The sequence below is a fragment of the Symphalangus syndactylus genome, chromosome 10 (genome assembly GCF_028878055.3).
Source record: "Symphalangus syndactylus isolate Jambi chromosome 10, NHGRI_mSymSyn1-v2.1_pri, whole genome shotgun sequence".
NCBI lineage: Eukaryota > Metazoa > Chordata > Mammalia > Primates > Hylobatidae > Symphalangus > Symphalangus syndactylus.
The window spans coordinates 48946930-50022314 of record NC_072432.2 but is presented as its reverse complement, the minus strand read 5'-3'; the positions used below and the strand labels follow the sequence as shown (position 1 = coordinate 50022314).

The window sequence follows — 1075385 nt, the reverse complement described above, 5'->3', positions numbered from 1 at the left end:
CCCTCAACTAGTCATTAGTCACTGGGGTTTCTCTTTGTCAATTACCTATCAAACCTTTAAAATCTTGCAATTTGATCTAATGGGAAACAAGTATGTTTCTGTTTATTGCCTATTTCTCTGCTGGTCAAGGTCTTTTTATTGTTTGTTACAAGTTTCTTGTATTGTTTAAATATTAATCCCTTATCAGTTTGGACCCTGTTAATATCTCTCATCCACCTGATAACTTGCCAATGTTTCCCTCATTTTTACATAGAAAAATTCAATGTTTTTGTCTCATTGTTTTGGGGGTCTTCAAGAGACCATGAGGTCACAAAATTTTTATTTATCAAATTTATGGTTTTACTTTTCACATTTAATGTTTTAAATTTGTATAAAACGTCTGTAGGTATTTTTGTCCACATAATGAGCCAGTTTTATCAACACTCTATTAAATAAGTCGTTTTACCTTAGTAGCTCATGATGTCAATATATTTCAGATTCATGCATATATGTACTGTTTTTGAACACTATCCCATTCTACTGATCTAGGATTGTTCCTGCACAATGACTTCTATGACTATATCTTTGTAGTACATCTTCAGATGTGGTGAGGTGATGCCTCTCTGGGTTTATTTTTTGTTTTGCAAAATCAGACTAAGCTATTTTTGTGAATCATTTTTTTCCATATAAATGTTAAAATAAGTTTGATGGGTTCCTGAGAGGAAAAAGAGGGAAAGTTTCATTGAAATTTAATTTGAATTGTGTTGAATATATTGGTTTGAGGAGAACTGACATCTTTACAATATCAGAAATATGATAATGTGCCCTTTATTCAGATATTCCGTCATGTCCTGTGTCTTAAAATTCCTTAAAGATCTTATGCATGAATGGTCTTATTGCTACTATATGACCATACTTAATATGAATGGTCTTATTGCTACTATAGCTTTACTGTTTTATGGTTTTATTGCTATGATGAACAGAATCTTCTCTTTCATTATCATTTCTAGTTACTTATTGCTATTATAAAGGAAATTAATTTACTAATTTTTAAATAAATTAATCTTACATACAGCACACTTGTTGAAGTTTTTTACTAGCTCTGATTCTGTGTTTCTTTAGGTTTTCTTTTCTTTCTCTTTCTTTTTTTGTAGAGACAGGGTCTCACTCTGTTGCCCAAGCTGGCGTGCAGTGGTGATCACAGCTCACTGCAGCCTCAAACTCCGGGCCTCAAGTGATCTTCCTGCCTCAGCATCACACAGTGCTGGATTAGCAGGCGTGAGCCACTGTGCCTGGCCTTCTTTAGGTTTCCTATGTAGAAGACCATCTCATCTGTAAATAAGGATAGTACCATGCTAGAGAGAGGCAGCCAAAGTAGACATGTTTATTTCTCGTCTTAATGAGAATGTGTTTTTGTTTGTGTTTCTCTGAAAGAAGAGATAAGACAAGCACTTTGGGTTCAAGTATTTGAGTTTATTTGGGAGGTGATATTCAAAAACTGGAGTAGGGAACAAAGTAACACAAAAAAGGAGGAAATGCCAGTACGCGGGTGTGTTGCCTAAGCAGCACAGCCTCAGCTCCTCCTCTGGGAACATGACAGAATGCCCCCCTGTCTGAAGAACTAAGTCTGGGGCATTTGCCCACTGGCCCCAATCCCTACTGGTTGAGGGGTGCTCCTGGGATGTTACCAGGCTACACTTGCACAGAAGGTGAGCTTCTTTCAGCTTTGGAGAAGGCCCAGGAGCAGAAAGTGAAGAGATGTGTGGTGCAGGGGTGGGATGCTAAGATCTGAGCTCACATGAACTGTCCACCAGAGCTGCAACTAAAATCAGATAGGAGACAGCAATGAAAGTGTCTACTTCAGTCCACCCCTTGCACCATTCAGATCCACTCATGCACACCCTGGACTTTTTAAGGGAGAGGCCAGCTGTAATCTCTAGGTAACACAATACAGGACTAGAACCACCTAGTCCCCATTGCTGCCGCTGGTCACACAGCTGTAGTAATAACTTCACCCTCTACTGTTCTTCCGGGAGCTCCCTCGCTCTTGGCTGGTACTTCAACTGTACTAAGCTGCTTGCCTGATGCGCTGATCCGAACCTTCAATCTTGAGGGCTCAGAGCCCTTGGTTACCTTGCCCTTACAGAGCCGTGGAGCATGGAAACACTGAGTTATCTCTGTGAAGTCTCTGCCCAATTATGTAGCAGTAACCCTAGCCTCTCAGGATGACAAACACATCTCCTTTCTCTGCCTGCTCTTCCACAGGTGTGGAAGTCCCAGAGACCACGTGGCAGGCAGTATCAGACTCAGCGGAACCCTCACTGTACTTCCAGGTTGGACACGTCCCCCAACTTTTTAAGTCCAGGGCATCTAAATGGGCAGAGTCGAAAGCTGCAGAAACAGGAGTGTAAATTCTAAAGAGGGGTTAATGGGAATGATATTGAGAGAAGCCAATATTGCTTGATTCATGGACCTGTGTATTCTAACTGTTGGAAGCAGGCAGGAACTACTCGTTTAATGCAGGGATCTGCAAACTTTACACACAGGACCGATAATAACTATTTTAGGCTTTGTAGGTCATAATGATCTTTGGTGCAACCACTTTGCCATCATAGGGCAAAAACAGCCAGAAACACTACAAAAGTGAATGAGTATGGCTGTGTTCCAATAAAGTTGCATTTTCAAAAGCAGACAGTGGGCTAGATTTGGCTGGCAAGCCAGTTTGTTGAACTCTGGCTCAATCCATACAACACATGCTGGAGGATGGTGCCCCAGTTTCCACTGAGGGCATCACCCATGAACTGCCACTAGCATGATGCTTACGACCAGTCATGTCCTGTGGAATGTAACAGTAATAGCTAAAAATGTATGGAGCAGGTCCTATGACCAGGTACTTCTAGGCACTTTACATGTAGCATCTTATGTAATTTCCATACCCCAATCGTGGTAGATACTATTAGAATCCCTATTTTATGGGTAAGAACATTATAGATCTGGCTGGGCGTGGTGGCTCATGCCTCTAATCCAAGCACTTTGGGAGGCCAAGGCAGGTGGATCACGAGGTCAGGCGATCAAGACCATCCTGGCTAACATGGTGAAACCCCATCTCTACTAAAAATACAAAAAAATTAGCTGGGCTTGGTGGCGGGCACCTTTAGTCCCAGCTACTTGGGAGGCTGAGGCAGGAGAATGGCGTGAACCCGGGAGGCGGAGCTTGCAGTGAGCCAAGATCACGCCACCGCACTCCAGCCTGGGTGACTGAGCAAGACTCCGTCTCAAAAAAATAAATAAAAATAAAAACAGAACATTATAGATTACCCTATGCTAGTCCATCAGGGTTACAGACCTGGTAAGTAAAGGATGACAAGAGGAGGAGAACTGGGGAATCTTGCCTCGGCTTGACTTAGGACTTTTCAACTTTGCAATGGTATGAAAGCCACACGCATTCAGTAGTACCATACTTTGTGAGTACCATACCACCATTCTCTTTTTCACATTCAGTATTCAATGAATTACAGAGATTAGCTGTAGAGACAAAAAGGCCCCATATTTGCCTCACAGCTCTTACAACTCCTTAGCTTCCACTGACACCCACTGCACCCATTCTGGCTTATGCATAGGGCATTTTCCAAAGTAACCCACCTCAGGATTGGTCAAGATGCCCCTGATAATACTGCAGTATTTTCCAAATCTTAGCAAGGAAATAATCTGTGTGACCTCTGGCCGGTTGCGGTCTCTGAAACACAAGTTTCCCCATTTGGAAAATGAAAAAGATGGAACAGCTTGAGGTTTTCCAAACAGCACACTGCCAAGCTTCTCATCATTGAGCTGATGCTTCAGACTTTGGTGCCTGACAAAAGGAGCCAAGTGAGAGCCCGCATCCTCACTTCGATCGAAGCAGCACCACTTCCAAGTGTCATTTAGCAGAAGCCCATACACAAATGGTCTCCGAATTGCGAGGGCTTGGCTTAGGGCTTTTTAACTTTTCAGTGGTACAAAAGCCACGCACATTCAGTAGAACTAGACTTTGAGTATCATACCAACATTGTTTTTCACTTTTAGTATTCAATAAATTACAGAGATATTCAACACTTTAATATAAAATCGGCTTTGTGTTAGGGGATTTTGAACTGCAGGGTATGTCAGTGTCCTGAGCGCATTCTTAGGTTAGGCTATCATATTCTGTAGGTTCGATGTATTAAGTGTATTTTTGACTTACAATATGGGTTTACTGGAAGGTTAATGCCATCGTAAGTCGAGGACCATCTGTACGCTGCTCTATGGGGCTCAGGGGTGGAAGGATGACTCTGCAGCTAAAAAATGATCTGAAGATCAGGTGATGTTAATGGGTTCACTTAGTTCTACTTGTGCTTCTGATATTTAGGTGGATGCAAAATACAATGCATGGCTTTGAATGCAACAGTTACCCAGTGATTCAATGAAGATCAAATTATCACAATGGAAGTTAGTGAGCCTTAACTTCTTATTGCAATCCTAAATAGGTGCTATATTTTCTAAAGAATTACCTAGAATTTCCAGCTTACATCTGACACAAGGGAGAAAAAAGGTAATACTTTCCTTCCTATTATAGGCATTCTAGATGACCACTGATTCTTATCAGGCAAGCTTTGGAAATTCCACCCTATGTAATCATAAAGAAATGTGCCAGCCTGGGCAACCAAGTGAGACCTTGTCTCTACAAAAAAATCAGCCAGGTGTGGTGGCATGCATCTATAGTCTCAGCTACTCGGGAGGCTGAGGTGGGAGGATCACTGGAGCCTGGGAGATCGAAGCTGTAGTGAGCTGTGATTGAGCCACTGCACTCTAGCCTAAAGAACAGAGTGAGACGCTGAAAAAAGAAAGAAGAAAGAAAGAAAGAAAAGAAAGAAAGAAAGAAAGAAAGAAAGAAAGAAAGAAAGAAGAAAGAAAGAAGAAAAGAAAGAAAGAAGAAAGAAAGAAGAAAAGAAAGAAAGAAAGAAAAGAAAGAAAGAAAGAAAGAAAGAAAGAAAGAAAGAAAGAAAGAAAAAGAAAGAAAAGAAAGAAAGAAAGAGAAAGAAAGAAAGAAAGAAAGAAGAAAGAAAGAGGGAGGGAAGGAAGGAAAGAAGGAAGGAAAGAAGGAAGGAAGGAAGGAAGGAAGGAAGGAAGGAAGGAAGGAAGGAAGGAAAGAAGGAAGGGAAAGAAAGAAATTTGAAGGTTTATAGTTTAGAAAATAAGAGTTACTTCGATTTAGAGTATCATTATGTTCATATGCTAAGTGGAGGGAAAAAAGTAGTCTACAAGTCAATATGCAAGTCAACCACTTATTTAAAGTATGTATACAAACAGGCTGCAAACCAGATGGTAGCTATGTCTGGTGGGGTTCAAGGCCGGGATCTTTAGTCCACAGAAGATAAACACAAGCCCGTGAGGGTGGGACACTGCTATCTCCTGCATTGTCTTGGTGAAGGTGAGCTGGAGCAACTATTCAGGTTAGCTTGACACACAAATCCCTATGGATGTAGTAGACATTGTTGCATTGGTCTTAAATCTCACTTCTGTGTTTACCAAGGAACCCTCTGATCTCAGTTTCACACGGGAGAGAATAATGTAACAAGATAATGTCCACATTAACACTTTACTATTTAAATAAGTGATTTGGTGCTCTGGGTTACAGATCCTTGGTGGGATCACTGGCGTGAATTCATTACTCAGAGAATAGCCACCCTTTTGGATGCACTAAAAAGAAAAATTCCAGGACGAGTGTGGTCTTAACACCTGTAATCCCAGCACTTTGGGAGGCTGAGGCGGGTGGATCACTTGAGGCCAGGAGTTTGAGACCAGCCTGGCCAACACGGTGTAACTTCGTCTTTACTAAAAATACAAAAATTAGCTAGGCGTGGTGGCGCACACCTGTAGTCCTGGCTACTCAGGAGGCTGAGGCAGGGGAATCACCTGAACCCAGGAGGCTGAGGTTGCGGTAAGCCAAGATCGCACCACTGCACTCCAGCCTGAGACAGAGTGAGACTCCGTCTCAAAAACAAACAATTCCTGAATATGAAAAAAAAAAAAAAAAAAAAAAAAAAAAAAAAGACAGGCTCTCCCATAAGCCCCGAGGCCAGAAGGTTCCATCTCAACTGATATCAGCCTCTCTTACCCTCTTACCACACTAACTTCCACCACACAGGACTGAGTGTACTCAGGACAACCTTGAAACTAATGCCAGATGCAGAAACCCACTTTTCACCTTTTGTCAAAGCGGGGCAGAGAGGTAGGGAAGAGAATGCAGTATCAGGAAGCACTGTGTTTGCTCTATTAAGAAGAAACAGGATTTCAATATAATATCTTGAAAATTAAAATTACAACAAATTTCTTAGAACTTCGGCTTATCAGCATATTAGCATATTAACACGGTCTCACATGAAGCAGGAACAACTGTCTACAGCAGGCTTCTCTGCAAACGATGGCCTCTGGGCCAGATCTGGTGTTCACTGGCTGTGATGTACAGCCCTCCAGCTAAGTAGAGTTTTTACATTGCTGAAAAATGGTTTTTAACTTTTTTTATGAAGTTGTTTTTTTAAAAGAGGCAAATAGCAAAAAAAAGACCCTGAGAGGGAAAGTATCAGGCCCTTCTCAGAAAGTTTTGTCAACCCCTGGTTTACAGGAATAATGAACTCCCCTCCGTCCTGCCTCCACCAACCCAAACAAAGTCTTAAAAAAAAAATACACAAGACCAACCAGAAGCACAGGTGGAAAGATGACTTTTTGAACAAAAGACCACCCTCCCCTCCTTGATCTTAGCAACTTTAGTCTGAATCTGCATGACAGAAGATTCAAATTTTTGTAATAAATCAAAATAAAGAAATTATAGGGTTGCACTGAGAAATTTAGTGGACATTGAAAAAGTCAAATTGGCTGGCTGCTCTTCTTGGAGGTACTTGAAAAAAAAAAACAATTTAATGTAAATATCCATGCATGCACAGAACTTTAAAGGTAGAAGAAACTCTCATTTTACAGATGCATAAAGGAATTTGGGGAATGTAAGGTTCTATGAAAACAAAGAACATGAAATGAAAAAAAAGTATTAAGAATTACTTAGTCCTTTTGATATCCACGTGAGGTAGGGAGAGCAATATTCCCAGCATAAGCAAAAAAATTATCAAACCAGAACACTAAAAATAATTAAAGAGATGGATATAATCATATAACTTTGAAAACACGTATTTCTTGATTGCATATTTGCTTTATTATATTGATAGACCTAGGAGATATATTTATTGAAACCTTATTTTTAAAATATCTTTCAGAATGCACCGTAAGTAACTTGTTTGGATTATATTTTTGTGCATGCACAAAAAAAGGGCTATAATATGAAGTATTTTTTTTTTACTATGAATACCAGACGAAAGTTTTTAAAATACTGTAATGACCTGCAGGTGTTGTCAAGCCAATGACCTTTTATAATCCTACTGCTACATCCAAAAGAAAAGTTCTTTAGACACAGTAGAGTGAGGTATCATAAAACACCATATATTGCCACTAAAGAATGCAAAGCAATATAGATAGTATACATTTATAGTATAAACAGTATAAAGAGCAACTTCTATTCACTTAACTGAGATTTCTTTTATGTTAAACCACATTAATTCGTCTCCATTATAGATTAGTTCTGACATCCAAGAAAATAAAATCAAAAGAATATATATATATCTATATAAAACATAAAATGAGCACATAAAATTTACCATCTTAACCATTTTAAAATTAAGGAACATTTTTTAAAGTGTGGTTTATTTTCTTATAAAGTAGAAATTTACTTAAGGATATAGATACCCATATATAAGATATAAATTATATATAGGATATAAAAATACAGAGAATATATATAATATATAGGGTATATATAATGTATATGGATATCTATATCCTTAAGTAAATTTCTACTTTATAAGAAAATAAACCATACTTTAAAAAAAGTTCCTGGCCGGGCGCGCTGGCTCACGCCTTAATCCCAGCACTTTGGGAGGCCGAAGCGGTTGCATCACGAGGTCAGGAGATGGAGACCATCCTGACTAACACAGTGAAACGCTGTCTCTACTAAAAATACAAAAAAAAAAAAAAAAAAAAGTAGCCGGGCGTGGTAGCAGGTGACTGTAGTCCCAGCTACTACAGGCTGAGGCAGGAGAATGGCGTGAACCCGGGAGGCGGAGCTTGCAGTGAGCCGAGATCGCGCCACTGCATTACAGCCTGGGTGACAAAGCGAGACTCTATCTCAAAAAAAAAAAAAAAAAAAAAAAAAAAATTTCCTTAATTTAAAAATGGTTAAGATGGTAAATTTTATGTTATCTGGTTCCTACCACAACAAAAGTATATAAAGGCAATTTTAATATAAAAAGAGAATACATAAAATAGGATATAATTAAATTTTCATTTATTTAAAAAGTTGTTAATAATTTTGGCTGTTTTGTTTCTTTTGAAATATATTTTGTGTAAAAAGTATAAATAGATATTTCTCTCTGTGTAATAAGCGAAGGGTATATATAGAGAACTGTAAGGCACAGGTATGTGAAAAGCAGGAATTATACCAAGAACAGGAAAAACTGATTAATCTTCATGATCACATAACCAAGAAAAAAGATAATGTGTTACAAGATGACACATTAATCAAATGTCATCCAAAAAGAAAAAAGTTCAAAGATAAAAATATAATGCCATGTTCCCAAATTGATGTTGTGACAGAATGTCAGGGCACCCAATGACAAACTAAATGAATTCCAAGATGACCAGTCTCAGGGCGTCTACACACCAGTGATGCCCCAGCTCAGTTAATTCCTGTAAGTGTTAAAAAGTATTTACTTTTAAAAAAGAGGGCTAGATGCAATGTGGTCTCCTGAATTGAATCCTAGAACAATGAAAGAATATTAGTGGAAAAGTGGTGAAATCTGAATATTGTGTCCAGTTTAATTAACAGTGATTGTACCAATGTTAACTTCTTAGCTTTGACAAATGCACCTTGCTATATAAAATGTTAACATTAAGGGAAGCTGAGCAGAGTCGACAGGAACTTTCCTCACTGTCTTTGCAACTTTTCTGTCAATCTAAAATTATTTCCAAATTACAAGTTTATTAAAAAGTGGGGAGATAATTAAGTATCAACCTATGCACACAGAAACACAACACTTGGGCCGGGCGCGGTGGCTCACGCTTGTAATCCCAGCACTTTGGGAGGCCGAGGCGGGCGGATCACGAGGTCAGGAAATCGAGACCACGGCGAAACCCCGTCTCTACTAAAAAATACAAAAAATTAGCCGGGCGTGGTGGCGGGCGCCTGTAGTCCCAGCTACTCGGAGAGGCTGAGGCAGGAGAATGGCGTGAACCCGGGAGGCAGAGCTTGCAGTGAGCCGAGATTGCGCCACTGAACTCCAGCCTGGGTGACAGAGCGAGACTCTGTCTCAAAAAAAAAAAAAAAAAGAAACACAACACTTGGCTGTAGCAATGATCTCATAACAGCGACAGAGGGGAATACATCAAGTGTCATTTCAAAAATAACCCAGGGGTAAGGAAGGAAGTAGTGACTGGGAGAGTGGCTGAGTGGGCTTTTGTGGGCTACAATCTTCTATTTCTTGACCTGCATTGGTGGTTGCACATGTGTGTTCATTTTAATTCACTGAACTATATTTTTTGGTACATTACCCTTCAACTAAAAAAAAAAAATTAAAACATTTCCCTATTACTGATGAAGGTTAGAATGAAGAAAACATATAGAAATAAGGTATATAAGTAGGAAAGAAAACCTACATAGGGACAGATGTAATAGTTATTAAATCCCAAGTAAAATTTTCAGAGCTTGGAAATTACCAAATCCAGGAGTGGTCAGATTCCTTTATGAAGGTAGAGCTGGAGATACTTAGGCCAGACTTTTGTATTTTAGCAAAGTTCCTCAGATGATTCTGACACACACCTGGATTATAAACCACTGAACTACCCCAAGAAGGTTACGTGACCTTCCAGAGCTAGAATGTTCCAGAAATGGTGCAAGAATTCTATTACTGGACTCCCGGCCCCCTACTCTACCTACAGTTCCAAACCCTCAGCCAAGATTCCTGAGATATTATACCACTAGAGAGAAATATCAGTAAGTTCTATTAATTTTAATGTGCTTATCAAAATGATTTTTTTCTATCACGGTGGCTTTTTTTACCCTATAAGACAGAATCTTTTTTCCAACATATTTTCAATTTTACATTTCCAGTATAGCATTAATACATTTGTCATTTATTAAATAATGACAAACCATAGCATCATAAAGTATTAAGACTGAAGGGCTACTAACCTACCTATTCATTTTAAAGATGAGGAAACAAATGCCAGAGACAGTAATAACTTGTCAGGAGTTTCCAGAATTCAATTCCCCTTTTTTAGATTAATAAGTTAGACCAGATTTCTTCCCCATGTTTACTGTCTGAGGAGATTAACTAATATTCGATACATGATATCTTGGGTTCTTTCATGTTTAATTCAGTTTGTTGTGATTTCTAAAAATGTATCTCTTTAAAACAATTGCTGTTGTGCAACAGTGTGATGGCAAGGGAACAGAAAACAACAAAAAAACTTGACTGAATACTTCAAACAAAGTGCTTCTTTTTTATGTGAGGATAAATCATACTGAATTAAGGGGAAATTTAAGAATATTTTTTAAGAAATAACAATTTCAGGTAGGCAATTGTGAGGAAAATAACAATCATACAAGCCAAGGCCACGTGATTCTTCCACAAGCCCCAGGGTGAGAGATCGATGCCCTGGTTTGCCAAATATTCTTCGCCAGTACATCTGAAATTCAACAGAAAGAGAATATAACTTCATTCCTAGCATCTGTCAAATGTTACTCAGTATATCCACTGTTCCTTAAAAGAGCCTAAAATTTAACCAAGCCTTTAATGATTACCCCTTCAGATGTCATAGCTAACAGTCATTGTGTGCTTACAGTTTTGCTAGACACTAACAAGCAACATGAACCTAACTTAGTTAATTCCTAAAACAATCCAATGTGATAGACATTGTACACACTTAAAAGATGAGGGGACTAAGGTTTAAGGAACTTGACCAGGTTTACAGTCATACTTGAATCACCGAGTTTTTAGCCTACTCAAATTTATTGGTTTCCAAATCTGTAATGCTGCTCTCTCCAAAGGGCAGAAATATTTATCAAGTAATAGTTCCCTTATCCCTGATAAAGAAAACATCTGCTTAAACAGATGACACCTGTGACCCTTACTAAGGTGATCAAAGCTCTTACAGTACTCTTTACCCTTACAAATAACCATAAAAAACAACACAGACTAAGAATTCCAAAACCAGGAAAAGAGGTGTGCATGGGTTTCCTGCCAAAGTCACGTTCTGTCAGCTCTTACACCAAGACTGTGATGAGCATCACAGATACTCAGGTACAAGACATTCCCAGCAGACTCAGCTATTAGGTTTAAGCCTTAAGTGGCAGCTAGAGTAGAGTAGGATGAACTCCTTGCCACAGGTTAGGAAATCATCTTATACTAAAAAGACCTTGGACAGCCACAGTTACTGCCTGATACCATTTTTGTGCAACTCTTGGGAATTCAGAAATTCGAAAAACATACATAGCCTCTCTTTTACTATAAGAATAGCTTCCTCCTGGCCGGGCACGGTGGCTCACGCCTGTAATCCCAGCACTTTGGGAGGCCGAGGCGGGTGGATCACGAGGTCAGGAGATCGAGACCATCCTGGCTAACACGGTGAAACCCCGTCTCTACTAAAACTACAAAAAATTAGCCGGGTGTGGTGGCGGGCACCTGTAATCCCAGCTACTCGGGAGGCTGAGGCAGGAGAATGGCGTGAACCCAGGAGGTGGAGCTTGCAGTGAGTGGACATCGTGCCACTGCACTCCAGCCTCAGTGACAGAGCGAGATTCCATTTCAAAAAAAAAGGAATATCTTCCTCCTTTGTCTTCTGAGGATGAAGCCTCATCTTCCGCTACCATGAAGCCCATGGTAGTTCCTCCTTATCTGGTCCCATTTTTCCCATCCACTTCCTCCTGACCACCCTGATCAAGCCAAAAGAGAGGGACAGAATAAAGAAAACCTCTCTGTATAGAGGATTTCCTGTGAATAATTCAAAAGAGTAATTCGTCCTGTTATTCAGAATTATTTATATTCTACCTGAACTTTCAGGAGATTGAGGATATCAACATACTCTTTTCTCTCATTAATTTATGTATCAAAATCAAACCATTAGCAATCATAGAAAAGGAACGTGTTACTAAATTCTTAAAACAATATTATCTAGTGTTATTAGAATCTGTTTTAACATTATGTGAAAACAGGTTTTTTTCTCAACTTACTCAAGTGTTTCTTGTTGTTTTAAAGGATAAATCGATTGATAGGGAGTATTCCAAGTTAATTTAAAAACAACAACACATGACTATGCGGCCTTTGATTTCTTGATGTCTTCCAAATGCATGAGGCAGTGGAAGTGCCAGGATCTTGGCAGGGAAACGTTCACATTCTTTGTGCTATTGCTGCCTATTTCATTCTTAACTACTGTCCATGGGTTTGGCTCAGAAGTATCCATGAGTTCATGGACCCATAGATTTCATATAATCCATACAGTTCAGGGACCATAAGCCCTTGATAAAACATCAAAGCATCTCACTTCAATCTCAAATGCTCTGAAAACCAAGAATTCAAACCCACAATCAAAATATCAAAAGGATCTTTTAAAAGGCCCAAAACAAACAATAAGAAACAAACACAAGAAACATGGCTGCACGTTAAAGACAACCTTTACTGCAGCAGAATACTGAGGGGTTGTGCCGCATGTTCACGTGCATTTGCGCACAACAACTCACTTTATGGATGAGAAAACGTATGCTCAGAAAAATTCAGTGCCCCTGGAAGGACTCAGATCTAAGCCCAGTGGCCTTTACACATCACACCATGGTAGTAACAAAACCCATTTTGACATTGAACACAAACTTACGTTGCATAGCTACAAGTATCGTTTACTGTTGCATTGAGTCCTGGGCAGAAGTTTTGTCCCAAAAATTCATTATGCTGCAAAGCCTATAACACAAGTGGGAGCAGGGCAAGGTAAACAGTTTTAAATTTCAAGAAGTTTCCAAAGAGTTATCACAATCATGCCCTCTGAGTTTAATCTTTATTGTTATTTCTAAAAACATATTCACAGTCTTTGTCTCACCAAACCAACTAATGTTATTTTCCCTGGCAATCAAGAAGCCTAGGGTTGGGATTTTGGCTTCCAATACAAAAGAAGGAAAGTATTTGGCCAAAGCAGGAGACCTCTGGCTGTATTACACCATAGCTCCTTCCTCCTTCTCTCCCCAATTTTGTAACCCCATAAACATTCTAATTAAAATGGTAGAGTGGTGCTCAATGAGTATTGTTAATTTACAGTGACAATCTTTTGTTCTTGTTTGTTTTCATTAGAACCAGTTGTAATTCTTGGAAGTTAGAAGCTCGGTTATACTATATTAAGACACAGATAGTTTACTTTGGAGTTAATGAGCTTGCAAAAGCCAATATGACTATGCTTATTATACAGTCTTTGTTCTTCTAATTTTCCTTTCATTATAAACATACGTATTCTAGTCTCCCAGCCTCTCATTTATTTCCTTATTGAACTGAAACGCAACAAGATGTTTTTCATCAATTAGCCAATCTTTCTCCTTTACTAGGAGGTATCTCCCCACTCTTCAACCCTTTAAAGGATGACTGAGGAAAATAGCAAATGACTCGCCAGCCTTGTGTTAACCAAGGCTAACAGGAAATTCTCATTCCTTGCTCCTAAAAGGGAGTTTCTGGATGGGAGACTTTCACAGCTCACGGTCAGGGAAATGAGATAAGGACACTTGATTTCCATTGTTCCTAGCTTGGGAATGCAGTCACAATGACAGACAAGGAAGACATACCGTAAATCCATATCGTGGAATGCTGAAGTACTGAAGCCATGAGAGCCAAGATGCAATGGTTGTGAGATTGACCAACAGGCCTGAAAAAATCTACAAAAAGCAAATACTAAGAGTCAGGCCTGCTTCAGTAATTTCATGCAGAATTCCAGAGAATACCCTCTTCAAGTCTCTACCACTTTGTAAGTATTTGTTTCAAAACCAACTCTTTCTTGAAGTTCTTTCCACTTACTCTAGACACTCACTAAACTCTTTTCCTCTGCATGTGCACATCTCTATATAGCTGAAGTAATTTATGGTTTTAAAGGAAGAACAAAATATCTAATACATATTAGATATTCCATTTAATTGGAAGATCCTCAACTGTCAAGACTATGTACTCAACTCTATTTGTAACTGCACACAAGGGAAGGTCAAGAAGCACTGACTATTTTAATGACACAACCACTACGTGTGCTCACCAATACACCTGGCATTGGAAGAACCTATACCAGATCAATCCTGAGCATCACACGCCCACTGCACCTCATATGATAAGATTTCTTATTTACAAAGGTTTGCAGTCTATATCCATATGACTTTAGCAAGGATATGGGGTTCTGAATGCAGGCTTAACATAACCCAAAGTCTAGAACTGACACAGAGTATAATGTGGTGAGAGGTACAGTATAAACAGGATCAGTGCTATCATTTAAAGCTGCCAAAAAGCAGTAGCGCAATGGAGATGCCAGGAAGACCTGCTTAAGATTGACAAGAGAACTAATTGCCACCACAAGCATACTGGTATATGCATAACAATGATGATGTTGCTGGTATGACAATACATATTCAGACTTGACCTGACCAAGTGCTTAGCATATAACACGGCATCTCTGAGTAAAATACAGTTTTAGGACTAGTTTTTAATGTTCTGTGTAGAAATCTTTAAATAATAATAAATCAAAACATTTGTATTTGCTGGATGACAGTATGGGAAATATAAACAAGCCTATCACTTCCTCATTAATGTTTGCATTGGTAGTTTTCAAATCCAGAAATGGAAGAATTAAACTATGGCGAGAGTTTGTGCTAATTATTTTTATTTAAAGACATCTACTCCTACTCTAGCAGACAGAATATGTTCCTGTCAAGTATGATGTTGAAGGGGGAAAAAATGTAACTGGTTTCGTTCACCTGTTGATTCCTCTATGTGCAAAATTTAAGGGCATGTAAGATTAGGATTAAGTAACCATTAAAAAAAAAGATAAGTAGAAACATATTGAATGTCAGGAACGAAACCCAGAAAGGTGGTACTTAGTAGTGTGTGAACTCTGCAATTTTCCAATATTTTTAAAACACTCTTTTTCAAAATACGAGAGGGAGCCAAAATAGACTACTAAACCATACTCTGTTCTGCTTCTTATGAGGCTTAACGTGTGTCTTGGAAAACAGTATTATAAATCCAACCAAACCATTTCTGCTGGTAGGTAAACAAGCTAGCAGTTCAATGCTGTATGTGGGAACTTTAAAACAGAAATTAAAAATGTAAAAAAAAAATAAGCTAGCAGTTCTTTAATGCCAGCATGAAAGTCGGGCAAATAATCTGTCATTCTCAAGAGAATCTGCTGATCAAATGTCTTCTGGTTTCTGAAATTCCAATTTATTAATGTGTCATAATATGTCACCAAGAAACGCCTTTTAAAAGCTCATTAGTAACAATATTAACTAAAATTATTGGAACTACATTAGAATAGTAGCAAAAAAGGTTGGATAAGGGCAAAGAGGAAAGTTAGTATATTATCTAACATAATCTATTTCAGTAGATGGCCTTAAGTAAAGCAGAGTCCCATTTACAGAATCCTTAAAACAGGTTTTACATGACAGGTGAATGTGCAGGAAGAAATGAAGGAAAAAACAATTCCTTATCAGAGGAAACACAGTTCAGACTCACCATCATAAACACAAAACAGATGGTCATGAGAAGTGTTGCTACAGAAACCACACTCTGACCTGCTGCTATGGCCAGTGCCATGGAACTGGCCGAATAAGCCACCATCATAAGGGTAAACATCATAAGGAAGAAGGCATCTGCCTTTGGCTTCAATCCTTAGTCAGAAAGAGAAGAAGTAGTTAACCCAACTGCCTAGGTCACCGTATGTTTTGGATTGTTTATTGCGCAAATTTAATACTAATATTTTGAGAAACTAATATTAGAATGAAAAAAAGTCATCCACTCTCCAACCACTCTGCGTCTCCAATGTTGTGTCTGTCCATGTAACTGCATAAAGTTCTCATATTTTATACCAACTTCATAAGCACTGGTCCTTATAACACTTATGTGCCATTATGTATAATTACGAACAATTTCTGAGTTCCTGAGATGCAGAGCTACAGGCAGTACAACTAGCCAAAATTCAACTGCCTCCTCTTTTCACAGGAAACTCATCAATAGCACATTCATTTGCCCATACATCCCCATATTACTCATTGTGTGCTGTAACTTTGTGAGGGAAGGGACTGGGACAATCGAGATGCCATGACCTCGAAGTGGTTGTAGTATCTGGGGGAGGGGGAGGGGGCCTCCATAACCCAACCCTCCCTAGACAGATCACCACATCACTCTGGATTGAAATGGGACTAAATTATGTTTCATAAACTGCTTTCTAAACTGTAGTGAGCTAATACTACAGGTAATATAATCTGAAGATTTGAAACAGCCACAAGAACAACAATCAGGAGTCTGGAGATCTAGATCCTAACCCTGATTGTTTAGGACACACCTACTATTTGTCAAATGGAAGGTTTAAGCTCAGTCAGTAGTTCTTATCTTGTAGTGTCAAAATAGATATTTCTGGGGGTTTTGTGTTTGTGCATGTGTGTATCAGTGAAATATATGGAAATCAGATGCAAGGAGCCTGGAGTGAAGCCTGAGCATAATGCACAAATGAGTCTCCACATCTACAAAACAAGTATTTTTTTTAATTAACAAGCCCCAAAAGTCACCGTCTTTCTCTCATTAAAGAAGTAGGGATGGGGAATATACATTAAATAAATACATATATATATATATATATATATTTAATCATTCTATGTATCTCTAAGAGATTAAATATATTTAATCATTCTATATATCTCTAAGTGTGTGTATGTGTGTGTGTATATATATAGAGGGAGAGAGAGAGCGATAGATAGATAGATAGATAGATAGATGATAGATAGATAGATAGATAGATGATGGATAGATAGATAGACAGACAGACAGATAGAAAACACAGATAGGCTATAAATATCCCAGCTTCTCCAGCATAGTCTCAAAGTTTTATAAATTCTTTCCATGTTTGTGTATAACACAAGCATCTCTCAGTAAAGTGTAGTTTTATAAGTGGTTTTAAAAGTTCAGGCTGGGCACATCTGCTCATTCCTATAATCCCAGCACTTTGGGAGGTTGAGGTAGGAGGACTACTTGAGGCCAGGAGTATAAGACCAGCCTGGGCAACACAGTGAGACCCAATCTTTACCAAAAACTCCATCTTTATGTGTGCCGGTAGTCCTAGCTACTCAGAGGCTGAGGTAGGAGGATCACTGGAGCCCGCGAGGTTGAGGCTGCAGTGAGATATGATCACCACTGCACTCCAGCCTGGGTGACAGAGCAAGACCCTGCCTCAAAAAAACAAAACAAAGCAAACAAACAAACAAGTTCAGTTGGGAAACAGTCTTGACAAAAATAGCTGACAGTGAACAACTATTTCAGATAGTGCAAAGTGGACAGGTGTTTCCTTATCTCATGGTTTGGTTTATAGTTTTGAGAACCAAAAATATGCTTGCAAAGTGCAACTGACTTCACCCACAGGCAAGACTGAAGACATGTCCTTTTTTGTTTTGTTACATACTTACCTAACATGAAGTACACTATACAGGTAAATATAATACTTGGTAACATCCTCATGGGTAATAAATCAGATAACAGTTTTCCAAGGAAATAAGATGACACTCTGTAGTATCCGCTGATGTATTCATGTCTATAGAACAAAAATACATATCATACATCCCAGATTAGTTTAAGAAGCCACAGGGCAGGCTAGACATGTCTGTTACAGACCTCTGCTGACAGCAGGGGTCGAACAAGCCAGCTTCCCACATCCTCAGGGCTAGACCCACTATGCATGCCCATGAATACCTTGGGTGCCAGACTCCCTGGGACAGCATCCCAGGAAGCTCTGTGCACAGCCCCTCTTCTCATGACACAGTTCCCTCCTATTGCTGCCCTTTCTAGCTCCTGAACTCTGTGTCCAGGGAAACAGATTCCACACATCCTCCCTCTCTTCAAAGAATGCTTCTTTTCCTTCTTTGACGCTGGCTTTCCTTGAAGAACAGCACTTCAGTAGCCGATTTTGACAGGAATAGAAGCTTTTCTTTTTCCCTATTTCTGATGAAGAAGGTGGCCTGTTATTCTCCAAGCCCCCCAGTGCAGCTTCAGGAGACTAAGCTCTTCTTACTTCTACTCTCAAGTTAAAAAAAGAAAAAGACTTCTTTCAATGATCATGTCTTCCAGCCATACATCCCTGTCAACTACCAAATTGTAACCTTTCCTCTTCCTGACATCTTTCTCCCACAATTCCAAACTCTTCCACTTCCTTCATTATTTCCCTTTCTAATAATTCCTATATGTGACATGTACATTTAGGCAAATGTGATCCATCCTTGAAAAATACCCAGCCTGGGAAACATAGTGAGACCTTCTCTCTACAAAAAATTTTTAAAAAGAAAAAAATAGCCAGGCGGCCCGGTGCAGTGGCTCACACCTGTAATCCCTGCGCTTTGGGAGGCCAAAGGGGGTGGATCACCTGAGGTCAGGAGTTTGAGACCAGCCTGGCCAACATGGCAAAACCCCGTCTCTACTAAAAATACCAAAAAAATTAGCTGGGTGTGGTGGCAGGCGCCTGTAATCCCAGCTACTTCGGAGGCTGAGGCAGGAGAATCCTTGAACCTGGGAGGTGGAGGTTGCAGTGAGCCAAGATCGCACCATTGCACTCTAGCCTGGGAGACACAGTGAGACTCTATCTCAAAAAAAAAAAAAAAAAAAAAAAATAGCTAGGTATGCCAGTTACTCAGGAGGCTGAGGGTGGGAGGACTGCGTAAGCCCCACAGGTCAGGGCAGCAATGAGCCATGATCATGTCTCTGGATTCCAGCCTGGGCGACAAAGCAAGACCTGTCTCAAAAAAAAAAAAAAAATGGAAAATACAAGAAATTAAACCAGGCTGCTCTTTAAGAATGCCTTCTGGCTCGTGCCACTTCCCTGGTCCACTGAGGGCTAAGCATGGTCACATTCTTTGTCAACTTAATCTCCCCACTTCCAAGTTGCTGCTTAATCTCTACCAAGCCCCTCAAACTTTTCTTGTGAAGGTCATCAGTATTTACTAAAAACAAAAGATACTTTTCAGTCCCTTTATTGCTTGCTCTCTCCAACATTTGGATTTTCTGACTGTACTCAAATCTAGAAAAACTCTTTTCTCTGGATATCAGGTCCCAAAGGCTCAGGATTTTCTTCCCTACCTCTGGCTGCTTTTTCTCAATGAATATTGGTAACCCCTATACGTATTTTCAAAACATCATGTTGTACATGATCAATATATACAATTTTTATTCATCAGTTTAAAAATAAATTTTAAAAAGTACTGGTAATCCTCAGGATCCCATCCTTGGCCCCAGCCCCAGATGTAATCAGTCTAACCAATAGCCCCTGCCGCTGGACAGCCCTGTTCCCAGAACAAAGACCTACTCACATGAAGAGCTTCTTCTCTACCACGAAGAGTTCCACGGCCGACACGCTGCTGAAACACTGGTTGGTCGTCAGGAAGAAGAGAACCCCGGCTCTGCCATGAAAAGGGGAACCAAATCACCGCAGTCAACTCAGCATTCTTAGATAGATTTTCTACCCACAAAACTCTTTCCACAAATGACAGTGTATAAAGTTAGGCAGGAAAAAAAGGGAAACTGTTCTGGTTGAAACAGGGAAGCATGAACCCCATCAAGCCTCTCCCCATCTCTTATGTCTCCACAGTGGTACCCCTGGGACTACATATTATAGCTCATTTTGAAATTCACAGTCTTGGATTGTTGTGGAATGAATAGCGTCTCCCCCCCACCAAAATTCATATGTTGAAGCCCCAACCCCCAATGTGATGGTATTTGAAGATGGGTCCTTTGGAAGGTAATTAGGTTCAGATGAGGTTACAGGATAGGGAGGTGGGGAGAGTGTAATGGGAAGAGTGTCCTAATAGGAAGAGACACCAGAGCTCTTGCTCTGCCACACAAGGAACAGCAAGGAGGCAAGTCGGCAAGCCAGGAAGAGGGCTCTTACCAGAACCCAGCAATGCTGGTATTCTGATCTCAGACTTTCAGACTAGAACTAAGAGAAAACGAATTTCTGTTGTTTAAGCCACTTGCTCTATGGTATTTTGGTATGGCAGCCAGGCCAATACATAATTTTAACTAACAAAAATGCCAAGTACCATTCCTAACGTACGAACAGAAAAGTGGTAAGCTTAAGTCTGCAAAGATTAAGAAATTCAATTAGCCACTTTGATTTTAAAGTTGAACAAAGAATGTAAGTCATGTGGAAGCAAAATGAAAGACAGTGAAGGGAACCTTCGATCAACCCCTTATTATATGCATAACCTACATGCACCACACCACCATCAGCAGGGCTGTGACATTATCCTTGACCACGCTAAGACAGCCAGCCCTCTATGAGGTTTCCAGAGTGCTCAGAGGAAACCAAGTAACACTTACTGACAAAGAAAAATCTAATTTGTGTATTGTAATGAAAAGGAACACTATTAGTGCTTGTTTCTCAGTGAAGTAACTGAGATTTAAAAAGGAAAATGTTGGCCGGGCGCAGTGGCTCATGCCTGTAATCTCGGCACTACGGGAGGCCGGGTCGGGAGGATCACGAGGTCAGGAGTTCAAGACCAGCCTAACCAACATGGTGAAACCCTGTCTCTACTAAAAATACAAAAATTAGCCGGGCGTGGTGGCGGGTGCCTGTAGTCCCAGCTACTCAGGAGGCTGAGGCAGGAGAATTGCTTGAACCTTGGACGTGGAGGTTGCAGTGAGCTGAGATCGCGCCACTGCACTCCAGCCTGGGCGACAGAGTGAGACACTGTCTCAAAAAAAAAAAAAAATTAAAAAATAAATAAATAAAAAGGAAAATGCTAAGTTAATCTACACTTTGATACAAATATGAATTTTATGAAAGCATGCCAACATTCCTGAAACACCATAACAAAACATAATTGACAGTAAGGGTGTGAGTTGAAACTGAAAAAGAGGTAAGTGACACATCATTTAAATGGCGTAAAAACAAGAGAATATTTTAAAAAATGCAAACCCAAGTGAACAACACAATTACATTAAAAGAAAAAAAAGAGTCCATAGATACCTAAAGAACAAAGATCTAAGGGAACAGGCTAGGGTCTTTTTTGTTTTATTTTATTTTTAGAGACAGAGTTGCCCTTGGTCACCCAGGCTAGAGTATAGTGGCATGATCATAAACTCACTGCAACTGAGTTGAACTCCTGGCCTCAAGCAATCCTCCCAGCTTGGCCTCCCAAAGTGCTGCAGTTACAAGTGTAAGCCACGGTGCCCAGCCAGAACAGTTTTAAAAGTATGTACATATAATTAAAATGAATGAAAAATAGCCAGGCCTGGTAGACATGCAGTTATCTCACTTTCTGTACACAAATAAACCTAATATCAAGTAAAAAGCTAATTTCAGAACATGGAACATAGCAAAGATTCAATTCAATTTGTTGTCTTAAATCTATCAGTACAGTAATGTTCATAATGACTCTGAAAAAGTAGATAATGGAAACGTTCCTTCCAAATACTAAGATGATTTATTTTAAACACAGCTTTTTCGTATTAAGGAAGTTAATTCATTCTAATTCTTTCAAGGTGGTAATCCACATCTGTTATATCTACTTATTGGTCTGAATATTTTTTTATTTTGATTTTTTAAATTATAAATTGGCATATTATGGTTGTATGTATTTGTGGGGTACCAAGTTATATGATTCATGAATCATAAGTGTGAAATAATTAAATCAAGCTAATTAACACATCCATCGCCTCAAACATTTATTTTCTGTGGTAAAAGAATCTTAAATTTTAGCAATTCTGAAATTTATGTTATTATTTACTGTGTTCACCACATTGTGCAACGTATCTCCAAAGAAAAATCCTCATTCCTCCTGTGTAACTGAGGTTTTCTACCCTTTGACCATCATCTCTCCATTCCCCACACCCCTCTAGCCTCTGGTAACCACCATTCTACTGTCTCTTTCAGTTCCATTGTTTCAGATTCCACATTAAGTGAGATTATGTGACATTTCAGTGCTTAGCTTTCTGCGTTTGGCTTATTTCACTTGGCATAATATTCTCCAATTCCATCCATGTTATTGCAAATGACAAAATTTCTTTTGTTTTTCCATTGTGTATATATACCACATTTTCTTTATCAAATCAGACTCTTAGGGTGATTCCGTATCTTGACTATTGTGAACAATGCTGCGATAAATATGAGGGTGCAGAAATTTCTTCAACAAACTGATTTCACATCTTTGGGGTAAATATCTAGAAGTGAGATGACTGGATCTGAATACTATTTTTAAAGTATACCTTTTCCCTTAATATACACTAATTTGTTTAGCTATCACCACAACTCTGTAAAGCAGTTATTCCAGAGGTAGCTATTAATTCAAAGATGCTTATACTCTACATATGATTAAAACCCAGTTTCTCAGTTAAACGGGTTAGAGAAAGAGCAGAGAGTGCTTTCCTCTCTCAGAGAATTCATCCCCAAAGAAGAGAACTAAACCACTGGCCTCGAGCAGTTTTAAATTATGAAGTACTAATATTCACCGCTGAACAAAACTTTGAGAACCTGTTTCCAGAGATGATGGTGAAACGTTTTTTCCTGATCAATAAATCACTAATCATCCCAGGAGGGATTAAATCATATACACAGGCCACTTTAACATAATCCAAATGCTTATTTAAAAAATGATAGTGGGGTCAATGGGAGGCAGTGGGAGGAAGAACATCAGGAAAAATAGCTAATGCATACTGGGCTTAACACCAAAGTGATGGATTGATAGGTGTAGCAAACCACCATGGCACACGTTTAACTATGTAGCAAACCTGCACATCCTGCACATGTACCCTAGAGCTTTGGGAAAAAAAAAAAAAAAGATAGCAAGCTTAAGTCAAAAGTGCAAATTATGAGCCCAGGAGTTCAAAGCTGCAGTGAGCTATGACTGCACCACTGCACACCAGCCTGGGCAATATTGTGAGATTCTGTTTCAAAAACAAACAAATTAAAACAAGATTAATGACCTATTTCTCCAGAAAACATCTGAAGAAACACCTAAAGTTCTTCTTTATTTCTCTGGATTTTTCTACCAAGAGCTTTAATGGCCAGATTTCTGGTCCTCTTCAAAGTTCCAGTTGAGGACCAGGTTACTCCATGTACTGCATGTCCTTTCCAAATGCTTCCTGCTGCACAATATAAAAGGCCCACAGCCTTTAGATCCTGTGATATATTCTGTTCTGGGTTAAGCAATGGCATCTACACGGCACACAAACCATCAATTACTAGCAAGTCTGGAAATAATCCAGATACCTCAGCCCTCAGGGAAAGTAAAAACATGAACAATGACATCACTCTGGTAAACTGCTGTGTGATAATACTCTCATTGTAGAGTAACACTATCTAATTCCATACACAAGAATTTATTTTACTTGAGTGAGGAATCAACTTTTATGCCTATTCTTTAAAAAATAATCAGCCTTTTCCAGACATCAAAATAGGCTGAACATAAGCGTCTTCAACTTTCCTCAATAGTAAACTGGGGATACTACCATCTACCCGCTCTAAATCACGGGGTGGTCACCTGAGACTATGGACAGCAAGCACCACGGAGCACAGTATCTGCCACAAGTGTTCTCCATACATGAAATAACCAGAACTCTGAGGGCTGTGAAATTCCTGAGTGCTTATGTTCAGAACACAATACAGTCGATAAAAAGTCCCCTCATAAAATGAGGTTTTTAAGGGCCCACTGTGACTGAAACTAGGTAAGGATCACAACACTAACAAAAGTGCTAACCATACAACAGGAAAAGCTGAGTCCCACCCCCATCACACCCCTAAGTCAAACATATATATTTAAAAAGTGACAGAAATTAGCTCACAGGCAACAGAAGAAGAAATGGATCAATTGGACTACATCAAAGTTAAAAATGTTTATGCATCAAAGGACACTATCAATACTGAAAAGACAACCCACAGAGTGGGGAAAAATATTTGCAAATCATGTATCTGATAAGGGATTAATATATCCTCAAAAATATAAAGCACTCCTACAACTCGACAACAAAAAAACAAACAATTCAATTTTAAAATGGGCAAAGGACTTAATAGACATTCTCCAAAGATCCATTGGATCTCTACTATTTAAAAGAGAGAAAAAGAAAAATGTTGGTAAAGATATGGAGAAACTGGAACCCTTGTGCACTGCTGGTAAGAATGTAAAATGGTGCGGCCACTGTGGAAGACGGTACAGTAGTTCCTCAAAAAAAATTAACGGAATTACCATATGACCCAGAAATTCTAATTCTGGGTATATAGCTGAAGAATTGAAAGCAGGAACTAAAATAGTTTTTTTTTGTTTGTTTGTTTTTTTAAGAGACAGGGTCAAACTCTGTCACCCAGGCTGGACTGCAGTATTGCAATCATAGCTCACTGCAAGCTAGAACTCCTGGGCTCAAGCAATCCTCCTACCTCAGCCTCCCAAGTAGCTGGGACTACAGACACATGCCAGCACATCTGGCTGAAAGAGATATTTGTACACCTAGGGAGCACTGTTTACAACAGCCAAAAGGTGAAAGCAACCCAAGTTTCCATCAACAGATGAATGGAAAAACAAAATGTGGTATGTACATACAATGGAATATTATTCAACCTTACAAAGGAAAGAAATCTGACACATGCTACATGAATAAGCCATAAAAACAACATGCTAAAGGAAATAAGTCAGTTACCAAAGAATATCTACTGTATGATTCCACTTATATGAGGGTCTTAGAGTAGTCAAGTTCGGAGACAGAAAGTAGAATGATTGCTGCCAGGAGTTAGGAGAGGCAGATACGAGATGAGAAGTTATTGCTTAATGGGTATAGATATTCCATTTGAGAAGATAAAAAGAATTCTAGAGTTGGATGGTGGTGACAGTTGCATAACAGTGTAAATGTACTTAATGCCACTCAACTGTACATTTAAAAATAATTGGGCCAGGTGGAGTGGCTCACGCCTGTAATCCTAGCACTTTGGGAGGCCAAGGTGGGTGGACCCACCTGAGGTCAGGAGTTCAAAGCCAGTCTGGCCAACAAGGTGCGACCCTGTCTCTACTAAAAATACAAAAATTAGCTGGGCGTGGTGGCGGATGCCTGTAGTCCCAGCTACTTGGGAGGCTGAGGCAGGAGAATTGCTTGAACCCGGGAGGCAGAGATTGCAGTGAGCTGAGATCGTGCCACTGCACTCCAGCCTGGGCAACAGAGCATGACTCTGTCTCAAAAATAAAATGACTCATCCTACCCTCAATAAAAGAATGACATTTACACTATACTTGTCTTAAATTCAAATTGTTAATGGATTTTCATAAGCTTGAAGAAAGTAACAGCATTTTCTTAAAATCAAGATCCAAATTTACTTACCTGTTCTGGATTCCAGTAGAATCATTTTTTAGCCCAAAGTAAATGGCACCTATAACCAGTCCCAGTATGACTGTGACAATGATCTTTTCAAAAAGAAAAATGCAAAAAAAAGGGAAAGAGTTTTAATTAGAGATAAAAACATACACACCATTTATTGGTATAATATATGGTTACATAATCAGATCTCTCCATTAAGATAAACAATGGCTTGGCCAATGTCCCTGGGAGAAAATAAAACAGCATACATTATTTAGACTGCTTCCTAAGTTAAAAATTAAGTTATCTGTGGTTTGGGGAGAGTGGTAGGACACAAAGCACACTACTGAAAAAGCTGGACTTCCTCCCATTGCACCACCCAGCAGTCAGTTCAGGGTCTGCTTCAGGTTACTGAGCTTGTGAATACCACACAGGGTAGCAGAGCAATGCAAGTATGTAGCAAAGCAAAGTCCAAGTGCCTAAGAGTTTTGACCCTGAACTGAACTCTCAACCTTTGTGCCAATGAACATGAGTCATTTTATATTTCAAGAGGTTAAAGTGAAAACAGGATATCTTTATTCTTAACATTAAAAATAAATAAAAATTTTAAAGCACACATTAAAAAAACTCTAACAATGGAATTTTGCACAGTGAGGAAATAGGGGTGAGATGGAGCCCACCTATCCACCCTCTAGGGAGTCCATGCCTGCACTGGAAAAGTGCATTGTCACTGTCACCAAAGTATTCAGCCAGCTTTCTCTGTGCACACTCTGCGTGCTTCCACTACCCATCTCCTGTCACTGCTTCCTCATCGCTTCAGCCAATGCGGCCTATAGCCAATGCTGCAGACCTAAGCTGCCAATTCTTTGCCGTTCTCACCTATCTTCACCACTCAATTGATTTCTATAGCTCCTACGGAGATTGGACAAACACCACTCTTGTTTCTAGGATAAAGAGTCTCTTAAGGACACTTCAATAAGCAAAGGGTTAAGGGTTATGTTATGATATAATTTAACTAAGAAAATCCTACTTATATTTACTCATGAGTTAAATATTAAAAAACAAGAAATGGGCTGGGCGTGGTGGCTCATGCCTGTAATCCCAGCAATTTGGGAGGCCGAGGGGGCAGATTGCCTGAACTCAGGAGTTTGAGACCAGCCTGGGCAACATGGTGAGACTCCGTCTCTACTAAAAAACACACACACAAAAAAATTAGCCAGGCATGGTGGTGTACGCCTGTAGTCCCAGCTACTCAGGAGGCTGAGGCACAAGAATCACTTGAACCCTAGAGGTGGAGGTTGCAGCAAGCCAAGATCGTACCACTGCATTCCAGCCTGGGCGACAGAACCATACTGTCTCAAAAAATAAATTGATAAATAAATAAGAATAAAAAATAAGAAATGGTAATCTAAAGAAGACAAAATATCCTACCATATCTTGGAATCACCAAAATTCAAAAAACAAAATCTCAATACTGCAACAGTCGAGTGGTATCAAGATTTAAAGTAACTGATCAAGGACACTTTTGGCATGAAGCAAACCAAAACAGTACCATGATCTGTGATAACTTGTTTGTGAAGAATCTAGTCTGGAAAGAACATTATTCCAATGTTTCTACTTATGAGTTGTCTTTTAAAATTCACTTAGAAATTTTGGGGGGAAATCCATTATGCTGGCATATTTTCATTACCCTCAGAATATAATTCAACAGACCAAGCTTCCAAAATAAATGCAGATGACTGCATCAACATGCATGCATGCTTGCACGTGCATACAAGAGTCTATGTTTTCATATAGTAAAACTTTTAAGAATATTCAATTCAGGATTTTCTTTTTTTTTTTTTTTTTGAGACGGAGTCTTGCACTGTTGCCCTGGCTGGAGTGCAATGGCGCGATCTCAGCTCACTGCAACCTCCAGCTCCCAGGTTCAAGCGACTCTCCTGCCTCAGCCTCCCAAGCAACTGGGATTACATGCGCCCACCACCAAGCCTGGCTAATTTTTTGTACTTTCAGTAGACACGGGGTTTCACTATGTTGGCCAGGCTGGCCTCGAACTCCTGACCTCGTGATCCACCCGCCTTGGCCTCCCAAAGCACTGGGATTACATGCATGAGCCACCATGCCCGGCCCAGACTGTTCAAACTAAACATTCCACATGCTTTGTCAAGTTTTCATTCAAACTTGTTATCTTATACTAACACTGAGTATTATGATTAAGATGTTTCCTAAAAGTTTCAAAGTTCTGAAAATGTTTTCAAAGTCAGCTTTCAAACATATTGACAAAATAATCAATCCCGTAACCTTGGCATGCTTGTATAAGGTGTGTCTGTGTTATTCTTTCTGGCATTAAAGAAAGGAAAACAAACAGGCAAACTAAACAATGCACGATGGAGTGCACAGACCCCATCTGCTTCCAAGGTGAGCTGTTCAGAAAACCCTTGGCACCTTAAATGAACATGCAATCTTCTCATACAGATAATCCATTCATTCTAAGATTTTCCAAATACAACTTTTGGAAGATGCATTATCAGAGGCCAAGTTTGAATCATGTAAAGAAATAACTAGTTCAAGCCAAAGTGCAGCTATAAAGCAACAGATACAAGATTTATCAGTAGAGAGTCACAAAACATTTTAACAACTCAATTTTCAAGAACTCAGAATTAAAACAACATACACAATCATAAACCCTGAACCAGGAATCATTAAGCTATAGCCCACAGGTCAAATAGGGCCAGCCACCTATCTTTATTCACCTATGAGCTAAGAATGGCTTTTTACTTTATTTTTTATTATTTTTTAGAGACAAAGTCTCACTTTGTCACTCAGGCTGGAGTGCAGTGGTGTAATCATAGCTCACTGCAGCCTCAAACTTCTGGTCTCAAGCAATCCTCCCACCTCAGCCTTTTGAGTAGCTAGGACTACCGACATGCACCACCACACTTAGCTCATTTTATTAATCATTGAATAAAAAGTCAAGAATAATAATATTTCTCATATTTTTTATATAAATATATATTTATATTTATATATATATAAAATTTATATAAAATTCAAATTTCAGTGCCCATGTATAATGTTTTATTGGAATAAAATGAAAGTTACCTTTTTTTTTTAAGATAGGGTCTTGGCCGGGCACGGTGGCTCACGTCTGTAATCCCAGCACTGTGGGGGGCTGAAGCGGGTGGACCCACCTGAGGTCAGGAGTTCAAAGCCAGTCTGGCCAACACAGTGCGACCCTGTCTCTACTAAAAATACAAAAATTAGCTGGGCATGGTGGGGGGTGCCTGTAGTCCCAGCTACTCAGGATGCTGAGGCAGGAGAATTGCTTGAACCCGGGAGGCGGAGGTTACAGTGAGCCGACACCGCACCACTGCACTCCAGCCTGGGCGACAGAGCATGACGCTGTCTCAAAAAAAAAAAAAAAAAAAAAAAAAAAAAGATAGAGTCTTGCTTTATTGCCCAAGCTGTTCTCACACTCTTGGCCTCAAGCATCCTTCTGCCTTGGTCTCCCAAAGTGCTGGGATTATAGGCATGAACCACTGCACCTAGCCGGCCTTTCATTTATTATTGGAATACTGCCATGTTCGTTTATTCATGTTATTAGCTTGGCTGCTTTCACACTAAAACAGCAGAGCTGACTACCTGAGACAAAGACCACTTGGTCTGCAAAGCCTAAAATATTTACTACCTGATCCTTTACAAGAAAAAAAAAAAATTGCCTACTCCTGCCCTAAGCTAATATTCCAGTTTTTCACAAATCTAAACAAAACTTGTCCTGCTAAGCAGATGCTCAGGGAGATGCAAGGTTCTATTCTTAATCTAAGAGACTGCCACTGCTCTGAACATGGCTGGAATTCCTTTTGTGAAAGTGAGTTCACGATGAGGCAGGGAAGCTAAACCTAGAGGCACTAGGCCAGGTGTTAGCATTGGAAGGAAGCCTAGTATCAAAACATGCAGAATCTCAGTGTGTGAAAAACAGCTGTATGTTCTAATTATGCCCTCTCCAGTATTACCACATAGGTGATTTGGACAAGACATTTATAAACCATTTTTTGAAGCAAGATAATTTAAGTTATTTTCCAAGTAAGAAAAATCTAATGCATACATCACACTAAAAGAGCAATTCATTACATCATTTCACTGTTGACAATAAGTAACCCAGGTTGATCCTACCAGACTGATTTCCAAATGACATCAAATCTATGCTCAAAGAATAAAATTTTACCCTTAATTGATGGTATACAAAAGTGCCAATGTTCTGACAGAAACACCAAATTATAAGTACCAAAAACATTTGGAGCCATTAGTATGGCTCAACTAGGGATACAAGCGCTTAGATATATTTATATATATACTTAATTAGCAGTATGGCTATACATACATATATGTGGCTATACATATATACATATATATACATAATTATCAGTATGGCTCAACTAGGAATACAAGCTCTTACATGTATTTTTATATATACTTAAGTATGGAAATTATCATGCACAAGTTTAAACGTCAGTAATATTTTACTAGAGCCAACAATGTGCCATCTTTTAGTACTCAACAGAAACTCAATATTGTTAATAAAAATAACAGCCCCAAAATAACCAGCTAAATTGACTTCTTTGAAGAATGGACCAATGAATTGGGAGTACTAATGTTTTGGGTGACAGAGGGGTTAAGAATAACAGAAAAGGCCAGGCATGGTGGCTCACACCTGTGATCCCAGCACTTTGGTAGGCCAAGGCAGGAGGATCGCTTAAGCCCAGGAGATCCAGACCAGGACAACATAGTGAGACCCTGTTTCTACAAAAAATTAAAAAATCAGCCGGGTGTTGTGGTGCACGCCTGTAGTCACAGCTACTTGGGAAGCTGAAGTGTGAGGATCGCTTGAGCCAAGAGTTTGGGGTTGCAGTGAGCTATGATTGCACCACTGCACTCCAGCATGAGTGACAGAGTGAGACCCAATCTCTAAAAAAAAAAATGTTTAAAGAAAAGAATAACAAAAACCATAAGGAGTAATAATCACCAACTATCACAGAGCCAACCAAGGAATAAAGAAACATTATCTCATTTTGATTAACAGAAAGTTAATCTAACAATGAATAGCCTTGTTCTGTGAACTCAAATTTGCTTACTACGTTTGTATCACCTGTAAACTGTCTAAAGAAGGTAAATGATAAGGAACAGCACTTTGCACACAGGCTCTTCCCTTGGAGTGGACAGCACATACTCCCTTCAGGTGTATTCAGTGACAGCAGGTGAGGGTTTCCCTGATCACCTGATTCCAACTGCAAATCAACCTTCTTCTCCCTACTTCTCTCTCTTCCTCCCCTTTCTCCACCTCTCCTCTGCTTAAACTTTCCCCATAGTTTCTTCTACCATCTAACATGTTATCTATTTAATTTCTTTATTATTTATCATACCTGTCTTCCTCAGAAAATTAGCTCCATGAGCAGAGTTTTATTTTTGCCCATTTTGTTCACTACTGAATTTACATCCCTAAAGCACAGCACAGGCCCTACAAGAACATGATGAATGAATCAGTGAACAAAAGTGAACAGCTACCAGAAAACTCCAAAATTGGCTGACATGTCTTTCACAATTTCCCAAAAAAAAAACATTTTTATACTCAGATTATTCATTACAGCTTGTCTAAATCAACAAAAATTCTGAGTTAGGTAGTCTAAGAAACCACTAAAAAAAAGAAGCTGGCAAGATGTGGTGGCTCACACCTGTAATCCTAGCACTTTGGGAGACTGAGACAGGAGAATCACTTGAACCCACGAGTTCAAGACCAGCCTGGGCAACACAGCGAAACCCCGTCTCTACACAAAACACAAAAATTAGCTGGACATGGTGGGACACGCCTGTAGTCTCAGCTATTCAAGAGGCTGAGGTGTGAGGATCACTTGAGCCCAGGGAGGTCAGGGCTGCAGTGAGCTGAGTCCATGCCACTACACTCTAGCCTGGGCAACAGAGTGAGACTGTCTCAAAAAAAGGGAAGCTTTCCAAAAGTAAAACTTAATTGTCCTTTATTTGTTCTGCTGACTGGTTCTATATCCCAGGTGGAGTGAAGATAACAAATAACTGGAAGGGTGGGTAGAAGATAAACATATCCTGAAGCAGGTGACAACAGAACCACATTGTTCCCATTTGAGTATTTCAAAAGAATCTGCTGGTTACCTGAGCTATAGAGGCCTGGGGATTACCCAGCAAGTTTTTGAATGAACGCTTGGAAACCCATCTGAGTTGATGACAGAAGGAGGTGGTGTAGCTGATCTCCTTGAAGACTGTGATCTTCTTCTTCTTCTCACTCCCGTAAAGTTGATGTAATTCAGCTTTTGTCTCTTTGTAGAAGGAGGAGTTGACGTAAATCTCCGCTAATTTTTCTATGAGTGGCTTATCCCGCTTGGAAGGCTCTATGATCTCCGTGGCTTTGCCATCAGTGGATAAAAAGGAAACATGAACAAGATAACAACAAATTTAGCCCATTTTTTCTGTGACCCCTTTCTTGGATGCTTCCCTAACACCTTCATTCTAAAGCTTTAGAAAGAAAAAATAGGCCAGGCACGGTGGCTCATGCCTGTAATCTCAGCACTTTGGGAGGCTGAGGCAGGTGGATTACGAGGTCAGGAGTTCGAGACCAGCCTGACCAACATGGTGAAACCCCGTCTCTCTAAAAATACAAAAAAAATTAGCCTGGCCTGGTGGTGCGCGCCTGTAATCCCAGCCACTCAGGAAACTGAGGCAAGAGAATCTCTTGAACCAGGGAGGTGGAGGTTGCAGTGAGCTGAGATCACACCACTGCACTCCAGCCTGTGCAAGAGAGCAAGACTCCATCTCAAAAAAGAAAAAATAGAAATAAAAAATTATTAGCTCTGTCATTAGAAAAGTATAACAGGCCAGGCACAGTGGCTCACTCCTGTAATCCCAGTATTTTGCAGGGCAGAGGCAGGAGGATCATGCGAGGCCAGGAATTCAAGACCAGCCTGAGCAATGAAACGAGACCCTGTCTCTATAAAAATAAATAAAGTAAGTAACAAATTAAAATATATATTTAAAAAGAGAAAAAGAAAAGTACAGAGAAATAGCCTGTTTATTGCCATAGTCTTATGAATACAGCAAACAAACTGACGTTTTCCTATTTGACCTTAATTCTTTTAAAATAGACTTCTTACCATATAGTTCTATTTCTTAATATAAAATTCTGGTCGTGGCCAGGGGCAGTGGCTCACACCTGTAATCCCAACACTTTGGGAGGCCAAGGTGGGAGGATCACTTGAGGTCAGCAGTTTGAAACCAGCCTGGCCAACATAGTGAAACTCCGTCTTTACTAAATATACAAAAATTAGCCGGGCGTGGTGGCACAGGCCTGTAATTCTAGTTGCTCAGGAAGCTGAGGCAGGAGAATGGCTTGAACCTGGGAGGCGGAGGGTTCAGTGAGCTGAGATAGTGCCATTGCACTCCAGCCTGGGTGACAAGAGCTAGATGGCGTCTCAAAAAAAAAAAAAAAAAAAAAAAAAAAAAAAAAAATCTGGTTGTTGCTTCCTACTATATGCAAATGCATACATTGCCAAGTTTCTTATTTTAAAAACACTATATAAACAGTGAGCATTTTTTACAATGTTAACTCCTCTTGGAACTGACACCATCATATAAATTCTCATTTATAAATTAAATCAAAAACACCAACAGCACTCACAGACAACAAAATATTTGTGTTGACTGGTATCAGAAGACTGCATTAACAGAAATTCACAAGGCCACATTTTAATTAGCCACCACATTGCTAAACTTCAGCCAATTCAATTAGGCAAAAATCTGGGACTGTAACAGATTCATATACCTTTAAAGTCTTCTTCTCTGTTTAATGCCACAGCAGTGGAATCTCCATTAATGATGTCCAAGAAGAAGTCTGCAGGGTTATTATAGGCCTCACAGTGATAACCTATGAAAGAAGGCAGCCCAAAAACACAAACTTGATGGTCTTGGAAAATAAACAGAACTCACTTTCAGAGGGTGAGGGAGGTGAGGCTAGAGAAGACAGAATCTAATGACTTCTCCTTAACTTTCTCTCTTCTTCCCACATATTTTTACCCTTGCTTTTTATATATTCAATCACACACTCTCTCTCTCTCTCTCTATATATATATATATATATTTTATATAATATATGGTCTCTCTATATATATTATATATATATAAATTTTTTTTTTTTTTGAGACAGGGTCTCTCTCTGTCACCCAGGCTGGAATGTGGTGGGGCAATTTGGTTCACTGAAACCTCTGCCTCCCTAGTTCAAGTGATTCTCCTGCCTCAGCCTCCCAAGTAGCTGGGATTAGAAGCATGCATGACCACATCCAGCTAATTTTTGCATTTTCAGTAGAGACACAGTTTTGCCATGTTGGCCAGGCTGGTCTCGAACTCCTGGCCTCAAGTGATCCACCCGCCTTGGCCTCCCAAAGTGCTGGCATTACAAGCATGAGCCACTGTGCCCAGCCTATCACACAATATTTCAGCAATTCTTTGTCTCTGGGCCAAAAGAAAAGAAAAGAAAAGACTCCAAGCCAACCTTGGATTTGCAGGGCATTTTGCATTAGTGCTTGGTCCTTACCTATCATAATTCATGAGATCTGAAATAGCTATCAGTACGCTCTGGTGCTTAATAGTACTTCCTCAAAAATCTAAATATAGACCCAAGAAAAAAATACCAAAAGCCCAGGTGTGTTCTGCTCTCTGAGTTCACCAACAGAATGCAAGAATGATAGAACCCACATTAGCAATGACTGCTTCCCACATACTAAATTCAGAGGTCCAGGGCTGGGTGCAGTGGCTCATATCTGTAATCCTAGCACTTCGGGAGGCCGAGACCAGCAAACTACTTGAGCCCAGGACTTCGAGACCAACCTAGCCAACATGGCAAAACCCCATCTCTACTAAAAACACAAAAATTAGCCAGGTGCATTGGCTTATCACTATAATCCCAGCTACTAAGGAGGCTGAGGCACAAGAATCGCTTGAACCTGGTAGGCGGAGGTTGCAGTGAGCTCTGAAAGCACCACTGCACTCCAGCCTGGGTGACAGAGTGAGACCCTGTCTCAAAGGTAAATTAATTAATTAATTAATTCAGAAATCCAAATCAACTGCTGTGCTGCTATAATTCCAAATGGAGAACAAATCCCCTGAGCAGTATTCTCGATAGAACATGGCCACCACAGCACACCTGAACCATTCAGCTTTGGATGATGAGATCGTCTGAACTCAGCGTGGCCTGAAGTCTGACTCTTAGTTCATCCCCTTTATTAAAACCTAATTAAGAAACATGGCCAATGAATATCTAAAATTATATTTAGGATCATAGGGAATCATTTATAATCATATCCAAATATCTCTAAAATGAGGCAGACTGCACAAGCCATTAAAAAAAAATCGCACGTTTCTATCTAAAATTTTAAAAATCACACATTTCAATTTGAAATAAAAAGAACCATGCTGTCCAAGATTGTTAGAAATTTTGGCCCATCTAAGTCAGGTTTAGGACTAACCACTCTATTGACCGATACCCACTCAAGGGCTAAAGCTGCAATCTACAGTTACCAGAAAATTAAGTAGTGTCTGCCGGGCGCAGTGGCTCACACCTGTAATCCCAACACTTTGGGAGGCCACGGCAGATGGCTTTAGCTCAGGAGTTTGAGACCATCCTGGGCAACATGGCAAGACCCCGACTCTACAAAAAATACAAAAATTAGCTAGCCATGGTGGCATGTGTCTATAGTCCCAGCTGCTTGGGTGAGGTGGGAGGATGGCTTGAGCCCAGGGGGTTGAGGCTGCAATGAGTCAAGATTGTGCCACTGCACTCCAGCCTGGGTGACAGAGTGAGATCCTATCTCAAAAGAAAAAAAAAAAAAAAACCTTAAATAAAATTCACTGGGTGCAGTGGCTCACACCTATAATCCCAGCACGTTGGGAGGCCAAGGCAGCAGATCACAAGGTCAAGAGATCAAGACCATCCTGGCTAACACGGTGAAACCCTGTCTCCACTAAAAAAAATACAAAAAAATTAGCCAGGGGTGGTGGTGGGCGCCTGCAGTCCCAGCTACTCAGGAGGCTGAGGCAGGAGAATGGCGTGAACCTGAGAGGTGGAGCTTGCAGTGAGCCAAGATCATGTCACTGCACTCCAGCCTGGGTGACAGAGCAAGATTCCATCTCAAAAATAAAAATAAAAACAAATAAAATTAAGTAGCATCTCCATGAGTGCTCATCAAGGCAGATCAACATCATGTGCAAGGGGAAAAAATTATAAGGCCTCATCTGTTATATGGTCAAGAAGATAATCATATTAGGCCTTTCCAAAAATGTTCAAGTGACAGAATAAATGGCTATAAGGCCAACATATTAATTACTGAGCTTTTAAGAAATGGTCACTATAACTAGGAAGCAGAATATAGGCCCAGTAGAAATACACACATGCATGCACATTCAAATAAGACAAGAAAGATACCTAAATAACAAGCTGGTGCTACAAAAATGAAGAAAAATACTAGCACCAAACGGTACAAACACATTTTGAAGTGATAGATTCTCATGGTATGTCTACCCAAAGACCAAACAGCACTCCTGCAGAACCACTTTCCTCTCCTTCAGGATTCTATTAATGAAGGGTTTTACAGCATAAAAAAGTCAACCATACCAGCTGATTCAAAGTATCCCAAGGCCTCCTGAGCAGGCCCATGGAACATAAGTCTTCCTGAGGCCAATAAGGTGAGGCTATCAAACAACTTGAAGATGGAATATCGAGGCTGATGAATGGAGAAGATGATTGTTCGTCCCTGCTTAGACATCCTAAGTTAAAAGTGAGACAATAATGAGTCATTAAATATCTAAAACTTGTATTTCTCGGTAAAATACTCTATTCTTGCCTTTAGATTGTTTGCTTCTAGTTCAACTTGACTTTGTCTTATTAACTTTTCATCTCATATTATTTAGCTATAGTTAGGAAACCTAAATTCTATGCTTTTATTAAAACAGAATAGGAATTTTCAGTGTGTTGTATTGACAATCTAGAATCAACTAGAATAGTTATTAAAAATGCAGATTCTAGGACAGTCTTCCCAGACATTGAATTAGAATCTCTGGGAGTAGGTCTAGGGAATCCATATTTTAAGAAGCAACCCAGGTAATCTGCAAGTATTTACAAGTTTGAGCACAAACTGTGGACTACATATTAAACCAATGGTCATATATCTCATTCTGACTTATCATTTAGGTCTTCTGGCTCTTTAGAAATTGGTTTTTACTCTTCTGCCCTAATAATGCAATTAACATAACTGAGTACTTACTGTGTCTTTGCTAAATACTTTAGAGATAACTTCATTTCAATTTTCACAATATTGTTATGAGGCAGTTCCAATATTATTATTATTACCCTCATTTTATAAATATGCTTTAAAGGATCAAGCAACTGGCCAACGGATCACAGTTAGTAAGAGGCAAGGCTGGGATTTAATCTCTGGTCTAAGTCCATGACCAAAATAGTGCTAAAGTACCTTTTCACAGGAGTTATGACTTACAGGTTGATAAGGTTTGGCTGTGTGCCCACCCCAATCTCACCTTCAATTGTAACAATCCCCACATATCAAGGGTGGGGCGAGGTGGAGATAATTGAATCACGGGGTCAGTTCCCCCATACTGTTCTCGTGGTACTGAAAAAGTCACACAAGATCTGATGCTTTTATAAATGGGAGTTCCCCTGTACAAGCTCTCTTGCCTGCTGCCATGTACAACATGCCTTTTCTTCTTCCTTGCCTTCCGTGAAAATTGTGAGATCTCCCCAGCCATGTGCAACTGTAAGTCCATGAAACTTCTTTCCTTATAAATTACCGAGTGTCAGGTATGTCTTTATTAGCAGTGTGAGAACAAACTAATACAATAAATTGGTACTGGTAGAGCAGGATGCTGCTGTAAGATACCCAAAAATCTGGAAGCCACTTTGGAACTGGGTAACAGGAAGAGGTTGGAACAGTTTGGAGGGCTAAGAAGACAGGAAGATGTGGGAAAGTCTGGAACCTCCTAGAGACTTCTTGAATGGATTTGTCCAAAATGCTGATAGTAATATGGACAATGAAGTCCAGGTTGAGGTGGTCTAAGATGGAGATGAGGAACTTGTTGGGAACTGGAATAAAAGTGACTCTTGCTATGTTTTAGCAAAGAGACTGGTGGCATTTTGCTCCTGCCCTAGAGATTTGTGGAACTATGAACTTGAGAGAGATGATTTAGAGCATCTGTTGGAAGAAATTTCTAAGAAACAAAGCATTCAAGAGGTGACTCAGGTGCTGTTAAAAGCATTCAGTTTTATTCATTCACAAAGATATGGTTTGAAATTGGAACTTATGTTTAAAAGGGAAACAGAGCATACAAGCTCAGAAAATTTGCAGGCTGATGATGTGATAAAAAAGAAAAACCCATTTTCTGAGGAGAAATTCAAGCCTGCTACAGAAATTTGCATAAGTAATAGGGAGCCAAATGTTAATCACCAAGACAATGGGGAAAATGTCTCCAGGGAATGTCAGAGGTCTTTACAGCAGCTCCTCCCATCACAGGCCCAGAGGCCTAGGAGGAAAAAATGGTTTCCCAGGCCAGGCCCAGAGCCTTGCTGCTTCGTGCAGTCTCGAGACTTGGTACCCTATGTTCCAGGCATGGTTAAATGGGACAAACAGAGAGTTCAGGCTGTTGTTTCACAGGATGCAAGCCCCAAGCCTTGGTGGCTTCCATGTGGTGTTAGGCCTGCCCTTCGCCTAGATTTCAGAGGATGTATGGAAATACATGGATGTCCAGGCAAAAGTCAACTTCAGAGGTGGAGCTCTCATGGAGAACCTCTGCTAGGGCAGTGCAAATGGGAAATATGGGGTGGGAGCCCCTACACAGGGCTCCCACTGGGGCACTGCTTAGTGGAGCAGTGAGAAGAGGGCCATCATCCTTAAGACCCCAGAATGGTAGATCCACCAACAGCTTGAACTGTGCATCTGGAAAAGCCACAGACACTCAATACCAGCCTGTGAAAGCAGCCACAAGAGGGGCTGTACCCTGCAAATCCACAAGGCCAAAGCCTCCCAAGGCCCTGGGAGCCCACCTCTTGCATCAGTTTGACTTGGACGTGAGATATGGAATCAAAGAAGATAATTTCAGAGCTTTAAGATTTGACTGTCCCTTTGGATTTCGGACTTGCGTGGGACCTGTAGCCCCTTCATTTTGGCCAATTTCTCCCATTTGGAACAGGTGTATTTACCCAATGCCTGTACTTCTATTGTATCTAGGAAGTTACTAACTTGCTTTTGATTTTACAGGCTCATAGGTGGATGGAACTTGCCCTGTCTCAGATGAGACTTTAGAATGTGAACTTTTGAGTTAATGATGAAATGAGTTAAGACTTTGGGAGACTGTTGGGAAGACATGATTGATTTTAAAATGTGAAGACATGAGATTTGGGAGGGAGGGGCCAAGGGCAGAATGATATGTGTCCCCACCCAAATCTCACCTTGAATTGTAATAATATTTGTAATAATTATAATAACAATACACAGGTAGAAGAAGGGCCAAAATCACTGTTCAAAACTGTTACTATTCAAAATATTTTATGTGAAGAGTCACTTCAATTTTAACATTTTCTAAGAACCTACTGTATGCTACCAGTGTATACAAAGACATTCTGCCTCAAAGAGGATCAGGCCAGTAGGTCAACAATTTCAGTACAATATGAAATAGAAGAAGCTAAGGATTCCTCATAAGCAAAATGGGAGACTCACAACCCAGTCTGAAGATGATATAAGTAGAGTAAAAAGGCCCAACAGGAGGAAGCTAAGAAGAAAAAGTACTGAAGGTGGAAGAATAAGATGAAAAAGGTGTGAAATAAAAAGGTTTACTTAGAAAACTACAAAATGTTCAGTGTTATAGAGCAGAGAGAGAGAGAAAAAACGTGTATGTGTGTGTCTGTTGGTATTGAATAAAGAAGCTAAAGAGACAGCAGCAAAACAGGCCCAACCCCCCTACACCCTCATCACAGCCATCCTTCCCTACATTCTTACCTGCTTTGTTTTTCTTGATAATGCTTTTCGTTTGTTAACTGACCTTCCCACCAACAGAAGAGGAAGAAATTATTTTGATCATTTCTGAACCCCCTGCCCCAAGAATATCTGGGACATAGTAGTGATAAGATATTTTTTTTTTTTTTTTTTTTTTTTTTTTTTTTTTGAGACGGAGTCTTGCTTTTTCACCCAGGCTGGAGTGCAGTGGCGCGATCTCGGCTCACTGCAAGCGCTGCCTCCCGGGTTCACGCCATTCTCCTGCCTCAGCCTCTCCGAGTAGCTGGGACTACAGGCGCCCGCCACCACGCCCGGCTAATTTTTTGTATTTTTAGTAGAGACGGGGTTTCACCGTGGTCTCGATCTCCTGACCTCGTGATCCGCCCGCCTCGGCCTCCCAAAGTGCTGGGATTACAAGCGTGAGCCACCGCGCCCGGCAAGATAAGATATTAACTAAAGAATAATGTTCCCATAGCATTTACCTTTTCAGGAGCAAAAGGACAGCATTTGCTGTGCTTGAGTCTAAGCCAGTTGTAGGCTCATCCAAGAACAAGATGGAAGGATCAGTGATAAGCTCCATTCCTATACTAGTCCTTTTTCTTTCTCCTCCAGACACACCACGGATAAACTGAGTTCCAACCTAAATCACAAATAATATAATTGTCAATGATAACAACCAGTCATTATCGTTTGGTGAGCTCCTAACATGTGCCAGTCCTGTAAGAGACACTTTATCTCATTAAGTTCATTTATTCTGAACAGCAAATAAGTGGATACCTGGTAGAAAAAGTAGGTATCTCTTTTATCAGATGAGTAAACTTAGGTTCAGGTCACAGCTGGTCAGTAACTAAGCCTGATACAAAGCACCTCCTTGGGTGAGGCTACGCCTCACCCAGGAAGCACGAGGGGTGGGGGAAGTCCCTCCCCTAGCCAAGGGAAGTCATGAGGGACTGTGCCACGAGGGATGGTGTATTCTAGCCCACATACTGCACTTTTCCTATGGTATTAACAACCCGCAAACCAGGAGATTCCCATGGGTGCCTACACCACCAGGGCCCTGGGTTTCAAGCGCAAAACTGGGTGGCCATTTGGGCAGACACCGAGATAGCTGCAGGAGTTTTTTCATACCCCAGTGGTGCCTGGAATGCCAGCAAGACAAAACTTTTCACCCCCCTGGAAAAGGGGCTGAAGCCAGGGAGCCAAGTGGTCTAGCCTAGCTCAGCAGATCCCAGCCCCACAGAGCCCAGCAAGCTAAGATCCACTGGCTTGAAATTCTTACTGCCAGCACAGCAATCTAAAGTCAACCTGGGAAGCTTGAGCTTGGTGGGGGGAGGGGAGTCCACCATTACTGAGGCTTGCGTAGGCCCTCACAGTGTAAACAAAGCCGCTGGGAAATTCAAACTGGGTGGAGCCGACCACAGCTTGGCAAAGCCACTGTAGCCAGACTGCCTCTCTAGATTCCTCCTCTCTATGCAGGGCATCTCTGAAAGAAAGGCAGCAGCCCCAGTCAGGGGTGTATAGATAAAACTCCCACCTCCCTGGGACAGAGCAGCTGAGGTAAGGGGAGGCTGTGGGCACACTTCAGCAGACTTTAATGTTCCTGCCTGCCAGCTCTGAAGAGAGCAGTGAATCTCCCAGCACAGCACTAGAGCTCTGCTAAGGGACGAATTGCCTCCTCAAGTGGGTCCTTGACCCCTGTGCCTCCTGATTGGGAGACACCTCCCAGCAGGGGTCGACAGACACTTCATACAGGAGAGTTCCAGCTGGCACCTGGTGGGTGCTCCTCTGGGAACAAAGCTTCCAGAGGAAAAAAATAGGCAGCAACCTTTGGGGTATCTTTGCTGTTCTACAGCCTCTGCTAGTGATACCCAGGCAAACAGGGTCTGGAGTGGACCTGCAGCAAACTCCAGCAGACCTGCAGCAGAGAGGCCTGACTGTTAAAAGGAAAACTAACAAACAGAAAGGAATAGCATCAACATCAACAAAAAGGACATCCACACCAAAACCCCATCCAAAGGTCACCAGCATCAAAGACCAAAGATAGATAAATCCATGAAGATGAGGAAAAACCTGTGCAAAAAGGCAGAATGCCTCTTCTCCTCCAAAGGATCACAACTCCTCACCAGCAAGGGAACAAAACTGGATGGAGAATGAGTTTGATGAATACACAGAAGTAGGCTTCAGAAGGTGGGTAATAACACACTCCTCTGACCTAAAGGTGCATATTCTAACCCAATGCAAGGAAGCTGAGAACACTGAAAAAAGGAGAGAGGAATTGCTAACTAGAAAAGCCAGTTTAGAGAAGAACATAAATGACCTGATGAAGCTGAAAAACACAGCACGAGAACTTTGTGAAGCAAACACAAGTATCAATAGCCGAATCAATCAAGCGGAAGAAAAGATATAAGAGACTGAAGATCAACTTAATGAAATAAAGCATGAAGACAAGATTAGAGAAAAAAGAATGAAAAGGAACAAACAAAGCCTCCAAGAAATATGGGACTATGTGAAAGGACAAAACATACGTTTTATTGGTGTACCTGAAAGTGACAGGGAGAATGGAACCAAGTTGGAAAACACTCTTCAGGATATTATCCAGAAGAACTTCCCCAACCTAGCAAGACGGCCAACATTCTAATTCAGGAAATACAGAGAACACCACAAAGATACTCCTCAAGAAGAGCAACCCCAAGACACATAATCATCAGATTCATGAAGGTTGAAATGAAGGAAAAAATGTTAAGGGCAGCCAGAGAGAAATGTTGTGTTACCAACAAAGGGAAGCCCATCAGACTAACAGCAGATCTCTCTGCAGAAACCTTATAAGTCAGAAGGGAGTGGGGACCAATATTCAAAATTCTTAAAGAAAAGAATTTTTCACCCAGAATTTCATATCCAGCCAAACTAAGCTTCATAAGTGAAGGAGAAATAAATTCCTTTACAGACAAGCAAGTGCTGAGGGATTCTGTCACCACTAGGCCTGCCTTTCAAGAGCTCCTCAAGGAAGCGCTAAATATAGGAAGGAAAAACTGGTACCAGTGACTGCAAAAACATACCAAATTGTAAAGACCATCAACACTATGAAGAAACTGCATCAATTAATGGGCAAAATAGCCAGCTAACATCATAATGACAGGATCAAATTCACACATAACAATATTAACCTGAAATGTAAACGGGCTAAATGCCCCAGTTAAAAGACACAGACTAGCAAATTGGATAAAGAGTCAAGACCCATCGGTGTACTGTATTCAGGAGACCCATCTCACATGAAAGATACACATAGGCTCAAAATAAAGAGATGGAGGAAGATCTACCAAGCAAATGGAAAGCAAAAAAAAGCAGGGGTTGCAATCCCAGTCTCTGATAAAACAGACTTTAAACCAACAAAGATCAAAAAAGACAAAGAAGAGCATTACATAATGGTAAAGAGATCAATGCAACAAGAAGAGCTAACTATCTAAAATCTAAATGCACCTAATACAGGAGCACACAGATTCATAAAGCAAGTCCTTAGAGACCTACAAGGAGACTTAAGACTCCCACACAATAACAGTGGGAAAATTTAACACCCCACTGTCAATATTAGACAGATCATTGAGATAGAAAATTAACAAGGATATTCGGGACTTGAACTCAGCTCTGGACCAAGTGAACCTAATAGACACCTACAGAACTCTCCACCCCAAAGCAATAGAATATACATTCTTCTCAGCACCACATAGCACTTATTCTAAAATTAATCACATAATTGGAAGTAAAACACTCCTCATCACATGCAGAAGAACGGAAATCATAACCAACAGTCTGTCAGACCACAGTGCAATCAAATTAGAACTCAGGATTAAGAAACTCACTCAAGGCCAGGCGCGGTGGCTCATGCCTGTAATCCCACCACTTCGGAAGGCTGAGGCGGGTGGATCTTAAAGTCAGGAGATCAAGACCATCCTGGCTAACACAGTGAAACCCTGTCTCTACTAAAAATACAAAAAATTAGCTGGGCATGGTGGCGTGCACCTGTAGTCCCAGCTACTCGGGAGACTGAGGCAGGAGAATGGCATGAACCTGGGAGGCTGAACTTGCAGTGAGCCAAGATCGTGCCACTGCATTCAAGCCTGGGCGACAGAGCGAGACTCTGTCTCAATTAAAAAACTCACTCAAAACTGAACAACTATGGCTGGGCGAGGTGGCTCATGCCTGTAATCCCAGCCCTTTGGGAGGCTGAGGCGGGTGGATCATGAGGTCAGGAGATCAAGACCATCCTGGCTAATGCAGTGAAATGCCATCTCTACTAAAAATACAAAAAATTAGCTGGGCGGAGTGGCGGGAGCCTGTAGTCCCAGCTACTCAGGAGGCTGAGGCAGGAGAATGGCATGAACCCAGGAAGCGGAGCTTGCAGTGAGCTGAGATTGCGCCACTGCACTCCATCCTGGGCAACAGAATGAGACTCTGTCTCAAAAAAAAAAAAAACTGTAGAACTACATGGAAACTGAACAACCTGCTCTTGAATGACTACAGGGTAAATAATGAAATGAAGGCAGAAATAAATAAATTCCTTGAAACTAATGAGAACAAAGACACAATGTACTAGAATCTCTGGGACATAACTAAAGTAATGTTTAGAGGGAAATTTATAGCACTAAATGCCCACAGGAGAAAGTGAGAAAGATGTAAAATCGACATCCTAACATCACAATTAAAAGAACTAGAGAAGCAATAGCAAACAAGTTCAAAAGCTAGCAGAAGACAAGAAATAACTAAGATCAGAGCAGAACTAAAGGAGATAGAGACAGGAAAAAACCCTTCAAACAAATCAATGAATCCAGGGCTGGTTTTTTGAAAAGTTTAACAGAATGCATAGCCCACAAGCTAGACTAATAAAGAGAGAAGAATCAAATAGACACAATAAATAATGATAAAGGGGATATAATCACTGATCCCACAGAAATACAAACTACCATCAGAGAATACTATAAACACTTCTATGCAAATAAACTAGAAAATCTAGAAGAAATGGATTTTCCTGGACACATACACCCTCCTAAGACTAATCCAGGAAGAAGTCAAATCACTGAGTAGACCAATAGCAAGTTCTGAAATTGAGGCAATAATTAATAGCCTACCAACAAAAAAGGTCCAGGACCAGACAGATTCACAGCCGAATTCTACCAGAGGTACAAAGAGGAGCTGGTACCATTCCTTCTGAAACTATTCCAAACAATAGAAAAAGAGGAACTTCTCCCTAACTCATTTTATGAGGCCAGCATCATTCTAATACCAAAACCTGGCAGAGACACAACAAAAAAAGAAAATTTCAGGCCAATATCCCTGATCAACATCAACATGAATATCCTCAATAAACTACTGGCAAACTGAATCCAGCAGCACATCAAAAACCTTATCCACCATGATCAAGTCAGCTTCATCCCTGGGATGCAAGACTGCTTCAACATATAGAAATCAATAAACGTAATCCATCACATAAATAGAATAAATGACGAAAACCACATGATTATCTCAATAGATGCAGTAAGGCCTTCGATAAAATTCAACACCCATTCATGCTAAAAACTCTCAATAAACTAGGTACTGATGGAATGTATCTCAAAATAATAACAGCTATTTATGACAAACCCACAGCCAATATCATACTGAATGGGCAAAAGCTGGAAGCATTCCCTTTGAAAACCGGCACAAGACAAGGACGCCCTCCCTCACCACTCCTATCCAACATAATATTGGAAGTTCTGGCCAGGGCAATCAGACAAGAGAAAGAAGTAAAGCGTATTCAAATAGGAAGAGAGGAAGTGAAATTGTCTCTGTTTGCGGATGACATGATTGTATATTTAGATAAGCCCCTTGTCTCAGCCCAAAATCTCCTTAAGCTGATAAGCAACTTCAGCAAAGTCTCAGGATACAAAATCAATGTGCAAAAATCACAAGCATTCCTATACACCAATAATAGACAAACACAGAGCCAAATCATGAACTTCCATTCACAATTGGTACAAAGAGAATAAAATACCTAGGAATACAACTTACAAAAGACGTGAAAAACCTCCTCAAGGAGAACTACAAACCACAAAGGAAATAAGAGAGGATACAAACAAATGGAAAAATATTTCATGCTCATGGATAGGAAGAATCAATATCATGAGAATGGCCATACTGCCCAAAGTAATATAGAGATTCAATGCTATCCCCATCAAGCTACCACTGACTTTCTTCACAGAATTAGAAAAAACTACTCTAAATTTCATATGGAACCAAAAAAAAAGCCTGTACAGCCAAGACAATCCTACACAAAAAGAACAAAGCTGGAGGCATCACGTGACCTGACTTTAAACTACACTACAAGGCTACAGTAGCCAAAATAGCATGGTACTGGTACCAAAACAGATATATAGACCAATCGAACAGAACAGAGGCCTCAGAAATAACTCCACACATCTACAACCATCTGATCTTTGACATACCTGACAAAAACAAGCAACGGGGAAAGGATTCCATATTTAATAAATGGTGCTGGGAAAACTGGCTAGCCATATGCAGAAAACTGAAACTGGACTCCTTCCTTACACCTCAACGGAAGATGGATTAAAGACTTAAAGGTAAGACCTAAAACTGTAAAAACCCCAGAAGAAAACCTAGGCAATACCCTTCAGGACATAGGCATGGGCAAAGACTTCATCACTAAAACACTGAAGGCAATTGCAACAAAAGCCAAAATTGACAAATGGGATCTAATTAAACTAAAGAGCTTCTGCACAGCAAAAAACAAACAAACAAACAAACAAACAAAAAACTATCTTCAGAGTGAACAGGCAACCTACAGAATGGGAGAAAATTTTTGCAATCTATCCATCTGACAAAGGGCTAATATCCAGAAACTACAAAGACCTTAAACAAATTTATGAGAAAAACACAACCCCATCAAAAATTGGGCAAAGGATATGAACAGACACTTCTCAAAAGAAGACATTTATGTAGCCAACAAACATATGAAAAAAACTTCATCATCACTGGTCATTAGAGAAATGCGAATCAAAACCACAATGAGATACCATCTCATGCCAGTTAGAATAGCGATCATTAAAAAGTCAGGAAACAACAGATGCTGGAGAGGATTTGGAGAAATAAGAATGCTTTTACACTGTTGATGGGAGTGTAAATTAGTTCAACCATTGTGTAAGACAGTGTGGTGATTCCTCAAGGATCTAGAACCAGAAATACCATTTGACCCAGCAATCCCATTACTGGGTATATACCCAAAGGATTATAAATCATTCTACTATAAAGACACATGCACACATGTATTTATTGCAGCACTATTCACAATAGCAAAGACTTGGAACCAATCCAAATGCCCACAATGGTAGACTGGATAAAGAAAATGTGGCATATATACACCACGGAATACTATGCAGCCATAAAAAAGAATGAGTTCATGTCCTTTGCAGGGACATGGATGAAGCTGGAAACCATCATTCTCAGCAAACTAACACAGGAACAGAAAACGAAACACTGCGTGTTCTCACTCATAAATGGGAGTTGAACAATGAGAACACATGGACACAAGGAGCAGAACATCACACACTGGGGCCTGTCAGGGTGTTGGGGGCTAGGGATGTGATAGCATTAGGAGAAATACCTAATGTAGATGATGGGTTGAAGGGTGCAGCCAACCACCAGAGCACATGTATACCTATGTAACAAACCTGCACGTTCTGCACACGTATCCTAGAACTTTAATGAAAGATAAAATTTTTTTAAAAAGCACCTGCTTTTAACAGTTTGTTCTTCACCAAGTCAAATATTCAGTTTGAAGTTCAGAATGCTAAAAGATAGGTGACACGGTGAAATCACAGTCTAAAAAGGGAGATAAAGTCAGGAGAAGAAAATGTGAATGCAACTATAATTATTAGCCTTCTAACACTCTCTCCCCTCCCAGCCTCCAGGTGGACTTACAGTAAAGCATGGGCTCCGCAGCTAGGAAAGTTCACTTTCTCTCATACGATATTAACACCTTTTCAATTACCACAAGGCTCCCCAAATTGATCCCATATATACCTGAGGTTAATAACTGGGAAATCTATGTAAATGATATTAATTGTCTCATTATTATATTAATTATACTATAACTATATAATTACTATAGTAATCAGACAATTCACTGTACATTTCTGTTATGTTTAAAATTTCACAAAAAGCAAAATATTTTAAATGTATTGCTTTAGTCATTTAGATAAATAAACTAGGAAGTCAATAGCTGTGCCTTCACAGTCTATTTTCCCTAGAAATCCTAACAAGCAACATAGGGCAATGGCTGCCTGAAGGTAAAGAACAGAGTGGAACAAACCACCTTACTGGAAAGATAAAATCAAACAGAACCAAAGCAAATAAAACCCAATCACTCATAAAGCGGAAATAAGTAGTTAATGGTGGCATCTCAGAGTTACTCTTCCAAACAAAATACAGTAAAACACCCTGAACAGAAAGGACTGTCAGAAAGCATAATATGAAGTATAGACCATTAGAACATCTCATTCTTCATTGCTTCTAAGTAAGGGATATCACAGGGGATTACACTATAGCCATTACAAGCAAAAAGCTCATTTTCACCCAAGGCTTCAAATATCTTCTCAGCAAATCTTCCATACCTATTAATCAATTGTAAAGTTCATTCATTCATGTCATTTTTTTCTTCACGATCCTCTCCAACCCACAGGAGGAGGAGTTACTTTGTCTCTCTTGCCCACAATTGTATCTCTAGAACCTAAAAGACAGCTTAGCATACAAAAGTCTGTAAACATTTGGCAGAAGAAAAAGAGGCAGAGAAGAAAGGAGGGAATGAGAGACAAAACTATCAAAGAAAGGCTATAAAAAAACCAGACACTACACAAATGAGAAATAAATCCTAATTTGACCAAATATAATTTTGGAAGCCAAATCATAGGAAACTGAAACATATAGAGCAGGGGTCCCCAACTCCTGGGGAACCAGGATGCACAGCAGGCAAGTGAGCAAAGCTTCATTGGTATTTACAGCCGCTCCCCAATGCTTGCATTACCACCTGAGCTCCACCTGTCAGGTCAGTGGCGGCATTAGATTCTCATAGGAGCATGAACCCTATTGTGAACTGCACATACAAGGGATCTAAATTATGTGTTCCTTATGAGAATCTAACGCCTGATGATGTGTCACTGTTTCCCATCACCCCCAAATGGGACCATCTAGTTGCAGGAAAACAAGCTTAGGGGTCCCACTGATTCTATATTATGATGAGTTGTATAATTATTTCATTATATATTACAATGAAATAATAATAGAAATAAAGTGTACAATAAATGTAATGCACTTGAATTATCCCAAAACCATCCCCCCTACCCTGGTCCATAGAAAAACTGTCTTCCACAAAACTGGTCCCTGGTGCCAAAAGTTGGGGACTGCTGATACAGAGCAAGAATCCTTGGACTCTCATCACTTATCAATCCCAGAAATATACCTCAATAGCAATGGAACAAAGTCCCTTGGAGGAAGAGTGACTAAAAGGAGGAAGAGAAAAAGAGGAAGAAGAAAAGTTAGTGCAGACACGGAATGAGACGTGACTTAAACCATGAGGTGGGGGAGAAGCATAAGCAAGGCCAGGTGATGAACACCTTCACATACAACACCACATTTCCTCACTTCAGGTGCAGAATTCAACCAATATGAAGATTTCTTTCCAGGTTAATTTCCACATTCATATTATGTAACAAGCCGCTTTTCTCATTGTTATGGAAAGCAACCATTTTTGACCATACACATTACAGGAAACTTCTGAATCAGAGTCATTTTATCCACACAGGGGAAGTCCTACTTATGCTGATCATGATGCTTTCAGTTTTTCCACATTACCTTGGAGTCTGCCACTTTATCCAGACCTAACTCTTGAATGACCCTGTTAATCCGTTCGTTTTTTTCATGATTCGTCATAGTTGTTGGAAGCCGAAGAGCTGCTGAGAACTGTAAGTTTTCTCTCACCGTCAGAGTGCCCATCACAACATCATCCTTAAGGCAAATAGCATTTTAATGAGACATAATGATAATGACTCTTTTCCAAGACCATGACTATTTAGTATACATAACATAATCCACAAAAATAACATAACTAAGGTAAAGTTCTAGCTAATGATGAACCTGCAGTTCTGCAAATGACAGTTAACTCCATAGATGTCTGCAAAGCCTGCTATAATCATTTTTCACCCCCTATCTGTACACCCAAAAAGAATGCAAGTAATTATGTTAACTACCAGCAGACATTTCCAAACTGCTTCATACAAGGATTTGCCAAAATATCTTTCTAAGCTAAGGAAAAAGAAAGGTGAAAGAAAGGCAGAAAACGATAACAGTGGTATCTTTTAGAAATGATACAAAAACTAGAATTGGTTATCACTGTCCTTACAAGGGTCATATTCCAGATTCTCCCTGCTTTTTCACATAAGCGTCTACGAGAAATTAAGAAAAGCTGCTGTAAAGAACGTCAGTTCTAGGACCATGTCACATAATCAATTGGAAGCACATTGAACTATCAGCCAAAGTGCTTACCCATATAGAAACAGAGGAAACAGAAAATGCAAACCCACTAATACTTACTTGTACCACGTAACCTGAATTACATTTGAAATTGGCAGGTCGCGGTGCTCCATTTATCAGAACATCTCCAGATAATCCACTTGGATCTTTCCTTGCAGCTAAGACATCTAATAACCTATAAGAGGACACATATGCTGTGGGTCTAATAACCTATAAGAGAATATATATGTTGTGGGTTTTTTTCCCTCCAACACACGCTATATATCTCATGGCTACTTTGAATCCAAATTCTGCTTTAGTTAGAAAATTAACTGGTCCAGAAATTCTGTGGTTTAACTAAAATTATGCTTTTAAAAATTCTCATATTTCTCTTTTCATTGTACATTAAAATAAAGCCCCAAGACATAAAGCAAGACATCATTGGCTGATCAAGTACAGATCTCCCAAATGGCCCTTCCAGCTGTCTGACCTTGGAGGTACTAACACAGGCAATGTGGTCTTTCATTTAAGACTCGTGCCTTTACTTACATCTTCTGCTCCCTTTCCCTACTTTTAATATTCTCCCATTCTTTTTCCTCCCTATTAGCTGATAACATGGTCAACAGCTACATGTCAATCACCTTATCAAGTCCTATTAGTAAAGCTAACCTAATAAGACTACCTGGTCTTTGGGAAAAAAACACACAACTACAGTTATCCACAGCACCTAGAACCGGACCTGACATGCACTGCAAATGCTCAGTAAATACCTGCTCACACACAAAAAAAGTGGATTTTAAAAGCACATTAAAAGTGCACAGAAAACGCTTACTTATACTCTCTTATACTCACGAAGATTTGCCTCCACCTGTGGGTCCCAGGATGGCGTTGAGACCAGGTTTCATGATCCCACTGTAAACACAAAAACAGACTGATTTACTATTCCATTTTAAGTCAGGTTCTATTAATTTAGGGTATGCACTGAATATACTCAATGAATGTTGATGAAATTACAAATAAAAAACAAGCACAAACCAACTCTTAAAGAAAACAAACAAACAAACAAAACAGGCCATGCATGGTGGCTCAGGCCTGTAATCCCAGCACTCTGGGAGACCAAAGCAGAAGGATTGCCTGAGGCCAGGCATTTGAGACCAGCCTGGGCAACATAGGGAGACACTTCCTCTACTTAAAGAAAAAAAAAAAAAGATTGTTGATTTGATGTGTAATATATAATGGATTTTAATCACTGGTCAAGTCCTACAAGAAAAATGGCATAGATTCCTCTAAATTCCTTTCATTTATTCTCTAACCCATTTATATTTTCTGGAAAATGACATTCAACATTTAACGTTCCTTGAAATAACTAACAGATTCTTGTGAAACATCTCTGTTACACTTACTGCTCTTAACACAGTGTGGAATGAAATACATGGCGTGTTCTGAGTACTGTTTGATGATTAGTACTGTATCTTCAAGTGGTCTCATTTGCTACCTAGTCAAATTCTACACAATTAATAAGTCGCTAATTTGTGGAATACCGGTAGAAGTATTCTCACTGCTAAAATCTAATCAGTCCAAGAAACATCTAAGTAGAAATCGAGGCTAGGATAAAGCACTTCAGGATAAAAAGAAAACATGACTGAAAGAAAAAAAAAGCCTTAATCCATTTAGAAAAGTAAAAGATATATCCTCAAGATATATCATTTTCTTTCTTGTTAAGAGTCAGATAAATACACTGGAAAATTCCAAGTTTAGAAGCAGAAGACATCACTTTGGTAGGGTCATCCTTTAAGAATATGAAGACGTGGTACATACATAAGCACGTTTCAAACAAAGTGGATGTCTGAGGATAGTGAATATTCAGATACAGAAGGAAGGTGGAAAAAATTATGGCAGTGTTGACTGTGCTGAGACCCAAGAAGACGGCAAATAGTTTGATTTTATCCTAAAGATAGCAAGTAGAATGATAAGTGAAGGAACTGGAGAAAGGAGAATTAGGCCGGGTGTGGTGGCTCATGCCTGTAATCCCAGCACTTTGGGAGGCCAAGGCGGGTGGATCACTTGAGGTCAGGAGTTCTAGACCAGCCTGGCCAACATGGCAAAACCCTGTCTCTACTAAAAATATGAAAATTAGCCAGGCACGGTGGCGGGTGCCTGTAATCCCGGTTACTCAGGAGGGTGAGGCAAGAGAATCACCTGAACCCAGGAGGTGGAGGTTGCAGTGAGCCAAGATTACGTCATTGTACTCCAGCCTGGGCAACAGAGCAAGACTCCATCTCAAAAAAAAAAAAAAAAAAAAAAAAGAAGAAGAAGAAGAAGAAAAAGAAAGCAGAATTCAGGGTGGGGCCTGGCTTGTTCTTTTCAAAACACAGGTGTCTATGCCCATTCTCTCCTTAGAATTGGTAAGTCAGTTACAATATATTCCACAGAGAAAGTAATATCTATTCCAAATGGAAGGTCAAAGGCAAAGACTATTTCATTCTCAAATAATGATTAGCACAGAGGCCAATCCTATGATCCTATACAATTATGGGTGATAAGCAACTGCACCACAGTGCTTAAACCCAAGACTCCCTGAGCATTTACTGCCTGTTGTACTTGAACTGTCACAATTGTACAATGGTTGGTGGGTACCAGGGTGAAATGTAGCTTTCTCTTTGCTCATTAACTGGGGTATCTCTCACTGAAACACTGCACAAAGACAGTGGGAGTTAGGTAAACCAGGAGCAAGATCTAACAGAAAAATCTCTTATTCTTTCAGTGGACTTTTCCCTCTAAATGTGTAAAACAACATACTAATGATTGGGCAAATTTTCAAGGTGCATTTATCTATAGCTCTTGATGCATCTTCTTTATAAACAGCTCCCTAATAACTGCCTTTAAAATCACCATAAGCTTGTTATTCACTAAGGCTCCACTGTCAGAAAAGCTTTCCAGGTTTCTAAAATACCTACCCAAATAAAGACCAAGCAATCTTGAATGATTAACCCAAACCTCAACATGAATGTTCTAAGACAAAGGGCTTGGCTTAACTACTTTGGGATGAAACCCTGGCATTACAGAAAACAACAACAATGTCCAGTCATAGATGCCAAGAGTTTCCATTTGGAGCAGTGGCTAATTCCAGCTCCATCCACTCAACACAATGATCAAGTATTTACTATGTACATACAAGATATTCTTCTAGGGCATGGGAGAGTTGAGAACAAAACAAACAAACAAACAAAAAACAAAGTCTGAGCCCTTGTGGAGTTTACATTCTAGTCCAGGGATCAGCAGTTTTCTTAGACAAAGCATTGTTGGAACAGGGCCGAGCTCATTCCCTTACGTATTACCTAGGGCTGCTTTCATGCTACACCACAGTTGAGTAGCTGCAACACAGACGCACGGCCCACAAAGCTGAAAATGTTTATTAATACTATCTGCCCTTTATGGAAAGAGCCTGCTGACCTCTGTTCTAGTCTATGGTCTACAACTTACTGGCCTGCCCACCCCACCCTCCACCCTTCTATCATCCCTGAAACTGCATTCCCCACCCTTATTTATTGCTGTACGGCATTTGCATGCAGGTCAGTGTCCCTCAATATAGAGTAAAAGTCTGTCAACAAGAACAGCATGCCACATTGCTACCACCTCTCACACCCTCCTGCCCATGACATACAGCACAGCTGTTGTAGACCACTGAACATGAACCTGGAACACAGGGAATAAAATTTACCCCAAAATTTCCTGTCACCTCTATTACGTTTTAGTGGATGATTAATCCCTTGGTCTTGTTTTGTTTATGGACAACAGAGGTCAATGTTCACCTCCCTCCCACCCTCCCATCCTTACACACACAAAATCTTCACTTTCTCAATCACCACGCCCGGGCCCTCCAATTTAGGGTTGGGGCTCCCATTGGGTCTTCTAATCAATCCTTTTATCAGAGTGGAAGTGTGCTCTGAATCCTCTACTAGGCTTTAAGGCTTCCCTGAACTGAGGACTTACCTGTGTCACTAGCATCTTGCACAACGTCCTGCAGTAGCAGGCATTCAACATTTGTTGAATAAATAAATTTCTGCATTTTTATAAATGGGATTACTTCTAAAAAGACAAAGAAAAATGTTTTCACCTTTTAAAAAAAGTTGAGAAGAGATAGCTGGAGGGTAGGGAGATTGTTTATATTATGGAATAGGAAAATCAGGAAGTAAATCCTTAACATACATCCTTAATGTACTTGCTGATTTTCTTATTCCTTAATATAAACAATCTCCCACCCTCTCTAGCCAATTAGAGCTAGATTTTTCACTTTTTGAAATTTTACAAACATGGAAATATAGACAGAATCTTGAGGGTTCAGATCAGAATTGGAGAAATTAATGAGAAGCCATAGGTTTTAATCCATATACAAAGACAGCTATAGAAAGATAAAGATGGAAACTCCCAGGGTGCTGCGGGAATGGTCACCACTGCTCCCCCAGCTCCTCTCCCGCCCGCTTTGGCCAGATCTGTATGCGCCTGCACATGGCAGGTAGTTTTTAAAAAGTTATGCATGTATGTGTATGCATATGTGTGTAGACATATACGCATACATATATTCTCTAGGTCTCACTCCACTGAGAAAGCCTAGAAACAATGACATCCCAATAGCAATGAGCATTTTAAACATCCAGATTTTGGTTTTGTAAATATCTCCTCCATAAAAATCAACAGCTAATTCTAGGTCTGAGGCAGGGTAAGTACACAGTGAGTCTGGAACCACTTGCTGTGCCAAGTAAATATTCAAAGAATGAGGCAAGGTGGGAGGAACACTTGAGCCCAGGAGCTTGAGATGTGCCTGGGAAACACAGTGAAACCCTATCTCTACAAAAAACTTAAAAGTTAGCTGGAAGTGGTGGCACGTGCCGGTGGTTCCAGCTACTCAGGAGGCTGAGGTGATAGGATCACTTGAGCCCAAGAGATTGAGGCTGCAGTGAGCTATGATCATGCCACTGCACTCCAGCCTGGGCAACAAAGTAAGTAAGACCTTGTCTCTAATAAAATTTGTTTAATTACAAAAAGAGGCTGGGTGCGGTGGCTCACACCTGTAATCCCTACGTTTTGGGAGGCCAAGGCGGGTGGATCACCTGAGGTCAGGAGTTTGAGACCAGCCTGGCCAATATGATGAAACCCTGTCTTTACTAAAATACAAAAAATTAGCTGGGCATGGTGGTGGGCACCTGTAATCCCAGCTACTTAGGGGGCTGAGGCAGGAGAATCACTTGAACCCGGGAGCCGGAATTTGCAGTGAGCCAAGATCATGCCACTGCACTCTAGCCTGGGCAACAAGAGCAAAACTCCATTTCGATCAAATAAAATAGAATAAAATAAAATAAAATAAGAATGAGGAGATATATCCAAAGAATGAGAGACGGAGAGAGGGAAGAACCCACCTTGAAAGATCTCCCACTGACCAAATCAGGAACAATAAGAGTATGAAGGTAAAACATAATAATGCACTAACTGAATAAAATACAAATCCCTGACTCTATACTGGTGATAGATGAAGGTTTTTCCTTTTAGTAAAACAAACTAAGAGATAATGAAAATAGAAAATCACTGTTTGGCAACTATGATAGCAGTGGCTGACTCAGGCAGGAGTCATCCAGTGGGGACTGAAGTTGGTAAAGTTTAATGTAGAATGGAGTTCTGGAATAATGTCAGCTTATCTCTCCTCATAACACTAATCAATTGCCAAGGGGAAAGGGTGACATTATAGCCAAGTTTGGCAGACATCAACATGACCAGGTGATCAATTTTAACATCACCAGGGGTGGGATGAGATAAGAAAATACCACGTTGAATGAGACTGAAGAGACAGGATATGGTGGCAGTCAAATATGTGAGGGGCATGGTTGACCCAAGGCTCTGAGGACCTACCACGACCTTCATTACAAGGCTACATTTCCCCTTGGCTGCTCCTGTACAATGTCTGAGTGGTTATATAGGAGAGGGTAGTTTTTTCAGGAACATACACAAAGGAGTTAAGGAGAAGGAAGCACCATGTGGACAGCCTGCACTCACACGGTTCAGAAAAAGCAGTAATGACCATGGGAACATGAAGAGACAAAGTGGTGTGAACAAATGCAGTGAAATGTTGGCTGAGAACCTGAATGAAAGGGGTTATGTTCCTGCAAGGTTTAAATTTAACATCAGGCCAAGGTGGGAGGATCACTTAAGCCCAGGAGTTCAAGACCAGCCTGGGCAATGTAGGAAGACCCCATCTCCACACACAAAAAATTTTTAATTAGCCAGGCATTGTGGCATCTAGGTACTCCAGAGGCTGAGGCGGGAGAATCACTTGAGCCCAGGAGTTTGAGCTTATAGTGAGCTATGATTGCAGCACCACACTCCAGCTTAGGTGACACAGCAAGACCCCATCTCTAAAAAGTAAATAAATAAATTTGAAATCATTTCAAAATAAGTTATTAATTAAAAATTTTCCAAGAGTATAATGAATTTCTCTTAAAATAACAGGACATCCACATATCTATGGGAATGAATTTTTTTTTCCATAAGATCTTCAGCGTTGGTGAGGGAAAGCTCAAATGCTGGGTATGGAGACAAACAAGCATAAGAGAAAGATTTGTCCTAAGTCTCAAGAATCACAACTTCTTAAATTCTCATGGTCAGACTATTTTATCTTCTTCCCCCTGCAGAGGAAATCAGGTTATAGTGACTTAGTTCTAGAGTGAAATTACAAAATGTCCAGAGGAAAAACAAAATCAAAATTCTCATCAGCTTTTTTGGAATGTAGATGACTATCCGAATGGTGATGCTGCTATCAAACACAAATCAAAAGTAAGATAAGTGACAGCAGCCCTTTCTCTACCCCCAGAAACTGTATTTAGAGTTAAAGCCAGCAGATAGGAGAAAGACTGGAAATACTACAGCCAAAAAAGGTATGGCCTTTCTCATGGATACTTAAACAGGAAATGCCAGCAGCAAAAACACCAACCCTTGATGACCTTTCCACTAAAATGTGAAAGAATTGCAAGATCTGACTGCATTTTTATGAGCCTAGTAAGGAACACAGTTCTATTCACGCAGTAAAGATGAACTCATCTATTGCTGAAATGCATGCCATTTGATCATAAAAAAAATGAGTGGCCAGGCACAGCGGCTCACACCCCAGTGCTTTGGGAGGCTGAGGTGGGTGGATCATGAGGTCAAGAGTTCAAGACCAGCCTGGCCAACATGGTGAAACCCCGTCTCAACTAAAAATACAAAAATTAGCCAGGCATGGTGGCACACACCTGTAATCCCAGCTACTCGGGAGGCTGAGGCAGAAGAATCACTTGAACTCCGGAGGTGGAGGTTGCAGTGAGCCGAGATTGTGCTGCTGCACTCCAGCCTGGGTGACAGAGCGAGACTCCGTCTCAAAAAAAAAAAAGTGTGAAGCCTTGAGCAGACGAGACTTCAAGTGCATCAAGTTACTAATCTACTAGCTTTAAAAGATAAGATAAGCAAAATAAATGTACCCTCACAAAGTATGCTTTTTTTTTTTTTCAAGACAGGCTCTCACTTTGCCACCCATTTGTACAGTGGGACAATCATCGCCCACTGCAGCCTTGATCTCCCAGATTCAAGCCATACTCCTGCCTCGGCCTCCCGAGTAGCTGGGATCACAGGCACACGCCACCACGCCCAGCTAATTTTTTGTATTTACATTAGGGACGGGGTTTCACTATGTTGGCCAGGATGTTCTCGATCTCTTGACTTCATGATCCGCCTGCCTTGGCCTCCCAAAGTGCTGGGATTACAGGCATGAGCCACCATACCCGGCCACAGGCTGTACATTTTTTTAAAAAGTCTGGCAGTTACTTTGAGAGTTAAACATATACCTAAAATGTGACCCAATTATTTCACTCCTAGTTTAGCTAAAACAAGTGAAAGCATGTGTCTGTATATCCGTGCAAAGACTTGTACAAAAATGTTCATAGCCAGTTTCTTGGAAATAGGCAAAACCTGTGAGGTTCACTGTAGGTAAATTAAAAAGCTGTCTTTTTACGAGTTCATGTACATACTTGATATTTGATAATATTTCTTTCTCAACTGGTTTTCGACAAGGTAGAAAGCCACTCTTCACTTTTACTCGATAGCAGATGTTATGAAAACTTAACACAGCTCCTTCAGTAAATGCCTTCAGGTCGTTGGAAGTTGTCGCGGGGAAGCCATTGGTGTTTCCTTGTGACATTGGGATAAAAACTTCGACATTACTGGAAGACATCTGGAGAGTTTTTATCTTTCTGTAGACAGAAAAGCAATAGTAAGTTGATGGTCCAGATAAATGAGATTGCAAACATTAGGTGACAATACATTTAAAACAAGTCCATTTTTAAATGCACGGCAATGAGTAGCTTCATTTCCAATGAACGGCCCATACCATTGTGATAAGAACATCCTAAAAACCTAAATGGGAAGACAGGCACAACTTGGAATGCATAAGCTCCAATTAGATGTCAAATACATCCCTAATAAGTAAATGGGTCCTAATAAGTAAATAGGAAGAGTATGAAAATTACAAAAAACTGACAAAGCAGGAAAAGGATGGATGAGGGTTAGACTTGTCTGGCTTGAAACCATATTATGATATAAGTCAAGTGCAGGGACAGACTACATGATCATCATCAGAATCTCTGTATTTTTTTTCAAGACCAGCCTGGCCAACGTGGTGAAACTCTGTCTCTAATAATAATACAAAAGTTAGCCAGGTGTGGTGGTGTGTGCCTGTAATCCCAGCTACTCGGGAGGCTGAGGCAGGAGAATGGCTTGAATCACGGAGGCAGAGGTTGCAGTGAGCAGAGATCATACCACTGTACTCCAGCCTGAGTGATACAGCGAGACTCCATCTCAAAACAAAGGGAAAAAAAAGAACCTCTATGTTTTTAATTGTGGAGTTTATAGCATCATTATTATCAAAAGGGGCTTAGCCAAGCAGTCAGGAACAGGAGACATTTCTCTGAATTTATAGCTCCAGACTTTATGTCGGAAGTTGTTATGCACCTTCAATCAGCAAAGAAGGTAAACTCCAAAACTGTTTGCAATTACATAATCATTTCCTTAATTAACAAGTATATTTAAATTCTAGGGAGATTTAAAGTTAGGTACGAAAATCATTAAGTAAATCAAACCAAAAGTTAAGCAAAAATTTAAAACAAAAAAGAATATTAAATGTATCAATAAAATGTGAAATATTTCATTAAACAAATTACAAAAGGCCTCAAAAAAGATTTATTCGAGTAAGACCTTAAGATGAGCTTAACAACTTGTGAAACAGGTTTGAAATGTTAACTTTAATAAATGTAGTTTTAATTTTTAAAAGTCAAAGTAATCCATGACGAACTTTCTCTCTGCCTATGACGGAGTTGCTGTTCCCAAACAAACAGTCCTCCTAAGCACAACAACAAAAGTAGACCAAAAAAAGTAAGAAGAAACTGTTGAAGAGTTCTGTCTGATAAAAGCAACCAAAGCGGCCCGGACATGAGGAACCAAAATCACGGAATGGAGGGACTGAAGCACTGAAACAAACTCTGCATTCTGTGTGCCCTTTCCTCTTGAGGTGGGTATTTGCACACAGAAATTGTACACACCTGGGGCACAGCTCAGACAAACCAAGCAGGAAGAAGCTGCTAGAAGAAATGAGTCGGCTTACTGAAGCCTCTACTATTTCTGAGCAGATATTTCAGCAGTCTGTCAGCACTAGGGAGACAAAATTTTGTTGGAGTTGAGTGCCTAACAGAGCCCTGGAAAGAGATCCCAAAAGCATTATGCTCTGGGAATCTGGACAAACCAAAAAACCAGCCTCTACTCAATCATGGCGATCTGCTCAGACTGCTAGAAGAAGGGTAATTCCACTCTCTAAGAAGATATCATCCAAATTTTCAATAAAAAATTGCCAGGCATCGGGAATCTCTCTGAATCTGCTGTGATTCTGAGGGCTGCCTGATTCACGAATCATAAGTTTAAAAACAATGAAAAATTTTTTAAAAATTGCCAGGCATGCCAAAAAACAGAACCTGATGTTCCAGCAATGAGAAAATGGAAACAGACCCACAAGTAATCTAGACTGGAGTTAACAGACATTGACATTAAAACAAAAGATTGATGTGTTTAAGAAAATTAAAAGACAGACACTCACCAAGGAACCAAGATATACAAAAACAAACGAAAATTAAGAATTCAATAGATGAGTTTAACAGCAGCTTTCCTAATTTAGACACAAATTAGGAAAGAGAATTTAGTGAACTGGAAGACTAGTATACAGAAAACATGCAGGATGAAAATTATGAATGATGAAAATTATTACCATGAAAGGGGGAAAAATCTCCTAATTAAAAAGAATGAGAACTACATAAAAGAGCATAACAAATATATGGGATAAGATGAAAAAGGTCTGTCATACGCATAATCGGAGACCTGAGAAAGGAGGGAAAATGCAGCAAAATGCGTACTTAGAATCAGTATTTGAAGAAATACTGGCCAGTATTTTCCAAAACTGACAAAGGTATCAAGCCACAGATTGAAGAAACTCTAGGAACACCAAAGAGGATGACTACAAAAAAAAAAAAAAAAAATCTAGGCATATCATAATAAAACCGCCAAAAATCAAAGTTATTTCCTAATAACTGTTTCTGTAATCCAGAAACATAATCATATTTACAAGTCTATTCATTTGGAGCCTGGAAAAGTAGGAACCATTTAAAGACTGACACCCAGCAAATTCAAGGTACATGGCTGGGTTTTAATCTGTGAACACAATGAATGGTAATAATTAGCCAAAATTCTGTTCTCTTGAAGCAGTGAAAGAGAAGGCACAAGTACAGTCAGTAGCCCTGTCCTTGAGTTCTGCATCTGAAGATCCAACCAATCGCAAATTGAAAACATTTAAAAATAGGCCAGGTGTGGTGGTTCACACCTGTGATCCCAGCACTTTGGGAGGTCAAGGCAGGCAGATCACTTGAACGCAGGAGTTTGAGACCAGCCTGCACAACATGGCGAAACCCCATCTCTATCAAAAATACACAAAAGTAGCCGGGTATGTGGTACACACCCATGGTTTCAGCTACTCGGGAAGCTGAGGCAGGAGGATCACTTGAGCCCAGGAGGAGGAGATTGCAGTGAGCCGAGATCGTGCCACTGCACTCCAGCCTGGGTGACAGAGTAACACCCCATTTCAAAAAAAATTAATATTTAAAAATAAATATAAATGGATGGCTGTGTGTGTACATAACATATATAGAATTTTTTTCATCATTATTTCCTATACAATACAGTATCACAACTATTACCATAACATTTACATTGTATTAGGTATTATAAGTAATCTAGAGATGCTTTAAAGTATATGGAACAATGCATGTACGTTATATGCAAATACTTTACCATTTTATATCAGGAACTTGAGCATATGTGGATTTGGGTGTCCGAGGGGAGTCTTGGAACCAATTCCCCAGGGATCTCTAGAGATAACTGTAATGTATGGACTTCACACCTTTACTTTAGAAAGGTTTTAAACCATCTCCCCACGTATTCAGAAACCAAAATACACCAATTCCAACACTAGCAATCACTTCTACTGCCATCCCCATTTGATGTTCATTCAGCCACTGAGGACATTTTCTAACCTTCTCTAAAGACTTCTTAAGAGTATCAAATAACTTATTGTTTGAATTTAAATAGCTCACTGACTCAAGATGGAAATTTTATAGACACTTTTGTGAGGTTTCCACAAATAAAAGGCAACAACTAGAGCTAAAGTACCCAAGAAAGAGTGATCACCCATGCGCATACAAGACAGAGGGTAACACTTATAAATACAACCACAATCTTAGAAGTGCGTGCAGAGAAAGAGTCTGCCTTTCTTGTGATAAGATTTTTTTTTTTTTTTTGAGACGGAGTCTCGCTCTGTCACCCCGGCTGGAGTGCAGTGGCGCGATCTCGGCTCACTGCAAGCTCCGCCTCCCAGGTTCACGCCATTCTCCTGCCTCAGCCTCTCCTAGTAGCTGGGACTACAGGCGCCTGCCACCGCGCCCGGCTAATTTTTTGTATTTTTAGTAGAGACGGGGTTTCACCGTGGTCTCGATCTCCTGACCTCGTGATCCACCCGCCTCGGCCTCCCAAAGTGCTGGGATTACAAGCGTGAGCCACCGCGCCCGGCCTTGTGATAGGATTAAATGTGTAATTCACATTACACAGAAGCTGTTTCATTCCTGGCTAGGATTCTAACAATCTTCCTCAGGGAGATACAGGGCCTTAGTCATTCATGAGTCACAAACCAAGTGATTAGACAGGTATAACCAAGGCACACCATCAAGCTGAAGCACGTTACATCAAAAAGAAAGGGAAAAAACCAAACTTTAATTCTAACACCAATATGAAGCAATACACTTACTCTAAGAAAAAAAAATACAGTAAGGATTAAATAAATAAAATACACCAACTCAGCACCAGACTCATTTCAAAGTGCCCAATCTCTAATGAATATAGTATTCTGGGTTTAGGGAACTCTCTAAAAGTAACAACTACCTTTAAGCAAACACCAGTCTTTCCCCATGGTCAGAAGCTTTCTGGATATGTTTGCTGGTCTCATTGGATTAGCATCATCTTTTTGTATCAAGGAAAATACCCATCACACAATGACAAGTCCCTACAACAAAAATCAACCTCCCACCTGTTGCTGTTTCCTTATTTGCAGAGTACCTGCTAATGCTAATCCGTTTTTTTTTTTTAATCTTTCTGTGTCCTAGACCCCCTGCAAAGCCTTAAGTAAAAGGAAGCCTCCAAATGGCTTTACCCCTTACCTGATCCCAGCCGACTCATGTTATTTGGCCTGATTATGTATCTTAGCCAACTCGAAAAGCCCTTTCAAACAAGACAGAAGGGATTTGCATATGGAGATTCTTTCCCCAGCTCTGCTGTCCCTTTCGTGCTGGTCTACCTATATCATTAATACCTCGCCTTTCTTGTTGCTTCCTAACTAGCAAGGCCACATTTTCACTTTTTTTTTTTTTTTTTTTTTGAGGTGGAGTTTCACTCTTGTTGCCCAGGCTGGAGTGCAATGGCATGATCTCAGCTCACTGCAACCTCCACCTCCCAGGTTCAAGTGATTCTCCTGCCTCAGTCTCCCTAGTAGCTGGGATTACAGGCAGATGCCACAACACCCAGCTAATTTTTGTATTTTTAGTAGAGACGGAATTTCACCATGGTGGTCAAGGCTGGTTTCAAACTCCTGACCTCAGGTGATCTGCCCGCCTCGGCCTCCCAAAGTGCTGGCATTACAGGTGTGAGCCACCATGCCCAGTACATTTTTACTTTTTTGAGAAGTTTAACCATTTGTCTTCAATATATGCTGGTACTCTATTATAAAAATGATAATCTGCATTACAGATACCATATTTCTCAATTTTTTTTACTCTTTTATCAAACTCTTAATTGTATAGACCACTCTTTACAATTGGAAAGCTCAAATTGCGCAACTCAAAAAGCATTTTCATACAACGAAAACTGAGAATAGGAAAAAAAAAAAGTACACAGGTAGAGCCTAAAGTCTTCAGCCTGCCACCTGCCCAGCTGGAACTACTGCATTTATTGGTAGAAGCCAAGATAGCCTCAAGTTGAGAATCCAGACTCTACTCTTCCTTTTTTTTTCCTAGGATGACACTAGTATATGGAGTTGCACTCTACCTCATAGCCATAGGGCGTGCTGCATAAGTTACATACCTCTTTAAACTGTTTACTGAGGTTAATCTCAAAAGATAACAATCCTGAGCAGTCAAATCACTGTCAGGCGATTGCTACAAACTTAGCAGTGGAAAGGAAAAGGAACACAAAATCTGAAGTTTAACTTACATAAATTGTCCCTTGTCTTTAAAAGGTATCATGGTATTTTATTGCCTTTAAAAGGTTGATCCATGGGCTTTCATGTTATACCCGATTTGACAGATTTGTCTTGAGAGGTCCAGTGTTGATTATATTCAGGCCCAAAGCGCACTTGCATGGTGGTTTCAGAGTTAAACTGGCTAGTTGCTCTAGGACCCCACATCACGGCAGCACAGTGATCTGGAGAACGTGGCCTGATTCCCGACAGACAGGAAGAGACCCCATCACAGAAAGGCTATATGGTCAGCGAGAAGCCACTGAGGCCTTTTAATCAGGAAAGACTCATGACACTAATGATGTTTATAAAGGAACACTCTGGGCCGGGCCAGGTGTAGTGGCTCTCGCCTGTAATCTCAGCACTTTGGATGGCTGAGGTGAGCAGATTATTTGAGGTCAGGAGCTCGAGACCACCCCGGCCAACATGGTGAGACCCCATCTCTACTAAAAATACAAAAATTAGCCAGGCGTGGTGGTGTGCGTTTGTGATCCCAGCTACTCGGGAGGCTGAGGCAGGAGAATCACTTGAGTTCAGGAGGCAGAGATTGCAGTGTGCCAAGATCACGCTGCTGCACTCCAGCCTGGGCAAGAGAGCAAGACCCTGTCTCAATAAATAAATAAATAAAGGAACACTCTGCTGTGTGGAGAACAACAGGAGGAGGGAGAGGCAAGTGTGGAAGCAAGGACTAGCGGGGAAGTAACTGCAAAAACCCAGGGGAGCCATGCTTGTGTAAGAGAGGCAATGACAGTGGGGACATCAAAGGTTAAGGCTTTGAGAGGGATGAACTTTTGTTAAATCAGAACCAACTAAGACTCATGGATGACAAACCTGCCCACCCTCCTTGGGTTTTCAGTTTGCAACAATGTATCACTGTTAGGTTTTCTTAAATGTTACTTTAGAGAAGAAAAAAATCCTTTTCCATCTCCCCTGTGGGTTCCCTAGCTGGGTTCCTAGAAATTAAACTGGCAATAGACAGGTTAATATGACAAAAAAAAAAAAGTTTCCTTACCTAAGTAAGTGTAGGAGTTTCATAAACAAATCAGACTCTAGGACAAATCCAGATGATTGAGGCTTTTTTTTTTTTTTTTTGAGACAGAGTCTCACTCTGTTGCCCAGGACATAGTGCAGTGGTGCGATCTTGGCTCACTGCAACCTCTGCCTCCCAGGTTCAAGCAATTCTCCTGCCTCAGCCTCCCGAGTAGCTGGGACTACAGGCGCCCACCACCACACTGGGCTAATTTTCGTATTTTTAGTAGAGACGGGGTTTCGCCATGTTGGCCAGGCTGGTCTTAAACTCCTGACCTGAGGTGATTCACCCACCTCGGCCTCCCGAAGTGCTGGGATTACAGGCGTGAGCCACCGCGCCCGGCGAATAAGACTTACATACAAATTTCACGCTAAAGAAAAAGGAGTTTAAGGCTTCTGGGGACGAGTCATGGCAAGGGAAGGGAAGAGATGGGGAGGAAAGGTATGGTAAATAAGGGCTATCTTGGTATGCAGCTAAGTCCCTCTCAGGTGAAAAGAGCTATCTTGGAGAGACACCTTTACAAATGGAAATTTTCTTTATAAATGTACATTTCTTTTATAATACAATAAATTTACACTTTTTTGGCAGTTAGGGTGAGGTAGAACTTTTCAAGGATCCGGTGGTTCTCAACGGCCTTTAGTTCAAAATAATCCAAATGTCAAGTACAGGAAAGAATTATTTCAAGCACAAAGAAGCAAAGATAAACCCTTGTACCTTTTGCATAATTTATTAACTGGAATAGATTTTACGAAGAGAACTTTAGCTAAAAATCCCAAAACCAGACAAGTTACCCAAAGACAGTTAAAAGAACATACTCATCTATGTAGCGAAATAGTGAGAAGACCCAGGGGTAAAGGTGAAAAGCCTACAGAGCCTGGTGATAGCTGGTTGTACAACACAGAATTTAAGTTCAGGCATATTTTGGGGTGGCATTTTCCAGTACCCTTCACTAGAGACCCACATTCACTTGAGCATCCAAGTGTGAGCTGTTTTCAGAGTGGCATCAATGGACATAAAATATCATATACAGTTTTAAAGTTTAATATCTTGGCGGCTGTAGTTTCAAAATCCATAAAGATCTTTCCCCTTGACCTCCCTGTCCCTTGATCTCTCCTTTGATGATCTTGACCTCCCTGCTACATCAGCCAGGCATTCTCCCACCTTGTCACTATGAATAAAGACACTCTCTCCTCACTCCCATCTTTTCAGCTTGCTCCCTCCAGTTATCAGAGGCTCTTGTTAACACAGACTCTCTGTTCCCATGAGATGCTTTTTAGACAATCAGTTAGATGGTCTAGAATTCACATGAGAGATCCTGCAGACACCACAGATGATGTTACGGTCCTCAGATGGACGGGATGAGGAAGAGAGTAACTGCTGAAAGGACCCAGAATATGCTACTGTGGCATAAAAATTTTGAGCTCAAGGCATTTGAACTCATGAAATCCCTTATCTGCCTAAAAGCAGAGTCTCCCAAAAGAATTCAAAAAGAACTTAACTGTCATAAATCCCCTTCCTGGGAACAACTAGGGAAAATGAACTCTTATCGCAGACATTGTCACAAAATTATCACATCTCCCATTTCCTCTCCAAAGGGCCCATGTATCTTTCCTAAAAGTAATTTGTTTCCCTATAAGTGCCCTTCTCTCCTATTTGTGATAGCATATAAATCCCGAATTCTAACAGCCTCTTTGAGTCACATTTTCTTTTGAACCTGTTGTCAGTTTAATTTACATGCCCCAGACACTAAACTTAAGAGGGTAGAGGAAAAGATTTTCTTCCCCTACACTGTAGACAAATAAGTTGTCTGAAACTTTGTTTAAAATAATAGAGATTAGGAAGCACCATTAAGAGATGTGTAATTTGACAAAGTTAAAAATTAGCAACTTCCTTCATTCCCACAAGTAACACAAGCCACTTACAGACAATAATCTGGTTCCTGGTATGTAAAAAATCTATAAATAGAGTCCAAAAAAGTGATTTTATTATGTATTGCAGTTCAACATAATTGGGTCAGACCATGAAAAGTATCTATGCTGCTTTCCACTTTCTTTAGCAACAGGCAAGAGAAATAAGGGAGAAATAAAGAGGTAACCACTAGATATATATAGTTACTACTCAGCACTTGAAATGTGGCTCACGTGACTGAGAAACTCCATTTTCCATGTTACTTAATTTCAATTCACTTAAATTTAAATACCAGTTGGGCTGGTGGCTACCATACTGGACAATGCAAATCTAGTGTTTATTCTTTTAAAATACATTTCTCGCCCTTGGGTTACTTTATAAATCAAGTTTATAACCCCCAAAAAGATACACATAGTTGCTGTATCTTCTATCAGACAAACTCATTCTGAGTTTCAAAATAGCATAAAACTCTGGTAGTACTATTATATTTCTTTCAAAAATAAGTGCTCTATACTTCAGGTTGAGAAAAACAAATCTATAAGATGAGCAAGTGTGGCAATACCTGAAAAGAAAATGCTTAATTTTTTAGAACTGTCTTCTAAACAGTTGCTAAACTGAACTCAACCCCTTTCCTCAAGCAAAACAAATGAAGAGAATCCCAAAGAATTAAAAAACTGATCTCTAAATAGAATTCACATTCATCAAAACAACATTTTTTCATCAAATATAACATTCCCATTCCTTAAGTAAGTTTCATAGTTTTACTCAGAATTTCAAAAACCAATGGGAGGTCAATGAACAGAAAAACTGGCCAGGCGCAGTGGCTTAGCCTGTAATCACCACATTTTGGGAGGTGCAATTAAATGTTACTCACTCCTGGGCTGAAGCGATCCAGGAGGTGGGCAGATCACTTGAGCCCAGGAGTTTGAGATCAGCCTGGGCAACATGGTGAAATCCTGTCATGTTGGAGCTGTTTTTTTACAAAAAAAATTAAAACTGTTTTTTTGTTTTGTTTTTGTTTTTTTTAAAATTGTATTATTATTATACTTTAAGTTTTAGGGTACATGTGCACAATGTGCAGGTTTGTTACATATGTATACATGTGCCATGTTGTTTTGCTGCACTCATTAACTCGTCATTTAGCATTAGGTATATCTCCTAATGCTATCCCTCCCCACTCCCCCAACCCCACAACAGTGTTTGTTTGTTTTTTGATGGAGTTTCACTCTTGTTGCCCAGGCTGGAGTGCAATGGCACGATCTTGGCTCACTGCAACCTCCACCTCCGGGGTTCAAGCAATTCTCCTGCCTCAGCCTCCCAAGTAGCTGGAATTACAGGCATGCACCACCACACCTGGCTCATTTTGTATTTTTAGTAAGATGGAGTTTCTCCATGTTGGCCAGGCTGGTCTTGAACTCCCAATCTCAGGTGATCCACCTGCCTCGGCCTCCCACAGTGCTGGGATTACAGGCGTGAGCCACCATGCTTGGCCAAAACCCGTTAATTTTTATAACAAATTTAGCCAGGCATGGTGGTCCACACCTGTGATCCCACCTATTGGGGAGGCTGAGGTGGGAGGATCCCTTGAGGGTCCATGAGATAGAGGCTGCAGTGAATTGTGATTGTGCCACTGGAATCCAGCCTAGGCAACAGAGTAACCCTGTCAAAAAGAAAGAAAAGCAAAGAAAAAGGAGAAGGAAGGAAGGAAGGAAGGAAGGAAGGAAGGAAGGAACAGGGGAAAGAAAGGAAGGAAAGAGGAAGAAAAAAAGAAAAAAGAAAGAAGGAAAGAAAGAAAGAGAGAGAGAGAGAAAGAGAGAAAAAGAAAGAAAGAAAGAAAGAAAGAAAGAAAGAAAGAAAGAAAGAAAAAAGAGAAGAGAGAAAAGGAAGGAAAGAAAGTAAAAAAGAAAACTAAAAGAATCCATTGAACCCTTCCAGGCACCCTCGCAGGCTTCCCTATAAAAGTTCCAAAGAGCCTGGCACTATTGTGCCTGAAATTCCAGCTGTGAGGCTGCGGGGGGATGATCTCTTGAGCACAGGAGATCAGCTTGGGCAACATGACAAGACCCTGTCTCAAAAAAAAGTCCCTAAACTCTCTAGCAATATATACCAGTATTTAGATAACAGCTTTAACAATTCAGCATTAAAACATTCTGCAAGCTTGGGTCACAGAGCATGAACTTTCTTCTTCTTCATGCTCTTTGCCCTTGTGTCTATCCTACACTAAGTACACAGAAAAATGATATTTATGAAAGTATTTCCTTTAGAATTCCTTGCAAATCTGCAGTTTCTAAAAGTCATATTTGGATTTGAAAATTGAATTTCTCTACAGAGGCTGGCTATCATAAAAGCAGGGACCTGATATCTACTATTTTAGTTTCCTGCAGAGTTCCTCAGATCCTGTTCTCAATTATTCCTATTAAGTGAAAGATTAAATCAATGTATCACACTCTGTTGCAAGGTAGCTTAATAAAGGTGTAAGCACTAGCAAGATGAAGTCACTAACCATGTTAAGGAGTAGATTTTGACAACTCTTCTACAGAAGTTAGATTCTGGTAAGACTACTGAACTGCCTATAAAATTTAGAGAGCAAAAACACACATACAGAATAGACTGAGCATGAAATTTGTGAAAGGTAAGGACAAATTCGAAGCAAACCTACCTAAGAACTCGATATGATTAACACAGCTGTAGTTCACAAAAACTACAATTATCCTGTTTCAATGCAGGACATACTTCCAGCCAGGAATGTCCTTCCCCACCTGAATTTCTACAACCTCACATTCCTTTGATAACTGAGAGATTAAGACAGTTCCATCCCTGAAGGAGCACAAGACCTGCGAGGTGGGAGGGTCTAGAAGCAATTTCCTAGAGAAGACAGACCAAGTACAGCTGAATCTTCAACAGCACAGGTTTGAACTACATGGTCCACTTATACGCAGATAGAAGAATGCCAAACCCATGTATACAGAGGGCTGACTGCCTATACACTGGTTCCACAGGGCTGCTTGTGGGACTTGAGTATGCAGGGATTTGGGTATATGCACCCAAAGGGACCACTGTATCCCAAGGGACCACTGTAGATGTGAAAAGAAGAAAGGAGAAGAGAAAAAGCTGTTCTAGTAAAGGAATGCAAAATCCTTCATCGAAAGAGATATGTTGGGACATGTATACCATTCATGAGGCTGGAATTTAGTTTTCAGAGGGGGGCAGTAATAAAATGAGGCTAAAAAGGTAAGCAAAGACCATCAAAAGGGTGCTGCACGTCTGATCAGGAGCTAAGACTTGACCCTGGAACTCTGGAGGGTCCCTGACTGCAAGGTCCCAGCTCCACCCTCCCCTCACTCCTATATATCCTGATCCTACAAGATTTTCATTAAAGCCAGCAAGGTATCTATAGGAAATTAATAACTTACAGAAATTAATACTTATTACCAAGGAAAAGCTGTTTTAGAAGGGATCCTATGCCAACTCTACTCACAGTTCTGCCTAATCTTTGTTTTTTTTAATCATGTTTATTGGAAACCCGTCAACATGAAAAAGTATTGTAAACAGAAAGTATTGTAAACAGTAAAATTCATCCTTTTTAAGAGCACAGTTTTCTGACATTGTAAAGTGTACACAGTCCTGTAACCACTACAATCAAGACAGATCATTCATGTTACCCCAAAGAAATCCCCTCTCCTTACCACAACCCCTGACAACCACTAATCAGTTTTCTGTCCCCTTAATTTTTCAGCTTAATCTAAATCCTCTCTTTGAATAGAAACAAATGAACATAAGACCCTACAAGGCTACTGTTTTTTCATTTACATTCCCACAAAAATCTGCAGGAATTCTGCTCGTCTGTACAAAAAATAAAATTGAAAAATTAGCCGTGTGTGGTGGCACATGCCTGCAGACCTAGCTACTTGTGAGGCTGAGGCAGGGGGATCCCTTGAGCCCAGGGAGTTCCAGGCTGCAGTGAGTCAAGATCAGGCCACTATACTCCAGTCTGGGTGACAGCAAGATCCTTTCTCTAAAATATAAAAATAAATAAATAAAAGAATTCTGTCCAAATTGGTTTTAATCTGTGATTAGAAAGCCAAAACTTCAGTCTAGAAAATCGTCAAATCATAAATCATAGACCAAGTGCAATTTACATGAGTGTTACATCCCAAATTTTCTTAATCTAATCTGTAATTTGGCCAGCAGTTTCCCAGAGGGAATGGAGACGTTCAAATCCTAAGGCTGCCCATAAAATACTATCCAATTCATCACAGAATGTGTGGGGTTTCAGCTCCTTCTCCCCTTAAACTTCCTAGCCACATAACCCTGGAGAAAGTGCTAAGCCTCTCCAAGCCTATTTCTCATCTATAAAATTAATTCTGGCCGGGCACGGTGGTTCATGCCTGTAATCCCAGAACTTTGGGAGGCCGAGGCAGGCGGATCACCTGAGGTCAGGAGTTCGAGACCAGCCTGACCAACTTGGAGAAACCCTGTCTCTACTAAAAATACAAAATTAGTTGGGCATGGTAGCCATGCCTGTAACCCCAGCCACTCGGGAGGCTGAGGCAGGAGAATTGCTTGAATTCTCCTGCAACCTGGGAGGCACAGGTTGCAGTGAGTCGAGATTGCACCATTGCACTCCATTCTGGGCAACAAGAGTGAAACTATGTCTCAAAAAATAATAATAATAATAATTCAATATTTACTAGACTTCTATTATCTGGCAGGCACTGGACTTACAGGAGTGAACAAAACAAAACAACAGATAAACATCCCTGCCCTCAGTGAGGTTACATATGAAAAATATCAGTCAACAGTGCTATGGAGAAAAAAAAATTAAAGCAAAAGAGGAAGGGTGGGCCAGAAATGGTTGCTCACGCCTATAATCCCAGCACTTTGGGAGGCCAAGGTGGGTGGATTGCTTGAGGCCCGGAATTTGGAGATCAGCCTGGACAATATGGTGAAACCCTATCTCTATTAAACATACAAAAATTATCCGGGTGTGGTGGCGCATACCTGTAATTCCTGCTACTTGGGAGACTGAGGCACAAGAATTGCTTGAACCTGGGAGGCAGAGATTGCAGTGAGCCAAGGTCACACCAATGCACTCCAACCTGGGCAACAGAGGTGGTCACGGAAGGCCTTTCCAGTGAGGCCCTCGAGCAGAGCTCTGAGGGTGGCCTTCTGGAGGAGCAGTATATGTCCAAGCGCTGGTCTAAGGAACAGCAAAGAGGCCAGTGAGGCTGAAGCAGAGTGAGGGAGGATAAGAGAGCAGGAACTCAGGTTGTATCTACCACTGACCACAGGAAGGACTTTGGCTTTGATCTGAATGACACTGGAAGGCACAGGAAAGTTCTGAGTGAAGAAATGATATCTATATTTAAAGCAGGGGTGTCCAATCTTTTGGCTTCCCTGGGCCACACTGGAAGAAGAATTGTCTTGGCCACATATAAAACACGCTAACACTAACAATAGCTGATGAGCTAAAAAAAAAAATCACATAATGTTTTAAGAAAGTTTACTAATTTGTGTTGGGCTGCATTCAAAGCCGTCCTGGGCCACACGCAGGTTGGACAAGCCTGGTTTAAAGGATCACTCTGACTTTGGTCATGGGTAGGGACAATGCAGGGAGACCACATAAGAGTCCACCGTAATAATATCGAGAGCCAAGATGAGGACACTGTCCTGCACCCTTCCCTCCATAGCCTATGAGAGCTCCCTGAAACCTATTTATCTGTGCATGTTCTGCAAAATCGCCTGCCCCAAACAATTCCATTTCCTGACCTCCTCTTACACTGCCCAAACTGGTAAAACAGGGCCAAAAATAAATGACAGTGGTTTAGCTTCAGGCCCACAGGAACTGAATAACTCATTTACATTTAAGACGGGACTGGCTGAGAAGCCCCTATGAATTTAAATAAAAGGAGTAGTGACTGGGGCTAGAAGACATAGGGAGGACAGTGGCAGAAGCTCTGGGAAAGTCATCACCCTTTCTCTTCTCCCTTTGCAAGGTTGACTCCACCCAACTGGCACTGTGGGAAGATTAGCAGCAGTGAGGTGGGTCATTAGAAAATTTTGGAATCCTAAGACCCCAGGGGGAAACAAAATCGAGTGTGAGTTAGATTTACCCAAAACCACACAGCACTGTGCCTACAACCCAGTCCTTATTCTCCGTGAGTCTAGTACATGTCAACTACATGAAGATCAATATCCTTGCTCCTTTCCAGTTTATAATTCAATCATCGGAATTGCAATAAAAATTATGAACAGAGGCCGGGTGCAGTGGCTCATGCCTGTAATTCCAGCACTTTGGGAGGCCGAGGCAGGTGGATCACGAGGTCAGGAGATCGAGACCATCCTGGCTAACACAGTGAAACCCCGTCTCTACTAAAAATACAAAAAAGTAGCCGGGCGTGGTGGTGGGCGCCTGTAGTCCCAGCTGCTGGGGAGGGTGAGGCAGGAGAATGGCGTGAACCCGGGAGGTGGAGCTTGCAGTGAGCCGAGATGGCGCCACTGCACTCCATCCTGGGCGACAGAGCGAGACTCCATCTCAAAAAAAAAAAAAAAAAAATTATTAATAGAAAATTAAATGTGAGCAGCAGCATTACTTCTCAAAATTCTGAGACCTACAGCAAAAAACATCATGATCCAGTATACAAAGATATAAAAGAAGGAGCGTGTAATGTGTGTGTACTCCAAAATCATAGAAGTGCTTATTAATTATTGCAAGGGATCCTCTCTCTAATCCACGGGTACAGTTACCATCTCAGACCAAATAATGTCTCATTATAAACACAGTATTTCTTCATTGCTAGTACGACTAACATAAATATGGGTCTCAAATCCTTTTCTCACTGTGAATTCAATCAACAGATACCAAAATTATAATATTAGGATGTAGTTTAAGCTACTCAGCTAATAAAATGATCCTGGTTTCTTACCAGAGCCTAAGAAATAGAAGCTCACATACGCATTATTTGTTTTGGAAGCACTGGCAGGGTTTCATCTGAGAAAAAAATGGGAGCTTTTAAAAATTCCTAAACACTACCAATTTTACTTCTTTCCCATAAGAGACTGAATCCAAGTTGGCAAATACAGTCAAGTCCTCCACAGTGTTTAAACTTTTAAGGCAATACGAATTTTCACTCGCGTCCATGTGAAGAGACCACCAAACAGACTTTGTGTGAGCAATAAAGCTTTTTAATCACCTGGGTGCAGGTGGGCTGAGTCCGAAAAGAAAGTCAGCAAAGGGAGATAGGGCTGGGGCCGTTTTATAAGATTTGGGTAGGTGAAGGAAAAAGGGGGGTTGTTCTCTGGCGGGCAGGGGTTGGGGGTTGCAAGGTGCTCAGTGGGGAAGCTTTTGAGCCAGAATGAGCCAGAAGAAGGAATTTCACAAGGTAATGTCATCAGTTAAGGCAGGAACAGGCCATTTTCACTTCTTTTGTGGTGGAATGTCATCAGTTAAGGCAGGAACTAGCCAGCTGGATGTATATGTGCAGGTCACAGGGGATATGATGGCTTAGCTTGGGCTCAGAGGCCTGACATTCCTGTCTTCTTATATTAATAAGGAAAATAAAACAAAATAGTGGTAAAGTGTTGGGGTGGTGAAAATTTTTGGGGGTGGTATGGAGAGATAATGGGCGATGTTTCTCAGGGCTGCTTCGAGCGGAATTAGGCGAGGCCTCGGAACCTAGAGTGGGAGAGATTAAGCTGAAGGAAGATTTTGTGGTAAGGGGTGACATCGTGGGGTTGTTAGAAGAAACAATTGTCGTATATAATTATTGGTGATGACCTGGATATGGTTTTGTATGAACTGAAAAACTAAACGGAGTAAGAGAAGGAGAAAAACAGATATTAAAGGACTAAGAATTGGAAGGACCCAGGACATCCAATTAGAGAGTGCCTAAGGAGGTTCAGCACAGCCCTGCCAGCAAAGATGATTTATTTACTTTAAGAGTTGAGAGTGGCGGTTTGGGGATAGCACCAGGAGATATCAGCTGTGGTGGCTTGGAGAAACAGTGTAAACTGGCAGTGTAAACAAGAGCAGGGCATTTATGAGTAGTTGGGAACGGTGAATAGGAGTATGACCAGACAGAAGATAGTACGGATGGCAAGTTTTGGGGGGTGCAGTCCAAGTTGGTCTGGTGCCTGGAATGAGACTGGGGTCTAATAAAAAGGAGCATCCATACAGGAGCTCAAATGGGCTGTACCCTATAGCATTCTGAGGACAGGCCCGAATTCTGAGAAGGGCAAGTGGTAAAAGTATTGTCCAGTCCTTTTTAAGTTGGTGGCTGAGCTTGGTGAGGTGTGTTTTCAAAAGACCATTAGTCTGTTCTACCTTTCCTGAAGGTTGAGGACAGTAAGGGGTATAAAGGTTTCACTGAATACCAAAAGCCTGAAAAACTGCTTGGGTGATTTGACTAATAAAGGCCGGTCCGCTATCAAACCGTATAGAGGTGGGAAGGCCAAACCGAGGAATTCTGTCTGACAGAAGGGAAGAAATGACCATGGTGGCCTTCTCAGACCCTATGGGAAAGGCCTCTATCTATCCAGTGAAAGTGTCTATCCAGACCAAGAGGTATTTTAGTTTCCTGACTCAGGGCATGTGAATAAAGTCAATTTGCCAGTCCTGGGGGGGGCAAAACCCCAAGCTTGATGTGTAGGGAAGGGAGGGGGCCTAAGAAATTCCTGAGGAGTAATAGAATAGCAGATGGAACACTGAGAAGTGATTACCTTGAGGACAGATTTCCACAATGGAAAGGAAATGAGAGGTTCTAAGAGGAAAGCTAGCAGCTTGTAACCTACATGGAAGAGGTTATGAAATGATGACAGAATAGAATGGGCCTGTGAGGCTGGAAGGAGATATTTTCCTTGATCTAAGAACCATTTGCCTTGTGTGGGAAGAGATTGATAGGTGGAAGTTTCAGTGGGGGAGTAGGTGGGAGTGACCAATGTGAAGGAGAAAAACTGACCATGAAGGACAGAAGTTGGAACGCTAGCTGCTTTTTTAGCTAACTTATCAGCATAAGCATTTTCCTGAGCGATGGGATATGATACCTTTTTGATGGCCCTTGCAGTGAATGACTCCAGCTTCCTTTGGAAGTAAAGCAGCTTTGAGAAGCGTTTTTATTAAAGAGGCATTAATGATAGAGGACCCTTGTGTAGTGAGGAAACTTCTTGCATGGTGGTGCAGGATATGGAACGCATATTTACAGTCAGTATAAATACTGACTTGTAGTCCCTTTGCAAGAGTGAGGGCTTGACTTAAGGCAATGAGTTTGACTTGCTGAGAGGTAGTGCAGCGGGGCAGAGCGGTAGCCTCAATGATAGATGTGGGAGATACTATAGCATAGCCTGCCTTTGCTGGTGAGTGGCAATTAGACCTGGTGGAACTACCATCAATAAACCAAGTGTGTTCAGGGTGAGGAACAGGAAAGAAGGAAACACGTGGAAATGGTGTGAATGCCCGTGGATCAGAGAGATACAGTCATGGGGGTCAGGTGTGGTATCAGGAATAATGTGGGAGGCCAGATGGAAGTCTGGGCCAGGAACAATGGTAACTGTGGGAGACTCAACAAAGAGAGAGTATAGCTGGAGGAGCCGGGGAGCAGAAAGTATATGCATCAGGTGTGAGGAAGAAAATAGATTTTGGAAGTTATGAGAGCTGTAGAGAGTGAGTTGAGCATAGTTTGTGATTTTGAGGGCCTCTAAAAGTATTAGGGTGGTGGCAGCTGCTGCACGGAGACATGATGGCTAGGCTAAAACAGTAAGGTCAAGTCGTTTGGACAAAAAGGCTACAGGACGTGATCCTGGTCCTTGTGTAAGAATTCTGACTGCACAGCCCTGCACTTCGGCTGTGTGTAATGAAAAGGGTTGGGATGAGTCAGGGAGAGCTAGGGTCGGGGGCAGTCTCTAAAGCTGTCTTCAAGGAATGGAAAGAGGAGTGGGGAAAGGATTTAGGATCTATGGAGTCAGCTAGGTTTCCTTTTGTGAGTTTATATAATGGCCTTGTTAGGATGGCGAAACCAGGTATCCAAAGTCGAAAGTATCCAACCATGCCTAGGAAGGAAAGGAGTTGTTGTTTCGTAGAAGGTGTTGGGGTTTGAGAGATCAGTCAGACACGATTGGCAGGGAGAGTACATGTGTTTTTATGAAGAATTATGCCAAGATAGGTAACAGATGAGGAAGAAATTTGGGTTTGACTGAAGTAATGGGGGCTGTCTGTGAAGCCTTGAGGCAGTACAGAGCCAGGATGAGCCAGGAGGAGGAATTTCACAAGGTAATGTCATCAGTTAAGGCAGGAACCGGCCATCTGGATGTGTAAGTGCAGGTCACAGGGTATATGATGGCTTAGCTTGGGCTCAGAGGCCTGACACCAATCTTTTCAGACTTAGCATTTGCTAAGTCACAAACTTTTTATTAAACATAAAAAGTTCAAAAGTAACTTTAGGCCAGGTGCCGTGGCTCACGCCTGTATTCCCAGCACTTGGGGAGGCCGAGGCGGGTGGATCACCCAAAGTCAGGAGTTCGAGACCAGCCTGGAACATGGCAAAACCCCGTCTCTACTAAAAACATTAAAAATTAGCTGGGCGTGGTGGCACATGCCTGTAATCCCTGCTACTCAGGAGGCTGAGGCAGGAGAATTGCTTGAACCCAGGAAGGGGAGGTTGCAGTCAGCCAAGATCCCACCACTGCACTCTGGCCTGGAGCAAGATTCCATCTCAAAAAAAAAAAAAAAGGTAACTCTAATAGAACATCCAGTGTCCAGATCTTAGCTTCTAATACCATTCTAAAGCAAAATAACCACAGTGCCTTGGAGAAATGGATCATTCCAAGGTTGGGACATGGAAAATACAAAATAAGCCTGAGCATTCTCTGATGCCAGAAATCAAGAAATGCATTAAAAAAGAAAAACAGTCTGGGCACGATGGCTCACACCTGTAATCCCAGCACTTTGGGAGGCTGAGGCGGGCAGATCACTTGAGGCCAGGAGTTTGAGACCAGCCTGGCCAACATGGAAAACCCTGTCTCTACTAAAAAATACAAAAAGTAGCCAAGTGTGGTGCTACATACCTGTAATCCCAGCTACTTGGTAGGCTGAAGCACAAGAATCGCTTGAGCCTGGGAGGCGGAGGGTGCAGTGAGCCGAGATCGTGCCACTGTACTCCAGCCTGGGCGACAAGACTCCGTCTCAAAAAAAAAAAAAAAGAAGGAAAAAGAAAAAGGAAGTGTATGTCAAAGTGGCACAGGTGCCAACCTGAAAAAGGTCCCAGTGGTGAAAGCCAAAACAATTTGAGCAGCAAATTAAATACTGATAATATTGGATTATAACCCATATAACAAAACAAATATCCATGAGCCCGTACTGATACAAATAACTGAATCAATGAACAGGAGAGAAGGGTCAACTCTTCCCTACAGAAGGGAATTTTAATTAAAAAATGTAGAAGGAAGAAAATGGGGGTTTGTTTAACCATTAGAAAAAAAAAACCCACTAAACATGTTCCACAAATGGATGCTTAAATTAATGAATACAAGTTTAAGGAGAAATGGTAGTCCAGGTTTCTCTCCCAAGATCTCAAATACAAAGGGAATCTGGCAAACAGATTAACATCATACGTAATAAGAAGTATCGGCTAGGGCACAGTGGCTCACGCCTGTAATCCCAGCACTTCGGGAGGCCAAGGCAGGAGGATCACTAGAGGTCAGGAGTTCGAGACCAGCCTGGCCAACATGAAACCTGTCTCTATGAAAAACACAAAAAATTAGCCGGGCGTGGTGGCAGGCACCTGTAATCCCAGCTACTCAGGAGGCTGAGGCAGGAGAATCGCTAGAACCTGGGAAGCAAAGGTTGCAGTGAGCTGAGATCGTGCCACTGCACTCCAGTCTGGGCAATAAAGCAAGACTCAGTCTCAAAAAAAAAAAAAAAAAGTATCGACATCATGTACCCAATATGACATGCTGAGATGGAAACTTTACTTCTGTGACATTTTTCCCCAAAATGTAGAACATTCATCTAATCATGACACTAAACATCAAGAAAACACAAATTGAGGGGCATTCTACAAATTAACTGACCAGGTCTTCTTCACTAGTGTCAAGGTCCATGAAAAAACAGTGAAAGGCTGAGGAACTGTCACAGATCAGAGAAAATTAAGGATATTTAGCAGTTAAATGCAAAGTGAGATCATCAATTGGATCCTGGGCAGAAAAAGGACAGTGGAAAGACAAGTGAAATCCAAATAAAGTCTGTAGTTTAGTTCATTGTATTATAGTAGCATGCCCATGTTATTAGTTTTGGCCCTTGTTATGCATGATATTATGGGAACTCTCTGTACTATTTTTTGCAAATTTTCAGTAACTCTCAAATTATTTCACAATTAAAAGTTATTATAAAATAATAAAATAACCAACATCTTTCAATGTTTATAATGGAAGGGTAATGTTAGACTTAACATGCCATCTTTGTCGTTGAAACCTTTCTCATCAAGATCTATACAATCCAGTCAAAGCTGTACTCTGAAAACACTGTTTTGTAAAGAATATCAATAAAAAACATCTCTTCCTTACTACTCTGGCATATTTATTTATGACTAGCTGAAATTCAAATGATAAGACAGCTGTAAGATCCTCCTAAGAATCAAGCTTTAGGGGATATCTCTAGCACTGAGAGGGGAGTAAGAGCACTCAACTATCCACAGAAAATTACAAAAGGGAGTTCAATAATTCTTTAGCAAACTATCCAAAGCTTTAAAGGGATTGACCAATAATTTGTCATTTACCTATTCCCAGAACATAAAGGGGATAGGTAAATGACAATATATTGGTCAACCCCTTCAAAATATTAACATCAACAAATGTTTCCTCCACCTATAGTAACTTCCGTGCTCAGTGGGTTTTTATCCTTCCAATATCAACTTTAATTTCATACATTTGGAGAAAGGCCAAGAGTTTTTACCAACCCACACTTAACACACTATGGGACCCGGAATCAGTTTGCACCAGAACATCATTTTCTGAACAACCACTTTGAACTGTCAGTTTTAAACTGCATACCCACTTTCAAATGAAACTGTGAGAGGCTAAAAAACTCAGTCATCTCGTTTCAACGGTTATCTATTTTCTAACAAATATATACACAACGCCCACCAAACTTTCCAGACGCACACTCAGCGAAACTGGCTTTTACCATTTACTCACTCAGCTTAATAGAGCTCGGTCTTAACCAAAGGCTCAGGATCTCAGGATGCGCGCGGTGGGAGGCAGAGCTTTAACAATTAATGATGTAAATGTTGGGATGAGTCACCCGGACCTTCCAAACAAACCCTAAAGCAGCAGTTTCCACTTAACAAGGCCACCATGCATGTGCACGGTGCGTTCCTAAATCCTCCCCAGCTCCTCCACAGGCTGCCTCCTTGCCGCGTCTCTCAATCTCAGTGGGAGTGGCGGGCACTGCCTCTTCCCTCCTGCGCGCCCGGAACCTTTTGTGTGGGCACAGCACGCAGCCCGCGTGCGGCACAACCCCTTCCCCGAACCACACCCGGCGCGTCCGAGCGCTCCCCTCGCGCTGCGGCTGGCGTGGGAGGGGCTGCTGCTCGAGGTCACGATGGGAACTGGCGGGTGGAGGCCTGGGGAGACCCGGACTTCCAGGGGACGAGCTCAGGCAGCGCTGACACGAACTTCCTAACCCGCGCCTCGGACTGTGGACGGCCAGAGCTGAACGTAGTGGCCCCTCCCCAGCGCCCCGGGTTTCCCGAGGTCGGGGTTCGCGGGCGGGGGTGAGGCGTGGCCCCGACTGCCGGGCCGCGATAAGTGCCCTGCGACCCGGCTGAAAGCGCACACGTGTCCCGCGGCGCTGAGCCGCCAGCAGGACTAGTACCACCGCCCTCCCTCGGGGCTAGGGTCACCCTGCCGTGACACGCAGGGACAAGCCAAACACTCCCGCCTCCGGGATCGAACGAAATGAACCGGTGTGATTAACTACGAGAATCACCAGGCGCTCATTGGGCTGATCAATACCTCCTCTGGCCTAGCTGGGTTTGGTCACCGCCACTGGCCGGAGCGCCGAAGCACCGCGGACGCTGATGTGCAGGTTGCTCAGTCACAAGCGCTGCTCGCCCCCAGAGCAAGTTAAATGGGTGGTTTCTGGTGAATGGCATTCTGAGAAAGTGGATGCTTGCGCCCCAGGGCCTAAAAAAATCAGGGACTGAATCTAACCCAAGGAGGGAAAGGGGAGAAACTTCCTGAATGAAAATATTACCATAGTTTAAATGTTATTCTTTACACTCCTGTGACTGACATACTTTTGTGCAATATTCTGATGGTGTGGAAAGGCTAGAAAGTGATTGCGCATGTTCAGGAAACGGGCCATCACGCTTTGTGAGTGTAGCCATCCCAACATCTACCTGGTGCGTCTACCCTGGGAAATTAGTACCTGCAGGCAGATATTTTCTGGTTTGCATTTACAAACAAAAATCATCATATTTAAGTTGTTTAAATCAAGACTAGGAATAACTATTAATGGTTCACCCAATGCAGGAAAGTTTTAGCTAGGAAGCCTAGATAAGAAAATTGACTATACGTAATTTTTTAAAAGAATTTTAAAAATACCATACCGCATGCTTTTTAAAAGAACTTTAAGGTATATATTCATGATGCGCCCAAACATTTGGGTAAAATTATTCTTTTGAATTAATTTCTGTCAGTTTCAAAACCCTTAAAGGCCCATATAGAAATACATATTAGTCATAGTTCATTTTAAGACAAAATTAAGGCCAGCACGGTGGCTCATGCCTGTAATCCCAGCACTTTGGGAGGCTGATGCAGGCGGATCACTTGAGGCCAGGAGTTCGAGACCAGCCTGGCCAACATGGTGAAACCCTGCCTCTACTAAAAATACAAAAGTTAGCTGGGTGTGGTGGCGAGGCTGTAATCCCAGCTACTCGCGAGGCTAAGGAACGAGAAGCGCTTGAACACAGGAGGCAGAGGTTGCAATGACCCGAGATCCCACCACTGCACTCCAGCCTGGGCCACAGAGTGAGACTCTGTCTCAAGAAAAAAAAAAAATTAAGATAAAGTTTTCAGACCTGGCCGTTAATGACTGTTTGCAAAAACTGAAAAATCTCCAAAAAATAAATTTTATTTTAATTTTCTTTTTAGCTCACCCAGATAAGTGAAAAGAATAAAATTTTATGATACCAGAAAAAATGAAAGCATTTCCAGCAAGATCTGAAGGCACTACAGGAGGAGACTGAACAAAAATGGAGAAAACACACATGAAACTGATATGAAGCACATTTTTAAAAATGGATACTTAGTTGAATATAGCATTCTGTAATTATGCAAAGTAAAAACAAATCAAAACTCTATACATAGAGGCCAGTCACAGTGGCTCACGCCTGTAATCCTAGCACTTTGGGAGGCCGAGGCGAGTGGATCACCTGATGTCAGGAGTTGGAGAGCAGCCTGGCCAACATGGTGAAACCCTTCTCTACTAAAAATACAAAAATTAGCCGGGCATGGTAGCTCATGCCTGTAATCCCAGCTACCCAGGAGGCTGAGGCAGGAGAATCGCTGGAGCCAGGGAGGCAGAGGCTGCAGTGAGCCAAGATCATGCCACTGCACTCTAGCCTGGGTGACGTGAGACTCCATCTCAAAAAAAAACCCTATACATAGAAAATTGCTGGTCAAGGAGTGACAGCTCACTCCTGTAATCCCAGCACTTTGGGAGGAGGCCAGAGGATTGCTTGAGCCCAGGAATTCGAGACAAGCCTAGGCAACACAGGGAGCCCCTGTCTCTGCAAACAATTTTTTAAAAATTAGCTGGATGTGATGGCACATGCCTGTGGACCTAGCTTTTTGGGGGGCTGAGGTGGAAGGATTGCTTGAGCCCAGGGGTTCAAGGCTGCAGTGAGCCACGATCAGAGTGAGACCCCACTCTAAAAAAAAAAAGAAAGAAAGAAAAATAGCAGGAAAGTGTTCATTTGTTCTGGGTAGTAACATGGAATGTCTTTTATCTTGTATTTTAGTGTAATTTTCTAAATTTTATGTAACAAATTTAGAAAATTATAAATTTTATAATGAAAAACAGATTTTGTTTAAAAGTAAAATAAACTGATAAAATATCCATATAAAGACACATGACAATACTTAGAGTCCTAACTTGAAATAGGACTATAACTAAAAAATTTTTCCGGGAGCGGGGAGGGACAGCATTAGGAGATATACCTAATGCTAAATGACGAGTTAATGGGTTCAGCAAACCAACATGGCACATGGATACATATGTAACAAACCTGCACATTGTGCACATGTACCCTAAAACCTAAAGTATAATAATAAAATAAAAAATTTAAAAAATAAAATAAAAAAGTAAATAAAAATAAAAAATTTTTCCTTAATTTTAGTCTAATTTTAAAAATATTTTAGATTGTGATGTTGCATATTTATAGGTTGGTTTATTTGCTAACTAAAGTTATATTGGGAGGCAGTGGTAAATTAAATAAAAATTCAAAATAAAGTTGTATTAGTTCCTAACCTCATCCTAATATTTTATCAAATTCTATTTGATAAGTTCAGATTAAAGCCAGCATTTTATTAATGTATTGCATTGTATAGAAATGAGTCATTTTAACTTGTAAGTTAGCATTGTTTTTGGAGCTAGCCATAGAATTTTAGAGAAAAAAGACCTTCCTCATTAGGTCAGATGTTAGATGACTTTCCTCATTTTACAGATAAGTCACCAGTGCAAAGGAGACTGACTTGCACAAGGTTAAAGGTTAAGTGACTCACAGCCTTCCAAGCCATTGCCCTCTGCCCTCCACCACAGGACCTTTCTTTCATTTTACCAGACAAGAGTCACTGCCCAGTATTTATAAAGCCCCATATTGAGACTCCTGCTGAATGCCTGTGCTCCAGTTGCAAAGAGCTGGTAAGGCCCCAGTATGCTACATTTCTTAGTGCTTACTCCAAAGGTGAACTCCAGAATTGTCAATTTTCCCTTGGCAAGGTCAGGTTTCAGACAGGATTCACCATGGGCCTGGGGACATTTGGGTTACATATATAACAGATGTATTCATCCCGAGTATATCTATTTTCATTACTGCTCCAAGTTAAGAAAATAACAGTGGAAGAGAGGCTATGTGCACAGTATTCCCCCACAGCCCAGCTCACAGCTATCAGGGCCTTTGACTAATTTGGCAAGAGAAAGTTCAGTCTATAATGGTGCAAACAGTTATTGTAAATAAAATAATGGAAACAGTTTAAAACTATTCCTAAAGATTTCAGTATAAAAGGAAGGTGAGAGAAAGGAATATAGCTAGAGGCTATCTTAGGGTTCAGACAAAATATTCATTTGGTTTGAATTAGACAGACTAAAACATGTGTGCATGCCAAGAGGACAAGCCATAAAGAAAGAAAGGGTTATTGGTAGTATCAGGTCCCTTAGGAAGCATAATGGAAATGGGATCCAGAGGAATTAGAATTAGAAAAGAAAAGGAAACTTAAGAATCCCTCACGATCTTCTTTTCCAAATTGGGCCAGGCAGAATGGCTCCTGCAAAGAAAAGTGGCGAGAAGAAGAGGGCTATTCTGCCATAAAAGAGGTAGTGACCCAAGAATAAGCCATTGGCATTCACAAGCGCATTCATAGAGTGGGCTTCAAGAAGCCTGCCCCTGGGGCACTCAGAGAGATCCGGAAATTTGCCGTGAAAGAGATGGGAACTCCAGATGCGTGTGTTAATACCAGGTTCAACAAAGCTGTCTGAGCCAAAGGAATAAGGAATGTTCCATATCGCATCTGTGTGCAGTTGTTCAGAAAATGTAATGAGGGTAAAGATTCACCAAACAAGCTCTATAATTTGGTACATACCTGGTTACCTATATACTTGTTACCATTTTCAAAAATCTACAGATAGTCTGTGTGGATGAGAACTAACCACTGAGCATCAAATACATCAAATAAGTTACAAAATTGCCTTTATATATATATATCTATTTAAAAAAAGGAAATTGATATGGTTTTGCTGTGTCCCTACCCAAATCTCATCTTTTTTTTTCTGAGACGGAGTCTTGCTCTGTCGCCCAGACTAGAGTGCAGTGGTGTGATCTCAGCTCACTGCAACCTCTGCCTTGCGGGTTCAAGTGATTCTACTGCCTCAGCCTCCTGAGTAGCTGGGATTACAAGCATGTGCCATCATGCCCGGTTAATTTTTGTATTTTTAGTAGAGACAGGGTTTTGCCATGTTGGCCAGGCTGGTCTCGAACTCTTGACCTCAGGTGATCCACCACCTCGGCCTCCCAAAGTACTAGGATTACAGGCATGAGCCACGGCTCCCAGCTCATCTTGAATTGTAGTTCCCATAATCCCCACGTGTTGCAGGAGGGACCTGGTGGGAGGTAATTGAATCACAGGGGTGATTACTCCTATGCTGCTGTTCTGATAGTGAGTTCTCACGAGCTCTGATGGTTTCATGAGGGGCTTTTCCCCTTTTGCTAGGCACTTCTCCTTCCTGCCACCATGTGAAGAAGGACGTGTTTGCTTCCCCCTCTGCCATGATTGTAAGTTTCCTGAGGCCTCCCTAGCCAGGCTGAACTGTGAGTCAATTAACCTCTTTCCTTTATAAATTACCCAGTCTCAGGTATGTCTTTATTAGCAGCGTGAGAACAGACTAATACAGAAACTTTTTAAAAAATTGTAACAAAAGGGAAGGAAGTTGGATGTATTCTCATGGAGGTAAGTGGATTTTTTGTTGTTGTTTTTTGTTTTTGAGACAGAGTCTCACTCTGTTGTCCAGGCTGGAGGGCAGTGGCACAATCTCAGCTCACCACAACCTCCACCTCCTGGGTTTAAGCAATTCTCCTGCCTCAGCCTCCCAAGTAGCTGGGATTACAGGCACGCACCACCATGCCTGGCTAACTTTTGTATTTTTAGTAGAGATGGGGTCTCACCATGTTGCCTCGGCTGGTCTCGAACTCCTGGCGTCAAAGAGATCTGCCTGCCTTGGACTCCCAAAGTGCTGGGATTACAGGTGTGAGCCACCACACCTGGCAGAGGTAAATGTTTTAATTAGAGGAAATTGAAATAAATATCTGGCCCATAACTATACTTCCTCTCTGAAGTTGATGGATGTGCTGAGGGTATGGGTGTGAATGGCTGATTCAGGATTTGAGAAAATGATGAATATTTGAATAGACTTCTATTAGTTTTCTATTGCTGCCATAACAAATAGCCACAAACTTAGTGGTTTAAGACAACACAAGTATATTACATTTCTATGGGTCAGAAGTCTAAAATGGGTCTAGTGGTCTAAAATCAAAATGTCAGCAGGTCTGTGCTCCTTTCTGGAACCTTTTCCATCTTGTAAAGGCTACCTGCATTCCTTGGCTCTTGGCCCCTTTCTCCATCTTCAAAGCCAGCAGCATAGCAGTTCTGTGACCCTGCTTCTGTCATCACATCTTTGATTTTCTTCTGCCTCCCTCTTCCACCTTTAAGGACCCTTGTTATTACAATAGGCCCACTGGGTAAGCCAGGATAATCTCCCTATTTTAAAGTTATTTGGGCCAGGTACATTCATTTGGGCAGGCTCACACCTATAATCCCAGCACTTTGGGAGGCCGAGGCGGGTGGATTACGAGGTCAGGAGTTCAAGACCAGCTTGGCCAACATAGTGAAACCCCATCTCTACTAAAAATACAAAAATTAAGCAGGCATGGTGGCATGCGCCTGTAGCCCCAGCTACTAGGGAGGCTGAGGCAGGAGAATTGCTTGAACCCGGAAGGCGGAGGTTGTGGTGAGCCAAGATTGTGCCACTGCACTCCAGCCTGGGCAACAGAGCTAGACTCCATCTCAAAAAAAAAAAAAAAAAAAAGAGAAAATCATTTGATTAACAATCTTCATTTCATCTGGTACCTTAATTCTCCTTTGCTAAAGTAACCTATCATTCACATTCTAGGGAATAAGACATGGACACCTTTGAGAGGCCATTTTTCTGCTCACCACAAGGCCCCAAGGAAATGGAAGAGGATGCTAATGGAGGGACCCACTGGCACCCACTGAGTTGGTATGAAGAGTATTTTAAACTGAAACATTTAAGACACAGCAGATACAGAAAGAAGCCTTTCTGGAGCTTCCCTTATTTGACTAAAGCCAGAGCTTTCAGAGAGTGAAGCTGCCATAAATTCCCTCTTGGGGAGCTTCACTGCCAATAAGGAGACTTCACTGCCAGGAAGAAAACTACACTGCCAGGAAGGAGACCACTTGCACCTGAATGACAAATTGCATAACCGAACATAATCACAAATTGTCGTACCATCATTTGTTTCCCTAAAAGCCCATTTGTCTTTCCATAAAAGTATATTTGCTTTCCCATAGATCACCTTCTCTCCTCCTCCCTTTTCCCATATTATTGGCGTATAAATTCTCATCCCTAACTGTACAGAGAGCCTCTTCACCTGAATAAGTGTAAATAAACCTTGTCTATTCTCCTGTTAATCCATCTATTGCCAATTAATTTACAGGCCCCCAAGCACTGGACCTAAGTTGGCAGAGGAAGTTTTTCCTCCCAACACTAATATGAGACATAGAGATCGCACAGCAACACCAAGGCCCCTACTACTTGGGATGGGACTCTAAAAACAGTGGTTCGAAAGCTGCAAATGGGCATGGCTTTCTTATTCACAAAGATGTGAAGGTAAAGGGTGAGATAAATTCTAGGGTACGGTTTTGTTGGGTGGGTAAGGCAATAGAAAGATGAAGCAAAGGAGTCATGTGAGTGAAGTGATTCATCATCATAGGAAAGCGAAGCCAGGAATAGGCAGAGAGAAAGACAGTACATGGAGGGGTCACATGGAGATGGCAAAAGTTGAAACAGGAGGATCAGGTCACTGAGTGGGATACTGGCATTTAATATTCACATTCCAGGTTTTGATAAGGTCCCACGGTTTGAACACGAGAGTGAGGTTATGGAAATGGAAGGGAACTGTATTTGTTTTCTATTGCTTGAGTAACAAATTACCATCAAGTTAATGTCTTAAAACAATACCCATTTATTATCTCCCAATTGTGGAGGTCAGAAGTCTAGGCTAGGTTAGGTTCTGTTCAGCGTATCAAAAGGACAAGTCAAAGTGTCAGCCAGCTGAACTCTTAGCTGGACATTCTTCTCTAAAGAACCAAGCAGAGTAAGGTTGTTGGCAGAATCCATTTGTTTTTGGTTCCAGGACTGAGTTTCCTGTGTCCTTGCTGAATGTCAACCAGGGGCACCCTCAGCTCCTCTTGGCTGCCTGCATTTCTTCCCATGTGGCCCCTCCACTTTCAAAACAGTTTGAGTCCCTCTCAAACTTTGAACCCAACTGTCCCTTCTGCCTTTTTTTTTTTTTTTTTTTTGAGGTGGAGTCTCGCTCTGTTGCCCAGGCTGGAGTGCAGCGGCACAATCTCGGCTCACTGCAACCTTCGCCTCCCAGGCTCAAGCAATTATCTTGCCTCAGCCTCCCAAGTAGCTGGGACTACAGGCATACGTCACCATATCCAGCTAATTTTTGTTATTTTTAGTAGAGACAGGGGTTTCACCATATTGGCCTGGCTGGTTTCGAAATCCTGACCTCAGGTGATCCACCCACCTTGGCCTCCCAAAAGTGCTGGGATTATAGGCGTGAGCCACCGCGCCCAGGCTCTTTCTGCGTTTTAAAGGGCTTATGTGATTAAATCAGGCCCACCTTTACAATCTTGGTATTTTAGACTCATCTGACTTAGGACTTTAGTTATAACTTCAAAATCCTTCAGATCAGTACCTAGATTAGTGTTTGATGAAATAACCAGGGAATGAACTGGAATTGTAGGGGTTAGGGGAGAGGGAGATCTTTAGAATTCTGCCTATCCTGGAGATAGAGTTGAGATCAGAGAGCACAGAAGCCAGAGTGATGGGATGATCATCAAAATAAACGCAGAAGTTACCAAGATAGCAATAATCTTGGAGAGATGAGAAATGTAAAAAAGCAGGTGTCAAAGTCTTTTAGACATGGCAAGTGAACAGAAGGTGGGTTTTACACAGAGAGAGACAGCATCAGGGAGGGGGCAGGGGATTGTGGGGGTAGTAAGAGCCCAGATGCTGGAGCCAGAACACCTTAGTTCATATAATTTGCTTTACACAGCAGACAAGAGACCAATTAAGAAGTAATTCATTTGGTTATAAAGTTTATTTAGGGCCAGGTGCAGTGGTTCACACCTATAATCCCAGCACTTTGGGAGGCTGAGGCGGGTGGATCACGAGGTCAGGAGATTGAGACCATCCTGGCCAACGTGGTGAAGCCCCATCTCTACTAAAAATACAAAAATTACCTGAGCGTGGTGGCATGCGCCTGTAGTCCCAGCTACTCGGGAGGCTGAGGCAGGACAATCGCTTGAACCCAGGAGGCAGAGGTTGCAGTGAGCTGGGATCTCGCCACTGCACTCCACCCTGGTGACAGAGCTAGGCTTCCTCTCAAAAAAAAAAAAAAGTTCATTTGGTTATAAAGTTTATTTGGTTATAAAGTTCACTTCTAAAAATTAGATTGCAGTGTAAAAAAAAACTACGTATTGATAATTAACCTGCAGAGTCAGATAGTACAGTAGAGTATAGAACATTTGTCTCTGCAGATTAAGCTAAAAGGTTAAATGTTAAGAATTCACCAAACTACATTTCAGTACCTATAAAAGTCTTTTGTTTAACTAAATTTTGTAGGGAAGTATAACATACATAAGTCTTTTGTTTAACTAAATTTTGTAGGGAAGTACAACATACCAAAAAAGTACAGGAAATCTAAGTGGACAGCTTGATATATATTTACGAAGTGAACACACCTGTATACCTGTCACTCAGATTTAAAAAAAAAAGTGTACTAGCAATGCCACAGAAGCCTCCCTCAAGCTCCATCCCTTCCAGAGGTAACATCTATTACCATTAAAGGTCATCCCTCCCAAAGGTCATCCCATCCGTTCTGACTTCTATCATTATATATTAGTTGTGTCTGTTTTTAAACTGTATATAAATGAAGTAGTTATCTTTTTTTTTTTTTTTTTTTTGGAGACAGGGTCTCACTCTGTCACACAGGCTAGAGTGCAGTGGCACAGTCTCAGGTTATAACTTCAAAATCCTTCAGATCACTACCTAGATTAGTGTTTGATGAAATAACCGGGGAATGAACTGGAATTGTAGGGGTTAGGGGAGAGGGAGATCTTTAGAATTCTGCCTATGCTGGAGATGGAGTTGAGATCAGAGAGCACAGAAGCTAGGGTGATTGGATGATCATCAAAATAAACACAGAAGTTATCAAGATAGCAATAATCATGCATGCAGCCATAGCCTCCTGGGTTCAAGCGATTCTCCTGCCTCAGCCTCCTGAGTAGCTGGGATTACAGGCGTGCACCACCATGCCTGGCTAATTTTTGTATTTTTAGTAGAGATGGGGTTTCACCATGCTGGCCAGGCTGGTCTGGAACTCCTCGTGATCCACCCGTCTCAGCCTCCCAAAGTGCTGGCATTACAGGCATGAGCCATCATGCCCAACCAAGCAAGTAGTTACCATTTTGAGACTGGCTTCTTTTGTTGAATATTATCTGCATGAAATTCATATATTTTGCAGGTCATAAAGGCTTATTCATTCTTATCTTTATGAGGATTCCACTGTATGAGTACAATGTAATTTATTTATCTACTCTTGATGGGCCTTTGGGTCCTTTCCAGTTTGGCAACACACCCTAAAGTGTTAGATTAGAAAAGAGTTCTAATGGTCAGTTAAACCCATCATCCACAAGTATGGCTAAATGGAGGCCCAAAATGTGAAACTATTTTCTCCCTTTGATTATGCTCCAAACGGCATAAACAAAACAGAAAAATAGCAAGAAGATCAATATTGTAGAAGAAAGTAAGTAAACGATGATTCCACTTCTCCCTCAAGCAGATGCCATCTAACCCCTCATTAAGCAATGTTTTTTTGAGGGCTCCCTTACATTAGGTCCCATGTTTGCCACTAAAGAAGAGAAACAAGACACAGGTCCAGGAACAGTGGCTCACGCCTGTATTCCCAGCACTTTGAGAGGCCGAGGTGGGTGGATCACCTGAGGTCAGGAGTTCGAGACCAGCCTGGCCAACATGGTGAAACCCCGTCTCTACTAAAAATACAAAACTTAGCCAGGCATGATGGCATGCGCCTGTAATCCCAGCTACTTGGGAGACTGAGGCAGGAGAATTGCTTGAACCCGGGAGGCAGAGGTTGCAGTGAGCCAAGATTGTGCCATTGCACTCCAGCCTGAGTAGCAGAGTGAGACGCCGTCTCAAAAAAAAAAAAAAACTGCATTTTTAAACTTTTTTCTTTCCTCCTTTTTCGCCAGTCTCAAGACACAGCTTTGAGACAAACCACAGATGTGTTTTCTGTTGTCTTGAAATATGCCTTTGAATGTGTTTTAACACTCTATTCCCTTCTCTTTCCCACCTTATGCTCTCATGCCTTATGCACATTTATTCACCTGGATGCTTGTTAACCTCACATCATACTCACTCATCTGGTCACACATTTCTTTAGAAGCTTCAGGGGCCTAATCCTGACACAAAAACAGGCACTTCTGGGATTCTCTTCCCAGCCAGAGATTACTTCTAGGCCAGAGTTCACTCCTAGCTAGATATTGACTGCAAGACTGACTGGGATTGATTTGTAACTTGCATGAGCCCACGAAGGTGCTGGCCCCTTCACCAGATGGAACAATAATTCAAGATAAGCTACTGGGGCAAGCCCACGCCACCTGGCACCTACTAGCCCCCTTGCCTCTCCGGCATTCAAAGCCCCACTTCTGAAACCCCTGCCCTCTCTCCAGAAATTGGAAAGTGGAAATTTTTGTAAAGTATTCTGACCACTTTCCTTCTTGCTGGCAATGGATAATAAAATTCACTCTTTATCATACCTCACTCTTGTTATTTTGTCTTCATTCCACAGGCAGCGAGCAACCAGCTCCTCTTTCAGTTATAAACGTAATGTTTTAGAAAGGTTAATCTTATCAACCTAAATGTCCATAATTAGCAGATGGGATAAAGAAAATGCACTGGTATACATGCATATACCATGAGGGTGTAAGACATGTACACCACGAAGTACTATGCAGCCATAAAAAAGAATGAGATCATGTCTCACAGGAACATGGATGGAGCGGGAGACCATTATCCTTAATAAACTAATGCAGGAACAGAAAACCAAATATCACAGGTTCTCACTTATAAATGGGAGCTAAAGGATGAGAACTCATGAACACAAAGACACTGGGGTCTACTTGAGGGCGGAGGTTGGGAGGAGGGAGAGATGCAGAAAAAATAACTTGGGTATTAGGCTTAATACCTGGTTGATGAAATAACCTGCACCACAAACCCTCATGACACGAGTTTACCTATACAACAAACCTTCACATATACCCCTGAACCTAAAGTAAAAGTTAAAAAAAAAAAGGTTATTCCGTTCATGTGTAGAACGGATAGGGGGATGTGGGAAGGCAGAGATCAGTCTGGAAATTAAAAAAAAATGATTGAACTAAAGAGATGAAAAACTGAGAAAAGAGGCATCAAAGAAACATTGTAAATGAAGAATTTACAGAAGCTGGTGACTGATAGAACATTGAAGGTGAAAGACAAAGAAGCTAGAGATGACTTCAAGGTCTGAAAATCTTGGGGTTTCACAAATGGAAATTACGAGGTATAGGAAAGCGTGTCTCACATCTCAGGATATTTCCATATATTGCCTAGTTCAGTGCCTTGAACACAAGGAATACTCAGTAAATATTTGTTGTCTGAATAATAAAAGTGAGCTTATCTTATGTAATTCAGTAACCTATCTACCCTCACCTGAATCTGCCTTGCTGTGAAAATGGAGAAGAGTTTCATGAAAGACTGACCTTTCATATGATCCATTTCTGACTACTATAAACATTTTATTGCCTATAGAGATAAGATTTTATTTATGGGAGCAATTAAATTAAAGCACAATCAGCATTAAATAAACTTATGATTCATTACACAGTGACTTGGAATTTTTTCACATCTGGTTGGCATACTTAATATATGATGTCAACATCTCTCCTAAAACTACATTTTAGTCTTCCCTCTGTCATCATAATATTAGACCAAGAAACATTATACTGTGTGTGACAAAGCCATCAGTCAATCTATTTTCTTTAATTCTTAATTTTAATTTTTGTGGGTACATAGTAGGTGCATATATTTATGTATACATGAGATGTTTTGATACAGGCATGCAATGTATAATAATCACATCAGGTAAAATGGGGTATTCATCTCCTCAAGATTTTGTCTTTTGTGTGACAAACAATCCAGTTATACTCATTTCATTATTATAAAATGTACAATTAAATTATTATTGGCTGGGTGCAGTGGCTCACGCCTGTAATCCCAGCACTTTGGGAGGCCGAGACTGGTGGATCACCTGAGGTCAGGAGTGCAAGACCAGCCTGGCCAACATGGTGAAACCCTGTCTCTGCTAAAAATACAAACAATTAGCCGGGCGTGGTGGCAGATGCCTGTAATCTCAGCTACTCAGGAAACTGAGGCATGAGAATTGCTTGAACCTGGGAAGGTGGAGGTTGTAGTGAACCAAGATGGTGCCACTGCACTCCAGCCTGGGGGATAGAGGGAGACTCTGTCTCCCAAAAAAAAAAATATTATTATTGACCGTAGTAACCCTATTGTGCTATCAAATACTAGATCTTATTCATTCTATTTTTTTGTACCCGTTAACCATCCCCATCTCCTTCTCACCCTCACCTTCCCAGTCTCTGATAACCATCCTCCTACTCCCTATCTCCATTTCAATTGTTTTGATTTTTAGATCCCACAAATGACTGAGAATATGCAATGTTTGCCTTTCTGTGCTTGGCTTATTTCACATGGCATCATGACTTCCAGTTCCATCTATGTTGTTGCGAATAACAGGATCTCATTCTTTTATATGGCTATATAGTACTCCATTATGTGTATGTACCACATTTTATTTATCCCTTCAATCTGTTGACAAACACTTAGGTTGCTTCCTAATTTTGGCTATTGTGAACAGTGCTGCAACAAAATGGGAGTGCAGATATCTGTTTGATATAATGATTTCCTTTCTTTGGGGTATACACTAAGCAGCGGGATTGCTGGATCATATGGTACCTCTATTTTTGGTTTGTTGAGGAGCCTCCAAAATGTTCTCCATAGTGATTGTACTAATTTACATCCTCACCAACAGTGTACAAAGGTTCACTTTTCGCCACATCCTTGCCAACATTTGTTATTATTTGTCTTTTGGATAAAAGCCATTTCAACTGAGGTGAGAGGATATCTCATTGTAGTTTTGATTTGCACTTCTCTCATAATCAGTAATGTTGAGCACCTCTTCATATGCCTGTTTGCCATTTGTGTGTTGTCTTTTGAGAAATGGCTCTTCAAATCTTTGGTCCATTTTAAAATCAGATCATCAGATTTTTTTTCCTATAGAGTTGTTTGAGCTCCGTATATACTCTGGATATTAATCCCTTGTTAGCTAGGTAGTTTGCAAATATTTTCTCCCTCTCTGTGGGTTGTCTCCTCACACTGTTGTTTTGTTTGCTGTGCAGAAGCTTTTTTACTTCATATGATCCCATTTGTCCATTTTTGCTTTGGTTGCCAGTGCTCATGGGGTATCACTCAGGAAATTTTTGCTGAGTCCAATCTCATAGAGAGTTTCCCCAGTGTTTTCTTAGAGTACTTTCATAGTTTGAGGTCTTAGATTTAACTCTTTAATCTGTTTTGATTTGAATTTTGTACATGGCAAGAGATAGGGATCTAGTTTCATTTTTCTGCATATGGATATCCAGTTTTCCTAGCGCCATTTGTTGAAGAGGTGGTCTTTTCCCCAGTGTATGTTCTTGGCACCTTTGTCAAAAGTGAGTTCACTGTAGGGGTGTGGATTTGCTTCTGGGTTCTCTATTCTGTTCCATTTGTCTATGTCTATTTTTATGCCAGTATAATTCTATTGGTTACTACCTCTCTGTGGTAAAATCAGAAGTCAGGTAATGTTATGTCCTCCAGTTTTGTTCTTTTTGCTGAGGACAGCTTTGGCTATTCTCGGTCTTTTGTGGTTCCATATAAATTTTAGGATTGTTTTTTCTATTCTAACGAAGAATGTCCTTGATATTTTGATAGAGATTGAATAGAATATGTAGATTATTTGGGGTACTATGAACACTTTAATAATATTGATTTTTCCAATCCATGAACATGAAATATCTTTCCATTTTTTGGTGTCCTCTTCAATTTCTTTCATCAGGGTTATATAGTTTTCATTGTAAAGATCTTTTACTTCTTTAATTCCTAGGTATTTAATTTATTTGTCACTACTGTAAGTGGGATTTCATTTTCAGATTGTTCACTGTTGGTACATAGAAGTACTACTGATTTTTGTATGTTGATTTTGTATCCTGCAACTTTATTGAATTTATCAGTTCTAATAATTATTTTGTGGAGTCCTTAGGTTTTTCCAAATATAAGATCATCACATCTGCAAACAAGGATAATTTGACTTCTTTCCAATTTGGATGACCTTTATTTCTTGTCTTGACTGATTGCTCTAGCTAGGCCTTCCAGTGCTATGTTGAATAACAGTGGTGAAAGTGGACATCTTTGTTGTGTTCCAGATCTTAGAGAAAAGGCTTTCCGTTTCTCCCCATTCAGTATGTTACTAGCTGCAGGTCTGTCATAAATGACTTTCATTATATTGAGGTATGTTCCTTCTATACCCAGTTTTCTAAAAAGGTTTTTGTCATGAAGGGATGTTGAAAGTGATCAAATGTTTTTCCAGCATCAATTGAAATAATCATATGGTTTTTGTCCTTCATTCTGTTAACATGATATATCACAATGATTGATTTGCATATGTTGAACCATCCTTGCATCCCTAGAATAAATTCCACTTGGTGATAATGAATGATCTTTTTTAATGTATTGTGAATTCAGCTTGCTAATATTTTGTTGAGGATTTTGCATCAATATTTATCAGAGATATTTCCCTGTAGTTTCATTTTTTTGATGTGTCTTTGATTTTGGTATCAGGGTAACACTGGCCTCACAGAATGAGTTTGGAAGTATTCCATATTTTTTGAAATAATTTGAGTAGGATTGGTATTAGTTCTTCTTTAAATGTTCCATAGAATTCAGCAATGAAGTCATCGGGTCTGGGCTTTTCTTTAGTGGAGTCTAGTGCACCCAGATACATAAAGCAAATATTATTAGAGCTAAAGAGCTAGGCCCCAGTACAATAATAGCTGGAGACTGCAATACCCCCAAGATCATTGGGTCTTGCTTTTTTTTGTTTTTTTTTTTTTGTTTTTTTGAGACAGAGTTTCACTCTTGTTGACCAGGCTGGAGTGCAATGGCATGATCTCAGCTCACTGCAACCTCCACCTCCCAGGTTCAAGCAATTCTCCTGCCTCAGCCTCCTGAGTAGCTAGGATTACAAGTGTGGCTAAGTTTTGTATTTTTAGTAGAGATGGGATTTCGTCATGTTGGCCAGGGTGGTCTCGAACTCTCGACCTCAGGTGATTCACCCACTTCGGCCTCCCAAAGTGCTGGGATTACAGGTGTCAGCCACCATGCCTGGCCAGGTTTGCTTTTTTTTTTTTTTTTTTTAAATCCATTCAGCCATTCTATGTTTTTGATTGGAGAATTCGGTCCATTTACATGCAATGTTATTATTGCTAAGTAAGGACTTAGTCCTGCCCTTTTATTTATTTTCTTTATTTTTTTTTTTTTTTTGTGGCCTTCTTTCTTTCCTTACTGCCTTCCTTCTAGCGAAGGTGATTTTCTCTGGTGATATGATTTAATTTGTTGCTTTATTTTTCTTGTATTTGTTGTATGTTTTAGGGTTTGGGGTTACTATGAGGCTTGCAAATACTATCTTATAACCCATTATTTTAAGCTGATAAGATTTTTAGATCCCACAAATGAGTGGGATATACCTTCCAGGTCACTAATTCTTTATACAGTTGTATTAACCTCCTGTTTAATCTTCTATCCATTTGAATTCTTAATGTCAATTGTCAGAGTTTTAATTTCTATTATTTTTATTTTTAATTTTAGAGATGGGGTCACTCTCTTGCCAGGCTGAAGTGCAGTGGCACAATTCACTGCTCACTGCAGCTTCAAACTCCTGGATTCAGGGAAGCCTCCTATCTCAGACTCCAGAGCAGCTGGGACTACAAGTGCGTGCCAACATGCCCTGCTAATTTTTTTTTTTTTACAACTTTTTTGGAGACAGGGTCTCACCACACATTGCCCAGGCTGTTCTCAGACTCCTGGCCTCAAGCCATCCTCCTGCCTCAGCCTCCAGAGCAGCTGGGACTATAGGCACACACCACCACACCTGGCTAGGGTTTTTATTTCTAAAAGTACTATTTTGTTCTTTTTCAAATTGGCTAATTATTTGATTGTCTCCTGTTCTTCCTCATGTTTTCAATGCCGTCTTCACATTTTAAAACATTTCAAGCAGAGTTACTTATTTTAATTCTGATAATTATAATATCCAAAGTCTTTGTGTTTCTGGTTCTGTTATCTGTGGCTTGCTTGATCTCTTTTGTTTTTATTATGAATTTTTTGTTGGCTGCTTCTCTGTAGGAATTCTTTGAGGATTGAGGAGGATACGCTTATCTGGGAAAGTTTGTGTTTGCTTTCGGACACCTGGGAATATTACCCATCCTGACAGCCTTTGAATTACAAACATGTGGGGCCCAGCATGATGGCACGTGCCTGTAATCCCAGCTACTCAGAAGGTTGAAGCAGGAGGATCACTTGAGGCCAAAGGAGTTCCAGGCCACAGTGTGCTATGATTGTGCCTGCAAGTAGATTCTGCACTCCAGCCTGGGCAACATGGCAAGACCCCATCTCTAAAATTAAATAAATAAGGCTGGGGGCAGTGGCTCACGCCTGTAATCCCAGCACTTGGGAGGCCAAGGCAGGTGGATCACCTGAGGTCAGGAGTTCGAGACCAGCCTGGCCAACATGGTGAAACTCCGTGTCTACTAAAAATACAAAAATTAGCTGGGCATGGTGGCAGGCACCTGTAATCCCAGCTACTCGGGAGGCTGAGACAGGAGAATCCTTGAACCTGGGAGACGGAGGTTGCAGTGAGCCAAGATCACACCACTGCACTCCAGCCTGGGCAACAAGAGCAAAGCTCCATCTCAAAAAAAAAAAAAAAAAAAATTGCTGGGCCTGGTGGCTCACACCTATAATCCCAGCACTTTGGGAGGTGGAGGCAGGTGGATCATCTGAGACCAGCCCGGCCAACCTGTTGAAACTCCATCTCTACTAAAAATACAAAAATGAACTAGGCACAGTGGCACCCGCCTGTAATCCCAGCTTACTCAGGAGGCTGAAGAAGGAGAATCCCTTGAACCAAGGAGGCAGAGGTTGCAGTGAGCCGAGTCATGCCACTGCACTCCAGCCTAGGAGACAGAGCAAGACTCTGTCTCAGGGGAAAAAAAAAAATTAATTAATTAATTTAATTAATAAGTAAAGTATAGACTTGTGGTTTTTCAATCATGCAAAGAATGTAGATTCAGATCCCAAACAACTTAAGATCTGGCCAGTGGCTACAAATTCTTACAGGAGGCTTTATTTCTTCTTTTTTTAAACTTCCATTCATAGCCCAGCCCAAGATGGAAATGTTTTCTCTATTTTGCAGGATGGGTTTTTTTTCTGGCTTGCCCATTCTGAGCTCCAGACAGTGTGCATGAAGATAAGCTTTCATTCTGTGTGGATTCAGGGCTTTGTCCCTTGTCTTCTCTGTGTAGTGAACTTTTTAGGTCATAAATAGCACTATGTAGGGCTCAAGGCACACAGGGACTTCGAAGGGTAGCTTAATTGCCTGGGCTCTGCTCTTGTTCCATTACTGATCTTCGCGGACTCATCTAAACATTGAAAAGCAGTTTTTAACACATGATCAAGTATTTTTCATTATTATGTAGGTCAAGTGGTTTCAGGATTTCTAACACTGCAATATTGCTAAAAATGGAGGTCATCATATTCACTTTTTCTTGTTATTATGGAAATTTTGAAACATTTCCAAAGTAGAAAGTATAGTATGACAAACCCCTATGTATCAATCATCAACTAGTGGCCAATCTTTGTTTCATTGATACCTGCCTTTTTTCCCTCTTTCCCACAGATTATTTTGAAACAAATTTCAGAAAGCAAACTACTACACAATTGATTTACTTAAGAAATGGGCCGGGCGCGGTGGCTCACGCTTGTAATCCCAGCACTTTGGGAGGCCGAGGCGGGCGGATCACGGGGTCAGGAGATGGAGACCACGGTGAAACCCCGTCTCTACTAAAAATACAAAAAATTAGCGGGGCGTGGTGGCGGGCGCCTGTAGTCCCAGCTACTCGGAGAGGCTGAGGGAGGAGAATGGCGTGAACCCGAGAGACGGAGCTTGCAGTGAGCCGAGATTGCGCCACTGCACTCCAGCCTGGGTGACAGAGCGAGACTCCATCTCAAAAAAAAAAAAAAAAAAAAAAAAAATGAATGGCCGGGGGCAGTGGTTCACGCCTGTAATCCCAGCACTTTGGGAGGCCGAGGTGGGCGGATCACGAGGTCAGGAGATACAGACCATTCTGGCTAACACGGTGAAACTCCGTCTCTACTAAAAATACAAAAAAAATTAGCTGGCATGGTTGCAGGTGCCTGTAGTCCCAGCTACTCGGGAGGCTGAGGAAGGAGAATGGTGTAAACCCGGGAGGCGGAGCTTGTAGTGAGCCGAGATTGCGCCACTGCACTCCAGCCTGGGCGACAGAGCGAGACTCCATCTCAAACAAACAAAAAAAGAAGAATATTACCCTTGTGGATATTTAATAATCAAACTCCCAAAGATAAAGGATCCTAAAAGCAGCAAGAGAAAGGAAATAAGTAACATATAATGGAGCTCTAATATTCCTGGCAGCAGACTTTTCAGTGGAAATCTACAGGCCAGGAGAGAGTGACATGACGTTTTACAGTACTAAAGGAAAAAAACTTGGATCCTAGGATGGTATGTCTGGAGAAAATACCCTTCAAACATGGAAAAATAAAGACTTCCCCAGATAAACAAAAGCTGAGGAATTTTATCAACACCAGGCCTATCCTACAAGAAAAGATAAAGGGAGTACTGCAATCTGAAAGAAAAAAAGGTTGGCCAGGTGCAGTGGCTCATGACTATAATCCCAGCACATGGGAGGCCAAGGTAGGAGAATTGTGTGGGCCCAGGAGTTCAAGACCAGCCTGGAAAATATGAGACCTTGCCTCTGCAAAAAAAATTTTAAAATTTTAAAATTTTTTTATGGAAATGGTGGTGTGCACCTGTAGTAGCAGACAGTTACTCAGGAGGCTGAGGTGGGGGGCTCACTTTAGCCCAGAAGGTATAGGTTGCAGTGAGCCGAGATCATGCCACTGCACCCTAACCGAGCTAACAGAGTGAGACCCTGTCTCAAAATAAAAAGTATAATAAATAAGGAAAAAAAGAAAAGAATGTTAATGAGCAATAAGGAATCACCTGAAGGTACAAAACTTACTAGTAGTAATAAGTACACAGAAAACCATAGAATATTATAACACCATAATTGCAAAGTGTAAACTACTCATATTTTGAGTAGAATGACTAAAAGATAAAACAATGAAAATAACTACAACAACTTTTCAAGACATAAAAAGTGCAATAAGATATAAATAGAAAAAAACAAAAGCTAAAAAGCGAGGGGATAAAGTTAAGTGTAGCATTTTTATTAGTTTTCTCTTTGCTTGTTAGTTTGTTTATGCAATCAGTGTTGTCATCAGTTTAAAAGAATGGGCTATAAGATATTATTTGAAGCTGGGCATGGTGACTCATGTATGTAATTCCAGCACTTTGGGAGGCTGAGGCAGAAGGATTGCTTGAGCCCAGGAGTTCAAGATCAGCCTAAGCAACAGAGGGAGACCCCATACCTACAAAAAATAAAAGAAATAACCTGGTGTGCTGGTGCACATCTGTGCTCCCAGCTAATCAGAAGGCTGAGGTAAGAGGTTGGGGTTGCAGGTAGCTGTGATTACACCACTGCACTACAGCCTGGGTGACAGAGTGAGACCCTGTGTCAAAACGTATATATTATTTGCAAGCCTCATAGTAACCGCAAATCAAAAAAGATACAACAGATATACAAAAACTAAAAAGAAATTAAAACATACTGCCAGAGAAAATCACTTTCACTAAAAGAAAGGAAGGAAGATAAGAAAAAAACAACAACCACCATAAAACAAATAACAAAATGGCAGGACTAAGTCCTTACTTATCAATAATAACATTGAATGTCAATGGACCAAATTCTCCAATAAAAAGATATAGAGTCGTCAAATGGATTAAAAAAACAATGTCAATGATCTGTTGACTGCAAGAAACACTTCACCTATAAAGACAAACATAAACTGAAAATAAAGAAATGGAAAAAGACACTCCATACCAATAGAAACCTAAAAAGAGAAGATATAGCTATATATATGTAAGACCAAAAATTCGAAAAGACCATTATATAATGATAAAGGGGTCAATTCAGCAAGAAGATATAACAATTGTAAACATGTATGTACCCAACACTGCAGCACCCAAATATATAAAACAGATATTATTAAAGCTAAAGAGAGAAATACACTCCAATATGATAATAGCTGGAGACTTCAACACCCCACTCTCAGCATTGGACAGATCTTCCAGACAGAAATCAACAAAGAAAAATTGAACTTAATCTGCACAATAAGCCAAATGAAACTAATAGATATTTACAGAACATTTATCCAACAGCTACAGAATACACATTCTTCTCCTCAGCCATGGATCTTTCTCAAGGATAAACCGTATGTTAGGCCACAAAGCAAGTCTTTAAAAATTCAAAAAAAAAATCACAATTACCTCAAGTATCTTCTCTGACCACAATGGAATAAAACTAGAAATCAAAAACAAGAGGAATTTTGGAAACTGTACAAATACATGGAAATTAAACAACATGCTCCTGAATGACTAGTGGGTCAATGAAGAAACTAATAAGAAAATTAAAAATTTTCTTGAAACAAATGATAATGGAAATACAGCATAGCAAAACCTATGGGATACAGCAAAAGGAGTACTAAGAGGGAAGTTTATATATGCACCTACACAAAAAGGTAGAAAAACAGCCAGGTGTGGTGGCTCACGCCTGTAATCCTAGCACTTTGGGAGGCCGAAGCAGGCAGATCATGAGGTCAGGAGATTGAGATCATCCTGGCTAACATAGTGAAACCCCGTCTCTACTAAAAATACAAAAAATTAGCTGGGCATGGCAGCGGGCACCTGTAGTCCCAGCTACTCAAGAGGCTGAGGTAGGAGAATCACTTGAACCCAGGAGGCGGAGGTTGCAGTGCTCCAAGATCGCACCACTGCACTCCAGCCTGGGCGACAGAGTGAGACTCCGTCTCAAAAAAAAAAAAAAAAAAAGGTAGAAAAACTTCAAATAAACACCAAACTACGCATCTTAAAGAACTAGGAGAGGAAGGGCAAACCAAACCCAAAACTGGTGGAAGAAAATAAATTATGAAGATCAGAGCGAAATAAATGAAACTGAAACAAAGAAAACAATAGACAAAATCAATGAAACTGAAAGTTGGTTTTTGAAAAGTTAAACAAAATTGACAAACTTTTAGCCAGACTAATGAAGAAAAAAAAAGAAACAAATAAATAAAATCAGAGATGAGAAAGGAGACACAACAACTGATACTGCAGAAATTCAAAAGATCGTTAGAGTCACTATAAGCAACCATATGAGAATAAATTGGAGAACCTAGAAGAAATAAATTCCTGGATACACACACCAACTAAGAATGAACCATAATGAAATCCAAAATGTGAACAGAATAATAACAAGTAACAAGACTGAAGCCACAATAAAAAGTCTCCTAGCAAAGAAAAGCTCAGAACCCAATGACTTCACTGCTGAATTCTAGCAAACATTTAAGGGAAAAATGCCAATTCTACCAAAACTATTCCAAAAAATAGAGGAAAGGGGAATAATTCCAAACTCCTCCTATGAGGCCAGTGTTACCTTGATGCCGAAACCAGACAAAGACACATCAAAAAAAAAAAAAAAAAAAAAAAAAAAACTACAAGCCAATATCCTTGATGAATATTGATGAAAAAATCCTTAACAAAATACTAGCAAATCAAATTCAACAATACACTGAAAACATCATTTATCATGACCAAATAGAGTTTATCCCAGTGATGCAAAGATGGTTCAACATATACAAATCCATCAATGTCATACATCAATATCAACAGAATGAAGGACAAAGACATGATTATTACAACTGATGCTGAAAAAGCATTTGCTAACATTCAACATCCCTTCATGATAAAAAAACCTCCAAAAAACTGGGTATAGAAAGAATATTCCTCAACATAATAAAAGCCATATACAACAGACCCACAGCTAGTATCATACTGAGTGGGGAGAAATTGGAAGCCTTTTCTGTAAGATCTAGAACAAAACAAGGATGCCCACTTTCACCACTGTTATTCAACATAGTACTGGAAGTCGTATTTAGAGCAATCAGATAAGAGAAAAAAATAAAAGGCATCCAAACTGAAAAGGAGGAAGTCAAATTATCTTTGTTGGCAGATGATATGATCTCACATTTGGAAAAACTAAAGACTCCAGCAAAAAACTATTAGAACTGACAAATTCAGTAAAGTTGCAGGATATAAAATCAACATACAAAAAATCAGTAGCATTTCTATATGTCAGTAGCAAACAATCTAAAAAATCAAGAAAGTAATCCCATTTACAATAGCAACAAATAAAATAAAACACCTAGGAATTAACTTAATCAAAGGAGTAAAATATCTTTACAATGAAAGTGATAAAATAGCAATGAAAGAAATTGAAGAGGACACCAAAAATGGAAAGATATTCCATGTTCATAGATTGGAAGAATCATTCTTGTTAAAATGTCACATTAGCCAAAGAAATCTACAGATTCAATGCAATCCCCATCAAAATACCAATGGCATTCATCATAAGAATAGAAAAACAAATTCTAAACTTTATATGGAACCTCAAAATACCTGCAATAGGCAAAGCCATCCTGAGCAAAAAGAATAAAACTAGAAAAAACACATTACCTGACATCAAATTATAGTACAAAGCTATAATAACCAAAATGGCAAGGTACTGACATAAAAACACATAGACCAATGGAACAGAATAGAGAAACCAGAAACAATTCCATACATCCACAGTGAATTCATTTTTGACAAAGGTCCCAAGAACATACACTGAGAAAAGAATATTTCTTCAATAAATGATGCTGGGAAAACTGGGTATCTATATTCAGAAGAATGAATCTAGACCCCTATCTCTTACCATATACAAATATCAAATCAAAATGGATTAAAAATTTAAATATAAGACCTCATGGATGGGAGAGGTGGCTCATGCCTGTAATCCCTACACTTTGGGAGGTCAAGGCGGGCGGATCACCTGAGGTCAGGAGTTTGATACCAGCCTGGCCAACATGATGAAGCCCTATCTCTGCTAAAAATACAAAACATTAGCTGGGTGTGGTTGTGGGCACCTGTAATCCCAGCTACTCGTGAGGCTGAGGGAGGAGAATTGCTTGAACTCAGGAGGCAGAGGTTGCAGTGAGCTGAGATGGTGCCACTGCACTCCAGCCTGGGCAACAAGAGTGAAACTCTGTCAAAACAGAACAAAACTCAAACTATGCATCTACTAATAGAACACATTGAGGAAGATCTCCAGGATATTGAACTGGACGACAGTTTTTTTTTGAGTAATACCCCATGAGCACAGGCAACTAAAGCAAAAATGGATAAATGGGATCACATCAAGTTAAAAACTTCTGCACAGCTAAGAAAATAATCAACAAAGTGAGGAGACAAACCACAGAACCATGTTAATGGGAGAAAATATTTGTAAACTACCCATCTGACAAGGGATTAATAACCAGAATGTATAAGGAACTGAAAAAAACTCTATAAAAAACTAATAATCCAATTTATGAATGGCCAAAATATCTGAACAGACATTTCTCAAAAGAAGACACACGAATGGCAAACAAGTAAATGAAAAGATACTCATTATCATTAATCAGAGAAATGCAAATCAAAACTATCATGAGATATCATCTCATCCCAGTTAAAACAGCCTTTATCCAAAAGACAGGTAATAACAAATGCTGTCAAGAATGTGGAGGGAGAAAAGGGAACCCTTGTGCACTGTTGGTGGGAATATATATTAGTCCGACCACTATGGAGAATAGTTTGGAGGTTTCTCAAAAAACTAAAAATAGAACTTACATATGATCCAGGAATCCCACTGCTTGGTATATACCCCCCAAAAAAGAAATAAGTATGACCCAGAGATATCTGCACTCCCATGTTTATATTACAGCACTATTCAGAATAACCAAGATTTAGAAACAGCCTAAGTGTCCATCAGCAGATGAATGGATAAAGAAAATGTGGTACTTACACACAACAGAATACTTTTCAGCCACAAAAAAGTTAGATCCTGGCATCTGCAACAATATAAATGGAATCGAAGGTCATTATGTCAAGTGAAATAAGCCAGGCACAGAAAGACAAACTTCCCATGTTCTCACTTGTTTGCATGAGCTAAAAAATCAAAACAAGTAAACTCATGGAGACAGAGTAGAATGGTGGTTAGGGGCCAGGCGCAGTGGCTTATGCCTGTAACCCCAACACTTTGGGAGGTTGATGTGGGAGAATCTCTTGAGTCTGTTTGAGACCAGCCTGGGCAACAAAGTGAGACCCCATCTCTATTACATTTTTTAAAATGGTGGTTATAAGCACTGTTGGTGGCTCATGCCTGTAATGCCAGCAATTTGGGAAGCTGAGGCAGGCAGATCACTTGAGGTCAGGAGTTTGAGACAAGCCTGGCTAACATGGTGAAATCCTGTCTCTACTAAAAATACAAAAATTTAGCCGGGCATGGTGGGGGGTGCCTGTAATCCCAGCTCCTCGGGATGCTGAGACAGGGAGAATTGCTTGAACCCAGGAGGCAGAGGTTGCAATGAACTGAGACTGCGCCACTGCACTCCAGCCTGGGAGACAGAGCGAGATTCTGTCTCAAAAAAATAAAAGGTGGTTACCAGAGACTGGGAAGGTAGTGTGGCAGGGGAGAAGTGGGGCTGGTTAATGGGTACAAAAATATAGTTAGATGGAATGAATAAGATCTAGTATTTGATAGCACAACTGGGTGATTATAGGCAACAGTAATTTATTGTACATTTTAAAATAACTAAAAAAATACAATTGGGTTGTCTGTGACACAAAGAAAGGATAAATGTTGACCAGGCACGGTGGCTCATGCCTGTAATCCCAGCACTTTGGGAGGCCGAGGTGGGCGGATCTCTTGAGGTCAGGAGTTCAAGACTAGCCTGGCCAACATGGTGAAACCCCATCTCTACTAAAAATACAAAAATTAGCCATGCGTGGTGGTGGGTGCCTCTAATCCCAGCTACTCAGGAGGCTGAGGCAGGAGAATGGCTTGAACCCAGGAGGCAGAGGTTGCGGTGAGCCAAGATCATGCCATTGCACTCCAGCCTGGGCAACAGAGCAAGACTCCCTCTCAAAAAATAAATAAATAAATAAAGGATAAATGCTTGAGGTGATGGATATCTCATTTATCCTGATGTGATTATTACATATTGTATGACTGTGTCAAAATATCTCATGTACCCCATAAATATACACACCTACAATGTACCCACAAACATTAAAAATTATATTAAAGGGATGAGCTAATTTAACAATTTGTACTAAGAAGAGTGAATAGAGAAGACACCCTACCAAATGGGGACAGTTTCTTACCAATCTCTGAAAATATGCTATTGACAACACACACAAATATCTTTTGTATCTTATAGTGGTTTCAACTACAGGCAGGATGTTTGGAAATGTCCAGTAGCATTTTTAGTCATCATAGTATCTGGGATTGCCATTGGCATGTGTGGTCATGGGTTGGGGAGGGAAAGCATCCTGTAGAATAAGCAACAGTGTCATAGCCTAAAAAGCATTGCTAAATCCAATGTCATAATGATTTTCTCTTATGTTTTCTTGTAAGAGTTTCATTAAGTTTAACTCTTAGATTTAGGTTTTTGATCATTTTTGCATATAGTACTATATAAGGTAAGGGTCCAACTTTATTCTGGCTATCCAGTTTTCCCAGCCTCATATGTTGAAACACCTATCCTTTCCCGACTGAATTAGTCTTGGCACCTTTGTTGAAAATCAATTGCCCACATATGCAAAGGTTTATTTCTGGTCTCTTTATTCTATTGTATTGGTCTAAACATCTGTCCTTATGCCCATACGACACTGTTTTAATTACAATTAACTTTGTTGTTTTTTTTTAATTTAATAGAGATGGGGTCTCACTATGTTGCCCAGACTGGTTACAAACTCCTGATCCTTCCACTTTGGCCTCCCAAAGTGCTGAGATTAGAAGCATGAGCCACCATACCCAGCCATAACTTCGTAATAAAATCAGGAAGTGTGAGACTTCCAACTTTGTTCTTCTTTTTCAAGATGATTTTGGCTATTCAGAGTCCCTTACAATTCATTTGAATTTTAGAATGGGTTTTTCTATTTCTACAAAAAATGGCCTTAGGAGCTAGATAGGATTGTGTTGAATCTGTAGACTGTATTGGGTAGTATTGTCATCCTAACAATTTTAGATCTTCCAGGCTGCGCAGTGGCTCATTCCTGTAATTCCAGCACTTTGGGAGGCCAAGGCAGGCAGATTACTTGAGCTCGGGAGTTCAAGACTGGCCTGGGCAACATGGCAAAACCAGTCTCTACAAAATATGCAAAAATTAGCTGGTCTTGGTGGTGCACGCCTGCAATCCCAGCTACTCAGGAGGCTGAGGTAGGAGAATCACCTGAACCTGGGAAGCAGAGGCTGCAACGAGCCAAGATTGTGCCACTGGACTCCAGCCTGGGTGACAGAAGCAAGACCCTGTCTAAACAACAACAACAAAAACACAATATTAGATCTTCCAGTTCATGAACACAGGATGTCTTCATATTCATTTACATTTTCTTCGATCTCTTTCTGCAATGTTTTGAAGTTTGCAGTATACAAATCTTGCGGCTCCTTGGTTAAATTTATTTATAAGTATTTTACTCTTTTTGATGACATTATGACTTGAGTTGTTCTCTTAGTTTCCTTTTTGGATTGATTATTCATTGCTAGAGTATAAAATGCAACCAGGCCAGGTGCAATGACTCATGCCCAGGCCAAGAAGGGAGGATCAGGAGCTTGAGACCAGTCTGGGCAATATAGTAACACACTGTCTCTACAAAAAATTTAAAAATGAGCTGGGCGTGGTGGCACATGCTTGTATTCCCAGCCACTCGGGAGGCTGAGGGAGGAGAATCACTTGAGCCAAGGAGTTCAAGGCTGCAGTGAGTTATGATCATGCCACTGTACTCTAGCCTGGGAAACAGAGTGAGACCCTGCATCTAAAAATATAAATAAATAAGAAATAAAATGCAACTGATTTTTCTGTGTTGATTTTGTATGCCTCTATTTTGCTGAATTTATTTAGTGGCTCTAATTTTCGTTTGTGGAATCTTTAAGGTTTTCAACATAGAAGATTACAACATCTGTGAACAGAGATAATTTTACTTTCTTCTTTCCAATTTAAATGCCTTTCTTTTTGTTGCCTAATTTCTCTGGCTACAATTGCTAATACCATGTTGAATGTGAGTGGCAAAATCAGGCACTTGTTAATAATCTTAAGCGAAAAACTTTCAGTTTGATGGTACCATTGACATGAAGTTAGCTGTGGGTTTTTCATATATGATCTTTATCATGCTGAAGACGTTTCCTTCTATTCCTATTTAGGGTTTTTATCATTAAAAAGAACAGTACGTTGTTAATGAATGAATGAATGAAGTTAGTTTAAAGGGGTATGAATGAATGAGGTTAGTTTAAAGGAATATACAGAAAGAAATGTACATGAGTCATAAATGCTAAGAAGGCATGGGGTGATTTGAGGTAAATATGAAAAGTCACCCCTTATATACTGAACACAATTCCTTTAACTGCAAGAGTTCTTGTTTGTTGGGTTTCTTTTTTCTTTTTAAAACAGTCTTTGAGGTAGATTTCTATTATTAAAGCCTGTTTTTATAGAGTTCAGGGTTCTTCCTTCCTTCTCTTTGATGCCTAATCTCCTTTATCGTCAGCCAGCAAATAAATCTCCAGTGCTATCAGGAAATACTGATTTTCTCACTTTACACCCCTGTCCTATCTGAATTCATCAGTCCCTAATCTCTGACCTCAAATCCAAGCCGTGGGCCTTCAGAAATGCTCTATAAAACCTGTTGTACAGGAATTGTAATTAAGTCATTCAACTATCAAGTCTATTTACAAAATTAGGAGGGCATCTGGTTAATTGCAAAGTCCCTTCCAATTCCACCAGTGCATGATTCCCTTGAAGATGAGTTACTCAGCTTGCTGAATTTAAAGGTTGCTGAAACACTTGCAGTAGATTTCAAACTGTGTTCTGATAAGCTGAGTTTACTAAGCAGAGGATTTAGGGACTCCAAGACTTTTGTGGAAATATCGTTTCTAAAATATATTTTAACCACTAAGAAAATGAAAAGCCAAGCCACAGACTGACAGAAAATATTTACAAATCAAATATCAGGTAACTTATATCCATAGTATAGACTTTTTTCCCACAAGTAAAAATATATACAACATGTATACATTTTTAGTTCCATCTGTAAACTAAATTTAAAATACAAATATTGCAAGTGCCCGTTTCTAAACGTTCAAGATAGAGGAAGAATTTTTATCCAGATTATATAAAGAACCATTACAACTCAATACCAAAACAAATAACTCAGTTTAAAAAAGGGCAAAAATTGGCTGGGCGTGGTGGCTCACACCTATAATCCCAGCACTTTGGGAGGCTGAGGCGGGCGAATCACTAGGTCAGGAGATTGAGACCATCCTGGCTAACACAGTGAAACCCCCTCTGTACTAAAAATACACACGCCAGGCATTGTGGAGGGTGCCTGTAGTCCCAGCTATTTGGGAGGCTGAGGCAGGAGAATGGTGTGAATCCAGGAGGCGGAGCTTGCAGTGCTCCAAGATCGTGCCAGTGCACTCCAGCCTGGGCGACAGAGTCAGACTCTGTCTCAAAAAAAAAAAAAAGGGCAAAAATTTACAAAGACATTTCACCTAAGATATATGAATGGCCAACAAGTACATGAAAAGATGCTTGGCATCATTAGCCATTAGGTAAATACAAATTCAAACCATAATGAGATACCACTTCATACCCATTAAAATAGCTATAAGCAAAAAGACCTACAATAACAGGTGTTGGCGAGATGATGTGGAGAAATTGGAATCCTCATACATTGCTGGTAGGAATCTAAAAATGATAAAATCACTTTGGAAAACTGTTTGGCAGTTTCTTTAAAAGCTAAACATATGTTTAACATATGAATCAGCAAATTCATTTCTCAGAATCTGTCCAAGAGAAATGACAACCTATGTTTACACAAAGGGCTGTAAGCAAATGTTTTACAGTAGCATTATCCATAGCAGCTAAAAACTGGAAACCTGAATATACCCATCAACTGATAAGTGAATAAACAAAATATGGTATACTTACATAATAAAAAATCGTTCAGCAATCAAAATTAATGAAGTACTAATTCATGCTACAAGATGGATAAACCTCAAAAACATGCTAAGTATAATAAAAGTACAAAGCAATTATAGGATTCCATTTAATGAAACATGCAGAAAGGCAAATCTTTATAGCTAGAAAGTTGTCTGGGGCTTTGGGAGGCCGAGGTAGGCAGATTACCTGAGCTCAGGCATTCGAGACCAGCCTGGGCAACATGGCAAAATCCCGTCTCTACTAAAAATACAAAAAAAAATTAGCTGGGCATGGTGGCACATGCCTGTAGTCCCAGCTACTCAGGAAGCCGAGGAGGCTGAGACATGAGAATCACTTGAACTCGGGAGGCGGAGGTTGCAGTGAGCCAAGATTGTGTCACTGCACTCCAGCCTGGGTGACAGAGCAAAACTCTGTCTCAAGAAAAAAAAAAGAAAGTTGTCTGGGGTTTGGATGGGAAAGAAAAATGACTACAAATGGGCCTGAGGAATCTTTTGGGGGTGATAGAAATGTCCTTAAATTGGATTGGTAATGACTATATTATTCTATATATTTATTTAAACTCACTGGATTGTATACTTATAAGAGGTGAAAATTTTGAGACCTAATTTCAATGAAGCTATTTTCCCTTCCCTTTCCCTTTCCCTTTCTTTTCCTTTTTCTGAGACGGAGTCTCGCTCCATCACCCAGGCCCAGGCTGGAGTGCAGTGGCGCAATCTCGGCTCACTACAAGCTCCGCCTTCCAGGTTCAAGTGATTCTCCTGCCTCAGCCTCCCGAGTAGCTGGGATTACAGGTGCCCACCACCATGCCCGGCTAATTTTTGTATTTTTAGAAGAGATGGGGTTTACCAGGTTGGCTAGCCTGGTCTCAAACTCCTGACCTCAGGTGATCCACCTGCCTCTGTCTCCCAATGTGCTGGGATTACAGGCGTGAGCCACTATGCCTGGCCTTTTTCTTTTTTTTAAACAGAGTCTTGCTCTGTTGCTCAGGTTGGAGTGCAGTGGTGCAATCTTGGCTCACTGCAACCTCTGCCTCCTGAGTTCAAGTGATTCTCCTGTCTCAGCCTCCCAAGTAGCTGGGATTACAAGCACCTGCCACCTTACCCAGCTAATTCTTTGTATTTCTAGTAGAGATGGGGTTTTGCCATGTTGGCCAGGCTGATCTCAAACTCCTGACCTCAGGTAATCCACCCGCCTCAGGCTCTCAAAGTGCTGGGATTACAGGCATGAGCCACCATGCCCAGCCAAAGCTATTTTTTTAAAAGCCAATAAGTGACAATGTGCCCTTTCAAAATATATTAAAAGTATATAATTATTTATTTAAAACATTTAAGAATTTGTATAAAAACATATTTACCATGCCTTCTCACATGCTATATATTGAAGTTTAACATATTGGGAACATATATGTTAACTTGTGCTATTTTTATTGGTATCTCAGAATAAATCTTCCCTTGCCATGCCTGTTTAATCAGAACTGTAAAATTATAAGATGAACAAAACAACACAACACAAAAACCTAAAATCATTTGTGACTGCTAGTCCATGAGTGAGATTTTTTCTCAATATTGTACAATCAAAACAAATACAGAAATAAATTTCACAGGCTTAGTACAGCTGAAATCGGTGAGCCTTTCTCACAAGGTTTTTGTGCTAAAAATACTGTTTTCACTGTATAATTTCCTGATAAGCAAATATTATAATTTTAGCACCTAAAGTACTTGTATCAATAAATATATTATTATTTTTATATATTATGGTTATGCAATTAATTTTTAAAAGGTTTCTGTTGCTAAAACAAAAAGTATCTGAATTATCCTGGATCATAGGCAATACAATGATATCAAGCTCAACAACATTTTTGCTAGTAGGCTGATTAGAAACAAATTTAGTTGAAAAGAATACCTTAATATGCTGTAAGGCTGCCATGAAGGTAAATGGGATTTTACTTCATATAGCAAAGGTTTGAATTTTTTATTTTATTTTATTTTATTTTGAGACAGAGTCTTGCTCTGTCGTCCAGGCTGGAGTGCCATGGCATGATCTTGGCTCACTGCAACCTCCGCTTCCTGGGTTCAAGTGATTCTCATGCCTCAGCCTCCCAAGTAGCTGGGACTACAGGCGTGTGCCACCACACCTGGCTAATTTTTGTATTTTTAATAGAGATGGGGTTTCACCATGTTGGCCAGACTGGCCTTGAACTCTTGACCTCACATGATCTGCCTGCCTCGGCCTCCCAACCTAATGGAATTACAGGCATAAGCCACCATGTCCGGCCAAAGGTTTGAATTTTTAAAAAACATTTTCAAGAAATCAGATGTTCCATTTCCTTTTTCACCTGACATTTCATAGAAACAGAGTGCTCTTTGCCTTTTCCTCTTTCCTGTTGGCTGGAATTCAAGCCCCAGGGACTGGAGTTCTGTAGCTACCCTGGACTGTGAAATGACTTTGAGAATGGAAGTCGCATATGGCAAAGCAACAAGACAGAAGGAGTGTGGTGCGGCCGGGCGCTGTGGCTCACGCCTGTAATCTCAGCACTTTGGGAGGCTGAGGCAGGCGGATCACGAGATCAGGAGATCGAGACCATCCTGGCTAACACAGTGAAACCCCATCTCTACTAAAAATACAAAAAATTAGCCGGGCATGGTGGTGGGCGCCTGTAGTCCCAGCTATTCGGGAGGCTGAGGCCGGAGAATGGCGTGAACCTGGTAGACGGAGCTTGCAGTGAGCTGAGATCTGGCCACTGCACTCCAGCCTGGGCAACAGAGGCAGACTCCGTTTCAAAAAAAAAGGAGTGTGGGTGCTTGAAACCATGAAATTGCTATACTGTCTTTGGAGTGACTGCTTCTATATTTCTTGAACATGAAATAAATAAATGTCTATTTTTTTTTCCACTGTCTTACAGCTAAACTTGATCCTGAGATAGGAGTTGTTCAGACAGAAAGAGCTGTAGGCACGAAGGCTGACATAGGAAAGCGCTTGGCATCTTGAAAAGATAGCAAGGTAAATGTAGCTGGAGTACCAGTAATGGGAGGGAAAATGGTAGGAGACAGGGCGAGAGTTAATGGGGAGTCTGATGGTGTAAAGCCTGGTGGCTCACTGGGACTTTGAGCTTTAATTTAGATGTGGGAAGCCATCAGAGAATTTTGAGAAGACAAATGACCCAACTGGTCTATGTTTTAAAGGAATCTCTTTGTGGAGAATAGACTCATGCCAATGCTTAGAAGTCATCATATGAGTAAAATGAGTATTTATTACAATATTCTCTATAATTCTTTTACACATTTAAAATATTCTACTGCCAGGCCTGGGGGCTCACACCTATAATCCCAGTGCCTTGGGAGGCTAAGGTGGGAGGATCACTTGAGGCCAGGAGTTCAAGGCTGCAGTGAGCTACGATGGCACCACTGCACTCCAGCCTGGGAAACAGAGTGAGACCCTGTCTCTAAAAATAAAAAATAAAATATTCCAGATTATAAAATTTCATGGAAAACTGATCACAGTCACATTTATTAACTGGCCAAAGCTAAAACTGTATCATTTATAACTAATTTTACTGTAACATATCAGAATAAAGAATGTGTTAACTTGGCCGGGCGCTGTGGCTCATGCTTGTAATCCCAGCACTTTGGGAGGCCGAGGCGGGTGGATCCCGAGGTCAGGAGATCGAGACCACGGTGAAACCCCATCTCTACTAAAAATACAAAAAATTAGCCAGGTGTGGTGGCGGGCGCCTGTAGTCCCAGCTACTCGGAGAGGCTGAGGCAGGAGAATGGCGTGAACCCGGGAAGCGGAGCTTGCAGTGAGCCGAGATTGCGCCACTGCACTCCAGCCTGGGCGACAGAGGGAGACTCCGTCTCAAAAAAAAAAAAAAAAAACGTGTTAACTTAGAAAGGTTTGTTCTGGGCTATCCAGAAAAGAGATAGGGTCCATATAATGTGTGGTTGGCTTGTTAGCAGCAGAACGTATCCTAGTCACGTGGCACCAAAATATGTTAGTAGCGGCCAATCCATACAGGTCTGCAGCAACCTCAGTTCTTGCCTCCTCAGAAGAAAGAATTCGACAGAGGAGCGTAAGGCAGAGTGAGACAGCAAGACAACTTTTAGAGCAGGAGTAAAAGTTTATCAAAAAGCTTTAGGGCAGTAATGAAAGGAAATAAAGCACACTTGGAAGAGGGTCAAGGGGACAACTTGAGAAATCCCATGCACAGTTTGACCTTTGACTTGTGGTTTTATACACTGGCATACTTCTGGGGTCTTATGTCCCTTCTCCCCTGATTCTTCCCTTGGGGTGGGCTGTCTGCATGCACAGTGGCCTGTCAGCACTTGGGTGGGGCCACATGCACAGTGTGTTCACTGAAGTTGTATGCATGCTCAACTGAGGTGTTTTTTCTCTTACTAGTCAAATGTTCTCAAGAGGCCAGATACCAGTTAAACTCTGGCATTTTGCCTCTTAGTGCACGTGTTTGATTGAGCCCATTCGCCCAGCTCCTGAGATCTTATCGGGAAGTTGCTGATCACTAGTTTCAGGTGTTTCTATCTATTGGGGGACTACCGTTCCCTGGCGCCAGCTGCAACCAATTACTATTTTGCAGAGCCAGTGTAACAACTGCCTGACCATCACCTGATGGTGGCCTGACATTCCTGGGTTGGGGGTCGGGGACTCTCCTGCCCCGCACATGTCTGACTAACTACTATAACAGACTAGAGAGCTCTGCATTGGAACTTGCCTCTGGGTTTTACTAACTTGGAGGGTGACTTTGACTAAATCAGTCATTTAACCTTCCTAATCTACCAAAATGTAGTCATCTTTACCTGCAAAGATTTTGTGAGGATTAAGTGCTTTGCATTGTTCATTGTTCCTAGCACAGAATAATCATCCCATAAGTGGTGTCCTAATTACTTTTAATCACAATTACCAGGATCTGAGAATACTTAACTACACTTTTAACACTGAATCAGGGCAATAAAAAATTTGCAGGCCTAAGAAGTTTTTCTGTTATGAGTGGAGACAGCTTCATATAAGGATTTTCCATTCTTCGATGCAAAAGCTCTCAAGTGCATCTCCTTTTTTTTTTTTAAATCTGATAAGTTTGCTTGTGGAAGAAACTTGAGTATCTCAGTCATAGGAATGCCCATAAGAAAACCAATTAATTACCATTCTGATTCATACTTCAATTTCTTCTGATTCATAAATTATTATGAAGCAGCAACTATGAACCTCACCAGCACTAGCATACCGAAAAGATCATTTCTGGGCCCACGTTTTACCTCCTGGAACTTTATGATGCTCTTACACTGAAGATTAAAAAAAAAAAAATCCCCTTTAGCATCGGACTGAACAGGGGAAATTTAACCATTTTTAAATACACCAGAACATTCTGTTCTTCTTAACAAGACCTGCCTTTAAGAGAAACTATCTTATCAGAGGCTAACCTATTGAGGTTTTATGGGCACTTAAATGACCTTGGTGAAGGGAAATACCCAATTCCAAACCCCTCCAGCCATCCTGTCCTATTTAAGGTGAAAGATTGGGGAGACTGAGAGGCACTGTGAAATTCACAGCCTAGGGGCACAGGCTTATTAAAAAAACCAAGACCTAATCATAGAACTGTAGAATATTACCGCCAACCCCACCACCCCACCACCCCACCACCCCACCTCACCACCACATCAGGAAAGGCCTACCTACTAGAGTTCTTTTTACCCAGTACATCATGTTTGGCTTTCAACAAAAAAAAATACAAGGCATACTAAAAGGCAAAAAATAGTTTGAACGGAGAAAGCATTAGAACCAGACACAGAAATTTTAGGAAGGGTAGAATTATCAGAGTGGGAATTAAAAACAACTATGATTAATATGATAAAAGCTCTAATGGGGGCAGGCATAGTTGCGCACACTTATAATCCCACCATATTGGGAGGGTGAGGTGGAAGGACTGCTTGAGTGCAGGAGTTCAAGACCAGCCTGGGCAACATGGCAAAACCCTGTCTCTACAAAAAATACATAAATTACCTGGGCATGGTGGCATAAACCTGTAGTGCTAGCTACTCAGGAGGCTGAGGTAGGAGGATCCCCTGAGCCTGGAGAAGTCCAGGCTGCAGTGAGCAGTGATCACGCAACTGCACTCTAGCCTGAGCAACAAAGTAAGACCCTGTCTCAAAATTAAATTAAATTAAAAACTAAAAAAAAATTTTAAATGAGCTGGGTGGGCTGGCATGTGGCTGTAGTCCTAGCTACTTGGGAGACTGAGGCAGGTGGATCAGTCGGGACCTGGGGTTTGAGGCTAGTGAGCTATAATTACATTACTGCACTCCAGCCTGGGTGATACAGTGAGACCCTGTCTCAAAAAATAAATAAGAGGCCAGGAGTTCAAGACCAGCCTGGCCGACGTGGTGAAACCATCTCTACTAAGAATACAAAAATTAGCCTGGCGTGGTGGCATATGCCTATAATCCCAGCTACTTGAGGCATGAGAATTGCTTGAACATGGGAGTCACAGGTTGCAGTGAGCCGAAATCACATCACTGCACTCCAGCCTGAGTGACAGAGCAAGACTGTCTCCAAAAAAAAAAATCATTTGTTTCCAGCTGGGCATGGTGGCTCATGCCTGTAAACCCAGCACTTTGGGAGGCCAAGGTGGGTGGATAACCTGAGGTTAGGAGTTCAAGACCAACCTGGCCAACATGGTGAAACCCCATCTCTACTAAAAATACAAAAAACTAGCTGGGCATGGTGGCGCATGCCTGTAACCCAGCTACTCGGGAGGCTGAGACAGGAGAATAGCTTGAACCCAGGAGGCAGAGGTTGCAGTGAGTTGAGATTGTGCCACTACACTTCAGCCTGGGTGACAGAGCAAGACTCCGTCTCCAAAAATAAAAATAAATAAGCTGCGCATGATGGCTCACACCTATAATCCCAGCACTTTGGGAGGCCCAGGCAGGAAAATCAGTTGAAGCTGGGAGTTCAAGACCACTCTGCAGAACATAGCGAGATCCAGTCACTACAGAAACTACAAAAAATACCCAGACACAGTGGTGCATGTCTGTAGTCCCAGGTGCTCAGAAAGCTGAGGCAGGAGGATCACTTGAGCCCAGGAGTTTGAGGCTGCAGTGAGCTATGATCATGTCACTGCATTCCAGCCTGGGTGACAAAGGAGACTATGCCTCTAAAAAAGAAAAATAAATAAATGAAAGCTCCAATGGATAAAGTAGATGGCATGTAATAAGACAGATGGAAATTCTGAGAAAGAGTCAAAAAAATGCTAGAGATTAAAAACACTATGAAGATTGCCATTCATGAGCTTACGAGTTGACTAAACACAGCTGAGGAAAGATACTCTGAGCTTGAGGATGTCCAGTAGAAACTGAAAAGCAAAGAGAAAAAGACCCAAAAAAGGGGGAGCAAAATATTCAAAAACTGCGAGACAATTACAAAAAATACAGAAAGAGAGAAAGGAGCAAAAACTATATATGTATATGTGTATATATGTGTGTGTGTAGATATATATATATTATATTTTTGAGACAGAATCTCGCTCTGTCGCCCAGGCTGGAGTGCAGTGGCACAATCTCAGCTCACTGCAAGCTCTGCCTCCTGGATTCAAGTGATTCTCCTACCTCAGCCACCCTAGTAGCTGGAATTACAGGCTCCTGCCACCACACCCAACTAATTTTTGCATTTTTAGTAAAGACGGGGTTTCACCGTGTTGGCCAGGCAGGTCTCAAACTCCCGACCTCAGGTGATCCACCCACCTCGGCCTCCCAAAGTGCTGGAATTACAGGCATGAGCCACTACGCCGGGCCAAAAACAATATTTGAAGCAATTATGAACTGACAGTTTCTCCCAAATTAATGTTAGATACCAAACTACAGATTCAGGAAACTCAAAGAATACCAGGAAGAATAAATTCTAAGTAAATTACACATAGGTATATCATGTTCAAACTACAGAATATCAAAGATAAAGAAAAAATCTTCCATGAAGTCAGAGGGGAAAAATATTCTTAACTATAGAGAAACAAAGATAAGAATTATATCTGACTTATTAGAAACCATGCAAGCAGGAAGAGAATGCTGTATATTTAACATGTTGGTAGAAAAATACCACCAACTTAGAATTCTGTATACTGTGAAATTTCCCTTCAGATTTAAAGAAGAAATAGACTTTCTCAGACAAATAAACATCAGAGGAATTTGTTGTCAGTACACCTGTCTTGCAGAAGTGTTTTTTAAAAGTTATTTTACTTTATTTAGGCCTGGCGCGGTGGCTTACGCCTGTGGTCCCAGCACTTTGGGAGGCTGAGGTGGGCGGATCATAAGGTCAGGAAATCGAGACTATCCTGGCTAACATGGTGAAACCCCATCTCTACTAAAAATACAAAAAAGATTAGCCGGGTGTGGTGGTGGGCGCCTGTGGTCCCAACTACTCCGGGGAGGCTGAGGCGGGAAAATGGCGTGAACCCAGGAGGCGGAGCTTGCAGTGAGCCGAGATGGCGCCACTGCACTCCAGCCTGGGCGACAGAGCGAGACTCTGTCTCAAAAAAAAAAAAAAAAGTTATTTCACTTTATTTTATTTTTTAAATAGAAGGCCCAGCATGGTGGCTCATGCCTGTAATCCCAGCAATTTGGGAGGCTGAAGTGCACGGATCACTTGAGCTCAGGAATTCAAAACCAGCCTGGACAACATGGCAAAACCCCATCTCTACTAAAAATACAAAAAATTAGCCAGGTGTGGTGACGCACACACTGGTAGTCCCAGCTACCTGGGGGACTGAGATGGGAGGATCACTTGAGCCTGGGAGGTCAAGTCTGCAGTGAGCCCTAATCATGCCTGTGCACTCCAGCCTGGGCAACAGACTGAGACCCTGTCTCAAAAAAAAAAAAAAAAAAAACACTGGAGATCACTATGTTGGCCAGCCTGGTTTGGAACTGCTGGCCTCAAGTGATCCTCCCACCTCAGCCTCCCAAAGTGCTGGGATTACAGGCATTGGCCACCATGTGTGGCCAAAAGATGTTCTTCAAAGAGAAGATTGATAAAGGTCAGAAAATCAATAAAGGTCAGAAAATGAAATCTACATAAAGAAAGGAGAACATTAGTGTGCAGTGGCGGGATCTCGGCTCACTGCAAGGTCCGCCTTCTGGGTTCATGCCATTCCTGTGCCTCAGCCTCCCAAGTAGCTGGGACTACAGGCACCTGTCACCACGCCCGGCTAATTTTTTGTGTTTTTAGTAGATGGGGTTTCACCATGTTAGCCAGGATGGTCTCAATCTCCTGACCTGGTGATCCACCCGCCTCAGCCTCCCAAACTGCTAGGATTACAGGTGTGAGCCACCGTGCCCAGCCTATTTTTCTTATTCTTAATTGATCTAACAGATAACTGGTTAAAATAATAATAGCAACAATATACTCAATTGTATATGTAGAAATTTTAAACTAAATAAAAATGAAAATTAACAAAATTTGCGGGATACAGCAATTGCAATAAAAGGGAAATTTATGTCATTGGAAACATATATTAGAAAAAAAAGACAAATCCAAAATCAATAATCTGTACTACCACCTTGGAAAACTAGAAATAGAAGAGCAAATTAAAGACAAATTAAGCAGAAGAAAAGAAATAATAAAAATCAGAAAAAAAATGAAACTGAAAATCAATAGAGAAAATTAACAAAAAAACAAAAGCCGGTTATTTGAAAAGATCAATAAAATTTATAAGTGTCCAGTTACACTAACTGCAAAAAAAAAAAAAAAAAGAGAGAACATAATTACTAATATCAGAAATAAAAAAGTAGACATTACCTGGTTGGCCCTGTCAGTAAAAGTTTTTTTAAAAAAAGAGTGGACATCACTTAAAGACCCCATAGACATTAAAAGGATAATAACAAAACTATTCTCACAAATTTGATAACCTAGATGAAATGGACCAATTCCTTGAAAGATGCAATCTGCCAAAATTCACACACACAAATTAGACAATCTGTAAAGACCCAGGATTATTTTAAAAATTGAATCAATAATTAATAAACTTCCAAAACAGAAAGTCCCTAGCCCCAGATAGATTCACTGGCAAATTATATCAAACATTGAAAGAAGCAGCTGTACAGTTCTTTATAATCTGTTTTAGGAGACAGAAATAGAGGGAATACTTCCTAACTCCCTAGCTACTCAAGGACCAGGGAGGACTATTGTGGGCTTCACCTGGAAGCTGGTTAGAAATGCAATATCTGGGCCGGGCACAGTGGCTCACGCTTGTAATCCCAGCACTCTGGGAGGCCGAGGCAGGCGGATCACGAGGTCAGGAGATCAAGACCATGGTGAAACCCCGTCTCTACTAAAAATACAAAAAATTAGCCGGGCGTGGTGGCGGGCGCCTGTAGTACCAGCTACTCGGAGAGGCTGAGGCAGGAGAATGGCATGAATCCGGGAGGCGGAGCTTGCAGTGAGCCGAGATTGCGCCACTGCACTCCAGCGTGGGTGACAGAGCGAGACTCCATCTCCAAAAAAAAAAAAAGAAATGCAATATCTGTGCTTGCTTTGAGAGCACATATACTAAAATTGGAACAATTCAGAGAAGATTAGCATGGCCCCCTACACAAAGATAATACACAAATTTGTGAAGTGTTCCATATTTAATAAAAACACATTTTTTAGAAATGCAGAATCTTGTGCCTCAGCATAGGCCTACACTCAAAACCTGCAAGTTCATCAAGATCCACAAGTCATTCATATGTACATTACGTGTTAAGAAGCACTGGTCCTCAACCTATCTGCATACTGGAGTCTCCCGGAAGAAATTCTGATTTAATTGGTATGAGTGTGGCAGGGCTTTGGGATTTTTAAAAGCTCCCCAGGCAATTTAAAATTCAGCAATATCTAAAGAGAGGTCTTAGAAGCCAAGATCACAGAATGAGTATCTGTGAAGTATCATTTTGCTTACCTCAAAGGGCCTTATCAATGACACTATTCCATGGGCTGCCATCCAACCTGCTACTAATGGATAAAGTCCCATAATGCCCCATGTCAACTTTCGGCCAAGAAATTTGAGAGTCTAGGAGTTATGTGATGACTCACATCTGTAATCCCATCACCTTGGGAGGTCAAGGCAGGGGGACTGCTTGAGGCCAGGAGCTCAAGACCAACCAGTGCAACATAGGAAGACCCCATCTCTACAATTATATATATATATATATATATATTTTAATTAGCTGGGCATGGTAGTGTTGTAGGACTTTCTCCTTAGGGTCCTTGTCACACAACCAGGAAAGATTAGGCTTGCAGACACTTTGAAGGGTGAGAAAAATGGAATTTATTGGGTGAAAAGGAGAAAGGGGAAACAGCGACTCTAAGCAAAGTGAGAGTTCTGCTAGCTGGTCTCTCACCTCACATATTGAATCACAGGTTACCACCCTGGAACAGGAGCGTCCAGGCTCCTCCCCACTGCAAAGGGCTCAAACTTCCCCTGGCTCCACCCCGTTCTCCCAGTGTATAGGCTGGTCAGAGGTTCTCCAGGGACCCCTTTATACTTGGCTCAGTAGTACACACCTGTAATCCTAGCTACTCAGGAGGCTAAAGCAGGAGGATCACTGGAACCCAGGAGTTGGAGGTTACAGTGAGCCTTGATCGCACCACTGCACTCCAGCCGGGTCAACAGGGACCTTGTCTCTAAAAATAGTAAATAAATCATAAAATAAATTTGAGAGATTATATTTTTAGAAATATTTGTTTCAATAGTTTAGTAGCACAGAACTTTCTGTACTTTACCTTTTCTCTTTCCCTTCCACCCAAATTCTTTACACAAACAGGGTAGGTTTCCATTTAAATAGATGTAAATTAATTAATTAAAAATGTTTTATTAGCCTGCTATTAAGCCACAAATTATACTTTAATTTAATGAAACTAGTGTTCAGCACAATGCCAGTGTAATGGGGTTCCAACTTAAAACCAATAAAACATTGAGGGTAATTCAAAACATTGCATTGCAAATTACTAAGAACTGGAGAGGTGAGAAGAGAGTGGGAGATGGAATTGAGGATGAGGCAAAAAGATGAAAGAACTGAGGGAAAGACTAGAGAAAGGAATACTCCCCTGTTCTTTTTGGTTTTGTAAACTGTTAATGACAAGTGGATTCTAGTAGCTGAATTCAATGATCCAGGGCCCCAGCAAACTGACAGTCATGGCTGGTTTCCATAGTTAACAACATGTAGAACTATTTCTTCAAAGAGGTTTAATTAGAATGTTCGAATATTGGAGCTCAAACATAACTTGAGAGTTTTACCTAAGAAACTTAAACTCAGGCCAGGCGCGGTGGCTCATGCCTGTAATCCCCACACTTTGGGTCACCTGAGGCCATGAGTTCGAGACTAGCCTGGCCAACATGGTGAAACCCTGTCTGTACTAAAAATACAAAAATTAGCCAGGCGTGGTGATGGGCGCCTATAATCCCAGCTACTTGGGAGGCTGAGGCAGGAGAATCGCTTGAACCCAGGAGGCAGAGGTTGCAGTGAGCTGAGATCATCCCATTGCACTCCAGCCTGGGTGACAAGAGCAAAACTCAGTTTCAAAAAAAAAAAAAAAAGAAACTTAAACTCATGTTTAAGACTTTCCTTAAACATGAGAAGGCAAAAGGGCAACTAAATTTTTCTGATATTATCGGAATAAAATTATTCCAGTGGCACAAGATTTTTTTTTTTTATAGATTACCCTGAAATACTTACTCTCTACTTTTGTACCAGAAAATCTTAAAGCCACAGCTGGACCAAAGGTATGCCAGCTCCAAACTTTAAAAGAAAAGGTAACTCTTTAAATAGAATTATTCCTTTTTAATCACTTTGCAAATTTTCTCTTTCCTCTTCTGTTTTCTCTAGTTTTCTTTTTTTTTTTTTTTTTGTAGGGAAGGGAAAATGGGGACGTATTAATCAATAGGCAAAAAGTTCAGTTAAGTAAGATGAATAAGCTCTGGAGATCTACTATAGTACATTGTACCTATAACCAACAATAATGTGTTGCATATTTCTTTTTTTTTTTTTTTTTTTTTTTAATTATACTTTAGGGTTTTAGGGTACATGTGCACAATGTGCAGGTTTGTTACATATGTATCCATGTGCCATGTTGATTTCCTGCACCCATTAACTCGTCATTTAGCATTAGGTGTATCTCCTAATGCTGTCCCTCCCCCCTCCCCCCACCCCACAACAGTCCCCGGAGCGTGATGTTCCCCTTCCTGTGTCCATGAGTTCTCATTGTTCAATTCCCACCTATGAGTGAGAACATGCGGTGTTTGGTTTTTTGTCCTTGCGAAAGTTTACTGAGAATGATGTTTTCCAGTTTCATCCATGTCCCTACAAAGGACACGAACTCATCATTTTTTATGGCTGCATAGTATTCCATGGTGTATATGTGCCACATTTTCTTAATCCAGTCTATCGTTGTTGGACATTTGGGTTGGTTCCAACTTTTTGCTATTGTGAATAGTGCCGCAATAAACATACGTGTGCATGTGTCTTTATAGCAGCATGATTTATAGTCCTTTGGGTATATACCCAGTAATGGGATGGCTGGGTCAAATGGTATTTCTAGTTCTAGATCCCTGAGGAATCACCACACTGACTTCCACAATGGTTGAACTAGTTTACAGTCCCACCAACAGTGTAAAAGTGTTCCTATTTCTCCACATCCTCTCCAGCACCTGTTGTTTCCTGATTTTTTAATGATGGCCATTCTAACTGGTGTGAGATGGTATCTCACTGTGATGATTTTGTTTGCTTCGCAAAGACCTAACACACCTCAGCTGTAAAGAATTCAAGCCGGCCGGGGTTGGTGGCTCATGCCTGTAATCCCAGCTCTTTGGGAAGCCAAGGCGGGCGGATCATGGGGTCAAGAGATCGAGAATATACCGGCCAACATGGTGAAACCCCGTCTCTACTAAAAATACAAAAAATTAGCCGGGCGTGGTGACAGGCGCCTGTAGTCCTAGCTACTCGGGAGGCTGAGACAGGAGAGTCGCTTGAACCTGGGAGGTGCAGGTTGCAGTGAGCCGAGATCATGCCACTGCACTCCAGCCTGGTGACAGAGCAAGACTCCATCTCAAATAAACAAACAAAAAGAAGAATTCAAGCCAGGCAGTTGTCTGCTGCAGAACATATAATATTGATGATATATGTTTAGGGTCCCATTTGGACATGGAGAATAACTTTGCTATAGACATTCAATATAACCAAGAGCATAGGCATAAAATACTCACTCACAGTTGCCAATAATTCCAAGTGTATGCACAAGTTTTGCACATCTTCAGTATATTTTAGATCCTAGATCAGTTAGCCTTACTTGGTAGTGCAAGAAAGCTTCATTTTATTTTATTTGTTCTTTTGCCTTAAAATAAAGGGGGATAGTTGACAGTGTTTTAAAGGAATAAGAAGACTGGTTGCTTTTGGCAGAGGGGAATTTGTCATTCTCTCCATCAGAGAAGGATTAATTGTATTGTTTTGGAGGCAGTGGGGATTAGGATGGGAATATTTGAATTTCATTATTAGAGTAGGTGGGTGCTGTATAAAAATATACTTGAAAGTAAAGTCCTATGCTTTCAAAAGATTTGCCATTTAAGTGCAAAATATGTTTGCAAATCCCACAAAACAGGAAGACCAGACTATCTTGAACAATGTTGCTCAGTGTCTTGAGAGTACTGCCAATTCTTATTCTTGGCTTTGTTTTCTGAAAGCTGCTTCCTCTTTGGCTAGGAGCTGTTCACCTTTTCCTGAAGCACGTCTACCAACAGGGGCACACTAGGAAATGTCTAATGAATTCCTGTAGTTTTATTTCCTTCAAATTCCACTGGCAGAGAACTTCACAGTGTGGTGAAATCACTAAAGATGTTAGTACTTGGGCTTTTCCCCACAAAATCATTGAAAAGTCTTCCAAACATACCAGCAGATTGCTCTTCCAAGTCTCAGGACAATCTTAATCTTAATCTTAAAATGCACAGCATTAAACCCCTAAGATATGTGTTCCAATTATGTTTTGAATTATGTTTTGAAAGTTGTTTTCTCTGAAAAAGTAGGGATCTAAACTTTTCTTTTCACACTACCTTTCTATATACACACAGACTCCAACTAACTTGGCATTAACAATAAAAACTATAATATAAATGACCCATAGATGTACACTTTATTCTGAAAACTTACCATTCTGTTCCACTTTCATAAAGTTACTCTCATCCTTTGCATGTGGTCGCCAGTCCCATCAGTTCTTCCTTTACAATGTTTGAGGAATCTGTCTCTCTCCATAACCTCTAACCTAACTTTATCTTAGCCCTTTATCATTTTATCTTTTATTTAGTTATTTTTTTTGAGACGGAGTCTCGCTCTGTCGCCCAGGCTGGAGTGCAGTGGTGCGATCTTGGCTCACTGCAACCTCTGCCTCCCGGGCTCAAGCAATTCTCCTGCGTCAGCCCCCAGAGTAGCTGGGACTACAGGTGCATGCCACCATGCCCGGCTAATTTTTGTATTTTTAGTAGAGATGAGGTTTCCCCATGTTGGCCAGGATGGTCTCGATCTCTTGACCTCATGATCCGCCTGCCTCGGCCTCCCAAAATGCTGGAATTACAGGCGTGAGCCACCACGCCCAGCCACCGTTTATCATTTTATATCTGGGCTGTCTTCCAAGCTAGTTTCTACCAACAATACTTCGTTCTCTAATCCAATCTAAACTGTCCTGTACCCTGTCTCCAGTATAATCTTTATTCTAGAACTATCAAACTCTTTCTTCATATTGTTGCCTGCTGAAAATCTGCTAGTTCTTCTCCCAGTTGAAAGAATCAAGTCCTGGTCAGGCACGGTGTCCTGTAATCCCAGCATTTTGGGAGGCCAAGGTAGGAGCTTTGCTTGAAGCCAGGAGTTCAACACCAGCCTGGGCAATACAGAAAGACTCTGTCTTAAAAAAATAAATGAATCAAGTCCAAACTCCTGACCCTTGGAAGCATGGCCACCACATCCTGATACTACACAGCCTTTTTCCACTCTTCTTCTTTTTTTTTTAAATTTTTTTGTAATTGTTTCATTGAAAAACATAAAATAAAAATGATAGTTGGATGCGAAGAAGTAGGTGGCAATGCCTTAACTGTATGCTTGTTGTCAGGTCCGAAGGCCTCTTCCATCCTTGTCAAGAGAAGTGTTAACCTTCTCTCCTTTCATACAACACTCCCCACTGTGGTGAGCAGCAGGACCTAGACCAAACCCCTGGTGTTTTGGTAACATTCTCACTTCTATTCATTTAGCAGCTTATCATTTAATGACTCTGTCCTATCTCCAAAACCATTTCATTTTAGAAATGTTTACATCTTATTCTCTCAACTATTATACATCATGATCTCTTTCATTCGTTGAACAAATATACACTGGATTTACTGAGTGCCAGGTACAATGGTACGTACAGGAGAAAGTCCTTGTTTTCTCATTAAACTGCAGTTCGCAAAGCAGTGTTTTGTTGTTGTTGTTTGAGATAGAGTCACACTCTGTCACCCAGGCTGGAGTGCAGTGGCATGATTCCAGCTCACTGCAACCTCTGCCTCCTGGGCTCAAGTGATTCTCCTGCCTCAGCCTCCCAAATAGCTGGAACTACAGGCATGCACCACTGTGTCCAGAATTGGTTCCCTCCAGTGGGTTCTTGGTCTCACTGACTTCAAGAATGAAGCTGCGGACCCTCACAGTGAGTGTTACAGTTCTTAAAGATGGTGTGCCCGGAGTTTGTTCCTTCCAATGTTCAGATGTGTCCAGAGTTTCTTCCTTCTGGTGGGTTCGTGGTCTCGCTTGGCTTCAGGAGTGAAGCCACGCAGAACTTTGCAGTGAGTTTTACAGCTCTTAAAGGTAGTGCGGATCCAAAGAGTGAGCAGCAGCAAGATTTATTGCGAAGAGCCAAAGAACAAAGATTCCACACTGTGTAAGGGGACCCCAACGGGTTGCCGCTGCTGGCTTAGGTGGCCAGCTTTAGTCCCTTATTTGGCCCCACCCACATCCTGCTGATTGGTCCATTTTACAGAGTGCTGATTGGTCCGTTTTTACAGAGTTCTGATTGGTGCATTTACAAACCTTTAGCTAGACACAGAGCGCTGATTGGTGCGTTTACAATCCTTTAGCTAACAGAAAAGTTCCCCAAGTCCCCACCCGACCCAGAAGCCCAGCCAGCTTCATCTCTCACCACCACAGCCCAGGTAATTTGTGTATTTTCAGTAGAGACGGGGTTTTGCCATGTTGGCCAGGCTGCTTTCCAACTCCTGACCTCAGGTGATCCACCCACCTCGGCCTCCCAAAGTGCTAGGATTACAAGCGTGAGCCACTGCGCCCAGTCTCAAAGCAGTGCATTTTTATGCATAACAAGTATTTACTGCTTTACTTGAGACCCCTGCCACACTCTTCATAATCCAATGGAGAAATCTCTAGAACATTAAAGAATATTAAAAAACTAGAAAGACGAGCTTTATCAACTTTTTCTGGGCTTTTAACACCACAGAGTTACCAGCTATTACATGAGTTCAATTGGACTTCCTACTTACTGAGTTTTTTTAATCACATTTTAACATTATCATCAGAGGCAGACTCTGTAAAGTGGTATAATATGGTTTCCTGTGACGTGGCATAAACAGGTCTACATCCTAGTCTCCTTCTTTTTAACTGAAATCTTAGTGATATGAAACTGTGGACAACTGGAAAAAAAGTCTTTCTGTTCGAGGACAAATCTGCTATTGGGTGATGAGATATATTAAATTTGAGCTTTTTTGATCTCCTCGAGGGATATTTTTCTTTTTCTTCTCTTGAGACAGAGTCTTGCTGTGTCACCCAGAGCTGGAGTGCAGTGGCATAATCTCAGCTCACTGCAGCCTCGAACTCCTGGGTTCAAGCAGTCCTCCTGCCTCAGCCTCCCTAGTAGGTGAGACTATAGGCATGCCCCAGTACACCTTGCTAATTTTTTATTTTTAGTAGAGATGAGGTCTCAGTATGTTATGCAGGCTAGTCTCGAACTCCTGAGCTCAAACAGTCCTCCCACCTGAGCCTCCCAAAGTGCTGGAATTACAGGCATAGCCACTGCACCCAACCTCATTTTGTTTTTTTCAATATCCCTGTCAGGGCACAATGAAGGATACTTTTGTTGGCTGAAAAGTCTATTCAAATGTTCATGTGAATTTTAGAAATCAATATTCGGTAACTAAAGTTGTAAATTGAAGACTCTACTTTTTCTTAGGGCTGTAAATTCAGTTTACAAATACTGTTGCTCTATCAGTAGGTATAGCAAATTTCAGTATTCACTTCTAAGGAATCTCTCAATAATGGTTTGGTCTAATTTATAATCTTAGTTCATTAAACATTTCCAAATACTTTAAACTGTACTTGGAAGTTTAAAACATCCAGTTCCTTAGAGTGTCATTGGGATTGCCATAGACCACCTCCGTGTTCAGAGATTCACTGAGACAATTTACATAATTCAGTATATAAAATCATTCTACTCATAGCTAAGATTGATTACTATTAAACAATGTTGCAAGGATACATAGCTGGATGATGAGGGAAAGCTATAGGGAGAGTCTGAAGAATCCATGGGCAAGCTTCCTCAAGCTCTCGCCTTCCCATGAAGGGTCACACAGAGCACACACTTCCCCCAGCAATGAAAATGCAACGTGTGTGCAATACTTTGGCCCAGGGAACTCTACTAGAGACTTAGGGCCCAAGGTTTTAAGGAGGGCTGGTCAGGTAGATACACTCTGAAACCAAAATTACGGAGTCTCAGAAGGAAAGAAAGCAAGTGTGTGACCCACCCTTATCAGTTAACTGATAACTGGGGACACTGTGAAGCAACTTCCAGATGCTCCCTAAGAATCAAGCTCAAAAATAGGCCTTTCTAAGGATAGCAGCCTCAAACAGATCTGCTCTGTTAACTTTTTTCTGCATACCAAGGTACTTCCATTTTTTACTTTAAAAAACGGAACTTTCCCAAGTGCTCAAGCAACCCAGACAAAGCAAATAAATTGAAACCATAAATATGGCCAACCTTACTTATTTCAAGTGTCCCACTATTTTCTCCAAACTTGTAGTATTGCATCTTTAAATCAAAAGCCTAAATTACTTATTTAATTATGACATTTGAAATTGGACTGACAAAATTGGTCTTAACCAATTAACCTGGGAGGCGGAGGTTACAGTGAGGCGAGATCACACCACTGCACTCCAGCCTGGGTGACACAGCGAGACTGTCTCAAAAAAACAAAACAAAACAGTTCATACCTTGGCCGGGTGCAGTGGTTTAAGCCTATAATCTCAGCACTTTGGGAGGCTGAGGCAGTCGGATCACTTGAGGTCAGTTCAGTACCAGCCTGGCCGACATGGGGAAACCCTGTCTTTACTAAAAATACAAAAATTATCCGAGTGTGGTGGCATGCACCTACAATTCTAGCTACTTGGGTGACTGAGGCACAAGAATCACTTGAACCTGGGAGGCAGAGGTTGCAGTGAGCAGAGATTGCACCACTGCGCTCCAGCCTGGCAACAGAGCGAGACTCCATCTCAAAAAAAAAAACCCCAAAAAACAAAAACACCAAAAAAAAAAAAAAACAACAAAATAAATAAAAACAAAATTCAGGCCTGGTGCAGTGACTCACGCATGTAATCCCAGCACTTTCAGAGGCTGAGGCAGGTGGATCACCTGAGGTCAGGAGTTTGAGACCAGCCTGGCCAACATGGTGAAATCCCGTCTCTACTAAAATACAAAAATTATCCGGGCATGGTGGTGAGCGCCTGTAATCCCAGCTACTCAGGAGGCAGAAGAATCACATGAACCTGGGAGCCGGAGGTTGTAGTGAGCTGATGTCATGCCACTGCACTCCAGCCTGGCTGGGTGAGAGCAAGACTCCGTCTCAAAAAAAACAAAAAACAAAACAAAAACAAAAAACAAAGTTCATACCTCTTTCTGTAAGTAAAAAATAAAAATTTTAAGTGAAAGAAATTTTTTTTTCAGTTTGATTAGCAGGGGTTGTGTTGGTGGTGGCGATGTTATATAAAATAATAAGTAATGATAAGTTTTAGATTCAAGCTACATGGTAGTAGCGATATACTGTGCTTTTCCTTTGCCAAAGATAACCTAAAGATAAAACTAATAAACAGAATCCTCTCTGCTATTCACCATTTTCCCCAGTTGTCAGTTATTTTTGACTGAATATGTTTTTTGCTTTTGTACCGTAGTGGTAGATCACTCTTTGAATGCATCTTAAAGATGCGTCTTATAAAACAAAACAAAACAAAACAAAACAAAACACCCTAAGCATCCTGTATAAGACTATTACCTTGTGGGTATTCCTACAGGTGTAGAATGCTAATGCACATATAAGTTGGTAATAAAGTATGTTTTGATTGAATTAGATATAATTCGGTTAAAGGTGTAAGTAATGTAAGTAATCCTACACACACACACACACAAACACACACGTATACATATATATGTTTAAGACAGTGCAGTGCCTCTCTATGTTGCCTAAGCTGGACTGGAACTCCTGAGCTCAAGCAACCTTCCTGCCTCAGCCTCCAGTGGCTGGGACTGCAGGCAGGCACCACTGTGCCTGGCTAGTAATGCAATATTTTTGTGTTCGTTGAAGGGGAGCAAAATAAATTGTAAAATCTATTTGTAGTTTATTTTGAAATGCTCTCCCCAGCAGGCTTACCTTCCCCTTATTTTCTTGAGGTGCTATTTACATTCATCCCATTCAGTGAGGATGAAGGATGTTGTTCTAAAGCAAAAAGAATGGTAGAAATAGCCCGATATGGTTAAAAGTGTGCTGGTAGCTATAAATACATACTTTTTCTTCTTTCTTTCTTTCTTTCTTTCTTTCTTTCTTTCTTTCTTTCTTTCTTTCTTCTTTCTTTCTTTCTTTTAGAGATGGGATCTTGCTCTGTTGCCCAGGCTGGAGTGTAGTGGTACAATCATAGCTCACTGCAGCCTCAAACTCCTAGGTTCAAGCAATTCTCCCACCTCAGCCCCTGAGTACCTGGGAATATAGGCACTTGCCACCATTAACTGGCTAATATTTTAGAGAGACACTTTCTTTGTTGCCCACACTGGTCTCAAACTCTTAGCTTCTTCCCAAAATGCTGGAATGACAGGCATAAGCCACCACACCTGACCCATACATAAATTTTTTTCAAGGAATAACAGAAGCCAGAGTTGATTTTATTTGCATTTGTTAAGAAGAGGTGCAGATGCCATGTTCTGCCCCTGTATTCCCAGCTACTCAGGAGAATGAGGTGAGAAGATTTCTCAGGGCCAGGAGCTCGAGGCTGCAGTGCCCTGTGACTGCACCAGAGATTGGCCACTGCACTCTAGCCTGGGCAACACAGAGAGACCTGGTCCCTAAAAAAAAAAAAAAAAAAAAAAAAATTGTAGAAGAAGAAGAAGAGAGAGTAGTTTGGCTAATTAAGGAGAGAATGTGCTAAACAGGGGACTTAACAAAAGCCATTTTCATTGTGTATTTTTTAAATTATTTTATTTTAGATCCGGGGTTGCATGTGCTTGTTTGTTACATGAGTAGATTACATACTGGTGGGGATTGAATTTCTAGTGTACCCAATGTCCAAATAGTGAACATCGTACCTGATAGGTAATTGTTCAACCTGCCCCCCACCCACTTTTGGAGACCCCAGTGTCTGTTATTTCCACCTTTATGACCGTCATCATGTTTTCGTTTTAATTTTCTTTTTGAGATGGAGTCTCCCTCTGTTGTCCAGGCTGGAGTGCAATGGCACAATCTCGGCTCACTGCAACCTCCGCCTCCTAGGTTCAAGCAATTCTTCTGCCTCAGACACCCGAGTAGCTGGGACTACAGGAGTACACCACCACGCCTGGGTAATTTTTTTGTATTTTAAGTAGAGACGGGGTTTCACCATGTTAGCCAGGATGGGCTCGATCTCCTGACCACGTGATCCGCCCGCCTTTGCCTCCTAAAGTGCTGGGATTACAGGCATAAACCACTGTTCCCGGCCGAAAACTCTTTACTTTCAAACGACCAAGATACTTTGGGGAATACAGCAATTCTCTTAACTTGAAGATACAGTCAAACTGGTACTGCACTAAAGAGGAAAATAGGATAAGCAATAAATATAACTAGAGATGTGGGCCAGAGGGGAAAGTCTTTCTCAATCCTCTCTTCCAGATAAAATCAAATGTGGCCATTTTTCTCTTAGCTAATTGCAAGTCAAAAGCATTTCAAGTGATTTATGGGAATTAGAGCTTTTGGTGCATAGCTAGTTCATTCTTAAATTGCCCATGCTTATATAGTGTAGGAGGAGGTGTGAGCCGATGTCCCAATTTACACATATCACCCCCAAATAATTATTAGTAGTGGCCTCTTCCTCTCTCAAAAGTATGATTGCCCTAGCTTTAGGTGAAAACCAAAAGTAATCATTTGCTGGACTCTGGCGCCCTCTTGGGATTAAAATTTCACATTCTGATATTGCTTATTCTGAGATGAGAAACTACCAAAAAATATGAACATCCCAAAGTGGATCATCTAATAACTTTCCCCAGAAGATCTCAGCTTTGAATTTCATGTCATTACACTTTAACACTGACTACCCTTGCATGGTTGCTGCCATCTTCAGATTTCAGAACCATCTCCCGCATGTATCAGTAATTGCAGCTCCTGGTACTGTCACTCTCTGTGACACTACTTCTGTCTTAATTCTTGGTGAATTCAGTATCTCCGAAAACGATCTCCCCAGCACTCTGGCCTCTGACTACCTTGAACTTCTCTCCTCCAGTGATCTTGTTCTCCACCCTGTGTTAGCTATGTACTTGCAGGTCATGCCGTAGAATTTGTAAGCATAGTCTATCTTTCCACCTAAACCCCTCTAGTAACCCAACTCCGGCAAACCTTTGACCTTGCTCCACCAGGGCCTACAATCCATTAATTACGCCAGTATTTCACTGTGCCTCACCCCTCACTGCTTTCTTTAGTCACCATACCTGCGGAAATTCCATGATCATTATAATTACATCCTTGCAAACGCCCTCAGCTCCTCTGCTCCCCTTTTGCTTTGTCACTCACTTGGTAAAACCACAAACCCTATAAATTCCTGTCTCCCCTGCTCTGTGCCTGTACCCCTGCAGCTGAACGTGGGTGGAGAAAAACACATAAGAATAATAAATTATTTGATTTTGTGTTTGAATTTTTAATTTTTTTGAGACAGGGTTTTGCCCTGTTACCGAGGCTGGAGAACGCAGTGGCGAGATCTTAGCCCACTTCAGCCTTTGAACTCTGGGGCCCAAATGATCTTCCCACCTCAGCCTCCTGAGTAGCTGGGACTACTGATGAATGCCACTGCACCCAGCTAATTTTTTAAAATTCTTTGTAGGGACAGGGTCTCACTGTATTGCCCAGGCTGGTCTCAAACTCCTGGGCTCAAGCAATCTTCCCGCTTTAGCCTTTCAAACTGTTGGGATTACTGGCCTGAGCCACCAAGACCTGTAATTATCTGATTTTAAATTCATGATCAAGAATCTCAATGCCAGGACCCTCAGTAATGCCTGACAACTCATACTGTACTTCCCTAGCCCATTCACTCTTCTGTTTCCCATTTCAACACCGAAACATTTTCATCTTTCCCCTCCCATAGTCATTCTCAGATGATAACCTTATGTCCTACTTGACTGAGAAAACTGAAGTAAGCAAAAGAGAACTTCAGATTCTGTTCACCGTATCTGCCCACCCACCTGCATCCTCTGCCTTCTCTCCTATTACCCTACCCTAGGGGAACTGTCCATGTTATTAAGGCCTAAGGCAATGTCTCTATTTTGCATGAAGTCTCATCCCCTTTTTCCTAGCTCAGTAACAGCACTTTTCCCCTTTCTCTTCTATATTGTTGCATATATATATATATATATATTCCTCTCCACTGATTTGTTTCCCCACAGTATAAACATGCTATATTTCTTTTTGTTTGTTTGTTATTGAGACAGAGTCTTGCTCTGTCGCCAGGCTGGAGTGCAGTGGTGCGATCTTGGCTCACTACAACCTCTGCCTACTGGGTTCAAGCGATTCCCCTGCCTCAGCCTCCTGAGTAGCCGGGACTATAGGCGCATGCCACCACGCCCGGCTAATTTTTTGTATTTTAGTAGAGACGGGGTTTCATCACATTGGCAAGGATGGTCTTGATCTTCTGACCTTGTGATCTGTGCCCACCTCAGCCTCCCAAAGTGCTGGGATTACAGCCATGAGCCACCACACCTGGCCTCCTTTTTTTTTTTTTCCTTTGAGACAGAGTCTCATTCTGTCACCTAGGTTAGAGTGCAGTGGTGCAATCATAGCTTACTGAAGCCTTGAACTCCTGGGCTCAAGTGGTCCTCCTACCTCAGCCTCCTAAGTAACTGGGACTACAGGCGCACACCACCATGCCTGGCTAATTTCTGTATTTTTTGTAGAGACGAGGTCTTGCTATGCTGCCCAGGCTGGTCTCAAACTCTTGGGCTCAAGCAGTCTACCCACCTCAGCTTCCCAAAGTGCTGGGATTACCACCACTGGCCCACTGTTATCTATTTCCCCCATCCTCAAAAATATTCCTCTTGATTCCACATCTTCTTCCAACTACTGCTCTATCATTTTGTTCTCTTTTACAACAAAACTCTTCAAAAGATACTCACTTCTCCAATCCCTCCCCCTTTCTCTCTCAAATCCACTCCAATCAGAACGATGAGACATATGACAAATTGTTTTAAGCCTTTCAGTTTTACAGTGGTTTGTTAGGTAGGGACAGATAACTGGAACAATGTGCCAGAGACAGCAGTACAGGTCTTCTCTAGGAGGAGAGAGATTCTATATACTAAGAGAGTTGGGCCAGGTGTGGTGGCTCATGCCTGTAATCCCAGCACTTTGGGAGGCTGAGGCAGGAGGATCACTTGAGCCCAGGAGTTCAAGACCAGCTTGGGCAACAAAGATCCCATCTCTACAAAAAAATGTTTTTTTGTAACGATTCTCCCATCTCAGCCTCCCAAGTAGCTGGGACCAGAGGTACATCCCGTCACACTCAAATCTGTTTTTGTTTGTTTGTTTGTTTTTGTAGAGATTAGGTCTTGCTATGTTGCCTAGGCTGGTCTCAACTCCTTGGGCTCAAGTGATTCTCCTGCCTTGGCCTCCCAAAGTGTTGGGATTACAGGCAAGAGCCACAATGTCTGGCCTACAAAAATTCAAAACATTATTAGCCATGCACGGTGGTGCACACCTGTAGTCCCAGCTATGTGGGAGGCTGAGGCAGAAGGATCACTTGAGCCCAGGACATTGAGGTTTCAGTGAGCCATAATTATGTCACTGCACTCCAGCCTGGGTGACAGAGTGAGATAGTCTTAAAAAAATTTTGGAAAAAAAAAAAAAGAGAGAGAGAGTTACATGACTTTGCCAGATATCAGAAGAGGACTGGGGAAGAGCTGAGAGTGTAAATTATAAGGTGTTAGACTAATGGGGATAAAGTATAATATTCAAGCCAAATTAATTGACCTGAGTGTACTCCCCCAGAATTTAGAATATAGTATGTTGGCTGAAGTACTGGGGATGGTCCTAACGGTCTGAAAAGGTTAACCAATGAAATCCTGGACTCAATGATAGTCTGGAGTTAATGAGGTTGAAATGCCAGAAATTCCCTAACATATTATAGACAAAGAGTTACAAAATTCAAGGAGATAGGACTCGGTCCATTATGTTGAATCTTCTCAGCCATTTACTAACTTGACTCTTCTGGGAAGGTTCAAAAAACTCTCCTTTCACTAAGACATGAGGAAATTCACTAATGAGTCAGGGACTAGCATCCTCAAGAAGCACTGTAGGTCAGAGGTATTGCCGGACGAGGCTGCTGTGAAAATGTGTGCTTTCATTTCAGTGGGAATAACGGGGTCCTGGCATGTCAAAGGCCAGGTAGTAGTAGCTTCACTGTTAGGGACAACATGGTGCAACTACCACAGTAAACTGCAGAGATGGAATAGTAATCAAACTGCTTTGATCTGCTGTGCCCCCTGGCAAGGGCTAATGGATGATGGGGTCCTGAAAAATCATTAATTCACTGCTTCCTAAGATGCTGCTTGACATCTAGGCAGAAAAAAATCTAGGTCCGTTAGGCAGAAACCTAACTCAAGTTGCCAAATTGTGCGTTGTACCTAATTCCCAGACCCATGTCAGTTCGGAGACTGAAAGCTCTTCCATCCACCGATGAATACCATGAATCTTCCTTCAAACCAGTATTTCTCTCAACCTTGGCCCCACTGACATTTTGGGCAGGGTATTTCTTTGTTATGGGGGCTAGCTTGCACATTATGGATCTGAAAATGATGCTGACACTGACAAGAAGGGGACGTCTACACTTAGGCGAGACTGTTAAACCCACTTAGGCGTGTCTGTTCAAGACTGTGCTGAAGGGAAATCCTCCCAGTGGACAGAACCTTGAGTGATATATCTGGCTATTTACTTTGTGGCTTAAGGCACAAAGATCTCTAATGACTTAGGAGCCGTGGCTACTGGATTGGCTGGCTGGTTGGAGACTTGAAAAAAACTAATTGAAAAATTGGTGATTAGATGGACTATGCATGGACCTTTTGGAATGGACACAGAGGGTGGGAATATTTTTGTGGCGCGTGTATATCCAGTAGATTGTATCACGATGGTGGAGGTTCTCAAAAATCAGATGATCAAGATGATCTATTTTGTGAATGTCAGTAAGCCTCTTTCTCCAGGTATCCCAGTGCTTGTTCAGTGGCTCCGTGTGCAAACTGTGCCAGCATGGAAGGAAGCTACGTGTGAGCTAATAACATGGTTTTCCCTCACCAAAGCTGCTCTGACTATACGTACTGCTGAATGTCCCGTTCATTGACCAACAGCCAAAGTCAATACTAAGCCGCTGATAAGGCACTATTGTCTGGGGTGACCAGGTGGCCACCTAATAGTAGCTGATTGTGTGAACACTTCCCAACATAAAAGGAACAGCCTTTTCTCTTCTCAGGAATAGCTACATATTCTGGATAAAATTTTGCACTGTGGCCAAGCACAGTGGTTCACGCCTGTAATTCCAGCACTTTGGGAGGCCAAGGAGGGCAGATCACCTGAGGTCAGGAGTTCAAGACCAGCCTGACCAACATGACGAAACCCCCCTCTCTACTAAAAATACAAAAATTAGCTGGGCATGGCAGTGGGCACCTGTAATCCCAGCTACTCGGGAGGCTGAGGCAGGAGAATCACTTGAACCCGGGAGGTGGAGGTTGCAGTGAGCCAAGATCATGCCACTGCACTCTAGCCTGGGTGACAGAACAAGACTCTGTCTCAAAAAAAAAAAAAAAAAAATTTTTTTTTTACATTTTATTCCCTGCCTGCAATGCTTCTACCAATACCACTATTATGAAGTTACAGAATGCCTTATCTGTTGCCTTAGTATTCCATATAATATCGTCTGTGATCATGGGCATATATTATGGTAAAAGTGGTCTCATAGTCTCAAAATTCAGTATATACCTAGATCTTACAGAGCAGCTGGCTTGATAGAACAGTGACTTGGCCTGCCTAAGGCTTAATTATAGTGTGAGTGGGGATACCCTGCAAGGTTGGGATGTTGTCCTACAGGAAGGGGAAGATACCTTAAACCAGCAGTCAATATTTGCACATAACAAGAATGCATGGAGGCCAGGCACGGTGGCTCATGTCTATAATATCAGTACTTTGTGAGGCTGAGGCGAGCGGATCACTTGAGGTCAGGTGTTCGAGACCAGCCTGGCCAACATGGTGAAACCCTGTCTCTACTAAAAATTACAAAAATTACCCAAGTGTGGTGGTGCATGCCTATAGTCCCAGCTACTCGGGAGGCTCAAGTGGGAGAATTGCTTGAACCCGGTAGGTGGAGGTTGCAGTGAGCCAAGATCATGCCACAGCACTCCAGCCTGGGCAACAGAGTGAGACCCTGCCTTAAAAAAAAAAAAGAATGCATGGATGCATAAGACTAAGCATGGTGGCTCCCGCCTGTAATCCCAGCACTCTGGGAAGCTGAAGCAGCGGGGTCTCTTGAAGCCAGGAGTTCAAGGCCACCCTGGGCAACATAGACCCAGACTCTAAAAATAAAATATTAGCAATGCACAGTAGCATGTTCCTGTAGTCCCAACTACTTAGGAGACTGAAGTGGAAGGATTGCTTGAGCCCAGGTGTTTGAGGCTGCAGTGAGGTATGATCACGCCACCGCACTCTAGACTGGCTGAAAGAGTAAGACTATGTTTCTAAAAATTTAAAAAAAAAAAAAAAAAGGAGCACATGAGTGTGAGAACCCCGGTAGAATGTTTCTGCTATCCTCACTGGTCTCCCAGGTGTTTCTCTAGCACTCTAGATGTGTTCCTGCCTCTGTTCCCTCTACCTGAAATACTTTCCTCCCAGATGGTCTCTTCGTTCCCTCTCAGTCTTTCTTCAAAGATTTGCTTAAATGTCAACCCCTTAACAAGGCCTACCCCAACCACTCTGTTTAAAATTGCAAAACCTTTCTTTGCCTTCCTGATTACTTCTTATTGTGCATCTGTCTGTAACCCTTCTCCCCGTCTAACATACATTATTTATTTGTTTATTGTTTATTATTTGTCCTCCTCCCTCTAGAAAGTGAGCTTCGTAACAGCAGGGATTTCTATTTCATTCACTGTTCTATCCCCAGTGACTAATGCAGTGCTGGAAACATAGTAGGAACTCAGTAAACATTTCTCTTGTTTTTTAATTAATTTTTTTATTTCCCTAAGATTTGGGGAACAGTGGTATTTGGTTACATGAGTAAGTTCTTTGGTGGTGATTTGTGAAGTTTTGGTGTACCCATCACCGGAGCAGTACACACTGAACCCAATTTGCAGTCTTTTATCCCTCACCCCCTTCCCACCCTTTCCCCCAAGTCCCCCAAGTCCACTGTCTTTCTTATGTCTTTGCATCCTGATAGCTTAGCCCCTACTTATGAGTGAGAACGTACGAACATACGATGTTTGGTTTTCCATTCCTGCGTTACTTAGAATAATAGTCTCTAATCCCAATAAACATTTCTTGATTGACTTGAATGACTATCATGAAAGTTCTCAGAGAAGAGTAGACAATATTTCTAGTCCATTATCTTTACCTATGTCATGGGTTGGTTGGTAAACTTTTTCTGTAAAAGGCCAGATAGTGAATATTTTAGGCTTGTGGGCCATGCAGTCTTTTTCCAATCACTCCACGTTGGCATTGTAGCACCAAAGCAGTCATTGACAGTAGGTAAATGAACAGGCGATACATAGAAAGCAAATAAGGGAATTGCTGAGGTCCTGGGAATTGGGAACCTGAGCAGGGAGTTGATGTGAAAAGTGCATGAAGGGAAATATTTTACACAGATGTGTTTGTACACTTTTCTTCATGCCTTCTCACTCCACTATCATGGTTAATACTGTTTTGAAGTTAAATGTTCAGTTTGATTTTTACTTTTAAGTATTGTACATTTAAAATTCCCACAGAGTACATTTACTAATACAACCTCCAGGTGGAGCCCTTTCTTTTTTCTCAGTACATTATTCTGCAAGTATTCACTGAATAGCTGCTATGTGACAAAAACGCAGTGTTAGGATACAGCTTTGAATCACGCGAAGATCTTATGCTCGAAAAGCTTATATTCTAATGGAGAAGACAGATGATAGCATGTATAAAAAAGGTAATTTCAGATAGTGATATGTTCTACGAGGAAATTACATAGAGCAATAAGAGAGGCTTCCCTGAGGACATGCTATTTAAGCAGAAAACTGAAGAATAAGTAGGAGGCAGACATGCAAATATCTGAGGGTAGAGTTGTTTTATTTTCTTCTACTGTGGTAAAATATTCATAATATAAAAATGTACCATTCAAATCTTTTTTTTTTTTTTTTTTTTTTTTCTGAGACCTAGTCTTGCTCTGTCACCCAGGCTGGAGGGCAATGGCGCGATCTCCGCTCACTGCAAGTTCCACCTCCCGGGTTCACACCATTCTCCTGTCTCAGCCTCCCCAGCAGCTGGGACTACAGGCGCCCGCCACCGTGCCTGGTTATTTTTTTGTATTTTTAGTACAGATGGGGTTTCACCGTGTTAGCCAGGATGGTCTCGATCTCCTGACCTCTTGATTCGCCTGCCTCGGCCTCCCAAAGTGCTGGGATTACAGGCTTGAGCCACCGCGCCTGGCCTTAGTGTATTAGTCCGTTCTCACACTGCTGATAAAGACATACCCAAGACTGGGTAATTTATCAAGAAAAAAAGGTTTAATGGACTCACAGTTCCACATGGCTAGGGAATCCACATGGCTAGGGAATCCACATGCCTTTCACAATGATGGTTGAGGGCAAAAGGCACATCTTACATGGTGACAGGGAAGAGAGAAAATGACAGCCAAGTGAAAGGGGTTTCCCCTTATAAAACCATCAGATCTCGTGAGACTTATTCACTACCAGGAGAACAGTATGGGGGAAACTGCCCCCATGATTCAATTATCTCCCACCGGGTCCCTCCCACAACACATGGGATTATGGGAGCTACAATTCAAGAAGAGATCTGAGTGGGGGCACAGCCAAACCATATCACTTAGTTTAAGTCTTATTATTTCTCTCTGGGACTATTGCAACAGTCTATTCAAACAGGTTTCTGCCTCCAGCCTCACCTTCTTCCTACCTGGCATCTGTGCTACAGCAAGAGACATTTCTAAAATGCAATTCTGATTGCACTTCCCAATCTGAAGCTGTGCTGATGGCTTTTCATCACTGTCAGAGTCAAGTCTAATCTGTCAGAATGATGTGGAAAGCCTTACATAACCGGGCTAGCTGACAGCCCAGGACAATTAGTCCCTCATATTCACACACATAAGATTAAACCTGGGGCAACACCTACAACCAAGAAGAACATTTGCTATTGGTGTGAATCTTGTCGTTGGTGTTTCTATTGTAAAGTATAATTATTGAGCACGACTTAGTGATAATCATAGCAAACTCACAGAGATACTTTGTGTCCTGCACTGCTAACTCATTTAATCCTCACAACTACCCTATGAGGTAGGTAGTATTATTATTCTCATTTTATAGATTAGGCAACTGAGGCATAAGAAGACTAACTTTCCCAGGATCTCATAGCTTGCACATGTGATAGCATTAATATTTAAACGCAGGAATTCTGACATGATAATCTATTATTAAGCACCCTAACATGTTCCTTTTAGCAGCAAATATACTAAAATTGGAATGATACAAAGTAGATTACCTTGGCCCCTGGACAAGGATGACACACAAATTCCTGAAGTATTTTATATTTAAAAAGAAAAGCCATGGCTCAAGCCTGTAATCCCAGCACTCTGGGAGACTGAGGTGGGAGAATCATTTGAGCCCAGGAGTTTGAGACCAGCTTGGGCAACGTACCAAGACCCAGACTCCACAAAAAATTTAAAAATTCGCTGTGCGTGGTGGCGCGTGCCTGTGGTCCCAGCTACTCGGGAGGTTAATATGGAAGCCTTGAGGTAGAGGCTGTAGTGAGCCTTGTCCATGCCACTGCACTCCAGCCTGGGTGACACAGCAATACCCTGTCTAAAAAAAATTTAAAAATAAAAATAAATATCACTCCTGTAATCCAAGCACTTTGGGAGGCTGAGGTGGGTGGATCACCTGAGGTCAGCAGTTCGAGACCAGCCTGGCCAACATGGTGAAACCCTGTCTCTACTAAAAATACAAAAATAAGCCAGGCCTCGTGGCAGGCACCTGTAATTCCAGCTACTCGGGAGGCTAAGGCAGGAGAATTGCTTGAACCCAGCAGATGGAAGCTGCAGTGAGCCGAGATCGCACCATTGTACTCCAGCTGGCCAACAAGGGCGAAACTCTTGTCTCAAAATAAATAAATAATATACATATACAAAAGTACACTAATCCCCCCTTACTAAACCATAAATGTATTCTTTTAAAATATTGACTGGGGCTGTGACTTTTGTTTGAAGGTGTGATCTCTGAGTGGTGGCACTAAAATCACCTGGGAGCTTATTAGAATGCCAGTTCAAATGCCTGGGGCCTGACCTAGGGAAGCAGAATCTCTGGAGTTGGAGCCCAGGGATTCGAGTTTCAGCAAGCTCCCCAGGTGACATCTAAGCCTGAGAAAGTTTGAGAAGCATTACTGTCAAACATTTTTTTCCTAGGGAGTAAAGACCTTAATGGAGACAAAGCTTAAGACAAACACATGAGTAATTTTGACCAAAACAAAGTAGAAATAGGATTATTTTTAATGCAAATATTGCAAATTATGACATAAAGGGTAACAAAGCCTTGTACAAACCAAGAGGTCATCAGAGGTCTTGAGAAGATGCCGAGGCCAGAAAAGCACAGGATGCACCTGAACTCGGAGCAAACCAGCGTTGGGTTTGAATCCCAGCACACCCACAGACCAGCTGTGTGCCTTTGGCAAATTGCTTCACTGGGACCTTCGTTTCTCCATTCAGAGGTTGAAATAACAATCTCCTTGACCCATATACTCCAGGAAGGTTGTGAAAAATCAAGGGGATAATGTATGGGACAGTGCTTTGTACAGTTGGATAATGTGGTAATCAGGTTTCATTTTCTGCTGTAACACTTCACAAAACAATATATGCACTTTCCCTTCTCCTGTTCAGGAAGCAGGTGGGATTATGAGTCTTGTAGTTCCCTAGGGGAACTCTATTTTCTACAGTATCAGCTGCAGGAGTAGACAGCTGGACTGAGGGATTACTCCAGGCTCGAGAGAGAGGGAAATGGCCTCATCCAAGAAAATGGGTCCAGAGAGTTGGCAGATGATGGTGGAAACCAGAACGTATGTCTCTAAAGTCATCTGCAGCCTTACAATCTACCCCCAAAAAGTCTAATTCAGACCTGGGATAGCTTAGGCTGATACTCAGCCCCACACATGCTTACTGCCTACCCGCCATCTGCTGTTGGGTGGGCTGATTACAACTATCTTGTATTCTGATCAGTCAGTGCTTATGCTACAAGGGTTACAGTTTTTCATAACCTCTGATTATAGACCATAATAGAAGGGAATGTTATTTGAAACTTAGTTCAAACAGAAGCGACTCCCATCTGTCTGGCAGTGGTTCTGAGAGGTGAAGCCAGCTGGACTTCCTGGGTCGAGTGGGGACTTGGAGAACTTTTCTGTCTAGCTAGAGGATTGTAAACGCACCAATCAGCACTCTGTGTCTAGCTAAAGGATTGTAAATGCACCAATCAGCACTCTGTAAAAACACACCAATCAGCACTCTGTGTCTAGCTAAAGGATTGTAAACGCACCAATCAGCGCTCTGTTCTAGCTAAAGGATTGTAAATGCACGAATCAGCACTCTGTAAAACTGCACCACTCAGCACTCTGTCTAGCTAAGGGATTGTAAACTCACCAATCAGCATTCTGTAAAAATGGACCAATCAGCACTCTGTAAAAGGGACCAATCAGCAGGACATGGGGGGGGGCCACATAAGAGAATAAAAGCTGGCCACTCGAGCCAGCAGTGGCAACGGCTTGGGTCCCCTTCCACACTGTGGAAGCTTTGTTCTTTTGCTCTTCATAATAAATCTTGCTGCTGCTCACTCTTTGGGTCTGCACTACCTTTATGAGCCATAACACTTGCTGCAAAGGTTCGCAGCTTCATTCTTGAAGTCAGCGGGACCAAGAACCCACCGGAAGGAGCCAACTCCGGACACAGTTCTATGGATTCATACCAGGCATCACCAGACCTGAATACTCCTCTGACTATCACTTGTATAGCCCTTCCTTGATTTATGACAAATGGCTTCGGCATCTTCACTAGAACAACAAAATTGGCTGGACATGGTGGCTCACACCTGTAATCCCAGCACTTTAGGAGGCCGAGATGGGAGGATTGCACGAGCCCAGGAATTCAAGACCAGCCTGGGCAACATAGTGAGGTCCCGTTTCTATAAAAAAATAGGACAACAAAATTTACAACTTACCTACTCTGTCTCCGTCACATTTTTCCAACTAAGAAAGATACAAGCTTCTACTCTAGGAGAACTCCCATGCATGTGTGGGAAAGATTCTATTTCCAGGCTAGGGTTTCTTTTATTCATTTTGTGAAGGTGTGTCTCCTGTCAACTCCTGGCCACCATTCTCCTTTTCTCCCCACTTTTTTCCCATTGCTTTTTTCTCCCCTCAACAATAGGTATATTTCCTCTCCATTCTCTTTTTTCCTATTGGCTTGTTTCTTTTGGGTTAAAGGCAACTTTCACATAACTGTAAATTGTTTAGGACAGGGAACATACTGAATTTAAAGAACACTACCAGGCCTGTTACAGGAGGATAAAAAATATTCTATTCTCTACGCAAACTGATTTTCAACAATGTAACAGATTCATATGCCTTATAATCTTCAATTCCAAATGATAGGAGAAAGAAATCAGCTATTTTTTCTATCATGCATTATTATTATTATTATTATTATTAGAGACAGAGTTTCGCTCTTGTCACCCAGGCTGGAGTACAATGGCACGGTCTTGGCTCACTGCAAATGCTGCCTCCTGGGTTCAAGTGATTCTCCTGCCTCAGCCTTCCAAGTAGCTGGGATTACAGGTCTGTGACACCACGCCCAGCTAATTGTTGTATTTTTAGTAGAGACAGGGTTTCACCATGTTAGCCAGGCTTGTCTCAAACTCCTGACCTGAGATGATCCACTCACCTCAGTCTCCCAAAATGCTGGGATTACAGGCATGATTACACCGCACCTGGACATGTATATATATATATATATATATATATATATATATATATATATATATTTTTTTTTTTTTTTTTGAGACGGAGTCTCGCACTGTTGCCGCACCCAGCCGTATTTTTAATTTAAGCTGAAATGTTCAAAGTGACCACCAGCCACACCAAATGAGGCATGATATAGGCAGTTAATACAAAAATTACAAAAGGATTTCTGACTCTGCTCCAAGTGGCCTATATAATCTAAGGAGAAGCCCAACATCCTCTCTCACTTAGGGGTAATCTGGCTTACCACACCTAGGATCTGCTTAACAGAAACCCCAAAGCACAGAGGTAGCCATCAAAGTAGGTACAACCAGGAAAGGGATGTTGTCTGATTGTCTTCTCAGGTGCTCAACATAAATCATGTGTTCAGCCAAATACCCTTATCCTGCCTACAATGCCCAACCCCTTCCAAAAATGCAAAAGACCGACAGAGTTTGAGCCCTTTTTACTCAAAGTGTGGTCCATAGAGGTCAGCTGAGATGTGCAGAATCAGAGGCCCACCCCAGGCCCCCTGAGTTCCACAGAGCCTGTGTTTCAGCAAGATCTTCAGGCAATACATATGCACGTTAATGTACGAGAAGTACCGATTTAAGTGACACATTTGTTAAAGCACATATCAAAAAAGAATCAAGATTTTCTATGAAGTATGAAGATTGGAAAAAACAAAAACAAACAACTCACCTCAATTTTGATGTGTGACGTTGGAAGCAAAGCAGCCCAAATCTCAGTGCAGAGACAGTGGTAATACAGAGAAGATTTCTACACTTGCGAGTTTTCCTAGAGAGACTTCAACCAGGACCCACGCCTACCAAACAGACGAGTATTAGTCCAGGAACTTTCCTTCCTGCCTGCTCTTGGGGCAGGAGAAAGAATGAGAGAGGAAACTTGGCAGCCCCCAAAGTAGATCCTGCAGCTACCAGGGAACATTGAGGCTTTCCGAGTAAAGTAGCCTCGAGGAAATGTCCCGAGTGAAATTAACAGCTCTATCTCCTTGGGTTCCTTTTTTCTCCACTACTAGCTGATTATGAACCTCATTTCTTTCTCGATCACTGGGATTCAAACAAAAGACCTAATGGTTCCAGTCAGCGTGGGATCCTCTTCTGGCATTCCTAGCAAGGGGCTAGAAGAAGGGGGAAAGTTACATGTCAGAGAGATATTTTTATATCTTTCTCTTTGTGCCGCGGAATTCTGATGACAGCATCTCCAACACAAACAGCAACTTTATTTTCGAAACGGAAGGATAAAAACCAATTCTAGCAAATGGCTTTGCTCTGTACGTAAACTTCCTGTGCTTTTTTAACCCTGATGTAACTGAGGGTCTCCTCTCACAGGCCCTGCCTTCTAGCACACACAGAAAAACAACCAAGCAGGACTATGACATAATTTGAAAAGGAAGCGAATTAAACCAAAACAGAGTTAGGTTTCAATGCAAAGGCCCACCAGAGATCTAAAGAGGATGGAGAAGCTGTATACTTGGAGCATGCTATACTTTTCATGTTATTCTTTCCTAAACCAAAAGTAAAATAGGAAGTCAAGACTGTGCTAAATAGGCATTTCTCTCTCTCTCTCTCTCTCTCTCTCTCTCTCTGTGTGTGTGTATTTTTTGTAAAGATGGGGTTTCACCATGTTTCCCAGGCTGGTATCTTTGTGTTTTTGATATGTTTTGACATGTTTTGGTATCAGTGTAATGCTGGCCTTGTAGAATGAGTTTGGAAATAATTCCTTTTCCTTTCCTTTTCAGAATAGTTTGAGTAGGATAGTATTCGTTTTTCTACCAAGTATCTGGTAGAATTTAGCAATATAGCCATTGAATCCCAGGGTTTTTCTTGGTGGGAGATTTTTCATTACAGCTTTAATTTCATTACTTGCTATTGGTCTGTTCAGGTTTTGGATTTCTTCACGGTTCATTCTTGGTAGGTTATATGTGTCTAGGAATTTTTTCGTTTCTTCTAGATTTTCCAATTTATTGGCATATAGCTGTTCATAGTAACCATTAATGATCCTTTGAATTTCTGCAGGATTGGCTGAAATGTCTCCATTTTCATCTCTGATTTTGTTTATTTGGGTCTTCTCTCTTTTTTTTTTTTTTCATTTATGTGGCTAAAGGATTGTCAATTTTGTTTATATTTTCAAAAAATTGGCTTTTTATTTTGATCTTTTGTATTGTTTTCTTTATTTCATTTATTTCTGCTCTGATCTTTATTATTTCTTTTCTTCTACTAATTTTGGGTTTGGTTTGTTCTTGCTTTTCTAATTCTTTAAGATGAATCCTTAGGTTGTTTATTTGAAGTTTTTCTTCTTTTTTGATGTAGGCACTTATTGCTGTAAACTTTCCTTTTAGTACTGCTTTAGCTATATCCCATAGGTTTTGGTATGTTGTGTTTCCATTATCATTTGTTTCAAGGAAGTTTTAAATTTTCTTTTAATTTCTTCATTGACTCAGGAGCATATTTTTAAATTTTCTTGTTTTCTGTATGGTTTCTAAAAATTCCTCTTGTTACTGATTTCTAGTTTTATTGTATTGTGGTCAGAGAAGATGGTCCATGTTATTTCATTTTTTTGAATGTTTTAAGACTTGTTTTGTGGCCTAACATAATCTATCCTTGAGAACGATCCATGTGTTGAGGAGAAGAATGTGCATTCTGCAGCCATTGGATGAAATGTTCTGTAAATATCTATTAGGTTCATTTGGTCTATAGTGGAGATTAAGTCTGATCTTTCTTTGTTGACTTTCTGTCTGGAATATCTGTTCAATGATGAAAGTGGGGGGTTGAAGTCTCCAGCTCTTACTGTATTGGATTCTATCTCTTTAGTTCTAATAATATTTGCTTTATATATCTGGGTGCTCTAATGTTGGTGCAGATATATTTCAATTGTTATATACTCTTGCTGAATTGACCCCTATATCATTATATAATGACTTCTTTGTCTCTTCTTAGAGTTTTTGTCTTGAAATCTATTTTGTCTACTCTTTTTTGGTTTCCATTGGCATGGAATATCTTTTTCCATCCCTTTCTTTTCATTCTATGTGTGTCTTTTTAAGTGAAGTGTGTTTCTTGTAAAGCAACAGATCATGAGATCTTGTGTTTTCATCCATTCTGCCACTCCATGTCTTTTTATTAGAGAGTTTAGTTCATGTATATTCAGTGTTATTATTGATGAGCAAGGACTAACTCCCACCATTTTGTCATTTGTTTTCTGGTTGCTTTTTCCTCCTTTCCTTCCTGCCTGTCTTCCTTTCAACCAAGATAATTTTCTCTGGTGATATGATTTAATTTGTTGCTTTTTATTTTTTATGTATCTGTTGTGTGTTTTTTGATTTGAGGTTACTGTGCAGCTTGCAAATACTATCTTATAACCCACGATTTTAAGTGGATAACAACACTGTTTGTTTAAACAAACAAGCAAAGAGAATAATAAAGACCAATAGTCTACTCCTTAATTTCATCTGCCAACTTTTAAACTTTTTGCTGTTTCTGTTTATATCTTATTGTACCGTCTATGTCATGAAAGCTTGTTGTAGTTATTTTTTTATTGGTTCATCTTTTTAGTATTTCTACTTAAGATTGGAGTAGTTAAGTCTACACTTAACAGTGTTACAATATTCTGTGTTTTTCTGTGGTGTTACTATAATATTACCAGTAAGTTTTGTACCTTCAGATGATTTCTTCTTGCTCATTACTGTTCTTTTCTTTCTGATTGAAGTACTCTCTTTAGCATTTCTTGTAGTACAGGTCTAATGTTAATGAAATCCCTCAGCTTTTGTTTGTCTGGAAAAGTATTTCTCTTTCATACTTGAAGGACATTTTTGCCAGATATACTATTCTAGGGTAAGAGTTTTTTACACAAGCACTTCAAATGTGTTATGCCACTCTCTCCTGGCCTGTACAGTTTCCACTGAAAAGTTTGCTGCCAGACTTATTGGCACTCCGTTGTATGATAATTGTTTCTTTTCTCTTGCTGCTTTTTGAGTCTTTCCTTCATTTTTGATCTTTGGGAGTTTGATTATTAAATGCCTTGAGATGTTCTTCTTTGGGTTAAATCTGATTGGTGTTATATAATCTTATATTTGGTTATCAATAACTTTCTGTGGGTTTTGGAAGTTCTGTGTTATTCCTTTGGATAAACTTTCTATCCCTATCTCTTTCTCTAGCTCCTTTTTAAGGCAAATAACTTAGATTTGTCCCTTTGAGGCTAATTTCTAGGTCTTCTAGGCATACTTTATATTTTTTTATTCTTTTGTCTCCTCTGACTGTATATTTTCAAGTAGCCTGTCTTCAAGCTCACTAATGCTTTCTTCTGTTTTCATTTATTCTGGTGGTGAAAGACTGATGCATTCTTCACCATGTCAATTCCATTTTTGAACTCCAAAATTTCTGCTAGATTCTTTTTAATTATTTCAATTTCTTTGTTAAACTTATCTGACAGAATTCTAAATTCCTTTTCTGTGTTATCTTGAATTTCTTTGCATTCCCCCAAACAGCTATTTTGAATTATCTGTCTGAAAGGTCATATATCTCTGCTTCTCCAGGATTGTTCCCTGTTCCCTTATTTAGTTCATTTGGTGAGGTCATGTTTCCCTGGAAGGTCTTGATGCTTGTGGATGTTCGTTGGCGTTTGGGCATTGAAGAGTCAGATATCTATGGTAGTCTCTGCACTCTTTCCAGGCATTTAAAAGGACTTGGGTGTTGAGATCTAGGACATATCTACATTAGGGGGCATCTCAAGCCCAGTAACACTATGGTTCTTCCAGACTCATAGAGGTACTGCCTTGATAATCTTGGATAATATTTGGAATAATTCTTTGGATTACCAGGCAGATTCTTGTTTCTTTCCTTACTTTCTTCCAAGCAAATGGAGTCTGTCTCTCTGTGATGAGCTGTCTGGAGCTGGGGGTGGGGTGACACAAGCACCCCTGTGGCCACCACCACTGGGACTATGTTGGGACAGACCTGAAGCTGGCACAGCACTGAGTCTCACCCAAGGCCAGCTGTAACTAGTACCTGGCTACTGCTTACGTTCACTCAAAGCCCTAGGGCTCTGCAATCAGCAGGTGGTAAAGCCAGCCATATTGGTGTCCTTCTCTTCAGGGCAGCAAGTTCCCCTAGACCCCATTCTTTTCCAGAGATGCCATCCATGAACCAGGGACTAGAGTCAAAAATCTTAGTAATCTACCTGGTGCTCTATTCTACCGCAGCTGAGCTAGCAAACAAATTATGTGACACAGTTATTTCTACTCTTTCCTCACCTTTCCACAGGCAGAGGAACCTCACCCATGGCCATCACCTCCACAGGCCCAAGGGGAGTGCTGCTGGGCTACCACTGAGGTTCACTAAGGCCCAAGGGCTCTTCAGTCAGCTTATGCTGAATGCTGCCAGGTCTGGGACTCACTCTTTGGGGAAATGGTCTACCTTCTGGCCCAGGGAAGGTCCAGAAATTCCATCCAAGAGCCAAGGCCTCTAATTAGGGGCCCCAAGAGCCCACTTGTTACTCTACCCCACTGTTGCTGAGCTGGTACCTAAGGTGCAAGATCAAGTCCTCTTTACTTTTCCCTCAGCTTTTTTCAAGCAAAAGGAGTCTCTCACCATAGCCACCATAGCTGGGACTGTGCTGGGTCACATCTAAAGCCAGCATATCTCTGAGTCTTACCCAACGCCATGGCAAGGTCTCTTTAATCAGCAGGTGATGATTCCTCCCAGGATAGGTCCTTCTTTTCAAGGCAGTGGATTCCCTTCTGGCCTAAGGTATGTCTAGAAATATTGTCTGGGAACTAGGGCCTGTAATGGGGGCCTAATGACCCTGACTAGTGCCCTATCCTACTGCGGCTGAGTTGGTATCCAAGTTGCAAGACAAATTCCTCTTTACTCTTTCCTCTCCTCTCCTCAAGCTCCTTTGCAGCTGAGGGCTGTGCTGCCTGGTGTTGTGGGAGGGGTAGTGCAAGCACTCCTGTAGTTGCCCTGGCTGGTGTCTCAGTAGGTCACATGTCCCTCATGTCCACTGGCTACACGCCCAGCTCAGCACTAAGATTTGTGTAGGAGTTGCAGTCCTTATTGCCTAAACTGCCTTTCAAGTTTATTTAGGGCCCCAGAGCATTTTAGGCCATAATGATGAGACTTGCTGGAACTCAAGTTCTGACTGTTGGGATGGGCCATTCCCCTCTGGCTAGGGCTAGTCTCAGTGCTCCCTCAATGGGCAGGCATCATGTGAGTTCAGCCCAGTTTTGCTTTCTGTTGTGACAGGGCAGCTTTGAGTTCAATGCATCTCACAATCACTGCACTGTCTCTCTCTCAAGTGCACAGATTCTCTCTCTGCACCTGCAGCCATTGCCAGAGGATAGGGGGTGGGGCGTCATCAGCAATTCAAGACTGTCTTTCTTACCCTCTTCAGTGCCTCTGTCACCAATATGAAGTAAAAACCAGGCACTGTGAGTGCTCACCTGATTTTTCATTCTTAGGAAGGTGCTTTATTTTATATTATTTCTTACATGACTGCCTTGCCTGAAGGAAGATGCTTTTTATGTGTAGTTATTAAATTTGGTGTTCCTCTCTGGGGACAATCAGTGGAGCCTTCTATTCACCCATATTGCTCTGCCCTCTCTCTCTGATTTTTTCTGTTTTTTAAAAAATGGGGTTTCACTCTGTTGCCCATGCTAAAGTGCTGTGGCATTATCACAGCTCGCTGCAGCCTCAACCTCCTGAGCTCAAGCACACCTCAGCCTCCCAAGTAGCAGGGACCACAGGCTTGCACCACCATGCCTGGCTAGTTTTTTAAATGTTTGACATTTTTTGTACAGATGGGGTCTCATGTTGGCCAGGCTGGTCCCAGACTCCTGGGCTCAAGCAATCTTTCCACCTCAGCTTCTCAAAGTGCTGACATTACAGGCATGAGCCACTGCACCTGGCCAGGGTTTTGTAAATATGAGGATCATTTTTTCATTTGGGAAGACTCCCTCCTTTCTCATGGTAGTATTTGCACTTTAAGTATCCCGGAAGAGAAAGTACAAAATGCCAATAACAACATAGATAATTCTTTAAAATAAATATATTTTAATCACACAACATAAACCTACATATATTTGAAATATGTGTGAGATTATTCTTTTTCCCCCCAGAAATGGGGTTTTGCTATGTTGCTCAGGCTGGTCTCAAACTCCTAGCCTCAAGCAATCCTCCCACCTCAGCTTCCCTAGTAGCTGGGATTACAGGCATGCCCCACTACATCTGGCAGATTATTCTTTATTCCAGGTAGAAACGAAGTTTAGAACAAACCTTGATATGAAATTTCTGCCATTTCTGTGGACATATCTAAACTTCTTTTATTATTTATTATTTATTTATTTATTTATTTATTTTTTGAGAGATAGTCTAGCTCTGTTGCCCAGGCTACAATGCGGTGGCATGATCTTGGCTCACTGCAACCTCCGCTTCCTGGGTTCAAGCGATTCTCCTGCCTTAGCCTCCAAAATAGCTGGGATTACAGACATGCACCAACACACCCAGCTAATTTTTATATTTTTAGTAGAGACGGGGTTTCACCACGTTGGCCAGGCTAGTCTCGAATTCCTGACCTCAGGTGATCCACCTGCCTTGGTCTCCCAAAGTGCTGGGATTACAGGCATGAGCCACTGCACCCGGCCTAATGATACACTTAAAAGAAGCTCTGATATAGCTATAGAGGTGGTAGGACTTTTATTCTAAGGTTTTTTCTAAACAAAATAAAGCTAACCTGCAAATACCGTTTTAAAGATAATTAACACATATTGAAAGTAAATAACTATGTTTCTAAGGATCAGCTAGACACTGTTCGGGAGAAAAAGGGGTGATTTCTGCCCTCCAGGGTTGGTGTCAAGGTTGAGTTGACAAGACTAACACACATGACCTGAAAAGTGTTGGCTGAATGCAATATTGGTTCAGGCTGTAGGTAATTGGAGAAGGGAGCACAGTGTGGGATGAGGCAAGTTGTGATATTAGATCTTCACTTTCTACTGATGTAGACTTCATGCCAACTTGGCCAGGATGACCAAGTGAACTCAGCAAAGCTGAGAGAAACTGGGCTCCAGCTGTCATGATTCCCATCTATGCCAGAATAATAAATGTTAGATAAGTACTTCGTTAAGAAGTAACCAAAGACTCTTTTTCCTTTGGGGCAAATCTAAATGATTGCAATTTAGAAAACACATACTTTTTTTTCTGACAGAAGATAACACTAGCTTTAATTTTCAAATTTCCTCCCATGTTTCATGTGAAGGAGTTAAGGTCATGCTGACCCAAAATATGCTGCTTTGGCATGTTCATTATTTTGAGCTGAAGGCACTTGAGAAAGAGCTGACGCAGGAAGGGCTCTCTGACCTCCCCTTTTCTACTTAAGAACAGGCCATAAAATTTCCCATGAGAAAGGTGCCCTCCTTATACCAGAAAGACAAGAAATCCTCATCACCAGAGACTGGGAATCAACATTGAAATGGATCCGTACAAATAAACTTAATAAATAATCCTTATATCCTACTAGTTTTACCCCCATTCATATATCTCCCAGTCATTTCCCCACAATTTATTACCTCCAGTCCAAACCCATTTATCTTGTTATTTCTTCATAAATGTATAATTTCTTTGTCAAAAATGTTTAAAAAGATTTCTGCTCTGGTGAATTCTTTAGAGCTTCATTTTCTTGTGAAAGCCCATGTACGTGTAAAAATTTAATAAAACTTGTCACTTTTCTCCTGTTTATCTGTCTTATGTCTGTTTAATTCTTAGTCCCATCCAGAGAACCCGAGAAGGTAGAGGATAATGTGTTCCCTCCCCAACAGATGTAACAGGTTACTTTATGTTATTAAATATACAATTAAAACCATTGTAATTCAATATAGAAAGGTAGAAAAGAAAGGAAAGAAGGAAAAACTAGAACGTAAATGCTTACCTGCAAGGGTACGAGTAAATAAAATGCAACGAATGCATACAATAGAATGTTATGCAACAGTTTGAGATAGAAATACATGTGCTATATTGACAAAGACCTCCAATACATATTAATTGAAAACAGCAAGCTGCTAGTTAACACAGGGCATATAAATTCATCGATATTAAAAGACACACACAGACAGACACACATACACACACCTCACAAAACAAAAGTATATATTTCTATATGTACCTAGTATTCATTTATTTACAAAATCACCTAGAAGAAACTCTTAAAGACATGCCCCCAAATGGCAACAATCTCTGGGAAGTATGGCATTGGGAGGCAGGATGCAAATATACATCTCTATTATTTAAAGACTTCCCATCCTTTGAGCTGGAGCTGCAAGGTAAAAATAATAACAAATAAATAACAAAAAAGATTTCCCAATAGATATTCACGTATTTCCCTGTTTTTCTTAGGGTCAAAATCAAAGAGGGCTGGGTACAGTGGCTCATGCCACTAATCCCAGCACTTTGGGAGGCCAAGGTGGGCAGATCACTTGAGCTCAGGAGTTCAAGACCAGCCTGGGCAACACCGATGGTGGCGGTGGCCTGCCTGGAGTAGCCGCTGTGAGGACACCAGCCGCAGTGAGGGAGGTACAGCCAGGGCTGCATGCACCACGGAACCGGCGGGGCCGGGAACAGGTGATCCCAGCAAGAGCCCCATGCCCTACCGAGTTGGTTGGGCGGGAGCCCATGCTCCCGGGTGCAGCTGCAGCCGCCCAGCCATGGCTCTGAACCCAGGCATGCCTGTACTCTAAGGGCCCTGGGAAGCCCTGCAGGCTCTCACTCCCTGTCCTCTTCCCGCTCTCAGCATCCGCCCCCATGGCAGAGCAAAGCTGCGGACGTATCCTGTTAACTGAACCCAGGTGCTGTTGTGACCCAGCCGGGTGTGCACAAACTTGGGGCAGCACTGACACACCACCCCCCTGCCACCGCCACCTCAGCCCCCTCCAGAAACTGCTTCTGAGGCTGAAACTTTGGGTGCCAACGAGTACGGGAGGGAGACCTGGGGGCCTGAGGGCGGCTTGGGGCCGGCCTGCGGAAGCCCCTTGCGCAGACAGCCTGGGTGCCATGGAAAGCATGTTGTTGGTGGTGGGAGATAGACAGGTTCCTCCGTGGGAAGGAGCGGGTCCCCTGAAGCCTGGGGAGCTGGGCTGCCAGTTCTGGACAAAGTCTCCCACCCACAGTGAGAACTTCCTTGATACCTTTTGGCAAATCAAGTGGTGCTTTTTCCAGGCATGCCCATGGACCAATCAGCACACACTTCCTCCATTCTGAGCACTTCCTCCATTCTGAGCCTATAAAATCCCTGGAGTCAGCCAGACTCAAGACACTCAGGACGACCTGCCTCTGAATAGGAGCTACCCACTTCTGGTCTCCTCTCTGCTGAGAGCTGTACTGCTGCTCAATAAAGCTCCTCTCCACTTTGCTCACCCTCCAGCTGTCTGCATAACTTCATTTTTCCTGGAAGCAGTACAAGAACCCAGGACCCGCTGAATAGCGGGAGCAAAAGGAGCTGTAACACTTTCCTAGCTGGCCCTCGAGCTGCGGCAGGAGCTAAAGGGGCTGTAACACTATAGCCCTTCTGCCCTCCATGGACACCAGGCAGCTGTCCCATGTGACAGGAAGCAGAGGAGGGGTGGGGCCAGCCCAGGAGCCCCGAGCTGAAGCAGGGCAGTGGGACTGAAAGAGCCGCAACACAAACGGGCTGAAACATGCTCCCCACCTTCCCCCCACACACACCCCACCCCCGTCACCCCACCTCACCGTACTGGGATGACGAGGAGAGAAGAGAGGGCTCTCCTTCTGGGAGCCCAGACCTCGGGGCTCCCTGAGTCAGAGTTCGACATGCTGTAATACTCTCTTTGGGATTCTGCGGTTCCTAGCATCTCTGAGCTTTTGGGCGCCACCTCTTCCCCTCGTCCAGACAACGGTGCCTGCAGTGGAAGCCCATTGCAATACATCCGGTCCAGCCACATCCCTGCACACAGCCAGTGCTTGTGTTGATGCCTGGAGCTTCCTGCCCTGGCACAGCAGCCAGCCTGCCTGGCTATGCACAGTGGCCAGACCCCACGCTCACTCGCTGACCCAACCCACACCCCTTGCCACTCCATGCCTGGCTCGCTCTTGGCATGCATGGGATCCAGGCTGGTAGCACCAGCCAAGATCAGCCTGCCAGGCCAAGTGGGCGAGCCCAGGGAGCACAAGCAAAACTCAAGCATAAGTGCCACCAGCCACAGAAGCTTCTGGCTGGTGAAGCCACACCCTAAGGATCCTGAGACAACATGGCAAAACCCAGTCTCTACCAAAAATACAAAAATTAGCCAGATGTCGCCTGTATTCCCAGCTACTCAGGAGGCTGAGGCAGGAGGATTGCTCGAGCCAGGAGTGGAGGCTGCAGTAAGCCATGTTCACACCACCATACTCAAGCCTGACAGACTGTTCTCAAAAAAAAAAAAACAAAAAAACAAAAAAAGAATCAAAGATCTTCACAATCTGTATTCCCTACCCCCTACTTCTCTGATCTCATTTTCCCTTTTACTGATTGATTTTATTTTCCCTTTTACCGATTCCCTACCCATACTTCTCTGATCTCATTTTTCTTTTTACTAATTGTAATCTCCTTGCTAAACCTCAAATATATAAGCATTGATGCACCTTAGGGCTTTTGAAAAGGCAGCTCCCTTTGCGAAGAATGCTCTGCCTCTGTTTACCTATATTGCTCATTAATTCACTTCCTTCAAGTTTTTCAAGTGGTAACTTCTCTGTGAGGCCTACCCTGACTTAATTATTATTCTCCCTACTAGCATTCCCGGTCTGCCTCATCTTATTCTTGTTTATAGCATTACTCACCTTCTAACATATTATATAATTTGTTACTTACTATGTTTGTTTTTCTCCTTTCACTAGAATGTAAGCTCTATGAGGGCATGGATTTTTACTTCTTTTGTTCATCAATGTATCCTTAGTTCTTAGAATTGTGCCCAGTATACCAGTCAGTGCTCGATAACATGTGCTAACTTACAAATCTTCACAAGAATATATTCATGTGTTTTGCATGTTTTTAAAAATCAAAGACTATGAATCAAATATAATCACCAAATATACAAACAAAAAGTTAGAATAAAATGTTTGAGGAGCTCCTGGGTTCTGTGGAACAAAATTCGAAGACCTCTGGCTTGAAGCAAAATCAGACAGAGCTCACATTGATTTAGGCACACCACTTGCAATGCAAACTATTTTACCCTGGAACATCTATTTTTTCAAAACACTGGGAATAAACCAACCATTCCTAGGAGTCTCTGTGAAATCCCCAGGGATTGCTTTTTGTTTTGTTTTTGTTTGAGACCGGGTCTTGCTCTGTTCACCAGGCTGTAGTGCAGTAGTGCAATCGTAGTTCACTGCAGCCTTGAACTCCTGAGCTCAAGCAATCCTTCCACCTCAGCCCCTTGGGTAGCTAGGACTATGGGCACATGTCACCATACCCAGCTAATTTTTTAAAAAACATTTGTAGAGATGGAGTTTCCCAGGTTGGTCTTGAACACCTGGCCTCAAGCAATCCTCCTGCATCAGCCTCCCAAAGCACTGGGATTACTGCTGTGAGCCACCACACCCAGCCTCTCATCTATTTCTCTCTCTTTCTCTCTTTTGTAGAGGCAGAGTCTCCCAGTGTTGATCAGGCTGGTCTCAAACTCCTGGGCTCAAGCGATCCTCCCACCTATCTCTTTATTTATTACCAAGATTCATAATTATTATTTACAAGCTCCTCAGCACTTGTAGTTTTGACTTCTTGTTTTGCCAATTATATTATAAATTTCTCAGAGTTACTGGCCAGATCTTATGCTTCTATAGTCCAATAATGTGATTCTGTTCACATAGTAATTATTTAATCAAGGCTTTGTAATCAGCATTGTAAACCAAGTGAGAATGTAAATGAGCCTATAAACATTACCCCAAATCACACAGAACTTTGAACTTTGAAATACTAAATCTGTTTCAATGATTTTTTTCTGAATTTTAAAAGCAAAGCACCAGAACACAACATTGGCAACTGACAAGTTTTCCTTGTTAACTCTTGAGATTTGTGTACTGAAAGGTGGTACAAACATCTAGGGAAGCTCAAATCAAAGCTAATATTTTTACTAGACAGACCAACCCCACCTGTTATTACCTGGCATATGTGTGTGGCTGTTCATAAATGTTTGGGGTCTGAGAATCTAGGTATAAGAAAGTTAATGATCGGTACCTAGAACAGCTTGACAGAGAATAAAGACTTCCAAGAGCACAGCGCTGCCTGGTTGGTTGGTTCGTTTTCAAAAGGCTGAAGATCTACACAACAAATACAGCAAACTTTATGTATTTACATAATGAAGCACTTGTATGTTTGTATATACCTTTTGTGGCAGAGGAGACCAAGGAAAATGGCATAAAGTAAGGAGAGGGTTTTTTGTTTGTTTGTTTTTTGAGACGGAGTCTTGCTCTGTCACCAGGCTGGAGTGCAGTGGCACGATCTTGGCTCACTGCAACCTCCGCCTCCTGGGTTCAGGCGATTCTCCTGCCTCAGCCTCCCGAGTAGCTGGGACTACAGGCACATGCCACCATACCCAGCTAATTTTTGTATTTTTAGTAAAGACGGAGTTTCAACATTTTGGCTGGGATGCTCTCGATCTCTTGACCTCGTGATCTGCCCGTCTGGGCCTCCCAAAGTGCTGGGATTATAGGCTTGAGCCACCGAGCCCAGCCCAGGGGAGATTTTTAAATAGTAAAAATTATGAACAATCATTGTGCCCCACTATTAGAGAATGTGACATAAACTGGCATACAATATCATAATCATAAATATTAACAAGGATTTGACACATAGCATACATATAAGGTTATCTTAGGTGAAGAAAATCAGAACTTAGGCCAGGCGCGGTGGCTCATGCCTGTAATCCCAGCACTTTGGGAGGCTGAGGCGGGCGGATCACAAGGTCAGGAGATCGAGATCATCATGGCTAACACGGTGAAACCCCGTCCCTACTAAAAATATAAAAAGTTACCCGGGCGTGGTGGCAGGCGCCTGTGGTCCCAGCTACTTGGGAGGCTGAGGCAGGAGAATGGCGTGAACCCGGGAGGCAGAGCTTGCAGTGAGCCGAGATCGCACCACTGCACTCCAGCCTGGGTGACAGAGCGAGACTCCATCTCAAAAAGAAAAAAAAGAAAACAAAGAAAATCATAACTTAATATGAACACATTCGCTGATTTTGAAATGTAAGAAAAAATATGCATGAACTGGCAGCTATCGGAAATTAACTTGAGAGAAAGAAAATAGGGTGCTTTTTTTTTTTTTTTTTTTTTTTGAGACGGAGTTTCACTCTTGTTGCCCAGGCTGGAGTGCAATGGCACAATCTCAGCTCACTGCAACCTCTGCCCCCCCGAGTTCAAGCGATTCTCCTGCCTCAGCCTCTGAAGTAGCTGGGATTACAGGCATGCACCACCACACTCTGCTAATTTTGTATTCTTAGTAGAGACAGGGTTTCTCCATGTTGGTCAGGCTGGTCTCAAACTCCTGACCTCAGGTGATCCGCCTGCCTCGGCCTCCCAAAGTGCTAAGATTACAGACATGTGCCACCGCGCCCAGCCAGGCTGCTTTTTTTTTTTAAGACAGGGTCTTACTGTGTTGCCCAGGTTGGCCTCCAACTCCTGGGCTCAAGGGATCCTCCTGCAAAAGCCTCTGAGTGGCTGGGACAGCAGGCACATGCCAGCATGCCTGGCTCAGAAATAGTGTTTTCTTTTGTTGTTTTTTTTGTTTTCAAGATAGTGTCTTACTCTGTGCCCCAGGCTGGAGTGCAGTGGCGTGATCTATGCTCACTGCAAACTCTGCCTCCTGGTTCAAGCGATTCTCCTGCCTCAGCCTCCTGAGTAGCTGAGTAGCTGAGCAAGCATGCACCACCATGCTCAGCTAATTTTTGTATCTTTAGTAGAGACGGGTTTCACAGTGTTGGCCAGGCTGGTCTCGAAATCCTGACCTCAAGTGATCGGCCTGCCTCGGCCTCCCAAAATGCTGGGATTACAGGTGTGAGCCACCTCACCTGGCCAGAAATACGGTTTTGATAGTTATTACTGTTTCTTCCTCTATCGGTTTAACTAAATTTCATCACTGTCAGTATTTTTTGAGTGAGAAAGAGGCAAAAGAATATTAGAAGAAATTCAATCAGTCAGGGAAAGAGATAGTTTAAAAAAGGAAAAGGGTAGAAAGATACTAAGAGGAAAAAAGCACATAAGAGAAGAGGGAAAAGCATAGAAATATTTGCTAAAAAAGCAAAACGTAGAGAGACAGGAACCAGTGGCAGAAAGAGGTATATGTTACTGTGTAGGTAGTATATTAACTCGAATGAATCACAAATGCCTCACAACAACGCTACATGGCATTATAATCATCCTCATTTTTAAATGACAAAACCAAGTGACAGCATGGATTAAATAACTTGCTCTGTTATTCTAGGGGAGAGTGGAGGGAGATGAGATTGAGGCAACATCACTCTTTGTTGTTGTTGTTGTTGTTATTGGGTTCTTAGAGACAGGGTCTTGCTTTGTTGCCCAGACTGGAATCAGTGGCTCCATCATAGCTCACTGCACCCTCAATCTAGTGGGCTCAAATGATCCTCCCATCTTGGCCTCCCAAAGCACTGGGATTACAGGTATAAGCCACCATGCCTGGCCTAATTTCATGCTCTAAAGCATTTTTTTCACCACCTCTTATGCAAACAAGTAAACATTCCAAAAGAAAGTTTCCATCATCCTTTCAAATAGTGACAACTGATTCAGCAATTTAACATAAATCTATTTGCCTTCGTTCTAATATACTTTAATTTTTAAAAAATTTTCATTTATTTGTTTATTTTTGAGACAGAGTCCTGCTGTGTCATTGCCCAGGCTGAAGTGCAGTGGCATAGTCTCAGCTCACAGCAACCTCCACTCTCAGATTCAAGTGATTCTTATGCCTCAGGCTCCCAAGTAGCTAAGATTATAGGCATGTGCCATCATGCCCAGCTAATTTTTTTTTTTTTTTTTTTTTGAGATGGAGTCTCGCTCTGTCACCCAGGCTGGAGTGTAGTGGAGCAATCTCGGCTCACTGCAACCTCTGCCTCCCAGGTTCAAGCAATTCTCCTGCCTCAGCCCCCCAAGTAGCTGGGACTACAGGTATGTGCCACCATGCCTGGCTAATTTTTGTATTTTTTCGTAGAGACGGGGTTTCACCATGTTAGCCAGGATTGTCTCAATCTCTTGGCCTCGTGATCCACCCACCTCAGCCTCCCAAAGTGCTGGGATTACAAGGCATGAGCCACCGCACTCAGCCTTGTATTTTTAGTAAAGACAGGGTTTCACTATGTTGGCCAAACTAGTCTCAAACTCCTGGCCTCAAATGATCCACCTGCCTCAGCCTCCCAGAGTGCTGGGATTATAGGCATGAGCCACCACACCTAGCCTAGACTTTAACTTTTAAGTAATTATTTTTCCCCAAGGAAATTCTAAAGGTTTTCATCTTTGGAAAAATGGCAGTGTGCTCTTTCACCTACACCAAGGAATATGGTAGAGCATATTCGTTCATTTCTTCATTCATAAATTGCGTGCCTATGTGCAGAACTGTGATCGGTACCGTGTGTATATGACAGAATAAAACACACCTGGACACCTGGCTCCCATTCTCCAAGAACTTACACAGTGAATTTTAGGGGATAATTTGGAAGATGTTCACTGATTTAGCATCTAATAAACTGTGTAATTTTGAAAACAAGGGGTTAGATTAGAAAACCCAACATTAATATTATCTGATTTTCAAAATGTAGATGTTGGGACAGGGATTCTCCCTAATGAGCTTGGGTTTAGGCTTTGGGTTAGACAGGCTGCTCACATTTCTTTGATCCTTAAGAGCAGGCATGGTCTCAGGGAAATATCACAGTGTGAAGATCTCCTTGGCAGGACCTAAGAAGACTCTTAGATTTGTATCTTCTTACGTTATCATCATTTCTTACTTCAAGCATCAATGTCATATTTTGTCAGCTGTGCTGCAAAATTTTCTAGAACTGATTGAACAAGAGCTTCAAACAATGCTAGGCCCACCTACTCCATTTTGTTCTAATTGGAGAAATCTGAGGACCTCATTCTTCTTAGTAACACAGTGATTTTCACTTTTTCCATGATTCATGTTTTTGGAAGGCTGCCTTGTCAAGTTTCAAAAAAGGCTCAGGAATTACATAACTCTTCTCTATTCTAAGTTTGTCATTCAGATCCATTGAATGCCCACTACGTGTCAGACCCTGTGGTAATTGTTAGGATTATATGGAAAGAAGACCCAGGCTGGGCACAGTGGATCACGCCTGTAATCCCAGCACTTTGGGAGGCTGAGGCAGGTGGATCACGAGGTCAGGAGTTTGAGACCAGCCTGGCTAACATGGTGAAGCCTCATCTCTACCAAAAATACAAAAATTAGCTGGGCGTGATGGTGTGCACCTGTAATCCCAGCTACTCGGGAGGCTAAGGCTGGAAAATTGTTTTAACCTGGGAGGCAGAGGTTGCAGTGAGCTGAGACTGGACCATTGCACTCCAGCTCTGGGTGACAGAGCAAGACTCCACCCCAGAAAAAAAAAAAAAAAAAAAAAAAAGAAAAGAAATAAGACCTAGTCCCTGCCCTTAAGGAATTCACAGTCTAAAGGGGAAGCAAGGGAAGGAAACAAAACGTCATAATGCAGGGTAGTGAGTGTTCGAATAGAAGTAAGCATTGGATGTAGGAATACACAAAAGGGGAACTTAGACTGGGAGTCTTAGAACAAACATCTTGGAGGAAATGACATCTGAATTTTGAAGTTTGCCAAGGAAAGAAGCAGGGAGATGAGTTAAAAGGAGAGAGAAAAAAGTGCACCGAATGGGATCAAGCTTAAGAAGTGTATTAGTCCATTCTCATGCTGTTGATAAAGACATACCTGAGGCCGGGCGCGGTGGATCACACCTGTAATCCCAGCACTTCGGGAGGCGGAGGTGGGTGGATCATGAGGTCAAGAGATCAAGACCATGCTGGCCAACATGGTGAAACCCTGTCTCTACTAAAAATGCAAAAATTAGCCAGGCGTGACCTGTGCCTGTAATCCCAGCTACTCAGGAGGCTGAGGCAGGAGAATTCGCTTGAGCCTGGGAGGCAGAGGTTGCAGTGAGCTGAGATCGCACCACTGCACTCCAGCCTGGCGACAGAACGAGACTCTGTCTCAAAAAAAAAAGACATACCTGAGACTGGGTAATTTATAAAGAAAAAGAGGTTGAATGAGCTCACCATTCCAAGTGGCTGAGGAGGCCTCACAATCATCGCAGAAGGCGAAAGCCATGTCTTTACATGGCGACAGGCAAGACAGAATGAGAGCCAAGAGAAAGGGGTTTCCCCTTATAAAGCTATCAGATCTCATGAGACTTATTCACTACATGAGAACAGTATGGGGGAAGCTGCCCCCATGATTCAATTATCTCCCAACGGGTCCCTCCCACAACACGTGGGAATTGTGGGAGCTACAATTCAAGATGAGATTTGGGTGGGAATACAGCCAAACCATATCAAGAAGGAAAGTTGTAAGTGAAAGAAATGACGCTGGAGCAGTGGCAGGGAATAGATTACGAAGAAAGGGTCTTTCATGCAATGCTAAAGAGCTTTAATTTTACCTAGAAGGTGCAATTGGAAGAATGTAAACATAAGCATGCTTTGATCAGTGTGTGAAGAACGGACAAAGGGTGGCCCCGAAGACAAGGGAAACCAGTTGGAAAACTCCCGTGTTGTAGTGAGGATGGAGCAGAGGAGACAAATTATAGACATGAAGGAGCAAAGGCTGGTTGCTGGGTTTTGCCTTGGGAGTCTGAGGGGGAGGCATTGCCATTAACCATGAGAGGCAAATTAGAAGGAATAGGCTTGGGTGGGAATTCCATTTTGGATATGTTGAGGTGTCTAGAGGCCCTCAATGGCCATTTTCAGTCCATATCTGGATATTTTACTTGGGAGCTTAGGAGAGAAATCTTGGCTGGGAGTAAAGTGGCAAGTCACCAGCATACAGGTGACAGGTGCGGTCATAACGCTGTATTGCCTTTCACAAGGACAGTGCACACCATGAGAAGATGCTTGATGGTAGACGATGAGAGGGCAGGGGACTGAGAAGCAACTGCTGGATATTTAGAAGGAAAACCAGAAAAGTAGTGATGGGAAAGTTAAGACTGCTTAATGAGAGGGCAGTGGCCAAGAGGGTTAAATGCTAAAGAGCTCATGTAAGTTAAAACTAGAAAGAACCACTGTATCTAGCCAATAAGAGGTCAGTGTGGACCTTTGAGACCAATGTTTCACTGATGTGGTGGAGTCAGAGGGCAGAATGCAGGGAATTGAGAAGTTAATGAGAAATGGGGAAGTGAAGCCATAAATGTGGTCAGAGAAGTCTAAAATCCAAGAGTTTGGTTAACTTTAGTCTTGGTCTTGTTTACTTTTACTGTGTTTTCTCCTTCTTGCCCTGACACATTTTCCACTTACTGTCTTCCTCCTGGTTTCCAGCAAACGGCTGCAGCATTCTCATGTTCCTTCTGGTATTTTTTCATTTACTTATTAATGTGTAAGTACTTATTAACCTTACCTGACTTTTGCAGTGGAAAATAACTGACTTTGGGATGAAATAGGGCTGGGTTTGAATCCCTTGCTAGAGTCCTCAGGGGCTGCTTTTTTTGTTATCTACAGGAGTTTTAATCTATACAGAAATCCTCTCAAACCAGCCAGGGGCCGGGAGCTGAGACTGCTGGGCCTGAGGCAGCTCTTTCCTCCACTTCTGTCTTTCTCTGGGAAATGTCTGCTCTCATCTCTGCTTTTCTCTGCACTTAACAGTGTGCACGTTTTCTAGAAACCACTAGGCCAGTTTGACATATCTGTCAATCCTACCTCCTTCCATTACACAGCTCAGGAGTCTGACCTTCTCTCAGCATGAATTTTTAAGAGAATATGGTTGTTGACTAGCCAAGGATTGACTTTAGGATCATGTAGTCCAAATAGCAAGAAGTGGCCAGGCGCAGTGGCTCATGTCTGTAATCCCAGCACTTTGGGAGGTGGAGGCCGGATGATAACTTGAGGTCAGGAGTTTGAGATCAGCCTGGCCAACATGGTGAAACCCCATTGCTACTAAAAATACAAAAATTAGCCAGGCGTGGTGGCACGCACCAGTAATCCCAGCTACTCGGGAGGCTGAGGCAGCAGAATCGCTTGAGCCTAGGAAGCGGAGGTTGCAGTGGGCCGAGATTGTGCCACTGCACTTTAGCCTGGGCAACAGAGCAAGACTCTGTCTCAAAAAAAAAAAAAAAAAAAAAAGTAGCAATCAGTGTCAGTTGGTACAAACAAGGCCACCAGACCGAACATTTAAGTAAGAGCTATGAGTAACGGGCAGTTCCCAGGAATGAAGGTTTGAACTGCATAGAAACTGGTGTGGGATTTTGGACAAATCCCTCGATCTTTTCAGTCTTAAACGCAGAGTGAAGTTAAAACTCAGTGGATGCAGGCCAGGGCACCGTAGCCCACACCTGTAATCCCAGCACTTTGGGAGACTCAGGCAGGGGGATCCCTTGAGGCCAGGCATTTGAGACCAGCCTGGACAACATAACAAGACCCCATCTCTACAAAAAAATTACACCTATAATATAGTTTTAGCTACTCAAGAGGCTGACGTGGGAAGATTCCTTGAGCCCAGGAGTTCAAGGCTGCAGTGAGCTGTGACAGCGCCACTGCGCTCCAGCCTGGGTGACAGAGCAAGACTGTATCTCTAAGAAAACAAAAAAATAAAAATTTTAGTGGATGCTGTGTTGTGCGAGAACTCTTTCTCTAAAAAAACAAACAAAAAAAAATTTTAGTGGATGCTGTGTTGTGCGAGAACTCTTTCTCTAGCTGCTAGGAGCACTGCCAGGGGACAGCTCTCATCTGTCATCCTCTCCAGGTATTTCCTGATGGCAGATGGCAGAAGACAGTCTCCTTGTTCAGTCATGTGCTCTTTCCAAGGACTGTCTGCATCCAATTAATGCTCAATGTTAGGGTAATAAAAATCTGTTCCCCAGACCCCTATCAAGTGGGCACAACTCTAAGGGACATTGCAATTCCAGAGCTCCCTTCAGAGGACAGTGGGCCTCCGTCATGATGTGACAGACCAAAGTCTCCCTCTGCCCCTTCCTGCTTCTGTCCTTTCCCTGTCATATGTGTTGTTTCCAAGAGCATTACCTAATAAACTTCCTGCACGCTAATCTCAGTCTGAGTCTGCTTCCTAGGGAACCCAATCTGTGACAATACCGTACCTCCAGCTTACAATATTTTGGGAAGAAATAAATGAAATAGAACAACTCCTGGGACAGCTTAATTGAAAGCTCTTTCTCTGAGCTCTTACCATGAAGTTTTCTGCTACTAAACTTTTTCTTTTTCTTTTTTGTTTTGAGAAAGAGTCTCACTCTGTTGGTGCGATCTTGGCTGACTGCAACCTCCACCGCCCAGGCTCAAGCGATTCTCGTGCCTCAGCCTGCAGAGTAGCTGGGACTACAGGCCTGCACTACCAAACCCGGCTAATTCTTTTATTTTTAGTAAAGATGGGGTTTCACCATGTTAGCCAGGCTGGTCTCGAACTCCTGGCCTCAAAACATCTGCCCCCCTCAGCCTCCCAAAGTGCTGGGATTACCGGAATGAGCCACGGCACCTGGCCTTCTACTACTACTTTTACTGACACCTTCTGTTCTCCTAGCCTCTGTGTATGTGTGTTGTAGAGCACTATTAGCTTCTTTACATTATGCTCCCTTCTTTTTTGTGTGCTCTGCAGTAACTTAAGATTTGCTCCCACGTAGTATTTTCCCTTTGGCTAGGGTCAACTTCATAAGTGTCAATCCTGTGTAGCTACGCAGGGCCCAGCACTTGGAAGGGTCCCACACTTGATTTAATGCTCTATTGTTGCGATCTTGAAATTCCTTTTCCCTTTTTTTGAGATGGAGTCTAAAGTCTTGCTCCCTGTTGCCCAGGCTGGAGTGCAGTGTCAAGATCACAGCTCACTGCAGCCTCAACCTTCTGAGTCCAGCAATCCTCCCATCTCAGCCTCCTTAATAGCTGAGACTACAGGCATGCAACACATCTGGCTAATTTTTCTATTTTTTATAGACACAGGATTTCACTACATTGTCCAGGCTGGTCTCAAACTCCTGGGCTCAAACAATCCACCCATCTTGGCCTGCCAAAGTACTGGGATTACAGGCATAAGCCACCACCCTGGGCCTTTTATTAAATTCTTAATAATTTTTTAATAATGGCTCTGCATTTTCATTTTGCACTAGGCTCCGCAAAAAAAAAAAAAAAAAAAAAAAAAAAAGCCATGTAACTAGTCTTGCTTTTGGCTCCCTGCCTCCTAAGATGTGAGCTAGATCTCCCGGTCCGGGCTAGAACCTACCCTTGGTGTGTTACCAAAGGCTCCGTGACTTCACTGGTTAGACCTCTGTTGCCTCCACATTCGCTTCACTTGTTCAGATACACACTGCTCTTTCTGGTATAACTCACTTTCCTCACTTTTACATCTCCTGACAAAATCTCTCTGGGAAGATAATCAACCACGATTGATGGGACCCAAGCCCTGCTACATCCACCCTGGTGTCTTTTACAGAAATGTACATAGGCCATAGGTTCTCAGTACTTACCACTGGTAGACTGACTTATTAGGCTTCCCTACATGGTCATTTCTAAATCCTGTACTGTTTAGTCATTCTATTCACTCCTTCATACTTGCTCCCCAGTTATATTCATTTGGCTTGTACATTTATGTGACATATTCTCAATCACCATCTCTAATGTTCATTCATCTATTAGGTTAGAGTTTCTGGACTATGTCTTTTTTTTTTTTTTTTTTTTTTGAGAGAGAGTCTCACTCTGTCACCCAGGCTGAAGTGCAATGGCATGATCTTGGCTCACTGCAACCTCTGCCTCCCAGGTTCAAGCGATTCTCAGGCCTCAGCCTCCCAAGTAATTGGGATAACAGGTGCGCGCCACCACACCTGGCTAATTTTTGTATTTTTAGTAGAGACAGGGTTTTGCCATGTTGGCCAGGCTGGTCTCAAACTCCTGGCCTCAAGTGATCCGCCCGCCTTGGCCTCCCAAAGTGCTGAGATTACAGGCATGAGCCACTGCACCCGGCCCATTAGCTCTTTTATATCACTCTTTTATGGCATTCACAGGATCACATACACAATGTTGCAGTCTGGATGCCAAAAAAACACAGTTGGATTTTTAACATTGTTTAATGCATGTACTTTATTAGAATAGTTTGAACACTGATATAATGTGATTTTATTCTGCTCACAGTTCCTCTAGTACACAGATTTAAAACAATGGTCAAAGCAGCAATTACATCAACTCACTGTAGGAGTCATTATGCACTCAGGTAGTACTTTGGTAAATTACAAAACAAATGTACACAAGGGCACTTCAGTAGAAATTAAATCAGTTTGGGGACACATCAGGCTGCTAAATTCTGTACTAGAATCCAACAGTAAATGAGTCATTCTCGGAAGTGGAAGAACTCCATGATTTCACAGCCTAGAACACTAAGTATGACCACCAATGCACCATTTCAACCATCTAACAACCAATGGGAGCGTCTATTGTTCTCATCCCAATACTAAAAGCAAAAGACAGGCCATCACAAGTTGGCGTGTTCACCTTGTGACGACATGACTTTATTTCTGCTTAAGTCATCTATATAAGCGAATCTAATAAATACAATAAAATGTAACCCAACAAAAATCTCATGTCACTCTTTACAGACATGAGTATATGAGAACCATGGAGGTGCTAAAGAAAAATAGAAGCATTTTCTTATTATCATACTACCATGAAATTAAATTTATGTCTGTTCTAAGGAAAGAAACTAAATGTCCTGTTTGATATTGATAAGTAGGCCTACTCATTCTCTACCAAAATCCTAAAAAAAAAATAAAATAAAATTTCACTTAAAAAATAATTTCCGGGCTGGGCACAGTGCTGTAATCCCAGCACTTTGGGAGGCCGAGGCAGATGGATCACGAGGGCAAGAGATCGAGACCATCCTGGCCAATATGGTGAAACCCCGTCTCTACTAAAAATACAAAATTAGCCGGGCGTGGTGGCACGCACCTGTAGTCCCAGCTACTCCGGAGGCTGAGGCAAGAGAATCGCTTAAACCCAGGAGGCAGAGGTTACAGTGAGCCGAGATCGTGCCACTGCACTCTAGCCTGGCAACAGAGTGAGACTCTGTCCCAAGAAAAAAAAAAAATTCCATCTTTTAGATTATGTGCTAATAATTCTCTTTTAAGTGTTGGAACAGGGGAAAGTTCACATTATAGAGTACAAAGGATCAAAATGGATCCCTCCAAAATGGACATCCCCCCAGAAAAATGCTTAAGACTTTGAAGCACTTAAGACATATAAAGATCTGGCCAGGTGAGATGGCTCATGCCTGTAATCCCAGCACTTTGGGAGGCCGAGGTGGGTGGATCACTTGAGGTCAGGAGTTCGAGACCAGCCTGGCCAATAGGGCGAAACTCCATCTCTACTAAAAATACAAAAAAATTAGCCAGGCACGGTGGCGGGCACCTGTAATCCCAGCTACTCGGGAGGCTGAGGCAGGAGAACGGCGTGAACCCAGGAGGTGGAGCTTGCAGTGAGCCGAGATTGTGCCACTGCACTCCAGCCTGGGTGACAGAGCAAGACTCCTTCTCAAAAAATAAAAAAATAAAAAATTAGCCAGGGGTGGTGGCATGCGCCTGTAGTCCCAGCTACTCAGGAGGCTGAGGCAGAAGAATCGTTTGAACCCGGGAGACAGAGGTTGCAGGGAGCCGAGACCGCACTACTGCACTTCAGCCTGGGTGACAGAGTGAGACTCCATCTCAAAAAAAAAAAAAAAAAGAAATACAAAATCTGTAACAAATGAACAGCTGATGGAGAACAGGACAGCATTTACTTCTGAATCTATAAGGTACTTAAGAACTTATACTTGTGGAAAATTACAATGACAATGAGTATTCCACCAAACAGATGGTGGCAAATAGTTAGGCAACACATATTAGAAAGGTGATTTCTATACTACACATAAATGAAAGACAAACCCAACCACAATTGATGTTTTACTACATTAATGTAATTTACACTATACCTATACCCACATGGCAAATTCAGTTATAACTGAAAAACTAGAGCAGTCCCTTTTTTTTACTATGATTTGCATATTTTCCAGTATCCTAATACATGTATACTTCTCTTTTATAGATTATGATAATCTACATTTAAAATTCCATTTTAATATTGTGGCATGAAAAATACAAACACCAGTACAGTATGTTTTATGCTTACTCAAAGTTAACTGGCTCAGAGTTTTAAAAGCTTTCCCGGACAAGTCTACCCTATATCCCCATCCTATAATTCCTCTTTGTCGAACCTGGCAATCTCAGTGAGCTATGATTGCACCACTGCACTTCAGCCTGGACAACAAAGTGAGACTCTGTAACTACAAAAAACAAAAACAGACAAACTTGGCTATCTACCTCAATCCATCAATCACCCTCACGCCTTTGAACTTGACAACATCACTCCTAATCTTAGTTTTTAAAGTAAAAGATAGGAATTAGTAATGTAAAGCATTCAAAACAAAAATGAAATCTGCATATTTGTTTATTTATTTATTTGAGATTGAGTTTTTGCTCTGCTGTCCAGGCTGGAGTGCAATGGCGTGATCTTGACTCACTGCAACCTCCGCCTCCTAGGTTCAAGCAATTCTCCTTCCTTGGCCTCCCCAGTAGCTGGGATTACAGGCGCCCACCACCACGCCTGGCTAATTTTTGCATTTTTTGATCGAGACGAGGTTTCACCATGTTGGCCAGGCTGGTCTCTAACTCTTGACCTCAGGTGATCCACCTGCCTTGGCCTCCCAAAGTGCTAGGATTACAGGCTTGAGCCACCGTGCCTGGCTTAAACCTGCATCTTTAGAATGTCATTTTTGTGCGTTAGTTTTCCTTTGCCTGTTGGTTTGGAAATTCTCCATGTTCCTAAAGGTAGCTTCCACATTTCTGTTCCAAGAACTGATCAGAAAAAACAAGATGGTTTCCTGCTTTAGTTGCCTCCCTTTGGTTCCTCACCTCTCAGACAACAAACAGAATGTTAATAGTCTTTCCTGTGATGTTTTTCCTTCTTTCACCTAACTTCCCTTGAAAAAAAAATCGAAATATTTATTTAGCACTTTTTTCAAAGGGCAATTCCTGATTAATATAGGCAGAAAAACTCAAGATTTATCTTCTTCCATTCCCAAAAACGTAAGAAGATGTGAATATTTATATTGGGCCCTCCTCTCCTCATACACTTTTACCTAGCACTTAAAGAAAAAAAAAGTCAACTCAAAAAACAGTTGAAGGTATATACTACATCAACTTTTTCTTTTGTTTCTGCCACAAAATTCCATGTCATTCTTACGATTCAGTATTTTTCTCACATCCTATTACTTTATATACAAATTGCCAAATAGCAGTTTTTAACCTATTTCCTCATCTGCTGATAACCACTGGTTCTCCACTATAAGGAAATTGCCCCTAGTTTGTCAAGGGTCCTTAAAAATAATATATCAATAATTTAAAACTGGTGAAAGAGCTATGCAAGATTGTTCCCTTTAATTTTGTATTACTCCAAAATATACATATGTACACATACTCACACATATAACAAATTTACATAGTTTGCAGAAATAAACTACAGAAATAATTCCAAACATACATTTAGAAATTCACATTTTAACAGCAAACTTACATGCACATAAAGAGAAGTATAGTTTTATACTTCCTAAGTTTCATAGCAAGCTGAAATGGAGAGTGTTTTAATGTTCATTTTAGATTGATTCTTTCTCCTAAGTCTTAGAAAATGAGCAAAAAGGAGACATAAAACTCAAGCTATGTCTATAGCAGTATCAGTCAATGTGGTATTATTTTTACTAACAAATTATTCAATTGCTTACTCTATACAAAAAGTGATATACACATACTATAATACTATATACAAAACACAAAATAGCGTTGGAGATAACAAATGAGAACTTCATAAAAATACTTGATTCCATCAGTATTTAACTTTTGACCAGAAGACTCAGCCTGTGCATTCTTTTCTGAGATTAAGGAATAGTCACATTTTTATAGCATTCTTAACTATAGAAAAATAGGAATGAATGGAGGGGAGGGCTGATGAGACAGTCGAAATACATATTTATAAATATGTATACAATTCAGTAATGTCATATCATCTGAATTAATTTCTTTTCTTTTTTTTTTTTTGAGATGGAGTTTCACTCTTGCCGCCCAAGCTGGAGTGCAATGGCATGATCTCAGCTCACTGCAACCCCCGTCTCCCGGGTTCAAGTGATTCCTCCTTCCTCAGCCTCCCTAGTAGCTGGGATTACAGGTGTCTGCCACCACACCCAGCTAATTTTTTTTTTGAGATTTTTACTAGAGATGGGGTTTCACCATGTTGGCCAGGCTGGTGTTGAATTCCTGACCTCAGGTGATCTACCCACCTTGGCCTCCCAAAGTGCTGAGATTACAGGCATGAGCCACTGTGCCTGGCCAAATTAATATCTTTTGCATGGTTACTTTCACCAGTAAGTGGTCCAGAATACAAAATATGGTAACAGAGAACTGTTTTCATACTTATTCCTTGGTACAGTTATTAAAAATAAAAACTTGCATTTTAGGATTAGGGAAGTCTGGAAAAAAAATTTTTTTAAACTTGGAGATCACATATTGAATAGCTGTCAAAATTCAAACTGACTAGTTTTGAAGAACTTCAAAAATGTGTTCAAATGAATAAAGAACAAAAATGACCAAAAGAAACCCATAGCTGCCTAAGAGTCTTAAAAATTATTAATGTGACACTCTCATCTCTCATCAAGTGTATCCAAACCACTTCTCATTTGCTCTTTCCATTTAAAGACTCACAGTAGCTTCACTACACATATATTTATACTGAACATGTACAGCTGAACATAAATATGATGAGCATTTATGAAAAAACTACTATCTAAGTGGTTTACACTGACTTGTGCACTGATCTAGTGAGTTAGGAGACCTTTTTGATCTTGTCAGTTTCTTGACATGCTCAGTGAAAAACTGGTGCACAGAAACTCTAAGTCCCAGCTGGTAATCAGGCCCATCGTCCACTGGAGGCAAAGCTTCTGCTGAATGAGAAGTTGATTTCAGAGTTCTTATATTTTCCCCAGGCACCAAAAGGCACTACTACTGCAGTACTGTTATCCTCAGTACCATACTGTATTGCCTGCAAGGTGTGGCAGGAAGAAAGAGAAAAACATTGGAAATCACAGTCTATACAAAGAGAAATCAGCCTTTCCTTCCCTTGGAAATACCCTTCCCCTAGAAAGCCAAACTGGCCTTATGTGCAGTTACTAACCTACTTATTTCACAATGGTTTGTGATTTTCACCCTGTATTAATGCCCACAAGGATTATTAAATTGCACATGGAATAACAGATGACCCAAAACAACCATATTAGCTATATTCTGCTGTAGCAATTTTGGCAACAGAAACACCAGTGGACTAAGGGGCATTGGTATGCAGCTCCTGAAAATGAAGATACATGTAAAGCATTTAGTGTAGGGAGTAACACACAGTGCAGACTTGATAATTGTTAGCTCTTAACAGGAATTCAATTCCCTTTAGGGAAATTCACCATAACAGAATAAAAACCTTGGAAATTGAAAGACAAAAAAACTATCCATAATCATAAGAGAAATACAAATGGCTAATAAGCCTATGCAAATAGCTAACTCCACCAACAAAGAAAAAAGATAAAAATTTCTACACTAAAATTTGATTTTTCCATCTGTCGAATTGGCAAAAAAAAAATATGGTAAGAATTTAGAGAAACAAACTGTAGAACACGCTAGTGTAAATTGGGATAGTATTTCTGGAGGATAATTTGGCAAACTTATTAAAAGCTCTAGAACATTGTGTATTCTTTCATCTAGAAATTTTATTTATTTATTGAGACAGGGTCTTGTTCTGTCACCCAGGCTGGAGTGCAGTGGCACGATATCGGCTCACTGCAGCCTCAACCTCCCAAACTCAGGTGATCTTCCCACCTTAGCCTTCTAAGTAGCTGACACCACAGGCAGTACCACCATGCCCAGCTAAGTAAAAAAAATATTTTTTTGTAGAGACTGGGTCTCGCCATGTTGCCCAAGCTGGTCTTGAATTCCCGGGCTCAGGCAATCTTCCCATCTCAGCCTCCCAAAGTGCTGGGATTACAGGTCTAAGCCACCATACCTGGCCTAAAAATTTTATTTCTAAGGGCTCAAGCAATCCTCCCACCTCATCCTCCCTCATAGCTGGGACTATACATGCATGCCACCACACCTGGATACTATTTCTAAGAATTAAACCTATTTCCTGACGGAAACAGATATGCACAAATAGACATCAGAATGTTTATTACAGTGCTTCCTCTGTAGTATGGAAAAAATAAACATAAATTTCTTGACCAGAGGAACTTTAAATGAATTATGTATAAGAATAAAATGGAACACTATGCATTCATTGCAAATTTCATTACCTTTGTGAATTAGAATGCAAATATCTGCAAGACAGGCAGTTGAAATTGGGAAAGAAGTGTTCATCCACGAAATTGGGCCTATTTCCTCACTTTCATGAACACCCTGTTTAGCACGGGTGAAGGCAGTAACCAAATGAATAATTCATATATTATAATCATGTTTGCCCATCTAAGCAAATAATACTTTTAAAGTAAGGTCTATTATCTTAATTTGGGAAATGCAAAAATAGCTGTTGAATTAAAACATGCCTCTAATATTTTAAATAATACAAAGCATAGTTTACGTTTTCTTTACTGGATATTACCCAGCTTTCTTTTAATTTTAGTTCTGACTGACACACAACCTCATCCCTGTGCCTTTTTGTATTTTGGTTTATCTTTTCCACACACCCATTCTGAATAACCAGAAGGTGACTGTGCTATATCCTCAAATTGGATATTTGCTTGGAGCACTCTAGTTTAATGGTGAAGTGGTTGGACTTGGGAACCTAGTTGTTTGGGTTTAAAGTCCAGTTCTGCAATTTAATAGTTTTATGACCTTCGGTGATTAACTCTGTAGCCTCTGTACCTGTTTTCCTCATCTGTGAAAAGTGACAATAATAGCTCCAACCTAATAGGGTTACTGTGATGATTACAATATATGTAATTGTACATACTGTACAATACATACAGTAATGAGTTAATACATATGAATATTGTCTGACACATAGCAAGTGATATATTAGTTTATTATTATTATAATTTACTATTGCCATTACTATCATTTCAAGGTATATACAAAGCCAAAGAATAAACAAAGCACATTTCCTTGGCATATTAAAATTTTAACTTGGGGAAATAATAAAAATTTTATAATTGGAAATATTATGGAATCAAGTGTAAAATTCACTGCAACACTCAAAAGCTAAAACACAATGCCTGGACTGTCCTTTCCTTCTCCTTGAGACTTTTCAGGCAGAAGCTCTGGGTCACCTGTTCAGTCACCGCATGGGCTGCTTTGTTGGGATCATGGCACTGATTGACAAAATCACAAATCTCTTGACTATTCACCATGAAGTTAATTCCATCTGTGGTGAGGACCAGGAAGCTGTCATCAGCATGATGTAACTGCAATCAGAACCAAATGCCTATGATTATAAGCTAGACTCTGCCTTAGCATAATCTTGCTAATTCAAAGGTTTTATCTGTTTTGCTAAGTGGTCATCTGTGTAACAGCTTGCGAGCTGATATGGTTTGGCTGTGTCCCCACCCAAATCTCATCTTGAATTATAGCTACCATAATTCCCATGTGTTGTGGGAGGGACCTGGTGGGAGGTAACCGAATCATGGTGGGTCTTTCCCATGCCGTTTTCATAATAGTGAAGAAGTCTCACAAGATCTGATGGTTTTATAAAGGGTAGTTCCCCCGCACATGCTCTCTTTGCCTGCCACCATGTAAGACATGACTTTGCTCCTCTTTCACCTTCCACCATGATTGTGTGGCCTCCCCAGCCATGTGGAACTGTGAGCCCATTAAACCTCTTTCTTTATAAATTACCCAGTCTCGAGTATATCTTTATTAGCAGTGTGAGAACAGACCAATACATAGGCAAACCATGAAAATGTAAAGCCTACATGTTGGGCAAAAGTAGTAACATTTAGAATTAACCAACAAGGATAAAGCTAATATTTAGTTAGTAAAATATAAATAGTAGTTAAAAGCAGAAAGTAAAGAGTAAAGAAGTTGCAATCCTCTGAAATCCCATCACCAGAGGTAATCACGCCTAATAATTTAGCAAACACCCTTCAAGATATCTTGATTTAATTCCATAATTTAACATCACAAAGGGAGAATCCAGATAGCCCAATGCTGAGAGGTAGCTCAGTGTAATGGTTATGAGTGCTGTCTCTAAGCCCAGGCTTCTAGGATTTGAATCCTGCCTCTATTATCTGGCTGGGTGAGCAGAGGTGCATTGACATCTGTATGCTTTAGATTTTCCTTGAAAAATGGAGATAGTAGTACTTATTTTGAACAGAGCCCAGCACATAGTACACTCTGCTAAGTATCTGTTAGATAAAATGAAATGGGGTATCTATAACATGAAGTGGGATATCTATAGACTTGAAACCCTTCATGCAATTAATTAACAAGTGTTTGCTGCCAGTTTTGGAAGCCTACACTATACTGTGCTAGGGACTATAGTGGCTCAGGAGTTTTAGAGAACTCTCAGCTCATGGACTGGGTGTGTGTTGGGGGGCAGTTCAGGACAATGAGGACACTGATTAGTACATGCAAAGGATGCCACAGAAGTAGAGGTAGGCGATTATGCTGGCTGATTGGGTGCAGGTGATGCTGGCTGATTGGGTGCAGGTGATGCTGATTGACTGGGTGCAGGTGATGCTGGCTGACTGGGTGCAGGTGATGCTGGCTGACTGGGTGCAGGTGATGCTGGCTGACTGGGTGCAGGTGATGCTGGCTAACTGGGTGCAGGTGATGCTGGCTGATTGGGTGCAGGTGATGCTGATTGACTGGGTGCAGGTGATGCTGGCTGACTGGGTGCAGGTAATGCTGGCTGACTAGGTGCAGGTGATGCTGGCTGACTGGGTGCAGGTGATGCTGGCTGACTGGGTGCAGGTGATGCTGGCTAACTGGGTGCAGGTGATGCTGGCTGATTGGGTGCAGGTGATGCTGATTGACTGGGTGCAGGTGATGCTGGCTGACTGGGTGCAGGTAATGCTGGCTGACTAGGTGCAGGTGATGCTGGCTGACTGGGTGCAGGTGATGCTGGCTGACTGGGTGCAGGTGATGCTGGCTGATTGGGTACAGGTGATGCTGACTGGGTGCAGGTGATGCTGGCTGACTGGGTGCAGATGATGCTGGCTGACTGGGTGCAGGTGATGCTGGCTGATTGGGTGCAGGTGATGCTGATTGACTGGGTGCAGGTGATGCTGGCTGACTGGGTGCAGGTAATGCTGGCTGACTGGGTGCAGGTGATGCTGGCTGACTGGGTGCAGGTGATGCTGGCTGACTGGGTGCAGGTGATGCTGGCTGACTGGGTGCAGGTGATGCTGGCTGATTGGGTACAGGTGATGCTGACTGGGTGCAGGTGATGCTGGCTGACTGGGTGCAGATGATGCTGGCTGACTGGGTGCAGGTGATGCTGGCTGACTGGGTGCAGGTGATGCTGGCTAACTGGGTGCAGGTGATGCTGGCTGATTGGGTGCAGGTGATGCTGATTGACTGGGTGCAGGTGATGCTGGCTGACTGGGTGCAGGTAATGCTGATTGACTGGGTGCAGGTGATGCTGGCTGACTGGGTGCAGGTGATGCTGGCTGACTGGGTGCAGGTGATGCTGGCTGACTGGGTGCAGGTGATGCTGGCTGACTGGGTGCAGGTGATGCTGGCTGACTGGGTGCAGGTGATGCTGGCTGACTGGGTGCAGGTGATGCTGGCTGATTGGGTGCAGGTGATGCTGACTGGGTGCAGGTGATGCTGGCTGACTGGGTGCAGGTGATGCTGGCATCTTATTTTACCTGAAAAGTTTTTTTATCCTTCCATAAATTACTCCCTTTTAAAAATCATTTTGGCCTCCAAGAAAGGTGCAGCAGAGACAATCCTACATTCACTCTCTGCAGGTTTATCAAGTGTTGGCAGGTCCTTTCTTACCTTAATCCTCTTAGTTTCAGGTTCTGCTATGACACCACTGGTCTTAAGGTCCAAATCTCCAATACTTCTTGTCATTGCAAGCCTGCCATTTACGTGAGGCTGCCCCAAACTATTCCAAGCTACAAAACCACCACATTTCTTGATCCTGTTAAAAGTTAAATGACAATGGTGTGACATGTAGAAAACCCTTTGGGAGGCCAAGGAGGGCAGATCACGAGGTCAGGAGATCGAGACCATCCTGGCTAACATGGTGAAACCCCATCTCTGCTAAAAAACAAAAAATTAGCCGAGTGTGTTGGCGGGCGCCTGTAGTCCCAGCTACTCGGGAGGCTGAGGCAGAAGAATGGCGTGAACCCGGGAGGTGGAGCTTGCAGTGAGCCAAGATTGCACCACTGCACTCCAGCCTGGGTGACAGAGTGAGACTCTGTCTCAAAAAAACAAAAAGAAAACCAAGTCACTGTTAAACTTAACCATGACATCAGTTTAAAAACTATTATGAACTAAAAACATCATCCACATAGAATGATATGATGGATCAGTGGTGGTAGTACCTTTCTTTTTCATCTTTTCTTTCTGGAGTATGGTCAGTGGTCAGCTTCATGGGTTTTCCTTTTCTACACAAAATAGCCCGGCTGTCCCCAACACTGGCTACAACCAGTTCAATACCATCTCGCAATAGGGCTACTGTTGCAGTAGTCCCAGAGGTCAGAAGAGTTGCTACAAGTATTATGAAAAAAAGAGTACAAGTTAGTGACAGTCAAATGATTGGATATGGAATTTTTATTACAAAATAAAACACAAGCATGATAAACTACTGCTGGAATATATCATTCTAATTTAACTAGAGCTAAGCAAATAAAATGCAAATGAACTATGCAAGTAACAGCATGCAGAGAAACAAGTATTTAATTCAGTAACAAGGCTCCATGCAAACGGAATGGTTGCTAATCTAATTTGGCAAACACTGCATCACTATCTACAAATGGCCTCTATTCATATCAGGTAGCGCTGACTTGAACTTGTAACAACACCTTCATGGATATCTGGTATCTGGACTGAAAGTATTAAAATTTAATTAGGTTGGCTATGATGGTGGGATGACTTAGGTCTACTTGAGCCCACAGAGGCAAGCTGATTTTTCTATAGTCTACGGATTTAGAAGGTTTTCTCTTCCATTTTTTACTCCTATCCTGTGAACATATTATCAGTTAGTAGGCTAAGTGACATATGCCAAGGGCATACCATTTGCATATTCTACCTCTGTATGCTTCTAAAACTGTTTCAATTTTATAAATGTTCATCAAAAAAATCCGAAAATGGTTACAGGCTCACATTCTTTTCTGTTTATCTTTGTCCTCCCTAGACGTGAAACAAAGTTACAACCATCATTATAGGGGCAGAGAATCTGGGGGAGGGGAGGTGGGGAATGAAGTTCATTCTAGCTTCTCATAAACTTGGTGTAGTTAACACTCCTAACTCCAGAAGGTTATAATACAAAGAGGTGGTCTCCAAACGCAGGGCAGTACTGCCAGCTGCAACTCCTGGGGTCCTGCTTGGGCCCAGAGCATTCCACGAATATGAATTTTCTCTAATAACAAATAAAATTCATTGTTACTGGGCTTGAGGTCACTGTTTCCTCCATCCAACTCAGACTGCATTTCCGCATCTTCCTTTGATTTCTTCTAACAGTGTCTGCCCTAAGTCCTTCACCACTTGTTAAAAATTGTTAATTTGCATTGAGCCTTGTCAAAAGGGAGAATATTGTGAAATTATGGGCTAAAAAATAAAACAAAGTGGAAGAAATTGGAAAAGATAACTTCTTTAAAGCAGGCATTGTCTTTAGTAACACTCTTAACTCTTTAAAACATTCCAAAGATGACTTTGATTTTAAAGGTAGATTTAGGAAAAACGAAGTGCTACTGATTTAACTGATTAAGACTCAATCTTTCTAAGTTTTTTTTTCCCCAAAAAGATAATTTTGAAAACTTCATCAGTAATGCATTGGAGGGAGATATATACATAAATAGATTTTTCCAATCAGTGTATTAAAATGCCTGCTTTAATCAGAAAAGTAAGATGGAAAAGCATGAATAAACTCTACTTAATCTTTTATAGTCATGCTGAACTTTCTTGAGAAATAACATTTATAGTTGCACTATCTTTCCATTTTTCTCTTGATTTTGGAACTGTCGTGCCAATGTAATATTTCTGCAATGCTGAAAGATATATTTGTCCACCATATAACACAAATGTTTTAGCATAAGTATCAGTGATATTTATATTACAAATGTTAACTCGTAACTTTAAATTACCCAAACAACTATAAAACAGTGGAATCTTTACAGTTTGACTAACTACGATATTTCAAACGATTTAAAGAGCCAGGTAAGGGAACACGGCATTTATTCAGATGCTACCTGTCCCAGGAATTTAATATTCCTTCCGTTTGTTTAAACCAGCTACAATAGTTTTCTTAAAAATGGTTTATTATTGGCCACAGTAAAAGAGTTAAAATTTCATAAGTAAAAGTTTAGTTATTTAGGCTTGTAATTCATGGCTCGGTCACCTAGGAATTTTAAGAGTTTGACTTTTTACCAACCCAACTTCACAGTTCCAAAATCCCAGGATTTATAGGAAAGGCTTCAAAACTAACTGTCAATTCTGATTTGCTAAGCATTTAAGAATGTAAATATTAAATCAGCATTCATTTTCATTTAACGTTTAACATGGAAGTAAAAATTCTCACTTTTTGCTCTAACAACAAAACTAGAAAACTAAGACATCTTTCAATAAGTTCTTAACACTCACTGGACAATTTCTACTGCAAGTCATCTCAACTAATGGGACAAAGAGATGTGGGAACCTTCCCGTAGTCCAGGCTAGGAACCGCTGGACTCCTTCACCTGGGACAAAATTAAGCAGATCTCTCTTTCCACTGAAGCCCAGCATATAGTGTCCACGGGCTCCAGGTCTAGAGCTGCTGACCAGGCACAGTTCTCTGCCACAAATAACACGCACAGAGGCAAATAGGAATTTCACCCAGGAATTGTGCTCAAACATTACAAACCTGCAACACAGGGGAGAGCAGAGAAAGAGCTGCAAAATAAGGGAAGGGTTTTTTATTTTGGTGAAAATTTAACTAGCAAATTATATAATATTCCAGGAGATGCCAAATCAATTATTCCAAAACTCAGTTTGTTCCAGTTGATGGTATTTTGTAGTTGAGTCTATTTTTTCATCACAGGGTAACACTTCTTTCTTAATTTTGTGGTTTCTAAGGTTGAAAAAACTATATAAAAAAGTATCTGTACCAAGACACATAAATGGTGACACAGACCTACATTTAACACACTCACAAAAACACTCACACATATACACATTCACTGAAATAGTTGGTCTTAAACACAGTAAATCACTACCTTTACTGAGTTAGAAAAAATGCACTGTAAATTTGTTTGGTAGCAATATCAGAATTGTCTCAATAATAGAAAGGTAAATCTACAGTTACAGCATGGAAGAATTTGTATCTGACAAGCAGGATGTAAACTACAGTATACCACCAAATTACTGGGACTTAAATATATATATCAAGAAGGAATCAAAGCACCCACTATACAAGATACATGGAGTAATGCATTTGTTAATGGTGCTTAATGCAGAGACTTAGTACCTAGAAGGCATTTTTGAGTAGAATGATTAATTTAAATCCATTGTTTAAAGGCTAGCGAGACTTATGTTTATAATTTTATATAATTCACAAAATGGGTATTTCTGCAGCTCTCTCTTTACCCCAGTGTTGCAGGTCGACACATCAAAAGAAAAATGATCAAGATTGTGAATGCCAACATAAAGAGCAAAAGCTATACTTTTCAAAGTATAATGACCCCTAGTAATTACTCAGTTGTGTAAATAATACTATGTATAAGCCAATACAGTTTCAATATTTATTAAAAATGGGTGTTCTAGACTCATGATTCATGAACACCAAAATCAAAGTAATGAGCTGAAGCAGTAGCAGCACAGTAAGAACATCTCATCAATGTTCTCCCTACTTTTTTTTCTTTTGGCTGTCCCGGCATAGGGGATTCAAAAATGCTGTGTTTACAGCCCTGGTTCTTTTGTAGTTTAATTCTTCCATAAAGAGATCACAGGATATGAAGAACATAAAAGTTTCTGGTGAGACTCATAATGCCATCAACGTCCCCCACTCTGAATGTCAGAGCAAGGCTTCTCTTTTTGTTCCATTTGTCCCTTTCAGAGCTTTGTTGCTTTCAAAGTTTAAGCAATCTGGAAACACTCTGAAGAGCTTATAGCAAATACAGAATTATAACCTAATTTTCTACCATCTAGTTTGTTCTAAGTGGCTATCTGTTTATAAACAACAGACTGGTGGGATATCATCTGGATTTACTGGCTGCTTTTATTAATTGTAAAAGTAGACATTACTGGTATAAATTGAATAAAAAAATTAAGAGATGGTGATGAAATTTGCTACTGATAACTAAGGACAGGTTGAAAATGCATTAACAAAAAAGCAATAAAAATAGCTGACAATTTCTTAAGGGCAAGGGAATCTTGTTCTTGCCATTTCTTGATAAGTGGCATTTTGATTTTATTCTTTTCAAAATATCCCCCGCTACAATAGTAAATTATTTTATTTTATTCTACTCAAACGATAACCTTTTATTATATTTTACAGATCAGTCATCCAGGACATGCTCCGTCTGTGGTTGGCATCGTCTCATTTTTGAAAGGACTGAATGCACATAAAAGTCTCTTGCCCACGCTGAACTCGCACATGCCTGGCAGAGAAGAGCTCTCACTAAGTGTAACTTGAATGTGACCTTGCCCGGGCAACAGCAGTGCCATTCAACAGTTAATATTTTAAATGTTAGTAAGATAATTTGAAGTTCTTTACATAGCTGTAACAGCTTTGGAACTGAAGTTGAGAGGAGATAAGACTGTTTTAACTGCACTTAAGAAAGTTAATATGGTATTGATACAGGAGCTAGAAATAAATTATTTAGGCAGATAGTGAGGGTAAAGGAGTCCTTGGCAAGGCTTCCCTTTCAACAAAAAGCAGCCTCCAAACCATTTCTTTTCTAACAAAGAGCAGCCTGAAAAATTGAGCTGCAAACATAAATAAGCAAGCTGGAAGCTTGCACAGGTGAATGCCAGCAGCTGTGCTAATAGAAAAGGACTACCTGGGCTGGGCATGACGGCTCATGCCTGTAATCCCAGCACTTGGGGAGGCCAAGGCAGATGGATCACCTGAGGTCAGGAGTTAGAGACCAGCCTGACCAACATGGCGAAACCCCATCTCTACTAAAAATACAAAAATTAGGCAGGCATGGTGGCAGGCGCCTGTAATCCCAGCTACTCGGGAGGCTGAGGCAGGGGAATCACTTGAATCTGGGAGGTGGAGGTTGCAGTGAGCTGAAATTGCGCCATTGCACTCTAGCCTGGGAGACTACAGTGAAACTCTGTCTCATAAAAAAAAAAGAAAAGAAAAGAAAAGAAAAGGGCTACATGGGGCAACTCTGTCTCAAAAAAAAAAAAAAAAAAGAAAAAGAAAAGAAAAGGGCTACCTGGGGCCAAGCATGTTCAATATGTTTCATCTTCCCTTTTCTTTGTCACCATGTGTAAAGAAATGGGCAACATGGTGCTGGCCAGGTAGAGAACCCATCTGCATAATAAAAGATTAGGGTGGGGGTGGCCAGATTATTGAATGCTCTGCAAATTGCACACCTAGGCCTAATCAGTTTTTCGTGTGCTATGCAAATGGCACATCTGGTCCAACCAATCTTTCGTGCCCTATGGAAATCAGACACTGCCTCCTCAAGCTCATCCATAAAGCCTCCTGCACTTCAGCATGGACTAGAAACCTGTTTGGGACCCCTCTTTTTGCAGGAGAGAGCTTTTCTCTTTCTTTCACCTATTAAGTCTCCACCCTTAACCTCACTCCTTGTGTGTCCTCGTCCTTGATTTCCTTGGCATGAGACAATGAAACTCGAGTATTACGCCAGACGAATGATGCTGCTTCAGTAGGACTGAGGGGCACGCCTCTCTTTTATACCTAAAATCTCACCATTAGTAATTCACTTCTATGGTTTAAGCCTTTTTCAGGTGTCTGCTAACTAAAATTCAAATCCATCCAGGAGAGACAGCTCATTAAAATGCATATATTTTATTAATAATTTGATTAAATCAGCTATATGATAATAAAAGAAAAAATTACAGTAACTTCAGTGAGAAAGAGTAGGCAGTGGAGATCTCAGTTCAATCCAAATAATTATTGAGTACCTGCCAGGTTCTATGCAGGGTGCTGCACATTGGAGATTCAAAAATGAATAAGCCACAGTCCTTCACCTCACAGGAAGGGTTCAAGAAGAGGGGAAAGGGGTTAATACTAAAAGAGAAAAGATGAAAGAAACTGGAGAGGGTAAACTGCACTTACTACAAAATTTTGTTTCACTGGCACTGGTCCTATCTATATACATAGGCCGAAAAGAATATTATCCACTCTTATAATACTGATACTGCTTCAGTTCTTGCTAAAAACTAAAGTTTTAAACTTAAATAATAACTTTGAAATGTAAAATGACATTTAAAAAAATCCACAAATTGAACAGTTACACAACATATGGCATTCTATCTTTAGTGGCTTTAATGTATTTGATAAAATAGGCCCTAAATATCAAAAGACAATTTTTGCCATCTTTGAAGCCTTTGGCAACTTATTAAGAATAAAATTTTTAAATGTTCTCAAAACACTAATTTTTTTTTTTTTTTTTTTTTTTGAGACGGAGTCTCGCTCTGTCGCCCAGGCTGGAGTGCAGTGGCGCAATCTCGGCTCACTGCAAGCTCCGCCTCCCGGGTTCACGGCATTCTCCTGCCTCAGCCTCTCCGAGTAGCTGGGACTACAGGCACCCGCCACCACGCCCGGCTAATTTTTTGTATTTTTAGTAGAGACGGGGTTTCACCGTGGTCTCGATCTCCTGACCTCGTGATCCGCCCGCCTTGGCCTCCCAAAGTGCTGGGATTACAAGCGTGAGCCACCGTGCCCGGCCTCAAAACACTAATTTTTAAAAAACACAGACCGATAAGAATATATACAAAATAAGAATTTAATAACAAATAGCAAATTTAATAACAAAATAAGATTTAATAACAATATTATAATAGACTTTTTCTTTTAGTACACACTAAGAGCATCATCTTGTTTTGCTCCATTATACTTTCAAACAAATTACCATTATATGAAAAATACATTTTAAAATATCTTAAGAATGTTCTGGGATCATTACCTCAAAGCATATGATAGAGGAATTAAATTAAATAATGCATTTTAATTTCTTTATTACAAATGAATTAATTTTATTAAGAATAAAAAATATGGAACACTTTATGTATTTGTGTGCCATCCTTGCACAAGGACCATGCTGATCTCTGTATCATTCCAATTTTAGTGTATGTGCTGCTGAAGTAAGCATATGAATTACATTTTTGTGACTAATTTCTTTATACAACTGTTTAATTGTTTTTGTGACAAAGGTATCTTTAGAAAGTTTCTTTTAAGATAGGCAAGTTAATTAAATTCTTTAAGTTCAAAATTCTGTTGAGTTATACTTTATTCAATAATAAAAGGAGGCTTGTCATATTTTACATCAAGTCAATCACCGCTTGGTTTAAGCACCTACATTGACTAGATACTTTTAAAAGAGGCTGATGGCATTGAGAAGGTCAATGTTTTTGGTTGGTGGTCACATGCCTGGGATAAATATGGACATTCTCATCCAAAAACCTTGCCCAGTAAGCTGCAGCTATTTACAGAACAGCTGGGGCACACGACCAGCACTACAGTCAACAAACATTGTGGTGTGAGACATAGCCAGACTCACAGCTAACTCAGTTATTATGAAATAAGAGCATACCAAAATTCAGGAAGTAATAAAAATAAAACCATAAGAAAACATTTGATTTCCTCTTTTCCTTCAGGTGTTTTAACTATTTGGAACAAGAGCTAAATCTTATGCATAAAGTTTACCTCTTTCAACTTCTGTCTTCTTAAAGGTAAGGGTCCAGTTGAAAGGAAAAAGAAAAATTCCAAAGGAATGAGAGAAAAGAAAATGGGCCTAAATAATCTACAAACTGGAAAACATATCCCTGAACAGAGTGGACTGTAATGCTTTCCTGATGAGTGGGATAGTAAGGTTCTCAAAAAAAGCTCAGGAAAAAATCTCAAGATGGTAAATAGAACCATCCCAGAGTTACCTTCTCCTCTCATCATGAGAGGATAGAGAGAATGCTGGTGGTCAGGAAAATCCCAGCCCTAACTCTGAACTGACCTTTACCACTCTAATCTTCAGTTCCCTCACTCTGAAATGCAAACAATCTCTATCCTTATGTATTCCAACTGAAGACTGTTCAACTGACATTTCTGTGGTGCATTTGATTTCTTTCTTTTTTTTAAGAAAAGGATGAACCAAATACAGATCAAGATTATTGCATGATTCATTTTCAGATCATTTACAAGGTTACATGCACACATTCATTTGGCTGGTACAGAAATTTTCAGGGTTAACTTTAACAGCAAAATATTTGGGACTAGCTAACTAGAAAACATTTGCTGAATTTTCCTGAAATGGTTTTGATAAATTTAGTCAAAACCAGAAACATTTCACTTTCAAAATTTAAGGACATACAGTACACAAAATTTTAAATTCAGCTAGCATGCCCTTATGCTGAAGATATCACTAGTTACCAGAGAAAAGCTGCAAGATTGAGCTTTTTAAGAAGTGACAGAAAAATATTTTCCTTCTAATTATACAAATTAGTGCATAATAACCATTGTCTTTTTCTATTTAGGACCTATTTGCAATTTTTTCTTGTTGGACAATGACTGTCCTCACTAGATGTGATTACCCTGTAGTGTATTTCAGCACTTGGTCACCAGATCCATCTAAAAAAAACCAAAAACCCAAAACAAAACTCATAGTATGGACATTTTGTCCATAAAATGAACAAACAGATTAAACATTTTTAAAATCTTTTAAAAACTAAAGTACAACATCAGAACTGTTCCGGGGCTTCTCTTTCTGAAAAATTCTCCAATATATTTCATTTAAAAGTGAGGAATTAACATTAATTTGAGTTCCCAACAGCATTTAATGTGATTCTTCATATAAACTCATTTCTATATAAATCCTTACAAACAATTGTCCATTAAAATCCCCTCCCCCAAAGGACTTAAGTTGTTTCCTTTTTACTCCTCCCCCACCCCATGTACTCCCTAGGACCCAAGGAATGTGATAGTTTTACATACCATCAGCAGACAGGCGAGCATGACTCGAAAAGGCTTTATCTATTTCTAGAAAAGCCAAGGTCAACAGAGTTTCCAAGTTCTTCTCCTTAGGAAGCAAATCCCTTTGTGGGGAGGAAAAAAAGAGCCTCAAACAATCATTTTACAGTAGGTTTTTCTCCTCACTGTTACTCTAGCTAGCAGTCATTCCATACAACAGGCCTCATGATTTTCCTGTCAAATGCTGAAGACTTACTGGCTAAGGAATACTTATTGAGAATCCACTAAGTATCAGGTACTGTGATAAGCTTTTAAGGGCACAACAATGAAAGTCCAAGTCCTTGTCCTTGAAGAATTGATCCTCACTACTACAACCCTGAGAGGTCAAGAGTTCCTTCCTATTGTGAGTTCTTTCATGGAATGAGGTATACACAGGAAGTCAAGAAATGATCACTGGGAAGTCAAAAATAGTCACATGGTCGTAACTCCATCACATGTTCTCCCTCTTTCGATTTTAGCAGTAATGTGATCGTCAAAAATGCATTAATAGTAGTTGAAGTAAATAAACTGAAGAGCTCCAAAACGCCTGCATTAGATGCATTTTTCCACACTAATGCCAATCATCCAAAGCTATTTTCAACAAGTCAAGTATTCAAAGTTATTCATACCACTTGAAAGAGTAATTACCATTTACTGAAGCACTTATCTGTCCTACACTGATGGGAGTAAATGCTTCTCATAGCTTATCTCATGTACATTATGCCACTTCACTTAAAATGATCACAAATTAAGTGCTATAGATTTTAGTTAATGCTTTCCCCAGGGGAGTTGTTAAAACATGCATTTCTGAAATTGTGATAACCATAAGTAATAAATGGCACACTTAAACTACTGCTCATTCATGAAGCATGCGACCACTCAAGTAACTATGTTTACCCTGGAAGCCTCAGCCAAAGGGTGAAAGTTTAAGTAGGAAGTATAGGGGGACTGCAAAGTCAGGAGTGAAAGTCATTGTACATACATAATACATTTCTCCATGTGGGTATGACAGAAATCAGCTGCTGCAGGTCCACCGTGTCCATCATACACTGCAAAGTACAGGACCTCATCTGTCAGCTGAGCGAAGTCAAACCGATCTTCATTCTCTTTCCGTTTGCCAATCTGTGAGGCGCACCCCACATTTTCCAAGCTGATTTTGGGAATTGGCTTGCCATACTTAATGCTGGGTGGCAGCAGAATTGGCTCATCGATGCGGTTATCCCAGATCCCAAAATTGTCCCAGGTAGCTGGACTCCCACTACCGTCTGGGTCAAACCGAGAACACCTAGGCTCTGAAGTGGAGCTGTGGCATGTGGGTGTAACCCGCCTGTCGTCCTGCAGCAGGCGGGAGCTTAGCAGCACTCTCCTTCTCACCTGGTTCCCACCACTTCTGACCAAAGTAATTAAGGCAGCTGTTGACATAACTCAGCTCCAAAGGACTCAGTGATGACGGAAAGGTCAATGGAACAATAATGGAATGTCTTCAAGAAAAATGATGCAAGTCACAGGGGACAGAGGGAGAGAGGGGTAGAGGAGGAGAGGGAGAGAGAGAGAGAGAGAGAGAGAGACCATCAGAAATTTTGAATATAACTGATATGTCATCAAATATTACCAAAAATGAAGCTCATAAAGGATTTGACAGAAAATACATATATTTATGTTATATATTGGGTAGGCATCCAATAGCCTACTTCTAAGAACAGTGGATCAAAAATGAATCGATTTTCCTACCACATTCACAGCATTTACATTCTATAAAAATTTGACGGTGTGCACATATACAGAACATGTATCTCTTAAACTTGAACCTGCAATCACTTGTTAAACTGCAGGTTCTGACCCAGTGGCTATGGGGTGGAGTCATTCTGCATTTCTAACCAACACCCTGGTGATACAGAAGCTGCTGGTCCCCAAGTTACACTTCTAGTAGCAAAAACACATAATACATGTATAAATAAATATACTTCCCTTCATTAACTCTATTACTTTCAAGAAAAGGTAGGGGTAAATATTAACAATAGCAACAAAGTCTGTTCAGGAAAAAATAACAGGCTAATAGAATACTTAAAATAGTTCTGTTTCCAAAGAATGGCCAAGTTTTAGCAAAAACATAATCTAGGATAAATCTAAGTTTTATTTTAACATTTCTCAACCTACTAAGCTTTACATACTATATTACTATGGTAAATATAAATTGGTGTGCAAACACCCCAGAGGCACAAAGATAAGCCAGTTTTGATGCTCCCCATCCTGGTAGACTCTCTCACTAGGAGGGTATGTGGGTATGATCTCAGGAACCTGGCAGCACTGCATTTGTGACAAGCAGCCCTGATTTCTGAACGAGTGATCTACGTATTTACATTCACAACTGCAGCTCTCCTTTCCCCAACCCTAGCAACCCAACAACACTTGAGACTACACTTATTTGAAACGATTACTTTACACCCCCATTTCTGGGCTCCACCCCGAAACTCAATCCTAAAGCCTCTCTTGGCATTACATGGTGTTACCAGGGGGAATTCCTACCCCACTGCAGGTAGAGCTGTTTCTGGGAATTTTCCATACAAATAAAAAATTTGTCTCCATAGGATTTTGTTCTATTACTTTATTCTTTTAAAATCAACTTGAAAAGATGGCAGAATACTAAGGTTTGATGATGTTGGTGGATGGTCTACAGATACTATATTATTCTCAATCGTATGTTTAAATTATTTCACAATAAAAAATGAACTTGAAAAGATGTATCTTTCCAAAAGGTATAAACATACACAAATGAAACCCAGCTTGAGTGCAGTTATGAGAAAATGCACTACAGATTTCAAACAATTACTTTCAGGAGAATTTTTGGGAATCAGTCTAGCTATGTATAGGGAAGGCCATTACTTCTTTCGGTGGGTAAAACAGGCAAAAGAAAGAACGAGGTTCCAAAGAACATCCCTAGATGTTTATTTGTTTTAATTTCTTGTAGAGATGGGTTCTCACTTTGTTGCCCAGTCTACTCTTGAACTCCTGGCTTCAAGTGATCTTCTCACCTCAGCCTCCCAAAGTATTGGAATTATAGGCATGTGCCACAGAGACTGGCCTCAATCTTTAGATATTTAAGCAATAAAAAAATATATGAGCTCTGCCGTCACAGAATTTAGAACAAAGATGGCCACCAAAACAAGTAATGTATCATCAAAGACTTAGGAAGTCATCCCTTCTTGGCCTTTTGGCCAAGATTCTGCATAGAAGGCTGAAATTCATTTCTTTGTAAGACAACATTGTTGGGGGGTTGGAGAGTGGCAGAGACACAGCATCTCTGGTTATCAAAGAGAAGTAACATGGCCAGACCTGGTGGCTCACACTTGTAATCCCAGCACTTTGAGAGGCCAAGGCAGGCAAATCACTTGAGGCCAAGAGTTGGAGACCAGTGGGCAACTTTGCAAAACCCCGTCTCCACTAAAAATACAAAAATTAGTCAGGCGTGGTTCCGCATGCCTGTAGTCCCAGCTACTCAGGGGGCTGAGGTGGGAGGAGTGCTTGATCCAAGGAGTTTGAGACTACGCTGGGCAACATGGTGAAACCCTGTATCTACAAAAAGTACAAAAATGAGGTGGACAGATTGCTTGAGCCTGGGAGGCAGAGGCTGCAGTGAGCCAAGATTACACCACTGCACTCCAGCCTGAGCAATGGAGCAAGACACTGTCTATTTAAAAAAAAAAAAGAGAGTGAGAGAGAGAAATAACACATTCCATTGCAAGAGATGTTTGTTCTTTTGCTTCTAATTGAGAGTTAGATTTTATTCAGCAACAATTATGGATTCAAGCCAGCAATGGTGTGTTAAAAAAAATTTTAAAAACCAATTATGTTAACTATAGGTGATGAATTCAGACTTCAAACTATAATACAATCTACCAGGTAATAGAAGTACTAATTATTTGGAGATAATTCCCAAAGCAGCTTTATATAATATAGAAAAAAAAGAACTTTAAAGAAATACATTTATTAGAAAATATTTATATTTGAAGAGTTAACTTGAGATTAGCAAAATACTACTCTTTTGGTTTCGGTCTGAAAGTATATATGCCATATTCAGCCTTGAGCTACTTTGCAGTCATACACCTACTTTAAACCAGAGTTCTGGAATTACAAATAAATAAATATTAAAGTTTTTCTGCAGCTCTTCTAGTATATTCTTGCCATTTTATCTCCTCTTTATCCTCCCCCCAATTTTTTTTTTTAAATAATAAAATAGAACTGCATTTTCACAGAGAACAAATATCCACTGGAAACATTTTTAAGAAATGAGATAAAATGCAAATTGAGCAGTTTCTATAAGGCTAAAAACCTGCGTATTTTAAAATCAATCATCAACCTGGCATCCTTCCTCGTGTATGGTTTCCATAATCATCTCAGAAAGCAGGCAGTCATAGGAAAACACCTACTTTAAGGCATATTATTGGCAGAGATGAAATGTGACCCAGATATATAGCTAGTTTATAAAAAACAAATATACAAAAAACCAGGTCGGCATCGCTTAGGTAAACAAGAGATGTTACGAAGTGGCTCCATGTCCTTTTCCATCTGCAATGTAATTAAATCATATCAATCCCCTCCATATTCCCTAAGAAACAATTCAAAAGCAGCTGGAGTTCCCAAAGTAAATAACAACTTTGAATTAAACCTGCACATTAAGAAAAGTTTCCTCCTCCAGAGCTCCACAATCGGGATCTGCCATCAGAGACCCCACAGCTCGCCGATGCCCATGGGAATGACTATGCTTTGACCAGCAAGGCAAGGGGAGTAGAACTTGTGATGTGAAAAACAAAAACCTTAAGGAAAAAAAAAAAGCAATCAGTGTTCTCTACAACAAAAAGAGTGGAGAACAAACTAGCAAACACCTAAGGATTGTCTTTTGTCAGTTCAGCAATTAAAAATTGGGATGAGGCCGGGCGCGGTGGCTCACGCTTGTAATCCCAGCACTTTGGGAGGCCGAGGCGGGCGGATCACGAGGTCAGGAGATCGAGACCACGGTGAAACCCCGTCTCTACTAAAAATACAAAAAATTAGCCGGGCGTCGTGGCGGGCGCCTGTAGTCCCAGCTACTCAGAGAGGCTGAGGCAGGAGAATGGCGTGAACCCAGGAGGCGGAGCTTGCAGTGAGCCAAGATCGCGCCACTGCACTCCAGCCTGGGCGACAGAGCGAGACTCCGTCTCAAAAAAAAAAAAAAAAAAAAAAAAAAATTGGGATGAGTTCATTATTCCGCAAACTAAGAGAGAGAAGGGATCTTTTTAAGTAAGCAGGGGAGATTTAGCTCAATCTTTTGATCGGAAAACATGGCCAGTTTATTTTTATAAACCATTTTAACATTATATTCAATCTTTGGAAGTCAAGTCATCCAAAAGGAAAGCACTGTCACTGGCAGGAAGGTGCACTGGATTTGAGTTAAACTGTTCTTGTACGTTAAAAGCAGGTCAAAAGGGCAGTTTAAGCACATGCCAAAATTATTCAGGAGTTCTAAAGTTCTGAAACCTGCTTAGATTTTATCCCTCTAGAAAAAATATTTTAAGAAAGCATTCCTATCTGCCCATTATGAAGTGGCATTTAGGTATCTACAACTTCCACAATGAGAACACAGCCCTTTTAAATATTCTTAAACCAAATATTTACCTATCGACCTTTTTAGAAAATCAATTAAGGCATCTCAGTAAGTTCAAATAGTATGGAAATTTCCAGAATGTATTTCAGCTAATTTGGACCCCAGTACCTTCTTTATCAATACCCTGCTAGGAGGAAGGGAAAGAAAATTTACTGCTTTACCTGAGGGGAAAAAAGAAAACAACAATAAAAACTCCAAAGGACTCCCCTTAGGTTTAATGTGAATATATCTATGTTCAGATGTGTGACTGGAGAAAAGTGTGAAATGTGAGCAGTGAAAAGTACTCAGTATTCTATTCCCATAGATATCTTTTAAGACGTTAGTAAATATGCACACAAGCCACAGACTATATCCTAAACCTGTAACTTTATAATGCCTTTAAGAACTTTCCTTCACAGTCTATTATGTCACCAGCCACTCTCCTCTCTTCTTTCCTCGTCTCTAAGGATTTCAGTCAAGGAAGTTGCCTGGGTGATCAGTAGTAATGACTAAGGTTGAAAGAAAAAATCATTAGCGAGAACTCACTACTCAAATATTGTAACTAAGGTATTTTATCAGACACACACACACGCACGTGATGCTCTTCTTCCTGCCATGGCTGCCTAACTAGAATACTACGAACCATAGCTGTTTTTTCTTTTTCTTTCTGAGACAGGGTCTTGCTCTGTCGCCCAGGCTGGAGTGCAGTGGTGCGATCTCGGCTCATTGCAGCCTTGACCACCCAGGCTCGAGAGATCCTTCCACCTCAGCCTCCCAGGTTGGGACCACAGGCACATGCCACCACGCCCGGGTAATTTTTGTATTTTTTGTAGAGCCGAGGTTTCGCTATGTTGCCCAGGCTGGTCTCGAACTCCTGGGCTCAAGCCCGCTTTGGCCTCCCAAAGTGCTGTGATCACAGGCGTGAGACATTGCTCCCGGTCTCATTGCTCTTTTTCATGGTCATGGTAATCTGTCACTTTAGTCGCTCATTCTGAAGCCGAAGGACAACCTCATTCCTCCGCCCTGACGGAAAGAACCGATGAGGCCTTGCTGCACTTTAACAGTGGGAGGCTCGGAAAAGCCCGTGGAGCTTTAGAGACTGCAAATTCCCTGGCTATTTCCACCTAGAGCCTCTTTGTCACATCCGATGAATTCTCTCATCTACAGAAAGCGGCTGCTGAAAAAGACATCACCGGCTACAAGGCCTTGAGTATTACAGCGCTCCCTGAGCAAACTAAAACCCAAGTCTTCGGATCAAAACCAGCCGGGGCTGTGCATCCTTCCCGATGCCGGACCTCCTGAAAATCTCACCTGGGTACAGCTCAGGATCCTGGGCTCGGCTCGCTGGCCCTGACAGGCGAGTGGCCAGGGTGACACACGGTGAGAAGAACACACGCCCGCCTGCCTGCGAAGCCTCGCAAATAGCTGGGCTCCCTGGGCACCTTCTGCCGCCAGGTCTCCGCCTCCCAACCTCCCTCTGGGCGTACCGAGCCCGTTGTCGCCACGTTTCCCTCGCCCGGGCGGCAATGCGGCACCCACCCCGCAGCATCCTCGCTTCCGGGGCCTCGGGCAAGGGTCTCCAGTCTCGGCCCACCCACCCTGCCCCCCTCGCGCCGCGCTGGCCCTCCAGCCTGAGACCACATTCAAGGCCGAGCGCAGTCTGGGCTAGAAACCCGCCGCTCGGGGCGCAGGCAGCCCAGCTGGGCCCCGCCCCACCCCGACGAGCTGCTCACGACCTCCGAAGGGAAGAAAGCGGCGCTCTAAGAACCCAGAGAGACCGCCGGCCAAGCGCCGACTCGGGGGGCTGGGGAACGGAAACCGACGTCTCCACTTCGCCCTCCCGGGAAACCCTTCTCCGCTTACTCTCCATTCCGCGACCGCCAATAAAGAACAGCATACATGGTTAGCAGAAATAAATGAATTGCACTCTCTAGGCTCTTACCTCTGGATGGCTACGTCCCTGAAAAATGTTTTAATTCGCTAATGGAGGGCGGGGGAGGAGCTTTCTTGGTCGGTAAATAAGAGTGCCTTCTCCGTTGTCTCGGATCTCCGAAGCAAGCAGTCAAAGCGGCCACTGCCTTGCCTGCTGGAAATTCTCGAAAATTTTTCTCCCGCAGTTGACCAGATGGAGAGGGAGAAGTCTGTTCCCGCTGACTGACAACAGATCCGGCCAGTCGGCGCTCGGCGAGACGGCTGGCCGGCCGCCCGGGCCCTCGATCGCAGCCAATCACAGATGCCGATGGGAACGAGCCTCCCCGCGGCTGCTGTTTGACTTCGCAGGCTTCCAGCTGCGCAGCAGAGCGACGTCACCCTGTGCCAGTGGTGGCTCGCGGCGGCGCCCCGCCCACCCGAGGTTAGCGCCCCAGCCAAAGAGGGGGCGCGCTTGCGCGGTGGGTGGGGCCGCGAGACTTGGTACCTCGCCAGCGGGCGGAGCGCGGAGGGGGTTTCGCTTCGGGCAAAGGGAGTGTGGTTGTGACCGCCAGGAAACCGAGAACGGAATGCCAATACTGCTTAGGCTTAGAATTTGAAAGGCATCTGATTTCACCGCCATGTCTTTGAAAAGCAGTGCACAGTGCAGTCTTCTTCGTGGCTGAACAGGTATCTTGTGATCTTTCGGGAATGTCTATTCATTCATTAAACAAGTATTTCTGTGTTTAATGAAGGACGTCTTGTATGCTAGACATTTGCTAGGCACTGGGGATACGCCCCTAACACAGCTAGACACGAGAGCTGCCCTCATAGAATTTTCAGTCTAACAAAGAAGAGGGAGAAAACCAACAAGTAAACAAGCACATAGAATAGTAACTAATCATGTCAAGGAAAGAAATAGACATGGTGTGGACACGGGGATAACTTCAGATACGGTTGTTATATGAGAACCTTATAAGATGGCATTTAAGCCGTCAGTCATTCAGCCATGGAACCAATAAAATGATGAAATGTTTTGGGCAGAGGGGACAACAGACAAAGGTCTCTCGGTGGGGCAGCCTGGCGTTTTGGAAGAAGAGAAAGAAAGCCAAAGTGTTTCCAGCATATTGAGGGAGGGAAAGAGCAGCATGATGTGAGGGAGATGAGGCAGACGGGGGCTTGGAGTTGGCATTACATTTTAAATTTAATGGGCTTCTATTGAGTCATTCGAAAAAAAGAAGTGAAAGGATCTGGGTTTAGACTTTACATCACTTTGGTTAGTGTGCAAAGAACAGTTAAAATAAGCTATTGGGAAACTGATTAGGAGATTATGACAGATGAACTTTAAGGTGGAAGATGACTTTGATTAAACTACGACAATATCACTGAAGGGAGAGAAAAGCAGAGAGATTAGAGATTTTAAAGATAAATAATTAACTTGATTTGGCATTTTACTTATTCTAGGCCAGGGACAACTGTTTTGAATCCAGTGCATTTAATAACCCGGTTAGAGAGTGACTCACATTGACGGCTCACGAATTATAGTAATAACCTTGAGTAATATTATGTTGAATTGACGTCTTTTCATAGACTTCCCGGATTTTTTTTCTTTTTTCTTTTTTTTTTTTTTTTTTTTTTGAGACAGGTTTTACTCCTGCCCCGGCTGGAGTGCAGTGGCGCTATCTCAGCTCACTGAAACCTCTGCTTCCCAGGCTCAAGTGATCCTCCCACTTCAGCCTCCAAAGTAGCTGGGACTACAGGCACGCTCAACCATACACAGCTAATGTTTGTATTTTTTGTAGAGATGGGGCTTCCCCATGTTGCCCAGGCTGGTCTTGAACTCCTGAACACAAGCAATCCACCCACCTCAGCCTCCCAAAGTGCTGGGATTACAGGCATGAGCCACTGTACCTGGCCTGGAATTTTAAAAAAATAATAATTTTATTGAAATATGTGTCTTAAAAAGTGCACATATCCTAAGTGTAGACAGCTCAATGAATTTTCACAGTCTGCAAACACCTTTGTATCCAGCACCCAGATCAAGGAACAAAACATTATTAATACCTGGGAACCCCATCAACCTGCCTTCCAGGCACTGCCTTCTTCCAAGGGGAGTTTCTATGCTGACTTTCAACAGCATAGGTAGTTTTGCCTATCTTTACACTTGTTATATATAAAGCCATAAAGTATGTGTTCTTTTGTTTTTGGCTACTTGGACTCAACATTACACTTGTGAGATTCTTCCATATTGTTGTATGCAGTTGTAGATCATTCATTTTGTTTTCCATTCTGTGGATATACTGCAATTTATGAATTCATTCTTCTGATGGACATTAGGGCAGTTTGCCATTTAGAGCCATTATAGATAGTGCTACTATGAGCATTCTAGTACATATCTCTTGGTGATGACCTTTTCATTTGATGGAGTATTTTGGTAGCTAAGTTACTATTAAGTTTTTAAAAATCTGCTCATCAATAATGTAGTATCATGTGTTGCAATATCTCAATCATTTGGATCAAAATTTGATGCAGATAATAAAGGACTTTGCTTTCACAAATGTGAAAAATTTTGGTAACAAGAAAGAAGAAAGATGTGGGAAATTTTAAGCTTGGAAGTGTAAAATATTTTGAATTGTCCTCGAGTTTTGACCTTTTTTATAACCACTTGCATGCCCAGCATCGGAGAACATCATGACTTTGCTAAATCCTTGTACCATAACTGACTGGAATCCACAGTCACATGATAAGCAAAGCCACTTAGGCTGTTCTGAAGAATATCTTTGATACTAAAACAGTCCTTGAAATTGCCTTTGAAAATCACACCATTTCACGCTACCACAGCTCATTAAAATTAAAGCCAGCAGTTTACTTCTTTTGAATTATATGCTTCTGGGTTTTGAATCTCTGAAGCATAGCTAAATACACTACAAAAAGAATTCATGGCCAGCACAGTGGCTCATGCTTGTAATCCCAGCACTTTGAGAGGCCAAGGCTGCTGATCACTTGAGCTGGGAGTTCGAGACTAGCCTGGGCAACATGTCAAAACCTTGGTCTCTACAAAGAAATACAAAAATGAGCCAGGCATGGTGGCACATACCTGTGATCCCAGCTACTCGGGAGGCTGAGGTGGGAGGATCACCTGAGCCCAGGAGGTCCAGGCTGCAGTGAACCATGATCTCACTACTGTACTCTAGCCTAGGTGACAGAGTGAGACCCTGTCTCAAAAAAAAAAAGGCTGGGCACAGTGGCTGACGCCTGTAATCCCAGCACTTTGGGAGGCCGAGGTGGGTGGATCACAAGGTTAGGCGATCAAGACCATCCTGGCTAACATGGTGAAACCCCGTCTCCACTAAAAACACAACAAATTAGCCAGGTAAGGTGGCAGGCACCTGTAGTCCCAGCTACTTGGGAGGCTGAGGCAGGAGAATGGCGTGAACCCGGAAGGCGGAGCTTGCAGTGAGCTGAGATCGCGCCACTGCACTCCAGCCTGGGTGACAGAGCAAACTCCATCTCAAAAAAAAAAAATAAAATGCACAATTATTTGTACACCAAACCCCCATGAAATGCAGTTTATCTGTATAAGAAACCTGTTCATGTACCCCAGAACCTAAAATAAAAGCTTTTAAAAATGTGAATAATGTGTAAAGGAAATCATTATTTGGACAGATCATTGCACAATATACAAAATAATCAAGGGGATACAGCACTCCATACATTCATTAAGTTGAGCTACTTCTTTATTCAGTTTATATTTTATTTTATTTACTTATTTTTTTTTAGAGACAGGGTCTTCCTGTGTTTCCCAAGCTGGATTGCAGAGACTATTCACAAATGTGATAATAGTGCACTATACCCTTGAACTCCTGGGCTCAAATGATTCTCCCGCCTCACTGGAGTAGCTAGGACTACAGGCATGCACCATTGTGCCCAGCTCAGTTTATATTTTAAAGAACTGGACCATCTGCTGAAAACCACTGGCTATCAGAAAATTATACCCAAAACAATTCATAGGGCTTTGGATGGGTGGGTGGTATGTATAATTGCAGAATTATTAATATTCACTAATGAATCATTTGTTGTTAAAATTAGATATGGACATTTTTGTATACTCAGAATCAGCAATTTTCTAGAAAAGTATCTGTATGCTACTTTTGGCCTCATGCCTAAAACATGGGCCTGGGATACTAGGATGTATTTTTTCCACAGTTCAGGCTGCTCTCTCCTGAATTGCTAGCCCAGATGTCCCTTCTCTGTGTTACCAGGATAATTGCCAAAACACTGACATAGAGAATTTTTAGGTCTGTTGCATTAGCTCATCCCTGTAATCCCACCATTTTTGGAGGCCAAGGCAGGAAGATAGCTTGAGGCCAGGAATTCGAGACCAGCCTGGGCAAGATAGTGAGACTCTTGTTCTACAAAAAAAAAAAGATTAGCCAGACATGGTGGTGTATGCCTGTAGTCCCAACTACTTGAGAGGCTGAGGTGGGAGGATTACTTGATCCCAGGAGTTTGGGGTTGCAGTGAGCTATGACCATGCCACTGCACTCCAGCCTGGGCAACAAAGCAAGACCTTGTCTCTTTTAAAAAAAAAAAAAAAGAGAGAGAGAGAGAATTTGAAATCTTGTCCTTGGATGCAATTAAACTTGCAGCAATGATTTTATTTTGAAATATGATTGCTGCTTCCCCTACCCTGTATAATTTACCTCTAAAAATTTGGAATAAATAAGCTTCAGGCCAGGCGCAGTGGCTCATGTCTGTAATCCCAGCACGCTGGGAGGCCGAGAAGGGTGGATCATTTGAGGTCAGGAGTTTGAGACCAGCCTGGCCAACATGGCAAAATGCCGTCTCTACTAAAAATACAAAAATTAGCTGGGTGTGGTGGTGTGCCCCTGTAATCCCAGCTACTCTGGAGGATGAGGCAGGAGAACCACTTGAAGCTGGGAGGCAGAGGTTGCAGCGAGCCAAGATTGTGCCACTGCGCTCCAGCCTGAGCAAAAGAGCAAGATTCTGTTACACACACACACACAAAAAAAGCTTTGACCAGTACCAATGCTACAGAGATTTGAAATGTCTTTCCATTTCCACCTCCGATTATTTGACTATTATTCATTCTGTTTGACCTTATTCAAGCCTTTAATTGCATGTTTCCCATCAGAGCTGTTGTGAGAACAATCGTATTTTGTAAATGTATTTTGTAAGAAAGGTTATACAAAATTGTGTTTTATTTAAAGCACAAATGCTCAAAATCAAGGAAGCGAAATATGATAGTCATTATTAACATTGTTTGCTAAATATTTACTGTTCTTCATCACCCAAGCCAGTAGTGCCAGGGGAAGGCAGGCACCTGTGACTTGTCCTGGTCAATGAATTGTGAGTGGAGGTGATTTGGTAATTTTTGAGCGTGAGCATTTCATGTCCCTGTGCAAGACCCTCCAAGGTTCACTCACCTCTGCCATTGCAACCAGCAATGTTCCAGAGAATGGCTGCTCCCTGAATGACTCCAAGGAAGAGAATTCCACTGCCAGCCTATGATAGCCATGGAACATGAGCAAGAAACAAACCTTTGATGTAGTTTGTTACTGGATCTTAACCTAACTTCATGTATCCTATCTCAACTGATACAAATATTAACCCTAACTTAAAATTAACTTAAAATTGTTTACTTGAATTGTTCTTGGGGTAATTTTAGCCTAAGGGAAATTTTCATACATTTATTAAATAAATATTCATGAAGATCATACTATCTATCAGAAACTGTTAGGCTGTGAATTCATGGCAATAAATGAACAATATAAACATGGTCTCTGCTTTCATGAAAATTGGAAGGAAAATTTGAAGGTAGGCAACTATGCATGATGAATGCTACAAGTGAAAAAGTATAGTGTTATTCAGTGTGGTTGAATATTATACAAAGCTACCAAGAAACAATGGAGAAAGAGAAAACAAGTTTCTAATTCAAGACGTATCTTGAAAACATAGAAAACATTCCTTATATTTGAATCTGAAGCCCTTCAGAGCTAACATTGCTTTTGACCCATGTGGGTCCTCAGGCAAATACCCAATTTCCTGTGCCTGTTTCATTATCTGTAAAATAGCACTAAATATAACCTGCCCTGGCTAACCTACATAATCACTGCCAGAAATCAATTAGGTAGAGAACATAAGTGTCCCATAAAAATAAGCAGTGTTATTATTCTTTGAAGCTTTTACAGTGCATTGAAGAAGCCTATAAATATGCAGTTTAAAAAATTGAGAACCCTATAAAGCAACATACAAACACATTTAAATTAATGTTGTATCCTTCTAGCTGTGGGGAACTGTGCATAATAACACAGTGAAAATTATACCTTGGATAATCTAAAAGTCAATGTTTATTGCCAAGTAATATCTGCCAATGCACTGCTATTAGGATATGGCTGAAACAGGCCAAAAATTCCCTTGTAATCCCTATAAAGAATATTCAATAAATATTTTTCTTGTCAGTGGAATGAAGTGAATGTATAAATAACTAGTTTTATCCAAGCCGAACAACACAATAATGCACGCAGTATTAAGAGAAACTGCCTTTGTCTTTGAAATCTGTAATGCTGGAAGTGTGTATGCTTATATCCTATTGGAAATGAAGTCCAGTTTTCTAAACTCATTGCTCTCTTCTGAGTCTCTTTTATATTAGAGTTTGGAATATCAAGGTAACATTGTAAGAGATGATGAAAAGCCTGTTTGTCACTGGTTGTCAAGCAACCAAATGCACGTACAAACACACTGCCTTATTTTGTACAGCGTGGGTGTAGGTGCTGAACTGCTTTTCTATTGGTCAGTTTCTCTTCCAATGGCAGAAAAGAAAGTATTATTTTTCCAGCTAATTGACATACTCTGGGAAAGGAACCAACTATGTTTCTTTCCCTAGCAGTGTTAGATACAGACCTTAAACCAGGGCCAGTTTTATAAGTTATTGTGGCTTTGGGCAATCTAGATTTTATATGCAAAAATACTCCAGAAAAAGTTTAAAAATTCAAATTTTGTGCTATGAGAAATGTGCAAGAGAGATCTGTTTTCTTGAATATACTTTAATATAAGGAAATAAGAATCCACAGTTGTTCTCCCACAGGGAAACCAGGAAAGACCTTACCCAGGTTGTAAATGACAGCAAAAATGATGTTCCCTAACCCTACCCTGTCTTCTCATAGACCATACGAAGTGATAGGAAGCTGGAATCTGGGAGGAAGGAGAATTACAGCAAAGGAAAAACAGGAAGGGGACCAAGAGAGGGACAGCAGGCTGCCCACATGAGGGACCTCTGTATGGCCTGAAATATGTTTCAATGTAAAGAGTAAGGGAAAAGATGCTCATTGCTCTTCCAGTAACAAACTGGATACCCCTGTATAATGCCAGGCTGTACTATTTTCTACCTGTTCTCTCTTTCCCTAGTTTCTCCCTCCTCCTAACGAATCCAACACCTTTTGATACTCTTTTCATCTTACGACATTATTTCACAAAGTTTCACTAGCTCCCCATTTCCAGTAGGGGAAAAAAAATTCCTAAACTTCTGAGGCTGGTATTCAAACTCTTTCATGGGCTGTTCCTGCCATGGAGCAGGTAGAATTCCTGCTTCTTTGGGTGACTTAAGTCTTTTTCTCTTAAAGACTTCAACTGATTGGTTGAGGGCTACCCCCATATGGTGGATAATCTTCCAGATGAGGTCTACTGATTTAAATATTAGTCCCATCTGAAAATACCTTCACAGCTAGACTGGCGTTGGACAAAGTATTAGAGAAACTTGGCCTAGCCAAATTGGCAAATAAAATTAACCATGACACTAACCCTTACAAATGCTTCCTCTGTCTAGGCACTGTTCTAAATGTTCTACATGTATCAACTCACTTAATCCTTACATTAGCGCTAAGGGAAGGGCCAGTGTTATTATTGTCATCCCCATTTTACAGATGAGGCACAGAGAGAGAGATTAAGTAACTTGCCTGAGGTCACACAGCTTGTAAATGATGGAGCTGGGATATGAATCCTTGCAATTTGGCTCCACAGTTTATATTCCTAACTACTGTGCTATTTACCTCTCAAAAATAGAAAATGAAAGCTGAACTGATTGATAGTTTATATATTCTTCCTGTAAACGTCTTTGCCCACCATTAACATCTATTCAATGTCAATTTTTACAGAAACCTTACATATATCCACACAGTAGCCCTTTGATGTAGATAGTACTATCCCAATGTTACAGATGAGGAAATTTTGAGGCACAAAGTTAATGACTTGCCTTAGGCCATACAGTGGAACAGCAGGGATTTTAACCTAGGCCCCTTAGTCTCCAAGGTATATTGTCTTACTACATTGCCTCTCTGTACATAGTTCATCAAGGTTACATTTTAAGGATGTTCTGGGCCAGGCATGGTGGCTCATGTCTGCAATCGAAGTGCTTTGGGAGGCAGCTGAGGCAGTAGGATCACTTGAGCCCAGAACTTAGAGTGTAGGGAGCTATGGTCGCACCACTGCACTCCAACCTGAGTGGCAGAGTGAGACCCGCATCTCTTAAAAAAACAAACAAAAAAAGATGTTCTGAATAATCTCTGTTTAAAAGACATTAATTACTTTAACAAAAGTTAGATTTCTGTTTTGATACATTCCACAAATGAAATACACTGTATATAAAGGATAAGTTTCTGGCCATTTCATGTACCAGGAAAGAATCAAGTAATGACATGTTATTCAATAAGACTAGAACTTATATTAAGATTTTCTTTATTAATGTATTTTCTTTTTTTTTCTTTTCTTTTCTTTTTTGAGACTGAGTCTCGCTCTGTTCCCCAGGCTGGAGTGCGGTGGCATGATCTTGGCTCACTGCAATCTCTGCCTCCCGGGTTCAAGCAATTCTCATGCCTCAGCCTCCCGAGTAGCTGGGATTACAAGCGTGCGCCACCATGCCTGGCTAATTTTTGTATTTTTAGTAGAGACAGGGTTTCACCATTTTGGACAGGCTGGTCTCAAATTCCTGACCTCAAGTAATCGGACTGCCTCAGCCTCCCCGTGCTGGGATTACAGGCATGAGCCACCATGCCTAGCCTATTTTCTAAAAGAAAGAGAATAAGGAAAGGTGAACTGTCTTAATAATTGACTTCAGTCATCATTTAGCAGCCACAGTGGGTCCTGTGCAATGTTATATATATAAACATATTTGCCATCTTAAAGGAATTTACAAATCTTAGTTGTACAGGTACTGAACATGAAAAATTATGAGATTTATATGAGAAAATTTGAAAATACAAAGCTGCTGAAAATAGGAATGGATAGATCAGAGCTGAAAGAGATCAATAGACATACTAGTGTAGTCATTATTGAGAAACTAACATAGTTGCTCCCAGGAGGTGAGATCCATTACATATTGTAGTATGGACAGCTAAATGTCTAATCTGATTTCCATTTTATGCTTCTTCCTTAGTAACAGAACCCTGATTCTTATGTAGGCACATTGCTGACCAGAATATAAGGTTGTTTTATAACCTTTCCTATAATTAGTCTGGCCGTACTGCTAACTTCAATGCTGATAAGATATAAGTAGATATATGTGAACTTCCAGAAAGCCACAACACAAGGATGCAGGCATACCTTTCTGTCACTGCTGTCCTGGAACTTGAGGATCATCTTGGATCATGAAGTGACATAGTCGAGATGGCAGAGCAGTGCCATCTTCCTTCCAGGGAGGAAGCTGGGTCTCTGGTGAACATGGGGAACCATAATAGCCCTGCACAGGGATGAAAATATGTGATACCTTTTCTCATTCATCATAAGATTTGTGGCTGACACTCCTATAACAAAAGACAAACAAGAGAAAGGTGCAAAAAATTTATCTAATCAAAGTTTTTTGTGACATGGAAGGCTTCAGAAATGAAAGCCAAAGACCCAAAGAAAACTGTTTATTTTTATGTTTAGGTTTGATGAAAAATGGACTGCCATGTAGAAATGTGATTGGACAAAAAGAGAATGATCTAATGGTGATAGATTGAGTAGGGAAACCCAGCAAGGCCTATTTGTTCAGATTCTTCTGGGTCTCTGCATGGCATTCCTTTCTCTTGGGTATAGGACAGCACCCTTCTGGAATGAGGGTTGTATGACCTGCTATCAGACAAGATAGGTCAGAGAATATTTTTATGGCCAGCTCCCACACAGAAAGGCAAGGGAAAGTTAGAATAGTGTTTCTACATTTTATGGCTGGCTTTGGAGGAGAGGGATTCTTAGAAAAAAAATTCTGGGCCAGGCGCCGTGGCTCACGCCTGTAATCCCAGCATTTTGGGAGGCCAAGGTGGGCAGATCACGAGGTCAGGAGATCAAGACCACCCTGGCTAACAGGGTGAAACCCCGTCTCTACTAAAAATACAAAAAATTAGCCAGGCATGATGGCAGGCGCCTGTAGTCCCAGCTACTAGGCAGGCTGAGGCAGAAGAATGGTGTGAACCTGGGAGGCGGAGATTGCGCCACTGCACTCGAGCCTGGGCGACAGAGAGAGACTCTGTCTCAAAAAAAAAAAAAAAAAGAAAAAAAGAAAAAAATTCTGATGGGGCTGATTTGGGTTTTATGCCCAATCTTTGAGCCATTTGAGGGTTAGCATTATAATTTGTCCAGTTGCAGGCCGGGTGTGGTGGCTCATGCTGATAATCCTAGCACTTGATGAGGCCAAGGTGGGAGAATCACTTGAGGTCAGGAGTTCGAGACCAACTTGGGCAACATAGTAAGACTCTGTCTTTACCAAAAAAAATCGAGGTGGCCACTACAAGTGGCACATACCTGTAGTCAGGGGTAAGGAGGGGACGTTGTTTGAGCCAGGAGTTCAAGGCTGCAGTAAGACATAATCATGACACTGTACTCCAGCCAGGGTGACAGAGCAAGACCTTGTCTCAGGAAAAAAGAAAAGAAAAAAGAGGATTTTTTTTTCATCCATTTAGCTTAAAACAACACCATTTATTATGTTCTTCTACAGCTGAGCTGGGGTTTAGCTGATCTGGGTTTAACTTAGCTGGGCAACTCTGCATCTCACTGCAGGGCTGCAGCTTGGCTGAATCAACTTTGCCCTCCATGTCTCATTCTTCTTGAACAAGTACGATACCCGAGGCCTGTTCTTGTGATGATGGCAGAACATAAGAGATTGAGAGGAAGCACTCAAGGGATTTTAACACCTAAACCTGGAACTGGGCACATTGTCATGATGTCTGCATGCCATTGGCCAAAAGGAGTCACATATCGTTATGGGATCTTTGGGGTGTCACTTTTTTCAGCAGAAACCTATCTGGCCAGTTGTGCCTTTGCCTGAGTTTGCTCAGGCCCGCTAGGTTCATTCCACTCACTTGGCCTGGTAGGCTGCTCTTGGCTCATGCTACTGGCCTGAATCCCATGCCTGCCAAGGGATACTGCATGGAGCGGTGAAGGGTGTGTGGGCAAGCATAGTGTCCGACCACTGCACAGTCAGACATGCCCCTGCTGCAGCGGGCAGGGGCAACACGGGTGCTGGCACCCTGCAAGGCTGTGGCTGGACCAGGTACACCACAAGCAGCTTCCACAGCTGGCACTAGGAACATGGTGGCACTCAGAAGCTTGAAGATGCCAGGAATTTCAGGGCCCTAAAGAGGGAATCACAGTCCTGGATCGGAGGGCTCCCAAGTTTGGGCTCCCCAAAGAGCTGCACCTCTTCTTTCCTTCTCTTTGCCCACAACATTGTGAGCAAGGGGCATGTCTCAGTCCTGTTTGCATTACAACTCTTAGCCTCATTTGATGGGTCCCAAGTTCTTGTCCTGCACTCAGGAAGAATGAGGTATGCAGACAAGTAGAGGGTGAGCAAGATGAAGAGGTGAGTGACAATAGCTCAGAGGAGACCGTGGAGTGGGTAGCTCCTCTCTGCAGCTAGTTGTCCTGATGTTTGTGTCCTGCTGCTGTTCATGGCACCCAGGCTGTAGGTGCCAAGGGGTGCATTCAGGCCATTGCCAACCTGCTTTCAGCATCCCCCCACTTCAGCTTCCCTCCTATGCTTGTCAGCACCCAAAATCTGGAGGGGGCCAAGGCAGCAGGGGGCTGGTGTGTCAACATTGCCCCAAGCGTGTGGACACCCAGCCTGGCTGTGAGAGCACTCGGGTTTGGCCCTGACTTTGTTCTGAGATCAGAGCAGGCACCAACAGCAGGGAGAAACCAGGCAGTGGGAGCAGGCATTTCCGAGCCTGTGAGGGCAAGGGTGGCCTTCCAGGACCCCCAAGAGTGCAGGGATGCCTGGGTCCACAGCCCGTTTGGGTGGCTGCAGCTGTACTGGGAGAGTGGGGCTCCTTCTTGCTCCTTGGAACAGGAGGCCTGGGTCTGCAGCCACGGTTGGAAAAGATGCAGCTGTGCCCAGGAGGGTGGGGCTCCTGCCTAGTTCCCAGGCCCCAAGAGCACAGGGATGCCTGGGTCCATAGCTGTGGCTTGGGTGGTGACAGTCGCACACAGGAAGCTCCTGCCCCAACTTGGAAGGATTGGGTCCCTCATTTGTCCTCAGCTCCCGCCAGCTTTATGGAGCATGCAGCCCCAGCTGTGCCTCCTTGCTGCAGCCACTGCTCCAGATGGCACACTGCTGCCATCAATATGTAGTAGATTCAACATGACTATAAATCAACTTCAGTTCCTCCCATCAAGAGGTAGAGTTTTCTCCCCCTGCATGTATTCCTTGCCCCTTGAATATGAGCTTGTGACTTGCTTTGACCAATAGAATGTAGCAGAAGTGAAATTTATGGCTTGTAAGCCATAGTCTAATAAGACCCTTGCAGTCCCATTCACACCCTCTTGGAATGCTACAGCCAAGACAGGAGGATTAGGAAGCCCAGCTCAGATTAACCTCTTTGTGGATGAAAGCCCACATGGAGAGAGGCCCAAGCATCCCAATTTCCTAGCTCAGCTCTCAGCTGACCCAATAGCTGGATGTAACTTCATGAGGGAACCCAGGTGAGAGCAGCAAAAGAACCCCTATCCAACCTGCAGAATTGTTGCATAGTTGTTTTAAGCCACTAAATTTGGGGATGGTTTGGGATGCAGCAATAGATAAAGAATACAATATGGCTAAGCCCAAAATCAAGAGGCAGGGAAGTATACTCTCCATATGACAAGTGTGTGGATGCATGGAGGGTGAAGGTTTGAGACCAACAATTCCATCCACTATCATGCATATCTGAATTTTAATTACTTTAATTCTAGATTGATCTTCAGTTGTTAGCAGCTCCTGACATATTAAATCTGTTTTCTAGCTCCCCAACCCATTCTATCTTTGTGATAGCTTATCTCCAGTTCTTTCCTTCTTCTGCTCACGTACTATTCCTCCATCAAGAGGTGAATTCTATTTCTGTACTCTTGAATCTGAGCTGACTGTGAATGCTCTGACAAATAAAATACAGTGAAGTAATCCCTAACCTTTTAGAGGACTAGCAACTTCCACTCCCTGCCTCTCGGAAGTCTGGCACCATGTAAGAAGAACAACTATCCTGACTACTCTGCTATGAGAAAGCAAGTTTTTGGTACCTTATTAAAGACAAATGATCGCTTATACATATGTGTGGAGTCCTCATTAGAGAAAAGGAGTTAGGTTGGTGGGACCGAGGGAAAGCAAAAAGAGAAAGCGGATAAGCTATAAGTCTGCCTTTCTTCATGGTCCAGGACACATAGCCCTTCTACACCAATAACTCACCATCATCCCGCACCCAGCTATCAGCAGACACCTTCAAGTTAGCTCACCGTAACCTTGGCATTATCAGTACTGCACAGAGCCCTCTTGAGCATACAGCATAAACACTGTCTATAAAATCTCCAGCAAGCCTTTGTTTCCTGACAGTCAGCTCTTCTTCTGCTGATTCTACCAGTTGCTCCCTGGCAACATATTTTTATACTTTCTCTAATAAATCTGCCTTTCTTTATCTACAACTGCCTTGGTAAATTATTTTACACACACACCACTGGTCCAGATAGACGTTGCTCACCCATGACATTGTGTTTAGTGAAGTTCTATTCTGCATTTTCATTTTTTTTAATGGTATATATTACATTTTGTTTATCTGTTCATCAGTTGATGGACATTTGGGTTGTTTCCACTTCTTAGCTATTATGAATAATGCTGCTATAAACATTCTTATATAGGTGTTGGCACAGACACACGATTTCGTGATTTTGGATATTTATCTACAAATGGAATTGCTAGGCCAGGTGGTAGCTACTACACATCTTTGCATCCCCTTTCCTAAAAGGATAAACTGGTTTTTTTTGTTTTTTTTTTTTTTTTTTTTTGTAGAAATGGAGTCTTGCCGTTTTGCCAAGGCTGGTCTTTAACGCCTGGGCTCAAGTGATCCTCTCACCTTGGCCTCCCAAAGTGCTGAAATTATAGGCATGAGCTACCACACTCGGCCAAGGATATAAAGAGAAAATGTTCGGTGTTAAGGCAAACAATGTTGTATATTTATTCCTGGCTCCTATTCTGACTTTGTCTTCTACTCTCCCCAGGGCGGTTCTGCTGTGAGTCCCTTTGCCTCTATAAGAGACAGCTACAGGCCAGGCACAGTGGCTCATGCCTGTAATCCCAGCACTTTGGGAGGCCGAGGCGGGCAGATCACGAGGTCAGGAGTTCAAGACCTGCCTGGCCAACGGTGAAACCCCGTCTCTACTAAAAATACAAAAGTTACCTGGGCATGGTGGCCTGCGCCTGTAATCCCAGCTACTTGGGAGGCTGAGGCAGGAGAATCGCTTGAACCAGGGAGTCAGGGGTTGTAGTGAGACGAGATCGCCCCACTGCACTCCAGCCTGGCGACAGTGCAAGACTCCGTCTCAAAAAAAAAAAAAAAGAGACAGCTACAGGGACCACTGTCTTGCTTCATTCAGATCTCTGGTCACTGATAATTGTATTAGAGGGATCTTCCCTGATCATTGCCTAAAACAGCTCCCCTTACCATCTATTCCCTTGCCAATCCCCATCTTCAGAGCACTTAGCCTCAGATATTTACTCATTTATGTATTTATTTATGTCTGCCTTTCCTCAGACTAGCGGGAGGGGTGGATCTTCATTTTATAAATTATTGCATCCATAGCACCTAGAGCAGAGCCCAAGTACTCAATATATATTGGTTAGATAAATTAGTGAGTGAGTGAATGAATGAATCAAGAATCTTTGGTTTCCTTGAGTCCTCTACTACATTGAGGACTGTCCAGTGGGAAATTATATCAAGCAAACACCATGCAAAGTTGGCCACTATCAGAAAATTCCAAGGGTCATTTGTGGGCCTAGCTGAGTCATGAAAGCAGAAAAGAAAATAGAATTTAAAATTAATCTCACTACTTCTGTTCTCACTTCATGGCATGGTTTCTGTTGCTTTCTTCTTTACCTACTTAGGGAAAAATTAGGCCTTTTATATCCTTCAATGTTTTCTGTTGTCTACATTAAACATTGTGTGGCAGAGAACAGTGGGGCAAGTAAGAAACCTCGGATCCACTGAAGCCTTAATTGTTGGTCTAAAAAGAGCTCACCTGACTTTATCTATGTGAGTGTTTTTAAAAATACATAAATTTTTTGAGACAGGGTCTCACTCTGGCTGGAGTGCAGCGGTGTGATCTCGGCTCACTGCGGCCTCAACCTCCCAAGGTCAAGTGATCCTCCCACCTTAGCTTCCCAAGTATCTGGGACCATGGGTGAGCACCACCATGCCTAGCAAAATTTCATATTTTATGGAGATGTGGTTCGCCATGTTGCCCAGGCTGGTCTCCTAGGCTCAAGCAATCCGCCTACCTGGACTTCCCAAAGTGCTGGGATTACAAGTGTGAGCTATGGCACCTGGCTTTTAAAAATTCTTAATCCCTGGAAGCACATGTCAACCTGGCTTTGCCCACCACGTTTTCTTTATCTTACCACAGGTCTCCTTGATATGTTCTTAAAGTCCTTCCTTTCATCTCTCTTTCTTTCTTTGTCATTTGCCCCCACTTTTCTCATCTTCTGCCCCTATTCCAATTCAAGGGTTGATTTAGACAGCCACAATACTAGCAGATGTCTATATTTCTGTGTTACTTTCAATTTTCTGCCATGTAGTTTTTTGTTTGTTCGTTTGTTTGTTTTTTGAGATGGAGTCTCACTCTTGTTGCCCAGGCTTGAGTGCAATGGCGCGATCTTGGCTCACTGCAACCTCTGCCTCCTGGGTTCAAGCGATTCTCCTGCCTCAGCCTCCCGAGTAGCTGGGGTTAGAGGCATGTGCCATCACGCCCGGCTACTTTTGTATTTTTAGTAGAGATGGAGTTTCACCATGTTGGTCAGGCTGGTCTTAAACTCCTGACCTCAAGAGATCCGCCCACCTCAGCCTCCCAAAGTGCTGGGATTACAGGCATGAGCCATCACGCCTGGCCCATACAGTTATTTCTTATCTTAGCTTAGTTATATTGAGCAAACGTTTGTGGACTAGGTGTTGTGCCGAGCATTTGCTAGGCCTTAGAGATACTGACATTTTAAAATAATTTCTACTTATAGTATTTTGCAATGTTAGCAGTCTCCACTTTACTCCTTTATGTTGTGATTGCAACCTTCTTGCAACTTCTCTATGGGCTTAAAATAGCTTGTACATAGGTAGTGTTCATTAGTGTGGGAAATTAGTTGAACTGAATTCACAACCAATCTAGAATCTGCTTTCAAAATTTCTTCCACTCCTTGTCAATCCAATCTACATCTACCCAGGAGTATCCTGTAAGTAGTGGTGGCAGGTTTTTTTGTGGTGGGCAGTCTATTTAAACCTACCACAAAATCCGAGGAAGCTGAGAAGTCAAAGAAAGAGGTGGACAAATCCAGTTTCTTAGAAGGAAGCATTTAATGGAGACTTATGAACAGAAGCCATGTCTATGTCACCAGAGGCAGTGAAAAAAGATGGCAGATCCCCACACTATTACCTCCCAGACCCAGGGTTTATATACCAGAGGTGAGGGGCATGCTGGCTTCAGAGGGAATAGGTAGGAATTTTCCCTGAGGGCAGGATTGATGGTAAGTACATGCTCTCACACAAGGGACAATAGATGAACTGGACATCTCAGAGGCATTCCCAGAACTGAGGTTAATCTGAAGTCAACATGGCGGATTACCATCCAAGATGGAGTTACTCTGACCTCCCGTCTAAGATGAAGTTGTTTTGGCCTTCACATACTGTTCCATTTTTTATATTGAAGCTAAGAGGCAATTAGCCCAAGAAAATATTTGTAAATCATATATCTGATAAGGGGCTTGTATTCAGAACATATAAAGAACTTTTGCAACTCAGTAATGAAAAGACAAATAGCTCAAAGAAAAAATGGCTGTACTGGTGGCTGTACTCTGTGGCTCACGCCTGTAATCCCAACACTTTGGGAGGCCAAGGCATCAAGATCACTTGAGCCCGGGAGTTCAAGACCAGCCTGGGCAACACAGTGAGACTCCCTATCCCCCGACCCCAATCTCTACCAGAAAAAAAAAAAAAAATAGCCGGGTATAGTGGCGCATGCCTGTTGTCCTAGCTACTTGGACGGCTTGAGCCTGGGAGGTTGAGGCTGCAGTGAGCTATGATAACGCCATTGCACTCCAGCCTGGGTGACAGTGAGACCCTGTTTCTAAAAAAAAATTTTTTTTTTTTTGAGATGGAGTCTTGCTCTGTCACCCAGACTGGAGTGCAGTGGCACCATCTCGGCTCACGGCAAGCTCCACCTCCCAGGTTCATGCCATTCTCCTGCCTCAGCCTCCTGAGTAGCTGGGACTACAGGCGCCCGCCACCATGCCTGGCTAATTTTTTTTGTATTTTTAGTAGAGACGGGGTTTCACCGTGTTAGCCAGGATGGTCTCGATCTCCTGACATCGTGATCCACCCACCTTGGCCTCCCAAAGTGCTGGGATTACAGGCGTGAGCCACTGCGCCCAGCCAAAAAAATTTTTTTAATGGGGAAGAACCTGAATAGATAGTTCTCCAAAGAATATATATAAATTGCCAATAACCTAACAAAAAGATGCAGCATCATTAGTCATTAGGGAAATGCAAATAAAAATTACAGTGAGACACCACTTCACACCTAAAAGGATGGCTGTAATTTTTTAAAATGGACATTAACAAATTGTAGTATAATACGAAATATTTTTGGTCTTTGTCTCCAGTTCCTGTCACAGAGTACCTAAAACCTTTGATATTTTTTATCTAGGGTGGAGCTCTGAGATAGCCTCAGGATGGGACTGGTCACTAGAAAGACCAAGTGATTAGAGGGTTGAAACTTTCAGCTCTACCCACCAAACTCTGGAAAAGGTGTTGGGGGATTTTATAGCCCATTGGTCAGAAGTGTAGGTGACAACCTACTTGGATTGGTGTCGGAAGTTGGGGGCAGTCTTGTGGGAAACAGCCTGTGGGATCTGATACTATCTAAAGTTAGATAGTGTCAGAATTGAATTGAATTGAATTCTCTAGTGGACACCCAGTTGGTGTCCACTAGAGAAGTTGGTGTGTCAGGAAATACCTTTACATATCTGGTCACAGAAGTATTCTACGTTGAGTGTGTGAGTAAAGAGAAAAAACTGTTTGCTTTTCCTCTTCACATGAGTGTAGGCAAGGATGTGGAGAAATTCTCATATACTGCTGGTGAGAATACAAAATGGTACAGCCACTGTGGAAAACAGTTTGGCAATATACAAAACATTAAACATAGAGTTACTATTTGACCCATCTGTTCCTAGGTATATACTCAAGAGAAATTAAAACAAATACACATCTCTGTAAAACCATGTACACTTGGCCCTCTACGTCCATGAAGTCCACATCCTTGCATTCAACCATGGATCAAAAATATTTAGGGGAAAAAGATAAAAAATAATCATATCCTGAAAGCTGATGGGGCATTAAAAAATGATACAATAAACAGTAATAAAAATTAAAAATAGAATATGCAAGTATTTACATAGCATTTACATTGTATGAGGTATTATAAGTAATCTAGAGATGATTTACAGTAGACCAAAGGATGTGTGTAGTTTATATGCAAATACTAAGGGACTTGAGTATCCTTGGATTTTAGTATCCGTGGTGGCCCTAGAACCAGTTCCCCACAGATACCAAGAGACAACTGGACGTGAATGCACATAGCAGATTATCCATAAAGCCAAAAAGTGCAAACAACCCAAATGTCTGTCAACCAATGAATGGATAAAGAAAATGTGATACAGTCATAGGATGGAACATTATTCAGCAATAAAAAGGAATAAAAGGCTGGGTGCAGTGGCTCACACCTGTAATCCCAGCACTTTGGGAGGCTGAGGCAGGCAGGTCACTTGAAGTCAGGAGTTCGAGACCAGCCTGGCCAACATGTGAAACCCTATCTCTACTAAAAATAGAAAAATTAGCTGGGTGTGGTGGCACATGCCTATTTATGAGGCTGAGGCAGGAGAATGGCTTGAACCCAGGAGGTGGAGGTTGCAGTGAGCCAAGATTGCAACATTGCACTCCAGCCTGGGTGACAGGGTGAAACTCCATCTCAACAAAAGAAAAAAAAAAAAAAAAAGAAATAAGGTACTGATGCATGCTATGACATGGAAGAACCTTGAAACATTATGCTAATTAAAAGAAACCGGTTTCAAAAGGCCACATGTTGTGCGCTTCCATTTATATGAAATGCTCAGAATAGGAAAATCTGTAGACACAGGAAGTAGATTCATGGTTGTCTAGGCTGAGGAGTCTGGGAGTTTGGGGAGAAATAGGGAGTAAATATTCATGGATACTGGATTTGGGGGGAGTGATGAAAATGTTCTAAAATTGATTGTGGTGACAGTTGCACAACCCTGTGAATATATTTTAAACTATTGAATTATCCACTTTAAATGAGTGAATTATATGGTAGATGAATTATACTTCATAAAAGCTATTAAAAAGTGAGATAGGAGGCTGAGCATCACTCCTATAATCATAGCACCTTGGGAGGCCAAAGCGAGAGGATCACTTGAGCCCAGGAGTTTGAGACCAGCCTGGACAACATAGTGAGACCTCGTCTGTATTAGTTCATTCTCACACTGCTATGAAGAAATACCCGAGACTGGGTAATTTGTAAAGGAAAGATGTTTAATTGACTCACAGTTTCCCATGGCTGGGGAGGCCTCAGGAAACTTACAATCATGGCAGAAGGCAAAGGAGAAGAAGGCACCTTCTTCACATGGCAGCAGGATGGAATGAGTGCAAGCAGGGGAAATTCCAGACACTTATAAAACCATCAGCTCTGATGAGACTCACTCACTGTCAGGAGAACAGCATGGGGGAAACCACTCCCATAATCTAATTATCTCCATACTTGGTCCTGCCCTTGACACATGGGGATTATGAGGATTACAATTCAAGATGAGATTTTTGGTGGGGATACCGCCAAACCATATCACTGTCTCTACAACAAGTTTTTTAAAAAATTAACCAGCTATGGTTGCACATGCCTATGGTCCCAGCTACTTTGGAGGTTGAGATAGGAGGATCACTTGATCATGACTGCACCACTGCACTCCAGCTTGGGTGACACAGAGAGACCCTCTCTCAAAAAAAAAGGGAAAAGAAAATATATATTCTATGATCCAACAATTCTGCTCCAGGTATATAGCCCAAAGAAATGTTCACACAGGGCTATATGGGAACATGTGCATAGATGCTTGCTGTATCACAGCTCTGTACAGCTCTGGGTGACAAAGAGCTGGAGGCTATCTATCTGGGTGCTCATCCTTGGGAGAATGGACAGGTAAAATGTGGTGGGTGTCTATATTGGAGTCTAATACCTCGGTGAGCAGCATTGGCTTAAATGTAGGCTAAGTGGCATAGATGAGTTTTAAATACATAAACATTGAGTGGAAAAATGTAAAACCCAGGAGGAGATATATAATACAATACCACTTCCTAAGTTAAAAATGCATGTAGGCTGAGCACGGTGGCTCATGCCTATAATTCCAGCACTTTGAGAGGCTGAGGTAGGAGGACTGCTTGAGCTCAGGAGTGCAAGACTAGTTTGGGCAAACAAAGTGAGACCCCATCTTTACAAAAAAAAATTTTTTTTTTTAACTTAGCCAAGTGCAGTGTACACGCCTGTGGTCCTAGCTAAATGGGAGGCTGAGGCAGGAGGATCGTGTCAGCCCAGTAGATCAAGACTGCAGTGAGCTGTGTTGCCATGTTCATACCACTGCACTCCATCCTGAGTAACAGAGTGAGACCCTGTCTCAAAAAAAAAAAAAAAGGAAAATGCATACATGTAAATCAATATATTTTGTAATAATACATTGAAATAAAAAGATAGCTCACTCAAATAGAAGTGGTAATTAGTCCTGTGCTTGGATCTCTTTTCCTATGCATCATAAAAGGTCAGAATATATGGAGCTAGAAAACATCAAAAAGCATCCGTCAGTAAGACTACAGGAGAGATCGGTGCCTTGGATAAGAGGGTGTATGACTTCACCTACAGTTACATAAGCCGAAACAATCGATAAGAATAGATGTTGCAAGATTTTGGCAACATTTTGAGATGGCCTAATGTTTCTTAACTCTTTCAAGGGTCAATAGTGAGGGTTTGTTTCTCCAAAACAACATTTGAACCTTGGTTTCCTGAAATTGAAAATGGTTGGTTTTGTGCTGATCTAAAGAGCTGAACCATTGACTCTACAATGGCCCTTGGTGTGCCCCTTCAGTTTTTCTAACAGCCCAGCTATATACCATAGGCTGGTTTCCTTAAAACAAATGTACCCTTTGTTCACTTCACAACTGCACTTTTTGCATCATTCTGCTCCTAGCATTTCTTCACAGACCTTCCTGCCTAATGTTAAAATGGACTAAGCCGGGTTCCACGGCAGATGGACTTGGTTTCATCTCTTGGTGTTGCCATTTATAGCTGAGCGTTGTCAACTTACATAATAAACGGAGAGAAGATCTCTAAAGGAAAATGATATTTATTCAGATACAGGGCATTGCAGTGGGAATATATGTGACATAGTAAACTAACATACATATTCAGGGAGGTAACGGAAAACAAAAGTTTTTTTTTGAAAAAAGACATCGTTGTTTTAAGATAATGATCTTTGGCTACCAGCATCAATAACAAAAGTGACTCCAGTCTGACATTGGTCAAGCAGTTGCTGGACAGATGTCCTCACAGAAGTATTTTTTTTTTGTAAGGTTGCAGTGGCCTTTGTGCAAGGTTGCAGTTTTTGCAGAGTCTTTTGTGATAGTTTTTGTTATCAAATATTTATGCGCAAGAACCCTGTCTTCATAGCCTTCTCCAGATCTGTTTGTCATGATTTTTGTTAGCGCCAATTACTCCATTTTGATTCTGACAACTTTCAGATTTCCCCTTTTTGATTAAGATCTTTCTCTGAAAACATCATTGATCAATCATCCTGTAGTTAGACGGTTTTTTTCTGTTATCCGCTCTGAGTATGTCCTTACCATACTAAGGATTTGATTGTTCCTCGGTGCCAGGATGGACCCATTCTGGTTTGGTGGTCTGATTCCACGTTGAAGAGAGTAAATGGCAGCTAGAGTCAGTGTCAAAACCCTTTAAGCCACATTTGAGCAATAAGGGAGGTTTAAAAGGAGTGGCTCTCAGGCTAAGTATACCTGGAGTCCATAATTAAGTTTTATTTTGTCTATTATAACTCAAAGTGCTAGGCTGGCATTATTCTGTTGGAAGTCATACTTCTTGCCAGGCGTGGGGCACAGTGACTCACGCCTATAATCCCAGCACTTTGAGAGGCCAAGGCAGGTGGATCACAAGGTCAGGAGATTGAGACCATCCTGGCGAACATGGTGAAACCCCATCTCTACTAAAATACAAAAAATTAGCCAGGCATGGTGGTGCACTCCTGTAGTCCCAGCTACTCGGGAGGCTGAGGCAGGGGAATCGCTTGAACCCAGGAGGCAGAGGTTGCAGTTAGCCAAGATCGTGCCACTGCACTCCAGCTGGCGACAGAGTGAGACTCTGTCTCAAAAAAAAAAAAAAAAGAAAAAGAAATCGTACTTCTGCAAAAGCTTAACAAGTAACAAATACAAAGTTTAAAAAGGGAACATATGAAGTAAAATTAATAGTAATATGACAATCCCAGTTTGCATAATGGTTTTGAGCCATAAACCTAGGCTTAAAGGCACCCAATTAAATAAATCAAATGACCATTATCCTGTCAAGTGAAAGCAAAAACAGCAAACTTGCACAAAGGCCAACTCAGGAGACTGAGGTGGGAGGATCTCTTGAGCCCAGGAGGCAGAGGGTGCAGTGAGCCCAAGATTGTGCCAGCCACTTCACTCCAGCCTGGACGAGACAGAGACACCCTCTCTCAAAATAAAGACATACATACATACATAAATACATAAACTTTAGAATTGTTATTCATAAAAATAGAAAAAACAATTCACTGTTTATGTATAGAAATGCTACTGATTTTTGTATGTTGGTTTTGTATCCTGCAACTTTACTGAATTTGCTGATCAATTCTAATAATTTTTTGGTGGAGTCTTTAGGTTTTTCTAAATATAAGAGCGTATGATCTGCAAACAAGTATAATTTGACTTCTTCCTTTCCAATTTGGATCTCCTTCATTTCTTTGCCTGGTCTAATTGCTCTAACTAGAACTTGCAGTATTATGTTGAATGACACTGGTGAAAGTGGGCATCTTTGTCATATTCCAGATTTTACAGGAAAGGCTTTCAGTGTTTCTCCATTCAGTATGATGCTAGCTAGCCATGAGTCTGTCATATATGGCTTTTATTGTGTTGAGGTATGTTCCCTCCATACCCAGTTTTTTGATGGTTTTTATCATGAAGAGATGCTGAATTTTTTTAAATTCTTTTTAAATATCAATTGAAATGATCATATCGTTTTTGTCCTTCATTCTCATTGTTGTTATTGTTGTTGTTGTTGTTTTGGGGACAGGGTCTCACTCTGTTGCCCAGGCTTAAGTGCAGTGGTGCGATCTTGGCTCATAGCAATCTCTGCCTCCTGGGCTGAAGCAATCCTCCCACCTCAGCCTCCTGAGTAGCTGAGACTACTGGCATGTGCCACCACACTTGGCTAATTTTTTAATTTTTTTGTAGAGACAAGATCTCCCTATATTTCCAAGGCTGGTCTCAAACTCAAAGAGATCCTCCTGCCTCAGCCTCCCCAAGGGTGTGCTTGGATTAGAGACATGAGCCACCACACCAGGCATTTTCCTTCATTCTCTTGATATGATGTATCACATTGATTGAGTAGCATATGTTGAACCATTCTTGCATCCCTGGGATAAATCCCACTTGGTCATGATGAATAACGTTTTTAATGTGTTGTTGAATTCGGTTTGCTATAATTGTATTTTGTTGAGGATTTTTGCACCTACATTCATCAGAGATATTAACCTGTTGTTTTCTTGATGTGTTTTTGTCTAGTTTTGGTATCAGGGTAATACCAACCTTGTAGAATAAATTTGGAAGTATTCCTTCCTCCTCTATTTTTTAGAATAGTTTGAGTAGGATTAGGTATTTGTTTTTTAAACATTTGGTAAAATTCAACAGTGAAGCCATTTGGTCCTGGGCTTTTCTTTGCTGTGGGGCTTTTCATTACAACTTAGATCTTATTACTTGTTATTTGCATGTTTGGGTTTTGGATTTCTTCACGGTTCACTCTTAGTAGGTTTTATGTGCCTAGGAATTTATCCATTTCTTTTGGGTTTTCCAATTTATTGGCATATAGTTACTCATACTAGCCTCCAGTGATCCTTTGAATTTCTGTGGTGTTGATTGTAATGTCCTCTTTTTCATCTCTGATTTTATTTATATGGGTTTTGTCTCTTCTTAGTGTAGCTAAATATTTGCAATTTTGTGTATCTTTTGAAAAAAAACCCAACATTTTGTTTCATTGATCTTTTCTATTGTTTTCTTGATTTCAATTGTATTTATTTCTGACCTAGTCTTTATTATTTCTTTTCTTCATTAGTCTGGCTAAAGGTTTGTCAATTTTGTTTATCTTTTCAAAAAAACAACTTTTTGTTTCATTGATTTTTTGTATATTGTTTTTCATTTCAAATTCATTGATTGCTGCTCTGGTCTTTATTATTGCTTTTCTTCTACTAAGTTTGATCCTGTCTCAAACTTAGTAGAAGAATATATACATATTTGAGACAGGATCTTCTTTTGTTGCCCAGGCTGGAGTTCAATGGGATGATCACAGCTCACTGCAGTCTCGACTTCTTGGGCTCAAGCGATCCTCCAATCTCAACCTCCTGAGTAGCTGGGACCACAGTCATGCACCACCACACTTGGCTAATTTGTTATTTCATTTGTTCCAATAAATTTTTAACTTTTTTTCCTTAGTTTCTTCATTGACCCACTGGTCATTCAGGAACACATTTTTAATTTCCAAGTATTTGTATAGTTTCTAAAATTCCTCTTGTGATTGATTTCTAGTTTTATTACACCGTGCTTAGAGAAAATACTTAATATAATTTCGATTTTTTTGAATTTTTAAAGACTGTTTTGTAGTCTAATATATGGCTTATCCTTGCAAATGATCCACATGCTGAGCAGAAGAATGTGTATTCTGCAGCCATTGGATGAAATGTTCTGTAAATATCTATTGGGCTCATTTGGTTTATAGTGCAGATTAAGTTCAACATTTCTCTGTTGATTTTGTCTGGAAGATCTGTCCAATGCTGAGAGGGGGATATTGAAGTCTCCAGCTATTATTGCACTGGGGTCAATCTCTCTCTTTAGCTTTAATAATATTTGCTTTCTATATCTTGGTGTGCCAGTGTTAGGTGCATATAAATTTACAGTTGTTACATCCTCTCACTGAAATGATCCCATTAGCATTATATAATGGTCTTCTTTGTCTCTTTTTATGATTTTTATGTTGAAACCTGGGTCCTGGGCTTTTCTTTACAGGGAGGCTTTTTACTATGGCTTTAATCTCATTACTTGTTATTGGTCTATTCAGGTTTTGGATTCCTTTACGGTTCAATCTTGGTAGGTTGTATATATCTAGGAATTTATCCATTTCTTCTAGATTTTCCAATTTATTGGTATATACTTGCTCAGGGTAGTCACTAATTATTCTTTGAATTTCTGTGATAGCAGTTGTAATATCTCCTTTGTCATCCCTGATTTTATTTATTTAGGGTTTCTCTTTTTTTTTTTCTTCATTAGTCTGGCTAAAAGTTTGTCAACTTGGTTTATCTTCTCAAAAAATCAACTTTTTGTTGCATTGATTTTTGTGTGTGTCTTCTTCATTTCAAATTCGTTGATCACTGCTCTGATCTTTATTATTACCTTTCTTTTACTAAGTTTGAGGTTGTTTTGCTCTTGCTTCTGTAGTTCTTTAAGATGTGTTGTTAGGTTATTTATTTGAAGTTTTTCTTCTTTTTTGATGTAGGCACTTATAACTACAAATTTCTCTTTTACTACTGCTTTTGCTGTATTCCATAGGTTTTGCTATGCTGTGTTTCCATTATCATTTGTTGTAAGAAATTTTTCAATTTTCTTCTTAATTTCTTCATTGATTCACTAGTCATCCAGGAACATATTGTTTAATTTCCATGCATCTGTATGATTTCCAAAATTCCTCTTGTTGTTGATTTCTAATTGTATTTCCTTGTGATCAGAGAAGATGCTTGATATTATTTCAGTTTTTGAGTGCTTTAAGACTTGTTTCGTGACCTAACACATGGTCTATCCTTGAGAATGATCAATGTGCTGAGGAAAAGAATGTATATTCTACAGACATTGGATGAAATGTTCTGTAACTATCTATTAGGTTCATTTGATCTACAGTGCAGGTTAAGTTCAATATTCCCTTATTGAGTTTCTGTGTGGGAGAGCTGTCCAATGCTGAAAGGGGAGTGTTGAAGACTCCAGATATTATTGTATTGAGGTCTATCTCTCTCTTTAGCTCCAATAATATTTGCTTTATATATCTGGGTGCTCTAGTGTTAGGTGCATATATATTTATAATCATTATATCTTGTTGCTGTATTGACCCCTTTATCATTATATAATGACATTCTTTGTCTCTTTTTAGAGTTTTTGTCTTGAAATCTATTTTGTCTGATATAAGTATAGCTACTTCTGCTCTTTTTGGTTTACATCGGCATGGATATCTTTTTTCATCTCTTTTTTAAGTCTATATGTATCTTTATAGGTGAAATATGTTTCTTGTAGGCAACAGATCATGGGGTCTTGTTTTTTCTTCCATTCAGCCACTCTTTGTCTTTTGATTGGAGAGTTTAATCAAACAGAAGGAGTCTTCCACTGTAGCCACCACAGCTGGGAATGGTGAGTTGTTATATTTGCTACAATCAATGAGTCTACACTGACACATCATTATCACCCAGAGTTCATAGTTTACATTGAGGTTCATTCTTGGTGTTGTATATTCAATGGGTTTTTATAAACATATACTTATTAAGGACTGCATAGTGCACCATGGTACTATTGTGTCTGGAATTGGTGGGTTCTTGGTCTCACTGACTTCAAGAATGAAGCCGCAGACCCTCACAGTGTAACTTTAAGAAAGTTACAGTTCTTAAAGGCAGCATGTCCAGAGTTTGTTCCTTCTGATGTTCGGATGTGTTCAGAGTTTCTTCCTTCTGGTGGTGGTCTCACTGGCTCAGGAGCGAAGCTGCAGACCTTCGCAGTGAGTGTTACAACTCTTAAGGCGGTGCTTCTGGACTTGTTCATTCCTCCCGGTGGGTTCGTGGTCTCGCCGGCTTCAGGAGTGAAGCTGCAGACCTTCGCAGTGAGTGTTACAGCTCGTAAAGGCAGTGTGGACCCAAAGAGTGAGCAGCAGCAAGATTTATTGCAAAGAGCAAAAGAACAAAGCTTCCACAGTGTGGAAGGGGACCCAAGCAGGTTGCCACTGCTGGCTCGGGCAGTCTGCTTTTATTCTCTTATCTGGCCCCACCCACATCCTGCTGATTGATCCATTTTACAGAGAGCTGATTGGTCTGTTTTACAGAGAGCTGATTGGTCCGTTTTGACAGGGTGCTGATTGGTGCATTTACAATCCCTGAGCTAGACACAAAAATTCTCCACGTCCCCACTAGATTAGCTAGATACAGAGTGTTGATTGGTGTATTTACAAACCCTGAGCTAGACACAGAGTGCTGATTGGTGCATTTACAAACCTTGAGCTAGATACAGAGTGCCAATTGGTGTATTTACAATCCCTTAGCTAAACATAAAGGTTCTCCAAGTCCCCACCAGAGTAACTAGTTACAGAGTGCCGATTGGTGCATTCACAAACCCTGAGCTAGACACAGAGGGCTGATTGGTGCATTTACAAACCTTGAGCTAGATACAGAGTGCTGATTGGTGTATTTACAATCCCTTAGCTAGACATAAAGGTTCTCCAAGTCCCCAGCAGAGTAACTAGATACAGAGTGCCGATTGGTGCATTCACAAACCCTGAGCTAGACACAGGGTGCTGATTGGTGTGTTTACAAACCTTGAGCTAGATACAGAGTGCTGATTGGTGTATTTACAATCCCTTAGCTAGACATAAAGATTCTCCAAGTCCCCACCAGACTCAGGAGCCCAGCTGGCTTCACCCAGTGGATCCCACACAGGGGCTGCAGGTGGAGCTGCCTTCCAGTCCCACACCGTGTGCCCGCACTCCTCAGCTCTTGGGTGGTCGATGGGACTGGGCACCCTAGAGCAGGCGGTGGTGCTCGTCGGGGAGGCTCTGGCTGTGCAGGAGCCCATGATGGGCCTGGGGGGAGGCTCAGGCATGGTGGGCTGCAGGTCCCGAGACCTGCCCCCCGGGGAGGCAGCTAAGGCCTGGCAAGAAGTTGAGCACAGCAGCTGCCAGCCCAGGTGCTAAGCCCCTCACTGCCCAGGGCCGGCGGGGCCAGCCAGCTGCTCCGAGTGCAGGGCCGCTGAGCCCATGCCCACCCAGAACTTGCGCTGGCCCACAAGCGCTGCACGCAGTCCCGGTTCCTGCCTGCGCCTCTCCCTCCACACCTCCCGGCAAGCTGAGGGAGCCGGCTCCGGCCTTGGCCAACCCAGAAAGGGGCTCCCACAGTGCAGTGGTGGGCTGAAGGGCTCCTCAAGCGTGGCCAGAGTGGACGCCAAGGCTGAGGAGGTGCCAAGAGTGAGCGAGGGCTGTGAGGGCTGCCAGCACGCTGTCACCTCTCACTATGGTCTCAATATCATTTGTCCCCACCAAAACTCATGTTGTAGACTGGTCTCCAATGTGGCAATGTTGGCAGGGCAGATGGTGTCTCTAAACGATTAGGTCATTAAGATGAATTAATGTCCTTCTCACAAGACAGGGTTAGTTCTCATGGGAATGGATTAGTTTCTGAGAGAGCCGGTTGTTATAAAGTGAGGGTGCCTTTGTAGCCATTGAAATACAAAAAATAAAATGAAGTTGCCTCTAGTTTTTTGCCCTTTCTCACACAAACCTGGTTCGCCTTCCATTTCTCCATGTTTTGACCAAGCATGAGGTCCTTGTTGGAAGCTGCTAGATGTTGCTGCCTAATCTTGAACTTCCCAGCTTGCAGAACCATGAGCTAAATGCATCTCTTTTCTTTATAAACTTCTCAGGCTCAGGGATTCTGTTATAGCAATACAAAATAGACTAATACACATGGTATGTATTTATCATGAGTACTTTATACTTTCATTCGACAATCCATCTTCAGACTTTTTCTATTATATACAATATAGATAATGCAATGTGTGTTAAAATTCTTGCTTTTTAAACTTATAAATCAATATGAAAATAAGATTGATGCATAGAACAATAGAAGAGAATGTGAATAAGTAATTGTAGAAGAAGAAATATAAATGGTCAATATAAAATTAGAAGTTGCTCAACCTCATTAACAATCAATGAAGTGAGAGTTGGAACAAGACATCATTTTTGAGAGCTATAGATTGATAGATATGAAAAAGATTGATAATATCAGGGATGGCACTGCTATAAACTAGGGCTGTAAGGGCAAATTGCTGTACCCTTTTAAGGGGACAGTAGCAATATGTAACAATCGTTAAAATGCACAGACCTTTTGCATCATGTTTAACTTTGTATACCTGCAGTAATAGCATTGTTATGTTAAATAGTTCTTACCTTTTAGAGATAGATATTGAAATACTATGAATGAAATTTTATAACTTGGATTGCTTCAACATAGGCTGGTGAGGGCTAGGTGCAGTGACTCACATCTGTAATCCCAGCACTTTGAGAGGCTGAGGCAGGCGGATCATTTGAAGTCAGGAGTTCAAGACCAGCCTGGCCCACATGGTAAAACCCTATCTCTACTAAAAACACAAAAATCAGCTGGGCTTGGTGGTGCACACCTGTAATCCCAGCTACTCAGGAGGCAGAGGCACAAGAATCACTGGAACCTGGGAGGCGGAGATTGCAATGAGCCGAGATCATGCCCCTGGCACTCCAGCTTGGACGACAGAGTGAGATTCTGTCTCAAAAAACAAAAAACGCTGGTGAGTAGGTGAGGGGAAAGTAGGTAAGAGTATAGATGAAAGAAGTGTGGCCACGAGTTCATGTTTGTTGCATCTGGGTGATGAGTACATTGGAATTAATATAATGTTCTCTTTACTTCTGTGTTTTAAAAAAACTTTTACAGAATAAAATGTTGACGAAGAAAAATAAAAACTTGCAATTAAATTTTAACACAGCATTTATTTTTGAGAAAATTTATCCTAAGGAGAGAATCAACTAAGTGGGCAAAGATATAGCTACAAAAAGATTCAACATAACTTTCTAATTAAAGCTTCAATCTGGGCATTGAGCTCTTTTTTATCTGAGCAAAGAACTAGTTTGACAAGATCCTGAACAGTCAACAAACTGGTGACTCTGGCTCAGGAGAAGACATGCATTTCATATTAAAGGTCAAACACCCACAGCCCAATCACTTTTTGGTAAGCAATATCTAGCAAATGACACCAATGTTAGCTCCCTAATAAGATGAATCTTAAGTGAACTCTAAAGAAATATACGGTGTTCAGAGTTACATAGAGTGAAATTATGAAACTACGTACAGCAGGTCCTTGAATAACATTGCTTTTTTCAATGTCATTGTGTTATGACATTGATAAGGAAAAAAAATCAATTCCCAGCTGGGGCCACTGTTTGTGTGGAGTTTACACACTCTCCCCATGTCTGTGTGGGTTTCCTCTGGCTACTCGGTTTCTTTCCACACCCCAAAGATGTACACATTAGGTGAGTGGATGTGTCTAAATGTCCTAATCTGAGTGTGGGTGTGTGTGTGAGTGTGCCCTGTGATGGAATGGTGTCCTGCCTGTCCAGCGTTGATTCCCACTTCTCACCCATTTATTTATTATTCACTCACTACATAGTTATTAAACATCTTTGATGTGCCAGGCATGTGGGGGTGGCTCTGGGCAAACAAAGAAATATGCTCAGTCCCTGTCATTGAGTGAGGCCCATAAACACATAATTCCAGCACAACCTGTTATGTGAAAAGACAAGGTATATATCAAGTGAAATGTAAACAAAGGAGGAAATGACTAACTTTGCCTGGGATTGCTGAGAAAGACTTTGTAGAAGAGAAGATTTTTTATCAGTGTTATGAAGGCTTAATAGCAACTGATTTGTTAAAGAATCATGAAAAGATCAACCCCAAGAAAGAAAAGGAAACATGGAAGGACCTGGACTGGAGTCACGCCAGTACAAGGAGGGTACTGGCAAAGATGAGTTAGGTGGGTGGGAAATAGCAGGACTTGAGGGTAAGACATTGAGTTGAAAACAAAATAATGGTTATTGATCAAACTCAGTGGGGCTTAGGCTGGAGAGTAATGCATATGGATCTGGTGCCATTTTGAAGGACGTTGTTGAAGGCAAGGGAAAGCGTCCCCTTTACCCCCTGAAGGTTTGCTGAAAAGATTTAACAAGAGGACGATTAATAGGAGAAAAGGCATACAAATTTATTTGATCATAGTTTTTCATGACGCAGGGGCCTTCAAAATGAAAGCTCTCACCTCGAGGTTACAGAAAGAATATGGATTCAAAGCACAGCCAAAAACAGGCTATGGTGGTAAACCAGGCTTTAGTGGCAAAGCAGGTTATGAGAGAGACAGAACAGGAGGCCTGCCTAGCAAAGTTGGCCGCCTTATATAGATGAAACCTCATGGGTAGCAGACAGAATAGATGACAAATTCTTCTTACCTTTGACAAATTTTCTCACCTATAAAGGTGTCAGACTCTTAATCTTTCCTAGACCTGACAAGGGAATCCTGGCTGCATGAATATAGATTCTCTACAGATGTAAATTTCCCCCAGGAAAGACAGCTTTGTAGGGCCAATTCTATTGGCTGGCCCTCTGGCAGTCATCTCAAAGTATATCAAAGAAATATATTTTGGGGTAAAATATCTTGATTTCCTTCCACATCAAGGATGAAAGTCGCTGAAGAAAGGAAAAAAATGTTGGTAGCTCTTGCAGTGATCTAAGCAAAAATTGAGGCACTAGAGAGGAGAGTCATTTAAGGGTATGAATCAACAGAGCTTGATTAAGTTTAGGGGGTAAAGGAGTGATTGGGTGACTGAGCAGATAATGGTAACAATCAAAATAGTATCTCAAATTTTACAAGATTCCTTTTGAGCTAGAGTTTGCTCAAAGTACATTCAAAGCAGCATCTGTTGAACTCTGACAGCCCAGAAAAACAATAGCTAACTCACGCATGGCTAAATAGTTCTTAGAATCATAGTGAGTCATTGTTTTGGTTATGTTAATGGATTAATTCAGTTAATCGTCACAAAAACCTCATAAAGTAGGCGGGACCATATTCTATTTTACAAATAAGGAGATCAGTTCAGGAAATTAGAACAGAGAGGCGAACTAACTTAACCAAGGTGATATAGCCACTAAGTGGTGGAGTCTGACTTCAAACACAGTCAGTTTTTATACTGCCTTGTTTGAAGCCTGAGGATAAAGATGGAGGTGGAGTGCTGTCCTGGGCGTGGGGCTGAGGGATGCAGCACTTTACGAGGGCAAACTTTCCTACAAATCACCTTTAAACATCTTTCTTCCTTCTCAAAGTTCACACTCACGCTGGCTGCCAAGTGCTCCCTGCTCCTCGGGGCTATTGCCGTGCTGTTCTTGAGAGCTTCCTCCTTCCACCTGACAGTTTCTGTTCCCCTTAGTTCTGAGAAATGTGGCCGTCCTGGCCTAGCACCCTCCTAGGAGAAGTGAAGTGCCCAGCAGATCTTTCTGTTTGTTTGTTTTTCTGGAGAAAACAAGCCCTGCTTTCAATTCAGGGAAAGGTGGAAGGAGAACAGAGGTCTGGGAATGTGAAGAAGTTAAGACAGTGGATTTGATTGGGCACTTGTTTTGTTCGTGGTGTCTCAGGGATATTCAACTGAAAAAGGAAACCACAGAGATAGGAAGCCAGAAGAGGTTTGAAATTCTTTTGAATTACTTACCAAATATTTGCTTTCAGACACTTTGCAGGAGTATTCAAACAGCATCTCCCTGTATGTTGGAAAGCAGCCCCTGTACACAGCTAAATATTTTTTCTAAATAATCTTGAAAAGGAAACTAAACCAATCATGCATCACTGACCAAGATTTTGTCTTTTTTTTTTGAGACGGAGTCTCGCTGTGTCACCCAGGCTGGAGTGCGGTGGCATGATTTCAGCTCACTGCAACCTCCGCCTCCCGGGTTCAGGCGATTCTCCTGCCTCAGCCTCCTGAGTAGCTGAGATTACAGGTGCGTGCCACCATGCCCGTCTAATTTTTGTATTTTTAGTAGAGATGGGGTTTTACCATGTTGGTCAGGCTGGTCTCGAACTCCTGACCTCGTGATCTGCCCGCCTCGGCTTCCCAAAGTACTGGGATTACAGGCGTGAGCCACTGCGCTTGGCCTGTCTTTTTTTTTTTTAAATAGGATCTGTTCTAAAAGTAATTTACGATTTGCATTCTGAAACTTGCCATCTAGTCAAGTTTAAAGACCCATGTAGGAACAAATATCATAAAAGTACAAAAAATTGATCATCATATGTATGTAAATGTTGTAATTTTTAAAAAGTCTTCATGATAATGAAAAGAATCCATGTTGACCATAGCAAACATAAAATACAGAATTTACAAAATTCCTCTTACTGTCACATATAAGCACCATTAACATTTTGGATGTATTCTCTTCCAGACTTCCTGCAATCTCTTTCTTTCTTTTTGATTACTGTGTTTCTTTATATTTTATTACTATGGTTGTTGCTAGTTTTCCATTTCAAACATAGCTATTTCCTCTACATAATGCATAACCCGCTATTTAAAAAAAAACAAACTTTGTTAAGAAATGTATAAAATTAACACATTCTCATCCAAAAAAGAGGTCTTGCAGTGAAAAAGCATATGGGGTCAAAATGATATGTTTCCCTGGTCCCATTCCCCAAGGTAGCCTCAAGCAACAGTTTGATGAAGTTCACAAGTTTTTCCAAAAGCAAAGCCATTCTTGAGGTAAATTTTTCCTCCTCATGTCTATAATCTACATTAATATAAACATATTTTCTCTAGTGTTGTGATCTAGTGTTTTTTTTCCTAACGGTGTTTCGGACAGCTTTTTCACATCGACCTAAAAGGAAGAGGCCTAAGCACCAAACATGATTTTAAAAGTTTACTTGAGCCAAAGTGGGACGAGCTGCCTGGAAGACTCAGACCCAGGTAGCCTTGGTTATGAGCACCATTTGGCCTGTATTATAAGCAGATTTTTTAAAGGCAAAAAAAGGAGAATAGGGATTACTAATACAAGGTTGTTTGTCAAGAATTCTTATTGGTTTATAGATATAACATTGATCAGTGATTGGCTATACATCGTTAAGCCATAGGGTGTGGATATAGTATCAGGTTAAGCATTATTAGGTTAAGTTATAGCTATTTGTGGCAATAGCAAGCAGTTTCAAGGGATGAATCCATAGCTCAAAGCCGGGAATAGGACATATAGCTGTCTCATTTTAATGTCTCTCTGGGCCTGATGATTTAAAAGACTCACACTCCTAAGATGAAAGTTATTTTCTCATTTATGTAATGTGTTAGTAATTATGTCTGGTGAAATGTTGCTAAAACACTGCAACGTGGTTGGCCTTGCTTTGAATGAGCTGGAAGAAGATTTTATATCAGTGTCATTGGAATGCACTGATTCCTTGAATAGTCAGAGACTAATTTTGGTCTAAATTATGTTCTTTCTTTACCTTTTTAAAAAATAAATAAACTTTTCATTTTGAAATTTTTTTTTTTTTTTTTTTTTTTTGGAGACAGAGTCTTGCTTTGACACCAGGCTAGAGTGCAGTGGCGTGATCTCAGCTCACTGCAACCTCCACTTCCCAGGTTCAAGCAATTCTCCTGCCTCAGCCTCCCAAGTAGCTGGGATTACAGGGGTGCACCACCATGCCCAGCTAATTTTTGTATTTTTAGTAGAGACGAGGTTTCACCATGTTGGCCAGGATGGTCTCAATCTCGACTTTGTGATCTGCCCGCCTCGGCCTCCCAAAGTGCCGGGATTACAGGCATGAGCCACTGCACTCAGCTGGAAATAATTTTTAAAAGTTGCAAAGATGGTACATAGAGTTCCTATATACACTTCACCCAGCTCCCTCTAATGTTAATCTCTTATGTCATCATGGTACATTTGTCAAAGCTAAGAAATTGACATTGGCACAATACAATTAACTGTAGACTTTATTTGGATTTCACCAGTTTTTCCACTAATATTCTTCTATTCCAGGATCCATTCAGGATACCTATTATTTTAGTTACTTTATCTTTTAAGTTACATTGTCTCATTGCTTCTCTATGAAGGATTGTGGGAAGGGGAAAGGGTTAGAGAGAGAATACATACTGATGCATTTGAGATTAAAGGAAATCAAAATACTTTATCCTAAAATATATATTTCCTGGACATAGTTCACGATGGCTATTTAGAAGGGCTGGATGGCTGGGTGTGGTGGCTCATGCTTACAACCCCAGCACTTTGGGAGGCCAAAGTGGGTGGATCGCTTGAGTCCAGGAGTTCGAGACCAGCCTGGGCAACATGGCAAAACCCTACAAAAAATAGAAAAATTAGCTGTGCATGGTGGCACTCGCCTGTAGTTCCAGGTACTCAAAGGGCTGAGGCAGGAGGATCACTTGAGCCTTGTGGGACTGTGTGTGTGGAAGCTGCAGTGAGCCAAGATTGGGCCACTGCACTCCAACCTGGGTGTCAAAGGAAGACCCTGTCTCAAAAATAAAATAAAATAGAAGGGCTGGAAATGGAAGAATAGCTGAAAAGCTGTCTTTTGTAGGAAGAAATTTGCATCTGCAGAGAAACAGCTGCACTGGTGCAGCCAAGCTTTCTCTAAAGCCATCTCACATCTGATCTAGGAAGGATTAACTGAGAGTCTGATATTTTAAAGGTCTGAAAGAAATGTTACCATCTATTTTCTCTGATGGCTACTATCTGTGAAGTTTCATCTAGAAGGCCACTTTTGCTAGCCACCCATAACCTGTCTTGCCACTGTGACCTGATTTAACTACCACCTTAACGTGCTTTTGGTCATGCCCTGAGCTCCCAGGCTTTGTGTAACTTCAAGATAGTATATAAGCTTCTGCATCCCCATTGGAGGGTTGGAGTAATCACTCTGATTTTTTTCCCCCATGCATGCCAATACATTTGTATATACCTTTTCTCTTACTAATCTTCCTTTTGTCAGTTGATTTTTCAGTGAAACTTCAGAGGGTAAAGGGGAACTTTTCCCTGGGTCCCTACAAGATCATGTTAGCAACATGAGGTTGCAATCTTTAGAGTCCTGGGATTCCTGCTAAATGTTATTTTACTTAGTCATCCTGCCTCCTTCAGGCAAAGGTATTTAAGGGGTGGCTATACCAAATGTTAGGCAGGCGGATCCTCTGAGGTCAGAAGTTTGAAACCAGCCTGGCCAACATGGTGAAACCCCGTCTCCACTGAAAGAATACAAAAATTAGCCAGGTGTGGTGGCACATGCCTGTAGTCCCAGCTACTTGGGAGGCTGAGGCAGGAGAATCACTTGAACCTGGGAGGCGGAGGTTGCAGTGAGCCGAGATCTCGCCACTGCACTCCAGCCTGGGTAACGAGAGTGAAACTCTGTCTCAAAAAAAAAAAAAAAGAAAAGAAAAGAAAGAAAAAAGAAAAGAAAAGAAAAAGAAATTCTCATGGCATGATTCGAGAGATGAGTGATGTCACACCTGAGAGCCAAATTGTAGACAACTGCTCCTTAAGAGTAAGGACTATCTCTTGCTTATCTTTGCATCTTCTGTAGCACCTAGTGTGTAGGACTCTATAAAATTGAGCCACCCAGATGACTGTATTCCAAAAACATGAATATGTTTTCTCTCAATCTCTGTGTATTGGATAACTGTTTTATTTGTTTGTTTCAGGCCCAGTGTTTATTCCTACTTCTACTAAAAGTACTTTATTTTTCTTATTTTCCTGGGGGTGCTATTCCCTCTCAGTATTCTACTATGTAGTTCAGATGGAGTTAAATCTACTCACTGGCTCCGTAAGTGAGAATGTTATCTAGGCCAGCCTTAGATGAGTAACAAATTCTCCTGGCCACAATAATTGGTTCAGAGGTGTTTCCACAAACCAAGCTGAGACAGAGTGGTCAATCCTGGCACTAGGATAAACTTCTGTTGGTAAGGTATGGTAGCACATGCCTGCAATCCCGGTGCTTTGGGAGGCTGAGGCAGGAGGGTTGCTTGAGGCCAGGAGTTCAAAAAACAGCCTGGACCACACAGCAAGACACCGTCTTTACACACACACACACACACACACACTCCTTCAGTTGGGCTTCCTACACTAGAATCATAAGCTTGAAGTCACCACGTAGCTGCTTGGGAATGGAACTGCCACAGAAGAAAGAGAGCCTAGGAATGGGTGAGGAAGACAATGTCTTGTTAACATCATTTGAGTGCCTGAATCAAACCTTTCCTGAAGTTCACTCCTTGAACTTTCAGGTATTGAGCCAATCAATTTTTTTCTAAATTTAAACTAATTTGAGTTGGCTTTCTCTCACTTACAACAGGAGTCCTGACATATATCTTTAATGTCACCCTCTACCACTTGATATTGTGAGTGAACAACTTTGAATCTTGGGCTTTCCCTAGCTCTCTATGCCCAATGCTAAATGTGATTTCACAATTATGGTTCAGGCCTGTTCAGACTTCTCTATGTCAGAGAGCTTGTGCATGGGTATGATTTAAATCTCTCTATGTCAGAATAGCCTTGTACAGTTCTGTGCATGAAATGTTTGCTCAGCTAGTCTAGATGAGGATATTCGAGATGTCATCCTTCCAAGGAGACTTCCCTGACTCCCACACTTTCATATATGTCAGATGAAAAGGATCTCTTGTAGTTTCCTATGCTTACCCTTATTCTAACTGTCTTTACTCTATATTATACAGTTGGCTCTTGAACAATATGGGTTTGAACTGCATGGGTCCAATTATACATGGATTTTCTTCTCCTTCTGCCACCCTAGAGACAACAAGACCAACTTCTCCTGTTTCTCTTCCTCCTTAGCCTACCCAGTGTGAAGATGTTGAGCATAAAGACTTTATGGTGATCCATTCCCAGTTAATGAATAGTAAATATATTTTTTCTTCCTTATGATTTTTGTAATAACATTTTGTTTTCTCTGGCTTATTTTATATTGTGAAAATATAGTATATAATACATATAATATAAAAAATTCATGTTAATTAACTTATGTTATCAATAAGGCTTCTAGTCAACAGTAGGGTATTAGTTAAGTTTTGGGTAAATAAAAGTTATATTCAGATTTTCGAGTGTGTGGGGTCAGCATCCCTAGCCCCCACATTATTCAGGGGTCAACTGTAATTGTTTCTTACCTGCTTTCCCAAGTGAAGCTCCTCTTGTCTTTTCCTAAAAATAATCTCTGACACCCAGCCTAGTGATTTACAGAATGGATACTTGCTATACAATTATCAAATAAATGAATGGATGAATAGTAAATGATAATAATAATTACATAAATTAGGGAAAACTCTTCTCTTTTTCCATACCTTCTCTGTAAAGGCTACAGAAAATCAGTAACTGCATTCAAGAATTCTACTCATTGATCTTTTTTCTTTTCTTCTTTTTCTCTTATCCCAAGCCCTAATCTTGCAAAATAATTAAACTGCAATGCAGTCTTCACATATCTACTCACTGATCTTGAAGTCTTATCTTGCATTCTGTGAGCCACACTTAGATATTGATAAACTAAAGTATTCAAAAGCTGGCAACCAGGTGTGAAGTGTTGAAAACATGATAAATGAAGAATAATAGAAGGAGCTAGAAAGTTGAACTTGGCAAAGGAAGATCGAGGGTAGAGAATACCATTGTTTTCAAAATTTGAAGTGGATAGGAACCAGGGCAAAAATCAAGCCAATTATTTCAGATTGGAGTTCTGTCAGTTGAGAACTCTTAACAGTTAAGATCATCAAAGGTAAAATGAGCCGCTGCAGAACTCCCTGAGCTTCCCACTCTCAGAGGTGCTCCCGGAGGGGTAGAACCCATAGACCATTTGATGGAAAATCTGTACAACAGATTTTTAGATGGTGAGACTCAGGAATTCAAATATCTGGCTCTTACAAAGATATTCTTCTACTTTAAGAACATTAGGCATTTAGGATCTTTTCAAGCACTGGAAGAATCATAGAATCTTTTAATTTTTTAAAAATTTATCTGAACCTCTGATCCTTGTTTAATGAGGCAGTTGGCAGATGAAGAGTTCCACCCTTGCTCCAGTGCTATGCTGATGAACAAGGCCACTGTGTAGCCAAAAGGTGTGGCTCTGCATTTGGTTAACAGGGCTCAGAAGTATGGGATTGCCCAACGTATGTCCTGCATTCTGCTTAAATCAGCCTTAGGGCTTTATCAGGGTAACCTTTCCTCAATTATGTATGTATGTTTGTGTGTGTATGCGAGTTTGTGTAATTTTTGCTTATTGTCCTTGGGTGGAAACAGATTAATTAATCATATAGGGCTTTAGATGAGAACCAAAGACTGTGTTTGGAAAAAAATGGTCTAAGGACTACCTGCATCAACGTTTCTTAGAAGCTTCTAATAATGCATATTCCTAGGTCTCACCCAGACTTACTAAATCAGATTCCCTGGGGGTTGGGCCCAGAAATCTACTCTTAACAAGAAACCCTGGTACTAATCATGAGCTTCAACATTGGAGGGTCCTAACCGTAGAAGGTAGTAGGATGGCAATGAGAGGAACTCCCCTCCCCTGAACACAAACATTATATTTTTGGGCAGAGCTGCAGAGTGTTCTCAGATGTAAAAAGGCAGACTGATCCATTAGGAATTGGTTCAGCTGAATTTTTTTTTTCACAGTGTTTTTTCTGGGGTCTCACTGTGTTAACAACAATCCACACAGAAGACTTCTGTGACCGAATGAGTGTGAGTTTTTTCCCACACACCAAGCAAGCAAGCAATTCTGCCAGGGACAGCGGCTGAGTGTCCTCCAATCCAATTCTGGACACTATCTACCTGAAGATGCCATCAGACCCCACAGGTTGAGGGCTCTGTCCCACAAGACCCCTCCCCCCATACACACACCGGTTGCAAGTTCAGGCCTCGGGAACTTCTGACCAACTGGCTTCCAGTTGCCATTCCCATGACCCCCTCTTTGGGGTCAATTAATTCGCCAGAGCTGCTCACAGAACTCCGAGAAACACGTTTCCCAGTTTATTATGAAGGATATAGATGAAGAGAAGAGCTGCATAGGGTAGAGGATGCAGAAGGGAGTGCAAAGCTTCCATGCCTTCTCTGAGAGCAACATCCTCCAGGAACCTCCACGTGTCCAGCTGTCTGGAAGCTCTCTGAATCCTGTGCTCTTGGGCCTTTGATGGAGATTTCATTAGATAGGCATGATTGACAACCATGTAGAAATGTGATTAGACAAAAAAAGTATAATCTAATACCAACAGACTGAACGGGGGAACCCAGCAAAGCCTGTCTGCTCACACTTCTCTTGGCCTCTCTGTGCAACATTCCTTCCTCCAGGGTAGGGCGCAGAGCCCCTTCTGAAATAAGTTATGACCTATAATCAGACAAGGTGGGTCAGAAAATTTCTTTATGGCCAGCTCCAAGACAAAAAAGGAGAAGATTCCTGCCTTGGAAAGAAAAACGAGCAGGTGAAAGGAGGGCAGGAAAATGTCAGACAGATTCTGTTTTCTGAGGCCTGATTCTGAGGTTTAAAGTGCCCCAACATTATAACAAGAGCCATAGGAGTTATAAGCCAGGAACCATGAACAAAAACCTATGTATGTGTGTGTGTGTGTGTGCATATATATATGTGTGTGTATGTGTGTGTGTGTGTGTGTGTGTTTTACTATGTATATACCCAGACAACCTTCATCCACATCAAGGTATGAAAAATTGTCAGTCCTCCATAAGGTACAACCTTTATTGCATTTAAAAATAATATATTTAGGCTGAGTGCAGTGGCTCATGCCTATAGTCCCAGCACTTTGGGAGGCCAAGGTGGGAAGATCACTTGAGCCCAGGAGTTCAAAAGCAGCCTGGGAAACATGGTGAGACTCCATCTGCACAAAAAAAAAAAAAAAAAAAAAAAACATTAGGCGAGCATGGTGGCATACGCCTGTGGTCCCAGCTACTTGGAAGGCTGAGGCAGGAGGATCAGTTGAGCCCAGGAGGTCAAGTCTACAGTAAGCCACTATAGAGTTCATGCCACTGCATGCTAGCCTGGGTGACAGAGCAAGACCCTATCTCAAAATAATAACAATAGGCCGGGCGCGGTGGCTCACGCTTATAATCCCAGCACTTTGGGAGGCCGAGGCGGGCGGATCACGAGGTCAGGAGATCGAGACTACAGTGAAACTCCGTCTCTACTAAAAATACAAAAAAATTAGCCGGGCGTGGTGGCGGGCGCCTGTAGTCCCAGCTACTCGGAGAGGCTGAGGCAGGAGAATGGTGTGAACCTGGGAGGTGGAGCTTGCAGTGAGCCAAGATCGCGCCACTGCACTCCAGCCTGGGCGACAGAGCGAGACTCCGTCTCAAAAAAAAAAAAAATAACAATAATAATAACAATAATGTATTTAGGCTAGGTTCAGTGGCTTATGCTTGTAATCCCAGCATTTTGGGAGGCCAAGGTGGGAGGATCTCTTGAATCCAGGAGTTCAAGACCAGCCTGGGTAACATACTGAGACCCTGTTTCTATATGTAAATAAATAAATAAATAAATAAATAAATAAATAAATAAATAAAATAAAAATAGTATATTTAAATAATGAAAATAAATAAAACATATTTAAGTATCTAACATATTAAAATATTTAAATAAAATGTGATCTTACATTATTAAAATTTGAAAAATTAAGAGAGGAAATAATCTTCTGTTGTTTCACCACCTTAATAAACTATTTTAATTTCTAATAACTTCATTCTTTTCTTCGTATTTTTTTAAGACTAGTCAAGTGGAGCAGTGGGAGTGAAGATGGAACAAAGAAATCCATAACTGGTTTTGATTAAGTAGTTGTAAACACCAACTGCACTCAGACCAACCCATATATATTTTTTTAATTGTAAGCATAGTATATATAAAACTTCAATTCCTGCTTTTTTTTGCCTAACATTATATCATATGCATTTTCCATACTGTTTCACAATTCCTTGTATTTGTAATTGTTTAATCTTGCAAAATAATGCTTTGAATGAACATATGATCATTTTCTTAAGTATTCCCCTACTATTAGAAATGAAGTTTCTTCCAGCATTTTTCTCTTTGCTGTGCTGAATATTTTTAGGTGTAGAGATTTTTCAGTTTGGTAATGAGTTTTTGAAAATCTGCTTTACCAAAAACCAAGAAAACCCATGTCTTCCTTTAGTACCTTTGCCAAGATATTACTTTTACTTGACGTTCAACAAGTATAGGATGAAAGTACACAAGTCTGCAAGGGACCTTGGAAGTAACTTGTTTCTGTCTAATTTCTATAAGATTTCCAGGAGATAGTCATACAGCTTTAATTTGATCACATCCACTAGTTTTAGCATTGGTATTGCCATATTGATTATGGAAACATTAAACTGTAACTCCTGGAGCCAGCTTCTCAGGCTTTCCTACATGAAACCAATGCCACCATCCCACCCGCACTCTAGCACCTTCTATCCACTGATTTTAGTCATTGACTTGCTCTCTTCCTCTTTCTGTTTGTCATCTTCCAGTTTGTCTCTTTCATTCCTCCCCTCCCTTCTCTATCCTGCTCTCTGACCCAAGAGGCTGACCTGTATGAACCACATTAGTGATTGGCTGGTGGGGCCTCCCAGCAAAGAGGATGGAGTGAAGTGAGGGTATTTACTTGTTTAATTGCCTCCAGGCTGGGTCACTCACAGCTGGCCATGTCCTTCCATCAAAGATCAGAGCTCTCCTCAAGGTAGCCCTCTCCACAAACTTTCTTGAGTTTCTCTTTGTGGGTTTTGTTAACCATTTTCTCAACTTGTCCCTTCATGCCTAGAGGTAATAGCAGGCGGGGAATGCTGTGCTATTCCATTTGGTTTTCCTGCACCCTTCCCATGTTTGTATATAGTCCCTTTCATCAAAGTATTGGGACTGTCCTAATTCAAATGTGCCATCTTTTTTCTGTTTCCTGCTAAGAACTGTTCAACTCACTCTGGATACACTCAATAAATATAACTCAGACTGTCACAATTTTGAAGTTGTCACTATGTGTTTTGTTGATATCACTGGTCCAGAAAATAATGACATGGCTCACTCTGCTCACCTCTTTAGTTTCCATTTCTGCATTGCTCACTCACTTCACAATTCCCCATCAGAATGGGAAAAAACTTCACTAATAAACTTAGAGATAGAGAGTAAGAGGTCGTCTTCAATGGCTTATGGACCAAAAGAGGTTTTTTGTGTGTTCGTTTTTGTTTTTCTTTTTTTCTTTAAAGTTCAGATTTTTCTTCATAAAAACTCTCGTGTTAGACAAGTGCCCATGCCAGAGCTATTTAAGTAATAGCATGAAAAGATGTTATGAAAACTAGATGTATATTTGTCCTTGGTAGTTGTCTTTCCTTGTTCAATGCCTAGCAGGCTATGATGAAATAACTTGGGTAATCATGACTTTAAAAACAATAAGGAGTCAATTTCTCTGAGTGCTCAAGTTATCCCATGTTATAAGACAACCTCCTTTAGAAATTGAAGTATTTCTTCCAAGCCTTTGGGAGCACTGCTGGCAGGTTATTTTCTGAGTGTGCTTAATCTAAATTGTGTCGATGAAAAGAGTCAAACTCTGTAAAATATTTGAAGCGATTAATTCTGAGCCAAATATGAGTGACCATGACCTGTGACACAGCGCTCAGGAGGTCCTGAGAACATGTGCCCAAGGTGTCAGGGTGCAGCTTGGTTTTATACATTTTAGGGAGACATGAGACTTCAAATACATTTAGGATATACATTGGTACAATCCAGAAAGGCAAGACAACTTGAAGGGGGGTGGAGGGCTTCCAGGTTATAGGTAGATTTAAAGTTTTTCTAATTGGCAATTGGGTGGAAGAGTTATCAATGGATAGAAATGTCTGCCTTGCGATAAGAAGTTATGAAGACCAAAGTTTTATCATGCAGATGAAGCTTCCAGGTAGAGAATAGTCAGTGTTTCTCTTCTTTTTTGTTCCCTTGATTCTATCCCCTCCCTCCAAATGTTTCTTTTCAGACTTAAGGTCTGTATTGATGTTAATACTGGAGAGGTGTAATGAGGCATGTCTGATCCCACTTTGCGTCATGGCCTGAACCAGTCTTTCAGGTTAAATTTTAAAGTGCCCTGGCTAAGGAGGAAGTCATACAGATGGTTGCAGGGGTTGGGGAGGGGGGGTGGCTCAGAATTTTATTTTTGGTTTACATTTGTCATTTTCTAGGAAGAATGTTTTTTGAGTAGAATTAAGAAGATGCTCACAAGATTAAGGCATAATAGAATTTCCCTCCTTCCTTCCCTCCTTCCCTCCCTCCCTCCTTTCTTTCTTTCTCTTCTTTCTTTCTTTCTTTTTCTTTCCTTCCTTCCTTCCTTTCTTCCTTCCTTCCCTCCCTCCCTCCTTCCTTTTCTTTCTTTCTTTTCTTTTTCTTCCTTTCTTTCTTTCTTTCTTTCTTTCTTTCCTTCCTTCCTTCCTTCCTTCCTTCCTTCTTTCTCTCTTTCTTTCTTTCTCTCTTCTTTCTCAAGACAGGAGTGTGCCCTGTTGCCAAGGCTGGCCCGTGCTCAAGTGATCCACCTGCCTTGGCCTCCCAAACTACTGGGATCACAGGTGTGAGCCACCATGCCCAGCCAGCATAATAGTACTTCGAAGATAATGATTTCCTTTTACAAGGAATGCTTCAAACTTGATGAAAAGAAAAAGATGGAGAGCTAAGTTATGAGGATGCAAAGGCATGAGAATAATACAATGACTTTGGGGACTCAGTGGGAAAGGGTGGGAGGCAGGTGAGGGATAAAAGACTACACACTGGGTACAGTGTACACTGCTCAGGTGATGGGTGCACCAAAATCTCAGAAACCACCACTGAAGAACTTATCCATGTAACCAAACACAACCTGTTCCCCAAAAACCTATAGAAAAAAAATTGTATACCATAAATATGTATAATTTTTGTCAATAAAAATTTTTTTAAAGTAAAAAAAAAGAAAGAAGTGAAGGTGTCCCAAGGGTTAACTCAATCCATTATATTATTTTTATATTTACTTATTTATTTATTGAGACAGAGTTTCACTCTTGTCACCCAGGCTGGAGTGCAATGGCACGATCTCAGCTCACTGCAACCCCACCTCCCAGGTTCAAGCCATTCTCCTGCCTCAGCCTCCCAAGTAGCTGGGACTACAGGTGTATGCCACTATGCCCAGGTAATTTTTGTATTTTTAGTAGAGATGGGGTTTCACCATGCTGACCAGGCTGGTCTCGAACTCCTGACCTCAACTGATCTGCCCGCCTAGGCCTCCCAAAGTGTTGGGATTACAGGTGTGAGCCACCATGTCCAGCCCAGGGCCAAGTCTCTATTCCTGCTTCTGTCAGCTCTTACCCAGACAACAGCAGTCACCTGCATCCACTCTTCCCAACCTTTCAACTAGTTCTCCATGCTACAGCTGGAGTGACCTTTTCGAAATGTAAATAGAGTAACTGTTTTGAAATAAAATGCACACTTCAGTGACTTCTTATTTCTTTTATCATAAAAATCCTTTAACCTGGTCTGTGAACCACTGCACGTTTTGGTCCTTTCCTACTTCTTCCAACTAATCCTAATTTCAGTTCTACCTCTTACTAACCGGATAACTTTGCCTAAGTTACTTAACTCCTCTATGCCTCAGTTTCTTCATTTGTAAAACAGGGGTAACAATAGTATTTCCCAATTAGAATTGTCATGAGGATCAACGTAAAGTGCTTAGAATTAACTTAGTAGGTACAATAAATATTAGCTCAATAAATGTTTGCTCAATAAATATTAGCACTTACTAGGACATCTTAGCTGTCTTCGGTCACTGTGACATTTTCTCTCAAAAGTGTTGTCTTACTCTGTTTACATTGCTATGAACAAATGCCTGGGACTGGGTAATTTACAAGGCAAAGACATTTATTTGGCTCACAGTTCTGCAGGCTGTGCAAGAAGCTTGGTGCCAGCATCTGCTTCTGGTGAGGGCCGCAGCCTCCTTCCACTCATGGTCAGAAGGGGAGCCAGTGTAGAGATCACATGGGGAGAGAGAGTAGGGGAGGTGCCTGGCTCTTTTTAACAACCGGCTCTCTCAGGAACTCATAGAGTAAGAACTCACTCATTGCTGTGAGGACAGCACTAAGCTATTCATGAAGGATCCGCCCCCATGACCCAAACACTTCTCACTCTGTCCACCTCCAACACTGGGGATCAAATTTCAGCATGAGATTCAGAGGGGTCAAACGTCCAAACTAGGCGAGACGCAGTGGCTCATGCCTGTAATCCCTGCACTTTGGGAGGCCGAGGTGGGCGGATCACTTGAGATCAGGAGTTCGAGACCAGCCTAGCCAGCATGGTGAAACCCCATCTCTACTAAAAATACAAAAATTAGCTGGGCATGGTGGCACACACCTGTAATCCCAGCTACTCAGGAGGCTGAGGCATGAGAATTGCTTGAACCCGGGAGGCGGAGATTGCAGTGAACTGAGATTGAGCCACTGCACTCCAGCCTGGGGAGACAGAGCGAGACTCCTTCTAAAAAATAAATAAATAAAAATAAAAATAAAAAATCCAAACTCTAGCAGGTGTCATAGTTCCTTCCACTGTACCTTTGCACATCATGCTGTTCACTCTGAGCACTGCTTCCTTTCATCATTTCCTAGCATTTCTTCCTCCAGGAAGTCTTCTATAATCTCTTTGACTAAAGTTTCTTTATTACACTGTTTCATAACATCACATACTTTTCCTTAATAGCACTTATCACAGTTATATTTTTACATTTATTTACGTGATCAGGCGATTGATATCTTTCTCCCCACTGGAACTGAAGTCCACGAGGGCAGGGCAGGAAGGGTAAAATAATTATTTCCCCTTTAATATCATATTCTCAGTTCATGGCATCTTGCCTGACACAGAGTAAAATAAGTACTCATTAAACATTAGTTGAATGAATGAAATTAGTCACATTGTACATCAGAAATGTACAATGGGGCTCTCTAGCACATGGTTTGCAGCTGCCTCTTCCCTCTGCCAGGCGGCAATACTTGTGTGACTAAGAAAGAAAGCATTATGCATGGTGGCTCATACCTGTAATCCCAGCACTTTGGGAGGCTGAGGTGGGAAAATCACTTGAGCCCAGGGGCTCAAGATCAACCTGGACAACATGGCAAGACCCTGTCTCTACAAAAAATAAAACAAACAAAAAAATTAGCCAGGTGTGGCAGTGCACATCTATGGTCCTAGATCTGTGGGAGGTTGAGATGGGAGGATTGTTTGAGCCTGGGAGGCAGAGGTTGCAGTGAGCTGTGATTGCACCACTGTACTCAAACCTGAGTGACAGAGTGAGAATGTGTCTCAAAAAAAAAAGGAAGAAAGAAAGAGAGAGAGAGAAAAGGAAGGAAGGAAGAAAGAAAGGAAGGAAGGAAGAAAGGAAGGAAGGAAGGAAGGAAGGTAGGAAGGAAGGAGTTTCTCAAAGAAGCTCTGCCTCACAATGACCCCGCTATTAAGTTCTCCAGGATGTTGATGGTTATCCCCTTTTCTAAGTGTGGGTTATCCCTAAGAAGACCACTTGCTAGTAGTCATGTGGTTCCAAAATCATGCCCCTTGATAAGGTCAAATCTATGCATACAAAACAGTAATACCCTCTTTGAAGAATCTTCTGTGAAAGTTTAGTCATTGAAGTTCTGTCTTGAGCAGGAGATGTCAACAAGCTGTAGTCTTGGTACTTTGATTTTCTTCTCAGGCCCAGTTCCAGTTTGCTCCTTTCTTTCTTTCTTTCTTCTTTTTTTTTGAGATGGGGTCTTGCTCTACCATCCAAGCTGGAGTGTGGTAGCACAATCATAGTTCATTGCAACCTTGAACTCCTGGGCTCAAAGGATCCTCCTGCCTCAGCCTCCCAAGTAGTTGGGACAGCTGTTCACCATCACATCTTAGTTTGCCCCATTTCAATTGTCTCCATCTTTATGGTGCTACACAAGGGTAAAATAATAACAATAGCTGACATTTATTAGTCATTGGTGCTTGCTATTGTTAGGCACCATGCAAGGCATTCTTTGTGTAATATTCTTACTTAGAAGAAAGAGTCCTCTTAAGTCAATGCTACTATTATCCCTGTTTTACAGTTCAAACATGGAAATTTAAAGAGATGAAGAAACCGCTTAATATTACATGGCCAGTGAGTGGTAGAAACAGATTTTGATACTCAGGTAGTCTGATGCCTCAGCTCACACTTGGGTATATACTACATCACACTGCCTAGGTACAGTTAGTGATATTTTACTGATCCTAACTCAACCTCTCATCCAGTGAGATAAGTTCCAAAGACCATTTAAATTGTCTTCTTAAACTGCTAACCACATAGTGAACACAAATATCATATAACTGGGATTAGAGGGCAAAGTTATCCAAATTAAAAACAAGACTTATCTTGATTTGTGATTGGGCATATCATGAGTGCTGGCACGATGTAGATGCTCAATAAAACTTATTTATTGAATGAATAAACGGATCACACCAGTCACATCCTTATAAACCCTTTAATCGGATTATGAATATTTTTCCATACAATTTCTCCACAATTCAGGTTCCTCTTCAAAAATAGAGAACAAGGAATTTTCTTCTTACTTCACATTCTATGGTCCAAACAATCAGATTATAAATGAACAATCTCGATATTCATTCATTCGTTCCATAACTATTTCTTGACCAAGCTACAATTGTCTTGCTTTTTCCCTACTAGAGAATAGAACTCATTTTTTTCTCTAGTGACTATTCCATCTGGCCTCTCTTCTCTTTTCTCATAGAGGAGGCCTGTCATAGGTAGGCCTGTCCGGTACTTCTCCCTGGGATGCTCCAGAGAGACATACGGACTTCACCTGTCATTGGTATCCACAGCAAGCCTTTCTCTCCCAAGCCTAACCTATATTGTACTGCTACAGGTACATTGTGTAGATGCCATAGTGACTGTAATTTTTAGAAATGATTTCTCTCTATAGAAGGAAATTCTTTCATTATAATAAAAGTCATTTTCTTTTATTATGAAAAAATACATATTCATTGCATAAAAAATTTTAAATCCCATATAATCCCCCCAAATAACAATCGCAATAGATAATATTAAAAGAGTCTTACTGTATGTTAAGCATGAAGATAACAAAGTTACATTACCATTTCAATTTTACACATGAGAAAAATCCAGGAATGTGAAGGGGGCTGCTTTAGATCCTCAGCTGGTAAATGGGAGTCTGAATGTATACTCAGATCCATCCACTTCAAAAACCAGCATTCTCTACCACTAACGACATCATCTTAAAGGCCAATTAGTATTCCGATGTACAGAGGCACTTAGTGCCTTCTCTGTTATTGGATACTTAGGTTGTTTTTAATTTTTTAATATTAGAATTAGCACTTCAAAGAACATTGAACATTTTCTTTGAAGGAAAAATAGTGTTATTGTTCCTTTCAGAATGCATAAATAATATATGCTTACTCTCTTAGTCCATTCAGGCGCTAAAACAAAATACCTTACACTGGGCAATTTACAAATGACAGAAATGTATTGCTCACAATTCTGAAGGCTGGGAAGTCCAAGATCAAGGCACCAGCAGATTTGGTGTCTGGTGAGGGCCCATTCTTCATAGATGGTGCCTTCTGTGTGTCCTCACATGGCAGGAGGGGCAAACGAACTCTCCTTGGTCTCTTTTATAAGGGCATTAATTCCCTTCATGAGGGTGAATGCCTCATGATTTAATCACTTCTCAAAGGCCCCACCTCTTAATATCATCACATTGGATATTAGGTTCTAATAACTGTAACCTCAAGTTTACAGTTTGCCAACCTAGGCCAAAGGTAGGGAAAGTATGGCCCATGAGCCAGATCAGGCCTGCTTTCCTCCCCTCTTATTTTTGTATAGCCTCTGAGCTAAGAACAGATTTTTATATTTTTCACTGATTATAAACAGTCAATGAAAAAAATACTTTGTAACACAGGAAAATTATATGAAATTCAAATTTGAAAGCACAAACTGTTTTTCACCATAGCACACTTCTGTGACCAGATGTGTAAAGGTTTTTCCCCACATACTAAGCAAATCTCCAGTGGATGCCAACTGAGTATCCTATAATTCAATTTTATTCTGATACTATCCACCTGAAGATAGCATCAGATCCTACAGGTTCAGGGCCCAGTCCCACAAGACTGCCTGCACTCCAGATGACAATTAAAAGCCCCAGGTTGTAGGGCCAGGTGTGGTGGCTCGCGCCTGTAATCCCAGCACTTTGGGAGGCCAAGGCAGGTGGATCACTTGATGTCAGGAGTTCGAGACCAGCCTGGCTAACATGGTGAAACCCCGTCTCTACTAAAAATACAAAAAATTAGCTGGGCATGGTGGCAAGCACCTGTCATCCCAGTTACTCAGGAGGCTGAGGCAGGAGAACTGCTTGAACCTGGGAGGCGGAGGTTGCAGTGAGCCAACATCACGCCATTGCACTCCAGCCTGGGGGACAAGAGTGAAACGCTGTCTCAAAACAAACAAACAAAACAAACAAAGCCCCAGGTTGTTATTTGTGCTTTCTGACTGGCTATAAATCAAGGTTCCCTCAACCACCTCTTCAGGTTTAATTTGCTAGTGGCTCGCAGAATTCGGGGAAACACTTTCGTTACATTTAATGGTTTATTATAAAGAATAGTACAGGCCAGGCATGGTGGCTCTTGCCTGTAATCCCAGCACTTTTGAGGTTTAGGTGGGCAGATCACTTGAGGTCAGGAGTTCAAGACCAGTCTGGACAACATAGTGAAACCTGTCTCTACGACAAATACAAAAACTAGCTGGGTGTGGTGGTGCGTGCCTGTAATCCCAGCTACTCTGGAGGCTGAGGCAGGAGAATCGCTTGAACCTGGGAGGCAGAGGTTGCAGTGAGCCGAGATTGCACCACTGCACTCCAGCCTGTGTGACAAAGTGAGAATCCATCTCAAAAATAAATAAATAAATAAATAGTATAAAGGATGCAGATGAATAGCCAGATGGAAATGATGAATAGGGCAAGGTATGTGAAAAAGGGCACAGAGCTTCTATGCCCTCTTCAGATATGCCACTCTCCAGGCACCTCCATGAGTTCAGCTATCTTGAAGCCCTTCCAACTCAGTCCTTTGGGTTTTTATGGAATAATTATGGTCATTTTGTAGACATGACTGATCATGGTTATAGTAATCGAAGAGGATTATTTCCAAGACTCCCACAGATACTGAAATCTAGTCCTACAGTTGACCATTGGTGATCAGCTCAACCTTCAGCTTGTCTCCCCTCCCTAGAGATTAAGAGATGTGGCTGACAGTTCCAACTCTCTAATCATGCCCTAGTTTTTCTGACCAATCCCCAGCCTGAAGCTATTTAGGGGCCACCAGTCATCTCATTAGTATACAAAAGATACTCTTACCACTCTAGAGATGCCTCATATTTTAGGAGCTGTATGCTGGGAACCAGGGCAGAAACTAAATATAGATTTTTTAAAATTATACCACAGTATAAATAGTTTTATTGGAACACAGCCATGCTCATTCATTTACATATTATGTGGATATTTTCATGCTACAACAGCAGAGCTGAATAATTGTATTGGAGAATGTGTGGCCCACAAAGCTTGACTATCTGGCCCTATACAGAAGAAGTTTGCTGATCTCTGACTTAGGTAACTGATGTACTTCTCTTATTGCTATTAAATGGGCAGGGTAAATATTAAAAATACATATATTTTAGGGTGGGAGAAAAAAATTAACAGCTAAGGAATTTGGGGGAGTATTTAAGGCCATATTGGAAAGGTACATGTATTAATTATTCCCTCCATACAAAAATGACTTTGATATTCAGATTTTAATAATTATCAGATAGTTATAATATGTGGAGTGATGGGAAGTAACATTTTGGACAGATTGCAGTTAGGAAACAGACCCTGGTCAGAAGGTCTTAGACAAAAATTTTAGCATCAAGCTCAGATTATTCCTTCCTGCTTCATTTGTGTTCTACTCACGATGCTTTCAGCTGCCTAGGAATAGCCAGGCAACCAGCTGCTACTTTGAGCACCCGGCTAAAATAAGCAGAGACAATTGGAAGGCTTGATGTGAAAAAGAGCTGTTAAAGTGTACACAAGCAAGCTGACTGCCTTATGACTAAAACTTGACAGAACCCAGCAAGAGGATATGAGATTGCAGATGGATGACCTCAATCCTGAACAGAAAGGCGTGCATGATAATGGAGAGAAAAAAGCCAATGGGAAAAAAGAACCCACCACTATTTTTTTTTAATAGCCTAACACACACAAAAAATAACTGGTTTTCCTTTTTCTGTAATGTGTCTGTAGAGCTGGCATTCTGATTAAAGTTGCCCTTGAAAAAGCAATCAACTTAGAGTTTTACTGGAAGTTAAAAATTCCAAGGGGCAGGAAAAATGAGTGTATGGGAAGCCCAGTCAACAGGTCAGAAGGTACAGCTGGGAGGTTTTAGCATTACATACCGTGTGTTTTTTGTTTAAGGGAGAAGCTTATTTGCTCACTGCTATAGTTTGGATGTTTGTCCCCTTCAAATCTCGTGATGAAATCTGATCCCCAGTGTTGGAAGTGGGGCCTAATGGGAGGTGTTTGGGTCGTGGGAGCAGATCCCTCATAAATAGATTAATGCGGTCTCTGGGAGGATGGGTGCAGGGTATGAGTTCTCACTTTATTAGTTCCTGTGAAAGCTGGTTGTTAAAAAGAACCTAGCATCTCCCCTCTCTCTTCAGTGGCAAAGTACACTCCAATACTTTCACCCTGATGAAGTCTTATTCTTTACTTTTATACTCACTCTTATTCTCGTTCCCGTTCTTATGCCACCCTCTACCTCTCCCCAGCTATCTCTACCACACTATCAATCTCACTCTGTCCTAGCCATTTCTTTTTTTTTTTTTTTTTGAGACGGAGTCTCGCTGTGTCGCCCAGGCTGGAGTGCAGTGGCGCAATCTCGGCTCACTGCAAGCTCCGCCTCCCGGGTTGACACCATTCTCCTGCCTCAGCCTCTCCGAGTAGCTGGGACTACAGGTGCCCGCCACCACGCCCGACTAATTTTTTGTATTTTTATTAGATACGGGGTTTCACTGTGGTCTCGATCTCCTGACCTCATGATCCGCCTGCCTCCGCCTCCCAAAGTGCTGGGATTACAAGCGTGAGCCACCGCGCCCGGCCTGTCCTAGCCATTTCTAATCCTTCTTTAACAAATAATTGCTGGCTTTGCATTTCTCTTTCCTCCAAAACTGCCAAGGCCTTGACTTACTCACTGCTGAAAAAGGAGGACTCCGTATATATTTAAATGAACAGTGTTATTTTTACCTAAATCAATCTGGCCTGGTGTATGACGACATAAAAAAACTCAAGGATAGAGCCCAAAAACTCGCCAACCAAGCAAGTAATTACTCTGAACCCCCTTGGGCCATCTCTAATTTGATGTCCTGAGTCCTCCCAATTCTTAGTCCTTTAATACCTATTTTTCTCCTTCTCTTATTCGGACCTTGTGTCTTCCGTTTAGTTTCTCAATTCACACAAAACCATATCCAGGCCATCACCAATCATTCTATATGACAAATACTCCTCCTAACAACCCCACAATATCACCCCTCACCACAAAATCTTCCTTCAGCTTAATCTCTCCCACTGTAGGTTCCCACACAGCCCCTAATCCCGCTCAAAGCAGCCCTGAGAGACATCACCCATATCTCTCCATACCACCCCCAAAAATTTTCGTTGCCCCAGCACTTCAGCACTATTTTATGTTATTTTTCTTATTAATATAAGAAGACAGGACTGTCAGGCCTCTGAACCCAAGCTAAGCCATCATATCCCCTGTGACCTGCACGTATACATCCAGATGGCCTGAAGCAAGTGAAGCATCACAAAAGGAGTGAAAATTGCTGGTTCCTGCCTTAACTGATGACATTCCACCATTGTGATTTGTTCCTGCCCCACCTTAACTGATCAATTAACTTTGTGAAATTCCTTCCCCTGGCTCAGAAGCTCCTCCCACTGAGCACCTTGTGACCCCTACCCCTGCCCGCAAGAGAACAACCCCCTTTGACTGCAATTTTCCACTACCCACCCAAATCCTATAAAACTGCCCCACCCCTATCTTACTTGCTGACTCTCTTTTTGGAGTCTGCCCGCCTGTACCCAGGTGATTAAAAAGCTTTATTGCTCAAACAAAGCCTGTTTGGTGGTCTCTTCACACAGATGTGCATGACACTATGGTTTTGCTTTCTGAGGTTTCAGTTACTTGCAGTTGACCATGTTCCAAAAAAAATTAAGTAAATTACCCAGAAAGAACAATTCATAAGTTTTAAATTGTACTCCATTCTGAGTAGCATGATGAAATCTTATGCTGTCTGGCTCTGTCCCATTGGGTACGTGAATGATTTCTTTGTCCCGTGTATCCACACTGTTTAAGGTGGTGGTACCTGCCTGTGAGTCACTTGGCAGCCCTCTTATTTAACAGTTGGACAGTCACAATATCTCAGTGTTTGTGTTAAGGGAACCCTTCTTTTACTTTAGAATGGCCCCAAAGTGCAAGAGTAGTGATGCTGGCAATTCAGAGATGCCAAAGAGCAGCTGGAAAGTGTTTCCTTTAAGTGAAAAAGTAAGTTTTTTACTTAATAAGAAAAAAAATTATGTGCTGATGTTACTGTGATCTATAGTAAAAATGAATCTTGGAGCTGTGAAATTGTGAAAAAGGAAGAAGAAATGTATGCCAGTTTTGCTGTCACACCTCATCCCGCAATGGGTGCAATGCATTATGGCTGCCACGTGTGATGTTACGAGATAAAAAATAGTTCATGAGTGTCAACTTTCCACCCTGCGCTCAGCTCTGCTAGGTATTCTAAGGATTTACAGAGGCTAAGAAATCTCATATAGAACATAATATGTACACATAGAAAGCACAGAGAAACAATGACACACTAGCATTGAGAACTCAGTGGAATGTTACTGACAAGTGCAGCAGGAGTTCAGCAAAGGAGAGGAGGCCACTATAGGCAGGTGGAGGCAGAAAAGGGGAATGACCTTGCGGGGTCACTGAAATTTGGATCTGTGAAGAGACGGGGAGGAGAGTTTCTAAAGAGAAGAGTGACAAGATCAGAAGCAGGTACCAAACCATGAACCTGGTTTGTTTAGAGGACAGTGAGGAGACCTTTCTGGTTGACTGTATAGAGGTGGGAAGGCCAACCCGAGGAATTCTGTCTGACAGAAGGGAAGAAATGACCATGGTGGCCTTCTCAGACTCTGTGGGAAAGGCCTCTATCTATCCAGTGCAAGTGTCTACCCAGACCAAGATGTATTTTAGTTTCCTGACTCGGGGCATGTGAGTAAAGTCAATTTGCCAGTCCTGAGTAAGGGCAAATTCTTGAGCTTGATGTGTAGGGAAGAGAGGGGGCCTGAGAAATTCCTGTGGAGTAGTAGAATAGTAGATGGAACATTGAGAAGTGATTTGTTGAGGATGGATTTTTACAATGGAAAGGAAATGAGAGGTTTTAAGAGGCAGGCTAGGGGCATGTAACTTACATGGAAGAGGTTATGAAATGATGACAGAATAGAACAGGCCTGTGAGGCTGGAAGGAGATATTTTCCTTGGTCCAAGAACCATTTGCCTTGTGTGGGAAAAGACTGATAGGTAGAAGTTTCAGTAGGAGAGTAGGTGGGAGTGACTGATGAGAAAGAGAAAAACTGGCCGTGAGGGACAGAAGTTGGGGCGCTAGCTGCTTCTTTAGCTACCTTATCAGCATAAGCATTGCCCCGAGCGATGGGATCTGACACTTTTGATGGCCCTTGCAGTGAATGACTCCAGCTTCTTTTGGAAGTAAAGCGGCCTTGAGAAGAGTTTTTATTAAAGAGTCATTAATGATGGAAGACCCTCACGTAGCGAGGAAACCTCTTGCAGCCTGTATAACAGCATGGTGGTGCAGGATATGGAACGCATATTTAGAGTCAGTATAAATATTGACATGTAGTCCCTTTGCAAGAGTGAGGGCCCAAGTTAAGGCAATGAGTTTGGCTTGCTGAGAGGTAGTGGAGAGGGGCAGAGAGGTAGCCTCAATGATAGATGTGGAAGATACTATAGCATAGCCTGCCTTTGCTGGTGAGCGGTGATTAGGCCTGGTGGAACTGCCATCGATAAACCAAGTGTGTTCAGGGTGAGGAACAGGAAAGAAAGAAATATGTGGAAATGGGGCGAATGTCAGGTGGATCAGAGAGATACAGTCATGAGGGTCGGGTGTGGTATCCAGAATAATGTGGGAGGCCAGATGGAAGTCTGGGCCAGGAACAATGGTAATTGTGGGAGACTCAACAAAGAGTGAGTATAGCCGAAGGAGCCAGGGGGCAGAAAGTATATGTGTCAGGTGTAAGGAAGAAAATAGGTTTTGGAAGTTATGAGAGCTGTAGAGAGTGAGTTGAGCATAGTTTGTGATTTTGAGGGCCTCTGAAAGTATTAAAGTAGCGGCAATTGCTGCACACAAACACAAGGGCTAGGCTAAAACAGTAAGGTTAAGTTGTTTGGACAGAAAGGCTACAGGGTGCAGTCCGGGCTCTTGTGTAAGAATTCTGACCGCACAGCCCTGTACTTCGGCTGTGTGTAATGAAAAAAGTTGGGATGTGTCAGGGACAGCTAGTGTGGGAGCAGATTTTAGGGCTGTTTTTAAGGAATGGAAAGAGGAGTGGGGAAAGGATTTAGGATCTATGGGGTCAGCTAGATTCCCTTTTGTGAGTTTATATAATGGTTTAGTCAGGATGTTAAAACTAGGTATCCAAAGGTGAAAGTATCTAACCATGCCCAAGAAGGAAAGGAGTCGTTGCTTTGTAGAAGGGGTTGGGGTTTGGGAGATTAGCCGGAGAAAATCAGCAGAGAGAGCATGTGTGTTTTTATGAAGAATTATGCCGAGATAGGTAACGGATGAGGAAGAAGTTTGGGCTTTGGAGGGGGATACGCGACATCCTTTTGAGAATAGACGTTGGAGGAGCAGGAGGGTGTTCTGTTGGGAAGATTTGTAGGAAGGGCTAGAAAGTAGAAGGTTGTCAAGATATTTAATAAGGTGAGAAGCAGGTGGATGGAAAGAAAGTAAATCATGAGGAAGGGCTTTACTGAAGTAATGGGGGCTGTCCATGAAGACTTGCGGCAGTACAACCCAGGTAAGTTGCTGAGACTGATGGGTGTCAGGGTCAGTCTAAGTGAAAATGAAGAGAGGCTGGGCTGAAGGTTGCAAAGGAGTAGTAAGGAAAGCATATTTGAGATCCAGAACAGAATAATGGGTTGTGGAGGGAGGTATTGAGGATAGGAGAGTATATGGGTTTGGCACCATGGGATGGATAGGCAAGACAATTTAGTTGGTAAGGTGCAGATCCTGAACTAACCTGTAAGACTTGTCTGGTTTTTGGACAGGCAAAATGGGGGAATTGTAAGGAGAGTTTATAGGTTTTAAAAGGCCATGCTGTAACAGGCAAGTGATAACAGGCTTTAATCCTTTTAAAGCATGATGTGGGATGGGGTATTCACATTGAGCTGCGTAAGGGTGATTGGGTTTTAATGAGATGGAAAGGGGTGCATGATTGGTCTCAAAGGAGGGAGTAGAGGTGTCCTATACTTGTGGATTAAGGTGGGGAGATCCAAGGCGAGGATGTGAAGGAGGCTTTGAACTGGGGAAAAGGGCAGCAATGAGGTGTGGCTGTAGCCTAGGAATAGTCATTGAAGCAGACAATTTAGTTAAAATGTCTAGACCTAATAAGGGAACTGGACAGGTGGGAATAACTAAAAAAGAGTGCATAAAAGAATGTTGTCTGAGTTGGCACCACACTTGGGGAGTTTCAAGAGGTTTAGAAGCCTGGCTGTCAATACTCACAACAGTTATGGAGGCAAGGGAAACAGGCCCTTGAAAAGAAGGTAATGCAGAGTGGGTAGCCTCCATATTGATTAAGAAGGGGACTTACCCTCCACTGTAAGAGTTACCCAAAGCATCTGTGATGGTCCGGGAGGTTTCCGAGGCAATCGGGCAGTGTCAGTCTTCAGCTGCTAAGCTGAGAAGATCTGGGAAGGAGTCACTCAGAGAGACTTGGGCCAGAGTTCCAGGGGGAGTGGCTGCTGGGCAAGTTGGACAGTCCGATTTCCAGTGGGGTCCCGCACAGATGGGACGTGGCTTAGCGGGAATCCCGGGCTGCAGGCATTCCTGGGCCCAGTGGCCAGATTTCCAGCACTTGAAGCAAGATCCTGGGGGAGGAGGTCCTGAAGGAATGCCTGGCCACTGTGGCTTAGGTGTTTTGAAGTTCTTGTGTGCTGGAGATGTAGCTGGGGTTTCTCTCACAGTGGAGGCAAGTAATTGCAACTCTTCTCTATTGTTGTACACCTTGAAGGCAAGGTTAATTAAGTCCTGTTGTGGGGTTTGAGGGCTGGAATCTAATTTTTGGAGCTTTATTTAATCTCATGAGCAGATTGGGTAATAAAATGCATATTGAGAATAAGACGGCCTTCTGGCCTTTCTGGGTCTAGGGCAGTAAAACATCTAAGGGTTGTTGCCAAACAAGCCATGGACTGGGCTGGGTTTTTATATTTGATGAAAAAGAGCCTAAAAGCTAACTGATTTGGGAAACGTCTGATAGAGAAAAAGGAGCATTAACCCTGACTATGCCTTTAGCTCCAGCCATCTCTTTAAGAGGAAATTGTTGGGCAGGTGGGGGAGGGCTAGTCGCAGAACAAAACTGTAAGCCAGACTGGGTGTGAGGAGGGGAGGTGATAGAAGTATTATAGGATGGGAGAGTGGAGGCTGAGGAAGAATTGAAACCTGGCTCAGCCTGGCAAGGAGCAGCCTGGGGAGGAGGGGAGAGGTCAGATGGGTCCGTAGAAAAGGAGGATCCAAAGGACTCAAAGCTTAGGGTGGAGACTGAAAGAACAGACTGGAGAGAAAGAAGAAAGATTTGGGATGAGTGGCATTGGGAGTAGAGATTAGGAAGGGACTGATGTGTAAAAGAATGCCTGGACGTCAGGCACCTCAGACCATTTGCCAATTTTATGACAAGAATTATCTAGATCTTGTAGGATGGAGAAATCAAAAGTGCTGTTTTCTGGCTATTTGGAAACACTGTCAAGTTTGTATTGGGGTCAAGAGGTATTGCAGAAGAAAATAAGGCATTTAGGTTTTAGGTCAGATGTGAGTTGAAGAGATTTTAAGTTCTTGAGAACACAGGCTAAGGGAGAAGAAGGAGGAATGGAGGGTGGAAGGTTGCCCATAGTGAAGGAGGCAAGCCCAGAGAAAAGAGAGGGTAGAGACATGGAGAGAAGGGGTGGGGGGAATACTTTCCCTCCCAGGGAGGTTGCCTGCCACAAAGGTGAAGGATCAAGGCAGGTGTCCCCATGGTGATCAGACACCTCTGAAACTTGTTTAAGGGTGAAACTTGATTAAGGGTGAATAATCAGGCAGGCATCCCCGCAGTGATTAAACACCAAAGGAAGACTGTCTTCCTGAGTCCATGACTGGTGCCAGAGTTTTGGGTTCACAGATAAAACATGTCTCTTCTGTCTCTACCAGAAAGGGAAAGGAACTGAAATTAAGAGAAGGGAGAGGTTGAAGGGTGGCACCAAAATTGAAAGGAGAAAGAAGTTGAGGGATAGCGAGAGAGGTTGGAGAAGAGAGTAAAAAGAGGCCACTTACCTAATTTAAAATTGGTGAGATGTTCCTTGGGCTGGTTGGTCTGAGGACCCAAGGTCATAAGTGGATCTTTCTCACTGAGCGAAGAGCAGGAGGACAGGGGATTGATCTCCCAAGGGAGGTCCCCAATCTGAGTCATGGCACCAAATGTCACACGCGTCCGTGTGAAGAGACCACCAAACAGGCTTTGTGTGAGCAGTAAAGCTTTTTAATCACCTGGATGCAGATGGGCTGAGTCTGAAAAGAGAGTCAGCAAGGAAGATAGGGGTAGGGCAGTTTTATAGGATTTGGGTAGGTAATGGAAAATTACAGTCAAAGGGGGTTGTTCTCTTGAGGGCAGGCCTGAGGGTCACAAGGTGCTCAGTGGGGGAGCTTCTGAGCCAGAAGAAGGAATTTCATAAGGTTAATTGATCAGTTAAGGTGGGGCAGGAACAAATCACAATGGTGGAATGTCATCAGTTAAGGCAGGAACCAGCCATTTTCACTTCTTTTGTGATGCTTCACTTGCTTCAGGCCATCTGGATGTATACATGGAGGTCACAGGGGATATGATGGCTTAACTTGGGCTCAGAGGCCTGACACATAGATAAGGGAGGACTACTGTAAAATACAGTTAAATATATAGAATGTCCTCATTATTTGTGTTAGTTATGGTCTATAAAGTTGTGAACCCCAAAAATTGGAGACAGGTATCAGTTAATTTAGAAAATTTATTTTGCCACGGTTGAGAATGCACACCCGTGACACAACCTCAGGAGGTCCTGACAACACGTGCCCAAAGTGGGGGCACAGCTTGGTTTTATATATTTTAGGAAGACATGAGACATCAATCAATATATGTAAGAAGTATATTGGTTCCATACTGAAAGGTAGGGACAACTCAAGGCAAACCCCCCCCACCGCCTTGCCCCCATCCCCACCCTGGGGGGCTTCCATGTCACAGATAGGTGAGAGATAAATGGTTGCATTTTTTGAGTTTCTGATAAGCCTTTCCAAAAAAGGCAATCAGAGCATGCATCTATCTCTGTGAACAGAGGGATGACTTTGAATAGAATGGGAGGTAGGTGCACCCTGAGCGTTTCCAGCTGGAATTTCCCTTTTAGCTTAGTGATTTTGGGGGCCCAAGATATTTTCCTTTCACAAAGTTGTTGTGAATACTGAATTAGTGAATGGTGAATCATTGCTCTTAAAGGAAATATAGGGCAAAGATCCTGTGAGATCTTTTTGTCAATTGATCAATTGTCACCTTTTTGTCAATTGATCAATATATAACCTGGTTTTATATGTGTTTCTGTTAAGATACCTTAATATATTTGTTAATTTATTTACATTCAACTCACAACCAACAGCACTGTAATTCATGCCTGAAGAAAGCTTATCAACAGCATGTATGCTCCACCTGTCCTGTGGAAACTGCCTTTCCAAAAATTATATCAGTGAGAAAATTATGGCAGTAAAAGAGATCTGATTGAACATCTTGCCTTTAGCTGCCATTGATTATTCCTGGGCTTGGACCAAGCTAACTCTGGGAGACATTTAGTTTATAGTTTAAATGATAATAGCCCTCTGGCCTGGCCACATGACCCTTGAGCAGTAAGGAATTATAGAAACTATGCCTACATTTTAGCAGAGTTCAGGCCCCTCCTATAATCCTATTCTTGCGGCCTTTCATTAGACTTACAAAGGTGATTTGAGTCCCTGTGAAAGGAGGGAATTAGTTTTAGGGAGGGACTTTAAAAAGTTGGCTCTGTGTCCCCACCCAAATCTCATGTCAAATTATAATTCCCAACATTGCAGGAAGGACGTGGTGGGAGGTGATTGGGTCATGGGGTCGAATTTCCCCTTTGCTTTTCTTGTGATAGTGAGTGAGTTCTCACAAGATCTGCTTGTTTAAAAGTGTGTGGCACTTCCCCCTTCACTCTCTCTTCTGTCGCCATGTGAAGATGTGCTTGCTTCTCCTTTGCCTTCTGCCATGATTGTAAGTTTCTTGAGGCCTCCTCAGCCATGCCTCCTGTACAATCTGTGAAATTGTGAGTCAATTAAAAACTATTTTCTTTATAAACTACACAGTCTCTGGTAGTTCTTTACAGCAATGTGAGAATGGACTAATACAGAGACTATTATCATCCTTGCTTTCAAGTTAATCTATAAACTAAGTTCCTCCCAATGTTAGCTTGGCTTATTCCAAGGAATGACAAGGTCAGCTTGGAGGTCAGCAGCAAGATGGAGTCAACTACATCAGATTTCTCTTACTGTCATAATTTTGTAAAGGCAATTTCAGTGGGATTTAGGAAAGCAGATAAAGTTTGTGCTGTTGTTTGTTTATACTGCTATGCATCGTGTTAGTCCTTTTCAGGGTCATAAAACTTCCCCACAACCCCAGAGAGGAATTATGGTAGGTACACTCTTGGTCTCTCTCCTGGGAGTAGAAGCTTCCCTCAAAAGAGAATTTATGGCAGTCGTCATGTCTCTGAAGTTTCTGCGATAGTCAGAAAAGGGAAGCTCCAAGAAGGCTTCTTTCTGCATCTGTTGTATATAAAAGTCTTCAGCTTAAGATAATTTTATACCAACCTGGTGACCCAGGAGGTCCTCACAAAGTCATTACAGCTAATAGTATTTGAAGGATTGATTTATTCCTGAGCCATAGGGATACATTTTCATTCTGACTCTAGGCTTATCTCATGGGTGGTGGTTCTTAGGGTTTTGTTTTGTTTTCTAAGAAAATTTCAAAAAAATGTAATTTTTATAAAACTAGAGGCACTAGGGTTTCTAGGCAGATCCAACATTAGTCCCTTATCATTTCAGCATTACTACAGCTCCTTACCACCCTTAGTCCCTTTCAGATTTTCCTGAAACTTAGAGCTCCCCAGATGTTTGATGATTTAAGTGTATCCTGAGGTTTGTCCTCTCATGGAAGTCCCCATAAACACAAATGGTGACACATTTATCCAAGTTTATGACTCTCTTCTGATGACACGATTTTACATCCATCGATGGCTCTGCAAGTCTGCCAAATATCACAAGGCAATTCACTAGTGAGAATAAATTCCATACATTTAATTCAATTATAAATAAGTTCCTGTGCTTTCTTGAGAAAATTAATACGTTTTATGTGTACCAAGAGTGAAGGCTCTGGAGTCAGACTGTCTGGTATCATATACCAGCTACAACACTTCTTGGGTGTGTGAGTTACTTTATTCCTTAATGCCTCAGTTCCATCTTATGTGAAATATGGATAATAACTGTACCTTCTTGATAGTGTTGCTGTGATGATTCAACAGAATAATTCCTGTGAACCTCCAAGGACAGGGCCTGCAACTTAGAAAGTATTTAATGAGTATTAACTAGGCGGAATTAGAAGCAATAATGGTTTGCAATTTTTAGAATTCAACAAGTCAAATCTCTACTGATATGAACAGGCTGTTTACTATAGTCCTTCAAAAGTTTTCTGTAACTCAACCATTTGAATCGCTACATTCTGATTCAAGTTTTCCTGGATATCACTGTAGGGGGCAAAGGGACAACTTCCCATTTGCTTTCTGAAGGTTTGATGAGAAATCAGCTCACAAAAGGCAGATTAATTGGAGAAAAAGCATACACATTTTATTAGCATACACATGGGGAACATTAGTGAGTGATTACCCAACCCCTGCAATGGAATGCAGAAGCTAAAATGCCATCTTGAGGTTACAAAAAGAATGAGGGCTTGGGCTGTGGCAAAACAGATTATGGAAGGGAGAAAAGAGGAGGCTTGGCTAGCAAAGGTGTTCTCATTATGTGGTTGAAACTTCACAGGTAGAAGTCCTGTTAGAGAATAGATGGCAAATGTTTCTTTCAGACCTTTAAAGGTGTTTCAGACTCTCAGTTAATCTTTCCCAGATCTAGACAAGGGAAGGCCTGGCTTCATCAATGCAGATTTTCTACAGATGCAAATTTCCCCCACAAGATACAACTTTGCAGGCCTACTTCTGTATGCTAGCTCTCTGACAGCCATCTCAAAATATGTCAAAGAAATATATTTTGGGGGATAAAATATTTTGATATCCTTTAGTCCCCACTTTGAAACTTTTAAAAGTTTCACATATTAAAAGCCAAGCTGATTGCTTTGGAGAGATTTTGGTTAGAGGTTGTTAGATATAGAAAAAAAGTGGAAAAAACAATTGGGATAAGCAGAAAAGAGCAAAGTTAAATATAGAATTCCATATCTTCTTTAATCTGGTTATGTCCAAGGATAAATTATCTTCCTTACCCAGAAGGTGTCCTTTGTCCATTTCCCATGAATGATCAGTCTTGTTGTAGGAATATGGTGTGATATAGAAATCAGAAGTATTCCAATCACACTGCATTTGCATGTGATGTTCGAGACTCATTAGCCAGGCTTCAAGCCAAATAACAGAGTGTCTTAAATAATTGATTTGATTAGCTAATTTCTGATCAATGCCTTGATGAGAATTCCACATTTGGGTTGAATTGCCTTGCCAATCATTAACAAAATGAGCCATTTGAATAGGTTGATGTAATGCCATTCTGGCGGTGGTGGCCAGTGCAGTGACTATAATTAGGCCCATGATCACAGCAATTAAAGTGAAAACAAATCTCTTAGATCTTTTGAGAATTCGTTGTAACATTCATTAATTAAATGTACTGAGTGGGAGGATTCCCAAGTTCTGAGCAGTTACTGGTATCCAGATTCCTTCTCGAGCTCGAACCAACATTACACTTTTCTTGGAGTCAAAACGGGAGTTAACACAAGTGTATAAATGACAATTAATGCATTGGACAGTTTGATTGTTCATCCAAATTTTGACATTTCCCACTAACAGCATGTAAGGAGGCTTAACACAACTCTGTATAGGGATAGTCAGGTTGGAGGCAAACAAAGCGGAATGTCTGAATCTATGTTGATACTGAGGGAGAGAAGCGGTGGTGGCCACGCCCAATGTTCTCCACCATAAAGAAGTAATCCGAGGTGCCTGGGGATGCCGAAGAGGCAGAGGGGCATACCTGGGTCGAGAAGAATTATCATAATGCCTATTGGAGTCTCATAAAGGAGGATTGGCATCAAAAAGAGGAAAAGGGATCAAAGGGGATTTATCATGGGGTTCAGAATTACGGACGTGAGGGGCGGAAGCGGGGACAACAGACAGAAAAGTTTCCCCTTCCCATACTCACAGTCCGGACACGGCAATAGCCAATTTCCAAAGTTCTGGGTGTTCTGGGCTCAGAATGGGGAATATCATACGAGGCCTCAGGGGGGTAATGCCTTTATCTTCCCATTTTAAGGGAAAGAATGAGCTGAACCTCCTATGCAAAGTAGGATGATAATCCTCATCCTCCCAGTAAGAAATAAAATGAGTAGTCTCTGCCAGAGAAGCAATTGTTTTTTTAAATAACCCTTTGGTGCCCAGTCTATTACTAAACCATATGAGTCATTTTTAAATACTACTGCATGTGAGTTAACACAATCTTCCCAAATTAAAGTTTTAGATGGGATCTCAAAAATTTTAGGACATGGTTTTCCTGCAGGCTTGTATTGAAAGTATGGGGTATCTCCTATTACTCCCCCTTTCATTTGTCTTAAAGGAGAAAGGGAGAGACCAGAGAGCAAATGTCCCAGTTTCTCTGTAGCTAATCTCTCTGGAAGATAAGCAGCCCAGACTTGAGTTTCTAGATGGATACAGCCAGGTGCATGTCCAATGCACAGAGGGGGTATTTATAACCTATAGTAACATTAAATGCAGTGCCTTCTTCTCTTGGTTGAGCAGGGCGACAGTCATCTGTAGCTCCAGGCATCCACACACTATGGTTAGTGTAGATTTCCGCAGGAGCATCCATTCAGGTGAGGGGTTGAATAAGTGGAGGAAAAGGCACATAAGCCCAATAAGAATAATTTTGTGTAGCAGGTAAATCAGTGTGAGGGGAAATTGGTGAGACAGAAAGTATAAGGAGGAGAATCATTAAATAAAACCTATTGTAAGTGAGATCCAGTGCTAAAGGAGGAAGAGAAGAACAGAGGGATGTTATTTTTAGGCTAATAGAAATGGTGAGATTTTTAGGTTTGTAAGGAGAAAAAGAAAGGTAATTAGGAGAAGTGGGATTAGTTAGATGGGACTCCGTTGCCATTAGGGAGGATTGAACCAGATCCATTTTGATTTGGTGTGCCAGTTTCTGAGGAGTCGGCACAGATCTCACTGGGTGTGAGGGCGGTCTCTGATGCAGACGTCTTTTCCCTGCGGTTTTCGTTGTCAGTATTCACACGAAGTTTAAGTCTCTAGTGGGCACCCAGACAGGGGATTGATGATCTCCTGGTGAAACACAAGCATACCCTCTACCCCAGGTTATAATTGTTCCAGGTTCTGAGGTAATGGTTTGGGAGTTTTTCCATAACAGTGGCTTGCCTTCGTTTAGGGAGAATTTTTTGCCTGTGTAATGGCATTCAGCTGCAGTCAGAGTATTGTCTTTAGGAACATTTAGAAAGTTTAAAGTAAACAATGCTAAATGTAATTGGGAGTGGGGAGTGGTCAAATTATGCTTTTGTTGTTCAGACTGTTTGGACAATTGAATTTTTAAGGTGCGATTGGCCCTTTCCACCACAGCCCGTCCTTGAGGATTGTAAGGGATTCTGGTAATATGGGAAATTTCCCACTGTTGCATAAATAAATCAAAAGCCTTACTAACATATCCAGGGCATTGTCTGTCTTTATTTGATATGGAAGCCCCATAACTGCAAGGCAAGAATACAGATGCTTTTTAACATGGGGTGTGCCTTCCCCTGTTTGGCAAGTAGCCCAGATAAAACCTGAGAAGCTATCTACAGAAACATGTATATATGAAAGTCTGCCAAAGGAGCTAACATGAGTCACATCCATTTGCCATAAATCATTAGGAGTTAGGCCTCTGGGATTAACACCAGCTTCCTGATTCGGAAGTACAAAAACTTGGCATTGAGGGCAGCAGTGGACAATAAGCTTAGTCTCCTTCCAGGTGGGAGCAAATTTATCTTTTAATCCAGCAGCATTGACATGAGTGAGATTATGGAACTCCTGAGCTTCCTGGGTTCCAAAAGAGACCAAACAGTCGACCTTATGGTTACCAGCAGACATGGGTCCTGGTAAAGTGGTATGAGATCTAATATGTGTAATATAGAAAGGGTGTCTACGTTGGTGAACCATCTGTTGTAACCTTGAAAATAAAGAAGCCAATTCAAAATTATCAATATGTTTGATACTAGTGGTTTCTATATTCTTAGTGGAATATACAACATAAGCAGAATCAGAGACCATATTTAAAGGTTTTGGGAAATGTAAGGCAGTAATTTCAGCAATTAACTCTGCCTTTTGAGCAGAGGTATAAGAGATAGAAATAAGCTTGTATGTAGGACCCACACAACCAGCATTTCCATTACTAGAGCCATCAGTGAACACTGTAATGGCCTCAGGAATGGGCTGATCTTTGGTCAGTCGAGGGACCACCCAAGAAGTCATTTTTATAAAATCAAATAATTTGTTTTTTGGATAATGATTGGCAATAACTCCAATAAAATCAGCCAAGTGAATTTGCCACAGTATGGAATGTTGAAAAACGGCTTGAATTTTGAGCCGATTTAAAGGAACCACAATTAAATTTGGATCAAATTCAGAAACTTTAAGTATTGTATACTGAGAGTGTCCAATTAGGGTAGCCATTTGGTCCAGACAAACAGACAAAGTTTTTGACACAGAATGAAGAAGAAAACACCACTCCACTAAATCATTATGTTGAACTATTAGCCCAGTAGGGGAGTGCAATGAAGCGAAAATCAGAAGCTGAAAAGGCTGAGATGGCTGTACTCTAGACAACTGGGCAGTTTGGATTCTTTCCTCTATGAATTCCAGTTCTAGTGAAGCCTCAGGGGTCAAAGTCCCGGGACTGCAGAGACTGGAATCTCCACACAGCATAGAAAACAAATTAGACAGCACATATGTTGGAATGCCTAAAGTAGGTCTTAAATAATTGATGTTACCCAAAAGTTTATGGTCCTGGGCTGTCCAAGTCAGGGCCGTGGGAGCTACAAGTTTCAGCTCTTCATGAAAAGAAGTAAGATCATCGGGGGTGACTTTAGCCAAAGTCACTGGAGTTAGATATTGAATCCTCAATATCGTCGGGTGCGGGAGGAGCAGGCAAAGGGAGAGGCTGAGCAGATAACGAAGGCCGAGCAGGAGAGGAAAGCTGAGGAAGAGGTAGAAGGTCACCAGATTCAGAAAATTGTGGTAACTGCAAGGGGTCATGGGATTGGTATGTCATTAGGATGGCATGTATCAAGGCCCAATCACCCCAAACAGTGACGGGAACATAATTTCCTGTCGAGACCAGTTCCCAGAATGTTGTACCAACACTATCCCATACTTCCACATCTAAGGTTCCTTTTTCAGGAAACCAAGGACAGTGTTCTTCCACTGCCCTGAATAGAGTGAACATATTTTCCATGGAAACTCGAACTCTCTCTTGTTTTAACAGGAGTTTAATATAGCAGAGATAAGCATAATATTTAGACTCTGTGTGACCCATAGTTATCCCAGACAATACATAGACAACTCACCAATCGTCAGGGAGCCGAACAAACGTTTCTGTGGACTGAACCAATGGACGTTTCTCTACACCTACCAAAGGGAATCGGGTTCCCACATACACTTAGGAAAAAGAAAAACCATGTTGGTGCACCCAGTACTGGGGGAACCCACCCCCAATATTTCAACATAGGTTCTTTCTATTTTCCCTAAGTGTCAGCGGATCTGAGAAATAAAGAGAAAGAGTACAAAGAGAGGAATTTTACAGCTGGGCCACCGGGGGTGACATCACATATCGGTAAGACTGTGATGCCCACCTGAGCCACAAAACCAGCAAGTTTTATTAAGGATTTCAAAAGCAGAGGGGGTGTATGAACAGGGAGTAGGTCACAAAGATTACATGCTTCAAAGGGCAAAAGGGAGAACAAAGATCACATGCTTCAGAGGCCAATAAAGATCACAAGGCAAAGGACAAAGCAAGATCACAAGGCAAAGGGCAAAGTCAAAAACTCCTGATAAGGGTCTGTGTTCAGCTGTGCATGTATTGTCTTGATAAACACCTTAAACAATAGAAAACAGGGTTCGAGAGCAGAGAACCGGTCTGACCTCAAATTTACCAGGGTGGGGTTTTTTCCCCACCCTAATAAGTACCCACCTTAATAAGCCTGAGGGTACTGCAGGAGACCAGGGTGTATTTCAGTCCTTATCTCAACTGCATAAGACAGACACTGCCAGAGCGGCCATTTATAGACCTCCCCCAGGAATGCAATTCTTTTCCTAGAGTCTTAATACTATATTCCTTACTAGGAAAAGAATGTAGCACCATCTCTCCTATTGGCATGTCCGTTTATAGGCTCTCTGCAAGAAGAAAAATATGGCTCTTTTTGCCCAACCCCACAGACAACCAGACCTTATGGTTGTCTTCCCTTGTTCCCAAAAATCACTGTTATTCTGTTCATTTTCAAGGTGCACTGATTTCATCTTGTTCAAACACACATGTTACAATCAATTTGTTCAGTTAACACAATCATCACAGGGTCCTGAGGTGATGTACATCCTCAGCTTACGAAGATAACAGGATTAAGAGACTAAAGTAAGACAGGCGTAAGAAATTATAAGAGTATTATTAGGGAAGTGATAAATGTCCATGAAATCTTCACAATTTATGTTTCCTCTGCCGCGGCTCCAGCGGGTCCCTCCGTTCGGGGTCCCTGACTTCCTGCAACATGCTTACCTCTGGACTTTTTCCTGTGAGAGAAATAAACTTATATTTGTTAAACCATTATTATTTACAGCTTTATTATGTGCAGATAAAATTAACCTAAACTTGCATGGAAGTCTCCACTAGTTCACCTAGGTTAAGAAATTAAGTTAAACTTTTTTTTTTTTGTGATGGAATTTTGGTCTTGTTGCCCAGGCTGGAGTGCAATGGTGCAATCTTGGCTCACTGCAACCTCCACCTCCCGGGTTCAATTGATTCTTCCGCCTCAGCCTCCCAAGTAGCTGGGATTACAGGCGCCCACCACCACGCCCAGCTAATTTTTATATTTTAGTAGAGACAGGGTTTCACCATGTTGGCCAGGCTGGTCTTGAACTCCTGACCTCAGGTGATCCACCCTTCTCGGCCTCCCAAAGCCCTGGGATTATAGGCATGAGCCACTGCACCCTGACAAGTTAAACAATTTTTTTTTTCGAGATGGAGTCTCATTCTGTCCCCCAGGCTGGAGTGCAGTGGCGTGATCTCGGCTTACTGAAAGCTCCACCTCCCAGTTCACACCATTCTCCTGCCTCAGCCTCCTAAGTAGCTGGGACTATAGGCACCCACCACCATGCCGGGCTAATTTTTTGTATTTTTAGTAGAGACGGGGTTTCACCATGTTAGCCAGGATGGTCTCGATCTCTTGACCTCATTTTATATTTTACCTCCCAAAGTGCTGGGATTACAGGTGTGAGCCACCACGCTCAGCCAACAATGTTTTAAACACATCTCAGGCAGTCTTCAGTTTGTTGTTGGGCAATGTGTCATGAAGCCGCTGGTATGAATGACAGTCATTTCTAGGATTCAGAGGACCTTTTCCTTTATCTTCCCAGGTCAGGACTATTTTCTGCATTTCTGAGATTGCTGATAAATGCAGTATTCTGATAATGACAATGTTGTAGGAGAAATAGTAATAGTAATAATAGAATTGTAACATTTCTTATTTTTTAAAGTAATTTAAATATTAAAATTATGCAAAAAGTTTGGGGTAGAGAGCCATAAAAATCCATGTGGATAATTATAAGACTACCACTGAAGAGAGACGTCAACCATTGACATATATCAACCGCGAAACAGGAGGCATGATAAAAGAGATTAAGTTGACTAATACTTCCATCTAGTGTTCAAATTGAAAACTACCATTTCTTGTCTATAAGGAGAATGTCGGGTTTTAGCAAATGTTTTCTTTCGCCCGACTGACTTATGCTGGGCCATCCTAATTGTCTTGTCCATTTGTGAAAACAACAACAACAACAACAACAACAAAAACACTAGATAATATTCCAGGGAGCTACCTGGAGGCGACTGAGATGACAGCTGGAGTATAGTAAAAAACTAAGCATATTAGGGAGTGTGTTCTATTTTTCATTTGTCCTAAGGGCTGAAAGCACGGAGTGTGGGCTTTGAACTCAGAACAATGGAGTCAAAGAGAAGACAGTCTAAGAAGAGAAGGACGAAAGAAAAATGGAGACTTGCAGCGCTCCTGCCTCCTCTTAGATGTTCTTCTACTTGCCTCTTGAGGATTTCCCCCAGACTGCTTTTTCTACTTCCTCAGTGGTCTATCTGTATCTCCTCAACCCCACTCACTCCATGATGACCTTTCATAAGCTCACCTTCTCTCATCCCTTTCTAATGTCCTCCTCATCTCACATTGAGTCAGCGCTGTTTAGTGGAAAGAGGGTTTGATTCTGGGATCCCCTACTTCCTTACTAGTTATCCTGAGCAAATCACTTGAGTTTTCTGAGGCTTAAGTTGTTCATATCTGTACCCGGGTAGATAATATATGGATAATATGTACCTTACAGGGAGGTTGCTCAAATTGGCCGATGTATTGTGAAAGAGACAGATATGGTAGGCAGTTGGGACATTTCATTTTATTTTCCTTTTCTCATTCTCTTGCCTTCCATAAATCACTGTTAGGGGAAAATTAGTAATAAAAGAAAAATAGGCTATTGGAATAAAATATTAAGTATAAATAATTTTCCAAGTTTGATTTTAGAGGTATGATCACAGTGAATTTCTATTGATTTTCTGTTTTTTCATGTGGGTATTCTTTGATAAAGGGACACTATTCTACTTACTCATCTGCAAGCTCAGGATAAATTACTCTCAGCTCTGTAAGCCCTCTCATGCCTACTACTCTGTGGTTATGAGGACACATGAGGGAAATACCTGGAAAGATTTTGTAAAGTCTAAAGTAAATGCTGATGAATAGTAATTATTATATTTTGTTTGCCCTTGTTATACCTATAGTAGGTATTCAGTAAAAATTTGTTATATTTTTTATTTTTTAAACTTTATTATTATTATTTGAGACAGAGTCTCACTCTGTCGCTCAGGCTGGAGTGCAGTGGCGCCGTCTTGGCTCAATGCAACCTCTGCCTCCTAGGTTCAAGCAATTCTCCTGCCTCAGCCTCCCTAGTAGCTGGGATTACAGGTGTGCACCATTATGCCCAGGTAATTTGTGTATTTTTAGTGGACACGGGGTTTCACCATATTGGTCAGGCTGGTCTTGATGTCCTGGCCCCAAGTGATCCACCTACTTCAGCCTCCTGAAGTGTTGGGATTACAGGCATGAGCCACTGCGCCTGGCCAAGATTTTTTTTTTTTTAACTATTGACCAAAGATAGAATAATATGGCAGTATAATATGAAACTAGTATTAAATTGGCAGGAGGATGTGCATTAATCTGTTCTCATGCTGCTAATAAAGACATACCCAAGACTGGGTAATTTATAAAGGAAAGGTTTAATGGACTCACAGTTCCACATGGCTGGGGAAGCCTCACAATCATGGTGGAAGGCAAAGGAGGAGCAAAGTCATGTCTTACATAAATGGCAGCAGGGAAGAGAGAGAGCATGTGCAGGGAAACTCCCCTTTATAAAACCATCAGATCTTGTGAGACTTATTCACTATCACGAGAACAACACAGGAAAGACTCGCTCCGATGATTCAATTACCTCCCACCAGGTCCCTTCCATAACACGTGGGAATTATGGGAGCTACAATTTGAGATTTGGGTGGCAACACAGCCAAACCATATCAGAATGTGTACAAAAGACATTTGTTATAGAGCCTAAAAAAAGGAGCAATTTATGTGGTGGAATCTAAGAAAGGCTCCCACAAGGGTGAGCGTGATGGCCCACACCTGTAATCCCAGCACTTTGGGAGGCTGAGGCTGGACAATTACTTGAGGCCAGGAGCTCTAGACCAGCCTGGGCAACATAGTGAGACCCTCTCTCTACAAAAGATTTAAAAATTGGTTGGGCGTGGTGACACGCACTGGTAGTCCCAGCTACTTGGGAGGCTTGGGATGGGAGGATCACCTGCACCCAGGAGATCGAGGCTGCAGTGAGCCGTGATTGCACCACTGCACTCCAGCCTGGGGAACACAGCGAGACCCTGTCTCAGAAAGAAAAAAAAAGAAAGAAAAAGGCTTCACAGAGATTAGACATTTAAGACATGTTTTTTCATAAAAAGAAATGAGGAAAAGGAAATTCCACAGAGAAACCACAGAATGAACAGAGGCATGGATTTAGGAAAAGGCAAGCATGAAAAGGCAAGTAGTTCATTGTGACAGTAGTCCCTGTGTATGTGTGGTGGGGTGTGGGGGGATATATACATATATATATAACTATAACTGTCAGTGAGATAAATATAAAAAGGTTGGTTACAACTGGATAATAGAAGGCCTTTAATTATATGCAAAGGATTTTGTTTTCTTTGTTTTTCTGTAGGCAAAAGGCCTACAACCATTAAGAAAAATAAGTGATGTGATCGGACCTGTGTTTTCCACAGGCAACACTCAGGAGAATAAAAAGGATCCATTTGTGATGCCAGTTGTTAGATATAGAGACATTTGAGATGTTGCCAAAGACCTGAACTCTGATAGAAGTGGTGGAGACAGAAAGAAGTGGATAGAAAATGGGATGTTGATGATATCAGCCAATCAGCAATTAATCCATTAGGGGAGGGTTTTCCTTTTTTGTTTTTTGAAACAGGGTCTTGCTCTGTCACCCAGGCTAGTGCAGTAGAATGAACACAGCTCACTGCAGCCTTGACTTCCTGGGGTCAAGTGATCCTCCTGCTTCAGCCTCCCGTGTAGCTGAGACCATAGGTGTGTGCCACCACGCCAGGCTAACTTTTTGATTTTTTTGTGTAGACAGGGTCTTGCCTCATTGCCCAAGCTGGTCTTGAACTCCTGGGCTCCAGCTATCCTCCCCTTTGACTTCCCAAATTTTGGGGATTACTGGCATGAGCCACCGCACCTGGCCTGAGAGTTTCGCAGTGGCAAGAAAATGTAAGATGAATTGGAGGTTTTTAGCTGGAATGGTTTAAGGAAGTGCCACTAGGGGGAATGACAGGAAAGATCAGGGAATAAAGAGTGTTCTATGACTCTTTTAGTAAAAATTAAACAGGCTTTCTAGTCCAATGGATCAGTGTTAAAATCCTACCATTTAGGCCAGTGCAGTGGCTCACACTTGTAATCCCAACACTTTGGGAGGCTGAGGCAGGTGGATCACTTGAGGTCAGGAGTTCAAGACCAGCCTGGCCAACATGGTGAAACCCTATCTCTACTAAAAATACAAAAATTAGCTGGGCGTCGTGGCATATGCCTGTAATTCCAGCTACTTGGGAGGCTGAGGCAGGAGAATCGCTTGAACCTGGAAGGCAGAAGTTGCAGTGAGCTGAGATCATGCCACTGCACACCAGCCTGGGTGAGTGATAGAGTGAGACTCTATCTAAAAAAAAAAACAAAACCCTGCCATTTATACACATCATGTAACTTCAAGCAAGTTACCCAAACTCTCTGAGCCTTAATTCCTTACCCACAAAAATGAGAATAATAATAATAATACTTATTTTGCATTATTGATATAGAAAGTCGTGTTGCTTAACTCCTTAGCATCTGTCTCTGCTTTCTTCCAGCAACATGCCTTTCATCTGGGATCTGCCTACTCCGCTCAGAAAGTGCATGGATGAGATTCCATCCTGATCCACAAGGTAGACTGACTACCCCATTGGCTTCCACAGTGATTGCCTCAGGGGTAGACATATGACCCAAATTGGGCGAAGACTTTTGTTTGGAGCAGATTTTTTCTGTACACAGGCTATGAAGCTGAGAGCTGGATATATATAAAGTTTAGAGCTGCTGTAACCCTCTTGGAATCTCAGAGGAGCTCCTGGAATGGCAAGACAGACTGCATGGAGCCTGAAGACGAAGCACTCATAGCAAGAGGCAGAGTGAAGAGACAGAGAAATGGAGTCATTAAGGACGTTGATTAAGTCCTTGTTTACAGCAGTGCCTGTAATCAGCCATTCTGGTGGATTTTTCAGTTACTTGACTTTAATAATAAACAGTTATGCTGTAATCATAAATACCTCCTAAATGCTCACGTGCTTACAACAACAAAAATTATCTCTTGCTGATGCTACATGGGCTACCTGCAGCTCTGCTTGATTGTTGTTTTTAAATCTGGGAGTCAGTAAAATAGAGCAATCTCTCCCTAGAAAATCACCTGTTGTTAACAGAGGGAAAGAAAAGTAGGAAAAGAAGTGCTCACTCTAAACTATCTGCCTGAAGTTGCTTCCCACTTGCATATAATTGGCCAGAACAAATCACATGCTCAAGACTGATGTCACAGGGTAGAGAGGGGCAGTAAAGTTTTTTGAAAAATAATAATGCAATTTACAAGTAAATTTCCCTTTTGCTTAAGTGAGCTTGGGCTATATTTTCTGTCACCTGCAACCAAAAGAATCTTTTTTTTTTTTTTTTTTTTTTGAGGCAGAGTCTCACTCTGTGACCCAGGTTGTAATGCAATGACATCATCTCAGCTGACTGCAACCTCCGCCTCCCAGGTTCAAGTGATTCTCATACCTCAGCCTCCCAAGTCGAGTAGCTGGGATTACAGGCGCCCTCCAACACACCTGGTTAATTTTTGTATTTTAGTAGAAATGGGGTTTTGCCATATTGACCAGGCTGGAGAATCTTAACTAAGAAAAGGTGATGAAAAAATTAGATATTTTATATCAAATAATCAACACATGGTAAGTACTCAAAATATCGGATCTTCTGTTTCGAAGTGCGTGAACACAAATTAAGTGAAAATTATCTTTCTTAAAAAAGAGGATGTGCTCAATCTCTTTAATATACATTTTATTCACTTATCTCACTAACATTTATTCAGTTTTTTTTAAACTTGGCAGACACTGTGCTAGGTACTGGGAATACAAAATGAGTACAATGCGCTTACATTTTAGTTATTTAGTAGATTTTCTTTTAAGAAATAACAATATGAGGTTTCAGTGTCTTATATTGATAATATCAAACTCTTACAGTCTGACCATATGGAACATTCTCCAAGGTCGACCATATCTTAGGCTACAAAACAAGACTCAACAAATTTTAAAAAGTAAAAATCATATCAAGTGTCTTTTCTGATCACAGTGGAATAAAACTAGAAATCAATAACAAGAAACTCAGAAACTGCACAAACACATGGAAACACAACATGCTCCTGTATGACCAATGGGTCAATGAAGAAATTAAGAAGGAAATTTAAAAATTTCTTAAAACAAATGAAAATGGAAATACAACATACCAAAATCTATGTGATATGGCAAAGGCAGTACTAAGAGAGAGGTTTATACCAAAAAACTAAAAAGACATCAAATAAACAAGCTAACAATGTACCCCAAGAGACCAGAAAAACAAGAACAAACCAAACCCAACACTAGTAGCAGAAATGAAAGAATAAATATCAGAGCAGAAATAAATGAAATTGAGACTAAAAAAATTACAGAAGATCAACAAAACAAAAAGTTTTCTTGAAAAGATAAAATTGACAAAACTTTAGCTAGACTAAGAAAAAAAGGGAGAGGACCCAAATAAATAAAATCAGAAATGAAAAAGGAAACACATTTCTAAGACCACAGAAATACAAAGAATCATCAGAGACTATTATGAACAACTGTATGCCAACAAATTGGAAAACCTAGAAAAAATGAGTAAGTTCCTGGACAAATGCAACCTACCAAGACTGAACTATGAAGAAGTAGAAAACTTCAACAAACCAGTAACAAGAAACAAGATCAAAGCCATAATAAAAAAAAATCTCCCATCAAACAGCCCAGGACCTGACGGCTTCACTACTAAATTCTACCAAACACTTAAAGAAGAACTAACACCAATCCTACTTAAACTCTGTTAAAAAAAAAAAAAAAAATGAAAAAGGAGAGAATACTTTCAAACTCATTTTACTAGGCCAGCATTACCCTGATACCAAAACCAGACAAGGACGCAACAACAAAAACTATAGGCCAATATCCCTGATAAACATAGATACAAAAATCCTCAACAAAATACAAGCAAACCAAATTCAACAACACATTAAAGAGATTATTCACAGTGATCGAGTAGGATTCATCCCAGGGAAGCAAAGATGGTTCAACATACAAAAATCAATAAATGTGATATATCACATTAACAGAAGCAAGAACAAAAACCATATGATCATTTCAATAGATGCTGAGAAAGCATTTGATAAAATTCAATATTCCTTTATGATAAAAAAAATCAAAAAACTGGGTATAGAAGGAACATATTTCAAAATAATAAAAGCCATATATGACAAACCCACAGCCAATATCATACTGAACTGAAAAAAACGGAAAACCTTTCCTCTAAGATCTGAAATAAGACAAGGATGCCCATTTTCACCTTTTTTGTTTTTTGTTTGTTTGTTTGTTTGTTTTTTTGAGACAGGGTCTCACTCAGGATGGAGTGGAGTGGCGTGATTTCAGCTCACGCTGAAAGCAGAGGTTGCAACCTCTGCTTCCCGGGTTCAAGGGATTCTCCTTCCTCAACCTCCTGAGTAGTTGAGAATACAGGCATGCGCCACCACACCAGGCTAATTTTTGTATTTTGAGTAGAGATGGGGTTTCACCATGTTGGCCAGGCTGGTCTCAAACTCCTGACCTCAGGTGATCCACCCACCTCAAGTTCCCAAATTGCTGAGATTACAGGTGTGAGCCACCGCGCCTGGCCCACTTTCACCATTTTTATTCAACATAATACTGAAAGTTCTGGCCAAAGCAATTAGGCAAAAGAAAGAAATAAAGAGCATCGAAATTGGAAAGAAAGAAGTTAAATTCGTCTTGTTCACAGATGACATGATATTATATTTAGGAAACCCAAATACTCCACCCAAAAAACTGTTAGAACTGATAAACAAATTTATTAAAGTGACATGATAAAAAATCAACATACAAAACCAGTAGCATTTATATAAACCAACAGCAAACAATATAAAAAAGAATTCAAGAAAGCAATTCCATTTGCAATAGCTACAAAGAATATAAAATACTTGAAAACAATTTAACCAAAATGTTCTATACAAAGAAAACCATAAAACACTGATTAAAGAAATTGAAGAGGGGGTGGGCATGGTGGTTCAAACCTATAATCCCAGCACTTTAGGAGGCTGAGGCAGGTGGATCACTTGAGGCTAGGAGTTTGAGACCAACCTAACCATCATGGTGAAACCCTGTCTGTAGTAAAAATACAAAAGTTAGCCAGGCGTGATGGCACACGCATGTAATCTCAGCTACTTGGGAGGCTGAGGCATGAGAATCTCTTGAAACCAGGAGGTGGAGGTTGCGGTAAGCCGAGATGGTGCCACTGCGCTCCAGCCTTGGTGACAGAGTGAGACTCTGTCAGAAAGAAGAAAGAAAGAAAGAGGGAAAGAAAGAGAGGAAGAGACAAAGAGAGAAAGGGAGAGAAAGAAAGAAAGAGAGGAAGGAAGGAAGGAAAGAAGGAAGGAAGGAAGGAAGGAAGGAAGGAAGGAAGGAAGGAAGGAAGGAAGGATAGACAAAAAGTAGAAAGATGTTTAATGCTCATGGATTTGAAGATTCAATATTGTTAAAATGTCTATATTATCCAAAGCAATCTATAGATTTAATGCAGTTCCCATCAAAATACCAATGACTTTTTTCAGGGAAATAAAAGTTTGTTTGCTTTTTTTTTTTTTTTTTTCCAAATAGAAGACCATTAATAGCCAAAGCAATAAGCATAAGAACAAAGCTGTAGGCATCACCCTACCTGTCTTCAAAATGTACTACAAAGCTAGTAACCAAATCAGCATATTAGTATAAAAACAGACACACAGATCAATGGAACAGAATACAGAATTCCGACATAAATCCACACACTTAGAGCCAACTCATTTTTGACAAATATGCCAAAAATATATAATGGAGAAAGGATAGTCTCTTCAATAAATGGTGCTGGGAAAACTTCTGCGTGCAGAAGAATGAAACTAGACCCCTGGCTGGGCGTGGTGGCTCACACCTGTAATCCCAGCACTTTGGGAGGCTGAGGCGAATGGATCACCTGAGATCAGGAGTTCAAGACCAGCCTAGCCAACATGGCAAAACCCTGTCTCTACTAAAAATATAAAAATTAGACGGGTATGATGGCAGAGGCCTGTAATCCCACAAGCATCTCACAGTTATCATTACCAATCTGTGCTCCAGACCCACACAGCTCTAAACCTGCACCTTCCTCAGGGTTTCCCAGTCCAGTAGAGTTTACCTTGGAGTAACCCCTAAAGCCAACCCTGGAGTAATCCCTAATCCCTTTTCTTCTTTCCCCCCAATTTCTAATCCATCATCAAATCTGTGGACTCTTACTTTCAAAACACGTCTTGAATCTAATAACTTCTCCTCTCTTCCCTTGTAGGATATCACCTGACCCGGACTCTGAAGTAGTCTCTGCTAACTGGCTTTCTGCTTCCATTTTTGTCCTATTATTTTTCACACAGCAGCCAGATGAATCTTTAAAAACTAAAGTCAGATCATGGCTCTTCTCTATTCAAAACCTTCCAACTGCTTCTTTTCATCCTCTGCCCTTAGGTGTGATCACGACTCATTCCCTCATTTCCCATGTCCCCTCAGCTCTCTGCACAAATATCGGTTCATCAGAGACAGCTTCCCTAATATCATCTCAAATACCAGTGCCTTCCGCCTCCTGTGCCTGTTGTATTTTTCGTTGCCCCTTGATATTACACTGTGTGTTTATCTGTTTATGTTCTCTTTCCCTCAGGAGAATGTAAACGCATCAAGAGGATCTTTTCTTTCACTAATTATATTTTCAGGCCGGGCGCGGAGGCTCACGCCTGTAATCCCTGCATTTTGGAAAGCTGAGGGGGGGGGGGGTGGGTGGATCACTTGAGGTCAGGAGTTCGAGACTAGCCTGGCCAACATGGTGAAACCCCGTCTTTACTAAAAATACAAAAATTAGCTGGTCATCGTGGCACACGCCTGTAATCCCACCTACTCGGGAGCCCGAGGCAAGAGAACCGCTTGAACCCGTGAGGCGGAGGTTGCAGTGAGCCGAGATGGTGCCACTGCACTTCAGCCTGGGCAACAGAGCAAGACTCTGTCTCAAACAAACAAACAAACAAAAAACAAACTTGTATTTTCAGTGCCAAAAAAGTCTGGAAGGAGGTGGGCACGCAGATGCTTTATTAACCACTCTAGGTATTATTCTAAAACTTTATGTATCTATTAAATTATCCCAGCATATTAGATTTGCTGAATTGCTGTCCATATTTCGTAGATACGATAGCTGAAGCACGGAATTATTAGATAACTTGCCCAAAGTGGCATTCATGACTCATAAATGGCTTAGGATATAAACCCAGGTTCATTCCCTGGGACGCCCTCTCTGCTCTTCAGCACTTGAAGTTCAGGCAGCGAGAGTTGACGTGGGGCCAGGGCTGCGCCCCTGGGGCGGGTTGAAGACAGGGTGAGCCTCTTGATATTCAGGAAATTATCGAGCGCCCAGTCACCAGCGTTTGGAAGCCTGTCGCAGCAGGACCGACGGAATCCGGAGCAGGCGACAGGGCGCAGAAGCGGGATGTACTTCTGTTGGGGCGCCGACTCCAGGGAGCTGCAGCGCCGGAGGACGGAGGGCAGCCCCGGGGCTGAGCTACTGCAGGCGGCCAGCGGGGAGCGCCACTCTCTGCTGCTGCTGACCAACCACAGGGTCCTCTCGTGCGGAGACAACAGCAAGGGTCAGCTGGGCCGCAGGGGCGCTCCGCGCGGGGAGCTGCCAGGTGATCGCGGGGCCCCAAGTGCGGGGTGTGGGGACCCCAGCGCATGGGCGCGGGGGCTTGGGTACCGGGCGCAGGGAACCGGGTGCGGAGCGCTGGGACTGGGTGAGGGGCGCGGGGGCCCAGGTGCAGGGAGCGGCTCAGATGCTGGGCGCCGCGGGCCAGGCAGGGAGGGGTGCTGGGAGCCTCGGATCCTTCGGGACCCGAAGAGCCATAGGGACCGGGAAAATGGTGCCCTGTGCTACCGAAGAGCAACTTCCTCAGTTTCGTTTTCCCGACACCCCTCGGATTTGTTTCGGTTTCCAATTCAAGTTCAAAGCGAAACTGAGAGCCGAAACTAACCTGGTCAGCGCTGCTCTGGGAAGAGATGTGGTCCCTCCTCCGGCTTGCCTTGCAGACAAATCCTTGCCTGCGCGGTTTTACCTGGAGAAGGCAGCCTGACCTTACAAACGTGGTTTGTGGGTCGGACACCTGTATCTCCCTTAGAAATACACTGGGGCATTAAAAAAAAAAAAATATATATATATATATATATACACGATAGGCTGGGCGCAGTGGCTCAGGCCTGTAATCCCAGCACTTTGGGAGGCCGAGGCGGGCGGATCACGAGGTCAGGAAATCGAGACCATCCTGGCCAATATGATGAAACCCCGTCTCTACTAAAATACAAAAAATTATCTGGGTATGGTGGCACGCGTCTGTAGTCCCAGCTACTTGGGAGGCTGAGGCTGGGGAATCGCTTGAACCCGGGAGGCGGAGGTTGTAGTGAGCCGAAATCGCCCTACGGCACTCCAGTCTGGCGACAGAGCAAGACTCCGTCTCAAAAAAGATAATAATAATAATAATAAATATATATATTATATATATGAGATAATACAATAATCGTTATGGATTATTGTAGAAATACGAGAAAGAAATCACCGTAGCTCCAACACCCAAAGATAACTCCTAACATTTTGATGCATTTTCTCCTTGTCCACTTTTTTCTATGTATATATTTAATCTTTATAAAAATCATGTCACTATAGATTTGTATATGCAATATTTATGCAACTCTACATTGTGTTTTCATCAAACATAATCTTATGAACATATTACCCTTTTATTTTGTATGCTTTGAAAATATATTTTAAATTGCTGCATAACATTCTAAACTCTGAGAGTACCATAATTATTCTCTTTTTGTGGAAATTAGATTGTTTCCCACTAGGGGCTTTTATAAATAATACTGATTGATATTCATGTAAGCAAATATTTGACCACATTTCTGATGACTTGCTGAGAATAGTTTCAAAAGGTGTGTGGAGGAGGAAAATTTTTCCTCTACCCTCTAAGGTTCAGCGCCTGGGTCCTGCAAACTTAACTGACAAAAGACAGATCGACAGGAGAAAAAGCATACAATTTTATTAATCTTTTACATATAGGGGAATTTACATGCGTGGGAATTTACAGAATAGAAGTGAAACTCAAGTGCTTCAATTTAGGAGCTTGTGTACCATGTTTAACAAAGAAAAGGGGGTTTGGACTTTAAAGGATGATGAACTCAGGGAAAGTGACTAGAAAATATATGGGAAAATCTAATGGAAGATAAGGGTTATTTCAATTAGACTTGTTTATGCAGGCTTACCTCAGTGCCAAGTCTTCATCTTAGGTGACCCTTCTTCATTTTTTTTTTTGAGATGGAGTTTCGCTCTGTCACCAGGCTGGAGTGCAACGGCACGATCTCGGCTCACTGCAACCTCCGCCTCCCGAGTTCAAATGGTTCTTTTGCCTCAGCCTCCCAAGTAGCTGGGCTTACAGGCGCCCACCACCACGCCCAGCTAATTTTTATATTTTTAGTAGAGACGGGGTTTCACCATATTGGCCAGGCTGGTCTCAAACTCCTGACCTCGTGATCTGCCCACCTCGGCCTCCCAAAGTGCTGGAATTACAGGCATGAGCCATCGTGCCTGGCCGACCCTTCTCTTCTTGGTGCAGGAGATGGGAGCTTCTCACAAAAGGATATTTATGACCTACTTTTAGGTAGATAAGAAGAGAGCAGAGAACTCTTCCTGCATCTGTTGATTCTCAATTGCCTTCAGCTCAAATTCTTATGGTAAAGTAGCATGTTTTCAGGTCTTATCACCTTCATTTGGAAATGAAGGGCAACATGATACTTAAAGCCAAATTGTTCTCCAGAATAATGGTGCCAATTTCTATCTTTGTGAGTGCATGAATCTTTGGGAAATTTTAGCCTTGCATAAATTGACAGTAAATAGTTGAAAAAGATAAGATGACAAAGATAAAAGGAAAAACAAAATCTTACATGTTACAAAAACTTTACTGGTATGATGTTCTCAACTCCAAACCTCTAATAATTCAGAGACAGACACCTTGGGAAAGCAGTTTAGATTGGCTTGTAGGGAAATATGATCCGGTTTTCATCTGTGGGCATATTTAGGGCCTCCATAGGGGCATATTTTTCACTTTTCATTGTAAGAGGATCCAGCACCTGCCTCTCACACTCATGAGGTAGACTCCCTTCCAGTTTCCTTCTGAGCAAGGGATTCACTGCTTTCAGTGTTTAGGGTGGGAAGACAGAATAGCAAAATGGAGGAGATCCCAACTTTTTTCTGGGTCCCTTTATTTTGCTAGGTTTTGCTAGAGAAACATTTGGTCATGTGTCATAGTCCCTAGAAGTTACCCCCTCCATGATGCCTACTCCTTTAAATAACAGCCATTAAAAGATAGACTTGGGTAATTAAATGTTTTTAAGAGTCAGTTTGAACATTTAGCAGTTCATGAATTGAGCAGCACCAGACCTCAAGCAGTTGGGCTCCACTAAGGGAAGTGCAAGGAGATGCCAGGGGGAACCTTTGATAATGTGTTCCAGGAAGCAAGGCAAAGAAAATATTTGATTGGTTAAAGTGGAAAGTCCCTTGTTTGAAGTAGTCAGCAGTTTCTGGTTGGTAAAGTCTCTAGTTAGATGTTAGTTGGTGGTTTCTGATTGGTTAACCTTAAGTTTCATTTTCCTAGGCTATGATCAATCACTCTGAGTTGGGTTTTGGTTTGCTTAGGTAGGAACCCAAGGTGCTGGGGCCATCTCAACCTAATAGTCTCCCAGTTGATTATTTTAACAGAGCTGTATCCTATAAAGACAGGGTAACACACATTGAATTTACTTCCTTCAGACATTTAGAATGGACTTAAGGTCTTGATTTAAAAGACCATTGGAGGAGACAAGAAATCTGGATGATACTTCTTTTTGAAGAAAAGTGCTGTCTTAAACTTGTGTTAAATTAATAATCTGTGGTGGTGGTTGGGGGGTGTTTTGTTTCCCAAAGAACCAATTCAGGCGTTGGAAACTCTAAATGTTGATCTTGTGAGCTGCGGGAAGGAGCACTCCCTGGCTGTGTGTCACAAAGGAAGGGTCTTCGCATGGGGAGCTGGTTCTGAAGGGCAGCTGGGGATTGGAGAACTCAAGGAAATAAGTTTCACACCTAAGTAAGTATTTCAATCCACTCCTTCATTTATTCAATATATTTAGTACCATGTGCCAGGCACTGTGCAAGATGCCAGGATACAAAGATGACTATGACAGGCCAGCTGCAGTGGTTCACGTCTGTAATCCCAACACTTTGAAAGGCTAAGGTGGGCAGATCACTTGAGGTCAGGAATTTGAGACCAGCCTGGTCAACATGGCAAAAGCCCCTCTCTACAAAAAATACAAGAAAATTAGCCGGGCGTGGTGGCAGTCACCTGCAATCCCAACTACTCAGGAGTCTGAAGTGGGAGAATCGCTTGAACCTGGGAGGCAGAGGTTGCAGTGGTGCTGAGACAGCGCCACTGCACTCCAGTCTGGGCAACAGAGGGAGACTCAGTCTCAAAAAAAAAAAAAAAAGACTATGACAAACACAGTTCCTAACCTGAAGGACTACAGTGTAGTGAGGGAAGAAGGCAGGAAAAAACCTACAACACCAATTATTATTTAATTAGAGCAGAGTGAAATGAGATGTGACCCTTTGATCTTAATCTTATCTCTTGGAATATAACTGTGGGGGCCCACTTAGACCTCCAGAGTGGGTATAAAGACTACCGTAAAGTAGAAACATTTGAGCTGCAAAAGATACGATATAAATCTTACCCGAACTTCCTTTATCACACTAAAACAGAGCCTCCTGAAAATGCAGTTCCCAGTAACTTCCTTGAGTGAGAGTTTCCTGGGAATTCATTTGTCATTAAGATAGACCACCCATTACCATTACCATCAAAAAGCCCAATAGAACCTTCTATACTTTCCCACTGAAGTCCCAAAACCCCGCCTTTTATTAAGTTGACATATATAAAACTTTACTTTGGGATATTCTGTAATAGCGAGCACACTTGTAAATAACCTTTGTCTTTTCTCTTGTTAATCTATTGTCAGTTAATTTGCAAGCTCCCAAATATTGGACCAAAGGTGGAAGAGGAGAAGTTTTTTTCTCAACATAACATTTTGGCTTGTCATAAACCACTGGGCCCTAACATTTTACTTAGTAAAGTGGAAGGAAATATCACATTTCCTCACAAACAGCTTCCCAGGACAGATATGACCAGTAGGTGGCTCTGGATTGTGTGTTTATGAATTACATACTTGGGGGTTTTCAAACGCATGCTTTTTAATATTAGGAAGTGACCTCTTGTTACCTCTTCTGGTCATTAAATTCTAGAAGAGATCAATGTGACTTGGGAGAATGAGCATTGAACTCGGAATGAAAAGACCAGAATTTGAGTCTGGTTCTACAACGTCATACCTATTTGACCTCTTTGAGTTCCATTAGATTCACCTTATGAAATTGCCGATAGTGGCCAGGCGCAGTGGCTCACGCCTGTAATCCCAGCACTTTGGCAGGCTGAGGCGGGCAGATCACCTGAAATCAGGATTTCGAGACCAGCCTGGCCAACATGGTGAAACCTCGTCTATACTAAAAATACAAAAAAAATAGCCAGACTTCGTGGTGCATGCCTGTAATCCCAGCCACTTGGGAGGCTGAGGCAGTAGAATTACTTGAACCTGGGAGGTGGAGGTTATAGTGAGCCAAGATCGCACCACTGCCCTCCAGCCTGGGTGACAGAGCAAGATTCCATCTGTGAAAAAAAAAAAGGAAATTGCTCATAGTTATCTGGTTTTGATCCACAAAAATGGTGGCAATTTTGTATGATTTAACCTAATGATTTATTAAATTAGGGCTTAAATTAGATGATGAAGATGTTGGTGTTCTATAAATTCTAAGGCCCTATACTATATATGTAGAAAAAATTTATTTTTCTTTTAGGCTAATAAGTGTAGAATAAAATTAGTATATTAGATACTGCATTAAAGTCCAATAACAATGGCTTTTGCATTATATACTGTTTTGGATTCTGTCCTATACCTTTGTACATGTTGATGTCATGTTAAAAACAGTCTGAGGGCTTTGGAATAAAGGTACTACAGAAATACAAGAAAATAAAATGGTTTTCCTGGACCAGATGCATTACTTTAAATATCTGTAGTCCACTGGACAACTCACTCTAAATAAGGATTAATCAATTTTGTATTATTTGTATTATAGGAAAATAACGACTCTGAATGGTATAAAAATAATACAAGTTTCCTGTGGACACTACCACTCCCTGGCATTATCAAAAGGTAAGAAACAGTTTTTGGATCTGAGTGTGAGTAGGAAGTAATTTTTTGAATAGGAATTATAGCTGTTGGTTTTGAATGCACTGGGGTTCATTTAGAAGTTTTTCATTCTCCAGGTTTCATAACATATATTGTTTTTATTTTTTTTCTCAAATTTCTTGGTCCTAATTATGCTCTAAACAGTGCCTAATTCATAGTGCCATAAGGGGCTGTCTCTGGTTATTTGACCTAACTGGCCAACTCTCTCAGAGCTTAGTAGTGGCTTTATTTCCAGCCCTTTGCTGTTTATGCTGAATGGCTCGTCCACACTGGCAGACTTATTTGTCTATTTCACTTAGATCAAAGAAAGAGAAGTCAAAGTGTCAAAATCATGACTCTATAGTTTTTCTTTTTTAAAGTTTTTACTTATTTATCTTTATTGACACAAAACAATTGTACATCTACACTTTTTCTACCAACCTCCACCCTCCTTTGTCCACCCTCAATCCAAATTTCTCAATGGAGAGTCTGAAGGAGGAAAAATTATTCCTCTACCCTCATGCATAGTCTTTGGGAACCTGCAAATTAAATTAACAGAAGACAGATTAAAAGAGAAAAGGCACCCAATTTTTCTTTTTTTCTTTTCTTTTCTTTTTTTTTTTTTTTCTTTTTTGAGATGGAGTCTTTCTCTGTCACCCAGGCTGGAGCTCAGTGGCACGATCTCAGCTCACTGCAACCTCCACCTCCTGGGTTCAAGCGATTCTCCTGCCTCAGCCTCCCAAGTAGCTGGGATCACAGGTGTGCGCCACCATGCCTGGCTAATTTTTGTATTTTTAGTATAGACAAGGTTTCACTATGTTGGCCAGGCTGGTCTCGAACTCCTGACCTCAAGTGATCCACCCGCCTTGGCCTTCTGAAGTGCTGGGATTACAGGCTTGAGCCACTGTGCCCAGTCCCCAATTTTTATTAATATTTTTGTGCACAAGAATTCACAGAAAATAAGTGAAACTAAAAGTAGTGGTTAGACTCAGGAACTTACTGTTTTAACAAAGAAAAGGGAGTTTGGGCTTCAAGGGATAATAAATTGTGGGAAAGTGACTAGGAAATATATAGGGAAACCAATGGAAGATACGGGATATTTTAGCAAGATTTGTTTATGCAGATTCATCTCAGTGCTGCTTCATCTTCTTCAGTGATAAAAGTTACTCTTCTCTCCCTGGTACGGTAGAGTGGAGATAACTCCACAAAGGGAAACTTAAGCCTTGCTTTTAGGCAGATAAGAGAAGGGCAGAAACCTCTTCCTGCATCTCTTAACTCTCAATTGCCTTCAACTCAAAACAATCCTTATGCCAAAGTAGCATATTTTGGTGTGGCATATCCTGACCCCCTTCAAAGGACTGTAACATTTGTATGTTCCTCAGGTGATGTCTTACGTGTCATTGCAACTGTGCCATGGTCTGTGGACAGCTAACATTTATTGGTCACCTTCTATGTGCCAGCTGCCATGTTAAATGCTTTATGTGTGTTTTTTCACATAATTACCTTACAAATACAGGAACTGGGCCAGGCATGGTGGCTCACACCTGTATTTCTAGCACTTAGGGAGGCTGAAGCAGGTGGATCACTTGAGGCCAGGAGTTTGAAACCAGCCCGGCCAACATAGTGAGATCCTGTCTCTACAAAAATTTGAAAAATTAGCTGGGCATGGTGGTATGCACCTGTAGTTCCAACTAATCAGGGGGCTGAAGCGGGAGGAGTGCTTGAGCTCAGGAGTTTGAAGCTGCAGTGAGCTATGACTGTGCCACTGCATTCCAGGCTGGGCGACAGAGCAAGACTGTTTCTAAAAACGAAAAACAAACAGAAACAGGAGCAGGGTATGATTTATATCCTCATTTCAGAAATGGAAAAAATTGACTTCAGAGACTTTAAATTATTTACCCAAAGTTACACACTAAGAAACAGAATAGTCAAGATTTGAACCTATAGTGTTTAGGTCTCAACCCTAAGTGCTTACTTACTGCACTGCACTGACTACAAGTCCAGGGCATATCCCATGGCCATTGTGTGATTCCTTCTACCTGTCATTTCTAGCTCTTTGATCGTGGGCAAGTTATTTAACTTGGCTGAGTCTCAATTTTCTCATTTGTAGGAATATTGATACCCAACTTGCAGGTTATTTAGAAGATTGAGTGAGAGAAGGTACCCTATATACCTTGTACAGTCCTTAGCATACAGCAGAGCCACCATAAATAGGAGCTTCTTTTCCTTCCTCACTGTCCTTCTTAATTATGGACATGGTGTGAATTCTTTCCTTGGGATACTGACTTGCCTTTGCATTGGTCTGAACTGTAAAGGCTGGGCAGAGCCCAGGCATTCAATGCATTTGCTGTGGTGAAAGGTGAGCTCTCATAGACTTTCGTGAGAGTTTGACGTTTTGCATTGTGCCCTCAAAATTATTTTTAGTGTTAGAAATTAACTTTAGAAGAGTTAAAAAATTAAAGATGTAATAACTTATTAAAAAATCTCTGAGATGTGTTAGCATTTTACTAGGTATATACTTAGGCATTAGATAAGCTTAGATTAGATTTTTTTTTTCTGGCTGGGTGCCGTGGCTCACGCCTGTAATCCCAGCACTCTGGAAGGGGATCACTTGAGGCCAGGAGTTCGAGACCAGCCTAGCCAACATGGTGAAACCCTGTCTCTACTAAAAATACAGTCTGGGCATGGTGGCTCATGCCTGTAATCCCAGGACTTTAGGAGGCTGAGGTGGGTGGATCACCGAGGTCAGGAGTTCAAGATCAGCCTGGCCAACATGACGAAACCCCGTCTCTACTAAAAATACAAAAATTAGCCGGGCATGGTGGCAGGTACCTGCAATCCCAGCTACTCAGGAGGCTGAGGCAGGAGAATCGCTTGATCCTGGAAGGCAGAGGTTGCAGTGAGCCGAGATTGTGCCATTGCACTCCAGCCTGGGTGACAGAGCGAGACTCGTCTAAAAAAAAAAAGGCAGATTAATAGGAGAAAAGGCATATTAATTTATTAATATGCATGGGAAGAACCATAGAGCAATTACCCCAATGCCCCAATGGGGTAGAGAGACTTATATATCATCTTGAGGCAGAGGTGGTCCTGTTGTGTAGATGAAGCCTTACAGGTAGCAGCCCTCAAACAGAACAGATGGTGAATGTTTCTTCCAGACCTTTAGAGGTGTGGGACTCTCAGTTAATCTTTCCTAGATCAGACACAGGAGGGCCTCAGAGAAAGCCTGCCTGTATCATTGCAGATTTTCTGTACAGGTGCAAATCTCCCACACAAAAGACAGCTTTTTAGCTATGCTTGTACTTCCAGCCCTACTGAATAGCCATCGTGAAACATGTTAAAGAAGTGGGATGAGATATATTGGTTTGGTACCCCTTCAAGAGTAAGGGGACAGAGAGTGAGTACCTGGGTGGAGGAAAGGAGTCTTTCTAGTTTATGAGGCGGTCAGGGAAGAGATCTCTTAAAAGGTGACGTATGAGGAGAAACCAAATGAAAAGGGAGGGAGAGATAGGATGCTAACCATGAAAGAATTACCCAGACACAAAGGCCATGGGGTTGGGGCATGCTCAGAAGTGTACTCCAGGAATAGCAAAGGGTCTTGAGAGGAGTGAACAGGGGAAGATGAAGTCTGGGAAGTGGGAGTGGGCCAGACTGGTGATGTGGGGTCTGTGATGGGAGTTGGTCCATCATTGAGCGAGATAGCAAGCTCCTGAAATATTCAATTGGACTTATATTTTTAAAAGGATCACTCGGGCTACTCTTTGGAGAACAAACTGATGGGGGCAAAGGTTGCCTCAGGGAGATCAGTGAGGTGCTATTGTCATTTTTCAGGAGAGAAATGTTAGTGACTTGGCTAAGGTGGTAGCAGTGGAGAGGTGAGAAATGGTGAGATTCTGGATAGATTTTGAAGGTAGAAGTTTCGAATTTGCTGGGTTGAAGGGTGTAAAAGAGAGGAGTTAAGGATGACTCTAAGATTTTTGGCCTGAGCAGCTGAAAGAACACAGTTGCCCTTAACTGGAGGGAGAAGGGTGGACATTGTTTGAAGGGACTTTTGAAGGTGACCTGGGCCGCCCTGCTTGCCTTTAGTTGGGATACTTTAATCTCATTTTTTTCTTTATCTCTGTTTTACTTTTTAAAGATTTGTAAAATTAAATAGAAGTAGAATAGAAATAGAAGGAAATCCTACCATTTGCAACTTGGAAGACATCATGCGAAGTGAAATAAGCCAGACAGAGAAAGACAAATACCTCATGGTCTCACTTAGATGTGGTATCTAAGACAGCCAAACTCAGCCAGGCACAGTGGCTTATGCCTGTAATCCCAGCACTTTGGAAGGCTGAGGCGGGTGGATCACCTGAGGTCAGGAGTTCGAGATCAACCTGGCCAACATGGTGAAACCCCATTTCTACTAAAAAAGCACAAAAATTAGCAGGGCGTGGTGGCACGCGTTTCTAATCCCAGCTACTCAGGAGCCTGAGGCAGGAGAATTGCTTGAAACCAGGAGGTGGAGTTTGCAGTGAGCCAAGATCGCACCACTGCACTCCAGTCTGGATGACAGAACGAAACTCTGTCTCAAAAAAAAAAAAAAAAGAAAGTCAAACTCAATAAAAACAGAGAGTAGAAAGGTAGTTGCCAGGGGCTGGGGGTTTGGGGGAAATCAGAAGATGTGGGTCAAAGGGTATAAACTTTCAGTTATAAGGTGAGTAAGTTTTTAATGTACAGCCATGTGACTATATAGTTAATAATAGTGCATTGTATACTTGAAGTTTGCTAAGAGGGTGGATCTTAAGTATTCTCACCACAACACACACGAAGGTAACTATGTGAGGTGATGGATATGTTAATTAGCTAATTGCGACAATCATTTAACAACGTATATGTATTTCAGCTCATCATATTGTATACCTTAAATATATGAAATTTTTATTGTCAATTATACCTCATTAAAGCCACAAAAAAGATTTGTAGAATTAGTAGTTTCTATTTGAATTTGGTATTCTAATATGTGTACAATTCTTAATTTCTCATCTTTGTTTTTGTAGATAGCCAAGTGTTTTCATGGGGAAAGAACAGCCATGGGCAGCTTGGCTTAGGGAAGGAGTTCCCCTCCCAAGCCAGCCCGCAGAGGGTGAGGTCCCTGGAGGGGATCCCACTGGCTCAGGTGGCTGCTGGAGGGGCTCACAGCTTTGCCCTGTCTCTCTGTGGGACTTCGTTTGGCTGGGGAAGTAACAGTGCAGGGCAGCTGGCCCTCAGTGGGCGTAATGTCCCAGGTAAGGAGATAGTCTTGTTTGTGCAGTAAATCATTCTTTCTTTCCAGGTGGAGGACCAACTTGGCAAAGGGCAGTCTTAACGCTTAAAATAGCGGTTCCCAAACTTGTGACACATTCGAATAGCCTAGGGAGCTATATTAGTTTCTTGTTGTAGCAGTAACAACTCACCTCAAACCTGGCAGCTTAAAACAACACAAATGTACCATCGTGTAGTTCTGGAGGTCAGAATTCTGACACGGGTCTCGCTGTGCTAAAGTCAAGGTGTTAGCAGGTTGCCTTCTTCTCTACAGGCTCTGAGGGAGAATCCATTTTCGTGCCTTCCCCAGCTTCTAAAGGCCACCTGCGTTAATTGACTCATAGACCTCTTTCTTCTTCAAAGCTAGCAGTAGCTGATAAGTCTTTCTCAAGTCACATTACTTTCACATAGACATTTCTGCCTCCCTCTTCCTCAGTTAAAAGACCCTTGATTACAGTGTGCTCACCTGGATAATCCAGGCGCCTCTCCCTTGTTTTAAGGTCAACTGATTAGCAACTTTAGTTCCATCGGTTTCTGTAACTTCACTTTGCCATGTAACTTAACATATTTACAGGCTCCAGGATTAGGAGGTGGGAGACCATTATTTTTTGGGAGGCCATTATTCTGCCTGCTGTAGGATCCTTTAAAAATCCCGATGTCCAGGTCAGACCCCATACCTATTAAATCAGAACGTCTGGGGGTGAAACCCAGAAGCATCTGTCGTCATTAGAGACCTCACAGGTGATTCCAATTTGCAGCAAAGTTTAGAAACTGCTAGACTGGGAGATTGCTAACATTAGGTCAAACAACCAGTTCCTCTAGACAAAAGAAAACTTATCTAAACAACCAGTTCCTCTGAACACAAAACTCATCAAGATGTACTCCCCACAAACTCCATCCTCCTCTATTTAATTCCTTACATTCAGCTAACATATAGTTAACACCTAACCTGTGCCAGTCCCATGCTGAGCACTTATACCTTGTTTCATTTCACCATTTCAGCATTAGCTAAGTTTTTCTTTCCTTTCCTTTCCTTTTCCTTTCCCTCCCCTCCGTCATCCTTTGCCCTCCCTTTCCCTTCCCTCCCCTCCCCTTCTCTCCCTCCCCCCTTCTCTCCCTCCCCTCCCCTCCTCCCCCTCCCCTCCTCCCCCTCCCCTCCCCTCCTCCCCTTCCCCTCCACTCCCCTTCTCCCCCTCCCCTCCCCTCCCCTCCCCTCCTACTTCCCCTCACACCTCCCCTCCCCATCCTCCTCCCCTCTCCTCCCCTATCCTCCTCCCCTCTCCTCCCCTACCCTCCCCCATCTCCTCTCCTTCGCCCCCTCTCCTTCCCTCCCCTACCTTCCCCTCCCCTCCCTTCTCCCCTTCCCCTCCCCTCCCTTCCCCCCTTCCCCCTCTCCCCCTCCCCTCCCTCCCCTGTCTTCCCTTGTCTCCTCTTCTTTCTTTTTTCCTTTCTTTATTCTTTTCTTTTCTTCAGACAGGGTCTCACTGTGTTGCCCAGGCTGGAGTGCAGTGGTGCAATCTCAGCTCACTGGAATCTCAGCTCCTGAGGAGCTGGGACCACAGGCATATACCACCACACCCAGCTAATTTTTGTATTTTTTGTAGTATCAGGCATGAGGGGCTTGAAGCTTAGCTTTCTAGGTCAATAGCCTCGGGGTTTCACTATGTTGCCCAGGCTGGTTTTGAACTCCTGCGCTCAAGTGATCCACCCGCCTCAACTTCCCAAAGAACTGGGATTACAGGTGTGAGACACCATGCCCGGACAGTTTTTCTTATCATCTCAATTTTTATAATACATTTGCAGAGCATCTATGGTGTGACAGAAATATGTGAAAATTGTCAGAATCAATATGGAGTCACTTATTTCAAACCCTAATAAAATGGAGTTGGGTGGCCTGGGGTCATGAAGGGAGGATCCTCACACAGATCCGCCTGATAATAACTATCCCAGAGGACTCTACCCAAACCACAACCTTGCAGTTAAGGCCACCTCTATGAGGACATCTTTCCAGTAACAGTGTTTCCTAACTGCAGCCTTGCAAGTAACCTTACTAAATGGCAACCTTGCAGTCAGGGTGGCTTCTATGAAGACCCTCTCCTAGCACTGGCCAGTACACATGTCACTGCCTGCAATAAGTCCTTGTAACCAATGAACTTCTGTTTCAAAATAACGTACATGTACTTCTCCTTTTTGCCTTTAGAAGTTCCCCCTTGCCTCAACCTCCCCAGATATGCCCATGGCCTGCTATGGCATGCATGTCCTGGATTGTAATCCCGTCATTCATTCCCAAATAAACTTGTTCTTTGAGAGCCTCTCTGTTGTTGTTTTAGGTTGACAAATGAATACAACAGATGGCAGTAGTATCAGGCATGAGGGTCTTGAAGCTTAGCTTTCTAGGTCAATAGCCTCGGGCATTCCAGAAGATTAGACAGCTTCCAGAAATAAATGTTAAAGGAGCACTTCTTTTTTTCTTTCCCAAGGTAGGGTTTTTCCTCTGTCTTATACTTCGGATTGTTTACTTTTAAAATTATGTTAATGAATTACAAAAATAATAAAAGATACCCCTTACATAAAAAATATAAAAAGATATTAAAAATATAAATACTCATGAAATCTGAAAACTATGTTAGTGAATTATAAGAATAATAAAATATATCTCTTACATAAAAAAAGAAATATAAAAAGATATTAAAATGTAAATAGTCATGAAATCTGAGTCTGTTTCTTACACTCTAGAGATTCTGCTTTCTTTCAACAGTGCAAAGCAACAAGCCTCTCTCAGTTGGTGCACTGAAGAATCTAGGTGTGGTTTATATCAGCTGTGGTGCTGAGCACACTGCGGTGCTTACCCAGGTAATCCAAAACATGTTGCTATTTTTTTGAGTTCCAGAGAAATGGTAACAAGATACATATGTACTAATTATTGTTGAAAGACAGAGACCTTAGCCCATTTGGGCCACTATAACAAAATACCATAAAAAGAGTGGCTTATGAACAACAGGTATCTATTTCCCATAGTTCTGGAGGCTGGGAAGTCCAAAATCAAGGTGCCAGCAGATTTGATGTCTGATGAGGGCCAAACTTCTCATTCATAGATACCATATTTTCACTGTGTCCTCACATAGTGAAGGGAGTGAGGGGTCCTTCCTGGGCCTCTTTTGTGAGGGCACTAATCCCATTGATGAGGGTTCTGCCTTCATGACCTAATCATCTATCAAAGGCCTCATCTCCTAATATCATGGCATTGAGGGTTAGGATTTCAACATATGAATTCTGGGGGGATGCAAACATTCAGACTGTAGCGTAAGATATATATACCAATATCTAGATAGAGCCATTCAGTGTACACATATCTAAAGAGGAGATGTGAACCAAATATAAATCATAAGGTTTTCAAGATATGTAACAAAAGCTGATTTCAGCTTTAGGAAGTATCTTTAGATACCTACTAAATTAGGTTAATAGCTGGGTGTGGTGGCTCATGCCTATAATCCCAGCACTTTGGGAGGCCGAGGTGGGCAGATCACGAGGTCAGGAGTTCAAGACCAACCTGGCCAACATAGTGAAATCCCGTCTCTACAAAAATACAAAAATTAGCCAGGCATGGTTATGGGCGCCTGTAGTCCCAGCTACTTGGGAGGCTGAGGCAGGAGAATCAATTGAACCCAGGAGTCAGAGGTTGCAGTGAGCCAAGATCATGCCACTGCACTCCAGCCTGGTTGACACAGCAAGACTCTCCTGTCCAAACAAACAAAAAAAAAATTAGGTTAATACAGGAACTAATCCCTTTTAGCAATTATTATCATTATTATTATTTTTTTTTTTTTGAGACAGAATCTTGCTCAGTCGCCCAGGCTGGAGTGCAGTGGTACAATCTCGGCTCACTGCAACCTCCACCTCCCAGGTTCAAGCAATTCTTCTGCCTCAGCCTCCGAAGTGGCTGGGATTACAGGCATGTGCCACCACGCCTGGCTAATTTTTGTATTTTTAGTAGAGACAGGGTTTCACCATGTTGGCCAGGCTGGTATCAAACTCCTAACCTCAAATGATCCACCCGCCTCAGCCTCCCAAAGTGTTGAGATTACAGGCATGAGCCACCGTGCCCGGCCCCTTTAGCAATTATTCATTGACAATGTGATTCTACAGATAAAAATTATGATAGAAGCAACAAAGTAATTTTTACAGTTTTCAATAATCCACTTTACAGCCTAGAACATTATTTCATTCCATTTCTTGCTTGGCATAGGTATGAACCAGCTTCCTGAATGTTTTCTTCTCATTCTTGTCCTCACCATACAGTATATTCCAAAGAGATGGATTCTTTCTGGAGCCATAAGGAATAGACTTGAAAACTACTTGTGTAGTTGAAATGTTTGTTTAAAAACTATATGCCCCCAATTATTTTTATTGTTTGTTTTAAATGCATATCTTAAATTAGAAAACCCTCAATTGTTTGGATTATATTATTCTTAATATAAAGAACAAATAGAAATAAGTAGAATAAATAGAAATAAAGAGAAAGCTACAATTGTTTGTAATCATAGAATGATTTGGAAAGACAGTATTTTTAGGAAAATGTTCAAATAAGTACAACGTCATACTTAAATGTTGGTTTTACTCTTAAACCATTTAATTTATCTATTCATTCAATAAAGACTTATTAAGTACCTAATTCTTTCTTTTTCCAGCTTTATTATGGTATAATTGACAAATAAAAATTGTGTATATTTAGGCTGTACAACATTATGTTTTAATACATGTGTACATTGTGAAATGATTACCACAATCAAGCTAGTTAACATATGCATCACCTCACATAAATATCTTTTTTTGTGATTAGAATCTTTAAGATCTACTCTCTCAGTAATTTTCATATATGAAACACATTATTAACTATAGTCACCGTGCTGTACAATACATCACCAAGGTGCCGAGTTTTTAAGGAAATGCTAATGATTTTTTTTAAAAAAATTGTGTAGAGATGGGGTCTTGCTATATTGGCCAGGCTAGTCTCAAACTCCTGGCCTCAAGCAATCCTCCTGCCATAGCCTCCCAAAGTGCTGGTATTACAGGTGTGAGCTACTGTGCCTGACCCCGGTGATTTTTCATGTTTAAAGTGTTAACTCGACATACACTATTAGAAAGAATAAAGGATCTCTCCTATTTATGTAGAGCCTGTGTTTCACAGAGTGCTCCCATACGGACTCTTGTATGACCATCAGTAAGCTTTTAGTTACCTTTTTAAACCTGCAATTAATTTGATTCTTCCTTTGCTAAGCAGGACGGAAAAGTGTTCACATTTGGAGACAATCGCTCTGGACAGCTGGGATACAGCCCCACTCCTGAGAAGAGAGGTCCACAACTTGTGGAAATAATTGATGGCCTAGTTTCGCAGATAGATTGTGGAAGGTAATAGGCTTCTTCTTCTTCTTTTTCTTAGCATGTGTAGAAAATGTTATATTTTATTACTTAGAAATGACTCATATGGAGTGTTATCAAACCTTAAAATTCCTGCCTGAAAATTTACTTATTTCAAATATAGTTTAATTTTTCAGTTTTTAATCTTTATTCTAGATATTTTATTTATTTAATAAGAAATAATTGGAAGTCTACTGTGTATAGAACACTGTACCAGGTGCTGGAGAATGGGAAGTAGATGATAAAAATAGCAGAGCTTTCCTACTTAAGTTAATAAGACAAAATTAAAGTAAATTAATCTCATGCATGCAGAAGATGACGTATATTTACATATATATATATATTTGGAGTTCTGCATAACCTAATTATGAGGACACTTTGAGTGTTTAAATATCTACCCAATGCATTTATAAAAAACAAAAAATAGAAATGCCTGCATTTAGAACACAAATGATTGCAACCATAGTAAAGACCCATCAATAACACTCTATTTTTAAGATTAGTAGTAAGTTAATATTGACTCACCGTCTGTTTAGCCACATCCTTTGATGCCCTCTAACACTGACATTGTGCTAAGGGAGCTGGGTACTTAGTAAAAGTAAACTGGGTTTTTTGTGTTTGTTATTTTGTGTTAAAGGACATCATCTTTCTCAAAAGCCGTGAGTGCCTTAGTCTTCATTACGGTGTGTTCTCTCTCCTGTAGTTATCATACCCTTGCGTATGTGCACACCACTGGTCAGGTGGTATCTTTTGGTCATGGACCAAGTGACACAGGCAAGCCAACTCATCCAGAGGCCCTGACAGAGAACTTTGACATTAGCTGCCTGATTTCTGCTGAAGGTATGAGTCCCACTAATTCATGATTTTGTGTTCATCAATGCCGCTGGAGGAGAACTAGTATTCAGCTTCCTTTCAAAGGATTCTACAGAACTGTAGTTCCCCTAGTACTTTTATTTTTATTTTTATTTATTTATTTTTTTTGAGATGGAGTTTTGCTCTTGTTGCCCAGGCTGGAGTGCAATGACGTGATCTCGGCTCACCACAACCTCCGCCTCCCGGGTTCAAGCGATTCTCCTGCCTCAGCCCCCTGAGTAGCTGGGATTACAGGCATGTGCCACCATGCCTGGCTAATTTTATATTTTTAGTAGAGATGGAGTTTCTCCATGTTGGTCAGACTGGTCTCAATCTCCTGACCTCAGGTGATCCACCCGCTTCAGCCTCCTAAAGTGCTGGGATTACAGGCATGAGCCACCGCGCCCAGCTGTACTTTTATTTTATATAGATGGATAGATAGATAGATAGATAGACAGATAGATAGATAGATAGATAGATAGATAGATAGATAGATAGATAGGGCATTGTTATCTTATGCAGTGAATCAGTGAATCTTAGGGTATTTGGTAATCGTGTCTAAAGATTAAGGTAAGTTCAAGACCAGCCTGGCTAACATGGTGAAATCCATCTCTACTAAAAATACAAAAATTAGCCAGGCGTGGTGGTGCAAGCCTGTAATCCCAGCTACTCGGGAGGCCGAGGCAGGAGAACTGCTTGAACCCAGGAGGTGGAGGTTGCAGTGAGCCGAGATCGTCCGGCTTGGGCAACAGGGCAAGACTCCATCTCAAAAAAATAAAATAAAATAATAAAATAAAAAAGATTAAGGTAATACAGAAGAGGATCCTAACTTGATTACTTAAACATCAGAACAACACACTTTTTTTTCCATAAAGTGAAAGCAAGTTTATTAAGAAAGTAAAGAAGCAACCAGAACAATACACTTTTATGTATTTAATCAAATCTCTTCTAAAGCATGGCCACCTGGCTGCATTATGCAAGTGCATGAAAAACTAAATTTTAGACTAAATAAATATATGACATGTAATCCGATCAAAACCGATCTTTTATTTCAATATGATGGGAGGGAAAAAAAGAAAAAAAATTAATCTTTTATGCATTTGTAGTCAAAATCTGTTTAGGAGAATATAAATTGCCAGTAAGTAAATAAATTTGGCTTGGTAATACATCAGATTTATTTTTACTTCTAAAAACTCTAAGCATGGATTTATGACTTTCTTTTAGACCTCGTGGGTGTTCAAGTCAAACACATTTTTGCTGGAACATATGCCAACTTTGTGACAACTCATCAGGTATCTATTATGCTTTCTGTTCCTCTTAAAAATTATTTTTTCTCAAGATTTCAGAGCGGTATTTGAAATACTGTATTATTCATATATATTCAGGTGTTTTACTAAAACAATAAGGTCCTATATTAGAATGCTTATGAAAAAAATTACATAATTCTCACTTCCTTGTCAACTTTCCTAACAGATTAGACCCCCCACCACCACCATTTCAGATTTATTTTTTCTTTATTGGTAAGTGTGTATGTTGAATTTGCATCATGTAAATGCACATACACATGTAACTTGTGTCAACAGCAGCTGTTTCCATCTTCAGGAGGGAACTGAATTTTCCCTGTCCAGAACTGTGAAGGAAGGGTTTCTGACGTGTCCTATAGGGAATTTCCCAGTGGCACCTCCTTCAGTGGGAGGATTGCCATGTGTGTCAGTGTGCAGTGGTGTGTGTGGCAGGGGTGGCGTGCAGCGTCTCAGCTGTCCTCTGTTGCAAGGGTCACATCATCGAGTCCCCAACTCAAGTTTATTGCTTAATAAAATTAATGATGATAGATAACAGTCATGACTAATTTTAACTGCAGTCACCAAGTGTCAGGCAGCAATTGAAGTTCTTCAAATGGATCAAGATGTTTAATGCTCATATCAACTCTTGTTGATTTTATTTTTCACATTTGACAGACGAGAAAACTGAGTCTCAGAGAGGTGAATTTATGCAAAGTTGCACTGTTAGTAAGTGGTAGAGCTGGATTCAAATCCAGGCAGTCTAACCCAATAGCTTACACCATTACCCACCATGCTATAGTGCCTTCCTAATTGTTAACAGGAGGAATTTTATTATTACATTTCTGGGTGAGTTCTGAAACATGTTTATGGAAACAAAAGCCTTCATAGTTATTTTTCTAATTTGTACTTTTTCCTGTTATCAGGAATGTTTTAAAATTGATGTTTAAACTTGACGTTTAAAACATTCCTGATGACGGGAAAAAGTACAAATTAGAAACATAATAGACTATTTCTGTAGTCCCTGGCACAGAAAGTGGTCAGAGGCAAAGGTTTCTGTGCTGTTGGGATAGTTAGGAGACTATACTTTGGTTGCTCTATCATAGCCATTCAATCAGCCACTCAACAAAAATTGAGACCCTTTTACATATCAGGCTCTGCTCTTGGTGCCTGGGACAAAAATGAATAATACAGACAAAGTTACCTTCATTCATAGCATTTGGACTCCACAGGCAGGGCCGGACCATAAATATGTAAATGCAAAATAAATAAGATTGTATTAGAGGCCCGGCATGGTGGCTCACGTCTGTAATCCCAGCACTTTGGGTGGCCGAGGCAGGCAGATCACTTGAGGTCAGGAGTTCGAGACCAGCCTGGCCAATGTGGTGAAACTCCATCTCTAGTAAAAACACAAAAACTAGCTGGGAGTGGTGGTACGAGCCTGTAATCCCAGCTACTTGGGAGGCTGAGGCAGGAGAATTGTTTGAACCCAGGAGTGGAGGTTGTAGTGGGCTGAGATTGTGCCACTGCACTCCAGCCTGGGGCACAGAGCGACACTCTGTCTCCAAAAAAAAAAAAATTGTCTTAGACAGTGACAAGTACTCTGAAGAAAACACATTGATTGTTTGAGATTGGTGAGGTGGCCTTCTTTAGAAATGTCTGTCAGAAAAGGCCTTGTAGAGGCTAAGACAGTTGAGCGGAGATTTTAGCCATGCTTAGGTCCAGAGAAAGAATGCTCAGAGCAGAGGGAACTGCACACAGAAAGCCGGTAAGGCAAGAATGAGTTTGGTGTGTGTGACAGAAGGCCAGTGAGGCAGAGCCATAGGAAGAAAGGACAAAGAGCTCTACAAGATGGAGCCAGTTCTGTAAGCTGGGGTCAGCTATGTGAGGGGGGACCCATCTGAAATGTGCTTGGAAAGGAGACCTAGAGACTGGCCAAACAAGCCAAGAGAAGAAAGCACCTGTATGGAGGTCCTCTCTTTTGTTTTTGTTTGTTTGTTTGCTTGTTGTTTTGTTGTTTTGAGACAGGGTCTCACTCTGTTACCCAGGCTGGATTCTTGGCTCACTGCAGCCTCAAATTCCTAGGCTTAAGCCATCCTCTCGCCTCAGCCTCCCGAGTAGCCAGAGCCAGGGCTACAGGCGCACACAACAATGCCCAGCTAATTTTTGTATTTTTTTTTTTTTTTTTTTGTAGAGACGGGGGTTTCGCCATGTTGCTCAGGCTGGTCTTGAACTCTTGAGCTCAAGTGATCTGCCCACCTTGGCCTGGCAAAGTGCTGGGATTACAGGTGTATACCACCGCGCCTGGCTCCCAGTAGTACCTCTTATCTACGGTTTTGCTTTTCACAGTTTCAGTTATCCACATTCAACTGTGGCCTAAAAATATTAAATGGGAAATTCAGAAATAAACAACTCATAAATTTTAAATCACATGTTCTGGGTGTCATGATGAAATCTCACACCATTCCACTTCATCCCTTCATCACAAGAAGTAGGGTGAATACAGTATAATAAGCTATTCTGAGAGAAAGACAGGGGCACCACATTTACATATGTTTTATTACAGTAAATTGTCATAATTGTTTCATTTTATTATTAGTTATTGGTATTAATCTCTTACTGTGCTTAATTTATACATTAAACTTGATCATACGTATGGATAATAGGAAAAAACACAGTCTATATGGGGTTTGATATTATTTATGGTTTCAGGCATCCACTGGGGGTCTTGGTGGAACACACCCTTCTTGGATAAGGGGAGACCACTATATTTCCAGAAGGAGAAAGTGGCTAATTCTGTCAAATACAGCTGAGTGGTCAAGTAAGAGGAGTGCATAGTTTATTTTTGCTTTGGTAAGATTGTGTTATTGCAGAGGAGAGAGAAGGAAACCTGACCCGAGTGGGCTGGACAGAGAATAGAAGGGGAACAAGTGCAAACAATGCCTGTGACAACTCTGAGAAATTTTGATGTGAAGGAGAGGAGAGAACTGTGAGAGGGTTTCTCATGCTGCATAAGAAAGAGTGAATAGGCTGGGCATGGTGGCTCACGCCTATAATCCCAGCACTTTGGGAGTCCGAGGTGGGTGGATCACAAGGTCAGGGTTCAAGACCAGCCTGGCCAATATGGTGAAACTCCATCTCTACTAAAAATACAAAAATTAGCCGGGCGTGGTGGTGGGCGCCTGTAATCCCAGCTACTTGGGAGGCTGACGCAGAGAATTGCTTGAACCTGGGAGGCGGAGGTTACAGTGAGCCGAGATGCACCACTGCACTCCAGCCTGGGCGACAGAACGAGACTCCATCTCAAAAAAAAAAAAAAGAAAAAGAAAAAGAAAGAGTGAATAATTGCAGAAGCAATGTCTGAGATTAGCAGAGAGGAAGCAGAATCTAAAGCATGATTGAGGGGTTTGAACAGATGTGTTTATTCTGCTGTAATAAGAAACGATACAGGTGAGGATAGGTTGATGGTGGGAAGGTGATTAGTTCTTGCTTAATTGCTTCAATTTTCAGTGATGCATGAGACAAGGTCCCCATCTGGGCATGAGTAAGCAGAAGAGTATGAAAGGTTTAGGAAGAAAAGGAAGGGTTGCGATAGTTGTCTTGGGGAAAAGCAGGTAGCCTTGGAATCCATTAGACAGTATCAGGTGCCCATTTGAAATCTGTGGTCATAGACTTAAAGTGAAATCAGTCTGCACAGTTGTGCAGCTTTCTCCGATGATGTTAGGCTGCTTCAGTTGGATTTTGGAGTAATTCAGAGTCAAGTTTAATTACAGATGGAATTTTGCTAGGTAAGTACAATAGGAAATGGACAAAAGAGTTATAGGTGTGATTATAGTGATGAACCATGGAATCTAAGCTGGGTAAGGAGGACGAAAGAGGGTGATGAATTGTGGACAAACAACAGGGCTAATGGATTGGAGATCCGGGTGGAAAAAAGAATCTTGGACTGCGGTTTTACTCTAAAGGAGGTGAATCTGTAAGATGGTGTATGATGGTCAGAGAAGAGAACATTTCCAGTAGAAATTTAGAAGATGGAACAATTGATAATTATAACATCCAGCTTCTCACCTATATCTAGGGCAGTGGTTTTCAACTAGGGGTGATTTCGTGCTCTGGGAAATATTTGGCAATGTCTGGGGACATTGTAGTTTGTCATAACTAGGGGAGAGCATGGTGTTGGGAGTGGCTGCTACTGGCATCTGGTAGACAGAGGCCAGTGATACCACTAAACATCCTATGATACACAGGACAGCTGCTCACAACAGTTATCGGACCCAAAATATCAATAGTGTCAGTTTCAAAACCCTGATCCAGGGCATGTGTGGCTGGGGTGGAGCAGAGGAAAATAGTGGAGATGATTAAGAATTGAGAGATGAAGGTGGGAGATAGATCAGGTTCATCAATTCTGAAGTAACCAAGAGTGAGGGCAGGAAGGGCGACCACGGGAATTGTGGTGTGAAGAAGACAGCAAGGTGCCGACGCTTTCGATGAATGAAGGGGAGTGACCAGGACAGTGGGAGAAGATTACAAAAGAAGAGGAGGCAGATGACATCGTCTCTTGCCGTGCATTTGGCAGGAGCTAGGGATTTTGAAGCAGAAAATAAAGAAATGGTACGTAACTGCCAAGAGGGAGCACTTCATTGTCCCAAGTTTCCCGGGATGTGGGGGGAAAAACTCTTCCTCTTGATCAAACTACAGGGAAAACCCAGGACTCAGATCAAGAAACTGAAGGGAACTTTAAGAGCCGTGGTTACCTGTCTTCTTCAAGAGGTCTTTTATTTCAGCATTAAACCAAAATGATGCAGGATTTCCTGGCTCATAACAAGTGCAGTGGAGGCATAGGTATAAGTTATAGCAGAGCGCTAATGCCTTTGGAAGACTGTATTGAAAATGGATTTTTCTTTCCAGACAGTGATTTTTGAAACCCTTGGTTGGGCTATTGGTCTCAAGTATTATATAGAGCGATGGTTCTCAAAGTGTGATCCCCAAACCAGCAGCATCAGCATCACTGGAGTATTTGTTAGATGCAAATTCTCGCACTCTATCCTGACCCACTGAATCAGAAACTATGGGGTGGAGCCCAGCAATCTACTTTAACAAGCCCACCAGAATCACCTACCAGGTGATTTGGATGCACGTTACAATTTGAGAGTTACTGACATAAAAGTAAACACTTGTGGGTGATTAAAGGGAAGAAGAAAACTAATTATTGAGTGCCCATTATAATCCCAAAGCTTTTTATACTTACTATAATTGAATCTTAAGAACCCAGATAGGCCGGGCGTGGTGGCTCAAGCCTGTAATCCCAGGACTTTGGGAGGCCGGGGCGGGTGGATCATGAGGTCAGGAGATCAAGACCATCCTGGCTAACACGGTGAAACCCCGTCACTACTAAAATACAAAAAATTAGCTGGGCATGGTGGCGGGTGCCTGTAGGCCCACCTACTCGGGAGGCTGAGGCAGGAGAATGGTGTGAACCTGGGAGGCAGAGCTTGCAGTGAGCTGAGATCATGCCACTGCACTCCATCCTGGGCGACAGAGTGAGACTCCATCTCAAAAATAATAATAATAAAATAAAAAATTTTAAAAAAATTTAAAAAAGAACCCAGAGAGGTAGGTATTATTATCTCTATTTATTGTGGAAAATATATATATAAATACAATTTGCCATTTTAATCATTTTAAGTATACAGTTTAGTGACAGTGACATTAATTACTTTCACAATATTGTACAACTGTCACTACTATCCATCTCCAAGGCTTTTTCATTACCCCAAACAGAAATTCTGTAACTACTAAATAATAACTCCCCATTCCCTCTCTCCGCCCCCAGCTTTAGGTAATGTTGAATCTACCTTCTGTCTCTATGAATTTGCCTGTTCTAGATACTTCATATAAGTGGAATCATACAATATTTGTCATTTTGCATCTGGCTAATTTCATTCGCTTGTCTTCAAAATTCATCCATGTTGTAGCATGTGTCAGAATTTCATTTCTTTTTTTTTTTTTTTTTTGAGACGGAGTTTCGCTCTTGTTGCCCAGGCTGGAGTGCAATGGTATGATCCTGTCTCACTGCAACCTCTACCTCCTAGGCTCAAGCCCTTGCCTCAGCCTCCCGAGTAGCTGGGATTATCCGTGACCACCACCATGCCCAGCTAATTTTTTGTATTTTTAGTAGAGACAAGGTTTCACCATGTTGACCAGGCTGGTTTCAAACTCCTGACCTCAGGTGATCCGCCCGCCTCAGCCTCCCAAAGTGCTGGGATTGCAGGCATGAGCCACTGTGCCAGCCAGAATTTCATTCCTTTAAGGCTCAATAATATTTCATTTTATGTATATTTAAAAAATCTATTCATCTGTTTATGGACATGGGTTATTTCCATCTGTTGGCTATTGTGAATAATGCTGCAGTGAATAACGATCTACAAGTATCTGTTTGAAGCCCTGCGTTCATTTTTTTTTTTTTTTTATGATGAAACTAAGGCTCAGACCAAGCAAAGTAGCCCAGGCTAGGAGGTGGAATGGCCCTACCAGTCTGACGCCAAAGGTCCTCCCACCAAATGCTACCACCCAACAGGGCAGGGCCTATTTACCACCCATGCCAGCTGATTTACTGTATAATTTACTGCTGAATATGTGTGTGTTCCTGATCATTCTTGTTTCTTCCTTCCCTGAAGGATACTAGTTCCACACGTGCTCCTGGGAAAACCCTGCCAGAAATAAGCCGAATTAGCCAGTCCATGGCAGAAAAATGGATAGCAGTGAAAAGAAGAAGCACTGAACATGAAGTGGCTAAAAGGTGGCTCTGTCTGATAAATCATAAGCCACTTTTATCTGGTTCTGAGGCTTTGGTCATTTTATCCTAAGATAGAGGTTTTGGTTTTGTTGTGAAGGTCTTTGCATTTTGACCATGATTCTCTTCTACAGCCTCTTAGTGTGACTAGGTCATCAGTGTACTCATTTACAGATATATGGAGGACATGTGATATCCCAGGTGCCTTACTAGGTGAGGGAGTTGCAGGAGTGAATCAAAAAAGCTCACAAAGCCTTCAGTAAGGTGGACTGTTTTCATATCTTCATAGTTTACCCCTTTGGAGTTTTATGAGTTTTGGTCTTCACAGGGATAGATTTTATTTAAACCTACATGACTTGAACAAATCCACTATAAAGGGTTTTGGTGAGATTTAGAAATAATATGAACAAAGTATACCCAGGATTTGGGAGACTCTTAAGAGAGTAGTTATTTTCATTAGTAATGATTCCACGTCATCATTTACTTATTCAGACATAATAAGATTTTTAAAAGGCATGCTTTATAGTATGTTGTGACTTACCCCTTGTTATTACTTTTACAGTGAAATTAGAATGATATTTTCATCTCCTGCTTGTCTGACAGCGAGTTTTTTTAAAAAAAGGTAATACTTACACAAGATTTACCTTCATTTAAAACACTGGAAAATATTTAAAATGAAATGTTTCAAGTAAGTTTAATTTGTGAATTTTGTTATTCTTGCCCACAAAGTCCAACACAGAGAACTCTGTAGGTTGTTATAGAATTCTTTCATTTTATAAAGTAATTTTCTATTAGACTACCGTAAGTTATAATTCCTAATTAATATTGTTTACTTCCTTCATATCACTTTACTCTGTTGTCTGATTAGAAGGAATGGTGTTTTTTCAGGATCTTTGTATATACAAGGGATCAGCTAAATCTCACATTGCTTTAGTACTTAGAAGCCAAGAGTACACTTTACAATTTTTACTGTGTATGATCAATTAAAAAATAAATCTTATTTATATTGTCTTTAACTCACTGCTACAGAAGAAAATCTGATTTTACTCCTATTTGGTTTAACATTTGGTCTGATCCAATAGTTGAAACAGTTCCTATAATGTTCGATATTTGGGTCTTCTATTTCTGCTCTTTCCTCCAAGCTCTCCAATATGGCACCTGTGTGTAAAAGGGAAGAGAAGGAGAAATAGCAGTGTAAAGGGTCTTAGGCTGCCCTCTGCCTCTTTGGAGGTTGATGCCTTGCTGATCTGTCTGCAGCTGGTGTAACTCATATGGGTTCTCCTTTGCCTGTCCCTCCCTTGTTAACTTGGCCTTAAGTTTGCTCACTGGTTCAAAATATGGTGATATACATCTTGTACCCACTCCTGGCCACTAGGCGGTACTCACTTAACCCTTGTTGCTATTACTTGCCCTTGTACAACCCTCTTGGCAGTCCCATTAGTTCTTAACCCAGCTGCATTCTCAGTCAGCTTGTGGGACTAGAGGAACTGTTGGATGCCAATAACTTCACCTCAGGCTAATTCTTACTGCATGTGGGAAAATCTTTTCTATGTGAAGATTGTTTTCTTCCTAACGTGAAAAAGTATCCATGCTCACTTCCCAGGAGTGAGGAACTCCTAAGATGTCAAAGGCTGCAAAAGAGAATATATTTTAAGGGGGAAATTTATAATACTTTGTTTTAGTACTTGCATAAATATTTTAGCCCTAATATTACTATAAATCAGTTAATCTAGCAAGGAGAAAATCTTTCTTTCTTTTTTATTATTTATTTATTTATTTAGAAATGAAGTCTTACTCTGTCACCCAGGCTGGAGTGTGGTGATGCAGCTCGGCTCACTGCAACCTCCACCTCCCAGGTTCAAGCTATGCTTCTGCCTCAGCCTCCTGAATAGCTGGGATTACAGGTGTGCACCACCACACCCAGCTAATTTTTAATATTTTTTGGTAGAGATGGGGTTTCACCATGTTGACCAGGCTGGTCTCAAACTCCTGACCTCAAGTGATCCACCCACCTTGGCCTCCCAAAGTGCTGGGATTACTGGCATGAGCCACCGCGCCTGGCCTCTTTTTTAAATTTTTATTATTTTTATTTATATTTTTGAGACAGGGTCTCACTCTGTCACCCAGGCTTGAGTGCAGTGGCATGATCTCTGCTCACTGCAGCCTCCGCCTCGCGGGTTCATCTGATTCTTCCACGCCAGCCTCCTGAGTAGCTGCGATTACAGGCATGCGCCACCATGCCCAGCTAATTTTTTTGTATTTTTAGTAGAGACAGGGTTTCACCACGTTGGGTCAGGCTGGTCTTGAGCTACTGACCTCAAGTGATCCACCCACCTCAGCCTCCCAAAGTGCTGGGATTACAGGCGTGAGCCACTATGCCTGGCATTTTGTTTGTCTGTTTTGTTTTGTTTAATATTTAGAGATGGGGTCTTGTGCTATTGCCCACGCTGTAATGCAGTAGTTTTATCATAGCTCACTGTAGCCTTGAACTCTTGGGCTTGAGCTATCCTTCCACCTCAGCCTCACAAGTAGCTGGGACTACAAAGTGTGCACCACCATGCCTGGCTAGTTTTTTTTTTTTTTTTAATTTTTTTGTAGGGACAAGGTCTCCTCTATGTTGCCCAGGCTAGTCTCTTGAACTCCTGGCTTCAAGCAATCCTCCCACTTTGGTCTCCCAAAGTGTTGGAATTACAGGCATGACCCACTGCAGCTGGCATACAGTATTTGATAATGCATTATTTAAAAATTGTTAGGCTTATTGAATGCTGGCCTCTCAAATATCACTAAAACAACTTGTTGATAAGACAGGCCAGAGAGAACAGCACACCTAGACAAAGCTTCGGTAGTGTTTATGAGAGGAAAGACCAGTTCGGAATTTATTTACAATTGGGAGTCTGGTTTAAGGAGCTCTTTCAATGTGAGAGGGAAGGCTGGAGGTTTGATTTGGACTGGGTAAATGTACAACAATCCAGGATGGGTGCAAACAACAAGGTAAGGATTTTGAGATAAGGGATTCAAAGAATCTATGGGCACAAACTGTTGATGCTCTCCATTGAAGAGTTAAATGGGTCTTTCAAGAAGTTCCCGTGATGAACAATTGCCATTTGCCTGGGCAAAAGTTTCCTGGAAAAGTAAAGTCATTCTAATAAAAACAGTGGAATTGCAAAGTTCTGTAAATATGAATGGTAAGGAGGATGGGGGGTAGGTAGTTCTAGTTCTTAGTGTGCAAACTGAGCATGGGGGCAGCGGGTTTCCATTGTCAGATTCAGCAAGTAAAATTTTGTTAATATGGCAGCCCAAACTTGATGTAGCCACTACAGAGATAATAAATTGTTATCTACTGTCTTTTAACAAGGAGAACATAAATTGTACATTTTTTTGAAAGGAGGCAAGCTTTAAGAAAAAGGTTTGTATCTTATATGTAATAAAACAACAAATGACATATGAACTTTAGAAATATCCCTTTCCTTATGTTTATATGGTTTCTTGCATTTCTTATATCCAAAGAGGAACTGGAGAAATGACTTCCGTTGATGTGGACTTAGAAATGGCAAGAGATACCTTCAAGAAGTTAACAAAAAAGGAATGGATTTCTTCCATGGTAATAGCCAATACTTACTAAAGATATAGAACAAATACGATTGCAGTTTATTTTTGTTGGAAGCTGGGTGAGATGGGACTATGATTGTAATTGCCTGATGGGTTCTTCCTGCCCACTGCAGAAACAAAAATCGACCCACTGAGACTATGACATTGTAGTAAAGAAAGAATTTAATTGACATGAGGCTAGCCATGCCATGTAGGAGATAGAATTATTACTCAAATCAGTCTCCTTGAAGGCTCAGGCTCATAGCTTAGGGGCTTTTCAAAGACAGTTTGGTGGGCAGGGGGCTAGGGTAGGGGGCATGCTGACTGGCTGAGAGATGAAATCATAGGGAATAGAAACTGTCCTCTTGTGCTGAGTCAGTTCCTGGGTGGGGGCCACAGGACTGGCTGATGGGTCCAGGTGGGACCATCCAGTTGTCAGAAATGCAAAAACCTGAAAAGACATCTCAAAAGGACAATCTTAAGTTCTAAAATAATGATGTTATTTGCAAGAGTAATTGGGGAAGTTGCAAATCTTATGACCTCCAGAATAATGGCTGATAATTATTTAGAATTCAATCCCGTCATCCTCCTAACTTGGTGGACTTTCTTTAGTTTTACAAGAACAACTCAGTTTTGGGGACAGAGTATTATCATTTAAACTATAAACTAAATTTCTCCCAAAGTTAGCTTGGCTCATGCCCAAGAATGAGAAAAGACAGCCAACCTGTGAGGCTGGAAGCAAGACAGAGTCAACCATGTCAGATTTCTCTTACTGTCGTACTGTTGCAAAGGTGGTTTTATGATTGGGGCTGGAAGAGGGGGCTAGTGTTCATTATGAAATTACTATATTCCAGGTACTTTATTAGGTGCTGACATTTATTTTCTTATTGAATCCTTAAATGTACAATAGATACAATATTTTTATTTTCAATATAATCAGAGCAATGCATGAGAGGTGGATAATCTCTAGCATGATATAGGAAAAGAGTATTGATTTGGGAAGCAGGATAACCTTATCCTGGACTGATCAACTGAAAAGCCACTTCTCTGTTCTGAGATGAAACTCACATCTATTTGAGATGAATCTCTGTTATTACTTCATCCTTTCTCTTTGAATCACATTTTCTTTACCTGTTGAATTCATCTTTAAAATCTATTCCAGTTTAATATTGTGTGATTCTGGGTTGTATTGGGAAGAAAACTTTCTTTTCCTCTACTGACTCAGGTTTGAGTTGGCAGAAGGGGTCACTGAAAATTAATAATTAACAGAATCTCTTAGTGCTCAGGATGCTGTAGACTGGGTAGCTTAAACAACAGACATTTATTTCTCACAGTTCTGGAGGCTGGGAAGTCTAAGATCAAGGCACCATCAGGTTTGGTGTCTGGTGAGGGCCCACTTCTTGGTTCCTAGATGACCATATTTTCAATGTCCTCACATGGCAGTGTGAACCCCGAATATCTAAGACAGGTCTCAGTTAATTTAGAAAGTGTATTTTGCCAAGGTTGAGGACGCACGCCTGTGACACAGCCTCAGGAGGTCCTGACGACATGTGCCCAAGGTGGTCGGAGCACAGTTTGGTTTTATACATTTTCGGGAGACAGGACACATTAATCCACATATATAAGATGAACATTGGTTTGGTCTGGAAAGGCGGGACAACTCAAAGCAGGGAGGGGCCTTCCAGGTCTTAGGTAGATGAGAGAAAAGTGGTTGCATGCTTTTGAGTTTCTGATTAGCCTCTCCAAAAGAGGCATCAGATATGCATCTATCTCAGTGAACAGAAAGGAGACTTTGAATAGAATGGGAGGCAGGTTTGCACTAGCAGTTCCCAGCTTGACTTTTCTCTTTAGCTTAGTGATTTTGAGGCCCCAAGATTTATTTTCCTTTCACAGCAAAAAGGGCAAGAAATCTCTCTGGGGTCTCTTTTGTAAGGGCACTAATCCCATTCATGAGAGCTCCAATCGTATGACCTAATTACCTACCAAAGGCCCCACCTCTTAATACTATCATATTGGGGGTTAGGATTTTAACATATGAATTTTGGGGAACACATTTAGCCTATAGCACAGGAGGAAAAAAACAAGTTTTGTACACTTGCATGTGGAGCATTCAGATGAAGAGGCTCCTGAACAGCTAAGGATAAGAATTTATAAACCAACTTAATGGAGGAAAGGGAGAAGGGAGAAAGGGCTCCTATGGGAAGAACAAATGGGATTTTATGGAGACAAATGGAAGGTATGACAGTTTGTGAGAATGTTGGTTTATGCATTTTCTCATCCACATGCAAGTGGTCTGAATGATTGGTCTCCTTTTTAGCAGTGTAGCTCCTCAATGGGGGATGTACAAGAGCTTCATACTAGAAGAGCTCTGCATTAGTTAGATAAAAGAAGCTCCAAAAAGGCATCTCAAATGTCTTCAGTTAGTAAAATAATCTTTATACCATTTTGATGGGTCTGAGTGGGTCCTTATACTTGGAAGGGAAAGGGGGAAAGTGTTCCTTAATGTGTAGTAGATACAATATTTTCATTTTCAAGATGAAGGATAATAGCAAATATTATGAAGTATATTTCTTAAATGAATTTAGGTGATATGGGAGATAATTTGGGGTGCTGTTCCCGATGTGAGTTCCAAGGGACATTAGTTTTATTAAAAAAAAAAACCCATAAAAAAGGGTTCTTAATGAAAAAGCTCTGGGAACACTCCCTACTATTATGGAGTCATGATATGCACATTAGGAAATCAAAGATTCTATGACATCATACACTAAAAGAAATCTCTTTTGACCCTATTTTTCTTGGAGTTATTTGACATTGTGATGCTATTTTCTAGCATAACACCTACTGGCATTCCACAGAAATCATATTCTGCTAGACATGTGAAAAAGCAAATTTTAAGAATTTTAATGTAATGAAAACAATATATAGTACATCACAGTTTATTGTGGCATATATCACTTATTTACCCTTATGACATGAGAGGCAAACACTGTAATTACAGAACATAGATCTATCAGGTAGAGTAAATACAGCTAGCTGCTATAACAAACAACTTTGAAATCTCAGTAGCTTAACACAATATTTTCCAACATCCTAGTCCAACGAAGGTTGGAGGTCAGAGGCACCTTTGCACACGTTCATTCAGGGCTGACTCAGGCTTCTTTCCAGCATCTCTAGGCCCTGGGGCTGTAAAATCCTCCACTCAATCTTTTGGGTTGGCTAGCAGATGAGGGAAGTGAGTATGGAAGTTGCCATGAGAGGCTTCAGTGGCCTGGGCTTTATGTGTCACACATCACTTTCTCCCACATTGGTGAGCTGGGACTCAGTCACATGGCCCTGCCTAACTGCAGAGGAGCCAGGGGCTGCCGTCTTCCTATAAACCCAGGAGGAAAAAAAAAATGACTGGCAAGGTAAACATATGGCATTTTCTCTGCCATGGTAGATTTTACTACTATGGTAGTGCCATGGTCACTTTCTAATTGAGTAACCTCTTTCCGCTAACTTCCTCTGAGTCTCTCCTTGCTCATCTGTAAAAACAAGGTAAAAAACAAATAAAGCAAAAATTACCTTACAGGATTATCAGTAAGATTAAATAAAATGATTTACATGAGATCACCTGACACATTGTAAGTACTCAATGAATGTTCAAATATAAAGAATACCATACAAGTTTATTCCCACTAATATATTTTTATATATGTCCTATTTTAAAAGTTTACTTCTGGGCCAGGTACATTGGCTCATGCCTGTAATCCTAGTACTTTGGGAGGCCGAGGTGGGAGAATCACCCGAGCCCAAGAGTTTGAGACTGGCCAGGGCAACATAGTGAGACTCCATCTCTACAAATAATTTTCTAAAATGGGCTGGCTGTGGCAGTGCACTCCACTCAGGAGTCTGAGGTGGGAGGATTGCCTGAACCCAGGAGCTTGAGGCTGCAGTGAGCTATGATTGAGCCACTGCACTCCAGCTATAATTGAGCCACTACACTCCGAGGTAAAACTTTACCTCTGGATGAAATAAATAATATAAAAATTTAGAGCTATTTTTCTCTGCAAATTTTTCTACTGATACATGAGAAAACAGAAAGAAAGAAATGGATATTGTGTGAAGGGGCGGGGACAGCTCTTCCTTCTAGAAGGAGGGATACTAGTGTGACCTGCATACAACATTGCTTTTGAAGGGCTTTGTATTCGTTTTGAATCCATGATTCACCCAGTATACCCATGCTCATGGGATTTCACTTTATTTTCTTCATGGAGCCTGATATAAAATGAGGAGGATAGCTCTCATGTACTATATCGGGGCATTTGGGATGGAAGGAGTGATGGAGTCTCATCAATAGGTTTCAGAATGGCTAAGTGATTATTCTAATTGGAACATGGTGGAGTGAAACCCTTAATTTCATAGCTTGCTTCTCACAATCCTCTGTATCTAATATATCCTGGGTCTATTCCCTGATCCTATTTTGACCACAGATAACTACGTGTCTCGAGGATGATCTGCTCAGAGCTCTTCCATGCCGTTCTCCACACCAAGAAGCCTTAGCAATTTTCCTCCTGCTCCCAGAATGTCCTGTGATGTGTGATTCTAAGAACTGGAAGAACCTGGTGGTTCCATTTGCAAAGGCTGTGTGTGAAATGAGTAAACAATCTTTGCAAGTCCTAAGTAAGTTTTATGTCACTTTATCTGTACTCAATATAGAGTCACTCTCTGAAGTAGACGTTGTAGCAAATTTTGAACAAAAGATTTCAAAATAGACAAGTATTTGAGAACATGGCGTGTGAATTATTGAAAAGATTAATAATCTAAAGCTATTATAATTATTAGTTTTATCATACAAAGCAGGTGTAGTTTTTAGACTTGGATGTGGCTTTGACATCAGAGTTTGGTAGCTATAAAGTATTCAATCAAGATAAATCCATACTTTAAAATTTTTTGCTCATTTTGAAACTTTTGACATTTTGACCAGATGATGAAAAACAAATGTTAAACTTTGTATTATTATTATTTACTTTATTCAGTACTGTATTATGTCCTTTTATAGCTTTTAGCATATATTGAAAGTTCAGCGATTACCCAATAACCCAATGGGGTACAGATGTTCATATACCCTTCTACATAGAGGAGAGGGGAGGTAGGGAATGTAGACAATTCTTTTAAGAAGTAGTAAATGACTATTAGGGAGCATGAGTGGACCCAGGAAACAGAAATTAACTTGTAAATGATTCTCCTTGGAATTGGAATGAGCCTGAGAGGCAGGCATTATCTTTTGAAAAAGTACATCTAGGTGTGGTTACATTCCTCAGTCGTCTTCTCTGTGACAGATAATGTAATTTCAGAGATGGCATGAAAGGCAGTTCTCTTCTCTGTAGTGGGTCCAGTCTTAAGGTAGATAAGGGAGTGTCAGAGAAAAGCCTTTTCCAGCATCTGCTGACTTTCAAGGGCCTTTAACTTAAAATAATCAGCATACCAGGGTGCCATATTTTGGGGCAAATTTCCCTGGGCTCCTTCACTTAAGAGGTACAGAGGGCCAGGCATTGTGGCTTACACCTTAATCCTAGCATTTTGGGAGGCCAAGGTGAGAGAATCTTTTGAGCCCAGGGGGTCGAGGGCAGCCTGGGCAACATAGTGAGACCCCGTCTCTACCAATTTTTTTTTTTTTTAATCAGCCATGCATGGTGGCACACACCTGTGGTCCCAGCTACTTGGAAGCTAAGGCAGGAGGATCACTTGAGCCCAGGAGTTTAAGGCTGTATTACTGGAAAGGGGTCCCAATCCAGACCCTAAACAAGGGTTCTTAGATCTCACACAAGAAATAATCCAGGGAGCGTCTATAAAGTGAAAGTAAGTTTATTAAGAAAGTAGAAGAATAAAAAATGGCTACCCCATAGGCAGAGCAGAGCAGCCCCTCGGGGCTGCTGGTTGCCCATTTTTATGGTTATTTCTTGATTATGTGCTGAGCAAGGGGTAGATTATTCATACCTCCCCTTTTTAGATCATATAGGGTAACTTCCTGGCATTGCCATGGCATTTGTAAACTGTCACGGTGCTGGTGAAAGTATAGCAGTGAGGACGACCAGAGGTCACTCTCATTGCCGTCTTGGTTTTGGTGGATTCTAGCCGGCTTCTTTACTGCAAGCTGTTTTATCATCAAGGTCTTTATGACCTGTATCTTGTGCTGACCTCCGATCTCATTCTATCATCTAGAATGCCTAACTGTCTGGGATTGTAGCCCAGTAGGTCTCAGCCTTATTTTACCCAGCTCCTATTCAAGATGGAGTTGCTCTGGTTCACATGCCTCTGACAGCTGCAGTAAGCTATCAGCATACCACTGCACTCCAGCCTGGGTGACAGAGCAAGACCCTATCTCAAAGAAAAGGTACAGAGGATATGTACAATGAAATGTAAGCCACCCAGTTCCCCTCCCAGAAGTGGCTACACGTTCTAGTTTCTCGTGTAACGTTTGAAAGATATTCTATATATAGAAACATACAAATGTATTATTTCTGTTTTTAATGGTAGCAAACTATTAAAGTTCCTCGTCCACAACTTGCTTTCTCCCACTAAACAGGATATCACGGAGATCATTCCAACAGAGAATCCATAGAACTGCCTCATTCTATTTAATGGCTGAAGAATGTTCTATTGTGAAGCATTTCATTGTACATATATAAATTCAGACATGCAGGAAACATTCCAGAAAGCAAAATCACTGAGTCAAATTGTATGTACATTTTTATTTTGAGATATTTTGCCAAATGACCCTCCACAGAGTCAGGGTCATCATGTCACCCAATTTGAAGTGGTTGTCATTCACACTGTAGTCTGTAAAAATTTCACCCCTAGAGTTGGGAAACCTGTCCGTACTGACAAAAGATGTATCAATTTACACTTCATCAATGAATATGAGAATATTGGTCTGCATACTTTCCAACCATGTTATCAAACTTTGATCTTTGCCATTCTGAGGAAAAAAACCTTTTAATTTTAAGTTGAATTTTTCTTATTAAGAGTGAGATTGTGCTGGTTTTTGTATATCACAGATCACTTTGTATATCATATTCTGTGAACTCTTATTATAGGACCACCAGGTCTGATTTCCTGTTGCACAGTAACAGACCAATACGCTGAAACAGTAGGAGTTGCAGCAGAGAAAGAGTTTAATAACTGTAGGGCAACCAAATGAGAAGATGAGAGGAAACCTCAAATACGCCTCTTCAAGAGGTTTGTGGATGGGATTTTTAAGGGGTCTGGACACAGGTGATGGCCTAAAGTGTGGTGATCACTGATTAGTTGACAAGTGAGGGGTGAAGTCAGGGATGGGGAGATGAAGAAACTGCATTCCTGTGCTGAGTTGGTTCCTTGGTGAGGGTCTTCAGACCAGTTGGTGTCAGCCATTCCGCTGGAATTCAGGATCTGAAAAATGCCTTAAATAATTATTGGGTACAAAGGTCCAGTGTCAGAGATTTTATCTGTAGGAACAATGGGAGAGCAGGTGCTCAGTGTGCCGTGTGACTCTGGGTTAGTTATCAGCTCAGGGAAGTGGGTTGAAGTGCACCAGCACACCCTAGTCAATTGACCTCGTCAATAACCATAATTCTGCATAAAGCCTAGCTTATAATTCCCATTAACCCTGTGAGAGCGGTTTTGCTATTGTTCTTCCTTCTTTGCTCTTTTCCCATTGGTTGTTAGTATTTTTCTGTTTTAGGAGCTTTTTAATTATGAAGGCAATTAATCCTTTATCAATAATATGAATTGCAAGTATTTAGGCTATTAAAAAAATTTTTTTACTTTGTGGTATTTTTGCTATGCAGAATTATTTTTAAAATTTTTTTTTTTTTTTTTTTTTTGAGACGGAGTCTCACTGTGTCGCCCAGGCTGGAGTGCAGTGGCACAATCTCGGCTCACTGCAAGCTCCGCCTCCTGGGTTCAAGCCATTCTCCTGCCTCAGCCTCTCTGAGTAGCTGGGACTACAGGCGCCTGCCACCACGCCCAGCTAATTTTTTGTATTTTTTAGTAGAGACGGGGTTTCACCATGTTAGCCAGGATGGTCTCGATCTCCTGACCTCGTGATCCACCCGCCTCGGCCTCCCAAAGTGCTGGGATTACAGGCTTGAGCCACCGCGCCCGGCCTAAAAAATTTTAATGTAGCCTACTATATTAATATTTTATTCTATGGTTTCTGGATTTGGGGTCATACTTCAAAAATAATTTATAACTAAAATAATTCCCATCCTCCTACTGTAATTTTTATTATTTTATTTTTATATTTAAATATTTGATCCATATGAAGTTTATCTTGATTAAACACTATTTTTTCTAGATCAGTTTCCAGTTTTCCCCACATATTTATTGATTCTTTTTCATTCCCACTAATATGCAATGCCGCATTTATTATGTATTAAGGTTTCGTGTGTATTTGAGTCTACTTATGGAATCTCTATGTGTTTGCTTTTCATATATCTGGGTAATACTGTTTTAATTACATTTGCTTGATAATGTATTTTAACATCAAATTGATTTGTTTTCTGAGAGTTGTTCTGAGAATTTAAAGGTTCCACATTCCAAATCCATGTTGCAATCCAATAATATTAAAATATAATTATTGGCTATTTTAAAAAGTACATGGCCATGTACCAGATGTTCATAAAATCCAAAAACATATATAATATGTTTTCATTTTTTACAGATTAAAAATGCCCTTGATGCCATTGTACATGTTTGTGTATTCACCTATGTGTGTTTTCAGACTTTACAGATACCCTATACAATTGTCAGTTTGAAAATCATGAAGTCAATCAATTAAGCATAAATGTGAGCCATTAACCAATTTCTTCAAATCCTGAATTTGAGCTTTTTAAAATTCTAATGATACTTAATAAGGGAAAAAAATTTCCACATCTGTGAGCAGTAACTGTTGTGCAGGATATACTTAAAAAAGATATTAATAAATTATGCCATCAGAAATGTAAAATATTATCTATTTCTTACTTAAATTAAAGAACCCACTAGAAACAGAGATTTGGGGGATGGTAGGAAAAACATATTTATCATGGCTAATTTTACACCCCCAGAGAAGTGCTGGGCATTTTTGCAAGAATCTTCTCTGAACCCGCTGATCCAGATGCTTAAAGCAGCCGTCATCTCTCAGCTGCTTCATTGGACTGAAATCGAACAGGATCACTGTAATGTTAAAGCTCTTTTAGGAATGATGAAAGAACTGCATAAGGTAAGGGTTATTCTAAAGGAATGTATGTACTATTTTATTTAATCAAAATCCCTTAAGTCTCAACCAATTGGACTTCTAAGAAGTCAAATAAAAATCATGAGGAGTCAAATTTTTTTAAAGGAATATAGAAAAGGGAAATGTTTGGCATAAAATAATTAGGGATTTAAAAGTTGAGAAACTTTAGGAGGACTTAAGATGTTTTGTAATGGACTTCTTTCATTAAGAAAAAGTACACTGTGCTTGTAATTCTAGCTACTCTGGAAGCTGAGGTGGGAGGATGGCTTGAGCCAGGAATTTGAGGCTGCAGTGAGCTATGATTGTGCCACTGTACCCCAGCCTGGGTGACAGAGCAAAACCACATTTCTTAAAAAAAAAAAAAAAAAGTACACCGAAGATACTGCTACATGTAACAACATACAACAACATGGATGAATCTCATCAACACAGTGATGAGCAAAAAACACACCAAAAATTACACTCCATGTCTTCTTTTATAAGAATTTTAAAAACAAGCAGAGCTAATCTATAATGACAGAAAGCAGAATGGTGTTACCTCTTGGGAAGGGCAATTGGCTTGGAAGGAGCACAGGGGAACATCCTGGGGCCTGCTAGAAATGTTCCATGTCTTCACCTGGACAGTACTTACCCAAGTGAGTATGTGTGTAAAAAGCTCACCAAGCTGCACATTTAAGACTTATGCACTTAGTCAATGTATGTTGTAAGAAAAAAAAACCAGAATCACATAGAAAAACCCTCCCTCAAACTAGGAGCAAGCAAAAAGACCAAAAAATGACTAGGACAAGCCCAGCTTGATGAGTAGATGTATCTATTAGGACTTACATACAGGGCACTCCTGGACTCCTGGACGGCAACAGGACAGCTCTAGCGATCTGTGCTGCCTCCCATCTCTAAACTGCTTTTAAGTGAATTTTCTGGCTCAAAGAGCTACAGTGTTTGAGCCATGAGAATGTTTTTCTTGGTAGGTTCTCAGATACTCTCCAGGATGTTTGGGTTCTCAGGGACACCTGTTCCTCAGCTGGGCACCGTGGCCTTGGCTCATTGCCTGGCCTTCAGGGTTAAGGCACTGGATAAAAACCCTTAAGTAACTTGGTGAGGGACCCATCACACTACACATGTATGATTTGTTTGTTTGTTTGTTTGAGACAGACTCTAGCTCTGTTGCCCAGGCTGGAGTGCAGTGGTATGATCTTGGCTCACTGCAACCTCTGCCTCCTGGGTTCAAGTGATTCACCTGCCTCAGCCTCCCGAATAGCTGGGATTACAGGCACCTGCCACCACACCTGGCTAATTTTTGTATGTTTAATAGAGATGGGGTTTCACCATGTTGGCCAGGCTGGTCTCGAACTCCTGACCTCAAGTGATCCGCCTGCCTCGCCTCCCAAAGCGCTGGGATTATAGGCATGAGCCACTGTGCCCAGCCCAGATATGTGATTATAAATGAAACATATATGTTTTATTTGTAACTTAGTAAAAATTAAATAGAAAGGAAGAAAAGTTCACCGAGGACTATGGCCAGAACAAAGAAAGGGCCCAACGGATACTGTTATATCAACTCAGTCTGTCTATATCAGAATATTTGCTAAATCCCACTGTAGAAGTATCAAATGAGGCCATTAGGAATTGGTGTGCACGTTCTCTATGGCTGTGTCAACATTAGGGTCACCAAGAATGCAAAGTCTGTTTTAGTAGAGTTACCTAGAGTCAGTGGTATCCAGAAGTCACTGGGCCTGGTTACATCATCCTCATTCTGCTTTGGGTGGTAGTCCCAATAAAGAGAAATCAGACTGGACTCTTGACTAGATCTAAAGATTGACACAACCTTGTTACAGATGAGTGTCTGAATTCACAGTGATCAGTGATTCACAGAAGAGCTCTTAAATTCCAGAGATGTAGACCAGAGTAATGAGCACTAATGTCTAAGGCACCTAGGGCAGCACTTCTCAAACTTTAATATGCATGCAAGTTACCTGAGATCTTGTTAAAAAATTCAGATTCTGATCCAGTAGGCCTGGGGTGGTGCCTAAGATTCTGAGAAACTCTTAAGTGATGTCATTGCTGATACTCGAAGGATTTATGATTTGATGTTCTTGTGCCTAGGAAGAGAAGCTATTTAATTAATAATGAATTAGTAATTAAGACCATTACACTGTAATTTACTGTCTTAAGCTGCAATTAATAAACATAATATTTGGTCTCGGTTCTGGAATGGTCTTTAGTATTGTGGACAATTGGAAGACCATATTTGTTTTACTAATGTTATGATGGAGAAAGCATAATATTAGGTCATGCTAACTTCAGACGTATATCCTAGGACCCAAACATTGTCATCAATCCTCTCCCTTCCCCTCTCCCTCTCCCTCTCCCTCAAACATTGTCATCAATCCTCTCTCTTCTCCTCTCCCTCTCCCTCTCCTCTCTCTCTCTCTCTCTCGGCTTTTTTCTTTTTGGGTTTCATTCTCTCTTTATATAGGGTGTCAGAGCAGGGCACTGTTTCTTACGCTAACTTTCGTTTTCTTTCTAGGTTAAATTTACTTCTTAATAAAATACATCTCTTTCCTTGGTGCTTTGTAGTACTCCTTGTGTTGAAAATCAAGTATTCATTTGGCTGTTAATCTATCCTTGTACCCGTACAACACCATACAAGTTACTGTATCTTTATAATAAATATTGATATGTGATAGAGTAAGTTTCAACTTTTATCTTCTCCTTCAGTATTATTGTTAAACTTAAATATTAACTTTAGAATTACCTTTTCGTTCCAATTCCACAAATTCCATTTGTCAGGCTTTTGATTGTGTCTTTGACCTGGTAGTGAAATGAATCTATAGAACAATTGGAGAGAGAATGACAACTTTACTGAGTCTTCTAAGTCTGATCATGACATAGCTCTCTGTTTAATTCTGCAGTTTCTTACAATAATATGTTATAGTGTTCTATGTAGAAGTCTTGCAGTCTTTCATTAGCTAAATCGTGAGTACTTGATATTTTATGTGGTTATGTATCTTTTTAAAACAGCTTTATTGAGATATAGTTCTCTCATTTAAAATATACAATGTCATGCCTGTAATCCCAGCACTTTGGGAAGCTGGGGTGGAAAGATTGCTTGAGCTCAGGAGTTCGAGACCAGCCTGGGCAACATAGTGAGACTTTGTCTCTATTTTTTTTTTAAATAAAAATAAATAAATAAAATGTGCAATGTAATACTTTTTAGTATATTCATGGAGTTGTATAAACTTTACCACAATCAACTTTACAATATTTTTATCACCCAAAAAGAAGCCCTATACCCATTGGCAGTCACTCCCCATTCCCCATTCCCCCTCAACTCCCATCCCCTTACTCTCACTCCAGCCCTAGGCAATCACTAATCTACTTTCTGTCTCTACAGATTTGCCTATTCTGGACATTTTATGTAAATGGAATCACACATTATGTAGTCTTTTGTAACTAGCTTTTTTCACTTAGCATAATGTTTTCAAGGTTCATCTATGTTGGAGTATGTATGAGTACTTCATTCTTTTTTATTGATGAATAATATAATGCGTTGTATGAAATACCACATTTTATATATCCCTTCCTCAATTGATGGATATTTGGTTATTTCCACTCTTTGGCTATTATGAATAATGCCGCTATTTAAATGTCTGTACAAATTTTTGTGTAGACGTTTTCATTTCCTGTATATACCCAAGAGTGGGATTGCTGGGTCATATGGCAACTCTAGTTGAATCTTGTGAGGAACCAGCAGACTATTTTCCAAAGCAGCTACACTATTTTGTATTACCACCAGCAATGTATGACAGTTCTAGTTTTTCTACATTCTTTTTTTTGTTTTGTTTTGTTTTTTGAGACGGATTCTTGCTCTGTTGCCCAGGCTGGAATGCAGTGGCACGATCTTGGCTCACTGCCACCTCCACCTCCCAGGTTCAAGCGATTCTCCTGCCTTAGCCTCCCAAGTAGCTGGCATTACAGGTGTACACCCCATGCCCGGCTAATTTTTGCATTTTTGTAGAGACCAGGTTTTACCATGTTGGCCAGACTGGTCCCGAACTCCTGACCTCAATTATTCCACCCACCTCAGTCTTTCAAAATGCTAGGATTACAGGCATAAGCCACCGCACCCGACCACTTTTCCACATTCTTGCCAACACTTGTTATTATCTGTCATTTGGATTACAGTCATCCTAGTGAGTGGGAAACGATATCTCCTTGTGATTTTGACTTGTATTTCCTTGATGGCTAATGATGTTGAGCTTTTCATATGCTTATTGCCCATTTCTGTATCTTATTCTGAGAAATGTTTATTTAGGTCTTTTGTCCATTTTTAAATTAGTTTATTAGTCTTTTTATTATTGAGTCATAAGAGTGCTTTACATACAGTTATAAGTCCCTTATCAGATATACGATTTGCTAATATTTTCCCATGTGTTGTTTTTTCACTTTCACCATGGTGTGTTTATGCACAAATGTTTTTTATTTTGATGATAAATTCATCTACTTTTTCCTCTTAAATTTTTAACTGTCATTGATGTATAGAAATGCAGTAATTTTTATACATTAAGCTTGTTTTTTAACAATCTTGTTAAATTTACCTACTAAAACTAATCTCTTGACTCCTTCGGATTTTCTCTGTATAGAATCATATAACTTGAAATAATAACAGTTTTGTTCCTATTTATTTTTCTTTACTTATTTCATTGGCTAGGACATCCAGTATAATGTTTTATAACCTTATTCTGATCTCAAAGGGAAAACCTTAACATCCAGTTTTATGTTTTGCTGTGGGATTTTTGTAGATACGTTTTTAAAAGGTTAAGGCAACTTCATTCTATTTCTAGTTTGCTGAGGGCTTTGTTTTTTTAGATCATGAATGGATGTTGAATTTTATTAAATGCTTTTTCTGCTTACAATGGCAAAATATACAGATGGGTTTTCAGCTGTTTTAACCTTATCTACTTGAAGTAACACAGCCTGTTCATAATGTGTTATAGATTTAAAAGATTCCATTTGCTGATATTTTGCTTATCATATTTGCATCTATATTCATGAGTGAGACTGGTTTGTTATTTTACTTTCTCATAATGCCCCTGTGAGGTTTCTGGACCAGGTAATGCTAATCTCATGAAATTATTTGGGGAATATTCTTTTTCTATTTTATGTAAAAGATTGTGTAATACTAGCATTTTCCTTAAATGATAGGTAGAACTAATCTATAAACCTTTTGGGTCTGGAAATTTCTTTGTCGAAAGTTTTTTAAATTATGGGTTTAATTTATTTAACAGCTGCAGGATTATTGAGATTTTCTATTTTTTTCTTGTATTGCTGGGTATTTCCCCAGGATTTGTCTCTTCATCTAAGTTTTCAAATGTCCTATTTTTATCTTTTTTTTGTTTGTTTGTTTATCATAATGAAAATTTTTTTTTATTATACTTTAGGTTTTAGGGTACATGTGCACAATGTGCAGGTTTGTTACATATGTATCCATGTGCCATGTTGTTTTGCTGCACCCATTAACTCGTCATTTAGCATTAGGTATATCTCCTAATGCTGTCCCTCCCCCTTCCCCCCACCCCACAACAGTCCCCAGAGTGTGATGTTCCCCTTCTTGTGTCCATGAGTTCTCATTGTTCAATTCCCACCTATGAGTGAGAACATGCGGTGTTTGGTTTTTTGTCCTTGCGATAGTTTACTGAGAATGATGTTTTCCAGTTTCATCCATGTCCGTACAAAGGACATGAACTCATCATTTTTTATGGCTGCATAGTATCCCATGGTGTATATGTGCCACATTTTCTTAATCCAGTCTATCGTTGTTGGACATTTGGGTTGGTTCCAAGTCTTTGCTATTGTGAATAGTGCCGCAATAAACATAAGTGTGTGTGTGTCTTTATAGCAGCATGATTTATAGTCCTTTGGGTATATACCCAGTAATGGGATGGCTGGGTCAAATGGTATTTCTAGTTCTAGATCCCTGAGGAATCGCCACACTGACTTCCACAATGGTTGAACTAGTTTACAGTCCCACCAACAGTGTAAAATTGTTCCTATTTCTCCACATCCTCTCCAGCACCTGTTGTTTCCTGACTTTTGAATGATGGCCATTCTAACTGGTATGAGATGGTATCTCACTGTGGTTTTGATTTGCATTTCTCTGATGGCCAGTGATGATGAGCATTTTTTCATATGTTTTTTGGCTGCATAAATGTCTTCTTTTGAGAAGTGTCTGTTCATGTCCTTTGCCCACTTTTTGATGGGGTTGTTTGTTTTTTCCTTGTACATTTGTTTGAGTTCATTGTAGATTCTGGATATTAGCCCTTTGTCAGATGAGTAGGTTGCAAAAATTTTCTCCCATTCTGTAGGTTGCCTGTTCACTCTAATGGTAGTTTCTTTTGCTGTGCAGAAGCTCTTTAGTTTAATTAGATCCCATTTGTCAATTTTGGCTTTTGTTGCCATTGCTTTTGGTGTTTTAGACATGAAGTCCTTGCCCACGCCTATGCCCTGAATGGTATTGCCTAGGTTTTCTTCTAGGGTTTTAATGGTTTTAGGTCTAACATTTAAGTCTTTAATCCATCTTGAATTAATTTTTGTATAAGGTGTAAGGAAGGGATCCAGTTTCAGCTTTCTACATATGGCTAGCCAGTTTTCCCAGCACCATCTATTTTTATCTTTTTAATCTCATCATAATCTGTAGTTTCGCCCCATTTTTCATTCTTGATACTGTTTTTTTTTTTTAAGTCTTACCAGGAAGTTGTTTTTTCTTTTTTAAAGAAGCAGTCTTTTCATTTGTTGATCTTGCTCCTGTATATTTGTTTTTTATTTCCTTAATTTATGTTCTTAAATTTCTTATTTCCCACCTTCTATCATTTGTATTAATTTTTGTGATGGAGGCATTTAGATCATTTAGATCATTGATGCTTCCTCTAGGAAGCCTTCTTGAACCTCTTAAGTCTTTCCCCAATCAGAAACTGTATCCTAAATGCCTGGTAACTTGTTGTTTTTACCTACTAGACCCCAGATTGTCAATCTACACCCAAGGGCAGTCTCCTGTTTTTGCAAATACAGTTTTATGGGAATAGATCCACATTCATTTGTGTAAGACAGGACATTTTAATCTAAAGATTTGTCACGTGCTTGACAAAAATAGTGTGTGCCAAGTTAGTATTTATTAATTAAGGAACAAAGTGCTGAATTTGTTAAAAGTACCTTGGATTTTTATGGTGCTTTTATTCTCAAAATCTAGAAACTATTTCCAGTAAATCTATGCCCTAAAAATTAGTTTACTAATCCACACTGTCAGCGTCTTATCTTTGACATTTCTTCATGAAAATTAAGGAAATTATAGCTCAGAAAATGGAAACTTTATAGAACTCTACTTCATCACTGACAAATGTTTTCAGTTTAGAGAGCTTTCTTATTATTATCTGTATAACAGCCATATATATATCTATATATCATAGATTAAATCACTTATTGATAGAAAATGAAATTCACAGGTCATATTCTCTTTAAGGTAAACAAAGCTAACTGTCGACTACCAGAAAATACTTTCAACATAAATGAACTCTCCGACTTATTAAACTTTTATACAGATAGAAAAAGACAGCTCTTTCGGGATAACCACCTGGTAAGAATAACATTTTTACTTCTGAAAATGTTCATATTTTAAAGGAGGACACATTACTGTAGTATCTGTAAAGGTACTCCTTTGATAAATCTGGATTTGAAATTTTTTTAATTGCAATGATAAATTTGCTAAATTTGATGATCATTGAAAACTTAAACATATTTTAATCATAAAACAAATGCAGTTTTTAAAATTTTGTTTCTAAGTAATTCGGATTCTTACAAACAGATTTCTGAGGCCAGGTGCAGTGGCTCACACCTGTAATCCCAGCACTTTGGGAGGCCAAGGTGAGCAGATTGCTTGAGCCCCGGAGTTTGAGACCAGCGTGGGCAACATGGTGAAACGCTGTCTCTATCAAAAAAATACAAATACGTGGTAGCACGTATCTGTACTCCCAGCTACTCAAGAGGCTGAGGTGGGAGGATCACTTGAGCCCAGAGAAGGAGGTTTTAGTGAGCCAAGTTTATGCCCCTGCACTCCAGCCTGGGCAACAGAGCAAGATTCTGCCTCAAAAAAAAACGAAGAACCACAAAAACCAGATTCTAAAAAGCGATAAGGTAAAGTAAGTAAGTTTTTTTTAATTGTTTTTAATTATCAAAACTATTATCTCTGTTTATTTTTTAGATACGTGCAGAAACCCCCAGTCCTGTTATTTTCAGTGATTTTCCATTTATCTTTAATTCGCTATCCAAAATTAAATTATTGCAAGCTGATTCATGTATAAAGATGCAGGTATGTATGTCCTATTTTTTAGTATGAAAAATTTCAAACATATATAAAATAGAGATAGTGGTATAATGAATCCCATCACCAAGATTCAGCAATTGTCAACATTTTGCCACACTTTTATCTATCACTTTTTTTCTTTTGTTGTTGTTACTGTTTTTGCTGAAGTATTTTACAGCAAATTTCAGTTCCAATGTCTTTTCACCTGCCTATACTTCAATGCATTATTTCTGATTGTCTTACTCGTGTTCACTGTGAGATTCATGAGTGGTTCAAGTGGCAACCACGTGATTCTTTCATTGTTTCTCATTAACCTTTTATTTAATAATTTCATCCATTATTTTCATTAAGGTTTGTGGTATGGCAATACTTCTAATCTTATTCCTTCCAAAGTTCCAATTTCCTGGAATTAGGTAAAAAAGAGCTTTTCCTTATCAGTCAGGGCACTTGGTTCCTCTAAAATGGTTAAAGACCATTCACATAGGAAGGTAGAATAATTAATTACTATCCGTTTAATTATCAAATGTTGCCAAATTACCCTCTATAGAGTTTGTAAATGCCTCTTCCACATGCTGTTCTCAGCAATGCAGAGTATTATCAAGTTTTGTGATCTTTTCCATTTTGATGAGTTAATCATGGTATTTGTTTGATTTTAATTTATATTTCTCATTGTTATTTAATGTTCTAGTCCTCACTTTCTTTATATAATATGTATCTATTGTTTTCCTGCCATGAACAACACTGACACTATCCAGTAAACTGTTCTTTCCTTCTCTCTTCCGTCTCCTCCTCTATCCAATTTTAATTGCTGTGTTCTTAAGTGCTAATCTTTGGATTAAAAATATCTCCTTAAGCTTGTTGGAGCTTGATTTATAAGCTCCAACTGATATTCTTTTATTCTTAAATAATGTCTATGAGTCAATCAATGAGTTTATTTTGTTTTCCACTTACTTTCACCCTTCTGCTTCTTTTCTGGTAGTTGTATTAGTCTTACATAAGATTTACATACTATTTTGTTTCTTTTATCACCATCAGCCTTAGTTCTCAGTTAAGTATGTATGTCATCCCCTTATTATGCTAAAACAAATTTTCCAAACTTTTTTTTTATGCTGAGGTTTGTTTTCTAGGTCATTCCTCATGAAAAGTTTGTATCCATTTATCTATGATATTTATATTTTAAAGACTCATAGGAATCAGAACTTATACCCATTATTGACTTTTATTGCTAATTCAAAGAATGCATCTGGGTGAAACATAAGAAGTCTGAGATAGAACATGCACAAGAGAAGCCATTTCAGTTATTCATTCCCTTTATTCCCGCTAATTACATGGCTTACATGACATTTTCCAATGTGCCATGCCCCATAAATCCATAAATTCCAGGTTTATTTATAATAAGCAACCTAGACAGACAAGGTATATCCTGCTAGTAGCATTCCACAGGTAAGGGCTGTCCCTCTAGTTACTATCATTATTATTATTACTTTGAGACAGAGTTTCGCTCTTGTTGCCCAGGCTGGAGTACAGTGGTGCAATCTCGGCTCACCACAACCTCTGCCTCCCGGATTCAAGCGATTCTCCTGCCTCAGCCTCCCAAGTAGGTGGGATTACAGGCATGCGCCACCACGCCTGGCTAATTTTGTATTTTTAGTAGAGACAGGGTTTCTCCATGTTGGTCAGGCTGATCTCGAACTCCCAACCTCAAGTGATCTGCCTGCCTCGGCCTCCCAAAGTGCTGGGATTACAGGCGTGAGCCACCGCACCCAGCTTATTATTATTATTATATTATTATTATTATTATTATTATTATTATTATCATCATCATCTTGAGATGGAGTCTAGCTCTGTTGCCCAGGCTGGAGTGCAATGGTGTGATCTCTGCTCACTGTAACCTTCACCTCCCAGGTTCAACTGATTCTCCTGCCTCAGTCTCCCAAGTAGCTGGGATTACAGGCACCCACCACACCCAGCTAAATTTTTGTATTTTTAGTAGAGACAGGGTTTCACCATGTTGGTCAGGCTGGTCTCGAACTCCTGACCTCAGGTGATCTGCCCGCCTCAGCCTCCCAAAGTGCTGGGATTACAGGCGTGAGCCACCATGCCTGGCCTAGTTACTATTATCAGTGCCTATTACCAGAATGTTTGCAAATATATTTGACCAGATCATCTCTTATTTTATTTCTGAGCCATCTGTTTTTATTTTCCTAACATCCCCGGTAAAGAGAGAAAATAGACTGTCTTTCCTTTCAAAACCTAACTTTCCCATCAGTTTCCCTTAAACAAGACCTTCCCTCCATGGTATTTTCTCCTATAGCCATGTTTCTCTCTGGGTCATTTGTCTATTCTGCTAGTGAGTAGTCGAGGGTTGAGTGGACAATGGACTCGAGCAGACTGCACATTATGAAAGACTAGGAAAAGTCTGAGGACAAGAAAACTCTTAGTTGTTACGAATGAAGCTGGAAAGCTGAGTTTACAATCCTGCTCTCCAAAGGAGAGATAATGGATATAGTTAAAACTGCAAGCTCCAAACTGGATCACCAATTCAAATGTGTAAATGTGAAAAGGTAAAACCAATATATAGAGAACCGGAGTAGAGAAGCCGGAAATTAAGCTAAGAGGCAGGTTTCCCATCCAGCTCTTGGTTATGTAAAGGAAGGTACAGACACCTCTTCCTGCTGTAGTCAGTGGAGGACATTGCTGGCCACAGACCTATGGAACTCAGACCCATGGAACATGTTGCTCAGTAGTCAGTATTGCTGGATGTCCCAGACCTGCAGACTTCTGCAGGGCCACAGGAGGTGATGACCCACGACCAGAAAGGAACAGAGATGGAACTTGTTTCTTTTCCCTACAAATCTGGTGCTTAAAAAAAAAAATCTTAAAGAAAAAGCGAAGAATCTAGTAATAACAGACAAATTTCTTAGTATATAATGGTGGCAGATACCCAGGGCAGGGATTTCCTAACCCCAGGGCCATATGCACACTTATCTGAAGTGCTTGTAGAGAGTGAATGTGGGCAAACACACCCAGCCTAGGAACCTGGGGTAGGATAGCTATTATCCACTGGTCTTGCTGTCACGATTTCAGGACAGGCCCTATGAGGGCTACATTGGTTTGAGTTCTAAATCCTCGTTTATTGTCCTTGTGATGTAACCGAAGCCCTTGAGGAGTGTTGAAGGTCAAAGCAAGGATAGCAAGTCCAACACTAGATTTCTAATCTAAAGAAGTTCAACAGAAACAAGATTGGAGATTAGTGAGACAATGTTGAGAATTCAGAAAAGCTAAAGAGAAGTGCTTAGGGTGATCAGAAAAGCTAAAAAGAAGTACTATTTAGGGTGACCAGGAGTAATGTTAGATATAAAATGAGGCCACCTGTGGCATATTCTTAGTGAGTTCCCATGGATGGATCATAGTTACTGGAAAGAGAAGAGTGGATCTTCTCTGAGGAAGTCTGTCTTCTGTCTTTTTCCTACAGCTCACATTATCCCTGAGCTCTTATACTGTCTTTATATTCTTGAGGATTACAGTGCTAATGCTCTGTGTCTTAAGACTGATGGTGGATGAATGTCTCAGCATGTTGAATACCGGTATGGCCTTTAAGGATGATGTTTACTATAATAAATAATCTGAGATAGCTTTTAATAACTTAGCTGTTCATCCATGCTGACTAATCTCCTGTACACAATTCCTAGGTAACCATAGTTTCTTCGGTCCTACAATCACTTTACCTTCCATAAGGCAGATATGTTGTCTGTTTTCTTAAATAATTACAATGTGAGGGTTTATAGCAATGGCAGGATTAAGTATATACTACACAACATGTTTATTGGAAGTATTGAACAATCCCTGGGATTCCTATGAGGTCAAAAGGAGAAGCCAACTAAAAAATTTATTTTTCCAGATGTCAGAAGAGAAAGCATACATGCTTATGCATGAAACAATTCTGCAAAAAAAGGATGAATTTCCTCCATCACCCAGATTTGTACTTAGAGTCAAACGAAGTCACCTGGTTAAAGATGCTCTGCGTCAATTAAGTCAAGCTGAAGCCACTGACTTCTGCAAAGTATTAGTGGTATGGTAAAAAGTCTCATTGAACATTTTTACTTCTGTGGGAGGGATGCATTCATATGATGTAATAAATGCTCTCTTTAAAAAGCCTGCATTTGCAGCTATGGTTATCAATCTTTTGGTTTCCAGAATTCCCCTCTTAACCTTCAGAGAATAGCAATGGGATGCTTAATTGCACACTGGGCTATGAGTTAACTATTAGTTACTGATAACTACAAAAATGCTGCATAATGAAACATCCCAAAACTTAAAGGCTCAAAATGACAATAATTTATTTTACAGATCTGCAGTTCAGTGGAAGACCTGCTGATCTAGGCTGAACTCATCTGGGTGGCTTTGCAAATTTTATCTGAGTTTGTGTACATGTCTGGGAGTTGGCTAGGGACTGGCTGACCGAGGCCTGGCTGGAGCAATTTAGCTCTGCTTCCTATGTCTTTCATTCTCCTCCTGGGGCGAGCAAGCATGTTCTTCCCACAGTAGTGCCAGAGGTGCAAGATAGCAAGACCAAACATTACTTTAGTCAAAGCAGTCATAAAGCTGAACCTAAGTCAAAGGCTAGGGAAATATACACAGCCTCTTCAGTGGGAGGAACTGTAAAGTCATATGCAAAAGACATGGATCACAGAGGGGTGAAGAATTGGGGCTATAATGCAATCAAACTGCTAGAGGAAGGGATACTTTTCCTACATGTTGGCTCTAGTTTCATCACTTAAGACCTTCCACTATATGAGTTTCAATTCTAGCCATCCTTCCTTTTATCCTTTGTGGGTGCTTATAGGGTTTTTATTGTGTGGTACCTCAGGTTATTTGCCCTCTTGAGGCTACAGAATAATGACTAACTCTGTAGGTAAGAGCTGGAGTCTGTCCAGAAGGGAGTGGATTTTCTTGATGTCAGCCATGAGAGGAAGAGTTGGGCTGTTAGAGAAGAAATCAGAACCTGGGAAGTGGGATTCAGATAAAAAAGGGATGTTCCCAGCATGTGACTCCAGTGGAAAACAAAAACTACTTTATAAACCAGGCTTTCTAGTTGTATGTCTCCCTTCATACCTATTTTTCTTTAAATCTTAACTGTAAAGAAATCAGTAGAAAAATATTCCCCTTATGGGAGATGACCAAGGGGTAAAAAAAAAGCAAACTTCAAGCCAGATCAAAAAAAAATACAGACTCTGAACAAGGGCAAGGTTGTCAGGGCCGATCATGAGTGAGTCTTGACTGTGGCATGGACAGACTTGCTGGTATAAATGAGCAGAAATAGGAAAATCAGAAGTAGGCTTAATTTGTTATTGAGATATTCAGAAGGGAAAGTGGGGCAGGCCCTTAAACATGATGGTCTATTGATCAAAGCAGCAGTAGATAAGATTTCCCAGGCAAAGAAAGTAGAGAGAGAACAAAAATCTAAGAAACAAAAATTAGTGGTGCTTATCATTAAAAGATAAAAGTAAATTACCCAAAAAAGGATATAGAAAAGAAGTAGTTAGAGACCTGGGGGAAAACCAAGATAGTACATAGCCATAAAGTCCAAAGGTAGAGAAAGCTTTTAAAAAGAGGGACTGGGGCCAGGTGCGGTGGCTCACGCCTGTAATCCCAGCACTTTGTGGGGGCCGAGGTGGGCGGATTACCACCTGAGGTCAGGAGTTCGAAACCAGACTTCCCAACATGGCAAAACCCCGTCTCTACTAAAAATACAAAAACTAGCTGGGTGCGGTGGTGGGTGCCTGTAATCTCAGCTACTCGGGAGGCTGAGGCAGGAGAATGGCTTGAACCCAGGAGGTGGAGGTTGCAGTAAGCTGAGATCATGCCATTGGACTCCAGCCTGGGCAGCAGAGTGAGACTCCATCTCAAATAAATAAATAAATAAATAAATAAATAAATAAATAAATAAAGGGACTGGTTAATGCCGATTTCTCATTTAAGAGCTATGGGCAATCTGTTCTGCTGGCTCCTGCAAAGGTCTCATGCCCAGGCAGACTGGGAGGGCTGTTTTGCAGAAGCCCAAATAAGAATAGAGACAGGAGAAACCAAATACTTGTTGACTGGAGCCTGCCAAGTTTGTGAAGTCTGAATGATGAGATGGACAAGAAGATAGAATAATCAGGGAATTTAGGGGCCCACGGGTTTGAAGAACATCAAAATTTGGTTTGAGATACTGGTCAATGTAACTGGTAAATGCTAAGTCTTGCCAGAGTCCCCCTTCACTTGGTCCATGTGGCAGTGTAAAGGATGCACACAACAATCCTAGAATAAATAGATTGATGGCCTCCACTGCTCAGCAGCAAACTGAGGGAAGACAGATTACAAGGAGGTAAGCGCTATGTGATTCTAGAGACTGCAGGAATGGTCGTTAGAGATTTAAAACTTCCATAAAGTTCAAAACATTGTATTTTAAGTCAGGATCTGGGACTATGTTCTCTTTCCTTAGGTTGAATTTATTAATGAAATTTGTCCTGAGTCTGGAGGGGTTAGTTCAGAGTTCTTCCACTGTATGTTTGAAGAGATGACCAAGCCAGAATATGGAATGTTCATGTATCCTGAAATGGGTTCCTGCATGTGGTTTCCTGCCAAGGTAAGTCTTTGATTTCTTATGGTTTTTTTTTTCCCCAGAACAGAAAAGGCACCCCATATATTGCAACATTAACACCATAGATAGTGGCGTAAAATTAGGTCATATAGAGCTTTGCTACTCATATTTTGAGTAGTACTCGTATGTTCACAGAGCAGCAGCTATGGCATTACTTGGGGAGCTGTTAGAAAAGCAGAATCTGAGGCCCTACTCTACACCTACTGAATCAGAGCATGTATTTTATAAGATCCTTAGGTGATTCACTTGCACGTTACATTTTTAATGGTTTTAACAAATTATACTTGAGATATAATAAACTGCATATATTTAAGGTGTCCAGCTTGGCTCAGCCTGGTGGTTCACACCTGTAATTCCAGGATTTTGAGACGCTGAGGTGGGAGGATTGCTTGAGTAGCTGAGACTACAGGCGTATGTCACACCAGGCTAATTTTTGTATTTTTAGTAGAGACAGCATTTTGCCATGTTGGCCAGGCTGGTCTCAAACTCCTGACCTCAAGTGATCCACCTGCCTCGGCCTCCCAGAGTGTTGGGATTACAGGTGTGAGCCACCATGCCCAGCTGAATCAGCTTTTAAGAATGAAAAATTATCTCTAGGATTCTATCAGTCATTTCTGTCCTAATTTAAAACACTTTAGATAACTGCTTCTCAAAATTTAGGAAACAACCTACATATCCATCAGTAGGAGAGCAGGTAAACAAATTGTAGTACATGCTGAGCATCCTGTAATCTGAAAATCCAAAATCTGAAATGCTCTAAAATCGGAAACTTTTTGAGTGCCAACATGATGCCACAAGTGGGAAATTCCACTCATAAGTATTTAATACGAACTTTGTTTCATTGCACAAAATTATTTAAAATATTATTTGAAATTACCTTCAGGCTGTGTATAAGGTGTATACGAACTATTAATATAAATGAATTTTGTATTTAGACTTGGGTCTTATCCCCAAGATATCTCATTGTTTATGCAAATGTTCCAAATCTGAAAAACTCTGAGATCTGAAACACTGCTGGTCCCAAGCCTTTCGCATAAGGGACACTGAGCAGAATCTCAGTATCCCTTTTTTGAGACTCCAGCTCAAAAAAAAAAAGAAAAACAAAAACAGGTGATTCATGACCAGGTGCAGTGGCTCACGCCTGTAATACCAGCACTTTGGGAGGCCGAGGTGGGGGGATTACTTGAGGTCAGGAATTCGAGACCAGCCTGGCCAACCTGGCAAAACACCATCTCTACTAAAAATACAAAAATTAGCCAGGTGTGGTGGTGCATGCCTGTAATCCCAGCTACTTGGGAGGCTGAGGCAGGAGAATCGCTTGAACCTAAGAGGCAGAGGTTGCAGTGAGCTGAGATTATGCCATAGCACTCCAGCCTGGGCGACAGAGTGATACTCTGTTTCAAAAGTAAAAGGTGCTTAAAAAGGAAAAAAGAAAAATAAAAAAGGTGATTCATGTCTGTAATTATTATATTTTTGTAAAGGTCCTTAAAGTATAAACATTTTCTTTCTTAAAGTAACAAAAAAATTGAGGCAGGCGGATCACCAGGTCAGGAAATCGAGACCATCCTGGCTAGCACAGTGAAACCCTATCTCTACTAAAAATACAAAAAATTAGCTGGGTGTGGTGGCACGAGCCTGTAGTGCCAGCTACTCAGGAGGCTGAGGCAGGAGAATCGCTTGAACCTGGGAGGCAGAGGTTGCAGTGAGCCAAGATCGCACCACTGCCCTCCAGCCTGGGCGACAGAGCGAGACTCCATCTCAAAAAAAAAAAAAAAGTAACAAAAAAATTTGTCTTCATTTCTGTATTAGTAACACAGATCATTTAATCTGTGTATGAAATTGTAATTTCATACAATATTTTAAATAATTTTGTGCATGAAACAAAGTTTGTATTAAATACTTATGAGTGGAATTTCCCACTTGTGGCATCATGTTGGCACTCAAAAAGTTTCCGATTTTAGAGCATTTCAGATTTTGGATTTTCAGATTACAGTTCTAAAAAGAATCACATGTTGAGCTTCTATTGTGTTATGGTTTGAATGCCCCCACCCCCTGAAATTCATGTTAAAACTTAATCCCCAATGTGGTAGTCTTGAAAAAGTGTCCTTTAGAGGTACTTGGGTCATGAGAGTTCTGCCCTCATGAATAGATTAATCCACTCATGGATTAATGAGTTAATGGATTAATGGGTTATCATGGGAGTGGAACTGGTGGCTTTGTAAGAAGGGGAAGAGAAACCTGAGCTAGCACACTCAGCCCCCTCACCATGTGATGCCCTGTGCAGGCTCAGGACTCTGCAGAGTTCTCATCAGCAAGAAGGCCCTCACCAGATACAACCACTCAGTCTTGGACTTCCCAGCCTCCAGAACTCTAAGAAATACATTCCTTTTCTTTATAAATTACCCAGTTTCAGATATTCTGTTATAAGCAACAGAAAATGAACTAAGGCATATTTATTAGTCTCCTTTCCCATAAACTTCCAAATTGTTCTTCCAAATGGCAGAAAGGACAGGCAGGAGGAGGAGAAAGATGAATACATATGAAAAAATACTGAAAGGTGTTTTGTATCTTTTTAAGAACAAATGGACCCTCTAAAATATAGGAATGGCTAAGGTGTGCCAATGGTACGATTTTTTATTGGTCAATCAGCAAGCATTTATTTAATGTTTCTTGAGGTTCCTACATTGTATTAAATATTGTGGGATACTCAAATTATTACATGACATAATCCCTTTCCTCCTGAAACTCTATAGATGTAGTTGTAGCAATAGGATCAACACACCAGAAACTTTACCAATTGGCTCTAAATTATAGATTGCTGACTTAATATATAATAGTTTTTGAGAAGCATGACAGGATGGGGAAGGAAGCACTGATGTGGGATCAGAAGCCTAGAGTTCTAATCTTCAGTGATGGTGGGTGTGTCATTTAGCCTCTCTGAGATTTCTGTTTCCTCACCTAGAAAACGGACATCATAATTCCTGCTCTGCCTGCTTTGCAGGGCTGTTGTGCAAACAAAACAAAGTAAGGTATGTGAAAGTACCATGAAGGGCCGGGCGCGGTGGCTCACGCTTGTAATCCCAGCACTTTGGGAGGCCGAGGCGGGCGGATCATGAGGTCGGGAGATCGAGACCACGGTGAAACCCCGTCTCTACTAAAAATACAAAAAATTAGCCGGGCGTGGTGGCGGGCGCCTGTAGTCCCAGCTACTCGGAGAGGCTGAGGCAGGAGAATGGCATGAACCCGGGAGGTGGAGCTTGCAGTGAGCCGAGATCGTGCCACTGCACTCCAGCCTGGGCGACAGAGCGAGACTCCGTCTCAAAAAAAAAAAAAAAAAAAAAAAAAAAAAAAAAAGAAAGTACCATGAAGGCTTTAGGGCACTATACAAACTTAAGGGATTCTTGGTTAGGAGAGAAAGAAATCAAGAGGGGACTGAAGTGATTGCATTTGAAAGTATAATGGAGACGCTAAGGCCTGAGGTTGAAGGTGAAGGAATGGGATGAAATGAACTAAAGAGACACAAGATGGGGATGGAGAGGAGGAAAATAAACCTCACACCAACCTTATGAGGTACAGATGAAGAAACTGAGGCTTAGAGAGATTAAATAAATCAGCCAATGACAGAAAACTAGTAAGTGATCAAGCCAGGATATGAGTTCAGGATTCTCTGATCCCAGAGCTCTTACTCTTAAGCATTATGCTATTCTGCTGGATAAAAAACAGGGACCAAAAAAAAAAAAAAAAAATACACCCTGATTTGTGTATGGCTCAGTGAAGAGATGAAATCAACTATAACCAAGGGACTTATTACAAATTATGGGAAAGAAGACTGATTAGGTTTCAGGGGACCCCTTTGTCGATTACTTGTATTGTACTTAGAAGTTACTTTCAAAATTTAAATGCAATTTTAGAATTTATTTTCACAATTACTCAAATAAATAAATATGGCAACTAGACTGTACCATAGAATATTATGTGAGTGGCCCAAAGTCATGCACCCACTAACAGTAAGGTTGACATTGGAATTGAATCCTAAAATTTTCAGGCTGTTGATCTACTGTGCTGCAGTCATGGCCTGGATAGATGGAGCCAGTGTTTTCTCTCACCCAGGACTACAAAGTGCAGACAAGACTTGCCAACTTCACCAGGCCTCTTTCCTTCTTCCCCTTCTTTCTTCTACCTACCTTCTTGGTCCCCAGCGTCAGTCACCCTCCCTGACCCATATGCTCAACCCTCTAAGTACACCCAAGTTGTGGGGCTGCATTGTCAAAGGGGCTGCCACTCATGCGAGGCTCATCTAATATGCCTGGTGACCAATAAATGTATAAAGCGCACCCTTCCTTTCTTAGTGTCATTATTCTACATGAATCTGAAGGGAAAGACTATAAAATTAAATTGTGAACACCTGATTATATAAAGCTGTCTGAGCATATTTTTTAACATTTGAGATATAACGAATTCATTTATTTAATGTCCTGAACTATCAATTTGTATTCAAAATTATGGAAGAAATTTAAATTGTATTATAATCTGTAGAACTTCACATTTTTATTTTCCTGAAGCCCATTTTGTTTTTAATTTTTGACTTTTAGAAAAGGGAACCACATTTTTTTTACTGATCTAATTATCCCTTTGTATTACTAATTATTTATAATACCTTAGGGATTTTTTTCTTCTTTTGTAGCCTAAACTGGAGAAGAAAAGATATTTCCTCTTTGGAATGCTGTGTGGACTCTCCTTATTCAATTTAAATGTTGCTAACCTTCCTTTCCCACTGGCTCTGTATAAAAAACTTCTGGACCAAAAGCCATCATTGGAAGATTTAAAAGAACTCAGTCCTCGGGTGGGGAAGTAAGTAAATATAACCATTTTTTCAGGACTATATCTAGTAAGTCTCAGTTGTTTAGGCATAAATAATCTTACATGCAGAGAGACAGATATGGTCTTCAATTTCAATAATATATGCTCTTGAGAGGAATTTGAATTTTAGCATGATTTATAATTGAGTAAACCTTCAAAATGGAGGAAAGCTGAATGTTCCTCTAATTATTAACAAGTAGAAAAAACAAGAGTTCTGGCCTGGTCTCTTGACTCTATCCAGGTGGAAACAGTTGCTTCAGAGAGCACAATATATATGTGCATCATCACACATATAAATATTTATGACTATACAAGGGTGTGTGTGTGCGCCTGTGTGTGTGTGTGCCTGTGTGTGTGTGTGTGTAAGTCTAATAAAAAAACTGAAAATATGCTCACTCTAACTAGTAATTGAGGGAATAAATAAAAATGAGATGTCATTTTTCTACTTACAGATTGACACTTGTCAAAAAGTTCTTCTTACAGTGTTGGCAAAAAATTGGGGGAAAGGACTCTCTTCTCGTGTACTGTTAATGTAAGAATATATTGGCTAGATGTGTGCTAGAGCAGGGGTTCTCAGCCTTGGCAATACTGACCTTTTGGCCTGTTTAATTCTTTGTTGTGGGAGACTGTCCTGGGCATTGTGGGATGTTTAGCAGCATTTGGGGTCACACCCACTGGATGCCAGTAGCAACCTTCCCTCCAAGTGTGACAACCAAAGATGTCTCCAGACTTTTTTGAATGACCCCTAGGGGACAAAGTCATCCCTGGTTCAGAGTCACTGTTTAGAGGAAACAGCTCATTTTTGTAATTTCCATGAAGACGTAGCAGTGTCTACGTGGTAACAATGGTCCAACAAATCAAACTGTAAATAGAGGTAAACTCTAGGGAAAGGGAGTGAGAAGATGGAGGATAGGAAATTTATATTATATATATATATATTTTTTTTTTTTTTTTTTTTTTTTTTTGAGACGGAGTCTCGCTCTGTCGCCCAGGCTGGAGTGCAGTGGCGCGATCTTGGCTCACTGCAAGCTCCGCCTCCCGGGTTCACGCCATTCTCCTGCCTCAGCCTCTCCGAGTAGCTGGGACTACAGGCACCCGCCACCACGCCCGGCTAATTTTTTTGTATTTTTAGTAGAGACGGGGTTTCACCGTTGCCCTTATATTATATTTTATACATTTCTATATTGTTCACAGTTTTTTCCATTGAAAATTACTTGTGAAACTTTATAAGATCAATAAATATAATTTTTAAAACCAAAATCTTCATTAGGAGTTTGCAAGAAGTTCTAAATGATGATGCTGATGACATTGGAGATGCACTCTGCATACGCTTTTCTGTGAGTACTAATGAAAGCCAAATTATAGTTTAGCTTTAATCTGCTTCTAAAAAATAATTTTTATTGTAGTATTTTAAATTTGGGATCCCCCTTTTTTTTTTTATTGAGGCAGAATCTCACTCTGTCACCCAGGCTGGAGTACAATGGCGTGATCTCGGCTCACTGCAGCCTCTGCCTCCTGGGTTCAAGTGATTCTCCTGCCTCAGCCTCCTGAGTAGCTGGGACTATGGGCATGCGACACCATGCCTGGCTAATTTTTGTATTCTTTGTAGAGATGGGTTTTTGCTATGTAGGCCAGGCTGGTCTATAACTCCTGGCCTCAAGTGATCCACCTGTCTCAGCCTCCCAAAGTCCTAGGATTACAGGGATGAGCCATTGTGCCTGGCTCCTGGGATCCCTTTTTTAAAAGACATTTTATTTCTTTACAGCAAGACTTTCCCCTTATCTTCTTCTCATGTCTATATACTCTCAAATAAAGTGAAGCTATGGTGATTATTCAACTAGTGTAAATAATGTAACAACTAAATGATAATTTAGGCATGAAAGCCATGTACAACATGTACTAGGGTAGGCTTTTTTGCTTTCACATGTATTTAAAAGGCTGAACTACATAAAAAATTATTTAGCTCCAAGTTATTTTCAGTTATATAGGGGAAAATGTATTGGCAATAATGATATTATGGGTGGTTGATTATTCAAACTTACTCTGATATTTGGTACCTGAATACATTTTGGTTACAGATACACTGGGACCAAAATGATGTTGACTTAATTCCAAATGGGATCTCCATACCTGTGGACCAAACCAACAAGTAAGTTTTGACAGCTAGAATATCTGTTTTGAATATACTGTACATAAAATGTTGTATCACTATTCTTTAAAAATGTATTTTTAAATATGGTTCACGCCTGTAATCCCAGCAATTTGGCAGGCTGAGGTGGGTGGATCACTTGAGGCCAGGAGTTCAAGACCAGCCTGGCCAACATGGCGAAACCCCATCTCTACTAAAAAATTAGCCAGGTGTGGTGGCACATGCCTGTAGTCCCAGCTACTCAGGAGGCTGAGGATTGCTTGAACCCAGGAAGTGGAGGTTGCAGTGAGCTGGGATTGCGCAACTGCACTCTAGCCTGGGCAACAGAGTGAGACTCTGTCTCAAAAAAAAAAAAAAGTATTTTAGCTTCTCAGGTGATTGTTTTAGCTCCTAATCTTTTAGAAAAAAAGAAGCTTTTAAGATAAAAGAAAAGGAGAAAGAATTCAGGGTTCAATATTTCCTTTGTAGCTTTTTACTATTTACTCATTTAGCAAATATTTGTGAGCCCCTATTCTGTACCAGACTCTATTCTAGGTGCTGGAGATACAGTAGTCAAAAAGACAGACAAAATTTGGAGCTTAAATTCCAGTGGGACAGAAAGACAATACACAAATGAATCATTATTATTTTTAATAGAGATGGAGTCTTGCCATGCTGCCCAGGCTGGTCTCGAATTCCTGAGCTCAGGCAGTCCTCACACCTCAGCCTCCCAAAGTCTGGGATTACAAGGGTGAGCCACCGCACCTGGCCACAAATGAATTATTATGTAATATAATGTCAGATAAGGATGAGCACTCTAAAGAAAATTAAAACCGATTAAGAAACTAGGGCAGGAGATCAAGACCACGATGAAACCCTGTCTCTACTAAAAATACAAAAAATTAGCCAGGCGTGGTGGCGGGCGCCTGTAGTCCCAGCTACTCGGAGAGGCTGAGGCAGGAGAATGGCGTGACCCCGGGAGGCGGAGCTTGCAGTGAGCCGAGATCGCGCCACTGCACTCCAGCCTGGGCGACAGAGCGAGACTCCGTCTCAAAAAAAAAAAAAAAAAGAAACTAGGGAGTTCCAGATGGTGGTATGCTGGATCTCACTAGTACCAGCTTGTGAGAGCTGATTGTTAGATTTTCAAAAATGTTAAGAGTTTATTATCAAAGTATTAGTAGCTGAAAATCAGCCATGGTGGGAATATTAACACCACAGAAATTCGCCAGTGCTGCAAATGTGTGTCCCCTCCCTTCCCACTCCTTTTCAGAGAGCTGGTTGTTAGATATTTACCAGCACACCACTGGTTACAGGGGAAGGCAGACAAGAGTTGATTTAGATAGGCTAGTCCATAAAGGCTGCCCAAAGTGTGGGAGACAATCATGTCTCTGATGGAAATGCCTCCAGTGGCAACCCTGCCATCAGGAAATTAATCATTTAGTAGAAATGACATCCTGTAGTGTAAGACAGACCTTGCAGGAATAATTTTCACAAAATGACACGTGTTGTGAGAGGGGACAAGCAAAGCAACAGAAGGATCAACCCTGAGAAAGTCTTACTTATATTGAAATCTAATGGATGGTAGAAGTTATGAGGTAAAGAAGAAATGCTGCATTCTGTGGCCTAACTACAAAAGAGAGACAAGACCTATGAACTAAAGGTCAGTATGGCCAGAAGTGAAAATGGAAGTGGGAGCTGGGCACCATGGTGCATACTTGTAGTCTCACCTACTCAGGAGGCTGTGGCAGTAGGATTGCTTGAGGCCAGGAGTCCAAGTCCAGCCTGGGCAACATAGGGAGACCCCATCTCTTAAAAAAAAGAAAAAGAGAGGGAGGGAGGGAAAGGAAAGGAAGAAAGAAAGAAAAAAAGAAAGAAAGAAAGAAAGAAAGAAAGAAAGAAAGAAAGAGAGAAAGAGAGGGAGGGAGGGAAAGGAAAGGAAGAAAAGAAAGAGAAAGAAAGAAAGAAAGAAAGAAAGAAAGAAAGAAAGAAAGAAAGAACGAACGAAAGGGAAAGAGAGAAAGAGAGGGAGGGAGGGAAAGGAAAGGAAGGAAAGAAAGAAGGAAAGAAAGAAAGAAAAAGAAAGGAAAGAAAGAAAGAAAAAGAAAGAGAGAAAGAAAAAGAAAGAAAGAAAGAAAGAAAGAAAGAAAGAAAGAAAGAAAGAAAGAAAGAAAGAAAGAAAGAAAGAAAGAAAGAAAGAAATGGAAGTGGGAAGAGGCCACTTGCTGAGACTGGCAAGGTCGGATAATTGAGGGAGGAGGTAGGGTTGGGAAGGCCTGTTGATCCCTGCTAAGGAGGCTTGGAATTTACCCCAAGGGCAATGGGAAGCCTTTGAAAGACTTTAAGCAAGAGAATGACATATTCAGATTCATGTTTTAAAAAAATCCTCCTGACTGCAGTGAGGAAAGTGAGCCAAATAGTTTTAAACCTTCTGATTATATTTTCTAAATTTCTTTCTTCTAGCTGACCAGGTTTTGGTCACAATACAACATTCTTGTGCTATATAGAAGTAATTTACTTTTCCTTCTCAATAGAAATAGTAAAAAGAACAAAGTATAGAATCTTTTAATCATTGGCCTTTTTTTTTTTTTTTTTTTTGCTTCCCTCAAGGAAAGACTATGTTTCTAGGTATATTGATTACATTTTCAACGTCTCTGTAAAGGAAGTTTATGAGGAATTTCAGAGAGGATTTTATAGAGTCTGTGAGAAGGAGATACTTAGACATTTCTACCCCAAAGAACTAATGACAGCGATCATTGGAAATACTGATTATGACTGGAAACAATTTGAACAGGTAGGTGATACCTAAAGTGCCCCAATTTTTCCAAACAACTTCTACATATTCCACCCCACTCAAATCATTTTTCTCCCTCTTTCTCTCAAGAATTCAAAGTATGAGCAAGGATACCAAAAATCACATCCTACTATACAGTTGTTTTGGAAGGCTTTCCACAAACTAACCTTGGATGAAAAGAAAAAATTCCTCTGTAAGTACTGTGGTACTAGATGGACACATAATTATTATCTTTTAAAAAGGTACAGTCTTGTTTAGAATGAAGCCATTGAAGTGGCCTCATTGCCTGGGGTGACACCCAAGGTTCTTTGTCTCACGGCCATGGAGATCAAGGACATGGACACACGCAAAGGATGAGGTATAGAGCAGAAACTTAATAGGTGAAAAAAAGAGAATAGCTCTCTGCTACAGAGAGGGGTCCCAGAAAAATAAGTTGCTGATCTGTGGTGAAATGCAGGGTTTTTTATAGATGAGCTGGTGAGGTGGTGGTGTCTGATCCACACAGGGCATGAAAAACGAGTTAGGACCAGGTGTACCATCCACATAGGGCACGAATCTCTGGCAGCCCCTATCCCAATCTTTGATTATACAGTGGGGGTAGCTACTCCATGGTGCTTTCTTACTGTGCATGTGCTAAAAAAGAGGGGAGGTGAAACCCCCATGATGGACATGCCTGGTCCCAGGTTGCCCTTTCTATTGGTGGAGCTGCTGGCATTCCCCTGTGCTAGCTTCCAGTTTTCTTATCTATGTTTGCAGCCCGATATTCCAGGCTGCTCTTTGTTAGAAAAGAAGTGATTTCTTGGACTGCTTTTTGTTAGAAGGGAAGTTCTGCTGAGGACTCTTTTGCCCTCACTATCTGCCTAAAATAATTTTCTGTCTCTGTATCACCATTCTTGCCGGTGGGTCACATGTGTTAGTGGCAGAGCAAGGATGAGAACCCAGGCTCCCTACCTTCTAGACCAGCATTCTTTCTCTTATTCAAGCCTGTTTCTTTTTTTCTTTTTTAAGTACAGATTTGCTATTTTACTACTTTTTCTACACTGACTTTTTCTGCACCCTCTTTCCTCACTTCAGCTGGCTCCTATGCCTTTTATTTCATGTTCCTATCTTCATCTAATTATCTAAGTCCTATGATGTTCGAATGATGCAAACTATCTGTTTTATAGTAATGTATCATTTAGAAATAATAATGGCAACAACAACTGATGATAATAATAGCAGCAGCAGCATTTACTGTGTGCTTATTCTGTGCCATGCACTATGCTGACTGCTTTGTATCTATTATCTACCTTTTTCCTAATAGCAACCCTACGAGGTAGGTACTATTCTTTTTTCCCCATTTCAGACATGAGGAAAAAGAGGCTTGGAGCATTTAGTAGCTTGCCCATGTTCAGACAGCTGGTAAGTATGGGAACCAGAATAGAATCCATCAGGCTGACTCCAAAGCCCAGGCTCTTGAGCACTAAGCTCTGTAGCTTCATGGTATAAGAACTTCTCTTGGTGGGAACCCTAAGGTTTCTCTAGGGCAGACTTAATGACTTCTCTCACCATCTCATCCCATTCGTCAGCTCTTCCTGAGTTACACGTCTTTCTTCTTGATATTTTTGTTGCTACTAAGGATGTTGGAGGACAATTCCAACTTGTCCACAGATCCAACCTATTTCTCTATAAGTCCAAGCTGCCTTTCTAATCTTCTCTCTTAATGGGAAACTTGATTCAGCCCAGTGGTTCAGCTGTCTGTACACCCCATGAGTTCACTTCTTCCCACCTGTGGCTTTTTCCTGAACTTTGTCCCCTGCCTTGAAAGCTCAGCCAAATTCTGTCTTGAGAAATAGCCTGGTGTGACCGCTGTGAAGTCTCTCTGACCACCCAGCTTGGTGTTTCTCTCCCTGCTGAATCCTTTAAGCTCCTAACCTCATTCTTCCTAGATAAGTTAAACAAACTTCCTTCTTGCTACTATCTTTTCATGCATATAATTTTCCCCCAACTACACCATGAACTCATTGAGGACAAAGACCAAATGTCATGATTTTTCTACACTCAACATGGCCTAGGACAGTTCTCTCTGCCTAAGGACATTTCATAAATACTTACTGAATGAAGTGATTAATTTCTTCCTTTTCATTATGTTTTACTCTTTCGATGAAATATCTTAACCAAATTTTATTCCTTTCTAGTTTTTCTTACAGGACGTGATAGGCTGCATGCAAGAGGCATACAGAAAATGGAAATAGTATTTCGCTGTCCTGAAACTTTCAGTGAAAGAGATCACCTAACATCAATAACTTGTCATTATATTCTCTATCTCCCTAAGTATTCTACAATGGAAAGAATGGAGGAAGCACTTCAAGTAGCCATCAACAACAACAGAGGATTTGTCTCACCCATGCTCAGATAGTCATAATCACCTCTGAGAGACTCAGGGTGGGCTTTCTCACACTTGGATCCTTCTGTTCTTCCTTACACTTAAATAATACAAGAGGTTAATGAATAGTGGTTAGAAGTAGTTGAGGGAGAGGTTGGGGGAATGGGGAGATGATGATGATGGTCAGAGGGCACAAAATCTCACACAAGACTGAGGCAGGAGAATAGGGTCCAGAGATAGGGATCTAATGATGACTTGGACACACTCCCTGGCACTGAAGAGTCTGAACACTGGCCTGTGATTGGTCCATTCCAGGACCTTCATTTGCATAAGGCATCAAACCACATCAGCCTCTGATTGGCCATGGGCCAAACCTGCACTCTGGCCAATGATTGGTTCATTCCAGGACATTCATTTGCATAAGGAGTCAAACCACACCAGTCTTGGATTGGCCGTGAGCCAATTCACCTCAGCCTCTAATTGGCTGTGAGTCAGTCTTTCATTTACGTAGGGTGTAACCATCAAAAAACCTCTACAGGGTACTTAAGCCCCAGAAGATTTTGCTACCAGGGCTCTTGAGCCACTTGCTCTAGCCCACTCCCACCCTGCGGAATGTACTTTCACTTTTGCTCCTTCACTGCCTTGTGCTCCAATAAATCCACTCCTTCACCACCTGTTCATGCATGTCGCTCAATTCTTTGTTCAACACACTAAGAACCTGTACACCTCATTATCAGAACCCTTAACCTAGTAACATATTTTGGCGAGCCAGTCAGGAGGTTAAGCCCAAATTTGGGGATTTATTTTCTTTTATTCTATTGAGATTCCATTTGTGGCCATGGGCTGGAACTAAACTCCACATGGGACTCTCTCTGTCTCTCTCCTTCTCTTTCTTTGCCTTTTCCAACTTGGGACCCTTGGCAGACAGCATTCTAAGCACAGAGACAACTGCAGGTCTCTTGCTAGGGCCACTGTCTGGTGACACTGAAAGGTTTCCATGTGTAAGCACCTAACCATCATCGCCTGCTTCAGGTGGGGTCCTGAGTCCTTTTCTTTTTAGTCCTTCAGCAGCCATTTCCCAGTAGCTCCTTGGTAATTGAGGGCAACTGGCCCAGGCCACTCTCCAGTGTTGCCCAAAAGCCAAAGAGTGAGTGGGGATAGCTGCCCGGCCTGGAAGCAGGATTCTTTTCTCTCTTTCCTGGTTATAGTTCCTGAGCCCTACATGTGATGCAACTGGCAGTGGTGGCTTGTCCAGGGTGAATACATACACATTTCAGGTGGCTTTAACCCTCCTTTTCTTATGCTAAAATTCCCTCGTGGAGTCAGCCCATCAGGGAATGCAACAAATAGGGGCACAAGATAAATCCCTGCCGCCATGAGGTGCATGTTTTTGCGACTATAATATTATATTTATTTGCTGCTTATGTTGGGATGACATGTTTAGACCTTAGAGATGTACCCCAAACCCAAAGGGCCAGGGCAATAGGTAAATGACTATGGAGGCTCCAACAGCAAACATTAGCCTAAAGGTTAGGGACCAACCACTTGGATAGGGAAAGTGCCCTGCTTCTTTTGTAAGGGACCACTTCTAGATCATTTGAGTTTAGTAGATCTGGTACTAAGAGAAGAATCCTGGTGGAGACTCTTGGATCACTGTATAAATTGCATGGTGGATCCATGGGGAAATCTCTGCTCCTGGTTTATCTGGTACAGTCAGAGAGCACTATGCTCCCTTATTGAGAGGCCAGTCTCCAACAAGTTTAAATTAGGCAGTCTGCCATCCCTTGCCCTTCAAACTATAGTTACAACAATGGTTAAGGAAATCATTTGGAAAGAAACTATTGTGGCCAGCTACAAGGATGCCAAAAGCCAAGAACCATATCCAAGAATGAAGGGAATCATACTAGGCCATTGTCTATGAAGGGAAAGCATTCAAAGCAGCACTGGTGCCCACCTAAGGTCAGAGATGTCTGACACTCTAAGATTGGACCCCAAAGGCGGACTCCTCAGGAGATCCAATCCTAGGCCACAACCTCTCTGAAGGGGAAGCCCCTAGATGGAGGTTCTGAGGTCTAGTATTAACCCCTCCTCAGACTTTTTTCTCTCTTACAAACAACAATAGGAAATACTCCATCCATACCACCTGACTCCCCACTCAGCTGCATCCTCAATAACTGGAACCAGTTTGACCCCAACAATACAATAGGGAAACGTTTGTTTTTTACTGTAATACTGTTTGGCCCTAGTATCCTCTAGATAGCCAGGAACAATGGCTAGTCAATAGGAGTCTCAGTCATGACACTATCCTGCAATTAGACTTATTTTGCAAAAGGCAGGGTAAATGGTCAGAAATACCATGTTTAAGCCTTTATGGCCCTGCACCAAAACCCTTCAATTTGTAAGGCTTCCAAATTTTGCCCTCAAAGAGAAAAAATTCCTAAAGTAGAACCAGATGTTATAGATGACCCCTTTCTGCAAGGGCCACCGTTTCTTAGCGGGAACTGCAACCACCTCCATACAACCCCTTGCCAAGTGCTCCTGAGGATCAAACCCAGGAACAGGAGCCAGGAACTCCACTAAGTTCCACCACACACTTCCAGGGGAACACCTTATTCAATTCCCTGTCCAGCTCTATTTCCCCTAAGGGAAGTAGCAGGAGTTGAGGGGCTAATCTAAGTGGAGGCCCCCTTCTCCATAACTGATATACAGCAATGAAAGGATAAGTTAGGAATTTATTCTGAGAACCCCAGGAGATTTGCAGACGGCTTCCAAACTTTAACCTTAGCCTTTGATCTCTCAGAAAGATGTTCAATGTATCCTGGCAACTTGTTGCACTCCTCTGGAGAAAGAACATATTTCTGAGGCTGCCCAACGTGAAGCAAACAAGCTGTTTGCCAGAAACTCCGAGGGCAATTGCTTGGGCCCAGATACAGTCCCCACACTGACTGTAATTGGAACTATAACACCCCTATGGGAATGAACAACCCAGCCAAATTCCTTGAAGTTCACCTGGGAGGAATAAGAAAGGAAATGACTAAGGCAGTAAATTAAGGGAAATTACACAGGTTAAGGGGGAAAGCTATATTTTATAGTAGATTGGAAGAGGCTTTTAAAAACTACAACAATCTGGACCCTCCCTCTCCTGAAGGCAAAGTACTAATGGCACAGGATTTCATTGGCCAAGCTGCCCTGGACATTAGGCATAACATCAAGAAGCTACACATGGGACCACAAACTAATCAAAATCAGCTTATTGATACCACCTGCATGGTATATAACAATCATGATCTGGAGGAAGTGGAAAGGGAATACACTAAAGAAAAACAGCCAAAATTATGGCAACTGTCACTGGTGATGCCCTAAATGCCCAAAAGGCATCCAAGGAAAACCCAAAAGGTCACAAGGACAATGCCGGCAAAAGCTCTGGTTACAAGTGCAAGAAAAGTGGGCACTAGGCAAAGGACTGCACTAAGCCCACGCAGGGCCTGTGCTGCCAATGTGAGGGCACCAGCTGCAACCTCTGGCACTGGATAATTGACTGCCCCTGCTCCCACCAAGGGGCTCCATCAGTCAAAACTCTAGCAGCACATAAGGAGGGATCAGATGAAGACTCAAGGGACCCAGGGACATCATCACTACCACTTAGGATCCCTGGGTAACTCTGGACGTCATGGGCACCCAAATTACCTCACACGCCAAGCAGCAGCTTCACTTGGAATGGCTGAATTCTGTAGAATATACATCCCAAATTTCAGGCACATAGCAAAGCCCCTTTACAAGGCAACAAGCGGACCTTAAGATGAGCCAATGGAATGAACCCTAGAAATGAGAGAGGCTTTCACCAAGTTAAAACGGGCTCTCAGCCAGGCTCCTGCACTCAGCATTCCAAACCTCACCAAGCCCTTCTTGTATGTAGCAGAAAAGAAAGGCATAGCAGTGGGAGTGCTTACTCAGAAGTTGAGAACAGAGCCTAGGCCCATTGCATACTTTTCTCTTTTTTTGAGATGGAGTCTTGTTCTGTCTCCCAGGCTGGAGTACACTGGCACAATCTCGGTTCACTGCAACCTCCAGCTCCCGGATTCAAGTCATTCTCCTGCCTCAGCCTCCCAAGTAGCTGGGATTACAGGTGCCTGTCACCACCATGCCCCAGCAAATGTTTTGTATTTTAGTAGAGACAGGGTTTCACCATGTTGGCCAGGGTGGTCTTGAATTCCTGATCTCAAGCAATCCACCCACCTTGGCCTCCCAAAATGTTGGAATTACAGGCGTGAGCCACTGCGCCCAGTTGTTGCATACTTTTCAAAGAAATAAGACAGGGTAGCCACCAGGTGGCCCAGCTGCCTGCAGTCAATAGCAGCCACTGCTATTTTGGTTGAAGAAGCTATTAAAATTACTATAGGCTGGCCAGGCGTGGTGGCTCATGCCTGTAATCCCAGCACTTTGGGAGGCCGAGGTGGGCGGATTACCTGAGGTCGGGAGTTGGAGACCAGCCTGACCAACGTGGAGAAACCCTGTCTCTACTGAAAATACAAAATTAGCCGGGGGTGCTGGCACATGCCTGTAATCCCAGCTACTTGGGAGGATGAGGCAGGAGAATTGCTTGAACCCGGGAGGCGGAGGTTACGGAGAGCCCAGATCGCACCATTGCACTCCAGCCGGGGCAACAAGAGCGAAACTCCGCCTCAAAAATAAATAAATAAATAAACAAAAATTACTCTAGACCAGCCACAACTCCCCACCAGTCCTAGAAATAAAAGGACATATCTGGATGACAGGAGAAAGATTAAATACGAGGCGGCACTCCTAGATAATCCAGAGATCACAGTTAAGACCTGTAACACCTTAAACTCAGCTCTATTAGTCTGTTCTCATGCTGCTAGTAAAGACATACCCGAGACTGGGTAATTTATAAAGGAAAGAGGTTTAACTGACTCACAGTTCCACATGACTGGGGAGGCCTCACAATCATGGCTGGTGGAAGGCAAAGGAGAAGCAAAGTCATGTCTTACATGGCAGCAGGCAAGACAGCATGTGCCGGGAAACTCTCCTTTATAAAACCATCACATCTAGTGAGACTGATTCACTATCATGAGAACAGCACGGGAAAGACCCACCCCCATGATTCAATTACCTCCCACCAAGTTGTGGCAGGCCACTTCTCCCTGGCAATCACACAGACAGGCCTGTCTAACACTCCAGTTACACTGACAGATTTCCACAGCACTGCCATAACATTTAGCAAATAGTTAAGCTTAGGGAAACTGGTGCCCAGACATCAAAGCTAGAAATGAAACATATGTCATATGGTCAGCAGGCTTCTCCCTAACCGGGAGCAAGTCAAAATAATAGAGACAGTCTTACATTCCTAGTGCCAGGGCCCATCTCGGGTCGATGGAATCTGAGACAGTTCAAGGTAACGGTGGCAGCTGTTTGAATAGATTCATTAGAGAGTCTAAAGCAGCTCTCTGGACCAAGCTGCAAAGGAGATAAGATAGAAATAATCACTCTGGTACCACAGTAGACAGGCCTTGAAGGTACTGGGGCCCTTTTAATCAAACTTAGCAAGTATTTTTTGCCTCTGACCTTCTAGTTGAAACAAAATTAGTTACAAATAGACTTAGGCAAATGCTATACTGCACGTAGGCACATAACCCCAACCTATACATGCACTAAGAAAATTGTAACACTTTGGGTTGGTCTGGTGGAATTATCTCTGGCCTTCTCCCTGTATCCAGTTACATCAATAAATTCCATTCTTTCCTAGTTTGTCTGCTTCTCCTTACTGGGCCTTGAGAAAACACAGCCAGACCCAGCTTGGTTCCGGGAACAGGGTCCCTCCCACGACACATGGAAATTATGGGGGCTACAATTCAAGATGAGATATGGGTGGGGACACAGCCAAACCATATCACCAGCCGCACTGCTACCTATGGGCACCATAACCAACCATTCCTGTGAGCAGATCATTGTACACAGATATGGGAGCCAACCTCTTTTATCTTTTAGATCAGCCTCTTCCAGACCCTGTGGATAACTTGTTTACAGACGGCAGCAGCTTTGTGCTAAACAGGGAGCACCGAGCTGGATACGCAATAGTGAATTACACCATTTTTGAAGTCCAGCTACTGCCCCCAGGCACATTGACACAAAGGCTGAGATCATTGTTCTTACTCAAGCATTAAGGTTGGGACAAGGGGCCGGCACAGTGGCTCACGCCTGTAATCCCAGCACTTTGGGAGGCCGAGGCGAGTGGATCACCTGAGGTCAGGAGTTCAAGACCAGCCTGACCGATATGGTGAAACCCCGTCTCTACTGGAAATACAAAAATTATCCAGGAGTGGTGGTGTGTGCCTGTAGTCCCAGCTACTTGGGAGGCTGAGGCAGGAGAATTGCTTGAACCTGGAAGGCAGAGGTTTCAGTGAGCTGAGATCGTATCACTGCACTCCAGCCTGGGTGACAGAGCAAAACTCTGTCTCAAAAAAAAAAAAAAAAAAAAGTTGGGACAAGGAAAGAAAGCTAACATCTATACAGATTCTAAGTATGCATTTCTTGTGGTTCATGCTCATGCTACAATTTGGAAAGGGGACTACTTACCAGCAAGCACTCCCCCATAAAACATGGGATTCTTCAGCTATTGCAGACAACACTTGCCAGAGGCCATAGCCATTATTCATTGCAAAGGGCACCAAAAGAATCCAACTCCTATAGCACAAGGGAACAAAAAGGAATTCAAGGCATCAGCCCTCAAGGTACAGTCTCAACAAGTTTTAGCACTACTCCTTTTTTATGACCCCCCAATGGAACCTGAGTACACCTCACAGGAAGAACAGCTACTAAGACAACAAGGAGGAATGAAACAGGGATCTTGGTGGTATAAGGGATCAAAAATAAATCTTCCCCAAGCAGCCCAATGGAAAATCATAAAAGCCCTGCATAACTCTTTCCATGTGGGAAGAGACACAACTTTGGCCATGGCAAACAAGCTCTTCACTGGATCCAACCTAGCTTCCATGGCCAAACAGGTCTGTCAAGCCTGCTCACTGTATGCATTAAACAACCCAGGAAACAAAGTGCCTCCTTTAATAGAGCCAATCCAACGAGGGGGAACTTACCCAGGGGAAGACTGGCAATTGGACTTTACCCATATGCCAGCCTGTAAAGGATTCAAGTTTTTACTAGTACTGATAGAAACCTTTATTAGCTGGGTTGAAGCTTAGCCTACCAGAACAGAAAAGGCCAATGAAGCAGTGAAAATTCTCTCAAAAGAAATAATCTGGCCAGGGATGATGTCTCACACCTGTAATCCCAATACCTTGGAAAGCTGAGACAGGCAGATCACTGAGCCAGAAGTTCAAGCCCAGCCTGGGCAACATGGCAAAACCCTGTCTCTACGAAAAAAAAAAAAAATTATCTGGGCATGATGGTGCATGCCTGTAATCCCAGCTACTCAGGAGGCTGAGGCACAGGAATCGCTTGAAACAAGGAGGTGGAGGCTGCAGTGAGCTGAGCACACTGCACTCCAGCCTGGGCAACAGAGTGAGGCTCTGTCTCAAAAAAAAAAAAAAAAAAGAAAAAGAAAGAGAAATAATCCCTTGGTTTGGGCTACCCCAGAGCCTTCAAAATAACAGCTTATCTTTTGTCTCCCAAATAACTCAAGGGGTTGCTAAGGCCTTCAGGATCAAATTCACATTCAGCATGGAGGCCTCCATCCTCCAGGAAAGTAGAAAAGGCTAATCAAACTCTAAAATCGGCATTAGTTAAACTGTGCCACGAAATGTCAGAGACTTGGGTCGACTTGCTCCCCACATCCCTCTTAAGGATCCGTAATTCCCCTCAAGCAAAAATTAATATGAGCCCATATGAAATATTATATGCAAGGCCATTTTTAACTAATGATCTAATCCTGATCCAGAAACAACCAGTTTAGTAAAATACCTAATTAACCTGGGACAATTTCAGCAGGATTTACAAAAGTTTGGAACCCAGTGGTTCCCTGTACTGGGAACTAACCAGCAACCCAAAATTAGGCCAGGAGGTAAGGTACTGGTAAAAACATGGAAAGAAGGATCATCTGCTCAACAGCTACAACCCAAACGGAAGGAACCATTTTCAGCGGTGCTGGCCACACCTTCCACGGTCAAAGTACTAGGGTTAGATAACTGGATACATCTTTCCAACGTCAAGCCTGCCATACCAGAAGTTCCCGGTCCCCGAATGTGGAACTCCCACCAGCCACTATACCTGTGAACCTGTGGAAGACCTGAAGTACCTGTTTAAAAGAATGGCCAAAAGATAAGTAAAGGCCTACTAACTTTCCTTGGTGTCTTTTCTGTGTGGTTGTGGTAGTTGGGGTAATACTAGTTTTTCTTACATTATTAAACTGCCTTTTCCCAAGTGGGTAGGATCATCTCCTCTGCCCTAGTAGAATCCTATCCTATAGGACTTAAAGGAAGCAAAATAACAAAAAGGTACATTCATACCCACAATGATTTGCTATAGGCCACACACACTGGGATCATGCATACTGGGAATTGGCTTAATTCTACAGCAGGGCCTCGATTTACCCTCTGACCATTAGGTGACCCTCAGTATTTACTAAGAACTTTGAATCTAACACAAAGGCTGCTAAACACCACCAGCCCAGTCTTGTTTTTTTGGGTTTTTTTTTGGGTTTTTTTTTAGTAGACAGGCTTTCACCATGTTGGCCAGGCTGGTCTTGAACTCCTGACCTCAAGTGATCTGCTCGCCTAGGCCTCCCAAAGTGCTGGGATTAGAGGCACTGTGCCTGGCTGCCAGCCTAGCCTTAGCAAAAACATTGTTGGCTTTGCTTATCCCCATACTCCTCCAGGTACACTGCTATCCCAGTCCCAGCACGATATTGGGCCCTTGAAAAAATGACTTACCACCCTACCTACAAAGGAGGAACTCTCTTCAAACTAATAAACTTTGATGACTTATACAACCAAATTACAGACATGACAAAGGTTACAATGACAGGGCGAGCAGTAAACCTCCTGCAGTCCTATCAGAGCAACCTCTCTAGGGTTACATCCTCAGAAAAGCCCATCTGGGGCCCAATATCAACACACACAGAGCTAGAATTCCAGGTACACTCTGTGTCAAAAGGAGCCAAAAGTCCAGTCAGGTCCTGGGGACCTTGAAGAGTAATCAGTGCAACTACACTCTGGAGATTAATCCCTCACACAATCATGTAAATTACACAATTACCCAAACTACATGATTTAGAAAACCTGTACGGTTTTCATGGAAACCATTCCTAGTTAAGGGCACCTTAAAAGATATTCGGTCTAAGTACTGTTAAGGGAAGCCCACTAGCTGTGTCCACAGTTTTCCTTGGGAAGACTGCATTAGCCCTGAAATTCACCTCTAGCTGTCTTTTGGTTCCCCAATATGAAAATACCCCCGGGTGGTTGTTGGTGGACACCAAGAGCAGCTACCTCCACTGGGAGAATAAAACCACTGGGGCAACCCAACTTTGCAAGGCCCCTTCCCGTCATCAACAGGGGCCACCTTAGCAGGGACCTTAACTACTTGGGAAAGCAAAAATAACAAACTAATCCATATGTTCACCATAGAAAACAATTTCTGTCTTGAAAAACGGGGAGCATTTTTTCTGTGCAGGACCAGCTCCTACTTACGTTTACCTGCCAATTGGACTGGAACTTGTACACTTGTTTATTTAGCTCCTGAAATTAATATAGCTCCCAATAACCAATCTCTCACTATACCTTTGACTGCAACCACCAGACACAAGCAAGCCATCCAACTCATACCCCTTTTAGTAGAGCTGGGAGTAACAGCAGGAATAGGAACAGGAGTTAACGGGCTGGCAACTTCCCTATCCTACTACCAAGGTTTGTCCGTTGATTTCATGGAAATCTTGGATGACATTGCTCAAAGTATTGTCATCAGACAAAATCAAGTAGGCTCCCTGGCAGTGGTCACTTTGCAAAATAGAAGGGGACTAGACCTCATAACCACTGAGAAGGGAGGCTTATGTCTTTTCCTAGAGGAAGAATGCCGTTTCTATGTCAACCAATCAGGAATAGTAAGGGATGCCACCTGAAAACTAGCTGACCGGGCCGCTAGGATACAACAGCTGTCAGAATCATGGGGCTCCTGGTCAAGGTTGCTGGGTGGGGGGTCATGGCTCCATCCCCTAGCCAGACCATTGCTAATGGTTATACTGGCCCTGGTCTTTGGACCATGTTTGCTAAACCTTTTAACCAAGTTCATTTTCTCTTGCCTAGAAACCATTTAGTTTCAGATGATTGTGCGACAAGGTTTCCAGCCAGTGCCAGGTAAAGGCACCACCTCTGGCTGTCAAAAGGTTACCCTGTCTCCACAAGACAAAGCAAGGCGAGAGTTCTGTGGTCCCCAGTAGATAAGGCCAGCGTGCTAAATCAGCAGGAAGCGGTTACAGAAGAAAAGACCATCAGTCCCTCTGCCTCCCATAAAGATTTCTAGGGATCATGTCTCTCAGGGGGAAAATAAGGCAGGAGAATAGGATCCAGAGACAGGGAATCTAAGGATAACTTGGACAGACTCCCTGGAGCTGAAGAGTCTGCACACTGACCTATGATTGGTCCATTCCAGGACCTTCATTTGCATAAGGTGCCAAACCACATCAGGCTCTGATTGGCCACAGGCGGAACCTGCACTCTGGCCAATGACTGGTCCATTCCAGGGCCTTCATTTGCATAAGGCACCAAACCACACCAGTCTTGGATTGGCCATGGGCCAATTAACCTTGGTGTCTAATTGGTCACAAGCCAGTCCTTTATTTACATAGGATGTAACCCACAAGAAACCAAGAAACCTCTAAACAGTACTGAAGCCCCAGAAGACTTTGCTACTAGGGCTCTTGAATCACTTGCTTGAGCCTGCTCCCACCCTGTGGAATGTACTTTTGCCTTTGATCCTTCACTGTCTTCCACTCTCTTTTTTTTTTTTTTTTTGATATGGAGTCTGGCTCTGTTGCCCAGGTTGGAGTGCAGTGGCATGATCTCGGCTCACTGCAAGCTCTGCCTCCCGGGTTCACGCCATTCTCCTGCCTCAGCCTCCCAAGTAGCTGGGACTACAGGCGCCTGCCACCATGCTCAGCTAATTTTTTTGTATTTTTAGTAGAGACCGGGTTTCACTATGTTAGCCAGGATGGTCTTGATCTCCTGACCTCGTGATCTGCCCATCTCAGCCTCCCAAAGTGCTGGGATTACAGGCGTGAGCCACCACGCCCGGCCCACTGTCTTCCACTTTCATAAATTCACTCCTTCACCGCTTGTTCATGTGTGTTGTTCAATTCTTTGTTCAGTGTGCCAAGAACCTGGACACCTCACCATCAGAACACTTAACCTGGTGACGAGATGAATGTGTTCATTCTTTTTTTTTTGAGTTTGATTGCACAGTGTGGTAAATATAATTAACAATATAGTACTGCACTTTTCAAAATACCGAAGAGATTAAATTTCAAATGTTTTCACCACAAAAATTGTTAAGTATTTGAGGTGACGGATGTGGGAACTAGCTTGATTTAATTATTCCACATTGTTATTCATAAATTATAAGATCACTTTGTTCCCCATAAATGTATACAATTATAAATTGCCAATTTACAATTTTAAAAAAAAGAATTAGTTGAAAAATGTTTGGATAAATAATAAAGTGATGAATCAAGAATAATTTTTTTTTAAGAGACAAGGTCTCACTATGTTGCCCAGGCTGGTCTTGAAATCCTGGGCTCAAGCAATTCTCCTGCCTTGCCTCCCAAGTGCTGGGATTACAGGTGTGAGCCAAGAATAATATTTTTAATAAAACAATATTATGTAAAGCAACATTTCCTATATCCCTAACCTTGCTAGATATATATTTTATATTCAGGAATATCTCTAGAGTTTTTATTTTAGCAAACTGCTGAATAATTTATTTGAAAAATCTGAATGTTAAGGGATTCATTTTCATTGAATAATTACTTATAGTAGGTACCGTGTGGCAAGTACCATTCTTTTTTTTTTTTTTTTTTTTTGAGACGGAGTCTCACTGTCTTCCAGGCTGGAGTGCAGTGGCGCGATCTCTGCTCACTGCAAGCTCCGCCTCCCGGGTTCACGCCATTCTCCTGCCTCAGCCTCCCTCGTGGCTGGGACTACAGGCGCCCGCCAACACGCCCGGCTAATTTTTTGTATTTTTAGTAGAGATGGGGTTTCACCGTGTTAGCCAGGATGGTCTCGATCTCCTGACCTCGTGATCCACCCACCTCGGCCTCCCAAAGTGCTGAGATTACAGGCGTGAGCCACCACACCCAGCCGGCAAGTACCATTCTAAAGGCACTAGCACTGGCAGGCCATGGGTCAGCAGAACAATGCAGAGTTTGGCCAGGGCGGTCGGAGGACAGCCTGGGAGGCTGAGCGGCTCAACTCCAGGGGAAAACCAACTCCCTTCTGGCTCCCCCATTTGCTGAGAGCTACTTCCACTCAATAGAACCTTGCACTCATTCTCCAAGCCCACATGCGATCCAATTCTTCTGGTACACCAAGGCAAGAACCTGGGATACAGAAAGCCCTCTGTCCTTGTGACAAGGTAGAGGGTCTAATTGAGCTGGTTAACACAAGTGCCCATAGACAGCAAAACTAAAAAAGCACACAGTAGCACAGCCCACTGGTGCTTCAGGAGCAGTAAACATCCACCCCTAGACACTGGGGTGGGGTCGGAGCCCCACAACCTGCCTGTCTGTATGCTCCCCTAGAGGTGTGAGCAGTGGGGCACTGAAGAAGCGAACCACTCCCACTGCCGAATGCCCTACGAAGGGGACAAGGGAACCTTTCCCGTTTCATTGTTAGAGGTCAAAGCTTTTTCCATGGCACATGCCCAGTCTACATGATTTGCAGTTTTCGCTCTGTTATATGTACAAGGTAACTGGCCATTTTGTTATCAACAGAGTAGGGCCAGTTTGGGCTGGCTCTGAGGTTGTAATATACGGCCAACTGAGTTTTGACAGAGATGCCAAGGCAATTCCATAGGGACAGGCAAGCTGGAACAACTGGAAATCCATAAGGAAAAAAATGAACCTTTATTCTTACCTCATACTGACGCAGGAATTTTTGCTCCTTAGCTCAGCTAAAATCCAGGTTCTTGTCTCATGACCAGGAACAATTAGGCATGTGAACACATTGAAAGGTGAAGAGTGGCATTTATTAAAAGAAAGCCCTCAGCAAAAAAACAAGGAGGGTCCTGCCAACAGGCTCCCAGCTCGCAGACTGAATAACAGGCCAACACACACAAGCTGAAGATGTCTTGCTCCTCCCTGCTGCATAAGGCTGAATTCCCTCTGTCTGCACCCCACTCTCCCAGTGCAGGTGGGCCCCCAAGTCCCTTGTGGGCATGCCCAGACAAGACCCTGGGGAGGCTTCCTCAGCTGCACAAAAGCTTGTGGGGCAGGTCAGAGATTCTCCAGGGACCCTCCCTTATCTGCCTCCAGCATCTATCAATACTATAAAGAATAATTCATTTTAAATATAATGAAGACCAACAATTATAAAACTTCTAGAAGGTAACAAATGATGAAATCTTATAATCTTGAATTTAGCAAAAATGTCTTAAGTAGGACAAAAAAAGATATGAACTATGTAAAAGAAAAAATGGACAAATTACATCAAAATTTAAAACTTCAGTGCTTCAAAAGACACTTAAAATGAAGAGGCAAGCCACAGACAGGTAGAAAACATTTCAAAACGTATAGCTAATAAAGAACATGGTATGAAACATACAAAGAACTCAAATATAATATATAAAGAACTCTTAGATAAAAAGTCAAGCTAGCTAATAAATAAATGGTCAAAAGATTTGAATACACACTTCACAAAGAAGAGATCCTCCTTTCTTGGCCTAAAAAAGGGCTGGGGTTACAGGCAGGAGCCCAGGCCCAGCCTTGTCAGTTGATTTTCGGTGACCCTTCAGAGGGCAAAGGGGAAGTTTTCTCCTGTTCCCTACAACCGACGGGCCCATCAATTGGTGAATGGATAAACTGTGGCATACCCATACGATAGACTACCATTCAGCAGTAACACAAAGGAATTACTAATTAAACCCAATAGTATGAATCTCAAAGCATTGTGCTAAGTTAAAAAAGCCAGACATCACTTAGATATGGTTCCGTTTGTACGCATTCTAAAAAAGGTCTAAAGCACATCACTGTTGCCAGGCATCCGGGAGTGCGGAGCCGAGCGGGCGCGAAGGCGGTGGGGGTGGGGGTGGGGGTGGGGGTGGGGGAGGGGTGGCTGACTACATAGCTCTGCCCAGTTTTATGCCGGTTTGAGCCCGGCGCACAATGCTTCTCTTTTTTTTTTTTTTTTTTTAACGGAGTCTCGCTCTGTTGCCCAGGCTGGAGTGCAGTGGCGCAATCTCGGCTCACTGCAAACTCCGCCTCCTGGGTTCACGCCATTCTCCTGCCTCAGCCTCCCGAGTAGCTGGGACTACAGGCGCCCGCCACCACGCCCGGCTAATTTTGTTTTTGTATTTTTAGTAGAGATGGGGTTTCACCGTGTTAGCCAGAATGGTCTCGATCACCTGACCTGGTGATCCGCCCGCCTCGGCCTCCCAAAGTGCTGGAATTACAGGCGTGAATCACCGCGCCCAGCCGCAGCGCACAACGCTTAACGACCTTTGGCTTCCCTTATCCCTCCCTCTGGAAATGCGTGTGTCAGGGTGCCCCCTAGTGGAACTGCAGCGTTTCCTCGAAAGCCATTCCGTCCAGGAGTTAAGGTGGCCGCTGCCCGCCCGGGGACACTTTCTCAGTCCAGCCCACCGGCGTTTACCCCAGCCAACGACCTGTTGCCTTTGGCCGCCTGCCAAGTCACTCTCATTACAGTTTCCTTTTCCTTTTCGATTCCGCCCCCTAAAAACAACAACAAACATTCTGTTTCGTTTCCCACTCGAGCTGCAGGCCCCGCCCCCAAACAGCACGTGGGGGGCGTGGCGTCCCGGCTGGGGCGCAGTAGCGGAGGCTGCAGTTCCCCGACGCCACGCAGCTGCGCGCAGCTGTTTCCCGCTCTGCCGCGGGACGCCTGAGGCAGTGGGCGCGCTCAGTCCCGGGACACCGCGTTCTCTCTCGCCTCTGGGCCTGGGACCCCGCAAAGCGGCGATGGAGCGGAGGTCGCGGAGGAAGTCGCGGCGCAACGGGCGCTCGACCGCGGGCGCGGCCGCCGCGTCCCAGCCCGCGAAGTCTCCAGGCGCGCAGCTCTGGCTCTTCCCCAGCGCCGCGGGCTTCCACCGCGCGCTGCTCAGGAGGGCTGAGGTGACTCGCCAAATCTGCTGCTCGCCGGGGCGCCTCGCGGTCTTAGAGCGCGGCGGGGCGGTCGTCCAGGTTCACCAGCTGCTCCCCGGGAGCGGCGGCGCCCGGACGCCGAGTGAGTGAGGCTGGTGTGTGAGGGCTGAGGGCTGTGAGGGGCGGGCAGCCGGGGGTCCGCGCCTGAGGGAGGAGAGCCCAGAAGGTCGCAGACGCGCGCCTGGCTCGGGTCGTTCCGCGGACGGCGCACCTGAGCTCTCTTTTATCCCGGTCCGTGTCAGGCGCGGGGTGAGCGGGATGCTGGCGACCAGCGGAGCCTCCACTCAGCAAAGTGGCCGGTGCGGGGCATGCGAGCAGCGTGCTTCATACTTGTAGCCAGTCTGGCTTTCTCATAGGTTTCTGTTCAAGTTTGTACGCCCGTCCCCCGCCCGCCGCATCTCCCACTATCTGGTTTTGAGAAAGTAGTCACTGCTCTAACTTTGGGAGCCATTCTCAGTGATGAGATTTTACCTTGGCCTTCAGTTGCCCTTCTCCCACATTCTCATCGAAGTGGGGGAAATAATTGCCCGCGTTCTTTAAAATTTTGCCCATCTGTGGAATGAAGAAATTGGTATCTTGCTGCGAGTTTATTTTGCGTTTAACTACTGGACGTTTGCATTCCTTTTTGGTAAACTGCCTGTTTATCTTTGCCTGGCTTTTAAAAATTTGAGTTGTTAAATCTTTTTCATATTTGTATGGAAGAGGTATTTGAATATTGAATAAGAATAGCCTTTCGCCCGTCGTACATGTTGTAATATTTTTCTCACTTTGCCTTTTGTGGATGTTGTTTTTTATTGTGCATTTTTTTGGGGGTAGTCTATCAATTTTTTTGTCTGTAAAGGAAGCTTATGGATTTTATGTTAGGTTGGACAGCTATCCACACTCCCAGTGTTTTTAAAAATGTACTCATCTTTATAGTAATTTTAAGGTTTTTTTTTTTTAAGTAAAAATTTTTCGTACGCTTGGAATTTAAGTACTGAGGTAGGAAGGAGCTAGATTTATTTGCTTTTCCAAATGCTTAGCCGATGTCCCAATACCATTTCTTAATACTTTTTTTCAACTGATTTGAAATGCTGAGACTCTTTAAAAGAAACCGTTAGTCTGCTGGGCCATTTCTTATTACCAAACTATGTTGGTTCCCCTAGCATTTGTAATATGGTTTGTGCTTTGAGATTTTTACATGAATAGATTCTATTTCATTAGAACTGAAGATGAAACAAGGTCCCAAAACTATCCTAGTTTAATTTTTGTGAACAAATTAGGAGTACATTTTTACTAGTGGACAGTTTAAAATCTCTTAACTTTAGAAAGGGCCAAATGTGCACTAATGCCAATGAAAAATGTTTTCAACAGCATCCTCTTTAAAGATAGTCCCCCAAACATAATCCTTCCTTTTAAGAATATAGGCATTGGCTTCTATTGGGAACTGTTGGGAAGTGTTTATTACTGTTATTTGATTTTTGGGAGAAAGGAATGTGTTTCAGAATACACTATTCTTGAAATGAGTTATGTTGTCCTAAAGTTATATGTTCTTATAGACCTTTTCATCTTTGTCATTTCAAATTTTGTCTTCACTTAATATAACAAGAACCTAAAAGCAGATATTTAATTGGATATTTTAAGGGTATGTTCCATTTACAACAAAGTATACATCAATGTTTTTTCTAATTAAAAAAGATCTATGTTAGGACAATTGTCATTCCTGATTTGCTTTGCCTACCTGAATTTTCTTAAGAGAAGTTCATGGTAAGTCAAAGCTGGTCTAGTTGAAATTTTTCCCAGATGTTTTAAGTGTATTATAATGAAGTTAGTAATACAGTGGGTAATAATCAAAGTGATGATAGTTCCTGGTTGGATTTGCTCTGTAGAATGCATTAAATTAGGAAAAAACATGAAGATACATTCCGTGGACCAAGGAGCAGAGCACATGCTGATTCTCTCATCAGATGGAAAACCATTTGAGTATGACAACTATAGCATGAAACATCTAAGGTAGGGAACTTTTTTCTTTTATTAAAAATTAATTTTAATCAAAAGACAATAAAATTTTTGTAGGAAAATGTTACCATATCTGATTCTTGTCCCCTGCTTTACATAGTAGCATCTTAAGTAAATAATAAATTCTGAACTGACCAGTAAAGTCCTTACGTCCCCCAGGGCAGATATCATGTGTTGTTTTGGCATTTAAAGGAAATTATTAAATAGTCTGCCTAGCCCTAAATTGGACTCTCACATTCATTAACTCATTTGATCCTCACAATAATCCTATAAGTTAAATTTCTGGAAATAAAAGTTTTTAACCTAGAAAAAATACACATTATCATGAAATAATTTGTGAGAGTTTTCCCTAGTAGATTATATGAATTAGAACTCATTTTCACCTTGCATTTATTCCTGCATCATAGAATTATTGTTTGCATAATAATATTTTATTATAATTATGTAATGCATATTTTTTCTTAAACCACTAATTAAAACATATAGTATTTTAAAAATAATTTTAGATGTACTGAATGTGATGCAGTAAATTGAAAGTTTTTTCTTGAGCTTCATTTTTAATTAAATACTATTAATAGTTCTCAAATCCATGTTGTAACTTTCATTATGGTGATTAACACAAAATGTATTTTCCTTTATCAGGTTTGAAAGCATTTTACAAGAAAAAAAAATAATTCAGATCACATGTGGAGATTATCATTCTCTTGCACTCTCAAAAGGTAATTTTTCTGTAATATTAATAGTTTTGTGGAAGTAATACATGTGTGTATATGTGAAGCCAGTAGAATGTCTGTATTTCACTTGTAACAGGACAGAAATACAGTTTTGAATTTGATTTGCTTCTGAGTACTATTCTTAAAGCAAATACATAATGAGAGAATTCTTGGATCTGTAAAATGTTCAGGTTTCCATAATTACTATTCCTAAATTTGGTTTTATGTTTTTATTTTTCAAGTACGAAACAGTGAAAATTTTCTGAATAATCAAAACTGTTTTCTCTACATCTGGTCCAGGCCTGGGGCTACCCTTTTCCAGAAACTGCTTCCCTTTTCCTAATACTTTTCCAACTTCCACTCTTCCGGCTCAGAATCCCCTTTCATGGCCAGGTTGCAGGCCTCTGATATGTTTTAACATTGCTTTTTGAATTCAAGGATCTCCCTAGCCCTGTAGTATTTCCCATTTTCTATCAGACGCTGTCATGGTGGGAAATGGAAGCAGTGAATATGAATTATTTCCTAAAGAAATTTGATTGTGAGGCCAGGCTTGGTGGCTAATGCCTGTAATCCCAGCACTTTGGGAGGCTGAGGTGGGAGGATCACTTGTAGCCAGGAGTTTAAGACCAGCCTGGACAACATGGGGAGACTTCATCTTTACAAAAAAAACTTAAAAATTAGCTGGGCATGGTGGCTTGCACCTGTAGTCCCAGCTACTTGGGAGGGTGAGGCCGGAGGATCCCTTGAGCCCAGGAGTTTGAGGCTGCAGTGAGCCATGATCGTGCCACTGCACTACAGCATGAGTAACTGAGCGAGACCCCGTTCTCAAAAAAAAAGAAACTTACTGTGAATGGAATAATTAAGATAGAAGTAGGGTCATAGAGGGGAATTCGAAGTCAAGGGAATTTTTGTTAATATACAGGACAGATGTAAACATGTTCATAAACTGAATAGAATCTGGGATTCAAGGGAAGTTAATAATTAGTGAGTATTTGACCTTCATTGCAAGGCCTGTTGAGATTTGATAGTATTAACTTGTATTGGAAAAAATTGATCATGTGACTTCATTCATTCATGAACAAATATTTCATACTATCTACTGTGTTCAGATTATGAAGATGAAACATACAAACTCTGCCTTTAAGAAGCCCAGGGTCTAGAGGCGTGTATGTATAAGGGTAAAGGGATATTCAGAGTTTATTACTAGTAAATCACAGTACAGAAAGAATAAAAGTTGGGGAAGCAAGAAAGGAAACTGGTCATGCTCATCATTGTATTCCTGGTGGTTGACAGGTGCATGAAAATTGTGTGTGAAGAAGAGGCTGTGCTTCCCACCACATCACAGTATCTTGCAAAGAGATTCCAATAAACCTTAATTCTCTGGTGTATTTTTTTAGACTGTATTAGATATTGTCAGCTCTATCAGATAACATCTAAGAACGCTCCCTAAAAAATATGCTCCATATATTCAGTTAATGGAAGAAGAAACTGACTCGTTCAAGAAACTGTAATTTGAAATTAATTTTACAGTTGTTTATTTGGGATCTTGTAATTTCAAATGAATTTTACAGTTGTTTATTTGGGATCATTAGGCATATGAGAGAAAACAGTAGCTCTGGGGTTTTTCGCAGAGGTAGATTGCTTCTGTTTTTCATGGGCCCATCCACTGAGTGTTTTAAAGTCAATATTTCTTGAATTTGATTTACAATCAAATTTATTATGTTGAAGATATTATTTAATATGTTCAAATAGCTTCACTTTTGAAGTGTGGGATAAGGAAGTGTAACTGTCACTCCTAAAGAGAAGATTCTATGTTTTTCTGTGGCAGACATAGGGTAACTGAGAGTACCATCAGTGCAAAGGTACAATATTGTGATATTATACTATGTAGAGCATGCATAATGCTTTAGGATAAGGTCTGCTGCATTTTAAATTGAATAAAACAGCATTTGCTCTGTTTATGTCAAGGTGGTGAGCTTTTTGCCTGGGGACAGAACCTGCATGGGCAGCTTGGAGTTGGAAGGAAATTTCCCTCAACCACCACACCACAGATTGTGGAGCACCTCGCAGGAGTACCCTTGGCTCAGATTTCTGCCGGAGAAGCCCACAGCATGGCCTTATCCATGTCTGGCAACATTTATTCATGGGGAAAAAATGAATTTGGACAACTAGGCCTGGGCCACACTGAGAGTATGGAACACATTCTCAGATTCCTATTACCAACACATATACTTGTTAGATGAATTTAATGGACCTCCCTGTCAAAAATGGTTCAAATCTTCACTTTCATTTGTACTGCTCTTTCTGATTACCTCTCTGTCTTCAGGGCAGAATCAGTTCAAGAGGCATACATAGTGTGGAAGTTGTTACTGTAATTGAGACATGTTTCAGGGTTGTGTGTGAGATGGAAAGGGGCATTGAATTAGGGATGAGAACCTGGATTCTGATTCCCACTTTGCAGTTTACTAACTGCAAGCCTTGCCCAGTCACTAAACTTTTTTCTAGGCCTTATTTTCTTTTTTTGTCAAGTGACAAGTTTGGATGAGATGACCTTTAAAGCCTTTGCACTTAAAGTCTGTTAGTGTATTATTACAAAAGAATACTAAAATTATATTTAAGAACTCACATATCCTGATCTTATTCTATAAGCTATCAATTATGTTTGTAAACACACAAAAACACACATGAAGAAACATGTAATTTCCATTATTGAACCAAGCCGATGGTGAAATTTCTCATGATCCCAAACAACTCATTAGAGTTTTGAGGTGTAAGAAATTCTGCTGCTTATAACCAGCTGTGGTACTGTATGCAATACCCTGGATCACTGGTTACTCATTTCTCCCTGACACAGTGCAATGGTCATCACACAGAATAGCCCAGAAGTCAGTGTTAGAAAAATATTCAAAGGAGAGAAGAGGAATAAAGTGGCCATTAAACTACTTTGGCTGAATCTCTGAGTGCTTTTGACATGAAAATAATCATGAAGAAAAGAAGAGGTAGTGTGAGGTGATGACACTAGTAGATAATTTGAAAGAAAAAGGAATTGATATGTTCATTAAAAGTAATTCTAGATGGGTGTTGGAAATATCTAATGTGCTGCAATTAAAGTGAATGAAGTCATAATTGAGAACAGGCTTTGGGAAGTGGTTTGACCCTTTCACAGGTGGGTGCCCCTAAGTGTGACCCTTTTGGTCACTGGTCCCACCTTCACCCTGAGGCGTGGAACTTGATCCTAAACGTGGCAACATAGAGCCTTTCTTGTCAGAATATCATGAGAACTGTTGTCGCTGGGTTGAGAAGCAGCAGTCCGGGTAACTCCATTGTGAAACTCAGCATTTCCTTTTGGTCACTTCAGCTATTTTTCTCCTTACATAGGTAAAGATTATCCATCCCTTATTGAAGCACTAGACAATCAGAAAGTTGAATTTCTCGCTTGTGGTGGCTCTCACAGTGCGCTGCTCACACAGGTGGGTGTACCCTTGTCTCTTTTTGGCTGTATTTTTAGAAGAACATTTTGTATGGGAAGTTAGTGTTTCCCAGAGAAGAAAGGTCATCACTTCCTATATGTAGGACTGTCCTTCTGATATTTAGGAGCTTTACTTTGACAGTGCTATTTATTAGTGATTCACTTTGCATCAGTGAATACTACTTTTTTATTTTATTTTTCTAGCATCTGATATGACATTCCCTTTCCTTAGGATGGGCTGCTGTTTACTTTTGGTGCTGGAAAACATGGGCAACTTGGTCATAATTCAACACAGAATGAGCTAAGACCCTGTTTGGTGGCTGAGCTTGTTGGGAATAGAGTGACTCAGATAGCATGTGGAAGGTAAGTTGTAAAGTATCAATGAGAATTGATAAAATGAGTGCAGCAAACTAGATAGTAATTTAATAAAATTTCTATCAGTTTCTTTGAGATGTATCAAAAATTTTCAAATCAGTGAAAATGCTTAATTTAAATTCTTTAGATAAACATAATACACCTTTTACTCTTCATGGTTGTTTTCTTTGATTTTTTTTTTTTTTAAATGAGCGGATACAACTGACTTTCTGCTGTCTCCTTAGTGAAATACCTTTGTAACTATTCAGGTGCACTTTTGCCTTTAAGAAAAATAAGTCATTAATTGTTTATTTGGAAAAAATAAAGCGCAGATCACAAAGGATTATTCATTAATGTAATCACCCTCTCTGACAATGCCTTGCGGCCAACATACTTTTTAATTACTAGAGTTCTTTCATTGTAGCCTGCCCTGATCACAGTAAAGTATAAGACATAGTCAGTGATGGTTTGAGTGAAGTGTTCCTAAGAAGTTTAATTTTCACAGCTCCTTTTTAGAAAATAAAGGTAAAATGTCTTGCTCAGACTCCTTGGTTTATTTAAAGGTTTTTTGTTTTGTTTGTTTGTTTGTTTTTGAGGCGGAGTATTGCTCTGTCACCCAGGCTGGAGTGCAGTGACGAAATCTCAGCTCACTGCAACCTCCACTTCCCAGGCTCAGGTTATTCTCCCACCTCAGTCTCTGGGATAGCTAGGATTACAGGCGTGCACTGCCACAACCGGTTGATATTTTTTATTTTTTTTATTTATTTATTTATTTTTTGAGACGGAGTCTTGCTCTGTCGCAAAGGCTGGAGTGCGGTGGCGCAATCTGCTCACTGCAAGCCCCGCTTCCCGGGTTCACGCCATTCTCCTGCCTCAGCCTCCCAAGTAGCTGGGACTACAGGCACCTGCCACCACGCCTGGCTAATTTTTTGTATTTTTAGTAGAGATGGGGTTTCACCGTGTTAGCCAGGATGGTCTCGATGTCCTGACCTCGTGATCCGCCCACCTCGGCCTCCCAAAGTGCTGGGATTACAGGCGTGAGCCACTGCACCCAGCCACAACCGGCTAATTTTTGTATTTTTAGTAGAGACGGGGTTTCACCATGTTGGCCAGGCTGGTCTTGAACTCCTGACCTCAGGTGATCTGCCCACCTTGACCCCTCAGAGTGTTGGGATTATAGGGGTGAGCCACCACGCCACTATTTAATTTTTTTGGTTATCAGATATATCAGTCCACGTCTTGCCAGAGGGATGTTGGGAGTTGGTAGGGTTAAAAAATATTTTGCCCCATATACACTTATTCTTTTGGGCAGTTTTTCCTTCACTAAACGTAGAGCAAAATTCAGACTGTATTTGAATGTTGGGTTCATTTGTTAGTTTACTGAAACCATTCTTATAAAAAACTAGCATGCATACTTTCAGTCTGTAGGCATATTTTCTTATGATCTTGGAGTAGAATTACATAAATAGGTAATATTATTAAGGTAGACCAAATTATCGGTATATGAGTCTCTTCACCAAAGAAACGTTCTCTTCAATATTTATACCTCATTCAATATCTCTTAACCAAAGCAGTCTTATCACCTCTTTGGATTCTTCATTACATACAATCCTTTTGAGTAGCATGTATTACAAGAGAGGGAGGCAAGTTGGAGATTTGTCTTAATGCACATCAGGGCAATACCCCTACTAACAGGACAATTCACTGGAAAGACTCACAAACTTACTAAAAGCTATTATGCTTATAGTCACATTTATTACAAGAAAAGGATACAAATTAGTACCAGTCAAAGGAAGAAACATAAGGACAGGGTCTAGGAGGGCTACAAATGCTGAGCTTGTGGCTGTCACCTCCCCTTGGAGCAGGTGGATGGTATTATCTCTTCTGGCCTGATAATGTGACAGGACATACAGAATTTGCCAACCAATCAGAGAAATTCACCCAAGTTGAGAGTTGTTTCTGTTTTTTCTGGTTTTTTTTGTTGTTGTTGTTGTTTTGGAGACAGGGTGCAGGATGTACATAATCTGCCATCCAGTCAGAGAAGTTCACCCAAGTCAAGAGTTGTTTTTGGTTTGGTGGTTTTTTTTTTTTTTTTTTGAGACAAGGTCTCACTCTGTCACCCAGGCTGGACTGCAGTGGTGCTATCATGGCTTACTGCAGCCTTGACCTCCCAGGCTCAAGCAATCCTCCTGCCTCAGCCTCCTGAGTAGCTGGGACCACAGGTCCGTGCCACCATGCCCAGCTAATTTTTAAATTTGTTGTAGAGATGGGGTCTCCTTATATTGGCCAGGCTAGTCTTAAACTTCTGGGTTCAAAGTATCCTACTGCCTTGGCCTCCCAAAGTGCTGGGATTACATGCATGAGCCACCACACTCAGCCTAAATTGAGGGTTTTTATTGCTGAGGCATGATTGGTTAAATCATTGCCCAGGTAGTTGAACTTAATCTCCAGCACTGCCCTCCTTAGGTCTGATTTACATCATAGGTGAGGAGAGCTCTCCCAGCATCCTGCCATGAATAACAAAGACTCTCCTCTATCACTTGGGAAATTCTGTGGGTTTAGAGGTTACCTCCCAGGAACTGGGCACCAGCCAGACCTCGCTGGGCAAGGCAGATTCCTTGCTACACAGCAGTATAGTGGGATATACAAACCAGCAAATCAATAGGAAAATCAGTGTGGTAAAGATCTTTGAGAAATTAAGTGGGAACTCAACTGAGTCTTCCAGGATGGAAAGAGAATGGACTCAAGAGATGGTTTCCGAGAGGTGGTGACTCAAACTAATGTTGAAAAATGAGCAGAGGGCAAGGGGAGGTGCTTGTTCCACCATTTGCCAAAGTATGACATCATGTCTTGTGAGTGGCCTTTGGGTTCCAAAGTCTTTTCAGGTACATGTTGATTTCTTGGTTTCCAGATGGTTTTCATCCTTTAAGAGATGTTTAGTTTCACTCTCACTGGGTAGCATAGTTTTGGCAATTTACTGTATTGCTGAACACTCTCATCATTGTGGATAATTAAGAATTGACGAGACCACGGTGAAACCCCGTCTCTACTAAAACAATACAAAAAATTAGCCGGGCATGGTGACGGGCGCCTGTAGTCCCAGCTACTTGGAGAGGCTGAGGCAGAAGAATGGCATGAACCCGGGAGGCGGAGCTTGCAGTGAGCTGAGATTGTGCCACTGCACTCCAGCCTGGGCGACAGAGCGAGACTCCGTCTCAAAAAAAAAAGAATTGACCATATGTGCTTTTATTTAATAGGTGGCACACACTTGCCTATGTTTCTGATTTGGGAAAGGTCTTTTCCTTTGGTTCTGGAAAAGACGGACAACTGGGAAACGGTGGAACACGTGACCAGCTGATACCGCTTCCAGTGAAAGTATCATCAAGTGAAGAACTCAAACTTGGTAAATTCTGTAGGAACATAGGGTTTGGCATAGTGTCTTTTTAGAGAAAATGATTTTTCTAACTGGGTAATGTGGCAAAGAAAGCAGTATATGACTATGAGGGGAGTTTCTCTAAATATTGGTTTCATTTTTTACTGGTAGACAATTCAAGAATCAGTTTAATTTATTGAGGCAAAGTAATTATTCTATATTACTCCTTCAGATTAGGATTAATGTGAATTTAAATGATAAAATAGACAATGGATTCAGAGGCATATGCAGCTCTCATTCCAGTTTGCAAGAGACTTACTAATTCTTGTAATTAGTTGTTTACTAATTCTTGTAATTTGCTAGTTGCCCTGGTTAAGTTGATCCACAGTCATATAAAACCCTCAGAATAATGAGCAGTCAACATATACCTGACACTGAACTTTGCTCAGCACTTACTTGTGTTATCTCACCAATCCTTGTGACAGTTCTGGGAGGTGTATTCTGTCATTCCTGTTTTACTGGAGGATAAAGAGACTTGGAGAGAAAAGGGTTAGCCACTTACTCATGGCCAGTAAGTGGTTTATCTGGAATTGAACCCATGCCCTTTATGACCTCAGAGTCTGAGCTCTGAAACACTCCACTATAGAAGCACCTCGGAGCATTTCTGTTACTTGTTTCTGAAATCTTAGTGGTGACCTCAAGTAACAAAATTTACTCATTTCTTTTGGGAAAACGAACAGAGTTATTTCCTTAAGCAGCGTGTATTATCTTTGATTCCTTATAAACAGTTACATGGGCTTAAAGTACTTACATTCTTTATAGCCAGCAGTCATTGGTTAAATCTTGAAAACATGGTTTTTAGTAATGGGAGTCGAATTAAACTGATAGCATTTAGCTAATGAAATATTTGCATTTTATATATAAATATTTATAATATGTATATTAAACTGATGTCACATGTCCACCTTGTGAATTACCTATGTTTGCCAACTAGACTTTACTCCAAAGTATATGTATTTCAGCTTCTTAATTGGTGGAAAATGTACTAAGTTTTGTCTATTAAGAAGATAAGATGACTACGTTGAAGAAGAATCTGAAGTTATTTAAATTGAACATGCATGTTTGTGCCAAATGACTTTCTAAAACTCTTACTTTTTGTGCATCCTTTCAGAAACCCATACCTCAGAAAAGGAGTTAATAATGATTGCTGGAGGGAATCAAAGCATTTTGCTCTGGATAAAGAAAGAGGTAAAAATAGATCTCCAGGTGTTTTATAACCCGGTATTTTAAGCAAAACTAAGGGTTCTAGTATCCAAGTTTGGTGAATTCCAAAATCATGAGTTTACCAGGCTGACTTTTTAGGGGATAGCTGGACATTACTGATCCTTTATTGTCTAAACTACATCAGTATTTTCCCACAAAAATCAGCAGATTTTTCTCTGGTGAATGTCTAATCAGTGTGATTTCCATAGACTATACTTACCTTTTGGGGGCTACTTGCCAATGATGTTTGGTCAGTATCCCTGCAAACAACAGAGTGACAGATTCTAAAAATGACTTTGCAGGCCAGTACTAAGAAAGACCCCAAGGTTCATGGGCTTGCAAATAAAAAGTCCGTAACTTCCCTGCCCTACTTCACCAAGTGAAATCGAGTTCCCCACACTTGTGCACACAGCTCTTTCAGGATCTTCCCTTCCCTTCAAGGCTGTCTGATGTTCAATTTAATTCAATTGTATTTGTATAAAGTGCTGAGTGTTGAGGTCCTCAGAGAAATTTACTTTCAGTCTAAGCCCCCTTGGACAAGAAAGTGGCAACCAGGCAAATGATTGATTACTTATTGTTTGAGTATCACTTTGTGATTGTCCCAGGGCTGTATTACACATACTTAAAAGTCAGTTTTACCCTCTAGAGTGTACCTAAAAGTTGGGTGCCTATCTCTGATGTGTCTAAATTATTGTGTTTTACTTTCCTGTTTGTTTACAGAATTCCTATGTTAATCTGAAGAGGACAATTCCTACACTGAATGAAGGGACTGTAAGGAGATGGATTGCTGATGTGGAGACTAAACGGTGGCAGAGCACAAAAAGGTACACCCCACAGTCTGACTCTCTGCTTATATATCACTGTCAAGTATCACTTCCCAAACTGGTTCTGTACAGCAATATGAGATTTTGTAGTCAGGGTTTTCCAGAGAAACAAACTCGTAGGATATGTGTGTATTTCTGTCTCTATCACTGTCTCTATCATGTCTGTCTGTCCATCTGTGTATCTATGGAGGGGAGAGAGAGAGAGAGATTATTTTAAGGAATTGGCTCATGAGATTGTAGGGGCTGGCAAGTCCAAAATCTGTAGGGCAGGCCAGCAGGCTGGAGACTTGGGGAAAGAGTTGATGTTGCAGCTCAAGTCTGAAGGCAATCTAAAAGCAGAATTTCCTGTTCTTTGGGTGACCTCAGCCTTTTCTCTTAAGGCCTTCAATTGGATGAGGCTCACTCACATTATGGAAGGTGCTTTCTTGTTATTCACTTGTTCAAGTGCTTTACTCAGTTTACCATTTTAAATGTTAATCTCATCTAAAAAAATACTTTCATAGAAACATCCAGAATAATATTTGACCAAATATCTTGTTACCATGGCCTAGCCAAGTTGACATATAAAACTAACCCATCACAACTAACATGTAAGCGCCATGAGGACAGCTTTCTTTATGTAGGGCTTCTCCAGGCCTCTGTTTATGTATATTCTGACTCTCTGGCCAGAAAATACAGTCTATAGTGTTTCCCAGTCCCATTTGATCCTGGAACCATTAGTTTGTGTACCTGTTATTCTTAGCTGAACAATTTGTACCATTCTTCTCTAAACCATAGAACTCCTACAGGTTTACAGGACTCCTACCTATTCTTAAAAACATCATCTTTTAGAAATATTTTTAGGTATGGCTTTCTAATTCCGGAAAATGATTGTACAAAGTAGTTGCACAAAATAGTTGCATCATAATTTGCAGAGCATAAATAATTGAGAACTGTACAACTACTTCTAAGATGAAACTGAGCATACTCCTTCCCCCATTTAATTTCTGGTAATTTATTTCTATTTCAGTGGAATAGAGATAAATAGGACTTGCATAGTTGGTGGGGTGGGAGTATTTTGTTTGTTCAAGGAAGTTCTGACCATAAATCAAGGCTTTGCTCTTTATTTGAGGCTTCTCTGAGTATGTATAAACTTTTTTATTTCCCATGTTTGCCACTGAAATTTTGAGATTTACCAAACAGAATGGACTTTTAGAAGCCAAGATAATATGCGTACAGATAGGAGACAAATGGAGAGGTTGGAAGGATAGTTACAAGATGTTGTATTTATCATGTCTTATGCTGTAAAGAGGCTGTATATATGTATACCATGTGATTTGGTTTAACCAGTGTCTTATTACTAATATAGGGAAATCCAAGAGATATTTTCATCTCCTGCTTGTCTAACTGGAAGTTTTTTAAGGAAAAGGTAATAAATGTAATAAATTAATTGTATTAAATTGTATTAAGAGTACCGTGAAAGAGGATAAAAAAAAAATTGGAGGGTAAAATAATTAGCTGTGTGTTCATCCCTTTTTAAAAATTGTTTTTTTAACAAGAGTAAATACATGCTTGCTGTAGAAAATGTCAAAAATACACACGATAAAAAGAAAGTGAAAATCTTCCATAATCCATCACTTAAGAGTAATAGCTAGCACTTATGTATATGATTATATTTTTTCATGCAAATGTATTCTTTTACAAAAAATTAGATCATACTGGTTTTTTGTTTTTGTTTTTTTGAGGCAGGGTCTTGCCCTGTAGTTGCCCATGCTGGAATGCAGTTGTGTGATCTTGGCTCATTGTAACCTCTGCCTCCCAGGCTCAAGCAGTCCTCCCACCTCAGCCTGAGTATCTGGGGCTTCAGACACATGGCACTACACCCAGCTACTTTTTGTATTTTTTTGTAGAGCCAGAGTTTTACCATGTTGGCCAGGCTGGTCTCGAACTCCTGAGCTCAGGCAATCTACCAGCCTTGGCCTCCCCAAGTGCTGGGATTTCAGGCATAAGCCACCATGCCCAGCTGGATCATATTGTTTCTACATTGTTTTCTACCTAATGTTTGCCCATTTTACTTTTTTGGTAATTTTTTTTTTTTGAGACAAGGTCTCACTCCATCACCCAGGCTGGAGTTACAGCATCATGATTCTTGGGCTCAAGCATCATCAAACTCTTGGGCTCAAGCAATACTCCCACCATAGCCTTCCACGTAGCTGGGACTACAGGCATGTGCCACCACCTCCTGCTAATTTTTTAACTTTTGTAAAGACAGCAGCTTTGCTATGTTGCCCAGGCTGGTCTTGAACTCCTGGCCTCAAGCAGTCCTCCCACCTCAGCCTCACAGTGTTGAGATTATAGGTGTGAGCTACTGTACCCAGCCGGTAACATAATTTTAATGGCTGCATGACCTTCCATTAGAAGGTCTTCCATGAGAAGATACTTAAACATTTCATTAATAACTTTATATTGAAGTACTAAGAAATTATTGGTCAGAAGCCCCCTCTTTTGGTTCCCACTTTTCAGTCCATTTAACGGGAAGAAATGGATGTATTTTTTAGAAATGGGAAAAACCTTTATCTTTTTTCTGTCCTTCCTTCCTTCCTTCCTGTGGTCCTTCCTTCCTTCCTGTGGTCAGTCCTTCCTTCCCTCCTTCCTTCCTTCTTTCATTCCTTCCTTCCTTCCGTCCGTCCGTCCGTCCTTCCTTCCTTCGAAAAACCTGTATCTTTTTTCTGTGGCCCACCCTTCCTCCCTCCCTTCCTTCCTCCCACCCGCCCTCCCTCCTTCCCTTCCTTCTTTTCTTTTCTTTTTCTTTTCTTTTCTTTTCTTTTCTTTTCTTTTCTTTTTCTGAGGCGGGGTCTCGCTGTGTCACCCAGGCTGGAGTACAGTGGCATGTTCACAACTCACTGCAGCCTTGACCTCTCAAGCGATTATCCTGTCTCAGCCTCCCTCTGTGGCTATTTTTTTTTAACTGGGAAGTATTTATTTTTTTAATCTATTACAGATAAGACAGCATCTGAGTTAAAGTCTTATGGTATATATAGTTAAAGCAGCCTTGATATTTTTTGGTATTTTAGAAAAAATTATGTTGTTTACTATATTGCATTTGTACTTAGACAATTTATTATAGTTATACACTTGAGAAAAAAGGTAATTTTGTTGAAAGGGGGCAAGCTGTAGAAGAAACTTTGCACCTAGGGAGATAATCTAACAAAATACTTAATTTATCTTACTTCTACAGAAGAACTACAGAAATGATGCCTGTTTATTTGGACTTAAATAAAGCAAGAAACATCTTCAAGGAGTTGACCCAAAAGGACTGGATTACTAACATGGTATCTTCAGATTGTTATGTGGAGAAAGAAAATACACCAGAATATTTCTTACAAGAACTCAAAATTTCAGAAGAAATGTTCTGTGTTAAGGGATTCTCCGAGACCTTGTAACATATTCAGATTAGGTTAAACTCAGATAACATTTAGGAGTTTGCCCTTTTAGGGTGAAATAGTTGGCATAGTAGTCACACAGGTTACAAATATTCTAAATAATGTGTCTGTACACAAACACGCATACACATATATGCCTACACATTCCTAGAGGGAAGTTTTTCAGCTCGGCTTTAGGAAGATGATTAAGGATTTGTTGAGATTAGTACACTAGAATAAGAACATTTTATATGCAATCCTTTTAAGCGTAGATGTAGAAATGAGAACATTTTTTCTGATACGAATATCCCTCTCACCAGGGACTGCCTGGATTCTTTGTTTTTTTTTCCATTCTACTTTTCTCTAGATTCTAGAGTGTTCTTGTTCTTTATGGGATGATTGCTTCCTGTTTCAGCACTGTTACTGCTATCTTTAGGTTTTCTTTTTGCAGGTGCTCCACTTCGTTTATTTTTATTTTTATTTTTTTGGAGATGGAGTCTCACTTTGTCGCCCAGACTAGAGTCCAGTGGTGTGATCTCGGCTTACTGCATGCTTTATTAATTTAGTTTTTCTTAATATAGTCTTTATTATTTCCCTATTTTATTTTACTGGTTGATATAGGGATACTACTTTCTGTTCTTCTCTCCATTTTTTTCTCTCTGGGTCTCACTGTAGTTCCTTCTTTCTTTCTGTCTCCTTCCCTCCTCCCCTCCTTCCTCCCTGTAGCCTCCCCCCATTTTTTAGTCTCTCTCTGTGTTCATATCCCTCTTCTCTTTCCCTCTCAATCTTTGATCTCTCACCCTTCCTTCTTTCAGCTCCTGCACTTGCTCTCTTTGCCACAACTAGCATTCTCTATTTCAGCTGCAAGTTTTCTCATGTGCTCCTTTCTTTCAAGGAAAGATGGAAAGTTCAGTTGTCTTAACTTTGGCAGAACCACAGCCCCACTGGGGGTCTGAGGTGAAATGGTGCCCTTTATTGGGACTCTGCAACACTTAGTGCTGCCTGTATCAACAACCCAGAAACTACTCTGTGGACTATTTCATCAACATTTGTTAGTGCTCATTTTCTTTTGTTTTCTAAAATCCTCCTGTGGGGGCCAGTTTAACTTTCTTTCTGTAAGATTCTGAGTCATTGCTACTAAATACAACCATGGAAAGATTACCAGAAATAGAAGCCCTTTTGTGCATCTGTGAAGGGAAGGGATTGGATCACTTCATCATTAAGGGCTCCTTCTGTTTACTAATTATACGTTGATTGTGCCACAAAAAGAACATATGGTATGTAAATGAAATAATCATAGGGCATCCTTGACCTCCATTGTTTCAAAATAAGATGATTGGATTAGAAGACCTGTAATGTTTCTATCTTGAGGTTCTGCGATACGGACTCTTGGACCTTTGGCATGTGTTCATTTATTCAGCAAGCATTTGAATACTTGCTATGTGCTGGGCACTGTAGTGATGACTCTTGATGAAGAATAAAAGAGACATACTCCCTGTGCTTTAGAAGCTCATGGTGTAGTAAGGGAGACAGATACATACATGCATACATTAGTGCAAAGATCTGGTGTGTTTTACACTTCACCGTCTTCGCTAGTGCCTGGCTTAGAATGTAGCCTGTGTGCAATATTTTTGGATGAATTCAGTCATTATTAGGGCAGTGAATGGTTAGCTCTATTTACTCAAAACAAGTTGCCCAGAGGAATTAAGATCATACCAGGTGCTCACACATGGAAGGGCATTCGAGGCAGCTAGAAAAGCGTATGCCAAAGCACAGTGTGTCAGACAATAGGACTGGCTCGAGGGTATCACAGTCATTCTAAGGGTTTGGAATAGGTGAGGAGGCTTGAGGTTGTGTCTGATGATGAGCAAGGAGGTAGAATGTGTGTGTACTAATAAGATGTTGAAATAGAGTTGTCAGGTATACGTAACTCCAAAGACCGAATCTCATTGTAGGAGTCCAATATAATGTTTTAATATAAAAATAGGTAATTATAACAATTTGTACATTTACAGATATCATTTAGCCACTATCTCATAATACAATGATTAAGAATTTGGGCTTTGGAGTCAGAAAGATCCAGAGAAATTCCCACTTAGCTGTGTGACCTTGAGCAAGTTACTTAATTTCTCTGAATCACAGATTTCTCATCAGTAAAATGGCATTAATATCATCTGTGTTAGGGAGAAACTGTAATAAGGGTTAAATGACCTAATTAATGTATGTACATCACTTAACACAATAATTGACAAGTAATAAGTATTCCATAAATACTAGCTTATCTTCATAGTGGGATTTCAAACATGATTACTGTGATCTAAGCACACATAACAAAAATTCAGAATTCCATTCCATTTTTTCCTAAACAGTTGCATTCTGAATTGGGGAAACTATAAGGAAATTGGAGGGGCTAGAAACTAGAGTCTGTGGTAAAGACAGTTGCTCTTATGGAAGATAATGAGAATTATGTTAAATTTTGTTCTTGAAATTGTCGGATTTTGTCTTTTTTTTTTTTTTTTTTTGCTTTGTTTTGTTTTTCTGCTTTTTGGAGTTCTGATGCATTTTTACCCTTGAAAAAAGAAACCCAAGGTGTGATAGTGTAAACCAGAGGGTAGAATATGGTACTTACAATTGAGAAGGCTGTTTATTAGTTCTGAATCTATTGTTCATTCAGTGTAATTCTTGCACATGTGGTTTTTTTCTTTTTCTTTTTTTTTTTTTTTCTTGAGACGGTGTCTTGCTCTTTGCCTGGAGTGCAGTGACACAATCTCGGCTCACTGCAACCTCTGCCTCCCAGGTTCAAGCAATTCTGCCTCAGCCTCCCAAGTAGCTGGGACTACAGACACGCACCATCACGCCCAGCTAATTTTCGTATTTTAAGTAGAGACAGGGTTTCACCATGTTGGCCAAGATGGTCTCGATCTCCTGACCTTGTGATCCGCCTGCCTCGGCCTCCCAAAGTGCTGGTTAGGTGTGCTTGATCTCCTTCATGCACCCCAATAATTGAATGAAGAGAATACTTATTGTATATCTCAAATACCTCCAATATTTTAGAGGCTAGGTGAGAAGGGATTTTAGTAAACAGGGGTTTTAGAAAACTCAATGATTATTCTCATTTAGTAGTAGAATGACATTCCAGCCTCTACACCTTGTTTTATTACCATCAGTTGCACCCTGCTTCTACTGAGTTTTGAATGCCTTTTCCCTGTTCCTTTCTGACCACAGATAACCACCTGCCTCAAAGATAATCTGCTCAAAAGGCTTCCATTTCGTTCTCCACCCCAAGAAGCTTTAGAAGTTTTCTTCCTTCTCCCAGAATGTCCCGTGATGCATATTTCTAACAACTGGGAGAGCCTTGTGGTTCCATTTGCAAAGGTTGTTTGTAAAATGAGTGACCAGTCTTCACTGGTTCTGGGTAAGATTGATCATTTGAAGATACTTTACCTGTCTTCTCAGTGGAAAGACATGTCTAGTAAAGTTATGACAAAACTTAGATAATTATAAATGTATTCTTTTTTTTAGTTCGTATTGTTAGCATACTCTAAAGATACTGTAACAATTACCATGGTCATCTAAAATAGATTATTCTAATATTTTTTTAGACTCCTTGGATACACACATGGCTTTGTCATGATTTGCTTAGTTTCCAACTTTTCACTATGAAAAATTTCACAGAGAAGTTGAAAGAATAGTATAGTATACCATATGCAATAAATGGTACACCTTGCTGGAGTGCAGTGGTGCAGTCATAGCTCACTGTAATCTTAAACCCCTGGGCTCAAGCGACCAGGATGCTAAGTTCTAAACTTGTAATAGTAATTGTATTTATTCACTGAAAAGTTTATTACAAGTGTGCTTTTGTAATTGTGATACATACTGAATACCCATGTACCTTCTACTGTAGAGTCAGCAATAATAAGTATGTTGCCATTTGTGCTTTCTGTTTATGTACAGATTACATTTTATTTTTACTGAACTATTTGAAAATAAGTTGAAGACATGAGATTTCACTCATAATATTTTACCATTCATCTAAGAACATGGAATCTGGCCAGGCACAGTGGCTCATGCCTGTAATCTCAGCACTTTTGGAGGCTGAGGCAGGCAGATCACCTGAGATCGGGAGTTCAAGACTAGCCTGGCCAACATGGCAAAACCCTGACTCTACTAAAAATACGAAAATTAGCCGAGCTTGGTGGTGCATGCCTGTAATCCCAGCTGCTCGGGAGGCTGAGGCAGGAGAATTGCTTGACCTGAGAGGCAGAGGTTGCATTGAGCCGAGATCGTGCCATTGCACTCCAGTCTGGGCGACAGAGTGAGACTCCGTCAAAAAAAAAAAAAAAAACATGGAATCCTGTATTACCCTGTCATCATTATCATATCTAAGAAAATTAGTCATAATTTTATAATATTATCCAATATCTAGGTCATTCAAACTTTTCCCAAAAAAAGTAAAAAGTATTTACAGCTTTTTTTTTTTTTTTTTTTTTTTGTTTTTAAGAATCTCATTTGAGGACAGGAGTTTGAGGCCAGCCTGGCCAACATGGTGAAACCCCATCTCTACTAAAAATACAATCAATCAATAGATAGATAGATAGATAGATAGTGAAACCCCATCTCTACTAAAAATACAATCAATGGATGGATGGATAGATAGATAGATAGATAGATAGACCCCCATCTCTACTGAAAATACAATCAATCAAAAGAAAGGAAAAAGAAAGGAAGGAAGGGGAGGGGAGGGAAGGGAAGGGGAAGGGGGGGGAGGGGAAGGGAAGGGGAAGGTGAAGGGAAGGGAATGGAAAGGAAGGGGAAGAGGGGAGGGGAAGGGAAAGGGAAAGGGGGGCAGGGGAAGGGGAAGGGAAGGGAAAGGAGGGGAGGGGATGGGAAGGGAAGAAGGAGGGAGGGAGGGAAGGAAGGAATGAAGGAGGAAGGAAGGATGAATCCTGGTCAGTTGTCTTGTAGACTGTCCCACATCCAGGTAGTCTGACTGTTTCCTCCTATCCCTGTATTTCCAGTACACTGCAAGTAAGTTCTAGGGACATGAATAGAGTTTAATGGGATTTTTGACATACATAGCATATTCAGCTCAAGGAAGTCCATTCTTTATGTTTTATTAAATCTGGATAACATGATAAGTGATGAAAAGCTACTTTAAAATGGTTTTTGTTTTTTAAAATGCTGAAATATGTTTTCTCTAAGAGTTAAACATCTCAGACTGGGAGCACAAAAAGAAAGTTGTGCAATCACGAACAATTTTTAATTTAATTTTTAACACATTATACTATTTCATCTGTGCAAAGAATGTGATTAATTTTGCTCATATTTTTTCACAAATTAATTACATCAAGTTTGTAGTTTTATTAACTCTAAAGGAACTTTTCCAGGATGTTAAATTATTAGTAGTATTTTTTAATAGAGACAGGGCTCACTGTCACCTAGCTGGAGTACAGTGGTACAATTGTAGCTCACTGTAATCTTTGAACTCCTGGGCTCAAGCAACCAGAAAGTTAAATTCTAAACTTGTAATAGTAATTGTATTTATTCAGTGAAAAATTTATTACAAGTGTGCTTTGTAATTATAATATATACTGAAATATTTTGTTATGTGAATCAAAAAATATTGGCTACTTTTTACCTTCAACAATCTAAGTAAAATTACATGATAATTATATTTACCTTCCTTGTAAAGGTCAAATATGCAGAGATAGGTAATAAAATGGTGGTTACTAGTGGATGGGGGTGGAAAGGAAATGTGGAGATGTAGGTCGAAGGACACAAAGAAGCAGATGTGTAGGATCAACAAGTTTAGAGATCTACTAGACAACAGGAGGACTATAGTTAATAACCTATCGTATTAGGGATTTTATTGTTGTTAAAGAAGTAGATGTCAGCTGTTCTTGTTATAAAAATTTTTTTTTTTTTTTTTTTGAGATGGAGTCTTACTCTGTCACCCAGGTTGAAGTGCACTGGCACAATCTCAGCTCACTGCAGCCTCCACCTCCCAGTCTCAAGCGGTTCTCCCACCTCAGCCTCCTGAGTAGCTGAGACCACAGACACGTGCCACCATGCCCGGCTAATTTTTTGTATTTTTGGTAGAAATCGAGTTTCTGTATGTTGCCCAGGCTGGCCTGAAACTGCTGAGCTCAGACAATCCACCTGCCTCAGCCTCCCAAAGTGCCGGGATTGTAGGTGTGAGCCACCATGCCTGGCCTACCAAAAAATGTTAATTTGCTTCACTATAGTAACAATTTTACTATTTATATGTATCCCATTACATTTTGTAGACCTCAAATATACACAATAAGCTGGAGAGGTGGCTCACGCCTAAAATCCCAGCACTTTGGGAGGCAGAGGTGGGCGGATCGCCTGAGGTCAGGAGTTCAAGACCAGCCTGGCCAACATGGTGAAACCTTGTCTCTATAAAAATACAAAAATTAGCCGGGTGTGGTGGTAGACGCCTGTAATTTCAGCCACTCAGGAGGGTGAGGCAGGAGAATTTCTTGAACCTGGGAGGCAGAGGTTGTAGTGAGCTGAGATCGTGCCACAGCACTCCAGCCTGGGCAACAGGGTGAGACTCTGTCTCAAAAAAAAAAAAAAAAAAAAAGCACAATAAAACTCATTTTAAAAAAAAATTTGTATTCCTCAGAAGAGCATTGGGCAACTCTGCAAGAATCCACTTTCAGCAAACTGGTCCAGATGTTTAAAACAGCCGTGATATGCCAGTTGGATTACTGGGATGAAAGTGCTGAGGAGAATGGTAATGTTCAAGCTCTCCTAGAAATGTTGAAGAAGCTGCACAGGGTAAGAGTTCCTTTAGAAACCTCTAAAGGTTTTTATCTAGCCGTAAAAATTCCCTTCCTTTCAGCTGGCTTGAATCTTAAGCAAACTCATGTGAGACATATGAAGTTTATATTGCTATTTTTTTATGTTTTTTTGTAAATTATATCATACATATAAAGGAATATATATATAATACCTATTTAGAATTCAAAGAAAAATAGTAAAATAAACATTAGTGTCCTTACCACCCATGTTAAAAAAAATAAAACATTTCCAGTACTTTAGAAATACCTGTGTGCTTTAGAAATACCTGTGTACCCCTCATGGGTTGCAAACCCTCCATCTCCCAGAGGTAGTCATGATCTTGGATTTTGGGATAATCATTCCCTTGCTCTTACTGTTTTAGAACTATATGTGTGTATTTCTAGACACTATGATGTTTAATTTTGCTATTTTCAAAATTTATGTGAATGGAATACATGCTTCTTACACTCAATGTTGTTTTATAGATTCATCCAGATTAATGCTTATGGCTGTATTTCATTCATTTTCACTCTGCAGTATAGTTCATTGTATGAATATACCATACTTTGCTTATCCATTCCAATATTGACAGATATATATGCTGTTTGCAATTTTTGTGTGTTTTTTTTTTTTTGTCGGGAGTTCCTCTATGAGAAAACATGCTGCTATAAACATTTTTGTTCATATCTCTTGGTTTTCTTGTGTCAAGAGTTGGTTCTGGTTTTCATACCTAATTCTAGAATTGATAAGCTGCAGATATGTGTGTGTTGTTCTTTACTGGTAGTGACAAACTCTTCTAAAGCAATTGGACCAATTTAAATTCTCTCCAGGAGGTGATGAGAATTCCCGTTGCTCCATGTCTGACTTTAACATTTTGAAATATTTTTGATAGGAAATGATACCAAATTATGGTTTTAATTATATTTCCCTGGTTCAAATGCACTAGAGCATATTTTCATGTTTATAATTGCAATATTTGTTTCCCTTTCTGTGAAATGCCTGTCCTTGACTTTTGTTCATTTAAATGATGTTTGACTTTTTCTTACTGATTATAGAATTCTTTTATTTTGGATACTACTCCTTTGTCAATGATATGTGTTGCAAATACTGTATCCTAATCTTTTGCTTTATGGTGTTTTTTGACAAACTCACATTCTTAATTTTATTGTAGATAAATTGGTTAATCCATTTCTTTTTACTCCTTGTGTCTTATTTTAAACTTCTTTTCTCCCGTAAAGGGTTTTGATTTGTTCAAGACAGATTCTCCCTCTGTCATCCAGGCTGGAGTGCGGTGGCTCAGTCTTGGCTCACTGCAACCTCTGCCTCCCAGGCTCCTGTGATCCTCCCACTTCAGCCTCCAAAGTAGCTTGGACTACATGTGCAAGCCACCACGCCTTGCTAATTTTTGTATTTTTTGTAGAGATGGGGTTTCGCCATGTAGCCCAGGCTGGTCTCGAACTCCTGAGCTCAAATGATTCACCCACCTCAGTCTCGCAAAGTCCTGGTGTTACAGGTATGAGCCACTGTGCCCGGCCAGTATTTGACTTTTCCTTAGTGCTTACGAGAATTCTTTCTATTTTGGATACTACTCCTTTGTCAATGATATGTGTTGCAAATATTGTATCCCAGTTATAGCTTGTCTTTTGCTTTTATGGTGTTTTTTGGCAAACTCACATTCTTAATTTTAATGTAGATAAATTTGTCTGTCCATTTCTTTATATAATTTTACTCCTTGTGTCTTGTTTTACACTTTTTTTCTCCCATAAAGGTTTTAAATTATTACCCTAAATCAGGGGTCGGCAGCTTTTTTCTGGAAAGGACCAGATAGTAAATATTTTAGGCTTTATGAGGCATGTGGTTTCTGTCACAACTGCAGCTACTCAGCTGTTCAGGAGTAGCATGAAAGCAGCCACAGGCAATACAAAAATGAATGGTCATGGCTATGTTCTAATAAGACTATAAAAATAACAGAGGGCTAGATTAGGTCTCCAAAACTGCCCTAGATAGTCTTCTAAGAGGACAATAGCCAAGGCCAGAGGAAGAGTACAAATGCAGGCCTATATACCATATGTCTAATATTTAAAAGGTTAAAAACCTATCTAACAAACTGTTAAAATATACTGTCCTCCTCTTTTGACAAATAAACCTTCATAATGACAGAGGAGGCCAGGTTTGAATTTAGAAATCTCAGTCTTCTTAAAATTCTACATTGAAAAGTGGTGGCTTGCTTTGTGTGGTAGCTCGTGCCTGTAATCCCAGCACTTTGCTTGGAGGCTGAGGCGGGCAGATCACAAGGTTAGGAGTTTGAGACCAGCCTGACCAACATAGTGAAACCTCACCTCTACTAAAAATACAAAAGTTAGCTGGGCGTGGTGGCGTGCGCCTGTAATCCCAGCTGCTTGGGAGGCTGAGGCAGGAGAGTCGCTTGAATCCAGGAGGCAGAGGTTGTAGTGAGCCAAGATTGCGTCACTGCACTCCAGCCTGGGTGACAGCAAGACTCCATCTCAAAAAAAAAGAGAGAAAAGAAAAGAGAACTGGTAGCTTAAATGCAGCCCTCTGCTCTTCTTTTCCTGCCTTGATTTTGTCCCACACCAGAAGGGGTGTCACATGCCCGTATGTGGACACCTCAGCCCATATGTCTGAGTTCCATCCCATCTCCCACCACAGACCCTCCTTAGCCAACCCTGAGACTGGAGGATCTCAGTTGTGACATAGTTCACTCTCTAGAGACCAAGCACGGGGAGAAGCCTGTGTCAGAAGCAGGCTTGGAACCATTTGAACGTGGAATCCCAGGTCCTTGGTATATGCAGCCCAATCTAGAAGGGGATGTGTGGGCTGAAAATAGACAGGTCCCCCTGGCCCTGCAGACCCCTTATTCTGGGGGAAGAGGCTTGGCTGGAGGAGAGCCACTGCAAGAACCATGGTCCTAGGGCAGAGGACACTTGTCCAGATCTAAAGGAAATACTGACTTTAGCTTTTCATTTCACAATTTACTGTTTAATGCAATTGAAAACATATTGTAAATTTATTTTTATTATTTTTAATATGAAAAAGTTACCCTAGCACCACTTATTGAAATCCTGTCTTTTCTTCATTGATAGACAATGCAAACTGTTGTGAATCAAGTTTCCATGTTTGGGATTCAATTTTAGGTGCTTTTGTACCATGGGTCCACTATACCATGGGTCCGTTTGTATGGCTGTACATTAATTGTTCATATCTAGTAAGAGAAGTAGCCTAGCCTTGTTCCTGAAGTGCATCTTGAATATTTTTGGCATATACATTTTGCTAAAAATTTACCATATGTATTTCTAAATTGCCTTGTCAAGTTACATACAGAGACACACACATACAAAGTCTTATTGAGAATTTGATTGGAATTACGTTGAATCTACATTTAACTGTTTATATTTCTGTATTTCTCTATATTGACATCTTTACTGTTGTGAATCTTCATAGCATTTACTTCTCCACTTATTAGTTGTCTTTCAATGAAGTTTTGTTATTTTACTATTAAAGTCTGTTTAGTCAAATATATCCCAAGACATTTGCATTTGTTACACTATTATAGTGTCTTAAAAATTATATTATCTGTTATTGGTGTATAGGAATGCATTGATTTTTGAATATTAATTTTTTTTTTTTTTTTTTTTTTGAAACAGAGTTGCCCTCTGTTGGCCAGACTGGAGTACAGTGGTGTGATCTCTGTTCACTGCAACCTCCACCTCCTGGGTTCAGGTGCTTCTCCTCCCTCAGCCTCCCAGGTAGCTGGGATTACAGGCGTGCACCACCATGCCTGGCTAATTTTTGTATTTTTTGTAGAGATGGGATTTCACCATATTGGCCAGGCTGGTCTTGAACTCCTGGCCTAAAGTGATCTGCCTGGCTCTGCCTCCCAAAATGCTGGGATTACAGGTGTGAGCCACTGCACCTGGCCTGAATAGTGATTCTTATATTCAGCAAATTTGCCAAATTCTCGTGTTATATCTAGTATTTACTTATAGATTCTTTTGAATTTTTTATGTTTTCTTTTTCCAGTCCACATACGTTTTATTATTTTCCTTTGTCTTGCTCTAGCTAGGGCTTCTAATATGATGTTAAATAGAAGTGGGGTAACAGTGGGTACTTATTTGTGATTTTAAAGGAAATTTTTCTTCATGGACTATTCTTAGTTTCCAAAGCAAATGCTTTTAGTGTCATTTACTTATAGGGGTTTGTTGTTGTTGTTGTTGTTGTTGTTTTTGTTGTTTTGAGTCGGAGTCTCACTCTGTGCCCAGGCTGGAGTGCAGTGGTGCAATCATGGCTCACTGCAGCCTTGAACTCCTGGGCTCAAGTGATTCTCCTACCTCAGCCTCCTGAGTAGCTGTGACTACAGGCATACACCACCATGCCCAGCTAATTTTTTCATTTTTGGAGAGACAGGGCCTAACTATGTTGCTCAGGCTGGTCTTGAGCTCCTGGCCTCAAGTGATTCTCCTGCCTTGGCCTTGGCCTCCCAAAGTGCAAGGATTACCCGGGTGAGCCACCACACCGGCCCTATAGGCTTTTTTTTTTTTTTTTTTTTTTCCTGAGACAGAGTCTCATCCTGTTGCTCAGGCTGGAGTGCAGTGGCATGATCTTGACTTACTGCAGCCTCTGCCTCCTGGGTTCAAGCTATCGTCATGCCTCAGCTTCCTGAGTAGCCAGGAATATAGGCACATGCCACCCCGCTCGGCTAATTTTTGTGTTTTTAGTAGAGATGGGGTTTCACCACGTTGCCCAGGCAGGTCTCCCAACTCCTGACCTCAAGTGATTTTCCCACCTTGGCCTCCCAAAGTGCTGGGATTACAGGCATGAGCCACTGTGCCTGGCCTTCTATTAGGTTTTTGAAAATAACCTTTGTAGGTTAAGGATATTTCTCTCCTTTTAGAAATTGTTCCACATTTTAAATCTAAATGAATATTGACTCTTTTTTGAAATTCCAGTTATTGACATGTTAGACTTTCTCAGTCTATTTGGCATGTCCCTTAAGCTTTCTGTCATATTTTCCATCTCATTGTCTCTCTGTACCCCATTCTGGATGGTATTTCTTCAGCCCTATCTTCCAGTTCATGAATTCTCTTTTCAGTGATTTTGGTTGCTATTAATACTACCTTTTAAGTTTTTATTTCAAGTATTAATGTTTTTCATTTCTAATACTCGAATTTGTTCTTTAAATTTAGTTTCTTGCTCATTATTTATAATTTCTTCATTCTTTTCACGCTTTCCTTTTATTTATCTGAATATATATGCCTTATAACTCAGGTATCTGAAGTCTTTGCAGGTCAGTGTCTGCTGAATCTTCCTCCTGGTGTCTTTATCCTCAAGTATTTTGTGATTTGTGTATGTGTGAGAGCTGTCTGTTTTCCTTGGAACTTTATCTTTTGGAATTACTTGAGGGCTGGGTTTCTTCACAGAGAATTTTCTTCTGCCAGGCTCCTGGAGATACCACCAGTTTGGTAGTACTTTACATTTTTGGCTCGAAGCTTTTTAGAATTTGGTGGCAAAGTTGAAGGAGAGCTCTTTTGTAATTACAGATCCTGTAGGGGATAATTTTTCCCCAACTCAGCCTATTTGAACTTGGAACAGTTTGCCTTGTGGTCCTGGGGTCAAGGTGGAGGTGGAGTGATTGATATAGCAGTGGAGGAAAGAGCTTATTCATTTCTAGTTCATCCTTACCTGATGGTTTAACCCTTTTGGGTCTCAGACTTGTGGGGATAACTTCTCCTATGGACTCCCTATTTTGAACAGTCTAGGCTTTGCCTCCTTTCCCCAAAGCCCCAACCATTGAAAATTGAAGTTTACATTCACCAGGTTGGGCAGATGCTCTCAAGGCAAATGCCACTTTCATTTAGTTTTTGATCTGATTATTCGATATCTACCTAAAAACTCAGTAATGCCTTTAAACATGTTTGTTACAGCTTTTCCTGTATTTCTAGTTGTTTTCGGTGGATCAGGGTACCTAATATATCATACTGCTGAAGAAAAAATCTGCCATACTATCGAAAAACAATGGCTATTTTCAACAATTTTTAAAGGTTTTTTTACAAAAGGGAAAGGTTAATGAAAAATAATTTGTGTTTTGAAAAAATGAGAAATTTATTGAAGAGCCTGGGAAGGTATATTCTAACAAGCTTTTGCCACTTACAAAGAGAATCACAAGAAATACTGAAGCAGCAACAAAAGAAATCTTTAGGGGATCCCACTTTGTCCTTTGACCCTAATAGATAATATCAGAATATTTGATATTCGTCAGGCTCCCCACCTCAGCAGGAGGCCACCAGGAACCATGAAGATGAAGTACCCACTTTCTCTGTGACTCTGGAGATCTTAAGGCTAATAATGATAATATAAGGCCAAGATCATCAGATCCAGAGGGCCATAGTTACAGGGTGAAACAGTCTCACCAGACTTTGGGTGGTAGTACTGGGAGGCCTGGAATATTTGAGGTCTGGACGAGAGTCAATAACATTCTAGACACATGGTTTCAGTGCATATAGCCAAGATGAGTTTTTAGAAGACCACCTGAGAGTAATTTATTTCAGGATAACGCCCATCCAAGTCAAATACTAACAGTCACTAATGTCCGAAGTGTCTAGTGTCATTATTATTCATTGTTTTCACAACATGCCAGAGTGTTCATGTGTCTGTCATAATAACCCTGATCATATCATATGGGATGGAGGGTTGGAAAATTTCCTCTTGGTAGGGGAATGTTCCACAAATGCCTCAGCAGAGTGAATGTCTATAAGTGGTATATTATTAAGTCCTGAAGACTAAGACAGAAGAACTGGACCCCAGAGTACTTTGGGATATTGCATTTTTTTTTCTTTGGATTGAAAGTTCTTTAAAATTTTCCTATGAATTAAAAATAACTAGAAGTTTATCATTATATCATCAATCTCTACTCTTAAATCTTAGATATTCTTTATGTTCATGAAAATTTGGGGCTTTGGCAGTGGAGGCATTGGATAGAATTTTATTCTGGTCATTGTAAGAGTGTTTCTTTTATAATTTAATCTGATAATCTAACAGCTATTAAGCAAAATTGTCTTTAAATATAAAACTTTTTCACAAGTCATATTCTATTTAAGGTAAACCAGATGAAATATCAACTACCTGAAAGTATTTTCCAAGTAGATGAACTTTTGCACCGTCTCAATTTTTTTGTAGAAGTATGCAGAAGGTACTTGTGGAAAATGACTGTGGTAGGTATAGCATGTTTAAAGGGGGAAATTGATAATCAGTGAGTTAATACAGGCATTTCTTGTCCTCTGCAAAATTGCACAATAGAAATAGCAGGGCTTGTGGGAAATGTTAAGACTCCTCAAAATCTATGCAATTTTGTAGTCAGAATTCCAGCAGAAAAGTGACGCCTTGGGAGATGACTATGGGAGTATGAAAAATGCACAAAAAGGAAGGGGTAGAAATCTGTCTACACTGTAATTAGAGAAGGACTAGTGGAGCTCTGATACCCTTAAAGTGGTCATAGAAGGCAGTGAGACTCATCAGGAGCGAAGAGCCAAGACCGTGTGGGTAGAGTGTCTTAGGTGTAAGCACTCCTTTTTTATTTTCTGAAAATACAGTTGAAGGGCTCCTGCTGCCAAGGTAGCAGTTGACCCGAAGTGTTTCTTCTTTTCTCTGAAGGTTATAATTCTCCATCTAGCACATCAAGTCTTGCCCAGCAAAATTCATGTATGAGCTAACCAGCTACCCATGTTATATCATTCTCTGTTTACCAAATGCAACTGAGCTTATTCACATGGTAGAAACTCAGGTTTCAGCAGAACAGACTCTTTGGGAAAGCATCCAAAGTTTATAATTAATTGCTAAATTAAATGGGCACTAAACATTCTCTTTATATACCTTTCATTGATACATATAAAACACATTTGCTACTACTAGTTCTATGGACCAGTAATTTGGATTGCTTTTGTTGGAAGTACTGAGACTTTAAACCATCAGGGATGTAAGGCTATGAGGTAAAGTGTAAGGTTTCTCTGTCCTTTAACTTATCAGAATTATTGTCATTTCCATTTTTAGGACACTTCAGAAAATGTAGAATGCTGTGTCATATTCAGTCACTTTCCATTTATCTTTAATAATCTGTCGAAAATTAAACTACTACATACAGACACACTTTTAAAAATAGAGGTATGTATGCCTATTTGTCTTCATTAGCATAAATCACATGCTAAGTGCCTTCTTAATCATGCAGTATTTTGAGGGTGATAAGAGAACCACCTACCAGTGAAACCAATGGTTGTGGCATTCAAGGAGCTTATACTGTAATGAAGAAGCAAGGCAGACTGTCATAATTTGAATCATCTTCACCTTAAGGCAAATTAGGGCCTTGGTAGCAAGGGATGGAGCTTGGACAACTGGCCGAGTTGTCGGGTTTTTACCTGAAGTTGGCAGTGGCAGCCCGTAGTCTTCTGAATAGTACTCAAAGAGGTATAACAAACTTGGGCTTGACTAGCACCTATGTAAGGAGGCACAATCTAATGAAAAGATACGGTAGCAGGAATAGAAGTGGCCGAAGATTCCTGAAATTAGGAGCCCAATAAATGGCTACTACTCTGTGATGGTGCCATAATAGAGGTTTGTACAGATTCCCCCCTTAAGAATGTACGGTACTGTTACTAGCTGAGGTGGTTATGTTTGTAGATATATCCAGCAAAGTGGATGGATATTTTATCAAACGTTAACAAAATATTTTACCACCAAAGTAGTAAAATTGGGCAATTGAAAATTCCCAAGGAATTGTATCAGATACTCCTTGCCTCATTGCAATTTTATAAGGATTAAATTTGTTAATATAGGTAAAGCATTTAAAACTGCCTCACACAAAGTACCCAAAGGGTTGGGTATTATTATCACTTTTACACATGCAGACATATGTTATATGTATGTATAATATTCAAATATATGTCCTTAAAGCAGATAGTTTCATATAATGCATTTACCATAATAAAAATGGGAAATTGATTTATGAGTTCTGAGTATGACTAATGAAATATTTAACGAAGGGATATCAAAGAAAAAAAGAAAAGAACTTTGTTTTGCTTCAACTCTTATAACCTATTCTCTCCTGATTTTAAACAAGGTTCCAGAGATAATTTCGTAGAAGTAATATTTGACTACTCCTTTTTCTGCTAAAAGCATAGACTTTTTCTTTTTTTTTTTTTTTTTTTTGAGAGAGTCTCCCTCTGTCACCCAGGCTGGAGTGCAGTGGCGTGATCTTGGCCCACTGCAACCTCCACTTCCTGGGTTCAAGCGATTGTCCCAACTCAGCCTCCCGAGTAGCCCGCTGCCACACCCAGCTAATTTTTGTATTTTTAGTAGAGACAGGGTTTCACCATGTTGGCCAGGCTGGTCTCGAACTCCTGACCTCAAGTGATCCGCCCACCTCAGCCTCCCAAAATGCTGGGATTAACAGGCATGAGCCACCATGCCCGGCCCTGTACCATAGACTTTAATGACCTAAAATTGCCATTTGGTTTCAGAATGGACATTATGTCTGTCTGTCCATCTCTCCCACTCTCTCTCCCCGCTTGTCTCTCTTCGATTAACTTCTTAGGTAAATTCTCCCTTAAAATCTCTTGTCTAGGTTTTTTTTTTCTTGGAGTAGGCTCTTTGGTGACATCTCTCATACCTGGATTTTTTTCCTGCAGCCTGTTTGCTTTCTAAGCATCTGAACTTCTCTTCGGAATGAGAGAGCATCATGTTGCAGTGCACTGTTTCAGTGGATACCAATACATCTCTTAGCCTGTTAATAAGTAACTTTGGTATCTTAAGCATTAATAATTGTGTGTATAGGAGAAAGTGGTCCGATAAAACCTGCAGTTGGTAACTTACTTGCTTATCCAGGTTGGCTCCACAAAGGCTTTGATTCTTCAGGTCCCTTGTTTCCTCTGCTCACTGATACTAAATACTGATGTTATTATTTATCTTCAGTGGTGCATATAAGGTTCTTTTCATAAATGTGACCTGCACTTATAAGCAGAACCAGTTTATTCTGCTTTCCAAATTTTTACTTAGAGAGGGCCAATGGTAAAATGAAGTGTAATATTTCTGTTTCTGTTTTCCTAGGGTAAAAAACATAAAGCTTATCTTAGGTCGGCAGCAATTGAGGAAGAAAGAGAGTCTGAATTCGCTTTGAGGCCCACGTTTGATCTAACAGTCAGAAGGAATCACTTGATTGAGGATGTTTTGAATCAGCTAAGTCAATTTGAGAATGAAGACCTGAGGAAAGAGTTATGGGTAAAGTATAATTCTCACTTAATGTTTTTGCTGCCGAGAAAAGAAAAACATAAAAGAATGTAGCAAAGGGTTTCATAGAGAGGAAGTTATCTTCCTTTGCCACAGAGGTTTATTTTAGGGTTCCTCTGATTCCCTAGTTGCCTTTGAGTTTTGGGTGATAGCTGTGGGCACTCACTCAGTATGTTTGGGCTAAGGAGCAGCAGGCAAAGTGGTTGTTCTCCCTATACCCTGCTCAGGTAGATAGTTCATTGTTGGCCCTAAGAGGTCCAGTCCCTTCTGAGGTGTGGTCTAGCCTGGCTAGCACCACCCTTGAAGGGTTTCAGTGAGATGGTTAGCATAGAGGAGAATTAAGGGGTTGTTTTTGTTCTTATGCAATAACCTAAATTGGCACAGGCATGGTGACTCACACCTGTAATTCCGGCACTTTGGGAGGCTGAAACAGGTGGATCACCTGAGGTCTGGAGTTCGAGACCAGCCTGGTCAACATGGTGAAACCCTGTCTCTACTAAAAATACAAAAATGAACCGTGTGTGGTGGTGGGCGCCTATAATCCCAGCTATTCGGGAGGGTGAGACATAAGAATCACTTGAACCCAGGAAGCAGAGGTTGCAGTGAGCCGAGATCATGCCACTGCACTCCGGCCTGGGTGACGGAGCGAGACTCTGTCTCAAAAAAAACAAAAATAATAATAACCTAAATTGCTTTGTAGAAAAGAGAACTTTCTCTTTAAATCCTACAGTTATTTGGGGGTATAATTGTAGATTTGACCATGTTCGGAAGATCTTTAACTGATTTTTTGTCTAATTGCCATATAATTTGTCTTCTTAGTAAATATTTGATACCGAATCATAATGACCAGTAGATCTTTTGAGTGCTGTCCTTGTGGCAAGAACTGTTGTAAGTGCCTTATACCTAATTTGTAACCCTTTCAACAACACTATGTGGCAGATTCTGTTTTTCCCTCATTTTACAGATGGGGAAACTGAGGTACAGAACTATTAAGTAACTTATCCAAGAGTAACCCAACTGATAAGCATCAGAGCCAGGATTTGGGCCCAGCCATTAGGCACTAGACTTTCTGCTTAATGAAGACGGATAAAGATTGGGCTGATAATATTTAGTAAATGGAGTATTTTTGATTGGGGACCCTAGTTTATCACTTCTCCTACTCAGATTAAAGAAAGATTGACTTTACTAAGTCTCAAGATACCGATTTAAAAGCATATTGCACCCGGACACAGTGGCTCATGCCTATAATCCTAGCATTTTAGGAAACCGAGGTGGGCAGATCACCTGAGATCAGGAGTTTGAAACCAACCTGACCAGCATGGTGAAACCCCATCTCTACTAAAAATACAAAGATTAGTTGGGTGTGGTGGTGGGCGCCTGTAATCCCAGCTGCTTGGGAGGCTGAGGCTTGAGAATTGCTTGAACCCGGGAGGTAGAGGTTGTAGTGAGCCAAGATTGCCCCACTGCACTCTAGCTGGGCGACAGAGCAAGATTCTGTCTCAAGGAAAAAAATATATATATTGCAGTTAGAGTTGGCATTTCCATGTATTTTTGCACACAGATAATTGTATAACTCTAATCAACTCGTTATGTGATTCTATGCTTTGCCAGTCAGTCCACTCGATTATTTGAGTTCCACTTTTATATATTGTTCATTCAGTTTTTAAATTCAGGTAACACTCAGCATTTACCATTTGCAGGCTCTGTGTGAGGCATTTTACATGTATGACCCCTGTAATCTTTCTGATAATCTTGTGGGAAAACTGAGGCTTTATGAGATCGGGCAGCTTGTCCTTAGTAAGAAGAGGGGGAAGGGTTTGACACCTGGTCTTGCTACAAAGATTTTTAATATTTCACTATTTCACTGAGAGGAATGGAAGAGGCAGCATCTAAATAAAGAAACTGGTAAGAGGAGCTTTCTGGGGATGCTAGTATAACATCTGGGTAGAAATGTTGAACAGGCCTTTGGAAGTGACTGTCAATCAGGAGAGAAAATGCACTGAATCTGAAGGTTAAATACCTATGGGTGGTAAACAAAGTTTAAGGAGAAAATGAGCATCCAGGGAAAGAACAGAGAGAAAGGACAGAAGTGTTAGGATATGTCTGCAATTCTGTTTCTAGAAATTAAGCCAGCAGGAAAAAGAAGAGAGAAATAAAACCGTGAAGAGTGCTTCATAAGAGAAAGCAAGGGAGAAGAGTGTGTCAAGAAAAAGGACGTGATCAGAAGTGGAAAATGAGTTAATGAAATCAAGGAGATGAGATATGAGAAAAAGTCCTTGGAGCTTGGAGATTTACAGTTCCTGGTCTTCTTGGAGAGACCTATTTAGGTGGAGAAGTGGGTTTGGAAGTTGGCGTATATCTCTGAAGTTTGGCAAGAGTAGAAGGAGCCCATGTTGTCTGTATTGGAGACAATGTGTTGGGATTTTTTTTTTCCTTTTAAGGTTGGGGGGACCTTAACATGTTTGTCAATGGAAGTGAAGGATTCCAAGAAAAGGCAGGAATGGAGGGGTGACTGAAGGAGCAAAGATGGGTTATGATAGCATCCTCTTGGGAGGGATTGGTGTCAGCAGTGGGGGTGCAGCCTCCTCGGCGAGCAAGCAGCCACTTCAGCAGACACCTTGTGTGTGCTCTGGTTTTTTGAATATCTTGATTTTTATTATTTATTTATTTATTTTTGAGACAGAGTCTCACTCTGTTGCCCAGGCTGGAGAGCAGTGGTGCGACCTCGGCTCACGGCAACCTTCATCTCCCGGGTTCAAGTGAGTCTCCTGCCTCAGCCTCCTGAGTAGCTGGGATTACAGGTATGCATCACCACACCCAGCTAATTTTTGTATTTTTAATAGAGACGGGGTTTCACCATGTTGGCCAGACTGGTCACGAACTCCTGACCTCACGTGATCCGCCCACCTTGGCCTCCCAAAGTGCTGGGATTACAGGTGTGAGCCACCACACCCGGCCAATTTTTATGATTTCTTTCTGTTTATTTTTATTATACTTGGATCTGATGACTATAATAGTGATGCCAGTTGAGGTCAATTTAGTGGTAAAAACTTTAGGCTCTGGGGTTTGACCGACATAAGATTAAATTTAGGCTGTAGGCCGGATGTGGTGGTTCATGGCTGTAATCTCAGCACTTTGGGAGGCCGAGGTAGGTGTTCAGGAGCAGCCTGGCCAACACAGTGAAACCCCGCCTCTACTTAAAATACAAAAAAATTAGCCAGGCGTAGTGGTGCATATCTGTAATCCCAGCTACTCTGGGGGCTGAGGCAGGAGAATCGATTAAACCTGGGAGGCGGAGGTTGCAGTGAGCTGAGATCAGACCACTGCACTACAGCCTAGACAACTGAGTGAGGCTCCATCTCAAAAAAAAAAAACAGAACAAAAAAACTAGGCTGCACCACCTACTGTCTAAACTTAGAAAAGTTATTTACATTCTCAAGGCCTCATTATCTCATAGAATTAATGTAGAGATTAAATATGATAATATAAGTAGGATACTTACCTCAGTGCCTTCCAAATACTTGGGTCCACAATTAATGTTAGCTATTTACTATTATTAAATGAGACTTCATATATAGCAATATAGAGCCCTGGAAGTGATGTATTATTTGCTGTGTTTCCTCAGGTTTCATTTAGTGGAGAAATTGGGTATGACCTCGGAGGAGTCAAGAAAGAGTTCTTCTACTGTCTGTTTGAAGAGATGATCCAGCCGGAATATGGGATGTTCATGTATCCTGAAGGGGCTTCCTGCATGTGGTTTCCTGTTAAGGTAAGTTCCCTTTTCTTTGCTTAAGGTATTTTGCGACAGAAAAAGTACATCATATACCATAGAAAATTAGTTTGTCTAGACTATTTCATGTTAGGAGAGGAGTTATTGATATAATTGGGGAGATAATGTATAATTCTAATAAGGTGATTATTTTCTTTAAAATGGAGTTTCCTTTTCCTGGGTTCCCATATCTGTCCACATAGAACTCAAGCAATATATTTTTTTGATCATTTATATAATGCATGGATTAAAAAGGAACCCTTTTTTTTTTTTTTTTTTTTTCAGACAGAGTCTCGCTCTGTCGCCCAGGCTGGAGTGCAGTGGCACGATCTCGGCTCCCTGCAAGCTCCGCCTCCCGGGTTCACACCATTCTCCTGCCTCAGCCTCTCCGAGTAGCTGGGAATACAGGCGCCCGCCACCACGCCCGGCTAATTTTTTGTATTTTTAGTAGAGACGGGGTTTCACCGTGGTCTCGATCTCCTGACCTCGTGATCCGCCCGCCTCGGCCTCCCAAAGTGCTGGGATTACAAGCGTGAGCCACCGCACGCGGCCGGAACCCTCTCTTTTTTAGGTACTCATTCTTTGTGTCAGTTCTGTTTTCCTAATGAATTTGAAGACAAAGGCTGTGGAACGACATTGTGAAAGCTAGTTTATAAGGATTACTGAACCTAATGTATTTTTATTGCTGGTATGCTTTTGGGAACCAAAACTGTGGCAGGGATTTATTTGGTTTTTTTGCTTGTTTGTTTGTTTTGTTTTGCTTTATTTTTGAGACAGAATCTCACTCTGTCACCCAGGCTGGAGTGCAGTGACATGATCTTAACTCACTGCAACCTCCGCCTCCCAGGCTCAAGCCATTCTCCCGCCTCAGCCTGGCGGGATTACAGTAACTGGGATTACAGGTTCCCGCCAACACACCTGGGTAGTTTTTGTATTTTTAGTAGAGACGGGATTTCACCAGTTTGGCCAGGCTGGTCTCAAACTCCTGACCTCAGGTTATCTGTCCACCTTGACCTCCCAAAGTGCTGGGATTACAAGCGTGAGAGTGGCAGGGATTTAAATTGACTTAATGACCAAATATTAGGTTGGTGCAAAAGTAATTGCAGGTTTTGCCTTTACTTTTAATGGCAAAACCTGCAATTACTTTTGCACCAACCTAATATAAACCCTAAACATTCTTATCTCAGGCTTTAAATTTTTCAATTTGAGATTTGATTTTATGAAAGAGGAACAAAGATTTATGTAATATAAATACTTCATTGTACTGGTAAAAACTCATAATACTTTAAGATTTTTTTTTTCGCTTTTCAGCCTAAATTTGAGAAGAAAAGATACTTCTTTTTTGGGGTTCTGTGTGGACTTTCCCTGTTCAATTGCAATGTTGCCAACCTCCCTTTCCCACTGGCACTGTTTAAGAAACTTTTGGACCAAATGCCATCATTGGAAGACTTGAAAGAACTCAGTCCTGATTTGGGAAGGTAAGTAAACAGTTCCTGAGAAAGGACCCTATCTAACGTATATTTAGGCAAATATTTAAGTACATGCGCTTCATAATATTTTCATGTTCAATAGCAGCATTTTAGGTACTTTAGACCAGTTTTAACTTTGACAAGAATTGTTGGATGATAATTTCATTTTCTAAAATTAGGAAGTATTGATTATTCCCATAACTAGTCTTCAATGTTTGCATTAATCTTTCAACTTTTTCTATGTAGGAACAGTCATGCACAGAGCACAGGTTACACCTTGGTGCAAAATCTGCTAGTGATATTTATGTTAAATGTTGTTTCATGTCATCACCTTTAAAATGGAAACTTATTTCTAAGTTAAAAGACAAGCCACCACCTCACCAAAAAATGGCAACAGTAGAAGGGTTTTAATATCCCTGCTGTGTAAAGCATTCCTACACATCCATAAGAAATATTCACAAAGTATCCAAGAAGGCAACCTGGGAAAGAAGCAATAGAAATGCTTCCTAAATAAAAATGTCTTCAGTCTCACCAGTACTCATAGAATGCATATTAAAGTGAGAGGCTAATTTATACTTCAAGTTGACAGTGGTTTGAAGTGTTGATGCTATATAGTATTAGCAAGGGCTTGAAAACTTTCATTTTAATTTCAGGTATTCATGGAAATATAAATTGGTAATCCTTTTCAGAGAACAGTGTGGCAGGACTTAGCAAAATCAAAACATATTTGCCTTTTCAACCCAACTATTCTACTTCTAGACATTTAACTTTCAGAAATACACAACTATGCAAGGATCAGTGTATAGTAATATATACTATATTTATAATTTATAATATAAAGACTCCCTAAATGTCCTTCACTAAGGGAATGATATATTTTTGGTATACCTATGCAAATGGAATACTACGGAGATTTTTATTTTTATTTTTTTAAAGAGTAAGAACAGGCCAGGCATGATGGCTCATCCCTGTAATCCCAGCACTGCAGGGAGGCTGAGGCAAGTGGCTTGCTTGAGCCCAGGAGTTTGAGACCAGCCTGGCCAACACAGCGAGACCTCATCTCTACAAAAACAAACAAACAAACAAAAACAACAAAAATTAGCTGGGTATGGTGGCACATGCCAGGAGGCACACCTCAGGAGGCTGAGGCAGGTGGATAGATTGAGCCCAGGAGGTCGAAGCTGCAGTGAGCCGTGATCATACCACTGCACTCCAGCCTGGGCGACAGAAGAAGACCCTGTCTCAATTAAAGAATAAGAACAGTAATATGATTCTAGTATTATTATCATCCCTCTTTTATAGATTCAGAAACTAGAACACAGAGAGATTAGGTAACTTGCCCAAGGCCCCATAATGGCAGAACGATGATCTGAACAGTCTGGCTCCAGAGTCTATTAATCATTTATACCAACTGTACTAATAAGACAAGGAAAAAAAATCAAAAGCACAAGATTTAGAAAGAAGGAGATAAATTTGTCGTCATTATTTTACTGGAAACATCGAAGATAACCTAAATAATAATTATGCTTCAAAAGACTGATAATTAACAATGTACATGAACTAAAAGATCTTCAAATTTGTATAATTGTTTCTCAAACTTTTAGGTCGTAAGATTCTCTTAAAAATATTGAGGACTCCAAAGCGCTTTTACTTAGGTTGGTTACATCTGTCAATGTTTACAGGATTAGAAATTAAATATTTTAAACACAGGAATACACAAATATCTGTTAGCTATCAGAGCATTCCACAATATCATATAGCCTCATGAAAACTCTTCTGTTTGCTCACAGGAGAATGTGAAAAGAGGCAAATAACATCTTAATAATGTTATGAAAATAGTTTTGACCTCATGAACTCTGTAAAGGCCCAAGGATTCCCAAGAATTGCTGGTCTGGCTCACATTTTGAGAACCAGTGATCTCTGTGTTCAGTAAAACTCAATTTTAATCCCAGGAGGCTTTTTATTAAACTTGACAACATGGTTCTAAAATTTATATGGATGAACAAAGGGTCAAGAACAGCCAGACATAATTCTTAAGGCAAATAAGGATAGAGAACTTGGTCTGTCAGCTATCAAGAATTATTAGAAAGCCGTATTAGTCAGGACAGTATGATGTATGATACTGGTGCAGGTTTTCCAATAGAACAGAAGATAGAGCTCAGAAATGGACCCATGCCTATATGGAACTTTATTAGAGGTGACATATTTGATCAAAGGGAATAGCAGTACTACTTAATAAATGGAACTGGAAAAAAATGATATCTATCTGGGGAAAAAAAATCAAAGTAGATCCTTGTCTTCATACATGATAATCACCTCCATGTGGATGAAGGATTTAGATATTAAATGCAAAAATCATGAAAATACAGGAGAATGATCTTTCTCACCTTTGAGATTTCTTAAACAAGACATGCAATGTACCAACAGTAAAGAAAAGATTTAATACATTTAACTGCAATAATATTAAAGAACTTCTTTGTTCATCAAGAGGGTGTTAGAAAAATGCAAAAGGGAAGGTGCTGTCGGGATCTGAATGTGTCCCCCACAAAATTCATATTTTGAAGCCTAATCCCCAGTGTGGAGCCCTCATGAGTGGAATTCATTCCCCTATGACAGAGGCCCAAGGGAGCCTATTCGCCCCTTCCACCATGAGAGGACACAGAGGGCACCATTGAAAAGGAATGGGTCGTCACCTATTCCCTTTAGATTCAGACACCGAATCTGCTAGCACTTTGATCTTGTACTTCCAAGCCTCCAGAACCGTGAACAATAAATTTCTATTTATAGATTACCCAGTCTAAGGTATTTTGTTATAGCAGCCTAAATGGACTAAGGGAAATTGCTACCAAGAAGTGTGATGTTGGAAGCAACTTTGGAACTAGGTAATTAGTAAGTAGTGGAAGAGTTTTGAGGCACATGCTAGAAAAATCATGTATTGCCCTATAGAGCAGTTCTGGCAAGGGCTCAGAAGAAGAGGAGACCTCTAGAGAAAGCCTTGGTCTTCTTAGAGATTACGTAAGTGGTCGTGATCAGAATGTTAGTAGAAACATAGACAATAAAGGCAATTCTGATGAGGTCTCAGATGGAAGTGAGGAACACATTGGAAATTGGAGGAGAGGTGATCTTTGTTACTATATAAAGTGGCAAAGAATGTGGCTGAGTTCTGTTGCATCCTAGTGTTTTGTGGAAAGTAAGATTCTTAACAATGAAATAGGGCATTTGGCAGAAGCAGTCTCTAAGCAAAGTGGTAAAGGAACAATATGGCTTTTCTTGACTGCTTAAACCAAAATGCAAGCAGGGAGAATTATTTAAAGTGGAATTTACCATTAGGAAAAAAGCCGAACTTAAAGATTTGGAAATTCTCAGCCTGGCCGTGTTGTAAAGAATGCAACCGTGTTTGGAAGAGAGCACCAAGGGTGTGGCCGGGTGACTCTTTTTATTAATAAAGAGATTAGTGTGGATGGGTGGAAGCCTGGTGCTATTTATCACGACAGTGGAAGAATGACCCCAAAGGCATTTCAGAGATCATTGGGGGCTGCCACTCCCATCATAGGCCCTGAGTGCCAAGGCCTGGAGGACAGAACTATGTCAAGAGTGGCTTTGTGTGCCCACAGGACCTGGACATTTGATGTCCAGCGCTGCCTCAAGTCCCTGCTCATTGCATTCTGGCACAGTGCTCCTCAGCTGACCCAGGTGTGACTCCAGTGGCCCCAGCTGTGTGGGTCACAGTGGCTGTGCCATCTCTGCTGGCACAGAGTGCACAAGCTGTGGGGCCTTGGCTTCTCCCACCTAGATATCAAAGGATACTCCACAGAGCCATGGGGTCCAGGCAGAGAACTGGCACAGGGTTGAGGCGACTGCAGAGAGCCCGCCACTAAGGCAATGCCTAGTGGAGTCATGGGAGTAAGGCTGCTCTAGAGACCCCAGAAGAGCCACCAGTGTGCAATTCTAACCTGAGAGAGAATCACAAGCACCCAATACTAATGTGTGAGAGCCTCCAGGGGTGGGCTGTGCCCAGCAAAGCCATGGGTGTAGGGCTGCCTGGAAACTTAGGAGCCCATCCCCAAACCCAGTGTGTGCTGAAAGTGGGACATTGAGTCAAAGATTATCCTCAAGCCATAAGATTTAATGTTGCATGCCATTTTGAGTTTTGGACTTAGTTGGGACCTATTACCCCTTTCTTACTTCTATTACTTCCTTTTGAAATGGGAATGTCTATCCTATGCCTGTTCCACTGTTGTATTTTATTTAATTTATTTATTTTGAGACAGAGTCTCACTCTGTGGCCCAGGCTGGAGTGCAGTGGTACGATCTGGGCTCACTGCAACCTCCACCTCCCAGGTTCAAGCGATTCTTGTCCCTCAGCCTCCTGAATAACTGGAATTACTGGCACATGCCACCATGCCTGGCTAATTTTTTGTATTTTTAGTAAAGATGAGGTTTCGCCATGTTGGCCAGGCTCGTCTCAAACTCCTGACCTCAAGTGATCCACCCGCCTTGGCCTCCCAAATTGCTGGGATTACAGGCGTGAGCCACTGCACCTGGCCCACGATGGTATTTTAGAAGGAGGTAACTTGTTCGATTTCACAGGATCACAGCTGGAGAACAGTTCACCACTTTCCCCACAAAAATAAAAACAACCCACAATGAATAAAACATGGTCTGTTGCTTCACAATACAGTAATTTGAAAATCCAGTGGGGAAAAAAAATCAGATTCCACCTTATCCCAGAGGCCTTTCCCAATGTCATGTATCCCTTCAGAAAAATTTAACTGTGCCCTTTTAAGCCTATACCTGTGTGATTTCCATAGTTCTCTGGCTGCACGTACCTCACTGTATTGTAGGTGAGACTCCCATCAGCATACCTCACCTTCAAGTCCCAGAGTATTGGCAGTAATATCTTAGTCTCAACTTTACATCCCCTACGCCTGCTACAGTAGCGGTTACTTAAATGTTTGTTGAATAAATATTTGAGTGAATGAGCAAATACAATGAGACGTGTTATTTCAAAAGCATGTATAAAGCATCATAGGATGATAGGATGGAAATAATTTAAAAATTGGTTACTGTCCATTTTGATTTGACCTCTATTCTCACAAATGCCCTGAAACTATTAAGGTAGTCTAATTTCAGGTGTTTCTTAAGCTTGATGGTATTGGGACAAGAGGTGCAGAGAAAGTCCTTTGACCCAACCCACCTCAGAGTTACTGATACCTGAAATTTAATATGAGACCTATTCTGTAAAGTTCAAAAGCTTCAATAAAGGTAACACCAGTTTGAATGAATTTCACTATCAGTGAACGTTAGAGTCCTTTTCTAAATAGAAACCTACAATCATTAGGTAGGGAATTTAGGGTAAAGGGACGAGAACTGTGAAGCAGGCAGGCAGCCTGCAGAATTGCAGACAAGCTTCCTAAATTTGACATGTTTAGTTGAGGTCTGGCCCTGTTTGGACTATCAGTACGCAGATAAAGAGGTGCTGTGAACTGTACCTGACCTCGTACCTTCAGAATAGCTATACACTTGACATTTATTTTAGATGCTGTGTCTAGTGATCATGGTTATTACCTTTTTAAAAGCAAGATTATTTTTTCCTTAGGAATTTGCAAACACTTCTGGATGATGAAGGTGATAACTTTGAAGAAGTATTTTACATCCATTTTAATGTGAGTAACAATAAAAACAGATAACAGATTAGTTTTAATCTGATTAACCCTTTACATATTTAACTAAACATGTCAACTTTTACTTAAAAAAAAAACCTGAACAAATTAGTGAAAAAGGTATTGTTCTTCATCATGATCTAGGTGCATCAGTTAGATTTTACTATGTAACAGCCAACCCTAAAACCTAGTGCCCTAAAGAACAAATACAATTTTGTGGGTTTCTGAACTGGGCCGACTTGGCTAGGCTGGATGGTCTACAGTGGTGTCACTCACATGCCCAGTCACTGGCAGGCTGGTTGGGTTATAGGGTATCAGCTGGAACAGCTTGTCTCTGTTCCCTGTGGTCTCTCATTCTCCAATAGGCTAGCTGAGGCTTTTGAAGCAAGACTGCAGTCTTTATTCTTCACATGGTGGCCTTAGGGTTACAGAGAGGAAGCGATAGCAAGCCCCACCACACATGCTTCTGCTTCTGTCAGATCCCATTGGCTAAAGTACTTTCACATGGCCATGCCGAGATTCAGTGGCTGAAGAGATAGCCTCTCCCCTTGATTGGAAGTGTTGCGAAGCCACTAGGCAAGGGAGCAGGAGAACTAGGATGGGAAGAATTTCGTGGCCATTTTTGTAAATCTACCATACTGGGTCTATGCTGCATGAAGTGAATACTCAGATGTAGCAGTTTTCCAATTACTTTATTTAATTTGATCAGTGAATATAAGAGAATTCAAGCTTTGAAAAAATTTATTTTTATTCAGTATGATAGGGTGTAATTTTTTGTTTGTACATTCCTTGCTAGCTTTTATGACAAAAATGTACATTTAACACATTCTTTTTAGAAAGTATGCTCCAAAGTGTTTTTGTTGAGATAGATTGTTCAGAATTATGTTGGAGATGTTATCTGAGTTCATTTGTGGTTACAGGTGCACTGGGACAGAAACGACACAAACTTAATTCCTAATGGAAGTAGCATAATTGTCAACCAGACTAACAAGTAGGTACAAAAAATGAAATAGTTGGTTTGTATGTATACTATTTTTATTTTACTGAGCTCTAAAAATTCCTTTTAGCTCTTTAATTTTTCATTCTCATTAATCATTTTTCACTAAGGCAGAGAAGTTGGTGTGTGTTGTATGTGTTTTGACATATATATCATGGAGTTTATATTGTGGTAAGGAATGGAAATGGCTTTCTCAGAGAGACTTTTCTATTTCCTCCTGTCCAAAATTACACCACCAACATCTGTCCCTCTTTATCCACTCATTCTGCTTTTTCTTTTCATATCACACATTACCTACCTTAAGGGTTTATTTGCTTATTTATTTCTCATTGTTTCTCCAATGATAGTGAATGCGGCAGGGACTTGGTATGTATTCTTCACCACTGTATATTCAGTACCTAGAGTAGTCTACAGTGGTGCCTGGTACATTGCAGGCACATAGTAAGTATTTGTTGAAAAGGTTACTATGATATTTTGACTTCCCAACATCTAATGGAATGCCATTTAAAGCCATGAAGTTTGGAATTATAGAACCTTCCCTTGATAGTTGGTCAGAGTGGCAAAGAGATCTCTAGGAAGCATGCTGGCCTACATCACATCTTTTTCCACGATTTCTTAATTTTTTTTTTAACTTTGTATTGAAGTATAACCTATATAACAGAAAATTGCACAAATCATAAATGTACAGTTTAGTGAATTTCACAAAGCAAACATGCCTATGTAATTACTGCCAGATCAAGAAATATAACATTTCCAGCTATATAGTTGTGTATTGTATGAATATATCACAGTTTATTTATCTGTAGTATTTTTTTTTCTTTTGAGATGGCGCCTCGCTCTGTCACCCAGGCTGGAGTGCAGTGGTGCGATCTTGGCTCACTGCAACCTCCACCTCCCGGGTTCAAGCGATTCTCCTGCCTCAGCCTCCCGAGTAGCTGGGACTACAGGCACCCGCCACCACGCCCAGCTAATTTTTTGTATTTTTAGTAGAGACAGGGTTTCACCGTGTTAGCCAGGATAGTCTCCATCTCCTGACCTCATGATCCACCCACCTCGGCCTCCCGAAGTGCTGGGATTACAGGTGTGAGCCACTGCACCCGGCCTATCTGTAGTATTTTTGACCAACATAGTGTATTTCAAGTTTTGGACTATTATGAACAATGCTCTTGTGAACATTCTTGTACATGTGTTTTGTTTATGTGCAGGCATTTCTGTTGGTATGTAACTGGGAGAAGTGCTTGGTGCCTTGTGGTTGCCCCTTGCTCCATGCAGGCAGGATCAATCCTCCTACCTGAAATTCATTTGGATATTGATATGGATGATGCCATATGTATGCCAGAGGGTATGAAAATGTTTAGTACGTAATGGGGCTTTCTGGGGAGAGCTGGACAGGCATCCAAGCTGATCTGTTTGGCTTAAGTGAAGAGAGAGGCAGGTGGCTTTAGTTTTTATGGTGGTTCCAGCATTCGGCCAGGGTCAGGGTTCTCATGCAACCCAGAGCATGCGTGGGGAAGTTTAAGCCACTCAGCCATCAGTGGGTGCCCAGGGAGTGAGCCTGGGTTGTGCAGATTTGGAGGCGAAAGGGGAAAAAGGAGGAGGAGTGGGACTTGAAAGTTGTTAGTAAGCAAACATAAAAAATGGAGGCAGACTTTCATCAGTAGGGTACGACAGTTCTAATTGCTGTATATCCACTGTAATAGTATTACTAGTCTTTTTTAAATTAGCCATTCTGGTAGGTATGTAGTAGTATTCCATTGTGGTTTTAATTTGCATTTATCTGATTACTAATGTTAAGCACTTTATATGCTTATTGGCTGTTTGGATATCGTCTTTTCAGAAATAATTATTCCTCATCTTTAGTCTACTTTTCTGTTTTTTTTTCTTGTCAGTTTATGAGAGTTCTAGATGCAAGTCTTTTGTTGGTCATTATGTACCAACAGTATATAAGATATCTTCTTATATACTGTGGCTTGTCTTTTCACTTTTTAAATGAGTCTTTTGATTAACCAAAATTTGTAATTGTAATGTAGTCCACTTTATCAATATTTTCCTTAATGCATAGTGTTTTTCTGTTTTCTATTTTATGAATACTTCCCTATCCTAGGACTATGAATATATTCCCCTGTATTTTCTTCTAGAAGCTTATCATTTTATTTCTCACATTTAGATCTATGATCCTCTTTAATTGATTTTTTAGTAAGATGCGAGGTATGGATCAGGTTTTATTTTTTCAATTTTTTGAAACTGATTATATTGAACCTATAGATAAATTTTTGGAAAAAATTGACATCTTAAAATAATGAGGCTTTAATCCATGAATACAGAATCTCCATTTGTTTAAATCGTCTTTTGTCATTCTTGAAAAAATGTTAGGTAGTTTTCTATGTAGAGATCTTGTTGCAGTATTCTAAATAGGTTTCTTGGATCATTTATTGTATTTGAATCTTTTCTGTCCTTAAAAATTTTTTGTCTACTTTTCTGTTAGTTACTAGGAGAGGTATATTAGCATCTATACGATACATGTGGATATGACTGTTTCTTTAAGTTTTGTTAAGTTATTACTAAGCACATAACAAATTTTTGAATTGTTTTACCTTCCTGGTATATGACTCGGTTGTCATTAGTAAACGTACTTTTCTATCCTTGTCTTGTTTGTCTGATTTTAGTATAGCTACACCAGATTCATTTTGGTTGATGTTTGCATAGTGTATCTTTTTCCCTTCTTTGACTTTAATCTATGTTTTCTCATTTAAGTTATATATGTTATAAGCAGCATATGATGGAGTTGTTATAAAAATTACATTAGGGCCGGGTACAGTGGCTAACGTCTGTAATCCCAGCACTTTGGGAGGCCGAGGCGGGCAAATCACGAGGTCAGGGGTTCGAAAGCAGCCTGGCCAACATAGTAAAACCCCGTCTCTACTAAAAATACAAAAAAAATTAGCTGGGTGTGGTGGCAGGCACATGTAATCCCAGCTACTTGGGAGGCTAAGGCAAGAGAATCTCTTGAACCCAGGAGGTGGAGGTTGCAATGAGCTGAGATCGCGCCACTGAACTCCAGCCCGGGTGACAGTGCGAGACTCCATCTCAAAAAAAAAAAAAAAATTACATTAGATAATCTCTAGTAACTATGACAGTCCGTGGCACATGGTAGGTACTCAAAAACTGTTAGGTATTCTAGCTTTTATTTTTAGCCCCTCACCATTTTGTTCAGGATATTGCAGTAAGTGGAAATAACATTTTGTGTTATTAAAGGAGAGACTATGTTTCTAAGTATATCGATTACATTTTCAACGACTCTGTGAAGGCGGTTTATGAAGAATTTCGGAGAGGATTTTATAAAATGTGCGACGAAGACATTATCAAATTATTCCACCCCGAAGAACTGAAGGATGTGATTGTTGGAAATACAGATTATGATTGGAAAACATTTGAAAAGGTACATCATCAAGTCTAAGTTGATTAAATTCAGTTTTCCTTCCTATTTCCTCAATAACTTTTTTTTTTGTATTTTCTCTAGAATGCACGTTATGAACCAGGATATAACAGTTCACATCCCACCATAGTGATGTTTTGGAAGGCTTTCCACAAATTGACTCTGGAAGAAAAGAAACAATTCCTTGGTGAGTATTATATCAATGAATAGATCTGTAATCTTAATGTCTTTTTAATGGGATAAAAATTTCCGTTATGATAAGTACCATTTGCAACAAATCATAGTGTCAGAGCTACGCCTAGTCCAGTTGAACATCCTCTGTGTCCCAACATCAAAAAACAAATGTTAATATATATATAAGCGATCTTTTCCCCTGTGATTTCATCCCTTCTTATTGCTTTTAAAGTTTTTGTTTCTTCATCCAAGCTAAATATCAAGCCTTCTTTCTGTAGCCCTGTCATCATTCACTTATTCAGCCTTTGTGGGATTAACTAAGATATTTTGTCTGGCTAATTTTTACTGTTCCTAGATTATTAATACTATATTTGCTATTACTGTACACAGCTATTTTATTTGTATCGTTAGGCTTAATGACTTTCTCATTTTCTATTTCCTTACTTTTGAGAAATATTTATCTTCTATTTTTATTTTTGTGAATAACATGTATGTTAGAAGATATTCAGACTTAATAGAAGCCCAACCTACCTTTCCAGTCTTAACTCCTAGAGGAAATTTTTGTTCCAACCAAATAATCCCATTGTCTGAACACTCCTGAGCTCACCTTGCACCTTGCCACCTCCAGGCCTTTCTCTGAAGTTCCTTCTCCTTCCTTGAACCTCACCTGCCTCCTTGTTGCCTTTCTAAACCTTTCCATCCTTAAAGGTCCGGCGTAATTCTGAACTCTTGGAAATCCCCTCAGTCATCCCAGCCTGGCTCTCTCTCCTTATTCTCAAGCATAGCATTGACTCAGGAGGCACTTAACTCCATGACACCTCCTTGGGCTGTCTTATACCTTACAGCTTTTGTCTTGCTATTATGTGTCTTTTTCCTCACAAGAATCTAATATTCCCAGTCATACTTTAAGCTGCTTGAGGACAGTGACTGTGTCAGACATTGTTCGAATACAATCCCCAATGCACTGTCAAATGTAGGACACTGCACATGGGCTCACAGTAAAGTTTTGTGAATAAATAGATTTTTTTCTCTGTAAAGAGATTTTGGTCTCCATGTAAAATAGATTGCCTAATTTTATTCTTCTTTTTAGTATTTCTTACAGGAACTGACAGACTACAAATGAAAGATTTAAATAATATGAAAATAACATTTTGCTGTCCTGAAAGTTGGAATGAAAGAGACCCTATGAGAGCACTGACATGTTTCAGTGTCCTCTTCCTCCCTAAATATTCTACAATGGAAACAGTTGAAGAAGCGCTCCAAGAAGCCATCAACAACAGCAGAGGATTTGGCTGACCAGCTTGCTTGTCTAACAGCCTTATTTTTGTTGTTGTTATTGTTGTTGTTGTTGTTGTTTCTCTACTTTGTTTTGTTTTAGGCTTTTAGCAGCCTGAAGCCATGGCTTTTCGTTTCTGTCTCTAGTGATAAGCAGGAAAGAGGGATGAAGAAGAGGGTTTACTGGCCGGTTAGAACCCGTGACTGTATTCCCTCCCTTGGATATCCCTATGCCTACATCATATTCCTCACCTCTTTTGGGAAATATTTTTCAAAAATAAAATAACTGAAAAATTAACATAAAAGTCTTATTCACTATTCAATGTGTTTACCAGCTCTTTTGGAATTGCTATCATTGCATGTAAGATATATCGATTATAATATAGATTAAGCTGTGTCTCTCACACAATGTTTGCATGACTTGGCCTGAAGGGAGACTCTTTAGCTTAGAAGTTTTTTTTTTTTTAAAAACTTGTAATTACCTACCCGATATCTATTCTCCCCTTCTTTCAGTACGGATTCCCTATATGTTCTCAGTCTTTTAAAATCATACATTTCCCAGCCTCTCTTCAAGGTAGGGACAGGTGGCAGTGGTGACAGTTATTGGGAGAGGCTTCTGAGGAAGCTTTTTTATTTAAATGGCTGTTATGCTTTTAATGGAGTTAGGTACAAAATGCATCCAAGCAAAATAATGTTGTACATACTCGTTAACATAGTGATAAACGGAAATTACACTTTGATAATGTAAAATACAGTGTGTTAGGCCCCCAAAAGAAACTACAAAGTTAGCTGCAACTTAAGATACTGGAAAGATTCCTTAGGTTTTTTTTTCTCTTTTTTGAGACAGTTTCACTCTTGTTGCCCAGGCTGGAGTGCAATGGCGCTGTCTCGGCTCATCGCAATCTCCACCTCCTGGGTTCAGGTGATTCTCCTACCTCAGCCTCCCAAGTAGCTGGGATTACAGGCATGCGCCCCCACACCCAGCTAATTTTGTATTTTTAGTAGAGATGGGGTTTCTCCATGTTGGTCAGGCTAGTCTCAAACTTCCCACCTCAGGTGATGCGCCGGCCTCAGCCTCCCAAAGTGCTGGGATTACAGGCATGAGCCACCGTGTCCAGCTGTCCTTAAGTTTTTTTTACCCGTCATCTTTATTATTATAATAGTTCTAAATGATATCTGGGTGGGGCTTAAGGAATAATACAAAGCTCTTTTCAGCTGTGGTTCAAAGAACGTTAGTAAAGCTGTATGACAATGACATTGTGGGACCATGACATTTTCCCAAAAGTATTTCCAATAACATAGGCAGTTGAGAAGCTTCATAGTTTCAAAGTCTGGAAAGCGGTGAAGATATCTTAGGGAATTTTAAAACATTATAAACCCCATTTCTCTCCTGGAGACTTTTTAAAGCATGGACATGAGTTTAAAGATACTGAGAAAACATCAGTTTTCATAAAGCTTCAATGAACTCCCCAAGGTACAAGTGTTGTAAGCAGCCTGTTTACTAAAATGTTGCTGCATTGTACTTTTGGAGGTACAGGTATGCTGTGCTTACAGTGAGAGGACAACTTTATCCCTAGTTAAAAGCACCAGGGGTCAACTTCAGCTTCCATTTACAGAGGATACACCAGTAATCCCTAGGATAGTGAGTGGTTCAAGTACTGCACTACATTTCCAACGTGTCTTACCTATTTGCTCTTAGCACTGGGGCTCTTTTAAACCCTATGTAGATCTATAGAATATTTTTAAAAGAGTCTAAAACTACCTTGAAAATGGTCTTAAAACAATACAGAGCCCTTCTAAAAGAGCTCACTGGATACTCTAACATTTAGAGCAGGGATGCCAATCTTTTGGCTTCCCTGGGCCACATGGGAAGAAGAAGAATTGTCTTGGGCCACACATAAAATACACTAATAATAGTTGATGAGCTAAAAAAAAAATCTCATAATGTTTTAAGAAAACTTACAAATTTGTGTTGGGCTACATTCAAAGCCATCCTGGGACCTGTGGGCCATGCGTTGGACAAGCTTGATTTGAAAAAGGAATAAAGAAAAAAATTGCAGTAGCTCAGTTTCTTTCAAGTGAAGAAGAAAAATGATGTAAAACTAACATGTAGGCTAAAATGTTTGGTAATTAGTGTCAAAAATTACCAAGATTATTAGTACATGTTTTGGTAATCACTACTGCAAGATTAATTTTTTGTGCAAAATATATATTAATAGAACAGAAAAATTGTTTCAGCCTCTAATAGAAGAAAACACAGAGAAGCAGCTAAAGAACAATTAAAAGGGAAGTTTGCTAGCTTTAGAATACAATACACTTCAATTACAGAAATACTTCTTTTTAAAACTACAGTGTTTTAATATACTTTTAGTAATAACCCAATCTAAGGAGCGTGGGAGGCTTGTGAAAAACTCCACCAAGGTGCTACATTTCTAGTGTGGGGTGAATTTATACTTCTGTAAAAAGGAAAGAACTGAGTCACCTCAGCATTTTTTGTTTAAATAGTAACTCATAATCCGATGACACATTTTGCTTCACTAGTTCAAATTTAGGCAGGAAAGGGACTAAGCTAACTGGTCAGACCCAGAAACACAATGATTTGGCAAGCCACAGTCACTTAGCTCATGGATGTGTAATAATCTGCAGAAAAGCTGCTGAACTCTTGTCTGTTCCTTCACATCTGTAGAGGAGTTTGATATAATCACTTCTCTTTCTCGATTTTAAGCTTCATATGGGCAAAGACATCACAAACTGTAGGGTAGCCATCATGGTCTTGGGGGAAGTTATGTTCCTCCTGTTGGGGTGGATTAAGTAATACTTCCTGGCCCTTCTTCCAAAGTAGCCACTTGTCTTCTCCAGAGGGTCGCTGGCTGAGGGTGCCCATCTTTCCTGGCAGGATCCAGTCAGCTGTATTAAAGGGACACCAGGAAGTGATTGTGGGGCTTTTAAGCTTTTGTTGGCCATCTCTGTCCTCAGTACGAGGCACTTCCTTGGGACTTCCTTCCTTATATGGGGGCCTGATTAGCCACTCTGACAAGGGACTGTTGTTTATGACTTGAATCAGCAATTCTAGAAGGAGCCATTGCCTTTGATGCCTTAGCTTGTTCTTTTCTTGAAGGACAGGACCACATATTCAGGGAATCTTGATGCTTCTCAGGCTCAGATTTGGGTTCCACAGGCATCACATTATTTTGTCCATCGTTCTTTAGAAGCCACTTATACAGAGCTTCCTTCTCAATTCTCATCATACACTCTGCAAAACTTGTGCAGGGCTCATTGGCTCTGCATATGTCCTCTATATGTGTCCTGATGGTTCTGGACAAGTCAATCCTCAGAAACGATGCTGAGGGTAGACAATAGTTTCTTGGCCTCCAAGTATTCATTCAGGCACTTCACATTGCCCAGGTTTTTCAAAATCTCTACACTATTGGTCTGGTTGCCCCAACAGTTGATATAGGAGTTGGTTTTGACAAGCCAATCATTCACATTGTAGGACTGGAACAAGAATTTAAACTTCTCACTGGTTTCACAACTGCCATTCTCAGGCTTCTCCAGCTTATAGGATTCCCGGGGAGTCACCAGCCACTCAGATAGATCATCTCATCTTGATCAGAAAGCTCTAGATCTTCCACCTTTTCAATTAGATGGAGAAAGAACTGGTAGTAAAATGGCTGTCACTTTGGATAACTTGGTTTTTTAGGAACTTCTTGTTGCTGACTCTTGAGGAGCAAGTTTTCAAAGCCCTTTAGGTTGCCTGAGACATTACTGAAGAAACTGCAGGCTCTGGAAGAAGTCTATTCTCCAAGGTCTGCTTTTGGGTGAGCCAGTCCTGGGGGGTTTTTCCTGAAGACCACTGGTACAGTTGCTTCCAAGGAGCCATTCCCTGAGAGGGACATCTGTGATGCTGGATGCTGACTTCTGCTCTGGCATTAGGATATAGCCTCTCTTCTCCAGGAAGGGCCTGATATTGGATGAGCTAGCATGAGGCAAGAAGTAGTTAGGAATTTGGTCTTGAGAAACCCAAATGTGGTGATAGTCATGCAGAGCAGTTGTGTCTGCTTCAAAGAGCAGGACAGTTGAATCTTCAAACTTAAGGGTCAAACTGCCCGGTCCCTCCAGGCACACAGAGACTTGGCTAGATCTTTGTTTTGGGTGCACTTCAGTTAATGAATAAGACCGTTGAACTGGCCCAATAACCAGTAGAGCTGCTGGGCCTGCGGCTGAAGTGTCTCCTCTTTAAGCTGATAGATGAGGTCTACCTGTTCATACAGCCACCTCACAGTTTGTAAGGCATTCTAGGTGACAGCTTATACAACTCTGAATCTGAGCTTTGGCTTCTCACAAGTTATCTTTAATTTGCTGTTCGGCCCAGGGAACTCCACCAATAGCAAGCTCCAAGTCCCTCCATGCATTACTACACCTCAAAAGGGGTTCTCTATTACTGGAGTAGCCCCTCTGGTCATGTGAGGTATTCATTCTGCTCACTGCTCCAGCCCCCAACCCCTCTCCAGGTGTTCCAGATGGACTTTGGGTGGACAGAGACACAGCCCCACACAAAACTCCTGAGGAGTCTTTTTAAAGGGAATCTTTTCAACTGACTGGAACCTTTTTGCTTCCTCCTTTATTCTTTACATAGAACAGTATTACCTACTATTGCTCTGACTCCATGTAAGGAGTCTTGCATCAATCAGCCACATGAGGAACACAATTCTCCTACTCTAAAGACACAGCAACCAGGGTGCCAGCTTGAACCAGAGAATAAATCTGCTGATGTCTTGATCTTGGGCTTCCCAGCCACCAGACTGTGAGATAAATGCCTGTTCTTTAAATTACATAGTCTCAGGTATTCTGTTATAGCGGCACAAAATGGACAAAGACAGACTTGTATCCTACCCATGATATATAAAGAACTCTCAAAATTCAGTCTTGATCTTGGGCTTCCCAGCCATCAGATTGTGAGATAAATTCCTGTTCTTATAAATTACATAGTCTCAGGTATTCTGTTATAGCGGCACAAAATGGACAAAGACAGACTTGTATCCTACCCACGATATGTAAAGAACTCTAAAAATTCAATAATGAAGACAAACTCAATTTTAAAATGGGCAAACATTTGAACAGACACAAACAGACACAAGAAGATATATCGAAGGCAAATAAGCTCAACAACATTTATCATTATGGAACTGCAAATTAAAACCCAAGTAAGGTACCACATCACCCCTATTACCATGGCTAAAATTAAATAGACGTACCAAGTGTTGATAAGGATGCAGAAGAACTAGAACTCTTATACACTGTTGGTGGGAATTTAAATGGTTTGACCACTTTGGAAAACTGTTAGGCAGTTTCTTAAAAAGAAATATCTACCATACGATCCTGCTATTCTACTCTTAGGAATTTACCCAAGAGAAATAAAAGTGTATGTCCATGCAAGGATTACATACAAATGTTCATAGCAGCTTTATTTATAATAGCCAGAAATGGAAAACAATGCAAATGTCCATCAATAGGTGAATATATAAATAAATTGTGGTCTGTCCATACTATAGAATAATATTCAGCAATAAAAAGGAATGGACTGTTGACACAACAACATGCAGGAATCTCAAAATAATTATACTGAGTGAAAGAAGTTAATGATGATTATATCCTGTATGATTCATTTATATAAAATGCCAGACAATGCAAGCTAAAGTATAGTGAGAGAAAGCAGATCAGTGGTTGCCTGGGAAAGGGGATGGGGGTGGAGAGGGACAGGAGGGAAGAATTACAGAATGGCACAAGGAAGCTTTGGGGGATGATGGATATGTTCATTGTTTCAGTGGTGAGAATGGTTTCCCAGGTATATACATATCCCAGAATTTGTTGAATTACACACTTTAGATGTGTGTAATTTATTGTATGCCTCTTATATCTCAATAAAGCTGTTTTTAAATTCCAAAGAGAGATGATCTTTCTTATTTGTCTCCCTTGAGTCTCATACCCATTCCATGGCCAGGAAAGGCTAAGATGATTGGCAGTTCCCCTAGAATTGCATCCGATGGAGAAAGAAATTGAGGAGCTATTCTAAAGAAACAGTTCTAGTACAAGCAGCAACTATAAAATTCTAATATGCCTTGGGAAATCTGTCACTGTACACTTTTTGAGTACATAAATGAACATGTATTTCATTTTGTGTGTGTGTGTGCCAAGATGGCAAGCTGTTTGCCTGGGGACAGAATTTAGGGCAACTTTGAGTTGAAAGATAATTTGCCTCAGTCCCTAAATCACAAGGATGACTTTTTAAGGAGTTACCTTGGCTCATAGTTTTGTAAGAGATGCTACAGTACAGGAGAAACAAGAGAGGAACAAGTTTTTGAAACTGGTTAGACAGTGGTCCGTTAAGAGAGTTCAAGAGTCCAATCATTATTAATAACATATTCAAGGCCAACCTATAAAACATGCGACCTGAAAGTATTTGAAGGATAGCTCACAATAGGTAGAAAATGAAGTGTCTTTCATTTGCTAACACAATAAAATTAATAATAAGACAAGATACAAACTCAAACAACACCAGTGAGTAAGTGTTTTCCTCTGTTATGAAGTGGTATTTATATTCTCAAGCAGAGAGAAAATGGAATAAAATAAAATCTATCTTATTTAATATATATTTTTAAACATGTGCTAAATTGTGTTTGTTATAGAAGAAAGAGCAATAGTTGTACCTGGTGTGTGATGTCCACCCATTAGACCTAACTTGATAGAGTGGGATCTACCTCTGGAATTTCCTACTTTTTTTTTTTTTAGATGGAGTCTCACTCCGTCGCCCAGGCTGGAATGCAGTGGCATGATCTCAGCTCACTGCAACCTCTGCCTCCTGGGTTCAAGCTATTCTCCTGCCTCAGCCTCCCGAGTAGCTGGGACTACAGGCACTTGCCACCACGCCCGGCTAATTTTTTTTTTATTTTTAGTAGAGATAGGGTTTCACCGTGTTAGCCAGGATGGTCTCGATCTCCAGACCTTGTGATCCACCCGCCTTGGCCTCCCAAAGTGCTGGGATTACAGGGGTGAGCCACTGCGCCCGGCCTGGAATTTCCTACTTGTTAGCCATCTATAAACCCACTTCCATCACCCTTTGTTTCTTTCTCCCTCCCTGTCTCTGAGGAGAGGTGTCTTGTGTTCTATTTGTGCTCTGATTGCATTCCTTTCCGCCTCCAAGACCTCCATCATTTCTCCATGCTTTCCTATATCTTTTTTTTCTTTTTCTTTTTTTTTTTTTTTTGAGACAGAGCCTCGCTTTATTGCCCAGGCTGGAATGCAGTAGTGCGATGCTGGCTCACCACAACCTCTGCCTCCCCACAACCTCTGCTTCCTGGGTTCAAGCAATTCTCATGCCTCAACCTCCCAAGTAGCTGGAATTACAGGCATGCACACCACACCCAGCTAATTTTTATATTTTTGGTAGAGACAGGGTTTGGCCATGTTGCCCAAGCTGGTCTCAACTCCTGGCCTCAGGTGATCCACCAACCTTGGCCTCCCAAAGTGCTGGGATTACAGGCGTGAGCCACTATGCCCAGCCAGCTTTCCTATATCTTCTAATCTTCAATTACTTCACCACAGGCTCTTCCATATCCACATTTCTGCCATTAAGATAATACATTTTAGAATGTCCCTCTTCATTATATATCCCCCTTTTCCTTCTTCCTATTCTTTTTCCTAAAAATCTACAATTAGGAAATTCCTGCCTTAATTTCTCCATGACACCGATCTGCCCTCCAGTCCCCCACTTCTCCCACTCAGACTGCTCCAGTAAAAGTCACAGATGACTTTTTTTGTTGTAAAAATCAACAGAAACTTGTTATTTCCATCTTAAATCATTTCTACTGCATTTGAAACCGTTGACTACTTTCTCCTTGAAACGAGACTGTTGCTCTCCTTTTCTTGACTTATTTCCCATTTCCTTTGTATCCTTACACCCCCAACCCCTGGACTCCTGATCAAGTCTATGGCTTCAGTTATTACTGGGCCCACGGCTAAGGTGTCTCCTCTTTAAGCTGATAGATGATGTCTACCTGTGATACCTGGAGCTATACCTCTGACCTACAGGAATTCATATATTCCAGCACGATAGCCGTTTTTCTATATAGTCTATGTCACTACCTGCATGCCCCTTGGCTCTTTAATCTCAACATTTGCAAGGAGAAAATTGTCATTTTTTATTCTAAAAATGTTTTTCTGTATTTCACAGCTTGGAGTGATCCCACCAATATCTTCAAGAAGAAGCCTACAGTCATCTTCCATTTCTCCCTCTTTTTTTTATCACATTCCACATGCAAGTCAAGTTCTAATAATTTGAGTTTTAACATCTCTGTAACCCCACTACTGCCAGTGCTCTAAGCTCAAGATCATCATCTACTGGCTGGGTGCAGTGGCTCACACCTGTAATCCCAGCACTTTGGGAGGTCGAGGCAGGTGGGTCACCCAAGGTCAGGAGTTCGAGACCAGTGTGGCCAACATGGTGAAACCCTGTCTCTACCAAAAATACAATAATTAGCTGGGTATGGTGGCAGGTGCCTGTAATCCCAGCTACTCGGGAGGCTGAGGCAGGAGAATTGCTTGAACTCGAGAGGCAGAGGTGGCAGTGAGCTGAGATGGTGCCATTGCACTCCAGCCTGGGTGACAGAGCAAGACTCAGTCTCAAAAAAAAAGAAAAAAAATCTCTTGTCCCATCACTTTATTAGCCTCTCAATGTTCTCCTTGTATCTAGACCAACACTGCCCAACAGAGCTTGCTGTGAAGCTGGAAATCTGTATCTGCACTGTCCAATAAGTTGGACTCCTCTGTAGATAAGGCTTTGTCTTTGAAGAATTTTGAAAAGTAAACACATTCATTGGCAGCAGTGGGAAAAACAGTCTAGAACTGTGCCGTCCTATATTGGCTCTTTAATAAAAATTCAATAAATTTAAAAGGTTCTCAGTCACATTAGTCACATTTCTAGTACTCAATATCTACATGTGACAAGTGGTTACTGTACTGTAAGTATGAACACTTGCCACAGCAGGGATCTGTAACATACAAACCCTCTGGAATGCTGCACGTGCTTTTTTTTCTTTTTCCTTTTTTATGGGAAAAAGAGCCATAGTGTTTATCAGCTGCACAAATCCAAACCATTTAAAAGTCAGGCAATAAATTGCGATTTCACTGACACTGACTATTATTACAGCTCCCAAATCCTTCTTGATGTGCCCTGTGTACAGCTCCAGCCTCATCTCCCACTGTTTGGGAGATTTTGTTATTGTGCAAACATCACAGAGTGTACTTACACGCTGTTTGTAAGTACACTCTGTGATGTTTGCACAATGCTACAAACCTGTACAGCATGTGTACTGTACTGAAACTGTAGGCAATTGTAACACAATGGTCAATATTTGTATATCTAAAAATAGAAATGGTACAGTAAAAATATGATATAAAAGATAAAAAATGGTACTTACCATGAATGGAGCTTGCAGGACTGGAAGTGGCTCTAAGTCAGTGAGTGAGTGGTGAGCGAATGTGAAGGCTTAGGACATTACACCACTGTAGACTTTATAAACACTACACTTAGGCTACACTAAATTTATTTTAAAAATAAAGCAATTGCTTTACAATATTATGACAGCTATGATGCTACTAGGCGACAGGAATTTTTAGCTCCTAATATAATCTTATGGGGCTACTGTTGTATATGTAGTCTGTTGTTACTGGAAACATCATTAAGCAGCCCATGATTCTATTTCAGTTTCCTGAATGGGCCCAGTCTCTTTTCTGTGTTTTCACACATGCTTTTCCTTTTGCCTGGAACCCTCTTCCCATTGCACCACTATCTCTCCCTCTTCCTCACCTCCTCGCTTCAATTCTGCCTCCTCCTCTGTTATTCCTATTCATTTTTCAGGATTCACTTCTGCTGGATGCTACCTAGCTCTGCATTTCACCAGTGCAGCTGTCTTTCTGCTTCCTTCTGAGGGATCAATTGCCAATGGTCCCATGAGTTAACCAAAAGTGCCATCTAGTGGCAAACGCAGAAGACAACAATCGCCTCCAAATAAAGCATTTCACTCAGAGGGACAAAACTTGGAATAGTGGACAGGCTTTCTCCACCACTACACACAGTAGGGAGAATCTACTGTGGCTCTTGGCTCTTCTTGATAGTTTCACATTTTCTACCTAACTTAAAACTCTCCCTTGGTCTGGATGTAGGTAGGTATCATAATTTTCATCTTACAGATGCAGCCTCAAGTTCAGAGGGTCCTCCTTAAAATCCCCTTCTTTGGGCCAGGCGCAGTGGCTCACGCCTGTAATCCCATCACTTTGGGAGGCTGAGGCGGGCGGATCACGAGGTCAGGAGATCTAGACCATCCTGGCCAACACGGTGAAACCCCGTCTCTACTAAAAATACACGCCTGGCATCCCAGCACTTTGGGAGGCCAAGGCGGGCGGATCACGACGAGGTCAGGAGATCGAGACCATCCTGCCTAACGCGGTGAAACCCCGTCTTTACTAAGAAATACAAAAAATTAGCCAGGCGTGGTGGCGGGCACCTGTAGTCCCAGCTACTCAGGAGGCTGAGGCAGGAGAATGGCGTGAACCCAGGAGGCGGAGCTTGCAGTGAGCCGAGATTGCGCCACTGAACTCCAGCCTGGGCAACAGAGCGAGACTACGTCTCAAAAAAAAAAAAAAAATCCCCTTTTTTGCAGGATTGGCCACAAATAAAGAAGGAAAGTAAGTCACAATAGGCCAGGTTTTGCTCCTTCAGGATGGGAATTTCTCATTTAGAGCTGGTAGGAAGGATCTCATTAACATGTGGTTAAAGATGATTTGTCAGTGATGCAGCTGAGGACACTTAAAAAGAGACGCTTGTTAAGAGTCTCTAGGGAAGAAATAGATCCCCTGGCATTGTGAAGTCAGCGGATTATCGAGGAGGAAGAGGAGTGGGGAAGAGTTTCATTAATGTAGGAATAAGACAGTGTTCCTCATGGTGGGTTTACATTGCAACAAATGGAAGTGTTGGGGTCAAAGCCATGGTGTGCAGCATGAGGTACGTAATGGGCAGCTTGTGTCCCTATGAACAGATATGAAGCCAGGATGATTTGCTAGTGAGAAGCTTGGGAAGGAACACTAGAAACCTGTTGAATTCCCAATACAGGGTGTCATATTTCATAGGGTCACTAGAAGTAGCACAATGGGTGGACAAAATTTAGAAGGCATAAGACCTGCATTCACTTTTGGCCATGCCTCTAACCAGCATCTGACCTCCAGCAAGTGACCTGGAACCACTGAGCCTTAGGCTGGACACTGAGATACTGCTTTTTTAATTTTCCTCTAACAACTTTATTGAGATATAATTCACATAGCATGTAACTCAGCCATATATAGTGTACAACTCAACGGTTTTTAGTATCTTCACAGAATTGTGCAAGCATCACCATAGTCAATTTTTCTGTTTGGGTTTTTTGTTTTTTTTTTTTGAGACAAGGTCTTGCTTGGTTGCTCAGGCTGGAGTGCAGTGGCAAGATCATGGCTCACCACATCCTTGACCTCCTGGGCTGGATCCTCCCACCTCAGCCTCCTGAGTAGCTGGGACCACAGGCACACACCACCATGCCCAGCTAATATTTTTTTTATTTTTTTAATTTTTTGTAGAGACAGGGTCTCTCTATGTTGCCCAGGCTGGTCTTGAACTCCTGGGCTCAAGCGATCCTCCCACCTTGGCCTCCCAAATTGCCACCATAGTCCATTGTAGAACATTTTTATCACCCCAAAGAGAAACCTTGTATACCCTTTAGCCAAAACTGCACAATCTCCCCCTTCTTCTCCAGCTCTATGCAGCTACTAATCTACTGTCTGTCTCTAGAGATTGACTATTATGGACATTTCAAATAAATGAAATTAGACTATGTGACCTTTTGTAACTGGCTTCTATGACTTAGCATGATGTTTGCAAGGTTCATCCATAGTCTAGCATATATCAGTACTTTATCACTTTATATTGCCAAATATTATTTCATTATATTCATATCACATTTTATCTATCCATTCATCAGTTTATGGACGTTTGGGTTGTTTCTACTTTTTGGCTATCCTAAATGATGCTGCTATGAACATCTGCATACAAGCTGTTGTGAATACTTAAGTTCTCACTTCTCTTGAGTATATACCTGGGAGTGAAATTGCTGGGTCATGTGGCAACTCTACATTTGACCTTTTGTGGTCTTGCTGTTTTCCAAAGAAGCTGCAACATTTTATATTCTCACCAGCAGTGTATGAAGGCTTAAGAGGTCTTTTAAAACTGCTGATCTGTTCATAAGAGTGTCAATAAGAGGCTGGGCATGGTGGCTCACGCCTGTAATCCCAGCACTTTGGGAGGCTGAGGCGGGTGGGTCACTTGAGGTCAGGAGTTCAGGACCAGCCTGGCCAACATGGTGAAACCTCGTCTCTACTAAAAACACAAAAATTATTAGCCAGGCATGGTGGTGCACCCCTGTAATCCCAGCTACTGGGGAGGCTGAGGCGGGAGAATCACTTGAACCCAGGAGGTGGAGGTTGCAGCGAGCAGAGATCGTGCCACTGCACTCCAGCCTGGGTGAGAGTGAGACTCTGTCTCAAACAACAACAACAGCAGCAGCAACAACAAAAAAGTGTCGATAAGATATAGGGGCATTACTTTTATCTAGCCACATATCAAGTGCTCAATTCCTTTTTCCCTCTTGCTGTGCTATTGTTATGTAATCACATCTGTATGTTACAAACTCAATACTTAGTTATAATTATTTTATATAATCTGATGTCTCTTAAACTGAGAAAAGGACAGCAAGTATATATTTATAGCATTCATTACATTATTTATCTCTTATGGTTTTCTTCATGTATTCTTATGAATTCAAGTTACTATCTGGTATCATTTTTGTACTGCAAATACAGCTTTGCTTACCTCCATTTCCTTTATGATGTTAATGCTAAATATGTTATATATGTTACAGGCTCCCAAATACAATGCATCTTGCATAAACATGGTTTTTTTCTATAATTGCCCTATAAATAAGAATGACAAAATACGCATTTATACTGTCTTTTATAATTACATAATTACCTTTACTATGCTGATGGCCTATGCCTCGGAGGAGGTACCATAACCCTCAACTAGGAGCTGGGGGAAGAGCGAGCCCTGTGTTCTTGACTACACCCTCCTGGAGTGGCCATCACCAAACTGAGAGGGAGCAGAAAAGAAGTGGTTGGTGGGTCAGATGACAAAAACTTGCTGTTCTTATTAAGTTTCAGTAGGTTTCCTTGAATGTTTCTTCATTTAATGAGCTGTATGCCCTTAGGACAACTTCCAGACCGTTTAAATGGTTGTTTTGTTTCTAATTTTCACTAGTTAGGCTTGTTTCACTGGTGAATGGGTCCACAAAGTTCCTCACATGGTCTCTAGAAGTATCACTTAGTTCTTTACAAAGTACCCTTGCATATAAAATTTTATTTGATCCTCACCATTTTATGAAACAAGGGTAAGGACTTTTTAGCCCTAAAAATGAGGCCCAGAATGCTAAGTAACTGGCTGAAGTTATAAGGTTTCTCAGAGCCATGCGTTCACTCAGGAGGCACTTACTGCCTGCTCTATGCTAAACATTAGATTTAAAATGTTCAGCATTTACTGTATAGACAGGAGACAAAAACCAGACAATTGCAGCACAAGGTTAAGTGCTAGAATAAAGCATACAGTGCCTTAAGCAATAAGAAGGGCACTGGCTGGGTGCAGTGGCTCACTCCTGTAATCCCAGCACTTTGGGAGGCCGAGGCGGGTGGATCGCTTGAGCCCAGGAGTTGAGACCAGCCTGGACAACATGGTGAAACCCCATCTCTACAAAAAAATACAAAAAAAAAAAATTAGCCAAGCATGGTGGCACATGACTGTAGTCCCAGCTACTTGGGAGGCTGAGGTGGGAGAATCACTTGAACTCAGGAGGTGGAGGCTGCAATGAGCCATGATCGTACCACACCACTGCACTCCAGCCTGGGCAACAGAGTAAGACCCTGTCTCAAAAAAAAGGGGGGGGCGGTTGGGTGGTCACCTAGTCCAGTCTTGAAGAATTAGAAACTAAGCATTTTGTTTTTCTTGTAAATAGAAAGGACCAAATAGCACAAAATAAAGTGGCACATGGCATGGTAGTTAAGACTGAAGCCAGATGGCTAGATGGTTTACATTTCCATCCGATGATTAGCTATGTTACCTTGGGTAAGTCACTTAATCTCTCTGTGCTTGTTTCCTTATCTGTAAAATGGCACTAATATTACCTACTCTTTAGGGTTATACGATTGAAGACAGCACTATGTTTATAATTGTACCTGGTATATGTTTATACTGTAACAACTGATTGCTAAATAAATTCTATTAGTGAGAGGATGGTGTTAAATATTAAACTTCCCCAGGGCATTCTTGTCAGTGTTTCCTGAAATTGACTTCCTGAGATATAGTATGTACTTGTTTTCAGAATTGTTTCCTTTTCTCTGACTTGGTTAAGTGTGAGATTTAGGGTTAACTGAAAAGAACAACTCTTCAGGAAATACCTGGGAACCTGTAGTCTTCCAGGTTATCTGTATGTTGCCATAGGGTAATTTTAACATGTTGTTTGTACTACAGTATACCTTAATTCAAAAGAAAACACATCTAACATGTTTTAATTTTTTGATGCAGAAGAATCAGTTTAAAGTTTCTGTTAACATAAGATTCCAATAAAAATAAAGTTTGTATTCGGTTCTTAGGTTTCTTTGGGTTAACTTCTGAAACACACTATATTTCCGAAGTATTGTACTATGCTCTATTAGTCTTGTTGAAAGTTCTAGAAAATCAGGGGCTATTAATGTGTCGATGCTCATGCCCTTAGTGGTGTTATTCGGCATCCTGGGAAAATAAACTGAAATGTGGCTCATATATGGCTCTAAGCTCAACAGGGTACAATCCACGACTTGCAAGTCTTCCCACCCCCCACTTTCCTAGGAAATGATTCTGTTTTGGGTATTAAGTACCTCTCTAAACACAACTACATTTGGTGCAGTTTTACAACTTCCCTTAGTATCATTAACGCTTCTGTGACCAAACAAATAAACAAACAAATGACTACTGCAAACTGGTTTATTTTTTATAGGAAAGTGTCAACATCTTTATTGCTAATATAAGCATTTAATGTCAAAGAAATGAAGGTAATTTTACAAACTCAATTTTTGTAAGTATGTGAAGTTTCTATTTGATTATGTGGTTTTATATCACATTCGTTCAAATGCATTTCTCTCCCTTAGAGGGACTATTCCAACATCACTCCTTTGGAATTATTTCAGTCATCCCTAACATGTGACTTTACCAAAGACCTTGAAGCTAAACAAACAAGCAAAACAAAATTTCAATGACTCTTAGATGAACGGAGTAAGAGATAGTCATCACATGTCAATTAGGGACGTTCATCTCCAACAAGACACTGTCAAAATGTTTCTTCTGATATAGCAGTTGTAAGTCAGAGCCTTCAAAAAAAAAAAGGGCAGAACAAGAGTACAATAAAAGAAGCGTCTGCAACTTAAGCCTCCCACAGTCCTAAGCCTGATATGCACAAAGCAAAGCCTCTTTCCCGCAAACTAAATTCCATCCATTTGAGCTTTCAGAGATAGATGCCCAAGAGCTATCATTAACAGATACAGCATATTGACTCTAGTTGCATCAATTATGCCTGAAGAGTTTAATACCCATCCAAGTCCAAAGGTGGAAGAATACATACACTGGTATGGTAATAGGCAAGAGCAGGCTGTAAAAGCAAAGGCTGGCTGTGCTAGTGCAGCCCTGTGGGAAGTTTTCTTCCACAGAGGCTGAGTAGAACAGTCCTGCTAAAGAAACCAGTGGAATAAGAACAGTCAACGTAGGAAGAGACAAAAACATTCTTCTCTTCCACTTATTACCTGCCACTGTGTTTTAAAAGGTATATGGTACTAAGAAAAGTTGGCTGTTGCGTTTTTTTTATTTTTTTAAATTATGAACTAGCGCTGCTCCACTTCTTCTTGCTTCTTACTTTGACGTGTCATCCTAGCTGCCTGTGGTATCATATTAGGAATCCCATCAATGATTGGATAAGCTATTCCCAACTCTTCATTAATCAATTCATTTGTTGATGCTTCATATCTGAGGTGGAAAAAAAAGAACAAAATGAGTTGTGGGAAAATAAAATGCTTGAAGAGGCTGATTTTCAACAAATACCACCATTTATCCAATTTTTGGTATGGAGTTAATCCCAGAATAATCTTCTTTAATTCTAAAAGCAACAATAGCCAATTCAACCTTTTATTTTAGAAAAATTCTCTTACAATCTGTAATTATTCCCATTTTAGTCAGTTTCACTCATATTCTCTTTTTCACCTTATTCACAAGTTATTCCTTAATTTTTTTTTCATACTAGTCAGAAAAGATCCCCCTCTCTTATCCAAATATGCCTTCATTACTTTGGTCAACCCCCAAACCATCCCTGTTAATTTACTACTGGAATAAACACTAGAGAAAAATCAACTTCTTCGTTTTAGAATAAATGCTAAGTAGAGAAACTTAACTAATCCATTAGAAGGAAATCACTGGAAAAGGTGAGAGGGCAGAAATGAGGAAACTTTCGAAAGCACTAAGTCTGCAGTGAGCTAGTTATAAACGTAAATCAAATGATAATTTCAAGGTTTGAGAAAACTGAATAATATGTTTATTACGGGAAAAAGAAATATGAAAAATTGCTAGCAATCTAACATTCAAAGATAACCACTGATAACATTTTGGTGTTTAATTTATGCGATTTGTAATACTAGCGTTAGTGTTGTCAATATTCAATTTTGGTAGCTTGGAAACTGTAGAGCTGTCTTCCCAAAAACTAGTTAAAGAGGCTTCTACGAAACCTGCTAGGCCACAACTAAGAGCCACCGGGCAGCAAACACAGCTGAATTGCTTAAGATTGTCAGGCACCAGTTATACAAGACACTTTCACAAGAATCTGGAGGGTACAACAATACTTTTCATTATCTTGGCTTAAAAACCGGAAGGCTTTGGACTTGTCCTAAATCGCAGTGGTTCATAAACCTGGTGGTACGTTAGAAATCATTTAGGGACCGTTTAAGAGCACAAATAAGCTGGGCGTGGGGGTGGCGCCTGTCTCCCGACTCCTGAGGAGGCTGAGGCGGGATTTCTAGGCCAGTCTGGGCAACGTAGGGGGCACCCTGTCTCTTAAAAGGAAAAAAAAAAAAAAAAGAAAATACAAATGTTCTGGTCCCATCCCCCGAGCATTCCAAGTCTGCCCGTCTTGGGGGCTGTCGGGGAATCGGCATTTTTAAAACGGTCCCCGGGTGATTGCAATGCGCAGCCGGTCGCGAACCCTAAAACGCTTCGAGCCATTCCCGCAGGCTGGCCATGTGTTCTGGGAGATGTGGGAGGCGGCTCCCCAGCCTCCGGTCTCTCCCGTCCTGCCCGCTGTGCGCCCGGCGAGGACAGAGTCCAGAATATGGCAGCGGAGAGTACTTGACCGACCTACAAGGCCCCAGTGGCTGCGAGAGGCCGCGGTCCACCGCTCCCTTTCCGCCCACCGGGAGGCTGCGAAGGAAGGGCCAAGACCAGCGAGTCACCTGAGCGGCTTCTTGGAGAGCGGGCACACCAGGAACTCCAGCAGCGCCGGATCGAAGGCGCGGGGCGGCTCCTCAGTCTTCTTGCCCGGGTCGGCCAGAGGCCGCGACCCCGACGCGTGCAGGCACCTACGGGCGACCGCGGACGGCGGCGCGCGCGTTCCCCGCAGCGCTGAGGCGAGCCTGCAGCGTGCTTCACTCAGCATGGTCTGGCAGCCGGAGACCAGGCCTCACTGCGCCCTCGCCAGCCGTGGCCGAGCTCCTGGCTCCCCGTTCGTCCAGGCCAGCCGGCCAGGCCCCGCCCCCTGGTGCTCTGGGAAACACTGCCGGGGAGTAGGCGGAGCGGGCGCTTTGGTTCCGAGGGTGCTCCTTCTCCGACTCCTTTTCCCACGGGCGTCATTTACAGTCTGTAGGACAGCCCCAGGGCAGAGGCCTCTGGTGGGTGCCCCACCGCCTCACCAGGCTACAAACTAAACCAGTGTTTAAGTCGAGGTGTCTGGGTTTTCACCGGGGCCTGTCGCAGTGATGCCAGGAAGCCAGTGGCCAGGCCTCAGAGTTGTAGGGAGTTAGGCTTGGACCTACCTGGTTACCTCCAAGTGAAGTTTCAAACACACTGTTATGTATTGTATTGAATGTATTATCATGGATGTATTGAAAGCGCTCATTTGTTTCATGTACATCTTTACTATACCGTTAGTTTCTGTAACCTTGTTTGGCTTTTTTCTCTCTAATTAAAAAAAGTGAGAACCTGGAAGGAATGGCCTAGGCCTCTGACCCTCCAAAATATATAAATTCTTCCTGCCTGAGACCCAGTCATTGTGAAGTATTTGCGTAATAAAGCACAGCTAATTTACTTCTATAAATGAGCTTGGAGGCCTCAAGGGGCCTAACTGTGTAACAGGCAGATGTGATCTGCCTGTTAAAGATCCATTCAGTGAATTTGTATCCCAGGTTTGCTTCCGACTCTCCGAGGAAGTGATGCATGTTAGATCTCTTTCTTACAGTGTAGTAGATGGGAAGTTGGGCTCTGGGGCCTGACAGCTTGGTTCCCTGTCCACAATTTAGTAGCTGGATGACTTCGGCAAAGGACTTAACCGCTCATTTTCCTTATCTGTGTAAGACTAATAATTGTACCTACCTTGTGGGTAGGGGATAAATGTGGTTGTGCATTTGAAGAACATTTAGAAAAGTGCCTGGCACAAATTAATGCTCCATTAATGTTGTCTATTTTTATTTTTATTTCATCTAGTTTTTTCCATGTCCGAAGACTCAAAGATTCTTGTTAGTCATCCATTTTTTCCCTCCGTTCTGCTGAATATCAACCTGAACTTTTTTTTTGCATCACTGGGCATTATTTCACACTTTGAGTTCCTGGAGCTGGAAGTACAGAATCCAAAAATATGTTTATGTTTTCAAATTTCTCTTCCACTCCAATGTAAAAATAAACTGAGAAATGTTTATGTGTTCATCCTAATTTTTTGTTTGTTTTTTGGGCCATCCTTTTTTTTTTAAAAAAAAAAGTTTCTTTTTTGATGTTCTTTGTTCACTAATGTTCAAGAAGATTTTCTAAGGTTAATGTAGCTTATAGGATACCAAAAAGGAAACACTTCTACTAGATAGATATTCAAGAGATAATGAAAGTCTCTGGTTGCCTCACCTTCCTTCCCCCACAAAGAAATCTTTCACAGTCATAACTTTCCGTTATTAGAGTTACTAACGGACTAGAGAATAGGGCAGTTATCAGGACATACCCTCAAGGGAAACTACTGTAAGGTTCCTATGTCACCTTCACACTATTTCCGACTAGGGCAATAGCAGGAATTAATTTTTCAGTTGAAGTCAGTTAATACTTTGGGCTCAAGGGAAGGGGTGAGCTGTAGGAAAGATAAGTTTCTGCTTAAGGAGAAACAGCACTTGACTTCTGCAAGCGCTGAGTGGGCCCAACCCTTGGCCCTTGTTGGGTAGGGGAAGGCACCCATGCTTAAGCCTCAGCTAGCTTGGCTGACAGATCTCTATCAACTGGGTTTTCTAACCAGTTATAAATAAATTAGTTTCAGTTTGCCTCCACATAGAGGGTTTGAGGCAGTTCAGTTTACTTTATTTAGGGGAAGAATAGAGAGTAACAGCAAAGTATTGAAAACATCTTCAAATTTATAACACCAGAAATCAACAACCAATATTTAAGGAACATATGAATGTATGACTGTCACCATGTGAGTATTAAGTTGCAACATATCAAAGCAAAATGTCCCTAAGTAGCCCTTAGTAATGAAGAAATACAATTCATTTCTGCCTGTGGTATACTAAGCTAAATGGAGATGTTAGGATAGGATCATGGGACTGGAACTGGTCTTTTAAAAGTTAGTCCCTTTTCACTATTCACGTGACTATGACCTTTTCTGTTACATAGGCCTGTGCACAATAACCTGATGGTTTCTGGTCTCAGATACAGTATAGCTGTGTGATCTTGGAGAAGCTACTTAAGTTCTCCCCCTCAACCTTATCACTTGTGAAATACAATAATAACAGTACTTAACTTACGGTGTTTGAACAGACTAAATAAAACAATTCAAGTAAAACAGCACAGGGGCTAACACATTTAAAGAATGTTGTTAGCAATAAAATTATTTATTATGGTGAAACTAGTAAACATTCTGATGAAAAGGGAAAGGGAAAGCACAAGGTAGTTCTGGGACACTCTTTTTAACTGAAATGGAATTTTTCTAATTGCCAATATAGATACTATTGAAACACAATTCTTGGATTATCACACACATGAAGTTAGAAATCTCTAGGCAGAAGAGGGGCTGGACTATGTATTTTAACAGAGCCTGTCAATTCCAAATTTGGGGGCGTTGAAATTTGTGAACCTGTAATACAAAGAAATGAGTCAAAATAAATTTTCCACTAGATGGCATCATTTAGTATTTGAACTAACATTTATCTCTGCTTGATCTTTTCTCTCTGTGATTACAGAGATTTACTTTCATTTTGCCAATTGTTTCTTAATTTGATGACACTTATTTTTTATTTTCATTTTATTTTCTTGAGACAGATTCTCTCTGTGTCATCCAGGCTGGAGTACAGTGGTGCAGTCGTGACTCACTGCAGCCTTGACCTCCCAGACTCAAGCAATCCTGGCACATCAGCCTCCAGGTAGCTGGGACTACAGGTGCATGCCACCACGCCCAGCCAATTTTTGTATTTTTTGTAGAGATGGTGTTTCATGTTGCCCAGGCTGGTCTGGAACTCCTGAGCTCAAGCAATTCACCCACCTTGGCCTCCCAAAGTGCTAGGATTATAGGCATGAGCCACTGTGCCCAGCCAAACATTTATTTTAAAAACAAAAATCATAAAAATCCTATTAATAAATTTTAATTATAATGAGTTTATCAAAATCAAGTTTCCAATAGATAAATGGACAAAATATTTGAAAAGAAAAATTCACAAAAAAAGAAAATACAGTTGATCAATAAACACATTAAAAAATTATCCTCAATAGGATAATTTTTATTATCCTATTGTAGTAGGATATGCTAGTTTCAAACATCAAAGTAGTTTTGCTAGTAGTAGTAATGCTAGTTTCAAACATCAAAGAAGTTTTGAAATAACCCTAGACATGAATGTTACCAGCCTTGTCTTGACCATCTGAAGGATAATCACAAATTCTGTCCGAGGGGCTGAGGGCTAGTGCCTGCAAAAGGACCAGAATATCCCAGCATGGGCACGAGTAGCTTGAAATTATAGAAGTATGTCCTGTTTTTCTTTCTTTCTTTCTTTTCTTTTTTTTGACAGGATCTTGCTCTATCTCCCAGGCTGGAGTGCAGTGGCTCCATCATAGCTCACTGCAGCCTTCACCTTCTGGGCTCAAACAATCCTCCCACCTCAGCCTCCCAAGTAGCTGGGACCATAGGCATGCACAAGCACCACCACACCCGGCTAATTTTTAAATTTTTTTTTGTAAAGTCAGGGTCTCACTATGTTGCCCAGGCTGGTCTTGAACTCCTGGGCTCAAGCGATCCTCCCGCCTCAGCCTCCCAAAGTCCTGGGATTACAGGCGTGAGCTACCACACACAGCCCAACTTGCTCTTTCGGTTCTGTGGCTGCTGCACTTATGGGGATGTACCCGCTGATCCACAACAGCTTGTGAATGCTCTTCCATAAGCTCCCCTCCCTCACGCTGGGCAATGTGTTTGTCATCGTGGGCTCCATGATCACGGTGGTGGCCTTCCTGGGCTGCATAGGCACTGTCAAGAAAACCAGTGCCTGCTTATGTCCTTGTTCATTCTGCTGCCGATTATCCTCCTTGCCGAGGTGACCTTGGCCATCCTGCACTTTGTTTACGAACAGAAGCTGAATGTATAGGTAGCTGAGGGCCTGATGGACAGCATCTACCATTACCACTGGGACAACAGCACCAAGGCGACGTGGGACTCTATCCAGTCATTTCTGCACTGTTGTGGCGTAAATGGCACGAGTGATTGGTCCAGCGGGCAACGAGCATCTTGACCCTCAGATCCAAAAGTGAAAGGTTGCTATGCAAAAGTGAGACTGTAGTTTCACACCAATTTCCTGTATATCAGAATCATCACCATCTGTGTATATGTGCATTCCAGGTGGTAAGGATGTCCTTTGCACTGACCCCAAACAGCCAGATTGATAAAACCAGTTAGGCCCTGGGGGTGTGACCTGCAACTGCCCTGTGCTGGGGAGACTCGTTTCATCTTTGGAAATCCAAAACCATTTATAGCATGAAGTTCTAAATGGTCACCTGCTGGACTACCTGTCCTCTTCCCACCCCTTCGCTTTTTGGGTCGCTGTCTTATACAGCCAGAAAATAAGGTGTTGGCTAGGGACTTTCCATCTCAGGCAGCAAGACAACCTTTCACCTACTGACGGCAGCAGCCATGTCTCTCAAGGTGGTAACAGTAATACTTGGACATTTTTTTAGACATGAAAGGCCAAGAGAAACTGTGGAACTAATGGCTCGAGATCAAACAGTGGGCCCAGGATATGAAGCTTTTAACCTTCCCACTGTCGAATTAGTCTGCGGCCTCTATGTCGTGCCCAGTCTGCTCTCCAAAGTCAAGCAAGAGATAAGCTGAAGAGGGTTCTAGGTCCAGGCTCATGGGACCGTTGTCACAACCCTCTTTCTCTTTGACAAAGAGTGGTGGCTATAGGAATTACAGAGTGCTCTTTCTCCAAAGGGCAAGGTTTCATTTCCATTTCTTTATTAAGGGCCTCATCAATTTATTCTGTCTTTCCACAAAAAATTATCCAGTGATTTATATCCTGACTTCAACCAGTTACTTAGTTGATAATCACATGCACAAGACTTCTGGTGTTATTTCTCTATCAGCTAAGGTTTTGTTAATTTACTATTTTGCTCTTCAGTAAATAAAAGTGATCTTAATTTTTTAAAAAATCAAAGAAGTTTCCATTTCTCATCTATCAAAATAGTAAATATTTTAAAAATGTAATTCTTAATGTTTATGAATAAATGAATAAAGTATTAATTTATTAATTTATTGAATGTCCACTATGTGGCAGGCATGCACCATTATTCAGATTTAAAAATAAAAACTCGTAACAACACAGAAAATTATAATAAGTGAAAAACAAGCAGGACACAAAAATGTATGTACAATGATTATATTTTCAAACCAAGAACTTTGGCATGGGGGCAAAAAACAAAGAACAACCGAAATGTTGGCTGAGTGCTGTGGCTTGCACCTGTAATCCTGCACGAGGCAGGAGGATTGCTCGAGGCCAGGAGTTCAAGACCGGCCTGAGCAACTTAGCAAGACTCCATTTCTACAAAAAATAAAAAAGTTGGCTGTGGCAGTGCCTGCAGTACTAGCTAGTCAGGAGGCTGAGGAAGGAGGATCACTTGGGCCCAGGGGTTCGAGGTTACGATAAGGTATGATGGCACCACTGTACTCTAGCCTGGGAGACAGAGCAAGACCCTGTCTCTAAAAAATAAAAAAAACAGGCCAGGCGCAGTGGCTCACACCCATAATCCCAGCACTTTGGGAGGCCAAGGCAGGTGGATCATGAGGTCAGGAGTTCAAGACCAGCCTGGCCAAGATGGTGCAACCCCGTCTCTACTAAAAATAGAAAAATTAGCCAGGCGTGGTGGCAGGCACCAGTAATCTCGGTTACTCGGGAGGCTGAGGCAGGAGAATCGCTTGAAACCGGATGGCAGAGGCTGCAGTGAGCTGAGATCACACCACTGCACTCCAGCCTGGGCAATAGAGAGGGACTGTGTCTCAAAAAAAAAAAAAGTTGGTTCTCTTTAGCTGGTTGAAATATTGCTGAATTGTTCTTTAAATGTTTCTCTATTTAAAATTTTTTACTTAATAAAGTAGTTTTAAAATATAAACATTACCAGTTCATAATTGATAAAAGAATACTTTATTTCAAAACTATTGATTCGGTTCAGTAAATATTGATCACTTCCTGTGTTCTCAGATTATATTAGGAGGTGAAAAGGAGGGGTATAAAGGCATATAAGATGCTCTTCTGGCTGAGCGCCATGGCTCACGCCTGTAATCCAACACTTTGGGAGGCTAAGGCAGGCGGATCACCTGTGGAGTTCAAGACCATCCTGGCCTGGCCACCGTGGTGAAACCCTGTCTCTATTAAAAGTACAAAACATTACCTGGGTGTGGTGGCGGTGCTGTAACCCCAGCGACTCAGGAGGCTGAGGCAAGAGAATTGCTTGAACCAGGGAGGTGGAGGTTGCAGTGAGCCGAGATCGTGCCACTGCACTCCAGCCTAGGCGACAGAATGAGATTCCTTCTCCAAAAAAAAAAAAAAAAAAAAATGCTATCCCTATTTTCAAGATGTTTATAATCTTAAGTGGAGTAAACAGCACAGGATAGAGTTAAATAAAAAATTCAGGTTTACATATAGTGCATTCTTTTTTGTATTCATTCAACATTTGTTGAACTTATACTATATATTGAGGCTCACAAAGAAGGCTGTGCGTAAGGCCTAAGGAGGGCTTAGGGGAGTGTCAGTATAGGTCTCATAGCCGTAACAGATTATTTACTGAGACCTCAGGAGACACCCATTTTATCTCCTTTCATCGTCTTTTAATCCACAAAAACAATTTTAACTTTGCAAGTAGAATATAAAAGTTTGCTAGGCAGAGATGAGTGTGACGAGCCATCAATACTATACTACAGCTCAGGTAAGAGTGAATAACATGGACTTGAGTAAATATTGTAGGGCTGCATATTAATATATATTTTAAATGGCTTCTGTGTATAACTATAACATTTCAAAACTAATCACGAAAATGGCCAGGTTTGATCTCAAGCCTAAAAGTTCAACATAATTAAGATATGAATATATGGAAAGAGGAATAGTGTTTTATTTTTATTCTTTTTGAGACAGAGTCTCGCTCTGTTGCCCAGGCTAGAGTGCAGTGGTGCGATTTCAGCTCACTGCAACCTTTACCTCCCAGGTTCAAGCGATTCTCCTGGCCTCAGCTTCCCAAGCAGCTGGGACCACAGGTGTGCACCACCACATCACGCCTGGTTAATTTTTTTGTATTTTTAATGGAGATGGGGTTTTGCCATGTTGGCCAGGCTGGTCTTGAAGTCTTGGCCTCAGGTGATCTGCCCTCCTCAGCCTCCCAAAGTGCTGGGATTATAGGTGTGACCTACCATGCCTGGCAAGAATAGTATTTTTAAAATTTTTTTTTAATTTTTTAATTTAAGCCGGGCGCGGTGGCTCACGCCTGTAATCCCAGCACTTTGGGAGGCCGAGGTGGGTGGATCATGAGGTCAGGAGATCGAGACCATCCTGGCTAACATGGTGAAACTCCGTCTCTACTAAAAATACAAAAAATTAGCCGGGCGTGGTGGCGGGCGCCTGTAGTCCCAGCTACTCGCGAGGCTGAGGCAGGAGAATGGCATGAACCCGGGAGGCGGAGCTTGCAGTGAGCCGAGATTGCACCACTGCACTCCAGCCTGGGCGACAGAGCGAGACCCCGTCTCAAAAAAAAAAAAAAAATTTTAATTTAAATTAAATTGTTGTTGTGCTATGTTGCCCAGGTTAGTTGAACTGGCCTCAAGCTGTCCTCCCGCCTCGGCCTCCCAGAGTTTTGGGATTACAGGCATGAGCCACCGTGCACAAGCCAATAGTATTTCTTAATGGGATTCATCACAATGATTTTGTTCTTTAAAATATCCTATTCATACATATTTTGAAATATAAACTTTAAAAATAAGAAAAGAGGTCACTAAAACTATAAATATATCACAAGAAAATATCCAGATAAGCAACTCCACATGATATTAATTTGTCTATTTAGAACAAATGAAATCAATAAAAAATTGCAGTTCTTTCCAACTCTGCCTGAAATCTGTGGCAGCTGTTGCTCTCTCAACCTCCATCTGAAGAAGAGCTGTTGCTCTCTCAACCCTCCTATTTGAAGAAGTTGGAAAACAAACAAGTACATTTTCCAGACTCCCTTATAGATAGGGTTCTGGCTATGAAATAGACTCTACCAGCTAGATACACACGCATGAAATTTGAAAGGGAGGCAGAGGTGAGCTTCTTGCAGCAGGGAGAGTTGACACGCAGGTTCTGACAGACCCAGGATTTGCGTGGGTTAGATGAATGCTGCACTCTCTATATGCAAGGGGCAGTGTCTTCTTAGCACAGGGCAGCTGCGGCAGCCACAGCAGTGGTTGCAGTAACAGTTTCTTCTGGGTCACAGCTATTAGGGCATTAGCTTAACACCAAAACTCCAGAAGCAGCCCCCTGTTTCTGCTTTTCCAGCCATTTTAATGAATTTATAAACACATAGTTCTGTATATTAAAATTCCTATATACTGGAAATTCCTAGAACAATTTCTTTTTCCTACACTGAACCCTGAGTGGTCAACTACCCCAGAGTGTAGATGTGATCCTTAAATAAAATATGTAAATCACTTAGAATAGTGATTTATATATAGTAAAGAATAGTGGCCTGAAACAGTCCCAATAAGAGATATCTATATAGATATATTTATAAAACAGGAGATTTATTATAGGAATTGACTTACACAATTATGGAGGCCTAGAAGTCCTATAATCTGCCCCCTGCAAGCTGGAAAACCAGCGGGAGAAAGCTGGTGATATAACTCAGTCCAAGTCCAAAGGCCTGAGAACCAGGGGAGCCAACAGTGTAGGTCCAGATCGGAGCTCAAAGGCTCTAGAACCCACAGCACCAGTATCTGAGGGCAGGGGAGTATATATGGCTGTCCCAGCTCAAATGAGAAGCAAATGAACCCGTCCTCCACCTTTTTGTTCTATTCAGGCTCTCATAGGATTGGATGATGTCCATTCACATAAGTGAGGGCAGATCTTCTTTACTCAACCTATGAATTAAAATCCTAATCTCTTCCAGAAACACCCTCACAGACACAAACACAAATAATGTGTTACCAGCTAACTAGGCATCCCTCAGCTCAGTTAAGATGTCACATAAAATTAACCATCACATTGGCCCATTATAATAGAAAATAAAAGGTCCTGATTAGAATTACTAAAAAGAACGAAGAGTAGAAGTACTAAGAAGTACTCAGGAAAACAATCATCCTCTGGATGTAGAGTTGTAATATTTAGGAAAACAATGTGGGGAATTTTCTTTTTGCAAGGGTTCAAGGGAGAGCTTGAGGAAGAGGCAAGATAACTTACCTCTTGTACTAATACTGTATGTATTAGAGTTCTCTAGAGGGACAGAACTAATAGGATAGATGAATATACGAAACGGACTTTATTAAGGAGAATTGACTCATACGGTCACCAGGTGAAGTCCCACAGTAGGCCATCTGCAAGCTGAAGAGCAAGGAAACCAGTCTGAGTCCCAAAACCTCAAAAGCAGGGAAGCCGACAGTGCAGCCTTCAGTCTGTGGCCGAAGGCCCGAGAATCCCTGGCGATCCACTGATGTATGTCCAAGAGTCCAAAAGCCGAAGAATTTGGTGTCTGATGTTCAAGGGCAGGAAGCATCCAGCATGGGAGAAAGACGAAGGCCAGAAAACTCAGCAGGTCTGCTCATTCCACCTTCTTCTGCCTGCTTTATTCTACTCATGCTGGCAGGTGATTGGATGGCGCCCACCCACATTGAGGATGAGTCTGCCTCTCCCAGTCCGCTGACTGAAATGTTAATCTCCTTTGGCAACACCCTCACAGACACACCCAGGAACAATGCTCTGCATCCTTCAATCCAATCAAGTTGACACATTATTAACCATCATACCATGGAAAATTCTGATTTTATAAATAAAATTGAAGGGATAAAAGGAGGCAAAACGATGTCACCTGAGACCTATGTGAGTCATTCGATGCTACTCATACTACTATCCCCTGCCCTTTCTCAAGGTTTTCCTTGGCATGATGCAGACTAGCTTGGAAGGGGACCGTGTGAGAAACAGCATGCCAAAAGCCTGTGTAATTTCTCTTTACATCTGGCTGTTCACCATTTCTTACAATTTGTTTCTTCATAAGTCTTCTGGCTTTCAGCACTTGGATCTTAATAGTCACGATTCTAATCTAGTCCTCAGTGATTTAAAGTTGTGGCTAACTTCGTATATAGTCCTAATTTCTTTATCTCTACTTTTCTAATATTTTTCCCTTTAAAATCCCAATAATAAGAGTCTCTTCCTTATCGTTCTTACTGGCAACTTTGTTCAAAATTTCACAAAAAGAAAATTTATTTATGCTTGGTTTTAAAGTGCTATGTACCTTCACTATCAACTAGGTTTCTTAGCTTCTATCTTTTTTTACTCCCTTCCTCCCTCTTTCCACCTCCCATTCCTCCTTCTTCTTCTCCACTACCCTCCTGCTAATGGATAAATATGATCCATATCATCTGACAGTGCTTTTCAAACTTGAATATGCATATGAATCACCTGGGAATCTTGTTAAAATGCAAATTCTGACTCATTATGACGAGGATCGTACTGAATAGGAGGCTTGAAATCTTTTCTTAACAGCTTCCGGATGCTGCTGCTGAATCGCAGACCACACTTTTAGTAGCAAGACTCCAGAAGACTGGTTTTTCAACTGGAATGATTTTGAACCCCAAGAATATTTGGCAATGTGTGGATGCATTTTTGATGGTTACAACTGAGGTGGTGCTCCTGGGCAGAGGCCAGGGATGCCACCAAGCATCTTACCATGCACAGGACAGCCCCTCACGACAAAGAATTACCTGGCCCAAAATGTCAACAGTGACCAGGCTGAGGAATCCTGCTCTGGAATGATTTTAAACACTCTAAGTACCCAGTGGTGTCTTCTATGAGTCTAACAGTTTTGGTTTTTTTCCTAGAAAAAAACTTTCCAGTCCTCTTCCCTCTACTTAGTCAGTTCCTGTGACTAAAAGGATCTCCTATTGCAAGGCTTTTTCCCCCCAAAGTCTACCATTTCCTTTTCCAATTTATTAAATGAAAGTTATGAATGGAATTTTTCATGGCATTAACATGATTTTAAAAGCCTCATGATCTCAGAAAAAAATAAAAAATTAAGACAGCAAGTTTACAGCTTTGAAATGTGTGATTCTATATGACTTTTTTATTATCCATGTTTAAGCTAGTGCATTATGGTGCCTTCGAAAACAACTGAAGTAATTCTCAAAATAATAATCAACAGGTGTTTTACTTTGTGTGTGTTTTCAATGACTGTTTAGATAGTCATTGAAACCCACAGCCAATATCCTAATGAATGGGCAAAAACTGGAGGCGTTCCCTTTGAAAACCGTCACAAGACAAGGATGCCCTCTCTCACCACTCCTATTCAACATAGTGTTGGAAGTTCTGGCCAGGGCAATCAGGCAAGAGAAAGAAATAAAGGGTATTCAATTAGGAAAAGAAGAAGTCAAATTGTCCCTGTTTGCAAATGACATGATTGTATATTTACAACATCCCCTCATCTCAGCCCAAAATCTCCTTAAGCTGATTAGCAACTTCAGCAAAGTCTCAAGATACAAAATCAATGTGCAAATATCACAAGCATTCCTATACACCAAGAACAGACAGCCAAATCCTGAGTGAACTCACATTCGTAATTGCTACACAGAGAATAAAATACCTAGGAATCCAACTTACAAGGGATGTGAAGGACCTCTTCAACAAGAACTACAAACCACTGCTCAACAAAATAAGAGAGGACACAAACAAATGGAAGAACATTCCATGGTCATGGATAAGAAGAATCAATATCATGAAAATGGCCATACTGCCCATGGTAATTTATAGATTCAATGCCATCCCCATCAAGCTACCATTGACTTTCTTCACAGATTTGGAAAAAAATACTTTAAAGTTCATATGGAACCAAAAAGGAGCCGGCATAGCCAAGGCAATCCTAAGCAAAAAGAACAAAGCTGGAGGCATCACGCTACCTGACTTCAAACTATACTACGAAACAGCATGGTACGGGCACCAAAACAGATATATAGACCAACGGAACAGAACAGGGGCCTCAGAAATAACACCACACATCTACAACCATCTGATCTTTGACAAACCTGACAAAAACAATAAATGGGGAAAGGATTCCCTATTTAATAAATGGTGTTGGGAAAACTGGCTAGCCATATGCAGAAAGCTGAAACTGGATCCCTTCCTTACACCTTATACAAAAATTAACTCAGGATGGATTAAAGACTTATATGTAAGATCTAAAACCATAAAAACCCTAGAAGAAAACCTAGGCAATACCATTCAGGACATAGGCATGGGCAAAGACTTCATGACTAAAACACCAAAAGCAATGGCAACAGAAGCCAAAATAGACAAATGGGATCTAATTAAATTAAAGAGCTTCTGCACAGCAAAAGAAACTAGCATCAGAGTGAACAGGCAACCTACAGAATGGGAGAAAATTTTTGCAATCTATCCATCTGACAAAGGTCTAATATCCAGAATCTACAATGAATGAAAACAAATTTACAAGAAAAAAACAAACAACCCCTTCAAAAAGTGGATGAAGGATATGAACAGACACTTCTCAAAAGAAGACATGTATGCAGCCAATAAACATGAAAAAAAGCTCGTCATCACTGGTCATTAGAGAAATGCACATCAAAACCACAATGAGATACCGTCTCATGCCAGTTAGAATGGCCATCAGTAAAAAGTCAGGAAACAACAGATACTGGAGAGGATGTGGAGAAATAGGAACACTTTTACACTGTTGGTGCGAGTGTAAATTAGTTCAACCATTGTGGAAGACAGCGTGGCGATTCCTCAAGGATCTAGAAGTAGAAATACCATTTGACCCAGCAATCCCATTACTGGGTGTATACTCAAAGCATTATAAATCATGCTACTATAAAGACACATGCACACGTATGTTTATTGTGGCACTATTCACAATAGCAAAGACTTGGAACCAGCCCAAATGTCCATCAATGATAGACTGGATTAAGAAAATGTGGCACATATACACCATGGAATACTATGCAGCCATAAAAAGGATGAGTTCATGTCCTTTGTGGGGACATAGATGAAGCTGGAAACCATCATTCTCAGTGAACTATCACAGGGACATGTTCTCACTCATGTGTGAGAATTGAACAATGAGAACATGTGGACACAGGGCAAGGAGCATCACACACTGGGGCCTGTTGGGTGGTGGGGGGCTAGGGGAGGGATAGCATTAGGAGAAATACCTAATGTAAATGATGAGTTGTTGGGTGCAGCAAACCAACATGGCACATGTATACCTATGTAACAAACCTGCATGTTGTGCACACGTACCCTAGAACTTAAAGTATAATAATAAAAAAAATCCTATCTCCAAATATTCACACTCTGAGACACTGGGGGTTAGGACTTCAACATATGAGTGGTAGGAGGGACACAGTCCTGTCCATATCATTACTCTTCCAGTCCTACTGGCTTGGTATAAAACATTTTTCTTTCACATTACATGCCTGTATCAAAACAGCTCATGTACCCCAGCCATAAATATATGCACCTACTATGTGCCCACAGAAATTAAAAATAAATGTTTTTCTAAATAAAATAAAATAAAAAATTTTTAGTTATTCTATGAACTTTACAAGGACTTAAAGGGAGTTATCATACATTCTTTATGAGACTTTACAATACATATTTAAATTTGTGTAATTATTTAAAGGAAATCATTCCTTTTGAGAATTCTTTTTTTTTTTTTTTTTTTTTTTAGATAGGGTCTTGCTCTGTCACCCAGGCTGAAGTGCAGTGGTGCAGTCATGGCTCATTGCAGCCTCACCCTCTTGGGCTCGAGTGATCCTACCACTTCGACATTTCAAGAATTCTTAATGATTAGGGAATTATGTATGAGAAATTTTTTTTCTTTTTCAGAGACAGGGTCTCACTATGTTGCTCAGGCTGGTCTCAAACTCCTGGGCTCAAAGGATCTTCCTACCTCAGCCTCCCAAATAGCTGGGACTAAAAGTGTGCACCACCGTTCCTGGTTTCATTTTTAAAGTAATGATGGCTCTAAGAAAAATCTCTATTTTCTCTTTTCATATGCCTTGAAGAGAACTCAACTATAAAGAGCTTTTAAATCTGAACTTAAAAAAAATTCTTCAGGAATAATTCTAAACTAAAATCCAGTGTAAAATTATCCTAATATGCAGATGTAATCATTCAAGTGCTCTTTGTATTTCCAACCTCCTTAATAGTGGTATAAATGTGAATCTCAACCAAATATTTTATAAGAGACTTCATTGCTCTTTAGGGAAATAAATCACTTATTAATAGTATAGACTAGGTATACTACACTAAAAACAATCCCTAAATCTTAGTGGCTTAAAAGAACAAGAGTATTTTGTGTTTATGCTATTAGGTTGAATGACTTGAAATTTCCAGTATTTCACAATTTTTGAACTAGAGATACTGTAAATTCATATGGATTGGTGTAATCCATATCAATCACAGAATGATTGGGGTCTCTATTCCATGTTGTCTGTACTGAGAGGCACAGTCTAACAGGTTCCACCAGCTAGGATATTGCTGGTTACCTTGGCAGAAGGAAAAGAACTGAAGAAAGTACACACATTTAACACTGCACCTCTGTTGGTCAAAAAATGTTATAAGGCTGTATCTAACTTCAGCAGGGTAGGATAGTACTATCCATATGCCAGGAAAAACGAGAACTTGAATATTATTGACTACCAAATCTAGTAGTGTTTAATGATTCTTTTATATACTTTTTCTAATCCTTTGTTTCCCCTCCCTCCCTCCCTCCCTTCCTCCCTTCCTCCTTTCCTCCCTTCCTCCCTTCCTCCTTTCCATCCTTCCTTCCTTCTTGGTCTTGCTCTGTCGCCCAGGCTGGAGTGCAATGGTGCGATCATGGCTCACTGCAGCCTTGACCTCCTGGGTTTAACTGATTATCCCACTTCAGACCCTACAGGGAAGCTGGGACTACAGGCGTGCACCACCATGCCTGGCTAATCTAGTCCTTTCACGCATTGTGTAACCTGTTTTAATGAAATCATATGGCTCAATTGTGCAGATGATTGTTTTTATTTTTGTTTTTGTGCACTATACAAATTGAAACTCACTGGGCATTGTTAATCCCAGATGAATCTAGTGTATTTAGCCTCCGTCATAGAGTTTCAGAAATAAGTTTTAGACCTTGTTATTATTAAAATAAGAGGCTCCCTGAGTTATTATTCTTCAATAATGTGTCATATTCCCCTAGAACATGTGACATAGTTCCTAGGCTAGGGCGATTTTAAAAAACTGTTTCTTGGTCTATAATTGAAATTCCACAATAGACACTGAAGAAACCGTGTTTCAGTACTTCCTTAACCTTTTTTTCTTTCTTTCATCCTAAACTTATATAATACACTATAATTTATAATATAATGCAATGTTTAAGACAATATTATGTTTAATAATGAAATGGTAGACAGCTTTATTAAACTAGTTGGCCTTATCAGATAAAATATCACTACTCTAGTGAAATTCCAGTTCTTAATTTTTATTCTTTGCTGGAGTATTGGTATAAGGATTGTCTTACAATTTTTTGGATAGAAAGTATAACAAGTAGCTAATCACTGCATTTTTTTTTTTTTTTTTTTTTTTGAGTCGGAGTCTTGCTCTGTCACCCAGGCTGGAGTGCAGTGGCGCAGTCTCGGCTCACTGCAAACTCCGCCTCCCGGGTTCACACCATTCTCCTGCCTCAGCCTCTCGGAGTAGCTGGGACTACAGGCGCCCGCAACCACGCCCGGCTAATTTTTTGTATTTTTAGTAGAGACAGGGTTTCACTGTGGTCTCGATCTCCTGACCTCGTGATCCACCCGCCTCGGCCTCCCAAAGTGCTGGGATTACAAGCGTGAGCCACCGCGCCCGGCCTTAATCACTGCATTATTGTAACAAATGTCAAACAAATGTATACTTATACATTTGTTTAAATAACAGCTTTATTAGGAGAAACTCATATACCATATAATTCACCCACTTAAAATGTAAAATTTAATGGTTTTTAGTATATTCAGAGTTGCACAGTTATCACTAAGACTCATTTTGGAACATTTTCATTATCTCAGAAAGGGATCCCATGCTTATTAGCACTTACTCCCCATTTCTCCAATCCCACTCCACTCGCAGCCCTAGGCAACCACGAATCTACTTTCTCTCTACTAATTTGCCTATTCTGGATATTTCCCATACATGAAATCAGACAATATGTGATCTTTTGTGACTGGCTTCTGTCATTTAGCATAAAGTTTTTTGTTTGTTTGTTTGTTTTTGAGATAGAGTCTCGCTCTGTCACCCAGGCTGAACTGCAGTGGCATTATCTTGGCTAACTGCAACCTGCACCCCTAGGGTTCAAGCCATTCATGTGCCTCAGCCTCCTGAGTAGCTGGGACTATAGTAGCGCACCACCATTTCAGGCTAATTTTTGTAGTTTTAGTAGAGATAGGGTTTCACCATGTTAGCCAGGCTGGTGTCAAACTCCTGGCCTTGAATGATCTGCCTGCCTCGGCCTCCCAAAGTGCTGGGATTACAGGTAAGAGCCACTGTGCCCAGCCACATTTAGCATAATGTTTTAAAGTTTTAGACATGTTTTAGCATGTATCAGTACTTCATTCCTTTTTACTGCCAAATAATATCCCATTGTGTGGATATACCATATTTTATTCATCCATTCATCAGTTGATACGCATTTGGGTTGTTTCCAATTTTTGCCTATTATGAATAATGTTGTTATGAACATTTCTGAACAAATTTTTGTATACATGTATGTTTTTATTGCACTTGAATATATACCTAGGATTAGAATTGGTGGCCATATAACTCTGTGTTTAATGTTTTAAGAAATTTCCAGACTGTTTTCCAAAGCGGCTGCACCATTTTATCTCTACCAGCAGTATATGAGGATTTTAAATTTTTCCACATTTTTGCAAGGACTTGTTATTATCTTGTCTCCTTGATTATAGTCACTCAGTGTGTGTGATATGGTATCTCCATGTGCTTTTGATTTGCCTTTGCCTGAGAGCCAATGATGTTGAGCATCTTTTTTTCATCTGTTTATTGGCCATTTGTTTATCCTCTTTGGAGAAATGGCTGCTCAGATCCTTTGCACGTTTTTCAATTGGGTTGCCTTTTTATTATTGAGTTCTAAGAGTTATTATTGACTTCTATATATTCTGGATACAATTTCATTATTAGACATATGATTTGCAAATATTTTCTCTTATTCTGTGGGTCATCTTTTCATTTTTTTTTTTTTTTTTTTGAGACAGAGTCTCACTCTCTTGCCCAGGCTGGAGGGCAGTGGCGCCATCTCGACTCATGGCAACCTCCTCTTCCCAGGTTCAAGTGATTCTCCTGCCTCAGCCTTCCAAGTAGCTGGGATTACAGGCACACACCACCAAGTCTGGCTAATATTTTGTATTTTTTAGTAGAGACAGGGTTTCACCATGTTAGCCAGGATGGTCTTGATCTCCTGACCTCGTGATCTGCCCGCATCAGCCTCCCAAAGTGCTGGGATTACAGGCATGAGCCACTGCGCCCGGCCCATGTTTTCACTTTCTTAATGGTGTCCTTTGCAGTACAGTTTTTCTATTATTTTCTTTAGTTGCTTGTGCTTTTGGTGTCATATCTAAGAAACTATTGCCTAATCCAAGTTCACAAATATTTATGCCTATATTTTCTTTTAAGAGTTTCATGGTTTTATCTCTTACATTTAGTACTTAGAACCATTGTCAGTGAAATTTTTATATGATATAAAGTAGAAATAAAAACTTATTCTTTTGCATGTGGATGCAATTTGCCCTAGCACCATTTTTTGGGGGGGGTGAGTGTTTAATTTTAATAACTTGCATTGTATTATAAATCTCATATATTCTTTAGGTTTTTTTACTTAACAGTATCTTTTTTTAAAAAACAGCATTTTAGATTCACGGAGTATATACACAGGTTTGCTCATGGGTATATTGCATAATGCATGCTGGAACCTATCACCCAAATAGTGAACATAGTACCCAATAGGTAGTTTTTCAGCCCTTCCTCTTCTTCCTGCTTTCCCCTTTGTGGAGTCCCCAAATAGACATTATTTTCATCTTTATGTCCATGTAAACCCATTGTTTATTTCCCATGTGTGAGAGGGAGCATGTGGTATTTGATTTTCTGTTTCTGCACTAATTCACTTAGGATAATGGCCTCCAGTTGCATCCATGTTGATGCAAAGGACATGATTTCATTCTCTTTTATGGCTGTGTAGTATTCCATGGTGTATATGTACCACATTTTCTTTTTCTTTTTCTTTTTTTTTTACTTTTGAGACGGACTCTTGCTCTGTCACCCAGACTGGAGTGCAGTGTCTGAATCTCGGTTCACTGCAACCTCCGCCTCCTAGGTTCAAGCCATTATCCTGCCTCAGTGTGAGAAAACATTTTAAATGGTCCATCTTCAAGGCATGATAGAAATCTAAGTACTGGCAGCCAGCCTGCGGATGTGACCAATCACACAGCTCAGGCACCTAGAAAGTCAGGATACACGAACAGGAGGAGTCAGCCCATAAAAAGGAAGAAAGTTTCTTTATTGGGGAACCGAAACTTTAGCAGGGAAGGGGAATGGGGTATGACCTTATAAGGGGATAATGAAACTTAGGCGACATCTGGGAAGATTATAACCCCACAGTACTCGACCAGTGAGGAACTGGGGGAGGAACTCTTGTGCTAGGAGAGAAATTACCTGCTGTGACTGCCCCGGGTGTGCCTGCCTAGCAGAAACCCTATCTTGCAAGACCATCATTAAAAGTCTCGTTTTCCTCTGCTCTTTGTGTCTCAGAGTCCATTTTTTGGGTTTGGACGGTGAACTTGTTTCCCACACTCAGCCTCCCTAGCAGCTGGGATTACAGGCACGTGCCACCATGCATGGCTAATTTTTGTATTTTAGTAGAGACAGGGTTTCACTAGGTTACCCAGGTGGGTCTTGAATTCCTGACCTCAAGTGATCTACCTATCTCGGCCTCCCAAAGTGCTGGGGTTACAGGTGTGAGCCACCACGACTGGCTCACATTTTCTTTATCCAATCCACAACTGATGGGCACTTTTAAGAATGATGTTAGCTATGGATTTTTCATAGATGCTGTAATTAATTTTTAAAAAATTTATCGTTGTTACATTCTTCTCTTAAACAGTTTCATTACTTAATACACAACAGCATAATAAAATCTGATGAAATTGAGGTCAACATTAAACAAAGAATAGGGTTACATTTTGCCTCATCTATAACTACTGGCCACCTTTTTTGTGTGCTTGCCCTGTCCATAACCTCCACCAAGGGAAACTGACCTACTAATGGGCCCTGTTGTTTCAGAAGCCATATTTGGTATGTGGTGATATCTTCCCTCTTTCCCTACCCTCCAACCACATTTATTGGACTGGATTAACCATCTGTCTCAGAAACAGCTCATCTTTAGGTGAGACAGTAATCTTTACCCTCTAAGGCCAGATTCAAAAAAATTAATTTGACCAAATGAATTTTTCTCATGAATTGGACCTAAGGAACAAAACTGAATTTGTCTGTTACTAGTGGATGGTGTAGCTGAAATCTATGAGACAGAACCCAGACTTGGGAGGCCATAATGGACCATGGGTAATATAATTATGGGGAAATAGAAATCATAAGTAGACAGAAGAAGTTTATTAGCACAGAATAGTAGACACACAGAATTCAGCTGAGTGACACTAACAGCAGAGTTTGTGAGGAAAGATTCTTGAACTCCTGCATCTAAGATTTCTAGAATAAGCTTGAATCCAAAACCAACATCCAGCCTCAATTCTTGAACTGCCATGAATTCCTAGTCTGCTTATTCATCCACATGAGCTAACTTGAAAGGGTCTCTGTTGCTTGTAAACAACAGAGTTGTTGAAACAGAGTAAATGAAATAACTAAAAATACTTAGCATAAACTTGACACATTTGACAATAATATTTTTCTCAAGGATACTGACTTTTAAAAGAATGACATGGGAAAAGAGAATGAAAATTATTTTGGGGTTAGCAAAGGATAAAATTCATGAAAACAATTAAGAAGGAAAATAGGAGAACCTTAGGATCCTTGCCTTTAATAAACCTATGGTGTTAGAAATGCAATTAGCATTCACTAACAGATTCCTATTTAGGAGACAGGACTACAGGCACCACCACCACCACGCCCACCTAATTTTTGCATTTTTAGTACAGACAGGGTTTTACCATGTTGGCCAGGATGGTCTCGATCTCTTGACATCATGGTCTGCCTGCCTTGGCCTCCCAAAGTGCTGGGATTACAGGCATGAGACATTGCGCGGCCACCATATAATTTCTATACTAAAGCTCACCTGTTCAAGAACTGCTTGAACCTGGGAGGCGGAGGTTGCCCTGAGCTGAGATCGCGCCACTGCCCTTACTACCTTATTTGGTAAGGGGGTAATAACGAAATTGTTAAAATGGCAATGTAGGCCGGGCGCGGTGGCTCACGCTTGTAATCCCAGCACTTTGGGAGGCCGAGGCGGACGGATCATGAGGTCAGGATATCGAGACCACGGTGAAACCCCGTCTCTACTAAAAATACAAAAAAATTAGCCGGGCGCGGTGGCGGGCGCCTGTAGTCCCAGCTACTCGGAGAGGCTGAGGCAGGAGAATGGCGTGAACCCGGGAGGCGGAACTTGCAGTGAGCCGAGATTGCGCCACTGCACTCCAGCGTAGGCGACAGAGCAAGACTCCGTCTCAAAAAAAAAAAAAAAAATGGCAATGTGGTGCTTAATAAATTCTTCAAAAAGAAGACCGTTGGGCAGAAACCTTGTTAAAGGCAAACAACGCCTAAGGATTTAAAATGGTATCAGCTGGGCTCGGTGGCTCACACCTGTAATCCCAGCACGTTGGGAGGCCGAGATGGGCAGATTACAAGATCAAGTGATTGAGACCATCCTGGCCAACATGGTGAAACCCTGTCTCTACTAAAAATACAAAAATTAGCTGGACGTCATGGCGCGCACCAGTAGTCCCAGCTACTCAGGACTCTGAGACAGGAGAATCCTTGAATCCGGGAGGTGGAGTTTGCGCCACTGCCCTCCAGCCTGGGCGACAGAGGGAGGCTCCGTCTCCAAAAAAAAAAAGGTATCCTGGCAATACCAGTTATAGATTAAGTGACAAGAGGCTGTGTCTTGGTAGCAGGCACATAATTTTCAATGAAAAATAAGGTAACTGCAAAGATGAGGTAAATAAAATGATTGAGGTTAATCAGAGTTGGGCTTTAAACAATAATGACTGCTATTTTGTCTTTGTGAACAACTGAGGCCTAGGTATCCTACAGCTTTTCCCAGTTGAATTTGATTAAAGCTTCTCAGCTGCCAAATAAAGTTAAGGGCTTTACTAATGGAAAGATACACAGAGCTAGATATGGGAAGAATTGGTTGAGAATGGGAAAATTTTTGACATGTTAGAGGAGGATATGAAGAGGTAAATGGCATTTAACTGGGAAACAGATAAGGCCTAGCTCCATGGGTAGAGTCAGAATTATGGTGATTGAGGTGTGGGGCTTATGTCCTATTTATTGGCCTAGTAATACGTATATCAAATATACTAAAATGTGCTACTGCTTTTGTTATTTTGGATGATGATTTTCAGGTAGAGTGTTAATTTCCAGGCTTACTCATGCTAATGTTTATGGAGAGTCAAACATAGGATTACATCTAGAAGTAAACTAAATAAAAAAATTATCAGACAGGTGAACTTTAGTATAGAAATTATAGGGTGGCCGCGCAGTGGCTCATGCCTGTAATCCCAGCCCTTTGGGAGGCCAAGGCAGGCAGATCATGAGGTCAAGAGATTGAGACCATCCTGGCCAACATAGTGAAACCCTGTCTGTACTAAAAATACAAAAATTAGGTGGGCGTGGTGGTGGTGCCTGTAGTCCCAGCTACTTGGGAGGCTGAGGCAGGAGAACTGCTTGAACCTGGGAGGCAGAGGTTGCAGTGAGCCGAGATCGTGCCACTGCACTCCAGCCTGGTGACAGAGTGAGACTCCGTCTCAAAAAAAAAAAAAAAAAAAGAAATTATATGGAATTATATGGTATTAACCAACATTTTTAGAGTGTGGAATCAAAAATTTAATTAGCTGACAATTTAAATGTAGTGGAGTATGACAGCATGGGAGTTTTGCAAGTTATTATGGGGTAGTGAGAGAGATCTTAAAAACATTTGATGTGTTTAACATGGAGAAATTTTGTTTACAAATGGCTGTTGGGTATGCTACAAGTGAAAATTTGATTAAACTAATGGAATTAGGTTGTATGTTTTTATGGCTAATTATCGTTAACTGGTAGGTTTGATATAAAAGGTTCTTTTAAAAAGGTATTTTGTGTATTTATTGAAAACAATATTGGCATATTCTATTGAAATATTTCAAGTGGATATGAAGAATTTTTATATAACCTGAAATAAATTAAAATTTACGTACTATTTTGTATGACAATGGTTGCTGAAGTGAGGATGCAGATAAATCCTGTTAGCAGAAATTGAGCAGGAATATTCTATTCTTGTTTAAGTTTGATATGATGAGAATGAGGAGAGAGGAGAATTATAGTGAATGTTACTCTATATGCAATTGGTGACCTGTTAAGCTCCATTGAGAAGCTAGTAAGCTGGTAAGGTTATCTAGATGAGAGAATAGACTGGATTGACCAATTAGATATATAATAGGCATGGGGGTCTCCAATTGATAATTGGGTTGGATATGGGGAGAGGGGTCAGAAGAAGAGTTAAAGGAGCTTTGAAATTGATGATGTTGGAAGCTGTAAAAGTATGACAAAGGACTCACATTTATTTTTGCTTTGTTGATGTTTCCAGACTATAACTCTTTGGCATGATACATAAAATCATCCTAGCCTTATCAAACATCTTGCATTCTCCAATATCCCTCAGTGAAAAATGAAGCATCCTGGGTAGGAGCAACTGTGTTACATAGGAGGTGCCCTGGAGCTGCTAAACCCTGAGTGTCTTTGTGCAAAGCAATCATTCTGAATATTAGCACCTGTTTAGCTGTCCAAAAGCTTTGTGCAAACATTTGCAATAATGGATTAAGACATGAATAAAATGGAAGTAAACCCTAATAGCTCTAAAACCACACTCTTTAGCAGCATTAACAGAAACAAATACTCTTATTTTGAAAGAATTAGTTGGTTGAAACAAACCCATTTAAAGAAAAAAGGCAGTTACATTGTATCAACATTTATGAGAGCCTATTATGTGAAAGTAATCACTGTGTTAACAGCTACTTCCTTTTTCTAAAACCTCCCCATCAGATCAGCCACAAGTCCTATAAATTCTACCTCTTCATCCTAGCCTTTACTTAATCCCTTACTTGCACTCAGTCCTAGTATCATTACTGACCTGGCTTCCTTACACTTCTGCAATCTGTCTTCTACTCTACCACCACAGCCATCTTCCTCAGACACCAATTAGATTCTGTTGCCTGCCTGCCATGATTCTTCAGTGGTGTCCTACAGCTTTCAAACTAATTTCAAATTCCTCTCCATGGCACGAAGCCCTTTCTATTTTTTTTTTTAAATAGTGTCAAGTCTCATTCTGTTTCCCAGGCTGGTCTAAAAATCCTGTCCTCAAACAATTCTTTTGCCTTGGCCTCCCAAAGTGCTGGAATCTTTCCTATTCTTATCTTAGTTTCTTCAGCCTTATTTATCACAACATGGTCTCATGTACCTTATATTCACATATAGCAAGCTCTTTGCAGTTCTGCAAAATGACCATACATCTCCCCCTTCCTCCATTTATCCCTTTTAGATTCACTTCATCTGGAAAGCTCCCACCTCTTCTTTCCTCTCCCCTTCCCACCTTATCCTTCAATTCCTTTACTTTTCTTTCCCTAGTTTGAGTTAATCACATCTTTGCTAGGCAACCATAGCACCTGATTATACCTCTATCATAATGACTTCCCTACTGATTTGTAGTTGGTTTCACTGTTTGTATCCATCATTGGACTAGAAGTTACTTAATGTTAAGAGCTATTTTTTCTTTTCTACTTCCTTAGTAGTTAGCCTGGCTCATAGCATGGACTCAATAAGTAGTCATAAATGCAGTCAAACCTACCTCCTAAATTTCACTTATATGGGTCTCTTCTTCATCCCTGCTACCTTGTATTAATTCAGGTTTTCATGAATCATCTAGATTCCTAAGACAACCTCTGTCACCAATATTTTTGGTGGATATTTGTTCTTTATATTGCTAGCACTGATATATTCACATACATGTGTGTATACAAGTGTATATATGCATATAAACATAGAATAGAACTGATAATTTCATTGAATGACTTAAAAATCATTCTGTGTAGTCTCATTATATAAAGAATAAAATCCAACGCTAGCAAAGCATCCAAGGGCTTTCAGATCGGAAAGCCTTTTAGGATGGAAAGCCTTTCCTTTTCTAGTCTCATCATTCACCATGACTCATACTCATTGCAGCCACATGTGTTTACCACATTTACTCCAAAAGTGTCTTGTTCTCTAGAGTTAGCGCTGCTGGTACTCTCTTTCACCTGCTCTATAACTGACAGGATTTTTCTCAGTCGCTTGTCAGCCAGTGATCCCTGGCCAGCAACACCCTTGCCCTCAGGACTTGCTTGGGCCCAGTTCACCACAGGAGATGTCCTGTCCTCTCTGCCCACCACACTGTGCCCAGTGGCACCCTGGCATGGGTCCAGAGGCTGTCACAACTGTGTGCTCAGCCCCTGGCAAGAGGAGGTCTGTGAGTGAGCAAGTGCAGGGCCCAGCTGGCCATTCTAAGTGCTGACACAGAAGTGGGCTCCATGTGGTGCTTGAGGTTGGACCACATATGTTGCAAGCCACTCCTGTGGTGGACTCCAGCATCAAGACAAGGGGAACACAGTGATGCCCAGGCAGGGATGCCTGTGATCCCGAAACCCCAGAGGGGATGTAACAGCATGCTAATTAGCTCTTTTAGTCCCAGTGTCTGCAGCCTGATGGATGGCAGCATGTTAACAGCTCTGTCAGCCACTTGTTCCACCCTGGCCTGCAGCTCCAGGGCTGGCTTGGCCCCACCACTGCTTCTGTTGCTTGGGGTGGCTGCCCTCCACCAGCGGGCATGATGTTACAGCCTTCTCTGTACCCACATTTGGTGGGTCCCAACCTCTTGTCCCATGTCCGAGAAGAATGAGGATATGCTGACAATCGAAGAGTGAGGAAGGTGGAGAAGAATTTTATTGAGCAACAAAACAGCTCTTAGCAGAGAGGGGACACGTGGGCTGTCAACCTCTCCAGTGTGGCTGGGTCTGGGGCTTTTATGGGCACAGAATGGGGAGGGGTGGGCCATAGGTAGCATTGGAAAAGGTAACATGTGATTGGCTAAAAAGCATTATTCAGAAATAACCAATTGAGAAAGAATGGGCAAACAGGAATAAAAGTTCTCACTTCAGGTCTCAGGTTTCAGGCTGTTTTTGGCTTGATGGTGGGGTTTCACTGAGGATCCACTCCTGTCTGCCTAGGATTTGTCTGCCTCCTCTCACTATCACCACTGCTAACTCCTGATCATTCTTTGAGAGACACATCCTCTCATCCTCTCAGATGCACTTCATGCCCCCTGCAGTCTACCTCTTGTCCCCATATCCACTGTGTTGTAATGGTTGCTTTTCTAGTCTTTCTCCACATGATTCTTTAATGCCCACATGATTCTTTAATAATAGGCATTTTGTCTTCTTCATTTCTCCAATTTCTGATCAATAAAAATTTGTTGAACAAGTAAATGAAGGACATATTTAATGTAACTAGATATATTAAACTGGAATTTTATTTACTCTTTTATTTTCAATTATACTTTAAAAAAAAAACTTCTTGTTGATCTAAGAACTGCCAGTGGGTTTTAGACTCTCAGTTAAACAGCAGGCCCAGAACAGAAGTGTCATATTTATATTTATTCATTTATTCTAAAAAACATTTTTGGGGTGGGCACAATGGCTCACACTTGTAATCCTAGCAACTTGGGAGGCCAAGGTAGGTAGATCACTTGAGTCCAGGAGTTTGAGACCAGCATGGGCAACACAGCAAAAACCCATCTCTACAAAAAATACAAAGATTAGCCAAGTGTGATGACACCTGACTGTGGTCCCAGCTACTAGGGATGCTGAGGCTGAGCCCAGGAGGTTGAGAATGCAGTGAGCCATGATTTGGGCCACTGCACTCCAGCCTAGGTGACAGAGTGAGATCCTGCCTCAGAAAAATTTTTTTAATATGTACTGTGTTCCATATTATAAACTCATAAACTATTGCTGGAGGTGATTTTGTTTTCCTTAGCTGTCCAGATGCTATTAGGACAGCTAAGATTTTCTTTTATTAGGAGTGATGCTAGCAATATAGAAGAATAGGATGGACCAGCTTCATCCCCTCACAGAAACATCAATTTGAACAACTATCTGTTCATAAAAAAAAAAAAAACCTTTACAAGAGCTAAGGAAATGAGGTGAGAGATTACAGCACCTGGGTGTAGCACAGAAATAAGGAAAGACACGCTGAAAAGTGTGGGAAGGACAGCTGAGATTTATAGAAAACTTGTTTATTGAGCATGATGCACTATGCCTATGTTATCTCATGTAATTCATTACAAACTTGCAGGTAAGTATTATCTTCAACTTATAAGTGGAGTAAAGTGAGATTCGAAGAAGTTAAATAATATGTCCAAGGTCACACATGGCCGGGATGCCAACTCCTGGCCTGCCTGCCTCCCTAGCCCATTCTCTTTCCACTCTTACAGCTTATAAATCACACACTGGAACGTGAGAGGTCATGCTTCTGGACACGAGCTAAACTTTTTAAAATGGAAAGTCCTATTCATGAGACTCCTCTTCTATTCTCCCCTCATTCCAATAAGCCTTCACTTAATTCTCTCCCACCTATGGACAGCCTCTGAAAAATGCGTCTCTACTGAAGGAAATGAGAAATTCCTTAAGCCCCAAATTCCTTAGTTTACCTCTTCATTGTTTTTATTATACACCAATTTTAATACTGGAAAATGCATGCTGTCAGGGAATTTGTTCCTTTATGTAAATTCATTCCTTTATACTTTAGTTTAAATCATATGTCTTATTGATGTAGTCAATGGAAGGAAAAGAAGCAGAGAGGAAAGGGAACTGATAATTCAGAGTCCTATGCCAGGAACTGTGATAGACCCTGTTAAGATATTAGCTCATTTAATCCTCAACACAATCTTTAGGGGATGTATTGTAATTACCATTTAATAAGTAAGAAAACTGAGGCACAGCTGCCTTAGGTGCAGAGCTGGGATTTGAACTTTTATATCCAAAAAGTCCATAATTCCCCTCCCCTCCCCTCCCCTCCTTTCTTTTCTTTTCTTTTTTTCTTTTCTTTTCTTTTCTTTTCTTTTCTTTTCTTTTCTTTTCTTTCCTTTCCTTTCCTTTCCTTTCCTTTCCTTTTCTTTTCTTTTCAATGGAGTCTCGCTCTGTCACCTAGGCTGGAGTGCAGTGGTGCTTGCTGTAACCTCTGCCTGCCAGGTTCAAGTGATTCTTCTGCCTCTGCCTCAGCCTCCCAGTTGCTGAGATTACAGGTGCCTGCCACCACACCAGGTTAACTTTTATATTTTTAGTGGAGATGGGGTTTCATCATGTTGGCCAGGCTGGTCTTGAACTCCTGACCTCAAGTGATCTGCCCGCCTTGGCCTCCCAAAGTTCTGGGATTATAGGCATGAACCACCACATCCAGCTCAAAGTCCATGATTTTTCTACTACTATGTTGATCATGCATTCACTTACTTATTTAAAAATTCTCTCTGAAACAGCACAAATAGACAACCTAATGTCATACCTCTAGGAACTAGAGAAACAAGAATAAACTAAACCCAAACCCAGCAGAAGAAAAGAAATAACAAAGATCAGAACAGAACTAAATGAAATTGAAACAAACAAACAAACAAAAAACAATACAAAAGATAAGCGGAAAAAAAGGTTGGTTTTCTGAAAGGATAAACAAAATTGGTAGACCATTAGTGAGATTAAGAAAAGAGAGAAGATCAAAATAACTTCAATTAGAAGTGAAAAGAAAGAAGATCAAAATAAGTTCAATTAGAAATGAAACTGGAGATATTACAACTGATACCACAGAAATACAGAAGTTCATTCAAGGCTACCATGAATACCTTTACATGCACAAACTAGAAAATCCAGATTAAACCAAGAAGAAATAGAAACCCTGAACAAACCAGTAACAAGAAGCAAGACTGAATCAGTAATTTCTTTTAAATGCCAACAAAACAATGGCCAGGCATGGTGGCTAACACCTGTAATCCTAGCACTTTGGGAGGCCAAGGCGAGCAGGTCACTTGTGGTTGGGAGTTTGAAACCAGCCTGGCCAACGTGGTGAAACCCCATCTCTACCAAAAAATATAAAAATTAGCTGGGCATGGTGGGGCGATCCTGTAGTCCCAGCTACTCTGGAGGCTGAGGTGAGAGAATAACTTGAAACTTGGAGGCGGAGGTTTCAGTGAGCTGAGATTACATCACTGCACTGCAGCCTGGATGACAGAGTGAGACCCTGTCTCCAAAAAACAAACAAAAAAAGTTCAGGACAAGATGGATTTATAGCTGAATTATATCGGGCATTCAAAGAACTGGTACCAATCCTACTGAAACTATTCCAAAAGATAGAGAAAGAGGGAACACTTTGTAAATCATTCTGTGAAGCCAGCCAGCATCACCCCAATACCAAAACTAGGAAAGGACGTAGCAAAAAAAGAAAACTACAGACCAATATCCCTGATGAACATAGATACAAAAATACTCAACAAAATATCAGCTAACTGAATCCAATAGCACATAAAAATGATAATAGATCACGATCAAGTGGATTTCATATCTGGAATGCAGGGATAGTTTAACATATGCAAGTCAATAAATGTGAACATCAAATAAACAGAATTAAAAATAAAAGCCATATGATCATCTCAATAGATGCAGAAAAAACATTTGATAAAATCCAGCATGGCTTTATGATAAAAACCCTCAACAAAATAGGCCTAGAAGGGACTTACTTCAAAGTAATAAAAACTGTATATGACAAACCCACTGCCAGCATCATACTGAATAGGGAAAAGTTGAAAGCATCCTACCTAAGAACTGAGACAAGACAAGGATGCCCACTTTCACCACTTCTATTTAACATAGTACTAGAAGTCCTAGCCAGAGCAATCAGACAAGAGAAAGAAATAAAGGACATCCAAATTGGAAAAAAGGAAGTCATATTGTCACTGTTCACTGATGATATGATTGCATACCTAGAAAACCCTAAAGATTCATCCATACAGTTCCTAGATCTGATAAATGGATTGAGTAAAGTCTCAGGATACAAAAGCAATGTGCACAAATCAGCAGCACTGCTGTACACCAACAGCAATCAAGCTCAGGTTGGTTCAAATCAAGAACTCAATCCTTTTTACAACAGCTGCAAAAAACTAAAATACTTAGGAATATACTTAAACAAGGAGGTGAACGATCTCTACAAGGAAAACTACAAAACACGACTGAAAGAAATAATAGATACCACAAACAAATGGAAACAAATCCCATGCTCATGGATGGGTAGACACAATTTTGTGAAAATGACCATACTGCCAATAGCAATCTACAGATTCAACGCAATTACCATCAAAATACCATCATCATTCTTCACAGAACTAGAAAAAAAAATCCTGAAATTCATATGGAACAAATAAAGAGCCTGCATAGCCAAAGCAAGACTAAGCAAAAAGAACAAATCTGGAAGTATCACATTACCCGACTTCAAATTATACTACAAGGCTATGGTTACCAAAACAGCATAGCACTGCTATAAACATAGGCATGTAGACAAATGGAACAGAATAGAGAACCCAGAAATAAAGCCATATACTTACAGCCAACTGATCTTTGACAAGGCAAACAAAAACATAAACTGGGGAAAGGACACCCTATTCAATAAATGGTGCTGGGAAAACTGTCAAACCACATGTAGAAGAATGAATCTGGATTTCCATTTCTCACCTTATACAAAAATCAACTCAAGGTGGATCAAAGAGTTAAATCTAAGACCTAAAACCATAAAAATTCTAGAAGATAACATCAAAAAAACTCTTCTAGACATTAGCTTAGGCAAAGAATTCATGATTTAGACTCCAAAAGCAAAGGCAACAAAAACAAAAATAAATAAACTAAAAAATAAAATTAAATAAATAAAATAAATAAACCTAAATAAACAAAAAAGCTTCTGCACAGCAAAAGAAATAATTAGCAGAGTAAACAGACAACCCACAGGGTAGGAGAAAATATTCACAAGCTATGCATCTGACGAAGACTAATATCCAGAATCTACAAGGAACTCAAACAAATCAGCAAGAAAAAAAACAAAGAATCCCATCAAAAAGTGGGCAAAGGACATGAATAGACAATTCTCAAAAGAAGATATACAAACAGCCAGCAAACATATGAATAAATGCTCAACATCATTAATAATCAGGAAGTGCAAATTCAAACCACAGTGAGATACCACCTTACTCCTGCAAAAATAGCCATAATTAAAAAGTCAAAAAATGATATTGGCATGGATGTGGTGAAAAGGGAACACTTTTACAATGCTAGTTGGAGTGTATATTAATACAACCACTGTGGAAAACAGTATGGAGATTTCTTAAAGAACTAAAAGTGGATGTCGGGCACAGTGGCTCATACCTGTAATCCCAGCACTTTGGCAGGATGAGGTGGGCAGATCACCTGAGGTCGGGAGTTCGAGACTAGCCTGACCAACATGGAGAAAAATACAAAATTTTTCTCGTCTCTACTAAAAAAATACAAAATTAGCCAGGCATGGTGGTGCATGCCTGTAATCCCAGCTACTCAGGAGGCTGAGGCAGGAGAATCACTTGAACCCAGGAGGCGGAGGTTGTGGTGAGCCAAGATCACACCATTGCACTCCAGCCTGGGCAACAAAAGCGAAACTCTGACTCAAAAAAAAAAAAAAAAAAAGAACTAAAAGTAGAACTACCATTTGATCCACTAATCCCAGTACCAGGTATCTACCCAAAGGAAAATAAGTCATTTTATGAAAAAGGCACATGCACATGCATGTTTATAGCAGCACAATTAGCCATTGCAAAGATGTGGAACCAATCTAAGTGCCCCTCAACCAACGAGTGGATAAAGAAAATGTGGTATATATACACCATGGAATACTACCCAGCCATAAAACAGAATGAAATAATGTCTTTTGCAGCATCTTGGATGGAGATGGAGGCCATTATTCTAAGCAAAGTAACTCAGGAATGGAAAACCAAATATCACATGTTCTCACTTATAAGTGGGAGCTAAGCTATGAGGATGCAAAGGCATGAGAATGACATAATGGACCTGGTGGACTTGAAGGGGAAGTCTGGGAGGGGAGTGAGGAATAAAACACTACATATTGGGCACAGTGTACACTACTTGGGTGATAGGTGCACTAAAATCTCAGAAATCACCACTAAAGAGCTTATCCAGGTAACCAAAAACCACCTGTACCCTGAAAACTTTTGAAACTAAAACAATTTTAGAAATTCTCATTGAGAGGCTGGGCGCAGTGGCTCACGCCTGTAATCCCAGCACTTTGGGAGGCCGAGGCAGGCAGATCACAAGGTCAGGAGATCGAGACCATCCTGGCTAACGTGGTGAAACCCCGTCTCTACTAGAAAAAAAAAAAAAAATTAGCTGGGCGTGGTGGTGGGTGCCTGTAGTCCCAGCCGCTGGGGAGGCTGAGGCAGGAGAATGGCGTGAACCTGGGAGGCGGAGCTTGCAGTGAGCCAAGATCACACCACTGCACTCCAGCCTGGACGACAGAGCAAGACTCCGTCTCAAAAAAAAAAAAAAAAAAAGAAATTCTCATTGAGAGATTCTTTTTCTTAAAAATACATTTCATTGTGTATACAGAAGGTGTATAACATATTATGGAATATATTGATAGATAGATAATAAAAAGCTTACTATAGTGAAGCAATAGTCCATTTATGCCTGAGGTTGCAATTTTTTGAATTTTTGTAATCAGACCTTGGTGATGACCTTGAGCAGTAGGATATAAATAACTCCCATATGCTTAGCATTCTAATAATGGAACAGTAGGAATAAATGGGTTAATGTATCTATTATTTCACATAGTTACTTTTTTTGTTTCTAAACAAAAAATCTCATTTAGCATGAATTCCAAATACAGTATAATTTTATTACCTATAATTCTCATGTCTACATTAGATCTCTAGATGTATTCATCCTTCAAAGACATGATACAAAGCAGATATACTTTGCATCCTCTGAACTACATCTCCCCATTTCCTCCATTAAACCCTCCCTGGTAACCACTGTTTTGTTCTCTATCTCTGTATAGTTGTTGTTTTGTTTTGTTTTTACAGATTCCAGATATAAGTGAGATCATGCAATTTATTTTTTCTATGTCTGGCTTATTTCCCTTAGCATAAGTCCAGGCTCATCCACGTTTTAACAAATAGCAAGATCTTTTTATTTCTTAGGGCTGAATAATTGTCCTTTGTATTTGTGTACCACAGTTTCTTTATTCATTCGACCAGTGATAGGCACTTAGGTTGTTTCCATACCTTGGCTATTGTGGATAATGCTGCAATGAACATAGGAATGCAGATGTCTTTACAGGGTGATAATTTCATTTCCTTTGTGTATGCACCCGGAAGAAGGATTGCTGGTCCATACAGTAGTTCTATTTTTAAGTTCTTTAGAAACCTCCATGCTGTTTTCCATAGCAGCTATACCAAATCTACATTTCCACTAACAGCACAGAAGAGTTCTCTTTTCTCCACATCCTAGCCAACAGTTGTTATGTTTTGAATTTTTTTTTTTTTTTTGAGACAGAGTTTTTCTTTGTAGCCCAGGCTGGAATGCAATGGTGTAATCTTGGCTCACTGTAACCTCCACCTCCCAGGTTCAAGTGATTCTCCTGCCTCAGCCTCCCATAGTAGCTAGGACTATAGGAGCGCACCACCAAGCCTGGCTAATTTTTGTATTTTTAGCAAAGATGGGGTTTCACCATGTTGGCCAGGCTGGTCTCGAACTCTTGACGTCAAGTGACCCGCCTGCCTCGGCTTCCCAAAGTACTGGGATTACAGGCATGAGCCACCATGCCTGGCCATCCTTTTTTATAACAGTCATCCTAAGGGGTGTGAGGTGATATCTCATAATGGTTTTGATTTAAATTTCTCTGATGATTAATGACGTTGAGCACCTTTTAATATACCTGTTGATCATTGTTATATCTTCTTTGGAGAAAGACTCAGGTCTTTTGCTCATTTTTAAATTGAGTTATTTGCTTTTCCACTACTGAGTTGTATAGGTTCTTTATAAATGTTGAATATTAATCCCTTACCAGGTATATGGTTTGCAAATATTTTTTCCCAAACCATAGACTTCTATTTCTTTTTGTTGATTATTTCCTTTGCTGTGCAGAAACTTTTTAGTTTGATTTAGTCCCATTTATTTAGTACTGCTTTTGTTGCCTGAGCTTTTGGTATGATATCCAAAAAAATTATTGCCAAGGACAATGTCCAAGAGCTTTTTCTCTATGTTCTCATGTAGGAGTTTTATAGTTTCTAGTCTTTTATTTAGGTTTTTATCCATTTTTAGTTGATTTTTGTGTATGGTGTAAGATAAGGGTCCAAATCCATTCTTCTGCCTATAGAAATCCAGTTTTCCTAGCATCATCTACTGAAGAGACTAGCCTCTCTCCATTGTGTTCTCTTGGTGCCCTTGTCAAAAGTTATGTGACTGTATATGCTTGGATGTATTTCTGGTCTCTCTAATCTGACTCATTCGTCTATGTGTCTGTTTCTATGCCAGTATATACTGTTTTGATTATTATAGCATTGTAATATAATTTGATAACAGAAAGTATAATGCCTCCAACTTTGTTTTTGCCTCTTACAATTGTTATGGCTGTTTGTGGTCTTTTACGGCCCCATATGAATTTTAGGGTTTTGTTTTCTATTTATGTGAGGAATGCCATTGGGATTTTGATAGGGATTGCTCACTGAGAGATTATATGTGACCGCATTGACAATATTAAGATGAGAACTGAACTCAGTATTTTAAGAAGACTTATTTTCTAATTGCCTCAGTATTGCTGATTGGCAATTTGTGACATTTGAGCCTTGAGCATAATGGGAACCTGGGCAGAATAGGAAAATTAATTTTATTTAATTTCTACCCTAGAATTTTGCCATTTGCCACTTTATTTAATTTTAAAAAATTTTATGGGTACATAGTAGGTATATATATTTATGGGGCACATGACATATTTTGATACAGGCCTACAATGCATAATAATCACATCAGGGTAAATGGGGTATCCATCATCTCAAGCATTTGTCATTTCTTTGTGTTATAAACATTCCAATTATATTCTTTCGGTTATTTAAAAATGAACAATAAATTATTGATGACTGTAATCACCCTGTTGTGCTATCGAACACTAGATCTTACTCATTCTAGCTACATTTTTATACTCATTACCTATCTTCACTTCCCCCCTTTCCTTATTACCCTTCCCAACATCCAGTGACCATCATTCTACTGTCCATCTCCATGAGTTCAATTGTTTTAATTTTTAGTTCCCACAAATGAATGAGAACATGCAAAGTTTGTCTTTCCATTCCTGGCTCATTTCACTTAATGTAACGTCCTCAGGTTCCATCCATGCTGTTGTAAATGACAGAATCTCATTCTTTTTTATGGCTAAATAGTACTACATTTTCTTTATCCATTCATCTGTTGATGGACACTTAGGTTGCTTCCAAATCTTGGTTATTGTGAACAGTGCTTCAATAAACATGAGAGTACAGATATCTTTGGAATGTACTGATTTACATTCTTTTAGGTATTTACCTAGCAGTGGGATTGCTGGATCACATGGCAGTTCTATTTTTAGTTTTTTGAGGAACCTCCATACTGTTCTCCATAGTGGCTGTACTCATTTATTTTCCCACCAACAGTGTACAAGGGTTCCCTTTTTTCTACATCCTCACCCCAGCATGTGTTATTGCCTGTCTTTAAGAAGAAAGCCATTTTAATTGGGGTGAGATGATATCTCATTGTAATTTTGATTTGCATTTTTCTGGTGATCAGTAATGTTGAGCACCTTTTCATATACCTGTTTGCCATTTGCATGTCTTATTTTGAGAAATGTCTATTCAGATCTTTTGCTCACTTTTAATCAAATTATTGGATTTTTTTTTTCCTATAGAGTTGTTTGAGCTCCTCATGTATTCACTCTAGTTATTAATCCTTTGTCAGATGGGTAGTTTGCAGATATTTTCTCCTATTCTTTGGGTTGTCTCTTCACTTTGTTGATTGTATCCTTTGCTGTGGCTTTTTAACTTGATATGATCCCATTTGTCCATTTTTTTTTTCTTTAATTGCCTGTGCTTTGGGGGTATTACTAAAGAAAGTTTTGCCCAGACCAATGTCCTGGAGAGTTTCCCCAATATTTTCTTGTAGTAGTTTTATAGTTTGAGGTATTAGATTCAAGACTTCAATCCATTTTGATTTGAGTTTTCCATACAGCAAGAGATGGTGGTCTAGTTTCATTCTTCTGCATATGGATATCCAGTTTTCTCAGCACCATTTATGAAGAGACTGTCCTTTCCCCAATGTGTATTCTTGATACTTTGGTGAAAAATGAATTCACTGTAGATGTATGGATTTATTTCTGTGTTCTTTATTCTGTTCTATTGGTTTATGTGTCTGTTTTTATGCCAGTCCCAGGATGCTTTGGTTACAATAGCTCTGTAGTATAATTTGAAGTCAGGTAATATGATTTCTCCAGTTTTGTTTCTTTTCCTTGGGATGGCTTTGGCTATACTGGATCTTTTGTAGTTCCGTGTAAATGTTAGGATTATTTTTTCTACATATGTAAAGAATGTCGTTGGTATTTTGATAGGCATTGCATTGAATCTGTAGATCGCTTTGGGTAGTAGGGACATTTTAACAATATTGATTATTCCAACTCATGTACATGGAATATCTTTCCAATTTTCATGTCCTCCTCAATTTCTTGAATCAGTGTTTTATAGTTTCCATCATAGAGATCTTTAATTTCTTTGGTTAGTTCTTAAGTGTCTTATTTTATCTGTAGCTATTGTAAATCAGGTTACTTTGTTGATTTCTTTCTCAGATTGTTCACTGTTGGCATATATAATAGAAATGCTACTGATTTTTATATGTTGATTTTTGTATCCTGAAACTTACTGAATTTGTTTATCAGTGCTAATAGTTTTTTGGTGGAGTCTTTAGGTTTTTCCAATTACAAGATCATGTGATCTGCAAATAAGGATCATTTGACTTCTTTCTTCCCAATTTGGATGCCCTTTATTTCTTTGTTTTCTCTGATTGCTCTAGCTAGGACTTCCAGTACTATGTTGAATAAGAAAGGTGAAAGTGGGCATCCTTATCATGTTCTAGATAAAGAAAAGACTTTCAGTTGTTCCTAGCTCTGGGTCTGTTGTATATGAATTTTATTATATTGAAATATGTTCCTTCTTTTTTTTTTTTTTTTTTTAGATGGAGTTTTGCTCTTGTTGCCAAGGCTGGAGTGCAGTGGCATGATCTCGGCCCACAGCAACCTCCGCCTTCTGGGTTCAAGCAATTCTCCTGCCTCAGCCTCCAAGTAGCTGGGATTACAGGAATGCACCACCACGCCCGGCTAATTTTGTATTTTTAGTAGAGACAGGGTTTCACCATGTTGACCAGGCTGATCTCGAACTCCTGACCTTAGGTGATCCACCCACCTCAGCCTCCCAAAGTGCTGGGATTACAGGCGTGAGCCACCATGCCCGGCCTTCCTTTTATATCCAGGTTTTTTGAGGATTTTTATCATGAAGAAATGTTGAATTTTATCAAATGCTTTTTCTACATCAATTGAAATGATTGTATGGTTTTTGTCCTTCATTCTGTTGACATAATCTGTCACATTGATTGATTTGTGTATGTGGAACCTTCCTTGCATCCCTAGGATAAATCCTATTTGGTCTTAATGAATTATCTTTTTAATGTTTCGTTGAATTTGGTTTGCTAACATTTTGTTGAGGATTTTTACACCAAGGTTCATCAGATATATTGGCCTGTAGTTTTCTTTTTTATTATTATTATTATTATTATACTTTACGTTTTAGGGTACATGTGCACAGTGTGCAGGTTTGTTACATATGTATCCATGCGCCATGTTGTTTTGCTGCACCCATTAACTCGTCATTTAGCATTAGGTATATCTCCTAATGCTGTCTCTACCCCCTCCCCCCACCCCACAACAGTCCCCGGAGTGTGATGTTCCCCTTCCTGTGTCCATGAGTTCTCATTGTTCAATTCCCACCTATGAGTGAGAACATGCGGTGTTTGGTTTTTTGTCCTTGCGATAGTTTACTGAGAATGATGTTTTCCAGTTTCATCCATGTCCCTACAAAGGACATGAACTCATCATTTTTTATGGCCTGTAGTTTTCTTTTTTGACATGACTTTGTCTGGTTTTAGTATCAAGGTAATACTGGCCTCATAGAATGAGTTTGGAAGTACTCCCTTCTCTATTTAGTTTGACTAGACTTGGTATTAGTTCTTCCTTAAGTGTTTAGCAAAATTCAGCAGTGATGCCATCAAGTGTCAGGCTAATCTTTGCTGGGAGACTTCTTATTATGACTTCAATCTTGTTGCTTGTTATTGGTCTATTCAGGTTTTGGATTTCTTCATGGTTCAATCTTGGTGGGTTGTATTTGCCCAGGAATATAGTTGTTCATAGCAGTCTCTAATGATCCTTTGAATTTCTGTGGTATCAGTTGCAGTGTCTCCTTTTTCATCTCTGATTTTATCTGTTTGGGTTTTCTCTCTTTTTTCTCAGTCTGGCTAAAGATTTGTTGAGTTTATCTTTTCAAAAAACCAAATTCTTGTTTGTTGATTTCAGTATTTTTAAGTTTCATTTTTATTTATCTCTGCTCTGATCTTTATTATTTCATTTCTTCTGCTAATTTTAAGTTTGGGTTGCTCTTTTCTACTTCTTTAAGGTGCATCGTTAGGTTGTTTATTTGAAGTTTTTCCACTTTTTTATGTAGGTGGTTATTGCTATAAATTTTCCTCTTAGTACTGGTTTCACTGTACCCTATAGGTTTTTGTATGTTCTGTTTCCATTTTTGTTTCAAGAAAAATTTTAACTTTCTTCTTAATTTCTTCATTGACCCTATATGCTTCTGGTCATTCAGGAGCATATTGTTTAATTTCCTTGTGTTTGTATAGTTTCCAATGTTCCTCTTGTTATTGACTTCTAGTATTATTCCATTGTGATCAGAGAAAATACTTGATATAATTTCAATTTTACAAAATTTTTAGAGTTGTTTTGTGGCCTTATTCTCAAGGATATGTTCTATCCTTGAGAATGATCCATGTGCTGAGGAGAAAAATGTGTATTCTACAGCCATTGGATAAAATGTTCTGTAGATATCTATTAGGTCCACTTGGCCTATAACAGGATTAAGTCCAATGTTGCTTTGTTGATTTTCTGTCTGGATGATCTGTCCAATGCTGAAAGTGGGGTGTTGAAGTCTCTGGCTATTATTGTATTGGGGTCTATCTCTCTCTTTAGCTGTAATAATGTTTGCTTTATATACCTTTGTGCACCAGTGTTGGGTGTATATATATTTACAATTGTTATATCTTCTTGCTGAATTGACCCCTTTAACATTATACAATGATTTTGTCTCTTTTTATAGTTTTTGTCTTGAAATCTATTTTGTCTAATATAAGTATAGCTACTCCTACTCTTTTTTGGTTTCCATTGGCATGGAGTATTTTTTTCCATCCCTTTATTTTCAGTTTATGTGTGTCTTTATAGGCAAAGTGTGTTTCTTGTAGGCAACAGATTGCCAGGTCTTGTTTTTTTTTTTTTTTTTAAATTCATTCAGCCACTCTATTTCTTTTCATTGGATAATTTAGTTCATTTACATTCAACATTATTGATAAATATAGACTTACTCCTGCCATTTTGTTGTTTAATAAAGATTTGCCCAGGCAAACAAAAGCTGAGGGTTTTCATCCACGTCAGTCTTATCCTACAAGAAATGTTTTGTGGTCTCCTTTCCTTCCTTTCTGTCTTTCTTTTAGTGAAGGTGATTTTCTCTGGTGGTATATTTTAATTTCTTACTTTTTATTTTTTGTGTATCTGTTGCATTTTTTTTTCAACTCTTGTTTCCATCTTTTTTTTTTTACTTTTATTTTAAGTTCAGGGGTACAAGTGCAGGTTTGTTACATAGGTAAACTTGTGTCATGGGGTTTCTTGTACAGATTATTTCATCACCCATGTATTAAGCCCATTACCCATTTTTATTTTTCCTGATCCTCTCCCTCCTTCCATCCTTCACCCTCCAAAAGGCCTCAGTGTGTATTGTTCTCTTCTATGTGTCCACGTGTTCTCATCATTTAGCTCCCACTTATAAGTCAGAAAATGCAGTATTTGGTTTTCTGTTTCCGTGTTTGTTTTATGTTTTTTGATTTGGGGTTACCACAAGGCTTGCAATGCAAATACTATCTTAGAACCCATTATTTTAACCTGATGAGAGCTTTATACTGATTGCAAAAACAAACTAATAAATACGTGAATAGAAAAAGAATAAAAACTCTACACTTTAACTTCCTTCCCCCCTTTGCTTTTTAACTTCTTCTTTCTATTTATATCTTATTGTACTCTATATCTTGAAGGGATGTTGTAGCTATTTTTGATCAGCTCATCTTTCAGTCTTTCTATTCAAGGTATGTGTAGTTTACATACCACAATTCAGTATTATAATATTCTGTTTGCTGTATACTTATATTACCACTGAGTTTTGTACCTTCACAGGATTTATTGTTGTTAGCATCCTTTTCTCTCCTACTGAAGAGCTCCCTTTAACATTTGTTGTAGGATAAGTCTGATGTGGATGAAAATCCTCAGCTTTTGTTTGCCTGGGAAAATCTTTATTTCTTCTTCATGTTTGAAAGACATTTTTGCTGGATATACTACTCTAGGATACATTTTTTCCTTTGGTACTTTATTTATTTGAGACAGGGTCTCACTGTGTCACTGAGGCTGGAATGCAGTGGCACAATCACAGTTCATTATAGCCTTGACCTCCTGGGCTCAGGTGAGTCTCCCACCTCAGCCTCTCAAGTTTCTAGGACTACAGGTGTGCACCACCACATCTGGCTAATTTTTGTTTTTTGTTTTTTTGTGGAGTTGGGTTTCACTATGTTGCCCAGGTTGGTCTCAAACTCTTGGGCTCAAGTGATCCACCTGTCTTAGCCTCCCAAAGTGGTGAAATTACAGGCATAAGCCACCATACCTGGCTTCTCAGCACTTTCTCCTGGCCTGTAAGTTTCCACTAAGAAGTCTGTTGTCAGATGTATTGGAGCTCATTTGTATGTTATCTGTTTCATTTCCCTTGCAGCTTTTAGGATCCTTTCTTTATCCTTGACCTTTGGGAGTTTGATTATTAAATGCCTTGAGGTAGTCTTATTTAGGTTAAATCTGCTTGGTTTTCTATAACCTTCTCGTACTTGATATCTTTCCCCAGGTTTGGAAGGTTCTCCGTTATTAGCCCTTTGAATAAACTTTTTATCCTGATCTTTCTACCTCCTCTTTAAGGCCAATAACTCTTAGATTTGCCCCTTTGAGACCATTTTCTAGATCTTGTAGGTGTACTTCATTCTTTCTTATTCTTTTTTCTTTTGTCTCCTCTGATTGTGTATTTTTAAATAGTCTGTCTTTTAACTCACCTAATTTTTTCTCTGCTTGATCAATTTTGCTGTTGAGAGACTCTGATGCATTCTTCAGTATGTCAATTGAATTTCTCAGCTCCAGAATTTGTGCTTAGGTTTTTAAAAATTATTTCAATCTCTTTGTTAAATTTATCTGATAGGATTCTTAATTCTTCCTCTATGTTATCCTGAATTTCACTGAGCTTCCTCAAAACAGCTGTATTATCTCTCTGAAAGGTCATATATCTCTGTTTCTCCAAGATTGGTCACTGGTGCCTTATTTAGTTTGTTTGGTGAGGTCATGTTTTCCTGGATGGCCTTGATACTTGTTAATGTTTGGGATTTGAAAAGCTATGTATTTATTTTAATCTTCACAGTCTGGGCTTATTTGTACACATCTTTCTTGGGAAGGCTTGCCAAGTATTTAAAGCAAATTGATTGTTGAGAACTAAGTATTTGGTCACTGCAGCCATATTTATTTAGAGGCCACCCCAAAGCTAGTATGCAGACTTGTAGAGGTATTGCCTTAGTGGTCTTGATACAAGTTTTAGGGCAATGGTAACCTTTTTAGACTTTGAATGTCCATGGCCCTAAACTAAGTAGCAAAAGAAGAAACTAGTCTTGGTTTGAAAATATATTCAAAGGTTTCTTCTGAACTCTCATTCACTCTTTCTTTTTTCCCCCAGATCCTGAAAGGACAGATTTGGTATGCAAACTAGAGAGCCCAGGTGCAAAGTCTTAGGTATATCTATTCATAGTCTTTAAACATGCATGTGTTTAATATCCTTATAGCTGGAACCCCATTATTCTTGACAGGCCTTTGATGTCCTTAGGCTTGTGAGATTTGTTGGTCCAAAAATCTGCCATCCTTACCAATTGCCATTTGGGAGTCTCCAAACAACCTATATTTGTGGTATAATCTGATTCCAGTTTGAATATAGTTTATAAGTATTTTGTCTGTATACAAACAGTTATCATCTGAGACTACTTTACTCCATCTCAATCAAATGAAAAAAAATGGCAAGTCTGTGAGTTGGTGTTATGGGCTGAACTGTGTCCCCCTAAAATTCATATGTTGCAGTCTTAACCCCTGGTGCCTCAGAATGTGACTATATTTGGAGAGGGGGTCTTCCAAGAGGTAATTAAGTTAAAATAAGGTCATCAGAGTGGGCCCTAGTCCAATATGACTGATGTCTTTATAAGATAAGGAAATTAGGACACAGACATGCATGGAAGGGAGACCAAGTGAAGTCACAGGGAGAATAGGGCCACATACAAGCCAAGCAGAGAGGTCTCAGAAGAAACCAACCTTGCTGGGCACAGTGGCTCATGGCTGTTATCCCAATACTCTGGGAGGCCAAGGCGGGAAGATCACTTGAGGCCAGGAGTTGAAGACCAGCCCAGACAACATAGTGAGACCTCATCTCCAAAAAAGTGTATTCTTTTAATTAGCCAGGTGTGGTGGCACCCACCTGTAGTCCCAGCTACTTGGGCAGCTGAGGCAGGAGGATCGTTTGAGCCCAGGAGTTTCAGGCTACAGTGAGCTGTGACTGTCACTGCACTCCAGCCTGGGTGACAGAGCAAAACCCTGCCTCAAAAAAACAAAAAACAAAACCAAAACATGTATATGGCCTTAGGCCATCTTCTAACCAAAAATCAATTTATCAATATGTAAAATTGATACAACTGCAGTCATTTGGCTGAGTGTGGTGGCTCACACCTGTAATCCCAGCACTTTGGGAGGCCAAGGCAGGTGTATCACGAGGTCAGGAGATTGAGACCATCCTGGCCTACATGGTGAAACCCCGTCTTTATTAAAATATAAAAATATTAGCCAGGTGTGGTGGCATGCACCTGTAGTCCCAGCTACTTGGGAGGTTGAGGCAGGGGAATTGCTTGAACTCGGGAGGTGGAGGTTGCAGTGAGCCAAGATCATACCACTGCACTCCAGCCTGGCAACAGAGCAAGACTGTGTATCAAAAAAAAATAATAATAATAATTGCAGTCTTTTCTTTCATGAAGCCTATAATTAAAGTTACATAAATGGCGAAAACTTAATCATAAACTGAAAATTCATATATTCTTTAAAAATTGGTTAACTGATTCTCTTATCTGAAAAGTTATATTTTGGAGATACTTCTCCCTTGTGTATCAGATACAGAAACTATGGAGCAAAACAATACAAGGAGAAAAAGAACAGGAAAAGTATTCACTGGATTTTAATTAAAATGTCATTTGTCAAGTGTTGCATTTTTCTAGACTGAAAGGCATGTATATGTTATTAAAACTAATTAAGAGTGCTTTTTGTTCACAAAGAGAAACAGCTGGGTTTTAACATCTGAATTTATTTAAGATCAGTGTTCACTGAGAAAAAGAAAATCCATAGCCATTTGGAGAAGAAAACAAAAATTTAGCTTACTCATCAGTCATTGAAAAACATTCTTTGTGTGCACATGGGACATAAAGCTCATCAGGTTTAGAATCCAGCCACTATTCCTCATTATATATCTCAATCTCTTGATTAGATGACATTTTAACTGAACATTTAAAATCTGAAGTTAGAAATATGCACAATATAACCATTTATTTACACTGCTACGAGTCAGTGTCACTAGGGACCCATGAAGCATGGACTGTTTGCCTACTTTGACTTCTGGAATTATGGGATAGATGATAGGATGGTGACCTAAACAGTTCAGAGCTTCCCTTCACCCTGTCATCTGTGCGTTGGTTTGAAACGTAATGCTAAATTTCTCTGAGAATGAATCTTAGAAAAGGCAAATCTTCACTACAGATTCATTGACAGTCCCAAAGGAGATTCCTATGCCTTAATCTGCCCTTTCCAAAACAAGCCAGCAGAAAGAGTAAAGAGAAAGATAATGATTTAAAACAGCACCTGGCTCACAGCCCTGACAAGACTGTCAGTGAAAAGACCTGTGATGTCCCAAAAATGTGAAAGTGAAATGATTTAAAACAGCACCTGGCTCACAGCCCTGACAAGACTGTCAGTGAAAAGACCTGTGATGGTCCCAAAAATGTGAAAATGTCACATTCACCCTCCAAAAATGGTAAGATTTGTCAGTCTGTTGCTAGGATCTAAAAAGCATTTCCATCATTCATAAAGCAACAAAACACAGCTGAAAAATAAATACAGTTGACAGACCACCCAGATTTTACTGTCAGAAATGGAATGATCCTTCCTAATCGAAAGTAGAACTAAAACCCTTCTTTCTCCCTCTCTGCCATGCCTGAAATGTGCAGGCACTATTTTCTGAGGCAGCCAGATCACAGGTTTCCCTATCCCCATCTACCTCTACCTCCTCTGCCCCCAAAATCAATCTATAGCCATTTGAAAATTGCAGCTCCCTGAAAGCAACTGGGCAGAATCTAGGAAGAATTAAAATGGCCCACTGCATCCTGGGATGTAAAAATCCCACCACATTCCTAACTCCAGAGGGAGTGATAGGAAGAAGGGACAAGGATAGGGGAAGTCCTGTGGCAGTGCAGAGGTTGCAGCTTTATGCGCATTCCATCTTTTGAAAGTATTAGGGATCTGGAAAGTAAAGGAAGGAGAATACAATGTCTTGTCTAATGTCTTGTAATGCCAGATTATTGTAATATTACAATTTCTACTTAAAGTTAGTTAATAGTTATTATTATTTTTAATTGTGGTAAAATACATGCAACATAAAATTTACCATCTTAACTATTTTAAAATGTACAGTTCAATGGTATTAAGTACATTCACATTGTTGTGCAACCATCACCACCATCTATCTCCAGAATCTTTCACCTGCAAAATGGAAACTCTGTGCTCATTAAACAACCACTCTCCATTTCCTCTTCCTCCAGGCCCTGACAATCATTCTACTTTCTGTCTTCATAAATTTGACTGCCATAGGTACGTTATAGTAGTGGAATCATACAATATTTATCTTTTTGTGACTTTTATTTCACTTCAGCATAATGTTCTCAAGGTTCATCCATGTGGTAGCGTGTGTCTGATACTACCTTTCAAAGGCCGAATATTCCATTGTATGCATATATCACCTTTCGTTTATCCATTCAACAGCTGATAGACACAAGTTACTTCTACCTTTTGGCTATTGTGAATAATGCTGCTGTGAACATGTGTCTACAAAGATCTCTTTGAGACCCTGCTTTCAGTTCTTTTGGGTAAATACCCAGGAGTAGAATTGCTGGGTCATATGGAATTAATAATCATATTTAATACTTTCAGAATAGTAAAAAAACTTTGCATGGCTATTATAGACTGTTTATTTTAAAACTCATGTAGACAGATATACAGCTTCAGCTCTGTATATATTTAACTGAGTCTGAGGTCTCCTTTATCAAATCTGAGTTTCAATGATAGCGCCAATTTTTGAAAAGCCTTTATTGGAATAGTAAAGATACTAAATGCCAATTACCTATTGAAAAGTATCTTTTGGCAGAACACCAGTGAAGATACACTTCTGTATCCTCCTCTATAGGATTTTTTCTTTTCACATAATGAAATCCATATTCTAGTAGAGCTGGGATATACAAATAGCATGTTAATGTGATTATGCTAAAAACCATGTTCCCTAAGAGTTTAAAAGCTGAATACTGATTTGGTCTCAGTGTCATTCTAGAGCTCCTCCTTAGCCTGTCAAAGCTGACAAGCATCAACAGCTGACACAGAGATGATGTCACTTTCTCTCTTTTGCTCCCCCATCTAAAATAAAAGTCAGTGGTACAAGGTTGCAGTGCTTTTAAGAGTCAACTCTCTACAACAATAGAATTTAAGAGCTTCAGCTATAACAAAGAGCCATCATCTATAGTGAAGTTCTTGGGACTTTTCCTTCCTGAAGTACCTTGTACAGCATCAGACATTTTTACATTAGACATTCAGTAAAAACCTCATTTGCTTTACAGAATGTTCATATTTGTAGAAGATATTAACTTATCACTATCAATTGATGCATGAATTTGAAATGGGAATCTTAGAACTTTATTCCACGTTAATTTAATATTTCATTTCAATTAACCAAATCCTCTATTGTTGTAAGAACTGAGTGGTTAGGATGTTACAGGACTGCCATCAAACCCGGTTCAATTTGTATCCATTAATTCAACAAATACTGCTTATTTTCTTAGGCAGTATGCTAGGTGCTGGGTAGATGGTGGTAAGCAAAATTAAACATAGATACTCCCTCAAGGACCTTATACTTTTAGAGGATGACCTTTATTTCTATTCTAACTTGTTTCTTCCTCAATCGTTTTGACCTTAATAAAGGACAGCATTACCTTAACCAGCTGCTCAAGCCAGCAATCTAGGACTTTTCTTTGATTTTCCCACTCCCAACCCTCTACTCCTAGCTGTTTTCTCTTCTACCTTCAAATTAGCTCTTGACTCCATCTACTTCTCTTCTTCTCTACAGCCATCATCTGAACCCAGGCTACTACCATTCTAGCCCAGATTACTTCAATATCTTCCATAATCTCCTGGTTGGTCTTCCTAATTCTACTACTGCTCCCCTTCCATCCTTGCTTTCTTTCCAGGTGCCAGTGATCTGTATAAAACCTTCCAGTGGCTTCTCATTGAATGTCCAATAAAATCAAGGTTCCCAGAAGGGTCTGCATGATATGTCTCTGCTCTTTTCTTTAAATTTACCTCCTGCCACCCCTTCTGCCCACTCTGCTCCAGCCATGCTGGCAGTCCTGCAATCCTTTCAGTGCCTTGACATGACAAGCTCTTCCCAGCCTCAGAACTTTCACACATGCTGTTCCCTCTCTCAGGGTTGCTCTTCTCCCACCTGGCAACTCTTCACATCCTTAAGGGTTTAACTTAAATGTTTTCTCTTCAGGGAAGAATTCCCAGAAAATGCTGGATAGGTCTCCCCATTAATGTGTGCGTGTGTGTGTGTGTGTCGGGGTGGGGAGGTGGTAGTGGTTACCTAATCAACGCCTCTGCTATTTCTTTGGATCATTTCTTCAAATTTATTTTAAAATGCTCTTAGTACAGATATTTTCCCAGTTGGATGTTGCCTTTTAACCTTTTTATAGAGTTTAATTTTCTGCTTTTAAGTTTCATATAATAAAGCCCGTCAATCTTTTCCATTTTGTTTCATGGTACCACACTTACAGACTCCTTCCCCTCCACAAAATTTTGTACTTACTCAGTTTTTTTCTGAGACTTTTGTTGTTATTTCTCAAATTTATCTGGAATTTATTTCGCTATATGGTGTAAGGGAGGAATTTATCTTTTTTCCCCCCAGTTTTTGGCCATGGCAATTTCTTCTCTCCTCTAAGGAGGAGGAGCTGCTGCTAGAGATTGGTAGAGTTAAAGGACACTGTTGAGGCCATGCTTTGAGTAGAGTCTTGTGGAAGGGGTATACAACTGTAGTGGACATTAAAATAGCAAGATCTAAGTCGTGGATTTGAGCTATGGGGCAGATGTAGAGAAAATAGGCCTCTGTTTTGGTTCAAGCTTCTTTAGACTAATAAAGTTTAGGCAAAGGTACTTCTTACCCAAGTTCCCATCAAGTACCCTAAAGTTCTGCACTGAGGTTTGGCATTAAAGCCTTATCTAATAGCAAGTTTTTTTATTTGCTTAATCCTGCGTGCATGTATTTTCCTTGTGGACCTTAAGGGGGAGAAGTTACTGATGTAGAATAGGGACTTAGCTATTTCTGGCCCAAACCCATATTAACTACACTTTCACATTTTCAACCTTAATTATACATTTGTCTTTAAAAGCACATTTTATTATATTACCTTCAATCAAATGAATATTTATATAAGTGCCACATACATATTTGGCTAAACTTATTTTTGCATTAGAACAAAAGATATCTTATACTATGTATATATATGTGTGTATGTGTGTGTGTATATATATATATAGATATATACACACACACACAATAGGCTTGTAATACCAAAGGTAGTTGCCAATAATAGCTACTGAATAGTGGTTGACTTAATTTATATTTAGCAATTAGTGGAAAAATTTGCTTTTCTGTCTCCATAAACAGATTTACGTTATTAACTGGCACCATAGAATGGTGATATCAAATGACAGTACTGTTTGAGGAAACAATTCAAAAGGTAAGAAAGGGTTATTTCTTGGTCAAATTAGTTTCTGGCCCTATTCACAGAATTGTACTATGAGTGAACTTTGGAGCTTCAAATGACTTTAGAGATCATTAAATACAATCTCTTCATTTTTCAGATTATCAATCATGGGTAAAGGAGGTGATGTGACAGGCAGATTCTATAACACTAGAAGATTCATTCCTTCAGCCAATATTTGATGAAGCCCAGCTGTTTGCCAAGCATTGTCTTTAGATGTTTCCACAATGAATTAAGCATGAATCTCTCTACACAGTTAATAGGAGTGTAAACAGTTTAAGAGAAAAGGAGGTATTCACTTATATAGTAAGAATGAGAAACAGAAATGTCAAGGACCATATCAATGCTGTGAAAATAATATCAGATTGTCCCTTTACATTATCATAATTATCATCACCACAACAATAGTGATACAAATGTATCTATTGAGCCTCCAATGTATATGGCATAATGTATAAGAAGTAGTTGTAATTGGCTGAGCATGGTTGCTCATGCCTGTAATTCTGGCACTTTGGGAGGCCGAGGCGGGTGGATCACTTGAGGTCAGGAGTTCAAGACCAGCCTGGCCAACATGGTGAAACCCCATCTCTACTAAAAATACAAAAATTAGCTGGGCGTGGAGGGGGGCGCCTGTAGTCCCAGCTACTCGGGAGGCTGAGGCAGGAGAATTGCTTGAACCCGGGGGGTGGAGGTTGCAGTGAGCTAAGATCATGCCACTGCACTCCAGCCTGGGCAACAGAACGAGACTCCATCATAAAAAAAAAAAAAAAAAGAAACAGTTGGAATCTTCAAGGAATTTTTAATATAACAAAGGATTTAGGTCATATATTAAAGAAGGCACATAAAAAGAAAAAGGAGGAGGAGGTAACACTACATGCTAAGTATCTTAAATGCTTTGTTATCTCTTTGAACGCTCATCATAATCCTATAATTAGGACATAAATATTGTCAGTTTTATAGACAAGAAAACAGAGGCATGGGAAAGGGAAATGACTTGTCTAAGATCACATAGTGGGAAAGAGGCGGAGACAGGATCTATACCCAGTAGCATGTGACAAATGCTAGAGGCATCACCCCAACAAAAAATGCTGCAGGAAGTAAAAGAAAGTAGAAACACTGTGACTCGGAACTGTTGAGATGAAGTCATGGAAGAGGCGGGACTTACGTAAACTTTAGCATAATGGCAGAATTTTGGAGGCAAGAAGGGGGTATGATCTGAACAAATAATTGGTTTATATAGGTTGTGGGACAATGTGGAGATTAGTTTGTTAAGAGTGGGCTGGGCGCAGTGGCTCATGCCTATAATCCCAGCACTTTGGGAGGCCAAGATGGCTGGTCAGGAGTTCGAGACCAGCTTGGCCAATGTGGTGAAACCCTGTCTCTACTTAAAAAAAAAAAAATAAATAAATAAATAAATAAATAAATAAATATATATATATATATATATATGAAAATTAGCCAGGTGTGGTGGCACATGCCTGTAATCCCAGCTACTTGGGAGGCTGAGGCAGAAGAATTGCTTGAGCCTGGGAGGCGGAAGTTGCAGTGGGCCAAGATGGTGTCACTGCAATCCAGCCTGGGCGATAGAGTGAGATTCCATCTGAAAAAACAAACAAACAAACAAAGAGTGACCGCTGCCAGGCTAAAGTAAACTAGGTTCAGGGCCTTGGAATGGGTATGGGGAATAGGACGAAAAACTAAGTTTTAATAAATATTTGTTATTGGTATGTAGAATGGATGGGGAATTGGGAGAGGCTGGGGTCAGGAAAACCAGTTTAGGAAATGTTGAACCAGTTCAGTGGTACAGATAAGGACCAGAAGTAGCGTTGAGGAAGAGGTGATATTATAGAGTACAGTGGGCTGAATAATGCATCCCCCTCTGCCAAGATATCTATGTCCTAATCCCCAGGACCCGTGCATATGTTTTTTCAAATGCAAATATGATTAAAGATGTTGAGATAAGGAGACTATCCTGGATTAACATGGTTAACCCAATGTAATCACAAGTGTCTTTACATGAAAGGATCAGGAGAGTCAAAGTTAGGAGAAGGTGATCTAAAGCCATGAACTGTTAAATATGGGAGGCTTCTAAAAGCTGGAAAAGGCAAGGAGTGGATTATCTCTTGGAGTCTCCAGAGGGAAGCCAGCCTTGTCAATGTTGACGTTAGCCTGATAAGACTCATTTCAGACTTCTAGCCTCCAGAATCTGTAAGATAATAAATTTTGTGTTGTTTTAGGCCACTAAGGTTGGAGTCATTTGTTACAGCAGCAATAGGAAACCAATAAATAAAGGAAGGGATGGATGTGAAAAACATTATAAAGAAAAAATGACAGTGTTTGATGATTGGACGAGAGGAGAAGAGTGAAGGATCCAGGTAATTTCAAGATTCTGAACCTGGATTATGAAGGCAATGAAAGTGGAATTAGTCCAGGTGCGGTGGATCATGCCTGTAATCCCAGCACTTTGGGAGGCTGAGGTGGGTGCATCGCTTGAGGTCAGGAGTTCGAGACCAGCCTGGCCAACAGGATGAAACCCTGTTTCTACTAAAAATACAAAAATTAGCCAGATGTGTTGGTGGGCACCTGTGATCCCCAGCTACTCGGGTGGCTGAGGCAGGAGAATCCAGGAGGCAGAGGTTGCAGTGAGCTGAGATCACACCACTGCACTCCAGCCTGGGCAAAAGAGGGAGACTGTCTCAATTTAAAAAAAGAAAGAAAAAAAAAGGAAGTGGAATTAATTTTCTGGGGCAAAGATGAATTCAATTCTATATACTCTGAATTGAGTTCAACAGTAGGCACACAAAATCAAGTTAACCTTATATGAGGGTATGATTTTGGGTCTTCAGGAAGGAGTCATTAGGGGTAAATGGTGCTCCCACATAGTATAATGATGCTTATATCCTTCAGTTACAGATGACGTCACTTCAATTATAATTCTCTTCTGTGAGAGAATGGCCAAATATTAAGCCTTATTGTATTTGGGTATGAATGAATTTATCAGATTATTTTATTGAAAGATTTGGTAAGAGGTTGAGGCAGAGGCTCATAATGAGGGAAGAGGAGTTTATTAGGTCCTTCCCTAAATGCAGAGAATCCATGAATACTCCTAGAATGGTGTTCATAATTGTATGAGTAAATGCATCATTTTCTGAAGAAAACATGTATAACTTTCATCAGATTCCTGAAGGGGATAGAGGATAAAAAAAGAAAGTTAAGTATGGTGCTCTAATGGCATGGGACATCGGAGGGCAAAGGAGGAAGGAAAGAGGGAAAGAGAAAATAGAAAGGTTAACACATGAAAACTCCCCATTCTTTTGCTGCAGCTTGGTTCTGATAATTCCTGCTTCTATTTTCCCTTACTAGACCCATTTCAGGGATTCCTGTGTTTCTAGAGCCAGCTTGTAAAGAGGCTGAAGAACCTATTGTGTTGAGTTATTTTATTTGCTAAAAATATATTCTTTCTTTCTTTTTATTTACTTCTTCTTCTTCTTATTATTATTTTTTTTTGAGTTGGAGTTTCGCTCTTGTTGCCCAGACTGGAGTGCAATGGCATGCTCTTGGCTCACTGCAACTGCCTCCTGGGTTCAAGTGATTCTCCTGCCTCAGCCTTCTGAGTAGCTGGGATTACAGGTGCCCACGACCATGCCTGGCTAATTTTTTTTTTGTGTGTGTATTTTTAGTAGAGACAGGGTTTTGCCATGTTGGCCAGGCTGGTCTCGAACTCCTGACCTCAGGTGATCTGCCTGCCTTGGCCTCCTAAAGTTTTGGGATTACAGGTGTGGGCCAACAAGCCCGGCCGTCTTTCTTTTTATTTTTTTAAAAAGAATAGAGACAGGGTCTCAGCATGTTGCCCACACTGGTCTTGAACTCCTGGGCCCAAGTGATCTGCCTGCCTTGGCTTCCCAAAGTGCTGGGATTACAGGCATGAGCCACTGCCCCTGGCCTGAAAATATATTCCTTAAAAGATTTTATTTCAGTGTTTTACAGAATATTTCATCTATGTTTCTTATAGAATTTTTCTGAATACAACAAATACTAATATCTTCACAAAATGGATATTAAAATAATAAATAATATCACTGGTAATTTCTTTTCAAAGACTAGTTGAGACATAAAAAAGGTAGCTTCTAATTAGAAGCAATTATTTTTTATTCAGTGGAATCATCAAGAGTTGCCCACTTGATGTCTAACTGAAATGTTTCTATAGTTAAATTTGATGTCAACCCTGTACACTAAAGACACCCTTCTCAATGCATACTAGATTAAGCATAGCCAAGTTCGTTGGATGCTTCAAAGGCTGACCTGGGATCAGAATCTATCCCCTAAGCAATTTATTTAGATAACTGGTTTTCTATTTCTGTACAGATTAAAATGAATAGTTTTCATTTTGTTTTACAGTATAACGTTGAAGCTTTAAAAAATTTTTTTTTAATGTCAGGATTTCCTTTTGATATAGAGAGGAATGGACTAGGTCTGCACTTGATGAGTTTCCTATGGGTACGATTAATTTTCATGGGTCCTCTCCGTAGATAATGTTGGGGCTCAGAAAACAAACAATATCCCAAAATATGGTGCTTTGGCATGCTGAGTGCTTTGAACAAAAGAGATTAAAAGGCCTCAGAAATAAACTTCAGAACCAAGGTCTCTCTCTCTGACCTGCTGCTCCCCATCTTCCCTTCCAATGTGCAGGGATGAGTTTTCTCTGAAGTTCCCATATTTGACTGAGGGAAGTTCTTTTAAAAGAAATGCAACTGTCTTAAACTCCCTCCCTAGGAATTGCATCAAACAACTAGTCAAGATTAGTTACGAGTGAAGATTACAAGTCATCACCATGCCCAGACAGGTTATTCTTATTCTTCTGGAGGCTGCTCTGAAACTTTTTTTTTAACCTGAGAGACTTTATTTACATAATAGGCCAACCTTTATTCACAGTGCAGTTCTGCCCCTCTCCTTCGTGTAACTTGCTGCCACCTTCCCTAGAGCATAGAGAAACTTTGTCCCAGGCTACTGTCTGTCCTTTGGAACCACTAATTTTACCTAAAAATCATTTACTCTTTCTCTCAAATTGCCTACATCCCCCACTTCCCTCTCTCCTATGAAGAGGGTATTTAAACTTCAACCATCTGGCTCTTCCTTGAGTCTCATATTTTGTGTGCCTCTTGTGCACATGTACACATTAATAAATTTGTATGCCTTCTCCTGTTAATTTGTTTATTGTCAATTTATTTCAGTAGACTCAATTACAGAACTTCCACAGGGAAAGTTTAAAATTCGTTACAACATGAAGTTTTACCTGAACACTCAGAGTCTTGCTTTATGGTATAAATAATATTTCAGTAAGAAAGTAGGCCGGGCACGGTGGCTTTCACCTGTAGTCTCAGCACTTGGGGAGGCCAAGGTGGGCAGATCATGAGGTGAGGAGATTGAGATCATCCTGGCCAACATGGTAAAACCCTGTCTCTACTAAAAATACAAAAATTAGCCAGGCATGTTGGTGGGTGCCTGTAATTCCAGCTACTTGGGAGGCTGAGACAGGAGACTTGCTTGAACCCAGGAGGTGGAGGTTGCAGTGAGCTGAGATTGCACCACGCCACTGTACTCCAGCCTGGATACAGAGTGAGACTTCTTCTCAAAAAAAAAAAACAAGTAAAAAAAATGTAATTATATGTTATTATTTTTCAGCTTCTACTATGATAAATTAGAAAGAGTACCTGCTCTGATGTAATGTCAAAGAAAATATAAAGGCTTGTCTTTGAAATGACTAGGACTTCATCAAGGTCAAGGCTTATATAAGTTTAATCTTACAAATCTACATGCTTTCTGTGAAACTGATATGGAGCTATGATTTGACTGATATTCTAACAAAATCACAGGTGGAGAGGGGCACTTTGTAAAACAGATTTGGCTAACCTACATTTGCTTGCAAAGGGATTTCAGTGCTTATTGGAAAGCTCTAGCCAGGGAGTACAGCTCCCCACATACCTTGACTAAAAATAGACTTTGTCAGATTGGAAATGTCATTCTTTTTGATTGAGTTGACACTTTGGGAAGAAGACACATGGAGCTCTCAGAGGAAGGGAACTCTGGACTAGGAGGATGCCAGAGCAGTCAGTCAATTCTGGCAATTAACCTGGTGACAGATGCCATAGCTACACTACATTGAATCCTATAATTGATGCTTTTTTAAGCATCATACTTACCTTTTATATTACTTTGCTAGGGCTACTATATTAAAGAATCACAAACTGGGTGGCTTAACACTATAGGAATTTATTATCTCACAATCCTGAAGGCTAGAAGTTTGAAATCAAGGTGTCAGCAATACTGGTTTCTTCTGGAAGCTCTGAGGGAGAATCTGTTCTGTGCCTCTCTCCTTACTTCTGGTGGTGGCTTGGTGTTCTTTGGCTTGTAGATATGCACTACTCATATTAACCAATGACATCTGCAAAAACCCTATTTCCAAATAAGTGCACATTCTGAGATTCCAGGTAGACATGAATTTGAAGGGAAACTATTTAACTGACTACACATTCTAAGCCATTTACCCTCAGAAACATCAGCATAGTTAATTAGAACACAGCTAACATGGCCCAGGGTGCATGTTCCATTCCAGGTATTGGGCAAGTCATTTAAATTGATTCTATGCTGACAGTTATGTACCTATTGCTATCGTTTGACTGTTTGTCCCCTCTAAAGCTCATGTTGAAATTAAATTGCCATTGTAACAGTATTAACAGGTAGGATCTTAGAGAGGTGATTAGGCCATGAGGGCTTAGTTGTCACAGCGGGGGATTAAGGCCATTTAAAAAGGGTGAGTTTGTGCCTCTTTGCTTTTCTGCTCTTCCACCACATGAGGATACAGAGTTCCTCTCTTTACCTTTTTGCCATTTGTTAACATGGCAAGAAGGCCTTTGCCAGATGCCAGCACCTTGATAATGAATTTCCTAGCCTCCAGACTGTGAGCCAGTAAGTTTCTGTTCATTATAAATTACCCCATCTGTGGTATTCTAGTATAGCAGCACAAAATGGACTAAGAGACCTATCTTGAAATGTTATCCAGTTGAATTCAAGAGGGATCTGGGTGATAACTTGAATGGAATAGCATATTCCACCCATAAAGGTTGTGTCTTTGTATGTTAAGGCTACTATAACAAAATACCATACACAGACTGGATAGCTTATAAACAGAAATTTATTTCTCATAGTTCTGGAGGGTGAGTTCAAGATCAAGGCACCAGCAGATTTGGTGTCGGGTAAGGACCTCTTGCTGGTTCACAGATGGTGCCTTCTCACTGTGTCCTCACATGGTGGAAGGGGCTAGCTACCTCTACAGGGTCTCTTTTATGTGGACACTAATTCTAGTCACAAGGGCTCAACCCTCATGATGTAATCACTTACAAAAGTCCCACACCTCCAAATACCATCACCCTGGGGGTTAGGATTTCAACATACGAATTTAGTGGGGACACAAACATTCAACCATAGCAGGTTACAAAAGAGCTCAAAGTACATGTCCATCTTGTAGTTGGTTAGTAGGTGGTTTTCCTATATAAAGCATGGGGCACATTGATGAAGTGACTGATAGTGAAGGTGATTGGACCATGACGGATAATATAAATCATGACACTAAGTTTTCTTTTTGAGAAATGGACAATAAAATGTCTTTTCTGGCTATCATTCTATTGCTGATGAGACAAATTTTGATACTTTGCTTTTTTTTTTTGGCTATGGAACTTGGTGAAATATTGACTCACTTTTATTGGCTTGTGGATGTGTACTAAAGATGAAAATGATGAACAACAACTTGAGTTTATATAGAACTTCCTTTCTGGAAGCTTTATTTTTGGCAGGTATGTGGGAGGGGTGGGGGAAATATATGATACCAAACAAAATTTTGGCAAAGGAACAACAACCCTAATCATAAATTTTTAGGCATTTAGGTGATTTTTGATATGAATATTTAAAAACATGTTACCTAAGCTAATGTTCAGATATGTACACATTGCTTTTTACTTAACTAGAAGATTTTAACATTTTTCTTTGTTTGTATTTCACATATATCAGTAAAGACTTAAAATGACTTACAAAATTAATAAGAAAGATTTTTAAAAAATTACTGGTAAGGGGGCTAGAGAGAAGCCACTCAGATATTGTGTGTGTGTTTGGCTGGTGCCATCTTTTGTTAGGGAAACCTGGCAAACTACAAAATCTTAAGAGTCTGCATTGTATCTGACCTAGCAATTCCCCTTTTAGGAATTTATCTTACTGATACAATTAAGGGTGACGCCAAATATTTAGATATATTCACTGTGTTTAGCTATGTTGCAGAATTGTTTATAACAGCAAAGAATTGAAAACAATTTAAACATTCAACAGGAGGAAGTTGGTTAAATGACAGCATAGGCCGGGCGCGGTGGCTCACGTTCGTAATCCCAGCACTTTGGGAGGCCGAGGCGGGTGGATCACGAGGTCAGGAGATCGAGACCACGGTGAAACCCCGTCTCTACTAAAAATACAAAAAATTAGCCGGGCGTGGTGGCGGGCGCCTGTAGTCCCAGCTACTCGGAGAGGCTGAGGCAGGAGAATGGCGTGAACCCGGGAGGCGGAGCTTGCAGTGAGCCGAGATTGTGCCACTGCACTCCAGCCTGGGCGACAGAGCGAGACTCTGTCTCAAAAAAAAAAAAAAAAAAAAATGACAGCATATCCTTTTGTGTATACCATGCAGTTGTTTAAAATGATGTTGCAGACTAGTATATGATTCTATTAAAGATGTTCAATATATGCTGTTAAATTCAGAGGGATGAATGACAAATATTATGTGTAGAATAAGCCGCTTTTTTTTTTCTTTCTTTCTTTCTTTTTTTGAGACAGAGTTTCGCTCTTGTTGCCCAGGCTGGAGTGCAATGGCGTGATCTCGGCTCACTGCAACCTCCACCTCCTGGGTTCAAGTGATTCTCCTGCCTCAGCCTCCTGAGTAGCTGGGATTACAGGCATGCGCCACCATGCCGGCTAATTTTGTATTTTTAGTAGAGATGGGGTTTCTGCCATGTTGGCCAGGCTGGTCTTGAACTCCTAACCTCAGGTGATCCACCAGCCTTGGCCTCCCAAACTGCTGGGATTACAGGCATGAGCCACCACGCCCAGCCGAATAAGCCACTTTTTAAAATGTATATATATATGCATTGGGAAATGCCAAACTATCCAGAACTAAATGTGGTTAGTGAAAAGGACAGATCATTTCACTTTCTTCTTTTCTCTTATATGTATTTAACACATTTCATATAGCAAACATATTTTACATTTGTGAGGAGAAAAACAAGTTGCTTTTCATTTTTTTAGGTAGGTAAGGAAATGAGTGCAATGAGAAAAATGATATAAGAAAGTTAAAATGAACCTTGAGGTTACTTCTAAAAATGCAAGCAATAAGATTCTGTATAGATGGGCCACACATTTTGTTCTAGGCTTTCGAGAGCCAACAGAAAGAGATAAACAGAGTCAATTACAGTATCTATAGTATCTGTAACAAGAATAATGTTAATCAACAACTTAAAAGTAAATCCAATGGCAGATTTCACTGGACTTTTACCTATATGTAGGCTGAAAATAAAATGCTGAAGGTCAATAGATAAAATGCCAGTTTACCTTTAATAAAAAGGTGGCCATAAAGTCTGGAAACACAGACAATGTTATTGTATTTTTTACAGACTTAAGTAAATTATAGTATATATTGATTTTACACATTGAACCCCCTGATTACTTACTGCTTCTGAGGTATGCTAAAGGTACAGGTTTATTCAGGAGAAATCAGAGGGAGAAATCAACTGAGGCAACACATAGAAGCTGCTTTTGCTTTTGCTTGGATTGGGATAAATGTTGTATCAATGCACCATGCTTTGTAACATGAGCATTGTTACATGGGACAACACAATTCACATATCATGTAATGTCACTGAACATATCATGTAATGTCACTAAACATATTATGTAATAACAACAAAACACTTATTAGGTATATCTGCTGGGTTTCCAGATTTTTATGGCCAACCTATAAAGCTATCTAATATTGTTATAGGTATGCCCTCTTGAAATTCCACAGGTTAACTTTAGCTTTTCTAGGAAGTAATAAAATTCCTTAAATTTCCTTTGACTCAGATTTAGTATAACTTCAAAGGAAGGAGATTTTTTTCACATTTATGATTTTATTTTGGTTTTACACAAGTAAATTTTGGAAGACTATGTTTCTTTGCCTCTAGAAGGGTGAAACAGCTGCTTGATTTTTGGCAGTTACATGCATGCATTCTATGTAGCTACATGATGACAAACATGAGCTTTGCTGCTTTTGCCCAAGCACTTATTTTGCCAGTCCAGTCATAGTGAAATGTGGGATGCCATTTCTAAGAGCACATATTAAGGGACCTTTTAAAAAGAGGAAGCTTCATGAAATATTTCACTTCCTAAAGGCATTATTGGATGAAATCTTCAGAGACCAGCTAATGCTCAACTTAAAGGTTTTCTTAGAAAATGTTCAACCATCCAATCCTGTTATCATTAATACATTTTAATTTATACGAAAACAATGAGTTTCTGATAATTAAGGTAAGATTCTTATGCTTCATCCAAATGGCTTGATAAGAAAAAAATGCAAACAAACCATGAATAGTTTCAAGGAAGATAGAGAAATAATCATAATGGCTGTAAGCTCTTTGTAGTCAGGAATGATGCTTCTTGTCTAGCAGTACTACAGGTGGAACATATTCAATAATATTAAAAGATTATTTGATGGTAATACTGATTTACCATAATGTTTTTATTCTAAGTTGTTTCATATTAATAAATCAATGCTGTGTGTTACAGAACAGTTTTTAATAAGTTTAGTCTGGGTATAGATAGACTGATTTTTCCATTAAGTACTGACTAGACTGAGAAAATAAGTACTTCTTTCAGAGGTGGGGGACCAAGAAACACCTTTGTCATTACATAACCATACAAGGTACAAATACTTTTTACTTGTCAAATAATCAGTCAGTGCTTTTCCCTCCTAAAGATATTTATTCTTCAATGGTGTATCTGAGAGACAGAATGTCCTGGGTGGCCTGTTTTTTTCCACAGATTTCATCCAAGATATCAGAAATCAATCACTTTCAAAGTTTACCAACTAAATATTTGTCTGCAAGGCAAGTAAATTAAACACAGGGAAGAAAGGAAAACAATTATCATTAAATAGTATTACCATTCTATTGAAAAACTGTTTCATTTCAAAATAGACATAAGTATTTTAAGAAGTGAATGGTAACTAATGGAGGAAATCAGCATGTGTTCAGGTAGAAGTGCAGCAGCCCTGAGCACCATCCCCTTGCCACTGGGCATACCTTGTCTAACCAGTGATAGAGCTGAACCACATGGTCCCGCCTCCCTGTCAAAAGTTATGGTTAGTTTAATCCCTGCTCCTTGGGAGGCTAAGGCAGCAGGATTGCTTGAGACTAGGAGTTTGAAGCCAGCCTGGGCAACATAGCAAGACCCTGTCTCTTAAAAAAAGTTATGGTTATATATGTGTGTGTGTGTGTGTGTGTGTGTGCGTGCGTGTGTGTGTGTGTGTATTTGGAGTCTCCTCTGTCACCCAGGCTGGAGTGCAGTGGTGCCATCAAAGCTCAATGCAACCTCGAATTTCTATGCTCAAGCTATTCTCTCACCTCAGCCTCCCAAGTAGCTAGGACTACAGGCGTGCCCCACCATGCCTATTTTTATTTTTTGGAGAGACAAGGTCTCACTCGTTGCCCAGGCTGGTCTCAAACTCCTGGCCTCAAGCGATCCTCTTGCCTCAGCCTGCAACCCAAAGCCCTGGGATTACAGGGGCATGAGCCTAGAATTTATTAAGCCTTTTATTTTTAACACGAATGTTTTTATTTTATAAAATTTATATAGGTTAGCAAGTATATATTCCCTGGTACAATTATTTGGCTAATGTTTGTCTCCCCTTTCATGGCAACAAAGACTATATTGTTTTGCTTACCAATGTATTCACAGGGGCTGACATTATTGTAGGTGCTCAGTATATAGTACGTTTGTTAGAGAATACATGAAAATGCAGAAAGAAATGGATGGAAGACAGGGCTATAGAAATGCAAGGAAAAAGTAAACCATGGCCTCTTCAAAACAGTTTACATATCTGCCGTTAAGACTATTGTTGATGCTGGAGCCATTTAAAGCCATTTTGAAGTGGGACATGCTTGCTAAGGAAATTGTCATTATATGTTGTCCCAATGAAAAAAAATAAATTGAAGTACTGTGGTATTCTTTACTGTTCTATGTAAGTTCTCAGGGTTTGGCTATTTATTTGGTAAAAGAAGCTTACAGTATCCTAACTTGTTATTTATACATCGCTCCTACTGCATGTCTAGGCTTGAGTCTTTGATAACCATCCTTTTCCTCAAGATGAAATTTCGCATGAAAAACACTTGAGCCGGCTGGCACGGAGGCTCACGCCTGTAACCCCAGCACTTTGGGAGGCCGAGGTGGGCTGATGATTTGAGGTCAGGAGTTCTAAACCGGCCTGGCCAACATGGTGAAATCCCGCCTCTACTAAAAGTACAAAAATGAGCCGGGTGTGGTGGTGAGTGCCTGTAATCCCAGCTACTTGGGAGGCTGAGGCAGGAGAATTGCTTGAGCTGGGGAGGTGGATGTTGCAGTGAGCAGAGATCGTGCCACTGCACTCCATCCCAGGCAACTGAGCGAGACTCCATCTCAAAAAAAAAAACCAAAAAAACGCCGAGCGCGGTGGCTCACACCTGTAATCCCAGCACTTTGGGAGGCTGAGGCGGGCGGATCACGAGGTCAGAAGATTGAGACCATCCTGGCTAACATGGTGAAACCCCATCTTTACTAAAAATACAAAAATTAGCCGGGCGCTGTGGTGGGCGCCTGTAGTCCCAGTTACTCGGGAGGCTGAGACAGGAGACTGGCATGAACCCGGGAGGCGGAGCTTGCAGTGAGCCGAGTTTGTGCCACTGCACTCCAGCATGGGCGACAGAGCGAGACTCCGTCTCAAAAACAAAAAACAAAAAAAAAACAACAAAAAAAGAAAAACACTTGAGCCATGGGCCAGACATATCAACCCAAACACCGATTGATTACAAACCTCATATGTGACACATAACAATAGGATCTCTCACTTTCTCCTTTGCAAGTACCGGACTCCTTCCTCTTCCTACCAGACTCCTCTTTGGGCATTTAACCAGTTCTTTTGCCAACAGCATCTCTAAATTGGGACTGCATCTTTGTAATAGACTAAACTTTTGTGAAACTGCCATATATCTGGAATATAAGTGAACTGTGTTACTCTTGTCCCCAGTGTTTCTTTTTTCTTTTTTTCAGACAAGGTTTCATTCTGTTGCCCAGGCTGGAGTAAGTACAGTGGCTTGATTTCAGCTTACTGCAACCTCCGCCTTCCAGGTTCCAGTGATTCTCCTGCCTCAGCCTCCTGAGTAGCTGGGACTACAGGCGCAGACCACCATACTCGGCTAATTTTGGTATTTTGTTTTTAGAGACAAGGTTTCACCATGTTGGCCAGGCTGGTCTCGAACTCCTGACCTCAAGTGATCCACCGGCTTCGGCCTCCCAAAGTGCTGAGATTACAGGTGTGAGCCACCGCGCCTGGCCATCCCCAGTGTTTCTAAACGTGTCAAGTGTGATCCAAATTTCAAAGGTTTGTATTTTTTCTTAGATGACCTGATAACTTAGATTCTGCTTTTTTAGCTTTCTTGTCTCTGTACTGGACAATTTGCATTATTTCATGGAGGGCTCAACACTGTCAGTGAGCCAACAACGTCTCATCCTCAGGATACACCACTTCTTGAAACTTTCTTTTCTACTTGGTCAGTCTGTTAGGTTCTCAGGACAAACGATTGCAGACCTGAGGTGATTTGAATGTCCTTGGTAAGAATCTATCCTCAAAGGGCCTTCCTGGTTCAAATGCCAGGTTATGGAAATTCTTCCACTAGGAGAGTTATTCCTTTGGATTCAAGCAGTACTGTGCCAGTGTTCTGCATTTTACATTTAAGGGGGGCAGACACATGAAGTCACGTTTCTGAGGTTTTCTGCAAAAGATTAGCTGTGGATCAGATCAGGTTTAGGGCAAGTAAGAAAGCACTAGTGACCTTGGGGAGGAGGAGGAAGCTCTGGGATTCGGCGCTAGGGAAAAGTGGAAGAGGACAAACTTTTAAAAAATCCGTTACTGGGTATAGGCCACAGGGTGTCTTTCAGATTACAAGATTCTAAGATATGGTGCTCAAAGACTCTTCTTGCTATGCTCCCTCCGCATCCACCCTCCAGCCTCCCCCAGGCCCGCCTTTCTTCCGCAGCCCCGTGCCGGTCTTCGATCCCCAACCCTCCAGCCTCCCCCAGGCCCGCCTTTCTTCCGCAGCCCCGTGCAGGTCTTCGATCCCCACCCCTCCAGAAGGGCGCCGGCGGCTGCCGCGGACCTCCTTCCCCGCCTCACCCACCGCGAAGCGCCGCGGGCCGGCGCCGCGCTTCCTACAGTCCTACGAAGGGGAGTAAAGCAGAAGACTAGCGCACTCTCCCTCAACTGTCACCCTCCAGCTTTTTCCTCCGTGCCCAAGGCTTTCGGTCACCTCTGCATAAATAATAAAAACCAAGAGTCCAGAACTTGAAAAGGCAACCGCTGATCGGTCCCGCTAGCTTCCCCGCCAGTGAAAAGCAATCTTATTTCAGCGCCAACGCTCTATGTCTTGCAGTCCGATCTCGGCTGACACACCCGTGCCGCTGTCCCCGCGCCGGGCCCTGGAGTCCTGTCACCTCGGGCCGCCTGCGTCTGGCTCTGGGGCCTGGGCCTCTCCCCACCTCCCGCCCGCGGACCTTGCCGCCCCGCCTCCAGCCCGTGCGACGGCGGCCGCCATTGGCGCGGGCCCTCCCCAGAACGGCGCCCATTGGCCCGGTGCGAAGCCAGTCACCCAGCGCATTCCGCCGCCCGCAGGCTTGCGGGGAAACTTCCTTATTATTGTGACGCCGAAAACGGAGAAACCCCGGGTCCGGCGAGAGGGGCTGTGGTAGTCGGAGTCCCAAGCTGCGGTTCGGCTGCTGCCGAGGTGCGCAGGGCGGGGGCCGGGGTTCCAGGGAGGAGGGTACGGCGGAGCTGCAGCCGCGCTGGGCCGCGTTCCGCCTGGCACTGCCGTCAGCGCGCGGCTCCCGGAGGGGCGGCTGCGGCTCTTCCCGTGGCTCCGGCGGCGGCGGCGGCTGTAGGCACCTCCGGCAACTACCTGGGGCTGGGGAGCGGGGAGGTTGGGGCGCGGCGCCCTTAGGACCCTGCGTGCGCTTCCCTGGCGTTCTCGTGGGCTCGCCCTCCGGTCAGAGAGCCCAGCGCCGGGAAAGGCGAGACAAGCCTTCAAAATGGGAGCGCCTCCCGACCGCGCTCGGCCGCCCTCCCGCCCGGGAGGAATTGCAACGCAGAAAGTCAAAAGGAGGATAGTCCCTATGCTCGCCCCCTGCCCCTATTTAAATTCTGGGCTTTCAGGGACCTCCGTGCAGTGAGGGGGGCGGACGCTTTCAATTGAAATGGGAGCTGGCGAGGCCCTGGCATTTTGGGGAACCTCAGCGGCCGCGAGGAGTTTGCGCCGAGGACGCGGTGCACGGCGTCCGCGATGACAGCGCCGGCAGGGCGGCGGGGCCCGGCACCACCCACTTCGCGGAGGCCGGGCCGGCTCGCCTCTCCGGGGTCCGCCTCCTGGGCGGGGCCGGGGGCGAGGGTGTGTGCGGACACGTGTGTACGGGTGTGTGTGTGTGTGTGTATGTGCGCCGACACGTCGGTGCGGACCGGCGCGGGGGTGTCAGGAGCTGGGACGGCCGGGGGCAGGTGAGACTTGAGTCATCTGTGAATGTGTGGAGTGGGCAAACCAGGGCAACCAGACCAAGAGGAGCATGTGTAACCTGAAACAGGCGAGCCTACAGAGACAGTGCCTAATGCGACTGTGCACGGAATATGTGTATGCAGCGTGAGCTCCAGGGAATAAGTATTTGAACTTTGCTGTTGGTCTGTCACTGTTTCTGGTTGCTTTCTGATTGCATTTTACATTAGCATTCAAATCAGCCCCATTAGGAAGTACCTTAAATTCAGAGAAAAAGCCTTCCAGGATTTTGCTTGCATTCATCATGCATAGAATGCTTTGGGAAAGACGATTCAAGAGCTCTCTTCCATTTTTGTGTGTCTTCTGGCTCTTTCCACAAATAAGAAGCTATTTCTAGAACCTTTTATTTGATGATTAGATAAGATCAAGTGAGCTGATTTTTCAACTCTAGACTTGAGAGAAATAAAAAAATAAAAAGTTTTAAATGCAGTGATAGGGTATCATGTTTTAGTCGGCAGATTATTGCGAAGCTCTCTCCTTTTGTACTTTCCTTTACCCTGGGGGAGGAGGGAGTAGCATTATAAATCAGAAAAGCAAAGTACATGGATTGCATATCCTAAAGCAAAATAATTGAATTACATATTCTACATCATGGTCGTACCCCCTTCGAGGCTAGGAACTTTCTGTAAAAAGTATAATGCAGGTAACAAGGAGGACAGGTGAAACCTCTTTGGGAGAACTCCTTTGGCATGAACAACAAAATTAGCACATTAGCACTGGCATCCAGTTCTTGTTCAGTAAGTAGCTGGAGTTTACTTTTTGAAAAAGAAACAGGGGTTTCAGAATGTTCCATGTTGTGTGGTTGAAGCCATTCGTTATAGCATTTCATTCTGAAGACCAAATTTAAATTTCTTAAGATTTGTATGACCAATTAAAAACTTTTTTATACTTAATGAGAGTAGTAGTACCCCTACTGGAGATACAAGATAGTTATGCTTCAGTTTTATAAATAAAAGTGCTGTTCTCCAGATTGAATGGGATTTTCTGCATAGAGAGGTAGAAATAAAGTTATGACAATAATATCTTTTCTTTCGAGATGGGGGATCTCGCTCTGTTGCACAGGCTGGAGTGCACTGGTGCGATCTCGGCTCACTGCAACCTCCGCCTCCAAGGCTCAAGCGAATCCCCCACCTTAGCCTCCAAAGTAGCTGGGACCACAGGTGTGCACCACCATGCCCAGCTAATTTTTTGTAGTTTTTGGTTTCGCCAAAAGACGAAACAGGGTTTTGCCATGTTGCCAGGCTGATCTCCAACCCCTGAGCTCAGGCTGTCCACCCGCCTGGGCCTCCTAAAGTGCTTGACAAAAATGTCTTAAAATCATGGAGGACTTTTTCTTTTGAGATACTTTAGGTACCTCTCTGAGATGATCTCTTCTCATTTTGCATGATGGAGGATGTGGTAATGAAAAGGGAAAGACCGGGTGCAGTGACTGGCCGGGCGCAGTGGCTCACACCTGTAATCCCAGCACTTTGGGAGGCTTGAGACGGGTGGATCACTTGAGGTCAGGAGTTGGAGACCAGCCTGACCAACATGGTGAAACCCCGTCTCTACTAAAAATACAAAAATTAGCTGGGCGTGGTGGCAGGTGCCTGTAATTCCAGCTACTCGAGAGGCTGAGGCAGGAGAATCTCTTGAACCTGGGAGGCAGAGGTTGCAGTGAGCCGAGATCGGCCACTGCACTCCAGCCTGGGTGAAAGAGCCAGACTCCGTCTCAAAAAAAAAAGAAAAGAAATGAAAGGAGACAGTCTTCATAACAGTTGTGGCAAAACAAGCTGCTATAATATGTGTCATCACATGGAAAAATAAATAAAATAGACAAAATTAAATTATTTTCCAAAAATTTCTCTAACAAAAATGGGAGATTTTAAAGTAATTCCATTTTTACTACTCCCTATCAAATGTCAGGAATTTTTATAAGGTGATATCTATATCTCTAGTTCACTTTTAGAGGTGACTGATGTCTTTATAACTGGTTAGAGGTTATCTTACTGGTATTTAACCAAACTCCTGTCTTGAGATACAATGCGTGGGGAATATTCAAGATTGAGTAATTTAAAGATATTCTTACTTTCAGAGATTAACTCCTGTCTTTTTGTTTACAGTAACATGAAGACACTTAACAGAGTTCCATACTAATGTTATTTATTATTTCTTTAACTTGCAGAACTGCAAGGTGTGGAATATTTCTGGCTTCTAGTCCAATGCCAAGTGTGTGACCTATGGTGAGTTACTTAATTTTTCTGGACCTCAGTTTTTTCATCTTGTAAATGGAGTCCTTTACATACATTATCCTGTTTAATACTCTCATCAACTCAAGCTAGGGTAGCCACCTAGAGAGGGACCTAAACAAATCTCAGTGCCTTCCTGCTGCTGCGAGACAGTGAAGAGAACAAGGTGAGCCCAAGAAGTAGGAGACCTGGTTTCTGGTCTCTGCTTCAAGCACCTAATTCTTTTTTTTTTTCTTTTGAGTCGGAGTCTCGCTGTTCCTCACGCTGGAGTGCAGTGGCGCAATCTCAGCTCACTGCAGGCTCTGCCCCCCGGGGTTCACGCCATTCTCCTGCCTCAGCCTCCCGAGTAGCTGGGACTACAGGCGCCCGCCACCTCACCCGGCTAATTTTTTGTATTTTTAGTAAGACGGGGTTTCACTGTGTTAGCCAGGATGGTCTTGATCTCCTGACCTCGTGATCTGCCCGCCTCGGCCTCCCAAAGTGCTAGGATTACAGGCGTTAGCCACCGCGCCCGGCCAAGCACTTAATTCTTAGAGGACCAAAGTTACTTGGCCTCTGAAGGCCTTAGCTGCCATTAAAATGAATTTAGGAATGTAAATCTCTTGCTTAGAGGTTAGATCAAATGGACTTATAATAAGGTGGTAAATTTGATAATAAAATTAGACGTTTACTGCATTTAGAAATAGTACTTGTTGGTGCCAGGGACATGTGTTTCTGTGTAAGTGAACTGGTTTTATTATTACTCAGGGTGGGGAATCTTTAACATTATCTGGAAAATAAAAGTGGTTACAAGTTGAGATGGTGGAAATTCAGGTTTTCTAAGAATGGGGGTCAGTTCACTAGGCATTTATCAGGCCTCTACTGTGCTCTTGTACTCTGCTGAGAATGGAAGGCACAAAGATGAGTAAAACCTGGTTCCTTCATGGAGAAACTCCCAGTCTTCATGTGGACAGGGTGTTAGTGGAGGAGGTAGGAGAAGCAGCCATACTGCCTCAACAGCGCTTTGCATTTTTGTTTTGTGAAGTATTTGTAAGCATAAAATAATGCATGTCATATATGTTAAACAACAATAAAAGGACAGAAGCAGAATATCAGCCATGCTATTGAAATGTCTCCCTCTGTGCTCCTTCCAGATTGTTCCCTCTATTCCTACTGCCTCCACAGTCATTACCCTGTATTTTGTGTTTGTGATTTGCTTTTCTTCATAGCTTTGTTACCACTGATGATTCTTAGTCTCCAAATAATATATTTGTTATAGTTGTGTTTGAACTTTGTAAAAATACATCATACTCTGAATTCTTCTGTGACTCAACACTTTTTAAGATTTAGTTACAATGATGCTTATAGATGGAGTTTATTTTTTACTGCTGTGCAGTGTTCTATTTTATGCATGTGCCACACTGTATCTGTTTTCTTATTGATGGATATTTGTTTTTTGCTTTTTTCCTATTTCAAATAATGCTGGAATGAACATTCTTATACATATATCTTGGTGCATATGTTCATGAGTTTCTCACTGCATTAGACTGTAAGATAGCCACTAGTCATGTGGGGCTACTTACATTAAAATTTATTAAAATAAAATATTAACTATTTCAGTTCTTCGCTTGTATTAGTCACATTTCAAGTACTCAATAGCCACATATACCTACTGGCTACCATAGTGGACAGTGCAAATATATAGCATTTCCATTATTGCAGAAAGTTCCACGTTTCCAGATTTTACTCATATTTGTATCTCCATTTATTAGTATAGTACAGGAGCGCCATAGATGCTTAATAAGTTGGAAAATGCTGGTCATATGCCCAGCAGTGAAATTACTGTGTGGGGAGGTATCCACATCTTCATCGTCACTAGAGAATGCCAACTTGTTTTGCCAAGTGCTTATGCCAGTTTATATTCCCACCAGCTGTCTATGAGGGCCCTGGCTGTTGTATATCCTTGACTTAGTATTGTTAGACTTTTCAATTCTTGCCAGTTTGGTTGGTGTCTTTTGAAGGCAGTCCACAGCTTAAGCAGACTGCAGAGAAGTCATTCTTCCAGCTTCACAAAGCCTAGCACCAGGTAGTGAAGAAAGCACCACCTCTGAGGGGATGATCCGGGGAAGGGTAGGAATGTTTCCTGTGTTGGCTGAAGGGGTCAGAGGACCAAAGTCCAGCTAAAGTGGAGGAGAGAGAAAACAGCAAGGAGTGGGTTCACGTTGTTGAAAACTTCTCTTTGCCTTCTATGACATTTCTCTCTTTGGTAGGAACATTTTTGATAACAAGGCAAGTCATTAAAATGAATCTTCTTTGTTACCAGAGTTAATTCTGCATTTTAGTTTTGGCCCTACATTTATTTAAAGCCTGAATTTGGGGAGTATCTGCAAAGCACTGAAGGTTTTGGACATTGTCTTTTCCTGCTGTTGAAAGAGACCCTCTTCATGTATACAACATTCAGGTAATTGCTTCTAAGCTTACTTGAAAGGAAGCTTATCCCTATTTTAAATGAGATTAGAAGTCCTGCCTGAGTGTTATTTTGGTCTCAGTGCCTTTCAAACAAAGGGATAAGAATGAGTTGTTAGGCTGCTGTGTGTATAGTCGCATAGTCTTATTATAAGACAAAGTTTAGGAATTGAAGGTTGTCTTTTAGCATTCAACTCACTAGAGCTAGTAAAAAGAGATTTATCTCCCCACCGCCCTCCACCCACGCCCTTTCCAGAATTTAAAAGCAAATGCACACAAAAAAACTTCCTCCTATCAACCTCAAATCCCTTTCATGAAAGTTATGGCAGATGGTTGTGATGCTGCTTTGCCGTAGTGCAGATTTGGCAGAATGCAGCTAGTGCTAATTGCAGTGAGGAAGACAGGAGTCACAATCCCAGCCTCTTTTGGGAATTGTCCTGTCTGCTGAAATCTCAAAGAAGAGCACTAGGAGTAGGAGTAACATTGACTAAAGCAGCTGACATTTACTAGTCACTTACTACTACATGCCAGGCATCATGCTAAGCCCTTTTTACATGCATTTTCTCATTAATCCTCACGGCACTCTAGCACCTTCTCCTGATTTTGGAGCTTAAGGTGGGTAAACATCTTTCCTCAGGTTTCACAGCTAACATGTGGTTAATGTAGGGCTTGGATTTTAGTTCCTTTGACCCTTAAGCTCTGCTAAGATTATCTTGAATCTCTTACCAAGAATAGATGAGAAGGACTCAGGAAAGTGCCAGGTTGACATTGAGAGAAAGTTGTACTTCAGAAGTGGTCCGTCCTTTTGTTTTGTCATGGGGAAATAAGAGGCAGGAAATGCAGCCAAGGGGGGCTGGTGTAGGTGCTGAGGGAAGTGTAGTCCTATATTTTGCAGCAAATTTCATAATTGTGTATTTTGAAGGAAAATAAAAGATTCTGCTCTTCTAGGAGCAAGCAAGAGAGTGAATGAGGAAAAATGGGTGTAAGGACCTTGGAGATCAAAATGCCCAGCGATGCAGACCGTTGCTGAAACTAGACCTTTAAAGTCATGGACATCAGCAGCTACAAGATTTAGGGGTCCAACTGGAGTGTACTTGAAAGTGAAAGCTGTGCCAACGGCTGGCTTCTCTCCAATGTGTTGAACTTCTCTCCTGAAAGTTAGATGATTTTAGTTGCCTTCCTCTTTAGTTCCGGCAGAGCATTGTGATGACCTAGACCATATTTATAGTTAGGATTGGTAGTTTGTTCACAGGTATACATTTTATTTGTGGTTGCTATTTAATTCTCTTGGTAGGCAGTTTTTATTTGACCAATTGAAGATTCCATTACTGTAACTCAGTTGGGAAGAATTTTTGACATTTTCTTGAGCAGTAGTCCTTTTTATTATCTTTTTTCATAAATTGTTTTTACTAGTCAGTCAGGGATGAGGCCATACTTCAGGCTGTTTACACAGGATTGTGCTTGGCCAAAGCACCCAGAACTCAGATGACTCTCAAGGACTTACTCATGCCAGATAAACTACAAAAACCTGATAGACCCAGGACGCCAAATTAATAATGAGAATTAGAAATCCTAATAAGACTGAGATGCTTTGGTTACCTGGTCACAGTATTCTATCCCTGTAGTAGAATCTGCCCTAGAAACCAAGTTATGTAAGGTTGCTTGCTAAGCAAGGCAATTAGTTGGGTGAATTTAATGGCAACTGTTATGGAATCTGATCCACCCATCCACTTTTAGGAAAGAATTACTTAGTGGATCAAATAGCCAGGTTGACTGATCAGGGTCCCTGTTTTCTCTGGAGAGTGGTGCAGACACATTGGGAAGTCTGGCCTTTTGGTTATCTGCTTTCTAAGCTCCTTACTATACAGCACAGCATAGTGTCTCTTTCTTTTCCTTTACTTCATCTTTTTTTTGTTAGTTTCACTTTCTTCATCTGTAAATTAGAGATAATGGCAGTACCTGTCTCATAGAAGATGAAATGAGCTAACATCTGTGAAGCACACAGAAAAGTACCAGACTCAGAGTAAGCTCAAATTAGGGCTTATCTGCTGTTATTATTAATAATGTCATTATTACTATTATCAGTCAGGGGTTTCTTTCTATTGCAAGTGAAAGAAACCTGATTCAAACAAGCATAAATAAATAAGCTTAAGTAAACAAAGAAGAGACTTGTTATACTCTGTATATAGTTAGGTTCTGTAAAGTCATGGTGAATACCATATTAGTGAATACAGAACCATTGTTTCTGAGGAAATACAGGGTTAGGTTCCTGCAGGCTCTGGTCGAGAGATTTTTATCAGCCAGCTGATGCATAACCTTTTTTTATGTGTGTTTCTATCTAGACAGCCTATTTAATATGTATTTCTTACTAATATACACAATATTTCTTGGTAATAAAACACTAGTTGAGAAGGGTTTAACATTTTCTTGACCCTGTGTAGTGTGACAGTGTTTTTGGCTTTCAGCCTCACATCAGTGCTATCCACTGTGATTTTTATTTTTTATTGGTTGTCATCTCATGAATCCACAGATTTAATTGTTTTTCCATTGTGTCTATAGCTTCATTATGTACTCTGGATATTACTTTAGCTCTCTTCAGGGGAGGCCTCACATACAGATCAGCAGATTTCCTGTTCCATTTTTTGGATGTACCCACTTGTTGATTCATTAACATTGAACTCACAGCCAACACTATAACTCATGCATGAAAGAAACTTACCTAATACACATTTTTTTTCTCTGTAAGGCACATCACAACCTTCTTGCACCAAAGAACACTAGAAGGTAGGAGAGATAAGACAAATTTATGAAATACTAAAAATGAAAAAATCCATTAATATGGATAATAGCAATTGAGCAAGTTGGGAAAAATAAATTATTTCTAGATTATGTGAGCTTGCTGGTCTATTTAAATGTGTATCATTAGACCACCAACCACCACCACCACTACCCTGCCAGTTTTTCATTTTATTTCTACTTCCCTCTCCACAATCTTTGTAGTTAATTCAAAGAATAACATTTAATCTTAATACTTTTTTAGTGTAGAGTCTAGACAAGGAATAAAATCTTGGGAAGAAGCAGAACTTTCTGTTTAAGACAGCAAATTGAGATTCAGTTTTATATTTTATTTTGGGCCTTTTCATGCCTTTCCTGAAAGCCTCAAGAGTTCAAAGCATACCTCAGGATTACAATAAGGCAGTTTTAAAATTGTTATATACAAATTAAGGTCATTGAGTTAAAGCCAAAGTACTGTAATTGTTGTCAAGAGAGGTTGAAAGTATGAGCTTCCTCTGTGTTGTAATCTTTAATTTTTAGCCATTTGAGCATGCTTTTACCTTGGGAGAAAGGAGTTTGTCATTTTAAAAGCTGACTTTGCATAGAATAGCCAATTAGCTGTCTCCTTCATATGTTGACAGTTCTTTCCTGTAGATTGGCTGATATATTCAGCTTTGATGTGTTCTCCTAGTATTATAATTCAAAGTAAGTCTTCAGCATTTCCATTAGAATCCATCCTCTTTTCATTAGGATGAAATGAATGTACCAATGAAAAGATTAGGCAAGACACTTTTGAAGTCTGCAATCTTGTCTTGAAATCCTGATATTTTGACCTGTAGGACCTAGAACAGTGATTCTTAATATGGAGAGAGTAACATGTTTAAGAAGTATGATTAGAAAAGGATATTCAGAATTATAATTAAAATGTATATTTGGAAACTGGCTGGGCCCCGTGGCTCACACCTGTAATCCAAGCACTTTGGGAGGCCAAGGCGGGCTAATTACTTGAGGTCAGGAGTTCAAGACCAGCCTGGCCAACATGGCGAAACCCGGTCTCTACTAAAATACCAAAAGAATAGCGGGGTGTGGTGGCACATGCCTATAATCCCAGCTACTTCAGAGACTGAGGCAGGAGAATTGCTTGAACCTGTGAGGCGTAGGTTGCAGTGAGCTGAGATTGTGCCACTGCACTCCAACCTGGGAGACAGAGCGAGACTTGGTCTCCAAAAAAAAAAAAAAAAAGTATGTTTGGAAACTGAAATGTAATCTGAATGTCCTTAAGACCAATCTTCAGCATTGCTTGTTTGTTTTTAAGATGGGTCTCGCTCTATTGCCCAGGCTGGAGTGTCGTAGTGCGATCACAGTTCACTGAAACCTTGACCTCCTAGGCTCAAACGATCCTCTCACCCCAGCCCCGCAAGTAGCTGGGACTACAGGTGTGTGCTACCACAGTTGGCTGATTTTATTTATTTTTTTGTAGAGATAAGGTCTCACTGTGTTGCCCAGGCTGGTCTCAAACTCCTGGGCTTAAGCTGCCCTCTCACCTTGGCCTCCCAAAGTGTTAGGATCACAGGCGTGAGCCACTGTGCCTGGTCACTATTTTCTTTAATATCCAGGTAAAGTGATTCAAGCCCAAGGCAATGCTAATTAGAATTTAGTGTCTTCCTCAGATTTCTAAGTATTTCCGAGGGGAAGAAGAACGTTTAGGTTCTCTTATCATGGCTCATCCAAAACTCTTGCTCAGTTGTCAGTCTTCAGGAGGGGCTCTGAGAGCTTATTTTCAAGGTTCTTTTTATTCATGTTTGGCAAAATACAGTTATTGTAAGGGTGTTGTATCTTAACTTTGATAGAAGGTTTGGGATTCTCAAAAGTAGTTACAGAACAGGCAACAAGTTCAAACTGAGTGTTAGACACCACTGTTCTCAAAATTCATCTGCTGTTCTCTGCCACGGAGAATCTACTGTTTACTGGCCAGGTTCCAAAGTTGCAGCCATATTATAGGCTTCAATCGCTTTCTCTCTTTTTTTTTTTTTTGATGTGGAGTTTTGTTCATGTTGCCCAGGCTGGAGTGCAATGGCACCATCTTGGCTCACTGCAAACTCTGCCTCCTGGGTTCAAGCGATTCTCGTGCCTCAGCCTCCCAAGTAGCTGGGATTATAGGCGCCCGCCACCACGCCCGATTAATTTTTGTATTTTTAGTAGAGATGGGGTTTCACCATGTTGGTCAGGCTGGTCTCGAACTCCTGACCTCAGGTGATCCATCTGCCTTGGCCTCCCAAAGTGCTGGGATTACAGGTATGAGCCACCATGCCCAGCCAATCGCTCTCTCTTGATTTGCTGTCTTAAATAGTAGCGTCTACTGTTTTATAAGGCATGCTTGGGATTTCCCCCATCTCCTTTCGTCTCTAAATGTTGGACTTTTCTTTCAAAACCAGAGAGGTGCATGGGGTATTTTCCTGAACAGAAGATCCACCCACTTAAGATTTCCAACTTTACCAATAGTCTGAACTTTTGAAGTTATAATATTTCATTTCTGATCAAAGCATTAGATAAAGCTTCCCCTCTTATGTCTTTGTAAGCAAAAATAAAATATTGAAATAATTGATACCTTTCCCATATTAAACCCTAGGGGTTGTTCCCTCCTTTCTGTTGTAGAAAAAATACTTTTGTGCCTATTATGTTGGTAATGACAGTTCTCACAATTAAACTCAAGAAAGCCTTATTGGCTGATGTGGACCCGCAGAGGCAGTAGACATGTAGCAAGAGAAAGGAGATTTAAAGACAATTAAAAAATCTTTACTGAGATATAATTCACATACCATAAAATTTACTTTTTTTTTTTTTCGATACTGAATTTTGCTCTTGTTGCCCAAGCTGGAGTGCAATGACGTGACCTCAGCTCACTGCAACCTCTGCCTCCCGGGTTCAAGTGATTCTCCTGCCTCAGCCTCCTGAGTAGCTGGGACTACAGGCATGCGCCACCACGCCTGGCAAATTTTGTATTTTTAGTAGAGACTGGGTCTCCCCACATTGTTTGGGCTGGTCTGGAACTCCTGACCTCAGGTGATCCGCCCGCCTTGGCCTCCCAAAGTGCTGGGATTACAGACATGAGCCACCATGCCCGGCCTAAAATTTACCTATTTAAGGTATAAAATTTAGGGGTTTTTAGTATATTTACCATGTTTTAAAACCATCACCACAACCTAAATTTAGAACATTTTACCACTTTCCAAACCGACAGGTACAGTCACTCTCCATTCTCCTCTTTCCCTCCAGTCCTAGGCAGACAGACACTAGTCTATTTTCTATTGCCTGTTCTATACATTTCATGTAAATGGAATCATATAATTTGTGGACTTTTGTGACTGGATTCTTTTACTTAGCATAATACATTCACCGTTCATCCATATTGCAGCCAAATAATATCCCATTGTATAGATATACCGTGTTTTATTTAACCATTCATCAGCTGATGGACATTTTGGTTATTTCCTTTCGATATTGTGTATAATGCTGTTGTGAACATTCCTTTATAAGTTTTTGTGTGGACGTAGTCTTGCAGTTCTCTTGGGTTTATAACTAGGAGTGAAATTGCTGGATCATATGGTATCTCTATGTTTAGTTTTTTCAGAAACTGCCAGACATTTTTACAAGCCTGTAGGATGGTTCTAATAGCCCCACATTATCACCAACACTTGTTACCTGGCCATCCTTGTGGTGTGAATTGGTGGGGAGAGATGAGATTTTTTTTTGTTTGTACGAAAGGGAAACATGAATTGTTAAAAGGTAACGAAACTTTAGGCTAGGGTCAGTAATCAGGCAAAAGTTGATTACCTGCTAAATAGAAGAGGTCTGTGTTATACTGTGGTCTCTGTTGAAGGAGATTAAAATCTGTTTGGGGAGTTAAGTTATAAAGATATAAAGAGAAAGCTACCAGGTAGGCAGTATACTAGACAGGCCAGAGGGATGCAGGCTGACTGTCGCTGCAACAGTCCCAGAGTCTCTCAGGTAGGAAGTGGGGCTTGACTAAAATCTGGAACCAAGGCTAAAAGGGAATGGCAGAGAAGATAACATTTTTTTTTGTCTATTTCTCATCTTCACTTCAAGTGGTGAAATACTACTAACCAATCTAATATTAGGGTACCTAAAGGAGTTAATTGGTTCAAAATTTTTTAAAACATTAAATAAGCAGAAAATTCAAAGGAATGATGCATTGAGAAAGGATAAGATGAAGTCTTGAGAGTAATTTCAAAACTGTTACTCACTTAATGGTTTGCCAGGATTGTTTCAGCCCATCTCCTGTACTCAGTATTCTTTAGCAGTGATCTGAAAACCATATTCTGTCTGTTCACTCATTCATTTAAACAAACACAATTTATTTAAACTTCTTTTTTAAACTCTGATTAAAATACAAAATAGCATCATTATAACATAACTGCTTTCAACAGTATTAATATGTTTTATTTTGAGATGTAAGATATCTGAAGAATATTAAGGGGAGGGTTATTTTTTAAATTAGTTACATTCATTACTTGATTTTCTATGACCTATTTCTTTTTAATTAAAAAATATATTTTTTTAACTCTCTCCTAGGCTACATGATTCCCTGAAAGATAAGAACAATGTTATGTTGGGGATATTGGTCTCTGGGCCAACCTGGTATCAGCACCAACCTGCAGGGAATTGTGGCTGAGCCCCAGGTGTGTGGATTCATATCTGACAGAAGTGTCAAGGAAGTGGCCTGTGGGGGAAACCACTCTGTGTTCCTGCTGGAAGATGGGGAAGTTTACACATGTGGTTTGAACACCAAAGGGCAGCTGGGCCATGAGAGGGAAGGAAACAAGCCAGGTAAGTGCACCTTGTCTGTCTCGATTGTTAGTGAGAATGGAAAGTTGGAGGACACAACGGCAGAGGGCCCAGTTGGAGCTTTCTCCACCAAGTATTCACTTTTCAGGGAGGCTCTTTTGAACGGTGCAGGGATTCCTTCCTGTTTGGAACCCTTTTGTCTAATTCAAGCCTTTTGATGGAAAAACAGACTTTTCTTTTCTTTCTTTTTTTTTTTTTTTTTTTTTTGAGATAGGGTCTCGCTCTGTCACCCAGGCTTGAGCGCAGTGGCAAGATCTTGGCTCACTGCAACCTCCACCTCCCAGTTTGAGGCGATTTTCATGCCTCAGCCACCTGACTAGCTGGGATTACAGGCATGCACCACCACAAGACTTTTTATTTTTCATCTTATTAGAGAACATATGTAATATCAGTTACCTGGGGAGGGGAGGTGACTAGTTAGTTCAGAGTTAGAATAAAATAGATTTTGCCCATTGTATTAGTCGGTTTTCACACTGCTGATAAGGCATACCCAAGACTGGGCAGTTTAGAAAAGAAAGAGGTTTATTGGATTTACAGTTCCATGTGGCTGGGGAGGCCTCACAATCATGGCAGAAGGTGAAAGGTATGTTTCACATGGCAGCAGACAAGAGAAGAGAGCTTGTGCAGGGAGACTCCCATTTTTAAAACCATCAGATCTCATGAGACTCATTCGCTATCATGAGAACAGCACAGGAAAGACCTGCCCCCATAATTCAGTTACCTCCCACTGGGTCCCTCCCATAACATGTGGGAATTCAAGATGAGATTTGGCTGGGGACACAGCCAAACCATATAATCCAGTAATTTAATGCTGAGAATTATGACAGTTTTTTGAATAGGTAATCCTCACACAATCACTATGAGAAACTTTACTTCCTGATTACCTATATTCATTCCTTTGTTTCTGCAACATGCTCTTATATGTTTTGTGCTAAGCAATGTGATTGGTGTTATGAGTGGAGGGATGAATGAGATATGGTGATGATGTGGCTGCAGTGATCTCTATGGCAAATGCTGTCATGCAAGTCTGTGTTATGTAAGTTGAAGAATACACCAGAGGTGTAGGGGAGGGAGATTGGTTCTGCCTTTGGGCGTTGAGTAGAACTTTGGTGTGTGTGTGTATGCATGTGCACTTGGGTGTATGAATGAATGTGGCAGCATCACTAAGCTTATTGCACATCTGATACCCAGTGATGTGGATATAAAGGTGCAATACTTGTTCAGGGCATGTTGAATAGTGTGGTGAGACTGGGAAGAGAGGGTGATGGAAGAGGATAAGCTGGAAAGGTAGGGGGCTAATTCATTTCCTTAAATTTCAGTGCTTTTAATTGATTTATAACAGGTGCTACCCATATTTTAAGCTTGTTGATTTTATTTTTTTCCTCCTATTTTTACATTTTTTTTTGAGACAGGATCTGGCTCTGTTGCCCAGGCTGGAGTGCAGTGGTGCCATCTTGAGTCACTGCAACCTCCGCCTCCTGGGCTGCAGATATCCTTCCATTCTCAGTCTCCTGATTAGCTACAACTACAGGCATGTGCCAATACACCTGCTAATTTTTTAATTTTTGTTTTAGTAGAGACGGAGTTTTGCCATGTTGTCCAGGCTTGTCTCAAACTCTTGAGCTCAAGCAATCTGCCTGCTGGCATTACAGGTGTGAGCCACTGTTCCTGGCCCTATTTTTACTTATAAAGAATCTAAGTTTGACTTTCAGTATATGTGTAGCATGGATTTATAAGGTCCTCTTAGTAGTGAGGATGTGTAAATGAGTCTTCTTTTGGGGAGAAATTTTAAGGTAGAGTCTTAAATTGTGACCACATATTTGTCACACTAGCATAGGTGTTTGCCCCTTTTTTTGTTACCTGCCATTCTTTTCATTCAATACGGATCATTCCAGACACTGAAGCTTCATTAAAGAATAACCTTACAGTTTTTTCTAGATGATTTTACCATTTTATTTGGCATCAATATGAATTAAATTTTTTCTGTGGCACTGTCTCCCTCTTCTCTCATGTTTATTATTCCCTTCCATAGTAAGTGACCATGTTCCGTAGTTTCCCTGCCCAAAATGTCAGTGTAAATTTATAATCGTTAATTTTTATGTTGCCCATTGGAAAGAGGGCTGCAGGGCTTAGGCACAATTGTGAAGAATGTGAAGTGTGGTTGATGAGCTTCCAATTCCTCATTCTTTGCCACCAGGTTCCTTCAGGAAGCCCGCTGTGAGACATGCACCAGGCCTGCTCATCTGGGGGCAGTACTCCATGTTCTAGTCAGGGGTTTCTTAACCTGTGGACCCTGAAATCTTGGGATTTCAAGGAAGGGGTTTGTAGAGTCGTCTACAGATGAACACCCTTCCATGTACAGTGCACTCAATACTATAGGTTTTCAAATGATTCTGTTGTTTACTAAAATGAAAATTCAGCTGAAAATGCCACTAATTCAGAAATTAGTAAATCCTATTTATTATGCATTTTACCAATTAATAGAATACAAAGGTATCATATACAACTACCATGGAGGTGGCAGGAAGAAGATTGACTTTTAGAAATGGTCTTCATACTGGAACAGATTAAAAACCAAGTCTTCTTTCTTTTCCTCCTGTTAAAACTCACTTGTGTCTCACATTAAGCTCCTAAATGTGCCCTCTGTTTCCCTAGGCCAGAGCCAGTGTCTAACAAGTAATGCATTCGGAGGGTCATGGCCCAACAGTATGCCCTTTCCTGTGGGAATGTCTATATTCAGCCAGGATTTAGGAACTTCACTCCAATGATCTTTGAAGGACTTGTACCACTCTAGCCTGCCTTTGAAGGGAGTATTTTGGGAACTGGGAAGAGATCTTTTTAGTCCTCCCATAGAGACAGCAGGGTTATGGTGAAGTTTGGAATCAGATAAAACTAATGGAGGCATTACATCTCTAATCTAAAACGGGGATCATAGTCTAGGTGTGGTGGCATACACCTGTAATCCCATCACTTTGGGAGGCCAAGGCCAGAGGATTGCTTGCCAAGGAGTTGGGGACCAGCCTGGGCAACATAGAGATGAAAAAAAAAAAAAATTAGCTGGGCATGGTTGTGTGTACCTGTTGTTCCTGCTACTTGGGAGGTTGAGGTTGGAAGGTCGCTTGAGCCCTGGAGATCAAAACTGCGGTGAGCTGTGATTGCATCATTGCACTCCAGCCTGGACAACAGAGCAAGACTCTGTCTCAAAACAAAACAAAAAACAACAACAACAGAAAACCCCAAAATAAATAAATACAAATGGAGATTATAATACTCTTTCATAGGTAGACTAATCTGTGTAAATATTGAATGCAGTATCTGGCAGTTTTATATCATGCCTCAGAAATTATGCTACCGTGCAGTTTCGCCATCTCGTGTAAAGGCTGATACTGTCTCTGGAGTTACAGGGAAAGAAGCCTAAGCTGGGAGTTTGGGAACTGGGATCTAGTTTTTTATCTACCAGGAAATAATTGTGTGGCCCTGGGCAAGTTTCTTTCTATTTCTGAGTCACAGTTCCCTTTCCTGTAAAAGGAGTAGACTTCCTGTACTAATCAGATAGTTCTTGATGAAGGGGATTCACGTGATAAAGAAGACACCACGAAACTGCTGGTAGTGTTACAGACAGAGAAATATGTTACAGGAAAGGGGTCCTGATCCAGACCCCAAGAGAGGGTTCTTGGCTCTCTCAAGAAAGAATTCAGGACAAGTCCGTGGTACAAAATGAAAACAAGTTTATTAAGAAAGTAAAGGAATAAAAGAATGGCTACTCCATAGACAGAGCCCTGAGGGCTGCTGATTGCATATTTTTATGGTTATTTCTTGATGATATGCTAAACAAGGTGTGGATTATTCATGCCTCCCCTTTTTAGACCATATAGGGTAACTTCCTGCCATTGCCATGGCGTTTGTAAACTGTCATGGCGCTGGTAGGAGTGTAGCAGTGAGGACAACCAGAGCTCACTCTCGTGGCCATTTTGGTTTTAGTGGGTTTTGGCTGGCTCCTTTACTGTAACCTGTTTTATCAGCAAGGTCTTTATGACCTGTATTTTGTGTTGACTTCCTGTCTCATCCTGTGACTTAGAATGCCTTACCCGGGCCAGGTGCAGTGGCTCACGCCTGTAATCCCCACACATTGGGAGGCCGAGACCAGCCTGACCAACATGGTGAAACCCCATCTCTACTAAAAATACAAAAATTTTAGCCGGGCATGGTGGCGCGTGTCTGTAATCCCAGTTACTCAGGAGGCTAAGGGAGGAGAATTGCTTGAACCCGGGAGGCAGAGGCTGCAGTGAGCCGAGATCACACCACTGCACTCCAGCCTGGGGGACAGAGTGAGACTCCATCTCAAAAAAAAAGAAAAAAAAAAAAGAACGCCTGGGAAAGTCTGGGAATACAGCCTAGTAGGTTTCAGCCTCATTTTACCCAGCTCTTGTTTAAGATGGAGTTGCTCTGGTTCACACGCCTCTGACAGTAGCCAGTGATGGCCACCCTCTTCCCAGCCTCCTTATCTGTCTTCTCTGTGGCTTGTCTTCTATCAGGCAGCCTCACTGCAGAGTCAGGTGCTCAGATATGCCTCACTGCACACCTTGGTCTTGGAACTTGGGTGAGAGGATTCACCCTGGGGTAGCAGCTGGCAAAGGAAGCAAAAACCTCACAGAACAATGATAGCAAAGATCTGTAGAAGGCATCATAACAAATACATCTGAGTGATCCAGACATTTCTCCAGCACAGCCTCCTGATGCAGCTCCAAGGAGCTGATGGTAGGTGTTGCTGGGCCTCTGGATGTGGGTGAGCTCTGGCAAAGCAGCTGCACTGCATCTGTCTGCGTACTGGGTCAGCTGGCCCTCAGTCATCCTGCAGATGCCCTCCCCAGCAGGGCTGAGTGACTGCAAGAAACCCAAGCTAGAGGTGTGCCAAGAAGGCTTTGGGATTCAGCCTCAGAATCCAGCCCATGCTTGTGATCTAAATTTGGAATAAGGCAGACTCTAGTGTAAATTACAAGAGATTCCAGAAATTTCTGTTGTTGGTTAAGCTTGTCTGTTAATTATAAACTCTATAGCAGCTTGGAATAGTGCCTCTTTGAATGGAAAGATTATGTGGGTGGGTGCCTCCCTCTCTTCATTTAACTTTTTCATTGGTAGGTGTGTTCTAAATCTGGATACGATTTGCGTTTGTTTTTAATGAGTGGGAAGAAGAGAATGAACTTGTTTTCTGTGTTATTGAGAACCATGACCTGGAGAGCTGCTAGACATGGAAGGGAAGTCCGTGGCAGGCGTAGTTTGTTACAGGTATCTGTTGGTCTTGGCCCACGGGAATGCTACCCCCAAGTAGCTTCTGTGGTATTTGGGAAGGGAGCATGATGGAGGGCTCCTTCCTTAAAAGAGGATTTTTCTGGGGGGTATGGGCAGGTCTGTGATTTCAACTTGGTATCATCGCCCAGATCGGTTGACTTTGAAATATGAAGGATTTTAAAAAGTGAGTGTATGACTGTTTCCTCTAAGCCTTTGAGAGTGTGAAGAAGTGAGTTGAAGGAGTTAATTCCATGGTGGCCTACCTCCAAGGGGCTTACAGAATTTTGAACCCAAGTGGCAAACTTAAGTTTCTTTCTCTTGCTTTGCAGTACTAGCTGTGAACGGAGTAATGCCTGACCATCAACACTTACTTTGCTGATTGGACTTGTTAATATTTCTAGTCCTAGCAGGGCTTCCACCAGCATGGGTGTGGTCATCTAGCACTAGTCTGGAGGAGGATTTATTTCATTGCCTTGAAACTTTGTTTCCTGTTAAAATGCAAACAACCCTGGGAGCCATATAATCTGACCTTGCTGAGGGGAAGGAAAGTTGAAAGAAGGTAGTGGTGTAGGAGATGCACCTGGACAAGTCTTCTAATGTGTGCCTTGATTCTGTCCTGCTAGTGATCATATTCCGTATTATACACTCTGTCTCTAACTGGTTCAGCTGCAAGGCACATCAATTCATTTTTTTGGGATGCATTTTGTAGATGTGCCACAGCAGTGATACAAAGCACTTCTTAGTGATTCTAAGGGTTTTGGAGATCCTTTTTTTCCTTCTTAAGAATATGTAACAGGCTGGGCGCGGTGGCTCACGCTTGTAATCCCAGCACGGTGAAACCCCGTCTCTACTAAAAATACAAAAAAATTAGCCGGGCGTGGTGGCGGGCGCCTGTAGTCCCAGCTACTCGGAGAGGCTGAGGCAGGAGAATGGCGTGAACCCGGGAGGCAGAGCTTGCAGTGAGCCAAGATTGCGCCACTGCACTCCAGCCTGGGCGACAGAGCGAGACTCTGTCTCAAAAAAAAAAAAAAAAAAAAAAGAATATGTAACAGTTAACTATTGCTGTTGCGACCCTGAGACTACTGTGGTTTCTTTGTACTCTCATTTCTCTACTTCTCACATTAGTAATACCCTTATGTGACCAACTGTGTGTGTGTGTGTGTGTGTGTGTGTGTGTGTGTGTGGTAAGAAGGAGGCATTTCAAAGACACATCAAATTCTGAAACTCCTGGTTATTCAGGCCCCAGATATTTTCCTAGTGTGTCAGACAGCACACAGAGTTCTAGCTTAGGTGTGTCCATGACTCATTTGTGATTTGGCCAAAGGCAAAGAGGCCTGTGATTCCCAGAAGCATTTTTCAGATGCAGTATATTAAGCGCCATCTAAATTCAATGTCCAACTTTTTAAAAAAGTGTTATAAATCTTTTGCACATTCCTCTTTCATGTGACTTTTCTCTCCTTCATTCTCACCTTTGTATTCTGACATATACCTCATCCTTCCCCCACAAAGCAGGCAGAGTTTTTGTGATTGGAGTCATCATAGGGTTATTACTAATTTCCTCATGGTTTCTGTCCATGAATTTATTTTATAATTTTCTAAGACATAAAGTTACAGAGCTGGCATTTTTTAGAAAGTGCCTTCCCCCACTTTTTTTTTTTTTAAATAAAGCAAGTAAACAAAACATGAGCTTTTTTTTCCTGAATGTTATTTTTTATAAGTAAACTGACTAAGTGGACATTAAGTAAATCTTGAGCTCTTTTATTAAACTAGAGACTGGTTGTCCATAGAAAAAATTCAATAAATACCTTAATTTACCATGCCTCTCATACTCCTACCCAGCCACATTGTAAACAGTACTCTTCAGCTAAATGAATAGTTCTCCTTTCCTCATACATACTCTGATTTCTAATATTGGGATTTTAGGGTAAGCTAATCTCTGTGTTATTAGGGGTATCTGAATTTACATAAGTGTCTTCTAATCTTTCTCCCTATCGTGAATAGACAAGAACCGTGGTAGGGGCAGTTATTTAGTGTAATCTAATTTGACTCTGCTAAATTTTAAAATTCTCTGTAGACATACCAGGAAATCATCTTATAGCAGAGCCCAAGGGTAACAATTTATAAGCAAGCTCTAACATTTCTGTGCAACTCTATTTGATTCATCTCTATGATTGGTTCCTTTTACTTTCTCCTGAGTTAGTTTCCCTCTTGCAGGTAATTTAATCCAATTCACATTCGCACTTTATATTCAGTCTAAGCATTTCCATAATGCCCATCACCATATGTAACAGCTTTCCTGCTGTTTGATAAATGAGGTTTATAAAGCAGAACGTCCAAAAGCTTCAATTCCCAAACTGCGGTTGCTTCTAACCGTGGTAGAAGTAATGCTTTCAACCAGCTTCTCAGGTTGCTCTCGGGCATCTGAAGGGCGCAATAACTCTGTCATGTTAATCAGCTCTTGCTGAAAAGCAAACCAGCTGAGCTGAAAGGAAATAGAAGGGACCCTGTAATGACTTCCTGTTATTGAAGTGCATGTTTCTATGGGCATAACGCTGATATAAAAGGCAGAATGTGCCATAGGAAGTGTTCAGATCCCAACATGGCACTTGTTAGGGCCCCATCTATTCCTTATTAGGAATGGCAGGTGGCTCAGGAGGCTGCACACCCCTTTCTGATTTTGGTGATAAAGGTTATAATCAAAACTAGTAGGATGTCTTGCCTCCTTTGATAGATAGGTAGATGACTTTCTGGTTCAGAGGTCTAAGGATCAGGATAAACTGTCATTTAATAATTTTATTCTGGGATAATTGATCGGAATTTTTTTTTCTGTCTGTGATACGCAGCCTACATTCTATAAAGATACTTGAGTGTTTTAGAAAATGTGTACTTATTAATGAGCATACTCGTTAGTGTGAGGTATTTGTGACTTTTAAAAACCTGCAGTATTACTTTTAAGTAATTAACAAAATGGTTTGCTTCATGAAACAAGAATTTTAGTTAATTTGTTAATTATTAAAGTGGTTAACGATACGTATATAAGCTCTCTTTATCTCTGATATGCTTAGCATTTTTAAGCTGATTAATCCTCATGATAGCCTTGTAAAGTAGGTCTGTATTATTATCCAAGGTATATGTAAAGGAGAAAAGAAAAGGGAGTTGAGTTTGAGTCTTGCTTGATTACTGACAGTTTGGGTTTAATAATCCTAGAATTTTGTTCACAGACATTTTTGTAACCTCAGGCTGATTGAGAATGACATTGATAAGATTTTATTGTCAAACTTGTTTACATTTAATTTCCACTCATTACTTAATTAAAGAAACAAAAATGATACAAACTTGCCCACCCAGAAGCTTGTATTCCTTAATTTATTGTTTAAATACAAATATGATCAAGGTACTTTGGTAAAAGGTACTAAGAAACAATTTCCTTTTTATCTTGAAAACCATTAGACTACTGTTTGTCAGCTGCCTTTTTAAGCTCTTTTGAGCACCAAATAAAAAGCACACATGATAATTCATATTTCAGGCTGATGTATTTTGTCTTGCTATTTGCCTCTTGCTCTTTGTTTTTTTATTTTCTTGAATTATTTACTTCTTATTCAGTCACTGATTCAGCAGATATTTACTGAGTGACTAAACTTCTAGATTCCTCATTTGTTTTAAGTACTCTTAGAACACAACAAATTAGTGCAGATCCCACCCTTTGGGCATTTATGGACTAGGTGAGAATATAAGATACACCCAAAAAGGTTATATCATGCAGTTCTGCAGGTGTCAAACAGGTGATACAGGTCCTATGTGTGTCAAAATAAGTGTTGTCCTACAGTGAAGAGATAGGCCACCAACGATACTGAATTCTGAATTCTAACAAATGTCATCTTCTGTACCTACACACATTATAAGGTTCACATTTATCTTAAGTTTGTGAGCTTGTTGGAGGAGTGAATTGTAACATTTCGGAGAAGGGGCAGCTTTGGAGATGGTTTCAGGGTTCTAGGGATGTTCAGCGATTTTTGTAAATCCACCCTTTAATTCTGAATTTTTGTGTTACAATAGCAATTTTTTAGTTTGGCAATTTTGATGATTTCATCTAGGTTGGTGATCTATGATCTTTACAGATCTAGGGTAGGTAGAATGTTGTAGTTTATCAGCCTGAATGGGGTATATCTGGTCAGCTGATATTTTACATTTCTTCAAGGGCTACTGGAATTCTTTGTATGTCTTTTTGAGTGAATGCTATTTGATAGCATGTAATGTTGAAATCTTTGATAACCCTCCAACAGATGTATGGTCTCATATCCTTGTAGACTTTCAATCATTTTTTCCACTAATTATTAAAATTTGCATTGAAATTTCTATTATAATTGTTAACTGACTTGCAACAACTGAAATCATGATTCTGAATAATTTTAATTTAGAGTATTAGCTAATCATGGAGGCAGCATAATGAATAAGAGCATGGACTAGCTGTGTGACTTGGACAAAGTTGCTTAAACTCTACATGTCTTAGTTTCCCTAGTTGTAAATGTAGATAATAATATCTACCTATTAGGGTTGTGAGGATTTAATACATTGCATATCAGATACTTGGAATAATGCTTGGCTTATAGTAAACACTCAATTAGTACTAGCTATTATTATTTATTTTTATTTTTAATTTGAAAAAATAATTGCTGATCTCTATTTCATTCCAATTTTAGTGTATATGCTGCCGAAGCAAGCACTAGCTATTATCATTATTTGTAGTAGCAGTAGTAGTAATTTGTGTTGACACTTTTCATTACAATTGTTTTGATCCTGCTATTCCAGCATATTAACAAATTAATAAATTCATTACAAATACATACAGTTTCTAGATGTATACAAACATATACATCTGTAAATTGTGTTGATCACTTTTATAGATTCCCTTAATACTACAGGATCTGATGAATGATATGGACATTCAGCTGAGGCAGATGTTATAAGTTAGGGTTGTTAAGGGAAAGTTTATTATTATGTTCATTTTTAGGTTTTAAAGGATAAGTCTATTTTCTTTGTTTTCAATTTTTGCAGTTCTTTATTGTTCCCATGAAAAGTACCTTACTTATGTTGGGTATACTGTAAAACTGAATATACACATATGGACATGCATACATACATCTCTCTATGCAATTGTTACCATTACCTCCAGCATTCTCATCCAAAATGGCAAAGATAAGGGAATCAAATTAGGTCGCTGTGGACACTGTGGTACACCAGGGACTACTTTATGGTGCTCCTGAAAGTCTTGTAGTGGTTTGGCAACAGTTAGCTGGGTAGTATGATCTTGTCATAGGCTTAGTAAATAGAGTGCAATCCATTGGCTCCTAGCCCAGCTGAAATCTTTGGGCAGTTACTTTAGACTTCCAGTTAGCTGTGATGGGGGTGAATCTTTGGATGGAGATATAAATGGCCTGAAAGAATGCAAGTGATTTTCCTTTCTGCATCCTGCAGTTGCGTAAGAAGAGATCACTCTGGAGTCTAAACCTACATAATCTTTTTTTTTTTTTTTAGTGTTAATGTATCAGTTGCTGTGCTTTCAGTTTCAAGTAACAACAGAATGCTAAACTGTGTCATGAACAATGAGTAAAATTTATCATCTCACATGAGAAGAGGTATTTCTAGGATAGGCTAAGTCAGTAGCACAGTTGCCTCCTGTGTTTCCCATCTTTCTGTTCTGGAGTGGAATTTTGTAGTGATGCAGAGATTTATTCTTCCTGCCAAATCTCTAGCCCACTGGTGTGGGTGTAAGATTTTTCTGGGCCTCATTTAAAGCCTGCAAATATTCCCCAAGTGCTTTACCAGCCAGGGTCAGCCTTGCCACTGTGCCATGTTTTTTTGGGTGCCAGAATTGGCTTGTTATGTTGAAAGTATTATTTTCTCTCATGATATTTTTCTCCTTTAATACGCTTCACTATTGAAATGCCTGTAGGCCCATCTTCCCAGGAGTTTGAGGCCAGCCTGTGCAATGTAGTGAGACCCTGTCTCCAAAAAAAAAAAAAAAAAAATTGAGAACTTTCCCTGAGGACAAGTCACAACAGCATCTCAGCCTGTTGACTCTTTTTGGGAGTTGTTCATACTGCTAGGAAGAGGGTTATAAGGCTCTATCTCATTTTCCTCTTTTCAAAGTCATACTAATAAGAGCTTGCAGAGAGCCCTTAACAACAACAACAAAAACAAACAAACAAAATCCCCAACATTTTCCACTTCAGATAGATTTGTGATTAATTAGTTTATCACATTAAAGGAGTCTTTAGTTTATTGGTTTGGAATTGGCCTCATGCTATATGAACTGTGCTGATCATGATGAAATTAAGTAGATTGTGCTGATTGAGACCACAAGTTCTACATTCTGCCTATACACAGAGGCTGTTTAGGCACAAAGTCAAAATAGGGAGGCCGGGTGCAGTGTCTCACGCCTGTAAGCCCAGCACTTTGGGAGGCTGAGGCAGGTGGATCACGAGGTCAGGAGATCGAGACCATCCTGGCTAACACGGTGAAACCTCGTCTTTACTAAAGATACAAAAAATTAGCGGGGCGTGGTGGTGGGTGCCTGTAATCCCAGCTACTCGGGAGGCTGAGGCAGGCGAATGACAAACCTGGGAGGCAGAGCTTGCAGTGAGCCAAGATTGCACCACTGTACTCCAGCCTGGGCTACAGAGCGAGAATCCATCTAAAAGAAAAAAAAAGAAAAAAAAAAACAGGGAGCACAGAAAAGTGGGGACCATTATGCCCTTAGGCAGCAAGTCCCCTGGTTTCCCTCAAGGAAGTGGAGGCAGCAGGCAGGCAGTGAATGCTGGGTCTCCTCCAGGACGAGCTGGAAGCAAGGATGTTGAGAAAAAGCTGGAGAGAAAGGAACGATAGGAAAATGGAGGTAACAGTTGTGCTGAACTCACCAGGAGGCACAAATCATGTTCTCCTTTCCCTTCAGATGAGGAAAGAAGGCTGAACTAATTATGGAATGTTTTTATTTTCTTTGAGGTGCTATATAATAGGGATACGTTAAACCAGGTTAGCCACGAATGAGAAACTGGAAGTTTATTGCAGTGTCTTTATGAGTGCCAGCCTGTGCTTTATTCATCTTTCTGTTCTTCATGACTCCCTAAGGGTAGCTTTTAAAGTAGAAAAGCACTGGGGAATGCCTTTAGTATTTGCAGTGTAGAGATATTAGTGGTGAATGGGCATATAGTCATTCTGGCTATTAGAGGCTTTCTGCTGATCACAGAGGGTATAATTCAGATTGGCTAACTACCTTTCTCCTTTCTTCTCTACCCTTCTAATTTGTCATAAAGCCTTTGCTACTCTTTCATATAGAGTGGAACTCATCTTTGGTCAAGGATTTGTAAAGAGCTGGTTTTTGTATTTCTGAACTGATAAAATGTGATTAGGAGTGGGAAGGGGTGGGTCAGTGCCTGGTGAGGAAAGAGGGATCTTTCCCTTACCCCAGGTTACTGGGCATAGGTTGAGTGGAGGGAAGGTACCAGTACATTCCACCTAAGGTTGGGCAGGACCTCTGTACCCACAGAATTCCTTTTCCTCAGCATTTTGTGAACTCAAGAAAAATGAAACAAAGTCTTGTTTCATCTCCTTACTGCCACCCTTTTGTTAAACCACTTTATGAATTACCATTTAACTGCCTTGATTTAGATATTTTGGGTCAGAAAACAACTAACACTATTTTTGAGTTTGTTCAGTTTAAATGAACCATCAGCTTTGGCAGGCCACACCTGTTCCAGCCAAACAGAGGTGTCTGGAGACCTTCTTAGACTGACCTTGTGTGTCCAGCCAGGGGAGCTGTAGTTCCTGTGGATGGAATTAACCCATAAAATTGCATGACAGGAAAGACTGGAGGGAGCCAGAGACTTCAGAATTTATTCATCCTTTTCTGTTTTTAGTTTGTTTGCTCTGTGTTCCTTCCTGTGGCTGGTCATCCTGGCGAGGTAGAGCCACAGGCCAAGAAGGAGCCATGTCTTGAATTCTTTTCACGTTTTCTGTTATTCCCCTTCCCTTAGAGCATTCTTGACTCTGAATTTTATATGTCACTGCTCTGTGTAATTTGCATATTTATATAAAGTACTAGGGCACTTTGACTTATTTTTAGTCAGGCTTTTATGCAGAATTTATTTCTGGTCAAGACTGCATGGCTGCCCAGGTCAGTCAGGCATATGATAACATGGCATTTCAGTGGGAAATGATGGTTTACTTAATAAATGGTGTTGGTATAAGTGGCTGTTCACCTGGCATACAGAACTAGACTCCCTGCCTCTCTCCATATTCTAAAGTAAATTCCAGATGTATGAAAGACATGAATGTAAAAAATAAAACTATAAAAATAATAGGAAAAAAAATTAGGGGAATGTGTTTACAACTATGAGGGTTTCAATGTGGTCCTGAAGCCATAAAAGAAATGATTGGCAGGTTTGCATGAAATTTTAAAATTTCCTATGGCGTAAAGCATCCCATAATGAAGCCAAAAGGTGAGTGATAGACTGGGAGAAATAACTGCCAGACAAAGATTTCATATTTCTAATATGCTAGAGTGCCTTTAATTTGATAAGAAAAAGATAAGCAATCCTGTAATAAAATGGACATTTTGACTTCCTCTTTTCCTAATTGAATACCCTTTATTTCCTTCTCCTGCCTGATTGCTCTGGCCAGAACTTCCAGCACTATGTTGAATAGGAGCGGTGAGAGAGGGCATCCCTGTCTTGTGCCAGTTTTCAGAGGGAATGCTTCCAGTTTTTGCCCATTCAGTATGATATTGGCTGTGGGTTTGTCGTATATAGCTCTTATTATTTTGAGATACGTCCCATCAATACCTAATTTATTGAGAGTTTTTAGCATGAAGGGTTGTTGAATTTTGTCAAAGGCCTTTTCTGCATCTATTGAGATAATCATGTGGTTTTTGTCTTTGGTTCTGTTTATATGCTGGATTACATTTATTGATTTGCGTATGTTGAACCAGCCTTGCATCCCAGGGATGAAGCCCACTTGATCATGGTGTATAAGCTTTTTGATGTGCTGCTGGATTCGGTTTGCCAGTATTTTATTGAGGATTTTTGCATCAATGTTCATCAAGGATATTGGTCTAAAATTCTCTTTTTTGGTTGTGTCTCTGCCTGGCTTTGGTATCAGGACGATGCTGGCTTCATAAAATGTGTTAGGGAGGATTCCCTCCTTTTCTATCGATTGGAATAGTTTCAGAAGGAATGGTACCAGTTCCTTCTTGTACCTCTGGTAGAATTCAGCTGTGAATCCATCAGGTCCTGGACTCTTTTTGGTTGGTAAGCTATTGATTGTTGCCACAATTTCAGAACCTGTTATTGGTCTATTCAGAGATTCGACTTCTTCCTGATTTAGTCTTGGGAGGGTGTATTTGTCGAGGAATTTATCCATTTCTTCTAGATTTTCTGGTTTATTTGCATAGAGGTGTTTGTAGTATTCTCTGATGGTAGATTGTATTTCTGTGGGATCGGTGGTGATATCCCCTTTTTCATTTTTTATTGCATCTATTTGATTCTTCTCTCTTTTCTTCTTTATTAGTCTTCCTAGCGGTCTATCAATTTTGTTGATCTTCTCAAAAAACCAGCTCCTGGATTCATTAATTTTTTGAAGGGTTTTTTGTGTCTCTATTTCCTTCAGTTCTGCTCTGATTTTAGTTATTTCTAGCCTTCTGCTAGCTTTTGAATGTGTTTGCTCTTGCTTTTCTAGTTCTTTTAATTGTGATGTTAGGGTGTCAATTTTGGATCTTTCCTGCTTTCTCTTGTGGGCATTTAGTGCTATAAATTTCCCTCTACACACTGCTTTGAATGTGTCCCAGAGATTCTGGTATGTTGTGTCTTTGTTCTCGTTGGTTTCAAAGAACATCTTTATTTCTGCCTTCATTTCATTATGTACCCAATAGTCATTCAGGAGCAGGTTGTTCAGTTTCCATGTAGTTGAGCGGTTTTGAGTGAGTTTTTTAATCCTGAGTTCTAGTTTGATTGCACTGTGGTCTGAGAGACAGTTTGTTATAATTTCTGTTCTTTTACATTTGCTGAGGAGAGCTTTACTTCCAACTATGTGGTCAATTTTGGAATAGGTATGGTGTGGTGCTGAAAAAAATGTATATTCTGTTGGTTTGGGGTGGAGAGTTCTGTAGATGTCTATTAGGTCCACTTTGTTTAGAGCTGAGTTCAATTCCTGGATATCCTTGTTAACTTTCTGTCTCGATGATCTGTCTAATGTTGACAGTGGGGTGTTAAAATCTCCCATTATTATTATGTGGGAGTTTAAGTCCCTTTGTAGGTCACTCAGGACTTGCTTTATGAATCTGGGTGCTCCTGTGTTGGGTGCATGTATATTTAGGATAGTTAGCTCTTCTTGTTGAATTGATCCCTTTACCATTATGTAATGGCCTTCTTTGTCTCTTTTGATCTTTGTTGGTTTAAAGTCTATTTTATCAGAGACTAGGATTGCAACCCCTGCCTTTTTTTGTTTTCCATTTGCTTGATAGATCTTCCTCCATCCCTTTATTTTGAGTCTATGTGTGTCTCTGCACGTGAGATGGGTTTCCTGAATACAGCACACTGATGTTTGCAGATGACATGATTGTATATCTAGAAAATCCCATTGTCTCAGCCCCAAATCTCCTTAAGCTGATTAGCAACTTCAGCAAAGTCTCAGGATACAAAATCAATGTACAAAAATCACAAGCATTCTTGTACACCAATCACAGACAAACAGAGAGCCAAATCATGAGTGAACTCCCATTCACAATTGCTTCAAAGAGAATAAAATACCTAGGAATCCAACTTACAAGGGATGTGAAGGACCTCTTCAAGGAGAACTACAAACCACTGCTCAATGAAATAAAAGAGGATACAAACAAATGGAAGAACATTCCATGCTCATGGGTTGGAAGAATCAATATCGTGAAAATGGCCATACTGCCCAAAGTAATTTATAGATTCAATGCCATCCCCATCAAGCTACCAATGACTTTCTTCACAGAATTGGAAAAAACTACTTTAAAGTTCATATGGAACCAAAAAAGAGCCCGCATCGCCAAGTCAATCCTAAGCCAAAAGAACAAAGCTGGAGGCATCACGCTACCTGACTTCAAACTATACTACAAGGCTACAGTAACCAAAACAGCATGGTACTGGTACCACAACAGAGATATAGATCAATGGAACAGAACAGAGCCCTCAGAAATGGTGCCGCATATCTACAACTATCTGATCTTTGACAAACCTGACAAAAACAAGAAATGGGGAAAGGATTCCCTATTTAATAAATGGTGCTGGGAAAACTGGCTAGCCATATGTAGAAAGCTGAAACTGGATCCCTTCCTTACACCTTATACAAAAATTAATTCAAGATGGATTAAAGACTTAAATGTTAGACCTAAAACCATTAAAATCCTACAAGAAAACCTAGGCAATACCATTCAGGACATAGGCGTGGGCAAGGACTTCATGTCTAAAACACCAAAAGCAATGGCAACAAAAGCCAAAATTGACAAACGGGATCTAATTAAACTAAAGAGCTTCTGCACAGCAAAAGAAACTACCATCAGAGTGAACAGGCAACCTACAGAATGGGAGAAAATTTTTGCAACCTACTCATCTGACAAAGGGCTAATATCCAGAATCTGCAATGAACTCAAACAAATTTACAAGAAAAAAACAAACAACCCCATCAAAAAGTGGGCAAAGGACATGAACAGACACTTCTCAAAAGAAGACATTTATGCAGCCAAAAAACACATGAAGAAATGCTCCTCATCACTGGCCATCAGAGAAATGCAAATCAAAACCACAGTGAGATACCATCTCACACCAGTTAGAATGGCCATCATTAAAAAAGCAGGAAACAACAGGTGCTGGAGAGGATGTGGAGAAATAAGAACACTTTTACACTGCTGGTGGGACTGTAAACTAGTTCAACCATTGTGGAAGTCAGTGTGGCGATTCCTCGGGTATCTAGAACTAGAAATACCATTTGACCCAGCCATCCCATTACTGGGTATATACCCAAAGGTCTATAAATCATGCTGCTATAAAGACACATGCACACGTATGTTTATTGCAGCACTATTCACAATAGCAAAGAGTTGGAACCAACCCAGATGTCCAACAACGATAGACTGGATTAAGAAAATGTGGCACATATACACCATGGAATACTATGCATCCATAAAAAATGATGAGTTCGTGTCCTTTGTAGGGACATGGATGAAACTGGAAACCATCATTCTCAGTAAACTATCGCAAGGACAAAAAACCAAACACTGCATGTTCTCACTCATAGGTGGGAATTGAACAATGAGAACTCATGGACACAGGAAGGGGAACATCACATTCCGGGGACTGTTGTGGGGCGGGGGGAGGGACAGCATTAGGAGATATACCTAATGCTAAATGACGAGTTAATGGGTGCAGGAAATCAACATGGCACATGGATACATATGTAACAAACCTGCACATTGTGCACATGTACCCTAAAACCTAAAGTATAATAAAAAAAAAAAATGGACATTTTACAAAGGAGTGCTTGCAAATGGCCAATGAATTTATGCAAATATGTTCAGGGAAATGGGAATGAAAATGAGATTCCACTTTTTCATCATCCATTTGATTGGCAAGAAATTTTTAAAAGAGTAATACCTAGTGATCACTCATGTAGGAAAATGGGTTGTGCTGATTGAGCAGGTGTGAGCTGCTACAATCTTGTTGTAATACAGTCAACTGGCTGTTTTTAGTAAAATTGAAAATGTTCATACCTTTTGAATGAACAGTTCCATTTTTAGGAAGCTTATGCAAATAAAAATGTTAATATATAGCATAAGGAAATGTTTCTAAGTATGCTTATTGCAATAATGCTGTTAATGGCAAAATAACAGAAATAGCCTACTCATCCTCTAGGGAATAGATTGAATAAATATAACGGGTCACAAGATAAAGTTTTAAGTAGCATCTTTATACTGTTGACTCACAAATTATTTTCAGCCTCAACTACTTAATTTCAGATTTGATATTGACTGAAATTCTCCACTTGGATATGTAATTGCTACCTTAAACCTAACATATTCAAAGCCACACTGATTTTTCTCCCTTAAACCTGTTTCTTACCCTGTTTTCTTCATCTCTGTAAATGGCCTTTCCATTCTTCAGGCCAAAAACATTGGAGTCATCCCTGATTTGTCTTGTCTTCTTCTCTCACATTCCACATCTACATAGGATCTGTCCTGAGAATATATATTCAGGATCTCATACCTCTTCCTACCCCTCCTCTTGCCTGTCTGGTCCAAGTTACCATCATATCTCACCTGGATCATTGCAGTAATTTCTAACTGTTGTGCCTGTTTCCTCCCTTAATCCCTCTCTCCACAGAGTAATCATATTATCCCTCTCCCCAAAATCTTCCAGTGCTTTCTCAGCTCATCTCTTATTGCTCTTCCCTGGCATACTCTGTTCCTCTGGCTTCATTGGTCCTTCCTCAGAGTGTTTACCCTGCTATTCTGTAACTTGGGAACTATCTGAGACCTATGTTCCTCTGGTTCCTATATGCCTGATGCTTTTATTCCTTCAGGTCTCTGGTCCCATGGCACCTTATTAGAGATGCCTCCATTTACTACCCTGTGTTTCCTACCCTTCCCAGCACTGTATCCCCCTTCCTTGCTTTGGGCATTTATCCCTATCTGATATTATTCAGTCAATCACAATCAATACCCCTCCTACCTCTTTTGTTTGTTTAAGCTCCACGAGAATAAGGGCATTGTTTTGTATCCTCAACACCTGGAACATTGTGTGGCACACAGTGAGTGCAGCTTTCAGCAAGTTGTTTTTTTTTTTTGAGTCGGAGTCTTGCTCTGTCACCCAGGCTGGAGTGCAGTGGTATGATCTTAGCTCACTGCCACCTCCACCTCCTGGGTTCAAGCGATTCTCCTGCCTCAGCCTCCTGAGTAGCTGGGATTACAGGTGCCCACCACCATGCCTGGCTAACTTTTGTACTTTTAGTAGAGACAGGGTTTTGCCATGTTGGCCAGGTTGCTCTCAAATGCCTGACCTCAGGTGATCTACCCACTTGGCCTCCGAAAATGCTGGGATTACAGATGTGAGCCACCGTGCCTGGCCTCAGTAAGTATTTTTTGAATAAATGAATGATTATATTGTGAAACAAAAACTTTCTAATTAAAGAGTATAGAATCTTTTTTGTTTGTTTGTTTTACAAATAAAATCAAGCCCAAACTCTATTTTATAGAATTATTTTCCTTTAATTTTTCCTTCCTATGTCTGGTATGTGCAATTCATTTCTAGACAGGATCACACAGTTTTTGCTGTCAGGCATTTGCTTGATGGCCTATAATAATCTGCATGTCTTACATATGTGAAGCTGAGGAGAAAGAAAGGTCACCCCTAGAAATTCTGCCTGCGTTACTGCAGCAGGTTTGTCTGATTTGTGAAATTGATTGGAATTATGCCACTGGTGCTAGGGACACAAATATGTTGAATATTGACATCCTACAGTGTGTTAGTTCCCTTACCTAAATATGTATAAAGTTTCTTTTATAACCCTAAAACTGTAAGTGTTCTGAAATTAGAAGCAATATGACTGTATCTGCAGTAGATAATTGTACTTGCATGGCCATGACAGCCTGTGCACTCAAGTTTGGACCCATCCTCCACTTTGACACATCTTTGTTTTATAATAACAGTTATTGAGATACAATTTTCATACCACATGATTTACCCACTTAACATGTACAATTCAATGGTTTTTAGTATATTCACGGAGTTGTATAATCATCACCACAATCAATTTTAGAACATTTTCATCTCTTCAAAAAGAAACCACCCATACCCATTAGCAGTCACTTACCTTTCCCCTTCAGCCCTGGACAACCATTCATCTACTTTCTGTTTCTATAGATTTGCTTATTTTGAACATTTTATGTAAATGAGATCATACGATATGTGGTCTTCTGTGACTGGCTTCTTTAATTTAGCATTTTCCAGGTCCATCCATGTTGTAGCATGTATCAGTACTTAATTCTTTCTTATTCCCAAATAGTATCCCATTGTATGGATATACCACATTTTGTTTATACTTTTATCAATTGATAGACATTTGGGTGGTTTTAGGTTTTTGGCTATTATGAATAATGCTGCTGTGAACGTTTTTACACAATTTTTTGTGTGGACACGTTTTCATTCTCCTAGGTATATACCTAGGAGTGGAATTGTTGGGTTATGTGGTAACTCTGCGTTTAGCCTTTGAAGGAACCTTCAGATTGTTCTCTAAAGTGATTGCACCATTTTAAATTCTCTCAAGAAGTATGAGGGCCTGAGAGATCTTTTTAAAATGCAGATCTGTTTGGCCAGGTGCGGTGGTTCACGCCTGTAATCCCAGCACTTTGGGAGGCTGAGGTGGGCGGATCACAAGGTCAGGAGTTTGAGACCATCCTGGCCAACATAGTGAAACCTCATTTCTACTAAAAATACAAAAATTAGCTGGGTGTGGTGGTGCACGCGTGTAATCCCAACTACTCGGGAGGCTGAGGCAGGAGAATCGCTTGAACGTGGGAGGCAGAGATTGCAGTGAGCCGAAATTGCGTCACTGCACTCCAGCTTGGTGACAGAGCGAGACTCCATCACAAAAAACAAAAACAAAAATGCAGATCTGTTGATAAGAGTGCCTATCTTATAGGGTTATTGTGGGGATTAATTGAGATAAAACATATAAAGCTCTTAAAACAGTGCCTGGCATGTAGAAAGCAGTCAGTAAGTCCTGGCTATTATTACTGATACAGTGGGTGCTCTGTGTATAAGCTAGTTTCTTATGTAATGATGAAACTTGCCATCAGATTCACCTGGGCAACTTCAGATTTCTGGTCATCCTGAAGTTTTCTGATGCAAGTGGCTAGGATGGACTCACATCAGTCATGTTTGTTCAGAAAAAGTTTCGCAAGGGATTCTGATGCTCATTTTTTGTTGTGAATCACTGCTTTAAAGACTCCACTCTGGGCGTTGCCTCTAGGAAGCTGTCCTTGGGCCTACTTAGGCTGGTTTGATTACTCATCCTCTGTCCTCCCATAATGTGCTAAGCACAATTTTGTCACTGGATTTACCTCACTATACTGTAATTTTTAAATCTGTCATCTGTTATAGCCTTTGGGTCAGTTTGGATGAATGAATGAATAGCTCATTATCACTCAAGGCACATCTTGGATATTACCTGTTCCAAGAAGCCTTTCCTAACTCTCTCTGTCTCCCACTCGCAGTCTGGGTTCGTTGTCCCTCACGTGGGCTACCATTCAAACCTGCACGTTTCTTTTATTACACTATTGGGATAAACATTGATCATCAGTACATATGTCTTGTTTTCTTCGTCAGTCAAGGGAGCATGGGTGCAGAACCATAGGTTATTTATCTTTTCACCCCTAGTATTTATAAGGAATCTTGTATATGATAAATCATATACTTTTTGATGTGTATGTGCTTTATTATTTTAAAATCAACTTTATTTAGATAGTTTACACACAGTAGGATTCACCAATTTTAAATGTACAATTTAATGAGTTTTGACAGTCATTGAATCAGGTAACCACTACCACAATCATGATAGCATTTCCATCACCCCCAAAACTTCTCATTTCCCTGTATGTCAATTTAACATCCACACCAACTGTTTTGTTTTCCCTGCTTTTTGTCACTATAGTTTTGACTTATCTAGAACTTTGTATAAATGGAATCACATATTATGTAGTCTTTTGTGTCTGGCTTCTTAGAATAATGCTCTTGAGGTTGATCCACATTGTTGCACATGTCAGTAGGTTTTTGTGTTTTATTACTGGGTGGTATTCCCATTTTATGGATAGAGTCACCAGTTCATGGACATTTGAGTATTTTCCCCAGTTTTGGGTTGTTTTGAATGAAACTGTTATGAACATTCAATTACAAATCTTTGTGTAGACATATGTTTTCATTTTTCATGAATAAACTCCTAGGAGTGAATTGCTGGTTCATATGGTAAGTGTATGTTCAACTTTATAAGAAACTGTCAGTAATTTATGAGAGTTCTAGTTGCTCCTCACCATCGCTTGCTATTGTCAGTCTTTTAAATTTTAGCCATCCAAGCTGGTATGTAGTGGAATCTCATTGTCATTTTAATATACACTTCCTTAATGACTAATGAACTTGAACAGCTTTTCTTGTGCTTATTTTTGCCATTTGGGTATCTTATCTTTTGCAGAGTATATGTTCAAATATTTGTCCTTTAAAGAAAACCAAATTGTTTGTCCTTTAAAGAAAACCAAATTGCTTGTCTTACAATGTTCTTTATATGGTCAGTATACAGATCTTTTATCAGAGAGATGTTTTACAAATATTTCCGTCCAATCTGGTTTTCCTTTTCATTTTCTTAACAGTGCCTTTTTAAGATCCAAAGTTTAATTTTGATGAAGTCCAATTTTCAGTTTTTACTTTCACAGTTTGTGCTTTTTGTGTCCTAAGAATTTTACCTAACTCACAGTCATAATGATTGTTTTCCTAAGTTTTCTTCTTGAAATTTTATAGTTTAGCTCTTACATTTAGGCCTATGATCCATTTCAAATTAAAATTTTATATGTAGGTGATATAATGGTCAAGGTTCGTTTTTTTGCATATAGATACCCAATTTTCAGCATCATTATTGAAAAGACTGTATTTCCCCCTGCTCCCTTGCATTATCCTGGAACCTATGGAAGACAGTTGGCTGTGTGTGCTCGTCTTTTTGTGGACCCTGTATTCTGTTCATCTACATGTCTTTCCTTAGTATTACACTGTGTTGATTATTGTAGCTTTATAGTAAATCTTGGAAGTATGTAGTTGCAGATAGTATAAATTCTACACCTTTGTTTTTATTTTTCAGAATTTTTTTTGGCTATTCTTGGTCTTTTCATTTTGCATGTAAGAACAGTTTTTCAATTTTGGAAGAAAAGCTACTGGGATTTTCATTAGAATTGCACTGAATCTGTAGATCAATTTGGGGAGAATTTACATTTTAACAATGTTGAATCTTTTGATTCATGAACATGGTGTGTCTCTGTCTATATTTTAGGTCTTCTTTAATTTTCCTCAGCAATATTTTTTACTTCTCAGTATACAGGTCTTACACATGTTTCATTTTTAAATATTTCATATTTTTATGTTATACATGGTATTTTTAAACAATCTAATTTCTAGTATTTTGTTAGTATTTAGAAATATGATTGATTTTTGTATATTGATCTTGAATTACTTTGTTAAACTCTCTTATTAGCTCTATTAGCTTTTTTTCTGTATAGTCTTAGGATTTTCATAATGTCTATAAATCAAGCTGTGTGCCTATTATTTCATTTTCTTGCCTTATTTCACTTGGCTTATTTCACTCATTTGCCTTATTTTACTGGTATAGTAGTGAATAGAAGTGGCAAAAGTGTATATCCTCACCTTGTTCCTGATGAATGGGAAAGCATTCATCTCTCACCATTAAGTGTCATGTTAACAGTAGGGTTTTCACGGATGTCCTTTATCAAGTTGAGGAAGTTTCCTGATATTTAGTGATTTTTTTAAAAATAAAAAATTAGTGTTGATTTTTTTCAAATGTTATTTCCAAACCTTTTGCAGTGATTGTGTGGCTTTTTATTTTCTGTCTGTTAAGATGGTAAATTGCATTGATTATGTTTGAGTATTAAGCCAACCTCTCATTCCTGGAATAAATCTCACTTGGTAATTTTTATATATTACTGTTTTTGATTTCTTAAATTGTGACAAGGATTTGTGCATCTCTGTGTATGAGGCTTATTGGTTTTCTTGTAATGTCTTTGGTTTTATTATTAGGGTAATGCTGGCCTCATGAAATGAGGTGAGAAGTGTTCCTTCTGTTTTCTAAAAGAGTTTGTTTATGTTAATTTATATTCTTTCTTTCTTTCCTTTTCCTTCTTTTCTTTTCTTTTTTTGAGACAAGATCTCTCAAAAGTCCAAGACTGGTCTTGAACTCCTGGGATCCAGTGATCCTCCCACCTCAACCTCCCAAGAAGCTGGGACTACAGGTGTGCACCACTGTGCCTGGCTCCATGTTTTTATTACTTATAGACTTATTATAGATTATTATTTCTTCCTTAAATGGCTGGTAGAGTCACTGTTGAAGCCATCTGGCCCTAGAGCTTTCTTTGTGGGGATATTTTATTTTACTTTATTATTTGTTTTTTCAGCTTTATTGAGGTATAATTGACAAAAATGGTATGTTCAAGGTATATAAGGTGATATTTTGATATGCATATACATTGTAAAATGATTATTTATGGAGACATTTTATATTATAATTTCAATTTCTTTAGAAGATATAGGACTACTTATCTTTTTCTTCTTAGGTGAGCTTTCTTAGTTCATGTCTTTTGAGAAATTTGTCCCCTTCATCTAAGTTGTCAAATTTGTTGACATAAAATTGTTTATAATATTCCCTTATCCTCTTAGTGTCTGTAAGATCTGTTTTTCTGGTATAGCACTTGTATCTTCATTTCCTGATTAGCCTGGGTAGATGTTAATACATTTTATTAATCTTTTTAAATAATAAGTTTTTGGTTTCAATGGTTTTTCTTATTCTTTTTGTTTGTTTTGTTTTCTGTTTCAGTGATTTTTGCTGTTAATTATTTTCTTCTGTTCACTTTGTGTTTAATTTACTGTATTTTTTCTAGTTTCTTAGTGTGGAAACCTAAATCACTGATTTATAACTTTTCTTTTATTCTAACAGTATTTTATGCTAAAATATCCTTTTAAGTAGCATTTTAACTATAGCCCACAAACTTTACTTCCATGTGTTTTTGTTTTTATTTAGTTTAAAATGCTTTGTAATAATTCCTGTATGATTTCTTCTTTGACACATGGGTTATGAGAAGTACGTAGTTTAATATCTAAATATGTGGCAGTTTTGCTGCTTTCATTTAATTATTTCTAGTTTAATTTTTCTTTCATCAGAGTACAGTTAGCTCTCCAGATCCACCAGTTCTGCGTCCATGGATTCAAGCAACCACAGATTGAAAATATTTAGGAAAAAAAATTACAACAATAAAAAAATATAGATTTTAAAAACAATATACTATAGTTATTTATATAGCATTTACATTATATTAGGTATTATAAGTAATTTAGAGATTATTTGAAGTATATAGGAGGATGTGTGTAGGTTATATGCAAGTACTGTGACATTTTATACAAGCAATTTTATATAAGGAATTTGAGCATCTGTGGATTTTGGTATCTATGGGGAGTCCTGGAACCAATCCCCCACAAATACTGAGGGACAAATGTACATATTTTGTATGATTTCAGTCCTCTTAAATTTACTGGCCAGGCATGGTGGCTCATGGCTGTAATCCCGGCACTTTGGGAGGCCGAGGTGGGCAGATCACCTGAGATCAGGAGTTTGAGACCAGCCTGGCTGACATGGTGAAACCCTGTTTCTATTAAAAATACAAAAAAGTAGCCAGGTATGGTGGCACGTGCCTGTAATCCCAGCTACTCGGGAGGCTGAGGCTGGAGAATCTCTTGAACCTGGGAGGCGGAGGTTGCAGTGAGCCGAGATCGCACCATTGCACTTCAGCTTGGGCAACAAATGCGAACTCCATCTCAAAAAACAAACAAACAAACAAACAAACAAACAAAAAACTTACTCTGAGATTTGTTTTACGGCCCAGAATATGGTCTGTCTTAGTGAATGTTCTAAGTGCATCAACGATCAAAAAGAATGTGCGTTGAGCTGTTCATGGGTGGAGTGTTTTTATAAATGTCAGTTAGTTGAAGTTGGATGATAGTATGTTGTTCATATCTTCTATACCTTACTAATTTTGTATCTGCTTACTGTATTGATTACTGAGTGAGTAGTAGTAAAATTTTTGATTACCATTGTTGATTTATTTCTTCTTTTGGCTCTATAAGTTTTTGCTACATGAATTTTTAAGCTCTGTAGTTAGGACTTAAACATTTAAGGTTGTTAGGTCTTAATGAGTTGATCCTTTTAACATCAAGAAATGTTACTCTTTGTCCCTAGTAATATTCGATGTTTTGAAATCTACCTTGCCTGATACAAATAACTTTAGCTTTCTCTTGATTAGTGTTAGCATGGTAATCTTTTTCTCACCTTTTACTTTTTCTGCTTTTTCTTTACAGTGGGGGTTTTTTTTTTTAAAGGCAGCATATAGTTGTGTCTCACACATTCATCCAATCTGACTCTCTCTGTTCTAGTTGGAGTTCTTATATATACATATATTTTTAAGAGAAAAATTGACAGAAGACTGCAATTTCAGAGATAAAGTAGATGGATCCCAATGCAGGGATGTTTTGCCTGCAGTGATAAAATGTTATCATATTATCAAATGTTTCACATTTGCTGTAGAAATTGAGTGGGATTAACTATCTTTAGCAAGCCCCTCTGGAAGCATCTCATCTTGCATTATAATCTATAGCGATATTGTTTGTAAAATAGCATACAGTTTAAAATAGTAAAAAACAATCTGCAGGCTTGGGAATGACCTCTTACTTAATCATCTTGAATGAATGTGGTCTGAATAGTTGAAAAAATTGTGAATAGACATACGTGTGCATGTGTCTTTGTAGCAGCATGATTTATAGTCCTTTGGGTATATACCCAGTAATGGGATGGCTGGGTCAAATGGTATTTCTAGCTCTAGATCCCTGAGGAATCGCCACACTGACTTCCACAATGGTTGAACTAGTTTATAGTCCCACCAGCAGTGTAAAAGTGTTCCTATTTCTCCACATCCTCTCCAGCACCTGTTGTTTCCTGACTTTTTAATGATTGCCATTCTAACTGGTGTGAGATGGTATCTCACTGTGGTTCTGATTTGCATTTCTCTGATGGCCAGTAATGATGAACATTTTTTCATGTGTTTTTTGGCTGCATAAATGTCTTCTTTTGAGAAGTGTCTGTTCATGCGGCACTATTCACAATAGCAAAGAGTTGGAACCAGCCCAAATGTCCAACAACGATAGACTACATTAAGAAAATGTGGCACATATATAACATGGAATACTATGCAGCCATAAAAAATGATGAGTTCATGTCCTTCGTAGGGACATGGATGAAACTGGAAAACATCATTCTCAGTAAACTATCGCAAGGACAAAAAACCAAACACCACATGTACTCACTCATAGGTGGGAATTGAACTATGAGAACTCATGGACACAGGAAGGGGAACATCACACTCCGGGGACTGTTGTGGGGTGGGGGGAGGGGGGAGGGACAGCATTAGGAGATATACCTAATGCTAAATGACGAGTTAATGGGTGCAGCAAACCAACATGGCACATGGATACATATGTAACAAACCTGCACATTGTGCACGTGTACCCTAAAACCTAAAGTATAATAATAAAAAAAAGAAAAAAAAGAAAAAAAAATTGTGAATAGAGGAGGGAAGTGGTAAGAAGTCCTTTCAAAAACCTTAAAAATAGGGCTGGGCGAGGTGGCTCATGGCTGTAATCCTGGGCCTTGGGGAGGCCGAGGCGGTTGCATTGCTTGAGGCCAGGAATTTGAGATCAGCCTGGCCAACGTGGTGAAACCTGTCTTTACTAAAAATATGAAAATTAGCCACATGGTAGCATGTGCCAGTAATCCCAGCCACTTGGGAGACTAGCTTGAACCTGGGAGGTGGAGGTTGCAGTAAGCCGACATTGTGCCACTGTACTCCAGCCTGGGCGACAGAGTGAGACTCTGCCTCAAAACAAAACAAAACTTAAAAGTAATTCCACAGTACGAAAGTAATACATACGTGTTTATTGCTCACAAATTAAATACCTGTAAACTAAAATAAGCAAATAAAAAATTCTCTTTAATTCTACCACTCTAAACAAAACATTGGTATTTCTTTGGTTTATATCTTTACAGTATTTTTTTTTTAAAGCAATGTAATTTTTAAAATGAGGTCATATCAGAAATACCACTTTATAACCTACTTTTCCATTTGCTATCTCATAATTATTTTTCTGTGATGGTCATATTCATATTGATCTGTATCAGCCTTTTTAATGACTACATATTTCATTTTATAGGATATAATCCTAGTTTCTAATTTTTTTCCTGTTAATAACAATGCAGTGTACATTATTTCTTTAGGATATATTTGTAGAAATACAACTGCTAGATCAAAAGACATTCAAAATTCTAAGGCTGGGGGTATGTTATAAAAATGCCAGCCTTAAAGTTTGTACTGATAGATAGTATACTAACATTGGGTGTAACTTTTTTGGGAGAAATAGATTGGATTTGTATCATAACTTTAATTTCCAGTTCCTCATTTTTTTGAAAGGCTAATAAACTTATCTCTATATCTTTTGGGTAATCAAAGATAATTTTTATATTTATTACCAACAGTTTAAATGCAAAGTCAAATATAGAGATTTTTTACATAGCCTCTTTTTGTAAAGAATTGGAGTGGTGAGTATTTGTTGTGATTTTACAGTTAAACTATGTCAGCTTCTCAGTGTGTATTTTGTGACTTAGTATAGAGAGCTTTTTATTCTTTTTTAGGTCAGTCTATGGGTATTGACTGCCTTCCAAAGAGGCCAAAGTTAAAATATTTGAGCTCTAAGTAGGCAGAATAGTACCAGTGAATAAGTATAGCATGTGGTGAAAATTGGGAGGGGTAGATTTTTATTCTGAGTGAGAATAAATCTTCTGTTTATGTTAGTGGATCTAGCACAGATTAATTTATTTTCTAAATGGACCTGTCTTGTTTCTCTTACTTCTCTGATATTGTACCCTTGGAAAATGTTTTAGTTTCTCCATTATTCTCCATTTCTCCTGTAAAGAATGATGATGCTTTGAAATGTCTGTGAGCTTCCCCAGTGATTTAAAAATGAAACAGTTTATGTTCCCCCTCCTTTGATATGAATTATAGCACTGGAATTTGTGACTTTTTTGGTAGTCATGTAAGACATTTTAAAGCCTGACTTTATTGATTCTGATTTTGATTATTACAGACATTTTATAGTCAACAGGTGTTTTCTAGCATTTCTTTAATGTTATACGCTTGCATTAAGATACATGAAACTGCCTTCCTGAAGCTTACACTCTAGTTCTTGTATGTACCCAAGCAGGCTGTGGTTGTATGGAAGTCGGTGCTATAGTTTTACAGAAAAGGAAAGATCTGTGAAGGATAAAGCATTCATGATAGCATGTGAGCTGGACTTTGAAGGGACTATTAGTATTTTCACCTGAGAATTATGATTTCAGTCCTCTTAGAGGAGTCTTAAATTATTACCTGGAGGATTTATGCATTTAACTATAACAAAATTATATATACTACTGTAGCACCACTGCAGGGGACCTCTCTGTTTTTAGGATTTCCTCTGTCAGAACCAATAGGTGGTTTTCTAATTTTTATTCTTTATTAAAAATCCCTTTAAAGCATTAGATTATGCCATAGTTGGCAATTCTGAGTTCCTGAAAATAACTGAGTCACTGCAGCTGATCTTATTGTGACTAGTGGAATGCTAGTGACTCAAAACTACAAAGTCTTCTCCCCTCCCATTCCCTGTGACAGGGCTCCATATGTTATTATTGACTTCGTCAGTATATCTAGCTTATTGCATCTGAAAGCATACATAGTAAATTTAGATTTATGGCATTAAGAAGAAAATATATTCAGAAACATTTTTCATAGTATTTGTTTTAGAGTTTTGTGTGTATACATTAAGGGCCAAGGTTAAAGTCACCTGTCGCTGAACTGAGAAATACTACTCTGGGCCAGGCGTGGTGGCTTACAGTAATCCCAGCACTTTGGGAGGCTGAGGCAGGCAGATGACTTGAGGTCAGGAGTTCGAGACCAGCCTGGCCAACATGGTGAAACCCCGCCTGTACTAAAAATGCAAAGATTAGCCAGACATTGTGGTGTGTGCCTGTAGTCTCAATTACTTGAGAGGCTGAGGCAAGAGAATTACTTGAACCCAGGAGGCAGAGGTTACAGTGAGCTGAGATTGTGCCACTGCACTCCAGGGCCTGGGTGACAGAGTGAGATTCTGTCTCAAAAAAAGAAAAGAAATACTACTATAAATTCTTATCATAACTAATCTTTCTCTCTGATTCTTTGGTTGAAAAGATTTGGCTTAATGATTGTTTAAAGTTGGTCAGTAATACTTGGTATTAAGCAAGTGAGCGTTTGATATGTTCAGGTAACTTAAATGAAGCATTAGATGCTCATGGATACTTTCTACTTCCAGGAACCTAGCCCTTTACTATATAGAAAGATTAAACCCATATTTAGTTTTTGAAACATTCATGGGAGAGTTATGCCTTTATTTTTTCATTTAGCCAAATTGAACAAAGACAGTTTTTGGACCTTCTCTGATATTTAAAAGGACACAAAGCAGGGAGAAAAAAGTCTTATTTAAAAAATCTGGCCCTGAGTTTCCAGTTCTGGGAAGGATGGATAAGTACATGCTTTCCTGTCTTTGACTGTATGCAACTATAAAACCTAGACAGAATGCCGGGAGCGACTATTTGATAACTCTGAAAAACAAATAGTGGCAGGCAGATTGGGAAAGAAGACCAGAACTTGAAGTACGACTAAGCTGGCAGTGAGTTTACCATTTTTTCCTCTCTTATCCTCCTGCCATTTGGCCCTGGAGGCAAAAGTCCATAGGCTAGAGGACTAAAAGGAACCCCAAGAAACCTGGAAGTATTTGGGAGATCACAGAGAGCCCATGAATGCAACTCCATATAGTTATCCATGAACTCTTTGGCTCGCCTCTGTGTTCTGCACGCGTGGATTTATTCTACTTAGCATAAAAATGATCTTGAGAGCTGAACTAATAGATAACCACTCAGACTGGCCACTCTGTGGTGTACACAGGGCACACATCTGAAAAGCAGTACAAAGTCTTTGAAAACTAAAAATTGTTAACAATTCCCCAGAAGACCCAGAATCTTGTAACATAATATCCAAAATGTTCATGGTACAATCCAAAATTACTCAGCATAGGAAAAACCAGGAAAATTTCAACTTGCATGGGAAGAGACAATGGATGCCAGTGTGGGATAATGTAGATGTCGGAATTATCAGACAAACTTTAAAGCATCTAGTATACAAATATTTCAACAAGCTGGCCCAAATACTTGTGAAGCAAATGGAGAAACAAAGTTCTCAGGCAAGAAATAGATGATGTGAAGAGGAACCGAAATACCATAACTAAAATGAGAAGCTCACTACATGGCCTCAGTAGCAGAACAGAGGTGACAGTGGAAAGAATCAATGAAGTTGAAGATAGATCAGTAGAAATTATGCAGTCTGAATGACAGAGATAATAAAGATGGGAAAACAAATGAACAGAGTTTCAGGGACCTGTGGAACGAGAACAAAAAGTCTAATATTCATGTCTTTAGAGTCCCAGCCAGAGAGGACAAAGGATGTAGTGCAAAACTGGTAAGTTTCCAAGTTGGCAGAAGACATAAACCTACAAATTCTAGAAGCCCAGTGAACCCAAGCAAGATAAACCCAAAGAAACCTGCATTCAGACACATCATAATCAAACTTCTAAAAATTAAGACAAATACTTGAAAGCCCAGAGAAAAACAACACATTACATATAAGGAAACAATGATTCAGAAGACTGTGAATTTCACACCAGAAACTCTGGAGGCCATAAGGAAGTGGCATAGCAGAGCATAGAAAGAAGAGAATTGTAAACTTAGAATTCTGTATCCAGCAAAAATAGCCTTTATAAATGAAGGTGAAACAAAGGCAGTTTTAGGTGAAGGAAAAGTCAGAGAATTCAACTAGCAGGGCTGTACTAAATAATAGCAAGATGAAGTTTTTCAGACGGAAGGGAAATGATATCAGAAGGAATAGTGGCACATCAAGAATGAAGAAGAGCAACAGAAATAGCAGATTTATTTGGGAATATAATACACTCTTGAGTTCTCCAGTGTATATTTTATGGTTCAAAGCATATTTAAGATTACTGTAACTTAAAGGGGGGATGGTAAAGTAACCTATATGGTGGTAGGGTTTCTTCCTTGTAATATATTTTGCATTGTAAAAATGTTGATTCTAAGTAAGCTCTGAAAAGATAATTATTGTAATTCTTGGAACAATCACTTAAAAAGCTATACCAAGTAATATAGTAGAAAACACAATAGATACATTAAAATGGAATACTAAAATTATTTAACACAAAAGAAGGCAAGAAAGAGGAAATGAGAAACAGGAAATAAAACAATAACAAAATAGGTAAAAATCCAAATATAGCAATAATTATATTAAATAGAAATAGTCTAAACAAAACAACCCAAATACAGAGATTATCCTATTAGACTCTAAAAAAACCCCAGCAAATTACTGTGCATAAGAAATTGACTTCAAAAATAATGATATTGGAAGATTATTAAAAGTAAAAGATACAAAACATATATTATGCAAACGTTAATCATAATTAACGTTTAGTGAGTAAAGCTTAAAGTAGGCAAAGAAAGTGACCAGGAATACAGAGGAATGTTACATAGTGATTAAATGGTCAATTCGAGGGGGGCGGGGCCAAGATGGCTGACTAGAAGCAGCAGTGATTGGAAGCTCCCATGGAAGAGATCCAAAACAGTGTATTAATCTTACACCGCCAACCAAGGTATCCAGGTTTGGTCATTAGGACTGACTAGGCAGCTGGCATGACCCACGGAGGGGAAGGAAGAGCAGTGTGGTGCGGCGGCCCACCTGAGAGCCACACAGGGCAGGGGAGCCCCCACCCTTAGCCAAGAGAGGTGGTTAGTGAGTGTGCTACCCAGCCTTGGGAACCGTGCTTTTTCCACGGAACTGTGCAACCCACAGATCGGAAGATCCCACTCGTGAGCCCATGCTACTGGGGCCTTGGGTCCCAACCATGGAGCGGTGCAGATTCTCACTGGGCTAGAATTGGTGTAAGCCAGCCAAATCCCCAGGGTAAGGGGCAGCCACCACCACTGCTGTGGCTGCCTGCTGTCTAAGCCACCTGAGCTCCTTGCGGGAGGGGTGGCAGCCAACATTGGAGCTTCAGGGCTTCCTTGCAGGAACTCCATCTCCAACTAGGGGCTAAGGGACAGAACTCTGATCTCCCTGGGCCTGAACCCCTAGGGGGAGGGATGGCCATAGTCTCTGTGGACCAGCAGACTTAGTCTTTCCTCCTGCTAGCACTGACGAATCTGGGCAGCCCAGATGAGTGAGTTTCCCCCCAGCACAGCACACCCCCTCCACCAAGGGATAGCCAAAGTGCTTTGTTAAATGGGTCCTGCTTCCTGTGCCACCCAACTGGGTGAGACCTCCCCACTCCCCCCACCCCCCTGCCCCCGCCAACAGGGGTTGTCAGACATCCTATACAGGAGCATCCTTACTGGCATAAGGTCAGTGCCCCTCAAGGTCAGAGATGCCAGAGGAAGGAGCAGGCACCCATCTCTGCTCTTCTCCAGTCTCCTCAAGTGACATTTCCAGACGCAGGAATGAACCAGATGAATAGGGCTTGAAGTGAACCCCCAGCAAACCGCAGCAGCCCTGCAGAAGAGGGACCTGACTATTGAAAGAAAAACAAACAGAAAGTAACAACAACAGTTTCAACAAGAAAGTCCCCACAAAAACCTCATCCAAGGGTCAGCAGGCTCAAAGATTGAAACTAGACAAACTCATGAGGATGAGAAAGAATCAGTGGAAAAAAACGCTGAAAACCCAAAAAGCAGAGTGCCTCTTCTCTAAATGATCGCAACACCTCTCCAGCAAGGGCGCAGAACTGTACGGAGAATGAGATGGATGAATTGACAGAAAGAGGCTTCAGAAGGTGGGTAACAACAAATTTCGCTGAGGTAAAGGAGCATGTTCTAACCCAAAGCAAAGAAGCTAAGAACATTGATAAAAGATTAGAGAGCTGCGAACTAGAATAACCAGTTTAAAGAGGAACATAAACAACCTGATGGAGCTGAAAAATGCAGCGTGAGAACTTTGTGAAGCATACACAAGTATCAATAGCTGAATCGGTCAAGCAGAAAGAATATCAGAGATGGAAGACTCTCTTGCTGAAATAAGGCAGGCAGACAAGATTAGAGAAAAAAGAATGAAAAGGAATGAACAAAACCTCTAGAAATATAGGACTATGTAAAAAGACCGAACCTAAGACTGATTGGAGTACCTGAAAGAGACAGGGAGAATGGAACCAAGATGGAAAACACACTTCAGGATATTATCCAGGAGAACTTTCCTAACCTAGCAAGACAGGACAACATTCAAATTAGGAAATACAGAGAACTCCACTAAGATACTCTATGAGAAGATCAACTCTGAGGCACATAATCATCAGATTCACCAAGGTCAAAATGAAGGAAAAAATGTTAAGGGCAGCCAGCGAGAAAGGCCGTGTCACTTACAAAGGGAAGCCCACCAGACTAACAGCAGACCTCTCAGCAGAAACCCTACAAGCCAGAAGAGAGTGGGAGCCAATATTCAACATTTTTAAAGAAAACAATTTTCAACCCAGAATTTCATATCTGGCCAAATTAAGCTTCATAAGCTAAGGAGAAATAAAATCCTTTTCAGATAAGCAAATGCTGAGGGAATTAGTCACCACCAGGCCTGCCTTACAAGAGCTCCTGAAGGAAGCACTAAATGTAGAAAGGAAAAACCGGTACCAGCCACTGCAAAGCACACAAAAATATAAAGACTAATGACATTATGAAGAAACGGCATCAATTAGTGTGCAAAATAACCAGCTAGCATCATGATGACAGGATCAAATTCACACATAACAGTATTAACCTTAAATATATATAGGCTAAATGCTCCAATTAAAAGATATAGACTGGCAAATTGGCTAGAGTCAAGACCCATTGGTGTGCTGTATTCAAGAGACCCATCTAATGTGCAAAGACACACACAGGCTCAAAATAAAGGGATGGAGGAAAATGTATCCAGCAAATGGAAAGTGGAAAAAAGCAGGGGTTGCAATTCTAGTCTCTGACAGAACAGACTTTAAACAAACCAAGATCAAAAAAGACAAAGGGCATTACATAATGGTAAAGGGATCAATTCAACAAGAAGAGCTAACTATCCTAAATATATATACACCCAGTATGGGAGCACCCAGATTCATAAAACAAGTTCTTAGAGACCTACAAAGAGACTTAGACTCCCACACAATAATAGTGGGAGAATTTAACACCCTACTGTCAATGTTAGATCAATGAGACAGACAATTAACAGGGATATTCAGGACTTGAACTGAGCTCTGGATCAAGTGGACCTAATAGATATCTACAGAACTCTCCACCTCAGAACAACAGAGTATACATTCTTGTCAGTGCCACATGGCACTTACTCTAAAATTGACCGCATAATTGGAAGTAAAACACATCTCAGCAAATGCAAAATAACTGAAATCGTAACAGTCTCTCAGACCATAGTGCAATCAAATTAGAAATCAGAAGTAAGAAACTCACTCAAAACCACACAACTGGCCAGGTGCGATGGCTCACGCCTGTAATCCCAGCACTTTGTGAGGCTGAGGTGGGTGGATTGCCTGAGCTCAGGAGTTCGTGACCAGCCTGGGCAAAACAGCAAAACCCCATCTCTACGAAAATACAAAAATTAGCCAGGTGTGGCAGTGTGCGTCTGTAGTCCCAGCTACTCGGGAGGCTGAGGTAGGAGAATTGCTTGAATCCGAGAGGCAGAGGTTGCCTATGGGCTGAGATTGCACCACTACACTCCAGCCTGGGTGGCAGAGTGAGATGCCGTCTCAAAAACGAACAAACAGGCCGGGTGCGGTGGCTCACGCCTGTAATCCCAGCACTTTGGGAGGCCAAGGCAGGTGGATCACGAGGTCGGGAGATGGAGACCATCCTTGCTAACGTGATGAAACCCCGTCTCTACTAAAAATACAAAAAAATTAGCCGGGCATGATGGTGGACGCCTGTAGTCCCAGCCACTCGGGAGGCTGAGGCGGGAGAATGGCATGAACCCAGGAGGCAGAGCTTGCAGTGAACCGAGATCACGCCACTGCACTCCAGCCTGGGCCACAGAGCAAGACTCTGTCTCCAAACAAACAAAAAGCCACACAACTACATGGAAATTGAACAACCTGCTCCTGAATGACTTCTGGGTAAATAATGAAATTAAGGCAGAAATCAAGAAGTTATTTGAAACCAATGAGAACAAAGAAGCAATGTACCAGAATCTCTGGGACACAGCTAAAGAAAGCAGTGTTAAGAGGGAAATTTATAGCACTAAATGCCCGCATCAGAAAGCTAGAAAGATCTCAAATCAACACCCTAACATCACAACTAAACTAGAGAAGCAAGAGCAAACAAATCCAAAAACTAGCAGGGGACAAGAAATAACTAAGATCAGAGCAGAACTGAAGGAGATAGAGACATGAAAAACCCTTCAAAAAAATAATTGAATCCAGGAGCTGGTTTTTTGAAAAAAATTAATAAAATAGACCACCAGCTAGACTAATAAAGAAGAAAAGAGAGAAGAATTAAATCGACACAGTAAAAACGATAAAGGGGATATCACCACTGATCCCACAGAAATACAAACTACCATCAGAGAATACTATTAACACCTCCATGCAAATAAACTAGAAAATCTAGAAGAGATGGACAAATTCCTGGACACATACACCCTTCCAAGACTTAAGCAGGAAGAAGTTGAATCCCTGAATAGACCAATAACAAGTTCTGAAATTGAGTCAGTAATAAATACCCTACTAACCAAACAAAGTCCAAGACCAGAGAGATTCACAGCTGAATTCTACCAGAGGTACAAAGAGGAGCTGGTATCATTCCTTCAGAAACTATTCTAAACAATTGAAAAGGAGGGACTCCTCTCTAATTTTATGAGGATAGCATCATCCTGATACCAAAACCTGGCAGAGACACAACAAAAAAAGAAAATTTCAGGCCAATATCCTTGATGAACGTCAGTGTGAAAATCCTCAGTAAAATACTGGCAAACCAAATCCAGCAGCACATCAAAAAGCTTATCCACCACGATCAAGTCAGCTTCATCCTGGGATGCAAGGCTAGTTCACCATATGCAAATCAATAAACGTAATCCATCACATAAACAGAACCAATGATAAAACCGCATGATTATCTCAATAGATGCAGAAAAAGCCTTTGATAAAATTCAACATCTCTTCATGTTAAAAACTCTCAATAAACTAGGTATTGATGGAACATATCTCAAAATAATAGGAGCTATTTATGACAAACCCACAGCCAGTTATCGTACTGAATGGGCAAAAGCTGGAAGCATTCCCTTTGAAAACTGGCACAAGACAAGGATGCCATCTTTCACCACTCCTATTTAACATAGTATTGGAAGTTCTGGTCAGGGCAATCAATCAAGAGAAAGAAATAAAGGGTACTCAAATAAGAAGAGAGGAAGTCAAATTGTCTCTGTTTGTAGACGACATGATACTATATTTAGAAAACCCCATCATCTCAGCCCAAAAACACCTTAAGCCGATAAGCAACTTGGGCAAAGTCTCAGGGTATAAAATCAATGTGCAAAAATCACAAGCATTCCTATACAACAGCAATGGAAAAGCAGAGAGCCAAATAATGAATGAACTCCCATTCACAGTTGTTACAAAGAGAATAAAATACCTAGGAATATAGCTAACAAGGGACATAAAGGACCTCTTCAAGGAGAACTACAAACCACTTCTCAAAGAAATAAGAGAGGACACAAACAAATGGAAAAACATTCCATCCTCATGGATAGGAAGAATCAGTATCATGAAAATGGTCATACTGCCCAAAGTAATTTATAGATTCAGTGCTATTCCCATCAAACTATCATTAAAATTCTTCACAGATTTAGAAAAAACTACTTTAAAATTCATATGGAACCAAAAGAGAGCCCACATAGTCAAGGCAATCCTAAGCAGAAAGAACAAAGCTGGAAGTATCATGTTACCTGACTTCAAACTATACTACAAGGCTATAGTAACCAAAATAGCATGGTGCTAGTACCAAAACAGACTTACAGAAAATGGAACAGAATAGAGACCTCAGAAATAACACCACACATCTGCAACCATATGATCTTCAACAAACCTGACAAAAACAAGCAATGGGGAAAGGATTTTCTATTTAATAAATGGTGTTGGGAAAACTGGCTAGCATATACTGTAAACCAAAACTGGACCCCTTCCCTACACCTTATACAAAAATTAACTCAAGATGGATTAAAGACTTAAATGTTAAACTCCAAACCATAAAAACCCTAGAAGAAAACCCAGGCAATACCATTCAGGATATAGGCATGGGCAAGGACTTTATGACAAAAATGCCGAAAGCAATTTCAACAAAAGCCAAAATTGACAAATGGGATCTAATTAAACTAAAGAGCTTCTTTACAGCAAAAGAAACTCATGAGTGAACAGGCAGCCTACAAAACGGAAGAAAATATTTGCACTGTACCCATCTGACAAAGGTCTAATATCTAGAATCTACAAGGAACTTAAACAAATTTACAAGAAAAAAAAACCCCATCATAAAGTGGGCAAAGGATGTGAACAGACAATTCAATATGGAAGACATTTTTGCGGTCAACAAACATGAAAAAAAAGCTCAACATTGCTGATCATCAGAGAAATGCAGATCAAAACCACAATGAGATACCATCTCACGCCAGTCAGAATGGCGATTATTAAAAAGTTGAGAAACAATAGATGCTGGCAAGGCTATGGAGAAATAGAAACGCTTTTACACTGTTGGTGGGAGTGTAAATTAGTTCAATTATTGTGGAAGACATTGTGGTGATTCCTCAAGGATATAGAACCAGAAATACCGTTTGACTCAGCAATCCCATTACTGGGTATATACCCAAAGGAATACAAATCATTCTACTAAAAGACAGATGCACACATATGTTTATTGCAGCACTATTTACGACAGCAAAGACATGGAACCAACCCAAATGCCCATCAATGATAGACTGGAAAAAGAAAATGTGATACATATACACCATGGAATCCTATGCAGCCATGAAAAGGAATGAGATCATGTCCTTTGTCAGGACATTGATGAAGCTGGAAGCCATCATTCTCAGCAAACTAACACAGGAACAGAAAACCAAACACCACATATCCTCACTCATAAGTGGGAGTTGAACAATGAGAACACATGGACACAGGCAGGGGAACAACACACACTGGAGCCTTTTGGTGGGGAGCGAGGGAAGGGAGAGCATCAGGACAAATAGGTAATACATGTGGGGCTTAAAAAAGTGACGGGTTAATAGGTGCAGCAAACCACCATGGCACATGTATACCTATTTAACAAACCTGCACGTTCTGCACATGTGTCCTGGAACTTAAAGGAGAAAATAAATAAATAAGATCAGTTCAGCAGGAAAACATAGGAATCCCAAATGTGTGTATACCTAACAACTGAGCTTCAAAATACTTGAAACAAAAACTTACAGAAATAAAAGGAAAAATAGACAAATCTAAAAATTATATTTGGAGACTTTTTACTCTTTTTTTGTGATAAATAGAACTAATAGATAGAACATCATATAGAAGTGCATCGTCAAATGGACTAGATATGATTGATATTTATTGAACATTCTATCCAGCAGCAGAATACACACTTTTTTCAACTGCCTATAGAACGTTCACCAAGATAGACCACATTTTGAGTCACAACACAAACGTGAACAAATTTTAAAGGATTGTAATAATTAAAAGTATGTTCTCTCACTATACTGGAATTCAACTAGAAATTAATAACAGAAAAATAACAAAGTCTTCAAACTCTTAGATTAAAATTAAGCAGCAGCCTTATAAATAATCAATGGGTCAAAGAGGAAGTCTCAAGGGAAATTTAAAAATATTTTGAACTGAATGAAAATGAAAATATGGTTTATCAAAATTTGTGGGATGTAGCTTAAAGCAGTGCTTAGAACTTTGTGGCATTAAAAAGCTTATTTAGAAAGAAAAGTATTCAATCAATAATTTAAGCCTTCACTTACAAAATGAGAAAAATATTAAGAGCATAATAAACGAAAGGTAAGTACAAGGAAAGAAATAATGATAAAAGTAGAAAGCAGTGTTATTGAAAATAGAAGAACCGTAGAGAAAATCAATGGAACCAAAAGCTAGCTCTTTGAAAAGATCAATAAAATGATAAACCTTTAGCAAGAGAGTCAAAGAGAACAAAAGAAAACGTAAGTTACCAGTATCAGTGAAACAGAGAATATCATTACCCTGCAGGCCCTGCAGACATTAAAAGCTTTGTAGTGGAATCTGACAACAGTTCTCTCTATATACGTTTAACAGCTTGGATCAAATGGACAATTCTTCCAAAACCACAGACTATCAAAACTCAACCAAGATGCAATAGATAATCTAAATAGGTTATCTATAACTACAAAGGATGGAATTCATGGTTTAAAGCCTTAAAAAGAAGTTCCCCTTGACCGGGCATGGTGCTCATGCCTGTAATCCCAGCACTTTGGGAGGTTGAGGTGGGCAGGTCACTTGAGACCAGGAGTTCAAGACCAGGCTGGCCAACATATTGTATTTTTAGTGAAACTCCATCTCTACTAAAAATAAAAAAAATTAACTTGGGCATGGTGGTGCATGCCTGTAATCTCTGCTACTCGGGAGGCTGAGGCAGGAGAATTACTTGAACCCAGGAGGTGGAGGCTGCAGTGAGCCGAGATCACACCACTGCACTCCAGCCAGGGCAACAGAGTGAGACTCTGTCTCAAAAAAAAAAAAAAAAAAAAAAGAAAGAAATCTCTAGACCTCTAGACTCACGTGGTTTCTCTGCCAAATGTTATCAAGCATTTAGATAAGAAATGACACTGATGAAATAAAATGTGCTTTAAACAATAGGAAAAACAGTCTAAAGAAGAAACTCACATGGTTATGTGAATTGATACAGAAAACAGAATTTGACATTATGCAGCATCCATTTATGATAAGAACTCTCATGAGGAACACACTAGAAGTAGAAGGAAACTTTTTCAACCTGATGAAGGACATCTACCAACAAATCTTATAGCTATGTCAAACAGTGTTGAAAGATTGCATTCTTTCAGTTCATTTGGGGTGCTATAACAAAAATACCACAAACTTGTTGGCTTATAAAGAACAAACATTTATTCTTACAGTTCTAGAGGCTGGAAACTTTAAGGCCAAGGTGCCAACAGATTTGGTGTCTGCCGAGCACTGTCATCCTCATAGATGGTACCTTTTTAGCTCTATCTTCATACAGTGAAAGGGGCTAGCTAGCCAGCCCTCTATGGTCTCTTTTATAAGGGCACTAATCTCAACCATGAGGGCTTTGCCCTCATGACCTTATCACTTCCCAAAAGGCTGCAATACCTAACACCATCACCTTGGGGGTGATTTCAGCATATACGTTTTGGGGGATTCAAACATTCAGACCATTGAACATGGCAAGGATGTCCACTCTCACTACTGCTATTCAACATCATGCTAGAAGTCCTAGCCAGTGTAATAAGGAAAGAATGGGGGCGGGGGGGTGTGTGGGTGGCAGGGGGAAGCAAACAAATTGGAAAGGAAGAAAAAAACCGTCTCTATTCTCAGAAAAAATTATTTCTATTAAAAATTGCAGTGTCTACATTGAAAGTTAAAAAACTATTAGTTAAATTTGTATGATTTAAGGTCAATACACAAAAATCTACTATATATATTAACAATATGCAATTGGAAACTGGAATAAAAAATACAATTTATAGTAGTTCCAAACAAATAAAATACATAAGTATAACTTTAACAAAACATATATAAGATTTATATGCTGAAAACTACAAAAGTCTGGTAGAAGAAATCCAAGACCTCTGTAACTGGAGAGACATCGTGTTCATGGATTAAGGCCCTTAACGTCTTATAGTAAATATTTCAGTTCTTCTCAAGTTGACTTTATAGATTTAACACAATTTGAGCTAAAATTCCAGTAGGATTCTTTTTTTGTAGATACAGACAAGCCAATTATAAAGTTTATATGGGGAGGTAAAGGATCTAGAATACCTGAAGCAATTTTGAAAAATAAGAATAAAGTTGAAGGAATCACCTGATTTTGAGGCTTACTATAGAGGTATAGTAACCCAGGGTATGTGGTACTGACAGAGGTGTAGACGCAGTCCAACAGAACAGAATAAAGCCCAGAAATATATCCACACAAATGTGGTTAACTGACTTTTGATAGAAATGTAAAAGAGATTCCATATAGAAAGGATTTTGTTAGTTGTTTTTAGCAAAGGGTGGTGGAACACTTGGACATTCATACCTTAAAAAAAAGAACCTTGATCTGAATCTCACAGCTTTTTAAAACAGTTAACTCAAAATGAATCACAGATCTCAATGTAAAATGTGAGTCAATAAAGCTTTCAGAAGAGAGCAGAGGAGAAATTCTTCATAACCTGAGGTTAGGCAGAGAGTTCTTAGACATGACACCAAAAACATAATCCATAAAGGAAAAAGTTGTTAAGACTTATCTATGAGCGTGTTAAGAGAATGAAAAGACAGTCTACAGGCTGGGAGAAATTATTTGCAAATCACGTATCTGACAAAGGATTTGTATCCAGAATATATTTAAAAAACAACTCAACAATAGTGAAATAAAAATTTAATTTTAAAAATTGGCAAGAACTTCGAACAGACATTTATCCAAAGAGGATGGATGGCAAATAAGCACATGAAAAGATGTATGACATCTTTAGCCACCAGGGAAATGCAAATTAAAACCGTGATGAAATACCATTATACTTGTTAGAATGGGTAAAATTAAATACTGATAATAGCAAGTGTTGGCAAGGATGCAGAGCAACTGGACTCTCATAATTGCTGGTGTTAATGCAAAATGGGACAGCCATTCTGGAAAATGATTTGGCAGGGTTTTTTTTCTTTTTTTTAAATAAACATATATTTACCACATAACCTAGCAATCTCACACCTGGGTATTTACTCCAGTGTTAGGAAAACTTATTGTCATACAATAAGCTGTATATGAACGTTCATTGCATCTCTATTTATAATCACTAAAAACTGTCAACAGTGCTCTGTAGTTCATCCATTATAAAGTGGAATACTCCTCACCAATAAAAGGAACAAACTATTGATACATGCAACGACTTAATTGAATCTCAGAGGCATTATGAGTAAAACAATCCAGCTTCAAAGAGTTAGACACTATATGATTCCATTTACATGACAGTATAAAAAACTCAAAACTATAGTGAGAGAAAACAGATTGTTGGTTGTCAGGGGTTAAGGATGAGGAGAGGATGCAACTATAAGGAATAGCATGAAGAACATTTTTGGGGTGATGGGACTGTTCTGTACCTTGATTGTGGTGGTAGTTACATGTGTTTGAATTCGTAGACTTATACACCAAAAAAAGGTCATTTATTCTATGATAATTAAAAATTTTTTAAAGCTGACTCTGGTTTCAGTGCCTTGGCTCAGAAACAAGATAGAATATCTCTTAGGGAAATAGTCCAGATACCCCAAAATGTTTAGACCGAAGTAATTAATTAAGAAAGAAATTGGAATATGGCTTTGGAAAAAGACCTTTCAGATACAGAAACAAACAAAATGAAGGAAAGAGAGCTTAGTCATGTTGTGGGAGGCAGGGAGACTCTAGGATGAAAATTAGATACCAGGCCATCTTCTGTGTTGGGAACTGCAGAGGAACTTGGATGTATAATATTTTGTTTTGAGCGGTTTGCCGAGATGCAGTGTATCTCCATTACCCAGACTTTCAGTAAAAGTCTGCTGCACCCCACAGACTGGGTTGATAGTATTTTGGAGAAAAAGCAGTCAAAAGAGCAGAGTATAGCAGCAGGAGGAAAGATGTGCAGGAGGGTAAGAGTTCAGTGGGAACAGGAAATCAAGAGTTAGGGTGAACGTGAGGACTTAGAATGTGCAGAATGGTAGGGTGAAGAGCTGGGTTTCCTATAGTATGTCTCTGTCTTGTTTTCTACTATTAAAGAAAAGTATAATTGTAGAGTTGACAATTTGCAGAAAAGCAGAAAGGAGACATCTAAGTGGTGAAAGTTTAACCCTCTTTGTACTATCAACTGCTTACATTTATTTTATTATAGTTTTATTAAAAACTTAGTGCCAACTGTTAATCACTAATTTTGTATATACTGTATATAGTAGTCCCTCCTTATCTGCAGGGGATGTGTTCCAAGACCCCCACTAGATACCTGAAACCTTGGATAGTACCTAATTCTATATATACTATGCTTTTTCAATCTGATAACGGGGGCAGCTACTAAGGGACTAACAGGCAGGGAGCATATGCGACATGGATACGCTGGACAAAGGGATGGTTCATGTCCCAGGCAGAGCGGGACAGCGAGAGATTTCGTCACATGACTCAGAATGGTATGCAATTTAAAACTTATGAGTTGCTTATTTCTGGAAATTTCCACTTAATATTTTTGCACTGCACTGATCGCAGGTTACTGAAACTCTGGAAAGAAAAACCTCAGATAAGGGGGAACTACTGTCCTTTCTACCCAGATGCTGATATTATTAACTGTAAGCCATTGGATGTGTTTCTCATGTGAACAGACGATGAGGAAAAAGTTAATTTTCCATTATCCATAGGTAGGGTATTCACTTTGTAGGTTACTTTTACCAATTTAAAATCTATCTAATTCTTTTCCAGAGGAAAGACAATATAGCTTAGTTAAGTATAATGGGCTTTGAAGTCAGACAGACCTGGTGTCCATCCCAGTTCCACCAATCATTAGTTGTGAGCCTTGGCCAAATTACACCCTCTTTCTAAGCTGAGGACAACAACCCTGTGCCCTTGCTTCACAGGGTTGTTGCAAGGCTTAAGAATCTGCATCATCCATCTACCCCCTAGACTCATATCATCCTTCTCAGTTACCATTTTATGGTGGTTAAATGACAAATTTACCATTAACTCTAAAACATTAAAAAATTATGATGGGCTCAAGAGCTAAGTAGAACTAACCCTAATAATGCAAGTCCAGCTGAACTGCTGACTTGCTGTAAGCAGCACTCCACATTGGCCACTCTGCTGCCCTACCTACCATGACTTGTTCGGAACTGGAAACATTACTAAAGAGTTTTAAAAACTTTAAAGTGTTGCTGTGAAAGGTTCAAAGAGAAAGTATACTTTTATCCTCAAAAAATACCAAATGCTTCTTCAGTGTGTTTAGTTATTTTAATGTGTGGGTTGAGGTTCCATCATCTGCAAAATATAGTGTATAGTCTTGACAGAATGAATCAGAAGAGACTGCATGTGAAAATGAATCAGAGGGCACTTCAGCCTGAATGTTCCCAAGTGGGGCAGGGGTGTATTCAGAGAGGGGAGTGAATGAGGCATTCATCAGCACACTGAGCTGACCTAGGGGGTAGATTCTAGAAGAGGGATTATAGTTCCACAGTGACAGATCTCCAGCCTGAATTAGACGAGCGCAGTTTTCTGGCTAGAAAGAATAAGTTAGACTTGTGTAACCAGTGGTTTGGTTCTCCATCAACATTTGCATTGCTGAACAGTATTTCTGCCTTTGTGGCTACAGGTTTTATTGTTGTGGTGAGGGTAGCTGGATTTCCTGTTCCTATTGTCCATCTTCTTTAACCTCTACTCACTACTTCCCAACTCAGCCTTGCACCAGGCACAAAGAATAGTCCTTTACCTTGCAAAAATGTAAGGAATGCTATCAAAGGAGCTCAGGTGGGGCTGGTGAGTGATGGGACAGGAATTGGTTTGCCTAGAGATTGACGTGACTGGGAGTCAATGGTCATTGGAATCCAGGTGTTCCCTTTTGAGGCTACTAAGCTGTAGTAAAGACAAGCTCTAGAGAGGGATGCTATTGAGAGACTGAGGGAAAGAAAACGGCAGACAGATCAGAGCAACAGTGTCCTGTCAGGATAGTGGGGAAAATTATTAGTGTTGTGTTAGGCCATATACTAACATTCAGACAGGTAAGGCTGCTAGTCAGTAGCAGGAAGGTTAGGTACCAAGAGACAGACCTCAGTCGTGAATAAGGCATCAGGCTAGGTCCCAGGCCTAGAGAACAGAAAAGCCGTCCAAGTCCTGGAATTGGTACAAGGTGGAAATTTGGTTAGAGTGGAGTCTGAGCCACCTGGGCTCCTTTGATAGCGTTCCTTACATTTTTGCAAGGTAAAGATAGGACTGTTCTTTGTGCCTGATGCAAGGCTGAGTTGGGAAGTAAGTAGTGAGCAGAGGTTAAAGAAGATGGACAATGGGAACAATAGGAATTACAGAATCTTTCTGTTTACTGTGGTAATTTATCTGGCATGAGCATATTTTCAGTTAAAAATGTTACTGTTTTAAAGGAATATGTTTATATTCCTTTAAAGGAATATATTTATGCAAACTGTGTTCAGGTTAAATAACAGTTCCTTGCCTCACCTGTCCTTATCTTGAATCTCACTCCCTATCATTTCAACTCTTTAGCTTTTTTTTTTTTTTTTTGCTGCTTACCTTTATGTTTCTAAATAACATGCTTATAATATTATTTCTTGATTTTTTTTCAATATTGGACATAATCTGGAAACTTCACACTAGCAAAGATTAGAGTTCTGTTGTATTCTCTACCCACCCTTTCCTCTTCCTCACCACCAGACACTCATCCTTCCCCAAAGAGTTAATCTTTTAAATAAAATTTGATAATTATTAACTATGGAAAGTATTTGTGTTTGGTTATTATGATTGCATGTACCATGATTGCTTTTCTTTCTTATAAATCATTTAGTTTTTCCTGAAGTTAATGACTTTAATTTTTTTTCCACAGTAACCTCTGTATCTCTAGTAGAATTATAAAACTCATAATGCTCTAAAACTCTTTAAATAGTGTTCTCTTTTTCACCTTGGAGACATCCCTCCACCTTTGCTTTGTAGGCATGCTACATAGCTGTCTGGAAAGGTTCTTCACCTCCTTCCTGTCTGTGTAAGATTCCTGGTTCCTAAATCCTGAGTTCTTTGTTTTGGAGGCATATCTTCCAGTAGCTTTCTGAGAAAAACAGTATGGGAGGTGAAATATTTTGAGAGCTTTACACGCTCCAGAACTGCCCATTTGCTCCCCTTGCCTCACATTTTGTGTATTGAATTCTTGATTGGATGTTACTTTCGTTCAGAATTGTGAGGGCATCCCTCCATTGTCTTACAGTTTTCGGTGTTGCTTCTGAGAAGTATGATGCCATTCTGATCCCTGTTCTATTGTGTATAAACATGTTCTTTTCTAGAAACTTTTAGACTCTTTCTTGTTATTCTGAAATTTCAAGATGAAGGGTTCTACAGTAGGTATTTTGTTGGTATTATTCTGGGCACTTAATGGATCCTTTCAGTGTGAAATTTTCTTGTGATTCTTTTTTTTGAAATATTTATATCTTATGTCTTCTCCATTCTCTTTTTGGATGTTGGATCTCTTGGAACAATCCTCCAATTTCTTACCTTTTTTCCCCTTCTGATTTTCTCTTTGCTTTTTTCTTCTATTTCCTAGAAAATCTCTTCATTTCTAACTTTCAATCCTGCTTTTGAAGGTTTTTTTTTTTTTTAATTTATGCTGCCACATTTTTGGTTTCCAAGATATTTCTGTTGGTTTGTTTTTTGAATAATACTTTCCTATAGCACTCTCTTTCTAGTTCATGAGTGGAAATATCTTCTTTGATTTCTCAAAAGACTTTTAAGAAACTTTGCTCCCTGCATGATCTGTTTTTTCAGAGTTCATTTCCTTTTGTTTATGTTGCTCTTTGCCTTTCATGTTTAAGTTTTCCTCACACATAGGGTGATCCTTGTCTGGCCTTTTACATTTAAGGGTGAGGTGCTAAAATGTGAGTGGAGCTGTGTGTGTATGGGTGATTCTTATTGACTGATGGAAAGCTAGACATTTCATTGAGGGATGCACAAATGTCACTATCTGTGGGTCTTGTCTTTTGGGCCAGTTTTCTCAGGGAGAGATCCTTCTGTTTCCTGGCTGAATACATACAAGACTGTGTTCCAGAACTGAGGGGAGAAAGTTGTTTAGAATTCTGGGTGTGTTTGTGTGTGGGGGGAGAGGGTCTCATTGTTCCAGGCAGAGTTTCAGTCACTCCTGCTACTTTTAGGAATACGTTTCATTTCCACTCAACATTTAGGCCTCTTGGGTGGAACGTCTCCAAATAATACAGGCTTCTCCCTGGAGAGAGAAGCACCAGGCACATGGCTGTATAGGTTCAGGGAACATCTGGGAGGTGTGTGCTACTATAGTTATGTGTGTTACCCTGGGTCTCCAAATGTAAATTGACAGAGTTTAGAAATATGTGAAATTTATAATCTCTATAAATATTCAGATTAAGTGGTTCTTGTTAAAAAATAAAACCTCCCAGGAAGATAATCCTGTGTAATGGTAGCAGTATTCCTGTTTCTGGGTTGTACATTTTCCTCCTCCAATTTGTCTCTTTCAGAACAAATCGGAGCTCTGGCAGATCAGCATATCATTCATGTGGCATGTGGCGAGTCCCACAGTCTGGCCCTCAGTGACCGAGGCCAGCTGTTTTCTTGGGGTGCAGGGAGTGATGGTCAGCTAGGACTCATGACTACTGAGGATTCTGTGGCAGTGCCCAGGTAAGAAGGTTTTCAAATGTCAGTCGTTTTAAATGCTATTTCCTGCTGTTGATTTGTTAGACTCCTTGTTTTTCTTCTGTTTTCCGTTTAATTGCTATTTCCTTTGCACCACTCCTGTGCCTTATACTATTAAAACACTTGTCACAAAAGTTGCAATTATTTATAGAAGTGTCTGTCTCCGTTTCAAAAATGTGAGTCGGTTGGGAACTGTACTTTATTTATTCTAGTAGCCTGGTTGCTTGCTGAGTGCCTGGCAGTCGATAAATGTTTGAATAAAAAAGACATCTTTCACATCGTAGGCTTATTAACCTTCAACTGAAAATTGCAAGTCTGAATTACTCAATTAAGTACTTTAAAATAGAATCACAAAGCTGACCTGTTACTCTGATAGGCCAATCTTAAGCAATACAAACAGCTAAAATACCAGATATACATAGATTCTTTAATGCAAAAATATTAATACAGTAGGTTTTGAGTCTCTTAAAGATTTACTTAAATCTAAACCTTAGATGATTTAGCTAAGTATCTAATAGTTGCCACTAAGAGAACATCCCAAATATTGAAGTTACTTTCAAATGGACTTTTTAGTGGTGGTGTCTCAGTTTGTTGAAGGTTCTTAATGATCAAAGCTGCCATTTTATTTCCTTTATTTAATTCTTACTCCTTTGTGCTACAAATGTTCCACATACCACTACTGTAGTACACATTCTTTGTAATTGTTTATTTAATATCTGTTTTTACTACAAAGATGTGAGCTATTAATGGCAGGATAATTGGATGATTTATTTTAGTATCACCATTGCTAGGAGTGCCTGTCACATACATTGCTGAGTACAAATTTAATAAATGGCCTCTCCTCATCTGCCTAATTATCGTCCCCTTTAAAGAACAGCATATTCTTCTTCCTCTTCTTTTTTGCCCTTCTTAGATTTTTGTCTCCTTAATCAAAAGTTGTGTTAAATAAGAGGACCATGGAGGTAAGAGTGATTTGATTCAGTTCCTGATTTAGGACAGGTAATGTCTTAGATTCATTTCTTCCAAAAATTAATTTAATTTTGTGGGGAGAGGAAGAGAGGCAGTAAGAAAAAAGAAGTGCTAGATGTTATGTTGTGTGTAATATTAGGGAAAATGTTTATAACATTAATGGCAAAAATATTTGTTGATGACCAAAACACAATTAAGGTTTTTAACGGCATTTCGTTTTTAAAAATGAAGTAATCTGTGCTACAGTAGTAGCTTAATATTCACTATTCATGTTCAAATTATGGATGACTTCCAAGACTTTGATTTGTATATAGTTTTCTATTATAAGTTAATTGAAATAAATTCATTAATTTATACCTTTGTATTGTGGAAAGTAACATAGCTTTGATGTCAAACAAGCCTTGGATTCCAATACTGGCTCTTTTACTTGTAAGGTGAATGACCTTGGGCAGGTTAACTTTTCTAAGCCTCAGTTTCCTAACTTAAAAATGGAATTACTTACTGTGTACCTTACAGAGTTATGGGGAGGATAGAAGGAGACAAGTAGGTAAAATACAGTATGTGCTTGCACTGTATGGACCCCCTCTTCCCCACCTCAAGGGTACAATTTCTCTATTATCTTTGTTCTTCTGACCTGCTTCTTGTCTACAACTGATTGTGACAAGAGTAATGGTGATGGGGAATTTGAGTGTAAACCTGATAGGAAAAAGGGTTGTTGGTATATAGCAATCTGAGAAACGTTGGTCTCATAGGCAGTAATGCATGTTTCAATTTTAGAAAATAATGCTGTTCTACAAACTGTTGATTAACACAACTTGGGTGAGTATCCAGGGAATTAGTCTAAGTGAAAAAAGCCAATCCCAAAAGATTACCTACTGTATGATTTCATTTATATAGCATTTTTAAAATAATAACATTTTCGAAATGGAGGATAGACTAGTGGTTGCCAGAAGTTAGGAACAGGGGAAGGGGAGGAGTGGTTATAAAAGTTTAATATGAGGAATTCTCATGGTGTTGGAACTGTTTGGTATCATGACTGTGGCAGAGTGGATACACTTACACGATAAAATTAATACCCAGAAATGAGTACAAGTAAAACTGGAGAAATATGAATATGATTGGTAAATTGGATTAATGTTAATATCCGGGTTATAATATTATACACAGTTTTGCAAAATGTTATCATTAGGGGAAACTGGACAAAGTGTAAAGGGATCTCTCTATATTATTTCTTATAATTGCACATGAATCTTCAGTTATAAGAATAAAAAAAGTTCATTTATATTTGGTACTAAATGTGTTTGTGAACTGTATTTTAAATTTTTATATCTGAGAAAATAAAACATGAACAAAAGCGTTATCTAAGTGTTGATCTAAATAATCCTGTATCCTCTCCCCTAAAGGATATCTATCTTCAAAGATACCCCTCTTCCAAGGGATATACATCTGACCCCTTAGCTTCCAGGGCACAATACACTTACGGAAGATGAACATGACAACTTGTCAACTTTTAAAATAGAGAGCAGGAGGTATTCCCAGGGTGCCCAACTTTCTTGGGTAGTGCCAAGCACTTTAACTGGAATTTTTCATTTAATTCTCGCCACAACTCTATGAAATAGGTGCTGTTCTCTCTCTTTCACATGAACAAGCAGGGGAGTAAGATTTGAAAAGAAATCATGTGACCCTCCTCTTTACTATCCCAGGAAGTTCGGGTTTGGGAGGCATGGCCCTTATTATTTTTTTTAATTGTGGTAAAATACACATAACATAATATTTACCATCTTAACTATTTTTAAATGTGTAGCTCAGTAGTGTTAAATATGTTCACATTGTTGTATAACCAATCCCTGGAACTTTCTTTTTTCTTGCCTTTTTTTTTCTTTTTGGAGACAGGTTCTCACTCTGTAGTCCAGGCTAGAGTGTGGTGGTGTGATCACAGCTCACTGCCTCGAACTCCTGGACTCAGATGATCCTACCACCTCAGACTTCCAAGTAGCTAGGAATGCAGGCGCATGGCACCACACCCAGCTGATTTTGATAGTTTTTGTAGAAACGGGGTCTTGATTTGTTGCCTAGGCTGATCTTGAATTCCTGGCTTCAAGTGATTCTCCCACCTTGGCCTCCCAAAGTGGTGAGATTACAGTGATGAGCCACCGTGCCCGGCCTCTAGAACTTTTTTTATCTTGCAAAATCAATTTCTATGAATTTGACTACAGTAGGTACTTCATATAAGTGGAATCATACAGTTTCAGCTTTTTGTGATGGGCTCATTTCATTTAGCATAATGTCCTCTAGGTTCATCCATGTTAAAGCATGTGTCAGAACTTCCTTCCCTTTTAAGGCTGATTAATATTCTGTTGTGTGTATGTACCATATTGTATGTATATACCCAGAAGTGAAATTGACATTTCACTTATTTTGGATGGTGGCATTGCTGTTATTTTGAAAGCCACATAGACACCAGCCATATTCTTAGGATCTTTCTTCTGCAGCTCTTTCCATTTGGCCCTGAATTGAAGAAGACAAGGTGAGAAATGACGGAGGATTGTGGCAATGGGTCTAAATGCAAAAGTGTGTTTTTGTTGTTGTTGTTTTAAACAGTAACTACCTAAGAGACAGGAGGCTGATGAAAGACCTAATAGAATTATATCATGTAAGATTATATATTTGATTTTAAAAAGACTTTTTTTGGAGGGGGGTGGGGGACAGAGTCTCGCTTTGTTGCTCAGGCAGGAGTGCAGTGGTGCGATCTCGGCTCACTGCAACCTCTGCCTCCCAGGTTTAAGCAATTCTCCTGCCTCAGCCTCCTGAGTAGCTGGGATTACAGGCATGTGCCACAATGCCCAGCTAATTTTTTTTGTATTTTTAGTAGAGATGGGATTTCACCATATTGGCCAGGCTAGTCTCGAACTCCTGACCTCAGGTAATAAGCCCACCTCGGCCTCCCAAAGTGCTGAGATTACAAGTGTGAGCCACTGTGCCTGGCCTTAAAAAGACTTTTAGGCAAGATGATGTTATTTATTACTGATATTTAATTGGGAATATTTCTGATAATTGTGTTTGTGCATGAATATCTATCTGAAAAAGAAAGCCTTTTCTGTTTTAGGTTAATACAAAAGCTGAACCAGCAAACAATATTACAAGTTTCCTGTGGCAACTGGCATTGCTTGGCTCTTGCGGCTGGTAAAGTAACATTAAACATATGCTAATGCTGTGTTAATTTTGAAAACATTTCTCTTTGTCTTTTTGTGTGATATTATCTAACTCAAAACTTTGAATTAACTGGTTAGGGTCTATGCATTGCTGTTGGACAGTGACAATTCTCAGATGGGCTTTGCATAGCTCATCCTTTTCTCAGGGTGTGGATGATGAAGTAGGTGGTCATCATTGCTGCTCCGACTTTCACAGGGGAAGATGAGCAGGGGGCAGGACCATACCTAGGTGTTCTGAGCTTGGAGAAGATTGATTTTTCTTAGCGACAGCCAACTCTCAAGCTACATTCCACTATCAAGCTCCCAAATGAATGAAAAAGAAGGAGTTGGAGAAACCTAAATAAATCTCCACTTCTGTGTCCTCCTGCTTGATTATCTGCAGAGTAGACCAAGTGGTCATAGCTGGATCTCCCGAAGTCTTGAGTCTCATAGTCTTAGTGTGGTCAGAACTAGTGTGATCTTGCTTAAGCCTGGTAATTGGCCTGTTCGAAATTGAATTTACTTATACATTTAATATTTTCTGTGTATAAATTTTAATAGACTTTGAAGGGCAGTAAGACTCAGCTTACCTCTCTGTTATATCACTTGGGAGTTTTGGTTTTGGCAGTCTGACAGCATGAAGTATCTCTATTCCTTTGCTCTTGGGTGGGTTTGGTGTTCGGGGGCAACTGGCAAATGACCCTAATAACTAGATTATTTTTGTGTGTGGAGCTTGTATCATTTTATGGTAATACCAGTTATCCTGTTATTTCAGATGGCCAGTTCTTCACCTGGGGAAAGAACAGCCATGGGCAGCTTGGCTTAGGGAAGGAGTTCCCCTCCCAAGCCAGCCCGCAGAGGGTGAGGTCCCTGGAGGGGATCCCACTGGCTCAGGTGGCTGCCGGAGGGGCTCACAGCTTTGCCCTGTCTCTCTCAGGAGCTGTTTTTGGCTGGGGGATGAATAATGCAGGGCAGCTAGGGCTCAGTGATGAAAAAGGTAGGTAAACCCTTCATATGTATGTATTTAGTTTAAAAGCACATTCATTTAACACATGCTTCTTGAGGATCTGCTACGTGCTAGCCCCGTGTGAGATACTAAGGGAGCAGCAGTGAACAAAATACAGAACATCCTCGTCTTAGTGGAGACTGTATTCTAGTGAGTGGAGGTGCAACAAAACCAGTAAATACACAGGGTTTGAGAGTGCAGCTTCCTGCTTTACATAAGGTGGTGAGGAAGGGCCCCTCTGATAAGAAAATGTTTGAGCAGAACCTGTAGGAAATCAGGTGGGAGATGGGACATGTAGATGTCTGGGTGAAAAACGTTCCTATCAGAGAGAACTGGGTGTGCAAAGGTGCTCATGTGGGAAGAGATGTAGTTGGAGAGAAGGGGAAGAGTAGCACAGCTGCAGGTCAGAGAGGTCGTGTAGACCCAGTTATGCAGGGCCCTGAGGGGCAGGGTGAGGATTTAACTGGTTTTCTCAGTGAGAGGGGAAGACCCTGAGGGTTTGGAGGAGAGGCGTGATCCACTTTGGCTTTGGCTGTAGTGGGTCAAGGGGGAAGCTGGAAGACCAGCTTGGAGGTTGTGGGAGTAAAGTCAGATTTTAAACGTATTTTGAAGATGAGGCCAGTTGGTTTTGTTCATTGTTGGATGTGTGGTTTGAAATAAAGGAACTGCTGGAAGGGCAAAATGACTGTTTCTGAAATGGGGAAAACTGTGTGTAGTAAAGTGAGCTGGAGAGTGGGCAGGGTTGGAGAGTGTAGGGAAACCATGAGGTAGGTTTTAGGTAAATTAAAACTGAGAAGTCTGTTGGATATCCAAGTACAGATGCAGGCAGGAAACTGAACATGCATCAGGAATCCAGGAATCCAAAATTCATGCCAAGATAGTTGTGTATATTTCATCTCAAAGGCAAATGGTAGTGATATTCTGATATTTAATTTATTCTAGATCGAGAATCTCCATGCCATGTAAAACTCTTACGCACGCAAAAAGTTGTCTATATTAGTTGTGGAGAAGAACACACAGCAGTTCTCACAAAGGTAAGGAGCTCAGAGTATTCTACTTTGGTGCTGGGGATAAGATGGGTGATTAGAATTGCTTGATTATGTTAGTGTAGTGATGGTGTGTGATTACAGTATTGTGGCTTGAAATTGAATGCTCTCTTTTATTTGGGTTTGTTGTTTTCCAAAGGAATAGAAAAAGACTACTTTTTTATATGTCTGTGTTATCCTCTTTTGTAATCTTGTAGATTTTATATATATATATAATGTAGATTATATATATAATGTAGATTATATATAAAATGTAGATTATATATAAATATAATGTATATATATTTATATATAAAATGTAGATTATATATATAAATATAATGTATATATATTTATATATATAAAATGTAGATTTAAATATATATAAATCTACATTATATATATATTTATATATATATAAATTCCTTGGTTCTTTATGGAACAAAGATAGCACTTTGTTATTTTTATTTGTTATTTTTTATATATATATTACATATAATATATATAAAATGATGTCCTATGTTCCTTTAAAACAAGTCATTTAAATATATAAAAAAGAAACAGCAATTTAATGTTTTAAAATAATCGTGTTTCTTTTGCTTCTAAATACAGTCTAGAGAGAATGAAAATGTATTTTTATATTGAACAAATATTATTCTAGGTTCACTTTGATAAAATGCCTTAACATTTATTTAAATACAGCTGTTAAAAAAACAGCTTACTTACCAAGGAATTTGTAGAGCACTTAATTTCTTACACGTGAATGATCATGTAAAATCATCTCATTTAGCCTAGCTCCTTGTTTCTCCTTTTTTAAAATTTTGCTTCCTAACACATCATTGTACTTTTAAACAATTTTAAAAATTTACAGAAGGCACACATTCCTTTGAGCAGTGCTATCTTTGTTCCATAAAGATGCAGTCTGAAAGTCCCTTTTTAGTATTTTTCTATTTAATGAACATCCTTACAAAGTGATTTTGGCCAAGTGTCAAGTGAATGTAGTGCTCTTGTGCACATTGTGATAGGCATTTTGTATACAGGTTTTAGAAGTGTACCCTTAAAGATACAGTGAAGTCCTATGGTGTTTGTTCCTTGTTAGAGTGGAGGTGTGTTTACCTTTGGCGCTGGTTCCTGTGGGCAACTTGGACATGACTCCATGAATGATGAGGTTAATCCTAGAAGAGTTCTAGAGCTGATGGGCAGTGAAGTAACTCAGATTGCTTGTGGCAGGTGAGTGCTCTTCAAAGCTTCCTTGTATTCACTAGGACCCAGAAATTGGTCTTATCTTTGTAGTGATGAAGAATGTGATTATACCTAGTCACCGTCATTTTAAGAGATCTTAACTGCATGCACGCCTATGGTGAAATGTGGAGAAAGACCTTGGTAGAGTGTGGTAAGGAAGGGTTTTAGATAAGCAGAGCAACTCGGAGACATTAGGCTTCTTTTGGGATAAAGAGTAGCAGGATGTGGGGAAGGGATAAAGAAAGGAAAAGTGAGAGCGTCCCAAATAACTTCTTGGAAATTTTTGCCTGAGTCTACCCTGCTTCTCTCCGTTCATCTTAGAGGCCACATGCAGCAGATCATTCAGCTCTTTCCTGACTTGCCACCCTTCTCATGATCTAGAGTGTTAGAGAAGGGTAGTATAATGGAGAGCAGCCGCTGCAAGAAGAGTCACGTGTTAACATGGGGACGGCTCTATAGGAGTACCCTGTGCTGTGCACATGTGGAAGTTAAAAGTCAGAGTCAGAGTGTACATCCACATTAGTAGAAACTATGCTGATGAGTTAAATTATTTTTCCACAGACAACATACCCTAGCCTTCGTGCCTTCTTCCGGACTCATCTATGCATTTGGTTGTGGAGCAAGAGGTCAATTAGGAACTGGGCACACTTGTAATGTTAAGTGCCCATCTCCTGTCAAGGGTTACTGGGCTGCCCACAGTGGCCAGCTTTCAGCCCGAGCTGGTAAGAATGACTGTCTCTGGAATTTAATGGTATTTTAAGTGATGAAAACAGTTGTTTACAGAATACGTATCTGTTACTTACTTTGAGGTCTTTTGGAGGGAATGAAGATAAGGTATTTTTTAACATCAATTAATAACTTCAGTACTTACTATGCATGAAGCTGTATAGTTGATATCCTAGAGAATAAATAAATCAGGAAATACTGTTGTATTAGGCCGTTCTTGCATTGCTATAAAGAGCACCTAAGACAGGGTGATTTATGAAGAAAAGAGTTTTAATTGGCTCACAGTTCTGCAGGCTCTACATGGAGCATGATGCAGCCATCTGCTAGGCTTCTGGGGAGGCCTCGGGAATCTTACAGTTATGGCAGAGGGCGAAGAAGGAGCAGACACTTCACATGGCAGAAGCAGGAGCAAGAGAAAGAGTGGAGGGGAGGTGCCATACATTTTACACCACCAGATCTCATGTGAACTCAGAAAAAAGCTCACTTATCACCAAGGGGATGGCCCAAGCCATTCATGAGGGATCCGCCCACATGATCTAAACACATCCCACCATGGCCCACCTCCAACACTGGGGATTACTGCAGTTCAACGTGAGTTTTGACCAGAACATACATTCAAACTATACCAGTTATTTTGTTTCCACAGACCTTGGTAGTGGTGTATACATTTTATTGTTGTTGCTAATAATGACAGTTCACACGTGCTGAATGTTTAATGACGTTTCATTACTATGCAAAGCACTCAAAATAACCTAAGAACTAGTTAGTGGTTGTTATCCCCATGTTAGAGATAAGGGAACAAAGTCTTAAGGAGGTCAAGTAATTTGCCCAAGATCACATAGATTCTGGAGGCAAGATTTAAACCCAGGTCATTCTAAATCCTGTGTACTATGTTACCTCTACTTTGCTGTTGGCGTTTTGGTATATAACGTGATGTGATTTCTTTTTATGCCATTTATTTTTCTTCCCTTAAAAAATAAATAGCAGTCTTGGTTTCATTGGAAATCAAAGTAAGGCAGTCATTAATATTGAATGACTGCTTCACCTTGAAATAATAAGTCTGAGGCTGAAATGGAGCTAGAGAATCATTAAAAGGAAGTGTAATTTAATAATTAATTTTGATTTTGAAGTCGATAAAGTGACACCCTTATGCCTTGATCAGGAATTTGTTTGAAACAGTAACCATCATAAGTTTTAGTACTGGATTATAAGAAACTCAAGGACACAGACAAACTCTTTTCCTTTTTGTAAAGCTAGCATATAGCACAGGACCTGGCATGAACTTGTCACTCAGGAGACATTTTTGGAATGAATATATGAGCATCTGAAATGTAGTGCAACTTAAAATATAAATAAAAAGATTTTGTTTGGGTGATGTTCCCAAAAGCAAAAGAATGGCTTTGTGTCCTCTTCTGTGTAATTTGTAAATTCTTTTCTCCAAGACATTGTAGTCAGATGTGGAATACATTTATTTAGGAAGTTTACCAACTCAAGTGTTTTTTGGTTATTTTGAAGCCACAAATTTTTGAAGTTGAATTATAACCTGACTTCCGTGGTCCTAAATTTGTGCTTGGATGTTTGCCAAAATGATTTTATAACATAAGCAGGTAAATGTCAATTATGTAAATGACATGGTTTTAGGAACCCTCTTGGTAATGTGGGAGCACAGAGGAAGGCATGGAGGAGTATTGTGGTTAGAGGAAGTTTGAGCTGTGCCTCGAAGGATGATTTGGAGTTAGCCAGGTGTAGAGGACTGTGAGGGAGTTGGTGTGAGCACCACCAAGGTGCAGTTCCAGAAGCACATTCAGGTTATGCTCTCGGTGGGCACATTCATGGAGAATCCCGTGTGCCAGGGGCAGCAGAGGGAGGAGGCACCGAGATGTGAAATACTGTGGTATATTAGAAATAAAGGCAACGTGGTAGTAGGAGAGTGTCGCCGTGGACACAGTGTGATGGGAGGTAAAGCAGGGAGCAGGAAATGGAGGTCCTTCCACGGCAAGATTCGTCCCGAAGGGGCGTGGGCCCACCACACTCACATGCTGAATTATTTGTTACCATAAAGAGTAGTGCCCATTTCAGATTTCAGGTCAGTGGCATGACAGAGTTAGAATGAAAAAGAGAAACGAGGTCAGGATTCGCTGGCAGTTGGGGAGGGGCAGAAGAAGAGTTAGAGTGGAGGATACTATTTTATATGTTTATTTTTAATTGAAGTAGAAACAGTCCTAGGCAGTGAGCCAGGGGAGATTTCTTACTTCTGTGACACAATTAAAATGGATAGGTACCCACTCTGAAGCATATTCTGCAACAGTAGAAAAGGGGATCGAGGAGAAACTTCAATTAATGAAAAATATGCTTTCGGAATTTTTTTTTTGACAGATCGCTTTAAATATCATATCGTTAAGCAGATCTTCTCTGGAGGAGACCAAACTTTTGTACTTTGCTCCAAATACGAGGTAAAATTTTTCTTGTGACTCTTATTTCCAGGTAGGAATAATAGTGAACCAATATTTATTTTAACAAGTAATTACAACATAAAGAGCAATGTTACTCTTTGTTTCTACCAATCCTATGTTATTTCTAAAATAAGCAAACTAAATCTGGAAGAAGTTGTCTCCATTTGGCTCCCTTGAAGTGCCAACAATTCTCCTGGTATTATGGAGTTCTAATTTACAATTTGAAATTATTTATTTATATTTGTACTTGTTCCAGAAACACTGTAAAGGATGCCTAGGGAGTTTGTGCTTACTTTGGCATTATTTGATTTTCCATTTCTTCCCTGTTAAGTGGCAACAAATGCTAGGTATTTGAGAACTTGGTGGGTTTGTTTGATGTGATTGAGTATATATATGTATGTAAGGGATACCACAGTTTTCAGATGTATTTTATTATTTGTAATCTGCTCATGACATGACACCAAAATTTCCCTCCCATTGTCTCCTGCATCACTGTAGTGGATAAAGACAGTGTGACATTGTCTTTCTGCTTGAAGGTAGAGTATGGATCCAGGTTTCTGTGACAGGGCTGGAATTCCTTCCACTCTTCATTGCTGGGGGAATTCAGTCTGAAAAAACTCCACAGATTTGTTGTCAGTGCTGCACTCCTTCCCCTGTTCTTTCTCTCCTCTCTCCTCCCCTCCCCTCCCCTCTCCCCTCCCCTCCCCTCTCCCCTCCACTCTCCCCTCCGCTCTCCCCTCCCCTCTCCCCTCCCCTCCCCTCCCCTCTCCCCTCCCCTCCCCTCTCCCCTCCCCTCCCCTCTCCCCTCCCCCCTCCCCTCCCCTCTCCCCTCCCCTCCCCTCTCCCCTCCCCTCCCCTCTCCCCTCCCCTCTCCCCTCCCCTCTCCCCTCCCCTCCCCCCTCCCCTCCCCTCCCCCCTCCCCTCCCCTCCCTTCCCCTCCCCCCTCCCCTCCCCTCCCCTCTCCCCTCCCCTCCCCCCTCCCCTCCCCCCTCCCCTCCCCTCCCCTCCCCTGCCCTGTCCCCTCCCCTCCCCTCTGCCCTCCCCTCCCCTCTACCCTCCCTTCCCCTCCCCTCCCCCCTCCCCCCTCCCCTCCCCCCTCCCCCCCTCCCCTCCCCTCCCCTCCCGTCCCCCTCCCCTCCCCCCTCCCGTCCCCCTCCCCTCCCCCCTCTCGTCCCCCTCCCCTCCCCCCTCTCGTCCCCCTCCCCTCCCCCTCCCCTCCCGTCCCCTCCCCTCTCCCGTCCCCTCTCCCATCCCATCCCTTCCCCTCCCCTCCCCTCTCTCCTCCCCTCCCCTCTCTCCTCCCCTCCCCTCCCCTCCCCTCTCCTCTCCTCTCCTCTTCTCTCCTCTTCTCCTTCCCCACCCTTCCTGCTTTTATTCAGCAAACATTTCAACAGGACCAGCTCTGAGTGGTGCATGGATCCTTATACTCTCCTGGAGGAGCAAGGGAATGGGCTGTTAGTGATGAAAAAGGAGTCAGAATTGACTGGGAAGAAAATGAGCAACTGTGGAAACCAGGGGCTCTTTCCGTCTTGGAAACTTTCTCTGTTAGTTTGATACTTAGCTATCTTTAAGTACACAAAGTTTTTGTCTAGTCACTCTGATTCCATGATTCAGTTGGAAAAGGTCCTGGTGGAGCCCGAGGCTGTAGGCTGGACAGCTGAAGCTGATGATTAGCTATTTTCCAGGTCAGGTGCCTGAAGAAGGTGGCTTAGTGCTACCATCTGGCATGATTTGGAACTGCTGCCTTAGACTTATTTTAGACCCAGCCTCAGGGTGTGTATTACAGAGAAATCCTGAGGAAACCTGAGGTTTTTCTTTGTTTCTTCACGATGTCAATAAAACAAAATACAAAAGGCACTGACTCTGTGGAGGATAATCAGTTTTTGTCCATAAGTAGTAGAGTTTTAAATATTTATTTCCCCTAGAAACTGACTAGTATTGAATAGTATTATTAAATAGTATCCAACTTTAATTTTCCTGTGAAATTTAACATGAAATTTAGTTTTCTTTTGTAAATATAGTATCTGATATATGTAACTGATTTTTATTATTGTAATTAACACCTTGGGCCTGGAAAACAACACACTGATGAGAAGGAAGTGAAGTAGCATACTATTAGAGAGACAGGGCAGGTTAAAGTTTAAACAACTGGAAAGAGGGATAGGTATGCATGAAAAGCGTAAGATCACAAAGAAAAAGGAAAGCAAACATTACTTAAGAAGATGTTGCTCTTTCTTTTGAAACTGAAACCTATTCACATTTACTTAAACTATTAACCAGAAATGATTTAGATACAGAGACTGATCAAATCATATGCTTACCCTGTTACCATATCACTTAAAGAACCAAGATAAAGCACCTGTATAGTTACAGCCTCTATTTTTTTTTTTTTTTTTTGAGATGGAGTCTTGCTTTGTTGCCCAGGCTGGGGTACAATGGTGTGATCCTGGCTCACTGCAACCTCCACCTCTTGGTTTCAAGCGATTCTCCTGCCTCAGCCTTCTGAGTAGCTGGGATTACAGGCGTCCACTACCATGCCTGGGTAATTTTTTTTGTATTTTTAGTAGAGACCGGTTTCACCATGTTGGCCAGGCTGCTTTTGAACTCCTAACCTCAAGTGATCCACCATCCTCGGCCTCCCAAAGTGCTAGGATTACAGGCGTGATCCACCACGCCCGGCCACAGCCTCTATTTTTATAAAAGGCTGACTCATTCATTACTGCCAGGCCTTAGGTGAAAGAAGGGAGGGAAGGAGTTATATTCAGATACCCCTTTGCTACACTGATTCTAGGTCTTGGGAATTTAGTGAATGTAAACCATAGCATCTCCTTTTCCTGTCGTTTTGTTCCCTGGATAGAATTGAAGAGGGAATGTGGTTGGGATTGTTAGAATTGTGTGTGCATGTGTGTGTGTTTGTGTGTGTGTCTATCTCATAATCTTCTTTTTCCTAGAACAGTGATTCTTAACCTTGGCTGCCTACTGGAATTACCGGAGCTCTACAAAATACTGATGACTCTAGAGATTCTGATTTAATTGGTCTGGAGTATGACTTGGTCATCAGGATTATTGAACGCTCCCATGGTGATTCAAAGTCCAGCCAAAGTTGAGAGACACTGACCTAAGAGCAATTTTTCCTTTTTTGCCTGTATGTATTAAAGACAGGAAGAATGATGTTTTTTCTTGGTTCTTTAAGTGATTCTGAACTTGTACTTCACCCAAGGCGTCTCTGGTTTATTGGACATATGATAAGGAATGAGAAAATAGTTCCAAGTCTGTATATTATTGTAGGTTTGTGTTAGAATTGATGTTCAGCTGCCCCTTTGAATGAGGGAAATAAATAAAATTTACATAACAACAGTGGTTTTACAAGGAGGTAGAAAGACAATCTCTGTGTGTACTCCAGCATCCGCTTTGGATTATGAGTTTCAAGATGATTTTTGTTCTCTCAATAGATATCTGTGGCCATTTTAGTAGAATAGTTACCAGTAACCAGGTGATCACAAACTTTGTCAGGCATCTCTGTTTTCTTACGTGCTCTACTCTTTCCTCCCATAATGATACCTTAACTTGAAGCTATGGGAAAGTAACCAAGAAAATTTACTTTGAAAGTTATGTTTTTATGTGTAGGTACAAAGGAGAAAAAAATCTCATGAGCTGATGAATGAGTGCTTTAATATTACCTTTCTCCTCTTCACTGGAGATAAGAATAGGAGTATAAAGCACCATCAACTTTTTCTTAGTTCTCAATCAAGAACAAGGCTTGGGGAAAATAAGTTGAAAACAAGCAATTTTAGAAAAGGAAAGTGCTTATTATGTTTTTTTTTTTCTTTAATCTCACCGAATAAAAGATGTACAGTGTTGGGCAGCATTTGGAATTTTCAAGGACATACATTATTAACATCTTTTTCTGCCATTTTTCTTATAATAGCTATATACTTGAAGCAAGAAATTAAGAGTCATTGTTTTTATAGGTTATTTGTCATATAGATTATAACTGAACTCTGGCTCTTTTGTAATACATTTTGTTAAAGTTTGGTGGACATTTATGGCAGATGGCTAATACCTTAAAAACCTGCTGTTATGGTGATTCAAAGCAAAGGGGAAAGAAGTCTGGGAAAATTATAATGACTTGGTTTCTCTGGGAAACAGACCCGAGACTCAAAGGTTTTTGGGAGAGTGCTCTCTAGAAAAACATCTATTGAGGGATGAAGGAAGCAGGATTGCACAGAGGGAGGGGTTGAAATGCAATTCAGTTATAACAGAGGCCTCAGCCAGTCCCATGAGGAGCACTGAAGTTGTGATGGTCCTTCAGCCAGTCCTGAGTTGAGGCAAGCGGGCTGGACCTTTACACTACGCCTCTACCTGCCATTGGATGTGATAGTGAAGCAACAGTCAATGCCAAGTCCTGGACAGCAACCCAGCTGGGATCTGTCAGGAGCCTCCATTCTGAAGGATGGAGGGGATCTGGGTGGCACACCGCAGCATTTAGATCATAAGTGAAATGTAAAATGGAGAATATGTGGGAGAAAGGAGAGGAGACAAGATCCATGCTACATATTATCTTCTTTTTACTGTTACATTTAATTCTCCAGAATTCTTCTCCTGCTGTTGACTTCAGGACTATGAACCAAGCACATTATACCAGTTTAATAAATGATGAAACCATAGCAGTTTGGAGACAAAAACTCTCGGAACACAGTAATGCAAATACAATCAAGTATGTGGCTGCTTGTCTTCATTTTGTTTTCCACAAAGTATGTTATAACTTTTTAGCTTAGTGTGATTTTCCCTACTTGCATATTGATACTGTGAATGTAAATGGGGTTTTACATTATAGGGAATCATGGTTTTTTTTTTGGTTACTATTTCAGGGTTGATCTCCTTAGCCCCAAATAGCATGATGGATGGATCCCCAATTCTCACACACAGTATATGCCTCAACCTGCCTTGTTTATTGTAAGATCTTAAAAATTCTGACTGATGAAGGTCTGAGTTGGTGATTCTGCTAAGAGAGCTTAGCGTTATGGTTGTGTAACTCCCATGGGTTTTAGCGTATGCATGTTCCAAAACATCCTAAATCTGAGATAGCTGTTATCTTACCTAATCTTAATAATTTCTAGCATTTTCCTATTCAAAATGATTGAGATGGTAATTCAGAGTCATAGAAAAAAAAACCCAACAGTAAGTAGGATTGAGACCTTTTATCAAATTTAAAGGACAATTTTCGTTTGCACATTTTTACACATTTTCATTGGCTTTCCTCAGCCTCTCCACTTTTTCTGCAAAGTCTGATTCTTGGGAAGAATAAATCAAGCTCTGTGCACTAAGTTGTGGTTATTCCCAGAAACGTACATAATGGTTCCTGCATTATGACATAGACTGTAGTGGGCCAAATGACCAGGACTCTAAACTTTGAGGCACTTGAGCTAGTAACTTTTTGAGTGAGAGAGCATTAGGAACGCCCTAGAGCAGCTCTGTGGCAGTCTTCAGAATCCCTCTAACCTTAGGATGGCTCTGCCAAGGAGCTCAGGCTGGAAGGGTAGCAGGGGAGAGGAGATGAGGGCTAGCTGGGGTCCAGCAAGGGAAACGGTGACACTTTACCATTAGTTCTTTGTTTTCTTATTTATAAAATGAATGGATAGAAGAAATGATCTTTAAAGATCTTTCCTGACCTAAATTCTGTGATTAACAGAAACTACTGTAATCCCCTCCCCAGCCGTATATTTGTGTTATTCTTTCCCTTTTCCTTACACTGAATGGAAAGGCCCAGGGTTCCTGATGTCCAGTTTCATTTTGGGTCCTCAGAATTAGCTGTTTCCCCAGAGCCTGTGTAATAGAAGGTAATGGGAATAAGCACTTGTTTCACTGTTTTTTAATTTCCGTCTCAGATATGCAGCAAAATAGAAGTAATTTTTCAGTTATTAATTTGCAAAGATAATTTCTGTGTTCGGGAAGTAACAGCTTGGCTTCTCTTTTTTGGTTTTATTCTGTGTTTCTCTTTGGAGTTTAGGGCACTTCTTAGATGGTTGGTGGTAGAAAAATGTTCAAGAACATTATTGGGACAAGAGGTTTTCTTTCAGGAGCTTTGATACTCTTTTTTTTTCCTAACATGGAAAACTTAAGTTCTTCTTCATTTTGAGATGTGACATCCTGTTTTTCTAAAGCAAATGTACATTTTCCAAAGCTTCAGCTGACAAAGAGCTGCTATTAATGAAATCCTTGAGTAGATGATTACTTTATTGTTGATGCTTAAATAACCATTTATTTGTAATTATTAAAGGCTTCCCCTTCCCTTCTTTTCTTTGAGCAGTGGTGTTGTTCAGATATTATCTTCTGCAGCCTGTTGGAATGGAAGTTTTCTTGAAAAAAAGTAAGTGACTTAGAGCCTTAAAAAACCCTCATGTGTACCTGTAGTCTCAGCTATTTTGAAGGCTGACACAGGAGGATTGCTTGAGTTTAGGAGTTTGGGGCTTTAGGATGCTATGATCATGCCTGTGAATAGCCACTGAATTCCAGCCTGGACAACATAGTGAGGCCCCATCTTTTTAAAAAAAGTTTCTTAAAACTCCACATGTGATGCAAATACTTACTCAGCAAAGGCTGTGAGAGACTTTTCTTCTCTTTGATGGTGGTTGGCCTTAATTTAATGGGTAAGCTGATGCTTTGCACAAAAATTGGAATGCCTAATAATGGTAATGAGAGGACTTCAGGAAGAGCAATGCTGATTCATACCTGGATGGCAGAAAAGCAGATTGCCGAGAGAGACTGTATCTCAGAAATAATTGGTAGAATCATCAGTAAGATTTTCAGAGTATTCTGAGATGTGTGATAATTTTAAATTCTTAATTCCTCACATAATTTTCTTGATTTCTTTGGTTTGCTTTGCCACAGTTTTTAAATTTTTATTATTTTTTATTTTTTTCTCTCAAAAGGAGTGAATTTCAGGGAGTAATTCTAAGGAGGCTTCAGGGGCTCCTTGGATTTAGGTCCAGCCCAGCTCACCAGAGAATTATATTTGAGGTTGAACTCCCCAGTAGTAAACAGAATGTTTATTTGCTTAGCCTTATCCTTTCTGCAAATATCTCCCTCAGGAACCTGATGCAGCAAAAGGGTCTTGTCATGGGTTTGGATGTTTGGTAATCCCAAGTCCTAATTATTTCTCAGTCCTTTCTGCCAGTGACCAGGCTAATGAGATCTCAAGATGAATTAGACTTCATTTCTGTGTGTGAATCCCACCCCTACCCCTCGATCCCTGTGTTAGTCAAGGTTCTTCAGAGAAACGGAACAAATAGGAGAGAGATAAATAGATAGATGGATGTATCTAGAAAGAGGGAGAGGAAGAGAGGAGATTTACTGCGGGAATTGGTTCACCTGATTATGGAGGTTGAGAGATCCTGCCGTAGGCATCTGTAATCTGGAGAACCAGGCGAGCCAACATCATAGCTTAGTATAAGTCCAAAGGCCTGGGAACCAGGGAAGCTGATGGTGTAGCTCTCAGTCTGAGGCTGAAGGCCTGAGAAATGGGTGGAGGCTGCTGGTGTTAAGTATTGGAGTGCAAAGACCACAGAACCTGGAGTTCTGATGTACAAGGGCAGGAGAAGAAGGATGTCCTAGTTCCAGAAGAGAGAGAGACAGAATTTGTCTTTGCTCTGCCTTTTTGTTCTGGGCTTTCAGCTGACTGGGTGGTGCCTACCCACACTGGATCAGGATGGATTTTCTTTACTTAGTCACTAATTCAAATGCCAGTCTGTTACAGAAAACTGACCCAGACATACCCAGAAATAATACTTTACCAGCTATCTGGGTATTCCTTAATCTAGTCATGTTGACTCCTAAATTCAGCCATCACCACCCTCTCCCCACAAATGAGTCCCTAGCTGGGTTCTAGGAGGTCACTTCAGAAATTCTCTTTGGTTACATTTAGAGATTATAAAGTCATTTACTTTTATAATTAAGGCAGCTGGGATGAGCTCACCCAATTCATTTCATATTTAGTAATTAGTTTTTTCCTCTAGGGAAAGATATTCTGGATTATACTGATGTTGGCCTTCCAGAACAGGGGTTCTCAACCAGGGTGATTTTGCTCCCCAAAGGACATTTGGCAATTTCTGGTGACATTTTTGGTTGGTACAATGGGGAGGGACTTGCTATTGGCATCCAGTGGGTACAACCCAGGGATGCTGCTTAACATCCTTCATTCCCACCTGCCCAGCAAAGAATCCTCTGGCCCCAAAAGTCAATAGTGCGAAGGTTGAGAAACCCTGTTCTAGATGGATAGCTTTCATGACATTTGGGAAGGACTCTTGGCCAGACTTGTTAGGTTGTTCATCCTTAGTATCACAGATTTCGTATAGAGTTGTGGGGAAAGCCTTTTATTTTTTTTCAAACTGACATCTGTATATTTCAGAAAGTCTACTCCTGTAGCGTACATAGGATGCATCACAGGAAACCAATAAAAATGAAGACCAGATTTACAAAGCAATAAATATGTATAGATAAAACATTTTGTTTTTGTTTTCTCAACAGCATAGCAAAAAGTACCTGTAAGCATATGGAAAATTACATATGGGAAACCAGAATTCATTTCTATATTTTGGGCAGATTTATTTTAAAAACAATAACAACAACAATGAAAGACCTAAAAAACAAAGTACAAGCAATTTATCTTCATTTGAGCATAGGGGTTCCAATACATATAATTATGATTTTTTAAAATGTTAGAAAGTCTTTTATGTTTTCAAAAATTATAACATTGCTGTCAGAGTGTATTAAAATCATCTGAATGTGTCCATTACTCAAAAACAGAAGCCTGCTTTGCAAATAGATAGCTCTTGTATATTAACAGATGGGGTAGGTTCAAGAGTGGGATATATGAGATATTCTCTAAGTCTCAAAAATGCTAAGATTTTATTTAAGGTTAAAAAAATGATTTAGTTGCTAGAAAGTTAAAAATAGTAGCAATGAAATTAGTCCTTGGGTGAATGTAATTGTATCCTTTGTGTTAACGATGAGAGACATTAACTTTGCATTTACTATAGATCATTTTTATTTTAAATACTTTGGTAAGAAAGGCTTTCAACAAGGAAGTTCTACTGTCATTTGTTGATGAGTGGACCAGTTTGCACAGGGGATGTTATTTGCACCAAGCTACAGCATCTACATCTACATCTAGTTCAATGAGCCACAAATACAGAAAAAAACCAAAAAACACAAGACGAAATCAGGGAAATAATTATTTGTTTATAAACTTCAAGATAGCCTTAACTTGTTATGACAGTCCTTGTACTTTGACTTGAAGGAAAACAGATTTAAAAATTTGAAAATTCTTGTAAAAGGAATTCCAGTGTGGTTTATTCTTTGTGAAAGAATAATATTCTGTACTTTGGGTTTATTATTTTGAGATTTATGCAAAGCGTAGTATTTTTGTGGATCTTATCTGCCAGATCAAATTTAAATCTGATTGGTAAGAACACAGTATTTTGTTTACTTGTTTATAATTCCTATCAGAGTGTTTGCTTTTTTCTTTTATTACATACTTTTTTGATTTTGTTTGTTTAGAATTGATGAACATTTTAAAACGAGTCCCAAAATCCCCGGGATTGACCTGAACTCAACTAGAGTGTTATTTGAGAAGTTAATGAACTCTCAGCACTCCATGATTCTAGAACAGGTATGTTTCTTATATTTGTAAAGTGCATTCTTAAAAATGCATTTTTGTATTGATGAATTCAATTTCAAGAGAAAAAGAGTAAGATGAAAAAATGAAAGTCTCCAAATCTTAATTTTGTAAAGTATTTACTTTGGGAATTAGACCTACCTTTTGCTTTCTTTTGGCTTAAACCTTTCCAAGGCAATGCCCCTCTAGAATATACAGTTTGCACTGGCAGGGATCCTTGGCTTTTCTTTTCATGGATGTGTACTGAGGGCCTAGACCAGTGTCGGGCTCATAGTAGGTTCTCAGTGCATAGTGAGTGAATGAGAGTTGAGTCTATCAAATAGCTTATGAACTTAGAGAAAGTTAACTAGATCTCAAGTATGTTTGAATTTCTCATTACTGTTTTCCCTCATACAGATTTTGAACAGTTTTGAAAGTTGTCTGATTCCCCAGTTGTCAAGCTCACCACCAGATGTTGAAGCCATGAGAATCTATTTAATACTACCTGAGTTTCCCCTACTCCAGGATTCCAAGTATTATATAACATTGACTATTCCCTTGGCTATGGCCATTCTTCGGCTGGATACAAACCCCAGCAAAGTACTAGGTGAATTTGCTAACCTCGATATCAGTGGTTTTGTGGTCATTTGTTTTGTTGGTATGACTCCTGGCTCTCAGTGGATTGAGATCCAAGAATCTATTTGTTGCCATTTAATATCCTTAACACTTAAAACCTTTTTTTCTTTGCTGTTAATTTTTAGCTAACCCTATTTTCAAGTTGAAAATAAAGCCATTATTTACATTATTTGAAATGACTCATGCCAGAATAATCTTGATTTTATAGTATTCACAAACCTTATTTATTTAACTTGAAACTATTTTTTCTACCACATTTGCTTATAGTAAATAGGACCTCAGTATTACTGTACATTGGTCTTTCTCCTATGTCTAATTTAGGGGATGGGAGTGAAGTGAACAGTTTTGGTGATACAGAGGTCTCCAAAAAAGGAGAGGAAGAAAATGACCTAGTGTGGACTTACCAAATGTTTGTTTTGTTTTTCTTTTTTAGGACAGTTGAGTCCACACTGATTTTTGCAGGCTCCGGACACTTTGCTGAGATAAAAACCTTCCGTTCCTCAGTGATTTGGAGAGTGTCTTTCATGGGAGTAGCACCTGAAATGTTTTTATTAATCAAGTGCAGGAAGTCTATCACCTGGCTTTTTACTTTTTCCCCCCCTGGTAAATTTTGTTAGGTGTCATTGCAGCTCAGTAACTTCTGTGTTCCAGATGAACTGGGACGTTACTTGAGTGTGGTCTCGCCATGAATAAAGAGATTGTGTTCCTGAAGGTGGAATACTGGCTTTTCTATATTGCCTCCACCTTTGTGGAAGAGATAAAAACAGAAATAATAATGAAAGCACTAGTAAAATGTTAGTACTTAATTTTTTTTAAGATCAAAAGCATTTTGGGGCACATTTTCTCAGGTGTTCTAGTTGATGTGAAACAGAGAGGTGACAATCTCAGAAGAAATCTTACCCGACTTTCAAGTTTTAGAGTTTTTTTCATTTTTATTTTTCCAGGCTGGACAATACAAAGATAACATAATTGTTCAATTTTACACTTAATTTATTGTTGACTTCTAACTATTGATATTTAAAAGAATATCCCAAAGTACAGAGTATGCTACAGGTAGTCACCACACAACTTCAGCAGTTGTCAGTATTTTGCCCATTTTATTTCATCTGTCCCTCGCCCTCACCACCTTTTTATTTTTTGTTGGAGTATTTTAAAGGAAATCTCAGACATACTATTTCATTCTTTAAGTATTTCAGTATGGCTGAGTTTATTTCCAATGAAGTATAAGCCAGTGGTATAATCTTCTTGTCTGGTTATGAGAAAGCATTTTTTGGTGAGAAATAAAAATGGTAGTTTTTCAACTAATGATACCTCTTAAAGGGAAGGGAATGGTTGCCATATTGGTGCTGCTTCTAGGGTGTGTGGTGTGTCATCCTTTGCATTTCTGCTTCAGGATTTAGTGGAGCAGTCTAGCTAAAAGCGCTAGGACATAAGAATGCCTTTTGGATTAATACATTGGGCATCACTCCTGCCCAAAATATGTGTATCTTGTCCACATATAGTCTGGAATTGGACTTTTAAGTTAACCTTCAGATTGAGTCTTCGCAAAAAATCAGACCAGGCTTTACAAAAAAAGCTCCAGGGATTCTTGTACAGCTGTTGTTCTCCCCAAAAAGGTTTTAATGGATTCTTTTTTAAAGTCAGTTTTGGGAAAATGTATTTTAGACTAATGTTTATCTTCTAGACAAAGCAATTTTTAACTGGCAGGCAGAAGATATAAATACTTGCCCAAGATTACATGTTGAAATATGTCTTTTCTTTCTTTCTAAAGATAACTGGTGGTCTCAGGTATGCCCGAAATATTTCATGAAGCTGGTAAACCTCTATAAAGGTGCAGTCCTTTATCTACTGAGGGGAAGAAAGACATTCTTAATTCCCGTACTGTTTAACAATTATATTACAGCAGCTCTCAAACTCTTGGAGAAGTTATATAAGGTGAGCATAGGAGGTGCTAGTGGGGAGGGGGTGATTAGATGGTAGGGTAAAATGTCCTAGTGAGATGCTCTCTAAGAAGCCATGTTTCAGTTGTCTGTATTTTGTTCTGCATTAGGTAAATCTTAAAGTGAAGCATGTGGAATATGATACATTTTACATTCCTGAGATTTCCAATCTTGTGGACATTCAGGAAGACTACCTCATGTGGTTCTTGCATCAAGCAGGGATGGTAAGAATTCATAAAGCATATTTTAAAGCTTTAGTCTTTTTATAACAAAAGCACATGTGAGCTGTATAATATGTCTTTGACTTTGATGTCAATGTCTCACCTATTCTTCATCCAGCTGGCCTTTTGCATTCTAGAAACTTGGAAGTGCCTCAAGTAATCATCAATGTTATAAGGAGTCATAAATGAGTAGTCACCCAGAATGTTACACATTTTATCTGTTGCCCCCTTTAAAAAAATCAGAGTATCTAAAGTAGTCAAATTCACAGAAACAGAAAGTAGAATGGTGATTGCTAGGGGCTGGAGGCAGGGGAAAATGGAGAGTTGCTATTTAATGAGTATAGTTTCAGTTTTGCAAGATAAGAAAGTTTGGAGATCCGATTGTACACCAGTGTGAATATACTTAACACTGCTGAACTGTACACTTAAAAATGCTTAAGATGGTACATGTTATGTTAGGTTTTTTTAAACCATAATTTCAAAAAAAAAAACAAGACACATACAAATACGAATTTTTAGGTTTCCTCGAAACTTGGAAGACCTGACAACACGACCTGTCTTCCCATATGACACCAAGTGGCTGGAGTTCAAGAGTGACTCTTTAGATGAGGCTTATGTATATGCCACAATTCCCACTGCAGCTTAATTTATCCCTGACATTGAGGAAGGATCATTTGCTAATTATCATCTTCTGACAGCCTGCTCCAGTCATCATATGTCAGCTACCTGGACCCCGTAGGCCCCTTCTGATTGAGAATTATGTGTGTGAAAGTGTCACACATCCCTGACCAAGTGCTGTCTCACCGTATTTTAGATATGACATTCAGGGGCCTGCGGATTCCTGCCTACCACCTCTGGCATGGCAGGAACTGCTCCTTTTGATAGCACACCGGCTTGGGATATATGCAAGGCTCTTAAGGATCTCCCGTCTGTGGAGTATGTGCAAATTTGAGTTAGGTCAGAAAACAGAATGATAATTTGGTTATTGTATTTTGTGAAGCCATGTGCAGCAGATTTGAGGTGAGTCGTTGCCAGTGTAGCAGGTTCATCACCAATATTAGGGCAATATTTTTCCTGTGGGGTTTTTGGAAGTCAGCAGTTGTCTCCAAAAGCAAGGCATTTAAATAGGCTGATCTAACTGAACAAGCAGGATTGTTTTCTTTGTCAAATAATAGATGGTGAATGCTAGACACAATGTTGTATTTTTTTCTCTAGAGACTTCAAAAATGCATACAATGTTTTATTTTTAAATAAGATTTTATGATTACCCTGAGAAAACAAAACTTTTTTTTGAGACAAGGTCTGGCTCTATCACCCAGGCTGGAGTGCAGTGTCACCATCTTGGCTCACTGCAACCTCTGCTTCCCAGGCTCAAGCCATTCTCCCACCTCAGCCTCCCGAGTAGCTGGGACTACAGGTGCGTGCCATCATGCCTGGCTAATTTTTGTATTTTTTGTAGAGATGGGGTTTTGTAATGTTTCCCAAACTGGCCTTGAACTCATGAGCTCAAGTGATTCACCAGCCTCGGCCTCCCAAAGTGCTGGGATTACAGGGGTAAGCCACTGTGCCTGGCCAGGACAGTACTTTTTAATATAAACGAGTTAGAGTGTTCTAAATGGGTTGACTTGGGAAATTTGACATGGAGGCTAGTAATGAACTCTGTTTTCACTTTCAAATTTAGGAATTATTAAAAAATAAGCCCTTCTCTTTTATCAATTTATGAATAATTATTCACTGAATAATAACATTATGAGCGGAAAAATAAGCCTGATGAATTATTTAGGCCAACTGCTTTGTTTCTAGATGAGGAAATGGAAGTTAAACAATTTCTCCACTAATTTCATTAGCAATAAAAGTCAATTCTTCTGATTTCTAATCTACCCTTTCTGTGACTTGATGCTGAATAAAATAAGTCTAACAAATTGTAATTCTTTTTTACTCTGAAAAAGAAGTTGCTCATGTTAAAATCTAGATTATTATAACAGTAGTCTCGGAGTAGAGATATTTAAGTAACTTTTACAATATTTTAAACTTCCTTTCTCAACATTTGATAAACAAATATCAGATCTTGAATAACAGATGCTCATCTCTTCAATAACTATAATAGTTGTTAAAGAAATATGGAAAAATTACATGAAATTAGTATGTGACCTTTTGTGATTTTTGTGGAATTTTTTTTGTTGTATGAGGTACAATGCTATTAGAAATTGAATTTTAAATTTCTTGATATTTTGGAGTTTAATTTAAAATACTAAAGCTATTTCATATGTTATTTTTGTTTATTTTAACTACTTTTAAATAATAAATGGATTTTTTTGATGTGTATTGGCATTTTTAGCTTGTTACTAGCTGAGGCTGTGTAGTATATTGTTGAGCACATGCTCCAGTCAAAAAGACCTGGGTTCAGTTCCCCACTCTGGTCTAATGGCCGTGGCCTTAGACAAGTTACCTAATTTCTATAGGCCCAGCATCCTCTTTTGTGAATAAGAATTATAACAGATTGTGGAAATTAAATGGGAGAAAGCATGGAAAGACCTTGCTTAGCAGAGTACTTAGCATATAATAAGCCCTCAATAACTATTTTTCACTAAGCAGTTCTTGAGCACCTAATGTGTGCCGTCTGCCTGCTAGTCACAGAGTGGAAACATGTATGGATATGGTGTCTGCCTTTGCAGAGTGTTTATCCCAGAAGCAGCAGTGAAAAATTCCAAAGGGATCTAACACATGTGTGCAGAAGGAACATTCTAAAGTGGCTGATTTTTACTCCTTTTAAAGAAGAGGTGGTAGTGATTCCTTTACTTCTTTTTTTTTTTTTTTTATTGTTGTACATTTTCCTATTTTTATTTGTATATGTCCCTATTTCCCGTGATTTTTTTTTTTTTTTTTTTTTATTATACTTTAGGGTTTTAGGGTACATGTGCACAATGTGCAGGTTTGTTACATATGTATCCATGTGCCATGTTGATTTCCTGCACCCATTAACTCGTCATTTAGCATTAGGTGTATCTCCTAATGCTGTCCCTCCCCCCTCCCCCCACCCCACAACAGTCCCCGGAGCGTGATGTTCCCCTTCCTGTGTCCATGAGTTCTCATTGTTCAATTCCCACCTATGAGTGAGAACATGCGGTGTTTGATTTTTTGTCCTTGCGATAGTTTACTGAGAATGATGTTTTCCAGTTTCATCCATGTCCCTACAAAGGACACGAACTCATCATTTTTTATGGCTGCATAGTATTCCATGGTGTATATGTGCCACATTTTCTTAATCCAGTCTATCGTTGTTGGACATTTGGGTTGGTTCCAAGTCTTTGCTATTGTGAATAGTGCCGCAATAAACATACGTGTGCATGTGTCTTTATAGCAGCATGATTTATAGTCCTTTGGGTATATACCCAGTAATGGGATGGCTGGGTCAAACGGTATTTCTAGTTCTAGATCCCTGAGGAATCGCCACACTGACTTCCACAATGGTTGAACTAGTTTACAGTCCCACCAACAGTGTAAAAGTGTTCCTATTTCTCCACATCCTCTCCAGCACCTGTTGTTTCCTGATTTTTTAATGATGGCCATTCTAACTGGTGTGAGATGGTATCTCACTGTGGTTTTGATTTGCATTTCTCTGATGGCCAGTGATGAGGAGCATTTCTTCATGTGTTTTTTGGCTGCATAAATGTCTTCTTTTGAGAAGTGTCTGTTCATGTCCTCTGCCCACTTTTTGATGGGGTTGTTTGTTTTTTTCTTGTAAATTTGTTTGAGTTCATTGTAGATTCTGGATATTAGCCCTTTGTCAGATGAGTAGGTTGCAAAAATTTTCTCCCATTGTGTAGGTTGCCTCTTCACTCTGATGATAGTTTCTTTTGCTGTGCAGAAGCTCTTTAGTTTAATGAGATCCCATTTGTCGATTTTGGCTTTTGTTGCCATTGCTTTTGGTGTTTTAGACATGAAGTCTTTGCCCACGCCTATGTCCTGAATGGTATTGCCTAGGTTTTCTTGTAGGATTTTAATGGTTTTAGGTCTAACATATTAAAAGAACTAGAAAAGCAAGAGCAAACACATTCAAAAGCTAGCAGAAGGCTAGAAATAACTAAAATCAGAGCAGAACTGAAGGAAATAGAGACACAAAAAACCCTTCAAAAAATTAATGAATCCAGGAGCTGGTTTTTTGAAAAGATCAACAAAATTGATGGACCGCTAGCAAGACTAATAAAGAAGAAAAGAGAGAAGAATCAAATAGATGCAATAAAAAACGAAAAAGGGGATATCACCACCGATCCCACAGAAATACAATCTACCATCAGAGAATACTACAAACACCTCTATGCAAATAAACTAGAAAATCTAGAAGAAATGGATAAATTCCTCGACAAATACACCCTCCCAAGACTAAACCAGGAAGAAGTTGAATCTCTGAATAGACCAATAACAGGTTCTGAAATTGTGGCAATAATCAATAGCTTACCAACCAAAAAGAGTCCAGGACCTGATGGATTCACAGCTGAATTCTACCAGAGGTACAAGGAGGAACTGGTACCATTCCTTCTGAAACTATTCCAATCGATAGAAAAAGAGGGAATCCTCCCTAACACATTTTACGAAGCCAGCATCGTCCTGATACCAAAACCTGGCAGAGACATAACCAAAAAGAATTTTAGACCAATATCCTTGATGAACATTGATGCAAAAATCCTCAATAAAATACTGGCAAACCGAATCCAGCAGCACATCAAAAAGCTTATACATCATGATCAAGTGGGCTTCATCCCTGGGATGCAAGGCTGGTTCAACATATGCAAATCAATAAATGTAATCCAGCATATAAACAGAACCAAAGACAAAAACCACATGATTATCTCAATAGATGCGGAAAAGGCCTTTGACAAAATTCAACAACGCTTCATGCTAAAAACTCTCAATAAATTAGGTATTGATGGGACGTATCTCAAAATAATAAGAGCTATCTACAACAAACCCACAGCCAATATCATACTGAATGGGCAAAAACTGGAAGCATTCCCTCTGAAAACTGGCACAAGACAGGGATGTCCTCTCTCACCGCTCCTATTCAACATAGTGCTGGAAGTTCTGGCCAGAGCAATCAGGCAGGAGAAGGAAATAAAGGGTATTCAATTAGGAAAAGAGGAAGTCAAATTGTCCCTGTTTGCAGACGACATGATTGTATATCTAGAAAACCCCATTGTCTCAGCCCCAAATCTCCTTAAGCTGATTAGCAACTTCAGCAAAGTCTCAGGATACAAAATTAATGTACAAAAATCACAAGCATTCTTGTACACCAATAACAGACAAACAGAGAGCCAAATCATGAGTGAACTCCCATTCACAATTGCTTCAAAGAGAATAAAATACCTAGGAATCCAACTTACAAGGGATGTGAAGGACCTCTTCAAGGAGAACTACAAACCACTGCTCAGTGAAATAAAAGAGGATACAAACAAATGGAAGAACATTCCATGCTCATGGGTTGGAAGAATCAATATCGTGAAAATGGCCATACTGCCCAAGGTAATTTATAGATTCAATGCCATCCCCATCAAGCTACCAATGACTTTCTTCACAGAATTGGAAAAAACTACTTTAAAGTTCATATGGAACCAAAAAAGAGCCCGCATCGCCAAGTCAATCCTAAGCCAAAAGAACAAAGCTGGAGGCATCACGCTACCTGACTTTAAACTATACTACAAGGCTACAGTAACCAAAACAGCATGGTACTGGTACCACAACAGAGACATAGATCAATGGAACAGAACAGAGCCCTCAGAAATGATGCCGCATAGCTACAACTATCTGATCTTTGACAAACCTGACAAAAACAAGAAATGGGGAAAGGATTCCCTATTTAATAAATGGTGCTGGGAAAACTGGCTAGCCATATGTAGAAAGCTGCAACTGGATCCCTTCCTTACACCTTATACAAAAATTAACTCAAGATGGATTAAAGACTTATATGTTAGATTCCTTTACTTCAATCAGTAACTTGCCATTATCTGCACTTAGAAACCAAACAGCACAGAGTGTGGGAGTGGTGGGCTCCTCTAGAGGGCAGCACAAGTGGGGAAAGTCAGTGCCACAATGTAAATCCTTCAAAAATAAAAGCTAGATAAAGCTGGACATCTTGCTGTATGTGTTAAAGGAGACGCAGCCAGGCAGTGTTTTGTCCCCAGTTATGAGTATTGTGCACGTGTGAGACAAGGCAGGCCCTAAGGCAGAGGAGGCTGTATTTCTTCTCCAGCACTGCAAGTGTGCGTATTGTGCCTCCTGCCCCACTTGCAGCCACGTTTAGCAAATGTTGACTTCGTATTTAAAAAAAATGATATTCCCAATTTTTCTGTTCTATCCCATTTACTTATTCATTGCTTCTATTTCATATACTTTAAAAATGAGCTTAGGTCACAGCGCAGCCCTGTTTCAGGCAGGGAGACTTGAAATATGGTCCACTAGTACTTTACTAGTTTTAAGTATGTGATACTCATTTTTGAGGAATGCATAGTCCAAGACAAGTAGCCTCTCAGGAGATAATCATATATCTTATCAGTTCATATGCATCCTTCTAGGTTATAAATAGCAATAGTGGCACAAAATCATGCAGATTTCTTTTGTTTAATATGGAAATACCAGTGTGAGTAGAATTTCTAAAATATTCAGTATTCACAGAATAAAAGTTAACGCAATTAAATTATTATATGTCAAATACAAAAACAGACTTATGAAAAGTCTGTGGATGTGTAAGCAGACCTTTGTTACAGATTCGCGGCTTCTTTTGACTGAATACCGCTCCATCCTTTGCCTTCCTTAGAGCTGGCACTTCTGTTTTGTAAGGCTTCCATATCTTCCTGCCTGCCTTGCTGGCTCACCTGAGACTTCTCTAGACCACCAGCTCTGGGCAGTGTCTCTCTGGCTTTGGCTGTGGCTCCTAACTGAGGCAGTTTTGGATTTCTTCCCAGCCATCCCACTCAACAGAGAGAATGGTGACCCTGCCCTCAATTTAACTCCTCCCCTTCTGCAGTAGAGAGATCAGCCCGATTCCAGAACTGGGTTCCTTCACCTCTGGGATGTGGGAAGGGGTCAGGTGAGGGATGCTGAGAGGGACTACGAGCTGCAGAAGGTGGGTATTTAAGGGGTGCAGGGAGGCTCGAGGTGGGGGTTATAGGAAGAGGGTGGGGGGAGAGAGTCAGAACAGGAGTGGGACTGGAAAGAGCCAAGGAATATAGACAAAACTGCTGATTGATGTCTGAAATAACTGCATTACACCAACTAAAATGTCAGTATGTACTTAAAAATACTAAGTAGGCTCGGACTCTGTAATGCCAGAACTGTTTTTATTATCACTTCTTCCACAGTCACTTTTATATTTGAAATATCTAAAACTTTATCTTGCTTTATAGACCAACACACATTCAAGATCTTTCTTTTCCCTTGAGAATAGGCAGATAATGCTTTGCATAAACTAATCTCTTCTGAGAAACAGATTAGGAAATTCTGAATATTGGCAACAGTTTTAAGCCTACTTTCTTTCCCAGGATGCTTATATCTTTTGTAGGTACCTAGACTAGAAGATGACTTAGCTTTGTATAGTACTGTTTTATGGTGTGGTTTTGTTTTTTTGTTTTTAGTCATCTAGATTTCTAACTTCAAAGTAATTGGATATGTAGGCATGAGGGTGAGTAAGATTGGTCTGGATTATATATGCAAGATTTCATACCTGATCTCACTGGACTGGAATTGTTTCTTCAATTAGTGTTTTTCTGTCTAGAGAAATGTGCCAAGATCCCTGGAGGAACCTAGTTATAAAGGGTTAACAGGGTAGATTTTAATTAAAATTGCTTTTAAATGATTTTATTTAAATATCCATAAGGACAAAAGGAGGCACATGCTGCTTATTCATATAGTACTGATATAGTAAAATTATAAAACCAAACCAAATTTATAAATTAAATACAAACAAAACTCTAACAGCAATAAAATGCAGATTAGCCTCATTGATTTTATGTGATGATCAAACATGCCTTATTGAACCCAAATCCCAGTTGCATTGTGGATGTGGCCTGCCTGCTGTCAGGCCCTGGTGCTTGAGTTCTACCGCCCATCTGGCTGGGATGACTCACCTCTGTTTTCTCCTTCAACTGCTGTTAAACCATGTTTATGCAGCAAGCCAGGACCGCATTGGCCTTTTCTTAGGTGCAGATGGAGCATCCACATGCCAAGACTGCTTCTCTCTTTTCTCACTACACCTGGACAATTAAATAATAACATGATGCCAATGCAGTTATTCAAACAAATGTAACTTAATGTGTTTTACTAATTTTGTTTAGGATATCATTAAGAAATACATAGAGCACTCCCAGATCTCTGAGAATACACCCATGGTTTTCTCTTTGAGAATTCTTGCTACAGATCAACATGACCTATATTGTTGATTTTTTTTGTTTCTATTAATATTAAGTTAATGTTTGTTACGTAACTTAACAAAAAGTGAAACTATAACATTATCTCCTAGATGTCCTTCATTGTGGTTGTGGTTTTTACCATTACTCCCCTCCAAAGTTTATTCACAGGTGCATTCACATATTGATGGAATGTGTTCTGTAGGCCAAGTACTAGTCTAAGTGCTGAGTCAGCGACAGCTTACTAGATAAAGTCCTTTTTAGAAGCACCTGAAATTCTTTCCAAATACTTGGTTTCTCCTAAGAGTAGCAGCCTGTGTGTGTGTGTGTGTGTGTGTGTGTAGGAAGATGCAACATCATTTAACAAATAAAATCTAATTTGTATTGTCCACTTTACGCAACAAAAATTAACCTGTGAAGTCAAGGTTGTAAAGCTCCTGTTTTGGAATTAGATTTCTTATAAAAGAGAATTCTATTAATGCTGTGAATTGTGGAGAGTTAGTGACATGCCCTTTAATGGTCATAAGAATATTTTTTAATTGCTTTTGCTCTTTTTCTCATTCTGTGGCCATCAAAACATCTTTTCCCTCAAAATTTAGCCTTTCAAATGGTGTTAGTTCTGTGGCCAGTAGTCAGATTGGTTCTGTGTTTTGTTATTTATATTTTACTTTTGGAGGGATTAAAATTCAGGTTTTACAATTTAAGTAAGAGACTTTTTATTTTTCTTTACACAGAAGGCTAGACCATCAATAATACAGGTAAATGATCCTTTTTAAATTTGCTTTTATATTTTTCCAGCTATACTTTCTGTGGAATAGTGTAATACTGTCATTAATGTGCTTTATTCTAGGATACTGTAACACTTTGTTCCTACCCTTTCATCTTTGATGCCCAAGCCAAGACCAAAATGTTACAGACAGATGCTGAACTACAGATGCAGGTATCATATTTTAGAAATTATTTCCTCTTTTTACTGTGTTTCTCCCATTCTAGACATTGAGTTGTAATTTTTTCTAGTAGGAGAAAACATATTTGGTTGAAATTCCGTTATAATTCTTAAAACTGTTTGAAACTTTTCAGTAATTTTGTGTTGAATATAACACACATAGGTGAATACACATTTATGTAGTAGAGATTGGCAAAAGGACGGCTTAGTAAATGTTTTAAGCTTTGGGGACCGTGTGGTCTCTGCTACAACTGTTCAACCCTGTTTTAGCACAAAAGCATTGATAGACAATATATAAATGAATGAGCATGGCTATATTCCAACAAAACTTTATGTATGTTGAAATTTGCATATTATATAATTTTTACATGTGGCGAAAGATTATTCTTCATTTGATTTTTTTCACCCATTAAAAAAATGTAGAAACCATGCCGGGCTCAGTGGCTCATGCCTATAATCCTAACACTTTGGGAGGCCGAGGCGGGCTTATCAGAGGTTGGGAAGACCAGCCTGGCCAACGTGGTAAAACCCTGTCTCTAAATACAAAACTTAGTTGGGCTTGGTGGCGCCCACCTGTAATCTCAGCTACTCGGGAGGCTGAGACAGGAGAATCACTTGAACCCGGGATGTGGAGGTTTCAGTGAGCCGAGATTGCGCCAACACACTCCAGCCTGAGTGACAGAGCAAGACTCTGTCTCAAAAGAAAAAAAAAGTAGAAACCATTATTAGCTCAAGAGCTATGCAAAAACAGGCAGCAGGCTGGATTTGATGTGTGGGGCCTCAGTTTGCTGACTCCTGACATAGAGAATTACATGGAACTTGGGAATTCTTTGTTGAATAAAAACTTGTTATAGAGATTTATTTAATAATCTATTTTAAATACACATTTTTATTATAAAGTGTAATTGATTTTGACAAGCCACAAAAATATTTGTGAATTAGCAGCTCAAGTCCTCCAATTCCTACCGTTGGTAGATATAGATACGTAACTTCATTTATCTTTCCCTCTCCATCTCTCTGACTGTCTGCTTGTCTGTCTCTTTCCAGCTCTGACTGCATCTATCTATATATATGTTTGTTTTCATATTGCTGTATCTGTGATATTGACAGTTTAGAGGTTTTCAAGAGAAATGAACATTTTTCAAAGAATAACTCTTTTTGACAAGTGGTTATTAGCTTTCTTTGCCTGCCATTTTGAAAGTTGTGGTTTTTACCTACTTTCTACCATGTTTCTTCAAGCATGATACTATTTTAGTATTAATCAGCTCGTTTAAGTCACTTTCCTGGACCTGGTATAGATCATATGACTCATAAACTGTTTTAGTTAATTTCTGTGAGTCCAGATTAGAAAGACTTATGTGCTGTATAAACATAAGTAACTTAGAAAATCTGTGGAAGTTAAGAGGGAAAAAAATTAACAAAATGGAGATGCAGTCAGTGCCCTCAAGTCCAGAAGCACAGCTGACTGCTCTCCCAGCTCACACGTGTGCTCTGAGTAATTGTGTTCTTGACTGTGCCATTCCAGGTGGCAGTCAATGGAGCCAACCTGCAGAATGTCTTCATGCTTCTCACCCTGGAGCCTCTGCTGGCCAGAAGCCCCTTCCTGGTCCTTCACGTTCGCAGGAACAACCTTGTTGGAGATGCCCTAAGAGAGCTGAGCATTCATTCTGATATTGATTTGAAAAAGCCTCTCAAAGTGAGTTCCTTCAGGGTATTCCTCTAAATACCTTCACAATTTTTCTTTGAACAGTGTTGATTAAGCAGCAGTGATCTTATTAAAATTGTGGGGTGCAGCCATTCTTTCATTCATTTTGCAAGAATTTAATCACCTCCTTTTGTCAAATCACCAAACAGAACACCTCAATGTAACATTGGATGAAAATACCAGTGGATTATTTGAAAGATTAGAGTGCTTTCTTTGTCTTCTTCTGCTGTCTTTGGTGTACCAGTTCTAGCTCTATCAAAAACAAGCAAACAACAACAAAAACGAAAGCTTTGACTAATTCCCACTATTAAGCTGTCATTTAGGAAGATTGTGGATATCAAAGATTTAAGAGAAAGAAGGTAAAATAGGAAAATGGAAAGGTAGTAAAATCATCTAGGAAGCTATTGGCCTATTATGAGAGGCACACCTAGTACCTGCAAATTATTAAATGAAAAAAAATTTCTCTCTCCATAGATCATGCATATTTCCAGGGCTTGGCATAATGCTTGGTACACAGTAGGTATTCCAGAAATACTTAGTGAATTATTTGAAATTGTTTAAAGTCGTTCATCTTTTCCCTCAGACAACTTCCATATCCCTATTGCTAATCTTGTTACAAGTTCCACTTTCAGAAATGTAATAGGCATGAAATGAACTGATCATCTCCATAATATTGTTATCCTTTCCAAAATTCCTAATAAGTAGCATCAGTCACATCAATCTGCCTGGTTGTTCTCCCCAGAACTTCTGGGTTATATTTTTGATACAGCTTTTCTTTTTGCCCGTTTTCAATACGTAATTCAGGTGAGGCAGTTCTTGGTTTGTAGCAGTATTCTTCTGGCATCTGTGTCCTGCTCTAGGCAGTCTTGAAGACAGCCATAAGTGTAAGCTTTGTTGAATGCTCGGGCAGCTCTGTGCCTGCCCGAGTCATTATCTATGAAATGGGGATGATAATAGTACCCTATGCATAAGGCTGTTCTGAGGATTAGGTTTATAGAGTTTAAGAGCTGGCATGTAGTAAACTCCATGCCATTTGTTGATTTGCTGTAGTTGTTAGTTAGTAACCATTATGTATCCAGCATGCCCACTTCCACTCCCTCACAGAGCCCATGTCTGTGTCTGATTAGAATACCCTCTTCTCTTCTATATGTAGCAGTTACTTCAAGAACCCTATTGAGAGTGATTTCTCCCAGAAAATGTTCTTTTATTCAAGTTAAATGAAAAATCATTTTTTTCTATTGCCAGAGTATTTACCTCTCATTATATATTTGACTCTTTAAAAATAAAAAGTATTCTCTGCTTCTTTTATGTTTGTCTTTCCGCCCTTAAGTAGATGGTAGACTTTTTTTTTTTGTCGGAGTTTCACTCTTTGTTGCCCAGGCTGGAGTGCAGTGGTGCGATCTCGGCTCATTGCAACCTCTGCATCCCAGATTCAAGTGACACTCCTGTCTCATCCTCCCGACTAGTGGATTACAGGTGCCCGCCACCGCGCCAGGCTCATTTTTGTATTTTTAGTAGAGACAGGGTTTCACCATGTTTGCCAGGCTGGTCCTGAACTCCTGACCTCAGGTGATCTGCCTGCCTTGGCCTCCCAAAGTCCTAGGATTACAGGCGTGAGCCACCGCGCCCAGCCAATAGGTGGTAGACTTTCTAAGGACACATGGTAAATTTCTGACTTCCTTTGTATCCCTTGAAGCACCTAGTAAAAATTGTATGTATCTGTAAGTACCTTGTTAAAACTTTACCAGCAATAATCAACAGACATACCTTGCAGTTTTCATTGCATCAGTGTATATTCTTTGTTATGCTTTCCTTCCTTTGTCCTGAGTTTAGAAAATGGTCTGCTAAAAAGAGATAAAATTTGTCATAGATTTCCCTGAAGCATTAATTCTATTCTGTTATTTTAAGGTAATCTTTGATGGTGAAGAAGCAGTGGATGCTGGTGGTGTTACAAAGGAGTTTTTTCTTTTGCTGTTAAAAGAACTTTTGAATCCCATCTATGGAATGTTTACCTACTATCAAGATTCAAATCTCTTGTGGTTTTCAGATACGGTAAGTAAGTGGTGTCACAATTAAACAGATGGATTAAATTAAACTTTCCTTTTCTTTTTGTTGTCAGACCAATCCCCTAACTTCTAACTTTGCAAAGGGGAACATAACAAGGATAATAATTCAAAATGTTTATAAGTAATTAAAATGTTTATCCAGTCTTCATTTATACTTGTTGCCAAGACCTCATAGTGCATTTTGCGAGCCATCAGTCCCATTTCCATTTCTAGTAGGTAAGATCCAAGTCTTGTTATCTGAGAAGGGTGAAAGGAAACAGTGTGATAAATTGGTTTTGTGACATGTGGAAGGTCAATAATCAAATATGTCTGATTTTAATAACTATGATAATATATTATCGCACACACACATATGCATGCACACTTTATTTTTGAAACTTCAGTAGGAGAGCTAAGTTTTTAAAGACGTTCTAATTTCAATCAGACTGTCATTTACATTTTTTTCTATGAGAGTTTTCTTCCTAGATCTGCGCCATACCAAAAGGTAGCCGCTAGGCACTAGCCACATGTGGCTATTTATGTATTATTGATTTAAAAGTAAGTAACAGCAAAGATTCATTTGCTCCATAGTACTAGCCACATTTCCTGTGCCTAGTAGACACATGTATCCAGTGGCTACCATATAAGATGGGACAGAATAGAATGTTTCTATCATGGCTGAAAGTTCTGTTGGATAGCCCTGCTCTAGATGACTGTGAGCTGTTCTCTGTATCACTAGGTACAAATGCTTAACTCTGTCTACATTGCATCTTTAATAGATAACAACTTTTGTCAGGGTGTTTCTTTGCTACAGAAGGTAACTAAATATTAATGAGACCTTTATTCTTTTATTTTGAAAATATTTTGAGGGAAATGATAGAATGTTTGAAGGCCACAAACATTGCATTTCTTTTTAACACATTTGTATATGTCCTAAAAAGTGTTTTGTAGAGCACAACTGGTTTCACTTGATTGGTATAACCTGTGGACTAGCTATCTACAACTCCACTGTAGTTGATCTCCACTTCCCATTGGCTCTCTACAAGAAGTTACTCAACGTAAAGCCTGGCTTGGAAGACTTAAAGGAGTTGTCACCCACTGAAGGAAGGTACAAAGCTAAAAGGCGATTGGTATCTGAAACTGTTGTGGCTGCCTGTGGCATGAGGATTAAAGGTTGAAAATACCATCTGTACAAATCTGAGTTTATTGCATCCTATGGTTAGACCCTGTTATGTGTGTTGTGTTTAAGATGTAGCTGTACAGCTACTTGCTTGAAACATTGCCTGTGTTATCAGTACAATATTGGTATCCTAGGGGTATTAGTTCCAGGACACCCTGCAGATACCAAAATCCACATATGCTCAAGTCCTGCAGGGGCCCTGGAAGAACCCATGGATTATAAAAGTTGGCCTTCCATATCCTTGGGTTTTACACCCTGCAAATACTGTATTTTCTTTCTTTAATTAAACTGTCTTTGTTGTTGAGGCAAAATAGATATACATATTTTGGGGGTACATGTGATAATATAATACATTATATAATTTGTAAAGTTCAAACCAGTGTAACTGGGATATCCATCACCTTAAATATTTCTCTTTATGTTAGAAACACTCGAATTATTCTATTTTGAAATATACAGTAGATTATTGTAAACTATGGTCATCCTACTGATCTATCAAATACTAAGGTCATATTTCTTCTATCAAAATGTGTATTTGTGCCCATCAGTCAACCTCTCTGAAAATACTATAATTTTGATTGGCCTTTGGTTGAATCCATGGATGTGGAAACGTGGATATGAAGGGCCAACTGTATTTTATTTTTTAAACTGCCAAATAATGTTTCATTATATGGATATGCCACATTTTATTTATCCATTCATCAGTTGATGGACATTGGGTTATTTCCAATTTTGACTATTATGAATAATGCTGCCATGAACATTTGTGCACAGTTTTTGTACAAATGCAAGTTTTCATTTCTCTTGGTATATGCCTAGGAGTATAATTGTTGAGTAACTCTGTATTTATCCTTTTGAGGAACTGCCACAATGTTTCCAGAATAGTAGAGCCACATTTTTATGTTATGTTATTCTCTTTCTGGCTCTTAAAATTCCTTTTATTCTTGAGTTTCTCTGTATTGGTTTTGGGTCACATCAGATCAAGTATATAAAAGGACAACTTTAACAGGAGGGAACATCTTTTTGTAGAGAAGGGATACTAATGAAGGTACCCTCCATAAATGAGAGCATCCCTCTCGTATAGGACACCAATACTGAGAAACTATAAAGGATGGGAGAGCACACAGAGTCGAAGAAAAAACTTAGAAGTAATACTAAAAAGTGGCACAGGAGACCCAGACAGTGTTAATTTTTTGGTAACTGAAAGAGAAGGCTAGAGAGCAACAGAAATGTGCGTCCCTTACTTTGCCTATGTGGCTGAGAATTATGTATTTCAAGTAATGACTTTGGCTGATTAACTGGTGGCAGATTTAAATTCCACACTAGGACTTTTCTTTCCAGGCAACTCTTGATAGAATTGCAAGACTGGAGCTCACTAAAGAAGGAAGTGTGAATGAGATCTAGTTATAAGAATGTATTCTCTTGAGAGCTAGGATATGACTGTTGTTGTCATAAACATACTCTTCTTTTTAGAGTACATTTTTTTCATTATTCTTTAGTTAGTGTGACAGAGATAATAAAGTGTTTTTACCAAGCTTGTCTAACCCTCGGCCTGCAGACTGTGTGTGGTCCAGGACGGCTTTGAATGCAGCCCAACCCAAACTCACAAACTTTCTTAAAACATCATGAGATTTTTTTTGCAACTTTTCTTCTTTTAGTTCATTAGCTATCATTAGTGTTAGTGTACTACTTCCCAAAGAAATAAGAGACAACAGAAACAAATGGAAAGAAATTCCATGCTCATGGATAGGAAGAATCAATATTGTGAAAATGGCCTACTTCCCAAAGTAATTTATAGATTCAGTACTATTCCCATCAAGCAAACATTGACTTTCCGTTCAGAATTATAAAAAACTACTTTAAATTTTGTATGGAACCAAAAAAGAGCCTGTATAGCCAAGACAATCCTGAGCAAAAGCAAAGCTGGAGACATTATGCTACTTGACTTTAAACTATACTACAAGGCTATAGTAACCAAAACAACATGGTACTGGTACCAAAACAGATATATAGACCAATAGAACAGAACAGAGACCTCAGAAATAATACCACACATCTACAATCATCTGATTTTTGACAAACCTGACAAAAACAAGCAATGAGGAAAGGATTCCCTCTTTAATAAATGGTGCTGGGAAAACTGGCTAGCCATATGCAGAAAACAGAAACTGGACCCCTTCCTTACACCTTATACAAAAATTAACTCAAGATGGATTAAAGACTTAAATGTAAAAACCAAAAACCATAAAAACTCTAGAAGAAAACCTAGGTAATACCATTCAGGACATAGGCATGGGCAAAGACTTCACGTCTAAAACACCAAAAGCAAGGGCAACAAAAGCCAAAATTGACAAATGAGATCTAATTGAACTAAAGAGCTTCTGCACAGCGAAGGAAACTATCAGCAGAGGGAACAGAAAACCTACAGAATGGGGAAAATTTTTGCAATCTATCCATCTGACAAAGGTCTAATATCCAGAATCTACAAGGAACTTAAACAAATTTACAAGAAAAAAACAACCCCATCAAAAAGTGGGCAAAGGATACGAACAGGTGCTTCTCAAAAGAAGACTTTTTTTTTTTTTTTTTTTTTAAATATGGAATGCTTCACGAATTTGCGTGTCATCCTTACACAGGGGCCGTGCTAATCTTCTCTGTATTGTTCCACTTTTAGTATATGTGCTGCCGAAGCGAGCACAAAAGAAGACATTTATGTGGCCAACAAACATATGAAAAAAAGCTCATCATCATTGGTCATTAGAGAAATGTAAATCAAAACCACAATGAGATACCATCTCACGCCAGTCAGAATGGCGATTACTAAGAAGTCAGGAAACAATAGATGCTGGCAAGGCTCTGAAGAAACAGGAATGCTTTTACACTCTTGGTGGGAGTGTAAATTAGTTCAACCATTGTGGAAGACAGTGTGGCGATTCCTCAAGGATCTAAAAGTAGAAATACTATTTGACCCAGCTGTCCCATTACTGGGTATATAGCCAAAGGATTATAAATCATTCTACTATAAAGACACATGCACACATGTATGTTTATTGCAGCACCATTTACAATAGCAAAGACTTGAAACCAACCCAAATGCCCATCAGTGATAGACTGGATAAAGAAAATGTGGCCCATACACACCGTGGAATACTATGCAGCCATAAAAATGAATGAGTTTATGTCCTTTGCAGGGACATGGATGAAGCTGGAAGCCATCATTCTTAGCAAACTAACACAGGAACAGAAAACCAAACACCGCATGTTCTCACTTATAAGTGGGAGTTGAACAATGAGAACGTGTGGACACAGGAAGGGGAACATCACACAGTGGGGCCTGTTGGGGGGTGGAGGAGGAAGGGGATGGAGAGCATTTTGACAAATACCTAATGCATGTGGGGCTTAAAACCTAGATGACAGGTTGATAGGTGCAGCAAACCACCATAGCACTTGTATACCTATGTAACAAACCTGCACGTTCTGCACATGTATCCCAGAACTTAAAGTAAAATAATAATAATAAAGCCAGTCTAACTGGGTGAAAAAAAAAGTAAAGATATGTTTTCTTCAATATATATTTTATCTGTGTACAAATAACAAAACCAGACTTATTTTTATGTCTCTTCAGTCTCGAGGAAGAAAAAACTATTTAAAAAGAAGCTCTTTTTTCACTGGTTAACATTAGGGAGAAGGTGAACAACTATGATAGTTTTCTTGGCTTGTGAATTTTTGGAGTGTCTGAAATCAATCTTTTAAAATTATATTGTTGTTGAAGACAGCAGTGTTTTATGCTGAATTACACAGAGACAGTATATTTTTATGGACACATTTGGCATGCAAAGTATCAGCTTGTTACGCCTGTGCAATGCATACCCTCTCAAATACAACTTCTTTTCCTCTCTCCATCTCTTAAAAAAAAATTAGTGTGAGTGTATTTTATGTGTGGCCCAAGGCAATTCTTCTTCTTCCAGTGTGGCCCAGGGAAGCCAAAAGGTTGGGCATCCCTGGTCTTTACCATATAGAGACTTCTGCATTAACAAGTAAGCCATTAAGATTCCTCAGTGGATGTGGTGACTTTGTGGCTTTTTTTTATTTTGTATGATGGAAGGATTATTTTACTAATGCATAAGCCAGTGAAGCTGGCTGGAGGGCCCCTGCAATACCATCTCCTCATTTGTATGTATACACACACACTTACAAGCTACACCAGAGTTAAGAGGACACAAGTATGTCAGATTAAAAATCCATCTGAATTTCTTTTCAAGTCTAATAAGATTTGTCGGTAAGAAGAGAGAATAATTAATGAATGTTTTATAGGTCTAGTGCCATAATACTCTGCAAGGTGTAGGTACATGATTTTCTCTCCGTCTGGATTTATGTTTCTTCCAGAATCTTCTTTCATAGTTTTTCCTTGGAAATGGTCTGGACATGTAACTGAAGTAGAAACACTGTTGCAGCAGTGTCTGACTTGCCACTTTTCCTTTTCTGTCATTCTGTGATTAGGAGTCTCCAGGAGCTTTTAGATTACCCCGGGGAGGATGTGGAGGAGACTTTCTGCCTCAACTTCACGGTAAGAATTTCCACAGTTTACTTAGGATTGTGGCTGTCTCTCTTACCATCTTTAGAGTGATAATTAACATTAGTTCTTCTTCAAGTCATAGAAAAAAGTCAGAGACTTCTTTGAATCAAATTATTTTAGTCATAGTGTCTTGAGTGTTATAGGGGTTCAGTGAGTGTGTTGAGTAAATGAATGAATGATTAATCTGTGCACTTAGGAAAATTATTGAAGAAATGATCCTTCCTACTCTTGACACATATTCTTGAGTTCGTGTCATTTTCTCCTTGATTGCATTTATTGGCAACTCCATGTCCTAAAACAAAAGATGTTTTTTTAACGTGCTAATGTTTTCTGACTCAAGTTCTGATTATTCTCCCACTAATTTTCTGTAATAGTCATGAAACTACATTTGTTCCTAAAGCCTCTCTCAGTCATTTGAGTTCTAGAAAGATGAATCGTCAACAAAATTGAAATATTTCTTTTTTCCACCTTAAATATAGATCTGCCGAGAAAGCTATGGAGTGATCGAACAGAAGAAGCTGATACCTGGGGGAGATAATGTGACTGTGTGCAAGGATAACAGGTTAGTCCTGACCTTGGACTGTTGCAGATGCTGCTACTTCATATTTCTGCAGTTTTACATTTAAGACCAAAATAAAAATTACCTTTTAATATTAATACCTTCTTCAGAGGAGGTAAGGTGATAGGGCAAGAATTTACAGATTTTAAATAATTTTTAAAGCAGAGCAAGCACCAGGCCTAGGTTCAGGAGGTGACTGTTTTAGTTCTAGAGCTGCATCTTTTTGGCTTTGACTCTGAGCAAGTTACATAAACTGGTTTCTGTTTTCTCATCTGCCAAATGGGGATTATAATCACTGTCCTCTCTACTTCATGGGATGGTTGTGAGAATGAAATGAGATAATTTACAGGAAAATACTTTGGAATGAATGGACTCCCAGCATCTAGCACAGAGTTTCTAGTATCTAACAGAGTGCCTGGCACAAAAATACTCAAAAATATCTGTCGAATAAATGAATTTTATAAAGGTGCTTACTATCGCTGCTATTTTACTGCTGAATGATTTGTCATAGAGGTTTTAAATTAAGTTATTCTCTCTGGATCATAACAAATTCAGGTACATTTGACTTTTCAGGATGATTCATAATCTCTGAGTTAACTCTTTAGAGGAGAGAAGATACTCAATTTTGCTTACTTTTATATTAAATTATGCTAACCTGTATGAAATCAATTTACTTTATAAACACTGAGTGCCCACTGTGTGCCAGCCATATTGCTGGGTATAGAGGGTGAATAACTTCTATCCTTAGAAGCTTGGGATTAGTTTAGAAGGGTCAATGTATGGAATAATTGTGATAGAATCCAGTGTATGTGATAGAAGTTGTAGCCTAGGTGCCACGGTACTAGGGTAAGAGGCTACAACACTTCTATCAGACATTAAAGAATGCAAGTTGGAGGAAACATTTTAGGCACCAGATGAGTCAGGACTCTCCAGTTTGACACATGGTAGAGAATGTTGGGTACTTGTGGAGTGGGGACTGGTGTACGGATGAAGGGAGACTGTAGTAGCATCAGAGTGGAGGTTATCAAGGCCTTGAACGATGCTTGGAGTAGAACATGGTTGGTTTCTATTTTAGAAAGATTACTTTGGGGGTCATGTGGAAATAGACCATGTGCAGGGATACCCATTAGGAGGCTTTTGAGGTAGCTCAGGTAAAGGATGTTGACAGCCAGAATGCAGTCAGTGGGAAGCAGAGTTGGTTAAATAACCAAATAGGAGCTAGTGTCTGATTATATATGGATGGTATGAGAGAGGCATATATTAATAATAATGCTGAGGTTTCTAATTCAAACACTAATAGGAAACAGAGTCTATAAAGCAGGTTCAAGGGAAAGTTCTGTTTTGAATATATTGATTTTGATATGTCTTTGTGATACCCAGGTGATTGTGTTTAGAGCAGAAAATTTATATATCTCAATAAAGAAGTCTTATATGAATATTTTTTAATTAGTTATGTGAGCCTCAATCACTATTAAATTTGAGGTCGCTTACAGCAAGAATCAACAAGAAAGAAGTGGTGAAATGAAAAACAAGGACAAGGAAAATGTAATTTCTTAGAGGAGCTATATAAGTTAGAATAAAATGCAGACTCTTGAGGATTTGAGCATAATTTGCACACAGGCTAGCATTGAAACTACTTGGCTTAAGGAAAGAGCAGGTAGGGGGTGGGAAAGGTGAGAGAATGACAGTCTTTCTTTGGAAGCCTTTAGAGAGGAAAGCAAGGTTTCATTTAAGCTATGAAAAAAGATACAGATGTGGAGAAACTAGATGCTGTTTGTACGCATGCAGGAAAATTAAGTAAAACTCACTCTGGACTTTTATTGGCTTCTTCCTCTAAATAATTGGGAAGATGCAATTGGAGATCCTATTAAATTCACTCTGTCCAAGTGATCTATCTTGATTTTCTTCCATAATCTTTCCTTTTGAAAATAGGAATGGGCTGGATGCAGGGGCTCATGCCTGTAATCCCAGAACTTTGGGAGGCCAAGGTGGGTGAATTGCTTGAGCTCAGAAGTTCAAGACCAGCGTGGGCAAGATAGCAAAACCAAGTCTCTACAAAAAAGTACAAAACAAAAAAAAAAATTAGCCAGGTGTGTGGCAATGCACATCTGTAGTTCCAGCTACTCAGGAGGCTAAGGTGGGAGGATCACTTGAGCTTGGAAAGTGGAGGCTGTAGTGAGCCATGATCATGCCTCTACACTCCAGCCTGGATAACAAAGCAAGACCTCATCTCCCCCTGGCAAAAAAAAAAAAAAGATAGAAAAATATTGACAGACTTCTTCTTATATCCTTGACTACTTTTTTTTTTTTTTTTTCGAGACAGAGTCTCACTCTGTCTCCAAGGCTGGAGTGCAGTGGTGCAATCTCGGCTCACTGCAACCTTCACCTCCTGATTCAAGTGATTCTTCTGCCTCGGCCTCCCGCATAACCAGGATTACAGGCATGTACCATCATGCCCGGCTAATTTTTATATTTTTAGTAGAGACGGGGTTTTGCCATGTTCGCCAGGCTGGTCTCGAACTCCTGACCTGAGCTGATCTGCCCGCCTCGGCCTCCCAAGGTGCTGGGATTACAGGCATGAGCCACCGCTCCTGGCCTATCCTTGACATTTTAACAAACAACTTGAAGCTAGTATGATCTCATATAGCATTCAATAACCATTTTTTTTTTTTTTTTTTTTTTTGTCATGTAAACCTTCCAGACTATCCAAGAAGCCTTAGCTTTGGGGAAAGTGAGCTATAGTATCAGAGTTGAGTGAAATGATGCAGAAGCCACCCAGACACCCAACAAAAATGGCTTCAGTTGATGGAATTATCTTGGCTCTGGAAACCTAATGTAGAGGCTAGTCTTGATTCAAGTAAGAATGGTGCAATCAAAACCCTTGATAAGAATCTTTTGGGGCTAAAAGCATTTTCCTTTATCTATATAATATTGGTACTTTTGTTAACAGTAAATAATTTATTTTCAGGATGTTTATTTCCTTAATAAGAACAGGCTTTTTATTCCATATAGTCAGATAATGTTTTTAGAATTGGGAAATTTATGGCAGATCATAAAGCAGATTTGTTGGCCCAGTTGATTTCTCTTCCCTCCTGGTTTTGGGGATTGCTTTATAACATTGTAGATGCGTGTAAGTATGTATGTAGATACATACATAGCCTTTAGTCTTTCAAACAATGTCTTAGCTTTTGCATTAAGTTTCAAACAAGATAATGTGTGCATCATTTGTTAGAAGCTAACAATGGGATAGGCAAGCATCCTGAGGAAGGGGAACATTCAGAGTGTCCTCATCCTCTGGTGAGTCGTCATAGTGCTCTGTGAGTATGATACAGTGGCTGGGGAAATGAATGACCTAGTGCAGGAATAGGCAATTGGCAATGTAGTCTGCAATTGAGGCAGTGGCCAGAGATTATTACTCCTTTTCATATCTTTGTCAAGTTATTTCTCTTAGCATATTTTTTGTCTCTGTCTTTTTTGTTCTCTTTCTGAGTCTGAATTTTTCTCTCTTTCTGTTTCTCCATTTCTCTCTCCCTGTGACTCTCACTGTCTTTCTCCTTATTCAACAGACATTTATTTGAATCAACAATTGAATTGACTCAACAGTTGTGGGAGAAACTGCAGGAATAGTAAAACACAGTTCCTTTAGGGTGATAAGCTGTTCTCAGATGCAACCATAAATGGAATATGAAGACTAAATTGGGTGGTTGAATCTGAAGGCGTTCAGAGAAGTCAGCTTGGACAGATGCATCTGGGAGGACAAATATGGGATAGAGCTAAGTTTGGAAGCCTACTAAGATTTGGATACTAGAAAGTAGAGAAGAGGATATAAACATGAAAGGTGCTCTGTAAAGTGATGGAAAAATCTGAGTTGTCGTTTCAGACAGAGAAATTTTGATTGCATTATACTGCGTTCAAGATGTACGAAACAGCTTCTGTACTAGGTAGAAATTTAGATTTTGGTTTTTCAGAGTACTCATTGAGTACACTGTGAACTCATCCATGCTGCTTTAGGCACTGATGTACATGTCTGTGTCACTCAGTGACATGCAGGAGACCCTGTTGCTGTCACAGTTACTTGTTTGTCTTTGTTTGGGCCGCTGTAAAAAAGTACAATAAACTGGATGGCTTATAAACAACACAAATGTATTTGTCATGTTCTGGAGGCTGGAAGTCCAAGATTAGGCTGCCAGCATGGTTACGTTCTGGCGAGGGCCTTCTTCCACGTTGCAGACTGCTGACTTCTCGTTGTATCCTAGCATGGTGGAGAGCAGCGATGGGAAGCAAGCTCTCATGACTCTTACAAGGACACTAGTCCCATTCATGGTTACTGCTGTACTCTTTACTATAGCTGTTTTGGTTAGGGACCACCAGAAAAAGACATGAATGAATTTTTTTTCTTTTCATTTTATGCTGCACAAAATAGAAATCTTATCAACAAAGTACATTGAGGTCCTGGTAAGAAAGGCTGTATGAAGTTATAAAAGATTGATCATTATAGTCATTATTTCCTTGGCTATATGCCATAATGTAGTCATTGGCAGTCCTAAATTATATGACTAAGAAAATGAAAGAGCTATAAGAAGAATACTTACTGGACTTTTAACTTAGGCAGTTGTATTCACAGATACTTCTGGCATTGAGGCTGTTTTTGTTAACAGTAAGATATTTGCTGGCATTGCTGCCCCAGGGGAAAATGCCAGAGGAATACCAATTCTGTATTCATAATTTATTCCATTTCATTTGGTTTTAAAATGCTTTCTATCCTTGGACAGAACCTACACAGTCAAATGAGTTGTAGGCATCCAGGTAAAAGAACATCTGTGGCTGATTACTGGTGGCTGCATCATAGACAAATCTTGCCACCAGCTGGTAGTCACATCTGGATAATACTACATCACATGACTACTCATGGTTAAGCATTTCTTATGGTCTATAACATGGTGTTATAACCATTAGTGAAAAACCCATATATCATTCTAGATTCCCTAAAATTTACCTTAATTTGATGCAATCAAATTAAATGCAATTGCTGTCTTCCCATTTCCCCATATTAAAAAAGAAACAGATGACACACACACATGGGGCTGGTGGGGCAGTGGGGGGGCAGAGAGTAGAGTAAAAAGATCACATAGTGAGAAATGCCAAACTTAAGGTTAAGTGCTTCAAAGGGCATCTAGATTCCCTAGTGAGAACCTGAGAATAAAACTCATGTATGACAAACACTTCTTGCTCCTTAAGATCTACTTCAGGACCGCTGGCCGACTTCAGTTGTTCTTTCAGGATAGTTTCTGAGGGATGCAGTCTTTAAGATCTGCATTGTATTTGCACTGGACTATTATAGGAACAGCAAAATTAAAATGCCAGTAACACTTCTTGAGTGCTTACCATGCGTCAGACACTATTTGAAATATTTTACATGTAAGCCTCCCCCCATTTACTGATGAGGAAACTGAGGCACAGACAGGCATAAGTCTCTTGTTTAAGGTTACACAGCTAGAAGTCCAGGATTCCAAACCAGAGCCAGGATTCAAAGCCAGGTGGTTTGAGTTAGACTGCGCTCCATGGGCATCAGCATATGGCCTCTCAAGGGCTAAGGCTGGAGCTCAAGAGTTCCCATCGTCCTTTCCCCCTAGGAAGAAAAATGACTTTGAAGACTTTGCTGTTTTTCGTTTCAGGCTGACTAGGTAATGTTTTTAAAAAGCAAAATTGGAATAGTTAAAAACATAACTAATATACATATGAAATGGAATGTCTGAATATTTAAACTTAGGTGAAGACAATGCTTATATTTAAAATGCTATTTCAGAGTCCTCATGAATGCCCTTAATTGTGACTGCATGGTCTGCTATGTGAATGTGTATTTTTCTGTTTCTTCACTGTTGAATATTTGGCTTGTTTGTGTGTTCTTTTTTATTCCTCTTTTTTCTCTTCCCCCCCACCACCATTTTTAATAAGACTGTATCAAGTATCCTTTGTGTATAAAGGATTTTGTGCCTTTAAAATTGCTTTTTAATGATAAGGTCTCAGGGGTGAAATGGAATTAAAATATATAACATTTGAATTTGTTGGTAGATATTTTTGATACATTGATTTTGCTAATGAATTATACTCCCTTATATGTCATTATCACCATTTCACCTAGTCCTTAGAAACATGGTGTGTGTTCTTTAAAAAAAAAAAAAAGTTGCATTTCTTTCACACATAGGCTACTTTACATGCTCTACACAGTATTGATCTATTTTACTGCTGTTTACATCTAAAATATTTGTTTAAAAAATGAATTAACTAGAAGGTGGTGGTTGCACAGCATTGTGAATGTACAAAATGCCACTGAATTGTTCCCTTTAAAATGATTAATTTTATGTTATGCGAATTTCACCTCAATAAAAAGTGTGTACGTGTGTGTATATGTGTAAATGTGTCTATGTGTATGCATTGAGTGTACATTCTCAGGCAGAGAGAGCTGCCATGCCATTTTTCACAGTAAGCATCGGCATGCCAGTTTTCTGTGTAATACTCAGAGTTGGTTGAGTGTGTATTGCATGCTGCCTTTCTTTCTGCCAGTTATTTTGTGCTTTGTTGACTAATTTTGGCCTATAATAGGTTAAAATGGTTTATGAATGATAGTGTTTGACCTACCTTGAAGCAAGGGTATCCTGCTAGATGTTAACATGCAGGTTTTAGGGTTGCCAGAGAAACTATCAAATAAGCAGTCCAGGAAACAATATAAAGATTAGCCCAGTTAGGAAATGGCAGAAATCGCTTGACGTCACAAACATTCCTGTATCCTTAGAGAAGTGGCCAACAATTCTCTAAGCTAGAAAACCCCATAGCTAAAGTCTTATCATAAACAAAAGAAAGATTGCTGGCCAGAGCACATAGCTAGGAACACTTGTCTCTAGACCCTGCCAGAGCCCCGGCTCACCTAGTGCTGCAGGTTCCGGAACACGCGGCACTAGGTGAGTTCTTTCTGCCTCAGGCAGGGTTTGCAGTCTTTCCTCTTTTTAGAGACTCTGCTGATGTCCTTTATGTATTTCTCTAGTAGGACTTAATAATTTTCATATGATTCATAGGAACTCTTCATTATGTTTATGACTATTAACCCTTTGCCATCCATATTTATTGTAGGTTTTATCCTCTGTTTTTGGTTTTGAAAATGTAGAGTGTCTTTGACTCTGTGATTTCTTAATTTTTGTGTTGTCATGTGTGTTATTTCTTTTGGTCTTATATCACTCTAATCCTAGCCATTCCCTGTCCAGTAATTGATATTTAATATATTTTCTTCAATTAGTCTGTAGTCTGAGGTAAAAATCTAAATTGTTTCCAAATTGCTAAAGGTTTTCTTAGCTGTTCTTAAGGTGAACATTATGGTAATTATATTAGGTTCCAGATCCAGTTTGAGTTTTGATTAGAATTGTGATAAAAGTTAATTTGGGAAGAAATGACATTTTTGTGATATTCAATCTTACTATCCAAAGGCTTATGTTATGTTGATTTGTTTTTTATTTTTACATAGGTTATACACATTTCTTATTAGAGGTTTTATAAATGTTTTGATTGCTTATTTTTACTGTGAGAGCCTTTCACATATATTTTGATCATTATTAGTGCCTATAAATGGTTATTGGTTTTTGTGTATTTATCTGATAACTGGTCAATTCATCAAACTTATTAAATTGAATTGTTTTCCAGTTGATTCTCTTGGGTTTTCTATACGTAAAAAACATTTCCCAATACTTAACCTCTTAGTTGTGTTTCAATCATTTTTGCTTTTTACTGGACCCAGAAAAATAGTAAAATGATAGTCTCATTCCTGGATATAAGAAATGAATATTAAATTTTATTAGATTTTTTCTCTATTAAGATAATCATATAATTAAGATAATCAGAACTTCATGTGTAATGTATTATTCTGATTTTCTCTTTTGGTTGGCCTGAGCATAAGGAAGATTAACATTACCTTAAGGTTGTTTGTACTCAACAATCTGTTGTTATTTGCAGCAGGTCAGTGCTGCCTTCCATTCCCTAGGATAAAGCAATATAATTTTGCTTCTTTGTAATTTTAACCCTTCAGGGAAGAGGAAGCAAATGGCATCTGATTTTTTAATTTTTTTGGAGTCCAGTTTTTAAAAAAAACTTTCTGCTTCATTCAGAATGAAGCAAACATAAAGTTGAAATAGCCTTTTTTATCCTTTCTGGGAGATGATAAAAACCTGATATTATATTGAGGAAAACAAAACAAGATAGTTTATTTAATTTCCTGCATTTCTGAATTAAAGGCCACATTCTTCTCTCATAATAAGGAATCATAAACATAGGGAGGGATGTAGTGATGTCCCTTTCTCCCATTTTGTAACAGGAGAGAAGGAGGATTGAATTTCCAATCACTGTCTTTATCTTTCATGTAATAATAATAGCTAAGAATTATTCAGCACTTACCATGGTTTGGACGCTATTCTATAGGCTTTATATGTATTAATCCATTTGCTCTTCATAGTAACCCATGAGGAAGGGACTATTCCTATTCCCTTTTGTAGATGAGGAGAAACTGAGCACTGAGAGTATTAGCTGAGTTGCGTAAGGTACATTACTAATAGGAGGCAGAGCTGGGATTTGAATACAGGCAGTTACAGTACCGAGTCTTTTATATATATTTTTTGAAAATACTGTTTTATTAACACCACAGTGATAAACAACTTTAAGCTTATGTTTGTTTATAGATCACTGGCTCACACATAATTCAAAACCCACACAGAAGCTAAGAGTCTTTACATTAAATATATTCTTCCTAAAAATCCTTACTGTATGCATCTGTCCTCAAGCAGTAAAATTTGATTATGCACCATTTTATAATTAATATGTCACATTTACATAGCAAAATAATGAAGGCACAGCTAATACAAGCAAACTTAAACCCTTTCTACTTCTGAGCTGGGGGTAGGGGCACACACTTGGATTGGTTCTTCAAGTATATATATTTTCCAAACATTAGCTTCAGTGAAGAGTTCTGATGATTTTCACAGCTACACCCTAAAAGCTACATGACAGAAAGACGTCACAAGGCTCAAAGTACGTAACACTGGATACACATGCTTTACAGAATTTGCTACATTCTACATCTCTTCAAGTAAATTAATATTTCTAAAACGCTAGGTAAAGTGATTTAATACTTAAACATATTTGGGGTATTTTTTACGTCTTTGTAAATAGACACTACTAAGAAAACACAAACATGAGATTGTAACTGATGAATACATATGTTGACAGTATTTTACAGGTTTTACACCCTCCTTCTTGGAACCATGTTGTTTCTCTAAATTCAAATACTCAAAACATTTTTCAGAACTTGAAATGGCAGTTTTCCTGGCCTTATTAACAGTAGTGTCATGATCTCCATTGCAGTCTTCCTCAGTGCCATCAATCTCCTGTGAAGTGTAAAGCTGATGTCTGCGTTACAAAAGCAAAGTCTCAGAGATGACGTTTTTCTTGGGTTCTGCCTTCTCTGCACTGCGAAATGTCATGAGTAAAGAAATTTAAGAATTAAGCACTGAGAACGTGTTCATTCATGGCTTGGGTGTTCCATGTGTAGCGTATGCTGTGTGATGAATGGGTTTCAAAGTGACGTTCTTTACTTCGCATCTACTGACACCCTTTGTAAACCTCAAACCTCAGAGAAGAGACCATGAAAACATAATTTTGGGTTTAATTCGGTTTTCTTTAACACTTTTTGATATATTTATTATGTTCAAAATGAAAGTCAAATTTGAATCGAGCTGGCCAGGATCTAATTGCTTCACTTTAATCTATTTTAGGAATGTCAGAATAAATTCACATTGTATTTTGGTCAAAAACCTGAGCCTTTTTAAGTCCACCAATATTCTGGGAAAACCAAAACCAGGCTTTTTTCTTCGTGGGCTTTCTCTTCATCCATCTCTGCCTCCCTTACTTCTTGGCGTCATCAGGCATCTCAGCGTGGGCATCGTCATGTTTGGCCCCCGCGGCAGCCTCTGCCGCAGCCTCCTCCTCCTCCTCCTCCTCTTCCCCCTCCTCCTCGTCATCCTCGTACTCCTCTTCCTCCTCCTCCTCCCCCTCCAAGGTCCATGCACACCCCTCCATCTCGCCGGTGAGCTCTTGGATCTTGGCGAGTAGGGGCTTATAGATGTCATTATACTTTTTTTCCAGAGCCTGAAATTCCTTATCAAATTTGGCTTCTATCTTATCGCATCGCTTCTGCAGCTTTTTGAGGGCCAGGACTCGGCATTTCACCGAGTTAGGCAGGCTCTCGATAAAGTCATTTTTCGGCTTTGGGGCATTCTCTGCAGGGGTCTGGGGCTCCTCAGCCATCTGACCAGCCGCGCTGTCAGGGTCACCAGCCGGGCTGTCACAGTCTCCACCCTGCGCACCGCCTTCCGCCATTACCTCCTCCGCCGCTGCCTCCGCCGCTGCCGCCGCCTGGCTAGGCTCCGCAGGCCCCTGGTTTTCTGAGTCGGCCATGTTAGAGGAGAAGCCGCAGAGGTCTAGGAGGGCTCCCGCAGAGGCCCTGCACCCGAGCTGGTCCAGAGAGATCTTGTGGATGCGGCAAGTGGCGGTGACGCGCGGCCGCGGGAATGACGTCGGCCGCGGCCCCGCCTCCTGCTTTCGCGGCACTTGACTGGCTTCCCACTATCAGCTGACGGCCGTGCACTCATACTGCACCAGATTCGTCCTGCTGCTACCCTGACATCTTCTGGGCCCTCAACACCCGCCTGTTGGACAGACACCCTGTTCCCAGCCCACCCATGTACCCACCCCCTGTAGAGCTGGGCTGAGAGTGTCAGTGGTTGCCCGAGGTGCTTCAGGAACTGCATAGATAGCCTCAGACCGTTTTCCGTGTGCTCCTCACCCCCATCCGGGCCCTTCTACAAATGCCAGTGCATATGTCTTCGCTTTCCTCTGCATCTCTCTCCATAGCTGGCGTTTGATCACCTCTTAGATTCCTCCACATTCCTCTCCATACAGTGGAGGAACGGGCAAGCTGGCTCCATTCCACCCCTTTGGGGACCTGGGGTGCATGTGTGTGGATAGGGCAGCTTGCATATCCAAGTTCTGTACCTGTGTGTCCACCTAACACCCCCTTGGCCCTTCCACACACCTAGCGGCACATATCCTGGTGGCAAGGTCGTCTCTCAGCAGGACGCCCCTGGAAGCAGTTTTGGAGCCATTTGGGTAGGAAATCTCAGAGCTCCCGGTGTCCTGGTGTGTGTTCTAGAAGATCCTACAGAATCTTTGGCCTGTGGGAAGGACTAAAGCTTGAGGAGGGCTGAAAAAAAGCAAGTCTCTCTAAAGCATGGGGCCCAGGGCCAAGGACCCCTCTTATCTTGGTTAAAGCATGTGCCATCTATCCTACCCCGCTCACGCTTACATTCGTCTTCCCGGCCTTCCCCCAACACCGTCTGCTTCCCTGCCTTCCCCACTATCTGTTTTCACGCCTTTCCACACCACGTCTTCTCCCTCCCTCCTGCCCCTCCCTCGCACTGTCTTATGCCCCACCTTCTGCCCATCTTCTTCCCCGCCTTCTTCCCCACTCACTGCTTTCTTTCTCACCTTCCCCCCACTCCGCACTGTCCTTTCCCCCACCCTCCTCACCCTCTTCTTCCCCCACCCTCCTCACCCTCTTCTTCCCCCACCCTCCTCACCCTCTTCTTCCCCCACCCTCCTCACCCTCTTCTTCCCCACTCACTGCCTTCTTCCTCACCTCCCCACCCCCGCACTTTTTCCTCTCTCTCCTTACCCTCTTCTTTCTCACCCTCTTCACCCTCTTCTTCCCCATCCTCCTCACCCTCTTCTTCCCCACCCCCTAGCCCCACACTCTTCCCACGCACCCCCAGCCCTGCCTTCTTCCTCCCCACCCACCCACCCCTACCCTCTTCTTCCCCACCACCCACCCACCCCTACCCTCTTCTTCCCCACCACCCACCCAGCCCTACCCTCTTCTTCCCCACCACCCACCCACCCCTACCCTCTTCTTCCCCACCACCCACCCAGCCCCACCCTCTTCTTCCCCACGCAGCCCCACCCTCTTCTTCCCCACCCACCCACGCAGCCCCACCCTCCTCTTCCCCACCCACCCACGCAGCCCCACCCTCCTCTTCCCCACCCACCCACCCAGCCCCACCCTCCTCTTCCCCACCCACCCACCCAGCCCCACCCTCCTCTTCCCCACCCACCCACCCAGCCCCACCCTCCTCTTCCCCACCCACCTACCTACCCACCCCCACCCTCCTCTTCCCCACCCACCCAGCCCCACCCTCTTCTTCCCCACCCACCACCCAGCCCCACCCTCTTCCCACCCACCCAGCCCCACCCTCTTCCCACCCACCCAGCCCCACCTTCTTCTCCACCCACCTACCCACCCAGCCCCACCCTCTTCGTCCCCACCCTGCCCACCATCTTCTTCCCCAAGATCTGTCTTCTTCCCCACCTTCCCCCATGGTCTTCCCCACCTTCCCCCAACCATCTTCTTTCCCCTGCTCACCATCTTACTGGCTCACCGTCGTCTTCTCCGCCTTCTTTCCCACTCTCATATATCATCTCTTTTGATGGCTACAGCTACCTTGAGATTAGGAATGATATTTCTCATTTTACAGATAGTAAACTTAGAGGCAAATACAGTGAAATCATCTTACTGCATGTATCACTTAATTGGCAGATTCGGGGGCAGAAAATAGGCCTTTTGACCCCTACAGTATGGAAGTTGTGACAGACTTTAAAAAATATCCCACATTTTGGTTAAATTCGTTTGACTGACTTAACTTGCTTAAAATATTTAGGGCATGTTCATCTTTCAAGATTTTTATTTTCCTGTCTCAACAGATCTTAAAACTTAGTGTTAAACTAGACTGTTTTTTAAAAAGTCTGGCTTATTGAGGTATCATTTACGTAACAGTAAAATTCGCCCTTTTGGGGGTGCTTTCACAAGCAAATACAGTAAGGTAAGCACTGTAGTAATCAAGATATAGAACAGTAAATAGCCCCCTAGAAGTCCCTTGTGGCCCTTCCCCAGCATCCAGCCCTGGTGAGCACTGCGCTGTTCTCTGTCTCATTACTTCTGTTTTATCCAGAATGTCAGGTAAATTGAATCATATGAGTGTAGCCATTTGAGCCTGGCTTTTTTTTACTAGCAGAGTACATTTGAGATTGATTTATGTTGTTGTATATATTAGTAAATTTATTTTTTATTATTTTTTATTTTACTTTTTATTATTGGATAGTATTCCCATTTGTGTTGTTTGCAGTTTTTCATAATTGTGAATAATGCTGTGATCATTCATCTATAGGTTTCTCTATGAGCATGGACTTTTATTTCTCTTGGGTAGATACCTAGCAGTGGGATTGCTGGGTCATACAGTAAATGTATGCTTAACTTCTTAAGAAGCTGCCACACTGTTTTCCAAAGTGGCTTTAGTCTGTTTAGTGTTGCTAAAAAGGAAGACTGGAGGCTGCTAGCTAAAAGGTTCAAGATTGGGCATGTAGATGGTGAGAGTCTCAGGCTGCTTCCTGAGACTGTTGAGCTGTTTCTACCAGTAGTCTCTTAAGTGAAATCTAGGTTTTTCTATCAAGCTCCTCAAAACTCTTTCAGGCTCTACCTATTTCCTAATTTCAAAGACACATCTACATTTTTAGGTATTTGCTGTTGCAGTACTGTACTTCTTAGTACCGAAATCTATATGTCAGTGTTCTCCAGAGAAACAGAACCAACAGGGTGTGAGGCCGAGGGGGGTGGGGGCAGGGAGGGATTTATTTTAAAGAATTGGCTCATGTGATTGTGGGGGCTGTCAAACCCGAAATCTGCAGGGTAGGCTGTCAGGCAAGAAATTCTGGCAATAGTTAATATTTAAATCTTGAGTCCAAAGAGTCTGGAGGCAGAATTCATTCGTCTTTGGAGGACCTCAAGTCTTCTTCTCTTAAGGCCTTCAACTGATTGGATATGGCCTACCCACATTATGGAGGGTAACCTGCTTTACTCAAAGTCGATGAATTTAAATGTTTATCCCGACTAAAAAAATATCTTAACAACATCCAGACTGGTGTTTGACCAAACAACTGGATGCCATAGCCTAGCCAAGTTGACCTATAAAATTAACCATCACAGTCTGTAATAAAAATTGTTGTGATGGTGTTTCTCTTGGGTAATTGTATCAGAAAAATGTCATTAGTTTAGTGTAATGGGTTTCAGATAAGTGAGGTGTTATATATGGTGTTAGAAACTTTCAGTATCAATGATTGACATGTACAATAATCTTTTTATATTAGTGGCTTTATTTTAAAGATTGCACACTTATACCATTTTAAAAATGGGAAAAGAGAGGCTTACTAGTTAAGATACAGAAGATGGCAGGATCTGGATTTGAAACCCCGTCTGCCTCACTTATCCACTGTATTACACCATTTGTTGGTTAGTTATTGGTGTGGATGGTGAACATGTAAAAAGTATCTGCTTGGAGGAAACCCAATAATTCAAATGTAGCTTTATGAAGTATTAAATTACAGTGATGGATAAGTAGTAACTATCTTCATGATGTGAAGTTTTGAAATTGTTTTTAATCTAAAATACAAAAAGTTAATGTGACAAACATTTGCATATATGATCCACAGTCAACAGGTATTTGCTTCAGATTTTTTAATAAAAGAAAAAAATTACTGATACCGCTGTACATACCCTTAATTCCATTCCCGTCTTCCCTTCTTTCTTACACAGACAAAACTTTTATGAATTTGATTTTTTTTATGTTTTTATACTTTTTATAATAAACATATGTGTTAAATCAGATTTTTTTTTTTTTTTTTTGAGACAGGGTCTTGCTTTGTCCCCTGGACTGAAGTACAGTGGCGTGATCATAGCTCACTGCAGCCTTGACCTCCTGGGCTCAGGCGATCCTCCCACCTCAGCCTTCTGAGCAGCTGGGACTACAGGCATGCACCACCAGGCCTGGCTAATTTTTTGTAGAGACTGGGTCTCGCCGTGTTGCCCAGGCTGGTTTTGAATTCTGGGCTGAAGCCATCTGCCTGCCTCAGTCTCCCAAAGTGCTGGGATTATAGGCATGAGCCACCGCACCTGGCTAGACAAAGATCTTTTTACATTAATGCCTTTGTTTTGAAAAATGAACACTTACACATCTCATGTATGCATCATATTTGTAATTTCATACTCATAAGCAAAATCTTATATCCATAAACAATACGATAATACTAGCTAATACTTACAAAGCAATTGTTATACACCAGCCTTGGTTTAAGCACTCTTAGATGTATTCACTCATTTAATCCTAAAGCAGTCCCATGAGTTATCTACTCTTACTCTCCCCATTTTACCAATGAGGACACAGAGGCATGGAGAAATTAAATAACTTGCCCAAGGGTCACATGCTCTAAGTGAGAGAGCTACTACCTTTTATAAGTAGCATTGTTTTAAGTGTTAAAACACAACTTACATAAATGCTGTCATATTTTACTGAACATGCAAATACTCGATTTTCACTCAGCATTGTTCTTGAGATTCTATTCATTTTGCTAAGTATAGATCTAGTTAATTCCATCAAAGTGCTCTGCTTTATGGTTTCCATCATATGACTCTACCATCTTTTCCTTGTCCATGTTCATATTAATGGATATTTAGTTTTGTTTCTCTAAATTCTCTATATTACAAGAAAATGCTGCAGTAAACTTCCCTGCACTCATCTTCTTATGCACATATGTTAGCGTCTCTGCATTACCTACCCTCTAGCACAGTAGCATGGTCAAGGGTATTTACATTTCCAACTTCTCTAGATATTGACAGAATTTCCCCCCAAAATGTTTATGTCTAGGTTCACAGTTTATATTTCCACTTGTGAGAGACTGAATATACCTATGGACAATGGCCAGGCCATATATAAATAAACATGGAGCTGAGACCCACAATCTGCAGCAACCTGCCCAGGAAACCAACCTCTTATCTGCAATAAGCAGCCCAGGAAGCCAACCTGCTATAAGTCAGACTTGCAGGCAGCCTGATTGCCATCTCTCTTGATAACTTCTGTAACGGTGGGCCCAAATAGGCCAGGATGTGTTTAATAATCAGCAACTTCCCTAATTTTTGTTCCTACTTCCAACTTAGGGCCAACCAGAGAAAGCCAAATACGCACCCTTAACCAGTCACATAGGATGCCCCACTTCTAGTTAGCCCACCTGCAGCTTCCCCAGACTAGCAGCCTCCAATCAGAGTGTACCTGAAGCCTTCCCTCTTTCCACTGTAAAGCTTTTTCACTCCTCTGCTTGACTTTGAGTCTCTGCCACAACACAAGTGACAGTGGCTGACTCTCTTGCTATAGCAGCTCTGAAAAAATAGCCTTTGCTCTTCTCATTTGGTTGATCTTTATATATTTTCCATGGTTGTGATATGTGATTCCCATCATTTCAGTTTATCTTCCTACCAGCTGCCTGTGAGGTTTCCGTTTTCCCCACACCTTCACCATATTGATATAATCTCATTTTTATTTTTATTTATTTTTTATTTTTTTTTATTTTTTTTGAGATGGAGTCTCGCTCTGTCCCCCAGGCTGGAGTGCAGTGGCGTGATCTCGGCTCACTGCACGCTCCGCCTCCCGGGTTCACGCCATTCTCCTGCCTCAGCCTCTCCGAGTAGCTGGGACTACAGGCGCCCGCCACCACGCCCGGCTAATTTTTTTGTACTTTCAGTAGAGATGGGGTTTCATCGTGGTCTCGATCTCCTGACCTTGTGATCCGTCCACCTCGGCCTCCCAAAGTGCTGGGATTACAAGCGTGAGCCACCGCACCCGGCCTATAATCTCATTTTTAAACTTAGGCCAGTCTGATGAGTGCAAATGACAATTCACTCATCTTCCTTTGCATTTGCCTGATTATTAGTGAGATGAAGCCATTATTTGAGATGGTTCTTCCCAGAGGTAAAGGTTTTATAAACAAGGAGTTATAAAATGAACCTTTTAAAATAGGTGAGGATACAAATATCAAGTGGTTTAGCTTTATTTGCTTCTGAGGATAGGGAAAGTGGCCTAGAACTGTTATCTTAGACTTTTTATTTTAAGCAGAAAAAGTCTTATTATTTTTTCCACACTAAATTTTAAGCAGGACTTTTAACATGAAAACTGGAATACCTCAGGTAAAGCCAGTAGTTTAGTTCTATATACCTGGCCTGCTCCCCTTCCTACCTGGCTTATCCTGCCTTGGATCACCTGAGGCACTTGGTGGAATGTTAGGGCTGGGGATGGAGAGGGAGGAGAGGAGAGCTGGTAACCTATATGATGCCTTAAGATGCCTCCTGATGTGAGAATTTGATGAAATTCCATTTTTTATCACTCCTAATCTCAGTGTAGAAGGGTAACTTCATAAGCTTTACAAGACTTTGAGCTAAATGTATTGATTTCTTTTGTGTTCTGGCAGGCAGGAATTTGTGGATGCTTACGTGAATTATGTGTTCCAAATCTCAGTTCATGAATGGTACACAGCCTTCTCTAGTGGCTTCCTAAAGGTGTGTGGTGGCAAAGTACTTGAGCTCTTCCAGCCTTCAGAACTGAGGGCTATGATGGTGGGGAACAGCAACTATAACTGGGAAGAACTGGAAGAGGTAAGCACGAAAGATTCTTTAACTCCTTTAACTCCAGCGAAGCAGCAGCAGCCTGGGGAGGTGTTCCCAGAGCCTGATCTCGTTCCAAGCATACTGTGGTTGAGTTAGATTTAGAGGTGTCCTGTATCTCAGCACTTATTTCTTAGCCTCAAATGCAAATGATATATAATGTCTACTATAATATTCTTCCAAGATACATTTTTTTCTTTTTCTCTTTTTTGGACAGACTGCCATCTACAAGGGAGATTACTCGGCCACACATCCCACTGTAAAACTATTTTGGGAAACATTTCATGAGTTTCCACTGGAAAAGAAGAAGAAGTTTCTTTGTAAGTATCAGTAATCTCAATATGGTATTTGTGTACATTTTAGTCTTACATACAGTATAGGATGATATGCTTCACAGCTGAGGCTTAACTCATTTAAATGGTAAAGACCAGGTAATTCACTATATGTATGCTTTTTGTCTTAATGATATCTCAGGCACAATATAGGTTGTTCATCCAGATCTGTTGCCTAACAAGAGGGGTTGCATGAAAGGAAGAAAAGAAGCATCTCACTGATTTTTATTTTCTTTCTTTCTTATTTTTTTGAGACAGAGTCTTACTCTGTTGCCCAGGCTGGAGTGCAGTGGTGTGATCTCAGCTCACTGCAGCCTCCGCCTCCTGGGTTCAAGTGATTCTCATGCCTCAGCCTCCCAAGTAGCTAGGACTACAGGCACCTGACACCATGCACGGCAGATTTTTGTATTTTTAGTAGAGATGGGGTTTCACCATGTTGCCCAGACTGGTCTTGGTCCTGGTCTTGAACTCCTGACCTCAAGTGATCCGCCTGTTTTGGCTTCCCAAAATGCTGGGATTACAGATATGAGCCACCACGCCCGGCCTGATTTTTAAATTATTCTAATAATACCAATTATTTTATATGTAAGTTATTCAAGTATTACATTTATGAAGTCAAATTGTTAGGATTAACCTCTCTTATCTCTCTAGCCTTTAAAATATATTACAAAGTATCCAGATGGAACTCGGAAGGTGTGACTTATAGCAGCTTTCTTGGGCTATAATTTATATACCATACTCATTTAAAGTGTATATTTCAGTATACACACAGTTGTGAAACTATCACACAGTCAATTGTAGAATACATTCATAACCTCAAAAAAGAAACCCCATACCTATTAGCAGTCATTCTCCATTTCTTCCCAACTCCCCCACCAGTCTTTATCTCTATGGATTTGCCTATTCTGGATATTTCATGCAAATTGAATCATACAATATGTAGACCTTTGTGGCTGGCTGAATGACATTTGAGAAGGGTAATAATACCTTTGGAAAGGAGAATGAATTCTAATTTACATGAACAAATTCAGCCTTTTAAAAATAGTTGAACTATTTCTCAGTTTGTGTCTGTGTGTAATCAGCGTCAGAAATTAGCTAGTGCATAGTATGGAATTTTAGTCATGTAAAATCAAAGCATGGGGTTTGATAGGCAGTCTATTTTGCTTTATAAGATGGAACATATATTGGTATTAATGTAGGACTTAACAGGTTCTGCTGCTCACATGGGAGCAAGGATGAGAGGAAGTGGAGATCTTACACAAGAATTCTTAAAAAGAGGGACCACTTCTCTTCTGCCTGGCTGCATTGGCTATTGAGAAGCAGTAGTGGAAGAGCTGAATGACAGGTTAAGGTTTGCCAAATGAGCTTGTAGGGCTGTGACATTCAAGAGATCCCTGCTCATGGTCCTGGGATTTCCCTAGAAAATGGCACTTTCTGTTCATTAGACGTATGGAAATGTTTGTCAACTCTGGAGATTTTTGGCAAGAAAGTTTATGTATCACAGCCTCAGGGAATGGCAGCTTATTTGAAAGTGCTTCTTAACTAATGATTTTCTTATAGTAATTTCCAGCAATTCAACTATGAGAATGTTGTTCAGCACTAGAAAACAAGGAAAGACAGCTGGCTGTCTTTCTCTGTCTGTCTCCCTCTCTGTCTTTTGCCAAGTCACAGTGCATGTCACAAGAGTGCAATGTCTAACATAATGTTTGGGTCAGCTCTTCGGGTTTAAGAAAAATGGAGACGTGGAAAGGAGAGCAAATAGATCCTAAATGGAATTCCGTAGACAAGGTGGTACAGGCATCAGGCACTTGAGGTGAGAGGAGACCCTGAGGTCAGAGACTTCAGTCTTCTTCCTGTTTTCCCCTTAAGATCAGCTCCTCTTTTCCTATGACAACAATTCCTTCCCTCTTTGATTTTTGTGAAATCTCCTAACATTTGTGAAGGCATACATTTGATTGAGGCCTTTTTTTGTCTTAAGGGCATCTAAGCATCATTCCACAGGATGCATATTGGCACATAAATGTAATTGTACTTCTCATGCAAGCCACAGGGTGTCATGCCTTCCTCTCTTGTTGCTAGAAGGATCTCTGAGATCCATTTTCCATTTGCTTAGCTGCTAATGCCATTTCTCGTTCTCCCCAGTGTTCCTGACAGGCAGCGATCGGATTCCCATCTACGGCATGGCCAGTCTGCAGATTGTCATCCAGTCCACAGCCAGCGGGGAGGAGTACTTGCCGGTGGCCCACACTTGCTACAACCTTCTTGACCTCCCCAAGTACAGCAGCAAAGAGATTCTGAGTGCCCGGCTGACCCAGGCCCTTGACAACTATGAAGGGTTTAGTTTGGCCTGAGGCTTCTCAGCTTGTCCAATATTTACCTTCGTTCCTCAATGTCCACATTGAGGCCTATACAGAAAATCATGGGGAGTGATTTCTATTTTTTTATTGTCTAAGTGGGTTGGGACTTTTAAATACTGAGCCTGGTTGATGTGTTTCTGGGATTGTATAGCAGTAAACAACCTTTTTGAAAAATTAGAGGTTGGGGATGGGGTGAAAAATTGGCCCTTGTATGGGAGGTGTTTTTGTTTTTGTTTTAAACCAAACTACCCAGTATTCCTTGCACTTGTGAATGTGTTGCACTCTGCTGGATGAAATGGCAGTGGATTGTTAAACTTTAATTTCCCAAATGTCTCTCTCAGCCCTGATCTTTTCTCACAGTGCTTCCTTGTCCTTCTCTTAACCTCTCATTCCTCTATAAGAATGATTTAGACTGACCCGTCCTTTCTTATCTGCGCATGCAAGAACATCATCTTCCTCTGTACACTTGGAAATGCCTCTGGCTTGTTGCAGCCCTCCTTTAACCCAAAGGAGGAAAGGACTACTTCAGGAACTCCCAATTCCAAAAAGCTGAGTCTGGGTCCATTATTTTGGCAGAACTCCTAAGAATTTATGGGAGCCTATATAAACATATCTTGCTTTTAAAAAGTTCTTGAGGGAATAGCAACTTTCCCATGGCTGTGCCTATTTCCTAGACCTTTTAAAAGATGTGCAGAGCAGCTTAGCATTCATTGCAGCTGAGCCTAATTTTTTCTTGCTCATCCTTGTCCCTTTGACAATAAGGTTAATTGATAGACCCACCACCTCTTCCACTCTCGCTTTTGGAGCAAGTTGCATTAACTATTTTGAGTCTCTATATTGTCCAAGAAAAGTAGAAATAATAAATTTACTTTCCCTTTTTCTATCACCTTATGTCCTCTACCATTTTCTCCTTCCTCCTTTCCCTTATTTTCTCCTTTTCATACCCTGCGTCCTCCCTGATTTTCCTTTCGTTTCTTCTTTATTTTATCCCATTCTCTGTTACTTGACTCAGTGCTCCCTTCCTCTCTTCTCCTTCTAGTGGATGCATGCAGCCTTTTTTTCAATTTTTATTTAAATTGCAAAATTTTTACTCAGATTTTTTTTCCTCTTCCCTGATTGCCAAGATTTAAGGACGTTCTTTATTATGAAACTTTATCACATTCGAAATGTTTGTTTACAGTGGGATTTTAGGGGGGATTGTGTTTAAATCAAATATATGTATTTTAAAAATAATGACATGCTCAACCTTCCTCATCATGGAGTAAGAAAATTCTACGTGATTAAAGAATCCATGTAAGTCTAATTTTAAATTCCTAGTAACTAGAGAAAAGACTTATTTATATAAAATGAAGTATTTATGAACTGTGATAAAGCATCAAATCTTGATGAAGGATTGTAGATTTTTGCTTTTTGTTTTTAAAACTTATTCCAATTGCTAAATTGGTAGTTTTTCAGTCTTTATAAATACAGGATTAAAAATATATATACAGTTATATGAAATGTTTATTTTCTATGTGTGTGCATATAGTTCAATATTATGCAATAAATTTGGTGTTTTAACTTAAAACTATTTCTTATTGTACTTGCAGAATGGATAGCTTGCTTTCAGTAGAAGCATTAGGTCATATACTCAGATAAACTGATAGAAGGTCAGATTTGATTCCTGCATGAGAAAGTAGAGCCAAGTGCTGCAGAAATGGAGAAGAAAGCAGGGGCAAGGGCAGATGGCATTAAGGAAGAATGAAGTTTTTGAAGGTTGGGATGGACGAAAAGGTGTTTCTCATGGAGAGGGAGGCTTTAGCAAAGGCTCAAACATTGGGGCATATTTAGGTAAGAGCCAAGAACAGTTTGAAGGGAACATCAGAGGAAATAGGCAAATAATAGTAAATAATGGTAAGTAAGACTTGGGAGAAAGAAGGTAGATTTGGGGCTGAGGAACTAGCCTAACACTGGAACTTTAGCAGTAGTCAAGTAGGATTTGTTTCAGTGTTCAGAACCTGAGGGTGGTAAGACCTGAGCCGGGTCTTAAGAAGGAAAATGTGGATGGTCTAAATCTGGAGGTATTGAGGTGGGAAGGACTGAAGCAGAAAGACGGGAGCTGAGACAGCAGTGACAGTGGCAGCAGCAGAACTAGAGAAGAGTGTCTGAGGAGAGGTAGGGGGAGTGAGTGGAGGGGCTAGGAGCCTGCAGGGAGAAGGAGGCGCTAAAGGTGGATCAGAGACTGGTTCATTTAATGATTGGTGATTGTTAGGCCACTTAAGCACACCAAAAGTTTGTGAGACACAGAAAAAAAGAAAAAAAGGATTTTAAGTAAATTGGTAAAGCAAGTAAAATGTATTGTTTTGCCAGATTAAAAAGGTAGTAAAGAGAATAGGAGCTTTCCATTAATAAGCTCCATTCAACAAACATTTAATAATCTACATAAGTGCTACATTTGAGGGGTTAAAAACAAACCCCACTACATTTAATTTTGCACAGAAATTGCCAAAGTATTTTAACTAACTTTGAGTCCTCAGAATTCTCATCCATGAAATGAGATTGGATCAGATAATTTCTAAGTTTACTTTGAGCTCTAAAATTTTATAATTCCATTACTGAGAGAGTGCCTGAACATAGAGATACCCAATACATATTTCTAAAGATTTGTCGCATGAATGAAATCTCGTGCTGCTTCTAAAACACTATGATTTTTCTAAGATAGTTTCCTTTTCCCCTTCATTACCAATGCTTTAGAGGACTTACATCTTCTGCATAGGCATTTCTGGATTTGCCTACCCACCTACCAACCTTCCGTCCCCTGAAAACTTTCAGATGCTTCTTCATTGTTTTAGTCATTTACCACTTTAATGAAATTATCTGGCAACTTTATTGTGGTGGGTGGGGATCAATGACAGTGTAATGAGGCAATTAGCAAATTCTGATGGTTCCATCTAGTCCATGTGAAAGTCTCTTGATGTTTTATATGGTACTCTTACTAATAATCCCAGAGAGCAGGGGTTGGCAAACTATGGCCCATGGGCTAAAACAGTTTTTACATTTTAAAAGGGTTGAAAACTTTAAAAATGGAAGGAAATATGACAGAGACTGGATGGCCTAACATATTATCTAGCCCTTTACAGAAAAAAACTTACCAATCCTTATGAGGGAGACTTGCAAAAATCACAGTAACAGAGTGAAAAACCTTCTTGAAGTGTTAGGAGGAACTTGAGTCATCATTTGATGTTGAATCAGAGAGAACAACTGTTTGGGCTTATTTGCCTCAGAGGTAAGAAAATCAAGTTTTAACTAAGATTAACCCACAGAAGTAGATATTAATACTAAGGTTTTGACCTAATAATAACTAACCTGTATTAATTGTGTGCAGTGTACCAGACCCGTATGAGATCCTGCACCAACATTTGCTATGCACTAACTAGTTTAATTGCCATTACCAGGGTCCTCCTGGCTCTGCTATTTACTAGCTGTTTGACCTTGGGCAGGTTTCTTAACCTCTCTATGTCTCATTTTCTTCCTCTTCAAAATGAGAACAGAAATAGTGCCTACCTCATGGAGTTGTTGTGAGGATTAAATGAATTAATGGAAAGCATATAGAATAGCGCTTAGCACATAATAAGCTCTCAGTAATTAGAATTACCATTATTATCCCAGTTTTTCACATGAAGGAATTAATGTTTAGAGAAAATAGTTGCTCATTATCACAAAATAGTGGGACCTGGACTTGACTATTAATCTGTGTTATGCCCAGCTGCTAGAGAGGGGCAACAAATTGGACTAAGGCTGCTCAGTAGCCAAATAAAAAGGAATGTTGTAATGTGGCAGGTAACTTCTTTGACCACATATCTGCGAAGACATCGCACTGAGTTCCACGTATCTGCAATGACATCACACTGAGTTTTGTTTTGCTGCCAGTGTGCAATTCAGTAGTGATCAGTGCAGTTCTCATGTCATTTGCAGTGGGTCTCAAGTGAAGCTGGAGGTCTCTGTTGGTAGTTAGTAGCCAGGAAGCAGGTATGCTTAATGCCTTGCATTGCATAGAACAATTCCTCTTTATCCTGCCCAAGATGCCAGTGGGCACTGCTATGGTCTGAACGTTTGTTTCCCGCTTAAAATTTATGTGTTGAAACCTAACCCCCAAGATGATGGTATTAGGAGGTGAGGTCTTTGGGAGGTGATTATATCATGAGGGCAGAACCTCATGAGTGGTATTAGTTCCCTTATAAAAGAGAACCCAGAGAGATGCCTTGCCCTCCCTACCATGTGAGGACACAGCAGGAAGGCACAATGTGTGAGAAAGTAGGCCCTTGCCAGACACCACCAGTGCTTTGATCTTGGATTTCCCAGCCTGCAGAACTGTGAAAAATAAATTTCTGTTGTAAATTACCTAGTGTTTGGCATTTTGTTATAGTGGCTTGACTGGACTAAGACAAGCCCCTTTGTAAAACACAGAGAGGGATGGACTTCATACCCTTTAGGGGATCCTTCTCTGTAGAATTCTTTTTTTCAGAAGACTATTTTTTTCTTTTATTAATAAGCTTTTTATTTTTGAATACTTTTTTATTGGTACATAGTTGCACCTATTATGGGGTACTTGTGATATTTTGATACAAGCATACAATGCATAATGATTAAACCTAGGTAATTAAGATATCAAAACATCTATCATTTCTTTTTGTTGGTTACATTCCAAATGTTCTAGCTATTTTTAAACATACAATAAATTATTAAATATAGCCACCCTATTGTGCTATCAAACAATAGAGCTTATTCCTTATATCTAACTGTATTTTTGTACCCATTAACCAACCTCTTTTTATCCCTCTCCTCCTAGTATTTGCCCAGCCTCTGGTAACTATCATTCTATTCTCTACCTGCATGAGAGCAACTTTCTTAGCTCCCACATTTGAATGAGAACGTGCAATATTTGTCTTTCTGTGCCTGGCTTATTTCAGTTGACATCGTGACCTCCAGTTCATCCATGTTGCTGCAAATGGTAAGATTTCATTCTTTTTTCATGACTGAATAATATTCCCTCATGTTTATAGACCACATTTTCTTTATCCATGCATCTGTTGATGGATATTTAGGTTGAGTCTCTATTGTGGTTATTGTGAACAGTGCTGCAACAAACTTGGGAATGCAGATGTCTCTTTGACATACTGATTTCCTTTCAAATTTTGGACATATATGCAGCAGTGGGATTGCTGGATCATATAGTAGATCTATTTTTAGTTTTTTGAGGAATCTCCGTACTGTTTTCTATACTGGCACTAATTTACATTCCCACCAAAGGGTGTGAGCATTCCCCTTTCTCTGCATTCCTGCCAGTGTCTGTTATTTTTTGTCTTTTAGATAACAGCCATTTTAACAAGGATGAGATGGTATCTCACTGTGGTTTTGATTTTCATTTCCCTCATTATTAGTGATATTGAGTGTTTTTTCAAATACCTGTTGGCTATTTATAGGTCTTCTTTTGAGAAATGTCTATTTAGATCATTTGCCCATTTCTAAATCACATTTTTTTTTTTTTTTTACTCTTGAATTGTTTGAGTTCTTTATACATTCTGGTTAATCTTTTATTGGATAGACAGTTTGCAAATATCTCCTCCCATTCTGTAGGTTGTATCTTTACTCTGTTGATTGTTGCCACTCCTGCGCAGAAGCTTTTTAGCTTTATGTAATCATATTTATCTATTTTTGCTGTTGCTGCCTGTGCTTTTGAGGTCTTACCCAAAAAATCTTTGCTCAGACCAGTGTCCTGAAGCATTTCCCCAATGTTTTTCTTCTAGTAGTTTTATATAATAGTTTCACGTCTTAATTTCATCCATTTCGATTTGGTTTTTGTACATAGTGAGAGGTATGGAATCTAGTTTCATTCGTCTGCATATGGATATCCAGTTTTCTCAGCACCAGTTATTGAAGAGGCTGTCCTTTCTGTAATGTATGTTCTTGGCACCATTGTCAAAAATGACTTGGCTGTAAACATGTGAATTTATTTCTGGGTTCTCTATTCTGTTCTATCAGTCTATGTATGTGCCTGTTTTCATGCCAGTACCATGTTGTTCTGGTTCGTATGGCTTTGTAGTTTTTTTTTTTTTTTTTTTGAGACAGAGTCTCGCTCTGTCACCTAGGCTGGAGTGCAGTGGCATGATCTTGGCTCACTGCAAGCTCCACCTCCTGGGTTCACGCCATTCTTCTGCCTCAGCCTCCCAAATAGCTGGGACTACAGGCGCCCGCCACCACACCCGGCTAATTTTTGAATTTTTAGTAGAGACAGGGTTTCACCGTGTCAGCCAAGATGGTCTCAATCTCCTGACCTCATGATCCGCCCACCTCGGCCTCCCAAAGTGCTGGGATTACAGGCATGAGTCACCGCGCCTTGCCTGTAGTATATTTTTAAGTCAGGTAATGTGATGCCTTTAGCTTTTTTTTCTCAGGGTTGCTTTGGCTATTAGGAGTCTTTTGTGATACGTATGAATTTTAGAATAGTTTTTTTTTATTTCTGTGAAGAATTTTATTGGTATTTTAATAGGGCTGGCATTGAATCTATAGATTGTCTTGGGTACTATAGATATTTAACAGTATTAGCTCTTTCAATCCATGAGCATCGGAAGTCTTTCCATTTATTTTTGTCTTCTTCCATTTCTTTCATCAGTGTTTTATGTTTTCATTATAGAGATCCTTCACTTTGGTTAAATTTATTCCTGGGTATTTAGTTTTTTGTAGCTATTGTAAATAGGATTGTTTTCTTGATTTCTTTTTCAAATTGTTAGCTATTGGTGTATAGAAATGCTACTGATTTTTGTATGCTGATTTTGTATCCTGTAACTATACTGAATTTTTCAGTGCTAATAGATTTTGGTGGAGTCTTTAGATTTTTCTAAATATGAGATCATGTTGCCTGTGAACAAGGATAATTTGGCTTCTTCCTCTCCAATTTGGATGCCGCTTCTTTCTTGCCTAATTGCCTTGGCTAGGACTTCTAGTAGTGTGTTGAATAAAAGTGGTGAAAGTGGGCATCTTTATCTTCTTCCAGATCTTTGAGGAAAGGTTTTCAGTTTTCCTCTTATTATGGAGACAGAGTCTTGCTCTGTCACCCAGGCTAGAGTCTGGTGGTATGATCTTGTCTCACTGCAACCTCTGCCACTTGGGCTCAAGCAGTCCTCCCATCTCAGCCTTCTGAGTAGCTGGGACTACAAGTGTGAGCCACCAACACCCAGCTGATTTTTGTATTTTTTGTAGAGACGGGGTTTTGCCACATATATGGCCTTTATTGTTTTGAAGTATGTTCCTTGTATACCTAGTTTTTTGAGAGTTTTTATTATGAAGGGATGTTGAATTTTAGTGAATATTCAGCACCTGTTGAAATGATTTTATGGTTTTTCTTGATTCTGTTAATGTGATGTATTGTGTTTATTGATTTGTGTATGTTTAACCATCCTTGCATCCTTGGGATGAATCTTACTTGATCATGTGAGATCTTTCTAATGTGTTGTTGAATTTAGTTTGCTTGTATTTTCTTGAGGATTTTTTGCATCTGTGTTCATCAGAGATATCAGATCTTTTTTTGTTATATCCTTGTCTGGTTTGGATATCAGGGTAATGCTGGCCTCATAGAAGTATTCCCTTCTCTTTAATTCTCTAGAATAGTTTGGATAGAAATGGTATTAGCTCTTCTTTAAATGTTTGGTAGAATTCAACAGTGAATCTGTCAGGTTCTGGGTTTTTTTTGTTTTGTTTTGATTTTTTTTTTGATGGGAGGATTTATTACTGGTTCAATCTTGTCACTCATTGTTGGTCTTACAGGTTTCGTATTTCTGCATAGTTCAATCCTAGTAGGTTATATGTATTTAGGAATTTATCTTTTTTTCCTAGGTTTTCTAATTTGTTGTCATATAGTTCATAATGGTCCTAATGATTCCTTATATTTTTGTGGTATAAGCTGTAATGTCTTCTTTTTTTTCTCTGATTTTATTTATTTGGGCCTTCTCTCTTTTTATCTTAAATAGTCTACGTAATGGTTTGTTGATTTTGCTTATTTTTTAAAAAAACAACGTTTGTTCTTCTGTATTTTTTTAGTCTCTATTTCTGCTCTGATCTTTATTATTTCTTTCTGTCTACTAATTTTGGGTTTGGTTTGTTCTTGCTTTTCTGTTTCCTTGAGGTGCATGGTTAGATTGTTTATTTGAAATATTTCTATTTTTTGATGGAGGTGTTTATTCCTATAAACTTTCCCATTAGAACTGTTTTTGCTGTATCACATAGGTTTTGGTATGTTGTGCTTACATTTTCATTTGTCACAAGGAATTTTTAGATTTCCTTTTAAATTTCTTCATAGACCCATTGATTGTTCAGAAGTATGTTAATTTTCATGAATTTGTACAGTTACCAACATTATTTCTGTTATTGATTTCTAGTTTTGTTCCATTGTGGTCAGAAAAGATACTTGATATTATTTCAACTTTTAAAAATTTGTTGCCCAGGCGTGGTGGCTCACGCCTGTAATCCCAACACTTTGGGAGGCCGAGGCGGGTGGATCACAAAGTCAGGAGATCGAGACCATCCTGGCTAACACGGTGAAACCCCATCTCTAGTAAAAATACAAAAAATTAGCCAGGCGTGGTGGCAGGCGCCTGTAGTCCCAGCTACTCAGGAGGCTGAGGCAGGAGAATGGAGTAAACCCGGGAGGTGGAGCTTGCAGTGAGCCGAGATTGCGCCACTGCACTCCATCTGGGCGACAGAGTGAGACTCCATCTCAAAATAAATAAATAAAAATAAAAATTTGTTAAGAATTGGGTCTGTCTTGGAGAATGTTCCATTTGCTTTTGAGAAAAATATGTATCCTGCAGCTGTTTGATGGAGTGTTCTGTAAGTGTCTATTAGGTCTGTTTGATTTGAAATGCAGTTTAACTCCAATATTCCTTGTTAATTTTCTGTCAGAATTACCTGCCCATTGCTGAAAGTGAGGTATTGAAGTCCTCTATTATTGTATTGCATTCAATTTCTCCCTTTAGGTTTATTAATATTGGTATTATATATTTGGGTGCACTGGTGTTGGATACATACTACAATTGTTACATCCTCTTGCTGAATTGACCCCTTTATCATTATAAAGGGATCCTTTTTGTCTTTTTTTTTTTTTTAACCATTCTTAAAGTAATCTGATATAATTGTAGCTAGTCCTGCTGTTTTTTGGTTTCCATTTGCATGGAATATCTTTTTCCATCCATTCACTTTCAGTCTGGGTGTCTTTATAGGTGAAGTGAGTTTCTTATAGACAGCATAGACTTTGGTCTTGTATTTTTTAAAAAAAAATCCATTCAGCGTCTAGATGTCTTTTAATTAAAAAATTTAATCCCTTTATAGTCAAGACTATTATTGATAGTTAAGGGTTTACTACAGCCATTTTGTTACTTGTTTCTAGGTTGTTTTGTAGATCCTTTCTTCTGTTTTTCCTTTCTTCCTATATTTCTTTGTGATTAAGTGATTTCCTCTAGTAACATGTTTTGATTCTATGCTCTTTATTTTTAGCACATCTGTTGTAGGTTTTTGCTTTGTGGTTACCAAGAGTATTACAAAAACATCTAAGAATTTTAACAGGTTATTTTAAACTGATAATGATTTAACTTTTATTACAAGGAAAACTATGAAAAAGAAACTCTAGTCTAATCCACCCCCCACATTTTGACTTTTTGTTAAAAAATTTACATATTTTTATATTGCCTATTCTTAACCAATTTGTACAGTTATTATTGTTTTTAATAGTTTTGTCTATCAGTTTTCAGTCTTGTGATATAAGCAGTTTACTTTCCACATTTACAGTATTGTTCTGATTTTGTCTGTTTTATTACTTTTACCAGTGAGTTTTATACCTTCAGATGTCTTGTTTATTACTTTTTTTTTTTTTTTTTAGTAGAGATGGGATTTTGCTATGTTGGCCATGTGGGTCTTAAACTCTTGGCCTCAAGTGATCCGCCCACCTCAGCCTCCCAAAGTGCTGCGATTACAGGTATGAGCCACTATGTCCAGCTAGATGTTTTCCTATTACATGTTAGCATCCATTATATTCAGATTGCAGAACTCTGTTTAGCATTTCTTATAAAATGGGTATGGTGTTGATTAATTCCGTCAGCTTTTGTATGTATGTTTGTGTTTCTTTTTTTTTTTTTTTTCATTTATTTATTATACTTTAGGTTTTAGGGTACATGTGCACAATGTGCAGGTTTGTTACATATGTATCCATGTGCCATGTTGATTTCCTGCACCCATTAACTCGTCATTTAGCATTAGGTATATCTCCTAATGCTGTCCCTCCCCCCTCCCCCCACCCCACAACAGTCCCCGGAATGTGATGTTCCCCTTCCTGTGTGCATGAGTTCTCATTGTTCAATTCCCACCTATGAGTGAGAACATGCGGTGTTTGGTTTTTTGACCTTGCGATAGTTTACTGAGAATGATGTTTTCCAGTTTCATCCATGTCCCTACAAAGGACACGAACTCATCATTTTTTATGGCTGCATAGTATTCCATGGTGTATATGTGCCACATTTTCTTAATCCAGTCTATCGTTGTTGGACATTTGGGTTGGTTCCAACTCTTTGCTATTGTGAATAGTGCCGCAATAAACATACGTGTGCATGTGTCTTTATAGCAGCATGATTTATAGACCTTTGGGTATATACCCAGTAATGGGATGGCTGGGTCAAACGGTATTTCTAGTTCTAGATCCCTGAGGAATCGCCACACTGACTTCCACAATGGTTGAACTAGTTTACAGTCCCACCAACAGTGTAAAAGTGTTCCTATTTCTCCACATCCTCTCCAGCACCTGTTGTTTCCTGCTTTTTTAATGATGGCCATTCTAACTAGTGTGAGATGGTATCTCACTGTGGTTTTGATTTGCATTTCTCTGATGGCCAGTGATGATGAGCATTTCTTCATGTGTTTTTTGGCTGCATAAATGTCTTCTTTTGAGAAGTGTCTGTTCATGTCCTTTGCCCACTTCTTGATGGGGTTGTTTGTTTTTTTCTTGTAAATTTGTTTGAGTTCATTGTAGATTCTGGATATTAGCCCTTTGTCAGATGAGTAGGTTGCAAAAATTTTCTCCCATTCTGTAGGTTGCCTGTTCACTCTGATGGTAGTTTCTTTTTCTGTGCAGAAGCTCTTTAGTTTAATTAGATCCCATTTGTCAATTTTGGCTTTTGTTCCATTGCTTTTGGTGTTTTAGACATGAAGTCCTTGCCCACGTCTATGTCCTGAATGGTATTGCCTAGGTTTTCTTGTAGGATTTTAATGGTTTTAGGTCTAACATTTAAGTCTTTAATCCATCTTGAATTAATTTTTGTATAAGGTGTAAGGAAGGGATCCAGTTTCAGCTTTCTACATATGGCTAGCCAGTTTTCCCAGCACCATTTATTAAATAGGGAATCCTTTCCCCATTTCTTGTTTTTGTCAGGTTTGTCAAAGATCAGATAGTTGTAGATATGCGGCACCATTTCTGAGGGCTCTGTTCTGTTCCATTGATCTATATCTCTGTTGTGGTACCAGTACCATGCTGTTTTGGTTACTGTAGCCTTGTAGTATAGTTTGAAGTCAGGTAGCGTGATGCCTCCAGCTTTGTTCTTTTGGCTTAGGATTGACTTGGCGATGCGGGCTCTTTTTTGGTTCCATATGAACTTTAAAGTAGTTTTTTCCAATTCTGTGAAGAAAGTCATTGGTAGCTTGATGGGGATGGCATTGAATCTATAAATTACTTTGGGCAGTATGGCCATTTTCACGATATTGATTCTTCCAACCCATGAGCATGGAATGTTCTTCCATTTGTTTGTATCCTCTTTTATTTCATTGAGCAGTGGTTTGTAGTTCTCCTTGAAGAGGTCCTTCACATCCCTTATAAGTTGGATTCCTAGGTATTTTATTCTCTTTGAAGCAATTGTGAATGGGAGTTCACTCATGATTTGGCTCTCTGTTTGTCTGTGATTGGTGTACAAGAATGCTTGTGATTTTTGTACATTGATTTTGTATCCTGAGACTTTGCTGAAGTTGCTAATGAGCTTAAGGAGATTTTGGGCTGAGACGATGGGATTTTCTAGATATACAATCATGTCATCTGCAAACAGGGACAATTTGACTTCCTCTTTTCCTAATTGAATACCCTTTATTTCCTTCTCCTGCCTGATTGCTCTGGCCAGAACTTCCAGCACTATGTTGAATAGGAGCGGTGAGAGAGGGCATCCCTGTCTTGTGCCAGTTTTCAGAGGGAATGCTTCCAGTTTTTGCCCATTCAGTATGATATTGGCTGTGGGTTTGTTGTAGATAGCTCTTATTATTTTGAGATACGTCCCATCAATACCTAATTTATTGAGAGTTTTTAGCATGAAGCGTTGTTGAATTTTGTCAAAGGCCTTTTCTGCATCTATTGAGATAATCATGTGGTTTTTGTCTTTGGTTCTGTTTATATGCTGGATTACATTTATTGATTTGCATATGTTGAACCAGCCTTGCATCCCAGGGATGAAGCCCACTTGATCATGATGTATAAGCTTTTTGATGTGCTGCTGGATTCGGTTTGCCAGTATTTTATTGAGGATTTTTGCATCAATGTTCATCAAGGATATTGGTCTAAAATTCTCTTTTTTGGTTGTGTCTCTGCCTGGCTTTGGTATCAGGACGATGCTGGCTTCATAAAATGTGTTAGGGAGGATTCCCTCTTTTTCTATCGATTGGAATAGTTTCAGAAGGAATGGTACCAGTTCCTTCTTGTACCTCTGGTAGAATTCAGCTGTGAATCCATCAGGTCCTGGACTCTTTTTGGTTGGTAAGCTATTGATTATTGCCACAATTTCAGAACCTGTTATTGGTCTATTCAGAGATTCGACTTCTTCCTGATTTAGTCTTGGGAGGGTGTATTTGTCGAGGAATTTATCCATTTCTTCTAGATTTTCTAGTTTATTTGCATAGAGGTGTTTGTAGTATTCTCTGATGGTAGATTGTATTTCTGTGGGATCGGTGGTGATATCCCCTTTTTCATTTTTTATTGCATCTATTTGATTCTTCTCTCTTTTCTTCTTTATTAGTCTTGCTAGCGGTCTATCAATTTTGTTGATCTTCTCAAAAAACCAGCTCCTGGATTCATTAATTTTTTGAAGGGTTTTTTGTGTCTCTATTTCCTTCAGTTCTGCTCTGATTTTAGTTATTTCTAGCCTTCTGCTAGCTTTTGAATGTGTTTGCTCTTGCTTTTCTAGTTCTTTTAATTGTGATGTTAGGGTGTCAATTTTGGATCTTTCCTGCTTTCTCTTGTGGGCATTTAGTGCTATAAATTTCCCTCTACACACTGCTTTGAATGTGTCCCAGAGATTCTGGTATGTTGTGTCTTTGTTCTCGTTGGTTTCAAAGAACATCTTTATTTCTGCCTTCATTTCATTATGTACCCAATAGTCATTCAGGAGCAGGTTGTTCAGTTTCCATGTAGTTGAGTGGTTTTGAGTGAGTTTTTTAATCCTGAGTTCTAGTTTGATTGCACTGTGGTCTGAGAGACAGTTTGTTATAATTTCTGTTCTTTTACATTTGCTGAGGAGAGCTTTACTTCCAACTATGTGGTCAATTTTGGAATAGGTGTGGTGTGGTGCTGAAAAAAATGTATATTCTGTTGATTTGGGGTGGAGAGTTCTGTAGATGTCTATTAGGTCCACTTTGTTTAGAGCTGAGTTCAATTCCTGGATATCCTTGTTAACTTTTTGTCTCAATGATCTGTCTAATGTTGACAGTGGGGTGTTAAAATCTCCCATTATTATTGTGTGGGAGTTTAAGTCCCTTTGTAGGTCACTGAGGACTTGCTTTATGAATCTGGGTGCTCCTGTGTTGGGTGCATATATATTTAGGATAGTTAGCTCTTCTTGTTGAATTGATCCCTTTATCATTATGTAATGGCCTTCTTTGTCTCTTTTGATCTTTGTTGGTTTAGAGTCTATTTTATCAGAGACTAGGATTGCAACCCCTGCCTTTTTTTGTTTTCCATTTGCTTGATAGATCTTCCTCCATCCCTTTATTTTGATTCTATGTGTGTCTCTGCACGTGAGATGGGTTTCCTGAATACAGCACACTGATGGGTCCTGACTCCTTATCCAGTTTGCCAGTCTGTGTCTTTTAATTGGAGCATTTAGCCCATTTACATTTAACGTTAATATTGTTATTTGTGAATCTGATCCTGTCATTATGATGTTAGTTGGTTATTTTGCTCGTTAGTTGATGCAGTTTCTTCCTAGCCTCGATGGTCTTTACAATTTGGCATGTTTTTGCAGGGGCTGGTACCGGTTGTTCCTTTCCATGTTTAGTGCTTCCTTCAGGAGCTCTTTTAGGGCAGGCCTGGTGGTGACAAAATCACTCAGCGTTTGCTTGTCTGTAAAGTATTTTATTTCTCCTTCGCTTATGAAGCTTAGTTTGGCTGGATGGGAAATTCTGGATTGAAAATTCTTTTCTTTAAGAATGTTGAATATCGGCCCCCACTCTCTTCTGGCTTGTAGAGTTTCTGCCGAGAGATCAGCTGTTAGTCTGATGGGCTTCCCTTTGTGGGTAACCGGACCTTTCTCTCTGGCTGCCCTTAACATTTTTTCCTTCATTTCAACTTTGGTGAATCTAACAATTATGTGTCTTGGAGTTGCTGTTCTCGAGGAGTATCTTTGTGGCGTTCTCTGTATTTCCTGAATCTGAATGTTGGCCTGCCTTGCTAGATTGGGGAAGTTCTCCTGGATAATATCTTGCAGAGTGTTTTCCAACTTGGTTCCATTCTCCCCATCATTTTCAGGTACACCAGTCAGACGTAGGTTTGGTCGTTTCACGTAGTCCCAAATTTCTTGGAGGCTTTGTTCATTTCTTTTTATTCTTTTTTCTCTAGACTTCCCTTCTCGCTTCATTTCATTCATTTCATCTTCCATCAGTGATACCCTTTCTTCCAGTTGATCGCATCTGCTACTGAGGCTTCTGCAATCTTCACGTAGTTCTCGAAACTTGGCTTTCAGCTCCATCATCTCCTTTAAGCCCTTCTCTGCATTGGTTATTCTAGTTATCCATTCTTCTAATTTTTTTTCAAAGTTTTTAACTTCTTTGCTATTGTTTTGAATTTCCTCCCGTAGTTCAGAGTAGTTTGATCGTCTGAAGCCTTCTTCTCTCAACTCGTCAAAGTCATCCTCCATCCAGCTTTGTTCCGTTGCTGGTGAGGAACTGCGTTCCTTTGGAGGAGGAGGGGTGCTCTGCTTTTTAGAGTTTCCAGTTTTTCTGCTCTGTTTTTTCCCCATCTTTGCGGTTTTATCTACTTTTGGGCTTTGATGATGGTGATGTACAGATGGGTTTTTGGTGTGGATGTCCTTTCTGTTTGTTAGTTTTCCTTCTACCAGACAGGACCCTTAGCTGCAGGTCTGTTGGAGTTTACTAGCGGTCCACTCCAGACCCTGTTTGGCTGGGTGTCAGCAGTGGTGGCTGCAGAACAGCGGATTTTCGTGAGACCACAAATTCAGCTGTCTGATAGTTCATCTGGAAGTTTTGTCTCAGAGGAGTACCCGGCCCAGTGAGGTGTCAGTCTTTCCCTACTGGGGGGGTGCCTCCCAGTTAGGCTGCTCAGGGGTGAGGGACCCACTTTAGGAGGCAGTCTGTCCGTTCTCAGATCTCCAGGTGTGTGCTGGGAGAACCACTACTCTCTTCAAAGCTGTCAGTCAGACAGGGATGTTTAAGTCTCTGGAGATTCCTGCTGACTTTTTGTTTGTCTGTGCCCTGCCCCCAGAGGTGGAGCCTACAGAGGCAGACAGGCCTCCTTGAGCTGTGGTGGGCTCCACCCAGTTTGAGCTTCCTGGCTGCTTTGTTTACTTAAGCAAGCCTGGGCAATGGCGGGCGCCCCTCCCCCAGCCTCGCTGCTGCCTTGCAGCTTGATCTCAGACTGCTGTGCTAGCAATCAGCGAGACTCCGTGGGCATAGGACCCTCCGAGCCAGGTGTGGGATACAATCTCCTAGTGTGCCGTTTTCCAGGCCCGTTGGGAAAGCGCAGTATGAGGGTGGGACTGACCCGATTTTCCAGATGCCGTCTGTTACCCCTTTCTTTGACTAGGAAAGGGAACTCCCTGACCCCTTGCGCTTCCCGAGTGAGGCAGTGCCTCGCCCTGCTTCGGCTCGTGCACAGTGCGCTTCACCGACTGTCCTGCACCCACTGTTTGGCACTCCCTAGTGAGATGAAACAGGTACCTCAAGCAGAAATGCAGAAATCACCAGTCTTCTGTGTCGCTCGGGCTGGGAGCTGGAGACCGGAGCTGTTCCTCTTCGGCCATCTTGGCTCCACCCACCATGTTTGTGTTTCTTATCCTTTGTGTTTTAAGGATAGCTTTGCTGGATAGGGTATTCTTGGTTGACATTTTCTTCAGCACTTTGAATATAACATCATGTCCTTTCCTGGCCTGTAGGGTTTCCACTGAGAAGTCTGCTGAAAGCTGTATTGGATGTGATATGTTTCTTTTGTCTTGCTGATTGGAGTTTTTCTCTCTTTGTCTTTGCTTTCTGCTAATTTGATTATGATGCGCTTTGGGGAGAATTCCTCTTTCATTTGAATTTGATTGGTGACTTCTCAGCTTCTGTACCTGGATGCTGTTCGCCTTTCTCTAAATTTGGGAAATTTTCAGCCATTCATTCTTTAAATATACTTTCTAGGCCTTTTTTTTTCCTTGTCCGCTTTGGGAATTCCAATTACATGGAGGTTAGTACACTTGGTGGTGTAACATAATTTTTTATAGGCCTTCTTCACTGTTTTCATTCTCTTTTCTGTTTGCTCCTCTGACTGAGTAATTTTCATATGTTCTGGCTTGAAGCTTGCTAATTATTTCCTCTGTTTAATCAAGTCTGCCGTTAAAGCTTTCTCAGGAGTTTTTCAGTTCAGTTATTGTATTCTTAGTTTTAGGATTTCTCGTTGATTTCTTTTAATTTTTTCTATTTCTTTGTCATTGTCTCTTTTTGTTTCTGGATTGTTTTTCAAATTTCACTTCCCATTCTGGGGAGGACTTATATTGAGCACCGAAACTAAACGACTGTACTGGAATGAACTTGTTGCCCTGTTGTCATTTCCAGTCTTGTAAAGGCACAGTGAATATCAAAAATTAAATGATGTTCTGGAACTAAATTGCTGCCTTGCCATTGTTTCCTTGTCTGGGGAAGACTTATAGCAAATACCAGAGTTTAAATGCTGCCCTGAAACAACACTGCTGCCCTGCCGTTGTTTTCCAGTCTGGGGAAGACTTAAATGGGCACTGGAACTTAATCTCGACCTTTTAGTTGTTTCTGAGCTAGAGGAAGACTCCACTCATGCACCTGGGATTTGTGGAAAACCCAGCTGGGGATTTTGGCCTTCCTCTGGATTTGTGCCCCTGAGGCACTGTGGTCCTGGCCAATTTGTTTAACTTGGCATCTCCACTGATCAGAGTGCTGAGATCAGCTTTCTGTGATGAACACCCTGGTCATTGTTTCCAACTCACCCCAAGTAGTTAAGCTTTCCCGACACTCCCAATGGTTCTGATCGAATAGGACCGGAATGGACTTCCCATGAAGATTCCTAGACCAGTGGGGAGATCGAATATTCACCTCCAGTTCCCTCCTTCACTAGCAACCATGGGTCTAGGGAAAATCTCTGTGAGTGGCACTATGCCAGCTTAGGGGAAGGGGTGGCACAGTGTGAAATGACTGTTCATCCTACCTGTCACAGCTTCTCTCAGTTCTGTGTGCCTTGGTGGTTTCTCTGCTTCCCCCCGAGTTCTGGTATATTCATGGTGGTATTCTTGTCGTTGAATGGTTTCTAATTGTGTTTTTGTCAGGGACGTGACGCTGGGGGATTGTCTGTTCCACCATCTTGCTAATATCACTCTGAAACTCTATTTTTGAATAATTTTAGATCTGTAGAAAAGTAGCAGAAATAATACAGAGTTATTTGATTTTTCACTCAGTATCCCCAAATGTTAACATAGCACCATGGTATAGTTATCAACACCAAGGAACCAATATTGGGAAATTACTATTCATGAAACTTCACTCTTTTTTTTGGATTTTACCAGTTTTCCCACTGATGTCTGTCCCAAGGTTTGATGGAGGATCCCACAGTGCATGCATTTCAACAGGCTTTTAGTAAATATTGGGATTCCAGGCTTTGTCTCTGGCTAGATATGAGAGTGCAAATCCTCTGTGCCCCTCCACCTCCCCAGGCAGTCATGCTGTACAATCTTGGGACATAGGGTAAAGTGAAGGGCCTCTTCGGGCAGGCAGGTAAGTCATCAGGCCACTCCATGGGCCCTGGGAGACCATCAGCACACAGTTGGGCCCTTCCTCAGCAAGCAGCTCTGTGTTCTCAGCAGTAGGAATAAGTAAGCATTGAGGCCTCAATAGTTGGCAAAAAGCAGAGCTTCCTGGGGGAAAAATACTTTGAATAAGGAAGAAAAAGGAGATTTGTGTTATATAAGTTTGGCTGTCTCTAATTTAAAGAAAGTTAAACTTTATTGCACAACGACTACTAGTTCTTTCTTCTTCTTCCTTCTCCTCCTCCTCCTCCTTCTTCTCCTCTTCCTCCTCCTCTTCCTTCTCCTTCTTTTTCCTGTCTCCTCCTCCTTCTCCTTGTCCTTCTTTTTCTCCTTCTCCTTCCCTTCTCCTCTTCCTTTTCTCCTCCTCCTCCTTCCCTTCTCCTTCTTCTCCTCCTCCTTCTCCCCCCTTCTCCTCCTCCTTCTCCCCCCTTCTCCCCCCTTCTCCCCCCTTCTCCCCCCTTCTCCTCCTCGTTCTCCCCCCTTCCTCTCCTCCTTCTCCCCCCTTCCTCTCCTCCTCCTCCTCCTTTTCTCTTCTCTTCCTCCTTCTCCTTTTCTTTCTTCTCCTTCTTCTCCTCCTCCTTCTCTTCCTTCTCATTCCCCTTCTTTTCCTTCGTTTCCTCCTTCCCTCCGCCTCCTCTCAAATTTAGTTTTCCACGGAATTCCCCTGTCCTTTGGAAATTTTTTTTTTGCTTAGTATCTGTTCATTTCTCCCAGAATCATAGTTTGGAATTAATGGACAAATAGTAGTTAATCAGATGACAGAGATTAAAGTGAAGGGTGGTCATACACTGGAATAGCAAAATATATTTGCAGTGAAACCCAATGAATAGAATACTTCATGTTAGGGTCAAGTATTGGAGGAAAAACAAATACTTTCATTAAAATCAAAGCTACTCTTCAGAATTTCATTATTTTCTTTTAATGGGAAATGTATGTGCTGGTCGTCTTGTCGTCTTTGACTCTTAAAATGTAACCAAGCAAATTTTAAACTATATCTCTAAAGTGCCTAAGTGTGATGCCTACGTTGCCTTTAACTTAACTTCGTTAGTGGCAGAGGTTCCATGAGTTATGAGTACTCTGCTCTGTGAATGCCTCCATTTTTGAGGTGCCTTTGTGGAGTATTGATAGGAATCATTCCTGGGCTCCACTTACAGACTTCTTTTGGGGAACAGGATCTCACAAAGCAGAACAGGAGTTTGTGATAAGGAAGAGGACAAAGAGAGCAGGTCCTTGTGTTCTTGTGTTCTTCAAAAACGGTGAACATATCCTACTGATTTTGGACCAAGGGAGTTCTCCAGTGGGAAGTGACACAGAACCTACCACAGTGCCTTTCCCCAGGTTTTTGGTAATGAGTGATGAATGAATCCTATGAGAGCAGAGCCCCGTGGAGCGGGTGGCAAATGTTGCTCCCTGACTACAGTTCTCTGCTTAGGGATGCTAACACAGACTGCCTCAGATGCAGGCAGGGCTGCTTGTCCACACTGATCAGGCAACAGAATAGGTGCTGGAAGAGGCATCCACTACAGTGTGGGCAGACTCTTTGGATCTGTATTAATAACAGCCTCTCCCATGGATTAGCTAGTCCAGGCTTTGGTGCTTTATTTCCTCCCAAAATAATGGAGTGTGTACTCCTTAGTTATGTGTAGCACCAAGAAAATTAATCCAGATGTCATCTTTTTTTTTTTTTTTCTTCCCCTCCAGTGTGGCTGGATACTTGGCAGGGCACACAATCACATGGTCTTCAGATCTTCTAAAAGCTGATTTTCCTGGGCCTAATCCCATGAGAGTTGGAGACTGTCTATGATAATTACTGATTCAGCTCCTGCTGGTGTTGAACTTACTGAGAAACTTAACCAAGAATTAAAATACACACCCACACACCCCTCAGATGGAGCCAAACACTAAACCAGATTAGTCTTTCATGGCCACCTTTTCTTTAGGATTAGGAGGATCAGAAAGCAAGAGCAGATTCTGAAACACTGCAACCCCGTTCCCCACTGGGTCATAAGAGGCTGATGCTCTTGAGGACGAAGGTCGGCAGCAGGTGCCAACTAGGTACTGGCTTGTGGTCCCAGTAGAGCTGGCCTGCCACGGTCCAAGCGTCTTGTTTTGGTTAAAAAATGGGTCTCTTGGCCTTTCATGCCTGGGCATTCTCCGGAACTCAGATGTTTGTGAACCAGGTTCAAGGACTCTGAAGTTCAAGTCACTGGCAGATTGGAGAAAAGATCTAGAAGTTCTAAGTGTCTGAGGTAATGAGAGGAGGGACGCAAAGCCTCATTCAATGAGACTGCAAAGTCACCTGAATGGGAAAGCTTGCCCTATTGCTGGCCTCGGCAATGGCACCTTCAGGTTGTCCCCTGTACGGGTTGATGAGGGAGTGGAGGACCCCAGATCCCTTCTTAGTGTCAGCCTTGGCCACAGGTTTCGATGAAATTTAGTATGTTGATTAGGAGCTGCCAATATCAGAGCAACTCCCCTCCCAAGGGGACGTTTAGTTTTCAGTTGTTAAAAATACACCCTGAGACAGAAATTTTGGGACACTTAAGTGACTTTGAAATCCATCCAAAGGTTACTCTGTTCCTTCACTCCACACAGCTCAGGCATTTCCATGTTGGTCTCAGCTGCCATGTCAATGGTTTATTCTTTTTACATGTTGGAGCAGATCTGGACCTCCCAAAATGTTTTGGGGAGAAGTAGGCTTAGAGGGATTTTCCCTGCTCTGTGAGAGAAGGAATTTAGCAAGCCTTATTTTTTCTAAGAAGGTGGCACAAGTTTTGATGTGATTTGCTGGAAAATAGTAATAGTCACAATTTATCTTATTCCCCCAAGAGAATGGGATGATGTTCCCATGGAATCTTGCTCATCCTGCTAGCAATAACTTGTATTCTCTTTCTGTTTCACACAAACAAGGATCAGAGGGTGATGGTGGGGGAAATGATACCAGGAAATACCGTTCGTTTTTTGCAGGGATTCAGAATGTGTTGCTGGACTTCAAGATAGGAAGAATCTTTGCCTTGATGGCTGATGATAGTAACCACCCCACCTACCACCATCTATTAAGAATTTACTGTGTGGTCACTTTACAGTCATCCAAGTAAATTTTCGTAATCACCTGATTACACGGGTACTGCTTTTCAGAAAAAGAAACAGATTTCTGGAGGTAAGTAACCCAAATTGTACAGCTGAGCCATCTGTCTGCATCTCAAGCATTGAGGCAGCATTCAGCCTCCGAGGGTGTTGTCAAATGTGCTGGTCTCTGTTAACTCAGGGTTTTGGATTAATTGGTGGAGCTGCTCATTTCACCCAGGATGCAGTCTGCACCCTCTATTTAAAGTGAGGTCCCTGGACGAGCAACACGGCAGCACCTGGCTGCTTGTCAGCAATGCAGAACATCAGGCACTTCCTGGAGCTACAGCACAAGATCCCCAGGCAGGCGCATGTGCATCCAAGTTTGAGCCGCACTGCTTTCTGCTACTACGGAGGGATATATCCTTTACTCTCTCCCTCCCCTTTGTCTCCTCTTGTCTGGTAATTTTAAATTATTTAAAAGTTATAGAAAATCATAGTGTCTCAAAATGGCTTACCAAGAAATACTCAAAGCTGTAGGATCAGAAGCTTGACATGAAGATTTCTGTGCATCTTTGAATTGCTTTACAGAAATTAAAGAAAAATCCAGACACCTAAAAGATTATAATTTCAGAATTCATAGTAACATGGGGATCTTCTTGGAGTCAGAACTGAGTTCTTGCTGAGGTTTGCATTGGGCCCTGTCTCCAGGCAGCTGCAGCATAACACGGAGTCACCCTTCCTGTCTAAGCCTTGTGGCTGGAGGGGAAGAGTGAGGACCAAGCTGTCAACAGTCCCAGACCTGCCAAGCCCCATTTGTCTGTGTGCCTGCCAGGATTCTAAGACTGCATTTGGGAATTTTGACTTTTACTGAATGTGAAATTCTGTGTATAATAGCCTTGGTGAGCTGACCCAGTCAGGGATGATTCTGATATACTTTGTCTTACAGGATTCAGAATCCATAGCTAGAAGAGGTAGTAAGGCCATTGGGAGGGCCTGCCTCTCCTCAGCCCACCCCGACCCCCTGTGTGGGTCTTCATTCTGAAATTTCCATTCAGGTACTTCACAGTTCTGCAAACTATGATAGGACTAGAAGTGAAGACATTGTTAAGGGGTTCAGAGGACATCAGGCTTTATACTAGGCTGTGGAACCTGGTGTTCTTGGGCTTGTGTAACTTTCTGGTCCCTCAAAAGAGGCAACATCAGAAGATTGAAGAAAATGAGAGTCACTAAATACAGCTTGTCGTTTCTGCCCAAATTTTATTACTTGAGCCCAAAGTTACCAAAATTATTCATGATGAGCTTCAGTTTTGGCAGGACAGCATTAACTTGCATCTGTGTTAGCAGTATTGCATCTTTGTACTCTGAAGTCAGACAGATCTGAGTTTGAATCCTTGTTTTAGCACTAGGACCTTATTCCAAGCCTTTTTTATTTTTTAATTTCAGGCTTAGCATATTTCTAATGGTTACTTTCTGTCATTTAGAGGATGTATAGCAGCACATAGTTTAAAGGACACTGCATGCCTACCCACCATGGCAGCTTTCTGTCCCCAGCTGTCAGGTGGGGCATGAAGCTGCCCCACCTGCTGCCCAACTCTCCAGGCTATTCGAGGCCTGAGCGAGGAGGGCACACTTGGCCAGGGATAGGAACAGGCAGTGCAAAGGGCGAGGTGCTCCCTCCACACGACTGAAATGTGTCTTTCTCCAAGTCTCTCAGTTCTCTGGTGGCCTTATAGTAAATGGCTAATGTATTTATTCATGATGGCCTCATTGGCTTTGGAGATGTACTTAATTTTTAAAAATTTGCTTCAATGCCCTCATTTCTGCACTTCTCCAGCGCTTTCTATGAATTTTTTAAAGGCAACTGAGCCATGAGAGCACAAGCCCATTTTTCTAGTTACAAAACGGACATGCCTGAAGTGTATGCTCAGCTCGCATCACCTTCCAGTGCCCTGCCTGGAGATAGAACAACAAAAACTTAATCCTCAGGAGGCTTCTGAGGGGCTCCAGGGAGTCACAGGATTACTTAAAGAAGGGAAAGGTCAGACCCTGATCCTGATGCTACTGTCAAAAATTCTAGCACTTTCATAGTTTAAAATATTTTACATTTACACAAAATAGTCATGTATAAAATGTTTTTTGTTCAGTTTACATTTTTAAAAAGGACAATGGTAATTTCAAATGCCTTCTGCTTACATGTCATGTAAATATTGTTAGGAGCCCATATTTTTTACAAAAACTGTGGAGATTTTCATGACTGTAGGTGTTTTCAGTTGGAGGATTTGCCAAACCTGTGTTTTGAGGCACACTCATGGTCTCTGCTTGGGAAGGTGGCCAGTGCCACTGTGCAGTGCCCAGCATTTCTATGTGACTCTGGTTTGGTGTGTGCTGTGTTGGTCACCACTTAAAGTAGAGCCAGTGTGCACAATTTGGATATATAAAAATTTGAAAATATGTTTAGCCAGTCTACTCTTTAGTACATTTTGAGTGTCAAGTGGAAAAAAACAGTAAAAGGAAATTAATGAAGGAAAGGAAAGCACTTTCTGAGTTCTGTCAAACACAAGAGCTTCAGAGGAAACAGTGCTTCAAGACTGTAGTATAGTTTGTCCCTCCTCATTGATTTAACTAAGTGGATACTGAAAAAATATCACAGAGGCATTGATCTTGGTGCAGAAACCACCTCTCCCTGACTAAGGGAAAATAAGCTAGCAAGGAGTGTGTCAGGAAGACCCCTCTTGAAAGCAAAGCAAAGCAGAATTTAGACTACAGCTAGCTTTCACAAAGCTGTTAACAGTTTATGGTGTTCAACTATAAATATATCACCAAAAGCATAAGGTGTTATTCTTAAGAAAAGGGCATCTTCATCAGATTAAAAAGCTCTAAAACCAAAAATTATCCAAACTTAAACTCTGATCGGTTCTGGACACAGGGCCCAATTCTGTCTCTGGAGAACTAGGCAACCCCTGGGCAGAACCAGCTTGATTAGCACCATGGCCATCCCTTTATGCTGATAATAAACCTAAATATTCACCTTATAAGGAATTCTAAGCTCAACCACATTTACAAATGCTCAGCCCTCAGGGTTCCAAGACTGCTGGTCTTGGGACACCTTAGTGTGGCATTTATGACACAACACAGCTCTGAGGCATTTGTCCTTGGCTGGAAATGTCACACCTGGGAGCAGGCACACCCTGCAAGAGGCTATTCCCCTGCCACCCAAGCAATGAATTATGATGAGACAAAGCAAAAATTACACTGATGTTACAGAGATATCACTGATCCCTGCAATGAATAATAATCTTTTGACTTTGAACTGGTAGGCAAATGGAAGAAATCTTAACAGCTGACAACATCCTAGCTGGTAATTAAAAAAATAATTAGTACTCCAGTTTGAAATTTGATTTGGTCTTTCATGGAAATTTTCCCTCACTTGGGAGATCACCAAAATTGTGCTAGCTTTTTTTATTTTTTTTTTTAAAGCAGCACAGGACAAACTTCTACCATCTTGAAAAACTTCTAAGCTGTCCCTTATCCTAAATCTTGCACCTACAAGTCTTAGAAAGTGAAATCTGAACTAAATGATTCAAAGATGAAACATAATGATATACTTAATATAAACATCTATTTCAATGTTTACACCAGACTGAACACAATAAAAGTACTTATGAAAATTATGTTTACTTACACTTATGAAATAACTCGACATTTATTTTGTTGGCATGTGCTAATAAACACATATTCCCAAGACAGCAAAGGAAAAATCCCAGTCCAGAGCATTCTGTCTTTGTGAAGCCAATTAAGACACCACCTCTAGTGCCCTGAGATTCTGGGCTGCAGAAATGGTTGCAGAGGAACATATCTCCCTCGGCAGAGCCAGAAACCACTGACTAACAAACATTTCTTCAAATAAGATCTAGTGTGAAAAGGGCTTCCCCTCATTTCATCTGGGCTCCATTCCATGAAGAATATAAAAGTTAGTGGAAATTACAAAGGAAAACACAACATCTCATACACTATTTTATATAACTTGGTGTTTTCTTTTATTGAATCATACAAATTCAAATGGGGATTCCTGAATAAATCTTTTGTTAATTTACCTTTGGCAGAAACAGCAGATTCCAAAACAATTAGTAGCATCTCATTTGTAGCTTAAAAAAAAATTCTGTAGCGTATTTTCCAAAAACATAGTCTTAAACAAATGTGCTTTAAAAGCTCAGTGGTAATGATCTGATTAATATCATAGCTTATTTAAGAGAGCTATTAAAGGACAGACTAGACATGTATTTTTAAAAAAACACAATTTTTGGTCATGTGAATGATTCATGTTCAGATTTCAAAAATAGGAAACATCCTAAAGTGCATCATTTTATTTATAATCTCACTCCTTGAAATTATAGCAATCTGCAATGTAAACAGTAGAGCAAAGAATTCCAAACTATATTTTTATGTACATTTAAACCTGTAGGATTATGTACCGTCTTTGTGTGTGGATTAAAACCAGGGCACTTCCAACACATAGCTCAAGCTTCCATACGATTAAGAGCAAACTTACTTAAAGGCATTCTTTCTCCCCATCCTTAACATTCAGCTGACAGAGGAGAGCTGCTGCCTCACTTCAGCAATGGAAAATGTTGCTGTAAATCCCATCGGACCAGCCAGTTTCTCACGACCCTTTAAAACTGAAAACTGGTCAGTATAGTTTTACATTCTTTTTCTTTTCCTTAAAACTGTGCCCTTTCAGAAGGCAACTTTCAAAACATACAGGAGGGTGCCTCTGCTGTGTGTTCATCCTGTAACACATCGTCAAAGGCAGAGCTCCTGAAGCACCTTCTCTGGTCAGCCGTGGCGGGCGAGCAGACGCCTGGGCTCGGCCTCCCAAAGCACAAAGGTGGACCCAGAACCCACTGTCCTTGGTGCAGGAGTTAAAAAAGTAACAACAAATCATGAGGTGACATCAAGCACACTGAAGAGATGGATGATTTGGTGTCTTACATTTCCTGGTCCCTCCAAAATGTCTAATATAGACAGCTTTGTGACAAAGTCTTTGAAAAAATTATAATTGGCCACACAGCATGACTTTTCTTTTTATACATGATCACAAAAATAGTGTGATTTAGATTCTGCCTTAGGCTGAGTTCTGAGGGGTACATTTACCTGTCAGTTTGGGGATTTTAGTGCAGATTTTTTTTTTTTTTTTAAATTAAACTCTGGTAAGTACTCAGGAGGCTGAGAACACAGGCCCCTTCTCTCCCCTGATCCTCTGTATGCAGGCTGACTTAAGCCCCTTTATGTTTGGCTAGTGCCACAACAAAACAGCCCCAAACAGGTTGCCATGAGCATGCTGGCCTGGCTTGGTGTTTGATGATAAAATCTGAGACTGGTAAGTGCAGTCAGTGTTCAGGAAAGAATCTCCAGGCTCTTCTCCCATCACCTGGTTTTAAAATCAGCATTCATACAGCTGCTTACCATCTCTCTGTCCTCTGCAGATGACCCGGTCCTAGGCAGGGACCAAAATTCCTTGTCAGCTGAGGAAGTCCTGAAGAAACACCCTGAAGATGATGACTGCACTGCCATCGTGGGCAGATGCAGCTTCCATCTACCTGAGGGCTGAAGGGGAAAACCTTTCACACACGTGAGGAAGGCGCAGCTCTGTGGAAAGGTCACTAGAATGGCAGCGGCAGCAAATAGGGCTCCAATGCACGTTCGCACTTAACTGGGTCCAAGGAGAGCATGGCCCTCCACAGCAAGTTTGCTCTATAGAATAAAGTCCTGAGCTTGTTTTCATCACAGTTAGACAGAGAATGGTCTCATATTTCTCAGTTATCCAGGGAAAAACAGTGTATATTCTCTGTAGATGAGTGTTGTTTAATGTAGTGATTCATCTCTGCTAGTGTTAGGAAAACTCCACTACTGTGTGTGTGTGTCTGTGTGGGTGCACGCGCGTGCGTATGTGCACATACTGCAATCTTGACTTTCCAATTACAAAATGCCTAAGTCAGGTCACATTGTCTTCTTCCAGCCAGTTTCTAAGGCAGGCAATGGAAACAGGAGCCGATGCCAAATGGGCTAGAGGCAGAAGGGCTGCATGCTTTGCAGGGCCAGCCCCAAGGCTGCCTTCCAGAGCTACACTTTCTCAGGGGAGAGTAAACTCTCACCGCAGCTGCCAGCCCCCTGTGCTCGGTCATGCCCCTCACATGGACTTGGAATCAGTGTCTCTCTTGCTGATGAGCACCTCCAGGAGCCTCAGTTTCGCCTTTATGTGCTTATATTCACTGTATTCTTCAGCCATAGGAGTGCGGTCTTCCTTCTGGACATTTCTAATGCAAATAAAGGAAAAAGGGGTCTGAGGATCATTTTCTGTTTTTGCTAGATACTATTCATGGGGCAAATTATCAATGTGTAGAAACTTTGCAGTTTATCAACTTGTAGAATCAGTGTTGCCGAGTGGCCCTTGGTCTCAAGACTGGGGCTGGATTTAGACAAGTAATGAAAATGTTTCACCCAGAAGGCAACATGCAACTGAGTTTTTATATAGTTAATCTGGCATTTTGTTTGATAAGAAGGCTAAGAAATGCAGAAATTCTCTCTGCTAAGTATGAATCTCACATTGAGCTCTCATACACCAAAATCCTTTATTCATACTTAATGTTTTCTCATTCTTACGTATTTCGTCTCGCGAAATTTTAAATTTTTAATTAGCAACTGGTCCACCCACAACTTTTTTTTTTTCGAAAACAACAGATAGTTAGTTAATACTCCTACTTATCATAAAACAGTCTTAGAATTCAGCAGCTGGATTACATAATACTATTATAATAAGCCTTTATTATTGAGTAACTTTACATACATAATATTTATATGCACAAGTATTTGAGAGCTTATATGTCAAGCCCTGTGCTAAGTGCTTTGTACCTATGATCTGATAGAACCCTTACAACACCTTGATGAGGTGGAGCCATTTCCTACACACTACACATGATGAAACCAGCACAGGAAATCAGATAACTTGCCTGCTCTTGGCCACCACGCGGCACGCTGCTGCTTTGTGTTTTATGGGAAATTGCACATGGCAAACAAACATTCAAACATAGGTAGGCTTCCTGCCTTTATTATTAAAGGGCAAATGTGGGTAAGGAGGATAGCATGGGGCTTGATTTGTTCAATGAACTAAAAATAAACTGATCTTATTCATACCCTGCCTTGTTCTAGGAAAGGATTCTAGTGGCTTCTCAGCAGAGGGCAGGGCAAGGAACAGGTGCTCAGCAATCGGAGCATCTGGCACGCAGGCCCCCGCTGCACTCTGAGGGGCTTCACTCTCCTCAGACACGAAGTCATGGAACCAGAGTTTATCTCCTAAGTCCCTCATAGTTATAAACTTTTTTGACAATAAAGTTAACGTCCTCCATTGACATTTTCTTAAAACCTGGGTGGTTTGCATAATTCTACATGTATAAGATACCTGTGCATAATGTGACTTAGAATAATATAAAAAAGGATAAACCAAAAAATAGGCTTAGATGAAAGACTGGAAAGATACACATCAAAACATTAATTCTGACTTGTCTTTGGTTATTATTGTTTTGGGAATTACTATTTAAATTTGCTTACCTATATTTTCTAAATACTCTGCAATGGGTGGGAAATGAAAAGCAAGTGTTTAGGTATAAAAATATATGAGACATATCCAAATCAGAGATCCTAAAAGTAAATTCATACAATAATTGTTAAACTAAACTGAAATACAATATATTTTAAATGACAAAGTTAATTTTTGTGGTGCTTTTATTTCTCCAAACTTTCAAGAAGTATAAAAGAGGACTCAAGAGAAACAATACTTACATAGCTATAGTAATCTGGGTTAAAACCAATTTAAAATGTTAAAACCTAACTCCAATGTAAGAGATGCAAATCTGTTCCTGGTTCTTTCCTGGGGCTCCTACTGTGACTTTCTGTAAGATGTTTTGTGTGCTGTTGCTTGTAAACATGAAAGACTAAATTGTGCCTTAAAATTCACTGGCGAGAGACAGCCCATCAACCAGGTAGATTTAATGCTTTGCTTTTTTTTTTTTTTGAGATGAAGTCTTACTCTGTAGCCCAGGCTGCAGTGCAGTGGCGTGATCTCGGATCACTGCAACCTTGGCCTCCTGGGTTCAAATGATTCTCCTGCCTCAGCCTCCAGAGTAGCTGGGATTACAGGCCCGTGCCACTGCACCCAGCTAATTTTTTGTATTTTTAGTAGAGACGGGGTTTTACCATGTTGGTCAGGCTGGTCTTGAACTCCTAACCTCATGTAATCCACCCGCCTTGGCCTCGCAAAGTGCTAGGATTACAGGCGTGAGCCACCGTGCCTGGCTGACTTACTGCTTTTCATATATATTTTTCATTTAAACTTGGCAATTATCACCTTCAGTTTTGAAATGAGCTTGCAAATCAGTAATACTTAGATCTCTCTTTCCGTTGTTTCTCTAGCTCCTTTTATTTAGAAATGAAGTCTCACTCTATTGCCCAGAATAGAGTGCAGTAGCAGACCACAGCTCCCTGCAGCCTCAAACTCCTGGGTTCAAGCAATCCTCCTGCCTTAGCCTCCCAAGTAGCTGGAGCTACAGGTGTGCCACTACAGCCGCTTGGCTAACCTCTAGCTTCTTAAGAAAAAAGCGTTGGTGTTACCACCAGTGGGAAACGCAGCTTCCTGCTGCTCATTGTAGATAAGAATCTGATGGGACAGGTTCGTTTCATACATGTCAGCTGAATATGCATGAGTCTTGGGCATTACCCAAAGTGCACTTCTTCTGGGAGGTCCACACAAATCCCATCATCTCACAGTCAACCTCTAAGGGTCCCTAGGCACAAACCCAAGGACCAGGTTACAGGGAGGATGCAGAAGAGTGCCCCCTTTGAAGGCATTCCATAGATCTGACAGAAAAACAAGAGGGATGGGTGTGTGTGGTGCAGCGGGAGCGGGGGGAAGGGAGGGCGGGGGAAGACAGGCACTACCTTCCATTCTGTCTGAAAAAGTTGTCTTCAAAATCTCGAAGTTTCTTTCGAATCCTTTTCTTTTCTTCTCTCATTTCCTGGAGGTGTTCCAGGAGTTCAGGTCTAAGAGAGAGGAAGCATTGCAAGGAAATTAAGTTAAATTTGAGTTGTCATAAATGTAATGAATGTGTAACTCAATAGGAGCTGTGCAGAAAGGGGGCTTAAGTAAATGCAGAAACTGCTGAGGGCATTGAGGGGGCGCGGAAATGGATGTTTTCCATTTCCTGAAAGCCAAACATGCTGGCAACCGATCCAGCTTCTGGGGGTTCCTGCTACTTGGGTAATTCTTAGGCCTTGTGAAATCCCACGGCACTTTGTCATATTTTTCTTTGAAAGAAAGAGATGACATCTGTGCTCAGCGTGTGTTAAGTGATGGGCTGTGATGTACAGAACCACACAATGCCCTTTAGAGACAGAACTTCTGGTTGTTTAAACAAGACTCAAAAGTTCCCTCAAATAACATGGGCTGAAGCATATAAAAAAAGAAAAAAAAAATCACTGTTTTATCCAGATACACCCCAGGTAGTCACTTGTATTTTATCAGCTAATTTATTTAGATACAAAGGCTAAGATAATATTTAAGAGAGCTATTTTTACCAAAACATTTCACCACCACCACCAAAATGACATACATTGAGGCAGCATGGAGATTTGAAAGCCCTGTGTCCTGGCTGCATTTTGATGGTATTTTATCATCCATTGGGGAAATAAACCCATCAGCATCATCTTCGAATTGGTCCAGAAAGCATCGTGCACTGAAATCGGTTTTCAGAGTGACCATCAAGTCTGGCTTCACATTGCTATCGTCTTCTGACCCCTCCTCTTCTTCCTGGAGATACACAGCAATCTCAATAAAAATCTGGTTACTTTTTGGGGCACACTTTCATTACAAGTATCATTTAATAATCAATTATCAGACCCCATATAGTTTCTTCTGTATCTACATTTAGCAACACATATGTACATTACAGATATATTATTGAATATCTGTATTCAATATAAATATACACATTTAATAACACAATGTAGCCACTCAATAAACAGACTGCAAAACTATTTTAAAATGAGTGTACAGCATGTTAATAGTTGTCAGGTTGGCGGTAAGAAGGAACAACCGTCATAATTTATAACCTAAATCAGATGAACTAAAAGGATCCAAAAATTTCCAGCTCTGTGACAGCACAAAACAAAATTCATCACCAGTAACCAGTGCTTTAAAGGATTCTACTACTTGGGTATCTCAGATGGCTTTTTAGGAAAAAAAAAAAAAAAATCAGTCTGAACATTTTCTGAAATAAAACAATACAACCTTTCTATTTAAGAATTGAGATTAGAGAACATTTTATTGCTGCTTAATGCACAAAATTTTAGGGAAATTTTAAGGAGACTGAAACATATTATATTCTCATGATTGAAATAAGAAAACTCAAGCTTTTCCAAAGAACTTCCAAGGGCCACATCTGTATTTTTCGGCATACAAGATTCTAAGAAAAGTATGATATTCTCGGTCTGTATTGATAATGCAAATAGAAAAATAATAAAGCCAAATCAGCATTTCTTAGAGCCAATTTAAGGCTATGTAAGCCTAAGGAAGAGATAATATCAGAATGTGAAAGATTTCAAAACAAGTGATGTACTGCCAAAAGGTAGTCAGACCACAGAGAATAACTTACTATCCTAAAAAATTTAAAAATTGGTTCAGAATACAGCCACATAAAAAATGGTATGCATAGCATCAATTATTACAGGTAAACCAAATGGCTTCCATGCCAGTGCAGCAAAAAAATCTCAGGAGGCAGCAGCAGTTCCCGCTGGAGGGCAAAGTACAAGTGTGCAAATGGTTCATGGTAAATTTTGGTATGTTTAATAATGGTGTTTCTGAAGAGAAATAATGTGAATAAACAAGCAACCGAACAAAGCAAAACAAAAAAGGACTATCATATAACTGATATCAAAGTATTGCTACAAAAATAAAATTGGCAAAAGCTAGGTGGCTTTTCCAGATTGTCTCAGCTGTGACTTCCGATCTTGGGTCTCTTTAAATTGTTAAAAACATTTAAAAGTTTACAAAGTAAAATTGACTTTTTAAGTGAATACGTTTCTTTTTGTTTTAGTAAGAGTAATAACAATTCCCATCGACGTAGTTTTGATAAAAATTGAGATAATGTATGTCAGGTACCTCATAAGGCACACCTGGGACACCGGCTGTGCACATCAGTTTTCCGCTCCCTCTCTTCCTTCCCCTCCCCTGGATAAGGAAGACAGGGTAGAAGTATCTTACCATAACTCAGTGAAGGCAGGAATTGGGGCGTGTTTACTGCTATCCCCAGAGCTTGGCCAATGCTTGCATATGGCCAATAAATGGCTGTTAAGCAGTCTAGTAATTCAGTTTGAAAAGAGAACTACAAAAAACTACTATTAGAAGAGCATAAACACCTGGGACACCTAACAGTTACAAATAAGAACTTAACAACCTTTAATGAAATCAGGTGTCTAGGCCTTATCAATTATATCCCAAAGTCCTGAGAGAACTTAAAAATGTAGAAATGTGCCTTGCACATAGTGAGCACTCAATATTTTTTGAGATAAATGTAACATAATTACTCTCAGTAGCCTTTGAAAATCACGAGGAAAAATAGCAAATAGATTTTCAAATAAGACAGTCATCATAAGTGTTGTAGATACTGGGTAGATTCTAGAAGGAATTAATACATAGATAATATATAAGCAATTGGGAAAAAATCAGTGATCAACTGATGAGACTGGTTCCTTAAAAATGACTCATGGAAACAAACCGTTTTTCCTTTTCTGATAGATGTAGTATTTGGATTTCAATAAACCAGGTAAGCAGACCCTACGAAAGGAAAGCTAGCTTCCCAAATTTCTGCTGAGTAATGACTGAAGGGTGACATGAACCTGAAGGGCAGTCTACAGCAACCCCTCTGCCTGACCCTGCCTTTCTCAGTATCTGAGTCACTTGGACAAAGAAAAGGCATATTTCAAAATGTACAGATAATACAAAGTGGGTAGGGATATCTGATATGTTGGAATACAAAAGCTAGATTTAGTGTATTTCCTACAGCTGAAATAGAAGTGTGAGATGTAACAAATTGGAAAAATTCAAGGCCCTATAATTAGGAAAAAGAAAAGCTGGATACATCAGTGGCAATGCACAAGTATACAGCAAAGCATGAGTCAGGGCCATATGCCAGGGCCATGAGCAGTGGTTCTCAATGAGGGTGATCTGTTCCCTCGGGGACATCAGGCAATGTCTGGAATCTTTTTTGGCTGTCACGACTGGTGAAGGGGTGGTGGTGGCACACTACTAGCCTCTAGTGGGTGGAGGCCAGGACTCTGGTAAGCATCCCACGGCAAGCACAGGGCAGTGCTGCACAACAGTTACCCAGCCCCAAAGGTCAGCAGTGCTGAGGCTGAGACACCCTATCCTCAGAATGGCCAAAATGAATTCCCAATACCTTGTCAGTTGCATAGGCAAGAAACTGGAGGCATGAAAGGGTCTCAGTCATCCAGATCAATGTAAGGACTAGTCTTTGGTCCACTGTCCTGGTTAAACCATATCCAGATTAATGTCCAGTTCTGGGTATCAGCTTTAACAGCAACACTGATAAACTGGTGTGTGTGCACACAGCAGAGCTAGGAGACTACTGAAAGGTTTGGAATCCATATCACACAAGGAAGAGTAAGAGGAACTTGCTGGGATAACAGATTGTCATAGGGTGTGGGGTGAGAGTGGGCAGGGCAGGTGACTGTAAATACAGGCAGTGCTCTCAGGGAAGAAGCAGTATGTCTATTTCGTGTTGCTCCAAAGGGCAAAACTAAGCTTATGGGATAGAATGTAATAAATTGATGATAGCTATGAATATTATAATTTCAACTATTTTCATTAACTTTTGTATTTATCAAACCTATACATTTTAAATTACATATTATGTAATTAACAAAGATAATTATAAAACCAATAATATAAGTTATCAGCTATTATTGATACTTATGTAGTGAGTGACGTAACTCCTTCCATTGCTGTAAACTTTTTAAGCTTGAGGATGGAATCTCTCTGTAGGTTCAATGTCTCTATTCTGCCAGAGAAGTTTTAGAGCGGATTCTTATGTTGGCTAGGAGAACTGATTAGATGATCTCTAGGTTTCTTTGGGTTGGAAAATCTAGGCCTTCAGAACTGAGCTGGCTGTAGTTCATATACAGCTGGTTCGTTCCCAAAAGCATTTAAAATCAGGGGTGAGTTTTGGAGAAACCACTTAGATACAATCTTATCTGCACACACACCAAATTCTAAATTGGAATTGCCAAGAATTAGTACAGTCCAAATACTTTCTAATAGGCCTGGCCAACAGGAACAAAATGAACCAAAAGACAGCACTGTTTACAAAAGCAAAGTGGTCATTGCAAAATTATCTGAAATTTTGACCATGATGTGGGCCAGGAGATAAACCACAGCTAAAATATACTTGTGGAAAAAAAATTAAGCTAAAGGATAAGAATGGGAAAAATGTCTTTTATAAAAAAGAGCATCATTAGGTTATCTTCAGTTCATTTGGTGAAACCATTATTAAGTGTCTGTATTTTGGATGTGTTCAAGAACACATTTTTATCTAGTAATGGTTCTATTGCATGCTGCTAAGAGAAACATGCTAATTTTCATACACACAATTACCCATATTTCTCCAATTACTGTGGTTTCACACTTGGGTGACATTACCAGCCAGACAAAATTTGTCTTTCATTAACATCAAGGCTTATTGTAAGAAAATAGCTCTAATTTTTAAAGACACACTATAGTATACTGGCCCAAATTTCAAGTACCGTGTTTAGAACATTTTCATAAAACAAGTTCTACTTAATACAGTGAGCACAGTCATTGCCTAATACCATAAAATTAGGCAGATGATGTATTAAGATCTGCAAAAGGCAAGAAAAGGAATACATAAAAGATGACTTTATAGCTTGTGGTGCCTTACCTCAGACAAGAAAATGGAGAAGTTCTCAACTGGTTTCCCTCAGTAGACAAGAGGCCCCCATATACTGAAATAACCATTCCTAACTACAGCACGTAAATGATCACCCCAGGCTCGGAACTATCACAGAACTTTGACAAGTAAAACTCTTAATACTCACTTCTACTTCAGGTTTAACTCTTGCTTTGGAGTTAAATGTTAGAAAAACAATCACTGATTTTTAAAAAATGATTGCCTTTGATTTTTCATCTCTAGAGTTCTGTAAAAGGCAGTCCACTTTGTTCAGTTGTCTAGAAACAAAAACATGAAAGAGGCTGATCCTAGTACGGGCCAATTAGGGTCCCACAGAGACACACTGATCTATGGGCACAGATTACATCTCCCATTCTAGCAAAAGTAGCCACCGATGACAAGGATTATCTGTACAAAATCCATATTACTGGAAAAAAAATCAGGACATATATTCTGGCAGCTATCAGTCATTCACAGCACCTCATTCGTAGATTAAGAGCAGATTTTAAAATTAGTCCTGGGGACTAAATGTGCTATGAGAAAGTCAAGAAGGAAAAGCCAGAAATACTGCACCCGCAAATCTGTCAAAGACTACTAAGATATTTGTAGAAGTACAATTTTTCACTGTTTTATGTTTATATATATTTCCTATGTTAATTATGATTTTTCTATAAACAGTATATGAAATTCCTTTTAAAGTTGGTCTAATGAGCTAATTTAAGATTTTGGAATACAGAAAAATCCATTCCCCAAATACAGAAAACATAACCAAACGAAAAGCATTGTGGACAACAAAACCAAACAAAATAATCCCTGAAAGCAAAGTAAAAACAAAACAAGCAACAACAGACAATACAAAAAAGAGGGGGGAATACAATGAAACCAAAGAAATCAGCTAAATGAAACTGGAGAAATCAGTACTCTTTAGAGGGAACTGTTCAAAGTTGGTTATATACAGCTACTGATTTTCAGGGAATGCTATAAGAAGCCACCACCAAAAGGCCCGATCACACCCCCTTTCCATTCACCAGAGGGGAGGGGAGGAGGGAGGGAACTGGTGCGGATTTAGCAATGGGTTAGCAGCTGGGGTCTTCACCTTGATCTCCTTGAAGAAGGAAGCAGTTTCGCCCTCGATAATTGGTTGCAGCAAAGGGCTTCTCCGCTTGCTGGAGGGGGAACCCTGTGACAGGTGTTAACAAGTAGGTTACATTCCGAACCCCTTTCCCTTTCCCTCCAGCTCTCGGCCTCCTCTGACCTCACCAGTATTTATTAACTTTTAACTCTGCATTCTTACCCCTCCCTGCCAAACACACCCAGGAAAACCTGAAACAACAAAAGTTCTTTTTCCAAGTTGCTGCTTCCCTTCAGCGCCCACACACATAAATCAAGGAGGACAGAGTACAGCAAGAACAGCACAGGAGTATATCCGGCAGACACGCAGAAGAAACCCGAGGAGAAACACCTGCCTCCCATCGATGCCCCTGCCAATCACAGTAACCACAAGAACACTTCGGCTGTAGTCAGCTAAGGAGAATCATAAGCTCAGAAAGCAATACAAAGGGGAGCTGACTTCTCTGTTGCACGTTCACCCTTCTTAGGGACACTAAGGGTTCCTGCCTGGAGAATGAAAACAACTCCTTAGATCTAATCGTTTTGTTAGTTTAGGACATTCCTCCAGAATACATTAAAGTGGCTTTCTTCAAATACACCTGGCTGAGATCTCTGGACCCTCCTTTCTTCATTAAATACATTGTTAAAAGAAATAGACAATATTCTAGGCCTAGAAATAAGAAGGGCATTTAAGGCCGGGCCAGACAGGAGCAGCAGCTAAAATGAGTATGTATTGCAACGGCCACATCAAAGTGAGTTTGTGTCTGCTAAAGAGCCTAAAAGCCAGCAGAGGAGATGGGAGGACTGAAACAGAGGCAAATGTTTCCCTAAGAGATGGACAGGGCAGAACGGGCCGTACTCATAAGCTGGGGGTGGAAACGCTGAGACTGGGATGAGGGATGGGAGCAGGTGGCTGGGCCCTAAAGACTTTCCTGTCGCTGAAGGCAAGCTGCTGCTCTCTACTCTTGACAAAGTCAAAATCCAGGAGCCAAAAGCAGCAAAGTTTAAGGATGGTGGCCACTGGCAGCAATGAGCAGCCTCCTTTCCTACACCTTGTCACATCCTCCAAGAAGGCCCTCTCTCTTGTTTCTCAGAGGATTTTCTCCCTGGACACAATTCCCAAGGGAGTTATCCCTCTCTTGGATGGGAGGGACTATGAGCAGAGGGTCTTGGGATCAGAGCAGCACTCTTCGGAGTGAAGAGGCCTGGAGAAAGTGCAGCCCTACCCCCTTGGTGCTCCGTCTCTGGCCCAGCATATCCGATGGATGTACATGCCTTTTGGGCAAAGCATGTCCTCCAAAAGGGAAAAATAAATTCTATCAGCTTCAGGTTTGCCCATTTTTAACAAATGTAGCCTCAGGGGTCTTTGATAAAGTCTTCATTCCTCAAGCTTGTGGGCCAGCCATGGATAGTAATGGCTGATTCAGCAATTAAAGCCTATTCTTTAATGAGAAAGCAGGTTAGGGCCCTATTCATATATCCAGGGCCCATTCAAGCAGAAAGGTGTTGTACCAGCCATGGGAAGGTATTCTACTCACAATGATGGGTATGGTGTTAGCTCGGGACAGGATCTGTTTGACCAGCCGGTACCTGTCATATAGTGGCTTCATGACCTGCCGTTCATTCTTTGTTACCTGAAAAGCAAGAATGAGAGCTATGAGAAGCCTGCTGCTGGGAGTCATGACCAGCTGTCTAAGCATGCTCTGGGCCTTTGTAATTCTAGAGAAACTCTAGATGATGCAACTTAAGTCTTACTACCCTCACAGAATTTATTTAAACTGATAATATTATTTATTCAATAAATATTCAGATTACCTACTTCAGCTGCAGATCAATGGAAGTCACTCCACTGGTAGTATTGCTTTTTCTAAATCCAAACTAGGATCATTCTTAGGTTCCTGCTTCCTGCTTAAAACTCAAGGTTCAGAGTTCCCAGATGACTATTTTCTGAGCCCAGGGAAAGTGAAAGCGTATATTTGCTATAAGACATATCATGTAGGCCGGGCATGGTGGCTCACGCCTGTAATCCCAGCACTTTGGGAGGCCGAGGTGGGCAGATCATCTGAGGTCAGGAGTTCGAAACCAGCCTGGCCAACATGGTGAAACCCTGTCTCTACTAAAAAATACAAAAAAAAAAAAAAAATTAGCTGGGTGTGGTGGTGGATGCCTGTAGTCCCAGCTATGCAGGAGGCTGAGGTGGAGAATTGCTTGAACACAGGAGGCGGAGGGTGCAGTGAGCCGAGATCACACAACTGCTCTGGGTGACAGAGCAAGACTCTGTCTCCAAAAAAAAAAAAAAAAAAAAAAAAAAAAAAAAGACGTATCATGTAATTCATTTACTTGTCTTTCTCCTCTATGAAATTATATTTCTTTTTTTTTGAGACGGAGTCTCGCTCTGTCGCCCAGGCTGGAGTGCAGTGGCTCAATCTCGGCTCACTGCAAGCTCCGCCTCCCAGGTTCACACCATTCTCCTGCCTCAGCCTCTCCGAGTAGCTGGGACTACAGGCGCCCACCACCACGCCCGGCTAATTTTTTTTTTGTATTTTTAGTAGAGACGGGGTTTCACCGTGGTCTCGGTCTCCTGACCTCGTGATCCGCCCGCCTCGGCCTCCCAAAGTGCTGGGATTACAAGCGTGAGCCACCTAAGAACAAGATTCTGGCAAACAGTGGGTATTCAAGGAACATTTGATGAAAAATACATGAACTGATTCATCTGTGTATTCCTAAAATCTGGCACAGGGTTAAAAAATGTTTAAAGGACTGATTCTCCGGGCAGTGGGGAGGAATCATACTCAACTCCCTGGCACAGTATTGGAAGCTCCTCATACTCTATTTGCTGTTTCTCCTCCCTATCATACCTCAAGCTTCAGAAATAAAGTAGGTTGTCTCAACCTTCTTGTCTAATTCCCTCTACCCTGCCATGGCTTCCTCTTTGCTCTTTTGTTTGCAAATTCCAGATGAAGAGCCACTTCCCTGTGCAGCCTTCTTCCAACATCCCCCATTCTGGGAGACTCACCTATTCTCTCCTTTGTATCACCACCCTGCCCCGGGCATACCCTGTAATTTCATAAATGCTTTTACACTCTACTGTAGCAATATGTTGACACGTGTCTCCTCCTTGAGACTGTAGCCCCTTGAGAGCAGTTTATATTTTTGTATTCCTAGTAACTATTTCAGTGCCTGACATCATGGAAATATTCCATGAATATCAGTCAAATGAGTGAATAAATATTTCAGACATAAATAGGTGTGCCTGATTCACAGATACAGTCCCATTGGTTACTTAAATGGGGAATGAGATGAAGTATCTGTTTCAAGTTAGCTGTTTGTCTCCTGCATTCTCTTACTATTTCACATATAATAAGGCAAGAGTTTTAGAGGTAAGGAAGGCAAGTAGCATTAGCTTTGACCATTTCTTTTACGGGTTTTTTGAGACTTCAACTTCAAAGATGACTCTGGATTATGAAGAAATGGATGATCCTTTGTTGCCTTTTGTATTTGTCTTTCTCAAAGTGATCAACAGCAAGTGTGCTTTGGATAAACTTGACAAGTTAGAATAAGATCAAGAAGAATAACAACCTTTTATTTATTGCACTTCTGTTATCAGATAACTAATGGGCAATTGGTATTTTCCTGCTTCTACTATCTACTATATCATGAGGAGATTTATAATTTTATAAGCAATGACTGTCAAAACTAGAAGGGACCCAAATTATTTTACAGAAGAAGACTAAGGATCAAACCACAGATGTCACCCGCTACACACCTACCACAGAGCTCAAAGGAAAAGACTGTGTCTAGTGCTGGCAAGGATGTTGAACATCTGGAACTCTCCTTCACTGCTGGTAAGAGCGAAACACTTCGGAAAACTATTTGGCAGTACCTACTAAGCTGAACTTATGATCCATCAATTCCACTCTTAAGTATATACCAAACAAAGGTGGCCTTAAGTTCATCAAAAGACATATGTAAGAATGCTCATAGCAGCACTATAATCTCAAACTGGAAATAGTCCCAAGCCAGAAATTGCCCATATGCCCATCAGTGGTAGAATAAAGTATGTTCCCCAAATTAAATGCTACACAGCAACGAGAATAAGTGAATCACAGCTATATGCAACATCATGGATTAACCTCATAATAATAAAACTGAGTAAATTATGCCAGACACAAAACATACTGTCAGATTCCACTTACATAAAGGTCAAAAATAAGAAAAATCCACAGAGTTAGATGATAGTGGTTTTCCTCTGTGGAACCTTGAGTCACGGTACTGACGAAGGGAACATGAGCAAGGCTTCTGGAGGATCGGCAACATTTTGTTTTTTGATCTGGGTGCTGGTTACCTGGGTGTGTTTACTTTGTGAAATTTCATCAAGACGTATGTTTATAATTTGGGCTCTTTTCTGCATTTATGTTTTACAGGGTAAGCATCCCAAATCTGAAAATCCAAAATCTGAAACTTTTTGAGTACTGACGTGATGCCAAAAGGAAACGTTCACTGGAACATTTTGAATTTCAGATTTTGGGATTTGGGATGCTCAATCAGTATAATGCAAATATTCCAAAATCTGAAAAAATCCAAAATCTGAAACACTTCTGGTCCCAAGCATTTCGTATAAGGGATACTCAACCTGTACTTCAACAAAAGTGCAACAGCCACAAATAAGTGTGGGGAACAGAAATGAAATGACTTGTACAATGTCACATGTAAAATGACAGAATTTAGGACTGAGACACATGAAATAATCTTTTAAACACAAGATATAGAATACGTTGCAGATGAGATTAAGGTGCATCCTAATGTCAGCACGTGACACATGGTGAAATATAACGTGCAAGATAAACAATAGGTGGTTGAGTAACCAAAGACATACTAAAAATAGAAATAGGAACCAGCCAGCATCCCCACTGTGAACTAGCATCCATTACTAGTTATTTGGCAGAAACATCTTTGGACTGTAATAGAAGACCAAAGTAAAACCAACCAGCTATGACAAATTTGACAGAAACCAATCTCCTTTCTTACTCTTTGTTCAAAAACGAAGTTTTCTACTTGGAGTAGATGAGGAAGATCACTGGCTTAATTCTTTGGCTCATGACGTTGATATTTAGATTTTCTACAAATCGCTCATGTTTTCAATTAGTGACCCCCAGGAACTAATCACCTGTGGGTGATCTGACAAAATCCAGTGTTTTTGACTATGGAGAGTTAAAACTCATGATTCCACAAAACCATTGTCATTTAACAGAAGCACCAAAAATATCAAAGATCTTTAAGTCTGAGGTAAGAGAAAGGTAAGAATAACGACCTGATTTTTATCATAATCATTTTCATAATATATATTTGAAGCCAAAGGCTCAGTGATACTAAAAGTTAATGCAACTTTTACCCATCATAATAATGATCATTGCTCAGAGTTTGTGAGTGGGGTTAAAATTTAATCCCCAGTTATATGAACAAAGCAGGACCTTCGCTGAAGTGTCAAAAAAGAGCTATTAAATGTAACCACAGGAAAACCGTTTGAGTTGACATCTCTTATTCTTGACTCATCAGCTGCTCAGGGATTCTGCTGCCCACCAAGAATAGGGCTCTGAATGAGCTACTGATCTTCTCTCAGCCTCAGTTTCCTGAATGGTAAATTGCAGAATTCAAATTAGAAAATCTTTATGCTTCCTAATTGCTTGGAAATGACTTTAGGCCAGTCATGTAGTATATTATCTCTTCAAAATACTTTCACTCCTCTAGCTTCAAAACTTTACTTAAAGTGATAGTGCTGAATAGTCTTCCAATATGTGGAACTAGGGTTATCATTAAGATGTACTTTTGCACATAAGTCAAACAACATAAATTTCCAGATGTGAAGATCTAAGGGGAGAAAGCAGCACTTCCACTCCGTCTTTCCTTATGATTCAAATACATTGTCATTTACTGGTCTTTTACTACCCTATTTGCTTTTCCCGTAAGTTTCAGATATTTCAAAACACAAAGGGAACACTAGCCAATAATTATCCACATTTAATTAATGGCAAGTCTTGAACAGAAATTGAAAAGGCCTGATTAGGCAGCTGCATTTGTCTGCCTTTATCTTTTGTGATGGTTTTGGTCTTAGCCTCAAATAAAACTCTTCCCTACTGAAACATCAGTTTAGTTGCTGTTACCTGACAAAACCACAAAGGTGAAAGGTAAAATGAACATATTTACTTTAAAGATAAATTAGAACTATGAAATATTAAGAGCTAGAAAAGTCTTATTTTTTAGATGATAAAATTAAGCACCAGAGAGAGTAATGATTTGCTCAAGGCCACAGAGATTGGTCCAGATCCCAGGTTTATGAACTTCCAGTTGTTTTCTTTCACAAATAAGAAGTAGGATCTTTAACTGTAATGATTTTTGGATCTGCGATACTCAATCAATAGCGCATCAATACAGCATCATCAATATAGTGCAGTCAATATAGCATAGATATATAGCATTATTCTCTAATAGGGTTTGGCCAAGTTGTCTTCATAATATAAAGAATTCTGCCTTCCAAGCTGAAAGTTTGCCTATATTGAATTTACAAAAATCTGTGCTTATGAACAGTGTCATAGAAACACAACTTTGTGAGAAATTATGTCATAGACAAACTATGTGGCCTCAAATTCTCCTTAGTAAAACAAGAAGTAGTTTGAGTTTGTGTGTGAGGGGTATACCTCTGAATCATCAAACTGCTAGAAGGAGAAGACAAAATGGGATGGATTCTTATAACTGTTGCATTCTTGGCCTATTAATTTGAAAAATGGCAACTCTCTCTTCATTATCAGGTTATCATAATAGACTGTATAAAGATCAGAAAATCCAAAACAGCAGCTAACCAAAGGAGAATATTTATAAATGGCTCCAGAATTTGCATTTAAATTTGAACATGGCTGTATTTAGGGTCCTCAAGGTTTAAAAACATAAGATTAAAATACTCCATTGAGGAAGATCAGATGGAGTATGCTTCCAGTTTTGATCAGGTAACCCATTCTCTCCCCTCTATGGCCATTATCAAATAGTGGGATACGCAGACAGTAATACAGTGACATGTAGTTATTTACTGCACTTCTGTGACATGGTCTTTTGATGAGAAGATTCTTAAATATTGAAGAGGATGCGCTTTAATAATGGGGAATTATATGCCTGTGTATAAATGAGTGTTTTTGTGTTTATATATGTGTAACTCTGCAGAGTGCCCTCACAGTGCCCTGAGTAAGCAAACAGCTTTGCTAAAAATGTACAGAAGCAGCTGATTACAGTTTTGGCCTAAGATTTTAGTAGTTAGTGCCCTTTTAAATCAGTATCTGTAGACTCAGAAAAAAATCCATTGAGTTTTGAGCCCCTGCTTTTCTAAAAAATTGGGGTTTGGAACAATAGTTTAACTCTGGAAGTACATGTATTTTTCTTCTAAGAAGACTGTCGTCCACATGGTATTTACAGTCCAGGGTCCATAGTAACACCACAAATCTAAGAATTAAAAGTTTACTCTTTGATTTTTTTTTTTTCAGACTGGCCAGATATCAAATAAACTCTGCTTTTCCTGAGGAGGTTGGAGCATCATGTTCCAAATAGAGAGAGGCAGAGAGTTTGGCCCTGGACCAGAAATGAATGACACTCAAATTTCCTAGAGCATTTGTTCCCCGCCCTATGAGATGCTAGAATCCGGACCCACCTGAAAGAGTGATGAAAGAGAATAATAAGGCAGGGCCAAGAATAATAGTTCATATGCTTAATGATAAGAAGGCTATGAAATGCACATTCTTTCGCCTGATTTAATCATTTAATCAGAAGGAGGCCACAGAGAGTAGAACATGTAATTGTAACAGAAGTGAAAACTATCATTTACTGTGCAAGCCCAGTAAAAGCCACCCCACCCCACTTCCTCAGTGACAGGCATCCTACAGGTAAGTATATACAGATAAACTTCTGTGTGTGTGTGTCTGTAACATCATTTAATCTCCTTGGCAATCTATAACAGATATCTATTATATAGACAAAGCACCAAGGCTCTGAGAGGTTACCTAAGCAGCCCAGTGTCATACAGCTAATCTCAGTGGGGCTGAGTTTTGAATCTGGGTCTGCCAATTCTACGTGTCTGACCCAGTCCAGGCTGAATGAGGGAATCTGTTCCCAACTCAGAGCAACAAATACTACAGCACACAAAATACTCAATTGGCAGCAAGGTTAAGTCTATCTAGAACACAGCTGTGAGCTCTTAAGGGCCTTGGGCATGGAAGTCCTTAAAGGTGTCTATCAGTCATAACCCAAATCCACAGAAGGAAAAGAGGAAATGTTCAAGAAGGAAAACACACCTTCTCCATGAGGCCTACCAGACGGCTACACAGAGATCTCTACTTTAGGGTTCTGAGCCTATTGTGGAGAAGGAGTGTCTCTCTGATAAAAGAAGTTCACTTCTGCCTCTACACATTTTGAATATTCCAGTGGAGAAGGAGAAAGTTTCACAATGTATTTGAGCTCTACAGCATTTACTACTTGGTTCAATGCCTTTAAAAAAATTCCAAACAAAGCTTGGCTGAAACATGAACATTATCCCAGAGTGTCAGTATTTTTCCACTGCAGGGACAGGCCAGCAGAATAAATCATCATCAGTGCCAGCATTTTTTTTTTTGTTTTACATTTAAACCTGATAAATTCAGAATTAAAATGCCACCAAGGAGACATTCTACAGATAGTTATTGGGCCTGTGTCATGTCTCAGGTCTTGTGCTAGACACTGAGGACTGGGGTCACCACTAGGTGAACAAAGCCCAGAATCCCTGACCTCCTACACCTTAGAGTCTAGTGAATTATTCTGGAACCTTCTTTATTTAAAAGAGCATATTTTAGATGAAAAGACTATCATACAGTCATGGCCAAGACCGAAAAAGAGATCTATACTTTTTGGCTATATAAAAATAATCAGTGAACCTAAACTTGCTTCCTTACACCTGCTTTTAAAAACTTGTTTTGTTAGGTCTCTGACATTATGAACAAAAGGTCATTAACAGTGACTGACAAGAAGGATGTCTGATGAAAAGTTCCTCAAGGAAGAGAGCAGAAGCCTATCATGCTACCACTTCCCCCACAGCTAACAACAAACATTCAAGCAATGCTTGCTGAACAGCAAGCCACCTCAAATGCTTCCCGTTGTTATGAAAAGGCAAAGCCGTATTTTGGATTCCTCACACTTCTGGTTCTGAATGGCAGCTGGAACTTCTTTATAGACAAACACTAGTTGCACTGCATTGTAGAGAGATTGAATTTTAAGGCGGATCATTCTAGTTTAACGCCTTTCATTTTGTGGATGAGGAAGCCTACAGTGACAGCTTATTGGGGGAGACCTAGGGACAGGGAAGTCTTCAAACTCCAGGGGTCTTTATGCCCTATACTCTGCCCCTCCGACCCCTGGCCCTTCCACCATTCCTTCCTTTAAAGCGGTACATTAATGACTAAATTTTAGTTGCAAACAAATTTTTCATTGGAACCCAAGTACGTTCAACATCTACTAGATAGAACTTTCTTATTGGCTAAGGCTTCAGAAAGCTTAGTTATGGTGTAAATATATAGTAACCTCCTTTATCCTAAAAGTAAAGAAAGCAAACATTAGGGAACCCCATTTGTGAAATACTGAACATAGAAAATCCATTTCTAAAGCCAGATAATTGACCCCAGTCAGAAAACTTACTACATCACATACCGGCCGTCCATGAATGCTTTCATAATATAACAGAGCTTTCTGCAGAGCCACTTTCTCATTAGCAATCTGGTCTTTGGTCATATCCTGTATAAACACAGGGATAGAGAATTGAAAGAGAGGAAAATGTTTGTGAACATTCCAACTTCTTTACTTAAATTACTAAAGCAAGGCTAAAAAGAACCCTCATATAACAGCTCTCCCTAGCTCTATCCAAAGTTCATTTAGAAATGGGCTACTCCTGAGCTCTTGGGAGAAACGTGGCCAGCACAGCAGAATCATCATCAGCCACTTGGATCTCCCTCATGGCAGCAAAGGTACGGTGAACACTGAGGTAAGCAGGGCTGTGAGGCACATGGGGCTTAGCTTAATGGCCCAAGCGATGACGACGGTTATACGTTACATGGTCCCAAAGGTTTGTCTCTAATCCTTCTACCTCGGAGTCACAAAACCAGCTATTAACCTAAACAAGTTCATTCTGTAATCTATACAATAGAGTTTTGTTTTCAATCTGTAGTCAAAAACCAAAGCACCCACAGTTAACGCACTCTGCAGTTGTTTCATCACCTTCTCTAGACACGTAACAGCCTGGAAGGCTTAACAAGGCATCATCTTCCCACTGGGATTCACGTGGCACGCCCTGTGTCTCTACCACATTGACTGCAATGGCTTAGGGCTTAGCAGTTCACAGAATCATCACACCTTAATGTCCTCAGGACGGCTGCTTTCCGCTCGCTTCTCCTGGAGCTTCCTCTGAATAGATTCCAGTGTGGCTTCAACACTGGGCTTTATTGCTTTATCCACCAACTCTTGCTTCTTCTCATCTTCTTTCTCAAGTTGGGAACCAAAACTCTTGGGGAGTGTGTTGCTTCGCTGCCGCATCCTGGGAGTTAGGTCCTCTTCAGATATCTTTAGTTTTGATTCTAGTTGAGAAGATTTGGGGGTAGAGAGAGATATGAGTTGTTTTTTTTTTTTTTTTGAGATGGAATCTCACTCTGTTGCCCAGGTTGGAGTGCGGTGGCACGATCTCGGCTCACTGCAAGCTCTGCCTCCTGGGTTCACGCCATTCTCCTGCCTCAGCCTCCTGAGTAGCTGGGACTACAGGCACCCACCACCACGCCCAGCTAATTTTTTTGTATTTTTAGTAGAGACGGGGTTTCACCATGTTAGCCAGGATGGTCTCGATCTCCTGACCTCGTGATCCGCCTGCCTCGGCCTCCCAAAGTGCTGGGATTACAGGCGTGAGCCACCGTGCCTGGCCTGATATATGAGATTTGATGTCTGCCCAACACAAATTGTTTTTCTGTAGTATCGATAACTTATTCTGTCTTTCTTCAGAGAGTATATAGTTACAGTATCAGTAGAAATCCCTGATTATGTAAAACCTGAGAGAATGGTAACGTCTTCTTTGATTACATGGAATGTTTCTCTAACACTAATTGCTGAGAAAGCTTTAGCCACATCAGCCTGTATGATGCCCTCAGAATGTGGCATCCTTGCTCCTTCAGTGGTTAAAGGTATTTAGTGATCTAATGCCCAATCACTGGCCAACCTTTTCTGTATGACTTACATACCTTATTCTGAAATTAGGTTCACTTTGTATTCTATTTAGTTGTTTACATGACTATGTCTCTGAAAAGATGGGAATCTCTTTGAGGGATGGAGGCCAAACCCTCTGCAGATTCATCTCCGTGTCTACTTGTTTGCTTCTACCACCACAGCAAATGGAGACTTGGATTAAACAGGTGTTTGAGAGATGCTGACTTGAAACCATCATCCTTCTATTAGTGATCCAGGGAAATGAAGAAATGCTGCAGAATTCGCCTCTTAGCTGATCTGGTTGCCCTATGACTGAGACCATGTGAAGACCTGGGGAAGTGGTCACTCTGAATAGCTGAGAGTGCTGGGAAGCATCTTTAAGGACTGGGGAATGCCTTAGCAGTGGCACTCAGCGGGAGAGGAGGTGAGAGATTCCGCACCTGGCTTGTTGTACAGAAGCCACAGCTCCAGAATTTTACCCACCTTTAAGTTGTCTCCGGAATTTGGCAAGGTCATTTGTCCATTTCAGAACCTCTGGATTGGCTGCTTTGTCACTGTGGGAAGGCTGAGAAAAGGAAGTCTAGAGTAAATGCTTTGGAACTGGAGCAGGGAAAGGAAGAAGTGTTTGATGATCATTTTTGTTTTAAATAGGAAGGAAAAGTTGAGCCCCATCAAAATAAGAAATTAAACATGACCAATCAGAGCAAATGTCACAAATGTAATTCCATTATCCTTCTTTATATTTGGTTATTGTGATGCTTTCAAAAAATTCCTCAGAGGCAAAATGCATCCTTATGATCAGGGACTTCTGTGAGGTCCATGACCCCCTTGCCATTATTTGTAGGGTTCAACTGTAAGACGAACAGTGTAGAAAACAGAGGAGTATATGATGTTTTGCTCAGCAACCATCACGAAAATGCCTTTTTGCCACTCTTGTGGTACAGAGCTGAGAGCAGAATGAGCTCAGTACTAACGAGATTTCAGAAGATAATATTGAATTAAATTTTAGTCAAACAAAGGATTTCATTCAACAATTTCTCCAGTTCCTGCTTACTGATTAATTTATAAAATGTAGACTTTCATTTTTTTTTTTTCATAAGAATACACTTGTGCAAGGAAAATGCTGATACATAATGACTGGGGTTTATCAGGGTGTACTATCCAGGGTTTACTGCCTTTTTGTCGTAAGATTCCCTAGAAGCCTCCCTTAACCTTTCGTCATTCTTTGAGTTGTTGAGATGCTGCCATGTCCAGGGAGAGGATGAGGCGAAAAGAACAGTGTGAGGGGACACTTACTCTGTACTTCTTCTCTTCTTCGAATCTATCTTCAAACTTCCGGATCTTCTTTTTAAGGCTCTGAATCCTTCGTGTGAGCTGGGCAGGTGTCAGGTCCTCTTGCTCATCATCATAGGACCCCAGAGAGGAGCTTCGCCGCCTGTGAAGAGTACGACTTGGGTCAGTTTCCCCAGGAGCAGTCACTGCTTGCCTAGAGGGGCCCTGGGGAAGTGGGACACCCTGTGGCATGTGGTGGTGGGGTGGGAAGCAGCACGGAGACAAAACAGCCTCTCTCCTCTTGAATAAAAGACACTTGAGTGATCCATTGGAGCTCGGTATAGCCCACCTATTAAGTACATCTAGGCTTTCTAGCTCACATTTATAATTAGCAAAGTAGGACTGAACATCAACCTTTCCTGTGGGCCTAAAAGAGCTGAATTGGAGAGCGCTTTGGAAAGGAGATGCTAAGAAAATTCAATATATGATGTTGCAGTTGGGCCACAGCTCAAATAGGAAACTACAACATGGCCTGTGTCCTAGGATGGAGAATTTCAAATATGTTGCTCCACAGGCTCATGACTTAATTAAAAAAAAATTATTCACTATCAGTGCCATTCCTATCTTTTCCGATGTTGTGGGGATGATGCATTTGCCTATCAGCAGCACAGAGAAATATACCTCATGAAAGAATGGGAGTTTGGTGGGGAAGGAGGCACTTCTGTGTCATCCAGGTATTGTCTGCTCTGCCCGTAAGCGTAGAACCGAGGAGAGAGCATGGGGTCACTGTCTTCGTCCAGCAGCTGACGGATCAGGCGCCCAGCCTGCGGCGAGAGGTGGGCTTCATCAGAGTCACTGTTCTCCCGCTGCCAGGAGGAGAAAGCAGGGGCAGGCTCTGGAAAATAAGGGCAGTAAGAGGTCAGGGTTGTTCTTTAAAACACAAGTGTTTCCCAGGCTTCCCAGATGCTTTAGGAAGCTGTCCATTGAATCGTTTCTCATTTTACAGCTAAGGTCCAGACTAAGGACACCGCGCCCCAACTGAAATCACCAGTATGTCTGACAGCCATCATCTACCTACCTCTCGTTTCCATTCTCACTGGCTTTCCAAAGAGAATTTGCTCGGGCTACCCTGAGGAGGAGCCTTGAAGGGGGGAAGCCCAGTCGATTAGTGATAAAAACTCTTCCACGTGATGGCATCAATGAAAAGAAAATGTGCATGCCTGTAATCCCAGCACTTTGGGAAGCCAAGGTGGGCGGATCACCTGAGGTCAGGAGTTTGAGACCAGCCTGGCCAATATGGTGAAACCCCATCTCTACTAAAAATACAAAATTTAGCTGGGTGTGGTGGCAGATGCCTGTAATCCCAGCTACTGGGGAGGCTGGAGCACGAGAATCGCTTGAACCCAGGAGGTGGAGTTTGCAGTGAGCAGAGATTGCACCACTGCACTCCAGCCTGGGCGACAGAGTGAGACTTTGTCTCAAAAAACAAACAAACAAAGAAAAGAAAATGTGTTGGTGGGGAGATATTTGGTATCACGGCTGTACATCCTTCACTAAACAACCGAGGAGTCAAGCTAAGGAACCACATCAATCTTGAGAGAGCCTATGTATTTAGGAGTTTATAACTTCCCTTGAGGTCATCCAGTAAGCTGTTTTGTGTGCTTCTGCTTAAGTGTGTTGGGATTAGCACATTTAAGATGCATGCTTTGCGCTTGAAACTTCAGAAGCTGCTCAAGACTCCAGTTAGAGTGAGATGCATACACAAATTAGCCAACAAAAGAAAAACGAACACCTTACAAAGGACAAATCTGTACAAATCAGTTTAGATAATCTGTAAAAAAAAAAAAAAAAAAAAAAAACACGCTCAGCACAAAATCTTGATCTGTCATTTAGGGAAGGAAGAGGGCAACTGTCTACTTCTATTTATTGCAAGACTCACCTCAATAGACTCCTTTCCTCATTAAACAAAATCCCATCTAAAAGATTTAAAACATAGATGTCGATGATAGAAGGTATTTCATTTGTAATGTTTGCATTATAGAATGAGTTATGCTTGAAATTTACTTGTGGATTACTGTGATTTACACAAGGGTAGAATTTGCCTATGATCTTAAACTCTGGGATTCCTAGACTTTGAATCATGGAACAGTTGCTCCTCTACCTATCGTACTATAAAATGTGCAAAACTATCTTAAATAAGTGCTTATTCAGGCTTCTATTTAAAAATATATAATCCTAGAATGTTACAGCTGGGTGTGACTTCATACCTCAACTAAGTTTGTGATTTCTCAATCCTGGCCGCACATTAAAGTCACACAGGGAAATATAAATGACTACCAGCACGCAGGCTCCTTATACCATCCAAGTGAACAATATTTAGGTGAGGGTCCAGGTATGTGCCCCTCACACACGCAAGTTTAAAAGCTGTCCAGGTGATGCTCATGTGCAGCCAGGTTTGACAACGATTGATCCAACCCAGCAGGTAACAGACAAGGAAACTGAAACCCCAAGAGGTGGGTCTGGAAGCTAAGTCTCCTGACTGCTAGATCAGTGCTTCAACTTAGAATGTGCCAAGTGCTTGCATAAGAGTGGCAATTTTCTGAGATTTTAGTAGACCCCATATGATAGGGAGGATAAGCACATTAATTAAAAAAATTAACTTTATATGGAATGAAGTCCACAGGTTCTCGAAATTTAAAGAGAACTAGGTTATCTGGAAACGCAGATAAAAATACAAATATTTTAAGAAATGAAAGCAGTGTTAAAGACAGATTCTTATCTATTGAGGCTCAAAACGTGGCAGAGGACATGCTGGTAGATGTGCCTGGCTAAAGTTGGACACGAACAGGAGGTGTTTCATCATTTGTACTAACACTATCGGTTTGCTCCTCCTAAGTGGTAGGACTTGGGCACAAGCAGCTCAAACCGCCAACATAAAAGAATAAAAAACGGACTGAGAGGCGAAGTAAGGAGGGGGGACTGGAAAGCAACCGCTAGAAAAAATAAAACATGTCAGCTGCAGAAAATGGAACTATTAAACTGACCAGCTTGCATCTTCTCTGTCATGATATTTCATAAGACACCAGTAATTTTCTGCAAGGACTTTCCCCAGGAGAGGGAAAGGGTTAAGATGGCTTGAACAGTAATGCAGCAGGCAATAAGCTCACCGCAGAGGGGCAAAGCAGCAAAGCAACTGGGGGCAGGGCACGAAGCTTTCCTGGGGACAGAGGGCTTTGGCAAAGCAAAGTCTGATGTTGATATTGGCATATGAGTGTGCTGGTTAGTTTGATGTTTCTATTCATAAAATCTTAGTTTAAAAGGTGTTACCTTACATCCTGAAGCCCTTTAATGTGTTAGAATCTAGCAGAATATCTCCTTAAAAATGTTATAACTCATCTTTTTCAACTAGGTGGTCTCTGTGTATACAAATTTTTACTTACAAGAGTGTGTGATAAGATAAACTGATCTTGAATTCACTATAAAATGCTAATCATGGAACTGAATAATCATTATTTGATGCTTTGTGGCTAATGGCAGGGCCATCCATCAGTTTTCTTGTTTGTTAACACAGCTTTATTTTGTGGCTTTATTCTTGATCAATTGCTTTACTGACAAGGAGATCAAATGTGTCTTTTTCCTAGCGTCTCCCGTGGTATACAAGAAATACACAGCTGCAGTAATTCTAGCTTATCAGTAACATTTTCTCCTAAAGCATATAGTTAGGGTGAATGAATTCACTTATTTTAAAATGAGAAATGTAAAACTTTATGGGTTTCAACTCTAATAAAAAGGTATGCATGTAGAACAGAAGTGAAAGGTTTCTCATCTATGCAACACAAAATGCTTACCTGATTCTCTCCTTTTTCTCTCTTTTCTGTTATTTGATAGTCTTATAATTTAAGGCTTCTATTCAAAAGTTATAAAATGACACGTAATACACAGTTCAGTATAACTAAGGGATCAATAAAACTGTTCCCCATTTTAGTTTGAAATGATCTAAAAGCACAAGGCTCACGTTTTGATAGTTGGCACTCAACTAGAACAAGAACAAAGAACGAAATAAGGTAGTGTGGTAGACAACAGGTCCAATTTCACTGCCTGCCTAGAGAGCCAGTTTTGAGGATGTAGTCACTGACCATTCCCTGACCATTCCCAATTGCTACTTTGGGAAATATTTTATATTCTAATTAGCAATTCTAGAGCAAGGAAAGAGATAGGGATGTTGCAAGAAAATTATTTAAAGGGAGAAACAGGAGGGATGTGAGGCTTCACACTGGACTGTCTTGCTAAACCACCACAGAAAATAAATGCATTTTCATATCTAGACCAAAGTTCCTTGTGTACAGTTAGTTTTGCTTTTAGTCATGTGTCTTGTCACAGTGAACTCTGGACATAAGTATGACATGCCTCTCTATTAAAAATTAATCCACCCAGGTCAGTCGACATCGCAGCAGGTCGGAAATAACAGAGATAGAAGCTGCATGCTTGCTACTGAAGTAATAAAAAAAGACTAGGTCCTGGGGGAGTTCCAGTTCAGACACTATAGTACACATGGATATAACGGAAACTTTCTGTAGAAAGAGGGAACATACCTCTGAGTAATGCTCACGTGGTCACTGGGACATAGCTACTCTCTGCTTAGCTGGCTGGATCCATTTACTATACAAAAGAAAACCGGCTACTGGGATGATTGCTTTCTCAGAAATCTGCACAGAACTAAGGGGGCCGATGTTTTCCACATTCCCTTTCCAACTATATTATTTAGAGCCATTACTCCTTGGCAAGATGTAACCATTTTTCTGCTCAGCTGAGCTAGGAGGTACTTGGACATCCCAGACATAGAAAGATGTAAGCCTCATGATGGAGGCTCTTTACTGGAAGAATTTCATAAAATTTTCTTTAGTGTTCCAAAATTTAACTTTAGAACAATGTTAGTCCTATGAAATTGTTCAATTAGTCTTGTTAACCAACAGAGTTAGAAAGAACCAGAGTAGTCGGCTTTATCAATCACAAATGTAATCCTCACATTTCTCTGCTTTGTCCCTGTTTGCAAAGTTAATAAGCAAGCCCTTAATAGCTCCGATCATTAGTAAATATGTGGAACAGGAGAGGGCTGAGGACTTTTTACCTAATGAGAATACCCCCATCTGAGTTGACTTTGATCCATTTATCTACACATTTAAGAACAGCTGCTTAATCAGTTACTAATTCACTACCTTACCTGTCTTCTCTCCCACTTCTCTGACAGTCAGGCTATCATTCAGGCCCCGTCAAAGGCCCAGGTGAAGTCTTTTCTAATGCACCATTTCCCCAGTCTAAAGTCTAGTATTAATAATATCAGAGAAAGAAAGGAGGTTGGTGTGACATGGTTAATCCTTAATAAATCTCTAGAGGACCTAGTAATACCGATTCCTCTTGTGTTCAGAGCCATCCAAGGCCATTCGGTAAACTGCACTCTGGTTTCAAAGAAGGCAAACTTAGGCTGATTTTTCCTGAAACTATACTTGGAAATATTTATGGAAGATAAAACTGACACTCACATAGTGCCTACTATAAGCCCATACTGTGCTGTGCACTTAGCACATTTTAGCTCATTTAATCCTTGCAATAAACTGATTAAGTAGATGCTACTGTATCTACTATTCATTATTACCTACTGTTACCATCCTATTTAAAGATGGGAAAATTCAGGTGAAAACCAGGGCAGGTTTACTAACTTGTTGCAAAGCTGATAAGCAGCAGAGCCAGGATTTGAACCCAGGGAATCTGGCTTGTAACCACTTTGATCTATTGCCCACAAGGATATAAAACTGACATTGTTTAGAAAGAGGCATCAGGTGCAAGTGAGGAGACTTTGTTACTCTGAATCATCATTTTTCTTCTTTTGGCCTCAGTATTCTCATCTGTATAATAGGAAGGTTCAAGTGGAAGATCTTTTAAGATCTCTTGTTTTTCTAAGATACTTTTAGAGAATTTCCTTTCCAAAGTTATTTTCAAGAAGCAGTAAGTGATGAGTTAGATATATGAAGTATCTTATGCCCTTTTAAAAATACCACCCATCTCCATTTTTTGAAATGGGGTATTGTTATGTTGCCCAGGCTGGTTTTGAATTCCTGGGCTGAAGTGATCCTCCTGCTTCAGCCCCTTAAGTAGTAGGGACTACAGGCGCATACCACTATGCCCAGCTTAAAATGCCCCTTTAAATTTAATTTCATCAGGACATACTGAATAGAGTAGCTGACTGCTTAAACCCCAGTACTTACACAAGGAGTATCCTCAAATCAACATAACTGACTGCTTGGGAACATTCTAATTATGCAACTCTGAAGAGCTTTAAATAACACAGAATAGTACATTAAACTTGTATATTCATTTAACTCTGGTGATTGGAAATCCTAGTAATAATAGTCATGTGGCTAAATCAAATAATAAAACAGCTATGTATATTTAAAAAGGATAAAGTATGCTTAGTATTTGCCGATAAGCATGACCAGACTCGGATCCTACATTCACTTTGCGAGAGTTCCATTCTACATGTCCTACGGAATCTATTTGTTAGTTTCATTTCCCTTTTTGTTTCCTTGATATTGAGCCCCAGAAGCCAATGAACATCATTTTCGTGTGGAGGGGCAGTACTTAGTGAATAGCCTGCTGGTACTCGCCTCTGCAGTAAGTATTGCTTCACCTGACGTTCTGCGATTCCACATTAGTGTGAAAGTATGAGCTATGGTATGGGGATGGGAAGGAGCAACCAAACCAAAAAAGAGGGAATGGTGGCTTGAAGACTGGTGATGGGGGCTTGTAGGTGGATACTGGTTCAGGAGGTTTTTGGTCATTATGACTTTCATTTACGTATTTTGTTGCACTGGCTTCACATTCACAAATTCGTGCAAAGTTTATTCCTTACTGGAAAGACACAATTTTCTTATTTTAGCTATAAAAAAAGGTGGTATTTTAGTGACAGACTTATTGCTCTCGTCTTATGCAAAAATTCCTTTACTTTCATTATACTTATAGCTATATTAATGCTATAATGTAACTTGGAAAGTTACAATAAGTACATAAGCTTTAAAAAAAAAAAGGTCACTGAAAGCAGTAATCGAATGATCAGAATGGCCTTGATGTGAATTCATGTAGATTTTAAAGATATGTACGTTCAATGAGAAACGCAGTAATTGGCAAAACAAAAACAAAAAAAGTTAAAGTTATTTCAAAAACTACTTGGAATACACAATCCACTTTCCCAAGCCTATTGAAATGCAATGTATTTTTTTCTAATAACTTTTTTAAAAAATCCATCTAGACTTCTAAAATGAAATGTTGGTTCCTTCAATTATTATCTGAAGGAAAATTCTTTATGTTAATAAAATAGATTTAAGGAAACTATAAACTGGCTTTCAGTCACTCTGAAGAGTATTCTCAGCTTTATATCAGCATTATTTAAGTGGCTGAGAGAGACGATAAATTTATGACTAACCAAGATAAAAATAACAAACTGAGTCCATTTCAGGAGAAAGAAAAAATGTGGCTAATTTGAATTCTAACCAAAAATCCTAGTTTTTATCTAGAGCTTTAGGGTAGACCATATCACTAAGACGCAAATATAACATTTATTTTTTGGTTACTGTATTTTTCTTTTATTTGGGTAACAGTGACGACTATGGGACTCTTTCTGGGGGAGGTGGGGGCACAGGTTGTTTTTAATGTATGAATTAAAAACTAACGTGATTATTTCACAGTACTCAAAGATGAAAGAACAGAAAGGTACTCAGGAATATATAACTGAAATTACAAATTAAACAACCCTGCGTTTTGCTGCTCAGTGAATACATTTTGAGCTGAAAATATCTGACAAAATCTAAAATCCACTGCCTAATTATATAAAAATAACTAGAACAGGTTTCTTAGATTTCAAGGACAGAACTAGAATAAAAAACAGTTTGTTTTCACTAAAGCTCTGGATGCCAGAAATGGGGTTTACTCTTTTTCACCTGGTGGTCTTTTCAGCTCTCCTCTTGATCCTTCATCTAAGGTCATTAACATAACTTCTTGGTTAAGAAAGAGAGGAAAGGGGGTAGGGAGAGAAGACAAGGAGATCCAAGCGCTGAAATGGGACTGATTTTTCACAGCTAAGACCCCCTGGTAAGTCATTGTGTTAAGTCATCCTGCTGTATTGGAATCAGGTGCACAATTTTTTCCTCCTTGCAGCCGTCACGCACGTACTGTATAGAGGTAGACTGGCATTTATTTTAAGATCCACAATGGTATGTGTTTGGATGCAGACACATGGATAATGAAAGAACAAGCAGCTTGATAAAACTGCTGCAATATCCTCCCTGAAACACAGTTTTGACAAGGCTACTCTTTTCTTCCTCGCAAGTACATTTCTAACGTTTTCAACCAAAAGTCTCTAGGAAAAAAAAAAAAAATCTAAAGCACTCACTGTATTACAAGCTTTCAGTAAGATGCATGTATTCAGTGTTCTTTTTGATAAGCAAATCCCTTAAATTTGCTAACCTGAAAAAAAAATCTATCCATAAAAACAAACATAGAAACAAAGCAAACCAAAACGGGAAGGAGATTTCATGAAAGAGGCAGGCGACTGGCATGCAGCAGTGGGAAGATCGCGCCACAGAAGGTAGAAATCCTAAAAGCATACTGGTTCCCTATTACTCTGCCTGGTACTACGAGGGGGAAAAGACATGCATGTATCAGCACTCCCGGTGAGTCACAAAGAAAAAAAAAAAAGGCCTGCAAGGTGACACTATGATAAAGGGCAAGCATATTTTCTTTCTTAGATTGCAACTGCCCTCAGCAACATTTACCCTGAGGTATTCCTATGACAGGTCAAGGATTTTCGGTCATTTGGAAATGCAGTTACTTCTGCAGGCATAGCTCTTTCCCCCACACTCTCACACAGTTACATGCCTCTCATTTGTGCTTATTTATATATGCTTTAATGATAGCAAATCATCCAAGTATCAGACAACCCTACCTTCCCAGTTCTTTTCATCACACAATGCAGTCAGGTCCAACTGGGGCACTTCGGAGACAAAGCTCTCCCCCTGGTCACCGGCATCTTGATTCCTCTGCTGTTTGGTGTCAGATAGGCTGGGATGCTCCTGGATCTTCATTGTGGGGCTCTGCAATAACAGCACAATGTCCCCAAATATCTACTGCTCACCAAAACCCAAAAACGTCTGCAGCAATTCCACTCCTTCAGGATAAAACCTTCCAAGTCACAGCTGCTAATGCATCCAGCACAGAAATGAAAATCATGGCTTGATGCCCCCCGGATCCTAGCTGGCCACTTGCATGCAGAAAGCAACTGTCCATCTGTGCTCCTTTAACTTTCCCCAGGCTGCTCTTCCCGATAACTGCAGGCAGCTGACAGTCTTGGTGATTACTGATTGGGGCCAGGAATGAGGGAAAGGAGTTTGGTGTTTTCTTAAAGGAGTATGGCTCTTCTGACGGTAAACAACAACAACAACAACAACAACAACGAGAACCGGGCTACTGCTGTTGCTAAGGCTGTAGTAGCAACATGGTGTCTTTCGCAGGTGGACTTCTTTGCCCCTTAGGTAAACAGTCTTGCAAGCCAGGAACAGAGGCTGTGTACGTGAAAGCTCCCCTGCCAGCCCTGGCTGCTTAGATCAATTAAGCGGGGCTGGCTGCACATTCCCAGATTTCCTGTGGTTGTTTTCTCACTGAGTATTGGGAGAACAGACTATTTATGGAGGAGCTCTGGGTATTAATAAAGCATTGTTGCGCAAATTCAAACAGCACAGGGGTTTGGCGTCTCATCTCAGCTAGCAGTAAAGAATAGGGACTCTGGAAATGAGCCAAAATTACACAGGGAGCAATTTTTTTTTTAAGTAAAAAGTCAAGAGCTGGCAAGTCAGTGATGCATAATTCATGTCTTACAAATACGCAACTGTCACTTATTTTCCTACTATTCATCTACTCTGAATATTAAATACTTGGCTACACTTGGTTTTGCTTATTGGTGGCACCCACACCAGGCTAGGACATCTGAGGGATGGAGAAATCCTCCCCAAAAGGCTGATATTCAAATTAATAATTTTATGTTTAAACAAACTGCACTGGAATTAATTTTTTTTAAACCTTGCTCTCTGAGTAATTTGTAAATTCAACCATTGTCACTCTTCCCTGTCTCATACAATTATAAACACAAGTGTTTATGAAACAGTTTGCTCACAAATGTATTCCTTAAGTAGCACAGATGGGTACACAAGATTTTCTTTAGGAGTAACTAGAAATGTATTTTGGCAAATATACTATCATTAAATGAAAAAACTAAAAACATCTGGAAATCATAAGTGATTTCATTAATGTATGAGAAACGTTCCTATGCTTAAAGCACTACTTAAGACTTGCAGCTACTTTTAATAGCTATCCAATCCACTTTGAAATCATCAGGGAATAGCCAGGGCTTTTTACTATTATATTTCCATGAAATGACGCATGGAGACATATTTTCTTCACATTTGGGATAAAATGAAATACTATCAATCGGGTCCTGATGAGCTACTAAAGTCTTATAGAAATGCCAAGTCTATCTGGAGATTTAAGATAGCTTAAAAATGCAGTTTATTTACTGGGGAAAAAGCCAGATTAGGCATTTATGTCACAAAAAGTATTTTTCCCTTAAGCTAAAGCCTAAGTGGACCAGGGTTAAATGCCCAAATCTAGTTCTCAGCTTTTAAAGTTACAAAGCCACTCGGTTACCAATCCGTGAGTGTGCCTGGGTTGCGGGGGAGGGGGTGTGGGCGGGGGGAAGCAAAAGAGAGTAAGAATATGCATACAGCAAATAAGCATTTTCTCAAAAAGATTTATAATGCTTATTACCTTTACAGACATCAAAAAATACTAGAAATATGATTTCATTTTTAAAGTATGGTATTTCCTTCACGAGGAACATACATCAAGTCACTTAAGCCCTCATGCCATGGAAAGGACAAGAGTTTTGCTTACAGGCAGACCTGGGTTTGAAGCGTGGCTCTGACATTTACTAGCCTGGTGCCCTGGCTGAGTTGCTTCCCTTCTCTGAGCCTCTGTTACCTAACACTTAAAATGGCATAAGTGATACCAATTTTGCAAAGTTCTTTCGAAGATCTGTCAGAAGGTATGAAGGGCCTTCAGCATGGTGTCTGGGGGCAGGAGAGACACAAATGGAAGCATCATTCTTTCTCTACTACTATTTGACACCGTATGAAGACAAATGAATAAAACACTGGCACACCTCAAAATTGCTAGAGAGAAGAATAGGAGACAAGGCAAATACAATTGCAATTTGAGGGGAAGCATACTACAACAAAGGATGGAAGACAATGTTAAATGCATTATGAAAAAATATTAGTGAAAAGAGCCACTAGTGTATCCGTCATGAACCAGCAACAGAAATTTTAATTTGGGGGCAGATAGGTGTGGGCTGGAGGGGTGAGGGAGGACGGCACATCACACAGAAGGAAGGAGGAATAACAAGTGCAAATGCAGGCATGAGAACGTGGCATGCTGGGCCACAGCAAGAGAAGAGTTTCAGGGTGACCAGCCCTTAGGACAGGAAGGGGGAATGGGACATGACAAGGGTGTCAGCTAAGTAGATGCTGGACTGTGAAAGGCCTCATATGCCGGGCTAAGTATTATATACTTATATATTCAACAAATATTATGGCATAATCGGGCTGCCTATTATGTCTCTAGAGATACAAAGAAAAAACTTATTAATTCAAAAGAAATGATTTTTCAGTACCTAATATTTGCTAGATGTTTTTTTCACACACTGGGGAAACTATGGTGGACCAAATAAAATCTCTGTCATAATGAGTCTTACAGAGAAGATAATTAGTCAACAAAAAACTGTTAGGGCTCTGGAGAAAAATAAAGAGGTATAAAAAGTAAAAGGAAAATAAAGTAAGAGGGATGTTGGTGGTAGCAGTTGAGGCCTCTGTTTTATATTGAGTGGTCAGGGATGGTCTCTGTGATAAAGTGACAGGAAGTGAGAAAGTGGGCCATTTGTGGAAAGAGCATTCCAGGAAGAAAGAAGACAAGTGCAAAGGCCTCGAGGCATGGTCAGTTTTTCTATGTTTCAGGAATAGTACAGAGCTCAGTGTTTCTGGAATCCAGCAAAGGACAGCCAGAGCCACCATAAACAGAGGATGAGGATGTGTCATATATAATGAGGCATTAGGTCATTCACATCATAGACCTATGTCAACTTACATGAGCTTCTATACTTCCTGGCTGATTTGTGGCACAGCAGTGGAGAGATCCCTCCTACACAAACCTACACCAGCTGGCACAGCCCTGGACACACTAAGCACAGCACACCCTAACTGCATGTGGAAATGCACGTACAGGCTGGCCCTGTCCTGCTGTGCTCCCATCAATCCCTGAGGTTGCTTTCTTACTTGCCCAAGTCCCAACTTTTGGCCCTGCTGGTCTATGATGTGACATGGTTGCCTTGCCCGGGGCTGCAGACTGCTGATGGTTTTTTGTGCATGTGGGTGCCAGGGAAGCTGTCTTATGTCCTATGGCCCATGGTGAAGTTCTTCAGGCTCTGTAAACACTAGCATAAAAACTGCTGTGCCTTCAAATGTTAGCCTAGTCTGGGTGAAGCACCTTGCCCAGTTGCTCCATCCTCTCTAACAGGGCTCTTCATATAGTATTGCAAATATTATCTATTTCTCCTACTAGATCATTAAGGTTAAAATGTCAAAAGCATTCTCAAATATAAAAATATTTTTGGTTTCAACTTTTGTTGTTTACATGTCTAATATCTTCTGTTAAATCACAAAGTAAGTAAATTAATTTCACAATTTTCAACTCCAAGATCCTTGTACTGTGATGTCATACACTAAACATTGTCAAAAATGCTGCACTATATGAAAACACACCAAATATTTGTGTACTGAAACAAATTTAGTGTTTGGCTCTTAGGTGAGACAACAGAGTATGGCATATTAGGATGGGTTTTAGAGGCAGAGACTCACGTTTAGATACTAGCTTTACTAGCTGCAAGACTTTCAGTGAGTAAACTTCTTTGAACTTCAGCTTTTTTTTTTCCCTCAAATACAGGAACAAGACTTTGTAAAGTTTGTGAAGATTAAAATGAAAAACGTGTATAAAACAACCTATAGGAACTATAAACAATGCTATTTCCATTTATACCCTACCTCCCTTTCCCATTCGTTCATTCATTCATTCATATATTTGGCAAGCGTTTATTGAACACATATACGTCCTTAGCACCGGAATTTAGTAGCAAGCAAGGTAAGGGATTTGGTGCAGGAGAGAGACACTGAACATACAAGTGCCAAGTATTCTTATAAAAGAAACGTAGGATGCTAGGGGGCAAATGTGAAGAGAGCTCATCTCTCCCGGGGCCTCAGGTAACATTTCACATTCAGGTCAAGGAGCCATTAATTATGAAGCTATCAGTCTCATCTTTGCCAAGACTTGTCCCTGTCCAGCTGGACCCACCTTTTTCTATCCCCAGACTTTATTGGATCCTGCTCTTTCTCTGGCTTCAAATAGTTGGTGAATTTTTGTTTTATTCCTTCCATTGCCCTGCACAGGATGTAGTTAAGTGGCCTAATAGTTTACAGAGCCAGGAATGACAATATCAGAAAGTATGCTGTATAATGCAGTTTTCGCAGGAAGAAACTACAGTATTAACAGAAGAACTACACAGAACCATAAACATTTTTTGTTCAGCCTGACAATAAAGGAAAGTGGAAATAAATTTTCAAAATCCATGTGAACTCCAAAGCTTCATTAGGCTTTGGCTATTGGATTGATTTGGAAGCGAATTTGAAGTAAATAGAGCTTGTTAATTTTTCTGGTTATAATATTAAAACAAAGTCCTAAAGCTTCCATGAAAACAGTGAAGTCAAAATAACAGTCATCCATTTCATAAATACTTTTCAGAAATTCACTTTTTCAGGGCAAATAAAAGCCTGCACTTAATAACTTGTGATAACTAATATTAATTCTCAGTCTTGATTGAAAAGCCTTGTCTTCTCTCCTTCTTTCTCTCTTCTCTTTTCCTTTTTTTTGAACCAGGATAAGAAACATGGAGCTAGTCTTTTTTTTTTTAAATTATGAATGTCTTGTTTGTTATCAAAGGTATGCTTCTAAGCTCTCTTAAGCAGTAGGCTTAGAAAGCATAAAGAATGTAAAAATATTTTGAAAGAACTTAACACTTCACTGACCTTGTAATTCTGACATAAAATGATCTCTCCCAGATAATGTAATTCCCTCACATGCAGTTAATAATTCTTACTTGTTTTGACTTCTCAACAGAGATTCATTGTAAGGTTTTAGTTTTAATATTCTGGATTTTATAGAGAAGTATAAAATATTTTCATCATAGAAAATAGGGATTAAATTGAAGCGTAAAGTATAAACTCCCTTGGAAACAGAACTCTGAAAATCTGTAATTTCAGGGATATCTTTTAGAATCTAGAATTGCTAGTTTTAAGGATGACCTCTCTTCTGGATACTTGTAGTTTGTTAAAAGAGTTAATAATACACAGAAGAACAAAGACTCGAGATTTTGCATGCCCAGGGAGCAGGGTGCCAGGCTCTTCCTTATGTTATCTCATTTCACATTGCCCAGACAGGATACTTTATTAAAATGTCAGCCTTTCTGAACCTTCCTGAAGAAAATGTACTTTAATTTTGGACATTTCAAAGTGACTCTTGACTTTTTTTCTCATTGCCAGTGTGTCACTAAACAAATCTTAATCCAAACCACATAAGGAACTCTTATGAAATAGAAATGGGTAACTGTTATTGACCAATGCCCATCTGAGATCTCAGGAGAATCTCTTTTTGGACAAGATTAGTTGCATAATTAAAATAAATTAAAAAGATATGAAACAAAGGGATAAGCCCATGTTCACTTTCAACACATACCTTCAAACAAAACACATTAAAGGCTGCAAACTGATTATTTAAAAACTGGGGTCACAGTTGTAACTTCATTTGCCTTTGAGCAGCAGATCTAAGAGAAGCCTCTCTCTGCCTGTCTCTAAAGAGCATTTCTGAGGCTGAAAACAAATGTTCCTCATTCTAATGGAAATAGTAGTCCTCCCCAAAAAAATCACCTTTCCCCAAGAGCTGTTGTTTGCTATGTTATCTTATGTGAATCTGACAGTTTACAAGGAGAATTTTAAATGAAAATATCAATAAGGACGAAGTCTGTCTTAATGGAAAACGAAATTAGAAATATTACAATATATATTCAATAGTGGGCATGTAAAGTCTGACGTCTCAATCTTATGCAATGAGACCTGAAACAAAATAAATACTGGTTAAACAGAACTCTAGGAGGAGTAACCAAAGTATAGACTTATTTTTCATCACTGAAAATGAAAGATTATTGATGTTTTTACTAGAAAACTAGATTAAATATTGGGTGGTGTAAGTTTTAGGAAGTACTACATATATTAAAAAGTAATAACTAACAGCACACTGAAACAAGGGAAAAAGCTTTACAAAATGGAAAACAGTTCTTTTCACTGTTTTTATGGAATAAGACAAATTTCCTTCAGTGAAAGAAGCACATGCTTTCACAAGTAGAAATCATCCCAATCTTGTGGAATGATGTCTTATTTTTCTCCTTTGGTGCAGCTGTGGTAGAAAGGTGACATGGAGAGCTTAGTCTAGATTTTAGTTCACCACCTAATTTTATCTCCTAACTGAAACCATCATGTTATTATTAGTGAATGCCTAAGCAGTGCCAGCAGTGGCACTGGGCACTGATTGGTGGCTGCACATGGGTAACACACATAAGAAGAGGACTTGGCACATGGAAGAAGGATGTGAGATTGTTTCCCCATGATTAATCCACTGCCCTGGGAGCTGTCCACCAAAGACCAAGGCAGACTGAGTTCAGTTTAGTTTGCCATTTAGTTTGTGTGCTACTTAGAATTTATGAGTTAATGCTATGAAGTCCATCCACAAAAGTTACTTTTATTCCCTTTTATCTCATAAAAGAAAACACGCATAAAAGGAAAGAACTGAGGAGACCTCTCCAGGAGACTGGCAAAGCGATTTTCTTTAAAATCATGTTAGATAGGAGATGAGTAGCTGCTTGCTGTGAGCAGAGGAAGATGGCAGTGAAAGGATAAAACCATAAAAAACAAAACACAACTTGACAGTATCATGGGGGAAACATGATCTTTAAAAAGATGCCTAGAGACAAGGAAAGAATGTCAGCTTGTTGCTTGGGTCCCAAGGAAGGAGGCAGAAATGAGTTGGAAATAGATGAAAAAAGTAGCTCAGAAGCTGTGAGATCAGAAAGAGGAAGCATTCCCCTCCTATTATCTGGCTAAATTATCTGGTGAAGAAGTATATATATGACAAGAATTGAATACAGGAGATATGAGGAGTCTACAGCATTAGCGTGTGTTCAGGGAGTGGTGATTAGTTTCTAGGAATTTTATGCACATTTTTTAATGATAATACAATTTTCTAAGAGGGTCTATAGCTTTCTGATTTTTAAGCTGCTATGCTGTAAAACTCCATGGGGGAATAGACTGTGGTTGTCATTAAATCCCAGCTCCTAGCACAGTACCTGTACCTAGTAGGATTTAATATATGTTGTTGAATAAATCCATCAGTGAATTAGGTCTGTGCCCAACAGAGATTAAGAATTATTGGGTTAGAGGGAACGTTCTCTTTATATCAAGAGTCAGAATTTAAAAGTAGGTTAAGAAAAACTTTAATTCTTGAAAAGGAAAACTGATAAGATTGAAGGTGGAGTTGGAAGTATTTGGAGGTAGTAGATTGCATACACATACATGAATTAAAAATGATGCTCAGCACACTGAATGGAAGCTGGACTTGGGAGCAAGGGAAACCAAATACTTGGGTCAGCATGGTGATGCCTGAGAGGACAAGTGGGAGGTCAGGAAAGTAAATGAAACTTGAAGATACAGATGACATAAGGGAGGTGAGAGACTTTTCTTCTCCAATGTTTATTTAGGATGAGAGACGAAACTCAGCAAACAAATTGGATTAAGTAACTCAAAGTGAATTTGTGTTAATTTGAAGATTCATGACCTAATCTTTGTGACTAAGACTCACTACCTATATATCTCAATCACTTAAAAAATGCATCAAATTGTGGAAAATAAAACCAGTAGCTTTAGCTTTTTGTTTTGTTTTACTTTATAGAAAATCTAAAGAGAAATCCCTGTGCTATTAAAGTTTATCATCATAAGCAAAACAAAATAATTCACAAAGGTAAATAATGAGCTCTTATGATTTCTCAAGGAATCTTTAAGTTTGGTATTTGCCTTTCTAATCAATCACAGTCATATTACTTATCTCAATGTCCCTTATTGGCAGACTAATATTTCAGAGGTACACTCAAGAGTGTATGAACAGCCCCGTCACAGTCTTACTCTTGCTTGTTAGCTACTCACCTCGAAATGCTGAGTGTGTCCACCATCTTTTTCATTTCCTTTCCTATAAATAACGGCAACAACAAAAAAATCATAAAATATCTACTTGTTTTATAACAATGTTTTTAATCCACTGATATTATGATTTTAAGAGTATGTTGAGTAGCTCTAAGCCAAATACTTATAAAATTCAAAAACAAAACACAAAACAAAAAATTAATCAAAACAAAGCAAACTGGAAACACAAATAAACATGACTATAGTTATTTGCCTTCAATAGCACTGTGATAGATTTTCTATTCTAAGCATTTTCCTTGCTATAAAGTATTGCTGGTAAATATATAGTCCTTTAATTCCATTCTTTTTAGTTCTTATAATTCACATTGCATTACATGAAAATAACCTATTCCTGTCCTTGGAAAGAATATTAGGAGACAATTCTAAAATTACCTTTCATCGGACATCCGTTCAAAATCATCAGGTCCAGTTCTCTCATGAGATCGTGTGGAATTGAGACTTTCCATATTCTGTAACAGAACCATTACTGGTTGCCTAATAGGAATGGTAAGAAATATGCAACGCAGACCCTCCTTTCTTTAAAATAGAAAAATCAAATAATACATATATATAAACTAATTCTAGTCCTCATATTTTTATCTTTGTTTAAACTAGTAAAATTATGACAGTTTATTATATCCTGCTTGCACAGAATGGTGTATTGAACTTTATCATCCTTTTAACAAAGATACGTGACAGCATCACGGAAATGGCCATTGTGCTCTATAATGTCTCTGTTAGGTATTATCCACATTGGACAGCTAAATAGCAAAACCCAGACTGTTAGAGAATCAGGGTGGGTCAGACTTAGAATTGAGGAATCTGACATCGAATCTCACCAGGAACTGATGTAACATTTACTCTCTCTCTATCTATCTATCTATATAAGAACGTATATATACATATGCACACACACATTTATGTATATTCAGTGTACATTGATAAGATTGAAGGTGGAGTATACACATATATGTAGATATATGTATATACATATATATGCACACACACATATACATACTCAGTGTATACTGCCAATATTATCTAGAGTAACATGTAGCTTATACCTAAGCTGTAAAATATCTATAAACAGAAATGAAAATTTAAGAACCTTTCTTTTTACAATATTTAATGTTAATCTTTATATTAGCCAAGATGGAAAAAGTAAAGACAGAAAACCTAATTTGAATAGTATGTATTTTCAGCTGTCCAGGTGGGGTTAATGCTTACCAGGAGGCATATATGTAAGATATTTTTGACTGCCTCTGCGAATATGGCCAATGCTTTCTAAATATCATTCAGGTGACTGGCACAGAATAAGTATGCCATTTCCTTGAAGGGAGATTACAAATAAGCAAACAAGAGAATATCTGAATTCAGCAAACTCAAAAACATAGCTGCCTTGGAAATTTGGACCTGAATTTTGTTGAACTCAGATTTATATCTGCATTAAAAGGATATTAAGCATAATCCACTCATCCTGTGTCATCAAAGTAAATTATACATATATGAAAGTACATATGTTCATCTACCTATCAATAACATCCCATTATAATAAAACCCTTTACTAAGTAAATCTAAGGTTCACAATAATCCCATGAAATTGGCATTTACAACGATCTCCACGAAATAAACATATAGAGCAGAAAACTAATCTTTGGCTTCGTAGATAGCTGAATTATTTTCCACTTACGTTGGTTTGGCCAATTTGCCTGGAATTCTCAGTTTGACACCCTGGGCTCCATTAAAGAATAGAAACAAAGGGAGATAATATAACATAATAGTTATGACAGTGGCTCTGAATCAGAATACTTGGGTTAGAATTCCAGTTCCACCATTTGCCAATTATATGACCCTACTTGAGCCTTAATTTCCTCATCTGGAAAATGAAGATGGCAACAATAGTTAACATAGGGTGGTCATGAGAATTAAATGATATGTAAAGTACTAGAATAATGATGGGTATGGTGGCTAACACCTGTAATCCCAGCACTTTGGGAGGCTGAGGCGGGCAGATCACGAGGTCAAGAGATTGAGACCATCCTGACCAACATAGTGAAACCCCATCTCTTAGCTGGCTGTGGTGGCACATGCCTGTAGTCCCAGCTACTTGGGAGGCTGAGGCAGGAGAATTGCTTGAACCTGGGAGGCGGAGGTTGCAGTGAGCCAAGATGCACCACTGCACTCCAGCCTGGCGACAGAGTGAGACTCCGTCTCAAAAAAAAAAAAAAAGTATAGAATAATGCCTGGTACATTTAATGAATATTATTATTAATATAATTAATGAAGTGTTGATGTTATCGTTTCTGAAGCTACAATATCTCCAAGGAAAATATTTTATTGTTATTTGTTATAATATCCCCAAGGAAAATATTTTACTGTTACTTGTTCACAGTTAAGACACTGTCCCAAAAACAGGAAATACAGTGTTTGTGTCTGCCATTAGAATACTAGAATACTGGGCATTAATTTACACACGTAGATAATTTTAGAATGGATCTGAGAAATTAAAAATTACAACATTCAATTATATTCATACCTCTAAAGTTTGAGTTAGAAGAGGCCTTTATAAAATGGCTCCCATTAAATCAAAAATAATTGCTCTTACTACCTGAATGTGACTTTCCTGATGAAAAGGGTTGTATCTATGACAAAGAATCTTTGTTCCCACTGGTAATCTTCAATAGAGTATCAGAATCTTTAGTGTAAGATCTAGTGCAATAGTATTAGGTTTTCCTAAAGCTCCGAAACATGAATTCCAAAGGAAAGCACAATCCTCTATCTTCAGATCACTTCACAACAGTGCCAATGAAATGATACATTCATAATTACATGTAAATGACTATTTCCAAAGAACTAAACATTTTCAGATCAAGGCTAAGAAATATTCAGATCCTTCCTGTAGGAGATAGCTTAAAAGAAAAAAATAAATAAAATAAAAAAGAAATATTCAGGAAGAATAAGAGTGAACAGAAAATAAACCATAATAGCATTATATAAATTTAGAGCTATTTCATTTAGAAGACGTTAGAAGATTGATTTTTTTTTCTTAAACAGAGGAACCAAAATGTAATTGATACAGGTGTTAGGAACTACAGAATAAAGTTAGTTAGGTCATACAATAGAAAGCTTCGCAAAAAGCAGTTGTGAGATGTGAGAAGTCTTAGCTGATCTCCAGTGTTAAAACAAGTATTAACTTCTTCAACTCCATCTCTACCACTTTTTACATGTTTTATCCATATGTTTAAGAACTCTCCAATGATTTGAGGTTTTGTAGACGTAGTTCACAAAGGCTGATTTCCAATATTGTTCAATATTCTTCTCTAAGGCTTTTTAGTAATTCTAATTGTCATGTTATTTCTGTACACATTTGAGACTGCTGAATATTCATTGTCTGGTTTCACTAAAACAGCACGCAGGTACGCAGTGTTCCTTTCCTAAGGTAGCTGGGTTGCACCTATATCTTTTGGAAATGGAAAATCTGAAGAATGTTACAACCCAGAAAGCATTTTTTTTCAGAATGAAACTAACAAGGGTAGTAAATATCTACAAGTACAGTAACAAAACTATGTATTTCCATGGGCACAATATATTTTGTAGATTCTAATTTGTATTCTTTGTCTTGGGGTTAGGGAGGAATGATTAAGATAAAGAAATAGATCAGTAATCTCTCTACTTCACTAAGATGAGGGAAGGGAAAAGTGTAATGTACAGGTCAAAATAATGCTGAAATGCAGAATGCTCTTGAGAAGTATGCCATTAGACCTTCAAATGTGCTGTAGGTGCTAATAGTACTTCTCTGATAAGAAAATATTCAGTCATTGTCTTTTGAAGGTTTTAAACTGTTTTATGTCCCAAACACATCCCTACCAGGTGTGGTAAAAAGAGTAGTCCATTAATGTTTTCATTGATTAGAGGTTGAAGTAATAGAATATTGTGGAAGTGTTTTATTGCATTAACTTTTATTTTAATTCCTCTTCTAAATTTAGGATCTTTTAAATTTAAAAAAAGCAGCAAAGAACAAGATTGTGACTTTAGGTCTAATTTAATAAAGTTGCTTCTTGTATTGCAATTATTTTCAACCAGATAAAGCCTAGTTTATAATCCATAAAATTTTGACTCATGTGAGTCCTATCAATGACTTTCAAAACACAGATTCACTATGACATAATTTATTTTGATAATTTTGGGGTGTCAGAGGAACTAAATTTTAAAAACCATTCTCCTTAATTATAAAGATAACCTCAAGTCTAAAAGAGCAAAAGCCTTGATAAAAGTTCATTTTAGACTGTGGAATTTATTTTTGATTATTTTTCTTTCTCCCTCTCTGTGTTGGTGTTGAAAGCTAGGCTCAAAACCTGTTTGACCACTGACTGAAGCACTTAAAAACACTTGGAACAAAAACAAATTCATCTTCTAAAACTGTAAAATGCTGACAAAACCTTAGTAGAGGACACACACAAAAATGCCTCTCTCAATATACAAACAGCTCAATCTGAAGGCTACAGGACTGCTGTTAGTCAAAACAGGTTCATTATTCTAACCTTGAGCTCTAAGAGAAGGAGAATATTTGATAGAGTCTCGTTAAGAAAGGATTAATGGCATTTTTGAATTCCTTTTGTACTCTTTTGTACATTTTATGTTTTATTGCTTAAAATTATATAAGCTCATTCATATTCAAAAAGAACTACTGGTATCATAAAGGATGCCTATGAAAGAGTTTGCTAGCTGTCCACCCAAACCCATGCTACACTTCTTCCACCGTAATAAAGTAGCTAGATGTCCAGCAACAATACATTTTCCAGCCTCTCTCATGATCTGGTACAACCATGTGACTAACTGTTCTCCAATGGGATGTGAGAAGTGATATATGTGGCTTCCAGACCTGACCAATACAATGCTTCACCAGGTACAGACACTCCTCAACTTACCATGGAGGTTATATCCCAATAAACCCATGGTAATTAGAAAATATCATAAGCCAAAAATGCATTTAGTACACTTAACCTACTGAATAGCATAGCTTAGCCTAGCCTAAACATGGTCAGACCACTTACATTAGCTTACAATTGGGCAAAATCATCTAACAGAAAGCCCATTTTATAACAAAAGTGTTGAATATCTCATGTAATTTACTGAATACTATACTTACTGAAAGTAAAAAATTAGATAGTTGTATGGATACTCAAAGTACAGCTTCTACTGAATATGTATAGCCTTCTTTCCTTACTCAACAGTATACAAAAGAAAGGAATCCTAGATGTGTGTATTAAACATGAAGAGACTGATAGAAGAGTATTCACTTATCATAGATGAAAGGTAGGCTGTGGTTAGAACACAAAGATGGACCTTTGGTGTTATGCAAAGGAGGCAGTGGGGGAAAGCTGTTGGAATTCTTGATGAGATGGTCTTTAGATCAAAGTGATTTATGATCACACCACTCCACTTGTCCATTAGGTTCCATCGCCTATCACTGATTCAAGAACATTGCTCCTGCAATGAATTCTCTTGCATCGTCATCTCCTCCTCTCTATTGGCTTGTCTTACACAAATATTCTGTAACATCACTGCCTTCTAAAAACTGTCTTCATCTTGTATTCTCTCCAACTGCTACCTCGTTTTTCTTCCCCCTTGTAGGGCAAAACCTGTTCAAAGACTTTCCATACTTGTAGTATCCAACTCATTTCCTCTTACGCTTTCTTGAACCCACTTAATCAGGCTCTTCCCGCCTCTTCCCACTGATAGAGCTCCCATCAAGGTAGCTGTGGGTTAGCTAGATATATGTGAAATTATCACTCACTCCCTATTCCAATTTCTTTCTTCTAATTTTCTCTGGACCTAAATCTAATGAGGCTCTTGCCTCCATGTTGCACTGGAGATTGGCAGCAGCTCCTTCTTAGTCCCTTGTGGTGCTCCCTTCTCATCTGCTTACCCCCTAAATATTGGTTGGTCTCAGGGCTTAGTCCTTGGACCCTTTCTTTTTACCCTTTGTACTCAGTCCTTTGGTGTCAGCTTATCCACCCTCAAGGCTTTAAAAACCAACTGTGTGCCAAAGACTTCCAAAATTATTTATTTCATCTCTCCCTTGACCTCCAGATTAATATATCTAACTGCCTAGTTGAATTCTTTACTAGATTATGTCAATTATTTTACTTTAGTCCTTATCCATTTCTCATCACCCCATGCACTATACTTAACACAGTTGCCAGAGTGATCCTTTCATAAGGTATGTCACAAAATGGCTTCCTTCCCCTCTCAATCCTCTGTGGCTCCTCATCCTACTTAAGGTAACTGCTAAAGTCCTAAAAATGGCTATGAAGCTTTAGGTGATCAGGATCTCTGCTACATCTTTGACCTCATCTCCTACAATGCTCCTCTCAACTCTGTTCTAACCATGGCCACCTCTTGCCTGTCCTCAAAGGCTCAGCATGCTGCTCCCTCTGCCTGGATTTTCTCTCCCCAGATATCCTGATGGCTCATTCCCTCATCTCCTTCAGGTCTCTGCACAGGCATCATTTTCAGTGAGGCCTGACTTGAATGTCCTCTACGATATAGATCCTTTACCTCTTACCACTTTCCATCCTCTTTACCCTGCCTTATTTCTCTCCACAGCATGTATTGCCATCTAACTAGATATTTCTTTCTTATCTATCTCATTTTATGAGACTGTAAACTTCAGGAAGGCAGAGTGTGTGTCTGTTTTGATCACATTGTGTCCTTAGTGTTGAAAATAGTGCTTGTCATATAGTTAGTTGTTGTGTGATTGAAGGAATAAATAATTTTAAGTCAGTGGTTCACATTGTTGGGCTTTTTTACATTATATTTGATACCACCCAGAAAATCATGGTCATGTGGTTTTTGACAGGAGTTCTTGCGAGTTGTGTCACACTGAAAACAATGGTTGAAAAATTGCTGCATTACGTAGATAATTGTTTTGTAGCAGCAGACACGTTCTGGAGAGGAAAGTGAGTAGAAGAGGCTTGGAGACATGTTGGCTGACTGTTTCAGTATTCCAGACTAGTTACAATAAGAGCCTCAACTATGTAATGGCAATGCAAAAAGGGAAAGGAGATGCACATAATATTTTTTAAAAAAGCAGAATCAACTAAATTTGACACATGATTGAAATGTTGAAGGAAGGATGGAGGTGAGGAAAAGGAAAGGACTAAGGAGACGATGTGATTGAATCAGATCGGATTCTTGAATGAAAAAGAGATTGAGGAGAAGATGATGAGTTTGGTTTCAACATGTTGACTTTAAAGTATTCTCTGCGGTGAACTGCAGACAGAATCCATCAAATGTTAATTTGTAAGTCATTTGTAGAGAGGCGACAACTGAAACCATGGAACTGGAGAAGCTCTGAAAGTTCAGATAGAAAAGAGATATGAGACAAAAATCTAGGTAACATTTAAATCCAAGCATGATTTATGGGAGCTTAGCCAAGGAAGGATACAGAAGAAAACAGTCATTGTGGTATGAGGACAAGGAGAGGTCAACATCATTCAGACCAAGGGAGAAAGGGTTCAGACAAAGAGCCACAAAGTATCAAACACCCCAAGGCCTTGAGGAGGCCAAGAACTAGATGAAGTCATAGCACAGGGACCAGTCATAGCACAAAAGACCAGTAGAGACATTAAGAAAGGTTCTGTAGAGAACAGGATTGGGGTTCGGGTTGGGGTTGGGGATGGAATCTAGACTGTAGGGATTCATGTATTAATATGAAAAGAAGAATGGGGTCTGGGCATGGCACCTGACTCCTGTAATCCCAGCACTTTGGAAGGCTGAGGTGGGAGGATCATTTGAGGCCAGAAGTGTGAGACCAGCCTGGGCAACATAGTGAAACTCTGTCTCTACAAAAAATTTTAAAAATTAGCTGGGTGTGGTGGCACATGCCTGTGGTCCCGGCTACTTGGGAGGCTGGGGCAGGAGGATCCCTTAAGCCCAGGAGTTGGATGTTGCAGTGAGCTTTGATCCTGCCACTGTACTCCAGGCTGGATGACAGAGTAAGACTCTGCCTCTTAAAAAAAAAAACAGAAGAACTGAAACTAACAAGTACAGACTGTCCAAAATGTGTGGTGGTAAAATGAAGAAAAGAGACTGGCCATCAGAGCAGAGGAAGCAGAAACATATTTACTGTGTTCAGTTTTACCTATTATTTAGCACATTTAGTTGCATTTAAATCTCACAAAAAAACACAATCTCACAAAAAACTGCTATTTTACAGATGAAGTAAAAGGCTAAGTAACGTGCTTTACTTGCCATAGCTATGAAGTGAGATAGTTGGAAGTGAAATTCAGGTATGATTACAAGACCTATTCTCCTTTCTTGAACCTTGACTGAGATTTCATGTACACATGAAACTAAAAGGAAGTTGTTCATAGATAAGAGACCTATAGACTTTGTTTTGATTTTTATATATTAAATGTAATATTATAGAATTCATATAATCACACAGAACATATTTGGAGAGAAGAGAAACAATTACTTCTAATACTACTGCCACCACCATAATGCAATCACACAATCACATTTAGCTATATATCCTTTTAGCCTTTTTTCCTAGGAATGACTATATCATACATATATATGCATGCACTGTAGATATTGCTTCATAACCTATTTTTATATTGAAGGGCAGTACAGTGGAATCCCAGCTCCACCACTTACGTGTGACCTAGTTGTTTAATCTCCTATGCCTAATTTTCCTCATGATTAGAATGGGAATAATAATATCTACCTATGGATTATTGGGAGGATTAAAATTGAGAATATATGAAAAGCACTTAAAATATAACTTGTCAAATATTTTCTATTTTATTATATAATCTTCATAACTACAATTTTGAATCATTGTGGAATATTTTACTGAGTTGACATACAAATGTTACTCATCTGCTCTTCTACTTCTGAACATTTAAATTGCTTCTAATTCTCCATGATTATAAATAGCCTTGCGGTGAGCAAATTAATATATACGGTTTTTTTTATATTTAAGATTATGTACCTAGTGGCCGGGTGTGGTGGCTCATGCCTGCAATCCCAGCACTTTGGGAAGCCAAGGCGGGCAGATCAGTTGAGGTCAGGAGTTCGAGATCAGCCCGGCCAACATGCTGAAACCCCATCTCTACTAAAATACAAAAATTAGCTGGGCGCGGTGTGCGCCTGTAAACCCAGCTACTCAGGAGGCTGAGGCAGAAGAATCACTTGAACCCCGGAGGGGGAGGTTGCAGTGAGCTGAGATCGTGTCACTGCACTCCAGCTGGGCAATAAGAGTAAAACTTCATCTCAAACAAACAAACAAACAAAAAGGATTATGCACCTAGAACGGAGTAGCAGAAGTAGGATTATTGGATAAAATGCATGAATGTGTTGTGATTTTTGACTCAAAGTATTAAACTCTGCCCTAGAGTGGAAGTTTGGAGATGGAGACTTTTTTTCTAGGCCAATGGAGATGAGCCAATAGAGAGGAAGTGTGCATGGGTAAATATGTTTTTATGCCGGTGTGAGGTAGGCTGGGAGATGGATGTAAAAAATAGAATTTCCAAAGATGCTTTTCACCTTAGAGGTTAGTTTTAGAATTTAGGAAACATACTTTGTCATTTGAGCAGATAAGAAAATAAAATAGACAGAGAGCTAGAGAAATTTGGAAGTGAAGTGAGGGAAGTTGAAACAGAAGCTGGTTATTTCAGCTCTTCAAAGCAAAAGAGGAGATAAGGTTTTCTTCTGGGAGAGAAGGAAGGGGACAGGTATGAGCTTGGGGTTTAAGGAAAGGGAAAGGTTGAAATTGTGGCAATAATTTGAAATAAGGCAGTGCAGTCTGATGCCCAGACTGGTACCTCACTGCCCCTGATTTCTGAGCTCTGAATTATCTGTAGTTTCTCGGTCTCTGCTGGTCATGATATCCTCGAGAAGCAAAGGACAGAGAGAGAAAGGAGCCAGATAGTTCCCACTGTAAAGACACCAAATCTGTAAGACACTTTTCCAGATCTACACCATATTCTCCTCTTTGGCTGTGCTGTGGGCCAGCAAGATCACTGTGAAGCCATTTACTCACCGTCTTCAGTTACTCTCCTACCATCTTCTCCTGAAAATGGCTCTTGCTCGCATCTTTCTACCAACACTATTCTTACGAAGATCACCAGGGAGCTACATTTTGCTAATGTCAATGGTCGAACTCGCAGTCTTCTACTTGACCTATCGTCTGATCCTCCTTCCTCTGAGTCCCTTGGTTACTTGGCTTCTAAGACACCAAACTTACCTCATTTTTCTTCTAGTTTTCTGGCTGCTGCTTAAGTTTCCTCAGCTGGCTTCTCATCTCCCCATTCTCTGCCTCAAGGCCTTGTGCGAAGGCCTTTTCTATCCATATTCACTCCCTTGGTTATCTCAGCCAGTGTACTGGCTTTAAATGTCATTTACAATGCTCATGACTCCCACATTTGTATCTCTAAGGAGGACATTCTCCCGAAACTCTAGGCCCAGAAGCCCAGTTGCCTCTAATATCTCTTCTCTTAGATGTCTAATGGGCAGCTCAGTCTTTCCATGTCAGAAACTGAACTTAGGATATGACTCCCAAAATGTCTATCTTCCTCATCTCAGGAAATTGGCAACACCAGTCTCCTGGCTGCTCAGGCCAAAAATCTTGGAATCATCTTTGACTCCTCTTTTGCTTTCATACCCCACATTGAATCTGTCAGGTGATTTTGTCAATTCTATCTTCAAAATACATTCACTTTCTTACCTCACCTCTTCACCACTGCAGTGCACAACTCCAGGGGGAACCATTCATGTTTTAGTTGATGGGAACAGTGCTCCCTAGACCAGTGAAGGGTACAGCCCGTGAGTCCATATAGCTGGCTCTTGTATCACCTCAGTTCAAGCCATCATCATCTCAAACCCAGATGACTGTAATGATTCCTAACTGGTCTCTCTGCTTCTGCCCTTGCCTGCTAATTGTCTATTCTCAACAAAGCATCACCAAATTTAAGTAAGCCAGGTCACTGTTCTACTGAGAACTCAATGGCTTCTCATCTCACCCAGAATAAAGGAGGGGTCCTTACAATGATCTATAAAGATCTATTTAACGTGCCCTGCCTTTCCATTCCCTCTTTCACTTTGCTCACTTTTCCAACCATAATGTTGTCTCTGTGGTTCCTTGAATATTCCAGAAAACAATTGCCTCAGAGCCCTTGTGATTCCATCAGTAAGTCTTGCTTCCTTACTTCCTCTAGTTCTTTATACTCAAGTGTCAAATTCTTGGAGAGGTCTCCTCTGATTATTCCATTTAAAACTGTATCCCTTGCCCCTTCACAGTTCCTGTCCCCATTCCCTGCATATTTTTTTCTTTCTAGTTGTTATCACTACCTAATATACTTTATTCTTTACTTATTTATCTTGGTTATTGTCTGTTTCCCTGACTAGAATGTAAGCTCCAGGAAGGCAGGAATTGTTATCTGTTTTTCTCACTACTGTATCCACAGGATCTAAACTATTTCCTGCCACACAGATGACATATAATTATGTATAATTTTTTTAAGCTCTAGAAACAAATGTTTGGTCAGAATGTAAAGAACTTAAAAGGGGCTAGGGAAAGGTTTTGGAGGAAAGTTGGGGAAAGTAGAATTAGAAGGTTAAAAATAAGGGGGAAGTGAAGATACACAACTTAACATTCAGGATGTAGTCTTAATATTAGTCGTCGTTGTGTTCCCTGGCTCTTTGCTTTGTGGTTACTTGCAAAGATTAGATTTTTAAATTCATGGAATATAAGAGTTGGAAAACATCTTTGAGAACACCCTCACTTTACAAATGAGGAAGTTTTTCTTCTAAGTTGTATTGGCAGGGTTTTAAGTTATTCATTGCAACAAAGACACGGTCCACTGAGCTCACATGTGACATGCACAATCCTGGAATGCGGAAACTGGCAATTGAGGTAGGGGCAAATTCTTTCACATAAAATACCCCAAATCGAATTAGGATCTTCCATCCCAATGTTTTTTAGCACAGACCATGTCCATAGTTTTATCAGTAAACACATATTCTAAGGAGTAAATGTACTTTTCCACTTTCATTAACTATTACTATCTAACTAACTTAAGATATTATTCCTGGTGGAAAAAATTAATGGGTTAAATGAATGTAAAAAGGGATTCAAACTGAGAAGCCTGCTTCATAGCTTCTTTTCACACTATAAAGCCAAGTCTCAGACTTTCAGTCCCCAGATATCTCTTTGGCAGATGAGCAAATCATGGGCCAAATAGAGAGCTAATGAAGTCAATACATTTATTTTATTTAAATATTTACTTTTAGCAACAAAAATGAAATCATCAGTGTTAAAAAATAGTGTGTCATGATTCCAAACTTTAAATTCTTTATTTTGAGAATTGTACCAGACATAAGTCTGAGGTAGATGATTATTTCTGTTCACTCTAGCTGATCAGTTTACTTCCAGAAACAATGCATTGAGACATTATGGGGGAAAAAAAATCCTAGATTTGCATTTACGTATATTTTACTTACGGAAAAATTAGAAATCTTCTCCGAGCACATGCAGAAATTGACAATGAGAAAATAGGTGGCCCATGAATTTTATTGAATGTATGAAAAACACAGCATGGAGCTAAAAACTGGTCAAAGTACGTCAGAGGATTTGCACACCAAATAGTAGGAGAGGATATTGCCTATTTTTATTAGGGATTCCAGTTCATGTCATGATATAAAATTTATCTTCAGGTTTTTGGGTTTCTTGTTTTTTTTTTAACCAAAGGGACAGACTTTGAGGCTTATTTTTCAGAGAAACTAATGCATAAAGGAAGAAGGATGATGAATGTTAATAGTTATCCTGAACAAATATTTAGCCATTGATTAAACCACTTATAAAAACTTATACTATGTATTGAATTAATGATGCAAGATTCAGGTCTGAGGCAACTACATAGGGATTAATTTCTTTTTGTTTCTGATTAACTTGGAAGAAAATACTTTAAAAGAGTATAGATTTGAAATGAAATTTCTGAACATGAAGAGATTTCTGAACACGAAGATAGCTGATCCTCTTTCACTGTGTATTTCACCTTGCTTTAAGTTCATTCATTAATTTATAAAACATATTCACTTAGACAAGAACAAATAGAATGGGGAAAAAGAAGAAAAAATGCGTTATTGGCAATTTTATTTCAAAAACAAAATTTAAAATGCTTGAAAAAAAGAGAAAAAAAACAATGGAAATCAGAATGTGTGGTGTCTCTTGTTCCTTTGTAGAATATAATATTTCTTGGCCTTAATTTTTGTATTTATTAAAAACAAATACAAATATACATACACTTAGTAGCTCTAAGGTCTCTTCCAGAACTCATATTCTATAATGTTATAAAACTGAAGACCGAAATTACTTTTAATTTTTTTACAAAGCAAAGAGATGTAACATTTACTAACAAGTAAAATTTTATAGACATATTCACTTACCACAAGACCATCTTGATTGTCATGAAGCTCAGAAAATTTAGTACTGGATTTCTGACGTTTAGGCTTGTTCCTTTCTCCAGCACAACCAGAAGTATTTTCGTGTACTTTTTCGACTTCCTGAGTATTCAAAATACAATCATCAAGGTGGTTGAACCCAGAAGGAATATTTTCTTTGTTGATAAGTCCCCTTGAATTGAGAAAAAAGCTTAATTTTACTTTAAAAGATCAAATGGTCATTTAATGATACTCTAACTACATCATATTGTACCTAGGAAATCCAAAGAGTGCCCAGAAATTCCAGTTTGCATCTCTGATCAAAATCTGAGCAGACTGCCACTCCTGGGACTGCTTGGTGCCAAATAAATCACATTGAAAGAGAAATAATTCCTAGAGGCAAATTGGCAAGGGCTGTTTTACCAATGGACAGCTTTTGTATTTTACCAAAAGTAATTTGTATTCAAACAGGGAGAACAGTGCAAGTTTATACAAAAATTTCCTATTATTCACAGTAGATATTTAAATATATATATATATTTAAAATATATAAATTAATACAGTGTATGGAGAAAAATCTAAAAAGGAATTATATCTTCCATTTTAGTAGTGTAGAAATGTGTATTTCAATCTCACTGAATTATTAATAATCTTAGTAGAAATTGTATAAGTTAATAAAAACTATGGAGTACAAAGCATTTTTACTGAAATCTGGATTTGTTACTTCCAAGTACAGACCTCTTTCATGACACAGTTGTAGAAGTAGATATGAATGTCATAATTATAGAATTTAATTAATTTGATGTTCATGAAACAGTTTTAAGTATGAATATCTTAAGCATTCCTATAATAGGTTTTCACAAAAGTAAATTAGCAAACTGAGTTAAAAAAAAAAAAAGAAACAATATCATGGAACAAATAAAACCATCAGCACAGCACCATGGCGTGGTAAGGAACAAATAAATGAGTCTTTATTCTCCTCCTTCGTGGTATGAGTGAGTTAATGTACCTCCCTAAACACCTAAAACTGTATCTTGAAATAAGTGAATTCTAAAGAGTAAAAATACATATCATATTTTACTATTGGCTCAACCATATCCCAAAATGAAAGATAACATTAAACATTTATTCTGAAATCTAAATTCATATCTTTAGACAGGGTATAAGAGAGGAAAAATTATGAATTAAATACTATCATAATATTTTCAAAATTATACTATCTTTGGTAATTTTTAACACTCTATATTTTAGTCTTTTTTCTACAACTTTAATGTGAAAATATATATTTAGTAAAATTATATAAAAGATTTATGCACATTTTAAGAGATATTCTAAGTACAAAGTAACTGAAGACAGGAGGAGAAGCTGATAGGGACTAAATGCAAGCACGTATACTCATGCACATGCTCCTCAATCTCTCCCCTCCACGCACTGAGAGCAGTGCCTTCTGTGGGTGGCTGGATCAATTTGGTGTAATTCTAAAACTCAAAAATTATTTATTTTACTATTTAAATTCTATCTTCTTATCATTCTTCATAGTTTTCCTAGCCTTTTTTTCTGTTTGTTTTTTATTTATTTTTAATTTTTGTGTGTACACGGTAGGTGTATATACTTACAGGGTACATGAGATATTTTGATACACGCATGCAATGCATAATAATTACATTAAGGTAAATGAGGTATCCATTCCATCAGGCACTTATTCTTTGTATTACAAACAATCCAATTACACTCTTTTAGATATTTTTAATGTATAATTAATTTATTTTTTTATTCTAATCACCCTGTTGTCCTACCAAATGCTAGGTCTTTTGCAAACTATGTTTTTATATCCATTAACCTAGCTTTTGGGGTATATGTCTACTTATAACTTTATTTCATTTTTATTTATTTATTTTTTGAGACAGAGTCTTGCTCTGTCGCCCAGGCTGGAGTGCAGTGGTGCGATCTCGGCTCACTGCAACCTCGACCTCCCAGGTTCAAGAGATTCTCGTGCCTCAGCCTCCTGAGTAGCTGGGACTACAGGCATGTGCCACCACGCTGGCTAATTTTTGTATTTTTAGTAGAGATGGGGTTTCATCATATTAGCCAGGCTGTTCTCAAACTCCTGCCCGCCTTGGCCTCCCAAAGTGCTGGGATTACAGGCATGAGCCACTGTGCCCAGCCCCAATTATAACCTTTAAATGGAGGACCTTTTAGGCTTTAAAGCTAGTATGGACTGACTTATGTGCCCTCAAAATTCACATTTTGAAGTCCTAATCCCCAGTGTGACCATATTTGGAGACAGGGCCTTTAAGGAAGTAAATAAGATTAAAAGAGTAATAAGGGTGGGACCCTAATCCAATGGGACTAATGTCCTTGTAAGAAGAGGGAGAGACATCAGGAGTGTGCACGCAGGGGAAGGGGCATGTGCAGACACAGTGAAAAGGTAGCCATCTGCATGCCAACGTGAGAGGCCTCAACAGAAACAGACACTTCTAGCACCTTGACCTTGAACTTACAGCTTCTAGAACTGTCAGAAGATAAATTTTTGTTGTTTAAGCCACCCAGTCGGTGGTATTTTGTTATGGCAGCTCAAGCAGACTAAAGACAACAGCTAAAAACTATTTTTAAAAATAAGAAAGTAAAGTTTATTTTATGATCTTTTTGAATAGTGAATGAATGACTAGAAAAAATCCTGTCAAAATAAATATATGAAAATCTGGCCATGCTGTTGTGCTCATGGACAAATCCTGTTCTCCTCTGAGGTAAGTCTTTGCTTTTAGGTGCATCCACGTGTCTCTTCTACTTCACTTTGTCTAATTTCAATTACACAATAGATCCATGAGCCTGGGTGCGATATCTGTTTTTCATCATTGAATCACCTTATAGTACTGGGTGCTCAATTATCACTGTTGAAGACTTTGGAGGCACTTTATTTAGATATAGCTCTGTATAAAACACATGGTTGTATTTCTTTAAATCTAATCTTAGATGGAGCAGGTGTACTCAATTCCTTCCTGCAATATTTTGTCAGATTTCAATCACATTTGACATAACTTGGATTTGACTGAACTTAGGCCTCTGGACCTCTCACTTTCATTATCTAGATTTATTTCCATATTTTTTCAGGATTTTCTCCTCCCCCTACATACCTACTTAATGTCCTGGCAATGCTGAACTATTTATTATTCCCCAAATATAGCCTGCTTTTCTTTTACTTTGCAGTAGGATTTTAATATAGTCTTTATATAACAAAGAAACATTTGGATCAATTTTCCAGTTCACTGTGTTTTTAGAAGATTGAAAATCATTTTCACTTAAATGATGCTTTGCTTTTAAAAATATTTATTATGATTTTTTTCAAACATATACAGAAGTAGAGACACTATCACAACAAACTTCCATATACCCATCACCAAAATTTCACATTTCCATAAACTTGGCAGATAGTAGATTTTTTTACTAAATGAATTTAGCTGAATGTTTTTACATAATAAAGATTTTATTATTACATAATGAAGATTAATTTGCTACAAAATTGTAGCAAATAGTAATATAAGTCTGATTATATTTCCTTATGAATTCAGACAAATAACAAATCATTTGTGCCTATTAATGAAGTTATTTGTAGTCTTTGTCTATCTTCGATACTGCTATTTCAAAAATGGGCCATGATGACTTTAGTATGACTTCACTGACTCTTTTACTCATCCTGAAATATAGTCATCACTGGCTTCTTCAAGAATATTTTTTAATTTGTTGCATCTCTAAGTTACTAGAGGCAAAATAATAGATAATAATACAAATAGATTTCTATGTTTCTAAACACTTTTTTTTTTTTTTTTTTGAGACGGAGTCTCGCTCTGTCGCCCAGGCTGGAGTGCAGTGGCGCAATCTCGGCTTCACGCCGAGAATCCCGGGTTCACGCCATTCTCCTGCCCCAGCCTCTCCGAGTAGCTGGGACTACCAGGCGCCCGCCACCGCGCCCGGCTAATTTTTTGTATTTTTAGTAGAGACGGGGTTTCACCATGGTCTTGATCTCCTGACCTCGTGATCCGCCCGCCTCGGCCTCCCAAAGTGCTGGGATTACAAGTGTGAGCCACCGCGCCCGGCCTCTAAACACTTTTTAACCACTTCAGAAAGCTTATAGTTTTGAATAGAATATTACAGCCTAGCTTAATCTTTCCTTATTTTTTGAGTAAAAACTTGTGAAAAATCTTAAATGAATGAATTGTATAGAAGCAAAACTATGACAAACTCATTGACTGTAGGCTATATTAATGGTTCTTGATCTTCTTATAATTTATGACATGTTCATGACTCTCCTGTAGATACTGGAGAAGACCTTTATGGCGGCTCATTGAAAGGAAGGTTAAAAGAGAAATCTAAGACCAAAGAGGAGATGCTGAAAGAATCAGCCGGCCAGAAAAGTATTTCAAGCAAGCAGATGAGCAAAAGTAAAGAGTGGAGCTGGGAAGAAACAAGTGGAATGAGAGCACTGGATCAAAGAAGGTGAGTGAAAGGATGACAGAACCCAGCATGAAGATGAGGGGAGAGGGGTTGCAGGAAATGACTACTGACCTATGGTCAAAGCTGGGCCAGACAAAATTAGTGGATCCGGGGGTTTTGAGAGATAAGGGTCTCACTCTTCCAAAGACCTGGAGAGCTAAGAGAAGCCGTTCAGTGTGGGCTGGGAGTTGAAGGACTATCAAGACACGATTGTGTCATAGTGTGCCAGGTTAGGTACTGTTTGTACCCCAAGATTCTCTTACTCAATGCCCAACTGTGATTTGACCAGGAGGAGTGGTGAAGGGAATAGCAAGAGAAGAACAATTAAGGGAAAGGCTAGGGTTTCATGGGTATAGTCTTCATACCATCACTCAGCTACCATTCCCCATCTCCTTTTGTTCTCCTGATGCTGCTAGTAAAAAACAATCAAGCTAACTTATGCTAGAAATGTCCCTGGGCTTGGGAAGCTCTCTATTTAAATTCTTCAGGAGAGGTGAGGCTGTGTTTCACATTTCCCTGCCCTGTCTGGCCCCTATCTGTTTTTACCTCCACTGTCCTCCCCCAGACCTGCTGCCAAGCATCCACCAACAGCACCATCACTCTCTGTTCTCTCTCATGCTCCCCACCACTTCCCACCTCCACCTGCTAGCCCTCTGTCCAAACAAAGAGGGTGGAAAGCAGGATATCGTGACACACTGAGGATATTTTTAAAATGCAAAGTGTTGCTACATACTCCTCAGCGAAAAATGAGGCAGAGGATAAGAACAGTGTTAAAGGAATAATTTGTGCTTTCTCTGTAACACATTAGAGGTAGTACACAAACTAATTATACTTCTAAACACTTTCTATAAACATGTCAGTAGCTCATTTTTAATGTAAATATCTCATGTCATGCCACAGGAGAAGAAATGTAAATATCTCCTGTATTATACTTTTTCTATTTTCTAAATGGAATATTACAACTATTCTATCCACCAGCTGCATGAAAATTTATTTTAAAAGTACTGCATATGCTACTTGTAAATCAGTGGGTTATATTATTGATACTGCTTTATTTCTAAAATTACATTTGCTGATATAGCCCTTAAACATCTCGGTGAGGTATAGCATGAAACTTATTTATACTGTTTATCTTTTGTGTTTTTCTTTAAGCGAAAATAAGTTTTTTTTCTTTTTCCATAAAGGGTTTAATGTAGATTATGAGTCTAAGTGAAAAAGAATGAAAATGAGGGTGTGGGACTATTATATATTCATAAAAATTAAAAATTAAGAAAAGAAAGAAAAAGAATGAGGGGGCCTAGGGTCTGGTTCAGTTTAGTTTCTGACATTTAATAAGGAGTTCAAAACAACAACCATAAAGAGGCTAAAGGCCATAGTCAATAAAAATAACCTTGGAACTTTCAGGGAAAATATATGAGTATCTGAATAGTCTATTCTCTATATAAATTTATTTTCCTTGACAATTTAAATCATGATTATTAAATAATATAAATGGTAATTGTTCATCTGTATTTTATTAAATCTTTTTTCATGGAGAATAAAGCTCTTTGTAACACTATTCTTAAAATTCATACTATGGGAATGCCTTAAAACTAGTGATTATTATAATAAACAACTTAAGCTTTTCATTTTTTTAGTAGATTTAAGCCCAACCTTTCTTATACTAAAACATAATCAAATGTCAGAGTATTATAGTGATATCTGACTATTTAATCATGTAAATATAATGGAGAAGTCAGCTGCTTCATAAACAAGTCTAAATAGTCAACTTAATGTTGTCTAGCAAGAAAAAAAAATACCTCTGGACAAGCATATGGTAACTTTCTCTGCCCATGGTTCAAAATCCCTCTAAATAAGATATTTATGAGGAAGCCATAGGGTGTATTCAATCAGAGGTGGCTTCTAACAACATACCAAATGTCTGGATGAAACGGAAATATTTATGCAATTACCTATGAATTTCCAAATGTAGCTAAGTTTAGAATGGACAAACTGAAAACTCTTAAAGTTTTAACCTAAATACTGAAATGGGAGAGGACCAGGAGGTATGACTATAACACAGTGACTAATTTGGGTGTATATTTTTTTTAAAAAGAGAAAACTCAAGTAAGAGGAAGAATCAATGCCAACTCACTTGTCTCTCCCACGTCGAACTTCATCCTGCTCCTTGGACTGGCGGCGGCGTTGTCTGGCAGATGTGGCAGAAGATGCTGATGGTGTTCCAGATTCTGAGTCCTCTGAACTTTGACCTCCAGAGTTATTAACATCAAAAAGATGTTGTTCTACAGCTGATCGGATGGTTCTTTCTAAGAGTCTGGCAAAAAAGAATGCAGAGTCATTCAAGCAGTCAAGTTCATCAGTGATCACCTTAAAAAATATGTGCCTACAGTTTTGGCAACATCTGTATTTCCAGTGGAAGGTCTTTAGAACTTCATGAGCAAAGAGAGATGATGAGGCATTAATCTAAAAAATATCTGCATTATGTGTTAAAACCAAAACTAAACGAAAACAATTCTGCCAATTTAACAACTTTCTCATCTTTGTGAAGCTAAGTATTGCTGAAATGCTCATGGCAAGTCTAGCAACAATTATGAGGCATTCAGGAAACGGGTCAATTAATATAAGGAAGAATGAGGAAAGATTTTTTTTTGCCCTCAAAGAATAATAGTAGACCTATTCTTACAAAGGCAATTTCATACCAATTCTACAGAGGAAGAGAGAGTGATTTGCAAAGCAAACTGGCACAAATAATTTTATGATGCCTATTATCTATTTAGAATCTAAGATAAAATTATATGAAAATAATGATATTTGGGGAAAAAACTCATCAGAACAATTAGAACTCATAACAGCATGGCATAATCTTTCCTATCCTCTATTCAATTAAATTGTGATGTTTATAATTAAAGTTGTATTCATGCAAACACCCCAAAACACATTATTGAAATTGGAAGGATAGATTTACTTTGTTCAACATGAGGAAAACACATAAGCGCAAAGCGCTGAAAAGTGCACGGTAAGCTATAAATGGAATCATTTTTAAAGCTGTGGAATCTTTCAAGGTGTGTAAACCTTTTAGCACCACATTATTTCCAAATAAGCTGGTATGGAAAGCTCTTAACTCAGACTCCTCAAACCATGTTTTTCTTCGCTTGAAAAAGAACTATATATATATATTCTAAATGCTCAGGCTGAGAAGTATCATTTACTTAAATAAACTGTGTTTTGAGAACTTAACTAATTTCAGATTTTTCAAATGCACTTTTATAATTGACTCAGTTATCTTATTCAAATTTTATTAAAAATATTTTAAGATAATGAGGAAGTATAGTCCAATTAACTTGGACATTAGAACTTTTATACATAGAACTCCATGTCTCAAATGACTCAAGATTATTTAATCGCAGTACAGAGGATTGTGAGTAAATTAATATACACATAAGAGATGTACATAATATATAAATAACATATGAGGATGCCATAAAATGCATTACATCAGAGGTGGCTTCCTACAACATACCAAACATCCAGATGAAAGTGAAATATCTAAACAGAACAACCCTGCACCTTTTCCAAGCTATACAAGACCCATAAGGAAAGGTTATTAGGAAATGAAAAAGGCAGGAACATGTCAGCCTTGGTGCAGTTCTTGAATATCTTTGAAACTGAGAAAGCTAAAGGAGGTCAGTCCTGCCCTCTGATTGTTTTCTCTCCCAACAAGGAATTAAGAAAATGGAAATCCATCCTGTTAGATCCAAATTCATTTCAACTAGTGCTTCTTCTAACTCTTCTCTCTTCTCCCTATCACATCATGTCTACCCCACCTCCTCCACCTGATCCTTGCCAAGAGAAGATGCTCCAAAGAGGCCCACTCATGTCCCAGCAAATAAGGAGAACAGGTAGGTGTGATGGAAACATATGTGGGCAAAGAGCTGTTCCGTCATTCAATGACTATTTATTTAGTGCCTAATATATGCCAGAACCTTTTCTAGGCAGTAGGGAGATAGCAAAGAACATGACAGACAAGCTCCTTGTATTTACAGAGCTTACATTCCTGTAGGGCAAGATAGATAATAAAGAAATAATATAATTTCCAATAGTAATAAGTTCTCTAAAACATTGAGTAAAGTGGTGGCAGTGAATATGGGTAGTTAGGAATAGAATACTGGATAAGATGACACTTGAACAAGGAGTGAATGAGAAGAAAGTGCTGGCCAGGCTGAGGAACAGCCAACACAAAGGCTCTGAGGCAGCAATAAGGTTGGCCCTCCATGGGAACAGCAGGTCATGTGGCTGAAGTGTAATGAGTAATATGGTCAGAGGCATTAGCAAGGACTGATAACTGGAGTTTAGGTTTAGTCTGTCAGTGGAAGACTTTGGAGGAAATGGCATGTGATGACATAATTAAGAGAGTACCGCCACTGCCCTGTGGACCAGGGACTTGTTGCCATCACTAATTTGCTTTCTTTTCTGCATCGCTATTAGACTGTAACATCCCTGAAGACAGGGCCCAAGGCGTCCTTGACATTACACATCTAACATGCGCCTGACGTGTTGCAGGCACTCAGTCAATGTAGGTTCAGTCAAATGAACTAAGGAGGGAGTAAAGACATGATTAATGATTTAAACTTTAATTACATTATACATTGCAAGATGTCTCCCAAAGCACATTAGACTACTTGCTAACATTAATTGATCCTGGCATTATTTTTAATGAAGTAAACAAAAAGCTCGTATTTTCCAATGTTGGAGTTGTCTGTAGGAATACACATATAGAAGCTCAAATAAGAATAGCTATGTAGTCCTCTCCTCCATATAGTTTAAAAGTCACTGGCTGCTTATTATCTGAATCTTCCAATACTGTACACCATTAGAGTTGCTTTTTTTTTTCTGTTTAATAAGTGGGACAGGGCATTAAAAAAAAAAAAACCCAAAGCCCAAAAACCCAACCCAAATAACTTACTCTCCGGTTGCAGACACATTGCTGACTTGGGGTACATGAGCACTGCAGAAAAGAAGCAAAGAGAAAGAAAGTCAGGTTAGGTGAAAGATCAGAGATGATGAACCAAACATGTGAAGCGGATTGCAGGCTGAAAGAAATTAGCTCAGTCCCAAGTGATCCTCAAAACAATGTTTAACCATCCAATGAAAGATGCTCATTTTCACTTGTTTCTAGAAATGGAGATGGCCCTGCTTGCTTATAACAGTGGCTTTTTCTCCTTTTAAAAGTTGTCCAAGGCAGACAATTCTATAACTAAATTTGGAAAACCATCTCTTAGCTGTCAACCTATTGCCACAGCAGCCCTAGTTCAAGGTCTTTTCATTTTCCTAAAATGTTAATTGTGGCTAAGTGCCTTCCTGCCACCTACTTCACCTATTTCTATCTTTCCCCAGCCCAAATCCATTCCCTTTCTTCTCCTCTTAGGCCAGGAAACAGAATATCTTTCTAATACTCTGCTCTCAACAGGCAGAGGACAGTGGGGACCACAGGGATAGAGAACAAGGAACCAAATATTGTTTTCTCTATGACTATTTCTAAACCATCTTTCCGAAGCCACATTTTCTTCCTAAGTTTCTCAGGATGGAAAGCATCTCAAACTCTGTCATGTGTCAGCTTAACATCTAATTTACAATGTTTTTGTTGAGCACTTACAAATTTTCATGATTTTCCCATTTTTTTAAAGCCTGAATTCTTTTAAAAGTATTGAGAAGTGGTCAACACAAAGTAGAATGATAAAATTACAAAACACTATCAGGTTAGCACGCTTCAGAACTTTCCCCCTCATGCCTGCACTTATGTTCACATAACCACAATGAGTGTTGAGGCTGGCAGCTATTTTAATTGTATTAACACATTACATTCTCACAATCTGCCCTCTAGTGTTTAGTTGGCTTGTGAATCAAGATTTAAAAGTGTCTATCCTTTAAAAAAAGAGGTTAAATATTGAGCAGATTTGAGACAATCTTTAGTTGTGTCAAACTATAGTTCTACCTAATAGGCCTAATAGTTCTTTTCTTTCTTTGTAGAAGACATTCAAAGAAAATCAAAGTTGTTAAGGACCAATATTGATAGTTGTCTTTCAATTACTCCAAACATTCTAATTTATACGATATAATTTTCAACATATGAATATGTTGCTTGGGAATCATCTGTCAGGTTTTTCTCCCATGTAAGGGTATATCTCATTTCTTTCAATGTAGAATCTCAAAGCCTCAAGGGACTGTATAATATTTCTCATTTTCTTTCATCACACTCCCTCCCACTACCACCACCATCATGTCTTCCATACTACTCATTATCCCAGAGGTGATCAAAAAATGTTTACTCTTTCGCCCAAGACAATTTTCTTTAGTTAAAGCTGTAGCTCTTTGTTATGGCCACAGACCATGGCTGAAATCCAGAAAAACCACGTAAAATCATGTGATTAGGTAAAAGGGAAGCTGATTCAAATAAGTATTAAATAATTAAGAAGATAAGTAAATAAATACAAACACCCTAAGACTTACTGAGTACTTACTATGTTCCAGACACTGTGCTAAGTACTTTTATATAGTTTTTTTTCACTTATTATTTACAATAACCCTATGAAGAGGTACTACTGTTTTCCCTGTTTTCAGATGAAGAGGTTAGAAAGGTTAAATAACTTACCCACAGCCATAGAACCAAGAAATAAGGTGAGCTAGGATTTGAACCAAGAAAGGTTTTAGCTCAGAGTCTAAGCTCTTAATCACTCCACTAGCTTGTCTTTCAATCCATTACTCACTACAGTCATCTTTGGATATGGAGGCCTGGCCTTAAGTATTTTACTTTGCTTTTAATTACAACAATTTCTCCTCTGCCTCACAATGCCTGTTATTCATAGTGGTTCCCAGGCTACATAACCAACAATAAACCCCTTTCTGCTTTCTGCCTTTAACTGGAACAAGCAGTCTTTGCTTTTGCTACTTTGTGGCTCACCCTCTGTAAATTCAACAATATATAATTAACTCCTATACTCCACTTCTCAGTACAGTTACACAACCTTGGTTTTGAGAGCAGGGACCCATGTGAGTAATGACTTGGGGAAAACCCAGAAGAGAGTAAAGAATGTGGATCTGCTAGATGCTAAAAAACATTCCAAAGACATGGCATTAGTCTGTTAGTTCTCTATGCCATCTCAGAACGAAGACATGTATTTCCTCTCCTCCTTTCTACATCCTTTTGAACTGTCTTCTTTTTGACTATTAAAGCAGATCCTGATGTTCTGATGTTCATTTTCTATGAAGGGAGGGTGAAGAAAGAAAGGCAAGAAAGAAAAAGACAAGGAAACAACAAACAAGATGAGGTTCTGAGACTTCTAACTCTTTAAATAAGTGTTTCTGCATTCTTAATGTGCACAGGAATCACCTTGGCGCCTGTTAATACAGACTGTGATTCAGCAGGTCTAGGTCTTGGGAAGGGGGAAGCTGAGACTGCATTTCTAATAAATTCCTCAGTGATTCTAATACTGTTGGTTTGTGGAAGACACTGAATGGCAGAGGCTCTATATCTTCGCAACTAAAATTCTTTAAAACTTCAATTACTTAAATATCCCAATAATGATTTTTAAATATTGTAATCTAAGTAATGAAGGTATGATACGGAAAAGTCATGTTAACCTCAGTGAATAAAAGTCAACACATCAAAATTTCTCCAACAGATAAAAGAAAAATGACCTGAACCATCTAAATCAGTTGTAGAGCACATTTCTCAGAATACAAAAGTAAACGAATAAATCAATAATAAAACCAAGTAATTAAATCATATTCATATTTTTGCTAGTATATTTATTTTAGGACAGTTTTAGAATAAAGTGTGATTTTTTAATAGTCCTTTGGAATTTCTGGCATATTTAACTAGTCTATAATTTCAGGTTCTTTTAATAGAATTCCTATAAATAAAGTATTATGAGAAGATATTTCCATTGGTAATCAGAAAAGAAAGTTCTGGTCTTGGCTCTGCAGTTGATTAGACAAAATCACTGGCAGGTTGTTGGTTAGCTTGGCTGCATTGGGTTGGTTTCTTCATATAGAAAATGAAAGGTCTGGCTAGTGATCTCTGTGGTTTCTTTTACCTCTAAAAGAAACCTCAAAAAATTGTTCTATCTGAGGTTCAAGCTTACTGCCTAAAGTTTACATGGTTACAAAAGGTTATGACTGCATATTTAGTTTTATGACATAGTATCAGATAAATTTATGGTTTATTAGATTCCAAAATAACTTTGGTATTTAGTGAGGCATCCACCGCCATAGTTCCTGTGGGATGTACTTAACAATTCACCCTTAACAAAATTTGAAAGAATATTTAACAAAAGCAATAGAGATTTCTTCCATAACTAAGACACTGACAAAAAGGCAATAAGCATTTAAACAATAAGCAAATAAGCCAAAGTGAAAGATAAAGAAATTTCCTTCTTCATCTGTATGTAGCTTGCTTTTTATCCTCTATGGAGAGCTAAGAATAATGAATTTTTTTTCAGCATCCTTGACTGATTTGCTAAGAAAATTTCTTACTTATGCATTATAAACAGTTGGATATGGAAACGTTCATTTCCTAATGTTGACAAAGCAAGTATTTAAAATGGAAAGAAAGATGCCCACTCATATGCAGATCCCAGTTCTATGGCCAAATTCAAACCTAAGCCTACTGTTAGTGATGATGCAACTGAATATTCTATTGGTATGGTCATTTAAAATAGATTCTAAGCCTACTTTGAAATATATTCTATGACATATTGAAATATCTTTAGTCTTTATTTTTATTAGCTAAACCCAAAGTATATTTCCTTAAGCCAATTATGCTCAGCAATATTAGTCTGTAAAATTTGCATGTGATAAGATGCACAGATGCCTGTTGACAAGTGATTCTTTAATTAAATCTCTTGATTTGAAATAAAAAAGCATACATTTAAAAAGAGGTTTCAAATCTACAAAATGGAGACATCTTGAAAAGCATGTGTTCTCTTTTCTGTGCGTTGTCTTCTTTCAGTATGTTCTCCTCTATGGCATATAAAATTCTGCCTGTAAAATATTACCGTTTTATTAAGAAACATGAGGTCTAACAAAATTATCAGTTTCTCTAGGATATAATATTTAAATTTACTCTATTTTTTTAATTGAGCAAGGATTAAAAAGACAATTATGAGATGCTTGCTTAAATAAACCTAAGGATAAATCTCAGGTAACAATCATCAAAATAGCCTAAAATTCTTAATTTGTCAATTTAACAAAATATAGTATTTTTAGTATCATCTTAAAATATGATAAGTTGATATGCAGCATCAACATTATACATATATAACAACGCACATATTTGTTATGGTATAATGGCTTTCTAAATTAAATTTTGTTCATAATTTTAGTGCATTCTTCATAGTGTCATACATTAAAACAATTCAATCCTCAATATTTATTCCTTTCGTTTTAACCTTTAGCTATGATTATCATATGCAGAACTTTAATGGAACATTTGTAGGTATTTAAACTCTGATAAAAGTTGCATCATCCTTTTGCATCATTACAGACATTTTGGGTAGCCTCAGATCTTGGTTTAAAATTGCATACTGTGCATAATATACTAGAATATAAATTGAAAACATACTACATGGATATAACTCAAAAAGAGGAAAATATTTATCCTCATACCTTCTCTAATTCACATTTCCTATTCTTTTAAATAGCCTGATTTGAAGAAAAAAATTACTCTTCACAGCTATATCTTAATACTATATTAAATTTATTCTAACAAATCAAATACAACCCATCAAAATGTCAGAATACTCATCTTTTATACAGCTTCTTTTGACAAGTATTGATGTTTTCAATTTTATATATTTAGTATGTTTTAGCATAAAAAGAAATTGAAAGTTTTTTTAGTCTTTACACTAAAGTCCATATTAACAAAATTATAAAATGCAATGGATAATTCACTTACATACTGTATCCCTTTTCCATTTTACAGAAAATTGAAGATCAGAGAAGTTAAGTATCTAAGTTTACACAGCTCCATTCTATCTATATAGTCTGGCTTCAGAGTATGTCCTTGATCTCTGAACAATCTTTATTCTCAAATAATGCTGCTATTTACATAAATTGTTGGCTATACCTCTAGTTATTTCATTAGAATTAGGTTACTAAAAGTGCTTTTTTTGATTCAAATAGATTTTCTCCAAATTTATATAATGCAGAAAATTTTTATTTCATCTAGGTTTTCATGTTTATTAGTTTCAAATTGCATGAAGTGTTTTCTAATCTTTTAAAAAATTATTATAATCCTTACAGTAAACTTCAATTATGATTATTAGTATCATCTCCCATTTTTCTTAAGCTTATCAAGAATTTTCTATCTTGTAATTTTCATTTTTAGTCTCAAAGAATCAGCTCCCGAATTCAAGTATCAGTTCTGCTCGTTTTCTGTTTTCTTTTATTATTAATGATTTTAGGTTTCAAAGAGGTTGCTTTTTCTTCCTTTCTGTAACTTCTTATTCTGAATGTGTGGCTGATTTATCTTCAATCTTGTGTTAGGTTAACTCTTAAAAAAGTTTAGACTTTATTCTATAAATTCTGATATATACTTTTTCTTTATTTTCTTAACAGTATGCACTTGAGATTCTTATTTACTCTTTGAGTTATCCCCTTCCTCCTGTCCCCTTACAAGAGTTTTCATTGGTTGATTGAAAGTTTTTGTCATTACAGGAAGGGGAACATCACACTCTGGGGACTGTTGTGGGGTGGGGGGAGGGGGGAGGGACAGCATTAGGAGATATACCTAATGCTAAATGACGAGTTAATGGGTGCAGCAAAACAACATGGCACATGGATACATATGTAACAAACCTGCACATTGTGCACATGTACCCTAAAACCTAAAGTATAATAATAAAAAAATAAAAAAACAAACAAACAAAAAAAAAGAAAGTTTTTGTCATTAATTACACTGTGGTCAGAAATTATTGGCTATCAAAATTTCTGCTCTTTAAGAACATTTAAAGATAGCTGAATAATTTTTATAAAGTAGCAGAAATGCTTGATTGAACTCTATATTATGCAAAGTTTCACATATGTATATAGGTGCTCATTTATTTGAAATCTTATTAATTTTACAAAATTCTCAATGCTATATATCCTGTAAATTTTGTTATGGACATATAGTTATATGTATAAGTCCTATATTTCAAATGTGTTTACTTGTTTACCCTTGATAATGTAAGAATTTAAATTTATATGATTTGATAATACCATAAGTCTAGATAATAAAGTAAATCCAGTTTGTCTTTTCTAACAAATTTGGCCTTCAACTTCAGTTGTCTGTTCACATTTATCAGATATGTTTATTTTTTTATTATTGATCTTTCTGTGCCACTTTGTTTTAGGTATGACTGTTTTGCAAATGGTATACAGTTCAACTAGGTTTTTTTTTTTTTTAGTATTTTAGCTTTTCTCAAATAATTTAATCCACTTACATTTATTGTCCTAGCTGATTTGTTCTAGTATTGTTTTTGCTTTGTACTTTCTAATTTGGGAACTTGCTTTTCCTTTGGTTTCTGACATTGCTCTTATCTTTTGAAGGCATTTTGAATATAGGAATCCTATGCACAATTCTACTATGGTTGCTTCTCATGCCTATATTTCTCTCATTATTATTAAAAATATGGCAAAAACTGCAATTACTTTCACATCAACCTAATGAAATAAGAAACAAAAAAACCTCTTGACACCTGCTTCTATTTTCCTGTTTATGTAAGACAAGAAAATTATAGTTTCATTACTTTCTTTGCCTTTCCACCAATGCTTATAATCAGATCTCTACTTCCTACTAATTTTTTTAAATTTGTCTCTCAATTAGCTGGGCATACACTATACTTGTATTTTTACAAATATGTTTCTTCATTCAAATTATAGTTTTCAGATTGGCTTTTCAATCTCTGACTTTCACATCTAACATTATTACTGATAGTTTTGTGGGTTTTTTTTTTGAGACAGTGTCTTGCTCTGTCACCCAGGCTGGAGGGAGTACAGTGGCATCATCATAGCTCACTGAAATCTCAAACTCCTGGGCTCAAGCAATCCTCTTGCTTCGGCCTCACAAGAAACTGGTGTACATCAACACACCTGGCCAATTTATTTATTTTCTTATAGAGACAGTGTCTTGCTATGTTGCCCAGGTTGGTCTCAGACTCCTGGTGTCAAGAGATCCTCCCACTTTGGCCTCTGAAAGTGCTGGGATTACAGGAGAGAACTACTGTGTCCAGCCTCTCATGTAGTTCTTTTCTTTATCCTGTTCCTTTTTATTCCAGAAGGGCGTCTCCAGTTTCTCTTTCACCATGTATTTGACTGATTTTTAATCATTTCTGTTATTTACTGCCTTCAACATAGTTTTTAAAGTCTCTTCTAAAACATTTCTAGGGTTGTTTTTCCTTCCTCATTTCAGCTGTTCTTTCTGTATCCCCAGCCTTTCAATTCCAAGCCTACTCTGCTTTAATGGCTTCCTACTGTTTCAAAAAGGTTTATGTCCTTGAGCATTTTTTGAGAAGATTAACAATATTAGTTCTCAAGTTTTCATCTGAATTTTATAAAAATCAATTCTCTAGATTCTGTTTTTATGCTGAGTCATTGAGGCAAATCATCCTTTCCCCTAGTTTGTAATTTCCCTTCATAGGTCCCAAATAGTTTCTTTGTGTTTAGTGGTTCTTAAGGTGGAACAATCAATCTAGGCAGAACCAGTTCCAACAACCTGGGTAGGTAGATTGTTCTTGGTTTATATGATTGTCCACTTGGCTGTGAGCAGATGGCTCCTCCTGGATTTAGATTTGAAGAGCCAGTATCTGAATCTACCCTAGAATAATCTCTAATGCCTACTTAGGTGGACTTGCTTTTTGGTCCAATTTTATGATTATGCTGGAGAATCGGAAACAAATTTGTGGTTTGTTCTGGGGTAGTGTACACTTGAAAGCACATATGAAAATCCAGTATCTTCTTGCCTTTATCCCTTTCTCAAATGCTTTTGCTAGGTGGCTGAGCATCCCAGGAGAAGAATCCCTTTCCTCCCCATTGTTTTGTACACTGAGTATTCTTGTCTGAATGGATACTGAAATAAAAAAGCTGATGAGGGCAGGGAGGTGAAAAACAATAACAACACAACTCGGCTCTAGATGGTTCAGAAAATAAGTTTCTGCTCAGTTGAGGAAATGTCACTAGCTTTTCTGGTTAGTGCCATAGACAGTAGAAGAAAGCCAAGTCAGTTTTTCCTCCCTTCCTTTTCTCTTTGTGGCTATCTGTATTGTTTAGATGGCAGAACATGAAGTCTGCAAGGTAAAAATATGTTTCTCCGTCCACGCCATAGATGATGTGACCTTTGACGTGGCTCTTCTTTATCATTGCTACAGAGCTGTCTCTAGAGTTTGTCTTTTATTTCATTATTGGATATTAAATAGAAAGCTGGGAGTATTGTATCAGGCAAAGGCAGTCTGCTACTTGTTTAAACTAGAGGCTTACATTTTATTAAAATCTGAAGTTCTACAAAGGGAAGTCCACAGAGAGGCAGGGAAACTGAGGAATGAAGTAACAAGAGACCTAGGCAGAATGGATATAAAGGTGTAATTTTCTACAAGTGAATTCTTCTTTACCATGCTGAGGTATAAAGAGGTAAAAAATATGAAGAAAAGCATTTAAAATGTATATAATTTATCTTTCTCAGTATAGCTCTAAACATATGCTTAATATTTTTATTAACATTGTTACAATTAAACCCAGAATCTATACTTACATCTTACTATGCAATAAATAAATAAATAAATAAAAAATAATGACTGGTGATTCTCAGATCAAGAACTCAATAATGAGTCTTAAAAATTCTATGACAAACAGAAGTAAACTTCGTAGCCATTCCTCAGTTACACTGTTGGTCTGGTTCTGTGTAGGCACCTAGCACGCCCTGAGACTTAGAATCCTGACCAATGAGACACAAACATCTTTAAAGAAATCCACATACTTCATAACTAAAGGATGGCTATTATTAAAAAAACAAAATACCAAGTGTTGACAAAAATATGGACAAATTGGAACTGTGTACTTTACTTGTGGAAATGTAAAATGATGTAGCTGCTAGGGTAAATAGTATGGAAGTTCCTCAACAAATTAAACGTAGAACTACCACATGCTCCAACAATTCCACTTTTTTTTTTTTTTAATTATTAGACAGAGTCCTGCTCTGTTGCCAGGCTGGAGTGCAGTGGCACTATCTCGGCTCACTGCAACCTCCACCTTCCGGGTTTAAGGGATTCCCCTGCCTCAGCCTCCTGAGTAGCTGGGACTACAGGTGCGCCCCACCATGCACAGCTAATTTTTTGTATTTTAGTAGAGACTGGGTTTCACCATGTTGTCCATGATGGTCTCGATCTCCTGACCTTGTGATCCACCCACCTCAGCCTCCCAAAGTGCTGGGATTATAGGCATGAGCCACTGTGCCTGGCCCCAACAATTCCACTTCTGCGTATATACCCAACAGAAATGAAAGCAAGGACTTGGACAGATATTTGTACGTCCATGTTCGTAGCAGCATTATTCACAACGCCCAAAAGATGGAAGCAACCTAAGTGTCTATTGACAGGTGAAAGGATAAATAAAATGTAGTATATACATAGATGGAAATATTATTCAGCCTTTAAAAGGAAGAAAATTCTGACACATGCTACAACGTGGATGTACCCTGCGGTATGTCAAGTAAAATATGCCAGTCACAAAAGGACAAAGACCGTAAGATCCCACTCATATGAGGTACCCGGAGTAGTCAAATTCTTAAAGACAGAGAATGAAATGGTGGTTGCCAGGGGATAGGGAAAGGAGGAAATGAGAAATTAGTGTTTAGTGAGTACAGAATTTCATTTTTACAAGATACAAAGAGTTCTGAAGATGGATGGTGATGACAGTTGTATAACAATGAGAATGTACTTAATGCCACTGAACTGTACATTTAAAAATGGTTAAGATGGCAACCTTTGTTTACACTTTACCATAATACAAAAACCAAAACCAAAACAACAGAGCTCCACAGGCAGAGTGGATGTGCCCCCTCCGTTTAGAAACACTATTCTGGCCAGGCGTGGTGGCTCGCGCCTGTAATCCCAGCACTTTGGGAGGCCGAGGTGGGCGGATCACTTGAGGTCAGGAGTTTGAGACCAGCCTAGCCAACATAGTGAAACCCTGTCTCTACTAAAAATATAAAAATTAGCCAGGCGTAGTGGCAGGTGCCTGTAATCCCAGCTACTCTGGAGGCTGAGGCAGGAGAATCACTTGAACCTGGGAGGTGGAGGTTGCAGTGAGCCGAGATTTGCCACTACACTCCCGCCTGCCGACAGAGTGAGACTCCATCTCAAAAACAAAAACAACAACAACAAAAAAAGATAAAGAAACACTATTACAATAAAAAGGAAAACAAATATCTTTAATAAGTAGTTGTGTCTAAAGACATCCAAATACCTAGCTGACTTTATCGTCTTGCTAAAAAAGTAGATACTTAAATAAACAGCTTGCTTGTTTGTTCCACTTCTTAGTAGCCTAAAACAGGGTTTTGAATAAATATAATGTCTGGTATGCTACACTTCTCCAAAACTCTCCCATGTGATAATGAAGGATTTTTACCTTAAAATAATCATTTAGAAAACATACAATATGCTTCTTAAGGAGAAAAACAAACTATTAAAAGTTAAAGCTAATGAAGTATAATACAAAAAAAAAAAAATCACAAACATACAAATTCTAGCATAAGTTGTTTGGAAAGCCATTCCTCAGAAAAACTACCTAAAAATGCTTTAGAAAGAAGTTTTCTACATATCAGGAATAGGAGTGGTATGGTATAATATTCAGATCACATCTAAATATCAGGTAGTATTTTAATTTGAATTTAGCCAAAGTCATATTTTTCTTTAACATAAATGTACAGTTATGAGACTGATAAAATCGATAGTTCCCAGGCTCTAGCAATTAAAAATTAACCAAATTAGAAACAGTAAGTCTATCTGCAAAACAGCTAACTTAGAAATAAATCCATCTGATGCTCCTTCAGGAAAATTAGAAAACAGATGAAACACCAAAGCTGACCTTAATCCAAACCTGCTAAATTAATAATTTAGCCTCAGTTTGCACTGTCAGTATTAAAACTTGGGCTGATATTTTAAAAGATGGTCAATTCCAGGATTTTCATGGAGCACTAAATGAGAAAAGGAAAAGAGAGGAAGATCAGTGCACCTGCTAGAAGACAGGTGTTAGGTAAGCAAGGACCAAGTTTCAGATGCCAGGTGAGTTATTTAGAGCCCAATGAACAAAACTGGTATATAGCCCCTGAAGCACACATCCTCAGATTTTGATAAAGCACATTAAACACAGGTTCTAGGTATGCAAGTTTATGTATAATCCAGGAATTTGTAAAGAAGGAGTTCAAGGATAGAAGTCTGAAGAAATGGGATAAGGATGGGATCTGATCCTGCTCATAGGAGCATGAAAGTGGTGTAGGGGAGGTGGGAGCTGGTAGAGATGAGGAGAAACAGCAAGAGGAGATGCAGAACCCGAGTCTTAGTGGAAACCAAACACCGAAATCCAAACTCAGGCTTGCAGACACTGAAAACTCAGGCAAACAGAAGTAGAGCAGCAACAGATCCTAGACAGATCTGACTGGAGGCCAGGTAACAGAATGCAGACAATAAAAGGTTGAACATGGCACAGAAGACCACCACCACCAAGTTGTTTTGATGCTCAGCTGAGCAACTGAGGTAGGGGCCCTGTTGTTTGGGATTCCAGCCCAGAATATAAAAGAGAACAGGGTATGAACATCCTGGCCAAGAATGTTCTCCACCTTAAGTTTGCAGGTCATGTTTATTCTGCTGTAGTCTTACTAAGGGTTTGGCATAACCTATTTTTCCCTTTCATTTCCCTAATCATTTCAACTGGGCTGGTAATCCCTAATACGCGTCTGGGGAACAATGACACCTACTGTTTGAGCTCCTATAACTGCAATTAACTTGCTACATGGAATGGTGGCAGGTGTAGATTGATAGCTACTGTTTCCTTCCTTTGCAAAAAATGACAAATGGCTCTTTGGTGAGTTAAGTTGGAGAAGTACTGAAATTAGAGATGACAGAGTTATCACAGAAGATATTTGATTTAGAATAAAAATATGAGTGTGTGTCTATAACAGCCCTACCTTATTACAGAAAGGACTGAAGGTAACTGAAATATACGGTAGACTAACATGGGATTCAGGCATGACTGTTCAGTGAGAATATCACATTACAGAAACTGAAATTCCATAAGGTGATAACGAGCAATATAATGACTGAAACGGCCTCTCTGGTTCCCTGTTCCTGCATCCCTTTCTTCTCCCCTGGCCACAGCAAGGTCCTGGGACCTCCACTAGTGTGCACTGTGGCCTCTTCACACGCTCTCCGTCTGCATCCTCTATCCCAGACACAGACTCTGTCCTGTTATATACAATCCATCTCTTCTCCACTCCAGTAGCAGGATCCCCATGTGATCTCCTGTACCCTAGGGCCGCTATGGGTCATCTACCCTTCTTCCTTTGAGGCTGGAGGCCTGCTCTGCTCTCATCTTCTGTCTGTTCTGATCTGCATTCTGAAGACTGTCCACTCACAGACTTGTAGCCACTGAGTTTTGCTGTTCCACCTCTTTATGCTGGACCTTTCAGAATTAACCACCAAACTGAATATCCCACTGCTGACCAGCTTTCCCAGCCCTATCTGCTCCATGGCTGCTTGTGGCTGGATCTACTTCCGGTGAGTACCCCTCTCAGCAGATGTGTCTTATGTCTTGATTGGGCCTGCTTTTGAAATTCTAATTTCAGGCTAATAATTACTATTTTTGCATTTATGAAATAGTTCTGCTTAGTTTAAATCTCCATCATATGAAAAGAATGCCTGCTGGTAACTTCTCCTTTTTCTACCACAAATGTGGGCCAGTATGCATATTCATTCTCTTTTTCCCCCTAATTTTATCATATTTTAGTTTTTATGACTCAACATTGAAAAAATCAAGTAGCTTCTATTAAGACTTCAGTAAATATATTACTGATTTTCTTTTACTCTATTTTCTTGTACTTTCATTCTGCAAGTACAGGACATTCAGAGAAATAAGTTCTCAATCGTTGGCATATGATCCAGTGCTAAAGTCTCCTATACTATGTAAAATTAAATTTCCATTAACATATAATAAGCATTTGTTGATATTACTGTGTGTATTTACATAATGAATATCAGACTCACTACGTGCTCAGCAACATCCTGATGTGTTCACAGGAATTGCATAGTTGAGATACCCTATGAACCAGAGTATGCTGATTTGGTTGGCAGGAAACCAGGATGAAAAAAATGGACCACGTTGTCTCATACTGAAACCTCAAATGTTCCCTCTCTTGCCATAAAGTGATTATGCAATATGCTGCAAGTCACTAAAGGGTAAACACTACTAAAAAGCAGTTACTTGGCTATGCCTGAAGTCCTATGACACATTTCTGAAGTACTAGTGGTTGAATTATAGCCTAAATCCATTCTGGGACTATTTCAACAAGTCGGATTCAAAAATAAATAAATAAACAAATTCTGTATTGCATCTCCTGACATTTCTTTTAAAAAGCAGTCGACTTCAGGCCAGGCGCGGTGGCTCATGCCTGTAATCCCAGCACTTAGGGAGGCTGAGGCGGGTGAATCACGAGGTCAGGAGTTCAAGACCAGCCTGGCCAAGATGATGAAACCCTGTCTCTACTAAAAATACAAAAATTAGCCGGGCGTGGTGGCGGGTGCCTGTAATCCCAGCTACTCGGGAAGCTGAGGCAGAGAACCGCTTAAACCTGGGAGGCAGAGGCTGTAGTGAGTCGAGATCATGCCACTGCAATCCAGCCTGGGCGACAGAGCAAGACGCCGTCAAAAATAAATAAATAAAATAAAATAAAATAAGATAAATAAAAAGTAGTATACTTCAGGAAATATTTTAAAAAACAAACATCAGCATTATTTTACATGCATATATACTTTTCAAATATATTTTCTAAGCCTTTGAAGTGGGTAGGTAGTAAGAAAAGACATGCAATAAGGAAGACTCGATTCTAGGCTATATCTCAGATGACTCACTGGAAAACTCTATCAGTACAGCATTCAATCACCAGAGAGAAGTGATCTTGAATTCTGTTAATTTACCTGCTTTAACATTGTTACTCTGGGTTTATAAGTTTTAGAAAATCATCTTAAACCCTATACACTTGCTGAATATTTAGTTTCCTTCTCCGCTATGACATAGAAAATGATGTAACACAACCCAAGGCTTTATCTGTGAGTGGGTCTTGTACCCATTCACCCCCCACTAACCTATGCATATGTATATGTATAAAATAGAGATTTTTAACTTTGCTTACAGCCTAATCATCAGGCAGTTTTTAAATTAAAATGATCACCTTGGCACTTTTGAATTTAAAACAAGATGTCTTATTTTAGTTGTTTCAACTATATTAGACATTTAAAAAAATATTTCTTGAACCAAAGGGGAAAATACAGTAAGGTGAAGAGCTCCAGCAAGTTAGTCTGGCCACAGTAATGAATGTTCTATTGAAAGAGATTAAAATGAGCAAATAAACCCAAAGAAGCCTTAACCCTCCTTTATTCCCTGTAGTAGACCAACAAAAATCAAATAAATACCTCAAATAGAAAGGTGACAGAGGTCTTTCATCTTCCTGTGAACTAAAAGGAAAATAAATTTTGAATTAATATAATGTCTGTTAATATGACATGTCAATTTTACTAAAAATGTTCTACCTGTCAAAAATGTTGATTTAGCATATTAAAGCCAATCTCATGATGGGGTAAGGTTAGTAAAACACGATCCACCTCGGACCTAGCCAAGGTCAATTACTTCTTGTCATGATACCATCAAGTGAGGCTTCTTTCAAGATCAGCTAAGACAAAAGTAATTCACATCACACTTTCAAGAGGAAGCTTTTTACTGCCTTATTCTAGAGGCCCAATTCAAGTATTTGTATATTACACATAAACCCTTAAAATGATTACATACTAATTTATCTCAACAAAGCTGACTGCAGCTCATTAACATGATGATGAAAATAAGAAACAACCAACAAAACATTCCTGTTAAGAACGAGCCACTACAGGAATGATTCCCTAGCAATGAAGAGCACATCAGTAAACAGCACCACACTCACGGGCTCTTTGTCCTTCTGCAGTTACTCTACTAAGTATTAACTAGTGTGTATAACATGAAAGGACATAAATGAAATCATTAAAATGTTTAAGTTCCTCAAACAACACAGACAAAATATTAAGCTCAATACATTGAAAGTTAATTTTTTTTTTTTTTTAAAGACATGGTCTCACTCTGTTGGCCAGGCTAGAGTGCAGTGGTACGATCATGGTTCACTGTAGCCACAAACTCCCAGGCTCAAGTGATCCTCCCATGTCAGCCTCTGGGGTATCTGGGACCACAGGCACGTGCTACCATGCCAGGCTAGTTTTTTATTTTTTGTGGAGACGGAGTCTCACCATGTTGCCCATGCTGGTCTTGAACTCCTGGGCTCAAGTGATCCTCCCGGCTCAGCCTCCCAAAGTGCTGGGATTACAAACATGAGCCGCCATGCCTGGCCTAGAAATTTAATTTTTAAAATGTAACATATATGCTATATTTTCTTTTCCTTGCTTTAGCTTGTTTTATTTTTCCTAATAAATGATCTCAAAGTATAGAATGAATCTCTCCCCCTTGCTGTCCACTGGAGTGATCTTTGAACTTTTAAAATTATGCACTCATAAAACTTGCTTTTCAGTAGCCACTCCCCTCAAATATATAACTGATTAAATATATAACTATATTATGTACATCATTAAACAGATAAAAGTAGAAAGATAAAGTATTAAATAAAATGAAAAAGAAGGTTTAATATTTTCTTTTTTTTTTTTTTTAACTAAAAAGTAAACTTTAATGTTGAAAGTGCAAACTTGGGGAAGACAGAAAAGATCACACACAAGGCTGTCACTTCACACTTGGAAGGTTGCACAGCGGCTGGGCAGAGGCGCTCCTCGCTTCCCAGACGGGGTGGCCGGGCAGAGACGCTCCTCACTTCCCAATAAAATATTTTCTTTTGTACCCCTAGGGTTCCTCTTGGATATCACCTGGGGTGTACACCACCTTACCGCATCTGGGAAAGCAACTAACTAACTGCAGCATTCTCTTTCTCTCTCTTTTTGCTTATTTTTAATTTTCTTAGGCATCATTCATGAAAAGAGAAAAGTCTGCTTCGACTGATAGTATTAAACCTGCAGTCAGTAAACTCCTATTACAGAGTTATACTGTAAAACACACACAAGCAAACAAAATCCTGTCCTGGAAGTTGAACAGGTCTTAACATTTTAGAAGGAATATGGAACATAAAATGTGACACACTGTTTTTCATTCTCTCATGATTTGGGTTTCCAATTTCAACACTGATCAGCTGTTCTAATGCCCATGTTGCCAAATATCTTAATGTTTATAACTAATGGTGTTAACTCTTCCCAGGTGAGGGGTAAGTGATGGGCTGTAATGTGGATGGACTGAGGGCAAAGCTTGTAGAATTAGGTTGCAGGGTTGAAGAGTTAGAGGGGACAACACCTGGGAAATGTCCAGGTGTCCAGGAGGAAACCACCTGAAACAGCGCTTTTATAGGAGGTGACCACTTTTAAGTCAACCTGACAGAAGTCACTTACACATTTGACTTCCAAATACTCCTAGAAAACACTAAACAAAACAATTGTAAAAATGTTAGAACTGGGTTTCCTGATCAAGAAATTGATCATTATGCCAAAGAAACACTATGCCAAACAAACAAACAAAAAACCTGCCTCTAAAAACCTCTGATGATCTTGTTATTCTAGGAAAGGCCTCCGTGTTTTGTAAAGTGAGTTCTACATACTTTCTTTACCCAGCACAGATCCTTTACTGGAACATGTGGCAAACTGAAGGAAAATTGACATGGTTACTGCAACATTCTTTGATGTGCATTCAATTAGCAATATGCTTCATTTTCTTAAGTGCTTTTGAGAGATGATTTAAATGGTTCACGGCTCTGAACACAGCTGTTCATGTGTCTTAGCTATTCGCGTGTCTGTGTGCTAAATTTCTTTGCAGCAAACAGAAGCAATACTTTTTTCCTTTCATCTCCCTCACAAATTTCATATCAATTATGACTGCGGGCCAGATCCTACCACAGGTCCTACATTAATTATCTCAATTAGATCCTCACAAAACTTCCCTGGTACTGGCTTCTTGCTCCTTCTTTAATTCAGGTGAGAAAAGCAGTCTCAGAGTGAGTACATAACTCATTCAGATGATGCAGCTAGTGAAGTGTAAATTACCGTATTACATGTTAGTTCATTTTTCCCACTTGTTTTCCCTTCATTTTTAACCTATCAAAGTACGGCGAGATGACTGGGTTAGTGAAGAAAATGCATTCGATGGCCAGTCTGCATTCCAGCAGCCACAACAAGATCTCGTGGACTTGATAAGCTCCTTGTCATGCTTCTGATTATGGCAACTCTACATCACCTTAGTCAAAGTCCATTCGTAATGCATTATGCCTGACAGCACTTATAAGGTGATTAATTTATTAAAATATACTGGCACGATGTCAAGAATGTCTCTTGATAGAAACACAAGATTTTAATCATAAGCAAATATTTTATCTGGCCTGTATTTGCACAAAGTAAATTCATCAATGAAAGACAAAATAAGAAATTCTTAATTTGGCTATGCCCCTGAATTTTGACCAGTTTTTGTTCTAAAAAAGAAAATGTAAGCCCTGAAATTTAAGTAAAATAAAGCAGAGTCAGTATTATATTTAGTCAACAATCAGCAGTTAACAGTGGAGCAATCCATGCATAGTCCCAGAGAAAAACAATATAATTTGGAAAGAAAATGAGGGTAAATAAATCAATTTTTATTTTAAAAGCATATTTCTCTTTTCCCTTTCATAAAAGTACCCTTTTCTGGGATTTAGTAATACAATCTAAACAAAGGCATAAATTTTGAGACAACTAAATCATTGATTTCAAATTGATGTAGCCAACTAATTTTAGAAATAAATTTAATGCATTGATTTCGAAGGCAATTTTAAAGAAAAATGGCCAAGGACAATTCTTCCAAATAAAGTCAACAAAATAAACTTTTCCACAAAATGTAGAAACCAGAATGCACATTTGAAAAAATTACCATTTTTATATAGCTGTACAAAGATATTGTACTATTACTACAGGCTCCAAAACATCTTTAACAAAGATTATTTACACCTATTTCTGTTTTTGTGTCAATCTGTCATGTTCAATGATACTAAAGGATTTTGCCTAAATTCTAACTTGAGCATAATTTGTCATAATTTTTTCCTAAAGATGAAATTGAGAATTAATTCTGATTCACTTTTAATTTTTAAAAATAAGCACATGTTCTGTGAATGAAGAAGGAAGTGTGTGTCATGAAATTAAACCAATGACAAATTGAAACAACTTAGAATTCATTCTATTTCCTCCTTGGTTACCAGTAACAACTCCGTGTTTTAATTATTTCCTATTTGCTGACTCTCAATAATGGCCAAGCTTAAGCAGCCAATTATAAGTAGTTTACTTAAAAAAAAAAAATCAAACATACACTGAGAGATTTGGGCAACCACCTCATTTATGTGATTATGCTTAATGTTCTCAGATACGTGGTACTATATTCTCAAAATAACTGCTTGTGGGAAGAACATTTATCATATAGACCTAAATAACAGTCTAAATCTAAGAAGCTACAACTGAGAATGCCAATAACTTAGATATTTTTATCTAAGTTTTAGCAGAGTCCTGTCTTATTTTTTATAGAGCTTGACATTGGTTAATGCACATAAATAAATGACACCTAGACTGATAATCTCTTCATGAGTTAGCCTAATTTCTAAACTGAAGCCACAGAATGCAGTGCAATGCCTATCAGTTTAATTATACAGCAAGCTAAAGGAAATCATGAAAGGCATAGTGTTGTCTATGTCTAAGAAAAACCAAATAATGTTGGGAGAATTCCCAGGGCAAGTACCCAGAATGGACCTTCAATTACTCCATCAAACCACCATTCCATTCCATTCCCTTTTTAACTCTCCAATTACTTGAACTTTCTAATTGGTTAATGTGGCTGGCTACCAAAAAATTAACATAATTTGCATATTTAGCCACACACTTTAAATATATTTCTAAGTGGTTTGAGACAGAAGAAATAGTTTGTAAGTGTTCCTTGAATACTGAAAAGTACAGAAAAACAAGTAAATGCTAAGAATTCGGTCCCATTCATTGAAGAAACTAGAAAAACCATCTATGTGGCTTAAAAAACAAAACGAGCAAAAGAGAGAAAGAAAGTGAGGGACAAGTAAAAGAAAAGTATAAAGTAAACATTTTTTCGGGAACTCAGGCATTTTCCACATGTGCTACAGAATGTAAGGGGAGGAATTTTCTTAGAGAATGATGAGTGAAGTTAGCACATTTTCCTTTCCTTCCTTGTTCTCAAAACATAAAGTGCAACACATGTACTTGAGCACTTTCAATTTATCCACAGTCTCAGTCATTAACCATGCCACTTGCCAACTGGGGAGGTACGTGGCAGCCACTGTTCTGTTGCTTAGGTTTTCGGTTTGGTCCCAATCAAGAACATTAAAAAAAAAAAAAAAGTCCCCGTGGGTGTTTTTTTTTTTTTTTTTCCTGGAAAACAAATGTAAGCATTTTCAGATCAGTTCATAACTGTTTGCAGCTGTAATTTGTTGGGGATGGGGGATATTTTACAATTTTTTTTGTAAACCCAGGCAGCTTTGTTTATAGTTTTATTATTTGCACTTTGTGCCTAAGAACACAACTCTTAGCCAGTAGAAATACAAATTATTGCAGTTCAAGGGCAAATAGATTTTCCAGACCAAAGGTTAAATGCAAAGAGCTGAAGTTGTTAGTATTCACAGAACAGAAATTTTTAGCTAACAGTAAGAGGTATTATTCTGAAGGCAAAACAAATAGACAAAAAGACTTCCAAAGATTTAGATTTTATTCCAGTAAGATAGAAAAATATTTCTACCAGTTTTTGTCTGTTTAGTGGAAATTTGAAATATATTGTTATCAGTTGAATTATGTCACCCCAAAAATACACACTGAGGCCAAAATCCCTCATACTTTAGAAAGTTATCTTATTTAGAAACAGGGTCTTGACAGAGATGATCAAGTTAAAATAAAGTCATTAAGATGGGCCTGAATCTAATATGACTAACGTCTTTATAAAAAGGGGAAATTTGGGCACAAAGACAGATATGCACCCAGGCAGAATATCATGTGAAGATTGGAGTTATGCTGCCCCAAGCAACGGAACTACTTGAAGCTAGGGAAGAGGCCTGGAACATATCAAATTCAGATAGAAAAACATGCCTAACAAAGGTGCTTCAATCTTACACAAAGGTTATGCTCTAAAAGTTCATTTACAGGAATGCTAAGACTATAATCAATTTCCCATACTGACATGGGGATTTGATTTCCAGGCCTGTATCCGAAAGTCTATCTAACCTCTCATTCAAGTGAACTATCCTCATAAGCAGTCCAGATACAATATTTTTTTAAAGTTTTAATGATGATTCAGTTAGAAACACATTTTATATCATGACAGTATACATACATATAAATCAGACACAAATTTCACAAAAATTATTCTTAGTTTGCTGGGATATTTTCTATTTTGTTATTAATATTGGTCACATCCTGCTAAATTGGCTTTATGACCACTAACAGGTCATGACCCACAGAATTAAAAAATACTGTTCTAGAACACTATGCTAAATACACATCTCCCTTGCTTGCTATATAATGCACACTGAATGAATGCTGATGAATTAAGATCTATGTTCTCACAAGACAAAGGGAAAAAACTCTTTCTTTCTCTGTCCTACTGCCAAAATCAGCTCTGGGCCAAAGAAGATTTTGCTGAGTGTATATGGTAAAGAAAAGCAGAGAGAAAATGGGTCTGGATATGCCCAGTAGCGGGCATGATGACATAGTTGTGGAAGGCCAGGAGGAGCTGACAGAATATCTCCAAATCTCTCTTAAATAGTCTTTCCCTAGTTACACCATAGGACGGTGTCAAGAATGAGACTCAGAGAGACAGTGAAGGATATCATTTTGCACAGGACATGGCCTCCATGGCTCTTCCTTAGTTATATGACTGTGGCATTCTTTATCACCTATTCTGTCTTCTAGAATCAAAGAAATATTATACTTACAGAAAACTAAGGATCATCTCATTCCATTTCAATCCTACTCACTCAGCTAGTGCCAGCTCTGAATGCTCTTCTGATTAACAGCTTGCAATGTCTAAGAAATTGCATGGAGGCAGGGGTATGTACATGTGGGGGGAAAAGGAACAGAGTTCTTAAGTGGGGGGTGGGAAGAGGAGTTGCTTTACCTTCCATTTGTTTTGCATCTCTTTCTACAGCTAGAAGGTGAAAAAGTGAACCATGACTGCCTGCTGATTGACTGACAGTGCACTTCTCAGGGAATCCTGGCTGAGATGTGTAGAAGTCACAGAATAGAATCTTACTCTTGTTATAATATTTACATTGTGTTTATAAGCCAACTGTTTTCCTTAAAGACGTTTATCCCTGCTATAGTTTAAATGTGTCTCCCAAAGTTTATGTGTTAGAAACTTGACCCCCAATGAAACAGTGTTGAGAGGTGGAAACTTTAAGAGGTGATTACGTAATGAGGGCTCTGCCCTCAAGAATGGATTAATGCTGTTATTGTGGGAGTGGGTTGGTTAGTACGGGAGTAGGTTCCTGGTAAAAGGATGAGTTTGACACTCTCCCCCCTGCTCATTGAGTTCACTTTCTTGCCCTTCTGCCTTCTGCCATGGGATGACAGAGCTAGAAGGCCCTTGTCATATGTGAGACCTTTGAGCTTGGACTTCCCAGCCTCCAGAACTGTAAGAAATAAGTCTCTGTTCATTATAAATGATCCAGCCCATGGTATTCAGTTATACCGGCAAAGAATGGACTAAGACAATCTCTTACCTCCATATTTGATCAATTACCAAATTGTATGGATTATGTCTCAAAAAAAGGATGTGTCTCTTGAGTCAGATCTCTCCTTTCCATTTCCACTGCATTAGTCTTTCACAGGGGCAATACTATTTCCTTGTTTTCCACACTAGTTCATCCTTAGCCTCTCCTACTTCCCCACTGCATTTGGGATAAAAATCCAAATGCCTAAATCTGGCACATGAAGTCCCTCCCAGTTGCAACCTAACATATCTCTACAAACCTCATTGCACTTTTGCAACTCTTTCCATTTGTACATGTTGTTCTTTCTACCTTAAATCCTTTCTCCACCTCTCTCTGCCTGGTAAATACTTCATCTCTCAGTTCAAGTGTCATCTAATCTGGGAAGCCATCTCTAGCACCCTGGAGAGGGAGTTGCTTCTTCCTCCAGGCTTCAAGACACTTTATTCATAGCTATAAATGAGTGCTTAGCACATAACACTGAAATTCATGAGCTCAGAGGTTTGTCTCATTTCCAGATTTGTCGTTATCTTTGTAACACCATCACCTAGACAGGTACCAAGAACACTGCATGTGCTTAGTAAATTGCTGTTGAATAAAATCACTATCATCAAGATTTTGCTGAGTGCTTGCAGTAGTGTTTGATTAAATATTTTGAAAACATATTGTTTATAATTTGTAATACTAATTTTGCCTAGGAGCATTCTCTGGTATCTGTACATTGATTATTTTAAATTTTCTTTTTCCCATCTATTCAAAACTTAATGAATCTGCAGCTGTGCCATGGGTTTTCTCCCATCCTTACTTAAAGAAAATCATTTATTTTTTCCAACTTCACAATTAGAGGTGGGAGCTTTGCCATTATGCCCATAATTTTAACACTGTACTCTTTGTGGTATACAGAGAACCCAGAAAATGATACGTTCGGGCAAGGTAATATTTGAGTATGGCCTTGCCACACACTATATCTGTTTGTTCTGGCTTGAGAGTAGGGGAAAAAAAATTATTTCACTTCACGCCAAACACAAAGGTTGTTTGAGGTTTGAAGAAATTTTGGGCAGCTGGAAGCTTTCATTTGTCTTTGAGATCTTGTTCAGAAAAGTGATGTTTATCGTTATTATAAACATAAAAACATTGTCTTATGGAGGCAGTAATTTAGAACGTAAAATACAGTAACATGTTCTTTGGGGGGATGAAATTAGTTGACGAGAAAATATTTTTATAACATTAGTAAATAAAGTATTTTCAAATCTTCAGTCACTGAAACAAAATCAAAAGAATATGGGGATACCTGTAGAAGGAAAGAAGGAAAAAGAAAATTGTTTTTGCTAACTTATTTCAATTATTATCTTATTGCAAATTTATTAAGGGTTTGTTAACACAGTTTTAACAGATATATAATTTCCCAAACTCTTAACTCTGAATGTGGAATTCTTGAGACAAAGATGTGCAGAAGGCACGCAAATTATCCTGTCATCCTCTCCTGAACACCCCTCACCTCAGCCAGAGGAGGACTGTGCACAGAAAAATGGGTCAAGGCTTGTTTCTGACATCATCTTGACTTTCCGCTGCTTTTTAGGATGATGAGCAGCAAATGGAAAGTGAATGAAGGTTTGATGTCAACCTACACCTGGGCTTTGGGTGCTTCCACAGCCATGGGCAGGTGCTCATACGGGAAACATTTTCTGAGTGTATTAGAATCCATGATCGATACACAGGCTAAGAAAACACAATCCCAAACTTCATGGAATTTACAGGCTAGCAGAGAAATGGAAACCTGAAATTTGATTATTATGAAAAAAGGGATACATACCTACTATTGATTGAGAGTTCACCATAAAAAGCCAGGCTTTGTGCTAAGAGTTTACGTGCATTATCTCATTCAATCCTCAAAGACATCATGGAGGAAGGAATTACTAACCAGATTTTTCAGATAAGAAGAACAAGTTTTAGAAAGGTTAATTAACAGGCTGAAGGCCATAGAGGCAGTCAACGGCTGAGGTTCCAATCCAAGTCTGAAGTCAGAGCTCCAGCCCTTCCACTCTGAAGCACTATGCAGTCTGGCAGATTAGCTGAGGCTCAGTTAGATAAGCCACACAGGGAGTGAATTTTGAGGGTCACGTAGGCATTTTTGGGAGAAAGACAGTGGACGGGAGGAGAACTATAAGAGAGAGAGAGAGAAGAGAATGTGCTTTGAAGGCATGGGAGAATTAATAACTCGGCAGGTGTGGCAATTGAGGGAGCTCAGCACCAGGGGCGCAGCAGTGACCTACCAGAAAGCTGACACTGGAGAAACATGCAGGCTCTTGGGTTTCTATCAAATCAAGGAGTTGAAAAAAAAGGAAAGTCACTTATAAAAATAAAACACAGTGTATCAATGGTCTACTCAGGCCAGCATTTAGTTTCTAATTTTAGTTTCAAGAGTTATTTTAACCTAGACAGCGAAATTAGTTTCTTTTTATAATCATTTTGCTGACTGCAAAATACTGGTATCTATTATGTTTTTTTCTAAACGCTCAATTTTTTCTCTAGCCTTTCAGTTCCATTCCTTTAATATGATCTGAGTAAATATTTAGTTCAATTCTTTATTTTTATTTCTAGTAAGTTCAAGTTTTCTGAATTCTTTTTTTTGGTGGGGAGTGTAACAAGGTCTTAGTCTGTCATCTAGGCTGGAGTACAGTGGCATGATCATAACTCACTGCAGCCTCAAACTCCTGGGCTAGAGTGACCCTCCTACCTCAGCTTGTAGGTAGGACTACAGGCATATGCCACCACGCACAGATAATTTTAAAAAATTTTTGTAGAGACAGTCTCACTATGTTGCCCAGGCTGGTTTCCAACTCCTGGCTTCCAGCGATCCTCCTGCCTCTGCCCACCAAAGCACTGGGATTACAGATGTGAGCCACCACACCCAACTTCCATGAGTTTTATTCTTAGATTTGATGAGACGATACCAGGATTTCCTGAGCTTGGTCTTTAAAGGTATTATAAAACATATGTCTTAAACCATCCCCCCACCTCATTATTTTCACTTTGTTACTTTGGCACCTTAATTTTAAAGAGCAACTTCCGAGGCTTCTCCCTATTTTATTTTTGCCACCCCGGCCCCACTATTTCCTATTAACATGTCTTTTCTCATGCAAAAACTAAAATCAATTTCCATATCTGGCTTTGGGATAATTTGCACAAGGGTTATAATGTACTATACTTTGGTTCTGGAATCCGGTATTTGTTTAGCAACAATATTCTAAGTCTATACTTGATATCAGAAGTCAAATTTATTTTAGAGCTTATCTTAAAATGATGGTTTAAAATTTGAAAGGGATTTTAAATTTAGAAATATAGACAAATCTCTTTGCAAGAAAAGGACATAGATCAAAAGATTCATTTACAATTTTTAAAGTGTACTCATGTGTACTTGGTCAAAACAAAGTTCATCTGCCATTTTTATGTGTAAAAATGGACTTGTCATAATTTCCTTCAGTGTATTTCTATCAGCTGAGATATTGTGTGACCTGAAAACGTTTATTATAATCTGAAAACTTTAAAATATTTATTAGAAATTCAATTTTGAACTATGTTTATTTAGAAAAATTAAAGAAGACTGAATGTAACATTGCTCTTAACATTTTCCATTGACAGAAGTATGTTTATCCCCAGTGTATAAACTACTCAGTGTCTATGACAAAACATTCCTCCAAATACAAAATATTAGTAGTTGCTAACTGTACTAGGAATAAGAGAATCCAAGTTCTTTTTCAAAAAAAAAAATCAAAGGTAAATTCAACTTTTTTGAATAAATCTTTATCTTAAATAAAACCAAAGTAGAATTAATTCCAGATAATTACAAAATAGTCTTTTATCCTCTCTATCACTATATAAGAAAAAAGAAGCAGAAGAGGAAACCTTCCTATTTCAATGTACATATAAAATAGGAACTTCCTTTTCCTTAAACTGCATTAATGAATACAGTAACTCTAGGAAATAAACTAAAAACTATTTCCTCTTTCTCAAGGTAAATATCAAACACTCCGCAATGTAAACAGAAGCAGTGTTCCAAATTGTTTTTTCTTTGCACTACTGGAATGCTTATATAATAACTAAGGGTGAGTAAATTACTTACAATTTTTTAGTATAAGAATATTCCTAGAAATTTATATGGAAAGCTTTAGAAATTATGTGGACAATAGTGTTCTGATATGCTTCCATTAAATTTCTCTGTAGTGTCCAATTCAACAAGTATTTACTGAGTACCTGCTACGTGCCTAGCATAAAAACAACTTAAGCTGCCCTGTCCCGAGTCACTTTTAATCTGTAGTGCAGTAAGTGTCTATATATTAGAGCTCAATGCTAATGGGAGCAAGATCAGGAGTCCAGTTTCCTCTGCCAGTTAGCTAGTTTTTATCTTTTGAATGACAATGGACTCTTCCCTTTACTAAGCTTCTACTGGGGGAAAACTCCACTATTAATCCCAAATACATGCCATAATCATCAACTTCATATACAAACGGCTATTCTTTAGACATGTGTGTAGAGTGTTTTCCATTTGTTTCTACATATGTCACTGAGCAAGTCATTTTGTTTCCCTGTGTTTGAGTTCAGTCATCTGGAAAATGGAAGCTATGATTTAGATTATCTCTAGGGATCCGTTTGGCTCTAAAATAGAGTCTATATTTTCATAATTCTCAAAAGTTACTTTTGCATATGTTAATAGCAGCATTATTCATAACAGCCAAAAGGTGGAAATAACCCAAATGTCCATCAACTGATGAATGGATAAACAAAATTTGCTACATCCATATATCATAATATTATTCAGCCATAAAAAAGAATGAAGTATTGATACATGCCACAACATGGATGAATCTTGAAAACATCATACCAAGGGAAAGAAACTACTCACAAAAGATTACCTATGATATGATTACATGCAAACTGATGATATGATTACATGCAAACTGTACAACTCTGTGAATATACTCAAAACTATTGAATTGCATATTTGTATGATATGTGAATTATATCTTAATAAAGCTATTAAAACATTATTTCTATAGCCAAGCATGGTGGCTCATGCCTGTAATCCCAGCATTTTGGGAGGCTGAGGCGGGTAGATCACTTGAGGTCAGGAGTTTGAGACTAGCCTGGCCAACATGGTGAAACCTTGTCTCTACGAAAAATACAAAAATTAGCTGGGCATGATGGTGCATGCCTGTAGTCCCAGCTACTCAGGAGGGTGAGGCAGGGGAATCGCTTGAACCTAGGAGGCAGAGGTTGCAGTGAGCCAAGATCGTCCTCCAGCCTGGGCAACAGAGCAAGACTCTGTCTCAAAAAAAAAAAAAAGTTATTTTTAGTTCTTCTTACGGTAAGAATAAATAGTGCATTAAAAATGTTTAATACAGAACATACTATTCCATTGGGAATCCATTCTCATCACCACAGACAAATGTAAGTTTCATAGGAAAAATAGGGTGAAAGCTTTGAGAGTTTCAAGAAATTTGGTTCAATTCTATTTTCAACGGTACTTCTCGCAAACCATTCCAGAGGTCATCTTCCAATATTGATGTGATGAAATGCACTGCAATGATACAGCACTACCGGAACTGTGCTAAGCACTTTTGCATTGATGGAAATGAAAATGTATTGCAAGCATAAGAAGACAAAACTAAAAGAAAAGCAACATACCCTTTACATCTGAGTAGTTTCATCCTTTACAAAACAAACAAAACAAAACAAAACAAAACCCACAAAACCGAAACTATTACTTTTTGTTTTTTTTTGAGACAGAGTCTTCCTCTGTCGCCCAGACTGGAGTGCAGTGGAATGAACTCAGCTCACTGCAACCTCTAACTCCAGGGTTCAGGTGATTCTTGTGCCTCAGCCTCCCAAGTAGCTGGGATTACAGGAGCAAGCCAGCATGCCCAGATACTTTTTTTTGTTTTGTTTTTCTTTTTGTATTTTTAGTAGAGACGGATTTCACCATGTTGGCCAGGCTGGTCTCAAACTCCTGACCTCCAGTGATCCCCCCGGACTTGGCCTTCCAGAGTGCTGGGATTACAGACACGAGCCACCGTGCCTAGTCCTATCACATTCTTTACCTCCAAAATTTCCCTCATAAAATAAGTACCTTGGGTGGTATCATCTCTTATAGACAATGAAAATGACCTGCTCAAATTCATATATGGCCAGCTAGCTGTCAGTGTCTGTATATGTTTTCTGATGGCAAGTTTACCACTGGTTTGTACTGAATAGCTAACATCTTTACTTTTTCAGTGGTTTAGACAGGATGATCCTAAAATTTGAAAATATCCTCACCTTAGTTCATGCTATCTTCTTTATTTGGAGTAATTAGCAAATATTTGGGCTCCATGGGTAATTCAACCATCATGTGAGAACAGAGCCCACAGAGATCTTATTTGTTCTCAGTGACAGTGATGAAGAATAAATTCAGACATACAACCCATAGGCACTGGCCCAGATTTGAAGTGAGGCAGCTTTTAACTCCCTCCTAGGCTGTGTTTGTGGAGGGAGGGGGCAGTGCCAGGAGTGCTACCAGAGTGCCAACAAGTTAGGAGAAACAGACTTCTAGATAAATTAACTGAAAGGTGTCATCTCCACAAGCAGTAGAGGGCTCTCTAACACCACACAGAAACTCACAAGCCGGCCCAACATTACCTGGGTTCTTCCCTGGTGAACTCCCATATCATCCCCACGTTATCAACGTTTACGTTGGCAAAAGGATATTCTAAAGACCAATGCTTAGGAAGAACTGATGAATTCTACTGATAAGAAGCTTCAGTGAAACTTTTAGATGTTGGGTCACTAATACATGTTTATTAATCGTCTTCCTTTAAGTATTTTTTGAAGAAAAGCCATTGCAATTTGGAATTATGATGTGCTTCACCATCATAAAACAAATATTTGATAGTATACACTGGATATCATTATTTGCTACATGAAAAAAATAATTACATAGACATGATTGATTTCAGCTTCTCACTTTGGTAGACAAACCCAGGAAAGAACAGGATGCCAACACATAAAAGCAGATGTCAATGCACTGAAATCAAAGGAATCCACATCAATCATCAGCACTCACAGGTTCATAACTTCATCTCATCTGCCATCATTATTCCTTGTGGATATAAATTAAGTTAGTTTACTGTAAAGTTAGTCTAGCAAATTAAAATATTGCAATGAAAGTTGAGAGTTTTGTCATAGATATGACTCAGAGTTAAAATTTTGTATCTTAGCCTGCTTGAATCTTTCTGTACATAAAATAGAGATCCCCACCTACAGACCCACAATATCCAAGGGGAAGAAAACTCAATGAAATATGAATTGTACAAAGAGCCTGTGGTACAAACTAAGCCTGAGATCTCACAAAACAGATTATCTCATTAGTGACAGAAGGTAAATTTAATCACCTGAGAAAACTTATATTTCAATTCTTAGTTTAATATAGTTTCTCTCTTTATTTCTGATACTATTTTATTTTTCTCAAGGAACTTTTTCAGATGGTAAGAATATCCATATAAGTTGATACACTATGTTGAGTTTCATTATTAGCTATAAGTAGTATGTAAATATTTTAGTATTTTAAAAAATAAGTGGGACTGTTTAATTATCTCAATAGAGATAGTTAATAAGATCCTGTCTTTAAGCCATGTAGTGAATCATTAAGAACTGAGGATTTTACAGAAGGTTAAACATGTGATTTAAACATTCAGCCTCTGCCATGTTTTTTCTAAAGATCATGAGTTTCTAAACAGCCAACTCCATCCTGGAAACTCTGCCAATAACATTCAGTAATAAACAGATAGCAAGACACATTTTATTTCATTTTTAGTTTTTGACCTTATCTGTTACTCTCATCTTGGCTACAGATTAGCAGTAACAACATATCTTCTATATGCTCTCAAAATATGCTAAGAAAGGCTAAAGAGGCATTTATGAAAACTGTAAGTTAAGTAGACATTAGGGTACAAACATGCCCCTAATAAAATCACACACTTACACAGGGTTAAACAATACACAGGATAATATTATCCATCTAGGCACATCTCTATTATTACTATGCTAATCATACTGTGTATTACCGAATTCACCACATGGTACTGTAATTGTCTGGTAATGTGTCTGCATCCTAACTAGCATGTGACCTCTTTGAAGGAGAGCTGTGTCTTAATTACCTTAGGATCACTGGCAGTAGAGTAGTGTTCAGTCAAAGAGAAAATATTAAACAACACTCTAAGTATGTTTTGTTTTAATAGGTAAAACTGACAATTTAGGAAATGAAAGCATCAATTATGAAAAAACCCTCACATAAGGTCAGATATTAAATATGCTATTTGGAGATGTTGAGTAGTATAATGCTAGATTCCTATATATGCCAGCTGTCACTAGGTTTATACGCGCTATAATCATTAACTAGAATTTAGATCAGTGTTTCTCTACGGGTGGACCATCTGCATTAGATTTAGGAAGCTTGTTAAAATGCAGATACTCTCCCTGCTACCTCCAGATTTGGATGCAGTGAGTCTAGGGAAGGAGGGCAACAGGAAGGATTTGATTTTAAAAATAAGTTCCTTAGGTAATTCTCATGCACTCAAAGTATGAGAAGCATTGAACTCTGCTAAATACAAACAGTGAGCATGAATTTCTTTAGCTGCTATTTAAAGCTATTCTTTTACACATCCAGTTTCAATGTAGTTTCTATCCCTTGGTGCTCTTAAACAGAATGGAACAAAGCACTCATTCCAAGAATACTGCTAAGGGTCTGGAACCTTCCTGCTTCAGGCCCATAACTGTGGGGAGAGTCATCAATAGTCATCATTACCATGAGAGTCACAGAAATCAATAGCCAAAATATCAAACTGGGATTTGAAGAAACAATTACACGTAAGGGCGGGAAAGTTTTCTACATAAATGCTTAAATTCACAAGGCACGCTTAACAAAGACAACCGCACAAACCTGGTCCTTACCTTCAGGAGGTTTATAATCAAAGGTAGGTACAGGCTGGCAGTAAAGATTGCAGGGAAATCAGTCAAATTAAACTCTAAGAGCTGGGTAAACATTACGGCAGTGAATGCACAAAACAGCGCTCTTCAGAATGGTAATGCAAAGAAACAAAAGTGGCAACTCAACATTCTTGAATGCAAATTCAAATTATTCCTGCATTTATTCCTACTAGGTTCATTAATCATGACTAAAAATACAAAATAATTTCCAGGAAATAATGATGGTTTTATTTTACCTTTAATCGTTTTGACTGCCTAAACAATGTTTTAACAGTATAAAGATCTATTTTCTTCTTAACAGTTATTATAGCATCAAGTGGCTTGCTATTACAGAGTTCAGTAGTAGCCAATATTCTTATCTAGAATACAATTCGCTTAAAACCCTTAAGAACTGATGTCATTATAAGGGGAAAAATGTCTCCAACTTTAAAGTTGGAAACCAAATCAAGACTCCACAAAGTGTTTTACGCTCTCACAAGCTTTAAGCATGTGGACATTTTCACTGAGTTCACATAGAAAAATTTTAGATATATTTGTAAACCACTTTCTGCTCCCTTGGATTCTTAATTTTTACAAAAGGAACTCTTTGGACACCCCCATCAGGTTCCCATGACAGTGTCCTTGTTAGTACAGTGAAGGAAAAATGACTATACTGTTTTATCTCCCTGTAAGTATCTGTACAAACCATTTTGCAAATAAGCAATGTTTTAAACCTTGCTTTTCATTGCTAAAACAAAAGCATCCACTGAAATATTTGTGGTATGGTTTTTAAAAATGAAATTAGTTGTTGTATAGTTTTTTTTATCCTTAAATAAACCGTATTTACTATTTGATTTAAAATTTTTTTTTACTAATAAAACCTTCTATAGTTTTCCTAAATGAAATATTTCTATGGAATGAAATGCCACTGCATGTAAAGCAGTTGAAGTTTAAATAGGACAATATGATTAGCAAAAGTAATGTTTAAAATCCTAAAATGTGACCTTGGGCAGCCCTGAGGCCCTCTCCATGCCTACATTCTTCACTTCTTAGTTCACTAACAGTGTTCTTTTTCATAAGCCCCTTTGTTTAAATTTACCTTTCTCTGCGTTGGTATAACTCCTTCGCTCCCCCCAGCCCCACAATCTATATTATAGTCATGAAGGAACAAAAACAGTCTTGCGCTCAATCATTCTTACCAAGCAGTTTTAAAAAATGCTATTTGTGTAATAAACCTGTCTGGAATTACTGAAGGGGAAATGCTATCCTTAACATTTATTCTCACATATTATGATGTACTTATTCATGGAAAATCCTTGCCTAGATCTGAACTCCAGAAGAGAAGAATCTTGTGATGCATTTTCAAAAGGTCTTCAGCCTATCAACATCCTTTAAAATAGCCTTAGCAGAAACACTGCTAATAAGCTGATTCAGTTTTTATTATAAACTCGCTCATTATACTTCTCAGTCTATGTTTTTCTGCAGATTTCAAAGGTATTTTCTTATATTCATTTCCATTCAGAGAAGGATATAACGAAATACAAGAATCAAGTGAAAAAGAGAAGTTGGGCAACATGTCAGTAAAAGAGCAGTATAATATTTAAATTTTTCTGTTCTTAGGGAGGAACCATATGTACAATGGACTCTACACACTTTGCAGCATGTTACTAAAAGATGCCAAGTACTGGCAAAGTTATATGGCTTGATACCACTCAAAAAACACATAGCAAAATAAAATAAAATAGGAATGAATACTACCTTTGCAGAGGCATGATTTCACAAGCCATTCTCGTATGTGAATTTGCAAGGGAATCTCACAACTGTCTCTTCCACGGCAAGTTTGGTCGTCTGTACAGTGAACGTCTTCTTACAGTGGCTAAGCTGGGTTGGGGGCATGGGGTTGCACCGCACGGCTGGTGAAACAACTTGCTCTGCAGTTGGCCAGTCTACTGCTGCTCTCAGCCTCCAAACTTCTTCAGGCAATGCTATTTTATCGGCTGCTTCTCTACATTTACACTGCAGTCCACTTTGACCTTTTGTTCCAGGGAAGCAGCTGAACCACCGGGCCAATCAGAGCAGCAGCTGCTGCAGCACTAAAGGCGCTCCTCCTCCTCCCCCGCACCCTACTCCTTCTGCTCCTCAATGGCCCCTCCTCCTCCTCTTCCTCCTCCTCCTTCTCTCCTCCTGCTCCTGCTCCTCAGTGGGCTTGCCTAGTTCTGGTAACTTGAAACTTTCCTCCGAGCAGTTCCACAGACAAGATTTTCAGTCTGGGGCAAGCAACCAATAACTGCAGCAAGAGCCAAGAGTCCTGTACTTCTCAACATTACAGAGACTGCCAGCAAGGATTCCATTTGTCAAAGAAAGACACTGCCCACGAAACTAAAGGTTTCTGTAGCAGTAGGCAAGAGTTATGTTGCGTCCCCTTTCTTCCTTAAAACGAAACAAAACAAAACAAAAACACTAGCCTTGAAAGGCGTGAGACTTTTCTAGAAGGAAAGCATGCCTCTAGACCCTTGCCCTACCCACATGTATTTCCTGCTGATGTTTGTTTACACTGCGGTGGTTACTAGTCGCTGGTGACATCACCCAGGGCACGTAGCTCCACTTCTGGGGAGGATACGTGCCCTAAGTCTCTGCCCAAGTTCTTAAGGGATCAGAATCCACTCTCATGAAAATTCTTTCAACTTACTATTTCTGCATTTTATTCTTATAAAACTGAATGTGTTTACACAGTTATTTTTCTCCATGAACATCAACAGCATTTTGGAGGGGGTTGCTTTTTATTTTTATTTTTTTTATAGGTAACACAAAATCAGTTTTTCCATAAAGCCTTCTAAATATTTGTTAATTATCACCTTCCCCTTATAACTTCTTCTCTGGTGTGGAATACCACAGGGTTATTTTTAGGAACATAATTCCTAATCCATAGATTTTATACATTTAAAGAAAAATAGCAGAAACATATTTACATGATATTTTTTTCACATCATGAGTTGTAAAAAATTACAACATAGTCCAGACCGTCGCTTCTAGTAGTAGAAGGAACATGACATTCAGAAACAGTGAGGGCTTGTAGGCATGAGGTATCCCCTTCCCCGGTAATTTTTCCCCAATTTTATACAGACCACTCATAATTCTGAATTTAGAACACAAGGTCCTATTTATTATAAGGCATCTGCTTTTCTTTGCTATACCTGCTAATAAAAACATTTTCATTGTCTGACTAAATAATCTGTGTTTATGAAAATAGATTTGCCATCCTAAAACTGTCATCATACATAATGATAAACTATCAGTAACTAAAATCAGCCTTTTAAAACAAAAGGAGTTGATTTAACCCCAAACTTATTTCAACTGAAATTGTCTATACTTTTTTGATTCTAGATTTACAAATTCTAATTTGATTTTCTAGTAACATAACTTAGTTCCGTATATTTGCATACCGTTTTTATTTTAAAAAATGACTTTAACTCTTGCGTAACACTTTATTATTTATTTATTTATTTTTGAGATGGAGTCTTGCTCTGTCACCCAGGCTGGGGTGCTGTGGCACAATCTCGGCTTACTGCAACGTCCGCCTCCTGGGTTCCAGCGATTCTCCTTCCTCAGCCTCCCGAGTAGCTGGAATTACAGGTGCCCGCCACCATACCTGGCTAATTTTTGTGTTCTTAGTAGAGACAGGGTTTCACCATGTTGGCCAGGGTGGTCTCGAACTCCTGACCTCAGGTGATCCGCCCACCTCGGCCTCCCAAAGTGCTGGGATTACAGGCCTAAGCTTAACACTTTAAATAGCTGCTTGAGGTAGAAAATCACCATTATACATCATAATATCTATTTTATTGATGAGTAAACTTGGTACTAGAAAATAACCTGTTCAAATTTACATGGAAAGGTAGTGTCAGAACAGAAACTGGATTCGGGATTTCTCCTGTCTACTCTGGAACTTGTTGCTATATAGAGGAACTGTGGAACCACAGTGCTGACTCTATTCTGTGTGAATTTTTTTTTTTTTTTTTTTTGAGATGGAATCTTGTTCTGTCACCCAGGCTGGAGTGCAGTGGCGTGATCTCAGCTCTCTGCAATCACCACCTCCCAGGTTCAAGTGATTCTCCTGTCTTAGCCTCCTGAGTAGCTGGGATTACAGGTGCTCACCACCACGCCCCCGCTAATTTTTGTATTTTTAGTAGAGATGGGGTTTCACCATGTTGGTCAGGCTGGTCTCGAACTCCTGACCTCAAATGATCCACCTGCCTCAGACTCCCAAAGTGCTGAGATTACAGGCGTGAGCCACCATGCCCGGCATGAATGTTTTAAATATCTTATACAAATATTTTCAGAAATAGTTGACATTCAAGTGACAGAAATATTATTTTGTCCTTTCTGAATTTTATAGCACATTAATACTACCTGGCTAAAACAGACATAAAAGCTCAATAATAAAGGACCCAGCATTAAAAAAAGTGTTAAGTTGAACTACAACACTCAATACATTCAAAATATGTTAAACTGAGTTGCAATTTACATTTAATATTAGATTTCACATATATTTCCTAATAAATTAAGTTGCCCTATCAACATTCCTCTAACATGCCACATTACATAAAATGTCAATGTTTTTTTAAAAAATTAATTAATGCTATAACTCAATAACTACATGCTTTTTCCAGTCTCCATCATTTATAACAATTCCTCTTTTTTATGGTTTTTGATCTATTTTGGGGGCATTATTTGATAATCATTTCTGAATTTGTACCTGATTGCAGCCCCTTCTCTCTACCCCAGCCACTGCCAGAGTTCTTGATCACTTAAATACCTTTCTTATTTCTATTTCTAACATCCTCTTGTCAGTGCATAGTTAGGGAGTGGGAGTGCCATTCATGACCTCTGTCACTTCTAATTTTTCAAACACGGTATTTCAACTGCATTTCCCTGGCTACATTTCCCTTTCACTGAGCCCCTTAATGTGCATCCCTCTTAACCCCCACTACTTCTCCCTCTCCCATTCCTCTGCCTTTTCACTTAGCTCTCTGTTCAGCTCCAACTGTTTTGTGATGTCCACAGAGGATAGCCTGCAATCAAACCAACTGGCACATAGGGTAAAAAAAAAAAAAACACAAAAAAAAACCCCATTCCTGACCCTCCTGAGCATTTAGTTATTTCTAAAATGGGTTCCCTAGCATCTTCCACTTCTTCCCCCTTTATAAGTCCTGCCATCTGGGCTGTCTATTGCCAGAGTGCTAACGATTGCAAAAGAAAATCTCATAACTTGGTAACTAGTTATACTAAAAATTCATAATACTTAAACTTAGTTTGAACCACAATACTGTGTTACAACCTTTTTTATTATCTTTGACTGTTCACTGCATTCCCGCTTCAAATCTTCTCCAGTGCCACAAAACAGAACCTCTCTCACTCACTAATTATTTCACCTGCCAATTGACTGAGACAATCAAGATCACCAAATATAAGCAAGTGCCTTTGGTCTTCTCTGCTCCACCTACCACCCCTGTTCCCACTCCAACACACATCTTGCCTGACTCTTTTTGACTTCCTCTTGGTTTAGGAGAAAGGGTCCTCACATATAGGTCTCAAGCCTCTTATCTGTATATTGGATCTCATCATTTTCTCCTTCCTCTGGAAGAAGCCTGGTCTCTCTTACATCTTAAATCTGCCCCTCGCTACTCACTTCTCCTCCCTTCTGACAGGCAACCAAGTGAGTGTCCCTCAGTATTAGAAAGTGCTTCTCAGCAGTCCTACCCTCTGGTGCTGCAGAGCTATTTCCCTCTTCCTTCTCACTTACAGACTTCCCCCAAATCTATCTCTGCTGCCTCCACTTCCTCATAAATTACTTATTCCTCCATCCCATGCCAATGGACTTCGACCTTTACCACTTTTCCAAAACTGCTTTTAAGGCCATCAGGGGTCTTTTGACCACTAAATCCAAATGCCTTTTCTTAGATCCTCTCCTACTCTTGACTTTTCTGAAAACACTCACCTTCAGTTTTCTGAAAGTCTTTGGTTCTCTGTGATCTTTCTTGGGAATTCACCAAACCTTCCTGATCAACATTCGCCTTTTATTTCATCTGTCTTTCCTCCTCGTTTAGCCCTGCCTCCAAGCCCAAAACCATTCAATACACACATTCAATAACTTGGGCGCTGGAATTACACCTCTGGGGGCTGGATCCTGACTTTGCCCCTGACAGGCAGTGCAAACTTGGGCAGGTTGTTTAAAAGCTCTGAGGCTGCTCTGAGGAATAAATGAGGCCATGCATGTAAAATACATAGAATAGTGCCTGGCAAATAGTTAAGTGCTCAATAGTTGTTAGTATTATCAATCCAATCAAACATTCAAGACTTCATATTATCTGATCTCCAAATTTCTCTTCCTCCTGGCCCTTCTTGATAATGATGTAATTATTCCCTTTGTGAATCAGATTCAAACCATGAGTCATCTTTACTCCTCCCTCTCCTCTCCTACCCTCAGCCAAATCTATTGATTGACCTGTCATGTTTCTTTAATCAATCTGCCTAGGTTATCTTACTCTTAGGATAACGTTCAAAATATTCTTTCTGCCACCATAGCACATATTTCACTATTAGTCAACTTCCTACCGTGCTTGTGATTTGGTAACTCATTTTTGTACTCAAAAACTTCAATAGCTCCCAACCACCTCTTACATGAACTCCAATCCTTTTAATGTGATGATTAGAACATTCCACCTATTAACCCCAATTTACCTCTCCAGTTCAGCTGCTTAAACCTCCCCTGAGGAAACAACTCCAGACATGCCTGGGTCACTATTTTCAAATCTGCCCTGAATTTTTCTATCCTAAATATTTGCTCATGCTGTTCCCTCTGTCTGGAATATTTTCCCATTTCATTCCCTTCAGGAAAAATCCTACCTATACTTTAGGTCTAGGCTAATTGAAAGAAATCTTTGTTTGTTTGTTTTTGAGACAGGGTCTCTCTCTGTTGTCCAGGTTGGAGTGTAATGGCAGGCACCATCACAGCTCACTGCAGCCTTTACCTCCTGGGCTCAAGTGTGCCTCCCACCTCCGCCTCCTGAGTAGCTGAGACCACAGGTGCATGCTAAAATGCCTGGATAATTTATTTTTTGTAGAGATGGGGTTCTTACTATGTTGCCCAGGCTGGTCTTGAACTCCCGGGCTCAAGCAGTCCTCTCACCTTGGCCTCTCAAAGTGTTGGGATTATAGGTGTGAGCCACTATGTTTGGCCAAAGAAATCTCTTGACCTTTTAAAGTCATACAGCCCTTTGTATTGATGATGATATTTATCTTTTTTCCTGTACAGTTTTATTATTATTTGAATCTACTGTACATATTATCTTCCTTTTGGAATGCAAGTTTTCCACAACAGGAACTGTATCTTTCCTGCAGCCCTAACGCAGAACACTCAATAAGTGCAGAATGAATTAATGGATACATCAATTACTCTTCTATAGATTCTGAAGTATAGCTCCTTTTATTAGATTTAAACTTATCAAGCAATATTCTACCCACTTTTTAACACTTTCTACTGTAGGGCTACACATAAGATAAACTGGATGCCACATGTAGGTTCAAATGAAAAATAATACTAACAAATAACTGGCTTAAGGAATAAACTACCTGGGTTATACACTGATGTGCAATCACAGATGTGCTAAAAGTAAGATTCTATCCAAAACTTCTGAAACCTTTTAAGCATTCTACATTATCCAGTTTCTCCTAGGTTGTCAATTTCCTTTTCCACGTTTTAGCTGGCTCGCAGATTTCTAATTTTCTTACATAACTTCTTCAGCAGATTCCAAGTGTTTGACAATATCTGCATTTGCTCTTGTCCTATCAAGAGCAACAAAAACCATGTGGCTGTGTTTCTTTTAATTTCAATATCAAGCGAAAACAACCAAAGAACCAAGAACATTTCTTGGCCACAGTAACGTATTTTCAGATATTGTTTTAAAATCAGATAGGTTTATTTCCTAAGATATAATAATATATTAAAATAATTTATTTTACAAGTTTGATAAGAAGGTCCTTCTAGCCTAAGCAACATAGTGAGATCTCATCCCTACAAAAAAGAAAATTAGCAAGGTATGGTGGTATGTGCCTGTGGTCTCAGCTGCTTGGGAGGCTGAGGTGGAAGGATCGCTTCAGCCCAGGAAGTTGAAGCTGCAGTGAGCCATGATTGTGCCACTGCACTCCAGCCTAGGTGACAGAGTGAGTCTCAGGCAAGAGTTCTTCCTCATATTCTTGTCAATCTTTCTAAAACACACTAAGGAGCAATGCCCTCCAAAAGATACATGGTATTTATAAATGGTAAGGACTAAATCTAACATGAGTTATTTAGAATCATGAAGCCAAGATTTTTAGTGCACATATAATTTAGATATTCTGGTGTTGTTATACAAGATCCTGAGTAAACTAGTTTTCCAGCAAACTGTGTTAAAACACTAGTGGATTTCTGGGCTTACAGGACAATATCATCATCATTACCAACAACAACAAAACGTCAATAAAAAAGGGAGAAGAAACCAGAGGAGTGCGTGTAGGTAAAGCAGCAAGTATTTACTGTGAATTTATGCTGTGCTCATTTTAACAGATGTGGAAATGAAGAAGTCAATTAATGTGAATGCTCAGCTAGTAAGTGGCTGACATGGAGCCAGTATCTAAATGCCAGTGTCCATACCTTTTCCACCATTCAGTAGCCCCTCAAGATAATAAAGTATTATCCTTACTTACTAATATACATATTGTTAGTTGGATATGGGAAATAAAGGATCCTTTCTTCTCACCAGAGGTTTATATTTATATGTGTGTGTGTATATATATATTCAATAATGGCTACACAGTCTTACATAATGGCTGAACACTGAGGCATACACTGGACCATGACAAACTTCTTCTGCTACTGAGTGGCAGGAGCCAGTTGAAGTGGGGGAAGGACGTCGTGCAGGTGGGGTGTTAGAGGAAAGAGGAAGGTGCAAAGAAAAAACAGATGGAAAATCAAGTTTTAAATTGTATTCTTAATTGTATTCCTCTTTAAAAAACTAATATATGGCAATAACAGGTGGTATGTGAGTTGTTTTATGTAAGGAAGCTCAAGTATTTCTTAAGGAATAATTACAAAACCATATAAAAAGCTGGTTTTAGAAAGCAAATAGTGACACTCAAGCTGAGGCTAATAGGAATAATGGATTTCTAGTTAGGTCCTACTATTTTCTCGAGTAACAGTGAAATAAATATGCTTGCATTACTGAAGACCAAAATAAAAACAATAAAATCATCATAATTTAATGTGTTTCCTCATTTATTTATTAGATTTATCCAGTCTATACAAGATTGCAGAAGAAAAATATCCCATAGAGATAGAAATTATATCATTGTTTTTCCAAAGACACCCCTCTTTAATTCTGATGATGTATCTTGCTTTTAAAACTGATATAGGCTTACTTCATTAAAATCTATCTGAGTAGGCTTGCTGGACTCCCAAATGGCTCACAGTGTTCATTCATTTGGATTCTAAAATCTCGTCAAGCTGTCAGTGAAGAGGGGAGGGAAGAGCTGCTAAGAGAGGTGGGGTTTAAAGGCCTCCACAGCTGGAAGTGCATGATTCAGGGTTCCCTTCTTCACCAACTAACTGGCTCCAACATTTCAAACACAGAAAATAAATTCAAAACATTCCCCAAAAAGATGAAGTACTGATTTCAAATCAAAAGACATGCACTTATCCATGGTACATGAAGTAGCAAAGTTGTATAGAAATTCATGTGGATGCTTTTTTTTTTTAAGTGAATTTCTTGTAAGAACTGAGGGACTATAAAATTCTCCATAAAAAGTGGTTAAAAATAAAATTTTCGAGACAACTTATGTAATTGTTCCTCAACTTTCTGGGACAGGGAAAAATCCAGAGTTTTGCCAGATGGACTTTCAGTTAGTGATTATTGCCAATAAATAAGTGCTTCAAGCACATTTTCCTGGAATGGGACTCTCTGGGCATGACTTTCTCCAAATCTCCCGTGGGAGTCCGGATAATAGTGTTTCTGTTCTCATAAAATAAGTCATATCCCACACAACAGCTGCTACCACACCTGAGATCAGCTGCCTTAAATTGTCCCCGTGAACTTTCACCTTGTTAAATGATATTTCCTGACAGCGGAGAAGCAGGCTTTAGCAGGGCTTCCTTAGAGACGTGTCAAAATTATTTAGTGTGATATGGTAACTGACTGGCTGATTCTATGTCTATAAAACATAAAATAACTCTTCATATTCCTGAGACATGAAATACCAAGCGCAAGCATAAAAATCTCTTAATGTCAATATACTGGCTGGTAACATTAATTTGCTTTAACACCAAGTGAAGTGTTTTTATTTGAATTGACCCTGTAAATAAATAAGTGAAAATATATTTAAAATAAAAATAAGGGGAAGTAATAATTGTTTGTGTTATCAAGAATAAGTCCAGGAATATAGCTAACAAGGGAAATGAAGGACCTCTTCAAAGAGAAGTACAAACCACTGCTCAAAGAAATCAGAGAGGATACAAACAACTGGAAAAACATGTCATGTTCATGAATAGGAAGAATCAGTATTGTTAAAATGGCCACACTGCCCAAAGTAATTTATAGATTCAATACTATTCTCATTAAACTGCCACTGACATTCTTCATAGAATTAGAAAGTCTTTTTAAAATCCATATGGAACCAAAAAAGAGCCCAAATAGCCAAGACGATCTCAAGCAAAAAGAACAAAGCTGGAAGTATCACGCTACCTGACTTTATACTGCAAGGCTACAGTGACCAAAACAGCATGGGACTGGTACAAAAACAGACACATAGACCAATGGAACAGAATAGAGAACTCAGAAATAAGACTGCACACCTAAAACCATCTGATCTTCAATATACCTCACAAAAGCAAGCAATGGTGAAAGGATTCTCTATTTAATAAATGGTGCTGTGAGAACTGGCTAGCCATATGCAGAAAACTGAAACTGGACCCCTTCCTTACACCTTATACAAAAATTAACTCAAGATGGATTAAATATTTAGATATAAAACCCAAAACTATAAAAACCCTAGAAGAAAATCTTGGCAATACCATTCAGGACATAGGCATGGACAAAGATTTCATGATGAAAACACCAAAAGCAATTACGACAAAAGCAAAAATTGACAAATGGGATCTAATTAAACTAAAGAGCTTCTGCACAGCAAAAGAAACTGTCATCAGAGTGAACAGACAACCTACAGAATAGGAGAATATTTTTGCAATCTATCCAACTGACAAATGTCTAATATCGAGTCTACAAGGAACTTAAACAAATTTACAAGAAAAAACCAACCCCATTAAAAAGTGGGCAAAGGACATGAACAGACACTACTCAAAAGAAGACGTTTATGTAGCCAACAGACATGAAAAAAAGCTCAACATCACTCATCATTAGAGAAATGCAAATCAAAACCACAATGAGATACCATCTCATGCCAGTCAGAATAGCGATTACTAAAAAGTCAAGAAACAACAGAGGCTGGCAAGGTTAAGGAAAAAAGAACACATTTCCACTGTTGGTGGAAATGTAAACTAGTTCAATCATTGTGGAAGACAGTGTGGTGATTCCTCAAAGATCTAGAAAAGAAATACCATTAGCCGGGCGCGGTGGCTCACGCTTGTAATCCCAGCACTTTGGGAGGCTGAGGCGGGCGGATCACGAGGTCAGGAGATCGAGACCACGGTGAAACCCCGTCTCTACTAAAAAATACAAAAAATTAGCCAGGCGTGGTGGCGGGCGCCTGTAGTCCCAGCTACTTGGAGAGGCTGAGGCAGGAGAATGGCGTGAACCCGGGAGGCAGAACTTGTAGTGAGCCGAGATTGCGCCACTGCACTCCAGCCTGGGCAACAGAGCGAGACTCCGTCTCAAAAAAAAAAAAAAAAAAGAAATACCATTTGACTCAGCAATCCCATTAGTGGGTATATACACCTCAAAATATAAATCATTCTATTATAAAGATACATGCACATGTATGTTCACCACAGCACTATTCACAATAGCAAAGACATGGAACGAACCCAAATGCCCATCAATGATAGACTGGATAAACAAAATGTGGTATACATACTCCATGGAATGCTATGCAGTCGTAAAAAGGAACAAGATCATGTCCTTTTTATGGACATGGATGGAGCTGGAAGCCATTATCCATAGAAAACTAATGCAGAAACAGAAAATCAAATACCAAATATTCTCATGTATAAGTGGGGCTGAACGAAGAGAACACATGGACACTGGGAGCAGAACAACATACACTGGGGCCTGTTGGAGGGAGGGAGTGCATCAGGAAAAACAGCTAATGCACGCGGGGCTTAATACGTAGGTGATGGGTTGACAGGTGCAGCAAACCACCATGGCATACGTTTACCTATGTAAACCTGCACACCCTGCACATCTACCTGGAACTTAAAAAACAAATAAGTAATGAATAGCACCTCAGTGAGTTAAAGACTTCTGCCTTATTTTGTTCACTAAACATTTTCTTTTGAAAAATCAAAGTATTAAAAAAAGAATAGGTCCTATTTAAAAAATTACAGTATTAGTCCTTAAAGTGTCAAACTCCAACTGCATTTTAGATGATCTGATTTAAAAACAAAAACAAAAACAAAACAAAACAAAATATTTAAAACTTCCACATAAAAATCCAAGACTGAACATGGTGGCTCACGCCTGTAATCCTAGCACTTTAGGAGGCTGAGGCAGGTGGATCACCTGAGGTCAGGAGTTTGAGACCAGCCTGGTCAACATGGTGAAACCCCATCTGTACTAAAAATATAAAAACTAGTCAGGTGTGCTGGTGGGTGCCTGTAATCCTAGCTACTCCGAAGGCTGAGGGAGGAGAATCGCTTGAACCTGGGAAGCAAAGTTTGCAGTGAGCTGAGATCACGCCACTGCACTCCAGCCTGGGTAATAGAGTGAGACTCCGTCTTAAAAAAAAAATCCAATTTATTTATTTATTTTATTAATTTAATTTAATTTTATGAGACAGAGTCTCACTCTGTCACCCAGGGCTCACTGAGACCTCCATCTCCCAGACTCAAGCAATTTCCCACCTCAGGCTCCCAAGTAGCTGGCTCTACAGGTGCACACCACCAGGCCTGGCTTTTTTTTTTTTTTTTTTACTTTTTTTGTAGAGATAAAGTCTCACTATGTTGCCTAAGTTGGTCTCAAACTCCTTCGCTCAAGTGGTCCTCCCGCCTCAGCCTCCCAAATTGCTGGGATTATAGGCGTGAGCCACCATGCCTGGCAAAAAAAAAAGAAAAAAAAATCCATTTCAGAAAATTAGACTCAGTGCATCAAATAATTGTTTATATGTTTATATTATCTTTTCTTAGTGTCATTCATGTATAGAGCATTATTAGAATTTGAAACCAAGAATCTGTTTTTCCTCATTGAATTTTGGTGACGAAATATATAAGTGGAAAAAAGAAGATTTCAAATAAATTAGGAAATAAGCTAGACATAAATTAATGAAGCAAGCCAATAAAACTAGTGAATCCCCAAAGAGGCACTGAAATTAACTCACTATTTAAATAAAGAAAATGCATTGCACTAAGTATTTCACTATGCATATCAAAACATCATGTTTTACACTCTAAATATATACAATAAAAATACTAAGTAGAAAAAAATGCATTAAAACAAGTGATAATTCCACAATAATTCTCCAAAATACTACTTTAAGAAGACAACTTTAAAACAAATCAATTCAATTTTAAAATTTTAAAAACGGTCTAGTGAAATAATTTTAACAGCTGTAAATATCTCTGGAAATAATATCATCCTAGACTTCAAATCACTGTCTATTAAACAAATAGTACAGAATTTGGCCAAACCAAGTGATACCTGAATGAATACTTTGTTAATAAAAGTTTAAATGAAATACTATTATCTCTCTCTTCCTTCCCTGTCCATTAGTCTATTACCACCACTGTTCTCTTCCATTCCCCTTCACCCTCCCTTTCCTGCATTTAAATTTGTATTAACCTCTGCATTATAGCTTTTTTTTCCTAGTGAATTTTACTTATTTTGGTCTTGTTCACCTTAAATTCAGATTTTACAGAATTGATCTCCCCAAATACTGCTTTAATCATGTCACAAAGCTTTGATTGCTTTTCATAGCCTACAGTGTAAAATCTAAATTCCACACATGCTCAGCAGGCCTGGTATTCTCCTCCTCTAAAGACACACACATGGACTGGGGGCCCATCTGAATGAACCACTTTGCTCCCTATCATGCCCTGCTTTCCCATCACTATTTTTTGTTCCGGTCTTTCTCCTAGCCTGGAATATCCTCCCTAGCTCATACCCATCCATCAAAACAAAACTCATCCTTTCTCAGCTTCTCATGCCTATTCTGATTTCTCCATTCAGAGGATTTTATCCTCCTGAATGACTGAAGTCACAATTGCAAGTCAAAAAGCAGCTCAGTTGTCACTCTACATCAGTGGTCCCCAACCTTTTTGCCACCAGGGACTGGTTTAATGGAGGACAACTTCTCCACAGACTAGGAGGTGGGTAGTTTCAGGACGATTCAAGTGATTACATTTATTGGGCAGTTTATTTCTATTATTATTGCATTGTAATATATAGTGAAATAATTATACAATTCATCATAATGTAGAATCAGTGGGAGCCCTGAGTTTGTTTTCCTGCAACTAGATTGTCCCATCTGGGGGAGATGGGAGACAGTGACAGATCATCAGGCATTAGATTCTCATAAGGAACGTGCAACCTAGATCCCTTGCATGTGTAGTTCACAATAGGTTTCGCATTCCTATGAGAATTTAATGCAGCTGTTGGTCTGACAGGAGGCGGAGCTCAGGCAGTAGTACTAGTGATGGGGAGAGGCTGTAAATAAAGATGAGGCTTCACTCACTCACCTGCCACTCACCTCCTAGTGTGGCCTGGTTCGTAATAGGCCATGGACCTGTACCAGTCCATGGCCTGGGGGTTGGGGACCCCTGCTCTACATAATTTCTCTAAAACATGACAATTAACACTTCCTCCTTGAAGCATCTGTCATCCATCCTTGACTTAAAACAAAATTTTTTTTTTGCATTATAAATTATACAGTATATGCTCATTGCAGAAAAAATTTAAAAATACAGACAAGATTAAAGTTAAACACAATCCCATTGCTTCCATATCCAGTGTTTAACAAAATTCTATATTCTTTCATTGTAAAAAATTCATATATAAAAGATAGGACAATGTGAATGTACTTAATACTACTGAACTGTATACTTAAAATGATTAAAATGGTAAATTTTGTTACATATACATTACCACAATAAAAAAGATTACGCAATATGTACTGTTTTGTAACACTATTTTTCATTTAGTAGTCAGTAATACATTTCTATGACATTTCTAGTCCTTAAAAGTATTTTTAGTGGTTATACTGTATAGCAGAAATTCTCAAATTATGGCCCAAGTACCCTTGGAGATTCTTGAGACTCTCTTGGGAGGATCTTCAAGGTATAAAAATTGTCATAGTAATACTAAGACGTCATCTACTTTTTTCACTCTGATTCATTTATGAATGTACAGTCAAGCTTTCTAAAACATGGCAACAGATTTAATACAGAAGCAGATATGAGAATCCAGCTGTCTTCTATTAATATTAAGCCAGTTGTTAGAGCTTGGCAAAAATGTAAAACAATGAGACCTTCTCACTCTTTTTCATTTAAAAAATGTAGTTATGTTTAATAAATGGTCCAGGTGCAGTGGCTCACGCCTGTAATCCCAGAATTTTGGGAGGCTGAGGTGGGTGGATCACCTGAGGTCGGGAGTTTGAGACCAGCCTGACAAACATGGTGAAACCCCATCTCTACTAAAAATACAACAATTAGCCAGGCATTGTGGCGGGTGTTTGTAATCCCAGCTATTTGGGAGGCCGAGGCAGGAGAATCACTTGAACCTAGGAAGTGGAGGTTGCAGAGGGCCGAGATTGTGCCACTGCACTCCAGCCTGGGCGACAGGTGAGACTCCGTCTCAAGAAAAAAAAATTATGTTAAAATGATGATTATTTTTATTTTACTTTTTTGAAACGAAATTTCACTCTTGTTGCCCAGGCTGGAGTGCAATGGCACGATCTCCACTCACCACAACCTCTGCCTCCCGGGTTTAAGTGATTCTCCTGCCTCAGCCCCCTGAGTAGCTGGGATTACAGGCATGCGCCACCGCGCCTGGCTAATTTTGTATTTTTAGTAGAGACGGGGTTTCTCCCATGTTGGTCAGACTGGTCTTGAACTCCAGACCTCAGGTGATCCACCCACCTCGGCCTCCCAAAGTGCTAGGATTACAGGTGTGAGCCACTGCGCCTGACCAAAATGATTATTTTTAACTAGTGATAAATACATATTAAAACTGCTTATTTTTCAGTTATATCTATATGTCAATAGATATAGCCCATATAAATGAAATTTCTTTGTGTTCTCAGTAACGTTTAAGAATACAGTCAGCTTTTGCTGGGTGCGGTGGCTCACGCCTATAATCCCAGCACTTTGGGAGGCCGAGGCAGGCAGATCACCTGAGGTTGGGAGTTCGAGACCAGCCTGACTAATATGGAGAAACCCCGTCTCTACCAAAAATACAAAAAAATTAGCCAGGTGTGGTGGCACATGCCTGTAATCCCAGCTACTTGGGAGGCTGAGGCAGGAGAATCACTTGAGCCTGGGAGGCGGAGGTTTCAGTGAGCCGAGATCACGCCATTGCACTCCAGCCTGGGCAACAAGAGGGAAACTCCGTCTCAAAACAAAACATAACAAAACAAAAAGCAAAACAAAACAAAACAAATTTATGTTAAAATGATTATTTTTAACTAGTGATAAATACATATTAAAACTCTTTCTTTTTCAGTTATATCTATATGTCAATAGATATAGCCCAAATAAATGAAATTTCTTTGTGTTCTCAGTAACATTTAAGAATATAGTTGGCCTTTTGTGTCCATGGGTTCCACATCTATGGATTCAACCAACCTAAGATCAATAATATTTGGGAAAAAAATGCTTCTTTATTGAACATGCACAGACTTTCTTTTCTTGTCATTATTCCCTAAACAATACAACTCTTTAAATAGCATTTACATTGTATTAGGTATTATAAGTAATCTAGAGATGATTTAAAGTATACAGAAAGATGTGCATAGGTTATATGCAAATATGTCATTTATATCAGGGACTTAAGTTGTCCATGAATTTCAGTACCCAAGGGAGGTCCTGAAACCTAATCCCCCACGGATATACCTAAGCATAACAATATACCAAAGGGGCTTGAAACAAAAGTTTTGAAGACTGCTGTTGTGCAGCAAAATATAATTTGTAACAGCTTATTTTATGACTCCATATTATTAAGCATTGAATATTGAAAAGAAGTGCTAAAATAAAAGTGCCATGAACAAAAATTTTGAAGCTCTATCTTTCAGCACATTGAGAATGATATCTGTAGAATAATTTCCTAGGATAATTAATGAGTGTAAAAGAAAATACACATTTTGGCCGGGCGCGGTGGCTCACGCCTGTAATCCCACCACTTTGGGAGGCCGAGGTGGGCGGATCACAAGGTCAGGAGATCGAGACCACGGTGAAACCCCGTCTCTACTAAAAAATACAAAAAAATTAGCTGGGCGTTGTGGCAGGCACCTGTAGTCCCAGCTACTCGGAGAGGCTGAGGCAGGAGAATGGCGTGAACCCGGGAGGCGGAGCTTGCAGTGAGTCTAGATTGCGCCACTGCACTCCAGCCTGGGCGACAGAGCAAGACTCCGTCTCAAAAAAAAAAAAAAGAAAAAGAAAATACACATTTTTAGCTGTTTGATAAATAATGACAAATTTCACTGCAGTACTTGCACTTTTACCTGCAGCTAGTAAGTGTTTATTTCCTTCTATGCTCATAAACATCGGAAGATGCAGCTCCTTATAGTTGCAGATTAAATTTCTCTGATTGTTAGTGAGATTATACTTCTACTGTTGTGAATTTCCTGTTCACAGCATTTTTTCATTTTTCCCTTGTTTGTGTTTTTTTAATTGTTTTACTTGTGTTCTTTCTATATAAAGAATATTAAATGCTCTCTCTACATAATGCAAATACTCTTATCATCGTGTTATTTATTTTATTCCTGGGCTTTTGCTTTATTTTTGACATTCAGAATTCTAAAAATGTTACACTGTGAAACCTCTTTTTTTAACTCTACACTTAGAAACTCCTTTCCAGCTCCATTATAACATATATACCCATATTGTCTTTCAATACTTTTGCTATTTTATATTTATGTTTAAATATGTAATCCACCTGGTATGGGTCATAGATCTAACAGCAATTATTTATAAAATAGCCTGTTAGTTATTCCAGATTTATAAAAATAAAAGTCAAACCTTATTTTTAAAAGTCCAGCACACATCTATTTATTCATTCAACAGGTACTCTTTAAGGCAATAGAGTGTATAGAGGAGTAAATAAAATTGAAGTTCCTGCCTTTATGGAGCTTACAATCTCATGGAATAGACAGTCAATAGACAAAGGAAAAATATGCAAATTAGGAGTGTAAATTAGGAATTCTATTGTGTGTAGATTGAATGTGAGACGCTTGTTAAATATTGAAGTGGACTTCTTCAACTGGCAGGGGCATATAAGATGTGCAGTTTTGGCTGGGCACAGTGGCTCATGCCTGTAATCCCAGTACTTTGGGAGGCTGAGGTGGGAGGATCACTTGAGGCCAGGAGTTTGAGACCAGCCTGGTCAACATAGCGAGAAAAAGCAAAAAAAGAAAAGTGCAGTCTCACAGAGCCCTTACTCAGAAGGGCCCTATGCTTTGCTGTCAACATCTTAACATTTTTAATAATTGTTAAATCTGCCCCCTAACATTGTCCTGGGGGGTGGAGGATGGGGAGAACAAATTAAGTAGCTGGTCTTGCCAACTGGATACAACTACCTGTAATATAATGAAGAGGCTAGAGCTAGAAGTATAATTTTTGGAGGCTTATGAGTAAAGATAGTGTTTAAAATCACAGAACTGAATGAAAGCACCCAGGAATGAGTATAGGTTGAGAGGACATCAGAGGACTGAGACTTGGGGTTCTCTAAATTTGAGAAGTCTCGAAAAGAAGAAAGCTTATACAAAAGAGACTAAGAAAAGATATCTAGGAAGGCCAGAGGAAAACCAGGAGACTGTAATGTTACATTAAGCAAAGTGAAGAAAGTGCTTCAAAAAGGAGTGATCAGTTGGGTCAAATAGTGCTAAGAGATAGAGTAAGATGAGAACAGTAGACTGACCTTTGGATTTGCCATGATGGAGGTTGCTGTTCTTAACAAGAACACATTAAGTGGTATGTGGGTTGAAGAATGAGAGGAAAGGATATAAAGACAGCAAGTACATAAAATCCTTTATCAGAGATTTGCTCCAATGGAGAAGAGGGATATGGTTTCTAGAGAGGGATTACAAAAATGTTGAGAGCTATTTATTGCATATTTCTTTGCTGATGGGACTAGTCTAGAAAAAAAGGGGAAAGTGATGATATAAAGGAGGGAGGTAGCCTCTAACATAGCCCTTGAGTGAGAGGGAATGAGACTCAGAGTGCACATATGAGAATACACATACATGATCCTAGAGAGGTGCAGGTTCAGCTCATCCACTGTAATGGAAGAGAAGGCAGAGTATAAGGATGCAGATGTGAGTATGTTGGCAGATATGGGAGGCAGGAGGATAAGAGCAGTCTTTCCTGATTGCTGCTTGAAAAAAAAATAAAAACCTCTGGACTGTGCTATTATATTTTGTAGACCTAAACCATGCTCATATCTCTATTGAATTGAAAGTTAATGTTCTCAGAAAATGAAGGTGGGAGGGAGAAGAGTGAGCATCCTAAATTAGTTTTTTGAAAAATTAGGTTCAGATTTTTGACAAAAGGGCCAAAACACCAATTCCATGGGAAAATAATATTATTTTCAGCAAATGGTGCTGGGACAACTGGATATACACATGCAAAAGAATGAAACTAGACTCATCCTATACAGCATATGTAAAAACTAACTCAAAATGGATCAAAGACCTAAATGTAAGAACTAAAACTATAAAACTCTTAGAAAAAAACTCAGATGTAAATCTTCATGATCTTACATTATGCAACAGTTTATTAGATGTGACATCAACATTATAAACAAGAAAATAATAGATTAATTGGACTTAATCAAAATTAAAAATTTTGTGCTTCAAAGGACACTATCAAAATATGAAAAGACACCAGGTACGGTGGCTCATGCCTGTAATCCCAGCACTTTGGGAGGCTGAGCCGGGCCGATCACAAGGTCAGGTGTTCAAGACCAGCCTGACCAACATGGTGAAACCCTGTCTTTACTAGAAATACAAAAATTAGCCAGGCATGGTAGCATGTGCCTGTAATCCCAGCTACTCAGGAGGCTGAGGCAGGAGAACAATTTGAACCCGGGAGGCGGAGGTTGCAGTGAGCCAAGATCACACCACTGCACTCCAGCCTGAGTGACAGAGTGAGACTCTGTCTCAAAAAAAAAAAAAAATTGAAAAGACAACCCATAGAATATGAGAAAATACTTGCATATCATATATCTTATAAGGGTCTTATATCCAGAATAAAGAATTAACAGAGAATTTGATAAGACATTTATCTAAAGAAGATATAGAATTGGCCATTAAACACACGAAAAGATGTTCAACATCATTATTCATTGGGGCAATGCAAATCAAAACACAATGAGACATTGCTTCACGTCCAGTAGGATGGCTATAATAAAAAAACAGACGATAACAATTGTTGGTGAAGATGTAGTGAAACTGGAACCATCAAACATTGCTGAAAGGAATGCAAAATCAGGCAGCTGCTTTGCCATTCCTCAAAAAGTTAAACGTAGAGTTAACATATGACTCAGCAATTCCACTCCTAGGCTTATACCCAAGAGAACTGAAAATATATGCCCATATGAAGGCTTCTACAGAAATGTTCATCCTAGCATTATTCATAATAGCCAAAAAGTAGACCCAACCCAAATGTCCATCAACTAATGAGTGGATAAGCAAAATGTGGTTCATACATACAACGAAATATTTATTTATTCAGACATAAAAAGGAGTGAAGTACTGATACATGCTACAACATGGATAGCCTTCAAAACATATGCTAAGTGAAAGAAGAGAGACACAGAAGAACACATACTATGTGATTCTATTTACATAAAATGTGCAAGAGTTAGAGAGAATTTCATAGACGAGAAGAAATTTAAACTGTCTATTGACAAAGTGGGAGAAGGACACTCCAGATAAAAGGGAAAATGTTAGCAGAGATACGGAACTGTGAAACTTCTGGGAAACATTTGAAATAATGTGGTTGTAATGTAGCTCAGATATAGAATGAAGAACCATAGAAGCGTAAACTAGGAAGGCAGGCTTAGCCAGATTTTTAAAGACCTTTGAAGACCTTGAACTTCATTCAACAAATTCTCTTTGCTTTTACATCACTTCTATTGTGCTGCTTTTAAACATCTTTCTATTATATATTACTGTTAATCACGTATAAGTTTGTCTCAATTAATGGACTGGTAGAGATGAAACAATACACACCACACCTTAGTTATGTCTGGCCCCTCAGGGCCCAGTGCGTATGTGCAGTACATACATTGTGCCCAATAACAATCTGTTAACTTTGAATTACTAAAATAAATCCAGCTAAGATCAGAGGAGTCCAGATATACTCTGTTGATCTAAATGCCACTAGAAATTATCTGAAGATTTGACAATATATTTCTTTACCATTACTTATCTACCATTTCATCAACTACTCATACTGTAAACAGAATTAGAAAAAAAATTTAATTGAAGTTTGGATTCCAGTAAAATGTCAAAATTCAAGTAGTCATAGCAATTGTATTGAAGGGCAGATTTTCGTGAATGAGTAAAGAACAATTTGTTCTTTAATAATCAAAATACTGAGAGAAATATCGGAGACTTTCATTTGAAAAGGAGACTGAAATTAAGCCTAGAAAATATTTTTAATAGATATTTCACTTATATGAAATAGTTTATCTAAGGCCTTGGGATATTTTTTTCATGGGAGCTAGTGGTGGTCAAGAATAAATTACAAAATGGTCTGCATGCAAAGATAGAGTTAGATATTTCTTCAAATCCAGTTTGAGAGGTTGGGGCACTTTTCGAGTCTACCTTTCAATACATCTTTCTTATGAAAGCCAGAGAGTGGAAACATCTCAGGAAATGGCAGTTCTGCAGGGGAACTGCGTGCTGAAGCGCACGCTGTGCTTTTCACAAGGCAGCCTGAGACGCTCCCTCATTCATACGGGTGCTACTTTAGCTGCCCCTGCAGTCGGCTATGATATTTGGTAATTTTTCAAATTATATTGTACATGTGATTATAAATCTTGTATCTAAGAATCCTTGCTTCATTTCAGCTTCAGTAGTCAATTAAAAAATTCTGAAACTTGGCTCCAAGTAGCAGAGAGTGAAACACTGTAAGGGAACAAACACATGTTCAGGAAGTAATTGGAGTGCCCTTTATGAAGTACAAACACAGGATAGTTATGACTGCTTTTTTTGCTGGCTGGACTTCAGAAATGAAGTCAGTCATATTTAATTGCAGATTAGATACCTTGAAGGGCAATGGTTACAGTTAATGTTGTTGAACACTGATTCATGATTAATATTGCTGAAAGTCTGATTTTCATGAAATGCACTACTGTAATACATTATTAAATTATAAAGTGTTCTTTGACAAGTGTCACAAGGCACAAACTTTCTGCCACAAGTGCAGAGAGCTGCAGAGAAATATTACGAGCCTTGTAAAACAATGGATTTCTCCCAGATAGATGGACAGACATGCAACAAGATGGACAGTGACGATGTGGGGACAATGACAGCACACGGCTGTCCTGACTTCTGTAGTATCTCTAAGGGTGTGCAGTACAGGGTTCCCTTGGGTCAGTACTTTCCAAGGACCTGAAGAGAGAAAACTGACACATTAATAAATTATATTATTTTAGAGTCAGACTTCAATCTCTAGCCTAGGTCTAGGTCAGCTAGATGAAGAAAGGTCAGTGTTCTCATCTGACAGTGGAATTCAAATTCAAATTGGGCACATATAACAATATCACAATAACAACTAGGGCAGCAGCAACTGAGTACACACCCCCTCGGTACTAGCGTGGACACAAAGGAGACCTAAGACGCAGTCTCTCTTCTTCAGAAACTCGTAATCAGGTTGGAAAGAAAACATAAACACATACTTTTTATGTGGGAAAGGAACTCAAGGTAGAAGTCAGGCAGGAAATAATAGTGAAATAATCACAGCCTGAAACTGTATTTAATCTCAGCCTGACTCTATAATAACTACATGATCTTGGATAATTCACCTAACTCAATAAATATTTGTGAAATGAATAACCTTTTCAGAATCAGGGGTTCTTCATCCAAGGTCATTTTGCCGATCTGACATTATTATGACAGGGCTGCCTGACAGCAGTGTGATATAGCCAAAAAATGTTATACATAGGGTTATTATAATTTGTAACACAAATATCAAGACAAAATATGACACATGATCGGATCATGAAGAGACTATCTGGAACCAAGATAGTCCTGGAAAGTGTGGGTTCTCTGATGGCTCTAGGTATGAGGAAAAGACAAGCATAGAGTTGGGGGAAAGACAGCTGGAGAGGCAGGTAGAGGGCAGAGCAAGGGGTTCCTTGTAGGCTAGGCACAAGTAAGCCACTGTATAGTTCTGAGCAAGAGTGGAGTCTGTTTAAACTCCTGTGTCTGAGGAGATGGTAAGGGGTGAGGAAGCTGTGGGGCCAACTAAAGACAGTGAGCAGTGAGGTTGTCAAAGAGCATTCTGGAGTTGGCTGGCTATGACAGGATGACAGGGGTGGGGAGTCGGGGAAGGGTTTGGGTTATCCGAGGGACTGGGAAGACACGTCTGCTAGTTAGAGTGACATGAATGTGGCTCAGTAGAAAACTCTGAATCAGAAATACAGAACCAGAAGCCATCATATATAGAGTTAAGAGTTGAAGACAGAGGCACTGGAATAATTTGTGTGACAAAAATGAATCCAGTACGTTAGTGGAATGGATAAAATGTAATAACTGTCTAACCACAAGGTGATGGAGACCTACATTAGGGTTGAGATCATGAGGGAAAAAATGAGGAAAAGGATGTTGGAGACATTGAAAAAAACACTGACAAGGTTTGGTGACTGATGATAGAAAAGGTTTTGAGTCTGGTGGTCAGGAGAATGAAATACAGAACAAAGTTGAGAGGGAAAAATGAGAGTGAGTTCTGTTTGGGCATGGTGAGTTCAAGGTACATCCTGAAGTGGAGATTGTCTGGCAGCCACTGGAGACCTAGGACTGAGCTCAGGCCTGAGATACTGATTTCTTATTTTTTCCTTCTGTGGCACTAGATCAGCCATGGAAGGAACAGCAGACAGACAGAGCAGACAGCCCAGGAAGGAGACTTTGAGGACGCTGCATTTTGGACAGAAGGGCAAGGGAAGGAACATCGCAGCAGGAGGAAGCAATACAGGAAATAGAATTTTCAAGAATCTGTGAAGCACCACAATACATTTACTATAATGAATTAAAAAAAAACTTGAAAAAATGTGTGAGATACATTCCTGGGGAAATCCATAGAAATAAGTCTGGAAGAACACATTATCAAACCTGTAATAGCAGTCAACCCGGGGGAGAAAGGAGTGAATTAGAATCATGAAGCAAGAGAATCAAAGGGAACTTTAGCCAAACAGTGATGTATCAAATTTTTTAAGAAGAATGTATTTCCTAAATAATGAAAAAGTGTTGGGAAAAGGAATAAATAAATAAGAAAGTACTTTTAGAATAGAACAACTCTCATCTGAAACACACTCTCCCACGGTAAGATTTATTTTTAATATACATTGAAAAGTGATTTATTATGTTTCCCCCCATGTGTCAAATTAAGAACACATCTGTAACATAAGCAAAGACATTTTCTTTATATATTCTTCATATTATTTTAGATAAATACTTGGCATAGTGGTAGCTATTTCTTTATTCTCATTATAGAAAATAAAAACATTTAATATTAATCTCTTTATGAGACACCCAAGTACAAAACTTTCATTAATTGTCAGCTTATCTATAGTACCTTGAAAGAAGGCCATGAAGTTCTGTTTACACTCAAACCTAATGACAATTTTCCTAGAGTCACAGAGCTTGTCTTAAGCCCAGTAGCAAACTGGTTAACTTTTCTGCTTACAAACAATGGAACTATGATTTTTTATGAAACTTCCAAGATGTTTCAGCTTTTTCTTTCTGTTTTAACATCTCCCCGAAATACTGATTACTTCAATAACTTTTGATTACAGTACAGTAAGCTACAAATTGGAATCCTGCCAGGGTGAGAAAACAAAGAGCTTTTTCCCCCTCTTCCTCTCCCTCCTTAAGAATCACCTTTCGTGAGAACCTGACCTTTATTTCTGCCACCATGCTCTGATGTAGTCAAAGAAAAGTATGAAGGACAAAAGTCTCTTAAAATGTAACAAACATTAACTCTCTCTGCAGACAGCATTGGCTTAATAACAATGGCTATATTTTAGCATTTTGTAATCAAGTGACATTCTTGTTAAAGCATGTCCCTCCTCACTCCAACTTTTTTTGCATTTGTATTTGTTTAAACAGTATTATTGAGGTATATTTTACAAATCATAAAACCCACCTATTTCTACAATTCAGTGACTTTTAGTAACTTTACCAAGTGATATTACCATTTAAGACTAGGACAAATAATAAATTATTAAGTAGAAGATTTGGAGAAAGATTTTGTGGGCTCTGTGTATTTTCCACACGTGCACATTTATTTTTTAATTTAAAATATATGAACTAGCCAATAACTTGTTCTGGCAAGTAACTGCAAATGAAAATAGCTTTATAATTTCATTTTTGAAAGAAAAATATGATTACGTTATGTTACACATTTAACATGATTTAGTTACTTCAAAGATATATAAAGGATTTAAAATTTATTTTTAATTATCTCCAATTATCTTTTGATAATTTGTCTCACAAGGAGGTAAATCAAATTAAAAAGTAAACATCTCTTCACAGATACAGTAGATCTATGGATAGAGACAGGAAGTTGAAAAAGTTTCTGTGTGATAGAGGTGGCCAGGTTAAACATGGATAACGTTGTTGTATCTAGACCTTTAAGGTTCTCTGCCTCTACTTTTAGAAACTAGAAAGTTGGGCTGGACATGGTGGTTCATGCCTATAATCCCAGCACTTTGAGAGGCCAAGGTGGTTAGATTGGTGGATCGCTTGAGCTCAGGAAGTCAAGACTGCAGTGAGCTGAGATTGCACCATTGCACTCTAGCCTGGGCAATAGAGTTAAAGCCTGTCTTAAAAAACAAACAAACTAGAAAAAATATAAGAAATTTATAAATACAGCTATGCATTTGTTTTAACTGGGGATAATATATGCCAACCAGAAGAACAAATAGTTGCTACAGCAATGGCTAGCTGTGCCTTCTCTCCATAACCTCACTTCTTGATTTGTATCTCAGAAATACTGATTCATTCTCCAAAAGGAGAGCCTTGTTAACTTGGAAACAGGAAACTTATTTTCATTTTCTGATTGGATGAATAAAAATTACATAAACAACAGGCCGGGCATGGTGGCTCATGCCTGTAATCCCAGCACTTTGGGAGGCCGAGGCGGGCAGATCACGAGGTCAGGAGATTGCGACCATCCTGGCTAACACGGTGAAACCCCATCTCTACTAAAAAAATACAAAAAAAATTAGCTGGGCATGGTGGCGGGCACCTGTAGTCCCAGCTACTCGGGAGGCTGAGGCAGGAGAATGGCGTGAACCCAGGAGGCGGAGCTTGCAGTGAGCGGAGATTGAGCCACTGCACTCCAGCCTGGGCGACTGAGGGAGACTCTGTCTCAAAAAAAAAAAAAAAAAAAAAAAAAATTACATAAACAACAAACGTTTGAATTTTTCTTTTTACTATTTCACTTAAGGCATTTTTGACATAATTCTTTACGAGGTAATCTGGCAAAATAACATTGACACTAGCTAGCTCTTGTCACCTAGCCACTTGACTCTGATTTTAAAGAGGACCAGTATTTTGTATCTGTGCCCCTTACTCTTTTCCAATTGTTCCTCATTGGCCAAGGCTAATTCTTCTATTGCTTATGACCTTCTCTCTCCGCCATGCAGAAGGTGTCCTGCCCAGCACTGTTTGTTCACATAAGCTATAATGTGAAAAGTGTCCTTGTGGTTGTACAGCGCTCAAGCTGCCTTACACAAGATACGGCCACCTGGTCTCTGGATGCCCTCCTGGAGGTCCTTGTTCTATTACCTCCTGGTTTGCAACATCAGCTTCTCCTCTCCACTGGCTCTGCCCATTAAGCGTCAAAACATGCCTACATTTGATTCATTAAAATATTTAAAAACCCCAGATGAAACACAATAAACACTGAAAAACTCCAACCCTTTCTGGACCAAGCCCTCCTGTAAGCAGGAGTCTATTCTCTCCCACACCTTCAAGGGACAAAGACTCGTCACCTGCTTATTCTCAGTAAGTGACAATGACTTCGGGAAGGCTCTTACTTGCACTGAATTGCTCCAAAGGCCTGCTTGCTGGTCTCCCAGCACCTCTTACTTTCATCTTTCCTTGTTCCTTTCCTTTCCATGGTTGTCATGGGATCTTTGATAAGATACAAATCAATTTATATCATTTTTCTACTTATATTCCTAGAATTACTCTCTATCGTTTTCAAGAGAAAATACAAATATGGGATATAGTTTTTCACGATCTGACCTATTTAGCTTAGTCTCTTAATTCACTTTTACCTTCCCCTACATTCTACATTGTAAAGTGCAGATGCCTGAATCCACTGCTACACTTGCAGTTCTCCCCCAAATTGTCCTCACTGCCCTGAATGTCCTCACACTTGTTGCTTTTTCTTGCAGGGGCACCCTTATCTCTATTTCCCTGCCTGATAAACTCATATGTGTTTTGTATTGTATTTGAATTGTATTTTGTTTCTATGTATTTTGAATTGTATTTTATGTTTCTCAAGAGAAGTGCCTGAATCTTATTTATGATTTCAGTGTCTCGTACATAATAGGCACGTAGTAAATGTGTCTTTAAGGCAAATTATTGAATTTTTATTCATTCATCTTCTATCTCCCCAAGTGGGAGATTTACATCTTTCCAGTAAATGCCATATAACTAGATTTCAATAAAGATTAACATCTGTTGAAGGAACCAACACTGCAATTGCCTCCAAACTCTACCTCTTCCAATCTATCCTGCACACTGATGGAAGGTTACTTTTCCTAATATACTAACTCCCTATGGTATCTATCACCTCCCCTACCCAGCTCAAACTTCAACTGGCTTCGTATTACCTCTGGGATAAAATCAAGGTTCTCCTATTTCGGTTCTTTTGCACTTGCTATTATCTCTGCCTGGAACGCTCTTTCCTTGATTTTTACAGACTTTCTCCCCCTCCTTATGTCTCAGAACAAACTTTCCCTGACTATTCAAACTAAAATGATCTTTGCATCGGTCTATTATTAAACTGTTATAATTTCTTAATATCTTTCATTTATTAGAGCTGAAATCATCTTCCTCACAGTCTTTTTTTCTATCATGTCTCTCTATTGCTTTCCTCATTAGAATGTACGGTTCCTTAACACAGGGGCCTTGTTGGTTTTGTTCATTGCTCTGCAACTCCAGTCTTAAAGCAGTTCCTGGAACCAGAGGTTAACCACCCAAACATTTGTTCAATGAATGAAAGAATGAAAAAGTACATGAACCAGGCATTCAAGGTACTCTATGATCTGGCCTCACTCCACCTTTCCAGCCTTATCTCCAACTAATTCCAGTTTACAATTTCCAAAATACCTGTTATACCTCCTAAATAAGCATATCTACAATACTCTTGTCTTCTTTCTCTTCCTATCTAAATTATCTTCATCATCTTCATCATCTAAATTATCTTCATCAGATCTAGCCCAAATGCTATGTCTTCTATAAGGCAATACAAAGTGGCAATCTTCTTTCAACTTCCTGGAGTATTTTTATTTTAAAAATAGGTTATAAGTTAGAAGATATTATTAAAATGAAAATGATATAATTTCTGGAATTATAGTAATTCTAGTAGTAAATAAAATTCAAGCTAGTAGTAAATAAAATTCAAGCCCAAATTTACCTATTTTAAGAAAATTGTGGCCGGGCGTGGTGGCTCATGCCTGTAATCCCAGCACTTTGGGAGGCCAAGGTAGGGGGATCATTTGAGGTCAGGAATTCAAGACCAGCCTGACCAACAAGGTGAAACCCCATCTCTACTAAAAATACAAAAAAATTAGCTGGGCATGGTGGCACACACCTGTAGTCCTAGCTACTCGGGAGGCTGAGGCAGGATAATTGCTTGAATCCAGGAGGTGGAGGTTGCAGTGAGCTGAGATTGTGCCACTGCACTCCAGCCTGGGCAACAGAGCGAGACTCTGTCTCAAAAAAAATTGCAGTTTTTTTTTCTTCGAGTATACCACAGAAGTCTGCTTTCAGTTATAATGTGCAACATACTGGTTAAAAAGCAACATTCAAAATTAGTTTGTGAGAGTTGGTTCTAGTGACAACTTTGATCTCCACTTTAAATTGCAGATATTTTCCACTGAACACACTATGAAAAAGCATCCAAAAATAACAATTCAATTTTAACTGTGAGCCTAACATAACTTCTGTGATTAAATCACTTGTTTCAATCTGGAAAACAAAACAACTAGAATGCTTCTGTGATAAGAACTATTAGTCAGAAAATTCTCAAAACATAGAGTGAATTTTAAATATCTTTACTGATCTATATCCTGTGAACTCCAGTGGTAGATCAATGCAGAAATACCTACATATGTGGGCCTAAACATAAGAGCGGATAATGCAATATGGATTGTGTAGATAAAGAAAACATGCCAACCTGGGTACCAACTTGGCACTAATAGCATCCTCTGCTGAATTCATGTCTTCCAAGCAGGATTTTCTATGACTTAGCCGCAAGCTGAGCTTAGGAATGCCATCAGATAGCTCTGGTTGCAGTACTCTGTGGGCCTGAATAGATCCCTCACTCCTGGATTTTGGGATCTAGAAGAAAAAAAAAGAGGGGCAGGGGAGAGCTAGATAAATGTTGAAGTCTTTCAAATTAAGTTTTTGAAAAAAGACAATTTATTCCAATTTTGCAATAATCCAATTTATAACACCCCAGAAAAATATCAAGCTAAAAATTAAATTTAAACTACATATAAAAATGATATAGCAAAGGGCACGGGGAAGGGGAGATACAAATATTTCCAAGGAGAACATTCAAACCTTATATACCCCATACCCTACCGAGAAGATTTCTATTCTGGCAGAAATTTTCCCCAGGCCCACCTCTCCTTAGAATAATCATTCTGTGTAACGAGAAATGATATGGGAGTATGTCAGACTGGCAACTTGGATTGAAGGAAATAAAAAATAGTTGGAAAGAGGCAGGAAAAAAAGAGCTAAGAACCACTGGAATAAAGGATGCCAGTGTCTGAAAGGTATTCGGAAATATTTACTACCAATAAGCAAAACACAAATTTGCTGATGGTTTCTATTGTAGCCCTCTTTTGTATGGCAAAGTAAGATCTAATAAAATTTTGATTAAGGTAATAAATAGGAAAAACACAAGCTTTTTAGTTTTCTTTTATCTTGGAATGCATGGGCAACACATGTCCCAAATGAATCCCGGGGGTACTGACTTCTCAGACTGTGTCTGAAGTTATATTCCCTCTAGCCACCAAAATACCTTCATGTTCTCTTATTTTAGATCAGAATGAATATGAATACAATCAATATTCTTTTCCTTTAAAATGTAAAAAATATTTTGCCAGAATTGTAGGAAAAATTAGAAACCTCGGATCAATTGTACTTGGTACACCGGAAGCTTTTTCTTGTCTCTAGGATTTTTCCCACGCTTGTCCTTACATCTGGAATGTCATGTGCTCATCGCTGGCCACTCAACTGCTTAAAACCAAACCAACCCTAACTTCCTTTGAGGCTGAGATAACTCCAGTGGACTTTCCCTAACTAACTTCAGGTCTTTTTTTTTTTTTTTTTTTTGAGACAGAGTCTCACTCTGTCACCCAGGCTGCTGTAGTGCAGTGGTGTGATCTTGGCTCACTGCAACCTCCACTTCCTGGGTTCAAGTGATTCTCCTTCCTCAGCCTCCTGAGTAGGTGGGATTACAGGCATGCACCACCAAGCCAGGGTAATTTTTTGTATTTTTTGTAGGGATGTGGTTTCACCATGTTGGCCTGGCTGGTCTCAAACTCCTGACTTCAAGTTATCTGCCCACCTCAGCCTCCCAAAGTGCTGGGATTACAGGCTTGAGCCGCGGCGCCTGGACTTAACTTCAGATCTTAATGACCTTTCCAAAACTCTGAATTTCCATAACACACTACCACATAGTCTACCCTCGATTACACATTGCCTGATACTTTAATCTGAGTTTTCTCTTGTTTCTAGGTCATACGGTCTCAATGGGTTCTCTGCAAATAGAGATTATAGTCTCCTCCTACTGTTTATCTCTTTCTCTCTCCTTCCTCTTATTCTTCTTAACATTTTTACCATAAAGTCTAGCAAAGTTTTGGATCTATTAGTAAATACTTACTGTGAGACAATCCACTTGTCAACCACAAGGTATTCTTAAGACATTGACTATTCTGGAGGATAGTCAATAAAACAGATAATTTTTAAAAGTAATATGGGAATAATTATGAACATAAATATTGAATAAATTTATGCCTCTATGAAGATTATATAAAAATAATATATGAAGAAATATGTACAATTATGACTTGTCAATTAAAAATAACATTAATTTACAAAACCAAACAACACACACAAACAAAATATATGAACATAATTTGGCAAAAAGGTATATTTAGGATAGAGTGAAGTGAACACTCAATAAAAGCTAGTTTTTATTATTATTGTTGTTACATAAAATTTGCCCAAATCTGGTGACTGCCAATTAATTTTTCATGACATTTCTTTGTAGAGCATTCTTAAGCTCATAAAATCAGGAAAGCAAGGAAAAAATTTTTAAATATTATAAACTTACAAAAACACTTCTGTAGTCCATATTTGCCAAGACTGACTTTTTTATTGACAAAATTATATATATTCATCCTGTACAACATGTTGTTCTGAAATATGTATACACTGTGGAACAGCTAAACAGATCATTAACATATGCGTTACCTCACATATGTTTTTTGTGGTGAGAAAACTTAAAATCTACTCTTTTAGCAATTTTCAAGAATACCAAGAATACTTTTTTAAAAAAACATTAATAGCAAGAACATGAAAGTAAAAATATATGCTATTATGTATTTCATTAAGGAGCTCCTTTTGCACGTGATTATTTTTCATAAGAGTAGACACGAAAAATCAATAAAAACACTGAAAATGCAGTAAGATTTCAAATTAATTAGCCAAAAATCTCACATTTAGACTTAGTTCCCTGCCAATATTAAAGCAAGCACAAGGACAGTTGTTTGACAACATTTCATGGTGTTAAAATAAGGAGGCTGTGATGGTTAATACTGAGTGTCAACTTGATTGAAGGATGCAAAGTACTGTTCCTGGGTGTGTCTGTGAGTCAGTGGACTCCATTTGAGTCAGTGGACTGGGAGGAGCAGACCCACCCTCAGTCTGGGTGGGCACCATCTAGTCAGCTGCCAGCTCAGCTAGGATAAAAGCAGGCAGAGGGACGTGGAAGGACTAGACTGGCAGAGTCTTCTAGCCTCCATCTTTCTCCCGTGGTGGATGCTTCCTGCCCTTGAACATCAGACTCCAAGTTCTTCAGCTTTTGGACTCTTGGACTTACACCAGTGGTTTGCCAGGGGCTCTTGGGCCTTTGGCCACAGATTGAAGGCTCCACTATCGGCTTCCCTACTTTTGAGGTTTTGGGACTCAGACTGGCTTCCTGGCTCCTTAGCTTGCAGACAGCCTATTGTGGGACTTCATCTTGTGATCGTGTGAGTCAATTCTCCTAATAAACTCCTCTTCATAATAAACAGCTATCCTATTAGTTCTGTCCCTCTAGTGAACCCTGACTAATATAAAAGAAAACTCCATGCTTTTATGAAACATATTCTAATCGAGGGGAAGACAGACAAGAATTGGGCCCAGGAGGCCATTTAGACCCACCTTATCTTGGCAGGAGTTGCTAGTGGCTCCATGAGGCTCAGGCAAGCCCTGCTGGTCAGGGACTCCAAATCGCGCCAACGGCCTTACCGTAATAAATGGAGTGAATGTGCTGGAAAGATGTACCTGCAGCCTCTCTCATAACATGTGGCTGAAGCAGCAAAATGGCCAAGGGTTGGGGATACAGACTGGGGAGGCCAGCTTTCTCTTTCCACTGTAGTTAGAACTGACAACCACTAGTTCACATCACACTTTGCTTTTTTCTTTTAGTCATTTCTTCATTTATTTGATCATTTAGTAACTTTTGTATGTGAAGGTAGAAACTATAAAATCCCCCAAACCACCTATGATGAACACTTTGCTCATAAGAATTCTGCCACTGGCTATTTGAGATAAAGATCTAGGTATATGCTGTGTGATTTATGTGTACAACTAAAATACAAACAATTCCAGGAATCTCAAAAACAGTACATTCCATGCATGTATCTGCAGGTGTGCAGTAGCTCTAATTGTGGCATTTTTAAGGTACTTTAGTATTTAACATGTCATGGGAATAAAAACAAAGGAATGTTCTTTGAGACAGTAAAATTAGAAAACATTCTCTTAAATCCTGGTGCTGCTGCTGTTATAATTAATATTTACTGAGCACTTATACTGTGCCAGGCACAGTTCCAAGAGATTTACATAAACCAACCCATTTAATTCTCACAAGCACCCAAGGAGTCAAGAGCTGTTATTATTATTATTTGAAAGATGAGGAAACTGAGGCACAAAAAATTTCATTTGTTCCGATGACTAAGTGGCAGTTACCATCAGAACCCAGACAGGCCTCAGTACCTGTGCTTAACCACTAGTCTATATACTTGGTTACATGTTAAATGTTGGAATTGCAAGAATAAATGGCATTTTAAATGAAAGTCATACTACCTACCATAATGCAACCATTTTCTTTTTTCTTTTTTGGGTATTAGAAGTTAAATTTTTCTTTTCTTTCAATTTATTTCTCTGGCACCTGTTGAAGCATTCTAGAAACATAGCCTTAGGAAAAAAAAATCGAATTTGAGGACAAAACTAGATGGAAGATATGTTCATCATATTTTTATTTATAATAGAATGAAAATGTAAGCACTCTAAATAACCAAATTACTATCATACATAAATTATGGCATATCCACATGATAAAAGATTACTCAGCTATTAAAATACTTACAAAGTTTTAAATAAGATAGTAAAGAACTTTTTATGAGATATAGTATGAGCTAGCTTAGCAAATAAAAATGCAAAAGGAGGTAGATACACACCTCCAATAAAACTAGGGTCATCATACTTAAAACACATAATAATTTGTTTTGAAAGTCAAAAAACAAATTGTCACAGTCAACACTAAAAATATTTTAAGATGGTCTAATCTTTAAAAATTGAATAAGGAACCCATCATCATCAAAAAAAAATTATGTGATACCAGGCACTAATTCACCCTGATAAATTAATGTGACTGAAAATAAAAAAGACATTAAAATATCACGCCTCAATCTTAATTTTTATACATTGCCCTCATATAACTGTGATGATACAACAGTAAGCTGTAAGTATAGGCTCTCTGTTCCATGGGAGAGTGTAGAGTATGAATTATCTGCCATGCTAAGTGGACATAAAGCAGGAGGGATTTCGTTTACTGGACAGCTTCTTTTCTTTGTGGAGGAGTAGAAGGTTTCTCCACTTAAAAGTTTCTTCCCAGAAAAGTAAGGTGCTTGTGAGTCAACTGGAGAAAAATTTAAAATAATAATTTAGTAAGCTATTATGAGACAGTATTGTTAGTAAGTAATTTTTAAAAGCTTAGGCATAGCAAACTGATAGTTTAGTCTTAGGAGTCACCCTAAGCACTGTTCAGTTGCTGTGCTGGCATTTTGAAAGTACAAAAACTCTAAGTGTGGACCAGGCATGGTGGCTCACACCTGTAATCCTAGCACTTTGGGAGGCCGAGATGGGGGGATTGCTTGAGACCAGGAGGTCGAGACAAGCCTCAGCGACATAGTGAGACCCTGTCTCTACAAAGTAATTTTTTTTTTTTTAAATAGCCAGGCCTTGTAGAGTCCACCTGTAGTCCCAACTACTTGGGAAGCTGAGGTGGGAGAATGGCTTGAGCCCAGGAGGTTGAGGCTGCAGTGAGCTGTGACCATGCCACTGCACTCTCACCTGTGTGACAGAGTGAGACCCTGTGTCAACATCCCCACCTCCAAAACAAACAAAAAACCAAAAAAACAAAAAAACAAAAAACCCAAACTCTAACTGTGTTCTTTACATGGACTCTATATTCTTCACCAGGTACTTTGAGAAGTGATTAGAAAAGGACAGAAAATTATATTCAAGGCTTAAATGATTATGAAATATTGAGATAGAAGGACAAAAGGAGTAGCACTAATTTTTAACACTTAGACTTTCTAAAGAAAGTTAGCCAGTCCTCCTCATTATCTTTGGCCTTTTCTCTCCACCTGTCACTTGTATGGAAGATGGCAAAGCTTCTTGCCTCTCTTTCATGTTCGTTAAACTCATAATCTTCATAAGAAGAAATGTGAAATAACAAAGTACCAGAAAAGAGATGCTTAGTTCTGAATTTGAAAAAAAAAAAGATACATAGTTTTAAAGACCACAAAAACTCCAAGTCATAAAAAAGCCTTTGTTTTTGCTTAAAAAAGGTTTCATTTAGCTTTCCAAAAAAGAGATTTGTTTACTAAATTGCTGCTGCTCTCCTCATAGATAATTTAATCAATCTCTTCTGCGCCAGCCACAGTGCTAGCTAATTAATGTTCCATTTTTTTTCTGAGAAAATTATTAACATGCTTTAGGGAATATATATTTTTAGGAGGGGAGTAGTTTCCTACACATGCTTATCTTTTTTTATAATAGTAAAAATGGGACGATGTTAAACAGAGTTATAACTAATTAAAATCTCATCTTGATCCAAGTTTTAGAGCAAGTCTGTATTTCAGCATAACTCAATTTAACTTTGTTAGAAAAATCACTCATATATGAGAAAAAAGAAATTTTATACTTTTCAAAAAGTTTATGTTGAGGCCAAGCATGGTGGCTCACCCCTGTAATCCCAGCACTTTGGGAGGCCAAGGCGGGCAGATCACTTGAGGCCAGGAGTTCGAGACCAGCCTGGCCAACATGGTGAAACCCTGTCAGTACTAAAAATAAAAAAAATTAGCCAGGCCTGGTGGCACATGCCTGCAATACCAGCTACTCAGGTGGCTGAGGCAGGAGAATCGCTTGAACCTGGGAGGCGGAGGTTGCAGTGAGTGAAGATCGTGCCACTGCACTCCAGCCTGGGCAACAGAGCAAGATTCTGTCTCAAAAAAAAAAAAAAAAAGCTTATCTTGAAATACAAGAGATCAAATCAATTACAGGTTCACAATGTGGCCCAAGCAAGTAACATTCCTTAGTTCTTTGTTTTCCTCAACTCTGCCCCTCTCAGCTCCTCTCTCTTCTGCAAACTGGGAAGTGCCATTCCAGCAGAAATGTTTGTGGGTTTTGTTAACTGTTATAGCCCTGCCTCATAGAATAGCACTTAGCAAACAGTAGGTGACCATTAAATGTTTGTATAATGACTAAGAAACTAAACAATAGCATCTACTTTCTTCCTAGAAACACTGAAATGTTAACAATCAGCGGATACTATAAAACATATTAATTCTATTGTGTAAACATTGCTCTTATTTTAGAACTTTCACTTATATTCAATTTCAACATCTGTCACTTAAAAATAGTGATGGTACAGAGATCACAAGAATCTGAATTTATAGAGTAAAAGAATTATTAATGCATGACTAGGAGTCAAGAAACTACATTGGCTCTAACTATACGGCCCTATGGTAGAGCCAGCTGTCCTGAGACTTGGGCTCAAGGAAGCCTCACCTTTTAGAAGCTACTCAGGTACATCTGTACATGGTAGTAGGGTGAGGTTTCTTATTAATTTTGACACAGTTCCATCTGCTATTTTACAAAGTTATTTGTTCAATTCTGTGACTTTAAGTCTCTATCAGGAAAAAATTCAGTCAAAAAGTAATCGTTTAAACTGAGCAGTGTAGGAATTAAGGTAGAAGACTTTAACAAATTTTCATTCTGTTACATAAAATTTAGCAGTAAAACATTTCATGTTGTATATTAATGTTCACAGCTGCATTATTCATGGTAGTCAAAAAGTAGAAACAACTCAAATGTCCATCAACTGACATATGGATAAGCAAAATGTGGTATATCTGTAGGTTGGAATACGATCAGTCATGAAAGGAGTGAAGTACATGATAGAGCATAGACGAATCCTGAAAACATTATGCCAAATGAAAGAAGGCAGAAACAAAAGGACACATATTGTATAATTCCATTGGCAGGAAATGTCTAGAACACGCAAATCCAGAGAGACAAAAAATAGATTAGAGGCTGGCAGGGGATGGAGGAGGGGAAGTAGCTGCAAATGGGTATGGGGTTTCTTTTGAGGGTAATGAAATGTTCTGGAATTAGATATTGTTGATGGTTGCACAACTTTGTAAATATATGAAAAACCACTGAATTGTAACCTTACAAGGGTGAGTGTTACAGTATATCAATTATATCTCAATAAAGCTGTTACAACAAAGAGGAAGGAGAGATCGAGTGTGTCAAATGCCGCTGACAGGGCGAATAATGAAATCTGAGAACTGACCACTGAATTTGGCAATGTGCTGTTTCATTTTGTAGTAGAGATTGATTAGAGTGGGTTCTAGGCAAAAAAAGAGGAAGTGAAAACACAGAGCTTAAATAATTCTTTTTTTTTCTTTCTCCATTTTCGAAGGAGAGCTTATATGATTCTTTCAAGCAGTTCTGCTGTGAAGAATAGCAAAGGAAAAAGAGGCGATTGCTAAAGAGGGCTGAAGCCTCAAAGGAGGGTTGTTTTTCTTTTCAAATAAGATGGAAAACATTATAGCATATTTCTATGCAAATAGGAATGATTCAGTAGACAGACATCAAACTGGTGACACAGGAGAGGGAGGAGGAAGGAGGAAAAATCGGGGGAGAGAGTTCTTGAGTGGGTGAGACGGGATGGGATCATGCACACACGGGAGGAGCCGATCTTAGTCAGGACTCTCAGCCCATCCAGGAGATGGGAAGGAAGAAGGAAGAACAGTGTGGGCCCAGAGGCAGGTGGTGGAGGGATATGAGGGTGGGAGCAGGTGGATGCTGTCTCTTGATATTCTCAGTGAAACAGCAAGTGAGGTCATCCTCTGAGTGTGAAGGGGTGAAGGAAGTGATGCTGAGGCATAATGGCCAAGGAGAATGTATGAAGGAGTTGCTTACAAGAAAGAAAGCATGAAGGGCTTGAGGTGAAGGAGCAGGACTGCCAGCCTGAGGGCCCTTTTGAGGTTGAGAGCCATGTCAGACCCGGACCTCGGCTTAGTTGTGTGCGTTTCACCAGCTGCATTCAGCTACTAAGATAGGCAAGGAGTGGGTATAGTGTTGTTTTTGGAGGGGGCTGGGATTTTAAGGTAGCAGACACTATTAGCTTCTTTATTCTGGTGCTGTAATAGCTTGTTTCCACATGTTGTCCTTATTAGAGTGAGTGATTTCCAAGTGGGTCTTTTTCATTTTTGTATCTCCTGCCTGTAAGTCTTCAACACAGAAGAGGCAAGTAATGAATATTCAAAATAGTATTTTCCTTATAAAAACAAATTCAGTAACTCCTTTGTTGCTTCTTTCCCCCTCCCTTGCTGCCTCAAACAAACAGCTGATGCAATGTACTTATAAATCATATATTATAAAGCTATAGCTAGTTTTTCCTTACAGGTTTCTTTATATTTAAGTGGAGCAAAAATAATACACTCAAAAAATAATTGCATTGTGTTTTTCTGAGTACTCATTAAATAAGTTCATCAAAGCACTAATGAAACATGAAAACAGCTTTTGACAACCCGATTAATGTGTTCTTAAAATATTATCTCACTCTTCTAGCATAAATATTATGGGGAAAAATTAAGTAGCCCAGGTTTCTCCCAAGAATGAGCGTTAACGCCTCAGGGAAGCATGAGAATACTCAGGATTCTGTGCTGTAAGACTTACACTGTTCAGCAGTAGTTGAGCTGCTTCTTCTGGCAAACTTCTAGAAATTATTCTTTCGTCTATGATTGTGAAGAGTAAGAACCAAATTATCTGGTGATCTGTTTGCATTTCTATGATATATCCACAAGTGAAGGTACATTTGGGTTGTGGGGAAGAAGCACCTGCCACATTCCCTCAATAATAGTGAAGGGATGTTGCATTGAAAGGTTCTTCTGAAGGTGCTGTTTTGGGGAACAGGACAGCACATTTGTATCTGTGTGTATTTGTGAATGTGTACTGTGAGCATGACTGCCAGAAAATGATTAAAGGGATAAAACAAATGCCATTTATTCCTAATCCAAGCTTTCTTTTAATGTAGGCCCTACTATAAACAAGGGAAGCTGATGGAATGTTTTGCGCTCCTTTTGCCAAACTCTGAGACTAATGAACCCTGTGCACAAAGCCAGCTGGAAATTGTAAGGCCAGGAGTCAGTGAGGTTTCCTCCATTAGGGCGCTGCTCACTGTGACAAGGCCGTAAGGCATTACCAGTTATTTTATAAAATGTGCATTCTCAATGAACTAAAGCCATTTCTGTTGTCATATATATAGGCGAACACTTTATTTTACAACATATTCATTTACAGGGAGAAACTGGCTTTAAACTCTTTTTCTCCGTTGCCAGCTGAATGATGTGGAGTAAGTCCCTTAACTTCTCTGATGCTCAGCTGCCTCATCTGTATAATGAAAAACCTACACCTCACAAGTTATTATAAAAATTAAATGACATCTTTGGGAGTCTGAGGCAGGCGAATCACCTGAGGTCAGGAGTTTGTGACCAGCCTGGTCAACATGGCAAAACCCCATCTCTACTAAAAATACAAAAATTAGCCGAGCATGGTTGTGCATGCCTGTAATCCCAGGTACTCGGGAGGCTGAGGCAGGAAAATTGCTTGAATCCAGGAGGCAAAGGCTGCAATGAGCCAAGATCATACCACTGCACTCCAGCCTGGGCAACAGAGCAAGACTCCATCTCAAAAAAAAAAAAAAAAAAAAAAAAGTCCCTGTCTGACAGCTTTGAAGAGAGTAGTGATTCTCCCAGCATGCAGCTGGAGATCTGAGAATGGGCAGACTGCCTCCTAAAGTGGGTCCCTGACCCCCAAGCAGCCTAACTGGGAGGCACCCCCCAGTAGGGACAGACTGACACCTCACTCGGGCGGGTACTCCTCTGAGACAAAACTTCCAGAGGAACTATCAGACAGCTGAATTTGCAGTTCATGAAAATCCGCTGTTCTGTAGCCACCGCTGCTGACACCCAGGCAAACAGGGTCTGGAGTGGACCTCTAGCAAACTCCAACGGTCCTGCAGCTGAGGGTCCTGTCTGGTAGAAGGAAAACTAAAAAACAGAAAGGACACCCACACCAAAAACCCATCTGTACATCACCATCATCAAAGACCAAAAGTAGAAAAAACTACAAAGATGGGGAGAAAACAGAGCAGAAAAACTGGAAACTCTAAAAAGCAGAGTGCCTCTCCTCCTCCAAAGGAATGCAGTTCCTCACTAGCAATGGAACAAAGCTGGACGGAGAATGACTTTGATGAGTTGAGAGAAGAAGGCTTCAGACGATCAAACTACTCCGAGCTACAGGAGGAAATTCAAAACAATGGCAAAGAAGTTAAAAACTTTGAAAAAAATTAGACGAATGTATAACTAAAATGACCAATGCAGAGAAGGGCTTAAAGGAGCTGATGGAGCTGAAAGCCAAGTTTCGAGAACTACATGAAGAATATAGAAGCCTCAGTAGCCAATGCGATCAACTGGAAGAAAGGGTATTAGTGATGGAAGATGAAATGAATGAAATGAAGCGAGAAGGGAAGTTTAGAGAAAAAAGAATAAAAAGAAATGAACAAAGCCTCCAAGAAATATGGGACTATGTGAAAAGACCAAACCAACGTCTGATTGATGTACCTGAAAGTGATGGGGAGAATAGAACCAAGTTGGAAAACACTCTGCAAGATATTATCCAGGAGAACTTCCCCAATCTAGCAAGGCAGGCCAACATTCAGATTCAAGAAATACAGAGAACGCCACAAAGATACTCCTCGAGAAGAGCAACCCCAAGACACATAATTGTCAGATTCACCAAAGTTGGAATGAAGGAAAAAATGTTAAGCGCAGCCAGAGAGAAAGGTCGGGTTACCCACAAAGGGAAGCCCATCAGACTAACAGCTGATCTCTCAGCAGAAACTCTACAAGCCAGAAGAGAGTGGGGGCCAATATTCAACATTCTTAAAGCAAAGAATTTTCAACCCAGAATTTCATATCCAGCCAAACTAAGCTTCATAAGTGAAGGAGAAATAAAATACTTTACAGACAAGCAAATGCTGAGAGATTTTGTCACCAACAGGCCTGCCCTAAAAGAGCTCCTGAAGGAAGCACTAAACATGGAAAGGAACAACCGGTACCAGCCACTGCAAAAACATGCCAAATTGTAAAGACCATCGAGGCTAGGAAGAAACTGCATCAACTGACAAGCAAAATAACCAGCTAACATCATAATGACAGGATCAAATTAACACATAACAATATTAACTTTCAATGTAAATGGGCTAAATGCTCCAATTAAAAGGAACAGACTGGCAAATTGGATAAGGAGTCAAGACCCATCAGTGTGCTGTATTCAGGAAACCCATCTCACGTGCAGAGACACACATAGACTCAAAATAAATGGATGGAGGAAGATCTATCAAGCAAATGGAAAACAAAAAAAGGCAGGGGTTGCAATCCTAGTCTCTGATAAAATAGACTTTAAACCAACAAAGATCAAAAGAGACAAAGAAAGCCATTACATAATGGTAAAGGGATCAATTCAACAAGAAGAGCTAACTATCCTAAATATATACGCACCCAATACAGGAGCACCAGATTCATAAAGCAAGTCCTGAGTGACCTACAAAGAGACTTAGACTCCCACACAATAATAATGGGAGATTTTAACACCCCACTGTCAATATTAGACAGATCAATGACACAGAAAGTTAACAAGGATACCCAGGAATTGAACTCAGCTCTGCACCAAGCAGACCTAATAGACATCTACAGAACTCTCCACCCCAAATCAACAGAATATACATTTTTTTCAGCACCACACCACACCTATTCCAAAATTGACCACATAGTTGGAAGTAAAGCTCTCCTCAGCAAATGTAAAAGAACAGAAATTATAACAAACTGTCTCTCAGGCCACAGTGCAATCAAACTAGAACTCAGGATTAAGAAACTCACTCAAAACCGCTCAACTACATGGAAACTGAACAACCTGCTCCTGAATGACTACTGGGTACATAACGAAATGAAGGTGGAAATAAAGATGTTCTTTGAAACCAATGAGAACAAAGACACAACATACCAGAATTTCTGGGACACATTTAAAGCAGTGTGCAGAGGGAAATTTATAGCACTAAATGCCCACAAGAGAAAGCAGGAAAGATCCAAAATTGACACCCTAACATCACAATTAAAAGAACTAGAAAAGCAAGAGCAAACACATTCAAAAGCAAGCAAAAGGCAAGAAATAACTAAAATCAGAGCAGAACTGAAGGAAATAGAGACATAAAAAACCCTTCAAAAAATTAATGAATCCAGGAGCTGGTTTTTTGAAATGATCAACAAAATTGATAGATCGCTAGCAAGACTAATAAAGAAGAAAAGAGAGAAGAATCAAATAGACGCAATAAAAAATGATAAAGGGGATATCACCACCGATCCCACAGAAATACAATCTACCATCAGAGAATACTACAAACACCTCTATGCAAATAAACTAGAAAATCTAGAAGAAATGGATAAATTTCTCGACAAATACACCCTCCCAAGACTAAACCAGGAAGAAGCTGAATCTCTGAATAGACCAATAAGAGGCTCTGAATTTGTGGCAATAATCAATAGCTTACCAACCAAAAAGGGTCCAGGACCTGATGGATTCACAGCCGAATTCTACCAGAGGTACAAGGAGTAACTGGTACCATTCCTTCTGAAACTATTCCAATCAGTAGAAGAAGAGGGAATCCTCCCTAACACATTTTATGAGGCCAGCATCATCCTGATACCAAAGCTTGGTAGAGACACAACCAAAAAAGAGAATTTCAGACCAATATCCTTGATGAACATTGATGCAAAAATCTTCAATAAAATACTGGCAAACCGAATCCAGCAGCACATCAAAAAGCTTATCCAACATGATCAAGTGGGCTTCATCCCTGGGATGCAAGGCTGGTTCAACATATGCAAATCAATAAATGTAATCCAGTATATAAACAGAACTAAAGACAAAAACCACATGATTATCTCAATAGATGCAGAAAAGGCCTTTGACAAAATTCAACAACCCTTCATGCTAAAAACTCTCAATAAATTAGGTATTGATGGGACTTATCTCAAAATCATAAGAGCTATCTATGACAAACTCACAGCCAATATCATACTGAATGGGCAAAAACTAGAAGCATTCCCTTTGAAAACTGGCACAAGACAGGGATGCCCTCTCTCACCACTCCTATTCAACATAGTGTTGGAAGTTCTGGCCAGGGCAATCAGGCAGGAGAAGGAAATAAAGGGTATTCAGTTAGGAAAAGAGGAAGTCAAATTGTCCCTGTTTGCAGATGACATGATTGTACATTTAGAAAACCCCATTGTCTCAGCCCAAAATCTCCTTAAGCTGATAAGCAACTTCAGCAAAGTCTCAGGATACAAAATCAATGTACAAAAATCACAAGCATTCTTGTACACCAATCACAGACAAACAGAGAGCCAAATCATGATTGAAGTCCCATTCACAATTGCTTCAAAGAGAATAAAATACCTAGGAATCCAACTTACAAGGGATGTGAAGGACCTCTTCAAGGAGAACTATAAACCACTGCTCAATGAAATAAAAGAGGATACAAACAAATGGAAGAACATTCCATGCTCATGGGTTGGAAGAATCAATATCGTGAAAATGGCCATACTGCCCAAGGTAATTTATAGATTCAATGCCATCCCCACCAAGCTACCAATGACTGTCTTCACAGAATTGGAAAAAACTACTTTAAAGTTCATATGGAACCAAAAAAGAGCCCGCATTGCCAAGTCAATCCTAAGCCAAAGGAACAAAGCTGTAGGCATCATGCTACCTGACTTCAAACTATACTAAAAGGCTACAGTAATCAAAACCGCATGGTACTGGTACCAAAACAGAGACATAGATCAATGGAACAGAACAGAGCCCTCAGAAATAACACCACACATCTACAACTATCTGATCTTTGACAAACCTGACAAAAACAAGAAATGGGATAAGGATTCCCTATTTAATAAACGGTGCTGGGAAAACTGGCTAGCCATATGTAGAAAGCTGAAACTGGATCCCTTCCTTACACCTTATACGAAAATTAATTTGAGATGGATTAAAGACTTACATGTTAGACCTAAAACCATAAAAACCCTAGAAGAAAACCTAGGCAATACCATTCAGGACATAGGCATGGGCAAGGACTTCATGTCTAAAACACCAAAAGCAATGGCAACAAAAGCCAAAATTGACAAATGGGATCTAATTAAACTAAAGAGCTTCTGCACAGCAAAAGAAACTACCATCAGAGTGAACAGGCAGCCTACACAATGGGAGAAAATTTTCGCAACCTACTCATCTGACAAAGGGCTAATATCCAGAATCTACAATGAACTCAAACAAATTTACAAGAAAAAAACAACCCCATCAAAAAGTGGGCGAAGGACATGAACAGACACTTCTCAAAAGAAGACATTTATGCAGCCAAAAAACACATGAAAAAATGCTCATCATCACTGGCCATCAGAGAAATGCAAATCAACACCACAATGAGATACCATCTCACACCAGTTAGAATGGTGATCATTAAAAAGTCAGGAAACAACAGGTGCTGGAGAGAATGTGAAGAAATAGGAACACTTTTACACTGTTGGTGGGACTGTAAACTAGTTCAGCCATTGTGGAAGTCAGTGTGACGATTCCTCAGGGATCTAGAACTAGAAATACTATTTGACCCAGCCATCCCATTACTGGGTATATACCCAAAGGACTATAAATCATGCTGCTATACAGACACATGCACACGTATGTTTATTGCGGCACTATTCACAATAGCAAAGAGTTGGAACCAACCCAAATGTCCAACAACGATAGACTGGATTAAGAAAATGTGGCACATATACACCATGGAATACTATGCAGCCATAAAAAATGATGAGTTCATGTCCTTTGTAGGGACATGGATGAAACTGGAAACCATCATTCTCAGTAAACTATCGCAAGGACAAAAAACCAAACACCGCATGTTCTCACTCATAGGTGGGAATTGAACAATGAGAACTCATGGACACAGGAAGGGGAACATCACACTCTGGGGACTATTGTGGGGTGGGGGGAGGTGGGAGGGACAGCATTAGGAGATATACCTAATGCTAAATGATGAGTTAATGGGCGCAGCACAACAACATGGCACATGGATACATATGTAACAAACCTGCACATTGTGCACATGTACCCTAAAACTTAAAGTATAATAATAATAATTTAAAAAAAAACAAAAAAAACTAAATGAAATAATCCATGTATCATTAGTGCCTGGAATAGAATGGGCACATAATAAATGACAGAAGTGAGAGTTATTAACTTTCATAATTAATAAAAATAATAAAGACTTTGGAACTTGGGAAGGCAAGTCATTATCAAACTATCCTAGTGGTTTTTTCTTAATAGCATTCTTCAAATTTAACAACAATCTAATAAGGATTTACTAAATGACTATGACATGCTGAGCCTTGGACTAGGCCCTGAAATCGTTAATGATGCTCGCTGTAGTCTTAAAGAAGTAGATAGTATAGCAAGAAAACAGGTACATGGACTCCTACCTCTAGTAATAAGCATGATTGCAATAATAGCTAACTGTTGAGTGCTTACTATATGGTAGGCATAATATTTAAACATTATCTATCTATCTATCTATCTATCTATTCTCATTTTCAATTTTAAAAACCCTATGAAATAGGTACTACTATTTCCATTTTAAAGGTGGTATAACAGAGATATAGAAAATCTAAGGAGCCTGCCCAAAGTCACACAGATAGTAAGTGATGAATCTAGGATTTGACTTGTGGCAATCTGATAACAGAAACAGCAATCTTAACTACTATTTCACACTGTCTCTCATATTTTTAAAAACATTCAATAGCAACAGATATTTATGGAGCACTTACTACCTGTGAATACTAAGGATACAAGAGAGACTAAATTAGACTTGATTTCTGCACTCTAGAGCTTGTAGTCTAGTGGGGAAGACAAACATTAATCACGTAATTGCATGAATATATACATATGAGCTATGATAAATGTTAGGAAAAACTTATAGGTGTTAAGTAATGACTGTATAATGTATTTTTATATAATGTATATATACAGTGTTATTTGAGAATACACATAAGGCACACAACTAATTCTGCCGTACGCAGATAGAAGTGAGGAGGGAAGGCTTCCAGATAATGAAAATAGAGGGAGCAAAGGCATAAAATAAGAAATCTGTAATGAGTGGGCATGGAAGGAAATAAAGAGATGGTGGCAAGAGTTGGGACTAGAAGGTTGGGCTGGACTCAGACTGTTAAAGACAATGTATACCATGCTTAAGGGTTTGACCTTTATTTGCTATTCAGTAGGCAACAAAGCATTTTATAACAGTTATTATGTCCATGATGTGGAGAAAAAACTAGGTTCAGTTTTTGGACTGAAATTCCCCAAAACACTAATCTTTGTTGATAAAATAAAAGGACCTGGATTACATACATACCTTTCATCTTCTAACTTTGATGCTCACTAAAGAGATCTTGTGTAATGGACAATTATTAGTTGCCTTCTCAGTGCTCATATCCCTCCTTCTTCTGTCCCGATGCCCCCAGTTAGTGTACACATATTATGAACCACTTTCTTACATGTAAAAATAAACAAACAATAATAAAATGTATAAGGAAGTTTGGGTAGATCCATGAGTTGCTAGGCTAGTTAGCAGTCTTTATCATTCTACGTAAATAGTATAGTCATTAAGAGAGACTTCTGACTGGGACATCATGGGGAAAAAAAAAAACTTATGTTTTTCTTTCCTTTTTTATTTTTTCTTCCTTCATTTAGCCAAAGAAAAGATGGGTGTGACAAATATACATATATATATATATATATATATATATATATATATATATATATATATGTATGTATTTGGTCTTAGTCCCTGGTTCCTGATATAAGATCTTCTAAAACCCTTGGACTGTCTAGTGATGAGTGCCTTTTTGCATATTAATGAGATGATTTGAGGCTGAAAACCGCTAGAGAGCTTCAGGATGAGGACTGGCTGCCAGAGGAACTAACCGTGTGATTAGAGGGTGGGAACTTACAGCCTCTAGAGAGGGGAAAGCGGCTGGAGATAGAATTCAATCACCAATGACCAATGCTTTAATTAATCGTGCCCACCGAATGGAACCTCCACAAAAAGCCTAAACAATGGGCTTTGGAGAGCTTCTAGGTTGGTGAACACATGGAGGTGCTGCGAGGGTGGTGTGCCCAGAAGGGGCACTGAAGCTCCGTGCCCTCCCCCATACTGTGTCCTAAGCATCTCTTTGGTTTGGCTGTTCCTGAGTTGTATCCTTTAAAGTAAACTGGGAAGTATAGCTAGGGTGCCTTTCTAAGTTCTGTGAACTGTTCTAGCAAATCATCAAACCTGAAGTTGGGGCCATACAGTCTTGTGGCATTTGACTTGCAGGGACTATGCTAATGCCAGGCAGTTAGTGCCAAACTGAGTTAAATTGTCAGACACCCAGTTCATGTCTGCAGATAATTGGAGAATTGCTTGGTATGCAAAACTCATACATTTGGTGTCAGAAGTGTTGGGAGGATGTAGAAAGAAAAAGAGTTTTGTTTATTTTTTTTTCTTTTAATGGGATAAAGGGATGTGAGCTTCCTGACAACAAGATGAATAAATAAAGGCCTGGATAGAGTCATCAGGGTAAGTTTCTACTTAAAGGATTTCACATGAAGCAGAAAACAAACAAGCTCAAATTCAAACTTTCATGATGTTCTCAGAATCCAAACTGTAAATCTGAAGAAGATAATCAAACAGGGTTGTCTTTAAGATCAAGCAGTAAACAAAAAAATTGGAATCTATTGTGATGATATAATTTGAGAGAAAGAATAAATCATTCATTCATTCAACAAACTGTCAGGCAATATATTAGAATCTAGATATGTGAAGGTGAACACCTTACAACCTTATTCTGAATGAATTTATACTCTACTGAAAGGTAAAAACAGAAGTAGTCAAAGGAATGCTATATTAATGTGGGACACAATAGAAGTGATCCTTTCCAATCAGGGAGAAGGATGCCAGGAAATGTTCCAAAGAGTCATTTACAAGATTAGTGTTTGATAGGTAGATGTGGATGTTGGTGGAACTTCAAATAAATTTCTTTAACCCTTCTCTAAATAAAACCTTTCTTTCAGAGTTATTAAATCAAGATGATTGCTAGCATTTCATTGTGTTTGTGATCTTATTTATTTATTTATTTATTTATTTATTTATTTATTTATTTTTGAGATGCAGTCTTGCTCTGTCACCAGGCTGGAATGCAGTGGCACAATCTCGGCTTACTGCAAGCTCCACCTCCCAGGTTCAAGCTATTCTACTGCCTCAGCCGCCCAAGTAGCTGGGACTACAGGCATGCGCCACCACACCCGACTGATTTTTTGTATTTTAGTAGAGACAGGGTTTCACCATGTTTGCCAGGATGGTCTGCATCTCCTGACCTCATGATCTGCCTGCCTCAGCCTCCCAAAGTGCTGGGATTACAGGCATGAGCCACCATGCCCGGCCATTTGTGATCTTTTAACAAGGAGTTACCTACGTTTTTGTGCTCTGCTTTATGAGCATGTGCTATTTTTAACAGAGCTTTTCTTAAAAACAAACAAACACACAAAATGTCCCTTTCTCTGTCATTCGTAAGTGTAAGTAGTTAAATGGAAAGGTGGTAACTACTAAGTCTCCAGGCATAAAACCTATGCATAGTATATTCTCCCAAATATATCTAGCTATTAAGTGACTACAGAGCATCACAGGGTATTTCGAAGGAGTAATCAACAACTTGTGAAAAATATCAGGAAAAATTTTCACCTATAGCCACTCCAAGAGGAGAAAGAAAGTATCTGTGAAAAAATATAATTGGATTCCTTGGGACATATTTACATGGATTAAGCAAATATGAGTCAAAAACAAAATAAAAGCAGAAGAAACACTGATAAAAATTGTAGTAAATTTTTGAAAATTTATTTTTCCTATTTACATTGTCTGTTATTATTTTTGCCTTAGCCTACATCTCAGGAAAAGCCATACTGAGAAATGATTCACTCTAAAAGTGATTCATTAGATGGAAATGTAAAGGAAGAACCACTATGATTTCTTAATTAAAGGAATTTTAAGCATAGTATTGGTCAGTTAGGCACAATTATTTAATAAAGCAAAATATTAAACAATCAGGAATATAATTTTGAAGTAAAATAAATTCATTTGCTTGCAGATAGTAAACAGTTTATACCTAATAGCTAGTATGTAAGTTTTAAAATGACAATATAGTTGTAAAATAGGCCCAAAAGAATACAAAATAATTTCAACCATGTAAGTTCTGAGTTTTAGTGTCTAGTAACGGTAACAGCAAATCATGATATTGAATAGTGATGATAAAAACTCAGATGTTTACATCGATCTATGGCAATTATGCTCCTACATTAGGAGCTGGCAAACTTTTTCTGTAAAGGGCCAGATAGTAAATATTTAGGGTTCATGGATTACACGGTCACTTTTGCAACTACTCAGCTCTGCCATGGGTAGCATGAAAGCAGCCATAGACAATATATAAACAAATGGGCATGGCTGTGTTCCTACCAAACTACTGACAAAAATAGATGCTACGCTGGATTTAGCCTTGTGGGCCACTTTGTGCTCACCCAAATTCTAACATCATTCATTTCTTTCAACGTTTTCCTTTATCTCTCTCTCTCTTTTTTTTTTTTTTTTTTTTTAAGACAGAGTCTCACTCTGTTGCCTAGGCTGGAGTGCAGTGGCACAGTCCATCTCCTGGGTTCAAGCGATTTTCATGCCTCAGCCTCCCAAGTAGCTGGGATTACAGGAACGAGCCACCATGTCCCGCTAATTTTTGTATATATATATATTTTTGAGATGGAATCTTGCTCTTATCACCCTGGCTGGAGTGTAATGGCATGATCTTGGCTCACTGAAACCTCTGCCACCTGGGTTCAAGTGTTCTCCTGCCTCAGCCTCCCGAGTAGCTGGGATTACAGGCACCTGCCACCATGGCCCGGCTAATTTTTGTATTTTTAGTAGAGACGGGGTTTTGCCATGTTGGCCAGGCTGGTCTTGAACTCCTGACCTTGTGATCCACCCATCTCAGCCTCCCAAAGTGCTGGGATTACAGGCGTGAGCCACAGCGCCCGGCCTAATTTTTGTATTTTTAGTAGAGACAGGGTTTTGCCATGTTGGCCAGGCTGGTCTAGAACTCCTGAACTCAAGTTCAGCCTGCCTTGGCCTCCCAAAGTTCTGGGATTATAGGCATGAGTGACTGTGCCCAGCCCTTTTGCTTCTATTTTTACAATCATCAAAGGGCCAACCTTGCGCATAAAATTTTCTATTTATTTTAAATTATTAGATCTGACCCAACTATATCTACATAATTAACTTTTCAAATATGCATAGTCCAGAATACAAAAGAAATCCTCAATTCCAATGGAAATCAGGAACATTTTATATCCCAATCAAGGAAATACCAATCCACATCTATCATGTAGGTAAATATTTAAGGTTGATAGTGCCCTATGCTTGATAGTTTGTAGAGCAGTTGGAACCTCTATACTTTATTAGTGAAAATACCACTAAATAGAATGTTTTACAGAGAAATATGACGACATACACTCTTACTGAAAATGTGTAGAGACCTTAATATTTCACCCCTACCTACACACCCTGATGAAATGTTAATATAACTTTTTTAACTTTTTAAATTAAATATTGAACATAATCTAAATATAGGCAAAGGGTAAATACATGTGCCATAGTCATAAAAGAGAATATCATAAAGCAGTTAGGTAAATATACAGTAGATTCTCATTATGTGTGGTAGTTATGTTCTATAAAGTTGCCATGAACACTGAATTAGTAAATACTGAATCATTGCCCCTAGAGGAAATACAGGTTCCTGTGAGCCTCTGGTCACATTTTTCTCAAATGATCAAGACATAATGTTGTTTTGTGTGTCTTTCTGTGTTTAAATACACCTTATTTAATATACTTGTTGGTTTATTAACACCAAACTCACAACTAACAGTGCTGTAACTCATGCCTGAACAAAGCTTATCTTAAACACCTGTCCTCCACTTATCCTCCGGAAGTCACATCACAGCCTTCTTGTGCTTTAGAAACATTAGACAGCCCTTCAGCATATACTTGGGAACCATTTTAAAGAGGGAAATTATGAACAGAAAGCATAACATGTAAAAAAAATGACTAAATAGAACACGAAAAAGACACCTGTTTACAGGATGACAGCTGTCAAGAAGGCGGGTCATCACCTTATTTGACCTCGGCCGAGAATATGCATTTCTCATTACTCGAATTTTTTGCCTCCTGGCATGTTCACAAATGACTGCAAAAGGACTGTAAGTATTGACTTTGGGGTTACCAGTACATTTGAGTGAGTAGGCAAATTCACAAATATAGAAGCCACAAACAATGAGGACTACTGTACTACATTTTGCATGTTTCAACATAGATCTATCTTAAAAAAACACTGAGGGGAATGAAGCAAGTTGGAGAAGGATATGTACAGTATGATACTTCAACAAATTTATATATAATTTCAGGGATATGTGCACATGTGATAGAAATATAAAAACATTTAGGGAAATGGTAGCTACCAACTTTACGATATGGGTATGCAGGGGGAGAAAAACTAATCACAACAGTTAATTGAAAAGAAAAGTGGTGGCTCAAAGGGCAACACGCAATGGACATGTTAGTAAAAACTAGAAATGCTTTTTGAAACTTCAAGGAAAATAATTACATTTTATTGTACTGAAACTCACTTCTAAAGTTTCCAAACGGAGAAGGTAAGATTGATTTTGCCAAGGATGTTAAAATATCAATACTAGGCCGGGCGCAGTGGCTCACACTTGTAATCCCAGCACTTTGGGAGGCCGAAGCAGGAGGATCACGAGGTCAGGAGCTCGAGACCACGGTGAAACCCCGTCTCTACTAAAAATACAAAAAATTAGCCGGGCGTGGTGGCGGGCGCCTGTAGTCCCAGCTACTCGGAGAGGCTGAGGCAGGAGAATGGCGTGAACCCTGGAGGCGGAACTTGCAGTGAGCTGAGATTGCGCCACTGCACTCCAGCCTGGGCGACAGAGCCAGACTCCATCTCAAAAAAAAAAAAAAAAAAAAATATATATATATATCAATACTAAACTTGCCTCTGTTTCCTGATCTTGAAAAAAAAAGATGATCTAGAGGCAGTCTTTCATTTTTGCTAATTTCTAATCAATAAATATGCTGCTGTGCTTTATCTGCCTTGTCAAAGTCTATAATGAATACCCAAACAAAAATTTTTCATGCTGGTCTTAGCATTTCATGGGCGGAGGCCCCAACATTATCTTAAAATCTCACAAACTCCATGCCCCCAAAAACTTATCCTCTTCCCAGTCATCGAGTAAGTGCCTTTTCATTTAGTTCTCACCTTGATGAAGGCACGAACCATCCACCCACTTGGATCTGGGAGTCGTCCCTCTATGTTTCCTTGCCACTTACCAAGTCCAGCTTTTATCTGTTTACTTTCCTTCCCTACCTATCAGTTTAGTTTGGGCCCTTCCCACTTCTCATTTGGATTATAGCTTCCTAACTAGTCTCCCTTTCAATCTACTCTCTCTCTTGCCAGGGGTGATCTGATCTTGTCTCCTGATTAAAACTGTTCAGTGGCTTTTCGCCTCCTATAGTCTATAATCCATACTCTTTGGTCTCACATTAATGGCCCCAGACTATTTCCACAGGTTCATTGCCTGCTGTTTTCCTAGACACACCGCACCCTGTAAACCAAGATTTATACATGTCCATAAACATGCACATTCTCTCACATGCCTCCCTCCCTTTGTACTCTTTTACAACACTTAAGCTCTATATTGGCTAGTCAGTACATATATAATCTCTCTATGACGTCAACTCAGGCATAGCAGTAATCACCTTCCTCCTTAATTTGCTAATTATACTACAGAAATGATAATGCTCCCTCATTTATGCACCAAATTCCATCCATACGCCAATAATTCTTAATTTTTATCTTTGTCCAGACATCTCTTCTGAGTTTCAAATGTATATTCAATCATGATCTTCAATCAGTATCTTCATTTGGAAGATGGTAAAACTAAAGCACAAAGAAGTTATGGAGCACAGAGCAGGGCTAGGACTCAAACCATTAGACTACATGGTCTCCAATCAGCTAATTACCCATACCAGGAACCTGAGAGTCATCTTTATCTCAAATAAGTCTACTTCATCTTCATCCATTCCAGCCTTTCATATATCATTGCCTGGACAACTCTAATTGCTTCCTAATTGGTTTTCTCACATGGACTTTTGCCTTCTTCTGATTATATTCACCATACAGAAGCCAGATTTATATTTTTAAGCAGAAATTTAATTACAGTTGTCCTTGTTTAAAATTTGTCAATGGTTTTTCATTTCATTTTGGAGATGTTCTCAAATTCTCGGTAGCCTTTCTCCAGCCTTCGTGGAGGCAGGTACTTCTGCTTCTCTCACTGGGCTTCGGCCTCCTGCAGTGGCCTCCCTTCAGTTATCCAGTCCCAGGGCCTTATCACATGCTGTGACAATATCGGAAATGTGCATATTACCATTCCTCACTACTCCCATGTGCTTTGGTCTCAAAAGAAAGGTAGCTTCCTTCAAGAGGCCTTCCCTGATGTATCAGCTTACATCAGGCACCCTTGTTATATACTCTCAGGGCACTTTATTTTCCTTCTAAGCAATTTACACAATTACTAACTAAACACTTGAATGTTAGTTTATATTGCTTGCTAGTCTGAAGATTCCATGTATCAACTTCAACTATCAACTATCAACTTCAATATCTGAATTCTTGGATTCTAGTTCAATACCTGGCATGTGATAGACAATTATGTATTCTGAAAAAAATAATTCAGCCTAATGCCTGATACAACAAAGAGATCATCAAAACAGACATGACTGCATGAAAAGACAAAAGGACTAACAAGGTGAATTATTCAGAACATGCAAGCAAAATCAATATGTGCCCAGATGAAATAGGACCAATCACAAAATATGCATAATTTATATAATTTATATTCTCTCTAATTATGTCAGCTTTCAAAATCCAAGATTAACTCTAAACTGAGACTTTGGCAATTAAATTCAACTTGTTACTGCCCTGAGCCTTTGATCTAAAGCACATTATTTCTCTGTGCTTCCTTTTTCCTTAAAGTAACTAAACATTTCTGTTGTAAAAAAAAAAAAAAGAACAGCAATGGGCATTCTAAGAGTGAAAACAAGATGGCTGAATAAGAACAGCTCCGGTCTGCAGCTCCCAGCATGATCGATGCAGAAGACGGGTGATTTCTGCATTTCCAATTGAGGTACCTGGTTCAACTCACTGGGACTGGTTGGACAGCGGGTGCAGCCAAGCTGAAGCAGGGCAGGGCATCGCCTCACCTGGGAAGCGCAAGGGGTCGGGGGATTTCCCTTTCTTAGCCAAGAAAAGCCGTGACAGACTGTACCTGGAAAATCGGGTCACTCCTGCCCTAATACTGCACTTTTCCAACAGTCTTAGCAAACAGCACACCAGAAGATTATACCCCGCGCCTGGCTTTGGGGGGTCCCATGCCCACAGAGCCTTGCTCATTGCTAGCACAGCATCTGAGATCGAACTGCAAAGTGAAAGTCTGGCTGGGGGAGGGGCATCTGCCATTGCTGAGGCTTAAGTAGGTAAACTAAGCAGCCAGGAAGCTCGAACTGGTTGGAGCCTACTGCAGCCTGCCTCTGTAGACTCTACCTCTGGGAGCAGGGCACAGCTGAACAAAAGGCAGCAGAAACTTCTGCAGACTTAAACGGCCCTGTCTGACAGCTCTGAAGACAGCAGTGATTCTTCCAGCATGGTGTTTGAGCTATGAGAACAGACAGACTGCCTCCTCAAGTGGGTTCCTGAACCCCGTGTAGCCTAACTGGGAGACATCTCCCAGTAGGGGGCAACTGACACCTCATACAGCCAGGTGCCCCTCTGAGATGAAGCTTCCAGAGGAAGGATCAGGCAGCAACATTTGCTGTTCTGCAATATTTGCTGTTCTGCAGGCTCTGCTGGTGATACCCAGGCGAACAGGTCTGGAGTGGACCTCCAGCAAACTCTAACAGACCTGTAGCTGAGGGACCTGACTGTTAGAAGGAAAACTAACAAACAGAAAGGAATAGCATCAACATCAACAATAAGGACATCCACACCAAAACCCCATTTATAGGTCACCATCATTAAAGACCAAAGGTAGATAAAACCACAAAGATGGGGAGAAACCAGAGCAGAAAAGCTGAAAATTCTAAAAACCAGAGTGCCTCTTCTCCTCCAAAGGATCACAGCTCCTTGGCAGCAAAGAAACAAAGCTGGATGGAGAATGACTTTGATGAATTGACAGAAGTAGGCTTCAGAAGGTCAGTAATAACAAACTTCTTCGAGCTAAAGGAGGATGTTTGAACCCATCGTAAGGAAGCTAAAAACCTTGAATAAAGATTAGATAAATGGCTAACAAGAATTCACAGTGTACAGAAGACCTTAAAGGACCTCATGGAGCTGAAAACCATGGCACAAGAACTATGTGATGCATGCATAAGTTTCAGTAGCCGATTTGATCAGCTGGAAGAAAGGGTATCAGTGATGGAAGATCAAATGAATGAAACAAAGCGAGAAGAGAAGTTTAGAGAAAAAAGAGTAAAAAGAAACAAAGCCTCCAAGAAATATGAGACTATGTGAAAAGACCAAATCTACATTTGATTGGTGTACCTGAAAGTGATGGGGAGAATGGAACCAAGTTGGAAAACACTCTTCAGGATATTATCCAGGAGAATTCCCCAACCTAGCAAGGCAGGCCAACATTCAAATTCAGGAAATACAGAGAATACCACAAAGATACTCCTCGAGAAGAGCAACCCCAAGACACATAATTGTCAGATTCACCAAGGTTGAAATGAAGGAAAAAATGTTAAGGGCAGCCAGAGAGCAAGGTCGGGTTACCAAAAAGGGAAGCCCATCAGACTAACAGCTGATCTCTCAGCAGAAACTCTACAAGCCAGAAGAGAGTGGGGACCAATATTCAACATTCTTAAAGCAAAGAATTTTCAATCCAGAATTTCATATCCAGCCAAACTAAGCTTCACAGGTGAAGGAGAAATAAAATACTCTACAGACAAGCAAAGGCTGAGAGATTTTGTTACCACCAGGCCTGCCTTACAAGAGCTCCTGAAGGAAGCACTAAACATGGAAAGGAACAACCAGTACCAGCCACTGCAAAAACATGCCAAATTGTAAAGACCGTCGAGGCTAGGAAGAAACTGCATCAACTAACAGGCAAAATAACCAGCTAACATCATAATGACAGGATCAAATTCACACATAACAATATTAACCTTAAATGTAAATACACTAAATGCCCCAATTAAAAGGCACAGATTGGATAAAGAGTCAAGACCCATCAGTGTGCTGTATTCAGTAGACCCATCTCACGTGCAGAGACATACATAGGCTCAAAATAAAGGGATGGAGGAAGATCTACCAAGCAAATGGAAAGCCAATAAAAGCAGAGGTTGCAATCCTAGTCTCTGATAAAACAGACTTTAAACCAACAAAGATCAAAAGAGACAAAGAAGGCCATTACATAATGGTAAAGGGATCAATTCAACAAGAAGAGCTAACTATCCTAAATATAAATGCACCCAATATAGGAGCACCCAGATTCACAAAGCAAGTCCTTAGACACCTACAAAGAGATGTAGACCCCACACAATAATAATGGGAGACTTTTAACACTCCACTGTCAACATTAAACAGATCAACGAGACAGAAGGTTAACAAGGATATCCAGAACTTGAACTCAGCTCTGCACCAAGCAGACCTAATAGACATCTACAGAACTCTCCACCTCAAATCAACAGAATATACATTCTTCTCAGCACCACATCACACTTATTCCAAAATTGACCACACAGTTGGAAGTAAAGCACTCCTCAGCAAATGTAAAAGAACAGAAATCACAACAAACTGTCTCTCAAACCACAGTGTAATCGAATTAGAACTCAGGATTTAAAAACTCACAACCGCACTCCTATATGGAAACTGAACAACTTGCTCCTGAATGACTACTGGGTAAATAATGAAATGAAGGCAGAAATAAAGATGTTCTTTGAAACCAATGAGAACAAAGACACAACATACCAGAATCTCTGGGACACATTTAAAGCAGTGTATAGAGGGAAATTTATAGCAGTAAATGCCCATAAGAGAAAGCAGGAAAGATCTAAAATTGACACCCTAACATCAAAATTAAAAGAACTAGAGAAGCAAGAGCAAACACATTCAAAAGCTAGCAGAAGGCAAGAAATAACTAAGACCAGAGCAGAACTGAAGGAGATAGACACACAAAAAACCCTTCAAAAAAATCAGTGAATCCAGGAGCTGGTTTTTTGAAAAGATCAACAAAATTGATAGACTGCTAGCAAGACTAATAAAGAGGAAAAGAGAGAAGAATCAAATAGACGCAACAAAAAATGATAAAAGGGATATCACCACCAATCCCACAGAAATACAAACTACTATCAGAGAATACTATAAATACCTCTAGGCAAATAAACTAGAAAATCTAGAAGAAATGGATAAATTCCTGGACACATCCATCCTCCCAAGACTAACCCAGGAAGAAGTTGAATTGCTGAATAGACCAATAACAGCCTCTGAAATTGAGGCAATAATTAATAGCCTACCAACCAAAAAAAGTCCAGGACCAGATGGATTCACAGCAGAATTCTTCCAGAGGTACAAAGAGGAGCTGGTACCATTCCTTCTGAAACTATTCCAATAGAAAAAGAGGGAATCCTCCCTAACTCATTTTATGAGGCCTGCATCATCCTGATACCAAAGCCTGGCAGAGACACAACAACAAAAAAGAGAATTTTCGACCAATATCCTTGATGAACATCGATGCAAAAATCCTCAATAAAATACTGGCAAACCGAATCCAGCAGCACATCAAAAAGCTTATCCACCAAGATCAAGTTGGCTTCATCCCTGGGATGCAAGGCTGGTTCACAAATGTAAATCAATAAACATAATCCATCACATAAACAGAATCAAAGACAAAACCACATGATTATCTCAATAGATGCAGAAAAGGCCTTCGACAAAATTCAACACTGCTTCATGCTAAAAAACTCTCAATAAACTAGGTACTGATGGAACATATCTCAAAATAGTAAGAGCTATTTATGACACACCCACAGCCAATATCATACTGAATGGGCAAAAACTGGAAGCACTCCCTTTGAAAACTGGCACAAGACAGGGATGCCCTCTCTCTCACCACTCCTATTCAACATAGTATTGGAAGTTCTGGCCAGGGCAATCAGGCAAGAGAAAAAAATAAAGGGTATTCAATTAGGAAAAGAGGAAGTCAAAGTGTCTCTGTTTGCAGATGACATGACTGTATATTTAGAAAACCCCATCGTCTCAGCCCAAAATCTCCTTAAGCTGATAAGCAACTTCAGCAAAGTCTCAGGATACAAAATCAATGTACAAAAATCACAAGCATTCCTATACACCAATAACAGACAAACAGAGAGCCAAATTATGAGTAAACTCCCATTCACAATTGCTTCAAAGAGAATAAAATACCTAGGAATCCAACTTACAAGGGATGTGAAGGACCTCTTCAAAGAGAACTACAAACCACTGCTCAATGAAATAAAAGAAGACACAAACAAATGGAAGAACTTTCCATGCTCATGCATAGGAAGAATCAATATTGTGAAAATGGCCATACTGCCCAAGGTAATTTATAGATTCAATGCCATCCCCATCAACCTACCAATGACTTTCTTTACAGAATTGGAAAAAACTACTTTAAAGTTCATATGGAACCAAGAAAGAGCCCACATTGCCAAGACAATCCTAAGCAAAAAGAACAAAGCTGGAGGCATCATGCCACCTGACTTCAAACTATACTACAAGGCTACGGTAACCAAAACAGCATGGGACTGGTACCAAAACAGATATATAGACCAATGGAACACCACAGAGGCCTCAGAAATAACACCACACATCTACAACCATATGATCTTTGACAAGCCTGACAAAAACAAGCAATGGGGAAAGGATTCCCTATTTAATAAATGGCGCTGGGAAAACTGGCTAGCCATATGTAGAAAGCTGAAACTGGATCTCTTCCTCACACCTTATACAAAAATTAATTCAAGATGAATTAAAGACTTAAATGTTAGACCTACAACCATAAAAACCCTAGAAGAAAACCTAGGCAATACCATTCAGGACATAAACATGGGCAAAGACTTCATGGCTAAAACACCAAAAGCAATGGCCACAAAAGCCAAAATAGACAAATGGGATCTAATTAAACTAAAGAGCTTCTGCAGAGCAAAAGAAACTATCATCAGAGTGAACCGGCAACCTACAGAATGGGAGAAAATTTTTGCAATCTACCCATCTGACAAAGGGCTAATATCCAGAATCTACAAAGAACTTAAACAAATTTACAAGAATAAATCAAACAACCCCATCAAAAAGTGGGCAAAGGATATAACAGACACTTCTCAAAAGAAGAGATTTATGCAGCCAACAGACAGATGAAAAAATGCTCATCATCACTGGTCATCAGAGAAATGCAAATCAAAACCGCAATGAGATACCATCTCACACCAGTTAGAATGGCGATCATTAAAAAGTCAGGAAACAACAGGTGCTGGAGAGAATGTGAAGAAATAGGAACACTTTTACACTGTTGGTGGAAGTGTAAACTAGTTCAGCCATTGTGGAAGACAGTGTGATGATTCTTCAAGGATCTAGAACTAGAAATACCATTTGACCCAGCGATCCCATTATTGGATATATACTCAAAGGATTATAAATCATGCTATTATAAAGATACTTGCACATGTATGTTTATTGCGGCACTATTCACAATAGCAAAGACTTGAAACCAACCCAAATGTCCATCAATGATAGACTGGATTAAGAAAATGTGGCACATATACACCATGGAATACTATGCAGCCATAAAAAAGGATGAGTTCATGTCCTTTGTAGGGACATGAATGAAGCTGGAAACCATCATTCTGAGCAAACTATCGCAAGGACAGAAAACCAAACACCGCATGTTCTCACTTATAGGTGCGAACTGAACAATGAGAACACTTGGACACAGGGTGGGGAACATCACACACTGGGGCCTCTCGTGGGATGGGGGGCTGAGGGAGGGATAGCATTAGGAGAAAAACCTAATGTAAATGATGAGTTAATGGGTGCAGAACACCAACATGGCACATGTATACATATGTAACCAACCTGCACATTGTGCACATGCACCCTAGAACTTAAAAGTATGATAATAATAAAAAAAAGAATTGCATTCTAATGCAAGCTTAAAAGCAAAAAGAAAAAAAAATGAACAGCAATGACTAAAATTTTAACTGGAGAAGAAGATAGTTTGTGAAAAGTACACTATCACCACTCTGCAGTATCAGTGAAATGGAGGAATAAAAAGCAACTCTGCCCAATATCAGACCAACATAATAATAAAAAACAATGTAAAACAGAATTTTTTTCTTATTGGTCATTCTGTTCTAAAATCCATTCTATAGGACCATAGTCAGATTTGTCTACTTAATATACACCTACCCCCGGTCACGTCACTTTTTTTTTTTTTGAGACAGAGTCTCGCTCTGTCACCCAGGCTGGAGTGCAGTGGCTCAACCTCGGCTCACTGCAAGCTCCGCCTTCTGAGTTCACCCCATTCTCCTGCCTCGGCCTCCCTAGTAGTTGGGACTACAGGTGCCCGCCACCACGCCCGTGTAATTTTTTGTATTTTTAGTAGAGATGGGGTTTCACCGTGTTAGCTAGGATGGTCTCGATTTCCTGACCTCATGATCCACCCGCCTCAGCCTCCCAAAATGCTGGGATTACAGGCGTGGGCCACTGCGCCGAGCCTGTGTCACTTCTTTATTAACATTCACTGCCAATATTTTTAAAATATAATTAATTCACACAGCTACTTAAGTGAAAACACTGAGATTATGATTGAGAACTAAATGGGAAAAGTACATGGAACTGGAAAATATTTCACAAAATAGAAAATATAAATTGTAACCTTACATATGGAAATACATAGAATTTCATTATCAATAAAGTTATAAATTCAGAACAGTGTCTTCTTTTTGGTGCTTTTGCTCATATACAAGTTTTAATTATAATGCCTAATATTGAGTCTGATGTATGCAACTGATACCATTACTTTTTTAGTGGCAGAGTAAATTTTTGTAATTCTTTAGCAAAAATTTAATTTAGTGTTAGGTTTAAACACCATAAATATGTTTATAACCTTTGAACTACTGAATCTGCTTCTAGCAGTCTAACCTGAGGAAGTAATTCTGAGAAATAAATCTTATGCTAAAATTGTTTGACCAAACAGTATTTATCATATTGAATAACATTGTAACACTAAAAACATCTGAAATATAGCAGTCTGGGAATGACCGTCATTATTATTACGAGGCTTGAACTATTGTAGAAAGTCCTTATAAATATGTTAAGGGGAAAAAACAGAAAATAAAATGCTTGCAAAATGGGAATATATCTTTCTTAAATATATTCACATATGTGTAGGAAAAGAGGCAAAATATCATACATGAAAATGCTAAGAGTGATTAATAGTGGCAGAGAAAGGGAGGTTGGCTCTTTCTTTCCTGTACTGTCTAGTTTTGGTTTTTGCTTTGTTGCAATGTTATTTCACATCTATAATGAAGAAAAGTTAACTAAAATATCTTTAGTAGCTCCCTATTGTTTTCTAATAAGATTTAAATTTATGAGTACCAATCTCCTATTCAAAGTCCTCAGTCTACCTCCACTTTCTCCTTGAATCTTCTACTTCCCACCTCTTATATTGTACATAGCCCTTAACAAGGCCCCTCACAGTGAGATCAATGGTGGTGCTCATTCTGAGTTTATTTAGTGAAATGAACAAATTCTTTCTCTTTGTGAACATTTTCTGACACACTCCCTCCTGGGAGCAAAATATTATAGTTAAAGAAATTTGGTACTTTTTGGCTGGGCGAGGTGGCTCATGCCTGTAATCCCAGCACTTTGCAAGGCCGAGGCGGTCGGATCACGAGGCCAGGAAATCAAGACCATGCTGGCTAACACGGTGAAAACCCGTCTCTACTAAAAAATACAAAAAATTAGCCGGGCGTGGTGGCGGGTGCCTGTAGTTCCAGCTACAGGAGGCTGAGGCAGGAGAATGGCGTGAACCCGGGAGGCGGAGCTTGCAGTGAGCCGAGATTGCACCACTGCACTCCAGCCTGGGTGACAGAGTGAGACTCCATCTCAAAAAAAAAAAAAAAAAAAGAAATTTGGTACTTTTTGAGATTCTATTTCTGTAAAAGGATTGTTTATCAAAGCAGTAATTTATTTAATTTGGAAATAAGAATTAAAGTCATTGAGAGCACTGCACTAGTAATGCATTTTTTTCCTCTTCTAGACATAGATTAACGAGCCTGTTTATTTTCTGCTTATCATGTCTACAATTAGAAAATAGTTATTTTAATAAATCAATTTAAAGGAGTCAAAAAATTATATTCTACATATAGAACTTTGTTTTCTTATTTAAAATTCATTCCATTAATACTTGGCATAAAAGTAAACTTGAATATTCTCAATATTGGTTTTCAATATAATTACTAGGTACAGCTAATAATTTAAGATTGTGAGAATTAACACAATATTTGGTGATTGCCTTAAGAATCTTCTCTAGCATTTATAGGCAATTTAAGGCCCATAAATTCTGGGTACAAGAGTCCCCAGTAGACTTGACATCTGCACCTAATAGTGTAGGGGACTGAATAAACATCTGTTATCACAATGAGCACAAAGTACAAACTTATGGAGCCTGATAGTATGAAACTCAACATGTAATTTTCCACAGCAATATCCACATTGTAGGTAAGGTGTTAGATTCCTAGGATATCCTACTAAAGTCTATTTAGCTAATTACTTTGTGAGTTTGGTAGGCTGGCCTGATAGGAAACTGCATTCTAAACAGCATGGTTGATATATAAAACGGTCTTTAGAATGAATGTTGGGAGTAAGTTGTGTGCAATCAGACACCTTTATATACAAAACACATCTAATATTGGTAGCTGAGAATAGCTGCTGTCATGATGGAGAACAATTAATACAGCCACTATAAAAGCAATATAGAGCTTTAGCACTTAAGAAACGCTCTGGGACACAGGTTAAGAGGTAAGAACAAAAAAGACCCTTTCACTAATCCCCAGATGCTTACTAAGTTCCAGGCAGTACACCCAATTACTTAGATCTATTATTAATATCTTTGAGTCTCACAAAAACTCTACAAAGCAGGTAGTGTAACATGCTATAGCATATAAGACTAGAAAAGGGGGAGGTAATGTAAGGGTAAAGAGTTCATGCTTTAGCATCAAATATATCTGATATGTATTATACGCACAATCTTGGTTAAGTTAACTAGCCTCTCTAAGCCTGTTTTCTTACCTATTAAAAAAAAAAAAAAAGAAGGAAAATGTGGTAGAATGTTACTGCTGTTCACCAAATACTGGGAAAGCCATCCTTCCTTCTAGGCACACCTTAGGGTTGTACTCACTGTCTGATTGTGGCTGGGGGTGGAGGTGCGGCATGTGATTAGCTCTGGCCAATGAGTTCTGAGCAGAAGGAATGGAGTTACTTCTGGACCACCAGAGCATTTCATTGTTAATGCAAGGTCCTACAGAACTCTTTCCTTTTCCTTGGGTACAATAACTGGTTACATTTGCGAGGGGCTGCTCTGTCAGGCCAGGTGCCTGAGTGACCAGCAAGAGCAGAGCCTCCCTGTTAATCTAAATTGGGCAGGCAGCATGAGCAAGAAAAAAAAAATGTGTCTTAAGCCATTAAGATAATGGGATTGTTTATTACTGAAGTATAACCAAGACTATTCAGACTGAATTTTTATTCTATAGTGTTGTGAGCATTTAATGAAGTAATATGAGAAGTATTTTTCAGTGTTTAGCATATAGTAAATACTTAAGTCCCACCTACCTATATTATTATTATATTATTATTCCTCTCTAATAAATTAGAATACTGAAAATATAAAATCCAAGTGAAGCTCCCACTTAGAAGGAGAGAGCAGCATGTGGAGACTCACATTGTGAACTTTTGCTCTAAGAACTACCACAGGAACATAGCAGGAAAGCCAAGAGAATCCACAGACCGTTTGAAGGAAGTGGATTGCTGCTGTAGGCTCCAGGAGAGAGCTGAAAAACTGAGTGCCCAAAGTGTGAAAGTGTGAAAGGCGAACCATCCAGCCCTGAACACACACCCTCACTGGGAAACCTGAAGGTCCAGATGACAGGAGAAGGTTTGACCTTACCTGGAGCTGAGACAAATTTAGAGAGCCAAGCGAAATACAAGAGTAGAGGAAGCAGCAGGAAGAGCTCTGTGGGCACTCCTGGTCCACAGGGAAGCCATTTCTGACTTTGTCTCATAGGGGTCCTTGGGCAGGACTGCCAGAGGAACTGGGAAAAAACCACAGGGAGAAGGAACCTTCTAGCTGAACTTCACAACAATTTCCACCAAACACAGAGTTTCCTGGACAGAACCTGGGGAAGGGGGCATTGGAATCAGGAGTGCAGACACAGCACAGAAGTCATGGCAGGTGGGGAGGGGCAAAACATGAAAGCCCTGCTTGCTTTCTCAGCCGGGAGGCTGGCAGCCTGGGGCAAATTCTCAGCCCTGTTTACCAGCTGCCTGGAAATAAACTCAGTGCTGTTGCGGTTGGGAGGCGGCATAGCCAGAGTGAGACTGGCCTTTTGGGCTGCATGGGAGGTGAGTGAGGCCTGTAACTGCTGGCTTTTCCCCACTCCCTTGGGGACCTGAATGAGGCAGCAAAGGCAGCCATAATTCCCCTAGGAACATAACTCCATTGCCTGACAACCATGCCCCTATCCCCAACAGCAGCCACAGCAAGTCCCGCCCAAGAAGAGTCTGAGCCTAATGCTGCCCCCACCTGATGGTCTTTCTCTACCAGCCCTGGTAGCTGAAGACAATGGACATAATTTCTTGGGAGCTCTACGGCGCTGCCCACTGCCTAATCCTCCCTATACTGCCACAGCTAATGCTCTCTTGAAACTGCCACCTCCTGGCTGGAAGCCAACCAAATAAAACTAGCCCAATAAACAAAACTACAACTAAGGACTCTCACAGAGTTCACTTCACTCTCCTGCTACTTTCACTGAAGTGGGGGCTCGTATCCATGGCTGAGAGACCTGAAAATGGTTCACATCACAGGACTCTGTGCAGACACTCCCAGTACTAGCCTGGAGCCTGGTAGCTCCACTGGGTGGCTAGATCCAGAAAAGGAGTAACAATCACAGCAGTTCAGCTCTCAGAAAGCCACATCCTTAGGGAAAGGGGGAGAGCACCACATCAAGGAACACCCCATGGGAAAAAAGCATATAAACAGCTGACTTTGAGCTCCAGATCTTCCCTCTGACATAGTCTACCCAAATGAGAAGGAAACAGAAAAACAATTCTGGTAATATAACAACACGAGGTTCTTTAACACCCCGAAAAGATCACACTAGCTCACCAGGAATGGATCCAAACCAAGAAGAAATCTCTGAATTGCCAGAAAAAGAATTCAGAAGGTTGATTAATAAGCTAATCAAGGAGGCACTAGAGAAAGGTGAAGAAGTCTAACTTAATGAAATAAAAAAAATGATATAACATATGAAGGGAAAAATCTTCAGTGAAATAGATAGCATAAATAAAAAACAATCACAACTTCTGGAAATGAAGGACACACTTAGAGAAATGTAAAATATACTGGAACGTGTCAGCGATAGAATCAAACAAGTAGAAGAAGGAATTTCAGAGCTCAAAGTAAAGGCTTTCAAAGTAACTCAATCCAGCAGAGACAAAGAAAAAGAATTTTAAAAAAATGAACAAAGCCTCCAATAATTTTGGAATTATGTTAAATGACCAAACCTAACCATAATTGTTGTTCCCAAGGAATATGACAAATCTAAAACTTGGGAAAACATATTTGAGGGAATAACCGAGGAAAACTTCCCTGGCCTTGCTAGAGATCTAGATATCCAAATACAAGAAGCTCAAAGAACATCTGGGAAATTTATCACGAAAAGATCATCACCTAGGCACATAGTTGTAAGGTAATCTAAAGTCAAGATGAAGGAAAGAAAATTAAGAGCTGTGAGGCAAAAGCATTAGTTAACCTATAAAGGAAAACCTATCAGATTAACAGCACATTTCTCAGCAGAATCCCTACAAGCTAGAAGGGATTGGGGCTTATCTTTAGACTGCTTAAACCAAGTAATTATCAGCCAAGAATTTTGTATCCAGTGAAACTAAGCTTCATAAAGGAAGGAAAGATACGGACTTTTTCAGACAATGCTGTATTGTCTTTTTCAGACAATACAATCTTTTTCAGACAATGCTGAGATAATTCACCACTACCAAGCCAGCACTACAAGAAAGGCTAAAAGGAGCTCTAAATTTTGAAAATATACCAACGTAGAATCTCCTTAAAGCATAAATCTCATACCACCTAGAAAACAAAAACACAATGGAGAAAAAAAAAAACACAAGGTCTTCAGGCAACAAACAGCATGATGAATAGAACAGTACCTCACATCTCAATACTAATGTTGAATGTAAATGGCATAAATGCTCAACTTAAAATACACACAATGGCAGAATGGATAAGAATTCACCAACCAACTATCTGCTATCCAAGAGACTCACCTAACACATAAGGACTCACATAAACTTAAGGTAAAGGGTTGGAAAAAGATATTTAATGCAAATGGACAATGAAAACAAGCAGGAGTAGCTATTCTTATATCAGACTAAACAAACTTTAAAGCAATAGCAGTTAAAAAAGACAGAGGGACATTATAAAATGATTAAAGGACTTGTTCAACAGGAAAATATCACCATCCTAAATATAAATGTATCTACCACTGGAGCTCCCAAATTTATAAAATAATTACCACTACACCTAAGAAATAAGATAGACAGCAATACAATAATATTCAGAGACTTCAATATTCCACTAACAGGACTAGACAGGTCATTAAGACAGAAAGTTAACAAAGAAACACTAGATTTAAACTATACCTTAAAACAAATAGACTTAAAAGATATTTACAGAACATTCTACTAAACAACTAGAGAATATACATTCTATTCATCAGCACATGGAACATTCTCCAAGACAGACAATATGATAAGCCACAAAACAAGTGTCAGTAAATTTAAGAAGACTGAAATATATCAAGTATGCTCTCAAGCCACAGTAGAATAAAATTGGAAATCAACTCCAAAAGAACCCTCAAAACCATGCAAATACATGGAAATTTAACAATCTGCTCCTGAATGATCATTGGGTCAACAATGAAATCAAGATGGAAATTAAAAAATTCATTGAGCTCAATGATAATAGTGACACAACCTATCAAAACCTCTGTAATACAGCAAAGGTGGTGCTAAGGGGAAAGTTCATAGCCTTAAATGCCTACATCAAAAAGTCTGAAAGAGAACAAAGAGACAATCTAAGGTCACACCTCAAGGAACTGGAGAAACAAGAAGAAACTAAACTCAAACCCAGCAGAAGAAAAGAAATAACGAAGATCAGAGCAGAACGAAATGAAATACAAACAAACAAACAAAAATACAAAAGATCAATGAAACAAAAACTTGGTTCTTTGAAAAATAAATAAAATTGATAGACCATTAGTGAGACTAACCACGAAAAGAGAGAAGATCCAAATAAGTTCAATTATAAATGAAATGAGAGGTATTACAATTGATACCACAGAAATACAAAAGATCATTGAAGGCTATGATAAACACGTTTACACGCATAAACTAGAAAACCAAGAGGAGATGGATAAATTCCTGGAAACAGACAACCCTCCTAGATTATACTAGGAAGAAATAGAAACTCTGCACAGACGAATAACAAGCAGCAAGATTGAAATGGTAATAAAAAATTGCCAAAAAAAAAGTTCAGGAAAAGATGGATTTACAGCTGAATTCTGTCAGACATTCAAAGAAGAATTGGTACCAATCCTATTGACACTATTCCACAAGATAGGGAAGGAAGGAATCCTCCCAATACCATTTTATGAAGCCAGTATCACCCTAATACCAAAACCAGGAAAGGACATAACAAAAAGAAAACTACAGACCAATATCCCTGATGAACACAGATGCAAAAATCCTTAAGATAACCAAATCCAACAGCATATCGAAAAGATAACCCACTATGATCAAGTGGGTTTCACACCAGGGATGCAGAGATGGCTTAACATATGCACGCCAATAAATGTGATACACCGCATAAACAGAATTAAAACCAGAAATCACATGATCAGCTCAATAGACACACAAAAAGTATTTGACAAAATCCATCATCGCTTTATTATTAAAACCCTCAGCAAAATTGACATAGAAGAGGCATACCTTAATGTAATAAAACCATCTATGACAAACCCACAGCCAACATTATACTGAATGAGGAAAAGTTGAAAGCATTCTCCCTAAGAACTGAAACAAGACAAGGATGCCCACTCTCTTCACTTCTATTCAAAATAGTACTGGAAGTCCTAGCCAGAGCAATTAGACAAGAGAAAGAAAGAAAGCGGAACCAAACTGCTGAAGAGGAATCAAACTGTCGCTGTTTGCTGATGATCTGATTGTGTATCTAAGAACCCTAAAGAGTCCTCAAAAAAGCTCCTAGAACTGATAAATGAATTCAGCAAAGTCTCAGGAAACAAAATTAATGCACACAAATCAGTAGCTGTGCTATACACCAACAGCAACCAAACTGAGAATAAAATCAAGAACTCAACCCCTTTTAGAATAGCTGTAAAAAAAAAAAAAAAAAATGCTTAGGAATATACCTAACCAAGGAGGTGAAAGACCTCTACAAGGAAAACTACAAAATACTGCTGAAAAAAATCATAGATGGCACAAACAAATGGAAACACATCCTCTTCTCTTGGATAGGTAGAATCAATATTGTGAAAATGATCATACTGCCAAAAGCAATCTACAAATTCAATGTAATTCCCATCAAAATACCACCAACTGTTCTTAAAAGAACTAGAAAAAAAAAATCTGAAAATTCATATGGAACCAAAAAAGAGCCTGAATGGTCAATCCAAAACTAAGCAAAAAGAACAAATCTAGAGGCATCACATTACCCAACCTCAAACTATACTATAAGGCCATAGTCACCAAAACAGCATGGTAGTGGTATAAAAATAGGCACATAGACCAATGAAACAGGATAGAGAACCCAGAAATAATGCCAAATACAGCCAATGGACCTTCAATGAAGCAAACTAAAACATAAAGTGGAGAAAGGACACCCTATTCAACAAATAGTGCTGGGATAATTGGCAAGCCACATGTAGAAGAATGAAACCAGATCCTCATCTCTCACTTTTTACAAAAATCAATTCAAGGTGGATCAAAGACTTAAATCTAAGACCTGAGCCCATACAAATTCTAGAAGATAACATTGGAAAACCCCTTCTAGACATTGGCTTAGGCAAAGACTTCATGACCAAGAAACCAAAAGCATATGCAACAATAACAAAGATAAATAGATGGGACCTAATTATAGCAAAAAGTTTCTGCACAGCAAAAGAAACAATCAGCAGAGTAAACAGACAACCCACAGAGTGGGAGAAAATCTTTGCAATCTATATATCTGACAAAGGACTAATATCCAGAATATACAAGGTTCCAAACAAATTAGCAAAAAAAAAAAAAATCACACAATCCCATCAAAAAGCGGGCTAAAGGCATGAATAGACAATTCTCAGAAGAAGATATGCAAATGGCCAATAAACACATGAAAAAATGCTCAACATCACTAATGACCAGGGAAATGCAAATCAAAACCACAACGTGACACCACCTTACTCCTGCAAGAATGGCCATAAGCAAAAAATAAAAAAAAATAGACGTTGGCATGGATGTGGTGAAAATGGAACACTTTTACACTGCTGGTGGGAATGAACACTAGTACAACTACTATGGAAAACAGTGTGGAGATTCCTTAAAGCACTAAAAGTAGATCTACCATTTGATCCAGCAATCCCACTACTGGGTATCTACCCAGAGGAAAATAAGTCATTAAACAAAAATAATACTTCCACACGCATGTTTATAGCAGCACAATTTGCAATTGCAAAACTATGGAGCCAGCCCAAATGCCTATCGATCAATGAGTGGATAAAGAAATTATGGTGGCTGGGCATGGTGGCTCACACCTGTAATCCCAGCACTTTGGGAGGCCGAGGCAGGCAGATCACCTGAGGTCAGGAGTTTGAAACCAGCCTGGCCAACACAGTGAAACCCCATCTCTACTAGAATTACAAAATTAGCCAGGCGTGGTGGCACGTGCCTGTAGATCCAGTTACTCAGGAGGCTGAGGCAGGAGAATCGCTTGAACCCAGGAGGCAGAGGTTGCAGTGAGCCAAGATCGCACCACTGCACTCCAGCCTGGATGACAAGAGCAAGACTCCATCTTAAAAAGAAAAATAAAAGAAATAAATTATGGTATATAGGCCTGGGGCAGTGGCTCATGCCTGTAATCCCAGTACTTTGGGAGGCTGAGGTGGGTGGATCACTTGAGGTCAAGAGTTTGAAACCAGCCTGGCCAACACAGTGAAACCCCATCTCTACTAGAATTACAAAATTAGCCAGACGTGGTGGCACGTGCCTGCAGATCCAGTTACTCAGGAGGCTGAGGCAGGAGAATCGCTTGAACCCAGGAGGCAGAGGTTGCAGTGAGCCAAGATCGTACCACTGCACTCCAGCCTGGATGACAAGAGCAAGACTCCATCTTAAAAAGAAAAATAAAAGAAAGAAATTATGGTATATAGGCCTGGCGCAGTGGCTCATGCCTGTAATCCCAGTACTTTGGGAGGCTGAGGTGGGTGGATCACCTGAGGTCAAGAGTTTGAGACCAGCCTGGCCAACATGGTGAAACCCCGTCTCTACTAATAATACAAAAATCAGCTGGGCATGGTGATGCATGCCTGTAATCCCGGCTATTCTGGAGGCTGAAGCACAAGAATCACCTGAACCCGGGAGGTGGAGGTTGCAGTGAGCTGAGATCGTGCCATTGCACTCCAGCCTGGGCCACAAGAGTGAAACTCTATCTCAAAAAAAAAAAAAAAAGAAAGAAATTATGGTATATATATTACCCATGGAATACTACTCAGCCATAAAAAGGAACAAAATAATGGCATTCGCAACAACCTGGATGGAATTAGAGATCATTACTCTAAATTGAAGTAACTCAGGAATGGAAACCAAACATTGTATGTTCTCATTCATAAGTGGGAGCTAAGCTCTGAGGACTCAAAGGCATAAGAATGATACAACGGACTTTCGGGACTTGGGGAAAGAGTGGGAGGGGGTGAGGGATAAAAGACTACACATTGGGTACAGTGTACACTGTTCATGTGATAGGTGCACCAAAATCTCAGAAATCACCACTAAAGAACTTATTCACGTAACCAAACACCACCTATTCCCCCAAAACCTACTGAAATAATAAATAAATAAATACATTTTTGAAAAATCCAATTGAAGATAAACTGCAAACAAAAAAAATTTTAGAATACTGAGATAACTAAATATTCTGTAATGTGCTCAAGGATACATTACTATTAAGTGACAGTTGCTTTTATAAGGCTTTGAATCCAAAGATCTTTCATTCTCTAGTCATCTGACCCAGCAAAAAATAACTCTCTGGTAATTATCATTTGGTTCGCATATGTACCTTTTTTTATTTTTTATTTTTTTGAGACAGAGTCTCCCTCTGTTGCCTAGGCTGGAGTGCAGTGGCGTGATCTCGGCTCACTGCAGCCTTTGCCTCCCAGGATCAAGTGATTCTCTTGCCTCAGCCTCCCGAATAGCTGGGATTCCAGATGCGTGCCACCATGCCCAGCTAATGTTTTTGTATTTTTAGTAGAGACAGGGTTTCACTATGTTGGCCAGGCTGGTCTCAAACTCCTGGCCTCCAGTGATCTGCTTGCCTTGGCCTCCCAACGTGCTGGGATTACAGGCGTGAGCCACCGCGCCTGGTCCATATGTGCCTTTCTTGTTATTTTTCTAAAACCTCTCTGAGACAAGAAAATAAATTTCCCTTTATTCTTTAAATTTGTTTTATGTTTGTTTGCTCTTGATTTTGTTTAGTAAATTTTGTCAGACAGCAAGGTAATCTTTATGCAAGATTTAAAAATCAAACCACTCTACAATTTGGCTGCAGCCTATTTTTCAGAATTTATCTTCTAATACTTCCCTTCATCAACCTTCTGCCCATTATAGACTGGTCTATCAACTCTGCTCAAAGCATATGATGCTCATTTTCTCCTTATACTCTTTGCTTATGTTGTTCTAACTGAAATCTTTCCTCTTGCCAGTTTCCAGTTCTTCTTTTTAAATTTTCTGCTTAAATTCTGTCTCCTCCATGAAGCCAGCTCTAATCAATTTAACAGCACATATGGTTTATTCTGCTTATTTGAAACATAATTTCATATAATTTTTATAAGATAGCTTTGTACTGCCAGGCTTAAAGCCCAGAAACTGTATTTCCCAGAATCTTCTGCCAGTAGGATTCTGGTAAATGTCTTCCAGTGAGAGGATTTCTCTGAGATTTGAAAGGCAGAGGAAAAGACAATGCTACTTTGGGTATTATAGCTGGCACATGGACCTGACTGAGAGCAAACAGACCAAAAGTCAATTTTTACATTTTTGAGTGAACTTACTGTCAACTTCCTTCAAGCCACAACAAACCAACTAAGCAACTACCACTACTATCATTAAAAGTAAATAAATAAATAAATAAATAAATCAGCCCAGACTAAACAAGCCTTTGTTGTTCAAGGCTTGTAACAATCCTCGAGGCCAGGCGTGCTGGCTCACGCCTGTAATCCCAGAATTTTGGGAGGCCGAGGCGGGCGGATCACAAGGTCAGGAGATCGAGACCATCCTGGCTATCACAGTGAAACCCCGTCTCTACTAAGAATTCAAAAAAAAAAAAAAAAAAAAATTAGCCAGGCATGGTGGCGAGTGCCTGTAGTCCCAGCTACTCAGGAGGCTGAAGCAGGAGAATGGCGTGAACCTGGGAGGCGGAGCTTGCAGTGAGCCGAGATTGTGCCACTGCACTCCAGCCTGGGCAACAGAGCGAGACTCTGTCTCCAAAAAAAAAAAAATTCCTCGAGTCACCAGACTTTCATGAACAGTAGGAAAGCTGCACAGTTGAAGGAACACACTCCCTATACCCACTCCCAGGGGAATAATGACAAGGAGGGGAATCGCAGAGGGTGAAGGTAGCAGCCAGAAAGAAAACAGACAATGGAGTTCCTCACAGAAAACAGAATTTAGGTCTAATCAGGGAGCCTCCATTACTTTCTGTGCGTGTGTGTGTGTGTGTGTGTGTATTGAAGTGTGAATGGGATTGTTGAGTGTGGTTATACTGTCCCATTTGTATATGGCTGAAGTGTGAATGGGATTGTTGAGTGTGGTTATACTGTCCCATTTGTATATGGCGATATGTGTGTGGAGGGAGGGACAGGCAATTCATCTTTTTATTTCATAGATTCTCAGACCAAGAAGAGCCATGTCTAGACCAGATGGAGTACGTGACTCACGTATTACCAGGAAATTCTGGTCTTGTAAGCTGGTTGTAATGACTGCTTGGTTCTTTGGATTTTCATCTTTGTATAGGGAGTAAATGTGTTTCTTGCAAGATAAAAGAAATGGAAAAATATAGGTGGCAAACAGGAGGGTGAGTTGTGGCAATAATACTATGTATTCATCAACTCCTATTTCATTCCCTCTTCCTGTGCTCACTGGAAGATGACATTTCCCAGACTTCCAAGAATGTTACTGAGTTCTGGAATGTAAGTAGAAGGGATAAGTATCACTTCTGTGCTGTGGCAGTTATGGACCTGTGAACTTTGCACACGCCTTCTATCTTCTTTTTCAGTGTCCATTTCAGAGGGCATGTTTTCAGATGAAACTGGTAGAAAATGGAAGCAGCCTGTGACTAGAATCACTGCTTAGGGTCTTGCTGCCTAGGAATCCTACTCTCCCTGCAACAGACTGTGAAAGAACCGAGAAATACACTGATTTTGAGCATAGCCCATACTATAATGGGGATGTTTGTTACAGCAGTTAGCATTAAAAACCTTGGCTAGGCATTGGTCATAATTGTAGAACAGAGTAAATTAAGGGAAACTGGAACACAGAGGTCAGTGAGAACTTTAGCGTTAATGAAAATTGAGGGCAACCAGGATAATTTGGTTCTTTGCCAAATAGGAAGGTGAAACCAAAGGTAGATTGGAGGTCAGAAAATCAGTCCAGCACATGTGATGTTTTCATTTAGTTGCCTGTATGTCTGTCTGGTCTCCAGCTCAGCCTGGCTCCTTGAGGTAAGAGGCAGTGGCTGTTCACCTTTGCATCCCAGCACCTGGCACAGAATAGATGGGGTGAAATGTTCAAATTGAGCCTGAGCTTCAGGGTGCTTATCAAAGCAGGGAAGATATGCGAGAGGAGATGATTCAGGTCCAGGGCAGGTCAAGTATCCAATCCCAGTCTCTTAGGAAGCTGGATCCTCCGAACCAGGGAGAACAAGCTGGATATGCACTGGATTTCCCAGCAGTACTGATCTAGAGACTCTCATAGAGTCCCTTTTATTCCTTGGCCTAGGGTTACAACTGCTTATAGCATCTGGAAAGACTCAACACCTCAAAAGAGACTTTCAGTAGATAGAGCAAATACACTCATGGAATTGATAATTAAGCTTCAATATCACAACACATAAGTACCATATTTAAAATATATGTCTATGTAGGAAAAGCTGACAGAAAAAAAACAAAGATCTCTATATGGACAATAGACGCAGAAAAGAAAGGAAATAACAATCAGAGATCAATGAAATAGGAAACAAAGATACAGTAGAGAATCAACAAAAATAAAAGCTGGTTCTCTGAAAGTATAATTAAAATAGACAAATTTCTAGCATGCCCAATCAGGAGCAAAAAAGAGAAGGTCTCAAAAGAGAATACTACAAATGAAAAGAAGTTTGTAACTACAGCTAGAATATTTTAAAAATAAGAGTTAACATTAAAATATTTATGCTGATAAATTTAATTACTTAAAATAGACAATTTCCTAGAAAACTTATCAAAACAAATTCAGAACAGAAACGTGACTAGACCTATATCCATAAAAGAAATTGATTATTAAAAGCCATTTACCAAAAACAAATAAAAAACAAAAATATCAAAAACAAATAAGCCAATAAACACTACCAGACCCAGAAAGTTTTATCAGTACGTTCTACCAAATATTAAAGCAATTGATAGTCCCAATCTTAAATTGTTTCAGAGATTAGAAAAAAGGGACTTGGGCCAGGCATGGCGGCTCACACCTGTAATCTCAGCACGTTGAGAGGCTGAGGCAGGTGAATCGCTTGAGCTTAGGAGTTTGAGACCAGCCTGGACAACATGGCAAAATCGCGTCTCTACAAAAAGTACAAAAATTAACCAGGTGTGGTGGCACATGCCTGTAGTTCCAGCTACTCAGGAGGCTGAATTGGGAGGCACGAACATGGGAGATTCAGGCTGCAGTGAGCTGTGATCATGCCACTGCCCTCCAGCCTGGGTGAGACAGAGAGACTCAGTCTCAAGAAAAAGAAAAAAGAGTAAGAAAAAAAGAAGAGGAACTCTCTCCAATTCACTTTATTAGGCTGTACAACATTATACCAGAAGTATGTAGAACAAAACACACTTAGAAACATGGATACAACCATACTAAACAAAAAATCAGCTACTCAAAACCCATAAGATATTTAAAAATATGTATTGAGGCCAGGTTGAGAACTGGTTTATTCCAGTGATAGAATCTTGGTTGAAGATTAGAAGAATCTATCAATAAAACTCCTCACAATAAAAGAGTAAAAGAGAAAAGCCATACAATTATCTTAACAGATGCAGAAGAAAACATTGCTAAAATTTAACTCATTTAAGACAAAAACTCTTAGCAAACTACAGATATGAGAGAGCCTCCTTAAGGTCATAAAGCATAACTACCAAACACAGCAAATGTCATAAACCCAGTAATAAGCAGATACATAAAGGAAAACAGATATAAAAACATACTGGCTGGGCACAGTGGCTTAGCCGGTAATCCCAGCACTTTGGGAGGCCGAGGTGGGAGGAGTGCTCAAAGCCAGAAGTTTGAAACCCACCTGGGCAATGATGTGAGACCCTGTCTCTACAAAAAATAAAACAATTAGCTGGGCATGGTGGCCACTTGTAGTCTAAGCTATTCGGGAGGCTGAGGCAGGCAGACCGTTTAAACTCAGGAGGCTGAGGTTTCAGTGAGCTAAGATTGAGCCGCTGCACTCCAGCCCAGGCCACAGACAGAGCAAGATCCTGTGTTCTTTTTTTTTTTTTTTTCTTGAGATGGAGTCTGGCTCTGTTGCCCAGGCTGGAGTGCAGTGGCGAGATCTCGGCTCACTGCAGGCTCCGCCTCCCAGGTTCACGCCATTCTTCTGCCTCAGCCTCCCAAGTAGCTGAGACTACAGGCGCCTGCCACCACGCCTGGCTAATTTTTTATACTTTTAGTAGAGATGGGGTTTCACCATGTTAGCCAGGATGGCCTTGATCTCCTGACCTCGTAATCTGCCCGCCTTGGGCTCCCAAAGTGCTGAGATTACAGGTGTGAGCCACCGCGCCCGGCCCTGTCTTCTAAAAGAAAGAAACAACAACAACAAAAATACTGACACTAACTACTTTCATACAAAATAAAAGTAGCAGTTGAATAATTTATCTGTTCACTTTCAAGTCTTTATTAAGGGTCCACCATGTGTCTGGCATTCTAAAATAATTATTTTTTTAAGTGCCGAGATCATACTTAAAAGTCAGATGTAGAAACTTTCCCTTAAAATCTGGGAGTAAGTCAAGGAGGCATGCTATCACTGCTTTTACCTAACCTTGTACTTAAAGCATTACCAACACAGTAGGACAAAACCAAAAGAAAGAAAAAAAGAAAACAAGTTAAATGATAAAAGGCTTGAAAAAGAATAAACGATGCTCATTATTTTTCGCTATTACATTATTTTTAGTTGATATAACATTGATTTATTTGATCATATTAAAAAAATCTTTTATACATTAAAAGGTACTATATTCAATACGAAAAGAAAACCAAAATACTGAGAAAAGGTACTTTGAATACATACAACTGTTAACAGCTAAGAAACAAACTCTTATAAATCATTAAAGAAGTGATAATCCAATAGTAAAACTGTCAGTGATAGAAGAAAGCAGCACACCAATTAATCATCACAGATATGATCAAAGCTTAATAAACATATGACAACATAAACATATGAAAAGCTGCCCATTTGTATTAATCAGGATAGACTTCATTATGATGAGTTTACAAATTAAACCCTAAATCTCAATAGCTTCACAAAACAGAGGTTTATTTTTTGGTCATGACACAGATCCAAAGCAGGTTGACAGGGGGCTCTGCTCCACAAAGAAACGAAAAGGTCCGTGCTCCACTGTGTAGCTGCCGTACAATAAGAAACAGTTCAGGCTGGGCGCGGTGGCTCATGCCTGTAATCCCAGCACTTTGGGAGGCTGAGGCGGGCAGATCACGAGGTCAGGAGATCGAGACCATCCTGGCTAACACGGTGAAACCCCGTCTCTACTAAAAATACAAAAAATTAGCCGGGCGCGGTGTCGGGCGCCTGTAGTCCCAGCTACTCAGGAGGCTGAGACAGGAGAATGGCGTGAACCCGGGAGGCGGAGCTTGCAGTGAGCCGAGATTGTGCCACTGCACTCCAGCCTGGGCGACAGAGCCAGACTTGTCTCAATAAATAATAAATAAATAAATAAATAAACAAACAAACAAATAAATCAATAAATAAGCCGGGCGTGGTGGCAGGCGCCTGTAGTCCCAGCTACAGCTACTCGGGAGGCTGAGACAGGAGAATGGCGTGAACCCGGGAGGCGGAGCTTGCAGTGAGCCGAGATCGCGCCACTGCACTCCAGCCAGGCTGACGGAGCGAGACTCCGTCTCAAAAAAAAAAAAAAAAAAAAAAAGAAACGGTTCAAGAGTTATGCACAAGCTTTTGAATTCTCTCCTGAAGTAACACTATATTGACCGAAAGTAGTTGACTGGCCCGACCTAATGGCAAAGGGGCTGGGAAACACATGGATATTCAGTGTCTCTGGCACAACTAGAAATTAGTGCAATCCAAATTAAGGCAATAGCAAGATGTGTCTTATAACCATTAGGTTGAGGAAAAGCAGTAACAACAAAAACTCCTATTACAAAGGACTGGTGAGGATGTGAAAAATGGAAGCAATCATATACAGATGTTAGCATGTAAATTGATGCAACATCCTAAGAGCATTTGTAATGTCCTGACAAGTTAAAGATGCACATGCTTACGATCTAATATTTCCACATGTGCGTAGAATGAGTCACATGAAAATTATTCACTTAAAAATGTTTAATAGCAAACTATTGAAGTGACTTAAATGTTGGAGACAATCTAAGTATTGGGGAAAAATTAGAATAACAACCATATTCTTACTGAAAGTTAATATTGACAGCATATTGAACAGAAAAAAAATGAAGCCACAGAAGGCAACACACTGTGTACCATTTTTATATAATGTTTTAAAACATGCAAAGACTATAACATGTATTATGTATAAATATATATAGATATGCAGTGTTCCTATAATAACATACATGGAAATGATAAGTATTAATTTTATTTTTATTTTTTGAGACAGAGTCTCACTCTGTCACTCAGGCTGGAGTGCAGTGGCGATCTCAGCTCACTGCAACCTCAGCCTCCCAGGTTCAAGCAATTCTTGTGCCTCAACCTCCTGAGTAGCTGAGATTACAGGCGTGCGCCACCATGGCCAGCTAATTTTTGTATTTTGAATAGAGACAGGGTTTTGCCAAGTTGGCCAGGCTGGTATAGAACTCCTGGCCTCAAGTGATCCACCCACCTCAGCCTCCTATAGTGCTGGAATTACAGGCATGAGCCACCACACCTGGCCTAATTCAGTTTTTCAATAGTGTTAATTTGAGAGAGGAAAGATGGTACATTAGGATACATCAGTCATATCCTTTAATTCTAAAGCTACTTACATCCTTTAATTCTACTATAGGTAATAAAATCTAAGAAAATAATACTGTTTCATATTCAAAAGTTATTCTTTATTAACACTTATATAGTTGTGCTTTTTATACTAATGATAAATTAGAAAGTCTCAAATATTCAAAATGGCTAAATATGATATGACAACACATGAAATATTATGATTATTAGATGAGATAATATACATTAAGTAGTTAGTACAATGCTTGGCACTTGACTGATGTTAGTTATCATCATCACCACTATTATTTCTATTACTACTAATACTATTACTTTTACTAAAACAATAAGCATATAAACTAGGTTGATGCATGGAAACACATAACGTAAATAATGTTAACTGGAAAAAGGAGAATACTAATTATAATATATATGTTACTGAAAGAAACATAGAATGTATGCATGCCTATTAACACTGATTTTAAAATAACTTGGAAACTTGGTAAAATTCAATGTTTATTAAGTTTTTAGGAACTGTATATTAAAAAAATTATATGGTCACTAACTTTTCTCAAAACCTTACATTATTTTAAGTATCTGGTTTACTTTGCACAGGCATTTTTAAAAACATTAAAGAAAAAATAACTGTGACATCTCATCTCATTATCGAATAAAATCTCTTCTTAAATGATTCATAGTTCCTGAAAACATTAAGCTTTGAAAAGAAAAACAAGTTAACAATTGCTTCTACTCCATAACTGTTTGCTTGACAACTATACAATCTTTATCCCACATCTTATAGTTAATATGACTCTGTTTAATAAAAGAAACATCTATGAAAGCATTAGGAGAATCCAATAACTAACCAAAACTATCACGTGCTTATAATTTTAATTTTTATCAGTACATTTTGTATCCCCTGATAAAAGTCAAATTGGAAATAGATCATTGTTTATTTTATACCTTCATACTAGCACTGAATAAATCTGATATTTATCCTCATACAATGACCTACCTTGAGTTTTTTGGTAAGGTTACGAATGCAGCAACTATTGTGTGAAGTCTAGAGCATACCCCAAGGGAAAAGAGAAGGAAGATTGTTTTCTTCCCTCAGTTCATTTGATCCTCTTCATATATTGAGCAAAGTAAATGGGTTGTGAGGCTTAGAGCCATAGCACCTATGTCTGGTAGAAGAAAATTTTGTCTCCTCTCTTAACAACTATACTACGTTACAAGGAGCTGTGTCTTTCCACATTCTATACCTCTTTATCTAAAAATCTATTTGATGTTCTCTTCTGTGTCATCCATTCCAATTATTTGTTGGCATATATAGTCTATGCAGTATTGGTCATGGAATAGCTACACGAGTAAGTCCTTGAGCTAGCAGGGCTGGGAATCATTACTCATCCAGAAGTGCCATGGCACTGTGTAATAGAGGTATCATCTTTTTCATCCTGGACTCAAATTAAGATGTGGCTTTCCTACCTAAGGAAAAGAAATATAACACTTTTCATTGCTCAAGAGCAGAGACACCAGCTGGCAGAGGGAACACACGTACAGACAGACGGCTTAGATGACAGAGACATCTCCAGAGCTAATGGACATAAGCCATTTCTGGATTACCATTTTACATCTCTAGCCCATATAGGGATCAGAAATACTTAACTGTCCAAGGCAAATACGGCTGTAACTAGAGATGTCTGAGAAAGACAGCAATGGAGACCAAATGGAGTACCATTAATACCAAGGATATGCATCACCCTCACAACTCACTAAGTCACCCTAGGAAGGACACACTAACCATATTTTGAAGGTGTTCTCAGTTTTAGCTTTCAAAGATCAACTGGAGAAAAAAAGATTTTAAGATAAAATCTTGGTAACAGAGTTAGTACCTTAATAATCTCTTACAGTTCACAGGCTCTGCCTCATTTCTGAGATTTGACATTACAGAGATAATCACCCCAAACTAAGTGGAGTTTAGTTTGCTCATGTAAACTTAAACCCATTCGTGTAAGGCCACAAAGAAGCTAGTCACAAACCAAGACTTAACCAATGAAGTAATTTCTCTATGGAATTAGTTGGTCATAAACCATACAGCCAGAGACATGAAAGGGAGGATAATAAGTACACATTAATTATGATTCTTTACATAAACAACATGTTACAAATGGGACTAATTTCATGAGAGTAATCGAATCACTTCAAAACATTTTTATGACCAGTTTCAAGAGTATATTTCATTTAGGAAGTGATTCATTTAAGGTCTCATCACCTCAAAGTAGTTGATACATATACAGTTAATAAGCAAATGTTACCTAAAAATGTTCCTCAAATCCCACGTTTTTTTCCCAAAATGCATTTGTTTAGTGAGTATATTTTTGACATTGAATGTTTACTAATTGTACAGTAAACCAAATTTCTACTATACATTTGAATTAATCATCTGTAAGTTTGGACATGCAAATATTTCAGTAAAAAAGACACAAAAAATAGTTTGAGTCAAGAAAGGAAACCATAATAGATAGTTGAAATAATTTTCCAGAAAAAAATCAAAGCATAATAAGTTTTATAAGGAAAGATTTTTTATTTCTTTAAAAATAAACCATATACTCTTGCCATAAATTAAACACTAAGTAATAGCTCAATGCTGCTCTTGAATTGTCTTTGAAAATAAAACTACAATTTTTTTTAGTAACTTCCTATTAAAATCAGAAAACAGAGTTTTTAAAAATTTTGCCTGCAGTGAATTCAAAAAAGTTGGGAGAATATATTGTCTTAGAACTGGAAAAAAGGTAGATTTATAAATGTCATGGTGGCTAATAATAAAAAAATAAAAAAAAGATGTTGGCATGGATGTGGTAAAAAGGGAACACTTCTACACCACTGGTGGGAAACGTAAACTAGTACAACCACTACGGAAAACAGCGTGGTGATTCCTTAAAGAACTGAAAGCAGAACTACCATTTGATCCAGTAATCCCACTACTAGGTATCTACCCAAATGAAAATAAGTCATTATACAAAAAAGATACTTTCACAGGCATGTTTGTAGCAGCACAATTCACAATTGCAAAAATATGGAACCAGCCCAAATGCCTATCAATCAATAAGTAAGTAAAGAAACTGTGGTGTGTGTCTGTGTGTGTGTGTGTCTGTGTGTGTATGTGTATGTATATATATATATATACACACACACATACATATATATACATATATATATATGATGAAATACTATTCAGCCATAAAAAAGTATGGATTAATGGCTTTTACAGCAACGTGGATGAGACTGGAGACTATTATTCTAAGTGAAGTAACTCAGTAATGGAAAACCAAACATTGTTTTTACTCAAAAGTCGGAGCTAAGCTCTGAGGATGCAAAGGGATAAGAATGATACAATGGACTCTGGGGGAAAGTGTGGGAAGGAGTTGAGGGATAAAAGGCTACAAATTGGGTGCAGTGTATACTGCTCGGGTGATAAGTGAACCAAAATCTCACAAATCACCACTAAAGAACTTACTCATGTAACCCAATACCACCTGTTCCCTAAAAACTTATGGAAAGAAAATAAGTAAGTAAGTAAATAAATAAATAAATAAATGTCATGGTGGCTAGTTAGGAGTATTATATATACTTAGTAAGTAGGAATTCTATTCAAATGAAAAGATTAAAGATTAGAAAAGTGACGGGCTATGAAACTAATACAATTACTTTTCTGGGTGGACAAACAAATGATCAAATTCTCATGAAACATTTTGGATTAAAGAAGTTTTTCTATGCTGAAAACTCAAAAAGCTAGAGTGTCTCTTCTCCAAATGACTGCAGCACCTCTCCAGCAAAGGCACAGAACTGGGTGGAGGCTGAGATGGCTGAATTGACAGAAGTACGCTTCAGAAGATGGGTAATAAAGAACTTCACCGAGCTAAAGGAGCATGTTGTAACCCACTACAAAGAAGCTAAGAATTATAATAAAACAATACAGGAGCTGATAGCCAGAACAGCCAGTTTAGAGAGGAACATAACTGACCTGATGGAAGTGAATAACACAATACAAGAAATTCACAATGCAATCACAAGTATCAATGCAGAATAGACCAAGTGGAGGAAAGAATATTAGAGCTTGAAGACTCCCTTTCTGAAATAAGACAGGCAGACAAGAATACAGAAAAAAGAATGAAAATGAATAAACAAAACCTCTGAGATATATGGGATTATGTAGAGGTCAAACCTATAACTGACTAGGGTACCTGAAAGAGATGAGGAGAATGGAACCAAGTTGGAAAACATAATTCATATGCTGAAAAACATATATCATCCAGGAGAACTTCCCTAACTTAACAGGACAGGCCAACATTCAAATTCAGGAAATCCAGAGAACCTCAGTAAGATACTCTATGAGAAGATCAATGCCAAGACACATAATCATCAGATCCTCCAAGGGCAAAATAAAAGAAAAAATGTTAAGGGAAGCCAAGGAGAAAGGCCAGGTCACCTACAAAGGGAAGCCTATCAGACTAACCATGGACCTCTCAGTGGAAACTCTACAAGCCAGAAGAGATTAGGTACCAATATTCAACATTCTTAAAGAAAAGAATTTCCAATCCAGAATTTCATATCTGACAAACTAAGCTTCATAAGGAAAGGAGAAATAAGATCCGTTGCAAACAAGCAAATTCTAAGGGGATTTGTCACCACCAGGCTTGCCTTGCAAGAGCTCCTGAAGGAAGAACTAAATATGGAAAAGAAAAACTGTTACCAGCCAATATAAAACCACACTGAAGTACACAGATTAGTGATACTATAAAGCAACCACATAAACAAGTCTGTAAAATAAGCAGCTGGCATCACAATGATAGGATCAAATTCACACATAACAATACTAACCTTAAATGTAAATAGGCTAAATGCCCCAATTAAATGACACAGAATGGCAAGCTGGATAGAGTCTAGACCCATCAGTATGCTGTCTTCAAGAGACCTATATCCTGTGCAAAGACACACATAGGGTCAATATAAAGGGATGGAGGAAAATTTCCAAGCAAATGGAAAACCGAAAAAGCAGAGGTTGCAATCCTAGTTTCTGACAAAACAGGCTTTAAACCAACAACGATAAAAAAAGACAAAGAAGAGCATTACATAATGGAAAATGGTTCAAGTCAACAAGAATAGCTAACTATCCTAAATATATATGCACCCAACACAGGAGCACCCAGATTCATAAAGCAAGTTCTTAGAGATCTACAAAGAGACTTAGACTCCCTCACAATAATAGTGGGAGCTTTAACACTCCACTGAAAATATTAGACAGATCATCAAGACAGAAAACTAACAAAGATAGTCAAGAACTGAACTCAGCTCTGGATCAAGCAGACCTGATAGATACCTACAGAACTCTCCACCCACAAACAGCAGAATATATATTCTTCTCATCGCCACACAGCACTTACTTTAATATTGATCACATAATCGGAAGTAAAACACTCCTCAACAAATGCAGAAGAAATGAAATCATAACAGTCTTTTAGACCACAGTACAATCAAATTAGAACTCAAGATTAAGAAATTCACACAAAACCACACAACTACATGGAAATTGAACAATCTGCTCCTGAATGACACTTGGGTAAATAATGAAATTAAGGCAGAAATCATTAAGTTCTTTGAAACTAATGAGAAGAAAGCAACAATGTACCAAAATCTCTGGGACTCAGCTAAAGCGGTGGTAAGAGGGAAATTCATAGCACTAAATGCCTAACATCACAACTAAAAGAACTAGAGAACCAAGAGCAAACAAACCCCAAAGCGAGCAGAAGACAACAAATAACCAGCATCAGAGTGGAACTGAAGGAGATAGAGACATGAAAAACCCTTCAAAAAAATCAACAAATCCAGGCGCTGCTTTTTTGAAAAAATTAGTTAGACCACTAGCTAGACTAATAAAGAATAAAAGAAAGAAGAATCAAATAATCAGAAATAATAAGGGGGATATCACCACTGACCCCACAGAAATACAAACAACCAGAGAATACTATATAACAACAGAGAATACTATAAACACCACTATGCACATAAACTAGAAAATCTAGAAGAAATGTTTAAATTGCTGGACACATACACCCTCCCAAGACTGAAACAGGATGAAACTGAATCTCTGAATAGACCAATAACGAGTTCTGAAATTGAAGCAAAAAGAGCCCAGGACCAGAAAGATTCGCAGCTGAATTCTACCAGAGGTACAAAGAAGAGGTGGTACCATTTCTATTGAAACTATTCCAAAAAATTGAAAAGGGGGGACTCCTCCCTAACTCATTGTATGAGGCCAGCATCATCCTGATACCAAAACCTGGCAGAGATACAACAAAAAAAGAAAACTTCAGGCCAATATCCCTGATGAACATTGATGCAAAAGTTGTCAATAAAACACTGGCAAACCAAATCCAGCAACACATCAAAAAGCATATGCACCATGATCAAGTCAGCTTCATCCCTGGGATGCAAGGTTGGTTCAACATGTGCAAATCAGTAAATGTGATTCATCACATAAACAGTACTAAAGAAAAAAAAAAACACTTGATTATCTCAATAGATGCAGAAGGGGCCTTTGATAAAATTCAACATACTTCATTTTAAAAACTTTGAATAAACTAGGTATTGAAGGAATATACCTCAAAATAATAAGAGCCATATATAACAAACCCACAGCCAATATCATACTGAATGAGCAAAAGCTGAAAGCATTCCCCTTGAAAACTGACACAAGATAAGGATGCCCTCTCTCACTACTCCTGTTCAACATAATATCAGAAGTTCTGGTCAGGGCAATCTGGCAAGAGAAGGAAATAAACGTACTCAAATAGGAAGAGAGAAAGTCAAACTATCCCTGTTTGCATATGACATGATCCTATATCCAGAAAACCCCATTATTTCACCCAAAAAGCTTCTTAACCTGATAAGCAACTTCAGCAAAGTCTCAGGATACAAAAGAAATGTGTAAAAATCATAGCATTCCTATTCAGCAACAACAGAGCCAAATAATGAATGAACTCCCACTCACAATTGCTACAAAAAGAATAAAATACCTAGGAATACAGCTAACAAGGGAAGTAAAGGACCTCTTCAAGGAGAACTACAAACCACTCCTCAAAGAAATCAGAGAAGACACAAACAAATATAAAAACATTCCATGCTCATGGATAGGAAGAATCAGTATCATGAAAATACTCATACTGCTCAAAGTAGTTTATAGATTCAATGCTATTCCCATTAAACTATCATTGATGTTCTTCAGAAAATTAGAAAACAACTACTGTAAAATTCATATGGAACCAAACATACAAGACAATCCTAAGCAAAAAGAACAAAGCTGGAGGTATCATGCTACTTGACTTCAAACTATAGTACAAGGCTACAGTAACCAAAACAGCATGGTACTGGTACAAAAACAACATAGTACTGGTACAAAAACAGACATATAGACCAATGGAATAGAATAGAGAAGTTGGAAATAAGACCAAACACCTACAATTATCTCATCTGTGACAAAACTGACAAAAGCAAACTATGGGAAAATGATTCTCTAATAAATGGTGCTGAGAGAACAGGCTAGCCATATGCCAAAAATTGAAACTGGACCCCTTCCTTACACCTTATACAAAAATTAACTACAAATGGATTAAAGACTTCTAGGATTTTTAGAGTTTTGGGTTTTACGTTTGTTGTAAACACTTTACAAGAAAATCTATGCAATACCATTCAGGACATAAGCATGGGCAAAGATTTCAGGATGAAAACACCAAAAGCAATTGCAACATAAGCAAAAATTGACAAATGAGATCTAATTAAACTAAAGAACTTTTGCATAGCAAAAGAAACTGTCACTATAGTGAACACACAACCTACAGAATGGGAGAAAATGTTTGTAACTTATCCATCTGACAAAGGTCTAACATCAAGTCTACAAGGAACTTAAAACACATTTATAAGAAAAAAATCCTATTAAAAAGTGAGCAAAGGACATGAACAGGCACTTTTCAAAAGAAGATATTTATGTGGCCAACAATCAGGAAAATAAGCTCAACATCACTGATCATTAGACATACGTGAATCAAAACCCCAGTGAGATACCATCTCATGCCAGTCAGAATGGCTATTATTAAAAAGTCAAGAAAGAACAGATGCTGATGAAGTTGCAGAGAAAAAGAAATGCTTTTACACTGTTGGTGGAATTGTAAATTAGTTCAACCATTGTGGCAGAGAGTATGGTGATTCCTCAAAGATCTAGAACCAGGAATACCATTTGACCCAGCAATTCCATTACTGGGTATATGCCCAAAAGAATATAAATCATTCAATTATAACAATACATGCACATGTATGTTCACTGCAGTACTACTTACAATAGCAAAGACATGGAATCAACCCTAATGCCCGTCAATCATAGACTGGATAAAGAAAATGTGGCACACATACACCATGGAATAGTATGCAGCCATAAAGAGGAATGAGATCATGTCCTTTTTAGGACATGGCTGGAGCTGGAAACTAACTAACTTCTCAGCAAACTAATGCAGGAACAGACAACCAAACATTGCATGTTCTCACTTATAAATGGGAGCTGAATCATGAGACCACATGGACACTGGGAGGGGAATAACACACACTGGGACCTGTCATTGGGGCAGCTTAGGTGAGGGAATAAGCAAGAATACCTAATGGATGCTGGGCTTAATACCTAGGTGATGGTAGGAGATCTGTGCAGCAAACCACCATGACACACATTTACCTATGTAACAAGGCTGTACATCCTGCACCTGTACCTCTGAACCTAAAATCAAAGTTGAAGAAAAAAAAGAAATTTTTCTTTTCACTGGCGAAATAATTACGTGCATTTTGGATTTTTTCTTACTAAGGGAAACAAAATTTTACACATTAACGCCTTTATGCTATAATATCTATAATAGTTCTTATTTTTTCTTGTTAAAATTTATGTAAATACTTTCCATTGATTATGTGTTCCTCATAATTATGAAACATCAATAAAGTGATTTTTATTTTAAAAAATTACAGCTGAACATTTTACTTTACACCCAGAAGGGAAAATGCATCTCATGCATTTCTATTATGCTTAGAGGTACCCTAGGAAGATCTATTGCACTTGACTATTTCCTATGTTGGAGGCTAGAAAAAATTTTATGTAAGTATGCATGTGTGTATGTATGTATGTATATATGTATGTATGAATGAGATGGAGTCTCATTCTTGTTTCCCAGGCTGGAGTGCAAAGGCATGGTCTCAGCTCGCTGTAACCTCTGCCTCTGAGGTTCAAGCAATTCTTTCTGCCTCAGCCTCCCAATTAGCTGGGATTACAGGAGCCCGCCACCCAATCCTGGCTAATTTTTTTTGTATTTTTAGTACAGATGGGGTTTCAACATGTTGGCCAGGCTGGTCCTTCTTCTTTCTTAATAGTGAACTTTTTGGCATTTTACTTTTTATATATTTCTTTTCAAAATTTTTTATTTTACGTTTGGGGGTACATGTGAAGGTTACATAGGTAAACATGTATCACAAGGGTTTGTTGTACATATTATTACATCCCAGGTATTAAGCCCAGTACCGGATACTTATCTTTTCTGTTCCTCTTCCTCCTCCCACCCACCACCCTCGAGGAAGTCCCAGTGTCTGTTGTTTCCTTCTTCGTGTTCCTAAGTTCTTATCATTTAGCTCTTATTTATAAGTGAGAACATGTGGTATTTGGTTTTCTATTCCTGCGTTAGTTTACTAAGCATGATAGCCTCCAGCTCCATCTGTGTTCCTGCAAAAGGCATGGTCTCATAGAAACAATTGTTATTGAGCAGAAGTAAAACCATCTACTAAAAATTATCACTATCTGTTCAATAATAGGAGTGTCCGAAGAATTTTTGGCTGAATACAACCACGGATTAAAGGTACTATACAAAAAGTGCTTTTATACCACCAGACCCTCCCGCAACACTCCCTCATGCCTACTTCCCTGCAAAAACAAACAAATAAAAAACCAAAAGGGCTGAAGGAAATGCAAGCAACAGAACATGGAAATAGGAGAGCATAAAGAAACACGTTGGCCAGGCTTGGTGGCTCACGCCTGTAATCCCAGCACTTTGGGAGGCCGAGGCAGGCAGATCACCTGAGGTCAGGAGTTTGAGACCAGCCTGGCCAACATGGCAAAACCCCGTCTCTACTAAAAATACAAAAATTAGCTGGGCACGGTGGTGCACACTTGTAGTCCAAGCTACCCCGGAGGCTGATGCAGGAGAACTGCCTGAACCTGGGAGGCGGAGGTTGCAGTGAGCCGAGATTGCACCACTGCACTCCAGCCTGGACAATAAAGCAAGACTCTTGTCTTAAAACAAACAAACAAACAAACAAACAAAAACAAAGAACCATGCTAAAGATTTCACATGGTCACCTACAGAGAAAACATAGTTTACCTTGGTTTTTGGAGGTGGTTTTGGCATGTCTCTTTCTAAACCTCTTGTTAAAAGGATGTTCTTATAACAGGCCTCCTACAAAAGAAGTATAAAGGAACATTAGAGATTAAAGAAACTTACCCTAACCAAAAATTACAAGGTAGTAAAAAACAATTTTTAAGAGAGAGCATTTCTGGATTGAGTTGTTCACATCAGAAGCTGGTGAAATTGTAGCATGGAGTCAAAACTTTTCCTCTTGCTTGTCATATACAACAGTAAAGTAAGATAAGATGGTGATGGAGTAGGTGAGAGATTTATAGTACATATATTCAGAGATGATCATTAAAAATCATATCTGCACTATTATGTCATTTTATCACATACATATCCACTATAGACAGCTTGCTCTTCTTTTGAGAAGTGAATAGTTAAATCTCCAAAATATCAACCAACAAACTTAAAGTCGCCAACATTCCCCACATTTTACAGATGGATTCTGACACTTTACATACTTGATCTTAAACAATTTCCTTCAGTTAATTTAGCAAACCACTATTAAATGGTGATAGTTTTGTATTAACACCCTGTGGAAGAATATATGAGTATCTGTTTCCAGAATTATTAAACCTCCAAGTCCTTGGTTCACACCAAAACAACATTTGCCAAAATAATGGCAGAAATTACAAGGAGGCAGCTGAGGCAGGGCTGTATAGATTATTTATTCATACATGATGAACAGAAATGACAGTAATCTTGTTTGTTTTGTTGTTTTAATAATGCAGAGCCTCACTTCCAAATAGCCATTAACTTGGATAAGCTTTCCATAGATGATTCCATCTCCAAATTAAGATAGGAAAATAATACATAAAAGGAAAATTATAGGCAACAAGAAGGCTAAGGAGAAGGCCAGTCATATTTTTTTCACTTATTCCATAATCCTCTGTATCCCATTTCTTCCCCAACATTCCTGCCATTCAATCATCTAAATCATACATTTTTTAGTTTAGTTTATGGCTAATTCGTTATAATCTTTTAAACATAATTTTAGTCTACATACTTCAGAATATTACTAAAATTTGCTAGACTTATATTCATTTATTTCTAAAGGGAACAATATATTATTAGGATAAAATGTCCCTAAAGAAAGTAACAACACTACTTATTATTAATAAAGATTGAATCTTATCATGTATTAGGCACTGCTAAAGACTCTGCATTTATAATGCCATTTTTATGCCCGATAGCCCTATGAGCTAGGAACTATTATCATCATCTCCCCTTTAAGGCTAACACAATGCAGGCTTACAGAAGTTAAGTAAACTTGCCCAAGGTCACACGGGACTCAAAGATTGTTCTGTAAAACATTAGGGCCTGAGCTCTTAATACCTTTATAATTACTCATCTCCGATATACTATACTTGGCATCTTAAATCACTAAGTTGTGGAGCCATAGCATTTTAAAGCCAGAAGTTTTGTAAAGGTCAACTAGTCAGCCTCCCTGATTTTACAGATGAGGGACTTGGATTCTAAGGTGATGTGTCCAAGATCACATAGACAGTGGCAAAGCTGAGACTCGTGTCTGGACCACAAAGCAGTACATAGCACATGTTCTCAGGTTTGTGCTAGGGACAAACATTCCCAGATGCATAGGGGATTGGAAGCCTCTTCTAAGCTGGGGAGTAGCTGCAGGTACTGCCAACACTCTCAGCTGCCTGTGGCCTCACGTAGCCCTTATGTAAGTACCAAAGGGTACATTTCAGAGGTCCCTAAATAAGTGTGCATTCCAGTCTTACCCTTTCCCACTAGTTACAGCACCTGCTGGTGGTAAGCTGCTTTCTGGAAATAGTGAATGAACCCATTCCCGCTTCTGACTCACTGTGAGAGGGATAAACTATATCCAGCATGACATTTAGGAGAGCCAACTGCATAATACATTGCGTAATTTGACTATGCTTGGATAACACAATTATGCTTTATGCTTGTACCCGTTTTTTAAACTACTGGTATGTAAATGCTAGAATATGATGAAAAGAAACAAGGCTGACTGTTAAGGGAAATTAGTAGAAATGTCTGATTTTTGTCTATGACTGAGTGTTTACAAATGCCTATAATTCTTTCTTCCTTATGCATAAAACAGAAGTGACAGTATTTCTTTATTCTATTTTCCAGCCCTGTCTCTGTGAATTAATGGGCACAAGGCTGACAGTCAACTTTTCCCTATAAGACTCTGAAAGCATTTTTTCTAAACTTCTATTTGCAAATGTCACCTACATGAATTATATCTACTTTTTGTTTTATGACTTTAAACTCAGACAATACAGACAAAGTAAAGTTTAGCAGTCTGAGAATGAACTGACAGATAAGAGATCTAGCTCAAGGAAGAAGTAGTATTTATTGATGAAAAGACAAGCCAGCACCCGTTCAGAGTTGCGTTCCCAGTGCCCCATCAGAATGATACTGAAACAGCAGCTCCCACCCTTGCAGCAAGCAGCGAGCAAGGGGGCTGCAGAGCCACAGGACATAGGTAACACCTTCCTGTAAGGCCCATGGTACTTAGATTTCTGGAGAAAAGTTAAATAATTCAACTAGTAACCTAAGCAAATAACTGGTGATAACTTAATGTATTCTTTTAAAACATATATTATGCAGTTAAGTATGAAATACTAAGATAAAGCATTTTATAAACCTTTATAAAGCCATTTATATTTGTACATATGTATCTGAGAAAGTTGAAAATTTATGTCCACAGCAAAAACATAAACACAAATGCAAATAGTAGCATTATTCATAATAGACTAAAAGTGGTGACAATCCAAATGCCCATCAATTGATGAATGGATAAACAAGACATGGTATAGTCATATAATAGAATATTCTTCAGCTATAAAAAGGAATAAAGTATTGACACCTGCTACAACATGAATGAACCTTGAAAACATGCTAAGTGAAAGAATACAGACACAAAAGGATATATATTGTGTGATTCCACTTATATGAAATGTCCATAATAGGCAAATACTTAGTGACAGAAAGTAGATTGGTTATTGCCAGGGGTTGGGAGGAGTGGGGAATGTGGAGTGACTGCTAATGGGTCTGATGTACATGAGGTTTTTTTTTTGAGATGGAGTCTCGCTCTGTTGCCAGGCTGCCAGGCTGGAGTGCAGTGGTGTGATCTTGGCTCACTGCAACCTCCGCCTCCCAGGTTCAAGTGATTCTCCTGTCTCAGCCTCTGGAGTAGCTGGGACTACAGGTGTGCGCCACCATGTCCAGCTAGTTTTTGTATTTTTAGTAGAGATGGGGTTTCTCCATGTTGGCCAGGATGGTCTCTATCTCTTGACCTTGTGATCCGCCCACTTCGGCCTCCCAAAGTGCTGGGATTACAGGAGTGAGCCACCGTGCCTGGCTGAGATTTCTTTTTAGGGTGATAAAAATATTCTGGAATTAGGTAATGGTGATGATTGCACAGTTTTGTGAACACACACAAAGCCACAGATTGTATACTTTATAAGAGTGAATTTCAATGGTATGTGAATTATATCTAAATTTTTTACAAAGCCATGTAAAGAACGTTCCCACATTCTCAAGGCAAAAGAGACCTTGGGTTTGTGTTCAAACTCTTCCTTTAGAAGAACTTTTTGGAAAAAGTTTGGAGGGGGATGTTGTGTTTCTAAGTGTTAAACTGTATGTAGGCATGAAAATTTATTCAACAAATATCAACTGAATCTTATTACTAGTTGGAATGGGTGGTATTCCAATGCTGGGCACTGGAGAATGAAGTGTCAAACTGGACATTAATAGATCACATATGGTATATTTATATTTATTTTAAACATTTGGTTTACTTACATGAGACTTTTGACTGAACCGATTGCTCACTTTAACGAACTTTGCACAACACCTACTTGCTTAAACCAGCTGTGTCATGGTATCATAAGAACACCAATTAAAAATACAATAAGGAAGGAAAAAAATACCTTGTTTATCACGGCTTCTTTTGCCTTACTATTCAACTACTAATGACATTTAAAAATAGGAAAGCACTCACTGTCCCTTCAGCCTTGCACACTACTTCCACAGCTCTTTTAAGGTGTGGTCCCTTGTTTCACTCAGGTCTTTGCTCAATTTCACTGGAGCAGGTTTTCTTCCCAGGATGCCACCTGGGAAGGGATATTAATCACTACCTCTCTCCTCTTCCACTTGTTGCTCTCTATCTCTATCCCCTACCCTATTTTATGTTTCTCCATAGCCCTTAGAAATATCAGACCTTAAACTTACTGGTTTTAATTCTTTTTTTTTTTTTTTTGAGATGGAGTCTCTCTCTGTCACCAGGTTGGAGTGCAGTGGTGCCATCTCAGCTCACTGTAACTTCTGCCTCCTGGGTTCAAGCGATTCTCCTGCCTCAGCCTCCTGAGTAGCTGGGACTACAGGCACACGTCACCATGCCCAGCTAATTTCTGTATTTTTAGTAGAGATGGGGTTTCACCATGTTGGCCAGGATGGTCTTGATCTCATGACCTTGTGATCTGCCCGCCTCGGCCTCCCAAAGTGCTGGAATTACCGGTGTGAGCCACCACGCCCAGCTGCTTTTAATTCTTTATTGTCCATCTCACCCTACTCTGTGAGAGGACTTGGTCAGTCTTCTTCATAAATACATTATATCCACAGAGCCCACAACTAGGTTTGGCACATAGTAGGAGCTCAATTATTGAGTGACTGAGTAAACTGAATGAATAAAATCTCCTTCCAAACCCCTTGTGCATTCCTCCTGCTTTTAGTCCCTTCTTAATTCCCTTCTTAAATTCCCTTTATGATCCTTCGTTCTCTTGCTAATACCCTTAATTTCCTTCCTCCAGTCTCCAATCATTGTATTCACCTCACAAAAGTACAATGTTGGATGAATCCAGCTATATGCCTTCTCTGTGCTGGGAACGGAGCAGCTCAAAGCGTCTGGAAAAAATTACAGAATTGGTTGATTGGTTTCACATTAAATTTATGACCAAAAACTTTGGATGGGCCCTCCCTCATGTACAGCAATTCTGCTATACTTCTTGCGTAACTTGATTTTCCACTTTCCAAGATGGTATTTCTTGTCTTTCCCTCTATTCTCAAACCCCTTTCTTTCCATTCTTGCTTAATACCTCTTTGGAAAAACAGAAACATCGGAGCAGAAGCTACTCATTGCCACACCATCAAATCTACAAACCTAGCTGAAATCATTCGATCCTCTCTGCCTTCTCTGTTGTTGCAATGAGAGATAAGACTGGTTGTATCAAAGAGCAATTCCCTCCATATGCACAGTGGATCTCATCTCCTCTCACCTCCCCAAAGGCTGCTCCTTCAATGGTCTCCTGTCACTCCCTTCCCCACTATGATCATTCCCATCAATCACAAGCAGGCTCTGCAGTCATATCTTCTCGTTTTTTTTTGTTTTTTTTTTTTTTGAGACGGAGTCTCGTTCTGTCGCCCAGGCTGGAGTGCAGTGGCGCAATCTCGGCTCACTGCAAACTCCGCCTCCCAGGTTCACGCCATTCTCCTGCCTCAGCCTCTCCGTGTAGCTGGGACTACAGGCGCCCGCCACCACGCCCGGCTAATTTTTTTGTATTTTTTAGTAGAGACGGGGTTTCACCGTGGTCTCGATCTCCTGACCTCGTGATCCGCCCGCCTCGGCCTCCCAAAGTGCTGGGATTACAAGCGTGAGCCACTGCGCCCGGCCTCTTCTCGTTTTTGTTTGTTTATTTTTAAAAGATACTTCCTTAATCCTACATCTCCCATTAGCTATGGTCCTACTTGCTTCCCTTCATAGCAAATTCCTTTAAAACAGCCATCTTCACTCACTTTCTCTACTTCCTCACCTCCAATTCATTCTCCAATGCCCTAAGATGTGGTCTTTGTCTCACTATTTCACAGAATCTGCCAAAACAGTCACAGCACAGCCTCCATCTTACTCTTGTTCTTAGTAACATTTAAAGAGGTGACTATTCTTGAATTACTCTCTTCTCTTAGCTTCCATGACATCACTGGTAGGTGGCTTTTGATGGTTAAATTTAAGTGTTAACTTGACTAAATGAAGAGATGTCCAAAGATTTGGCAAAACATTATTTCTGGGTATGTCTGTGAGGGTGTTCCGGAAGACGCTAGCATTTGAATCAATGGGCTGAGTAAGGAAGTGGATTCCACCCTCACTAAATGTCACAGGCACCACCCAATTGGCTGAGGACATATATAGAACAAAAAGGCAGAGGAAAGGTGAATTTTCTCTCTCTCCTAGAGCTGAGCACCCATCTTCCCCTGCTCTTGGACATTAAAACTCCAGGTTCTTCGGCCTTTGGACTCTGGACTTGCATCATCAGCCTCCCAGCCTCTCAAGCCTTCGGACTTAGACTGAGCCATGCTACCAGGTTCCCTGGTTCACCAGAGCTTGCGAACAGCATATTACAGAGCTCTTCAGCCTCCAAAATCATGTGAGCCAAACCCCATAATACATCACCTCTCTCTTTACACACATACACACACACACACACACACACACACACACACCTCCCATTGGTTTTGTTTCTCTGGAAAACCTTGAACAATATACAGGGGGAAAACATTTTCCTACTCACCCAGACCAACTCCATACAGTTGGCTGCTGCTCCTCCTCTATACAACAAAGTTACAGTTACATATCTATTGGTTATTGGTGTATTTTCTGAATCCTCTACTAAAGAGAAGTCTAAGCCTGGGCAACATAGTGAGATTCTGTCTCTACAAAAACAATAAAATAAAATTAGGCAGGCACGGTGGCACATTCCTGTGGTCCCAGATACTCAGGAGGCTGAGGCAAGAGGATCTATTGAGCCCAAGAGGTCCAGCCTGCAGTGAGCTGTGATCACACCACTGCACTCCAGCCAGGGTAACAGAGCAAGACAGAAGAAAGAAGAAAGAAGAAAGAAGAAGGAAGAAGAGGAGGAGGAGGAGGAAGAAGAAGAGGAAGAAGTAGTAGTAGTAGAGGGAAGAGGGAAGAAGAGGAGGAGGAAGAAGAAGAGGAAAAGAGGAGGAGGAGGAAGAGGAAGAGGAAGAAGAGGAGGAGGAGGAGGAAGAAGAAAGAAGAAGGAAGAAGGCGGCAAATAATATGTCTCCTTTTACTACTGTGATCACAATTCCATAGAGAAGTGCCTGGTATGGTAGGAACTCAATAAATGTGTGTTGAATATATGAACGAAGGAAGTCGGAGTGACTCAAGAGTTGATACAGAGAAGTCTTCTTTTCCCAAATGATATGAAATCATTCACTTTCATGGCTTTTAAATACAACCAATATATAATGTTGCCCAAATTTGTGTCTCTGTCTCTGATGTTTCTCCTGAGCTCACATTACTTACATCTAACTGCCTAATTGGCAACTCTACACTTAGTATGTTCAAACTTGAGCTTATAAATTATCAGCCAAAAAATTCTGTCAGTCTGAGGTTGCAGTGAGCCGAGATCACGCCATTGCACTCCAGCCTGGATGACAGGGCGAGACTCTGTCTCAAAAAAAAAAGAAAAAAAACTGTCAGTCTTTGAGTCTTCCTTAGATTAGCAAATGTCACCTAGTTGCTCAGGACAATGTCTTAGGAATCTACCTTGATTCCTCCCTTTCCCATACCTCTTGCATTCAACCCGCCAAGTGCAGTCAGTACTATCTCCAAAATAAACTGAAATCTGTCCACTCTTCCCTATGTGTACAGTCACCCCAATCATAACCATCATTGTTCACCTAAATTATTTCAAACATCTTGCCTTCTACAAGCTTTGTACATGTAAAGCAGATGATGTCACTTCTCTACTCTAAATCCTCCAATGATATATCATTATATTCCTATAATAAAATCCAAATTCCTTACCATGACCTACCCAGTTCCAATGATCTAGCTCTTGCCTATGTCTCTAATCTCATACCATTTGCCCTCTCCTCGTTATGCCCCAGCCACCACGGCCTTCTTTTCTGTTCTTCAAATACCCCAAGTCCCTTCCTGCCTTCCAGCATTTTCCCTTCTTATTCCTTCTCCCTGGAATGCTTTTCCACACTGCTCTAGCATAGCTGTGCATTCATTCTTATCTTTCAGCTCCCATGTCACTTCCTCAGAGAGGCCATCTTTAACAACCTTATCTAAAGTGGCTCCTCTAACTATGCTCTTTTCTTCTTAACAGGCTTCATCTTCAACCACAGTACTTACTTTAATTTGTTATTAATTGTCTACCACTCCAAGAAGTCTTTAAGGCTCATGAGAGGTAAAGATATTTGATCAGTGTATTCTAGTATTCAGTGTATATTTAATAAATATATTTTGAATGAAGAAATAAAACTGTCAACTTCTACATTTCCCTTCCTTTTAGCATTAATTTCCAACCATTAGAGAATTTTGGTGGACTCTGTGATATTGGGAACAAGATAGTAACACATTTTCCTACTTCAGATGGATGAGGATAGATACAAAAGAAGCTACATTATGACAGGGAGGAACTGCATTTGGTGTGCTGGGGTCAAACACAACAGTTGATTTGGTCAGATTTGGTGATCTGGAGAGCAGAAGACAGAGAGCAATACTGATATGATTACAAACTGAAGTAGCAAAGGCCCGTGGCTGAGGCCTCTTATAGGAAAGCACATGTAGAACAGTGCTACTTTGCACATAACCAGGGTCCAATACATATATGACTGGCAGATTACAGACCACTCTTTACAACCCCATAGAAGTCTCTTCTGCAACTCATCTGTATCTCAAAATGAATCTCAATCTGATTGACTGAAAAAAGTAGATTTTCTTAAAACTCAAAAGAAATATAATTTTATCTTTACATTAATGAAAGGAATAAATTGAATTTTAAAATAGCACTTTCTAGATCTTCACTATATATTTTTGGAAAAACTCTGCAATTTTCTGGCTTGGCCCAGGGAAGTAGAAATGAGAGGATGAGAAGTAGTGAAATTCTACATAGAATTTCGAACTAATTATAATTACTTTATGAACTGCAACAATAATATTCACAGGTAGAACCTTATGAATTACATAACTTATGAAACACAATTATTATTTTAATTTTGTTTAAGTCTATTAAAAATTGCCCTACAGAAAATGGCAACCAGTCATTTCCATGTAAAGAAAGAAATGAAAATGACTTGCAGCAGGGGTGGTCAAATTAAATCAAAGCTTTATTGTCAAGTGCTGTGGTTTGAGTATTTGTCCTCTCCAAAAGTCATGATGAAATTTAAGCCCCAAAGTGGCAGTGTTGAGAGGCCCTTTAAGCAGTGATTGGGTTTTAAGAGCTCTGCCCTCAAGAATAGATTAATTCATTTGTGGATTAATAGATTAATGGGTTAATGAATGGGTTATTATGGGAGCAGGATTAATGGCTTTTGTATCCTCTCTTGCCATGTGACCTTTGCACATGCCAGCTCCCCTTCCCCTTTCCACCATGAGTGGAAGCAGCCTGAAGCCCTCACCAGAAGCAGATGCTGGTGCTATGCTTCTTGTATAGCCTGCAGAACTGTGAGCCAAAGAAACCTCTCATCTTTATAAATTAAAAAAAAGAAGAGGAAGAGAGATTTGAATTAGCACACTTAGCCCCCTAACTATGCGATGTCCTGTACCACCTAGAGCAAGAAGGCCCTCACCAGATATAGCACCTTGAGCTTGGACTTCTCAGCCTCCAAAACTACAAAGAATAAATTACTTTTCTTTATAAATTATTCCATTTCAGGTATTCTGTTACAAGCAAGGGAACATCGACAAAGACATCAAGCATCATTAAGCTCTAAAGTTTGGACTCTCGGTCTTAATATTATTATAATCCAATATAGAGTTTTCCTTCAGCTCCTATATCACCTCTTTGGAGAAGCTCCATCTAACAACTTCATCAAAAAAAGCTTTCCCTAGTTATGTTTTTCAACTTGCTTTACTTCTGTCTCAGTACTTATTGAGTTGAGATTGGTTTAGGTATCCATGTGTTGCTCTGATCTGTTCCTAATATCTGTGCTTTCCTTTGATCATCTAACCCACCATCCTTTCTCATTTAACAGTCTTGACTTAGAGAAGCTCTACTTTTTATTTATTTGCACAGAGGTTTAAATAATGATCCACTACCATACGCAAGTGTGCAAGTGTCTGACTCAGGGCCTTTATACTTGCTGTTCCTTCTGCTTAGAATGCTCTTCCTCCAAAAGTTTGTATGGCTTGCTCCACCACGTCATTTAGATCTGCACTCAAATGCTACCTAGCCTAGGAGCCTTCCTTCACTTCTCTACATAAAAAACTCCCCAGCTCCCTTCTCTCCCACCAACTCATATACAGTACCATTAATTTCAAGAGTGTACCATGGTTTAATTTTTTTTTTTTTTGCAGAATCTATCATCAGATGACATAGTAACTTCCTTAATTGTTTATTGTCTGTGTCCCACCCCACTAAAAGGTAAACATGAGAGCAGGTATTATTTTTAAAATTCACTGCTATTTTTAAAGCTCATAGAATACCAGCTGGCTAATAGGCATTCAATAAATGCTTAAATTACTGAATAGACTGATGAGTCAAAAACAACCTCTTCTGACTCCTTTACTTCAGTTTATCCTACACATGGATGCCAAATCAATTTTTTCTACTTTATTGCTCTTAGTCTGTTTTGTGTTGTTATAAAGGAATACCTGAAGCTGGGTAATTTATAAAGAAAAAAGACTTATTTGGCTCATTCTGGAAAGTTAAGTTTGGGCATCTGAATATGGTGAGTGCCTCGTGAAGGAAGGCAAAAGGGAGCCAACCTGTGTAGAGATCACATGGAAAGGGGGAGGTGCCAGGCTCTTTTTAATAACCAGCTCTTGCAGAAACTAATACAGTGAGAACTCACTCACTTCCAAGGGAGGGCATTAATCTATTCATGAGGAATCCACCCCCATGACCCAAACACCCCCCATTAGGTCCCACCTCCAACGCTGAGGACCAAGTTTCCACATGAGATTTGTTGGAGACAAACAAACCACATCAAAACCACAGCCAACTCTAATTCAAGTTACACCTTTACTGGAAACTTATTTTTATTTTTATTTTTTTTTGAGACGGAGTCTTGCTCTGTCACCCAGGCTGGAGTGCAGTGGTGCGATCTCGGCTCACTGCAAGCTCCGCCTCCCGGGTTCACGCCATTCTCCTGCCTCAGCCTCTCCGGCCGGAAACTTTTAATTACTGCTGCTCATCATCAAATTTAAATTCTTATTCCTGCCATCCAATACCTTTCAACTCACCCTTCTTGTCATATCTACCCTACATGAACATTATAATTGCGGTCACTTGTTGCTTGCGCTACTTACTTACGTGCTTATCCCATTTTCCATCCTTGACCTCAGATGCTTAAAGGACTTTTCAATCTTTTCTCTCTTTATGGTGCTGAAGTAGACAATTAATATTTTTGCATGTCCAACACTCATTCTCCCTTCTTTGGAGGAAGATGTATTTTTTGTTTTTGTTTTTGTTTTTTTTTTTTTTTTTTGAGAAGGAGTCTCGCTCTTTCACCCAGGCTGGAGTGCAGTGGCGCGATCTCGGCTCACTGCAGGCTCCGTCCCCCGGGGTTCACGCCATTCTCCTGCCTCAGCCTCCCGCGTAGCTGGGACTACAGGCGCCCGCCACCTCGCCCGGCTAATTTATTTTTTATTTTTTTAGTAGAGACGGGGTTTCACCGTGTTAGCCAGGATGGTCTCGATCTCCTGACCTCGTGATCCGCCCGCCTCGGCCTCCCAAAGTGCTGGGATTACAGGCGTGAGCCACCGCGCCCGGCCAGGAAGATGTATTTTTAAGAAACCACTCTTCTCCTATTGGATACAGTGTTTCAATAAAAGTGTATCTCTGATGAACAGTTGGACATGTCTTCCAAGAACTTCCAAATATCAATCAGATACCCATTCACTATAATTTTGACCAGAAATGAGAAGACTCAAAAACTGAGAATAGCTAAAGCCGACTCTCCCAGTGGCAGTCTGTTGAAGACACTGTTCAGCTCTCACACTGCCTGCTGCCCAGAACCTTATAGCTTGTCTTGGTAAGTGTCCTCTGGGAAGTCTGGTTTGTAGAAATTCCTTTCCTTTCCTTTTCTTTTGTCAAATTTTACCCAGAGTTGGTTTTCATTGTTTTCAACTAAAGAACGTACTTTGAGTTACACAAATATTTATTATAGTGTCTTTTATATTGTGGGCACTCAAGAGAAAATTTTGAATTGAAATCATGCAGCATTGATGGTAATGATAATCAAACTAATAAACAACACTGGCTATCACTTATATAGTAGTTACCACGTGCATGGTTTTCTTCTAAGTGCTTATTACACATTTATTCATTTGATCTTCACAAGAACCCTATGAAATATGTGCTTTTACTATCCAAATTTCATATGTAAGGAAAGTGAGGTACAGAGAGTATGAGTAACTTGTCTAAGGTCCTACATTTAGTAAGTGGCAACACTGGAATTTGAAGCCAGGCAATCTGTCTCTAAAACCTGCTCTCACCTGCACAGAATACTGCCTCTCCTGAAGAGTCCTTCCTATTTAATGAGATCAGGAAACAATGCAAGTTAGGTAAGTCCCAAAGTAAACTAAAGCAGGGAATCCTAACAAATAATCTTTCGTGTACAATCTTTCTTGTACGAGCCACAATCATAATGCATCACCTATATATTGGAGTGAAAATATGAAGCCTTTAATCATTATCAGGTCTTTCCTAAGTATTCAACCAAGCTTTGTGGCATGGCAACGCTTTGCGTACACCATATCATTTCCTCATCTTCTCCCTCTGGGCATCAGGAAAACCATTTTCAGCCTCTCTTCCAGTTAGATTGGGAGCCACATGACAAGCCAATTCTAGGTCTTGCCATAAAAATATTCCAAATTGTTTTCATCCTCCTCTTTCCCTGATAAGGCAAACTTTGATGGTAGCTGGTCTAAGATGAGGAGGGCTCCTCAACCCACTGTACTGAAAAGTGAATGAGAAATATGTTTTGATTGTGTTAAGCCACCAAGGTTTTATAATCTTTTACAGAACCTTCCATTAACTACTCTGACACTATTTTCCCGTAAATAGCTATATTGTTGTATTCATACTACATTTGTTTAACTACATTATATAAGTACCATAAAAAACAATAACTGGCATAAACAGGTTTGGAAACAAACATGATTGACTCCTGGTTAGCATACAGTAAAACCGGTATTGAGCAGGTGTATAAGACAGTCACCTATTAGTCACAAGTATTCGGGGTTGCCATGTACAGCAGTCAGCATGTCTTAAAAAGGAAGGCACAGAATTGATTCACCTGGCAAATTAGGTAGTTGGAAATCTGTGAAGCAAACTTTTATTGTATGCACTAGAGATGTGAACAATTATTAATGCTCAGAATAGTTACTATGACTTTCTTGAAGGAAATTTGAGTTAACTTTCACTTCGATAAATGTATTGTAATTTAATAGATGTTTTGAGTAAATATAAAGAACTAGAATAAGTGTTTTAGAAGATACAGGAATGTATGAGTTGATTCACAACTAAAAGAGAAATGCCAATGTATAAGTAAATACGAGATACTGTTCTCACCCTAGAAAAATTTACAATGCAACATGAGAGGAAAAAAAAACCCAACCTATCCAAGGCAGAATGTTCTAACAGAAGGAGAAAGAAAGTGCCACAAGACAACAAAGGAGATGAGGATTAACTGTACCTGGAGGATGGAGAGGGCTTCATGGAGGGGGTAGAATTTGAGACGTCTCTGTTGGACCTGCACCAACTTAACCAGAAGCAGAACTTGCCACGAGGATTGAGAGCAAGTAGTTTATGCGGGTGGTTCTGCTGTGGAATGGGGGTGATCATAGAGGGAGGAAGGAAGCCAACAAGAAATGTCACTATTAAGCTCCCACAGTGGTTCTGAAGCTTTAATTTAGGGGAGAGCTCGGGGAACAGTGTAAAATACACACCCCAGAATAATTCCAATCGAGGAGTAAAGCAGCCGGGAATTTACACCCCCACAGTTTTCAGCCACGGGTAAGGCTTACCCCCATGCCTGGAAGGATGTTCATTTCTAGGCACTTCCAGCCCACAGAAGTATAACTTCCATCCTGAGGAGATCAACTGAAGAAAATATCAGAAATTCAATTTTATAGAAAACATAAGTGATCTTTAAAAACCTCAAATATTCACTTGCCATTTACTGAGTGCCTCCTATTTGCTAAATATACACAGTATAATGATTTAAAGTAGTCAACTTCTTTAATAAACAGTTCCAAAGTTTTGCCATCTCACTGGAAACAGTTTAAAGGATACATAGCATAATGGGTCTTCATAAGCAAAGCAATTTAGTCTGTCTTCTGTTAATTATTCCTTATAATAGGAAAGAATGTAATATCTTGCAATGTGTTACATCTAATGATTCATGAGAAGACATTAGTTTCTGGTGTTTACCTATAATCACTCTATAAAACAAAATGTCTGGGGAGAAGAAATTAACAGCAATCTAAATTGTAAATATATGAGTATGATCTAAAAATTGGAGCCATAAAGCATTCCAAACTATGAAGTAACTTTTAATATTACTTTTATTACTTAATGCTTTACACTTCTTGTTAATCTAATTAGTTTCTACTACTAAAAGGTGCCCGTTTGAGTAACTCAAGCAAACAACCCTCTACCATGCTATTAAAAATTTAATTTTTATATAATTACGGGACAGGTGCATATTTCTTATATGCACATATTACACAGTGGTGAAGTCTGGGCTTTTAGTGTGTGTACACACGTACCTACACCCACCCACCCACACACACATTTTCTTTATCCAATTCTCCCTTGATGGTCACTAAGGTTAATTCTATCTTTGTTATCGTGAATAGTGGTATCCCAATCCATAAGACTGGGATGTTTTTCCATTTGCTTGTGTCACCTACAGTTTTTTTTCCACTGGTGTTTTTTAGTTCTCCTGATAGAGATCTTTCACCTTCTTATTTAAATATATTCTTGTGTATTTTTTTTTTTTTTTGTAGCTACTGTAAATGGGATTTCCTTCTTGATTTGGTACTCAGCTAGGTCCTTAATGGTATATAGAAATGCTGCTGATCTCTGTACATCAAATTTGTATCTTGAGCCTTTACCAAATCTAAGAGTTTTTTGGTGGAGCCTTTAGGGATTTCTAGATATAAGACTGTATCATCAATGGACAGGGATAATTTGACTTACTCTACTCCAATTTGGATGCCTTTTTTTTTTTTTTTTATCTTGCTTGATTGCTCTGGTGAGTCCATCTGGTCCTAGGCTGTTTTTTTCTCTTGGTAGAATTTTTTTTTATTACTGATTCAATTTTTCTACTTATTGTTGGTCTGTTCAGGAGTGCTATTTATTTCTGGCTCAATCTCAGAAAGCTGTATGTTTCTAGGAATTTATCTATTTCCTCCAGGTTTTCTAGTTTGTGAGCCTACAGTTGTTGTTCATAACAGTCTTTGATGATATTTTTTTATTTCTGTGGTGTAAGTTGTTATGTTTCCTTTTTCATTTCTGATTGTGTGTTTATCTGGATATTCTCCCTTCTTTTCTTGGCTAGTCCAGTGAGTGGTCTACCGATTTTGTTTGTCTTTTCAAATAACCAACTTTTCATTTCATTGATCCTTTGTATTTTGGGGGATCTCTTAGTTCTATTCTGATCTTTGTTATTTCCTTTCTTTTGCAAACTTGGGATTTGCTTTGTTCTTGTTTTTCTAGTTCCTTGAGGTGTGAAGTTAGGTTGTTAATTTTTTAATGTAGGCATTTAATGCCACAAACTTCCCTCTTAGCACTATTTTTGCTGTATCCTGTGTATGGTGTGTTTTCATTTTCATCTGATTCAAAAAATTTAAAATTTCTGTCTTAATTTCTTCATTGACCCAGTGATCATTCAGGAGCATGTTGTTTAATTTCCATGTGTTTGTATAGTTTCTGAAGTTCCTTTTGGTATTAATTTCTAGTTTTTATTCCACTGTGGTCTGAGAAAATACTTGATATTTTGATTTTTAAAAATTTAAATTTAAAAAATTAAATTTAAAAAGACTTTTTTTGTGGCCCAATCATGTGGTCTATCTCAGAGAATGTTCCATGTGCTGATGAGAAGAATGTATATTCCGTAGTTATTGGGTAGAATGTTCTGCGCATGTCTGCTAAGTCCATTTAGTCTAAATTCCAACTTAAGTCTAATGTTTCTTTGTTAATTTTCTGTCTCAATGATCTGTCTATTGCTGTCCCTATTATTACTGTATTGCTGTCTATTTCTTTATACCTAGAAATATTTGTTTTGTGACTCTGGGTGTTCCAGGGTAGGGTTCCCAGGGTATATCTTGCTGAATTGATCCCTTTATCATTACATAAAACCTTCTTTGTCTTTTATTACTGTTTTTGATTTAAAGTTTGTTTTATCTGATATAAGTATAGCTACTCCTGCTTGCTTTTGGTTTCTGTTTGCCTGGAATATCTTTTTCTATTATTTAATTTTCAGCCTATGTGTCTTTTTGCATGTAAGGTGGGTTTCTTGTTGGCAGCATATAGTTGGATCATGCTTTTTTCTTTTTAATCCAATCTGCCAATCTGTATCTTTTAAGTGGAACGTTTAATCCATTTACATTCAAGGTTAATATTTATATGTGCGGCTTTGATCCTGTCATATTGTTAATTGTTTTCAAATTGTTTTATAAATTCTTTGTTTCTTTTTCTCTTTTTGTCTTTGTGGTTTGATGAAATTACCATGTTGCCATTTGATTCTTCTCTCTTCCTCCTTTCTGTGATTGCTTTATAAGAACTTGAGTTTCATATTTCCAGGTGTTTTCATGATGGTGAATATTAACTTTTCATTTCCATTTTTAAGACCCCTTTGGCCATTTCCTGTAGGGCCAGTCTAGTGGTGACAGATTGTCTGAGCATTTGTTTGTCTGATAAAAACTTTAGTTCTCCTTCATCTATGAAGTGTATTCTGGAAGGATATAAAATTCTTGGCTGATAGTTTTTTTTTTTTTCTTTCAGCACTTTTAAAGTGCCATCCTATTCTCATGTGGCCTGTAAGGTTCCTGCTGAAATGTCCAACATTAGACTGAAGGGGTTTCTTATATTGATAACTAGACTTTTTTCTCTGGCTAATTTGAAAATTCTTTCTTTCACTTTTACTTTAGACATTCTGAATATAATATGCCACAGTGTAGTCTCTTTTGCAATGTATTTTCCTGGAGATTGCTAGGACTCCTATATCTGGATGTCTAACTTTCTTGCTAGATTTGGGAAGTTTACATCAATTATTTCCTTAAATAGATTTTCTAAACTTTTTTTATCCCTCTTCCCCCTCAGGAATGCCAATAATTTGTAAGTTCAGTCACTTTTTGTAGTTCCATATGTCTTGAAGGCTTTGTTCATCTTTTTTTCCTTTTTTTTTCTTTTTGTCTGACTGGATTATTTCAAAAGACCTGTCTTCAAGTTCTGAGATTCTTTCTCCTACTTGGTCTAGTCTATTATTGGAGCTTTCAAATGTATTCTGTATTTGCTTCAATGTATTTTTTAATTCCAAAATTTCTGCTTTGTGTTTTGATTTTGAGACAGGATCTCTCTCTGTCACTCAGGCTGGAACACAGCTCACTGCAGCCTGAACTTTCTGGTCTCAAGTGATCCTCCCACCTTGGCCTCTTGAGTAGCTGGGACTACAGGTGTGTACCACCATGCCCAGCTAGTTTTTGAATTTTTTTGCAAAGACAGGGTCTTGCCATGTTGCCCAAGCTGGTCTTGAACTCCTATGCTCAAGTGATCCTCCTGCTTCAGCCTCCCAAAGTGCTGGGATTCTACAGGTAAGCCACTGAGCTCATTTTTTTTTTTTAAGATATCAATCTCCTGGTACGTTTCACATTCATACCCTGAATTGATTTTCTGATTTCTTTGTACTGGTTTTCAGAATTATCTTGCATCTCATTGAGCTTCTTTAAAACCAATATTTTGAATTCTTTATCTGGCACTTTAAGAATTTTTTTTTGATGGGGATCTGTTACTGGACACTTGTTGTGTCCTCTGGTGGTACTTCCTTTGATAATTACACATCTGGTATAGTAGTCACTTGTTCCCATTGTTAAAAATTGCTTTTGTAGGGGAGAATTTTGTTCTGAAGATGTATTTTTCTGGTTGAGTAGCATACTTTGGCTTTGATTTTGGGTGCCTGAGGTAGTATAATCTTTGTATGACACTCAGCAGTACACAAGGTCAGTGGTATCTGTGATTTCCTAGGTGGTTTAGAGTAGTTATTAGGTAAGGCTGCGGTGAAGCTTTGCTGGGGACTTGGACATCAACTAAGCCAGTATTTGGGCCCTGGTGGTGGCAGCAATGGAGTAAGTGCCCCTGTTTTTAGGCCCCAGAGCAGCTTACTCTAGCTTGCTCCAGCATTAGTGGGTCCTGGAGGGCTGATTCTTGGGCCTCCTCGTGGCTTTCATTGAAGCTAGTTGTGAGAGTGTTGGGCTATATGTGTGAGTGGGCTCTTAAGGTCCTAGGCAACTGAAGTGGTGTGGGCGATGGCACAGCAGTGGTGGAGCAACCCACTGGCCCCCAAGTGGTCCTTGTTAATGTTGCTGAAAGCAGCAGTGAGTGGGGCAGCCTATTCTCCAGTCCCACAGCTGCCTATAGCAAGGTGATATGTATTGTCCTAAGCTTAGGAGAGCTTGCTCTTCCCTGTCTTTCCCATGGCTAGGTGATGAGTGCAGCCATGTTGCCTCAAATTTGGCTTAATGGTGAGGCACAGCCTAGTGTTAAACTCTCAAAATGGTGCCTTGGGCCTGGGACCAGAAAGAGTGGGGGCCCTCTCAGGCAAGAAGCCTGGACAAGAAGCTGTGGGGAGTGCGGTCCACTCACATCTCAGTCTCAACAGCAGCTCACAGCAGGGTGGCAGGGACCCTCCCATGGGTGCATGGGAGTGCTTGGTTTCCTCTCTCTCTCTCTGGAGCAATGTGGGGGCAGCAGCTGTGTCTGTACATGCTCGGTATCTAGGCTGCTCTCAAAGTGGCATCCAGATGAAGCTGCTCTAGGCTTGGATGTCTGTGGGATTCTGTGTGGGTTCCCTTCCCGGAGCTCCATATGTCAAGGTAAAGGCCCTAGTGGGTTGAGAGTTTTTCCCATATCCAAAACTATAAAAGCCTGTTCCAGAGTGTGGAGCCCTGGGGGTTTCTCTTTCACTGTTTCCCCACGTCCAGGAGCGTCTCCTGGCTCTCAGTCAGTCCCTGGCCACGCAGGCTGCCTCAAACCCTCTCCTTACTTATCTCTGGTGTTTCCCATCTCTTCTCTGGTGAATCCTAGTGTCTTCTCCTAAACGATCTGTTCAAAATGTATCTACTTACTATTCTGGTCCCTCTCTGTGAAGGAGACATATACTACCTGGGTCTATTCAGCCATCTTGATCTCAACTCTATGATCTGTCATGGTATTTAATCGTTGCATTTTAAAAATACATCATTTAACATTTTTTAACCTCCAAACTCAGAATCTATCTAAAAATCATAACTCACGATCAAAAGAAGGATTTGTTCTGAAGAAAGGAGCAAATAAATTCTAAATAAATGCTTCCTTTGAGTTTCATAAATGCTCAAAATGATAACATACAGATTTTGGTGGGTACAAGCTAGTCATTCTCACTACGTAAGTTTACCTACACAAAAGGAGAGATAATGCAATCAGATTACAAAGAGGCAAACAACAAAAAACCAAAAACATCTTTTATTTCCTGTTATAACTCCCCTGCTGCTCAGAAGTTTGTAATATTCTTGAGGGGCTACAGAAGAGGTTAGGAATAGTGAAGACACATAGGAGTCAGAAGAACAGAGTTCAACTACTTTTCTGACACTGACACTAAGTTGCTACAGTACATACTCATTAAATGAAAACACATATAAAAGCTCATGGCACTGATGGCCTAAGTTAGATCTCCAAGATTTTGGTTATTTCTCTACTTTGCCTCTAATCAGTACTTTCTTGATTTCAAAACCCAGCTCTGTCATTTACTTGTCGTGTGATCTTAAGCAATTTACCCTTACATTTCCTCATCTGTAAGCCAGTATTAAGATCAATTACTTGTGAGGTTACTGTCAGTAGTAAATGAGATACATATATAGAAGAATTTGGCACAATCTCTAGCATAAAGCCCTATTTTCCCTTTTGCCCCTGTGTTCCTACACTGAGTTTGTTTGTTTCTCTTAGACTGTAAGGTCCCCCAAGGACAGTGACATGTCTTATTTATTTTCTGAAGCTTTCCAACACTTAGTACAGAGCTTTGCCCAGAGTAGTTTTGCATTAAATATGAAAAAAAGTGAACAAACATTTGTTGAAATTAATTGTGCTTAGGCTGTGGCCCTAAATGAAAATGGAGATACATGCAATGTTTTTGAGCATGAAAAGGATATGGGAAATGGTTTAGGAAGTTTCTGTGATATATCAGTTTATATGGTAAGTGACTTTGATTCTACATAAACAATATTAAATTTTTTGACCTGAAAGTCAAATATACAAAAAAATGAGCTTTGTGGTCAAACTTGCCATAACATATATTAATGTGAGCACTTCCTTCGAACTAATCACTATGGAAGGCCATGCTAATATTTTGCTTTGCTCAGAGCATTTGTTAGTAACTGTTTTGAGAGTTTGCTTAAGAGTCATATAAGAAAATCAACATAATTATTTTATAGCCAGATTTAAATTTTAAACCCAAAAGTTAACATATAATCAGCATTCCTCAACTTAGTGATATGCCATAGGTTAAAATGACTATTACTTCCCACAATCAAATAAAGCATTAAAGTACAAAGATTTCCCAGTCCAATGATATACAGAAAAATATGGTATATGAATGACATATATATGCTCTGAAGACAGCTTTAAAATTCCAAAAGATATAATGAGCAATAGCAACACTGTCTAATAAAGTCTTATAACATGTTTATCTGGAATAGGTTCATATTCATCTAGATATTTCTAGATAGATATTTAGCAATATGCTAATCACATTATTTTATAGTATGCATATATATGAGGTTTGCATGAACCCTATTACATATATATTCATAACACTTATACACAAACTGGACAACCAGACAAACCAGGCTCATAGACTCCTGTCCCCCTCAATATCTGTCACCCTTCTGGGTAAATTCAGGGTCAATAAGGACAAACCATCAATATCTTTATCTCCCATCTCTTTACCATCTCCTTTCCCATAATTTTCTCTTCTCCTTCACTTTAGTCCCTCATGCTCATAAACACAATCTAAGCCTTATTTTCACTCCAGATAGCTCAACCTCCAATATCAGTAATGCAAACCTCCTATTTCCTATTTTCAGCCCCTATTCTTCTAGCTTGCTTGCTCATCTATTTCTGCCTCAAACATTCTTTAGCCTAACTACAGTCTCTAGTACCTCCTTTTGTATTGCTGTTGTACACCCTTGCTTACCTTCAGATCTTCTCATCACCTTCATTACCATCATCCATGCCCAATTTACCACCGTTTTTACCTGGACTATTGTAATAAACTCCTAATAGATTGTCCTACTTCTGCCTATCCCTCTCAAGAGCCTAGTAATCTTTTTAATACAGAAGTCACAACATAGCACTCTTCTGCTTAATACTGACTAACAGCTTCACTTAGAGTAAAAGTCAAAGTCCTCAAAATGATCTATGAATAGACACAATCTGCTGATCCCTTGTTTCCTTTGTGGTCTCATTTCCTTTCAATTCTATCTTGCTCATGGTAATCCAACTGTACTGGCCTCTCAACTGCTCATCAGACCAGGTATATTCACATCTCAAGGCCTTTGTACTGCTCTTCTTCTTGCCTGGAATACTCTTCTCTCAAGTGTCTTCATGGCTTGTTCCTTCGCTTCCTTCAAGTCTCTACTCAAATGTCTTCTTGTCAATGAAGCATTTTAACTGTCCTATTTAAATAAGCAAATGCCACTCCTCCACTTCTGCCTTTCTCTGCTTTATTTTACTTCATAGAATATATCACCATCTGACATACTACTTATTTTCTTTTCTTTTTTATTGGCTGTTGTTTATTGTATTTCCATTAGAACATAAGAATCATAAGGGCAGTGATTTTCATTTATTGCTCACTGTGCCTAGAACAATGCTTTGCTCCTAGTAGGCACCAAATAATTATTAACACTTGGATTTAATGAATTCAGCATATAGTCCATGGTCCATTATTTTATCCATACTTTTCTCACTGAATTTTGTGTATGTAAATATCTGGATGATTAAGTTAATTATTGAATGGGGCTTCACTAATGTCTGGATTTAGAACACCTTCTGAAGAGAAAATCTAGAATTATCCTGCAGCTGGAGAAATTAGACTGTGGCTGTTAGATGCCTACTGGAAAGATGTGCTTCTCCTAACCCAGTTATTCAGAAATACAGCCGTGATTCTGACAAAATAAAAATGTTTCTATGCAAATTGCCTTCTTGAAACCTATAAAAACAAAATTAATGAAAGAGAGAAAAGAAACTTCCAACTTAAGTGAAGTAAGAGATGGCCATAACTGTGGACCACTGACTGTGAAGACTGTTTGCCAAATTCAACAAAATGTAGGCTAAAATGCCAAAGGCCAACATATACATTCTCAGATTTATCCAAATGTCACAGTGCTAAGAGGTCTATCCAAAATTTCCTTCACTGGGGTAACTACATCCGGTCAACATGGCCAAACCATTGCAGAATCTGGAAAAACTCTGTAGGGACCTAGGTTCACTCCCAGAGAATAGCAGGGAAAGCAAAGTTGAAGGGGAAGTCATACTGACAAAACTTTTCCCCTTATCGTTACCTTGGCCTTCAGACAGAGGAAGTTTGTCTTGAAGTGAGGCTGATGAATGTGCTGTAGACGCCATGATCAATTTTGCAGCTACTGACCAGAGTCAGCTGAACAGAAACAGACATTAGGCTTTGATAGCCTATGACAAAAAAAGACTCCATCTTCCAATACTCTGGTCAAAGTTCTTCATCTAGGTCCAAATACAACCAAACATATTTCTCGGGGCCCAAATCTCCGTTTCGCATGCAAGAATATACAAGAAACTTCATTCAACTCTTTATGACTCTGTTCTCCAAACTGGGATATACAGAGGTATGCCAGTGTTTATGTTTAGTCCTTTTCCCCCCTTACAAGCCTTATATCTAAGTTATTTACATGAGACTTGCCTTATTCTCAATTCATGTATTTTATGTCCCTGTTACTCTTGGGTCTTTATAATTTACTTTGCGCTCATTTCCTATCTTTATATTCACCCTTCCAAAAACTGAACTCATGTGAAAAAATGAACAGAAAGATAACTTTTCTTTAATTACCTTCTCATTTTTCTTCTTTTTCAGTACATTAATGATTTCATTCTGAGATTCTCAATTTCTTTTAAACCCATCTACCTTTTAGTTTCTATCTAATGTTTCTATGATCTTTACAATTTTCAAAAAAGTCTGTTTTCTAAGCATTGTCAATGTTTACATACCTAAATGTGGCTCACATATTCTCCTTTTATTACTATGAACTCTAAAATGGCATTGGCACATCCTTTTGAAATGATTTCCATAACTTCTATTTCATCCTTACTCGTTAGGATTAAGTCCAGAGAATCACACCCCTTGTCACATTCTCTACTTTCTCAAAGAAGAGACTATCGGCAAGATCAGTTAAAAAAAATGCATCAAAATTCTGCTTTGGCAGAATGACACTTCTAGAGAATATAAACGTAGTTTCTAATCATGACATTTATCTGCCTCTAGGCCGATCTGAAACGTAGATTAAAAGAGCAGCATTTTATATTCTTCTTCATCTACCTAGGACATCTGTATTTGGCTCCCACAGAATTATGTCTTATATTGTATTCTCACACTATGTTCTCCACCAGCCTTAAACCTAGTCACTCAAGGATTTCCAAGCAGGGCACTCTTCCACAGATCTCAACAGGTGTTATTTTACTTGCACAGCAAATAACATCTGTGTTAGTCTGTTTGTGTTGCTATAAAGAAATACTTAAGGCTGGGTAATTTATTTTTAAAAGGGGTTTAATTGACTCACGGTTCAGCAGGCCATACAGAACATCTGCCTCTGGTGAGGCCTCAGGAAGCTCACAATCACGGAAGAAGATGACGGGGAGAAGGCACATCACATGGCGAGAGTGGGAGCAAGAGTGGGGGGGGGAGTGCCACACACTTTTAAACAAGCAGGTCTCGTTTGAACTCACAGCAAGAACTCACTCATCACCAAGGGGATGGCACTAAGTCATTCATGAAGGATCCGCCCTCATGATCCAAACACCTCCCACCAGGCCCCAGCTCCAACACCAGGGACTACGTTTCAACGTGAGATTTGGAGGGGACAAACATCCAAACCATATCAACTTCCCATTGGCATATTCCAGCAATTAGCTTTATCTCAGCAAGTTTGCCCTGCCTAAGATTATATTTATCTATTTCCATTATACTTCAGGTTCACCTTATTATTTTATCTGCCCTAGTAAAAAGGTATGAGTGTTAAAAATTGTTTTTAAGAGATTTTTAAAATCTTTTATTTTTAATTTTCATTATGGGTCCTTTAATAGTTGTACATATTTATGGAGTATATGTGATTGAGAGATGCTGCTGAAACAAAGTTAATTATCTTTTAACATTTTAAAAAGAGATCCTTTTCAAAGTACTATAGGCACCAGAGGAACAAACTTGAGGGCGATTTTTTTCTATTTAAAAAAATCATTTATTTTAACTTTTCTGAGGCAAAACTGAAGTAATGTTGTTTTCTTATTTTTTCTTGTGAATCACTGACATTTTTTTCAGCTACTGTGTTACTTCTAACTCAGCTTTACAACTGATAGTCTCCAATTATCTCATGTTATCATTTTAACTGAGCAAACTAGAAAATCTAGTTTTAGATCCTTTCGTAGGATGCTACTTGATATTCATATCATTTTAACCTTTCTTGAAAGTCATGGCCTCAACTGGGAGAATAGATGAAAACATTCCTTTAAGTGCCCAAACCAAGTGCCTCTGATTTTATCACTCATTGCTATATGAATCAGCAAAGAGTATGTTATGGTCTGTAAACCTGATAAGCTTCAAGAAACCTCCTGAGGAAATCTCATACCAGCTCCATCATGATTTACCTCAATATAAATGAGGACAAAATAAGATGACTTCCTTATTTTCCCACATCTGGAGGATTTGTTTGGATGTTTACCCTCTGATTCTCAATTCTAGGTCTTTGGAGACCTACAGGCATTTACCTAATATATACAGGGTATATTATAAAATTATCAATGTATAAAAAGATTTAGATAGCATTGTCAAGGACTCCTTTATAGGTTTTTAAAATATTCTCCTTTACTGATGATTGTTACCAAAAACTAATATATGGGACTTAGAACCTGAGGTTGGGCTTCAAATTGTGCCAGACACAAAAGAGACAAAAAGACACAGTAATATTGTCTTCAGGAATTTGCAATCTAGTTAGTAAGCTAGCACTCCTGATCACAGCCATATGCACTTACTCCTGCTGTAACATCAGGCTTCTGTAGTAACGGTGCTGCGGCCAGTTGACCAGAGCACTGGGCTCATGCAAGTGTTTTGAGATGACTTTATAGCAAGAAGAAAACATAAAATTGCTATTATTCTTGAATTTTAGAAAGCTATATTTCAATTTAATAAGCATTTGAAATAATAGATTTCATAAGAAAGATTCACTATACACAGGAATAATAATCTGAGGGTTATATCCTTATGGAATTTTTATGAGAAAGAATTAAATAAAATCTTCTGTCCAAAATTATAGCAATACTGAAAATTAAAAACCAAGTTGCTTACTTTTACTATGATAAGCCTAGCCAGGTTTTCACATCTCAGATGATCATTTTCTGTATACTCTACTTCAAACAGGGTATTGTAATTTTCTAGAATTTTAGCCATTATCTTGTTGCACAGGTCCTGTTTCTTCATGCCTTCAAGCCCAGGGGGCACACTAGAAACAAGAAAGGGAAAGAGAGGAATTACTTAGTACAATGCCTGCTAGCTGACTCAGACTTGTATTTTGAAATCTCCTGAATAATTAGCCTTATAGGGATGCATGGGATTTTCAACAAGCTCTTTGGTAACATGCATGACATTGTTGGGGCAATTGGAGAGTTCCCAAGTTCTGAATCAACAGCTTGGGCTGAATAAGAAAAATACAGGCTGTTCAGGAAGAAGATGGAGATGAACACTGAGGCCAGTAGTACTTTGAATATATTAAAAATTATTACACATAATATTTATATAAAAGTAAAAAAAGAATGAGGGTTTTCATAACAGAAATAGCCTCACAAATAATAGCAACACAATCTTTATTTAAGGATTTCTTAGATAATGCACAAAAAGTACAAACCTTAAAGGTAGAAATGACTACTTCTGGGGAAGAATAATAATTGTTGAGCTAAGTGATGAGCGCATGGAATGTCTATTACACTATTCTCTCTTCTTTTGAATGTACTTAAAATTTTTCACAATAAAAATAGTTGAAAATATATCTGAACACAGAATATCCCATAAACAAGGTAAAAAGATAATTTACTGGTAAACTTCTTCAGTGACATGTATAACTGACAAAGATTGGTAGTTACATTATGTAAAGAACTCCTACTAATCAATAGGTAAGTCCAAAAGAAAAAGAGACGAAAGACATGAGTTGGAAATGTTGCAGAATAGTTAATAACCTTATGAAAAGATACTTAGCTTCACTGAATAACCAGAGAAATACATTTAAAAAGCACCACTTAGGTCTCGTTTACTACTTATCTGTATTAATTTTCTGAGGCCATTGTAACAAATTACCATAAACTAAGTGGCTTCAAACAACAGAAAGTATTGTCTTCCAGTTCTGGAGGCCAAAAGAACAAAATCAGTATCACTGGGGCAAAATCAAGGTGTCAGGTGGGTTATACTCCCTGTGAAAGCTCTAGGGGAGAAGCTGTTCCTTGCCTCCCCTAGCTTCTGGTGGCTGCCAGCATTGCTTGACTATAGGTGCATCATCACATCAATCTTTAACCAGGGCCAGCATCTGCAACTCTCTCTCTGCTCCATCATCACATGGCCTTCTCTACACGTGCTTAATCTCCCTCTACCCCATTCTTATAAGGATACACGTGATTGCATTTCATGTCCACTCCCCTATCTCTCAAAAATTCAGGATAATCCTAATATCTCAAGATCCCTATCTTAATCACATCTGCAAAGATTCTGTTTTCCAAAGAAGGTAACATTTACACATTCCAGGGATTATGACCTGATATGTTTAGGAGATACTATTTAACCTACTAGACTATCTTGGGATACACACCCTAAGGTCTCCTACACTTGGGTGTAGATAGAAACTGTGACTTGCTTCTGATCAATATGATTTGGCAAAGGTGATAGGATGTCACTCCCATGATTATGTTACAATGGATGAAACTCAGAAAACTGAAGTGAGAGATTCTCCCATCAGCCTTAAAGATATAAGCAGTCAAGTTGTGAGATGGCTGTAAGAGGATCACGTGGCAGGGAACCATGGGACTTCAGGAGGGCTACAGCCATAAGAACATGGTAAGATGCTAGGGTCCTTAGTCATGCAGCTGCAAAGAAATGAACTCTGCCAACAACTTGAATGAGCTTGGAAGCAAATCATTCCCCAAACTCAAGCCTTTAGATGAAAATGCAACCCAGTTAATACTGTGAATTTGGCACTGTAAGACCAAGAGCAGAGGATTCGGTTAAGTTGTGCCCAGATTCCTGACCCCTAGAAATTGTGAGATAGCAAATGTTTGTTGTTTTAAGCCACTAAATGTGTGGTAATTTGTTACACTACCATACAGAGTTTGGTACCTGGAAAGGGGATGCTGCTGTAACAAATATCTAAAATGTAGAAGTGGCTTGGGAACTGGGTAGTGGAAGGAGACTGGGCAGCATCATAGAGAAGGCTTAAAATGCCTTGAACCAGTTCTTAACCGACCCCTGGACCTTAAGGACACACTGATGAGGGCTCAGAAGGAAATGAGGAATATGTTAATGGAAATTGGAGCAATGGAGACCCTTGTGATGGTGGCAGAAAACTTAGGGAAATTGTATCCTATAGTTACGTGAGAAGATCAACCTGTAAGCAATAGCCTTAGATATACGGTTAACATTATTTGCAAGCAATGGTTTGAAAGTGCCACCTAGTTTCTTCTTATCACTTACAGTAAAATGCAAGAGGAGAAAGAGAAAGACATTGAGAGAACTTTTACAAAAATGAAAGGAGACAGGATTTTAAAAATTTTCAGATTCTCCAAATAGAAAAGACACTAAAATTAAGAAATTCACTGTCAAGAAAGCAAGCTCTATAGAAAAAGTTGAGGGTGTGACTATAAGACTTTTGCTAAAACCTCAGAAAGATCAAAAGCTGGTTTTATGCAGTCAGGCAAAGGTCCCTTTCAAGTGATGAAGGGTGTGCCTCACAGATCCTGTCGATCAAATCAGAGGCCCTCTAGGAACTGAAAAGCATCATCCCTCAGCCATTTTGGCATGAGATGGAAAAGGGATTATTTTTAAAAGATCTGTGGATATGCCTTTCTTATAATGAAGTGAATCTCTATAAAATCCACAGAAGACTCACAAAGTTTTTGAAAAATTTATTTCAGCAAAAACACTGCCAACGTGGAATCAAAGGGACAGAGAGGATCAAAATGAAAGGATGATGTTGGCACCCCCAAATTCTATTGGCAGGAAGCAGGTTGATAAAACTACTCAGCTGCAAACATGAGTAGTTTCATTAAAAATAAATCATGACTTAGAGGGCAGAACCAAGAATCTAGAGGGCTATTACATAAAAATCATAGGAGACCATTGTTTTGGACTAAGCACAACAAACCAGATTAAAAATCGAAATGAAGTCACCCATGCCAAAATTCCACATCACCAAATCAAAACTAAGTTGTTATCTGACTTTCTAAAGTCAGGAAAGAGAGAAAATATCCAACTTCCCAAACAGGAGCTTCAATTGGCATGAATAGTGAAGTTTCCTGTTTTAATCCTTAACCTGAAACAACCTAATGTTAACCAGTTATTTTTCTATTGTTGTGTCTCCCAGCTCCCACCATACAAGGAAAGTAACTTTAAAATGACCGATCCACTTTTTGTTCTTTGCTTCTGCTTTCTTAAGGCCTTTTTCTGTCTATAAAACCAACCTTGTTCGACTCACTGGGACACTTATTCTACTTAATGGAATGAAGTATTGCATGATTCTAGAACTGCAAATAAAGCCAATTCAGATTTTTAAACTAAATTTGTTGTAATTTTGTCTTCTGACAGACCAGTGAAGGGACCTGAATGAAGAAGGTTACTGATGTCTCTGAGACTCCTTGAGGAACACAGAAAAGATGCTGCTAACCTCCCCTTTAAGTGGTGGGGGGTGGGTCCCCTGTCTTCCCCCGGGAGCCCTGAGAACCATGTGTAAGTTCCTCTCAGGTCTGGGCTCTGCTCTCTTTTGTATTTGAGTACTCTGATCTCTTTGGCTTTTGGGGTACCAACAGGTAGTTTGTGCTATGGCAGGGCACATAACCTTTGGTTTGCAGTGACTGAAGAGTCACTGGCAAAAAAAGCTGCAGTTTTTAAGGTAACTGCCATCAGCTGCACTAAGTGGTTATTACTGCAGGGGGGCTCTTTATTTCTTCTTTTCTTGTGTGCTGAGATTTCAGTGCCAAAGCCATCTTGGCTCTAAGACCCAAGATCCAACATAAAAATGAGATCCCTAATTTCTAAAGATGTCAGTACTCTGCCCTCTGGTACACCTGACTTTCTCATGAATAAAAATTATGGCCACAGAAGCTGCAAAGAATTACAAAAGTGGCAAAATCTTACTAAAGATAATTCAGAATTACAATGGTCATCATATGAAATATCCTAGATGAAAAAAACTGTTCTTCGAAGAGGTGCACTTGAATCCCAAGCCTCTTGAATTAGGCAGAGAGAATGGGATTGTTATTCTAATTGACATTTAGAAATGTCAAAGAGGCTGGGCATGGTGGCTCATGCCTGTAATCTCAGCACTTTGGGAGGCTGAGGTGGGCGGATCACCTGAGGTTAGGAGTTTGAGACCAGACTGGACAACATGGTGAAACCCCGTCTCTACTAAAAATACAAACATTAGCTGGGCGCGGTGGTGCATGCCTGTCATCCCAGCTACTTGGGAGGCTGAGGGACAAGGATCACTTGAACTCAGGAGGCGGAGGTTGAGGTGAGCCGAGATCACGCCATTGCACTCCGGCCAGGGTGGCAGAGTGAGACTCCAACTCAAAAAATAAATAAATAGAAATGTCAAAAAAAATAGGGTTCTAAAATTGCTATTTAAGAAATGTATTGCGAAGGCTGATAAAAAGCTAACAATGCAAGATATCACCCATATCAAAGACGGTAAAGCCCACCTGACTCCTACTGCTCCCTTCTTTCCTACCTTGCCTGAATATTCATAGGCTACTAACTCTCCGAATTGCCTATCTTCTTTGAAAAAAATATTCTCCTTCCAAGGTGAAAAATTGAGCTTTGATATCAACAACACACTGACGCAAAACTAGTATTTGGTTTCCTGTTTTAAAACAAGGTTTTCTTTAGTATTTATCTGCTCTTAGTAAAAAATGGTGAGAACTTCTAGGTAACTGGCCTAGGAAACAAATAATCTGAGTCATATCAAAATAATCCCTATGCCTCATATTTTCCTTCTTAGGTTACTGATTACTTAGGAAAACTTAATCTCGTCTCTACTAAAAGAGTTAAGGTTTTCTACAACTATATAACTGCTTTTGAAATCTTACAATTATAACTTTGGTTAAATGAATGACTATTATTCACAGTGATTTGTGAGCCTATTATTGAGAAGTGTTTTGAACTTTTATTTTTGACAAACTTCCCAAAATTGAATTCAAAATTAAGTCATTTTGATCACAAACTAACTTTTGGACATTCCAGAAGGGCTCCTTAAAGTCTGAAAGAGAAATATTAAATCAATTAGGCTTATCTGAGATGTTAAATTATATGTGGAAACACTGTCAAATAAGAAATGATGTTTAATCTTTGAGTTCCAATTGTATGGATATGTTATTAATATGTGCTCCAAAAACTATATGAGATTTCTATAAATCTGTTGTGCTATCAGTCATAACTTTATGTTAAAATGTTGTACACCACAGAAATAACCAAACTTCCTTGTCAACTGTATCATTATTATAAAGGATTCTCATCATGGTTTTAACATGGCCATTTTAAATCTTGCCCACAGTTAATTGCTTTATTCTGATGCCTTTCTAAAAGCTTTCTGGAAACAACTAGAATCTTAAAGCATTGTGTCTTCAAGATGATTCACAGAAAAGATGGGAGGAACTCTGGCAAGTTCAGGTTTCTGCTAACCTTGAGATAACACTGGACTGGGTGAGAATTTCTAGAACTCTAATGAGGAAACTGATGAGTTTGTGAAACTGCTAACTAAGCTCAAATAGAGCAAGAATTAATTACATGAGACTAAATGAACTGATGAAGAGGAATTATGAATTTTTAAAGCTTTTAAAAAATTTGAAACATTGCTGGTTCTTTTAATGTTTTGTTTTTCAGATTTAAGGACACATTTTTTTTTCTCTCTCTTTTAAACTATCCATAGTTTACAGCAATTTGGTAAAGGATACTTCTGTAAACAAAAATGGAAACATTTGTTTCTCCTCCCTACCTGACACCTCTGAAATTAAAAAACTATACTATGTTTTATTTTTACAGCACTATGATTATTTGCATAAGTTCAATAAGAGTTTGCTCTTGCTGGGCATGATGGCTCACACGTGCAATCTCAACTACTTTGAAGACTGCGTGGGAGGTGGACTTGAGGCCAGGAGTTTGAGATCATCCTGGGCAACATAGTGAGACCCTCATTTTAAAAATTAGCTGGGCATGATGGCATTAGCCTATGGTTCCAGCTATCCAGGAGGCTGATGTGGGAGGACCTCTTGAGCTTAGAAGTTTGAAGCTGCAGCAAGCTGTGATCAAACCACTACACTGCAGCCTCGGTGACAGAGCAAGACCCTAGTTCCTCTTTAAAAAAAGAATAATTTGCTCTCTTTATAACATGACGTAACTGGAAACATTGGTTTTATTACCAAGGGTTTGACTGGAATGTCCTATTTGAAAATGTGGATAGACTGCCTAGCTTCAAGGGTTCCATGCCTTATAGCCAGTGAGTAAAAAGTTGCCACTTCCTGGCAGGCCCAGGAACCTCAAGATATTAGATGCTGTAGGCAAAGTCTGATGTCTGCATTGGTTTGACTTCCTAGAGTTAAGATGCTTTTAAAAGTCTAATCTGGCAGGGCATGGTGGCTCACGCCTATAATCCTAGCACTTTGGGAGGCCGAGGCAGGTAGATCACCTGAGGTCAGGAGTTCGAGACCCACCTGGCCAACATGGTGAAACCCTGTCTCTACTAAAAATACAAAAAATTAGCCGGGCGTGGTCGTGGGCACCTATAGTCCCAGCTACTCGAGAGGCTGAGGCAGAACAATTGCTTGAACGCAGAAGGCAGAGGTTGCAGTGAGCTGAGATCATGCCATTGCACTCCAGCCTCGGCAACAAGAGCGAAACTCGGTCTCAAAAAAAAAAAAAAAAAAAAAGTTCAATCTGAGATCTCTTGTCAAAATTCTACCAAAGCAAATGTAAAAGGAACCTCTGTGGGTTATTCTTGCTGCACTTATGTAAATACCTCAGGGCAATTTTTATGAGATTAAACTTATTTTGCAAACAAATTAGTCTTAACGCTGGTTATCTTTGGTAGAAATGGGGGTGACTGTAGAGAGAAAAATTATGTTTCAGAAGAAAACTACATTATACCTGTAATTAGATTGTAGCTCTGTTAATTGTTTTTGATTTTTTATTATCAACTGTAGACTGAACTGGATCCTAAATTCTTCCAGTTTCCTCCAAAATCTGGCTACAACTAAGAACAAAAACTGCTAAACTGGACAACTCAACATAAATTTCAAGGGACAAGTTTCATGCCTGATGTGTGAACTACATGCAGAGTTGAATATAATGCCTGCTAGCACAACCAGAGACATTCAACAGCAAATCAAGGCGAGAAGTTGCCAACTTCATGCTGTGGAGTTTTTCCCAAGATGCATGGAATGAGACTCCCTATTGTAGTAAGACTCTTGCCCCTCTTAATTTTTCCATATGTAGGCCTACTTCTTTCTCTTGGAAGGGTAAGGCTGTAGTTAGAATTCCCCAGTCAGTAGTTTTTGGGGGTCACTTGACAAGGTTGGATCTCTCATATCAAACCCAAATATTTATACAATCTAAGAGATCCTATAGTGCACCTAGTGGGAAGCTTTAGCAACATCCCTAATGCGACTGTTTGTTCAAATTGTACTAGCGGTCTGTGAGAAATGGAAAAGTTCTTCTTCAAAGATTACAAGAAGTCACATTTTCTTACTATAAGATTGCCAACCACTATTAGTATATATATATATATGTGTGTGTGTGTGTGTGTGTATATGTGTATATATACATATATATGTGTGTATATATGTATATATACTATGTATTCTATGTGTGTGTGTGTATAGACACATACTATATATATATAGTATATATTATATGCATAGTATATATATACACATAGTATGTATGTGTGTGTGTATATATATATATAATCCAAATCAGCTGTCCTAGCTTGCTGTGGCGTGCCTGGATAGAACTAGACAAGCCCAGCCCATAGTATATGCCATACCTTATTTGGAGATGCTTCCTTAACTATCCCTGGGCAACTTCCTTTTCTTTCTTTGTTCTATTCCCCTTACCTAATTAACAAAGTTGTAAGCTAATAGCCAATCAGGTAAACTGTAAAATGCGAGGTCCTATTTCAGCCAGTGGAAACTGGACACAGCAGTAGGGCAGATGCATCAGGTTATAAATAACTCAGTCTCCTTTGTTCGGTGTGCTCTTGTGGCTGGATAGCTATTAAGTAGCACCCTTTCTGCAGAAAGTAAAGCTGGCCTTGCTGAGAGATCATTTGCTCCCGTGTTAATTCTTTTTTTTTTTTTTTTTTTTTTTGGTGACACCAAAAACTTCATTTCCCAACATGGTCTCTTTTATAGAATTAGCACCCTCTGCTTTAATTTAACACATACCTGGGATGCCAGATGATAGAATTACTACCTACTTATTTGAAAAGGTAGTAAAGAAAAAAGAAAATAAGGAAAATAAAAAAAAATTACTACCTACTAACTGAACCTGGAGGAATCTGCAGTTGCTGACACTTCTTGCTGCATATAGATAAATATGCTGGGTATTGGAGAGACTCAGTTACAAAACATTAACAAACGGGCTACTTGGTTAAAACAGGTAAATTCCTTGTCTGGCTCAGCTGTTTTTTTATTTATTTGATTTTAGTTGGTTTGGTTTATAAAGACTCTGGCTAAGGAGCCAGAGTTATTATCAGTTATTATCCTCCTGAAAGTAATAGTACCAGTTTCCCTAGTACACTGTGTCCCCTTAAAAACTTCCAAGTGCTTGCATAAAGCCATCCTTCAAATGTCAAATGGAGTCTTTTCAGCTGGAATGACAAAAACTCAAAGAAATGCAAGATCATAAATACACCATAACCTATGAAGGACATGTTGAAACTGGAGACCCAGCACAATTGAAAGCAGCACTATTGACCTAGGTCAATAGGTCAGGCTTTGGCCTGACCCAAAGGGGAAAATTATTAAATAAAAATTATAGGAGGCCATTGTTTTGGATTAAGCACCTGCACGAGGCCCAAGATGACCAGCCTAAACTTCAAAAATGAAGTCCCAGCTGGGAGCAGTGACTCATGCCTATAATCCCAGCACTTTGAGAGGCTGAGGTGGGCAGATCACTTGAGGCCAAGAGTTCAAGACCAGGCTGGCCAACATGGTAAAACCCTGTCTCTACCAAAAAATATAAAAAATTAGTCGGGCCTGGTAGCATGCACCTGTAGTCCCAGCTACTTGGGAGGCTGAGGCAAGAGAATGTGTTGAACCTGGGAGGCAGATTGCAGTGAGCTGTGATCACACCACTACATTCCAGCTTGGGTGACAGAGAGAAACTGTCTCAAAACAACAACAAAAAACACACAGAAATGACGTCACCCATGCTAAAGTTTCACATAACTAAAACCAAGTTGCTACCTGACTGCCAGAAAAATCCGGAGAGAGAGACAGCCTAATTTCCCAAACAGGCCAGTTTCAATTGGCATAATAATAAATTTCTGTCTGTTCTGATCTTTAACCTATATTTTTGGCTACCTGTTCCTGCCATACAAGGAAAGTAACTTTGAAACTACCAATCCACTTTTTCTTTGTTTCTGCTTTCTTTAGCCCCTTTTTTTTTTGCCTATGAAGCCAACTTCCTCTGCTTGATTTCCTAGGACACTTATTCTATAATAGAATGAAGGACTGCCTGATAATAGAATCCCAAATACAGCTAACTGAGATCTTTACAGTAAATTTGTTACAATTTTGTGTTTTGATGAGTAAAGTTGAAAGTCATAGATCGATATTCTCAGGCCTTGAGAGGCTGGTCCTCAGAGGCTGAAATTACAAAGATGGGTTATCTATTAAGTACAGACATACATTATACATACAGATATACACTATATTAATGGTGTTAAAATTTAACGGAGGCAAGGAATGATTAGGAAAAAAAGTCTAAAAAGGCTCTTTAGAAGAACAATAATGCAAAAAAGATTGAGAAACACTGCTCTGGTCCCTCCAGTACATTACTATGAATGTTAAACACTGGCTCCTAATATAAGATCAACCTGGAGGTAACTAAACAATGCAGAAAAGAGCAGGGCTCTTGGAACAAGGGGCTAGGTGGAAGGGTCAAGGGATGTATTCAGGATCCTGCGTTAGAAAATGGGGGCTCAGGTTCTGGCTCCACAACTCATACATATAGTGTAGATTTTGGAAAGCTGTTTAATTTAAACACTAGTTTCTTCTATTGTAAAATAGAACTGTTGATAATATTAATGTTGTAGAGCTCTTATGAAGATCAAATTCTTAAAAAGTTATATGAAGGAAGGTTTGCAAAACTATGGGGTTAGAAAACAGTCAGAAGTTGCCAGTGGCTGGGGTAAGAGGAGGAGTCAACTAAAAGGGACATGAAGGAACTGTTTGGAATGATGGAAATGGCCTGTATCTTTTTTTTTTTTTTTTTTTTTTTTTTGAGACAGAGTCTCACTTTATCACCCAGGCTGGAGTGCAGTGGCATGATCTCGGCTCACTGCAACCTCCGCCTCCCGGGTTCAAGCAATTCTCCCGCCTCAGCTTCCTGAGTAGCTGGGATTACAGGTACATGCCACCAAGCCTGGCTACATTTTGTATTTTTAGTAGAGGCGGGGTTTCACCATGTTGGCCAGGCTGGTCTCGAACTCCCGACCTCAGATGATCCAACCACCTCGGCCTCCCAAAGTGCTGGGATTACAGGCGTGAGCCACCGTGCCAGCCTGGGCTGTATCTTAATTGTGGTAGTGGTTATGACTGTCTGAGAGCAATATACTAAAAAAGATGCATTTTACAGCATGTAGATTGTACTTCAGGAAAACTAACTCTCTAAAATAATGCTTTGCAAACTGGTATTAAACTAGATCTTTCTAGTCCTGATCTCTCTTGAGAATCAAAGTTCAAGACTAAACATTTATTCACTGTAAATATCAATTTGCTAAGTTTCTAGACATTCTTTCTACCTACAATAATTTTTTTTACAAAACTAATATTTTTGTAGTTTTCTTCATCTTTATTTCTAGCATCGCTATTCAACATATTAGTTATCCTCACCTTTCTTTCATTGATGACTTTTATGCGTATAAGCCTTCTATGTCTTAATCTAAGTCATTAATAAAAAGGCCTAATAAGTAAATAAAGAGCAATAAGATACTTAATTTGTAACCCCTCTTGGTATTGGCATCATTTGATTAAGCAATACCCTTACAATGATTGTTCAACCAAGCCCAAATACACCTAATTGCATTATCACCTGATCAAATTGCTCTATCTTGTCCACATAAATTCCATGCAGATACTATGTCCTTAATTGATTTGCAATTAAAAAAATGCTGACACACTGGAACATTCTCCCTTATGTAGTTCCTTGCCAGAAAAAGAAAAAAAAATCTATTATTGAAAGCAATCACTTGAGGCCAGGTTTAACAACCATTTTAAAAGATGCAAAAGTTTCCAAATTTGTACTCTCCTGTCTCTGAATCTATTTGAATGGTCCTATATTCCTTAAGATGTTATAAATGAAAATTCAGTATAAACAAAAAGCTGGGAGATTTTTTTAAAAGATAACATTCAATTATAAAGTTCCTAATGTTTCTTAGAATTGAGGTGAGGCAATGGAAACTAAAATTTCCAGAACTGTTTTTGTACCTGGCCCCACCCTTGGCAATCTTCCCCTTCTCAAGAATTACTGACATTGGTGTTTCCAGGAACTCAATTTATATTATGTACGTCAGCTTCCATTTTTCCCTCACATTATAGAGTTTATAAACAGTTCCATTTGTTAATCCAACTCATGAGTGCTTCTCAAAAGAACTACAAAACATAAAATGTCATAAGTGAAAGCTCTCGAGTACTACATCAACAATTACCCAACCGTGTCTACATAGTAATCAATATTTTGGATACATTGGAAAAATTGACATTAATTTCTGAGATATTTTCAAATACCCTTAGGTTTGAAATCAAGTTACCAGTCATTTGGGTGGATAAATAATTTTTAAAGTTTTATACTGGATAACTAGATATGTTTCGATCTATTTTAGACACACAGTCTCAACAAAATTAGTAAAAAAGTAGTAAGTAATTATTATTCTTAAGGATAATTACTATTACATTTGCAATGATAAAAATCAGGCATTTGTTTTTTTTTTTTAAGAGACAAGGTCTTGTTATGTTGCCCCAGGCTGGAGTGGTGATCATTGCACACTACCACCCTGAACTCCTAGGCTCAGGCAATCCTCCTGCCTCAGCCTCCTGAGTAGCTGGGACTATAGGTGTGCACGGCTATACCCAGCTAAAAATTGGATCAAATTTAATTGATATATTTAATTGATATTTAATTGTGCCACCATGCCCAGCTAAAAATCAGATCACTATTAATTGATATATAGAAGTACATGATAATTGGGATATAATCACTATCATTTTTAGTTCTCAAAACATTTGTATGTTATATTACAACAAAGAATAACTCCTGTATGTCTTACAGAAAAGCCATCAATAGTATAGAAGCAAGAAGAATACTGAAGTAAAGAGGTGGATGGGCTTTTTCTAATCCACTACCAGAAAAAAGAGTGACAGTGTTAGCATCTTGAAGACAGATGTATACTATTTATCTGAAATAGTCACAATTAGAAAGGAGGTGATTTATTCCAGATGAAGAAGAGTGGTCTAACTTAAAATACGGGTGAATTTTTCTATAATTCCCATTTTTATACAAGGATGTGGCTGATGTTAAAGCAGCACATTAAATTAACAGTGATGGGTCAATAACTCAATGGTGGCCAACCTGGAAGAGTTATCAATTCTGTTATGGCCATGAGCTGTTATTAAACCGCAAGACCTGTAGGCAGTCAGGGCGTCTGTGAAGTTTCAGAGAACCTGCATTAGATAGAGCAACTAAAATATTACAAGAGAAGACATGTGAAGGGAGGTGGGGCTCAGGTACAAAGGTGTAAACCCGGTTGCCGGGTCCTCTGTTATGCTGTAGGCTGGGAGGAGCAATGGTCTTAAGGGCCAGAATAACCGTGCCCCTGGGCTGCTGCTGCTGTTTATTATATGTGTCACCCTGGACACCTTACCTCTCTGGAAACCTTCCCATCTTGAAAATCTGGGTTTTGTCCTAGATGATATATCGGATCCCTTCCATTTCTTTAATTCTACTTTTCTGAAGAAGCAGACGATGGGGTGGGGCAAGTGGTAGACTTCTGATGACTTTAGAACACCAGTTATTGAATAAATGAGCAGGTGGTTGTGTGGATGAGTTCTATCAACTCTGGCAAAATTAAAAACATTTTTAGAAACTCAACTTCAGGACAACTTCTCATTTTAAAGCAGGAGGGAAAATATCATTTTTCCTTTAAATAAACTCAGGATCTTGCCTATAGAAACTTTTCAAATTAATTAGTGGTTAAAAGAGAATATAAGTCTCAGTGTTCAGATTACTTATAAATTTTATGTTTACCAAAGGTGATTAGGATCAAACTTCTAGCAGTTTGAATGCCTCAAGTAACATTTAGTTTTATTTTTCATTATTTTCTCCCCTGCGCCTTGGGGTCCAAGACATAACAATACATTTTCAACCTCAGAACTCATGATGCTGAGTTTTTCCTTCTTTACTTACTAAATCCTATCCATCTTCCAATGTTCAATTAAAGTTCTGTTCCTCTCTCCCATCAAAATCAATTACTTCTTTCTTATTCTCACAGAATTCGTTTAACCTTTGCTCACAGCATTTATTAGAGTCTCTTATATATCATAATTTGCTGTGAGGGTATTTATCCCCATTGCCTTGTATCTTAAGGGCAGGGAGTCTCTCCAACTCATCTTATATTTCCAATAGAGCCTAGTACTATGCATGACTTAGAGGGAACTAAAATTTGCATATTCTTAGAAGTTGAACTTATTAATAGTTTCATAGTTCCTTTTCAACTTATTTAAAAAGTTACTTTCCTCTTTGTACATATATGGGCAACATGCTCCTAGGGTACAGTGTAAAATATAGTGTAAAGAATATACCCACTGTTCTTATCATTTGTATTAGAATAAATAGCATATATGACACCTTTCCTCTCTAATAGTACTATTCTTCAAATCAGGAAGTTATAGGCCAAACCAGCAATCTTTTATATAAACAGCCGTTGAGATGGAACAACCAGAATGCTTCCAAATGGGCTAAAGAAACATTGGCAAGGCCTGTCTGGGGAATAAATACCAAGAAACACATGTTCTTCACCAAGAGCTCAGCCTGTAATGTTACTAAAAATAAAGAAAAACTTGGCTCCTTCATTGCTATAGTATTGATCCATTCGCAAGTCTCAGCGGGGTTGCATAATGGTGGCTATCAAAACAGAGAAAACAGCTCAGTGTCTCAACGTTATTTTAATAGTAGTTTGAAAGAAACTTCATTCCATGCCCAGATTCATGCTATTTGACAGCATTAAGGCCTAAACTTGCCGGATCCTCATACATCTTAGTTAAAACTGAAAATGTACCAAGGAAGAAGATCATATTATTCTTATTTTGTTCTGTACTACGTATAGGTACGTGTAGTTTATTCTAAACCTTAGTCCACTGAATACCACAGAAAAGCTTCTTTAAGCAGCAAACTTGAGGCCAGGTACAGTGGCTCACGCCTGTAATCCCAGCACTTTGGGAGGCCGAGGTGGGTGGATCCCTTGAGGTTGGGAGTTCAAGACCAGCCTGGCCAACGTGGTGAAACCCTGTCTCTACTAAAAATACAAAAATTAGCTGGGTGTGTTGACGCACATTTGTAATCCCAGCTACTCAGGAGGCTGAGGAAGGAGAATCACTTGAACCCTGGAGGCAGAGGTTGCAGTGAGTCAAGATTGTGCCACTGCACTCCAGCATGGATGACAGAGTGAGACTCTGTCTCAAATAAATAAATAAATAAATAAATAGTAGCAAACTTGACTAATTTGAATTTCAGCTCTTTGCCTTTGTAAATAAATATTTTACAGCATCACTGAGATACAATTAACATCTTATACAACTCACCCATTTAGAGTGTACAATTCAATGCTTTTAGTATATTCAAACTAGTACATCCATCATCACAATCACTTTTAGAACATTTTCATTACCTCAAGAAGAAACTTCCCTCTCAGCCGGGCACGGTGGCTCATGCCTGTAATCCCAGCACTTTGGGAGGCTGAGGTGGGTGGACCACCTGAGGTCAGGAGTTTGAGACCAGCCTGGCCAACATGGTGAAACCCCCGTCTCTACTAAAAGTACAAAAACTAGCCGGGCATGGTGGCAAGTGCCTGTAATCCCAGCTACTCGGGAGGCTGAGGCAGGAGAATCGCTTGAACCCAGGAGGTGGAGGTTGCAGTGAGTCGAGACTGCGCCATTGCACTCCAGCCTGGGTGATAGAGTGAGACTCCGTCTCAAAAACAAACAAACAAACAAAAACAACAACAACAAAAAACCCACATAACATAAACTTTAACATTTTAACCATTTTTAACTATACAATTAGCAGCATGAGGTACATTCACATAGTGGTGAAACAGATCTCCAAAACTTTTTCATCTGGCAAAACTGAAACTCTACACCCATTAACCAACTTCCTCTTTCTCCCTCCTCCCAGCTCCTCATAATCACCATCCTGTTTCTATGAATTTTATGATTTTAGATACCTCATGTAAGTGGAATCACACAGTATGTGTCTTTTTTGACTGGTTTATTTCACTGAGCATAACATCCCAAGGCTCATCCATTTCCTTCCTTTGTATGGCTGAAAAATATTCTATTGTATGTGTATACCAAATTTGTTTGTCTATTCATTCACTGATGGACATTTGGGTTGCTTCCACCTCTTGACTGCTGTGTCTTACCTCTTCTTATATGTATTTTTAAAAAGCAATCAGGTGCTTAAATAACAGGACAAGAAACAACAGAGTAAGAACAATGCAAAAATTCTGAAGTCAGCCTCTACCCAAACCAAAATGAGCCAAAGTGTTTGGAAATGATAAATATTTGGTGAGTATGTTTACTTCTGAAAAAAAAAATAAATTGTTAGACTCCATGAATTCAGTTGGTCTGCTTATAGCTAAGTTAAGGTAGGTCTTGAGATAATCCAAAATAAGACAACCTAATTGGTCAACACAATATTAATATGAGGTGCTATATATTCCTGTATTCTTCAGCCAATGAACATTTTCTTCATTTCAAAAGCTTAATACTTATTAACAAAAGTGAAAATGAATCTGTGATCACAAACTTACTCTGCTCTTTAAAGCAGCCCAGAGATGCACAGGAGAATGCTACTGTCCAAAAAGAGTAAGAATACTTTTCTGTGCAGTAAACTGCCATCTATCCATCCATAAATCCATCCATTCATCTATCAATAGAGGCTAGGCTAGTCAATGACACTTCTAAGATGGGTAAACCAGATTCTTGCCCTAAAATGTTTACAAATAAGGACAAGGGAGGAGCCAGGAGGATAAATGTTAACAGGCTTAAACAACTATACAAAAAATAATAGGAATACAAAACAGAAGTATGTTCAAAATGCTATGAGAATGGCCGGGATTGCTGGCTCATGCCTGTAATCCCAGCACTTTGGGAGGCCCGAGGTGGGCAGATTGCCTGAGCTCAGGAGTTCGTGACCAGCCTGGGCAACACAGCAAAACCTCGTCTCTACTTAAAATTCAAAAATTAGCTGGGCGTGGTGGCAGGCGCCTGTAATCACAGCTACTCAGGAGGCTAAGGCAGGAGAACCGCTTGAACCCGGGAGGCAGAGGTTGCAGTGAGTGGAGATCGTGCCACTGTACTCTAGCCTGGGCGACAGAGCAAGACTTTGTCTCAAAAAAAAAAAAAAAAGAAAAGAAAAAATGTTATAAGAACTCCAAGAACAGTAGTTGTTGCTTGTTATTCCCACCACCATCATTTCCCTCTTTTCTGGTTATTGTCTTGATTCTAATCCCATCAGGATATTACTCTGTCAGGTCAAGTCAGGGCAGTTAAAGAAACTGAATAGAGCTTCCTTCATACCTCACCATTTTATAACTCTCACAAATATTTTCTTAAGATTGAATGTACTTTTAATGGCTAGAACTAACCATATTATAGTTAGAATGTGTTTTTATTATACTTCCAATTCTGTTTTTAGAATGTAGAATTATATATTAATTAGAATTAAATATCATTATATTTATTATATTGTTATATTTCCCTTCAGTTTTGATAACAACAGAGCACCAGGGAAAAGACCTCTATTAACCTCAAATTAAATTCAGAAAACCAATATAATCTACTGAATACACGTAGTCTGCCATGATTATAAGTTTTCTGAGGCCTCCCCAGCCATGTTGAACTGTGAGTCAATTAAGCCTCTTTCCTTTATAAATTACCCAGTCTTAGGTATGTCTTTATTAGCAGCAAGAGAACAAACCAACACAGTAATTTGGTACTGGGTAGTGGGGCGCTGCTGTAAAGATACCCAAAAATGTGAATGTGACTTTGGAATTGGTAACAGGCAGAGGTTGGAACACTTTGGAGGGCTCAGAGGACAGGAAGATGTAGGAAAATTTCGAACTTCCTAGAGACTTATTGGATGGCTTTGACCAAAATGCTGATAGTGATATGGATAATAAAGTCCAGGCTGAGGTGGTCTCAGACAGAAATGAGGAATTCTGGGGGAAGTGGAACAAAAGTGACTCATTATACTTTAGCAAAGAGATTGGTAACACTTTGCCCCTGCCCTAGAGATCTGTGGAGCTTTGAACTTGAGAGAGATGGTTTGGAATTGGAACTTATGTTTAAAAGGGAAGCAGAGCATAAAAGTTTGGGAAATTTGCAGCCTGATGATGCAATAGAAAAGAAAAACCCATTTTCTGAGGAGAAATTCAAGCAGGCTGCAGAAATTTGCATAAGTAGCAAGGAGCCTAATGTTAATCCCCAAGGAAAAAGAAAATTTAACATTTATAAGGTAAACTAGTTACGGTAAGTTACGGTTAATTTATTATGGGAGAAAGAATTGTTTAAAATATATTTAGTGTAGCCTAAGTGTGCCATCTTTTTAAAGTCTACAGTAGTGTACAGTAACGTCCTACGCCTTCCCTTTTACTCACCACTCACTCACTGACTCACTCAGAGCAACTTGCAGTTCTGCAAGCTCCATTCAGGATAGGTGCCTGATGTAGGTGTACCTTTTTAAAATCGGTCATATCACATTTTTCTGTACTTTTGTTAGTTTAGATATGTTCAGATAAACAAATACCATCGTACTACAATTGCCTACAGCGTTCAGTACAGTAACATGCTGTACATGTTTGCAGACTAGAAGCAATAGGCTGTATCGTATAACCTAGGTGTGTGGTAGATTATATCTCTCAGTTAATATAAGTACTCTGTGATGTTCACACATGTATGAAATTGTCTAATGACGCATTTCTCAATGTGACTGTATACTTCAATAAAGCTATTATTTAAAAAAAAGATGAAGAAACACCAAAGAACTTAAGGAATTTATCCAAGGTCAGTATACTAGTTTTCTACTGCTGATATAACAAATTACCACAAACTTAGTGGCTTAAAACAACACAAATTTATTATCTTGGGGTTCTGTCCAAAGTAGGTCTCAGTAGGCCAAAAAAGTAGGTCTTAACAGGGCTCAGGTCTTTCCTAGGGGAGAATCTGTTACCCTCACTTTCTAGCTTTTAGAGATCTCCTGCATTCCTCAGCTTGTGGCCTCCTCTCACAATACACTTCCTTATCTGACTCTCCGGCCACCTATAATGGCCCTCGTGATTATATTGGGCTAATAATATAGTTTGGATTGTCCCTGCCCAAATTTCAGGTTGAATTATAACCCCAAATGTTGGAGGTGGGACCTGGTGGGAGGTGTTTGGATCATGAGAACAGATCCCTCTTGAATGGCTTGAGCTATCCCCATGGTGATGAGTGAGTTCTCACTCTGAGTTCACATGAAATCTAGTTATTTAAAAGTGTGTGGGCCCGGTGCAGTGGCTCATGCCTGTAATCCCAGAACTTTGAAAGGCTGAGGCGGGCAGATTGCCTGAGGTCAAGAGTTGGAGACCAGCCTGGCTAGCATGGTGAAACGCCATCTCTACTGAAAATATGAAAATTAGCTGGGCATGGTGGCACATGCCTGTAGTCCCATCTACTCAGGAGGCTGAGGCAGGAGAATCACTTCAACCTGGAAGGCGGAGGTTGCAGTGAGCCGAGGAGATTGCACCACTGCACTCCAGCCTGCACGACAGAGCGAGACTCCGTCTCAAAAAAAAAAAAAAAAAAAAAAAGTGTGTGGCACCTCCCTCCCACCCTACATCTCTCACTTGCCTCTGCTTTCTCCATGTAAGCTTCCTGAGGCCTCCCTAGGAGCTGAGCTGATGCCAGCACCATATTTCCTATAGAACTTGCAGAATGATGAGCCAATTAGACCTCTTTTCTTCATAAATTACCCAGTCTCAGATATTTCTTTACAGTAATGCAAGAACAGCCCAACACAGAAAATTGGCACCAAGGATGGCCATTGCTATAAAGACACCTGAAAATGTGGAAGTGACTTTGGAATTGGGTAACAGGCAGAGGTTGTAAGAGTTTGGAGGACACAGAAGGAAGACAGGAAGACAAGGGAATGTATGGAACTTCTTAGAGATTTGTTAAGTGGTTGTGACCAAAATGCTGACAGAAATATGGACGTTGAAGGTCAGGGAAATGAGATCTTAGATGGAAATGAGGAACTTACTGAGAACTGGAGTAAAGGTCACTCATGTTATGCCTTAGCAAGGAACTTGGCTGCATTCTGCTCATGCTTTAGGGAATTTGTGGAAGTTTGAACTTTAGAGTGAAGATTTAGGGTATCTGGTAGAAGAAATTTCTAAGCAGCAAAGTGTTCAAAATGTGGCTTGGTTATTTCTAACAACCTATGCTCAGAAGTGAAAGCAAAGAAATGACTAAAAGTTGGATTTATATTTAAAAGGGAAGCAGAGCATAAAAGTTTGAAAAATTTGCAGCCTGGCCATGCGTCAGAGGGAAAAAAAAAAGCTTTTTCAGGAGAGGAATTCAAGCAGGCTTTGGAGCAACCACTTGCTAGAGAAATTTGCATGACTAAAAGGAGCCAAGTGCTAATAGCCAATACAATGGGCAAAAGACCTCAAGGGCACTTCAGAGATCTGCTTGGCAGCCCCTCCCATCACAGACCCAGAGGCCTAGGAAAGAAGAATGGTTTCCTGGGCCTTGTCTAGGGCCCTGCTACCCTGCACCGCCTCAGGGACACTGCTGCCTCCATCTCAGCCACTCCAGCTCCAGCTCCAGCCATAGCTCAAAGGAGCCCAGGTATAGCTTGGGCTGACACTTTGGAGAATGCAAGCTGTAAGTCTTGGTGACTTCTATGTGGTGTTAAGCCTGCAGGTGCACAGAATACGAGAGATAAGGAGGCCTGGCAGCCTCTGCCTAGATGTCAGAGGATGTATGAGAAAGCCTGGTTGTCCAAGCGGAAGCCCACTGCAGGGGTGGAGCCCCCAGAGAGAACTTCTACTAAGATAGTGTGGAGGGGAAAGGTGGAGTTGGAGCCCCCACACAGAGTCCCCACTGGGGCACTGTCTAGTGCAGCTGTGGGAAGAGGGCTACCACTCTCCAGATCCCAGAATGGTAAATCCAATGGCAGCTTGCAACCTCAAGGTGGAAAACCGATGCTCAGCATCCTGTGAGTTCAGCCATGGGGGCTGTGCCCTGCAAAGTCACAAGGGCAGGGCTGCCCAAGGCCTTAGGATCCCACCTCTTGCATGAGTGTGCCCTAGATGTGGGACATGAAGTCAAAGGAGATTATTTTGGAACTTTACAATTTAATGACTGCCCTGCTGCATTTCACACTTGCTTTTGGTTGATTTTTCCCTTTTAGAATGGTAATGTTTACCTAATGCATATACCCCATTGTATCTTGAAATTAAATAACCGTTTTTGATTTTACAAGCTCATAAGTGAAAGGGACATGCCTTGTCTCAGATGAAATTTTGGACTTTTGAGTTAATGTTGAAATGAGTTAAGACTTTGGGGGATTATTGGGGAGGCATGATTGTATTTTGCAATGTGAAAAGGACATGAGATTTGGGAGAAGCCAGAGGCAGAATGATATAGTTTGAATATTTGTCCCCACCCAAATCTCATATTGAAATGTAATCTCCAGTGTTGGTGGTGGGGCTTGGTGGAAAGTGTTTGATCATGGGGGACAGATCCCTCATGAATGGCTTGGGCCATCCCCTTGGTGATAAGTGAACTCTCACTCTGAGTTCACATGAGATCTGGCCGTTTAAAAGGATGTGGCCTCTCCTTGCCTCTGCCACTCTCTCATTTGCTCCTGCCTTTGCAATGTGACGTGCCTGCTCCCCCTTTTCCTTCTGCCATGATTATAAGCTTCCTGAGGCTTCCCTAGAAGCCGAGCTGATGCCAGTACCATGCTTCCTACAAAGGTTGCAGAACTGTGAGCCAATTAAACCTATTTCCTTCATAAAATACTCAGTCTCAGGTATTTCTTTATAGCAATGCAAGAATGGCTTAACACAGCCCACATGGATAATCCAGAGTAATCTTCCTATCTCAAGATCTTTTACTTAATCACATCTGCAAAGTCCCTTTTATCCATGTTAAGTAACATATTTACAGGTTCTGGAAATTAGGATATCAGCATTTTGTGGTGGTAAGGGGGTGAGGGGATGTTGTTATTCTGTCTACCACAGTCATTTCACTAGGCAGGTTTAAAACCAAATCCAGACCCACGAACTCTGAGCACCTGCTTGCTTAACTACTACATCCTTACCCTTCCATTATACACAGTAGAAGTTGTCTGGTTCTTGGCAAGAAGGCACTTAATTCGCTTTGAGAATGACTTTTCAAAATACACTGGACACTCAGAAAGAAAGGATTCTGGGTTATAGAAAGTCATCTCCCTCTCCTGAGTTCTAGAGGCAACTGTCTTAAATTCAAAGTAGCGCTGAAGGGCAATTCCCATGTGGAAAATATCAATACCAAGGCAAGAGTAATGTCCCACCTCTTTGCAATAAACAAATGAAAATGCTATAGGAAATCCTTTAGGAAAATAATCTCAGTTATTGTCACTATGTCTTTCTCTTTTTTGCTTTCTTAAAAAATAACACAATTTTCAACATCCTGAAGCCTATTTGATTTTTCCGTAAGAAAGACAGTTTTTAATATTTTTTGTCCTAGTTGTGAGTAAGATATAACTGAAGATACGAGAAAAACTGATGATAAAGTTCAATTACAAAACAACAGAAAAACAGAGGGATACAAGTTAGCTTGCCCAAATAATTGAAGCATTCCCTTGGTTCGACTTCTTCAGTATCATCTCCTTCAAAGAAAGAGAAAGTACACAAAAGTGCACAACAATAAACTGAATTTTTCCCCTACAACAACAAAACCTCATTTGAAGTATTGAGATGACTATGTAAGCACTCTCAGCAAGTGGAGAGAAGAGAAGAGAATGAAGAAGCTGGCAGCTAGTAAGAAACACACAGAGGTGTATCCTCAATTCCCTTTTTAAACTACAACCCAAATGTAGGGCTTCCTTTTAAGTGTGACAGGCATTGTCTTTTGCAAAGTTGCTTCCTGAAAAGATTTACAGGAAGCAGCTTTGTTTTACCATTGCTGAAAACATGTAACAATTTACATTTGCAAAGCAGAAATTGTGTAAACCCTAACACAAGCAACAGATACTAATTAGAAAAACATCAACTCCAGTGAGAGGAAAATTCATACAGAAATTTTAACAAAATTATATTTATGGAAATTGATGACTTGCCTCCTTAAGAAGCACAGAAAGTGCATCTGTATTAATTCTTAACACTTTTTAAGAGATGCCCTCTTACAGTTTTTAGACCAAAAGTTCATTTTTAAGTCAGGATTTAGAATTCAGAATGGACTTTCTAATAAAAATAGTGATAGAAATGGTGACTGAATTTGAACGTTAGCCTAGAACAATCAATAAAAGCCATAAAAGTTTTGAAATACTCTTCACTTGAAATGGAAAAACAAACCACACAGAAAATATAGTTGCAATGAAAGCTTTAAAACAAAATACACATTTAAAAATAGAATAATAAGTTATGTTTACCTATAATTAACTCATTCACTGAACAAATAATACCTATATTTGCCAAGAAAAGAGATACATAAAAACAAACCCTCAGCTTTGTGGAACTTGCCTTTTTTTCTTTTTTTTTTTTTGAGATTGAGTCTTGCTCTGTTGCCCAGGCTGGAGTGCACTGGCATGATCTCAGCTCACTGCAACCTCCGCCTGCCGGGTTCAAGCAATTATCCTGCCTCAGCCTCCCAAGCAGCTGGGACTACCGGCGCGTACCACCATGCCTGGCTAGTTTTTTGTATTTTTAGCAGAGACGGGTTTTCACCATGTTGGCCAGGCTGGTCTCGAACTCCTGACCTCATGATCTGCCCGCCTCGGCCTCCCAGAGTGTTGGGATTACAGGCGTGAGCCACCATGCCCGGCCAGAACTTGCCTTTTAGTGGTGTGTGGAGGAAGCAGCAGGGAACAGAAAATAAATAAATGTATGACATAATAGATGTTGACTGTATCTCATAGACAGAGAGACTTGAGGTCTAACTCAACAGAAAGTTTTGGGATTCAGTTCATTTTAAAGGGCTGCAAAAACAGCTTTTTATTTTAATGTGGTTTAACTTCACTTTTATGGATTCTTTTAATCTTATATATAGCAGGTATTTTATCAAGCCATGGAAAGTGAATGGGGAAAAATAGGTCAAGTTGAATTATAAAAATTATAAAAATGATTAAGTTAAATTATAAAACAATAGAAAATTAGGGAAATGGAGGGAAAGAGGGGAGAGACAGAAACAGAAAGAGGAGAGTCAGGGAAAGAAGGTAACTGGGTAGGAGTCAGAAGAGAGAGTGAATGGCAACAGTAAAAAGCCAGACCTCATAAATATGTACAATTATTATTTGTCAATTTAAAAAATAAGTAAAAAAATAAAAAGAAATGAAACCTTAGCAAAAATGTCACAGAGGATATTTGAGTCTCCTTTTAATAGATTTCAAACACAATGTTATCACATTAGTAGAGACACATGAACTATATGGATTTTAATACAAATTACTTAAATATTTCACAAAAAAAGAGAGAAAGAAAGGACGAACGAGATTTAGGAAATTCAGAACAAGCATTTGTATGACAGGGATTTACTAAAGGAGAGTAAACAAATTCAAGGTCTGTGAAAGTGCAAGGATAAGAGAAAAAACTCAGCATTTCACAATTTTCCAAAGAGGAAAGAAAGGAGGTGGGGAAAACAGAGAGTTTCACAGAACAGGGAAGTTTGGCTGCAATCTGAGTAAGGGGTGGTCAGCTGCAGGGAGGCTCTAGAGTGGTGGGAGCAAGGGGTTGCACGGTTTATCAACCAGGAGTCACTGCTATTTGGTGGGCGGGGAGAGAGAGAGAGAGAGCGTATGTGTGTGTCAACTCCAAGAGTCATCTAATAAACTGTGTAGACTTAAATTTCATCACATGACTAGAAGTTAGTGAAATATTTATGGGATGTGCACCACCCAGAACACACATCAACCTTTCTGGCCACTGAAATGTGAGTGCATAATAGTCCCAAATTGACAGCAACCTAAATGTTCATTAAGAAAGAATTAAGTAAATCCTGAAACATAAGGGAATACTATGACAACTACTACAACAGTGGTATAAAGATTAACGTTAGTTGACATGGAAGATGTTCATGACATATTATTTAAATAAGATTAGTAACACAGTAGTATGTATATTTCCTATATGTAACAATGCATTTTAATTTCTGTGTAGAGATTTCTAAAAGGATGTTCAGAAAAATATCAATGGGTCACTAGGTGATTTTTACTTTTTTTCTTTTTGCCTTTTTGGGTATAATTTTAATTATTTACGAGAAGCAAGTATCATTTTTATGAAACTAATGTTACTTAACAAAAATTTAAAATTGATGAGGGTATATGCTTCTGTGAAGCTTAACAATGTGATAACGGTGTCATTAACATACCCAGACCCAACAAACAACTTTTAATAAGATATTCCCTTGCTTTACAACAACGGGTTGGCCACCTAAAGAGAGATTACTAAGAGTTTCATTTGAAATTTTTTTTTTTTTTTTGAGACTGAGTTTCGCTTTGTTGCCCAGGCTAGAGTGCAGCGTGGTATGATCTCAGCTCACTGCAACCTCCATCTCCTGGGTTCAAGCGATTCTCGTGCCTCAGCCTCCCTGGTAGCTAGGATTACAGGCACCTGCCATCATGCCCAGCTAATTTTTGTATTTTTATTAGAGACGGGGTTTCACCATGTAGGCCGGGATGGTCTCGAACTCCTGACCTCAGGCGATCCACCTGCTTCGGCCTCCCCAAGTGCTGGGATTATAGGCATGAGCCACTGCACCCAGCCCATTTGAAATCTTTTTAGTAAGGATGAGATAATACCTCTTTAGAACGGTTGCAAATTTCCCCAGAGTAATAAGACAAGGGTCTCTTTTCAAAGATTTTTAAAAACCCCCACAATTATATTTCATAGCTCCTTGTTTATATGTTTTAGGGACCAGTCTATTAGTTGTTGCTAAAACTTATAAATAATATGGTAAGATACTTGTATTATTTGAAACATACTATACCCAATTTAAGAGTGTTTCAAGCTTGCAGGCACCCACTTTACTTAAGTACCAGTGTAAACAGGTCAGCTGATGGGTGTGCCACTGAAGAAATGAATGCTCAGTGTACAGTTTGGGGTACAGTACACTCCTCAGGCAGGTCCCACTGAACAATAGCACTAAAGAAAAAGAAAAGCTGTAAACAACTCCCCATGCGCCAAAAAACTCAACAGGTTTGACTTCATTTAACCCAAGCAAAAACTTCTGAACAGTCAACATAAAGTAGCTGCAATCTGCCTAGTTAGGTTAGGCAATAGGATGTAGTCACAGAGTGAATCTGCATTTCTTTCATATGGCTGAGAATAATGAGAAGAGTTAACTTAATGTATATGTAAACAGCTGGCTCAATTCAGTCCAACAAATATCTGCCAAACACTTATTGCTTTCTTCGCCTGTGGGAAGTACTTCAGAGAATACCATGGGTAAGGGCAAGATAGCCTCTCCCCTAAAGGAGCTTATATTATGGTATAAATAACATAATTAATAGAATGTTTCTATAAGAAAGATACAAACTAATGCAAGGTAGGTCATTGTGTATTTTTGGAGGTAGTTTGTTGTTTTGGGATTAAAAAATATTATTAGGAAAGACTTCCTAGAGGAGGTAGTATTTGATATAGGATTTAAGGACAGGGTAGCATAATTATTAAACTAGATTTTTCTGGAATTTTTTTTTTTGCACAGCACCATCTAGTCATAATGAATCACCACACTAACACATAATGAACCATAAACTAACATGTAATGAATCACCAAACTAACATACACTCTGCTCTTTTTTTTTTTTTTTTTTTGGAGTCTCACTCTGTCACCCAGGTTGGAGTGAAGTGGTGCTACCTTGGCTCACTGCAACCTCCACATTCCTGGTTGAAGTGATTTTCCTGTCAGCCTCTGGAGTAGCTGAGACCACAGGCATGCACCACTGCACCCGACTAATTTTTGTATTTTTAGTAAAGACAGGGTTTCACCACATTGGCCAGGCTGGTCTCGAACTCCTGACCTCAAGTGATTCGCCTGCCTCGGCCTCCCAAAGTGTTGGGATTACAGGCGTGAGCCACCGCGCCCAGCCCACTCTGCTCTTCTTGATAAGACAAAATATATAATAGAAAATCTAAAAAGATATATTTGTGTGCTGGTATTAGTTTTCTTATGGCCTCTTCTGACATAATGGGGGAAAAATCACACAGTACAACTCTACATCTTTTACATCTTCTTTCCTTTCATAATTGAACAGGCAAGACTAAGGCAAGACCTTGCCTAATATGATAAATGGTACAATTTGAGCAGCTGTAGCATTCCTGTTATAGACAATGAGCATTAGGCCTTTCCTCACCAAGTGGAAGAAACAGTGTCTTTCACTGAGAGAGGGACATAGAAAGGAAGGGTATCTACTGATTACTCATGAACTATATAAGGTGATCCAAAGTAGACTCTGGATTTGTTGCTGTGCAGACAGCACTCCCAACTCTAGGATGGTCCTCTATCAACAAGAACACAGCAGGCTTCTCTCAATTAAACTAAATGTTCTTCTTTACATTAAAAAGGTCAGACATTGGGACAGAATGGAAAGCAAGTATCAATCCACTTAAAATGTCATGAAGGAAGAAAAAAATGTCCAAATCACAAATTTTGTGATTTAAACACTGAATACCTAAAACACTGAAAAGAAACCTGAAAATAGGCAAAACTATCTTATATGAAGTTTTTTTAAGTTATAAAAAAGATGAAATTTGCCATCTTAATAATTTTTGAGTTCAGTAGTCTTATTTATATCCACATTGTTGTACGACAGATCTCCAGAACATTTTCATCTTCCAAACTTAAACTCCATACCCATTAAACAAATCTCCTTTTTCCACTCCCCCTAGCCCCTGGTAACCACCATTCTACCGTTTCTGTGAATCTGACTACTTTAGATACTCCATATAAGTGGAGTCATACAGTATTTGTCTTTTTGTGACTAGCTTAGTTCACTGAGCATAATGTCGTCAAGGTTCATCCATGTTGTAGTATGTGACAGAATTTCCTTTTTGAGGCTCAATAATACTCTCTTGTGTGTATATACTACCTTTGTTTACCCATTCATCCATCCATGGACACTTGGATTATTACCATCTCTTGGCTATTGTAATGCAGCTATGAACACAGGTGTGCAAATATCTCCTTGAGACCCTGCTTTCAACTCTTTTGGATATATTTACCCAGAAGTGAATCATGTGGTAGTTCTATTTTTAATTTTTGGAGGAATGAGGTGAAGACACATTATGTAGTTTTTGACCACTAATGTGATTTTTGAAACTGGACTCCTATTTATTAAATTCTAATTTGTTAGAAAAATAATATAATACAGATTAATTCTGGGTGATTGCTTTTCCCAAAATAAATAAACATTAGACCCTTGTGAGCTACATCCCTCCCTCCTTTTCCCAGAGTATTAGAAATAAAACTGATCCTTCATATTCACTCATTCCTTCTTTGAACAGACATGCACTGAGAGCCTACTATATGGTAGTGACTATGTGCTAGGCATTGGCACCAGAAAAACTAAACTAAATTGAAGTTTCACCTGTCCTCTCTTACCTTTGACCTTTTTCCTGCTATAGTCAAATAAGTAAAGCATTAGCAGAACCATGGTTAATCCTTTTTGCCTGGAGGTTGGACTATCCTAAATATGCCCAACAGAAAGTTATTTTATTTTTTTCATTTCATTTATTACCTATTTTCTTATTAATTAAGTCTAGGATGTAGGTTCAACTAAAGTTGAATCCCTGGCAGTCAGTTACAATGGTCATTATTTTTAGTCCTGAGAATAGTCCATAGAATGGTTCTATTCTATGTTAAGAGGAATCACATTAATAGCCTCTTCCAATGAACTACCAAAATAAGTTCATAAAATTAAATCAGAAATGTTATATTGAATTAAATGTCACTAGCTTAGCTCATGCAAAACGAAATACTCCAGTCACTAAACTAGAACGTAGACATTTAACCTCCTAGAAAATTGTTAACCTTTCTCTTCAGTATTCTTGAACTTGATACCTGGTCTCAATATTCTCTAACCCAGGCTCTGCTATGTTTTGCAATTATTAGTGTAGATGTAAAGAATTCAGGCTCTGAGTCTTCTCTCTAGGTTCAAATCTTGGCTCTTTACTAGCTGCATGCATTGTGAAAGTTACTTAACTCACATGGTCTATTTCTTCATTTATAAATTTGAAATAATAGTACCTAACTTCTAGGCTTGTTTATTAGGATGAAATAAGATAGTACATGTAATTTCTTTAGAACAGTACCTGACATAACAATAAACACTGTTACCTGTGGTTATTATAATGATTATTTATTTGTATAGTGTTTCTGTGTGTTTTCCTCCACAAAAATAGAAGCTCACCAAGGGCAGGCAGTACGTCTCTCTGGTTCATCTACTATACATTTGGTGCACAGTATGGTGAGAATAACCGAACTGCTGATTAAAGTCTAACTAAAGAGTCAGCGAATGAATAATCTCATTTCTGTATATACAATCTTATTTAATTTTTTAAATGAGAGCTTTCCCACGACCACCAGTATTTTATATGTGATCATCTGCAGTCTAGATAAAATACACCAAATTCATTTATGAGCACTTTTACTGGTAAGTTCTGTGTGGAGCATTTTAACTCTTCTAGAGGGTAGCTACAAATATATTCAGGGTCTTCATATTTATCTTAATTTATAATGTTAGCCCATTGTGGGATGTGGCTTAAGGAGTAGCCTTATCTTTGCTCATCATAGAAATGAGAGAGAATTCCATCTGCCTTACAACACAGCCCGGCCAGAGCAATGGGAAGAAAACTCAGTGGGCCAAGCGCTATACCATCATAATTAGGAAAAACAAATAAACCAAACTTTAATCAGCAGTTCAGTTATTCCCAGTGTGGGCAGGAGGTTGGTAATGGGGACAGAAAGGAAAGGAAATTCTTCTGGAGATGACTCAGTTGATACTTGTTTATTACCAGGAGTTCCATGCTTGTTTTTCCAGGTATCATGTCACTTAAACAGTGCTTAGTGCTGCCATGCGGGGTACCCTGGCTGAGTGAGAGAGGCTGTGGTGGTAGTCTGTGTGTGTTTACTTTCCACAATTACAGTCCACAGTCATACTGACTTTTCCTGTTTATCCCTTTCCACAGAAGACCTGCCATAATTTGCAGGGTCTAGCAAGTAGTTAGAAAGGTTTGTTGACTAAATGTGGGAGATTGGTAAGCCTCTGGGTACAATGGCCAAGAAGGCAAGCTAAAAAGAACTATTTGTATTATCTCTGATACAAAGCAACCGCCTCAGGGACTTGAGTATCCTAGTTATTAAAACTGCATTCAACTCTTGGCCACATCACCTACTTGCAAACAAAGGTCGTCATCTGATTAAGAAATACTTTTCCTCCTGTTTGCTCAGAACACACCTTCTAAAGTTTCAACTTTGCACCACTTATGTTCTAAACAATTAAGGATAAAAGTAGAGGCCAGATAACCATTGTTTTCCAACATAGCAAGTATAAAAATATAGAATCAGTAGCAAGGTAAAATCGACTCTGGAAAAAGCTTTCAAATTCTTTCTTCGCTATGACCTAGAATCAGGTGAGGATACAGTAATTACTTACTCTACAATGAAACATTTTGTTTTCAGTTTAGAGTACTTGGCAATTGTTCATAATCTTTTTTTCTGCCCTATATGCCCTAGAGGATATACACTGTTCTTTCTTAATAACAAGGGAATCATAGACAATAATTTCCAAAAGTGTTTTGGACCTTTCTATTCCATTAATCCCCTTTTCTCCCACCCCATTTTCTTCCACATTTCTTACTTCATGTTCCTGCCCTATTCTCCATATCCAGCAAAATAGGTATTTAAACAAAATAGACAGAAGAGCTTAAATCATTGCCTGAATTTTTTTTAAAGGACGGAGTGGCATTAATTTTGCCTCCACATTCATTCTCAAACTATTATTTATTTTTCAACAGAAATGCTTATAATGCTGTTAGGGATTTTGGGGTCACATAAAGGAATACAGCCAGCTTCTTCTATCAAAGGAGATACATTTTAACTAAGGGGGTATGAAATATTTGTAAGAAAATTAAATAATAATGTCATCAATTTAAAAGATATTCCAAAGAGGTCATATTATTGAATGCTATTAAGTCTTTAGTGACAGTAGTAACTAACATTAAAAGACACATAATTTCCACCTCAGATTATCAAATCAAATCAATTTCTCAAAAATCTCACAAAAAAACAAAATCTCACAAGTCACCACTAAAGAACTTACTCATGTAACCAAATACCATCTGTTTCCCCAAAACCTATGGAAATAAAAAATTTAAAAGAAAAAGACAAAACTCCAGGATAATTTTCATAATTTCTGTGTTAAATATACGAAGCTGGGATCAGAAAAGTGACTTGTCTAGGCAGCACAGATTTTCAGTGGCAAAGATGGGACTGAAGTCCAGGATCTTGATTGTTTGCCAATACAGGATGAAGAGCTCATGTGTAGAAATGATCAGGAGAGGCTTCCTAGGTGATGAATGCAAGCAACTTGGCTCTAAAAGATGGCTACCAGATAAACTCATAGACAGGTTCAGGTAGAAGGTCAGGATGGGAAAATAAGGGCACCCTGATTGGAAGAAACATGTGAACAATGTATGTGAGTGAATTTCCTATCATTTTCCAAAACCATAGATCTATTCTATTTCTGGAACATGCCAAGCTTATCCTCATCTTTGAACTTTTGCACTGAATGTATCCTCTACCTGGAAACAAAACAAAAGGTAACACTTACTGAGTGTATACTATGTACAGGTACTTTAAATGTTTTAATTCATTTAATCCTCCAATCTCTATCATGTGGGCACCATTATTTTGCTCTTATTACTTTACTTATTACAGAGGAGGAAACAAACTCAGAAAGGCTAAGAAAACTGTCCTAGGGCATAGAGATAGTGAATGCCAGAGCCTGGACTGGAATCCAGTCAGTCTAGTGCTGAAGCCTATGCTCTGAAGTGTTTTCTAGCCTGTTCACATTTTTGCTTTCTGTAGGGCTGACTTCTACTTTAGATCTCAGTGTCCATATCAGTTCTACAAAAAGACAATCTCTGGATTCCTAACCAAAACTGGTCACCCAGCCTCTTGCTATCTCATCACCCTATTTCAGTCATAAAACAGTGCTAGTCATAGAGAAGGCACTCAATAAATATTTGTTGAATGTATGAGGATTATGAAAAGCTTGTTACAATTACTAGAATTTTAGCACTAGACAGTCCCCTTGAAAAAATATATTTCATCTTCCTCGTTTACATCTGAGAAAACCTGGATGAAAAGACATAAAACTTAAATGAGTAACTTCCAAAATCCACTTCAGCCCCCAGATTTTCCTCTAATATAATATAATTACAGTTGCCCATATTTAGATTCTTATGGATGGCTCCCGGAAAATAGTAGAGGAGATGAGGCTATACAAGCACCAAATCATTAAAGGCTTTGAATGCCATGGAAGAGAAAATATCACTAAATAAAGGTCTTGGAAGCAAGAGAGAGATGATCTGAGATATATATATAAGATCTATCTGATACATAATAATCAGATATATATCAGATAGATATACTATATATTATATATTTGATAGATATATTTGATATATCTATATAATACATATCTGATATATCTATATTTTAGCCTTAATAAATTTCAAAAATGAAGTATTATATAGACTGACCTTCAATTAGAAAGAAATTAAAATTTAACAAAAAGTTAACAACTATATATTTGGAATAAAACACACTGCTAAATAACGTAGAGGTCAAAGAAGAAGTCATAATTGAAATTTTAAAAAATTTCAGAACTCAGTGATAATGAAACAAGAGATAGCAAACTCTGTGGGACAGATGGCGTGATAAGTTAGAAAATGAACCAAAAAATAAACTCAAAGAGAGGGATAATAAAAAGGAGATGAAATTAATGACTTGGAAATAATAACAGAGTAGAAAAAATGATCAAAGCCATAAGTTAGTTCTTTGAAAAAGCACGAAAATTGGCTGGGCGCAGTGGCTCACACCTGTAATCCCAGCACTTCGGGAGGCTGAGGTGGGTGGATCACGAGGTCAGGAGATCGAGACCTTCCTGGCTAACATGGTGAAACCCCGTCTCTACTAAAAATACAAAAAATTAGCCGGGCGTGGTGGCGGGAGCCTGTAGGAAGGAGAAGCTGAGGCAGGAGAATGGTATGAGGCAGGGGAATGGTGTGAACTCGGGAGGCGGAGCTTGCAGTGAGCCAAGATTGTGCCACTGCACTCCAGCCTGGGCGACAGAGTGAGACTCTGTCTCCAAAAAAAAAAGCACAGAAGTCATCAAGGGGATATTTAGTTAATAGAAGGCTACCTTGCATTAGGGCTTAGTAATTGTCTTTTGGATAATAACAAATGAACAAACTGTCTTCTCCCAAGTGATGCTTTTCGTTTTCATTCAAGCACGTATTTGGCAGTCTTCATAGACTTTTAGGTATATTTTTATTATTTACTTTTTAGAATTAGTAAAATAATAAACTGTTCTGCAAGACTGGGACTTTTTAAAAATGGCTCTGGGACCCTTTATTTGCTAAATACATGAATTTTAAATATTTTTCAAGTTGGGGTCTCACTCTGTCACCCAGGCTGGCATGCAGTGGCATGATCATGGCTCACTGCAGCCTTGAACTCCTTGGCTCAAGAGAACCTCCTGCCTTAGCCTCCCAAGTAGCTGGGACTATAAGAACACACCACCATACCCAGCTATGTTTTATTCTTTACTTTTTAGAGACAGAGTCTCACTATGTTGCCCAATCTGGTCTCAAGCAATCCTGGCCTCAAGCAATCCTCCCACCAGCCTTCTGAGTTGCTGAGATTACAGGCATGAGCCACCGCGCCTGGAACACTTCTACTATTTTTAATATCAAATTACTGCAAGGAAAAAGAAACTAGCTGAAACCCTAACATAATGAGAATATAAAGAAAACTTTAATTTACACATATCAAATTTAGAAGACCAGAGTGCTGCCACAGTTCAAAACTTTTTTACATCTCCTTCGATAACAATAATCCTAATTCTTTGCTGCTTGTATCATTTGTGTCATTCATGTCACTTGTATGTGAGCATACATAAACATATATACACACACATAATTAAATATATTGTTACTATTATTATTTTGAATAAACTGTTATCCATTAGATAAGACAATATATTTTTTTACCTTAACTCATTCCTTCTCTGATGCTCTTCCTTTCTTTATGTAGATCCAAGTTTCTTACACCATTTTCCTTCTCCCTAAGAATTTTTAACATTTCTTGCAAAGCAAGTCTACTGTCAACAAATTCCCTCAATTTTTGTTTGTCTGAAAAAGTTTCTGCTTCTCCTTCACTTTTTTTTTTTTTTTTTGAGACAGAGTCTTGCTCTGTTGCTCAGGCTGGATTGCAGTGGTGCGACCCCGCCTCACTGCAACCTCTACCTCCCAGGTTCAAGCAATTCTCCCGCCTCAGCCTCCTGAGCAGCTGGGACTACAGATGCCCACCACCATGCCTGACTAATTTTGGTATTTTAGTAGAGACAGGGTTTCACTATGTTGGCCAGGCTGGTCTCAAACTCCTGACCTCAAGTGACCCACCCACTTTGGCCTCCCAAAGTGCTGGGATTACAGGTGTGAGCCACTGTACCCAGCCCCTCCTTCACTTTTTTTTTTTTCTGAGACAGAGTCTCGCTCTGTTTGCCCAGGCTGGAGTGCAGTGGTGTGATCTTGGCTCACTGCAGCCTCTGCCTCCCAGTTCAAGAGATTCTTGTGCCTTAGCCTCCCAAGTAGCTGGGACTACAGGTGCGCCCCACCATACCTGGCTAATTTTTGTATTTTTTAGTAGAGTTGGGGTTTTACTATGTCGGCCAGCATGGTATCGAACTCCTGACTTCAGGTGATCCACCTGCCTCAACCTCCCAAAGTACTGGGATTACAGGCGTGAGCCACCATGCCTGGCCTCCTTCACTTTTGGGTATAATTTTATAGGGTACAACGTTCTACTTTAAGAATTGTCTCTCAACACTTTAAATATTTTATCCACATCCTTCTTGCATGCATGGTTGCAGAGAAGTCAGATGTAGAGCTTACCTCTTTGCTCCTCTATAGGTAAAGTGTTTTATTCTTCTGGCTTCTTTCAGAACTTTTGATCTTCTGCAGTTTGAAATGATAAGCCTAGGCATAATTTTTTTTTTGTCATTTATCTTGCTTGGTATTCTCTGAGCTTATTGGATCTCTGGTTTAGTGAATGGAAATTCTCAGTCATTATTGTTGCAAATATTTCTTCTGTTCCTTTCTCTATTTCTTCTACTTCTGGAATTCTCATTATGTGTATGTTATACCTTTTACAGTTATACCACAGTAACTGGATATTCTATTCCATGTTTTTCCATCTTTTTTCTCTTCGCTTTTCAGTTTTGGAGGTTTCTATTGAAATGTCCTCAAGCTCAGAAATTCTTTCCTCAGCCATGCCCAGTCTACTAATGAGCCCTTTAAATGCATTCTTCATTTCTGTTCCAGTGATTTTGATTTCTAGCATTGCTTTTGGTTCTTTCTTAGAATTTCCATCTCTCTGCCTACAATCCCATCTGTTCTTGCATTCTGTCTACTTTATCCATTAGGGCCCTTATCCTATTAATATAATTGTTTTAAATCATAGTATGATAATTCCAACATCCGTGTCTTATCCAAGTCTGATTTTGATGCTTGCTCTGCCACTTTAACTTATGTTTTTTTTTCTTTTAGTCTGCTTTGTGATTTTTTTCATGATGGCTGGACATGATGTACTGGGTAAAGGGAACTGCTGTAAATTGGCCTTTAATAATGTGATGTCAAGGTACTAGGAGAGGGGAAGAGTTCTACAGCCCCATGATTAGGTGTGTCTTTTAGTGAGCCTGTGCCCCTCAACTGTAAACTTCACAAGTGATTCTCAGTTTTTCCTACCCATACATGGGACAGGATGACTGGATGGGGCTGGAATTGGGTATTTTCCTTCCCTCAGGTCAATTAGGCCCTGAGAAATCCCTGGCAGGTTAGGCTCTGGTTAAATAGCTTTTCTTGAAGGCAACCCTTAAGAGCAACATGCTCTAGTATATTTCAAATTGGTTCCTTTTCTCCTCCCCATGTCAGAAGCATGAAGGGATTTTTTTCCAGTATTCACTGTGAGAATTGGGTAGAGTTTCAGGAGGCAAAACTCCCAAAATTATGGAATTCTCCAGATGACTCAGTGGCCCTAGAATTAACTGACAGACTTATCCACTTGGAGCTTCCAGCAATTTGTCAATTACAGTTCAGGTTGTTCTACCCTTCCTTGTTGGTTTCCACTGGGGCAAATAGTGATTCTCTGTATCTGCCTGTCTGTCTGATCAATTTTGGGGCACTTGTTTTACCTGTGACCTCAATACTCTTCCAAATCTAAGAAGTGTTGTTGATTTTTAGTTTGTTAAGCTTTTTACTTGTTGTTAGGAACGAGTGGTGATTCCAAGCTCCTTAAATGCTAGACCAGGAAGCAGAAGTCACCTGATTTATTTTTTAATTTTTAATTTTTTTGAGACAGACTCTCGCTCTGTTGCCCAGGCTGGAGTGCAATGGCGCGATCTCGGCTCACTGCAACCTCTGCCTCCTGGGTTCACGCAATTCTCTGCCTCAGCCTCCTGAGTAGCTGGGATTACAGGCACCCGCCACCATGACTGGCTAATTTTATATTTTAAACATAATGCAGTGTGGATTTTGATTTGGGTTGGTGAGACCAAAGAGGGGAAACTAGTTAAGAAGTTATCAAAACCAGACAAGAAAGAGATGAAGAGAGCTTGGGGTCTGTGGAATGCACTAAAAAGGAGAGAGTTTTAGAGTTAGATAAGTTTGAATAAAACACAAGCTAGTTTTCTGGCATAGACATTCATATATTCACATAGTCAGCATCTCTATTATTAACACCACTGCAGCACTTATCACAACTGTAATTCAGTAATTATACAAGGAGCCTTATTCCCCAAAGGCATGAACCATGTTGTTTGGCTGACATCTGGGATACTGCCTGCTGGCATATAGTATGTACACAAAAAATATTTGGTAATTTAATACATTTACCAAATAAGTAAATTAATGATAAAACTTGTAGAAAAATAAAATCATATAAAAATCTTAATGCTCAAAAGAAATTCATATATCACCTAGTAGAAAATAGAGGGTTAGAAAAATTGTGTGACTTTCTTAAAGTCACAAAGCTGATTAGTAACAGAGGACAGAGCAGAATCCTGTTTCCCCAAGACTGAATCTCCATAGTAACCTCATCAGAGAAAATAAAAGATAGCTGTGCAAGTAGAAGGTAGATACAGGGTTGAGATAATAATTCTGGAGATTATTACATAAGTGCACACACATACTCCCACACATAATGTTGGGAATAAAAATTTGCCACTGAATTCTGTGAATATCTAATAAACATGCCTCAATATATTTATTTTTGTGTGTATATACCTAAATTTTCTACTTGTCATCACTGAATGATGCTGCAAGGAGTTTAATGGGTCAATTGCCATTTTCAAGATTACTCTTGAATAAGACATATGGTACTAATTTTCATTTTGAAGTCTTATAGACAGCAACCAAACTGCATTACTAAAATAATTTTGCATTCACTTGAATTTTCTTTTAGAAGCATGGAAAATGAGAAACAAAGAATTGCCAAAATCCGAATTTGCTTTTTCTCTGCAAAGAGTATTCATTTTAAATGCTTTCTTCCATTTTTAAAAGTTGTACTTAACAACGGACTCTGTGCACACATGGGCCACATCAAGGCAAATGATACAATGAAGGTCATTAATTCCACAAATAACCCATGATGAGTGAGATAAAGTATGGTACAGTAAATAACATCTGTAGTATTATCTTGAGAAAATGTGTGCTCTAAAGGACAAAACACCAGTCCAGGAGTCAGAAGACATTTTATTCTTAGTCTTGCCATAACTAGTTATATAATTTGTGGCCAATCATTGACACCCACCCACCAGCCATTTTATAGAGCCTTAGGTCATCCTTTGTTAAATAAAATGTACTGTGCTGCTCTCTTCCCATGACAGATATAAGGAGTAAGTAAGATCGTGAATGTAGAAGTCCTTGGAAACCATGTTTGAAAGAAAACATGCAGTTTCATTTTTAAAAGTAGTATTAGCAGAGTAGTGTTATGAGTTTTGGCTGAGCCTTTCTCTTTAATGAATAACTGGCTGACTTAAAGGATCTTGAATTTACGATAAACTCTGTATCTCTCCTGATGACCATTAACTGCCAAGCAGATGTTATTGCTTAATCACTGCATTCTCACAGATAATGATGGACTCAAGGGATTATTTTTACAAAAGTAAGAAACCTTTGACTCTGGCCTCATCAGCAACGTTCAACAACTAAGGCTGGTTATTCACTAGAGAGATGCAGTGGTCCTCTATGATCTGCAGGAGATACGTTCCAAAAACCTGAATACAGGATGAAACTGTGAATAGTATCAAACTATATATATTGTATATTTCTTCCTATACAGTCAGGTGCCACATGATATTTTGTCAACAACAAACCAAATATATGAGGGTGGTTCCATAAGTTTATAATGAAACTGAAAAATTTGTATTGCCAGCTGATGTCACAGCCATCAAAACATCATAGAGCAATTATTTTGTTATAAATTTAGTGTAGCCTAAGTGTACAGTGTTTATAAAGTCTACAGTAGTATACAGGAATGTCCCAGGCCTTAATATTTACTCACCACTCACTCACTGACTCATATAGAGCAATTTCCAGTCCTACAAGTTCCATTCAGGGTAAGTGCCCTACACAGGTGTACCATTTTTTATCTCTTATAGTGTATTTTTATTGTACCTTTTCTTTGTTTAGATATGGTTAGATACACAAATGCTCACCATTGTATTACAACTGCCTATAGCATTCAGTACAGTAACATGGTGTACAGCTGTGTAGCCTAGGAGCAATAGTCTATACCATATAGCTTAAGTGTGCAGTAGACTATACCACCTACATTTGTGTAAGCACACTCTATGATATTCACACAATGACAAAATCAGCTAACAGTGATGCATTTTTCAGAACATATCCCTGTTGTTAAGCGATATGTCACTGTAAATACGTATCTAATGATCTAATGAATTTATAAATGAGGTACAGTAAGAGGTTAACAACAATAACTAATAATAAAATAGAACAATTACACCAATATGCCATCATGACGACTCTTGCGTTTGGGGTGATTAAGTTAAAAAAGGGTTACTTGAACACAAGCCCTGAAATACCACACCAGTCCATCTGATAACCAAGATGCCTACTAAGTAACGAACAGGTAGGTAGCACATACAGCGTGGATACGATGTGCAAAGAGATGAAACCATAGAAAGTGAAACTGCAAATAAAGGGTTACCACTGTGTATTCCAGAGAAGAGTTCACATATTCTAAAAACTCTGCATCACCCTGGTGAGGTAAAACACCTGCAAATCACTTACTTCATTCACCGTTCTCTTATCAGCACTAACCTAAAATTTACTGACTGGAGACTACTAGGAAAAAAAAAATCACTGCTCCCTTGTAATATAACAAAGTACATTATTATTTCATATAGAAATTCAAATTACAATGCATATTTTTCAAAACAATTGATTGCTAATCCACATATATTACAATCAAGCAATTAGCTTGCAGAGTAATCATTTGTAGATCTAAGGTTATTCTACTATCTTCTTTTCAGTGAGACCAAGGTCAAAAAGTATCCTTTCTAATTACTTTTTGTTTTGAAAACTAAGACTTGAAGCATCATTACTAACACTAATAGCTGAGTAATAAAGTTTGCTCCATCCTTCACACAGAATATCTGGAGGAAGACTATATATGGAGCATATAAAGTTATAAAACATCATGAGTTCCAGAAAAAAATAACTGAACATCTAGAGGATAATGTATAATATCATCTCCAATCAGTAATATTTAATTTTTTACGTGATACAAACTCATGTTCTCACCTGAACCCAAGGAATAATAGACTTCACATTACTCTAAGACTATATTATATAAAACTACAGTATTTAGCCATTTTGAACTAGAAAAATAGCAGTTTTACATGGTTCAATCTAATACCTATAACCACCTCACCAAGAGACAATAACATAGAAATCCTTGTGCACCAATTTGGGCTTTTTCTCTCTAAAAAGTAAGGATTACTTTCTTGCCTAATTCTGAGTTTTAACTAAAACAGATCAAGAAGTGTTACAAGTTCTATTTTAACTCTGTAATCCTAAATAATACTTTCTACACTTCAGTTTTTTAATCTATAAAAATCTGAAAGTAACAACTATGTTTATGGATTTACCATGATGAATAGATAACTGAAGATACACTTTTTTATACACACAGAACTTAATAAGTACAAGTCTGTCATCTTCTATACAAAAATTCCTGGCTGTAAGTAAAAGAAAGAAAATGCTGTAAACTAAAGGATTTGAATGACGCAGGAAATATTTATAACCTAATGTTGTGTTTAAAAAGCACAATTAAGGCTGGGCGTGGTGGCTCACGCCTGTAATCCCAGCACTTTGGGAGGCCAAGGCAGACAGATCACAAGGTCAGGAGATTGAGACCATCCTAGCTAACATGGTAAAACCCCGTTTCTACTAAAAATACAAAAACAAAATTAGCCAGGCGTGGTGGCACCTGTAGTCCCAGCTACTAGGGAGGCTGTGGCGGGAGAATGGAGTGAACCCAGGAGGCGGAGCTTGCAGTGAGCCAAGATCATGCTACTGCACTCCAGCCTGAGGCAACAGAGCGAGACTCCGTCTCAAAAAAAAAAAAAAAAAAAGGTATATAAAATATAACCGATTAAAATTTTAAAAATGTATACACAGGGAAACGCTGGAAGAAAATAGATTTAAAAATTTAAAGCTATTATATCTAAGTAATAGGATTAGTGGGTAACTTTACTGTATACTTTACAATTTTGTGTTTTTTCAAGCTCCTAGAATTTAAGGAAGTAAAAATAAATAAGTTTGAAACTGGACTAAGTAGGGCAGATAGATCATTTTATTAGATGAAAGACTCAATATTAAAACATTTCAACTACACCTAGTTAAATCTAAAAAAAGCTCAATGCGAATTTTGAAACCTAGAAAATAATCATGAGATTCTTCTGGGAAAACATATGTACATACACAATTACCCAGGAAAATTCTGAAAAAGCATATTGTTCCTAATATTAAAATATAAAAGGTATGATTCTAGCACCAGAGAAGTCGATAAATCATAGTAGTACAGCAGAGCCCCTTTACCAAAATATATTTAGGGACTTCATATAGTGACAAAAGTGACATTGTGAATTACTTGGTAGAGTATGAATTATTCTTTATTGTTGTTTAGTTAGCAAGGTAATTGTTTGAAAAATTAAATCCTTAAGTCATAATGTATTCCAAAGCATTAATTGCTTTCACTAGGATTTGGGATCTAAATATTAAAATATTATAAATATGCTAAGATGAAATATGTGACTATTTAATAACTTTTAGATTACCAACTCATACCTTTTATAATAATTTCCACACTTTTAAGATTTAAATACTAAGAAAAATGAAACTGCAAAAAAACTAAGAGACAATATAAATAAATACTCTTCTATCCTTGAGGTAGAAGGCCTTTTAAAGATAACATCAGGCCGGCCGTGGTGGCTCACGCCTGTAATCCCAGCACTTTGGGAGGCCGAGGTGGGCAGATCATGAGGTCAGGAGATTGAGACCATCCTGGCTAACACGGTGAAACCCCATCTCTACTAAAAATACAAAAAATTAGCCGGGCGTGGTGGTGGGAGCCTGTAGTCCCAGCTGCTGGGGAGGCTGAGCCAGGAGAATGGTGTAAACCCAGGAGGCGGAGCTTGCAGTGAGCCGAGATCTGGCCACTGCACTCCAGCCTGGGCGACAGAGCCAGACTCCGTCTCAGAAAAAAAGAAAAAGATAACATCAAACCCAAGCAACACAAATTGATATAAAGAATTAACAAAATCTTTAAACTTCTTATGGCAAAAATTAAAAAGCTTCAAAAATAAATCATAAGCTCAGAGAAATATTTTCAAGGTTCAAAAATAAATCATAAGCTTAGAGAAATATTTCCAATACACAACAATACATTAATAGTTGTATTAAGAAAGGAACTCCTACAAATCAGTCATAAAAAAGACGAGCACCAGCTTAGGAAAACTCAAGGAAGAGAGTGAAAAGCAATGTACAAAAGAACTACATGGGAAAATACGCTTTTAAACATGTTAACCTTGAAGTAATTAAATAAGCAAAAATGTCAAAAGAAACAATTTCATTTATTATGTTGGCAAATATTAAAAAGAATAACATGAGTACTAGAGAAGGTATGGGAAAGGAGACACATTCACGTATTGCTGCTCACAGCATGAACTGGTGCGACCTTTCTAGAGCACAAATCTGATGATACACATACCCTTTAACCAGCAAGTTTAATTCTAAAAGTGCATCCAACGAAAATAACTAGGTAAGTGTGAAAAATGTATGTTCAAGAATAGTTCCTGCAATGCTGTTTATAAGGGAAACAGTTATTGAGTGGTGATTAAGAGCTTGGAGCTGAGGAGCCAGGCCTTCTGGATTCAGAATCCTGACTCTAACCTCTTACTAGTCACGTGACCTTATGCAAGTTAAACTTTCTGTGCTTCAAGTTTCCTCACGTGTAGAGATAATAATAGTACTTGCCTCATAGGGTTTTGAGGATAAAATGAAGAAATATATACAAAGCATCTATAACATTACCAGGAAACTAGTAAGAACTCAATAAATACTGCCTATTATTATTATTGCCAAGAAAAAAAAAGTAATTGGCCAGGTATGGTGGCTCACCCCTGTAATCCCAGCATTTTTGGAGGCTGAGGCAGGCAGATCATGAGGTCAGGAGTTCAAGACCAGCCTGACCAACATGGTAAAAACCCTGTCTCTACTAAAAATACAAAAATTAGCCGGGCGTGGTGGCACATGCCTATAATCCTAGCTACTTCGGAGGCTGAGGCAGAAGAATCGCTTGAACCTGGGAGGTGGAAGTTGCAGTGAGCAGAAATCATGCCACTGCACTCCAGCCTGGGTGACTCCAACTCAAAAAACCAAAAAGTAATTAATTTTTCTAATTGCATTCTAAATGCAATTTATAAAATGGCTTAAATAAATTGTATTGCTCAAAAGATCAGAATGCTATGCTGTCGTTAAAAATGATGATGTAGAATTACATGTATAAGCATGAGACATGCCATGATAAACAATAGTAAGTTTTTAAATAAAGGTTGTAAAGTAGTATTACTTTATTATCCCATCTTTAATCATGTGAGCATGCAGAGAAAACAAGATGAAGGCACATAAGCTGACATGTGTGGATAAAGTCTGGTTTATAAGCTGACGTGTGAACAGGGATTAAGTCTGGTTAGTAGAATAATGGATGGTTTTTATTTTTATCTTTATACTGTGGGGGGGTTTTGTCTGAAAACATTTTGTTTGGCCATGAGCATACGTTACTTTTGTAATAAAAACAAATTTATACACATTTTGAAATGGTAAGTAGTAAGCCAATTATCACAGTTACAAGTGGCAGTAGGATTGCCAGCACAGAACTACAGGCAATGAAGTAGGTGCTACATAGGGCTGGTGCAGATTTAGGCAGAGAAAGGCCAAACTTTCCAGTCACCCATTCTTTAATATTCCAAAAACATATTTATAGAGAATATCAATAACAAATATAATTATGTTAAAAATTAAGGGAAAATTTTGCATTTTATAAACATACAACAGGTTATAAATATATAAATATGTGAGCCTAGGGCTTGGGCTTAATTTTTAAAAATTTCAACTATTTATACTTTTCAATCTAAATTACCAGTTTCTAAAAGTAACTTTTGGGTTGCAAACCAAATATAGCTGCTTAACAGTGGTTAGCAGGTAAAATGACAGCAACATTATAATATCTGGTTATACATCATGTTCGTGTCTACAAATTTAGCTGATATCATCTAATATTTAATGGCGTAAATATTATACCAGTAAATTAAACTCTAACTTATTGTGTTGTTTTTCTGCAAGATTTGAAGACCAATAGCAGTTTTAAAACTTTTTTGGTGCTGCCACTAAGAAAAAAATGTAACATCTTGGATAGAAGAATAAGTGGAAGGGCTTATCATTCAAAATATGAAACTGACTTATCTTTGAAAGTTTCAGGAATACCTACAAAATTACTTTTTATCTTAGTGGTTAGTACTGAAACACTTGTTTCAAGGAATAGAATTAATTTACCTCTCTATAGACAAAAGGCACAAGACACAGAGATATGAAGCAAAATTTGATCAAAATGACTTACTCATCAGTAGCAATAGCAAATTTAATTATTAGAGATTAAAGACATACATGTTATCAAATTGTATGAATTAAGTGTGCACAATGAGTTTAATGCAAAGTGCCAAGAATACTAACAGACAAACAAAAAACCCAGAACCAAAAGCCGAGGCTGAGGTCTGTTCGTCAATATCACTTAATCAGATTTTGAAATACACTCCAAACAACGGCAAATAAAAAATATTTAGGTATTTCTAATATAATGAATCTCATGCATACCCAACGTTATCCTTAAATATTCTTAAAGTATAAAATCTCTCACCTAATCTTAAGAAAATAGATTTTCCCAATGTATTAGAACTGTCTGCTGCATCATTAGGTACACAGTGCCTTAGAGCAGATCCTCCGGAAACCCAAAGAAAACAAGGCAATGATGAGGACGTTGGTGTATTATTTTGACAGCAGGGATACCAGGCAGGGCGGGTGAGAAAAGGAGGCAAGCAGGGATGTGAAATAATATAAAGTATGCATAGCTCTTTCACAAAGAACTACAAAGACACATAACAGTTTGCTCGACAGATGCTTTGCTTGGCAGTCTGGAATTCCCCAGATAAGCTGCAAGGAGAAGCCATGGGATGAAGAAATACTTAATGTGTTCCACGGGAAGAAGAAAAAAAGTCCATGTTTCCTCCTGACTCCTATTTAACTGCTCTAGATGCCCAGGTTGCCATATCCCATGCCTTTGATACCCTCTCAGGAATTAAGATCCGAGTCTAGGGTTCAAAAGTGATGGCAGAAGCCAGAAACTCTGAGCAGGTGGCTTGTTGACCCAGCTATAAGGCAGAAGCCAAGGAGAAAAATCCAGCATTCCCAAGGCAGGAGAAAGGTCCAAGCCTGGTGGAAGCACATTGGTCTGAGAGGCGGGTAGAGTCAAGGCAACCTGAGGAGGTCAGATGGTGTCTGATACAAGTACTAAGTTGAAGAAGTTGGCTTGTGTTGAGAAATTTTACTGGGCAAGAACATTTTCTATTCCATTAAATATTAACAAGCATACTCAATACTGTAAGAAGCTTGTTCTAAGTGAGAACTATGACAACTGAGCTTAAGAGGAATGTATGTCTTCCATCTCATGTTTCTAAAGAGCCCAGTTCATTAACTAGTACAATGGGCAGAGCCCATAAAACCTGATCTTTCCTTTAATGCAATTTTAAATGTATTTAATTAAATGCACATGGATTCCAACTCTGCCAATTGCTTACTATGTATGAGGACTTTCTCTTATAGTCTCACTTAAATTTCAAAGCAAACTCTGTGGGTCCTGTTTTACAAAAATTTAACAGGAAAATAAACAATGCAGGTCAAATCTACCTGCATTAGTAGAATAAGGACTACTAATGGGCAGAATAAGAACTAGACTGACTTCATTTTATATGTCATGCTATCCAAACCACTGAAAACCCAATACTCATTTTAATAACTATCAAAACTTATGGAAGCAATTCCTGCTAATTTCTAAGAATAATAAAGTATTCAGGAGGACTTTTATTTGTCTTAGAAACTGGGATATTGGGGATTTCCTTAGAAAAATCATATACAACATATATAGCTCACAGTCCAAGGTTTAATGAATTTTTAAAAGAAAATATTTATGTAGTGACTCTGTGAGGTGATGCCCAGGTGTCTCCTTCATGCCAGAAGTATTCATTATCCACCCCATCCCACTGAAAGTGTTGCCTGCTTATGGCTCATGGCTAAGTCCTTCTTCTGAGACTACACCATGTCCCTGGCACAGCTCACCTCCAGTGACTGATGGAAATGGGGTAAAGAGACTAAACCCTTTGATTCAACTAGGGATTTATCTGAAAGGTCATCCCATCTTCTAAGCTCCCCTGGGACTGAATGAATCCTGTGTTACAACTTGATGGCGGTTCAACTTCTGCGTAATCCTACCTTCCTCTGTTCCTTATAGGTATAAGGAAAGTGGTTTCAAAAAGTACTACCCAATAAAACTTCTGCTTGAAAACTTTGTCTCAGAGTTATACCTTGGATAACCCAACCTATTATATGAAGTGGTAAAATAATAGTGAAAATGAGGAGACAAAGTAATACTGAGAGGAAAATTAGAGTTTTAAGTGTGATTACAATGGATAAAAGAGACTAAAAATAAATAAAATAAGTATTGAACAAGGAAAAATAAAACCTGAGGACCTAATAGGAAAATGGCAAAAGACACAAACAGGTATATGAGGAAAAAGACACATGGCCTTTAAATACAAATAAAAATGTTTAGCTTCATTTATAAGAAAACACATGCAAATTAAAACTATATTGGTATTAGTAATGAACAATCTAAAAATAAAACTGAGAAAACAATTACATCTAGAATAGCATCTAAAAGAAAAAAATACTTAAGAATAGATTTAACAAAGTAATTGCAAAACTTGTACCCTGAAAAACATAAAACATTATTGCAACAAATTAAGGACCTAAGTAAACGGAAAAATATTTCATGCTCACATATTGGGAGATTTAATTTTGCTAAAATGGCAATAGAGTACTCTCCAAATTGGTCTCCAGATTCAACAGAACATCCTATCAAAATATTAGCTAACTTTTTGGTAGAAACTTACAAACTGATCCTAAAATTTGTATAGAAATACAATGAACACAGACTAGCCAAAATAATTCTGAAAGGAAGAACAAACTTGGAGTATTGAAACTTCATGATTTCAAAACTCATTAAAAAGCTATAGAATTATCAAAATACTATGGTACTGACATAAGAACAGATATACAGATCAATGGAATAGAACTATGAGTTCAGATATAAGCCCCAATAATTGTGGTCAACTTATTTTTGACAAGAGTGCTGAGATAATTCAATGGGGAAAAACAATCTTCAACAAACGATGCTGGGACAACCGGACAGCCACATGCAGAGGAATGAAGTTAGACTCCTTTATACCATTCACAAAAGTTAACTCCAAAATAGCTCCATAGACCTAAACATAACAGTCAGAACTATAAAACTCTTAGAAGATGAATAAATCTTCATGATCTTGGTTAGCCAAAACTTTCTCAGGTACAACACAAAAAGCATAAGTGACAGAAGAAAAAACAGATACGCTGGACTCCATCAAAAATAAAAACCTCTGTGCTTGAAAGGACACGATCAAGAAAATGAAAAGGCAACTTATAGGAGAAAACATTTACAAATCCTGTACCTCAGAAGGAATTTATATGCAAAGTATATAAACAACTCTTATAACTCAATAATAAAGACAATAAATCAACTTAAAAATAGGCAGAAGATCCGAATAAACATTTCTCCAAAAATATAAAAATGGCCAATAAGCACATGAAAATATTCAATGTCATTAGTAATCAGGGAAATGCAAATCAAAACCAAAACGAAATAGTGTTTCATACCCACAGGAATGGAATCAAAAAGATATTAACAACAGCTGACAAGGATGTAGAGAAATTGGTTCGCCCATACATTGCTGATGGGAACGTACATGGCCATGTGTCTTTCTCTTCATATATTTTTGTCTTTTGCCATTTTCCTATTGGGTCCCCAGGTTTTATTTTTCTTTGAATATTTATTTTATTTTAGTCTCTTTTTGCATGATAAGCACATCCCATTGCTGATGGGAATGTATGAGGTAACAAATGCATGAGGGAATGTAAAACAGTGCAGCCACTTCAGTAAATATTTTGGTAGTTCCTCAAAATTTAAACAGTTACCATGAGACCCAACAATTCTACTCCTAGTTATATACCCAAGAGAAATGAACACATAATTCTACACATGGACATGTACACAAATGTTCATAGCAGCATCATTTGAAATAGCCAGAAACTAGAAGTAATACAAATGCCCATCAACTAATGAGTTGATAAACACATCAACTGGTATATCTCTACACTGAAATATTATTCTACCATACAAGGAATGATGTACTGACACATGCTACAAAATGGATGAGCCTTGAAAACATTTTGCTAAGTGAAAGAGTCCAGTCAGAAAAGAACATATATTGTATGATTCCATTTATATGAAATGTCCAAAATAGGCAACTCTCTAGACACAGAAAGTAGATAAGTGGTTGCCTAGAGTCAGGTTGTTGTGCAGAGTGATTGGGAAGAAATGGGAAGTGACTGCTAACAGTATAGCATTTCTTTTGGGGGTGATGAAAATATTCCAAAAGTGACTGTAGTGATGGTTACAGAATTCTGTACCTATTCAAAACCAACAAATTATATACTTCACACGGCAAATTGTATGGTATATAAATGGTGTCTCAATAAAACTCTTAAAACTTAAAAAGTCCACACTGGGATATCACATCTGACCTATCAGACTGGCAAGACTTCAAAATTTTCGCGAAATCCTCATGGCAAGACTGAAAAATGGACACTCTTACATGCTGCTAATAGACATGTATCACTGACTCATCCTCTATGGAGGGGAATTGGGGCTTTCTAATGATATAGAGGGATTTGTTCTTTGACCCAGAAATCTCACATTTAGGAATTAATCTTGGTGATGCATATGCACAAGTTTATTTGATGTGGGATCATATCTAATAGTAAAAGACTGGAAACAAATGACCATCAGAAAAGTACCATTGACTAAAACTTACTTTGTCCAAGCAATGAAGTAATACACAAGCACAAAAAAGAATAAAAAAAAATAAACGTTGGAATGATCTCTAAGATTTGCAGATAAAAAGCAAAGTGAAGAACAGTGTAAGGAAGACATAGAAATAAGAATGCACACATATAGACATCACATAATACACAAAATATAACTACATATACACACTTATTTTTACCAAAAGAAACATTGAAGGATAAGCCAGAAACAAATACAAATGTTTTCCAAAGACAGCAAGAGGTTGAACAGTATAGAAAGAATAATGATAAAAGGGAAACTTCTCAACCTCTTTCTCTTTACATAATTTTCACTTTTTTTTTTTTTGAGATTGAGTCTCGCCTTATCTCCCAGGCTGGAGTGCAGTGGCACAATATCAGCTTACTGCAACCTCCACCTCCCAGGTTCAAGTGATTCTCATGTCTCAGTCTCTCAAGTAGCTGTGATTACAGGCACCTGCCACCATACCTGCCTAATTTTTGTATTTTTAGTAGAGATATGGTTTCACCATGTTGGCCAGGCTGGTCTCGAACTCCTGACCTCAAGTGATCTGCCTGCCTCAGCCTCCCAAAGTGGTGGGATTACAGGCATGAGCCACCGCGCCCGGCCAATTTTCACTTTTAAGCCACGTAAATGTTATAAAAATTTAAACAAAATTACATTGAAAAGGAAAAGAAGCTCTGCATTATAAAATTGGAAATGGACTGAAACAAGTGAACTCAAATATATGCCAAATGGCGAAGACAACCACCCTTTACTTTGAATGCATACTCTTAGCCAGATATAGGGACAATATGGACTGCCAGGATGTCTTAAACATTACTCAGTGGTTTCCCTGATGTTGTGACACTTTACTTACATCTATACATAAAATACACATTTTATGTATATTGTGGAGAAAAGCAAATAAATATTCTTATTTTTTAGGAAGCAAGATTTTCACTGTCAGAGTATAGAGATACAAATATGAAATCAAAGTTGTTAAGAGAGAATATTATAATGTTAAAATTAAACTCAAAATATCAATATAAATCCATTATTTCTTCCATTCAGTCATTCCATCATTCAAGTATTCATTTCTTTATTAATTTCCTTGCTCTAGAAGTCATTAAGACCTAGATGCAAATAACTTAGCACCCAGATCTTGGCTTCTAAATGTAATTCTTCCATAAAAGAAACCAAAGCCCCTTAGAGAAATGGTTAATTCCATCCTGAGACATCATCTTTAGCTAGAAAGGCAGAAATACTATTACAGGGTTTTGTCAAAAGGACACAGTTGCCTGCCTAAAGGGACTCCCACAACTGCCAAATTTGGGATAATTTGAGCACAGGAAAATTTAATGTTGTTCATTCCCCACTGACAAGGGAAAGCTCTTCTTTATAGAAGAATATCACTAAAAGAAAAGGAAAAAAATACCAGTAGAGTTTAAAAATCAACATTCTACATCCCAAAAAGAAAAAACTGAATCAGGCTAGGATTTTCAATAGACAATCAAACTGAGAGTGAATTGGGAGGAACATACATTTGCATGATGCCCAAGTAGTCACCTAATGAATTACTTGCTAATTGCAAAGGGAGTGCCACAGCCTTACAATAGAGAGATTTGAAAGTGGTGACTTTAACTAACAAAGCAAACTAAGCATCAATAAGTGTGAGACAACTTAACATTACATGGCTTCTAATGGGATGCCACATTAAGGATACAATATCATTGATCAAAGTATTCTGGCCATAAAACTTAATCTGAATATAACTAAGATTTTATATCTGACTTATAGATTATAGTAGATTCAGAGGATAGAAAAACGACTTAACCACACCACAAGAAAATAATCAGACAAATCCACACTGTACAATACTCCACAGGATGATGTCTGGTTTCTTAAAAACTCAATGTGGTTGCATCAGGAAAAACAGCTAATGTACGCTGCGCTTAACACCTAGGTGTTGCAGCAAACCACCATGGCACATGTCTACCTATGTAACAAACCTGCACATCCTGCGCATGTATCCAGGAACTTAACATTAAATTAAATTAAATTTTTTTTCAAAAGTCAATGTGGTTGAAAAAAAAAGTTGTGGTTAAACACAAACAAAACAGTGTGGGCACCCTGCACATGGGTGTGCACATATGGAAGGACTGCCTTTATTAAGACATACTAAAGAGGCCTAACAACCAAGTAGAATGGATGAACCATTGGATCCTCTTCTGAGAAAAATAAATTGTGACAAATTGGGATACTTGAATGGACTCTCCAAATGATATGATGGAATTGTCCATTTTCTTAGGCATAATAAGGTATATTATGGTTATGTAGCAAAAATTCCTCATTTTTAAGGATGCATGATTAAGTATTTAACAGTGAAATAGCTGAGGTCTGCAACTTAGTTTCAAATGATTCAACAAAAAAAACATATTTACATCTATACAGAGAAAAAGTGCATTTGTTTTATCTAGTTAATGAGAAAATGTATAATCATTACGCTCCTTCAAATTGTATGACTGAAATTTTTCATATTATGAAAACGGGAAAAGCTTGAAAAAACCAGTTAAGTTCTAGTAAATTGATAAATATGAAAATAGGAGTTAATGAAATAGAAAAATTTTAAGGCAAATGTATTCAATAAAGTTAAAAATGGATTATTCGAGAGGAATAACAAATAGACAAAATGCTTGGCTACTCTGGCCAAGATAGTGAGAAGGCAAAAATTAACATTAGAAAAGAGAAAGAAGATGTAACAACAGATAAGAAAATTTAAAAATTTAAATGAATTTTTGTATAACCTTATACCACATACATTTCAAAAACTACATGAGGGTCGGGCCTGTAATCCCAGCACTTTGGGAGGCGGAGGCGGGAGGATCACTTGAGGTCAGGAGTTCGGGACCAGCCTGGCCAACATGGTGAAACTCCGTCTCTATTAAAAACCCCAAAATTAGCCAGGCATGGTGGTGGGCGCCTATAATCCCAGCTACTCAAGAGACTGAGGCAGGAGAATTGCATGAACCCAGGAGGCAGAGGTTTCAATGAGCTGAGATCTCACCACTGCACTCCAACCTGGGCGACAGAGCCAGACTCTGTGTCAAAAAAAAAAAAAAAAGCTACATTAAATGACTGATCTGTTAGGTAAATGGAATTTGTCAAGAATACTAAAACTAGCTAAGCATTAGTTTAAACACCTGAGTTGGCCAGGCACAGTGGCTCATGCCCGTAATCCCAGCACTTAGGGAGGTCGTGGCAGGCGGATTGCTTGAGTCCAGAAATTTGAGACCAGCCTGGGCAACATGGTGAAACCCCATCTCTACAAAAAATACAAAAATTAATTGGGCATGGTGGCATGTGCCTGTAGTCCCAACTACTCAGGAGGCTGAAGTGGGAGGATTGCTTGAGCCCGGAGGGTGGAGGTTGCAGTGAGCTGAGATCATAACCCTGCACTCTAGCCTGGGTAACAGAGCAAGACTGTCTCAAAAAGAACAAAACAGGTTAAATTGGTATATTTTATTTTATGTATATTTTACAACAATAGAAAAACTGTAAAACCATACTAATTAGAACCTATAATAAATACTCATTACTTATTGATATTCTGACTAACTGGAGCAGTTACCAGAAATTCCAGATCAAGCCCAATTTCTAAGTTAGTAATGAGGTATGGATCTGTGTTTAATGCTTACTAAATAAGCATTCTATTTACAAATTCATTTTTATCTGTTCTAGAATCTAGGTTTCAGAATTATTCAACAGTTTTCTACTTACACCTTTCTCACATGTAAGTCACCAAACAAAGGTTTACTGGGCAGAGCAAATATGAGAACAAATACAGACTTTTTACTATCACTGAGCTTCTGAATAAGACAAAAAATTAGTGGATCCTGCATCTGAGATATTCATTCACGAGACCCTAACATATCCCATGAAATTCCATTATTTAAAAGTTAACACCTTTAGAATTACAATCAGGATAGTTATTACAGTAGAACTTCTACCCAAATTAGGCTGTGAATGACCTGGAACCCTGTAGTCACTAGGATCTAAGCCAGAATCTATACTTAGACAGTCATTCTGAGGACTGTAATATTACTAGTTCTGGGCAGCTGAATAAGCCTGTATATTAATGAAGTGGAGAAGTAGATATGCTATTAAAAAAAAAAGTTGCTGAGTTTCTGAGAGCTTTTGGAGTGTAAATGTTCTCTCTCTCTCTTAACTAGAAGGCATGTATTTGATATCAAAGGTGATTAATAGGAGAGTTAAAAGCAAAGTCCCTGGATTGCAGGATCATGTTTCACGTATCAAAAATTAAAGAGCTTTATGGAATAAGAAGGAGAATAAAATAGGAAGCTTTACAAAAGTTCCTGTGGCTAACAACAAAGAATCTACTAAAATAGACTAGTTTATTTCCAGTAAATGAAGCTGAGGTTATATTTTTCTGATACTGGCATAGTCTGTTCATAATTTTCCATCTATTGGCAATAACTTGAACTTTATTACTGTTTAAAAATTATTCACTATGTCATATTCCTTCTCTTTCTGCTAATCAACATTTCTGATTACAGATTTTTTAAATGCCCCTTTTAATTAAAATATAACTTATTTCCAGATTTTTAAATAAGGCTATTTGATTTATTGCAAATTATAGTTTTGTAAAAAGGGCATAGCTACCTTCTTCAAATTGGGATGAAAAACAAGGCTAACATGCCCAAGAACAAGATACAACTTCTCCAAAATAAGCTGGCTGAATTTTCAGACTGAAATATGCTTCTACATCCCAGTAATTTCAGACAGTAGTAAACACAAAGGGGGACATGATGATATTAACAGCAAAACTCCACTAACTTACTGAAAGCAATTTGGCCCAAATACAGTGGCGAGATTGTGAACATTCATGCGATTCTGCACATGATGCTTGGCTACTTTTGTCAAGAACTGGCAAAGGTACTTGAGGAGGCAGTAGTGGGTGTCTGGCAGCTCTTTTATTAAGTCTCTTAAGCTATTCTCCTGAACATCATTTCTGCCATCTGGAAAAAAAAAGAATAAAAATGTTCTCAGGTATATTTCACAGTAACAACAACAAAAGCACATAAGTGTAATACATTCTAACATTTTATTCAGAAAAAAACTCTTGAGAGACTGAGATAGGCCTTGCATATTTGACTTTATGTTAAAGAATTACTAACTTATTGTAGTCCCAGCTACTCAGGAGGCTGAGGCAGGAGAATGGTGTGAACCCGGGAGGCGGAGCTCGCAGTGAGCCGAGATTGCACCACTGCACTGCAGCCTGGGCGACAGGGCGAGACTCCGTCTCAAAATAAAAAATAATAATAATAAAAAAAATTACTAACTTATGCAAAAAAACCACAAGGTTTGTTCAGTGCACCAAATGGGTCTGTGTTTCAATTTAATGTTTTCGTCCCCAAATTAAGACAATGGTTAGGTTTTTGATCCACAGTGGAATCTTCCATTTGATTTTTGTCTTCAAGTTTGTCAAAACCAGTATTCTTTTGAGTAAAATTTGATATGAGAGACCTTCAAGGGACACCATGGGAGATGCTAAACTTAGTGATCAAGATACTGTACACAGAGAAAACTGAAGGAAACTTTTAATTCCTAAACAGCTTTTTAATCTTGACAAAGATTATCTCCTTGACCAATCTCTAGTCAGACTTCTCTGAGCTTTTTTTCAACTAAGCCCTGTTCTGGGCGTGTCCTCAAGAGTCCACTTTTAGTAAGAATACTGCTAAGTCAGTTCAGCCAAGATCCCCACCCTTCATATCTGATAACCCTCCATATCTGACCAAATTACTCATTTCCTACCAACCTCCAAATGATGTCCGATCACCTTAGCCTGCCTTCAGCAAGAAACTTGTTAGGTCTGTTTAGCCATAATCTCTCCTGACCCTTGAGATTTCCTCTTAGTAATTTTCCACCCACTGACTGCTGCCTATTCCAACCCTGGTATATGGTCATGTAATTCCCACTTTCCCTTGTATTCCAAGTTGAGCCCAATCTCTCTGCCCCGCTGCAAAACCCCAAATGCAGTAGTCCCTCTAGCTATCATAATAGTCCTGAATAAAGATTGCCTTACCATTCTTTAATAGGTGTCAGAATGAATAACTTCTTCTTCTTCTTTTTTTTTTTAAGGAGTCTCACTCTTGTCATCCAGGCTGGAGTGCTGTGGCACAATCTCAGCTCACTGCAACCTCTGCCTCCTAGGTTCAAGTGATTCTCCTGTCTCAGCTTCTTGAGTAGCTGGGATTGATTACAGGTACGCACCACCATGACCAGCTAATTTTTGTATTTTTAGTAGAGATGGCATTTCACCATGTTGGCCAGGCTGGGGCCTCCCAAAGTGTTGGGATTACAGGCGTGACCCACCACATCCGGCCAGAATAACTTCTTCTTTAACAATATCTAACATGTCATACAGTTCTGAATTTGATATGTATTTCTCATACAAAAGACTAATAACCCAGCATACACCCCAAAATGTCTAACGATATATCAAAATTCATAGGCATACATATGAAGTTTCTCTCAAGTCTCAAAGATTTGTTTTGCCAATACTTAAATACAGTAAAATTGCTAAGTTTTGTGACTTTGTATAATGCTTTCTCTCCGAAGAAAATAAAAATATTTTATAACAAATACAGCAGTTTAGAGGAATGACTATAATCCATTACTTTAACAGACATCTAAGAGAATAAAAATGTAATTCAATTATAATTAATAAGCAGTTGTATTGCCTACATAAGTCAGCTTTAGCCAGTTAAGTGAAGAAGAAACAGAAAAATGAGGGAAATGAGATACAAAATCAGAGAATTAATCAGTGTTACAAAGCACCTGGATAACATAATGCTACAGACAGGAAGTGAAAACATACAGCAAATCAGACACAGGGACACTGAGAGGCTTCGGAGCCCAAGATCAGAATGAAGGCTCAAGTCATTTCTGCGGTGAGGAACCTGGTTCTGCTACCTACTACTTATGTGACCTACATTGTATTGTTTATAATGACTATTTTCCACTGCACTATGACCTTAAATAGCAGGGTTATATAAGATATTGAAATAATTAAGTTGGAGTGATTAAGAACTAATTGGAGATACCCATTTCTCATGCCTTTATATTATGAAAATAAACAAATAATGAACCAAGAGAAAATGTTCTGCCTTCTTTTTTATGGTGACTAATTCAAAGTGAGTCTATGGGATGATTTCATGGGTGTTTGCTCTCTGTTTAAAATTGTGGTCTGATTGTCAGCATTTAAAGATACAAGCAACAGCATTACAACAGCCTTGATAATCAGCCTCTGGCCTTCTGGCTCTGAAATGAAACCTCAAACCATAAGGCAGGCAATGTGTAAAGATACCAGGTCTAATAAAATGAAGATTCAAAATAGTTATGAATGTATGACAATAACATCTTTGAAAAAGCAGCAGCATTTTCATCATTTTCCAATTTCTGAAATACGACAAACAATTTTTCCAGGAAATAAAACAGGCAAACAATGGGAAGGGAGACAGATGTATTTAGAGAGTTTCATGTTTAGCAAAATGACATAAAATCATTTATGGTGGCTGGGTGCAGTGGCTCACGCCTGTAATCCCAGCACTTTGGGAGGCCGAGGTGGGCAGATCACGAGTTCAGGAGTTCAAGACAAGCCTGACCAACATGATGAAACCCTGTCTCTACTAAAAATAACAAAAAGTAGCCAGGCATGCTGGCATGGCACCTGTAATCCCAGCTACTCAGGAGGCTGAGGCAGGAGAATTGCTTGAACCTGGGAAGTGGAGGTTGCAGTGAGCCGAGATTGTGCTACTGCACTCCAGCCTGGGCAACAGAGCAAGACCCTGCCTCAAAAAAAAAAAAAAAATCATTTATGGCCTGAATGGAAGAATCACAAAATATATTCTGAAAAGTCAAAAGTAACTGAGAAATATCTTAGATCTACCTCCTTCCATTTCCACAGCATTTTTGTTTCCTGTGATGGAAGATAGATTCATGGATTCCTGGATTCACCCACTGGGCAAGGATATGAGTGTCCTCTATATCAGTGGCTTTGACAGCAGCACACCCACATTTATAATTTACCTCTTGAATCCCTGTTCAAATATACTGACAGTACAGTAAAGACCTTAATTTATTAGCATGACATTTTGCCTCATCTCTTTTCATGCAGGTTAATTATGGATCTGCATTTTGTAAAGTGTTTCCAGAAATATCTGGTAAATATTACCATTACTGCCAGCCTGCTGCAACCCTACAAATAAGATTTCCTACATATGAGAATAATAACTGCTCAACACCTTCAGAGGAGGCTTGTAGAAGAACGCCTAGGGTAGCAGCATGGGGGCAGTGGTGGTACAAATGTGCCTATTAGGAAGATGCCTTCTGATGCTTGCGAGAAAGAAGGCTCATAATAATTGGCAGGGTGTGGTGGCTCATGCCTGTAATTCCAGCACTTTAGGAGGCCAAGGTGGGCGGATTGCTTCAGCCCAGGAGTTTGAGACCAGCCTGGGCAACATAGCGAAACCCCGTCTCTACAAAAAATACAAAAATTAGCTGGGCGTGGTGGCACATGCCTGTAGTCCCAACTACTTGGGAGGCTGAAATGGGAGGATCGCTTGAGCTTCAGGAGGTCAAAGCAGAAGTGAGCCATGATTATACCACTGCACTCCAGCCTGGGTGACAGAGTGAGACCCTGTCCAAAAAAAAAAAAAAAAAATTCCTAATAATTACTTTGCTATGGCTTTATTTTTTGATTTATTGATATCTAAATACAATAAACATTGCCTTATACATTGATGTTCTTATATTTATATTGATAATTATGATGGCTCACTTAAGGTCTCACATTATAAAAGTTCCCAATGCTTCTATTTTTGTTTACATGCATCCAAAATGTATATTTGTTGTACACTATGTATGATGTTTATCACACACTTTCTATGTGTCTAACATTCTTTAACACCAGGGGGAAGGCATTAAACAATGCTGTGATGGTTAATATTGAGTGCCAACTTGACTGGATTGAAGGATGCAAAGTATTGTTCCTGGGTGTGTCTGTGGGGGTGTTGCCAAAGGAGATTAACATTTTAGTTGGTGGACTGGGAGAGGCAGACCCACCCTCAGTCTGGGTGGGCACCATCTAATCAGCTGCCAGCGCAGCTAGAATAAGAGCAGGCAGAGGAACACGGAAGGACTAGACTGGCTCAGTCTTCTGCCCTCCATCTCTCTCCCGTTCTGGATGCTTCCTGCCCTTGAACATCAGACTTCAAGTTCTTCAGCTTTTGGACCCTTGGTCTTACACCAGACCCACTCTTGGACCCTTGGATTTTCCAGGAGCTCTTGGGCCTTCGGCCACAGACTAAAGGCTGTGCTGTGGGCTTCCTTACTTTTGAGGTTTTGGGATTCAGACTGGCTTCCTGGCTCCTTAGCTTGCAGATGGGCTATTATGGGACTTCACCTTGTGATCATGTGAGCCAATACTCCTTAATAAGCCATATATCAATCTATTCCATTAGTTCTGTCCTTTTAGAGAACTCTGACTAATACAAAAGCAAACTCCACGCTTTCATGAAACATATTCTAATCGAGGGGAGGACAGACAATTTAAAAATGTTTAAAATATATGTAAAGTGGTAACATACACGCTATGAAGAAATAGAAAGCAGGATAAAGTGGAGTAAAGCAGAGTGATGTCAGGGTACAAGATGTTATTTCACTCAACACGGTCAGGGAGGCCCCTCTGATACCATGACACTTGAGCAGAGCTGAAATAAATAAGGAAGTGTATAGTAGGCAAGGAAACAGCACACGCAAAGGGCCTGAGGTGGAGGTACTGGGGCTGGGGCCAAGTGGTGGTGGGTGGAGAGAGTAGCAGGAGATGAAATGGGGAGACAATGTAGAGAGGGAAAGGACAGATCATTACTGTCTGACTAAATTTGACTAAAAGCTATGGTCTTTTCTTGTTTTGTTTTGTTTCCTGTGCGAGGGTTTTGAGCTGTGGGGAGACATGATGTGCCTTGAGGACCACTCTGGCTGCTCTGCTGAGTCTAGACTGTAGGGGCACAGTTGAAAGCAGCAAGATTACTTAAGAGGCTACTGTAACCATCCCGAAGGAAAGGGCCTGGGGCCTGGGGCCTGGATCAGGCTGATGCTGATGGGATGGTTAGACATGGGGGCAGATTCAGAATGCAATTTAAATTTGTCTTATGTTGGAAGTTGTTTTATTCATTTAATCATTCCGAAAACATTTATTGAGTGACGACTCTGTTCCAGGCACCATTCTAAGCATTTGAGATAAATCCGTAAATAAAATAAACAGAAAATCCCTACCCTCATGGAGCCTACCATCTAGCAGGTGAGACATTAGGCAATAAATATAGTAACAGGGCTAGGGGAATTGGGAGTACCTGGACCAGGGTGAAGGCTAGTGATAGAGATTATAAATAAGATTGCCAGGAAGGTCTCCTTGAAATGTAGTTGATGTCTCCAGCTAAAGTTAAAAAAAAAAAAATCTATAAACTGGCAAATATAAGCTCTTTTAGAGTTGGTGGTTGAGTTTCAACCATCTTTTAAACACCCTCCATGCCTTGCATATTAAAAGAGCTCAAGACATTGTTTTAAAGAATGATACACATTTTTAAGACACACAGTAAGACAAACTAGCATAGGAATACAGTACTTCTACATTTCAAATATATTTTAAAGAACTGTGGAATAATTTAGTCCATTTATAGAATTTGCTGAGTTGGATGGAATATTACTGTTAGGTAGGAATCAGATTACAGATAGTATCTAAATAGAAGAAAAAGCTCCTTTAGTGGTCACAGAGAAAGGACACTTAGCAATAAAATTCCATACACGGGCCTCAGAAACAGAAGTGAAATGCACCTCTGCAGATGTATTAACATGTTAACTGCTTTAAACTTATTAAATTGGAATAAAAACTAGGATCATATGCTATAATTCATAAGTCCAAAAATTCTAAGAAAACTTTGCAGATGGAAATAATGGTTCACAATTAAAATAGTCATCATTTTCCTTGACATCAATCTTTTCTTAGGACAAAAACTATCTCTCTCCATTAGTGAAAAGTGCTACTTCAAATTATTCAAGTTTTCTTGAAAGTTCTCATTTGTTGTTGGCTGCATTTGACCCATTTCTCAAGCTAAAATTCAAACATTCAACTAGCATAGTATACATAGCATACAGAGAAATCTACTCAGCACTTGAAAACTGTACCATAAATACTTTTGTTCCAGGTTAAGCAGCAAACATTGAACCATGTGACAAATATTTGCTCTCACTAAAAAAAAAAAAAAAAATTATAATTATAATCAGCAATGCTATACCTGTATCACAAGATACATCACAGGATGGCACCTAACTCTAATCTTGACATGTATCCTAGTGTTTGTCACATGCCTGGACTTTTCAGTGACCAATGAAGTTATACTGTACTCATAATCTTAGCCTCAAGGAAAGAATAATATAAAGTAACTGACAAAATGCTAATCTCTATCATGATATATCTCAGAGCCATGAGAAGGTCAACCATTAAGACAACCAAAATACTTAGTCTCATGGTGCCAGATTTGTCAAAGTAGCTTCCCCCCTCCCTCTGTCTCATTAAACCTCACAAAATGTTTTATGAAAACTTGCTAATCTATTAGATATTAATAGTATAATGAGCTGTTGCCGACTTCGCAGATTAAGAGAGGTCATAAACTCTATAACACAGGCAGCCTCTAGAAACTGAGAAACCAGCAAAGAAACAGAGACTTCAGCCTTACAACTGCATGGAACTGAATTCTGCCAACAATGTGAATGAGTCTGGGAGTAGATTCCCCCCAGAACACCCAGAACAGTCATACAAGAGCCTAGACTGTCACCTTGATTTTGGCCTTGTGAGATTTAGAGTAGAGGAACCAGTTGAGCCCACACGCTTCTCACCCACAGTACAGTGAGATAATAAATTTGCAGTGCATTAAGTCACTAAGTTCGTGGCAATCTGTTATGGTAGCAATAGGAATCTAGTAGTTCCCCATTTGGAGATGACTAGACTGAAATAGAGAGATTGATTAGCCTGTCCACATTCACCCAGGTAGCAAATAGCTGAGCGGCAATTTAAATCCAAGTGCCCAGGACCTCATAACATACAATTTGATCAGAATACTCTTACAAAGTTAGCTATTATTGTTATCATTATTACAGAGCAGCTAACACCATGTCTCACGTATGTAAATATTTAAGAAATGTTTCCTGAATCAATCAATCAATAAGCAAATCTGTTGTGCAGTGGAGAGGTGGGAATCTTAATTAATTTGTGAGAAACTATAGCTTTGTAAATTCTCAGGGCTTGTGGAGAAATAAAATTTTAATAGAAGCCTATAAGGCTGCATGGGCACAAAATATAAACTACATAAGAATAAACAAAACATGAATTATATTTCTTTCTAAATATGTTTTTACAGAAGAATGAGAAAAATAATCATTAATCATGAAATGCCAGCTGTACAGAATCAGACTGGGTTTTACCTCCGCATTTCATTCCACAAGACTGGAATCACTTCTTTGGAGTGATGACAAGCTTATATAGGCAACAGAATTTCACTGTCCTATGCAGAAGGAGGGGTTATGTTTCTTACAAATCTCTTACAACCTCATGACCATGATATGGTTCTCAAAGGCCTCACACAAATTTCTCAAAGGGCAGGCTGATAAAGTGACTAATAAAAATTAATAAATTACCGTCTATTCTTAGAGGTTATTAGTGAAACTACAAATCTTATCATTCTGATTAGATTCTGCAAAATGCAGAGGTATGTTTATTGCCAAATTAGTCAATATTTATACCGATCCTCCTGTTCCCAGAGAGAACCTGTATGTTCAAGTATGAGCAAAGGCCTGCAGGAAGAACAAAGAATTAGGTGATATTTTACACTTTAGTCCTATAGCCAAAACAAACTCCTGATAATGCCTAAATAGTATCTCAGCATATTTATTTTGTGAGTATTTATTGGGTAGGGGACAGGTGGTGTACATAAAAATATAAAATAGTCTAAATTATAAAGCTGGAACCTCATATCTACACTAAAGGTTAGACACAAGCATTTAGCAGCTGAAGAACTTACTTGTATGAGAATTTATGTACCGAGGAGACTGGAAAAAACAAATAGCATATAGGACAGAGAGCCTCAATGTAAAATGCTAATCTGAAACAATATTGGCAGTATCTGAGCTAATAAAACTAGGCTTTCTCCATAAATCTAGTACTACATTAAATGGGCCAAGTACAGTAAATATATAGTTTCAGATGAAATCATACTACCACCAGTTGGTTTTTTTCTAAGCACTACTGGTTAAATGCTCAGCTATAAGTGGCCTGTAAGTGGATTTGGTGTCATATGAGTTAAACCAAGCCCAGAGTTACTTAAGCCTATTTGTATGTCCTCTTACCCCTCTTTTCTCCCTTAAGGGCCTCAAATTGTTTATGGACTCATTGTAAAAGGTTGATTATTTCCATGGGTTCAGTAAAGCAGGTGTTCAAAACACAGCTCGACAGAGTTAGGGGAGAGCTGTAGGTCGCTAGCAGGTTAATCATCTGGCAATCCTTCAACTGACACTCTTCAACCAAATTTTTAATATTTTTTATGTAGATTGATTTTCTATTAATACAAGTTGTATACTTTTTAAATAACCCACTTGTTGACTATGTCTTTTCTTCTTCCAACATAAAAGCATTACTAAAAAAACAAGGAACATACTGAGGATTTCACTCAGCTCACAATTAATTCCATAATATCCCCAATAGGCTTCTTCTTGGCCTTGGAGCTGCTGGGTATCCCGCTTTTCCTCTTCAAGCCTATAATCTTTCTAAAACTATGTTAGAAAATAGTTACTCAAAATAAAGTTACAATATAGCAATTACAGGTAGATACTCAAGAGAAATGAAAGCATATATCCACACAAAAACTTGTACATAAATGTTCATAAAAGCAAAAAAATGGAAATAACCAAATTTTCATCAACATATGAATGGACAAGTAAAATATGGTATATTCATACAATAGAATATTAACCAGCCATAGGAATGCAGTACTGATATATGTGACACCACAGATGAAGCTTGAAACATTATGCTATATCAAAGAAGCCAGTCACAAAGTACCACATACCGTGTGATTCCATTTATGAAATGTCCATAGAAGCAAATGTTTATAGAGAGAAAGTAGACTGGTCTTTGCCTAAGGATGTGGGTGGTGGGAGGAGGGAGGAATGGGGAGTGACTGCTAATGGGCATAGAGTTTCTTGGTCATAAAAATGTTCGAAAGTTAGATAATGGTGATGGTTGCATTTTGTGAATAAAAAACCACTGAATTGTACACTTTAAGAAAGTCAAATTATCGTGGGTAATTTATATACCAATAAAGCTGTTATAAAGAAATTCTGTTGACTTCAAAATCAAGCATGGGAAAAAATCAAGCATGGGAAAAGAAAGTCAGAGGAGACCTTTCAGATAAAGACGACAGATCATTTCAGTTAAAGATGAGTGTACTTACTTTTCCTCCTAATATCCCACTAAAATGACAATTTTTTTAAAAATAATAAGCCCTCAAGGATAAAGAGAATAGCCTAAAACATGACAGTAGACGGAAGATTTTAACAAATGTACATATGCACGCACACATGTGCACACAATCATGTTTTAAGATGAGTTGTTCTTATATGGAATAATTTGCTCAGTCATGGCTTCCCTTTCCAAGCTTGCACAACCTCACTCACTAGTTAATACTATCTCACAGAGTCAAAGGCCATATAAGGAAAATAAAGATGCATGTGTGTACCCAGCAAAGAAAAGATCATCTAGTTATCAGGATCTACAATCTCAGAGGTCATGGGTGGTTATAGATACAAATAAGGTTCTTCCTGTCACATGGATCTGGATGAGAGCAGTCCAATTGGAACATTGCCAAAATGTATGAAGTCATCTGTGGAAACCTGGGTTTCCTGCCACCACATTTCCAATTTATTCCAGTGGAGGCTTTGTGCTGCTGATTGATTGGTAGCTTGGGCAAATACATAGATATCAAACCTTTAATTTTGCTCTGGGTTTAAGTCTTTACTTAGAAAAAAAGAATAGTGTATATGTTTGGCATTGCTTATAGAAAACCCAAAAGATACACACTGAAAATGGAAAGGTTAAATTTTGCAGTTTAATATGATTCTGTTTCTCACAGAAACAGATATTTGTGTAAGTTGAGTAATTTCAAAAGAAAAGAAGCTTCCCAGTAAAAAGAGATTACCCTAGGGAAGGAAATATGTCATATGCTTGTTATGGAGTTCATACTATCCAAGAAATGACAATTCATAACTAGTATCTGGCCAACATTTATTCACGTGGTACTGTAAAATTTGCAAGTCGAAACCACTCAGCTAATCTCAACACAATACAGATGGCATCAAGATAGTGTAGACAAAAGACAGGCTTGACTCCAAGGTATCTAGTGAGTTCCTCATATAATGAAGAAGAGAAAGCCCTAAGGCCTAGGTACAAATTAGCTTATTAAATGAGATTTATTTACAATTAGCCACTGTGCTGATTAAAATGGCCCTATTATTAGGGTGGTTTTCTTAAGAAAAACAGTTACTGTCTGAATTATCAAATGCTCATAAGCATTTGATAAAATTCACAGGCACTTAACTCTCACATGTTGTTTGCACAGCTGCTATTATAAAATTCTGTCTCATTTAAAATCAAATATGGGTTGTGGGGGTAAAAAAAAAAAAGCAAGGGAGAATTTCCATTTAAAGAGACGAATCGATTATATGTGTTTATCTAGTCTTCCCAAGGCTCCACTGAAATGACAGTAAAATAATACTTAAAAAGTGTAAGCACCCAACGGCAAAAAAAAAAAAAAAAGAACAGCAGAGAAAACAGCAGAGTATGAGATTTTAAAGACATTTGGAAGTGGATGCAAGTGACTGGAAACAGATTGTTTACAAGCCTGTCAGGCTCGGCAAGTCCTCCAACACCGCCTGCATCCAGGCAGGCATGTGCTCAGACAGGAGTGCTGAGGCTTAGTCTCCGGGTAATATCAAAGGATTCTTGAATACCTGAGATAGTTAAGGACTAGCACGAGAAACACATTTGAAAATGTGAGATTTGTGAAAAGTCTGCTAAGAAATAAGGAGTCATTATTTCCTTACTGATGGGAAGTAAGCATACTACTTCCCACCTCCCCCAAGCCCTGCTCTTGATGAACTCAGTAGCTGAAGAGAAAAAGATGTTCACATACTGACATTTGGGCATCCCCAAATGACACAGCTAAATTTCTCATTTTTCTATCTAATCCTTCCAAAGTGAAGTATGCCAAGAGACAAGTCCCTGATCCCATTTACAAAATGTTATCCTCAAATCAAAACAGCTAAGAATCACTTTATGTTTGAGTAAAGACAAAAAGAAAACCCATAAACAGATAATACAGAGAAAAGAAGAAAATTTAAACAAGTACAACATAACAACAAACCATTGTTAGTATCCTCGGAAAAGTAAGATGAGAATGTTCTAAAAGAGTATCGCGTTTTGCAAGAGGAATCAAAAGCAAGATTATTTTGGATATTAAAAATAGGAAAGCTAAAATAAAAAAAATAGGTTTGGCAGGAAAATAAATCAGGAAATTTCACAGAAAACAGAATTAAAAGACAGTGATAAGTCATTTAAAGAAACTATAATACAGGAAGGATAATACAAGAAAATTTCCAAGACCAAAAGAAAATACTTTCCAATCTGATGGAACTCATGGAATGTTTAACATAATGGGTAGAAAAAAGACTCCAGGAAATAGTAGGTCCAGGAAAAAACACTGGTGAGGGAAAACTCAAGATGACATCTACAACCAATACAGGTGGGAGCAGAAAATAAAAAGGGCCCCAAAGAGGAATCACCACAGAAATAAAGAATGGATAAATTACTTACTTTTTTTTTAAGTTAACAGTGGAGTTGTTGGAGCAATTTGGAAAAAAAAAAAAAAACTGCATCAAGTTTATAGAAAATTATGTAAGTGGGCTGGGCATGGTGGCTCACACCTGTAATCCCAGCACTTTGGGAGGCTGAGGTGGGCAGATCACTTGAGTTCAGGAGTTCAAGACCAGCCTGGCCAACATGGGGAAACCCTGCCTCTACTAAAAATATAAAAATTAGCTAGGTATGCTGGTGCACACCTGTAATCCCAGACACCTAGGAGGCTGAGGCAGCAGAATCATGGTTATAGGTGTGCGGGAGGCGGAAGTTGCAGTGAGCCGAGATCCCACACCACTGCACTCCAGCCTGAGTGACAGAATGAGTGGCGAAAAAAGAAAAAAATATAAACATGTAAGTAAAAAAAAAAGACAAATATTGTCAGAAAATATCTCACACACCATATACCCTCTTACATAATTATTCAGTCACACATGAATTACAAATTTAACTAAATTTGTTATATATCCATATTCGAAGAAATTGTTTGGAGTAAGTGGCAAGGCAACAGAGTGAATTCCATCTATTTTTTAAGCAGAAGTGGTGAGATATCTGAAAGTGAGCAATCAAGATTTAACACTATATTATCAAATGGAAGCAAATACCAAAACAACAGCTAAACCAGTTAAAAGTTATTCATTCTGAGAAAGAACTGAGGGCTGCCAAAGGGTATGGTAGGGATCTGCTGGTTTTCTTTTCTTTTTTTGTAGAGACAGGGTCTCACTATGTTGTTCAGGCTGGTCTCAAACTACTGGCCTCAAGCAATCCTCCTACCTTGGCATCGCAAAGTGCTGGAATTATATAGTCATAAGCTACCACACCCGGCCAGGGTCTGCTGGTTTTTTCTTTTCTTTTTTGTAAGATGGAGTCTCACTTTGTTGCCCAGGCTGGAGTGCAGTGGTGTGATCTCAGCTCATTGCAATCTCCACCTCCCGGATTCAAACAACTCCCATGCTTCAGCCTTCCGAGTAGCTGGGATTACAGGCGTGCACCACCAGGCCTGGCTAATTTTTGTATTTTTAGTAGATGGGGTCTTGCCATGTCAGCTAGGCTGGTCTCAAACTCCTGGCAACAAGTGATCCACCCACCTCAGCCTCCCAGAGTGCTGGGATTACAGGCGTGAGCCACCGAATCCAGCTCATCTTGTGTTATCAACTTAGCCAACGATGAGAAAGTTCAAGCACAGTTTCAATTAATTTGGGCAAGGATTTTGAAATCTTCCTCTTAACTCCAAGTTGAATTCATTTCTTTTTTCCCTTTTCCTTCCCCATTTCCAATCATTAGGCAGGTAAGTACACTTATTCTTCTGTAACTCTTTTGTAAATATTTGCAGAGAAAGGAAAGTTAGAATAGAGAAATGGTAAGGAGACCAATTTTAAGCTTAAAAGTAGAAAAAATGAGGAGAATCACAATAAAATGACTTTTCTTTTTATAACCAAGAAAGCAATGGACAGGAGTGAAGGCTGAGTTGGGACATAAGCATTGGGAATTTAGATTACTTTAAAAATATGGATGCCCATGTTCCATCCCCCTAATGATTTTATTGGCCTGCAATGTGACTTGATCTCTGAAAGTTTTCTAAGCTTTCTAGAAAATTATTATTTTTTTTAACTTTTAGGTTCTGGGGTACATGTGAAGGTTTGTTACATAGGTAAACTCATGTCATGGTTTTTTTTGGCACAGATTATTTAATCACCCAGATATTAAGCCCAGTACCCAACTGTTATCTTTCCTGTTCCTCTCCCTCCACTCACCCTCCATCCTCAAGTAGACCTAGTGTCTGTTGTTTACTTCTTTGTGTTCATAAGTTCTTATCATTTAGCTCCCACTTGTAAGTGAGAACAAGCAGCATTTGGTTTTCTGTTTCGGTTAGTTTGCTATGGATAATAGCCTCTAGTTCCATCCATGTTCCCATGAAAGACATGATCTCATTCTTTTTCATGGCTGCATAATATTCCATGGTGTATATGTATTGTATTTTCTTTATCCAATCTGTCATTGATGGCATTTAGGTTGATTCCATGTCTTTGCTATTGTGAATAGTGCTGAAAATGAAAATTCACATGCATGTGTCTGTATGGTAAAATATTTCTGTTGCTCTGGGTATATACCTAGTAATGAGATTTGCTGGGTTGAATGGTAGTTCTGTCTTTAGGTCTTTGAGGAATTGCCACACTACTTTCCACAACGGTTGAACAAATTTACACTCCCATCAACAGTGTATAAGGATTCCCTTTTCTCTACAACCTCATCAGCATCTGTTAATTTTTGACTTCTTAGTAATAGCCATTCTGACTGGTGTGAGATGATATCTCACTGTGGCTCTGATTTGTATTTCTCTAATGATCAGTGATATTGAGCTTTTTTCATATGCTTATTGGCTGCATGTATGTCTTCTTTTGAGAAGTGTCTGTTCATGTCCTTTGCCCACTTTTTAATAGGTTTTTCTTTTGTAAATTTGTTTAGCTTCCTTATAGAGGCTGGATATTAAACCTTTGTCAGATGCATAGTTTGCAAATATTTTCTCCTACTCTATAGGTTGTCTGTTTACTCTGGTGATAGTTTCTTTTGCTGTGCAGAAGCTCTTAAGTTTAATTAGATCCCAGTTGTCAATTCTTGCTTTTGTTGCGATTGTTTTTGGTCTTTGTCATGAAACCTTTGCCCTTTCCTACATCCAGATGGTATTGCCTAGGTTGTCTTCCAGGGTTTTTATAGTTTTGGGTTTTACATTTAAGTCTGTAATCCATCTTGAGCTGAATTTTGTATATGGTGTAAAGAAGGGGTTCAGCTTCAGTCTTCTGAATATGGCTAGCCAGCTATCCCAGCATCATTTATCGAATAGGGAGTCTCTTCCCCATTGCTTGTTTTTGTCAGCTTTGTTGAAGACCATATGGTCATGGGTGTGCAGCCTTATTTCTGGGCTCTCTATTCTGTTCCATTGGTCTATGTGCCTTCCAAGGCAATTCTTATAGGCTGCAGCAGTTGAGAAGCACTGACCTAGCACTTATTAAATATTTAGTATGTGACTGGCATTATTCCAAGTTCTTTAGTATCTTTCAATATCCACAATAACCTCAGGAAGTAGACACTACTGCTATTGAGAGGGAAGAATTCCCTGCGCCCCTCTGTGGGACTTGCAACAGGGGTATGGCTTGCTTACTCAAACCCCTTGTGGGAGGAGGAGCATGCAGGCAAGCAGGTGCTGGGGCCAGAGTGAGCACTTGTGGGCTCCACCCCTAAGGTACCGTCTAGGGGTATGTTACAATTAATGGTCTTTTAGCAGTTGCTATCCATGGTCGGCTAAGTGTTAACCAGCTCAGTGGAGAGTCAGTGTGACAGCCTTTTACACCCTGCCCTCTTGGTACCCCGGTCCTTGTCTGGCAACCAGGAAGAGTCAGGTCACATGGATTTGAAGAATGGTGAATGCGGATTTTTTATTAAGCAGTGGAAGGTGGCTCTCAGCGGAAGGAGAGCTAGACAGGGGATGGTGCAGGAGGAAGGTAATCTTTCCCTGAAGCTCTGCTGTCTCCAGCTGGGCTCCTCTCTGAAGTTAAGCCATGTCTATCCATAGTCTCAGACACTCAGTCGCTTCTTCTCCTCTCGACATTCAGCCACTTGTCCCTCTGCCTGCCAAGGTCTGGGGTTCATATGGGCACAGGACGGGGGGCAGGACAGACCAGAAAGCAACATTCAGGCACAAAAACAGGAATGCCTGTTCTAATTTAGGGCCATAGGCCCAGGCTTGAGGGTGGAGCCCTCCCCAGGGACTCCACTCTCCTGCCTCCTGTCTATATCATTATCTCCATTTAACAGGGAAACTAAGTGTGGTGATTTAAAAATGCCTACAAAGTTTGACACATTTCCCTTAAAAAGATGGAGCCTAATTTCCCTCCCCTTGAATACAGACAAGATTAATGACTTGCCCCTAACAAACAGGGCGGAGTGATTCTATCTGACTTCTAGAGCTACAAGGACAGCTTCCATCTCTCTCGAACTGCACGCTCTGGGAGAAGCCAGCTACCATGTTAAGATAACATTCAAGCAGCCATCTGAAGAAGCCTACAGAAAAAGGAATTAAGCCCTCTCACCAAGACCCAGCATTAAATTGTCATCCATGTGAGTAAGCCACCTTGGAAAAAGATCCTCGAGCCTCAGTCAAGCGTTCACATACCTGTAGCCCCTGCCAACCTCTTGACCACAACTTCCCGAGACCTTGAACCAGAACTGCCCAGGTAAACCACACTTGAATTCTTGACCCACAGAAACTGTGAGAGAAGATACATGCTTAGTGATTTAAGCCACTAAATTTTGGAGTCATTGTTATACAGAAATACATTAACAGATACACTAGGGCACTTGGCCATACTAATGCAGAGAGCAAATGGCAAACCGAGATTTGAAATCTATCGGAATGGAGCCAGAGCCTACGTTCTAAGGCGCATGCTATAAGCAGTTTCTTCGAAATAGAGATTATACTGCCAATATCACATTAGAGCTGGTGTTAAGATTAAAAGAGATTATATAAGTAAAATATCTACTGGGTATTAAACTAAGCAATAAGTAGTCACCTAATGGCACCCATTACTGTCATCATCACTCGAACAAGTATATTCTCAAAAAGAATCAATATTAAACACAAAAAACACCTCAGTATCATTTTTTCCACAGCATGTCATTTATTTTAAACTTTTTCCTTACTTCTAAATTCACTAGACATTAAGGATTTCTGAGACAGAAACAAATCAATGCTATAATAATTTATATCCTAGAGACAATCTAATTAACATCCCACTGCAGGCTTTTTTAATGTTTTTCACTCAAACATTTATCAAATTTGATAAATTTTAAAAAGCACAGTGTTACGGACTAAATTTTGTCCAAAATTCACAGACTGATGCCCTAACCCCTAATGTGCCCGTAGTGGAAGACAGCACCTTTAAGGAGGTAATGAAGGTTAAATGAGGCCACAAGAGTTGGCTCCTGATCAAATAGGGCTGGTGTCCTTATAAGAAGAGAAAGAGATATCAGGAGTGCTCCAGCACAGACAAAAGGCTATGGGAGGACACAGCAAGAAAGTGATGATATTTGTAAGGAAAGAAAGGAGCCCTCACCAGAAACTACTGCCAGCACCTTGATCTTGGACTTCCAGCCACCAGAACTGTGAGAAAATAAGTTTCTGTTGTTTTAGCCACTCAGTCTATATTATTCTGTTATGGTGGTCCTAGCTGATTAATACAAGCAGTATAAAATAAAAAGGCCAGGCTTTGGAGCCAGGCAGATCCCAACTCTGCACAATCTACCTGCTTGTTCTTTGGCAAGTAACTTGCCCTCACTGAGCTGAGCTTCACTTTCTTTATCTATGAAATATTTGTAGGAATAGCTGTAATGGAGATAAAAACACAAACACAAGTAAAGCACCTAGGCAAAATCTTGACCCAAAACAGGCACTTAAATTGTGATTAAAGAAATATATAAAATTAGCTTATTGTTATCTATTTATATCTACAATATTGTCCAAACATAATTGATGCTCAGAATTATAAACACTGACGAGTATACAAAGATGACTATGAAATGCACATCTTTAGTCCTAATTCCTCTCAGAAGCACTGACCTTCATTTTACTCATCCATTTAAAATGAATTCCTCATCATGCCCCCCAAATAATCTTCCTTTGTTAACTTCCATTATGTTTATTAAAGGATCAATTGTCAAGATGTCACATCAGGATCTTTCCCCTTTCTTCAAAAAAAAAAAAAAAAAAAACCACGATATCTGAGACAGATATTTAATAAAGTATCCACCACGAAATCATCAGATCCTACTGTGAAATTAAATTAAATAATTCAAACTAAAAGCTGTTGGAATTTTAAATTATTTGAGCCTTAAGAGAAATGAGAATATGTGGCCTGAGTCACGTAGCATGCAGTTGCAACTTCTGCTTCTCTGATTATAGATTAACTTTCCTCTGTATTCCTGTACCGTAGATGATTAGGAAAGACCCAAAGGTACCAGAGATAAGACTCCCTTCAACACCATTACCTCTCCTTACAGAATGTTAAAGCAGTCTTCCTTGGGCTGTAACAAGCAATAATCAATCAAATTGCTATAACGTATGTGCTATGAGCTATGCAAGGTTAGAGATAACCAGGTCCACACATGTCTGTGTCTTTCCACAATGCCAGGCTTTTATTAATGTTATTCCAATCACAAAAGCCATGAGCTACATGGAATTCCCAAGAAGGCAATTTTCCTTAGTACTTCCTGTTAATTTGGTAGTCAGAGTTGTGGGGACACAGGCTCAAGCCACTCCACGACTCAGTCAATATTGCAAACCATATATAATAGTAAACTTAAGCAATATATAAATAACATTAAACATTCCACAATAAAGTAAGATTTAATATCAAGAGGAAGAAGAGACAGGAGAAAGGGTTGACAAACCAGTCCAGGGAGAGTGAAGAAGACCAAAGGAGTTCTAGTCTGGGTTGGGCGGTCTGTTGGTCTTGCAAGGAAGAGTATTTTAGGTGGCAGAACCTTCGGCAATAGATGCCAAGCTCTTAATCATGAGTGACTACAAGACAGTGTCAGTTAAGACGGCCGTTTTGAGCTACTGAAGACCTAATCTTTTATAGTCAACAGAGTCCTCTGGTGAGAACTGGTAGGAACTGGTGCCTATTTGTGTCCATATCTGGTTGGACACAATCTTTATTTTTTATTTGTTTATTAAGCAAAGGATCTTAACTTGGTTGGCAATGTGTCCTGTGAAATATAAAATAGAGTCTTTTTCTAAGATGGAGATAGTTATGTCAGGGGTCCTCTATATAGTATGTACTGACCTTGTATGGAAAAATTTGTAACCCTGCTAAACTACTCTGCCTCTGTCTATATAAGTAAAACCTTAACCTCTCCACTTTGAACCTCTGTCCCCATTCCTTTGGAGTCTGTGTTTCCTGAGTGGTTATCCTCAGGCTTTGTACCGAATAAACTCTAAACTTAATCATATTTTCTGAATTTCATCATTTAAGGTTGACACTACCAAGTGTAACAGACAGCAATCTGAGCCTTTGGGCTAAGTCCCAAATTTGCCTGGAGGTAGGGAAAGAGCATTAGGCAGCCACAGAAAGTTCCTAGAAAGTTGAAGACTGTCTCTTCCTTTCAGGACAAAAGATCAGGTCTGAGGAGCTGAAGCATTTTAAAATGTAAAGGTGCTACCCTGTGTACAGATAGAAAAGAAAAGATTTGAATAACTGAAGACAAAGGAACAGTAGTTACCTCTGGCCTTATCTAAACACTAAGTTTGCAGGGATCTCTCCCTGGTGCTACTACAACCTCATCTCACAAATTTCTTCCTGATTATTAGTATGTATTCACAACCATCTGATAAACTGGCCCTCTGCCGTCATGTGGTTCTGTGGACCCCATCAAAGGTAAGGACACCAGGGTCAGGCCACCAGACTACCCCTTCCTAACACTTTCTCAGGCCATCTCAAAACCTCTGACTCTTTTCTTACCCTTATTATCTTTTTTTTCTGAGACTGAGTCTTGCTCTGTTGCCCAGGCTGGAGTGCAGTGGTGCGATCTCGGCTCACTGCAACCTCCACCTCCTGGCTCAAGTGATTCTCCTGCCTCAGCCTCTCGAGTAGCTGGGATTACAGGCACCTGCCACCATGCCCAGCTAATTTTTGTGTTTTTAGTAGAGACAGGGTTTCCCCATGTTGGCCAGGCTGGCCTCAAACTCCTGACCTCAGATGATCCTCCCATCTTGGCCTCCCAAAATGCTGGGATTACAGGTGTGAGCCCCCATGCCTGGCCATCCTCATTATCTTAATATTTACCAGCTATGATATTCTGTTCATATTTTCTGTCTGTCTCTGGTAACCTTCCTTTAAAATCCCATGACGAGTTTTTTTTTGGAATGATGACAAATAAAGTATTGGCACTGGATAGTGGTGATGGTTACACAACACTGAGATTATACTTGATGTCACTGAATTGTACTTAAAAATGGTTAAAATGGTAAATGCTATGTTACATGTATATTTACAACAATTTAAAAAATTTCCCATTGCCAACTATTTATCTGATACACAGATGGTTGTAGGACTATGACCTAGATTTCTGCTAGTCTTCTAGATGTTCTCTCTGCATTCAGCATCTTCCCATCTAACCATCTTACACAGCACTGCCTAACATACTGCTTCTATTATGTGAGATCTTTCTTAAACATTTTATTATTTATATATAAATATTAATTTCTTAACACTAATATTCAAGACCCTATACCACCTAACCTCAACCTACTTTTTCAATTGTATCTTTTGCTAATCTCTTCTAGCTACAGATAGCTCTGTCAGATAATTCTGTCTTACAGTGTTTTTGCTCATGCCCTTAACTCACTTAAAAGATTTTCCTCTCCATCCAAGTTAATGTTGTCTCCAATCTTATTTTTCCCACAAAGTGTTTTCTGACCACCATAATCCAGGCTGGTTTTCTTCCCTCCTTGTTAGTTACCACTGACTGGATGTTTTTATTGTTCATTTAAAGCACTATTGTAGAATATACACAACATATCTTCTACTTCCTCAATTAAATCACACACTCCTTAAAATTAAGATGTTTAATTTTTCATTTATTTGTATTACTCAGTATCTATTTAGAAGTTACTAAAAAAAATACTGATGGATGATCTAATTCCAAGTCATCAAATAACAATAAAAATACTCAACTATGATCTAGAACTACTTACATTTATATTAGAGAAGAATTTTCCACAGGAAACAGTCAATTAAAAATATTTCTAGTTAATCCTAAATGAATTCTCTTCTGCAATCTTTTTATGGCTTACAATTCACTTATTTCCAAAACACACATGAGATTACAAAAATAAAAAGTACATATACTACTGCCCTACCAATATAAGGATAAAAGATCAAAAGGCATGGAATACACCAAACTGAGATAATCATACTGGAAACCTTGATTAAGGAAGATGAGTTGCTGCAGTCAGAGAGAAGCCTAACATGGCAATAGGAAAGGATGGTCACTGAATGCCCCTTCGAGTGTGTCTCTTAAATATGAATCATCTAAACCTCTGAGAGAGGTTGTCAGGCCTCTGAAAGAAGCGACATGTTCTGGAAGAAATCAAATAGAGATAGAAGTCTTTGATAAAAATCTGTCATGCAGGTATACTGATTTGTTAACTAAAACCCATACGATCTCAGAGCTTCAGACACAAGACACATCCAAAGTGGATAATTTGTTATAGAAATGAATGAATTTAAACAGTTTTCTCCCACGGAGGGCCATTGTTCATCTACAAGATGTTAAGGGTCAGGGATGCTTACAGACATCCAGACTGTCCTCACTGGCAGTTTGGTTTAGCCTAAATTTCTGAAAAAATACTTAGGGCTCCAGAACTCCATCCTATAAAGCATGGAAGAGAGGACTTTGATCTGAAAAATTTTAAGCATATTCAACTATGAAATCACTTGCTCTTTACACAGGATGTAATTCAGAGGCCTACAACAACATTAAAAAAAAAAAGAAATGTAGCATTGAGTTATGACAGAATACCAAGAAAACAATTTAATCTGTTATTATGAGGATGGATTTATGAAAGCAGGTTAGTCATCCCTGAGGAAATTACATCAAAACAACTTTATCATATATTAATGTATAGTAGAAAGGGCGGAAGATGAGAATAATGTTTACTGGCAAGCACAGCATCTGCTTTAATGGGCATTAAAAGCAAAACCCATTCAACTATCTGTAAAGAGCTTTACCACCCCCGGCTTCAGGGTGCTCAGTTGCAACATCCATCCTGTACTATAAGGGTACCTCAGACAGGATAAACCAACAAGAAGCACAGTAATCCTTTCTATCTTTCATCTGAAATATGAAAGAAGGAAGTTTATTTTATAGAGACAATAAAATATATATATATATATATACAACACAGTAACCCTTTTTACCTATCTTCTATCTGAATTATGAAAGAATAAGTTTATTTTATAGAGGCTATATTGTCTGATGCCTAATGCATACATTATTCCCTCTATTCGGCAGCTTACATAACTAGTAGTTGCTCAATTATAGTCATGCACTGCATAATGATGTTTTGGTCACTGAGGGACTCCATATATGACTATGGTCCTATAAGATTATAATGGAGCTGAAAAATTCCTATTGCCCAGTGATGTCATAGCCATCATAACGTCCTACTGCAACATATTACTTATGTGTTTGTGGTGATGCTGGTGTAAACAAACCTACTGACTTCCAGTCCTACAAAAGTATAGCATACACAATTACACTCGGTACATAATACTTGATAACAATAATAAATAACTATGTTACTGGTTTATGTAGTTACTATACAGCAGGTATAACGACATTTCATTCAAGGTCATTTTGTTCTAATGCCGATGAGAAAAAAAAAATCGATTCCCAGCCAGAGCCACTGTCTATGTGGAGTTTGGGCCTTCTCCCCCAGGTCTGCATGAGTTTTCTCTGGGTACAAAGATGGGCATGATCGGTTAATCGGCATGTCTAAATGTTCCCAGTCTGAGTGAGTGTGGGCATGGGGGTGAGTACACCCTGTGGTGCAATAGAACTATATTTTTACTGTACCTTTTCTGTTTTCTTTTTTATTTTTATTTCTTTTGAGACAGGGTTTCACTGTGTCACTCAGGCTGGAGTGCAGTGGCATGATTATGGCTCACTGCAGCCTCGACTTTCTAGGCTCAAGTGATCCTCCCACCTCAGCCTCCTGAGTAGCTGGGACTACAGGTGCATGCCTCCATGCCCTGCTAATTTTTTAATTTTCTGTAGAGATGCAGTTTTGCCATGTCGCCCAGGCTGATTTCAAACTCCTGGGCTCCAGCAATCTGCCCACCTCATCTCCCAAAAGTGCTGGGTTACAGGCATAAGCCACAGGCCAGGCCTACAGTACCTTTTCCATTCTTAGATATGTTTAGATACACAAGTGTTTTCTACTGCATTACAACTGCCTACAGTATTCAGTATAGTAACATGCTGTATAGGTTTGTTGCCTAGAAGCAATAGGCTATGCCATATAGTCTAGGTGTGTAGTAGGCTATACAATCTACGCTTGTGTAAGTATACTCTATGATGTTCATACAACAATGAAATCACCTAATGATGTATTTTTCAGAACGTATTTATATCATTGATGCTTAACTGTAATTTTTTTTTACCGAATGACTCAAATCTAACCAGAGATTTTAAGGGAATGGAAGAATAATACTAATATAGCAAAAATTTAACCTCTCTTCCCATTCAAAATTTGTTACCTGTGCATAACCTCACGTAACCTAAAGGCTGACTATACAATGAATCTTGCTTTTAGAATGATACTGCTTGCTTTTATGACGCCTATCAACTTTTTGATGACTGAGGAACCATGTCATAAAGAATATGGCAACTCACAAAGACCCAAATGATAACAAAAATATTTCTATAAATAGTAATAAAAATAATAAAACAGTACATTCTCATATCAAATGAAGATTATTCTGGAAATGTGATAAAAGCCTTTGAAATGTACAGGATTTTTGAGTACTAAGAATACTTAATACTACAGAATACTATAGAATAATATTAAGAATACTAAAGATATCTACCAAATATTTTGCATTAAGCATAAAATATTTGTCAACTCCTGTAGACATTATTTTACAATAATTTTCCAAACTTTACCTCAAAACTTACCATCCCTATGGATAAAATATTCCTTGTAAAAAGGATTTAATGTCTCCAAATAGGAGGAACGGTCACCTTTATGAAGGAATGGTTATCTTCATACATATCGTGAAAAAGTTCATACAGTTAAAATTAACAAGCCTCAAACATATGTCACTCACTGACATACAAAGCTTAAAAGCACTGTTGACGACCAGAACAAACTGTTCTGCAAATTTGCTTTCATATTTTATCACTATTTTCAATAAAATACAATATTTAATAATCCAATGATTTTATGCCTTTTCAAAAAATAAAATCATTTTTTTTCAAAAATGAAGTAGCTAAGATTACAAAAAATAATAGGTTTGAAAATAGGTAAAACTTCTGGGATTTTTCCTATTGCATCATTGTTAAGGACTGAATTGTGTTCCCTCCAAAATTCATATGTTGACGCTCTAACCTCCATACTCAGAATGTGATTGTATTGGGAGCCTTTAAAGAGGTAATTAAGGTTAAATTAAATTATAATAGGGGCCCCTAATCCAATAGGACTAGTGTCCTTATAAGAAGAGGAAGAGACATCAGGAGAGGGCCCACAGAGGAAAGGCAACGTGCGGACACAGTGAGAAGGCCGCCATCTGCACACTGGAGAGAGAGGCCTCAGGAGAAACCAATACTGCTGGCACCTTGATCTTGGACTTGCAGCCTCCAGGACTGTGAGAAATAAATTTCTCTCATTTAGGCTTGTAACATCCAGTCTGTTGTATTTTGTTAGGGCAGATGTAGCAAATTAATACAATTTGGGGTTGAGGCCTCAAAGATAAAAATAAAGGCTGTGATGGGCCCACCCATTCTAAGCAAAAATGCTAGATGAGCTGTATAGAACTTGTAAAGGTGAGACCAAACCCAGGTCTGGAGGCCTTGGGCCATCAACAGGCCACAAGGATATTTAAGCAAGAAATTCAATGTTAAAATTTGAAGTTAAAAATTAGAGAGTGAGGATTTCTTTAAAGGGAGAGAGTTGCTAGAGAAATATAATGCTTCCCCTAACTTTCCCAAGCCAAGTGAGGGGCATCAGATCATCACTTGAGTGGTTTGAAGAGTCTAAAACTCGTCAAAGAATCTAACACAGACAGTCTGGCTATGGGTGCCCTGGGCGGCAGCACAAGAAGGCAGGGCTCTGCCTTGTGACTGACCTCCATTTCAAGAATGTGGCGAAGATGTGTTTCCCGAGGACTGCCTGGGTACTCTGAAGAAAGAAATAAGACATGAGTAATCTTCCAAAAGGATTGCCTGGAGGTCACCATGGGAGGCCAGCAGCTGCAGAGAAGTGAGGAGGCCAGGGCAGGAGGCATTGCTGATATGAGGGCCTGGGGGAGCTACAGACAGGTCTCCTTCCCTAGGGGATGGCAAGTGGAGGTAGTTAGTGTCCTCTTCTGATACAACCACACTGCTTTTAGCTAATATTTCAAAATGGTCTTTCATGGGGTAAAATATTTCTGGTACTTTCTTACTTGTCCTATCTGGCCTTCTCACTTATCCTGTTTTTTAGCATACTACATGTGAATAGGTACATCACTGCTGTAAAGGAATGTGGCTTTAGGTAACATCCTTAATCTGGCAACTAATACTTTTGGAAATATATTTTCTCCTTTCTTCTCTAATTTGGGAAAAATAATAAAATAAATGGTTTTAAGGGTAAACCGTTTTTCTTACGGCACTTAGGAGGGAGAACTCAATAATGACTATGCCTATAATTATTACACTTAAAAAGTGAGTTCCTGGCCAGGTGCGGTGGTTCATGCCTGTAATCCCAGAACCTGGGGAAGACGAGCTGGGTGGATCACTTGAGGTCAGGAGTTTGAGACAAGCCTGGCCAACATAGTGAAACCCCAACTCTACTAAAAATACAAAAATCAGCCAGGCATGGTGGTGGGTATCTGTAATCCCAGCTACTTGGGAGGCTGAGGTAGGAGAATTGCTTGAACCTGGGAGGCAGAAGTTGCAGTGAGCCAAGATCATGCCTCTGCACTCCAGCCTGGATGACAAGAGTGAAACTGCATCTCAAAAAAAAAAAAAAAAGGGAGTTCTTTCATGTGAAATCACTTAATACTACAATCAAAAATCAATTTTTACCTCACAACATGAACACAATTATTTTAGGACTCAATCTTGCTTATGAGAAAAAGCAAGTATACCAATGAGCTTTCAGTCTCAAAGGTCACTAACCAACCACAATTTAATGAATATTTCCTTTATTGTTCTCTAATGTTTTCTAAATTATTCTTGATCTCACTCCTTTTATGGCAGTCATTAGTCAGAAAAACATGTCTTTGGCCCAAAAGCATCAGGGCTTTTCAATATTATGTTACTGAAGTAGTCACATGTTAATGGTATCAGAAATTTCATTTAATAATGGTATTTCATAATCAGTCTAGTATGATTTTACATAGGAGATGAGGGCCTGGAGTAAAATAACAAGGTGGTGGTTATGGAAAGACCACAAATATTTAAAAGCTTTTTAAATTTTAAATATTTAGTATGTTTACTAAAAATAAAACCGGGTGTTTTTTTTCCGCCTTTTTTTTTTTTTGTAGAGATGGAGATCTTGCTTTGTTGCCCACGGTGGTCTTCCACTCCTGGCTTCAAGCAATCTTTCTACCTCAGCCTCCCGAAGATTATAGGTGTGAGTCACCGTGCCCAGCCTAATAAAGTTGTTTTAACTCCTAAAAGGATTTGTTGTACTAACCCTGAAAGAGCTGAATGAATCGAGGCTGCAACGCCGAGGTGATCAGACTGTCGGGCAGCTCCCTCAGAAACAGCTTCAACAGACTGGCTGCTGAGCAGACATCACCGTCCTTCCCGAGCTCCACGGGCACTCCACTCTCGAACTTCAGTCGAAGTTGTTCCACCACCTTCACGTTACCATTCACTCTAAAAAGACCTTCTTGGGTAAGTCCTGGAAGAGCAAAGTAGACACAGAAAATAAATAGATTTCTCACAGACATGAAATGTAAAGAATGATAACAACACAAAGAAAGAAATCTCAGCATACAATTCTCTCAACACCGTAATTATCAATCATTGCGTGATTTTCACATTTTGTAAAACTTTCCTTAGAATAATAAATGTTCACATCCACTGCATATTAACTAAAAAGATCATATATGATTGGTATAAAGCCTGGCCTCTAAAAATAAGGCTATGCCATATATAAACAAAGAGCAAAACAGAGTACACAAAGAAATTTCATTTATATAATCTTCCAGAGCACATAACAAAAACTTACTCAGGGCTCTAACAGCAGCTTAACACTTCATGAACAACTACTTTTTAAATGACATGTATTTAAGAAACTTTTAAACTCTATGTGATTACCTGTGTAATAGTTTAAGAAATAAGGGATAGTTTTTCAGTAATCACTAAATTCAAAATATAAGACTCTAGGCAACTATAAAGTGGTATAAGACAAGATCCTTGCCTTCAGTCAGTTGATGGGGGATATCAGTGTCAGCTGAGGTTATCAGAGAAGGCCTCCTGGAGGAGGTAAACTTAACCTTTGGCTAAAGCAACACAGAGGGGCTGGAGCTGTTGTGCTGTGAAACCAATGAGGCTTGAGCTTCAGGGCCCCTCATCTTCTTGGGCCATTTACAAGCTCTGTCCCTAATCCTGTATTCTTAGTATCATATTCTTTTTCTTAAAGAAGTCTCAAAAGATTAGGCATCTGTACCCACAAAACCTTGATCTACCCCTGACAAAGATAAACAAAAATATGAATTGAGAAGTAGATACAGGATAACATAAAGAAAGGTAGGCAGAGGACAATGTGGGGTGCCTAGGTCAAAGAATGATGGGGTAATAAAATGGAGAAACAGGAAAGGGTCTATGACAAGTTAAAGAGTGAAGGTTTTATCACTGGAGCATTAAGTGAGGGAAAAGACAAAATATAATCAGGGTTTTAGGAAGATTTAGCTAGCTAAGAAGTAGATTATGGAGAGGGCTTGCCTTATGGAAACTATCTTCTATTTTAAGGTAGTAAACTGAGATTATGGTGGAAAAGAAGTGAAAAACAAAGAATAAAGATGATTTGGTAACTTGGTTCAAAAGGGAGAGGGAAAGGGTTGAAAGGTAACCTTAAGGTTTAGAAAAGTAGGAATACAGGAAAAAAAAACAAACACTGTAAAAGATAAGGTTGGGGGTAGAGATATGAGAGTAGCTGGTTTAGGGCAGAAGATAATGATTTCCAGCTCAGTGTGCTACACACCATGTAAGCGAGTGTGTTAGGCAGCAGAGGACTTTGAAAGTGTAAGAAACAATCTTTCTAAGAAAGAGCAGGCCAGGATTCAACTTGACATTCTTGAGAGTCTAATGGTGAATGTTAGCAATGACATAATGACATCGAAGCCTATCAGGATTTTTTTAGAGGGAGGAGATAATTTATATCAGCCTTTGCTTCTTTCCCTTAACTGGTAATTTTATTGCTCTTTTTAAAGCAAGAGAGGAAGCTAATTTCATTTTATTTTATAATCGGATAAAATACTTTATGAGCTCTTTAATTCAACAAACATGTAATAAGTGCCTGACATTATGTTAGGTAATAAAAAAAAATCAATCGTGAGAAAAAAAATTCAACACTATCATTACCCTCATGGACTTTGAAGTCTGGTGAGATGTTTGTGTTCTTCCACATATACATATTATTTGGCTGTGAAGAAAATCAATATCAAAAGTTGATATGAATTTTAGCTCCAATTCTGAAAAAAATTGTGACACTAGGGATGATATTAAAAGTATTTAACAATGACTATGACCAGGGCACCACCTAAATGGAAGAGATACCAGTTGGTCTGTGTGGCAGACAGCTTCTAAAATAGTTCCCATGATCCCCACTTCTCGTACCACACCCATTATAATCCCCTCTACTTGAGTGTGGGCCGGACCTAGTCACTTGCTTCTAACAACAGAATACAGCAAATGTGATATCATGTCATATTTTGAGATTAAGTTATAAAAGACTGACAATCCATCATGCTTCTCTCTCTTTCTCTCTGTCCCCCTCTCTCTGTCTCTCTGATGTACTTTATTAGCTACTGGCCACGGGCAAAGAACTAAAGGTGGTCTCTGGCCAACGACCAGTGAATAACTGAAAACTCTCAGGTCAACAGCTCACAAGTAACAGAATCCTGCCAACAACCACATGAATGAGCTTGGGAGGGAATTTTTCCCCTGCTGAGTCCTGATATGACTGAAGCCTTGGCTGACACCATGATCACGGCCTTGTAACTCTAAGACAGAGGACACAACTAAGATGTGTCTGGATTCCTGACCCACAGAAACTATGAGATAATGATAAATACTATTGTTTTAATCTACTATGTTTTGGGGTACTTTGTTATGCAGCAAATGGATAATGAATATGATACGCCTTTCCCTTAAGTTCTGTGGAATATCAGGTTCTATTGGGAGATGCCAGCTTAATCGTTTAAAGCTTTCAAGGTCTGTCTTCTCTACTATACAAAAGTTTATCTTTAGCTTCAGAAACTTATCCAACAATCAAGCAGCTAGCATCCAACAGAAAGGCACTCCATCCCTGGTCAGAGCCGAAATCCTGAAAATTTAGAGTTTTGTTTCCTGTTCCTATATTTACCCAGCTGCTTAACCTAACCTTGCCTTCTGTTTTTGGCCTAGCAAATACCCCTTAGATCTGATTTCACATGATGTTTTTTTTTTTTTTTTCTTTTTAGCTTTGACCTTAGTCTTTCTTTTCCAACAAGGTTTTTTTGAACCTTCCCCCAAATAAATGTACTTCCAGCAATTTCAGAAAAAACTAACCAGCTCCAAGAACTGTCTGTGGTCCTCAAGCCTCCTGATCCCTCAGACTAGCAGACGTATAAGGTACAAATAGAAGTGACTGAATTTAATGCTCCTCAATAATATTTTCCTGTCTCTGTCCCATTTATCTGAACAACTCTTTTCCCTCAGGAATATCTCCCACCCACAACTCTTATGATAATTAGTGATGTTCAACTAGGGAAAGTTTATAATCCCGGGCATGAATATATCACATTCTGAGAAGAATCTATACAGTTTTTTAAAGCCTCTTATGAGGCTAGAATATATCCAATACCCACATGAGGCTTATCAGACCATATAACCTTTAAATTTTCCTACTCTAAAATTTTAGAAAGTTATGACTATAACAAAAATATTCAGAAAAAGGGGATATTTGGATGACTTCATGAAGCAGAGTTACTCTCATACATTTCAGAGCTCCTATTATATTTGATTTTAGGCTGTGTGCTAATTATCACAAAACAGCAACTTAATAGTGGTTTAGAAATGAAGAAAAAATTATATAAGCTAATGTCTACATCACTGAAAGATACTTTTCTGTACAATTGAAATATTTCTTTCAAAATAGTATGAATATTAAAAACAGAATATGCCATTAGAAACAGAATATGCCAGAAGTCACAATTTGCCTAACAGCACACTTTGGCCAACGAAGTAGTATGACGATAAGTAAACACATTCTGACACCTGGTGGTGACTTGAGACTCTACACTGTGGGTTAAAATGGCATAACCTATAGTATCTTCATGCTAAACTAAGAGAAAGAAGCCGTTAACATTGTTAGCGAGAAAAAGAGTTTAAAGACCATATGCTTTATAAGTTATAATGTATATACTTTTAAATGAAAATATCCAAAATCTGCTTAAAGGGCTTGATATAGCCCTTTCTGTCTTAAAATTCCTTTACAATAATAGTTTACCCTCATGCCAAATTGTTAAATTGCATTTATGTGAAACAATAATAAAGCATAACCAGAGGGGTGGAGCCAAGATGGCCGAATAGGAACAGCTCCGGTCTACAGCTCCCAGCCTGAGCGACACAGAAGACGGGTGATTTCTGCATTTCTGTTTGAGGTACCGGTTTCATCTCACTAGGGAGTGCCAAACAGTGGGTGCAGGACAGTCGGTGCAGCGCACTGTGCGTGAGCCAAAGCAGGGTGAGGCATTGCCTCACTCGGGAAGCGCAAGGGGTCAGGGAGTTCCCTTTCCTAGTCAAAGAAAGGGGTAACAGACGGTACCTGGAAAATCGGGTCAGTCCCACCCTAATACTGCACTTTTCCAACGGGCCTGGAAAACGGCACACCAGGAGATTGTGTCCCGCACCTGGCTCGGAGGGTCCTATGCCCACGGAGTCTCGCTGATTGCTAGCACAGCAGTCTGAGATCAAACTGCAAGGTGGCAGCGAGGCTGCGGGAGGGGTGCCCGCCATTGCCCAGGCTTGCTTAGGTAAACAAAGCAACCAGGAAGCTCGAACTGGGTGGAGCCCACCACAGCTCAAGGATGCCTGCCTGCCTGCCTCTGTAGGCTCCACCTCTGGGGGCAGGGCACAGACAAACAAAAATTCAGCAGGAACCTCTGCAGACTTAAATGTCCCTGTCTGACTGACAGCTTTCAAGAGAGTAGTGGTTGTCCCAGCACGCAGCTGGAGATCTGAGAACGGACAGGCTGCCTCCTAAAGTGGGTCCCTGACCCCCAAGCAGCCTAACTGGGAGGCACCCCCCAGTAGGGACAGACTGACACCTCACTCGGCCGGGTACTCCTCTGAGACAAAACTTCCAGAGGAACTATCAGACAGCTGAATTTGTGGTCTCACAAAAATACGCTGTTCTGCAGCCACCACTGCTGACACCCAGCCAAACAGGGTCTGGAGTGGACCTCTAGTAAACTCCAACAGACCTGCAGCTGAGGGTCCTGTCTGGTAGAAGGAAAACTAACAAACAGAAAGGACACCCACACCAAAAACCCATCTGTACATCATCATCATCAAAGACCAAAAGTAGATAAAACCACAAAGATGGGGAAAAAACAGAGCAGAAAAACTGGAAACTCTAAAAAGCAGAGCACCTCTCCTCCTCCAAAGGAATGCAGTTCCTCACCAGCAATGGAACAAAGCTGGACAGAGGATGACTTTGATGAGTTGAGAGAAGAAGGCTTCAGACGATCAAACTACTCCGAGCTACAGGAGGAAATTCAAAACAATAGCAAAGAAGTTAAAAACTTTGAAAAAAAATTAGACGAATGGATAACTAGAATAACCAATGGAGAGAAGGGCTTAAAGGAGCTGATGGAGCTGAAAGCCAAGTATCGAGAACTAGGCGAAGATTGCAGAAGCCTCGGTAGCAGATGCGATCAACTGGAAGAAAGGCTATCACTGATGGAAGATGAAATGAATGAAATGAAGTGAGAAGGGAAGTTTAGATAAAAAAGAAATGAACAAAGTCTCCAAGAAATTTGGGACTATGTGAAAAGACCAAACCTACGTCTGATTGGTGTACCTGAAAATGATGGGGAGAATGGAACCAAGTTGGAAAACACTCTGCAAGATATTATCCAGGAGAACTTCCCCAATCTAGCAAGGCAGGCCAACATTCAGATTCAGGAAATACAGAGAATGCCACAAAGATACTCCTCGAGAATAGCAACTCCAAGACACATAATTGTCAGATTCACCAAAGTTGAAATGAAGGAAAAAATGTTAAGGGCAGCCAGAGAGAAAGGTCGGGTTACCCACAAAGGGAAGCCCATCAGACTAACAGCTGATCTCTCAGCAGAAACTCTACAAGCCAGAAGAGAGTGGGGGCCGATATTCAACATTCTTAAAGAAAAGAATTTTCAACCCAGAATTTCCTATCCCGCCAAACTAAGCTTCATAAGTGAAGGAGAAATAAAATGCTTTACAGACAAGCAAACGCTGAGTGATTTTGTCACCACCAGGCCTGCCCTAAAAGAGCTCCTGAAGGAAGCACTAAACCTGGAAAGGAACAACCGGTACCAGCCCCTGCAAAAACATGCCAAATTGTAAAGACCGTCAAGGCTAGGAAGAAACTGCATCAACTAACGAGCAAAATAACCAACTAACATCATAATGACAGGATCAGATTCACATATAACAATATTAACTTTAAATGTAAATGGGCTAAATGCTCCAATTAAAAGACACAGACTGGCAAACTGGATAAGGAGTCAGGACCCATCAGTGTGCTGTATTCAGGACACCCATCTCACGTGCAGAGACACACATAGACTCAAAATAAAGGGATGGAGGAAGATCTATCAAGCAAATGGAAAACAAAAAAAGGCAGGGGTTGCAATCCTAGTCTCTGATAAAATAGACTTTAAACCAACAAAGATCAAAAGAGACAAAGAAGGCCATTACATAATGGTAAAGGGATCAATTCAACAAGAAGAGCTAACTATCCTAAATATATATGCACCCAACACAGGAGCACCCAGATTCATAAAGCAATACTGAGTGACCTACAAAGGGACTTAGACTCCCACACAATAATAATGGGAGATTTTAACACCCACTGTCAACATTAGACAGATCAACGAGACAGAAAGTTAACAAGGATATCCAGGAATTGAACTCAGCTCTGCACAAAGTGGACCTAATAGACATCTACAGAACTCTCCACCCCAAATCAACAGAATATACATTTTTTTCAGCATCACACCACACCTATTCCAAAATTGACCACATAGTTGGAAGTAAAGCTCTCCTCAGCAAATGTAAAAGAACAGAAATTATAACAAACTGTCTCTCAGACCACAGTGCAATCAAATTAGAACTCAGGATTAAGAAACTCACTCAAAACCGCTCAACTACATGGAAACTGAACAACCTGCTCCTGAATGACTATTGGGTACATAATGAAATGAAGGCAGGAATAAAGATGTTCTTTGAAACCAACGAGAACAAAGACACAACATACCAGAATCTCTGGGACACATTCAAAGCAGTGTGTAGAGGGAAATTTATAGCACTAAATGCCCACAAGAGAAAGCAGGAAAGATCCAAGATTGACACCCTAACGTCACAATTAAAAGAACTAGAAAAGCAAGAGCAAACACATTCAAAAGCTAGCAGAAGGCTAGAAATAACTAAAATCAGAGCAGAACTGAAGGAAATAGAGACACAAAAAACTCTTCAAAAAGTTAATGAATCCAGGAACTGGTTTTTTGAAAAGATCAACGAAATTGATAGACCACTAGCAAGACTAATAAAGAAGAAAAGAGAGAAGAATCAAATAGATGCAATGAAAAATGAAAAAGGGGATATCACCACCGATCCCACAGAAATACAATCTACCATCAGAGAATACTACAAACACCTCTATGCAAATAAACTAGAAAATCTAGAAGAAATGGATAAATTCCTCGACAAATACACCCTCCCAAGACTAAACCAGGAAGAAGTTGAATCTCTGAATAGACCAAAAACAGGTTCTGAAATTCTGGCAATAATCAATAGCTTACCAACCAAAAAGAGTCAGGACCTGATGGATTCACAGCCGAATTCTACCAGAGGTACAAGGAGGAACTGGTACCATTCCTTCTGAAACTATTCCAATCGATAGAAAAAGAGGGAATCCTCCCTAACACATTTTATGAAGCCAGCATTGTCCTGATACCAAAGCCTGGCAGAGACATAACCAAAAAAGAGAATTTCAGACCAATATCCTTGATGAACATTGATGCAAAAATCCTCAATAAAATACTGGCAAACCGAATCCAGCAGCACATCAAAAAGCTTATACACCATGATCAAGTGGGCTTCATCCCTGGGATGCAAGACTGGTTCAACATACGCAAACCAATAAATGCAATCCAGCATATAAACAGAACCAAAGACAAAAACCACATGATTATCTCCATAGATGCAGAAAAGGCCTTTGACAAAATTCAACAACTCTTCATGCTAAAAACACTCAATAAATTAGGTATTGATGAGACGTATCTCAAAATAATAAGAGCTATCTATGAAAAACCCACAGCCAATATCATACTGAATGGGCAAAAACTGGAAGCATTCCCTTTGAAAACTGGCACAAGACAGGGATGCCCTCTCTGACCACTCCTATTCCACATAGTGCTGGAAGTTCTGGCCAGAGAAATCAGGCAGCAGAAGGAAATAAAGGGTATTCAATTAGGAAAAGAGGAAGTCAAATTGTCCCTGTTTGCAGATGACATGATTGTATATTTAGAAAACCCCATCATCTCAGCCCAAAATCTCCTTAAGCTGATTAGCAACTTCAGCGAAGTCTCAGGATACAAAATCAATGTACAAAAATCACAAGCATTCTTGTACACCAATCACAGACAAACAGAGAGCCAAATCACTAGTGAACTCCCATTCACAATTGCTTCAAAGAGAATAAAATACCTAGGAATCCAACTTACAAGGGATGTGAAGGACCTCTTCAAGGAGAACTACAAACCACTGCTCAATGAAATAAAAGAGGATACAAACAAATGGAAGAACATTCCATGCTCATGGGTTGGAAGAATCAATATTGTGAAAATGGCCATACTGCCCAAGGTAATTTATAGATTCAATGCCATCCCCATCAAGCTACCAATGACTTTCTTCACAGAATTGGAAAAAACTACTTTAAAGTTCATACGGAACCAAAAAAGAGCCCGCATTGCCAAGTCAATCCTAAGCCAAAAGAACAAAGCTGGAGGCATCACGCTACCTGACTTCAAACTATACTACAAGGCTACACTAACCAAAACAGCATGGTACTGGTTCCACAACAGAGATATAGATCAATGGAACAGAACAGAGTCCTCAGAAATGATGCCTCATATCTACCACTATCTGATCTTTGACAAACCTGACAAAAACAAGAAATGGGGAAAGGATTCCCTATTTAATAAATGGTGCTGGGAAAACTGGCTAGCCATATGTAGAAAGCTGAAACTGGATCCCTTCCTTACACCTTATACAAAAATTAATTCAAGATGGATTAAAGACTTAAATGTTAGACCTAAAACCATTAAAATCCTACAAGAAAACCTAGGCAATACCATTCAGGACATAGGTGTGGGCAAGGACTTCATGTCTAAAACACCAAAAGCAATGGCAACAAAAGCCAAAATTGACAAATGGGATCTAATTAAACTAAAGAGCTTCTGCACAGCAGAAGAAACTACCATTAGAGTGAACAGGCAACCTACAGAATGGGAGAAAATTTTTGCAACCCACTCATCTGACAAAGGGCTAATATCCAGAATCTACAATGAACTCAAACAAATTTACAAGAAAAAAACAAACAACCCCATCAAAAAGTGGGCGAAGGACATGAACAGACACTTCTCAAAAGAAGACATTTATGCAGCCAAAAAACATATGAAAAAATGCTCATCATCACTGGCCATCAGAGAAATGCAAATCAAAACCACAGTGAGATACCATCTCACACCAGTTAGAATGGCCATCATTAAAAAGTCAGGAAACAACAGGTGCTGGAGAGGATGTGGAGAAATAGGAACACTTTTACACTGTTGGTGGGACTGTAAACTAGTTCAACCATTGTGGAAGTCAGTGTGGCGACTCCTCAGGGATCTAGAACTAGAAATACCATTTGACCCAGCCATCCCATTACTGGGTATATACCCAAAGGACTATAAATCATGCTGCTATAAAGACACATGCACACGTATGTTTATTGCAGCACTATTCACAATAGCAAAGAGTTGGAACCAACCCAAATGTCCAACAATGATAGACTGGATTAAGAAAATGTGGCACATATACACCATGGAATACTATGCAGCCATAAAAAATGATGAGTTCATGTCCTTTGTAGGGACATGGATGAAACTGGAAAACATCATTCTCAGTAAACTATCGCAAGGACAAAAAACCAAACACCGCATGTTCTCACTCATAGGTGGGAATTGAACAATGAGAACACATGGACACAGGAAGGGGAACATCACACTCCGGGGACTGTTGTGGGGTGGGGGGAGGGGGGAGGGACAGCATTAGGAGATATACCTAATGCTAAATGACGAGTTAATGGGTGCAGCAAAACAACATGGCACATGGATACATATGTAACAAACCTGCACATTGTGCACATGTACCCTAAAACCTAAAGTATAATAAGAAAAAATAAAAAAATAAAAAAATAAAAATAATTAAAAAAAGTAAAAAAAAAAAAAAGAAAAAAAAATAAAGCATAACCAAAATACCAACCTATGATTGAATTATATGACCGGTCACCCCTATAGTCCCATTCCCATGCCTGACACAGTGCTTACTGTGTATCATAGGTGTACAGTAAATATTTGTTGACCTGAAAAAAACTGCCAAGTAATTAAACAAATTGAAGTATTATGCCCTCAAACTTTATACTACCCTTCAAACTTACATAATTTCTTTGGTTTATTAACATGATAGTTTCAAATACAAGAAGGGGCTTGTGTTTGTCTACATAGTAATTAACTACATAGCCTTTCAAAGTACAGGTGCCAGGCCTACCTGAGCTTGCCCAGTCAAGATTCTGATTCAGTAGATATGAGGTGTGGGCAATGCATGTGTATTACGAAGATTCCACTAGTAATTCTATTTCACATCCCTCATTAAGAGCGACTGATTTAACTTAATAAAATGTTTAGTTTGCATTACCCGAATACACCCTGTTAAAGTATAACTAACAGTATGCTAAGGAGGGGCAGAAGAAAATCAATCCCTAATTTAAATTTTGCCAACATTTTCATATGTTGATGGTGTGACTGTAAATTGTTTCAGCTCTGACAGGGTTCATTACACATGCAAATATCCTCTGACCACCCAGGAGTCCACTTCCAGAAAGGCAGTCTATGCACACACTCATATGTGCTTGAAATGCCATATGTTAAAGGTTAACCATGGAATCATTGTTTGTAAACAATAGAAGACTGGAAACAATCCATTTGCCCATCAGTATGGGACTGCTTAAAGACATGATATATACATATGGTACAACAGTGTGCAGAGGAAAAGAAAATAATTAAAAATGAGTAAAGCTCTTTATGCAATATGGAACAATCTCCAAAATACACTGATATTTAAAAGATTCAGAACAGTGTGCAATATTTGTGATAAAAGGGAAAAAAGAACACACAGACCTATACTTATATATACACGAAACATCTTAAGAAGATACCAGAAACGGGTATAGTAATACTGTTTTAGAGAGAGAAAACAAAGGTCAGGAGACAGTTTGTAGGGAGAGACTTTTCACCATATACTTTCCTATATTTTTAACCACATAAGTTTATTAACTATTCAAAAAATATTAAAATTTTTAAAAATTAAAAATGTAAAATATTTTTACACAATAAAAATATGATAAAGAGACTATTATCCAATTAATGTTGAGAGAAAGAACACTGATTATGCCAAAACCAAAATATTATTTTAGGTACCCACAGTTGGACATCTAAATGAACTATACAACCCTACTTAACAGATGAAATGAATGATCTAGAAATCTATTTGTATCTAACTCAGTGGGATACACAGTCTTAATCAAAACCAAGTATCTAAATAAATCCTGTTAAAGCTGGTTGTAACTCCTGGCTTCAAGATTTTGTAGGCCAAACTTCCATCTTCCTGTCATGCTATGTATAACACTGTTTGTGTTTAACTGTTTGAAGTATTTGAATAAATCCAGAGCTGTTTTCTAAGAATCTGGCCTTTTTGCAATTTACTTCCTTTAATAAGGAGAAAAATTCTACGGAGTAAGAACAGAAACCTGGCTGTTAAGTTTTCAGAAAAAAAATATAATTTTGTCATAAAGAACTGCCTGAGAGTGGGTAATTTATAAAAGAAAGAGGTTTGACTGACTCACAGTCCAGCATGGCTGGGGAGGCCTCAGGAAACTTACAATCATGGCAGAAAGCAAAGGGAAAGCAAGGCACCTTCTTCACAAGGAAGCAAGAAGGAGAAGAAGTGCTGAGCGAATGAGGAAGAGCCCCTTATGAAACCATCAGATCTCTTGAGAACTCATTCACTATCAGAGAACAGCCTAGGGAAACCACCCCCATGATTCAATTACCTCCGCTTGGTCTCTCCCTTGACATGTGGGGATTAGGGGATTATAATTCAAGAAAAGATTTGGGTGGGGACACAAAGCCTAACCATATCAGTCATCTACATGCCTAGTAACCAGAGCAGATAGATGTTTTTTCAATTAACGTCTAGCCATCAGCAGAATGAATAATCTGCCATAGAGTCCCTGTCAAAAGTTGATATATGTTCCTATAGAGGAACATGTGATGAGTGCTTCTCACTCATTTCCAATAAATGATTCTTATCAGAAAGGGAGAAGAGATTTGTAATCCTGGAAAGATATGGCCTGAAACAAATTACTCAAAATACAGTAGACCCACCTTACCCACAGGGGATATGTTCCAAGACTGCCAGTGGATGCCTGAAACCTTGGATAGTACCAAACCCTATATATACTGTTTTTTTTCTATACATACATATCTATGATAAAGTTTAAAAAGTAGGCACAGTAAGAGATTAACAACAATAATTAATAATAAAACAGAATAGAGCCAGGTGCAGTGGCTCACATCTATAATCCAAGCTACTTAAGAGGCTGAGGTGGAAGGATTGTTTGAAGCCAGGAGTTCAAACCAGCCTGGGCAACATGGCGAGACCTGCCTCTAAAAAACTTTTTTTTAATTAGCAGGTTACAGTGGCACATGCCTGTATAATGCTAGCTACTCAGGAGGCTGTGGTGGGAAGATTATTTGAACCGTGGAATAAAAGGCTGCAATGAGTTACAATCACATCACAGCATTCCAGCCTGGACAACAGAGCAAGACTCTGTCCCTTTAAAAAAAAAAAAAAAAGCAATACAATAGAAAAATTGGGAGAGATTTGTTCTTACCATAGATCTTAGCAACCTCCGCATACAATTTTTTTTCTTCCTTTATTAAGTTGAGAACTCACCTTTTCAATTAAAAGAAGCACTTCATGGCTTCTCTTTGGCATATCCGAATTGCCAGCATTATTATTCTTGTGCTTCGGGGCCATTACTAAGTAAAATAAGAGTCACCTGAACACAAGCACTGTGATACCACAATGATCTATCTGCAAATTGAGGCCACTACTAAGTGACTAACAGGCAGGTGGCATATACACATGGATACACATGGATACACTGGACAAGGGGAGGATTCAGGTCCCAAGTGGCAGGATGGCTGGAGATTTCATCATGCTACTGAGAAGGCTACACCATTTAAAACTGATGAATTGTTGGCCAGGTGCAGTGGCTCAAGCCTGGAATCCCAGCACTTTGGGAGGCCAAGGCAGGCAGATCACCTGAGGTCAGGAGTTCAAGACCAGCCTGGCCAACAGGGTGAAATCCCATCTCTACTAATAATACCAAAAAAAAAAAAAAAAAATAGCTGGGTGTGCACCTGTAATCCCAGCTACTTGGGAGGCTGACGCAGAAGAATTGCTTGAACCCGGGAGTTAGAGGTTGCAGTGAGCCAAGATTACGCCATTGCACTCCAGCCTGGGCTACAAAAGCGAACCTCTGTCTCAAAAAAAAAAAAAAAGCCCCCCAAAACTGATGAATTGTTTATTTCTAGAATTTTCCAGTTAGTATTTTTGGACCATGATTGGTCACAGGTAAGAGTGAAACCTTGGAAAACCAAACCATGCATAAGGAGGGGGACTACTGTACAGAATATTTTTGAAGCCTCAAGTTTTACATTTAAAAATCCCTACATGACTGAGTATCATGGCTCATGCCTATAATTCCAACACTTTGGGAGGCTGAGGTGGGAGAATCGCTTGAGCCCAGGAGTTCAGAACCAGCTGGGGCAATATTGGGGGAGAACCTGTCTCTACAAATAAAAATAAAAATAAAAATAAAAATAAAAAAAATCAGGCAGTGTGGTAGAACACACCTGTGGTCCCAGCTACTCGAGAGGCTAAGAAAGGAAGATCACTTGAGCCCTAAAGTATGAGATTACAGTGAGCTATGATCATATTACTGCACTCTGGCCTGGGTAACAGAGCAAGACCCTATCTCTTAAAAAAAGATATGGAAGCATTCTCTCAAATTATCCAGACTTGTGATTTATTTTAAACAAAATCATCAAAAAGCTACACAGCTCTCAATAACTAAATGAGATATAATTTATCTTTTTACTGTGTAATGTACTATATTATTCTCCAAATGTTTTACATGCTCAATTTTATCACTCCAAAAGTAAGTGAAACCACCCCCCACCACCCCACACAGTAAGCTTTACATCATAGTTTTTTGGTGTCTCTTCTAAGTGTATGAGGATAGTCAAAGCATTGAATAAGTTCATGATTGACCTCAGGTAAAAGAGATACCCAAAAACGTGTTTGATTACATTAAAAATTATTGACTATCAGTTGGAATTTAATTAATCTAGCAAACTATTAATATTACAACAGTGTATTTTAGCATTTAAAACTAGGAAACATTCCTAAACTAGAAATCTCTATAATTAAAGTGATTGCTCTATGGTTGATCAAATTAGTACTGTCAAGATCATGTTAAGCAGTAATGCCCTTTTTTAAATGAAAAGTATATTACACAATAATTTAATATTCTAATGAAGGTGCTTTAGAGGATAGTCTAATCATACATTATGAAATAATTCACACAAATAATTTGTTTATGCAAGGGACTGTGAAAATGAACAGATTAAAGCATGACTTAACTCACCATGCTGCGTCAAATATTCCACTATATTCCACACTACTGCTGGAATGCCATTCTCGGTGAGCCCCTGCCGTTGAAGTTCTTGGAGACTGACTCCAAATAACTTCTGATAGGTAAAATCCTTCTGTTCATTTAATGGCACTGCCACTATCTTTTTCATGTCTTCTTTCAGCCGAACCGCTGCTTTACTTTGCTTAAAAGAGCGTAAGAAAAAAGAGCAGTCAGTCATATTTACCACAGGAGGTTGCATGGTTACAACAGAAACACCTGAATTAAAATGTGTTTGAAGATGAATAGTTGTGGTCTTATTTTTACTTCAACTCAAATCAAAATCTCTAACATCTCTCACACGTTGCTCAGATATAATGGTTAAAAGGAGTGAAAAGTAATGAAAAACCTAAAGCCACAAATGAAGTGTGCAGCTGAGAGGGAGCAATACACTGCCGTATCTAAGATATATTACTACAGTAACCAAGGGGTGTGACTCAGCAGTACCTGGTTAACAGGAAAATAAAACATTTATAAGAACAGTGAAACACCAGGCAGATCCTGAAACAATGAGATGTTTCTAAAGACAAAAATTTGTCTCAGTGTCATTTTAAGGTAGCTTTAATTTAAAGTGTCAGAAGGAAAAATTAGAATGACCATTCTTCATGTATAATGACCATTATAGTTCTCTGATTTGATTACATCTGTAAATATCTCAGTAATCTTCTGGAACATAATATCAACTCAGTTCTTACTGAGGTTCAAAATGCCCTCAAATCTTTGAAACAACATTTAGGTAGTCGCAATTTTAAATTTTTCAACAAGATTGTATTATATATATTATAAATAAAAATGCAACTTAGATTCAATTACCTCAAGTTAATAACATAATGAAAAATTCATAAGAGTTTGTTTCTTCCTTGTAATAAAAATCTGCATCCAGGCAAAGAGGAATTTTTTAAGCATGTGTCTTATATAAATGTTATTGTATATGTTAATAAAACCAAACACTGAAAAGAGAGATGGCAAAATGCGAATGGTCTTATTTGGGGGCAGAAGCAGTAAAATTGGAGGAAACTTCCACTTTTTGAGAATGAATGTAGCAGGTTACCAATGTGGAAATACTATTAAATGACTTAAATCACCATCATTTAGTCACTAAAGAATCCTAAGAGTAGAAACATTACGTTCAATCTAGAGTTGAGGAAGCAAAAACCAGAGTTAAGTTATTTGGTAAAATCAGAGAACTAGTAAGAGACAGTTTCATCTTGCTCTAGGTCCGTCCATGTTCCTCTCCTTAATTATAATAGATTTATATTAATGTTATAGTGCAGTTTATGTACAATTATAGTGACAAACTTATAAATGCTATATGTGACATAAGATAATTACAAGTTAATTCTATAATCTTTGAGTAGGATACTTGTCATCTCAATTTGATTTTAAATTGTATAATCTTCAGAATCAGGTCAGCTTTTACTAACATATCTGCATCTTTTATAGGTCATATTTGAGAGCCATATTTCTCCAGTGAAATTTCAGCCAATGTAAAGGTACAATACAGATTTAGTGTCTATTAACATTATAAATAAGTCGTGGGGTAGCTACTATGGAGTAGTAGCAGTATGGGCAAAACCCATGATCTCTGTTACCAAGGAATTTATGATTTTGTTAATTAAGTCAAACTTGTAACAGTTAATAATTTCTTTTTCTTGTAGGTTTATAAATGCATCAATCTCCTTCAACTGAATCCATGGGAAATTTCAACCAGGTATATCTGGTGAGCAAGCAGCTAAAAAATAACCAGTAATGACAAAACTTAAAAAAAAATTTCAAGTGTAGCATTAAAAACAGCTGACAGTGAAGTTAAATTACATACATTTTATCTTATTTTATCTGCTTACACAAAGAATACAGCATAGTGGTTTAGAGCATAGACTATGGAACAAGACTGGATCAAATCCCATTCTGACTCTTATTAGCTATAACCTTGCACAAGTCATATAACCTCTGTGTACCTCAATTTCCTCATCTATAAAATGGGAATACCAAGAGTTTGTATGTCATAGAAATGTACAAGGTAGAAATGAGTTCATTTACGTAAAGGAGTAAGAACAGTGCCTGGCATACTCATTGAGTACTGATTGTCATAATCCTTTTCCTTCTCCTCCTATTTCTTCTAGGAATTATTATTCTGATTTCTTCTTAAAGTAATGGAAAGCTAATTAATCATTCCTGTGGTAAACATCTCTATAAAGGTTACTTTTTTAAAAGGGAAACATGGTTGAGACACATTTCATTGCTGAATATTCTGATGACCTAATTACTATTCTCCATACATCTCTAATTTTCTAAAATCTGTAAGTATGACCTTTGAATGAAGATAAAATAACTTTATATGTACTTATCACAATTCCTTGATTTATTCCTAGAAATTCACAAGGTTTTCTTAGAAATTCTGTCTATATTTGAGTTTAAAACCTTGAATTAGGGCCAGGCGCGGTGGCTCACACCTGTAATCCCAGCACTTTGGGAGGCCGAGGCAGGCAGATCATGAGGTCAGGAGATCGAGACCAACCTGGCCAACATGGTGAAACCCCGTCTCTGCTAAAAATACAAAAAATAAAAATAAAATAAATAAAAAAAAGTTAGCCGGGCATGGTGGTGGGCGCCTGTAGTCCCAGCAACTCAGGAGGCTGAGGCAGAAGAATGGTGTGAACCTGGGAGGCGGAGCTTGCAGTGAGCCGAGATCGCATCACTGCACTCCAGCCTGGGCGACAGAGCGAGACTCCATCTCAAAAAAAAAAAAAAAAAGTTACTAATTAAGGTATTCTGAGTCTACCTTAACTGTTTAAACTTTTGTTTGCATATAAATTCCCATGCATCACTTGAGTGTGAAGACTGGACTATCTGGAGCATATTCATGGGTGTGTGTGTGTGTTTGTGTGTGTATAAAAACAATATAGGTTCCCACATAACAAAGACAACCACAGAACCTTAAGGTTTTACTGTTAGAATAATCCTTAGGAGCCTTCTAATTCTTACACTATTGCCTTAGTAGTAAGAAAATCAGGACCTAAAAAGTTGTAGTTTCAGTCAAAAAGGGCTGTGCCTAGAGTCCAGATCTCCTGAGTTTTATACCAGTATACTTTTTTATAATTAAGTACTGCTGACCTTGTTGATGCCTTTTTGTTAGAAAATAGGATAGTTAACAAAATACACTGATTGTAGTAAATATTTATTGTGGTTTGGGGACACTTAGTCTCCATTTGTCCTTTTTCCAAATAACAAATCCGGACTGTGTTTTGGGGAATGACTGCATGTTCACTGTGAACAGCTTTGATAACAATACTACCCAAAATGATTGCCTTGCCTCTAGGGAAGACGGGGGCTCAGTCTCTCCACCAGGTGAATCAGATTCCCTTCTCCTGCAAACCACTGAAGCTTGAGTGGCTTATCATAAAGACAGAAAATGAGTACTACTGTAGTGCTCTAACAAGATGGGTGATCGCATTTGCCATCTGCATCACTGCAGCAGATATGGTCCTTCATTGACTCTTTCTGACATTGTTCATTCTTCCACTGTTCATTCCATTTGGTAAGCTGCTCCAGTAACTTTCCAGTAAAGTTTCTTTATGCTGAAATTAGCCAGAACTCATTTCTGTTCTGTAACAACACACACACACACACACACACACACACACTCTCTCTCTCTCTCTCTCTGATTAAAATACCCAGAAAAAAATTAAAATTATCAGAGAAAATAGAAAATTAAAGTTTTAAGAGACAAGAAAAAAATTAAAATGATAATGACAGTGAACTTTTATGGAGTCTTTACTGTCTATGCCAGTCAGGGCTGCCAATACTTCAAATGGCTTCACTCATTAAATCCTATAAAAAAGAAACTCTAGGAAGGAAGATACTTTTGTGATTCCCACTTCACAAAAGGCACAGAGATGCCAGTAAAGTGCTCCAGTTAGCATAAGGAAGTGGCGCAACCAGGAGTCACACTCAGGCAAGCAAGCTGAGTCCAGGGGCCACAGTCTTAACACTGTCTCCAAATAGATAGTGGTGAGAACAAAAAACACATGCTGTAAAGATGAGTGCACTTGCTAGAAATGAAAAACAAATTCCATATTCTTGTAGCAGAGAAAAATAGTTATTTACATGTTTCATGGTCTCTTTAATACAAAGTAAGGTATGTTCAGAAGCAACATCAATAATTATGATATTAAGACCTGAATAAAGACGGCTTTCATCAATACAGTAAATAGGACAAATTTCAGAAGCCTTGAGTTTTTATAATAGCTAACACATAGAAGGGACTGACTGTATCACAGACACTGTTGTACATGGTTTAAAATTAATGTCTCTCGAAAATAAACAAGGGGAAACGGCCCCCATTCAATAAATGGTGCTGGGAAAACTGGCTAACCATATGCAGAATAATGAAACTGGACCTCTACCTTTCACCGTATACAAAAATTAACTCAATATGAATTAAAGACTTAAGTGTAAGACTTAAAACTATAAAAATCCTGGAAGAAACCCTAGGAAATATCCTCGCGAACATCAGGCTAGGCAAAAAATTTATGAGTGAGTCTTCAAAAGCAAATGCAACAAAACCAAAATATAACAATTGGGACCTAATTAAACTAAAGAGCTTCTGCACAGCAAAAGAAACTATCAATAGAGTAAACAGACAGCCTACAGAATGGGAGGAAATATTTGCAAACTATGCATCCAAGAAAGGACTAATATCTAGAATCGATAAGGAATTTATACCAATCAACAAGAATAAAATAAATAACCCCATTAAAAATGAGCAGAGGACAAGAACAGACACTTCCTAAAAGAAGACATATAAGCAGCCAACAAACATGAAAAGATGCTCAACATCACTCATCATTAGAGAAACACAAATCAAAACCACAATGAGATCTCACCTCACACCAGTCAGAATGGCTATAATTAAAAAGTTGAAAAACAACAGATGTTGTCAGGGTTGCAGAGAAAAGGGTACATTTATATGCTGTTGGTAAGAATGTAAATTAGTTTATCCCCTGTGAAAAGCAGTTTAGAGATTTCTCAAAGAACTAAAAATAGAACTACCATTTAACCCAGCGATCCTATTACTGGGTAGTATACATCAAAGGAAAATAAATCGACTGGGCACGGTGGCTCATGCCTGTAATCTCAGCACTTTGGGAGGCCAACGCAGGTGGATCACCTGAGGTTAGGAGTTTGAGACCAGCCTGGCCAACATGGTGAAACCCCATCTCTACTAAAAATACAAAAATTAGCCAGGTGTACTGGTGGGTGCCTGTAATCCCAGCTACTCGGGAGGCTGAGGCAGGAGAATCACTTGAACCTGGGAGGCGGAGGTTGCAGTGAGCTGAGATCGCATCACTGCACTCCAGCCTGGGTGACAGAGTGAGACTACGTCTCAAAAGAAAAAAGAAAACAAATCATCCTAACAAAAAGATATCTGTGCTCATATGTTTATTGCAACACTGTTCATAATATCAAAGACATGGAATGAATTTGGGTGCCCATGAGTGGTAGAATGGATAAACAAAATGTGGTACACATAAACCATGGAATACAATGCAGCCATAAAAAACAATGAAATCATGTCCTCTGCAGCAACAGGGATGCAGCTGGAGGCAGTATCCTAAGCAAACTAATGCAGAAACAGAAAACCAAATACAGCATGTTCTCACATATAGTGGGAGTGAAACATTGGGTACAGAAAAAGGGAGGAGAGAGGGAGAGGGAAAAGGGCTAAAAAAGTTCCTGTTGGATATTACGTTCACTATTTGGGTGACAGAATCAACAGAAGCCCAAACCTCAGCATCATGTAATATACCCTTGTAACAAACCTGCACATGTACCCTGAATCTAAAATTTAAAAGACAAAAAATAAAAAATTAATGTGTCTAAGTCTCAAAATCACCTTATCAGTATGTACTCTTAGCTATTTCCATTGGGATAAGAAAATTAAAGCACAAGAACAACAAAAAGGAAAGAAAGAAAGAAAAGAAAGGAAGGAAGGAGAGGAGAAGAGGGAAGGGAAAAAACGAAAAAGGAAAATTGAGGTGCCAAGAAAAGAAACTTGCCTAAGTTTACATGGTGATATGGTTTACATTTGTGTCCCTGCCCAAATCTCATGTGGAATTGTAATCTCCAATGTTAGAGGAAGGGCTGGATGGGAGGTGATTGGATCATGGGGGAGGATTTCTTCCTTGCTGTTCTTGTGATAGTGAGTGAGTCCTCACAAGATCTGGTTGTTTAAAAGTATGTAGCACCTCCTCCTTTCCTCTCTTCCTCTTTCTCTGGCCATGTAAAACATGCTTGTTTTTCCTTTGCCTTCACCATAATTGTAAGTTTCCTGAGGTCTCCCAAGCCTTGTATCCTGTATGGCCTGCAGAACTGTGAGCCATTTAAACATCTTTTCTTAATAAATAATCCAGTCTCGGGTAAGGACATGAGATTTGTGAAGGGCCGGGCACAGAATGATATAATTTGGATTTGAGTCACAACCCACATTTACAGCAATGTGAGAACAGACTAATACAGCAAATGGGGTACCTAGGAGTGGGCATTGCTATAAAGATACCTCAAAATGTGAAGGCAGCTTTGGAAGTGGGTAATGTTCAGAGGTTGGAACAGTTTGGAGGGCACAGAAGAAGAAAGGAAGATGAAAGAAAGTTTGGAACTTTCTAGAAACTTGTTGAATGGTTGTGATCAAAATGCTGATAGTGATATGGACAATGAAGTCCAGGCTGAGGAGGTCTCAGATGGAGATGAGGAGCTTATTGAGAACTGGAGTAAAGGTTACTCTTGTTATGCTTTAGCAAAGGAAGTGGCAGCATTTTGCCCCTTCTCTAGGGATCTGTGAAACTTTGAACTTAAGAGAGATGATTTAGGGTATCAGGAAGAAGAAGTTTCAAAGCAGCAAACCACTTGAGATTTGACCTGGCTGCTTCTAACAGTGTATGGTCATATGCATGAGCAAAGAGATTATCTGAAACTGGAACTTATATTTATTAATAAAAGGAAAACAGAGCATAAAAGTTTAGAAAATTTGCAGCCTGATCATGTCATCAAAAATAAAATTCCATTTTCTAGGGAGGAATTCAAGCCAGTTGCAGAAATTTGCAGCTGAACATTCAGAGGAACTGAATGTTAATAGCCAAGACAATGGGGAAAATGTCTCAAAGGCATTTCAGAGATCTTCACAGCAGCCCCTCCCATCACAGGGCTGGAGGCCTAGGAGGGAAGAATGGTTTCCTGGGCCAGGCCCAGGGCCCTGTTGCTCTGCTCAACCTCAGGACACTGGTCCCTGTGTCCCAATCACTCCAGCTCCAGCCATGGCTAAAAGGGCCCAAGATATGTCTCAGGCCACTGCTCCAGAGGTACAGGCCATAAGCCTTGGTGGCTTCCACATATTAAGCCTATGGGTGCACAGAGGGCAAAAGTTGAGGCTTAGGAACCTCCACCTAGATTTCAGAGGATGTATGGAAACTCCTGAATGTCCAGCAGCAGTCTGCTGCAGGGGTGGAGCCCTCATGGAGAACCTCTACTAGGGCAATGCAGAGGGGAAATGTGAGATTGGAGCTCCCATACAAGAGTCCCCACTGGGACACTGCCTAGTGGAGCTGAGAGAAGAGGACCACCATCTTCCAGGATGCAGAATGGTAGATCAACCGACGGCTTGCATCGTGTGCCTGGAAAAGCTGTAGGCAATCAATGCCATCCCAGGAAAGCAACTGAGGGGCTGTATCCTATAGAGCCATAGGGGCAGAGATGCCCAAGTCCTTGGGAGCCCACACCTTGCATCAGGGTGGCCTGGATGTGAGACATGGAGTGAAAGAAGATTATTTTTGAGCTCTAAGATTTAATGACTGCCCTGCTGGGTTTCGAACTTGCACAGGGCTTGTAGCCCCTTTGTTTTGGCTGATTTCTGCCTTTTGAAACGGATATATTTACCTAACACCTGTACCCCATTTTATCTTGGAAGAAACTAACTTGGTAAAAAAAAACAACTTGGTTTTGATTTTACAGGCTCATAGGCAGAAGGGACTTGCCTCATCTCAGATGTGACATTGGACTGGACTTTTGAGTTAATGCTGAAATGAATTAAGACTTGGGGGACTGTTGAGAAGGAATGATTATATTTTGCAATGTTAGAAGGACATGAGATTTAAGAAGGGCCAGGGACAGAATGATATAATTTGGATTTGAGTCACCACCCACGTCTCATCTTGAATTGTAATCCCCAGTGTTGGAGAAGGGGCCTGGTGGGAGGTAATTAGACTGGGGGGTGGATGGTAATAGTGAGTCAATTCTCACAAGATCTGGTTGTTTAAAAGTGTGTAGCACCTCCCTCTTTCCTCTCTTCCTCCTCTTCTGGCCATGTAAGATGAACCTGCTTCCCCTTCACCTACCACTATGATTGTAAGTTTCCTCAGGCCTCCCCAGCCATACTTCCTTACACAGCCTGTGGAACCAGGAGACTATTAAACCTCTTTTCTTTATAAAGCACCCGGTCTCAGGTAGTTCTTTACAGCAATGTGAGAACAGACTAATACACATGGCTGGTAAGGTTTAGAGCCAGAACATAACCCCAGATCCTTAAGGCTCCAGTGCTAGAGCTTTTAATGATGACACACTATGGTATCGCCAGAACCTTTAATACTGGCAGCTCTGCGAGGGCCCAAGGGGGCCAACATTACCTGTATGCAGCTCTGTTTAACTTAATACAAAATCCAATTTTAGACTACTGAAATCAATGGCCTGTATTTCCTTATGGTGATCCTTCACAAATTTAAAGCCCATATATTTAAAGTACTTTGAAAGATAATCAGATTACATTGCTGGTTAAATTCAGAACCATGTGCTCCAAGACTCTTAGGAACTGGAGCTAGGGTTAATAAATCTAACAAGGAATGTATAAGATAGAAAGCCACCCCATCACCAAATAAAAGTAGTGCAAGGAAAGTACAAGGTGATCCTGAGACATCTCACTCCAGAAAGCAATAAAAAAAATGCTCAAGGCCTAAGGGGACACGTCCACAAGACCTATGGGCCAGTGTAATGGAATCCCACTGGGCAAATTTAGGACAGTTAGAGCACCAAGAGTAACCACTGTAAATAATAACATATTTAGTTAACCTAAATTTTTTATTAATACATATAACCTATGTATTAACATATTTAATACACTAATAACATAGTGTATTAAAAATCCCTGAATCTGTAATAAGTGAGAGAAAGGGGTAAAAAAGTTAAGACCTTCTTTACAGAAGTATGCTGCAGTTAAATGTAGAAGGAATGACAATTAGAAAACCACCATTTTTTCTCACAATCACTTAATAAATAATGTAAGCAAGGATAATCAGCAGCTGCCAAAACATCAGCTGAAAGATTGTTGAATAAGATTTTCATAGTGTCAAAAAGATTACCTCACAGAGATTATACACTTATTGCAAAGAAAAAATTCACTATTACAATTATATCTGGCTATAATCATCTTAACTTGTTACCCAGAAGATACAATTTATCATCACTAATCATGAGAGGACTTATCATGTGCTCCTGATGTGATGTATTATAAAGAACACATAATTTATCAAGTATTCTTGCTAAAAACCTTTAAGGTGATGTTCACTAGCTTGTAAACCTAACTTCTAGTTTACAGTAAATACAGAAGCTAGAAGAAAAAGTTAAAAGAGACTGTGAAAAAAGAAACAAATCCAGAAGGAGGGACATTCTAACACAGTATCAGCCTGGACTTTTCAAAACATCAGTGTCATGAGGGAAAGACTGGTTCTAGATTTCAAATAAGTTAAAATATACAACCTTCAAATGTAATATATGAATCTTGATTGTTTCCCCACTTATTAAAGAAAAACATGGATACATGTCATCATGCATTTTACCAAATTCACAGAATGCATAACACAAACAGGGAAACCTAATGTAAACTATGAGATCTACTTAATAATAATGTATCAATATTGGCTCATCAATTATAACAAATGTGCCACACCAATGAGAGATGATAATAATAGAAGAAACTGGGAAGTAAGGACAAAGAATTATGTGGGAACTTTGTACTTCCTAGTCATTTTCTGTAAATGTAAAACTGCTAAAAAAAATGTCTACTCATTTTTAAAGGCAAAATTAGGCCAAGTGTGGTGGCTCATGCCTGTAATGCAGCACTTTGGGAAGCCGAGGCAGAAGGATCACTTGAGGCAAGGAGTTTGAGACCTTTATATAAGCATAACTGACATCAAAAAAAGGGATGAGAGTTGTTCAAGACCAGCCTGGGTAACAAAGTGAGATCCCATCTCTACCAAAAAAAAATTTTTTAAATTATCTGGGCATGATGGCTAATCCTCCCACCACAGCTTCTCAGGAGGCTGTGGCAGAAAGATCACTTGAGCCCAGGAGTTCAAAGCTGCAGTGAGCTATGATCACACCACTGAACTCCAGCTCAGGTGACAGAGCAAGACACTGTCTCTTTAAAAAAAAAGCAAAAATAAAAACAGCCAATTGTCTCATCAGGACAACTGGGAAAATGTGAAAATGTATTGGATATTAGACAGTGTAACTTTAAATATTTTAGGTATAATAACATATCATAACATCAGGTAAGAACTAATTTATTCCAGTTATAGTATTCCTTATCCTTATGAGGTGCATGCTGAAACAGGGATGCAATGTAATGATGTCTTCAAATACTAAAATATTTCAAACACGAAGTGTCTACGCCTGTATATATATTGTATATATGCATATGTATACAAACATAGAAAGAGACAGAGGGAATGAGTACAAATATCACAGAATGCTGACTTTTAAATCTAAGTGGGCAGTGTACAGAGTGCCCTTTCAACTTTTATGAATGCTTGATATTTTTCATTAATAAAAAATTTGGAAAAAATAGGAATCCCTCAAAGAGACTCCCAGCTAACAAAGAGTTATACCTTATACCAATTTTTTGACAGCATAAGAGGAAAAGGAACATGTTCTTTCCAAATTGCAATTTAAAAATTAACAATAACAACTGTAGGATTACTATTTTATAGAGACATAGACAATCATATTAGCTTGGATAAGGTTGGCATCATTGGGAAAGGACTAGATCTGAAATTAGGGCACTTGAGTTTGAATCCTGGTTTTGCCGTTGACTGGTATAGTCTCACTGGGAATGTCAGCCTCTTTGGTGAATGTGCAGCTTTAGAAAAGAGCAAACTCAACAATAAAGAAGGATGACCCATGCGGTCTGTGATGGTTAATACTGAGTGTCAACTTGACTGGATTGAAGGATGCAAAGTATTGTTCCTGAGTGTGTCTGTGGGGGTGTTGCCAAAGGAGATAACATTTGAGTCAGTGGACTGGGAGAGGCAGGCCCACCCTCAGTCTGGGTGGGCACCATCTAATCAGCTGCCAGCAGAGGAACACGGAAGGACTAAACTGGCTGAGTCTTCTGCCCTCCATCTCTCTCCCATTCTGGGTGCTTCCTGCCCTTGAACATCAGACTTCAAGTTCTTCAGCTTTTGGACCCTTGGTCTTACACCAGACCCACTCTTGGACCCTTGGATTTTCCAGGAGCTCTCGGGCCTTCAGCCACCTACTTAAAAGTGTTATGAGTGTGAGTATAAGGGAGATAAAGAGAGGTGTTAGTGAGTACAAACATACAGTTAGAAAGAAGGAATACATTCTAATGATTGATAGCAGAGTAGGATGATTATAGTTAACAAGTATTGTGTATTTCAAAACAGCTAGAAGAAAGGACTTGAAATGTTCCCAACACATAGAAATGATAAATACTTGAGGTGATCAAGTCAAATACCTTGACTTGATCATTACACAGCCAATGCATTTAATAAAATATCACATGTACCTCATAAATATGTACAAACATTATGTATCAACAAAAATTGTTATGAGAGTTTAATTAACCTATTTATGCCAAAGGTTGCAAATTTTTCTTGCTAAAAATCAGACCTGGATGATGACTTTAAGCAGTGGGATATAAATAACTCCCACAAGCTTAGCATTCCAATAATGGAACACTAGGCATAAATAGGTTAAATAATGTATGTAAAAGCATTTCTCACACAGTGAGGAGAGTTAATGCTGAAAACATTGATTAAAAATTTCTTTGTGGTGATCAATTTTTTAAAAGGATACCGTGGCAGGCCAGGCACGGTGGCTCATGCCTGTAATCCCAGCACTTTGGGAAGCCGAGGGGGGTGGATCACTTGAGCCCAGGAGTTCAAGACCAGCCTAGCCAACATGGTGAAACTCCTTCTCTACTAAAAATACAAAAATTAGCCGGGCGTGGTGGCGGGCGCCTGTAGTCCCAGCTACTCGGGAGGCTGAGGCAGGAGAATGGCGTGAACCCAGGAGGCGGAGCTTGCAGTGAGCCGAGATTGTGCCATTGCACTCCAGCCTGGGCGACAGAGCGAGACTCCATCTCAAGAAAAAAAAAAAAAAAAAAAGATAACCATCATGGTCTTGAATCTTGAACTTATGCAATACTTGTTTGTTGTACTACCTAAGAAAATTTGATTCTACTAAATATAGAACAAGAGAAACAATGAGGAAGACAGATACAACTACATATAGGTAATATTCAAGGAAGTAGCTTAACAGACTGTCTTAATCTGTTCAGACTGCTACAACAAAAAATACCATAAACTGGATGTGCTTATAAACAAAAGAAATTTATTTCTCACAGTTCTAGAGGCTGGGAAGTCCAAGATCCAAGGCACCTACAGATTCAGTGTCTAATGAGGACTGGCTTTCTGGATCCATAAATGGCTATCTTTTTGCTGTTTCTTTACATGGCAGAGGGGTCAAAGAACTCTCTGGGGTCTCTTTTATAGGGGTAATAGTCCCATACATGAGGGCACCACATTCATGACCTAATCGCCTACCAAAGTCCTCAATTCCAAAAATCACGTTGCAGAATAGGTTTCAACATGTGAATTTTGGAGGTACAACCATTTACTCTATGGCATTCCACCTCTGGTCCTCCAAAATTCGTATCTTTTTTGCATGCAAAATACATTCATTCCATCTCAACAGTCCCTAAAATCTTCACTCACTCCAGCATCAACTCAAAAGTCTAACATCCAAAGTCTCATCTAAATATCATCTAAATCAACTATGGGTAAGATTCAAGGTACAATTCATACTGAGGCAAACTCCTCTGTAGCTGTGAGCCTGTGAAATCAAAAAAGTTATGTGCTTCCAAAATACAAAGGTAGGTCAGGCATAGGATAAACACTCCCATTCAAAAAGGGGAAATAGAAATGAGGAAAGGAATGGCAGGTCCTGAAAAAATCCAAAACCCAATGGAACAAATTTCATTAGACCTTAAGGCTCAAGAATAATCCTTTTTGGCTCAATCTCTGACCTTCAGGCCACTGGGACCTGCCTCCACATCTTTGCTGGGCAGACGTTGAGCCCCTAAGTCTCTAGGTGCTCCTGCCCCCATGGCTTTGGTGGGTTGGTCCTGCAGCAACTCTCTGCCTAAATCTCACACTGTGGCTCTGTGAAATGTTGGTCCTATCCTTGAAATCTGTGTAGAGGCAGCCGGCTACTATGTCTCATGCACTCTGGGCACTGGCAGAGACAGCTCTATGTGGTCACTAAAGTTTGCTGCCTGTACCCTTTGGAAGGGCAGCCACCTTGCTTCACTGGGCCTTTTGGAGTCACAATGGGGCAGCTATGAAGTGTGGCACTAGAGTGTGGGAACTGGGCCTAAGATGTAAGGAGGTTCTGGGTAGCACTTTCTGAAGTCCCACAAGCACCAGGCACAGTAGTCCCTCCTTTGAAACTACTCTGCCTTCAAGGAACTTGCACTCTGGGCCGGGGATGAGAGTAATAGCTCTGAGGATTTCTAAACTGCCTTTGGGGTAATTCTTCCACTGTCTTGGAGAATAGCTCCGGGCTTCTGTTGACATAGCTGATACATATTAATTTCCTTATAAAACAATGGCTTGGCCAGACTTTTAGTGTTCCCCACCTAGAACTCTCTCTCCCCACTGGCTATCTTATTTTTAATAATATGGATAGGCTGAGAATTTTCCAAATCTTTAAGCTCTGCTTCCTTTCTGATTAACAACTCCATCTTTAGGTCATTTATCCCTTCTCACATATGTACAAAGAACCATATGCCAGTCAGGAGAAACCAAGGGGGAGGAAACTGCTTACAGTAAACTATAATCTCATCAAATAACCGTGAAAAATTAACCATCAGAAAAGAGACTAAAAGTTGTCACCATATCCACACTGACTTTTCATCTATTCTTCTGAGTGAACTATAAGCAGTTAAACAGTTATAAGCAGTGAGGAGAAACCAAGCCACCATTTCAGCACTTTACTTAGAAATTGCTTCAGTTAAATATCCAATTTCATTGCTCACAAGTTCTTCTTTCCACAAAATACTAGAACACAAACAATTCAGTCAAATTCTTCACCACTTTTTAACAAAAAATCATGTTTCCTCCAGTTTCCAACAACATGTTCCTCATTTCCATCTGAGACCTCATCAGAATGGTGTTTGCCATACATCTTTCCATGAACTGATAATTACTATGATCAGGAAAGGCTGATATGGCAGAGAAGGCAAGAGCAACAGGACATTTGAACGTTAAGTAACACAGAATTCAGGGAGTGTGGTCCTTTCCTCCCACTTAAGCCCTGTCAAAGAAGATAAACCTACCCTCATCCTTTTCCTCTTTCTTCTTGCTGTGATTTAAGTTGATTCAATAAATCCCATGAATGGCATATTTTAATTTGGTACATGACCTTTCTGTAACGCGATTGTACGTTCCTGCTTGTGCTATCGGATACGTGGAAAGTAGCTGATGGTACCAGGTGGTAAGACTCAGAGGTCCCCAAGTTAGAGAGAAAGGCTACGAGGCCTGGGACATTCTTGAAATTATCAGCACCAGCATGAACTGGGGACGAATCAGGTGGAGTGGGCTGTTAGGCACTGATATTACCAAGAGAACCAATTCACAAATTGACCAGTCATAGATTTGAAACCTAAATTCACCAGAAACCATAATACCCAGAGGATAAGAATCTATACATGCATTTCAACTCCTCCTTCTTCATCCACTAGAATATGCAAACTCCCACTTTCAGCCCACCAATCTTTAATATATCCTGATGCCACATTGGATAGAAGAGCAGGAGAAGCAGAAAATCTGACTCAGGATTCACCTGAGAGAATCATCCAAAGTGACATTTAAAACTAGAAGAAACTAAAATAACATGAATTGGCAACTGTAATTCCCTACACCACCTCAGAATAGGTGGTTTACTGAAAATAAAATAGATTTGTTACAGTAAAGCAGCTAAATTTTCTTTGTACACATGATTGGCAATACATTTTTGAGCCTACTATAGTATCATGAACAGCAAAATTTCTTAACACTAACAACATGGCAAAGAGTTTAAAAAAGAAAAGAAATGAGGAAGATAAAGTAGGTTAGTCAATGGACATAGAAACTGAGTTTACTGGAACCAATCTGTGTCCCACTTCAAGAGTCCACACACACACACACAGACACACACACACACATACATACACACACACACACGTACGTACTACAAATATCTAGTACTTATTATACTGTCTGAAGTATTAATATCTTCAGCAGCAGGATACTTGAGCAGTTGCTACATATAAGTATGTAAGTCCCAAATGTTGAGGTTCAAAACGCTATACCCCAAAATATGGTGCTTTGGAATGCTGGGTACTGTTAATTAAAATGTCTCAGAAATAAGCCTCAGAACCAAGGTCTCTCTCTCTGCCTTTCCACTCTCCTGCCCTGCCCTCAGTCTCTCTGATCCTTTTTCTTTCCTAAAGCACTGAGAGTGACTCTCTCTGGAATTTCCTTACTTGATTAAGGAAGCTTTTTCCAAAAGAAATGCAATTGTCTTAAGACCTACTTCCTGAGAATCTCATCAAATAACCATGAAAAATTAACCATCAGAAAAGAGACTAAAAGTTGTCACCATATCCACACTGACTTTTCATCTATTCTTCTGAGGATAGCTCCAAGAGATTGGCTGGGAGACTTTATCTGCATAAAAACACAACCTTCATTCACAGTGAAGTTCCACCCCTCACCTTTCCACCACCTCACCATAGCTCAGGGAAACGTTGTCCCAGGCCATTGCTCTTTGAACCCATTCATTCACTTTAAAAATTATTTACTACCTCTCTAAAATTACCTGCAGCTCCCTACTTCTCTCTTCCCCCAAAATAAGGCATTTAAGCTTCAACCACCTGGCCCTTCTTTGAATCTCATATTTGAGGGACTCTCATATCCATATACACGTGAATAAATTTGTAACTCTTTTTCTGCTATTAATCTATTGCCAATTGTTTCAATAAAATTGCAGAAAGGGCAGTGGAAAAGCTTTCTCTTCATTCCTACACAAAGTAAAAAGTAGTGTATCGGCTCATTGAATGTATTAATGTGTGACTTAGTTCTCCCTTTTTTGTCATGATGTTTAAAATTTTTGTTGTTGTTGTTCTCCAAAAGCTATCTTTTTCCAGACATGCTATGGTACAACTGTTGAAAATGTATTTCCGCCTACAGTAAAACCGAGACACAGCACAATCAAAGGCCAACCTTAAGGAGAAGGGTAGAAATGATTGAGAATTACTCATCTACCAGAGTGAATAATCTCTTAAACTATGTAATTTTTATGTCAACTTTAACTGAAATTTTATACATGCTTTGGATATAAAGTAAGGGAAAATATAAAGTTTTATACATGAGTCAGTGTGCATTTCAGTCAAGGTAGAGATCAATATATTGCAGGTCAAGGGAAAGAAGTAAAGATCTAATCAGACCATCAGAGATGACTACCAATCTTCATGACCAATAGGTCAATCTGCTGCCTCATTCTACACATTTTCAGTTCTACATTGTTTCTTTTATAAAGCTAGAAAAATAGAAGGGCCACCTCTGCAGTAAAATAAAAGTCAGTATTTTACACACAGATAAATCAGATTTTGAAGGAAACTCTTTGGGGTGATAAAAAAAGAATAACCACATGGATACCTGGATGCTACTAAGCCTCAGAGTTAAAAGGAAGACAGAGTGACACACACGGTGCTGAAAAGTTTTGAGCCTGGAAACAAGGTCATCCTGCAGTTTCACTAAGAAAACTTAATCTGTAGGGCTGGTCTACCATCTGGTGACCATTTGGTGACCATTTGGTGTCTGTGTGTCAAAAATTGCCCAGATATTTCTAAACATTTCAGAATGCCATCAGAAGCTACAGCAAATTGCAGCTCTTTCTGAAACACACACAAAAAAAGAGGATCTGGCCTGAGTGTGATTTTTTAAGTGAGCAGTTAAGGTGATAATAAGGAAGAAGATAGTTCTCATTTAATACATTTTAGAAAATAAAATGTCCCTATGGAATACAATAGCAACTTGAAATATAAATATGTGGAATTCTCATACAGATATATGCATTTTCTATATAGTACAATCAGAATTTAAATTACAGCATTCTGTAAATTAGATAATTGACAATTTTTGATTATTACAAAAGATTTTGTACAAGCACCAGCAGAATAATTTAGAAATTCATGAATTCTAAAAATTCTAAAACCCCAGAAATATGTACATTTCCCCAAGGATTTTATTTCAGTGTTATTTATTAATGCTACTGTGTTATAACAACCATTCATTTCTACAGTTTAAGGATACACAAACATTTATCAACCGAGCTTTTCCACCATCACTTTGAGCAATCATGCTGAAACAGAAACTCCAGAATTACTAAATGAAAATAGAAATATAAAACAGAAAAATGTCATGCATATACTCAAAAGTAATAAATTAATGGTTACTTCAATTCCTTCTCAAGCTAGCCACAAGATTTCTCTAATAGCTATAATGAAGCATTCATGTTTAACTATTCAGGGACAAGAAAGTCTAAAATGCTTGAAAGTGCTCTACTTTAAATCAAGTTGACTTAACGGAATAAATCAGCATGCATCTTTCACCTTTTTTGGAAACTAAAGTGCACAAATATGCTGAATGCCATCCCAAATCCTGCCTAATACCCATTTAAGTAGATAGGAATTTAAGTAACAAATCTTTCCCCACCTCCTGGGAAGGAAAAATAAGTTAAACAAACATTTCATCAAAACAGGGAAGGCAAGGCCCTCTCCTAAAAACTGGCAGTAAACACAGAAGACAGAAGAAGGCCTATACTTACACAGATGGCTAGAGCTCCTGCCCCCATTCTCTCAGGAAGCGTCTGGAAGAACTGAGGAAGACCAGACGAAAATATTAAAACGACAGCAAAATACTAAAATTCCATTCAGCACGTATTCTTTGATGTGAAAAACAGCTCCCAATTCAAAGGCCCCAAGGTAAGCAAAGGGCAGCTTCTAACATTTTAGGAAGAGTGGTTTTGCTTCTCTTTCCGCTGAACCCACATGGCTGGAAGGACTGCCTGGAGTTGAAATTTGATCCACAGCCTCAGTGCTGGCAAGTAGAGGGAGTCACGTGACACGGGTCTTAAGTCGCTGACATCTTTTTTTTAAACCTGACTCCCTAGATCCTACACACAGGCTTCTTTGGCTCAGAAAACTGCCAGTCACCTGGTGGCATTCATTAATAGGACCAACAGTGCATAAAGTGAAAACACAGACTTGCTTCCCAGACTCCACACAGCTGTAAGAAAAATGTACGTATTCAGATTCAGGTTTAAAACTGCAGGCACATTATTCATTTTTTCTGAGGCAGTTTTCTCTTCTACTCTTCCTTAGAAACCAGCTAAATTCTACCAAAATTTTCTTCCTTCCATCCTATCCCATCAGAATTGTTTTAAATGAAAATGCTCTATTTTATGTAGCTGTTACTGCTTCTAATTATGTATGAGTTGTCTTATAAAAATATACTGATGATAAACATAAGCAACATACTTCTAGACAGCCATAATTCTACATATGTGATTTGCAGTCTGAAAAATTAGCTAACTGACTTTTCAATAACTTTCTCTTCTACATGCTGTCACTAGAAAATTTGATAGATTTTTAAATTTCCAAATATTTGAACTAATAGCTAAAATAGCCACTTCAGGTAAGCCAAAAGGAAACTATCCTATTTTTATTTTTGTTACCATTTTTTCTGTCAATTTGTTTTTCTTTTTTCTTTTGCTGTACCTATTGACCCATCCTCTAAGTTCTCTCCCCTCACCCCCAACCTCCCAACAGGCCCTGATGTGTGTTGTTTCCCCTCTTTGTGTCCATGTGTTCTAAATGTTCAACTCCCACTTACGAGTGAGAACATGTGGTGTTTGGTTTTCTGTTCCTGTGGTAGTTTGCTGAGGATGATGGCTTCTAGCTGCATACATGTCCCTGCAAAAGACATGATCTTGTTCCTTTTTATGGCTACATAGTATTCCATGGTGTATACGTACCACATTTTCTTTATCCAGTCTATCATTGATGGGCCTTTGAGTTGGTTCCATGTCTTTGTTATTGTAAAGAGTGCTGCAATAAACATACGTGTGCATGTGTCTTTATAGCAGAATGACTTACACTCCTTTGGGTATACACCCAGTAATGGGATTGCTGGGTCAAATGGTATTTCTGGTTCTAGATCCTTGAGGAATCTCTATACTGTCTTCCACAATGGTTGAACTAATTACATTCCCACGGACAGTGTAAAAGCATTCCTATTTCTCCACATCCTCTCCAGCATCTGTTGTTTCCTGACTTTTCAATAATTGCCATTCTAACTGGCATGAGATAGTATCTCATTGTGGTTTTGATTTGCATTTCTCTGATGATTAGTGATGTTGAGCTTTTCTTCATAGGTTTGTTGGCTACATAAATGTCTTCTTTTGAGAAGTGTCTGTTCATATCCTTTGCCCACTTTTTGATGGGGTAGCTGGTCTTTTTCCTGTAAATTTGTTTAAGTTCCTTGTAGATTCTGGATATGAGACCTTTGTCAGATGCATAGTTTGCAAATATTTTCTCCCATTCTGTAGGTTGCCTGTTCACTCTGATGATAGTTTCTTTTGCTGTGCAGAAGCTCTTTAATTAGATCCCATTCATCAATTTTGGCTTCTGTTGCCATTGCTTTTGGCATTTTTGTCCTTGCCCAGGCTTTCTTCTATGGTTTTTATAGTTTTGGATTTTACATTTAAGTCTTTAATCCATCTTGAGATAATTTTTGTATAAGGTCTAAGGAAGTGGTCCAGTTTCAGTTTTTTGCATATAACTAGCCAGTTTTCCCAGCACCATTTACTGAATGGGAGATCATTTTCCCATTGCTTGTTTTTCTCAGGTTTGACGAAGATTAGATGGTTGTAGATGTGTGGTGTTATTTCTGAGGTCTCTGTTCTGTTCCATTGTTCTGTATGTCTGTTTTGGTACCAGTACTGTGCTGTTTTGGTTACTGTAGCCTTGTAGTATAGTTTGAAGTCAGGTAGCATGATGCCTCCTGCTTTGTTCTTTTTGCTTTGGATTGTCTTGTCTATGTGGGGTCTTCTTTGATTCTGGATGAAATTTAAAATAGTTTTTCTAATTCTGTGAAGAATGTCAATGGTAGTTTGATGGGAATAGCATTGAATCTATAGATTACTTTGGGCAGTAGGGCCATTTTCATGATCATGATTCTTCCTATCCATGAGGATAGAATGTTTTTCCATTTGTTTGTGTTCTCTCTTATTTCCTTGAGCAGTGGTTTGTAGTTCTCCTTGAAGAGGTCCTTCACATCCCTTGATAGCTGTATACCTATGTATTTTATTTTCTTTGTAGCGATTGTGCATGGGAGTTCATTCATGATTTGCCTCTCTGCTTGCCTATTGTTGGTGTAAATGAATGCTTGTGATTTTTATACATTGATTTTGTATCCTGAGACCTTGCTGAAGTTCCTTATCAGTTCAAGAAGTTTTGGGGCTGAGATGATGGGGCTTCCTAAATATAAAATCATGTCATCTGCAAATAGAGATAACTTGATTTCTTCTCTTCCTATTTGAATACCCTTTATTTCTTTCTCTTCTTTGATTGCCTTGGCCAGAACTTCCAATATTATGTTGAATACGAGTGGTGAGAGAGGGCATCCTTGTCTTGTACCAGTTTTCAAAGGGAATGCTTCCAGCTTTTGCCCATTCAATATGATATTGGCTGTGGATCTGTCATAAATAGCTTTTATTATTTTGAGATCTGTTCCATCAATACCTAGTCTATTGAGAGTTTTTAACATGAAGGATGTTGAATTTTATCAAAGGCCTTTTCTGCATCTGTTGAGATAATCATGTGGTTTTTGTCTTTGGTTCTGTTTATGTGATGGATTATATTTATTGATTTGTGTATGTTGAACCAGCCTTGCATCCCAGAGATGAAGCTGACTTGATCGTGGTGGATAAGTTTTTTGATGTGCTGCTGGATTCGGTTTGCCTGTATTTTACTGAGGATTTTTCGCATCAATGTTCATCTAGGGTATTGGCCTGAAGTTTTTTTGTTGTTGTTGTGTTTCTTCCCGGTTTTGGTACCAGGATGATGCTGGCTTCATAAAATGAGTTAAGGAGGAGTCCCTCCTTCTAAATTGTTTAGAATAGTTTCAGAAGGAATGGTACCGGCTCCTCCTTGTATTTCTGGTAGAATTCAGCTGTGAATCCATCTGGTCCTGGGCTTTTTTGTTGGTAGGCTATTAATTACTACATCAATTTCAGGCTTGTTATTGGTCTATGCAGGGATTCAATTTCTTCCTGGTTCAATCTTGGTAAGGTGTATGCATCCAGGAGTTTAACCATTTCTTCTAAATTTTCTAGTTTGTTTGCATAGAGGTGTTTGTAGTATTCTCTGACGGTAGTTTGTATTTCTATAGGATCAGTGGTGATATCCCTTTTATCATTTTCATTGGGTCTATTTGATTCTTCTTTCTCTGTTTTCTTCTTTATTAGTCTAGCCAGCAGTCTATCTATTTTGTTAATTTTTTCAAAAAAAAAAAAAAAAACAAGTTTCTGGATTTATTTTTTTGGAGGGTTTTTCGTGTCTCTATCTCCTTCAATTCTTCTCCGATCTTAGTTATTTCTTGTCTTCCGCTAGCTTTTGGATTAGTTTCCTCTTGCCTCTCTCACTCTTTTAATTGTGATGGTAGGGTATCAATTTGAGATCTTTATAGCTTTCTGATGTGGGTGTTTAGTGCTATAAATTTCCCTCTTAACACTGCTTTAGCTGTGTCCCAGAGATTTTGGTACGTTCTTTGTTCTCATTGGTTTCAAAGAACTTCTTTGAATTTCTGCCTTAATTTAATTATTTACCCAGAAGTCATTCAGGAGCAGGCTGTTCAATTTCCATGAAATTGTGTGGTTTTGAGTGAGTTTATTAATCCTGAGTTCTAATTTGATTGCACTGAGAGACTGTTTATGATTTCAGTTCTTTTACATTTGCTGAGGAGTGTTTTGCTTCCAATTACTTCCAATGACATGGTCAATTTTAGAATAATTGCCATGTGGCACTGAGAACAATTTATAGTCTATTTATTTGGGGTAGAGAGTTCTGTAGACATCTACTAGGTCCACTTGATCCAGAGCTGAGTTCAAATCCTGAATATCCTTGTTAATTTTCTGTCTCTTTGATCTGTCTAATACTGATAGTGAGATGTTAAAGTCTTCCACTACTATTGTGTGGGAGTCTAAGTCTCTTTGTAGGTCTCTAAGAACTTGTTTTCTGAATCTGGGTGCTCCTGTATTGGGTGCATATATATTCAGAATAGTTGGCTCTTCTTGTTGAATTGTTCCCTTTACCAATATGTAATGCCCTTCCTTGTCTTTTTTATCTTTGTTGGTTTAAAGTCTGTTTTGTCAGAGACTAGGATTGCCACCCCTGGTTTTTTTTTAATTTATTTTGTATTTTTTTGCTTTCTATTTGCTTGGCAAATTTTCCTCCATCTCTTTATTTTGAGCCTGTGTGTGTCTTTGCATGTAAGATGGGTCTCTTGAATACAGCACACTGATGGGTCTTGACTCCTTATCCAATTTGCCAGTCTATGTCTTTTAATGGGGGCATTTAGCCCATTTACATTTAAGATTAGTATTGTTATGTGTGAATTTGATCCTGTCATCATGGTGCTATTTGGTTATTTTGCACACTAGTTAATGCAGTTTCTTTGTAGTGTCATTGGTCTTTATATTTTGGTGTGTTTTTGCAGTGGCTGGTACTGGTTTTTCCTTTCCATATTTAGTGCTTCTTTCAGGAGCTCTTGAAGGGCAGGCCTGCTGGTAACAAAATCCCTCAGCATTTGCTTGTCTGGAAAGGATTTTATTTCTCCTTTGCTTATGAAGCTTAGTTTGGCTGGATGTGAAATTCTGTGTTGAAAATTCTTTCTTAAAGATTGTTGAATATTGACCCCCAATCTCTTCTAGCTTGTAGAGTTTCTGCTGAGAGTTCTGCTGTTAGTCTCATGGGCTTCCTTTTGTAGGTAAACTGGCCTTTCACTCTGGGTGCCCTTAACAGTTTTTCCTTCACTTTGACCTTTGAGAATCTGATGATTGTGTGTGTTGGGGTTGCTCTTCTCATGGAGTGTCTTAGTGGTGTTCTATGTATTTCCTGAATTTGCATGTTGGCCTGTCTTGCTAGCTTGGGGAAGTCCTCCTGGATAATATCCTGAATTGTGTTTTCCAGCTTGTTTCCATTCTCCCCTTCTCCTTCTGGTACTCCAATCAATTGTAGGTTCAGTCTTTTCATGAAGTCCCATATTTCTTGGAGGCTTTGTTCATTCCTTTTTATTATTTTTTCCCTACTCTTGTCTGCATATCTTATTTCAGCAAGGTGGTCTTCAAACTCTGATATCCTTTCTTCCAGTTGGTCAATTCAGCTGTTGATACTTATGTATGCTTTACGAAGTACTCATGCTGTTCTTTTCAGCTCCATTAGGTCATTTATGTTCCTCTCTAAACTGGTTATTCTAGTTAGCAATTCCTGTAACCTTTTATCAAGGTTCTTAGCTTCTTTGCATTGGGTTAGAGCTCCTTTAGCTCATCATAGTTTTTTATTACTCATCTTCTGAAGCCTACTTCTGTCAATTCGTCCGTCTCATCCTCTATCCAGTTCTGCGCCCTTGATGGAGAGACATGATCATTTGGAGGAGAAGAGGCACTCTGGCCTTTTGGGTTTTCAGCATTTTTTTGTTCATTCTTTCTTATCCTTGTGAGTTTGTCTAGTTTCAGTCTTTGAGGCTGCTGACCCTTGGATGGGGTTTTTGGGGGGCCTTTTTGTTGTTGTTGATGCTGCTGTTGTTGCTTTCTGCTTGTTTTTCTTTCAGTAGTCAGGTCCCTCTTCTGTAGGGCTGCTGCAGTTTGCTGGGGGTTTGCTTCAGGCCTTATTCATTGGATTCACTCCCATGCCTGGAGATGTCACTCAAGGAGGCTGGAGAGCAGCAAAGATGGGTACTTGCTCCTTCTTCTGGGACCTCTGAGCTCGAGGGGCACCAACCTGATACCAGTAGGATTGATCCCATATAGGATGTTTGACAACCCCTGTTGGAGGGTCTCACCCAGTTGGGTGGCATGGGAAGCAGGAACCGTTTAATGAAGCACTTTGTCCCTTGGTGGAGAGGGTGTATTTTGCTGGGGCAAAACCCACTTGTCTGGGCTGCCTGGATTCCTCAGAACTACCAGGAGGAGAGGCTAAGTCTGCTGGTCCACAGAGACTGTGGCCACACCTCCCACTATGGGCTTGGGCCCCGGGAGATCCAAATTCTGTCCCTGAGCCTCTGGCTGAAGTTATTGGAGATCCTGCAGGGAAGACCCACCCACTGAGGAAGGATGGGTCAGGGTTAGACCTGAAGAGGCACTCTAGCTGCCGACTGCCACAGCTGGTTTGTTGGGCTGTGGGGACAAGTCGTGGGACCAAGCTGTCCAGCCTCCCTGGCTCCAGCAGGGGAAAAGTGCAGCCTCAGGCTATAGAAATGAGTGCCACCCTTCCCTGGCCCAGGGAGCTTAGCGTGTTAGGCTGTTGTGAGTCTCAGTGCTGGCTGCTGTAAAAATTAACATATCTACTTCCAATATATTTTCTACGCTTGTTAAAAAACATAATGCAGATCTGATTTATGATAATTTTATATCCAAATTTTTTCACTTAAAATTGTATCAGAGGCACGCATGCTCCCATGTTAATGACACTATAAGCAAATTAAATCAGAAGTGGTATTACTTTTTGTACACACAACAGTTTCCTTAGTCATTCTCCCATTTTTAGACATTTACATAGTTTCTGATTTTATCTGTGTGTGACAGTAAGTAATGCTTTGTCCTTGCTCTGATTCTTTTCTTGTAAAGATTCCTGGAAGTGAAATTTCTGGAATACAAAGAACATGAATGTGGGCTGGGCCCATGCTCCTAACATGCACTGGCTCTGGCAGTTTCTATTCTACAAGCTACCCTACCCAAGAATGAATATTTTATAAAATATTTCCTAATATTTTAAACTATTCAGTAAGTGAAAATGGTTTCTCAATTTTAAACTTACATTCCTTTTTCTTTTCAGTGAAATTAACGATATAAAAAATCCTCATTAGCAATTTATATTTTCTGTTCTGTGAACTGTTTTCATTATTTTTCCACTTATCAATTGGAATTTCATCATAGTCTCTTTTATAGGATGTTAAGTCAAACTAAATTTGGCCTCAGAAAGCCTCCAGACTCACAAACTGGAGTTCTTATGAATAAACCACAATGTAACTTTGTAGGCAAACAAGCTGAAAACCTTAGGAGAATGCTTCTGTAACAATAGCTGGGTCTCATAGCTGGGTCTCAGCCAATCCCAGCAGCCATACCTTAGCCATTTTCAGAAAAACAGGCTAACCTTACTAGAGACAACTTAAAATTAAGATGGCCACAGTGGGGAAGTTTTAATTGGGATAAAATTATTTATTTGAAATGTATATTAGAAAAAACAATGAAAAACCCACAAAAACAATGGGATGTATTATTTAATTGGTATGCAGAGCATCTATAAGACTAAATAAATTTAAAACTGCCTCCTTAAAATATTCTTTGCAAAAAACAAATAAGCTTAAGTAACAGATGAAAGAGGACTATACTCTGTATGAACTAACCCCAACCGTTCCCTCTCTTTATCCAACTCTACCTAAATACTCTGAGTGTCCACTAACCTCTTTGCTAAATTACCCTTTCGCCCTGAAGATGGTGATAAGAGAAGTTAGACTCTGTACAAAGCAAGACCCTCTGATCAGCCAGGCCTTTCTGCCATAACCTTTACTCATGGTCTAAGCTTAGAGCCATGGTAAAGGATTTCCTTGATCTAAGGGAAAATCCTCAGAACTTTACTGAGGAATGGAGAATCCTCATAGGAGCTTATGATCCAGGACTACTTAATCTTTGCCAGTTTACTCACATGATTTTAGGGCTTTACGAAGCGTGAAAATGAATCATGGGGCAGAATGGGACAAATGCGAGGAAGGTATTGAAGACTCCTCCAAAACCTCCTCAAGGGGAAGGCCAAAATGAGCTAGAAAAATTGCTGAAAATCATTTAAATTCAATTCATAAGATTCTTCCACAAAAAATTGATTGGTTCATCACACAATCTTTCAGGCAAAAAGGATGACCCAGTTTCAGATTACAGAATTCACTTAGAAACACTATTTGTGAAACACTCTGGGCTCAAAATACAATGAGTATTTCCTGCAGGGACTGAAACAGCATTAACTGTTGTATTTATAAATGCACTCTGTCCTAAACTTAGTAGTTTAATTAAAAAACATAAACTAGGATGGGAAATTACAGATATGACTAAATGGTTGGCTTTAGCTGAACATTTTGAGAGTACTCTAGAGCAAGAAAAAACCCAAAAAGCTAACAAGCCTATGTCACTCCAATTACAACAGTTACCAAGACTAAAGGGACTTCCTCGTTTTTATTTTAAATCACAATCAGGAGGTCCTACAAGAAATTCTTTACCCCAAGGTGTCTCCATCTTGTACACTGGAAAAGAGATTGTTGGGTTTTATATCAGTCTACCAATAAGCCTCCTTTTAGACCACTAGAGAGAGCCCAAGAGATTTTAACTCTCATGATGATAATCAACACAGAAGAGGTTCTAAGGTATTCTCTAGCAAACTGTTCCTAATAATACTCTTAAATAAACATAAAGAAACAAGTTAAAATAAGTGAAGAGTCTTGTACAATCCTGCTGGACACTAGAGCCACCTTATCTATCATAAATCCCACTTTAATACATGAACAAATCCCTCAGAGTAAGAAGGTCATTTCTGTGCTGGAGTTTCGAATCAAGCTCAAGAAGTCCCATATCTGAACCTGTCCAATTGACTTTAGGGTCATTAAAAAAAAAACATATATTTTACCATGTGATAATGCTCCAGAAAACTTACTAGGGCAAGACTTAATTTCAAAGCCAAAAGAGCATATAAAATTCTCCTCTGGCTGGGTATGGTGGCTGATGTCTGTAATCCCAGCACTTCAGGAGGGTGAAGTGGAAGGATTACTTGGGCTCAGGACTTCAAGATCAGCCTGGGCAATATTACAAGACCTTGTCTCAATTAAAAAAAAATTCTCAGCCAGGTGCAGTGGCTCACACCTGTAATCCCAGCACTTTGGGAGGCCAAGGTGGGCAGATCACATGTGGCTGGGAGCTTGAGACCAGCCTGATCAACATGGAGAAATCATGTCTCTACTAAAAATACAAAATTAGCCTGGCATGGTGGTGCGTGCGTAATCCCAGCTACTCGGGAGGCTGAGGCAGGAGAATAGCTTGAATCTGGGAGGTGGAGGTTGCAGTGAGCCAAGATCATGCCATTGCACTCCAGCCTAGGCAATAAGAGCAAAGCTCCGTCTCAAAGAAAAAAAAGAAATTCTCCTCGGAGGGAGACTAATGTTAGAGTTTCTGGACTCTCCTGAACCAGAAATATTATGGTCGCTACAGCTAGACATTGGTAAGTTTGAAATTCAGGCTTATAATACCCCTGACCTATTTAAAATACCTGAATGTTTATGGGTCTCTTCCTCAACTGATATAGGGAGGATTAAAAGTGTGGAACTTATAAAAGTTCAAGTAGATCATCCTAAACCTTGGCCTAAATTACCCCAATATCCACTAAAATCTGAAGCAATTCAAGGGCCCTCACCAATTGTAGAAGATTTAATTAAACAAAGACTTAGAATTCTGTATACCAGTCCTTGTGACACTCAAATTCTACCACTTAAAAAATCAATGAATGAGGTCGGAGATTTGTTCAAGATTTACAGGAAATTAATAAAATTGTAATACTAAGGTTTCCTGTAGTCCCAAGTCCTAATACTTTTATTATCTAATGTACTTGCTGATTCAAAGTGGTTGACAATAATAGACCTCTATTCAGCCTTCTTTAGCATTCCAATTCATAGAGTCGACACTTGTTTGCTTTCATTGGAAAAATCAGCAGTACACCCAGACTGTAATGGGTTTATTGAAGCCTCTTCATATTTCTCCCAGGCATTGCATCAGGACTTTATAACCCTATAGTTTCCTGAAATACTCCTCTTATTCAGTATGTAGATGACCTGTTGTTATAATCTCCCACTAAAGATCTCTGAAATTGGCTCAATTTACTTTTTACAGCAACTAACATAAAGGTCACAAAGTTTCAGTGAAAAAACTGCAGTGTTCAGAAGAAAAAGGTCACTATTTGGGACATGACTTGACGCTAAAAGGATTTCTTTCTTGCTGAGAGAATAAAAACTATTCAAAGTTTTCCTTAGCCTGCAACCAAAAGACAATTAAGAGATTTTCTTGGTCTTGCAGGATATTGCTGGGTCACAAATTTTTCCTTAATGGCATCATCATTGTGTGAGCTCATTAGAAAGGCAATACCAGAGCCTTTACTTTGGGAAAACAGTCATGGGTAGGCTTTTAGCCAAATGAAATTGGCCTTAAAACAGCCCCTAGCTTTAGGACTTCCTAATTATACTAAATATTTTACCTTGTTTGTCCATGAACATAACAATCAGGCATTAGGAGTTCTTACCCAAGAACATGAAGGCAAAATAGTCCCACTGCATATTATAGCCTGCAACTAAACTCAGTAGCTAAAGCATAGCCTAATTGCTTAAAAGCAGTAGCAGCAGGAGCTATGTTGGTAGAAGCTTAATCTGAGCTGATTTCAGGGAATGAAGATAATTTGCAAGTCCCACATGCTGTGGAAAATCTATTAAATTCCAACCAAACTCAGCATTTTTGAGCAGTTAAACTAACATGAAATTCTCCTATCTCCTTCCAATCTCCACCTAAAATGCTACAGTCTACTTAATCCTGCTATTCTATTCTCTCTGCCTGATGATGGTGAAGGTCACAAATACATTACGTGTAGTATCAGAAATAGTGGCCCATCGCATTGATTAAAATACTCTGTTGGATAATCCTGTACTAATACTTTTTGTTCAGGGGTCCCATGCCGAAAACTCAGAAGGAAAAGTATCAGGCAGGCTACGTCCTTACCACGCAAAATGAGCTAACAGAGAAGGAAACTCTTCCTCAATTGAAGTCAGCTCAACCTGTGGAGCTTTTTGCTCTCTCCAGAGTTCGTTGTATAGCTAAAGGCAAGTCAGTAAATACTTATGCAGACAATAGATATGCTTTTGAAGTAGTACATGATTTGGGCATATTATGGAAACACTAAAAGCTTCTCACTTCTTGTGGAAACCCCGTCAAAAACGGACTCCAACTAGATAAACTCCTTTCTGCTATCCTGTTACTATTACAGATTGCCATTAAGATAAAAGCCCATACTTGCAAAACTGCACCTAAATATCAAGGAATGTCCTAGCAGATTTTTATGCTAAATCAGATAGTGATGAAACTGTTAGAATATGTAATTTGAATAACTCCGTAAGATTGATCCAAGTCTACTCTCTTATGATGACCTATTTAATAAACACAATTAATCTGATTTGGAAAAACAAAATTGGTATCTAACTAGATATAAATTTGATGTTAAGGGTAGACTCACAGAGGGCCTTCCTAAGTCTTTGAAGCTTCCATTGTTAAAAGTTCTGTACTCTATAACTCATTATGGAATAGACACAATTGGCATGATTTCCCAAATTGCTAAAATAGTTTACAACCTATGTTTGGGTTGTCAAACTCATGATCCAGGGAAAACAATCGAGACTTCAGGTGGCATATTTCCACCACTGATGGATCATTTCAACATTTACAGATGAACTTCATTCAGTTGCCACCCTCACTGGTATCAGTACTTTCTTGTAATAGTCTGTATGTTTTCTAATTAGGTAGAGGCTTTCCCAAGTAGAAAAGCTGCTGCTGTCACAATAGCAAAGAAATTATTAGAAAATGTATTTCCTGGCCAGGTGCAGTGGCTCATGCCTGTAATCCCAGCACTTTGGGAGGCCGAGGTGGGTGGATCATGAGGTCAGGAATTGGAGACCAGCCTGATCAACATGGTGAAACCCCGTCTCTACTAAAAATGCAAAAATTAGCCAGGCCTGGTGGCACACACCTGTAATCCCAGCTACTCAGGAGGCTGAGGTGGGAGAATCACTTGAACCCAGGAGGTGGAGGTTTGCAGTGAGCCAAGATCACATCACTGCACTCTAACCTGGGCAACAGAGCCAGACTCCATCTCAAAAAAAAAAAAAAAGAAAATGTATTTCCTTTATGGGATATCCCTGAGGAAATCTCCAGTGATAGGGAAACTCATTCTACTGGGTTAAGTTATGGAGTAGTTAAATAAGGTACTACAGGCACAATGGTCTCAGCCAATCCCAGCAGCCATACCTCAACAAGTCACAGGCAGTCAACTGTTCAAAACAAGTTAAAATAAGGAAAATGCTGAGCTGTAACCAATCCTGCTATTTCTGTACCTCACTTCTGTTTTCTGCATGTCTGGCATGCTCTGCACCCCCACCTTACAGTCCTTGCCCTATGCATCTCTTTCTGTATCCTTTATAGCCACTAACTTAACCAGTTTCCTTTTCCTGTTCACAAATCTTATCAACTATGCAGCAGCCCTGAAGTCTCAATCTGTTTAGATTCTGGGGGCTATTTCAGTATGAATCATTTTTGTTTCTTTTTTCTTGCTCAATTAAGCTCAAATTTAATATGTTTAAAGTTTTTCTTTTAACATAGGGTCACTGCATGGATTAAATAATACAGTCCATAAAAAGCACTTATATAGTACCTGGAAAATGGTAATAAAAACTAACATTTTTGGATGCTTATTACATGGTTTGATTATATATCTATTTGGAATTTATTTTGAAATACAGTAAAATATGAGGATGTAAACTGATCCTTTAACTTTTCATGTAACTACTACAACCCAGATGTGCTAAAAATCTTCAGAACCCAATCTTTCTGATACTATTGGATCCTGTTCTCCCTGTTAGCTGTGGCTGAGCCCATTGTTGTCCAGTTACAGACTAAATTTCTTGACCTTTCATGTAGATAGATATGGCCACGTAATCATGTACTCATTAGCAGAATGTGAATGCATAATTATTTGCAACTTTTGTGTCGCATGCTTAACAGAAAACCCCCTTACTACACATTTCTTCTCTTTCCCTTTTATCACAAGCTGCAATGCAGGTGGGCTAGAAACCTAGCTTCAATCACTGAGAAGAAGGACAATGTCCCAGGGGATGACAGAGTAATTAAACAGAAGGAATCTAGATCCTTGAATAACCTTATGAAGTACAGCTGCCTTGCAATCCTAGACCAACTAGACTCTTACATGAGAAAAAGATAAAACTCTCATATATGCTATTGTGTGTACATGTATAGTGGTTAGTATATTTGGCTAATATACTAACAAAATGATAGAGCCCAATTTGTTGAGCAACTTTCCCATTTTCCAATTATTTCTGATATTATTGAAACTACATATGAAATTCATATACAAACACAATGCCTACACATGCACATACCAGGGTCTTTTTCAAGCTAATATATTTTATCTGTTTTTCTTTCTTCTAGTCTCCCTATCATAATATTTGAATAAGTATATCATTAAATATCACTGAAATATCTGATAAAATAGCCCTCTCTTATCCATATTTTTCAAAATTTTATTGCTTTTCTTCCCGATAAATTCTTCATGATAAATTTCAGAAACAGTCAGTAAAGGTAGAACAAGTTGGAGCATGTGATATTGTGATATAATAAGAAATATGTATTAAGTCTTCACTCCCGATTTCTAGCACAGAGCTCCTAAAACCCTGAGAATTTTCCGAGTGACAGAGTGATAGGAGAATCTTTTGTTAAAATATTTGGTATTAGTCTATGGTTCCTAACACAAGATCTTTGAAGACCCTTGGAATCTCTGGAGTGATGAGTATATTTTGTATGCTAAAGAGATGACTAGTGGCTGGGGGCCCCTATAGCTTCAGGATGGGGGCTGGTATAGGATGGCTTCAGAATAGCTTGAAGGCATGATTAGAGGATTGAAACTTTCAGCCCCACTCCTGACACCTGGGGAGGGAAAAGAGGCTGGAGATTCAGTCAATCACCAATGGCCAGTGATTTAATCAACCAAGCTCCATACTGAAACCTCCATAAAACCCCTGAAATAATGGGGTTGGGAGACCTTCTAGGTTGGTGAACACATGGTGGTGCCTGGGAGAGTGGCGTGTCTGGCATGCTCTGCACTCCCACCCTACAGTCCTTGCCCTATGCATCTCTTTCTGTATCCTTTATAACCACTAACTTAAGTAAACTCTTCCTGAGTTACGTGAACCATTCTAGAAAATTATCAAACACAAGCAGAGACTCACAAGAATCCCCATTTATGGCTAAGAAGTACAGGAAGCTTTGTAGGAGTCTTGCGGGACTGACATCCGAAGTGGGAGCAGTCTCGCGGGACTGAGCCCTTAGCTTATGAGATATGATACTCACTCCAGATAGTGCCAGAATTGAACTGAATTCTAGAACACCCAGCTGGTATTGGAGAATTGGTTGGTGTGGAGAAAAAACTCCACACATTTTGTGTCAGCAGATCATAGCACAAAAACTACACATCTTGTCACTGTTTCTCATAGGTATACATACATCCTATATTATTTCTAATATATTATTTATGTTATTTATAACAGGTATATACAAATTATTTTAACCATTATATTATTTCCTAAGGCTGACATTAGGATTTTAAAAATCAAGTCTTAATTTTCATAACTTCTTACACCATTATAAAGTAAAATTAGTCCTGTGCCTACCAAATTTTTATCTGTAATTATTATTCTCTGTGATGACTAGACTTCACTTGCAAAAATAAAATATTCCTTCTTTTTTTTTTTTTTTTTGAGACGGAGTTTCACTCTTGTCACCCAGGCTGGAGTGCATGGTGAGATCTTGGCTCACTGCAACCTCCACCTCCCGGTTTCAAGCGATTCTCCTGCCTCAGCCTCCCGAGTAGCTGGGATTACAGGTGCCCGCCACCACAGCCAGCTAATTTTTTGTATTTTCAGTAGAGAAGGAGTTTCGCCATTTTGGCCAGGCTGGTCTTGAAGTCCTGACCTCAGGTGATCCACCTGCATCGGCCTCCCAAAGTGCTGAGACTAAAGGAATGAGCCACCGCGCCTTACCTAGTATTCTTTCAACAAAGGTTAAGTGAGCACCTATCCACTGCCTGAGTGTGCTAGGAGTGCAAGCAAGTACTCCCACCAGGGGTTGGCGGAGGTGATGAATAAAGTACTAGCAGCACAGTAAAAACAATAATGAAGAACTTCTGCAGGAATAGCACCACCTGAATGGAATTTCCTAAGGCTATATTGTCTATACTTCCAGGCTCTCCTGCAATTCCTTGTAAAGAAATTGAGTAGGCCGGGCGCGGTGGCTCACGCTTGTAATCCCAGCACTTTGGGAGGCCGAGGCGGGCGAATCACGAGGTCAGGAGATCGAGACCACGGTGAAACCCCGTCTCTACTAAAAATACAAAAAAAATTAGCTGGGCGTGGTGGCGGGCGCCTGTAGTCCCAGCTACTCGGAGAGGCTGAGGCAGGAGAATGGCGTGAACCCGGGAAGCGGAGCTTGCAGTGAGCCGAGATTGTGCCACTGCACTCCAGCCTGGGCGACAGAGCAAGACTCCATCTCAAAAAAAAAAAAAAAAAAAAAGAAATTGAGTAAAGTAGGTGAGGCTGGCCAGAGGCACTGCAGGTGAAGGGAATCTCCTTGATCTTGTTCTCTTAGCTGAACACCGCCATAGGCAGCCTTCCTGGACAAGGGGCAGGTCAAAGATTCTTGCCAAAGGACTGTCATCTCCTTTTCTCAAAGGACATGGATGTCTGTGAACTAACAATCGATCAGGACACTCTCTGCATGTGGCCACTGCTTTGCTGGGGTGTGTGGGAGTGGATCACGAGGTAGGAATCCACTTTCCCCAACAGCAGCAGCTGCTCCATGTGACTCCAGCATTCTACAGGCATCTAGTTGACCTCACAGCCTGCAATCTGGCATCTCAAGAAACTGGCATTGGGATGGCCGCTGAGGATGACCACTCTCTGCCCCACAATGCTCATAGAAGGGGCGATGAAATGGTGAGACCACACAGTGTCCCTTGGGAGATTCAGAGGGTTGGAGACTAGAGAACAAAGAAGTTCAGAGAACATACTACCTGGTCCCATCTGGAATGTGGCAGGTGACATTGGAACTGAGTTTACAGCCTGGATGGAATATAGGGAAAGAGGTGCTGGGACTAAGGTCAAGAGCATAAAAGCACCATCTGCTTGACCAATTGTCAAAGCAAGTTTAGCTGCTGGGTTTCAGAAATGTCAACATGTCAAAGGGAATATGCACTGGGAATCTGGGGGAGACACATTCCAGTGCTTTTCTAACTAAACAGTATTTTGATAAAATTTTTATCATATCTTTGTGAACTCAAATGACTAATGTTTCAATAAGCAATTTAAAAAGAGATTTTTGTCCCCATGACAACAATGTTTTAGGTCCTGTTAAATAAAACCCATCAAAACCTTAAAAAATAAAAACAAAACACCCTGAATAGGCCATTGAACAAAAAGCACTAACTAAAAGACACTGTGCCCTTCAAATAATGTTTGTTTTTCCATGGAATATATCTGAAATTAGAGTCTGAAATATTATTTTTTCCTGACCCCAAAATGTACACAAATGATGTTAGAGCTCAAATAAGCCCAGAAAGGTCTCTTAGGTGTCATATACTTAATATTGAGTCCTGATTATTGATTTACAAAGAACTTTAAGATATACAAGCCACAGCCAAGACCTTTGCTGATATGAGTTACTACTTTTTCTCCAGAAAGGATACAGGAATTTTAAAAAGTGCTTTTCTGACTAGCCCACTATGGTGAGCTAATTTCATAACTACTCCTGGAAATTCTGAAATACTGCAGCAAGACAAAGGATGTCCAATTTTCAAGAAGATCTTCCCTGAGTACCCTAGAAGAGGGAGTCAAGGTGACTTTGTAATTGAGTCAGGTCCCAAGGACACTGTCACTGAAACCAGCCTCTGACCTGGGAAAACTGGGGAATGCCTCTTAATGGAGGAAGCTAAAAGAGCCAGGCTAGTCTCTAGCCTCCAAAATAGTGAAAAATGCTTCAAAGCCAGGCTTTATGGTATTAGCTAACAGGGCTATCAGTCTTCAAAGGACAAAATCTCTTCAGCTGGAGTAGAAATAATGGTTTTCAGAAGAGCAGTGGCCTACAGAGACAGTACTGTCAGCCGTGTAGCAGGGATCAGAAAGCATCATGGGAGGTGCAGAGGTGGGTATGGTAGCAACAGCATGAACCACCCTAAGCCACATTGGAAACAGGGAGTTGGAGGCTTTTTCCTCCAAACTCAGCCACTCTGAGCCCCAACTATGGCCCCATCCCAGCTCTTTCTCACTGAGTATATCAGCTTGGACCAGAATCAGCAGTATCCCACCTGACAGGATGGAAGTCAGTCAGCGAATATTTAATAGTGATGTACTCTCTTTGGACCAGTCAGGAAGTTGATATTTTGGTTTTCCAATCTTGAAAGTAGATACACCTGAAAGATTACTTTCTAGGCCAGGGTCAGCACACTACAGCCTGTGAGCCAAATCCAGCCACACCCACATGTTTATGTAAGTGTATGTCTGCTTTGGCACCTACAATGGCAGAGTTGAGCAGCTGCAACAGAGATGGAGCCCGTGGCCTGCAAAGCCTAAAATATTTACTGTCTGACTGCTTATACAGAAAGTTTGCCAACTCTTGATCTAGGCTATTCAGGAATATTAGTGGGCATGAGAGTTCTCATATTCACACAGAGGTACCAGTCTATACACTTATGTTGTTTGGAAAATAGCAGGAAATAGGTCTCGGGTTTGTTAATCTACTGTGTTACAAAAGCCCTATTACCTGAAGTTTGGCCTATTCTTACTTTCTCCGCATGTTTTTGAAAGATTTCCTTGAAAAAGGTCAGTTCACAATCTGATGACCAATCTCTGTTCTGAATTCTACAGGTATTCCCAACCTACGTTGCAGGGCAGTGGGGGAACCTCACACTCTTAGGAAAAAATCAATTATTCTGTAGCTATGAAAACAGAGAGCATAACTAATTATAAACGTGTTCAATCAATGGGCAATTTGCCTCAATAAACTCACTTTTGCAAGCCCACCAATCAGTGACAACCCCTCACTCTGGCCAACCAAGAATGGGTTCACTTCATGCCTCACTTGGAGCACCAAAAAAAACATAAAAAAGGGTGGTCTGATAAACATGTCCCTGAGTGCCAGCCAATCAACAGCCATCTCACTTGAGTGACTACTCTCCTTCAGACGATCTCAATCCATTCAGGCATTTGCTCAAACACCTGAAAATCCACCAATCCTAATTTCCACACTTGCCAAAAACCCTATACAGTAGTACCCCCAATCCACAGTTTCATTTATCTGCAATCAACTGTGGTCTGAAATAGGTAAGTACAATATAATAAGATATTTACAGAAAGAGAGAGAGAAAGAGACCATATTTGTGTAACTTTTATTATAACACGTTGTTATAATTGTTCTATTAGCTATTGTTAATCTCTTACTGTGCCTAATTTATAAATTAAAGTTTATCACAAGTTAGTAAGTATAGGGAAAACAGTATATATGGGGTTCAGTACTATCTGCGGTTTCAGGCATCCACTGGGAGTCTTGAAACATATCCCTCACAGACAAGAGGGGACTGCTGTATGGGATCAACACTCTACTATACTCAGAAAAGCCTGCCTGACCAGCATGGCTTTCCCTTACTACAACAGTCCATAAATTTGCTTTCTCTTTTTATTTCAGGTACTGAATATTGGTCTCATCATTCTTTGACACAATCCATAGTTTAGACACCCCAATTCCATGGGCCATTATTTAAGCTCCATTGTTTGCCCTGCATTTCTGTTACTTCCTCACTAGCTTGCCTTACTAGCACTCCTTCTTCCAGCCCTATTTACCCCACAGTCATAATGTTTGGCATGACATTTGTTGAGGCCATTCTGCTCAATACTGTTCCCTATCATCCTCTGGAAGCCAAAGCAGATCCACTATGCCAGTCTCCATATAAGCATCAGAATTCAGCCCCCTAAAAAAATGGGCAAGGGAGTTGACTTAGGAATTGGAAGCACTATATCTGTGATGATCACCCAAACCTCAGGTCTGGTAAACAAGGGAACAGCTGCATTTTCTTTTGAAAACAGTTTTCGTTATTTTCCCCGTAGGTTTGCTAAAGCTATAATTCAACTTTTTCATTTTATAAGTATATTACGTACTCATTACCATTCTAGGAATTATGGCTAAATGGAGTACAGGAAATGGTGTATTACTTGAGCTGCAAAGTACATGGCTAAAAATTTAGGACACAAGTTGCAAGCCCTGGGGAGGCATTCTGTTTGGCCATTTTGTCTCACCTGCATAGTGATTTAAAAGTTCATATACCTAAGTGGAAATTGCTATTGGTAGCAATCAACACTTAATACCTATTGTTCTTCACTCTGCCAGCTTCACAGTTTATGATTACCTCATGCCCCCTGCAGGCACTTAGGTTTTAATCCTTCAATTAGCAAATACAATATACTAAGTTGTATAATCAATTTTGGAATTTGTGCTCTTAGTACTTGTGAATTCGAATTCAGAAAAAACGTAATAGATGGAAGTGAAAGTAGCTAGAGCTACAAGAAAGTAGGTGTTGCACTGACTTATGAGGAAGTCATAGATTAGGATGTGCTATGGTTTGAAAGTGTCCCCCAAAAAGCATGTGTTGAAATATAATCCCCAAAGCAATAGTATTAAGATGTGGGTCCTAATGAGAGGTGATTAGGCAATGAGCACTCTGCCCTCATAAATGGATTAATGCCATTGTCATGAGATGGGTTTGTTATCACGGGAGTTGGTTTCTTATAAAGGGGATGAGTTTGGCCCCCTTCTCTCTCTCTTTCTCACGGTCCTTGCCTTCTACATTCCACCATGGGATGATGCAGCAAGAAGGTCCTTGCAAGATGCCAGACCCTTGATCTTGGACTTCCCAGCCTCCAGAACAGTGAGGAAATACATTTCTCTTCTTTATAAATTACCCAGTCTGTTACAGCAGCATAAGGTGGACTAAGACAGGATGGCAGAAGCGGGAGAGGGCATTCCAGTATGGTTCTGTATGATGAGCACAGAGATAGACATGAACATGAAAAGAAAGGGCTTTAAATATCAGAATAAGAAATCTAGGCTGGATCTCATAAACAATTGGGAACCATGGTAGGTTCTTAAATAGAATGAGTAGCTCAAGGAAAGTAGTGGCAGATTAATCTGGAAGTCTGGAATATGCTACAATGAGAAGGAGACTTATTACAGATAAATGGACCCTATTAATAATTCAGCTGACAAGATGATTTGAATTTAGATTGTGATGTAGCAGGATGAGCTGCAGACAAAACTCCTCAGACACCGAGTTAAAGAAGGAAGAGGTTTATTTGGCCAGGAGCATCGGCAAGACTCCTGTCACAAGAGCCAAGCTCCCCAAGTGAGCAATTCTTGTCTCTTTTAAGGGCTCACAACTCTAAGGCGGTCCGTGTGAGAGGGTCATGATCAATTGAGCAAGCAGGGGGTATGTGATTGGGGGCTGCATGCACCGATAATCAGATTGGAACAGAACAGGACAGGGATTTTCACAGTGCTTTTCCATACAACGTCTGGAATCTATAGATAACATAACCGGTTAGGTCAGGAGTCGATCTTTAACTACCAGGTGCCGGGCCGTCTGCCTGTGGATTTCATTTCTGCCTTTTAGTTTTTACTTCTTCTTTCTTTGGAGGCAGAAATTGGGCATAAGACAATATGAGGGGTGGTCTCCTCCCTTATTCACCCCACTTTGAGACTCTCACTCATTTTATTAGTGGGAGTTCTCACTTTCACCTTTACTACCTATGTCTTCCTGCATGACAGATCGATAGTGATTTATGTAGTACACTTGTGCTGAAGCATTCTGGTGAACTAGAGTGGCGATGAAACCTTTTACCATTTGAATGAGTATAGGTAGTAAATAAGGGATCAGTAAGCAGTTCCTATTACTACCATAATTTTTATTGTAAGAGTTTTAAATCTTCCTAGCACTGGGAACCATTTTTAAACATGGACTCAGGGTTAAATCCATGCCACACTTGTACAGGCATGTGTGCCAGTTTTGTCATGTCTTTAACTATATCTTCAACTACTTGCCCCTGATCATCTATGTGCAGGCAGCAATTGGTAAGGTAAAATTTTCTACAGACTTCTCTTTTAGCTGCTAGCAAGTAGTTGAGGGTCAGTCTATTTTGATAGATAGCATTTCTCATCTGAGTTTCTTGCCAGGCCAGAATAGTCAAGGCTCTGCTGGTCTTATTAGTGATTATTTCTAAGACAGGTTGTAACTGTATGATTCGGTTGAGCATGTAAACGTGGGTCCGGTATCCTTATGAGCCATCTTACGCCTAAGTAGCAGGCCTATAATGTTGTATGATTCTCTCAGGGGGCTATTTATTATCTTTCTTATTTTTTTTTGGTTTTGGCTAATACTTTACTCATATCGTTTATGAGCCCTCACCAGTCTTCAGTTCTTAATCTTATTTTAAAAACTGTGGTCATGGGAGGCTCAGATGGGTCATAACACACATCAGGTTGGACATTTCCTGGGCTACATACCTTGTATAGAATAACATTATACAAACAAGTTTTTTTTTAGAGTTTCAGTACATTTATAATAACCATAAAATAATAGGACCGTAGCGACTTTTTGTCCTATCTCAGTGACTTGAGGTATATACTAGGAATGGTCCTCAGTCTGAGGAAGGTCAGTTGAAGTCCTTACTGTACAAGTTCAAATTTTAAGGAAAATGAGTCCCGTGATGAGTTTCCTCATGCTTCAGCCATGCATGGACCAGTCAGCTTCCGGGTGTGACTAGAGCAGGGCTTGCCGTCTTCTTCAGAGTCACTTTGCAGGGGTTGGCGAAGCTGTTCCCATCCACGTACAGCTGTCAGTCTACTGATGTTTAAGGATGGTCCCAGAGGTTGGGCCCACTAGAATTAACTGAGTCCAATACCTCTACACAGTTATGTTCAACTGGGCTCTCTGATACCAGGAGCAAGGTGGCGGGGTTTAGGGTGTTGTAAACTTCAATGGTTATGTGCAGATTTTCACAGAGGAAGTTTTGGTATCTAGTTAGTCCAGCATTCGTTAGCTAATAATGTCCTTTGGTATTTATTAAAGTCACCACAGCATGGGAGGACTTTATGTTTAGGTTTTGCCCAAGAGTTAGCTTATTTGCTTCTTGTGCTAACAGGGCCATTGCTGCCAGGGCTCTTAGACATGGCGGCCAACCTTTGAAACCCCATCTAGTTGTTTTGAGAGATAGGCCACTGGCCTTGGCCACGGCCTCACAGTCTGGGTTAAAACTCCAACTGCCGTTTTTTTCTCTTTTTGACACATAGGGTGTAAAGGGTTTTGTCAGGTCAGGTAGCCCCAGGGCTGAGGCTGACATGAGGTTTTTTCTGTTTTTTTTAACTCAGAAAAGCTTGTTGCTGTTGGTTGTAATAGATATAGTTTATCTAATCTACATTTTTATTAACTGTCACCACTAAAATATTGACTTAAATCCTGTAGCTATTTGATTTCAAGCTTTAAATTGATCTGGTATTCCTTGTGGGGCTCCAATTGCATCTAAATAGATGTGAGAGTTGAAAGACCCATAAGGGGCTTCTCTCGCTTTACGATGTCTTATTTTTTTTTCCCTCTGTTTGATGAAATGCCAGGGTGAAAGGGATAGCCAAATGGACTAAAGCACAAGTGCCACTCTAGTTATTCGGCAGGATGCCCAGTAAAGGTTCACCACAATACCACCACACATCTGCTCAGGGATGAACAAGCGCTGACTGATTGATAAGCTCTTAAAAATTCTTAAGCTCATCGCATCCCTTCAGGTCTCCAAGGAATGCTAAGTTTCCTCCCTGTCATGAGAGACACGAAGTGAACTTAGTTTTGGGAGACGGAAGCTGGATGGCCCTCAGGGGCTGACCAACAGGGTGCCGGACTTTGGGACACAGCAGAGAGAGCTTGGCATGATTTATCACTCCAGGCTGTAGAATCCTGGAAAAGAGCTACCATGCAGCCCACGCCTGGTCGACTGGAGGACCACCTTAGTGGAAGGGGGACAATCTGGGCCTCTGGCCTGCCATGTGCACAAGCATAACAATTCCTTTTGTTTAACGTGCAGATGGAATATTTGATCCATTTTAACCAGGCATTTGCATCTTGGTATCCTGTCTTAATTGCTAAAGTTTAAGTCTTTAACGTCTATGATCCTTTAGTAAAATGAATGTATGATTTTAGGAAATTACAAAAACCGGTTGGGGCAGTCCATCCTTGCTCTTTAGTGGTCCACAGAATGTTGGGCCAACTATGGCATAAAAGCTCTACACTGGGGGGCAAGACTCCTGGTTGGCACTGGGGTCTTTATTGAAATTTCCTCAGATTAAATGGCCCTAGTTTACTAATGCCCAGTCTAAGGAGAGTCAGGAGGGACAGAAGTACTTTTCTGAAGTAGAAAGCTATCTTTGACTTGGCAAGTCTCCACAGGGTGTAACAAGGCAAGCATTAAATGCAATAGTTTGAGGTGAAATTGACTTGGTTATATTAATAACTAGATGGTCAGCAATAGAATGAGGAAAGAAGAAAGAGTAATAGAATAGATGAAAAGAGTTAAATTTTTCTTAGCTTTAGTTTGGTAGGGTTTTCCCCTGGGACTAGGCCCACGACTCTGGAGGGGGTGGTGCTTTCTTGACTCGGGTGTGATGAGTCCATCCTTTTTTTGCTCTATGGACAGCAGTCTTGGTAGCTAGCAGCACAAGGTAGGGTCCTTCCCAGGCTGGCTCGAGTTTTTCTTCTTTCCACCTTTTGATGAGAATGTGATCTTCAGGTTGGTGCTGGTTTACCGGAAATTCTAGGGGTGGTACATGTGCTAAAAGACTTTTAGTTTTTGAGAGAAAGGAAAGTGGAAGATAAACCAAGTATATAATTTTTAAGACATTGACCCTTTGTTTTAAATGTGGGGATCTTGGCAGTGGACTTTATAGTCCTTAGTGCCTTTTTACTGAGAAATTTCCTTTAGCATCTATTTTTATTAGTTTTTAAACCAAAGAAAGCCAAATACCATTTTACATTTAACAATGCTTCCTGTATGATTTTTATGCCAGATAAGTAAAATTTCACCTTTATATTAGTGTGTTATTAATGTTAAACCTAATTTTAATGAAACCTTGTAGATGTATTTATTCAATTTTTAATATTTGACTATAAGGTAAGATTTTATAGACTCTTTTTAACCTTTTATAATTTTTGCTAAAGAATAGGTTGGTACTTTAAGAAAAACCTGTTATGCTTTTATTTTAATGTCCAGTTTACAGAAAAATTGGATGATACCCCCTTAACTTTAGCCAATGTTTACACACAGAATTTTTTTTAATTAACATTTTAAAACTTGATTAAACCTTTAAAACAAAATATACATATTTTTAACCTTTTAATGTAGGTAAAACTTTACATTCTTATGCCTCCTTATGATTCTTCTACTAAAAGTATATTTTACTTTCTTTATATACCTTGCACATAAACTGTTTCTTTAATAGTTTTACATTTAGGAGGCCTAATTACTTTTAAATTATACAACATTTCTTGCATGAATTTCATTTTATAACCTTTTTCTTCTTTCACGACTTTTGCAGGCAATTCTTCGACATGCCTCAACTTTCTGACATATTACAAATATTTCTTTCTTTAAACAACCAGTTAATTTATTTCAGGACAAGAATTTACCATATAATACTCTTTTTACATAAATTCTGCACCCCCCTTTTTTTTCTTTTTTTTTTTTTGAAGATGATAACCATTTTTTTCCAAAGCGAAATCCTTTTATGTCTGTGGACTAGACTGTCTAAGGCCACAAGAATAGCAGTTAGTATAATACATGTTACACTGTTAACTTTTAGCAAACTTTACTTTTGTTGAAAACTTTGTAAGTTTGGGATTTTAATTATCCTTTGCTATTAATAAGACCTTGTTTTGTCCAAATTAACTTAGAATTGGTATAGGTGGCTTTTTGTTTTTTTCCTAACAGAATAGTCTCATACTTTTTTTTTTTTTTTTTTTTGAGACAGAGTCTCGTTCTGTCAGCCAGGCTGGAGTGCAGTGGCACCATCTCGGCTCACTGCAAGCTCCACCTCCTGGGTTCACACCATTTCCTGCCTCAGCCTCCCGAGTAGCTGGGACTACAGGCGCCCGCCACCACGCCCAGCTAATTTTTTTGTATTTTTAGTAGAGACGGGGTTTCACTGTGTTAGCCAGGATGGTCTCGATCTCCTGACCTCGTGATCCGCCCATCTCAGCCTCCCAAAGTGCTGGGATTACAGGCGTGAGCCATGGGGCCCAGCCCATACTTTAAGATTTTTGAGTTAGTAAGCTACTTTTTTGCTTTTTTGATTTAGGATAGTTCTGAACTGAACTAGTGAGGTGTGCTCACAACGAGGTTTCCTCTAAAAGTTATTAATATTATTATTATTTTACTTTTTTTCTGTTAGCAAAGCAGTTGCTGCTACAGATTGAATGCATTTGGGCCATCCACGGGTTACTGGGTTAAGGATTTTCAATAGGAAGGCCTCGGTGCTTTCAGGATACACCCTTGTTTACACTGACGACAAAGTGGTATTGGAGTGTTATAGGGTTAGGGAGAATACCTTCAATTATCAATTATAGGTTTTAAATTTACCTTGGCTTTTAAAGGAATAGGGTCCACTTTTTTTCCTAACTACTTGTATATCTCTCTCTTCTCTCTTTCTCCTTTCTGCCTCTCTCTCTCTTCTCTGTCTCTCTCTCTCTCTCCTCTCTGTCTCTGCCGGCCACTTACGCTGCAGTTCTCTCAACCACTGTGGAGGGATCTAAAACCAGCTGTAACCAAGCGTCTATGTACAGGTGCCCTGGCTTTACAGGTTACCTTGTGCCGTACCTTTGAAACAAGGGACCTGTCCAGGCTTCCTTCTGATGGCCAACCTACCTCTAATGCTGGCCAGTCTATTTTACATAAAGTTCTAAGTTTTCCCAGTGTCATAGTCTCCCTTAAATCCCTTTTTGAAATTTTTCAACATAGTTCCTAGTAGGGTGGGTTTATTTGGGCCTAACCCATGCTTCTTCGAGACAAAACACCACACTCACACCACACGCACACTACAAAACAAAGAACGGGTAAAAAGGGCACACACACACACTTTTGTGGTCTATACAAAACCATAATCAGAGTATCCCGAAATCCAAGCAAGGTCAAAACCAAAACCAAAGTATCAAGCAATCCAAGTCAAGTCAAAAACAAAAACCAAAGTGCTGGTACAGGCACACCATGGGTGATCAGGCTACGCTTCCACTCAAATGGAGTGGGCAAGTTCCCAAGACCAGTCCTGTCAAGCAATTCAAACCAAGTCAAAACCAAAACCAAAGTGCCAATAAAGGCATGCCATGGGTGATCAGGCCACACTTCCACTCAAACGGAGTGGGCAAGTTCCAAAGACTAGCTTACCAAGTTTTAGATGTCCAGACTCCAAGTGCCCATTCCTTCCTGGTGTTCACTCACTGTGTTGATTCTCCACGAGGGCCTGCCACACACTGCTCTGGCGAGGCGTCCCACTAGGGCAAATGCCTACCCGGGCATTTGCTCTCCGGAGCGCTCTCAGGATCCGCGTTGCTCGGGCTGGCTGGAGTCTCCCGTAGGGATGTGCCACAGGGCAGGCTTAAGCTCCTAAGGAGCTGCCTCAACCATCTGCCAGTCACCTCGCTTCCCAGTCAGGGAACCAAGAAATGTAGCAGGACGAGCTGCAGACAAAACTCCTCAGACACCAAGTCTGAGGAAGAGGTTTATTTGGCCAGGAGCATTGGCACGACCCTTCTCACAAGAGCCAAGCTCCCCTGAGTAAGCAGTTCTTGTCCCTTTTAAGGGCTCACAACTCTAAGGGGGTCTGTGTGAGAGGGTTGTGATCGATTGAGCAAGCAGGGGGTACGTGATTGGGGGTTGCATGCACCAATAATCAGATCAGAACAGAACAGGACAGAGATTTTCACAGTGCTTTTCCATACAATGTCTGGAATCTATAGATAACATAACCGGTTAGGTCAGGGGTCAATTTTTAACTACCAGGCATCGGGCTGTCTGCCTGTGGATTTCATTTCTGCCTTTTAGTTTTTACTTCTTCTTTCTTTGGAGGCAGAAATTGGGCATAAGACAATATGAGGGGTGGCCTCCTCCCTTAATCAGGATAAATCACATGTATTTTGAAGTAAGAACTCATAAGACTGATAACTGACTTTGTGTATGAGACAAACAGATGCCATGCTAGTCAAGGAAAGAGAAGTTTAAAAAATGAGTCTAAGTTTATTGTCCAGAATACTGGAGTAATGACTAATAATTCAGTCTGTCTTAGAAAGTTCCCATTTTTGCTTGTTGACTCAATGTAATTATTAATAGTGTCTCCTTTCACTCTTAAAACTGCTGTGGGAGAGTTGGGGCCAAATAAAGTAGCAGCAAAGACTGTTGCCAGGTGTCAGAAGGAGTCCTCCCCTCCCCAGGATCCTAAGATGTGAGACATCAAGACTTCTATCTAAATAGGCAGACCTGAATACCACAGACAACATGTCTGGGGTTGACACTGAACTCAAGCTGTTAAGAGCTGAGGCCTGTGCTATTTAAGCATTCATGTTAGGAAAAAAAACCACAATAATCAAGAACCAAATAATCAAAAATATAATCAAGAAAAAATGTAATCAACAGAAGTAGGCCCAGTTATAGAATATGCACACAAGGACTTTAAGAACATTATTATAAGATTTTTTAAAGAATTTACAGGAAAAGATGGATATAAGTAGTAAGGCAGTATTAATATATTTCATGAAATAAATAGAATTTTTTTTAAAGAATGAAATGAAAAAATCCTAGTACTAAAACATGAAATATCAAAAATCAAAACTTCATTGGAAGGCTTAATAGCAGATTGGACAGTGCAGAAGAATGGCTCAGTGAACCTGAGGATATATCAGTAGAAATTTTCTAAATGGAGGCAGAAAGGTCAAAATACCTTAAAAAAAGAAAGAAAGAAAGAATGTCAGTAACCTGGAAGATAAGATCAAGTAGTCTAGTCAGAGTCACAGAAAGAGTTATAAGAGAGAACTAGGCTAAAAAAAAAAAAATGGAAATAAGGACTAACATTTTTCAAAGCTGATAACAAAACATTAACCTTTGGCCCTACATACTCCAGGATAAAGAAAAGTGCACAAGTTTTCAATGAACTTCTAAAAATAAAAGTGTATTAGTCAGGGTTCTCCAGACAAACAGAACCAATAGGATATATAGAGAGATATGTCAAAAGAGATTCATTATGAGGAATTGGCTCATTTGGTTATAGAGGCTGATACGTCCTACAATATGCCATCTATAAGCTGGAAAGGTCCAGGAAATCTGGTGGTTCTGTTCAAGTCCAAACCTGAAGGCCTGAAAACAAGTGGCACCAATGGTGTAAGTCCCAGTCTGAGTCCGAAAGCCTGAGAACCAGGAGCACAGAAGTCCAAGGACAGAAGATGAATGTCCCAGTTCAAGCAGAGAAAGTGAATTTACCCTTCTTCCACCTTTTTGTTTTAGTCAGTTCCTCAATAGATTACATGTTTGCTCACAGCTGTGAAGATGTATCTTCTTACTCAGACTACTGATTCAAATGCTCATCTCTTCCAGAAATATTCTCACAGACCCACACAAAAATGATGTTTTCCCAGCTAACTGGGCATCCATTAGCCAAGTCAAATAGACATACAAAATTAACCATCACAGAAAGTTAAAGAGAAAACCTTAAAAACAACTGGAGAAAGATAGTTAGTTTTAGTGGAACAACAAGAACAAAAACTCTCATGAGAAATAATGGAGACCAGAAGACAATGTGTGTGCGTGTGTGTATATCTATATATATACACACACTATATATATATATACTATATATATACACTATATACATACTATATATATACATTATATATACATACTATATATATACACTATATATATACTATACATATACACTATATATATACTATATATACACTATATATATGCAGTATATATATATAGTGTATATATATAGTATATATATAGTGCTTTGAAGGAAGGGGGCTTACAAAACTAGAATTATACATCCAGGGAAAATATTCTTCAAACAATCCAGGTAAAATTTAAAAACATGTCAGATAAGTAAAGGTTAAGTAAGTATGTCACCAGTAAATTCACACTAGTGAAATGCAAAAAGAAGTTTTTTGTGTGAAGGGAAGTAATAGCAGATGAAAGAATGGATCTGCACAAACGAAGGAGGAATGCTGGAAATGGTACATATGTGGAAGCTGATTTGATTCTGAGCAGAGCTGCGGTGTTTTGTTTGTTGTTGTTTTGTGGGACAATGGCAAACAGAGACAGCTCAACAATGAACTGTGGGGGTCATAAAGAGACTGTGGTCGGCTTCATCATCATGCTTTAGCATCTCCTTAAAAAGCTATATAAGATCACAGGAGCTGAAAACTTGAATTTCAGCCCTCATCACGTCAGATTTTCTTGGGAGGTGATGACATAGTCAGTGATCCTTGGATTTTGTTAGTTCTCTAATTTGTGTGCAGAAATTTACACTCAATACCAACTATATAGAGAAAGACAGAAAACACACAAATACACAATTTACCAAAGTGTTTGAAATGTAAAATTCTTTAAGTTTAGCCACCTTAAAAGAGAGGAGGATAACCTAGAATCAAGAGATGCCCACCTTTGTAAGGAGTGACCAAGAACAGCAAAAAGGGAGGCAAATGGTGAAAAGTTAAATGGGTCCAACTCTGTACTTGGGGATGAAATACCTTTAAAAAACAAGAACTAATAGAAGAAAAAAACTAAATATTCAGACTTAGATGAAACTCTAATTTTATAAGTATAATAATATCACTAGAACATAAACCAAAGTCCATGATGTCACCAGGAACTTTTCCAAATAGAGCATTCAACAACATTCAGATATGGTCCTTTATGTGTCTTCACTGGGAAGACGGTTCACCATCCTCCACATATATTTTCACCTTGGCAATCAGGCTTTATTCCTCCACCTATAATTCCAATGCAAATCATCCAGTTTATGAGAGGAAGACCTCCAGAAAGTATGTACCGATGATCCAAGGAACACTTCTCCAGGGATTTTCTGGACTACCACATCCTTAAGTAACAATAAGAAATGTCTATCCACCAAGGGGGTTTCTTGTTTTCCTCTTTCAGACGTGTAATTTTCTTTCAGCATTCCAGCATCCTAAATAATAACAGCAAGGCACCAGCAGTGTTGACTCATTCTTCAAACAAACTTATTGCATAAATGCAGAACCACAAGAGGCCGGGTGCACTGGCTCACACCTGTAATCCCAGCACTTTAGGCGGCTGAAGGGAGTGGATCCCTTGAGCCCAGGAGTTTGGGATCAGCCTCGGCAACATGGCAAAATCCTGTCTCTACAAAAAATTAGCCAAGCATGGTGGTACACATCTGTAGTCTCAGCTATTCAGGAGACTGAGGTGGGAGGATCACCTGAGCCCAGGAAGTCGAGGTTGCAGTGAGCCATGATTGTGCTACTGTACTCTAGCCTAAGTGACAGAGTGAGACCTTGTCTCAAAAAAAAAAAAAAAAAACCCACAAGAAACTTGAAACTTTTTGTCTCTCCTCAAAAGTAATCTATAATTCTCCTCATTTTCTGGTCTAGGAAACTCTATTACTTAAGTGATTATATCTTAGGTAATGAAAGCTTTATAGAAATAACAGTTGTTAAGTTGGCATTTAAAAAATAAGTTTGATTTAAATTTTTTAAATGGTTATAAAGATAATTGCCCCACTTTGGACTATGTATTATATGGTTACCCTACTAATGGAACAAATCAATTAATTGTGAAACAGAAAGTGATTCTTGGTTTCAGGCAGACTCCAGAAATCAGTCACATGGTAGGAGAAAATTTCAGTAGGGAGAGTACATTAGGATCATTTTCATGTATATTTTCTGAAAGGTTGCTGCAGTCTTCTCTGACTTCTTTAACTCCTCTCCAGAAAATCACTATGCCTATTTATTCTGTTTCTGCAAAATTTTTCAGATCTATTTCCTCTGTTCCCACAGCCATTTTTAAAATTCAGGACCTCACCAGCATTCCTCTGGTACCCAACTACACCATATATTTTTGAATCAAAGTTGATTATGCTACTTTCCTGCGATTTCTCTTTCTTGTTAAGTCTAGGGCCTCCATTCATCAATGGTTGTGGAGGATCTATGATCACCACGTGATCCTGCTGGCTTGAAGATGGAGGAAGAGGCCATGAGCCAAGGAATGCAGGTGGCCTCTAGAAGCTGGAAAAGGCAAGGACTCCCCTAGAGCATCAAGGAAGACCTTGATTTTAGCCCAAGTGCCACTGATTTCAGACTCTGACCTCCAGAACTATTAGAGAATAAAGTTGTGCTGTTTTAAGTCATTAAGTTTGTTGTAATGGCCACAGCAACAAGGAAACTAGTACACTGTTGCTCCGCAAATTAAACAAGGTATATATTTTCCCACTTCAGAACCTTTGTTCATGATCTTACATTTCCTAGTAGAAAAGTCCTTGTATCCTTTTTCTGCTTGGAGAATTCATAAATATATTTCAATGCCCAGAACCAATGTCACTAGATTTACTAACATCACTCCTTTATGTGTGCATATTCATGGTTTAAACCATTAGTATAACATTTGCATGTGGCATTATTACCGTTTGCAAACCTATCTTTATTACCAAATTCCCTGAAGAACAGGGCAGTATCTTCTCTCTCTCTCTCTCTCTCTCTCTCTCTGTGTGTGTGTGTGTGTGTGTGTGTGTGTGTGTGTGTGTGTGTGTGGTGCTCCCGGTAAGCTTCTTGTTTGTTTTTTGAGACAGGGTCTCACTCTGTCATCCAGGCTGGAGTGCAGTGGCACGATCACAGCTCACTGCAGCCTCAACCTCCAAGGCTCAAGTGATCCTCCCAGCTCAGTCTCCCGAGTAGCTGGGACTACAGGAGTGCACCACCACACCCAGCTAATTTTTAATTTTTGTAGAGATGGGGATTGTGCCATGTTGCCCAGGCTGGTATCAAACTCCTGGGCTCAAGCGATCCTTATGCCTCAGCCTCCCAAAGTGTTGGGTTTACAGGCATGTGCTACCATGCCCAGTCCCTTGCAAGCTTCTTAACACACACATTTGTACAATCAATACATTGAACACGTTGTAATAAATCTGAGTTGCTTCTGGAAACACTCTGGGAGCTATTTAAAAGTTCGGACAAGAAACAAGGATTACATGAGTGTCATCAGAAAAAAAGGTGAAATATATGAGCACAGATATTATTTCTAAGGGATTTTAGAGAAAGAAGTTCAGAGAGCTGAAAAAGGAAGAACAGTCAGGAATAATAAATGTGTAAAGAGAAATTAGTCAGACAGAGAAGGAAAAAATAGGAGTACAGTGCTCCTGGAAAAATATGTTTGTAAACCCTTAATAACTGGGTCCTTAATTTCAACCTCTTTTTATCAGGAAGAATTTACTGAATTTTTTTGAGCCTTACCTCTGAATAAGGTTAATTGAAATTCTTGAAGCAATTACTTTTGACTTTTTTAAGACATAGTCAATTTTTGAATATATTTTCATTTTTAAAACTGGCTGGCACAGTGTCTATGAAATAATGCTGTTTATATTCTTCAAGAAAAGAAAATCCAAAACTGATTTTCAGAAAGTAAAAAAACCAAAAAACTTATTTCAAAAAAAGAGTCATGAGCAATACAAGAAAATACATATTTTGAATAATACCCTGAACTAGAATTAGAAGGTATTTTTAATTTGTGAGAGAGTATAGGGAACATTTATTAGCATTCATTTATTACCAAGGGCTTTCATATATATCTGATTTAGTTATCAGAACAATTTCATAGTATATGTATTATTATTCAAATGTGCCAAATGAGAGACTGAGACTTAGAGAAGTTCAGACTTGTACAGTCAGTAATAGACAAGGACAGGTTTATTATTATTATTATTATACTTTAAGTTCGGGATACATGTGCAGAATGTACAGGTTTGTTACATAGGTATAAACGTACCATGGTGGGTTTGCTGCACCCATCGACCCATCATGTACATTAGGTATTTCTCCTAATGCTATCCCTCCCGTAACCCCCCACCCCCCGACAGGCCCTGGTGTGTGATGTTCCCCTCCCTGTGTCCATGTGTTCTCATTGTTCAACTCCCTTTTGGTTTTCTGTTCCTGTGTTTGTTTGCTAAGAATGATGGTTTCCAGCTTCATCCATGTCCCTGAAAGGAAACGAATGCATCCTTTTCTATGGCTGCATAGTGTTCCATGGTGTATATGTGCCACATTTTCTTTTCTTTTTTTTTTTTGAGATGGGGTCTCGCTCTGTCGCCCAGGCTGGAGTGCAGTGGCACAATCTTGGCTCATAGCAAGCTCTGCCTCCTGGGTTCATGCCATTCTCCTGCCTCAGCCTCCCGAGTAGCTGGGACTACAGGTACCCGCTACCACGCCTCGCTAATTTTTGTAATTTTTAGTAGAGATGGGGTTTCACCTTGTTAGCCAGGACGGTCTTAATCTCCTGACCTCGTGATCCGCCTGCCTCAGCCTCCCAAAGTGCTCGGATTACAGCTGTGAGCCACCGCGCCCAGCCAACACATTTTCTTTATCCAGTCTATCATTGATGGGCATTTGAGTTGGTCCCAAGACTTTGCTATTGTGAGCAGTGCTGCAATAAACATACGTGTGCATGTGTCTTTATAGTAGAATGACTTATAATCCTTTGGGTATATACCCAGTAATGGGATTGCTGGGTCAAATCACACTTCTAGTTCTAAATCCTTGAAGAATCACCACACTATCTTCCTCAATGGTTGAAATAATTTACACTCCCACCAACGGTGTAAAAGCATTATTTCTCCACATCCTCTCCAGCATCTATTATTTCTGATTTTTTTCATGATCGCCGTTCTAACTGGCGTGAGATGGTATCTCATTGTGGTTTTGATTTGCATTTCTCTAATGACTAGTAGTTATGAGCTTTAATAGTTTTGTTGAATGCATAAATGTCTTCTTCTGAGAAGTGTCTGTTCATATCCTTCACCCACTTTTTGATAGGGTTTTTTTTTCTTGTAAATTTGATTAAGTTCTTTGTAGATTCTGGATATTAGCCCTTCGTCAGATGGAGAGATTGCAAAAAGTTTCTCCCATTCTGTAGGTTGCCTGTTCACTCTGATGATAGTTTCTCTTGCTATGCAGAAGCTCTTTAGTTTAATTAGATCCCATGTGTCAATTCTGGCTTTTGTTGACATTGCTTTTGGTGTTTTAGTCATGAAGTCTTTGCCCATGCCTATGTCCTGAATGGTATTCCCTAGGTTTTCTTCGAGGTTTTTTTATGGTTTTAGGTCTTATGTTTAAGTCTTTAATCAACCTTGAGTTAATTTTTGTATAAAGTCCAAGGAAGGGGTCCAGTTTCAGTTTTTCTGCATATGGCTAGCCAGTTTTCCCAACACCATTTATTAAATAGGAAATCCTTTCCCCATTGCTTTTGACAGGTTTCTCAAAGATTAGATGGTTGTAGATGTGTGGCGTTATTTCTGAGGCCTCTGTTCTGTTCCATTGGTTTATATATTTGTTTTGGTACCGGTGCCATTCTGTGTTGGTTACTGTAGGCTTGCAGTATAGTTTGAAGTCTGGTAGCGTGATGCCTCCAGCTTTGTTCTTTTTGCTTAGGATTGTCTTGGCTATATGGGCTCTTTTTTGGTTCCATATGAAATTTAAAGTAGTTTTTTCTAATTCTGTGAAGAAAGTCAATGGTAGCTTGATGGGGATAGCATTGAATCTATAAATTACTTTGAGCAGTATGGCCATTTTCACAATACTGATTCTTCATATCCATGAGTATAGAATGTTTTTCCATTTGTTTGTGTCCTCTCTTATTTCCTTGAGCAGTGGTTTGTAGCTCTCCTTGAAGAGGTCCTTCATATCCCTTGTAGGTTGTATTCCTAGGTATTTTATTCTCTTGGTAGCAATTGTGAATGGGAGTTCACTCAGGATTTGGCTCTCTGCTTGTCTATTATTGGTGTATAGGAATGCTTATGATTTTTGCACATTGATTTTGTATCCTGAGACTTTGCTGAAGTTGCTTATCAGTTTAAGGAGATTTTGGGCTGAGACAATTGGGTTCTCTAAATATATGTCATCTGCAAGCAGAGACAATTTGACTTCCTCTCCTCCTATTTGAATACCCTTTATTGCTTTCTCTTGCCTGATTGCCCTGACCAGAACTTCCAATCCTATGGTGAATAGGAATGGTGAGAGAGGGCATCCCTGTCTTGTGCCAGTTTTCAAAGGGAATGCTTCCAGCTTTTGCCTGTATGATATTGGCTGTGGGTTTGTCATAAATAGCTCTAATTATTTTGAGATACATTCCATCAATACCTAGTTTATTGAGAGTTTTTAGCATGAAGGGCTGTTGAATTTTATCGAAGGCCTTTTCTGCATCTATTGAGATAATCATGTGGTTTTTGTCATTGGTTCTGTTTATGTGATGGATTACGTTTATTGATTTGCAGATGTTGGACTAGGCTTGCATCCCTGGGATGAAGCCAACTTGATCGTGGTGGATAAGCTTTTTGATGTGCTGCTGTATTTGGTTTGCCAGTATTTTATTAAGGATCCTCACATTGATGTTTATCAGGGATATTGGCCTGAAAGTTTTTTGTTGTTGTTGTGTCTCTGCCAGATTTTGGTATCAGGATAATGCTGGCTTCATAAAATGAGTTAGGGAGGATTCCTTCTTTTTCTATTGTTTGGAATAGTTTCAGAACAAATGTTACCAGCTTCTCTTTATACCTCTGGTAGAATTCAGCTGTGAATCTGTCTGGTCCTGGGCTTTTTTTGTTTGGTAGGCTATTAATTACTGCCTCAGTTACAGAACTTGCTATTGGTGTATATTCAGGGATTCAACTTCTTCCTGGTTTAGTCTTAGGAGGGTGTGTGTGTCCAGGAATTTATCCATTTCTTCTAGATTTTCTAGTTTATTTGCATAGAGGTTTTATAGTATTCTCTGATGGTAGTTTGTATTTCTGTAGGATCAGTGGTGATATACCCTTTATCATTTTTTATTGCATCTATTTGATTCTTCTCTCTTTTCTTCATTAGTCTGGCCAGTGGTCTATCTATTTTGTTAATCTGTTCAGAAAACCAGGTCCTGGATTCACTGATTTTTTGAAGGGTTTTTTTGTGTTTCTATCTCCTTCAGTTCTGCTCTGATCTTAGTTGTCTCTTGTCTTCTGCTAGCTTTTGAATTTGTTTGCTCTTGCTTCTCTAGTTTTATTAATTGTGATGTTAGGGTGTCAATTTTAGATCTTTCCCACTTTCTGATGTGGGCATTTAGTGCTATAAATTTCTCTCTAAACACTGCTTTAGCTGTGTCCCAGAAATCCTTGTACGTTGTGTCTTTGTTCTCATTGGTTTCAAAGAACATTGTTATTTCTGCCTTAATTTTGTTATTTACCCAGTAGTCATTCAGGAGCAAGTTGTTCAGTTTCCATGTAGTTGTATGGTTTTGAGTAAGTTTATTAATCATGATTAATAATTTGCACTGTGGTCTGAGAGACTGTTTATGATTTCCATTCTTCTGCATTTGCTGAGGAGTGTTTTACTTCCAATTATGTGGTCAATTTTAGAATAGGTGTGATATGGTGCTGAGAAGAATGTATATTCTGTTGATTTGGGTGGAGAGTTTTGTAGATATCTATTAGGTCTGCTTGGTCCAGAGCTGAGGTCAAGTCCTGAATATCCTTGTTAATTTTCTGTCTCGTTGATCTGTCTAATACTGACAGTGGGGTGTTAAAGTCTCCCATTATTATTGTATGGGAGTCTAATTCTCTTTGTAGGTCTCTAAGAACGTGTTTTATGAATCTGGGTGCTCCTGTATTGGGTGCATAAATATTTAGGATAGTTAGCTCTTGTTGAACTGACCCCTATACCATTATGTAATGCCCTTCTTTGTCTCTTTTGATCTTTGTTGGTGTAAAGTTTGCTTTATCAGAGACTAGGATTGCAAACCCTTCTCTTTTTTTGCTTTCCTTTTGCTTGGTAAATAGTCCTCCATCCCTTTATTTTGAGCCTATGTGTGTCTTTGCACGTGAGATGGGTCTCCTGAATACACCACACCGAAGGGTCTTGACTCTTTTTTTTTTTTTTTTTTTTTTTAAACAGAGTACTGCTCTGTCACCCAGGATGGAGTGCAGTGGTGCTATCTCGGCTCACTGCAAGCTCCACCTCCCCGGTTCACACCATTCTCCTACCTCAGCCTCCCGAGTAGCTGGGACTACAGGCACCTGCCACCACGCCCGGCTAATTTTTTGTAGTTTAGGTACAGACGGGTTTTCACCATGTTAGCCAGGATGGTCTCGATCTCCTGACCTCATGATCCACCCGCCTGGTCTTGACTCTTTATCCAATTTGCCAGTCTGTGACTTTCAATTGGGGCATTTAGCCCGTTTATATTTAAGGTTAATATTGCTATGTGTGAATTTGAAACTGTCATCGTGATGCTAGCTGGTTATTTTGCCCATTAGTTGATGCAATTTCTTCATAGTGTTGATAATCTTTTCAATTTGGTATGTTTTTGCAGTGGCTAGTACCAGTTTTTCCTTTCCATATTTACTGCTTCCTTCAGGAGCTCTTGTAAGGCAGGCCTAGTGGTGACAAGATCTCTCAGCATTTCCTTGTCTGTAAAGGATTTTATTTCTTCTTTGCTTATGAAGCTTAGTTTGGATGGATATGAAATTCTGGGTTGAAAATTCTTTTCGTTAAGAATGTTGAATATTGGACCCCACTGTCTTCTGGCTTCTAAGATTTCTGCAGAGAAATCCACTGTTAGTCTGATGGGCTTCCCTTTGTGGGTAACCTGACCTTCCTTTCTGGCTGCCCTTAACATTTTTTCCTTCATTTCAACCTTGGTGACTCTGATGATTATGTGTCTTGGGGTTGCTCTTCTCAAGGAGTATCTTTGTGGTGTTCTCTGTATTTCCTGAGTTTGAATGTTGGCCTGTCTTGCTAGGTTGGGGAAGTTCTCCTGGATAATATCCTGAAGTATGTTTTCCAACTTGGTTCCATTCTCCCCGTCACTTTCAGGTACACCAATCAAATGTAGGTTTGGTCTTTTCACATAGTCCCATATTTCTTTGAGGCTTTGTTCGTTACTTTTCATTCTTTTTTCTCTAATCTTGTCTGCATGCTTTATTTCATTAAGTTGATCTTCAATCTCTGATATCCTGTCTTCCACTTGATCAGTTCAGCTATTGATACTTGTGAATACTTCACGAAGTTCTCATGCTGTGTTTTTCAGCTCTGTCAGGTCATTTATGTTCTTCTCTGAACCCCTTCGAATGGGGTTTCTGTGTGGACATCCTTTTTGCTGATCTTGATGCTATTCCTTTCTATTTGTTAGTTTTCCTTCTAACAGTCAGACCCCTCTGCTGCAGGTCTGGTGGAGTTTGCTGGAGGTCCACTCCAGACTCTCTTTGCCTGGGTATCACCAGCGGAGGCTGCAGAACAGCAAAGATGGCTGCCTGCTCCTTCCTCTGGAAGCTTTGTTCCAGACGGGCACCCACCAGATGCCAGCCGGAGCTCCTCTGTATAGGGTATCTGTTGACTCCTGCTGGGAGGTGTCTCCCAGTCAGGAGGCACAGGGGTCAGGGACCCAGTTGAGGAGGCAGTCTGTCCCTTAGCAGAGCTCGAGTGTTGTGCTGGGAGATCTGCTGCTCTCTTTAGAGCTGGCAGGCATGAACGTTTAAGTCTGCTGAAGCTGCACCCACAGCTGCCCCTTCCCCCAGGTGCTCTGTCCCAGGGAGAGGAGAGTTTGATCTTTAAGTCCCTGACTGGGGCCGCTGCCTTTCTTTCAAAGAAAGCAAGCTGTGGTGGGCTCCACCGAGTTCAAACTTCTGGGCAGCTTTGTTTATGCTATTAGGGGAAAACCACTTACTCAAGACTCAGTAATGGCGGGCGCCTCTCCCTCGACCAAGCTGGAGCGTCCCAGGCCAACTTCAGACTGCTGAGCTGGCAGTGAGAATTTCAAGCCAGTGGATCTTAGCTTGCTGGGCTCCGTGAGGTGTGATCCGCTGAGCTAGACCATTTGGCTCCCTGGCTTTAGCCCCCTTTCCAGGGGAGTGAACAGTTCTGTCTTGCTAGCATTCCAGGAGCCACTGGAGTATGAAAAAAAAAAACTCCTGCAGCTAGATTGCTGTCTGCCCAAACGGCTGCCCAGTTTTGTGCCTGAAACCCAGGGCCCTGGTGGCAGAGGCACCCTAGGGAATCTCCTGCTGTGGGTTGCGAAGACCATGGGAAAAGTGTAGTATCTGGGCCAGACTGTCCGGTTCCTCAAGATACAGTCCCTCACAGTTTCCCTTGGCCAGGGGAAGGAGTTCCCTGACCCCTTGTACTTCCTTAGTGAGGCGACACCCCATTCTGCTTGGCTTGCCCTCCGTGGGCTGCACCCACTGTCTAACCAGTCCCAATGAGATGAGCTGGGTACCTCAGTTGGAAATGCAGAAATCACCCACCTTCTGTGTTGATCTCACTGGGAGTGGCCGATTGGAGCTCCTCTTATTTGGTCATGTTGGAAGAACCTCCCAAAGACAGGTTTTAAATCCATGCTTCTCTGATTGAAATCTGTGTATGTTAAGAAGCTTACAAGATTTTGGTTTTGTTTTTTACTTTCTGAAAAGGAGTTTTGAATTTTTTAAATGCACTAAATTAATATCAGTAAATCCCTCTCTTTGGAACAGATCTGATTTCCAAGTATGATTAGGCTTAGGGTAATGATGTATAATGAACATCACCGTCAATTGCAATTGGGGACCAATATCCCAACTGACAAAAACATTATATACACAAATCATATTAGTAATAGAGGTGTCCTCAAGAGTTAGTTTTTTTTAATATTAAAAACAAGGAATTTTACATGCATTTTCTTAATCAATATGAAAAAAGCTAGGATATAAATGCATTATTTCCATTTTATGATGAAACACATTTGAAACTTATAGAAATCAAATCACACAGCTGGAAAGAGGTATAATCAGAATAGAACAGAAACATAATAGTGAACTTATTTATTCATTCAACGATCAAATCCTTATTAAGAGCATCCCATGTGTCACAGACTACTGCACACACTATGCTCCTCTCTAGTGGATTTTTCAATAAATAAAACAGAATTCTAAAAGCTTTAAAACTGATATGATTTATAATATGCTAGGATATCATGACTGTCAGGAAAGATGAAGGAGGCACTGCTTTAGGACTCTTGTGCATTCATGCACCAGCTGTTGAGGCTCAGGAACCGATATCCCAAAATATGGTGCTCTGACTTGCTGAACTGAAGAAAAAGCCTCAAGGTCTCTCTGATCATTTCTTTCCTCTTCCATTCTCCCAATCCTCTGTCTGTCCCAAAGCACAGGACGGAGTCCCTGAAGTTCTCTTAACTGCCCAAAGTCCAAATCTTCCAAAGAAGAAAACAACGACTTCTAGCCCCTTCCCTGAGTTTTTATTAACTAAGCTCATACTGAGGGAAGAAAGACTGAAGTCTAATATACCTGGACAGATTTTTGTCACAGACCATTGTCTCTTCTGTGGCCCCAACAGACTTTGTCCCAGACCAGTATATGTTCTTCAAGCCCATAATTCCCCTAAAAATAATTTACTACCCACCTCAAATCATCCATACTTCCTCCATCTCTCTTTTCCCTAAGAAGGGTATATAACCATCTGTACTCCATTGTGTAGTGAGATTATCGCTCTGTGGTTTTCCCCCTAAGCATGTTAATAAATTTGTATGCCATTTCACCTATTAATCTGCCTTTTGTCCACTGACTTTCAGCAAACCTTCAGAGGGTAAAGGGAAAGTTTTCCCTTTGTCTCTACACAGTTAACTGCTTAATAACAATGTTTCATATTACTATAGTTACAACAACAGTTCAATTATTATTTATGGACATAAAGTGCTGCTAAATGATTGTTTTATAACATAACAATGTTTGTTCCTCTTCATTGGGTTACAGCAAAACTCCTAATGGCCAAGCAATTACCTACTTTAGTTTGCGATAAATCAATTTCTAGTCACTTACATCAAGGAGTATAAAACTATACAAAGGGGAGGAAATCTTTCAGCTCAAAAAAAAAAGGAAGGAGCTGGGTGCAGTGGCTCATGCCTGTAATCCCGGCACTTTGGGAGGCCAAGGTAGGTGGATTGCTTCAACCCAGGAGTTCAAGACCAGCCTGGGCAACAGGGTGAAACCTCGTTTCTACAAAAAATAGAAAAATTAGCTGAATGTGGTGATGCACACCTGTGGTCCCAGCTACTCAGGAAGCTGAGGTGGGGGGATTACCTGAGCCTGAGAGGTTGAGGCTGCAGTGAGCTGAGATTGTGCCACTGCACCCCAGCCTGGGTGACAGAGCGAGAACCTGTCTCAAAAAAAAAAAAAAAAAAAAAAAAAGGTTGGGGGAGGAAGGAAGAAAGGAAGGAAAAAGGGAGGGACAGAAGAAGGAAGGAGGGGAGGGAGGGAGATAGGTAAAGCCCCACTATTCCATGTGAATCATCCATCAGAAAAAAAACCATCCAAAAACTTTTTTGTGACAGTGGCAATGAAAAATTAACTAAAATCACCTATTGGTTAAAAAAAAAACAACTCAGAAAAAAAAACAAGGTTAGTGCAAAACTAATCCCTGTATTACAGTAGCAGATGTTGTATAAATAAGTAAGCCTGTTTTATTTCTTTTTAACACTATGGAAAACTACCCATTAAAATAAGAAAAAATTCAAATATAATCAATTTCAAAACAACAAATTTAATAATCTCATAAACCTTTCCTAACCACAGCAATAACGTAATCAGTGTATCAATTTTGGCACACTGCCGATAGGGACTTTCCAAGATTTTAAACAATCCCACTATTATATCCCCAAAGGACACAGAACACAATGTAGAAGATAAAAGAAAGAAGAAAAAACTTAAGTTTGTGAATACTACAAGCTTAAATGTTTAGAGAAAGGGACTGGGGAAAATACACACATGTAACAAAGCAAGAGGAAAAAATACGGAAATCCAAGAAAAAAGAGATAGTTAACATCTACTACCACTTTTCAGAATTGAGGCATCAGGGCTTAGATAAGTTGAGTGATATAATAAATTCAAATAATAGGAATGGCAGTTAGACCCCTCTTTTTAAATTTTATGATTTTTAAACCTTATGATATAAAGTAGAACAAAGGTAATAAGATATATTTCAAACATATTTCCAAAAGAATAACTATTTGAAGACTCTCAATTACATTACACATTTTATATCTTTATCATCTACTTCAGATACCTTCAGACAGGCTATAAATCTGCAAAAAAACACAGTATATGTAATATGCTGTGATTCAGGATTAAAACACAGGCAGAAAATGTGCATCTGTTTTGGATTAATGAGAATTTTCAACAATCTTCAGGTAGTTTTGTGAATCCCCTTTTAATTACAACTCTCTCTCTCTCTATATATATATATATAAAAGTTGAGAGAGATATATAAATATAAAATATAATAAAATATAAAATATAAAAATAATAAAATATATAAAAAATAAAATAAAATAATAAAAATATAAAAATAATATAAATATAAAAAATATAAAGTAATAAAATATAAAAGTTGAGATATATATACAAAAGTTGAGAAACATATATATATATGATAGAATATATATATATTCCATTCTTGCAAATAGTCTACAATTCATCATGGGTACATAAATTAATCTGGCATTTCTCACTGTAGTTGGCTTTTAGCTATCTATATCTCTTTTCAAAGCCTCCTTATCTTAGGAGTTTAAGAAAATGTGAGTACTTCCTTCAGGTTGGAAGATCTAGGAAAGAATAAAATCATAGCTAGTATTAGTGCTTATTATGTGTTGGGCACTCTGCAAAATAATGTATACATACCATTTCAGTTCATTCTTCAAAAACAAAAAAAAAATCAGTATGATCTTTATTCCCATTTTCCATAAGTGAAAGATTTTATATAGCCAGCCCAAAGTTCCATAGGTGGTAGGTGGCAGTCAGAAGTACAAACCAAAGACTGTTTCAGGAACCATAAGCTTTATCACTAAGATGCACTGCCTATCGAGTCTCTTAATTTTAGTTTACGCTACGTTTCCAAACAATGGTCAAGATAATTATAATATAAAAAGAGACTCACCATTAAAACATACTTAAAATAGAACTTAATGGATAGGAGAAGAAAAGTGGTAAGAATTCAAGGTGAATTAATAGAGCAAGTAAACACAAAATAAAGCATACAGATTTATAGAAGTCAATGTTAAAATGGGCATATCTAGTTCTTGTGTCAGACAAAAGAAGTCAAATTTCATCTGGTCATATTTTTTCATTAAATATAGCCAGCCTTTATCAAATAAATCCTGAAATAAAATGATAGAGTACATGATGAGCAGTATGTTCAACATCAGTTGGGCTAAATACAGAGATAATTCTCAGAAGTTTATTTCTTATGCCTCCCCTCTAAGAAAGCCAATAGGGAAACAGTAATTGCAACATTTAACACAGAATTATTACAACCCAAATAAAAACCGGGTAAAGGACCTGAAGAGACATTTCTCCAAAAAAAGACATGCATATGGTCAATAAGCACATGACATGAAGCTCAATATCATTAGCCACCAGGGAAGTGCAAATCAAAACCACAGTGAGATACTACTTCACACCTACTGGGATGGTTATAATAAAAAAGACAGATAATAACAAGTGTTGGTGAGAATGTGGAGAATTTGGAAGCCTCATACATTTTTTGTAAAATAATCTAGCTGCTTTAGAAAATACTTCCTTAGGAGATTAAACAGAGAGTTACCATATGATCAAGCAATTTTAGTCATAGTAATATACCCAAGAGAAATGAAGACATATGTCCACACAAAAACTTGTACATGAATGTTCATAGACAAACAGCAGAAACCAAGCAACTGATGAAGGAACACATAAAATGTGATCTATCCATATAGCAGAATATTATTCAGCAGTAAAAGAAAATGATATAGTGATACACGCTATAAAATAATGAACCTTGAAAACATGCTAAATGAAGGACACATATTATATGATTCTGTTTATATGAAGTATCTAAAATAGAGACATAAAGTAGATTAGTGGTTGTCAAGAGCAGAAGGGAGTGTTGGGGGCAACGGGGTGTTACTGCTAATGGTACAGGATTTGTATGAGTTAAGAAAAGTTGAGAAACCTGTCTAAAATTGATTGCAGTTTAAGAAACACTATCATGAAGCATTGAAGGGATTATTTTGATGGACAAACATTCAAGCCAGGTGTTAATATTGTTATGGGTCACATAATGACATTTCAGTCAACGACAGACTGAGTATATGATGGTGGTCCCATAAGATTATAATATCATATGTTCACTGTACTTTTTCTATGTTTAGAAATATTTAGACACGCAAATGGTTAACATTGTGTTACAACTGCCTACAGGATTTGTACAGTACAGTAGAGTTCACAGCCCAGAGGCAACAAATTATACCATATAACTTAGGTGTGTGGTAGGCTATACCATCTAGGTTTGTATAAGTACACTCTATGACATTCACACAATGATGCAATTGCCTAAAAACACATTTCTCCGAACACATCCCCATCATTAAGCAATAGATGACTGTAATTGTCTTTCTCAAGCATAAGAGAATCTCACGAAGGTAGAATTATGTCATGATACATCTAACCAAATGAATTAGGAATAGCTGTAAGCCTAAATGAGTTCATCTATCAAGGATTATTAAATTTTTTTGGATCATGAATCCTTTGAGAATGTGTTGAATGTTATGAACAAGGTAGGGATGGTATTTACCCTATGAAACCTAAATAATTTTGTGGAAATCAACATCAGAGGAGGACCTGCCACGACTGTGGTGAAACAAGACAAGAACAAGATCACCTCATAATCTTGCTTGAATAGAAATTTAACAAGGGGATGAGGGAAAAATACTGTGTAACCACAAAAATAACCAAACATCCCGCTCTCCTAGATAACTTTTCTAGTGACAGATCTGGCCTCTCTCTGTTCCTCTAGCTTCCTAGATAAAAATTTGTAATATACCCAATACCCAAATTGCTTCTGCTTTCTGACAACACCCAGTTGAGAACAGATTCTTTCTTGAACCTTCCCTAAAATCACCTTAGCTAAGCCCAAATCCTACAATAAGCCTCTCTTGACTCCCTCTTAATGAGATATCCATTGTTTTCCAAGGTATGACTCTCCCTTGCTAGAGTAGTAAGCCTAGTTTTGGTTACAAGTGTGTTCTTGGTGGTATTTGGCTAATGAGAATCACAATATAATATTTACAATACATTACTGCAAAAAGCACGTATAAAAGTACATATATATATATGGCCAAGCACAGTGAATCAGCCCTGAAATCCCAGCACTTTGGGAGGCCAAGGTGGGAGGATTGCTTGAGGCCAGGAGTTCGAGACCAGCCTGGGCAACAAAGCAAGAGCCTATCTGTACAAAAAATAAAAATTAGCCTGGTCTGGTGGTGCATGCCTCTAGTCCTAGCTACTCGGCAGGTTAAGGTGGGACTATAGGATAGTTAAATTGATATAAGAAAGGTAATGGAGGCTGGGCATGGTGGCTCATGCCAGTAATCTCAGCACTTTGGGAGAGCAAGGCGGGTGGATCACCTGAGGTCAGGAGTTCGAGACCAGCCTGACCAACATTGTGAAACCCCATCTCTACTAAAAATACAAAAATTACCTGGGCATGGTGGCGGATGCCTGTAATCCCAACTACTCAGGAGGCTGAGGCAGGAGAATCGCTTGAAGCTGGGAGGCAGAGTTTGCAGTGAGCTGAGATCACACTACCGCACTCCAGCCTGGGCAACAAGGACGAAACTCTGTCTCAAATAAACGAAAGTAATGGATATACAGTAAAATGTTAAGAATAGTTATCTCTATATGTCGGCATTATTATTTTCCTTTTTGCTTCTCTGTATCTTATCTTGTTCTTCAAAGATTGTGTACAATTTAATAAGAAGAAAAAAGAGGAGGAAGAAGAAAAACTCTCTTCCAAAAGAATATGTTATAAGGGAGGAATTTTATATTCAAACAGTTGTTAACCATAAAAGGTTTTCAAACTTTGGTGTAATAGAATCACATGAGATGATCACTGAAAATAAAGATACCTGGGCTTCATCCCTGGTGTGAGCCCAGGAAATCTATATATTGGACTCCAGGTGATTCCAACCCACAGGGTTTGAAGAGCAACCTTGATAAATGTGGCTTTGGGGACAAAGTAGGACTTGGAAGGATGTATGGATGTACAGAGGAAGAAGAAAGCTTCCCAGGCTAAAGGGGAAGCATGAAAAGCTCAAAATTATGAAGCTGCATGTGCTGAGGAGAGGAAGAATGAGTGGTGTGATGCACGATGGGCTCCCAGTTAACCTGACCTTACCAACCTGGGACAGAATTGAGGGCTCCTCCAAAGAATGTTGGAAATTGGGCAGGCTTGGAAAGGTAAGCAGGGTATATAATTTTCATTCACATTTCCTATTCATATTTCTCATACCACTCAGCCAATTCACTGGTTGCTTCAATTTACATCTAAGTGATTTTCAGGAAACGAGTCTATCTTTTCTTTAAGCATCACCACCAATAATTTTCACTTCTTTTTTAAACCCCACTAAATCTTTTCTACCCTCCTGGGAACTCATTCTCTTACCTTTGCCTATGCTCCCAGCCATCTGAAAACCTACCATCCACCAGCCAACCAAGAAACAAAGAAAACAAAACAAAGTTTAAAAGTTCCCCACTGGGCATCTATATGACTCAAGAGTCTCAGAACTCACTATCTTTCAGTATTGTAACTTACCAACTTTTTAAAAATGATCTGGGATTTTCCAGTGAGTAATCAAAACTTTCACTTGTGTCTAGACATTTTCAAGTGGAAAAGTGTCCCTACCTTTATGCAAAAGGATATTTTTTCTATTTATATTTTCTATGTATATTTTCTAATTAAGGCTCATCTATAATATGAAGTAAAATAATGTTTGAGCTGAAAGAGATGTCAAAGGAAAAGCTTTCATTTTACTGATGAGAACCGTTTCACATCCTGTTTTCCCTAACACGGGGTCCCCAACACCCAGGCCACAGACCAGTGTGGTCTGGTCGGTGGCCTGTCAGGAACTGGGCTGCACAGCAGGAGGTGAGTGGCAGATGGGCAAGTATTACAGCCTGAGCTCCACCTCCTTTCATATGAGCAGCAGCATTAGATTCTCACAGAAGCTCGAACCCTATTGTGAACTGCGCATGTGAGGAATCTTGTTGTATGCTCCTTACAAGAATCTAATGCCTGATGATCTAAGGTGGAACAGTTCCATCCCGAAAGCATCCGCCACCTCCTCCATTGTGGAAAGTCTGTCCTCCATGAAACCAGTCCCTGGTGCCAACAAGGTTGGGGACCACTGCCCTAACAGACCCATATCCCCCTGCATACTCCAAAAGAAGAATAAATTATATTTTATCTGGAAAATTCCCCTCAATATTTTATGTCCCTTAAGGTAGGTAACAGTAAATGGTTTTTGTGCAAACCACTGATTTATTATTGGCACTAAATAATTAAGTTACTAAAGGCAAATACTATTCTATATTAAATAAGTTTATTACACATAGAATAATAGCATTGTGATAAAAAAAAATTCTTTTTTTTTTTTTTGAGGCAGGGTTTCACTTTGTCACCCAGCCTGGAATATGGTGGCATGAACATGGCTCACTGCAGCCTAGACTTCCTGGGCTCAAGCAATCCTCCCACCTCAGCACCCCCCAGCAGCTCGACTACAAGCATGTACTATCACACCTGGCTAATTTTTGTATTTTTTGTAGAGGCGAGGCTTCGCCTCTTGTTGCCCAGGCCAGTCTGATACTGCTGAGCTCAAGTGATCTGCCCGCCTTGGCCTCCCAAAGTGCTGGGATTACAGGCGTGAGCCACCATGTCTGGCCCATGTCCTCATCTTAAGCTTATTAGATATCATAAAACAAAAATCTTCAAGTGAATGAGAATCAATTATAAAGTAAATGGAAACCAAAAACAAAAGAGGAGTCCCTTAAAAACTAAGAATGTAAATCTACCTAGAGATATCCTATTCTATTACAAAGCTATCTTGCATAAGGAATACTACTAATAATTCAAAGTCCATGTAAGGTATTTCTATGTCTGTATTATCTCAGCAGAACAGAAAATTTAGGGCTTGTAATGATAAGAAACAATCTAATTTCAGGTGATTTGGGATAGTTTTCAGAAAACTCTCATTCCAATGAAGCAAATGAACACTATTGCACACTTGCAGTGCTTTCATGAGTAGAAAGCCATTTTTCTTAATGTTAAATATTCCATTTTAATAAATAACTTTAATTTTGCAGGAATAAATAATGACAGTATTCTTTTTCTTCTTTTCATGTCTTTGACATAAATACTTCTATTGTGATAGCATGGGCAGAGCATGGAGCTTTAAACCCAAACATAACTGGGTTCTGCTATCTACATTTGAGCCTTTCTTTTCTTTTCTTTTTTTTTTTTTTTGAGACAGAGTCTCACTCTATCGCCCAGGCTAGAGTGCAGTGCGCGAGCTCGGCTTCCAGGTCCAAGCAATTCTCCTGCCTCAGCCTCCTGAGTAGCTGAGATTACAGGTGCACGCCACCACTCCCAGCTAATTTTTCGTATTTTAGTAAAGACGGGATTTCACCGTGCTGCCCATGCTGGTCGCAAACTCCTGAGCTAGGCAATCTGCCTGCCTTGGCCTCCCAAAGTGCTGGGATTACAGGTGTGAGCCACCGCACCCAGCCTAGCCTTTATTTTCTTGTACATAAAACATAGGTAACATCTACCTCATAGTACTGTTACAAGGATTAAGAGAGTTGCACATATGTAGAAAAAAGAGACACATGGGTGACAGAACTTCCCAATGACTGAAATGCCTTTTCATTCGAGATAAACCACAGTGAATGGTAAGGGAAGTCAGAAAAGAGACAAAAGAATACAAAATTGCTCTGCATAATGAAGTGAAAAAAATCTTGAGTGTTCACAAGCAGGTGAGAAGGAAAAAAAGAGAAGAGAGGGTACCCTGAGATAGAAAAATGCTGGGGGAAGAAAGAAAAGAATGGCATAGCAAGATGGAAGGATGCTGTGACCCAAAGAGAAGAACTGACAATAGGAAGTTCCCTGTGGCCAACTGGGCTCTTAATAAAACAATAATGCTGTGGCATAATATGAAATATATTTGTTTTTTTCCCCAGATCCTGCCACAGAGCTCCTAAAACCCTTGGGATTTCCTGAATGTTAGGAGTGTCTTTTGACTTTTATACCAACCCTCTTTCAATGGTACCTGAGTTTATGCTAATGCAGCGACTTAGGGTGAGGCCCCTAGATAACCTCAGCATTAGGCTGGTCAGCAGAAAGACCAAATGATTAGAAGACTGGAACTTTCAGCCCCACTCACTGGCATCTGGGAAGGGGATTGGGCTGGAGATGAAGCTCTATAAAAACGCTTGAACAACAAATCTGATGAGCTTCCAGGTTGAGCACATCCAGTGCTGAGAAGGTGGCAAGCCCAGAGAGGGCACAGAAGCTCCATGCCTCCCACCCTGCCATATCTTGCTCCTATACATCTTTTCCATTTGACTGGTCCTGAGTTTTATCCCTTATAATAAACCAGCAAATGCAAGTAACATGTTTCCTTGAGTTCAGTGAGGAGCTGCCCTAGCAAATTAATGGAACACAAGGAGGGGCACCATGGGAATCCCAACTGACAGCTAGTCCTTCAGAAGTATAGGTGGCAACTGTAAGGAAAATGGCTGTGCTGCAGTCAAGAGCAGGCTGAGGTGAACATTTGGTGCTCCATGACACAGTGGGACTGGAGCACAGACACATAATCCCATGCAGTATATAATCACAGTTATGTGACCATGTTATGGGTGGGCTCATCACCTGGCTTTGAGCCACTATTTTCTGTAATATAACTGCACTGCTAACTCTGTAAGAGAGAGCTGGGCCACCTTGCAGGTGGCCAGGAGGGGAGCCAGGAAGCGGCGAGTGCACTGGGGAGCACAGCTACAGGCATGCGGGTGGCAGGAGCTGCAAAGCCAGCGCTGAGAAGGGCTATGGCGCAGCTACAGGTGTGGGGGTGGCTGAGACAAATGCTGATGGAGAGAGAGAATAAAGCCATATCCCAACTGCCTATGGTGCCCCGAGTGTTTTTTCAACTACCCGCCACCCATCCACCACCTCCCCTTGGACCCCAGCTCAAGTTGGAACCTGACAATTGGTGTAGTCAGCAGGATTCTGAGGTGTGTCCTCAGCCCCCAGTGATCCTGGGTTGGCTATGTGGCAGTGCTGCTAGGATGGGCTCCAGTAGAAACATGGGCAGCAGTGGATGGGTCCCCTGTGAGCATGGAGAAGGTACTGAAACACCTGGAAGCACACAGCATGCAGAAGGAGCATGCCTTTGCCAGCCGAGTCAGATGGGCATTTTTGACTGCACTACGGTCAGTGCATGCCCATTCCCTGCAGGATGCAGCACAGGTAAGGGACCTTCAGATGCAAGCCAAGCGCCTGGAGGGCCAGATACACAGTTTGGAATAAGAATTGGGAACTGCCGTAAGTGACGGCTTGAGCCCACCCTCCTGGCTGGACATTCCTGCTTGGTCTGATACTGAGGGGGAAGAACCCCTGCTGTGGGCTCACCCTATGGTCCACCAGAAAATAGAGCATGAATAGCCACTTGGGCCCAAAAAGCAGACCCAGGGATCCCCTACCATGGTGGAGCACGCTTCATATAGTGCCTACACCCCCAGTGATTTGTGGGAGTTAGGCAAATAGTGTTGGCACCGTCTGGGGGAGCCCCTACCCACCTGGGAAGTGCTGGTAACTTTGTAGAGGCAACTGACCCCAAAGCAGCAATTCCAGAAATGCCACCCAGATAGATGCTCTGGCTCAAGGACTACTTACAGACAGGCAGAGTTATAGAGCCTTTTGTGTTTGATTAGGGAGCTGGCTGAGATGCCCGGCTTGGGGGGACACCAGATGACTGGAGGCCACATGTGGAATTAGCAATCCACTGGTCCCCTACCAATGTACAGCAGGTGCTGGTGCTGGTAGACATTGGCACAGATTGTAGTCTTGTCTACGGGAGCCCGGATAAGTTTCTGGGTAAAGCTGCATACATAAATGGCTATGGAGGCTGGTCAGTGAAAGTGAAACCTGTATCTTTGCACCTTGGCATTGGCCACTTGGCTTCCTGTTTATACTATGTATGTCTCTCCCATACCTGAATATATTCTGGGGGTGGATATTTTACACTGCTTGGCAGTTGTGCCATCTATCACGGATTTGATGAACCACTTGACGATGGAACTGGGACAGTACCACTATGTGGTAGACCTGGCCAATGCATTCTTCCCAATTGACACTGCTCTAGAAAGCCAGGAACAGTTCACCTTCACATGGGAAGGATGACAATGGACTTTCACAGTGTTGCTCCAGGACTACGTGAGTAGCCCCACCGATATGTCATGGCCTCGTTGTCACAGATTTAATCACGTGGAAATGTCCAAAGAGAGTCCCCTATTCCATTATATTGATGATACTATGCTAACCTCTGATTCTCTGGCAGATTTAGAAGTGGCAGCACCTCTCTTGCAACATTTGGCAGCATGCCGTTGGGCCGCATGTCAATGAATCTCAGATCCCAGGGCCTGGATTGACTGTCAAATTCTTAAGAGTTATCCGGTTGGGTAAGACGAAAGCCATATCAGAGGCCATCATAGACAAAATCCAGGCATATCCCTGGCCCACCACTGTGAGGCAGCTGCAGACTTTTATGGGCCTCTTGGGCTACTGGGGGGGCATTTGTGCCCCATTTGGCTCAGATGATAAAACTGTTGTACCGGTTGACAAAAAAGGGGGCTACCCGGGATTGGGATAAGGAGGTTGAGACAGGCTTTCTGGCAGCCAAGCAGGCTATTCAGCAGCAAATGCAGGCCCTACAAGTGATTAACCAAGGGTGCCAATTTGAACTCGATGTGCATGTGATCACAGATGATTCTGGCTGGGGCCTACGTCAGTGCATGGACTGCTTTAGAATGCCAGGAGGCTTTTGGTTCCAACTTTGGAAGCGAGCTGAGCTCCAGTATTCATTGACAGAGAAGCAGTTAGCAGCTGCATATGCCGCCCTTCAGGGTTATGAGAGTGTGACGGGACGGACTACAGTCATCATGCAGACAACTTACCCAATAGTGGGGTGGATATGTTCATGGGTAATGACTCCCTGGACTGGGATTGCAGACATCCAGTTTAGCAAAGTGGGGTGTCTACTTAGAACAGCAGAGTCCTCTGAGTACAAGCCCCTTATTAGCAGAACTGCAAGAAGTCTTGGGACCTGTAGTCCTGATGCAATATAAGGCTATGGGTCAGCCTGACGTACCCCTAAACCCTGAGCCATCACTGTTTAAAGAGGGGCACCCCACCCCATCCCCCATGGGGCATGATATATGGATGGACCCAACTGGGGTGCCACTGCTGCCTGGACCACTGTCGTGTGCAGTTCAGCCTAGTACTGACACCATATGGTTTGATACTGGGTGTGGACAAAGTAGTCAATGGGCCAAACTCAGGACAATGTGGATGGTGATCACCAAAGAGGTGACACCTATGATAATCTGCACTGATAGCTGAGCAGTTTATTAAGGCTTAACCTTGTCGTTAACTACCTGGAAGTTACAGAATTGGCTAGTTGGTCACCGGACCACTTGGGGCAGGGCCATGTGGCAAGACCTATGGGAGAAAGGATGACCTCCTCCAACCAGTTATGGTGACAAATGGTAACTTGTTGTTGCCTGCCTCAATGTCCCTAAAGGTAGGGGAACAAAAACCTGGTTTTGGCCATGGACCCTCCAAGCCACCCACTGCAGATGGATGGCCATCGTAGCCCCCTGGAGGGAGGGCTTGGAATTTAATGTATGGCTTCTGATATGGTTTGGCTGTGTCCCCATCCAAATCTCAACTTGAATTGTATCTCTCAGAATTCCTATGTGTTGTGGGAGGGACCCAAGGAGAGGTAATTGTATCATGGGGGCCAGTCTTTCCCATGCTATTCTCATGATAGTAGGTCTCATGGGATGGGCTTAACAGGGGTTTCTGCTTTTGCTTCTTCCTCATTTTCTCTTGCTGCCACTATTTAAGAAGTGCCTTTCACCTCCTACCATGATTCTGAGGCCTCACCAGCCACGTGGAACTGTAAGTCCAATTAAATCTCTTTTTCTTCCCAGTCTCGGGTATGTCTTTATCAGCAGCATGAAAACAGACTAACACAGCCTCTGTGATTGACCATTTGTAGGGGAATGGCCAAGGAAGGAATCCTCCTCCAGGGCACATATGTACTGCTGCTGTGGCCTATGGGTCCAGGGTGCTGCCCTACGGACACATTTATCCACTAAGAGGACTCCCTTGGCCTAGGGGATGGAGTGTAAGGGAAACAGCTGCACTGCAGACAAGAGTTGGTGGAGGTAAACATCTAGTGCTGCATGACACAGTGGGACTGGAGCGCAGGTGCACAATCCTGTGCATTACATAATCTCAGTTATGTAACCACATTAAGGGTGGGCTCATCAACTGGCTTGAGCCACTATTATCTGTGAGTAATATAACTGCACTGCTAACTCTGTAAGAGAGAGCTGGGCCACCTTGCAGGTGGCTGGGAGGTGAGCCAGGAAGCGGCAAGCACGTTGGGGAGCTCAGCTACAGGCGTGGGGGTGGCAGAAGCGGGGGAGCCAGTGCTGAGAGAGGCTGCAGCTGGAGCAGGTGGCCAAAACAAAGGCTGACAGAGAGAGAGAGAGAATAAAGATATATCTCAACTGCTTATGGTCCCCCAAATGTTCTTTCAATTACCCGCCACCCGTCCACCAACTCCCCTCAGACCCTAGCTGGGCTTGGAACCTGACAACAACCTAACACTTGCAATTGGAATTTGAAGTTGCGGGGACACTCCAGGCAGATGGTATCAGAATTGAAATGAATTATAGGATACCCAGCTGTGTCCAGTGGAGAACTGCTTGGTGTGTGCTGTGTTGAGCGTATAGTAGATGAGAAAGAGTAAGTTGCCTTAGGTGCCCAACATTCTCATTTTTTTTTTGTACCTACATTTTTAAGAAATTGGCTTTATTTTTTAGAGCAGTTTTAGGTTCTAAAATTCCACAGAAGATAGGGAGATTACCCATATACTCCCTGCCCCCACACATCCATAACCTTCCCATTATCAATATTGCCCACCAGAGTGGAACATCAGTTACAACTGACGAACCTATCTTGAAACATTTTTATCACAGAGTCCATAGTTTCCATTAGGGTTCACTCTTGGTGTTGTATGTTCTGTGCATCTGAACAAATGTTTAATGACATGTGCCCACCATTACAGTTGTACAGAGTAGTTTCACCATCTTAAGAATCTATTATTGGCTAGGCAGAATGGCACATGCCTGTAATCCCAGCACTTTGGAAGGCCAAGGTGGGAGGATCACTTGAGCCCAGAGGTTTGACACCAGCTCTGGCAACATAGCAAGACCTCATCTCTACAAAAAAATACAAAAATTACCTGGGCATGATGGCACGCACCTGTAGCCTATAGTCTCGGCTACTCGGGAGGCTGAGGCAGAAGGATTGCTTGAGACTAGGTGGTTGAGGCTGCAGTGAGCCCAAGCCATGGTCGTACCACAGCACTCTAACCTGGGCAACAGAGAGAAGCCCTGTCTCAAAAATACATATATATACACATACATATATTCTTATATATACATATTCTTAACATTCTAAGTCCTCTCCCCCTTGTGCTGTAATATGTCTGCCACAACTAGCCACTCCTTCCCCCAACAAAAGGAGAAAGTTTGCCCAACAAAGCTGTTTTGTGTAAAGACACAATTGCCTTGAGTAAAATCTTAGTAAAAGTCTACTAAATACAATTGCCTTGAGTCAAGCGGTGTTTTGAGAAAATCTAGAAATGTGGGCTGTATCCAGATTTGAACTTACACAAGGTGATAAAAAGGGAACAGCTATAAGACATAAAACAGCAAACTGGAGAATCCAGGAGGAACAGAGAAAAATGCAAATGGTATCTGGAAGAAAATTAAATCCTAGAGATACTGTGGAAAAGAGAGTAAGAGTAAGAGGCAGGATTCCTTTGTATTTAAATATCCTGGGACAGAGCGACTCCAGTAGACTTGGGGGAGAGGGGGAAAGGCAGGCAGCTGACATCTGGTTACAGGCTGCCTCATTTCCACATGGGTGGCAGTCAGTAAAGTGCTGTTCTAGCAGTGTTTCACGCTTTTCACAGGTATCAGGGAAAATAAGAATATTTTTTAAAGTTATATAAAAGTACCATGAAGTAAGTCATAATCTACCCAAAATAGGCAACCAGGATTTCCAGAAAGGGACTGGCTTCTTGGAAGCCAAATGGAGGGCAGGGAAGAAGGGAGGTCTAAAAGCAGGTATTCTCCAAAAGCCACTTACAACCTCACAACATAACTAGATCAAAGAATTTCTGTCATGCCAGATAGTGGAAGGCTGCTATGCTGAGAAAGGCAATTGAGCAGTTTGGGCGGCGGAGTCAAACAGAAGGCTTAGAATCAACATCTGTTTTCTACAGTATGCTCGCTCTGATTTCCATTTCCAAGTTTCTGAAATTCCAGAAACAGTATATGGCCTTGTCAAAGAAATGACGAATTACTATGTTACTTTGTGTTAACGAAAAGGTTACATTTATGTTCATATGGAAGAGATAATTCACTGAAGAATTTTCAATTTTTCAAACTGTGACACGCACACACAAGACGGAAAGGAAGGCAGCCTGACCGCGTTTCCCAGGAAACAGGTGCTGCAAGGTGGAGGTGCACCGCTCCCTCCTCCAGGAAGGCGGTGACCCTTCCGCAGGTGTCTCCATTGGAAACAAATAAAGGGAATATCGGTCAAAGCGCAATTCCCTGATTCTACTTGAGAAGCCCCGGGCGTCGAGGCGCGGCAGGAAATTTACCACGACGCCTCCCACTGGCTCCCGCGTCTCCCAGGTGCTGTCGATTTTGCAAAGGGACCGTCTCTACAGCGACTGTGACGAGTTCCGGAGCATCAGCACCAGGGAGCGCTGACCCAGCACTCGGCTCTACCGCCGCCCGCCGCGCCTCGGCACCCTGGGCTTGTCCGGTTGGGTGTTGCCGAGCGAACGCCCCAGCTCCTGCCCGGAACCCACGTCCGCCAGCTCCTACCGTGCCTCATGATCCTCGCTCGGGCTAGCACTTTCCACGCGCGCTGACTCTGGGCTCCGACACCTGGACCGCCTCTGCACGGCGGCGCGGCTGCTGTTTGTAAACACGCCCCACGTGCGCTCGCCCTGCCCCATTCGCAGCCCCCTCCCGGCACGCGAGGATCCTCGGCTTTCCCCCCCAGCACTGGGGGAGGGGTGAGATTTTAAAATTCCCCCCTAGGGAGAAAAGAGCCTCGAGGGCAGAGCCGGGCCACTGGGAAAAGCGCCAGGACAAGGCGAGCGTGTGCCGCCCCCTGCCGGCCAGGGAGGCACTGGGGCCCCGAAACGGCCAGGCGGTGAGTGGAACCCACGCAGCGCACAGAGACGCACTCCTGCCGGGCCCCGCCCCTCCCGCCCTCTCGCCAGAGTCCCCTCCCCCGGGCCGCGTGCGCTCACCCGCGCAGGCCCCGCCCCCTCGCCGGCACAACGTTCTGCGGGGGCGCGCGCGTGCTCTCTAATCCCCCGCCTTCCGGCTCCGGCGGCGACGCTCGTCCCTCTGCGGTCGTCCCTCGCCGCTGCCGGGCCACCAGTGCCAGCCTCCCTCAGGAGACTCCATTTGCGCTTAGTGTGGTCTGGACGCCGCGCAGGCGGTCCCAGGGCGATGTCCGGGGCCGGCGGACTGGCGTTCCTTTTGCCAAGCGGCCGCCCGCTGGCTGGCTGGCTGCGGCAGTGACACCCTGGTCGCCGGCGTCCAGGCGGAATCTGGGCTCCCTCCGCGGGAGGAAAGACGTCCCGCGCTCTGAAGCTCACCCAGCGGGGAGAGGCCCTCGCTAACACGGCTTCTCTCTGACCTCTTAATTTCAGGAGGTAGGCTCTTCAGGTCCCTCTCCCTGTCACCCCAGATTATGCCTAAAAGCATTATTTGTCGTATTTAGCTATCACATTGATAGGAGGCGTTAATTTTCTCAACATAGTTGCAGGATAGATGTGGATAATGCCACAGATCCTGATGTTGAATTGAAAGAAAATGTTTTTGGTATTTTCCTTTAGGTTTCGGAGCCTCCGAGTATCTATACAGCCCCCACAGGAACTGCTTCTGTTGGTCCATCGAGGATCGTCTTTCACCAGGATTATTGTAACATCATCTTCACCGAGCCTGCCACCCCATAGCCTCTACCGTGGGTCCTCGTTTCCACCGATGCAGTTTTTTTGATGCTTTCTTTAGTAATGTGACATCACATGTCCACTCTCCTCCTTTCCAGCTTCCAAATCTAGTAGGTTTAAGTCGCTTTTAAAGTAGAGAGTTTTCTGCCTGTTCCACTTTCACCTTATTTGCGCTGTTCACTTCTGTCCGGGTCATCTTCTCTTGCGTATGATTTCCACAAGCACTCACTTGCGCAACCTATAGCAGAGTCCTTGCCTAGAGAGACAGCATTCCATACAATCCACTGCTTGACAAAGACCACATAGTCAGAGGGTGAGTTTTCCCATTGTATTTTCCTGTATGTCAAGTTTGCAAGTCCTTTCTTGACTTAAACTGTTTACTCCCTAGCACATTTCCTAAAATACTTCCACGTGAGATTTAGTGGCTATTTTGGCAAAGAACATTACCTGCAAGGATGGCAAGAATTGAGTATGCAATAGTACTGTTTTAGAAGCCTTACCAGTACAGTTTCTGACCTCTAGTGTGATTGCACTTCATGAAAGACCCTAAACCCTGTGAGGAGGAAGAAAGAAGATAAGAGTTAATTGGCGCTAGGCTTTGTTGTAGGAAGTTTGTAAGTTTTAAAATAGCAAGTAGATTCATGTAGACCTGGCCAGGAAATTGGTCACTATCCATCTAGGCCGTAGAAGTGAGAGGAGGAATCTTAACGACCTCATTTTCTAGTTGCTTTGTATTCAAATCTTAGTTGTTAATTATCTTGTTCTAGTAATCACCTAAAATATTAGACACTTAAAATGTTGGGGAAACGTAAGCGTGTGGTGTTGACAATTAAGGACAAGCTTGACATTATTAAGAAACTTGAGGAAGGCGTCTCTTTCAAAAAACTTTCTGTGGTGTACGGAATTGGTGAATCCACAGTTCGTGATATTAAAAAGAACAAAGAAAGGATTATAAACTATGCAAACAGTTCAGATCCTACCAGTGGGGTATCCAAACGTAAATCTATGAAGTCATCAACATATGAGGAGCTTGATAGAGTTATGATAGAGTGGTTTAACCAACAGAAAACAGATGGGATTCCAGTGTCCGGAACGATTTGTGCAAAACAAGCCAAGTTCTTTTTTGATGCTTTGGGAATGGAAGGTGATTTTAATGCATCGTCAGGCTGGCTAACTCGATTTAAGCAGCGCCATGGTATTCCAAAGGCTGCTGGTAAAGGAACAAAATTAAAAGGAGATGAAACTGCTGCCAGAGAATTTTGCGGTAGCTTTCAGGAATTTGTTGAAAAAGAGAATCTACAACCAGAGCAAATTTATGGTGCTGATCAAACTGGATTGTTCTGGAAATGTCTACCATCAAGGACATTAACTCTTGAAACTGACCAAAGTACTTCTGGGTGTAGGTCAAGCAGAGAGAGAATCATTATTATGTGTTGCGCAAATGCCACAGGTTTACACAAACTTAATCTTTGTGTTGTGGGGAAGGCCAAAAAGCCCCGAGCATTCAAAGGCACTGACCTTTCAAACCTTCCTGTGACATATTACAGTCAAAAAGGTGCATGGATAGAACAGTCTGTTTTCAGACAGTGGTTTGAAAAGTACTTTGTGCCACAGGTACAGAAGCATTTGAAATCCAAGGGACTTTTAGAAAAAGCAGTGCTTCTTTTAGATTTCCCCCCAGCACGTCCGAATGAAGAAATGTTGAGTTCAGATGATGGCAGAATAATTGTGAAGTATTTGCCACCAAATGTCACAAGTCTGATTCAACCAATGAGCCAGGGAGTTCTAGCCACTGTAAAAAGATACTATCGAGCAGGACTTCTCCAGAAATACATGGATGAAGGATTTGACCCAAAAATATTTTGGAAGAACTTGACAGTGTTGGATGCAATTTATGAAGTGTCAAGAGCTTGGAACATGGTAAAATCAAGTACCATAACCAAAGCATGGAAAAAACTTTTCCCTGGCAATGAAGAGAATTCAGGTATGAACATTGATGAAGGAGCCATTTTAGCAGCTAATTTAGCAACAGTTTTACAGAACACAGAAGAATGTGAACATGTTGACATTGAGAATATTGATCAGTGGTTTGACTCTCGCAGCAATGACTCAAGCTGTCAGGTGCTGACTGACAGTGAAAGTGCTGAGGACCAGACCAAGGCTGCTGAGCAAAAGCCTTCCAGTAAGAGTAGAAAAACAGAACTGAATTCAGAGAAGCATATTAGCCATAAAGCGGCACTTGAATGGACTGAAAATTTACTGGATTATCTTGAACAACAAGACGACATGCTTCTGTCTGATAAATTGGTATTAAGGAGGCTTCGGACCATAATAAGAAAAAAACAGAAGATCCAAAATAACAAAAATCATTAATAAGGCTCTTAAGTATTTCAATGTATTTGCATCTTTGCAACTGTGTATCTGCAGTGAAACTTTGCTTGTTTGAAGTCCTGTGGATTCCAAAGCCAAATACATTTTATAAATGATTTTAGAATTAGATGTCAGTTTGGATTACTTAAATTACAACTCTTTAATGTTGACTCTAGTCATTGGGCATTGACATGTAACTTGTCTTTCTACTGTTTCTAATATGTATTATGTTAGATCATAAGGTACCTGAGGCCAGGGATCTTGTGTCTGTTGTGCCTGAATTTGGCGTGTCTAATAAAGGCCCATGCACACTGTAGGCACTCAATAAAACTTACATTTTTATGATTTTTCTTTGAAGTTGAACTTCCAAATTGAAATATGTTGGGGGTAAGTTTCCACTTCCACAGCTTTTCCACTGCTGAAAAGAAGAGTTCAGCAAAAATTGCGCTTGAAGTATTTCACTGCGACTGCAGAGAACTGAAGAAAAATAGTCTAAAGCCTTAAATACTGCATTTCTGTACTAGCAGTATTTGGGCAATTAGCAATTCAGATCAACCATCTCTTGAGAATAGTAAAGGAAGAGAAGTATAATTTAAATGTCCCAGAAAAAGGATTTGCACTTCATTTTTTTTCCATCTGATAAGAGGAAGTGTTCCTAAATAATTGTGGAAAGAATCCCGTTCTTGTTCCAGGAAAATAGATTTCAGTTCCCAAACCATTGCAGTTAGAAGAAGTAAGCGTTACATTTTATCATCTGTATTTTGGGTTCTTTATAGATGCCAGTAGTTTTTCTCTTTAATAAGCTATTTGGCATTTATGTAACATTTGAAAGCTTACAAAGTATGTATGTCATTTGCTTTCATACAGCATTTTTTGTGAAAACTAATACTGAGAATATAAGCATACATCTAATTTGTCAAACCAGCACACGAACAGTAGACTAACATTAAAGTAGAACATGAAGAGAGGCACTGCAGAGGAGTGCAGCTGCTGTGTGACCATCGGCAAATTACTTAACCCCCCCCCATCTGTTAAATACAAGTAATACCTGCCTCAGAGTTTTGTGAGGTGTAGATGAGTTGACATATGGATTTTAAATAATAGGGGCTTATAATAGGGCCTAGCACAGAATAACATTGAATGTTAGCTATTACTGCCATTGTGGATATTGAGTTTCAGTAGTATGCTAAACAGATCCAATGTGTTACTCAAAGTGGGGTTGCTGCATTTGGAAAACCCTTACAAGGAAGTGAGATAAAAGAGGCCAGGCACGGTGGCTCATGCCTGTAATTCCAGCACTTTGGGAGGCCAAGGCAGGTGGATCACCTGAGGTCAGGAGTTCAAGACCAGTCTGGCCAACATGGTGAAATCCCATCTCTACTAAAAACAGAAAAAATTAGCTGGGTGTGGTGGCATGCGCCTGTAATCCCAGCTACTCAGGAGGCTGAGGCAGGAGAATCGCTTGAACCCAGGAGGCAGAGGTTGCAGTGAGCTGTGATCATGTCACTGCACTCCAGCCTGAAACTCCGTCTCAGAAAGAAAAGAAAAAAAGATACAATTAGTTTCAGCAGAAATACAGTAATGATTTCTTTCATTGAAAACTGAAGGGTTACTCTAATTGAAAAATCACTTACCCCCTCTGGTAGGCTTTGTGGTGTATGCAGGCATTTAAGATATCTTAGGTGGAGTTATAACAGGAAATGGGAATGAAACTGTAATTTCTTTGGTCCAGTTCTGTTAGCACTTTGCTAATAAATAGATGTTGGCTTTGTTCATAGAAGAAAATCTTAATATTGGCATAATAATAAAATACTTTTACAGTAGATAAGATAGCAATAAGCAAGACATTTGAAATATTTTATCTAACTACAGTAATGTGGGATAAGTAGAAAAAGCAAAAGAAATGTCATGGGAGACAGTGGTTATAGTAATTAAGCCCAGCTATATATAGGGAGCTTGTCATTTGGTTTGAGGGGGATTTAGAGCCCACATCTGATTATTTTTCTTTCATGAGAATTATCATCAGTGTCTTGAGCTGAACCTCTGGATTCTAGAATAGCTTTTTCAGAAGACCTCTCAGAATATACTTTTTTTTGGATAATTCATACATCATTATTAAAACACTTTCCTCAGTTTACACAGTTTCACCTACCTGATAGCCTTGAGGAAATACAACCCTGCAAGATAAGTCCTGAGGCTATTTGGCTTCCTGGAGACCAAGGATTCTAAAACTTGATAAGGGTAATGACTTACATTTGAACACTGCTTTGCATTTTCACATTGCTTTTTGCTAACACGAACTTAAACTTTGTTCAATCATGACACTGAACTGGTTTAGTCTCATATCATTAATCATAATATAAATTATGCATTCTCATTCCACATTTCATTTTAATACAAAAATCTTAACCTCCTTGAGATATTGTAGTAGTTCCTCTAGAAAGACACATCATGGTAATCTTGGTTAACACTTGCCCCTTGTGTGTACCCTAGTTTGAAAAGCAGACATATGTACTCCCATTTGACTTTGTACACCTTAAAGGAAATACCTACAAATTCTGATTATTGGTTAATAATTCTGACTATTGGTTAATTTTAAAAATGTATATGTTTTTTAGATGAACCTGAGCGACTAACAGAACTCAGACCAAATGAACAAAGTATTTGGCAACTAAGCATGCTTTTTTTCACAGAACTGCAGAGTGTGAATATTTACTATTTCATAATTCAGTCTCAGAGTAATACAAGTGTTGGTTGGAGAACTGGGCACTAAATAAATATAGAGTTGGCAGGGCCAGGATCAGAAGCCATGGTCAATTTAAGCAGAATGATAGGGAGGACCCTGCACTCCAAAATTAGATTTATTCAGGAGGGCTGTGTTCATGTATCACCTTAATATTTTCACAAATTGACTTTTTTTTTAAATATACACACTATACATGTTAAGCAATATCTACAGAATTGCAGGTCTCATGTGCCAACTGGGGTCTTTGTCTAATTCAAGTTAAACATAAGAATTCTTACTTTTAAACTTGCCAAACTAAAACCTAAAATCAATTTTGTATACCTCATCTGCACACTTTAGAAACACTAGCCAAGCAGAAGGAGTAGGGTTGTTGAAGGTTAACAGATTGGAATGCAACTCCAGCTTCTCCACTCTTTATATAGATAACCTTGGCAGCATTCTGGACCTCTCTGAACCTCAGTTTCCCCATATGTGAAAGAGTTGAAAGGTAAGCAGTCACATTCCAGGCATTCATAAACACCAGCTATTAAGTAATCCTACAGCTGTACATTGAGAACCCCTGGTCTTCAGGCTTACCCTGGAGAATTCATCACAGCTCTTCTCTCACAGAGACTATGCAGACCCCCAGGAAGCCCAGGCATCTCTATTGAGGTCCAGGGCACTGACCCATCTCTGGGAATGCTGGCTGGGATGTATGCATAGGTGTGCAGGCAGCATTGAGTTCCCCAGACCCTGAGGACTGTAGCTGTCAGTCACTACAGGGGCCGATCTGTAAAAAAGTTGAGTTACAGATAAACTTATATAGTTTCGTCTGAGACCAACAAAAATGATACCTAATTATTTCCTGCATTTCAGAATATGTTGATCTTCTGGAACCTACTTACAAAGAAAGTCACCTTTGAGTGTAAAAAAAGATAAAGCAGTTTTACTCATCTGTTGAAGCCTTGACCTGAACTCGAGTGATCCTCCCACCTCACACTCCCACGTAACTGGGACTACAGGAGTATGCCACCACGCCCGGCTAATTTTTTTTCTTTTTTTTTCTTTTTTTATGAGCCAGAATCTCACTCTGTTGCCCAGGCTGGAGTGCAGTGGCACAATCTCAGCTCACTGCAACCTCTGCCTCCTGAGTTCAAGTGGTTCTCCTGCCTCAGCCTCCTGAGTAGCTGGGACTACAGGTGCCCACCACCATGCCTGGCTAATTTTTTGTATTTTAGTAGAGATGGGGTCTCACTATGTTGCCCAGTCTGGTCTCAACTCCTGGGCTCAAATGATCTTTCTGCCTTGGCCTCTCAAAGTGCTGGGATTACAGGCATGAGCCACTGCACCCAGGCCATAATACTATTTATTCCTTGAACACATACATACTTTTTACTAATTTAGGAGAAAAAATAGGGTAATCCTTACCAAATTACTCAAAATCTTATCTTTAAAGACATGCTGCTTTATTCCTTTTAAATATATAAAGTAGGCTGGGTGTGGTGGCTCATGCCTATAATCCCAGCACTTTGGGAGGCTGAAGTGGGTGGATCATGAGGTCAGGAGATCAAGACCATCCTGGCTAACACGTGAGACCCTGTCTCTACTAAAAATACAAAAAATTAGCCAGGTGTGGTGGCGGGCACCTGTATTCCCAGCTACTCGGGAGGCTGAGGCAGGAGAATCGCTTGAACCCGGGAGGCAGAGGTTGCAGTGAGCCAAGACCATGCCACTGCACTCCAGCCTGGGTGACAGAGCAAGACTCCATCTCAAAAAAAAAAATATATATATATATATATAGTATATATGTAAATATATATGTAGTAGATATGTAAATATATATATATATATATATATATATATATAAAGTAAATGGAAGAGCTAACAAAATGTAGTCAAATAGTGGTTTTACTGGCCATACTTCTAATTATTTGTATGTAAATTCTGGTAAGTTTTTAGATTCTTCAAGAACAGTTTTTCCTGTTTATTTGTATTATCCACAATAGGTTTTTGTTTATTTGTTTTTCTATATTTTATTCAGAGTTCTTGGTTTGAACCTGGTGTCCTTTTCCTGTTCCAGGCATCCATCCAGGATACCACGTTATGTTTAGTCATTGTGTGTTCTTAGGCTCCTCTGGGCTGTACTCGTTTCTTAGAATTTCCTCGTTTTTGATTGTCTGGACTTGATGACCTTGACAGTTTTGAGAAGAAGTGGTCAGGTATTTTGTAGAATGTCCCTCATACAATAAAAATTTTTTTAGTTCTTTATGCATTTCTTGCCCCCAGTCACACAAAATAGACTGTGAAAGTGCCATGATTAAAGATACATTAAAGTAAAAGTATGAGAGAAAGATAAATTCTTATAAGAATCTGGGAAGGCTTTTCATCACAAGTAACGTTGTCCATGAAGTAATTAGTTGTGTTTGTGGTAGGATAGGGGGTGTCACGTGAAAATCAAGAGTGCAGGTCATGTTCTAGTAACAGACTAATAGAATTGCAATGTGATGCGAATAAGGTGCAATTAGAAGTAACAGCGTGCAGTTTGGCAGGGGCCTGAGAGCTTTTTTCCCTCCTGACAGCAAATAAATGCTATCTTTTCCAACAACATTTCTCTAACTCTCTCTGAGATCAACTAGGTGTCCTACAATTCTGACACTAACTACCCAGAATTAGCATCAGATTCCACAGATTCAAGGGCTCAGTCCCACAAGATTGCCTTCATTTCTGATGCCAGTTGCAAGTATTAGGCCCCCAGATTAGTCAAGAGTTCTCCCAATACTTCCTCAGACTTGATAATTTACTAGAATAACTCATAGAACCCAGGAAAATGCTACACTTACTAGTAGTTTATTCTAAAGGATACAAATGAACAACCCATACATGGGGTGAGGTCTAGAAGGGTCCTGAGTGCAGGCTTTATCCCTTTGGAGTTGGGATGTACCATCCTTCTAGTACATGGATGTGTTCACCAACTCAGAAGCTCCCTAAACCCCAGAGGCATTATCGATGGCCAAGCTTTTCTTTTGTCCCATATCGATGCCAGGGGTGGTGTGGCTGGCTGCCCTGGGTCCATCATGTTCCTCGGTGGGACCCCTATGGCCAAGGGATTTAGTGTCAGAAGACTTACAGCCAATTAAATGTTTTAGGCCAAATGGGAATGGAGGTGGGCAGGCGCTCAGAAAACTCCTTTAATTAAGCAACATAAGAGACGAAAACCAAAAGCCAAAAAACCAGGTTACAAAATTGACTTGTTTATATCGATAGTGCCTCTGGCATATGTTGACCATAAAAGGAATATGAACGAAAAAAATAAAATCCTAAGCCTCCTGACTGAATAGACCCCCTCTTGGCCAAAGGAGATCCCCAAAACCCTGAAAATCTATCAGGGTATGGCAGGAAGTGGGCATTGGACACACCTCATTGTGCGCACCCCCCCCTTTGGAATTTAGGCACAAGTGACCACCACTAACATTAAAATAGAGATTATAAGACTGACAAAACCGACTCTTGTAACAACAAAATACCAAATTATAAACAGGACCTAAGACCATGCAGGCAAGGGTTAAGTGATACACACCTACACTTAAAGAGTATGCTGGCCAGGCGCGGTGGCTCACACCTGTAATCCCAGCACTTTGAGAGGCTGAGGCAGGTGGATCACGAGGTCGGGAGATCAAGATCATCTTGGCTAACACAGTGAAACCCTGTCTCTACTAAAAAAAAATACAAAAAGTTAGCCGGGCATGGTGGTGGGCGCCTGTAGACCCAGCTACTTTCGAGGCTGAGGCAGGAGAATGGCGTGAACCCAGGAGGCGGAGCTTGCAGTGACCCGAGATCGCGCCACCGCACTCCAGCCTGGGCGACAGAGCCAGACTCCGTCTCAAAAAAAAAAAAAAAGAGCTGTGTTCTAGATGCTACAAGGGTTTTCTTTTTCTCTAACAGTCAGACAAGCACTGGACTCAAGCTCACTGGCCCCCAGCCCCTGTTCCATCAGCCATAACTACAGATTTAATTAACACAAGACTGACTTTAGTAATTTTCACCTGATAGAAGACCACGGACTATGGGCTAGTTCTAGCTGGTTTACAGAAATTGCACACTTGTGTGCCTTTCTGCCCTGAAAAGACCTTTTAATGTATAGGACCTAATTTTAATACGTTTAAATATTAAGTCTCCACCCCAAAATAACATAGGTCATATGTTACATGCATATTTGTTGAATGCATGTGTGTCAGGACCACCTTCATGAATATTCCTAGCCCCTCCTGCAACCTGTTAAATATGTAAGTTTAGCCAGCCTGTTGTCATATTCCCATAGGACCTCCAAGCACAATTGATAGTGGAGAATGTGCACTATCATTAAGACTGAGTGGTATGTGTACATCCTAGATAATTCTGGAAACAAATCCTCAGCCCTATGAGACATGCACAAGCAAATTAATGCTATGTCTTATCCCACAATGTCCTAAGTCAATGGCTCTCGTCATGGTTTGGATCAGGCCCCTCTTGGTGAAAAAAAGTTGCTCATAATTTTAGCCATGATTATAGGGCTAGGTTTATTCTGCTGCTGTAGACTCTATTGCAGTTACACACTCACCATGATGCTCTAGCAGATCTCTTCCTTAAGCCCATAGACTCTCAAATATTTTCCACTCCAAGTGGTGAGGTTCCATTCCACTGCACCTTAACTGCACCCCGTTTCAGCAGGAAGTAGCTAGATGGAGCACATCACCCCCTTTCCATAGAAATGAAATGGAACTTGACAGTGGGGAGTTGTAACCAAGAGTCTCAGCTTTAAAATGTATTTTAAAGTCCTTCCCACTAGCCTTAAAGTGTATTTAAAAGGTTTTTTCCTTTTTCTTTCTCTCCTTCCCCCTGGACACTCCCTTATACCATGACCTTATGACCGACATATACATGCTTATCTAACTGTATGCTTGCTTAGAAATTCCAGGGGCTGGCCGGGTGCAGTGGCTCATGCCTGTAATCCCAGCACTTTGGGAGGCCGAGGTGGGCGGATCACGGGAGATCGAGACCATCCTGGCTAACACGGTGAAACCCCGTATGTACTAAAAATACAAAAAAAAAAAAAAAAAAAAATTAGCCGGGCGTGGTGGCGGGCGCCTGTAGCCCCAGCTACTCCGGAGGCTGAGGCAGGAGAATGGCGAGAACCCGGGAGGCGGAGCTTGCAGTGAGCCGAGCCGAGATCGCGCCACTGCACTCCAGCCTGGGCGACAGGGCGAGACCCGGCCTCAAAAAAAAAAAAAATTCCAGGTGCTAATCTTGAAACAGCCCAGGCCTGGAGACCCAGCTGCAGTTTACCTCAAGGTGGTTAATCTACAACCTGGTCGCAGTCAAGATGGGACCAGTTAGTACTCCAGGTGGACAGTAACTCAAGATAGCCACCGGAACAAGACATGCAGACCTGCACTCTACACGATTCCTGCATGTTTCCCATACCAGGTTTCCCCTTTATAAACCCCTTCAGTCAGCCTTAAAATTTGAGTTATCATTTTGAGACTCGAGTCCGGGCATGTCCTCAACTGCTAGCATTTTATTAAAACTGCTTTCCTTTCACCACACCTTGCCTCTCATGTATCTGGCTTTTCAAACTGTGAATAGCCAGACCTAAGTTCGGTTATAGGACAATACCTTCACAAGCAAAATGTGTTCCCTGCTTTTAGGCAAACGAGAGGAGAGCAGAGAACACTTCCTGCATCTGTTGATTCTCAGTTGCCTTCAGCTCAAATAATCCTTATGCCGAAGTGGCATGTTTTTGGGTGGCATGACCTGAACCCCTTCAGTGCTTAGTAGTTTCTTAGCTTCTTAGAATCACAAATCTTTTTTTTTTTTTCCTTTCCTTTCCGAACTAGCCTGGCTCTTTCAAGTGAAAACTTTGCTTTCCAGATTATTGTTTCTACTGCACTCTTTTTTTTTTTCCTTTGGTCTACTTTGAAAGTCAAAGCTAAGCAAAGACTTCTTTGTTCTCAGAATTGTGTTTTCCCTGAAGCAGTGAAGCTATAGGACAAGAATTACTGGAAATGAGAAGTGCATTGGCTTTTATTTTTAAGATTCTGTATTTTCACCTCAGAAAAAAAATTATCCCACATTCTGTAAATTTGGATCTCCCAGAGATAGAAAGATCACCCAGAGCGTAGAGCCTTCCGTCATCTCAGGGAGAATCCCTCTCCATTATACATTTTCACTCCCACTTTCAGCAAGACAAATTCCTCTTTGTTTCACGAACTTCAATTCAGCAAGCAAGCAACTTTTAGTGCTTGTGCAAGTAACCTTTGTATCTCACCCTCTACCCCGGGCAGTTTAGAAAATATTTTTTTCCTTGACAGACAGTCATCTTAAAAGAATTCTAGAGTTAGCTATTAGAAAAACAAACAAACTCGTTCTCCACTTCCTTATACTGTACCTATCTGCTCTCCTGTTTCAGTGAATAGAGAAGGCCTCAGAGCTTCATGGTGCTGGATACACCAGTACAGAGTTGTTAAAAGGAAAGGAAGGAGCCTTCTTTACCTTTCTTAAGGTCTAAGTAACATTGTGAGTGAAAATATCATCAGGCAAAGAATTACCTGTGCATTATGTTAACGTAGTAAAATGTCCTTGCAGGCATAGAAAAACACAAAACATCTGGACAGCTTTTTAAAATAAGTAGATTTGTAAACCATTGAAAAGAGGATGGAAAGTGAAGTCTGATGGGGCAATGGAACACACACTGGGGCTTGAGGCCTAGGTGTACGTGATCCCTTCTCTTGCCTCTTGGGACAGGCTCTCAGCTGCCAGCTCTGCGACCTTTGTTGCTACAGATCCCACCCACCTTTTTTTTTTTCTTTGAAATGGAGTCTCACTCTGTCGCCCAGGCTGGAGTGCAGTGGCGCAATCTTGGCTCAATGCAACCTCCACCTCCCGGGTTCAGGCGATTCTCCTGCCTCAGCCTCCCGAGTAGCTGGGACTACAGGTGTGCGCAACCACACCTGGCTAATTTTTTGTATTTTTAGTAGAGACGGGGTTTCACCGTGTTAGCCAGGATGGTCTTGATCTCCTGACCTCGTGATCTGCCCCCGTCGGCCTCCCAAAGTGCCACCCAGCTTCTTTCTCCCCACTCCTGCCTGGTGACCACTGCCAGCTTCTTCCCCTGGCAGGGGCCTGGGCACAAATTCACAGAGGTCGAGGCTGGGCATGCTGCCCAAGGGCATATTGGGTAAGGCATGGCAGGAGGTATTTTGCCCCAGGCTGATAGTGCTGTGGTGCATTAGGTGGGGATTGGCTGGGGTGAGCTGCTCACTCACCCCAATCCAGGTACTGAGCAGCTCTGACAGGTTGTAATCTCTTGGTAGTCACCCATTGCTCTGGGTTGGGAAGGCAGACACATGGGAAGGGGAGATTGGCTTTCCCACCCCCAGCCAGGACAAGGTGCATTAGTGTGGCAGTGGACTGCAGGGTGGGCACAGGCACCTGTGAGGGTCTGCACTTGTCCGGCAAAAGTACCTGTGCCCAAAGATGTGTGACATTAAATAGCAAATTTAAAAAACCAGCATGATGGGTCCAAAGACAGACTGCAGAAGAAAGGGAAATGCTTATATCTTAGTACCTTTAACAACACCTTTATTTTAAGGGGCCCCATATTTTCATTTTGCACCGGACCCTGCAAATTAGGTAGCCAACTCTGCTTTCCACTATTTCACATCCCACATTCAGGGAATACAAGTCTCAATATAGAGGACTGTAGAGAGTAAAGGAGAATCAATATGGGTATACAGCCTTCTTATAGCACTGGGAGCAGTATATTTGCAGGGTACCATCATTTTCATAAATCGCATTGCAGGGTACTTCAGATTTTTAAAAATAAATTCCCATCCAGCAATTACAGACATAAGAGATCCCACTTTAGTTCAGCATAGCCACACTACACACTGGCTTAGGACATTCACAGCCACCTCTAAATGAGGTCTAGATAAGAAAGAAAATCTTGGAACACCCAAGTGGATGGTGAGAGGGATAGCATTCTGTATACCCTTCAACCAACAAATAAATAATGTACCCTAATAGCTCTGTGTTGTGGGGAGGGAGAAAGGATACAGCCTATGAAAATTATTATGAAAGTTCAGAGCTAAGAGCATGCAGTGGATTTTCTTTGCAAAACAGAAAACCTATAGAAAATACGCACTTTTCTTCATTAAGATGCAAAAATACATGGGCTCTATGAAGCAATGCTGAAGATACACATTCAGCAGACTGAGATGGTGAGTTAACCAAAATGAGCAACTTTCCAGGAAAGCAAAAATAGAGTATCAGAATTAAAGTCTTCATTGGAGATGGTAAGGAGCAAGATTAACATTGTAAAATATTCAATTAGTAATTTTCATGATAAACTCGAAACAATTTCCCAGAATGCAGAAGATAAAGTTGAGAAAAGCAGGTTGGTTGGTTTCCTGTTTGAATAGGAACTGGAGGAAAAGAGCAAAAGCCCCTTACTCAGGCTCTAGCTTACCTAACTCTCAGCCAATCAGTAACAAAAGATCCAAGAAGTTATCAAATGCAAGTTCTTACTGGAGGGGACTAGGGACTTGCTCAGGGCTCTGGAGACAGACTCCAATCCCTTCCTCCTTTTAATGCTAAAAATCTTGCTTGGGGTAGAGGTTTATAATGCTGATGCTGCATACAATGTATGAAGAAGTAGGTTGAGCCACTGCACAAATGCTAGAAAAACTCCTATACATGCTCTGATGTAATCCTTCCCTGTAGAAAGGCCCTATAAAACATACCCACATACTATCCTCAGGGATTAACCCATTCCCCTTTCCTTTCAGTGCTGACTCCCTTGTGCACAAGCTGAATAAAACTCTTATGTTTCTATGTTTGGTGATCTCTCTTGATTTCTGTCATGGGAGATCTCAAGAACCCAGGGCACCAGTAAAAAGGTCGTGGAATAAAAACGATGAGGTGACAGAAAGTAAACAACCCAAACTCTAAATTTGCAATAATCAAAATTAAATTCTATTATATGCTTGAACTGAAAATAGGAATAGGTACTGGGAATACTAATTACTGAATAGCAGAGAATATCAATGGAGAGAGATTGTTCATTTTAAACTATCAAGACAGTTCACAAAGCATCCAGTCAGAAAAAGTTACACACACACACACACACAATCAGTTTGTCTTCAGGTTGCTTTGTAGCTCAAGTGATAGAAGAGATTGATGACTCTCCAAAGATTTTAAGGGAGAAGAGTTGTAAGCAAATGATTTTATACCCACCCAGGTTGTTATTCTTGTGGAAAGGCAACAGAAAATTATTCTGTCTTATGCAAGACTTCAGAGTTCAGCAATTTATCATACCACCCATGTAACCTACCTCAAATTAAAAAAAATATATAAACTCTAGCAGACTAAAAATTGAAAAACACAAGAAACTGTTAGCCTTGTAAAAAAATGGCAGTTTTAAAACCATTTAAATATAGATATCTAATTGTAAGTACAGCTACAAAAGTAAGATATAAAATATAAAAATAAATGTAAACTATAAAAATATGAAATAAGATAAATAACTTGGAAAGGAAAAGCCCTTAAAATATAAGCTGTGATGATGTTTTAGCAATATTGTCTGAGTATAGAAATCCCAGATTACGTTACAAAGAACCAGAATGGACTGGAAAAATAAAAGCATGGTAATGTTTTTAATGAACATAGGGAGAGTGAAAAATGTCTAATACTTTGTTCTAATATTAAGTTAAACCAAAACAGGCCAGGCGTGGTGGCTCATACCTGTAATCCCAGCACTTTGGGAGGCCAAGGGGGGCAGATCACTTGGGGTCAGGAGTTCAAGACCAGCCTGGCCAACATGGTGAAACCCCATCTCAAGTAAAAATACAAAAATTAGCTGGGCATGGTGATGCATGCCTGTAATCCTACCTACTCGGGAGGCTGAGGCAGGAGAATCTCCTGAACCCAGGAGGCAGAGGTTTCAGTGAGCTGAGATCACGCCATTGTACCCCAGCCTGGGTGACAGAGCGAGACTTGATCTAAAAAACAAACAAACAAAACACCATATGCTGTTTACAGGAGACATATCTTAAGCAAAAGGTCACGCAACATTTTAAAGTAAAGAAAGAACAAATAAACTGAAAGTTAGGAGTGGCAATATACTAACAAAGTAAAATTTTAAGCAAAAAGCAAGTTTGACAAGAATGATTATCTTATATAAATGATAGGCATAATGATGGTGATAATAATAAAGCTGTGTTTTATAAATAAAGTAATACTTAAAGGGATAAAGCAAAAATTATTAGTTATATAGGATAAATTGATAGAAACAAAAATGTAATGGAATTATTTAACGTTCTGTTTTTGACAGATCAAGAAGATAAAAAATAAATGATATAGAGTATTTGAACAATAAACACAGCAAGATCACAAATTTTACCTCACACTACAATTTGGATATATAATGAGAAATATAATTTCTTTATTTCGTTTGTGATTAATCTGGCTTCCTAATACCTGAAGTTCCAATTTGTAACTGAGGGAAGAAATGTAAATATCTAATCTCTCTTAAGTCTTAGTTCACTCTGATAATTTAAATAGTACTTGTAGGTTCTGTTTAGTGCCTCTCTGACAAAAATATTTGGTCTCTCAAGTGGCTCATCCATTCCCCTAATTTTCTCCTTAAGGCAGCACGTGGGTATATGGAAAAGGGGTGTGCAGCTTCATCAACCTCTCAGCATTGCCATGAAGGTGAAATCCTCAGGCTCAGGTGCTCTCCTTGAACTCCCCTCTGTTATCTCTGGTCTTTGGAGAAATGTCTGTGCTCTTTCTGGCTGTATTCTTGCCCTGCTGACCTTTACCCTTAAAGAGTGAACCTGGTGTCAGTAGTGGGTTGGCTTTTCACTGCCTTAGTCACTGGCCGTTAGTGACTGCTTAGCTGAGACTGTCTCACCTTGGCTCTCACTGGTGCCATAAGCCCATTACATGTTTGGGTTTGACTCCCATTTGGCCCCAGCTAGACTACAGCCCTTGACACAGAGCTATCCATTGCATCCCTTGGCCATGGCGAATCCTTCTAGCAGCTTTCTGAACCTCATCTAATTCTGTGATCCAGGGTGGTTTAGGGAAGCTAAACAGGATGGCCTACCTCTATCTGCCTGTTTTTATAGATGTTAAAAAATAGGAGGCCATTAGGCTGCATTCTGGGTTCCTACATAAGCAAACTGATATCAAACTCAGAGTAACTCAACCAATCAGAAACTGCCAACAAAGCTCTAATTGGGAGCTGTACCAATCAAAAACCTTCAACTGACCTCCAACTAGAGACTCTCCACCTTAAACAGTAAAATAGTTTCTTTGTCTTGCTTTCATGAACCCCTTATAAAAGTTCTCTCTTCATGCCTCCTTGGTGAAGCCCAAACTGCTTGTGATTTGGTGCTACCTGATTCATGAATTGCTGTCTGCTCAAATAGACTCTTTAAAATTGTAATGGCCCTAAGCTTATCTTTTAACACAGGTCAGTTTGTCAAGAATCAACTAGTCAAATGACCAATTGCCAAATTTAATAAATTTACTTATTTACCAGAAACTTGTTTTATTTTCCTACTTCTGAAGGTTACTGCAAACAGTTTTGAAAGTCTATGAAGTTTTAGTTGACAGGTTTCCATTTTATCTTCATAGCATTTTAAGGAATAACCAGGTTGTTGAAACCTGAGTTATAGAGTAGTTTTGGTTTAGTGCATATATCTACTAGTCAGGAAAGTTTATTTCAACATTTCAGCATTTTTAGCACATAGGGTCAATCTTCTCTTATTCTTTCTCTATAATTTCATATTTACAATGAATAAATATCAGATTTAGAGTGCTAATCTTAAAATAGAGCTCATTTACCAAAAGCTTACACTTTTTCACTTTAATAAATTCTGCTTTGCAGTGCACAGTATACATATCAACAGAATAACTTTAAGAATCATAGTATTCCTTTAGGGGTTTTTTATGAAAGCCAAAGCATCATAGACCAAAACAAACACAAAGTAGGTAAAGGCTTAAATTCTTAAGAATTTTTATTTAAACAAAGCACTTTTTAAGGCCACTGATGTTTATTTTTCAAATTCTGTGTGGTGACTTGTGGGGGACAGGAATGCAGATTATGAAAATGCTAGGCTTTGTCAGCAAGATACACAGCACAAAGTCAAGAGCCATCTACCTAGTAAATGTTGGTAAGAACGTTCATATGCTGTGAACTTTTATGATGTTACATAGAACATTGAAATTCAACCAATATGGCAGGCATTCATAAACTCTTGATGAGGTAGTTGACTAGATTGACAAAAGAGAAAGAAAGATTGGAGCTAGAAAGTCAAATCTGGAATTCAGCCACATAGAATTGCTAGTTTAAATCATGAAACTGGCTATGATCACTGAGAAGAATGTAAGAAGTGAAAATGTCAAATGACAAATGACATTGAATTGAACTTTCAATACCTACACTTAAAGAGTTTACCAAGACACATAAAGGCATAGGAGTGACAGGAAGGAAAAAAGTGAAGGGAATATAAATAGAAAAATACAGAGAAGAAAGAAAGATAACCCCAGAGAACCTAGAGATAGAAATTGAGAAGCCACACATAAGTGAGAAGCAGAAGTGTAAATGTTTGAAGAAGTAATAAAAGAGGGATTTGAAATGCAGAGAGAACAGGTCTCTGTCCTTTGAGGGAGAAGCTTGGAGAAGGAGAATGATGAAATATACTTCTTACAATCATTGTCTTCATCTTCACTTATTTGTCAATGCCCTTAAATCAGGTATGTACACATAGCAGAGCTGTAATAAAAAGCAAGATATTCAAAAGCAGTTGGAGATTGTTTAGCTTCCTATTTCTAAATTTCCCTATTCCAGTTAAGCCAGCTTATTCTCATCGTGGGCACTATCTGACACTCTAAACCTAGATTTGGTTCTAGAATACCCACCTTAGGCAGCTAATTTTAACACTTTCTCTTGAGGCCATTTTTATTGCCATTCTTCTAAACATAACCTTACCCTCTTTTGTGGCTGACAGTTTCCCTCTTCTTTGCTCTTGCTACTCTTCATTGTATCATTCATTTTAGCACTTTTTTGAATACCTACAATGTGCCCTAACAAATATAAGATCCAGGACAGCAGGGACCTTAAATGCCTTGGCTATTTTGTTACACAGTCCCTGAACAGTCCTGGCAGATAGAACATGTTCAGTAAATATTGGTTGATTGAATGAATCAGCACAATATTGAGCACTATATACATGATTAAGATAAAAGTTCTATTCTCAAATAATTTACAATAAAGTAGTAGGAGAGCATCATTTATTCAAATAACTATAGTAAATAATTGCTTAATAAAATCAATGCAATAAGAGAATGTCTAGGAGTGTGGGCTCACGGAAGCCAGGGAAGAGTACATTTCAGTAAAAAGAAGGGATACACAGAGAGCAAGTAAAAGGAGGACTAAGAAAAGTCGATTGGATTTAACAAGAAAGTCATTGACCACTCGTACAGAAGATTAGATTCCTTGAATGACCCTTGTGCTGAAAACAACTAAAAATGCTAGATAAAATATTAAAAAACATGCTCACTTTGGCAGCACATATACTAAAATTGGAACAATACAGAGACTAGCATGGCCCCTGTAAATTAAAATTTAAAAAAAAGAGAAAATGCTATCATTTTAAATGTATCACTGAGCCGGCAAAAAAGTATAGAATCTGCACAGAGTATAACAAGTAGAAGTGAAAATCGTTGCCATTTTATATAAAATACAAACAAACACACACATACACATATAAGTTACCTCTGTTGGAAGTCAGAGTATAATTATTCTTGATACAGTTAGTGGCTGCAAAGGAGATTGAGGGAAGGATTGCTAATGTTCCTTCTCTTGATTTAGGTGGTGGTTATGTAGAAGTACTCAGTTGTGAAAAATTCATTAAGCTTTCACATATACTTAGAAAATTTGCACTGCTTTGTGCCTTTTTTCAGTAAAAGTTTACTTTTTTTTTTTTTTTTTTTTAAGATAAAACAGCCACAAAAAAAAGTGGGTAGACTAGGAGGTAAGTGAATACCCAAAAGCTGGCTTTTGACTGGTGGTTATATGCCCAATCCTGGTAATTTTCAGATTCTGTTTGATGGCTGTGGGAGTTACTAGGGAACTATAATTTAGTGCCTGTCCAAGAAGGAAATCCAGGAGGAAGTCTCCTATAAGGTTGAGACCACAAAAGACCACACAGTGAAAGAGAATTAGAAATAAACTTGTAGCACAGGAGAGGCAGCAAGACAATGTTCTTGTCTTAAGCTTGGCTTTTGGTGGGAGGAATAAAAACATCTTGCCTGACAATTTGAAAATGGGAGCCTGACTGCAGGTAGATTTGCACTGTGAACTTAACTCTAGGTGTTGTTCCAAAACCATCAAGCTGAGCATTTAATTTAAGATGGTAGTGCTTGCAGGAGATTGGTAGGAGTAAACCCAAATCCTCTTTGAAGGAACACAACTTTTATATGGGCCTCAAAGAATTTCCATGGATAAACTTCCAGAGAACAAGAGCTCACAAGGCACTGTGAGTAAGCACCAGCGGGAGCAGCGGAAAGCAGAATCAGATTTGCTCAGACTGCAGTTCCTGAATTTATTGTGTAGTGAATGTAAAAGTAGCAAAAGTTTAGGTATAGAATATAAAAAATAGCAAAACTAATTTAATTTAATTTATTTTTTTGAGACGGAGTCTTGCTCTGTCGCTCAGGTTGGAGTGCAGTGATGCGCTCTCAGCTCACTGCAACCTCTGCCTCCTGGGTTCGAGTGATTCTCCTGTCAGCCTCCTGAGTAGCTGGGATTACAGGTGTGCACCACCACTGCTGGCTAATTTTTGTATTTTTAGTAGACACAGGGTTTCACCATGTTGGCCAGGCTGGTCTCGAACTCCTGACCTCAGGTGATCCACCCACCTCGGCCTCCCAAAATGCTTGAATTACAGGCATAAGCCACCGTGCCTGGCCGCAAAATTTATTTTAAATGGAGGCTTTGAAATATTAGCAAAGAATAGGAGAGACTTAAAAAAGATAAAGCAGATTTGCAAAGGAACTAAATGGGACTCTGAAAAATAAAATGTAGTGAGCAACAGGGTAATTACAATTAAGTTACTGTGACCCTTGTCAGAGCAAGATCAGAGGGAGGGGTGTAGTATCCAAAGGCTAGTCAGTTGAAGAGTTAATGGCAGTGAATAAACTCTGCATATATGTGTTATGTGCTGTTCTGTGTGCCCATAACCTTTTAAAGTTTAAAAATATTAAATAGGAGATAATGAGAGATGAAAAATAGAATGCCAAGTGCAGACTATTTCTAGTAGCTTTCAGTGGTGACAAAACTTAGTGATGGTGATGAGGAAATCCCTACTTCCATCATTGTATTTTACTGCTTCCAGATACCAATTCTGCCTCTCTCTCTTTGACTAAAGGAAAAGGAGAAATGCAGGAAAGGGAGGGAGAGTGGGAAGGTGAGGGAAAGGGAAAAACAGAATAGGAATAAGAAAAAAGGGGAGTTGAAAGGGATAAGGAGAGAGGAGAAACCCATCGTCTACATTGAATGATCCCCTTCTCTCTGTGCTGGATTTTAACTACGGCAACGGAGAAAAATAAAACGGTGGGAAGAGAAACAGTGAACATGTGAAGCACATCCTAAATCAGTCACCTTGAAAATTAGCATTATATTAAGATTTAAATTTTTAAATTTCATTTAAAAAAATCTAACGCTAACCTAATGCTCTCTAATTTCACTTTTCAACTAGAAAAACTGGATTTGAACTTAACCAAAATTGACAAGCTCTAGTCTGCAAAACTTGAAACACCCCTACCTCTTATTGAAAAATAAAAAGTAGAAAATAGGGCTTTCAGTTGTCAGTTTGAATTACTTTTCCTTTTTTCCCGTTTTTATTTTTAACATAGTTTAGACCTCTCAGAGAGTTGGGCCTAGGGCAAGGGGAAGAGGGATAAAGCACACTATTAGAGTTCATAGATCCATAGACACATAATTCATCTTCTTGACTTTGTAGTGCAAAAGGTTAAGCATTTATTTATTTATTTATTTTTTTCTTGAGACGGAGTCTTGCTCTGTCACCCAGGCTGGAGTGCAGTGGCACAATCTCGGCTCACTGCAAACTCCGCCTCCCGGGTTCATGCCATTCTCCTGCCTCAGCCTCTCCGAGTAGCTGGGACTACAGGCACCCGCCACCATGCCCGGCTAATTTTTTTTTTTTTGTATTTTTAGTAGAGACGGGGTTTCACCGTGGTCTCGATCTCCTGACCTCGTGATCCGCCCGCCTCGGCCTCCCAAAGTGCTGGGATTACAAGCGTGAGCCACCGCACCCAGCCTAGGTTAAGCATTTATTGTATCCAATTACTTTGAATGTATTTCAACGTCAGGTAATTTTTGAAAAAGTACAATGCGAAAAAGTACAATGCAATTTTTACAGAAACAACTCTGCCCATTATAGTTCTCTAAAAAACAAGTCAATGCATTTTTCAAATTAGAAAAATAACAGCATAATTATATGATTAAAAGTAGTATTTCTCAACTCTAGTTATTGTGCTCAGGTTCTTGGCATTTTGAACAAAGAATTGGACAAAACTTGCAAACAAAGCAAGGAAAGAATGAAGCAACAAAAGCAGAGACTTATTGAAAATGAAAGCACACTCCACAGGGTGGGCGTGGGCCCGAGCAAGTGGCTCAAGGGCCTGGTTACAGAATTTTCTGGGGATTAACTACCCTCTAGAGGTTTCCCATTGGTTACTTGGTGTACTCCATATGTAAATGAAGTAGTGGCCCATGATCAGTCTGATTAGTTGCAGAAGGTGACCAATCAGAGGCTGAAGTGAAGTTACAAAGTTATACTCCTGTGCAAAAGAAGACTTGGCCCACAACCAGCCTGACTGGTTGTGGGAGGGGACCAATCAGAGATACTTTCAGTTTTTCATCTGCCACACAGAAAAGGTGGCCGTGGAAAGGGAGTAGCCTCTGGTCCTTTTGTTACTTGGGCACGGAAAGTTGGGGTTTTCCTTTTGATTTAGTTCTAGGAAGTCAGTGTGAATTGGCCTTAGGTTCCCTGCCTCCAGACCTTAATCTCCTGCCTCAGGGCATCACTTAATGATGGGAATATGTTCTGAGAAATGTGTCATTAGTAATTTTGTCGTTGTGTGAACATCATACACAAACCTAGATGGTATAGCCTACTACACACCTAGGCTATGTGGTGTAGCCTATGGCTCCTAGGTTACAAACCTGCACAGCTTGTTACTATTGTAATACAAGAGTCAGTGTTTGTGTATCTAAATATAACAAAAGTACAGTAAAAATACAATATAAAAGGTAAACAAAAATGGTACACCTGTATAGGACACTTACCATGAATGGAGCTTGCAGGATTGGAAGTTGCTGGGTGATTCGATAAGTGAGTGGTGAGTGAATGGGAAGGCCTAGGACATTACTGTACACTACTGTACACTTTATAAACACTGCACACTTAGGCTACGCTAAATTTATAAAACAAATTTATTCTTTTTCTCTTTTTAAACTTATGTTAAAAACAAAGACACAAACACACACATCTTATATTAACACAAACACAAAGGCAACAATATAATTCTTTTAGCTAATCTATTTTTCTCCCTTTGGCTATTCGAGGTTACAAAACCAGAGCCTGGGAAAATGGGATTGTACTAAAACTCCCACAAAAAGATGTCTAGAAGTCTTGTTGCTTCAGATGCAGCAAAACAACATCTGATTGGCAAGGGGCCACTTTGGTTTTTCTCCTGCTTGGCTAGCATCCTAAACTTAGTTTTCACAGTGTTCTGTCCCTGTTTAACACTGTGTTGTGGAAAGGCAAAATAGTGAGGTGGTAAAGAACATGGACTGTGGATTCTGACTGCCTGGGCTGGAATTCTCGCTCTGTCACACACTGGTCATGTGATCTTACCCTCCATCTCTGTTTCCTCACTTATACAATGAGGAGAATCATAAGACGTGCCTCACAGGATTGGTATGCGGATTAAGCGAATTCGTATATGTAAAGTGCTTAGAACAATGCTTAGCACATAGTAAATAGTGTTGCATAAACACACACAAACACACAATGTAGTAATTTCTCACATTTTGTGTAATCAAACTGGGATAATGACTTTATGATTCTCTTGTATAACTATAAAGAAATATTTCATTATCTGAATTAGCTTATTCATTGAGGACTATTAAAATGTAAGGGATAAACCGGATGTCTAACATACATGTGAACTTTCTACTTCTTCCACTTATGTCTATTAGAACTATTAAGTGTATTTGCACTTGATAGATATTTTACAATGTGAGTATAAAAATCCACAGGTAGCATAAAAGTAAAGGGGAATGATAATGGTCTTTCTCGTTTTCTGGTGACAGCTTCCCCCCAGTAGTGTTCTTTTTTTTTTTTTTGAACACATATTGGCAATGGGAATATAAAGACCTGAAGGAAGCTCTCTGCCTAGCTTCAAGGAAAGCCACAGGTTACTTAGGGAATTAAGGAATGATAACAGGAAGAATATCATAGACACCTGGGAGTCTTGTTCTTTATCAGTTGCTCTTGACACATGAATTTCCAAAACACGTGTCATTTCTCAACCAGGACAGAACTGTAATAATTTGTTCTAGTTCTCACATGCATTCTTTATGATGAGAAATCTGAAGTCATTCTCACCTTTGTTCCTGTATATGTAACGAGGCTTTCTTCTCTGGTTCCTAGGTTCCTCTCTTTATCATTAGTTCGGGGAAATTTGATTTGCGCCTTGCTATAATTTTCTTCATGTTGCTTGTGCCTGGGTTTGTTGAATTTCTTGGATCTGAGGTTGTCACAACATATTGCTTTCTTCACAGAGAGATACCCCTGTAGATGAAGTGATAAAAGTTCTGAATGATATTACAGAATGGTTGGCTTTGTTAAATAAAGACCAATTCACGCCATAATGTTTTAAAAATTGTGTTATTATTTGGACAAAGATTACATACGTCTCCTGCTACTATAGAAATCTGTGGCTTAGCAGAGGAAGGATTTGCAACAGTATGCTTTAGCTAACAGGTGGATTGGATTGCATGAGTATTTTCGAGGTAGGCCAGCTTTTGCTGAGTATTTTGAATAAGAAGATGGTGGCTACAGCAATGAACTACTTAGCAAATATTTTTCATCACATGAACCAGTTGAATGAGTATCTATAAGACCTTGGAGAAAGTAGTGTGATTTCAAGTGACAGGATTCTTTGATTTATACGAATCTGAATTTTTAGAAAAATTATATTGCAATGGCAAATTTTAAAATTTTCCCACTGCTACTAGGGTTTAAGAATGAGGAAAGATATTAGTAAGAGTTAAATTTTATAGAAAGCCACCTTGAAGAACCACAGAACAAAATGGCACAGTATTTTTTCTTTCAACACAAAGGTGAAAAACCTTTTCTCTGAATCTTCTACTACTACTCTACAGTCTGAGAACCTGACTTTGAAAGAGGAAAAATAACTTAGTAAGCTGCCATCCGATCATGCAGTCAAGATAACGCTTACTGATCTGCTCCTAGACAACTTCTGGATTTCTGTGAATGAAGAGTATCCTGCTAGTCACAGGAAAGCAATAAACATTCTGCTGCATTTTTTTCAATTCGTTACATATGTGAACAAGTTTGACTTGTTTAACAATCATCATGAGCAAGGAAAAATATCAACTCATTTTAGATGAAATGTCATCCATGCGTGTTTATCTCAAGTTTGATCCAGAATTGTATTATTGTACAGCAGAAAAATAGCACAAATTTCAAGTTACTTTGTTCTTTATTTCTAGTTTCAAAAGTAACAAATTTTATGCATAGGTATATAGAGGAGATATAAAAATTCAACACATATATAATAATTATGATCATAACTCCTAGCCTTATACTTGAGCTTAATCATGTTACTCAGGAAGAAAATAATTTTTTGAAAGCTTTATTAAAAAGTGTGTCTTAGGGTATGCTTTTATTCATATTCTGTGGCTTATGGTTTTAATAGTTGTACTAATTGCATTGTCTAATTTTCATGTTGTAAATGACATTAACTAAATCAACATAACCTTTTTTTTAAATCAACTTTTATTTTAACTTCTGGGGTACATGTGCAGGATGTGCAAGTTTGTTACGTAGGTAAACGTGTGCCATGATGGTTTGCTGCACAGATCAGCCCGTCACCCAGGTATTAGGCCCAGCACCCATTAGCTGTTTTTCCTGATGCTGTCCCTCCCCTCTCCCCCGACAGGTCCCAGCCTGTGTTGTTCTCCTCCATCAACGTAACTTTTATTCAAATTAAATCAATCAAGCCTACCTTTAGAAAAAGTATATTACAATTTTTTGGCTTAAACCTGCTAGTTAACAGAAATTTATTATGTTTGCCTTATATGTTTTTTAATAACTTATGAAAAAGAAAGTAAAATATTACTTTCAAGAAATGTAAGCTAAACAACTTTTCTTTTTCAAGACAGTTTGGGGAAAAAGTCATTTTTAGTTTTAAATAGGGGAAACAAACCTTAATCTACCATATAGCACACAGCATACCTTCTCAGCTACTTGTAAAGTAGGACTTGATGGCAAACCTTTAGGCTTTCTGAGATGCAGAGGCCGTAAGAATGCAGCTTGCAGACCTCCACCTATAGGAACTCAGCCCCGTTGCTGTGCTCTGCACTCCATTGTGGGGTTGGTGCTAAGGCCATGCTTCCCAGGGACTGCTCCTGGCTGGTGACTGAGTACAGGAGGAATGCTATGAAAGGCCATTTCTGCATGTCATTAGACCCCTGTGACGGCTGACTTTGGCTCCCTGATAGCCTTGCTAACCCTTACTCAGACCTCATGGCAGTCGAGGCTACTCAACACCCCACCTTTCTTCCTTCTTCCCTCACTCGGAGTCCTACATGCTTCGTGGTCTGATGGCTCTCCCAGGCCTCCAGTCTCCCTTGTGTTTTCTCTCTAAGATATTTCCCTTAATAAAATCCTTACCTGTTTAAATCCAATCTTGGTTTCTTGGATAACTTGGACTGATCATTGGATATGGTTTAAAAATCAAGTAGTAAATAAAAATAAAAGGGAAGCTAAGTTTTCTTTACCTATTGTGCCAATTTATGTTAGGGTTGATGTCTTTTATGGTGAAGGAGAAGCACACAGAAAGACTAAGCTAATAAAGTATCCACAGAAAAAGATAATTTGTTTCTCAAAAAAGGATTGACAATTATTGGATTATTATATCTATTACTTATGATCACAGTAATATTCTGTGATTAGCAGATATTAAGAACATTTATGTAAGGATTTCCTGATACTGGAAAATTATTTCAAGAATTCCTCCAGGGTAAAAAGACTGAGAAAGGCTACTCCAGGCTACTTCTGATATGCCTCAGTTCAGTCTCATTTGACTTTCTGGGTGTTACATTTTGTGATGAAATTGAAATATTTTGCTCCCACTTTGGAGCTCAAAGTAGCTGAATCCAATTCTTGCCAACACAGAATCCCATTCTAAAAGCCATCTGGACTGGGCCCAGTGGCTCATACCTGTAATCCCAACACTTTGGGAGGCCAACAGTTTGGGAGGCCAGGAGTTTGAGACCAGCTTAGGCAACATAGTGAGATCCTGTCTCTACAAAAACAATTTTTAAAAATTAGCCAGGTGTGGTGACATGCACCTGTAGTCCTACATACTTGGGAGGCAGAGATAGGAGGATTGCTTGATCAAAGCTGCAATGAGCTATGATCACACCTACTGCACTCCAGCCTGGGTGACAGAATGAGACCTTGTCTCTAAAAAAATTAAAAATAAAAATGAAGCTATTTTTTTTTCTACCTGCCCCTTTATGTGACTTATGGAGTCTCTAATGGAGTCTAACTATACTACAGAGTTAAAAGGCTAGATTCTAGCCCAAGAGGGATTGCAAGTTTTACAAGGTTATTAAGACAAAATCTATGTACAGGGGCAATATAAGACTACTGTTCACAGATTTAGAAAAGAAATCAAAATTTGGGTGTTAAACATGGCAGAAAATCCTAATTGCTAGAAGTGGGACTCAAGATCAGGACCAGGAGTGGAACAAAGTATAGTATTTAAGAACATCTTGCATGGGTATGGTGGCTCATGCCTGCAATCCCATCACTTGGAGAGGCTGAGGAGAGAGGATTGCTTCAGCCCAGGAGTCCCAGACCAGCCTGGGCAACAAAATGAGACCTCAGCTCTATAAAACAATTTAAAAATTAGCCAGGTGTGGTGACACGTGCCTGTAGTCCTGGCTACTTGGGAGGCAAAGGCAGGAGGATGGCTTGAGCCCAGGATGTGGAGGCTACAGTGAGCCGTGATCATGCCACTGCACTCCAGTCTGGGCAACAGAACAAGACTCTGCCTCATAAACAAAAAACAAAACAAAAAATAATCCTTGGTTTGATCACTGACTGGCTGTGTGACATGTGGCAAGTTACAGTCTCTCTTTAGTTTTCTTATCTATGAAAATAGAAATAGTAATACCTACTTAGGAGAATTAAATAAAAAATCTACGTAAAGTGCTTAGCACATAGTAAATAAAAATCTATGTAAAGTGCCTAGCACATAGTAACCACTCAATAAAGGGTAATTTTCATCATTAACAAGGATGATTTGATACAAGTTTTCATCTTAGTGCTGTACTGTATAGTCATTTTGCATTCTGCTTTGGGATCAAGTTCTTTTCATGATTATTATTATTTTTAAAACCTAGGAAAATATGAAAAAAAAATCAAAGATACCTAGGCTCCCACAGTTCAGTGTGCTCATTTTCACTTGGTGCTCCTACTTGAAATCCCTCATCTCCTCAGCTCTCCACAGCATCCTTAAACCTGGAACTTCTTCATTCATCTTCTCCAGAGAATAAGTGTTTGAGGGGAGATGAAGGGATAGGTGGTTGCTGGGAGGAAAGAGGGGTAGCTGCTTCCTTGCCTGGGGTAGGATAGGAAACCTAGCTGTGTTAGTCAGGGTTCCACAGAGACAGAACCAATAGAATATACATGTAAATACATATAGATGTATGAGAGGGGATTTGTTAGGGGAATTGGCTCATGTGATTATGGAGGCTGAAAAATCCCCAAGACAGGCTGTCTGAAAATTGGGGCCCACAGGATGCCGGGGGCATGACTCAGTCCAAGTGTGAACGTCTCAACATCAGGGCCACTGGTGGTGTAATGCTCAGTCCAAGGCCAAAGATCTGAGAACCTGGGGTGAGGGGCAGCTGGTGTTAAGTCCTGGAGTCTAAGGGCCAGGGAGCCTGGGTTTCTGACATCCAAGAAGAGGAGGAGTGTATCTCAGCTCCAGGAGCTTGAAAGACACATTCACCTGCGCTGTGTTTGTTCTCTCCTGGACCCCAGCCAATTGGATGATGTCTGCTCACACTAAGGGTGGATCTTCTCCACCTGGTCCACTCAGGACTCACATGCTAATCTCCTTGGAAAACACCGCAGAGACACACACCAAGATCGTGCTTTAAGAGGTTTCCAGGTATTCCTTATGCCGGACAAGTGTGATGACAATTGATCATCACACTGGCCCATCAAGCATTTTGTATACAATTTTTTGGTCAGTTTTGCATTTTCAGATCCTGACTTCACACCTGAAGTACTTCACAATCTGAAGTAGCTGTGCCTCTCTGGGCATAGGGCAAAAGTGCTCACTTCTTCTCTGGAGTAAACTCCTCTGTAGGTTTTCAGGTTGCCACTTCTTCCACTCTGTTAAATTCATTACTTCTGCTCCATCTCTTTTCCATTTTCTGAGAATTTGTTGAAATATTGTTTCCTGTAGTCTCCCCTACCATTCATTTTGTCCTTGTGAGTTAATAATTTTTAAAAATTTCTTTCCTTCCATTTCAGAAAGATTTGGAGGATGGGGAGAGAAGATAAACATGTATGGTCAATCATCATTTTAAGCTTGAAGTGGAAGTTAGATTCTAATATCAGCTCGTAAGGTGAAAATTTCATTTGACTGAATTAATCTTAAACCCATATAATGTGGAAAGAAAAGTACTTTAAATGTTAGAATCACAGTCATTTTGATGAGGAGACTTTTACTGTGAGAGGCACGTGGGGCCTTAGGCTTAGGAGCAGCAGACTCCCATCTGTCTCCTATTTTAGGCTCCCAACAGGATATAGTCTTATAGATTGGCATGGCAAATGAAATTGACCATGCTATTTGTTACTTTTTAGGCTTGTACTTTAATTTTTCACTTCTGACTCTCTAAATAAACAAAATTTACACTTTACATTTATTTGCATTTTATCATAAGTGTAAAACTCCACTATTGTTTCTCAAATCCTTCTTTAAAGAGACAGTTTGCTAAAAAAGAATCCAAGCTGAAAATACAGACAAAGGTTAAAAAGTCTTAACACAGGGAGAGAGAGTTGGTAGTTACCAGCTAAGGTCAGGACAAAGCTAAAAAGGGACAGAGCCTGAATCAGAACAAACTTTTTCTATCCTGTGGACTCAGTTTCAGAGTTAAAGAATCAAATACAAATTGTGAGGAGACTTAGAGCAAGAACTGTTCTCGTTTTCCACTGCATGACTAATAAAGTGAATGAATTTTATTTTGCATCTTTATACATAATAATCTGAAATAAAATGAGATTAACATTTAAATGAGAAAATATACAAGAACTTTATGCTTTAATTCATACTCTTTACATAGCTCATTTAATCTTCACAATAATTCAGTAAAGTAGATATCATTATTGTCCTAATTTTAATGATGGGTAAAGTAAGGCTTAAAGAGATTGAATAACCTTCTTCAGGTCACACAGTGGCAGGACAAGATTTTGTGATTTTTTTTCACCACTGCACCCTCTATTTGCTAAACAATGTGATCACGATGGCCAACACTTAATAACTATTGCCTCTAAATATAAGTTCATAGTTCTTGGAATGGACAAATTTTTAAGCAAAAAAGGAAAAGTGAAGAGGAGAGAATAATATTTTGTTCTTGTCACCAACTCATCAAAAATAGATGATGATGACAATGAACTCAGAAAGTTTTCTGAACATCTGGATGAGATCTTTGCTCAAACCTGGACTCAAACATCACACTGGTCTCATATTGCTGTTTTCCAGCCTTAAATGTGGAAAAGTAGTTATTAGAACTAGTTTTTTTAAAGTGTTCAGTTTTATTTCAAACTTACAGTGCTTTGGATTTACCCATGTTAGCGAAAACTTTTTGCATACTGGCAATCTATTCCAAAACGTCTTAGCTGAAAATGCTAAACTGCCAATGGCAGTAATGTCGTTAATTAAGTCTCTCACTTATAAAAACCAAAACAACAACCTCTCTTCTCCCCTGACTCCCATCCAACGCTACTTTAAAATGTATTTCAGTTCATGTTTTTAGACTAATCTAGTACCAGATGTAGAAAAATGAAAGACCCCAAACCTCAAATTATATCAAGACAAGCTACCATATTTTGTTTTTACAACCTGAACTTTTTATATTTCTAGTTGACAGAAACCTTATGACCAAAGGTATCACTTTTGAAGAAAAAAATGTTTGTTTTATCTATAGAAGGGCTTGCATAATAAATCAAGATTAATATGATTATAACATGTCTTTAATGAAACAAAGTTTTTTCTAATATGAAATGAAATGATACTTGTTTGGGATCAAGTAATGAAGCTATTTTGCTCAGAAAATCACTAACTGGCTTAACTGGATATGTATTAACGTCACACTAGTCAGTTTCGTTTTACAGCACTTTCAGCAATGTAATAATAAAATATTTATAATGAGCTATTAAAAAGAAATCTGAAGAGTATAATATTAAGTATTTTCTTTAGAATTTAATTCAGAAAGCATTTGTAGGCTTAAAATATGGTTTCTCTAAAAATATATCTTATTATGTGCATTCAATTAGAAAAATATTATGACCAGTTTGGTGACCTTGACCTATTTCAGTTCCTAAAAATATCTGTCAGTAATGTCCTAATACCTTCAAAAATAATGGTCATTGAAAGCATTCTTTCTTTGCCTATAGCATTGCTACTGCATGCAAAATTGAACTGCCTTCCATTTCTGAATATTACATTTTTAACAAAAATTATAATTGCTTATAAAACATTTCTAAAAAAATAGCGTAACTGTGAAAAATAATATACCACTTACCATATAATAAAAAATGAAATTAAAAGATAAGTGCAATTAAATTTAATCTAAATGGGTCATGAATTAAAACACAGCAGTTTGCCAATGCACTGTGTACAAAACAGAATCAGGAAACCAGATGTAAATTGTTAATTACAAGAACATATGTCATCAGTGCACTTGGGACTCTCCGTTCACTTACAAATATAAGCTTTAGGCATATTAGCAAAAAATGGGCTCTAACATCATAGACATCTGTGCCAAGGCTTTTTATATGTCTTAACATATTTTGTTTAGTTTTAAAATAATGACCCAATTAGAAATTTTAAGCAAGCTAAAAGAACAAAGTTGCAATTGCAATTTAAAAATCTAATAATTCTTTTTTAGCACTGAGCATATATTGATGCATAATTTTAAGGCCGTTTAAAAGAAATATGCAAACCAATAAATGGTAATATTTACATTTTATTGTGCCTACATGTTATAAGCAACTAACAGTTTTGGTTTACAAAATAATTTAATTTTACTAAGAAGGCTAGTTAGAAACCTTTGGCCAAAAGAATTGTATTCTCTAAGATAACAAAACTCCTCTAAAGAAGAATAAATTACTTAGTACTTGTAGGAAGCACATTTCTTTATCATTAAGACATGCATTTTACATTTTCCTATTTGAAGAATACAGTTTATATTTAGTTAAATAGACAGTCTCTAAAAATTATGTTTAGATAACTGATATGGTTTGGCTCTGTGTCCTCACCCAAGTCTCACCTTGAATTCTAATAATCCCCACATGTCAAGGGCGGGACCAGGTGGAGATAATTGAATCATTGGGGTGGTTTCCCCCATGCTGTTCTTGTGATAGTGAGTTCTCACAAGATCTGAGTTTTATAAGGGGCTTCCCCCATCGTTTGGCACTCATTCTCTCTCCTGATGCTCTGTGAAGAGGTGCCTTCCACCACGATTATAAGTTTCCTGAGGCCTGCCCAGCAATGTGGAACTGTGAGTCAATTAAGCCTCTTTTCTTTATAAATTACCCAGTCTTGGGTATTTCTTCATAGCAGCATGAGAACTGATTAATACAATAAGCTTACACTAAAATATTAATAGTTTATTGGCCAATTTCCCATGTGCTCAACATCTTATTTCTAGTTAGCATCATTTCATAATGTAGTGATTTTTTTTTAACTTTTATTTTAGGTTCAGAGGTACATGCTCAGGTTTGTTATATAGGTAAACTGTGCGTCATGGAGTTTGGTGTACAGATTACTTCATCACCCAGGTACTAAGCATAGTACATATTAGGTCATTTTTCAATCCTCACCCTCCTCCTACCTTCCACCCTCAAGTAGGCCCCAGTGTCTGTTGCTCCCTTCTTTGTGTTCACATGTACTTAATGTTTGGCTCCCACTTATAAATGAGAACATGCAGTATTTTGTTTTCTGTTCCTATGTTAGTTCACTTAAGACAATCACCTCCAGTTCCATTCATGTTGCTGTGAAGGACATGATCTTGTTCTTTTTTATGACTGCATAGTATTCCATAATGTATATGTACCACATTTTCTTTATTCAGTCTACCACTGATGGACAATTAGGTTGATACTATGCCTTTGCTCTTGTAAATAGTGCTGCAGTGAACATACATGTGCATGTGTCTTTATGGTAGAATGATTTGTATTCCTCTGGGTGTATTCCTAATAATGTGATTGCTGGATCAAATGGTAATTCTGTTCTGAGTGTGTTGAGAAATCAACAAACTGCTTTCCACAATGACTGAACTAATTTACATTCCCGTCAGCGCTGTATAAGCATTTCCTTTTCTCTGCAACCTTGCCTGCATCTGTTGTTTTTTGATTTTTTAATAATAGCCATTCTGACTTTTGTGAAATGGTATCCCATTGTGGTTTTGATTTTCATTTCTCTAATAATAGTGATGTTGAGCATTTTTCATATGCTTGTTGGTCGTGTGTATGCTTTCTTTTGAAAAGTGTCTGTTCGTGTCCTTTGCCCACTTTTTAATGGGGTTGTTTGTTTTTTGCTTATTAATTTGTGTAAGTTCTTTATAGATTCTGGACATTAGACCTTTGTCAGATTGTCAGAATCAGTTTACAAATATTTTCTCTCATCCTGTAGGTTGTCTGTTTACTCCGTTAATAGTAAACTCTTTTTCTGTGCAGAAGCTCTTTAGTTTAATTAGGTCCCATTTGTCAGTTTTTGCATAATGCAATGATCTTTTAATCTCTTTCATGTAAAAAGTTGGTCAGACTTGTTTTTTTTTCTTAATAAAACTTGCTTAAAGAGCCATAAGAAATAGGATGTCTGAGGGGACTTCAACAAGCTTGTGAAAAAAAAAAAAAAAGAATTAAAAGATAAAAATAAAAAATGGAAACTCTATTTCTCAACATAAACTCCATTTAAGTTTAAGATACTTTTATAAGTGATACCAGCCATTTAGCCCATTCATAAAGAATTGGAGGACGCGAGAATTTAACCATTTAGTGGAATCTTTTGACATAATTAACTAAAGAAAGACATGTGCCCTTTAGAGATTTTTCAAGATTAGAAAACAAAAAGAAGTCATAAGAAGCCAAATCAGGACTGTAAGATGGATGCCTAATAATTTCTCAGTGAAAATCTTGCAAATTTGTTATTGTTTGATGAGATAAATGAGCTGGAGCATTGTTGTGGTGGAGAAGGACTGTTGTGAAGATTTCCTGGGCATTTTTTCTGCTAAAATGCTAAAACTGACTAATTTTCTCAACACACTGTCATAATAAGCAGATGGTATTGTTCACTAGCCATCTGGAAAGTCAAAAAGAAAAATGCCTTGAGCATCCTGAGAAATGATTACCATCACCTTTGCTCTGGACCGGTTTTGCTTTGACTGGACCACTTGCACCTCTTGGTAGCCACACTTTGATTGTGCTTTGTCTTCAGTCATGTTCTATCTCCTGTTACAGTTCTTTTAAAAAATGTGTCAGGATTTTGATCTCACTTTAAATTTCCCTTGAAAGCTCTGCCCTTGTCTGCAGCTGACCTAAGCACAACAGTTTTGGCATCCGTTGAGTGGAAAGTTTGCTCAACTTTAATTTTCAGTCAGAATTGTGTAAGCTGAACCAGTTAAGATGTCGACAGTGTTGCCTGTTGTTTCTGCTGTTAATAATCGATTCTCTTCAGTTACAGCATGAACAAGATTAATTTTTTCCTGACAAATTAATGTGGATGGTTTGCCACTGTGGGGTTCATCTTCAACATTGTCTCGTCCCTTCTTAAAACCAGTTATCCATTTGTAAACTGCTGATTTCTTTAGGCCATTGTTCCCATAAACTTTTTTTTTTTTTTTTTTGAGACAGAGTCTCACTGTCACCCAGGTTGGAGTGCAGTGGCATGATGTCGGCTCACTGCAACCTCCGCCTCCTGGGTTCAAGCAATTCTGCTGTCTCAGCTTCCTGAGTAGGTGGGACTACAGGCACCCGCCACCATGCCAGGCAATTTTTGTGTTTTTAGTAGAGATGGGGTTTCACAATATTGGTCAGGCTGGTCTTGAACTCCTGATCTCAGGTGATCCTCCCACCTTGGCCTCCCAAAGTGCTGGGATTACAGGTGTGAGCCACCGCAGCCAGCCATAAACTTTTTTATAAATCATCAATGATTTCACCATTCTTCCACCCAAGCTTCATCGTGTGGTGTTTGTTCTTACTTCAGTTTCAACAGAATTCATGTTGCTCTGAAAGGGGCTCTTTTCAAACTGATGTCTTACCCTCTTAGTGCCTCAAACTAAATCCTGTTCAGATGTGTTATGACAAGTTAGTATGAGTTTGTTTTGGTGCAAAAAAGTTTGAAATCTATGAATTTTTTTTCATAATATACATTTTCCTTGAAGTTGTTGAAGTTTCTGGTATTACGAAACACATTAGCCAGCCTTTAAAAAATAATCTGTACAGTTTTTCTCTTTTGCTAATTAACATTTTGATTTCTGATATGCATAAATGACTATTTGTTTTTATGTCATATCGTGGTAATATGTTTTGCTTCACCACTAGAATGTAGATGCAAGGATATTTCATGGTAATTAAGAGCACAGCTTTTTGAGCCAGACTACTTGGTTCAAATCCTAGTTTTGCCTCTTAATAGTTGTGTGGCTTTGATCAAGTTACTTAATCTCTTTGCGCCCCAGTTTCCTCACTGTAAAATGAGAATAACAATAATACTTATACTATAGAGTAATAAAAGGAATTATTAATTAATACAGGTCAAACATTTAGAACAGTATTTCAAAACTAGTAAGCTCTAAAAAATCCACACTTTTATGAATATGAATATTTATTTCTACAATACTTCATTTACAAAGATATTGACCCAGCCAGCTAGGCAAAAGTTCATCTTAATCAATATCTCTAAATTTCCTGGTGGTTCCAATAAACTATATCTTGCCTTTTGTATTAGTCTGTTCTCATGCTGCTAATAAAGACATACTCAAGATTGGGAAATTTATAAAGGAAAGAGGTTTAATGGATTCACAGTTCCATTGCGGGATCTTTGGGATGTTGCTTTTCTGCCTGGAAACCTTTGTGGCTGGTGGCACCTTTGCTTGAGTTCTTGTCCTGTTTCCAGGAAGAATAAGGTACACAGACAGGGTGGAAGGTGAACAAGATGAAGAGGAGCTTTCTTGAGTATTATAACAGCTCAGAGGAGACCTGCAGTGGGTGGCTCCTCTCTGCCAGCAGGTCATCCCATTGTCTCTGCAGCTCTCAGTGAAGAGGGCAGCTCCTCTCTGCAGCTGGTTGTCCCATTGTCTCTCCATCCTCTGCCCTGCTCTGGCTGAGCCTGGGGCTTTTATGGGGCCTCAGAGGAGGCGGAAGTGTGGGCTGATTTGTCCAGGGACAGCCATGGGTGGGCCCAGGAAAAAGCACCATGAGTTCCCTCTCTGGTCTGCAGAACTGGCAGCCCAGCCCCAGGTTTCAGGCCTATCCTAGCCTGAAGGTGGACTTCACTGGGGACCCACCTCCTTCCACCCAGGAGCATGTCTGCCTCCCCAGTCATCCATGGGGCCCAGGCTGCTGGCACCAAGGGGCACCTGCAGGCCAGTGCCCAGCCATCCTCAGTGCCCCCTCAGCTTCTCTTCCCGTGTTCCTACATGCCCAAAGTCTGAAGGGGGCTGAGGCATCAGGGGGCTGGCATGTCAGCACTGCCCTGAGCATGTGCACACCCATCTGGGCTGTGACAGCATTCAGGCTTGGCCCCAACCCCACTTCTAGATGCCCCAAGAGTGTGGGTATCCCTGGGTCTGCCACTGGGCTGCAGCTGCATGCAGGGAGGTGGGGTTGAGGGGGCAGCTGCAGCTATGCAGGGCTGGGATCCTGCCTACTCTCAGCTCCCAAGAGCACAGGTATGCCCGTTGCAGCCACAGCTTGAGCAGCTGCAGTTGCACTGGGAGAGCTCCCTCCTCACCAGTTTGGAAGGGGCAGGGCCCCTGCTTGTCCCCGGCTCCCACCAAGATCTATGGAGCATGGCACCCAGCCACAACCCCTTGCAGCCTGGGGTGGGGGTGCCAGGTCCTCACTGGGCCTGAGCTGGTATCTGGGGCAGGGCAATGTTGATGCAAGCTCCTCATGTGGCTCCAGTGCCCTGGGGCAGTGTGGAGCTCCCCTTTGCCCTCGAGTGATCCAGCCCCATTATGGTGGCCCCCAGGATGGCACGCTGCAGAAAGGGGACTGTAGGACTGTATGCCTCCTATCATGCCCTCCCTGTAGATGCTGGCGTGATGGCAGTGGCCTCACCAAATGGCCCACTACTGCCATCAGTTCCACATGGCTGGGGAGGACTCACGATCATGGTGGAAGGCAAAGGAGAAGCAAAGGCATGGCTTACCTGGTGGCAGGCAAGAGAAAGCGTGTAGGAGAACTCCCCTTTATAAAACCATCAGATCTAGTGAGACTTATTCACTATCACAAGAACAGCATGGGAAAGACACACCCCCATGATTCAATTACCTCCCACCAGTTCCCTCCCACAACACCTGGGAACTATGGGAGCTACAATTCAAGATGAGATTTGGGTTGGAACACAACCAAACAATATCACCTATACAAGTGATGAAAGTCCTGTATGACATTTATTTCAGTTCCTGGTCTTTGACAAACTTTAAACCTAGTGTACTCACTGAATTTATTCTGGAGGAGGGAAAGGTATTGTTATGGATTGAATTGTGTACCTTTCAAAAAATACTTCGTAGTCCTAACCCCCAGTACCTCAGAACGTTACCTTATTTGGACGTAGGGTCTTTGCAGGTTTAACCAGGTTAAGGTAAGGGATTTAATTCAATATGACTGGTGTCCTTATAAGAAGGGGAAATTTGGACATAGACATGGACAGAGGGAAGATGTGAAGACACACATGGAGGGTGGCCATGGGACTGGAGTTACACATCTACAAGCCAGGAATGCCCAGGATCACCAGCAAACACGAGAGGCTAGAAGAGGCAAGGAAGGATTCTCTTCTAGACTGTCAGAATGGTTGTGGCCCTGCCGACACCTTTATTTCAAACTTCCAGCCTCTAGAACTGTGAGACAATAAATTTCTGTTGGTGTAAGCCACCCAGCTCTTGGTACTTGGTTACAGCACCTGTAGGAAACTCATATAAATATAATATAGATTTATCCATTTTCTGATTACTTTTTCTCACATTTAACCAAAAACTGAGGAGGCTACAATTAATTATTCCTTTTTGCTCCCCCCGAGGATCATGCACAATGGATCAGAAGAAACAAATACTTAAATTTCTAGGTGAAAATGAATTAATGAAATTATTTTTGATTGGTGAGTGAAAAGCAGGCCAACAAGTGACTTAAAAGTGTTGTAGGCTGGGCGCGGTGGCTCATGCCTGTAATCCTAGCACTTTTGCAGTCCTAGGTAGGCAGATCACTTGAGGTCAGGAGTTCGAGACCAGCCTGGCCAACATGGTGAAACCCTGTCTCTACTAAAACTACAAAAATTAGCTGGGTGTGGTGACATGTGCCTGTAATCCCAGCTACTCGGGAGGCTGAGACAGGAGAATTGCTTGAACCTGGGAGGCAGAGGTTGCAGTGAACTGAGATCACACCATTGCACTCCAGCCTGGGGTAAAAGACCGAAACTCTGTCTCAAAAAAAGAAAAAAAAATTATAAGGTGCTTTGGCCTGAGTAATTTTCATTTTATGTGTTCTTACTCATATGCTTTCTAAGGGATGTCTTTCTTAGTATCTTTTTAAACTACCACTGCTAGCTTTGAAAATAATATATTTTTATATTCTATGAGAGACAAACGCACCTGTAAATTAAGCTATCTTTAGCTCCTAAAGTGTCCACCACAGTCATAGAACCACACACTGGTTAATTTAGCAGGGAATTAACAGATCAAGTTGTGTTCAACTGCTTTATTTCTCAAAGAGGAAATCGAGGTCAATGGAGGTTAAGTAGTAACTTAGTCTTTTGATGCACAGCATTGCGGGAAGTCAGGGACCCCAAACAGAGGGACTGGCTGAAGCCATGGCAGAAGAACGTGGATTGTGAAGATTTCATGGGCATTTATTAGTTCCCCAAATTAATACGTTTATAATATCTTATGCCTGTCTTTACTGCAATCTCTAAACATAAATTGTAAAGATTTCATGGACACTTATCACTTCCCCAATCAATACCCTTGTGATTTCCTATGCCTGTCTTTGCTTTAATCTCTTAATCCTGTCAGCTGAGGAGGATGTATGTCACCTCAGGACCATGTGATAATTGCATTAACTGCATAAATTGTACCGCATGTGTGTTTGAGCAATATGAAATTTGGGCACCTTTAAAAAAGAACAGGATAACAGCAATTGTTCAGGGAATAAGAGAGATAACCTTAAACTCTGACTGCCGGTGAGCCGGGCAGAACAGAGCCGTATTTCTCTTCTTTCAAAAGCAAATGGGAGAAATATCGCTGAATTCTTTTTCTCAGCATGGAACATCCCTGGGAAAGAGAATATGCACCTGGAGGTATAGGCTTATAAACAACCTCCCCAGGTATGCCTGTCTCTTATGGTCGAGACTGCAGGGGTGAAATAGACTCCAGTCTCCGATAGCGCTCCCAGGCTTATTAGGAAGAGGAAAGTCCTGCCTAATAAATTTTGATCAGACTGTTGATCTCAAAACCCTGTCTCCTGATAAGATGTTATCAATGACAATGGTGCCCGAATATTCATTAGCAATTTTAATTTTGCCCCGGTCCTGTGGTCCCGTGATCTCGCCCTGCCTCCACTTGCCTTGTGATATTCTATTACCTTGTAAAGTACTTGATGTCTGTTACCCACACCTATCCGCACACTCCCTCCCCCTTTGAAACTCCCTAATAAAAACTTGCTGGTTTTTGCGGCTTGTGGGGCATCACAGAACCTACCAACATGTGATGTCTCCCTTGGATGCCCAGCTTTAAAATTTCTCTCTTTCGTACTCTGTCCCTTTATTTCTCAAGCTGGCCAACGCTAAAGGAAAATAGAAAAGAACCTATGTGAAAATCGGGGCAGGTTCCCCGATAGCACAGTCTAAAGATTGTACTTACAGCCTTTTTTTTTTTCTGTTTCTCAGTACTAGAGAGTTAATGTTTTAAATTACATTTAAAAGATCAGATTTTTCTAGATCTTTTTAACAGTCTTCTTTATAGCTTGTAGAATAGTGGTCTTTTAAAAAGTAAGTGATAAATAACTGTTTATTGGGGAAGAATTCTTATTTGCTAGTTATCTTGAAGCTGTAAACAAACTTGCTGTTAAGTACTTATATAGGATGTAGTTGTATATGACTTATCTGTCCTTGTTAGAGGCATAACAGCAGGAAGCCAGGGCACGTGAAGTCTGCACTGCATTCCCAGGGCAGAAGGCTTTCACAGAGTATCTGGGTGGCTAAGGTAGAAGGGATATCTCTAAATCAGGCATCAGGTAGAAGTTGGCCCTAATTTTCAGAAGCACATAGACATTTTTATTATGTCCTCATATCCTATCATAGCTGAATTTGAAAATACAGGGTGAGGAGGTCATGAGAAAGGTCAACAAACCAAAATAGAAGAGAATCTAAGAAAAACTACCAAGATTTTAAAAAGATAAAAGGCATAACATCTTTAATGAATGACTGTCTAGGGCTATTAGTCAATTCATAGCTCACAGATTCTCTGTGGGGAGTTAATAGTTTAATATCTATTTAAGCTACAGTTGCTTAGAGATCTTTCCTCAACCTCAAATAATATTCGCTTCAAATAATAATTTTAAACTTAGGAAGAGGGAGATGTTGGTCAAAGGGTACAAGGTTTTTGTTAGGAGGAATAAGTTTTTGAGATCTATTGCTTAGCATGGTGACTATAGTTAATAATGTAATGTGTATTTCACAATTGCTAAGAGAGTAGACTTTAAATGTTTACATCACACACAAAAACAAGTATGTGTGAGATATGTTAACTAGCTTGATTTAATTATTCCATAACATGTATATATATATATCAAAACATGACATTGTACCCCATAAATATATACAGTTATTGTTGGTCAATTAAAAATAAAAATTTAGAAATAAATTTACTTTCTTCTAGGAATTGTGCTAATCACTTTATAAACGTCTTTCTTAAAGCAACAAAACTATAAGAAATTACAATTATTGTCTTCATTTTACAGTAATAAAAATAAATCTCAGAGAGTTAAAAAAAAAACAAAAACTTGCCTAATGTTGCATTGCTAGCAAATGGCTGGGCCAAGATTTACACTTAGATCTGTCTAACTCCAGTGAGTATTTCCATTCATTATATAATCATGGGGTTGATCAAATCCCTGACTGGGCATCTTTCTCGTCTCCCTGCTGTGAGGTAACATATGGGCCCTCCTGCTGGTTAAGCACTTGAGTCACCTTCCTCATCTGGAGTCAGCTTTCAGTATAATCTTTTCTTCCTGCAGGCCCTAGAGATTTGGTCTGCTCACCTTTCTTCTTTCCAGCTGTCACCACCAATTCGTCTTCCTGTGGTTCATCTGCTAGAATTCTGGGGTAGGATACAGATTCTCCCCTTTTCCTCTTGTTATTTCAACAACAGCCACAACAAAAACTTCAAATTTTTAATGAAGATCTCACTAGCTAGCAACTTCAAGTTATAATATAATAATATTAGCAATCACTTCTGTCCTTCACTACTAGAAGATTACTCTGCTATTAAATTTATTATTCATAGTTATTTTGGCATATGTTCTTATGCCACTTATATGGCAATGAGTAGAGTTTTAGTCTGATTTACAATTACAATTTCCTAACCCCTGCTCTTTCTGTAGGCTTGCAAATGCTCCGATTTATCTTCCTATAGCTGATGCTTGAAAGAAAATAAAAGATATTACAGAAGATCACACATATCAAGATTTACATTTTAAGAAATAAATGAAAGAAGAGACTCCTTGCCTTTAATGAGAATGGCTAATATTTATGGAGTACTTAATATTCTAAATGCTTTCCATATAAAAGTCATGATGATTATCTACATTTTACTGACAGAGAAATCAAAGCACAGCACCTTTGCAAGGATATGAGTAAGTTATGGAAATAAGGTTCAAATACAGGTCTGTATAAGAGATGCATTAAGCTGCTTCTTAAAAACACCATAGAAACACAAATCATGAGTATTATGTAAAGAACACATTTTATTGTCTGTATTTTTTAATTGTGCAATTCCTTTGAATCTTATTAGTTTGTTTTCACATTTGTGGTATTGTTTGATGTTGTTGAAAATAGATCTCATTTTACTCTAAAAAGCTTATAGTTAAATAATAGATGAATTTCTCTGTAAATGTGAATTTCTAAATTTAGTTATTGTGGGGCTAGTGGTTTAGCTAGTGCTTTTGAGGTCCTTGGTTTAAATTAGGATCTCTTAAGTTTAAACTTCAAAAAATATACACTTGCCTTTTGTCTTCTGGATTCCATGATAAATACAAGCAGATAACACGTATGATTAAGCTACAGCTATATAATCAGTTTTACAATCCTCTTCTTATATATCTTATTAATTGAAATCCCCTTCTTACTGTGGTTGTGTATTTTCTATGGGTTAAACCCTTAAAATACATCAAACATTCTGAATGAATTAATCATCTCTATAGAGATTTTTTTTCTGTAGCCTATTTTTGAGGAAAAGAGCAAAAACACCGTCTCACATAACCCCCAAAACAAAATTGGCACTGATTTAAGAACCGGTTACTTATCTTTAATGGACAGTTTTATACAAATGTGTTCAGTAAACTGTGCGTAGTTCGTTTAACAGAATGGCTCTGTAATCTCAGGAAAGTTTGTTTTTTCAAGAGAAATGAAGATTATTTGTCCAACAATATGTTCATTTTCCATTAAAAACACATTATACTGCCTAAAATGTCTCCCCACTAATGATCACAAATTAACTTGAAAAGACTCATCAGTTTATAATCTAGGTGACATTGGTCTAACAAGCTTATCTTTTATCCAACCTCATTAGGTTCTTTAGATAATTTTTTAAATGCTTTGATAAATAGACCAGAACATACAATATGCAATGCGAAATATTTTAAATGTCATTAATTAAAACCAAAAATCAATGATGCTACTAAATTCTAAGGCCATTTTTTAGAAAAAGATTATCTTATCAATATCTGTTCCAGCATGAGATCATTTTCCCCTAATTTATGGTGAATTTAGGTTCAAAACACTATCAGAGGGAAGAAGTTGATAGAGCTTAGTCTGTGGCATTTAAAGACTCAAAGTCAAAACACAGGCTATCCCTATGGAAGTGTCTGCAAAATGCCAAGCATCCAGAGTGGCTCTGACCAATTGGCATCTTGTAGCCATATTTGGCTATTTATTTTTAAATTAATTGAAATAATATTAGAAATTCACTTTTTTAATTGCACTAGACACATTTCAAATTCATAATAGCCATCATCACAGAAAGTCCTACTGGACATCACTGATTCAGAGGGCTCAAGCAATATTCCCACCCCAGCCTCCTAAGTAGCTAGGACAACAGGCAAGAGCCACCGTTCTTGGCTATTTTTTTAATTTTTTTTTACTTTTTTTTTTTTAATTTATTTTTACTATTATTTTTTGAGACAGGGTCTCACTCTGTCACCCAGGCTAGAGTGGAGTGGCATGACCACAGCTCACTGCAGCCTCTACCTGTTGGGCTCAGGTGATCCTCCCACCTCAGCCTCCCAAGCAGCTAGGACTACTGGTGTGAGCCACCATGCCAGGCTAATTTTTGTATATTTTTGTAAATGTGAGGTTTCATCATTTTGTCCAGGCTGGTATTTTTATTTTTTGTAGAGATGGGGTTTCACTACGTTGCCCAGGCTTGTCTGAACTCCTGGGCTCAAGTGATCCTCCTGCCTCAGCCTCTCAAAATGCTGAGATTACAGGTGTGAGCCACCATGCCCTGGCCTTTAGACAGATTCTTAATGTTCATCAAGGTGTTTGGTAACACATAAAAGTAACAATGAGTTATTTTTACCAAGCCTGGAAAATTGAGATAAAATAAAAATAACTTTATTTTTCATTCAACAAAACTTTAATAAAACTCAATACACTAGGAACTAGTTAAACAAAGATGAAGAAAGTGTGATTGCTGACTTGAGAGGATTACAGTCTTGTGGATGAGCTGGGAAACCATCCAGTCATTATACAATGTGGTTTTTATTAAAATGATGTTACATACCAAAGTCATTAGCTCTGTCTGAAGGAACTGAGGAAGACCTCAAATAGGAGGTAATAGTTGAGCTATTACAGTAACAAAGTTATTTTTTTTAAATAATATACATTCATAACACAAAATAAAAGGGTCAGTCTTTCCTGATGTCTGTATGAGTAAATTTGAGAATGGCCCTGACTCTGAGACAGTATGTCCCATTAACATTCTGTAGCATACCCTTGTGCAGATATTTCCACTGAATACTGTTCTAAAGCTATGTACTGGGTTTTATGAATATAACTTGATCTAGTGTGCAGTTTTTTGGGAAATTCTGGACTAGCAACAAGAACTAGTATGACCCATGTGATGCTGGACATAAAGCAATTAAACAGTAAAGAGCCTGAGCACTCCTAAGCTTGCGCTACCAGGCCATGATTAATGGTGTCACATGGAGAATGTCAAAGGGCCACAGAGTGAGTGGCTCCATCTCCAGTGTGACTCTTGCAGATTTTCAAATGTCCCTCTCAACTCCGCAGCTTGAGGAGAATGTTGATCATGCCCATGAGAATGCTGGACTAGGAGAGTAAAAGAACAGAAGGCAACATGGCGAAACCCCATCTCTACTAAAAATCCAAAAATTAGCCGGGTATGGTGACGTGCGCCTATAATCTCAGCTATCTAGGAGGCTGAGGCAGGAGAGTCCCTGGAACCCAGGGGCAGAGGCTGCAGTGAACCGAGATTGCACCACTGCACTCCAGCCTGGGCAACAGAGCAAGACAAAAAAAAAAAAAAAGAACACAGGGCTCAGGCTGAGAAAACCGAAGATTATTGTTTCTGAAGACCTTTCAGCATGGATATTGTGGGACAGAAGTGCCGTATGGCACGTGAGGAATCCTGGGATGGGCTTGGGAGATCTAGATAGAATCAGCACAGAGACTATCCTTTAGTAGACAGAGAAGCAGAGCCATTAGGATATACATATATATCCTAATGTAGTTATTTGACTAACCATTAGAGTTTATATATATAATTATATATAAAGTAAAATTATATATAATATGTAATTATATTAATATTATCTATTATATATAAAATTATATATTATATTAATAATATACTATAATTGTATTATATATAAAATAAACTCTAATGGTTAGTCTAATAACTACATTAGGATATGGATATCCTATATAGTAATATATAATTGTATATAATTATATAATATATAATATATATCATATATAAAACAAAATATATACGTATCTGTAATAATCAGATATTTGTTACGGGGATTTAATTTTATGCAATGCTGGGAGCTGGTAAAGCAGTCTCCGTAAACATGTCACCCTTGTGTCTGATGTTAAGAGTTTGAAGTCTGCAGAGCAGGCAGTAGGGAAGGGAAGAGAGATGGTAAGTGGAGGAGAGCAAGAACAAGCTGTAACCCACAGTATGAGCTCAAGCACATGAGGATAGACAGAAACCTATGTCAGTTCTGTCTCTGACCTGGAGGGTCTTGTGGAAGCTAAGACCCATTATGATGGAGCTGAACACATACCCGGACCATGGGAATGAAGCTGAGTCTTCTTTGGCTATGTGATGCATTTGCCCCTGGGCCATGATATATTATGACTGACTGCGAGGCTTCTGAGAGCACTATCCACTATCCAAAGCTTAGCACACCTGTCAGCACATATTCATCTCTTATTCAATATTTGTTGAAAGAATAATAAAATAAAGTGTGTGTGTGTGTGTGTGTGTGAGGGAGAGAGAGAGAGAGAGAGATGGAGAGAAAGAGAAAGAAGAAAGAAGGAAGAAAGACAGCAAAGAAAAGGAGAAGGGAAGGAAAAAGAAAGAAATGTACAAGATCGCTGAATCATCAAAAGACAAATCTTGGGCTAAAATCCAGGTAATTTAGACAGTTCCTTAAGAAATCAAATAAAACAACACATCGACACATATATTTTGTTGACATATACTTGATAATATAGAATATAAAAATATCAGAAATATCCAATAGTTCATTACATTATGGTGTATAAAAGTAATATTTATGAGAGAAAAATTAATGCTTTGTTCTTCAAAAATATGTTATTCAAAGAACATTTTCATGGATTCATAGGGTTTCCATGAAGATTTGATTTTGATAGTTTCGATGTGTTGTTTTTCTTTGTTTAGTGATCAAATATAATCTACATTAAGGGTCAGGAGTGATTACTTTGGAGTCTCTGGAGCTCCAGGGGTCTATGGATAGAATTCAAGTGGCCCATGAACTTAGATAGGAAAAAAAGGGCCAATTTTCTCCACTAATTTCTAACTGTAATAAAACATTTCCTTCAATTATGAATACAGCACAGGCAGCAGACCACAATAGTATCAGCCTGTGACATACATTTTCATATCATATTACTGTTGTTGCAGATGTCTCAAAATATGTTTACACTATCAGCTCAAAATCATAGTAGTTACTAGATTAACCACTACATTTTGTTACTGACATGTTAATTAAACACATGGATTAGTCTAATACATTTGTCATTTTAAATCTCTTGATAACTATATTTCAATATAGTTTCCTTTCTAAATCTGGTGTTTTATTTTATGCATTTAAAAACATTATTATGAAAAAAGGCCCATACGTTGTCAAAGAGTCCCATGAGCACACAAAAGATTAAGAAAAAGATTAAGAAACCCTGCCTTTCATAAGGACAAAATGTCTCCCTTCATTGCAGTATTTTTTTCTGATTAGTATTCTAGAGATGCCAATGGCAAATAATGGTGATTACAGGCATTGTACACAAGGTGGCAGCACATTATTGTTTCATTTCCAAAAATCAAATTTCCTCATTCCTGGCCATAACTGGATGCTAAGTGTAAACACTAAGATAAGGTAATACATTTTTAGCAAATAGATTTTGATATTTTTCAGCCTTCTAGTTTATATTAATATTCTCTTTTCTGTGCAATATATAGCACACAAATGTTTCTATTTAATAAAAAAGTTTCTCAGTTTGAGACACACAAAAAGAAATTAAATTATGTTCAGAACTATTCCTAAATATGTTTTCTAAATACAGTGCCCCCACCACCCCCCACACAACCACCAAAATTCTTATGAAGAAAGACTTTTTATAAATCACCCTTTGGGTAATTCATGAATTATATAAAACTCTCTCCCCCAATATATACCATACTCTCTCTAATTAAAATTTGTGATGTTTTAATTGAAAAAGAAAATGAGGGGTGGTAGAGCTGACTAAAGGATTGTTGGTGCAACAGATTACAAAATGGCTCTAATTCCTCATTCCTCCCATGAAAAGGCACAGTTTATTTCTCTATCTCTTGAATTTGAATTGTTCTTGGGACTTGCTCTGGCCAGTAGAATGTGTTTCCTTTTGCTCTCTGCTTTCAGGACAGGGCACTGAGCTTACTTGTATTTGCATCTCATGAGAGGACATGGCTGAGTTAGTCTGCTGGAAGGATGTGAGAGACACATGGTATATGAGACCTGTTAAGACAAGCTGGATTCTCCAAGCCAGATAAAACTTAGAAAAATGAGATCCCCACCAATAGTCAGTCTACACACAGGCAAACGGGAGAGGCCAGTTGAGGCCAGAAGAATCACCCAGCCTAAGTCTCTGAACTGCAGCTGATTCCAGATGTATGAGCAATAAACACATTGTTTTTAGCCACTGAGTTTTGTCATGCTGTTTTTGTCCAGCATTATTTGTAGAATAGGTAATGGTTGTAAGGTCTTCTTTATTTCTAACTCTGTACAAGTGCATGACTGGTCCAGATACCTTTCAGAAAAATGTACCTGTGACCTAGCATTCCATTGAATCAAGTATTTTGGCATACATAACATTTACTGAGTGTTTCTATCCACTTAGTAGATCTAGTTTTGACTTAAGGTATAGGAAGTCAAGGTAGAGGAAGAAATTGGGTTTTGGGAGAGGAATGTGTTATGGGCTAAATGTTTGTAGCTCCACCCACCTCCCCAAATTTATATGTTGAAGCCTTTAACCCCCAATATGATAGTATTTGGAGATGAGGCTTTTGGAAGGTGATTTGTTTTAGATGAAGTCTCGAGGGGCGGGCCCCATGGCCCTTATAAATAGAGACACCAGAGAGAGTTCTCTCTCCCTTGTGCACAGAGAAGAGGTCATGTGAGTACACAGTGAGAAGGTGGCTACCTCCATACAAGCCAGGAGAAGAGGCCTCAGAATAAAACCTACCTTCCTGACCTTGATTTTGGACCTCCTAGTCTCTGGAACTGTGAGAAATAAATTTCTATTGCTGACGCTACCAAGCCTGGGGTATTTTGTGATGGCATCCAGAGCTCACTAATACAGAACGGAAAGACAAAATAAGGAAAAAGTGATAAGGAACAACTATTCAGTGTTTTCCAGCATTCTAAAGATTTTAATATAATTTCATTTAATTTCTTACAACGAAGTGAGGTAGATACTATTACCAACAACCTCATTTTATTTACAGATGAAAAATGACAAAGTAAGGCTAAATAACACGTCCAAGGCTTCATGGCTAATAAGTGGCAGAGTCAGAATTTGAATCAAAGATAATCTATCTCTAGAAGCTGTGGTTTTACCTGTTATTTCATACTGCTAGGAAACGAGCAGTGGCAAACAAAGACAGGAAGAGAAACTCAGTGATAAACACCGTGTTGTCTGGTACATTACACACTGCCACGAAGTATGCCAAAGCAGTATGGCATGCTGCTTTGTTGAAGATATGAGGAGACATGTTTTACTGTATATAATAGAGCAACATACTATGTACACTTGCAGGCTTGAATAAGAAGGCATTTAAAAACATTTATCCAGCATTGTTTCATATCAGATACACATAGGATGGATGTACAAATTGCCTATGTTATTAGTTCTATCTACAAGGTGTCAGAATAACTTAATAATTAGGCCTGCTATACTTAATTGGCCAGGTAGAACACCTGAAATACGGAAAAATGATTTTCCCAGGCTAGACAAGGAGTTGCTGCTCTCTTCATTTAAGCAAGAAGGTATTATAAAATTCTGCCTCACTCTGACAGACTAGCTGGAGGAGAGAGGCCTCCCTGAGCAAATTGACCATCCCGCTGAAAGTACCCTTCTGCTCGAGTATGTAGAAGACAAATAAGAAAATTTCCAGTTTATTTGGAGGTGTGAAGAAGGTCTGAGAATTGAGAGCCTCTGTGCCTTCCAGAAGGTCCTTGTTTTCAGGAAGAGAGTTGATGCTATTGTGAGGTTGCATGGTGACTTTATAATACGGTAAATGTTCAGCGGATTAGAGCCCCAGTATGAGACAAGGGAAAGAACAAGGTTTGGGGTGTGGGAAAAAGGGGGAGACCATGAACTGAGGGTGCAAGAGAATAGTCGATGGCCACATCAGCCTTATGTGCTTCAGCAGCCAATATAGTCAAGACAGAGACCTGCCCAAGATGAGGTGGGACAAGCTCCAGCTTAGAGAAGGGCCAGTAAAGATGACATGCCAATGCAGATATTAGATGGGCACCCACACACGTATTATGTAAGCTTCTCCCTAGATCCAAACCCTTTTCTGGGGAGAACAATGGAAGGGGAGGACAAGTTAGAGGTGACGTTGTCGAGATATGAAGTCTGGAGTTTGAATGGACTAACTGAGTTCCCAAGAGGTTAAGAGTTATGCAGAAAGTGACTACATTGCCTTTAATCAGCAAGTTCAAAGAATCTCATTTTCTGCATCCCCTTCCCACATCCAACCAAATAAAGGATGTATGAGCAAGCTGAGCTTAGTTGTAAACGAGAAATTTCTGACCTTATTTGTTGTAACTATAAAAAATAAAGCTGCCATATATCCAAAACACAAGCCACTTTCCTACCAAGTATTCAGTCTGCTATATACCCTGCAACATTAATCTGTTTTGTTTGTTTTCACAAATTCTCTCTGATATTTGCTTTATACAATATTGACAGAGATTCTGATCAGAGGAAAAGAAGTGTTGACATTATTTTATACACATGTCAATCATCATTTTGAAAAGGTACTAACATACTTACATTATAAACATGAAAAAATATTTTTCTAAAATGCAATTAGAAGATACTAAATATTAATGCATTTGTATTAGTTATAGCTGCATAACAAATCACTCAAAACAAAGTGGGTGAAAATGATAATAATTATTTATTATCTCACAGTTTCAGTGGGTCAAGCATTCAAAGAGAGCACAGTTGGCAGGGTTTGTCTCTGCTCAATAAGGTCTGGGGCCTCAGCTGGAAGATTTGAAGACTGAAGGGCTGAAATTGTCAAGGGCATGACTTGAGCTGGAGGGTATACTTCCAACGTGACTCTCTCACATAACTGACAAGTTGCTTGCTCTACAGGGCTTCTTGAGTGTGCTCATGACATGTCAGCTGCTTTTCTCCAGAGTGAATGATTCAAGAGTTAAAAGCAGAAGCTGCAATAATTTTTAGGACTTATCTTAAGAAGTCTTATGCTGTCACTTCTGCAGGATTCCACTTGTCACATAGGCCAGCCTGATTCTGTGTGGGTGGAGACTACACAAGGATATTGTATTAGGTAGCTGTTGCTGTGTTGCAGATAACCTTGAAATTTAGCAGCTTAAAGCAACAAATATTAATATTATCTTAGAGTTTCTGTTGCATCAGGAATCCAGGATCAGCTTAGCTGGGTGGTTCTGGTTCAGGATCTTGTACGCAGTTGCAGTCAACCTGTCAGTTAGGGCTGTAGTCGTCTGAAGTTCCACTGGGGCTCAAGAACTGCTTCCAAGCTCTCTCATGTGTCAGTAGGCTTCAGTTCCTTGCCATAGGGGCCTCTCCTTCGGTTGCTTGGGTTTCCTTACTACTTTACAGCTTGCTTTCCCCAGAGTGAGCAATGCAAAAGACAGAAACAAAGAGCCCAAGATAGAAGCTAATATTGGAAGTAACATACTGTATTCGTTTCCTATTGCTGCTGTGACAAATAGCACTTAGTACCTTAAACAGCATGAATATATTATCTTATAGTTCTGAAGATCCTAAGTCCAGAATGGGTTTCACTGTGCTGAAATCAAGGTGTTGACAGGACTGTGTTCCTTTCAGAGAATTCAGGAGAGAATCCAGAGGCTCCTTGCATTTTTGTGCTTCTAGAGGACATCTGCATTTTTTTTTTTTTTGACTTGTAGTTCCTTTCTCTACCTTCAAAGCCATCAGCATAGCACTTTTAAATCTCTCTCACTCTGACTTTATTCCATCTTTTAAAGATCCTTTGAATTACATTGTGCCCACCCAGATAATCCAGGATAATCTCCCTATTACAAAAATTCTTAATTTAGTCACATTGGAAAAATCCGTTTTGCCATGTAATGTGATATTCAACATATTCACAGGCTTAGGATGTGGGGATTAAGATATGGACATATTTGGGGAGCTATTATCCTGCCTACCACACATACTATCACTTTTGCCATATCCTATGGATCACACAGACCAACCCTGGTATAATGCAGGAGGGGACTACACAAGAAAATACCAGGAGATGGAGCTCATTGTGGCTATTTGGAAGCTGGCTACCACCATTTTTTTTTTTTTTTTTTTTTTTTTGAGACAAGGTCTCCTTCTGTCACCCAGGCTGGAGTGCAGTGGTGTGACCTCGGCTCACTGCAACCTCTGCCTCCTGGGCTCAAGCGATCCTCCCACGTCAGCCTCCCAAGTAGCTGGGACTATAGGCTCAAGCCACCACACCCAACTAATTTTTGTATTTTTTTGTGGAGATGGGGTTTTACCATGTTGCCCATGCCAGTCACACCACAATATTTTTTGTATAATTATTATATAACTTTGAAAAGTATTACTTATGGCTTTAAAATACAATATTGAATTAAAACCTCATACAATTGTTAACATTTCGTTTTTATTAGATGGAGAATAATAATGATGATGATGATAAAATAACAATACCTATCATTATTGAGTTCCTGATACATGCTGGGCACTGTACTAAGCTCTTTATAGAACAGTTCTAATTTTGAAATATGAAAGATCAATGATTCTTTAAAAATCATTTTACAGATGAAGAAATAAGTTCAGAGAAGCTAAATTATTTGAGTGAGTTCACATAATAACAGTAGGTACAGCAAGAGTTTGAATACACTTTGGTCAAGTGTTGGGATATGTGGTTTCCTGTCCCATCAGTAACTATCCATCATCTAATATAATGAATTCAATGCTCATGACCCAGTTTTTCACATGGTCATTACTGGACTACAGGTTCTTTAACTGTATGATTCTGAAAGAGTAGAGAATCACAGCTATTCATGTAATTTATTCCCAACCTATAGATGGCACTTTTGTGCACCTGGAAGCTCAATACATGTAAGACACTTCAATTCTAAACTTATACCAAAAATAATTGTCATGTCAGAAAACTAAATCCTCATCCATTTAAACAGCTTACCGTTGTTCTTGGCTATATTAAAGTAAAATAAGAGAAACAGTCCTATATAAAGATTGTCTAAATAAATTCTGATGTAGTCACATAAGCCACCCACTGAGACAACATCAAAGAAGATCCTTTAGATTTAGGGATATCTTCAATTTACCAAATATCTACAATGGTCCATTTTGTGAAATACCAAAGTCCTATCTAAGGGCAAGGATAGGAATCCTCTCTACTACCTTTTTTTCCCCTCTTTTTTCATTCTATTTATATAGAGTCTTTTCAGTAACAAACATTCACCTCATTTTTCTTAGTTGACCATCTTGAATAGCTCATTGGGACAACACTCCTGGAGAGTTATTTTAATTTTAAATGGCCCTATTATGTTCCCATACGTAATCCCACATCTAAAGTAGTACCATATGGTTCCAGGAGATGTTCTTGGAGGTATCCTGGAGGGATTATTATAGCGAAAAGTGGGCTCAGAGTTAACCTTTTCAAGATGGATGCAACAAATAAAACTGATCTGCATCATAGTGGGAGAAATTAATGCTATGGGTAAAGGGCATTATAAAACAATGAGTTATTTACTCCTGTGTTCCTGTGTAACTAAACGAGGGAATACTTTATCTACCAAATTTCAAATAAAATTTCATAGACAGTCTCTCCTCTTTATTCTCTTGATTTTTGCCGATCCACTTAACAGATAATGTCTTTAAAGGATCTGTGTTTCACTTTTGTCCAGTTTTTCTGGCTATTCATGACTTTCAGGCACAGATTACTTCATCTGTACATTTATTTATTAATACAGTCAAGAAATACAGAATGAAGACCTTCTGCATATAAAGACCTACATTAGGTATTGGTACAAGGTCAGGGCTTCAAAGATTAATTTGGCATAACTCCCTTCCCTCAGGGGTCCATGGCTAATTTGTGGCATGAATGCCATTATTTAACTTTGCGCCATGGTGACATTGGACCACAAAACTCTTTCCAATGACTGCAAAATCCTTCTTAATGTGGCACTCATAGCAGCTACTACCAAAATGAGGTTTTCAGAGGAAAAAAATAGAAACATTCAGATAGTTGCCACCTGATAGAGATACAAGCACTACCATGTCTTTGAGGGGAAAAAAGCCATAGTCCTCATCTTCATAGAGCTTCTGTTTCAATGCGAGTTACAGTTCCAACTGTCAAAGAGGAAGACTACTAGAACTCTCAGTAAGACAAGCTACAAGATGCTCACATATGGGAGAAAGCCTTAAAAACACTGAGAGAGGCAAACAAACACAAATGGTTAAAATGCTATATTTGTCTTATACTCAACAGAAGCAATAAGAAAGGGAGTTAATAATTTATGGGTGCCTAGAATGTGCCAGGACTTTGCTAAATTTTTCACATATATTTTATCATTTAATCCTCTCAATGACTGTATGAGACAGGAATATCCCTCAAACAGGTTAGGTGGCTTTTCCTATCGCACATTTGATAAGTGATGGGGGTTATATTTCAGAACCAATCTTGGGTAATTTCCAAAGCCTATCTCTCTGCACTACACTGAGTGGTCACATTAATCGGGTAAACTTTCTACTTTTAGAATTTGAGAAACCCAAATTGGGTTGGAAAAACAAGCTACACATTGTGTTCAAGTACATTTGTTGAGGTGCTGGAGAAGCTAAGTTTCAGCATTAATGCTTTTTCAGCTACATCCTCCACATAGAAATGGGTGTACAAGATGTATCTGAGATTCACTGGTTTCTTTCCAGCTCAAATTTACAATATAAACTATTCCAACTC

The 1075385-nt window shown here is 39.7% G+C and overlaps 12 protein-coding genes, 3 long non-coding RNA genes, 5 other non-coding genes and 2 pseudogenes across 46 annotated transcripts; 11 read left to right on the top strand and 11 right to left on the bottom strand.

The window, feature by feature from the left end:
- Window positions 1-10211: 10211 nt before the first annotated feature.
- On the bottom strand, window positions 10212-146867 carry ABCG2 (ATP binding cassette subfamily G member 2 (JR blood group)). 5 transcript variants are annotated; one of them, XM_063610254.1, is made up of 18 exons: window positions 146322-146867; window positions 105667-105712; window positions 102054-102087; window positions 58324-58545; window positions 51125-51184; window positions 50354-50468; window positions 49616-49768; window positions 40201-40358; window positions 36331-36482; window positions 33487-33588; window positions 31824-32074; window positions 25668-25750; window positions 19676-19765; window positions 17786-17910; window positions 15843-15997; window positions 13916-14005; window positions 12967-13049; window positions 10212-10785 (listed from the first exon to the last, which is right to left on the bottom strand). In XM_063610254.1, the coding sequence occupies exons 2-18, from the start codon at window positions 105710-105712 to the stop codon at window positions 10638-10640; spliced, it is 2067 nt and encodes a 688-aa protein (XP_063466324.1). In that variant the 5' UTR covers window positions 146322-146867; the 3' UTR covers window positions 10212-10637. The 5 variants fall into 5 exon arrangements, with proteins under 5 accessions (XP_063466324.1, XP_055153009.1, XP_063466325.1 ...); XM_055297034.2 differs by lacking the exons at window positions 102054-102087; window positions 105667-105712 and having other exon boundaries at window positions 146322-146856; XM_063610255.1 differs by lacking the exons at window positions 102054-102087; window positions 146322-146867 and having other exon boundaries at window positions 105667-105709.
- Window positions 85925-87585, top strand: LOC129492141 (uncharacterized). Its single transcript, XR_008660748.2, has 2 exons — window positions 85925-86147; window positions 87047-87585. It is a non-coding gene; the product is annotated as an uncharacterized lncRNA (long non-coding RNA).
- On the top strand, window positions 121385-121492 carry LOC129492348 (U6 spliceosomal RNA). Its single transcript, XR_008660810.1, has one exon. It is a non-coding gene; the product is annotated as a U6 spliceosomal RNA (small nuclear RNA).
- LOC129492434 (U6atac minor spliceosomal RNA) lies at window positions 126926-127051 on the bottom strand. Its single transcript, XR_008660882.1, has one exon. It is a non-coding gene; the product is annotated as a U6atac minor spliceosomal RNA (small nuclear RNA).
- On the top strand, window positions 142074-142177 carry LOC129492362 (U6 spliceosomal RNA). The gene has a single exon (XR_008660824.1). It is a non-coding gene; the product is annotated as a U6 spliceosomal RNA (small nuclear RNA).
- A 22026-nt stretch (window positions 146868-168893) lies between the features above and the next one.
- On the bottom strand, window positions 168894-196196 carry PPM1K (protein phosphatase, Mg2+/Mn2+ dependent 1K). 3 transcript variants are annotated; one of them, XM_055297028.2, is made up of 7 exons: window positions 195797-196196; window positions 189217-189715; window positions 188220-188320; window positions 179446-179611; window positions 178895-179039; window positions 176221-176355; window positions 168894-173954 (listed from the first exon to the last, which is right to left on the bottom strand). In XM_055297028.2, exons 2-7 carry the CDS (start codon window positions 189654-189656, stop codon window positions 173823-173825), a joined length of 1119 nt encoding a protein of 372 aa, XP_055153003.1. In that variant the 5' UTR covers window positions 189657-189715; window positions 195797-196196; the 3' UTR covers window positions 168894-173822. The 3 variants fall into 3 exon arrangements, with proteins under 3 accessions (XP_055153003.1, XP_055153004.1, XP_063466332.1); XM_055297029.2 differs by lacking the exon at window positions 195797-196196 and adding an exon at window positions 195166-195543; XM_063610262.1 differs by lacking the exon at window positions 176221-176355 and having other exon boundaries at window positions 195797-196013.
- Window positions 186284-186387, bottom strand: LOC129492367 (U6 spliceosomal RNA). The gene has a single exon (XR_008660828.2). It is a non-coding gene; the product is annotated as a U6 spliceosomal RNA (small nuclear RNA).
- LOC134731511 (uncharacterized) lies at window positions 194873-271329 on the top strand. Its single transcript, XM_063610265.1, has 3 exons — window positions 194873-195756; window positions 195972-196452; window positions 270880-271329. The coding sequence occupies exons 1-2, from the start codon at window positions 195141-195143 to the stop codon at window positions 196010-196012; spliced, it is 657 nt and encodes a 218-aa protein (XP_063466335.1). The 5' UTR covers window positions 194873-195140; the 3' UTR covers window positions 196013-196452; window positions 270880-271329.
- A 5303-nt stretch (window positions 271330-276632) lies between these two features.
- On the top strand, window positions 276633-343011 carry HERC6 (HECT and RLD domain containing E3 ubiquitin protein ligase family member 6). Of its 2 annotated transcripts, XM_055297026.2 has the most exons (23): window positions 276633-277067; window positions 280388-280547; window positions 282638-282714; window positions 287772-287999; window positions 290774-290868; window positions 293297-293424; window positions 294137-294273; window positions 295510-295577; window positions 302243-302364; window positions 302921-302980; window positions 305866-305959; window positions 310419-310608; window positions 315018-315172; window positions 322704-322817; window positions 323442-323549; window positions 327445-327615; window positions 330031-330174; window positions 334874-335040; window positions 336320-336386; window positions 337128-337198; window positions 339785-339968; window positions 340059-340161; window positions 342146-343011. In XM_055297026.2, the coding sequence occupies exons 1-23, from the start codon at window positions 276869-276871 to the stop codon at window positions 342364-342366; spliced, it is 3063 nt and encodes a 1020-aa protein (XP_055153001.2). In that variant the 5' UTR covers window positions 276633-276868; the 3' UTR covers window positions 342367-343011. The 2 variants fall into 2 exon arrangements, with proteins under 2 accessions (XP_055153001.2, XP_055153002.2); XM_055297027.2 differs by lacking the exon at window positions 323442-323549 and having other exon boundaries at window positions 276658-277067.
- On the bottom strand, window positions 312661-356956 carry LOC129492138 (uncharacterized). The gene is made up of 5 exons (XR_008660744.2): window positions 355428-356956; window positions 348928-349035; window positions 317943-318015; window positions 317161-317286; window positions 312661-313359 (listed from the first exon to the last, which is right to left on the bottom strand). It is a non-coding gene; the product is annotated as an uncharacterized lncRNA (long non-coding RNA).
- Window positions 356957-357037: 81 nt separating this feature from the next.
- Window positions 357038-407250, top strand: HERC5 (HECT and RLD domain containing E3 ubiquitin protein ligase 5). Of its 2 annotated transcripts, XM_055297024.2 has the most exons (23): window positions 357038-357752; window positions 359539-359662; window positions 360311-360387; window positions 362350-362571; window positions 363760-363851; window positions 364083-364213; window positions 367462-367607; window positions 368749-368825; window positions 369561-369664; window positions 371013-371072; window positions 372882-372975; window positions 376291-376480; window positions 379715-379869; window positions 386985-387098; window positions 387934-388044; window positions 389983-390153; window positions 393788-393931; window positions 395243-395409; window positions 401000-401066; window positions 401984-402054; window positions 405316-405499; window positions 405581-405683; window positions 406761-407250. In XM_055297024.2, exons 1-23 carry the CDS (start codon window positions 357038-357040, stop codon window positions 406964-406966), a joined length of 3525 nt encoding a protein of 1174 aa, XP_055152999.2. In that variant the 3' UTR covers window positions 406967-407250. The 2 variants fall into 2 exon arrangements, with proteins under 2 accessions (XP_055152999.2, XP_055153000.1); XM_055297025.2 differs by lacking the exons at window positions 386985-387098; window positions 387934-388044 and having other exon boundaries at window positions 357338-357752.
- Window positions 407251-409619: 2369 nt separating this feature from the next.
- Window positions 409620-411433, bottom strand: LOC129492136 (nuclear receptor coactivator 4-like; annotated as a pseudogene).
- A 10662-nt stretch (window positions 411434-422095) lies between these two features.
- PIGY (phosphatidylinositol glycan anchor biosynthesis class Y) lies at window positions 422096-422888 on the bottom strand. Its single transcript, XM_063610271.1, has one exon. The coding sequence runs from the start codon at window positions 422886-422888 to the stop codon at window positions 422673-422675; it is 216 nt and encodes a 71-aa protein (XP_063466341.1). The 3' UTR covers window positions 422096-422672.
- On the bottom strand, window positions 422096-425001 carry PYURF (PIGY upstream open reading frame). 3 transcript variants are annotated; one of them, XM_063610267.1, is made up of 3 exons: window positions 424601-424927; window positions 423019-423128; window positions 422096-422479 (listed from the first exon to the last, which is right to left on the bottom strand). In XM_063610267.1, the coding sequence occupies exons 1-3, from the start codon at window positions 424801-424803 to the stop codon at window positions 422406-422408; spliced, it is 387 nt and encodes a 128-aa protein (XP_063466337.1). In that variant the 5' UTR covers window positions 424804-424927; the 3' UTR covers window positions 422096-422405. The 3 variants fall into 3 exon arrangements, with proteins under 3 accessions (XP_063466337.1, XP_055152997.2, XP_055152998.1); XM_055297022.2 differs by having other exon boundaries at window positions 423019-423133; window positions 424606-424919; XM_055297023.2 differs by having other exon boundaries at window positions 422096-423128; window positions 424601-425001.
- Window positions 425002-428317: 3316 nt separating this feature from the next.
- On the top strand, window positions 428318-429285 carry LOC129492132 (leukocyte surface antigen CD53). Its single transcript, XM_055297021.2, is given in 6 exon segments — window positions 428318-428364; window positions 428677-428709; window positions 428711-428847; window positions 428850-428946; window positions 429124-429199; window positions 429202-429285. Coding segments are annotated over 6 exon segments (474 nt in total).
- Window positions 429286-487968: 58683 nt separating this feature from the next.
- Window positions 487969-614581, top strand: HERC3 (HECT and RLD domain containing E3 ubiquitin protein ligase 3). Of its 9 annotated transcripts, XM_063610235.1 has the most exons (27): window positions 487992-488132; window positions 491113-491170; window positions 493479-493616; window positions 500990-501244; window positions 550045-550204; window positions 554295-554371; window positions 555155-555376; window positions 556328-556419; window positions 557510-557640; window positions 558214-558374; window positions 560755-560831; window positions 565424-565548; window positions 567142-567201; window positions 570390-570501; window positions 570904-571093; window positions 572894-573057; window positions 573173-573286; window positions 582417-582440; window positions 582533-582622; window positions 584154-584324; window positions 586242-586385; window positions 587320-587486; window positions 592059-592125; window positions 592614-592696; window positions 610133-610316; window positions 610543-610645; window positions 612800-614581. In XM_063610235.1, the coding sequence occupies exons 4-27, from the start codon at window positions 501019-501021 to the stop codon at window positions 613006-613008; spliced, it is 3153 nt and encodes a 1050-aa protein (XP_063466305.1). In that variant the 5' UTR covers window positions 487992-488132; window positions 491113-491170; window positions 493479-493616; window positions 500990-501018; the 3' UTR covers window positions 613009-614581. The 9 variants fall into 9 exon arrangements, with proteins under 9 accessions (XP_055152989.1, XP_063466310.1, XP_063466307.1 ...); XM_055297014.2 differs by lacking the exon at window positions 493479-493616 and having other exon boundaries at window positions 487969-488132; XM_063610240.1 differs by lacking the exon at window positions 584154-584324 and having other exon boundaries at window positions 487969-488132.
- On the bottom strand, window positions 590150-590256 carry LOC129492484 (U6 spliceosomal RNA). Its single transcript, XR_008660911.1, has one exon. It is a non-coding gene; the product is annotated as a U6 spliceosomal RNA (small nuclear RNA).
- Window positions 601336-603315, bottom strand: NAP1L5 (nucleosome assembly protein 1 like 5). The gene has a single exon (XM_055297019.2). It carries the CDS (start codon window positions 603185-603187, stop codon window positions 602636-602638), a length of 552 nt encoding a protein of 183 aa, XP_055152994.1. The 5' UTR covers window positions 603188-603315; the 3' UTR covers window positions 601336-602635.
- A 17244-nt stretch (window positions 614582-631825) lies between the features above and the next one.
- LOC134731514 (uncharacterized) lies at window positions 631826-640186 on the top strand. The gene is made up of 2 exons (XR_010113833.1): window positions 631826-634491; window positions 638986-640186. It is a non-coding gene; the product is annotated as an uncharacterized lncRNA (long non-coding RNA).
- Window positions 638414-1069474, bottom strand: FAM13A (family with sequence similarity 13 member A). 9 transcript variants are annotated; one of them, XM_063610243.1, is made up of 27 exons: window positions 1069391-1069474; window positions 1045027-1045212; window positions 963287-963337; window positions 945023-945212; window positions 930203-930412; window positions 903562-903739; window positions 849961-850114; window positions 824122-824196; window positions 763659-763822; window positions 717216-717257; window positions 702464-702505; window positions 699635-699814; window positions 693016-693202; window positions 679954-680030; window positions 679525-679567; window positions 671064-671211; window positions 662750-662963; window positions 662093-662231; window positions 661280-661361; window positions 659960-660180; window positions 659261-659344; window positions 651082-651177; window positions 649530-649613; window positions 645610-645678; window positions 644063-644259; window positions 643392-643493; window positions 638414-640714 (listed from the first exon to the last, which is right to left on the bottom strand). In XM_063610243.1, exons 3-27 carry the CDS (start codon window positions 963311-963313, stop codon window positions 640588-640590), a joined length of 3132 nt encoding a protein of 1043 aa, XP_063466313.1. In that variant the 5' UTR covers window positions 963314-963337; window positions 1045027-1045212; window positions 1069391-1069474; the 3' UTR covers window positions 638414-640587. The 9 variants fall into 9 exon arrangements, 8 of the variants coding, with proteins under 8 accessions (XP_063466313.1, XP_063466315.1, XP_063466316.1 ...); XM_063610245.1 differs by lacking the exons at window positions 963287-963337; window positions 1045027-1045212; window positions 1069391-1069474 and adding an exon at window positions 1020050-1020342; XM_063610246.1 differs by lacking the exons at window positions 645610-645678; window positions 1045027-1045212; window positions 1069391-1069474 and having other exon boundaries at window positions 963287-963514.
- On the top strand, window positions 1020505-1023906 carry TIGD2 (tigger transposable element derived 2). Its single transcript, XM_055297013.2, has 2 exons — window positions 1020505-1020894; window positions 1021078-1023906. The coding sequence occupies exon 2, from the start codon at window positions 1021987-1021989 to the stop codon at window positions 1023562-1023564; it is 1578 nt and encodes a 525-aa protein (XP_055152988.1). The 5' UTR covers window positions 1020505-1020894; window positions 1021078-1021986; the 3' UTR covers window positions 1023565-1023906.
- LOC129492397 (uncharacterized) lies at window positions 1039883-1039983 on the top strand (annotated as a pseudogene).
- Window positions 1069475-1075385: the final 5911 nt, after the last annotated feature.

What these genes read in the sequence shown, in the direction of transcription:
- ABCG2 (XM_063610254.1), bottom strand. Translation starts at nt 105,712, where the DNA reads ATGCCAGGATCTAACTTTTTTGTGGCTGAAAAGTATTCTGTTGTGT. An exon ending in ATTCAGGTTACGTGGTACAA is followed by an intron (nt 49,769 to 50,353) that starts GTAAGTATTAGT and finishes ATTTGCCTTAAG; the next exon opens with GATGATGTTGTGATGGGCAC. An exon ending in TCTACTGGAATCCAGAACAG is followed by an intron (nt 19,766 to 25,667) that starts GTAAGTAAATTT and finishes TTTTCATGGCAG; the next exon opens with AGCCGGGGTTCTCTTCTTCC.
- PPM1K (XM_055297028.2), bottom strand. Translation starts at nt 189,656, where the DNA reads ATGTCAACAGCTGCCTTAATTACTTTGGTCAGAAGTGGTGGGAACCAG. An exon ending in CACATGGAGAAATGTATTAT is followed by an intron (nt 188,321 to 189,216) that starts GTATGTACAATG and finishes CTCCCCACAAAG; the next exon opens with GGATTTGCTTCCTAAGGAGA. An exon ending in CCCATGCGGTGACTGAACAG is followed by an intron (nt 173,955 to 176,220) that starts GTGACCCAGAGC and finishes CACACCTTGCAG; the next exon opens with GCAATACAGTATGGTACTGA.
- LOC134731511 (XM_063610265.1), top strand. Translation starts at nt 195,141, where the DNA reads ATGCCGGACCTCCTGAAAATCTCACCTGGGTACAGCTCAGGATCCTGG. An exon ending in AATAAAGAACAGCATACATG is followed by an intron (nt 195,757 to 195,971) that starts GTTAGCAGAAAT and finishes TTTCTCCCGCAG; the next exon opens with TTGACCAGATGGAGAGGGAG.
- HERC6 (XM_055297026.2), top strand. Translation starts at nt 276,869, where the DNA reads ATGTACTTCTGTTGGGGCGCCGACTCCAGGGAGCTGCAGCGCCGGAGG. An exon ending in CTCCCTGGCATTATCAAAAG is followed by an intron (nt 282,715 to 287,771) that starts GTAAGAAACAGT and finishes TTGTTTTTGTAG; the next exon opens with ATAGCCAAGTGTTTTCATGG. An exon ending in CTCAGTCCTCGGGTGGGGAA is followed by an intron (nt 335,041 to 336,319) that starts GTAAGTAAATAT and finishes AATCTTCATTAG; the next exon opens with GAGTTTGCAAGAAGTTCTAA.
- HERC5 (XM_055297024.2), top strand. Translation starts at nt 357,038, where the DNA reads ATGCGTGTGTCAGGGTGCCCCCTAGTGGAACTGCAGCGTTTCCTCGAA. An exon ending in CCAGTCTTCACTGGTTCTGG is followed by an intron (nt 376,481 to 379,714) that starts GTAAGATTGATC and finishes TGTATTCCTCAG; the next exon opens with AAGAGCATTGGGCAACTCTG. An exon ending in ACCTGAGGAAAGAGTTATGG is followed by an intron (nt 390,154 to 393,787) that starts GTAAAGTATAAT and finishes GTGTTTCCTCAG; the next exon opens with GTTTCATTTAGTGGAGAAAT.
- PIGY (XM_063610271.1), bottom strand. Translation starts at nt 422,888, where the DNA reads ATGTTTTTGTCTCTTCCTACGTTGACTGTTCTTATTCCACTGGTTTCT.
- PYURF (XM_063610267.1), bottom strand. Translation starts at nt 424,803, where the DNA reads ATGCTGAGTGAAGCACGCTGCAGGCTCGCCTCAGCGCTGCGGGGAACG. An exon ending in CTCTCCAAGAAGCCGCTCAG is followed by an intron (nt 423,129 to 424,600) that starts GTGACTCGCTGG and finishes TTTCCACCTCAG; the next exon opens with ATATGAAGCATCAACAAATG. An exon ending in AGCTAGGATGACACGTCAAA is followed by an intron (nt 422,480 to 423,018) that starts GTAAGAAGCAAG and finishes TTTTTTTTGAAG; the next exon opens with GCTCTGACTTACAACTGCTA.
- HERC3 (XM_055297014.2), top strand. Translation starts at nt 501,019, where the DNA reads ATGTTATGTTGGGGATATTGGTCTCTGGGCCAACCTGGTATCAGCACC. An exon ending in CTAGACCATCAATAATACAG is followed by an intron (nt 582,441 to 582,532) that starts GTAAATGATCCT and finishes GCTTTATTCTAG; the next exon opens with GATACTGTAACACTTTGTTC. An exon ending in TTGTCACCCACTGAAGGAAG is followed by an intron (nt 587,487 to 592,058) that starts GTACAAAGCTAA and finishes TTCTGTGATTAG; the next exon opens with GAGTCTCCAGGAGCTTTTAG.
- NAP1L5 (XM_055297019.2), bottom strand. Translation starts at nt 603,187, where the DNA reads ATGGCCGACTCAGAAAACCAGGGGCCTGCGGAGCCTAGCCAGGCGGCG.
- FAM13A (XM_063610243.1), bottom strand. Translation starts at nt 963,313, where the DNA reads ATGGGGGCAGGAGCTCTAGCCATCTGT. An exon ending in CCTTCTTCAAGGAGATCAAG is followed by an intron (nt 645,679 to 649,529) that starts GTGAAGACCCCA and finishes TTCCTTATCCAG; the next exon opens with GGGAGGGGAAGGAAGAGAGG. An exon ending in TTTTTCAGACAGAATGGAAG is followed by an intron (nt 640,715 to 643,391) that starts GTAGTGCCTGTC and finishes TATTTGCATTAG; the next exon opens with AAATGTCCAGAAGGAAGACC.
- TIGD2 (XM_055297013.2), top strand. Translation starts at nt 1,021,987, where the DNA reads ATGTTGGGGAAACGTAAGCGTGTGGTGTTGACAATTAAGGACAAGCTT.